The 1153433-nt window shown below is 40.2% G+C and overlaps 2 protein-coding genes, 1 long non-coding RNA gene, 1 other non-coding gene and 1 pseudogene across 5 annotated transcripts; 3 read left to right on the plus strand and 2 right to left on the minus strand.

Annotated features, from left to right (window-relative positions):
* Positions 1-206926: 206926 nt before the first annotated feature.
* LOC132516863 (microtubule-associated serine/threonine-protein kinase 4-like) lies at positions 206927-367607 on the plus strand. 2 transcript variants are annotated; one of them, XM_060143042.1, is made up of 26 exons: positions 206927-207309; positions 253289-253377; positions 292940-293009; positions 298979-299057; positions 304919-305076; positions 307035-307110; positions 308945-309154; positions 312949-313050; positions 315448-315580; positions 319065-319132; positions 321274-321359; positions 327721-327929; positions 329714-329852; positions 331188-331320; positions 332182-332347; positions 334211-334312; positions 340382-340504; positions 340707-340819; positions 342617-342744; positions 343136-343371; positions 347635-347835; positions 350537-350766; positions 351318-351440; positions 358269-358405; positions 360610-360791; positions 361139-367607. In XM_060143042.1, the coding sequence occupies exons 1-26, from the start codon at positions 207218-207220 to the stop codon at positions 365026-365028; spliced, it is 7275 nt and encodes a 2424-aa protein (XP_059999025.1). In that variant the 5' UTR covers positions 206927-207217; the 3' UTR covers positions 365029-367607. The 2 variants fall into 2 exon arrangements, with proteins under 2 accessions (XP_059999025.1, XP_059999026.1); XM_060143043.1 differs by lacking the exon at positions 347635-347835.
* TRNAG-UCC (transfer RNA glycine (anticodon UCC)) lies at positions 237442-237519 on the minus strand. The gene has a single exon. It is a non-coding gene; the product is annotated as a tRNA-Gly (tRNA).
* Positions 367608-376749: 9142 nt separating the features above from the next.
* CD180 (CD180 molecule) lies at positions 376750-390251 on the minus strand. Its single transcript, XM_060146104.1, has 3 exons — positions 390122-390251; positions 382307-382473; positions 376750-378478 (listed from the first exon to the last, which is right to left on the minus strand). Exons 1-3 carry the CDS (start codon positions 390209-390211, stop codon positions 376750-376752), a joined length of 1986 nt encoding a protein of 661 aa, XP_060002087.1. The 5' UTR covers positions 390212-390251.
* A 16724-nt stretch (positions 390252-406975) lies between these two features.
* Positions 406976-886603, plus strand: LOC132518094 (uncharacterized). Its single transcript, XR_009539861.1, has 8 exons — positions 406976-407458; positions 407887-407971; positions 476399-476478; positions 765377-765458; positions 865401-865518; positions 874184-874308; positions 880385-880523; positions 885623-886603. It is a non-coding gene; the product is annotated as an uncharacterized LOC132518094 (long non-coding RNA).
* On the plus strand, positions 824303-861231 carry LOC132517880 (B-cell CLL/lymphoma 9 protein-like; annotated as a pseudogene).
* Positions 886604-1153433: the final 266830 nt, after the last annotated feature.

Raw genomic sequence — 1153433 nt, forward strand, 5'->3', positions numbered from 1 at the left:
ATTTATTTAATTTATTTTTGGTGCGTTGGGTCTTCGTTGCTGCATGCAGACTTCCTCTAGTTGCGGCGAGCCGGGGCTACTCTTTGTTGCAGTGCGCGGGCTTCTCACTGCAGTGGCTTCTCTCGTTGCAGAGCACAGGCTCTAGGCATGCAGCGTTCAGTAGTTGTGGAACGCGGGCTCAGTAGTTGTGGCTCACGGGCTCTAGAGCGCGGGCTCAGTAGTTGTGGTGCACGGGCTTAGTTGCTCTGCAGCATGTGGGATCTTCCCAGACCAGGGATCAAACCTGTGTCCCCTGCATTGGCAGGCAGATTCTTAAGCACTGCGCCACCAGGGAAGCCCCTATAGAGGTTACTTTTGCATCGGTGGTAGGGTTGTATGGTAATGGAATAGATTTTTAAATGTCTTTTACTGATGATGATACAAATAATATATGTCAGTGCATTATGGTGCCTTATAATTTTATGCATTGGTAGTAAATTATGTGGGATATTTGAGAATCATTCAATAATATAGAGAGATTTGATTTAGGTCTAACCTCTAATCCTGCTTTTTTCATTAAGTAGCTGTATAAACTTGAGCAGTTGCTTAGTTTCTCAGATTTTATCAGCTCATCTGCAAACTGCAAGATGAAAAGACCTATTCCAGTCTCTGGAATTCAACCTTGGCATTCCCTGTTTCTAGTTTCAGAATTATAAAGATTCTGATACTGAGTAATTATCCCTAAAAAAGTTTCTTTGAGGATATTTTATGCCTTCAAAATTGACTATGATCTTTAAACTAAAATTTATCTTTTCTTTCCCATGAAAATTTTGGGACTTATTTTTAAAGGTACAGTTAAAGTGATGCATTTTAGCATTTTCCTCCATCCCATCCTCAAGTTCAAAGTTACTTTTTCTTCTTGGGAAATTTTATTAAAAGCTTATTTTACTGTAAGCATCTACTTATTAAGGAAAGAGGAAAATTCCTCACAATCAGTGATTTTTTTTTTTTAACAGAAGTGCTTTGGGGGCCACTGCAATGTTATTCTTAACACGTAAATAGTAATCCTGTATGTTTATTGCCAGGTAAATCATTCTAATTAAAACAACATTGTTACAAAGTAATGTACCTAATACTGGTAGTTATGTGCTCAGATGTAGAAACTGATTGATTCATTGATAAAACACATGTCAGGTGACCTAAGATATTTGGGAATGTGATACAAAAATAAGGAGAACTACTAATAGAAAACATGAGAGTACCCCCTAAAATCGGTCCAGTGACATCAAAGAGTCACTTAACTTACCAGCTTATTTGCCGTGTGAGTTTTTATAGCGTTTAGGAGAAAAACTAGAGAAAATGCTAAAATACCGTAGAGAGCAAACTTAAAATAGTACCTGGCACCTAACCAGTCTCAAATGTTAGCAATATTAGTACTTCTGTTATTAACATGTTATGGGTAAGCTTGGGCACAGAAACCAGACTGTGACTAACCATTTACTACTAGACAGTGAAGGTTTAAAGTGTAACCCTCATCATATCTTTTCTTCAGAGGTTTCCTTACTTCCTAATTGCAGTCTAAAGAAAACTTATTTGCGGGCTGTCTGACCATGTCTTCTGTCCCCAACCTTCTGTCGTAATATGCGCAGCAGAAGCCGTAGGAGAGCTGCCAGACAGAGCACAGTCTTCATTTCCTCATTGTTCGGCAGCAATCTGCTCAGGTTTCTCTGCCATATCACTTATTTCAATATGTCACTCAGTACACTTTCATGACTCCCTGCTTTGGGTATCCTTTGCAGAACCATTCAAGTTAATCTGTTTCTTGGATTGGATTACATCTAAATTATCCCTGCCGATTACAACTAACAGATTTGACGGAGAATGGTGCTGAAGGGGTGTTAATGTACATCTAGTAGAACTTTTTCTTTTTCTTCCCACCCCCCCCCCCCGCCTTTTTCTTGTCTTCTAAATAAGTGTGATGTTTCTGGAGGTGCATTGTATGGTAGAACATGCTTCACTCTAATCTTCTCTCCTGGTCACTATCCTCATCCTTGTTGCCCCCATCTTAGAGCTGTAAGTTGACCTTCCTCCTGACTCTTCTTAGCATTTATCAAAGGTCCGCCTTTGTTTTAGTTCTTTGTGTTTATGCCTAATATCCCCCTGCTAGACTGCAAGCTCCTTGAGGGCAGAATTCCTGTCTGATCTGACTTTCTACTCCTCGCTGTTCCTAACACCACACCTTATATGTAGGAGGCATTCAGTAAATAATGTTGACGGAATGGATAATCATTAGTGAAGAGTGACAGATTGCTTTACTTGCAAGGCGAGAGTGATGATGTGATTCTGTATGCTGTAATGGACCATCTAATAAGACCATCCATCTAAAGCCTTTTTGGTTTTGCTCTCCAGTGTGCATCTTACAATCATGATTAGCCTCAAAGTCCATGTAGTGGGCCGAATCCCGTTTAGTTCCATATCAGCTGCTCAAAAAATACAGTGACAAAATTCTGAAGAAATTATCAGTGTCGGGCTTCCCTGGTGGCCCAGTGGTTGAGAGTCTGCTTGCAGATGCAGGGGACACGGGTTCGTGCCCCGGTCCGGGAAGATCCCACATGCGGCAGAACGGCTGGGCCCGTGAGCCATGGCCGCTGAGCCTGCGCGTCCAGAGCCTGTGCTCCGCCACGGGAGAGGCCACAACAGTGAGAGGCCCGCGTACCACAAAAAAAAAAAAGAGATTGTCAGTGTCCATCTTCAAGGAAATTTCCTTAACCTGCTTGTAAGCAGTCATGCAGCCACACGGGTTTAAGTATTTTGTTGATTATTTGAAGAGGGAAGTATGTGTTCAAGTGTGGAAAAATTGGTAAAATCAGAATCAAGGTGGTTTATGTCCAAAGGACAAGATTACACTTCATACCACAGTTTTACATTCAGCACAGCAACAGAACATGTCAGAAAAGTATAGACCGTCCACCTGAGTGGTAGTCATGTGTTAGGAAGATATAAATGAAGGCCTGTGGTTGGGGAGGTATGAATTTCAGAAAATGCGTGACCTATTGTGATTTGAATGCCATAGGCAAGCTTCAAAGTAATGCTAACTACCTTCTCAAGGAGGAGATTAATTCCTAGGAGGAAGTATCTTGTTTTCCTTGGCAATGGCAAATGTAGTTGTATTCTGTCTCCCAGACACACTGGGCATTTCTGATAAATGGCACATTGCCAATTCATCCTAAGTAGCCTGGTAGCTGGCAGAATACATGCTCAGCCAGTGTCCGCCTGCTGGGGCACCAGCGGGGGGTGCTGATGAAGTGTCAGATGTATACTGTGTATACATTTATCTGAAGAGGGGAAAACTCATTTCCCCATTTGCTTCCTCCATCTTTCTGTCCCTCCCCGCACACATGGGTAGTTTATCAAAGAAGTCATAGTCGTCAAAAGCAGGGGATTTATATAGATGCTGCTTTCTGGCAAGAAAGATGGAAATTTCAGGAGGCAAAACAGGACCAGGGGTAACTTATTTTTCCACAGGAAAATAAGGTTGTAAGCCTTGATGATTAAAGTTTAGAAATGGTATATGTGGCCATCATAAGAAATATTCACTTCTTTTGTACGTTGGAGTAATAGATGGATGGCAGAAGCACAGTGAAAATTCGTTTCCAGTATTTTTCTCCAGTTTTCTGTTTGATTTGAATCATGAGCCTCATTTGTTTTGATTTTTGTCAGCATCCCTGTCACATTCTTTCTTATTGAGGGCTTCTTTGACCATCCTGTTTGAAAGTCTTTCCCGCACTGCATGCCACACACCCCATTCCACCCACTTTTCTCAATAACTTTGTCTCCCTCCAATACACCACATAATTTGCTTGTTATATATCTACTATTATTCTGATGAAAAATTCTTGAGAGCAGAGATATTTTTTTCTGTTTTTCCAGCTATTTCCCTGGGAACTAAAACAGTGCTTGGCAGGTAGTAGGTGCTCAGTAAAGGCTTGTTGAATGTGTAATGAATATATTTCCTTTCCGTACCTTTTTTTTTTTTTTTTTTTTTCCGGTACGCGGGCCTCTCACTGTTGTGGCCTCTCCCATTGCGGAGCACACGCGCCGGACGCTCAGGCTCAGCGGCCATGGCTCACGGGCCCAGCCGCTCCGCGGCACGTGGGTTTTTCCCGGACCAGGGCACGAACCCATGTCCCCCGCATCGGCAGGCGGACTCTCAACCACTGCGCCACCAGGGAAGCCCCCTTTCCGTACCTTTTAAGTGCCCGAGAGCAGACTCTTGTTTATCTTTTTGTTTTTAATCTGTATTTCACCTTTTAGGTTTTTATCATTTAGCCTAATCAAGAAGATGTTTTTCAAGCCAAAGCATAGTTAACTTTGGAAACTGTGTTCAGGAGTTAAACTGTAATTATTCAGTTGGACAATAAGAATGAGGGGGGAAAAGCAGAGTGTTTAAAAGATCACCTCCAGTTTCTACCACTTATTAACTGTGTGAGCCTCAGTTTGTTCATCTGTGAAGTGGGGCTAATGGTTGTAGCCACCTCATAAGTTTATTGTGAGGAATAAATGAGAAAACTCTTGTGCACTACTTTGCACAGTGCCTGTGACTCAAGAAGTGCTGACATCGGTGTTCCTGGGGTTGGTAGAAAAATTGTTTCTTGGGGGTTGTCAGCTAGGCTTAGCTGGAATGGTATTCTCAGAAGGGAGGAAATCAGATCTTTGATTTGAGTAGAAGTTTAACCTTTTTGTCCTTAGTTTTTTGCATGATGGTGGACCACCTTGTAGTTTCTTTCTCACTTTCAGTCTAAATTCACCAACCCAATGAACTGAAAGTTATTTTTCTAGAGCAGTTAACTATTTTGAAGGGGGGAATTGCTTTCAGATACTGTTTTTCAATTTTTAATATTAAATTAAGTGGTATAATTTTATGTTTCGTCAGTGGCCCTTTTTTGACATTGTATCCATTTCTTGTAATGGAAAAATTATGTTTCATGATGTACTATAAATATTAAAACCAAACTATTTAAACTAATATATTCAGAGAGCCTTGATGAATATTCATCTTTTCCATTTGCGAAAGTGCATGATGAAGAGTAAGGGAAAATTCACTAAATGTATGCAAAAGTGCATTTTCCCTTTTTAATTCATGCAGAATGTACCGACATAATGTCAGCATTTATTTAGGGTGCAGACTTTATTTGCAGTCATTTAATATTATATCAATACTTCATTAGCCTTATAGCTCAAAAACAAAAACCTGTGCTGAAGTCCAATTAGTTAACTCTGAGTGAGTGAGTGTTAAATATTGATGTAGGAACAATTTGAATGTCCTTGGATAAATTGCATAACAAAAGTTGTAGGATACAACTGTGAATTAGCTTTTTTCCTTAGCCATCATAGCTCAATTTAAAGGCTGCATAATACTCCAGTGTATGGATTTCTCACAATTTATTACACTATTTCCCCTTCTAGGTTATTTCCAAGTTTTTCCTATTGAAAATAATGGTAATGAGCAGGCTTTTAATAAGTCTGTGTTCACCTCTGACTGGTTTTTGACGGTAGATTCTCAGAGGGGATTACTGTGACAAAGGATATGAGCATTATATAGGTTTTCCATACTCTTGCTGAATTGTTTCTAGGAATACTGTACAAATTTGTGCTCTCATATACTGAGAAATCACATCTCACTACACTCTGGCCAGCAGTCAGTATTCCAACCGCCGCCCCCCACCGACCCAAAAACCAAGTTTGCTGGTTTGTCAGGTGAAAAATAATTACTCTTTTTTAATGTAGTTTTTATTTTTAGTGAAGTTGATATGGCTTTTAGACATGTCAAACTCTTACAGCAAAGCCCCCAGGTAAAGCAAATATGAAATTAGGGTTATCTGTGCTTTCTCCTATAACTTCTTCCTTCCATTCCCTAAATCAGCTTACCATACCAACTATTGGTAACCTGTATTGCTCTTGGGATGCAAGAACTGCTGAGTGTGATTACAGTGTATGTAGCTGAAGGCGTTATTCCACAGATCAGGACTTTTTTCATCTGGAAAGTAGTAATCTCAATAGTGAAATAGTGCCTTCAGCTGTGGACATTATAATCAAAGTCTCAGGAGTGCTTGTATTCCAGGAATAATGCGTCTAGTTATTACCCTCTGAGCTAGGTTCTACTGATAGTAAAGGGATGACTTTTCATAACTCAGGGCTGAAATAGCAGTAGGGACCCCTGAGCAGATTATTATAGGTCAGGCCTAATCCATGAAGATAAATCTCATTATAGGCTCACCTGGGCCCATCCACAGGGTAGCTGGTTTAGTGGGAGTCTGTTAATCAAAACTCAGCTTAAAAATGTTCTGTAGGGCTTCCCTGGTGGTGCAGTGGTTGAGAGTCCGCCTGCCGATGCAGGGGACGTGGGTTCGTGCCCCGGTCCGGGAAGATCCCACATGACGCGGAGCGGCTGGGCCCATGAGCCATGGCTGCTGAGCCTGTGCGTCCAGAGCCTGTGCTCCACAATGGGAGAGGCCACAACAGTGAGAGGCCCGCGTACAGCAAAAAAAAAAAAAAAAAAGTTCTGTAAAATCCTTGCTATAATCCAACCACTGCTTCTGTGAAAAGGAACTCTAAATGTGCATCCTTACTATACATGTGCCTGGGTGCCATGAGAATAGTTAGCAGAAAACAGGTGAAGTGCATTGTGATTCCGACTATGAATGAATGAAGAATTACTACTTATTTGGGGAGCGGGGGAGAGTTTTTTTCTAAGATGGAATTCCACCCAGAAGTAGTTGCTTGAAACTTTCAGTCCCAGTTTGCTCTTCTTTACATTTTGCAGAGGTTAAAAAAAAAATTCATTACCATATGTACGTGTTGTCCTTCCTGGGAAGGACGGGGTGCCTGCGGCTGTCTGTGTGGGTGTGCCTGGACAGACTGGTCAAGTGTGGACTTCTTGTTACCAAAGGCATTTGAGAGCCAGTGAGATGAATGGCATCCATAAATATCCTATGGGTTTACAGAGAGGAAATGCAGGCTCACTTTTAATTGCTTACCATCATAGAGGGGAGCAAAACAGATTTATAATAGCAGTACTGTGTGTGTGTGTGTGTGTGTGTGTGTGTGTGTGTGTGAAAGAGGGAGAGAGAGAGAAATTAGGTTTCTCTTACTACCCACTTACCCAACTGGTATACCTATTAATATTTCGGACCTGGCCGACCTGTTTACCAAGCGTTATGAAATGATCCAGAGAGTGGAGAGTGCTAGCACTTCAGCTGTCTTATCCTCCCCGTATCTTTAGCACCAAGGGCAGTGCCTGGTATGTACTGTTTTGTACTTAGGTAATGGTGGTTTATTAAGAAATGTTGTGGAGGTCTTTTTTTTTTTGGCCACGCTGAGCGGCTTGCAGGATCTCAGTTCCCCGACCAGGGATTGAACTCGGGCCACGGCAGTGAAAGCCCGGAATCCTAGGCACTAGGCCATCAGGGAACTCTCTCGAGGCGGTCTTAATTCCAACTTTTGATAGTTTCTGAAGCTCCTGTTCTGCTTCCTGGAGCCCAGGCTAGTTGAAAGGTTGGGCTGTCAAGGATCTGATCGGGTTGTGTGTCTGGGGACATGGCGGAGATAAAGGTGGTGAAGCAGTCACAGCTGTCATCATGGAATTGTCCCTTGGTGTGCCGCTCTGGTGGACTCCTGGTGTGACACAGCTTGTCCTTTCTGGTGTCCTTTTGCCCCCGTGGTAAAATTACAGCACTTGCCTATTTGCTATCTTAATGTGTCAAAAGAATTCTGCAGTTCCGAAACCAAGAAACCCGTAGTAATTAGACAGTGGTTTGTGGGAGGGAAGGTATTGGGATGTAATATTTCCTTTCTTGGGAGAAAAGAAAAATTATTATTTAACCACCAATTATTATTTAACCAGGAAATTCCTGGTTATTGTGGCTCTGGGAAAGCTAACATACTTCAGTGTCTTTCTTACCTTATTTTTCTAGAATACCTGGGTGTTTAGTTAAGAATGAGCAGTATTGGTAATTATACTTATTCCTTGTTCATTGGTACACACAGTATCAATCTGTGGTACTGGATTCTGAATCAGTGTATTCTTCATTATTCTCATTAAGCAGTTAATTGATTATTAATGGAGTTCCTATTATACAGCTGGTGTTAAAACCTATATAGAAAAGATGTCACACATGCTCTTGCTTTTTAAGGAACTTCCAAGATAGTTGAAATAAGGCTTCTGAGAAATTAGAGAGCAAAGTGGAAGATGATTACGGACTGGATAGTTTGCAGTGTGTTCCTAGACTTAGAGGAATGATATGGGCTGCAGGTTCTGGAAGGTTTTGGTTGGGCAAGCTTCAACGCGTAGTGGAATTATGTCCATCGTGGAATGGGGTGGGGCGTGGTAGATAAAGTGAACAATGTGACTTGGACAGTGATGTTTCTTCTTAACATGATGTTTCTAGAATAGTCAGGGAGGCAAAGGACCACATGAAGACCTGGAAGCTCATGGGTATAAGTGATAGAATGATTTCTGACTTAATTTGAACCCTAGAAGATCAGCAGGATTGCCACCATCTATCTTTTAGTGAGAAGAATGTCTGCATGAGGTAGATGGGGAGCCTTCAAAGACCCCATCAAGTGATGCCTTTTTACTTAGGAAGTCTCTCAGGTAGCAAGCCTCTAACCTTCAGGTATTTTAGCCATAAGGAAATAAGTCTTTATATTTGTTAGATTCATTGACTAGATGTTAATAATGGCTCAAGGGATTATGAGATCTTTTCTTTGTGATTTGGCACTGCTATTTTCTCTCTTTTATTTTTATTTATTTATTTTTGCAGTACGCGGGCCTTATCTTCTCTCTTTTAAGAGTAGAACCATGTGGCAGGTCCACCGTAGCTATTTGTGATATACTAACTACTTTGTTTTATTGTTCATGGCACGTCCACCCCATTTAAAGAAAACACTTAAAGAGTGGGTGCTGAGTAGCAGAGAGCATTTTTACAAATGTATGAAAAGGCATAAAGCTCTCGCTTAAGTTTTGGTAATCCTCACCTAACAGTGGGACTGATAGTCATTCTAAGCCCTATTTCTTCTTCAGGTTGGCTTCCTTAGGGCCCTAATTTCTGTTTCTTCTTTCTTTTACTTGTTTTTCTTTGTCTCTCTACCTTCCTATCCAAGATGATCCACCACTGAAACGTGAACTGTTCTCCTGATGGTGTATATCCTAACCATCTAGGAATCCTGGATACTACATTACTGTTTGCACTGTAGCATTCTGCATTCACTAAGTAGTAACTGGGCTTCAGTATGCCATAGATGTACATATCCTCAAGAAAACAGGGGTATACATTTATCATTTTTTTGGCAAGAATGGATGCTTCTTCTAGAATTCCTGTGAAATCTCTTCATTGCATGAGACCTATTTGTTTTTCTTTCATTATAGATGCCGCGTCCCCCCCCCCCGCTTAGCTTATATAGGTGCTTATTTAAGTATGTTTCTTTCCTTGCTTGTTTGTATAAGTGTCATTTGCTCTTTTTTTTTTTTTCTTTTTCTATTTTGGTTCCTAGACACAAGCAGTGATAAGTTTTAGCCTGATAAATAATATGAACCAGTCATATCATTTTGTCCCCCTTTTTACATAGCTCTGATCAAAATGTTGTTAAGAAATGTCTGCGTTTTCCCCATTTGCTGGAACATCTGTCCCCTTGACAGATTCCCTTGATGGAGAGTCGAGGGGTTTCTCATCTTAAAGTGCTTCTAAAGTTCGGCAAAATAACTTGGGCAGTAGTGAACTACCTACCATTCCCCAAAGGACACTAGATTCCTAGTCTCATGTCCTACCTTGTTCTGGAAAGAAAACACCTCTCTATGCACCTCCCTTCTTTCCTCCTGGCCAGTCCCTGTCTGTATTTTAGCATGTGCACTTCCTCTTCCAGGAAGCCTTCCCTGCTGTCTCTCCCCATCCTCATGCCAATTCTCCTTTGAATTGTGCGTATCTGAACCAAAGCACTTATCACATAAAACTGTAAGGGTTTCTCTGCTTGCCTTCTCCCGCTCCCCTCCTCATTCCCAAATGGTCTGGTTGCCTAAAGAGCACAGGGAAATGGTCTGTAGCTGGTGAAGGTGTGAGCCTAAATATTTCATTGGATGGGCTTTTAGAAATGACACTAGGTGAAATATCATGGGTTTATATTAGGTCGCGTCCATAGGACCTCTCTACATTTTAATTGACCTTTGAGAGCCTTGCTTCTGAAAATGAATCCTGAAACTGGAGAATTTTATGGATGGAACAGACCTTGGGTCAGCCCTTTCCCCTTGCCTGGAGAGACAGTGCACTTCAGTGGCCTTTTCTAAATTGTGATCATGTTTTACAAGCACTTGACTTAGAATTTAATTACTATAGGCAGTTTAGAGTTATGTTTAAGAGTGTGGGCTCCAGAGCCAGGCTGCCTGGATTGCCATCTGGGCTTTACCACTTAGTAGATGTGTGACCTTGGCCAAGGAATGCAACCTTTCTGTGCCTCTGAAAAATGGGAATATTAGTGGTACCTATCTTACGTGGTTGTTGCTGGAATCAAGTGAGATGGTACATGTTAAGGCCCATGGAACACATAGGAAGAGCACAATAACGTTAACTGTTGTTATCATCTTGTCCAAGAGCAGAACGCTGATGTGTTTATTAAACCAGGGAATTTGAGTTTCATTAAACGCATATCTGAAGTTTATGGTTTAAGGAATTGATGAAGCTGGCCTTGTAAAAGTAGGTTTCTCTGATTGTTTTCAGATGACTGCAGGTCTGTTATGTTTCTGCAGGGTAATTTGTAAGGCATGAAGCTTGTCTGAAATTAAAAGTTATGGGGAAAGGATAATGTGGCGTCTTCAACCTGAAGTACACTTTTAGGGATGAAGTCACTACACAATAAAAAAGCAAAACCAGAAAAAAAGAAACCCCAACTCCTTTCCTTTCATTCCTCTCATCGGATTACACAAAGGCTTCATGAGTCTTCTTTTTGTATCAAATATAATTTGCTTCCTTTCGGATTGGCATTTTGTGTACCATGTATCACAGTGCCTGTATAGTTGGACCTTTAGGATACTAACATCAATTTTACTGAAAATGTTACTAATCTTGCCATCATTTATTTGTCATTGCCAAAGTTAACTATTGTTTGTCCAGGTGTAACAAAGTTAGAGGATGCCTGTTGGGTCTCTAATATTTTTGCTGGCTCACACCATCAGTGAAACATTTTGAGTATGCATCCCCTAATGTGTGAATATATTTTAAAATGATTTACATGTAGTTAGAGGGGGTATTCAAAAATATTTTAATAGACCTGTGCATCTCCACTAGGAAACCATTAAAGAGAACATTTACTGTAGGATTTTGCCAGGTGTTAACCATTAAGCTACCTCCTCGTGAAGAGGTCCAGGGTGTCCTGGGGTAGGTGATGGGAGAGGTGGAATGTACTCGGAGTGCTTGAGGCAATGGCTATTTGATAACCTGTAAGGAAGTATTTTAGCCACCAGAACTGGTGCATATCAGCTGACTGTCAGCCTGAATACTAACTTATGTACTAAAACCAGCAAAAAGAGGAGACGTAGAAAATGGAAACTGGTATTCTGATTTTTTCCTAAACCCCATTTAGTTATATGGTGTACCCCCTGGGGTGCCCATATTCCAGTTTGTAGATCCTTGGAATAAACTATAAGGTCTCTCCTCTAAGCCTGCCAGAGTAGAGTTTTATTGATTAAAAAGAGTTTTGAATATTCAGTGAGGTTGCCTTTTCTTTTTTGGAAAGGTTTTTTATATTTTACTTATAAATGGAAGGAATAGCAGTTCTTTGCTACACATGTCATTAACTGCCACTAACTTGACACAAATGTTAACAGTTATTGTGAGAACTGTTTCAAAGCTGATTATGTTAATTAGAATGTAACATACCAGTAATTGCATGTATTCAAACATTATACCATCACTTTTTGTGTTTTCTCCTCCAGATGTAAGATATTCATTTATTTGTTGTTTGAAAAGCTACAGAATTACAGCTAAGATAGCAAATAATTGTCAGCAAATAAAGTTCGTTCTTTAGAAGTATGCTTTAATTGGTTAGCTACTTAAAGACAGAAACAAATGTTAACATGTTAAGCATATAAATTAGAAACATTGCTTATGAAATCCTTAGTTTTGGGCTTTTCATTTAAATAAGCCTTCTTATTGCAATTAATATTATAGCTTTGTTTATGACCCTTAAGAATATATTCCCTTTCGTCATTTCTTGGAGTTCTTCTAATTTAGCTTTCTTATACATGTTAGATGATTTGCAATTTAGATTTTAATTTGATTTTCATTCTTTAAAATGCCATTTTTCTTGTATTTCATTTTTATTTAAAGCATGATTCTGTCTGTATTCATGGAAGTTAGGCATAAACAAACTCCTAGAAAAATCAAGCTTTTAAGTGAACTGAGAACATAAGACATTTTTTTTTTTTTTTTTTCCCGGTACGCTGGCCTCTCACTGTTGTGGCCTCTCCCGTTGCAGAGCACAGGCTCCGGACGCGCAGGCTCAGCGGCCATGGCTCACGGGCCCAGCCGCTCCGCGGCATGTGGGATCTTCCCGGACCGGGGCACGAAGCCGTGTCCCCTGCATCAGCAGGCGGACTCTCAACCACTGCGTCACCAGGGAAGCGCTAAAACATTTTAATAGGAATTTCAATAGGAGTAACTAAATAAGTATTTGAGAGCCCAACCAAAGAATTATGGCTCTTTGCAAACAAACTTTATGGGACATGGTGTTCCTAATTTACCCTCTGTTATAGTTCTTTAAAAATAGTGTTTCTATTTATTGATTTTAAATCCTCACCACTTCTTAGGTACGTAGAGTGTTAAATATGCCTCTGCCTGATGATTTGGGGGCCATATTGTGTGAAGACAGAGTTTTGTTCTCTGTAGTTTCTTTTAGAGTTTTGAGTATATTTTTTTCTATTGAGGGTGAGTGCTCATCTTTTAATTTGAGTGCGTTTAGGGTTTTTTTTTCCCCCAATTGTGACACACAGAAATCAGCCCAGCTCTTTCAGTGCCATGACCTTAATTCTCTAGGACTTGCAATATACCTTTCTCAATTAAGTGGACTCATGGTCTGACTCCAGAGTGATGTGCTCAGAAGGGCAGAGCATTTCTTCTTAACCCCTCTTACCGCAATCACTGCATAATTCTGCTGGCAGGTGTTGTGTGCTGCCTATTTTTCTGCTAAGATTTTTGTTCCGCATTTGTGGGGCTCCCAGCATCCTTAGCACACAGGCCCTTTGCCTTGCTTTATTTGCTAACTGTTTTTCGAAACACAACAGATGATGAAAGTGACCGGCATGTTTGGGCTTGGGAAACTTAGGATTGAATTCTAGGACTGACATTTCTTGGCTCAGTAATTTTGGACAGTGGTCACTTACCCTTGTTGAGCCCTGGTATCTTCATTAGTAAAACGGGAATGGTTAATGCTGACAGCATTGTTGTTTAGGTAAAGAACATAATACATATCACAGGTAACTGCTAAGTATTAGGCATTCTTTGTGTGTTTCTCTCTTTCTGGACTCTCTACCCTGTAATCGGTCAATTTGTCTATTCCTGTGCCAATATCACATTTTCTTAATTACTGTAACAAGTCTTATTAATAACTGCTCAAGAAAGCTCCCTTATTTCATTGTTCTTTGAGTATTGGCTATTTTGGGCATGTTTATCTTTTGTATAAAATCACTTGTGAAGTTCTGCAACCTTATTAAGATTTTGATTAGAATTATGTTAGTTAAATCTAGAGCCCAGTTTCAGAAATTGACATTTTTATGATGTTGAGTTTTACTATTCTAGAGCATATAGTATATTGCTCCATTTACTTAGGACTTCCTTAATGTTTTTAAATAAGGTTTTATTGTTTTCTATTGAAAGAATTTATATATCCTTTGTTAGATTTATTCTTAGGAATTTTAAATAACATCTTTTAAAAATAAACACGTATACCTATTTGCTAATGTATGGAAATTGAATTGGCTCTTGTATATTAATTTTTAAATTCATCCACCTTGCTAATTCTTACAGACTCTTCCTCATCTTTAGATTTGAGGGAATGGGAGTTTTTTGTAGACAGTGTAGACAGTGATGACCTGCAAATAATTATAGCTTTCTTCCTTTTCCAATCTTTATAGCTTTTCTTTCTTTTTTAAAAATCTTACTTCATTTACCGTAACTTCTAGGATTATGTTGAATAAAGTGGTGATACCATATATTATGTTGTTCTTAAATGTAAAGAGAATATTTTGAATATTTCATATTATTCTGCATCCAGCTGACTAGTATTTTTGTTAGGGTTTTGCCATCTGTGTTTATAAATGGTATTAGCTTGTAGTTTTCCTTTCTTGTATTGCATTTGTTAGGTTATGGTAGCTCAACAAAATGAATAGGAATGTATCAGTCACTCCTACAGTACTACAATAATGCTGCATGATAAAGCACAATTCCTCAGTTGCAGTCATCAGGAATATTTATTTCTTCCTGTGGGTCTGTGGGTTGGCTTGGCCACATATGTGGCTGCTTTGGGCCACATATCTGTGAGTTGCCTTGGCTTCCATCCAGTCTGCAGGTCTGAGTCATGTACTCTATGTGTCTTACTCTGGGGCCCAGGGTGAAGAGCAGCACTTACCTGGGATGTGGTTGTCCCATGGTGGAGGTTGGAAGGTCCTGTAAGGGGGAGCTGAAACACTGACTGTTTCTTAAGGATCGAGCTTGGAACTGACCCAGTATCACTTCTGCCCATTGGCGAAAGCTGGGTAGTTAAATCCAGCATCAGTGAGGTGGGGAGTGCGAGGGAAGGAGTATCTGCTAAACAATAATTTTACTACCACAGGAAAAGTTCCTTCCTTTTCTAATTTCTGGAAGTGTCTGTGTAAGAATGGATGGATCTCTTTCTTGGCTTTTCTGAATATGGCCTGTAAAGTCATCTGCACCTGATCATTTCTTTGTGGGGACATTTTTGACCTAATTTTTTAATATTTACATGAATATTCAGATTATTTCTTCTTGAGTCAGTTTGGTATTTTGTGTGAATTTGTTTAACTAAACTAAGTTTGAAAATTATGTTCATTCTGTGTGGCATCTCTAGTTTTGACTCCTTTCCTGTTCTTAACGTTGTTTAGCTGTGTTTTCTCCCCCTCGTTCTTTTTTTTTTTTCTTGATTAATTTTGCCAGAGGCTTGTCTATTTTATTAATTTTGAGTGGCTTCTGGATTTCATGTCATGCTTAGAAAAGTATTTTTTCTTCTCAGCTTCGAACACTAGTATTTCATATTTTCTTATATCTTTATGCATTAGTTTTTAATATTTACATCTCTAATCTACTTGGAACTTATTTTTATTAAGGAGTAAAAGAGAAGTCCAGCTTATTCTTTTTTCCAAGTGGCTAGCCAATTATTCCAATACTGTTACCAAACAACTTCTCTTTCCTTCAATCTCTAATACCACTTTTAGGATATATGAAATTCCTGAGTATATTATAGGTCTATTCCTTGACTCTGTCCTACTCCTTTGATTTGTCTTCCTATATTTATATCATATAATCTAACTCCTATAGTTTCATGCTATTTCTAACATCTAGTGGGCTGGTAGGGGAACCTCATAACTCTTGCAGTTAAATTTATTTTGAGTTACATTTAAAAGACTGCCCCTCACTTTAATATTTTTATTATCTCTGGAAATAACTTCCTTATTTCTTTGAAAACCAGTGAGGGGGGAAAAATCATCCCATGTGAAAACATTATTTTTATTTATTTATTTATTTTTAATTTTTGGCTGTGTTGGGTCTTCGTTGCAGCACATGGGCTTTCTCTAGTTGTGGCGAGCGGGGGCTACTCTTCATTGCAGTGCATGGGCTTCTCATTGCGGTGGCCTCTCTTGTTGCAGAGCACGGGCTCTAGGCGCACGGGCTCTAGGCACGCGAGCTTCAGTAGCTGTGGCTCCCGGGCTTAGTTGCTCCATGGCATGTGAGATCTTCCCGGACCAGGGCTCAAACCCATGTCCCCTGCAATGGCAGGTGGATTCTTAACCACTGCACCACCCAGGAAGTCCCCCTGATGTGAAAACATTAAACATCTGCTACTTTTATAAAATCATAGTTGTTTTGGGTTTTCATGGGGGGAGAACCGTTTCATCTTTTGTCGGGGTTCCGTGTTCAGCCTCCTGGCCTGTGCACTGCACGGTGTCAGGGCACCACTCACCCCGGCTTTAATGTGGACTGTTTTTGCGGAGTTGTGCAACACAGCCCCGGACCTGGCTGCTCCCTGGAGCTGGACTCATGGATTATTGCCGCCACCAGCCTAAGAAACCGGAGCTTGCTGATAGCGGGTCTCCAAGTTCTGTGGGGATGCTTTCAGAGACAGGAGTCGGGAGTATGTGATCAGCAGCCCCTCTCCATGTAGACATTAGACTCCATTGCCAATCTCAGAGGCTGCTTCTTTGATTTCCTGAAGAGAGTGACCAAGCTTCCTTATAACTTGCAGCTGTGAAATCATAAATGCCACCAACTGCCACGCTAGCTCTAGAGATATCCTCTGCTTTTTTTGGTGGCAGTGTCACTAGAGCCCACAAAAGAAGTGAAAAGTTAACTACCCCACCAGTTTGCTGGCATGAGTTCTTTTCCCATACTGCCTTTATTCTGAGTTATTCAGAACATCCTCTGCCTTTTGTGCTGATGAGAAGGATGTGCTCGAAAGGGGATGGGCACTGACAGCGCACAGGAATAATTCCTTTCATCCATGCAGCCTGACAACCCTTGGATTCCTCGTCCTGTTGAAGCAGGGAGAGGCTTGAACAGGATTGAATGGTCCCCACTCGTCTGGCCTTTTAAACAAATCTCAATTTTTCTCACTAAAGTTTGAAGCTCATAACCTGTCCCACGAGCCTAAAGGATGTGACAAACTCACATCTGAATAATGACCATCATCTGAGCCTGTCAGTGCAGAAAGTTCTTCATTAAGAGGGAAAGATTGGGAGGGAATCTGATACCAGGGCAAATGAAACCACAGCTTTGATCAGGTAGAACTTTATTTAGCTTTCTATCCCAGGAATCTTAGATCCAGTCAATCAATTGCGAAATTCAGGATTTGATGACTTCTGTGTTCTTTAATTTAAAAAAGTAAGGTTTAGGGCTTCCCTGGTGGCGCAGTGGTTGAGAGTCTGCCTGCCGATGCAGGGGACACGGGTTCGTGCCCCGGTCCGGGAAGATCCCACATGCCGCGGAGCGGCTGGGCCCATGAGCCATGGCCGCTGAGCCTGCGCGTCCGGAGCCTGTGCTCCGTAGCAGGAGAGGCCACAACAGTGAGAGGCCCGCGTACCGCAAAAAAAAAAAAAAAAAAAAAAAAAAAGTAAGGTTTATTTTTCTGTCATAGGATGGTAAATTCCCATAGGAAATTTAGAAAATGTTCTCAAGAGGTTGGGACAGAAATCATCTATAATATACAACCAATCTTAACATCATTTCTCTAAACGTAGATTTTCTTTATATGCATCTCAGTATCTTATGACAACACATATGTACTTTTCATTGCTCACATCTCTTGTTTCTTTCCAAGATGCCAGTCTTGGGCTGGCATACCTGTCGGATTTTAAGTTCTCCCTCTGGCTTTCTTTCTGCTCATTTTCCTTGTCTGTGGTTCATAACTCTGGCAGTGGAACTCTAGAGGTTTCTGTGTCTCAGAAGGTGCTAGACCTCTGTCCTGGGTGCCACGTCTGACCCATCTTCTATTCAGGTGATCCCTTCCAATTCTCCTCATTCCTCGTGCCCACTTTCCCCCTCACAGAGGAATTTCCATTCTTACTCTCGTGGGAATTGTGGAGCTGAAGCGACTCTGTCTGGTTGGGCATTTCCTCCTTGCACGCCCTCTCCTCACACAAGCAGGGGACCTGTCCCTGAACGAGTGTGTCCCTCAGGCAGCTGCTTTCTTAAGACTTCCACTGCCCTTTCGTGTTGACTGCGCTGCTAAGCCAATATCCCTAGATGCCTCTAGATGGCAGTGTCTACCTCCCTCTGCCTTGAGGCTAGACTAGAAAAGAACAGTTGACTGTAGCCCCAAGGATGATGTTTAGCATGTCACCCTGGGTCTTTAGGACCCCTGCCTCCCCTTGGCCTTTCTCCTGCGTCAAGTGCTTTTTCAACTCTGCAGACAATCATGAAGTGGGAACATCCGATACATCCTTATCCTGGGCTCGTCAACGGTCTCCACCTCACGAAGCCAGAGACAGGAATCGAATTACTCAGTCATATTTTGCCGGTAATTTTGTTTTGAGGAGCCCTGCTTCAAAATGTTGCCGGAGGTTTTCTGTTAGTAATTTTTCAAAGGAACACTCGGAGGGGCTGGTGGGTAGTGCTGCAAGCATGGCGCAGGAACTAAAATGCTAGATGCTGGGCCCTGTTCTCCTACTTCTCGGCAGGCCCTCTGGCTCGCAAAGCTCAGTTTGTGTTTGAGCAACTCGGTTTGACATAACGTCGAATACACAGCCCCAAATCAAATAAGTCATGTTCCCTGGTTCAGAATACTTTAAAGATGAAGACCATGCAGAGTTGAAATCAAATTCAGGAGAGTGTTCAGCTATTTTTAAAAATATGTATTATGTTGGAATGTTTGGCTGGTTGTAATTTTTTTAACCCGCCTGTCCCCGCTGTGAATTTCAGATTCTCAGGAGCCTGTGTCTTTGTGTCCCCTGTTGTCCTAAGTCAGGGCCAGCACATGCAAGGCGCTCCGGAATCCTCGCTTACACTAACAGCATCCTCTCTGCCCTCCCTTGGGTCGTGGTACCTGAGGCTGTAGCCTAACCCTTGTATCTCAGAATATTTAAACACACATTCTCTCTGCCTTAACTTCTGTGTTCCGGTGGAATTGCATTTGGCTGTTATAGACGAAATCTCAAACAGCTCAGCGAGAGCCTGCATTATATTGGATGTGGAGCCTGTGTCCCGGGTGAACGTTTTCTCCGCTGCTGTGGAAATTGAACCCAGGCAAAAGAGATGAGCCCAGAGTCATAAAGCTGCATTTTTGTACTTCATTGTACTTTTGTACTTTATTGTACTTTTGTACTTTATTGGGAGATGAGCAGGTTGATGACATCCTCTTCTTCTGAGGATATTTTTAAAATGAGACCCAGAATTTCCCCCAGGGTTAGGAGAGAGCATTCCTAACTCCAGAGCCACCGGAGACCACGTGTGTGCCAGCCGCCGCTGCTTTCACCCTGCATTTTGCTTTCCTGGTGCCTTTCTCCAGAGTTTGAAACTGAACTGCTTTTTCTCCCCACAGAACGTGGCATTTAGGCAAATAGCGCTGGGCTCCGAGGGAAAGGTGTATTAATTCCTCTGGGAGAGAATTTGTCAGGGGCTGGCTCTTGAGGCATTTCCTTGGTGATCACTAATTGGAAATGCTCTTGCCGTATGTCACTTTTCTAAGAAACAGATAGGGACCCCTGAGTTCCAAATAAACAGATAGGAAAGGCTTACAGTCATCCATGACAACGATACAAATTCAATACTGTATGGTTACGATGGGCAGTCACCTCACAGTGTCCTCATTTGGGGGATAATCTGCCTTGGAGGAGGGAAAAAAGCTCATTCAATTCCATTGATATGATTCTTCCTTCAGTGCTCTGATTGACATTTTAGCAGTAACCTTTTTGTTAATATTGTACAAAAATGTATGAAAAAGAAAAAAAAGTAACCCACTGTGTTGCTACCCCTGTTGACATTTTTATAAAAAGTGATACATATACAATATTAGAAAAGGCTCTGGACCTTTGAAAAAAAACGATTGACTTCTCTTCCTTGTCCCTTTCCCCAAAGGTAACTCATTGGTAGTTGTTTCTTGTTACTTGTTGCAGAAAAAAAAATATGTGTATATCTCCATAAATAAAACAATTGAAACACTTCATACACTGTTGGGACCTAGCTTTTTGATTTAATATGAAGATCTCTCCTATTAGCACATACAGCTTTACTGAGTCCATTTTAATTGTGCTACAGTATTTCATCACATGGCTACATCATCATATAAATTACCCAAGCAGTCCCTAGGTCAACTCTCAAACAAGTTGAAAAGTGCTGCAGCTCTGACCTGTATGACATCTGCTGTGAGAATGCTTGCACACATTATTTTAGGATGATTTGTAGTTGTTGGTGAGGTAAGTTTTCTCCCAGTGTTTAATCAGAGTGACATGGAGTGCATTGCGTTGTATAGAAGAAATGGCTTAGAAGTTTATTTACTATTGTTATTGTTTGTTTCTATAAACAACAGTTTTTCTCCCTCACCTGCAGGCCATTTTGGCAGAGATGTGCTCTGTTCCATGCAGTCATTCAGGGGCTCAGGCTGACAGACGTTCTGAGATCTTTATATCCTTTCCAAGGTCACCCTGGGTGTTAACACCCAGATAGTAATAGTATATGGGCAGGAATTGCATGGGAAGTGTTCATGGATAGATCTTAAAGAGTGGCACACATCTACCTCATCGTCCATTGTCTGGAACTCCAAGTATAAAAATTATACTTGGGGGCTTCCCTGCTGGTGCAGTGGTTGAGAGTCCGCCTGCCGATGCAGGGGACACGGGTTCCTGCCCCGGTCCGGGAAGATCCCACGTGCCGCGGAGTGGCTAGGCCCGTGAGCCATGGCCACTGAGCCTGCGCGTCCGGAGCCTGTGCTCCACAACGGTAGAGGCCACAGCAGTGAGAGGCCCGCGTACCGCAAAAAAAAAAAAAAAAAATTATACTTGGGAAGTCTTGCCCCATCGTTCATTGTCTGGAACACACTCAAGTGCACAAGAGGCTGGGAGACATCATCACATAAATTACCCAAGCAGTCCCTAGGTCAACTCTCAAACAAGTTGAAAAGCCCTGCAGCTCTGACCTATATGACATCTGCTGTGAGAATGCTAGCGTCTTACTAGTCCGTCGTGTCAAGAAAGTATAACCTGGTCATCATCTTGATTTAGTTACGTGTTTGGTCCCAGTGCAGTAGCTTGTAAAGAAGCCAAGTGGATATGTTATAAGAAATAGAAAGACCTTTTTCTCTCAGAAGATGAAGGCATTGCACACTCCGTAAATAATGGTGCCTGTCAGGTTTTTGGGCACTTTTTCTAAGAAAGGAGAAACGATATTAAAAAGATAGGTGTGAATGCAACAGGGACTGACAGAAAACCTGGTGACTTTAGGGATTGATGCTGTAATTGTGTACATGAGCTATAATTTATCAAAGCTCCTAGAAGTATTTTATGGAAGGGTTCAGGAGTGCTCTAATTTTACAAATGAAGTCATTGACGGCTGACCATAAACCTATCCACAGCCTATGTCTGTGTTTGAGTCTGGAGGCAGAGAACAGCAAATAACAGAATAAAAGGCTGGATACGGCCCGCTGGACAATGGTGTGATCGTTTGCATTAGCGTGCTGTCGATAAGCATCACTGTGGCACAGCCAGTGGGTGCCGAGCTGACCACAGGGCCATGCTGGACCGAGAAGGATGCCAAGAAACAATTGATAGATGTATTCCTGAAAATTCATATTCTGCTGCCGAATTAATCTTATTGATTCAGGGATTCTGAAAGTGGCCATAGATAATTTTAAGAAGCAAAGCCATTTGTATTTCTTCAGCAGAAGACCAGAGTAACAGAGGAAATCCCATCTTGGACATAAAACCCAGAAACCTGACTCAGTAAACGTAAAACTTGCATTGTGTGTCCTCCAGAGGCCCCTGCCTAGGTTGGCTTAGAGAGGTGGTTGTCTTGCGAAGCTGCCCGTGGTAAAGCTTCACTGGCCGTGGTTGAATCTTTGCTCCCGTAGAACTTGTGTTTAATGATGAGTTAGAAGAGACATTAACAGCATAAGGACAAAGGGGAAAAATAGAAATGCTTGGAGTGTGTGACGCAGGGTCAGACCTTTGAAGGAGGAGGATGTAAGGCTGTGGTGCCGGGAGGGGAATTCTGAACGTTTGGGAGAGAAGGCTGTCCTGCATCGCCCTGGGAGGACAGTGCTGCCGTGGGTGAATGTCAGTGGGTTTGGGGAGCTGCTGCCCTTGACCACGCCTGGCTTCCCCCTCATACTCCCTTCGTCCCACCTTCCTGGCTCTCTTGTCTTCCTTCTCACGTTCCCACCACCCTTGTGCGTGTATTATTTATAGTGGATAAAAAGTGGATAGTGGTAAGAAGCAGCCTCACTAGGTCTCAGTTTTCCTGTCTCTAAAAGGAAGGGTTTGGAATGGATGACTTCCATCTCTGCAGTGGAATGATTCTGGGGTTCACCTCTGACTGGCCGTCCTTACTGAAGCATTTCCTGGAAAACATTAATGAGAACTCTTTTGCAGTTCTAATTTTTTAAAGAAGTCTAATTCCTGATGAAAATTATACTTGGGAAGCCTTGCTCACTATATAGCTAATGATCACTGATCACCTGCTTGTGGAGCTTTTCGTCTCAAGATTGTCCTATTAAGTTGAAAAAAACAGTTTTTGTCTGCATTGTATTTCCACAAATATTGATAGCAAAAATAAAAAAAACATTAGGGGAAATGTTCACGATTGGTGAATCAATTGGTGAAGACTATAAGGAATGTTGTATTCTTTTAACTTTTCTGTAGGCTTGAAAAATTTCAAAATAAAATATTGGAGGGTAAAAATGGGCAAGTGTATTTTCTCTTCCCTTAGGGACAGTGAGACAAATCAGATGAAGCAGTTTATTAAATGACTTTCTCAAGGACAATCAAGAGTTAAGTGAGAGGACCTGCAGTAGATTTCAGTGGCTCAGTTGCCATTCTAGTGCTTCTCAGGCCGTATCTCCTCCCTAAAGGAAAGACAGATGTAAGAAGGAGTTTCCTTGGGCTTCCCGGGTGGCGCAGTGGTTGAGAGTCTGCCTGCCGATGCAGGGGACACGGGTTCGTGCCCCGGTCCGGGAAGATCCCACATGCCGCGGAGCGGCTGGGCCCGTGAGCCATGGCCGCTGAGCCTGCGCGTCCGGAGCCTGTGCTCCGCAACGGGAGAGGCCACAACAGTGAGAGGCCTGCGTACCGCAAAAAAAAAAAAAAAAAAAAGGAGTTTCCTCTAGCCTACTGCTTCTGAAGAAAATGTTTCTGAGCCTGGCAACATTGCTGTGTATTTCCACTTACAAATTATCCGAATGGGCAAAGCAGGAGATAGGGACCTGTCAGCTTTATAAAGGTGCTCAATGAATGGCATTAGGTACATAGTTCACCCATTGAGAAGAAATGGGTGGTTCTAATTCCAAACCTAGGATTTTCATGTCTGACGGCTTGAAACAGAAAAGGATTCCGTGGTCAGCAGTATTTGGTAGTGAAGGAAGGCATGTTAGGTGCAAACCTGATAGAAGGGGAGACAAAGTCAGAATTGCATGGTGTATTCTTCCATTATTGTCCTTGGACGGGCATTGTGACCAGTAGACTCTGAAAAGGTCCTCGTCCTCTTTGTCTAGTCCAGGCCCATATGGGGTTTAGAGGAAGGAGAGGTGGGTCTCCAGGGGCAGCTTTACATGAACAGACAGTGGTATTTGCCTGGCGCCTTTCCCCATCTTATAACTCTCTCCTTCTGGAACTTCGGGGAAGGAGGGTCTCTGGATAGTTTTCAGAGGTTTATGTTGTTACCTGACCTAGTAACAAACTGTGAAATCAAAATATCTGTGTATGATGGGTGCGCACCTCACTGACATGATGGCATTTATAAAAAGCTAGAATCGGGGGCTTCCCTGGTGGCGCAGTGGTTGAGGGTTGCCTGCCGCTGCGGGGGGCATGGGTTCGTGCCCTGGTCTGGGAGGGTCCCGCGTGCCGCGGGGCGGCTGGGCCCGTGGGCCGGGGACGCTGGGTCTGCGCGTCCGGAGCCTGTGCTCCGCGACGGGGGAGGCCGCGGCGGTGAGGGGCCCGCGTACCGCAAAAAACAAAAAAACAAAACAAAACAAAAAGCTAGAATCGTTACTTGGGTGAGCTCTGGGTGTATCATCAGCTTGGGAGGGAGGTGTTCACTTTCATCCTTGTCTGAAGCAAGCATCGTCCTCTTGTGGGTCTCTCATGACCTTTAGTTGCTTCCCTTGTGCCTCATTAAGCGTGATGAGCAGCTAGCTGTAGATAGGTAATAAGAGGCCAGCACTCCCACCAGGAGCATTCAAAACATCGTCACCTAGAGCACCCTTGACGGGTCATACTCTGTGTTTTTTGTTAGATCACCTTCCTCTGAAACATATTTTCACCTATCTTCATCTGCATTAACTCAGAGAAAATCAAGAGTTTTAAAAGCTGGAAGAAAGAATCAAGGTGAAGTGCACTGTTGCTAATGGTGTTTTGTCCAGTAGGTGGCGCCTCAGCAAATCTCATTTGTAGCTGATAGAAGTAAACACGTGGAGGATTTTTTTAAAAGATGCGTTCATAATGCATGTGAGCAAAAGGTACGCCCTGTGTGCAGGGTGGTTCATGAGGTCAACTGGAAAAAAAAAAAACAGTTGGACTATGTAAAACTAACTCTCTCATTGTAAGAAAATTGTTGGGAAGAACTTATAAAAAGCTAATGTATGGTTGAAATTAAAATCCTTTATCACGTCACATGGAGATTTTTTCCACAACATTTGGGCTGCAGATTACTGCTACAAGTAAGAGAATACTGTTAATCTTGATAGCATTTTGAGCTTTAGAGAATAATGTATGATAGATGTTTTGGTATCAGATTTGTATGTTTGAATTATGTTCAGAAAATGCAGAATACTTGAGCTGGAGAAATTCCTTCCAGTAACTTAAAAAACACCATTTTAGTGCAACATGTTAGGTGTAACTTCTTGAAGGAATAGACTGCGTGTTCCTGGAATGCATTGTTAGAAACTTAATGTACGTGTGATTAAACATGCGCCAAAACAGCACCTCCATGCTAAGAATATGTTATGGTTTTTATACTCAAAGATAGTTAAAGATACTTCTTCAGAAGCATGCAAAGGAAGCAGCATTTTCACTCCTTAAATACAAGTGTCCCCTCTGAAAACTGAGTAGTGGAATTGGTAATGTATTTCTAAATCATGCACTTCAGAAGGCAAGTAAGGATTTTTTAAAAATTCCTGCTTTCCAGCAAAGTACTAGAATTGCATTACACATTTTTCCCTAAAGAAGTCTATATCTTTCCTTATGGCTTAAGGTAAGGAATCTCTGTGTATTGTTTGACAAAATGGAATCAGAGTTAATCTATTAATATTTTCTATAGATAAAACAGTCAGGATACACATGTCCTATTGTGTTCAGTTTTCTTTAGAGGACAGTTAACACAATTAACAGGCTCCTCACAAATGTCCTTTCCTATCTGTCTCGGAGGAGAGTGGTGACAGGCATCCAAGGTTGTCAGGTGAGGTATAAAATCATCACCGGAGTTCTGGTGGCATTGGGGAAACCTCAAGAAGGAAAAGATGAAGGATCCTGTTTGCTTTTAATAATTGAGTCATAGTGATGTGTTTAGTAAGACCAAGACAGGACTTATCCAGTTCACTGAACTTCATTTTTAGAGGAAGGTTGTACAAAAAGTGCCTTGTCTTTCCGTGGAAATACTAGTCTTTGGTGAAAAGAGATTAAAATGGTATTCTTTCATGGCTACAGGAATCAATCCTCCCTTTTCCTTGCTCTTTCCCATCACCTCTCTCCTCTTGCCCTTTTCTCAAGTTGAATAATCACTTATAGGGAAGATGATAGGAGCTTAGTGGTAAGTAGTGGAGACCTTCTTACCACTGAGCTCCTGTCATCTTCCCTATCTCCCCCACTTAGTAGTCCCACTCCCTTTAGACCAGTGGTTCCCAAGCTTGTCTGCACAGTGGAAGCACCTCGGGAGATTCAGAAACTACTGATGCCTCCCCCCACCCCCAAGATTATGATTTAATTGGTCTGGGCGTGGCTTTAGGTTTGGGAAATTATAAAAGGTCTTCCAGTGATTCTAATGTGCAGATAAATTTGGGAACCCCCATTTACTTCCTCTCCCCAAAGCTCCCTTATTCCCCACCCACCCGTCTGAGTCCATCCTTCCTTGGTACTTTTGCAGCGCCAGCACCTTGAGTGTATGTTTGTGCATGTGACTCCACTGATCCCCTTGGACTTTGTCTGTTTTTTTCATGTGTCTTAGGATCCCGTGACTATGTTCCGATGGAACTGAGTTTTTTTCCTCTTTCTATTCTCAATATCCATCTTAATACCTAACCCATAGCAGCTGCTTAGTGATTGGTTTCTGAATCAAGGGCATAAAATATATGTATTATATATATATATAGTAATACAATGATTTAAACAAGTTGAGTCATGCACTTCTGACTCAGGGCATTTTTACTGCCCAGGTAGATATTTCTCCTTTACTTGAAGAGCCTAGATTTCCTAGTTTCCTATCTTTTCTTCAAGCGATGATAATTATATAAAATTAAAGAGGAATATGTTCTCCTGTGTGGTATTAGCTTGTGTCACAAAAGCCAGCTTTAGATAAGGGGACAAAGGAGGACTAAGCCTGTATTCAGTAAATCTCAAGGAAGGAAGTGTAGAGTGTTGTTGATTTCTAGTGGAAGAATTCCCTATTGCCTGCCTTACTTAAAGAATATTAACTTATCTAACTGATGATAATCTGGTAAATTTATTGTAGCATTAAAAATGCAAATCAATTACCATGCCAAATATTCAGTGACATGCCTAAGACTTTTAAAATTTTATATGATTTTATTAGGTGATAATGGGAGGCATAATTGTTAATGTTTGATTCTGGAAAAATACAGTTCGTTTCTGTGAAACACATTGTGCCTTAATGATATCATTAAGATTAATGAATATAAGTGAATGAGCTGGGGATTTCAAATAGCACATAGTGACTTTATATCAGTCTGTAAAACTTGAGATAGATTTCCTTGATTTTTTAAGGAGAATGCACCAGAGCCCCTGCTGTATTTTCATATAGACTAGAGAGAAATTAAATCAGCTACCTTAGGAAGACTGTTGTATACTGATTTCAGTCTGTGAAAGCCACTTATTAGTTTTACTTTAAGAATTATTTTCAAGACCACTTTTTAGAAATTTCCATGTCCTGTATATAGGAGAGTGCATGTGTATTTTGGTGTTTTAAAAAAAATCAGGGTACTAAATCATTGTTCAGTAAATTAGAGATGACATGGTGGTGTCTATTCCAGATGTTCCACAATAAACATCTATTACATTTATAACTTAAAATATTATTAAGAAAGCTAGGCAAGTGAGTATTCTTCTTGGGCTAAGAGATGGAGAAAGGAAAATCTGGGAGAGGCTGCGCGTCAAGGTCTTAGATGAGAGTCATGGACTAAATGTATAATGTGACCCCAAGAATCATGGTGTTTTGAGTAATGATGCATGACTGTATGTTCTTGTAGTGTAGAGAGAAACTTTGCCACGACAAAACAGAAACAAAAAACCCAATTTATCTGTGGTGCGTGTACTTGTAATTTTTTTTTTTTTTTTTTTGCGGTACGCGGGCCTCTCACTGCTGTGGGCTCTCCCGTTGCGGAGCACAGGCTCCGGACGCGCAGGCTCAGCGGCCATGGCTCACGGGCCCAGCCGCTCCGCGGCATGTGGGATCTTCCTTGACCGGGGCACGAACCTGTGTCTCCTGCATCGGCAGGCGGACTCTCAACCACTGCGCCACCAGGGAAGCCCCGTGTGTACTTCTAATTTAAGCGCTGTGTTTGCAGCATCCTCTTATTGAACTAGAGAGAGAGAGGCACTGTGTCATCAGGTAGTGCTTAATATGACTTCATAAGTGTGTGTCCTTGGTCTGACCTTCAGTTAATGCTTCTGTTTCTCCCCTATGCATGCGCATGTGTGGGAACGCACAGGTTTGGTTTTCTTATTTGTCTGTTTGAAAGTTTTGCAGGGCAGCCCTTGCCCATGAATTGCTGTTGAAGTAGTGGTGGGAAGAACCACAAAAGTGAAGGAGGGAGGGGGGAGGTATTTTTGGAACGTGGCTACTATTTGGGCACTGGGACCCAGCCTGAGAAGCCTGAATTCCTTTGTCTGCTCTGCCTTTTTACTGTTCCCTTGACCTTGGGCTCTTCTTTTAACCTCATCACCTCACTTTCCTTGTTGGTAAATTGAACCAGTCTCTTCCTTTTCTCCTTCGAAAGAAGCTGATGGGGATTAATGAGGTAGAATCTGGAGTACATTTTGTACTTCTCTGAAGAGTACATTTCAGGGAAGGTAGAAGACAGTTAATATCATCGTAGAGAAGTGGAACTCACATTGCTTACCATGTTAGATGATAGAGTTCCAAGGAGTACTTAACTGTTGGTCAACTGAAAATGAATTGCGGGCACAGCCCCATTTCTACTCACTTCTAAGTCAGATGACGTGTTAGTTCAGGATGATGGAAAGAAAGGCAAACCAAATGTGAAGAGCAGTAGAAGGACAGGATTCAGGGGGGGACATCTGACTGCCACCTGCTTGCCTCAAAGAAAGCCACTTATTTTTAAAATCATTTTTATATGTACCTCTCCAAAAGTGCTTGGCTCTCTGTACATAATCCAAACAAGATCAGAATGAGGTTCCCAGCAAAACTTCAGAATTAATCTAACCTGGAGCCTCAAGGTAGAATAAGGTTCTAGACGTGATCATCAGGTTTAAAACAGCTTGCTCAAGTCTCTTCAAATCTATATCATAATTCATGTCGATGCAAACAGAGAGACATAGAAAGAATGCTTGGTTACTTCATGTATGAAATCCCTTGCTAATTTTATGTAGCATGCTGTCTTTGGTCAATCAGCTTTTAAATTCCAAGGTGACTAGCTTGATTTTTCTTCTTAGAAGATTTTCCTTATCTTTTCTCCCCTTGTGTTTACTTTTTTTTTGAGAAGTTTAGATAGGTAACAGTACATTTAACCTAGAACTTAGTTTCTTGTCACTGTAGGATTAAAAAAGAAAAGTTTAATACATGCGTAGTCTGAAAGTGCTTTTATAATCTCTGATTCTGTAGTTAAACTCAGAATATAGACAATAGAGTTCAAAATTTGAAAATAACCTTCATCTTTTATCTCTAGGTAGATCTCATCACTTTAGGAATAATTTTAGGAATATCTCCTGTTTCAGAAGCTCATGAAATATCAATGCTTATTTGATGCCAGGAGTATTATCAAGCATATAAACAGATGGACATACTCATGTCTGAAGCTCATACAATGGGCAGGCACCCTGTGCTGGCAGTACGGCCAATGTCACTTCACTCATCTACTCCCATCTCCATCTATATTAATATGAAATACAGGAGTTTGCTAAATATTAGTTTACGGTCCCAGTGTTGGCCGTGTCATTTGGAGATGAAGGAACATAATTGAAAAAAAAATATTGGAGCTATTTTCCATTGTCAGATCTTCATAAATGCCCTCGATGAAAAAATGAAGTTGTATTACCCAGTTTTATTAGAAATGCTATATTTTGTTGGATCCGTGTGTTCACAAAGTAGAGAATATTTTCCTACTGTGATTGATGTTGGGACGTTTATGAGGATAGTCTGCTATATTTCATATGTATATGAGGGTGTCATTGTTAAAATGTTCAAAAGAAAATTACGTATGTGATTTATGTTTTATTATTTCCTCCTAGGATGTAATTTTTTCAGTACCATGATTCCTGTCATATTGTCAGTGGTGATTTGATGGCTAATATGCCAGAAATAATTAGATTTAAAAAGGTGATGCAGATGTCAAGACAATATAGCTTTCTTGTGAAAAGGCTTAAGCGAGATCATGCATGTTACATTGTGCAAGTCCCCAATTGCATACATTGTAACAGTTTTCAGGATTACAGGCAGGATGGAAAATGCAGCTCCATGCAGGAAGCCTGGGATGCAGCATATTTCAGAGGCATATCCTTGCTACTGACACCACCTGCAATATTTGCTAAATGAAACGTGTTTTAGAAAATGCTACTCTTTGGATAAATTCAGACTTCTGTGTATTATCAGTGGGAAGATGTTAGATCCCCTCTTTTCTTTTGAGTGGGAAAATTCCTCCTCTCTCTAGAAGGCATCAAGCCCTTTGTTTTAGTCTTCTTGACAGGTTTAAATTTTTTTCTTTGGGGAGAAAAAGACACATGCAATATGAACTGCATTTTTTTTTTTTTTACCTTACAATAATGTTCAATAAAGATTGAACTTTATTGTACAATTTTAAATGACCATTTTAAAATATAGGACAAGGCAATTTGTAGTTTCAGTGTTTGTTCCTGAGCATAATATCTCCTGGGACTTTAAATGGAATGGAACCTATTTCTGGGTGTCTTTATACTTTTGGGCACTGGTGACACTAGTGATCCATCTCTGGTTCACTTGTATGTTACTTTTTTTTTTTTTTTTTGCGGTACGCAGGCCTCTCACTGTTGTGGCCTCTCCCGTTGCGGAGCACAGGCTCCGGACGCGCAGGCTCAGCGGCCATGGCTCACGGGCCCAGCCGCTCTGCGGCATGTGGGATCTTCCCGGACCGGGGCACGAACCCATGTCCCCCGCATCGGCAGGCGGACTCTCGACCACTGCGCCACCAGGGAAGCCCCTGTATGTTACTTTAATAAATAATGTTTCTGAAGATTAGACTAATGCTGTAATATCGCGGTGTTAGGCAGGGATGAGGATAAGTGTCAACTGTAGCCAGACATTAAACCTGCTCTCAGAGTTAACACTGAAGTCTGCAGCGTGCTCTTCAGCCCCCATGCTTCAGCACATCCCTGGTGTCAGAGCGCTGCTTTCTCACTTGGGAGCACAGTGATGAGGAAGCAACTGCCGGGGAAGCTGAGCTTCGCCCTCAGCCTCTCGCGTTCCCGGCAGGGCGAAGGAGGCTTGAAACCAGGCAGGTAGCTGAGTGGCATGTGAAGCAGATGCTCAATGAGATGCTAATAGCCTGGAGGAGGGAGGGGAGTTTGGAGTCCTGATTGTGCAGTCAGTAGGGGAGGGACCAGGTGTCCAGAGTGAGGGGCATGGGCTGCTCCTACCTTGAGGACACTGGGACCAGTTTTGCAATTTCCCAGCAGGTGGCCTCCTGCTCTTCCCAGCTTCCCACTGCGAAGCCCATAGTAATATCTTAATTTCACAAACAAGAAACGGAAGCTCAAGAAAGTGAAGGGGCTTTCCCCCAGCTACTTGAGTGTCTGGCTGGTAGAGCCTGCCCTGGGCACTGGCTCTCAGGGCAGGGTACTTTCTTCTAAGGATTCTGGGGAGTCATGACTTCCGGAAAATGGAAGGAAAAGTCAGGGTTGGGGTTTCCCCTCCCTTTCAGCTTCTCAGCACTGCCGAGGACAGCTTTGCCCAGAGTCATTTCACCTGGAAGGAAAGAGTGATTTACGGAGTGCCTCCAGTGGTAAATTCCAGAAAACAGAAGAGTATCAGACTAGAGAGTGAAGAGCTGCTAAAAGCCCACAAATTAATGGGGATGTGTAGTACGCTGGCTCAACAATTGAAAGGGGGGGCCTTAGTTCTGTGGAATTCACTTGATTGTAAGTAAGTACATGTCATATTTAGAACTGTATAATTTTGGACCCAGAAGGGTGAAGAGTTGTTCCAAGAGTGGAGCCTCTGGAGGCCCAGATGCATTTAAGAAGTAGAGCCACACCCCAGAGCTCTTCTCTGGCCGCCCTCTTCCTCTACCCACTCCTGCCCAGGGGCACCTTTCTCCCTTCGGGCCCCAAAGCAGCTGAGACCCTCCTCCTTTTGTCTTTTAGAGACACATGGCCATGGAATCTGAGATTCCAAATGCTCTTTTCTGGTGTGTTCTGACCATTGACAGCTTAGAATGTAGTAATTTGCCTTTTGAAGCTAAAAAATCTGACACCTTTCATTCACCTTGAAAGCACATTTTCCTTCTTTGTTTAAGCACTAAGAGGCAATAGGGCTGTTAGGAACCCCAACTGAAGAGTCAGCCGGTCAGGGTTCTTATCCCAGTTCTGCCTTTCCTTAGCTGTGTAATCTTAGGAAGATACTTAACCTCTCTGATGTCAGCTTCCTTATCTGTGTAATGGGGATGATAATATAGCTAATTCATGGAGCTGTTGCAAGAATTCGATGAGATGACTTGTACAAAGTACTTAGAGCAGTGATTGGCATATACTGTGTGCTCAATACATGTTGGCTATTGTTATTTAGAAATAAAGCATGGAGGAAAATAAAGTGCTAAAATTAAGAAGGATTTTAAATATAAGCACTGAAATATTTATATGTATTTTGAGCAGATCTCACAGTTACATTGGTCACTGGCATTCAGTGTTCTCTTTACCACTTAAATTGACACAGGAATAATAATATTCACGATAATGGATGCTTTACGTACATTTTCATGAATGACCTGTTTCTTATTTGTAACTTTTTATGACCTTTATATTACCTTTTTAAAAATACAACATACTCATTGGCCACTGGCATTTATCTGTGAGTGGAAAACATAATCAATGAATGAATGAAGGGATTTATCCACTTGGCCACATTGGTTTCCCTCATGAATGAACAGAGATGTACAAATCCTTGGTCCGTTGTCTAAAAGTAACAGACAAGATATGGTAGTTAATGCATTTTGCGAGTACTTGTCTATCTTGCGAAGTAGTAATCACTGCCACAAATACACAAAGCGACCTTAAGGGGAAATCCCACCACAGACTGTGGTCATGGCAGATCTGGAGAGGGAAGCCCTTGCCTCCACCGGGAACTTACCCTCTCACATCCCTCACGCGTCACCTCCGTGGCTTTTGGATAAGTGGTCCAGGAGCCACAGGCTGAGAGCTGCTGGCAGGGAGTGGATTTAGCCTGTGGAGTGTAGTAGGTAAGGTTACGTTTGGAAACGTCCCCCATCTGTGGTGCTTAAAAAATTCCTCGCTGTGTTCCTCACCGCTGTTTCCCAGTGCACATTCAGTTGCTGAAGAGTAGGTGAAATAAGAAGGTGCAGTTACTGTAGTGTAACCAGTGTGGATCTAGAGTGGAGCGGTAACTGGTTCTTAAATTGGTGAGAAATATGTGACTGTGTAAATCAGGTGACAAACCTGTATCCTGCCACCAAATGACATTACGTGGACGTCAGTGATCACAAAATCTTATCCTTTCCCTTTGTGAAAATACTTAACAACCAAACGCTTCCCATCCCTCCCCTGATTTTTCTCACTCTGGATTTGGTCTTGTTTTTGTTTCTGTGAGCCATTTATTAATTAATTTTTACAATTAATAAAATTTAAATTTGGCCTTTAGTAGAGTGTCCACAGATGCTGAGTATTCTATGAAGTAAATTATGCCTACGGTAGAGCGTGCATGAGGTGTATCCGGACAAATAATTTTTTTTTAAATCAAGTACTGTGAAGCCCCTGGATTTAGATTACAATGAATGACAAAGCCTACCAGATTTTATTTGAATACACACGTAAAAGCTATACGTGTTGAGGTTGGTACTTTGTGAACTGACTCACAGTATTGTGAAAATATTACATGAAGGTATAAAATTGCAGGAAAACTGAGTTTATTAATGGAAATTAGACTAACTCCTAATTATTACCTGTGAATAGTGCCATCATTTGAAGTTTTTATTGCATTTTAACACATGGCTTATCTTGATGAGAAAATATATAGCAAAGGGTCAATGTAGCAATCTTCGTTTTACTATTCTCTCTGCTAAGCCGTTATTGCTTGATGTTATTTTTCAGCAGCCTTTCATTTTTGTCCCAAATGTTTTTGCCTCTGGCTGGTTTTATTTCTTTAAAATGTATGTGTATCACTTCTCAAAGTGATACATTTTGACAGGTAATCGATATTTTTTCATACCAGATTTGATGGTGCAATGGTCATAATCCTCATCTTAGACTTAGTTAATGGTTGAATACTAACCTAGATTTTTGTCTCAGAATATTCCTTTGTTAAGAAACATACTTTTCACCCTTAGCCAAGTTCCTTTTTATCACTCCCAGCCACCAAACAGGTCTAGGTGCCAAGTGCCTAAGATGCACAGAACCCACTTATCTGGGATACACATCACCTGACTTTTTGTCACTCTATCCTCGAAGTGTCTTCTGATAGCACTTCCAACCAGCTTACTTGGTTGGCCACAGAAAAGATACTTCTGGGCTCTACTTGTGTTTTCCTCCTGGTATCCTATGATCTTTATTTGAAGGGGAAGAGTCTTTTCCCTTTTCTCTAGTGGGAACTTGATGTCCTCCATCAGACCCCACTTTTTCTAGAAGGGCAAGCGCAATAAAGATCACAGCCCTCAGATCACAAGGATGTCTAAGGACACCATGCTCGGCTTTTGCTTTTTAAAAGTTCAGTTTCTTGGGTCATGATTTGTTTTTCCCAAATTCAGTTAGGACTTTCTTATGCCTCTGTGGGCAGATAACAGTGACATCTAAGTTGGTAAATATATTCTGAACCCCAGCCAAGGCACTTTGTTGAAGACGGCACTTCACACTCAAGGAGCTGTTTAAGGTCTTCTCTCAGGAGGGTGAATTGAGGGAGGAAGGGCAACAACTGTCATTCCTTTTCTTTTCATTGAAGAGACTGGCCTTCCTTTTGCAGGAAAAGGTTAAAGTACAGGTGGGCCTGTCAAGGATGGGATCTGTTTCCACCAGCTTTGCAGATTCTCCCACAGATAGCACACTGATTCTTCCCTTCCACCCCTAGATTTTCTTTTTTTCCTTTTTTTGTCCTTGAATTTAAACAAAAATATGTAGTTTTAAAAAATCTTAAAAATCATTTGTGCTAGAATTTGGGGGTACATTTTGGCTTGAGCAGCAAACAGGTTTGTGCTTTTTCTTTGCTTTTAGAGATGGCATTACTCCTCCACCTGAGAACAAGAACAAAAACTCTCTGGGGTTTTCTTCCTTTAAGTGGTATCAAATGAGCAGGCCTAAGTGGAAAAAATACCCTGATACCCTTCTCCGAGGTTGCTTCTGTGAGGGAGGGGTGACATTTCTTGACAGGGTTTCTCTCTTTGTATGTCTGGAGATGTAGGCAAAGATGGTTTGGGAACATAAAATGCAATCAATTTTCCTCCGTGGTTAGATTCATAAATCCCTGAGCTATTTTTAATGACATAATCTAATCAATTGATGGCAAGCCTAATAGTGTGTTGACAGGCAGAAAGAGACAGAAAGCTAGTGTAATAGCAGGTGGCTGGGTAAGGAACCATTTTTCTCTTCCTTCCTCACCCCCCGTGTTTAGAAATCGCTAGTTATCTGGATTAGGTAAAAAGCAGAAATGACCGACTTAAAAAAAAAAATTATGCCTGCCTTCCTAACTACCTTTCTTTCAAGAAAAAAAGACTTTCTAAGGGATAAAGGGAAGAAGGAGGTAGTTCCGAGACAAACTACAGGTAGCCCTAGTGTCTGCTTCTCAGGACCATACTATGCTCTTAATTTAAGTATCTTTAGAAGAGAAATCAAGGGGGAATAATTTATTATAAATTGGTAGCATCGTATATTGTTACTCCTGTGCTAGGCCTGTAATGAAAACTTAATATTCATCTCTTGGTTGCCTTGAATTGAAATAAGATGAGGATGAGCGGAGTAAACAAGCTGAAACAGACTGTGAAATTGCACATGATGGGAATCTTTTTTTTTTTTTTTTTTAGTTGCTTCTGGACTAGAAATAGGTTACTATTCCAACTAATGATGGCTCTTAGAATTTCTTCTTCCTTTTTACATTTTGGTCCAGTATCAACGAAGTTGTTATCACAAGGGAAATTAAAATCTAAACTGTATCTTTGGGCTAGGAATCCACCGGCCAGGTATTTATGTAAATGAACTGGCTTTCACACTGGGAGGGGTAAGGTGTTCCACCCGCTGTGGCTGGAGAGCAGCCGCCCTGAGCCCTCCGTTTTCAGGTTTTCCGACAGCGTGTGTGTTCTGCAACATTTCCTTTTCTTTGATGCCATCAGAAGAGATGAGCGCCAGGCATGGTGGTGCTGCTTGGCTGGCCAGCTGTGCCCTAGTTTCTCACCATCCCAATCAGCAGCTGCCTTTTACAGAGGTTTCTGTCACCGCTGATTTACTTAGCCACTTTGACCTTATAGTTGCTTCCGAAGGGGCTTGACCCGAGGCCACTGCCGAAAGCCATCTTCTGGTCACCTGGAATGCCAGGGCCAGTATTTTGAAGGAGAAGAAAAAACAGGGCTCCCACAATTTCCTATCTACTAGCAAGAGGCTCCTCCGCCTGGATGGATGCATTAGGCGTCTGAGCCCACTTGCTGCGCTCTCCCACCGAACTGCAAGCATCCGTGATCCCTGAAGTTGCTGGAGTGAATAACTAAGCGGGACCAGCTGACCCCGGGCTCCAATCAGCTAGAGCGTGATGTAAGTGTTTAGCAGCTGCTGGGCTCTGAATTAGCGTGCTGAAGTAGAGGTAGTACAGCATGGCTAGACTGTTGTGAGAGGCTCAGAGAAAGCGGAGGGGGAGATGGATGAGTCCAGCATTCTAAGACGAAGAGGGCTCCAGGTAGGAGATCCTTCCATTCTTGAAATGTAGGGTTGCCAGTGGCCAGCCGTGGAGGATTTCAAAGTTCCCTTTTCATTCCTTTACTGGGCACAAATACGTGCACAGTTCTTAGCAATGTGAATACGCTAAGTCTCTAGTTACAGAGCTAAGTGACCCGTCACAGGGTTCAACGAGAAAGGCTCTTTTGTCAGAGACAATAGATATGACTTTTAGTTTGAGACTTTGTTGGTTGTTTATTTTTTTCTGCTGGTTGTTCAAGAATAGTTAAATCGTGGCTGGCAGTGACATCTGATGAGCCGGTTGGGCATTCTGTCAGAAGTCTGGGAAGTCTGTCAAGGGTAGCAACTCTGTTCAGTTCTGGGAACACGGGACTCAGTTTTGTGTCGGGCTCCGCAGCATCTATCTGATCGCCTTGCAGATGTGTGCAGCTGCTGGGAGGTTTCCTCCTGTCAGTGAGATGAAAGTTTCTGCTGGCAGCTCAATCAAAGTTCCCTGTAATTTGTTTATGTTGAGATGAGGAAAGATATGTGTCTTACTGCCTTGCTTTTTGTGCCCAAATTTCTCTAATTTAATTACTGTGACTTCAGTATACAAATGTATTCCAAGTTAAAACTTGGCAGATCAGAAAACTTGGAAAAAACATCTGCTTGGCCGTTTGTAAGTTTCAGGAAGCCAAAATGTGAGTATGTTCAAAATTAGTACGTTTAACTCCTTGATAACTCTTTTTTCCTGTGTGTAAGTGGTAGTTTTCTCTGTGAAAGACTCTAATCATTAGCCATTGTTAAACTCTCATTCATTATTTTTGAGATTAAAAAAAAAGTGCTTGGGAAGACCGAATATACGGCACATGTAGAAATGTTTCAGATACTCCTTAATTGTCTTTGACTCACAGCTGGGCTAGCTGTCTGCTTTTTGTTTTAAATGTCAATTACTAATACTATTCATATTATTCTAATATTATAGTAATATTATAGATAAACTAAAGGATTATTTGTAGGTAAACAAAAGAGGGATTAAAAAAGTTGGGGTTAAATGTCATCTATTGTTCCAAACCTAAGTAAACAGACTGACTCTAATGATTTTCAGTGTGGTCATTGTTTTGAATGTACAGTGTGGTTAGTCACTGCTGTGGATTTCCTTTTCTTTGTTTTCATCACATCTATGAAGTTCTGGTAATGCACAGCTGTTTGTGTGGGTCCACGTCCTCTCTGGGGTCGCTGGTTAAATATGGAAAGGCTCTTTGTTAAAAAGATGATAAACTCTATTAAACTCCTAATGGTTCAGATTATTACTATGTTGATGGCAGTTCTGCTGAGAGTTTTCTCTTTCCTTTAATTCATTTTAGATAATTTAAAATGTGTTTTTGTTAAGAAACTCTTTTTTGTGGTTTATTTCTGTAATACATATCATCACAACTTCAGAGGATATGATTGAGATATATGGTGCTTTTGAGGGGTATAGATTTCATAGAACTTTTAATTTTAGAAATAAAGAAATCATTGTGGCTATTTAAAATAATGAAGCTATTTTCTAAGATTTGCAACAAAACAAAGGAAACATTGCTAGTTAATATAGTACTTAGACTGTTAGATCTTCGTTGTACTTAACCTACTTTTACTACACCTGCCATATTCTACTATATAATAGATAAAGAATGTCTGCTTTCTACTGTAAATGAAATAAAACTCTCCACATTGTGAGAAATAGCAACATAACAGTGCATAAAAGTTCTGCCACCTCATAGTTACTTTATTTTGGCTTAAACAAAGCCTATTATTCTTTCACTCCCATTATATCCAATATTTTTTTAAAAAGGCATTGCACATACAGAGTAGCTGTTTTCAGAAATTCCAATATTAGGAAACTACTTACAAAATACAAGGTGTAAGTATACATTTGTATTACAAATGATGTCACTGTAGAGTTCTTAAGAGCAACGCCACCTAGTGAATTTAGAAATTAAGTTAGTTTACAAATACATACTACTGTATATGAAACATTTCAACATGTAAATGAGGCAACCTGTAGTGAACCTAGGCTGAAACTTACACTTTTGTATGACTGATTCTGACTGTGTTGCTAGGTAATCTTGAGCAACTCACATACCCTCTTGGTGTCTGTTTATTCTTCTGTAAAATGCATGCTGTAATGTGACTTTTGAGTGTACTACATGGGAGATAGACATAACTGAATTTTTTAAAGTTAAAGGCCATGTAATAAATACACTAGAATATAGAAGGTCCTCAATAAGTATTACGTTGTTGAGAGCAAAGATGATTTCTGTTCTTTATAGCATGTCATATCATTACTAGTCAGATGAAATAGTTATGTTTTTATTCCATATTTGTTGTTTGAATTTAATTTTAAGTTAGAAGAATCACCAATAAAGACAGTTAGCATTATTTACAGGGGTCATTATGACAGAATGTATTATCTAATAATAAGAGTCTATTGGCCTGTTACACTGAATAGATGCTTAGTGTTAGATGCTTAGAATTGGAACAGATCTGTTTTTTTTTGTTTGTTTTTTTTTTTTTTTTGCGTTACATGGGCCTCTCACTGTTGTGGCCTCTCCCGTTGCGGAGCACAGGCTCCGGACGCACAGGCTCAGCGGCCATGGCTCACAGGCCCAGCCGCTCCACGGCATGTGGGATCTTCCTGGACCGGGACACGAACCTGTGTCCCCTGCATCGGCAGGCGGACTCTCAACCACTGCGCCACCAGGGAAGCCCAGATCCGTTTTTTAAATAACTTAACGCCTTGTGTCAAAAATATGGAGCATACGAATATTATAATTCTCTAAAATTTAATTTTGCAATAATTCAGAACGTGTTTAGTATAGAATAATGCAGTGTGTGTTTAGAACTTATTTTTAGAATTTCAGTACCTCTAGCTCTTAAAACACAGGATACTAGTGGTGGTTTTAAAATTTGGACTTTGAAAAATGATTTTTAGTCAGAACATGTTCTCAAGGCATGACTACCTCATAAAATTGCAACACAAGTTAGTTGTTCATCTTAAGTGACTGCACGTTTCCATCTTTTCTGTGGACTGTATTAATATTTCCAGTACTACTGATAGCACTTCAATCACTGCCTTTGAAATGAGAATGAGAGAAAGAGATCCCAATGGCTTCCCCTGTTAGAATCTGGAAAACTTTTCAGATTGCATCTCCAAACGTGGGAAATTCTGACGGATGGATGGGCTTGGGCAGACTTTGGACTTGGGGCAATTTGAATTTCTAGACAGGTCTAATTCGTCAAAGGATAACTGGCTCCTTTCGGGCCTAATATCCCTTAAACAGGGGTCATATTTTTTAACTATCAGGGAAATTGTTTCAGTGATTTCCGTTATGTGTTTCCCTTTTATTTGTTTTAATGAAAGTGTCCCTATCCCTAATGTGATAGATCCCAAGGCTGGAGGAAAATGAACAACGGGCATCATTAAAGCAGGAAGAAGGCACTAAAAGAGGGAGGGGCATCTCAGAGAGGCCTCCTATGATTCCTTTCCTGCCATTCTCTTGTGCTTTCCTTTGCTTGGTAGCATCTTCTGTTGATTTCTCCCCTCTCCAATTAAATATTACCATTTTAGTCCACTGTCACATGCAGCTGGAATGTTAAAAAAAATTTTTTTTCAGATATGATGCGGTTACCAACTAAATATTTATAATTTAGATTTCTAGATTGGTGTTTAGGTTTTTGTTTTGTTTGCTTCTCTTTCCCCTATACCTGATCTCATCCCCCAACCTTATTTGAAACAACAACAAAAACCTAACATTCTTACCTTGGCCTAGGCTCTGATTTTCCCCTGCCCTTGGTCTGGAATTCAGTTTTAGAAAACAGAGAAGCAGGTGGACTCTTATATTCTGACTGGGTGTCAGCAGTGCTTGGATGTAGGTTATTCCAGTCACAATGTCTCAGTGTTTCTTCTGTGTTAACTTTAATGTGCTTGTGGATGTGTTTACACTCAGCTGAGCTTAATAGCAGGATCGTTACGTGGGAGTGTTACCCTGGTTCATATCATCTGAGGACTCTGGGTGGTTACAGGAAAGAAGTCTAGTTAGAGGATTATAATATAAATACTTATGATAATTACACTTTGGGATAAGGTACTTTTGATCTCCAGAGGTTCCAGAAAGGCACAGAGATGACTTTGGGACAGAAAGAATCAAAATGGTACATGAACTTTTGGTAGTGATGAGTACCTAACCAATGAGACCAGTTGTGGTCATATCCAAGTGGTGTTTCTTATCCATTGAAGGAGTTGAATTTCTGCCTCTGAAATAGAGATAGAATACTGTAGTTTTAGTTTCCTGATCCACAAAGGGGTAAGGATGGGGTGCCCTTAAAATCTTATGTTCACTCAAATTTCTATTTTCTACTCTAAGAATTGTTTTCATAACAAACTTTTTTTAAAAACAACGTCAAATAAACAAGTTTGCATACTAGCTCTTCTTTTGCACCGTCTTATTCTCTGGTACAGCTGTTAATAAACCAGAAAATTGTCGTCTCTGTATTTCGGTCAAGGCAATACCTATTCTCCAGGTCATCCCTTTTCCCACCTTTGACTTCTCCGTCTCATGCCTGCAGTCACCAACCCCTGTGAGTTCTACATTAAAAATACTTCGAGAGTCTAGGCAGCCTCTTTCACACCTAAATTTCTGTATTGTCTGGTACCCCTGGGTCCAGGTCCTTCTCCATTCCATCCCGCTTGCCGCTGTAGGTCCCCACATCAATCCCTGGTTTAAAATCCCCACATGACTTTGCATCATCTGCTCAAGGATAGAGTAAAAACGCACCTGACTCTCTGATTTAGCTCAGTCTACTTTTCTGGTATCATTTCCAACTCTTTGCCTTCCAAAACCCCGTTCCATCACCCCCTCTCCAGACTTGATGTATCCCCTTTACCTACAATATCCTTTCCTTATTTTCTCCAATTCTCCCTGCTCATTTAGGGACCAAAGTAAACTATAATTCTTTCCTGAAATTTTCCATAATTACTATGTTCCATTCTGAATTTTATAATAGTCATTGTCTATTTTACTTACTTGTACACCTAATCCTATTGCGTGATACATTATTTTAAAATTATTTGATTTGAGTGTCTTATAATGAAACTGTAAACGCATTGAGGATCAGTTCCAATGACAATGAGTAGCTCTGTAACTTTAGACGAGTTTCTTAACCACTCTGATCTCTGTGTCCACAGCTGTAAAATGGAGATAGTACATGCTTAAAGATTGAAAGCAGTTGTAAACCTTTAGCACAGCCTCTGGCGTGTAGTACTTACTCAGTTAACCTTAGTTCACTGCCCTCTGGATCGGCACAGAGCCTTGCATAGTGTGATTTTAAATAATTAAATGTGGGGGGCTTCCCTGGTGGCGCAGTGGTTGAGAGTCCGCCTGCCGATGCAGGGGATGCGGGTTCGTGCCCCGGTCCGGGAAGATCCCACATGCCGCGGAGCGGCTGGGCCCGTGAGCCATGGCCGCTGAGCCTGCGCGTCCGGAGCCTGTGCTCTGCAACGCGAGAGGCCACAACAGTGGGAGGCCCGCGTACCGCAAAAAAAATAAAAATAAAAAAAATAAAAAAATGTGGATATCAGGTGGGGCTTAGGCAGTAAAAGGATGGTGAGCATGAATTGGATAATTTGAGGGGAGTTTATAAAATGGATGCTTTAAAAGGTGTGGGCAGGGTATAGGGATAGTTTAAGGGGCTGGAAGCCACAGGGAGCCATTACCTTCACTAGGCCTGAAGGAGCGAGGGAGGGAGCAGTTATAGAACCTGGAGATGGAGAAGGCAGGTGACAGGTACCGTAGGTGAGGGACGCAGGCCGAAGTGACTCTGCAGGGAGGTGGACGGGGACATCTCAGCCTTATTTTTCTCGTTCCTTCTGCACTCTTTCTGGTGCTCCCTGTTAGCGAAACCCAACAGAAACCAGAGGGGCACAGGAGCCCCAGCCGTGCGTGGTCCACGCATCCAAACACCAAGGCCCAGTATAGGGTGGAGAGTACATCTGGATGGGCAGTGGAAGTACATGCAGCATGCTTATAGCAAGCATGTGTTTTACTGCCCCTTGCTCTTAGCAGTTGCCAGCCAAAGACAGTGTTCAACTTTCATAGGCACAGATCTCTGGGGCCTGAACCAAATTCAAGCATTTGAACAGATTCAGAGCTGCTTTTTTTGAAAAGTCATGGCCCCCAACCATTTCCGACTTTTGTGTAATGATGTCTTTCCAACCAGGCTCTTAATCCTCCTGGGAAAATATTAGTCCTTCCCCTTCCACTGAAGCACGTGGGTCTCCTTTGAATCAGTCATGCAGCATGCCTGCACTTCCGGTCCTGCAAACAATCTCAATTTTGAATCGCTCTGCTCTGCAGACCCTGGCTGAGAAGTGACGGCTGAGAGCAATAGCCCAAGAGACCTCTTACCATTCATCTCCAGGATTCCCTGAGCTCCGCCTTCCGGCAGGTCCTATCACACGTAGACTGTCCATCCGAATTACAACTTGACATTATGTCCTTGGCTTTTATTGAGGGTTCTAAAAGAAATGGCTCTGAGTGAATATCTTTGCACTTTTTGTAAAACTCCCCCTTGAAGCCTTATCCATTATGTTGTGCACTGTCTCTTATTCTGTATTACGCCCACATGATAAATTTGCTTCGAGTTCAGTACTCAGAAAGTTTCTTCCTCTCTAGGTGAACAAGTTTGCTTCTTTTAATCAGATAATGAGAGCTGGCTTGGTCTTCATTTTTGTCTTAGCCGATCAGGACAGGGTTTCATACTCAGTTGCAATAGTTTGTAGATAAAATGAGCCACCACTTCTTCACTGTTTAGCTCTTAGTTCCTTCTTTTTAAGAATTATGTGGTTTCATTTATCATAGCTTTTGAAAGTCTTAAGTTGCCTAAATAGATTTCTCAAAGTAGGTAAGACCTAAAAATTTAATAACGTTGCGTTTGAAACATAGTGAATAATGAATAATGTCAGAAGACAAGAAAAAAAGACTGAAAGACCAAATAATCAATAAACTAGATAAAATACAAAAATCAAGAATTACATGAACTTACAAAGATCAATATGCAAGCAGGGATCAATAATTTTATTGTTGGCACCAGAGTCTAATGAAATCAAATAGGGTGTTGGAATTTATTTGAAACTTACATTTTAAATAAATTATGAGTAACAATAGATTTTTATTATTTTTTTTATAAAATCATGTATTTTTTAAAATTTAAAAAAAAATTTTGGCTGCATGGTGTGGCATGTGGGATCTTAGTTTCCCGACCAGAGATCAAACCCTCACCCCCAGGAGTGGAAATGTGGAGTCTTAACCACTGGACCACCGGGGAAGTCCCATGATAGATTTTTAAAGTGTCCTAGAAATCATACATTTGTCTTGGAAGTAACCAAAAGCATGGAGATTGGCATCCAACTTGTGAAACACATGTGTTAGAAGACACTACTGCCATTAAAATCATGCTTCTGACAAATATTTGATGATATGGGCAAAAGCTTGACAGTAATGGCAAGGAAAAGAACAGGTTCCTAATCTGCGTACATAATGTATGTACAATTCTATAAAAATGTGTGTGTGTGTGTGTGCACGCGCACGCGCGTGTAGGATAGCCCTGTGGGATGGAAGGAAAGAGCCTGTGTGGGTTTTGGAGTAGTTAAGACCATCTTTGCCACTAAGCTGTATGGGGTTGCCCAGGCTGGTTAATTCCTCACTGGTAAAATACACTTATTTGCAGAATTACTGAGAATGAATCAAAGTGCGGTATGAAAAGGTAAAAAATATCCATCATATCTAACATTTATTAAGGACCTATTTTCTTTTTCTTCATTATCATCATCTAAACTAATAGCAAGAAACTGCACTAAAATGTTAATTGAGTATATCTTGATTGTGGCACCATAAGAATTTTTTCCTTGAACTCTTCTATAGTGAGCATGTATTACTGTTTTTTTTTTTTTTTTGTGATACGCGGGCCTCTCACTGTTGTGGCCTCTCCCGTTGCGGAGCACAGGCTCCGGACGCGCAGGCTCAGCGGCCATGGCTCACGGGCCCAGCCGCTCCACGGCATGTGGGATCTTCCCGGAATGGGACACGAACCCGTGTCCCCTGCATCGGCAGGCGGACTCTTAACCACTGCGCCACCAGGGAAGCCCCGGTGGCCAATTTTTAATTTTTTTGTTTCATTGTCTAAGAAAAGAAAACTTTATACCACTCAGTACCATCAATGAAAGGCTCTTAAAGCTGTTTTTTATCTTGTGCATCCTTTTGGCATTGAGGAAGGTAAATCAGTTCCATGGGATGCCTCACTCCAAACCTTAGGCCAGCAGTTCAATGGCTGCCCTTTTGAATCACCTGGAGAGCTCTCTAAAGCCTAGGGCCTCAAAGCAATCCACGTCAGTCTCTTGGTGGTGTGTAGCCAGGCTTGAGACCCACTGCTCCTAGGGGGATCACGTGTCCAAGGAACACCTAAGTCACGGCACATACCACTTCTGTATCCCCAAATGTAAGGTTTGACAACCCTTAACAGGTGTGTTAAACAGCTTTGCCTTCTTTCTTCCAGTGAGACTGGGTTTTATTTTTATGGAGAGGAGCATGAAGGGGATGTATACCCATTGCATTTGTTTCTTGACTTCTCAAATAATGGCAAAGGTAGTAATGCAAGAGCTCAAACCATTAACTAACCCACCTTGGGGAACTGTTCTTACAGTGGTGTGGCTGGAGGGAGCCCTAGACCTTTACCCCGAAAGGACCCAGGGCACTGGCAGTGTCCAGGTGCCGTTTTACATTTTTTAAATCGCTGGCACCCATGGTTTGCCTTACGAAACTACCTCCAGGGCGTGGTAAGACAGTTGCTTTGCACCTTGAAACGTTCTAATGTTAAAGACAACAAACACCTGTGATTTGGAACCCTTATCATAGATACTCTTCAGTAAGGTACATGCTTGAGTTCTCAAAACACTTGCAATTTTACTTAGATTGTGTTTTGATTCAGGCAGTCACGAAAAAAACCTCCATTCTCTGCCTTCCTTTCAATTAATGTATAATAATAATAAATAATAGCAGCAGCAGTATACATTGAACAGGTTTGTGTCAGAGGACTGAGTGTTGTGTCTTAAATCTACACTCTTGCACTTTTATCCCAGGCTCTAGCAGTCCAGAAATGAGTGGAGTCTGGTACTGACCTGTGAGGGGTTTATAGTGTGGTTGGGGAGACAGCAGTTTCTGCAACAGCAAGTACCGTAACCCCTGTCGGTCACAATGCATGGGCACTGGAGGTGGCTGGTGCCCCGCTGTGCTGTAGGAGGCTGGGAAGGCTTTGTGGAGATGGGGCTATTTCTGCCAGATGATGCTGGATGAACAAGTACTGACTAGGCGAGAAGGGTGGGGACACAGCTGCATGTGCAAAGGTGTGGTGGCCACACAGGGTGTGTCCTTTTCAAGGTGCTGCAAATAGTGCATGTGGGAAGCAGGAAGTGATGAGCAGAGTCCCAAGGATACCGCCATATTGAAGGGTTTGGACTTTAAACAGTAGGAAGCCACTGAAAGATTTCACTTAGGGCACAGAAATACTTTACTGACTGTCAACCGCTAATGAATAATGCCTGGGAAGAAGACAAGAACAGCTAGGAGGTTAGAAATGGGGAGGTACGAGATGCTGCTGCTGGACTGAGATGTTGGCAGTGGAAGTAGAGAAAAGGCAACTGTAGGTACCGTTAATAGGACTTGATGACCTGTTGGGATGGTTGAGAAAAGAAATGGAAGGAGCTGGAGGTGACTCCCAGGTTTCAGGCATAACAAGAAACAAATGAGAGCAAGAAATAACAATAACGTGGATGGCGAGGTGATTAGTTGGTGCTGTGCATCTTGAGTTTGCAGCACCTGTGGAAGTTTTCAGATGGAGATGCTCAGTAAGCAGCTGGATGTATGGGCTGAAACTTCCAAAGAGAGGTCAAGTCTGGATATAGATTCTGAATTCATCCCCTTTAAATAATTTATTGAACTAGACTGTGAATAAAGAGAGAACACAATTTCTCTCAAAGTAATAGATTTCTATTAGAATAGTTTTCAAGAATTACCGATGGACCTTGAGTCTGTCATACAGAGTGAGGTCAGTCAGAAAGAGAAAAACAAATACCGTATGCTAACACATATATATGGAATCTAAAAACAAAAAAAAGGTTCTGAAGAAGCTAGGGGCAGGACAGGAATAAAGACGCAGATGTAGAGAATGGACTTGAGGACACGGGGAGGGGGAAGGGTAAGCTGGGACAAAGTGGGAGAGTAGCATTGACATATATACACTACCAAGTGTAAAATAGATAGCTAGTGGGAAGCAGCCACATAGCACAGGGAGATCAGTTCGGTGCTTTGTGACCACCTAGAGGGGCGGGATAGGGAGGGTGGGAGGGAGGGAGATGCAAGAGGGAGGAGATATGGGGATATATGTATACATATAGCTGATTCACTTTGTTATACAGCAGAAACTAACACAACGTTGTAAAAGCAATTATACTCCCATAAAGATGTTAAAAAATAACAAAAAAAAAAGAATTACTGTAATGTGTATTTTAACACTTATTTTGCAGGACTGGTTAAAATTACATAGAGAGCAAAGTAATTTTATGGTTTAGTGTCAGGCCTTGAAAATAATGTATCCAATTTTGAAGGGGTGTGTGTGTGTATTTCTGCAAATTGCTTCCAACTTTGACAACTTGCCTACAAGTTTCATTCCGATACAGTTTTGAGAAGGCAAAATGCAATATCTCGAACTGGAGGCTGTAATGGAAAAAGGAACTCATTCTTAAATGAAGATGATGAGGTTGGTGCCATATTGCTTGAAACAGTGAGTGAATTTAAAACCTGAGTCAGATTACATCAAATCCAGGCAAGATTTTTGTTCCATTTGAGTGGAATATCCGTAATTGAAGATAGGGAGTTCGACCAAGAAAGACACGTGGCATATGTACAATTTTATCAATTTTCTGATACAGTGGTTTCAATTTGTGTATGTATACACAAAGGCATTAAATCACATTGATTACTGAACTTCTTTTTTTTTTTTTCATTTTGGCAACAAATGAAGATCCAAGCTTAACTTTATTAGCTGCAGCATTTTATGAGTTCCTGCCTAGTAATTTAGTATGTTGAGGACATGGCAACTCTCAGGAAAGTGGTGGAGAGTTAGAGGTAGAATAGAATGTATTACAGTGAGCTAGAAATGATTGTAGAAAACGTTAAGTATTTTTTAATGGATTTTTTTTTTTTTTTTAGCTTAGTGCTCAAAGTTAGTGAGATAACAGCTAGGTCTAGAAATATTTCGTTTTATAAGATCTTCATCATAGTGATACTTTTCATTATGAGATACTGACAGTTTTATATTTTCTAATTGCCTCTTGTCTCAGTTTTAGCATTGTCATGAAGGTGAAGATGGAATAATACATTGATTTGACTATTTACACTTTTCCATTAAAACTTTATTCCACATATAAATTGTTAGGCTCATAGATTCATTTTCCATTAACTGTTTAGCAGTCCAAACCAAAAGGCATTATGATAAATACAAATTGAATTTGGATCATGTGATAGATTCAGTTATGCTCTTAAGTTTCCACTCCTCTGGAATAGAAGGAGACATTCACTCCCTTGCCCAGGGAGTGGCCTCATGGCCGGCAGCGATACTTTCCCCCACTTGACTTTGGGCTCCGCTACGTGTCTTACTGAGCTGTCAGTGAATGTGTCACAAGCAGAGGCTTTTGAAATATGCTTGTGTGGTTGGCCTTGCCATCCTGCCCTTTGGTGATCTACTGTGAGAGGAGCACGCCCTGGGTAGTCCCTGCCCATTTAGCCTGGGTCCCAGAATAAACTCTGGTGGAGCTGACCTATATAATCCTGCAGCCAGAAGCCAAGCCCAACAGACCCATAGTCTCTACGTGCAGACCTGCAGATGGTTATTGTTGTTAGTCACTAGTTGTGTGGTGGGTTGTTACCGAGCACTGCAGTGACAAAGATGACTCTTACAGAGGGCAAGCCTGTGTTGTGTGGTTAAGAGCAGAGGCATTGAAGCTTTTAGTTCTGTTTGAATGTTGAGCCATCACCTGCTGGCTTTACTCTCCTGGGCTGTCTTCTGCATTTTAGGTTTGTCATCAGTAAAATGAGAAAATCACTTACCTCCCAGGAATATTCTAGAAATAAGATGTATGCATGTCAGTTACTTTGAACAGTGTCAAGCTGATAGTAAGTGTCTGTGTTTCTAGACAATTGAGCCTTCCTTCTCCTCTGTTTGCCTTTTGCTCCGTGTGGCTTTGCCACATCCTAGCTGTGTGACTCTGGGGCAGGTTAAAGTTTTTCTGAGGCTTAGTTTCCTTTTCTGTCACATGCACGTACTAACACTTACCTGGCAGGATTATTATGAGGACTACAGCAAAGGTAGGCAAATATCTTAGTCAGTTGAGGCTGCTCTAACAAAGCAACAGACGGTGGGACGCTTAAACAGTGGACATGTGTTTCTCACAGCTCTGGAAGCTGGGAGTCCAAGGTCAGGCTGTCATGGATTCCATATCTGATGAGAACCCTCATCCTGGTGGAGAGATCCCATGTCTCTTCCTCTTTTTATAAAGGCGTTAATCCCATCATGAGGGCCCCACCCTCATGACCTAGTCTCACCCTAATTATTTCCCAAATATCCACCTCCAAATACAATCATATTAGGGCTTCAGCATTCAACATATGAATTTGTGTGGGGTGTGGGTCGAAGGACACAAACAGTCAGCCCATAGCAGGAACCATGGCTAGGCGAGTCAGTACTTAGTAAAAGTAGCTTTTCAGAAAATAAAGGAACCAAAATGCTGCAATTTGAAAGACATATATTGATAACATCGTTCACGTATGTAATACCTGTGTATTATACTTTTGCTCTTGTGGGCATTAAAGTAATAACTCCTTTGAAATAAGGAGATTTATAAAGGGCAAGGAGTAACTAATGTGGAGTCAGTAAAGGCTTTTGATGGGCGGACTGAAAAATGCTAATTAGAAGAGACAGCATTAGAGTGCATGGATTGGGGTGGAATGTGAAGGACAGGGGGGTTCGTTTATAGCACGTTTATATTAATCAGTGTAGCAGAACTGCCATCCAAAATGCCTTTGTTTTAAATGGACGATATTTGCTAAACTTAACTTTTTGCCTGCTGCAAACCGTTCTGATGTGTTGGCTCTCAGTTTTCTGATACTTGCCTGTTTTTTCCTCTTTCTGTGCACGGCCGTGTCTGTTTCATTTCCGTGTGTGTGTTCTCTGACCACAACAGCATTAGCTCCTGGCGTCGTACGCTTCTTACCCAGAATTTGTTCCATAGAAAACCTGTGTCCTCAACACACTCGCTTTGAATCTGTTTTGATCTGTATCAGCTGGAATAAGTTTTGAGCTGCTGGATATTAGCTTCTGTATGCTCCTCTCTCCAGAAGCTAATTGACTGATTTGGGGTGGAGGAGAGATGAGAGTCTATACATCTGACCAATTTCACAGAGCTTTCCTTGCAACCTATTGAAATGCAAATACAGGCTACACTTCCAGTCTCTAAGAATTCACACATGCAATTCTTTGTTTTCTTCTGAAAAATAAACATTCAAAATTCATGCACATTCTATTATTCATGTGCTATACATTTAGGTTCTGCTTGTATCCCAAGGTAAATCTTATCACCATTATTTAAAATTCCATGAATGAAACTTTGTATCTCTAGTGCCACACTAGCCTAGACCACTTGACCCAATCAAAATAATTTGAAATGCAACACTTAAAATGAGTTCTTGTGTGTGTCTGTGTATATGCATTTATGTATACACCTATGTCATTGCCTTATCTCCAGCTGTTTTTATTCAACTCTACTCTGTATAAATGGGTAAGAACTCAAAACCTCCTGATGGTGTTTTCCCGAGAAAAACCTGAATCTTTAGCATCTGCTGCTTATAAGGCTTCCATGAGATACAGCACTGATGTCAAAGCATTTTTTCTTTGTTTGGTAATTGTCACACTGGTGGTCCTGAAACGGGAAACTCTTTTCTGTGCTGTCCATTCACCTGTATTTTCAAAGCGGTCATCCACTACTTTTCATTTTTCAAGTACTTTAAAAGAATATTATGTGTCAGCAAGGCAGTTACTCTGTCATTTGATCTGCTGTACATCTTAGCCTTCCTGGAACAGTTAATAACTTCAAGAATCCCTTTTTTCCTAAGTTGTGGTCACTTTACCGATGACACAGGAGAGAATGATTCTCCTAGCCAGATCCAGAGCCCTTCCACCCAACGTCCTGCCTAGTGCCTCTGGGTGCTAGCACCAGCTTTTTCTGATAAGGACTTCAAAGGCTGAGAGGCTGACCGTCCAGCACTGCGTCTGGGAGAAGGAACCCAGGCTTATGCGCCGTCCCTTGTTAAGCCTGTGTCCTCATAGAGGAATTTTGGTGATAGTTAGAATTTAGCTTTCTGTCGCCTTCTGGGAGCCATAGGAAAATGGACTTTATTAGTTCTCTTAGCGCTCTCGAAGGTTCTGTAATTTCCAAGGAGGGTCAGTTGTTCTGGGAAAATAACAAACGTTCAAGGGAATTTTGACACAAAATTGAGCCTGGGTATATATCAGTGTCCATGCTTAGTGCAGAAAAGAGTTGCACACATTATTGTGATTGGAAACTCTTTCCTCCTTTGATGAGTTATCTCAGTTTTCAGCCTTTTCCCCCCAGGCCCTCAGATTCATTTCAGTGGATATGCTGGGGTGGGCAGTGGTGGTGGTGAACAGTGGCTGCATCATTTCCTGCCTCTGCACCAGTAGAGTGTCTTTCATTATAATAGTCCTTCCCGTCATTGTCAGATGCTTTCCTTAAGTTGTTCTAGACTGAAAACTGGTGTGAAGTCTGGCATTCATCTTTAGCAGCTGCCTCCCAGTCAGGGGTGTGTGTGTGTGTGAGTGTGTGTGTGTGTGTGTGTGTGAGTGTGTGTGTGTGTGTGTGTGTCTGTGTGTGTGTGTGTGTGTGTGTGTGTGTGTGTTGGTTATGGGCTGTTGGTTTCTGCTTTCCTCAGTTTCCTCCCCAGGTTTTCTCAGTTAGGGACTATGACCTTTTAAACCTTCAGACACACATTTAATCTTCTTTCCTTTTTTTAAATTAAAAACAGCCTTGCTTTGGACATAGTATAAGAATATTGATTTGATTTGAGAAAGTATCTTTGAATTTTATATTTCTTCACTGTAAACAGTGATTGGCTACATTCTTCTAGCACCTTTTTCTCTTCCTGCAGTTAACTTACAGTCTTTAGGGAGTGTTTTAACTCTTCATAATTGCACCAGTGTCATGGGAACATTCAGTCACTTACCCAACAGATATTTACCATGTGTTTTTAATTTGTGTAAAGCTGGGGCTACAAGGACAAACAAGATCTAATTCCTGTTATCTTCTGGGAGTTTATGACCCAGAAGTAGAGAAGGCAGGCTAATAACTAGACAATTAAATGCAGAGGGATAAGTGTTATGATAGTTAACCCGTGACATAGTCGGTGCTGGCTGGCTGGCTGGCTGGCTGGCTGGACGAAGAGGGTGAGTCTGTAGGATGCCATGGGAGCACATAACAAGACACCCAGCGATGTGGTTATCAGAGGCGTGACATCAGTGATGGCGGTTGGCCAGTGATTTCTGTTCTGCTCATGTTAAGTTTCAGGAAACTCAAGGGGAGATGTCTAGTAGACAAGAAGGTTATGTAAGAGCTTGGAGAGATAAGGACAGAAATGGCCTGGAGATAGAGATCTATGTGGCATTATCATATGGGTGTTTACTGAAGCCATGGATGAAATCACCCAGTGAGAGTATAGGGCATGAGAAAAAAGGAGAGTCTAGAAAATAACCTTGATCCATTATGGTCGTTCATCTTTAGGAACACTGTAAGGACCAAATTAATAAATAAAAAAGATTTATTCAGTCCACAGTATTTGTTGGGTCCTACTCTGTGCTGGGACTTCAAGGGTGCTCTTAGAAGAGATATGGTAATTGTCATACACATTACCAGTTTCTAAGTACCAGGTACCATTCTAAGTGCTTTACATGTATTAGTTCATTTCACTTCTACATCACCCCCTTGAAAAAGGTACTGTTATCCTCAATTCTCAGAGGGGGAAACTGGGCAGTTAACTAATGTTTCTGGGTCTTAAAGTTAGTAAGTGGCAGAACTTGGCTTCAAATCTAAGATGCCTAGACTGAACCTAGGTGGTTTGACCACACTCTTAATCGTCTTATGATTTTTTTTTTTTTGCTTCTCTGAGGTGGGCAAGACAGCCTAAGTATAGTTTTCATCTACTCTGATAACTTCAGTAGACGTTGTATCCAGGATAACATGGAAGGCGAGAGATGCATGTGGTAGGGTGTCCATATTAAGGTGTTTACCTGGATAGAAATAGTAATGAGTTCCATTCATCCATACTTCTCCAGTGGCTGTGAGGGACTAACGCTATATTGTATAGTATTTTTGCAACTGTAGGCTTAGATAGCAGTTCTGGGCATTTTATTCATGACAGGCTGGGTGAAATAATGTACAGTGTTCTAAGAGGTAGGCTCTCCTGGTCTGTGGAAGTGTTGCTGGTTTGTTGCTAGGATTTAATGAATTGCTTCCTAAAGAAAATAGAGCTAATCCATAATTGTAAGTTGTAAATTACATACATCATTGTATCAGAAAGGTATATTCTGGTTTAAAATCCCTGGAACATTCTTTTGAATCCTGGAAGGATTTCATAAACTAGTTGACGTATGGAGACCCTGTTTATAAACAGGGAGAAGTGAATAAGGCAAAAAAGATGGAAGATTTTAAATTTTAGTTGTTAGGTAATTTTAGTTGTTTGGAACATAGGGTGAAAGACATCCAGTGAGCTCATGGAGATAAAGGGGTGTCTAGGAACAGTTATTCATATTATTAGGGAAAATAATTTTGAGTTGAATCCTATAGTTCTGCATGACTTAACCAAATTGAGGTCTTATTGAGTTAGAAGACGTGGTACCCTCATGCTGAATACCTCCCTGACATCCATTCCTCCCTTGCTCCTTCTCAGCAGCCCCTGATTTGCACTGGGTTTTGGAAAAGCTGACTCAGGTCCCTATGTTGGGAGAATGTGATGTAGATTGGGCCAATCAGCATATTCCATCTCATGGACCATAGTGATTGCAGGTGTGGCATGAGACCTAAACTGAGTCCAGCAGAGTGAACTTCTGTCCCTTTACTGGGAATGGTGAGGCAAAGATGCTCTTTCTTGCTGGGCATTAATTAGGAAATACATAGCCACAGGGGTAGCTTAAAACTAGTTGGGGTGTATGAAGAAAGTGTGCTTTAGGAAATTGGCTGAACCATGAAAAGTAGGATCAAAATATGCAAAGAAACCACGTCCTTAACCGTTCGATTCAGGCTGCTGAATTAAACATTGTCTGAAACAAAACCTCTCACTGGACTCTTCAGTCACACCAGTGGGTAACTCTTTTATATTATTTAAAGCTGCTTTGAATTGAGTAGTTTGTTACTTGGAACGAAAAGCATCCTCATTATTTGGTGGGTTTTATTTAGTTATCATTTGCTTAAGTTAGCAATTTTTCCTTGTCAGTATTTAGAAATTTTTATTTTGATGACAAAGTAAATTTAGTGTGTTTCTCCCCTGAAATATCTTGCTTTTTTTCCTTCTACAAAGGTGTCTTACTTTCGACATTTTACAATGTAAATGTGATTTAATATATAATTTGCTTATGAAGAGATTTGAAGATGCACAAGGAAGATGATACTTAAGAAATGAAAATTTATTTCAGTGATGTTTACAATAAAAATGAAATATTTTCGTCTTTGAAGGATTAGTATGTTTGTGTTCTTACTGTGATAACCTCTTAAAAGCAGACAGGTATTTGTCTAACAAGTAAAGAATTATTAGGCATGACTTCACCAATGATCAGTTAGCCTAAGTTATTATAATTTTTTTATTTTTTAAAATTTATTTTTGGGTGTGTTGGGTCTCCGTTTCTGTGCGAGGACTTTCTCTAGTTGCGGTGAGCGGGGCCCACTCTTCATCGCGGTGCGCGGGCCTCTCACTGTCACGGCCTCTCTTGTTGCGGAGCACAGGCTCCAGACGCGCAGGCTCAGTAGTTGTGGCTCATGGGCCCAGCCACTCCGTGGCATGTGGGATCTTCCCAGAACAGGGCTCAAACCCTTGTCCCCTGCATTGGCAGGCAGATTCTCAACCACTGTGCCACCAGGGAACCCCTATTATAATTTTTATACTAAATGATTTGACAGTGATAGATAGCTGATGTGGCAAGTCAGCATAAAGCTTTATATCTTTATTGCCTTTTATCATTTCTGCTCTAAATAATTGTTCACATCTGTCGGCTATTAGAGGCAGTTATGGGAGGATTAGGATGTGTGGATCAGGAAATCCTGGCTAATGATTATTTTCTATCCTCCATTTCTTTTCCATCTTTTCTTCCCAGTTTTCCTCTTTAGGGCATAGACTTTATGAAGTAGTCTCAGATTTGTGCTTACGATGGAACATGCAATTCCACAGATGCTCTTGCCAAGCCACACGTATGTCTGTGGCTGCAGCATTTATGCACATGGTGCAGGCAGCTGGGGTGGCTGGCGTGCTCATACCAGAAAGCTGCATCAGACACCTAGAGTAGAGGCCGCTGAAGTTCATGCTGCCCACCCCAGCTTCATGTTCTTTTCACATCCTGAGTTGATGTGGTGAGATTTTGGTGAGGGTGGGTAGCTTCTGCAAAATAGGAAACCTCTGTGACTCAGTGAAAGTAATTGGGATAAATAGGAGTGTCCTTGTTCTGGGTTCCCTTTTGGTTCTTTTGGGCAGCCTTGAATTGTGATGTAGCCAAACTGGGCCTCTGTGGTCTAGAGGATGACCATAAAGCAGAGTTGATGGAGCTCTTGAGGGTTCTGTCTAACTTTGCCCAATTTACTCCATTCTGCTTCCTGCCCCAGTGGGAGGCTGAGGAAGCAGCAGAAACCCAAATCTCTTATCACATTTTCAGCAGGGAGGCATCTCTGCACTCTGCCTGGAGCAGACTGTCTCTCCCTGCCCTTCCCTTGGCTGCCTCGCTCTCCTCCTCCACCCTGCTTCCCTCCCCCGCTTCCCTTCCCTGTTCTCCTCTTCCCTGCTCCATCTCCCTTTACTCTTACCATTTTTATTATTTTTTTTTGCGGTACGCGGGCCTCTCACCGCTGTAGCCTCTCCAGTTGCGGAGCACAGGCTCCGGACGCGCAGGCTCAGCGGCCATGGCTCACGGGCCCAGCCGCTTCGCGGCATGTGGCATCTTCCCGGACCGGGGCACGAACCCGTGTCCCCTGCATCAGCAGGCGGACTCTCAACCACTGCGCCACCAGGGAAGCCCACTCTTCCCATTTTTTCATTCAATCCACCTCTCCCTTTTTCTAGTTTATTTGGACTTTTTTATTTTTTTTTTTCCAGAGCAGTAACTCTTCTTTCTAAACCCCCAAGCCCGGGGTACGTGTGCCTCTGCAGGTCCCCATCACCTACCTAAGCTCTTGTCGGACCTCATCATAATTCCCCATTCTCCTTGTCTCTCTCCACCCCCAGTGTCTGTAAACTTCTTGAGATTAAGAAAATTGTCCTGTCCCCCTTAGATCCCCAATACATGGTCAGACGTGGTAAATGATCAATCAAGTTTGTTATCTCCAGGGGCAAGGTTACACGTAATTTTAATTCTTCGTGTTTTTGAGCCACCCTTTTGTGAATCTATTTTATCTATTATTTTTACAATCAGAATGGAAAGTTTAAAAAAATAAATATCAATATAATTTGATAAAAACTATGTGTGAAATAAAGGAGACTCTTTCAAGGTCCGTTCGGATGTTAATTGGGTCCTTGGCAGAAAGCATATTACCTCACTGGCATGAGGCAATTATTTATAGTGGTTACATCAGCCAGAAGAAAAATGATAAATTCTAGATTCCTGTCCCTGCACTCACCGCAGGGTTCCAAGTAAAGAATTTGCCTGATTCGCCTTTCACTGCCTTTCACACTTCACCAAGGTCCAGTGTTAGAGCTTTTCTGTTTAAAAAAAAAAAAAAAAAGAATTCCTTTTTCTTCAACGGCTAATGCCTGAGGTGCTTAGAATTAGAGGATCATAGAATTTCAAGTCCAAGAGTGAAACCTTAGATTTAGTCTAGCTTGATTTCTTCATCTTCTGGCTAAGAATACTGAGTTTCAAAGAAGTAAAGTGACTGAACCAACCTTACCAAAATAGTAAATATCAGAATCAAGGTGTTTTCATGCATAGTCTGTTCACTCTGGCATCCTATTCATAGCAGATGGTTGAGTTCTTTTGTGTCCTTTTTGGACTTTTAAATAATAATTTTTTTTTGAAGTATAGTTGATTTAAAATGTCATGTTAGTTTTACGTACACAGCAAAGTGATATACTCTTTTTCAGATTCTTTTCCCTTATAGATTATTACAAAATATTGACTATAGTTCCCTGTGCTCTACAGTGGGTCCTTGTTGGTCACCTGTTATATATATAGTAATGTGTATATGTTAATCCCAAACTCCTTATTTATCCCCCCCACTTCCCCTTTGGTAACCATGTTTGTTTTCTATGTCTGTGGGTCTATTTCTATTTTGTAAATAAGTTCATTTGTATCATCTTTGTAGACTCCACATATAAGTGATATCGTGATATTTGTCTTTATCTGACTTACTTCACTTAGTGTGATAATCTCTAGGTCCATCCATTTTGCTGCAAATGGCATTATTTCACTCTTTTATATGGCTGAGGAATATTCCATTGTATGTATAAACCACATCTTCTTTATCCATTCTTCTGTCGATGGACTGAATAATAACTTTTTAAATAACTAGTCCTTGCCTAACAGAAATGATGCCATTTCAGAAAACTTATTAATACCCTTTGAGTGGGGCTTCTGATTTAACTTAATAGCGAAAGTCTGTCCCAAGTTGTTGCCACACCTCTTTTTCCAGACTTTGAATATATATGATTTCTTAACCATTTAACTTTATATTTTAGGAGAGTGAAGGCAAACTAAAATGCCCGCAGGGACTAGACACATAAGATACATGTGTAAAGGACACTAGGGGAAAAATAGGGAGTGATGGGGGCCTGTGATCAAACTGCAGAGCTTATCCCTTGCTGAGAGGCATTCAGATTCTATTTTTATTTAAAAACCCTAAACAGAGCCTATCCGTAGGCCAGAACAAACCTTAGAATCTTTTGTTTGTGATTTCTATCAAATCTAGGCCCTCAAAAAAAAAAATTACAAAGAACCCAATTTAAGCCTTTTTTTTTTTTTTTGAAAACACATCACAAAATTGCATCCAAGTGAGAAGAATCTTCTCTTGCCAGTAGAGGCTGCTTAGGCAGTATTTATACTCAGAGCATGCTGAACATTTCCCCGTAGATGGTAACCTCAGTCTTTTATAATTTAGAACGATGTAAAATCATTCTAAAAACAAATGGAATTTTAGCACAGTATTCCATCTTGGCCCTGCTTTTTTGTGTGTAAGAACCATAATCTTATCTACTTATTTATCTATCTATTTATATGTATCTATGTAAAGACTTGGCAGAAAGGCTTGGAGAAGAGAAAAAGACTCCAGTAAAGCACCTCCCTAACTAGGGTTTAATAGGAGAGGGGGCAGGGGCAGCAGTCTAATTGATTAGACTGCCAGGAAATTTGAGCCAACCCGTTAGTTACAAATTTTTGTTATGCAAAATTTAACGGCGGTGGCCAGAGCCACACGGAGGCTGCAAGTAGACTCAGATGCATTCTTTTTGTGCTGGCCGTTGCTCTTAAAGGACAGTTTAATTTGTGTGAGATACTGTTCCAATTTGCTGTCTCTTTCATTCCTTGGGAAATGACTCTTTAGAGTCACCATTTTCTTAATGTTTTAAAAACCTGTGCTATGGCTTCCCTGGTGGCGCAGTGGTTGAGAGTCCGCCTGCCGATGCAGGGGACACGGGTTCGTGCCCCGGTCCGGGAAGATCCCACATGCCGCTGAGCCATGGCCGCTGAGCCTGTGCGTCCGGAGCCTGTGCTCCGCAACGGGAGAGGCCACAGCGGTGAGAGGCCCGCGTACCGCAAAAAAACAAAAACAAAAACAAAAAAAAACCCCTGTGCTACATCTCTAAAACCCTTTTTGTTTTTATTAGCTCCACATATCACTGGATTATTATAGTGTGTCTGCTCTCTCTCTCTGTTGAGTGTCTATTTGTATCACCATTACTTTGGTGTAGATTTCCTTCTGAAGGTGGGCATTAATTAATTGTGGGATAATTCTTTTTAAGAATAGTTTCTATCTATACCCTTCCTTTTGACTGTTTTCAAACTTGCTAAGTGGTACTTCATTTCATTGCATTATTTATTTTAGGGCTGTAGAGGTTCTGGAGGACCACCTATTCTTATCCCCTTATTGTGTGGCCAGGTGAGGTTATCTGACACTAGCTAAACTTCTCTTATTTTTGACCAATAATAATTTCCATTAGCAATTCCAGTAATAGCCTCAATGTGGTAAAATATTTTGAAAATACATAATAATAACCTTTCACAGTATAGTGGATGCCTACTAAGTATTAGATGCTGTGCTAGACATTTGATGTGTATTAGCTGTGATTCTCAAAATGACCTGTCAAGGCATTATTAACCCTATCTTACAAAAGAGGAAATTGAGGCTCAGATGTTCAACAAATTGCGGTGACATCATAGGGCTTGTTTATGTGGATACAAACCTGTGTTTCTTTGCTTCATAATTTATACTTTTCCCCTATACCATGGTCTGGTCCTTTTTTACTTCAAAGTGATTTGGGGGGAGGGGTTGGTCGAAAGACATTTTGCATAGTTGAAATTCATGAATTTTGCTACCTTTTTTCCCCAAAATTAGAAACACAGGAAAATCTTTTGTATGGAAAATATCTCAGTGCAAATCTGCAACGCTCAATCATGTGCAGCACGCTTACAAGTCTCAGAGATACAGGTTAACTATCCTTTTCAAAGGATACCCTAACAAAATGTAAACTATTTTCCCTGCCTAAATAGACTTCCCACTTGCATTCCTTTTGATCACTAAAGAAAGGGGTGTGTGGAAAACATGATGAGATGAAGATTACAGCATCACCTCATTTGAAACTGGAAAACGAACTTGGATGACATACTCTTCTTAAGAATGTCATAGTGGGGGCAGACCCTGTTGAAGCCCAAAGCTAGTCTAAGAGAGGATGCTTAATAAATCTCAAGTTCTTTTATCACTTTTCCCCCCACTCTTTTCTGGTTTTTAAATTCTTTGGTTCATGGCCCTATGCCACTGGTGGAGAGTCAAGGAATTGCTTCTGATGAAAGTTAACCTTTGCTCAGGCCATGGCTGGCTGAAGAGGATTGTACGAATGGGAAGAGAAGAGAGCATGTTGAAAAAGGGGGCACAACCAGTGTGATGATTTAGTTAACACACTAAGAGACCTACCTGGAATTTGTAATTATTTTAGTTGTGTGTGTTTGATAGATCCAAGTGTGTCTGTGTATGTTTAAATTCTTCACTGAAAAATCATTTCCTCTTATATTTTTCTGTTTATTCCCAGAGCTGTTTGTGATGTTGTGGGAAAGCCGATGGTATTTTTTAAAACAAATAGGACTAAAGAAATATTTTATGAATGAGCGAGAGAATGCTCTTATTTTTTTTATCAGTTTGTTTTTTTCTAGTTAGTATCACGTGAAAAGGAAAAGTTCTGTCACAAAAGATGGAAGTCTCACATAAGTAATATTGTTCAGTAATGTTTACGTGTTTCTCCTGGGTTTGCACAGTGGTTACTGAGTCTCATCAGAGAGTAAGAGGAGAATGTAGCCTTCCGAGTAGTTGATTTGGAAAATACAACAGAACGTTTGGATATAAATGTTTCCCGCTCACTGCTTAGTGAGTTTTCTGCCTGTGGGAGTAGTTTTTTTTTTTTTTTTTGAATGAATGGAAGGAAAAGGCATAATTCCTGTTAAGGATTTTTGTGCAGAAGAAAATCAGAATTCTTTTCTAAATATATAACATGTTTTGAGCAGATGGAACATACCTTTAGGTATCTTGCATTGAACACGAAGTGTATTAACATAGCAAAGACACTTAATTATAGATTTACACCAGCAGTCAGCAGAAATTAAACATTTATAAAAAGTCATAGTTTAGGTTAGTGAAGTTGCATAAAGAGGTTTGCTACAAATTTTGCAAGCTTGCCTTTTCCAAGAATGCATCGACAGTGTCTTTTTTAAGTTAACTTTTGTGTCCACACTGCCCAGCACATAGTATTTGCTTATTGAATGAATATATAAAAGAACAAGAATTAGGCATCAGATATGGTCTGTCAAGACTATATCCATACTGGTGGTGATTTTTTTTTTTTTTTTTTTTTGCGGTACGCGGTCCTCTCACTGCCGTGGCCTCTCCCGCTGCGGAGCACAGGCTCCGGACGCGCAGGCTCAGCGGCCATGGCTTACGGGCCCAGCCGCTCCGCGGCATGTGGGATCTTCCGGGGCCGGGGCACAAACCCGTGTCCCCTGCATCGGCAGGCAGACTCTCAACCACTGCGCCACTAGGGAAGCCCCTGGTGGTGATTTTTTGTTTGTTTGTTTTTTTGCGGTACGCAGGCCTCTCACTATTGGGGCCTCTCCCGTTGTGGAACACAGGCTTCGGACGCGCAGGCTCAGCAGCCATGGCTCACGGTCCTAGCTGCTCTGCGGCATGTGGGATCTTCCCGGACCGGGGCACGAACCCGTGTCCCCTGCATCGGCAGGCGGACTCTCAACCACTGCGCCACTAGGGAAGCCCCTGGTGGTGATTTTTAATCATGGTTAGTGTATGCATTTGTAGGTCATGGCTGCAGAGCAAATAGTTCCACATGTAGCTGTTTCAAACAAACATTTATTGTATCAGTTTTTGTGGGTCAGGAGTCCAGGAGCAGCTTGGCAGGGTGATCTGGCTCTTGATCTCTGAAAAGGCTGAAATCAGGCTGCTAGGGTATTGGCTGGAGCTGCCATCATCTCAAGGCTGGATTGGGGGAGCAGCTGCTTCCAAGGTCACTCAAGTGGTTGTTGGTAAGATTTAGCTCCTTGCATGTCATTGGAGCCAGGGCCTCTGTTCCTCACTGGGTATTGTCCGGAGACCCTCTTCTGTTCCTTGTTACGTTGGCCTCACTGTAAGGCAGCTCACAACATGGCAACTCACTTCCGTCAGAGGGAGCAAGTGAAAGCAAGACAGAAGTCGTAGTCTTCTGAGACCTAATCTTGGAAGTGACACCTTATCACTTTGGTCGTATTCTAGTCTTGCAAATTGAATCACTGAGCCCCACACTGGAGGGGAGGAGATGGCAAAAGGAATGAATACCAGGAGCTGAGAATGGTTGGAAGTCATTTTAGATGCTGCCCACAGAGTCAGAAGTGGGAACAGATGGTGTCCTGGGAGCACCTCCCCAGGCAGAAGTGGGCACCCCAACTTCACAACATGGTTCCCTCTTACATAGGCGTTGGCTCATGTCACATTTATTCCAAGTGTGTTTGTGTGAATTCTCCCTTATGAGATTGAGTTCCTTAATGACAGGGACCTCGTCCTGTTTAATTTTGTGATTGCAGTACGTGAGCTGTTTGGCACGTAAATATTTTGAAAATAATGGGACCCATGAATTAGAAAAGTTGCGTTCAGAGCTGGACTAGGTGGTATTTGTTCTCTTAATTTGGGTTTTCCTGAAAGCAGAGCTGGAAATATGGGTTGGAAGGCAAGTCGTTTGAGAGGTGATCTCAGGAAGCAGGAATGAGGGCAAAGGTGGGATGTGAAAGGAAAGTCTATATGAGATCCCTGCAGTGGGTACTGGGGTGTCACTCCACTGGGATCTCCTGAGACACGCATGGAAAGAGCACCACCCCAGAGTCATCCATTGGAAGGACTCCTACAGGAAGCTGGAGCGTCTCCACCACTGGCTTCAGTCTCTTAGGTTGAAGGTTGTCCCAGAGGAATTAACCCCTCCTCACTCTGGGCTTGGCAGGCTCCCTTGGTCTTGAGGAACGCCTGGGGCAGAAGTAGAAAAATGCCGAATGGGTGTGTTTAAGATGCGACACCATTAGTAACAGGTTGGTCTGAGCTTGCTCTGCGTCCCCACTGCAGCTGAGGCTGATGTTGGAGGGAGAATGGGGTGGGCCCTCAGGAAGGAGATGCAGACCACCCGTGGTGTCTGCTACACTGGCAGAGGGGGACGGCGGCCTGATCACATGTGGAACCTTAGACCTTGATGGTCAAAGTGGGAAAATGAGGGAGATCAAAGACCTATTTGGTCCCTCCCTGGGATGTAGATGGATAAATCCTTTTGTACAGTAGTTTCTGGAAGATTTATTTTACTTTACTATTTTACTTTACTATTTCCACTTGAACAAAAGGAAAAGTGAGCTGCTGACCTCAGTTTTGAAGAGTTTTTAATTGCCCTCACATGTGCCAGTCAATGTCAGTGCTGTCTGGAGCAAGAGATTAGAAGTTCCTGTGCGTTGTCTTTATCAGGAAGACACATATTGACTGAGTGCCTTCCTGGTGTTAAATCTCATTTACTTTTTATCTAATTTTGAATCTAGTACTGTGCGTTTGCACAAGGAGAGCCCTTATGCCCATATTATTGGAGGAGATCTTTTGATTGTGCTTTTTATGAAATTGGAATGTCCTTGTTTGAAGTACTGACCTAGACAAGAGTTGTGGTTACATGGTTACATGGCCAGCTGTTAAATGTGGTCTTTTAAAAAATTTGAAAAATTCATAAAATACCAAAAATATAGAGATTGACGTAACACACACCTCTGTAGCTGACATCTAGAATTAAGAAATGTTTACATTTTGTCATTTTCCTTCCAATAGTGTTTTTAATGAAAGCAATTGAACATTTTAATAAGCAAAAAAAAACCACAAAGAACTTAAAACATAAAAGAAGTATGACTGAAAACTTCTCTCCAGGCCTTTGTTCCCTTATCCCACACTCCCTCCCAGAAGCAACCCCATCATAATTTTAGTATGAATATTTCCAGTCTGTGTTTTTATTCTCTCATAAATATTTTACAACTTCCCCCCCCACTCAGAATTGTTTTTTTAATATATTTATGTTTATTCAAATAGATTTAATTCATTCATTTCAAATCCTGGCTAGTATTTCATCTTATGGATATGCCACAATTTCTTTTATCTTTTCCCTTAATAACAGACATGTTAGCTATGTTAGCTGTTTTGAGGGGTTTTTTTGGTTTTTTTGTTTTTCTATTATAAGAATGCTTCAGTGGAAATTCATGTACGGATTTCTTGCTGCCTGTGTGTAAGGATTTTAGGGTAAGTGCCAAGAAGCAGAATTCCTGGGTTATATTGTAGACAACAATACATTTTCAATGTAATACATTGAAATACATTTTCAGTGTATTAGATACTGCTAACATTTTGCTAAAGCTTTTGAACTTCTACACTTGAACATTTCTACAGCAGACTGCTGCTTTCCCTCATACTCTCCAGGACCTGGTATTTTAAGACTTTTTGAATTTTTGCTATTCTGATGGGTGTAAAGTGATTATTTTGCTCTTTTATTTTGCATTATACTAAAGAGGTCGTGTATCATTTTATGGCTAGTGGCCATTTGGTTTCATCTTACCTAATTTGTTGGGTCACATCCTTTGCCCATCGTTTTTATTTTATTTCCTTTTTTTATTAATTTATATATTTTATGTATTAGGAATATCTTATTTCAGTCTCTCCCTTCCTTTAAAATTTATGACATCATTCAGAAGGCTTAAGTTTTGATACAGTCCAGTTTATCAATCTTTTTACAAGAGTTTTGCTTTTCATACCTGTTTAGAAAATATGTTCCTATTCATAGGTCATAAAAATATCTTAGATTTCATTTTTTCTTCTAAAATTTTTAAAGTTGTGTTTTGACATTTAGTTTCTCATTCTTCTTATTTTTTTTCTTAGTGTGGTGTGTGGTGTGGATTAAGTTTATTTTTCCAGGTGGAAAGTGATTTTTCACCATACTGAATTAGTGTATCTTTTCTTCCTGTTTGTTATTCTATCTCTATTTTTTGCTACCTTCCCATCTGTGTAAGGATCTGTTTTGGGGTTCTCTAATTGCCCCAGTCTCTTTATTCTCTTGTGAATATCACATGATTTAATTACTGCAGTTTTATAATAAATCTTAACTTCTGTAGGGCCAGTCCCCTCTTCCTGTTCTTTTATTCAGACTTGATTTGTATATTTTTGGCTATTTAGACTTCTCAATGAATTTTAGAAATCATTTGTCTAAGTGCACCAAAACAAATATACTTAGAATTTCGATTAGAATTCTAATGGCTCTTCAGATTAATTGGGGAAGTATTTGAGTCTTCCCATCTATGTACAGTAGATGTCTCCTATAATTCTGGTATGCATTTGTGCCCATGGAAGTATTTTACAATTTTCACCATATAGATCTTGTTCATCCTTTTTTTTTTAAACTGTGTTTTCTGTACATTTATTCTCTTTTTAATTAGCATATACATTGCATTAGTTTAAGTTGTACAACATACTGGTTTGATATATGTATATGTTGTGAAATGATTACCACGAAAAGTTCAGTTAACATTCATCTCCTCACACAGTCATAGATTTTTTTCTGTGATGAGAACTTTTAAGATGTAATCTCTTAGCCACTTTCAAATATACAACATAGTGTTATTAACTGTAGTCACCATGCTGTGCATCACATCCCCAGGACTGACTTACAACTGGAAGTTTGTACGTCTGACCACCTGCACCCATTTTGCCCACCACTCACGCTCTGCCCCTGGCAACCACCACTCTGTTCTGTTTCTTTGAGTTCAATTTTTTAGATTCCACATATAAGTGAGGTTATACAGTATTCGTCTTTCTCTGTCTGACTTATTTCAGTGAGCATAATGCCTTCCAAGTCCATCCATGCTATTGCAGATGGTAAGGTTTCTTTCTTTTTTATGGCTGAATAGTATTCCCTTGCAGATATATCTTCTTTATCCATTTATCCATCAGTGGACACTGAGGTTGTTTCCATGTCTTAGCTGTTGTAAATAATGCTGCAATGAACATGCAGGTGCAGAAATCCTTCCCCAAATCCAGCATATGACTGGAATGGGGAAACACTTAATAAAGGTTAGTTATTAATGGTATCCAGGTGGCTCTCAGGAACTGCTTATTTCTTGCACCTCTAACATTGACCCACTTCACTTCTAGTTATAAACTCTATATAATTGATTGTGTGAGAATTTTGAGCATTTTCTACATTTGTGAATGAACACAGCAATGGAGCCTAGACCCGGGAGTTCCAGGCTTTGTGGGATCACTGATGACTCAGATCCCCTGACGCACAGAAAGAAATCACACGTAGCAGAAGCGTACAATAGGTACTTCCAGTTACCCCATTACAAGGCAAATCTTGGGCTAACCTCTGTGAAAGTAACTGAGCAGTGACTACAGACTAGAAGCAGATGGCCTCATCGCCGGCCTCAGAACAGACCTGGCCCTGCGTTTTATTACCCCTTCTGTCGTGTATCCTGACTGCGTTATAAAAGCGCCGTCCACCCATGGTGACACAGTGACTTTCCCATGCTGTCAGTGCACTTCCACTCTGATTGTCCCAGCCCCCTGGGGGAATGCAAAATAGGAAGGAAACATGCTAAACAATCAATGAACAAAGTTGTTTTTTTTAAAGTGAGAGGATGGGAAGTGGTGGGAGGGAAGTGCTGAAGCATGGGGAATAGAATGAGGGCAGACGACAGAAAGACAGAAGCAGAGGAAGCGTTTGGGAAGAAAAACAAGAAAGGCTGCTGACAAAAAAAATACTCCAGCAGAAAAAGGAAAAGGCGTTCCTTGCCAAGAAAAACGTGCTAATCTTATGCAGCTGAAACAGATATTTAAAGAAACATTGTAAGACTTTTGTCTTTAACTCCTTAATACAATACTTACCCTTGAAAAAATACTTAACTGTAAAGCACTCCTAGAGGAATCAGGGGTATTCCGTGATTTCCAGTAAGGAGCAACACTTCTCTAAGTGTGAACCTTTCTTCTCGTGCAACAACAACAAAAAACTAGGGTAGCATACTTTACTGTCTAAATCAAATTGCAAGGTCCTTAGAGGAGAATAAATATTTTTGTGAATATACGTTTTTAAGTAGTTAACAGTTATACATAGCACTTCCTGTGACCCAACTCTATTGTATATTACATGTATTAACCACTTAAATCCTCCTTACAGCTTTATGAAATGGGCATTTTTACTGTCCCCATTTTACAAATGAGAAAATAAAGGTATAAAGAGATTTGAAATGTAGCTGATATCACAGAGGTGGTAAGAAGTGAAGCTGGAATTCAAATCCAGGAAGAGTGGCCACACTGTCTGTGCTTTTAATCACTACCCCAAAGGATCTCTCACTGGTCGTAATCCATCAACAATAAGATATATTGAACTACGTATTGAGGGTAGCACTGATTTATCAGTTTGGCTTTTTTAATTCAGTGACCTCAAGTATGCTGAGATATTTGGTAAAGGACGAGCAAATACCTGCTAAACCCAAAACCTTACTGCTGTATTAAAAGTACAATTCTAAGGGAGCCATAAACATGTGACTTACAGTCTCACTCATGTCCTGGTTTCCAGAAGAAAGAGCCCTTACGTAGCACAGCCTTCTCCCTGCCACCACTGCTGTCGTTCACTTTGAAGAGTGTGAGATGTTCAAGGACCATGCTGTTCCCATTAGATATTTTTCCACTTGTACTTAAATCATTCATTTCATGTGATATTGCACTCAATGACAAGCTTTCACCCGGCTTCCCCAAAACCAGTGGCTGCATTTAATTCACTCTTTAGTATCACTACTTTCTAATTATCTTTGAATTTGATCAAAAATAGATGGTAAGATAAAGATACCCTTTGGAAAATTGTTGCATAGTCTAAGGACTCCAGTGGAGGCAGCTGTTTTGCCCATTTTACAGATGCAAACATCTGTGGGTCTTTGGGACCTTTTCCACTATGATCAGGTGCCTTCCACACATGCTATGCACCCCACAGGGCAAAGCCTAGCAAGTGGAAACGCTAGTGGAGAAGTCAAAATTCGATGTTTTACATTCTCCAGATAAAAGTGGGCTTTGTTTCAAGAGTGGCAAATGGAATTATAGCAATGTGACCTGAACATGAGGATCTTTCTTTTTTTTGTACCTGTTTAAAAAGTTTATGTCTTCTAAGCATCCAGGGCCTTATTAAAGAGAAGGAGTGACAAGATGACCTTTCACCCATAAACCCCCCCCACCCAAGAATTTATAGTGATCTGCCTTGTGGTTAAAAATAAAAAACACATGGTTGTCATTGTGTTATGGTTTAGCAGTGTTGTATCAGGTATTCAGTGTTGTAATTATGACTGGCTACGTGTGTAGGCACTTCAGCTCTTTCACGTAGGAATCTCTGATAAGCAGCTACAAGATGAGGGAGAGAGATCAGTTAAACAGTATACTACCCTCATCTGCAAAGCCAGGCTGCTTTCCCCTTCCTGGGTCCCTGACCATTCTCCCCATGGCTGCTAAAACAGATGAAACAAATCAGAATGGCTTTGAGGAGTCTAGTTCATCCCTCTGCTTAATTTAAACCCCAATCAAGTCTAATTATCAGAGCCATATTACTTGCCAGCAATAATTTGCTTTGGGTACAACTCAGAGCTATGTTGAAAATTTTATTTTGCCTTCAGAAAATTGGTTTACCTTTAAATTTTTCTCCCAGATTTCCCTGTGGAAAATTGGTCCTCTTAATTTCGGTATCTTGTAATTTTTCTCATTAAAAAAAGTGTGGCATGTGATATCATTAAACTTTTTTTCTAAATTGAAGTGACTTAAGTGGGTTGACATATGTGCTGCAGTATAATTGTGCTGTGTTTTTGGAGCTCAAGTCAGTAATTACATCCATAAACTTATTGTCTATGGTAAAATATGTTAACCAGTCATCGACATAAAATTCATTAATTTGAATCAATATGTAATGTTCTGAAATGCTCTAACAAAGGATCATTGACTGATGGCTATAATGCAGTTGAAGACCCAAACATTTCTCTATGAACGGCAGTAAACGTAAACATTTTCTAAATAGCAAGTCAATACTGTGATTCCCAAAACGCACACATTACGAAGCCTGCAAGAAATTTGAACTATGACATGATTCCAGTAATTGAATGTTTTTAAAACAGCGTATCCTGTAAAGAAGATGTGACACATATACACAAAGGAATATTCCTCAGCCATAAAAAGAAACGAAATTGAGTTATTTGTAGTGATGTGGATGGACCTAGAGACTGTCATACAGAGTGAAGTCAGAAAGAGAAAAACAAATACCATATGCTAACACATATATATGGAATCTAAAAAAAATGGTTCTGAAGAACCTAGGGGCAGGACAGGAATAAAGATGCAGACATAGAGAATGGACTGGAGGACACGGGGAGGGGGAAGGGTAAGCTGTGACAAAGCGAGAGAGTGGCATGGACATATATACACTACCAAATGTAAAATAGATAGCTAGTGGGAAGCAGCCGCATAGCACAGGGAGATCAGCTCGGTGCTTTGTGACCGCCTAGAGGGGTGGGATAGGGAGGGTGGGAGGGAGATGCAAGAGGGAGGAGATATGGGGATATATGTATATGTATAGCTGATTCACTTTGTTATAAAGCTGAAACTAATGCGTCATTGTAAAGCAATTATACTCCAATAAAGATGTTAAAAAAAAAACACCAGGGTATCCTGGATATTTTTGATCTTTACAACATGCAGCTAACTTTCAGAGAGGGTCTTAGAATTTCAAACCCTCAAATGCATCGTGCCTCATTACCGATGTGGATGCTGAGGTCCAGAGAGGCTGAGTGACTGGTGGGGAGGAGACTGGCCCCCAGGTGATCTTTTCCCGACGCCCCTCAGAGACTGCTAGAGCTCCCTTCTCCATGGAATCTTAGCGGATTAGATGCAGCCTAGCTTTTTTACTTTCCTAATGTTGCATAACTTTAAAAGGCAAATTGAAATGTGCCAGGGTTGGGAAATAAATTTCAATTCAAAGCAAGAATTTCATCAGGAATCCGATCCCAGGGTTTTCTTTTGACTTGAGACTGCAGACCTACCAAAATTACATTAATGTGAAACCCTGACGAGAGAAAAATCCCCGTCATTAAATATGTGGTGCTTCACAGATAATATCTGGTTCACCCTTTCAGCATTTCTGGGAAGCGAGAGCCAGATAAGAAAAGTACCGTGTGGCTTCCCAGAGGTGTGTCCGCAGGGCTCAGTGCTAATGCACACCCCAGATTCGGTACAGCAAGGGCCATTTTGAAGGTGGAACAGCACATGCTGTGGAAGAAACTGGGACTTGGAAGAGGAGATAGAAGGGGAGTAGCCACTGTGTCTGCTGCTGTTAACTTGTGCTCAGTGATGGAGTGGGTACCTCTTATCTTTTCTTTGATGTCCAAATCACTTCGCACCTTTCTCCCTCCCGCTCCCCTCCACTTTCCCCCTCCCCCTACTCTCCTCTTCTCTCTACTCTCCCCTTCCCCTAACTGTGTCCCCTCCCTTCTCCCCACTCTCTCCCCCTCTCCCTTTCCCCACTCTTCATCCTTCCTCTTCCTTCCTCTCCACCCTCCCACCTCCTTTCTCTCTCCCTCTACTCCCCTCCTCTGGGGACCTGCATCCCCCTTCTGTCCTCTGGGTGTCCGATCGGGTTTGGGCCAGTGGGGGAGCAGGCGACTGGAGGAAAGGAGGGCGAAATAAAGCAAGTGATGGAAGTCATTTTTCTCTGTCTCCCTTCCCCAGCATCAGTCCAGGCTGGCTGAATGCTCTTCTGAAAGTGACCCTCTGTACCCAGCTCTCTGATTCAGGTTCTAGAAGCAGCTCCCTCCCTTTTGCCTCTTCTGGCCTAAAGGAGGTGAAGGAGCCCTACTCCTAAGTGATTCCCTTATGAGAATTTTCTCAAACTGCCTGGTCTGAGGGTGCCCTCTGTTTCCTGCAGGAACCCTGTGGATGAGCTGGTGCATCATATAAATACATATGCTTCATTTATTGGTTTCATAATTATTTAAAATTATTTTTCCAGCATCCACCAAATGCCAGAACCATTGAGACAAAGCTCCTGGCTTCATAGAGCTTATAGAAAAAAAGATAAACACATACAATGTACTGTCAGGCAGTAATAACTGTTAGGAAGTAAAGGAGGACAAGGGGGAAATGGAGTGATGGGGGGGGAGTCCTCTTTGAAGAGGGGACAGGTGAGGTTTCCTGAGTGGAGCAAATAGGCATACTTTGCAAAAATACAAAAAAAAAAAGGAGTGTTTTCCAGTGAAGGGACTCTCGGGGACCCTGGGAAGGTGCTTGGAGGGCTCTAGGAACAGCACAAAGACCAGTGTGGCCAGGGTGAGTGAGGGGTTGGGGGGAGCCGTTGGCATCCAGAAAAGGCACAGGGCTAGGTTGCCTGAGGCTTTACAGCAGCAGTCCCCAACTTTTTGGCAGCAGGGACCACTTTCATGGAAGACAGTTTTTCCATGGTCGGGGTGGGGGTTAGGGTTCAGGCGGTAATGCAAGCAATGGGGAGCGGTGGGGCGCGGCAGATGAAGCTTCGCTCACTCACCTCCTGCTCTGCAGCCCAGTTCCTAACAGGCCTCGGGCCAGTATCGGTCCGCAGCCCGGGGGTTGGGGACCCCTGCTTTACATGACCTGGAAGGACTTGGTGTGAGTGGAAGGAAAAGGTATGGAGAGTTTGGAGAAAAGTGATATCATATATATTTTATTAGGGTGGCTTTGTCTGCTGTTGGAAAGACAGCCTCTATGGAGGACAAAAGTAGCGAACGGGGATGGGAGCCTATTGCTGGTGTCTGGATGGCTGGGATGGTGTTATTGGTTGAATTGTGTCTCCCCTCAAATATATCGAAGTCCTAACCCCTCTACTTGAGAATGTGTCCTTATTTGGACACTGGGTCTTTACAGTTGGTGATCAAGTTACAAGGAAGTTTTTCAGGTGGTCCCTAATCCAATATAACTGATTGGACACAGAGACAGACACGCAGAGAAGAAAGGTGATATTAAGAGACGTGGGAAGAGGGTGGCCGTCTAGAGGCCAAGGAGAGAGGCCTGGAACAGAGCCTTCCCTCACAGCCCTCAGGAGAAACCAACCTTGCTGACACTTTGACTTTAGATTTCTAGCCTCCAGAACTGGGAGACAGTATGCTTCTGTTTTCTCAGCCCCTCCATTTGTGGTATTTTGTCCCAGCAGCCCTAGGAACCAAATACAGGTAAATGGCTTGGATGAGACTGACAATGGTAAAAGTAAGAAAGGTTGAATTTTGAAATACATTTTGAAGTTAACACCAGGAAGACTTGCTGATTGCTTGGATAGGGGTCGTGGGGTTGATATTTGGCCCATGGGAACTGAATTTAAGGACAAGATGGTCAGTGACTCCTAGGTCATTGGGTGAGTGGTGGTGCCCTTTGCTGGAGATGAGGAACACCGAGGAGGGCAGACCTGGGGGACAAACGTCCAGAATTGGGTCAGGGACATGTGAGTTTACAGTCCCTGTTTGTCATCTCAGAGTAGGCAGTTGGTGTTGAGGGGGGAGATGTTACGGCAGAGTCATAAATGGTGACCACCCCCTCTTCCCACCACAAACACTGCAGAGCCTGGGCTGTTCACGCCTATCAGCTGCCACCCGAGGTGCCGTGGACACTACAGTTGCACACAGATGATTCTAGTCAGTACACAGATGTTTTTATATAATGTTTAATGTTTTATATAATGTTTAATCTTTTTAAAGAAAGCAATTAAGAAATCAATAGTATATGCAGTGGATGTAATAGCACACGTAGTACATGGATGTGGGGAAAAAATAAATGACCGAAGTTTAGGACACAGCCTAAAACATTTGTAAGGAGTTACTAGGTGAGTCCTATCTCATGAAAGTTTCTCTTGTTTGGGGGGCCATGCCCCTCGGCTTTCAGGGTCTTAGTAGAACCCACACCCCCTCCAGTGGAAGCACAGAGTCTTCACTACTGGACCTCCAGGGAAGTCCCCTCATGACCCTTGAAGAACACTTCCTTGGTCTGTTTTTTAACTGCAGGTCAAATCATCAATTTAGTCGTAGAGACCAGCGTTTGTTTAGAAAGGAACTAAACTAGATCAGAAAATAGAGTGCATTGCTTGTAGTATTGGGAGGCATTGTTTCATGACGCAAAAAGTATTTCTCAACGAGCATCACAGTGAGAAGTTAGAAAGTCACTGGGTTTGCTCTCATAGGTGGGAGTATCCCTTCCCCTATCCTATTTTGATGACTCTCCTCTTGAGCCAAGTTGAAAAACCTGGGTCTGAAAAGAGACAAGAAAAACATGATGTACTTTCATCTTTACAAGGCTATTAATTATGAAGGTTTTCATAAATTACTGTGGGATTTGTTCCATTGTTTTAGAAGTCTATATATAATCATCATCGAAAATGTATTCTAGCACATTTCTTCCATGTTCATTTGGGTGTCTGATCCCTATTTTGATACACCTGGTAATTGCTAGATCTCCCCAGCTTGTGAATTCTTCCAGTTGATTTATTTTCATGGAGTATTTTGCCTTTGCGTGATCCTAAATTGCTTTATTGATGTGCAGGGGTGCCTTTACCAGGGCCTGTTTGCAGTAGCTTTGTTGTACGTACTTAAGTATAGTGTTAAGTAAGAGCTTCGACTGGGGGTGAAATATATTTATTCAGACAAAAGGGTGTCTCAGAGTTGGGTAAAAATGCCTATTCTTATCCAAGAATGCATGTGATTCTTTTCAGAATTAAAACTCCTTTGAATGGATTTTTAAGAAGTCCTCTAGGAGCCCTTGAAACAATTAGGTGATTTTTCTATTTTTTTTCTTATATTAAAATATCTAGCTGGAAATGTCTAATGATATATTTCTTAAAAAAATAATGGAACTAATGCCCAAATGATAGATACACTTAGTTTTAAATTTTCCTTGTGGCTCTAATTTTGACATAGAGTCACTTATACCTGATTTAAAGAGTTAAGCATTTAAATAATCTGATGTCAGCCACTGAATTCACTGGGCACCCATTATTTCACACCTGATATATTGTTTTCCACAGAACATTCTTGTAAATATGTTTATGTGTTGCAAATGAGGCTCAAGTACTACGCTATCAGATCTGTAATGTTTAAGGAACAATAATTTCTTTAAAAAGTATGATCTGCAGTGTTAAGGGAAGTTTATAATTTCCAAAATGACTTACTTAACAGGAGAAGTCTTGATGAAAGCATTTAGCATGGAGGTGAAATATGCCTCATTAAGTTTCCAGGTTATGTACATGTCAACACTTCTTTTGTCATCTTTCAGTAGTTTATTTACATAACTGAGGGCTGCTACTTTTATTAGTGGTGATCACAGCAAATGATTTTGATAAGTTAACCTAAGCAACATAATGTGCTTCTGTTTCCACCAAACTAATGGTGAGGAATCCAACCCTCCTCCTTCTGCCCCCTCCCCTGGTAGTAAAGAGCCCCTATTTACATATGTAAATAAGTCATTCAGTTGAGAGCCCCTGGGGCCCACCCAGGTCCGATCTGTTATTTTGCTGATGTTGATGGCATTAGCCAGGAGGTAAATGGTACCAGGAGACTGATGTCTTAGACTGGAATGACAGATACCAGAGGCTGAAGGCTGTCATTTAGGAGGAGAAATGGATTCTTGGGACTAAGAATTTTGGAAGAAAATGAAGGCACAAATTTTGTCTTTAATGTTGGCCTGAGAGATATAATTGAATGTTTTTCTTGAACATGGAAAGCTATACATACAAATTTGTTATATAAGGATGTTGCTTTCCTACCATACCATTTTTGAGGGCCCTGTTTGCTTTTTAAAGAATGTAAAATATTTCACAATTGAACTCATAGAGCTGGCTATGGTCAGGTACCTTCCCTGGCTGTATGAGGGAATCTGGCCTGTAATAAGAAAGGAAAACTTTTAAATGAAGTTCTCCCTAAAGTGAAGAAGGTGACATGTCCAGTTTCTAATGAATTAAATTCTTCTCCAAGGTTCCTATCAAGGACATAGCTATGTCCACCTTTCTACAAAGCCTGAGTAACTGTAGAACACACAGGCCGCCGACCACCACCAACTTTTTTTGTCAACAACAGAATACAGTGTGACTATTTTTGAAAATTAAGATGAATTTCAGACATGAGTCATATGGAGAAAAACTTGCTCTGAGCCATTCAGAATCCCTTTATTTCTCTTCCATAAGCAATTCATTAAAATGACATTAATCCTCCAGGCTGTTCTTTGGTTTCTATTAAGATGTATTACTGGAATCTGTGTAAATATATTGATCATCTCATAGGCCTCTTTGTTCATCACAAGCAGACTATTGTTACAGCGTCAGTGTACTTCATAATAAATGAGACTAAGTGGAGACCAGGTTTTGAAAACCCACCCGCCCCCTCCATTCCCCTTGAAGGATGTGCTTGCCCTCTTTAAACCAGCCTTTCACAAAACAGGAGTTTAAGATTGAGAGTCACAGTTTAGTATCAACAGCTGCCCCCTGCTGAGTTCATGGTGCAATTAGCTAATTAAAAAATATATAACATTTTTCACCTTGAAGTCAGAAGAAAAGCAATAAACCACAGGCTCAGGATTTAGTTAATTTGCACATTGACTGTAATTGTGTATTTAACGCCAAGATTAATTTTTTTCCTGATGAGTGGGAGCCTGGCACTGTGCACTGGAACTCTTAAATTGGTTGTAATCATTCCATAGGGAGGTTGATAAGGGCAGGTAGTTCTCCAGACATATTAATGAGGATAAGTATTTATTTACATCTGATAACTTTTTTTTAGGAGAAAAAGCGTTAAACAACTTTCTGATAAACTATTAAATTTAAAGGAGGCTTCAAATCAAGCTAAATAAATAATCTGATTTTAAAAAACCATTTCTCATGTAAAATCTATTGATTCTATTGAATGGGAAATCATACTCAATTTTGTTTGTTTTGTTTTGCCAAACATTCAGTGAATTAATGAGAACAATTTCTGCTGTCAAAGCTTTGGTACATTTTCTAGGTCAACCGAGATTTAAAACTATTGCCTTGCATTTTTTTCAGAAGAGGGTAGGGAAAGAATGCATGCTGGCAGGGCAGTTAGTAGGAAAAACATAATCCTGATGTGCAATCTGCTACTTATAACATTTCCTGTTTGAAAGGTAAGCGTTATACTTTGGATACCGAAGCAGTGATTGTTGGCAATTCAAGTGGGTGTGATTGATCCATGTCTTAAAAGTAACAGAGCTGTTATTCTTAGAAGAAAAAAAGAAAAGAATTCTCAAGTATTATAATACAGACATTGCATTTTTACCTAAGTAGAGGTCTTTTCACTCTCCTCTGTGAGCAGATGCTAATACTCATCTGACAGATATTTCACTCCCTAGGTAGATGCTCACTTGGACCCGGGGCTTTATGCCCAGGGGTTTTCTGAGACCGTCTCTCTGTTGCTTTCATCTCCCCATCCCTGAAGTCAGTGCTCACAGTGGATTGTGCTTGCTTCTTAGATTCTTGTTTACTGTTATCCAGCTTTGAAAGATGGAGAAGTGAAACTCTACCATTCATGGGGGCCCCTATTCCAAACTTTTCCTTTAAAATACAGTTGCTTGGGTTTGTGTGTGTGTGTGTGTGTGTTTGACATGGAATGAGTGATGGGAGGTGTTAAGTCTTTCTACCTGATCCATTTGTCCAATATATATACAAGGGTTTGTCTAAGGAAACGACCACCCTTCTATACAGGTTAGGTTATAAACTTAATGTTCAATCTCTGTTCCATCCAATAAAACTTAACTGCATTCAGGGGCAGAGTTTTTGGTGGCTGTCAGACACCAGGAATTCTGCCAGGATGAAGAAGAGAGGAGCTTCTGAGGCAAGAGAGTTTTCTTGGTTTGGGGGAAGACGGTGATTTCCGTGTCTTTTTGGTGATATCCAAATGGGCGGCAAGTCTAAGAATGCCCCTTACTGCCTTCTGCTGTTCTAGGAAGATTGACTTCATGTTCAGGGAAATCGTGCTCCAGTTTTCCTTAGTATTCTTGAAATACAATTAGGGGCAATATCAGGTAACAGGAAAGTGCAGATTTGATGGGAAATGTGATACTGGGCTGTGTTCATGACTTTATCACACACATGCATATACAAGGCTATTTTTAATAAAATGACTTGCGCGTGGCATGTGGTCTTGTGGGGGAAAATCATGTCATGTCTTTTTATTGTTGGATTTTAGCTGAAACAGACAAGTACAGTGCCGTTAAATGCTGTCCCTCTCCCTTTTCCGACCATTTTCCCATCATCCCACGCCCCACCTTGTCCTCTCCCACCTCGTTCATCCCCATCTTCCATTCCCTGTCAGGAAGGGCAGCCTCCGAAGAGCCATTTCAACTCAGCCCGACATCGCCAGAGACTAGTGGACCCAGCTGCTTCAAAAGTGAGTGTGTCCTGTCGCATGGTGCATGGCGGTGTGGTCCTTGTGAGGAAAAGGGTGTTGTGAGTTTTTATTTATGCTGGTGTATTTGAAGGCTTTAGAGGAGGCAAAGTCTTCTCTATTAATCAAAGGCCATTCACACCAAGGGAGTTCTGGCGTTGAATCACCAGACCTGAAAACAAGCAAAACCCTGATAAGTAGCACCTGCTGGTTTCTGTGGTGTAAATACTCCCACCGCGGCCAATTTCAAACAGCAGTTTGACAAAAGCAACTTCAGAGCCGAGAAGAGATGCCCAGTGGAGCTCTAACATATACAGATCCAATTGACACAAATCCTAGTTAAAATATAGCAGAAAATTAGGAAGTGAACCAATTTTGAGTATCTCTTACCTTTGTTTTCAATATAATGTATTTCATTGGAAGTTTAGATATTTTTAATCAATTAATGACTGTATTTAACAACTGGCTTGTAAAATTCCTGGAAATTTACCAAGCTGGTGTGGGTGGGCTCCAGCACAGCGGTTCCAGGTGTGATATATTCGTTGAGAATAGTCTTCAGTCATTTTGGTCATGCCCAACTCTTACGATCTACAGAAAAGTGGCTGAGGTTTTGAGCAAGGATTTGCTGTTCCCACACAGCGCAAGTAAGTCGCAGGCCAGTTCTGCTGCACACAGACTTTTATTAAACAGACATTTCCTGGCAAACAGGCACAAAGCATTGTGCCTGTCCTATAAACTCAGTGAAGTCCCTGCTCTCAGGCCTTTTAATAAAGTGCTCCAGCCAAATCTCGTTGGAAGGTTCCACTTAAGGTTGATGACCTGACCACTTTCCGGAGGCAGGATTCTCTCATTTTTATGGTGGGCATCATGCAATGGGGCTTCTGTGCCCCAGCTGCTGGACATAAGGCCATTGAACAGTTGGGCCTCGGGTGCCAGTCCTAAGGGTCCAAGTTACAGACCTTCATAGATTCTTACGCGCTGCTCATGCAAGGGCAGAGAATATCTCTAAATTGACTTTGCCGATTCACTTACCTTAAAGACCGCTAGTTTCAACAATGAAATCCCGTTTCTAACATCCTGAGAACACTGATTTTGACTTCGGCAATGAAAACCCATTTCAGTATGCCAATTAGCAAAATCTCGGGTGTGACTGAGATGCAGATACCTCTGATGTAATGCTAGTTGACCACCCTGGGGGAGGGGGAGTCCATCCTGATCAGGGCTACGGACTGGGTATAGGGTATAATTTTAACCAATACATAATATCACACTGCATGTGTGGTAGTATTTGAAAGTGGACTCCAAATGTCATAGCCTTTTGTTACGTTTATTAAGTACCTGGGGTGCCCCCCGCCCGCAAGCTCCAGACAGCTCACTTTGGGTGAGGACCCTTGTGATGAAGTTATGAAAGTTCTGTTAGGATGTGAGGGAAAAAAATCAACTAGCTCTGAATAAGGTGAATGGATTCATTATGTGAATCTTGCTAAAGGAGAGCACAGCTCAGAGTACAGCAGGTCCTTCTCAGACCCCGCCGAAGAGTTTTCATTAATGAGGCACTAAAACATCCTGTGGTTAAGCACACTGTTAATGTGCTTAACCGCTTATAGAGTGGTTAATCCACTGTTATACCCAGCATGTACCTCTGGTTTAAGGACTCAACTCAGCGTGTGCTTTTGTTCCTCCTCTTTCTTTTTTCCTGTGTTCATTTCATTCTGCTTGGCATTTTCAGAAGTCCTGTGCCTCACGCATGCAAAGAGTTGTATATTACACTGTAAATGAGCTGCGTTTCTTCTGTTGAGTCTTTTTGTGGTTCCATTTTGTCTTGAGTGAGAATCATGGCTTCTTTTTCTAGACACACTCTTAGAGGAACTCATTAAACTGCTCTAAAGAAAACGTCTGGTGCCTTAATGTGCTGTGTGAATAGGTTCAGCCAGTGTTAACAAATAGGCTTTAAAGGTCAAATCCTTTCCTCCCCCAAATACTGCAGGACTACGAATTCGAGAAAGGCCTAAATTTTTTCCCTAATATTAGGAACTGATGGGGGAAACTACATTTCTTGTGAGGATAGGTTACTTGGACAACAAATAGCAAATGGAAACATGCATCAGTGTAGCCAGTGACCTTTTGTTATAAGTACATTGGTGCTTAGAATCTGCACTGTATTTTCTTCAACTCAATAATCTGAGTTGTAGTAAAAAAAAAAAACCCTGGGTCAGTAACAATTTACAGTAAACCGGCTGCCACATCTTTTGAGAACACTGATTTTGTTGAGTCGGCATTGTAATCTGGAAAGAAGTGTGATCAAATAGAGATACTCAGTTTCCCATTAGCAATACAGAGGGGCGGGAAGAATATCCTTGGCTGGGTTGTACATTGGGCTTTGTCATAAACCAGCTCTATGGCCGTGGGCAGCCACTTGTCACTGAGCCCCCATTGCTCAAGGTTTTCTCTTCTATTAAATGAGAGTTTATTAAATGTTCCCTTAGTCAAATTATGGAATTATGTTTCTTTCCCATCAAGTCTATTTATAACTAGATACTTCACCGTTTAGTCTGAGATTTTTGAATAGCATTTCTCAATCCTAAAATCCCTCTACAAACGGCATCCTTTCTCTTGACTTGCAAGGCATTATTTTTGGGTGGTCTTCTATCAGTGTCTTCAACGGATGTTAATTTTTAAAACAGAATTACTTACTTTAAAGCTATGGGGGAAAATATGGACCAGAAATACGGTGCTCATTTTCTGCTCAAGGAGTTGGCTTTTTTTTTTTAGCCTGAATTTTTTTAATCTTAGTCTTCGAAAGCCTTCGAAAGTGCTTTGAGCATAGGAAAACAAGCTTTTAAATCTGTTTTATTTGAATAAGAGTTAAAGAGTTAGCGAGAAATCAAAGGTAACTAATGTACCTCTGATTGGCTAAACTTGTCCACTGGGAATTTCTAAAATGTCTTTTGTTTGGAGAATATGCTCACCTGTCTATCCCCCAGTATGAATGCTGTAACACATTAAATGAACAAAGAATGAAGAAAACGGGCAATAGGAATAATAGTTCAAAGACCACAGAGCAGTTATTTGTGGAGCTGGTAAAGGCTTCTGTTAAATAAAAATCAATTTGATATGGGAGCGTCGGGGACGGGATCTGGGGAGACAGGAGGTGGACAGAAGATAACACGAGAGTGTACAGAGGATTAGTTTTCAAACCTCCTGGCATTTCAGCACAAAAGAATAATGAAGATTTATTCTAGATGAACTGTCATTTTTCCTTGGAAGCTTTGCTGATCCAGAATAAATAGGTTCATAGAGACTGTATTGAAATTTTGAGCATGTGACAGTAAGTAGCGGTGGGCATAGCATCTAATACCTTTCAGAACCAGAACGTGCTGTAACATTCTATCCTCTTAAAAAACAAACCAAACTCTCCCAATGGACAGGTATTCCAGCTAACCAAAACCCTGCATATAATTCTAAGATACATTGTTTCAGTATGCCTTAGGGCTTGAAAATCGTTTCTACTAATTCTCAGCGATTTCTCTACCTTTTTCTAATGAGAATAAGGTTTGTAAAACCTGGGCTCCCTTGCTGGGAAAATCAGCCCAGAGCTATCTCAGAGCAGATGGTCTTCTTTTCTCACTACTATAAACCTTTTAGGATTGATCCTTTTTTCATTTTTATCTCTCTGAAGAGTAAATGTCTCTGAGACCTTAGAAACCCACTGCTCAGAGGGGGCAAGAGGCTGCTCAGAGTTGCAAAGATGATGTAGAATAAAAGCCATGGAAATCATGGAATTGTGTTTCTCTCTATAATAGCAAAAGAAAATAGGTTGACTTTCAAGTACTAAGGGGACAGGCTTTAAAATATCTACATTTCTGAGCCTTATTATGCTTTGCGTTTCTGGATGGTAATTAACACCCTCCTAGTCCCAGGAATTTCAAGAGTTAAAGAATAATTTCTTCTCTTTTGGAGGATGTAATACTTGTTACTATATTTAAGGAGGTAGGAAGATGGGGAAGGGGCTGGGAAGATTGGTTGCCGTAATTATTCTGGGAATATTTTAGTCATATAAAATATTGTACTACGTAAACTTTTTTTTACAAAGGCTTTAAGGGGTGATACATTGATGACAGAAATTTTTGAGGCAGCTTATAGCTTTTGTTTCTTTGTTTGTACATCAGCCATCTATAAATTGCCTTTGGTCCCAGCTAAAGTAGGTGTGAATCTTATATCTGCAACTTAATAGCTATGACTTTGGGGCAGTTACTTAATCACCCTGAGAAAGCCTCAGTTTCTTCATCTGAGAACAAAATAATATCCACCTCATGAGATTGTTTTGAGGAGTAAATGAGAGAATGTATGAAAAGTTTTTACCACATAGATAGGCACTTAATGAGTGCCAGAAAAACTATAGCTATCCTTTAAATTATGATTACTCTTATTATGGTTATCAGGTAATCATTATCTAACTTTTTGAGGATTTTTTTTTTTCCGTCTTGTAAGATAAGGGCTTAGGACCAGATGATCCTTGAGGTAGAATGTCTGCATTGTTAAAAGTCTGTACAGTTATACTTATTTTTGAATGTCTGTCATATACTCAGCTGTGTGGTAGGCATGGAGGAATATAACTTGTAGGATTTAGTTCTTACCTTCAGAATGTAATGTAATTGGCAAAGAAATAATGCAGAGACAGTCATCAATTGTTTGGTAAACAATGTCAGAGGGGCGTTGATTTTGAACCAAAAGACATCTGTGAGCCACAGTCAGAAAAGGCTTCCTGGAGCCGGTGGGTTTTCATCAGGGCCCTGAAGGAAGAAAAAAGCTTAAAAAAAAATTTATTTATTATTTATTCATTTTGGCCGCGCCGGGTCTTAGTTGTGGCATGCAGACTTCTTAGTTGCAGCATGCAAACTCTTAGTTGCGGCATGCATGCGGGATCTAGTTCTCCGACCAGGGATTGAACCCGGACCCCCTGTATCGGGAGCTCAGAGTGGCACCCACTGGGCCACCAGGGAAGTCCCAGAAAGGGCTTTTTTTTCTTTCTTTGCGGTACGCGGGCCTCCCACCGCTGCGGCCCCTCCCGCTGCGGAGCGCAGGCCCCGGACGCGCAGGCTCAGGGGCCATGGCTCACGGGCCCAGCAGCTCCGCGGCATGTGGGATCCTCCCGGACCGGGGCACGAACCCGTGTCCCCTGCATCGGCAGGTGGACTTCCAACCACTGCGCCACCAGGGAAGCCCAGAAAGGGCTTTTTAAACCTTGAATATGGGCGTGAACATAGGAGAATGCACAAGGTAATGTGATGGGCCAGACCCGAATGGAGGGAATAGGTGACATGGAAGGGGATGCTCCTGTATGGCTGTCCCTGGTGGGATGCAGGCGGGCTTTGCCATCACGCAGACTGTTCTCAAGTTCTGTGTATTAGTTGTGTGGCCGAGGGAAAGTCTCTTGTTTCCTCATCCATACAGTGGGGGAATAACCTCGTTAAGATTGTTCTTATAATGAAATGGTCTGGTGCAGACATTCCGTAGAGTGATCGGGCTGTTTTGGGGAGTAACATGACAGTTCTTAGTTAAACTAGACACAGTCTGCCCTACGAACCAGCAATCCCGATCCAAAAGAACTGGCCTCTGTTGGAGGACACAGATGCTTCTTGCAGCATTCTTGTTACCCCAGAAAGTTTGGGGATGTTGTGGGTGTAGACAGTTTAGAGAGTGATTGGAAAAACGGGGTACGTCACATAACATCTAGCAGTTAGAAGCAGCAGCCTTGAAGGGACAAGCAGCAATGTGGCTGGAGCCTAAAACATATTACTGTGTGGAAAAACAAAGCTTAAACAAATTCAGTTCTTTACTACCGTGCTTGTAATGTCGATTAAAAATACATGTACATCATACAACTTGCATTTTCCGGGCGCTCGTACAAGTAGATGAATATCCATCAGGCACATCAGAAAGGTGGGCTGGAGACAGGGAAGGGGTGTCGAAAGTTAGGTATGCAAGTAAATAAACGGATGGGTGGGAATAATATTCTATGTCTGAGGAGTATGATTAACCCTACCCACTCCTGTACACTTGAATCTCCCCACATGAAAGTAGGTAGATAGGCCAAGAAATATGGTATACGGGAGACTTCAAGAAGTCTCTAGGAATGGAAGCAGTGCTCCTACAAATCATGGAGCAGCTGACACTCATGCAGCTCTGACACATGTCCGCCTGGTTCTAGGTTCTGTACACACAGGACTAACAACTTTACTCCTCACAGCATCCTCAGGAGGGTGGTACTGTTGATGGCCGTTTGGCAGGTGAGGCCACTGAAGCGTGCACGGGATCGCACGGATAGAGTAAAAAGAGAGCTGGGATTCGAGCCCAGTCAGTCTGGCTCTTGGGATCCCTGTTCTTGACTATCCTGCCTGGCTGCCTGGGATGGACATAGCTGAAGTGGTGAAGGAGGACCAGAGCCTTTCCACCCGTGGTGCCCTTGGACCATGCCTGGCAGTTGCAACTACTTCCTTTTTGTGGAGGCTGCCAATTTTAAAAAAAATTGCGTGTACTTGTGTGTGTACGCATGTGTATAAAACTTTTTATTAAAATACAACATACATTCACAAGCGTACAGCTTGATGAATTTCCACAAACTGGACAATCCTGTGTGACCAGCACCCAGATTCAGGAACAGAACACAGTGGGTAAACCTGAAAAACCAGAACTTCTGTCACTTTTACTGGGCATGATGTTAGGATTGCCGGGAAGCGACATCATGAAAAACATAAGCCTTTAAAAGTGAAAACAATAGAGAAGTCAAAGATTCTAAACATTGCTACAGGTTTTGGGTGTTTCTGAGGTGTGGGAAAAAACGCTCTACCTTTTCTCGATTTTTACCACAGTTAGTTCCTTCCGTTACCAGTAGTGGAGGGCACAGACCACTCGTGAAGGAAAGCAGAAAGTCTCTCAATGAGTTCAAGGCAAACTCACCTTATCAAAGGATAAAACAGATAGAGCTGCAGGCCTTAGACATAAATAGATGAACACCTACATAGTGTGGATCATCAGGAAGACCTTGAATGGACAGGGAAATGAATTCTCACCTCTCCTCTGGTCATTGTTTAACTCCATGTCTTTGATGTTCAATCTAAACTCCTATGGACTGCACTTGTCAGCTTACAGGGCAAAGCTATGACATTGTACATCACACTCGAAGGGTAATGTTTTCCCGTATTCCAAACGATCCATTCCCTTCAGGTTCAGGCTGAGTCTGAGGTTGCATTTTGGGGCTACGCTAACAACATGATCTGTCTACCTGGCACACCTGTGCACAGTTCACTGCCTTTGGCAGACAGCACAGAGAAGTTAAATCACTTGCAGGAGGTCCAGAGCTAGTACACGGTGAAGCCCAGTTAGTCCCTGCGCTTAGCCACCACACCATGCCCTTTGCACCACCATCTAGGTGGGGCTCCGCCCTTTCCCGGGCGACACCCTGTACTGAGCGGCATTTCTCAGGGTTCAAAAGGAAGGCAACCACAGTACCCATGGCGGTGTTCTTCTGCCTCCTGTGCCAGAGACCTCCTTTGACCTATATCCCACTCTCCTGCCACCTGACTCCACAGCACTAGGGTCCTACGTAATGCTGCAAAACTATCTGAAAAGCATTCATTCTCCTTACCGTTCCTTTGTGTGTCCCTCCCAGTTTACAAGGATGTATTTCTCTGTTGGCTTTAACAGAATTCTAGAGCCCTAACAATGCAGTTGAAAAGTGGGCAAAGGACACCCCAATTTTTTCAGCCTAACATCTCTCTACTCAGATACATACAAGTAATTCTACAGAAAGTGGATTCCACTTATTTATTTTCCATGATTCTGTGTATAATGTATCATGTAAACACAGTATTGAAGCAGTCAAAATTACAGGGCTAAAACATGCCTTTGGAATTCAGTTCCGGTAACTCATACTGAACGATTTGGCCATTTTGTGGCCAGGCATTTACGGGATTTAGTGCTTAAGCTTGAAGGTGAGTATAGCCTGCTGCCTTTTGAAAAAAAATCTTGTTATTGAGGTATAACATATATACAGAAAAGTACAGATATTTTAAGTTTGATATTATCCCAAAGATCTGAGTGATTTTTTTTTTCTGTAAGAGTAACACATATCCAAAAAATGCAGATATCAGTGAACTTTCACACACTGACTATACCCAGGTAACAACACCAAGATTTAAAACACAGAGCATTACCACCACCCCAGCAGACCCCTGTGTTACCCTTGTAGCAGTTTTCAGAATGTTTTAAATTTCTATTTTTGTTTTCACAGTTGCATTTCTTTCCTGATACTATTTGCCAACATCCTAATTCATTATCCAGTAAATTTTTGTTATTAAGAAAAGAATGGGATTGGGCTTCAAAATAGAGGTAAAGAACAAGTGTAAAAACCATAATCATTGGCTTTTAATATTTTAGCTGCTGGAATTTCTATTTTAAGGCCATTTAAATGTTGTGACTGAAAATATTGAGGGGAAAGAACTATTTAATTTGGCCCGTTTCTCTCTCCTAACACAGATTTTTGTAGCAGTTTTCTTTCTCTCTTTTTTTTTTGTTTCAGCTGGCAAAGGTTAAGTAGGCATGGGTGAATTGTTACAGCCCAACCTCTCTTGTCCTTAGGTGGATTCTTTTTTTCAAGGGCTTTAAAAAACTGGTGAATTACATTTGTTGACTTTTCTCAGAGTCATCAGAGTAGTGCTTACCAAAGACTTGTGTAACAGGCAAGTGGCCAAGATGAGATTAGCGATTTATTCGAGGAAGGGTGTAGGAAATCTTTTTAATTTAGAGGTGAAAAGATCATCAGTTGGGTTAAGTACAGGTTATCCAATTTAGCTCTAGCTTTATGAAGAATTACTGAAGTTGTTTCTTTGCCTTCGAGGACTTCTGTATCCTGTTTGCCCCTTATACCCCTCTACCCCTAGGCAAAAAGAAAATCATATCAAAACATAACCAGCTACTCTAAAAAAGCAATTTAAACATTTAGCTAGGCAATGCTTATTTTGCCTGGGGGTGTTCTATGGATTCTGACAGGGTTTTGGAAGGAGTTTCTTTGCTGACAGTACTGAGAAGAGCAGCCTGAGCACCTCAAACACACTTGCTGGCCAATGCTTGGAGACCATGGTATCTTTTTGTAACTGGCTTGATTATCTTGATAACACCATTGCCTGTTTTAACATTCTTTCAAGTTAATTTTTTTTGATAAGTTCTCCCTTTCCACTATCTCACACATATTTATCTGCTTCTTGCCTGAAAAAGAGATTTGACTAAGATGTGCCCAAGTATGATTTTCTTTGTATTTATTCTACTTGGAATTCACTGAGCCTCTCGGATATGTGGATTGATGCCTTTCATCAACTTTTTTGGAAAGTCTTTGGCCATCATTTATCTTCTACTTCATTTTCTCTCCTCTCCTTCTGGGGCTCCATTTGTACCTATGTTAGGCAGTTGGATATTGTCCCACAGATCTTAGACACTCTTTTGTTTTTGCTTTATGCTTTATTCTCTTGGTGATTCATTTTGGATAATTTCTGTCATTTCGACTTAAACTTTATTTCTCCCTTGTTTAGCTTTGCTCAGTCAGCTGGTAAATCCATTTCACTCTGGTATCTTTCAGTTCAGCTTTGCCTCTTGTTCTTTATTATTATTATAGTTTCTATCTCTCTAGTGAAATTTGCCATGTCTTCATTCATGCTGTCGCACATCTTTGCCACTGTATCCTTTTGCATAGTTATTTTTGAGTCTTTGTCTGATAACATCAAGATCTTGGCTATCTCCACATCTGTTTGTATTGCCGGTTTCTTTTCTTGACCATGGATTTCAACAGTACCTGCACAGTTCAGGTAGTGAGCAGAATGACTCATCACCCTGACTCAAGTGGTGTGGCATAGAAGAGACACACCTTTTCCTGGAGCTAAATATTATTTACCTCAATTTCTACTGTTCTTTCATTCAAAATGTTTGGCACCTACTCAGAATTATAAACACATGAAAAAGCAACATCTCCTATTTCTCAGGCTTCCTCTTCCACTTAGAATGTGGACAATGACAAGAGACCATTGTTGTTATCTTCACAATCAAAACAAGGTGTGTAAGCTACAAAATCATACTTTAAAAAATAATTTAAAAAGCTAAGGGCATAAGTAAACCTAAAAAGGGAACTCCAGAGTGATAAACTCTTGAAGGAAAAGGCCCATGGCTATCATGGTGGAATGTCAGGAGGAGGAGGAATCTGCCATGGATGGGTAAGAGAGGAACCAGACAAAGTGATAACATACTTTTCATTTCTAGCTTTTCTTCACATCTTCACACATGTAATTGAGAGTAATGGTCTCTTGTGATTGTCTACTTCCTGAATGGAAGTAGAAGTCTCAGAAATAGGAGATTTGTCCAAGGAGATCAGGGAATTTTCCAATAGGGAAAAGGGAACAAAGAAAAGCCTAACCATTCATAAATAGGGGCTTAGTTGTGTTATTCCGTCACTGTTAGACACACATGACTGTGATAATAGTCCTTATTTCCTGGATGTATCTTTCACATGAACTGTAGACCTATGGCATGGTAGTCATGTGATTTTATGCCTTGGGTTTATTTCTTTAGCAATTTGATCACTGTTGTGCACGAGGGATTTGTTATGTAGCTGTTGTTTTCAGTCTTCTCTTGGAATTGTTGTACAGTCTTTCAAGGTGTACTAGGGGACACTTGATTGAATTACAGTGTAGAGCACCTACCTCTTTTCATCAGAGTGCAATACCAGACTGTGAAAATCAGTTACTAAATGCAGTCACTGGTGTATCCCATGGCAGTGATTTGGTCTCTGCTTTTCTTATGGTCATCCTATCATTGTACTAAAGTAAAGGCTCAGTTAAACTTACATTTCTCAAGGCTTGTTCTGTGTATGTGCCTCAGTGATGTTTTCCCAAAGTGTTCCACGGTTCCATTAATTTGGGGAACACTGCAGACCATGGCCCTTGATCTTGTTAAATAAAATGCCAATAATTTAAAAAATCTTGGGGAAATCTTGCAGTAAGTAAATTCTCTGAGCTGTATTAGGTGTTTCTCAAACTTATTTGAATACAGAACTTTTACAAAGGAACTTTTAAGTTTTTCTTGTCAATACCCATTAGCAAAGTTCTTTGGGAAATGTTGAGCTAAATGGACCTGTTGCTCTTTATTTCAAGGAATATGAATAATTCATATCAGCTGCCACTCTCTACACCTGGGAAACGTCTTCCCCACTCTTTTCTGGTAAGGAAACTAGCATTTTTGGAGGGAGGAAGAGCTCTAATCCAGAAGATTACAGCATTATACTTAGGGGCTGCTACTTAGGACAGAGCTAATGTTGTGCTCTGCCACTGTAGGTGTGTACTGGTCTCAGCCTCTCTTCTCCAAGGACTGTCCCAGTTTGCTAGTCCAGGAAAATAGGCTAGGTCAGCTGTCACATCCCCCCCAATGAAAAAAGACAGCAAGCTGCCTAGACTGCAATTGGAAGGAAAGGTCAATCAATATATTACCTTTCCTTCCATGTGTTCCTTGCCTGCTGGCCGAGTTGTGCCTTCTCACTGCGATGGTAATCTCTTCCACTAAATTTTGTTTTAACCTTGCAAATAGGTGAAAGGAAGGGCACAGTTAATAACATCTTCTCTCCTACACCTCTTGAGTATATTATTTGGGCTGACTCTTGCTCCCCCTACCCCAGCCCCCGCCTTGCATGGTCCTGCTTAGATGGAGAATTAGGCAAGTAGCTGGTGTCGCTTATTGTGGGAATTTCTGTGAGAACTCTGTCATGCTCTTGCACAGACAGAATGCAAACATGTTTGTGGTTTTTGACAGTAGCCAGGATCTAGGTGGAATAGAGGTTTTTTTCAAAACGTTTCTCAGTCAATATGTTTACTCTCCTTCACCAGCCATGCAGTGTGATATGGTGCATCACCAATACTTGAAATAGGCTGCAACAGGAGGTCGGAATAGGGCATAGATTTTCTACCACAGCATGTTAGATGGAATGATTTTGTGTACTCTGAAGTGGAAAATTCAATCAGAATTTTCCACACTTTTTAGTTAAAGCAACACTGTTATTTATTGATGAAAGGCAGAGTGAGAGAAATATAGAATGAAAACAGAGTAGATGACAGATCTAGCATTATTCCTGTCCTAGTGAGAAATACTTTTTCTCTTATAATTTAATGAAAGCTACACAAGATAAAAAGGGTCTGCTTAAAAGATACACTATGGAATGCTTGGAACATATGCCAACTTGTTTAGCATATGTGGGGGTAAAAATGGAATCTGGCTTTTTAAGAAGTTTTTCCTTTTTTAAAATTTATTTATTTATTTATTTTTGGCTGTGCTGGGTCTTCGTTTCTGTGGGGGGGCTTTCTCTAGTTGCGGCAAGCGGGGGCCACTCTTCATCGCGGTGCGCGGGCCTCTCACTATCGCGGCCTCTCTTGTTGCGGAGCACAGGCTCCAGACGCGCAGGCTCAGTAGTTGTGGCTCACGGGCGTCGTTGCTCCACGGCATGTGGGATCTTCCCGGACCAGGGCTTGAACCCGTGTCCCCTGCATTGGCAGGCAGATTTTTAACCACTGCGCCACCAGGGAAGCCCAAGAAGTTTGTTTTTCATTGAGATGGACTTTGTGCTTGACAAAGGGCAGTTACAATGGCCCAGGTGATCTATTTTGGCTTAGTTTCAACGCAGCAGAATTCGTTTGGAAAGCACCTGAGAGTATCAATAAGAAATTCAAGGATAGATTCTCTAAGCTTTCATTCAAGTAGAATATTTAAATGTATTACTAGTTTTCATCTGTGCTTTGGTGCACAGACGATATATCAGCATAACTACCTATTGTGTAGATGAACACTTTACACTTTTGAATTGCAAAACCTGAGGGTTGCAAAGTCAGATTAGTGAATGAATATTTAAGATAGAATAATAACGTAATATCAGCATGCTCGATGTGTGCCAGTCACTTTTCTAGGTACTTTACACGTATCCTTTCATTTAATCCTCACAATGACGCTATGAACTCTTATGATTGATCGTCTCCAGTGAGGGAAGGAAGCCACAGAGAGGGTAAGTCATTTGCCCAAGGCCATCGTCCTAAGCCAGGTTCCTGAGCCTCCCTGCCTGGCTGCCTTCTTACGGCTCTGCCGTCTCAGCACTTTCCTCCTGGTGAGCCTAAGGACACGTGGGTTAGCAACTTAATTCAATTAGCGTATAGCATTTAGCACTTAGGGTTTTTATATTTAGGTTCTATCTTTAAAAGACACATATAATCTCTTATATGTGGGATCTAAAATAACTGAACTAGAAAAATGAGAGTAATGGTGGTTACCAGGGGCTGGGGCTGGGGGAATGGGAGAGATGTTGTTTAAGGAGACATACTTGCAACTAACACATAAATAAGTCCTGGAGAGCTAACACACAGTACAGTGATTATAGACCACAAACTGTATTATAAACATTAAGCTTGCCAAGAGATTAGATCTTAATTTTTTCTCATCACTAGAAGAAATGATAATTATGTGACATGATAGAGGTGTTAGCTGACACTACAATGGCAATTATATTGCAATACAAATGTATCAAATCAGTATGTTGTACACCTTAAACTCATACAATGCTATGTCAATTATATCTCAATAAAAAAAGAGACATGTAGTTCCTTAACAGTCTATTTTACTTAGCTACTTTTTCCCTAATTGATACATAATTCTATTCAGTGTAATTTAGTTTACTTTCTCTTTTCTTTTTTTTACTAGCATTTAAAGTGATAGGACCATTTAAAAGCATTAGTGCCAATTCATCAGCTTGTCTAAATTGTGTGACTTTGAAAGATAGTTTAGGCTGCCTGTAATTTTGTATTCTTCAGTGTTTGAGAGTTGATTTCCCCCCTTTGTTCGTACTATGTTATAGTACAGTCAGTTTAGACTGTTGGGTTTTTTTTTGCTTCTATAGACAGTACATCCAGACTTGACTATGAATTTCAGGTTTCCAAGGTGATAGTGTAATCCAGTAACACATAGCTTCTCTATAATACAGCAATCATGTCAGTACAATAAGGTCTAGTATGCTTTTTATTTTTAAAAGGAAGAAGCTGATTAGTATAATAGAAACCATAGTGGAAATCACCTAAACTCATCCCTGAATTAAAATGGCAGCATTCACATATGATAAGGGGGAGAGCTTCCTGCTCGGAAAATACTTAATTTTTCAGTTAGTAAAAATAAGAGGCCACCTTATGAAAAACTTTCCTGGGTCTTCAGTCTAAATGTCCACTCTTGTTTTAGTCCCTCTGGTCCAAAAACATCACACAAGGGGTCATTTTGACTTTGAGAGAGAGGATTCTGTCTTTGCAATGAGAATAGAATTCAGTCTTAGGGAAGAAGCAGTTAAAACCCCAAAGACTTTTATTGCTTTTGATGCTTAAAAAAAAAAAAGGCAAAAACTCCACTGTACTTTACTATTTTCTGCTAATTAACTGTCACAAATGTGATACCATTAAGTTTGGAGTCTCTTTGGTTAACTTCAAAGTCATTAACACACACTGCGCGGCCCTCCCAATTGATTTTGGAAAAAGGAACCACATTGACAGATCTGTAATCAGTGTTTCCAAGGATTTTGTTTCTCATACAATCTAATCTTAATTTAAGGAACATTTGATCTTTTTCTCTGGGTAACAAGCACCAGCCCTCCTAATGCTCAGAGTTGATGGTGTCAGGGTTGTCTTAATGCCAGGTGTACCTCTGGACACACTGCTCCAAAGCTGACTTTGGAGCTTGCAAAGTTCACTACTATTTTTGGAGAGTATCAGGAATGTATTTAGCTGCAAATAACTGCAAACGCAACTAACAGCAGCTTAAGTAAATAAGGACTTATTATTTCTCACATAAAAATGTTTTTCGGTTGAGTGTCCAGGGCTGGTGCAGTATGGGAAAGGGTCATCAAGGCTACTTTGTCTTTGCTATACTATCCTTAATGTGAGACCACTGACCTTGGGCAAATCACAGTGTAACTTTTCCAAGGTTCAATTTCCCCATCAGAAAAAAATGGCGGTCACCCTTCCTATAATTGCAGGGTAGGGGTAAGACTTAAATGAAACCCTGTAGGAGAAAATGAGTAGCACAGGGCCTGGCACCCACTAGATTTATTGCATCACAGGAGCAGCCCAGCAGCACCAGTTTTCATGGGTGATGGGGGGAAGGTGTGAAGCAAGAAATAGGGGATCCTACCTTACTCTGTGTTCTTCAATCTCAGGGTTCCCAATTCCAGTGTACTTTCAGCTGGTGCTATTTGAAATAGCACATTGGAGAAAATAACTTCCAAAAAAGTCCAATTCGTACCCTTTAACAAATAGGACCTATTACTTACTAAGTAAAATACATCCTTTGTAAGGCAATTGTTTATTTTATTCTGTGACCTCTTTACAATAAATTTCAGTACCATGAAAGGCTTAAGACACATTATTGATTATTTGAATATGTGTGTCATTAATCTTCCATCACCCTCATACATTTTATATGTACATTTTAAACATCGTCTTTTGCATTTAGATGGAGAAGAGTGGTTTCAGAAGAAAGCAGACTTGTGGGTATCAGCTTCATATAGCACTTCAAGAGCTCCCTTGAGCTGATTTGCCTGTAAATTTCTACACTAAAATGGGCTTTCGGAGTAGTGACTGCTAGACAAACTATAGAGTGTATTTAGTAAATAAAAATGATTCATCAGCTGAACGAATTCACTATCACTGGTCAAATAGTCTCATCCAGTTCTGTTTCCTGGTTCTATAAAAAGCCTTTTTCTTTTTGTATTAAGGTTGTCTGTAACTTTAATAGAACCTTTGAATTATTATCTGATTTTTAAAAATTGGTTTATAAAAGGATATTGATTCTTTAAATTAGGGGTGGTTGAAATATTGTTTATGGGCCAGCAGTCTCCTTTGATGGACCCTGGAAACCTCGGTCAAGAAAACTCATCTTAAATCTGTGCTACGATACTCTTAAAAAAAACAATCAATCACAACTCTTAATGACTGACTCTGGATTGGACAGTAACGTTGGTGTGGAAATGCAGGGGAACCAACAGGTAAAACAGAAAATCTGTTAAGCAGAGCCTTTTCTAGTTTTGCCAGTCATTGATATTCATTTCTCTCCCAGGGCGTTTTCCTGGGTAATGAGAAGATTCTAAAATCAGATAAGGCTTTTGAACAGTGAAGATGTTTGCCACTGTTCTGTTGAAGAATCCTATAGATTTATAGTGATCCTAAGAGGTGTCTCATATCCACTATATTAACTATCCTTTTAGAAGCTTATGAACATTGTAGCTTTTATTGATTCCAGGGAATTGTACCCAACAGTAAGCAATAAAAGTCCATGGTAACTTTCTTCCCATATAGGAGTGTGCAGATCAATATTTTGAATTTACTGTAATTTGCTGGTAATGGATGGAAGACCTGAAAAAATTGTGAAGCCTTGCAGGGCACAGCTGTGCGGTGTTGCCTTTTTATCTAAGCTCACCATAGGTCACAGGCTTTCCCAAGTAAAAAGAAACATAGTTAAGTGGCAGGGCTGATACGCGTATTTATCAAGAGCCTTCATAAGTCTCTTCTAAGGGAAAAAAGAGAATCACAAAACTTGTCCACGGTGACCTTAATTTTATTCCTGAAGGACCTCTAAATGTGCAGTCTTAAGGACAATTAAAATTTTAAATATCCAGCATTTGTGTTTGATCTCCTTCTGCTAAAGGAATTTTTTCTGCTGATTAGTAACAGGGTGTGTGATTTCACTGAAGCCTGATTTGCTTGGAATCTTCCAATTGCTCGACAGAACTGTGCCCAGGTTCTGCATTCAGAGAGGACAAGGTAGGCATCCTGAGCACTTGCTCTTTGATTTTACCCATTCCTCTCTTGATTAGAGCTCTTCACTTGTGCCCCAGGTGGCACATCTGATGCGAGTATCACACTTCAATAGTAATGGCTGACATCTAGGGTGCTGGTGTGTTCAGGAGCTGTGCTGCATGCAGGATGTGCGTTCTCAGTCGTCTTCTCAACACCTTATGGCATCGATTGTAATATCCTCATTTTATAACTTAGAAGACTAAGTCTTAGAGAAGTTAAAGAGATTTTTCAAGGACATTTTCCAGCGTTGACTTACGTTAGATTATAGGTATATCTGACTCTAGATCCTATTCATTTCATCACTATGAAGTATACAATGGGCTTAAATAAGTATTTTTGTTTAGCATAAAGTTTGGCTGATCTAATATACATTTTCTTGTTTTGCTTCCTTTGTTGCAAAGGACTGTGGCTCCTCTCATTTGATCAAAAGTGACACACTTTTGCTTGAAAGAGACAGTATTTTGTTCTTTAAGAAGAAAATGAAGACATAAAATACCGTATGACTGTGGGCTGGAAGCTCCTAATCTTGAGGAAATAAATGCACCTCATTTAGTATATAGTAAGCACTCAGTAAACTGGAGATGTTATTAACATTAAATACTAGTTTTACTCAGCAAACCCTGCAGAGAAACATGGAGACTTAGGAGGCAGACTTCCCTTATATAATACTGAATTGGAAGGCAGGATATATGTGTGTGTGTATGTGTCTGTGTGTCTGTGTGTGTGAATGTGTGAGATTCCCAAGCTTGATTTTTTTGATGTCAAGGGTGTAGTTAGGAAGCATCAAAACCCCTAGTAATTGGCTGGAAAGGAAGCTTGTTTCATTTGCTCATTGACTTGGGGTTAACTGATGATTTGACTTGTTATGCTTTTTCTACTTAAAAAGGTCTGTGTTAAAAGTAATGTGTTTGCAAGGCTTTGCTTCAAATAAAACCAGAGTCTATAAAAATAATTTAAGTGGGAAATTTGCTTAGAAAGAGCTGCAAAGCTGTGTTGTAACATTCCTTTCTGAGAGTAATTGCCAGTGTGTTATCAGCTGTGAATGCAACTTGATAGCCTGCATGAGGGGAGTCTGTGGTACAGATACACCAAATCTTACTTGGTGATGAAAAATAATTAAACTGCTCTGCACTCAGGCTGCTGCAGATTCAAAGACAAGCTCAGCCATTTGCCAGCTCTGTGACCTTGTGTTGCTACTTAACTGGTCTGTGCCTCAGTTCTGTCAAACGGAAAGAAGAGTGAAAATTAAGATAATGTACCTCACCATGCAGTAAACATTAGGGACTGTTACTAGATGGGTGAAGGCCGATGGGCTTAGTAAAGAAAAACAATTCCCACCAATTGTGTAAAAATTTTAAAGTGGAGGAGGGGTTTGTGATGAATGATAGTTAACTTTCATGCACGAAAGACCTGCGATGCCCACCTTTGCTCTTATCTTACTTTGCAAATCTATCCCACATTCCCTGCCATCTGGGACTCTCTGGTCTAAATTAAATGGTTTTGCCATCCCCTTATCCACATTCAGATTTCCATTATTTAACTTTTGGATGGCCCTCTTCCCTAATCTCTGGATGGAGCCCTGCCCTTAGCTCCTAATGTTCTAAACCTTCCCAAGAGCTAAGCATTTCTTTTCAACTCCGGTAGATCCTATACACACACGCTTCTCTCTTGAATTTGCCCCTCCCCTCTTTCCCCACTACCTCTTTCTTAGTCCTGGCACTGGGCTATGCTTCCTGGGCAATTGAATAAGCCTCTGAGTTAATTTCCCGTGTGTCTTCCATAAGCCATTTGACACCCTGATACCAGAGTGATCCTTTTTGACGTGTTAAGTTTGACCATCTTATTCTCCTACTTAAAATGTTCCGTGAGCTCCCCATTGCCTATAGGATAAAGACAGACTCTTCCAAAACCCTTCTGTGATTTGCCTTGTCCCTGCCTCTGTTCTCATGTCCTGTTGGTTTTTTCTTTCTACCCTCATTTCCGGCCATTCCAAGTTTACTAAGAGCTGTGTACTGTTTCACTCCGCCGTACTTTGCAGCATCCGTTCCCTCTTCTGGAATGCCCCTTTCCTCACCCACTCCTGAGGCTGCCTAGCCAACTCCCAGTGGCCGTGGAAGAAAGACCAGGCTTAAGTATTGCATCACTTGGGAATATTTGAATTGTAAGGAACAGAAACCACAGGTTAAACTGGTTTAAACAATAAAGGGACTCGATTGACTCACGTAACTGAGAAATCCAGGTATAAGCAAGACTAGTTCCATTGTTTCAAAGACATCACCCAAGACCCAGTTTCTACCTGTCTTTCTTTTCTGTCACCTTCTACCCTGCGGCTGTCATTAGCTTCTTGGGTTTAATGATCCTCCTTTCCTGTTAACTCTCTTGGAAAAAGGAAGGCATTCTTTCCCAGGAGCCTAGAGCAAACATTGTTTTGCATCTTGTTTTCCCAGATTGAATCAGATGCCATCTCTGAACCAATTACTTTGGCTCAGACAATGAACTTTGTCATTAGCTTAATTTAACCGGAGCTAAGCCTGGAGGTTGAGAATAGCTCAGTTCCACCAGATTTTGTTATCATGAATAATGGGGAATATCACCGGGCAAGAAACAATCCTGACTCTCCTTAAAGAAAACTGATCGCCCCCTCCCTTGGTACTATTGAAAAAAACCGCTATTCCAGGCCTTTCCACACTATAGAAAAAGCAAGCCAAGTCCTTTATGCCCAGTGCCTGGCATAGCACTTGCCTCAGCAGCCTTTACTAAAAAGTGTGCAATTGGATAAAAGAACCCCATTTTGCTTGCTTTAATCCCCACGTGTGCCCCTTGTTTTCACCTTTGGCAGAAGATTTTGTCTTCTCGGTTTCTGAAATTACGGAACTCCAAGTAAATTGCTTCAGTTTTCCTTTGTTCTTCTTTAAAAGGTACCTGTTTTTACTTGTACTTTTCTCCCTCTTTAGAGGAAAAGCTGCCCTCCTTTTTTTTTTTCTTAAATTAAAGCCAACCCTCTGTGCTCATGTCCTCATTCAGACTCCCCTCCCTGTCGTGCACAACACCACTCTGGCCTGCTCTCCAGCACTTTCACACTGGAGTGTAGGGGGAAAATTGGGGCTGGGTGTCGTAGGTTCACATTTTGCTTCCACCGTCTCCTGGCTTTGCGATTCTGGGCAACTGCTCATCTCTGGGCTTTCCATGGGAAGGCTGGCATGTCCTGCCAAACAGCCAGGTGAGTTTGTTAAGAAATTCATAGACTCCATTTCGGATAGGATTTTATAAAACTCAAAGAGCCAGACACCCATATTGTGACTGAGAAACTCTGTGTATGGAAAGGGCCCGTGAGACGAATGCCTAGTCTTGGGGACGATGGCCGTTGATTTGAATTCACGGCAGAAAAAGCCAACCCAGAGAGAAAGGAAGGCGGTAACTACTTCCGTTTTTTCCGCGAAAGTGAGTATGCGGTTGCGATAGAGTAAAATTTACATGAAAACGCAGCAGGGATTTTGTGTGTGTACCTTTCACGGTTTATTTTGTTGAACTTTACTACCACAGGTAAATATGTTAAAGTGCACTGTGGTTATAGACACAGAAACAGCATGAAATAAAACCTGCAAGAAAGGAGGGGTCCTTTAGGGTTCTCCACCCATCTCACATTCCCACTGAGTGGTATTTTACAGGATGAACAGTTTGAATGTCCAAGCATCTCTGTAGAGGTCTACCTACTGCTTCTCCAGCTTCATTCTACAGATTTTTATGCACAGAGCTATGTACTGTATGGGCAATTCACTGGATTTTTCAAGAGGTTTGAACATAAGCCCCTTTTGTGTGCAGCTGTGTTTCAGAACCAAGCCTGGTTCTGTAAGATCTGGTTCTGTGGTGTGAACTTTCCTGTCCTCTGCTTCTGCCTTCACAAGTAACTCAGAAATGGAGGCCAGAAAAATGGGGCCAAAAACATCCCTTTAAAAGAGCCAATCCCTTGCTGAGCCTATACCCCTAGCTAAATTTACACCCCATCAGGTAGGGAGAGTTCCATTTGGGGTACCCTTCCTTGCCCTACAGTGCTTCCCACTTGGAAAGGAAATAACAAAAAACCCTAAAACTTCACTACTCTGATGACAGCTAGAAAAGTAGTATTCCATAAAGAAAAAAATCCAAAGGCAAACTAATAGGCCTTAAGGGTACTTAAAAGTACCAGCCGCCACGAAACAACGCATACACACAACTCCCTCTCCATCTCCAGGGTGGTGTTCAGACATCGGTATTTGTAAAAGCTCCCTGGGTGACACTGATGTGTAGCCGGACTGCATTCAGAACCACTGCTTGAGCTGAATTATCTCATCCCCTTTTATTTTCTCTCCCCTGTTAACATTTATTCATTCAAATTACACTGCATAATCCTGCACCTGGTGATATCTCTTTTGCTGTGTGTGTTTCCCCAAGTAGCTTTTAAATCTGTCTTATTTTATTTCCTCCTTACGTGTCCCTAACGGTGCCTGATACACTGCTTCCCGCATCTCAGCTCTTTGCAGAAACTCAGGCGTGATCACGCTGGCTGACACCTGGCAGTAATGGGACACTCGCGGGGAGTGGGGACCTGCCAGAGTGCTGAGGAGAAGGTGCTGGGACAGTGGAGAGGTCCTTCCTGGAGGCTGAGCCCCAGTTGAGCCTTGAGCAGCAGAGGTGTCCTAACGGGCCATTCCCCAGCTGTGGTCATGTTCTCTGGGGGTTAATTTCCTAGTTCCCACCCATTTTCTGACCTTGTCTGTGCAACAATCCCGTCACCTGTGTGAGAGCTGGTGTCTACCCAGTAGTATTTTTACTTGCTAGCCTCATTCAGTTTGTGTTGTTTGAAGAACCCAGGGTCTGCATAGTTCAGCACATCATTTAACAGGGCGTAGTGTGTAGCAGAATTCTCCCCTTTTGTAGATTTTAAGTGGTCCTGTATATATACATATAGGTATATGTGCCACTTCTTTTTCTGTTCTCTCTTCTCCTGTCACTTCCAGCACATGGTTTTATGTACCATCTTATACAATAATGAGTTCAAAGTCTATTTTCAGCCCCGACCTCTCTCCTGAACCCAGGTTCGTTTGTCCAACCACCTGCTTGGAAATTTTTCTTTGGATTTCTTACAGACATCTTGGATGTGATGTATCCAGATAGGACCGTTCTTCCCTCAAACTCCCCCTGCACAGGCCAAGAACTTTTACTCTTTCTGGCTTTCTCTTCCATCTTCCACATCCAGTTCTTTTGTATATTCTGTAAAAACAGAATATCTCAAACCTGACTGCTTCTCAACATCTTCACTGATGGTCCTAGTCACAAGCTTCTCTCACTTAGATTATTTCTATAAACTTCTAAAATACTGGGTTAAATATGGCCTTAAAATAAGCATAGACTATTTCGATATTTATTCATACATTCCATGCCCTAGCCTACACACACACACACACACACACACACACGTCTTTCTTTCTCCTTAGCTCTCTCTTTCTTTTTAGAGAACTTTAAAAAAAAAATTGAAATCATTTTAGATTTATAGAAAAGTTGAAGACAGTTGAATCTCTGCATACCCTTCCACCAATTTCCCCTAATGTTAACATCTTAATGTAACCTTAATACATTTGTCAAAATTATGAAATTGACATTAGTACATTACTATTAACTAAACACTTTATTTGGATATCACCAGGTTTTCCACTACTGTCCTGTTTATGGTTCAGAATCCAATCTATGATCCTACATTGCATTTCGTCATCGTTCTCCTGAGTCTTCTCCGACCTGTGACAGTTTCTCAGTTGTTCCTTGTTTTTCACAACCCTGACAGTTGTTCTGTAGAATGTTCTGTAGAATGATCCTCAGTTTGGTTTTCCCCGGTACGTTTTCCAGGATGAGACTGGAGTTAAGGATTTTTAGGGAGAATGCCACAGTGGTGAAGTCTCTTCTCATGACATCGTATCAGGGGCACATGGTATCTATGATTATTGTTGGTAACATTAATGTTGGTTGGTTCAGACGGTGTCTGTCAGGTTTCTCCACTTAAAAGTTGCTACTTTTCCTTTTCCCTCCTCTGTCTTTGGAAGGGAGTCACTAAGTCCAGCCCACTCTCCAGAGGAAGAGAATTAAGCCCCACCTCTTGAAGGAGGGGATATTTTATTTGTAATATAATATTTGTAATATGATATAAGATCTCCTTTCCCTTTTAAATCATAACGTGGCCCATCAGTTAAAAAGAATAGTTCAAAGATTTCTTAAATACATGTGGCATGTGTTGCCATGTTGTTTTATTTGTGTATGTATAACTATTAAATACGTATTAAATAGTATATATTTTTTAAATTGCCATTGTGGAAATTGCTTGTACATATTAAACGTTGCAGCTGTTTCTCAACTGCCTTTATGAACGAGACAAGTTTTCTTCTCCTTTTGAGGCCAAGGCTGGCCGAGGAAAGGGGCAGGATCATTTGTTATGCTTTCTTTTCTTCCCAGACTCACAGAATTTCTCTTTCAGTATTTGAGGAATCTGTGTGTTCTCAGTCTTATCAAGAGATCACAAGAAGGTAAACAGAGTTCTTCGATTAACTTTGTCTTTATTTTCAAATGCACGTATTTGCTAGTCAGCATTTTTAGAAAGGGGGGCAAAGGAGATCATTTTTTCAAGCAAGTAATGATACACAGCAATTCTAAAAAATATTAGATGTCACTGAAAAATCAATATCAATGAAAATAATTTTAAAATTTTAATATTCTTAAATACACTCATGCATTTCTTTAACCTGTGATGATTAATAATCACATAGATTTTAGTTCAGATGGACACTTCTTGCCCTTTTTTCTCTCTGCCCCCTTCCCTTCTCTATTCTTAATCTGATGCTAATTTTTTACTAAGCACAAGCTTTGGTTTATGACCGGAACCAATACCACATGTCGTATCTAATTATGTAAGTATGGTTTAGTGACCTTATCCTGACATTAAGAGAATAAGGACACACACGCACAGTACCACTAGGATTGGGGCAGTAAGTGCCTTGATATTGCTCATTTGCATCCAGCCCGTGCAGTTTGATCAGTGCATGGTCCCTCCCCACGCAGCAGGACAGCAGCCCCTCCTGGCTGTGTCTGCAATCGCTTAGCCCTCTTGGGATTTGCAGGCTTTTGCAGCCGCTGTTCGCAAGGTCTTGGCCACAGCACGTTCATTTCTCTCACTTTATTACCATCGCATCTGATTCCAATTTGCTAGCAAATTGAGTTTCCAGTTCCAAGCCTGACATTCAAGCCGTCAGGTGGATTAGCTCCTCAGCCTGGTTAGCACAGACCCTGCAGGTCATTGACAGTGGCCTATTAAATGTCCTGGAACCTCGGCCGCCGTCCCGGGGAGCAGCAGTGCGGGGTTACCCACTGTGACCTTTCTTCTTGTTTAGAACTCATAATTCTAGACCTGTTGGAAGGGCTTTCTGATTAAAAACAGAGTCGGTTTTCATCCCTTATCTTGCCGTTTCAGCAGTTTCTTCTCATAGCAAAGCAGCCAGCTTACAGTCGGGTCATTTGGTGGAATATGATTGATTGAACTATTTGGGGATCATTTATTTGGCCCTTCTCCTGTTATATCTTCTGAGTGATCTGTTTGCGTACAGAACTGAAACAACATCTGACTTATTTTTTTCTGTTTTTAATGATAGCACCTCAGGTACGCCTCCTTTTCTTTTAATACTGCTGTCAGATGAACTTACTAAACAGCAGTATTTACTTATTTAATTAAGCTCTAGGCCTTTTGCTGTGTAGTGGGTCTCAGTAATTTCTTTTTTTATTGACGTTTATTTGATTTATAATGGTGTGTTAGTTTTAGGTGTACAGCACAGTGATTCAGCTATATATATGTATTCCTTTTCAGATCAGTAATTTCTTTTTAAAAGAAACCCTCTGGTGAATGATTACTTCTAGGCAGTTCTCCTTTTCTCTTTTTTTCTTTTTTTTAACCTGAATACAAACAGATTTCTCAGTGCTTGTCATAACCCAAGACACACGTAGAGACAATTACTCATTGGTGTTCTATTTACATTTCAGTTCCCAAGGAAAACTGTCTTGGTCAAAGACTTTACTCTTCTCATTAGAGACTTTAGTAAATAAAGGTATATTTATGTTTCAGAATCAGGGAGCCAACTTCAGCAAACGCTGTAATTTCTTGGGGCTAATGAAGGATTAAAGAAAAACTCGAAACGAAACAAAACAAAAGCATTTCACCACTGAACCCTGCAGTCCGTGAAAAGAAAATGGTTAGCTATTGGGAGAAGGAAGAAAATACTCTGTCCCTAAAATTGTTTTTTTTTTTCCTTGCAATTAAACAGTGATCTGATTATTATAAATCTGTATCAAAATATATTTTCCAGTTAATAAGTGAGTAAAGTAATAACTTTGGATAAGTTCTATTTAAGGCAGGATCCTCCTCTGGGCTGCTGCTCTTAAGTCCATTTTTTGTAAGATGTGATGGAGCAAATTGCATGGTTTAGAAGTAAGATGTGAGGCCACAGGCCATGACAAACATTTCAGGATCCAATAAAAATAGGGAACAGGAAAGGTGAGTTTGAAGCTGAAGGGGAAGCACCTTTCAAAAAATGATGCTTGAGCTCCTGGCAGGCAAAAAAAAAAAAGATAATTATGGGAAGGAAAGCCCAAATTTAGTCAAGGCTTTCAAATTTTGAGTTAAAATAGCCAGGCGACTCATTACTTCCTATTCTTTAATTATTGTCATCAAGTAATCATTCTCGAGTGCCCGGGCTTCTGAAAGCTCCATTAGTGGGTGGAGGTATTTCTGTATCCCTTTTTGTTTGTTTGTTTGCTGGGTTATTTTGTTTTATTTTCCCATAGACTCTCTCTAGAAAGGCAGATAATGATCTTAATTTGAGATAAGTGTGAGAGCATCCTTTGAAACTATAAAGCACTATATTAATTGTTGTTGCTGTCTGGTTACCTTTTTAGAAGTTCGTTAACCTACTTTTAAATATCCTTAATCATAAGTCACATTTGTTTTGAGAAATAATACCAGAAGGAAAACTTTTGCTCTATTTCTTTTTTAAATTATAATCTTTGGTAGACATAATGTTTTGCATGAGTTTATTTCTGTTGGAGGCAAATAGTCTGATTTCACTACCCTTTTCATTTCACCTTTCACTTAATTATAATTCTGCAAAATTTCTCCTCCTCCTTCTGTTTCCTTTTTGGATAAGTTCTTTGGTTGCTCAGATTTCCCTTACCCTCAATTATAGGGTCACGTAGCTCAACTCAGTATTTGAGTGTCACTGCTTTGGGAGGATTGATGTCTTTTCTGCTCTGGAATTTAGGTAAACAGGGTTTGTACGTCAAATACAGTGTATAAAGGGAACAATGTCAGAAGGGATCCAGCATAAAATAATTACACTAAAATCTTTTCAGTATAGAAAATGCCAAATCAAGCATAGTAAGGATGATACATTTTATGTTACCTGTTTGGTGTCCTAGTAGTCTAAGGTTAATGTAGCATCTCATATACATGTTTCGTTTTTTCTTTTGCAGAAGGAGCTGAGTCTCCCCAGAAGAGGAAGTCTGTAAGTAGAATAATTTCTTTATTGATTCATTTGTATTCTGGGATACAGTTTGTAATGTCATTATTCTCTGACTTGTTAGATTTTCAATGGCAATCAGAAGATTAATGATAATCAACTGAATTAAGAAAACACAAAGCTTTGCATTTATTTATAAATGTTAAATATTAATGATTTCAAGATAAGTTGAAGAAAGTTTCCAGGGTTCCTTATGGGCATTATAAGCCAAAATGCATATTTATTCCTGGGATAATCTTTTTTTTTTTTTTTAATTTTACTTTATTTGTTTATTTATTTTTATACAGCAGGTTATTCCTGGGAGAATCTTAAATTTAAAAATTCTATTATGTAATCAAGCAAAAACATTATTTGGTCTGCAGATAGTTTAAAATGATCTGACTAAAGAATTAGTGCTTATCTACATGATCTGGAATTCTATGATCCTTATACTATGAATTTTATGCAGAGTAAATGATATACTTTTGCCTCTGAATTGATGAAGACTTTGCATCAGCTAAACTTTCTATTAGATCTAGACCTTACTGCACTGATTCATGTAATGCTCTTATATTAAAATAGCAAATTTGTGAACATTGACTTGATTTCTTTATAGTATGTTTCCACCTTTTATTTTTAAGGCTGATAATATATTTGCATAAATCATAGTTTTTTGCATCAGCAAGTTGCAGAATGAAGTTAATTGCCTTTAATATTCTACTAAGGTACAGTTACTATCAACTAGTACTGTGTAAGGGCTGATCTGGAAATATTTGGATTTGGTGTCTGATTTATGCTGAGTTTAGTGGATGGGGCAATGTCCTTTTAAAACAATAAGTCTAATATTTAAGATAAATTCATGCAAATCCCAACTTGGAGGATTAGAAACGTATGTGGTGACTGTTGTAAGAATTCATTCTTTTGACTCAATTTTGGGAAATTTCAGTCTTTGCGTCTAGGAACCAAAACTTCGTGAACCATGAACATTTTATTGCTCTCCATTTTGGTCTGTACTTTTTTAGTTGCCAGGAGAACACTGGATCATTATTCTTGGAGAACGTGCCTAAATAAATTTTCACTCGCTCCCAGCTTACATCTCTGGACACTACAGGTTAATGGCCTAATAGTTTAGCATCGGAAATGTCCTTAGAATGAAAAACTTCCAATCTCCTGCATTAAGATTAGGACTCTTTTGCCTAGACTTGTAAAAGTTTAAACTTTTTGATATTTCCCAACATGATGAGAAATCAGAAACAAGAAAAACAGAAATATCTACATAAAATATCTTTGTAGACAAAAATCTCTTTTCCTTCATAATTTTGTATGCTTAAACATCTTAGGCTTGTCTTGTATACTTTATTTAAGAACTTTAGAACTTTAGTCAGAGCTTCCTTTTAGCCTTTATGATAAATGGTGCTTTTTTTTTTCCTGTTTAAGTTAGTATGTTTCCTATAAATTATTATTACAATAATGTTAGTTAGCAAAGTAGATTCCTTATACCTACTGAAGGGCCATATCTCCTTTTGCGCTTGTGTAAGTCTCAATTCTGTTCATGTTAGCTGATAGCCATGAGTTGATAGGGGAAATACATGGTAAGGAAAATATTTAAATTTCTCTGTTTGAGAGCATGGACTCTTTAATAAAAAAAAAAAGTGATGATGGCATCAGTTTGTTTGGAGTACATGCTTTGAATACTTAGTAAGATAGAATTACATTTAAGCCAATTAAAATCCCCTCCTAATAAAAATCAGTTGCTCTATCAATCAGATGATGGGAATAAAAATCATATATATATATATATGTGTCAACATAAATCTACCTTTTTAAGTGAATTTTGGAAAACTTAATAATTGCAAGTAAAGCAAACAAGAAATAAACATGCTATTTTTAAATTTTCTATTAAATACAAGTATTCCCCAAAGAATTAATGACTTATGACATAGATGTTCTGGGATGTAATGCCACTCTGAGTTTTCAGTGACCACCACACAGGATGCCAGTCATTACTCTCCTCATGCAAGGTTCTTTTATGACTTTGAGAAAAAGAAAATACTTATAAGATAAATGCTCAAGTGATTTGAATACAAATCTGATGAAGAAGAGCACAGGTGCGTTTTTATTAGGTACGGGTGCTAGCCCGCATCATGGTACCTGATCATTAAACCTGTTAACACTTCCTCTGTTTATTTACTGCATAAATGCTTTCAAGTCTTTTATTACCTTCTCCCAGAAAGATTGAGGATTTGATCCTGCTCTTCTGTTGAGTTGTATTTCCATGTCAACAGCAAGCAACTGTGCAATGTGATGTATTCCTCATTGTCTATGGTACCCGGCAATGCGACTGAACTTGTCAGAGGGGGCGTACCTTCAGAAAAGCTGTGCTCTTGGAAGAAGGCACCTGATTTTGTTATATCTGCCACTTTTAATGTGTATGCCTTGAAGGGTAATATTTTAAAAATGCACTTTCATCATTCAGACACATAGATTTATCATATTTTTAAAAAATTTTAGTATTGTCTATAAAAAATTTTAAGTAAGCTTATAGACAATGTTTGTCTGGAATCATGTGATAAAAACATATTTGTTATATAAAGCATGTATATATTATATAACAGTTAAAGCCTTTACAAATAAAAGAACACAGAAAATAGGCTTTTCTTTTTATTACTAATTGAAAAGGATAAAAAAGCAACCTATATTCTTTCTAGAAAAAAAGTAATCCAGATCCCCACTAATTTGTAATTTAAGATCATTTTCTCAAGGAATAATTTGAAGTCTGTGTTTCACATGTGTTTTAAAAGGTTGCAAAGACAATGATGTGACTTTTCTTTTTTTAATGGTGCAAAGGTCAGCAGACAAGAGAGATCAAGGGAACTTCTTTCTAGACCTGATGTTACTAAAAAACCAAGTGACCCCGGATCAGTTTTCCAGAGGCTCTTCCAGCCCTTTACCAACTTCAAGGTCCCAAATCCCGTTTCTACTCTGGCTCCCTGTATGGGTGGATTTTAGCTAGCTGTCTTCTCCTTACAAAGAGTAGCCATTTTCCCAGATTCTTCTAGCATGTTCTTGTCTTTCTCCTTGGAACAAAAGTTGCCATACTCTCTGCTCCCTTTCCTCTCAGCTACCTGTCAAAATCTGTATATCCTTTGAATAAATTATGATACAGTCATACAATGAAATACTGTATGGCGGGTAGGATGATTGAACTAAAGAAGATGTGTCAACAAGTATAATTATAAAAAACAAACAATGCTGAGGAAAAGTTAAAAGCAAATTCCAAATACAAGACATTTATCTTGTAAAATTTCTAACAGCGAATCTAAACTGTCCATATTTATTAAAAAGTTCCTAGTGTTGTGGGTCCCTTAACTAGTTTTTTGAACTTGGGTCCTAAAATGACATTTCTAAGTGGCAAAGCTCTCTGGGTGGTGGTTGTTTTCTGACAGGGAAAGTGGAAAAAGGGTAAAAGCCCAAGGTGTGAGCTAATGGATGGTTCAGAGCAAAACCAAGGTCCCCTTTAATTTTAAAGGACCCCCTCATGTTTTGTTAATTGCTCAAATAAACAGCTCTCTAGTACAGAGGGAGCTTCTTTTCTTCTCGGAATTCCCTGGAGAGAGGGGCAGGAAATTGGCTGGGGCCAGCTCCCTTGCCTCCTCCAACGTTGATTTTTAATGATCTTTAAACCCCCCCCCCCAAGCCCCCTGCACAGAGAATGTAACTGCACTATCTCTTCTTAGCAAGTAAATTCTCCTTGCTACCCAAAATTAAAATAGCCTTTCTTCTATGTCTTTTAATTGTGAGCATGAGTGCATTGTTTCATGGAGCCCTGTAGTTCAGGGATCCGTAGGACTATCTGCAGTTATCACTTTATTTCAGTAGAACAGTGACTGACATCTGGTCAGTTAGTTTCTTGGCTTTATGTTGTTTGGCCACACATCTAGCAGCAGAAACCCAAAGCACAGAAGGCCTGGAGAAGTATGTTTCTGCGTGCTGAGGAATTTCTGGGAGTATTGAAAGTATTAAAAGTAATTTAGGGGGCTTCCCTGGTGGCGCAGTGGTTGAGAGTCCGTCTGCCGATGCAGGGAACACGGGTTCGTGCCCCGGTCCGGGAAGATCCCACATGCCGCGGAGCGGCTGGGCCCGTGAGCCATGGCCGCTGAGCCTGCATGTCCGGAGCCTGTGCTCCGCAACGGGAGAGGCCACAACAGTGAGAGGCCCGCGTACCGCAAAAAAAAAAAAAAAGTAATTTAGGAGTCTTCTCGGTTTAATTTCAATTTCTCAACCTAGCAGCAATACTAGTGTTTCGCAACTATTTCTCTCCATAGAGTTTTGTCCCTTCTCCATTCCCCTTTTCCTTTTATCATTATTCTGAAATGGTTGGGGTCTAGTAGGGCTGGCCACGGACTACGTAGGGTGAGGTGCTGCTGGCATATAATGGTTTCAGGTGTGCTAGGAGGTCCATCTTCCTCTCCACAAAGAAAACAGGCATCTTAAAACACACTTACCACAGTGCCAGACATCCATTCAGTTGGATCTGTGAGAACTGAAGTTCATTCAGTTGGATATTAAAGGTCTTTTCTCCTCCGCGTCTCATTGAAATGTACATACCTTTGGGCACGGGTGTTGCTGAGCTGCATTTAGCACAGCAGAACGGGAGTCATTAATGGGATGCTTCTGGTGGTCTGGCGACAGACAAGGAGAGCTGTTGTCAAGAACCATTTTGCCACATGGATAAGTTAACAAGTATATGAAAAAGGTGATAAACTTGTCTCATGTCTTTCCCATATTGTCTCTCTTGGGCAGGAGCAGGAAACGGTGTTTGGGTGGGATGGAAGAATGGAGTGAGCCACAGAGGGAGAGAGTGTTGTCACAGTGCCTAGGATGACAGAGGCAGAGGACCCCGAGGGTTACTGGAAGCTTCTGGGTGGAGCGGGGCCTGCTGGACTCAGAAGACAGTTTGTCTCACTGTAATTAGATTGAACTGGGTGCACTGGATTAGGATATTTCTTAGGTTGAAATTCCTCATTTTGAGACGAGATAGGAAGTGACCTTCTGTGTAATTGGAGAGGCTCACGTGGATGTCATTGGCATCTGTAGGTGTGTGTATTTTTCAAAAAGAAGACGTATGTTCAGGCCAGTTGTATTTCAGCCAGAGCATGCTGCCTTGATGGGCTGTTTAGAAAAGCAGTTTGAGTAAAATGAGGTTATTTCTAGAATGCAAGGAGAGGCAATCACCTTGGTTTTACAACGGAGTCAAATTAGATTTACGAGATTTTCAGTAAGGTGAAGGTAACATTTTCTGAAAGAGAGGGAAAGGGCTTAATTCAAGCAAAATAAAGGGCATGTAAACTGTATTTGGATAAGTTTTAAAATAAATTTAGTTTTCTTCTTAGTACATTCTTCCCTCCTACCCCTACAAATATTGAAACAACAAGAATTCAAAATGCGTATCGTCGAAGCCAAATGGAAGTCCAGTGTCATTTTGAATGTTAGAAACCCAGCAACAAAATGAAGAAAAAATTGAGTGTTGCATCTGAATTAGCATTTAAAGTGGCATGTTTATATAAAAGCAGAATGGTGTAATATATCCTGAGAGTAAAGAGAGGATTTCAGACTGTGAAAGAATGTCAATTGCATTTATATATTCATCGAATAGCCAGTTGGGTATTTGGTATGTATTTGCAGCATCCTGTATCACGCCTGCATTCATCTTCTGTGAGGGGGCTGGGGGGAGGAGACCTGGGAGATAGAAACAATGTAGGATCGATCTTCTCACCTTTGAAAATTATTAGGAAGACCTTAGTTTTGCTCCGTGGGAGGGAGAGTTGGGTCGCCTAGGGAGGTTTATCAAAATACATGTGTGTGTGTGTGTGTGTGCGCGCGCGCGTGCGCGCACATTTCCAAATACACTTGGGAGTACAAATCAGAATCTGCGCGTATGTGCATTGGGGGCAGAGGCAGGGGGAGCACCGAGGCTTGTGGACTTTCAGCCCATTCTCAGGGTGAATCTAAAATGCCACCCCTAGATGAGAACTGCTGTTCTCAGGAGAGCATCAGGGTGTGTGTAATGGCAAAGCGGGCTTCTGGATGTCCAAAGGCATGAGGGTAAATTCTCTATTTCATATTTCTCAGAATGACTTTATAGCAAGCCTGAGTCAGACAGGAATTTGGAGACTTTTTCAGTGAGCATCTTTTCAGCAAGCCTTGTGGAGGGTGGCCCACTGCAGCAGGTGGGTGCCTGCACTTTCTCACTAAAAGCCACCTTCTCAGGTCTGTTATTCAGTAGGCATTTCAGAGTCACACGGCCTGGGTTCAATCCTACCTCTGCTGTTTAACCAGCCTGTGACCTTCAGAAGGTTACTTAACCTCTATGTGTCTCTGTTTCCTCATCCATAAAAGTATGTATGCAGGGCTTCCCTGGTGGCGCAGTGGTTGAGAGTCCGCCTGCCGATGCAGGCGACACGGGTTCGTGCCCCAGTCCGGGAAGATCCCACATGCTGCAGAGCGGCTGGGTCCGTGAGCCATGGCCGCTGAGCTTGCGCGTCCGGAGCCTGTACTCCGCAACGGGAGAGGCCACAACAGTGAGAGGCCCGCGTACTGGGGGAAAAAAAAAAAAAAGTATGTATGCTATTCTATCCTGGAATGTTTTGAGGATTAAATTAGTTAATATCTGTAAAATGTTTATAACCGTGCCTGGCATGCAGTAAGCTCTATGTAAGTATTTTATTAAATAAAACACAATGGGAATTAAGGCCCCCCTCCGACTTATTTTTGTCCGATAGCGTTAGGCAAAAGACTGCCAGTAGGCTGAGGAAGCTCCCTTAAAGCCAGATTATTTGAGTAGCATTTTCTGGGGTGGGGGGACAACTTTGTTTACCAGCCCTTCCATCAGGGGAGAGGTGTTACATAGGGTGGCTGACCCCCGTATCCTTGGGTAGATCTTTCCTGTGTCCCTCCACAGTCAACACTGGTATCAGGAGGTTTCTAGGTGTGTGAGGGAGACAGACCCCACACATGTTCTGTATCGTGAAGCTGAGAGGGAACTCCCTGTGCTCAGTGGCCCCTCTTCTAGAATAATCCATCACTAGAAACCTGCCCATCCTTCTCAACATAGTATATAGGTTACTTCTTGGAACTGTGTTTTGAGACAGACAGGTATTAAGGAAAATGAAGTGGGATATTATAGATGTCCACTTAGAAAAGTTTAATCCTGGGATTTCAGAGCTGGAAGAAACCTTAACAGAAAACTAATTTTAAATACCTTTGTTTGGTAAGTGAAGAACCAACAACTCAGAGGACTTGAGGTTTGCTTGTGCTCAGACTGTTTCTTCACTGTGAACTGTGGCCACTGTTTAGGGCTCCCACCCACCAGCGAATGGAAAGCAAACTTTCCTTCTCCAGGGCAATACATTTGAGTTAGAAAAAGATAATGAGCAAGGGTGTGGTAGCGTTTTGTTCTATAAAGACATGAATTACAGCATCGACATCCACAGTATGGGTCATGTAAAGGGTAGACCTCACAGAGTACACTTGACTTCACCCTGCTCGTCATGGTTTCTTTGAACATTTTGGAAAGCATGGCCTCAAACTCTTCTTAAGAGTTTACACGTAAAACTGCAACCAGAGGGAAAACCTTGTCACATACCAGCACCACCAGGATACTGAGTTTACTCAGACTTGTAATGAGACTAGTGATGGCTGCACTGGTGGGTACGGCAGTCCCCACTGTGGTAACTGGCAGTCCCCGAAGGAGTCCATCGCCCAGTGAGACATGTGAGCAGGGCAGCTGAATTCTGTATTGTTCTCCTGACCCTGTTGTATAGTAAGTCGGGCTCTCTGAGGGGAACCGTCGAGGTCGGTTGTGGCTAGAAGATTTTGCTCATGTCTTGGTGTTCCTCCTTAGAATCTCTACTTTTTCCTCTGCCATTCTGACTCCTGAGAATTAGAATCCCCGCTCTTTGACTCTTTGTGGCAGCTGACTGTCAAACGTAAGTGACTGGGGGGAAAATATCCTAGGGTTTCCTTCTCTGTTTTTCGGCAGTAGAGGCCTCAACTTCTAAGAATTCTGGCAGGTCATCTCTTTCATCTGAATACATACACATGCCTTGTCTTTGAACATGTTGTTATATAAAGTCACCTCTTCTGGGATGAAGACGAGGATTAGGGCTTTTCCATGCTTCTGTGTTGGAACGTAAGACGTGCCCCATAGAACATGCCAGTGCTCTACACCTCTCTTCCCAGTGGCCTCTGGACTCTGCTTCACCTCAGACATCACCCAGGTATCTTTTGACTCATAGCATAAGAAAATTGTATGCAGATAGTTCCGTAAATACAATTGCATGAGAAGAAAATGTTTTATTAAGTATATTCTATGGGGCTTCCCTGGTGGCGCAGTGGTTGAGAGTCCGCCTGCCGATGCAGGGGACACGGGTTCGTGCCCCGATCCGGGAAGATCCCACATGCCGCGGAGCGGCTGGGCCCGTGAGCCATGGCCGCTGAGCCTGCGCGTCCGGAGCCTGTGCTCCGCAACGGGAGAGGCTACAACGGTGAGAGGCCCGCGTACTGCAAAAAAAAAAAAAAGTATATTCTATGAATTTTAATCGGCATGTGGAAACGGGTGCCTAGCATGCAAGGGTAAATTAAAATTTTTTTTTTAAGAATGAAAATTCTAATGATACTAAATTTAAATAGGCATAATATATCGAGGGGAAGAATTTTTAAATGCCCCTTTTGTAGAACTATAAAGTCATCTTTCAAGAAATATTTGCCTGTTTTGTAGATGCTTAGGCGAAATTGTTCTTCCCTATTAGAAAATATTAACTTGGTCTAGGCGTTGTGCTTTTCATTGTGCAGGAAAAATGATTTCTGACTTTTGTCGTGTCCTAGAGATCGGTGAGATTAACCTCGTGGTGACATTAGCCCTGGTTGCTGAGCTCCTACTAAACCCCGATTTTCCAATGCTGATTCTACTGTTACTGGTGGTGGAGGTGTGTGCTTTTACTTGGGAAGGTCGGCTTTGAGGCAGAGGTTGTCTTTGGATTTATTTGTATTTTTCAAAAACCGAGGAGGGCATTTTCTTGGAGAAGTTGGCACCCTGACATCCCCGTATCACTGCTGTGGAACAAAGGATGTGTACTGCAGGGGCAGTGGGGGACGTCCCCCTGGGCTGGCAGTGGGTCCAAGGGAGGGAGTGGTCTGCTTTCCCGGGCTTCCCTTGGCCTCTCTGCTGAGAGGATTTGCTCTGCATGGGGCGTATGAGTGAGTTCAGGGGTTTGGTATTTCAGGGTGTAAAGAATAGTGTTTAGTATCTTAGCAAATCAAGAATCAATTACCTGGGAGAGTAAGCAGAAGGTTTTTTAATGTCTATGATAAATTAGTTTAAACTCTAAAACCAGTCCTTGTGGATTAAGGAAGCCCTTGGAAGCCGTGGAGTATATTTTTAAAATGCACTTGACATCATACACTGAAATGAAATTAATAGATCAGTACATGGTTTCATGTCTTAGGGGAACAACGGTGGCTTTTTTTAGCTGGGATTCTAAGGTATTACCAATTTGTATGTAAATGCAGTTGATTCTGGTAGAATCATGGGGAAAAATAATGTCATCAAACATCTGTTAAAAAGCATGTTACTTAATCATTATCTCTGAGATTTCAGGCCACTTGGCTCTATTCTAATTTTTTTTTTGCTGGAAGGTGTTGGTTAGACACATCCTTAAGACCACAGCAGGGGGTGGTGACGGTGGTGGTTATATGGGGAGATACTTAAAAGGAGAATTAAAGCAAACATAGTTCAGATCGGTACTTCTCAAGGCTCTGTGTAGTCTCTTCCCAGCCATGGACCTTTTATCTACTGTTTAACATCACCTAGGCTGTATTATGTTAAGTACCCAGAAATTGTGAATTCTATTTGTATTAAACCACAAAAGAAATTAAAACAACAAAACCACTTCCTCTTATGAAATCCCATGTATAGCATGAACCAATTTAGGGTGTCCCAACAGCAGCATAACCCTACATGGTCTAACAGTTAATGTTTTCCCCAACAGCTAACAGTGCTCCTCTCTCCCCTTTAAAAAAAAAAAAAAAAAAAAGAAAAAGCTTGATTGACCTATAATTGGCATACCATAAATTGCACTTAAAATACACAATATCATAAATTGACATATATGTATATTCACACCTGTGAAACAGACTCCATAGCGAAGGTATTGAAATATCCATCTCCTCCAGAAGTTTCCTCTTACCGATTTGTAATTGCTACCTCCTCCCAGCCCTCACATGCCCAGTCAGACAGGTACTAATATTTTCCAACCCTAAAGATTAGTTTGCATTTCCTAAAATTTTAAATGAATGGAACAGTACTGTTCGTACCCTTTTTTGTCTGGTTTATTTCACTTGGCATAATTATTTTGAGATTCAGCTCTATTGTAGCGTATGTTAATAGTTCCTTACTTTTATTTCTAAGTAATATCCTATTGGTGGATACCCCATAGTTTGATTATCCATCCACTTAGTGATGAACATTTTGGTTGCTTATAGTTTGGGGCCATTATAAATAAAGCTGTTATACATGACTGGTAAGTTTTCTCCCAGCTTGTGGCTTGTGTTTTCAATCTCTTTACAGCATCTATTAAAGAGCAAAAGTTTTTAGTTTTGATGAAGTATAAATAATCAATTTGTTCTGTAAGTGCTCATGGTTTTGGTGTTGCATCTAAGCCATCTTTGCCTGACTCAGGGTCACAAAAGTTTTCTCCTTTTTCTTTCCATAAGATTTATAATTTTAGATTTTTACATCTATGATCTATTTTGAGTTAATTTTGTATATGGGTAAAATATGGATCGAAGTTTATGTTCTTGCATACAGGTATCTAATTGTTCCAGCACCGTTTGTTGAACAGACTGTCCTTTCTCTGCTGAATCTCTTTGTAGTTTTGATGAAAATTGTTTGTCCATATATGGGTGTCTATCTGCTGACTTTCTATTCTGGATCATGGCCTGTTTGTTTTATATCAGTACCCCACTGATTTGGTTATTGTAGCTTTATAATAAGTTCAGATATCAGATAGCGTTAATCTTCCAACTTTGTTCTTTTTTTTTTTCAAAATTGTTTGGACTATTCTAGGTTCTTTAATTTTGGAATCAGTTTGTCAATTTCCATCCAAAAAAGCCTGTTGAGATTTTTATTGGAATTGCATTAAATCTGTCAATCAATTTGAGAAGCTATGAAGAATTTTCCAGTGGTTATAACCTATCTTTAGTCTTAGGGATGAATTAGGGAGAATAATGTGTGAGTTGATACAATGTGGAGAGAGTGGGGTGGAATTGTCCCCCACGATATACTGATGGAGGAGGTGGCTGACCCAGCCGGGGAAGGCTGAATTGAGGAATGAGTGACCACAAATGAGAAAATATCCCCTCAGAGAAGCTCAAAGAAATGGTTGGGTGGGTGATTCAGGGAGCAGGTCAGGTAATGATGTCAAGCTGAAGTCAGAGGGGACTAGCTACATTTCTTCTGGAAAGAAGACCTGCAGTGGAGAGCTTGGGCTCAGCATAAGCGGGGATTAGAGGAGGAAGAGCATGGCCAGACAAGGGTCACGAATTCATGTCTAGTCAAGGAAAAGGCCATAATGCCTGGAAAGATTGTGATGCAGGGGACACTTGCGGGGTGGGGGGAGCGGGGGGAGGCCATCATGTGGTAAAACAATGAAGGTCAGTTCTACATTAGAACTAATTATTGGTCTAGAACAGTGGTTCTCAACCAGAGGTGATTTTGTCCCCTAAGGAGACATTTGACAGTGTCTAGAGACATTTTTGATTGTCACAACTACTTGGGGTGGGGGTGGGATTTCTCCTATCATTTAGTGGGTAGAGAGAGGCCAGGGATGCTGCTAGCCATCCTACAGTGTACAGGAAACCACACACCGCCCCCCCTAACAAAGACTTATCTGCCCAATATGGTAATAGTGCCAAAGGTGGGACACACTGGTCTAGAAAGGGAGGGTCAGCAAAGAGGGTGGAATGAGAGTGGAACTAATTGATTGCTCTGACGCCTTATGTCTGTATTGTCTTAAGGAGAAATACTCTGAGTTGTAACCGTGCAAAGTTACCCTGCATGATCAGGAATTCGTCTTTGGAAATCTTCTCTGGGCATGTTTTCAGAAGCTGCCTAAAGGTGTTATCAAGTAAGGCTAGTTTAACAAAAGCATGCCTTGACTGCAAATGAAGAAATATTGAACATTTGAGTTATTTCGCTTAAGAAGGAAGTATTTGTTTAGTCCATAGATGAGTTTATCAACTGGAATACATTTGATTGCAAGTAACAGAAAACCTAACTCAAAGTGGCTGAAAAAAATAAAGGAAATTTACCAGCTAATGTAACTAAGAAGTCCATGCTTCTTGCAAGCGTTGATTCAGGGGTTCAGTGTTGACACAAGGACCCAGTCTCTCCCTCATCCCAGGGCAGGCTTCCTTCCTAGCTCATAGATGGCTGCCAGCAGTTTTCATGGTTACTGTGACTACTAGAAAATTTAAAATTGTGTGACTCCAAATTGTATTTCTGGTGGACAGAACTGGCTTAGACCATTCAGGAATTTCTGGGAATGGAGTGGAGTCAACCCCACCCAAACCACATGGCTGATACACATATGGGAGAGAGACAGAATGGATATTGGGCAAGCCATCAAAAATGAATACTGCAGTGGGGGGCTTCCCTGGTGGTGCAGTGGTTGAGAGTCCGCCTGCCGATGCAGGGGACACGGGTTCGTGCCCCGGTCCGGGAAGATCCCACATGCCGCGGAGCGGCTGGGCCCGTGAGCCATGGCCGCTGAACCTGCGCAACCGGAGCCTGTGCTGCGCAACGGGAGAGGCCACAACAGTGAGAGGCCCGCGTACCGCAAAAAAAAAGAACACTGCAGTGACTGGCATAAGCAAAGAAGGGAATATTTATTTAATGGCTACTATTTTACTACAGATGAATGTCTGGAAGTCCTTCTGCTCTACTACCACTAATAAAAGCTAATATTTTTTTCTTAAATGTATTCTGAAAGTTGTAAAATTAATATAGTGTTCATAGTAACTAGTGAAACAGCACAGAGGGACACTAGGAGGAAGTAAATAATCCCCATCCCTTCCATTCCCTGTTCCCACTCCCAATCCTGGGTGGCCATTGTTAGCCTGGTCTGTGTTCTTCCATTCCTTACTCCATGTACATGTGAGTGTCTGCATGTCCATTGTTTTCTTCTGGTGGTTGTTGCCGTTCTCATAATGGAAGTATAGCTCTTCAATTTGCTTTTCTCACCTTATCAGCCTTCCAAGTCACTATGTACAGATTTATCTCATTCTTTTTAATAATACATAATATTCTATATTATAGATATTCCACATTTCATTTAAACATTTCCTCATTAATGGGCAGTCATGTTATTCCCAGTCCCCCCTCTTCCTCTGCCCCACAACAAACAATGCTGCAGTAAACATCTTTGTACCTATGTCCTTACATACTGGTCCTTTTTTTTTCCCTATAGGATAGATTCCCAGAAGTGGAATTGCTTGGTCAAACGGTATGTGTATTTTTAATTTTAATATATATTTCTAGATTCTTTTCCCCAAAGGAATAGCAAATCACGTTTGCACATAAGAATGCCCATTTCCTGCATTCTCACCAGCATTGGATGCCACTGTTTATTTTAATTCTTGCCAATCTTATTATCGCTGATCATTAATTTACATTTTCTTCACTGACTGCCTCTGATGTTAAATATATTTTCATATGTTTATTGTTCATTTGAATTTCCCTTTTCTTCATTTCCTATTTATTTTCACTGCCCATTTTTCTACTTGGTGGTGTTTTCCCATCACAGTTTCTGGGAGGTATTTATTGTGTTTTATCGTTACATATGTGCAAATATAGCTTTATTGTTCTTTATAGTTCTTGTCTCTGTGTATGATGTCTTTTACCAAAAGAAAATCCTTACTTATTATTATGTTTTGTAATTATTTATGTCTGTCTTTTTCTTTATTGCTTCTATTATCTGTTTTGCTTATGATGGTATTGTCCATCCCGTGGTCGTACAAGTATTCTTGTAAATATTCTTCCCCATTTTTAAAAGCATTGAGATCTTACTCCAGTTTTAAGTTTTGTACATGATATGAGGTAGGATTCTATCTTTTTTTCCTTTTTCTCCCCCTAGATAACCAGTTACTTAAGTCCTAGATACTATGAGAAACTTTATTTTTCATGGGATTGAAATGTTACCCTTGTCACATATAAAGATGCCATATACATTTGTATCTATTTCTGGCCTCTCTCTTCTGATCTCTGTCTATTTCTGTGCCAACACCATTTTGTTTTGAATGCAGTGGCTTTCTAGTGAGTTGTAATGTCTGGTAAGTTCTCCCTCACTGGTCTGCTTTTCACACTTTTCATAGGTGTTTTTAGCCATTTATTTTTTGTTTCATATTGATCTGGTTAACTTAAATTTTAAAAGTTAAAGATGCAGAGTTTTATCTTAAATATTTTGAATATAATATATAATAATACATGTAAATAAAGCCAAAAATTATTTCTCAGTTTGGGGATCTCTTTACTTGATGTTACTAATTGGAAAATATTTATTGATTACCTAAAGGTTTTTCTATGAATTTTAATTCTTTAAATGTGTCTTTACTTTGTGATGATTGTACAGTTACCCTAAGGTGTGAAAATGGGGACGCAGGCATGACATTTTTTTTTTTTGGCATGACATATTTTAATCTGTCTAAAAATTAGATTGTAATAAAGCTAAAGTGAGCTTGTAAATAATTTGTATTTCTGCTTATGTAACGAACTATAAAGTATACCCATACCTGGATTGGTTGAGGGGTGTGTAAATATGATAATGTGAACAAAGAACTGTAACTGAAGTGCATAATAAACTATGTGTTTTGCAATCTTTTATGATTTGGTTTTTCTAAAATTTAAATGTTGACTTAAGAAATTGTCACATTTGGAATTTGAGGTAAAGTTGTCTAATACTTTATGTTTTTGACAATTCTTAACATTAAGTTTATATTAATGTGATATTAACTTAATTGTTTTCCCTGACATTCTTAATAGCTTTTTTGGAAACTTCAGTTATAGTATTAAGGTAATAAATACCTTTACATTTCTCTAAAGGCATTTGAAATATTGGAGCTAAACTCTAAAACTGTTTGTGATTTAAAATAATGGTAATATTGTCTCACAGATGAACACATGTGCATTTACACGTGAGGTCTGTATTTTGCTTATGAAAGTAAAGGGACATCCCCATGTAGGTTCTACCCATGTTTACTTGGTTAATTACAAAAAAAAGCCATTAATTTGTTCTATAGCCAAAAAGGAAATGGTGAAATAATATATTGTGATTATTATTGAGTGATATACTTGAAAAATATAATTATGTTTTTAAAAATGAGTCAATCATGTTTTATCAAAGGTTGACACATGATATAAACTGTACTACATAAAAGGCATATCACATTTCTCATGTTTCCTAATAAGCTGTATTTTGACCAACTCAAACTGTATTTCCTGCACTTAAGTTTTAATCATCATCAAAATAGACAAAGATGGTAACATAAGTATCTTTTTATATTTATGTTTATCAAATATTATATGATGTCACTTACATGTGGAATCTAAACAATAACACAAATGAACTTACTTACAAAACAGAAATAGACTCACAGACATAGAAAACAAAATTATGGTTACCAAAGGGGAAGGCGGGGAGGGATAAAGTAGGAGTGTGGGATTAACAGATATACACTACAAGATATAAATTAACAAAGATTTACTGTATAGCACAGGGAACATAACTGGCTGCTACAGTTGGGATAAGGGAACATTTTGTTGGTTTCAAAACAGGTTTTTTTGGTTTTTGGTTGGTTTTGTTTCGTTTTGCTAAAGAGAAGGGATGCTTTCAGTAGTGTGTGGCGCTATAAAGAGATGAACAGAACTGAAGGAACTTCTGCTGGCCGATAGTGGAAATTTAAGTGACAGAGGAAATGCTAATTATGAGCCTTTGAACAAGCTTATAATTACCATTAAGCTTATTAAATATATCTTGCAATAACCTATAATGGAAAGGAATCTGAAAAAGAATTTATGTATATATTTACATATATATGCATATATATATATAAGCGGAATCACTTTGCTGTACACCTGAAACTAACACAATATTGTAAATCAACTATGATTTTAAAAAAAAGATACAGAGTATATTTTAAATATAATTCTGCATGTGTGTAAATTCTGTATTGTTAATTATAAAGTTGTTTTTAAGTATATGTAGGCTATCACGGGAACTTAAAATCACAGTAAGTAAACAATAAATAAGGATGTCATAAGATTAATAATAAAGGAATGTTTCTTTTATAATATGCCAAATATTTAAGCCTTTAATTTGCTCCAGGGCTGCCCAAGCTTAGACTCTGGAAGATAGAATTGTTTAAATTAGAATGGAGAACTCCTTTTTCGTAAAACAAACATAACCATTTGTGACCAGGGGTTGGAGTGGCTGTAATAGAGTCCACAGGCAATAAACAGAGTTTTTTGTTTTTGAAGCTAGAAGAACTCTAGTTGCCGCAAGTGCGCCATCATAGCCAAAAAGTCACTGTGATTTCAAGGACTTGAAGTGATAAGCTGGGAAGATATAAGCGCTAGAATGATTAAAATAGTGTTCACGGGACTTAAGGAATGAGGAAGCAAATGCCCCACAACTGAAGCATTGGGTAAAAATAATCATATGTGTGGATTTAAGTGAATCAACTAAAGTTATGTTCAGCCTCTCCACCTTACGTGAAGATACTAAGCAAGTGATGGTATTACTGTGATGGCCAAAGAACAATGATGTACCTCCAGAAATATTTCAGGTATTATGTTCAAAGCAATATTCCTTAGGGCCAGAACCCACCTTAATTCATAGGTGTTCTTAATCTAGATCAAACTGAAGTAAAATAACCTTATGTGACATTGTCCTTTTAAAAGATGAAAAAAGTCGTACAACTAAAAATTAAAACTGAATCAAGGTAAATATTTTGCACACATTCATTATCAATTTAAGATTTGTAAATGTTACAAATGACCACAGTAAAATGTAACTTCACTTAATACTGTTCTAATTTAATACGATTCTCTTGTTCTTGTTAAAATGTTACCCTTGTTAAATACTACCTTCCTATGAGTGATACTATCTTAAATTGTCTCAAAATACAATATCACCAGTTTCCTATCTTTATTTTGCCTTAGTTCACTGTTAGAATATGTTAAGCCTCCAACATGTAAGAGGTAGAACAAAATATTGCTGCAGCAGATCAGATGCAAGGATGAGACTTCTTCTATATTGCTTCGCCGTGAACAGGTCTGTTGCAAGTCAGGTGTATTATCACCAGAGAAGATAAGGTTCCTTCGGAATGAAGACCCACCCTGTCCCTGGGCTCGTTGCAGAAATTATAAATCAACTGTAATTGTGACCTAAGCACTTGTCCTTTCTGCTGTCAGGTCTTCTGGCCATTAAGAAATGTGTTGAGACTGCTCCATTTATTTGCATGAAGCGTTGGGTCAGTAGTCAGTGACCCTCATTCCTCAAAAGAGAAATAACTGCCTCTTTTGAGAAACCTATTGTGAGCTGGTGACGTGAACCTCCAGCTGCATTTAGCTTCCAGGTTAGCTATGTCAGAGGATAACTTTTTAAAATGGTACATTAAATCTGGGTGCTAGGTATTAATCCCCATAGTATTTTTATACATCTAAATGTTGATGTGTCAGTCTCCTAGAGTTTTGTAGTTTCTGCTAGCATTTAAATTCTGATGAATGAAATAACTCTTTGTAAAAAAAAAAAAAAGAAAAGAAAAAAAGAAAGAAAAAAATAAAATACCATTGGTCCCTTCTCCTAGTATTGAATTTGTTAAAAGCCAGCTCACTGTCTCTTAAAAAGGGATAGGACTATTGAAATGTATGAATAGAAAACTTCAAAAGTGAACCTGTCAAAGCAATAGAAAGTAAAGATATTTTAAATACAATTGCAGTTGTATTCAGTCGTGGAAAAAAAAGTCAAAGCATTTCTCCTTAATGCCAAACTGAGGTGTGGAACATTTTGTGAGAATGAGTAGAATATTCATAGGAAGGTGGGCACCTCAGCGTTCTCCAATTTAGGACGGCTCATGTCTCCCAACCTCCCGTTTATCTGACCAGGCTTCCACTAGCTCTGTTGAGACCCCTTCATTTTCATCTTCTTAGACACCCCGCCATGGAGCATAAGATCACATTTGTAGGGACACTGTGACTGAACAAACACTTTATTTTACATGGTGCTTTCAGAAGAATTCTTTTATGTCCTAGATGGCTAGGCTCCTTGGATGTCTGAACAATGAAGAATCGGAGCAAGAAATTTCTACACCAGAACCCTGGGAGCTTAACACACTTTGAAGTGGATTTCTCCCCTTTCTGGGGCCGCAGTAAAAAGTGAGGGTTTTTCATAGTCCTTGCATTGATGTCTGCAAAGCCAGATGGCTTTGTAAAATGAGCCCCAAAGCAGTATAACTGATTAAAAGAAATGCCAGGTAGTTGAAGGCTTTCCTACCCATTGTGAGCCTGGCAGAAAGAATTGTCCTCTTGGGGTCCATTAATATTGGGGAATCGCACTCTCCGTCTTTAGGGGTCAGCCAGTGACAATCGAGACAGGTGTTGGCAGCAGGAGCCTTCAAAATGAAGGCTGAAAATAATCTCTCGAGCCAGCCACTGGGAGGACTGCCTCCAAAAGAAATGACGCTGGCCAGTGAGGGAAGTAGGTGCTTGAGGGTTGTAGGTACTTTCAAAGGTTGTGACTCACATATTTCAAGTTATCCTCTCATTCTTGGCTTCTTTTGCTTGTGGTCCTAGAACTGCATCCTCCTGAGAGCCCCGAAGCTTCCATCGCCTCACACCTGGGGGCGACTCCCACTCATCTGTCTTCTCTGTAGAGTGTAAATGACTCTGTTGAGGATGCCCAAGGTCTTGCTTTTTTTGTTGCCCATATAGAAATCATTCTGCCCGTGTTTGTAACCCAGACCACTGACCTTAACCTAAGAACACAGTCATATATTTCAAGTTGCTTGCAGCAGGGGGAGGGGGGTGCTGATGAAACTTGGCCTTGCAGGCAGAGGGATTCATAGACGTAACAAATTGTTCTCTGGCTTCATAACCTACCACTTGATTATTGGGAAACGGGGTTCAGAGCAGAAGGAAGGAAAAGCGCATCTTAAGAAAAGCCTTAAAAGCCTGTCGTAAAAGAGGTAGCTGGCCCTGAGTTCAGTTGTGTTTCTATCATCAGGAAATACTTTACTCCTGCAGTGTAAGTCATATGAAAGAGATTTAAAAACCAAACCACCTTGCTCTCCATTTTCTACCTGTTACCATGTCCTTTCATTTACTCATCTGACTTGGTGCTGATCTGCTCACAGAGTAGCAGCAGTGGAGAACCAGGGACCTGTGTTCCGCTGAAATTGCTAATTTCAGAAGAGTTTGTACATTCTGACCTCTCTGAACTTATATGGATCCTTTCAAAGAGGGAAATAATTCAGTCTAGGAGGCATTTCCGAGACTTGTTGTTGGAGAATGAACTGATATGTGGTCTATTATTGTGGTCTATTTTTTGAGTAATAATGTAGGATTTATAGTATCTTATTAAGTTAGGGCTAATTTACCTTTGTAGAAAATAATAATTTAAGCAATACTTGTATCAATCACACAGGGAATCATTGTGGAAGAACTAGTAAACACAGGAAAAAATGCATTCAAAATTTCCCTGTATCTTATCACTTAGAGAAAAGACACTTTAAAAAAGCAGAGCATTTAGCTTTCACTTGTATCTTTTGATGCATTAAATAATTTTTCCTTCGGGTATTTTCAGTATTGTAGTCTTGTAGCATTTGAGAAATGGGGTAGCATTTTATTTTACTGTGAGAATTCTTAGATCATAAAGCATTGATCATTTTTCCTGATTATTTCCATTGTAGAAAAATAGAGAAGTATGAAGAAGAAAAGTTTTCATCCAGAATCTCACCTTGTAGAGAGAGTCCCATCAGCATTTTAATGTATTTTAGGCTTTCTTCTAAATCCTCATTCTTTGATACTTACTGATTCTTGGAGTCCATTTTCTTTCCAGCTAGGAAGTACTTCTGGAGCAGACCAGTCATATGTGAGCTGAGTGCCCTGCTTGCCCACAAAATTTGCTGTGTCTTCCAACAGAAACAGCCAGGAGAACTAAGTGCTGGGCTGTTTCTAATGGTCATGTATCATTGTTTAGGTTCCTGACCCACTTCCTTACTTTCAGTAATTCGTTTTATAAAATTCCAAATATTAACGTTTTTTCTACAGCTGTTGGCGATATTTGTTTAGGTTCAGAAAAGTTCTTACTTTCTATGTGTGGGAAATCACTCTGAACAACACATTTTCATAGGTTCCACTAGTCAACAAAGAGATGCTATATTCATTTAGGGAATAGAACAGATTTTCTTTGCTTGGCTTTAACACTTGGGGTTTTATAAGATTTCCTCAGAAACCAGCACTGTGGCCATTCTTATCCAAGTTGTGATTTGTAGAGTGATTTATTGATCAGGGAGGGTTTCCCAGAGTTCCTCAGAATATGGCATTAATGTAACTTTGCACATGCTGTCCTGCTGGGGTAGAGGTTCCCTAGGTCCTCCATGCCTAGAACGATGCCTGGCGTGTAACAGTTGTTTCATAAATATTTTTATGTGTGTTTTAAAATCATGTACCTCCCTTACTGTTTAATACCCATGGACTAACCCATTAGTTAGTTGACTAAGCAATTATTGTATTCCTACATTAAGTTGTTCCAACTTCCAATAAGAATATGCTAGGCTCCAAATATGGTGGTAGATGTTGGGTCCTCCACTTAATGTATTTGAGTCTAGTGCAATTTTATTTTATTGTTTGCGTTTGTCTTTTATGAAAACAGGTAAGAGTGATGGATTCATTACTGACAAATGTTTTCATGTTTTTCCAGTTCTCTGTATAAAGGAGTGCAGTTGTTCTTCTCCTAAATTCTAATTTGTTTGTTTTGGTTTGTTAGAGAATTTTGAGTGTAGGTGAAACAGGCTTCCATTTACCAATTCGAATTGAGGAGTGCCAGAAATAGATAACTATTCAAAGTGTACTTCCTCTTGGTCTGGCTTGAATTCCCTATATCACAGCTTTATTGAGGGGAGAGGGGAGGTAATGCAGTAAATAAAATAGATATTGTTGGCAGGAATCAGATTAAGCTATTGACAGTTGTGATCCCCATGGTTTGAGTACATTTATCTGATAATTAGTCTTTTTCTAGATGAGGGAAAGAAAGGAAAGAGACAGTTAAAAAAAAAAAAGTAACCAGTGGGACTGTGACCAAGGAGCCCTCTGATTTTTGGACGGTTGTTTTTGTAGTAAAAGTATAAAGGCTTGCAAGAGAATAAGAAACACCAAATTCATGTTGGTGGTTACCTCTGGGAAGAGAGAGGGGAACTGAGATCAGGAAGGGGTGCTGGGGGTTTCAGTGGTGTTTAATTTATCAAGTTGATTAGGTGATATTCAGGTGCTATAGATGTTCATTCTGTTATTCCCTTCATAGATTTTTTTATTAAAAACAGTAAAAGATAGAGAGTGGCTATGCATAGAAGGAAGATTTCCCCCAGGTCACTTGTATCATTGAAAGATTTAGCTTTCTTCACAGCTTTTTCAGCCCCTGCCATTCCCAGCGTCTTCCAGACAGATCCTGTGGTGAAAAGGCCAGGAGAGGGAAAGAAAAGACAGGTGTTACGGAAGCAGAGAAACGTGTTTGAGAGATCTTGACAAGCAGAGTAGGCTGAGATGGTTGAATCCTCAGAAGTGAGTGACTGCAGTGCCTCTTGCTGCTTGATCCTGTACCCTCCCTCTGCTTTGGCTCAGTTGTTTCCACGTTAAGCCAGAGGCAGTTGCGTCTCCAGGCAGTTCTGTCATGGGCACAGACTTTGAAACCCAGGTCCTCTGTGTAGCAGCGCCTGACTTCACGTTATCTTGCATAGTGGTGAATGATCCTTGTTGGGAGTGGGGAGGCCCTGTTAGGGGGGGAATACTCACTCTTACCCCAGCCGTCAGTGAGTATTCCTGGAAGCCGCAGGGCTGGAGCCCCAAGTATGTAAATGATGGTGGCTGAAAACTAAGGGCCTTGAGAGGCCACTTGAGGCCCACACAGGAGGTGGATGCTTGAGAGAAAGGAAGCATTGTGCCTGGGCCAGCAAGGTGGGTGAAGATGCTTCAGCCACGCCACGTAATGAGTCTGCTAAGGCTGCCCTAACAAAGTGCCACAAACCGGGTGGCTTAAACAGCAGAAACTTTTAGTTGCAGAAGCTAGGAGTCCCAGATCAAGGCGTTGACAGGGTTGGTTTCTCATGAGAGCTGTGAGGGAGAATCCGTCCCAGGCCTTTGTCCTAGCCTCTAGTGGTTTCTGATGCTTTAGCGCTCCTTGGCTTGTACATGCATGGCTCCCATCTCTGCCTGAACCCTCACATTGGCACTTCCCCCCTGTGCGCATGACTTCCTGTGTCCCCATTCTATAAGGACACAGTCACATTGAATTAGAACCCTCCCTAATGACCTCATCTTAACTGGATCGTCGGCCAAGATTCTATTTCCAAATCAGGTCACATTCAGAGGGGCTGGTGGTTAGGACTTCAGCATCTTTGGGGGGGACACAGTTTAATGCATAGTGCCCCTCCATTCTCATCCTCACTGCTCACATCGGAAGGTGGATTCTACCTGTCATCTTAAGCTTGTTGTGGTCTGTGCAATGTCTCCTCGTTTTCTCACTAATTCCTCTGAATGGGCTCCATAGCCCTGCTGCTAAAGAGAAGGGACTGTGGAAAAACACAGGGATAAGACAAGTTACTTGTGAGAGAGAGAGCAATTGAAAGGAGCATTTGCCAGAGAACAAAGCCAGGAAGAAGTAGGAGTTGCTCCTTGCTACTGTTTTCTTTTTCCTTCTATTCAGGCTCTTCTGCACACCTCATTAGAGCAAAGACTAATCTGTCGAAATCCAATCAATTCCGCTTTGGTTGATGGCCAATGAATACTGTTTCTACTACATTACCTGTGAAATAGGCCTTTGTGGTGAAGCCTGGAAACCTCCCGCACTGTTTATGACGTTGTTTCTTTGAGAATGCGGTCTGGTGTCTCAACCTTACAGATGCCCCTTCAGAGCACAGCCTGGAGTGTTGTTGAGATGAGCTGGGGAAACGGAGCTGCCCATGACTAGAGGTCATGGCAGCTTTCTCCCTCCCATGTCAGGGTGCTTGGGGGGCGATGCAGAGGGGCACTCTGAGCAAGGGTGCTCTTCCCTGCTGGAAGGCTGTCGCCCCACTTGGCAGTGGTGTCTCTTTGGTAAACAAGGCTGGACTTTCATGTGCCACAAGGATTCTCCTGGGAACTGGGCTCGTGCCCAGAACTAACACCAGCTGGGGCACCAGCAGAGACATCCAGTTGTATCCCCAGTATCCTTGATCCCCCTTCTGCTTTACTGATAAAAGTAATTTTTGTCAGGGTGGTAAAGCGCTCAATTAAAAGAATACACTTACAAGCCACCTTCCCTCACACCTTCCCTCATATGCTATTACGCTTTGGCCAGTGAGATCTAAGCAGACATTACTTGGGAGATAGACGGCTGGTGAGGATCCTTTTCCTTTTCTTCTACTTCCTTCTTTCTGTGTGGAATGGGTTTGTGTTGGTCAGAGTTCCAACAGCCAGATTGGTCCATGAGGTAGAATGTGAGGGTAGACCACCTATTAAGGATGATGAAACGGAAAGGTAGAAGTAGTTTAATCTGATGATTTGGTAGTCATCACGTCAGCTGTGGATTTCCCACCTCTGAACCTGTTTTTACGTGAGCAAGCAATACACTGTTTTGCTCAAGCCACACATTTGGGTGCAGCTGTAGCGATACAGTATCCTAAGTGATGCAGAGACCCTCTCCACAGAAACCCCCCATCACTGCTCTTTAAAGTGTATCAGAAAGGAAAGGTTGGTCCAAGGATAAGGAGTAAAAGAGAATTTCCTTCTAAGACCTAAAGAAGAACTAGTCTGCTGTGCCCCTGACATCTTTTCCCCAAAGCATCTTTTATGTGAGCTGAAGACTCTGAAACTGTGCCCCCTTTAATCGCTCCCTTATTTATTCACAACTCTCTTTCCTGATACCATAGGTGGTGTTAGTCGTTACCATTTTCTGCCCGCTAACATGCAGTTTCAGCAGCAACACCATCTTGGTAGCAAAACACTGTTTTGAGTACTTCATTGCTTTTTACCATTGTTTCAGAAAGTTGACTAGAAAACAGAGCAAGGAACGTGCTGATATCGGTGATAAGATGTGTAGCGCCCATGAGCTTAATGCAGCTGACACCAGAGGGAAATTATTTGTCTTTCCAAAAAAGGACTAATACTTAGCTTCAATCAGACATTCACTGTTCTTAGGCCAGTGGTGTATGTATTTGACTGTGAGTGAAAAGAACAGAATTAAAGGATGTGGATTTGACACATAGCAATGTGTCACAGATTGACATAGATTTGACATATAGCAAAGAAGAATAATTAGGAACTTTGGATTAAAAAAGTCCTGATTATATATTTGACTTTAACATGTTTTCAGGGGTGTGTGAAGCAGGAAAGTAGAAGTGCCTTTATATGGGGATTTGCTATCTATCTAGCATCTGATTCTGTGATGTAATGTAGGGAATTGGGAGGAAAGGAGGATGAGTGAGGCTGCTTTAGGACTGCACTTGTGGACCTGAAGGAAGGAGAAGCTAAGGTTTATAAAACTGCTGGGGCAGGACTGAGGTTATGTACTTGGTGTTGAGCTGGGGACCCACTCCACACAGCTGTGTGGGATAAAGAAAAGTTGTCCCAAAGCTTTCTTTATCCATCTTGAGCTACTTTTGTTTCTCTGCATTTCCAGATTCACAGCTAGCCCCTAGAGATGAACATTTTCATGGAGGTCCAGATTTAAGGGAAATATAGCTTCTTAGGATTTATTTTATCTATGACAAGCAGACGTCATTTTCTAAGTGTCTCATTTAACGTCACAATGGTGTTGAGATCCTAAAAGGTATCTATTGCTTGAGGAACTTAGAAGGCAATTACTGCCATCCATTTATACTTACTTAAAAATGTATGAAATGTATTTTCTCATGGAGTATGCTTTTCCTTATTTTATTTTAAAGGGGTTTCAAATATTTACCAAGGCTTTTAAAGGTTCACTCCTATCCTCAGTTCCCCTTACTGTATTTTTGCCCGCAAACTGTTGATTTCATCAGTTTTCTTGGTGTTTATCAGGATCCTAAGTCTTGAGGTGGGAAAGGAATTTCTGCATTGTTTTTGGATAAGTATTATTTCTTTAGCTAGCTAGCAAGGTTGGGGGAGTGGTGAAGTTCGTGAAAGGAGCCCCGCTAACTCTGATTCAAACAGTTTTCTTACCACATTCCTGATGAAGTGATAGTTGTCACTTGTAGATAAAATAGGATTGGGCATGACATTACACTGGATTTCATGTATTAACTTCTAGCTGTTAATCTGAAGCAATCTAGAAAGTTTGAAAATTATTTGTGTTTTATTTATCCATATTGTCCCTGGCCTCCATCACCAAAAATATTCAGATTATATTGAAGGCAATGTTGCTGCCAGAAAGGCGTGTGTATATTAAGATACTGTAAAAAAGGGACAGCATCCAGTTTCTCAAATGCAGGACTCTAGTGACTTCCCACTGAAATTCCAGCCATTATGGGAGTACTGATACATGGTGATCCTGTCAGATGGTATCACAGGTGTTTAAAAGACATCTTGGAAGCAGCCCTGAGTCCATGTTATCTTCATAAAATTATGGAAACACTATAAAATGAGGTTATTATCCAGCATTCTTTTTTTTTTTTCAGGGGTGGTGATGGTACAGAGACTATCTTCAAATAATAACCTAGCTGGTAAGAAATAGAACACACTGACTGCCTTCCATTAACTATCCCTTCTGAATTGCTGTGCATAAAATCTTAATCAAGGAGAGCTTTTTATAGATGGGTCTGTTTGTCACACTTAAATTACCTGAGAGGTTTCTGGAGATGAGTAGGTAAGAAGTCTTCATCAGGTAAAGCTCTGTCACATTTACTGGGAAAGATGACAGAACCTCATCAGTTTTATAAGAGGTTGGCCTTTTCGCTGGGAATTCTTGGGACTGGAAAGAGGGGTTCAAGCCTAGAAATGAATGTCTTGTTTTAACCTCTAGTTTGCGCACTCAGATAGTAATTTCATAGGATACATTTTCCATAGAAGACTTTATTCTCGTAGCTGGATAGTGTGATTTCAGAACTAGAGGTGACTGAGAACTCTAGGCCACCCTGCAGGTTGTGCATTTCAAGAAATAATGTAGTTTGTTTTCTTGTGAAAATAAAAAGGAAAATGTGGAGAAAAAAAGAGATGAAATAAACTTGTGTTGAAATTGTGCTTGCACTTTGAATTAAGTTCCCTGCATGGCTGGTTCTTATTTAGGACCAGAAATGATGAAACCTTGATCTGAAATCTGCAGTACAAACTGAATAGGCAATGAAGGATTTTTCCACTTGGGGGTTGATAATTAGCTATCCACGGGTCATGGGTTGACAATTAGTTCTGTTCCTCAGAGCATGTCTGCAATCTTTGATATCTACTTAAGCTATGTAAGTAATTTGCACAGTTTTTATTATGATTTTTCTGTTAATCTTTGATAGAGTGAAATTTGATATTTTCTCTATGACAAACCATGAAATTTAGTAATTAAATCCTTTTATTTATTCAAAGTCTGCACTTGGTTAAAATAAATTTCACCAAAACATTGTGTTGAGTTTTCAAAGTATTACTTAGTGGTTCTTTTTTTTTTCTTTCTTTTTTTCATACTGAAATTTTTATTCTGAATTTTTTTTTTTACATCTTTATTGGAGTGTAATTGCTTTACAATGGTGTGTTAGTTTCTACTTTATAACAGAGTGACTCAGCTATACATACACATATGTTCCCATATCTCTTCCTTCTTGCATCTCCCTCCCTCCCACCTTCCCTATCCCACCCCTCCAGGAGGTCACAAAGCACCGAGCCGATATCCCTGTGCCATGCGGCTGCTTCCCACTAGCTATCTATCTTAAGTTTGGTAGTGTATATATGTCCATGCCTCTCTCTCGCTTTGTCACAGCTTACCCTTCCCCTGCCACATATCCACAAGTCCATTCTCTAGTAGGTCTGTGTCTTTATTTCTGTCTTACCCCTAGGTTCTTCATGACATTTTTTTTTCTTAAATTCCATATATATGTGTTAGCGTACGGTATTTGTCTTTCTCTTTCTGACTTACTTCACTCTGTATGACAGACTCTAGGTCTATCCACCTCATTACAAATAGCTCAATTTCGTTTCCTTTTATGGCTGAGTAATATTCCATTGTATACATGTGCCACATCTTCTTTATCCATTCATCCGATGATGGACACTTAGGTTGTTTCCATCTCCGGGCTACTGTAAACAGAGCTGCAATGAACAGTTTGGTACATGACTCTTTTTGAATTATGGTTTTCTCAGGGTATATGCCCAGTAGTGGGATTGCTGGGTCATATGGTAGTTCTATTTTTACTTTATTAAGGAACCTCCATACTGTTCTTCATAGTGGCTGTACCAATTCACATTCCCACCAGCAGTGCAAGAGTGTTCCTTTTTCTCCACACCCTCTCCAGCATTTATTGTTTCTGGATTTTTTGATGATGGCCATTCTGACCGGTGTGAGATGATATCTCATTGTAGTTTTGATTTGCATTTCTCTAATGATTAATGATGTTGAGCATTCTTTCATGTGTTTGTTGGCAGGCTGTATATCTTCTTTGGAGAAATGTCTATTTAGGTCTTCTGCCCATTTTTGGATTGGGTTGTTTGTTTTCTTGTTATTGAGCTGCATGAGCTGCTTATAAATTTTGGAGATTAATCCCTTGTCAGTTGCTTCATTTGCAAATATTTTCTCCCATTCTGAGGTTGTCTTTTGTTCTTGTTTATGGTTTCCTTTTCTGTGCAAAAGCTTTGAAGTTTCATTTGGTCCCATTTGTTTATTTTTGTTTCTATTTTCATTTCTCTAGGAGGTGGGTCAAAAAGGATCTTGCTGTGATTTATGTTATAGAGTGTTCTGCCTATGTTTTCCTCTAAGAGTTTGATAGTTTCTGGCCTTACATTTAGGTCTTTAATCCATTTTGAGCTTATTTTTGTGTATGGTGTCAGGGAGTGATCTAATCTCATACTTTTGCATGTACCTGTCCAATTTTCCCAGCACCACTTATTGAAGAGGCAGTCCTTTCTCCACTGTACATTCCGGCCTCCTTTATCAAAGATAAGGTGACCATATGCGCGTGGGTTTATCTCTGGGCTTTCTATCCTGTTCCATTGATCTATCTTTCTGTTTTTGTGCCAGTACCATACTGTCTTGATTACTGTAGCTTTGTAGTATAGTCTGAAGTCAGGGAGCCTGATTCCTCCAGATACGTTTTTTCGTTCTCAAGATTGCTTTGGCTATTCGGGGTCTTTTGTGTTTCCATACAAATTGTGAAATTTTTTGTTGTAGTTCTGTGAAAAATGCCAGTGGTAGTTTGATAGGGATTGCATTGAATCTGTAGATTACTTTGGGTAGTAGAGTCATTTTCACAATGTTGATTCTTCCAATCCAAGAACATGGTATATCTCTCCATCTATTTGTATCATCTTTCATTTCTTTCATCAGTGTCTTATAATTATCTGCATACAGGTCTTCTGTCTCCTTAGGTAGATTTATTCGTAGATATTTTATTCTTTTTGTTGCAGTGGTAAATGGGAGTGTTTTCTTGATTTCATTTTCAGATTTTTCATCATTAGTGTATAGGAATGCCAGAGATTTCTGTGCATTAATTTTGTATCCTGCTACTTTACCAAATTCATTGATTAGTTCTAGTAGTTTTCTGGTAGCATCTTTAGGATTCTCTATGTATAGTATCATGTCATCTGCAAACAGTGACAACTTTACTTCTCCTTTTCTGATTTGTATTCCTTTTATTTCCTTTTCTTCTCTGATTGCTGTGGCTAAAACTTGCAAAACTGTGTTGAATAAGAGTGGTGATAGTGGGCAACCTTGTCTTTTTCCTGATCTTAGTGGAAATGCTTTCAGTTTTTCACCATTGAGGATGATGTTGGCTGTGGGTTTGTCATACATGGCCTTTATTATGTTGAGGAAAGTTCCCTCTGTGCCTACTTTCTGCAGGGTTTTTATCATAAATGGGTGTTGAATTTTGTCGAAAGCTTTCTCTGCATCTATTGAGATGATCATATGGATTTTCTCCTTCAATTTGTTAATATGGTGTATCACATTGATTGATATGCGTATATTGAAGAATCCTTGCATTCCTGGAATAAACGCCACTTGATCATGGTGTATGATCCTTTTAATGTGCTGTTGGATTCTGTTTGCTAGTATTTTGTTGAGGATTTTTGCATCTATGTTCATCAGTGATATTGGCCTGTAGTTTTCTTTCTTTGTGACATCCTTGTCTGGTTTTGGTATCAAGGTGTTGGTGGCCTCGTAGAATGAGTTTGGGAGTGTTCCTCCCTCTGCTATATTTTGGAAGGATTTGAGAAGGATAGGTGTTAGCTCTTCTCTAAATGTTTGATAGAATTCGCCTGTGAAGCCATCTGGTCCTGGGCTTTTGTTTGTTGGAAGATTTTTAATCACAGTTTCAATTTCAGTGCTTGTGATTGGTCTGTTCATATTTTCTATTTCTTCCTGATTCATTCTTGGCAGGTTGTGCATTTCTAAGAATTTGTCCATTTCTTCCAGGTTGTCCATTATATTGGCATAGAGTTGCTTGTAGTAATCTCTCATGATCTTTTTATTTTCAGTGTCAGTTGTTACTTCTCCTTTTTAATTTCTAATTCTACTGATTTGAGTCTTCTCCCTTTTTTCTTGATGAGTCTAGCTAATGGTTTATCAATTTTGTTTATCTTCTCAAAGAACGAGCTTTTAGTTTTATTAATCTTTGCTATCGTTTGCTTCATTTCTTTTTCATTTATTTCTCATCGGATTTTTATGATTTCTTTCCTTCTGCTAACTTTGGGTGCTTTTTGTTCTTCTTTCTCTAATTTCTTTAGGTGCAAGGTTAGGTTGTTTATTCGAGATGTTTCCTGTTTCTTAAGGTAGGATTGTATTGCTATAAACTTCCCTCTTAGAAGTGCTTTTGCTGCATCCCATAGGTTTTGGGTCGTCGTGTCTCCATTGTCATTTGTTTCTAGGTATTTTTTAATTTCCTCTTTGATTTCTTCAGTAATCACTTCATTATTAAGTAGTGTATTGTTTAGCCTCCATGTGTTTGTATTTTTTACAGATCTTTTCCTGTAATTGATATCTAGCCTCATAGCATTGTGGTCGGAAAATATACTTGATACAATTTCAATTTTCTTAAATTTACTAAGGCTTGATTTGTGACCCAAGATATGATCTATCCTGGAGAATGTTCCATGAGCACTTGAGAAAAATGTGTATTCTGTTGTTTTTGGATGGAATGTCCTATAAATATCAATTAAGTCCATCTTGTTTAATGTATCATTTAAAGCTTGGGTTTCCTTATTTATTTTCATTTTGGATGATCTGTCCATTGGTGAAAGTGGGGTGTTAAAGTCCCCTACTATGAATGTGTTACTTTCGATTTCCCCTTTTATGGCTGTTAGTATTTGCCTTATGTATTGAGGTGCTTCTGTGTTGGGTGCATAAATATTTACAATTGTTATATCTTCTTCTTGGATCGATCCCTTGATCATTATGTAGTGTCCTTCTTTGTCTCTTCTAATAGCCTTTATTTTAAAGTCTATTTTGTCTGATATGAGAATTGCTACTCCAGCTTTCTTTTGCTTTCCATTTGCATGGAATATCTTTTTCCATCCGTTTACTTTCAGTCTGTATGTGTCTCTAGGTCTGAAGTGGGTCTCTTGTAGACAGCATATATATGGGTCTTGTTTTTGTATCCATTCAGCCAATCTGTGTCTTTTGGTGGGAGCATTTAGTCCATTTTCATTTAAGGTAATTATCGATATGTATGTTCCTATTCCCATTTTCTTAATTGTTTTGGGTTCGTTATTGTAGGTCTTTTCCTTCTCTTGTGTTTCTTGCCTAGAGAAGTTCCTTTAGCATTTGTTGTAAAGTTGGTTTGGTGATGCTGAACTCTCTCAGCTTTTGCTTGTCTGTAAAGGTTTTAATTTCTCCATCAAATCTGAATGAGATCCTTGCTGGGTAGAGTAATCTTGGTTGCAGGTTTTTCTCCTTCATCACTTTAAATATGTCCTACCAGTCCCTTCTGGCTTGCAGAGTGTCTGCTGAAAGATCAGCTGTTAACCTTATGGGGATTCCCTTGTGTGTTATTTGTTGTTTTTCCCTTGCTGCTTTTAATATGTTTTCTTTGTATTTAATTTTTGACAGTTTGATTAATATGTGTCTTGGTATATTTCTCCTTGGATGTATCCTGTATGGGACTCACTGTTCTTCCTGGACTTGATTAACTGTTTCCTTTCCCATATTAGGAAAGTTTTCAACTATAATCTCTTCAAGTATTTTTCAGTCCCTTTCTTTTTGTCTTCTTCTTCTGGAACCACTATAATTCGAATGTTGGTTTGTTTAATGTTGTCCCAGACATCTCTGAGACTGTCCTCAGTTCTTTTCATTCTTTTTCCTTTATTCTGCTCTGCAGTAGTCATTTCCACTATTTTATCTTACAGGTCACTTATCCGTTCTTCTGCCTCAGTTATTCTGCTATTGATCCCATCTAGAGTATTTTTAATTTCATTTATTGTATTGTTCATCATTGCTTGTTTCATCTTTATTTCTTCTAGGTCCTTGTTAAATGTTTCTTGCATTTTCTCCATTCTATTTCCAAGATTTTGGATCATCTTTACTATCATTATTCTGAATTGTTTTTCAGGTAGACTGCCTATTTCCTCTTCATTTGTTAGGCCTGGTGGGTTTTTATCTTGCTCCTTCATCTGCTGTGTGTTTTTCTGTCTTCTCATTTTGGTTATCTTACTGTGTTTGGGGTCTCCTTTTTGCAGGCTACAGGTTCATAGTTCGTGTTGTTTTTGGTGTCTGTCCCCAGCGGCTAAGGTTTGTTCAGTGGGTTGTGTAGGCTTCCTGGTGGAGGGGACTAGTGCCTGTGTTCTGGTGGATGAGGCTTGATCTTGTCTTTCTGGTGGGCAGGTCCACGTCTGGTGGTGTGTTTTGGTGTGTCTGTGGACTTATTATGATTGTAGGTAGCCTCTCTACTAATGGGTGGGGTTGTGTTCCTGTCTTGCTAGTTGTTTGGCATAGGGTGTCCAGCACTGTAGCTTGCTCGTCGTTGAGTGAAGCTGGGTGCTGGTGTTGAGATGGAGATCTCGGAGATTTTCACCGTTTGATATTATGTGGAGCTGGGAGGTCTCTTGTGGACCAGTGTCCTGAAGTTGGGTCTCCCACCTCAGAGGCACAGCACTGACTCCTGGCTGTAGCACCAAGAGCCTTTCGTCCACACAGCTCAGAATAAAAGGGAGAAAAAGTAGAAAGAAAGAATTAGTAGAAGAAGAAAGAGAGAGAGAGAGAGAGAGAGAGAGAGAGAAAGAAAGAAAGAAAGAGAGAAAGACAGGAGAGAGGAAGGAAGGAAGGAAGGAGGGAAGGAAGGAAAAAAGGAAAGAAGATAAAGTAAAATAAAGATAAAATATAATAAAGTTATTAAAATAAAAAATAATTATTAAAAAAAAAAACAACCAAAAACAGGCGGCTAGAACCCTAGGACAAATGGTAGAAGCAAAGCTATACAGACAAAATCTCACACAGAAGCATACACATACACACTCACAAAAAGAGGAAAAGGGGAAAAAATCATAAATCTTGCTCTCAAAGTTCACCTCCTCAATTTGGGATTGCTTAGTGGTTCTTTTGCAGCCAGTAAACATATCTCTTCATAATGATTTCTCATCTGGTAGTTTCATCCTTCAATTCTCATATAAAAATGAATCAAATACATTGGGAAGCCAGAGATTTCTTTGAGCTTAATATGACCAATCCTTTGCATATCTCAAGTTTATTATCATTTATTACTACATTTAACCATCTGTAGATTCTGTCTATATCTCTTTAGTTGGAGTAAACCAAGTACTTATATTTCTGGTAACTCCTTATGCCTATATTGTACTTATATGCCGCTCTTATGTAGTTAAATTTCTGATGAATAAAAATATTTCCGTGATGATGAGATTTTTGTATTTTGACTCCTTGAAGGTGAGATCATGAGATTTGGAATTGTATAGACTTGTATTTGAGCAAAATTTCCCCAGCCAAATCTATTAATAATAGTTGTTCCTAATTCTTTTACTGATCTAGCAAGTTATTTTCAATTTTTTTGGTCCCCACTTATTTCTTTCCTGGTTGCATGTCATCGCCTCATTTCCACTTACTAATTAAATAGAATAATTTGCCTTTTGTAAATTATTCTTATTCTCTGATTATTTAGGTGTTCTCATGCCTTTTGTAAATTATTCTTATTCTCTGATTATTTAGGTGTTCTGAGCTGTGAACAGCTTTCTGGAATCTATGAACTCCCTGGAGTTATATGTAAACGTGTGTGCGTGTGTGTGTTTTCTAATAGCTTTCATCTGATTCTCAAAAGCCTCATTAAGAAGGCTTATTTTGGGAATTCCCTGGTGATCCCATGGTTAGGACTCCGAGCTTCCACTGTAGGGGGCACAGGTCCGATCCCTGGTCGGGGAACTAAGATCCCGTGTGCTGCTCAGCATGGCCAAAAAAAAGATGGATTAGTTTGTTTTTCTCAGAGGGACCTTTTCTCTCTACCTAAAATTTGAGCTCCCTGTGGTAAGGCACTTGGCCTCACGCTTGTTCTATAAGGAGTACAGATAACACAGTGGCAGCTTATGGAGAATGCTGACTGATTCACTGCTTCCCGAAGTAATGTAGTTTGTGACCATGCATTTAGAAGTGTTCCTCTAAATTGAATGATGTGTAAACTTCTTTTAAAAGAGAAAAATTTTCACACCCACAATGTTGACTTAAATATGTTTATTTTAATGATAATTATGTATGAAAGGAAAAGTCAGGTACAAACTTGGATTTAACAGTTTTATCACTACAACTAAAACAAATTAAAACAAATATTACAAAACTGCAGAGTAACATTTAAAATGACAATATCAGGATTACATACTTCTCTGGTACCCGCTTCCTTTATTTGCTTGTGCTTTGAGTTAGCATGTTAAGCATATGCAGTGTGAAGCTCAGGTCTATGACTTTTCTGATAAAAAGCCGTTAGTGATGGTTCCATGTTGCTCCGTGATACCATTTAGCCTCACCTTACACGGGTACTTGGGCCTCTGATCTTTTCTCATTAGCTCAGGGCAGTTGAAATAGTACTACTTGGCCAACTTGATCATTAACACAAATGGAAATATGGCACTGAAACCATCGAGCAGTCTGAAATTAAAGGATAGTCATTACATAGCATCAATGAAATGTCAATAAAAAATGTTTAATGTATTAAATATTCATATTTCCCTAAGAATCATTTTTAGATTCCGCTTTGAGGAACACTGGCATAGAATATATGATGGGCCAGAGTTGGTGCGAAGTATTTTTAGTGCATTAATGGATATAACTTGATTTATAACTAGTCTAATTTAATATTTATACTTAAAATGAGTGAGTCTGGGTTTAATTAATCCTTGTCTTCATAATGACTTCACCGAAATAATTATTTGGACCTAAGCTTTGTGGGGTTTTGTTGCTGCTGTTGCTGTTGTTGTTTTGTATTTGGCTTTGGTCATCCCTTATTCAAAACCCAGCCTTGCTTTGATCTGTCTCACCTACTGCAGGTACACTAACCCGGCAGCCCAGGAGGGGTCCCAAGGGCGGGATAGGGAAAAATGTCTGCAGACCAGGAGTTAATGAGTTAACATGCGGTGGACTTCTGTAGTGAGTGGAAACATGGCATGCTTGACTTGGTGATTCCCAGTTTTCTCTAAAGATTTTCCCCCAAACGTCTGTATTTGAAAACAGTAACTATAGTACTTAGTTAAGATCATATGCTTTTTTTCAGGAAGTAAGTGTATCTTCCAGTCTAGTTCTGCCGCCCCACAGCTATGTGACTTTGCCTCTGTTAAAATGGGAATGATGGAAATAGGACTGTTATGAGGATTCAATGAGATGGTGCATCAAAAATGCTCTGCATGGAGTGTGGCATGTGCTAGGCACCAGTGACACCAGTGAATGTTTGCTGACATCTAATAGAATACTAGCATGAGAAGAAAAGTGTTCAAACTATCTAATTGTTTACTCAATTTATATACAGAGTACACAGGTAAAGGTCTGAGAAGAGGCTTCCCCAGTTTTCAACTTAGTCCTTAGATTTTGATACTCTGCAGTGTTTTTGGTGTAGAAGTTGGTGTACTCTTTTTTTTTTTTCGGTACGTGGGCCTCTCACTGTTGTGGCCTCTCCCGTTGCGGAGCACAGGCTCGGGACGCGCAGGCTCTGCAGCCATGGCTCACGGGCCCAGCCGCTCCGCGGAATGTGGGATTTTCCCGGATCGGGGCACGAACCCGTGTCCCCTGCATCGGTAGGCAGACTCTCAACCACTGCGCCACCAGGGAAGCCCCTCTTTTTTTTTTTTTTTTAATAAATTTATTTATTTATTGTTGGCTGCGTGCGGGCTTTCTCTAGTTGTGGCGATTGGGGGCTACTCTTCGTTGCGGTACGCGGGCTTCTCATTGTGGTGGCTTCCCGTTGCGGAGCACAGGCTCTAGACGCACGGGCTTCAGTAGTTGTGGCGCACGTGGGTTTAGTAGTTGTGGCTCGTGGGCTCTAGAGCACAGCCTCAGTAGTTGTGGCACACGGGCTTAGCTGCTCTGAGGCATGTGGGATCTTACCAGGCCAGGGCTCGAACCTGTGTCCCCTGCATTGGCAGGCAGATTCTTAACCACTTCTCCACCAGGGAAGTCCCGAAGTTGGTGTACTCTTATTATTTCTTTTATGAGGGGAAGTACCATCTTCCAAGGTGCCTGTGGAGTCAATTATATTGTAACCTTGTAACCTTGCTGCCCCCTGAATCTGCCCTTTTACCCTTTTCCAACCTAGTTATCCCTCAACTCCTCTAAATTCTCTGAGGCATCTTTCCAGTTCTGTCCTTTCTTTCCTCTCTGTCCTGGGGGACCCTGCAGCATGCCTTGCCTGCTCAGTACTTAGTGTGTTGCTCAGTACTAATGCAGCCGTAGCTACATTTGTTGCCCTTGTTCCAGCTTTGTGCTCCTTAGTTCCCAGGTGCTTCTCCATAGACATTTTTTTCTCAGTCCTTAATTCTGAGGCTAAACTGTATTATCTCCATTTAACTGATGTGAAAACCAAGGCCCAGAAAGTTTATTTAACTTGCCCAGTGTCTCAAAGCTGGTAATTGATAAAAAGAGGATTAAAACTCTGGTCTTCATCTCTCCTTTGACTATTGCCTTTATTTCTTGTTGTTCTGTTATTCTCATCTTAAAAGGAGAAAGTGTTCATTTGGGGGTCGTGCACTTGGGATAAATTTTATCAATGGGAACTTATTTATAACAGCCTGAATTCAAATCCTGTCTTTACCAATGAATAGGTCCATGGTCTTGGTCAAGTGGACGTGGTCATAATGGCATCCAAATCATGGGTTACTATAAAGATTAAATTAAATAATATTTAGTGATTTTTTGTGCTGCATAAATGAAATTTATTTTTATATCATTACATTCTCATGTCCTTTAATTAAATTCATCTTAATGAGCTTACATTTTTGTGAACCTTTTTATTACTTTGTTCCTCTAGAAGTCTTTTTTTTCTTTATGGGAGATGTTGTATTTTTCCCTTCCAATTTCATTGAAATAATTGACAAACAGCACTGTATAAATTTAAGGTATACAGCATAATGATTTGCATGATATACATCAGGAAATGATTACCACGATACGTTTAGTGAACATTCGTTATTTTATAACTGGAAGTTTGTACCTTTTGGCTACTTTCCTCCAATCCCCCCTCTCCCACCCCCCACCTCTGGTAACCACGTATCTAATCTTTTTTTTTATGACTTTGTTTGCTTGTCTCTGAAGTATAATTGACCTACAACAGTATGTTAATTCCTGGTGTTCAACATAGTGAGTCAGTATTTCTATACATTTCAATATATTTCAAAGTGATCACCACAATAAGTCTAGTCAACATCTGTCACCCTATGAAGATAGGATATTATTATTAACTATATTCCGCACACTGTACATTTCATACCTGTGGTTCATTTATTTTATAACTAGAAGTTTGTGCCTTTTAATCTCCCTCACCTATTTCTCCTCACCCCCATTGCAGCAACCACCTGTTTATTCTCTGTATCTGTGACTCTGTTTCTGTTTAGTTATGTCTGTTCGTCTGGTTTTTAGATTCCACATAAAGTGAACTCATCGAGTATTTCCCTTTCTCTGACTTATTTTACTTAGCATAATACTCTCTAGGTCCATCCATGTTTTCGCCAATGGCAAGATTTCATTCCTTTCTATTGCTAAATAGTATTCCATTGTGTATATATACCACATCTTCTATATCCATTCATCTATCGTTAGAAACTTAGGTTACTTTCATATCTTGGCTATTGTAAATAATGCTGCAATGAACATATTGGTGCATATATTTTTTCAAATTAGTGTTTTCATTTTTTCTGGATAAATACCCAGGAGTGGATTTGCTGGATCACGTGGTAGTTCTGTTTTTGATTTTTTCGAGGAATCTTCATACTGTTTTCCATAGCAGCTGTGCCAATTTACGTTCCCACCAACCATGCATGAGGGTTCCCTTTTCTCCACTTCCTTGGCAACACATTATTTGTTGTCATTTTTTTTAAAGATTTTTTTGATGTGGACCATTTTTAAAGTCTTTATTGAATTTTGTTACAATGTTGTTTCTGTTTTATGTTTTGGTTTTTTGGCTGCAAGGCATGTGGGATCTTAACTCCCTTACCAGGGATGGAACCCGCACCCCCTGCATTGGAAGGCGAAGTTGTAACCACTGGACCACCAGGGGAGTCCCATGATAATAGCCGTTCTGACAGGTGTGAGGTGATATCTCATTGTAGTTTGCTTTGCATTGCCCTGATGATTAGTGATGGCGAGCATATTTTTAAGTGCCTGTTAGCCATCTGTATGTCTTATTTGGAAAATGTTGATTAAAGTCTTCTGCCCAGTTTTTAATCTGATTGTTTGGGGCTTTTTTGATGTTGAGTTTTATGAATTCTTTATATATTTTTGGATATTAACCCCTTATTCATATATTGTTTGCAAATGTTGTCTCCCATTCAGTAGGCAGCCTTTTTGTTTTGCTGATGGTTTCCTTTGCTGTGCAAAAGCTTTTTAGTTTGAGTAGTCCCATTTGTTTACTTTTGCTTTTGTTTCCCTTGCCTGAGGAGACATGTTCAGAAATATATTGCTAAGACCCATGTCAAAAAGCATACTGCCTATGTTTTCTTTTAACAGTTTTATGGTTTCAGGTCTTGCATTTAATTATTTACTCCATTTTGAGTTTATTTTTTTATATGGTGTGAGAAAGTAGTCCAGTTTGATTCTTTGGCATGCAGCTGTCCAGTTTTCCCAACACTGTTTATTAAAGAGGCTGTCTTTTCTCCACTGTATATTCTTGCCTCCTTTGTAGATTAATTGACCACATAAGTAGGTTCATCCTGGGCTGTCTCTTCTTTATGTTCTGTTGATCTATGTGTCTTTTTTTGGTGCCAGTATCATACTGTTTTGATTACTGTAGCTTTGTAGTATTGTTTGAAATCAAGGAGCATGATACCTCTAGCTTTGTTCTTTCTTCAGATTGTTTTTGGCTATTCAGGGTCATTCATGTTTCCATTAAAAAATTTAGAATTATTTTTTCTAGTTCTGTGAAAAATTCCGTTGGTATTTTGATAGGGATTTCAGTGAATCTATAGATTGCCTTGGGTGGAATGGTCATTTTAACAATATTGATTCTTCCAATCTGTGAGCACAGTATATCTTTCCATTTGTTAGTGTCTTCAGTGTCTTTCATCAGTACCTTATAGAGAAATATGAAATGAAATAATATTTATAAAAACACCTGGAAGAGTTCCTTGTGTCTATGAAACATGATGTAGGTGTGTTAAACAAATAAAATAAAATGACTTCATAATATAAGCAAATGAAAAAGTGTTTTTTCTTTTCCCAGAAATGTCTTTTTCATAGGTAATCTTCATCTCTGAGCTCTTATGCTGCCTGTCTTTCCTTTTAGTCACAAAACTGAAGTGTTTGGGTATTTGGTCTTATGCTTGCAATCTTTAGCAATATCTTCTTTGCTACTCAGAAATCCTTTCTTCCATTTCTTACTTACTCTATCCCTTTTGCTTGGACCCTCTCTCTCCTTCTGAGTACAGTGCTTGGCATAAAGTGAAAAACATGAAAAATGTCTTTCTTTAATGAAATCTCCTCCCTTGCTTTCTTTCCCTCTAATCATTCTACCAGTGACAAATCGCAGTAGACTTTCCCTCATTGGAAGTGGAAGGATGAGAGCCCAGGCTTTTCTAAGAGAAACACACACAGGAGAGTACTCATATTATTTTAAAATACTTACTGTAATTTGTTATTCTGTAAATACTTGAGCATCTACTGTGTGTCAGGCACTGTGTGTTTGGGTGTGAAGGCATTGGGACATGCAGTAATAGGACACATGTAGCATCTTGTAAGTTTCACCAGTGCTTACTCAAATTAGCATAGCAAAATATTTCCCACTAGAAGGGATCAGGGGACCTCAGTGCACTTTCACATGTGCTACCTCATTTATTATACTACTAGACTGTCTTTTCACTTTTGAATCTCTAATACCTAAGTGTCTTGCACCAACAGGCATAAAATGTTTCTTGTCTAAATGGATTTGTAATCTATTCTGTACATAGTAGGATAACATTTTCTTCCCATTTTGCTCTCCAGTTACTCCCTTCTCCCATTACTAAATAATTCTCTCCCTGCTGATTCGTTATACCTCATCATATTTAATATATGTCCTGTAATATCTTGTTTCTTTCTGTGCTCTGTGTTTTCTTTAACCAGTACCACACTCTTTTTAGCAACTGTAGACATATATTTTCATTATTCTTCTTCAGGTTTTTATGTGATAGACTCATCTCTTCTTTTTTTTTTTCACCTATTCATTTTGTTCTAGGTAAATGTTAGAATTGTATTTGAGGTTCACTCACCATGCCACATTTCCCTAAATGGAATATTAAAAATATACATTTCATTTAGAGGGAAGTGTCATCTTATGGTATCTTTTTCTTCATTCTAGAAATGTTTATTATACTCAGCTTAACCATACTGATAATAGCTTCTTTCTGTAAAGTGTTTTTTTTCCTTTTTCTTACAGATCACAGTTTTCTCATTAAGATACCTTGAAGTATTTTTAACTTTTTTTATATATAAATAGAATTTTTAAAATCACATTTTGTTTTTGTTATTGGTAGCAAAAGGGTTACATTTTATATATTTATATGGGATCTGTCCAGGCTACGTAACTCTTCTATTAACTCTGATAGGTTTTCAGTTGATTCTGTTTGGCTTTCTTGACATAAAATTACATCATGTACAAATAACAATTTTTATTCTTCAGTATCTTTATCTCTTTTTTAACTGTCATATCACATTGAACCCTATCCTCAAGTAAGCATTACATAACAATCATGGTAGATGGTTTGCTCCTGGAATGCTCCTAGTGCCTTGTGAAGTGAAAGACTGTTAGTGCAAAATACACTCTCTAGTGTAAGAAATACTACAATTAAAAGGGACATAAAACTGAACATTTTTCTTACATTACATAGTAATTTCGTCACATAGTGTTCTGTGCATATTTAATGAAGAATTGCTTGCCATCCAGAAAGAGAAATATCTTCAAGAAATGAGTAAATTGCCTGAATTTAGTGGACTGATCCCTTTTAATCAGAAGAACTCTTTCTTGATTGGTTCTACAGTGAGGATGCTAATTTCTATGCTCTAGTCATGAGTTTAGAGAGGAATTGGGTCAAAACCCACCAAACCATCAGTTGAATGCCCTAGAGGGCCTGCAGTGTAGGAACAGAGGCCAGTCAGAAGTAGGCTAAATCATTCCAAAAGTGCAATAACCTTGAATCAGCTCAGGCTATGATTGGATTAAATGTGATTCATTCTCTGTCTAGAAGAGGAAGAGTAACCCTTTTTGGTAGAAGATGACATTATTTAGAGCATGTGTTCTCAAGGTGGGTAATATCTCTCCCGAGAGGGTAAACCTTGGTTATTAAGTGGTGAAAAAATATTGACTATTACAGTGGTTTGTGTTTTTTAAAGGTCACAACACATAAAGAGATATACAGTATATCTGTGTTATTAAAATGCCGTGGGTGGGGTGGGGGAAACACTGACTTAGATTCTTCAGGGTTTTTTTACACAACACCTGATAATCAAAAGTTGTAAGTATCCTGGGCTTCCCTGGTGGCGCAGTGGTTGAGAGTCTGCCTGCCGATGCAGGGGTCACGGGTTCGTGCCCTGGTCCGGGAGGATTCCACATGCCGCGGAGCGGCTAGGCCCATGAGCCATGGCCACTGAGTCTGTGCGTCCAGAGCCTGTGCTCCGCAACGGGAGAGGCCACAACAGTGAGAGGCCCGCGTACCGCAAAAAAAAAAAGTTATAAGTATCCTAAGAGACAAGCCCATATGACCAAAATACATGAGAAAAGAAAGGGAACATAATTTATAGTTGAAATTTTGCCCCAAAGATTGAATAGAATGTAGGGACTTAAAAATAACATGAGTAATATGTTAAAAAGAAAGAAAAAATTAGAAAGTTTCACCAAGGAATTGAAATTTGTGGAAAAAGAGGCAAATAGAAAATTTTATTACTGAAAAATACAGTGTCTGAAATTAAGAACTCTCTGAATAGGTTTAACAGCAGATGAGACACAGCAGAAGACAGTATTTGTAAATTAGAAGACAGGTTAATAGAAAATATCCAAACTGAACCAGAGAGAAGAAATAATATATGCATGTATTTCCACTAGCTAATGATTTGAAAAGAACCATATTTTTCCATATCCCTACAAGGAATAGGTATTTTAATACTGTTTATATTTTTCTACTTTATGTATAAAGTGATATTTCATTGTTACTTTAATTTGCATTTCACTAACAAAACATTTTATGTTTTATTTTCCTGTTTAGGTGTTCTTTTCTGAGAAATATTTATTCATATATTTACCATTATGTCTCTGGGAGTGTATACTTATCAATTTGTACATTTTCTTGTATATGAGGTATAACCTTTTGTTGTCTCCATTACAAACATATTTTCTAGATCTATATGTAAAATAGTTGATTAATATGCTATTTTAATTTTCAGCAAAAAAATCTGGATTTCTATAGTGACAATTATACTGGAAGTGTATATAAAATGATGCAAATTAGCTTTCAGTGAAGTAAGTCAGAGAAAGACAAATATCATATGATATCACATATATGTGGAATCTAAAAGTATGATACAAATGAACTTATTTAGAAAACAGAAATAGACTCACAGACATAGGAAACACTCTTATGGTTACCAAAGGGGATAGTGGAGGGTGGGGGAGGGATAAATTAGGAGTTTGGGATTAATTTATACACACTACTATATATAAAATAGGTAAACAACAAGGACCTACTGTATAGCACAGGGAACTATACTCAATATCTTTTTTTTTTTTTTTTAGGCAAGAAGTAGATTTATTAATATAGGACGCTTGCGAGGGATACGAGCAGCAGGCGAGGGGCCCTACCCCCAAAACTAAGTGGGAAAGCAGGTTTTTTTAGGGAGACACACACTCCACAGACAGAGGGCAGGCTGTCTCGGAAGGCGAGAGGCCCTGAAATATAGGGTGGTTAGTTTGTATGGGCTGGGTAATTCCATAGGCTAGCAAGTGGGAGGATTATTCCCACTGTTTTGGAGAAGGGGTGGGGATTTCCAGGAGTATCTTGTAATAACCTATAATGGAAAAGAATCTGAAAAAGAATATATATATATATATATATATATATATGTATATGTATATATCTGAATCACTTTGCTATACACTGGAAACACGACATTGTAAATCAACTGTACTTTAATAAAAAATAAAATTAGCTTTCACAGTTGATTCTAAATTACATTGATAAGAATAGAGTAATTGTTTTCTATATTCCAGACTGTCACATATACAAGTTTGTGTGTGCACGTATTTCATAATTACGCTTGTAATTTAGCTTGTGTGACAAAAGCTGTTGGAGATAACTTTATGTTCTCAGTTAACTTTCTTAATGATTTTCTTTTTGGTCTTGGATTAATTATGTCATTTTACTTTATGTTTAGAAATTAATATAACTATTGTCTAATTTTCACATTACACATTTATTTAGGTATAATTAAATAGCTAGTAGCTTACATGCAGTTCAAGGTAACACTCTGTTACTGATAACGGCATGAAAGTGTGTCTCTTTGTGAAAGTGGGAGGGTGCACGTATGCTGTTCCCTTGTAGATCCAGAATTGTTGGATTATTGGCTTACATACATACAAAAATTTTCCATTGATTTCTCCCTGTCATGGTAAAGTAGCCATGATAGATGTCATACCTCAAATGTTTCATTAAGGGTAATTCTGTCATGAAAGATAGTTCATCTGAGGATTGCTTGCTTATTTTGGCTTTGAAGACTGGCCATCCCAGTTCTACCACTTACCACCCCACTTAACCTTAGACAAGTTAAATAACCTTTCTAGGTCTTAATTTCATTACCAGTGAAATGAGGTTGATGATAGTATCACCTCATAGAATTAAATGTGATAACGCATGTCAAGTGTTCACCCAGAGCAAGCATTTATGAATAGAAAACTGTAGTTAGCATTTCTGGTAAAACCTGCCTGTTCACATTTTGGTTGAAATACAGAGGTCAGACTCTGAGATTAAAGAGTATTTAAAGATTCTTCCCTGTGTTCTAAAGTTGTTACTGCTTTTAAAAAGTGAGCGGTGACTGCAGGGAAGTTTCACGTGTCCAAATAGATCTTGATGTCATTATCTCATGGAAGCTGTAGCACTGCAGCTGAAATATATTTACATAAAATTAAGATAGTAACAAATTCCAAGAGGCATATTTGTTTAATAGCATTGCATGGTGAAATCACTTTGTCAAGTTCTGTCTTTAAGCCAAAATGACTGCTAATAGTACTTAAGACTTTTGAGTATTTATTTGAATATTTCCATTCTTTCTCCTGGAATGCCAAGCTATCAATTACAATAAGGAGAGCTGTGTGCTTACAGAACAGTGCTGTCTTTTCCCTATAGTAGCATTCTGAAATATTTGGAGGCTATGTTGAACGCATATGCTTTTCTTCTTTTTTTAAAGAATCAAAGTTAGAGCATGAAGAATGGTAGAAATTTCAAAATGATTCTGAAGTAGCAAAGATATGCTTTGCACTCGCTGGTCTTCTCTGATAAGTCAGTTTCAGTTTTCAAGGAACCTCAAGGGTTCTGGTGACATTAACATTACATATCTTACATAAAGGTTGAGTCTTTTTTAAGGTACAGGTAACCCTCTTCTCACTTTCTGCTCTGTGGTTGAGTATGATTCCTATTTTTAAAGCATTATGGGGTATTTTCTGATTTCGCTATTTTTAAAAAAAGTTTGCAATTTATATTTTATTCTGAATGGTTTTGGTGCAGTTAATTGCTTTTTGCATTGCCATGTATGTTATGTTGCGTCTATTTTTCCCATTAATAGAGAATATTGGTTCTGAATGACCTATATGATAAGCAGTAACCTTATTTTGTATAGTTGTTTTAAAGGTTACAATCACCCATCCATTGGTTGCTCTGAGAGTTTTTAAAATAAAAATCTTCAAAGCCATCTTTGGATTATATCCTTTTACTAGTTAAAAGATTTCTATCATTATAAACTTTTAAGTTGGTGGTAATTTGGCTTTATTTTGTAACTTTATTTTAGAGTAATAGAAGACACTGAAACTTCTTTCTAAATAAAACTGTTTCTTTACGAGAGACAACATTTGTAAAGCACCTGTGAGAGTGTCTGGCCCAATACATCTCAAATCTCTCCCCTCCCTCTACCTTTTTCTTTGTGGTATGTATATACCGTGTTACTTCTGATGCCTCTTTTCCCAGTAGTTATAGACACATGAATTTATAGCTGTGTTCTGTACCAGTTTTCTATTGCTGTGTAACTAATTACCATAAGCTTAATGGCTTAAAACAACACCCGTTTATCATCTCCTAGTTCTGGACATCAGAAGTCTGGGCAGGGCTCAGCTCTGTTCTCTTCCCAGCTCACATGGTCAGCAGAATTCAGCTCCTTACAATTGCTGAGTTCACAGTATCTTCCACCTTCTTTGGTCCAGTGAAGCCATTCTCTGGTGCTTCACCTTCTTGAAGTATTTGCCTGATTAGGTCAGGCCCACACAAGATAATTTCCTTTTGATTAACTCAGCGCCAGCTGATGAGTAATCAAGTCATTGGTGTGATATTCCATCATCTTGACAGGTCTGGCCACAGTGGACGGAGCTGGGGGGAGTATACATGAGTGTAAGTTATTGGGGTCTCCTTAGAATTCTGCCTGTCATATCCTGGGCTTTTAAATTTTTTCTCTGAGGAAAGAAATACATGAACATGACTACTTCCTGGTGGCGAGGTAGTGTTATGACCTCCATTTTACAAACAAGTGAAACTTAGACTCACAGAAACAAAATCACTGGCTCAAGGTCTCACTGACTTAAAGGGCCAAACAAAAATCCTTAGAGGCAGAATCTCCAATTGAGGGAGAGCCTCATTTTTAGTTGCTTTTTCTTAAACAGACACAGGTTTTCGAATGAGCTCTCTTTGAACAGTTCATGTTCAGAGACCTCTGAACTCGTTTCCCCAGGGAAGCTATGCCAGAAATGATGGGTGAGTTCCCAGGCTGCCCCACAGAATCCGACTGAACACATGCTCTCGGGCAAATTGTCTGAGTAGTCCAGAACCCCTCAGGTCCTAATCCCTGAGCCCCATGGAGACCATCAAAAGTCCTGGCACTGTGCAGCTGGTGTGGCTGCCTTGTGTGATGGAAGTCCCCGAGGCCCGGGCCACCCAGGGAGGGCAGGAGGAGATGCTGCCCTCAGCTGTCTTTGTGCCTGCTGGCAGGTAGATGGGGACAACAGTAATATCTGCTTCTGTTGTCATGGGAGAAGCTTCCGGCATTGAGTATTAGGATCATATTTAGTTTATCAATTAGGTAATTATGTTATACTCTATATACAGAATCTTGTTAGTTGAATTATCTTGTGTACAGAATCATTTGGCAAGTGATGTCAGGTTTTTAAATGGGGCCATTAAATTTGTGCCATAGCTTATGTGTGAAACTATTCGACAATCATTTCTACTCTTCACTTTTCTGTAACCATATTCTTTTGGATATATATTTAAAAAATGGCTTAGAAAGCTTTTATCAAGCTAATATCTACCTGTTAGCTAGAATCGTTTCAAAATAGCACAGCCTCTCTTTCTCTCTCCTTCCCATCTTGAGTTCTATCACGTTCTTCCTGTCTTTAAAACGTGCTTGAGGAAAGAGAGAGAAATGTGAATGATTCCCAGGAAATCCCCACAGACAGAAGGAACCACTCTCAGGCTGAAATTATTGAAGAGAACCGAGGTGGTGCCCATGACCTGTAATACAGGGGGAACTGTGTCGGTGAAGGTCAGATGGAAGGTGACTGAGAAGAGAAGTGAGAGGAAGGAATATCTGGCTTTATTTTTCTTTAACTCCTTTTGTTGCTTTGCCTTCAGTTTTATAGCTCAGTGTCATGCTTTGTGACTTTGAGGAAATTATTGAACTTTATGGATCTTAGGAACAAAGTACTGATGTTGGCCTACATTTAAACTTTTTTTTTTAAATCCTAAATTTTACTTTCTTTTCATTCACTGCCTCAGGTAAAATAAATAAATAAATGAATTCTACTCCCTTTTGATCTTCATTTCAGGTTATTCAAAATGTATGGCTGACAGCCTTCAAAGGAATAATGCAGGCCTTGGATGTTTTATTCAGTGCATTGCTGCTCTGCCCTTTGCTGCAGCTATTCAAATTGCTACAGAAGCGCCTGAAAGGTTGTCATGGATTTTGCCAGCAGTAAATGACAAGTCGTAATATATATGGAGAATGTTCTAGGTGTATTGGAAATTACCGTCGCAGCCCCTAATTCATGGAGTTTGTTTGTTTCCCATGTAATACTCAAAGTTCAGTCTAAATTCTTTGTCAGATAGATTTGGGTCTTATCTCACATGCAATGTGTGGAGTAAAAATAATTTAGAATGCAATCACAAGTGGGAAAGCAGTAACTTTTTAAAAGCGCATAGTAACTTTTTAAACAGATTGGGTTTTTTTGTTTGTTTTGGGGTTTTTTTTTTTGCGGTACGCAGGCCTCTCACTGTTGTGGCCTCTCCCGTTGCGGAGCACAGGCTCCGGACGCGCAGGCTCAGCGGCCATGGCTCACGGGCCCAGCCGCCCCGCGGCATGTGGGATCTTCCCAGACCGGGGCACGAACCCGCGTCCCCTGCATCGGCAGGTGGACTTTCAACCACTGTGCCACCAGGGAAGCCCAAACAGATTGTTTTTAACAGTTCTGTGCCATTGGGACAAATGCCATTCCCTTTTTATACCCTCTCCCTTTAAGATGTCTACTTACTTTTGCATTGGCTGCAGTGAAATCTTTCTAAGATCATTACCTTAGTGCCCCCTAATGAAATGTAAATAAAATGAATGATTACAGTCCAGTATTTATGAGGCTCCTGGTAACTTGCTGCATAAATTTAAGTATGTGAGTAAATTCTCTTAGGGACAGTCAACGTGAGAGTATTTTATTTTTCTTTCCTATTTTTTATGATGTACTAATTCTTTTCACCTCTGAATTCTTTATTGTTGTTTCTGCCTTAGAAGAAGTAGGACCCTGGAAAACGGACATATTTTTTTTTCTGGATGACTTTTATGGTCCCTGTAGGGTTTGGACCAGACGTGAGTTTCAGCCTGATCCTGACCTGTCAAAGGAACGTTAAAATAAAGGAACACAGCTTTTTTTTTAATTCCTATACTGTATCCATCTCCACACGAGGAGAAAAATGTATGAACATTTCTCTCTTCTGCATTTTCTCATAAAGCACATCAAATTTCAGTCTATACTTTTATGGAAATCATGAGGGAATGGGTTAACATTGTTTTCTGATTACTTAGGGATTTCAAGTATTTTAAGTTTTCCACTTTGCCATCTAGATATTGGACGCTAACCTCCCGCTCACTTTATTCTCAATACCAATTTCACTGCGGTCTTTTCTTTCTAAAAGAGTTATTATAGTGAAATTTCCATAGGACGGTCTCTTCCCTGCTGTAATGCTTATCCGTCCTTCAAAGCATTTTCTCTGGCAGGAGACAGAATAACCCTTAAAGCTTGTACCAACCAGGCTCAGGCCCCACAGGAAAGGAAAGTTGAATTTTAATTTGGATTTGAGATCACAAGACATTTTGTGTCTTAATGTTGGTTCTCAAGAATTTGATTCTTTTAGAGGCAACAGCCTACGATGTGAGGAGGAAGCTTGGGACTGAACTTAACATTAACATTAACTTACATTAACATTTATTTAATTATCTTGTGCTATCTGGAGACTTTTTTTTAAAAAAATTCCTCTCCCATGCAAAATATGAAGGAAAATAAGAGTATCTAGATGACAGGCTTCTCATATGAAGTGACTGTCCCTCTTATCCACAAGGCAGGTGTCACAGGTCCCATCCATTCTGAATCCCACATTCGTAAAGAAGGGGGTGGGGTGATGAAGAGGACTGGTGGCTTATAGGACTTAAACCTGCTCAAAGACTGAGCTCCCAAATTGGCTGAGCAGATAGAAAAGGAAAGGTGAAGATGAAAACCCATGTCATTTTCTGATTTGGATTCTTTGTCTTGGAACCAAAGACTGAGTTCTGTTAGAATGTGGGCATGATAAGAGAGATGTATAATCTGATTCCAAGTTTTAGGTTATCTGGGAGGGGGTAAGGCATTGCTGATATTCACATAAAAACTGTGTCATGTCATCAGAGATTCCTCTTGAGCAGTTCTCTGCTGTTTGGCATGACAGAATTATCAAAATTTGTGGCCTTACACTTCTCCTTTCTCACCCTCTGATACTCAAAGCCTTTTTGTTGGCTCTGCCCATCTCTGCTGCTGGTCCAGGGCCAGCCACTCAGCCCGTCTCTCTCCAGGTAGCTCTCCAGTGCACTTTGCAAGCTATATGGCTATTACTGCTGTTCACAGATGATGCCGTCTGTATCACTGGCTTGCATGGACTTGAATAAAACATGGCATGCTGGACTTCTCAAGATAGCCCAGAGTGATTCTGATTTCTCTAGTCAAGAATGGTAGCTAAGCCTTCTAGAAATAATCTCTAGAAGTTGAATTTGATGCCTTCACCCCTGTGACTCTGCTTCTAGTTTTCTTTGTTAACTGTTCTTTGTCAAGTACTTATTGAGTTCCTTCTATGTGTGAGCACTGTGCTAAATAAATATTTAGTGTAAAATGGTGAACAGAAAAGGCACGACCCCTGCCCTTATGGGGTTTATATTAATATATATTAATTAAAATTTACCCTGTTTGTGATAAGTGCTCCAAAGGAAAAGGGCAGAATGTTCTAGGTGAAGACAATTATAGGTCTAATTTAGATCAGGAGGTCAGGGGAGACCCCTTTGAGCAAGTGATGTTTAAGTCGAGGTAAATATTTTAATTTAGTAAAGTAGAAGAAAGGCATTTTTTGTAAGATAAATTTGAATTGTTTTATCATAGGGTTCTTAAAGCAGTTGAAGTCATAGATCCTTCATATATATTTAATCTTACAGTGCTAAGTGTTAAACTTTAGATGTTACCAAAAAAAACCCGAAAAAGTAAAAAAATTCAAAATGTATAAAATGTTTATAAATAATAATCCCTATTAAGGGGAAGAATATTGGGGACAAAGAATAAATATTGTCGTAAAATGGTTGAATATGGAAATAATGAGGGTTGCGAATGAAGATAATTACTTATTTTGGCAACAGGAAAGGTCTGAGTTCAGACAACAAATTTGAGTAACTGCGATGTGTCAGAGTGTGTACTAGGAGATAAGATGCCGTGTCAACCGCCACAAGTGTGCCATTTAGTTCAGAAACAGGTGATGTCCTTCAGTAAATCCTAAAAACCAAAAATGTTCAGTACACTGGTCTAAGAGGTACTTGCTTTTGGGGAGGGAGCAGATGTTTTAACATAATGTTGTCAATATTAGGTCAAGAAAATAAAAGTAAAGTTAATTAGGATTTAAATGGATCGCTGTTGAATGTTATATGCTGTAAATGTAGACTGTATCTTCCCACTGCACTTTGCAATACTTAAGGAACATTCATCAAATCGATCCTTCATTAGGCTACAGAAAGCAATTTCAATAAATTGTCCAAAGCAGACTATTACAGGTTCTCTTCTCTTCCTAGCTGGGTGAACTTGGACAAGTTAATTACCACTTCTCTGCCTCCTTTCCTCATTTGTAAAATGGGGTAAGAATGCCTATAGGTTCAAGTATATGAAATTGACACAAATGCTACACGTTAGATATCTTCATAATATAATACTAGAAATTAACAAGATTTTTCAAAAATTTTGGGAATGTTCTCCTCAATGAAATTTGGCTAAAAGAAAAACATAAAAATTATAATTAGAAATTCTTTAAAGGATAATAATGATCAACCAAAATATTACACATTTAAAAATTCAAGTTCTGCTCAGGAGAAAATAGTTTAAAATGTGTTTTTCAGCATATAGAAAGCATTTTGTGTTTTCAGGTGACCCATCTCCATGTTGCAAAATTCACTGATCTTTGATTTTATAAGATGCTTATTTCAGCAATTCGTGGTGTCCTGAAAAGTTCCTATATTTGCATAGAAAGACTTTAATTTTCAACGGAAGAAATGGGAATTGGAGAAGGATTTTCAGATTCCAAAAAAATGATATTTGTATTTCAGACTGCATTCTCTTTTTGGTTTTCTTCTTTAGATTCATGATGCCACCTAGGCCCAGTTTATTTGTACTTGGGGGACAGGTCTTAAAGCTAAAAAAAAAAAGCTAAAAAAAAAAAAAAAAGTTGACTGTGAGGGAGATGAGATAGGATACACTCTTTTTAAAAAACTTTTAAAAACACTAACAACATGTAGTTCTCTTTGTGTTGCTTGGCTAATTGAAATAGGCTTGAAGTCCGAGCAGATATTATGACCACAAAGCCAACATTAGTCTTTCCAGACTTTAATTTCACCTTTTGTATTGTTTTGTAGAACTTGGAATATCAGGGTTGAAATCAATATAAAGTCTGTTGTTAAGGCAAACAAGTTTGGGCGAAATTGTCCTTCCTTCCCCCGCTTCCTCCCCCAGAATATAGCCAATAAAACCTTTTCCATAAAATCGTATTTTTAAGCCAAGTAAACATTTTATATTAAAACTAGGAAATACTGATTTTCTTTATTATTTCCAGGAAGGTGCACATAATACTTATTCAGTAAATGTTCGCTGAAGGAATGGCAGCTATCAAACATGGAATATAAAGAAATGGCATTTGTTTTTTCATTGCTCTGATGGTCTCCATCGAGTGCATTGCACCTAGTCATGTAATTTTGGTGTTTTTGTTACTATGACTTCAAACAGCAGGGCAACACACACATATGGGTCATCTGCTACGGGTTGTCAGATTGTCATAGCATTTCATAATAACTAAATGATATGCTTGACTTGGAATTATGCAAGATATGTTGGGGCCAGAAATTTCAGAAAGATGAGCATTTTTAAAAGAAGGCTATAGATCTTCAATGATGATGCAAACGTTTGTGCCTCTTCGTTACACATTGTCTTGCCCAGGTTTCAAAACCTGGTGTGTCCATAGGTGTTGGTGATGACATTTCCCTAAAAGAGCTTAACTACTGCATATGGCCCTTTATGTTTAAAATTCACTGATGATCTTCTGAATTTTTCCTTCTTTCTTTTAACTGGTTTGAATTTACCATCCTCCCCCTCTTATTTAAAAGATAAGGTTTTTCTTTCATTTGTCAATCTTCACGTTACCGTTTTAGGTCTCTATAGATGTTGCATCTATTATTTATAAAAATTTTCACATAGCTTCAACTGTGGAAAATGCCTTAATTGTGTAATTCACAGTGCGAAAAAAAATTTAAATATATTAAAAAATTAGACATCATTAGGATAACCTCTTGAAGAGGGACTTTCTCTAATGAGGAACTCTGCTAATGTGGGTTGAGCTCTTGAAAGATGATGGTGTGGCTGTTAATGGGTCAGCAGTTAACAAAAATAGAAAATAGTAAGGATGGTGCTATATAGTCTTTGCCCCTGATAATCTATCCAAACAGGAGATAACTATGGTGTTGCTGAGTGTGGAGATAGAAGAGGTCTGTTATCAGTTATCACCTCGAGAAAGTGCTTTGTAGTTTGTGAAGCTTTTTCCCAAGCCCTGCGTCATTTAATTTAATTTTTGTTCGTTGGCCATTTTCGACAGTTTACCTGTCCAAAAATAGAGTTTACTAGCTTACCTTTTGGGTTACGTATCCAGAATGTATCTGATTTTATGCAATATGTTTTCCAAAATGCTACTGAAAATCAATTTTTGGTGAATTAAGTATGCTGAATATCTTACCTAGAAAAATGCTCCTGGAATCATTTTTGTCAAGTAAATGTCAATGCTTACACTTTATGATCTGGAAAAGTGTAGGGTACTTTAATAAAAAGAACAAAGTAGGTGGGGTCAGAAAAATCTGACTAACTAACTCTATAATGCTGAGTGAATAATTAATTATTTTGGTCCCAGATACCCCCATAAAATTTGCCCCTTTACTTTAGCATTCTGTATTTTCTGAATATTTGGGTTTGTATTTTCCTGTGGATTTGTCCCTTTATTCCATTTTCTAGTTTTCTATTCTCTTTGGTTCTGACCTAATGTACTTGTACCTTTGTGTATGTGTGTGTACTTTTGCTTTTTTACTTTGCTTCATTTATTAATTTAGCAAATAGTGAGTAGTGTATGTGTGTACTCTTACATGTTGCCCCAAATCCTGCATGGAATGATGTAGAGTATAAATAAGTTTTTAACAAGAGGGAGTATATTTGAGAAGCGTGTGAGAAAGCTGTAAAACCTCTAAAATAGATTCTTTGCTTTTATGAGAAATGCAGCTTGAGACTTAGAGGAATCCCCAGATTCACAGGTTTGAGGAATTTTCACAAACTGTGTGTATCGATATAACCAGCACTTAGGTCAAGAAACAGAACATTATTTGTCCCTCAGGAGCCCCCTTCGTACTTCCTGTCACTACCTCCATAACCGCTATCTTGACTTCTAAAAGTATAGATTGGTTTGGCCTGATTTTGAACTTCCTATAAGTAGAGTCATAGGATAGGTATACATTTTTTTTCTTTTCTTTTGTTTTTTTAACTGTAAAATATACATAACAAAATTTACCATGTTTTTAAGTGTACTGTTCTGTGGCATTGAGTGCCTTCACACTGATGTGCAACTATCACCACCTTACCTCCACAGAACCTTTTCATCTTTCCAGACTGAAATTGCATACCCATTAAACACTAACTCCCCATTCTCCCCTCTCCCAAGCCCTGGCAACCACCATTCTACTTTCTGTCTCTAGGAATCTGACTATTCAAGGTACCCCATATAAGTGGAATTATATAATATTTATCCTTTTGAGGCTGGCTTATGTCACTTAACATACCTTCAAGGGTCACCCATGTTACAGCATATGTCAAAATGTCCTTCCCTTTTCAGGCTGAATAGCATTCCATTTCATGTGTATATCATATTTGGTTTATCTGTTCAGCCATCGATGGACACCTCCATCTTTCTGTTGCAGATCGGTCTGTGTGCTCTGTAGGTCTGCTGCGTGGCTGTTTTCTTGGGATTTCCTTTTACCATCACTCCACTCATCCTGGTAATTCCCTTCACTTCTCTCCATGCACTGTCCTTTCCTCGATCTTATGCATTTCTCTTAAATGCTTTACTTCATTGTTTAGCATATCCCCCAGTACTTTCTTGAGAAAAGGTGTACCGGGGGTTAATTTGGTACCTTATATGTCTCAGGCTATCTTTAGCAAACTGTGTAGATGATGGTGATAAGCCTCTGTCAAGAAAGGATCTCATTTTGTTTGGGGAAGGAAGAGAAACAGGAGAGAGCAGGAGACAGGGAGGGGAGAAAGAGAAGAAGATGCTTCTGCCCTGACCTTTCCTCATCATGCCGCACTAGGAGGGGTCCTAGGTTAGTCATCTTGCTTCTCTAATGTCTTGCCCATAGGAAGCAGTTGAGGTATGTCCTTCAGTGAATGAACACACATGGACAGCCTCATGATACCTGCTTTATGAAGTGATGGACAGTCCTTAGAGGTCATTAACTGGCTTCTCAAAAAGGCCTGTTTGAACAACCAATACCCATTATTAAACATATCACTAAAATCGAAACCTGGTTCTTTATCTCCATGGCAGATAGAACAGATTCCTCCTTTAACTTTTATTCTGTCCTTCTTCCTGTTTTGCCAAATGATAAAATCCTTAAGAATCAAACTTTTATACGATTCATCCTTACATCCCACACGATGCCATGCATTACATAAATGCTTAACAAATGTTTGTTGCGTTACTACAATCAGAGACATGACTTTCTTTAAGGCCTTTAAATGAGCCAGCCTGTCCCAGCTTCAGAGACTTTGCAATTGCTGTTGCCTCTGTCTGTGGTACTTTTTTCCCGACTCTTCATGAGCTGGTTCCTTTTCATTCTGCAAATGAAGCTTGCACATCACTGAGTCCTTCTGGTCCCGATCTAAAAGCACTGTCTACTCCCTGAGTCACTGACTGTCGTATCACCTGTGGTGGCCCCTACACAATACCCATCCTTATCAGAAATGATCTTAGTTATGTCTTTATTTAGTTTCCCCAACGCAAATGGACTCCACAGATGTATCTTTCCATCTCATTCACTGCTGTATCTCTCATACCTAGAACAGGGACTGCTAAATAAAATTTTGTTTTTATTAAAAAAAATTTTTTTTGAAGTATAGTTGATTTGCAGTGTTTCAGGTATACGGTAAAATGATTATGAATTATGTCAGCTATTGAGAGAGTGAAAATGTTAATAACATGGTCTAACTATTACTGGGTTATGTGAGTTGTAAAAGGAGGGCAGACACACACACACATACACGCCTTTTTTGAACGTTTTCCTCAACCATGCTCACCTTTTAAGAATATATAAATAATTGAACATTCAGGCAGGGTGATACTCATTTTCACTCTTACCTTAAGGTTTTGTATCTTTCTTGAATCTAGAGAGACAAAATATCAGAAAATATTGTATTGGGGAGACCTGCCCCTTGAATTTCGTCTAAGAAGTCAAACCCTTATGTGTAAATCCTATCTGCCTATGTGCCTCAGGTCAATGTACCCGGCCAGACGTGTGAGACACCCTTTTATCCACGGCCTCGGAATCACGGTGGAGCTCATTTGGCTGTAGTTTGGGATGTCTTGCTTTGCAGATTTCCGTATCTAGGTTACTGCTTGGGTGTGGCATGGAGACCCTGGTAATTAGGTTTCTGTGATTACAGGTACTTCTGGGGCTCTGGTTGTAAAAAAGCCCTTCCCCCTGAAAACAGGACAGAGCCCTTCTCCCTGAAAACAGAACATTGCCTACGCTTAGGTTAGTAATAATGCTGAGAGAGGAAATATCGACTGAGAAGTGAAACAATAAGACTGCTTTTTTTTTTTCCCCTAAGCTGAGTGCAGTGAAATGAGAACCAAAATGTTTGAAACTGGTTAATGATGCTGAGGGTCCTGCAGAAATTGACGCTTGCCTTTACTGCAGGATTCCTAGAGCAGCACTGTTTTTAATTTTTTTTAATAGAGGTTTTGCGAATTAGTTTTGTATAAGTTTATTTATTGATTTTTGGCTGTGTTGGGTCTTTGTTGCTGCACGTGGGCTTTCTCTAGTTGTGGCAAACGGGGGCTACTCTTCATTGCTGTGGCTTCTCATTGTGGTGGCTTCTCGTGTTGCGGAGCACGGGCTCTAGGCGCACGGGCTTCAGTAGCTGTGGCACACGGGCTTAGTTGCTCCGCGGCATGTGGGATCTTCCCGGACCAGGGATCGAACCCATGTCCCCTGCATTGGCAGGTGGATTCATAACCACTGAGCCACCAGGGAAGTCCATAGAGCAGCACTGTTGATGTGGGGTTGGGTAATTCTTCATTGTGGGGCTGTCTCATGCATGGCAGGGTGCTCAGCAACGTCCCTGGCCTCTGCCCAGGTGTGACAACCAAAACTGTCTCCAAACATTGCCAGCCCTAGTTGAGAACTACTGCTCTAGGGAATACATAGAAGAACCCTGCCTTAAGCCATGCCACTGGATTTGTTCAAAACCCGTATGTGTTGCCACCATTAATGTGGCTGCGTGGTTTCCTTTCCCGTACATAAGAAGAGAAGGCTGCTGAACTCCAGCCAGTGTGCGTGTCTTCTTAGTGATGCCAGAGTAGTTTAAACCAGTGTCTTCCCCAAATACTCATCTCCTGTCAAAATGCAGCCCCCTAGTCTAGTGTGACCTTGGTTTTCTCTGCACGCACATGTGAGCAGCTGGGCCTTGGTGTGTGCCTTCCAGCCAGTGGGGGCCTTTCTGGGTCTTCATGTGGTGTCTGAACATGTCCTGATCTTCCAGTTTCTTGGAGGCCACTCTCTGAGGTCATGGCTCTGGCACTTAAGTTATCTAACGCTGTGGAGATCTATAATTATAAGAAAAAGGAGGGTAAGTCTCTTTGGTTGGTGGTTGCTACAGTATAGGGAGGGGCATTTATTCATATTTCAGCAGATAGGTATGGGATACCTGTGTGAGCCATTCTTGGCACTGGAGATACAAACGACCCAGTTACCTTCTTGGAGCCTCCTCTCATAGGGAAAGGCAGACGATCAAAAAATGAATATAAAACATGTCCAGTTGATGATAAGTGCGGAGGAGAGAAAGACATTAGGATGATAAGGAAGCACTAGGTGTGGGGAAGCCTTGCAATTTCACATAGGGAGGACATTTGGATGCCTCAGGGGAAAAGAGTTTCAGGCAGAGGAAGCAGTAAATGCAAAAGCCCTGGGGTAGGAGTGTGCTTGGTGTATGTGAAGAACAGCCAGGAGTGAGAGTGGGAGTTGTAGGGGAAGAGACCAGGAAGGTGGGCCTGTACATGTCACATGGAGCTTTTCAGGCCTGGTAAGAACTCTTCTTCAACTTTTTATTACAGAAAATTTCAAACATGTACTAGACAGAAGAGTATAATGAACCCCCTATCTACCTATCACCCAGACTTACTAAATAGTAACTCAGGGCTAGTTTTCTTTTATATATAGTATTGGGTTGGCCAAAACGTTAGGGAAAAAAACCTGTGGAAAAACCTGAACTTTTTGGCCAATGCAGTATATCTTATAATCCCTCTCCAGATTGACTTGAAGCAAAGCCTAGGCGTATTATTTTATCTGTGAATATTTTGGGGTGTATATCTGGAAGGTAAGGAATTAAAAATGATCCTGATCCCAGTGTTATTCTTAAAAATAATTGATTCCTATTAACAAATACCCAATGTGTGTGTATGTATTTGTGTGTTTGTGTGTATATGTCTATTATACTGATTATTTTCTAAATGTTTGATTATGTGTTTGATATCAGGACTCCAAAAAAAGTTTTTATGTTGTAATTAGTCGATGTATCTCTTAAGTCTTTTTTAATGTTGAGGTTCTCTTTCCATCTTTTTTTTTTTTTTTTTTTTTTCCCTCCTGCTTTGAAAATGTTTAAGAAATCAGATCCTTTGTTCTGGCTTTCACAGTCTAGCTTTTGCTGATCGTGTTTCTGTGGTATTAACATGTTCCTTTGTCACTCTCTTTCCTATAAAATGATATTTTGATGTAGAGGCTTGGTTGTGTCCGGGGTGATGTGGCTTTTTTTGGTGAAACTACTTGATAGGTGTTGCATCAAGCAGCATATAATACCCAGCTGTCTCTTTGTGATGTCAGCAGTCATCGTTGGTTATGGCCGAGATCTGTTGACGGCTTAGGGTTTGAAAGATGGTGCTAATCTCATTTTGTCACCCCTTCTTTATTTACCACTTGGAATATGTCTATGAAGAGAATCATTTCCCATCTATGAGGTGGAATTTATAGGGAAAGCAGGATAAGTGCTTGCTTTTTTTCCTTTACCAGTTTTCAAAATGAATTGGGTAGTTTTCCAGCATCTTCCAAAGGTGACCCTGGCTGGCTGGCTGGCTTCCTTCCTTTTTTCCTCCCTTTCTCACCTTCTTGAACTCATGATTTCAAACTTTGGATACATTTTAATATATCGCTATTGTCAATCCTATTGATGCTCAGTTGTCCCATTTTTTGGGCCAAGTTTGCTAGATTTTGGGCTTTTATTTGGAATAAGAGGGAAGCTAGTGGAAGATTTTGAACGGAGGAGTGATATATTGTGGAAATGATCATTTTGGAGTTTGTGTGGCCAACAAAGGGTCGGAGGGTAGCAGGGAAGAAGTAGAGAGTCCAGTGAGAAGGAAATTACAGTAATCTAGTCAGGACGTGGTACATCTTGGATCACTGTGATTTGGTGGAAAGAATGGTGAGATTCTGGGTATTTTAGCAAAGAAGCTTATTTGGGGGGGAGGGTAGAATGGGGAGCAAAGATGATCCCTCCTCTTTTGTATTCCCTTGTATCTTTGTTATTTCTTATTGTTATGCTTTTATGCTAATCACAGATATTTGTTTACATTCTGTCTGCCTCCCTGTGGTCACTAACCAATGACTGTGTTCCCGGTGTGGGTTTATTGCCTCTAACAGGGAGGAAGGTTGGTTAGTTTTGTGAGCTCACACAGAAGGAGAAGTAACATTAACAAATGCCCCAGAGCATACTGGCAGGTTAGGATATAGAGAAAGGGTATGGGAAGATCACGTGAACCTCCTCTGGCCCACATGCACCTTTGTAGGTTTAGAAACAGGTGACCCTCTAGATGGTGCAGAGCTGAGGGTGACTTTGTGAAAATGAGAAATAATAGGGTGGAAGCAGCACAGAGCATTAGTTCAAGCTTGGCAAAGTGGGAAGGAAGCAGGCTGGATTTCAGCCCTGACTTCCCTCCCTGTCCAGCACCCTTGTGCAGGGCACAACCTGAACTACTGCACACGGCATCCCTGCATATGACAGCCCCTGGGACAGGAGTAAACACACCTGAATCTAATTCCGGCACTGCCACCAACTGTGCGCCCTCAGCTTCGTCATCTGTGAAAAGATGGAGTTTGACTTCACGGCCTTTTAAATGTAACCACTTGAACACAGTTGTTTCACCACAGCTTGGCTATGTGTGGGTAGACTTGCAGTGCTTGAAAATGAGAAATCTTGCTAAAATAAAATCCTAATTTGTTCTAGTATTTCTTCTCAACAAACCAGTGGTTGCCAAATTTTAAAACATTTTAAAATGCATTAGAGGAAGTGAGTCAGATACGTTCTTCATACACACCAGTGGAAGTACACTGAGTTCCAAGTTATGAATACTGTGAAAAATTGTGTTCGTTGTATAAATACAGGATGAAACTTTCAGTCTTCCAGAATATATGTTCTCCCTTTCCTTATTTGTATTTGATCGCTCGTTAACGTATGTATGTATCACTGTGACATTCTTAAAAATCAGCTTTCCAAAATAAAAAGACAAGCTCCAATCTCTTGTGTATCCAGTTGGTATTTTCCCATTGTTGGGTTTTGCCTGTTCACACAAGTCTTTGCCTCACAGCAGAGTTCAACTTCCCCCAAATTAAAGCAGTTAGTTTATTCCTCTTTCTGATGATTGCCATATATAGAAAAAAAAAATCTATTTATTTTCATTGGGCACCGATCCCCGTGTCTTTCTTGTGGAACATGACTGATTTTGTTAACTCCACCAAGGAAAGAATAAGCAGAACTTGCTCAGGGTGGCCACATTCTATTCAGGAACATCCCCGGGAGGTGGGGAATAGTTGAGTTCTGCTGAGATAAACTCTCTTACAAGTATGATACCATTGCTTTGTTATTATTTTTTCCAGTCTGCATGGTGAAAAGGACTTTTCATTTCACTGAGGTGAAAACTGGGTCTGTGAGAGGAGCGACTTTCTTAAAAAAAAAAAAAGCAAACCCAGAAACCAATTACTTGATATGCAGAGCCGAAAGCCTCATTCCCTTAACGAAATCAGTGCAGTGTGCACTGCCGTTAACCTGAGGAAAGCGGCTGACATCCCTTGATTACGACTGGAGGTGGAAAGACCCAAACTTGCAGGATTCCCCTCCCCCTCGAGAGATTGTTAGTCCAGCCCTTTCTAGAGGTTCGTTTCGGCTCTCTGTCATCACCGGGACGCTAGCAGGGAATATGTGTCATGGTTACAATAGAGTGTGGTAACATATAACAACCATGAAAGCCCAGCGGGAAAGGCTGCAGATTCCGGGGCTGACCTTGGAGTAAGTATTGTCTCTCTTTAATATTTTAATGCTTTCTGCATGGCACTCGCTTTCCTGCGACCAGTAGCTATTTAGCATTTGTTTGTACTGACAGCCTCAGAGCACTGCAGTGTGAGCTGGAAGGAACATGTCTTAAATGTATAGCATTTGATTTCAGCTGATGTGGAAGCCCAGACCTAGCATTTTGCGTTGCAGCCAGAGGAAAAGAGCTGCTGCATATTTAAAGTTACTAAACCTCAGTGCTGGAAACATCTTAACAGCTCATTGTGAAAGAATGTATCAGCAGGCCTGTGGTGTGTCTGTCTTTTTTTTTCTTCTCTCTTAACTGTTTGTTTATCCCCAATGCTGCCTTGTTCTAAAGAAGGGCCTCTGTCTGTCTTGAATAACAGAAGACATTACAATGGATCAGAGTGCAAAAGAAGGGTTATTTGTGACACTCATTAGATGTGATCCATGTTTTGTCTGTGCAACAGAATAGTAATGAACTGTAGTACATTTTGCATCCTCTCTGCAGAGTCTCCATCCACCGCATGCAGTGTGTTTACCTAGTTGAGCTCTGTGTTTGCTTAGCTGGGTTTTTTGTGTGTTTTTTTTTTAACCCATAAACGCATCTGACTGCCTTCTGATTTGATGCAGCCACGTATAATGCCCACATCTAATTTGTGGAGAAGTTAAACATCTGCGATGAAGGAAGTGTCAGCAAATTTTTATTTTAAATCTGTTTGTCAAAGATGCAGCAGCTATGAGTTAGTCTGTGCTGGCATACTTAAAATAATTAGCAGTACAATAGGAATCCGGTAGAAAAATATAAATATGTCTTCTAACTCGCAGCACAGATATAAAATTACACTGTCATTGAAATCTGTGCAACCCAAATCATCTCGTACTGGACTCCTTCCAGGAGGAGACTGCAGGGGAGACCTGTACCCAGTTCTGAGGGGTACCTTTTCCTCTTGCACCCTGTAGGTGCCTCATACAAGGGAAACTGTTTCCTTCGTTAATAAGTGAATAAAAACATGACATTTCTGAAGTGATGGGAGCACTTTCTTAATCAGTTCTTGCTCTAAAATTACACACTGATTTTTACTGACAAGCGATCACTTATGAAAGTTAGAGGGCTCCTACAACCCTCTCGCTAGATGTGGCTTTTTATATAATAGAGATACAAAGAGTATTTACCCATTGCCTACTGTTTTGTCCCCATCTCCACCCTGGCATTCAGCCCTCCTCACCTATGTGGAATATTTTAGTGGCATGTGTGAATTTTTCTACTTAACCCTCATCTCTCTAGCATTCTGGAAATGCACAGCTCAGATGCCCATGGCTCTGTGTGCCAGGCCCAGGAACTTAGCTTTAACCCCCAGCTTCACTTTGACCTCTATTTCTGATTGTGCTGCTTCCTTGCTGTCTTCTTTGGCCTTGGTATATACCATTTCACATTACACTTTTCTTTCTTTCGTTTTTGGTATCTCGTCCACGTTAACAGGAGATGCTTCAAAGTTACTCTGTAAAATACAAACTCAGTTGTATTCATTGTTCCATCTATAATTTGAAAGACTGAGGTATGCCACGAATTTTATGATGATGCAAGACATACAGGTCAGCTCAACACAGGGGGTTCCGTGCATTTTGTTTTCATCCCAGGCCACACCCCCTCCGTCTAGGCTCTACCCTGGTACATGTTACTGTGCATCTGAAATAGTTTATCCTTTACCTGAGGAGCTTGAGACAGTAGATAGAATTAGAGTATCACTCTTCAGTGTCATTGTCGTGTTAGCGTGAAATTCACTTTGAACGTTTTGTTTACCTTGAAATGTAAAACTACTCTTAGGTAGACATAGCTGATTTTACATTCATTCATGGAGAAAGCTAATTCTGCAGTCTTTGAGTAAATTCAGTTTCTTGACACTGCAGAGAATGGTTATAATGGAAAGTCTTATCACTGATTTTATTAAGAGCACATTTAGTGTATATAATTGTATTTATTTGGGGACCTTTTAACAGACTAACTCTGCAGAACAGCTTCTGTATGTTCTGTCATGAGATGTTTCTGTTTTTCTTCAGGAGAGTGTATTCCATAGGTACTGCAGCACAGACTCTTACACTAGCATATTTTATACTCTGTAGAGGCAATTCAGAATTTTCCATCTGATTTATCAATAACATGAGGCAGTTTCTGATTCCTATTTCAGAAAGTGGAATCCTGGATGTGAGACAGCAAATATATAAGTATTTCAGAAATTAATGGATTATTAATTTATTCCGAAATTTCTAACAAGTAGATAGCCTATGCATGGATTTCTGATTTCTGAGAAACTGGGTCTTTTTTTTTTTTTCCTTCCTTTTTTCAATTTTAGTATAGAATTAGGTTCACAGATACTTCATAGCACATGTGATAATGTATCTCAGCTTGGAGGCATGGAGTGGCTTCAGTGCCTTTGCGTGCCTATTTTAGGACCAGAAGGAACAGATAAGACTGTACTTAGACTAAATGATGGCTGTATCGGTGGGCATTCAGGAGGGCTTTCCAATGAGCTGCTAAGTTAGAGTACAGTATGCTTAAGAGCAGCAGATTTTCGAACGTGCTCTGAATGTATAAGGAAGCCAATTCCTTAGTTTGCCGAGTACTGGTACCAAACCAGAGAATGGTTTTAGAAGATGTGAAACAGATATAAAATGTTACTCTCTTAAAACATTTTATTAAACAAATTGGAGCATTGTGAGCAATGATTTACATTTTGGTTTAAAACAAATACAGCCAAGTCTCAATTATCCGCGTAATGGGAAACAAGGATGGCATTAAGAATTTGGGAAGCCTAAATCTGATTCTAGCCACTGTTGCCACTTCTCTGTTCAGTGAAGGGCACAACCAGCTTGAATTAGCCAATATACCTTTGCAAAGGTAACCAATTACCTTTGCCTAAGGTGAGAAAATGTGGTTACGATGTAGAGTCATGGACCGAAGGAGAGGCAGAAGAATGTTAAGAAACTCATTGCAATATAGCAGGAGTTTCCGGGGCTCACTTCAGCCTAAGAGTTGGTACTAGAACCCTTAGCTAATTCTTATTTTGACTTTGCTATGTGAGAATAATTAAAATTGACTAGTATTAACTTCAGATTTTGATAGATCTGTTGGCAAAATTGTTGCAAGTAAGATATCTGACAAATTTGTTTCCTTTCGTCCCTAAAAGAGAAGAGCCTTGAGGCCAAAAGGAAAAAAGATAAAGGGACTGTAAGCTCCCCACCCCATGCTGAATATTTGAGAGTTGGCTGGTGAATATGCTTGGTGGTTTGGATGGGCTGTTGGGAGTAGAAATTATAATGGTCCCTCGATAGATGAAGTTGCAAAGACCTCTTTGGAGAGTAAAACACTTTACAACCATATGTGAGAAATTTTGAAGTTACTTATTATGAATATAAGCATAAGAACACTTTTTACCATGAGAGTTGGACAAAATGTTGCTGGATATTTTTCAGTGCAAAGCGCTTAAAAGTATGGAAAGGTTTGTTGCTTTGCTTTTTAAAAACTACAGTATTTAACCTGAATTTTCATTTCTGATGACTACTTCCCTAGAGTTCTGCTACAGATTCACCATTGGTTCTTAATCAGAAATCGAATATACTCAGTATAAAAAACAGCACTGACTTGACTTTGCAAACAATCACATGCCGAACATATCTGCCAAGTTGCTCTGTGACAAAGAAAAGGCACAAAGAAAAATGGCAGCAGGAGTTTTGAGAATGTAAATTTCAGCAGGAAGCATTGTGCTTGTTCTCTGCTTTAGAGCTAAAAAGGGACACGTGATCAGATGATTACCTAGTGGTACTGATAGGCAAGCCTTGATCATTCTCGCCTAAAGGGAACACAGTCCCTTCAATGAGCTGTGCTATTTTTACTGCCATCATTTCTCCCACTTGGAATGACATTATTTTAACTTTCAGTCTCACTCCAAGGAGCCTGAGTCCAACCCCATCCAGCCCAGGCAGTCCCTGTAGTCCTCTCTTCGCTTTTCACTTCTGGAGGTAAGCGCGCTCCAGTGCCTGCCCGGGGCTGCTTTGTCTTCCCTTCCCTTCCCCCAGGATCACAATACGCAATAAACAGTTTTTTCTTAACTGTTTTCTTAGTGTTAACATAAAGTAAGGAAACTTGTTGAGCTGTTTACTTGATGACTTACAGGAACACTGAGAAAATGTACTACGCTTGCGCCATTGAGCATATCTTAATGTTTCACTTAATGCCCAGTGATTGATTAGTTGTTTGTTTGATTCCTGTGTGTGTATTACATGTGGCTTTCCTTAGGAAATGGTCTGCATTGAATTTCATGAATTTTGATCCCTCTTTTATAATGATACCGTTTATGACAATTTCTAAGAAACATTTTCTGATTCACGTTAGAGTATCATATCTGTTGCCACAAATTATTTTATATCCTGTTATTTACAGGACAAAGTACTTGCATTGTCTAAAACCATCAGTATTTTAAAATGTTTTTTAGAATTCCCAGTTACATACCCCACCCTCTCACTCCTAGGCTGATATAAATTCATTCTTCTCTGTTCTCTAGAGAAATATCTTCAAGGAACTATACTTGCATTTTAGCCTAGTTTGTTACAAGAGTACATAAGAGAAAATGCTGTTAGTGTTGTATGTATAGTACATATGCTCTGTTAGGATTTTTGTGAATTTAGTGTCTGTGGGTAGAGTTGGTCTCCCTGTATCTAATCAGAAAAAATACAGAGTATCCAGCTTCCCCTCACCCTTTTTGAATCCTAAATGAGAAAGTAGAAGCAAACTCTCAGTTGATGGAAAGAGTGATTTAAATGACTTTTTAATTAATGAATACTTTCTATTTCATATATGCAAATGAATGAAAAACTTGCCATGCATGACCAGTTCCTTAAAATGACTCACTTACAAGCTTTATGCTTATGTATCAGTGGACAATTTAACAAATTTGTTTCTCTCATTTTTCTAAAATAAGACTGAACCAAAATCTGAAGAATTTACTAGGGAAATGAACGAACGACTTTGAACTTTGGTTCTACTCTTCTGCCAATGGGATTATGTTTATTATTTTAAAAGTGACTTTCAACATGAAGGTTCCACTAATAGCTTTTATAAAGCATCCCCTGAATACAATAGATCCTAAAGCATAGGAAGAGTTTTCTGACAATCCAGAGAATTCCATCACTCTTGTAGCTAGTCTGTTTTTGGTAATCCAACCACAAGTAATTGGACTGTCTTCTGAACTTTTTTCTTCAGTGTAACATGACTTTATTAAATGCTCACGTTTCCTCTTCTTTTTCCTTCCCAAAGACAATAGGGTATTCGAAATAAAGGTGTTATCAGTAATGGAGAAGAGAGACTCAGAGTAAATGATGTGGTAGTGCAGAGGAGAATGAGGTTCTGAAAACTGTTTTTGGAGAGAGATGTTTTTAGAACTGGTGATATTGGAGCTGAACCATGAAAAATGGGGGTTTCAATGGGGAGAGATGGTTGTAAAGAACAAAACCGGACAAAGAATAAAACAAAGGCAAGGAGGTGAGAGAGTGTGGCTCATTATAGAAATGGTGTGTATGGCTAGAAGATAGGGTGGGTGAGGTAGAAGAAAAGCATGAACTTGTACAGAGTTTGATAAGGACTTATACATTAATTTGAGACCATGCTATGTAGGGCCTTGAATACTGAGCTAAAAAGTTTGACTTGCATTTTGTAAGCATTCCAGAGTATTGGAAGATTTTTTCTGAAAAAGGAAATGACCGATCCAAGCTCAGACTGGGAAAATTTACCTTTACCAATCTATTCTTTAGGTATAGATAGGATTTTAGGTAGAAACTCCAATGAGGATGCTGGTACAATATTTCATGAATAACCGGTCCTGGATTAGGACAATTGCAGTGAATTAAATTAAAAATTGCAGAGAACTTGATAGCTGACAGAAAGCTTTCTATCTCTTTCAATTTAATCCACCTGACACTAGGCAGGACGGAATATTGCTTCTGTTTATAGATGAAGATGCTAACACGTTTAGATATTTAAGAGGCGTAACTAGCCTAGGATTCAAAATGAAGTCTCAGATCTTTCCACTGTGACTAACTTAAGACAGACACATTGCCATGGGATCATTTATATGGGGTTTAAATTATCCAGCTTATGTAGACTCTGTGACCTCCTTTAGTCATTTTTATTTCCCCAGTGCCTTTCTCAATGCCTGGAATGTAGTTAAGTGTTTGCAAAATATTTATTAAAGAATGAATGAACGAGTGAATTGGAAATAGAAGATGTATTGATTACAGCGCTGCTTACAAATCAGCCACCGTACAGTTGGCTCAGATACAATGGAATTGTATTTCTCACTCACAGAACAAGAGTGTGGAGAAGAGGATCCACTCCACACAGTCATTCAGGGATCTGGGGTAGGGGGGTCTTCAACACATGGCCTTTAAGGTTGCCCTGGCCATCATTGCAGCTGGTGGAAAAGGGAGAGAGCACGAGAGATGGTGCATTGCCAGACCTGAGGGTGGCATGCATTACTTTCACTCCCATTCCACTGCCTAGAATTTCGTATTCTACTACACCTAAGGACAAGGAAGGCTGGAAAATACAGTTTCCCTGTGTCCAGAAGACAGAGGAAATGAGTTTGGTAAATAGATAACAATCTTTGTTACAGAGGTTGAAAGAAAGGTGCACACAGTAGGTGTGCAGTGGATAGTTTTGAATGAATGATTGGCACTCCGGTTTCTAGCATTAACTGAGCAGAACCCAAGAGAGAGAATTGGAGAGGGAGGAAAATTATAGAAATGATGAGTTTGGTCTTGACCACACTGAGACATCTCTAGGTAGAGAGATAGCTGGTTGGCTGCCTGGAGTTGGGTGTCTCCAACAGTGTGCCCCCAGATGATGGTCTAATGTGCACGGTAGAGATTCCAAATAGGTTCATGCTATTACCACAGAAAAGCATGTATTGCATCCCTGCATAGAATTTTTTTTCTTCCATTGATTGTGATGGATCAGATTTCGTCTTGCTCCTTTTTTATGAGTGGGGGTTGAAGGTCCGGGGAGAGTGATGGTGGTGAGCATTGACAGTGTCTGTGCCCTTTTGAGGTGCTGACACACAGAGTTTCTAAATGCGGCAGTGGAATATTCTGTTCCTTTCATGGTGAAGCCCTGGAGGCAGGCTGTGCTGGGATGGGAGTTACCCTCCTACCCTCTGTCTCCATGGGCTTCCTGAGAGTTGCCCTGAAATGAGAGATCTGTAGCTTCTGGGGCAGCTCAGCTGCTAAATGAAATGTAAATTTAGTTGAGTATGTCTCAGGAGTGTAACCTTACACTGCTACAGGGGGGCTACAGGGGCTACAGCAAGGCACGTTTTGGCTGCGTATGAGGGGAAGAATTTTCTAAGAAAGGTTTCAGAGTGTAAAATGGGCCGGATCATCAGACCATCAGTTTCACACCACTGGAAATCTCCCAGGAAGGCCAAGTTCCCATTTACCTGGAAAGTTGTAGAACAGAGAATTCAACCACATTATTCCCAAATGCCCTTTCATCCTGAAATTGTGACATTCTTGTCTTGCAGCAGGGCTGGAGAAAGAAAGGCAAAACACAGTTTGTCCACAAGCTTAAAAAAAAAAAAAAATGGCCCGAATATCCATTTATCCATATCAAGGTGATAGAAAACATCCTAAAAACCTTGAGTGGAATTTATATATGCCTTCCCTTTCTCCCTTCTGAGGCAACGATAGCCACTCAGAATTTCCACAATCCCCAGTACTTAATAAGTTTACTTCCATTTAGTGGCTGTTTCATATAATGATGACATCAGTGCTTCATGAGTAATGTGGATGTGATCCAGGCCAGCTCATAGTCTGGACTGTGATTATTAGGTAGCAAAATTCCAAAGGAAGCTCTCTCATTTTACATTCTCAGGATCTTTCTTGGCACCTGGCAGGCCTCGCCCTCAGTAGGGACCAGTAAGTAGCTGGAGGCTGGCTACCGTTCCTCAGGGACCACATTGCTGTTGATACAGCAATGTTCTTTTGCATTTTCATCACATGCCCCAACTTCTGAGTGGCTGGCAACCATGAGAGCATCTGCTGCACTTCCTGCACTCCTTCTCTTTTACTTAATCCATCCTGTTGTTCCCCATTTGGTTTCTGGAGTCTCGAGATGGTGGACACACAGCTAGGCCAGAGGTAGCAGTGGAGTGGCTATTCCATTTCTTCTCCTTTCCCCTCCCAAATCCCCATCTCCCTGTTTCAGCTGGGACTGAAATCACACACACCACACAGCTGGTAGGATTCAGTACTAGTTTCAGAGAAGACTATTGCCATTGTGCCATAAACTTCACGAGGACAAGGATTTTTTTTTTTTTCACAGATGTATCCACAAAGCCTAAAATAGCGCCTGACACACATAGTAGAGGCTTCATAAGTGTGTATGGATGGAATGAATGGGACTCCCTGGGACTCCAGCCTGGTCTGATGGTTTTACCTGTGCTCACAGCATGGCACACTCTTACAGAGGATGTATGCTTTGGGATTGGTGCCGACACCTTGAGAGGTAGGGCATGCATTTTGATGCTGCCATAAATATTAAATTATAACCTTCAAAATGTGAAAACTGACCAGGTATTAATTATAAATAAAAGTTCAAGGAGAGAGTAGAAAGGCATTATTATAGAAAGGTAAACCTCAGAGTATATTAGCAACTGTACCTGGCTATGGTGAGGGGCAGAGAAAGTAATCTCAAAGTCACGGCAGATGACATTCCGAAGAGGCTAAGTCTCTTTAATGAAAGAGAGTTCAATGTAAGCCCCACGGAATGGAGGCCTGTCTGTTTTGCTACTTCCATCTCCCTGACACCTATAACAGCACTTGGTATATAGCAGATACTTCATAAAATCAATTAACTATTGTCGTTGAAGGTGCTTTGAAGCAGCAAGAGAGTTTTAATTGGGGACTTTGGGGGCTGCTTTGTAAAAACAGAAGCCCTTCCGTGAGTCTGTATTCTCTCATGGTGTGATTCTAGTCTTGCCTAGAGCTGGGCCACTGCTGCCCTTTTTCTGTGGGGCTCCTGTTCCCCAGTGTACTGCAGACCTCACCTGGCTGGCTCCTTTCATTCCTGTTACCTGACCGGCCCTGGAGGAGTTGAGTTATGGGACCTCAAAGTACTAGCAGTATGGTGCCTGAAAGGTTACTGGGTGTCCACAGCTGTCTGAATCCCCCTCACTCCACTTGTTGCCATGGTGAGGGGCAGATATAATAAGCATTTACCAAATACATGGCAATGTGCTGTGATTTTGTGCCTCTTTTTAATGTCTTCCTTTTTTAAATTTTTATTGAAATATAGTTGGTTTACAATGTTGTGTTAGTTTCAGGTGTACAGTTAAATGATTCAGTTATGTATATATATATATATATATATATTCTTTTTTTACTGTCTCTTCTGTTATAGATTATTACAAGATATTGAGTATATAGTTCCCTGTGCTATACAGTAGGTCCTTGTTGATTATCTATTTTATATATAGTAGTATGTATACTTTAATCCCAGATTCCTAATTTATCCCTCTCCACTGCTCCCCTTTGGTAACCATAAATTTGTTTTCTATGTCTGTGGAGAAAAGGGAACCCTCCTGCATTGTTGGTGGGAACGTAAATTGGTGCAGCCACTATGAAGAACAGTATGGAGGTTCCTTAAAAGACTAAAAATAGAGCTACCATATGACCCAGCAATCCCACTTCTGGGCATATATCTGGAGAAAAACATAATTCAAAAAGACGCATGCACCCCAATGTGATAGCAGCACTATTTACAATAGCCAGGACATGGAAGCAACCTAAGTGTCCATCTACAGATGAATGGATAAAGAAGATGTGGTACATATATACAATGGAATATTACTCAGCCATAAAAAGGAATGAAATAATGCTATTTGCAGCAACATGGATGGACCTAGAGACTATCATGCTAAGTGAAGTAAGCCAGACAGAGAAAGACAAATATCATATATAACTTATTTGTGAAATCTAAAAAAGGATACAAATGAACTTATTTGCGTCTCCTTTTCATGGGACTCCTGTAAGTGCGGGAAAGTCAACTGACTGTTAAACCCTTTTAGTTTCATTGACTTTGTAGGATGAGCAGGACCTTTTGTCTTTTTTATTCTCTGTTTTCTCCACTTCACTTTGTGAAGAGTATCGAAAAAAATCTGAAGAAGCTGGTACCAGATGGCAATTTTTTCATAGTCTACAGACACCAGTTCCGGTGTTTTTGTGAATGTGATGGTTTAATGAACTGCCTTGTGCATCCGTGAGTTTTATTTTTGAATTGTTGTGTAGGACCGGGTCTGTTTCGTGTAGGCACTCCATGGAATGGCTCTGCAAAGCAGAGATGAGCACAACTGTGAACACTTTGCTGGTCCTGTGGGCGTGGGCTGGGCACAGGTGGGGAAACTGGGGCCTCGGGTGTCACTGGAGGGGTGACAGGGGAGGCATGGACAGGCCAGTTAGTGTTCCTCTCGGCTACCATGGTTGCTGCAGGTGCCACCAGCTGGGGGCTTCTGTTTCTTGGAAGAATCCGAAGAAGGGAGGATGAGATGATGCGTCTGTGGTACTCCAAGTGGGGAAATAGGTGAGGGGGTAGGGAGTAGACTGATGTGCAGGAACGGGGAAGGGTGAATATAATAAACTTATTGCAGAAGACGTTTAGGTGCTTTCCTTTGATTTTTTTTTTCTGGAATTTATTATTTTCTGAACTGATAATACAAACTTGCCTGTTACAAAGTTTTCAAGCCTAGGGGATGAGGTTTTGTGAGGTCAGATGGCAAACAGAGCTTTCACATCCCACCGGGTCCCTGGCACACGTTAGTCCTTTCAAAGCCTTTGCTTCTGCAGGTGTAGGCGCCTCCATGGCCAGGCCCTGAGAGCCTTTCAGGGGCCTTGGTTTCTACTACCTGCCCGGTGCCGTTCTTAGTGTTTCCCATACATTAACTCCTATAGTCCTCACCCCGGGCCCGTGAGTCCAGGAAGACGATTTCACATTTGACAGATGTGAAAACTGAGGCCCAGAGAAACAGACTTATCTGTAGTGACCACACATCTCTGTTTGCCCAGGTTCCGTTCAGTTGATGCCTCCTAGCCCAGTGTGATTATCAAAAGTGTCCCCTTTCACCTTCAAGCCCTCCATGTTTGAACAATAAAATGTACCCACTTGCCAATGTCTAGAAAGAGGCTTGATCTGGTTCAAACTCAGGCCTCTGGGGGAAGAGCCCTCACTTTTATTCTACAGCATAAGGTTGCACTGTCTACACTTTACTTGAACGCATTCCAGTTTGCAGTCATTTTAAATTTGCATTCCAAGTAGAATATGCTGTTTACAGGGAAGGTGATTTTGTTACTCGGACTGGAGTTCATCTGCTTGGTTCACCATACAAGTAAATTTTTCAGTCCTCTGTTGAGAGTGTGGTTATGGGACTGGGGAGCATGTTTTGAATTGTGGCGCCCTATATTTCTCTTTTTTAAAAAGTTTTATTTTAGACAGAGCTTAAGTGATGCAATGAAGGTTAAATTGATTTCATTTGGAAATCAGGCCATGGGCCCCCAAGGCACTGATATCTACTGCTGCTCTATCCTGAGCAGTCTCTGCCCAGTTCCCTCAGCCAGGGCTGGCCTGCTTCTGTCCTGGGGAGACGGTCTCTCACCATTGCTGTGATGGTCTCAGACCCTTTGAGCCCTATTAGGAGATGTACCTCTTTAGCCCCACCCCAAGTACAAGGAGCCTGGAAACTTCCTTTGTACCACCCACCATTAGAGACTCATTTGGCCCTTCATCACTCAGGAGTATTCGTTATTACATCGTTTTCCTGGACCAAATACTGTGACTTCTTTACTTAACTAAATTTTGAATTTTGGTTTTAGAATACATTGAAATTATAGCAGTTATCTTTCAATTACTAGATCATCTTGGGACAAATGAAAAAAGTACTTTGCTGTGTGTGTGTGTGTGTGTGTGTGTGTGTTTGTATGGGGGTGTGCTGCTGTATGTTCCATTTTGTTACTGCATTGCTTTGAGACTAGGAAAAAGACATTTCACGTCATTTTTCAAAACTTATTTCCTACTCTTAAAATGTGGCTACAACCATTAACACCCACCCTGTTGATAAGAGAATTAAGTTGTGATCTTCTTTGCAAGCAAAAGATGGTGATGACAATGTGAAGCTCAGAGGTGTCTCAGTAAGAGGAGTGATACAAATGCAGAATTAAAAAAAAATTTCTCAAGTTTCTCCAGCAGTAAATGGGGATAATAATACCTCTTGAAGGTGTTATAAGAATTAATTAGATAATGTTTGTGAAAAGTTCCAACCTGAGCATTCTGTTTTATTATTATTATCTTCATATTGTTCTTAGAAACCCAGCATTCAAAATGAACTGCAAAACCTGACCTTTGTATCGAGGATGTTGCATATGCTAATGGAACATGACAATGATGTGATATTGTGAAAATGGGACAGCTGTACTCATGATCCCAGGTGAAAAGGAGATGAGCTCAATTTCATGGATTCTTAAGCTGTTCTACTACTTTTTCCATGACAATATGAACTGTTACTATTCAATGTGAACTATTACTGGGTCCAGTTAGTAAAACAATATGGGGATACTCCAAAGTGAGAGCACATTTATTTTCCTAAAATGGTATTGGAATTGTTTTTCTTTTCCTCTTTGTGTAAAATAGGAACTTGGCTCAATCTTAAGTTCTGAGTCAAAAAGTCATATCCCTGGATTTCTGTAGCAGCCTCCTATCTTGTCCCCCCCCCCCCCGGCTTCAGTTCAACTTTTGTCCTCCTAGGTTCATTCTCCATCAAGCTGTCAGATTGGTCTTTGTCGTGTCAGTCACTTCTCTGCTCAGAGCCTTCCAGTGGCTGCCCTCCCATCTTCCATGACCCACTTCCTGCTGCCTCTCACTCATTTCCTGCTGGCTGCATTGGACTGTGCTTTTTCTTGACCAAAGCATGTTTGTGTCACGGCCTTTTTGTCTCCTGTTCCTAGAGCTTTCTCCCCTACCCTTTTAAAAAAATTCCAAACCTATGAGAAAAGTTGGAAGAATGGTACAGTCAACACCCATGTTCACCTTGATTCATCAGTTAACACTTGCCACATTTGCTTTACCTTCCTGCCTCCTTCCCTTTTAGCCCATATATATATTAAAAGAAATGGGGTTTTGTTTGTTGGTTTGTTTGTTTTTGCTGAACCATTTGAGAGTAATTTGCAGACATTCAGACATTTCACCCCTAAATACTCCAATATTTATCTCCTGAGAGCAATTATATTCTCCTTAATAACCATAATATCATTATTTTTTAACATCTTTATTGGAGTATAATGGCTTTACACTGGTGTGTTAGTTTCTGCTTTATAACAAAGTGAATCAGCTATACATATACATATATCCCCATATCTCCTCCTTCTTGCGTCTCCCTCCCACCCTCCCTATCCCATCCCTCTAGGTGGTTACAAAGCACCATCACTAATCATTAGAGAAATGCAAATCAAAACATTATATCATTATTATACTCTCAAATTGAAAATGATTACAATATTATCTGATATGCAGTCCATATCAAATTTCTCCAATTATCCCCTTAAAAGTTCTTTAGAGTTGTATTTCTTTAGGGGCTTCCCTGGTGGCGCAGTGGTTGAGAGTCCGCCTGCTGATGCAGGGGACACGGGTTCGTGCCCTGGTCTGGGAAGATCCCACATGCTGCAGAGCAGCTAGGCCCGTGAGCCATGGCTGCTGAGCCTGTGCATCCGGAGCCTGTGCTCCGCAACGGGAGAGGCCACAACGGTGAGAGGCCCGCGTACCGCAAGCAAAAAAAAAAAAAAAAAAAAAAGATTATATATGCCATTTAGTTGTCATATCTCTTTAATTTAGAACACTTTTAGGGTTTTTTTTTTAATCTTTTCATAATATTGACATTTTTCAAGAATACAGGACAACTATTTTGTTGACTGTCCCACAGTCTCAGTTTATCTGATGGTTTCTTCATCATTAGATTCAGGTTAAACATACTTGAAAAGATCAGGTGAAGATGTCTTACCCATAGCGTCATATTACGAAGCCCAAAATCTGGTGCCTGCCAGACCTTTCCCTTGTGGTTTTACGCCTTTTGCTTTATTAAGTAATCTCTGGAGCAGCATTTTGAGTTCACATGACTATGCTTTTCTCAACAGAATTTTACCCAGTGGTTTTTACATTCATCAGTGACCTTGCTTGACTCAGTTATTATATTGCTGTTTGTCAAATGACAGTTTTCTAATTCTGTTATTAGCTGGTGTTTTTCTGTTACAGAAGAAATTTTCCTCCTTTCTCTCCCCCCGTTTTTAGGAATGTTATTATTAATTCATGCATTTTTTTAAAAGAATAAAATAGATAACATATATTTGGTGTATAATGATCCGTGACCACCATTCCTCCTTTTGTTGGTCAGGTTGTCCCCAAATCAATCAGAGGGAAGCCTTTCAAGCTGACTCCTGGGTCCTTTTGACATTATCCTCTTGGTCTTTGAGCAGTGCATTCTCTGGTACAACAAGCTATTCTAGCTGATCGGAACAGCTAGAGGAACACTGTCCCTCCTGGTCCCCAATCACCTGATCTCTCCTTCACGTAATGTCTGAACTAAATGTCAGTGCAGCAGACAGCCTTCCCCACCCCCTTGTGGAGAGCCCCAGCCTGCTCCCCCAATCCTGCTTCATGATGTTTCCTTTGGTGTGTATCCCCACTCAATATATAACATTTGTTTGTTTGTTTGTTTGTTGTTTAATTTACCCAGCTAGAACGAAACTTTTAAATTGACAACAATTTGCCTATTTGCTCACCACTGGGGTCCCTAGTGTTGGTACGTAGTGCGTCCTCAACAAATATTTGTTGAAAAAAACGAGTGAGTGGATCTACCCCCATCTTGAGCCTGCATCAAGCTCTTCCAGATTGGAAGCTGCTGCTTTTCTCCTCTTGACACTGAGATGGGTCAGGCTGCGTGGAGTTCACACTCATTCGTCTGGGGTTTATGGCAACTTTACTTCTAGTAGCTCTCCTGCCTTTGGATTCTGGTGATAATTCAGAACGATTTTCACTAACAGCGCATCACAAATGACGCTCAACGCAAGGCACTTGGCAGTAACAGTGGAAGCATCTACAACGCAATTCCTTTTTCCCCAGCTTCTCTGAACAGAAGGTCTGGCTATTTTAGAAAAAAAAAAAATGAGACACTTGACACTGTGTTAGAATTTTTACAGGGGATCTAATGCTGGGAAGTAAACATTAAGTAGAATAAGGGCTTTATTTTCTATATGAACAAATAATACCTTAAAAACCTTCATGGGACTTGCAAAGTATGAGTTGTTCTTATCCTCACAGAATTTCTGTCCTAGCTTTGATGATGAGAATTAAGAAAAGAATACGGAGCAAGAATTGTACTTTAACATTTAATGTAGTTGACAGGTGGAGTGACCTGAATGGTGACCCCCACAGATATCCTAATCCCTGGAACCAGTAAATATTATCTTATTTGGAAAAAGAGCCCGTGCAGTTGTGATTCATTTAAGGATTTTGAGATGAAGAGATTATGCTGGGTTGTCCTGTGGATCATAAATCCAAACCCAAGTGTCCCAAGACAGAGGCAGAGGGAGATTTGACTCCCCAAGAAGCTGGAAGAGGCAAGGAACAGACTCTCCCCTGGTGCCTCCCAAGGGAGCATGGCCTGCTAATACCTTGACTTGGGCCTGTTGGTACTGAGTTTGGACTTTTGTCCTCCAAACTATGAGAGAATACATTTCCATTGTTTAAAACTACCAAGTCTGTGGTAATGTTACTGCAGCCATAGAAACCAACTATCATGGTAAACTGCATATTCTCTCATCCTCGAATGACCCTGTGAGAGCCACGTATCGGAGCCCTCTATCTCCGTTTCGTTGAAGAAGGACCAGGGGCTGAGGGAGTCATGTAACTCGAACCAGCTTTTCTGATTCTTAGTCCAGGGCTCCTTTCACTCTGGCACCTCCCTCACTTAATGACCAGCGAACAACACAGACTGCTCGGAAAGGGAGTTCATAAAAGAGACAGACCACCGTGGCCAGAGAGATCGGGGACAGATGTGAGAGAGGTGCAACCCCAAGGGCGTCCGTAAAGGGTAAAGATTCTTAAAGAGTCGGAAGATGACCAGCCTATGTCCCACAGCCCAGGGGACTTATTCCCTCTTTCCAGTGCTGTTTTAGCCCTCCAGGCTGTGGATGCCTTTGAGCATGTGTGTCCCCGTGTTTGTATTTGCGTGGAGGAGAGAATCCCTTGCTGTCTGGTTGACGGCGCATTTTAGTCCCATCTCATGGATCTTTCCCTCTTCCGTTTTCATGTATGTGGTGGCTTCCTGACATGTTACAGGCGATGGGATCTGGGTAAGCCTGCACAAGGCTCCAGATAAAAGCCACAGAAGGATCTGCAGTTCCAGCCCACTGCAAAGTGCTTGCTTTGGCTCGCTTTTTCTCCCTGGCGTGCATTGAAGTTCTCCTGTTGGACGCCCTGCTACGGATCTGTGCCCTAGGAATCTTGGCCTGCACTGCTGCTTCTGCTACTTATCCCGATGATGGGGCCTTATGCGCCTTCATTCATTCAGCAGTCATTTTGCTTCTGAGAGCCAGGTGCGGTCGGGAGAAGAGGACAATAAATGGGATTCCATCCCTCCCCTCAGGGAGCTTTCAGCTGTGTATGGGAAGCAAACAAGGAAACAGCTTGACTGAAGTGTGATAACAATAATAGGGCGATGATAATCCCATGCTACTCCCTGCACAGAGACAGTAAGAGAACAAAGCCACATGTTTAACGAAGAGGATCCTGCGGGCTCGCTCAGGAACCAGGCGGGGAGTCCCTAGACCGTGGCATCCAGCGGGGGGATCTGAACGGTTAGCATCCCCACAGCGTAGATCCAGATATTTTGTGTGATGATTATAATGTGTTTCGGTTTATCCATCCTTTACCTGTTACCTTAGAGCGCTACCTAGGAACCTCGATTGTATGGGCTTTCTGTTTAGCTCAGTGTGAGAAAAATAGAGTATGGATACATGAGCACCCTCTTTATTCTTTCAGTAGCCACTGACCACCATCCTCAACTCACTTGCAGCTATAGTCTTCTATCATGATGGGAGTTATAAAAGGAGCTGACTTCTGCAGACTTTGCACAGAGCCCAGCAGCAGCCAGAGAGCTTGAAAAGCCCCAGATCTGTGTGGCATTGGATGACTTACGGGATCAGCATCAGGGATCTGGTATAGATGGTCTCACCTTTATTGCTCTGGGGATCCTTTTTAATGTCAGGCTTTTTGTAGAACATCCCATACAATCCCTTGATTGAATGTATCTCTTGATTAAGAAAAGATAGGAAGCAGAAAGCGACTGTGAATTTCAGGACATTTAATATTTTCTAATTTATTGATCACGACAACAGCTACAGACATTTGAGGGAAAAAAAAATACTAGTGCCTCTGTGTGTGGCTTTGTTTATTCAGGCTGTTGGCAGTGTTTGGACTCCCAGACCCCCCATTATAGCTTCACGGGTATGAGTCACTGTCCCCCACCTTAATGATCCATCGGGTTATACTCCCAGCTTACAATGGGCATTGTCTCTTTCCAGAAGGAAAAAAGATTATAAATTACGACAGCTATTGAAATAAGTGAGATTCCATTTGGTGTTACATTCTTTTGTGAAAACAGAACTGAAAGAGTTAGACAGAAAATGTATTTTATTGTTTTGTCGGTGTTTGCTTAATTTTGTGCGTTCCAGTGAAATGACAGTGACTGCAGAGGATTTGAACTCAGCACTTGAACTCTATGGTTGTCCTGTCTCCAAAGGCATTTTCACTTCTATTCTCTGCTTCTTTGGAGCTTCTAAGTGGATCTTATTTTTCACTATAGAATCCATTGTGTAGGTTCCTGTAAACGCACACACATTTTTATTGCTTGCTTATTCTGAGACACTATGTTATTATATGATACGTACACGTTTGTAAGTGTGGTTATGAATGAACATGAGAGAGGATATACTTTGCAGTTCCTGTGATCGGTGTAACACAGTATTAAAATCAAATAGTTTTTCCATTTTTTTTTACATAAAATGAACTTAGCTGTTCTCCTCTTCCCTTCAAAAATGGTAGTTTCTTAAGAGTTTCGTCTGAGGTTGGGTAGCCCTTGGGTGAGTTATGGTAATGAGAATAGGGTTTATTAAAGGAAGGCGAGACCTAAAGTGCACCCATTTCTAGTTTATTCTGTATTCTAAAATCAGTCCTTAGGAAGTCATCTTAAAATTATTTGTAAGTTGCAGCATATCAGTCAGTCAGCAAATGGAACCAACTCTGGTTGGTTTGCTCTGCTAAGGCCATGGGAGATATCAAGAAGAGGTGTTCTGATTTTCTCGGAACTTATTTTGGTTTTGAGTAACAACTTAGTTCAGCCTAGACACCTGTAAATGTAAAGGGTTATGTTACGAAGGTCACATAAGTGGTACAGCCAGAGGATTTAGGAATTCAGGAGCAGGGTTTGAACTGGACCAAGAAAGTCAATGAGGAGCAAAGTAAGTGAAAGGAGAGAAGGTCATCAGGGATGAGCCAGGAATAGGAGGGAAAGGGATGATGGAGATGTGATCAGGAATGGGGAATAAGCCAGCTTGTCTTTGAGCTTGAGTTGCCTAGAGTGTGGATAGAAGGAATTTCATGGGAAAGAAAGGTTGGGCACAGACTGTAGAGTGTCTCACATGGCAGTCTACGAGACCTAGGTTTTATTTTTCTCAATGTGGGGCATGTCTGAGGTTTTTAACTGGGAAAATGGAACTTTAGTAAGATTTCTGCACTGGAGAAGCATAGTATGAATATAGGAGAGAAAGCAAAGCACAGAAAAAGGAAAAATCAAGAACAGATCTAAAGGGACTTCCCTGCTGGTGCAGTGGTTAAGAATCCACCTGCCAATGCAGGGGACACGGTTTAAGCCCTGGTCCAGGAAGATCCCACATGTCGTGGAGTAACTAAGCCCGTGCGCCACAACTATTGAGCCTGCGCTCTAGAGCCCACGAGCCACAACTACTGAAGCCCACGCACCTAGAGCCCGTGCTGCGCAACAAGAAGCCACCGCAATGAGAAGCCCGCGCACCGCAACGAAGAGTAGCCCCCGCTCACCGTAGCTAGAGAAAACCCCCTCGCAGCAACGAAGCCTCAACGCAGCCAAAAAATAGATTAATAAATAAATTAAAAAAAAAAAACAGATCTAGAAAGACAGCATTGAGAAAGGGAAGGAAGAATGTGACAGACGTTATGGAAGAAGAGTCAACAGGACCAGCTGGGTTGTGGACCGAAGGAATTGTGGTAACTCAGAGAGAAATAGGGAATTAGGAGAAAACTCAGTTGGGGAGTTAACAATTTCACTTTTAGGTGTGTGTAGTTACGTCGAATCTGAAAATGAGGACGTCACGGCTGAGTGGAAACAGCCTGCGTGCTACTGGAGGAGCAGCATCCTGGAGCTGGGATTTGTTTCCAGGACTCGGCGTGTGATGGGCACGGCGCTGTGGGATACATCGGCTGAGTCACCAAGGCCTCTGTCGGGCTGCTGGTGGGAGGTGGATGCTCTGCAGAATCTGCCTTGCTTCGTGTCCCTGTGGTTTGGGTCTCATCAAAGGAAAAACAGCGAGCAGTTCGCAGTTAGGAAAACAAGGACTGACCTTGAGGAGACATGTTCCGGCTGAAACCTGCAACCGAGATTTCTTGAGTCCAGCTAACCGACAGTGAGCCTAATGTTCCACATGGAGAAACACCTGAAGAGCCTGAAGTTCCAGTTTGGATCCCCAGCCTCTAGACCCCCTAGAGGTGCCCCCAGAAGCCCGTGGAGAAGTTCCTTCTTTTATGATGCCAGTGAGGACCTGAGTTCTAACAGTGACAGAAGTGTCTCTCCCTCTCACCTGTGGAGTTAGACTGCAGGGGCAGCTGTTGGCCAGGCTACTCTTCTTTTCTCAAGAAAGAGCAATTATACTAAAGAAAAAATAGCCCTGGACGGAGACCCCAAGCTCTGTGCAGTTGGGTAAGGAAGAGATCATTGGGGCAGAGGAACTTTAAAGGGAAAATTTTGTAACCTGCTGCCTTTTCTACATAATCTAACAGAACGTGCAACTTTGAGGAGCATGGCTTATTTTTAAGCCTTCTAGTGTGAGGGGCTTGCAACATGTTACCTAGAATAGCTGAATATATTGATTTGATGCAGGAAATTATTTAATATTGATTCTTTTATTTGTTGGCAGTTATCAGCCCAACGTAGAAATTTTCATTTTGGAAAGCCATTTGACTATGTCATTTGCTCATTTCTGTATTCTAGAGGTGGCTAATAATGAATGCTTCTTTTCAACTACTCTTGTGTAAGAGGCACTCAGAACTCCGTGTTAAGAAGGATTCTGAGGCTCAACTGGGGGCTTAGTGGCTAAAAACGATGTAATCAGTCAGCAGTACTTACTGTGGTAGTGATAGGAATGAGGATAGGATAGGGGTGGCAACAGCACCTATGCCATAGATTTGCCGATGGAAATTGCGTTGTGAAATTGGCATAGTAGCATTGGGTTCATTTTGATAGAAATTGGCCAGAAGCTTTAGACGCTTCTTAAAAAAAAAAAAAAAAAAATTCCAGGGCTTCCCTGGTGGCGCAGTGGTTGAGAGTCCGCCTGCCGATGCAGAGGATACGGATTCGTGCCCCGGTCCGGGAAGATCCCACATGCCGCGGAGCGGCTGGGCCCGTGAGCCATGGCCGCTGAGCCTGCGCATCCGGAGCCCGTGCTCAGCAACGGGAGAGGCCACAGCAGTGAGAGTCCCACGTACCAAAAAAAAAAAAAAAAAAAAAAAAATTCCTGACTTGTATTTGGAGAGCATGCATTCTGTCACCCTATAAATTGATTTGGGTTTTTGAAAGATAAGGCAGTCTAGGGCCAGCCTCATTTTTGCCCCAGCTAATTTGGGGATTTCATTTTTCAAGAGACTCTCTGACCCACTTTGGTTCTGAGGGCTGTGCAGTGATATTGCTTCTGGAGAAGCATTAAAAACTCCGCGTCTCTGCCAAGATCAATTTGGCTCAGTAATTGTGCAGAGCTCTCCAATTTAAGGACACTTCTCACATACAAACTCTACTTGGTTCCTCATAAAAGCCCAGTGAGGTCATTCTTACTGTTTACTTGTTTGAACTTTATCCCATCCTTTATTTCTTTGTAATGTTTGAGGCAGCCTCACATAATTTCAGGCCGCCACTTTGTGGGAGTAGGTAGAACAGGTGGGGTTATTCAGCAGTGTTATTCCCATTCTATAGGTGAGGAAATCAGGATTTACAGGGGTTAAGTTACCATTCAGAGTGTCTCAGACTAGAAAATGGCAAGGCCAGGACCTAGTTTCTCTTTGTATGATCATCTAGTACATCTCACCTTTCTGCAGGTGAAACGTTCTTTTTCCCTTAGCAGCATCGTCTTCATCCCATCCTGTACCAGGACGTCACTGTGTATGTGTGCACACTCACCTTAAGAAGCTCCATTTGTCTTAAGGGGGCTGAAGTGGATTCTCATCAGGGTTTGGTAAAGCATCTCTCTTGGTGCGAGGGTTACTCAGAGATGCAGTCGAGTGATGTGAATGTGTCTGGACACCATTACCTGCACAGGTAGGAAAATTATGTCCAAAAAGGAGTATTTAAGGATGACAGGAAATTTTTATTATTTGTCAAAGTGTGTAAATCTGAAGACATCGTGACAATCTATTGGAATCTCCTGTTGGTAGTCAGGGAGAACTAGCAGGTCCTAAAAAAACGACATCAATAAAAATCACTTAAAGAGCTGACACGAGGAACAAAACTCATGTTCCCCTTGAGAATGTCATATTGCAGCTTAAGCCCACACCCTGGGCTATCTTGGCTTCGTGATGGCATCTTGCTTTGACAGCCTTTTGTTCTCTCTAGCTGATCTTTTGGCGGGCCCGTATCAGCACATCAGTTAATGTGCTCTCCCTCCTGTAGGAACTGATTTGACTACAGTTCTGTTAGCTCGTATTTTCTCCCTCATTAAAGTGCCTATCTTCAGTTTGCTCGAAGGAGGTTGCCAGCCTGCAACCGCTGTTGTGCTGTGGTGCCCTTTGGCTGGTGATTAATTTCCCCAACTGCACAGGGTTCATTGCCTAGTTAGATTTAGTTTTACTATCAGTTTGCAGTACACTAAAATATGTATGGAGGAATGCTCCCCCATTCATCAAAAAGTTATAGCTTTAATTTAGCATTTTTATTTAGGGAGTTTGGTGGCGAGCATTGCTGTGGCTGTGTAGCCAACTTCATTTTATAGGAGCAGTAGAGACACAGTTTAAAGTTCTAGACTTCAGTGAGCCTTTCCTGTGCTCTCGAAACCTCTATGCTGCTTCTTCATTAGGAGGATGTGAAATGTCACTACTGCTGTCACAAATGGCAACATTTGTGAGTGAGACCCTAAGTTAAGCCAATGTAAAGGTTCAGTTTTGGAGACACTAATGTTAATGTCACTTGTTGTGGTAGTGCCACTTAGCTTTGTTCCAGAAATCTGAACGTGTGGCTCTGGATCTGATCTTTTTCATGATTTTGACAGAAGCTGGAGTTTGGGACGCTGATATAAAGGTGAATAGATAGTTATTTCATTTAGTATATCTAGACCTCCCTCTGAGATGTTTTAACCTACCATTTTCAAGGCTCATGCGGCTTTTTCACTTGCTTTAAGGGACTTGATTCTAGTTATATAGTATCTCTAAGCCCCAGTTTCTTCATCTACATAATAGAGAAGTCAGGGCTTCCCTGGTGGCGCAGTGGTTGAGAGTCCGCCTGCAGATGCAGGGGACACGGGTTCGTGCCCCGGTCCGGGAAGATCCCACATGCCGCAGAGCGGCTGGGCCCGTGAGCCATGGCCGCTGAGCCTGCGCGTCCAGAGCCTGTGCTCCGCAACGGGAGAGGCCACAACGGTGAGAGGCCCGCACATCGCAAAAAAAAAAAAAAAAGGACAAAGGCCTTTAGGATTCCAACAGCTTGAAGGGCACTAGATTCTCCTGGAAGAATCAAGCTCTTGGTCAAGGCTAGATCCCTGAGAACTATCGGTTTTGAGGCCTTTCCCTTCCCTGTTACCAAATCAGGCTTCTCTTTAGTGCCAGCCTTAACGTGAGCAGTAGGCCTGGAGTGATTTTACGACTGAACCTATTTCTTTTCCTTCAACCTGGGGCCTGCCTGGGCATGTCTGTGTAACTGAAAAAGGCCTTCAGGGTAGGTGAGATAGGAGGCCAGGCTTGGAGGAAGGATAAGGTTTGGGTAGATGGAATAAGGGTGTGGTGTATGGGGAGGGGAGTAGAAACAATCCAGTTAGGAAAAAAATCAGCACTGTATTAACATGGTAGTGAAAACTCCAGTAAGTAGTACAGCAACAAGGGGAGCCTGGGCCTCACTTTTTACTCACATACCTCCTACTGCTCCAAGAGATTTGAAGCCACCTTTGTGTAGACACACATTGTAGAACCTGTCATTCATCCTACAAACACGTATTGATTGCCGGTAATGACCTCACAACAGAGGCTGGGCTTCCAAGATGGAAGATCCATGACCTTCCCTCAGGGAAGACCAACATGCAAACAGTTAACTGTCATATTCAACAGTTAACTGAAAACAGCTAACAGACAAGGGGAGAGAGGATTAATTCTGTCTGATTCGGTTTCAGCGGGAAGCTCCCAGAGGAGATGCTCTTTGGCTGTAGAAGGATGAAAAGATGTCAGTCAGGAAAAGAAGAAGAGCTTGCAGGGGAGCCCCTCCTGGGCAGAGGGCACAGCAAGGGCAGATGGGGTGGGCTGAGAGCCTGTGTTGTGGTTACAGCACAGGGAGCATGGTTCCTGGTGAGCACAGTGTGGGGAACTGAACGGAAGGGAGAACGTGTTAAGTGCTGAGACAGGAGCGGGAGACCGGACCAAGCTGGGCTTTATTTTTGTGAGCTGTAGGGATTATAGGGTGGTTTTTTTTTTTTTTTGTCTTTTTAAAAAGAATAATTTATCGATCGTCATAGATATCCTTTGGCCAAAAGTATAGGCCAAATTTTTTCAAAACAATTTTAATTGACTTTATTTTTTTAAAGCAGACCAGTTTTAGGTTCACAGCAAAATTGAGGAGAAAGTACAGAGATTTCCCATACAGCATATACACCCTCCTCCACACATGCACAGCCTCCCCTATTACTGACTTCCTCACCAAAGTGGTGCATTTTTTACGATCGATGAACCCATATTGACACATCATTATCGCCTCAGTCCATAATAGTTTACATCACGGTTGATTCTTGGTGTTGTGCATTCTCTGGATTTGAACAAATGTGTAATGATGTGTATCCATCATTATGGTATCATACAGAGTATTTTTACTGCCCTAAAAATCCTGTGTGCTGCCTCTCTTCACCCCTTCCTCCAGCCTCCAACCCTTGGCAACCACTACTGTCTCCATAGTCTTGTCTTTTCCAGAATGTCATTTAGTTGGAATCATACAGTACGTAGCCTTTTCAGATTGGCTCTTTCACGGAGTAATATGCATTTAAGATTGCTCTATGTCTCTTCATGACTTGATAGCTCATTTCTTTTTAGCATTGAATGATATCCCATTGCTGTATATACCACAGTTTATCCATTCACCTACTAAAGGACATGTTGATCACTTTCAAGTTGTGATAATTATGAATAAAACTGCTGTAAACATCTATGTGCAGGGTTTTGTGGACACACAAGTTTTCAACTCCTTTGAATAAATTCCAGGGAGTGCAATTGCTGGGGATTTTATGGTAAGAGTATGTTTAGCTTTGTCTGGATCATTGGTTTTTAAACAGAGAAATAATTGATCTTTAGTGTAGAAAGAGAATCTGTAAATGTGCATATCAGTTTTTCTTTTCCACGGCTTATTTCTAGCGCTGTGGGTGCAAGTGCTGAGAGAATATCGCTCCTTAGATGAATTGACACCACATCAAATAAAAATGTCTAAAACTCATATTCTTCCTTCTCCAACGCAATATTTTGCTTCATGCAAATATGCATGCACATGTATGTATTCTTACACACCTCTCAATTATCTTGAGTATGAAATTATGTAGATTGACTTGATTCTTCATGGTACTTTATGTGCTAAAAAATATTTCTTGATGTTGGTGTATTTAACAGCATGAGAGAAAAAATACACTCTTTAGGGGTGGGAGGAAACAAATAAAAATGAAATACACTTTTTAATTGGGTGTATTTTATAAAAAGTGTTTTAAAGTCAAGTGTGTGTATATGTGTGTATAAAGTTTATGTGAAAACAAACAGGAGCGCTTTGTTTCAGGAAGATCTTCTTTATCTGGTAGGTTGACATTTTTTAGCCTTCTTAAGTGAATTTATAAATGAAAAAGTAGTCACACTTTTACATTTTATTTGCTGTAACCTTCTTTCATCAGTATACAGCACATAGTGTATGCTGATGAACCATGTGCCTTATGTTTTTAAAATCAGAACCTTTCAGAAGAGCTGGATGTCTGAGTGGCTGCAATGGTTTAGGACATAAACTGCTAAAAAATAATTTCAATACTTTTAAACAAAATCCATTTCTCTTTGTTATATATTCCTTATATAACACAACTATGGTGAAAGATGTGGTATTTTTCTTTTTTTCCCTGTCTCCTCATACCCCTGAGAAGTTAATGGTTTAAGGAAAACACTCCAAGCCTAACAGATCATGTCAAATATTTGGTTCGGTAGGATTAATATTTTACTACACAGAGACAGTGGGAGCACTGTCCTAGTTTTAGGGATGATTATGTAAACTAATGAGCCCAATCCATTAGAAAAACTTAGGGAAAGAAAAAGCTATTTATCATGTGGATTACACTGGCTGCACTTAGAGGACAATGAAGTAGGTATTAAATACCTACAATGGGGTTACTTTTAATTAAAGTTGCTCTTTTTGTGATGCTACGGTTAATAATTATGACACTGTGCAAATGTTTAATTCTTTATGAAAAAACTTAATTGGTTTATTATTTTGTGCCTTGCTCTCCACTGGCTCAGAATGGACTTTTCACTTAAGTTTACCATGGTCTCTATTATCTCTACAACAGATACCTGATTCACTTTGTTATAAAGCAGAAACTAACACACCATCGTAAAGCAATTATACTCCAATAAAGATGTTAAAAAAAAAAAAAAGGTTAGTTGGCTGGGGGAGTTGTAATTGACTATCTCAGCCACTAGAGGGAGGTGACTCTAGTATTTATTCTCGGGAGAGCAGGTGTTTAATTTCTCTGATCCTGTGCCTATTCCTTGACCCTTAACCTGGAAGGACCTATCCTTAGCATTGGGATCACTCCTGCTCCCAGCATAGAGAGCAGTCTCTGGGAAGGAAAAGGAAGATAAGGACACTGGCCCAGGACTTGGCATCTGGATATATCTGCCTGGAAATTGGGGTCCATCTACTTCCTTCAACATAGCTCCCAGTAGATAAGCAGCTTTGTTGGGGAAAGTGAGTGATTCCTCCAGAACCATTTCATGCATTAGGTCTGAAATAACAGTAACATGACTAATATTTCTAGAATATCAGGCACTGTTCTCAACACTGGAAAAATGCTAACATAATCCTAGCAACGGTCCTGGGCTGTAAGTCCTCGTATTCTCATTTTATAGAATAGAAAACTAAGGCACTTATCCAAGATCACAGAACTCATAGGGATCAATGCTGTAATGACAAAGCCAGGCAGTGGCTCCAGAATCGTGCTCTCATCCCTACGGGAGACCACCTCTCCGTACATACCCAGCTTCCCGAGCACAAAGGGACATTCGTAGAATTATGCCAAGTTTGACGCCAAGGAGGAAGGTGTTTTTGTTCAAAAAAGAAAACTGCAGAATCAAACTTTATACCATATTTTATCCACGAAAACATACATTTTTTTCCACATTTTAACCTGACTCCATGTCTGAAGTCAGGTTGTGCTTAGCGCTTTATTAGAGGAATATTTGTCTGTCAACATAACATATCCACTTTATTAATTGTTAAATTTAACATTCATAAAATTGTAATCCTTGCAAACAATTTCTATTTTAGATCTTCGCACTTCATGAGAATTCTCGAGTGTGTGTGATGACTAGTTCAGCTATAAAGCAAAAATGTGAAATACTTAAAACATATCTCACAGGGGAGAAAAAAAGATTTAATATGTGATTTGGGTGTATTTTAATACATTTGATAGTATGTCAGTTGTGACTTCCAAAGGTAAGAGTTCTTGGGACCTTGATGTTTTTTAAATGGCCCTGAATTCTCTTCCGGGATTCTCAGAAGCACCTTTCAACCATGTCTCTCTCCTCCACCCCTATTTATACATTATCTGGTTAAGGCTACTTATTTTCCCTTTAGGAAGTCGGATAAGCTCATCGAGTCTTTAAAAATAGCAACAGTGTGGAATATCTGGGGAAAGCTGTTTGTCTTCACAGCGATTTTGCCCAGTCATTGATCAGTTGAGGTTCTCACTGCATCACTAAAGTATGTGTCAGCCCAGAATTACTCAGGCAAACTGGGCAGAGTCTTTAATATTTGGAAATAGATACACAACAGCAACGCAGGTGTGTGGGTTTGGTTAAAACTCATATTGGCACACAAGCATAGCCCTGTGAAAATGCTGTTTTATATGGTGAAGTGTTATTTGTTTTCCCCCACTGACATGTTGAAACCAGCTCCTTTAAGGAAAGGAATACAGTTTCAGAGGAACTTTTTAAGAGAGTTCCCGAGAGTCTGCAATTAAACACATTCACACTAAGTAAAAGCATTTTCAACCAAGAAAGAAGGAAGTGTTTTTCTAGAATAAGTAAAAATATGATCAATATTTTTACTTAAAATAAAAGAATTTTTATACTGTTTATCTTAAATATGTTTTAAATGATATTTGTATTCCATGTCTCATTTTCATTAATTTTTTTTTTAATCTGTAGTCAGTGCCAGAAAAGTCAGGCTGACTCTCTCTCTCTCTCTCTCTCTCTCTCTCTCTCTCTCTCTCTCTCACACACACACACACACACACACACACACAAGCTGAGAATTTTGCTTTTGTCACTTTTCTCTAGATCTCTACCTTAGGGCATTTCTCTGCTATCTGGCAAGTCCACACAGGTTTCGTAGGGAGAAGCCCAAGAAGTGAAATTCAGACTTAAGAGTCTGCCAGTTGCGGACAACTCTATGGAAGGTTCATTGTGACAAGAAGTTAAAATAATTTCATAAGATGAAATTTATGGATCGTCAGTGAATTTCTGTTACTCATGCTTTGCTTATTCTCTTTAACCGAAGAAAGAGAAATAAATTTTTATATGGCCTTGGAAATACTGAGTTTTGTTTTGAAATCAATAATAAATTTTAATTAGGAGTATATTCTATTTATGAAGTCAGTTTTCACACCCAAATTTAAAGAGCCATGTGACCACAACTATTCTATATTCCTTCATCTCTCAGGTGATGATACATTTATGTGGTAATATTTCTCCATGAGATTTTTTTTTAAAGTTACTTAACTACTCTTGGAAACTTTGAGATATGAATCTATCCTAGAGTTTCCAGGAATCTGACAGGTAGATTAGATATGATTTCACTGGCAAAGGAGATGTTCTTATTGTTTTATTTACTGGGCTGTTTGTAGGAAAATAGCACAGATTTTAGTTATTCCCTCTGGAAATGCCGAGTCTTTGGATGAAAAGTAAAAATAAACAAGGTTCAGAATTGTTGCAGTGGAAGCTTCTCAAGACATGATGACTCTGAAATGTAGGACCTTAAATTCCTGTATCATTCAAAGAAGCAGTTATGCCTTAATCTCCTCTGAGGTGGCCAATGGCATAGGAGAAGGACACATTTTTGTGGTACTTAGTATGCATTTATAAAACCTGGCTGTCTGGTTTACATACTCTGGTCTGTTCATCTGTTCATTGTTTCCCACTTGTTCTTTCATTTGCTTCCCTTGGAAGTAGCACATAGAAAAATTCAATAATTTATGGCGTGGTACTTACTTATGAGACGTCACAAAGACTTCTTTCCTCCTTCCTTTCCAAAATTGTCCTTGTTTGCCTACTTATGCTAACCAGTGGGCTCAACCCGTTGACCACCTGTTGACAGGTGGGTATTAGATCCACTCAGAGCTTCCATGCCTTGACTTATATCAATATTTTTAAAACACATACTAAAAAGGCCTTTGTGATTTGTGGGACTGGGCCAGAGCTTTCCATTTATGAAAATTATATGCAGCAGGCTTTGCTCCCCAGAAAGGCTGAAAGTAACAAACAATACCTCATGTTTTATGTACTCTATGGATACCTGGCAACCCACTGAATTACATATAGTCACCCCTCAGTACCCACAGGGGATTAGTTCTAGGACCCACCATGGGCACCACAATCTGTGGACGCTCATGTCCCTTTTATAAAATGGTGTAGGATGGTGGGCCCTCTGTATCCATGGATGGGGAAACAGCGGTTACAGAGAGCTGGCTATATCTGATCCCATTTCTGGGACAGAGTCAGTAGATGGATCTATGAGAGCCATGAATTCTGCAGTTACGTTTTTAAAGCTGTGGTACTAGACTCTAATAAAGGATAAATAGAAGGAGAAGGTTATTTTGAAGGGGAGAGAAAGGACTTGATAGTATCAAATGCCACTCCAGATGTCCAGATGTTCAGTTTTAGCCCCTGGCAATTTATAGTTTAGTGTTTGTGAACAACTGAAGGTTATCCCTCCCCGAGCCTCCACCAGAGGTAGCCCAAGCCTTCCTGCTTTTTCTGTGTGTTTTGCATCAGGCGGTGTTATTTTGAAGGTAGTTAGAGTTGTTTCGGGGAAGATGAGTCGGCAGCAAGGCGAATTGATATAATCGTGGAGCAAGTTGCTGAAGACTAGGAAATAACTGTTAAAATTTACAGTGTTCTTCCATATTTATTAAAACAACAATAGCAGGAATAAAAGACTGAAATAAATCACTTAGGAGGAACTGTGTTCAGTTTTCTATGATGCCTACAAATCCTTTTCTGTATGCATACGTGATTTCATATGATTATAATCATACTGTAGTTAAACTTTTTCTCTTGTCTTTTTCAAGTTACAAATAACCATGCTTTTATATAATCTATAATGATCACTTTCGGTGGCTGCATAATTATTTAATAAGTCTTCTACCCTTGATGCTTGTGTGGAAACTAAGAGACGGTAGAATCTATATCAGGGCAAGGTTTTGCGTCTTCACTTCTGGTTTTCTCTAATGAAAAGCAGTGGGGAGATGGCATGATGGCCACCTCTCATTGGGAAACTTGTCTCCAGATTCTGATTGGTACCCTCATCCACTGAACTCAGACTCCTGCAGTCAGGGGCGGACTCTGCCCCACACCTACTCCTTGTACCTTTCTCTAAAACTTTCAATCCTCTTGAAAATGTAAACCCAGCTATGTGCAGAAAAGGGAACCCTCCTACACTGTTGATGGGAATGTAAATTGGTGCAGCCACTATGCAAAACAGTATGGAGTTTCCTTAAAAAAACTAAAAATAGAGTTTCCATATGATCCAGTCATCCCACTCCTGGGCATATACCCAGAAAAGGTGAAAACTCTAATTCGAAAAGATATACGCACTCCAGTGTTCATAGAGGCACTATTTACAATAGCCAAGACATGGAAGCAACTTGAATGTGCATCAGCAGATGAATGGATAACGAAGATGTGACATATATATGTATGTATATACACATAATGGAATATTAACTAGTCATAAAAAAAGAATGAAATAATGCTATTTGCAGCAACATGGATGGACCTAGAGATTATCATGCTAAGTGAAGTAAGTCAGAGAAAGACAAATATCATATGATATCAATTAAATGTGAAATCTAAAATAATGATACAAATTAACAACAGAAATAGACTCACAGACACAGAAAACCAACTTATGGTTACCAAAGGGGAAGGGGAGGGAGGGATAAATTAAGAATCTGGGGTTAACATATGCACACTACTATATGTAAACTAGATAAACAGCAAGGACCTACTGCATCACACAGGGAACTATACTCAATATCCTGTGATAACCTATAATGGAAAAGAATCTGAAAAAGTATATATGTGTGTGTGTGTGTGTGTGTGTGTGTGTGTGTGTGTGTGTGTGTGTGTGTATATATATGTATGTATGTAGAACTGAATCACTTTATTGTACACCTGAAACATTATAAATCAACTATACTTCAATTTAAAAAAATGGAAAATATAAACCCAGCTAAATAGTCGCATCTTCAATATTATCAACTGAAACATTAATCCTTAGTTAAACCCTCAGATGGGATTGGTTGACTGTGAAATAAGAGCAGGACTGAGATGTAGGAATGGGCATTTGCCAAAGAGGAATAGAGGTGCTAGGACAGGAGATGGACAGAGGAGGCTGATTGTCCAGGGTTGCTCAGATCGGCTGTGTCTGTTCACCTTTGCAGCTCCTCTTAAATAGGATGGAAGGTTTTGCTGTGGAAGCTGACATAGCTGAGCCGGGGGTCCCGGGCTGCGAGGAGGTCTTCAGCAGGTTGCACACCTTAAGCGCTACCACTGTGGTGCTCTCGCTTCTCTGATCACAGCAGCGAGTTGTTTGTGCTGATCATGTCCCCAGTAGGACTGAGTTTCCAGCCTCAGATAAAGGTCACCCTGCCTGAGTTCCAGTTTTTAGTCACTTTTTTCAAGGAAGACAAAGTAACTTTACTTCAGGCATACTTGTTGTGAAGGAAAAGTCAAAAGCTGATAGTGTTTTTTGATTCATTTCTTAGTGAGTCATTAAAATCTGCCTAAAAATCATAGACTTAAATTTCTATTGTTCTTTTTATTAATCATCATGAAGGCTATCAATAATGGCAGTGCTTTAAAAGAAAAATCATCCAACCAGTTGACAAAAGCCAACATGGTTTTGGAGGCATCCCCCTAGGGCTTGTGGGTAGAAACCCACAAGCCTTCTATTAGGGAAATAGAAAAATAATCGGTTTAGTTTTTTATTTTTTTAACTAACTTTAGAAAATACTGTATGTGCATCCATGCATTCTGCTGAGTATATACTGTGTACTCTGAGGCATACACAGATGAATAAAAACTGACCTTGTACTTGGAGAGCTTAAAGCCTAGTGGAGAGTTGGACCTATAAACACGTCATCGTGCGCAGTAGAATGAATGCTGTGAAAGAGGAATGTATATGCATAAAATGCTTTGGCGATCCAGGAGAAAAAACACTCAGGCATGCGAGAGAAAGTTAGGCAGACTGTGCTTGAGAGGTGACCTTTCAGTTCACACTTGAAAGATGAGCAGAAGTTTTCCAGGCAGAGGAGGTAGAAATTCTAGAAACAGGGAACAGGATGTACAAAGGCAATGAGGTATGGCAGAGCTGCTGTGTCTGGGGAGCTTCAGGTGATTCAATATTTCTGAAAAGTACATATTTTACTCTTATTGGAGCATAAAGCACGAAGGGGCACATGTCAAAGGATGAGGCAGGAGAGATAACAAGGGACTACACTATCAAGTATTCCATTTAAAGAGATTTTGATTTTCCTATGAAGAACCTCTAAAACCTTAATGTAGATAAGAATCCCCTGGGCACTTTGGTAGAATGCACATTCCTGGGCTTCACGTTCTGAAATCCTAGATCAGGGGGTTTGGAGAAGCCTCCCCAAATCTGCATTTCTAACAAGCAATCCAGGTAATTCAAGCATAGTAGGACAGAAACCATCCTTGAAGAAATGTTGCTTGCAGCAGTGGGGAGCTACTGAATCTTGTTTCACAGGAGAGTGAAATGATTATATACATACGATGGAGCTGGGCAGCTCTGGAAGAATAATTTGGAGTGGGGAGCAGGGAGAGAATGGAATTAAACCAGGCAGGAGGTAATGGAGGCCACGACCAGGGTGAGGCCAGTAGGGAGAAAACCGGAAATACCGTTGTTCTTTTATCACTTTATATACAGTAAAAGCTCTCCCAATTTACTTGTCTCCCATTTTCTAATTTTCCAAACTAGTGTATTTTTCTGCCACTTTTGAGTGGGATTTTCTCTTTTCTCTTCACTTTTCTATTTCTGCCATGTACATGTCATCTGCCCTTGTTCTTCTTTAACCTTGATATATTAGCACTCTTTAGAATTCTGTGTCCTAAGAGCCACTGGTAGAGATAATTCTTGTTTCATGTTGATAGATGTTCATCCGTCTCCCATCTATCACTATAATGGATGACATGATTGGCTATTGTTGTAGCTCTTATTGACTGGAATAACTTATGTTTGAAAGTTTGTTGATCCCTTTGAAGATTAATATGGTTGTCTTCTATGACATGTATGACGATACATTGGTTCAAAGAATATTTCCATGGTTGGTGCCAGAAACTTGGTCGCAGCCTTTCAGTCCTCAGAGTCTAGCTAAGTAAAGGCAGTAAAATCTGAATTACCTAGCCTCATATAGAGTAATGTTTCTATGTGCTGGGGGGAGGGGATCCCAAATTATAGCTAATATAATTCTTGGAAATTAAAAGCATCACTTTTTACTGCACCCGTATTTGGCTAATATTAAAACTGAGCTTGCTTTAAAGAGTATATAATTTTTCTGAGCAATGAAAGAAGACAGCTTTCATCTGTGGCTCAGTGGAGGGAAGCAGGTCTGGAATTCAAAACTGATCACATAAAATGCACAGCCTGACCAATCTGCAAGTAATAACATATATATTCAACCAAAAACAAAGCTCAGTATGGATTCATAGCCCAGTCAGCTTTGCAAATACCCATTTGCCCAGTTGCCATGGACAGGTAAGGTTTTATGTCTGGAAAAGAGATGTTTTTCATTTTTATTTATAAAATTCCCGAGAGCAGAGAAGACTTCTTTTTTAAAGCAATTTTAGTATATATTTCTAAGGCTTGTAGAGCTTTTACATAATGCATTAATTTTGTTTGTCAAAAAACAACAGTCAAATTTTATCAAATTTTGGGGTTAAGGTGTGTGTCTTAAGTTTGTAAACGCTTCTAAGTATTCGTAAGTTCTCAGGCACTTGAACTTTCAGGTCCTGATAAGACTGTCAAATGGAAACTAAGGGATTCTTCCTAATTAAAAATAATATAGAGTTATTATTAAAAAGTATAAAGAGGAATAAAATCACCATAATCCCGTACTCATAAATGTCCACTAAAAATGCTTTCTTTACTTCCATCTCTTTTATTCATGTACATTCATATTTATGACATTGTAAATAATTTAGATCATAGAACTCCATTTTTCCCTTTTTTTAAAAAAAATATTTCAGGAGCATTTACCACTTATTACATATTTTTAAAAAGCATTGTTTTAGTTTCCTATGGCTACTGTAACAAATACCAACAAACGAAGTGGCTTAGAACAACATATATTTATTCTCTAATAGTTCTGTAGGGTCTAAAGTCATTTTCACTAGGCTGAAGTCATGGTGTCAGCAGGGCGGAGGTCCCTCTAGAAACACTAGGTAGAATGTGTTTCCTTGCCTTTTCCAGTTACTAGAGCTGCATTCCTTGTATTCTTTGACTCTGGATCTTGCCTCCATCTTCAAAACCATCAGCAAGGCATCTTGCTTCAGTGTCATATTACATTCTTCTATAATCAAATCTCCTTCTGCCTCCCTCTTATAAGACATTTATGATTACATTTAGGGCCCACCTGGATAATATAGGATAATCTCCTTGTTGCGATATCCTTAATTTAATCACATCCGCAAAATTCCTATTAAGGTAACATATTTACAGGTTCAAGGAATTAGAACCTCATATGTTTGGAATGCATTACTCTTTCTACCACAATGGTCTTTATTGGTTTTATAATATTTCATTTTATGGCTGTTCAATATTTATTAACAGTTGCCCTTGTCTTGTACCTTTGGGTTTTTCCCAATGTTATACTATTACAAGGAATTCTAAGATTAATTTTCATATGCATAGATTTTTGTGCATTTACTCAATTAGATTTGTATAATTTCTAGAATGCGGACTTAGTTCAAATATATATGTGTGTGTATATTATTTATATGTATATATGCACACATAGACATTTATATGTAAATATCTGTGTATATGTACATATACATCTATATGCATGTGCATATGTGTAGTGTGTGTGTTTTCATTCTCCAGATTACTTTCCAGAAAGTTGGTAAAGCGTATTTATCTCCTTGTGCTCTCACCAGCATTGAGTATTACCTTTTTTTAGTCTTTGCCAGTTAAACAGGTAAAAAATATCTGATTGATGTTTTAATTGCATTTCTATGATTTATGAAAAGTGAAAATATTATCACTTTTTATGCTTAACATCATATTTATTCTCCTACGAGTTAATATTTCTTTAAAAATTTTATTGTTCAAATAACGTATGTAATGCATATATAAGGAATCTAAAAAAAGGGTACTGAGAACGAACTTGAGGACACTGGGGGGGAAGAGGAAGCCGGGACGAAGTGATAGAGTGGCATGGACATATATACACTACCAAATGTAAAATAGATAGCTAGTGGGAAGCAGTCGCATAGCACAGGGAGATCAGCTCGGTGCTTTGTGTCCACCTAGAGGGGTGGGATAGGAAGGGTGGGAGGGAGACGCAAGAAGGAGGGGATATGGGGATGTATGTATACATATAGCTGGTTCACTTTGTTGTACAGCAGAAACTAACACAACATAATAAAGCAATTATACTCCAATAAAGATGTAAAAAAATAAAAAAAGTTTAAACACACCTAAATTGAAACAAAATGAAAGGTTAGCATTCAGAAAAAAAATTTTGTTGTTATAAAAGTGATATAAATTAATAAATCCAATGATTGAAGCTTGCTTGAGAAATCCTTGGCTAAAAAATTTTGTGTCTTCTCTGACACATTATCCTCTGATTTGTGGAATAATTTGAGTCAACTTTAAGAATGGAATAAAATTCTGATTTCTGCAGAAGCACATGGTTTCTACCTCTGTCTGTATATGTTCCCTATGTGGTACTTCAATGGAAATTTTTACCTCTTATTTTAATGGGATAATTTTCAATAACTGTAGATGCCTGACCTGGAAAAATATTCAAGAAAAGAAGAACTGATAAATTAGCCTTAATCTTATATTACAGAAAGGTCTTAGTGTCAGCTACTAAAGGGCTAAATATAACCACACTGACCCACTTAATTGACACTTCTTATAATTGCACTGTAATTCATGCTCAGGAGCTGGATGAGAAATGATGTACCTTAGACCAAGCTTCTGGATCAAGAAACACCATGTCCTTGAAGTTAATTCCAGATTGAGAGTCTAATGTAATGATTAGTGTCTGAGGTTCACTGTTACTCAAAAAGCATTTTGGATTTCATACAAACTAGTTAGACACATATTTACATGTGTCTACGGATACACAGCTACATGTGTGTGGTCTCTTTTCTGAGATTTTGAAATCTGAGGCAGTAGACCTGTCTAACAGGTACAGTGTATATGAATAATGGTATGGGCTCATGAAATTCCAAGAGGAATAGACAGAAAGGGCTTTTTAAAACGGGTAAGGGGTCCGTCTTAAAAATATTTGCTTTCAAGTATCTTTCTAACCCTGAGCAAATTCTTCCTCCCTTTATCCCTTGTCTTAACGTTCATCCTAATGGTGTATTGAGGATTAAAAGATGGAGATACAGCCCCTGCCCTCACAGAGCTCTTACTCTAAGGGGGAGTGATCTGCAAACATACAGATCCTGATATGGTGGGGGAACACTTTTCATGCAGGAGCTCTCGGGTGCAGAGCTCAACAGAGGGATACCTAACCCAGTAGGGGGAAGGAGGCTCATAGGAAGGCTGTCTACAGTAAGTGGCAAGGAAGTGTGGTCTTAAAGCAGTCTCGAAGTTAGCCTTCCTATTTGTCAGATGTTGGCGTTGGTCTCGCAGCATTGCTCTCTGCTCCGTAATTGGATTGCTGAGCTCTGTTGGAGGCCAGTGCTCTGCTTGGTTTATTGATGGCTCTTGCAGACGGCTGATTTTGAACGGAGAGACACACTCTTCTCTGTTTCTCTCCCAGTAGTCTCCTTCCTGCAGGATGACCCCCTCCAGCCCTGTAAGTATGACACATTTTCTAGCAGCCTAACTCCTCTCCCAGGGGAGATTAGGCTATGGGGCTTCTCCCAGGACCCTGCTTGAGAGTCAGTGATAGGGTAGACAGAGTGCTAGGGTAATATGCTTACAATCAGTGATTCTGAAACCCTCCCTGGTCCTGTGAGCTGGGCTGCCACCATGCATATTCTTTTTTTTTTAAATTAATTTTTATTGGAGTACAGTTGATTTACAATGTTGTGTTAGTTTCTGCTGTACAGCAAAGTGAATCAGTTATACATATACATATATCCACTCTTTTTTAGATTCTATTCCCATATAGGTCATTACAGAGTATTGAGTAGAGTTCCCTGTGCTATACAGTTATCTGTTTTATATATAGCAGTGTGTATATGTCAGTCCCAATCTCTCAGTTTATCCCTCCCTCCCTTTTCCCCCTTGGTAACCGTAAGTTTATTTTCTACATCTGGGACTCTATTTCTGTGTTGTAAATAGGTTCATTTGTACCATTTTTTTAGATTCCACATATAGCGATAATCATATATTTGTCTTTCTCCGTTTGACTTCACTCAGTATGACAATCTCTAGCTGCATCCATTTCGCTGCAAATGGCACCATCATATGTTCTAATCTACTTATCTTTTGTACAAATCAAGGAGTCGCTAATTTGGGAGAAAAGTGCTTCATTTCCCATGTCTATCTGTTCTCTCCTCTTTAATTTTGTGAAGTTATTGGTTATTTGCTACATTTTCTGAGCCTCTGATTCTCCTGGGATCCAGGGAACATCTGAGGAAAATATCACATTCTCTTCCCATTCTGGCTCGTATTTAGTCTGTCCTTTCCCCTCTCGGACCTTGTCCTTCAACCTGCCCTTGTGGATTATGTACTTCTCTACTTAACCTATCAGGAAAGAGAAATCAGTTTTATTTGGTTTCCTTTGTTTTATCTATTCCCTTTAGAAATCTGAATCTCTCTTGCCCTATGATATTGTTTAAAAATGTTTTTTTTAATATGCCCAGCACGATGTAACCCTACTTATTATCCATCTCTTAGCTTTTCAGCATTCAGATCTATCCCTACAAGTTAATTTTCATTGATCTTTTTTTATCTTCCTTTACATTTTAGCCATGTAAGCAAAAAAATTTGCTTAGTAGTTCTAGAAGAGCTTTCTTACAACCCGTTCCCATTGATGCAACTTTCTCTACATTTCTAGCCCCAGCTTTTAAGCTTTATTTCTTAAGGTATACAGCGATTACAAGCATTGCTCATTCAGGATGGGCAAGGTGCTCTTCACACTCCTATACGCAAAACTCTCAAGACAGCATTTAGAAGATGACCAAAGTACACTTGTAGGTATGGACAGCCTTGGGGATGTAGTCACTTCTGGGTACTCTGATGACAAGAGTGGACAGAGATCAAAGTAAATTTATAGCAGAATCCCCAGACCAGGCCATGATCAGAATACATTTTGAAACTCAGTATTAACTCCACTTGCCCTCGTATCTTTTCATTGGACACGGCCTCATGGCAAGCGTGTCAGTGCAGGGAGCTGACAGCTTCCCAGGCCTCATGCTTACACTAGAAGACTTAATCTCCTATAGTGTCTAAGTTCAAGGCGAGGCTCCAGGGATATTAACCTTAATGCTGTTCTGTGTAGGGTGAAGGAAACCCTACTTAATAAGCATGGGTCAGCGGGTGGAACCTAGATAGGAGAATTCAAGTCAGTGAAAAGAACCTGGAATCTTGTATATGTAGGAGAGGGGTTAACAGTGAAGAATTTGACCCTTCATTAAATACTTACCTCATCTTAAGCTGGCATTTCAGGAGCTTGACAAGCTTATTTTTCAATCTCATTCACCTTTCTCATAAAAACAATGACTGATAATATCAACCTGATTAAATGAATGAGCATTCTGGATCACAAAACTTGTCCACTGCTGTATAGGCTTAGTTGTGCAATAAGTAGAAAATCTGACTGGATATTTGTATCATGACCTAGATCGGCTGTAGTCTTAAGAATTTCCAATAATCTCAATTCCTTCGTAGTTCCGTAGCCAGAGTTTTACTGCATTTGCAACTAAAATATGCTTTAGTTTCTGCTCATATAATTATTTTGTCTGTAGAAAAATGTCAGCAGTTCTGACAATTTTAATTCTTGTATTTGCTGACTGCATTACCTTCTGAATCATAAGTTCCCAAATCAAGTCAAACAGGTTAGAAGACAAGTTACACTTCAGTGTCACACCTACTCCTACTCTTAAAGAAGTGTGGGAATAGATCAGCCACTTTCACTATATTAACTAATTCATTTCCGATTCTTCACTCACTTTACCAATTTTTATTTTTCATTTTGGATACAAGCCCAATTCTTGAAGCCTTTGAAGTGCAAAAAACATTAAAGGAAACATTAAATGTTTAAAGTAAACATTAAAGTAGTTTAAAATACTCAGGTCTTTACCCAGCACCTTGAGAATCTGCACGGTGGATTCCCCAAAATGCACAGGGTGGAGAGAGTTATGACATCTGCTGCCCACAGACCAAAATATGTATTATTCAGTCAAGAGAAGAAATTAATGTTTTATTGATTTATCCATTTTATTGCTACCATTTTTATGGGTGTTGCCCACATATGTAGGCTTTTCTGGAAGGACCATGGAGGATATGAGAGTTGGTGGTGCAGAGTTGCCCCAGAGTTCAATCATCCAGAACTTGACTCTCACCCACTGTATCACTACAGTTTACCTCTCCTCAAACACCCACACAGGAAGTCCTTCCTTGTTGTTTCAGCCTTTTTCATCTTTGCATTTGAAGGTCCTTCCACATGGTAGTTATTTCAGTATTCAAGGACAGCTGTTGCTTGTTCCCTAAATCTTTTCTTTTCCACATTCACCAGAGTTCCTTCAACCCACAGTTTATATAGCACACTTTCAAGTCCCCTTTCGCCAGCTTCACTGTTCTGCTCTGAGCAGCCTCTGATATGTAATTATCTGGATACCTAAAGAGTGAGCACAAAAATTTTTCCCTGGGCTTATCTTTGGGGATGGGGTAGGGGGTAGGATTCAAACAGAGTTTCCCCTGGATTTGGTTGTGACATTTCTTAAAGCCATGTTAAGACCCGAAGAATGTTAGCCTAACACTTCTGTTTCCAGTTACAGAATATAGATAAAAATGAATCAATAAGTCTTTAGAGTTTAAAAATATCCTCCTGGGATTCTTAAAAATTCAGGATTCTTTGAGAAACTCAATTGACCTGCTATAGCAGATAGATTTCAGGGCATCTTGAAAGAAAGAATAGATACCTGAGCATCTGAAGTATCTCCACTCAAAAAACATGTCTTGAATGCTTACATAAATCAGGAACTGTCAGCTTGTAGAAGCACAGAGATCAATAAAACATGACTTTAGCCTTGAGGAAGCTCATAGACTAACAGGAAAGGCAGCAGTAAACAGTCAATTGTAACACAGTGTGACCAGCACCCCTGTAGAGGCATCTTCAGAGTGCCATGAAAGTAGAGAGTATGATGTAGGATGCCCTCTGCTCCAGTCTTGCATCTCTCTGCATGGTATTCTCTTAGCTTCTGCATATTGCCAACATTTATGTGCGTTGTGCTCTAGACACTGCATGAAGGGCTTTATGTATGTCATCTCATTTATGTGTGTGAACCTCTTAGAGGTTGGTCCTATCATGGACCCCATAAAAACAGGGAAAATGGGCAGACATTAGGTGACTTGCTTAAGGTCACAGTAAGTGTTGGATGCAGAATTCAAACCCAAGATTCTTGCTCTTAAGCAATGCTCTATACTACCTATCTCAGAGAAGGCCTTTATCTAGAGTGGTGGTTCTCAACCAGGAGCAATTCTGCACCCCCAAGGAACATTTGGCAATGTCTGTAGACATTCTTGACGATCACAACTGGCATCTATTGGGGAGTGATCATGGAGGCTGCTAAACGTCCTGCAATGCACAAGACAGTCCTCCAAACAAAAAATCATCCAGCCTAAAATGTCAACAAGTGCAGAGGTTGGGAAGCTCTGCTCTAGAGTATGGTACTATCTTTGTGTCAGCCTTTAAAAAATACTTTTTTGGATATTTAAAAGCATTTTTTTAAGAGAAGACATGGCTTAGTATGGGGCAAAAAATATTGGACCAAGTCCCTAAGTATCTGGTGAAGTGTATTTTGCCATGTAAAATTGAGAAAATATTGTCTTCTTTGTCTGCCTTTGTAGATTTCAAGGATCTGAGGAGGCCCATCAGAAATTCTTAGAGTGCTTGGGGTGAAAATATTTCTGGGGGTCCCCAGGATTAAAGAGCATCTCAAAGTAGACTCCTGTTCTTTGTTTAGCCCCATCCCTTGTCAGCTGACCCCCCCATCCCCTTTTTCCTCACCCTTATCTTTCTATAAGCAAGTTTGTTCCCAGTATTTACTGATTGAACTAAACCATTTTTAAAACATTATTTTTATTAAACTTTTTTTTTTATTTTATCTCTTGACATATTACACCAGATTAAAGTAGCTAATTTAAATTCTAGTGTTTTCTTTATATACTTAATCATAAGCATTGGTGGGTTTGGGGAGTTATTGGAATCCTGTGGTTTTCTTCAAAATGAATAACTGTAACATTGGTTCAACCTCCCCTTCATTCCTTCCTTTCAAAGTCTTAACACTCATGGCAGGAAAATGATTCTAGCATTGGTTAACTAAGTGCCAGGTCGTATCTTCACAGGTAGTGGTTGACCAGTCCCTAGATAGGGTGAAGCCAGACAGGTGTGCGCTGTAGCAATTCATCAAATGGATGTAAACTCAAAAATAAAGTTTACTGAGGTTTTAGGTGAGTGTGGCATTCCCTCGGCGTGCTTTTCCTACACGACAAGCAGCGTCCCTCGGCAGAGCCATTACTGACTTTCTTGGAGTGTTTTCCTGGTGATCCAGTCTTCAGTGAATCACGCATCAGCCTCCAGGTGTGCGCTGTGCACTCTCCACCGGGTTCCGGATCGCGCTGGGTTTAATTTCTTTGGAGGGACCGATCCACCAGGGGCTCCGCGCTGGGGGCGCGGCGGCGGGAGATGCTAGGGTGTCCCAGTCCTCCTGGGCTCACGCACCGGTCCCGTCTGCTCCCTTTCCCATGAGGCCCCGCTCCTATGGGGAGTGTCTGCGGTGGGGACCGGTCCCGCCGCCTGGCCCCTTCCCGCTGAGGCTGCACAAAGGTGTCCGGCTGGAGTCCGCCAACAGGCCAGCTTTCTATAAGTGCTTTTAAGTTTCCGTTTTTCGAGGAGGGGCGAAGAAGAGGAGCTTTTTCCATTTACATTCCTTTCCTTGTATGTAGATACCGAGAGGAAGCTCAGCACTGGGCATGTTCGGATGTTGAATGGTTTTGCTGATAAGCGCCAGCCTCCCGGAACCAAAGACTTAAACTAGTCCTCTCCCCTGCCCATCCCCACCCCCCCGCAGGAGCTGCAAATGGTATCTGCCAAACAGATGACAAAGTACCTTGGACTGAATCACACACAGACAACATTTTGAGCCGAACGCACGGCCCAACTCTTGTAATTACTGTTTATAGCTGGCCAAGGCTGACCAGGAGAGGGCAAACCCAGGAGGAAACAAGTTTCCTGAACCTTGGAGAAATAGCTGTGTGTTGATTAAAGGCTAGGACGGGTACTTCTCACTCACGCTCCAAGTTGTTCTTGAGATCACAGTTCGCAGCACGTTTCCTCTGGAGGCAGTGAGTAGATAATTGGGATCTTTTTTGTCTTTTTTTTTCCCCCTCCTCCCTCCGTTTTGGTCTTATGGCCTTGAACCTACAGTGAATTGAAGCGAGAAAGAAATGGATATGTCTGACCCAAATTTTTGGACTGTGCTCTCAAACTTTACTATGCCTCATTTGAGGAGTGGGAACAGGCTTCGGCGAACACAAAGGTAAAAAACTTGGGGGTCCTTTTAGCCTGGAGAGGGAATGAATGCTTTGGCTCAGGAGGCTGCCCGGCTGCCTGGGCCCCCTTAGCAACTGGGGTTTTGTTGATTGGGTTACAGTTTGAAAAGTTTATACTCTGCTGGGGGGCCCCGGTTCAGGTGTTGCCTCCTCTGTGGTTTTCCTGGGTCACGCTGATGAATGTGCTTTTCGGAGTTCTTCAGAAATGTGGAGAATCAGACCTCGAGTTGTGAGTGGTGGGGAGAGAAGGGAAGGGGGAGGAGATACTTTTTCCCTCTCTTTGATCTGATCATTTATCCGTTTCATTCACTCAGGCGGTGGAGCTTCTGTTACTCTGTGTAGAGCCTTTCAGATGCTTCCCTCTATGAAATATTTAACCTTTATACGATGCAAATGTACGATTCAAAGATAGCTCAAGCTTGTCTGTTTCATATTGTCTGCTTAAAGAGAAACGTCTGCATAACTTTGCATTTTTAAAAATTGATTTGCTGACATTTATTTCTAAAAGTAGACTGGCCTTTTCATTTTGTAACATGTATTTGTTAGAACAGGTGAAAAGAAGAAAGATTTTAAAATCAAGGTGAAGCTCATGCCACAAGTGAAAGACAGTTGAGAGTTAGTTGCTGACACTTGGGTGAGAGAAAATGATTTTAAAGCAGGTGTTTCTTCTCTCTCCACATTTGTGTCCAGCACAGACAGGTGGCATGATTTTGGTTTTAGAGGGGCACACCCTTTGAGTTGTGTAAATATAGATTCTTTGTTTTTCTTCAAAACTCGCCCTGAACATACACGTGAACATGCACGAGGGCAAAGGTGCAGTCAAATAAACAGGATGCTTGGCTATCAGATTGGTAGAGTCATCTCTATGCTCCAGTGTTTAAAGAACACAGGAAGATGGTTCATTCTGTTTGGTTATACCAGTAACTTTTTGTAGCATAAGTGCAAAAACATAATACTTTGGAAAACTTAGTAGTTTTTGCATTTGACATTTCTCATGGTATTTCTTAATTTTCAGAAGCGTCCTGGAATACCCTGACATGCTGTTTATACATACACAAACAAACATGTGTGTGTGTGTTTGTGTGTATGTGTCTCAGAGAGAGAGAGAGAGAGCATGATTGCGTCGATTTTTAAGTTATACTTACCTTTTAATGCAACTTGAACAATATTGGTCCCACTAAACCATATGATTCTAAAGTTGTGCCTTTTAAATAAGGTGGCTGTGCTTTTCTGCTATAATGTTCAGAGACACTCTTTCGGTATTGGTCATTTTTTAACAGGCTGTGTCATCCGTGCACCAAACCCCCCAAACAACGAAGCAGTTGAAGAGATACTTACTGTTCCTGAACCAGGTCCCTACTCCTCATGGCAGTAAATCCTATAACTTCTTTGTCAGGAGCCCTTAAATATGCCTGAGTGATGTAGCCCTGGCGGTGATGCAGCTGCTACTCTCACCTAGAACCACTTCTTGGGAAGATAAGTCTGCTCCGGCATCACACCCGTGTGTCTGAAACTGAAAAGCATCTGGAATCTTTCTTCCCCGCACCTACCTGTTTGATAGTATTATTGAGTCAAATCCATAAAAAATTCTCAGGCTGGTCTGACCATGGCCTTTGGGCAGTATCTATCCAGCCCAGAGCACTCCATTTTAGACAGCTCACACTGGCAGAGAGCCTAGGTTCTGAAGGAACTTGGATTCCTCCCAACCAAATGAGGGTGTGGGACGGCTGTGTCCACTCCCCAAGTCATGGGCCCGTATCTTCAGTTTAGTGATACAGAGAGGGAGGTGGAATTTCTTCCCTCCCGTCTCAGAGTAGGGGTTGTCACAGCCTGTTTGTTATTTGGGATTTCCTAGATTCATGGAGTTTGGAAATATATATATCCTGAAGATCATCTCTAGATACATCTACTTACAGGTCTCACAGGGCTGGGACTGCCTTCTATGTATTAGGTAGCTTCAGGAAGGTGACGGGCAGGTGTCCCTCTCTCCGGGTCAGTGTACGTGGCCATTGCTTTCTCTTATTATACAGTGATCAGTTCTGGCTCTGCGTCCTTTCGTAAGGACATGAAGTGTATGCTTATAGTGTGACTCTTCCCCTTCTGTGACCTCCCTTAACTGCTCTACATCCTTTTCCTCCTCTAAGTGCCACATTAACCCTGTTTCTTACAGCACTGATCAGTTTCCCTAAATCTGCCCTTTTAAAAGGACCTCTCCTTTCCCAAGTAGCCCGATGCTTTTGCCAGCTTCCCTGAGGGTGTGCCCACTGTCCAGGTGAGGGTGCCCTGCCCTCATCCTCAGCTGGACGTGCCTGGGCCCTTGGAACAGCTCTCCTGCCCAAGCCTGGCTGCTTCTCTGCACATTTGCTGACTTTGTTCGACAGATCATTCATTTTGCATATTTTATCCCAGCTACTTGTTCTGATTACACTGTAATCCAGAGGACTTCATCATAACCTTTTCTTTATATCAGCTTCTTGCGTCTATCAAAGAGTAAAATCCAGCTTTGAGCCTGTGAGTGAGCATCTTGGAGCTCCTAGGGATAGGATGTTTGGTACCACTTAGACAAAAGAGAGGCTGAATGGTTTCAGACTCTTCCCTTAAATCTGTATCATGGTAGAAATTGCCAACACAGAGGACTTTGGGTTTTTGCTGCATCGCATCTGCCTTGCCAGTTTAGCGTGGCTCTGGTTTTTTGGTTTGCCCTCTCATGGGAACACTTTTAAGGTTTCTCTTCCACCTCAAAGCCCTGCATGGGCCCATAACTCCCTGAGTTCTTGGGGAAAGGCACCTACAGACTGACTCTCAGGCCTAGACTCTTGAACAGGTCCTGATGCACCGAAAGCCTGGCTTACTTGTGCTGCGTCCCAACGATGATCACGTTGTTGCCTTCCTTCCTTTTTGCCTGGACTGCGGCAGACGCTGGGTTGTCTGGAGGCACACTGACTTTGTCCGATGTTTTGCTGTAAAGCTCACATTTCCATTGGTAATGGTTCCTTTTTTATGATGGGCTTGGCCTACCTCTCCCCCTCCTTCATTTCCTCAAGGTAGTCTCAATACAGCCATTCACCTGCTGCTCTGAGGGACAAAAATCTAGGCTGAATAGACAGGGTATTTAAACGAAAATGTGTTGTTTTAAACTGAAGTAAGAATTGCATGTTTTAGAGGCTGTGAGTTTCATAGACCTGCGGATTCTCCGTTCACTTCAGGGTCCCCTTGCAAGGTAGGATGGGAATTAGTTTGCCTGCTTTTTGTTACTATTTGTTTGTAACATCTTTTCCTTTCCCGTTGGATTAAAAATTTCGAGGCAGAAGGGATCCGACTTCTCTTTGACTTATGTCTCCTCTATGTCTCACTGTGAAGAAAGGACCACCATTGATTTAGAAATGTTGCTGCTTAGTTCTGAAGTGCGCTTTTAGTTTCGTTGAAGTCTAGAGACTCTAGAAGATGCTTGATTTTTAACCTCAGTGGTCAGAAATCTGTCATGTTTTCTTTGGGCTTAAGTGATAATGTCCAAACCTCAGTGACACCTAAGTCAGTACAATCCTACCCAGGCCATTGGGTAGTTGGTGACTCAGTTCATCACTTTGAGAAAGGTTCCAGATGTACTTTTCTGAGAACCTTGGAATAAAAGGTTATTTTGGTTTTGCTTTGTTTTTTGCTAAATTCACATTACTCAGCAGTTACAATGAACAGCAGGTACATTCAGGGATCTTTAACTGCTGTAGTTGTCAGAAGGCATTGAATTTTTATGCACACTGCATCTTCTCTTCAGAAACATCTGTAGTGTTTGGTGAGTTTTTCTTTTGTTTTGAGCATGAATATATGTCTTTAAAAAGCATGGAATATGCTTCTCTCCTGCCTTGGCATGTTAGATATTGGTTAACCCGTGCTTACCCCTTTTACAGAAAGCCCAGTTAAATCCACGTTTATTGAGCATCTGTTGTTTGCCTGGGCACTGTTACCCAAAGCTGAAAGCCATAGGCATGCCTTCAGTGAAGACATGCAGATGAATCATTGCAAACCAGGGCAATCAGGAAGTATTTACCAGGTACAAAGGAGCCGGGAGATGCACCAGATAGAAAACCTTGGGGAGGTTTTGAAGGGTACATTGGTATTTATCAGACAGGAAGACAAGGCCTTCCCAGGAAGTGAAAGAAATGGTGTGTACGAAGGCATGGAGGCCTTGGCAACAGCAGAGTTCAAGGGATTATACATAGCTCAGTATTGCTGGAGCATAAAGAACCAGAAGCATAACTCGGTACTGCTGAAGCATAAAGTTTAAAGAGGCTACATAATAGAGCACAATGCTTAAGAGGGTTGATCTGAAGCCAGTTTACCTGAGTTCGAATCTTAACTCTGTGATATTGTATACTGAGTAAGTTACCTTCTTTGGACTTCAGTTGCTCTGTCTATAAAGTAGGGACAAGTAAATTACTTGTCTCATAGGATTGGTATAAAGATTAAAATATGTTCGTATGTATAAAATGCTTAATGCAATGACTCACATCGAAAAGCCTTAATGAACTCCAACTATTAATACGGTTACTGTCATTACAACAAGGGGATGAGTAGTGGATAATGACTGAGGAGGAGCGTTGAGACACTTGGTATTTGTGGGAGCTTGGCCTTTATCCAGTGGGAGAGAGACATGTCTAGCAGCACTTGGGGAGTTTAGGTCTGAGAAGAGAGGGTGGGACCTCGAAACCAATGAATAAGTTATTGCGGTAGCCTTTCTAAAGGGTTTTGCAGGCCTGAGCAAAGAATGTGGTGAGATTACGCCTTGAGAGATATTAAGGATATAAAATTGGGAGAAGGTGATGAGCTATTGGCTCTGAGGGATGAAGAAAGATACCACAATGGCCCTGGGGGTTTTTACTTGGGGAACCAGGGAAATGGAGAATCACCTGTACATATAAGACACAAGTACTTGTACTCGCCCCTTGTGTCCCCAGAGGCTCCTTCATCCACATTTATTGAGCACCTGTTGTGTGCTGAGTACCGTGGAGCTTCCATTCCTTCATTCAGCTGGTACAGCACCAGTGTCCTGTGCTGGGCCAGGGATATAGAGGTAAACCAGACAGAATGCTTGGGCCTCACAAATAAACCAACATCTAAATAAGTCAAGTGGTGGTCACTGTGTTCTGAAGGCTGTAAGCAAGAGCTGAGAAGAGAGAGTGACAGTGCGGGGACTACTTTAGATCGTGTGGTCGGGGAAGGTCTTTGAAGAGGTAATATTCAAGAGATCTAAAGGATGAGAAAGAGCCGTCGGCGGGAAGACTTTGGGAGCAGGCATCTGGGAACAGCCAAGGCTCTGCGGCAAGAAAGAGCGAGCCTCAAGGCAGGCAGCTGGATGGTAGGTCCAGGGCACTCAAGGAGGCTGGACCAGAGATAAGAGGCTTGGGAGTCCTCATTAGGACCATGAGAAATATGTTAGATTAATCTGTGGGAGAGCTAAAGATGCCCCATCTAAGGAGTGGGCAGAGATGCAGATAGGAACTGGAAGGGAGACGTGGAGGAGAGTCCCGTAAGAGGGAAGGAAGCTGGCAGAGTGTTCTCACAGAGATCCCGACAGAATGATCAACTACCGCTCCACGGAGATGAACCGTGGTGTGCGTTGTGTCTGACGACTGGGGAGTCCTGGTGACTTCAGCGTGAACCCCGGCAGCAGAGGGGTGGGCTCAGGGCGGCGGGAGGAGCCAGGAAAGCAGGAGTGAAGTAAGCGAGGCATTGGAGACCGTGGGCGGCACCCCTCCCTCTGTGGGTAGCTAAGCACAGCAGCCACACATCCTTGTGTACCAGCCTCTGCACACTCGCAGCTGGCCCGTCAGCCCTCCTCCCTGAATCACATCCCCTTACTCCGTGTTGCTCACTTTATTGTCCGCTTCATCACCCAGACAGGCAATGACAGCTTCCTTTCCCCTCCCCTCTGGAAGCTCAAGTTCTTTCCCCAGTCTCCTGAGTATCTGCTTTCTGACACGTTTACAGTTGGAGCTGCTCTGCTGAGGGTCTCTAGCCCCTACCTGCCCCCTCGTTGACTCTGCCTGAGCCTGAATCTGAGCCAAGTACAGATGGAGGGAGGGTACGCTGTCCGCCCCGCCCCTCAAGCCTATTCCACAAGTGGCTGAAACCTGGCGCTCACATCCATGCTCTCATCCTCTCTACACCTGACCTGCAGGCTCTGCCCCTCCCCGAGTCTTTGCACCCGTTTTCCTCCCACTCCTTGCTTTGCCCAGGCCTGTTTCGTAACTGCTTCCTTTCATCTTTCTGTCTTCATGCTCTGCACTGCATTTTCCGCAGGTGGGACAGGCCTGCCCATCACTGCGGGGCTCGCCCTTCCGTCCTCTCCTCTTGTCATCCTCCCATCTTGTCTCTAGTTAGCTCTGACATCGGCACTGGTGCCTAAGGCTCTCACTCCTGCACCCCTCCCCCAGCCTAATAAGGGAGACCCCTGAGGGAGAGGAGAACGTGGAGACCCCAGGTTAGGAGCTCCCAGCAGCTCTCTGAGTGACTTGTGTGCAGAGCCTGGCTGCCCCACACCGGAGCAGCGTGTTCTCCGGGTCTTCAGGCTGGCCAGACACAAAGGATGTGAGCCGGAATATGCACATCTCAGAAATATTGCTTTAAGCTTCTAGTGGGAGGTTTACAACAGGAGATGACAGATCATTTGTTTTGCCCCTGAATTTGTAGGTCTTTTGTGAGGGGAGAGAGAAGCAGAAAGAGGGAGGAGGAAAGGAATGAGAGAGAAAAATGTGTGAGACCTTAAAAAGTAGATTTCAAAAGAAGTCCATTAAAAACGAAGCTTTAGAATGGGGAGCATATGCTCCCTGGGGACGCATGGGCTATTCGTTGCTCTACCTGGTCGACACTGGAAGGGGTATATGTGTGTCAGTAAGTTCACAGTGAGGGGGGTGAACGTTATATGTTTTTATGGCTCTGTTTGCTTCTCTTTACGCATGTATCCTGTTATCAGAAGCCCAAGTGATACTTTTAAAATAGGGGAATCGTAAGCCTCAAGATAGAGACCATCCATCTGCCTTCTGGGCTAAAAACTGACAGTCGCTGGGGTTGAGAAATCTCCCCTGTGTGGAGACAGCTCATGGAGGAGAAGGCTTGGGGCAGGGCTTTATTCGGAAGACTTTGGGAGAGTCCTCCTTGTGTAGGTTGAGATGGAAATAGGCTGGTTTCTCAGGGAGCTCAGGACTAGAGGCTCTGAACCCCTGTCTCACTCTCCAGCACACCCAGCTCTCAGTGTGAGTAAGCCCGCACAAAGCTATTTTTAATCTGAGCTGTCTTCACTACGTGTAGCCTAGTCATTTGGGAGTGACATCACGGTAACTGAGTAATCCCTTTGAAAGTTAATAGGAGATCCAAGATAATAAAATGGTCCTGGGGCTACCTGGATGAAAGTAGGCACAGGGTGTGTGTAAAACTATTTATTAAAAGCAAAGTCAACCTCTGTTGGTAGAAGCCTTGGATATCGATTGAGCAGCACACTTGGTTTTTGTGACCTGTGGCACATTTTGTAACTAGAGGAATATCTCTAAATAAAAAGTTCATGTGGTTATTAATACTTGTTCTGATACTTTATTTTCTGTCCTCTATCTTGGTAGTTAGGAAAGTTCCCTTGTGAACTTGGCTTTAAATTCTGAAAATATTGACCGTAAATCTTATTAATAGCATGAGAAGACCAGTGGGAGTTTTAGCTACACTAATCGTTATTGGATATGTTTGTTAGAGAGGTAATTATAGCAATATCAAACTGAAACATCATGTTGTTTTGTTTTAAAGAAAAAAGGCCCAAGCAGAGGATTTAGGCTTTGATCAGCATTTGAAGGTAAAGTAGATTGGTAAGAAGAATAGACAGTCATTAATGTTTATCTTATCTTAAGCTCCTCCATCACTTGCTTTATTATAGAACCTGGGGACTTTCTACAATCTGCTGACTTTGGAATTTACATTTATCAGTGATTCTGATTTTGTTACAGTTTGGGGTTTCTTGGGAAACTAATTGCAGGCAAAATCCATATATATATCTCTATATATATATCTCTATCTATCTATCTATCTATCTATCTATCTATATATGGAGCTCCATGTCTTTGGAAACTTTCTAACCTGACATGGAAATTCATATAGGAGATAGCTTTTGGAGATAATGTTTTAGGTTCTGAGTGAATCATCTGGGTGGAGGGAATGAGGAACGGGTGAAACTTGGTGAAGTCTCCTAGGGTAGTAGAATCAGAAAGGGAGGAAAACTGATGGATCCACCAGGCCCATTTTGCCCTGTGAGTGTTTGCTGAAGCTGTTCTTGCCGTGCTTTATTCTGTCTAATTTTAAACATTACACTGCATGTGATGTCTCAGGACCCTGACCTGGACCTTACGACATCTCTCTTGAGAGTCACTATTACATCATCTAGCCACTGCCAGATTTCTTAACCACTAGATCTGAAGAATATCACTGAACCTGTGGCTTGCGTAAAAATCACCGATGTCCCTTTAACATTCCTATCTTTTAAAGTGCTATATGATGGGTATCTTTTAATTAGAAATTATAGTTATTAAATGTTTTACTTTTACAGGTAGATGAAGGGGTTAAGGGGAAAAAGTATGTTTGTCATGGGAAAAGCTGCTAGCTGAATAAAGCACTCTAGGAAATACGGTAAATGAAACCTTTGTCACTGTAAAACAATGGCCATTAAGTGACTATTATGTAATGTTATTTCTTAAGTCTGATCTGGAGTGGCTTGTTGATCTTGGAACTTGAGATATAACTCCTGTACAAATATTACTTTCACTTGGCTAATGTCAAGATTTCTGATACAAAAATTGAAGACTTTTCCCAGTAGATTACCTACGTCAGACACTGAGCATTGGAGATATAGAAGCCACGTCAGATAGTTTATTTTTCTAGGTAAAGGTTAATTTTATCCTCTTGGTATTCTGCATTCTAGACCCACGTATATAAACACAGATTACTTGCGAATCCAAAAAATAGTTCACTGTAAAATTAGCCTACCCTTGCTTAACTGCTCCAAAGGGCAGACAGGTGGCAAGACAGCTGATAGGCACACTCACCTGACTTGGCAGGTTGAATGGATGACTGTGAATTTGCATTTTCCATAAACGATAGGTCCCCAAGCAAAGGAATTTTTAATTTTTGATTCAAATGGCCATGGTGGGACAGGTAGAGTATGGGATAGTTCAGGGGTGCTTTAGGTCATAGTTGTTGATGAGGATTCTGCAAAATGAGCCAGTATGTTTACGAATTATAATTTCCTGTATGTTTTAGGATTTGATATCTGGGGTTAGATGTTTGGACCACAGAATTAATAAGGAATAAAAGTTACCTCATTTTTACTATATGACCTGTGAACTTTGTATGTACCGTTCTTTCTCAATAGATGACTCCTGTCAATTTTAGATAAGTTAGCCATGGAAAACTAGGATTTTTTTTTTTTTTTTTTTTTTTTTTTTTTTTTTCCGGTACGCGGGCCTCTCACTGTTGTGGCCTCTCCCATTGCGGAGCACAGGCTCCGGACGCGCAGGCTCAGTGGCCATGGCTCACGGGCCCAACCGCTCCGTGGCATGTGGGATCTTCCCGGACCGCTGCATGAACCCATGTCCCCTGCATCGGCAGACGGACTCTCAACCACTGCACCACCAGGGAAGCCCGAAAGCTAGGCTTTTTAAGGTGAAAAATCAATAGTGGTTTCTATAAGCCTCCTTAACATAGGAATCCAGGCTCAAGATCAGAGCTCTGCTTCCTTCAGTGCAGTTCTTGGATCTTAGTGATTTTGATGTCATTTTTACCAGCATCGCTACTGCCAAGATGCCCTCTTGGCAGGCAGACTTCAGTTTTCTCTGAAATTGTTATTGATTACTTATCATTTGATGGCTTCTTTAAAAAAAAAAAACAACTCTTTAAACAAGAGAAATTGTGGTTTATTTTACCTTCTGAGACTTAACCTTAAAATTATTCTACCTTTTTATGTAAGACCTAGGGTGATCTTGGGATCAAAAGGTACAAATACTTGCACTGGTTAGATATTAATATGATGCAACTTTCTGATGGCATTCCTCAGGAGGAACACAAACACTCCATTTAATGGGTCCCAGGTTTGAAATCCATAAAGAAAAGTGTTCTGACTCTTGGCACTGATAGACATATTCAGAAATGTTGTATTCAAGCCAGAGTAAATATATATGCCCTTTACACTTTCTTTCAGTTAGCAGAAGTCGCTTCTGAACACTTATTTTGGCATTAAGGAAGCTCGTCATGACCTATTGTTCCAGAAAGATTATAGTTCTCATTTTAAGCCAGTTTTCTAGTTCCCATGTAAGTGAAATGCCCAGCCTGGAGCCGAGGAAACAAGCTTCGCTTTTCAAACCTTCCATTCTTTTAGGTGTGTCCCACAAGCAGTGGCTTGTAGCTGCTCCTTCAGCCACTTAACAGGTTTGATTTCAAATCTATTTAATAAGAAACTAACATGTTTGGAGGGGATTCATGGCCCAACATTTATGGATTTTGTTGGGAAGTTCCAGGTGTGTATATATATCTTAAACTCTATGTTAAGGCATGCTAGACTGGAATGATTTTGGTTTGCTTTGCTTTGTTTTGTTTTTGCCTTCTAGTCATAAGATGTATTAGGGATTGGATTGAGAGGGGGCAGCCCCCAGTCCTGAAGGCCATGCAGCTTCTCTTTCAATTCCTTGTCTTTGGCTGCCTTAAAAGCACTAAAGAGAAGGCAAATGTTTATAAACTGGGCCAAAAAATAGAGAAACCAGAAGCCAAGAGGGATTAACCTCTGAAACATGGGAAGTTGAGTACATTAAAAGATACTTGGAGGGGCTTGTTTATGAGTTATGTATCTTTGTGTGATCCTGCTTCCTGCTTTGTGGCTCGTGGATGAGGCTGAATCGCCTTCTGAAACCTGATAACCTAATAACCTAGTTTGACTCTGTCTGACTTCTGTGGGCAAAGCCTGTGGATTTATCGCATTGCCTTATTTATTCATTTGTGTACCACATATTTATTGAGTACCTTTTATGTGACCAGGTCTATGATTATCACCTGGGAAACAAAGATATATATGACATGGTCCTTTTGTTCAAGTAGCTCAATCTAGTGGGGTTAGACAGTGATGCTGACAGATAATTACGGTAACGTGTAATAACCAGTAGGAGATCTACCAACATCAGCACGGGAGGAGGGAGAGGAAGAATATCTGTTGAGGTCGTTTGGTGTATGTTGTCTCATTTAATGGTATATGTAATACCTGTTATACAGATGAAAAAATTGAGGCTTAGAGAAGTTAATTAATTGTCCCCAAATTACCAGTAGTACATGGTAAATCCAGATAAAGATGTAACTGCACTGCCCTACCTCCAAAGGAAATACAGCTCCAGCAACATTCTAATTATTAAAAATAATATTTGTAAAGTAAGATTTTAGTCACTTAATTTTTATCACACAGCAGCCTCCTGGCAATTCAAAGGTATTTGTGGAACATTGAGCGCTGATAATCTTGATCTCTGCTATAGAAATGCCACCTGCTGTCTGAGGGAAGAGAGTGAAAAACAGACATAGGTTTTACTTTGTTTTAAAATGCCACCTGCTGATTCTCTTTCCCATTAGTGGAAATTGTATATGTATTCTCCTGTAATTTCCCCATCAGTAAAGTATCACAGTTTATAATGGTGTTTGAGTGGGCTTGTGCTTTTGAAATTGAGGTTTCACTTATGGTGTAGCTCTGAATAGCTGCTATCTTACAGGCCTTTTGAATAAATATCACTACACTGCACCCGTGCTTATTTTGCTGAGATTTCTCTCTACGTATAATGAAATCCTGCGCATTCACGTAAGTGTATTTATTATGCACTCATCTCAAAATCCTTGCTGATCTTGTAGTAGAGCATATAGTTCATTTCATAGAAGGGACAAAAGTTCTTGCATCTTACATGGCAGTACAGTGTGAATGTCAGGAAAGAGCTGTTGGGATTTTAGAGCTGAATTGCTTACAGGCTTCTTCACGTTTTAAAACTACAATAATTTCTCTTGAATGTGCTAATGCTAACTACAAATATGCTAATGCTAACTACATTTTTAGAGAGATGTTTGATGAGACTTAAATACATATTTAAGTATTTAAGACTCTGTGAAGATCATTGTATTTAGAGAACTAAGACTGCTTTGCTATGCTTAAAACAATTGTATGAGAATAAAATATGAACAATCTGCAACATGCAAAAGGCGTAAACATTGCATCCAGAATTCTCTAAACCACAAAAATCCTTCACTGGCCATGTCTTAGCTCTCAGTGGTGCAGTATGTGAGCTGCTTTTGAGAAATGGCTGCTCCTTACTAAGGATGGAGTAAAAAAAGTCTTTCCTTCAGGTGCTCTTTTTTAAATATTGAAGAAGGTGTTTTTCACGGCCACTAATCCAGATTCGTACTGACACAGGGTTTATCACTTTAATTTACTCACTCTAGAAAAAGTCCAGGCAGCTAGATGTGCTTTGTTTTGTTTTGTTTTGTTTTTGACACGGTTTATGAAGATACAGTTTACATACATATGTATGTATCCTTGTATGTAAAGGATACGGTTTATGAAGATACAGTTTACATACATATGTATGTATCCTTGTATGTAAAGTATATTACATATCCTTTATAAGTGAGCAGTTCTGTGAATTTTGACAAATTATCACCACAATTAGGTTATAGAAAGTTTTAGAAACTTAAGAAACTTAGAAACCTTAGAAAGTTTTAGGTACCTTTTGGTTGTTTGATAATGCTAATAAAGGATTAGAATAAGATGTTTTGTTTTGCTCTCCCTTGTCCACCCCCTGCCTTTTAAAAATTAGCTCCATATTTTATTATGTTTTGCCTAGTTGTGCCCCAGTGTCCTTTTCCTATTCCAGGATGCCAGCCAGGATACGGTGTTACATTGTGTCATCCTTTTAAAAAATCATTTTGATGAGGAAGATGGTTAACACATAGTTTGATTCCATGGTTGGTAATGTCAAGTAGGTACCAGGAAAAGGCATCAGAATGAGATACTCGAAAGAGAAGCTTAAACTACCTAAATTGCGTGGTCCAGTCTTACTGTATAATAGCCCCTTTGATGCTACATAGGTGAAGAAGTTTTAAGAAACCAGATAAACAAATTCTACTAGCAGGAAATGGTTATAAATAATTTGGGGTTGTTTATTGGGGAAGGAAACAGAGCCATGAGGTGGAAGACTTGGAAGCCGTGTAATTTAAGACATTGACTATGGTTGTTGGAAAATATAGAGATCCAGAAGGAAGCATGGAGTTTTTCAGCACAAGTGAAGACAGACCAACACATGCATTTTACAAAAGATAAAGTCAAGATACTTCATTTGCTTTGTAAAATAAGTTATCATGTCTTTTCATGATTTTCATTATATTTTAATTTCAGTCGAATGTATATAGCTTTGAGAAGAAAATTTTAAACTTATGCCTAAGACAAAGAATGGAGAAAATATGAACAGCCGTAAAAAAAACCACCCCAAATTCTAGTGCTCAGATACAACCACTATGAAAAATATGGGGTTATCCTTCCACATGTTTTTTTCTGGGCGTATGTGTGCACACACATGTGCATGTACACACCACAAAACTCATATTTTATTGAACCTCCTGTTTGATGAGTTTTCTTTTTCCCTTAAAGAGGTTCTTTTAAACACCCACCTTTACAATGGTAAGATTTCCAGAAATTTTGAAAAATATTTGTAATGTACAAGAAGGTATGGGTAGGGGGTTGTTTGTAAAGTTGTGGGGAAGCATTCAGAATCATGCTGTGAAAGCTGCCCTGCTAATGCACAGCTTCACCTAACTGTGGGAGTGTCCACACCGGCTCACTGGTGTGCAGAGTGGGAGTGAGGCCATGGACACCTGTGATGTCACCTTGGATGGTCTCACATTTTAGGTTCTGTTTTTTTCCCCCTATATTCAGATCTCTTTTGAAATGTCCCCTTTAAAAATATTCCTGCTAACTCAGATTCCAATTAACATCTCCCCACAGGCTTAAATGTTAAACCTCAAGATCTAAACTTTATCCCTTATGTGTGTGAGCAGGCTTGCCAGATGGCAGGCCAATTAATATATTTTTGCAAGGTGTAGAAATATTTTTTCTCCATAGGGGAACAATGAATCCATCTGCTCCACATTTTCCTTTCCCCTCTGTCCTTTGGGGAAAATCATCATTTAATTTTCAGAACTAAATTGTGCAACTCTCTAAGTGACACTTTCTTTTTAAGGGAGGTGGTTTTAGAAAGGGAAACTTTTTCTTACTCAAAGGATGTAAAAACCCTATGTCATGGATTAAAATATCTGGACATCTAAGCTTCATCCAGCGTCCTTTGTTTTAAGTTGGACATTACAGAATCATATTTTAAGAAACTGATTCATAGAAGCCTTAACTTGGAAGAGGCTTCAGAAACATCTAGTCCACCCCCCTCATTGTAAGATGAGGAAGTTGATGCTTAGGTACCAAAGTTTCAAGCTAGTAAGCAACTTGGAACCTGGTCTCCAGGTTCCAAATTAGGACAACGGTGTTAAAAACAGAATCTTTCATTTCTCAAGGGGAATAAAAGGAGGGAGAACCTTGAATAAGGTTCAACCAGGAGAAGAAGCACACTCATATTTATTGCCTGTTTCCTCTTGATTTGACCTGGGTGCATCACCCCTATACTCAGTGGCAATTGATATCAACAGGTAATTAACTATTTAGACCTGTGTGTTGCCTCCAACTCAAAGTTCCTGAAGTACCAAGTACCGTGTCCTTTTTTTAAGCACTTATAATAAAGTGTGCTGTCTGGGCATGGAATGAATGAATTACTGAATATGTGAATATCAGTGAGGTTATTTTACAAAATCCTCTCAGGACGGTTTGGAATTCTAGGAGTGTGACTACCTTATAGCTTTGCCATAATCTGACACATTATAATACAGAATTTGCTTCCTTTTCCCTTATGGTTATGAAGGAGTTCAGTACTGAATATTCCAGAAGCTTCTCTTGGGAGGAATGTTTTACCTGTAACTCTGTTTACCAGCATTTTTGCTGTCATAGTCGGGCATAGATTGGTTAATGTTAAATGAAAGAAAGGATTTAGACTTGACTTTTTTTTCTCTTTCCTTCACATTGGCTGTTCTTCCTTATCTGTATTTATCCTAACAGACCCTGTTCCTATAGTAGAAAGAGTTCAGACTTTGGGGCAGGGAGACCTTGGGTGGAATTCTGACTCTGTGACAAACTAGACGTGTGATTTCGGCAGGTAAACTTACCTCTAATACTTGGTTTCCTCATCTTTAAGTAGGAAGAATTGCCAACAGATCTTTTTTTGTGCCTTAAATAAGATAAATTGTAAAACATTTAGATCGGGGATAGACAAGATACATTCTATAGGCCAAATCCAGCCTATCACTTGTTTTTATACATAAAGCTTTATTAGAACTCAGCCACCCCAGTTCAGTTAGATATTATCTATGGCTGCTGGTACTACAACAGTATAATCCAGTAGTTGTAACATGAGACTCTGGCCTGCAAAGCCAAAAACATGTACTGTACTATCTGGCCCTCTACAGAAAATCTTTGCCAAACCGGGGCCTAGGGCAATGCCTCGCAACTATAGGCACTCAATAAATGTTCGTTTCACCTTGTTCCCATGGATTATTTCAAGTGCAGTCTTTTCCTGTAGGTACTCTTTAAAGAAAGGCGGTTCTGGGGTGGCCTTCTCTAGGGATTCTTCTAAAGCCCCTGCCCACCTCTGGAGTATGGCCAAACCTTGAGCCATGACTCAGGCCAGAACATGCTGAGAGAGGCATCTCCATGGCTCCCACGCCCTGATGTGGATATAGCGTGCCTGGACTTGCATTGGGTGTCGTGCATGTTACAGGAAGAGAGTTTTCTCTAATCCAAGTGTAAATAAAGTCATTGCTCTTTAGATTGCAGCATGTCCAATTTCGTTTGAATTATTTCTCCCAATGAATTAGTAGGTGTGTCCAACCTCTACTTCTTCAAAAGTTTCCCAACACAGCCCCTCAAACCGTGGAATGGTTTTCATTTCTAAATACACTAAAAATCATAACACATTATAAATGCTGTCTTTAGCAAAGGACCTTCTTGATTCCTACAGCAGGAGTTTTCAGCAGCGACCCTGGGCTGTTTGAAAGAGAAAGTTCTCACAGGAGTGATAAAATTTGGGGCTTATTTTGTTTTGTGTTTTAAGCCAAATGAACTCAGGGTTCTTCCGCAGTTTTGATGAGGTACACCCTGGTGTGTGATAGAAGGCTAAGACGGGGAATAGACTGGCGGCATGTGCCCAGTGAGGACTTAGCAATCGATGGCTACACCCCACCTCCCACATGTGGTTGAGAGAAAGATTGAGGGCCTCTAAAAGCTCTTAAGGGCTGTTAGGCTTTCTTGTTATTTTTTATTTTAAAAAATGTATTGAGGGGCTTCCCTGGTGGCGCAGTGGTTGAGAGTCCGCCTGCCGATGCAGGGGACGCGGGTTCGTGCCCCGGTCTGGGAAGATCCCACATGCCGCTGAGCGGCTGGGCCCGTGAGCCATGGCCGCTGAGCCTGCATGTCCGGAGCCTGTGCTCCGCAACGGGAGAGGCCACAACAGTGAGAGGCCTGCGTATCAAAAAAAAAAAAAAAAAAAGTATTGAGGAAATTTTTTCAGAATAGTAAAGGGATTTTTAAAACATTTTAACATTCCCTGTGTCTTTAAAAATAACATTGGGAATAAATTTTAAAAGCATTATCTAAGATTTTGTAAAGTCCTCCTTGACTCTTTGCCTTCCTATCCCAGCACATTTTAGTGTTTCTAGTGCTTCTGTACAGGCCCGTTAGCATTTTTCCCAACATGTCATAATTCTGTGTATACTTCTCTGAATTCCCAGCTGATTGTGAATGCCTCGAAGAACAGACTTTGTTCCAGCCTAGCGCCTGGTACATAATAGGCACTTAATAAAGGGTTATTGAATGAAAGCACTCCACAGTGAGCATATCCGAGCATACAGCTTTTTCTGTCTTTTGGAGCTATTTCCTTAGGATAAATTCCCACAATAGAGATTTCTAGGCCAAAGAGACGTGAACATGTTTATGAATTTTGATACATAGTGCCAAGTAACTTTTATGTCTACTTGAGGTTCCTTCCAAGTTTGTGACTCTCATATCACATGGTACATTATTGCTAGGTTGGCGGTCTGGTGTTCCATATTTTCTCTAGCAAAAAAAAAAAAATGACAGGAGGGTATATCATCGCCAGATTCAGGTCTGGAATGAACATTGCATATGCTTTAGGATGAAAAGCTTCTAAAAGAATCAAAATTCCTTCTTTGGAACTTGGGAATTAGAGGGAGGCGGCAGCAGAGGCGAGGTATAGGGTAAAAGACACTGTTCTAGGAGCAAATAACTCCTGGAGTTTTATTACTGCTCTGAACTTTTACGGTGCTGTCATCAATATTTCAGGAAAGCAACTGGATAATTTTTTTTGTTTTCTCTCCTCAACACATTTAATGTTCAAATGTGAAACATTATTTATTGCAAACTGCTGTTAATGCACATTCCAAGGTCTACTTTTATCAAGGTTTGAAACTGTCTAATGTATTATGCATTTCCATCTTCAATTGATCTGATTTGTGTGTGAAATAAGATTGAGTCTCCATACTGTGACCTTGGGCGGCACTAGCTTTTTTTGAGTTTGGTAATTTCCCCTCCCTCAGCTAGTACTTGGCGGGCTCATCAATGACCACCGGTAAACAGCCGTATCTACGCTTTGGTACAAAGTATGCTATTGACGAACACCTGGAATCACCTAAATGCCACCTCATAGATGGCATACAAAGTTTGTGGGGACTAGGCTGAATAGAGCAAGGGCATCATTCAATTAGAAATGTCCTGTGTGGAGATTAGGGATTCTCGTGAATGCGAAGGTTCAACAGATATTCTAAAGGATTTATGAGTGTTCTGTGTTCCATATTTCATTGCGTATATATTTTCTTACAGCTCAGCTTCAATCCATGCTCAGAGCTGTGACTTCAGTCTCTGGAAAAAGAGTGAGATAAAAGTCTTAGAAAAACTTCTGTATGATAGATCTGGCTTTCAGCAAATATCCCTCATCTTTCCCAGCAAACTACAGTCTCTGGGCCTTGATCTAGTTAGACATTTGTAGGAGGATCTTTGAGAAGCCAACAGTTACATGGTGGCACGTGACCACACTTGGGTCATTTCAAGCTGCAGCTGTAAAGGACTCTACAAGCAATGAAGTTACGGGATCTTGTTTCTCGTCACATTTCTGCCACCAACAAGCTGTGTGATGTTAGCAAGATTTCCTGGGCCCTCTACTGCTTACCTGTTTTTAAAATCCTGGATTCCGTTGGCAGTATGGTGAAGCCTTTGAACCACTTTTCTGAATAATGTTTTTAAGTGCATAAAATAAAATGTACAGAATTATAAAGGAAGCCAGTTATATTGAAGTCATCATGAAAACATTAGAAATTGGGGATTTTTGTCATTCTTTACTAGCACATCAGATATCAAGATCTAGAGGTGGGTCTACTAACTACCATAATTTTGAAGTGGTAATGAGTATAAATGATTTTTTAATGTATCTGCAGCAACTGTACCATGATATGAAAACATATGTGATTTCTATTGACAACAAAATCAAAAGGAACGCTAATGCTGTGAATGTACACGAAGGAAATGATACATTTCAGTTTGTGGTTAGTGAAAAACCACAAAACAGTCCAAGTTTGTATACCCATTAAATTCTATTCATAGATCTCTTAGATGTCCGTGGATTCTGTGGAGGTCAGGAATAGCTAGATCCAGAAGCTCACTGCCATCCCTGGCAGCTTAGACTCTAGTAGTACAGAGAAAGGCTGACCCAGATGGCCTCTTGAGTTTATCAGAACACTGATTTGGGGCGCTGGCATAATTAAGGGGATGTTATGCCAGAAAAGTAACCTTTGATTCACCTAGTAATTACCTGATCAGTAAACAGTGAGAAATTCCCTGTGTTTCCTATGTTGCTTTTATTTAGCACGTAGCTAGGAAGCTCAGGAAACAATAACATGGGAGTGGTAGAAACAGTTGTCACCCTGGTCGTTTCCCTTTGGAGGGACCCAAAAACCAGGGCTTGTGGGAATGCGACTGTATCCCTGTTCTATGTGTATTAAGCTGTGTCCTTTACTTACATTAGAGGAACCTGTATCTTCCAGCATCTTGCCATCAGAGCATCGCCATCTCTTTGTCATAACCACACGTCTTCCCCTAATTAAGTAGGGCATGAACACACAGAAATCGTGTGCTGCGCCTACCTACTTACCAGACTGGAATTGTATTGCCCAGCTGGAAAGTAAGATCTTTGAAATAAAAAGAAGTTAAGGCATAGTAGTGATAAAACACTTCTCATTTACTTATCTTGAAGTTGTTTTCTTTCCTAGACTTTCTAAGTGTTTTAATCATGAAGGTCTAAGTATGTTCTACATAAGAGGAGTGGCAAGCAAAATTCATCCTGATTCTTTCAGAAAATGGAAGTCATTTCTTCTCATTACCTACCTACCCCCTTCAACTTTGCATTTTGGAGAGAAAATTATTTTTTTTGGGGGGGGGAAGAGAACTATAAATGCTTTTACATGTCACACCACTTGCCTAATTCAGCATCATTTCACAATATTGGTTGCAAATGGAAAGGGAGATTCTTTTTGGCTTTGCAGTTGCATTATAAATGCCTCTGCATTAATCTGGGTTCAAACTCTTAGGCTAATAGACCTAGGAGTGGAGCAAAGTGTTGTGATTTGATTTGTCCATTTACTTGTGTGAAAGGTAATTCATGTGACCATAAAAATGCTTTTTAAATGTGGACTCATTTTCAGGTTAAAAGATCCTCTACCAAATTAGATAGGAAGCTTGAAGCATAGGCAGTAAGAAATTTTCCTCCTTCAGGTGTTGCTGTGGATCAATATCTTTTATTGACTTCTAGGGTTTGCATGCAATTTTCTATCATGGTCGTTTATGCTAATCAGCAGGAAACAGAATAATTGTAAATCATAGCCCCTTAGGCACATTTTTCCCTCCTGTAATACTTGAGACCACAGAATTATGTTCAAAAGAGATGAGAAAAACAATCCATCATTTTTCAGTGACTCGCGGAGTTGACACAGATGTGGATGGTAAGGACTCCTTCCCTCCTTATCTTTGGACTTCACCTTATATTTTAATTCTGAATGCGAATGCAAATGAACTCCCTGTGAAAAGAAGTTGGGTTTAAATTAGCCAGTTACCTTTATTTGTGAAAATGCAAATAGATCATGTTAAATATGAAAAGTAGAATAACTATAATATATCCTATTTTAATGTTGGTACATAAGATTATTAAAAGTTATCTTCATCAGGAAGGCATGTTTACATAATTATTGTAAATTATCAGAGTTATTGCCCGAAGAAGTGTAAGGATATTTATCTACATATTTAATGATATAATTCAGATAATTAGTATAGAATACAGCAGTTTTTTACTTTAATGTTGTACTAAGATAGATGGTTTGACTACTGTTCACATTTATTTGTAGTACAGAACTCATTGAAATGTATAGTTATTAACAAAAACAAAGTAAAATATATCTTTCTTGACCAGTAGCTCATACATGTATGCTTTATTCTCATCAGAGTCCCAACTGTGCCATGGAAGCAAAGTTAACTCTAGCTGTATGCATATCCCTGTACACACCCACAGATGAATGCAGATGTGTTGTGTACATCACGGGGTCTGTATGGGCTAATGGTATAACTCCAAAAGGAAACCCTATTTAGTAATGGGCTCTTAGATATGGTGCCTGAATGCATAGTTGCCTCTACCCATAGACCTGCGTGAAAGATGAGGGAACCTCTTTCTATTTTTCTTTAGATCATTCCAAATAAAAACTTGACCTATCAGCGTGGAAAGTAGAAGCTCTACACTCCCTAAGAATGATAAGCCTTTTCTGCATGGGAGTTTTGGGGCCAAAGAAGGTTTATGGGTTGTCAGTGAATAGAGAGTTGGATGAAGGAGTTGTTTGACTCCCAGTTTGTTTTAAGCACTTCAGGTATGAAACATCCTTACTTCATGGAAGCCACCCCTTAGTGTCAGATCTATTGTCGTGGTGACTTCTGAGTTTAAGATGTGCTGAAAGCAGGGGAGGTTTCACTTGGGAGATGAGGCTTGGACTGTGGAGCTGGGTGCAGTCTGCTCTCCATCGTCTGCATCTCTTTGTTCATGAATTCAGTAAATAATAGCTGAGCACCTTCTTTATGTCAGGCATTGTGCTGGGGAGGCAATGGTGAAGGAGGCAGGTGTTTCCAGCCCTCTTGAAAGCTTGCAGTTTCATGGGGAATGCAGTGGGGTGGGTAGGGGGAGAGGAAGACACAAAGGATGAAGAAGAATTTACAACCCTGTGTGTGATTATATATCTGTGCTTACCCACTCTTAGCCATGTTGTGGTGGTGGGAATACAAAGAGTTTTGAGAGCATCTCAGGGACATGTAACAGAGAGTGGGCTTTCAGGAAAGTTAAGCAGTTTGGTTAGTTAGTGAAAGATGGAAGAGAATATTCCATGCAAAGAGACACATACCTGTACAAAGAGACCTTGGAGCGAGAGTTGAAAAATTTGATGAGAGTGATAATTAGAAGCCTGGAATTTACCCTGTGAGCAAGAGGAACCAACCACTGAAGGGTTTTACACAGAGCAGTGATAAGATCACCTTTGCCCATTGGGAAGATTTCTGGCAGTGGAGGATGAGTTGGAATTGGACAAGGAGGTGGCTGGGAGTTCAGTTAGAGCATGCTTCAGCAAGCTTCCAGGTCAGAGATGGTGATGATACCATGACCAGGTTGGGGGCTGTGAGGGTGAAGGGAGATGAAACCCACAGGACCAGATAACCAGTTGAGTGATTAGAGTGAGGAAGGCCAAAGGGTTTGTGCCTTTATTTCTGCTTTAGGCTGTTGGGTAATGGTACCAATCCCTGAAATTGGAGACACAGGAAGCAGGGCAGGTTGGGTAATGATGATCATTTCAGTTGGGGACTCACTGAATTGGAGCTTCTGTAGACAGCCACGTGGAGATGTGCAGCTGACTGTTGGATACAAGAGTCTGGAACTAGGAAGGAGTTCCAGGTTGGGGATTGAGAGTCATCCACAGAAAGATTAATGGCAAGCGCCAAAGTTACTTAGTGTTGAGTATTTCTCTTCCGGGAGTCTCAAGTATTTAGAGCTGCCTAGACCCAGGGACTGAATCTAATCTTTTGGGCCCTGTCTTTTCCCAAGCAAAATGGAGATGATTCGTAGATGGTTTAGGTAGTGTTTTCTATGCAGGACAAGCCACAGAACCATGTATTTATCTTTTCCATAGACATGTGTGTTTTCCTTTACTTTGGAATAGTGTTTGAGATCTAAGTTTCTTTGGTCATAGGAGAAGCCATAACTACTGAAGTTTCATGGTAATTCTGGAATTTTCCTTATAGTTAAAAGTATAGGGGACTTCTCTGGTGGCACAGTGGTTAAGAATCCACCTGCCAATGCAGGGGACATGGGTTCAAGCCCTGGTCCAGGAAGATCCCATATGCTGCAGAGCAACTAAGACCGTGAGCCACAACTACTGAGCCCACGTGCCACAACTACTGCATCCCGCATACCTAGAGCCCGTGTTCTGCACCAAAGAGAAGCCACTGTAATGAGAAGCCCGTGCACCTCAACAAAGAGTAGCCCCCACCCGCCGCAACCAGAGGAAGCCCGCATGCAGCAATGAAGACCCAACGCAGCCAAAAATAAATAAATAAATTTATTTATTTTTAAAAAAGTATATTGGGGACCATCTATGTTGTCACAGAGGGCAAGATTTCATTCTTTTTTATGGTGCATATATATATATGTAATCACATCTTCTTTATTATCTATTGATGGGCACTGAGGTTGGGTCGCTTCCATATTTTTTATTTTCATTGAAGTATAGTTGATTTACAATGTTAGTTTCAGGTGTGCAGCACACTGATTCAGATATATATATCCTTTTTTAGATTGTTTTCTTAAAGGTATAGTTCCCTGTGCTGTATACAGTCCATATCTTGACTATTGTAAATAATGCTGCAATGAGCATAGAAATGCTATATTTTTTCGAATTAGTGTTTTTATTTTCTTTGGATAAATAGCCAGGAGTGGAATTGCTGGATCATATGATAGTTCTTTTAAAAATTTTTGAAGAATCTCCATACTGTTCTCCATAGTGGTTGCACCAATTTACATCCTACCAACAGTGCACAAGGGTTCCCTTTTCTCCACATCCTCTCCAACTCTTATTTGTTGTCTTTTTGATGATGGCCATTCTGACAGGTGTAAGGGGGTATCTCACTGTGGTTTTGATTTGCATTTCCCTCATGGTTAGTGACGGTGAGCATCTTTTCATTTGCCTGTTGACCATCTGTATGTCTTCCTTGGAAAAATATCTATTCAGATCCTCTGTCCATTTTTCAATCAAGCTGTTTGTTTTTTTGATGTTCAGTTCTTTCTGTATTTTGGGTATAAACTCCTTATCGGATATATCATTTGCAAATATCTTCTCCCATTCAGTAGGTGGCCTTTTTGTTTTTTTGATAGTTTCCTATGCTAAGAAAGACAAATACTGTATGATTTCACTTATGTGTTGAATCTAAAAAACAAAAGAAATGAACAAAAAAGAAACAGTTATAGATAGCAGAGAACAAACAAGTGGTTGCCAGAGGGGAGGGGACTGGGAAGAGGAAAGAAATAGGTGAGGGAGATTAAGAGGTACAAACTTCCAGTTGCAAAATAAATGAGTCACGGGTATAAAATACCCAGTGTGGGAAATATCAGTAACAATGTGAGCTCTTTGTATGTTGACACATTGTAAGTAGACTTATCATGGTGATCAGTTTTAAATGTATAGAAATATCGAATCACTATGTTGTGTAACAGGAACTAACATAGGTAATTATACTTCAAAAACAAACAGACAAACTCAGAAAAAGAGATGAGATTTGTGGTTGCCAGAGGTGGGGAGTAGGGGAAGGGTGAATTGGATGAAGGTAGTCCAAGTGTACTGTACGTAATTCCTGTTATAAGGTAAATAAGTACTAAGGACATAATGTACAACATGATACATGTAATGAACACTGCTGTATGTTATATATGAAAGATATTAAGAGAGTAAAGCCTAAGAGTTCTCTTCACAAGAAAAAAATTTTTTTTATTTCTTTAATTTTGTATCTATGTGAGATGATGGATGTTCACATGTTCACTTAGCTTATTATGATAATCACTTGATGATGTGTGTAAGTCAAATCTTTATGCTGTACACATTAAGCTTACACAGTGCTGTGTGTCAGTTATATCCAATAAAACCGGAAGAAAAAAAGTATTTTGAGGAACCTCACCATCCTGTGTATTGTGTCTCTAAGACAAAAGAAATAAGGATGGAAAGAGACAATAGTAGTTGAGTAGAAAATTGAAGTTGCAAAATTCTGTGGCATAATGATAGTGTTTTTTGATTGTTCGGTTTTGCTTTGCTTTTTTGTTCTTGACAGAAACAAAAAGCATTTTCCATTTAAAAGTGCTCTGTTGGCAGTATGATTTCTAGGTCCCCATAGAGGAAGAATGAGGTGGACAGAATGGTGGAAGTTTTAGAAGAAAAGCATGTTTCCTCAGGGGAAAAGGGTAGGAGTAAGAAAAGTATGTTTGTTCTTTTTTCAATGTAAGTTCCTGGTAGATGGAGACCATCAGTCTCCATGGTACTTGTATCCCATCCTGGTGTCCTCTGCACGGGCAGAGAAGCTGTCAGCTTTCTGGCTGGCCCAGCAGAAAGCACTGGGCATTTCCTGGAAGAGATGGCAGACGAGGGTCATCTCTTGTCACCTCTTTAACCTGATTTATTGCTTTTGAATTTTTTAATAAGGACATATTTTAAGGTCTGTCTGGGGACCGAGAGCTCTGATCATTCATGCAGTGAACTTTGAATAAGTTGGTAAGATTGGCTGGGCCCTATTATCATAATGGATGGTGACTATTTGACATTTATAATGGTATGCTCCATTTGCACTAAAATAAATGAATTTGTATTTAAAAATAATTGGCCAGTGTGGGTTCCTATCAAACCTAAAATAGAGGCTTTTTGCATTCAAAGTTAAACACTGAAAAACTGCATGCAGACTTAGTGAAGATTTACTGAATATGTTAACTGGTGGAATCCCATTAAACCTGATTGAACCTATCTGTAGCTGGAGAAAGCACAGGAATCACCTTACTCTCCTGTGCTTACAGTCTAAGTTGTTAGATTTTCTGAATACATGAGGATTTTTATTAAGTGCATATTATTTGTCAGGCCTATTGACCTTCCTGCCTACTAACCTGTTCCTAGGTCAGGACGGCAGTTCTCCCTGCCGAGGCAGTATTAATTCCAACTTCTTTTGTTAGAGTACTGATTTGTGCAGCTCTTCCAGTTGGAGAATTAGATCACTGGTATCCTTTGCTGCCCCATGATACATGTGGAAATGAGTCAGTGGAAAATTCACTTACTCATTGTGACCTACTTCTGTCGCTTTCATTGAAAGTGTGCTTATTTGTCAAAAGCGATCTGTCCCCCTTCCAGAAACTCTTGCTCCATTGCCACTTTAACCCCTTAGCCTATAGGTTCTTTTATAATATTTACAGTTACCTAAATCTGTCAATTATTCTGTTGTACATGAGGTTCATTTTCGATTCAGCCCTGGAGGCCAGGGATGGAATCTGACTTTGTATAGCTCTCAGTACATCCTGACCCACGATCTCTGCTTTCTAATGAAGATTCTTGGCTTTTGAGGAGAAACTGTAAAATGGTAACTTTTACTAATTTAAGAAAGGAAGGTGTGTTACGCCAGGGTTTGCTGTGATCAAACTCCTCACTCTTCCATTTTCAGCAAAACTTTCCTGTTCTCATTTTTATTAGCTTATTCTTAGAGATTATTCATTTATCCAACAAGGTTTAAAATCAAGTGTACCCTTCTGCCAGGTGTTGTACTAGGGTCACAAAAAGAATAAGATGCTTGCTCCAGGGAGCTTACAATCCCTAGTAGAAGAGCTACATGGAGTCATTTTAGAGTAACCCAGTTTAAACATCATTTTAACTGTGGGGTAGTGTAGAACATTCCACACCAACACCAAAATTAGGATTGCTTCTTACCTGACTTTGTTTCTTTCAGCTTTAGTCTTGTCGTTCCCATCCAGAGGGTTTACTCACTCCACACTCGTATATGTCAGTATGTGAAATGGGTATTTACCATAGAGCATCATGCAGATGGTGAGAGAATTTATTGCGAATAATACAATTCTAAACTGCAGAAAAAAAAATAATGTAGTATATATTTTATTAAGCACAGATACAGAAACACACATGTGTAGCAACGACAAACACCATGTAGTAGCTCAGATTTATTGCTGTTTTTTTGTTTTGTTTTGTTTTTGAGGTGTGTGGGCCTCTCACTGCTGTGGCCTCTCCCTTTGCGGAGCACAGACTCCGGACGCGCAGGCTCAGCGGCCATGGCTCACGGGCCCAGCCGCTCTGCGGCATGTGGGATCCTCCCGGACCGGGGCACGAACCCGTGTCCCCTGCATCGGCAGGCAGACTCTCAACCACTGCGCCACGAGGGAAGCCCCTATTGCTGTTTTTTTATGTCTAGTATTGCACAGACCTCAAAGTATTAGAAGTGATAGACCATATTTACAATTTAAACAAGATAAATTTCAATTCAGCATTATTTAAGATTATCATTGTATGTCTTAAAATAATACCTAAATATTCTTTGCCCTGGTCTAACCATATTTACAGATTCTCAGATTAGGAATGAACAGTCTTAAAGTTAATGTATAGAGGAAGTAAACGGAAACCAGCATTTGATGAGTAGAATTGTATTTTTGAAATCTATCTCATTCTTGGCAGTTAATTAGTTTTTACTGTGAACTCACCCTTAAAAAAAGAAACTCATGCTGACTTGATAGCACTTTTTAAAAAGTGGCAGCTATTAACATTAAAATAACAAAGTGGAACTTTTTCTCTGCTAACTGTTGGAGTTGTGAGCATTACTTTATTTGGGTCTTAATTTCTTTGTGCTTTTTCAGATTGTTGCAGATACCTCTCCTTTTTGGGGAGAACACATAGAGAAAAAACTCAGGATCAGACTGAGCTAGTTTGCTGTGATACATTGCAACACAGACGTGGTGTTATATTCTAGAAAATACTCTGTGCTTTTCCACCAAGAAACAGAAGCTTCTGGTCAAAGTCATAAGTGAAGCAACCAATTCTAAAATAAATGAGCGTTGTTTAAGCCAAGTTGTCAGGCCGCAGCAAAGATGCGTGGCGCCCTGTGAATTTTGTCATGTTAGAATGATCTAGATTTTACTATATGATGAACTGATTAACTTTGACTCTACTGTGGGAAGGCAGTACGCCTGCTTTTGTTTTTCCTTACAGTTGTCACCTTTATCTTTGCTTTTGCAGCCATTTTCTGTGATAAGCAAAATAAGTTTGTTTCAAAGGAAAGTATCAGTTTATTGTCAAATAATATGACATTGTGAATCCTCATCTACATATATATTCATCTGGAGATGCATATAAACAGTGAAGTCTAAGAAGAGGTTTTTACACTATATTGCCATTCGTTATAGGTGTACCCTGTTTATTTGGTTCTCAATCGAAGAGGCCCTTCACGGTAGTTTACTCTTCACACCAGACCGCATTTCCAACCAGAGATGAGAGCATAAGCCTCAGTTGGCCAGTGACTTAAGTATACAGTGCCTTATCTGGCTTCCTGTAATCTCTCATTTAAAACCACTTACCTAAAAGGCTTATATCTTTTGTTGTGGTGTCATCGGAAGCCACACCTGAGAATTTAGAATTGTTCCTTTGAGCTTATTCAGATGTTTTCTGCTAAGCTGCTTTATGTAAGATGTTGAAAGGCAACATATCCTTTCTGGGCCCTGAACTCCTCACCTGACTGAGATGCTCCCTGTCACCGCAGAAGTATGGCGTTTCTGCAACCTTTGGAGAAGGCTCAGGAGGGGAGTGGATGGAGTCCATGCCCAGTGATACTTGCGGGCATTTGGGTGGAGCTGGAGGGTTGCGTAACAGTGATGGCAAAACCACAGGTCCCTCTGTTCTCCCCGTGGTGCTGGATTCCAAATTTACATTTTTTCCCTCATCGGTTCTGTGGCCATGAGTTCTGTAGTGAGAACTAGGTGACCTTCCTAAAATCTCAGGCTGTGTAATAACAGGTGATTCGTTCCATATCGCTAACCCCAATACTGGGAGCTTTATGCCTTCTTAACATGTGACAGTATGATTCTAGTTAGTTTTGCATTGCACCTTCAACTTGGCAGATTTTCTGCAAATTGAATGTGGGACACTTAATATTCCAATGCAATATGGTAACCACCATCGGAATACAAATTCAGTAATTAAAGCTCTAAGAGGAGTGACTATGTTTAACGATAAATGCTGGGAAAAGACGATGTCTATAGAGTTCTTTGTTGTTTTAGAGTAGCTGATTATGTCTACCACTACAGAACTTGTGTGCTCTGTGTGGATATTCTAAAAGGATAATCTTCATTTATGAGTGTGTTCCTCTAACTCCAGGGGTTGAATTTATAAACAAAAGAAAGGTTCCTCTGAAGGACTGCTAGTTTAGAGGGAACCATTGAGATGACCTGCATTCACTTTCAAACCTCTGCAACTCTAGGATTATACGTAGGGCTTTTATTGGCATTTTAAGTTAAGGAGACCTTACTCCTTTGGGCTTTGCTATTTGTCGAGCTGACCAAGGCTGCCAGAGTCTAGCTGTGTCTTCCCCACATCATTAATAACTATTAGAATTGGGCCTGGCCCGGCTTTGATTAGCACCTCTGTGACTACAACCAGCAGCCACTGGATTGTAATTAAAGGGGCACAAACAATTCCTGTCATTAGCAAACTGTATGGTCAGCATTCCATGCTTTGTGTCTGTTTTCATGTTTTAAATCAGGTTCTGAAGAGGGCTGAGCTTTTGCTAAAATAATAAAATGGCATTTATTGATGGTTTCCTGAGAGAGACGGTTAGCTGATACTTTGGGTTGCTGTGGCTTAGGACTGGCTGCTACATCCCAGCCAAAGGGGGTCTGGTGCATTGTTTTTTCTATTATAACTGTTTTTTGTTTTTAATCACTTTATTGAGGTAGAGTTGACATACAATAGGCTGTACATATTCGATGTATACAACTTGGTGAGTTTGGAGCTAAGTATACACGGATGAAACCATCACCACAGTCAATGCCACCACATTGCTTGATGTGGCCTTTCTGATATGGTCAGGTGACGTGGAAACCAGCAATGGCTTCCTACTCATCTGCGTTACTTCTAGTAGAAGCCCACGTGAAATGAGGAGGCCTGTTCTGAGCTGGGATGTGGGTACTCGGGTTGCCTATACTGTAGTGGGTAAGAACATCTCTAACTGGCACTGGCAAAGCAAGCATGGTTCCTGTTCTTAACTCTATCACCATGTACTTCTTGGAGCCCTGCCTTGGAAAGGAATGGACACAGGTCCTAGCCATTCACACCTGTGAATGTGCCTTCACCCATTCCCACCTGGTCTCAGGGAAACTCACCCCTGTCTCCTAGGTTCAGGCAGCTCCTTTCTGCCCATTTCCTGTAGGAGCATCACTCACAGCCTCTGTGTTCTTAGCGGGAAGGGCCTGGGTGAGACTTACCTTCTGGCTCTTCCTAATTTCTGCTTCCATTCCTGAAACCAAAACCTGTTAAAGACCTTCTGAGGCCCAGGAGCCCAGACTCTGAACACAAAGACTTCTTGGAATGAGGGAAGGAAACATACCTTTCATTCTCCTCTAGTAGAAAGAATACTGCACATTAATATCTCAGTAAATTATCCTGTCATGTGGTACTTTGTCATCACTCTCTACCTCTCTCCATTCCTCCTGGGAATCGTGGTGAGCAGTGTTTTTATATTTTATTTTATTTTACTTTATTTCATTTTACTTACTTACCATGCTGCACAGCTTGTGGGATCTTAGTTCCCTGACCAGGGATCGAACCTGGGCCGGGACCCCTGCAGTGGAAGTGCAGCATCCTAACCACTGGACCGTCAGGAAATTCCCAGCAGTATTTTTGTTTTTATTTAATTTAATTAATTAATTTATTTAATTTTATTTATTTATTTATTTTTGGCTGCCAATGGGTCTTCGTTGCTGTGCGCGGGCTTTCTCTAGTTGCTGCGAGCAGGGGCTACTCTTTGTTGCGGTGCTCAGGCTTCTCATTGTGGTGGCTTCTCTTGTTGTGGAGCACGGACTCTAGACGCGTGGGCTTCATTAGTTGCAGCACGCGGGCTCAGTAGTTGTGGCTCACGGGCTCTAGAGCGCGGGCTCAGTAGTTGTGGTGCATGGACTTATTTGCTCTGCAGCATGTGGGATCTTTCCGGACCAGGGCTCGAACCCGTGTCCCCTGCATTGGCAGGCGGATTCTTAACCACTGTGCCACCAGGGAAGCCCCCCAGCAGTATTTTTAGAAGGCTTCTGTTTTTCTTTATAACACACACACCTTATTCCAGATTAAGAGGTTGCAGGATTCATAGTTAATTTTTTTGTAAACTAAAGCACAAGCATACACACATTTTCCCATATTCCTGCCACTGAGAAGTAATCATTGTTATTGTTTATGTACATTTCCTTCCAGTCCAGTTTCTTTGCATTCTATGTATTTTCAAGCATGTTTGATATCAAGCTTTGGACTCTACGCTTTTCACCATTGTAAGTAAGCATTTTGGGGAAAATATCCCATCTTGTGATTGTAGCGTAGCTTATGTAACTACTTCATTCAGGGTTTTTAGGAGAGCAAGACTGATCATTTATTTGTTCTACATCATCCTTTGTTCTCTGCCGTCTCAGATAAGGGTAAAAAAAAAGGGATGTGTGTACGGGGTGGGGGAGGGGTGGCGGTCCATTGGCTTGATTAGAAACAAAAAAGCTTCCACTGAGAGGAGGCAGTTAATTTTAGGTTGTGGTTAGTGATCTTAAGACAAGACAGAAGTGGATGGGCGAGCGGAGAGCCTTTGTTGCAGGTTCAAGCTCTGCGGTTCTCAGGCAAAAAGACAGTTTTCTGTCAGCCTCAGTCCTTGGGCCTCTTTGGGCCACCTTTTCTTCCCTCAGTTCTGGACTTTTTGTCATTCGATGTCAGGCTAGTGTGACCCAGGCAGAAGTAGGTCCTTATTGTGGGATAGATCTTTTAAAATACATATTTCATTGAGTACATAAAAGGCATTTGGAGGACAGAATGACCCAAAAATGAACTGTCCTAAGAAAAGCGGCCAACCCTATTTCTATTCCTGAGTCTTATCAATTTTTAAAAAACATTTTTAAAAGAGTAGGGAAGTAGTTCTCTTCATCTCCATACAAATTGATTAACTCTTTCACGTAGTTGAGTTAGAGGTTAATCTTGTTGAGGTAAAAATCATGTTACAGGAAGAGGGGAAAAAACGAATCAAAGTTCTGATTCTTCCTTCTTTCTGAAAGGAAGTTTTAACAGTTGAAAAATGACTAATCTCTGAAGCAAGGCTGTGATGATGAGGGCCAGGAAGATTTGGGAGATAGAGTTATTTATAATATACCATTAATTCTTCCTAACTTTGGGGCCAGACTCATTACCAGTATTTTTTTTTTCCATCTAGGACACAAATATTAATTATTGGTTCTGCTGGTATTTACTATAATAAAATAATCTAAATTTTTTTAATAAATGAATTATATGTTTTAGTTTAACAATGTATTATGGACACATTACATAATCTTCCTGGGACCTCCCCTACCCAGTTATTTCCTATTTCCTATTTCTCAAGGATAAAAATATTCCCACATTAATAATCTTTACTCTCTATAGTACTTACTTGAGAAAAATGCCTTCAGCTGCCTAAGATAGGAACAATTTGCCTACCTGGATATTGAAAGCTTTGACAGTTGCATTTCTGATTTAGGGGATTATATGTTTATTTCATTTTGGTCTTCACTCCTTTTTATTTTTTTAAACATGACTGCCTAGTTTCTGTCAAACCTCGGGTAGGCCTTTTTTTCCCCCTCTCAAATATACAGTGTCACCTAACTAAACAATGGAGCTATGTAAAAACTTAGGGAAATGTCTCCCTCCCCAGATTTCCTGATTGCAAACTCATAAGCACATCTTCTTTGGGGTCCTGGTAACTGTCCTCCCTCTGCCTGGGGCAGAGACACTCTTTAAAAACTGCTGGGGGGTTTTGGTGGGGTAGTCAAGCTGCACAACAGAAAAACAAGTTGAGTTAAAACAAGAAAACCAAGTTCATGATGGTATTGTTGGAGGAGGGGAAGGAGGTGACTTTGTCTCGTGAAATGGTTGATCACCAGCTACTAGTCCCCAGTTTGTAGAAAGATGATGCGACCTATTGCTTACCACTCATCGGCTGTCTTATACATTATTTTAGAATATTTATGCTTTCAGATGCAAAATGCGTAACTAAAATGTTTGTGTGATTTTTTTTAAGTAAAATGAAATACAATTTTCGTCATTTGAAGAACATAGCATCACAGTTTTGATGTACTGTCCTTGAGGCAGATTGGCTAATAGCACAAAGTGTTTTTGCTTTTTACCATATAACTGTGTGAGTTCAGAAACTTTGTGGCCTCCTGTACTGAATAGTCAGTGTAGCTAATATCCGAAGACCCAGGCAGAAAACACTCTTCGTTATATAAGCAGACCCTACAATTTTATGATTATACTGTGAATGAAAATATGATGTGAGCGCAAAGCCAAAGGAATGACTCACTTGGAAGCTACCGACAGATTTTATTTTCATGATGGTTTTGCTGCATTGTTGTTTTCATATGTATTTTGCTCTTTCAGTAGGATTTAGGGTCTGTTTAGAAAAAAGAAAAGCAAAAGTTGCCAGTGGACGAGTTCACACTCATTTCTTTCATAGTGTCGTTTGATTTGTTTTCAGTAAGTTAAGTGTCTTAATTCTAGTCATGATGCGCAGTTTAATTTCATGGGGCGAGTTACTCTGGATCCTTTTCGATATAGAAGTTTTACACAGTAGGGTGCCATCGTTCTATACCTTTGAATTTCTACTTAGAAATGTTTTCGTGTGAAGGTCAGGGATTCCATAACTTTAATAAACAGGAATCCAGGACCACAATGAAGAGGAGCTCTCTGAGTAGCTGCGGGGAATGCAGTATGAGTTGAGGTGGGATGCCTGATGAATATGGTGAAGGGGCCGAGTGCCTGTGTTGCTCTGGGGCTCAGGGTACTTACTCATGAAGGGCCGGATTCCAGGCTAGGACGAATGAGGTCACCTCTTTGAACACAGGGCTGGCCCTGTGAGAAATAGGTGGCCATGCCCATAAGAGGCAGGCTGGTGATTTGAAGGTGAGTGAAGCCAGCAGTAAACTTTTCCTTAGGAACTGACGCTTTCCTGGCACTCTGCCTTGCCTGAACTCCTGCCATAGTTCTAATGTAATTCACACAATTCAGTGAAACCTCTTTCCACAGACACATTCCCATACATGCTCTCTTAGAGTCTGGGAGGTCTTTGGGAGGCAAGAATGCGGGAAGATGCAGTTAGGAGTTTGGGATTAACAGATACACAGTACTATATATAAAATAGATACACAACGAGGACCTATTGTATAGCACAGGGAACTATAGTCAATATCTTAATAACCTATAAGGGAAAAGAATCTGAAAAAGAATATATATATATATATATATATGAATCACTTTGCTGTACACCTGAAACTAACAGAGCATTGTAAATCAACTATACTTCAATTTAAAAAAAAAAAATGGGGGGAGATACCAGACTAAAAGATTGACATCCTGAAAGAATAAGTACAAGAGAAGAATCTTGGGGTCACAAGTTTATAGAAGTCGTAAATACATAGATTTTATAATGTCGAGTGTGTTGTATTTTGAGATACATCATTTGTAAATACTTCTTTTAAAAAAAAGCTTGTCTCAATACGGTCAATATATAGGTTTTAGATTTTCTGCTGGCCAAATTCACTTCCTAATGCATATTACAGTGTCCTCCTTTTCTCTGAAACCAGTAGAACATACAAAGAGGCTTCACACCACATACCTGATTTCTATGTTCTCTAAGTCAGATATCTAGATATCAGAAAGCAAAAAACAAAAAAGCCATGTTAAGGGGGATATGATCCAGAGATTTGGATTTATTTTAAAATCTTATTAAGAAACAGTGGACTAAAAGAATCTGAATGACACATGCTTAAACATAAGTCTCTTTCCTACTTGTGTCTGACTAGACCAGCTGGTTGGGGCAGCTGGATAAGGAGGAAGAGCCTGCTTGAAATGGATGATCCAAGTGCTGGGTCATCTGCCTTTGGGTCCTCAAGAATACACTGTGGAGGAAGGAATGTCCAGATCGTGACATCTCACCTGTCTGTCTGTAAGCCTGATAACTGTGTGTACAAGTATATCACAGGATGGAATGCATGGCCCACTTGGTGACACTGTGGTGTCTGTCTACCTGGGTCAGGCTTGCTGCTTCTAGAAAAACCTCACAATCTGAGTGTGAAGCTTGTTAACTTGACCTCCCTCCTGTATCTGACTGCCAGGCTACAGACTCAGAAATCCAGTTCGGGTGGTATCCGAAGGGCAGCCCCTTCTCTTAGGCATGGGTCTGTAGTTAGCAAGCTCACTGATTTACGTACAGGGCCAGAATGCTGAGACATTAATTTACAGGGAGGAACAATAATCAGTATGGGGCTTAGGCTCTTCAAAGTTCTTATTCTCTGCCTTATAGACATGTTAACAGAATGGTTAGAAGCACAAGCTCTGAAGGCATGCTGCCTGGGTTTGAATTCCAGTTCTACCACTTACTAGCTGTGCGATCTTAGGTTTCTGAATTTCTCAGGTCTTCAGTTTTCACATCTCTAAGATGTGGATAGAAATAAGTCTTACCTTGGGATTCTCATGCAAATTAAACCCTTGCTTGGCGTGTACTAGAAAACAGTCAGCGTTGGCAGTTGTCATTATTGTTGTTCTTGTTATTCACATTTGGGCAGACCTCTCCATGAAGTAGTCAGAAGGTGGCTTAGGGAATATGGTAGCCGAGCAAGACTTGTTAGATGGCTTAAATGATCCACAGCATTGGGCAAAGGTGGACAGGTGCACGTGGTTTTGACAGTTGATCTGAAACTTTGATGTCTGTGTTGGGTGCAATCCCTTGCATGTCCTTCTCCTTGAGGATGCCAATTTGAAGCCCTTGGATGAACACTTGAACTTGTGGTTCTGCAGCATTTGTTTTTCTGTGTTTCTGAAGCCAACCAGTTGCCCTTCTTATTGTTACATTCCTTCTATAACTGTGTTAATATTTACATTTATTGTCAAGTCTGCTGCCTTAGGTCCAGCCTCTTTAGCTCTTGCATAATTCATTGTATTGATTTTTGAAGTTAATTCTATGGGCAATCTCGTGCTTCTTGTTCCAGGATCCTTGAGGGAAAGCCTTAGTGTAACATTCTAAATAGGAAAACATATATGCATGAAAGAATGTATGCAAGAAAGAAAGACCAAAATGTTTTCTTCTGACAGCTAATATTTATGAAGCACTTACCGTGCCAAGCACTGTGATAATTTCTTCCCATGCATTATCTCATTTCATCTGTACTTCGCCCTCCAAGGTAGTTCATATTCTTATTCCTCTTCTACAGATCAGTAAATTGAGGCTTAAGGGGGGGTTGGAATTTGAAGCCAGGTGTACCAATGGCAAGTCCTTGTATTTTGTAACTGTACTCTCCTAAGAAATAGCCAATCAGTGAAATCTAAAACAGAACTACCTTTTCCCTCGTGGAATGTATAATACATTCACATAAGATATAGTTAAATGTATTTCTGTGTCTAATGCAGATATTTCTAACTTCGAATGTGCCCTGGTTGTGGGAGCCCACATGACCTCCCTTCCTAAGCCCTATTTGCCACGAGCTGGTGGTGCTGCCTTGGCAGTCATTACTTCATCTTCCCGAGCTAAAATTCTGTGGCTCAGCCCACAAATGGCGAGAGCAAGGAGCATTCATTACCCAGACTGAATACTGAGCAATTTAAAGACCAGCATCTTCTGGTATCACCCCAGTCCTCCTGTCTTCAGAAACAGAATTGGTTCCTTGTGGCCAGTTTCATCGTTGCAAAATGAGAGACTGACTAAGAAAACATCAGTGGATGCAAATGAGGAAGAGAAAAGACATCTGTCAGTTAATTAAGGGAAAACAGTCCTTCGACGTCTTGTTGCTTCTGTGCTTTTCACCCAGGTGGGCTATTCTTCCCTCCTTAGTGGTCTGCTTCCCTTTCACGTTGGACACAAATAGTAGGGGACTAAGTGCTTAAGTATGGGAGGAACACACAGCTCATTTTAATATCCACTTGGCAGTTTTCCTGTTATTTCTCCATTTAGGAAACATTTTCTTCTACTTGTGCCCATTATCCCGGCTTTGACATTCCTGTCATTAGCAGAATGTCATTTTGCAAGATTCTGAGTTGGGCGCAGCTAGCAACAAAACATACCAGAAAGAGGATGGCTTTTTGCCACGTGACTTTTCCTCACAAAAAAGCACGAAGTGGAGTTCGGGTGTGGGTTTTCCACGTGTGTCTGTTTGTCTTCTGACTGTGGAGGCCCGGGAATCAGAGACAGTTCACTTGTGGGCAAAGCATTATGCCTAATTGCTGTGAATGCAAAATGCTTTCGAGTTGGGAGGGCGTTAAATAGTCATGCTGTTCATGCCGGGCTTGACATAAATTTCTGTTGAGTGTCATAAAAGGAGATCCGGTGATTACAGAAGTCAACTCCCCCTCCCTTTTTGTGGGTCAGATTGGAGCGGCCCCAGAATCCTCCGAACCAGAAAGAGGGAGCAGAGCTTTTGATCCGTATGGGTCGTGTTTAGCTTTATAGATAAATTACCCTACTAGAGTAAAACATATCCCCCAAATTAAATGTTTCTAGGTGTCACAAGTTAAACTGAGATTTAATTTCTGTATGGAGAAGCCCAGAGTGGGTAAAACAATATTATATCAGTTCAGCTGTTACATATATATGTTCAAATAAGATTTGAATATAAGAAAATCTTCCAATCCAGCTTTATAAAGCTGATGACCATTTCTTTACAGCAGTAAAGCAGGAGGTACTAGGTACAGGGGAAAGAAGTCAATCGTACAATTTTATTATAGTATTTCTAGAAAGGCGGAGTGGAACGTTAGATTTAAGCTGTTATGTTTGCTCTGGTTTGGTGCTGCCCCTACTATCTTAGTTTTTTTGGAAAGATTTCTTTGCACTGGCCAACTGAGAAAAAGACAACGCTATTAAATTAAATTCATTAAAGGTAATTTTTGTAGTTGAACTTTGAACTTGGTTTTCTACTACTCAAGAAAAAAAAATGTATCAAGTTGTGACTTTTCTCCATATTGAGTATGAAACATGGAAGTTTTAAAAATAAATGTCACACACAGCCCCCAACCCCCAAAACACAAACACACTTGTAAAGTAGAGGTTTAGAAGAACATTAGTTTGTATTTTGTTTATTTTTCCTTAACTCGCAAACACGTCTGTAGACTTATCTTTGGTCACCGTCCACAGCTGCCCTGAGAACAACCAAAGGCTTGTGTGTCAGTCTCATAGGTGTTTGTTTAAAAAACCCTTTAGCCAGTTATAAAATTGGGGCCACCACCTTGGTCCCTCCCTCAGCTGACTCAATGCTACTTTGATAGCCCAGCCAGAGGTCAGCCCAGCCAGGTGATAGCAGCTCTTTAGCCTTGCGGGACAGATTAGACCATATTTTTACTCCACGCAATGTTTGGCCAAATCAGCCTTTGAAGCAGTTTGCCAAGATACAGTACATGCCCTTCACCTCTTGGATCAGAGTTAATGACCTTACCTTTGCAGCACTGCACACCCTCATCTCAAGTACAAACAATCTTTATTACGTGTCTTTGGTGTGAGGTTTGAGCTATTATGCTCTGCGTGACTAGTCAGAAGTCCAGAATTCATCTCATCATTGACTGTTCCAGCCCTTAAGTGTCTTCATTCAAATAGGTGACCTGCCCTGATGTCTTAGGAATCTTGGGGGACGTTCAGGCTAGGTATGTCCCATAATGCATGTTGCAGATAAATTGCACTAAAAAAAAATTAACAGGTATTGAGAGCCTTCTCACTTTAATTGCTTTTTACTTCTAACATTTTCAGCAGTTGGACTTAACTTTGCTGCTATAAATCCCATATTATTACCAGCTCCTGCTTGACTTTGACCGTTGTGATATGCCCCTCTTTTCATTCCTCTGATTTCCCATTGTAATTTTTATTCAGAATGACGTGTATGTAGGTTTTCTCAGTAAGATGCTTCACATCATATAAACCTGTCAGCTCTTTGTGTTTTCTGTTATACACTGCCTTGATCAAGCTAGTAGAATTAGACTATAATATCGTCTTAGATCAGTTTAGTCTTATAGATTAGACTATGTTTGTCCTCCAAGTTAAATTAGAAACTCCTTAATGGTAGGAACCATATTTAGTTAGTTATTCAAAAATATTTACTGAATCTCTATTCAAGTCATTTTTATTTTCTGTATTTTTCTGGGTATCCAAAGAGATTCACTATGATAGAAGATATAATCTTTGACCTCAAGGATCTTATCCCCTATCCTAGATGGTAAGCTCCAGGTAGAATCCCTGGTTATGTTTACTGAATGAATGAGTGACCACAGAGTAGATGCTCTGCTTGCCAGGGTCACTCTGGTGCAACATGGTGCACGTCAGCCCCCCATCAGTCACATGCTCACATATGACATCAGGGCTCACTGACATCAGTTTCTGTGTCAGGCAGATCACCAAGATTAAGGGGTTATTTAGGGAAGACCTATGAAATGGAGGGACAATTTGTCATACTTCGTGTATACTATAAAATTCCAGTGCTTATCAGTTATGAAAATATGTTTCAAAGCTGATTGGGATTTTATCTCACACTTCAGATAGCAACACATTTTTGTTTGTACAACTCTGCCAGATTCTGCCTTAGAATACAGTTATCTGCGAATCATTCTTAGCTCTTCTTTTATACTTTGAGAGTGTTTTCTTCATTTTCTTATTGCCCATCGTACTTGCCCATAGATGTTTTTTACATTGAATAGCATCTTGCCAATATCTGTATGTTCAGCCATCTCTCTCTTCCTCTACAAAGACAGAAAATTGGGCTAGACCTCACCAAGGGCTTATCTTAATGGATTAGATATATTTACAAGAAGTACTGTATACAGTAATATATATATTTTCCTCAGAATTTTTGAAAGCGTGGAGACCTATACCTTCCTCTAGGCATGTAACTAGCCAAATTTTTTTGCTCCTAGGTGAAAGCAGTATGAGCAGTCATTCATTTCCATTACAATTAATGCCTTTCAAAAGGAGTTTTTCTACTAACGGAAAAGTTAAGTTCAAGTATCAAGCCGATAGTATCAATACTCAGCATTCACAGTAATATACCCCGGATGACGATAAACTAGGTCATTGCACTGATGCCCGTATGCAGAGGGCTGAAGCTCTCTGCTTGGCAGTCACCACAGTTCTAGCTACCTGCTCTTTCTCCAGTGTTTCAGAGGCTGTACAAAAGAGCATGGACTGCTCTCATACCTGCATTGAATCTTGGGGGTGATTTTGGCCTGAGTTTTTAAAAGAAAATGTTGTATTTTGAAGTTGAGTCACAGGAGATGGGGTGTACTAGGCATGTCCGTCCGCTTAGCTCCCTAACTGGCCTTTCTTCCTCCTCCTTTGGTTATTGCAATCTAGCAGCCAGAATGATTCTCTTAAAACAGAACCCAGATGGTGTTTAAAACCTTCCAGCAGCTTCCCTTTTCACCCAGAGTAAAACCAGTCTCCGTGCTGTGGCCTGCACCTGCCCCAGAGGTGGCCCCGGGCTCTGTCCGCCGTCTTCTTGGTTGTTCGCCTCTGGCCAGCTCCCCTCCCGCACGCTGGCCTGCCTGCTGGTCCTGGAGCACACCTGACCAGGGCCTTTGCTCTTCCTGAATGTTCACTCCCTCATCCTCCTGTCTTACTCAGACACCGCACTCCCCTTCCCCCCACACCACGAGGCTTTCCCTAACCATCTGTTTAAGATTGTGACTTCCTACATCCGTGCTCCATGTCCTACCCTCTGCGTCATTGTTCTCCATCGCCATCCCTCGTACTACAAACGTCATCACCGTCTCCCATACTGTCTTACTAGTTTACTATGTTTATTATCTGCTTCCTTCTCTAGAATACAGGTCTCTAGAGGACAGCAGGGATATTTGTTTGTTTAGAGTAGTACCTAGCATGTATTAGGAACTCGAAAAGTAATTTGTTGAATGAATCAGTGGAACCTTGGGGGGGAGCCCTGATTTCATGGGCCATAGGGAAGACATCAGCAGTGTCATAACTTCACCTAAATAATAGAGTATGTCACGGACACGAATATTAATGCTTTGCTTCCTGTTGCCTTCTAAGGGGCACTAAAGCTTATCCAGCCAGCTACCAGCTGTGGCCTCGTTGTGCTCTACAGGAAAAGGGGTAGAGCTGTAGACAAGAGGCCCAGAGGAAGGGTAGATTGATTTACATATGAAAGACAAAAAAGTTATTTCTGGAGAAGACAATAGTATGAAGACAGACATGGAGAGAAGGGCAAGGCAGCATCTGAAGGAATTAAGGATTTGGGGGAGAAGTATCCAAAGAAAATTGTAAGGAAGACTTGCTTTATGTTGCATGATATAATTTTTCTTTCAAATTCAGTCTCGAAGATACTTTTCAAGGCTTTTACAATCAGATTTGCAAATACACAGAGGCCTAGATACTTAATGTTGCACAAAGAAAAGAAATGTCCATGATATACATAATTTTAGTGCATTTAATAATCCTAAAATTTGCTTCAAATGAATAATCTAAAAAAGGCATGAATTAAACCCATATTTATGTTGCCATGGTTAAATCTCAAAACTATAATGTTGAGTGAAAAAAAAAGTAAGTTACAGAATATCTATAATATATAGTGTGTGCTAAAGTGCAATTTATCCAAAAAGTCAAAAACATGACTGTCATACAAATATAAAATAAACATGTGTGAGAGATTTTATTTAACTTATTAATGAGGACAACAGTAAGAGATTTTGAAACCCATATACATAAAATATATATATTAAAATATATATAAATGTATATATTATATACATATAATCAGAAATGATGAAATGAAATTTGCTAATAGATACAAAACCAGTTAATATCTCGTAGGACAATGATATTAAATGTTTGGGGTCATCTCTTTGTGGGTGGTTATTAACTGTATTTGCACAAGACAAAATTCATTTACATTATTATGGACAAGAATCACTTGTATCACTACTAGTTTTCTCCAACTTAACTGCAACTCCTACAGCATTTAAAGTAGCCTAGTCACTAGAAAGACAGTGAAAGGTGTACACCCTTATAGAACCAGATAATCCCCGGGAGGTTCACTGCACAAAGCCTTCCCAGCCACTGAAAGGACATACATATACTAAATATTGGGAGTAAACATCAGAAAATGATACCATTGTTCATTTCAGGTGGTGAGAATTGTTTGAATATTTTTCTATATTTTTAAAATTTCATAAACCAAACAAAAATAATTAATGACTCCTCTAATCTGGTCTAACCCCTTCATTGTAAAGATAAGGAAACAGAAGCCTGCCTGTTTTATAACATGTTTTCAGCAATACCACATTAGCTAGACAATTTCTGCCTCCTGTTCATGCCTGGTTTCTTCCACTTCTGTCTTCCTCTTTGTTCAAGGAGTATTCAGTGTTCAGATTCTATTAAGGTATCAGGAAATAGCAGATGTTCACATTCAGTAAATCTATGGTCTATAATTGGCCTCCTGTGCAAATTTATCAAATTTTTCATCAAGATGAATTAATAAATTATAGGCTAGCTTTTCAGAACTCCTGGAGCTCTTCTTAGGCAACTCATTGCCCCTCAATTGTGGTCAGTCATATGTCGTACTAAATGTTGACCTTTCAAGTCGGCTGTGACTGTTAGAAATTACTGCCTGTTTGGGTTTCTCTTTCTCAGCTTGTCCTACCACGATCAGACATGATCAGTATTCATGTCCCCAAATGATTGTAATTTAAAATTAAGCTGCATTTCAGCTACTCAGAACAGTTGCAAAAAGCCACAGCCTGGTGGGCCTCACAGCTTTTACAGACCTGGTAGAGGATAATTAACAGGTTCTTCTGCCAGGAGAGATGTGACAGATCCAGGTGTGAGGCTCTTACAGGTCCCACCACGCCCTTCATACGGAGCTCTGAGCATAAGGACAATCTAGGCAGGAATAGAATGTGGGTGCTTTGGACCAAAAATCCATACACCTCCTTCCCCTCCCCTCCCTCAGCTAGTAGCCCACGTTCCTTTGTCCCTCGCTCTGATCAGGCCTAACTTACACGATGAAATGCGTGATCTGTCTCTTTATCCTCCTGACAAATGGAAGGTGCTATTGGCAATCGTTAGGAGATGGGGAAGCTCCTTGTGAAACTGCTTTGGTGAGCGGGAACAGTGAGCTCAGGGAGCAGAGTGGCACCCTGTGTGATCCCAGGTCACCTCCCTAAGCCAAAACACCACGCCAACAAATAAACCACTTCCCGGGGGTGGCTTCCTGTCATGCTAAAGCGTCTCCAACAGAGTGCCCATCCACCTGTGACGTTCTTCTCCCAGAGGGTTCTGTCCCCACCTGCCTCGCCTCCCAGCCCGCAGGGGCCAGACAGTCCTACTGACTCAGAAGTACTGTCATTGCCTTTCACCCTCCCATTCTTCTCGGATCCCAGGTCCATAGTCAGCAGTACTTATTGTACTCGTGTGTGTGTGTGTGTGTGTGTGTGTGTGTGTGTGTGTGTGTGTGTGTGTGTGTGTGTGTTTTCTGTTGGCAGGTGGATCTTTCTAGGCAGGAACCAAAGGAATGAGGTAACGAGGAAAGCTCACTTAGCACCATCAGCCCCATCATTTACCTTTGCCTTTGTCTCGAGTTATATGTGGCTATCTTCTTGGGCTAAATTCAGATTTTGCAAGTAAAGAATCTGTGCCATTGTGTCACCTTGTCAACTGAGAGAACAAACTGAGCATGTCATCATAGGCTGTGTCCCCATGTGTTTTTTTCAACTGGGTGGCATGAAGAGGAGCAGGTTCTTTGTGGGCAGTGGTTGTTCCTGGGTTCAGCTTTCAGAATCAAGCGCGGGCAGGGTGGATGGCTTCCATTTCTTCTTAAAGAGTGAAGCAGAAAGATTGCATTTTGGGGATGGATAGCTGGAACTTGAATTCGAAACTGTTCTTTAGTTTCACTGTTTTTTACGCGGGCCTCTTGTTGTGGCCTCTCCCGTTGCGGAGCACAGGCTCCAGACGCGCAGGCTCAGCGGCCATGGCTCACGGGCCCAGCTGATCCGCAGCACTTGGGAACCTCCCCGGACCGGGGCACGAGCCCGTGTCACCTGCATCGGCAGGCAGACTCTCAACCAGTGCGCCACCAGGGAAGCCCTCGACGTTTCTTTTTGAGTTTTTTTTTTTTAAATCACATTTTTTAAATCACATCAGTACTTTTCCACCCTTTTTTGTTTTTGGTAGGCTTTAAATAACTGATACAGTTGTGAGAATTTTTTGTTTGTGTTTCTCTTTGTTTTAAATACAAATTATTGGCTACTTAGCTTGTTGTGGTAATGTACTAGTCATTCTATATGTTTCTTAGGAAAATTCAATTAAAATGTTTTTTAAAAATATTTTCTAAATTTTAGCTTTGTCAGCGTATTTCACTGATATTCTTATGTAAGATATTCATTAGGTTACTGTTTCTATTGATATATATTTCTTATTTATTTGATTTACATAAATTTTCATAAATGATTTAGATCAAATACTAAATGTAAAAACTAATACAAATAGCCATTTTTGTATAAGTTAACCTGTATTACAATTAACTTGCTCAAATTAGCAAATAACTTTGCTGAGAGTTCCAGGATATAAATCTGTCATTTATAATTTCTCTTACTAACATCAGCAAGTTGATATATTTAATATTCCTATGTTAAAATTAAAGGAGACATTAATTTGAATTAACACTAAATACATTGTACAATATTTTTTAAAAAAAACAATCACACGATCTGACTTAATGGTTATGAATGGTTATGAATTTAATAGGCCAAATTATAGTTCTTGATAGATGAGTTGATAATACCACATTCCACCTTCATAATTATCAAGGGTCTATTCTTATTCAACAACTTCTTTAAGGCTGAGTAAACATGATCTTAATTAAACTCACAGGTAATGCTAGGGGGTGTTGATTGCTCCAGTAAGGAAAATAAAATGATGCAGCCTGACCTTAAGAAATTATAAATATGGGAATGTTGACAAATGATAACAAGCAGCAAACGTCTAAGAGAGAGGATTGGTTCCCAAGTCAATATTGGAGAAAGAAATTTGGTTTGGTTTTGAAATGTGTTGTTTAAATAGTATTTAGAAATGTTCCTTTCAATTTTTTTTTTTTTTTTTTGCGGTACGTGGGGCTCTCACTGTTGTGGCCTCTCTCGTTGCGGAGCACAGGCTTCGGACACGCAGGCTCAGTGGCCATGGCCCACAGGCCTAGCTGTTCCGCGGCACGTGGGATCTTCCCGGACCGGGGCACGAACCCGTGTCCCCTGCATCGGCAGGCGGACTCCCAACCACTGCACCACCAGGGAAGCCCCCTTTCAAATATTTTATACAAATTCTCAATTATGTCCACTATATGTTATTTAGAAGTTAGGTGAAAATTCCTGTTTCAAGAATGCTGTAACAGGTATATTCTGAATTAAGAAGACATTACAATAAATCTTTAATGGTGGATAAGGGCACCAAGTGTAGGAGGATGGAATCATAGTGCCCTGAACCTTATTATAGGTGAATTCAGTGAGGTAACCTGCTGGTTTGTATTATCCTTTTCTAACCACTATACTGATTGTGAAGTACTAGTCTGTACTGAAGAAAAGCAAACGAAAGTAAGATAACATCCACTTCATCATCAACCAGTTTTGCATTTGTGTTATTCTTTGAGGCTTGTGAAAGTTACTTTGGAATCAAATTAGCTATTTTTTAACTTTCTAGTAGCAGAAACAGGAAAAATAGTTACCCTGTGCTCATATGTAGCGATTTATTTCTACTCACTGGGTACAAGGATAAAAAACAGTAGGTAGTGTGCCTGTGAGAAAAGGCCTTCATTGTTATTTTAATACAAACTGGAATCTGTTTCTATGATTCCAAAATATTTACCTTAATACTGAATGCAGTATGAAGATGAAAAATGAATGAGTGGTGAAATGCATTTATCTTAGGCATTGGCTGTTCTGTTGACAAAAGGCACAACTATGAAATTTGTCTAAATAATTAGATTTTTAATTAGTGCATCATTGTAAGATTAATGTCATTGTTCTTCATTGCATGTAATTTTGTATTAGAAATTTCATGTCAGCAGAGATGCTACCTGTGGTTTGCCGATTTGAATCCTTAGTTTATCACTTGTGTGGATGGCATATCACATATTTGCAGTCAGGAGCCAAAAGAAAGGCATTGGATGATAACTTTGTGGTGAGGAATATTGATGGTGTTCTATATGATATGAATACATTATATTTTCTAATATTCAGGAAACAGCCACCCTTCAAATATTAGTGAGTGCATATTGACTTGCAAAAATTTTAGAAATAACATGTGCGGATAGATTGTTCAACCTAAGCTATGTCTACTTTGAACATACTTCAACGTTATCATTATTATTGCTTTTAAAACTGGTTTTCCTTTCCTTTGGACAGTTGCCGAACCAGCAACCGGAAAAGCTTGATAGGTAATGGGCAGCCCCCAGCACTGCCTCGGCCTCACTCACCTCTCTCTGCTCATGCAGGTAATGAAATACCTTTTCTTGAGTTCTGTTTTACTTCGTCTTGCTAGTTTTTAAAATACAGGCATTTGGAAATTTAGATGCGTCTCCCCACCTTGTTATCTTGGTTTCCCTGTAGCTTTGTCACTAAGTTGTTCTTTCTCATCAGTCAGCCCAAACCTTAGCCTCTCTTTGAGCTCTTGGATCTGAAAGGGAGAAATCCTTTTTATATGGGGTCCTATCCCAGTTGTTTTTTTTTCTCCACATCTGAATTTGTGGATGATGCAAGTCACGCTCCCATGTTAGGATTTCCTTTGGGAAACGTGGCCATGACAGTTCACGTGAAGAGGATTAGTGTCAAGAACTATAAGGGAGGAAAAATATCTTTTCCCTCTCCCCTTCTAACTTCTCCACTGGGGACCCAGTAACCAGAGACAGATTAACAAAGGAAAAGCATACACATTTATTTAACATACGTTTTACGGGACATGGGAGCATTCATGAGGAAATGAAAACCCAAAGGAACGGTTAAATTGGGATTGTTTTTACAGTAGTTTGGTGAAGAGAAGGGAGTTGTGCAAAGACGTATAGGACAAAGGTGAGCTAATTGTAGTAAACTGGGGGAGAGTTAGCAAGGACTGTTTGTTCAGATTCTTCTGTGTCCCTTTTCTTCAGAGATAAGAAGGCTCCTTTCCTCCAGGTGTAGGGAGGGTGGCTCTCACAAGAAGGTTTTATGACCTGCGTACGTGGCAGGTCAGAAAGCCCTTCCTGCACATGCTGTTTCTCAAATCCCTTCACCTTAAAATAGTCAACGTGCCAGTGGGCCATATTTTGGGGTCTCATGTCCTAAAGTGCATCAAAACTATTCAGCATTTTTCTCCCTAAAGTTGAACTTACCTATTGTATATATTAGCTAGCACGAACAATGCTGCTCTGAGCAGTCTAGAACATGTCTCCTCTTGTAATGTGGGCAAGAGTTTATCTAAAGTTTTACCTGACAGTGGTGTATGTATAACTTATCTTTACATCCAGAACCATTGTAGGGACAAAGAAGATTCAAGAGGTGAGACTCTTGGCCTCAAGAACCACTTAGAAGGATGGTAGAACCATATTACAAAAACTGTGCAATGAAGACTGCTTTGTGTGGTTTTTGTTTGTTTGTTTGAATTCTATCTAAGATGATGCAAAGAAGAGAAGGGTTAGTTCCAATCAGGAAAGTTTGGGAGATGTTGAAGGAGCCACTTGCTCATGATGCTGAAAGATGAACAAGACTTTGGCAGGGGCGAGAGATGGGGGAATTTCTAGTGTGTGGCTAGAGTGTGGGATGTACATGCTTGATTGTACAAGAATGTAAAGGTGAAAAGAGAGATGAAAGTCAGAAAGTAAAATGAATTTTGACTTTGAGTGCCTTTCACAGATTTTGAGGAGGATCTGTAGGAAGATGTGTTCGAGATATGGAAGATGATGGGGTGAAAGGATGAGTGTTTAAGCCCTACCTCTGTTACACTCTTGCAGAAACTGTCACACGATAGACTTTCAGGTGGTGTTGACTTACAAACTAGGCTATGACTGGCCCCCGGAAAGCAGTCCTTTTGCTTACGGGGGCTCTCCAGCTGAGAGTGGAAGTTATCTAAACATGTTTGGGGACAAGACGGGACAGAGAGAGAGAGAGAGACGTAGTTGCCCCTTTGGAATAAATTTTATTTTCCTCATAGTAATAAATAAAAGATGGTAAAGTTAAAAAGGCAAAGGACAAATTCATAAAATTATGATACTGTATGTAGTAAGACCACTAAAGTTCAGAAATGCCACTCTGAGGGAAAACTTTAGAGAAATGCCTACACATATATGCAAGAAGGTGTGCTCTAGACTGCTCATAGTGGCATCATTTGTAATAGCTAAACGTTTGAAGCAGTGTGGCCCAAAAGTCTATCAGTTGGAAAGTAGATAAATGAATCGTGGCATAGTTATCTACGGAACACCGTGTGCCTAGAAAACAAATGAACTAGCATTCAAAGATAGTGTTGGGCAACAAAAGCAAGTTGCAAAAGAATCTCACTTAAACCATACATATAAGGTTAATATGATGCTACATGCAATGTTTTGTTTAGGAATACACACACATACACATATAAATATGTATCTGTACATTTATAGTAAGAGTCTGAAGGAAAATATGGTCATTTTAAAGACCCATTTTGTGTTAGTAGTTACGTCTGAGAAGGTGTCAGGGGGTATAATTGTGGAGAGGGGTAAGCAGTTGGCAATGTTATATTTCCAAAGCTGAATGGTGAATACACAACTGTTTATATTATTACCTTTATACTTTGGAGATATTTATTATATCATTGTCATAATAGTGAAAGCTGACCGTAGGGTCAAGCAAGGCCAAATACTTTACTCAGCGGCTGGAATTATATCTTTGTCTTATCTTTTCATTCCTCTGTCAGAGTGCCCAGCAGTATATACAAGGTGCTAAGTATATGATAAATTTTATTTCTTACATATAATTCAGTTGTGATTTTAAAAAGTTAATCCTACTCCTCTTTGTAGTGTTCTGTAGTAATTGCATCATACTTGATGTGCCTGTCGATTAGTCTTTTACTGCCATTATTTTCTTCAGTTCTAATATTGAGATTGAAGAAAGTGTAGTTAAGACTTTAATGATCCTTTTGATTATTATTTGTTTCTCTATGGAGAATTCTTTTTCCCTCAAAACATAATTTTGTATTTAATCGGAGGAATGGGCAAAGAGAAGCCTGTCTTTCAGGTTCCGAGAGCATTTTCCCTTATGTTATGGAGGAACATAACAGGTTGTTATTCACTCATAAGCTGTAGAAAAGTCTGTCGACTTTTTGTGAGAAATGGCATTTATCACAGTCTGGTAGGTTCCTATTTCTATATACAAGAAGAATAAAATGTAAATTAAATAAAGGACCTGTCCTCACATCTTGATAATGCGAAACGCTTTCTCACTCACAGCGTCTCTTACCTCTTCCTATTGCTACATTCTCTACTGCGTATGGTACACAGAGGCCAGGGGGACAGTTCCTTGATGGCCCCATGAAAAACAAGAGAAAGAATAAGTGCCGTCTCTCAGTGCTTAGTCACCCAGGAGATACACTTTCTATTTTTCTTAGGTAGGGATTATGTGAGTCAGGACATGCATTACTGACATGAATTTATACCCATTGAATGAATCGGTAGAAATGAGAACATTAATTTATTTGTGTAGATATGTCAGTGGTACCCTGAGGAAGAAGAGATACTGGCATCACGTTCTGGAGCTTATCTCCACAGACAAAATGGTGTTTGTTGACAGCCAGGCATTCCTAAACGAACCATGAACAGGTCAGTCCCATTAGAAAAAAAAAAAAGAAAGGTAAAAATCACAGGCTCCTAGTTCTAGGCATGAAATTTAATCCAGAAGCCCCAAAGGAAAGACTAGTATCTCTCTCCTAAAATGAAAAATTCTGTGTAATAAACAAAATCAAAAGAAAACAATGTGTGAAAAATATTTTTATGCCCATAACTGACAAACATCTGATTGCCTTAATATACAAAAAGCTTGTGTAAATTGATATAAAAATGGTGAATGCACCAGGAGAAAAATGGGGAAAGGATGTAAAAGGCGTATCATAGAAAAAAATTAAATTGGCCAACAAAAATGTTTGAAATGATGATTCATTGCAATCATAAAAGAAATATGAACCAGAATAATGAGACACTGTTGTTCACCTAGCATATTGTCAAAAATTTTGTAAAAGTGATAGAATCCAATGATAGCAAGGTTGTGGAGAAACAGTCCCTCTCACATCACGTAAGTGTTGATGTGAATTGGTACAACGCTTTTGGTTAGTTGGCAGTATCAGTTAAAATTTCAACTGCATTTACCCTTTCACCCAGCAAATCCATCTCTAGGAATTTATCTTACTGATATCTCACAGAATAACAGAAGATAATAAATCTAACATTGCTGTAACTAGCAAATGGACACTTAAGTTGTTACCACTTTATTATTTAACATGCCCTTCATTAAGCAGCTGGTTTAGTAGAAAATAATTCAGGTATGTAATCCAAGACTGCATGTTTGTTACAAAGAATGAGGTAGGCTTTTATGTTCTGATTTAGAAAGCTGCCCAAGATAGACTGTTCAGCAAAAAAATACGTTGTGTAATTTTATATATGTGTGTGTGTGTTTGAGTGCATGTAGACATGCATAAATACTTGTATATTCATGCATATTCATAAGGAGTTTTTGGAAAGAGAAAGTTAGCAGTGTTTATCTTTGGAGAATAGGAAAGTAGGGAAATTAGTGTGTAGTGGTTTTATAATAAAATAAGGCTCTAAAAATAAAACCGGTAAAGGAAACAAAATAATACCTGCTTACTATGCAATAAATTACCAAAAATTTAGTGGCTTAAAACAGTATCTATTTATTGATCTTACAGGTCTATACAGGTCTAAGTAGGCTTGACTTGTTTGACTTCAGGGCAGCTCTCAAGGTATCTCAAGGCCCAAAATCAAAGAAAGGTAGAAAAGATAAGCTCCTATTTCTGTAGGAACCCTCACCTGCTTTTTCTGCTCACGGTATCATAAGGCCAGAGTCAGTGTCAGTTATTGACCTTAAAAAGAAAAAAGAGCTAGGTATTTTACCAGCAAAATGAGTTTATTTGGGAATAGCAGAGAATTACAGCAAACCATAGGTAAGTCCAAAAAACAGAAGAGAGGCTTTTGTTTTTACAGAAGAAAAGAGGAAGTTGGGAGGAGAGTCCAGGGTGGTAGTGGCTTCTCAGTGGCTGAGCTGTTGCTGGACTGGGAGAAATTCTTCCTTCCCCCCGCTGGGGTCTGAGTGGTAGTGTGTGAGAGCTCCCCTTTCAGGGCTTCCCCATTCCATGTAAATTGAGGCTTTCTTTATTTTCACAATGGGCTGGACTCTTATCTAGAGACTGGGAAAGAACCTGCTTCCAAGCTTATGCAGGTTGTGGACAGATTCAGGTCCCTTTGGCTGTAGGACTGAGATCCACGTTTTATCCTGGCTATGAGCCGGAAGCGGCCCTCCTCCATCTTCAAGCCTGTACTGGCATATCCAGTGACCCTCGTGCTTCCTATCTCTAACTTATCCTGCTATCAGTCAAAGAAAATTTTTTATTTTAAGGGGCTTATCTGATTGGGTCAGGGTTACTCAGTCTCTGTATATTAAAGTCAGGTGCTGTGGAACTTTAATTACGTCTGCAAAATCCCTTCATAGTAGTACCTAGATGAGGGTTAGGATAACTAGGAGACGGGAATCGTGAGGAGACCATTTTTAGAATTCTGCCTACCACAATATCACTTCAATATTGTATTTTGATTCAAATGGTTAAAGTCTGAGCTCTAAGAATGATACTTGCAGAGGATGAGCCACAGACTAGATGTAGTCAAATAACTGAGACCCACTGACTCCAAACTTCTAGAGTCCTAGAATCAAATGTTGTCCCATTGGTCAAAATACCTAACCTTTGGTGTCTTCAAAAATGGTTTTACTGGGAATTTGCAGCTGGCTACTTAGATTCATTTATACAAGGGTTTCTGAAAGGAAAGGTGGAAAAAAGTCTCACTTTCCTATTGGACAACTCTAGGAATTATTAAAGACAGGAAGTATTCTTAAACCACTAAGTATACATAACCTATTAGGTTAGTATCTACTTGGGAAAACTTGTATAAATTACTGTCTATCTATGTATCTATCTATCTAGCTACCTGTCTATCTATCTATCTATCTATCTGTCATATATAGGGACCTCATTTCTGAAGGATTAGTTACCACTGTGTTTGCTGCTCTACTCACCAAGTCTCTCTTCAAAGATACAACTGAGCGAAAGGAGGCCCATCCAGGTGAAAATAATCAGAGAACTGGAGTGATTGTATGAACAATACAACTCCAAGTGGAAACTTGCAAAACTCAGAAAAGTATTGGGGTAGCACATGGGGTTAGGCAATGACACACCCCGAATCCTACTCTTCAAAACACACTGAGAACATTTCTATGTGCATTTCGTCATTAGTTTCCCTTCTCCCCACCTCTGCCCTTGCGGCCTTGGCTTAACAAACACAACTGAGACTATAAATTAAGGTGGTTACCAAATAGAAGCTATGATACATCAGGTACACTTTTCCAATAACATTTTTATTGTTTCAGCAAACTGTGCGGCCCTTCCTCTTTTGAACTTGTGTTGGCATCTCTTTTGGAGCCACTCATCGGTCTCACCACTTCACAACTTGCTCTCCTTGTATTTCTGCTATATCAGTTGTAGTTATTTAGATGTGACACTGAATAGGATGGGGGTAAAAGGCAGTGGTTTTGCAGACAGGCACGCTGATACAGAGAATTGAAAGTCAGCAGTCTAGCAGTGAAGTGGAGATAGAGAAGAAATACACAAGGTGGAATAATAATTTCAACGAAGAGAGTCTGGGATAGAACAGGATTAGTCAACATTCCAGGGTGCCAGAGACGTACGTGAGAGCATCCCTGATGTTGGCGAGGGACTTCATTATAACTCACTGCCCCAGGAATGTGACCATAAGCTTGGAAGATATGTAGCTGGGTGGTAAGAGATTTAGTAAAACCTGAAATGTTGGCACTTTGTGCCAACCAAGTCCTTAATCCACTTACCAATATCCACATGACCCTGAGCCATTTTTAAGGTATGATAAAATCTCACAAGATATTTTGCATCCTCTATTCCCATGACTCTGATCTTCAAGGCTGATACGGTTAAAAAATAAAATGTGATATTCTGATTGTAACAGTAAGCTGAGAGTTTGTAGAAAACATGAGAAATTATATGGAAATATAAATCCTCTTTAAACTCACTATCCAAGGATAACCCTGCTGACATTTTATTATATCTCTTGTCTTTTTTCCTGTACATATTGTGTGTGTATGTGTCTGTACATGTGACTGAAATGCATATGCTGCAACTTTTTCTTTACTCCACGCTTGCCAACAGTAATGTTAAAGTTTTTCAGGTTCTGTTGACAGAGGCCAAACATAATATCATAGTACCTTTTCCAGTTTTATTGGGATATAATTGACATGTAACATTGTATTTAAGATGTACAACACAATGATTAAATATCTTTTTTTTTTGACTGCCACTAGTTAATGTCCATCACCTCACATAGTTACACTTTATTTTTTCTTTGTGAGGAGAAATTTTTTTTTTAACATCTTTATTAGAGTATAATTGCTTTACAGTTTTGTGTTAGTTTCTGCTGTATAACAAAGTGAATCAGCTATATGCATATGTATATCCCCATATCCCCTCCCTCTTGCGTCTCCCTCCCACCCTCCCTATCCCACCCTCTAGGTGGTCACAAAGCACCGAGCTGATCTCCCTGTGCTATGTGGCTGCTTCCCACTAGCTAGCTATTGTACGTTTGGTGGTGTATATATGTCCATGCCACTCTCTCACTTCATCCCAGCTTACCCTTCCCCCTCTCTGTGTCCTCAAGTCCATTCTCTACGTCTGTGTCTTTATTCCCGTCCTGCCCCTAGGTTAATCAGAACCTTTTTTTTTTTAGATTCCATATATATGTGTTAGGAGGAGAACTTCTAAGATTTACTCTTTCAGCAACTTTCAAATATACAATACAGTTTTGCTAACTATAGTCCCCATGCTGTACGTTACATCCCCAGAACTTATTTATCTTATAACTGGAAGTTTGTGCCTTTTGATCACCTTCACCCATTTCACCCACCGCCCAGCTCTGGCAACCACAAGTCTTGTGGTTTTTAATTTCTTCCATTTTGTTGTTCTATCTATGAGTTTGTGTGTTTTTTTGTTGTTTTGTTTTTAGATTTTACATATTACTGAGATCATACAGTATTTTTCTTTGGCTTATTTCATTTAGCCTAATGCCCTCAAGATTCATTGTGTTCTTGCAAACGGCAGGATTTCTTTCTTTTTTATAGCTGGAGAGTATTCTGTTGTACATACACACCACGTCTTCTTTATCCATTCATCTGTTGAAGGACACCTAGGTTGTTTCCACGTCTTGGCTACTGTAAATAATGCTGCAGTGAACATGGGAGTGCAGGTATCTTTTTAAGATACTGATTGCATTTGCTTCCAATATGTACCCTGAAGTGGGATTGCTGGATCATATGGTAGTTCTCTTTTTAATTTTTTAAGGAACCTCCATAGTATTTTCCACAGTGGCTACTCCAATTTACATTCCCACCAATAGTGTACAAGGATTCCCTTTTCTCCACATCTTCACCAAGGCCTGTTATCTCTTGTCATTTTGATAATAGCTATTCTAGCAGGTGTAAGCTGAATAACTTGTGCATGTTTTAGTTACCTTTTGTCATCTCACTGATACTCCTTTCTGATTTGCTATTTTTTTAATGCTGTTTTTTGATGAATGCAAGTTTTTATTTTTAATTTTGTTGTCCAGTTTGTCTTTTTCTTTCTCATTTCTTCCATTTTTGTTTTTGTCTTATCTAGTTGTTGTAGAGTTTCTTTTTTTTAAAAAAAACAAGACTGGTCTTCCTCTAAGAATTACTGCTCTGACCTCACTGTTTCCCCTGCCTCTTAATTTTTGACAAGCTTAATATCAGTGAAGTGTTTCTTTACCTCCTCGTGTTCTTAGTCTGCCATTTAGGGTGATGGTTTTCCCAAGCAGTGAGCGAATTTTTGAGGAACAAGGGGTTTTTTTTGAATTCTTCCTAAACCTTATAGGCTAGCCTACAAAGGGAGGAAGATAGCAGTATTAAAAAAAAAAAAAAAAAAAGCATTAAGACAGTTTCTCTCAACCCCCTAGATGACTAGGGGGAGAGGTACACTTACATATTTCTGCTCAGATATTTGTGGCCCCATCAGGTTTGCATGCAGCACACAGAGGGAAGGCCATTACTGTGAATTTTAGTTTGCTGGTGGGAACAACCTAGTCAATAGAGATGAATGATCTTTAGGTATAAGCGAAAGATTTCTCCTTAGATAAGGTGAGACTAGGGACATAGCCCTGAGCTTAAGAGCGCCTTTGTTTCACCTATTTTGTTTTGTGACTTTCATTCAAGCTTTCAGCAGATTTTCTGTGCTTGAAATATTGTTTGCCAGACTGTTTAAATGTGATCTGTAGATCTTTAATAAAAATGTTCAGTCAGCAGGGCAGTGACCTCCTTTGGCTACACAGACATGATGGTACAAGACAGATGGTTGCTTTGCTTCTTTATATTTAAGGAAGAGGACAAAGCAAGATTGTGCGCTTCCAGAGTCATAGCAAATTGGTGGCTAGCCTGAATGCAAATTAAGTTTGCAGATGTCCCATATAACCACTCTTTCTTTAAAGTGATAGAAACTTTCTTGTTTTACTCAAGAGCAGTCTCTGATATAGTCACTCGTTATTTTTTTCTACTTATAAGCAGATCTCAACAAAATCAACTTAAACTTGTAAAACATTGTGTTCAGGTGAGAGCACCTTGATGTCCTCCTCATAGAGTTTCATTTTATGTAGGTAAAATTGACAAATCATATGTCTGAATATAGTCACCCTTGGGTGGAACATTACCTTGGAATCATCTGCTTTTATTAAAACCTTAAATGGGCTCAAGACCAGAGTTCTTAATCTAGTGTGTGTGTCCACGGTGTATGATTTTGCAATGCATCTGTTCTGTGATTTCAAGTATTTCATAAATCAGTTTCTCTGAATTACAGAGAATACATCTTTCTTATTTCACGTTGTACCCACAGTATTTTGTTTTTTTGGTTTTTTTTAATCCTTAGCCTTTGTGTAATTGCCAATTGTTGGCTTGAGTAATGACACATCTTGCCCTTCCTGCTTAAGGAAAAGGATGATAAAATCAGATGAACTGACGTCAGTCATTGTGTTTTTTTAGTTTTGGGTATGGCTTTGTGTTGAGTCACTAATCAGGGGTATATACCAACATCATTAATATTTGTTAATTCCTTCATGCAGCTCCATCTGTCCTGTGACCTGCATTTATCATTTTGGTTCTTTGAGAAGAGTGTAATGTTTACATGTCGTATATTCCTAATGATAATTTAATGACTGGCATCTTTCCCCTAATCTCTAGATAGTCCCCTAAATCTAAATGTAGAATTTAACCTGAATGGTCTTTGATTTAGCTTTTTGGTTTCTCCTTTATTATAAATTGAAGCTTTTGGAAGCTTACTGCTAAATTTAATCTTAATGCACCCCTGTGGTAACAAAACTGGTATTGTTTTTGTTTTTGTTTGTGAACATGGGTCCCCTGGGCAGCCACTCAGGAAGATTTTGCTCTTCCATCCTTTGGGAAGTGCTCTTCCTTTTCATTTATTTATTTTTTTAAATCAAAATTTGGCAACTTTTTTTGTGTTTATGCATCAACTGTGGATTTTCTTTGGCTTGGTTTGGTTTCTTAAGTACCAATTGGATCTTCATTACACATTTTTCAAGTTAGAATTGACAATATTTACTGATGGATTTGTGGGGTGAGAGAGAGTTGATCAAGGGTGGCTTCCAGAGACCTTGCTGAGAACATGGATCAGTGGAAGGGGTGCTTCCCAAGATACAGGAGACAAGAACAGATCTGAGGTAACACTGAAGAGTTCGCTTTGCTGCTGATTGGATTTAAGATGCCCAAGAGACTTGTAAGTGATGTAAATAAACAGTTGTTCCATGGGCCTGAAACTCAAGAGTCTGTGCTGGTGATAACAGTCTGGACCGTGCATTTATAGACAGTATTTAAAACGTGGGGAGGTGATAAAATCATTGAGAGAAAGAGTTTTGGAGGTTCCGAAGACAGAACTTTGAACTAAGTCTACAAGGCCAACATTTAGACATTCTGAGAAGACAAGTAGCCGACAAGAAACTGAGAAGCAGCAAGCTGAGAGGCAGGAGGGAAAGAGGAGAAGGTAGCGTCACAGATGCCAAAAGAAGACAGGACTCCCAGAGAGGGACTGGTGAATTTTAGCATCAAGTCAGTAATCTCTATGGGGCACATAACAAATATTTGTTGAAAGAGTAAATAACTGTTTATAAAGAAATGCACAGAGGTCATTTTTACTCTGTTGACCAAAAATGCACCGAACTTCTGATCGAAGGCAAGGTTTGGCCTCACACATTATAGTGCATTATCTTAATAACTTTATTTTGAAAGTCATTTTAGCACATCTTTCATTTGCCTTGTCCATAATATAATCTGTTTCAACCATTGCTAAAAGCTGAGAGGGAGCTGTTGCCTTTTATACTTTTTATTAGCTTGGTTGCTAAGGTGCTTTACACCCTCCCAAGTCCACAGAGCAATCAAATAAGGCCGTGTTTCACTGAAATTCAGTAAATCTGAAATGTTCTCTTTCTGATAGAGACAAGACATCGGGAATTCTTGAAGTTATTTTTTTCTATGAGAAAAGAGATTCTTATAAATTTTAGATGGATAAGAATACTTAAGAAACTCAGGTCTCAAATAGCCAGTTTTCTCTAAAGTTAGTGAGATGTAGAATCTTTTTCATTTCAGATTCTATAAAATATTACAAATGAATATTAAAATAATTGGTTTATCAACCTTGTCTTTGAGATTAGACATTTTCAGATTTAAATCTCTTAAGTATGATAGTTATGTATTTTATTGATTTAAAATATATAAATGACACATATTATTATGTCTTCTAAATCTCTGGGAAGTTTATATATTCAAATTGGCCGCCCAAAATTCCTTTTTTATATGCTAGTTGAAAAATAAGGGATTGCCTTACGTATAGGGTTGCTTTTATTCTAAGATATATGATAAGTAAATGATGACCTAGAAAGTAAAAAGGTACATTTAAAATCCTTGCTGAATCACTTCTCTCCTCACCCTTGAGGTTTTCACTACCTGATGGTCTCAGACTGGACCGTCTGCTTTGGTGACTGTCAGAGTGACTTCGGTTTTTCTGGCACTGTGATGCTCTGGCAGCCTCTTCACTAGCTTACTCCCAAGTTATCTCTGAACTAGAGTGAAAAATTCTCAGCTATATGTAAATACAGACTGTCTTCTTCAGCCCATTAGGCTGGTGAGAGTGTGTGGATTTGTATCACAGGAAAACTAACTGTTCCATAGAGATAAAAGAACTTGAGGTAAGGGTCCTGTTAGCCTGGGGATCAGCCAGCTGTCTTCGTTAAGAGCCCCACGCCCTTGGTAGAAGGCTAGATGCTCCCTCTTGGGCAACCTGTAAGGGAGGATTAAAAGTCTGTGTTTTAAATTCAAGTACCTGCACTAAAGAGTATTTTCTTAAATATCACGTCTAGCAATGCCATTTCTATCTTTGAACTTACTCACCCTAGCATAATTACAATTTCAGCTTTGATGATGCTTTAATGCAGATCGTTGTGTTTACTGTGGTAATGTGTGAGTACTTCTCCACAAAGCCATGCAAATTGCAGGCTTTTCAAGTTCTAAGCTTTGATGTTAGGAGTAACAGTGGGTAATTGCAGAGCTTGTCATGGGATGTTAAGGTGTACATACATCTGTTAACTATCACCAATTTAGAGGGTTCAGCTGTGGGAAGAGGAGCCCACCCACACTCCTACATTAGAGTTGATAGCAGATCTGGTTTCTGTAGACTAGGGAAGAGAGAGGTGGAGAAAATTTAGGAGAGCATACATACAAGAAAAGTCATATAGTTTTAGGAAGAAGAGATCATTTTTGTTTAGAAAATGAAATTTTAGGTTTTTAAAAAATGTCTTTAAAAACCTTTTTTTTTTTCCTGTTTACAAAAGCTGTACATGTTTGTTATAGAAAGTTTGGAAAATACAGGAAAGTATAAAGAAGAATATAAACACCATTTATATTCTTACTCACCACTCAGAATTAACTACTTAACAATTGGGTATTTGTCTAAATATGTAGATTTTACACATCTACATCTATTATATTGTTTATAACATTTATGTATCTGTAAATTTGTACATACAAACATAAAATTACATATGCACACATAGCTTTGTATATATATATGTAAGTATGGGATCAGATATAAGTTTGTATCTAGATCATTTTCTTCTGGTATGATTTTGAGATTTTTACATACCATTAAATACCTTTGTGTTGTTGTTTCAAATACTTGGTTTTAATGAGTAGATATATTCCATTTCATGAATGTGCCATAGTTACCTCCCCCTAATGAGTATTTTGACTCTCTCCAGTTTTTTGTTCTTATAAGTAATATTGTGGTGAATAGCATTGTACATAAATCTTTGTGATCAACTTTGATTAGTTTCTCAGCCTAATCTGGGAAGGTATTCTTTAAAGTGCTGGCCTTCTATTGTCTGGTATTTGTGTCGTTGGGCCATCCATTGTTGTCTGACTGAGATTTTTGAGTCCTTAAGAGTCAAAGATTGGGTCCACAGGAAATGCTCTTTAATGCTTGCTGCAGATGACATTTAATAAGGATCAAGAATGTGTTATGTAGGCACCGGAATAACTTTACGCGTTTCCATGTACATCTCAAGCGTGTTCTCTCTGGGTAAAACAATGGCTAGCTCTATAAACTTCCAGGAACTTTGTACCCACTAACATCATGGTGACCTAGTGAAGTTAGTGAGGTAAATGGAGAAGGAACTATTACACAAAGCTGTGGAGTTGTTACCACTTCACACTGTGTTCCTGCTTTCCCAGGCATTGAGGACTAGATTCTAGTGTAGAAACCTCCAGCTACTATGTCACTCAGTAATCATGCTCCCCGAATCCTTTTAATTTTGAGATCTCGAACAATTGATAAAAGTACTAAATGGTATACGTAATGAACACTGGACCTCAGCTCTCTATGTATCAGCAGCGTTAATTTGGGCAAATCACTTTTTAGATCTCAACTTCCTTATCTATAAAATGGAAATAATAGAACTTTCCTCTTGTAGTCTCATATGATTGCCTGAATGTGATAGTATTTGCAATATTATAAAGTGCCACACAGTGTGAGGTTTGAAGAAACTATCAAAGTAGTATTATGACCAATTTGAATTCATAATGTAGTTAAAATGATAAGATAATACAGTGTGTAAATACAAAACAAAGTAGAGCACAGGCTTGTCGCAGTCTGCAGGTGGGATGCTGGCAATGGAATGTGGCCTCCTTGTAGCAGTGTCTGCTGGGGTCCATTTGTAGTGGTCTGTGATATTTTCATTTTGGCACACCAGCCTTTGGAGGTCCCTCTGCTGTGTACTTCCTCTGGTTTAGAGCTGACTTGGGAAATGAACAGCATTTTTTCAACAAAGCCAACTCCAGTGGGTCAGAACCACAGCAGTTATAGAGGAGCTGCCTCAGGGTTAGGGTGATGCGGAAGTGGGGTTTGCAGCCCCCACTCCACCTTTGCTTCAGCCAGAGAAAGTAGTCTTTTGCTTGAGTTAAAGATTTAGTATGTACATGTGCACACATACACATTCAGGTTTGAAAACTGTTTTAAGGGGCTTCCCTGGTGGTGCAGTGGTTGAGATTCCGCCTGCTGATGCAGGGGACGCGGGTTCGTGCCCTGGTCCGGGAAGATCCCACATGCCACGGAGTGGCTGGGCCCATGAGCCATGGCCGCTGAGCCTGTGCATCCGGAGCCTGTGCTCCGCAACGGGAGAGGCCACAGCAGTGAGAGACCCGCATACCACAAAAAAAAATAACAGAAAAAAAAAACCCCAAAACTGTTTTAAGGACACTGAGATCCAGTGCAACCAAGTGTTGAGGATCGCATGGCTTGTTGGTGTCAGAGCCAGGTCTGGAACGCTGCTTCCCAGTCACTGCCTCTTGCAGCCCTCCCAGAAGAGGCTCTGGAATCTGGCCCCAAAAATGCCTTCTGGAGGGATCAGGGAAGACCTGGGACATCCTCAGTGGGAGCTTTTTTTTTTTCCCCTCCCCTGGTTTCAGTATTGTTTATTTATTTATTTATTTTATTTATTTTATTTAACCTCACATCTTATGTTTTTTTTTGTTTGTATTGGAGTTTATTTGATTTATAATGTTGTGTTAGTTTCAGGTGTACAGCAAAGTGATTTAGTTATACATATACTATCTATTCTTTTTCAGGTTCTTTTCCTATATAGGTTATTACAGAGTATAGAGTTCCCTGTGCTATACAGTAGGTCCTTATTGATTATCTGTTTTATATACAGTAGTGTGTATATGTTAATCCCAAGTCGTGGTGATCATAGCTGCCTTCCAGAGTGAGCTTTGATTCACTCTTTTCTCCTGGGCGAGACACAGTGTCTAGATCAATGTTTTTCTTCATTTCTGTTTCTTCTCTTCTACTCTGTCAAAGAACTTGGCCTCCCCCTCCCCCAAAGTGGAGTGGGGAGCTCACTTTTTACAAAAAGAAACACAGGTTTACAGGCATTTTGTTGTCACAGTTATCATTCATGGTGTGTCTTGAGGATAGAGAAAAATCCCAGATTATTTTAGGAATGAACTATTGCTCTGATACATGAACAGGGTAACTGGTGGTCAGGAGATGAGCAGGATAATAGTGTATTAACAACCCTCAATGTGACTAAATCAGATCAAGGATGGTCAGGAGGAAATGGCACTTACCTAGTAAACAAGTGGGCTGAGAGAGGAAATCCTTACCCATTTTTATGAAGACTGTTGCAAAGTGGTCCGTCACTTAGGGTATCAGGTGAGAACTAAAACCCAGCACTTGGGGCTTCCCTGGTGGCGCAGTGGTTGAGAGTCCGCCTGCCGATGCAGGGGACACGGGTTCGTGCCCCGTTCCGCGAAGATCCCACATGCCGCGGAGCGGCTGGGCTCGTGAGCCATGGCCGCTGAGCCTGCGCGTCCGGAGCCTGTGCTCCGCAATGGGGGAGGCCACAACAGTGAGAGGCCCGCGTACCGCAAAAAAAAAAAAAAAAAAAAAAAAACCCAGCACTTGATTACATGCACTATGTTCATCTTTTTTCCTTAGATAGAAAGAAGTGATATTTCAGGTTAATATTCTTAAAGTTTTATGGTGGTCTGCTGTCAGTCAAGTCTCTTTATTTGGCTTTCATTTCCTTTTCTGTTAAAGGAGGAGATTGAATTACATGTATTTTTTCCAATAATCTTTTGAAGTATTTTTTCTAAGGCTATAACTCCATATTCCCAGATTTTTTTTTTTTTGGTTTGTTTTAAAGGAGTTGTTTTCACCCTGTGTTTTCAGTATTAATTCAGATTGGCCTTGTGTTCTTCATTGGGATCATGCTTTAGGGTCTGAAGGAAAATGGTCTGTCAGCATCTAAAATATTAAGGAAAAGAGTTGCGTGGGACAGCAGATTGGACTCTACAGACCTAAATGGAGGGGGAGGAGGACATGCCTGAATGACACACAAGCATGTTCTAGATATGGTCACTTTTTTCATTTTATCATCATGTGAGGATGGGTGTTCCATTTGGACTTTCCATGGGAAAATTGGTTGTCCTGTTGCCTGGGCCTCCCAGGCACACTTTGAAGGCTATCCCCTTTGATTCTTTGGTGCAACATTACATCTCAGTTAGTGGTAGGTATATCTATAAAGTGGAACTTTTAGGCCTGAAAGCCTCCTTTTGCACATGTGGAAATATTCCAGAACTCTACAATAGTTACCGGAGTGACCAACCAGTCATTAAAGGAATGAATTTAGTTTTGAAGGTTTTGAAAGAGGGAGTGAGAGAGAGAGAGAGAAAGAGAGAGAGAGAGAGAGTGTGCGTATGTGAGATCCTCAGGCAAAGAACATGCCCCACTTCAATGTTAAGAGATGCAAATCATTTTAAATAGGCCAAATGCAGGAAATGAAGCAAGTTCCTTAATTGGTAAAAAAAACAAACAAAAAAAAAAACCTGCTTCCTTGTGGGATCAGTAATTTGGCTGGGGAATGGACACATTCTAGCATCCTTGAAATTGAAAGAAAAAAAAAATACGTTGAGTTAGTTCACATTTATTTCTTTTGTGCCATTATTTCATTGGAATTCAGGAAATGTGGGTTTTAAGCTTATCACTAGTCATTTCATTTGACAGTTTTGATTTTCAAAAGAGAAAGGCCAAATGCAAATTCTTCTCCCTCCTCCGGAGACCCAGGCAGACTTTTAACACAAGTGATGTAGATATCTCCCCTGCAACAAATTTCACATAACCAGGAGTGGTCTGCTTTGTCAGTCCTTCTGTGAAGCTGTTCTATTTCATCCCTCCTGTTCTTATTGTTGACATAAATGATGGATATTTATTTCTTCTGGTTATGTGAGGCCTTAACCATTTCTGTCATGAATATGTTCTATCTAACCCGCTTCTACTTATCATTTTGTTTCCTGAAATGCCAAGATAGAAGTTGTTATCTGAACTAGCAAGATAGAAGTTACAAAATCTAATTTTAGTCACTGACATTAACATACCTCAGAGTGAACGGTTAACTTATGGGTCAACCCCTTGAGTGTTTGGTAGTTAATCATGCTTTTCATTGAAATATTTGTAATATCCCACCATCCCCAATTTGCAAAACTGCAGTAATACTGGAGATTAAGAATACACCAATGATTGGTTACGTCTTTAGGAAGAACTACCCCTGTGTACAACACTAAATCTCTCATGATTCAAAAACAGTCAACTCATGGCTAGATCTCAGAAACAGTATGACAACTCAATAGGCAGAAGTCAAAGGTGGATTTCACCCTCCAACACTACTTACCCCAACAGAGGAGACTTAGTTCCTATACCAAAACGTCTGGCGGTCACTTCCGGAAATAGGAAAGCTGCATTTTGAGCTGACCAGAGACATCAGCTGCCCATCTCCCCGCAACAGCCTCATCTTTCTGTGTTAGATTTAAGAAACTATACTTTCTGGTATTAAACATCCATACCAGATAAATTGGGAATTCATTAATTAATTTATAGCAATATATCCTTTTGGTGTGGAACCAGATAAATGGAACAAAAGCAATAATGAAAGATACTATTAATGAAGACTTTCCCAAGTTGGAAGAAAAATTGAGTAACAAAAAAGAAAGAAAGAAAGAAAGAAGGAAGGAAGGAAGGAAGGAAAGTAAAGAAAAGAAAAGAAAGAAACAGAGAAATGAAACTCTGCCCTAAATGTAGTCCCATGACTTTTAAATTTTTGAGTAATGAAGGAAAAATATCTGAACAAGAAAAAAAAACAACTAACTGCTTACAAAGGAATAAAATTCATACTGGCCTCAGACTTTCCTTCTACAAATTGCTGTGTAATGATGTTGTAGTCAAATAACTCTATTTGCTAAGATATTATACATATATATGTGTGTGTTCAAGGTCACATAAAATGTACTTTCCATATCTTTCCTGAGAAACTCACTTAAAGATAAATAGAACATGACTGAGAGTTAAATTTAAATGAATAATTAAAGAATTGGGAAAATGAAGTATAAAAGTACAGTGGTGAGCATTAATAGAAAAATGAAAGCTTGAAAAAGTGTTTTAAAAATGTAGTAGTATAAATAATGACTCACCATTAGCAATATAGATCTGGAACTCTTATCAACTAAACTGAGAGATGGAGGTGTGGCAGAAGTACACATACACTAAGTTCCTTGACTGATTTTGGAGAGTGGGGCAGGAAACAAAAGTTATACTGCATTCCTTTTGAATTTATTAATTAGTAAAATACGCATTCAGGTGTGTGTTTTAAAGACTTAAAGGTAATAACATACTAGCATGAAAAACAGTGACTTCCTGGTACCTCAGAGAAGAAAATAAAAAGAAAATACTCATATAGCACAAAATAAGAAAACCACCAACCCACTTCACTTTTCAAATATAAATGTTAAAATTTAATAGAATACTGTAAGAATTATTTACAATAAACTCCTGAGGTTTGTCCCAAGAATGCTGATTGGTTTAATAGTATGAACACTACTAATACATCATAGCAATGGGTCAAATGTTCAGCGGAACAGATGTTGAAAGAACGCTATAAAATTAAACATCCATTTCTGCTAAAAACTCTTTAGAGACTGAGAATGAACAAAGAATTTCATAATGTAGTAAGAGACATATCTAGTTTAGACTAATGGTCACTATCTTACTTTACTAAAGTAAAACACTAGAGGAATTCTGTGAAAATCTCTCCCCATTAATATTTAACTTTATTCTAGAGGTTCTTTTCAGTCAGGCAACACTTAAAACTGAAACAAAATCTGTAACTCAAAGGTGGTAAAAATTTTTTGAATTTAGATGATATAAATAACCTAGAATATCCAACAGAATAAAGTGTGCATTGAAATTAACAAAAGCATTCATTAAGTACATTGTATATAAGATGAATATATAGAAATTAATCTTACTGTATATGATCAATTTTAGCCAGTTATAAACGATAATGAAAGAAAGGCATCAATTCATGATAGCATTCTACTCTCTTTTCCCACACTCCCTTTCCCCTGCAAAAAAGGTCATAAAATATCATGCCTCTGAAGTAACTAGAAAGAGAATTGAAAGAGATTGCTATAAAGAAACAACAAAACTTTATTTGAAATCTAAACTGTTTTTGCATGATGAAAAGACATGCCATATTCGTTGAAGAAAAGGTTAAAAAAGCCTAAATATTATAATTTCCCCAAATTATATTACAGTACTTAGGTAGTTCCTATCAGAATCCTTACGTGTGTGTGTGTGTGTGTGTGTGTGTGTGTGTGTGTGTGTGTGTGGTGTAACTCTGTTTTCTTCATTACAAGCGCCACACTCACTCTATCTAGTTTAAGCAGAGGAATTTATTAAGGTGTATTACATAGCTCACAGAATTGTCAGAAGGGCCAGAGAGTGAGCACTGAAGGCCACATAGCCTGAAGGCCACAATTCGGCATTGTGCCAATGCAAGTCATGGCTGCTGCTCCCCCCGATATCTGGATTCCAGAAACTCTGACACTGTTGCCACCCAAGAGGGATGCCTCCACCACCACCTTTGCCACCAAAATTGATTCCTCTGGCACCTCCTTCCTCATACTGCCTTCTTTCAAGCTAAAGTTGAGTTAGACTTAATTAGCAAAGCCTCACCTGTGCTCTAGATTAGCGGTCCCCAACCTTTGTGGCACCAGGGACCGGTTTTGTGGAAGACAGTTCTTCCACAGACCCAGGGCGGGGGCGGGGGCGTGTGTGGTTCAGGCAGTAATAAGAGTGATGGAGAGCAGCAGATGAAGCTCACGTCCTGCTGTGCGACCTGATTCCTAACAGGCCACAGACCAGGGGCTGGGGACCCCTGCTCTAGATACAAGGAAAGCTGGAAAAGTGGATGGGAGTACCAAGCTTGGGGAGGCAGGTCTCATGATATGGGAAATTTCTCTCCTGTCGGGAGGCTGTTCAGAAGATACTGGGTGACCATAAAGATGACAAGTGCTCACTGTGGTAGCATGGCATGATGACTCTAGAGCACATGGAAGACTGGGTTGATACAGTTGGCCAAGTGAATTCAGTGAGTCAGACCTGACTACCTGAGATTAACACATATCATAAAATGATACAAATGCAAGCAGCCATTTACACATGAAATAAAAACTGGCAGAGTTTGAAGACAATATGATGAGGGAAACATCACACACCACTGAGAAAGAAAAAGTTTAATCAGCAAATGATATTGAAAAAATTCGCTCTCTGTATGAAAATACGTGAGGTGAGCTTCCTCCATACTATATACTAAAATGGTTTTTGTATGTATTTTAATTTACCTGCAAAAAATTAAGCCCTAAAAAGTAAAATTAATACGCAGTTGAATATTTATATGTTTAGGATGGGGAAATCATTTCTGAGCATAAAAAAGTGGAAGAATTCACTAAGGAAAAAGATTGATAATATGAGTATATTAAGAGTTTGAAATTCTGTAAGCTAAATATCATAAACAAAATGAAAACACTAACAAATAACCGAAAATATCTGCAACAAATATAATGGGCAGAAATTTAGTATTATAAGTCATAAAGAGCTCTTTTAAATAATGTAAGAAAAAATTCTAATATCCCACTAAATAAATAGGCAAAATACATGAACAGACAGCTCACAAAGGAAGAAATGGAAATGACAAGTAAACAAATGAAAAGTTCAATCTCTCACTAATCAAATAAATGCAAATCAAAATAATGAAATACCAGTTTTCACCTGATTTGCAAATATTAAAAGCATACATGGTAATAATCATTTTCTGGTAATGGTGCAGTGAGGTGGGTCTTCTCAGTACATCGATGTAAATTTACGGTCTTTATAGAAAGCTGAGTGATATTTTATGCCAAGAACCCTAAAAATAGTTCATATCACTTGAACTATTATTTGCTCTTCATGAAATATAATTTAAGGAAATAATCAGAAAAGTATTCAGAAATACATATTTCAGGATGTTAATTGCAGCATTATATAGCACAAAAATAGAAACAGCCCAAACATTACATAGTAAGAAGAGTGATGCTTAAATGATAGGCCATCTGTATAATAAATAATGTGTAGCCATTAAAAAATCATCACATTTTAAAAAATATTTAATGGATAGGAAAATTATAATCACAACCTAATTATAAAGACCAGGATGCAAAACTGAATGTGGTTTATGATCCTATTTAAAAGTATGTTTGTGTATATATGTACACACTGTAAAAACAGACCAAAGAAAAACCCCACATTACATTAGTAGAATTACCAATTTCATTTCTATAATTTTAGGTATTTTCAAGTCCTCAACCGTGAGTGTGTGTTAGCTTTAGACTCAGGCTTTTTAAGGTTATTTTAAAAGTGAGCAGTTCCTTTTCTACGGATTTTAAACGTTTCACCAGCAAGATCCTATGTGCATATTGCTTCCACCCTCACCATCTGCCTCCAGTTTAAACAGTTTTATGTTTAGCATTTTCCAGTATTAGTAGTACTACTAAAGTTATCCCCTCAGTCTATTTTATCCTTAGTCAGCCCCATGGGGGTGATGGGCATATGCTACTATATTCTACCCTAACGTCACTTAGAAAAGCATGTGTCTGCTGAAGGGTAGTGTAGGATCTGGGTGAAGATTGTTTTTTTATGACATACATTGCTGAATAAAAATGTCTTTTTACTTTCTTTCTTTCTTTTTTTTTGATCTGAGTTAATTGCTGTTGGAAAACATGACAAAACTATTTAGCAGAATGTTTTCCTATATTTTCTAGTAAAAGAGATGTTGTTAATTAAAAATATCCTGAGTAAAATTGTTCTGTACTAAGGTTTGACAATTAGATATTCTAGACTATAGAGGAAGCATTTTGGTTTGCTGTAGCTTCCTATCAGAAAATGCGAAAGCCAACCCCTCATTAGGCATTACCTCCTTGATTTTCCACCTCATAGCACATTTTTAATATTAGGTTTTAAATCATTCTATGAAATTATGAGCTATGATAACATTTGAAATGTCTTTTAAAACTTATAACTTGATTAAATTAATAACCAAATGTAGATGTTGTTATCTTCATTTAATGTCTCAGTAAAACAAAGCCCAATATTCCTACTCTAGTTCCCTTGGGAAACTCGTTCAGGTCCAACATTGGCCAGGATTCACCGATGACGTACACAGGCACAACACCACTCCTGTCCTACTGCTCCACGAAAGCCATGGTCCTCCAGTGGTCGAATGCAATGACTTCTTTGTAAAATAATATTACTCATTGTGAGCACCCTTGCAGGATTTGATGTCAGGAACCATTTTCTACGTCTTGACTATATCTCTTCCCTTGCTTACTATGATTCCTTTTTGTTTTCTCATCCATTTTAACGCTTGGGATCCCTTGGGTTAAATCCTTTGTCACCCTTTTACTTGTGACAGTCACATCTTGACCAAGGTCCTCTGATTGATGCATGTGCTGATTTTTCCTGCAGTTTTATCTTCGGCCTTTCTTCTGAATGCAGATGCCTGTTTGTACTTACTGGCACTTTCTGCATCTGAATGCATCCCACCAGCACCTTAAATCCAGCTGTTATTCAATACCAAGTATCTTGTCACCAATGCTGTTTATTCTCAGTTATTGGCAACATCATCCACATGGTCACCCAAGCTAGCAATTTCAGCATCATCTTTTGTTAAACCCTCGCTGCTAAGTCTCCCCTGAAATGTGTTTTACACCTGGCTCCTTTCCCCAGCCAGTTGCTCAGGGCTTTTGCAGTGGAATGAGAATTGGGCTCCATCTTCCTGCATACTCACTGCCTCTCAAATCTTTCTTCTACATTGAAGCTATTATTGTTTAAGACAGGAACTTAATTATGTCTTTTAACTAAAGAAAAACATCCCATGGTTTGTTATGACATGCATGAGTGTAGTGGTTCCCAAAGTGTGATCCACTGAGGAGCAGCAGCAGGAGACTAGTTAAAAATACAAACTATCAGACTCCAACCCATACTCACTGATTAAGTAACTAGGGGGGTGGTGCCCAGTAAATCCTCAAGGTGATTCTGACACACTCTGCAGTTTGAGAATGATTGTACTGTAGGTCCTAAAGCCTTGCTGCACATTACAATCACCTGTGGAGCTTAAAAAAATACCCAGGTCCCAGACCAATTAAATCAGAAACTTCCTCTATCTGGCCTGGCATCAGTGTATATCTTTTTAAAAGCTCCCCAGGGGATTTTGATACATAGTTAGATTAGAGAACAACTTAATCTATAAAATTCACTTTCTTTAGCAGAATCTAAAGCAGTGTTTCTCCAACTTGACTGCACATTGGAATCACCTGGGAAGCTTTAACAATGACTGATACTTCCCTCACCCCAATCCCCATTCTGATTTAATTGGACTGAAGTGTGACTTGGTCATTGGATTTTTTAAAGTTCCCTAGGCTGTTTGTATGTGAAACCAACGTTAAGAATGACTGTTCTAAAGCCATCCTGAAACTCTAGTGTGCCTAAGAATCACCTGGAATACTTGATACAAATAGGGATTCCACGGTCCCATCCAGGTCAAAAATCACCTGGACTACTGCCCTAAAGGATATTTCCAACTGGTCTTCAGATTTCTCTAGTTTGATTCTCATCCATTCTCTTTGCTCCCCATCATTTACTGGCTCTGTCCTAACTTCCTACAGCTCCCCCTCTATGGCATCATGTTACTTGGCATTCCTTAAATATGCCTTACTGGGCTTCCCTGGTGGTGAAGTGGTTGAGAGTCTGCCTGCTAATGCAGGGGACACGGGTTCGAGCCTTGGTCTGGGAGGATCCCACATGCTGCGGAGCAACTAGGCCCGTGAGCCACAACTACTGAGCCTGCGCGTCTGGAGCCTGTGCTCCACAACAGAGAGGCTGCGATGGTGAGAGGCCCGCACATCACGATGAAGAGTGGCTCCCGCTTGCCACAACTAGAGAAAGCCCTCACACAGAAACGAAGACCCAACACAGCAAAAATAAATTAATTAATTAATAAACTCCTACCTCCAACATCTAAAAAATATATATATATATATGCCTTACTTAAATCATCGGGGAAAATGTAGATTATTAAGCCAATAAATGGTCTTGAATCAGTTGATTAGCCATTTGGAAAAGAAGTAAACTGGACTGCTATATCTTACTCCTTAAACTATATAAATCCCATGTAGATACAGAAAAATATTTGAATTTTAAAAAACCCATAAAACTACTAGAAGAAAATATGGTTGCATTTAGAAAATAATTTGGGAGTCAGGAAGGTCTTTCCAGACAAGGTACAAAACCTTGTAAGCCATAAAGGAAAATAGTTGATAAATTTGATTACATAAAATGTTCTCTGCAGATGAGTTACCATAAGCAACATTAAAAGATAAGCATAAGGCTTCCCTGGTGGCGCAGTGGTTGAGAGTCTGCCTGCCGATGCAGGGGACACGGGTTCGTGCCTCGGTCCAGGAAGACCCCACATGCCGCAGAGCGGCTGGGCCCATGAGCCAAGGCCGCTGAGCCTGCGCGTCCGGAGCCTGTGCTCCGCAACGGGAGAGGCCACAGCAGTGAGAGGCCCGCGTACCGCAAAAAAAAAAAAAAAAGATAAGCACTAATGGTAGAAACATCTTCAATGTATTGACAGAATTGCCTCATTGTACAAAAAAACAAAAAACAAATTAATTTCAAAAAAAGACTAACATAATTCAGAGGAGTAAAGTATGAAGCAGGTGGTTAGTACAAAAAAGAACAAATGGTCAGTTAATATTTTAAAAGAGGCTCAATTTCACTCATCCTAAAGAAATGCATATCAAAACAATATGATTAAAAAAAACAATATGATACCACCAAATATGAAAAAATTCTGTGTTGGCAAGACTGAGGGGAGATGGTGTTCCATATGCCACTAGTAACAGTGTAAATTAGGGCAGTGTCTTTGGAGAGCAGTTTAGTTATATGTACCAAAGTGAAAGGTGAACTCCCCTTTTTTTTTTTCTTAAACATCTTTATTGGAGTATAATTGCTTTACAATGGTATGTTAGTTTCTGCTTTATAACAAAGTGAATCAGCTATACATATACATATATCCCCATATCTTCTCCCTCTTGCGTCTCCCTCCCACCCTCCCTATCCCACCCCTCTAGGTGGTCACAAAGCACCGAGCTGATCTCCCTGTGCCATGCGGCTGCTTCCGACTAGCTATCTATTTTACATTTGGTAGTATATATTATTAGTCCATGCCACTCTCTCACTTCGTCCCAGCTTACCCTTCCCCCTCCCTATGTCCTCAAGTCCATTCTCTACATCTGCGTCTTTATTCCTGTCCTGCCCCTAGCTTCTTCATAACCATTTTTATTTATTTTTATTTATTTATTTATTTTTAGATTCCATATATGTGTGTTAGCATATGGTATTTGTTTTTCTCTTTCTGACTTACTTCACTCTGTATGACAGACTCTAGGTCCATCCACCTCACTACAAACAACTCAATTTCATTTCTTTTTATGGCTGAGTAATATTCCATTCTATATATGTGCCACATCATCTTTATCCATTCATCTGTTGATGGACACTTAGGTTGCTTCCATGTCCTGGCTATTGTAAATAGGGCTGCAATGAACATTATGGTACATGACTCTTTTTGAATTATGGTTTTCTCAGGGTATATGCCCAGTAGTGGGATTGCTGGGTCATATGGTAGTTCTATTTTTAGTTTTTTAAGGAACCTCCATACTGTTCTCCATAGTGGCTGTATCAGTTTACATTCCCACCAACAGTGCAGGAGGATTCCCTTTTCTCCACACCCTCGCCAGCATTTCTTGTTTGTAGTTTTTTTTTTGGTTTTTTTTTGTGTGTGTGTGTAGATTTTTTGATGATGGCCATTCTGACCGGTGTGAGGTGATACCTTATTGTGGTTTTGATTTGCATTTCTCTAATGATCAGTGATGTTGAACATCCTTTCATGTGTTTGTTGGCGATCTGTATACCTTCTTTGGAGAAATGTCTGTTTAGTTCTTCTGCCCATTTTTGGTTTGGGTTGTTTGTTTTTTTGATATTGAGCTGCATGAGCTGCTTGTAAATTTTGGAGATTAATCCTTTGTCAGTGGCTTCATTTTCAAATATTTTCTCCCATTCTGAGGGTTGTCTTTTCGTCTTGTTTATGGTTACCTTTGCTGTGTAAAAGCTTTTAAGTTTCATTAGGTCTCATTTGTTTATTTTTGTTTTTATTTCCATTTCTTTAGGAGGTGCGTCAAAAAGAATCTTGCTGTGATTTATGTCATAGAGTGTTCTGCCTATGTTTTCCTCTAAGAGTTTTATAGTGTCTGCCCTTACATTTAGATCTTTAATCCATTTTGAGTTTATTTTTGTGTATGGTGTTAGGGAGTGTTCTAATTTCATTCTTTTACATGTAGCTGTCCAGTTTTCCCTGCGCCACTTATTGAAGAGGCAGTCCTTTCTCCACTGTACATTCCGGCCTCCTTTATCAAAGATAAGGTGACCATATTTGCGTGGGCTTATCTCTGGGCTTTCTATCCTGTTTCATTGATCTATCTTTCTGTTTTTGTGCCAGTACCATCCTGTCTTGATTACTGTAGCTTTGTAGTATAGTCTGAAGTCTGGGAGCCTGATTCCTCCAGCTCTGTTTTTCTTTCTCAAGATTGCTTTGGCTATTCGGGGTCCTTTGTGTTTCCATACAAATTGTGAAATTTTTTGTTCTAGTTCTGTGAAAATGCTGTTGGTAGTTTGATGGGGATTGCATTGAATCTGTAGATTGCTTTGGGTAGTATAGTCATTTTCACAGTGTTGATTCTTCCAGTCCAAGAACTTGGTATATCTCTCCATCTGTTTGTATCTTCTTTAATTTCCTTTCTTCATCAGTGTCTTATAGTTTTCTACATACAGGTGTTTTGTCTCCTTAGGTAGGTTTATTCCTAGGTATTTTATTCTTTTTGTGGCAGTGGTAAATAGGAGTGTTTCCTTAATTTCTCTTTCAGATTTTTCATCCTTAGTGTATAGGAATGCAAGAGATTTCTGAACTCACTTTTGGGGCCAGTAGTTCTGCTTCCAGGAATTTAGCTCTTGGATATAATCACTTAAATATTCAGAGGATATTCATTGGATAATCAAAGCACTGAAATCAGTCTAAATATCTATTAATAGAAGACTGAGTAAATTATGGTACAAGATATATTGGAATTTTATTTGATTCTAAAGATAACAGAGATTTATTTAGATGAACTGATATAGAAAGTTGTAGCTAGATTATTAACAAAAAACAGCAATTATAGAATATATATATAAATAGTTGACAGGATATAAATAGTTGACAGGGGTTACAGGTACCCGCCCTCTGCGCAGTTGAAAATCTCAGTATAAGAGTCGTCCCTCTGTACCTGAGGTTCCTCTGATTCACAGTTCCTCTGTATTCGCAGTCCATATCCGCACATTCAGTCAACTACTGAACACATGTGGTACTGTAGGATTTACTATTGAAAAAATCTGCATATATGTGGACCCACACACTTCAAATCTGTGTTGCTCAAGGGTCAACTGTATATATAAGTGTGTGTGTATGTATAAGTATATATATATCTCATGGTATTATTTGGGGAATTTTTAAATATACCTACTATATACTTATATATCTACATGTATTTCTAGATAAATTCATACATCTGAAGAGTAGAGCTGGGGCTGGGGAGGCAGCATGTGGCCCATAGCTTGTTGTGGTGCCTGGCCCATAATGAGTTCATATTAAGTGTTTGAATGAATCAGTGAATGAGAGTCAGAGGCTAGGAGAGATTTTCAGTCTTTATTTTATACCTCCTTGAACTATTTGAATTTTTTTTACAGTGTATATAATTGCTTTTGTAATAAAATTAAGACATGTAAAATTGTGTTGTTCACGTTTGAGACTCTGTCCCTTTGTTTGTTCAGTTTCCTCTACTTCAGAAGGCTCCTTTCCTTTCAGTTACCACTTTCCTTCAGGGTTCAGATGAAAGGTTGCCTCTCTGCAGCCATCCATTCTTCTGTCTTCTGAATTTGTGGCTTCCTCACTTTATGTATACATATCACCATGAGTGCAGTATCCCATTATGTTCTGTTGGATCTTTCTTTCCTGCCTGGTGGGTGAGAGCATTGTCAGAGATGGTGTGATTCATCTAACTTCCTCCAGAGGCTACCAAGGGTCTGCCATATTGTAGCCAAAAAGGAGGGAAATATGGCAGGGTTTTCCTGTCCAACTGCTAAGCACTGGTCTGCGTTACATTCACACTGACCTGACACCCAAAGTGATTGTTTATTTTTGACCCTTTGAATGTTCTCAGGATACAGAGCTCTAGCTTAAACAGTCTCCAGAATGACAGTATTTCATTTCATCCAGCATCACTGCCAACATCACTTGAAGGAAGCCCCCCCATATCAATTAGCTTTGACTTAATAGGCCTAGCAAGGTACCCAGCATATATCGACTCTCCCCCAAGCTTTACTGAGATATTAATGACATATAACATATGTTTAAGGAATATGACGTGTTGACTTGATACATGTATGTGTTATGAAATCATTACCACAATAAGGTTAGTTAACTTCTACATCCCCTCACATAATTACGATTTTTGTGTGTATGGTGTTAACATTAAACATTGACTCTCTTAACAACTTTTAATATATAATACAGTACTGTTAATTATAGTCGCCATGCTATACGTTAAATCCCCAGAACTTATTCATCTTATAACTAGAAATCTGTACCCTTTAACAATCTCCCCATTTCTCCCACCCCAAGTAAGTGGCAACCAGATTTCTACTCTCTGTTTCTGAGTTTGAGTTTTTTAGACTCCACATATAAGTGAGAACATACAGTATTTGTCTTTCTCTGTCTTATTTCACTTAGCATAATGCCATTAAGGTCCATCCATGTTGTCACAATAGGCAAGTGTTTGTGTGTAGCCTTTCATCTGTCAAGGGACACTTAGGTGATTACCATGTCTTGGCTGTTGTAAATAATGTTGCAGTGAACGTGTGAGTGCAGATGTCTTTTTGAGATAGTGATGCCATTTTCTTTAGATAAACGCGCAGAAGTAGAATTGCTGGACCATATGGTGGTTCCATTGTTAATTTTTTGAGGAGACTCTATAGTGTCTGCACCAGTTTACATTGCCAACAACAGTGAACCAGGGTTCTCTTTTCTCCATATCTTCACTGTTTGTTATCTCTTGTTTTTTTGATAATAGCCATTCTGACAGTTGTGATGTGAAATCTCATTGTGGTTTTGATTTGCATTTCCCTGATGCCTAGTGATGGTGAGCACCTTTTCATGTACCCGTTGGCCATTTGTATATCTTCTCTGAGAAAGTGTCTATTCGAGTTATTTGCCCATTTTTAATCAGATTGTTTTTTTGCTGTTGAATTGTATTATTTTTTTGGATATCAGTCCCTTGTCAGAGACATGGTTTGCGTATATTTTCTCTTGTTCAGTAGGTTGCATTTTCATTTCACTGATTGTTCCTTTTTTTTTTAATTTGTTTTTATTTATTTTTGTCTGTGTTGGGTCTTCATTGCTGTGCGGGGACTTTCTCTAGTTGTGGCGAGCGGGGGCTACTCTTCTTTGCGGTGCGTGGGCTTCTCATTGCAGTGGCTTCTCTTGTTGCGGAACACAAGCTCTAGGGGCACAGGCTTCAGTAGTTGTGGCACATGGGCTCAGTAGTTGTGGCTCATGGGTTCTAGAGCGCAGGTGAGTAGTTGTGGCGCACGGGCTTAGTTGCTCCACGACATGTGGGATCTTCCCGGACCAGGGATCGAACCTGTGTCTCCTGCATTGGCAGGCGGATTCTTAACCGCTGCACCACCAGGGAAGCCCTGATTGTTTCTTTTGCTGCATAGAAGCTTTTTAGTTTGATGTAGTCCCATTTGTTTATTTTTGCTTTTGTTGTTTGCCCTTTTGCTGTCATATCCAAAAAATTGTTTCCAAAACCAATGTCAAGTAGTTTTTTTCTTAAGTTTTTTTTATATATATATTTATTTATTTTATTTATTTATTTTTGGCTGCATTGGGTCTTCTTTGCTGAGCGCGGGCTTTCTCTAGTTGCGGCAAGCGGAGGCTACTCTTCGTTGGGGTGCGTGAGCGTCTCTTCGTTTGCGGTGCCTGGGCTCCTCCTTGCAGTGGCTTCTCTTGTTACGGAGCATGGGCTCTATGCTCACAGGCTTCAGTAGTTGTGACTCATGAGCTTAGTTGCTCTGTGACATATGGGATCTTCCCCAACTAGGGCTTGAATGCGTGTCCCCTGCATTGGCAGGTGGATTCTTAACCCCTGTACCATCAGGGAAGCCCAAGAAGTCTTTTCTCTGTTTTCTTCTAGTAGTTTTATAGTATCAGGTCTTATATTTAGTAAGATAAATAAATATTTATTAAATGATTTAATATGCCAAATTATGTACCTAATTTTTCATTCAGAGGACCTTGAGGACCCTGTTGTGCTTTTTAAGAGAGTAATTACAACGTGTTTCCCTGCCTCAATACACCCCAACATACCTGAAGGGTTCAACATGTTATAATTAATATCTGTGGCTCCTTAGGGTAGTGATTCTCTGAAGGTTGATATTTGTGTATCCAGAATCTCAGGGTTGCATGTGGTTGGAAACAAGCTCCCCTCACCCCACCCATCAGTTACTTAGGATTGTGTGCTAAAAATATGGATACATGTATAGACCATAAACAGAATAAGGCCCTGAATGGACACATCCCTATCATGGATAAGGGCAGATCATGCTCTCCGCAAGGAGGAATGATTAGGATAATTAGAATGATTTTAGTTTTGCTTCTGATAATCACTGGTTGAATTGAGCCCCCCCTTGCCTTGATTTTAACGTTTCTAATAATTTTACATGTTCTGATATTACCTGGGCCAAATATTAGGCGTCTGCTTATTTAAAAAATGAAAGAGTGAGATGTACAGTTTTAAGGCAAATATCTCGTTCATATACTGTTAGATACTGATTATAACGATAGCTGGTGTTTCAGCTTGGGGCAATCAAATGATTAAAGTTGACAGTAAAAGTATAAACAGGGTTATAGTTTATGAGTGTTTTCTTCCCTATGATTTCCTTATACAGAGATTTTTAATCTTAACCCAGGAACATAAGAATGATACACAGCTTAGCTTGGGGGATTTTCCTATTTTAGAGGAAAGGAGAAATTGTGGAAATAATTGAGTTTAGAGGAGAATAGCAATAGGACTCGGGTAGAAGAAGTGTAATTAACTTACTTGATTAACCTAAGAGGACACCTGCAGGCAGGTGGGATTTCTGGAGTGTTGACATAGTGGGATAGTATTTGTTTGGGTTGATGGAGAAGAAATTTCCAGTCTTAGTCTTGTTTTGAGACTACTTGGAGGTCAGAGTGAAGTAAATGTATAAAAGGGACATTGAATTAGTATAGCTGAGACAAGAAGGCAGGGAAGTTGAGTTATAGAAGGAAAGGGGGGGAGTGTAAAAAATCCAAGACTTCCTGATTGAGAACTCTAAATGGCTAATGAAGTCTTGGGCATGATTTACGGAGTACAAGGGAATTCTAAGGCCGTAGTTCTCAGCCCTGGCAGCTGACTAGAGTCACTTCATTTAAAAGGGGTAGACTAAGGCCTGGCATCAGCATTTTTAAAGCTTCCCAGGTAATCCACCTGTGCACCTCATATTGAGAACTGTTTATTGATGTAAGGGTATGGAAGAGGAGAGTGGGAGAAAAATATTAGAGGAGAGTCTCGGGGCCAGGGAATTTCTAAGATCTTGTATAGAATGGTTTACGGGAACTGAAAGTCAGCATTCTGATTTATTAGATACTTGGCACATTACATATTATTTTATTATGAAACAATAGAACTGAATGTCTTCAATTCTTTTAACTCTCAAGATATTTCTGGAGTTAGAAACCGAACATAATTAACTGTTAAAAAAAATACGTAACACGTATTTTGCTTCTTTCAGATGGAATGAATGCCTTTGTATCAAAAGCCAAAGGAACATTTACCATTTTGTTAAGTAGGACCACCTTAAATTTAGTATTTATATTTTTAAGGGGAGCTGAAAGGAGGAGATTTATAATAGAGAATACATTCAGATTACTTTTAGCAAGTTATACGGATGTGCAGCATTTCATTTAAATACTGCCTCTTTGACTAGAAATTACTCAGCAACTGAAGCAAACAGTCTGAGAGCAACCAATTTCCTGATATTGTCCACCCCTCTTCCAGGTAAAGATGGAAATTCTTTGTATCTAATTATGTTAAAGAATTGAAATCGCTTCATGTAAGATAGAAAAAAAAAATATGCACACCTTAGATTACATTCTTTAACTCAGTCTTTTATCCACATTCAGAGACTAATTATCTAAGATGAATAGAATACATCACATTTCATAAAACTGCATGAAACTTAGGAATATCTGTTACAGTAGCTATGTTCTTACCTCCCCTACCTTGACCTTACAGACGCTTCTCAGTAACTTTAAACAAAGGCTAAAAGTAATCTCTTCTCTATTGCTGGGAAGATGAATGACTGTAGATGGGAGGAAAACATACAACTAAAACTCAACTTTCTTCATCACTCTTGACATTCACCAGTCTTTACTTGGGATCACCTTGAGATATGACATCAGTTTAGAGTAATAAGGAGGGGTCAATGAAAAGCTAAAACATCCCCGAGAACCCATTATAACACATCTCCAAGAGATTCGTGTCAATGACACAGCATTTCAAATACACTGCACAAATTTCAGAGGAATGGCTTCATGAAATGGAGGCAATAGGCATCTGTGAGAGTCTGAGGACATAGAAACTGACCTGTTATTGGGTATCTCTCTCACTCCCTACATGTTTTCCACCCTATAAGCTCATCAGTCATTCCTTAGAAAGCAGGGTGTGTCCATTTTGTAAGTGTCTGTTGTGACATAGTACATTCTCTGTGTGGTATCATCATTGAGAGTTTGTTTTTAGTGAGTAATTTTGACACATTTAAGGGCTTTGATCTAAGAAAATTTCTTTTTCACTTGAATAAGGATCCAGAATTGGTTTCACAAGATAAGTCTAGAGTTGGTAATGTACAGATCTTCTATCAGTAGATTTTTAGCTCTTTGGGTCTTGTTTACCTATTTAATCTATTCTAGCAGGTAACTCAAAGCTCTGTATATAAAAAGAACTTAATACATAATTGATGAATTAGAAAAAAATACATTTCTAGTTTACTGTGTTACAGGGACTAGCTTAGGCACTGAGAATTCAAAATACGCTTTTTGTGTGTCTACACGTATAACCAAAATGTATCCCTCACCAGCATTTAGAATTATGTTAGTGAGAAGAAAAGAGAAATGAAATACAGTATACCTGTCATTACACTTCATTCTGTTTTACCTATGGTGACATGATATAGAATGATTGAAGTTATCATTCCTCAAACTTCACTAGTCAGCCTATAGAATTTTCCTTCTCTGCAAACTTTTAACTAGCACTGTTTTCTAGTTTGGCTATATCAAACAGATCAGGGCTATTAAATCTGTTAGGTACTGAATAATGTGAGCTGGAAAAATGTTATTTGCTCTCAAGTACAATAAAAAGCTATAATAGAACTTGCAGTGTTTAATTGAGTAATATAAATGCTACATCTAAGAAGTGTAACATTGTTACATGTGATTGCATATAATATGGAACATAAGTACATTTTAATATATTTAAAATTATTTGAGGTGGTGCCTTCGTAAATAAAAGAGCATAAATCCCACCCAGGTTTTCAGGGGCTTTTTGCATTTTTTTAATTAAGTATAGTTGATTTACAAGATTGTGTTTCAGGCATACGGCATAGTGCTTTGGTTTTTTTGTTTGTTTGCTTGTTTGTTTTTACAGATTATATTCCATTATAGGTTATTACAAGATACTGGGTATAATTCTCTGTTATACGGTAAATCCTTTGTTACTTATCTATTTTACATATAGTAGTTTGTGTCTGTTCATCGCATACACCAAATTTGTCCCTCCTCCCCTACCTCTCCCCTTTGGTAACCATAAGTTTGTCTTGTATATCTGTGAGTCTGTTTTGTTTCATATATAGATTCATTTGTATTACCACTTCTATGTGGATTCTAAAAAGTATCATATAGTATTTGTCTGACTTATTTGTCTGACTTCACTCAGCATAATACCCTCCAGGTCTGTCCATGTTGCTGCAAATGGCAATACTTTGTTCTTTCCCCCATACTTCCACTCAGTCCAGTTTTTCAGTAAATCCTGTTGTCTCTACAACCAGAACATACCTGAGATCTACTCCCATCCTGTCCAAACCACCATCATCTCATACCTTGTCTATGCTGGTAGCCTCCTTACTGATCCCCCCTGCTTCCTGCATTTGTGCCTGCTTAGAGCCCATTGGCCACAGAAGAGGTAGAGGGCTCTTTCTAAAATGCAAATCAAATCACACCATTTATATATTGATAAATATTTGTTGAATGAATTAATCAGATGACAGTGAGTAGTGGTATTGGGTAAGAAGGATCAATATGGCAGGGATGGGAAAACCAAAAGAGGTTCAGAGAGGCCAGATTTTAAGAAAGGCTTGATTTATTGTGCATAATTCTCTTTACTTGAAAACCCAGGCATAAAAATCTATTTATTGGCCTGCTGTGAACACTTCACAGCTTACCCTGAGAGAATGCCACCGAAGGCTAATCAAGGTTTCTCTCTGTCCACTTAGAGTCTAAACAGCTGTCCAGGTTTAATTAATATTCTGCAGTTATATCTGGAGAGGAGCCAGTTTCTGAGACAGCTAAGTGAAAGGAGGATTTCTAACTCTTCTCTGGCGTCCGCTGGATCTGGTAGCATAGACTTAAAGTTCTCACGTGAAACTGAACTGTTATTTTTCAAAGTCCACTCAGCTTGAGGTCCCTGCATAACTTGTTCCATTGCCCCCTTTATCTGCTGCCGTAACATCTTGTGAGGGGGTCCTAGGTTTGGTCCTGTGAAGTTTCGACTTAAGGTTTTTCAGCAGTGTCAATTCGTCACTGAGAATCTCCTGCAGAACGATTAAGAAACACAGCGCTGGTTGTTATGGTGTAAAAAAGTCACAAAGAATTTAAGCTGATCACCAAGTAATGACAACGAGGGTTCAAGTGAGGGCTTACTCTTTTGATCTACCAGGAGCTTCAAATGGCAATTATCATTAATTCTTGGATCCCTCAAGTCCTGATAGAAAATCAGGGCAACCAGAAACTATCATTTTGTGAACAGACAGCTATTAAAAGCACATTAATAATCTATAGTGGGTATAGCATATGCCTTCTAAAAAGATTTGCAGCTTGTTTCTCTGTGGTAAAGACACAGGACTTCTCCAACCTAATTACAAAGCAATCAAACAATTTAATTAATCTGGAAATCACTTTCTTAACAATAACTGCCTCTAAAATGAGGCACCCTGTGTAGCTCCGTTAGGTAAAGTACTGTTTTGATGTACTGCCTGTGTATTAGCAACGCTAGTTGCCCCTGGGGATCCTGGAGTTAATTACCTATTCAATGCCTGACCACTACTAAGGTTTCCTTTACCAGGTCAGAAACAGTAGTCTATAAAGTGTCATGGCACTCAAACATCCAAGAGGCAGCACGTCCCTGGGAACAGCTGGATTTGTGTTATAAGCAAGTGTCGCACATATGGGCAGAGAATTAACTGGCACCAGTTTTCGTTTGAGAGTCTCTCAGGTATTGCTTTGCAGATGGGTGGATGAATTCAGAGAGCAGTGCTGTGAGCAGTGAAGGTCAAGTATAGGACTCTGGTTTCAATCCAGCTTACTTTCTTGTCCTGGGGAAGTGCTGTGCGTGTCCACAACAGTCTCGTCCTCATCTCTAAGTTAAGACTATATAAGGTGTGTTTTATAATTCAATCTGTTCTAAATTAGTGTTGTTTTGTATAACAAAATAGTACCCCTGGGCTTCCCTGGTGGCGCAGTGGTTGAGGGTCCGCCTGCCGATGCAGGGGACACGGGTTCGTGCCCCGGTCCGGGAGGATCCCACGTGCTGTGGAGCGGCTGGGCCCGTGAGCCATGGCCGCTGAGCCTGCGCGTCCGGAGCCTGTGCTCCGCAACGGGAGAGGCCACAACAGTGAGGGGCCCGCGTACCGCAAAAAAAAATGAAATAAAATAGTACCCCTAAGACTTAAGAGACAACATAGAAATCAATTTTTATTTCAAATAAGAACAAAGACCTCGAAGATTGACTTCTGCCTATTTAATCTGCTAATCTTCTAATCTCTCCCTCAGGAAAATAGAGGAATTTTCTGTAACAAATGACAAAAATGTCTAGAATACTCATCTACCCTTTTCTTCTACTATTACTACCGCCCCACTTCTCTCTAAAAGTTCCCTGTTAATGCGACAGTCTACTCACACTGGAAGCCCCAGTCACTTTTAGTCTGTAATCTTTTTCATGGCTTATTTCTAATCCATCACCAATTACCCTTGGTTTGCTCACCAGAATATCCTTTCCATTGGCTTTCCATGTCCTAATCTAGCTCCTTCTCCTCGGCAGCACATCTGTCCACTCGGCGTACTCAATGCCAGCTTAAAATCTCTTAGCGTCTCTCTTGCATCCAAACATCTCTTAAGGCCTTCCACTAGGTAGTACCAATACATGTAGTTCACAACTCATTGGCTTTACCAGTCTGAATTCCCTGCTTGTAGAGAGCCTGTCTCCACTGCATTGCCCCGCTGTGTTTGGGTTGATTCTGTCCCCTTCCTGAAGTCCTTCTATTCCTTCTGTTTATCTCCAGCTTGCTGAACTGACCTCAAATTAAGCTATAGTGTCTCGTCCTTAAGGAATTATCAGTCTAGTTCATGCCACCTTCATTTTCTCCAATATCCCGTTGCACTTACGGGCCTTTGTGATAATGCAGGGGCGTGTATTTGCATTTCAACTAGCTCTTCAGTCAGACATGAAACAAGAAGAAAGATCTGTGGTTAGTAAGATAATAGGAATGGCTCTATAGCTTGGAGTTGAGGAACATTGTCAGTGGAAGTGCCTGAAAAGGCAGCATGGAATAGGAAGACAAAACCCGAAGATGAGAAATGGTTAATGGTAGCCCTGGGTTTTTTGTTTGTTTGTTTGTTTAAAGAGCAGAGTTAAATTAACCTACCTCTGTATCTCCATCTCTGCCCATTCATCCTCAAAATGATGGTCCGCCATGTATTATAAGATGTTACATAGCTTCCTGGGGGACCACTCCTTAAAATCTCTAAAAGTGAAAAGGTTTTTAAGATAATTCCTTGTCTCTCCCTCCTTCAGAGTCTTAAAAACATTTAATAAGCGCTCTCTAGTTGTTCTGGTTGATCTCATATAATCTCCAGATATAGTGTTCTCTTTACAAAGAACACAGGGCTAAGAATTTGCTGCCAAGTTTCACTGGCCTTATTATTTATTCTCAGTGAATAGGGTAGCAGGGATTGTTCTCAGAATGCCTTGGCTTCAATCAATTGTTTTGTTTCTCCTCATAATTTACTGGTAGTTTGCTCTGTGTGGGGTGTGAGCAAAGCCAACGTTTTTTTCCCAAATAAAAACAAAATCGACATGGAGATTTCTGGCGTTTGACTTGTTTCCCTTTAGAAACAAGATTTCTAGCCATCTTGAAATCAAGACCTTTTAAGGAATATGAAGAGTGATGCACAAACTAAATTGGGGAGGGGGGGCAGGGGGAATGAAGGCTGTTGGGAAAAGTTCAAAGAACTTAATTTAGCTGTGTAGATAAATGGACAAAAAGAGTCCTGGATTGCTGGATGGCAAATGCAGAATCCATTTCTCCAGGGGCCCAAGGAACAACAGATGCAAAGGCATGATAAATTTCATTGCTGCAGGGGGAAAATGCTTCTTGATTCTCTATCCGTAAAGAAATGGGCTTTTCAGTGCTTCCCAGTTAAATGGCTTTAATTGTGCTGTCTGCCAGAAACTTAATGGCATCTGTTGATGCCATCACTATAAAATCCGCAACTTTAATTGAAAAATTTCGGTAGAGGTATAGCCAGTCCAGAAGTCCTCAAGGTAACACTGAAATTATCCACTTTAATGCATTAATCTATTCTTTTTGCACACAGGTAATAAATTGTTTACCTTTATAGCTAGGTACTGACTTGAAGGTGCCCCCTTGTATTCCTTACCCCTAATTACAATTGTCACTTCCGGTAAGAAATCAGTAATGTGGCAACTGGCTTGTTGTTAAGGATTAAACATGTCTTCTTGATTTATTTTCTGTGCTTCAAGAACATACAGGATTAGTTTGCCGCCTTTCCTAACCTCTTTATTTACACCAGCTACAGTCCCATCCGGTCCTCAGGAAATTCTCAACCTAATTAAACATGCAGAGGGAAGCAGGGTGGTCTGGAGTGCCCTGAACCTCCCCTCACCTGCTGCCTGCCAAGCTTTCTCAGTGATCAGTAGCAGGTTACATGTTCTGATGGGGAAAGTAGCAAGTCCCCCAGGAGCTGCCGCCTTACAGTAAGCAACCCGTGCTCCACCTGCCTCCAGAGGACTTGGAGAAGACACCCTCTGCCAGCCTCTGTGTGTGGCTTTTAAAGGCTGCCTGGCCAGTCACCACCCAGCTGCTTAGGAGCAGAGAGACTATTGAAGGAAATACGGATAAGGGTTAGTCCTGCTGGGCCACTAGGCCATGCTGAGATAGAGCTGGATCATTTGAGGAATAGGTCTGAACTGTTGGGTTCTCCCCAGTATGTTATGACTTGTTCTGACATTTCTCCCTTTAAAATATGTACTTTGAAATATGAGGATTCATTTTTGAGAACTCAGAATTTTATTTCGGTTTCTGTAAATAAAAATATCAAGACTGCCTCCTTAAAATAGAAAGCCTCACCCTCCCAACTGAAGCATATACTTCTCCATCCATCCTGCTGTTGGAAACGTTAACATCTGGAAGAGTAGGAACCAGGACATTTGTGTATTCATTATTCTGTAGGACTGAAATAATTAGGTTGTTAAATACATGGAAAACTGCCGGTTGGTGATGTAGGTTTGTTTATTCATATATTACACATTTGGACAGCTGTGCTGGAGCTCAAGCTGACCGCCTGTCTCTGCTCCAAGTAAAAGTAAAACATTTTTTGAGGAGATGGACATTTTACGAAAGTATACAGAAACTTACTACTAAAGAGAAGAATGTTTGGGATGTAGATAAAGATACAAAAACAAAGTCATGATGTCAGGTTTTTTTCTTCTTTCTCTCTACAGGAAATAGCCCTCAAGATAGTCCAAGAAACTTCTCCCCCAGTGCCTCTGCCCATTTTTCATTTGCACGGAGGTAAGGATTTCTTGTGAGTAGAATAATGAAGTGTTACGTGGAGAATCCCATCCCCCCACCCCACTCCCTCCACTACCCTTTAGAGCTATATGTACCTCTCTTGGTCCTTCCTAGATGGTGGGCTCTCACTGAGGGCAGGAGAAAACCATTTCCACCTTTTCTCCCATCCCCAGTGCAGTGTCTCATACATGCTTTTGATGATCAACAGATTTTTACTGAATTATCTGAGCTTATATTATAAGAACTTGATTCACCTATATGTCTTGGTGCAATTGCTTTTGTTGTTGTTGAAATACCTTTTTTTTTCCCCCTTAATAAAAATGACCTTACTTGGGATCACAAGGTATAAACTCTAAGATGCCTTTCCTTGAGGGCACCAAGCCAGCAATTTAGTGATTTCCCTGAGGTAAAGCCATGAGGATGTTTTATGTTTGCTCTTCCTATCTGAGTTAGAATTGGACACCAGATATCAAAGTTATATGTCTCATATCTGGGTCAGTGAGTCATGAGAAAGTATTGTTGCTCAGAGGACAGTGGGCATATGATCTATTATCAAACCTTTTCACTTCTGGATCTTCTACTGTGATTTCTCCAGTCAGAGGAGTCTACACAGCCACCTCTTCTGTGTGGTGTGTGTGGAATTAGTGTACTTCACCCTGTCACATTCAAATCTTCACCTTCCTGGGTTCCGTCATCCCTCTCAACATGTATATACCCTGCCTTCTTCCACCCAGGAAAAACACACGGAAAACAAAATTGTCCCTTTAGCTAGGTTTCTGCATATTCAGAATGAATTCATTTTATGGTCTGTTTATATGTGTGTGTGTGTGTGTGTGTGTGTGTGTGTGTGTGTGTGTGTGTGTATATTTTTTTTTTTTTTTTTTGCCTGCGTTGGGTCTTCATTGCTGTGCGCGGGCTTTTCTCTAGTTGTGGCGAGCGGGGGCTACTCTTCATTGCGGTGCGCGGGCTTCTCATTGTGGTGGCTTCTCTTGTTGTGGAGCACGGGCTCTAGGCGCGCAGGCTTCAGTAGTTGTGGCATGCAGGCTCAGTAGGTGTAGCTCACGGGCTCTAGAGCTCAGGCTCAGTAGTTGTGGCACACGGGCTTAGTTGCTCCATGGCATGTAGGATCTTCCTGGCCAGGGATCGAACCCGTGTCTCCTGCACTGGCAGGTGGATTCTTAACCACTGCGCCACCAGGGAAGTCCCTGTCCTAGATATTTGTTAAATTTTCTTCAGAGACCTAATCATACCTTGAAATGAATTAAAGTAGCATTTAATTAAGACACATAGGTAGGTTAAAAAAATAGATTTAACACGTTACTAACAAGCAAAACCTGCAACGTCTTCACTGTCTTTTGTCAGCATTCAATGCATTTTATATAGCTAAATCCAGAGAAAAGGATGTGCTTGCAGCGTTTTCAGAATTCCTGATAATTAAGATTCTCTTGTAAAATCACACATTCCCCACCATATGGTAAATGCCTGTGTGTACCAGGCCTCCACCATAGGGAGGACACAAGAGTAATTAAGACGTGATCTCCAACGAACTTCCTGAGACCGACACCCCAATTTTCCCCAATTCCAACTTTGATACTTTCAGTGCTCATTTTAAGCACCATAAAGAAAATGTGACAATTAGCTGGTCTCACAGAGCCTGTGTTTGTTTGCCCAATGAATATTAATTCACTGTGGTGGTACCATTCTAAGTGAAAAGGGAAATCTTATAAAAACTGATTTTAAAAAAAGAGAACATACCATAGTCTTTAAAATGCATTTCTCTTAAAAAGGGAATGCCTTTAATTACTTTAAGTAGAAGGAAAATGCAAATGTCATTATAGCCCACATTTAAACATGACTGAAATCAGTCTTTTAATCCTGCCAGATTTATAAAAATGAAGAGAATCTAATAATTAAGTGGCTGACTGGAGGACAGATGAATCTGGTTTCTATGCTATAAAAAAAAAATACACAAACCCCTAGGCATGTTAATTTTCGACAAATAAACCATAAACCGTAACAGAAGATTATCACAGGAGACCTCTGGTTCATTTTGCAGGAATTTCCAGATGGAACTCCCCCCACACTCTTCAAAAAGCATTAATTTAGATTAGGACATGAGTGATCATCTTTTTGAACTTTTATTCAAGTAAATAGAACCCTATGTTTGCTCTGCGAACTCAAATTGGCCTATTTTTATTTGACATCAGTCATCTTTCTCTTCCATTTTCAAGTTGATTTTTCATTCAAGAAACATGGAAATTCCATGGGTCTCCATTCCCCACCATTTGGTGTGCATTTCTGAGCCTTTAGGAAGTAATGCCATTTAGGGAGTCCCACGTTTTATCATTTTGTATATTCAGTCCAACAGAGGGGAGAGATTGTCCTATTTTAAAAATTATTCTTGGGTGATGGGATAAAGGTCAGACTTATTAATCTTTTCTGATCTTACTTATAACGTGATAATTTACCCCCCAGTAGACATCCCCTGTAATGTTGAATTTCAGACTGGGAAATAGGATGACACACACTTGCTTTCCATATTATCTAATAGGTGTTTGAGAGCAAAATTATCGAGTTAATTTTTTAGTATCGAGTTAAAATAAAAGGATGAAAATGAGCATCATAGTGTAGTAGATTTTGTCTGGAGCAAGGAAACATATTTTGTAATTTGCTAATCACTGTGATGAAGCTGGTTTACAATCCATCTGATTGTGGAGTTACTTAATGTTTTATTCCTTGGTGGTGGTAAACTGGAGGTAATGACATTGTTCTGCCTTCCCCAGAAGTTGTAGAGGTTTAGGTAACATAAGTTGCTTTCATTTTCATTAGAAATATAGAGAGAGGCACTTCCCTGGTGGCACAGTGATTAAGAATCTGCCTGCCAATTCAGGGGACACGGGTTCGAGCTCTGGTCTGGGAAGATCCCATACGCTGCATAGCAGCTAAGCACGTGCACCACAACTACTGAGCCTGCACTCTAGAGCCCGTGAGCCACAGCTACTGAGCCCACGTGCCACAATTACTGAAGCCCATGTGCCTAGAGCCCGTGCTCCGCAACAAGAGAAGCCACCGCAATGAGAAGCCTGCACACAGTAACAAAGACCCAATGCAGCCACAAATAAATAAATAAATTTTAAAAAATTTAAAAAAAATTTAAAAGAGGAAATAGAGCCCTGAATAATCGTTGTGGATGTCTCCTAGCTGTCTAGCTGTTATTTATCAGGTTAAATCTCAGAATATATTTCCATAAGCAAATTACTGGAACAGACCTGCCTGCTGAGAGGTCAGGTCATGAGACACTTGTTGAGCACTGGTGGGAAGAGTTACTCTGGTTGCATTATATTGGCATAATTCATCTTGTTCCAATATCAGCTAGACCATAAAATGTTTCACACCAGATGACTGTAACAAACAAACAAAGAAATCTTCCTCTTCATACAGTTGTAATAGGGACTTTTCTTTCTTCCTTTGTTGTATACCATATTAATCTAACTTTTTGTGGTTAGTGTTGAAATGATGTGGGTTTTTTGGTTTTGGGGGGGGTTTGTTTTTGTGTTTTGTTTGCCAATCTCTTTGTATCCTGTGTTCCCATCAGGTGTTTTTCCCTTCTTACTTTTTCATTTCGTGTAACATTAAGATTTCCACCCACAAAGAAAGCACTCTTTTCAAAAAAAGCCTTGTTGCTTTGGCAAGAATGTACTCTTGTTTTCAGGTAACATTTTACTGGTAGCTGCTACAAAGAAAAGAGAACATTGTTAGTAGGATCCAAATTATACTTGTGTGATAGCTTTCTTCAAAAAAGGGCATGCTCTCTCTTAAGCACTGTATATAGCATATATAGGAATTTCTGACGTGCAGTTGTCATGGTAATGACAATGCAATGGTCCTTTGTGCTCCATTTGAGTAAATAGACACGGACAACTTAGGGAACTTTATGAGACATAACTTATTTCTGGTCCGTGGCTGCACAGAGTACTGAGCATATTCTTGTTTAAACATCTTTCTAGTTGTGTGATTTCCAGAGTAAGCAAATGTAATTTATGCTTCAGAACTAATAAGAACATGTCTCCTCTTGGAGTTGTTCATTCATCTGAAATATGTTCATTGATACCTGAGGGAAAGGAGAGTTAAGGAATCACAAAGCAAAATCATGGTGGGGGAATTGTGTCCCTCACTCTTTCCAGAGACTAGTTTCTGATAATTGCTATTAAATGGACTGAACAAGTCCATTTAAAAATTGGAGGTGTTTAAAATAGAAAGTCCAGGAATGGGTTAAGTCTTTAATAATTAGGTAAATAAACTAGATCCAACCTGTGTCCATTTAATTGATGGTCAGATGTCTTTATAAGCATGTTTTTAGAATTATTTTCTTTTAACATTTTCAGTAGTATAAAATTATTTCTAGAGAACATGTGATTTATTTCTTTTCATTCCTTTTATCTGGTATATTTACAAACATCTTATTTTGCTTCTTTTTTTTAAAAAAAAAACATACTTGATTCAATTGTACTCCAATCGTGGTCACAGAAACGACAGGTAAATTTTACTAAAATCTTAACATTGTACTGCTTCTGTGATTTGTCCACCTGAATTTCTCCATTTTGTCTTTGTGGACCATTTGCATTTATTGGAGGCAACATCCCTGGTGGCCTATGACTGTATTCTCCCTTGACTGTAATTTAGGCTAAAATGTCAGTTTTTTACATAAACATCTGATTGTGACATTTCTCAAATTCAAGTCGAACGCTGGTGAATTCCCTGACTTCAACTTACTGTGAATGTGTCTGTGGTAAATTTGGTCTACTCTTGTCTCTCATTTGGTAAATTAATCTAATCATGAGTTACAGAAAGTCTACACATGATCCGGCATCTAAGAAAGCAGTGTAGCTCTTTAGAAAAGTATGTGTTTCCTGTATTCCTCGTGGCAAATGTGTGTATATTTGTTTTCACGCTGTTATGTGATTTTGAAGGCATAGTCCACTCAAAATTGCTAGTAAATGAATGGTTCTGGAATGCCAGAGATTTCAGAAAATTGACTTTCTGGTGTCCCCTTGCCTTAGCGACAGTGTTGTCTTTAGTCCTTCAGCAACTCATCTGAGACCCTTGTAATGACTATAATTCATAGCCAGAGTTCAACCCAGAAGCTCTCCATCCTGTTACGACTTGGAGATAAAAACCGTACTCTGTTAAGACTCCTGACAGCTTTGCCTCTACGATTAGGGCAGGTAACCCTACTCTTTGCATTAGGTTCTATCACTAGTAGAGAATTTTCATTCTTCACTCTCTCTCACTGGCTAGAGCTGGGCTGCATACTCATAAACCCTGCAAGAGGCTTTTGCTGGAACACTTTATAAAGCCAGGTCGTGTCAGAAGGCATAATAACTCTTAAGAGAGTCTGTGCGCAAGGTCAGTCACTTTCTTAGTGCTCAAATTATTTGCCACTTAAGGCTTGAGCCGGTCTTGAGCCCCCTGATCCCTTCTCCCCTCGGTGTGATGAGTAGGACTGCTCCCTTGAAAATAATAAGCAGCAAGTCCTGAGGATGCAATGGAAGTCCCCACAGGCTCTTGTACCATGCTGGAATGCAGGCCCTTCCGAAGATCATGGCCCCGGTTATCAGTTTCCAGATAAGAGTGTTTTTTCCTCCTCCCTTTCTGTTTTTATTCATCGGAATCTGCTGAGTCTGACTGATGTAATTATCCCTGGTATTCATTTTGTCAAAGTGTATTAGTGAGAGATCAATAATATGGACCACCCCATTCACTTTCTGCTTGTTTGGGTGTATTGATTCACTTTAAATAAAAGTCAACCTGCTGTATAACGTTTGTTTACTCTGGCCCTTGCTGAACATTTCCACATCCTCACTGACTGTGTTTGTGTCATTTGTTCAACTAAAAATACTCGGTTTCCCTGGGGTTCCTATGTAACCGTAATCCAGCGTTGGCCTAAGCTAATCTCACTTTCTCACCAGGACTGATGGACGCCGCTGGTCCTTGGCTTCTCTCCCCTCCTCTGGCTATGGGACAAACACGCCCAGCTCCACGGTCTCTGTAAGTGCCCGACTTTTCCTCTCTCACACCCCAGAGCTCTTACACAGGCAGTGCTTTCTCTGGGTGCTTCCTGATAGGAAGGAAAGGATAAATTCTGCATATCTGCCCCTCAGAGTAGGCAACACATCAGATGATGAGCTGACAAACATTAAAAGGACATACTTTTTGCTGCACGCTTTTAAACTATGATGCACAAGTTGAGTGAGTCCCCGGATCACCAGTTGGGAGGAGACTGGGAGCTTTCTTTTTCATACTCTTTGGTGTTTTGGGTGGGAGGAGGAAACACAATCTGGTTTCATTGCTTTGGCTCCATGCCAGTGATATTAGTACTGAAAATGCCATTAAACTTTGATGGCCTGGGTCGGTTTTTTTCTTGTGTGGCTTATATGCAGAGGTTTTTTTTTTAGTTTTTCTCATTCAAAGGAAAAAAATGTCAAGCCTTAAATCTGTGCCTTCTGGATAAGAACTTTCTTTTAAGGAGAGACTAAAAGAACTTAGTAGTAGATTAAGATCAATAAAGAGACAAGATGAAACAATGAAAATAGGGTAGAGGAAGAAGGGATACTCTTGCCACAAACTACATTTCAACAGGAGCCCTAGCAATGACTAGAAGTGATTCAGTGGGTCAGATACATGCTTTCTAGTTTAAATTAGTGATGTTGTGAGATATTTGTCTCCACAGAGCTTTATTTATTTTACTTTTTAAAAATTGAAGTATAGTTGATTTACAATGTTGTGTTAATTTCTGCTGTACAACAAAGTGACTCAGTTATACACATATTTTAGATGTTGAAAGTATGGGCCACCACAGTGTGAACATGAACGCTGAAATTGATTGACCAAAAAGCAAAAAGAATAATTTTCAAATTTTAAGTGGTGTTCTTCCCTAGACTCCTAAGTGTCTCCGATTAGAACCCAACCACCAGTAAACAGAGTACTTGTCCCCTGTGGCTTACTCGTACATACTCTCACTGAATCCTCCCCATGCCCCAAATGTGTATCATGTTCCTTGACTCTAAATCCTTTTTATTTTTACTATATCGCCTTGCTTTGCCCTTCAGTCAAGTTTTATTATAGTTTGGATACAGAAATTTCTCTTTTGCAAGAAAAATAGGGGAGAACACAGGATCTTTCTTCTTTCCATCTCTAGTAAATCATACGTTATTTTAAAAAGTGAATCCAAAAAGCAAAGGTGAGCTACGTAGAATTGGACCCCATTTGGTACAGATTACTTTGGAAATTATATTTTTATAAATACTTATTATGTGTTAGGTACTAGTCTCACTACTTACAACGCATTGATTGGCTTAATTGTAGAAACATACCTCATAATGTGGTTGTCATTATTGTCATCATTTTATGGATCAAAACTCTGAGGCACAGAAAATGAACCGAAGGGCTGTCTACTAACCCCCTTGTCGTAGCAATAAGAATACAAGTAAGGGTTCTAGGCGCTTGGCTTTTTTTTTAAGGAATTTACAAGGTATTTCTTAAAACAAACCTGATAATGAATAAATCTGACCTGGCCATCTGTCATAATGGAATCACTGCTGTCCCTGACTTGCATATATGCCTAAAGAGAAAGCTTCCTGAGACAATTTTTAGTCACACACATGTATTCTGTGTTTCTAACAGCTTCTGCCCAGAGGTAGGGCAGCTTTTCTCTTAAGTGTTTATTTTATTGAAGAAGGTAGTATCGTATAATTATTGATCTCTTATTCCTATTTTTCCCTTCAAAATCAAATTTTAACTTTCAAAATTAACCTTTTTACCAAAAGACCAAAGGAACTGTTAAATCTGTGGAGTGTAGGTTCTGTTGCCCAGAAGTTTGGCTATTTTTTCTCCTTATTGGTTATTGATAAAAATGTTAATTGAGGGCTTCCCTGGTGGCGCAGTGGTTGCGAGTCTGCCTGCCGATGTAGGGGACGCGGGTTCGTGCCCCGGTCCGGGAAGATCCCACATGCCGCGGAGCGGCTGGGCCCGTGAGCTATGGCCGCTGAGCCTGCGCGTCCGGAGCCTGTGCTCCGCCGCAACAGGAGAGGCCACAACAGTGAGAGGCCCGCGTACTGCAAAAAAAAAAAAAAAAAAAAATGCTAATTGAAAATCTAAAATGCTGCTTCTCATGTCCCCCAGTTTCTTTATGTTCTCGCCCTTCATATATTAGGGCGAACATTGTGCAAAACTGCTTAGGAGTTGCATTTTCTTCTTTTCTAAATCTAACCTGAATCACTCTTAGAGTCTCATTTTCTGGGTTAACTGGTTGTGTTGTAGCTAATTAGAAATGCATTTTAGTTGTTTCTTAAGATGAAAACACAGAATATGTACAAATAAGTTACGGACACTTTGAAAATGCAGCTTAAGTTTTACAGATAATTGTTGTTAGCTGAATTCCAGAATCACTAACCCTGAAAGGTAAACGCCATGTCTTGATCCTTTGGATATTATGTAAACTGCAAAATTCACAAGTGTTAAAATGCTCTATTCTGAAATTGGAAAGATTTGGCCATGTGGAGTTAATCAGTCCTTCCACAGAATATTTACTATTGCAGCTTCTCTTAACTTCAAATTTTGTAGTTAAAATTAATTTGCAGAACTTTTCCAAGATAATATTCAGAACATAATTTTTAATTTGAATATAAGTAATATGGAATTGAAGCAGTAGGAGGACATCTCCCATGTATTTCTTACCAGATGAATTATTTTCTGCTGAGGGAAAGAATGGAAATATGAAAATAAATACCTATAAATATGAGGTATGACTATAAAATAATATTACTTTTAATAAATAACAAGTGGAAAATTACACATGCATATGGATACCGTCCCTTGCAAAATGGTTATCTTGAGAGACCAAATGTTTATTTGAATGATACCATTACTCAGAACGTTTTGGGGAGCTCTTCTTATTGCCTTGAGAACTAGAAGCACAGTTTTTTTCTGTAAATCTTCACTCTTTGAAAGTGGATTTGATTTTTCATGTAGTCAGAAGTCATATGCAAACTAGTTGGGTGATGAGACTCACTGGCGCCACACTTAGAGAACATACTAGAAACATAAAGTCATGGGACTCAGTTTATTGGGAAATTCCCAAACTAATTCTTTTTTTTTTTTTTTATTTAATTTATTTTATTTATTCATTTTCGGCTGCACTAGGTCTTCGTTGCTGCGCGCGGGCTTTCTCCAGCCGCGGCAGGCAGGGCCTACTCCTTGCTGCAGCGCGCAGGCCTCTCACTGCAGTGGCCTCTCTTGTCGCAGAGCACGGGCTCTAGGCGTGCGGGCTTCAGTAGTCGTAGCACACGGGCTCAGTAATTGGGGCTCGCGGGCTCTAGAGCACAGGCTCAGTAGCCGTGGCACACGGGCTCAGTTGCTCCGCGGCATGTGGGATCTTCCTGGACCAGGGCTCGAACCCGTGTCCCCTGCATTGGCAGGCAGATTCTTAACCACTGCGCCACCAGGGAAGCCCCCAAACTAATTCTTGAAACTCTAGTAAAAGTGCTGTTCCAAGGATGCGTTGACCAGCGGAAGTATCTTTTCAGTAAGTATATGAGGTCCTGAGGATGACACCTGCAGCCTCTGTTGGACTCACAAGTTCTCCTTTGAGTTCCTGACCTCTGCTGAAACTGACCCCTGGACTTCTCTGCTGTCCATTATTGACTCACTTTGGGGGCCCTGTTTGGTACCTTTTGAATCCCTGGGCCATTTGGAGAGCCTACAGTTGTTCCCAGTTCCATAAACTCATCTCGGTGTTGCTTGGGTTCGGTGTCACCCTTTTCCCATTTACACCTTGTTTGTTCCAACTGAGAAGAGAGAAGCTCTCTCCCCAGAGAAGCCCCTTGCCTCTCACTTCTCTAATACTTATTTATCCCACCTCCTCATTCATTTTAACATATCCCCATCAGTAAGCCCAGAGCATATTCCCTATGGAGTTCAGTTATATGGTTATGTATATGGTATAACCACAAAACTTTCATCTTAGAGTTAGCACGTGTCAATATTTTGTTATATTTGCTACAGCTTTTTGTTAAATAAACTTTTAAAATAAATTAAACATTAAAATACAGCTGAAGTCCCTCGCACCCATTCCCTTTCTCTTCCCTCACTCCACAGAGGGAACCACCCTCCTGAAGTAGCTTGTGTCCTTGCCATGCAAGCACGGGTCCATAGTACCTTATGTGAAACTCTTGAGCCTGGTGTGTTTTTGGAATTAACTTTCACATTTTAGAAAGGTAACATGATCCTCCCTGTACTGTACATAACAGCTCAGCAGCAACTGGGTCAGCGGCTCAGAATCAACTACATTAATATTTCTACAGCAACCTGAATCAACATTCATGCTAAGTGGATTAAATACATATTTTAAATAGCTTTCCATCACTTCAATTAATGCTTTGCCACCAAAAAGGATTACTGTATACTTATGAACAAACTTCTGGGTTTTGGGGTTTTGAATTCTTGGATTCAGAGTTGTGGACATTGCTTTACCTTTGAGACATATGTACAAATCCTTAATTCTGTTTTTCTGTTTGCTCATTTCATCATCTTTGCTTTTATCGCTGCTGCTTCTCTCCTGCTGACATTGATTTTCTTATTCTTTTACTGATGTCTTGAGTTGACTTAGTTTATGTGTGTTTTATTTCTTTCTCTGTAGTGACAGTATTTAAGACTATACCTGTACTTTGTGAATAGAGCTTTGGTTTACCTCATAAGTCTTTCTAGTAGTGTTCTCATTTTTATAGTTTATAAAATAATCTCATTACACTGTAAAAAGTCCTGTTTATCTCAGTATCTACTTAGAAGGTGTTTTATAATTTCAAGGTTTCAAGGTATAAAGATACTTTTAAGCTTTAGTCATTAATTTCTGGTTACTGCATTGTGATGCTGCAGTGTTTATGAAGTGTGCTCTTAGTGTGGCGTGTTTGTTTTTTTTTTAAATAAAAAAAACCTGCTAGAATGGAATATTCAAATGAGGGGTATCTTTCAAAATATGCTTATTCTACCTGTGTTTCCATTACTCAGACATTCCTCATCTCTTTTGTTAGAATGCTTAAAGAGTTCCCCTCTCAATAAAAACAAACAAAAAAAGCAATCACTTTGCTTTATAGTTATATTTCTCAGATTGATTAAAAGCAGCGTTATTTAGCCATTCACCTTTTCTACCTTACTTTGCTCCAAGTGGTGAGTGACAATTTTCAAAGAGCAAATCTATATTCAAGGGACAAAAAACTCACCACCATTGAAGGTTTTTGTTTTTTTTTTAAAGAAACCTAAGCCAAAGAAGACAGAAATAGAAAATTCCAATTTTTAAAACAATGGCATTAGTAAGACAAGTATCTTCTTTATCCCCTCTCCTTTTTACCCAGGACACATATTGATGGAAATTGCATCAAAGGATAGCCTGATTTGTAAAGAGAGAGATCCCATTACCTATTTATGACCATACATCACAGAATTCATTTTATGTTACTTACCTAAAAGTCACAGTGTTTGTGGCGAGTGGTAGAAGCAAGGATACCAATGTGAACTAATCTGTCATTTAATGAACCTAAATTCTTACTCCAATTGTCACTTTCTTGCTGTGGCTTTGACTGGGTCCTATCCATTTTCAGAGCCTGGGTTTTCTCCAGAGAGTAAGCTTTGTTTGGGGAAATTATCTTATAGACAAATGAGATGAAATATGGAAGCCATTTTGACCTCCCAGAGACAACATCAAGGTATACATTGAGGCACTGGCTATTGTAATTATTACATGGAAAGAATGTAGTATAAAACGATGATATAGCAAAATTTAATGCTGTGATCTCATATTCATTCAAAGAATTTCTTTAATTTTAGTTCTAAAACCTCACTTTGGTTTGTTTTAGTCATCCTGCTCCTCCCAGGAGAAGTTGCACCAGTTACCATATCAACCAACACCAGATGAATTACACTTCTTATCAAAACATTTTTGTACCACCGAAAGCATCGCCACAGAGAACAGATGCAGGAATACACCCATGCGCCCCCGTTCCCGAAGTCTGAGGTTTGTAGCCCTGATTGAAAAATTTCAATGAGTTGGATAATCTCTTTTCAACCATTTCAAGGGAAGACTTTTGGTCCTGTAATTCATATATGTGCTAATTAATTTATGAACTACTATATATAGTTTTCCATCTACACGTGATATTGTGAATTACCCTTGAAAGGCATCTTAGTACTTTTCTTTTAAATCCTTACAATTTGCTAATTGCTGTGGTAGCAGTAACCGTGATGGGCTACAGGGACCACCTAGAGAAACTTCGAGCCATTGGAAATTTCAAGCCCATCTAATTATGGTGCGACATCAATTAATATTTTACGAGGAAGAGGCTTGGCTGAAAAGGAAGGACAGCACGTTTGGGTTCTCATGTGGAATTCAGATTCCACTTAACGAAAAGCCACCCAGATCTTCCATTCTTTCTTCCCATCACAAGTCTTACTTTCTCCAGGATTAGGAGCAAATTGTTAGGAGTTTGTATCCCTTGTATTTTGTGGGTACCATATGTAGTCCATTTGACATTGAGTAGAGCCAGTTTTGTTTTGGCCTTGTCTCAAAAAATTACGTATATCACAGTTTGGCTCTTCAGGAAACAGACTCTATAACACAGACCAGGATGTTTATTAGGGATTGCTTCGGAAGTACGTCTGTGGGAGCTAGGGAGGAAGCAGGATTGGGCAGAGGGAGAAATCTAGCTGCAGTGCAGACCTGACAGCTGCAGCCCACCCCACAGGGAGCTCTAGGGATGACACGACCCATCAGAGCTGTCCCTCTGGGCCAGATGGCCCTTCCTTTATATCCCTGCCTCAGTCCTGGGATGTGGTACCCTGGGAAGGACATGGCCTTGGGTGAGGGGGCTCTGTAGCTGAGGCCATCCTTGAAGGGACTGGCAGTTGAAGCCTTCTGCAATCTCAGCAGCTGGACAACAGGTCCTTCTCTGCAAGGGGAGCAGGGTAGTCCTTCTTCAGGTCCTCCACAGTATGAGATCTTCATGCTGTAGAACTGGTCCGCTTTGATATATTAAGGTTTATTGTAAAATATAGTTTGTCAGGTGTTCAGTTGAACATCAGAGTTTTCTGAGAAGGGTTTTCCCTTTGTACCCTTCTTATTTAGTGTCATATAGTAAGTGCAGCTACATGGCATAATTGTGTTAGATTATTTTGAGATATGGAATAAAAGACCAATTTTACGAATTCATTTAGAGCTGTATCCATTCAATACATATTCATTCATCGTATTTTACCACATGGGTGCCATTTTTGGTTTTATGAAAGGAGTTCCTAGGATATCTACTACAAGCAGCTATGTCCTCTGCGGAATATATAAACTCACAGTGAAATTGCCTGACTGTATACCACTAGGAAGGAACAGGCACCTACTGTTGAAATAGAGAAAACACAGAGTTGTATGCCTGTGTTTAGTACTGTACACAGTGCCTTCCTCAGCATCCCAAATAAATATTTGCCGGGCCAGAAAATGGATTTCAGTGGTGACACCTGTGCCGTGGAAAACTCGTAAACCTCTTCAGTGGTACGTGGCAGAGCGCAGGTGTCTGATGAACGTGTGAAATCATACAGTTCAGCGTGCCCTAGATGTTGCTGTTTGTAGCTACCCTGTCTTCTTTTATATTGCAGTTCATTAATTGGTTTCTAGAACCACACAAACGCATGCTACATACAAAATATAATCACAATTTAAGAGCATTTTCTGAACCTCTATATTGTAGCTGTAATTAATTTGCAGCATTCCACTTCTGAAGCTTTCTTTATGAACACTATTCAGGGTTTCTGTGCGTTTGTGAGTATGTATGCATGCTAATGACTGATTTTGTAGTTTATTACCTAATATACTTTTCTTACAAAGACTGCATAGTACTTCTGATGCAACCAATTGTTTATAAATGAAAAGCTTATTTTCATTTCATGCTGTGGCAAGTTTAAAAGGGTAATTTGCTTTGCTTGCAGCCCTGGACGCTCTCCTGCCTGCTGTGACCATGAAATAATTATGATGAACCATGTCTACAAGGAAAGATTCCCAAAGGTAATGAGTTGAATTGAAGATGCCTAGCATCTAAACAAATGGGCAACCTAGGTTTAGCATCTGTAAGGTGTTTGTCGTGGGAAGTCATGGTCCAGTCCATTGATGACTCTCTTTATAAAATAGCACCATAGCCTTCTTTAGAAAGATAAAACCACTAAACATTTTTAAAAGCTGCCGAGAACTAGCCACACATTCCGTGGGCTGAACTGGCTGTAACGTGAGTGCCACTGGTTGTCCTACCCACTGGGTGAGCCTGGTGAGGTACTCCAGAGAGCGTCAGCTTTGAAAGGCCTCTGGACTCTGGTGCTCCTTCTGCCCGTGTTCTGGGCCTGCTGCTGTATGGTCAAGCAGAAATTGTTTTCCTTCCTCAGAAGCCTGTAAATTGGTACGTGTCACGAAAGTCTTTTACTTTTTTCACCCGATTTTTCTTTTCTGTGGCTTCCAATCTCTTTAGCAATCATGCGTCTAACCCTCTTAGAAGGAAAGGTCCAGTTGCAGCGTTCCCTGTTAGACCAGCAGTTTGGACTGAGCCAGAGAGGCCTTGGCGAAGGGTTGTTGCCGGGTGCCCTGGCTGCAGGGAGCTCCCGTCACCTCGTCTCCACAGCTTTTCCACCAGCGTGTTCCTACACATTCGGGAGAAGCAATTTCTCCATTCTGTTCCTGTCCCTCCCCCATCACCTTTGTAACCCTAGGCAATAGAGCAAAAGGAAATCTTTGGCTTCATAAATCAGGAGTAGAGTACTTATTATTTGGAATGAACCCAACATTGATCTCATTGATTACAGCCATTTTAGCCATTTATCACATGTCACTTGTTCACCAGGGAAATAGATCCTGACTATGCTAGTTAATACTGGTTAGGATTTTAGAAGGGAACAGGAGGCAGAGGGAGTCTCCCAGCATATACAATTAACGCAGGCAAGGAACATTGATTAGGCAGTCGGGGATCCCAGAGAATGAAGTAAAAGTTGGGAAGGAAATTTTAGATTTATGTTACCAAGGGAATCCCCTTGGCCATTTGCCCATGATGTAGCTTTTTGAGGTATGAGTAAGGATGGTATAGGATGCTTGTTCCTAGCACATTAAAACACAACCAAAGGAACAAACTCTTGGTCCACGCTGTGGAACTCCAGCAACGATCCTGATTTTTGAATAGGTAAAAACAGAGCTACAATATTTGATATTTTTGGCAATCTATCTGAGAGAGCCCAAGATCTGAAATGAGAGCACAGCGATTCACAGATACTGAGTTATTTGGAGAAGCTTACATGTACCACTTTACATTTGATAGGGCAGAGGAAAAAAGTAATTATCACCCTGGGAGGTTCAGTTTCTCCTATATACCTCAGATCTTTTTCCCACAGGGTGAGGCTGCTGCTGCTGCTGCTGCTTCTTTCTTTTTTTTTCCAAATAGACTTTAGTTTTTAGGTTCATGGCAAAATTGAACAGAAAGTACAGAGAGTTCCCAAATGCTCCCTGACCCTACACATGCACAGCCCCCTCCCATCAACATCCCGCCCCCCCCAGCCCAAGAGTGGTCTGTTTGTTATAATCGATGAACCTATACTGACACGTCATAATCACCCAAAGTCCATCGTTTGCATTAGGGTTCTCTGTTGTGTGGTATATTCCGTGGGTTTTGACAAGTGTATAATGATATATATGTACCATTATAGTATCTTACAGAAGGGAGGCTTCTTTTAAATTTAATTTCTAGAATTCTATTTAATAACTGGTGGAGGTCTATGTAAATGCTAGATAAATGTGACTGTTGAGTTGTTTACATATATGTTTCCTTGTATTACATCCGTGTGTGCCTGTCATCTCTAAACAGGCTACAGCTCAGATGGAAGAGCGCCTAAAGGAAATAATCACCAGCTACTCCCCGGACCACGTCCTCCCCCTCGCAGATGGAGTGCTTAGTTTCACTCACCATCAGATTATTGAACTGGCTCGTGATTGCTTGGATAAATCCCACCAGGGTCTCATCACCTCACGATACTTCCTTGAATTGCAGCACAAATTAGATAAGTTGCTACATGAGGTATAGACCCTACACCTTATAAAGTTTTCTGATTTGTTTTGCTTTTCCCCTGAAATAAGAAAAATTTTTATGAGAGCATTTGCTCAGAAAGTTTTAGCCATGAGACAGAGTTCATATTCCAGGGAAGCGAAGAGGAAGAAGAAAAAAAAAAATTGATTGCTACTTGCTGTGAATGGATTCTGGTCAACATTTAGAGTAATAGAAAGTTAATGTTAATAACCTTTACAGGAACCTTGGGTCCCAACAATCTATGGCTGTAGGATAAGTGGATTGTGAAGGATTTTGAAGCAGTGATTTTTTTTTCCCTCCTTAACCATAAAGTTAGAAATTGCCTGAGCGTATGTACATTATTTGATGATGCAATCTAGTTCTAATATCTGGAAAAGCTAAATGGAAAATTGCTGGCTTCTTCCAGGCCATGTGTCCTATTAATAAACCTGCAGGTGGTGTTGGGTAGTAAATGGCAACTTATATTTTCATTAGTGTCAGTTTTTCTTCTAACAAAATATCCAATTTCTAAAATGACAGATAAACATAGGCCCCTTCCAGGCCTAACACTTGCCGTCCTAGCTCCTGATAACACCCAGGACAGGAAGGGAGTGTGTATAGTGGAATGCAATTAATGCATAATATTGCTGTCCTGACTGAAATTGATCAGCCACGGCCTACAAGTAAAACCTGTTTAGCCGATATGTTTGGATATATTGTATTTCTGTATCCCATCGGCATACATTATGCCCATGTAAATAAAACCGTAGGTGGTTTTCTCTAAGCATGATTGTGTAAATAATTGCATGGAACTGAAAGAAAATATTGGCATCCTAATTTTCTAGAAATCCATCTGTCCTTGCTCATACTGAATTTAGTTGTGGCAAGATGAGATGATCCCTCTCTGACCAGCAGCCACCAGTTTTCCTCCCTTTTCCATTCTAAACCTCCCAACAGAGTTTTCTATGCTCCGTTCCCATTTCTCACATTTCAACCTCTTGCAGCTCACTAAGGGAATGTTTCTCAGACTGTTTTTGGATGAACACATTGTCTTCAGGTTTTGTTGTCAATTTCCAATTTGTCGTGGACCAATTCTACTATAAATTATGAGGAAAATTAATTTACCTCTGTGAGATACTTCTTCCTTAATTCCATAGTTCAGTCCCAGGCTATTACCATAATTACTGGTTAAGTTCTGTGGTTCATTCCTTCATAGGCATTCCCTGAAAAGGGTAGAACCCAAAGCTGAAGCTATTTACATTGAAATCCCCCACTTAATTTTGTTTCTGTATGATAGACTTGGCAGGTTGTTTCATGGCAACTAAAAAAATCTTAGGGTTTCAAAAATCATCTGAATGCACCATGTAATAGATTAACATTGTTGACTTTTAGAGAAATTTCTCTCTTGGGCAGAGAAGCATGTATATGTGTGTAACATAAAGAGCATTGTCAGGTTTGAATAAGGATGTTTTCTTATTTATTTTCACAGATAAACATTTTCCTTCAGTCCTTTTGTGAAAATTAAAACTGTCCTCAGAATCATATTCACAGTGTCCTTCCAGAGTTTGGAGCTAACAGGTCGCAGGGGAACTTGCTCCTTTGGATACAATCTCATTGTGAGGCCTGGCTTTGCCTTCCCGTCGATGCAATTATTGTCAGTTCCCAGCCATGACATTGTGTGCCCGCCTAGCCTGTCTCCCCGCCACTGTTCCCATGGTCAATCCTTTGCACACTCAGGCCAAGTCCCCCTGAGGTTGAGTAGCTTGATTTAACTGATGCCTTTTTAAAGTCCTGAGGTCTAGGTCAATTCCAGAGGAAAGCCTTTATGTCTCCATTCTTTTTTTCACTTAGGTGTATTTAGCCAAAGAAAATAAAATGCGCAGGAAGCTATAACCTGCTCTCAAATCTTAGTCTCCGTATTTTTGATACTGACCGACACTTAAAGTACAAACACAGGGAATCCAGAAATGCTGGAGCCTGCTGCCGGCAGCCACTAAACTATTTCTCTTCTCATGCTGAGCGTGTGGTTTTGTTTGGTGTTGTTTTAACAAAGTTCCCATCTCCCCTATTGATAGTAGACAAAATATTATTTGTGTTAGTATAACTCATTGTATGTTTTGGCCTTTGGTTGCGGCTGGTAATTCTCAGAAGTAAGAAGTTGGAATGAACTGATTATTTTTACCATTTTTGAAATGGAATTTGTATAATCTGAGCTATTTTTAATTTTTTAAGATATAAAGTTCTTGTTTCTCCTTGAAGAGACCACCAAAACATGTTTAGGCTTTTTAGATTTTCTTTATATTCCTTAATTTATAAAGCAGTAATTATTATAGTAAGAGGATGATCAATCCAGAAGTTAGGTGGGTTTTTTTGGCTTCATCTTTAAGGTTTTCTGTTTAGTTTTGATTAAGGATAAACTATAAAGAAGACATATAACCTTATTTCTTGGCATTCACTGTATCTTCCTAAATCCGTTTTTGTTACAAAACAAAAAATGAAAAGAAAACTTAAAGACAGTTTAAATATTATGTATGTCTCCTCGTATGTGTCCTGACATCCTTACTGGTTACTAGAACCTATAGTTATAGTTAACACTTGGCTGTCTTTAAACACATTCTATTCTACAGTTATTCACCAGTGGTCATTTTCTCTGTGTTTTTTCTTTTAAATGTTAGCTTTTTGGCTTTTCCTGTATATGGTTTCTCTACCTACATTTTGGAAAGTTGCCTTTGATTTAATGACTTAAATTTAGTAAACATACGACTCCTAAGTATAATCATTTTTCATAGATTTGGTCTGACACTTCTTTTTATGGGCAGGCTAGTTCTTGTCAGAATAAAGCACCTTCAAGAATGATTTTAAATGTTTATTACCATATCTATGAAATTATATTCTATTGCACCAACATCACCTTGATACTTTTTTTTAATCCTTGAAGGAAAGCAAATCATAAAAATTAAGAAAGTGTGAAAGTGAGCATGTGTAGAAGTTTATATTTAAACTTTAAAACTTTGGTTTTATATCTGCCTTGATACAGATTTACCTCATTTCTTCAAAAAATATTGAAAATTAAAATGACTGTTAATAAACTAAGTTCTGTCCTCAGGATATCTTTTGTGCTTAGATTTCACATGTTAGGCAACATGTAAAATAAAATTTTAGAAGATTTTGAGTCAGTTAAGTTTTACTGAGTTGAGTATCTAGGTATTATTTATTCATTATGTGAAATCAAATTCATATGTATGTATCCAAGTATAAACAGTATTCACCTAACATTTGAAATAAGCAGTGTACAACTTCTTACATATTATGAAATAACTAACTTACAGGCTAATAGTGTTGTAGATATAAAACATATTTCATGAATGTGTTAAATGCCCAGGTTAACAAAATCAGTCCTTCACTATGTTAGCCATTTCATACATTTAAGAAGTTACATCTGGAAGATCAAGGTTCCTCCTCAGCTGCCCACTCTACTTGTACCATGTACTCAATGTGTCATAAACTTTTAATGTGTACTTCACTCATGGTTCACATTGAGAGCCCTAATATTTGATTTTTAACACAGAGAATAAATCAAAGTTTTACAATTAAAATTTAGCTGATAGAGCCATTTTGTAGATGTAGACGTTTAATAGTGTCCATTTATGTAGAGATAATGTCTGCTTCTCAATCTTTTAAAAGTATTTTCTAAGTCGCTTAATTTTTGGATATTTGCAGCTATCTAATTAGCATGCTTTGTTGATTTTCTTTCCCATTTAGTGGAGCAGCTCTGTCTCATCATTCTTTTCATTGCTTCCTCATAGGCTCATGATCGTTCAGAAAGTGGAGAATTGGCATTTATTAAACAGCTAGTTCGAAAGATCCTAATTGTTATTGCCCGTCCTGCTCGGTTATTAGAGTGCCTGGTGAGTTGCCCCTCGAGGTGATTTTGTTATTTATTGTTAACTGTGGGAGAGCAGGGACCACCAGAAAGCTCCAATTGCATTTGGCTTCAAAGAGCTAAACAGAAAGAGTCAAGAGAAACAGCGACACGTGAATGTTGATGACAACAGCCGTGTGTGCTTTTTCTTGTCTGGTTTTCAGTAAAAGTTCTAGGACTTGTGTTAAGAGATAGTTATATCACAGTCTGGTCAAACCTAAAAAAATGATCATGAAATAATGTGCTTGACTTTATCTCAGCATAATTTCTACGTTGTAGCTCACTTAGAACACTCTCTGTACCCCACTTTTTTGGAAGTGCCAAGATGAAGAGAGAGGGAAATCAGAGATACGATATACGGTGACCTGTGGTTATAATTGTTACTTTTAAAATGTGGCATGTTCGAAATAAGTGCTAGTCAGCAGTCCATTCGGAGAATACAGTATGGCCTTATCCAGACCTAAAGGAATGAGACTTTCCAAGATTAGTTTGTTTTATCAATTAACTTTCTTTAGTCAGTGACCATTTTCCTGTTTTAAAATCTTTGCTTTATTTTATGTAATTTTGATTGAGATTTCAGTCAACACTGAACAAAGACGAAGCTTCGAACATAAGAATAGTTTTATGGGGCTTAACGTAGTGTCAAAACTCACGTTTAAGTTTCGCCAATAGTTATTTATAACACTGAGTACAATACAGCTTTTCAGAATTTTACGTACACATATGTACAGACGTGGTGATATTGCTTTGGTTTTGCTCTTATTTTAATTAAGATTCATAGTTTTCTATAACAGTGAAATGTTTATAGCCCCATAAACATATACCTGTGCATAGTGAGATGTGGTGGATGGTGAGTCTGGAGGAGAAAGGTAGGTGTGTGGTGGAGGAAGGCTTTCCATCAATGGTCGGGACCCTTGGAATCACAGAATCAAAAGCATCATTCAGCAGTGAGTGTCTCTGGGAGGATAAAGGGAAAGAATACTCAGGATGCCTCTGGGGAGGAGAACTGTGTGACTGGCAGATACAGGCAGAAGACTGAGTTTTTCCTGCTCTTGCTGTTGTACCTTTTGAATTATGCATCACAGGCTTGTACTCCCCTGCAGTTGTTCAATTTGGGGGAAAATACCATTTAGCATCAAAACTTGCTTCTCTGGACGGCAGCAGACATGCTAAGAGAGATGTTGCCCTAAAAGGGGAAATGACTTTTTTTTTTTACAGTAATCACTCTTAATCAGAAGAGAAACAGGAAAAGTACATGTAGCCTATCAAAGATAGAAACAAGTGAGCTTAGAAGTAGATCTGAAGATGTTGCTGCTTTCCATGATGTTTAAAGCTCAAATGAAGCTGGAGTTTGAGAGTTTTAGGGAATGTTTCCCCCGACCAGTCATCTTAGGCCTGTAGTCCCAGGCTTGCCTTGTCTCTGGTTGTAGTTTTATGTAAAGGGTACTGAGCGTGGACAATGGTTTGGCTTTACTCTGTAGCATGCTTTTTCATATGGCCTTTAGAAATACTTGAGTAATTCTCAGGTGAAATACTGAGATTCCACAGTTGCCTATATGGGGCACTAATCAAAATGAGAAAAATTCTGGGAGTGGGAGGATCTAGGAAATCTAACTGAAAACAGTGACTGTGCTTTAAATCTATAATTGTTTACAACACATAAATCCGCGGCATCCATCTAGAGTGATGTGATCCTAAGATCTTTATTACATACTAGAAGCAACAGACAGCAAAATAAAGTAAAATACTTAGGAAAAACGTGTTCCCAAATTTTTACTGAAGACAGGGTAACTGGAGTTACTAATTTCATATTTTTCTTTCTTAATGTTCACATTATGTGAATATTAATAACTTAATTTTCGAGCTCGGTGATAGAATTTGGGGATTTTTCTTTCTCATATTTTTGGACACCTCTGTACCAAGGGAGTTTCCTACAAAACCTTTGAGAAAAATGCATCCTAACATTATTTCTCTTGTGGCTATTTGTATAGAGAGAGAAACTGAATCTTCTGGATGAGATTCACAGATTTTTAAAACTTTACTAAAAAGGCACAATTAAAAATTCCGACCTGTTCATTTTCAATAAGATACATATCTTAAGTGGAGCCTAGTACCTTCAAAGTCACATTACAAGGAAGTTGGAAATGGAAATTATCTTTGGGTTACCAAGTACTGAAATGTATTGTCTTAGAATATGATTAGGCTTTGAATATGAACTGAAAATTATATGCTTTTGAAGTGAAGTAATCCATCTGCCTTCTATCTGTATAAATAACTTATTACCATGTGTATCCAGCAAGTTTACTGTGAATGTGGTTTATGTAATAAAACTGCAGACAATTTTGGCTCGAAGAAGTATCCATCTCTGTTTGTCTTCTGCTAGGAATTTGATCCTGAAGAATTTTACTACCTATTGGAAGCAGCAGAAGGCCATGCAAAAGAAGGACAGGGTATCAAAACTGACATTCCCAGGTACATCATTAGCCAGCTGGGTCTCAATAAAGATCCTCTGGAAGGTGAGTACCCTGATGGGGCTAAACTTTCACTTGCTCAGGCACCATGGCCTCATGGAAAACCTTAGTGGCAAGTCTTTATTTTTTCCTCATGGTTTTGGCTCTATCTATTGAAAAGGCCAAATTTGGGGACCAATTGTGATTTAAAGGAAAGAACTATATGTTGAATTTTGTGTTTAACTGGAGTAGGGAAGAGACCTTGGAACCCTAGAGTCTTATCAGCCTAACAATTCCAGAGCATCCAAGAAGGGTTTAGATTTCCATCTTCTCCGGGGGTATTTTTTCTCTTGCAGAGCTCCTTTGGATTCTTCTCAAGGGTGCACATTTTGAAAATGTTGGTCAATGAATTAATTACATTTAATTTAAAAGTGACATTTAAATGTAATTTGGGAGTCAGGTAACGGATAACTGAAGATTAACTTTAAATCAGGTTCAGTGTTCGTAAATCTGTTTTTACTTACTTGTCTCAAAAAGGTATGAAAAATAGTAATATACTGGAGAGCCAGTTGGGGGGAAATGTTTTTTAGAACTTATACAAGGATTCCTGGTTGATTCAAATAAAAAAAAAATAGGTCTAATGCTATTAAATGCAGAGAAGAGGAAGCACCCTGTTTGTGATTTTTTGTCAAATCTGATATTGGGAAACCACTCCTTCCACCACCTTTTCCTGTTCATTATTGTTTGGGATTGTCACTTAAAACACTTAGGTTATATACTGCCTGAAAAGACTCAAAAGCAATCATAGACTCCTTTATTCAAAATTGTCTTCCTGGGTCATTAAGTTGAATTTGCAAAGTGTTATATGCTAAGTTGTTTGTGATGATGCTAACTGTTGGCAGAGAGTTTCCCATCTACAGTCAGGGAACCTGCTGCTCTCTGCCTGCTCTCCTATTTCCCCTGCTTTATTTGCTCTTATGGCCATCGAATCTTTGCTTCCAGTGAAATGATGCATGCGTTACCGGGAGATAATGCCAGATAAATTTATACTGTACTGAAAGCAGTACCACAACAGATTCATCACTTATCAGAGTCTGGTGGCTGCTTTTCTGAAAAGTTCCCTGGGGAGAGATTTTTCCCCCATAGCTTTTAAATTACCATCTTTACCTTTTTGAATCATGAGTCTTCAGAAATGGTTTAAATCACTGAAATAAAAAGGGCAGATGTTTAATGGTATTTAGATGGGTTTTAAAAATCTCTTCAGGCATTACAAAATGATGCCTTAGCTTCCTGCTTCAAAAGCTGACTCTTGGTTCCATTCCATTACTACCCACTGCTTACAAATAATATGTATTTCCCAGATAATAGTTATTTAGCAGAAACTCTATTTAAAACAGAACCATCTTTTAATTTGTTTTTTTATGAAAGTAATTGGAGTGGGGGAGACTGTCAAAGTATATTACGGTGACTCTTCACGCCGGCAGAGTTAGTTGTGTCAGCCTTTGAATTGTAGACTGAGTGAGCTCTTCACCGTTTTCTTACCTGGTAGTAAATATCACTGTAGGCTGAACCTTTGGTAGGTGAATAATCTGAGGCCCATTTGTATGCCTTTATTGTCTTTAAAACACTTTAATAGTGATTTTTGACAAGTTTCATGTTTAATTATACCAATCTATCACTGGGAGTTGTTTTTAACTTTTAACACTTAATTTTCTTGATTCAGATCTGAGGGTAATTTTTAATCTGTTTGCTCTAATCACTTAAAATGTGATTATTGCGAACGCTGATCTACACTTGTTTCCCTTCTTGTCATCATGGACACCAGCAGACCTAAAGCCTGACATTTGAAGTTTAAGAGTGGGACTCTGGAATGGGACTACCCAGAGCGTCAGTGCAGACTGTGTGACCTTGATCACACTGTGATGACCTTCTTTGTGCCTCAGTGTTTTCCATAAAAACTGGATAATGGTACCTAGTCATAGGGTTGTTTTTAGGATTATATGAGTTCACCTCTGCACCTAAGATGTAACAATGCTTAATAAATAAATAATAGTAAAATTGCCCCTTTGAGCCCTTCCAACTGAATACATTATAGTCTACCTCCTAGTCTATAAATCTAAAGTGCTAGTCACATAGGACGTTGAGGTCATTTGAATGACACCAAGAAAGCACACAGTTTGTAGTGAGCTCATTTTTAATTCCCGAACTTCTTCTGTAAGTAAACTGGGATAGTGTCAATCTCCAGTTGTTTTAGTTTCTGGAGTTAATTTTTCTCTAAAGACAACACTCCATTGTTGCTTTGCTTCATGTGTTTTATGTGTAATCTCTCCCAAAAAAGGATGATTATATTTATAAGAACATGAATACATAAAATTCTGAGAGCCTAAGAAATAATATTAGATGCACACAAAGATATGTAACTGAAAACTATAACTTTTTATTATACACGTTCGATTTTCAAAAATTAGAAAATTCAAATTACCTGTGATCCTACTACCACTTAGCAATAACCCCCTTTTAAAGTTTTGGAGAAAATCTTTTCATGTTCTTTTTTTTAATAAAACATGTTTTGGTTTTTCTTAAGTGTGCATTGTTTGATAAAAATCAAAATGAATGGTAAAATAAATTAGGTTTTCTCATTTACTTATATAGACTTAAGGATGCATTCCAATGTAGGTTGAGCAATGAAATGCTTTGTCTCTTAACTAGACCACTAGGGTAGAATTTAGGCTGGTGTCAAGCATGTGGCATCCAGCCTAGTACTGACTACTTTACATGCTACAATTAATGGTAATAAATAACAATCAACATTCAGCGAGCACTTAGTTTTCGTTAGTCAACATGCTAAGAGCTTTACATGCGTTATCACATGTGATACTCATAAAAAACTCCAAGAGATGAACAATATTGTTCCCATCTTACAGAGGAAGAACCCAAGGTTAAAAAGCCACTAGTAAGTGCTCTTAGTGGTGGCAACTCGAGTCTTTTCAACTCCAAACTCCTCTTAACAACTACTATTGCTTCCTTTCTGACAAGTTGTGGATTCTTATGTACTAGGAGGGCTAGCTCTCAGTGGATGTGAAGGAATGGAGCAAGGGATGCTCATGACAACTTGGGACTCATCTCTGAGCTGTAGTCAGTGCATCTCTGATGCCTGTCAGAGCCTGGGAAACTTGCCTCTCTTGAGTATCTGATTACAAGCATAATCATTGAGCCCCCAAACCCTTTCCAAGCTGTGGTGATTGTGTCAGCCAGTGAATCCTGCTACCATGAGCAGAGACCCAGCTCTAAGTAGCTGTGTCTATGTGTTCATAAGAAATGGAGTTCTAGGAAAAAGGGCATGAAATGAACAATTTCAAAATATCAATATCAGTTGTTGGTTCTTGCCATGTTGGAATTAAGATTTTCTCATGTGTACTTTGGAGTATAGAGTAAATTCTTTTTTTAATATGGGAGAAATTGTGCTTCTTTTGTTTTAGCATAGTACTCTTGTCTAGTTACAATTGTCCTATTTCTCTTAAACTTAGCTTTTTTTTTTTTTTTAATTTAGAAATGGCTCAGCTGGGAAACTATGATAGTGGGACAGCAGAAACACCAGAAACAGATGAATCGGTGAAAGTAAGTATCTTTCTCAATGAAATATGATGTTGGTTTTTCTGTTTATTAGCATGTGGAAATTTTGGCTGTGCTAATTACTTTATTTGTTCAACACATATTTATTGTGCTTCTATATGCAAGGCGCCAGGCATACAGTTTTAACCCCTCTCTTCAAAGAGAAACAAATTAATAAAGAGAAATCATGCACAAAAAATCAAAATGAGAAACTTGAATAAGATCTATAAAGAAAAAGGGCCATGTGCTCCTGGAACATAACATAAAGAGATTTACCAGTCCAGAAAGATCTCCTAAGGAAAGGACACTCGAGATGTGAGAACTTACTAGGATGAGAAGGGGCAGAGGGAACATTCCAGGCCAAAGGACCATCCTGTGATACAAGGGGGAGAGTATATCTGAAGGCTTAAGAGTGAGGGAGACCGTGCAGCCTAGAGAGCTCGGGTAAAAACTGGACACAGATGTGCTTGCTGTTCATCTCTGTCGAATTGTTTCTTTCAAAGAACGGTGGGGGGCTTCCCTGGTGGCGCGGTGGTTGAGAGTCCGCCTGCCGATGCAGGGGACATGGGTTCGTGCTCCGGTCCGGGAAGATCCCACATGCCGCGAGCGGCTGGGCCCGTGAGCCATGGCCGCTGAGCCTGCGCGTCCGGAGCCTGTACTCTGCAACGGGAGAGGCCACAACAGGGAGAGGCCCGCGAACCCAAAAAAAAAAAAAAAAGCTTAAATAAGGTAGTCTGTGTAAAATGGTTAGGACAGCTTCACATATGCTAAATAAATGATAGCTGTTTTTGTTAGTTTCATCATAACTGCCATAATTTTGAATGAGCTTAAGCTGAAGTTCCTTTGAGACATCCGAGGAGAGCCATCGAGCAGTCAGTTGTATATAAGGTGTGGGATCTTCCGGCCCTCAGAGGGAGAGTTTTTGGTGGATGGTCTAGGTGACTTAGGAGTCATCCATAGGCGTAGGTGAGGTCACTCAGGTGAGGAGGAGTTAATGAGACAAGAGGGCTGGTTCAGGGCCTTGTAGCCGGAGCTGTGGAGAGCAGTTGGAGTGGGGTGGCTGAACAAGTAAGGGGTCCCAGTCTTGGATTATGTTTTCTGAGGTGGGGTGTTGGCAGGTGATGAGTAGACCCAGGTCCTATGGCCAGAGGCCAAGGAGAAACAGAGAAAGGAGCTGGTTGAATGGAGGAGGTCAGGTAGCCCAGAGGCCAGGTTGTTGGCTGAGTAATCTGTGTAGATACGGAAGTCACTCAGGATGGTGAGAGAATGCAGGCACTGAGGACAGTGGGAAGCTCGGTCTGAATCTTCCAGAGGTGGTGGGGCAGCCGAGTGGGCGGGTGCCAGCCCTGAGTGGGGGAGGATGGCACATACCTCAGAGTCATGGGGTTTCTTCCAAAATTATGGGAAGGGGATTCTGGTCTCTGCGGAGGGAGCAGAACGACTCTTAACCCTCTCTCAGTGCTAAGGTACATGGGGCGTGAGAAAATTTTGTAAAACAAAACAAAACAAAACTTTGTTTATTTGTGTCCTTTGAACTAAACTTTTTAAAGAGCTATCTTTTTGAAAATTGGTGTCTAAACCATGGTAAGTAAGACTTACGGTGGATGGATGTAAAGAAAGACAGGCATGCTCTGCCTGGCTGTCTCATCTGTTGCCAACTACCTTTTCCAAACAGGAAAGGTTGCCACAGGAATGAAATGGACATGCCCTGGTCAGTGGCAGAGAGGCCACGTGATCCACCAACCCGTAGAGGGCCACTCCAGCCCATTCTTTTCTGATTGACTGAAACTAGAATTAAGGTTTGGCATTTTGGACTTAAATCTTAAAACTTTAAAAGACTAGGGTGAGGCTCACCTGAATGGTTTACAGAGGTAAATTAAAAATCAGGAATTTTCAAAAACGTGGTGCCTCTATCTCCTGGAAATGGTGTTCACTTAAATGAAACTGAGCCAGTCATGAGGAGTAGTTTATCGGCACTGCTGTGGAAAATTGAGCTTTAAAGCCGTCCCCCAGGTTCCTTTGGCTAGAATACTGCACTTTAACATATTAAACAATAGAGGATGCAATTCAAATATTAGTTATTTTACTGCTAAAATCATTTTCTTAAATTCTGAGCTATTTTGTAACATCCATATTTTGTCTCCAAGAGCTCTAATGCTTCCCTGAAACTTCGAAGGAAACCTCGGGAAAGTGATTTTGAGACGATTAAATTGATTAGCAATGGAGCCTATGGGTGAGTAATTCAGGAAAACTCTGTTATATTTTAACACACCTGAGAAATATATTCTTCACATTGATCTTATGCCAAATAGATGTTGTTGGGGACTTGAGTTTTCAGATCACTGCTCCTTCATTGATGGGTATCAGGTGAAGCCCAAATCATTTTTCATTGGATACCCAATCAGAAAACATTTCAAGTGACCCGGGGGTTATTTTAGAGCATGGGAGAGGAAGACTTTAGAAAGTAAAAATTTCTAAAGTAAGGGAAAATTTTTATATATGCCTGTTCTTATGTAGATACACATACACATCTGGATATATATATATCTGAATATATATAAATTCATTTATAGCATTTCTACTTGAAAATTAGCCAGTACTTCCCGTTTGACCAGCAGTCAACCTTGGGAGAGTAGCACTTTAATAAGAAGGCTGATTGAAAATTTAAAGCAACACACTTCTTTTAGTCTTTATATAACACCTGGATTTTTTTTTTTTTTCAATTGAACTCTATGCTATAGTCCGACCACATTAGTGGAGCACCTTCCTTGATTCATTTTTATAGATACACGGTTTCCCTCTCAGGGCATAAGGTCAATACTGACAAGATCCCTCTGAGTTACTAATAGTTTGGAAGAGTAATTAATACACAAACTATGTCCTGATCCATTTTAGACAGCCCAGAACTCTAGTTTAATTAAGTATTAATCCCAATTCCATCCGTAGGTGGGCAGCAGTAAACAATCCCGTAGACAGTTATTGCCATTTATAACACACACAGCAGATGAGATAGAATCGATTTTTGTTACGCCACAAGGGATGTTTCTCCTTATGGTGTTTTTTTCACCTCTAATATTTTCCACACCATTAACTTAGTGAAGAACTTAAATATTTGTGAGTGCTTTCTATGCTCCACTGATTTGTTTTCAGGATTATGTCAAATGGCATATTTCCTGATGTGGCTTATAAATGCTTTCTGATGTTTTATTTTTACCATATTTTATTTCTTTTGAGGACCTCACTGAAACTCTTCTACCTAAGAAGATTGTTTCAGCATGCAGTTGTTTGTGGGTTTTGTTTATATATTATTGGCTTTTAGTCCTTTTTAGTTCTGGAGATCATCTGAGGATTTCTTGTCTGATTAGGGAAAAGACTGAACTTTGATTTAAGGGAACTGTGGGTTTGAGCACTGCTGGATTTTATTGCCTGTGGAATTCTGGCATAGGATTGTCTATGAAGCACCACTTTTATAAAATTTGGGCATGTATCTTAGCAGTATTTGGAGTTCTAATTGGTTGAGTAAACTCGTTTGTAGTGCAAATTAAACCACTGTATAGTAGATGAGGTATATCACGCTTTGGGGAACGGTTGGGAATATACAAGAAGTTAAACAAGCTGTGAATCAGTAAACACCCAGGACGGAGGCCAAGTCATTAGCGGGCTTACAAGCTGCCTGTGGGAGCCTCTGCCGATCGGCCAGAACCTTTTTTTTTTCTCTTTTGCTCTTCTCCAAGTTAATCTCTCACTACCTTTCTGACAGATTTCCTCTACAATTTAATTATTTTTCACTTAAAATTTGAATGGAGCTACGCCCATTGGCCCACCCGATCAGGATGCTGATAGCGGGCTTCCGAACAGATGGATCACGTAGGTCCATGAATTGGCGCCGTGCGAGGCTTTCTTGGGCATCCCTGTAGCCGAGTCCCTCGCTCACATCAGTGACTTAGAGCGACACCCGTTCTGTGACTTTTCAAATACCGGTTATGCTAGAAACTAACCCTTTCATTCGATAGAGCTATATAACGTCATGGTTTTTTCAACATCCTACTTAGTGACAATTCATGATATAAAGCCAATTGGAGAAGCACCCAATTTCCTTCTCTGTTTAACAGGTTTCAGATCCTGACTGGAAGTTGCACCTCCCTTCATGCCAACTTAGCACTTTGTAGAAAGCGAACACCTACTGTGTGCCAGGCACTGCACTAGTCTCTTTATTCTCTTTATTTGTTCTCTTCTCACAAGCCCTTGTGAGGTGTTGATGTTACTTCCACTTAGACGTGGAGAAAGAGGCCCCCAAGCCTGGTCACACACACTCTGACTGCAAGCAGAGCTCTTTTCTCCCTCTGAATATCGTTTATAACTCTTAGCCATCTTAATTAGGGTATAGAAATCCTCTTCCATTGAGCGCTTCCACCTAGATTTTTAAATAACAATTTCGAATGTTTTCGAAGTAGAAGAATGAGATTGACCTAAAATTTTCTAAAGTAAGAAGGCTAAATTTGAGAGGCACAATGCTTCTTCCCCACTTCACATTGCTTTCTAGCCTTGCTGCCCTTTCTGCTTTTTTTAGCCCTCAAAGGACAGGGTCATTTACCTGAGAGACAGACTGACGGATGCTCCCTCTTGATAGCCTTTCCCCTCGGCTTCCCCCTAACACTTGCACTCTCCTTCCCACATGCGGATCTGCTCACTGGGATTCGTGTATCAGGCTCTCAGATTCATGCATAATTTTATATGCATGAGATGTTCACACTCCCAATAGGACTGATTCATTCTGCTCTAGATCCTGCCTGCTTCTGATTCCATTTCTCCCTTCCCCCGCCACAGTTCTGCATGAGTGGAGTGATGCTTGGCTCCGCTGGCTGCCCCTCCCCATGCATCACCTCCCACCCTTGGGTCTTCCTATTTCACAGGGCGGGTCAGTGTAGGAAAAGAGACACAGAAGCCTCTTCAAGGAAAGCAACTCTTGAGGCCAGAAAACAGAGAAATGGGGGCCAAATTAGTTCAGTCTAGTTTTATAACCTTGGGCAGTTTGCAGCTCTGCTTAGCAGTGCTGGATGTCTGTCTGTCCCACTCTGTTTCTCTGTCTCTCTCTCTTTTTCAGCCTCTCCCTCCCCCTCTCTCTCTCCCTCTGCTTCACTCTCTGCTGACTTGAGTAGTTTTAGAACAGCAATTTATAAGGATGGAGGAAAGGAGTATGTGAGAGACAACACATATTACTAAATAAACACATTTCAGCATTAGAAATAATATTTCCAAAGCAGTACAGAAATGTAAAAACATAACATAAACAAAACAAACAAAAATGCAGCTACAGGGAATTCTAATTAAGTCTGGTTGACTTTTGCAACTTGATCGAGATACGTTTCTCCTGAGGAAATGGTATCTCAAGCTACCTATAGAATTAATTTCAACTGGTTTAGGTAAATTTCCCTAAGGATTACCTGATTATTTTAAGTACAATAGCAAGGGAAGACAGAAAGTCAAATCAAATTTTATGAATTGAAAATCTAAGAATAAAGATTGAAGGCCTTTTTACACAGTACCTAGTGTAGGTACTGGTCAAATTGGGTCTGGGGTATCTTTCTCTTTTGTTCTTTCATAAAATCATGTACAACCCTATTCTTTTTCCTTCACTTCCTGTTGTTCTCAAACATATTGAGGAGCAGTTATTTATGTAAGAAATGGTGGAGCTTGGTTGAAAATCAAAATGGCAGCCTACTGATAGTCTAAAAGTGAAGTTAACAGTATCATATGTCTGGAGGTCCTCAGCCCTAAACTTACTCAATGTTAAATATTGAAAGAAGTGATAGAAGGTGAGCTGTATTCCAGTTGACTCTCAAGAATAGGCAAGTGCTTGTATAAAGATACTGGCTTTTTCCTTTTAACATTTTCAATTCTAAAGTTCATTTTAAAAAACAGATTCTGTATCTCAAGAATCCCTCTTCATGACAGTATCTGCCAACGCATGTCTCATATGTGTAAGGGGAGGCCAAGTTCTTTTCTGTGCTCCCTTTGAATCTCTCTGTCCTGCTATCAGCTTCTGATTAGGAGAAGTTCAAGTGTCTTTGGATCTTGATTTTATCCCATCAGTAATTGGAAAAAGAAAAAAATTGTCGTAGCCTTTAATCTGATTCAGAAAGAATGAGTAGTTGGTAAATGAAAAAGTTCAAGTAGGAAATCACCAAAAAATGATATATACTTTAAACATTTTAATTTAACCTAAATATATGTAAACTGACTAGCCTTTCGATGTAAGCCCTTTATAAGACAGCCAGTATAAACAATACTTATACAGTCATTCCTTGGTATCCAAGGGGTATTGGTTCCAAGACCCCCCTCAGATACCAAAATCCACAGATACTCCTTTGCCTTATATAAAATGGCATCCTCTCATATATTTTAAATCATCTCTAGATTACTTATAATATCTAATACAATGGAAATGCTGCATAAATATCAATAGTTGCCAGTGTGGCGAATTCGAGTTTTGCTTCATGCAGTTTTCTGGATTTTTTTGTTTGTTTGTTTTTATATTTTTCAGTCCTCAGTTGATTGAATCTGAGGGTGCAGAAGCTGTGGCTATGTAGGGCTGACTGTACTATGTTGTTTGTTTCACACTTTTAGCTTTTTTACAGGTGAAGCAAGAACTGGAAGCAATCCGCCTAGATTTTTATTATTTTCTCGACGTTTGGAATCTTGTCACTCATACTAAATCAATAGGCATTTTATTTAGTAACTCACATTTATCAGTGCTTTCCCAAGCATTCCACTCAGTTTTCTTATAAACCACAGTGCTTTCTCTTTTCACACTCGTGTTTCATCAGTTTAAATATTTGTTTTAATTAGTCAGTCATGATATCAAGCCTAGCCAGAACAGGTGTGGAAATTAACCCGGCTGGTGGGAGCCCAAGTGTTTGGGAATCCTGAAGAGGATGCCTAGCCTCTGTGGAAAGCAGTAGGCACCCAGCCAGCCAGTTCCCTTGTCAGTTTGTTGTACAGTGGGAATAAGAGTACCAGGTTATTCCTCGAGTTCATTATGTGACAGCTTTTTACTATACAGGGAAGGAAGAACTAGAAGGCCAGGGAAAAGAGGAGAGAGAAAAAGGTGTAAAGATTCAAAAAAAAAGAATGTTTAAACAGAGACCCCACAAATGTGTGATTTTGTGAGTGAAGGGAAAAGATGGATCCAATGAGAAGACAAAGACATACACACTTCAAAGAAAGATGAATTCCTAGTTGAACGCTTAAGAGGAAAATGTGAATATTGGTTAAACTGAGATTGAATATACTTAAGATTTATGTAAAGGGATCACTCTGACATATTGGTCCAGCAGGAATATAGGGTGTCCTAGTCCCCTTGAGTTCATTTTTTGGAGGCAATGAAAATCACTAGTGAAAAATGCATCTCAGATAACCCCTTGTTTAGGAAACAGACTACTGGGTGTACTTTACTATGATTGATAGCTTTTCAGGTAAATTATTACTTAGTTGATCATTGCGTTTGTTTCAGGACAGCCTCGTACAACCTATTACACACTTCTAATGATGATAGCTCTTTAGGTAAATTATTAATTATTTGAGAATTGCCTAACCTGAGAGTTCAAACCTGTTGTCCCTTAATAATGAGATAAATGAGGAGTAACTTATGAGAAAAGGAGCCCGTCCAAGACATTTTCTTTGTTGCTCATCATTTCCAGGTGGGGTTTGAAGGATCCTCCTCCGAATTACTTCTTTTCTCTACATCATTTGAAGCTTCAGGGAGTCCATTGTCTTTACCCAGACAGAATTGGTTCTGTAGAGTATTTGGAAGAGACTTTTGGCAGAAATTCCATGCAGCCTGCTCACTTTACAGCAAAGTTGCCAGACACCTCAGCTGTGGGTCACATGGACCAGAAATGCAGTGTACTCTGGACCCCCTTTTAGGTTGGGAAATGCATTTCCTGTTGAAACAGGCATAGGTGTAACTCATGCCGAGGTCTGTAGTGAAGAAATATGCTACTCTTTGTAGCAGGGAGGGCAGCCTCATATGACCTATTACATACTTCTTATTTATCTAGAAAGTTCATGGGAAGTAAATTACTCTCAAGTTGGAAGTCAGCTACTTTAAGAAGCTATAGTCTATGGTCCCTTTTTGTAGATCCCATGAGTATCATATAGAAAATTATTGCTTTAGTCAGTTGTGAAAAAATGCCTACTAGATATCTAATGCTAGAAAGGATCTAGCTCAGAATATGTATGTACTTTTGTTCATTGTTTTCCTGTTTTAATTTATATATCGGATTTTGTTCTGTTATAGAAAAACTGAAAGCAACAGCTAGCTATTGGAAAGTAGCTCACTCTGGAGACTGTCCATTTTCTTCAGTGAAATGAATTTGCCTTACGTGTGACCTGTAACTTTATTGAAAGAATTTTTTTAAAAAATCAATTAGCCAAAGGGCTTTGGCCTGGAACGGAATGTTTGTAGTTGCCAGCATAGCTTATGTGGGCTGAATCCCGGCTATCACGTGAATGTAAAAAAAAAAAAAAGTGGTGTACTGTACCCAGAAACATCCCCTCTTCCTTTGAACCCCAACTCTTGTGCTCCTTTTCAGGGCAGTCTATTTTGTTCGGCATAAGGAATCACGGCAGAGGTTTGCCATGAAGAAGATTAATAAACAGAACCTCATCCTCCGAAACCAGATCCAGCAGGCCTTTGTGGAACGGGATATCCTGACTTTTGCAGAAAACCCTTTTGTTGTCAGCATGTATTGCTCCTTTGAGACCAGGCGCCACTTGTGCATGGTCATGGAATATGTCGAAGGTGAGTCACTCTGACACAGAGAACATGACACCTGTACCCAGAAACCACTGGCTCGTTTGTGCAGCTGACGCTTTCTGTACTTGTGCCATACAATGGTTGTATCCACGTAGGAACCAAGGCCAGGCAATTAGATGGCTGTCTTCCCAGTCATTATCTTCCCATAATTGCTTGTAAAGGGCCAGCTCTACTATAACAAAGGGAAAATTAGTGCTATTTGGAAAAAGGTTGTTTTCCCTTTTTAATAGCTTTTCATCCTAAGCACCTCCTCTCAATTGGTCATTAAAGTTAGAATATAGGTGATGGGATTTTTCCTACTTATTTTTATCACATATCATAAAAACATTCATTACAATGGATCTTCTTAAGGAAAGTATTAAAAATATATCCTTTTTGGTGTATGGTATGAAATTAAAGGTGAGTTAGGAGAAAGATACATTCAAGAAAATCTAACTTCTAATCTAAAAAAATAATATAAATCAACTTATTTACAAAAGAGAAATAGATTCACAGACATAGAAACCAAACATGGTTATAAAGGGGAAAGGGGGGGTATAAATTAGGTCTATGGGATTAACAGATAGACACCACTATGTATAAAATAGATAAACAACAAGGATTTAGTGTACAGCACATGGAACTATATTCAGTATCTTGTAATAACCTATAATGGGAAAGAGTCTGAAACTGTATACCTGAAACTAACACAATATTATAAATCAACTATAGTTTAATTTTAAAAAACTAACTTTTTTTTCTTTTGGAAGTTTGTGGTCTACCTTTTAAATGTTCCAAGTAATCTTATTTCCGTCAATTTTACATGAAATTTTTGAGTGTTTCCATAGCCATGACTTACTGACATAAATAAAGCTAATAAAATGAATAGATAAGCAAGGGCCAAAGCAATTTTCTTTTTTTAAAAAATTTTAGTTTATTTATTTTTTTATACAGCAGGTTCTTATTAGTTATCTCTTTTATACATATGAGTGTATATATGTCAATCCTAGTCTCCAAAACAATTTTCAAAGCATCTAATTTAAGCCCTTGTGATTGTTTGAACAGAATCCCAAAACTTATAACTTAACGAACCGTTAAATATCGTTTTCATTTTGCAGATGAATGAACTGAAACCCAAGAAGGGGTTTCACTAGATATTTAGTGGTAGATACAGGACAAGAACATAACTTGCCTGATTTCCACCCATTGTTCTTTTCACCACACCAGTACTTTGCTTTATTAACTTTTGTTACGGTTATTTTAACAACAATAATTAACGTTTATCACATGTTTAATATGTGTTGACAGCATCCTGAATTCTTTACACAGATTACCTCATTTAATCCTCACAATAAAAGGGATGACACTATTCATATCCTGATATTACAGCTGAAAGAACCAAGACCAGCTTGCCTAAGATGTCCCCACCTGTAAGAGTCAGAGCCGGAATTTGAACTCAGGCAGCCTGATTCCAGAATCCATGTTTTAAAATGGTTTATTTTAAATCATCATGCTGTTCCTAAAGCACATCATCAGTTCTTCAACATTTAGTTTCACTTCAGGCCAAATCTGCTCTCTCATGAGCAGCGCTTCTTAAATAAAAGTCTGTATTTTCTCCACACCACATCATAAGTAGAAACATGATTACTTAACACAGTCTCCACTTACGAACACGATCGACTATGTCTATGGATAGAGACCATTCTACTTGGAAATTCTGCAGTCTAAACTGGCGGTCTTTAATCCCAGCTGATACTATACCTGCTAAGTCTTTTTCTTGTGTTTTATAGGAGGTGACTGTGCTACCTTAATGAAGAACATGGGTCCTCTCCCTGTTGATATGGCCAGGATGTACTTTGCTGAGACAGTCCTGGCCTTGGAATATCTACATAATTATGGAATTGTACATAGGGATTTGAAACCAGACAAGTATGTATACTGATGAAATATGTCTTTTTTTTCACACAGTACAAAAGTGTTTATGTCTATAAAAATGTTTTCTTTTAGTGCTGCTTTGTACATTTTTAAATTCTCCCATAATGTTCCCAAATGAGTTATTTTTAGCAGTATACATGATGATTTTTGTATAATCTTTTTAAAGGCTATGGTGTTTACAATAGCAGCTTATAAGAAACAAACAAACAAAAAAAGAGTATTAAGCCAGGGTTAGTTAATTTATTTTTAGTTTTTTTTATTATGTGAATAATAGGTACATAGAATGCTATGAGTTGTTTTCTGGATAGTTTCTGCGTTTAGAATGATACTTAAATAATTTTTTCTCCCCCAAGATGATATCCTTGATATTCTATTTAGTTTTTTATTTAATTTTTAGTCTATGTGGAGTTCATTTTGGTGTCTGATTTGAGATACAGATAGACTATTTTTCCCCAAATGACTAGGTATTCATCTTGACACCATTTATTAAATGTTCCATGCTTTCTCCACTAATCTGAGGCACCTCTAGAAGTATTTCTTATTAATATGTAGAGCTTTTAAGTGTGCCAAAATTTTATAAAATTACGCTCATTACAGAAAATTTGGGAAGTACAAAAAGAAAAAACTTCATTCACAACATTCCCAAACGAAGACAGCTATTAGAATTTTGGCATGCATCCTTCCAATAGCTTTATTTTTTTTAATTCCTCTACTCCTTTAATTTTTTAAATAATTAAAATTTTCTTTGCCACTTAAAATGAAAAAATAATTAATTGTAAATTCATAAAGCTTTCAAATGTGAATTCTTTGCGTGTATAAGACATGTAGGTCTTGTGCTTAGTGAGTAGACACTTAAGTTCGAGCCAGAAGTTGAAATCTGAAACAATGCTACATTTTTCTTCCAAGTTCTTTATCTGTTGTCTCATTTGAATCACGGATTGGTTGCTTATGTTAGTTACTGATGTGTGACGTGGGATTATCAGTAGCCCTTTCTCAGCTCTTTTCTTATTCTGGGAATGGAAAGGTGTCAGAGTTCCATACTTGAATTTTTCTGAGAGCTTCAAGTTGTAAATGATGCTGTATGTGACATCTCCAAGGAAGATGGGCTGAGCCCGGTTCTCTGGCCTTCCCTTGTGGATTACTTTCAGCCGCCAGATACACATATTTAACATCTTTGTATGACTTCACCTCTTTGCAGGCTGGGTTTTGTGATAAGATTGATACCTATATATTACATAGTCTTATCAATTCACAGTGGGAGGGAGAAAAGTAAAAACAAAAAATGAGCTTCAGAGTGAGTGTTGTGATATATGTCCTTCTGCTTCACAGTTTGCTGGTCACCTCCATGGGGCACATAAAGCTGACAGATTTTGGATTATCCAAGGTGGGGCTAATGAGCATGACTACCAATCTTTATGAGGGTCATATTGAGAAGGATGCTCGAGAGTTCCTGGACAAACAGGTAAGCTTGCGTGCTGTTTGGCTCCAGAGAGAAATACAAAGTGCAGTGTTGACAGTGGAATTCAGAATCGGCTCGCCTAGGCCATCTTGACATTAGTGCTGGGGCTTTAGATGTCTATATAAGCCTTACGTTTAATAAAGCGCAAATTGCTTCCATTTTTCTCCCTGGGCCTCTTTGAAATGTCGGTCCCTCCACATTCCTCCCTCGACATTATGGTCTATTAGTAAGACAAACGATCTAACTGTACACAAGTGAGAGTGTGAGAGAGACAAATGGAAAAACTGTTTTCGTAAGGAATTCGGGAGTCTCAGTAGAGTCCTCATGAAACTCATGATGCGTTGTACAATCACAGGTGCCAAACTCCGAGCCATGGCCCATTTCCCTTTAAGCATGCCTCATTACCATGTGCCCACAATCTGTTCGTTGTACAGTTACTTAAGGTGAACACATCTCAACTGTCAGGCTTTTATGAAGTAACCAGGATGTGAATATATTTCAGTCATAAATACTAAAACTCTCTCTGATAGTGACGGACGAAAAAATGCAGTATTATTTTAAATCCAAGGATTACAAATGTTTTTGTAAAGTAAGTAAAACTACTCAAATTTGAAATTAGACATTACACACAGTTTCACATTAGAGCAGCATTTTAAACTTTGCTTTTTTTGGTATTTTAAGTAATTCATTGCTTTTGGTATGATAGATACCGACTTAGAATCACTGTTCTTAAATTCTTTGTCCATGTGGTTCCATGTGGTTGAGCAGGTGCACTCTAGGCAAAATAATTGATATTTAGCCATCTTGCTCATTTTAATTCATGTCTAATATTCTAATTATTCTGATATTGCAATCATCTTTTAGGTCTGTGGCACACCTGAATACATTGCACCAGAAGTGATTCTGAGGCAGGGCTATGGGAAGCCGGTAGACTGGTGGGCCATGGGGATTATCCTCTATGAATTTCTGGTTGGATGCGTGCCATTCTTTGGGGACACTCCAGAAGAGCTATTTGGACAAGTCATCAGTGGTAAATATTGTCAGCAGTTATCTCTAAGCCGCTGTTGGGAAGCAGCTATTTAATGTAATTCTGGGGAGTATCACTGTTTTTACTAAAAAGTTAACCTTTATCAAAGGGTTTAGCCAACAGATTAAAAGAACTCACTCATCATAGCACATAACTGACTTTCACAATCTCAAGAGAGCAATTTGTGTTGGGAATTGATCTGGGGAAGTTTTGTTAACATGGAATTTGGAAATGTACTAGCAATGTGACCAGTTTTTATGGTGTAGTTTTTCTGCAGAAGAAATTGGTGTGGGATTTGCAAATGATTTCACTGCTGTCCAGTCTTCCTTTCCATAGTAGGAAAGTTGCACCAGGGAAGAAAAGGTTAACATGGGTAACATTTACACAAATGGGAAAAATGGCTATTGGCACAGTGAAGAAATTAACAAAAATGTAATAAACCCTAAAACAAATGTCTACCAAATAATAAATAATGAGAATGGGGAGGAAGCAAATTTAATCCACAGATTGTTAATGATTTCATTGGTAGTTGTTATGGTGTAATGTTATTTCTTAACAGCTGTTCTCTTTCATTTAAATTCAGTAACCTTTAGATCTTAACCTGCAAGCTGACCCTAACTATGTGGCTTGTGGCAAAACTAAATGATAATTAAATAGGCTTTATTACTACCCTACCTGCTGTTTTTATAAATTTCCCTGGAGCAGAGATCAAAAAGGCCTCTCTTCCTCAAAGTTCGTCAGTCATCACTCACATCTTCATCACCTACCTCTGGTCCATTCTGGACTGCGCTTAGAGTGTCCAACGGTGGAAATAGGGGGACAATTCCTTTTGGTATGAGGAGCCTCTTAATCACAGCATTATTTTCCATCATTGATTTTGCGAGCCAGGCATATTTGTAAACTTTAACAAAGTAGATTTGTGAGTTGCCCGCAGTGTATAACCCTTTTATACAATATCTGAGCTCTTTATGGATTTATAACTAGGCTGTTTTCTGATATATCAAGGATGAATGGCAAAAGGAATCAACTGTTTAATTAACACAAGCAGCAAATGCTGGCTTTGTTCTGTCGATGCCTTATGGCTCAGATGCATATTCATGTTCTATTTTCCAAATCAGATTTAAACTGCAGCAGAGGAAGCTAGAGGCAAGCACATGCAGAAATAACTCATGTTTTTATTGCATTCCCATGCACACAAGCATGCACACCTATCTTCAGGCAAACTCCTTTAGAATGTAGAACATGTTCTAATATTTATGACAGATTTTAAGTACTTCCATTACTACAATTCCTTGGCGTTTTTTTTTCTTCTTTTTCTTCTTCTTCAGTCTTAGCATTTTGACCTTTCCTTTGTCTCTGGAAATGGTTATTTTTACAAAATTATTTTTTGCTTCTTGGACCTGAAGAACCCTGGGGCTGTGGCCAGGTTCTCAGTTGAGGATGATGGTAGAAGAGAAACCCTGACTCCCCATGATCCCTGGATGGGCGATTGCCTAAAACACAGAAGTTCAGAGTTTACGCTATATTGAGCCCTCTTAATAACTAGAGGACCAATTAGCAGTGACCCAGTTCTACCAAAGAAAAGTGAATCAAAAAGGCAGATGAGAGGTACTGCTCATTGAAGTGTTCTCTCCCTGCCTTGTTGACAGCTGTGCTATTCATATCTTGTGCAACAGTGCTTCTCGGACTTGACTGGGCCTAGGAATCAACTGAAGGTCTTGTTAAAAATGCAGATTCTGAGTCAGCAGGTCTGGGGTGGGGCCTGACATTCTGCATTTCTAACAAACTCCCGGGTGATGTCCACGCTGTTGGGACGTGGACCAGCCTTTCAGCAGTGAAGTCGTAAACTACTTTTCTTCCTCTTAGATGAGATCAACTGGCCTGAAAAGGATGAGGCGCCACCACCTGATGCCCAGGATCTGATTACCTTGCTTCTCAGGCAGAATCCCCTGGAGAGACTGGGAACAGGTTAGAGCACATACGTTTTCATTTTGCTAATATGCAGGAAATAATGTCAATGTGGAGCACTCAGAGGTTTGTGTTTTTGTTTTGTTTGTTTGTTTCATAGGAAACATCTGTTGGTTGATGTAGACTATGACTACAATATGTTATAACAATAACATTTTGGATTTTTTTTTCCTGATTCAGAGTAGTATGTACGCTAAGAGGGTTGGTGGCCGTTGTTTGTCTTCTTCGGTTGTTGTTTTTCTTCTTTTTTGCAAAGCAGAAATTATTCTTAATTTGTTTCGGTAAATAAAATGTCTCTGGAAGAAAACCTCGGGGGCACATGTAACTCTTCTGTCCTGAAAAGCGTGGATCTTAACAATTTGAAACAGAAGATTAGGGATGTGGAGGGTTTTTTGTTTGTTTGTTTGGGGTTGTAAAATATATATATTCCTAGAAGGATCTGACCCAGCAGTTACTATCTGCTGGCTTTGAAACAGGTTATCAGTACCTGAACTGATTATTGGAAGTGAGTGCCTGGGGTTGATCCGCACCATGGCCCAAGAAAGAGGATTAAAAGACATTGACTTTCAAGATTAAGGAGAGAGTAGATTTATTTCTTGCTGATTATTTTTCCTGACTGTTCTGCCTCCAGTTTTTTGTTTTTGCCAGCTCTTTTTCCTTTTCTTCCTTATATTCTGAATAGACAGACTTAGAGATCCCAGTCCAGAGTTCTAGCCAACCCCAGTACATGAATTTATCTAGATGAGACTAAATAATAAACACATATAACATACACGCATGCACACACACATACAACACACACCACACACGTACACTGTATCGATAAAAATTTTCATCAGTGAAAATTGTTGATTTGATGGGTTGTTTACTCTGAGCTGTTTCATTCTACCTGATTTTTCTAGAAAGATCAGAAAATACTGACGAGATCATTCTCTCACCCAGCTTTTCCAAGGCCAAAATCATTTGCAACAGCTCCAAATATATATCTTATATTGTTCTCCACTTTTGCTCACAGCTTCCCCAGTTGGAGAGCTCAGTTCTTGCTTAAGTATGGAATGCTGTGCTACCTAGAAGTTATGATGACGCATTAAAACCCCTGGGCCCAACCTTTATTTTGTAAATAAAGTTTTATTGAAACACAGCGATGCTGTTCAGTCACATACTGTCTATGGCTGCCTTCATGCTACTCTGGCAGAGTCGAATAGTCATGAACAACTGCATGACCTACAAGGCCTAAAACATTTACTTTCTGGCTCGACAGAAAACTCTTGAAGACCCTGCATTAGAGAATCCAAGAAGTTTTGGGTTTGTTTTTTTTTTTGGCCGTGCCATGCAGCTTGTGGTCTGTTAGTTCCCCAATGAGGGATCGGACCCGGCTCCACAACCGTGAAAGCTCATATCCTAACCACTGGACCGCTAGGGAATTCCCAAGAAGTTTTAAAATCAGGACTCAGTTGGCAAAACTGCTTTGAGTTTCATACTGGAATACCATGTGTTTTTTGCCTTTTTCAGTGGACGAGTGGGCCTTTAACTAGGAAAGGCAATATAAGGAGACTTAAAGGGATAAACTCCAGAGTCAGATTGCCTGAGTTTAAATCTCAGCTGTGTGACCAAGAGCAGGTTGTTTTCCCTTGTGTGCCTTACTTCCTCATCTATAAAATGGAGCTGATAGCAGCACTATGTCCCAGGATTTTTGTGAGGATAAAAGATCATCGACTCTGGCTCTTAGGACCAGATGTGACACTGCTGCGGTATTATCATTTTTATTTTTCTGTGTATATAATCTCTTGCTTTCCCCTTTGGACATATGAGATTTAGAAATTGTGGTGGTGCCCCTACTTTTGGGCTGACTGAACTCTTTGAACAGAATCCTTTATATTTCTTGTTGCCCTGTTTGGTTTTCCTTTTGTCTGAAGTGACTAGCAAACTGGTTATTTCCCACCATCTGTGACCTGCAGTTAGATTTGCTTTATAGTTCAAGCGATAAGAGTAGCTGTCCAAGAATGGGTGTCAAGGCTCTGTGTGGGGCAGCGTTTTGAGGGGTGGTTTTACTCACTTGAGCCAAATATGAGAAACAGTGGCATTTTAAGATTGTCCTACAGCAATACAAGTATCTATTTGTATATCCTAATCAGCTGTCCCGGGGGAGTGTTGTTCTAAGGTAGGGCTAAAAATATATTGGAATCAGCACACCCCCTAAAGAGTTCCCTTCAGTGTTCGTGTGTCACTTTGCAGAGTTTTCCTCCTTAGTATTCTGCCCATTTCCGTCCTCTTTAAGAATATGTGGACACTTGATTCGGCTTTACTTAACAAGACGGGGCTATGAGGGTGGTCAGTACATCCATGCTTAGAGATTATACGCTGCAAGTTATCGCTGCGCATTTTCTGCTTGACCGCTGCTTTTGGTCTTTTCAGGGTTTGACAGATTGAGAAACAAATCTTCTAGCAGAAGCTCAGAAGAGACATTTAAAAGACCCTGCCCAAGCTCTTAGCATTGTCAAGGAGAGCTTGTCAAACAGGCAGGTCCAACGTGACAGGTCCCAGTAGGGCCCGGAGAATGAGGCTGAGAATCTCGCAGGCTTGCCATGCTGCTTCCAATGACAGCATTTTGGATTTAATGCATATTTAGCGGGCAAAATAATGCACCGTGAAAATGTGCAAGTGCGCATTTGCCCGAGAGACTAGAGAGGCTGAGAAAAGGAGTGTGAAGAACATAATGGATGTTTAAGAAGCGTCTATGAAGGGAGAGGAAAACTCAAAGGAGAACATTAGTGCCAAAGCATAACTTGCAATTTGGGACCTTGTCGTACTTGAACTCGACTGTTGAACTTGCGGAGGGTTGAGTGGCAGCCAGGTTCACTGGACTTGAGAGCTGCTCAGATGTGACTGACTCCCACCCATGAGCCAGCTGGGAGGCTGTGAGTCATTTCTTTATTGCCTGGAGTCTCAGTTTCCTAATCTATGGAAATGGGCATGCTACACACCTCGAGGGATTATTGTGAGGATTGAGTGCAGGCATGTTTATGAAGGTATCTGGTACATTAACCTAGTGCATAATAGGAGCTCAAGAAGTAGTCACTTTCCCTTCCCTTCCTGGTGAATTCTTACAGTGAGAGCTGACATTTGCATGAGTTCCTGTGTCTGATGATTTGTATTTGGCTCGTAAAGCCATCATCTATATCATACCAACGGTTTAGCCCAGAGTTAATTTCTCCACAGTGTGTCCATTTCATTCTTTTGCTCCCCATCTCTCCAAAAGTGCATGAGAAACATGACCCAGTGAGAAGCAACTGCTTCTCAGTGGGGCACAAAGGCCAAAGGGTGAGAGCTGTGCACGGGGTCGCCAGTGGGCTGGGGCTCCTTGGGGAGGACCCATTTGGCCCTCATCACAAAGAGGAAGCGAATGCTCTCCCCGACGTGGGTGGGTCCCAAAGGTTAGCAGGTCGGGGAGCAAAAACTCCGGATATTGTCTGGACGTGTCTTTCGAGCCTTTGGGTCTAGAGAACTATGCTTTTCTGGGTAAAGTTGAATGACCTGGGCGTGTCAGAACTGTCCTTTGCTGTGGCAGCTGAAGTCATAGTCATCGCTGGATAGTGCGTGGTGGGCCACTAGGTGGGGCTTGACTCTTTGGGCCTCAGTGTCACTGGCACAGTGAGGGAGTTGGATAGATAAATATTTAAGCCCTTTTAACTTCTCCAGGAAAAGATCACTGGAAGAAAATGTCCCTGGCAGCTGTGTTTGAGGATGTTGCTTGGGATAGAAGAGAACCAGGATACGTGGAGACTGGGGTTGGACTGGGCAGAGGTGCTGGGGAATTGGCTGTTTGGCTGTGTTCCCCAGGATCGGCAGTCGAGAACCCATTTGTAAACTGACGTGAGAAAGATGGCAGGGTAGATTCCAAACTGAATCATGCCTCCCCCTTACATGGCCTGTGGCGCTGTGGCACTGAGGATGGACCTGGGTGTTTTTAGACAGACCTCAGCTCAGCCCCTCTAACCCTTACTCACCTAGTAATCTTGGTCCAGTATGCTTTACTGCTTATTTACTTTCCCCATCCAAAAACGGAGTTGACGATACCTACTTCGTGGGGTTACTTTCAGTGGTTTAATTAAAAGAAGCAATTTCCTCTAGCATCTAGTGTAATACTAGTCAAAGTTGTCCCTCAAATCACAGCTGCTAATGCTATTGCTGTTGGGATCAACATCAGACTTGAGTATTATGCTATAAACACGGAAAAAGCCTGGCTGGAATTCTATATGAAGATGCTAATCAAATGCTTTGTAAAGAACCCATTCTGCCTTCTGGGGGGTGATTTTTCCACTTTGTTTTTTTCTCTCTGTTCCATTGCCTTCAGAACACCGGTTTCCCCTGGCTGGGTTTAGAGCTCTAGCCAGCCTGCCCCTGGTGCTCATGGGGCCCAGTGGGGACAGAGCCACGTCTTTTTACAGACAGCTCCCCAGCCCCAAGATCCAAGCCCATTTTTCATTCAGATTCAATTTCTCATCCTATTCCTTTTGTACCCCACTGAGGACAGGGCGAGAAGCATGAGTGACAGCTGTATTAAAGAGGCATTTGCAACACACATCGAGGGGCATCTCCTGGTAGGGAGACTGATTAGACCCTGGCACTAGTCTTGCAAGAAATCTCTCCTTCTGGAATTGTTTGAAGATTGATTCTTCCTTATCTCCCCCATCAATAGTGTGCATGTTGGTGGCAGGGCGGGGGTCTGATTTTCATGCTGGGATTTAATAAAATGTGTACCTTCTTCTCTTTACATGAGGGATAGTGTAATATTTTGATGGGGCCTGCCCTTGCAAAATCTCTCTTTAAAATCATGAACTGAATTAAAAATATTGTTTCACTGAACTGTGCTGTAATGCTAACTTGGCAAAAAGAAGCCTAAAACGTAGGGATTGTGATTGATGTTCATCACATGTGTTATAAATCTATCAAACAGGTTTGCCAGTTTCTTTTTCTCCTTTCTTTAATTTATTTTAATTTATTTATTTTTAACACCTTTATTGGAGTATAATTGCTTTACAATGGTGTGTTAGTTTCTGCTTTATAACAAAGTGAATCAGCTATACATATACCTATATCCCCATATCTCCTCCCTCTTGCATCTCCCTCCCATCCTCCCTATCCCACCCCTCTAGGTGGTCACAAAGCACCGAGCTGATCTCCCTGTGCTATGCGGCTGCTTCCCACTAGCTAGCTATTTTACATTTGGTAGTGTAGATATGTCCATGCCACTCTCTCACTTCATCCCAGTTTACCCTTCCCCCTCCCCGTGTCCTCCAGTCCATTCTCTATGTCTGCGTTTTTATTTTTATTCCTGTCCTGACCCTAGGTTCTTCAGAACCTTTTTTTTTTTTTTTTTTTTAGATTCCATATATATGTGTTAGCATACGGTATTTGTTTTTCTCTTTCTGACTTACTTCACTCTGTATGACAGTCTCTAGGTCCATCCACCTCACTACAAATAACTCAATTTCATTTCTTATTATGGCTGAGTAATATTCTTACTTAAGAATCTGTAGTCCACAGAATATAATTCCTACCAATGTTAATGAGCAATCCAATAAAATCAAATGTTAACCGTTATATACTATTTAGGGAAAATTCATCTTTATTAAAACCTTACCTCCAGAGGGAATATTGCGTGAACACATTTTGCACCTTCTTAGGTTTTTTGGGGGTTTGTAATGAGCAAGTCTGCTTTGGGCCAGTGTGTGTCCACGTCCCCAGGTTCATCACAATGGGATTTTAAGTGGCCACATTAACCTTTGAAAAATAGAGGAAGTCATGGAAGAATTAACAAAGAAAAACTGTGCCGTAGCAACTGCTGTTAGCAAAATCAAATCTCCTGCTGATAAATTATGGAAGAATTTTTGGAGGTTTTTGTTGTAGAATGAAAAAGATTTCTCTGACTTCTTTAATTCTCTCTTGATAGAACTGTTTTTTGTTTTTCTTTTTTTTTGGTTGTTCTTTGAAACCGATTCTTACCTTTGCTGGGAGGATCATTTAACACGTTTCCCTCTGTCCTTCCCCTCCACTCCCTACCCCAAGGTGGTGCGTATGAAGTCAAACAGCATCGATTCTTCCGTTCCTTAGACTGGAACAGTTTGCTGAGACAGAAGGCAGAATTCATTCCCCAACTGGAATCCGAAGATGACACGAGTTATTTTGATAGTACGTGCATTATCTGACGTAAAACATGATTTGGCCTTTACTTTGTAGAAAATCAGCTCTACTTTTGGTAGTACCTTCCAGTCTTGAACGCATGGGTTCTGAAACCTAATGCTGCTTTGATATAAAGACTCATAATTAAAATATCTAAATTAAAAGCTGAAAATCTGAATAATTGGAACTGTTTCCAAACATTTCCCTGCAGCGCGGTCAGAGAAGTACCATCATATGGAGACTGAGGAAGAAGATGACACCAATGACGAAGACTTTACTGTGGAAATAAGGCAGTTTTCCTCATGTTCCCATAGGTTTTCTAAAGTAAGTAAAGTATGGCATAAACACAGAAGGTCTCTGGGAGAATCTCCTACTGGTCGGATAGTTGGTGCCTTAAACAGCTGCACAGAATTGTAACAACCCCATGCAGTGTTTTGGGGCTTGAGATTTTTTTCGGGGGGTGGGTAATGACCCCACCATCTTGATAATCCAGAGTCCCTACCGCCCTGCTGGAGTATATTCCTCTGTTTCATGATCCAAAGGTTAGTATCTTTTTTCTTTGAGGCAGAGACTTGCCTTCATAGTCATTATTGGAGTACCTGATACCATTTACATGCTGTGGTCTAGCTCAGTGCTGCCGGGCCTTGGAGGCCTCCTTCCATTTCTTTCATCTTATAGTGAAGAACGTTGAGCTCATTGTGTGCAGAGCCCTCTTCTAGTATCCCATGGAATATAACACAAAGGAGAAAGCTCGGTCCTTGACATAAGCCCAGACACTTGGGGACAGTTGATTGCGGAATGAGAAAGTCTCTTAACCGATGATAAGAAAGTGTGAGTTATTATATTAAAGGGGCAGTACGAAGCCAAGCTAGAATTTTGGAAGTGGTAGAAGATAAAATCCACATTGGAGAAAGATGCTTTTTCACTGGTAGTGGTAAGGTTTAAAAGACAAACAAAACGAAGACACACCTGATAGTCCTGAGATGGGGGGGCAGGGCCCTAGGAAGATAGAAATGAACCTAGAGGGCATCCTGCCTTCCTTTTGCTATTTTCAGTAGCGATGTATTTTCTGTTGCCATGGCATTTTGCATGATTATTGTGAAGCTTTTCTATAGCACTGAGTGATTTTAAAGTGTTCCGTATCTTTTTCTGAGTGACTGCCCAGGGTGCATCTGCAAATTGGCCGGCACTGCCCTCCCCATTTATAGGAAGGACATGGAGAGGTAGGGATTTCCCTGGAGGGAAGGTGCAGGTCTGGCCCGGAGCCGGGACAGAAGCTTTGATAACACAGAGTGTGGGGTTTCCCAGTACTTGTTCTCTGGCCCATCAAAGCCAGCTCCTAAACTGTTCCCTGCCCACGGTCTCCTGTTCTTTAGCCACCTTCCTCCAAATCCCAGGAGATTATAGGAGGTCTAAGGTCCATTCCCATGAGAGCAGCAAGTGACTGGGTTGGGCGGTAGTGAGCGCTTCCTGGGCTGGGCTCTCAGCTCCCTATTTTAGCTTCCATCTTCCCTGTGGTACAGCAGAGATCTCAGTTTGCCTAAGCTATGATCTCCTTCAGAAATCCTGGTACCAACATATGAAACTGCCTGTCTGTATGTGAGATTTATAAGCCAAACAAGTAAGTACCTCTGACTCCTAACGCACTGCATCTCCCCCCAACATGTTTTGAAACAGGTCATTTAGTCTTCTCTTCGCCCTCAATTCCAATTCATTTTTCTCCTTCCCGCCCCTGACTGGGGGCCATTCAATCTTTTTCTCTGTGGTTTTCTTTTTCTGATTGACTTCACGGTTAAAAAGTAATCTAACATGTGCATCGATCCCGGGCCTAGAAACCGCAATGCATCTATGGATTTTGTTTGCAGATACAAAGTCCACAGTGAGAGACGGTGAGAGGGTGATGAATTCATAGCTCCCCACTCCAAAAGGAAAAAAACTGTACATTGACCACTCACCTCAGGACTCAAGTAAACAGTATTGGAAAGTACCTTTTGAATACACAGTCCCAGTTCAAACTTCAGTCATAGTCTCAGGTTGTTCTGCCAGGATTTGTTTGTTTTTTTTTATTCTGACAATCCCTTTCAAGAAGGTGTTAATAAGCACTGACTATTTGCCTTGCAGGTTTTCAGCAGTATGGATCGAGGTACTCAGAATCCAGGAGAAGAAAAGGAAGACCCTGGGGACAAAACCAAAAGCACAACTTTGCCGTCCACGGAAACATTAAGCTGGAGTTCAGAGTATTCTGAAATGTATGTGAAATTCTTTTTACTTTTTTTATTTATTTATTGTTTTAACATCTTTATTGTATGTGAAATTCTTGTTAACAAATACCATGAACAGCAGCTACTAGGACAGTGGCTCTTAAACGTGAGTGTGAATCCGAATCTTCTGGAGGGGCCTGTACAAGCAGATTGCTGACCCAGGAGATCTGGGATAGGGGCTGAGAATGTGCATTTCTACCAAGTTCCCTGGGATGCTGATTCTGTTGGTCTGGACACCACACTGTAAGAATCACTGCCCTCGACATGTCTTGGTTAGGCTCCCTCAGTTCCATTTTTACCTGGTTTCTTCCAAAATTCACCTTGAACACAGTTTCATAGCATGTATAGATGCATGACTTTGTTTTTGTTTTTAATGAAGGCAACAGTTATCCACATCCAACTCTTCGGATACTGAAAGCAACAGACATAAAGTCGGTTCTGGCCTGCTTCCCAAACTGGCTATTTCAGCAGAGGCAGAACAAGATGAGGCTGCCCCCCACCCCAGAGAGCTGCATGAGCAGCGGGAAAAGCCAGCCCCCACCCCTGCAGAGAATGCACAGGAGGAGCCCGAGGTCAGCACTCCAGCCAGCACCATCAGCAGCTCCACCTTGTCAGGTAAGGCCCTGGGCGCGGCCCTGCTGTCCAGGCATCACCCACCACATTGAGAAGTGACTGCTGGTGCTTAGAGTCCCAGGTCTGGCCCAGCCAGGCAGCGATGATGGGCATTTTGTGCCACTAGACTCTCTCCGTGGCCCCACTCCTTGAGCTTGGGCGATGGGCTCCTCAGAACTGAGATCAGATGTCTCAGACCCCTCCTTAGTGCATGGCTGTACAGCACGTCCTTCTTGCTTCACCTGGAGCCTTCACGTCCTCTGCTGCGTTTCAGTGGCGTCCTTTGATGGCTGTCAGAACACAGTAAGGGAGCATGTTCTCTGTTGTGGGTACAAAGGCGTGCCTTGCGGAGTTGCATCTAACTCAAAGTTACAAGTAAGCGACTCTATTAAATAGTCAAATGGTCAAACTTACCCTCAACAATGTCGTAAATCACCACCCGTAAGGTACCGTGTAAGCCAGTTTTCCTTCTGCTGTTGAGACGGGTGGTTGTTTCTTTGGAGGAGTTGGTTTTTGTCATGGGACCACTTATACCCAATAACCAAGCAGTCTGCACGTGAGACCCTCAGTGCAGCAAGATGCTTATTCTGTTTGCAGAGCTGGCTAGAAACAGAGGCTGATGAGAATCTCAGGGACGTATAAAAAAAGAAGACAAGCAAGAAATTAGGTGGGCAAACATCTTGTATATATGATGGTAAAAAAAAAAATACCTCATACCTCGATCTATACTTTTGAAGTGTTTTACTTCAAAAGTAACTTGGATATAAAGTTTCTTTAAGGGGAAAAAAAAAAAAAGATGCTTATTCTGTGAGGTTCACGGATGGAGCGGGGAGAGGGGAGTCAGGAATACCGACACAGTTCAAATCGGTGTCTCGTGCGCCTATGAAACAACTCCACTGCACACAAGCTGCCTTCCCAGCCTCTGGATAACTGACGCAAATAACCCTAAGACATCTTTGGGTGTGTGAGACAGAGTGGGGCTTGGGCCTTTCCTATAGGGGGCGCTTTATGGTGTCACTTTTATGTGAAGTAAACCTTCCTGACACCAGGAGCGGTATCTCCACAGGTTTTTAAAATGCTTACTGTATCATGGTTACTTGGGGCCTTTAATCACGGAGGTGTCCTCATTAGATGATCGGCCTTGCGCCTCCCTCAGAGCAAGTCCTTGAAGTGCATTTCAAATATTATTCGGTGTATAAAAATTTTATGCGCAGCATGTCCTTCTACAGAGCAATGTGTATTTATGCTTAAAAAATAAAAACGTGGATATGGATTAAGGTTGCTATGATAAATGTTTTCATTAAGCCATATCCAGTATGCTATATTGATAACCATGAGTGATTCCAAGAATTTTCATGAACAGTTTTTTAACTTACTGAATATTCGTGGTGTAATGTTTTCATCTTGTTTTGAATCATTTCAAAATTACAAATTTTACAGGCTGGGTTTATTTCCGCCTCCCTAAAAAGTCTGGTCCTGTGTAGCTTCACATGAGCTTACAGTTGATCGTGGGGAAGAATGCTATTGGGTTTTTTCCTTCTCTCTCTTCACCCCAGTTCTGTTTCCATGTAGGATAGTTCCACTTGTCCTAAATCAGAGAGCCAAGAGAACAGCAGTGAAGAAGTAGTGTAGAAACAAGCTAGTAGTCTAAGATGCCTGACCATTTTTAGTTCATCTTGGTAATCAGATCAAATGTAGATGTGTCAAGTGTTTTATATTTCTGGTTACTAAATTCTCATCTGTTTCTTAGTTATTATTTACTCTGAATAGAGTTACCTCTGCTTCACATTTATTCTTAATATGATGAATTGTTTATGATCTCTTGGTCTCTTCTGCCTACTCACTATCAGAAAGGTAGGAGGTAAAGGGAGGGGAATGGTGTCTAAGCATTTGATGGATTACTTTCACAATTAAAAACACAATCTGTCTATATACTGCTATGCATTATGATGAATAGATTCAAACCACCTTTCTCTCTGTCTCCCCCATACACACACTAAAACTAATCAAAGACCTTGGGGGCCATACAGAAGAGAGAGATGAGCCGATCTGCTCACAGCCAAGGGTAATTAGGGAATCTGAAAACCGTGACTGTAGTGAAATTAAGTTTGTTGATTTTTATATTGCTCCACCATCAAAAAGAAAGAATCCTTGACATTTACAGAACATTAAGGTGACGTTATCTACCACTGGCAGAAAAGAAACACACGTTTATATACAGTGCTATGAGATGAGATGGCGGGATGAAATGGCGGAGGCAAGAGGGAGGGATGATGAAAGAGAACATTGAATATTCACACTCTGGCATTTAGGGAAGTGCAGCTTTATACCTGTCTCTTTTTTCATGACTACAATGTATTTGAATCAGTGGAAAGTAAGTCTTGAAGCTTCAGGTGTAGTGCTTGAATGCATCCAACAAATTATTCATTGTGAAGAGATTCAGCTTTTCCGTTTATGCTTGTCCGTGATCCCATCCGAGCCAAATTAGAAAGGAGAAGGGAGTGTGTAACTTACCCAAAAGTAAACTAAACGTTTTTTGAGATACGATTTTTTTGATTTGTGAAGCCGTTTTTGTCAAGTCCCTCAGCAGTTGATTTCTTCATTTAGAGTGAATAGAATAGATAGGCTGTTATGTGGGGCTGAATTTGGCATATGGAAGTAGAAAGGTTGTCGATATTTGCCTTAAGATCGTCTTCCTTAGTAGGTCAGATGGGTGTCACATGGAAGTTTGTGAATCTTACCCTGTACCTACGGCACAGTAGATGGCCATGAGCTGTGCTGTGCCCAAGCCCACTGTCCCAAGTCCAAGCCTCCCCTTAGCTTGGACCCCACCTGAGGGTCTGTGCCACCTCTGTGAACTAGGACCAAACGTGCCGTGCAGTCGAATGATGTGTATATAGCGCTGTAACAGAAATGTTAGTTAAGTCTGATTAAGCCTCTTCTCTAGGCAAAGAATGTCATGGTCAGCACTTTAAAATGTGCTGCTTGGCCTTTCAAAGGATCATTTATAATGGTATTAAATTCTCTGTGTGGATTGTATATCTTAATGTGGTGATAGTGTTGATGATTTTTAAAGCACAGGAGCCTTATAATATAGCATTTAGAAGGAAAAAGAAGATAAGCATTGTTTTTTTCTGGACAAAGATGTATTATCAGTGATTAAAAAAAGAAAGGAAAAAAACCCAGAAAACTGATAGCCTGTGAAAGAAAGAATAGGAGAAACCAAAACGGATGGTCACTTGACTTTTTTCAACATGTCACTTCTGACAAGAGTGAAGAACTTTCTTTACTCTGGGCGTGTGCAATTACCAGACTGGTATTGGTGATTTTCCATTTCTGCATCCTTCTACGTGGTTACATGTTCTCTTATGTTCCTCTGCTGAGGGAAGTCCTAATTTTTTAACTTAAAAAAAAAAAAAAACTCTCCAGTGTATACTGAGGATTAATAAAATTAAAAATAAAGAAGGTGTGATGGCTGGCTTAGAGGGGGACAAATCTTTTCACTTCCAGTAACTTCAGGGCAGATCAGCATTTGGCACTGTCTAGTCTGAAGGCAAGAAGATGTAGGGAACCATTGGGTACCATAGTGAAGCATACCCTTTGTCTTGTCCTGTGAGACTTACAAGGAGCTCAGAGTGAAAGCAGGTGTGGGAAGTCAAAGGCGACACTTTAGGCACTTTTCCATAAGTTACAAACCTGAGCCTAAGTGTGAGGTGTGGCCTAGAAAGATGGTAGGAGGTGACAGTGGGCATAAATGTCCACGAAGTGACTAAATGATGTCCACATAGCAAAACCCAATATTAACAGCACTGCTAATGATGGTCATTTGTGTCACAGGGTGATCATACCATACGGCGGGCGTTGTGCGGTTCACGAGCTGATGTTTGGTTCGTGGCCTTCCGTGGTGGGGTCGGGGGGGAAGAGTTGTCTCTACTAGGGTTGTAAAAGACAGATTCTAAAAAGTAATCTCCTAGTTAAATGGAGTCAATTGAGAGTTAGTGGACTTGTGTACAAGTAGAACGAAATCTGAACGGAAACCTCTTTCATTCTTCCTCCTCCGCACCACTTTTCTCAAACCGGTCACATGATTTTCATGTTTGCCTGACACCACATGGACTCATGAACCACATGGGCGTCCGTTTCCCAGCGTTTGTCCTTCCTTCTCTCTCTCTCTCTCTCTCTCTCTCTCTCTCTCTCCCTCCCCCTCTCCCCACCTCTCCTATCCCAGATTTTCCTGAACATGTTTATCCCTTCTTCTTTGTACAGTTGGCAGTTTTTCAGAGCACTTGGATCAGATAAATGGACGAAGCGAGTGTGTGGACAGTACAGATAATTCCTCCAAGCCCTCCAGTGAACCCACTTCTCACATGGCTCGGCAGCGATTAGAAAGCACAGAGAAAAAGAAAATCTCGGGGAAGGTCACAAAGTCCCTTTCTGCCAGTGCTCTGTCCCTCATGATCCCAGGAGGTAGAGAGACATCTACTTGCATGACATTGTGTGATTTGTGCATGCTCACCCCCTGCCCCCAGTTTGCAATGCTGATTGACATACAAGATGGCTTGAAACAGTAGTGGGTGCTGTCCTGGCGCAGCCCTCCAGAGTGTCCCCCTGCAAGACCTCCAGAGCTCCCAGGGGCATATGTGGTTTACTCCTCGCTTCTTTCTGCAGCAGGAGATGAGGCAGACTCTCTTCCCACAAAGGCTTATTTCTTTTATTTGTTTTCTTTCCTTTTCTCCCACGCTCCCCAAGTGAAGTGATAAATTTCCCTCTTCTGAATAATTTTTCTTCCCTAGACTGTGCATCATTTGTACCCTTTATGGAGCTGTTAACAGCATCTGTGTTGGAAAGCTAAGTATAGTTTTTCTCATCTAATTAACGAGGAAATCGACACAGAGAACATAAGTTTTTCATTTCTGGGGATGCAGAGTCCCAGACAGCACTGAAATTACAAGGTTTACCAGCCCTGTCTGTTGGGTTATGCTTCCTCCTACTGGTATTATTTTCTACCCTATATTAAAAAACTGGGCTTAATTAATGGTTTTGTTCAGTTGCAGTATGTTTCCACAACCTAGTTTTGCCTCTGCTAATCACAGAGTCTACAGTAATTTCACTGGCTGAGATGAAAATATATACCCTGGTGGTTACGATTTATCACTCAAATGACAGTAAGAGAGTGGAAGTGGCAGTCGAATTATACTGCAGATGGCTTGCAGTTGGAAGAATACAGACCATGTATAAAAGAGATTGTTTACATTGTTGAAATTTCAAATTCCTGCAGAAAGAAATTGGGTAAAAACAAAAGCTCCCTGGGGGGTAATGCTCACTGTAGCATATGCTCATTTCTGGGAAATGTCTGTGTAGCACCATAAAACAAACACCTGTCTCCCTAGTTTGAGTGACTATTCATAACCAGAAGGCAATGGCCCCAGTGCAGCTGCAGTCAGGAAGGTAAGTGGGGTGTGGTCCAGTCCACTTTGAGAGCTGATGAGAAAGCCCACATCTTGGTGAACGTAGGTCAGTTCTTCAATCGGAGGAGATAAGGTAAAATGTACTGAGGTAAAGGGTCGGGGGCCTGGCTCTTTTAGCAGTTTGGATCTGTGTATCCACTCTATCTTCTTCCTGCCTTTGCATGTGTTGACGTTCCCTGCCCACCGGTGTGCATCTGTTCACCTGGCCTTTGGATGAGACAGAGGTAGCCAGGAAAAAAGGGTCAGGATGCCGCATGATGTCAGAAAGTGAAGGAGCTTGGATAGTGATACATTTAGCTAATTGTTTCCCTTTGGACAGACATAAGCGTTAGAGCAAAAGATAGTCGGGATACTTTCAGTTTGCTGTGGCCACGATGTTACCGAACCCCAAGAGGCTTCAGCTGCGCTGGCCCTTTGTAGCCTGACCCTGACTGAGCTCACATTTAAACCTCAGCATCTTTTTGTAGGTTATTCTTTTTCACACACACACACACACACACACACACACGCACGCACGCACGCACACACACACACACGCACACGCAATTTCACATGACCAGTTAGCATCTGTTTAGATTCACATAGATGAAACAGTGATAAAAGCTATAAGTGAAAGTGTGTTTGTTCATAAAACAAGGAAAACAGAATAGTATTGGTGTTGAAGAATATGAAGGGAGTTCTTCTTAAAATTTCTCTATCCACCTGCATTATCCTCTCAGAAACCTTGCTAGAATTATAGGTAATATATGAAGAGAATCAGTTCTAATCATAGTAATAAGGAATGATTCTTTTATAGAGAAGTTAACATGACAATGTTTTCTTGATCAAAATTGTTTAATCAGTACTAGTTCAGTAATATTATAAAAAAGCAGAGGTAAATTGATGAATTGCTTTCCAGGCCAGGTTTTTTTGAAAAGAACCATGTTAACGTTATTTAGGGCAAGATTTGGAGGCTGAGTATCTTTTACTATCGTCCATACAGCCTTCCCTGTGTGAGGGTATACCTGAAATTTGTGCACCGATGATTTGTTTATTTACTTATTTATTTATTTATTTGGGGGGCTGCATTGGGTCTTCGCTGCTGCGTGCGAGCTTTCTCTAGTTGCAGCGAGCAGGGGCTCCTCTTAATTGTGGTGCATGGGCTTCTCATTGCGGTGGCTTTTCTCGTTGCAGAGCACGGGCTTCTAGGCGTGTGGGCTTCAGTAGTTGCAGCATGCGGGCTCAGTAGTTGTGGCACACGGGCTTAGTTGCTCCGCAGCATGTGGGATCTTCCCGAACCAGGGATCAAACCCTTGTCCCCTGCATTGGCAGGCGGATTCTGAACCATTGCCCCACCAGGGAAGTTCCTGTTTCTTTAATTAAAAGAAAGTGTATTAAAAGATCACAGTCAGATAGCAGTGAAGTTTCGTGTGTTTTTTAATTTGTGTAGAGAACTAAGAAGTTGTAACTTCAGAATGTGAGTTTAAAAGTTAGTTTAAAAAGAGGCATTTCTGAGATTTCTTTGACAGGCTTCTGTCAAGTTACCAGTTACCATGCTAGTTACCAGTATAAATATTTTTATATTATTTCTTCTTTATTGGAAAGGAATGGATTTGTATTGTGACTGTCCTCCCAATCCCAGCAGGGCTACCTAGTGAGGGCTACCTGAGAGCAGTTTGTGGGACCAGGATGAGCTGTGATGACTGGCTTCTCTGTTGCAGATATGTTTGCTGTTTCTCCACTGGGAAGTCCAATGTCTCCCCATTCTCTGTCCTCGGACCCTTCTTCCTCAAGGGATTCCTCTCCCAGCCGAGATTCCTCAGGAGCTTCTGCCAGTCCATACCAGCCCGTTGTGATCCACAGTTCAGGGAAGAACTATGGTTTCACCATCCGAGCCATCCGGGTGTATGTGGGAGACAGCGACATTTACACAGTGCATCATATCGTTTGGGTAAGACCGACAGTCTCTCTTTCCGGTTAGTTTTTGTTCCCAGCCAAACTGGAGAATAAATATGTCAGCTGAGGCGTAGTTAACAGCAAATGATTTTTCTCTTAAGCTGGCATTTGGGACCTGTTTCATACTCCTGCCCTTTATCTGTGTGGTGGGATTGAATTTAGCAAGAGTTAATTCTTTCTCATAATTCTGTTAGTCTTCATATCTGATTAACCACTCTGCATACCAAGCTGGTAGAAATAGTCAAGGATAGTCCTGTTTTTATCCTTCTTTCATTCTTCTTTTCTTAGATTTTTTTCCCTAGCCTTCCTTTTTTTTTTTTTTAAGTACTTTCTCAGATCACCTGAAATTGTTTAAGGAACTATAGAAATTACCCTATTTTAGGATGATGACAGAAAAAGAATAGCAAACCTTGTCTTACTGGTTTCCTCTTAGGAGCTCAGGATCATTTGCTGATTAACTCAGAACACTGAGCCACAAGAAACAGTAGGTGTCAGGGTTGTCATTTGTTTGCTTACTAATATATATACTCTCCTCTTGGACTTTAGAATGTAGAAGAAGGAAGTCCAGCTTGCCAGGCAGGACTGAAGGCTGGGGATCTGATCACACATGTCAATGGAGAACCAGTGCATGGACTCGTCCACACAGAAGTTATAGAGCTCCTGCTAAAGGTACTATCTTTTTGATGTCATGGCCATGCAGATGAAGGAGGTAGCCAGAAAGAACTAGTACCAAGAGTTCTTTGCTCGGGGTCTAGAGTTCTATATGACACATCCATACACACTCAGTCTCGTTGCTGAGAGAATATTCGGTAGTCTGTTTAATGTAAAGGCAAAAATAACATGAATTTTTTGGTTTTATATCATGAAATGCACGCTCGTATATCTGCACAGTCACTTCCTAATTTAATTTTGCTTCTTACCCTGAATTACAAATAGAGTTCTCTTTGTTTATGTACCGCACATAGTAAAATCTGTTTGGAAATCGTCCATCCTAAAGGCGATTTTCTTCAGTAAATTTTGTTCTATATAGCAGAAGACAAGGTAGTATTAAACTGTGAGGTCAGATCTGAAGGTTGAGTCTGAGAGTTGGGTTTCCTTTTGAAAGGTAGACCTGTGAATATATAACATACAATATAAATGATAGAAATAGGTGGTAATGGAAGAAGGGATTCTAGCGATCATTAGGCCTTTTCCCATTCATACGTACAGATGAATTTGAATGTAGATCAGTTTCTACTTGGAATGTAAGCTGATTCAAGCCAATGGAGTACAGAGATCCCAAGAAGCCTGAGTACGATAGAGAGAGACAGTCTATACTGAGCCTCTCCTTTCTTTGGGGTTATTTGCTCTGCCACCTGCTGACTACAGAATATAAAGTTATGGCTCCAAATATGGATCTGGTTAAAACAAAGATAAATTTGAGTTCGATTTTAAGTTTTTTCAAGGAAAGAAGACTATCTGTGATCAAAAATACAGTCTTTAATTGTAGGATTATTTTACAAGTCAACAGATGTTTACGGATGACCTCTGGCTTTTGTAAGCACTGGGAGGGCTGGGCTATAAGGGGCTATCAGAGAGGCGTGAGCCATGACCTCAGAGAACCTGCAGCCTATCGAGAGGCACAACAGAAACACATACGTGTCATTGAAACAAGGTACATTCAGACTGTTTCCAGAGCACTCGCTCTGAGGCAGGTACCACGGTAGATGTTGGCAACATAGGAATGCAGGTATGGTCCTTGCCCTCGAGGACTATGGGAGATATAGAAGAGTTATGCAAGCAGATAACGTTCAGCTTGATCAGCCAGGGGCCACAGCAGGGGGAGGAATCCCGTACTTTTGGAGAGAAGATTCTGTGAATAAGGAGAGTCATCACAGAGAAGTGACACTGAACTGGAACTTGAAAGAAAATTAGGATTTGGAAGGTAGTGCAGGTAGGTGGGTGTACAAAGCCTTTGAAAAGTAAGTACAGTTAAATGACTTTTCTTCTTCCTTCTCTCATCCCCCAGCCAACACAAGTGTATTCTTCAAATGATTCAGTGTCTGGCCTAGGTTCCAGGAAGAGGAATAGCATGCATATTCAAAGGTCCATTGTGAAGTGGCCGATTGTAGGAAAGTTATTGCTGTTGATCAGTTCACAGCATTAATGAAACTTTGGTCTTGGCCTCAATCCCCATTGGAGTTGAGGCCGGGCTTTGCTATCCTCCATACCTACAGGTGGTTCCCCTAACTCTAGTCAACTTTCTCACAAATGCATCCTATACTGTTGGGCTCCCTGATGGCTTCGTCACTGGCGGACCATCAGGGTAGTAGCTGTATTTTGGTATTCTCAGATGCTTTTTACACGATGTTTTATACTTGCAAACTACTTCACAAAATCTCACGGCATCCTTAGAAAAAGGCGGAAGAGCCATTACGTAGGGCTGTATGTATATTTAGGGATACACGTGCAATACTTATTTATCTTTCAGACTGTGAACCTGATAAGCGTATTGCGTGTTTCATGGCTGCAGCTTTGGTTACACTTACCCTCACAACTTCAAAATGAGCCTGCTATGGAAGCACTAACTTACTTGCACAAGGAAATAGAAAGTCACGGTCATCCGGTTCAGTTCCCCACAGCTCTGTGAATCCCTGTAAATGTGCCCCTTCAGTGTCGCCTTAAACCTCTCCTGCCACAAGGAGTTAATCACCTCCATCCAGCTTGCAAGTAGCTTGTTAAAAAAGAACTTTGTCAAAGCACCGAAATCTCTCTCCAGCCGCTGCAGTGAGGGGTGGAGGCCACATGGACCCAGTCATATCCCCTGCTCATGTAATTACCTGCCCAGTGTAGCCTCCCTAATACAGAAAACTCTCTATTCAACCAGGTTGCTTTCTTAGGACAGCGTTAGTTTAAATCCCCAATCGTAAGAGAAGCCCTAAAATATCACCAGCCCCTGCCTCAAAATTTCCTTTCCCTGAACTCTGGAGAACCTCTGGAAACTAAAATGGGGACCATCAAATAGCATCGTTATTACCATCTTCACATATTAGCTGGGCCCCCAAAGTGTGAAAAAGTGTGCGAGATACCGAAGAGTCACACAACAAATGACACATATGAATAATAGGTAATCGAGAGCCTTTACATGAATAAACTCAGGTAATCCTCATACCTTGTGCATAGGGGCTATAAATATAAATGTCCCCATTTTACAGGTAAAGAAATTAAAGCAGGGAGAAGTTAACAAAGCAACCAAGGTTATCTGCTAGGAAAGAGCAGAAGAGGATTTTCATCACGGCAATGCAGCTCCAGAGCCTGTGCTTTCAACCAGCACGCCACTGTGCTCTGTACATGAAGTCTTCTGATTGCCAGTGACTTAAGTTAATACAGTCCAACGTTCACAGGGGAAACAGTGGCAATACTAGACTATAATCAGAGTGTCAGACAAAAGGAACAAATTGTAAATATGGCCCAGGTTCTAAAGGAGAGAGGGCTTTCCACCAGGGTGGGCAGGGGTGAAGAGTTAGGGGTTTTCTGTGCAGGGCTGTGAAGGATGGGTGGACATTTAGTGTATGGGAAGAGGGTGTAGGACGGTCTGGGCAAAATAAAGAAGATGCTTAAAGACACAAGGACAGGAAGCTCAGAGTGCTTGAGGTGCATGAGTAAACCAGTGTGGCTGGAGCCTGAGTTCGTAGCATCTGGGATGAAGTGTGCAGGATGGCTGGGGCTGGATCATGGAGGGTTGAGTCAGGGCAAGGACACACGTATGCAGGAAGAGTGCTGTTCGCCATGTGCGTCTTGCAGAGAAAGAAATGTAAAAACAGTCTAGCTCAGTGAAGCACCCAAGGCCAACTGATAAACTAATGTGGAGTCAGACTGAGAGAAGAGACTGAATAGCCTGACTTCTGCTTTTGTGTTCAGTTCAGCCAGCTTAAAATAATTTCCCTCCCACCGTGCACTAATCACACCAGTGGTTTAAAGTAAAACTTAACTAATGGAACATTTAACAGTCTTCTGGCCCCATTTCGTTGTTATTTTTTAAAACAGTGCTGCAGAATTTCCCTAATAAGAGACTGCTGCTTCTTCAAAAGAATTTGTTGAGGTCAGTAGACCCAGTAAAACACAGTGTGCCGAGTTCTGACAGCACTTGCTATAGCCGATGGATCCACCAGATGGCAGTCTCCACAATTCTCACCTGTTCTCCATAAAATTATAATATTTTTCAGTCATTTACTTACCATTTTTGTAATCATTAACGTTTCCAACCAAATGTTTGCACTCTGCATTTTTTGTGTGTCTGTATTTCCCCTTAGGGAAGTTATCTCTTTGTGTATTTCCATAAGTCAAGTGAACTGTCATCTGGAACAGCCATATGTAGAAACGAAAAAAAGAAAACTGGGTTTGGTTTTACAGTGGAAAGGGACTTTTGTCCAGAACTTAATGACATGCTCTGATTCAGCAAACCCTGGTCATAACTTTTCTGGTGAGGAATGTTCAGCATTTATATTATATTTTTTTCATATAATGTTGACGATATTTTTAAAATTTCTTCTTGACAGTCTGATACGTTGATCATTCCTTATATGGATCCAGTGCCTCGTTCCCTCACCACCACTCTTTAAGTACAAGCTGTGCACTCTGCTGGGAGGAAGAGATGGAAGGGATCAGGGCATGCCCCTGCCCATGAGGAGTGGGCAGTGTGGGGTGAGGGGCGGGAGAGCCAGATTTGGGCTCTCCCACTGGGCTCTGTGACCTTGGGAAAAAAGAATCTCAGTGTCTCTGAATCTCTTTTCCTTACCTCTCATCGAAAAATAATAATCCCTTCATAGGGTTTAAAAAAAAAAAAACAACCCTCATGACTTGGTTGTGAAAATAAAGTAAGAGAATATATGTGAAAAATGCTTTAATATTCACAATGTGCTTTTAAGATGCTCAGTGGCATTGTGAGCCTCTTATAGGTAAAGATATAAAAGTCAGTGCTGAATTGTGTTAGAAGGGGTGGAAGTGGATTCAAGCTTAGATGGCTCATGGGCTCTAGCAGCCCCGGTGATCATTGTGGCTCTGTGTCCACTCTGTATATGATGTAGAAAAGGACGGAAGGAACTTCAGTGAAAGATGAACTCCCGTCATGTTTGTTGCCCCTTTCCTTCCCCTAAGGCACGCAGGAAAAACTAAAACTTTAGCCTGGCCTCGCTCAGTTAGCCTGGCCTCACTCAATTTGTAAAGAGAAAATCCCATACCAAACAGCCTTCAATGGTAGGCCTTTCATACTTCAAAGCTGAGTTTTCAGTTTAAAGAATAAATTGAATGTCAGTCTCTACTATCAGGTTAAGGTTTATTTTTAAAGTTTTGGCATTTGCATATAAAACATGTACTTTATTCTTTCAGGATGAAGAAAAATTGTTTCTCTTGTTCAAGTTCAAATCTCATTTCCCTAAAATATTTTTTTACAATTATGACATTAAGTATGGGATTATATGTTCTTAAATATATAAAGAACTCTAAAATCAATAATACCAAGACTTTCTGATACAAAATTGGATGTAAGACATGAACAAATCGTTCTCTAAAGAAATAGAAATCATCGAAAATAAATGAGTCAAAGTCCAGCTTTGTTAATAGCCAAAGAACAAAGATTAAAACTTGATGTAACTTTTTCCTGTGAAATCAGTAATCTGTTTAATGTTAATATTCAGCTCTGACAAGCCCGTTCTATGGCTGCTGCTCGTGCGCTGCTGGCAAGAGCATGAGGTGACATAACCCTTCTGGAAATTAGTGTATCACCAGGCCCCAAGAGTCGCTAAAAAGTCCACCTAGACCCTTTGCTGCGTGTATTGGGTCTAATTATGTAATCTAAGGGAAATGTCAGAGGCTCGGACAGAGATTTAGAGATAAAGGTATTTATTCCAACCCTTACAAGAATTGCAAGATAGAAAACAATAGCTGTAGGAAAATAGTTAAATTGTGATTCACCCATCTCATGGAATATTTTTAAATAGCCAGTAAAAATCATGTTCTTAAGGAATATTCAATGACGAAGGGCAAGTTTTTCAAAGTTAGGAAATGTGAAGTGAACAAAAAACATAAAACTAAATATGAGATTAATTTAATTAAGATTTAAATTATTTATAAAGTGTGTCTATATATATATACATACTTTCTACATGCCTGATAAGAGACCAGCAGGAAATATACAGAAACGTTACCAACGTTAGCTGGGTGGTAAGCTCCTCAGTGATTTTTTTTAATATATATATGCTTTACTCTTTTCTTCTTATAATGGCACGTATTACTTCCCAAGTTGGGAGGGAAGGTGGATGTTGATATTAAAACAATCTCTGTTTTTCCAGTCCCCAGCCCCCATCATACTCAACTCCCCATCTCTTAATACCGCTTAGAGCTGAGTTGCTAGGCATCTTCCAGGCACAGGCCTTTTAAAAGGCCCTTCTCGGGCTTCCCTGGTGGCGCAGTGGTTGAGAGTCCGCCTGCCGATGCAGGGGACGCGGGTTCGTGCCCCGGTCCGGGAAGATCCCACATGCCATGGAGCGGCTGGGCCCGTGAGCCATGGCCGCTGAGCCTGTGCATCCAGAGCCTGTGCTCCCCAACGGGAGAGGCCACAGCAGTGAGAGGCCCACGTACGGCAAAAAAAAAAAAAAAAAAAAAAGGCCCTTCTCCATATGCTTCTTGTCTTCTTAAGGTAATCGGGGCCATCTGTGACTCCGAAAGGACATGTTTCTCTCCTGGTTATTAAGAAATTCAAGAAGAGGTCATTGATACGGGAGTGAAGGGGGTGGGTCCTGCCCACTTGCCCAGGGCACACCTCAGCTTGCCCTCTAACTCTGCTCTCAAATCCATCCCCAGGGCCTGCCCAGCCAGCCCCTGTCCCAGGTTCAAGTGGTAGGGCACAGAAACCCACCAGGAATGACCGCACCATGCCTGATCTGGCCAAACAGAGGCTGTTTCATACCTGCTGGCGTGAACTTTCCAGCTCTGCCTGCTGACAGGTTTTCTGGTGGTAGAAAAGGAACCTTTAAAAATAATTTAAAATAGAAGTCTCATTCCGTTTTGCTGCTTTATGATGGTTTTTTATGATTTCTAGAGAGCCCCTGGGCATCTTTATACTTAATACATATGGATGAGGATAACTGTGATTTATAGAGTCCTTTCCATGTGTCACCCTCAGTGCTAAAGGCTTTACAGACTCTATCTCCTTGATCTTCAGACGAGCCCTATGAGATAGGTGTGACTCTCCTGTTAGATGGAAAGCAAGTGCTCAGGTCACAGGCTCAGATTTGAGCTCAGCTCTGTGGAGTTCCAGATCCCACCCTCTTAAGGAAACCTCACATTTTTTTTCCACCGAGTTTGTCAGAACTTCACTGCTTGAAGGGTCATTGACCCATGGAAGCCTTTTGTATGTCCGTCCTTGTGGATCTTTTCTTTGTCTTTGGCTCTCCTATCTCTGTTCTGGTCTTGTTCCATCACAGCATTTCGCTTTAATACCACGTCATATTTTTATAGAGTGGAAATAAGGTGTCGATCACGACCACCCCATTTGAGAACACATCAATCAAGACGGGGCCAGCCAGGAGAAACAGCTATAAGAGCCGGATGGTAAGGCGGAGCAAGAAATCCAAGAAGAAGGAAAGTCTGGAAAGGTGAGTTAGAGCCGTCCTCTTCAGGGGTTTGGTGCATTCCCGCACTGAGCGATATTTACTCCTTGCTTAATGTAAATGCTTGCATATGAGAAGGGTCCATTTCTCTGTGAGAAATGTTGCCCCGTGGTTCACATGTATTTATATGTTAGCGTTTATATTCCTTCGTAACAGCATTCTTTTTCATAGTGAAAAGGCTTACGTAGTTACACTGTAGAAGAATTTATATTGCTTCTTCTCATGTGTGAGAACCATGAAAAGCCCTTTGCCTTTTCTTAAGCCTCTAGACTTCATTTCAGTTGAGTTGGATTTGAGGAACTGAAACTTCAGGCAGTTTTAGCATGATATCTGTATTTAATAACGTCCTTTACATTATCTAAAAACAAACAGTTGCTTTTTTTTTTTTTTTTTTTTTTGCGGTACGTGGGCCTCTCACTGTTGTGGCCTCTCCCGTTGCGGAGCACAGGCTCCGGACGCGCAGGCCCAGCGGCCATGGCTCACAGGCACAGCCGCTCCGTGGCATGTGGGATCTTCCCGGACCGGGGCACGAACCCGTGTGGTTGAGAGTCCGGACTCCCAACCACTGCACCACCAGGGAAGCCCCAGGTGCTATTTTTTAATGCCAGATGTTTGAAGATAACTAGATCTTTAAAGCATCCAAATAAGCCTAGAAATAGAAAGGCTTTGTTTTACTGACTGAAAGCCTAACTTGGCTACACGTTTGCACTGTGAGAGGCACCGTGGGTACCATTTTGTGCCCCATGCAGGCACTAGCAAGGTGTGTGTGTGTGTGTGTGTGTGTGTGTGTGTGTGTGTGTGTGTGTGTGTGTGTGTGTGTGTGTGTTTCTGGTGAGGATGTTTCTTGCCAGGCAGTTGTCTAGATGTGCTCCCTGAACCATGCCACAGCAGCCATACTTTGCCCACTTGGATTTGGTGTGTTGGATCACATTATGAGGATTTTTGATGATAGAAAAGAAATATAAGCAAAATATTTATCATGTAAAATAAAGAAAACACCAGCCTTTTTTTTCTAACCAAAAATTTTGGTTTAGCGCTACTAAGAGGAATAGAAACAGGGAAGTGTTTTCGGTTAGAAGGTGGAAGCAGTTGTATAAGAGCTTAATTCTCATTTTTTGTGGTAGGAAATCAACAGATAATTTCTAAAATCGAACAACTATAAAAACAGCATAAGCACATTTCATAGCAATATGCAGACAAATAGGAAAAGAAACAGCTAAAGGACTAGAAAGTGGTTTCTCTGGGGATTGGGAAAAAGGCAGAGCAGGGAGTTGCTATTTTTCATTACAAACTATTTGACTTTTTAACCCAAGTACGTGTATTACTGGGATTAAACTTACACACACACACACACACACACACACACATTTTGAGATCCTCCTTTTTTTTTTAATGTGAGCTTTATATTTTAATGGTGGTTTAGGTCATATAGAACACACTTGCTTCAAGGGGTAGCAGAGCGTAAACTACCTGGGGATGAAGGAACTCTGTACAGCCACCTGCACTTCGAAGCCACCTGAAGCTGTGCTTTTAGCTTTCAGATGTGCTCGTGGGACACTAACTGCACATTTGCTTGTGCTGCAGCATGGCGTCTCCTGCCCTGCTGATGTGATAAGCTTCATTTCACCGTGCTCGGTTTTTCTATGAAAATGTACAGTGTGCACAGTCATTAGGAATATTCAAGAGCTCACAATGGAATAAGCACAGCAAACAGCCCCTCAGAGATAAAGCCTCTACCCAGTGTATCACCATCCAAGAATTCTATATCCAAGATGATGGTTTTTCTTCCAGGGATTGACTTTGTATTATCTCTTAATTAATTAAATTGTGTCAGTGTGTTTGGGGCTATGTACTCAGAAGCTTTCAGGCAAAAAACCGTGTCCTCAAAAACCTGACCTATAAATAAATGAATGTATATTTATTATATATTTTTCCTATTTTCACAGCTCTTCTTAAAGTGCTTGAAATTAAGAGAAGAGAGCTTCCATTGCGTATTATCAAAACCTCTTCCTTTCTAAGTCATAAAAAAGTTTTGAATATAAAAGTGGGATCCTTCTCTTTAAAAGGATCTGCCGTCATCCTATCACCGTCTATGGCACAGGGGCGTGTACTGAGTGCACTGGTGCTGTGGGCAGGAGGAGTGGTTTTGAATGTAGAATCTGATCAGTTTTCTTCTGTTTTCACTCTAGGAGAAGATCCCTTTTCAAAAAACTAGCCAAGCAGCCTTCTCCTTTACTCCACACCAGCCGAAGTTTCTCCTGCTTGAACAGATCCCTGTCATCAGGGGAGAGCCTCCCGGGGTCCCCCACTCACAGCTTGTCTCCCCGATCCCCTACTCCCAGCTACCGCTCCACCCCCGACTTCCCATCCGGTGAGTGAGTCTCCTTGCCTCTCAAGAGTTGAGGGGTCACCATCTGAGATCCTGGAAGAGAGGCTTATTCCTGCTTAAGGAAAGAAGGTTGAGGTTGTAACTGACAGAGAACAGGATTTATAGGAAGGTCAGAAGATACAGCTGTTCGGTCCATTAAAAAAGACAGGAAGTACTGGGTTAACCCTTGGTGTGGGGAGGTTTATCTAAAAAGCATTTATTCACTAGACTTAGATGCTAAGACAATTTGCTGACCTTTACCTGACCTTATCTAAAACAGCTAGGTCTGGAAGCATGGAAAGCAAAGGGAAAGTGGCCGTTGCTCACAGCATCCTGTTTTCCACCCACAGGTACTAACTCCTCCCAGAGCAGCTCCCCAAGCTCTAGTGCCCCCAACTCCCCAGCAGGGTCAGGACACATCCGGCCCAGCACTCTCCACGGCCTGGCCCCCAAACTCAGCGGGCAGCGATACCGGTCAGGAAGACGTAAGTCAGCGGGCAGCATCCCGCTCTCCCCGCTGGCCCGGACACCCTCTCCAACTCCACAGCCCACCTCCCCTCAGCGGTCACCGTCCCCTCTGTTGGGACATTCACTTGGCAACTCCAAGATCTCTCAAGCCTTTCCCAGCAAAATGCACTCCCCCCCGACCATCGTCAGACACATCGTGAGGCCCAAGAGCGCAGAGCCCCCGCGGTCCCCGCTGCTGAAGCGCGTGCAGTCGGAGGAGAAGCTCTCTCCCTCCTACGGCAGTGACAAGAAGCACCTGTGCTCCCGCAAGCACAGCCTGGAGGTCACCCAGGAGGAGGTGCCGCCGCGGGAGCAGTCCCAGCGGGAGGTGACCTTGCAGAGCCTGGAGGAGAACGTGTGCGACGCGCCTGCCCTCAGCCGGGCCAGGCCTGTGGAGCAAGGCTGCCTGAAACGCCCTGTGTCCCGGAAGCTGGGCCGACAGGAGTCTGTGGACGAGCTGGACCGAGAGAAGTTGAAGGCCAAGGTGGTGGTGAAGAAACCCGACGGGCTCCCAGAGAAACAGGAATCCCGCCAGAAACCCCACGCACTTGGCAATGATGTGGAAAACCTCTCTGCTTTTAGGCTAGAAGACAGAGAGAAGAAAATCTATCCAAAGGCTTCGGAAAGGTCAAATCATTTTGAAAACAAAGCAGCCGCGCAGGAGGCCCAGGCCCCGGGCAGCCTGCTGAAAGATGCTCTCCACAAGCAGGCCAGCGTGCGGGCCAGCGAGGCTGTCACCTCGGAGGGGGCCGCAGCTCCCGGGGACCACAGCCAGGGCACCGGTGACCTCAAACGAGCCTCGGCTCATAGCACCCTCCAAGACGGTCTCTGTCACACCACCCACAGGCCCACCGCCGGGAAGGGTGAGTACACGGAGAAGTCCCCGCAGGCCAAGGAGGGTCCCCGGTGTGAGAAGTTAGACAGCAAGCTGGCCAACATCGATTACCTCAGAAAGAAGATGTCCCTTGAAGACAAAGATGATGGCCCCTGCCCTGTGCTCAAGCCCAAGATGACACCTGGTGCCCAGGAGGGCCTGCCGGGGAGCGCGGGCCGACCGGCCGGGGGGCAGCAGGAGGCCCAGCCGGCCTCCGAGAGCCGCGCGCCATTCATCAGCGGCCACGTGGCTCAGCTCAGCACCGTCTCCTTTGTCCCTCTCAAGGCCCTTTCTGGCCGGGTGGACAGCGGAGCGGAGAAGCCGGGCTTAGCTGCTCCAGAGTCGCCTGTCCGGAAAAGCCCCTCCGAGTATAAGCTGGAAGGGCGGTCTGTGTCATGCCTGAAGCCCATCGAGGGCACTTTGGACATTGCTCTTCTGTCTGGACCGCAGGCCTCCAAGACGGAGCTGCCTTCACCAGAGCCTGCCCAGAGCCCCAGCCCAGGCAGTGACGTAGGGCCCCCTGTGCCACAGGCTCCCGCCGGCAGCGTGGGGAGGAAGGGTGAAACTGCGGGTCAGAGGGAGTCCTCCCCTGCCAGCTTCAAGGTGAACAAATCCTACCTGCTCGAGCCTCGGTTCCCACCACCCAGCCGGGGTCTGCAGGGCTCACCGGCGTCACCCCTGCCTGACCCAGAGCTGAAGCTGGACAGGAAGGTTTCCCACGCAGCCAGGACCCCGGTGACCATCGTGGAAAGCCATCCCCAGCGGGGGGAGGGCAGCCCCAGCCAACACCAAGACCACAGGCCCGACGTGAAGCTCCTTCCCCTCCTGGGGCAGAACCTCCAAGGTGCTGACCCGTCTAGATTGCGCAGCCCGCTCCCACCTGAAGGTGCCCCCTTGAGGGAGAAGCCTAGCGGGAGGGAGTCGTCCGAAAGGGGCCCTTCCACAGCCAGAAGTGAGCGGTTGGCTTTGAGGGCCGACATCCGCAGAGACCCCTCCAAGGAGCTGTATCCACTAGAAGCTGCTAAAACCAGTGACAACTCCAAAACCCTCCCCGCTGTGGGGAGGACCCGCCCAGATGTCTCCACCCAGACCCAGGCCTTGGAGAAAGCATGCGGGCCTTGTGGGAAAACAAACCCCAAAGACGGCCGAGATGAGGTGAGGCCACTGGCCCGAGAAGACCCCTCTTTGCACTCTGCAGCGGCTCCTTGTGAGAGGGAGCTGGTCAAGGGAAGGAGTGGCCCGGAATCGAAGCTGGCATCCGCTTCTGCCAGGTGGTCTCTGGAGCCACCCGGGACAGAGAGTGAGAAGAGTGAAAAGCTCTCCGGTTTCCGATCTGTGCAGAAAGATGGTCCCAAGGAACCAGAAAGGAAAGAACAGCCCCTGCAGAAGCATCACCTCACCAGTACCTCTCAGCCCCTACCTACCACCAAAGAGCTCCCTCGCCTGGCCGCTCAGCAGCATTACACTCAACAAAGCTACCCTGCTGGCTCTCTGCCTGGGAGCAGGCCCTGCGCTACACACTCAATCCTGGGCCTCCAGGACCCTCCCAAGCCCACTGCTGTGCCCTGTGAAAGCAGCAGCCACAAGCCCAGGTCTGGCCCTGACACAGACCCTCCAAAGTCTAAGCACCCAGACCGGCCCCTCTTCTCCCAGAAGCTGAGCATTGAGGCTGCAGTGGGCAAAGAGCCTGGTGCTCAGCCCCCCGGCAAAGAGGGGAAGGGCAGCAGTAAGGGTGTGTCAGAGGAGTTCCCTGCCCTCCCAGGTCCCCAGAACACAGCCCGCGATGTGATTGGCCAGGGAGCAAGTGGGCCCTCAGCCCCCCTACACATGGAATGGGGTCCTCCAGACACCAAGCTGAGACCCACCAGCAGTGGGCATCCCCCAGAGGCACTGGAGAAGCCCGCACATCCACCACGGCAAGGACCCCTAGGGGCCAGTGAGTCGGTGGACCAGAAACTTCCCACTGTAGGGGAAAGGCAGAACCCATCTCCAAAGGCCCCCAAACCATCCACTGTGAAAGATTATCCCCCTCTGTGCAAACAGACAGACAGGAGCCTGAGTCCGCCGGCTGCCAGCGCTGACGCCGGGAAGTCTGAAGGCAAGAAATGCACCGAAGCACTTTACTCCCCTGTGGACAGCGGGAAGCCGGGGGCCAGCCTTTCCCCGGTGCAAGGTGAGGCTGGGCCCAAGGGCACGGAGAGGCCGGCAGCAGCCGCCGGGAAGGGCTGGCCGGAGGCCAAGGGGAAAGGGCCCGGTTCCCAGAAGCCACTGACGGAGGCGGGCAAGCCCAGTGGCATGAAACGGTCGCCCTCGGCCACGGCGCAGAGCGCTTTCCGCTGCACTGCCCTCCCCGAGAAGTCTCTGAGCTACTCCTCTGGCTTTCCCGAGGCTAGATCAGTAGTTCTAGAGACTTCTACAACCTGCAGCGACACCTTCTCTGCCAAGGCCGGCAGGGCCACAGCTGAGCCCCCAGCCTCCAGCAGCAGGGACCATCGAAAGCCCCTGCCTGGGGGGGATGGCAGAACCCAAATGACAAAGAGCGACTCCTTGCCATCCTTCCGCAGCTCAGCCATCACTCTGGAATCCTATCACCCCAACCCAGGCGTGGGGGAGGGCGCCAGCCACCGGGACAGGGTCCTCTCAGGAGCAGCCCCCGAGGGAGAAACCAAAGGGAAAGAGCCGGCCCCCGCCCAGCCAGCTCAGACTAGGAAGCAGAACGTGGGCAGAGAGGTGACCAAGCCGCTCCCCGCTCCAAGCGCGGAGCGCCCCATCGCCCTTCCCTCTGAGAAGGACTCCGGGGTGCGACAGAGGCGGGGGAAAGAGAGTTTGCGCGGCAGCCCACACAAAAAGGCCTTGTGATGGGGCAGGCCCCCGGCGGGACTGGGGGACCCAGCCTGCGTGTGTAACTGCATCTTGACTACCTTGGAAACCAGCACTGTGGGAACCCCCCCAGGCAGAGCCTGGAGCCTCACCGAAGAAGGGGGAGAGAAGAAACAGGAAAAGAAGGGACCTTCTTCCAAATGCCTTCCCAATTGGAACCGGTAAACTGTTACCAGATAGTGTTTGTACAAAAAAAATAAAAATAAAAATAAAAAAACAAAAAATCTTTTTGGTTGAGGTTGAGGTTGCGGATTGTTGAGGAAAACGATTTTCTCTGTAAATACCTAGCAATGTGTTTGGTTTGGGGGATATAGAGTCGATACTTTGCTGCTGATGGCATCATTTACTACAACTTTTTTTTTAATAAGATTTTCGCTCTACCGTTGATCATAATGCAGTAATGAAGCAAAAGGGTTAAACCTGGGTATATGTAAAAGTATAGATGCACCCATATTCGTGTATATACACATCCACCCACGTGTTCTGGTCTGTGGTTGAAAAGAATATTTCAAGGCTACATTTTTCTACGTTAAAACATTCTAAGTCGGGTTGAAGGTGAAAGAGAGCCCCAAATACACTAGATTGTAAGCCTTCCTGTGTATTTTTAACGAGTGATTTTGATAGTACTGTATCTGGCTACCTATACTTCCAGATCTAAAGAACTACTCGAATCACTGCCTTTGGAATCCTCCTCCATCAGAAATGGCCACAACAGATGGAGCTAGCCATTTTCATTTCATTTCATGGTCATCCTAATAGCCATTTTGATCCTGGGCCCAGCTGTCTGAAAGGCCAGTTGTCCTTGTCTGTGGGTGTGTATGTCAACTCCTCACCATAGGTAGAGCAGGGGCTATAAACACATGTCGACTTATTTCTGTTCTTTTGCTTTCCCTTTCTGTTCTCTCGCTTTTCCTTTTCATGCTCTTAAACTCAGGCCTTTATGCTATGAGTCACTAGTCTAAGAAGCACACATTTTATAGTAGTTCTGCACCAGCCCTGCTGTTGAACATAAAGGAAGGTTGCTGGCCGCACACCAATCTGCTAGTACTTAGGTTGAGTCATAAGCATCGGGCGTTGGAAGAGGTTTTAAATTTGCTTTTTTGAGGAGAAGCCGGGGGACGGGGTGGGGTTGTGGATTTTGGCATCATAGCATATATTTTAAGGAATAATCAGGACATCAGATACATTTTAATACATAGCTGGGGCCTTATGTTGTAGACGAAGCTTGCTGTTTTTAGCAAGTTCCTGGGTTTCACATTCATTTCTGATGCATCAAGTAGCTCCGTACATTTCATAACATGATCTCTTTATTTGTATGCAAAAAAAATACTGTATTAATAAAGAGCAGCATTTTTGTAACAAAAAGACTTGTTGGAGCTATTTGGTGCTTGAATGTGACTGTCCTTTTTACTTTTGCTAAGCCTTATTTAAATTTTGTATACCATGGAATATGTAGAATTTGTCCAATCATTTTAGTGCTGAGGGGATCTTTTTGTTTGTTTTTTGTTGCAGTTTTCCTTCCTGGTGGATTGTTTTATATTGTAAGACAGCACTTGCTGACATAAGTACTAAGGCACTAAGAGAAAATACACACAGATAAGTATTTATAAGATGCTTGGGATCCGTAGCAGGATTTTTTGTTTTGTAAGAGAAAAAAAAAAAAATTACCAAGAAGAAATACTAATCCAGCACCCAACCCCCCTCGGGAGCATCTTAGTATCTTCAGGCTATAACATTGTTCACCTAAGCACAGCTTCATCTTACAGCCCTGTGGATTATAAATCATTCAGTGAGGCTGTAAACTCCGCTCCAAAAACAAAGGCGTAACTTAAACTGCTTGGTTGTCCTTCATTGTAAAATGAGTTGGCAATGGCCAAAAAAAAAAGAAAAAAAGTCTCCTCCTTGCTCCGAATTTTTTTCCCATGAGGTTTTAGCCATTCCCCATCACTGTGTTTTGAATTGTAGAAGAAACAAATATGTTGAAAGATCTTGAATGGGTTTCAAAAACGGTCTCAACATTTATAATTCATACGTGCATTTGGCGGTTGTCATAACCCGATCCTTCTGCACCCAGACATCTAGACAGGCCTGTCGGGGAGGTAGTTTATGGTTTACAGCCTTTGCTTTTTAACTGTCCACTTTCCTTTAAAGCACAACTAGCTGCTTGTTTACAAATGATATTTTTTAATGTATATTTTGTATAGTGTATTATCATTTTTGCCAAATATGTTTTTGCATTTTGGACGGCTACGGAGTACCTAAGGTTGCATTCATGTAATACCTGTTCGTTGTTGTAAACCTCTCCAGTCAGCTGGTAGAAATTCTCCTGTGTTCTATTTTGGTCGGTCTCCTGTGATTGTAAGATGTGCTCCTCGGTAGTATTCCCAGCTGTAGATTTACCAGCTTCAAAGTTTGTTAGGATCTGTGCAATAAAGTGTTTGCAGTCTTATTTTCTCTAAGAAATTCCCTATGGATGTCATAATTGTTGTATATTGAACAAATATTTATACTTATGCAGTTGCATAACATTGAAATAAAAATTTAGCATGAAAAGATAATGACTATTAAGTTTTTTCCCATATACACACATACATAGCGTCTCTAAAACATTACTGAATGTAACTCTCTTATGGAAAGGATGGTTTTCTGCAGATTCCTTTCGGTGAGTGGAATGGTTTGCTAATTTTTTTTAACCCACACGAACATGTTCCATTCTTTGAGATTAAGTCTTCCTTTAAGTCCTTCCTCTGTTTTCTACCAACCTTCTTCCTTTGCTGCAGAACTTGCCAACTTTCACATCATTCTCACCATTTTCCCTACAGTCTCAGGAAGAAGTGTCCTTTCTCCATGACTCCACCTACTTCAATTCTCCTAAAACCTTGCTCCATCAATTACCATTGTGTCCTCTCATCTTTCTTTTCCTCCTATCCTGTCTCCTCCCTCATGATTAAAAAGCATTAAGACCATCAGGAAGGAAGGAAGCAACCTAACATTTATTGTCTGCCTACTATATGTGTACCCTTAGTACTGGGCAAGATGCTTTTTATCTGCCATCTTATTTGAGCCCCAACATAAGCCTCAAACCAGGTGGTGGTGGCATCCCCATTTTACTGGTGAGCAGATAGGCCCAGACAGGCTATGTGACTTACTTAACATATACCCTGTAAAGAGAGCTTGGATTAGAGCGTGGATTTTTCTGGTTCTAAAGCTCTTGACCTTTCTAAACATTACCAGGTATCATGCAATTGAATTCAAGACCCAGGGCCCTCTGTGAACGATCTAAGCCATCTCATTTTCTAAGTTTACATGCAAAAAAAATCATATGGTGCAAAATTACAGACCTGATGATTGGCGGGAAGCCATGAGCCAAGCAAGCTAATCGTTCTCTGTAATAGGACTCCTTTATTAGTCCTAATTAATTACTAATTAGTCAGTAGGCAATTTCGCTTCTAGATTTTTGGTTCACAACACAAATGTTACGTGAAAAAGTGTAGCTCTGTTAACTGCGGAAATTTGCTTACTTCAGTATAGGCCAGACATTAAGGAATTCAGTGGTAGGGCAGTTCACTCAATTTAATTTCCTTCCTGCCAGTATGTTTTTAACACTTTCCACAAAGTCATTTTGTGTTATTCCTCTTTCTTCCTACCTCCTACCCCAGTTAGTATCGTATGCGTCTCATATGTCTAAGAAAGCTGGAAATGACCACAGCTTTGTTGAACCTCGGTTTTATTACTTTCTGTATACTAAACGTCAGTCACTTGGCCCAGGTTCAGGGCCTGAGGTGTGTGGCAGTTCAGACACCTCAGACCCTGTACTGGAAGCATTAGCACCATTCGTCATAAAAAAACATGCAGCAGCATCGCCTGGATTCCTGGGAATCCAAAAGACAAGGTCACCGTCTCTTATCACAGGCTGCCGGTGGGACTGTCAAGCCCAATACTTGGATGCAGGCAATGAAAGAATCTTCTACCGAGACGGACTGAACATCGAGTCTGTTCAGATGTGGGGAAAAGGAAGATCTCTTGCATATGGTTACTAGGAATTGCGCCATGCAGCTTTACAGAAAGTCTCTTAATAGTGTAAAGCTGACAGACTCTAACAGAGTCATCTGATGTTTCACTGAAGCGCTGCCCGGAGAGGGCTGTCAGAACCTGCAGGTGAAGGATGAAGCATTTACAAGGCCTAAAGCAAGCATGCTGCAGCTACTGAGCCTTCGTATGTCAGCTGGCGTCTCCATATCCTCCAGCCCTAACCTGTCTAAATAAAAAATCTTTTGCCTGAAAGTTCTGTCCCTTTGGCATACATATGCTGTGTGAAACAGTACTGGGCTGAAGTGACTTTCCTCGGCTGGAGGCAGTCCTTTGTAGGGACAGAGGGTAGTTCCTGTGGAGGGCCTCCCGCGCGCATCAGTTCAGTGCTACCCAGGAATGCGAGTCCTAGCTCCTCAGCCTATTGCCCCTTTCAAGTGCAGATCCTTAGAACAACTATGGCCCCCTCTGTCCTCAAGGAAAAGGAAAGAGCAACCCAGGAAGCTTGGGCTTGAGCATTTGCATTTGAAATCACAAAGCCTTAGGAAAAGGCTGCTCCTTTCTCAGTACTATCTGTAAATTCTCACTACCTCTTTATTCTTGTGCCTTTGTGAAAACAAAAAACTCTTTAAAAAGAAAAATTCTGATTTTTTTCTTTATTGCACAATACGTGATCAATTGAAGGCAAATTAAAAATACAGAAAAGCAACACAAAATGTTTGAATCACTGCAATTCCCCAGCCACTTTCATTCTTCAATCTATATGGATTTTTATGTTACCAAAAAAAAAAAAGAAATAATAGTGGGCATGATGTTTGGTAACCTCTTTTGCTTAGTATGAAATCAGAAATATATTTCAATGTCTATCAATATACTTCTGCAATATTATTTATAATGGCCGCATGGCATTTCATGTTAAGGACATGCCGCATTATTTTCTTTCACGCGCACGTGCACAAGTAGAGAAGCTCAGATGCAGATGTTTGAGGTCATCCTACTCTTCAGTTTTTGGCTCATCAACCTTGGCGCCAAGGTTCATGAAACTTATCCCTACACTCCCATCCAGCCTCCTCTCCTACCCCACAGGCAACTTTGTTAATGGTTTGGTTTTGTGTTCTTAAAAAACATAGGTATCATTGTTCTGTATACATGTATTTTTAATTGATAAAAATCATGTTAATATGTCATTTGGGTTGTTTGTTTTTTTTCCATCAAGCTCTATCTGTTGGTTCACAAAATGACTCTCATACATAGAGGACAAGGAGAGACCAAAGAAAGAGACAGTCACTCCAGAGTGGTAGGTGGCAGGTTTAATAAGCAAGGGAACTTACCTATGAGGCTTATCTTGGGCTGCCACAAGACGAGGAGATCTCCGCACCCACCTGCCAGGATCTTAAAGGTTGATATAGAAACCTTACCGGGGTTCAGTTGTGTATACCGTGCAGATGATCTCAGCAACACCTGGCTCTCTCAAGGCTGCGTCCTGGAAAATGACTCCCACTGTGGGAACACCACACATGCTTTTCAAGGCCAGGGGAGGAGATGAGGAGACTCCAATTGCCCGGGTCCAGCTTTCGGTTCAACTGGCGATCATGTCCTCTCCATGACCTCCTCCAACACTATATGCTTAAGATTCAACTACCTTGCTGTAGCTGTGTCTAATCCATCGCTTCTGGCTACTGTATGATACCCCATGGTGTGCGTCTTACACGTTTTACCTGCCCATTTTCCTAGTGATGAGCTCTCAAATTGCTTTGAACTTCCCCCTCCATAAATAACGCTGTACTGCATATTGTTGTGGAATTGTGAAATTTTGTGATACACACCCAGCTCGGGATTGGTGGGTCACATATTTAATTTGATGAATTTTTGCCTCATGGTCCTAGAATAGCGGCACCAGTCTCCACCCATAAGCAGTGCATTGCAGTTCCTATAATCCTACATCCCACCTACATTATTATCCAGCTTCCTCTTTTTGCCAGACTGATATAAAACTTTATCTCATTTTAACTTGTTTTTCTTTCATTCCTAGTAGTATCAGCATGTTTATGTTGTTATCCCACCCAAGAACGTAGAATGTCTTTAATCATTTATCTCTTTTTGGACGTTTAGGTTGTTTCCAAAGACAGGAGAAAGAGAAAAAGGGTCTCCCAAGCTGTTTAGAAAGCCCATGAACCGACATAAATGGAGACGGGGAAGACAGATGAATGCTCAGGTGACCCGCTGTCTTCTACTTACCTTTGTAGGATCTAGTACCATGCCTCGAACAGCCAAGTGTTTAGAGAATATTCTCTAAAGGTGGGGGGAGGGGTGGCGAGAGGTGAATGTTCAATGCAGTTCACTGTTTAATCTTTCATGAGCAATAATGGCTTTTAGAAACCAAATTTAAGAATAATAGATTAGCCCTTTCCTTTTTCAAGACCCACAGTATTCCATAAGTGATTTCAAGTTGTCAACAGCTGGGATGGAGTGGGGGTAGGTGGGAGAGCAGGGTAGTTGAGGGGCAGAGGCTGTGGCCTGGCAGTGATGGCAGAAGAGACTAATGAGCTGCTTGCCCAGATGTCTCACCCTTGGATTGGAAGGCTCCTTAACACTTTTTTCCCATTTTGTTCGGAAATTTCCTCTTACAGGATATGGCGTAGTTTCTCAGCTCATTTGACTCATGGAGCCTAACACAGGTTTCTGTTACTGTTTGATAAAGTTAAGAAAAGGGAAGGACTTTACATGAAATCATTTGGCTGGGAGTCCAAGGCCAACCCTAGTCTAACAGAATCCCAGTATCCAGAGGTGGGGCACAGGAATCTGTTTGGTAAAGAATTCCCCAGATGGGGCTTCCCTGGTGGTGCAGTGGTTGAGAGTCCGCCTGCCGATGCAGGGGACATGGGTTCGTGCCCCGGTCCGGGAAGATCCCACATGCCGCGGAGCGGCTGGGCCCGTGAGCCATGGCCGCTGAGCCTGCGCGTCCGGAGCCTGTGCTCCGCAACGGGAGAGGCCACAACAGTGAGAGGCCCGCGTACCGCAAAAAAAAAAAAAAAAAAAAAAAAAAAAGAATTCCCCAGATGATTCTGCTGATAAACCAGTATCCGGGAGCTCTGGGAGAAACACTGGGCTGCTGATTCCTCTGCAGCCTTCAGACTGACTCCTGCCACACCAGGCATCCTAGTTCTTGATGTATCGGGCAATTGATTCGAACTCAACACCCAGGACCACCCCATCGTGACTTGCGTAGAACTAACTGCATCCTCTCTTGCTGTAATTCAAGTTAATTTTCTCTTTAACATTCAGGGCAGATAGAAAGCAATGTCAGCCACCCCTCTTGCCTGCTACACTAATATATGAAAACATTATAGTCATTTATTTCATGCTTTTGTAAACTTCAAAACTGTAAGCGGCACTTACTGGGGAATTAGATGGGTAGAAATAAAATGACAGTTTCCTGCCCTGAAATTTTACGTAGATACATAGATAACGGCTGTGTTTGGGTCTGTGCTGCGTTCAGTTAACGGTGATGGCTGCTGGCACAGGGGAAATGTAAAACGTGCTCCCAGACTGTGGGAGTTGCAGCTCATGCAGAGAGTCCCCTGTGATGGAGGCCAAGTCAGTTTTTATGGACTTTAACGCTATTTGCTTCAGGACACTTTGAAATGCAGGGTCAGCTCACTGAGCTACAATATGCAATAATAACATGTTTTTATAGGAGTAGCTTGTCATAGCAGCCACAACATGGGATACATAAAACCGATGAACACACCATGTCTGCAGAGTCTATCCTAGTAACCAGGATAAAGCAATAAAACTGACAGTAGCCATCAAAAACTCCCTTTCTGACTTTGTGGGGTGAATTGACTGTTGCTTAAAACAGAGGAGCTGTCACAAAGCCCTAGATAGATCGGTGCTCCGTTATGGAGTAGCACATGGCATTGCATGGAAGGGGCCTGATACATGAAAGCAAGATGGGCAATTACATATTGCTAGAGCTTGGGTCCCTACGGTCTTTAGTGCAATGCAATCCGCATCAGAGATGCTCTACAGGAAGTTTTTGTTTTTCCAAGTTACACATTAAATATTATGGAGGACAGTGTGGGTAGGGAGTGGTAGGTCAGCAATTTGCACTTCCTATCTGCAGCTTAAATCCTTAAGGCAGAAAGGAGCTTAAGTTTGTTAGAAGGCACAGGGAACTCAGTGGGTTGGTGCTATCAGACTGGATTCTTTTTTTTTCTTTTTTAATAAATTTATTTACTTATGCTGCATGTGGACTTTCTCTAGCTGCAGCAAGCAGGGGCTACTCTTCATTGCAGTGCACGGGCTTCTCATTGCAGTGGCTTCTCTTGTTGCAGAGCACAGGCTCTAAGTGCACGGGATTCAGTAGTTGTGGCACATGGGCTTCAGTAGTTGTGGCTCACAGGCTCTAGAGTGCAGGCTCAGTAGTTGTGGTGCACGGGCTTAGTTGCTCCATGGCATGTGGGATCTTCCCGGACCAGGGCTCGAACCCATGTCCCCTGCATTGGCAGGCAGATTCTTAACCAATACGCCACCAGGGAAGTCCCAGACTGGATTCCCTTGAGAGTGTGGACTTCTATACTCTCTGATAGGATTGAAGGAAGGAAGAAAGGAGGGAAGTAAAGAGGGAGAGAAAGAGTTAAGGAATGAAGGAAGGGAAGAAACAGCAAAGAAAGAAAAAGGAAAGAGAAAAAGAAAAGGGAAGGAGGGACCAGTGAGCATGGTTTTGGCATCTTCAGGTCGCCAGCAGGAATATCTCCCAAAGTTTCCAGAGCTGATCATCGAATTTGCTACAAGCAAATGAACAAAATCAACAAAACGAAGTAACTGTGTGTCCTGCTACGTTCCTGCCTGAGTTCCCCAAGGTGAATGCTTCCTGCACCACGAGAGTGGGCCACATGGGTGGCATCGAGTCAGAGGGAGGTGTGCTCTCTGACTTGGGCGGGTTGGCTGCCTGCCTTCAGAAGGGTCCCTAGAATGAGGGGCCTTTCCTGTAGCAACAGTTAGGAAGCTTCCTAGAAGAGCACCTGCTCAACACAGGCCACGGCAGCTGTGCCCACTTCTGCATTAGGTCCCTTCTGAGCCCAAAACTCAGGGGGAAAGGCCTTGGTCGCTGCTAGACTCAGAGCCAATAACAACCCAGCAGTGGCTCGGACTGGCCTCCTCAGAGTGGTGCCCTGCCATCCTAGGCCTAGGGAAGGAACGAAGGTGGCTGAAGGGGTGTGTCATGATGTCCTCATATTTCCAGGCACTTTCTTTCTCCCTTTAACACACAGCCTTAGATGACTGCCTTACTAAGTCTCCCTCAGGAAAGCCGAAGAAAACTCCCTTCCCAGCCACCTGTTTTCCCAGATGCTGGTATTCAAGATAATTAAAGCAGCTGATTGTGTGATGTTTCATTTCATTAGTAGAGTGTGTTCTGCTTGCCCTCTCTCACCAGGCCCAGGCTGCCTAGCGCTCAGAGGGCTTTGGTACCCATTCATCTCTGCCACCCCTCCTGGCTTTGAAGGAAGGATGCCTTTGAGCCCAGGAGTTGGGAGTTAGATGAGGATGAGGGAACAAGGTGTAAAATCTTGAATACTTCTTTCTGTTTCCAGAAACTAAAGGGGAAGGAGATGGGACATTTTGGAGTAAAACTGAGGTAATGTGCCTGCTAATTGGCCTTCAGTAAACTGCTGCCTGGGTTAGCTGGGAAGCCCCACTTCTTAACGGTCCTCAAGGCAGAGACAGGGTGAGGTGCGTGAGGCACCCACCCTGGGCTCCAAAAACTCAGTAACAAAGAAGAATAGTATTTTAATGCAACATCAAGATATCAAAACTAATGTAAAGTATCCACAAGGAACAAAAATACCAAAATTTTAAACAAAGGCAGGACGGCTACTCGTGATTTTCCTTTTGCCTCAGATTCTAATATGGTTCCGCGTGGTGCTGTTGTGGATCCTGGCTATGTTTAAAAACTTTTGATGTTTATCACGGACATTTTTTTGCATTAATTTAAAGTTTTAAAAGGAACTTTTTTGCCTGATTACTGAGTTTTTTGGTTCCCCCTTAAATTTTGCACCCAAATCAAGTGCCTCACTCCCCTTACCCCAGCCCCCCGTCTTGTGTCCTTAACCAAGAACATCTGGGAAAACTTAGGCTCCTGTGTAGCAATTACACGAAAAAATCCCCTAAGACTGGCAAAGCATTTGCAGTGAAGGTTTATGGCTTTCCTTCACTATTCCTTTGTCTTTCCTGCTTTTCCTGGAGGTACAGAGGTAAAGAGCTGGTCCCCAAGTTTCTACTCTGTTCCACTAATATGCCCTCAACCTAAGGGCTAATCAATTCTCATTGGTTGTTAATCAATTTTTACTTTGGTATCCAATCAGAATTTTATAACTGTAAGCTACTATCTCTAGCCTAAAATGGGTTATTCCGCTTAATCCAGGCCTTATAAATGCAACACCTGAGTACAAGAGCTCAACTCTCTTGTCTGCCAATGCAGATTTCAGAAGATCAAGCCCTGCATGGGTGTCACCCTTTGGACCTTGAGCAGAAGGCCTAAGTCATTACACTGCCAGCTTCCCTGTTCTCTATCTGCATTTAATGATTTTGTCCCCTCTCTGTTGCTGGTATAATCTTTGCAATACCCCCAGCCTCAACAGAAACTACTGCTCACTAAGGCAGCTTACTGTGTTCCCAGTGGTGAGTGTGCCGGGATGCTTTCTTTCCTCCACTAGTTTTTCATTGTAAATGTGCTATCTCAGTTGCTATCCCCAGTGAATAGGCTTTAGAGAGCTGGCCTGGGAACCAAACCACCATTTATCTCACGGTTCCTGTGAGAAAGAAGCTTCTAAGGACCAGACATTCAAATGAGAAGAGCGTTTGGACCGCAGCCCACCTGTAAGTTAGGATCTGTAACATAATAAGAGCGAGAACACCAGGTAGGTAGAAAAAGTCTCCTTGGTTCTGAAGTGAGGGTGGCCAATGTGCAAAACTCCTAAACCCTGGGGGAGGGGCATCCTGGCAGGGGTGTCTTTTTTTTTTTTTTTTCTTGGAGCTATTTGCACTGCAGAGGCATTGTAGACTCTTTGGAGAAGTAAGGATTAAGGAGGTTAACGAAGTCAATTTGATGGCAAGATTCATTTTTCAACCTCTTCTTTTAAATTCTTTGTTTTCTCTTTGTCATTTAAAATAAGCTTTGAGACTTTATCTCCAACTTGTTTCCCAAATGGCTACATTACTGAGAACTCAGACCCAAGCACAATGCCCGAGCTGTGGGGGAGAGAGCTGGGGAGCTGGGGTCCTTGGCACTGCCAAGCTGTGGGAGTTGATGACCTCCTTTTAGGGTCAAGGTGGGAGGTGCTTCAAAGGATGCTCATGAATGGAAGTGATGGCGTCCTAGTAGGTTACTCTCCTGGCCCTTCCCTGCCATGGGTCCTCCTCAACTTCTAGCCACCTTCCATGTGAGGAAAAGGTTCTGTGTCTCTCACAGCTGCATCTGGCCCTCTGGCCCTAGTCAGTTTACCTTCCCAGGAGACTTACTAGTTCTGGGATTCAGCAAAGCACAGGGAATCCCTACCCAGCTCCAGGAACCCATCTGAAAAGTCTGGTCACTAACAAACAACAGTTCCTTTACTGAGGGCAATTTTGCTAAACATCTTTATTTTCTATCTCTAGAAATCTTCAGCACTAAATGTGCTGGTATTTCCACCTAAGAAGAAATTTAACTGAAAGTATGAGCAGAACGATGAGCAGGAATACAAATACGACAAGAAAGAAAATGCCCATACCCGTCATCCCACAAGACAGTTTGACATCAGACAGCTTAACTCCCCTTAAAGGTGGGGGATCTGCACACACGGTCTCCTCCGAGCCCTCAAGTTTGTGCAGGTTTTCTTTGTACCATGTTATGAAATGGATATTTGAGCAAGTGCAGTCCAGGGGATTGTGACTTAAATTAATGGTGCTCTGCTGAGACAAGGTGGGGAGGAGATGGGATGGGATGATGCGAATGTTATTGGCGGCCAGGTTGAGGTAGATCCCCTTAAGAGGGCTAAGAGCATCCATGCTATTGCCTGTCAGGCTGTTGTGGCTTAAGTCTAAGTGGCTCATTTCCCCAAGGCCGTGGAATGCTTGCTGGTCTATGGAGAGGAGCTCACAAGAGGATAAAATCAGAATCTCCAAGCTACTCACTGTCTGAAATAAGTTGGTCTTTGAGATGCTCCCATCTTGAAAGTGATTCCCTTGTACATTCAGATGCCGGAGATCCAGCAGGCCTTCTAGAAGATGCCGATTGCTGGTATCAAGGAGGCAGTGAGAGAGATTCAGAACCCGCAGGAGATGGAGGTTTTGGAAAGGACTTTGTGAAGGCTTAACATGCAGGTGGGTAAAGGCCAAATCCAGTAGTTCTAGCCAAGGACATTCTTTGAACGCCTGATCCTCGAGACCAAGGGGCTCATTGTAGCTCAGGTTTAAGTATTGCAAGTGGGGCAGGTTTTTGAGTTGCAGATTGCAACAGTCAGAAGCCTCAATATCACTGTGACTTAAATCAAGTTTCTGAAGATTTTCTAGGTTTTCCAAACACCTGACACCGAGGTCAAGTTTCTTCCTGTTGCCTTTGACAGAGAGGTCTGTAAGGGATGGGAAACTGGCAGCATTGATTTGACACAATTGGTCAAAACTATTTGCATTGAGAACTAATTTCTTGAGAGAGTTCATACCCTCAATTCCAGAGGGTAATCCTTTCAAGTGAGTTGCCGTCAGATCCAACTCCTGGAGTCGAGTGAAGCACCGAAATGTAGAAGGTGAGAAGCCACCGAAATGGTGCTTTTGTAGGTTGATGCTCTCAACAGCCATGTCACAAAGTCCCTCAAATGTGGCTGAAGTGAGGTCTTGGTCATCAGTGTCCTCAAATGTCCCCAGCCAAAGAGACTGAATAGTAGAGTTCTGTAGACCTTTCAATATAACAGACAAGTTGAGAGACCCTCCAAATTTCAAACTTTGAAAGATTTTTGAATTGAAAGCCCCAGGCTCAATGCCTTTAATGTCATTGCCATTGAAGTTAAGGCTTAGGTTCGTGGCCTGTTCCAGAGCGTTTATGTCTTTACTAGAGATGTAGTGTATAGCATTATTCTGAAAATCCAGGACTTTCAGATTCTGTGTTGGGAAGTTTTCTGGGAGATTAATGGAGGAAATACAGTTGCTTCCAAGATGCAAACTTTCCAAGTTTTCCAGGTTGTGCACTGGGATAAACTCAAGACTGGATATTCCTGTTTGGGTTAAGAAAAGATGCTTCAGCAACTTGGGCCCGGTAAGTGATGTTTCTGCCATGAATATCAGGGGATTTCCAGTTAACACAATGGTGTTCAGTTGATGATGGTTTTGAAAAGTATCTTCATGTACCCAGTTAATCTGGCACCTTAAAAAGATAACAGTATTTAATAAGAATTAATCAGGGAAAAGAAAAAAATTCTGTCACAGTGACCTATAGTAACAAAGCCATCTTTTGTGTATAGTAAAAACAGTGTACGTTATTATTCAAAGTAAAACATAATAAACTTTCTTCAGTACCCACAGATGGCCTGTTGAGTTAATGACTAGCCTCAGATCTGAACACTCTGATTTAGAATTTTTTTCCAGATATTTTAGATTGAACTCTCAGAGGTTTGTGTTTGGAACAGTTTAGTGGTTTGATTGTAGGCAAAATCAAATTATTATTTACTATTATAAGTGATATAAAATATGTCTTATATACTACATAATATATAACATATGCTATGTAAAGTATGAATCTGTGTCATCCTGGGCAAGTCACAACTTTTTTCAACCTCAGTTTTTTCTTCTCTAAATTATAGCAACGATGATTACTTTGTAGAATGGTTGTGATTCAAATGGTATATATGAAAATGCCCCATAGAAATATGGAACACTAGAGGTTCAGAGAAACCCATCCTGATATTACACCTAAAAATACTGGATTATACACACACACACACACACACACACACAGCTCCCCTGAAGGTCAGTAAGGGAATTACTTAGAAATGCATTGTCAAAGGGAAGCTTGAATCCATAGAACCAAGGGAGTTCTGGAGCTAGTGTTGTCATATCTGTCAATATTTGCCAATCCCTAGTGGCCTAGAGCCTGGGTGTGAATGAGCCACATGGACCAGTGTCAGGAGACAAACTTGGGGACAGGATAGGAGGTCTTATCAAAACCTGCAAACTACCAAGACCCTCAAAGGATCCTTTCAGTGGGTGAACTTAAAAAAGAAAACTCACAGAGGGAGACTTTTAGGATATGCTTTTGTCTTGGCCTTGGCTCTGGGTAGAACAACAACAACAAGAACAACAAGAAAAGTCTCCTCTGAGATCCTTTAACCAGAAGCTTCCACCTATGAGAACTGTAGCCTGAATTTATGCTACCTCTGTGGACTTCCCCAAAGAAACGCAAGTGGAAAATTTAGCTTAAAGCAGTTGCAGGATGGTAGTGACTTTAGGTAACTAGCAGAAGCAAAGAGAAACCTTTTCTGGAGTCATGTACTTACTGAATTTTTTATAAGAAGAACTTTCAAATTTACATAAAAGTAAAGAGAATAGTACGATGAACTTCCATATATCTTTCACACAAATGCAACAGTTCTCACATTTTTGCCATATCTGCTTCTTTGCTTCATCTATACCTACTTCTCTCTCCTAAATTATTTTATGTCAAATCCTAGGTGTCCATACATATTTCAGTATGCATCTCCAAAAAAATAGGCTTATTTTCCATAGCCATGATGCCACCGTCACACATGAAAATATTAATAATTCATTGGTATTATCTAGTTCCAGGAAAACATTTTAAACAAAGATTTACACAAAGTTTCACATGATAAGTGAGCTCAAAATAAAATTCACTAAACACATAAGGAAAACACATTAGCTTAAGTCAGCCAAAAAAAAAAGTTCTACAGAATCAGATTTTAAAAGGTAGCAGATGCCAGAGTTATCAGATATATCTGATAATGTGTATGTGTATATATATCATATATATGTGTATATATATGATATATAAAGAATATATTACATAGCTGATATGTACTGAATATTATCAGAACATATAATAAATATGCTTTCGTCAAACATATGTTTGATATGTTTAAAGGTAACACCAAGAACCAAAAGTATGATGAAGGAAAAAATATTAAAACTGATCTCATATATTTGTAAAATGAAAAATCAGTGAAACTTATTGAAATGGGAGAAGTTAATAATTGAAATTATAAGCCAATGGATAGTTTATACAGGAGATTAAACACAGTTGAAGAGGATATTAATGGACTAGGAGTAAATATGAGAAAATTACCTAGAATGTAGTCCAAAAAACAAAGAGTTGGAAAACAAGAAAGAGAGATTAAGATATGTAAAGGACAGATAAGAGGATGCAGTATAAGTCTCACCAGATCCAAAGGAGATACAGGAGTGAATGGGGGCAAACCAGAGTTCAAATTGATAGTGGCTAGAATATTTTAGAATTGATGAAAGACGCCAATCTCAGATTCAAGGAGCCTGACGATCTACACAGTGCATCACTGTGATATTACAGAATTCCAAGGACAAAGCGAAGCTATTGGAAATGTCCAGAGAAGAAAAGACAGATTGCCAACATGCGAAAAATAACTAGACAGATAGACGACCTCCCAACAGCAACAGTGGGAGACTGGAATGATAGCCTCAAAGGGCCAAGAAAAAAACAACTGTCCACCTAGAATCATATGCCAGAAAATGCTATCTTTCAAGAATCCGAGTGAAATAAAGATATCTTCAGAAAAACAAAAACCGAGGGAGTTGACTGCTAACAGACACTCACTAAAGAAATGTCTAAGGAGGTGCTTTAGGAGAAAGGAAAATGATTCCAGAGAGGAAGATCTGAAAAGCAAGACGGAAGAATGAGAAAAGGGGATAGAAAGCAAGTTGGTAAAGCTAAGGACACCACGACTCTGTTAAGTAATAAAAACAGTGCCTCATGTGTAGCCAGATAACAGGTGGGGAGGGGAGCAGAGGAGGAGGTTTTAGAAAGTATGAGGTCCTATTTTTATCACTTTTTCAAAATAGCAGTAGAGGAAACTAAAAGTCCTTCAGCTACAAAAGCTATCCTGGCCCAACACTTCTTAAAAATGTGGTCAAACTCATCTCATCTGAAAATGAGAAATGATAAAGGAGAGGGAAAGTAAATTTCTTTGTGGCAAAACTAGGTAGGTAACAGAAAGATCTGAAAGGGCAAGGCTTTCTCTCAATTGTATCTAACGGAGTCTTAGCTGGGAGGTAGCCTAGGGTTATTTGGGGGACTCTGGACTGGGAGTCAGGAGAGCAGAGTCCCAGTTTCCTTCCCGTGTGACCTTAAGCAAGCTCATAAAATCTCCTTGAACCTCTGTTTTCCGATCTAACACAAGTGGGATGGCAGTATGTACCATACCTACCTCCCAGTGGTGGTTATGCAGATGTGAACGTACAGTTCTATGTATGTGAATACTCTCCTGCTCTGTAGAAGCTTAAGTTGAAGGACCAAAGTAGAATAAGTAGAGCTGCTGCAAGGGGTGCAGACCTCATCCACATACGGAGCCCTTTCCCCCATTACACACACACACACACACACACACACACACACACACACACACACACACACACACACACACACACACACACACACACACACACACACACACACCAGCTGCATTTCCCTTTCACTCTCTTCCCTTATTTTCTTATGATACTTCTGCCTGCTGGTTCACAAGCACTGGTTCAGCATTTAGAATCCTAATTCTGCCTCTGAAACCAAATAATGGAACTCTTTTTTACCAACTTTCCCGAAAAAATTAGTAGATGGCATGTATTTCTCCTCTAATTTTTTTCTTAAAATGTCACACCCATTAATAGTCAACTATGTTAAAATATACTAGGATATGGCATCTGATTTAGTAGAAGATTTATTTTCAGTTTTGTTATTGATATTCCTTAGAACTTCATAAACAGCACTGCTGACACAATCTAGTTTGAGAACAAGCCACTTTCCTCTCCATTGATTGGTGCTTATTTAAATTATATTTAACCTGTATAAAAATATTTCATGGGAAAGGGTAAACATGCAGAATAAGCACGTTGTCCCTGTGCCCCAAAAGAAGGTCGTGGAAACAATTTGAATGCAAGTTGTGTTTTGACCTAAGTAGAACATCAAGCACAGGCAAAGAACTCAGATACATACCTGGTCAAATCCAAGAAGATAAGATTTATGAGTCTGCTGAAAGTTATATTTTGAATTGCAGGCAAGAAGTTAAAGCCGAATTCCAAAAATTCTGTCGTATTTGGTAGACTGTCAGGAATCTCTCTGAGACCTAAATTTTCACAGTTATATGTCTTGTTGGCTTCTTTCTGATGAGAAAAACAATGTAAATTAATCTCAGACAGTATATGGTATATGGTTGACTATCTAGCAGAATTACATGTTTTATCCTTTGAGCAGCAGTCTTACTTCTAGGAATCTTCACCAAATATAATACTTGGAAAAACACAAAACGACTTATGCATAACATTATTCATTTTAGTATTTTTTTACAATAGCAAAATATTGGCAATAATCAGATTATCCACCCACATAGGACCGCTTGAACAAAATATGGTATATTCACTGAATGGAACCCTGTGTAGCTGAAAAAACGATAAGCATGATCTCCATAAACTGATAATGGAGTGATATACAGGTTTATTATAAGGTGAAAAAAGCAAGATGCAGAACGTCTATTAGTATATATTGTATATTGTATATAGTATACAGTATGCTACCTTTTGTGTAAGGAAGGTATGTGTGTATTTTCCTACATTTACAAGAAGAAACCATGGGGAAAAACTGCAAACTGGTTATATTTAAGGGAAAGGAAGGAACCAGATGGAGGAGCGGGGATGAAAACAAGGCTTCCCTGAGCGCAATTTTATAGTTTTGATTTTGGATGCATGGCAATGTTTTCTTTCACTTTGAAACAAACAAATCAACTCTAGATTAGCTTCGACAAAAGAATACGATCAGATATTACATTCTTTGTGATGTGATGCAGTATGAAGTACACAGCACCACCTATGAAGTATTGCCAAAAAAATTTAACCTTAAATCCAATCAAGGCTTTAGGCCTAACTTTCAGTCTATACGTGATTTGGGGGATTTCAGGTAAACAGCACCACAAGGTAGCAGTCAGCCAAAGGCAGAAGGTGGAGCATTCCATAGCATGACTGACTTCGTTTTATCAACATGTGAATGATGTTTGGCGGAAGTGGAGAGCAAGGGAGTGAGATGAGAGAGGAGGCTGCTCTTATAAAAAGAGACAGATACAAAAGCTACTTCAGAGACATGACCAAAAGATAATAGAATAGCCCTTCTTTTCTAAATTTTTTATTGAAGTATACTTGACTTACAATGTCATGTTAGTTTCTGGTGTACATCGAAGTGATTCAGTTATACATATATGTATGTGTGTATATATATTATATATATATATTCTTTTTCATATTCTTTTCCTTTATGTTTTATCACAGGGTATTGAATATAGTTCCCTGTGCTATACAGTAGGACCTTGTTGTTTATCTGTTTTATATAAAATAGTTTGCATCGGCTAATCTCAAACTCCCACTCTAATCCTCCCTCACCGCTACTCCCTTGGCAACCACAAGTCTATTCTCTATGTCTGTGAGTCTGTTTCTGTTTTGTAAATAAGTTCATTTGTGCTGTATTCTAGATTCCATGTATAAGTGAAATCAATGGTATTCGTCTTCTTCTTTAAGACCTACTTAGTATGATAATCTCTAGGGTCCATCCATGTCCCTGCAAATGGAATTATTTCATTCTTTTTTATGGCTGAGTAGTATTCCATTATATATATATATATACTACATCTTCTTTATCTATTCATCTGTTGATGGACATTTATGTTGCTTCCATGTCTTGGCTATTGTAAATAGTGCTTCAATGAATATTGGAGTGCAGGTGTCTTTTCAAATTATAGTTTTGTCTGTATATATGCCCAGGAGTGGGATTTCTGGATCATATGACATAGAGTAGCCCTTCTTTAGATGCTGATTCAAATAAAGCATTTGGGAAAAGACATTTTATCAGGGAACTTTAAATGAGGACAGGATATTAGAGAATACTAAGAAACTGTGAATTTTGTTAATAATAATGACCTTGCCATTATGTAGGAGAAATGTTCTTATTTTGAGTTGCATTTTGAAGGATTTAGAGGCAAAATGACATGATGCTTGGGATTTGCTTTAAAATACTTTGGCAAGAAAGGAAGGAGTGGATAGCGGAAATCAGTAGGCAAAACGTTGATGGTTGTTGAATGTGGAGTGATGCACGCAAGGTTCCCTAACTAAGTGCTTTTGTACATATTTAGAAATTTTCTTAATACAACCTCTTTTAAAAAGAACTACCAGCATGGCACAGATCTTAGGTCATAGGTCTTGTAATCTTGAAGAATGACTGAGTTTTAAATCTCTGGAACTGTAGGCTGCTGGTACCAGACCTAATATTTGGGCACAGCCCTGCACATAAATTCACAGGACTTCCTCATTCTGAGTCCCCAGGAGAGTCAAGTGTTCTGACGTCTGTTGTTTACTGCTTGCTAGAAGTGCAAACTCAAGTTATAGATCTTGGACTAACTAGGTAACAATGGGAAGGGGTTAGTTAGAAGCCTATAGAATTGTGGGCTCATAATTTATCTGGATGATGCCTTAGGGTAAAGGATCGTGGGGCAGGTATGAAGGTCTGTTGGGGTATATTTTGCATGGGGAGGCTCCAGGGAAGGAAAGAAATGATCTCCAAGAAAAGTACACTTGGGGATACAAAGAAGAAAGACATCCCAGAACCATAGGCCATCTCTCAGCTCATCTCAGGCTCCATGTGATTTCATCCGACCTTTCAGGCCCTGCTTTCTCTGTGCCACACAGGGGTCTCACTAGATGCCCCACTGAGACTGCCCTGGACTGGGAAAGACCTGCCCCATGAAAGTCTAAATCAGCAGCTGTCCTCATCCTGAGTTGCAAACAGGTCTGCTTAGTTAGAAACAGAAGATGGCACACATCCACCTTTGCTCTGAAGTGTGACATTTTAGAGGTGTTGCTAATTTAACTGCTTTTTCCTTTATTCACTCCAACTTCTGATTAGTTGGGCACTTTTTTGTTGGTACAGTGAGCATGCTCATTTACAGGAAATCACTGGTTTCCTTCTCTATTGTGACAGTATTAAGAAAGTCACTGATGAAATTGCCACATTTATATTTTCTTGTAATCCATAATTGTTTCGTGGCCCCAAAGCCCTTCAGGCACTGCCACAAATCTACATAATGCCCTTGAAATGCACACTTTGCGTTTAAAACATATTTGATTGACTGGTGGGGGAAAACACATGCTGCTAGACCCCTCTTCGGTCCCCCTGAACATGGACGACCTAGAGAGAAGATGTATGTGCAGCTGCTAAGGTCTGGATTAGCTTTGAGGAGACATTTTTCTTTTCTGGTCTCCACTGGCATAGCTGATGTCATATATATGTGGACAAAGGGGGCATTTTCTCAATTCATCTCACTCTATTCTGGTCCGTTAGCAAAAGACTCGACGTTGGCAATTCCCTCCTTTTCCAGAATATAATGTGCCCGTGACTACTAAATTGTATGCTTTACTAAGCACTTCACTGCATTAACGTGATTCCCAAAGTTGGAATGGAGTACTAGCTCTCCTGAGCCAGTGGCCTGAGGGAGCGCCTAGCAAATGGAAAGGAATAGCTCAGTTTCAACCCAGTGAAAACCCAAGAACCAGTGCATGACACTTCCCAGGAGTACTGAGAAGTCCACCACCACGAGCCAGGGTCGTAACACTCAATAATCTCTAGTTACATAAACTGCAATGAACTATCTGCCCTTGATTCCTAAAGAAAGACGCAAATGACAAGAACTGCAGCTCGTAAGAAAATTTGAAAACAAACACATTTCAGAGACTGTTCTGGGCTCTTGTGCCACGGCTTTCACAGCCACACTCCCGTACAATCACTGCATCTCATTTCCGTGTCTCTTTTGTCTCCTGTAATCTGAAATGATTCTTCAGCCTTTCCTGGTCTCTCCTGGCATTGATTAATTTTGTTTAAGAATCCAGGCTCATAGTTTGCAGAATGTTACTCCTTTGTGGTTTGTATTTTTCCTCATGATTTGATTCAGGTTATACATCGTTCATAGAACTACATCGGTGAGATTGTATCTTATTCACTGTCAGTTTTCACAGCAAAACTTTCTAGGGGTGAGTTCTGATAGCATAGCACAGGATTCCCGGGCAGCAGAATGATAATACAACGAAGCAGGAAAGGACAGGGTAAAAGAGGATTGCTGGGTCCTGACTGTGTGGCCACTGCCATTTTGCTCAGGGCTGGGCCAGCTGTGAGGACCACGGGTTCAGTTGCTTTTCTAGGCAGACACCCACCACCGCTTTTGCAGCTCCTGTGGTTTCTCTGAGCCCCACATGACCACTTCTTATAGACCCAGACTTCATCGCTAGACCTCAGTCTAGGGTCAGTTTCCAAAGTCACTTTCTCATTCTTCTGCTTTGGCCATTCCATCGCAGACAGGACCCTTCTAGATGTGAACTTAGGCAGCCAGCAGGGCTGAGACAAAGCCAGCTGGTATTCAGGACAACTGCCCCATGCCCGTCCCTAATCCATGTCATGGGCATTTGCACTGGGACCTGTGCCGGTCACTTCATCTCCAGCTCCGCCTCAGAGCTGTGCCTTTACACAGAGCAGGACTCCCAAGTGCTACATCTTTGTCTGCAATCCCTTTTCCCTCCAGGTATTCATTTGCATTTTTTCAATCAGGATCTTATTTTGCTTCTTTCTGCTGCATCTCTAACCCCCTGCCATTCCACAATATTTTCTCTCCTCACAAGCGCTGAGATCATTTTTTGATTTCAAATTCTCTGAGTTTCACGCAAGTGCTAATCCCACTTGTTGGGATGTCTCCTCTGCACTTGGTACCCACAGCAGTCAGCTCCGCCGGGCACGAGGAGTCTGGGACACTGAACCCCAGCCCTCCCTCGGTGATCACTCCTCTATCCAGAGATAGCAATTTGACTGAGCCAAATCACAGAGTAATAATGACTCTCTGAAAATAAAACAAAACGCTCCCAAGAGGTCACAGCCCTAAAACTTGGTTGTCAGTCTAACTCCTCCAGGCAAGGGGCACTCCAATTATAAGTGGTTCTTTTTCTGTGTGTCTTGAGGCAGACTGCCCAGGTTCAAATTCCAGCTCTCACCTACCAAGCTGTGTTCTCTGAGCCTCCTTTTTTGCCCAGCTGTAGATCGAGGATAATAACCCCTGTTGGCAGACCAACTCTGAGGATTAATGAGGTAATAATGTACGTCACTCTCACAAGAAAAGTTAGCATTTCCCTGGATCATCAAAACATCATTGTCATCGTCTAGAGCTATTGGGAAGCCCTTGTATCCATGAACTTGGAGTTCTCTTAAAATAGAGCTCTACTTAAACACTCTCCCCATACCTAGACCCAAAAGACGGTCTCCTACCGTGATTTTAACGGGACAGAATAGTCAAGGTGAGCCCATTTGAAATGAGGAAGCATGCCTACACTCCCAAGCAATTATTCAAGAGCACATCTAAAATGTTACCTGAGTCCGAATCACAGAACACTGAATTCCAGCTACTCTTTGCATATTGGTCAGCTTCCAAAAACCTGGTCATAGATCTCATTTTGTTCCTTATGATACACACACCTACATGAATACACACACAGAGCATTTAATCATGGAAGGTTCTGTGTGGAGTATTTACGAGTGTTCGTTATAATATTTTTAGAATATTTTAGAATTTGTCAAGGTTTGACATTTTTTTCAAACAAAAAATTTTATTAAAAAATTCATCCTGACTCTTACCTCACATCATAGGCAAAAAGCAATTCCAGATGGACTGTAAATGTACATGTGAAACTTAGAAATAAATACCGAATGATAAAACTTCCAGAAGAAAACATAGGATAATATCTCCATGGCCTTGCGTTGGCAAAAACTTCTTTTTATTTTTAAGTTATTTATCTATCTATCTGTCATCTATCTATCTATCTATTTATTTAGGCTGCGCTGAGTCTCCGCTGCTGTGTGTGGGCCTCTCACTGCTGTGGTCTCTCCCGTTGCGGAGCATGGGCTCCAGGCGGTGGGCCCCATCAGTTGCCACGCGTGGGCTCAGTAGTTGTGGCTCACGGGCTCTAGAGCACAGGCTCAGTAGCTGTGGCACGAGGGCCCAGCTGCTCCCCGGCATGTGGGACCCTCCCGGACCAGGGATCGAACCCGCATCCCCTGCATTGGCAGGCGGACCCCCAACCACTGCGCCACCAGGGAAGTCCTGGCAAAAATTTCTTAAACAGAACAGATATGCACTGAAAATAAACAAAGGAACAATGATAAATCAAGCAATATTACAATAAAAGGTTTCTGTTCATCAAAAAATGTCAAGAGAGTGAAAAGGCAAGCCACAGAGTGGGAGAATATATTTGTATGTGATAAAGAACCTGTATCCAGAATACATGAAGAACCACTGCAAAAACAAAAAACAAAATACAGACAACGTAAGAGAAAATGGGCCAAAGACTTGAAATAGGCACTTACACACACACACACACACACACACAAGGATACATAAATATACTCAATTTAATTATTTATCAGGAAAATTAAAAATCCCAGTGAAATACCGCTATCCATCAGAAGAGCTAATGTTCTTAAACAAACAATAGCAAATGTCAGTGAGGCTGTAGGGCAGTCAGAACTCATACCCATTGCTGGTGAGAATAAATGGGTACCAACCCATCGAAAAACTGTTTGGCGATATTTACTGAAGTTAAACATATGTGTACCCTATGACCAAATACATCTACTCCCTATTATACACCTAATAAATATTTGTTGACTAAAGACCTAGGTAAGAATATCCAAAGCAGCAACATTCATAATAGGCAAAAAATGGAAAACAATGCAAATGTCCACTAACAGTAGAATGTATAAATAAATAGTTTCACTAATAAAACAGAATACCATTCAGTGATTAATGGAGCACATGATGGCCGCACACACATCATATATAACTATCACGTGTTTGATATTGCGTGGAAGCAGCCAGACACAGAAGGGTACACACTGTATGGTCTCATGTACACAAAATTCAAAAAGAGGCAAAGTCAATTTTTGGTGATATAAGCGAGAGTACTGGATGGTCTTGGGGGCTAGTGACCGGGAGGAGACAGGAGAGGGCTTCTGAGGTGCTGAGAAAGTTCTGTTTCTTGATCTGTGTGCTGCTCACATAGATGTGTTCACTTGGTGAGAACTCACTGAGCTCTACACTTAGGACTGGTGAGCTTTTCTGTATGTATATTTTACTTCAATAAAAAATTTACTGAACTCAAAACAAAACCAAACCCTTGTTTTCAGGATAGGGCCTGATAAATTCATGGTGGTCACATGAACATATATACAGTATGTGTTAATTTTGCTGAAACTGAAGAGGAAGAATGAATGAGGAAAGGAAGACAAGAGGAAGGAGTGGGCAAGCTGGAGTGAGTTTCACCTGAAAAAGGGCCAAACTGTTAAATCAAAAGCTTCCTCTCCTACCACTTCTACTTTATCTCACTTTTCTGAAGCAGGACTCTTTGGGGAAGTGGCCATGTGCTGGGAGGTTGGACAAACGCTCCTTCATGCTAGGGAGCAGGTTTGGAGGTCTGCTCTTTGCACTGGGACCCTGTTGACATCTTATGTCCCAACTGGGATTATTTGGGGGAAATTGCAGAGGAAAACAACCCTCACTTCTTCCTACTATGAACCTTTGAGATCATCTCCCCGCCTGAGCTTTTTGGTTCCTTTTTCACTGTAAAGAAAAACTCCTGCACACCTCGTTGCCCTTTTAAGGCTCAGATAGGACTGCACGCTGAATCTCAACATTTCCAGGTGGTTTAATCTGGACAAAGACAAATAGTTTGGACTCACCTCAGTGCACATTGGATCTGAGGAGGTGGCGACTTTACAGCTGGCAGAAATCAGCACCGCCAACAGGAAGCAGCCGACACGGGGAGCCATCACAGGACCGAGGCAACCCAGCTTGGTAGGGTTAGCTAATGCCTGGAGCTGTGAAATCGAATCAAGCTATGATGGCCTCGATAATCTGGCAGCCAGAGAGTGCTCAGAAGGGTAATCTGAGAACAAGAAATGCTGTTGACGGCTCAGCAGTTGGTGGATTTTTGCTGCAAAAAAGGGGAAGTCCTTTCTGCATAGTACCCATTCTTGCCCAAAATAGCTGAGCACCCAGCCTCAGAATGGCCCAGTGCATTTCCTGGCCAACATGAATCAGTTGCGCAGTTCCTTTTCGCTGGTCACATGGACTCTCGGGGTCATGGTTCCTAGTGACCCTAGGCGAGCTTCAACAGTTTGGCCAGCTCCAACAGCTTCTGGTCCCTTTCCATCGGAGAGGTTGTGGGAGCAGAAGTCTGTCCTCACGGAGGAGGCCACCTTGTTAGCTGGCCTAGGTGAGTGACCAGGAGAGGTGCTGGGGCACGCTGGAAGGGCAGAGCACTCTGTGGGGGGCAGAGGGAAAGTACCCTGCAGTGGCACCTGCTGGAGCTGGGAACTAGGGCAAGAGGGAGCAGGGTCATCCCAGAAAGGGAGTGGAGCTGCTGCCTTGGCCACCTTCACAGTACCCACTTCTAGTCTTGGTACAGGAGGAGGACAAATCCATCCCTTGACCCCATGATTCAGGCCTGCTAAAGCGGCTGGAGTGGAATCCCCTCTTGTTCCCTCCCAAGGTGACCCAGGGAAGGAGAGGCCACTGCCGTATACAGAGCAGTCTAACTAAGAGAGAGAAGAGTTAAGGGTGCCAGCCTTGGCTCTATTTTTTCTTAGAAGTACCTTCAAAACAGGATTGCAACTACCCTCATTATGATGCAAGATATGGTCGTGACTAAAGAAAGTTAAAGTTCGTGTATTCCCCACTGGGCTGAATTTGGCTACCTCAGACATTGTTCTCCAGTCCTTTGACATATAGGAGATATTTGGTGTTACTGTCCTCCCATTCCATTTCCAAGAGCCAATTCTTAGCATCAGAGTTCACAATACCTTGAGAGAATAATACTACTACCACTACTGTGTTACAACTACTAATATGATAATTAGAGTAGCTACCATTTATTGAGCACATATTATGTGTCTAAGTAGGTTTTCTTTTGTTTTATAGATATCTCCTTATCATATACTCTATCAAAGAGGTGCTATTATTTCCCCCATTTTATAGATGTAGAAACTGATGCTTAGAGGAATAAATGACCTCTCCAAGACCACACAAGTAGAAGGTGGTAGATTAGGGCTTCAGATCCAGACAGTCTCACTGCAGAGACTGTGCTATTACTCCTGATAGTTTAAGAAAGGATTTTGCCTCCTGAAAAAGCTGAAGAGTGTACGGTGTGAAGCAAGTTCTTCATCTGGAGATTTCAAAGCAGGTGCGAAAAAGCAGGGGGTGGTTAGAGAAACTATGTAGTTGGCACTGTGCTAGGGCTACTACAAATAATTAGACTTTTCTGGTCACCCTTAAAACGCCATCCTCATCAACAAAACACCTTCAAAGATGCTTTTGGCGAAACGCCGTCCAAGCAAACCCAGACTGATGGCAACCACCGTGCTTTGAAGAAGACACGCCTCACAGTGTCATGGAAGAGTTCTTGGACTGAAAAGAGATCTACTTTGAAGCCTCAGACCCATCATTTACCAACAGAGCAAACCTGGGCAAGTCATTTGACTTTTCTGAGTCTATTTCCCATCGGAATAATAAAACAAGAATTCCAATTCCTGTTTTGCCAACATTGCAGGGTAATTATGAGGATCCAATGGGATCATTTACGTGAAAATACTTTCTTAACCTCAAAGTCCTACATAAATGTGAAGAATGTGAGGCAAAGACTCCTCTGAGTAACCAATTCCAACGTCATGTAAATATCACTCTCAGGAAATTGTCTCCTGCCCCAGAGACATTCAAAAGGCATATTACTTTCCCTCTTAAACACAGGTTTGATGGCTCAGTTAAGGCCATAAGATTTTGTCATTTTTCTGAGGATACACTATCTGCATATGATTTGCATATGTTTGCATAATGGGTTCAAAAGACTCACTGCAAGTGTATAAGAGTAAATGAAAATAAATGAATATGAGTGACCTTCTGCCACAGCATTCAAATCAAATATTCAGGGCATAGTACCCTGAAATATGAAATAGATTAAAATTTAAACTATTGCAAACAGATGCGAAGATACGTTGTTGAGTTTGGAGGCAAGAATGAAACCCTTATTTGGTTCCAGGTTGTTAAGAATCACATACTCTTAAAGGTCACCCCATCCCAATGATTTTCGTGCCTGAATTTTCTCCTCCACACCTCTTACCCCACCCATTTCCATGGACAAAACATACACACTACATTATCTTCCAGTCTTTCCTGAACTGCCTCAGGTGACAGAAAGCTTACTATCTCCCAATGAATTATTTTGGCAAATTTTGACCATTTAAAAGGTTTTATATTATGGTGAACTGCTAAAGTCTTCTCTAACTTCCCCACAATTGTCCTTGTTTCCTCAGGCCAGCAGGACAAGTTCAAGACCTTTTACTACTTGACAGTCCTTAAGGTATTTGAAAATGGTTATTATGTACCTGAACTATCCCCTTTCTAGGTTAAAAATCTCTAGTTCCTTCAGCTGTGTCACAAGTTCATGCATTGTAGTCCCAGACAGTCTCTTTATCTGAATATTTTCCAAATCTCCCAAGAAAGGCACTGACTGAGTTGAATTCTGTTCCTAGCTTTGCCCTTAACTAGTTGTGTGTGGCTGTGAAATTTCCTCATCTGCAAAATGAACTATAGTTGAACTATTTATAAGGCACTTCATCTAAAAATCCCATTATTGGGGCTTCCCTGGTGGCGCAGTGGTTGAGAGTCCGCCTGCCGATGCAGGGGACACGGGTTCGTGCCCCGGTCCGGGAAGATCCCACGTGCCGCGGAGCGGCTGGGCCCGTGAGCCATGGCCGCTGAGCCTGCGCGTCCGGAGCCTGTGCTCCGCAACGGGAGAGGCCACAACAGTGAGAGGCCCGCGTACCGCAAAAAAAAAAATAAATAAATAAATAAAAAATTAAAAATCCCATTATTCTATTTCAAAACAATGATGTCCATTTTACTTATCTAACAGTCGTTGGCTTGAGCCAATAAAATAGAGTTACATTGGCTCTTTGTTGACAATCGCTCTTTCTTTACTAATGGAGGTGGTCTTACCCCTTCCACAAATATAAAAAATAGAGAGGTTTGGCTGGAGCTATGGGCATCATATCATGACTGCTGCAATCTTAATTCATTCACAGTGCCATTTAGGGATGGACTGCTGTTACCTGTTACAAGGACTAGGTCTTGCAGAGGTACAGAGAGGGAAAGGAGAAGATGAGAAAAGGTACCGGTAACTCATTTATTTCTACAGACTGGTACCCATGTCAGTGGGAAAACAACAGATCTGTGGACCCCAGAAGTTTTTATAAAGTTCAAGTACCCTTATATTACATATTGACATACAAACCCCAAACCATTCTTTGCTGTTGCTGTATTCTGTCTTGTTTTGCACCAGGTTTCCATGCAGTTCATCCCTAGTGTCAGCTGTCACCCATGGGTGACTCCATAGAACCCCCAATTTCATGTCTGGGAGACCTGTGAACTCACTTTCCTGTGTTTCAAGGCGATTATAGCCTGGGGAGCGATGTGAGGTCCTTGGATACCTTGTCTGGCTCTTTATGCCTTTTCTTAGCAATGACCCAACGGCTAGTTTGTTTTCTTCCAAGTGTGTGCAAACCAAAATATGCTTTTGTGATCCAACTTTAGCAAAGAACTAGATGTTTAATATCTGTTGTAGCTTATGGGCACCAGTTGGTATTAAACTGTCCTTTTTTTTTTTTCTTCTTGTACATTTAGTTTTTGTTCTGCTTTTTGGGTCACGCCTGCTTTCCCCACTGACTCCAGATGATTAAATCTACCTGCATCTAAAATGCTACTTTAACTTGAATATTCAAATGCATTTTACGGTCAGTTTTACTCTTTATCGTTATATTTCTCCATATTTGTTTATTTATTTTACCAAATTATTATGACACAAGGTTCAGAGCCATAAAGGCCAGAAGTTGTCACCACTTCTGAGGGTGTGCTACCTTGTGGGCACACGTAAACAGAGCCCTCAAGCCTGCTTACTGTGCTGTGTAACTGCTGCCTTGCAGCTGATGTCTCTTGTGAGGTCCCCAGGCTAGACAGAGCAAGCGATGCTAACGGGCCTCTGCCACCTGGAGAGGGGACATGGTTCTTCTCATGTCATGCTTGAGTTCAAACTGAGTTGTGTTGACGGCTTCAAGATGCCAGCCTTTATCCTGCTGCTCCAGAACCGGCTCTTTCTCTGCCCTGTAATTGATGGCACTGCTGCCACCACCATCAAAGCAGATACAGTGTCTTCCCATGGCATCACCAGCTCCTCTCCATCACAAAAATACTACGGCCCTTTTCACATCTCAGAGTCCAAGCCTTCTTGGCTTTGTACCCAGGGAAACGGGGGGGTTCTTCCTTGCATTTCCTGCCCCAGGATTTACCCTCTTCCTGAGATGATCAATACTGGAAATATCCATTCCCTGGGGCCCATGTTATAACAATTTAAAATCTCTCTGATTTGGGACATTTCCCCAAAGCTAGGTTTCACTATTCCGTGGTCATCCAGTTACACATAAATGGTTCTGGAAATATGCATAACATAATAGAATATTTGGGGCTTCCCTGGTGGCACAGTGGTTAAGAATCTGCCTGCCAATGCAGGAGACACTGGTTTGAGCCCTGGTCTGGGAAGATCCCACATGCCATGGAGCAACTAAGCCCGCACACCACAACTACTGAGCCTGCGCTCTAGAGCTCGCGAGCCACAACTGCTGAGCCCGAGTGCCACAACTACTGAAGCCCGTGCACCTAGAGCCCGTGCTCCACAACAAGAGAAGCCACCGCAATGAGAAGCCCGTGCACCGCAACGAAGAGTAGCCCCCGCTCGCCTCAACTAGAGAAAGCCCGCGCACAGCAACGAAGACCCAACATAGTCAAAAATAAATAAATAAATGTATTTAAAAAAATGGAATATTTGTCCAGCTTTAACTTCCTTTTTTTGTGTGTGTGTGGTACGTGGGCCTCTCACTGCTGTGGCCTCTCCCGTTGCGGAGCACAGGCTCTGGACGCGCAGGCTCAGCGGCCATGGCTCACGGGCCCAGCCGCTCCGCGGCATGTGGGATCTTCCCGGACTGGGGCACGAACCCGTGTCCCCTGCATTGGCAGGCAGACTCTCAACCACTGCGCCACCAGGGAAGCCCCAGCTTTAACTTCTAATTAACCATATGGTAAGTGCCATCTACTAACTTCTCTTTCACCTGGTGTATTTTATAAAGGCAGAAATTTTAAAAGCATCCTTAGGGCTTTTCTCTCAAGCTTTAAGTTAATGATATTAACAGGCAGTGAGATATGGGGGCACAGGACTGGGAATTGGGATTCTCAGGTAAACTCTCCACTCTGAAATAAAGGGGTCCTAATAGTGGTCCATTAACATCAAAAATTTTAAAGCTAAAAATAAGCTTTAAAATAACCTAATCCAACCCTGCCATCTTTTCTCCTTTAAGAATGTAAACGATTAACGTGAGTCTAACATCCTAAGAGCTGAGATTATTCACATTATTATTAAGCCATTGACTTTTAGGCCTTCTGAAACATTTTCCACATCCTGTCTCTTGTCAGGCTTCTTCCTGTGAGCATAGTATTAGATTAAGTTCCCACAGCCCTTTAGAGTGAAGCATAGGAGGAAAGGAGTTTCTAAAGTAGCAGAGGTAGGCAGCAATTTCTGTAAATATCACCATGGCCTCCTTTCTTCATCCTGGTGATGCTCTGCGTGTCCCATTGGCATGACCAGAAGTGTTTGTTGGGGGTGGGATGGTGGTGGTCAGAGGGGAGCATGTTCATTCCTCTGCTCCATTTGCAACATTGACTTCCTTGTATGAGTAGGATCTGTAGCAGATAGGAGTTCAACAGCCTTTATGGGTTTCTATCTTCAGACACAGCTACCGATGTGACCTTGGACAAGTTATTACCCTCCTAGAGCCTCAACTTCAGTAAAAGAGAAATACCGTCTGCCTTGCTTACCTCTCAAGAGTGCTTGTGAAAGAAAGGTAACCCATAAAGGACTATAAAGAATTATTTATTATTTCTAGTATAAAGCATGTGCAAGTGACCAGGCTGGTCCCTTGCCCCCATGCAGGTTTGTGTTTTTAAGGAGCACCTCTTCAGAAGGCAAAGTAAAGCCAGGAACAAAAATTAACGAGACTTCAGTCATCCCAAGTGTCTGTGGGGTATTGATTCCAGGACCCCAATGGATACCAACATCCACAGATGCTCAAGTCTCATATAAAATGGCAAAGTGTTTGCAGAGAATCTACACACATCCTCCCCTATACTTTAAATCATCTCTAAATTACTTATAATACCTAATACAATACTGTGTAAATAACTGCTAGTTTGTGACAAATTCAAGTTTTGCTTTTTGGAACTTTCTAGAATTTTTTCCTCAAATATTTTCTATCCATGGTTGGTTGAATCTGTCGATGCAGAACCTGTGGATACAGAGGGCCACATGTACTAATAAAATGTATGCAGGGAACCCTTACCATGTGCCTGGTTCTCTTATAAGCACTTGATGTGCATGATCTCATAAATCTTCAGAACAGCTTGTTGAAGTGATTCCTTTTGTTATCCCAGATTTATAGGTGAGTAAACTGAGGCCAGAGTGGCTTAGGAATATGCACAAGGTCACAGGTCAGAAAGTGGAGGAGCCAGGACTCCTAACTGGATCTCTGATCCAGCCACGATCTTGCCCCTCAGCACTGCCTCTCCAGAAATTCCCTTGCTTGTAGCAGAAAGAATCCCAAAGTCCCAGACATGTGGCAGGAAATTTGCCTGGCTCTATGTCCCAGGCACTCAGGTTCTCAATTGGGCCCTCTCAGTCTGCCATCTTCAGATGACTCTTCCTGGCACTATTTGACAACCACATTTTCATAGAATGGAGAGGGTATTTGGAAGAGATGTCAGCCTTAGAAATTTAATCAGCTGAGCCGAAAGCAATCAAGATGCCATCTGGACAGACTCTGACTTCCTGCCCAGAAGATAAAGACATCTGGACTTAGTAAATGCCAAGGACATGCTGACTTGGTCCCCAGGCCCCTGGTCCACTCCTCATTTCATGCAGATGTGTTTTCTTAATTGTGCAGAATCCATGGCTATGAGCTCCTGCTGGGGCCACTGAGTGCTTCCCTGCTCGGAACCGGTGACCACTGTGAGCCGTGATGTCTTTCCAGTACTGAGGAGATGGATTGACTGCAAAGGCCCCGGTAAATATCCCCTTTAATGATGGAGCAGGAGGTGGCTGTCCGAGGCCCAATTTATCGTTGTAATTAGAGCCCATCACGACTGCTGATTGTTAAGTAGGGATGAGAGGAACTTTTTGTGCATACGAAGAAGATAATTAAGGTGGTTCACTGGGTTTGCATACCCAATCTGTGCTTAGTGTTGCTGCTTCCTCCTGTGACGGAGGGTGTCTCAAGTCACAGGAGTTCTTGAAACCATCCCTGGGTGGAGGACGAAGGGGTTTGGGGAAGAGCTGAGGAATTAGAAGAAAAAGGTTAAGATTCTGCACACAGGGCCTTTATAACGTGGCAACGTCAGAACACGTTTTCTAAACACATTTCTAGAGATGGCTTGAATTTCACACACCAGCTTCTGTCTGTTTTAAAGCAGAGAAGGTCCCTCCAGTAAGCCACAGAATTTTGCACAGCTGGAACCAAACTCTTCTCCCTCTACCTCCCCCTGACAGAGGTGCTATTTGCCCCAGGTAAACTCCTGAAGTCCCAATGCCCGTAAATGGCAGTAATAAAACCTACTCCTAATACTTCTCTTTTAGCTCCTGCGTAGTTGGAACATATTGAAGGTTTGGGGGTTTGGAGGGAAGATTTGCTAGTCCGGAGCAATTGACATTTGAGAGTTTTTAATTTAATAATCATGAAAAAATTGTGTCTATAAGTGTTTACCAAGTTACTATTGTTTCTAACTTAAAAACCAAACCAAACCAACCCCAGTGGTAGGAATATATCTGTTCAGATGGAGGTAGCTGGAGAGCTGGTCCATACCTTATAATCTCCCTGGCCTCTGTGCTCAGGAAAAGGCCTCTTCTTTCTTTTCCTTGGCTTTGTTATAGGCTGCGTTTCTTTCCTTGTCTATCTCCCATTTCACTTCTATTGCATTTCCTTTCTGAAAATCTTTTTCTTGTCAGGGCGTCCTGTTTGGTTAGCATTTGGTTCTTGCTTCAATTGTGTCTCTCTCTAACATTTCTTCCTTCTGATTTTCATGTTTTATTTTTGAACCTCACCTTTAGCAATGGCTGTTCATCATCCTACCCACCCCCCTTTGTCCCTTACTTGTCAAAACTTGTTTTCTGTAGGATCATCGTGTTTCTTGGTCTCTGGAGGGCCCAGGCAGCATGCATTTGTTCTTTCCTCTTAGAACTTTGTTTTGTGGGTGCCAGTTATTCCAAGTCCTTGTGGGGTTGCCCAGGTGCCTATTGGGTCAGCAACCGGGATGGTTGGAGATCTTAGCTCTGAGCTACCTTCACTTCTGGGACTGGGACCCAGTGGTCAGTGGAGCCTGGTCGATGGGATGTGCCTGGTTGAAGGTAAGTCATGGAGTGGGAAGTCCTAAACACCTGGGGTGTGTCATAGCCCACAGCCCTGACATTGACCAACCCAGTAGGCAGTTCACCTCTGAGATGGTACCAATCCAGTTTTGGCCTTTTTTTTTTTTTTCATATGAGATGCAAATATGTGGAGTCTTTGGGGGAAGACAACAGGAAGCCAAGCACTGGGGCATCTTGGGATTTTCAACAAGAGAGAGAAAAATCCATTGTATTGTGAATAAACATATATTGTGATAAGACTCTCCATAAATTAACATCAAGTTAAGAGAAAAAGTCTCTACATGGAGAGACAGTGGCAATCAGCAGTGGCTAAGTATGGGAAAATTATAAGATTGTAGCTTCAATTCTAGCATAGTCTTCCTCTTTGGAACACAGTCTGTTCCTGTTGTAGTCTGTTATTAATAAACAAACAAAAAAAAAGAAGAAAGAAGAAATTCTAAAACTTTCTACTTTCTAAATAGAGTTGAATTTGCTTTAAACAAATCAAGCATAAAAATTTAAGGGGCTTCCCTGGTGGCACAGTGGTTGGGAGTCCGCCTGCCAGTGCGGGAGACACGGGTTCAAGTCCTGGTCCGGGGGGATCCCACATGCCGCGGAGTGGCTGGGCCCGTGCGCCACAGCTGCTGGGCCTGCGCTCTGGAGCCCGCGGGCCGCAGCTGCTGAAGCCTGCACCCCTGGAGCCCATGCTCCGCAGCGGGAGAGGCCACTGCAATGGGAGGCCCGCGCACTGTGGCGAAGAGCGGCCCCTGCTCGCTGCAACTGGGGGGGAGCCCGCACGCAGCAACGAAGACCCAACGCAGCCAAAAATAAAATAAATAAATTTATTTAAAAAATTTTAAATTGCAGGATTGATAAAATACAAGCATTTATTTTATCAAAGAACTCAGTTTGTGACTACACTGTATCGTAGAATTCCTGTAACCAAATCTCGTGCAGTTTTTATGACCAGATTTTTCAAAATTTAACTACATGTCTATCTGCTGTGAAAAATGAGGCTGACTTGTAGCTTTTAAACACACGCACAGTCACTATTCAAGTCACAATTAGAAACTAAACAAATGACAAAAATCTTTGCTTTGTATGAGTTGATAAGGTCATAACCAAGGTTGAAATTGAGCTATCCCAAGCTGTGTTTGTTTGTTTGTTTGTTTTTTCAGGAAAAAAAAGTGTATAGCCTTGGTGGGGCAATGCAGTTTTGGAGTATCTGGAGAGGCTGCTGGCTGTGAGGCCAGAATTTCGTGCTCATATGGGGAATGAGAGAACCACCACCACAATCAAGACCTAGGACAGGTTGTAAAGCACCTGCTGACACTGGGGTCTCAGGCTTTGTTTTTTCTGTAGGGAAGGGAGTGGGAAGCTGGATACCTGGAGGGTTAGATGCTTCCCTGGCAGGAGGTGGCCCATTTCCAGTCTAGAATTCTACCAGGAAAAGAACCTGACCATGGTTCACCATTCCAGAATAGATGTACCTTTTGTTGTGTTGTCACTTTTTTCTTTATACTTTCATCTGAAAAATTGGGATTCGAAGTTGTTTATGTTTTTAAATTACAACTTAGAGTGCCAACTATTTACCGTCTTCATAAGGAATTTAGAAAAAAGTTCTTTCTTTTTTCACTGAGAAAATAATAATAATATTTAGTACATAGTGCCTACTGTTTATTGTCAGGTACTGTTCTAAGTAAGTTAGAGATTTTAACTCACTATCTTTATGACTACACTCTGTCATTTCTGGGTAAAGAAACACAAGGAAGCTAAGTAAATTGCTCAAGGTCATTTGGCTCTGTGGCTGAGGTAGGGCTTGAACCTAGGGAGCCTGGCACCAGATAAAACAGGAGAAAGACGGTGACAGGGAAATCTGAAGAAGGGAAAAAACCCATCAGAGCCACTTGTTTCCCCCAGTGTTTTGAAGAAAACTTTGCAGCCTGTCCTCCTCCCCACTGCAAACCCCACTCTGCAACTGCTTCTTAGGGCCGGGTGTGTACTGAGGCCCGTGTCCCTAAGGCAGAGAGGGGTCCAGCTTTAGAAGCGAGGGATTGCATATGGAGGGAGCTCTGCGTGAAATTCGAGAAACTCTACCCAATCATCCTATGTCCCTAGGACTTGGCTCCACTTTCCCTTCGGGATGGAAACAAACAACGTTTCCAGCGAGTATCCAGCTAGTAGTGACTGCTACTGGCAGCTACTTTGCAAATGTTAACCCTGCCACCTAGTGACCACTTTCTGAATGTCACCTGGAAGATTACCATGTAGAACAGTGGTCCCCATCCTTTTTGGGACCAGGGACCCGTTTCATGGAAGACCATTTTTCCATGGACAGGGGCGGGGGAATGGTGGGGGAGGAGGGATGGTTCAGGAGGTAATGCGAGCCATGGGGAGCGGCAGATGAAGCTTCCCTCGCTCGTCCACCACTCACCTCCTGCTGTGAGGCCCCCGTTCCTAACAGGCTGAGGGCCGGTAGTGGTCCTCGTCCCTGGGGGTTGGGGACCCCTGATGTAGAACATCCCATGTTGACCTCAGCATTGCCACCACCCTGCCTGACAGCTGAGACTTTCTCCTGCTTAGAGACCCCATGTGGCACTGACCAGCTGACATGTCATTACAGTTTTAGGGCTGCTTTAGTCATACCTGCAGAATAAGAGCTGAGCTGTCATTTCCTCCTCTGTTTCCTCAGGATGATAAGGTGCTTGGAGTACAATGAATATGTCTCAAGAGCACGTGCCAAGTACTTATGGGAGGAGGTGACTTCTGTCCCTACAAAGGTCTAAGTTGCCACTATCCCTTGTGCTTGATTCTATTACAGCTCTTGAATGTTCTGTTTCCTTGTATGTCCCTCTCCTCCATTGAATTGTGAAAGCTGTGAGGTTGGGGACAATGTCTTGCTTATGTTTTATCCCCACAGCCTTGTTTGGTGTCTGTCTGATGAATGCCAATTGAATGAATGGATGGAAGGTATAGCTATAAATTCACAGCCCTTTCCACACTCTTCCCACATTTTTCCAGTTGAGGCATCTTCCCCTTTCCACTCTCAGTATGAACAATGTCGTTTTTTCTTCAGCTCTCAGTCTTCTCCTTATTCATTTATACACTCAGCACATGCTTAGCACTTGACCTTGTCTTGGATTTTGGAAATATGAAGGTGAAGTTGGGAAGTCTCTAACTTACACCCACCAAACCTCCAAACTTACTTGCACCTGCACCTAATTCTCCTTGGACCCAATGCCACTCCTTCCAGATGTGCCCTGAATCCCACGGACCACTCATTGGAATCACCTGGGAAGCTTTAACAGTGACTGATGTCTGGCTCCCAACTCAGAAAATCTGATGTCTTTGGTCTTGAGTGCAGGCTGGGAATCGGAATTTTTAAAATGCCTTCAGGGACACCTAAACTACAGCCAGGATTGAGACCTGATCTCTGTATGCTCCCCTTCTTAGGCTTCAGCAGGTAACCTCACCCTCACTTGAATTTCTATTTGTTTCCATTCTATTGGGTCATTTCCAAGTCATACGCAATGCCTGAAACTCTTTTATCTGAACATAAGAATGAAAAATCCTCCCTGGATCCATTGTCCATAGCAACTATCCGCTCTTTTTATGTACGTTCCAAGTCAAACAAAATTCAAGAATAAGTTGCCCACACAGGCTCTCTCTGCTTTCCCATCAACCATTCAATCTTCAATCTACTCCAGACTGGGTTCTGTTCCAGAATTGATCACTCTTGTCATTCAAAAACATTCATATCTCTTGGCCTCAAAGACCCCATGTTCTCCTGTTTCTTTTTCAGGCTACCTTTCTACCTGTCCTCTCAATGTTGAGAGTTCCTCAGGACATTGTGCTTGGCCATCTTTCCTTTTCACTCTACTTCTCATGCTTTCCAGGCTCTGGGACAGTGGGGCTGATAATGCTTGCTCAGACCGTTCCATCAGTCTCCTACCTGCATACCCAAATCCCTTTTTGGCCTGCTTCTCCATTAGGTGTGTGACAGGCATCTCAGATCCCATATTCCAAACTGAATCTTGATGTCCCCCTACCCTTAGATGATCCTCTTACACTGCTTCCCGTTGCATTAGTTTCCTGTGACTTCTGTAATGAATTACTACAAATGGATTGGCTTAAAACAGCACACACTTATACTCCCAGTCTGGAGGCCAGAAATCTAAAATTAGTTCCTCTGGGCTGAATCAGGATGTCAGCAGGACTACACTTTCTCTGGGGGCTTCAGGGATAAATCTGTTCCTTGATTCTTCCAGTTTCCGGTGGTTGCCAACATTTCTTGGTGTATTAGTGAGGGTTTCCCAGAAAAACAGAACCAGTAGTGTGTGTGTGTTTGTGTGTGTGTATGTATAGTTTTATTATAAGGAACTGGCTCATGTAACTATGGAGGGTGAGAAGATCTGCAGTCGTCAAGCTAGAGACTCAGGAGGGTCCGTGCTGTAAATTCCAGTCTGAGGGCAGGAGAAGAGGACTGTCTTGATTCAAGCAATTAGGCAGGAGAAGTTTCCTCTTTCTCAGACTTTTTGTTCTATTCAGGTCTCCAATTTATTGGATGAGGCCCACCCACATTAGGGAGGACAACCTGCTTTACTCAGTCTACTGAGTCAAACAAAATCTCATCAGGAAACACCCTGACAAACACAACCAGAATGATGTTCGACCAAATGTCTGGACATCCCGTGGCCCAGTCAAGGTGACACAGAAAATTAATTATCAGACTTGGCTTGTGGCCACATCACTCCAATTTTCAAGGGCAGCATCTTTAAATCTCTTTTTGTTCCATTTTCACATTGCCTTCTTGTATGTGTGTGTTTAAATCTCCCTTTGCTTCCCTCTTATAAGGAAGATTGTATTTAGGGCCCATCCAGTTAATCCAGAATAATCTCTCATTCTCAAGACCCTTAAATTAATCATATCTGTAAATACTCTTTTTCCAGATAAGGTAGCATTCACAGGTTCCAGAGTTGAGGACATGGATATCTTTTGAGGGTCCGTTATCAAGCCTCCTACACTAACCCATGCAAAGGGCACTTTAATCCACCCAGTTTCTTAAACCAGAAATTCAGGACTCACCTTTGTCATAAAATTCTCCCCAACCCCATCTGATCCATTGACAACGCCTGTATTTTCCATCTTCTAAGTAATCTCGAATCAGTTCAGCTCTTTCCATTTCCTCTGCTACCAACCTAACTCAAAACAGAATGTCTTTCCTGGACTATTTTAATAGAACACTTATGTCAATTGTGATTATCTCCTTATTTGCAGGGTTATTGTTGAATAACCCTTATTTGCAGGGTTATCTGTCTCCAGTCACTAAGTTGTAAGCTCCTTGAAGGTAGGACCGTCTATGTTTTTTTCGCCATTATATTTTAGACCCCAGCAAAGTGCTTTGTATAGGTTAGGTGCTCAATAAATATGTATCACATGTATGAATAGATGGATGGTACCTTTCCTGCCATAGAGGAGCTACTAGTCTGGTGAAGGGGCCATTCGATGGCTTCAACCCTAAGTTACTTTACTTATTCATTTAAACTATTTGTATTGAGAGCCATCTGTAAGCCAGACGTTCTAGTAGCCTCAAAAAATCCACCAACTGACAAACTACATAAAACTCCTTGCTCTCATGGAACTTTGCATTTTAGTGTGAGGAAGGACAATGTATAATAAATGCATTCTATATATAGTGCTTATATATCACATTAGAAAGTGATAAATGATATGAAAATAATAGAGCAGTTCAAAGGGGATGCACTTGTAATTTTGGATGGGGTAGATCTTCCTAAGAATTTCATATTTGAGAAAAGAATGAATGAGCTGAGGGGTGAGTCATGAATATATCCTGGAAAGGAGCTTCCCAGGCCGAGGGAAGTATAGTTGAGGAAGTCCCTGAGGCAGGAGTGGACATGGTCAGTTCAAGGAGGATGAGGATGCCAGTACGGCCAGAGTGAGGGAGTGAGGCTGAGAGCAGGAGGAGATGAGGACCAAGGGACCATGGGGCCAGTCTGTGCAGGACCTTGTAAGACAGTGGAAGGATTTGGCTTTTCCTCTGAGTAAGATGGGGAGCCATTGGAGGGTTTCCAGCAGAGAAGGGACACCATCTGACTCACATTTTCATTGTATCCCTCTGGCTGCTGTGTGGACTGCAGGGGAGCAAAGGTGGAAATAAGAACCCTGGAGAAGTTATTTCAGTAATTGAGGTGAGAGATGGTATAGATTGGACCAGGGTGATAGCAGCAGAGGTGTTGAGAACCGGGCGGAATTGAGATATATTTTGAAAATAGGGCCAATAGGATTCCTTGATCGACTGGACGTGGGGTGGGGGCGAGAGAGGGAGAGAGAGAGAGAGATGCCAAGAATGACGCCCAGGTTTTTGTCTGGAAACAACTGGAAGCTAGACTAAATTCATAGTTTTGTCTGGAACTCCTGCCCCAAACATCTTAATTCCGTAAAGTCACTGGAACGGCTCTGCAGTCCTGAACTTTGCAGACAGCTGCTCAGAGTTGTCATCCGTCCTCCCCTGGAGAGTGTCTGATCCTTCCCCTAAACGTGCGCCCCGCTCTTCTCTCACACCCGTGCGCAGGGACTCTGTCACTTTGCCTTCAGCACAGTGCTCAGCCTGCAGCCCACATTCCATCCGTGACACAATCCCACTGCATCCCTGGATGTTCCTCTCGAGGTTGGTCTGAGCCTTGACACACTGCTTGGGGTACCCTTCTGACCCTAGCCTTTTGTTCACACCCAGGGCTCTAGGAGGTTGACCTGGTTATTTTTCTTGCTCACAGAAGTTTCTCCTTATTCGTTCTGCTCCAAAACACTTGAGGTCATTCAGTAGTCCCTGGATCTCTGTTGGCCGGGGTGGCCTGACCAAGTACCACTTTAAGTAACAGTGCCCTGTTAACTCAACTTCTTCCTGAATTTTTAATATTCTTGTTGACAGGGGCTTTGGGCTAGTCTCTATGACAGGTTCAGTGGAAAGGCCATTCCGTTAAGAAGCTGCAGCTGTTATGAAAGAAGGCTCCCTCTCCCTGTGTGTGTGCAGTTATGCCGGTACGGGTATCGGGTGCTACAGGGCTTTGGGAAATGTCTGCAAAGTCAGTGGCAAAACAGTTGTCTACAGCTGGCCTGTTTTGACCCCGTCTCTCACCCTACATAAGCCTCCAGCAAGTAACATGAAAGGGTCAAGCAGCTCCTGTTTCTTCCCCTAATGAGAATCAGGGTGCCACTTTGATGGCATTTCTCCCCACTTTCAGTTGCTGGGGGACCCCGTTTGTGCGTGCACATTGTGTCCTCCAGCCCATAAACCCGCGTGTACTTGGAAAGAAAAGTCTCTAGGGGGGATGGAATTTAAAAGGATTTTCGGGCTTCCCTGGCGGTGCAGTGGTTGAGAGTCCGCCTGCCGATGCAGGGTATACGGGTTCGTGCCCCGGTCCGGGAAGATCCCACATGCCGCGGAGCGGCTGGGCCTGTGGGCCATGGCCGCTGGGCCTGCGCGTCCGGAGCCTGTGCTCCGCAACGGGAGAGGCCACGGCGGTGAGAGGCTGGCGTACCGCAAAAAAAAAAAAAAAAAAAGGACTTTCAACTCGTTGTTCAGGAGCAGTGGTCACCAGCTTCTCACTAAATGCAAGCTCTCCCAAATTCTACAGACACCCCAAAAACCTCAAGAGCCAAACGCTCTAGCCCTGCCCTTCCCCCAGCCCCCACCCCCCACCCCCAGGGGGAGTGGTGCCCGGTCTGCCGCGGCGCATGCTGGGTAGGCTGGCTGTAAGCAGCAGCGGAAGTGAGAGGCTCCTCAGGTGTGTGAACCGAACAACGGGAAGTCCTGCAGGCCTCCGCGGGGGAGGGAGGACTGAAAATGGCAAAAATGGCAGGGATGGGGGGGGAGAACTGAAAATGGCGAAAATGGTAGGGATGGGAGGGTGGGGAGAAGTTTTTCAGAGCTTTAAACTGAAAACTGCTTTCGAGGGGAGCAAAGACTTCTCTGGTGGTCTCCCAAGGGTGCTCCAACCCGCAGCTGTGCCCTGGTCTGGTTAACTTCTTAATTTACACCTCCTGGGAGCTCTCCTCTAATCAGAGGGCTTGGTAGGAGAGGTTTGGGACAGGAGCCGAAGGCCGGAGACTCTCCATGTCACCGTGACGGGGTGCGGGGCTGAGCCAGCTTGGGCAAAACCGGGGGTGCTGATTTCACACAGCGCATAGTATACGGGTGAATTTATCTTTCGTTGCCATGTAATCAAATTAAAGGGCAACAAGCGGCTTTTCCTCAGTTTTCTGAAAGGGGTTGCAGCAACACCCATTATGAGGCCTTTATTCTTGCATGGATTGTTTAGCTTGGTGGGATGAGAGGAAGGGAGGTGTGTCTTGGTTGAGAGGACGAACTCTGGTGGCAGTGTGAGAGGTGACAGCCAAGTCTGCAGGAGCCTGTCTCTGGAATGTGAGTGGAAAGAAGCACCTCTGAGCTCTCGTGCAGGAGAACTGCAGTGTTTTTTTGTGTGCTCCTAGGGTCTAATAGGTATGAACTTTAGAATCTTGGAATGTCCTCTGCTAGGTTCCATGTGAAGGGTCATTGAGCATTGTCTGTGGGCCAGGTATTCTTCCAAGGGCTTTCTGTGTATTAACTTAGATTTACAAGTTACTGAATATTTACAATTGCTGAATATTGTTAAGAACAAAAACCAAGTAGCACACTAGTGTGCGTTGTGTTCTTTTGTTCCTATACAAAAGTGATTATATGTTATATATATTTGCAGGTGAGGGAAAACTTCTGGAAGGGTACCCAAAGAAATGGTTTAGCAGTTGTCCTTAGGAGACTGAGAGACTCCTCAACTGGGGAACTATGGTGTGGGAGGGAGATTTTTCATATAGTACACTTTTGTTCTGTTTGAATTCTTTTAGCCATGTGGGATGTTTCAATAAAAAATGTTACATTTATTTTTTTAGGAGAATGAAATGAAAACCCTGTAGTCCAAGGCAACTTTGTGGGTCAGGCGCTGTGGGCTGAATCCTGGAGAAGGACAAGTCCAAGGTAATACAATGGATAGAGAACCAGGGGACAGGATGGAGGGGGGATCTTTGAGGAGATCTAGTTTGCCACAGAGGAGCTTGCTATCTTGGTGACTAAATACCAGCTCTAATCTCAAACTGGAAGGAAAATTGGAAATAGCAGTTAAAGTTCACTTGACAGGAACCAATGTCAAGCTAAAGTAAGAAATATGAGATTGCACCTGTAACTGGCCCACTATGCCACTATATATCATTCTAATCCCAAACTTGCCTCAAAGACAGGCGGTCCTCAACTCTGTCATTCTGCTAGGCTCCACCCCAGCCTGTGAAAACCTATACTGTGATTATTATTACTGTTGCAGGCAGTCAGGAAACTGGCCCAGTCATCTGGTCCTCAAATATGGAGATGGAAGTCACTGCTAGCATTGTGAGTGGTCCAAGACAAATGGGGCCCCAAACTTGCCACTCCAAGGAACCCATCATCTTACAGAGATAACACACGAATCATGAGCTCTTAATGGAGGCTTCGCTGTGTTAAGTCCACCAGAGGAATAGATCCAGAGTTATGGGGTTTCAGAGAATAGGATTACATTAGTCAGGAGGCAGTCCGAACATTTATAAAAAGGACTTTGCTTGCCACTTAGGATTTTGGTAGAAGGAAGGGACGATATTTCATGCAGGAGAGTGGCTTATGTAAAGAAGGTGAGGTGTGTTTGCAAAACAGGTGAGTGAGTTTGGTTGAAATGCACGGGGTTTGAAAGAAATGCAGGAGGAGCAGTCTGAAAATATCAGGTAGGATGATGAGTTCCATTCTGGGTAAGCAACAGGGACCAGTTTAATTGTTCTGAGCACAAGAGTGCCAGGACTTGAGTCCTTCAGGAAGATGAATTTTGCATCAGGGTGGAGGTGAAGAGATGAAGGACCTGGGCCGGGGAGGTGGATTTATAGGCTCTGGGATTAGTCCTCCAGCTGAGAGCTAATGAGAGTCAAGGAAGAAGAAAGAAAAGGTGGAGACAGTCATGACAGATTTTGCAAAGGGCGCAGAAGAGAAGTGATGACTGATTGGGTGTCAGGAGTGACGGAGCAGTTGGTGGAGTTTTGAGGCTGGTTGGCTAGAAGGAAAGGGATAGAATAAGTGGATTTGGTGGCAACAGTGCTAAGGAAGAGAATTAGGGGGTATTTTGGGGGTTCTTGTACCCTATACACAGAAGTTTGAGACTGGAGCTTGGGGGAGAAGCTGGAGTTTTTCGGGGAGAGTGAGCTCTGTAGTGGGAATAGTTGAATCCCAGATATTAGATGATTTTGCAATTAGGGGTTTTTGAAAGAGAAAAAAGAAAATGATCAAGCAAGACAAGTTAAGGAAAGAGGTGACGACAGAACAATAAGGAAGGAATGGAGTCACAGAATCTTGGCTACGGCAGTTTAACACAGGAGTTGGTGATAAAACGCCCCCCCCCACCACACACGGAAAGGTGAGAAAAATGAGGTGAGAAAGGCTATTGGTTATGGCAGCTAAGTGGTCACTGATGACTTTTGAAACTGTTTTTAGATTTAAAGCATAGTTTGCAAATTTCAGGGCTGTAGGCTGAATCCAACCATAAGAAGGTAATTCATTTCATCCTCAGTGTTTAAAAAAATCAGATTAATAACTAATATTTAGAAATTGTTAGATTTCACATAAAAATCCCAAATTTCAAACCACCCCTAGCCCTCATTCCTCTTGGGTTGGATGTTGGCTGGAGGCCCTGTGTCGGCGGTGTAGTGGAGGGAGTGTGAGAGGTTGGGGGGGGATTGACCCCTCCAGGTTGCCACAGCTGCCCCCAGCCTCCTTGTTGCAGTTCTGATGTCAGTGTGTTTGCACTTGGTTAAGGCATGTGGAACTGGTGAGGAAATAGAGGTCACTTACTCTTTCAAGTAGAATGCTCCTTTGAAAGTTTGGAGATGACGTGCAGAAGAGAACGGATGGTTAGTCAGGGCAGCAGGGAGGAGAAGAATGAGTGTGTTAGGGTAACGGAGCCTCGTGCTCCCTTTGGTGTTACCCAAGAGGAAGGATTGAAGTAAAGAGGAGGAGACTAAAGAGGTGGGGGAGGAAGGGATTGATAAAACCAAAATTATGTGTGGGAACTGAGTAAGAAGCAAGATTGGAAAGAACAGGAACCTCTCTGCCTTTGAAATAGAAGCCACAGACAGAAATAACAAGGGGGATAACTTTGCGGGGGAGAAGAGGGATTGCAGGAGAAGAGCCGGGATTCATGTTATGTGTGGGTGGGCTAATAAAATGGGGCTGAGGTCAGGGCCAGACCAGCATGTTATGGGGCGGTGGGGTAATTCTCGGGGCAGGGCAATAGTTTGGCAGTCTTGAAGTGGTATTCCTTAAATATTTATCTAGTAGTCATTTTCTTATAACTAAGAGAAGCTGATTTTCTCTTTAAAAAGTGCATGCCTATGTTTATATTTAGAAATTGGGGTTTATTACAGACCCAGATGTAGCATAACATTTACACTTAGTTGAAATTGTCTCACACATCACATTTTCTGTAGTGATGAGTACTCCTATTTACTAAGTATAGGGGAAGTGTACTATTCATGTATTGAATACATGAATTGTTGAATAGTAGTAAAGTGTAGTTCAATATGTATTTAAAAGTTTCTTTTTCTGACTTACATGATAGCAAAACAGATCTCATTTTTCTTTAGTTCTCTCTCTCTGTCTTTTTTTTTTGAGTTTCTTTTTTTATTTCTGAACCAGACAACTTCATGGAAGTCTTAGGTCAGTGCTTCAAACTGAGATAATAATGTGAACCACTTGTTACTGATAAATACTACAGTCTGCATCCTGCAGTTTCAGCATGTCATTGGTCCCTTGGTGCCGGCCTCAGCTGTTCTATCAGCTGATCTCAAGATCTGTGACTCTGTGGGCAAACCATCTAACTTGCTAAAGCACACCGTAGAGAAAAGGCTGTGCCTTGCAGGATGCTTTAATATATATGTTGGTGGGAGCCAGGAGTGGGCTTATGTCTGGCCAGTTATGTGAAAAGTTTCATGTGGACAGCTGAGTTCACTGGCAACAAGTTGCCGACATTCCTGTGTTGGCTTAGTGCACCTTCCTGATAAATTGGTATCTGTAATGGGTGCTTGGATGGCCCAGTCCTTCTTGTGGATGTGGGTAGGATTTAGGCTGCAATATGGAATCAGTTTGCTGCTGGTATTATAGTGGATGTGAAAGTAGGTCTATTCAAGGCAAACAAAAGGACCACCAAGACTTAGGGAGGGACTTGCAGATTTGTGGCCGAGAGACAAAGGGAGAGACCAGAATGCTTTTCTCAGGAGGCCAGCAGGGTGTTGCAGTGATGGTTCTTGCAGGCTTATGTCAGGCAAGTGGGGTCAGAATTGAGTGTGGACTGATGGTGGCTTGGAGGGAGTGGGGAAGGAGAGGAAGTGAAGGAAGCTGTGATTGGATTTCAGAATTTTAGTCATTTTAGTGACATATTCCTTTCAATGAAATATCTTTAAAGTTGCTTTTAAAAATACAGCCCTATAAAATTATGATTAAAAATGCATTTCTGCGATGTGTGAATTGCTTGGAGGACTGACTGCCACTATAAGCTTCACGTGACTAAGAACACTCCAAATTGTCTTTGGTCTGATATGAACATCCGAATTGCAGTGCATTTGTGGCAACCTTCAAAATAATAGATTTCTCATGTGACTGAACATGATACCTCACCTTAATTTTCATTTTAGTTTTTCTATCAGTCATAACTGAGTTACACTAGTCACTCATATGTCCTGAGGACTGGCAGCCTACGTGGATATAATAGTTAGGTGTCATTAAAATGATTTGGTTAGCATTCACGGAGGGGTAAACACTAGCGTCATTATGATTGTGACCGTCCCTCAACCTCCCTGAGTCTTACTTCCCTTATTTTAAACTGTGGCGGGGTGAGAGTGGGGGTGAGGTGGGTGATCTCTTTTAAATGTCAGAGAACATGACAATAAGCCAGGATGGTAGTTAGGACTGAGTTTCAGTGTGCTGAAAGATAAACTGATGCATATTAAAATGTTTAAGCATTTCCCTGAGCAAATATGGATTCTAATCAGGCAGAGACAAACCAGCGGTAGTTAGGGGCTAGAGGCAGGACTCTCATAGAGAAGACTTAGAAGCAAAGCAAGGAGATTATATGATTGGCTGTAGCTTAAGCCGTTGCCACATTCAGGAAAGCCTAGTCGGCTGTCTGTGATTGGTTCTACTTAGGTTTCGATTTCTTAACCCTGAGGCCTTTACAGGCTTAGATTTTGGTTTGCTTACGTAGGTGCCAAGCATTAGAGCTGCATTAGAGCATTTGAGTCACCTTGGTCTAATGCCCTCCTTGTTTAATTAATTTAACGCATGTGATGAGAATAAGAAGGCAGCAGCACAGACTTCTTGGGTTGGAGTTTGTACTTGTTTAGTTTTGTTAGGAGAGCTAGGCCATTTGTAGCATTGCCTCAAAGACTCTTCTGAATTCCAGGAAGACAATTATTGTCAGTTACATGTTTAAAGCTCCTTGTAACTAAAATATACGTTTTTAGGCTACACAGTAGAGCTGTTTAGAGAACACAGGGAGGCCTTGTATAATCAGTGCATACAATATAGTTATTCTTATTTTATAGGACTTAGGATATGGTGTTACTACTTTAAATGATTCTGGAGCTTATGGTTTTTGCTTCTTTGTTTTCCTATGTGTTTTGGGATGCCGCTGCTGCTGTTCAGGATCTAGCATCCAGGACCCACGAGCAGGATGTGTCTTTCCTAAAATGATCCCACTCTTTGGCCCCTGCAGGAACTGAAATTTTGCAGGAAATTCTTAAGGAATGTTGTGGGTCCCCGTTGTTGTGATTTTACCTATTTCCCTTGTCTTTTTGGAGCGGTCAGCCTCTAAGCACTGTCCTTCTACTGTTGATCACTGTTGTACTGTAAGCCATCGTCGGGGAACTCTGGGAGAAAGAAAACCTCCCTGACTCCACCTCCTCCTTCCAAGGGCCAGAATCCCACTTCCCAAATCAGCATGTTAATCTTCTCCACAGAAGGGGTGTCATCCAGTGATATTGCATCAGGTACATACTGAATTTCTTGATCTGACGTCTGCAATTCTAGTTCGTTAGCCAAACTTTCTTCCTTTCTGGTTCTACCTGGGCAACTCTGCACTGGAACATGGCTGCATTTACTGAAGGTGATAAGGTATAGCTGGTGAACTCTGGTTTCTTGATATTTAGCTACCAGGTCTTCTAAAACCTCATTCCTTGTAGGCACATCAAAATATATGTTTTTCATACTATTATTATTCCTTCTATTTTTTTTCTTGGTTGATCTTGCTCGTGCTACAAAAAGATTTTTTGTTTGTTGTCTGTTGTTTGTTTTCTAGCTCATCAGTGTCTGCTCTTATTTTAGCTGGATAGTTGACTAGTTTTAGTTTGTTATGTTACGGATCTGCTTAGCACTGGCATTAGGCGATGACAATAGCAGATGATACCTAGGAGGTAATAATGAGTTATTAATTAGATGTCTCTGTGGACAGGCATTGTGTCGTGCGTTCTATGTAGATCACCTCTAATCTTCCATGCCAGGTAGGGAATATCTTACCTGTTTTGCCACGATGAGGTGGAGGTTCAGAAAGGTCACATGCCTTGCCCAAGGTCACCCAGCTACCCGTGGCTGATCAGGAATTTGGAACCCGCTGATTGCCAAGCCTGTGAGCATTCCACTAGATCACGCTGTCACTCCACAGGGACTCCAGAGTTTCTGTTTCAGTTGATGGATTTGAGTTCTCTTGTCTCCAGCTTTTTTCTGTTCTTCCTTTCTCACTCATGTGCTCCTCATGCACAATCTCCTCTCTGTTCCTTTGGCAGAATGTATACCTTCTAATTGAGCCTCCATTAAACACACAACTCCTCCTATTGCTAAGTAAACCTTACCTGACTTTGATTAAACTGTCCACTTGCAGGGGTCCTGGTTATCACACATTTCCAGATAAGGCTTGAAAGCGTGATTTCATTATTGAAGATAATACAGTTAATTAATAAATGCTTATTAACTTATAAAAAGAGAGAGTTAAGTTATCATGGACTTTAATGATTTATACCTAATTCCCAGAGGTATACAAGGCAGCTTAAAACAGCATATTTAATACTGTGCTAGATACTTTATGTACACTAATCCTTTTCTCCCATAAAAAACCTTATGAGATAAGGATTATTATTCTTTTCCAAGTCCGTATAATGAGAAAGGAGCAGGTTAAATTCATGCTTTTCTCCAGTGCCTAAGCTCTTTCTACCACACTTATCTGTCTCTTTACTAAGTTGTTTGTAATATTAATTACCAGATATCTCAGTTATATTAGTGTTTGGAGATCAGCATTAAAATTTTCTCTACATTTTCCTGGTAGAAACGAGAAACACACACACACACACACACACACACACACACCCCCCACACACACACACATGCATGTATATAGATAGATAATAGATAGCAATAGGGAAAGAAAGAGAAGAGAAAAGCCTGTGTTAATAAAATGTGTATATTTTTGCACATTTAAACATAAATTTGAAATGGTAAATTTGATGAGGATTTTTTCAGTAAATTTAAAAGACTGTAATTAAATGAAAAATATTTGAAGTCACTATAATTCAATTCCGTAGTGTTTTAAAATGTCTTAAAAGTAGATTATTTAAAGTACTGAATCATATCCCACCCCACCTCTGCCCCCTTCATGGACAGGTCTTAAATGACAATCTGAAGATGATCTCAGCCATTTGTAGAAAAACTTATTGATTAAAGGCTCCAAATATGTGTATACACTATAATAATTTAAAAAATATCTTTATTGGAGTATAACTGCTTTACAATGCTGTGTTAGTTTCTGCTATACAACAAAGTGAGTCAGTGATATGTATACATATATCCCCATATGCCCTCCCTCTTGCATCTCTCTCCCACCCTCCCTATCCCACCCCTCTAGGTGGTCACAAAGCACCGAGCTGATCTCCCTGTGCTATGCGGCTGCTTCCCACTAGCTATCTGTTTTACATTTGGTAGCGTATATATGTCAATACTACTCTCCCACTTTGTCCCAGCTTCCCCTTCCCCACCTGTGTCCTCACGTCCTTTGTCTACATCTGCGTCTTTATTGCTGCCCTTTTCCTAGGTTCATCAGTGCCATTTTTTTAGATTCCATATATGAACGTTGGCATATGGTATTTGTTTTCCTCTTTCTGACTTACTTCACTCTGTATGACAGACTCTAGGTCCATACACTTCATTACAAATAACTCAGTTTTGTTCCTTTTTATGGCTGAGTAATATCCCATTGTATATATGTGCCACATCTTCTTTAACCATTCATCTGTCGATGGACACTTAGGTTGCTTCCATGTCCTGGCTATTGTTTTTTTTTTTTTTTTTTTAACATCTTTATTGGGGTATAATTGCTTTACAATGGTGTGTTAGTTTCTGCTTTATAACAAAGTGAATCAGTCATACATAAACATATGTTCCCATATGTCTTCCCTGTTGCGTCTCCCTCCCTCCCACCCTCCCCATCCCACCCCTCCAGGCTGTCACAAAGCACCGAGCCAATATCCCTGTGCCATGCGGCTGCTTCCCACTAGCTATCTACCTTACTACGTTTGTTAGTGTGTATATGCCCATGACTCTCTCTCGCCCTGTCACAGCTCACCCTTCCCCCTCCCCATAACCTCAAGTCCGTTCTCTAAGAGGTCTGCGTCTTTATTCCTGCTTTACCCCTAGGTTCTTCATGACATTTTTTTCTTAAATTCCATATATATGTGTTAGCATACGGTATTTGTCTTTTTCTTTCTGACTTACTTCACTCTGTATGACAGACTCTAGGTCTATCCACCTCATTACAAATAGCTCAATTTCGTTTCTTTTTATGGCTGTGTAATATTCCATTGTATATATGTGCCACATCTTCTTTATCCATTCGTCCGATGACGGGCACTTAGGTTGTTTCCATCTCCGGGCTATTGTAAATAGAGCTGCAATGAACATTTTGGTACATGACTCTTTTTGAATTTTGGTTTTCTCAGGGTATATGCCCAGTAGTGGGATTGTTGGGTCATATGGTAGTTCTATTTGTAGTTTTTTAAGGAACCTCCATACTGTTCTCCATAGTGGCTGAACCAATTCACATTCCCACCAGCAGTGCAAGAGTGTTCCCTTTTCTCCACACCCTCTCCAGCATTTATTGTTTCTAGATTTTTTGATGATGGCCATTCTGACTGGTGTGAGATGATATCTCATTGTAGTTTTGATTTGCATTTCTCTAATGATTAATGATGTTGAGCATTCTTTCATGTGTTTGTTGGCAGTCTGTATATCTTCTTTGGAGAAATGTCTATTTAGGTCTTCTGCCCATTTTTGGATTGGGTTGTTTGTTTTCTTGTTATTGAGCTGCATGAGCTGCTTGTAAATTTTGGAGATTAATCCTTTGTCGGTTGCTTCATTTGCAAATATTTCCTCCCATTCTGAGGGTTGTCTTTTGGTCTTGTTTATGGTTTCCTTTGCTGTGCAAAAGCTTTGAAGTTTCATTAGGTCCCATTTGTTTATTTTTGTTTTTATTTCCATTTCTCTAGGAGGTGGGTCAGAAAGGATCTTGCTTTGATTTATGTCATAGAGTGTTCTGCCTATGTTTTCCTCTAAGAGTTTGATAGTTTCTGGCCTTACATTTAGGTCTTTAATCCATTTTGAGCTTATTTTTGTGTATGGTGTTAGGGAGTGATCTAATCTCATACTTTTACATGTACCTGTCCAGTTTTCCCAGCACCACTTATTGAAGAGGCTGTCCTTTCTCCATTGTACATTACTGCCACCTTTATCAAAGATAAGGTGTCCATATGTGCATGGGTTTATCTCTGGGCTTTGTATCCTGTTCCATTGATCTATCTTTCTGTTTTTGTGCCAGTACCATACCGTCTTGATGACTGTAGCTTTGTAGTATAGTCTGAAGTCAGGGAGCCTGATTCCTCCAGTTCCTTCTTTCGTTCTCAAGATTGCTTTGGCTATTCGGGGTCTTTTGTGTTTCCATACAAATTGTGAAATTTTTTGTTCTAGTTCTGTGAAAAATGCCAGTGGTAGTTTGATAGGGATTGCATTGAATCTATAGATTGCTTTGGGTAGTAGAGTCATTTTCACAATGTTGATTCTTCCAATCCAAGAACATGGTATATCTCTCCATCTATTTATATCATCTTTAATTTCTTTCATCAGTGTCTTATAATTTTCTGCATACAGGTCTTTTGTCTCCTTAGGTAGGTTTATTCCTAGATATTTTATTCTTTTTGTTGCAATGGTAAATGGGAGTGTTTTCTTGATTTCACTTTCAGATTTTTCATCATTAGTATATAGGAATGCCAGAGATTTCTGTGCATTAATTTTGTATCCTGCCACTTTACCAAATTCATTGATTAGCTCTAGTAGTTTTCTGGTAGCATCTTTAGGGTTCTCTATGTATAGGATCATGTCATCTGCAAACAGTGACAGCTTTACTTCTTCTTTTCCAATTTGGATTCCTTTTATTTCCTTTTCTTCTCTGATTGCTGTGGCTAAAACTTCCAAAACAATGTTGAATAATAGTGGTGAGAGTGGACAACCTTGTCTTGTTCCTGATCTTAGTGGAAATGCTTTCAGTTTTTCACCATTGAGGATGATGTTTGCTGTGGGCTTGTCATATATGGCCTTTATTATGTTGAGGAAAGTTCCCTCTATGCCTACTTTCTGCAGGGTTTTTATCATAAATGGGTGTTGAATTTTGTCAAAAGCTTTCTCTGCATCTATTGAGATGATCATATGGTTTTTCTCCTTCAATTTGTTAATATGGTTTATCACATTGATAGATTTGCGTATATTGAAGAATCCTTGCATTCCTGGAATAAACCCCACTTGATCATGGTGTATGATCCTTTTAATGTGCTGTTGGATTCTGTTTGCTAGTATTTTGTTGAGGATTTTTGCATCTATGTTCATCAGTGATATTGGCCTGTAGTTTTCTTTCTTTGTGACATCCTTGTCTGGTTTTGGTATCAAGGTGATGGTGGCCTCGTAGAATGAGTTTGGGAGTGGTCCTCCCTCTGCTATATTTTGGAAGAGTTTGAGAAGGATAGGTGTTAGCTCTTCTCTAAATGTTTGATAGAATTCGCCTGTGAAGCCCTCTGGTCCTGGGCTTTTCTTTGTTGGAAGATTTTTAATCACAGTTTCAATTTCAGTGCTTGTGATTGGTCTGTTCATATTTTCTATTACTTCCTGATTCAGTCTTGGCAGCTTGTGCATTTCTAAGAATTTGTCCATTTCTTCCAGATTGTCCATTTTATTGGCATAGAGTTGCTTGTAGTAATCTCTCATGATCTCTTTTATCTCTGCAGTGTCAGTTGTTACCTCTCCTTTTTCATTTCTAATTCTATTGATTTGAGTCTTCTCCCTTTTTTTCTTGATGAGTCTGGCTAGTGGTTTATCTATTTTGTTTATCTTCTCAAAGAACCAGCTTTTAGTTTTATTGATCTTTGCTATTGTTTCCTTCATTTCTTTTTCATTTATTTCTGATCTGATTTTTATGATTTCTTTCCTTCTGCTAGCTTTGGGGTTTTTTTGTTCTTCTTTCTCTAATTGCTTGAAGTGCAAGGTTAGGTTGTTTATTCGAGATGTTTCCTGCTTCTTAAGGTGGGCTTGTATTGCTATAAACTTCCCCCTTAGAACTGCTTTTGCTGCATCCCATAGATTTTGGGTCGTTGTGTCTCCATTGTCATTTGTTTCTAGGTATTTTTTGATTTCCTCTTTGATTTCTTCAGTGATCTCTTCCTCCATGTGTTTGTATTTTTTACAGATCTTTTCCTGTAATTGATATCTAGTCTCATGGCGTTGTGGTCAGAAAAGATACTTGATACAATTTCAATTTTCTTAAATTTACCAAGGCTTGATTTGTGACCTAAGATATGATCTATCCTGGAGAATGTTCCATGAGCACTTGAGAAAAATGTGTATTCTGTTGTTTTTGGATGGAGTGTCCTATAAATATCAATTAAGTCCATCTTGTTTAATGTATCATTTAAAGCTTGTGTTTCCTTATTTATTTTCATTTTGGATGATCTGTCCATGGGTGAAAGTGGGGTGTTTAAGTCCCCTACTATAAATGTGTTACTGTCGATTTCCCCTTTTATGGCTGTTAGTATTTGCCTTATGTATTGAGGTGCTCCTATGTTGGGTGCATAAATATTTACAATTGTTATATCTTCTTCTTGGATCGATCCCTTGATCATTATGTAGTGTCCTTCTTTGTCTCTTTTAATAGTCCTTATTTTAAAGTCTATTTTGTCTGATATGAGAATTGCTACTCCAGCTTTCTTTTGGCTTCCATTTGCATGGAATATCTTTTTCCATCCCCTTACTTTCAGTCTGTATGTGTCTCTAGGTCTGAAGTGGGTCTCTTGTAGACAGCATATATAAGGGTCTTGTTTTTGTATCCATTCAGCTAATCTGTGTCTTTTGGTGGGAGCATTTAGTCCATTTACATTTAAGGTAATTATCGATATGTATGTTCCTATTCCCATTTTCTAAATTGTTTTGGGTTCGTTATTATAGGTCTTTTCCTTCTCTTGTGTTTCTTGCCTAGAGAAGATCCTTTAGCATTTGTTGTAAAGCTGGTTTGGTGGTGCTGAACTCTCTCAGCTTTTGCTTGTCTGTAAAGGTTTTAATTTCTCCATCAAATCTGAATGAGATCCTTGCTGGGTAGAGTAGTCTTGGCTGCATGTTTTTCTCCTTCATCACTTTCAGTATGTCCTGCCACTCCCTTCTGGCTTGTAGGGTTTCTGCTGAGAGATCAGCTGTTAACCTTATGGGGATTCCCTTATGTGTTATTTGTTGTTTTTCCCTTGCTGCTTTTAATATGCTTTCTTTGTATTTAATTTTTGACAGTTTGATTAATATGTGTCTTGGCGTATTTCTCCTTGTATTTATCTTGTATGGGACTCTCTGTGCTTCCTGGACTTGATTGACTATTTCCTTTCCCATATTAGGGAAGTTTTCAACTATAATCTCTTCAAATATTTTCTCAGTCCCTTTCTTTTTCTCTTCTTCTTCTGGAACCCCTATAATTCGAATGTTGGTGCATTTAATGTTGTCCCAGAGGTCTCTGAGACTGTCCTCAGTTCTTTTCATTCTTTTTTCTTTATTCTGCTCTGCAGTAGTTATTTCCACTATTTTATCTTCCAGGTCACTTATCCGTTCTTCTGCCTCAGTTATTCTGCTATTGATCCCATCTAGAGTACTTTTAATTTCATTTATTGTGTTGTTCATCATTGCTTGTTTCATCTTTAGTTCTTCTAGGTCCTTGTTAACTGATTCTTGCATTTTGTCCAATCTATTGTCCATTCTATCTCCAAGATTTCGGATCAACCTTACTATCATTATTCTGAATTCTCTTTCAGGTAGACTGCCTATTTCCTCTTCATTTGTTAGGTCTGGTGCATTTTTATCTTGCTCCTTTATCTGCTGTGTGTTTTTCTGTCTTCTCATTTTGCTTATCTTACTGTGTTTGGGGTCTCCTTTTTGCAGGCTGCAGGTTTGTAGTTCCTCCTGTTTTTGATGTCTGTCTCCAGTGGCTAAGGTTGGTTCAGTGGGTTGTGTAGGCTTCCTGGTGGAGGGGGCTAGTGCCTGTGTTGTGGTGGATGAGGCTGGATCTTGTCTCTCTAGTGGGCAGGTTCACGTCTGGTGGTGTGTTTGGGGGTGTCTGTGGCCTTATTATGATTTTAGGCAGCCTCTCTGCTAATGGGTGGGGTTGTGTTCCTGTTTTGCTAGTTGTTTGGCATAGGTTTTCCAGCACTGTGGCTTGCTGGTCGTTGAGTGAAGCTGGGTGCTGGTGTTAAGATGGAGCTCTCTGGGAGATTTTCGCCGTTTGATATTATGTGGAGCTGGGAGGTCTCTTGTTGATCAGTGTCCTGAAGTTGGCTGTCCTACCTCAGAGGCAGAGCCCTGCTTCCTGGCTGGAGCACCAAAAGCTTTTCATCCACAGGCTCAGGATAAAAGGGAGAAAAAGTAGAGGGAATTAGTAGAAGTATGAGGAAAGAAAGAAGGAAAGGAGGGTAGGAAGGAAGGAAGAAAGAAAGAAAGAAGGAAAGAAGGCAAGAAGGAAAGAAAGGAGGGAGGGAGGGAGGGAGGAAGGAAGGAAGGAGGGAAAGAAGGAAAAAAGACAGAAAGAAAGAAGATACAGTAAAAATAAAATAAAGTATAATAAAGTTATTGAATTAAAAACTTCTTATTTAGAAAAAAAAAAAAAGGGACGGAAAGAACCTTAGGACAAATGTTGGAAGCAAAGCTATACAGACAAAATCTTACACAGAAGCATACACATACACCCTCACTAAAAGAGGTAAATGGGGAAAAAAACCTAAATCTTGCTGTCAGAGACCACCTCCTCAATTTGGGATGATTCGTTGTCTAAAGGAGGGAAGGAAGGACGGAAAGAAAGAAAGAAAGAACGAAGGTAAAGTATAATAAGGTTATTAAAATTAATTATTAAGAAAAAAATTTAAAAAAAAACATGGACGGATAGAACCCTAGGACAAATGGTGGAAGCAAGACTATACAGACAAGATCTCACACAGAAGCATACACATACACATTCACAAAAAGAGGAAAGGGGAAAAAATCATAGATCTTGCTCCTAAAGTCCACTTCCTTAATTTGGGATGATTGGTTGTCTATTCAGGTATTCCACAGATGCAGGGTACATCAAGTTGATTGTGGAGCTTTAATCCGCTGCTTCTGAGGCTGCTGGGAGAGATTTCCCTTTCTCTTCTTTGTTCTCACAGCTCCCAGGGCTAAGCTTTGGATTTGGCCCTGCCACTGCGTGTAGATCGCTGGAGGGCGTCTGTTTTTTGCTCAGACAGGATGGGGTTAAAAGAGCCGCTGACTGGGGGCTCTGGCGCACTCAGGCCGGCGGGGACGGAGGGGCACAGAGTGCGGGGCGGGCCTGCGGTGGCAAAGGCCGGCGTGACTTTGCACCAACCTGAGGCGCGCTGTGCGCTCTCCCGTGGAAGTTGTCCCTGGATCCCGGGAACCCGGCAGTGGCGGGCTGCACAGGCTCCGCGGAAGAGGGGTGTGGAGAGTGACCTGTGCTCGCACACAGGCCCCTCGGTGGCGGCAGCAGCAGCCTTAACGTCTCCCGCCCGCCTCTGGGGTCCGCGCTTTTAGCCGCGGCTTGCGCCCGTCTCTGGATTCCGCGCTTTCAGCCGCGGCTCGCGCCCGTCTCTGGATTCCGCGCTTTCAGCCGCGGCTCGCACCCGTCTCTGGAGTTCCTTTAAGCAGCGTTCTTAAACCCCTCTCCTCACGCCCCAGGAAACAAAGAGGGAAGGAAAAGTCTCCTGCCTCTTCTGCAGGTGCAGGCTTTTCCCTGGACTCCCTCCCGGCTAGCTGTGGTGCACTAACCCCTTCAGGCTATGTTCAAGCCGCCAACCCCAGTCCTCTCCCTGCGCTCCGGCCTCAGCTCGCAGCCCCGCCCGTCCCCGCGGGTGAGCAGACAAGCCTCTCGGGCTGGTGAGTGCCGGTCGGCACCGATCCTCTGTGCGGGAATCTCCCCGCTTTGCCCTCCGCACCCGTTGCTGTGCACTCCTGCGCGGCTCCGAAGCTCCCCCCTCCGCCCCCTGCAGTCTCCGCCCGCGAAGGGGCTTCTTAGTGTGTGGAAACTTTTCCTCCTTCACAGCTCCCTCCCACTGGTGCAGGTGCCGTCCCTATTCTTTTGTCTCTGTTTTTTCTTTTGCCCTACCCAGGTACGTGGGGAGTTTCTTGCCTTTTGGGAGGTCTGAGGTCTTCTGCCAGCCTTCAGTAGGTGTTCTGTAGGAGTTGTTCCACGTGTAGATGTATTTCTGGTGTATCTGTGGGGAGGAAGGTGATCTCCGCGTCTTACTCTTCCGCCATCTTCCGCCTTCCTCCTGGCTATTGTTAATAGTGCTGCAATGAACATTGTGGTACATGACTCTTTTTGAATTATGGTTTTCTCAGGGTATATGCCCAGTAGTGGGATTGCTGGGTCATGTGGTAGCTCTATTTTTAGTTTTTTAAGGAACCTCCATACTGTTCTCCATGGTGGCTGTATCAATTTACATTCCCACCAACAGTGCAAGAGGGTTCCCTTTTCTCCACACCCTCTCCAGCATTTATTGTTTGTAGATTTTTTTATGATGGCCATTCTGACCGGTGTGAGGTGATACCTCATTGTGGTTTCGATTTGCATTTCTCTAATGATTAGTGATGTTGAGCATCCTTTCATGTGCCTCTTGGCCATCTGCATGTCTTCTTTGGAGAAATGTCTATTAAGGTCCATTTTTGGATTGGATTGTTTGTTTTTTTGATATCGAGCCACATGAGCTGCTTGTATATTTTGGAGATTAATCCTTTGTCAGTGCTTCATTTGCAAATATTTTCTCCCATTCTGAGGGTTGTCTTTTCGTCTTGTTTATGGTTTCCTTTGCTGTGCAAAAGCTTTGAAGTTTCATTAGGTCCCATTTGTTTATTTTTGTTTTTATTTCCATTTCTCTAGGAGGTGGGTCAAAAGTGATCTTGCTGTGATTTATGTTATAGAGTATTCTGCCTATGTTTTCCTCTAAGAGTTTGATAGTGTCTGGCCTTACATTTAGGTCTTTAATCCATTTTGAATTTATTTTTGTGTATGTCTTAGGAATTGTTCTGATTTCATTCTTTTACATGTAGCTGTCTAGTTTTCCCAGCACAACTTATTAAAGAGGCTGTCTTTTCTCCATTGTATATTCTTTTTTTAAATTTAATTTAATTTTTTATACAGCAGGTTCTTATTAGTCATCCTTTTTATACACATCATTGTATACATGTCAATCCCAATCTCCCAGTTCATCACACCACCACAACCCGCCCTGCCACTTTCCCCCCTTGGTGTCCATACGTTTGTTATCTACATCTGTGTCTCTATTTCAGCCCTGCAAACCGGTTCATCTGTACCATTTTTCTAGGTTCCACATGTATGGGTTTATATATGATATTTGTTTTTCTCTTTCTGACTTACTTCACTCTGTATGACAATCTCTAGATCCATCCACGTCTCTACAAATGACCGAATTTCGTTCCTTTTTATGGCTAAGTAATATTCTATTGTATGTATGTACCACATCTTCTTTATCCATTCGTCTGTCGATGGGCATATAGGTTGCTTCCATGTCCTGGCTATTTAAATAGTGCTGCAATGAACATTGGGGTGCATGTGTCTTTTTGAATTATGGTTTTCTCTGGGTATATGCCCAGTAGTGGGATTGCTGGGTCATATGGTAGTTCTATTTTTAGTTCTTTAAGGAACCTCCATACTGTTCTCCATGGTGGCTGTATCAATTTACCTTCCCACCAACAGTGCAAGAGGGTTCCTTTTTCTCCACACCCTCTCCAGCATTTGTTGTTTGTAGATTTTCTGATGATGCCTATTCTAACTGGTGTGAGGTGATACCTCATTGTGGTTTTGATTTGCATTGCTTTAATAATTAGTGATGCTGAGCAGCTTTTCATTAATTTCTCTTCCAGATTTGTTTCCTTAATTTCTCTTCCAGATTTTTCGTCATTAGTGTATAGGAATGCAAGAGATTTCTGTGCATTACTTTTGTATCCTGTTACTTTACCAAATTCATTGATTAGCTCTAGTAGTTTTCTGGTAGTGTCTTTAGGATTCTCTATAGTATCATGTCATCTGCAAACAGTGACAGTTTTACTTCTTCTTTTCTGATTTGGATTCCTTTTATTTCTGTGATTGCTGTGACTAAAACTTCCAAAACTATGTTGAATAATAGTGGTGAGAGTGGGCAACCTTATCTTATCTATTTTATCTGATATGAGTACTGCTACTCCAGCTTTCTTTTGATTTCCATTGTCATGGAATATCATTTTCTATCCCCTTACTTTCAGTCTATATGTGTCCCTAGGTCTGAAGTGGGTCTCTTGTAGACAGTTTATATACGGGTCTTGTTTTTGTATGCATTCAGCAGTCTGTGTCTTTTGGTCGGGGCATTTAATCCATTTACATTTAAGGTAATTATCGATATGTATGTTCCTATTACCATTTTCTTAATTGTTTTGGGTTTGTTTTTGTAGGTTTTTTCCTTCTCTTGTGTTTCCTACCTAGAGAAGTTCCTTTAGCATTTGTTGTAAAGCTGGTATGGTGGTGCTGAATTCTGGTAGCTTTCACTTATCTGTAAAGCTTTTGGTTTCTCCATCTAATCTGAATGAGACCCTTGCTGGGTACAGTAATCTTGGTTGTAGGTTTTTCCTTTTCATCACTCTTAAGTATATCTTACCACTCCCTTCTGGCCTGTAGAGTTTCTGGTGAAAGATCAGCTTTTAACCTTATGGGGATTCCCTTGTATGTTATTTGCTGCTTTTCCCTTGCTGCCTTTAATATGTTTTCTTTGTATTTAATTTTTGATAGTTTGGTTAATATGGGTCTTGGCATGTTTCTCCTTGGATTTATCCTGAATGGGACTCTCTGCGCTTCCTGGACTTGATTGACTATTTCCTTTCCCATATTAGGGAAGTTTTCAACTATAATCTCTTCAAATATTTTCTCAGTCCCTTTCTTTTTCTCTTCTTCTTCTGGAACCCCTATAATTTGAATGTTGGTGTGTTTACTGTTGTCCCAGAGGTCTCTGAGACTGTCCTCAGTTCTTTTCATTCTTTTTTCTTTATTCTGCTCTGCAGTAGTTATTTCCACTATTTTATCTTCCAGGTCACTTATCCGTTCTTCTGCCTCAGTTATTCTGCTATTGATTCATTCTAGAGAATTTTTAATTTCATTTATTGTGTTGTTCATCATTGTTTGTTTGCTCTTTAGTTCTTCTAGGTCCTTGTTAAACGTTTCTTGTATTTTCTCCATTCTATTTCCAAGATTTTGGGTCATCTTTGCTATCATTACTCTGAATTCTTTTTCAGGTAGACTGCCTATTTCCTGTTCATTTGTTTGGTCTGGTGGGTTTTTGCCTTGCTCCTTCATCTGCTGTGTGTTTCTCTGTCTTCTCATTTTGCTTAACTTACTGTGTTTGGAGTCTCCTTTTCGCAGGCTGCAGGTTCATAGTTCCCATTATTTTTGGTGTCTGCCTCCAGTGGGTGAGGTTGGTTCAGTGGGTTGCGTCGGCTTCCTGGTGGAGGGGACTGGTGCCTGTGTTGTGGTGGATGAGGTTGGATGTTATCTTTCTCGTGGGAAGGACCATGTCCAGTGGTGTGTTTTGGGGTGTCTGTGAACTTACTGTGATTTTAGGCAACCTCTCTGCTAATGGGTGGGGTTGTGTTCCTGTCTTGCTAGTTGTTTAGCATGGGATGTCCAGCACTGGAGCTTTCTGGTCATTGAGTGGAGCTAGGTCTTAGCATTGAGTTGGAGATCTCTGGGAAAGCTCTGGCCGATTGATATTACATGGGTCCGGGAGGTCTCTGGTGGTCCAATGTCCTGAACTTGGCTCTCCCACCTCCGAGAATCAGCCCTGACATCCAGCCAGAGCACCAAGACCCTGTCAGCCACACGGCTGCTAGTGTTGGAGGGTCTCCTGCAGAGGGAGGGGATGGCTGTGGCTCACCACAGGGACAAGGGCACCTGCAGCAGAAGTTCTGGTTAGTACTCCTTGTTGTGACTCCTGGAGTCCATCATTAACCCCACCAAAGGGCCTGCAGGCTCCAGCTGGGTCATCTCAGGCCAAACAACCAACAGGGAGGGAACTCCCATATCCATTTTTAATGTTTTCACCTTTATCTCCATCTCTGGATTATAAACTCCTTGTGAGTGGAGACCTCTTTTCTAGTTCTCTCCTATCTTTTCAGGGAACTGATCATGGTCAGGCCCTTTATATGCTTACTAAATAGTGGCGGACAATCAAAAGTGCTTTGAGGCCCTGAGAGGAGATGCCCATGAGTAAAGAGGGGAAAAAATGAAGACGACATAGATGCCTGGCAGGAGAGGCTGATTGTGCAAGATGGAAACTGGCCCTGAAGCCTCACTGTCTGCTCATAGGGCTTCTTATTCAGGCTTCAGTAACCTAAGATGTGGAGATTGCAGGATTTAATGTTGTTGCCCTCCCCTCCACCATGAATAGGGACACTTGCTGGGGTCACAGGGCATCAGTGATCTGCTGTGACTCCAGGTTGGGGTGGCTATTCAGGCAGATATTCTTTTTTGAACAACCAGACAGGCTGTCTCCTGAGATCTGACCAAGACTGGAACTTGGAGGAGATTCAGCTGGCTTTGGTTCAAACCAGACAGACTAAAACAATGTCAACAGTCAGGGGAAGGATTCTAGACCCTGCAAGAGATGCTTCTTCACCTTCAGCCTGAAGACTGTAGACTCTTAGCATGAGCCTTCTAGCAGTCTAAATGTCCTTCTGCACTGCCACCCTGCGCAGAACCATGGATGAAGGTCTTCAGTGGGAAAAGATAACGGTTGAAAAATTTTCAGTAATAACACTAAGTGATATTGCAGCCACGTCAACATATCATGGGTAGAAACAACAGAAGCTTATTCACAAAATAGAAGATTCTTAGTTGTAGAAAATTAGCCTAAACTCCTTGGAGAACTCTTAATGCTGCTGTTTACTGAGTGTTGACCATGACCAGAACATTAGACCCATATAATTGTCTGGACTCAGCTGGGTGAAAAAGATACTGTTTCTAAGAGGGAAATAAAATGGAGTGGGGAATTGGCAAGGGTGTTGTCCATGTTAACGCATATATGTGGAATCTAGAAAAATTGTACAGATGAACCTATTTGCAGGGCAGGAATAGAGACACAGAAGTAGAGAATGGACATGTGGACATGGGGGAGCGGAGGAAGGGGAGGGTGGGACGAACTGGGAGATTAGGATTGACATATATACACTACCGTGTGTAAAATAGACAGCTGGTGGGAACCTTCTGTATAGCACAGGGAGCTCAGCTCAGTGCTCTGTGATGACCTAGATGGGTGGGATGGGGCTGGTGGGAGGGAGGTCCAAAAGGGAGGGGACATATGTATATATATAGCTGAGTCACTTCGTTGTACAGCAGAAACTAGCACAACGTTGTAAAACAATTACACTCCAATTAAAAAAAAATACTTTGGAAGCAGGTGGTCTGCTAAGGCTAGTGGCACCTTACCATGACCCTTTGGACCTGGTGTCCAGTCCCTTGTGCATTATGCAGTCCTCTTTTGGGTCAGGGCATTAGAGTTAGTTTGAAGCATAGCAGCCAGCCAACTCCATGGCTTCTTTATCTCTCTCTCTGTATCCCTCTATTTCTGTCCCTGTCTTACACACACACACACACACACACACACTGACATTTGTATGAGGGGGCACAAGATGGAACATAGAATGTGGTTTAACTTTCTGAAGTTTAAATGAGAGGCTCTTTGTTAGTGAAAAGCAAACAAAACAAACTGGCCAGGAGGTCAGCATGCTCTGGAATGTAGAATTGTTTGTCGCCAGTCAAACAGCCGCCTGATGTTGGGTTTACATAATGTTTCAGCAAACCGAAACAATGAGGACGTTTACCATTAACTCAAGGCCTGAGCCATAAAATCAGAATGGGGGAAGATGAGGGTCACTAATTCTGATCCTCAAGGCCCTCAACAAACAGCTCTGCCCAGGGCAAAATAGCTCCTTAGACCAAGTCGTCCAAATTTATTAAACACCTAGTATTTTGCCAAAGACTCTGGATAGGAAGATGAAAGACCCTTGCCCCTTCATAGGGCATGCCTTCCAGGACCATCCTGATGTCTAGCTGGTAGACAGAGAAACAAATAATGGTGAGGTGGCACTGTTAAAGTGAGTTTCATTTTAGGCAAAATTCCCTGTGTAAGAATAACAGAAGGGAGAGGCCAAGTTCACCTACCAGTCAGAAAAGGTGCCCAGAGAGATAGCATTTGAGTTGAAACTGGCAGGAAGAGTAGAAGTTTCCCAGGACCACAAACTGGAGGTGATGGGGTAGGAGCCGGTGCATGCTGGAGAGAAGGTTAAATAAGTGCAAGGCGTGAGGAGCCTGGATTATTCCAGAAACTTCTAAAAATAATTCAGTGTTGTCAAGTGTGAAGTGAGGAGTGGCAGGAGAGGGGGTGGGGAAGGTGGCTGTCTGGTCAAGAAGGGTCTTATGCGTATGTGAGAGTAGGTGCTGATGGTTTTCCTACATGGGGGAGGATGCCAGTGACATTTTGAGCTGCGGTAGTGGCTTGGCCACAGTTGCTTCTTAGAAAGGTCAGTGCGTTGGCCTTGAGGAGGACAGGTGGGAGGGGGTGACTGGAGGGATGATGTGGTCCTGAGGGAAGGGAAGGGCAACTTTGTAGTGGACACACTGAGGAGTTGTCAGGCCCAGGTGAATTGTCAGAGACCTGCACAGGCAACTGTGGGATTCATGAGGGGGACAGTGGGACAGCAGGAGTGAGCTGTACGGTCAGCTCTAGCTCCAAGCAAATGCCAAGGCTTGGGAATGGCCCTGGGCAGGTCCAGGGTCTCATCTGGCTTCCGAGAGCCATTCTTAATGCTGAGCAGTAGCCTCACTGCTGGCCTAGGGCGTGTGTCAACTCTGAGGGGCACATCTGATGTCCTGCTGCTCTGCCAGTGTCTGGAGCATAGCAGAGGGTCTGGATAAATATATGTTGATTGAACAGGGCCTGGTACTAATATAGGAGCTGGGGATACAGCCATGAGCACTATCACACGAAAACCCTGTTCTGGAGGAGCGTATATTCCAGGTGGTGAGAGAAGCAGTCAGCAAAAGAAACAAAATGCATAAAAAGCTAGATGGTGAAATATGCTGTGAGGACACAAAAAGGTGGGGAGTGTGGTTTGCAATTTTAAATAGGATGAGTGAAGACCTGGAGGCGGTGGGGGAGGGGGGGTGGGATGGGGGCACCCATTTGGCTTTGGGGGAGAAGAGCCTTCCAAGGAAGGGAAAGAGAGCCAACGTGTTGAGCTGGGTGTGTTGTTAGCTTGTTGGGGAGCAGCGAGGAAGCCAGCGTGGCTGCAGTGAGGTCTGTGAGGTGGAGAAGTGGAGTGAGGGCAGGGGTGTGTCGGGCTGGGGAGCCATTGTCCTCTACTCTGAGTGAGATGCAAAGTCCAGTTTATTCTCCCTGCTACCCTGAGCTGTGCCCTGTTCTCCTCTCCTGCTTCTTCCGATCACGATTACAACCTACCAGTGCACATTTTATAGACCACTGGCCCAGACACATGCAGGAGCCAGTGCCATTGAAGTAAGAGGTAGGAGGACTGCTCTATTTTAAAGGGCCTGAAGAGCTATAGTAATCAAACACCATGTTTTAATTCTTAGGATAAGGAGGGTGATTGGAATGTGGGCTAATATTAGATGATATTAGTTCCCCTTAATTTGTTTAGGTGTGGTTATTCTACTAAGGTGACAAAGGAGAATGTCTTCATTCTGAGAAGACAAATGCTGAACTATTTAGGGGTGCAGTGTCCTGATACCAGCAGCTTACTTTCACATGGTTCAGCCTACACACACATAGGCAGGATCAAATGGATACACACATACCTACATACATAATGCCAAAATATGAACAGCTGTTCCATCTTGGTGGTGGGTATGTAGATCCTGGCTATACTAGCCTATCAACTTTCATCTTAGAAAATTTTCATGTTAAAATGTTGGGGAAAATTCCCTCGTTACGGTCCATTTCTTTTGGCTCTGCCTTTGGTTGCTGTTATTTATGCTCATGAGATTCTGCCTGGCGCCCTAGGCAGTTTATTTACTTTGGGTCAGAAATGTTTGTCTCTGGAGACTTAAAAGAGACACAGAGCATAGGGATTCAGGTGGGATGTCAGATGGGTGGCATCCGAATCCCGTTGGGCTGGCAGGCCCCAATAGAACAGGACCATGAGTCAAAGCATGGTAGGTAGATGCCTTATGATTTTAAGAGACACTTGTAGGGCAAGAGGAAGGCAAAGAAGAAATGGAGAGGTTAATTAACCTTGGAGAGGTTAATTCCTCGCTGGAGTGTGTGCTTTTTCCCTGATGTCGAGAACCTAAATTATTCCACTATTTACCTGCTGTGTGACTTGACAAAAGGCTAATGTGATTTAGAAACTCAGTGGTCATCCAGAAAGTCTATTTCCAGTCTGGTGGTTACCAGGCTCTGTCAGGGGATTGGGTTTCGGTGTATTAAATCTCAAATTTAATCCAGGGGCCAATATGTCTGTGAATATTAGAAAGTTCAACTCCCCTTTTCACGCATCACATCAATTCCATATGGTATTTTCCATGTGGAAGCAAGAAATAGCATATCCAGAAAGCTGGGCTTAGCACCTTTGGATCTCCTGATGAAATTTCAGCATACAGATAGGATGTGAGCATTTATATACATACAACCTCTGCCAGGCACCCAAGACAAAAAATAAATAACCCTTTATTATTATTAAAAATAACTTAGAGCTCAGAGAAAAGATGAATGTAGGTGGTAATATATAAAGACCTTCCTAAAGAAAAAGTTGTTCACAGTCTTTTATTTGGTTTAAAAAAAGTCTTTTGTTTTGCTGCAGGAATAACAATAAGAGATAAAAATCTTTTGAAACTAAGGGAGGAAGTAGAAAAATGGTCAGTATTTGTAGCTTGGTCTATTCTCAGTATAGTAATAATAATAATAGCAACTATAGCAACAGTTGATGATTTTTGAGCGCTTACTATGTGCCAGGCATAGTGAGCACTTTTAAAATTCAACTAATTTAATTCTTGTGACAAACCTATGTGGCAGCTACTATTATTATCTTTATTTTAGGGAGCTGAGGCCCAGAGAAATTAAATAACTTGTATGAAGTCAAATGACCAGCAATTAACATAGATGGTATTCAAGCTGTTTCTTGAGGCGAGCTAAATAAAACTCTATCCTATTTTCTAGAGGCATATTTTTATTTTCTCCTTTCTCTATGGTAAGCCTTGTTCTGGTCTCTCTGGAGGATATATTGAAAATGATGGCCCACTACATTCCTAGCAAGCCAGGTCTTTACAGGAGTGGTCCCCAATTTGTGACTGTAGACCTTGGGGTACCAGTGATTTCCTGTTGTCACTAACAATAGCTTGCTATGGGCCATGCCTTCTGCTATATACTTCACATGTTTTATTTCAGTATTTTTAAAAAATTTGACTCATAGTTAAAAACAATAGTGTTGTAAAGCAGGACTAAGTTATACGTATATATATTCAAAAAAAAAGTTTCACGAAACAACACTTATATTTACTATTTGTGATACACTTTGTTACTTTCCATTTTATTCTGTTTCCTTTAAAGAATGCTGGTTGTCTCATGTCTCATTTTATATCCTGCTAAATGGCTTATAACCCATTGTTTAGTAAAACACTAGCTTGGCTGGAGCTGGTGGGAAGGCATGGGTTGGTCTCAGAATTTGTTCCACATCTTGTGGAGAGTGCTGTCAAAGGAAGTGAAGGAGAAAATAGGCACAGACCAGTTGGGGAACAAATACTACTATATCCCAGAGTACAAGGACTGGAGAGATTGGTTCAAGATGGCGGAGTAGAAGGATGTGTGCTCACTCCTTCTTGCAAGAGCACCGGAATCACAACTAACTGCTGAACAGTCATCAACAGAAAGATGCTGGAACTCACCAAAAAAGATAACCCACATCCTAAGACAAAGGAGAAGCCACAATGAGACAGTAGGAGGGGCTCAATCACAAAAAAATCAAATCCCATAACTGCCTGGTGGGTGACTCACAAACTGGAGAACACTTATACCACAGAAGTCCACCCACTGGAGTGAAGGTTCTGAGCCCCTCGTCAGGCTTTCCAACCTGGGGGTCTGGCAACAGGAGGAGGAATTCCTAGAGAATCAGGCTTTGAAGACTAGCGGGATTTGATTGCAGGACTTTGACAGGACTGGGGGAAACAAGAGACTCTACTCTTGGAGGGCACACACAAAGTAGGGTGTGCATCAGGACCCAGGGGCAGGAGCAGTGACCCCATAGGAGACTGAACAAGACCTACCTGCTAGCGTTAGAGGGTCTCCTGCAGAGGTGGAGGGTAGCTGTGGCTCACCGTGAGGACAAGGACACTGGCAGCAAAAGTTCTGGGAAGTACTCCTTGGCGTGAGCCCTCCCAGAGTCTGCCATTAGCCCCACTGAAGAGCCAGGTAGGCCCCAGTGTTGGGTCGCCTCAGGCCAAACAACCAGCAGGGAGGGAACCCAGCCTCACCCATCAGCAGACAAGCGGATTAAAGTTTTACTGAGCTCTGCCCACCAGAGCAACACCCAGGTCTACCCACCACCAGTCCCTCCCATTAGGAAAATTGCCGAAGCCTCTTAGGTAGCCTCATCCACCAGAGGGCAGACAGCAGAAACAAGAAGAACTACAATCCTGCAGCCTGTGGAACAAAAACCACATTCACAGGAAGATAGACAAGATGAAAAGGCAGAGGGCTATGTACCAGATGAAGGAACAAGATAAAACCCCAGAAAAACAAGTAAACGAAGTGGAGATAGGCAACCTTTCAGAAAAGGAATTCAGAATAATGATAGTGAAGATAATCCAGGACCTCAGAAAAAGAATGGAAGCAAAGATCCAGAAGATCCAAGAAATGTTTAACAAAGACCTAGAAGAATTAAAGAACAAACAAACAGAGATGAACAATACAATAACTGAAATGAAAAATACACTAGAAGGAATCAATAGCAGAATAACTGAGGCAGAAGAATGGATAAGTGACCTGGAAGACAGAATGGTGGAATTCACTGTCACGGAACAGAATAAAGAAAAAAGAATGAAAAGAAATGAAGACAGCCCAAGAGACCTCTGGGACAACATTAAACATAGCAACATCTGCTTTATAGGGATGCCAGAAGGAGAAGAGAGAGAGAAAGGACCCGAGAAAATACTTGAAGAGATTATAGTCGAAAACTTCCCTAACATGGGAAAGGAAATAGCCACCCAAGTCCAGGAAGTGCAGAGAGTCCCAGGCACGATAAGCGCAAGGAGAAACACACCGAGACACAAAGTAATCAAACTGACAAAAATTAAAGCCAAAGAAAAATTATTGAAAGCAACAAGGGAAAAACAACAAATAACATACAAGGGAACTCCCATAAGGTTAACATACAAGCCAGAAGGGAGTGGCATGATATATTTAAAGTTGTGAAAGGGAAGAACCTACAACCAAGATTACTCTACCCAGCAAGGATCTCATTCAGATTCAATGGAGAAATCAAAAGCTTTATAGACAAGCAAAAGCTAAGAGAATTCAGCACCACCAAACCAACTCTACAACAAATGCTAAAGGAACTTCTCTAAGTGGGAAACACAAGAGAAGAAAAGGACCTACAAAAACAAACCCATAACAATTAAGAAAATGGTAATAGGAACATACATATCAATAATTACCTTAAATGTGAATGGATTCAATGCTCCAACCAAAAGACACAGGCTGGCTGAATGGATACAGAAATAAGACCCATATATATGCTGTTTACAAGAGACGCACTTCAGACCTAGGGACACATACAGACTGAAAGTGAGGGGATGGAAAAAGATATTCCATGCAAATGGAAATCAAAAGAAAGCTGGAGTAGCAATACTTATATCAGATAAAATAGACTTTAAAATAAAGAATGTTAAAAGAGACAAGGAAGGACACTACATAATGATCAAGGGATCAATCCAAGAAGAAGATGTAACAATTATATATGCACCCAACACATAGGAGCACCTCAATACATAAGGCAACTGCTAACAGCTATAAAAGAGGAAATAAACAGTAACACAATAATAGTGGGGGATTTTTAACACCTCACTTACACCAATGGACAGATCATCCAAACAGAAAATTAATAAGGAAACACAAGCTTTAAATGACACAATAGATCAGATAGATTTAATTGATATTTATAGGACATTCCATCCGAAAACAGCAGATTACACTTTCTTCTCAAGTGCACACGGAACATTTTCCAGGATCACATCTTGGGTCACAAAGCAAGCCTCAGTAAATTTAAGAAAATTGAAATCATATCAAGCATCTTTTCGGACCACAACACTATGAGATTAGAAATCAGTTACAGGGAAAAAAACGTAAAAAACACAAACACATGGAGGCTAAACAATACGTTACTAAATAACCACGAGACCACTGAAGAAATCAAGGGAAATCAAAAAATACCTAGAGACAAATGACAATGAAAACACGGCTATCCAGAATATATGGGATGCAGCAAAAGCAGTTCTAAGAAGGAAGGTTATAGCAATACAATCCTACCTCAAGAAACAAGAAAAATCTCAAATAAACAATCTAACCTTATACCTAAAGGAAGTAGAGAAAGTAGAACAAACAAAACCCAAAGTTAGTAGGAGGAAAGGAATCATAAAGGTCAGAGCAGAAATAAATGAAATAGAAACAAAACAGTAGCAAAGGTCAATAAAACTAAAAGCTGGTTCTTTGAGAAGATAAACAAAATTGATAAACCATTAGCCAGACTCATCAAGAAAAAGAGGGAGAGGACTCAAATCAATAAAATTAGAAATGAAAAAGGAGAAGTTACAACAGACACCGCAGAAATACACAACATCCTCTGAGACTACTACAGGCAACTCTATGCCAATAAAATGGTCAACCTGGAAGAAATGCACAAATTCTTAGAAAGGTATAACCTTTCAAGACTGAACCAAGAAGAAATAGAAAATATGAACAGACCAACCACAAATAATGAAATTGAAACTGTGATTAAAAATCTTCCAACAAACAAAAGTCTAGGACCAGATGGTTTCACAGGTAAATTTGATCAAACATTTAGGGAAGAGCTAACCCCCATCCTTCTCGAACACTTCCAAAAAATTGCAGAGGAAGGAACACTCCCAAACTCATTCTATGAGGCCACCATCACCCTCACAGCAAAACCAGACAAAGATAGTACAAAAAGGAAAATTACAGACTGATATCACTGATGAATATAGATGCAAAAATCCTCAACAAAATACTAGCAAACAGAATCCAACAGCACATTAAAAGGATCATACACCATGATCAAGTGGGATGTTTCCCAGGGATGCAAGGATTCTTCAATATACGCAAATCAATCAATGTGATACACCATATTAACAAATTGAAGAATAAAAAGCATATGATCATCTCAATAGATGCAGAAAAAGCTTTTGACAAAATTCAACACCCATTTATGATAAAAACTCTCCAGAAAGTGGGCATAGAGGGAACCTACCTCAACATAATAAAGGCCATATACGACAAACCCACAGCAAACATCATCTTTAATGGTGAAAAACCGAAAGCATTTCCTCTAAGATTAGGAACAAGACAAGGATGTCCACTCTCGCCACTATGATGCAACATAGTTTTGGAAGTCCTAGCCACAGCAATCAGAAGAAAAAGAAATAAAAGGAATACAAATTGGAAAAGAAGTAAAACTGTCACTGTTTGCAGATGACATGATACTATACATAGAGAATCCTAAAGGTGCCACCAGAAAGGTACTAGAGCTAATCAATGAATTTGGTAAAGTAGCAGGATACAAAATTAATGCACAGAAATCTCTCGCATTACTATATGCTAATGATGAAAAATCTGAAAGAGAAATTAAGGACACACTCCCACTTACCATTGCAGCAAAAAGAATAAAATACCTAGGAATAAACCTACCTAGGGAGACAAAAGACCTGTATGCAGAAAACCATACGATACTGATGAAAGAAATTGAAAATGATACAAACGGATGGAGAGATATACCATGTTCTTGGATTGGAAGAATCCACATTGTGAAAATGACTCTACTACCCAAAGCAATCTACAGATTCAATGCAATCCCTACCAAATTACCAATGGCATTTTTTACAGAACTAGAACAAAAAATTTTAAAATTTGTTTGGAGACACCAAAGACCCCGAATAGCCAAAGCGGTCTTGAGGGAAAAAAACGGAGCTGGAGGAATCAGACTCCCTGACTTCAGACTGTATTACAAAGCTACAGTAATCAAGATAATATGGTACTGGCACAAAAACAGAAATATAAATCAATGGAACAGGATAGAAAGCCCAGAGATAAACCCACGCACCTGTGGTCAACTAATCTATGACAAAGGAGGCAGGGATATACAATGGAGAAAAGACAGTCTCTTCAATACGTGGTGCTGGGGAAACTGGACAGCTACATGTAAAGGAATGAAATTAGAACACTCCCTAACTCCATACACAAAAATAAACTCAAAATGGATTAGTGACCGAAATGTAAGACTGGACACTATAAAACTCTTACAGGAAAACATAGAACACTCTGACATAAATCACAGCAAGATCTTTTTTGATCCACCTCCTAGAGTAATGGAAATAAAAACAAAAATAAACAAATGGGACCTAATGAAACTTAAAAGCTTTTTCACAGCAAAGGAAGCCATAAACAAGATGAAAAGATAACCCTCAGAATGGGAGAAGATATTTGCAAACGAATCAACGGACAAAGGATTAATCTCCAAAAATATATAAACAGCTCATGCTGCTCAATATTAAAAGAGCGAAAAACCCAATCAAAGAATGGGCAGAAGACCTAAGTAGACATTTCTCCAAAGAAGACATACAGAAGGCCAAGAAGCACATGAAAAGCTGCTCAGCATCACTAACTATTAGAGAAATGCATATCAAAACTACAGTGAGGTATCACCTCACACCATTTAGAATGGGCATCATCTGAAAATCTACAAAGAACAAATGCTGGAGCAGGTGTGGAGAAAAGGGAACCCTCTTGCACTGTTGGTGGGAATATAAATTGATACAGCCACTATTGATACAACAGTATGGAGGTTCCTTAAAAAACTAAAAATAGAATTACCATATGACCCCACTATCTCACTACTGGTATATACCCAGAAAAAAACATAATTCAGAAAGACACATGCACCCCAATGTTCATTGCAGCACTATTGACAATAGCCAGGTCATGGAATCAACCTAAATGCCCATCGACAGACGAATGGATAAAGAAGATGTGGTACATATATACAATTGAATATTACTCAGCCATAAAAAGGAACGAAATTGGGTCATTTGTAGAGACATGGATGGATCTAGAGACTGTCATACAGAGTAAGTCAGAAAGATACAAACAAATATTGTATATTAACGCATATATGTGGAACCTAGAATAATGGTACCGATGACCCAGTTTGCAAGGGAGAAATAGGGACACAGATGTAGATAACAAACATATGGACACCAAGGGCAAAAGTGACGGGTGGTGGTGGTGGTGGTGTGATGAATTGGGAGATTGGGATTGACATATATACAGTAATATGTATAAGATGGATAATTAATATGAATCTGCTGTGTAAAAAAATAAAATTCAAAAATAAAAAAAGAAAAACACTAGCTCATTTCAGTTTTCACAGTAATTTTATGAGTAATATAATTTTTTTAAAAAAATATTTATTTGGCTGCTCCAGGTCTTAGTTGTGGCACACGGGATCTTTAGTTGCAGCAGGTGGGATCTTTAGTTGTGGCATGTGGGATCTATATCCATGACTAGGGATTGAAACCAGGCCCCCTGCATTGGGAGTGCAGAGTCTTAGCCACTGGACCACCAGGAAAGTCCTGAAATCAACATAATTTTAATACCCATTTTACAGATGAGAAAATTGAGTTCATTTGTTTAAGGTCAAGGTCACACAAACCAAGGTCTATGGCTTGCACTTGGGATTATATTCCGTTTTTATTTATATTTTGTTTAACATCTTTATTGGAGTAAAATTGCTTTACAATGGTGTGTTTCTGCTGTATAACAAAGTGAGTCAGCTATATATATACATATATCCCCATATCCCCTCCCTGTTGTGTCTCCCTCCCACCCTCCCTATCCCACCCCTGTAGGTGGTCACAAAGCACTGAGCTGATCTCCCTGTGCTATGTGGCTGCTTCCCACTAGCTATCTTATTTTACATTTGGTAGTGTATACATGTCCATGCCACTCTCTCGCTTTGTCCCAGCTTACCCTCCTTCCCCCTCCCCATGTCCTCAAGTCCATTTTCTATGTCTGCATCTTTATTCCTGTCCTGCCTCTAGGTTCTTCAGAACCATTTTTTTTTTTTTTAGATTTCATATATATGTGTTAGCATACGGTATTTGTTTTTCTCTTTCTGACTTACTTCACTCTGTATGACAGTCTCTAGGTCCATCCACCTCACTACAAATAACTCAATTTTATTTCTCTTTATGGCTGAGTAATATTTCATTGTATATATGTGCCACATCTTCTTTATTCATTTATCTGTCGATGGACACTTATGTTGCTTCTTGGCTATTGGAAATAGTGTTGCAGTGAACATTGTGGTACATGACTGTTTTTGAATTGTTTCTCAGGGTATATGCCCAGTAGTGGGATTGCTGGGTCATATGGTAGTTCTATTTTTGTGTTTTTAAGGAACCTCCATACTGTTCTCCATGGTGGCTGTATCAATTTACGTTCCCACCAACAGTGAAATAGTGTTCCCTTTTCTCCATACACTCTCCAGCATTTATAGTTTGTAGATGTTTTGATGATGGCCATTCTGACTGGTGTGAGGTGATACCTCATTGTAGTTATGATTTGCATTCCTCTAATGATTTGTGATGTTGAGCATCCTTTCATGTGTTTGTTGGCAGTCTGTATATCTTCTTTGGAGAAATGTCTATTTTGGTCTTCTGCCCATATTTTCGATTGGGTTGTTTGTTTTTTGATATAGAGCTGCATGAGCTACTTGTATATTTTGGAGATTAATCCTTTGTCCGTTGCTTCATTTGCAAATATTGTCTCCCATTCTGAGGGTTGTCTTTTTGTCTGGTTTATGGTTTCCTTTGCTGTGCCAAAGGTTTTAAGTTTTAGTAGGTCCCATTTGTTTATTTTTGTTTTTACTTCCATTTCTGTAGGAGTTGGGTCAAAAAAGATCTTGCTCTGGTATATGTCATAGAGTGTTCTGCCGATGTTTTCCTCTAAGACTTTTATAGTGTCTGCCCTTACATTTAGGTCTTTAATCCATTTTGAGCTTATTTTTGTGTATGGTGTTAGGGAGTGTTCTAATTTCATTCTTTTACATGTAGCTGTCCAGTTTTCCCTGCACCACTTATTAAAGAGGCTGTCTTTTCTCCGTTGTATATTCTTCCCTCCTTTATCAAAGATAAGGTGACCATATGTGCATGGATTTATCTCTGGGCTTTCTATTTTGTTCCATTGATCTCTATTTCTGTTTTTGTGCCGGTACCATAGTGTCTTGATTACTGTAGCTTTGTAGTACAGTCTGAAGTCCTGGAGCCTGATTCCTCCAGCTCCATTCTTTCTCAAGATTGTTTTGGCTATTTGGGGTCTATTGTGTTTCCATACAAATTTTGAAATTTTTTATTCTAGTTCTGTGAAAAATGCCAGTGGTAGTTTGATAGGGATTGCACTGAATCTGTAGATTGCTTTGGGTAGTAGAGTCATTTTCACAATGTTGATTCCTTCAATCCAAGGACATGGTATATACCTTTCCATCTGTTTGTATCATCTTTAATTTCTTTCCTCAGTGTCATAGTTTTCTTCATACAGGTCTTTTGTCTCCCTACGTAGGTTTATTCCTATGTATTTTATTCTGTTTGTTGCAATGGTAAATGGGATTGTTTCCTTAATTTCTCTTTCAGGTTTGCATCATTAGTGTATAGGATTGTAAGAGATTTCTGTGCATTAATTTTTTATCCTGCTACTTCACCAGATTCCTTGGTTAGCTCTAGTAGTATTCTGGTAGCATCTTTAGGATTCTCTATGTATAGTATCATGTCATCTACAGTGACAGTTTTACTTCTCTTCCAATTTGGATTCTTTTTATTTGTTTTTCTTCTCTGATTGCTATGGCTAGAACTTCCAAAACTATGTTGAATAATAGTGGTGAGAGTGGGCAACCTTGTCTTTTTCCTGATCTTAGTGGAAATGGTTTCAGTTTTTCACCATTGAGAATGATGTTGCCTGTGGGTTTGTCATATATGGCCTTTATTATGTTGAAGTAAGATCCCTCTGTGCCTACTTTCTGGAGAGTTTTTATCATTGATGCATGTTGAATTTTGTTAAAAGCTTTTTCTGCATCTATTGAGATGATCATATGCTTTTTATTCTTCAGTTTGTTAATATGGTGTATCACATCGATTGATTTGCATATACTGAAGAATCTTTGCATGTCTGGGATAAACCCCACTTGATCATGGTGTATGATCCTTTTAATGTGCTGTTGGATTCTCTTTGCTAGTATTTTGTTGAGGATTTTTGCATCTGTGTTCATCAGTGATATTGGCCTGTAGTTTTCTTTCTTTGTGACATCTTTGTCTGGTTTCAGTATGATGGTGATGGTGGCCTGGTAGAATGAGTTTGGGAGTATTCCTCCCTCTGCTGTATTTTGGAAGAGTTTGAGAAGGATAGGTGTTAGCTCTTCTCAAATGTTTGATCGAATTCGACTGTGAAGACATCTGGCCCTGGGCTTTTGTTTGTGGAAGATTTTTAATCACAGTCTCAATTTTAGTGCTTGTGATTGGTCTGTTTATATTTTCTATTTCTTCCTGGTTCAGTCTCGGAAGGTTGTGCTTTTCTAAGAATTTGTCCATTTCTTCCAGGTTGTCCATTTTATTGTCATACAGTTGCTTGTAGTAATCTCTCATGATCCTTTGTATTTCTGCAGTGTCAGTTGTCACTTCCCCTTTTTCATTTCTAATTTTGTTGTTTTGAGTCTTCTCCCTTTTTTTCTTGACGAGTCTGGCTAATGGTTTATCAATTCTGTTTATCATCTCAGAAAACCAGCTTTTAGTTTTATTGATCTTTGCTATTGTTTTCTTCCTTTCTTTTTCATTTATTTCTGATTTGATCTTTATGATTTCTTTCCTTCTGCTAACTTTGGGGATTTTTTGTTTTCCTTCTCTAATTGCCTTAGGTGTAAGGTTAGCTTGTTTATTTGAGATGTTTCTTGTTTCTTGAGGTAGGATTGTATTACTATAAACTTCCCTCTTAGTACTGGTTTGCTGCATCCCAGAGGTTTTGAGTTGTCGTGTTTTCATTGTCATTTGTTTCTAGTTATTTTTTGATTTCGTCTTCGATTTCTTCACTGATATTTTGGTTATTTAGTAATGTATTGTTTAGCCTCCATGTGTTTGTAGGTTTTACAGTTTTTTTTCCTGTAATTGACATCTAGTCTTATAGCATTGTGGTTGGAAATGATACTTGATTTGATTTCAGTTTTCTTAAATTTACCAAGGCTTGATTTGTGACCCAAGATATGGTCTATCCTGGAGAATGTTCCATGAGCACTTGAGAAGAAAGTGTGTTCTGTTGTTTTTGGATGCAATGTCCTGTAAATATCAATAAGTCCATCTTATTTAATGTGTCATTTAAAGCCTGTGTCTCCTTATTTATTTTCACTTTGGATGATCTGTCCATTGTTGAAAGTGGGGTGTTAAAGTCCCCTACTACTATTGTGTTACTGTCGGTTTCCCCTTTTATGGCTGTTAGCCTTTGCCTTATGTATTGAGGTGCTCCTGTGTTGGGTGCATAAATATTTGCAATTGTTAACATCTTCTTCTTGGATTGATCCCTTGATCATTATGTAGTGTCCTTCTTTGACTCTTGTAATAGTCTTTATTTTAAAGTCTATTTTGTCTGATATGAGAATTGGCTACTCCAGGTTTCTTTTGATTTCCATTTGCATGGAATATTTTTTTCCATCCCTTCACTTTCAGTCTGTATGTGTCCCTAGGTCTGAAGTGGGTCTCTTGTAGACAGCATATATACAAGTCTTTTTTTGGTATCCATTCAGCCAGTCCTTGTCTTTTGGTTGGAGCATTTAATCCATTTACCTAAGGTAATTATCAATATGTATGTTCCTATTACCATTTTCTTGTTTTGGGTTTGGTTTTGTAGGTCTTTTCCTTCTCTTGTGCTTGCTGCCTAGAGAAGTTCCTTCAGCATCTGTTGTAAAGCTGGTTTGGTAGTGCTGACTTCTCTTAGCTTTTGCTTGTCTATAACAGCTTTAATTTCTCTGTCGAGTCTGAATGAGATTCTTGCTGGGTAGAGTAATCTTGATTGTACATTTTTCCCTTTCATCACTTTAAATATGTCCCCCACTCCCTTCTGGCTTGCAGAGTTTCAGCTGAAAGATCAGCTGTTAACCTTATGGGGATTCCCTTATTTGTTGCTTTTCCCTTGCTGCTTTTAATATTTTTCTTTTTATTTAATTTTTGTTAGTTTGATTAGTATGTGTCTTGGTGTGTTTCTCTTTAGATGTATCGTGTATGAGACTCTCTGTGCTTCCTGGACTTGATTGACTATTTCCTTTTTCATATTAGGGAAGTTTTCAACTGTAATCTCTTCAAATATTTTCTCAGTCCCTTTCTTTTTCTCTTCTTCTTCTGGGACCTCTATAGTTCGAATGTTGGTGTGTTTACTGTTGTCCCAGAGGTCTCTGCGACTGTCTTCAATTCTTTTCATTCTTTTTTCTTTATTCTGCTCTGCAGCAGTTATTTCCACGATTTTATCTTCCAAGTCACTTATCCATTCTTCTGCCTCAGTTATTCTGTTATTGATTCCTTCTAGAGAATTTTCAATTTCATTTATTGTGTTGTTCATTATTGATCATTGTTTGTTTGCTCTTTAGTTCTTCTCATCCTTGTTAAACATTTCTTGTATTTTCTCCATTCTATTTCCATGATTTCGGATCATCTTTGCTATCATTACTCTGAATTTTTTTCAGGTAGACTGCCTATTTCCTCTTCATTTGTTTGGTCTGAACGTTTTTACCTTGCTTCTTCATCTGCTGTGTATTTCTCTGTCTTCTCATTTTGCTTAACTTACTGTGTTGGAGTCTCCTTTTCACAGGCTGCAGGTTCATAGTTCCCATTATTTTTGGTGACTTCCCCCAGTGGGTAAGGTTGGTTCAGTGGGTTGTGTAGGTTTCCTGGTGGAGGGGACTGGTGCCTGTGTTCTGGTGAATGAGGCTGGATCTTGTCTTTCTGGTGGGCAGGACCATGTCCGGTGGTGTGTTTTGGGGTGTCTGTAGCCCTATTATGATTTTAGGCAACCTCTCTGCTAATGGGTGGGGTTGTGTTCCTGTCCTGCTAGTTTTTTGGCATAAGGTGTCCAGCACTGTAGCTTCCTGGGCATTGAGTGGAGCTGGGTCTTAGCATTGAGGTGGAGATCTCTGGGAGAGCTCTCACTGATTGATATTAGAAGGGGCTTGGAGGTCTCTGGTGGACTAATGTCCTGAACTTGGCTCTCCCACCTCAGAGGCTCAGGCCTGACACATGGCTGGAGCACCAAGACGCTGTCAGCCACATGGCTCAGAAGAAAAGGGAGAAAAGAAAATAAATGAAAGAAAGAAAAAAATAATAAGAGTTATTAAAATAAAAAAAATATTAAAATTTAAAAATTAAAAGGTAATTTAAAAAAGCAACGAAACCAATAAACATATCCACCTATCATAAAAAGCACTAAAAACTGTACTAAAAAAAACATGGACAGACAGTACCCTAGGACAAATGGTAAAAGCAAACCTTTAAAGACAAATTCACACAAAGAAGCATACACATACACACTCACAAAAAGGAAAAAGGAAAAAAAATATATAAAAGGAAGAGAGCAACCAAATCAATAAACAAATCTACCAGTGGTAATAAGCTCTAAATACTAATCTAAGATAAATATAAAACTGGAAACAAATTAGATGCAGAAAGCAAACCCCAGCTCTACAGTTGCTCCCAAAGTCCACCACCTCAGTTTTGGGATGATTCGTTGTCTATTCAGGTATTCCACAGATTCAGGGTCCATCATGTTGTTTGTGGAGAGTTAATCTGCTGCTCCTGAGGCTGTTGGGAGAAATTTCCCTTTCTCTTCTTTGTTCACACAGCACCTGGGGTTCAGCTTTGGGTTTGGCCCTGCCTCTGCATGTCAGTCGCCCTCTGGCATCTGTTCTTTGCCCAGACAGGAGAGCGTTAAAGGAATGGCTTATTTGGGGGCTCTGGCTCAATCAGGCCAGGGAGAGGGAGGGTACAGAATGCGGGGCGAGGCTGAGGTGGCAAAGGTCGGCGTGACTTTGGAACAGCCTGAGGTGCATCGTGTGTTTTCCTGGGGAAGTTGTCCCTTGATCACGGGACCCTTGCAGTGGTGGGCTGCACAGGCTTCTGGGAGTCGAGGGTGTGGATAGTGACCTGTGCTTTCACATAAGATTGTTGGTGGCTATAGCAGCAGCCTTAGCATTTCATGCCCATCTCTGGTGTCTGTGCTGATAACCATGGCTCACACCCATCTCTGGAGCTCATTTAGGCGGTGCCCTGAATCCCCTCTCCTCATGCACCCGGGAACAATGGTCTCTTGACTCTTAAGCAGTTCCAGACTTTTTCCCGGACTCCCTCCCGGCCAGCTATAGTGCTCTAGTCCCCTTCAGGCTGTGTTCACGCAGTCAACCCCAGTCCTCTCCCTGGCATCTAACCACTGTAGCCCGAGCTTCGGCTCCCAGCCCCGCCCGCCCCGGTGGGTGAGCAGACAAGCCTCTCAGGCTGGTGAGTGTTGGTTGGCACCAATCTTCTGTGCGGGAATCTCTCCTTTTTGCCCTCTGCACCCCTGTTACTGTGATCTCTTCCATGGCTCCAAAGCTTCCCCCCCACCCAACCGCTGTCTCTGCTAGTGAAGGGGCTTCCTAGTGTGTGGAAACTTTTCCTCCTTTATGGCTCCCTCCCAGAGGTGCAGGTCCCATCCCTATTCTTTTGTCTCTGTTTTTTCTTTTGCCCTACCCTGGTATGTAGGGAATTTCTTGCCTTTTGGGAAGTGTGAGGTCTTTTGCCAGCGTTCAGTAGGTGTTCTGTAGGAGTTGTTCCACATGTAGATGTACTTCTGACGTATTTGTGGGGAGGAAGGTGATCTCCACGTCTTACTCCTCTGCCATCATGAAAGTCCCCTTCCTATATTCCGTTTTTAAACAGATACCATTTCTGTTAAAAGCAGCTTTTCAAATTCTTATATGCTTAGTGCATTGTTTGTGGCCTGAATAAATACAAGGTCTTACACGTATGGCTGTATGGGCACTGTTCTAGGTCTAATCCATGTGGATGGGATTGTGATTTATGAAATTCAAATATTTCTAAGTAACTCTAAATTCATGGTAGCTTTTAGTTATTATTTATGTTTTTAATCAATTGATTTGAAAATTACCCCTTCCATTTTATGGAGATCTGAGGAATTCCTTGAAATTGGAGTTGCTTTTTCCCAGGAAGTGGATTGAAACTTGGAGGCCACACCTTCAGAAGTGTGGCTAGCAGGCTTAACCAGGGATTCGTGAATTAAATCTTTATATTCACTGACCTCTAATTGAACTTTAGCATATGTTTCAATTATTAGTAGGCAATAAACCATAGCAGTATTAGCAGCATATGCATTTGTCACCAATAGAAATTACTGATATTTTCATATCATCTCACAGTGTTGCAGATATTTCAAAATATCATTCATGCTCATAATGTCATTGAAATTATGCTAGTTATCAGAGTCACCATTAGATCTTGATGTGTAGTGTACTGATAAAGGAGCACATGCATTAGTATATCACAAAATTTGTTCTGTAATAGTTTGGTAATTATATTTCAATATAATTTTATTTTATACATTTAAATTCATTATTATTTAGAAAATAGAAATAGGAAAGGGGTCTCCAGGTCTCACCAGACTGCCAAAGTGGACAATGACTCCAAAATAGATGGCAGCCTTGGCTCCATGACCGGGAGGGGCTTGAACACAAGCTGAGGGGCTCTGGATTGCCTCTCTAGAAATGGGTCATATGTCTAGCCACCCAGAATCAACATCAATTATTGTGGATGGTCTAGCAGAGGGAGAAATTGGGTACTCTCTCATTCTAGATAATGTGGAAACAGGCACAGCAAGTTTGTTGCTCCTTTAAGTCCTTCTTTTGTCACTGTGTCTGTCCTTCCATGTTTAGTGTCACATCTTTGCCTTCTTCCTCCATTGACATAACCCTGCCTCTTGTATTTGGCACAAAAATTCATGTAAGGAGCCTTAGAGTTACTGTTTTGGCAAATTTAAGTTGAGAATAGCAACTTTGTTTATTGGATGCCCATTGTTCATTATCTCAATAAAAAACCTAAATGACTGATTTTCTTCTCAGTGTGGTGGGAATAATCTACACTTCTGGACTGAGTCCTGGCAGTAGTCTTTCTGAATTATCACATTGCTTCACAGAGGTAAAGGGCTAGGGAAGTGACCAGTGGTTTCAGTTATTTGTAAGCCTACATTGTAAAGTGCTGTGAACACTAAATAATAAATAACAGACCTGCGATCTCATAAAAGTCTCTGATGAAACCTTGCAATGGTTTTCATTTAGTCTTGTGTTAAATTTAGTTATAATGTTCTGTATATTTACAGAAAAATAGGTTATTGTGTATTCTGTGAATTGAAATGTTTGACAGACTTGAATTATTTTAATCTTGGGATCATTAGATATACACACTTTAATTTACTTCTGAAATTCCTTTAAGATGATACAAATTCCCTTCCATGATGTTATCGGAGTTGTTGTTCTTCAAAGTAAATTGAATAACTTCCTTCTTTATTTTATTTATTTATTGAAAATATTTATTTATTTATTTAGTTTTGGCTGCGTTTGGTCTTCGTTGCTGTGTGCGGGCTTTCTCATTGCGAGCAGGGCTACTCTTCGTTCCAGTGTGCAGGCTTCTCATTGTGGTGGCTCCTCTTGTTGCAGAGCACGGGCTCTAGGAGCGCGGGCCTCAGTACTTATGGCACGCAGACTCAGTAGTTGTGGCTTGCAGGCTCTAGAGCACAGGCTCAGTAGTTGTGGCGCACAGGCTTAGTTGCTCCGCGGCATGTGGAATATTCCCGCACCAGGGCTCGAACCTGTGTACCCTGCATTGGCAGGCGGATTCTTAACCACTGTGCCACCAGGGAAGCCCTTTACTTTTTTTAACAGTCTTTCCATGTTCCTTTATTGTCAATAGAAGGAGCTCAAGGTACTTAGGATGGATCCAGTGTTTCATGGTTTGGACTCTGCTCCCTCTTTGTGGTTGACCATTTCCCCACACATTATCTCTATTTTAACCTTTCTGAAATCCTTGTATTTTCCTGCACACATTCTGACTTGTCCAACTTCCATGACTTTCATAGGTGATTTATTCTTCTCTCCTGCTTTACTTCCTGGAAAACTGCTATTGGTCCTTTGAAACGTCTCAGGCATCACCCTCTTTCTGAAGACTTCCTTTACATTGACCTCCATTCGTTGCTATCCTTCCAACAGAGTAGGATAATCTGTCTGTGTTCACATATTAACTGATAGTGTTGATCGGAATGCATTAACATGGTTTATTTACAGAATTGTGTCCTTTTTAAAAGTGGAGTTCTCCTTGAACACAAGGACAAGAGTCTTCATCTCTTTCTTCCATGGTTCTAGCATGAGGCAGATGCTCATCTGATGTTGGGTGAAGGAGTGCTGTCATCATGCTAATAACCTAATTGATGGTGTGTTGGGAGAATGGGGTAGTAAAACTTAAGCATTACACACTGTCTGGGACACTTCTTGTGCCCTTCCTTATATCCTCTTTGCCTGCCTTTTGACTCCAGTCATTGCTTTGACAACTCTATGCAGTTGTGACCCATCAGGTCCTTGCCTCAATCGTACCACGTAACTCTCGCTTTCTGACCTGGGGCTTCCCTGAGGCTATTGCTTGCAGAGACCAGGTTAGCCATTCTGCCCCCCACACACACTGGAAGTGGGAGTGAACTAAAACCCCTTGGGGCAATGATGGGAGTTGGGGGATAAATATTCCCCCCCACCCCATAATATTCAGGAAGACATCAGGGCCTCATTCTACAAGGCGATTCAAAGCATCTCAGAGGAGTGGAGCTGCAATTGCCCATCCTAGTTACTAGTTCAATGGAGTGTCCTTGGCTCAGCTTCCCCTCCTTCCCTCTTTAAATCTGCCCAGTCCTCTACTCCTGTTCCTTAGAGTCACTTCCCAAAATAAATGGTCTTGCCTCAGGCTCTGCTTTTGGGGAGAACCTAGACTAAGACAGAAGCCCTCATTAGTTTTTTTATTTTTTATTTTTTTGTGGTACGCAGGCCTCTCACTGTTGTGGCCTCTCCCATTGCGGAGCACAGGCTCCGGACGCGCAGGCTCAGCGGCCATGGCTCACGGGCCCAGCCGCTCCGCGGCATGTGGGATCCTCCCGGACGGGGGCATGAACCTGTGTCCCCTCCATCGGCAGGCGGACTCTCAGCCGCGGTACCACCAGGGAAGCCCAGAAGCCCTCATTTAAAACCAGCTTCACTATGCTGTATTTTTCTCAGATTGAGAGATGTTTGGAAACTGTTTGCAAGTCTCAAAAGTAACCACTAAACAAAGATGGTACAGAATACAAGTAAATAGGATAACATCCACTATATAAATGTACTACAGAATATGAAATGTTTTGTGAATCAGGCATTTTTATTCCCTCAGTCAGGAGACAGACTCAGACAATTGCTCAGTTTTGTAAGAATAGTTCTCCATAATTCTACAGCTGTGTCTTAGGTGAAACTGAATAGTGATGTTTTGATCATAGCTTTACAGATGGCGAGGCCCTAGACACAGCAGCTTTCACTGAGCAAGTGTTGAGGCCCTAGAAGACACATGTCTTTCCCATAGAGGGTCAGTGCAAGGGTCTTGGGTGTGAAACCCTATATGTATACCAGTGGGCTGGATGGCTTGCTCTGATTATGTGTGTGTGTGTGTGTGTGTGTGTGTGTGTGCATGTGTGCATGTATGTATATTTGTTTCTTTTTAAAACACAATGTATGGAATCCAATCTGTTGATTTTAAATATCATAATCCTTGGATTAAAAATAGAAAAATGACATTTTTTGAAAATGGAAAGTATTGGGCAGTAAAATTGGCATTTGAAACCTGTGCATTACCAAATACTTAAATCACAGATTTTTTTTTATCTTTTGCAGCTAGAAGAAACATTCACGGTCACTCAGAGCTGGAGACCCAGATGGTTAGTAACAGAACCAGGGCTAGAACCCAAGCCTTGGGAGCCCCCTTCTCATGGCCCTTCTGTTATACCACACTGCCTTCTCTTGATGATCCTTCTTTTAAATCAGAGGTTGGCAATTTTTTTCTGTAAAGGGCCAGATAGTAAATAATTTAGGCTTTGCAGGCCAATGGTTGCTGTCACAGCTGCTCCACTCTGCCACTTTTAGGTGAAAGCAGCCATAGAGGATAGTTCCATAAATGAGCATGGTTGGGTTCCAGTGAAGCGTTATTTACAGACACCAGTGGTAGGCGTGATTTATCCCCTGTTTTACACCATTGGAGTCATGGCAATTTCTGCTTGATGGTCACCAAAAGGCTACTGAGTCCTAGAGAGTTAAAGCCGCCACCCAGTCTGCTGGTGAGCCAGGCTGTTGCATCACAACCCACACATGATTGGGCTTCCTTCCAGGTCTGTGTATAATCGGACTCTGAGCCAGCAGCCAAGAGAGAGCCTGGCACCCACAGCACTCCAGTTTCCAGAAGGAATCACAAATTCCCTTCCTGTGCAGATACAGAAACAATTGTACCACAGGAGAATTACTGGAAAGTAATGCAGGGTCATCAGGAAGGAAAAGGAATTCACTCCTTGGTCACAGTCTTCAGTCTGGTTGGGAGTCACTCAGACCTGGAAAGGTCAGCGAGGATGCATGTCTGGTTTTGGCAGGCCTGCAGGACTGTATACTCACAGGATGATACACTGGGCTTTGGTGATTTCTGTGGCCTCAGAGCTTCCTTTGGCTGCTCCAGTCATCCTTTTCTCCTCACAGCCAGGTATATCATTCCCCCCACTGTATCATCCCTCACCCCATTTATCATCTTCCTATGCTAAGCTTTTGTTCCTGTTAATCAAAATCTTCTATAGGCAAATATTGTCTTCTCTCAATTTCATCTTCCACAAAACTTGACAACTTGACTTTTGAGTCCCAGGTCTGAGGCCCTCTAAGACAAATGTACAGAAAATAAGAAGGTCAGTGCAAAAAGCTTGGGTTCAACCCTATGCTTATGCCAATGAACTGGATGACTATTTCAGTATGTGTGTATTAATATGTGTGCACGTGTGTGTGTGTGTTCATGTGTGTGCCTTTGTGTACATATTTGTGTGTATCTGAGTTTGACCTTTAAATCAGGAGGTCACCTTCCCTTTGGGCCTCTCTGCACAGGGAAGGTCTTTTAGTAGCCTGGATGCTCTTGCTCTTAGACTCATGAGTAGTTGTTCTCCAGTCACCATTCTCAAGTCTTCACTCCTTCCCTCTCATTTTTCACCATGCAAATCCACGTAATGGTCTTTTTCAAAGTTGAAAGAGTCGAGGACTTTTAAAGGCTGGATGATGTTTCCAATGGATTTAATGATCTAATCCTCAAAAGAGTACATGCATTACCTGTTTTGATGACCAACTGGTCAGACCTGCTACTGGGCATAAGCTCCTAATGAATGTCTAAATCCTTGGAGCTGAAGCGATTTAGGAAAAAATGTACATTATTATTAGTTCCCCAAGTAGCACTCTGGCCCCTGGGGAAAGGGATGCTGGTAGTTAATGTGAGAGGAAGCAGAAATGAGGAGGAATGAAGAAAGGAAGGAATATTTGATTATTTCTTCATAAAGAACCAATTCCTTGAGCACCTGGCTATGGTTCCTGCTGCTGTGAGAAGAATATAAATGGCTTTGATATTCCATTGTTTGTTTCTGGGAAACATTTGCTTACTGTTCTGAACTGCCTGGCTCTCAGACTGGCAACAGGGAAGAAAATGTGGTGGAGATGAAAGGAAAACTCCAGCCCAAGTGCTTTCAGTCAGATTAGCTTTTCCTTTAAAACCCGCTTGCAAATTCTTCTTAATAAATCTCTGGTTGATTTTTAGTTACACTTCTTTCCCCTGAAGAGAGGCATATTCTTAAGTGTACGGGTTCTACTGTTCTGCTCACACCATTGCTTTTTTGTTAGTTTCTTTAATGACCTACTTTGTTTTGATGAAATCTTTATCATCCTCAGTAACACTAACGCTGAGGAATGAAATGAGTACAAATGAAAAAACAGCTCACAAAACAGAAGTGAGAAAAGGTGGGGGAAGAGAAGTGATGGTGGGTGGATGAATTTGAAATGGCTCATCACCACAAGGTGGCGCTGTTAAAACACCTCATTTTAAAGTCCTAAAAAGGTTGCAAATAAAGAAGGAAAACACAAAATTAAAGAGCCTTTCACATAGAAAATACTTTGTATCAAAGGAGTGGTGTGTGTGTGTGTGTGTGTGTGTGTGTGTGTGTATGTGTATGTGTATTAAAGATAAAATCATTTTAGGAAGAGTAAATGTTATAGGAAGCAGTGATAGAATTGTGTTTGTTTTTGAGGGAGGTGTTTTATAGTCGATACTCTTACAGTTCAAATATTAAATATTTTTATTGGATATTAAGTATATTTAATCCCAGCCAGATATTTCTGGGAATCTTCTGAAGTGTGACATTGTAGACACCAGAATGATGGGTTATGCTTACCATTCCTTAATCCATTTTCATTGTACACGGAGAACTTGCACACTAAGGGCATTTATTTGAAAACAATTAGTGCCCCATTAGGGGAAACACGAAGCCTGCAGGGTCTCAAATGTTCTTGACTGCTTTGGGAACTTGGTGTGTGGAAAATTGGTAAATTAATACTCGGAAAATAATTCCTTACTTTAAAACATGTTGTCTGTTATGCAACTCCCTTGGTACTGGTACCATTGTCATTAAAAATGCACGTTTTCATGTTTGTGCATTCTGTGTGTGCATAGGGCATCCATTTACTGATGGACAGAGAGATGAAAAGCTGATATTTTGCAAGTTTGTACCCTGAAGGTGGGGTATTGATATAACGGTGCAGATAATCTTACTCCTGAAGAAAGGCAGGAGTGGCACATTATCTAATGTAAGTGAGTAGAAGCGCCCAGAAGTTTACATTGATGCTCCTTTATTTCATCACCATAGCAACTCTCTGACAGATGATGTTAATATCTTCATTTTCAAGGAGAGGCTCTAAGAAGTTAAGTAACCTGTCAACTGTCACAAAGCCACTGTGTGGCAGACTCAGGAGGTAAGCCCAGAAATTATTCATGGGAGAACAGTGCAAGCATATGAAAGGGAAAAAGGTCTAGGTTGTCTTGCAATTTGTATTTGGATAAAACCTGGGAAAATGACATGAGTCTCTTTGAAAGAAAGAGACCTGCTCTGTACTAATGCCTGTTTCCTCTACAACCAGGTGAGGCATGTATATATCGTAATACACACACACAGGCACACACATTTTTTTTTTTGCTTCTTTTATATAAATTTTCATCAACTTCTATCTCAGCGTAACTATAACATTTTCTACCATCCACAAAGCAGAAGGCCTGGAAAAACTGCTGGATTTTTGCCATAGCTGGGGAAAACAGTGCAAGTTGATCATGAAAATTGTAGCTGTGATATCTCCCAGATAATTCGTACTACAGAGGCATTGACCCAGCTGGAAGTTCAGTTCATCGTATAGAAATCAACTGGTTCCTGCTTAGGGAAAAATATGTTAATGAGAATATATAACTCCAAGGACAGGGTGATATATAGTAGATACTCAATGTGCTGTTAGAATCTTAAGCCTATAGAAATATTTAAAAAATGCTTTTTATTGTTTTGAAGTATCTGAAAGAACTATATATCTCTTACTAGACTTTATGATTGAACTGTATTTAGGGTAGTAGTGTTTAGCCTATCTTTTTCAGAGGTGCCTCTGTGTCCATCTGGGAAGTTGTGTGTAGGGAAATACTGTGTGTGAGGGTGGTGACGGTGTGTGTGGAGGGAGTGTAATGGGACAGGTGGGCTTTGGTCATTCACTCCAGCTTATTCTGGAGCAGCTGGGCTATTTCTGACACATATAGTGCTTTTGTACTTGTGGAATATTCGATTTTGTTGTTAAATCCCATAATACATCAAGGATCTAAGAGATTTATTTAGGACAGTTCATCACTCAGTCATACTTAAAATATTCAGATATTTTGATGTTTTTTAAAAAATGAGAGAACATCCGCTTTGTCCTATGGCTATCACAATTGAATGTGACATAATATTTGAGAAGAAAAAATCATTATAGATTTTAAAAAGATGCACCACAAAGGAATTGAATTCCTAATTTTACATAAAAAAGGAAAAGAATCTCACTCTATGATGACAAATCTTGAACCAGCTGGAGGCTGATTAATATAGAAGTAAGAGCAACTGAGAAACATTTTGACGGAAGCAGAAGACCTGGGGTTTATGTTGAAGTTTTTGGTGTGTCCTCTGGTGGTTCTGAAACATTGACAGGAGTGCCATTTATTTCTTTGTTTCTTTGCTCGGTTGTTCACTTCTACATATTATGAAGGGACCTCAAATGCCCACTGTATAGAAGTGAATCAGGAGACTTGGATCCACTGACAGCTGTAAGACTTCTTTGTTTCTGAGAAAGGTGTGCTGTTTACATTCTAGCCTATTAGTTGTGTTTTTAGGATAACATCTTTGGTAAAAGTGCCACCTGCTTGTTGTTGCAATTGCACTGTTGCCATTTGCCTGTTTTGCTAATGATTTGCTGCAGTTGAAACATGGTTTGACTTGGTCTGGTTCCCAGGTCCTGAGATCACAAGAAACACAGACAGGTACCTGCTTGATTCTCCAAGGCTGCAGACATTCCTCAGCATGCATCGTGCAGTACATGCTGAACTTCCTGTGCCGTAGCATATCCAGCCATCAGGCCCTCACCGGAGGGCTTGGGGGATACTTGGGAGAACTTTGTTTATATGGGCTCAAGGTCAAGCAATCTGTTTTAGACCTTCGGAAACTTAGCTTAAGGAATATTAAAAGGTCTCATAAAGGAGGTTTGGAGTGTTGGCTAGCAGTTGATTTGTTAATGAGACTTAAGAATCATATCTTGTCATGCTAGTTAATCAGTTAATAAATTATTTTCAATATGATATTTCCTTTTTTCTTAAAAAAAAAGTTGGTCTCTGACAGTAAAGCGTTGCCAAGAATGTAGTCTTTGGTGATTTCCTGTGGAATATGCCTTTTCTTTTCTTTTTTTATTATGCCCCACCCCTCCTCAGTATGGAGAAACAACAAAGGAGAAAGGGAAATTTAGGGTAAATAAGGAAACTCAGGGTCAGGAATCAAACTGAGATTTTTGGGTTCCAAGTTCAGTACACTGTTTTGACATTATTCCTAGTCAACCAAGTATTTAATAGCTCATCAACAAGAACTTGAGACTCTGGCCTCATTTTTGGATTCACATACACCAGAAACTAACTGTTAGAGAGCAATGCCCAAGGGCACAGTTATCACTAGTTGATTTATACACAACCTCATTCCATGAAAGGAATGAAGTGGTCTGCAGCAATGACACATACAATAAATGATGGTAAAAAGTAAATTGGAGGAGCTGGAAGATCCAGATCGGGACAAGAGGCTGATGTGAACTTAACCAAAGGACTTCAAGTGTGTTATGTGAGGGCTCATCAGCTGTGACAGTCCAGCCTCCTCTGTGGCAGCAAGCCAAGCTGAATCCAAGTGCAAAAGGACCACAGACACAAAGTAAGGAACTAAGAAGCCTTCCCTCATGAAAATATCCTCCCTGAGTGCTTAGAATATTCGTCACCACTCAGTTCACTGCACACTAGAAAGTGAACCAGTTTAATAGAGTTAATTTACCTGTATATGAAATCACCATTTATTGTTACAGAATCAGGCACGAAGCAGGCAGTCTTGTTGGTGAAAGCAGGTCAGGTTGGGAGGTTAGTGCCCTGAGGCTGAGGCCCAAGTGGGCAATGCAAGGACCTTGTACCTGGGGAGGGAGACAGCAGTGTGCAGGTGGGGAGCTCTGATGACAAATGTGATCTACATCACAGTTTGTTTTTTTTTTCCTAGCGTTGGTCCTAGTGTAATAAATTATAAAATAAAAGGAGGCAAAGGATTTCTAATTGCTTGGTAGAGAAATATGTACAGTTAGTTCTAAGAAAAGAAAGAAACCTGGCAAGGGATGCCCTCTTTTCACAGAATACTTTGTTGAGCATTAGTTAGAACAGGATCATTCTAATAAAGCCACATCAAGACACAGGGAAGCAAAGAATTTAGGTTAGCATGATTTCATGTCATAGTCTTTTGCAAACTTTCATGGGTCATATTGTGAGGTAAGGAATAGATATCTGCGGATGATCTTAGGTACCCTCTCTGTGTTGCCTTGACAGTGATTCAGCTGGCCCTGGGGGTTTCCCCCTGACAGGGAGAGGTGTTGTGTCCAAGCTCAACTTCTCACATGAAGGGTGGCTTTTCTCCCTAGCAGGATGGCCTGCAATCCCTCATGGGCCTCAAGATCTCTGGTTGCTGGGTGCCTGGCTTTCCTGGACGATTCTGATAAACAGCTGGCATCTAAAGCCAGCCCATTTAGCAGCAGGAGTCTATCTGCCCTTCCTATAACAAAGCCACCTTCTCCTGTATGTCCTTAACAAAGGCGTAGAGAAAGGGACTCGGGTTCCTCTACTGGGACATAAGCCACACTGCTTGTCCAGAAGGGTGCCCTGGCCCCCCTCTCTATGGATACAGTGGGTGACCTCACCTCCTCTACTGTTGCCGAGCCTAGCTGTGCAGATCTCCACTTTCCTCAGCAAAACCCTTTCCTTAACCCATATTCTGTGACATTGCATTTCCCTCTAAGGTCCTTGCAGATAGGTTGCCATCCATGAGATCCAAATTTAGAACAATTGTTATGAAGGCCTCAGGAGTGATAGTCTCTTATAGCCCCGGTTTAAATGGTAGCTCAGAGATCCTTCCGATAACATAAAGCAAAATGGCATTTTCTTCATGATTGGATATCCTCTTGTGTTTAGGGTGAGTTCTCAACCTGCAGCTAATTGACTCGTTTTAGGCACCGTTATAGCCTTACATAGTAAAATGCTCCCTCTGCTTAAATTCTAATCTCATTCCTGTTAATCATGTTGCTCTCTCTAGGTGAGTACTAAGCAAGCCATAAAATGAAGTGTTTATAATCAGATTTCATACTAACTCCTGAACGATTGATGCAGAATGCTGTGGATAGTCTCGTCAACGCAGTCACCGTCACAAATGATTATTTATTCAGCTCAGACTGGGCTCTCTGCTCCGCTGGCTGCGTGCTGGGTGAATCCTAGCGTTGGTAACAAATATGGGTTCTAATGTCATGGAAACAGCAAAGCCTTATACAAGTGGAAAGTCATCGCTCAGTTGTTATTCTTTTTATTGTTGTTATTGTTGTTGGAACATTAATTAATTCAGTTCTGTCCTCTGAATTGAACTTTAACCAGGATTAGTTTTTATGACAGCAGAGGACACTGCTCATGAATGAGGGAAAATAAGGACTGAATTGGTTTTTCACAAGTCTTCCTTTTAAGCTTTGTGCCTGAATATAGCAGAACCTATTGTCTTTGTTTTCTTTCTTTTTATATTAACATAGTTTATTGTGTAGATTCAAATAGGTCACGAGTCCATAATGTCCCCTAAACAGAACATCTGCTTAAAATCATATCACTGTTCAGCTCACTTATGGATATTGAGTACTGTCTATCTACCATTTTCAGTATTAACAAAGGATTTTTTTGAGCTCTAGACAAAAAATCTAAATCATTAAATAAGATAGAGCACTGAGTACTAGTTAAGTTGAAGAGCTATACAAAGACAAATAGTTACAATAAAAGATTGAGGATTATACATTACAGGAAGGTTTGCTCTTTTTAATTTTTTTAAACCCCTAGCTGTGTAGAATTTAATTGATCATTGATCACAATCTTGGGTTTAAGACCTGTGTGGTTCAATATTTTTAATAGGATAATGAATACCTAGGAACCCACTGCCCATTTGCAGAACAAGAACATCACTGAAAATAACATCTACTCATACTGTTACTCTTTATGGTAAATTAACCTGTATTGCCCTTTATTGGTTTCATGTCATAGAAGATTAAGGTAATACAACCAATACTGGATACTTTTGGTTGATCAAAAATTATCGTGCTACTTTGGGGGTACTCTATTTGCAGTTGCAACCTCAACTTCATACTTAATGAGAGAATTGTACTCCTAGGAGGTGTGAACATCTTGTGTTCCTAGGCTTCCTAACTGTTTAGTTGCAATCTTTAGTTGATTAATTTTTTCATCCATTCATTTATTCAGAGAACATTTCCCAAGAGCTGGGAACTAAGCTTGGCTCTAGGGTTTCAAATGCCAAGTTGGGGAGACAAACTTGTAGAGAGATCACTGTAACAGGAAGTGATGCTTCTGAGAAAAGCTCTGTTTGGTCAGGAGGGCGAGGGCTGTGCTTTGTGTTCTCGGAGAGTTGGGGAAGGCCAGAGCAGCTCATTTTTCATATGGGGATTTCTGGATGAAGAAGAGGTGGAGGTTTACGGCAACAGTGAATGAAGTTACTCTTGGAGAACAGGGAGGGAGACTTGAGACAAAATTTCAGGCACCTCTTGTTCCTCTGAAAGCCCACAGGCCTTGTCAAGTTGTTTACACCTGCTAGTAGCCAGAGAAAGAAAAAGTATAAAAGTGTGCTGAGACGCCCCCCTTGGCTAGGGTTTATTCTGTGCAGATACTATTGGAGTTAAATTTTGTGGGCAAACGGGAAGATATACTTCTACTGTCTCAGAATGTGCAATGGGCAGATATAATGAGCAGCGAGCACATAATTGTGAGAAGGCTTTGTGGTTCCAACATCTTTACTAACTCCACAAATAGAACGTGTATTATAATATCAGTAATATTACAATGCTATCCCAGAAGTAATTGCCCTTCTGTCTTTTATGCACCACTCAATTGTGTCTTTTCAATGGAAATACAAAATGCATTTGGAACCCCCCCCCAGAATACAGTGTCCCCTGAGGTTTCCCCTTCATCTGTTTGCTAGAGATAATGGGGGGAGAGACCAGTGAACAAAGATTAGAAAAGCATCGTTTGGGTGTGCAGTCTACATAATGATGTCTTAGCAACAATTCGTTGTTTCTTACAGTAATCAAGTCAAAGGCTTATCATAATATGATTCTGCAGCCGGAGCAGACAGCAGATTTCTGTGGACCTGAGTCTCTCAATTAGATTTCTATGGTTTCGCCACAGGAAGCCATCAGAGGTTAAAGACTTAATTTTTCTCAGTGGTGTGTCCTGAAGAAAAATGATCGGTATGCAGTTTTCCTAACTGCCTCTCTGTCTTGTAACATTTTATTTTCTCTGCTTTCTCCTGCCATTGTCATTATGGTTCTTCATTATTACAGTAATGATGAGTAGGGTGATGTTGTCTCTGTTCTCACTTTCTAGAATTATCCTCTGGTTAGGAGAGTCTGCCCTGGGTTCTGGAGATCCATAGCTCATCTGGACTGGCCCAAAATCCGTGAACAGCCCTCTCTGGTGGGTACCCAGGTTGGGTTCACAAATTACACTTCCTCTTCCCCCTCAGAAACTTTAGTTTTAAAACCATCCCCATCTCATGGTAAAGAAAGCTATTCAGAAGTTTCATTTAAATTTTCTCTTAGCAGATGGGCTGCTTTCATGGAGTGTACTGAAAATTATTTTCAGATTTCAAAGAGACCACCCAGTACTTAGTGGGCAAAGGTAAGACATAGCAAGGCAGTGAGCGATAAGGAACAGGGCACAGTCAGATTGACACTGGAGAATCTGAAGGGTTCTTTTCATGCTGAAGCATTATATTCTCAGGAGTATTAGAATGATGTTGTCTTATTTTACTTCTTTTGACTCCATGGTGGCCCTCAGAAGGTGGAGATTTTGACATTCTTACTTTGCCAATACTTATCTTCAGGGTCTGTGCCCTGGGAAGAGATCACGATTTATAATGATGCCTGTAGAAAGTGACAGGGAGGCCTGGAAATCCAAGAACTAGGGTTCAATTGCTGCATCCTCCTTTGATTTTTAAGGTGAATGGGTTTGGCTTTATTATTCATTTCACTTCTGTCAGTTTTTCACTTAATAAAAGTGTGGCAACTCATGTTTACCTCTTCCACCTTCTGGGACAAGGGGGGAAAAGGTGAAGAGAGTCCCTGTTCATCACCCCACTAAAGGTGGGGTGGTTATCCCTACCCTTCCCACTGAGGACACACATTCACAGAACAAAAATACTGAAAATCTCCTTTGAGTTAGGATTGACTTACATAAAGGCTTTAACAAGCTTTATTGAGTTCCTTACAAATTCTCATTGGTTCCTCATTACAACCCTACAATGTAGGTACTGTTATTGTCATTATCATTCCATTTTACAGATAAGAACACTGAAGCACAGAAAGGTAAAGTAGCTTGCCTGAGGTCTCACAGCTAGTAAGATGTGGAACAGGGATTCAAACCCAGTAGTATGCTCCGAAGTCCATGTTCTGAGTCCCTGAGCTTCGCTTATACTCTTGTCTGGTGCTGGCTGGCTCTTCTCTTGGGAAAACATATGCTGCATGTTTGTTTAAAAACAAAAAAGAAAACAAAATAAAAACTACAAAACAACAGGCTCATACAAATCTCTTTGTAATAGCAGATAACCTGTAATTTTGTGTCTACTACTTTCCAGGTAGTATTTCAAGTAGAGTGAACCCCGATCCTAAGTAGGGCTGCTCACGATTCGGAGGGTGCCACAAACTGGGATTGTTTTCCTTTCTGGTGACCCTTCCTGAGATTTAGGAAACTTGTATCCAAGTGCTTAAACCCCCAAAATATAAATAAAAGAGGAACAAAATGAAGTGGCTTCTCAGTTGTAAACTCCAAAGGAAAGTATAGAAAAATCAGTGGTGGTGTTTTGATAGTCAAGGTTAAAGAATTCATTTCCTTTTTCAGAATGAACCACTTTTACTGTGTCAGACTTTATAGCCTTGTATAATTTATGTACTCCCTTGATGTTGGGAGGCTCTTGGAAACTCAGTGAACTTGCTCTAGGAACCCGTAATCATCGATTTATTTGAATTTTGGATCCTCCATTGGGGATTATGTTTAATGCCTCCTTTTATAATTCCAATGGGCTATGTGACATCTGAGTAGTGAGTATTTTCCCCTAATGTGTCTTTAAGATTAGAGTCCCAAATCATGTTGATTTGTAGCAAAATTAAGTTTTTTGTTGACTTGTTCAACTGTGCTTGTCTTTGACTCCATGTTCCAATTTAGGGCAGGGAATAATTTGCTGAACTCTGTATTCCTTCTGAATTTCAGAAAACTAATTGAAACAAAGACCCATGCCAGATGGTAGCACTTTCTTTCTTTCTTTGTTTTGTGTGTTTGTTTGTTTTACCGAATTTGAAAGTTTTGTTTAACATTGAGGCTCTCTAAGCACTAAATTCCATAGCTCCCCAGTTGTAACATAGGTAAAGGTACTAGTCAGTGAGTGAAAAAAGCTCAGGAGTAGGCAAAGAGCTAACATATCTTGAGTTTTGTGTACCAGAAATTATGCTAGTGCTTTATGCATGTTTTCTCATTTAATTCTCAAACCAGTCCTACGAGGTAGTAACTAATCACCCCATGTTTATGACTAAAGAAAGCAATATTCTAAGACTTTGAGTATTTTCCCCAAGGGCTCAAATTAAATAAGGACTGAGACTGAGAATCAAACATACGTCTGCCTGGTTCTAAAATGCCTGCTGTTTGCACCAAACTGTTCACCACGACTCACAAAGCCTGAGTTTGTTCATTTATTCATTCATTTCACAGATTTTTATTGAGCACCTGCTCTGTGTCAGGTACTCATCTAGTCCTTAGAGATTCAGTAATGTTCAAGACAGAAATTATGACTCTTCTGAAACTTTGCCTTCAAGGTGGGGTTGTGGGGAGACAAATTGAGGGGCGAAGATACACACTACACAGATAAGTTAACATTTCATGATAATGTTTTTAGAAAAATAAAACAGGAGGGTGTGATAGGAGAGTGACGGAGTCTACTTTAAACTGAATGGACAGGGAGGACCTTGTTGAGCACATGATTTGTCAGAGTTAATGTTATTTCTTTCTTTTTTACTGTTGATATTTTATCAGTAATGAAAACTACTCTTTCAAAATAGAAAAGATTGATTCTACAATTCAATGAGAATTGAAAAAATAAGCATCAGCTCCTCTTCTTGGAGGGTCAAAACCAATAAATTTTATTTCTTATTTTTCACCTGTCCTTGTCATCGTCTCTGTATTTTGCAATGCAGGTTGCCACCAGCCAGGGCAAGGCAGTCATCACTCCTTGCCAAGATTATAAAACCACCTGGACATGACTATTTCTGGGTATAATCCCCGAGAATTCCACGTGCTCTACGGTTTCAGCTGGTTAGCTGTGAAACTACTTGATTTTGGAGGAGAAAAACAGACTAAGAATAGCACATGAAAACACCACTGAGTAGTCTTTATGTTTCCCTAAGTGATGGACAAGCAAGATAGAGCATATTCAAGCAGTAAGGAGAGCCTTGAAAAGTTTGGTTTGGTGCGAAGAGTTTGTGGTACAAACACAGTGCCTGTAATTCCTTCTAAAATTTGTCAGGAAGAGGGTGAGGGTGCCAGTCTGTGGGTTCTTTATCACGAACGGTGCCTTTGTTCAGACCCCTGGTAACGTCATGCATGTTTCAAGAAACAATATTTTCGAAAGTGGTGCCTCTTTGGCTTTTGTTCGGTTACACATACAGTTATCTGGGGCTTAAGATGAGGAGGGAGGATTAATTATGCCTCAGCTGAGTGTCTGTTGTTGAACTCCTGATTCCTCACTCTCCTTTTTCCCTCTGGCTCAGTTTCTTCTTCTTTCTCCTTATCTGTGAAACACATTCATCAACTGCTGTCAGTTTCTCATCCAGGAATGGGTAGATCTCCCAGTTTTGAGTGCTTTGTCCACACTTGTTATATATTTTTGATACATTTAAACATATTCGTCCATCTGAAGATTGCAGAAAGTAGGATGGTAATGAGTTACAGCCCCTCTTTGCCTAGTTAAGGAATATCACCAGCATTTTTATTTATTTATTTAACATCTTTATTGGAGTATAATTGCTTTACAATGGTGTGTTAGTTTCTGCTTTATAGCAAAGTGAATCAGCTACACATATACATATATCCTCATATCTCCTTCCTCTTGTGTCTCCCTCCCACCCTCCCTATTCCACCTCTCTGGGTGGTAACCAGCATTTTTAAAGGGACTTTCCATCTAGTCCTTTAAGCTGGAAGTTAAGAAAGTGAATAAATCCCTGGAACTGGCCGGTGCAATTTTTTTTCCGTTAGGCATTCATTTAAGTCACAAAAGAAGAGCTGGATCCGATAAGATATATGCAGGCTGACAAGTGGCTTATTTAACTTAATATGGAAAAATATAAAATAATGGGAACTAGGTCAAAAATGGCAAAAAAGGATTAGGGCTTAAATAGAGACAGGCTTGCAGACAGTGAAGGGAAGAGGATCTGGCAGTAATAGTGTCTATAAAGGCCGACCCATCAGCTTCATGTCTGGCAGCAATTAGGAGGCCAGAGGAACACTGTGATAAATCAACTGAGGACAGGAGTGGAAAGAGAAAGGGTTGATAGGCTCTGTGGAGCTGGGTGGCTTTACAGAGGAAGAGGAGGGCTTGCAGGAGACAGTCCCCCAAGGTAGAAAGAGACAGCAGGGGAGCCTCCTCTCTGGCTCTTTGTGGGGGGCCAGGTGATTGACACAATGAGAGGAGACAGAGGAGTAGATGGAGGGAGTGGTGAGAGGTACATGAGGTTTCCTCACAATGACCTGTTGGGATTCAGGCACCACCGTCCGTGACTTTTTCGGTTTCCTCAGTTTGCCCTCTGTGGGCCTTGTGGCCCACCTCTCACTGCTAATTTCTATCCATCTCCTTGAAACTAGACTCCAAGAAGGATTGAGCTATTTAGTAGGGTCTTTCTTAGTTGGGACAGCTCCATCTCCCTTAGCATCTTGCTACTGAGTCTTTCTCCCCCTTGTCCTCCTGCCTCCCAGGGAGGCCAGGCACACACAGACATGACAACCTTCTGGACTTCAGCACTGGGTTCTCTGAGACTTGCCAGTCTGTTCCATTATTTAACCAGAACACATACCGGCTGGGTTTAGGAGTGCAGCTGGATGCCTTTCAAGGCTCATCTGAGCCTTAGCTGCAGTGTATTTTTTTTGTGTTTGCCTACATCAGGGATGCCAGTTCATGCTGGGAAGCTGAGCAGGGATCCTTTTTCTTGCATTTGCTCTGCGGAACACCATGTGCAAGGCAGTGTCCAGTCATCACTCCAAGACCATTAGGATTGCTACAGACAACAGGGGAATGAACTGTGCAAAAAGAACCATAGGCTCAAATAGACATGCTGAGCTCTGGAATTGGATTCAAATGTGCCTCTCATGCTTGAGACAAACACAATATCCTAGGAAGATGGGAAAAGCACAGTCTGCATGGTGCCTCTGTTGAGTCAGTCCTCAGCAGGGGTGGGGTGAGGACCTGAGGCCTCTAGGGACATAAGAGCTATCAAACAGTTGAGCTTAGCAAGGTCCATACTCAGGGAGGGAAATTAACTCTCACGGATCACCTGAGATGCCTATAGTGTCCTCTACCAGGAATAACTCAGGCCTTGGCCTACACATGTCTTATTTTTAGGACAATCAAGTTTACATGGTCAGTGTCTCCTAATGGGCCTGGATGACCGTTTGATGCCCAGTTATAGGACAATGGATATTGTGATTTGGAGATTTCTTCACATTTGTCTTTCAGGATATTTCCTAGCTACCAAGATATATTTATGCAAGCTCAGTCATCCCTTTGAAAACTAAAGTGAATTCACGCAATCAGAAATAAGCTTTGCTTGGAGCACGAGGTATAGCCACGAACAAAACAGATCTAAATTCTTGCCCTCAAGGCTCATACAGTCTTGTGGGTAGTCAGGGAAAACACAAAATAAGGTATTCCTTATAGGGTATGATAGATAGTGATAAGTGCTATGAAAAAGGGAAGACAAGAGGAGCATAGGGAGTGAAGGGGCATAAGGCTGAATTCGATTTTCTTGAAATAGCCAGACATCTGGCAATACACAAACATAATTTTGGATATCTGGGTGATTATTTTCAGTTATCTCTTAGATATGCAGTTTGTATAAATAATATTCTTAAATTTGTATAGTGCAGTATAATTTTCAAAGTATTTTCCTATCCACAGACTGTACCTCTGCCAATTTCACGTAGATAAGCAAATTTGCTCCGATTAGGCACATATTTGAAGTATATTAAATTTGGACTTTACAATACATTTAGGTAACTTACTGGGAAAATGCCCTTTTCCATCTTATGGATGTCTTATAGTGAACTGCATCAATTGTTCCTTCAAGAAACGGAAGAGTGAGACATCTCCCCAGTGGCCTGGTGGACTCTTGAGAATCCCTGGAATGAGGATGAGTCATTGAACACATGAGCATGTTAGTGATCTGTCACACTGCCTCGGATATGTGTGAGGATAGTCCCATTCCTCTGTCATGTATGTAGACCATGTAAGTGACTGAGGGCCCTTGCAAACCATTCCTGTCACGTATGTAGTGACACTCCACGATCACTGTCATGCCTAGGCCCTAGCACCCCACCTCCTACTTGGCTGTACATTTCTCCTTGGAGGGTCCTACTTTCGTATCAGTGTCATTTGGTCTAAATGAAGTTCATCCTCCTCTGCCTGCCCCTTCTAATCTGGCCTCTCCTCTTGAGTCTTAAATCTTTGTGGATTTCTTAGATCACCTTCCCATCCTCCAACACATTTAGAAATCTGCCTTTTCTTCTTGTCCTTTCTTCCAGTCGCCTCTGGGCCAGTTCAGGACTTGTAAACCGAACAAATGTCTGAATGATGGCCGTACTCTTCTCTCTGATCACTTCCATTTCCATTTCCATTTCCATTTCCACTTCCACATTCTCCTCCTTTTCGGCCTCTCATCCTCGGTGAGCACAAACCGCGGGCTCTAACAAGACCAACCTGAAAACTCCTTGCAGGTCCCATTCTCCGTGCACTTTGCTTATTGCCCCTCCCACCGGTCTCCAGTGAGAGAAACCAGTCCCCCTTCTCTTGCCCTCTCTGAATCTGACTCATCCATCAGGCTTTTGCTCAAGTGCAGCCTCCTCAGAGATAGGCTTGCCAGATAAAATGCAGGGTGCCCAGTTCAATATGCTCTTCGGATAAACGAATACTTGTTTACTATAAGTATTTCTCACATATTGCATGGGACACACTTATAATAAAAAAATCATTGCTTAGCTAAAATTCAAATTTTACTGGGCATCCTGTATTTTAATTTGCTAATTTTGGCAAATCTACTCCAAGAAGTCTTCTCTGGCTACTCTGACTTCAGTGCTTCCCAGAGCTCTGTGTCTGCGGAAGGGCTTATAACACTCACTCACAACCTTGAATCTTTTTACAAGAGGGTAGAATGTAAGTAGTAAATTAAAAACCATCACTGTTTGTTCTTTAATTCAGTGATTACTGAAAACCTACACATGTGCTAGGAAGTATGGCAGGCAGTGTGGATACAAAGATAAAAATGATGCCTGTTCTCAAAGGTGCCTGGCTACAGCAGCAGCCCTGCCATCACACAGTTAAAAGGCAGCATTTGGTGGCCACTGTGCTTGCTAAGTGCTGACTATCTGGTGGAGCTAGGTCTGGAAGGATAACTGGGTTGCGGGGGAGGTGGAAAGAAGGTCTTTCTGGGCAGAGAGAGAAAGATATGCAGAGGCCCGGGTGAGGGAGAGATTCGGGTGTGGCCAGGAAGCTGGAAGAAGTTCATTGTTCACGGGGAGTGTGTTGTATAAGATGACACACTGTGTGTCTGGAGGCCTGGTTGTTAACATTTACCAGGGCACCACTGAAGATGAGGTTCGGAAAGTGGACAAAAGCCAGATGGTGAAGATTTTGTGTGTCATGCTTAGGAGGTTGAGCTTATCCTGAAAGCTGTGGAGAACCATTGAACCATTTAGAGCAATGACACACTCAGATTTACTTTTCAGAAAGATAACTCAGAGAATGGACTTGAGACAAGATTGGCAGCAGGGAGACTGATTCAGAGGCTGCTGCAGCGATTCAGGCTAGAGATGCTGAGGGTAACAGACATTGAATAGATGTGAAGGCATAAGATCAACGGGACCTGTGGCCGAATTGGACATAAGTTGAGGGGGAGAAATGAATATTTCTCCTTGGGCAAGCACAGAATGGCAGAGACATCCATGAAGGTAGAGGGGACAGGAAGTTAAACAGGTTTTGGGGATGGGGATTATGAGGAGATCCATCCGAGCATGTTTTATCTCACACTTGACATTTATTCCATTTGGCTGTATTTTGTTACTCATCTTTTCATGTGCTCTGTTCTCTCCCCAAGTGGACTCTGATCCTTCTGAGGTCCTGGGCCATATTAACCCGCCTGGGTGAGCCCCAGTGCCTTTAACTCAAGACACTCCCTGTGAGTTCACCTCCTGCACAGGCCACATGGAGCCCGAAGCCTAGCCTGCCAGCAGCTGCAGCCAATATGTCTACACGGTTGAGCATGGCAGGAACTTTGAGCCAGGACACAAGTTCACCCAAGATATGCTTCCCCTCAGAGGGAAGCTAAACACCCGAGCTGACCTTGTCCCCTTCTGGGAGGGACCCCATCTCACAGTGGCAGCAGAGGCTGCGGGTCAGTGGGGTGATGACCGGGCCCTCAGAGACCTTGCTCTCTCTCTTTGCAGAACCCCATAAATCCTTCCAAAGGGAGTAATTCCCTCAGGATCAAGAGGGCCCTCCGCATTCCTGAAATCAATGAAGGCAAAATGTACAGGGATTTCTGAGAAAAGTAACTGTGGTGTGAGCATGATCCCTGGGTGTTACTATGCAGCAGAGGAGGCCTTTTTTTTCCCCCTCCACTGAATGGTGTTCTTTGCTCTCAAGTTAACTCATGCACTGGATTTGGTCCAAGTACATTTTGTTTCTTGATTTCCAGCCAGCCTTCTCTCAGTTGTGGTGAATTCTCTGCTTCGCTCCTGTCCTTCCCCCATCCCGTTCTCTCTCTTTGTCAGCCTTTCAACTTTTCTACGTGACTGAACCGATACAGAGGCAAACCCACGGCTTAGGTAGGGCTTCCCCTGGAGTGAGGCCGGAGGGAGTCTTTGAATGGCAGCCCCTCACTCAGCCACAGCCTGCGCAGCAAGGAAGGTCTGCGAGCGGCTGAAGCAGAATATGTTTGAACTCTGCCCCCTGCCAAATGATTTCCAGATGTGTAAACTCCAGCCTCCCTCTGTTCTCTGAGTGTAGCCCTGCCAACATACATCTGCAGATTTCTAGTGCACAGGAAACATGAAAGAGTATCTTTTACAACATCTGCTCTCTTTCCCTAGTTCTCCCCCTCTGTCCTCTCAGACTGCCCAATATTTCATCTCCTCCCCTTAAACACATTCATTAAGGAATCATTGCATAGCTCACCTTGACTCACAGATGCCAGCTCATCAGTCCTCACCCACCCTCCCTGCCCCCACCAAGCCTGTTCTTGGCTCTCTGGACAGTTGACCATAGCACCACTAGACTCATTAAAGGAGCATATTGGACTTGCTGAGGGAGAAAAGAACCGAGTTTTCTCCATTGGGCTGGTGCCAGTCCACAAGCTGCAAGGGGAGAGTTTGGCCATAAGGAGGACAGGGCAGACCCTTAAGAGTTTGCCCGCCGCACATCCTTGGGAAGAGGTGAGGTCTTTCAGGGCAAACCATTTTCCACGGACATTCAGTTTCCTGGAATAAACAAGGCAGGCTTCTGTAAAATTGGAAGTATTTATATGCAGAATGAGTTCCTTGCGTTTCATCTCCTGGGGGATGGTACCCATCAAACTAAGAGGAGAGAAGAAGACCTGTTCTTAACATAACTCAGAGGGGGAGAAAAGAATCAGAGATCCCTTCAGCAAAATAGAACAGAAGATTGCTACTGAGGCATCCACTCGCTAGGAAAACAGTTTGATCACTGTGGAAATGAACACTTGACCTTCATTCTTCCCTTCATCCATGTGGACCCTAAACTCTCTTCAGCTCCATCCCAGGGGACGTGGAATGGAGCCAAATGACAAAATCTAGGAGAGGGAAAGAGGGTGCCCTATGGAAGGGAGCAGAGAGTTGAAGGGGCCTAAGGGCTCGGGGCCCTGAGAGAGGAAAGCTTTTAGGTGAGGGGTCCCTGCCAACCCAGGACCTGTGTTGAAGGCCTGCAGGCTTACCTGGGAGGAGTATAGCTTTCAGGGGCTCAGGAGAGCTGCTTCTGAGTAACCCCCTAGGGCGAGCCTCATAGGTAGCTAATAGGGGACTTTCTGGACCCTGGGTAAGACTGTCCTGCCTGATCTGAAGGGTGCAGTGGAGGAGAGTGGGCGGCATTTACGTTCTGCTTTTATTTTTTAAAAACTATAACCATATTTAACTGTACAGTTCGGTGGCACTAAGTACATTCACATTGTTGTGCAACTCTCACCATCATCCATCGCCTGAATTTTCTGTTTGTAGGACATCTATTAAGTTAACATTTTGCTTTAATGGTCCCAAGCACCTCAGTCTCTGTTGTCAGATGAAGCCCTAAGATTTGTCTGGGTTTTTGCCACCATAGCCTCCCTATTTGAAACAAACACGTCAGCCTCATACTTCAAGTAGGGCTTGTTTCAGAAAAACAAAGGGAGGAGATAAAGCTGGTTCAGGAATTCCCCTCCTTCCACCTGTGTCTTTCCATGCAGCTCCCCAGAGATGCCAGAACACTCCTGCAGCTCTAGTAGCTCCTTCCTAAAGAAGAGCAGGATCTGTAGGCTCTGCTCTTTACCCAGGGTGGCTGAGGGTAAATAAGCCTTTCTCTTCTGCATGAGGACTTGACCTTTGGGTAACTGTAAAGCTCTGTTATTCTGGCAACCTTTTAAGGGTAAAATGCAAACTGTATTTCCAAGCAACATTGCTGGCAATAAAATAACCCCTGTCTGGTCAGTTGTATTCGGGCTGGGAGGAGCTATCAAGGACCATACATTCCTGCTAAGGACACCATTCTTTTTTTTTTTTTTTTCCGGTACGCGGGCCTCTCACTGCTGCAGCCTCTCCTGTTGTGGAGCAACAGGCTCCGGATGCGCAGGCTCAGCGGCCATGGCTCACGGGCCTAGCCGCTCTGCGGCATGTGGGATCTTCCTGAACCGGTGTCCCCTGCATCGGCAGGTGGACTCCCAACCACTGCGCCACCAGGGAAGCCCAGGACACCATTCTTTAGGCCTCCCTGGGTGTGGTGACTTTTATAACGGGGTGTCCCCTGGGAGGCATGAAAGCCTGTCTAGGAAGTTGTTATAGGAGTTACTGGCTCCTTTGGGGAGTGAGGATATTAAGCCAGGTTAGCTCTCACACCTGCCCAGTGTGGCTCTAATCCCTTGTATCTGAGCAGAAGCTAGTGCTGAATGGCTGTGCAGGTTGATATACAGACTTTCCCTGATGCAGATCCCTGGTGCTGACCTGCTGGTGACCTGTGGTCCTGCCCTACATTGTTCTGAGTAGATCAGTTGTGGCCTATGATTATCGTGTGAGTGTCTAGTTGGGGCTAAGAAGATCCTCTGATGGGTGATATAGAAGGTATAGCTGACTTCCTTTAATGTGTTACTCCCCTCAGGGGTAATTACCTTTTACAAAAGTAGACTGGTGGGTGGAGGGCATACTTAGGGTGCCCAGTGTGCCTCACATTACACCCATAGGGCACGTTCTGGCTTCAGGACTTTTAAACCCCCCTCAAATGATGCCCGAGAAGAATATGGGCGGTATCTAATTTTGCTTTGCATATACCTATCACCCAAAGCTGTTAGAACTATAAAAATCACACTGGGGGGGCTTCCCTGGTGGCACAGTGGTTGAGAGTCCGCCTGCTGATGCTGGGGACATGGGTTCGTGCCCCGGTTCGGGAAGATCCCACATGCCGTGGAGCGGCTAGGCCCGTGAGCCATGGCCGCTGAGCCTGCGCGTCCGGATCCTGTGCTTTGCAACGGGAGAGGCCGCAGCGGTGAGAGGCCCGCGTACCGGAAAAAAAAAAAAAAATCACACTGGCCTTCTACATGACAGTTCTTACTATAAAGGCTCTAACTTCAAAATTCAGGGAACTAATGTGAACACGGGTTTCCATTTTCTAAGTTTACCTATACCATTATAAACTCAATTACTGGAGAAATAACTAGTGGTTTCACTATGACATGGAGCAGGGTGAGAATTTCATTTATTACCTGTCCTCTGTACTTTCTCCTCTAACCAGAAAAATAGTAGCAAATGGCATTTATGATTTCTTGGTAGCAGTGTAAGGTCGAAACAACTCTGTATTTCCCTTTCTACAGTACACAGTTATTCTGGTAAATGTCTCTAGGTCACTTTGGGGAAAGATTGAGGGAATGCTTATTGTTTATACTTGTAATGGACTTGCAGGGCTCTTCTTCGAGAAGACCCAGTCTCCCCTTCAATCAGTGGGCTCTGAGTCTATGAACAAACTTACCTGGGAACCCAGGTGGAGGGCCATGATTTTTCCATTGTAGCATCCAACTTAAGCTTTCTGCTCTGTAGCTCTTAAGTTTTTTTTTCCTTCTTTTAAATAAAATTCAAGAAACAATGTACTTCTGTCCATCTGTGTTACCCCTCAGAATACCATGATCTGTATCAGACATCAGCACAGGCTCGAAGCAAAGCACTGTCAGGTTGCACCTGTGTAAAGCTAATCAAGACTTGGGGCTTTGTTGCACTGGTAGCTCGAGTAACACGTGAGAGTTGAGAGGATTTGAAATAGAACACAGATGTGTTCTGATGTGTCTAGGCCGAGGGTCAGTCTTTGCTGGCCCCAGGTGAGTCCTATCTCCTGGCATTGTATAAGCCACTCCCCTTGCATAACTTACCTCTAACCAAAGAAGACAGCAATATTGAACGGCCATCACTTCTGTGACTAGGTTACCAGAAATGTGACTTCTGCCTTGCTAGAAAATTCTCTCTTTTGGCTTTAATGAAGCAAGTTGCTATGTTGGAGAGGCCCACATGGCAAGGAACTAAGGGTGACCTCCTGTCCGCAGCCACCAAATAACCAAAGCCTGCATTCCAACAGCCCAACGGAACTGAGTGCTGCCAACAATCATGTAAGTAAGCTTGGACACATCCTCCCATGGTTGAGCCTTCGGATGAGGCCCTAGCCCTCTTTGACGCTTGAACGCAGCCCTGTCAGAGGCTGTGAACACAAGTTCAGCTGAGCCTTGCCTGGATTCCTGACTCACAGAAGTTGTGAGCTAAATAAAGTGTATTGTTTTAAGCTGCTAAATTTTAGTGCATTTTGTTACTAGGATGACAGTCAGTTCCGGTTTGCCTGGGACTGTTCTAGTTTTAGCATTTTAAGTTCTGTTTTTTTAAACTTTTTTTTTTTTTTTTTCCTGGTATGCGGGCCTCTCACTGCTGTGGCCTCTCCCGTTGCGGAGCACAGGCTCCGGATGCGCAGGCTCAGCGGCCATGGCCCACGGGCGCAGCCGCTCCGCGGCACGTGGGGTCCTCCCAGACCGGGGCACGAACCCCCGTCCCCCGCTTCGGCAGATGGACTCCCAACCACTGCGCCACCACGGAAGCCCTAAACTTTTTCAGAATTGAAATATAATTCACATATAACGTTATATTAGTTTCAGGTGTACAACATAATGATTTGGTATTTGTATACATTGCCAAATAATAACCACAATAAGTCTAGTTAATATCCATCACCACACATAGTTACAATTTTTGTTCTTGTAACGAGAACTATTCTCTTGGCAACTTTCAAATATGCAATACAGTATTATTGACTATAGTTACCATGCTGAACATTACATCCCCATCACATTTTTTTTTTTTTTTTTGCGGTACACGGACCTCTCACTGCTGCGGCCTCTCCCGTTGCGGAGCACAGGCTCCGGACGCGCAGGCTCAGTGGCCGTGGCTCACGGGCCTAGCTGCTCCAAGGCATGTGGGATCCTCCCGGACCGGGGCACAAACCCGTGTCCCCTGCATTGGCAGGCAGACTCTCAACCACTGCGCCACCAGGGAAGCCCCATCACATATTTTTATAACTGGAAGGTTGTATATTTTAGCCCCCTTCACCCATTTCTCCCCTCCCCCCAGTCTTCCACCTCTGGCAACCACCAAACTGTTTTCTGTAACTATGAGCTTGGTTTTTGTTTGTTTTTTAGATTCTATGTATAAGTGAGATCATATAGTATTTGTCTTTCTCTGTCTGACTTATTTCAGATAGAAATAGCATAATGCCCTTGAGGTCCATCCATATTGTTGCAAATATCAAAAATTTATTCTTTTTTATGGCTGAACAATATTCCTCTGTGTGTGTGTGTGTGTGTGTGTGTGTGTGTGTGTATCACATTTTCTTTACCCATTGATCCACTGATGGACACTTAGGTTGTCTCCTGTATCTTGGCTATTTTAAATAGTGCTGCAGTGAACATGGGGGTACATATATCTTTTCAAGTTAGTGCTTTTGGTTTCTTAGGATAAATACCCAGAAGTGGAATTGCTAGGTTAATTTTTTGAGGAATCTCCATACTGTTCTCCATAGTGACTGTACCAATTTATAATCCCACAAACAGTATAAAAGGTTTCCCTTTTTTCTACATCCTCCCTGTTTTCTACTTGTTATTTCTTGTCCTTTTGATAATAGCCATTTTAACAGGTGTGCGGTGATAGATATCTCATTGTGGTTTTGATTTGCATTTCCCTGATGATTAGTGATGTTGAGCATCTTTTCATGTACCTCTTGGTCATCTGTATGTCTTCTTCAGAAGAGTATCTATTTGGATCTTCTGCCTATTTTAAAAATTGGATTGCTTGCTTTTCCTTTGCTGTTGCGTTGTATGAATTCCTTATATGTTCTGAATTTTAACCCCTTATCAGATATATAATTTGCAAATATTTTCTCCTATTCAGTATATTGTCTTTTCATTTTGTTGATTTCCTTTGCTGTGCAGAAGCTTTTTAGTTTGATGTACTTCCACTTGTTTGTTTTTGCTTTTGGTGTCAGGAAAAAAAATCATTTCCAAGACCTCTGTCAAGCTTACTGAATATATTTTCTAAATTTTAGGACAATTTGTTATTAGAATGACCAACAGTCTGTGTTTGCCTGGGGCTGTTCTAGTTTGAGCACTGAAAGTTATGAGTTTCAGTAAAATCCACAATCCTAGACAAACTGAGACAATTGGTAAGTGTATTTGTGATGTAGCAATAGATAATTAATACACTTATGCATATGCTATTTCTCATGGATGCAGGTGTATTTTCAAGATATATTCCTAGAAGTGGATTTTTTCAGGTCTAAATGGTAAATTCATCTAGAATTCCAAATTCCCCTTTGTAGAGATTGTAACATTTCATACTCCCATCTGCAATGTGAGAGTGCCTCTTCCTCCATGGTCTCTTAACAGTTTGTTCTAATTTTCTTTTTTTGATAATTAAGTTAATTTAATATTTGATTACATGTGTAAGTGTAAGCTGACTCAAATTAGAATAAAGTTATACATTTAAACATTAATTAAAATTTGTAGAATTAAAATGCATGATTTATACTTTGTTTATTCCCATAAACTCATTTCACTGAATTCACAAAGGGAAACAAATGAATATAGTCAATCATTGGTTACTCAACCCGTGTGTGTGTGTGTGTGTGTGTGTGTGTGTGTGTGTGTGTGTGTGTGTGTGTGTGTGTCTGTTTGTATGTGTCTGTATGTGTCTTCTCAACCTCCCTCCCCCATAACTTGCTTTCATGTAAATTGTTGACTAAACTTCCAATTTCACTTTCAGTCTCTTGCTCCATCATGGTAGAATTAGCCAAAATGGCATGTTTAACTTCAGTATTGGAACGTATGCTGTGGTAGACGGAAGAAAAGATGGTGGTTTGAGTGGACCCCTGTGTGATTGCTAGCAGATTTGGCACATTCAGATGTCTATAATAATGTTCCCCAGCAGAAAATAAAGTGTAGGTGAAGTGACTCCCCATTCCTCTCAATTCTGTTACCCAGTGGCATAAGCTGAACAGACACATTTATGGTTACGATTGTTTGGGAAGTGTCCTTAGGGTGGCTCCCTGGAGAGTGCTTCCTGGAGTGTCACCCTGTGTGTGTACAGTGGCTTCCTTTCAACAGGAAGTGCACCCAACAAGAACGTCTCAGTTTTGATTTCCCCTGAACTGGTTTAAACCTCCCTTTTAGGAAACATGGGGGTGAAGGAAACGCAAACGAGGGTAAAATTAGATTAGGAGCCCAGTGTAGACGAACTGTTTTGCCTTATGTCCTGTACCTGGCAGGACTTGTGATCTTGTTTATTATGCGTTCTGTTTATATTCCTTGCTTTCCCCAAACTGCTCCCCCAGGCAGGACAGCCTGTGAGGTGGTGTGAATGGAGGATTTGTAAGGTGGTGTGAATGGGGCTCTTGTAAACAGAAGTGAGGCTGAGAAGGTTCAGGCCCACAGGCAGTCAGTCCCACCGGCTGCTGGTCCTCTTATATTTTATAACCTCAGGAGGTTCTTTTATTCTCATTTTTATCATTTATTCTAGGTATTCTTTTATAAATCTGCTTTTAAGCACTTCACTCAGCAGTTGTCCCTATTCATTCCCCTCATCTGAGAGTTCACTTTTTTTTTTAAGATTTTAGAATTTGCATCTTTATACCTGTTTTGTAGATTTAATTGTGTTTTTAGTGATCAGGAGAAAATTGTCTGAATTCTTTAGAATCCAAATAAGTTAGCCAGCCCCTACAAAATGCAAAATTACATACTTTAGTAAGGAAATGTTTTGATGCTCTTTGGGTACACTGGATACTAATATAAGAAGATGGGGGGAATTGGTAATTTGGCTGCTAAGGTATCTTTTTCCTGATTTGGAATAAGTAACAGGGCTGGGTACTCTTTTCATGCAGTTTTGAGGACATAGAGTGATGTGACTTATAACTAACTTGTACATTTCTATTCATTTTCAGTTTAACTGAAAAAGAAAAAAATCAAAGATTAGCATTAAAATAATAGGAATCTTCTATGAGATCAGCACATTTGTTCTCAAGAAAACTAAAGCAGAGGAGAAATCCAGATATTCACAACTTTTCATTTTTAACTTTCTAGTTTTTCAGTATTATTTAATAAAGTTAATTAGATCCTGAAATCAGTTAGGAATTGCTTTTGACTTCTATTAATAGAGACTCAAAATAACAATGGCTTTAACCAAATAAAGCCCTCTTGTGTTTCCTTTCATGTGAAACAGAAGCAAGCGGCTCAGAGCTAGTACAGCAGCTCCATGGTCCTCAGGAACCCAGGCTCCTTCTGTCTTTCTTGCTACTCTATTCTTAGTGCATGCCTTCTCTGTTCAAGGTTACCTCACTGTCAAGAGATGGCTGCTGGAGCTCTACCCATCACTTTTGCCTTGTAGACAGCAGGAAGAAGGAAAGGAGGTGAGTAAAGTCAGTTGCATCCCATTTGAATCAACTTCTTTTGGAGACCTTTCTCTGCAGCTTTCTCCAGTAACTTCTACTTAAATCTCATTGGCCGCCTGTATCTAAAAGGGATGTTTGGAAATGTAGCTTGTCTGCTGAGCGCATTGCAGAGTCTAACTGTGTAGGTGCCTGTTACTAAGGAAGAAGGGAGAGTGGCCACTGGGTCGGTAAGGAGCAGCCTCTACTGCAGTGGCTGTGGTTCTGCTTCTTCCTCTGGGCAGGCCCACCACCAGGTGTGATGTTGAGAGGTGGGGAAACAATCCAAGCAACGTGATACCTTGGTCAGTACAATCCAAGAAAAATTCACACAGGGCCTACTTCCTGTGGTCGAATTAGGCATGTATACTCATGTCCTTATATTGCCATATCATTATAATGTACAAACATTATACCTATATGTATATGTATATACATATATATGTATATGTATACATATATACAAACATATACATATAATGTACAAACATTCATTTCCTATAGCTGCTGTAACAAATTTACCAGTAAACTTGGTGACTTGAAGCAACAGAAATTTATTCTCTTGTAATTCTGGAGGCCAGAGTCGAAGATCAGTTTCACTGAGTGAAATCAAGGTGACAGGGCTGTGCTCCTTCTAGGGGCTCTAGGGGAGAACCCCTTCCTTGCCTCTTCCAGCTTCTGGTGGTTGCCAGCAGTTTTGGGCTTGTGGCTGCATCACTCCAACCTCTGCCTCTATCTTCACATGGCCTTCTCCTCTGTGTGTCTCACAGTTCCCTCCTTATAAAGGTACATGGGATTGTGTTTAAGGCAGACCCAAATAATCCTCCTCTCAAGATCCTTAACTTAATGACCCCTTCTGCCATGTAAGATAATATTCATACTTTTGCCATATAAGGTAACATTCATAGGTTCCGAGGATTAGGATGTGCACTTATCTTTTGGGGCCTCCATTCAGCCCACTATATATGGGGAATAGTTTATATCCTAAATTGCCTTCTCTGGCATCTATATAAGTATTTTTCTTGTTGACAACCCAGTTAAGCACAGTTGGTTTTCTTCCAAATATATGAAAATTTATTATATAAATATGATTAAAATCATACAAATCATACATACCTTCCTTGTATCTTATAGACATCAACTAGTATTAAGCTGACTTGTCATCTCATATGACTTTGTATTTTGGGTTTCTTTTTTTTTTTTTTTTTTTGCTGTACGCGGACCTCTTACTGTTTTGGCCTCTCCCATTGCGGAGCACAGGCTCCAGACACACAGGCTCAGCGGCCATGGCTCACGGGCCCAGCCGCTCCGTGGCATGTGGGATCTTCCCGGACCGGGGCACGAACCTGTGTCCCCTGCATCAGCAGGCAGACTTTCAACCACTGCGCCACCAGGGAAGCCCTTGGGTTTCTTTATATTTGTTTGTTTTTTTGGTGCAAGTCTATTTTCTTTCTCACTGTTTTAAAAAGTAAGGTTTATTGAGGTATCATCTACATACAATAAAATTCACCCATTTTAAGTGTATAGTTCTATAAGTTTTGAAAAACATATACAGTCATGTAACTGCACCAAACTAAAGTTATAGAATATTTCCACCACCCCCAGAAAAAGTTCCCTCATGCCCCTTTATAATTAATTCTGTCCCTCCACCATACTCCCTGGAAACCACTGATCAGATTTCGCTCCTACAGATCTTTTTCTTCTCAACAGTGTCATAAAAGTGGAATCATACAGTATTTATCCTTTTGTATCTCACTTCTTTCACTTAAAATACTATTTTTGAGATTCATCCATGTTGTTGCATGTATCAGTAGTTTGTTCCTTTTTACTGCCGAGTAGTATTCCAATGTATAGATGTACTGCAATTTATCTATCTCCTACTTGGGTTGTTTCCAGTTTTTGACAATTATGACTGAAGATGCTATAAACATTTTTTACAGTTTTTTACGTGAACATAAATTTTAATTTCCTTGGATAGATACCTAGGAATGGGTATTGCTGGGTTGTGTGGGAAATGTATGTTTAACTTTCTAAGAAATTGCTGAAGAGTTTTCCTAAGTGGGTATACCACTTTTTATGCCCCCTGGCGGTGTATGAGAGTTCCAGGTGCTCTGCATTCTCACCAACCCTAGGTAATGCCAGTTTCTTTTGTTTGTTTACATTCTAATTGGTGTATTGTGGTATCTCAGTGTGATTTTAATGTACATTTCCCTAATGACTAATGGTTTTGAGAGTCTTTTTATGTGCCTATTTGCCATCCATATTTCTTTGAGGAAGTGTTTCTTCAAATCTTTTGCCCATTTTTAATTAAGGTTGTTTGTTTTCTCATTATTAACGTTTGAGAGTTTTTTATGTATTCTGGGTACCAGTCCATTATCAGATATGCATTTTGTGCATATTTTCTCACAGTATGCAGCTTTTCTTTTCATTTTTACAACTGTCTTTTATGCTGCAGAAACTTTTAATTTTGATATATTCGAGCTTATTATGTTCATTGCAGAGCTACGTGGGAATGCACAGCTAACCACATCAGCTAAGCCTTCAGTTCTATTCTTGTCTTTGCCAATTACACAGGTAATAAAGAGCAGTTCCTTGAATCAATCAGTTCATTAATCAATGAGTGTTTATGAGTCTCAGCTCTGCCATTTACTGTTTATATGACCTTTGGCATTTTTCCCCTTTGTCTATAAAAGCAGAATGGGGAATTTAATAGTACTTTCCTTTTTAAAAAATTTTTTTATTATAGTTGATTTACAACGTTGCATTAGTTTCTGCTGTACAGCAAAATGTATCAGTTATACATATACATATATCCACTCTTCTTAGAATCTTTTCCCATATAGGTCATTACAGAGTATTGAGAAGAGTTCCCTGTGCTTATATAGTAGGTCCTTATAATAGTACTTTCAATAAAATGGGTACAGTCATAATTGCTTCTTTGTTTCATGTCAAGATATTTTTGATGATTAAATGAAATAAAAAAGGTAAAAGTATTTTATAAACCATAAAGTAGAGTCCAAGCATATTGAGCCCTGCTGCATGACCAGTAATCTTCTAGGCCCTTGGGGGAGGAGGGATGTAAGGAATGTATAGAATATAATTCTTATAACTGAAGAACTTTAAAAATTGGTGCTATTCTACATGTGGTGTCATTACAGCAACCATGTGTCTAGGATTTCCTGGAACTATCCTCTCTCCCCCTGCAAATTCTGTGTCGGACATTGTGTCTCAATTTTTGGTTCAGAAATATATTAATCACAGACATAAAGCCTGTTTTACAGGAAAGTTCACAAACCTCATTGAGGCTAACAGTATTCTTTAATAATTTTAATTGTTTTAGTTTTGAAAGAGGCAAAAGGCTAGTTGTGTGAATGTATTACTTCTTTTGCTTTTGGTAGGCCTGAAACATGGGGTGTGTGTGTGTGTGTGTGTGTGTGTTTAAATATATGTTTACCAATGCATTTTTAATTGGTAAAAAGATTCTCTCTCCTTTTAGAAATAGTATTCACATGATCAGTTTTATTTTTTCCTCATTCGATATAAAGTTGATTTTGAATCAACTAAACACAAAGGAATGCCTTGTCTGAATTGTTTTCTTTCTTTTTTCTTTTTAAAGTTTTTTTCACTTTCCAAAAACGTGATCCAGCCAAGTGAGAATCTTCAGTCTTAGCCAAAAGTTTGTTCCCGAATTGATATTATCCTATAGTCTAATTCCAACAGAAATAGTTCTTGCTGAAGATAAAGAACCTTTATCTTCAGCAAGAACTATTATCTTCTTTTTCTTTAGAAAAGAAAGCATCTTCATAAGGAAAACATGGAAATATTGCTTCTGCAATATTACTGAGTTGGGCAGCAAGTGCAGCCCATCGAGGTCCACACGAGCAGGGATACTGAGGGAGGAACAGACGCTCTTCTCAATGATGCCCGCTTCAGCTGAGGGTCTCGGCTGGCTCTGATGCAAAACCACAGGGTAAATTGATTTTGATAGGAACCGTGTGTACCATGTCTTCTCATACATAAGATTTTACATTAGTGCATCATTAAAAACATACTGCTTGTGTGTCAACTTCTTCTTGGTCATTTGTGAGGTAAACAACAAGCAGAAGCCTCCTTAGTTGTGTTTCCAAGGGCCTGTTGATCTGTCTGTGCCTGACATAAACATAAAATCAAACACAGGAGTTTCTAGCTTCAAGGACTTCCACCTGGATTTTGAGGCCCCCCCTGGGTGAAGAGTCTGGAAATTGGATGGGGAAGCTGAAAGAAATCAGGCTCTTTCCCGTCCCTGCCCACCCTCCCCTTCCTTTATCCTCTTCCAGCACTGAGGGGCCCTCTGCACCCTTCCCTAGGGAACCTGAGCATCCCAGAATGGGCCAGTGTTGAAGGCCACAAAGCCCCCTTCCCCGCCATGCAAACCTGTACTCTCTTCTGACTCTGCCCTAAGGCCAGGTGGGAGTGGTGGCTAAATACAGGAAAAAAGTTTTCTTACTTGATGATTTACTGAGTAGAAAAGGAGTATGCAAACTAACAAAAAATGTGCTGATTGGGCCGAATCATTCCTGCTCTGGTGCTGGAAGTGGGGAGAACAGAGAAAAGCTTGTGTTGAATGTAGATCTGGTGGTGTGACTGCTCCATCATTGCCAGGTTCTAGCATTCTCCCACCCGGATATACCTTTGGGTGAACATATTATCAATGGAAGAAAAGAACCCAAAATTCCCTTGCCCACCTCACAGAGGCTCTTGGCTGCAGAGATTCTCAGCCTGGGTATGGGAGGAGAGTAGCAGAACCTTCTGGAGGCTTTGTGAATGACACACTGGAGTATCTGCTGTAGTCCCCTACTAACCCCCTTATCGCAAATCGTGGCCCAACTGAGCCATGGTTTAGATATAAAACTGTCACATCCCTTAGGTGGGGGTGGAAGAGAATCGAGAACAACTTTGTTGGTGGACTTTATAACATCATGGGCCTGTGTCATGTCCTGATTTGCAAGGCTAGACTAACTTGTCCTCTGTATGAGTCAGGTTCGACCAGAGAAGCAGAACCAGTAGATATTACAAGGAATTGGCTAACATGATTGTAGAAGCTGGAATCCATGGGCAGACAGATCTAAGAGGAAAGATCAAGAGCAATCTGAACCCCATAGGCATAGGCTGAAGCTGTTGCAGGCAGGCAGGAATGGAAGTGCCTGTGAGGGGAGAGCGGAGCCGAACACCAAGATGCTATTGGTGTGTGGTGCAGGGAATGCCCACGCCCTCTTTAAAGGGCATCCACTGGTTAAGTTAGGCCTACCAACATAATTTTATTTTAAGTCGATTGATTAAGGACTTTAATTTGATCTGCAAAATCCCTTTATAGCGGTGCCTAGATTAGTGTTCGATTGAATAACTGGGAGAAGGTACGCGTTTGCTGCAAGATGGCTGCTGCCCTCCCTTCTGTCCTTATAGTTTACCCTAGCCAATTTGCCATATCAAAACCCATCACACCCTTCCCTCCCTCCCTGCCTCCTTCCCTCTGTCTCTTGCTTCCTTCCTAAAGAGTTCCAGAACTCTTTTTCTTTAGGATTTGGAATTCAAGCAGATTTCCAAGGTGCAGATTGGATTTTTAGAATGCTTTTTGTTGGAAAAATTCATGCTATAAGTTCGAACTATGTCAGCATGTGTCCTCTGTGTCAGAATCCTTCTTTGGACTTTTCCCTCCATCTCAAGATGCCTGTTCATCCTCAGACTCAAGGCACTGGCTGCCCTATATGCTACCGCATCCCCAAATTATTCCAGGCTGGTCTGTCAAGTCCAGGAGCATGGTAGGCAAAGAACTGTGTAACTGGAGAACCAACCACCAAGTGCTCAGGAGAATGACTTTAATATGGAAATCTCTCCCCTCGCCAAATCTGTGCACATGAAGCAGCCACAACAAATGGGGCTGTAAACAGTGCCAACTGTGCTGACTCCACAGCACACACAGATGCAGCCGCTTTTTAGATTCATTTTCACAAAGGGATGAATCAAACTTGTTGTTGGCGAACAGTCCTACATTGTCTTCCCTTTCTCTCCCACAAGTAGGGCAACATTCTCCGAGCTCTGGGAAGCACTGCATGCTTGGGTGCAAAGCTCTGTGGGACACTCAATGGATAAATGCCAACTACACGAAGATCCAGAATTGCTTGACACTCAGTCTGAGCATTGTAAGAACAGGACAGCATTAAAACCTTCAATCCAAGTAATTTTCATCTTGAGAACATCCTTTTATCAACAAGGCAAGTCCAGAGTTCTGCCCCTGGGTATGAGTTTGGAATGTCTGACAGGCTACACAGCCCAGTGCCACAAACTGGGGGCCCATTTGCCTCTTTTTCCCTCCTCAGTGTTTAGCTGATGTAATTACACATTTGTGTGATTACAGTCTATTATTTACCATAAGATAACAGGGGGCCCCAAGCAACTTGAGTGCAGGAGCTGAAAATGCATAGATCATTTACTTTAATGGCTGCACAGCCAGAGGGGTCAGAATCCCATGATAGGGTTGCTTATCTCAGGCCTCAGCATCCAAGAGCAACTTGGCCTCCAGGTTCTCCTCCATGGTGAAGGAATCTTTAATGGGGAAAACAACTCTCTTTCCTCCTGGTCCAATGCAGAAGCACACAGAATGTTCCCTGTTCTTTACTCTTTCCCTCTGTGATCTTAGAGAGAGATGGGCAACTTTTCTGTAAGGGGCCAGATAGTAAACATCTTAGACTCTGTGGGCCGTAAGGTCTCTGTTGCAACTACTCAACTCTGCTGTTGTAGTTAAAACTCAGCCACAGACAACATGTAAAGGAACAAGTGGGGCCATGTTCCAGTAAAACTTTATTTATGGACACAGAAACATTTTGATTTTCGTGTAATTTTTACGTGTGGTAAAATATTCTTCTTTTGATTCAAATATGTAAAAACCATTCTTAGCTTATAGGCCATACTAAAACAGGCAGCAGGCTGGATTTGGCCCAGGGCTGTAGCTGTTGAATCTTGTCTTAGAGCATCTCCAGATGCTACTTGGAATTTGGAAAAAGAGGCAGCTTTGGTGCTCCTTCCAGCCTTAAGGTCTGGCATTTGGTCAGGAGCCCTAGACCTGGCCTGCAGTACCTCAGCCTTGGTTTTCTCATCCGCTCTCTGGCACTGCCCTTAATCCCCTAGCAGCCTGATGTAGGAATGAATGAATGATAGAAAAGCCCTCAGTGCAACCTGAATTCAAGTTCAAACATCCTTTTTATTTTGACTTCCATTTTTCTCATGTTCATTGTGGTTTTTAAACATTTTCTTCCTTCTTAGCCACCTGTGCTGAGAATCTTTTGGTTTTGAGGATGGTAGTAGTTTCGATGAGATAAGCTTGTCACTTAGATTTTGAAGTGTGAAAAGTCACTGAATGTCAACATGCTGATGGGGCCATTGGAGGCTCTGCTGGTGCTATTTCAGCCAGGCTGAGTGCCCAGTGGAGCCCACTTAAAAGCTTTGTCTTGTCCATTTCTCTGAGTAGGAGAAAACCTTTCCTCAGATGTCTTTTCATTTTTACTGTGATATATTGCTTTTGTTAAGCTTTAAATGAAAGAAATACTTTTGAACATCTCTGTGTCAGGCTTGACTCCATCTTGAAAATATAATGAGCTCTTTGGATAACATTCCTTGTAAGAATTTAACCACAACTCGTACTTTTTGTTTTCTTTAGGTCTGAACAAACTTTACCGTACTTTTAATTTTACTACCTCTTCTCAGAGGATTTCAGACCCCCGACCTCAAATAAAAGGCCAATATATAGGGATAACAAAAGTGACAGTGGGTCACAAAGGGTCCCCTTTTCCCTTTGTCTGCATTGATTCTGTTCTTATAAAAGAGCTGGGAGATGAGCTTGCAACACTTTGTCATCCTTTTGGCAAAGAATAGGACTGCACCAGCACTGGCCCCTCCCTGATTTTCCTTGGCAAAGGAAGACAGAAGGCAATACTTTTATCCTTTTTAATGCACTAAGGTTTGGAAAGGATTTTGGAGTACAGTTTATAGTAAATTAGATTGAAAATCACAGTGTCATTCTTCATTCAAATGGCACATGGCCTCTAAAATGCTCAAAAGCTTTGCCAGCCACATACAAAACTTCAGCAAGCAACCAAGTCCTCATCCCTCAGCCTGTCAAGTTCAGACACGAAGCAGAGCCCAAGGTGGAGCAGAGCTGCCCGGGGGCCAGGGAGCAGTCAGCGGCCCCAAAGAGATTCCTGCCCTGAGCTATCCTTACTGTTAATGGTTGTAAAGATCGTTCTCAACACAAGGGAAGCAGCTTTTCTGTGCTCCACTCATAGGTGGAGCCCTCCCTCAGGGCTGGGAAACACTGTGCTGGAGGGCAACACAATTTTCCTGGGCCCGGAGGGAGGGAGTATTGATGGGGTTTGGGCTTTCATAGCAGTAAGTAAGAATTTGCTCTTCTTCAATTTCATTTTCACCTGCAAATGTGGCAGGATGCCTCCGGCAACATGGACTGCCACAGAGGGACCTGGTGGCACAGGAACTGCAGCCCTAGGCCTGCACCCCTGGTCTTTCTCACCACCTGCTGTCCCTACCTGTGAGAGGCAGTCGTTATGTTTTGGCCTCTGCCCTATCTCTCCCCAACACATGCACACACACACAATTTCATAATTTCCCACACAAGACCAAGGGCAAGGCATGGGACTCATTCACAAGCTACACAAAAGCATGACCACATCTAGATGTGCAGGTGACAGGAAAGGTGACCTTCAATACTCAGAAGATTGACTACACCGTCAGATCCTTCAGCTCCAGGTTCCTGGTCCTCTTATCTGCTGGCCATAGGAATAATAATAAAGGTGGTTTGCATTTCTGTTCCCTGTCCCACCTCCCATCAAGAAACAGAATGATTGGTTCCATAGAAGATATGAAAAGCATTCACTTATTGTATCAGATATAGGTTGAATGGTAACTGTATGCCAGGCACTGAGCTAGAGATAAATGAGAGAGTGATGAGAAGAAAAACACTATGCTCCTAACTAGGTATGTCACTAACTAGCTGTGTGACCTTCGGCAAGTCACTAAACTTCTCTGGGACTGGACTGCATCTCTATTACTTGCTCTCTCTGATAGTCTAAGAAGTCAACAGAAATGGGGGAGGGAGAGGGATGGCTAGGTTAGGTGTCAGTGGCAGAAAGGACTTCTGAAAGGATGTTCTGTTTGGTGACAGTACTGTCCACAGGGAAGAATAAGAAAACTCCACCTGGATACGAGGTGGAAGCAGCCCATTGTCAGGGGAGTTCACTAGACGTCAAAGTCCCCTTCAAAAAGGGATCATTGCTCCCTTCCAAATAAGGAGCTCTCCTGCCACATGGGTTGTTTGTAGAAGGGGGAGGAGGAAGAAGTTCTGTTTGGCTGGTTGCCTTGGTCTTGTGTCCCTTCATTGAATAGACTGAGGGGTCTAAGTCCCTGTCAGTAAGTGGATGCCCCTTGAGTTTTGGGGATTTACATTGTGAGAGGAGTTGTGGAGGAAAAGCGAAGGTCTTTAAGTCACTAAAAGCTGCCTTGTGTCATACTCTTTGATGTCTTGGTGTGTCTCTGTTTCCTCATTTTTACAAAGGGGGCTGATAGAATTCTTCGTGTTTGGGTAATGAGTTATACTTTTCAATATAATACTTTTCAAATAAGCATATGCATGCTTATTTCATTCCGCCAGGGAGGTAGAGAGAAAGGAAGGCAGGTATTAATTTGCACAAATCCTTCGGTAATGGACTGTCCTGTGAACAGTCCATCTATGAGAAGCTTTTGGCCTAGGGCCCTAGTCTATCTAAGGTGTCTTTTGAATTGATGTTTTAGGAGACCTTCAACCTTGAGGTCCTTCAAACTTACAACAGTTATGAAGGTGGTCATTATAAATGTCATTAGTCATACTCAATGCAAGTTTTCAATTCTACACAAAAACGTGAGCTGCACCTACCTCTGAGGAGCGTGTCATTCTGTTTCTCATTACTGGCACAACAAGCTCTTGGAAGCATTAAATATTACTGGGAGGTTTTAGATACATTGAGCTAGTACTTCCCAGGTGGTTGGCTTTGTAGGTAAAGCACCTAGTGAATAAGTGTTTGATTCTTCCATCAAGTTGTCTCTAACCCTTCAGGATGAACATAAGAATGAAACAGCAGATTTTTTGTTCTCCATCTCAATAGAATTTTGAAGAATTCTTGCTGTATTGTGCATCAAAAACCTTCATTAGCAATGCAAGCACTTCAGAAGGCAGAGAGTGACTCATACACGGTCCAGAAATAGTACTGAGGAAAATTGCATTTATGTAATTCTTTCTCAGAATGTCACGCTGTGAATACTTATCATCTCAGCAGAAACACATGGGGACGATGGCATCTTCCAGGGCCTGCAGGGATGCTCTCTCTCCCAGAGCCATGTCACGCCTCCCAGGCCTCCAAGAGCCACTGGCAACTTGAGGGCAGCTGCTGAGGCACAACAGAGGAGTGAAAACGTGAAGGGAAGCCCAGGAAGTGACTTCTCTCTTCAATTTCAATAGCAGAGCATTCAGCACGTATGCTCCAAAGAGGTGACACTTTGATTTATTTTTGTTAGTTTTATTTTGCTTCCAAATATAGACTCTTAATATTAAAAAAAATAATTGTAGTGAAATATACATAACATAAAGTTTATCCTTTTAATCATTTTTAAGTGTATAATTCAAAGACATTAAGTACATTTACAATGTTCTGCAACCATCACCACCATCCATCTCCAGAACTTTTTCATCTTTCCAAACTGAAACTTCGTACCCATTATATTGTACAATAACTCCCCCTTCCCCATCCTCCCAGCCCCTGACGACCACCATTCTACTTTTTATCTCTATGACTTTTTATACTCTAGGTAACTCACATAAGTGGAAGCATACAATATTTGTCCTTTTCCGACTGGCTTATTTCACTTAGCATAATGTCTTCAGGGGTCGTCCATATCCATCCACATCCGTAGCATGTGTCAGGATCTCGTTCATTTTTATAACTAAATAATACTCCATTGTAGGTATATATCACATTTTGTTTATCCATTCATCTGTTGACAAACTGGGACTGCCTCTAGCTTTCGGCTCTTGTGAATAATGCTTCTATGAACATGGGTGTTCTAGTCCCTGCTTTCAGTTCTTTTGGGTATGTATCCAGAAGTGGAATTGCCAGAAATGGACTCTTAAAAATGGAAAGGAAAGATCCTGAGGGGAGTAGGTCATACAATTTATACGATCAACACACTGGAAGAGAAGGGGCATAGATGATCCAGGACTTTGAGTCTAGTGGGATTGATGGATACAGTCACCCAGGCAGGCTGGAGAAACCGAGAGGGGTGGGCTTGGTCTTAAAGAAGGTTGAGCTATTGGCAAATTGAGGATTAGATCTTGAGATTCTCCCTGGTGAGGTTGCAGCCAGCTTAGAGGGAGCTCTGTAAAGCGAAGTCAGGGCCAGCACCTCTAGGAGCCATTCCAGTATACACCATTGGGAGTGCATGCAGGGGAACCAGGCCAGCTTTTCTCCGCTCGTGAGGCCCTGCCATGGGGCAGCTCTGCCCCATGCCCAGTGATGGTTCAGCACCAAGATGTCTGCCGGCTCTTCTGTGTGAGAAATGGGATGAAGCCAGTGTTCTGGGCTTCAGGCTGCTCTGGGGTAGTAAGGATAGGTGCATTTCCTGCAGCTTCCTGCATTCAAATGACCCTTGGAAGCCAAATCAGACTTCGGGGTTTAACACATGGTTCTTAAGGAGCCCCCCAAAGGTGGCTTTGCTGTGTGTACCCTCTGGGCTGTGAAAAGCCTTTGGGGGAGAGGGCAGATGAAATAAACACATAGCTTGGAAGTCACAGCAAAGGCTTAGGATGGTCACCTTTGATGGCCTGGAATGATCTGACCTGGCATCAGGGCCTCCCCTCCTTGGGACGGGCCCAGCCAGTGCCCCAAGGACCTGCATTTTTGTTCCATGTTGCCTCTCCCATTAAGCAATGACTATATCACCCCCAGATAATGACCAATCTTGGAAAGATTAGCATTCTACATACTTGGTTAAAAATTTTTTTATGCAACCGGTGTTCTACTTTTTCCTAGAATCTTTGCCTCTCTAAGGACTAGTCCTTGCTCTTGCAGAGTGAAGGAAGAAAGGGATCCAAAAAATATTGGTCCAGAGTAATTTTCAATTAGCACCCCTAGCCAAGTGATAAGATATATTATTACGTGCTCTGAAGTTCTATGAGAGCCCACCCAAATCCCTGCTTCATTGTGTAAAGAGGCCCTTCACAATAAAATAGCTTACACTTCGGGCCTGGATTTCAAGAAGATTTATTAGTCGGGGCAAGCGGGGAGTTTGGCCCCATGACAACTTGGGACATTTGCCATTGATTTGGAAAGAACGACAGCCCATGTTCTGAATAGAGAGAGGGAAAAGGGGACAGAGTTCTCAGCTGAACACTTATGAGAATAAGATGAAACTGCTTCAAAAAGATGTCCAGCCAGTAGGGCATGTGGTGCATGGTTTGAGTATGGAAGGTCACATCCAAGAGGGGCCGGACAGGGATAAATGGGACACTCATTTTAAGAGTATCTAGGTAGCTCTAATCAGAACGTTCTTTTCCCAGAATCAAAAAAATTAAAAAAAAATCGATCTGCATATAAAACAAGGATGCTCTTGTTTAATTGTCTAGACCTTTTACATTTCCCGTGGCCCCTTTAGAGTTGAGTGGCAGCAGAAGACACTGATTTTTATGTATCTTGGAACTGAGATATAAATAAACAAAAAGGATAAAAAATTCTTAAAATGATTTACAAAGCAGTGGAAAAAATTTTGCTTTAAGAGTCGAGGGAAATGGAACTAGCTTTGGCTCGGCTGCAACTTCGGCTCTTCAAAACTAGAGATGTTATTTTACCCATTGGGCCCCCTGCTTTCTCATTTTATAATGGGGGAGGAAAAGTGAGAAGTGGCTGGGTTAGATGTTTTTTACTCATGATCCGGAGGGCCTTAGAGATCTTGTGAACCCTCCAAAATAGTTGGCAGTGTGTTACGTCTTTGTGCAAATGGGCATTTTTCTGGGGAAGGCTCATTACTTTGGTCATATTCCCTAAAGTGGTCCATGGCTTCCCAAATGTTAAGACCTCCTGAACTGGATCCTTAAATATCCTAACAGTCTTTGAATATGCTGTTGCACGTCTGTGATTCTAAGGTTGTTCTGGTGTATTCTGTGACGGGGCTGTGATTCCCTAAATCTGTTATGTTTTCATTGTAACGTGAGAACAGTTGCAGGTACATGCTCCGGTCCACTCTTGTGTCCAGGTGTTGGTTGGGCTTTGTGGAGAAAAATAATTCAGAAGTAAGAAATATGAGTCTTTAGGTTCTCTAATCATCCCAGTTCCTGAGCGTGCCTATTCTTCCCACCCCTGAGGGTCTTGGCCAGCCCCATTGTGAAGCCCAAGCGGGTTTCTGCTCTACATCTTTGCAGCGGGGTCCCTTTCACCCTGGCCCCAGCCGTCCACCCAGATACACCCATTTGACATTCCATCCCTGTCTTCAAACAATTGATTCTAATTGAAAAGCTTGATGGGAAGTGATCTTTGGCAGGTGAATCTTTTCATACCCTCAGGATACCCTCTCCCTCTGGTGAAGGAACATCTGCTGCTGAATTATTAACCTCTGCACACGCAAAAGGAGGTAGAGATGGACAATGTGTTCTTTTTGAAGGGGAAGAGTTCCTGGGGTAGAATTTCATACTGGGTGAACTTGCTGGGAACACCCACAGAAGTGGCACATCAGACCATTCTGCCCACAAGCATTTTATAAAACAAAATGAAATCAAATGATCCTCTGTTTGACATACACAAAATTCACTGTTTCAAAACACTTTCAACGTGATTTTTGTTCCTTTAGATTTCTTGTTCCAAGGATTTTGCCTCCCCCAGCAGGGGATTACGGAATATTCTGAGAACTGTGTCTCCCGTCCTGAGTGTGACCTTCTCAGTGTGATGCCTGACAAAGGGACGGTCACAGACAGAGCGTTGGCTTCTTAATAGGAGTAGGGGGCATGGGGGTGTTGGGGTGAGGAGTTTATCAGACATCATTAGCAGCTTTATTTTCCTTCAATTGTGGGAAAACTCTTCCCTTGAAATGGCACCTGAGATTGTCCAATTCTAAGGCACAGGCTGAAGTAAGCTGACAAAGAAGTTGCTAGGGCACTGCTGTTAAAGGTTAGCTTGTATCTGTTCTGGACAAGTTGGGAAAGCATGAGTGAGACCTTCTTATGTCTCATATGAGCGCTCTGATTTTGTTTCCAGAGGATAAAAAGTTCAATCTAAGCCATTTAGTATTCTGAAAATCATGGAATTTCTTTTCTTTCTTTCTTCCTTTTTTAAACAAAAGCTCTTCTTCATTTAAGACGTATTAAATACGCAATTTTTTAAAGGAACATTATTTTCTGGATATAAATTTATGGATTCAGTTTTACACTTGTTATCCTTAGTGTTTCAGGTGCATATCAGCACGAATGCACGTGACTCCACAACTCAGCTCACTATGCGGGATGCATTTCAATGATTTTTGAAAGCTGGAACAGTTCATCATTCCCCCTTTAGCTAAGTGATTCTCTTTTACCAGCTTTGGTATTTTCCCTAGACCATTTTAAGAAAGAAATTGTATAGAAACTTTTCTGTTCACATCACATGTCATCAAAGCCCTGTTGTGGGATGGGATGAGGTTTAACTCTTCAACAGGAGCCCTTTGATAGCACAAAATTTGATGTTCAGCAATTACTGCTTTTTGAGAACTCCAAGTACACCCAGCATTGCAGTTTTTGAAACAATCGTCTCTTTTCTCTGGTTTCTCATCTTACTTGGCTCCCATAGAGACATGAGACAGGCCCTCTGTTTCTGTTTAAGTAGAACAACTGACATTTATGGCCCAGCTGGAAGGAGAGAGGTGGGTTGACTGATTCAGGCTCTCATTTTTTTTTTTTTCCAACTAAAAATGTGATATGGGTTTGTTATATGTTTATTTAATCTTAATTCAGGCTCCTCTATAAAAATCCTGGTGGGAGAAAGAAAGCAAAACTTCAACATATGTGTTGAACTCGTAATGAGAAACTTTAATCCTTGGAAAAACAGTATTGTGTCAATTGCAGATTACAACTAATCACAGTATATTCAGACAGTGGCAGGAACATTTTATTTCCCATTTTAATATTCAGTTCACACAATCATGCATTAAAGTGACCTTTTAAATGCACATTTTCCCTAAATTTTCTTCAGGTCTATATTTATTTTATTTGACTGAAACCCTAGTGGCCTATATGAAGTGAACCAGATGTTTTCCATTTACAGAAGGTGCACCTGATAGAGCCTTAGCAGGTTTGCTGGCTGCCAGCTGTTAGCTTGTATTCTCAGCATCAGTATATATTTTAACTGCAGAGAACAAATAAAAGGCTCCATTTATTGGGCACTTATGTGCTGGGCCCTGTGCTCCATGCTGCAGGTTCAATCAGTTGATTTATTACTTAGATGATCTTATGAGGTGGGTCTTCTTAGTAGCCCACTACTTTATTGAAGAGAAAATTGAAGGTCAGAGGAGATAAATAACTTTTCCAAGGTCACAGAGATAGAAGTTAGAAAGCAAAACTGGGGTGTCTGATTACAAAGCATTATTACGTTATATCCCTTTGACCCAAACGTCTGTTGGGCCCCTCCTGCCACTTCAGATATGAATAAACAAGAAGCTCACCACCATCCAAAAATGTGAGGAAAGTCCAACAGCATCTTGTGAGTTCTTGGGGACGATGTATCCTTTTTTGGGAGGGGCAGTTCAGCGTCTTGATTCGGAGCATGGGCTGTGGAGGACATAACATTTGTGCCTCACCTTCCTCAGCCGAACATAGAAATAAGAATGGTTCCCACTTCGCAGGGTGGTTGTGATGATTCAACTAGTTCACCTGTGCCAGACACAGTAAGACTTGGGGCCTAATGATTACCGTGGATGTTACTTCTGGACCTGGGCTCCTACTTATGCTAAATAAATTCAGTCCATGGAGGGTCTCATCCTTGGCTGCCTGGGCTCTACTCCCATGTCAGCCCCAATGTAGAATGTAGTCCATCTGATTTCCATAAAACTACCCCTGTTTCTCTGGGCCCCTGTGTGTGTGTTTAGTAAGTTTTACCAAGGGCTCTGAGGGATTCAGAGGGGAATTTGTGTCTTCACTTCTCAGAAAAACATATATTCTCAGTTCAACATTGGATGCGCTTTTTCTTAAAAGTCCACATTGTTCATGTCATAGCTGTTATAGCCTTGTCTCCTGCTAATTCCTGTTCTCACAGCCTTATGCTCTACCTTATTAAGATGTTTTCATTATGAAACAGTTTCCTAAAGAGAATTCTGGAGCTGGCTGTTAAGGTAATTTCTTTTTTCACTCTGACACTGATTTTAAGGAAGAGAAGCCTTTGTTGTTGGTGGTGGTGGTGGTCTTTTTTTCTCCTTCCCTCCCTGCCTGCCTTCCTTCCTCCACGCCTGCCTTACTTCCCTGTTCCTAAACATAAGAAAAGGACTGAATTCACTGGTTAGGTATTTTCTAATATCAAGAACAATGTGTGTCTTGAACGTTATTTTGTCCCTTTCCAACGCTATTGAATTTTCAGAGAATCCTTCCTTTTTCTCCCTCTGAGCAGTAGTTCGTTGGTCACGCTCACTTCCTAGCTCTCTCACAGACCAAGTGAAGAGCCCCTGGGGAGCTGCTGTCTGAGAGCACATTGTCTCCTCTGCTGCTCCCAGGGTGCCATCTCCCGTCCTGGCTCTGTGGGCTGACCCAGTAGAAGTATGGTTAAGTATGGTTAATATAAAGTGTACATGTGTGAGTGTGCATACATACACACATAAATATTTATGAAATTATTTTTCTAATTATATAATTAATACATATATAATAATTTTGGTTAGGGAATTTGGAAAATATGGAGAAAACCCAAAGAAGATAAATAAAATTATCCATAATTTCACCTTCCAGAGAAATCTCTGCAAAACATTGCTATGTTTCTTTCCAGTTGTCTTTGTATGACTACACACATGCTGCATGTATAACATATATTTTAGATTAGAAATGACCACATGTCTGCTCATTATTGATAACTCTATTTAGGCTAAATTAGAATAAGTATGTTTTTTGTCTGACACAGGGAACTTATTCCCTGGCCTTCTCTGATCTTCACAGTGTTCTCAGAGCTTACGCTCCTTTCCAGTGAGCTCACCATTCAGTTTAATCTGCACAGCTCAGTCACATACGTCTCAACATTTGCATTTCTCCTCACCCTTTTGCAGAATGCTTTCTTGACCCTTTTGTTAAATCTAAGTAGCTTCAATTCTCTGTACCTCGGCTGGCCCCACCTGGAGCATCACAGACAGAAGTACCCGTTTGCAAAAGATTTTAGACATGGCTGAGCTGCAGGAGACATCTGTTTCTTCACAGGTGTCTATGAAATAGATCTTTTCAGCATTCAAGAGCAAAGCAGTGTAATATTAGGCTTGGAGGTATAAGCCTAGATTCAGGTCCATTTCTCTAGATGTAGTTTTATCATCTGCAAAATGGGGTATTAAAAATGAGCACTTGACCCAGGATTATTCTAAGGATTCAATGAGATAACTCAGGAAATGCACTCAGCCCAATTACTCATGATATGGGGAGTACTCAATTTATGGATATAATGGTTCACCAACTGCAAGACTATAGAACAAAGTAATATGTAGAATCCAAGTGACATTTTCCCAAGGTGAACCATACAAGGTGAAACTTTCCTGCAAAGAGTAACTGATGTGGAAGGTGTGTTGAAATGGAAGTAATGGAGCAATACAGTAGTAGCAATAGCTACTTGAGTACTTCCTACATTCCAAGCACTTCACAGGTTTCATTTAATTTTCACTATAGTCCTAGGAAGTGGATACCACTACGTTGTCCATTACAATATTTGAAATCCCAAAGCAAGCCAGCTTAAACGATGAGAAAATTCATTCTCTCTCATGACAGGAAGTCCAGAATTAGAGCCGTCTGCAGAGTTGGTTGATTCAGTGATCGAAAATGTCAAGTGCAAGCTTATTCTTTCTCTCTCATCTGCCATCCCTACATTGGCCTCACTCTCAAGCTAGAAGCAAGATGGTGGCAGTAGTTTCAGACATCCCAGCCAAACACAGCAAAGTCCAGAGTGAGATAATCTCTTCACTTGGCTGTCTCTTAAAAGTGAGAACAATTTCCCCAAATGTCTGCTGCAGATTTCCTATTACACTTCAGTGTTCAGAATTTTGCCTGTTTCTGAATCAGTCATTGGAAAAGCGAATATAATTATTCTTGGATCAATCAAGTCCACTCCTGGAGTTAAGGGTGGGATTAGCTGCCCCAAAGCTCATGCCTGCAAGAGAAGAGGTGGACACCTGGCAAAATTGGGGTCTTGTTAAGAAGGAAGAATGGATATAGGGTTGGTACCCAATAGCATCCAATTAAAAGATCATCCCTATTTTTCAGATGAGCAAACTGGGAACCATAGTGCTTAAGTAAAGTGTGTGATGTCCTGTGGCTAGCAAGGGGCAGAGATAAAATGATAATCCTTGTTCATTTGACTCAGTGATCACACATCTCTAAAGCAGGTAAATATATAGCTGTCCTGCATCTCTTGCAAGTACGCAGACCATGAGGGTGCATTTGAAGTAAGATTCTTTTAGGAGATTGTAAAAGCTCGTGGAGCAACTGAAGCCTCATACTTAGCAATGGTGGAATGCTGAGAATGCTCTGTGGAGCCAGCGTGATCTGGCACAGAGCCAGAAGTGGGGTGGCGCCTCTCGGGAAACGGTAGAGGTGAAAAGGCTAATGCTTCAGCAGTGACAGGTCGTACAAAGAACGTGAGTAGTCTTGTGCCAGAGTCCTCGCTGTCAAAGGGGTAGCGAGACAGAAAGTGGTATCCCCATCATACATCCGTGATGTTTCCAGTGCCAGCTCCCAGGCTCTGTATTCTTCACAGATGTTTACTTAGCTGTTCATCGTGAGATCAGAGGCAGACACCCTCCTAATCATTGTATGTGGTGAGAAAGAGAATCCTGGGGAGTCGAAATTTCACCGGAGGTCCCAAAGTTAAAACCTGAGTTCTTCCACGACCAGGGGCTCCAACCACATTCCTATCTCCCTGACTGCTCAGTCAGCTGCCCTTCCCTCTGTGTGCCCATGGACTCCGTCCTTGACCTTCCCCTCAATTTACATGCTCTCCTTGACTCTGTCTTTAAAGATAGTCTGAATGTCACTGATGTTTAGGTCTGTGTTTTGTCTTTTGCCTAAACTCCAGGACTTGATCTCAACTACCTATGGACACCTTCATTTAATCACCTAGAGGCTTCTCAAACTCAGCATGTCCCAATACCTTTGTATGTGCCCCATGCCCACCAAAGCCAAAATAAGGACATTTGTTTCTATTCTACAGTCTTTTGAATCGGACACCACCATCCAGCCAATAGTGCAAGATGGAGTCCCTGGGATTATTTTGACTTTTGACTCCTAACATCTCAGGATAACACGTCCTGCTATTTCTACTTCTCCTGTCCAGCTGTCTCCAGCTCTCCATCCTTAATGACTCTGTCCTGGTTCAGGCTTTCATCCTTTCGTGCTTCGGCTGTTTCAGTAGTCTGCCTTTTCTTCCTCTGTCTCTCTCCTGCCTCAGACCCATCCTCTACACTGCCACTGGAGGTATCTTTCTGAAACACAGACACACATCACACCACTTCACTGAGTAATCTCTTGATGAGTTTAGTACGGGATAAAATCCATTCTCTTCAGAATATCATATAAGGCTCTTCATAGTCTTGAACCAATTTGTCCCTAGAGGACTTTCTACCCCGTAAAGAACTAACGTATATCTTTCGAAACTCAGCACACATATTCCTCCTGAGCTCCCCAGAGAGAATCAATAATTTCGTCTTCTGTGCCCCTTTAGCACTTTGTACATGCCTTGACACAGTGCTGTAGCGTTACATTGTAATACAACTTTTCTTTTTAGGCTGTGTGAGGATCATGGTTTTCTTTATATTTGCCGCTCTCATTTAGCTAGTAGGGCCTGCAAGGTAAGTTTTGTTGAAAATGAAATAACATCTTTCAGCTATATGTCTACATATGGTGAACATTTGTGGTTAAATACTAAACTAACCAATGCCTATGTTTCAGTTAACTTTTTTTTAAAACCTTCATACCATTTCCATAGGTAACACATACCCCTTGTCCTGACTCTTACTTTGGGTAGTGACCCTCACTCTTAAGCAACGGGGTAGATGATGGTGCCCCTTTGTCCTCTCTGTTCCTCAAAAACCACTGCTCTATCCCATTACAGGTATGTTCGACATCATGAAAGTTATAAGTTTCAAGTTTATACTTTGTGCCAGGCCTTGTTCCTCATTGCTGTACATGTATTAAGTAATTTCTTTGAATTATTTCAACAACTCAATGATCTTGGTACTGTTGTTTCCCCAATTTACAGACAAGAATGCTGAAGCACAGAGAGGTTAAGTAACTTGCCCAAGATCACACCATTTAATCAGTGATCAAGCAGGAAGAGAACCCAGGCTGTCTTGGTCCGGAGCCAATGGTCTGGAGCACTAATGGGCTCTGGAACCACTAACAATGACCCGTTTCCATCTTACAGTCACAGTTAATCATTTGTTTTACCAAAGATATAACACTTCGATTAAAATCATGAATGGTCAAGAGCAAATATGAATATGTTTGATTTTCCTGCTTCTGGTGTCTCTAAGTTGGGACTCATTTCTAATCAACATATTCTTCTCCTGGTCCTTGGAATCAAGATGTTCATCTAATACTCGCCTAAGTTAACAGATGATTATTCCTCACAAAGATGGGTAATAAGAAATCTGAGTTATTAATTTGCTAAAATGTTTCCCCCATTGTGCACTTCAGATCCTTTCCTCTTTTACCCTTGTGATATCACACCCATCTTTGTCCTACCAACCTTGATAAATAATAGAGAATCTTGGTACACACTGGAAATTTGTTGACTTGGATCTTGAAGAGGAAAGTGAATAGCCCCCTCCCCACCTCCAAATCATCAACCATTGAAGGAGGAGGGCTCTAAGTATTCTGCTAAAATTTGAACCTGTGGTTCGAGGGAGTCTGAGCATTTCAAACCCTCAGGCTGAAAATTGCCAAACTTTCTGTTCTGTGTGTGTGTATGCAGGTGAGGGTGGGGGCAGGTAGTTAGTGTAAAGGAAAAGAATAAAATCCACTTTCAACTTCAGGCTTAGCCATCAAAGTGCTTGTACTTTGGAGAGAAGAATAAGGATCCTGTCACTCGAAGTAAAGCATAAGCTGCCCTAGGGGTCTTTCTTACCCTTCCACTTTCTCTCTGTTCCCTTTCTCTCCTCTCTCTCCTCCCTCCCTCCCTCCTTCCCTCTGTTTATATGTAATTGGCCCACTGTTCTTTCCTAGTCAGTACTATTGAAGAATCAGTTTGCTGTTCCTTTGCATTTGTTCTGGATGATTGTGTGCTTTTGTGCAGTTTCTCCTCACCTAGAAGACCTGCCCTTCATCTTGTCCTCCTTGTTTTTCTCTCCACACTGCCCATTTAGGATGCAGTGTTCCATCTGAAATGTGTGCTGAGCACTGGCTTGGGGACAGGCTTTCGCTCTGGATGAGGAAGTCCTGTTTTCCCAGGTCATCCCGCCAAGGTTCTTTCTCTATACAGGGGTGACCATGCCCTTTCCTGTTTTGTGGGTTTGCATTTTTGCCTGTAAATTAAGTATCCCTGCTTAAAATCAGTGACACCAGGTGAGGGCTGCTTCTGAGAAGCAGAAGGCACTGGGAGGAAAGAAATCATGAATGTGTAGGGCTGGACCAACCCTGGGCCTGATTTGTTCAGATTACATGAGATGAACCCCATGGAGCACTTAGAAGAGACTTCAGCATATTTAGGTGCTAACCAATGATTTTTCCCTTCTTTTAATTGCTCCCTAATGTTTTTCTTCCCAAACATTTAAGACCTGCTCAGGCTTCCCTGGTGAAAGGGGTGCTTTGGGGTGCTGCAGGGAAAAAGACAGATTACAAAATGTGTTGACTCATACTCATTAGAATCCATTTTTAATATTGTAATGTTGTTTGCTGGATTTTAGGCTGGCAAGCTATCATTTTACTAGGCATCTTTATTGATGTTGGTATATTTAAGCTCATTCTGTCTGTGCAAGGCGGAGAGGGACAGGGGCAAACAGAAACCACACGTGCACAAATCTCTGATGGTTTACTGTTCTGTGGAGCATGACAAGGAAGGGACACTACAGTTTTGAATTCCCAGCACAGTGGACATGTGTTCCTCATGTGCTGAGTTGTACCAACCTTCCCTATCTGGTCCAGGCCTGTTATGAAATTCTGAGTGTTAGGGGGCCTTTCCAGTGCTGCCCTGAGGAGAGAGAAAGCCTGCTGCAGGCTAGCTCCCTAACATTGGAAAATGGAACCTCGCTGGCTTACTGAAGCAGGGAATGATTCATTTCCTGTCATTAACAGAGTGAGAAAGATGTAGTTCACAGAGTTCTTTAAGCTGGAAAAGCACATTATCCTAAATACTCAATTTCCTGGTGGATGGCATCAGCTCTCCTAATTTCCTTTCTGCAGCAGCATTGCTTTTGGATATTTCCAGATTCTGGAGGCTGTTGGAACACGTGCTAAGTGGTCCAGGTGCTCGATATGCTGTATGGAGAAAGAGAGGAGATTACGCTAACTCAGCCCTGGGTTTAAAATAGTGACGTCTGCTTTCTCCTAAATGATGTATTGATGTTTAATCCTCAATTTGCTATAAAACCTTTCTAAATATTTAGGTATTGGATCTCAGGTTAAAACTTTCATGTTCAGGCTCATGTGGGCATAAATCAGTAAAAACAAAACAAGCAACCCAAAAAACAAAACCCAACCTCCAACTTCAATTCTCAGTGGGTATTATTTGTCTCTTCTTGGGAGACAAATCTTTCATCTAGCAAAACAAGTTTGCATCAAATAGTCTATTTAGTTCACTTACTGATACTGTAGGTTTATATAATCATAGGTTTGAATTTATAGAATACTCCTTTTCAAGGACCTCAAAGAATTTAATCCTCTTTCCTATTTATTTGCAGAATGCCCTCAGGAGAAACAAGATGGTAACTAAATTTCCCTTCTAACAGGTGGCGAAGGGCCTAGCTTTCCTTGCAGTTAGATTGGCTATGTGATTGGGTTTTGGCCAATGGAATATCATGGAAGTGATGTAATCCATGTCAAAGCCTGGGTCCTGACAGGTATACTGCCAGCCTGTATGTGACTGTGAGAACTAGATTTTGTTGTATTAAGTAATTGAGATTTGGAGGTTGTTTCTCAGAGCAGCTTCTGTTAACTACTCTGATTAATATAGACCGTAAGCAAAAAGAGGGGAAGGACCAGTCTAATTTTTGCTCAGGATTATATCCAGGGGTGGTACTCAAAACGTTAATAGATGCCATGACCCTGGGACCAACCAATCTATAAGGACACTGACTGTAGTGCTGAGTAGAGTCCTGGAGGCCCTCTGCACTTCCAGGTGTTCACCCTTTAGCTGAGGGATTTGGGAGAACTCCAGGGTTTCCAGATGGAGGGGACATTGGTTGGGGCAGTACAGAAGAACTTCAATAGTTTAACTGCCCACACAGTTGTAGTGGTGCAAGCCAATTCTATCACTAATGCTTAGAACAATCATGGCACGGTAGTTGTCCAATAAATACTTTTTTTGAGTTGTAACCAGATAATTTGAATATAACATGGTTAGGGTCCTGATTGAGCATTGAGGATACAAATTGCAGACATCTGTTTCAAGTTCTTCCTGGTGTAAATAGTCCATAGAATCTAGAGACATCCATGTGGGCTCCATTTGATCTACTTCTTTGCCCTGAAAAATGATTGAGGACCTCTTATTCAAATTGTGTCCTTGACCTTCGTTGAGTTTCAAAATCCTTTGGTGTTTAATGAAATTTACGAGTTTCCTTCCTAAAGGAGTGCACATACAAACATAAATGCAAGGATGTGGATACTGTTTTAGGGGGTTCATGTGTCCTTTGAGGTCCACTGCCAGGAATGAAGAGTAAAACATGAAGGAAAGCAATTCCTGGAAGTGGCTAGGTGGGGACCAAGACCTATTTGCCTTTGAGCGAAGAATACATGTAACTCTTACAAACAGGACTTGGGAGGTTCCTAAAGCATCTGTAACTTTCATGATTTTTTTAAAAAATTTATTTTATTTATTTACTTTTGGCTGTGTTGGGTCTTCATTGCTGCACGCAGGCTTTCTCTAGTTGCAGCGAGTGGGGGCTACTCTTCGTTGTGGTGCGTGGGCTTCTCATTGCAGTGGCTTCTCTTGTGGAGTATGGGCTGTAGGTGTGTGGGCTTCAGTAGTTGTGGCACATGGGCTCAGTAGTTGTGGCCCACAGGCTTAGTTGCTCTGTGGCATGTGGGCTTTTCCCGGATCAGGGCTTGAACTTGTGTCCCCTGCGTTGGCAGATGGATTCTTAACCACTGCACCACCAGGGAAGCCCCTCATGATGTTTTATTTTTCTCAGTTCCTGTCCTCTTGCCTGTAGTGGTTAGCAGCATAAACTCTTAAAAAACAAAAAAGGGGTTTGTGGCTTTATATGGAAATGGATATTAGCATTTGTGTCATCATTTGTAAATTGAGTTTGACTTATACACTAGGGCAGTGTATAAAAACCTGCATGTTGTGTCCATGCACTTCCTCCTCTGTCTTAGATCCTTCTTAAGAAACAGGAGGTTCTTCACGCTGCCAGAGCCTGTATATTTTAACACCCACCATAGGGGGACCCGCTTTCCTGTTCCCCAACTGGATGTAAAAGCTGTTGGATGGTGAATCCTGCAGATCTAAAGAGAGGAATTTCTGGTGAGTGGGAGGTTGAATGATTCACTTCCTGATGTTAGTACAGTGAGAGAAATCTCATTCATAAATGTTCTCTCACTTGTAGCAACTTTAGCTTTCATAAGTTTTTATCGCTGCGTCATTCCGGATCCTGATGAGCCTTTGGCATGGTCTGGAGGGATGTGAGGACACTTGTTATTCCACACTGCAGGGGCTGCTCCAGGGACCAGAGATAGACAGTCATCCCGAAGCACAGGTCAAGGTGATGCTATATGAAATGAAGTGGCAGGTTTTTTTTAAAGGTACTGTGGACTCAAAAATAACTCCCGCCAAAGTTAAAAAAAAATGTTGTGGCTGCCTGGCCCTGCTGCTGTCAAATGAGCCTTCATTTTCTCATGTCTGAAAGCTGAGTATTTTAGGGAAAGGGATTTAGAGAACCTCTGAAATTTGTAGTTGAACCTGACCTCCTGAGAGATGAAGGAACTTGCTGAAGGTCAGTGGCCGTACAGGGGCTGACAGTGCTTCTGCTTGGCGGGAGCAGGTCCTGTGGAGAGGTCTAATGAGAATAAAGCCAAAAACTGGCCAAAGGAAAGGATGGCAGTGAGTTTGGAGTAGCTCAGCAAGAATTTGTGCTCAGGTATGTGGGCCATAAAGTAGTACTCAAAATCTGAGTCTGAGAGTGAAGGAACCAGCACCAGGATTTGTCCAGGAGATAAACCAGGAGTGGAACAGACCAGGCACATTTGGTGGGTGTGTTGAAACAGATCACCTACTTAGTAATTTTGCCTTGGACCTTCCATGTGTGGGCTCCTCAAATACTTGGTGGTCCTCACCCTTGTCTCCAGAGGAGCCCCATGCCGACATGGGGGGCTGGCAAGGCTGAGCCAAGGGCAGGAGGCAATCAGGGAATGAGGACACAGTGCCAGGAATGAGAGAGGCAAAGTAGAGGTCAGGCAGGGGTGAGGTTATAAACAAAACTGGGAGCAGAGAGAAAGTCAGAGGTCACAGAATCAGGATCAGTCAGGAGTGGAGGAGCTTGTGGGATTTGGAGATCCTTAAGTGTAACTCACTAAAGCCCGGACGGGAGGGCAGACCACCGATCTCCAGAGAGAGAAGCAACATGTGCTGGGCCTGTGAAGCGGGCTCCACCCCTAGGCTCATTGCAGGCCTACAGCAGCCCCATTGCAATGGAACTGTCTCAGAGGGATCGGGTTACTAACACCAGATCACACATCTTCACTCTGCCAGTGTTGGAGCGAGGACTTGGTCTTGGATCCATTTAGTGGCCATCTGGGAATTGAGGTGGAGCTGGCCTCGGAGAGGAAACTTTGGTTTTCATCCTGGTCTAACCGGAACCGTTGGCTGGTCTTTCCTTCAGTTACATCCATTATATAGATGTAAATGGAGACCCTGCAGGTCCCAGAGGAGCCCAAGACTGTGAAAGCTGTGGCTGTGTCTGCCTCCTTTTCACATAGCCTGGCAGATGACCAGGCTGTGAGTGGAAGTGAGGCCTGTGCTGGGCACGAGGCTGGGCTGCCTTCTCCGTCACCAAGATCTGTATGTTTCTGCAGGGTGGCTGGGTTCTTTTGTTCCTCAGCAGGAAAGAAGGAGAGAGCAGAAAATTGGTAGGTCACAGGTGATGAGAGCATCCTTTTCTGGGGAACCTTTTGTGTTTTTCTGTGTATCACTTAGAAAGACTCCTGATAAGAGAATGAGTTCCAGAGTCAGAATGTCCAAGATTTATCCTGGCTCTATCACTAAGTGGACACAAGGCCTTGAGCGAGTTATTTACTTTCCTTGAGACTCTAAAATGAGCTAATGAGTTGCCCCCTCATGCATTTGATTTTAGGATTGAATGAGATGATATAGGAAGAGGAATAGGTTAGTGCCTGACATAGAGTAAGCCCTCAAAAATGTTAGCCGCGACCACAATGGTGATAATGTCCTCATAGTCATACCAGTAACCCATTGCTGCCCACTTTCACATTTCTCAGCCTAACCTGGGAAGGTGACGCTGAATAGGGATATTTTGGGGGCGGTTGACCTTATAAAGAGAGAGTGTTGGTTGGCTGCCTGCAGGAGGAAGGGCGTACCACCCCTGAAAAATTACTTCTCAGCTGGTGAAACCAATGCTCTTGGATGACTCAGTGGAGGAGGTAAGCTGCACAGTAGATGATGAGGGAGAATTTCCTCCCCAGCTATGGAACTGGTGAAAGTTCAGACCAAGTACCAATGGTGAAGGTGATGATGAAGAGGCGAGGTGGAGGGAGGGAAAAGGAGAGGGGTGGTGGGAGAGATAACCACTGGCTACGAACCGAACCAGAACCTCAACTCAAACAGGAGACAGCTCATGAATCAGCATTAAAAGTCCCTTGTAAAGGCCATATGTGCGGCCCCATGAAAAAGTTTATCCCCCAGATGTGACATTTTAATATGTTTAAAACAAGCCTTGACAAAGTTGAGCCAGATGGGGCTGGGGGGTGGGGGGTGGGTGTCTGTGAACTCCTGAAGATTCATTGTGAGGTGAAGAATATGTATAGGAATTCTCTCAAAAGCCTCAGCAGACCAGTAATTGCAGATTTCATGTAGTTCTAATGAGAAAGCATTTTAGTTTGGCAAACACATCGGTGCTGTGTGTCCCCAAAGCCCAGTGGTATTTGTCTGCTTGGCTTTTGAACTCTGAGAAGTGGCACAGCAATCTCCAGTAATCACAGGAGATTTCAGATCGCCATTGGATTTATATCAGAAACATCTTAGCACAGGGCTTAAGGAAACCTCACACTCTAATTATGTGCTGAAAAAGGTCATTGGATGTAATTTCCTTAAGAAGGATTCCAGTGTTTCATACAGAGAGGTCGGCAGACTGCGGCCATTTTGACATCCTGCTGTAAAGCCAGCTTTTTGCACAATTTCCATGGAAAAGTGGTGAAGAATTCTGTAGCCATTAAGTCTATGTGATTTTGGAATGCTTCTCCTTTTGGCACGGGGGCTTTGGTAAAGAGGATTCTAAAAGAGTGATGTATGTGGAAAAAGCAGGCAGATTTTGAAGATTTAAAAATAACAAACGCATTCTTGGGGTTCATGTGACTAGAGCTCTATTGTGTGGTTTCTTTGAAGTGCGGAGTCCTTTGACTGAATTTTCAGACTCATCTCTCACTGTGGCCTTTGGGAACAGAGCACTAAACCCCTGCCATGGTTTATGCTGGGGCAAAAGAGAACAGAAGATAATTCTGTTCCTCAGTGTTCACACTGTGTTTCGATTAGATAGGGTGAGCTCTCACTTGAGAGCGTGTGGGGGGGTGTGTATGTTAGTGGTGGTTTTCTGTGTCTTACGCCAGGTGCAGCAATAGTACAAGAGTCACCAGGATGCACGAGCTCACTAAGGCCCGGCGAGGCAGCAGATGAAAACTTTAGGTGGGCTGCAGATGCCTGAGGTCCAGGCAGGCAGTAAATCTGTACACACCTAGTTCGAAGGCAAGATCTAGTTGGTCTGAGCATGTGGGTGGGTCTTATTTTGGTATTCACTGTCCTAGGGGATATGTAGGGCTGAGTTTACCTGTTTAGACGGCCTTAGAGAACAGCTCTACAAGGTTTGAAATGAGCAGATTCTGTGTCAGAGCCAAGACTCTTTCTGGAGCCAGTTCACCATTGAAGCTGTCTTCTGAAATAACATTAAGACTTCCGACTAACTAGGTATTAAGATATACTTTAGGGTTCCTATTCCTGATAGGATAGGACCTCTTAGATCCAGCGTCCAAAGCCCAGATTGCCCAGGGAGCTGACCGTCATCTTTCTTTCTTTTTTTTTTTTTAATAATAAATTTATTTATTTTATTTATTTTTGGCTGCGTTGGGTCTTCGTTGCTGCGCGTGGGCTTTCTCTAGTTGGGGCGAACAGGGGCTACTCTTCATTGCGGTGCAGTGACTTCTCTTGTGGAGCATGTGCTCTAGGTGCATGGGCTTCAATAGTTGTGGCATGTGGGCTTCAGTAGTTATGGCTCGTGGGCCCTAGAGCACAGGCTCAGTAGTTGTGGCGCACAGGCTTAGTTGTTCTGCGGCATGTGGGATCTTCCTGGGCCAAGGATTGAACCCGTGTCCCCTGCATTGGCAGGCGAATTCTTTAACCACTGTGCCACCAGGGAAGCCCAACTGTCAGCTTTCAGCATGCCATTCTTCCTCCTCAGCCAACCTTCCTCTCCCCTCTCTCCTACTGTTGATGGTAAGAATCAGTGATTACTTGTTGGGTATTTCTCTCTTCATCACATTCTCTGGTTACTTTATTCCTGGTAGTGCCTCAGCTTTTCTAGGATGGAAAATGAAAGACCTGTTGTTTGGTCCTGTGGAGGATTTTTCTTTTGCTGGTGCAGCCTGTAGAGTTTAGAGGAACAAGGTGTAGAGTCATAAAAGTACAATTTGCCAAATATATCTACACATGGTTCCTGGGTACATGTGTAGGCTGCATATCCTAGCCGCCTGTTGGTTGGGAGGGACCATTTGAGTAGACCTGGCAAATGAGTTGTGAGCAGAGTGACAGTCATCACCTCTGAGTTGGAATATCTCTTTGCCTATGCAACACCCTCCAGAACTCTCCCTTCCCTCTGGGGAATGCTCAGGATGTTGACTTGACTATGATGAAGAGACCCTTTCTGCTGACCCATGATAACAACTTGTGTTGCTTTTAAGTCACTAAGATTTTGGAGTTACTTGTTATGGCAACATCACCTGGCCTATCCTGATCGATTTTTAAGCAGGTCCGATGAGAATTCAGGGTCTTCTTTCCCTGTTGTGGAGTAGTCTGCTGTGATTTAGAGGTTCTAGAAAGGCTATTCTACCTTAGAATATCACCACCTCCTCATACCCCCTACCCTGACCCTGAGCTTGCAACACCTGAAGCCATGTGACTTAGGGCAAATCACTCTGTCTTTTTGAGCCTTTGTTCTCAAGCTTTAAAGTAAGGGGTTGGATGAGATGACCTCCAGGGCCGCAGTTGGCTCTCTGCTGTGTATCTCAGTGGTAAATTGGTCTCCTCGGCCCCTATTCCGGTTAGGCTAACAGCCTGAGATGAGCTTGGAGTTCGTGGATCTTTTCCTTAGGCCACAAATGCTTCTTCCCATTCTATCTCCAAGATCTTTGCATGTTCTATTCCTTCTGCCTTTGTCACTCAGCCACAAGGAGCTCAGTTGTCATCTCCCCAGAGAGGACTCCCTTGAAACCCAGAGTAACACAAGTCACTGTCATGTCACCCAATTTCATTTTCACCAAGATGCTAACAGTGCTTGCAATGGTCACATCTATTTATTATTAATATTCAAACAAATTATTGTTTATTCTCTGTTTCCCTTTCTAGAAAGGAAACTGCTCTGAGGCAAGGACCTTGTCTTTTTCGTTCATTCCTGTATCCCCCGAGCCTAAAACAACCTCGTACACGAGGTCCTAAGTTACTACTGGTTGAATCATGACCTCCTATGCTAGGGACTGTGGAAGCAAAAGGGAATAGAGGACCAAGCCAGATGTGAGCAGCCCCTGGTTTCACAGTAAGCAAGCTGCCCCCATGTACCTGCCCTTCTGGGCAGGGTTTGCAGGCAAGAGCTGGTTTGTTGGGAGCCTAATCAAAACAGAGGCATTTCCCCTACGACTGGAGAGTGAAACTCATGGAATGCATTACTGTCAAGGTAAAGTCTGGGGATTTGCCCGCAACAAATGCAGTCTGTCTGCCTCTGAGGAACAGGGCAGCAAATAGGAGACAGGAAGAGCTGGCCTAGGACCGAAGGAGCACTGGCAGCCTTCGTATTGATAGTTCTCTGTCTCTGGCTGCAAATGAATCCAGGAGTGAGTGCTGCTTTATTTATTTGCTTGGAATGATTACAACACTTTGAAGGAAAGGCTTTTTAAAGAGATGCCTCCATTCTTGAGACTCCCACTATATACACTTGGTAGTGAATTTCCAAAGGGGTGCATGAACATTGGTTTTATAAAACCTTGGTTTTCTTTTTCATGATCCATCATCCCTTAAAAAATAAATATCTATTCAGCTTATACGAGGTACCTAGAATAGTCAAATTCATAGAGTCAGAAAGTACATTGGTAGATGCCAGGGGCCAGAGGTTGGGGGGATGGGGAGGGGGAATGGGGAGTTAATGTTTAAAGGGGACAGAGTTTCAGTTTAGGAAGGTGAAAAATTCAGGAGATGGACAATGGTGAGAGTTGCACAACAATGTGAATGTACTTAGTGCCACTGAACTTTACAGTTAAACATGGTTAAAATAGTATGTTTTATTTTATGTGACTTTTACCACAATAAAAAAAATAAATAGATATACCTATTCAGTAATAGCCAGAAAGTGAAATAAAGCCCTGACAACAGAATCTCATGTGGTTTTATATGGGAGAAGAGACTAGCTCTTTAAGGAGCATCTGAATTGCCTTGCAATGAGGTGGAAAGAGCTTATTTATTTATTTATTTATTAGCTTTTGGCTGCATTGGTCTTCGTTGCTGTGTGCAGGCTTTCTCTAGTTATGGTGCATGGGCTTCTCGTTGTGGTGGCTTCTCTTGTTGCAGAGCACAGGCTCTAGGGCACACGGGCTTCAGTAGTTGTGGCACGTGGGCTCAGAAGTTGTGGTGTGCAGGCTCAGTAGTTGTGGTGCACGGGCTTAGTTGCTCCACGACATTTGGGATCTTCATGGATCAGGGCTCGAACCCATGTCCCCTACATTGGCAGGCGGGTTCTTAACCACTGCGCCGCTAGGGAAGTCTGAAAGGGCTAATTTAGAAGTAGACAAGTCTGCTTCTTCTGTCACTTCCAAGTGATACAAAATATAAAAGTCAGAATGTTGAAAAACTGGTATTTGGAGTCCCAGACTTTTTCAGAAAATGTTTATTCATTGCCAAACATCTGGTCCATTGGGTACCAGCAATGTGGTTCTACAACCTACATGGATGTTGGGCAAAAAGCTGGTTAAGCAACTTGGCGCAGCGGTGGAGGGTCAGGGGAGAATCAATTAAATTGACCCAGTGTGTTGATACTGTCTTTAAACCTCTGGAGAGTCAATGAATCTGAATGTCTAACTCAGAAGTTAGGATTAATTTACCTTTTTAGAAAAAATTTGACTTTTATGCATTATGCACTTTTCATTTTCTTCTTGCAGAAAATGGAAGGAATGATTCCCTCTTTCATACCCAAACGAACTGTATCTGTACAAGAGGTCTTCCCATCACCCCAGGGATTTGGCCTGCAGATGATACAGCTGGGGAGCAAGCTGGGGCTGTTCTTGGCTTGGGGCAGAGAGCTGGGCTCAGCAGACTCTCAGCACAAAGCCGGTTTATTCAGGTCCCACTATTGGCAAAGCAGCAAATTGCTCTTTTGTGGGCATTGGGATAATCACAATTGGTTGTCTGTTCCTTGATGGACACAATAAAGAGGCAGAGTGGCCTCTTTCCCCTAGCCCAGGACAAGAATTCAGGAGCTTTGCCTCTTGCCTTCCAGCTCTCCCACTAATGGGGCCTGGTCCTCCTGGCCCTCCAAGTGAGTCAGCCAAATCCTCTGTGACTCAGCTCCTTTCTTCGTAAATTGGGGGTGGTCAGATTAATTCGAGAGCTGTGAGGCATGTTGGAAAGGCCTTTGAAAATCTCAGCTCCTGTAGAATGATTGGCTATATCTATGGTTTGGGAACTGGCACAGACACTGGGGGAACGTCCCTTTCTTGGGTGGAGGTCTTTGGCTTTCTGTGTAGAAGGGAGGGCTGGCCTGGCATAGAATTCCCCTGATGCCATCTCCTAACTCTCAGGATCTGGGCCCCATGATTAGGACTCTACCCCTGGCAGTCAAAGCTCATAAGCCCGTCTTTGCCCCAATTCTCTAGAAACTCCTCCTGTTTCACATAAAAATTCACTTCTAAGTGTCAAAGAATTTGAACAGATGGTTTACACAGAAGAAAATAGAGTAAGTGAAACATCACATAGAATAAAATACATAGCTTTGAAAATAACTGAGAAAATGAAAATGACAACAACTTGAGTTAGAAGAAATAACTGTAACTGATCCAGCCTAGTGGGCTAAGGGCACACAGGCACATTAATTGTTTGTTAGTGGCTCTCTATTGTTCTAGCCTTTCTGAGCAGTGACCTGGCATGGTATAATAAAAGTTACACACTTACTTTGAAGACTATACCCCCAAAGGAAAGAAAGAATGATTTATTAAAAAGTGTCCGCAGCAGTGAAATGTACCAATTAATATATACGAAAGAGAACAGTCACTCAAATGATGATCGGTAGAGTAATGTTTAAGTAAACTGTGGTTCCTCAGCACCATGAAATGTTATATACATATTGGTGAGGATCAGAATAGGGGATAGGAGTGAGGGGTCTCCTTGGCCACTGTTCTAACACGTCATTGTCACTGGTAGGAGGTTATCACCTTTATAAGGTATATTGGAACAGGAAGAAGAATAAAAATTACTGTCATATATACAGTTGTTGAAATGTTAACATTTAGGTTTATGCAGGGATATGATATGTGTGACATAATATTTATTGAAAAATATTCTGTGAATAATGATTTTGTGTAAAAAAGCATTTATATGTCTATATGACTCTCCAAAATGCACTCGGAGTGATGGACGAAGATGTGGATTTTTTTCAGTATTTGTTTATTGTAAACCGTGAAGTTTTATAATAAAATTGATGATAACAAAGGAAACAAAACAAGTCCCAACCATTTTCCAGTGTGTCTCTTCGGGATGGAGATAGGGAGTTTTGCTTCTCTTTTCCCTTAGCACCTGACACAACGCCTGGCGTGTAGTAAGGGCTCTCTGTACACTGGCTACAAGTTGTTGAATGAATTCCAATTGCACTAGGACCAGACCTTCTGCCACTTAATCTATGCAAGTATATTGACTAGCTAATATCAAACCATTCTCCTCTCTGCCTTGCCCCTTAACGGTTTTATCCAGGTGAGATTCACATGTATGCAGAGGGTTATTAAGAAAGAAATTCAATGCCAGGAATTAAAAACAACATGTCAGGAAGGGAAGAAGGGACTAACTGGTTTTGTGAGAAAGTCCTTTATTTGCCATTCAAACTATACAGTGAATGAAGGTAGCTGAATAAACATCTGCCTGTAGGCCTTGTCCTAGCTAAACAGTAATGAGGGGAGAATGGATTCTTCTTGTCATGGTCAGCCTTGTGATGTCCTTTTGCGACCCACAGGGGAATAGAGAGCCACGCAAGCGGTCTCACTGAAACAGCCTTCTGAATGATCATGATGTTCTCATAACCTCTTATAGTAAGCTGAAATTTTCTCTGAAAAAAAAAATCCATTCTTTTAAAGCAAGAAATAAGGTGGCTTTCAAGACGAGAAGAGGGAGATATTTTCTCGTCTACTCTCAAAGGAGGCACCAACGTCATGGGGTTGGGGATGGAGGGGAATGGGTTCCTGGACACAGTATAGTTAAGGATTGAAGCCCCTTCTGTCCTAGCTACCCTGGCCCTGGGGTGGAGGTGTGATGTTTTCTTGGAGATAAAGTGAGAGAGAGAGAGTGTGTGTGTGTATGTGTGTGTAGTAAAAGTACACTGCTTCTAACTACAGCAGCATTAGGAGCCCAGGCTACAATGATGTCGAGTAAATAGAGCTGCACATAACATATATGGACACAGATTTTCTCCGTTTGCTGGGAACCTGAGATGTTTCAGTTTAATCAGCAGAGGTAGAGTCTTATCCCAGATTTACTAGAAAATAGCTTGAGGGAAAAGCTTATATGCTTCGCTGTGCTTTATGGAGAGGGTATCATTACAGGGAAGCAAAAGGCAGGGGGTGGGGTGGAGGGGAAAGATGCGAGGCAGGGAGAGAGGGAGAGGAAATACAAGGGGGTGTGTTACAGAGCAGACCGCAGCTTCCTGCTCAGTCATGTGGGATGCCTTCAAAGAGGCCTTCTGAAGAGGCATCTCAGAACCCTCCCCCCAACCCCGCACTTCTGGGTTGAGCAGCTGGTCATTCTGGGAAACAGCCGGAACAGTCAGTTCCGCAGTGATTCCCTGTTGAACCAGCATTCTTGGGGTCTCAGACTTATCACAGGAAGGGAAGACGTAAGTGAGCTAGAAGTCATTTAATTAGAACATTTAAAGATAAGTGATCTAATTTTTATATCCCAACTTAGTGAAAAGGGATCTGTGCAAGGTCTATAATCATCCACACCACTTGATCAAATTCTTAGTTATGAATGAATTCCTTTGTCAAGGTAAAAAGAGAGAATGCTGAAGGTAGAAGAATAAAGGAAAGGAGACTTATTATTTAACACTTCCTTGATAGTATTTTGCTTAAGTCAGTACAAATGGATGTTTTAAGTTGGGAGGGCTCAGCATGTGTACTGAAACACATTCATTCCAATTATTCAGCTTTTAGCAGCACGTGAAATACACCTGTGTCAAGAGCACTGGGATCCATACCTTTCCATCTTAATGTCTTAGTTCATATGTGCCCCGCTATTCTGGGGAGTAAATAATAAATGGCTGTGGAAAAGCTGAATGATAAAATACCATACGATATGAATGGCAACTGTATTCTTTCAGTCAATCACCAATAAATATTTACTGAGTACTAAATTGAGTTTTAAATGCTCTTTGGTTTAGGCCCAAACTAGGGGTTTTGTCTTGATGTTACGTATTTTTAAACTTTGAGGTTAGATTCAATCAATGAACTTTCCATTTTGAGTGTTTGGCGTTTCTCCCAGAAGCACCATCTGTTTAAGATAGCAAGATTAAATTCTAATACATCAAACGCTTTCCATCTTGAGGACTTGGTTTGCCTTCTGGGTTTATGATGCCACCAGAACATCTCATTCATAATCTGTTTAACTGGCCTCATCATCTTGGTGAATTTAGAGCTGTGGCTACTTGAGAAGATAATAACATTAGGCCACAAAATGAATAATTGATTTGACATGCGTATCGATTAGGACCTAATCAATGAAGGATAAAAAAATTATGTTTTTGTGTATGTAGAAGGAGTTTCACATTATTTGGAGTTGAAATAATAGTCCCCAGGTTTGGTTTGATTTCCTGTTTTTCTATGCCTGGACAAGATTACCATCTATTTTTCGTTGGTATCCAATGACATTTTTCACATCCTCCTTCATCTTAAAGCTATTCTTTTACATCATTCACTTTTTCACCTAGGTTATAAGCTCCTGGTGCTCACTGGATATATCTGAATTTCTATCACATAACTTATAGGGTATTCACTTATTTATTTTTTAACATCTCTATTGGAGTATAAGTGCTTTACACTGGTGTGTTAGTTTCTGCTTTATAACAAAGTGAATCAGCTATATATATACATATATCCCCATATCTCCTCCCTCTTGCGTCTCCCTCCCAACCTCCATATCCCACCCCTCTAGGTGGTCACAAAACATCTAGCTGATCTCCCTGTGCTATGTGGCTGCTTCCCACTAGCTATCTATTTTACATTTGGTAGTGTATATATGTCCATGTCACTCTCTCACTTTGTCCCAGCTTACGCTTCCCCCTCCCCGTATCCTCAAGTCCATGCTGTAGTAGGTCTGTGTCTTTATTCCCGTCTTACCCCAAGGTTCTTCATAACATTTTCTTTTTTTCCTTAGATTCCATATATATGTATTAACATATGGTATTTGTTTTTCTCTTGCTGACTTACTTCACTGTGTATGACAGACTCTAGGTCTATCCACCTCACTACAAATAACTCAATTTCATTTCTTTTTATGGCTGAGTAATATTCCACTGTATATATGTGCCACATCTTCTTTATCCATTCATCTGTTGATGGACACTTAGGTTGCTTCCATGTCCTGGCTATTGTAAATAGAGCTGCAATGAACATTTTGGTACATGACTCTTTTTGAATTATGGTTTTCTCAGGGTATATGCCCAGTAGTGGAATTGCTGGGTCGTATGGTAGTTCTATTTTTTGTTTTTTAAGGAACCTCCATACTGTTCTCCATAGTGGCAGTATCAGTTTACATTCCCACCAACAGTGCAAGAGGGTTCCCTTTTCTCCACACCCTCTCCAGCATTTATTGTTTCCAGATTTTTTGATGATGGCCATTCTGATTGGTGTGAGGTGATACCTCATTGTAGTTTTGATTTGCATTTCTCTAATGATTAGTGATGTTGAGCATCCTTTCATGTGTTTGTTGGCAATCTGTATATATATATATTTTTTTCGTTTGTTTTGTTTTGTTTTGTTTTTTTTGCGGTACACGGACCTCTCACTGTTGTGGCTTCTCCCGTTGTGGAGCACAGGCTCTGGACGTGCAGGCTCAGTGGCCATAGCTCACAGGCCTAGCCACTCCGCGGCATGTGGGATCTTCCCGGACCGAGGCACGAACCCGTGTCCCCTGCATTGGCAGGCGGACTCTCAACCACTGCACCACCAGGGAAGCACAATCTGTATATATTCTGTGGAGAAATGTCTATTTAGGTCTTCTGCCCATTTTTGGATTTTTTTATTTTTTTTGATATTTAGCTGTATGAGCTGCTTGTAAATTTTGGAGATTAATCCTTTGTCAGTGGCTTCATTTACTAGTATTTTCTTCCATTCTGAGGGTTGTCTTTTCATCTTGTTTATGGTTTCCTTTGCTGTGCAAAAGCTTTGAAGTTTCATTAGGTCCCATTTGTTTATTTTGTTTTTATTTCCATTTCTCTAGGAGGTGGGTCAAAAAGGATCTTGCTGTGATTTATGTCATAGAGTGTTCTGCCTGTGTTTTCCTCTAAGAGTTTTATACTGTTCTGGCTTTACATTTAGGTTTTTAGTCCATTTTGAGCTTATTTTTGTGTATGGTATTAGGGAGTGTTCTAATTTCATTCTTTTACATGTACCTGTCCAGTTTTCCCAACACCACTTATTGAAGTGGCTGTCTTTTCTCCATTGTATATTCTTGCCTCCTTTGTCAAAAATAAAGTGACCATATGTGCGTGGGTTTATCTCTGGGCTTTCTATCCTGTTCCATTGATCTATATTTCTGTTTTTGTGCCAGTACCATATTGTCTGGATTACTGTAGCTTTGTAGTATAGTCTGAAGTCAGGGAGCCTGATTCCTCCAGCTCCGTTTTTCTTTCTCAAGATTGCTTTGGCTATTTGGGGTCTTTTGTGTCTCCAAACAAATTTTAAGATTCTTTGTTCTAATTCTGTGAAAAATGCCATTGGTAGTTTGATAGGGATTGCATTGAATCTGTAGATTGCTTTGGGTAGTAGAGTCATTTTCACAATGTTGATTCTTCCAATCCAAGAACATGGTATATCTCTCCATCTGTTTGTATCATCTTTCATTTCCTTCATCAGTGTCTTATAGTTTTCTGCATACACATCGTTTGTCTCCCTATGTAGGTTTATTCCTAGGTGTTTTATTCTTTTTGTTGCAGTGGTAAATGAGAGTGTGTCCTTAATTTCTCTTTCAGATTTTTCATCATTAGCGTATAGGAATGCAAGAGATTTCTGTGCATTAATTTTGTATCCTGATACTTTACCAAATTCATTGATTAGCTCTAGTAGTTTTCTGGTAGCATCTTTAGGATTCTCTATGTATAGTGTCATGTCATCTGCAAACAGTGACAGCTTTAATTCTTCTTTTCCGATTTGGATTCCTTTTATTTCTTTTTCTTCTCTGATTGCTGTGGCTAAAACTTCCAAAACTATGTTGTATAATAGTGGTGGGAGTGGACAACCTTGTCTTGCTCCTGATCTTAGAGGGAATGGTTTCAGTTTTTGACCACTGAGAATGATGTGGTTGTGGATTTGTCATATATGGCTTTTATTATGTTGAGGTTGGTTCCCTCTATGCCTACTTTCTGCAGGGTTTTTATCATAAATGGGTGTTGAATTTTGTCAAAAGCTTTCTCTGCATCTATTGAGATGATCATGTGGTTTTTCTCCTTCAGTTTGTTGATATGATTTATCACATTGATTGATTTGCATATATTGAAGAATCCTTGCATTCCTGGGATAAACCCCACTTGATGATGGTGTATGATCCTTTTAATGTGCTGTTGGATTCTGTTTGCTAGTATTTTGTTGAGGATTTTTGCATCTATGTTCATCAGTAATATTGGCCTGTAGTTTTCTTTTCTTGTGACATCTTTGTCTGATTTCGATATCAGGGTGATGATGGCCTCATAGAATTAGTTTGGGAGTTTTCTCCCTCTGCTATATTTTGGAGAAGTTTGAGAAGGATAGGTGGTAGCTCTTCTCTAAATGTTTGGTAGAATTCACCTGTGAAGCCATCTTGTCCTGGGCTTTTGTTTGTTGGAAGATTTTTAATCACAGTCTCAATTTTAGTGCTTGTGATTGGTCTGTTTATATTTTCTATTTCTTTCTGGTTCAGTTTCAGAAAGTTGTACTTTTCTAAGAATTTGTCCATTTCTTCCAGGTTGTCCATTGTATTGGCATACAGTTGCTTGTAGTAATCTCTCATGATCCTTTGTATTTCTGCAGTGTCAGTTGTTACTTCTCCTTTTTCATTTCTATTTCTATTGATTTGAGTCTTCTCCCTTTTTTTCTTGTTGAGTCTGGCTAATGATTTATCAATTTTGTTTATCTTCTCAAACAACCAACTTTTAGTTTTATTGATTTTTGCTATTGTTTCCTTCTTTTGTTTTTCATTTATTTCTGCTGTGATCTTTATGATTTCTTTCCTTCTGCTAACTTTGGGGTTTTTTGTTCTTTCTCTAATTGCTTTATGTGTAAGGGTAGTTGTTTATTTGAGATTTTTCTTCTTTCTTCAGGTTAGATTGTATTGCTATTCAGTCCCTAGTCGGGGAGCTACGGTCCCACATGCCTCATGGCCAAAAAACCAAAACATAAAACAGAAGCAATATTGTAACAAATTCCAAAGACCCTAAAAAATGGTCCACATCAAAAAATCTTAAAAAAAAAAAAAGACAAGAAGTAACAGGAGTTGGTGAGAATGTGGAGAGAAGTGAAAGATTGTGTGCAGTTAGGGGGAAGGTAAGTTGGTGCAGCTTCTATGGAAAACAGTATTGAGGTTCCTCAAAAATTAAAAATAGAAATGCTGTATGATTTAGCGCTTTCACTTTTGGGTATTTATCTGAAGGAAATGAAAACACTAACTTGAAAACATTTGTGTGAGCCAATGTTCATTGCAGAATTATTTACAATAGCCAAACAACGTAAGTCTTCATTGATGGATGAATGGATAAAGAAAATGTGATATGTACATATATCCAGCCACAAAAAAAGAAGAAAATCTTGCCATTTGCAGCACCATGAATGGACCTTGAGGGCATTAGGCTAAGTGAAGTAAATCAGACAAAAAAAAAATACCATACGATTTCATTTATATGTGGAATCTTAAATACAAAAAACAAGTTCAGAGATGCAGAGAACAGTTTTGTGGTTGCCAGAGGTGGGTTGGTGTGTGCAAAATGGGTGAAGGTAGTCAAAAGTTACAGACTTCCAGTTCTAAAGTGAGTGTCATGAGGATGTAATGTACAGCATGGTGACTACAGTTAATACTGGATTATATATTTGAATGTTGATAAGAAAATACATCTTAAAAGTCCTCATAAGAAAAAAATTGTAACTATATGTGGTGATGGATATACTACTAGACTTATTATCAAGATCATATCCCAGTATGTACAAATATATAAGCATTATGTTGTACACCTGAAACTAACATAATGTTATGTGATTTATATGTCAATTAAAAATTATATAAAAAAAAAGAACTGCTTTTGCTGCATCCCATAGGTTTTGTGTCGTAGTATTTTCATTGTCATTAGTTTCTAGGTATTTTTTGATTTCCTCTTTGATTTCTTCAGTGATCTCTTGGTTATTTAGTAGTGTATTGTTTAGCCTCCACGTGTTTGTATTTTTTACAGATTTTTTCCTGTAATTGTTCTCTAGTCTCATAGCATTGTGGTCGGAAAAGATACTTGATACAATTTCAGTTTTCTTAAATTACCAAGGCTTGATTTGTGACCCAGATATGATCTATCCTGGGTAATGTTCCATGAGCACTTGAGACGAAAGTGTACTCTGTCGTTTTTGGATGGAATGTCCTATAAATATCAATTAAATCCGTCTTATTTAATGTATCATTTAAAGCTTGTGTCTCCTTATTTATTTTCATTTTGGATGATCTGTCCATTGGTGAAAGTGGGGTGTTAAAGTCCCCTACTATGAATGTGTTACAGTTGCTTTCCCCTTTTATGGCTCTTACCATTTGCATTATGTATTGAGGTGCTCCTATGTTGTTTTCATAAATATTTACAACTGTTCTGTCTTCTTCTTGGATTGATCCCTTGATCATTATGTAGTGTCCTTCTTTGTCTCTTGTAATAGTCTTTATTTTAAAGTCTATTTTATCTGATATGAGAATTGCTACTCCAGCTTTCTTTTGGTTTCCATTTACATGGAATATTTTTTTCCATCCCCTCACTTTCAGTCTGTATGTGTCCCTAGGTCTGAAGTGGGTCTCTTGTAGACAGCATATATATGCATCTTGTTTTTGTATCCATTCAGCCAGTCTATGTCTTTTGGTGGGAGCATTTAATCCATTTACATTTAAGGTAATTATCGATATGTATGTTCCTGTTACCATTTTCTTAATTGTTTTGGGTTTGTTATTGTAGGTCTTTTCCTTCTCTTGTGTTTCCTGCCTAGAGAAGTTCCTTTAGCATTTGTTGTAAAGCTGGTTTGGTGGTACTGAATTCTCTTAGCTTTTGCTTGTCTGTAAAGGTTTTAATTTCTCCATGAAATCTGAATGAGATCCTTGCTGGGTAGAATAATCTTGGTTGTAGATTTTTCCCTTTCATCACTTTAAATATGTACTGCCACTCCCTTCTGGCTTGCAGAGATTCTGCTAAGGATCAGCTGTTAACCTTATGGGGGTTCCCTTGTGTGTTATTTGTTGTTTTTCCCTTGCTGCTTTTGATATTTTTTCTTTGTGTTTAATTTTTGATAGTTTATTATGTGCCTTGCCATTGTTTCTCCTTGGATTTATGCTATATGGGACTCTCTGTGCTTCCTGGACCTGATTGACTATTTCCTTTTCCATATTAGGGAAGTTTTCAACTATAATGTCTTCAAATATTTTCTTAGTCCCTTTCTTTTTCTCTTCTTCTTCTGGGACCCCTATAATTCGAATGTTGGTGCGTTTAATGTTGTCCCAGAGGTCTCTGAGACTGTCCTCAGTTCTTTTCATTCTTTTTTCTTTATTCTGCTCTGCAGTACTTATTTCTACTATTTTATCTTCCAGGTCACTTATATGTTCTTCTGCCTCAGTTATTCTGCTACTGATTCCTTCTAGAGCATTTTTAATTTCATTTATTGTGTTGTTCATCATTGTTTGTTTGCTCTTTAGTTCTAGGTCCTTGTAAAACGTTTCTTGTATTTTCTCCATTCTCTTTCCAAGATTTTGGATCAGCTTTACTATCATTACTCTGAATTCTTTTTCAGGTAGACTGCCTATTTCCTCTTCATTTGTTAGGTCTGTTGGGTTTTTGCCTTGCTCCTTCATCTGCTGTGTGTTTCTCTGTCTTCTCATTTTGCGTAACTTACTGTTTTGGGGATCTCCTTTTTGCAGGCTGCAGGTTAATTTTTCCCATTGTTTTTGGTGTCTATCCCCAGTGGCTAAGGTTGGTTCAGTGGTTTGTGTAGGCTTCCTGGTGGAGGGGACTAGTCCCTGTGTTCTGGTGGATGAGGTTGGATCTTGTCTTTCTGGTGGGCAGGTCCACGTCTGGTGGTGTGTTTTGGGGTGTCTGTGGACTTGTTATGATTTTAGGCAGCCTCTCTGCTAATGGGTGGGGTTGTGTTCCTGTCTTGCTAGTTGTTTGGCATAGGGTGTCCAGCACTGTAGCTTGCTGGTCATTGAGTGGAGCTGGGTCTTAGTATTGAGATGAGATCTCTGGGAGAGCTTTTGCCGTTTGATATTACGTGGAGCCAGGAGGTCTCTGGTGGACCCATGTGCTGAACTTGGCTCTCCCACTTCAGAGGGACCGGCCTGACACCCAGGTGGAGCACCTAGACCCTGTCAGTGACATGGCTCAGAGTAAAAGGGAGAAAGAAAGAAGGAAAGAAAGACAAAAATAAAATAAAATGAAATAGTTATTAAAATAAAAAATTTTAAACTAATTAAAAAAAAGAAAGAAGAAAGAACAACCAAACCAAAAAACGAATCCACCAATGATAACAAGTGCTAAAAACTATACTAAAAAAAAAAAAAACCAAAAAATGGACAGACAGAACCCTAGGACAAATGGTAAAAGCAAAGCTTTATAGACAAAATCACACAAGGAAGCATACACATACACACTCACAAAAAGAGAAAAAGGAAAAAAAAATCTATATATAAAAAAAGAAAGGAAGAGAGCAACCACATCAGTAAACAAATGTACCATTGATAATAAACTCTAAATCCTAAAGTAAGATTAACATAAAACCAGAAACCAGTCAGTTGCAAAGAGCAAACCCCAAGTCTACAGTTGCTCCCAAAGTCCACTGCCTCAGTTTTGGGATGATTCATTGTCTATTCAGGTATTCCACAGATACATCAAGTTGATTGTGGAGATTTAATCCACTGCTCCTGAGGCTGCTGGGAGAGATTTCCCTTTCTCTTCTTTGTTCACACAGCTCTTGGGGTTCAGCTTTGGATTTGGCCCCGCCTCTGCATGTAGGTCGCCTGAGGGCGTCTGTTCTTCGCTGAGACAGGACGGGGTTAAAGGAGAAGCTGATTAGGGGACTCTTGCTCACGCAGGCCGTGGGGAGGGAGGAGTACGGAATGCAGGGTGAGCCTGCGGCGGCAGAGGCCAGTGTGATGTTGCAACAGCCTGAGGCGCGCCTTGCGTTCTCCCAGGGAGGTTGTCCCTGGATCACGGGACCCTGGCAGTGGCGGGCTGCACAGGCTCCCAGGAGGGGAGGTGGGGATAGTGACGTGTGCTCGCACACAGGCTTCTTGGTGGCTGCAGCAGCAGCCTTAGTGTCTCATGCCCGTCTCTGGGGTCCACGCTGATAGCTGCGGCTCGTGCCCGTCTCTGGAGCTCGTTTAGGCGGTGCTCTGAATCCCCTCTCCTCGCGCACCCTGAAACAATGGTCTCTTGCCTCTTAGGCAGGTCCAGACTTTTTCCCAGGCTCTCTCCCGGCCAGCTGTGGCGCACTAGCCTGCTTCAGGCTGTGTTCACGCAGCCAAGCCCAGCCCTCTCCCTGGGATCCAACCTCCGAATCCGGAGCCTCAGCTCCCAGCCCCCACCCGTCCTGGCGGGTGAGCAGACAAGCCTCTCGGGCTGGTGAGGGCTGGTCAGCACTGATCCTCTGCTTGGGAATCTCTCCGCTTTGCCCTCTGCACCCCTGTTGCTGTGCTCACCTCTGTGGCTCTGATGCTTCCCCCCCATCCACCCCACAGGTCTGCACCAGTGAAGGGGCTTCCTAGTGTGTGGAAACTTTTCCTCCTTCACGGCTCCCTCCCACTGGTGCAGGTCCCATCCCTATTCTTTTGTCTCTGTTTTTTCTTTTTTTCTTTTGCCCTACCCAGGTGCATGGGGAGTTTCTTGCCTTTTGGAAGGTCTGAGGTCTTCTGCCACTGTTCAGTAGGTGTTCTGTAGGCATTGTTCCACATGCAGATGTATTTCTGATGTATTTGTGGAGAGGAAGGTGATCTCCATTTCTTACCCCTCCGTAGTCTTGAAGGTCTCTGGTCCCTCATCAGGTTTTAATTTAATAATTCTTGTGTCTTGATATATGGACCGAAATTTCTCATAAATTATCCAAAATTAGCTAAAGTTGTTTCAATTTCTGCAGAACTCTGCAGCTTTTTAGAAGTACTGTGACACCTTGCCTTGAATCACATCTCAATAAAGATTCTTATAAATTATTTCCAAGCAGGCGAACTTTTTTGATTGTCATGTGCTAGGAACCATCTGGGAGTAAGTAGCATCAACTTATGACTTCTCAGTGACACTGAAAATATATTCCGAGGATACCTGATTACAGTGCACATTGATTACGTCTGCTAATGTCCTAGATCTTTGAGGAAATAATAAACACCTGCATACCTGCTTCCTTGGAGCAGACTCCTTTATTTGCTTGGCAAACATTGGTGTATGGGCTACCCTGAAAAGAAGGCTGAGCCCAGAAAACGGACAGAGAGGATGCAGAAGTGCTCCTGGATAGAAAACCAGGGTATCCAAATTCCCATGGAGCCAAAGTTTAGATTGAGAAGTACTACTGTTCATTTGATCCTGTATATTCTGCACTGGAGTTTCTCTTGGCGGATCACAGTAAAGGTCCTAGGAACTGTTAATGCCCATGATCTTCCAATATCGTGCCAAGAGACAAGGCTTAGAAGACAGACAGTGCTCTGGGATTCAGACTGAAGGCTTTTGGAGCAGTTTTTACGTATTCTTAGCAGTCATCTTTGTTTGGTTCTATTTTTCCTGGTTTCTTTGAGTCATGAGCCCCCCAGGTGCTCAGCTGAGCCTTGAAGGTGGTGTGTGTTTGAACCAAGGTCAGACTGGACACTGATGGTCACCTCTCAGCCCACTGAAGTCTTGAACGTACAGGGGTGGGAGGCTGCATTATCCCCAACATACCCAACCTTTAGGCGGTGGGGTGTAGGGATACGTGTGAACATAAGGTACTGCTTTTCTTCTTTTGAATTTGGAACCCCTCAAACCTTTGTGAAGGGCATCCCAGTGCATCCAAGCTGCTGAATACCACTTCCCTGGACTCTCTCCGGGGTTTGAGAAGGGTGTCACAGGGAAACTGTGGACATCCAGCACGGCTGAATGGAGGAGAGGAAAATGCGCCCTCTAGCCCTGCCAGTGGGTGTCAGTGAGCCCTCAGAACAGCAGTCTCTGCAGGGGTCTTATTTAGGACCCTCCTTTAGGGAAACCTGCCTATGCAGGTAGCCTCTACTCCTCCCCTCCCCAGCAAGAATATGCATGAATTTGGCTATAATTAGGTCACAGAGCAGATGCTATAAATCATGTCATTACCAGGGGAAATGATATATGGTACCACGTAACCACAGGTACAGGCTTTTACCCCCATTTGGAGCTTCCTGCTTACATTTACCAAGAGATTGTATAAAGCTAATATAAAGCTGAAATACTTGCCTTCTTTTTTAAATGGGGCTCTCTCAGGAACAGACGTTATCTTGCATGGGACGACTGGCTTTTTGTGCGAATGATGATTAAACAACAGCAACTAGAAAATAGCCTTGGTACTCAATGCCTGTTGCCATTTCTCATTACTGTCAGAATGTCTTCGGTTGCCCAGGGGTGTATTTTTTCCTTGTTGTTATTGGTTTAATTATGGTGATGCCATCCTATGGGAGAGAACTAATTAACCTTCTGTCAAGAAATCATCTGCTATATTGCATGTGACATTAATGGCTCTGTGTGTTGCAGGGCAAGTTCTTAAAGGTACTTTGCTGTTTCGTTATTGTTGTCGACACCTTGAGAGGAAACGGTTTTCTATCAAATATGGATGTATGCAACCCTCTGAGGCAGATACTGATATTGTATTGCTGTTAATAATTATTATAAATAAAATGATGGTAAACAGAGGGTTAGTGAACTACAAAAAAATTCTCACAGGACTGTTTACTACCTGGAGTAAGTGGAAAGGAGAGGTTGAAGTGGGGTGGGGGGAGAAGGTGCAGGGAGCTGACATATGCTGGCTGCCACCACACACAAGGCACTTCATAGCTCCACAACCCTGCAAAGTATGATTTATTCTCCTCATTGTATAGATGAGAAAATTTGAGGTCCTAAAAGGCTGTAAAAGAAGCACACAGAGCCAGTGGTCACACTGAGACTGGCATGATATCAAAGCCTGGACTTTTCCCACAAAAACAAGTAACAATCACGTAGCACTTGAGACCTTCCTCGGCCCTCTTCTGTCCATGATGTCACTCACTGTCCACAGCTGTCCAATTTACGGCTTACTTGTAGCAAATATTTAGGTCTTTACGTAATGAACTATTTAAATTTTATTTCCAATTCCATTTTTTTGTGTGTGTGTGTGTGTGGTACGCGGGCCTCTCACTGTTGTGGCCTCTCCCGTTGCGGAGCACAGGCTCCGGACGCACAGGCTCAGCGGCCATGGCTCACGGGCCCAGCCGCTCCGCGGCATGTGGGATCTTCCCGGACCGGGGCAGGAACCCGCGTCCCCTGCATCGGCAGGCGGACTCTCAACCACTGCGCCACCAGGGAAGCCCCCCAGTTCCATTTTATATCCCACCTTGTTTTTACTTGTCTTAGTCCCATTTTGGGGGCCATCTTATATTCTTATATCAATATATTCATGGAGACTGTCTTAACTCTTTTCTGAAAGAGCATAAGGTATAAGTAAGTAAAAATGATTTTCACAATAATCCTGTAAGGTAAATGTAGTCATTCTCTTTATTTTATATTAGAGAAGTCACTTGCTTAGGTCACACACCTATGAAGAAGAAGAATTGAACCCTGAACTTGGTTCTTTTGATCTCATGCTTGTTTCACTTATACCACATGGCTTATTTTAAAAAGTACTAATAATGGCGAAAAAAGCACTAGAATCAAGGACATGTTCAATACTTAGCTTTTGCTGAGGAGTAGTAGAACAATATCCTCTTTGAGGATAGAGAAAATTAGTAAGAAGGAACATTTTCGCCTACATAGTAAGCTGAAAGCTAAGCTGGGCATAACATTATTAGAATATTTCTGTAGACTCAAATACATGAATTTTTGTAACCTACTTTTATTGTTTGGGCCTATTATTTCACACCAGTATAGGAATAGTTTACATACCTGAGTTGGTAACTGAAATCTTATTTCTTTACTGGACCCTTGAGTGAGAGTGACTTCACCCTCATTGGTACAGTTACTGAAAGTACCCGGGATCTTCTGAACACGAGGCGCTGTATACATTTTTAAGGCACAGTGTCTTCTCTGTTGAGCTTAAAAAATGATAACAGCCTTACATCTATTGTAAAACAAGATAGTATACAAATAAGTGTTACTTCTGAGCAAACAACACTAGAATCCACATTTATATATAAATACCTTTTTTTTTTCAATATTTGAGACTTCTGGAAGAACTCTGAAGGTTTAGCCAACCCCCGCCTTCTCCCAATGTGCAAATGAGGAAACTAAAGCAGAGGGAAGGAAAGTGATTTGCCTAGAGTTATCCAATAGGTGATAGTCTCTAAGTGCTGAAAAACTTGGGTGTGAGGACCAAGATAAGACCAATGTCTTATCTTGCAGACATTTTTCAACACATTTCTGTACCACAAATCCATATGGAGTTTGTCACTTCACTTTGGAAAAGTCAAGTAGAGTTGACTGCTGCTTAAGGTCGCATTTTCCCAGGATGGTGATGCAAAGCAGTGTGCCCAGCTAATCCCTGGATTGCTTTTCCTGTCCTAGCTGTATCATGGAAAACATCACTCATCCCACCTAAGAAGCTAGAAAGTTCCTTATAGGAAGAACTATCTTCTGAGCCTTGGAGGCAACCCCTAATAACAATGTATTTCCCTTTCTAAGAGGAAGTAATACTGAAATGACTTGGTCAGATTTCAGGACACACTGATGGAGCCACATTTTCTAGTGGGAGAAGCCCCACACATGGGCATGGCTGTGTGCTGCTTCCTCCATCTGAATAATGTTTCGAACAGGAAATTGGCCCTGGATTTGTTTTCTCTTCCTCTTCCGTCACCATGCTCTCAGCTAGGCAGGATCTCTCTCTTCTTCGCAAAGAAACATTTAGGTATTGGGGCGTTCTCCTTACATTGAACTTGGTGACTTGGAAAAGAAAGACCACCCTGAAGTCTTAAAAAGCCTTCATCAAGGACTCTTGTCAAATTTACCAGGGAACTCTGCTTTGGGTAATGTGTACCTGGCAAGTGGTAAGGTGGGGTTTTATTTCCCAGTTCCCTTTGTCCTATGTATACACATCCCACAGGAAACCACAAAGCTGGAGGTGAGGGACGGGGGCGGTGGTAAGGAGGATGGGGGGCAGTGCTTAGTAAAGCCAAGGCGGAATTCGGGCCTTCCTGTATTATTCTGTGTTGCCATGTCACTCTCTTACCTCAATTTCTAACATGTCTCTCTTTGGATGCAAATGAGAAAGCAGTTCTCCTTGGGAGCTATATTGGGGAAGGCCACTGTATGAATGGAGGTAATTCTGAGGTGTGGAAAAAGGAAGTGAGAGACCAAATAGGTCCCAGCCCCACTGTGAGAACCTAGGATAGAGACGGTTTGAAACCTGCCCTGTTTCTGGATTTTCTAGTAATTGATCTAAAATTTTTCCTCTGCTCTTCAAGACTTTTTGAGTTGGAATTTCTGTTGATTGCAACGGAAGTGATTGTAAACCTGCAAGGATGATTTCCAAGACAGGCAAGTTTGGATGAGCGGAGGAAAGAAAGAAGGGAAAACAAGCAATCAGAGCATGGCCAGACGAAGAGAACCTTGCTTTACTTCAGAATTTGCCTACAGCAGATATTGATCCCAACTCTATCTCTTCTGTCTTCCAAAGTATTTCTAGGGTCAGTGTGAGCATATGACAACATCTTTCACTTTGATAGGAAACAATGCTAGCTTCACATCCATTTTCTAGCACTTCCAGGAGTGTGGCCTTACCTAGGACTTAAGCCCTCACACACCTAATTACCTTGTGTGTAAACGAAGTATAATACCTGCTTCACACAGATGGGGGAGGAATGAATGAAATAGCACATGTAATTCATAGCACACAGTCTGTGCTCAATACACATAAATCTCTTTCTCTTGCTGTGGTGATCTGACAAAGGAAGGCTTAACAATTAAGTCATAGATGGATGTTGAAACATCTATTCAAAAGTAACTAAATCTATGTAAATGCAAATGATGTTTCTAATGTAAATGATGTGCTACTAAATTTTGTAAGGCCTAGAGTTTTGTATAATTAATTAATCACTTTGAAAACAACTTCTCAACAATAAGAATCCCAATGAGAGAGCAAAATGTGTCTTTTGAAAGAGGTACTGATGAATTTCCTGACATTCTCTTTTTAATTGGAACAGTTATGATACTGTTATGATACTGTTATGAACAGTTATGATACATGATTTTGCTCCCCTAAAACCTGGTGGGGCTGATTGAAGGATAACTAAATTAATTAGGAAAGAAATTATTATTTTTGATGAGAAAATACAGAAAATACTTGAAGTTCTGTTTTTTCCACTATAAAATCCTACACATTTATGTATATGAAACAACATGTTTTCTTCTGGACGTTTGAGTGAATGGGACCTGGCAAGATCTAGGTCCTGTGCTGTTTGCCCATGGAAAACCAAATGCTTTTCTTAAGCATTTTCTTGATAGTTGATCTATCAAGTTTAATGCAAATTCCCAATGTCCCCTCCATAACCGGTAGGTGCAAGTGACGGCATATGTTTACAGTTCATTCCCGTTTGAGTTAAATCTGTGGACCGCCTATTGTGTGCTTGATAGAGGGAGGTTTTACAGCTTGAAGTTCTATCCCAGAGCATTATTGTCTCTGTGGTTGGTTTTAGGATTCCTCCTTAAGTTTATTACCAGAGTTTTATATATGTCATTCATTTCCTATTTTATGCTGTTCCAAATTGTAAACATGCCACAAGTAATTTCCCTTTTTCTTCTTCTTCCAAACCTTATTTATTTTCTTTGGAATGCTTACAGACACATCTTGATGTTCCGAGGAGCTGTCACTTACGTGCTCCTCTGGGATCAGACTGACTTTGACCGTGAGAATTGGCATCTTTGAGATCTCATGAGAAAGGGCTCCACATCAACATTCCAGACCTGGGAAATGCCATCCCATTGCCCCCATCGAGTGAATGTGGGCCACAATGAGACAGAATGTTGGATCTTCTGTGATCCTTTTTTTTCTTTTTTCTTTTTTTTTTTTCGGTATGCGGGCCTCTCACTGTTGTGGCCTCTCCCATTGCAGAGCACAGGCTCCAGACGCGCAGGCTCAGCAGCCATGGCTCACGGGCCCAGCCGCTCCGCGGCATGTGGGATCTTCCCGGACTGGGGCACGAACCCGTGTCCCCTGCATCGGCAGGCGGACTCTCAACCACTGCGCCACCAGGGAAGCCCTGATGTTTTTCTCATTGGTTAGACTGGGGTTATGGGATTTTGGAAAGAAAACCACAGAGAACATGCATTATTAACATGCATGTTATTGGGGGTACACTTTATCAACATGACCTATCACTGATGAGGTTAACCCTGATCGTTTGGCTAAGGTAGCGTTAGCCAGGTTGCTCCACTGTAAAGTTTTTATTTTTCCTTTTCTATACCCTAAACTCTATTCTTCAGATGCAAATCACTAAGTCCAGCCCATGCTCAAGGCAGGAGGGATTGAAGCTCCAGTTTCTGAAGGGAGAATATCTACTTATAGTTGTTGGAATTCTTCTGTAATAAAGATCTGTCCCCTCTCTCCTGAATGATTTTTTGAGATGTCAGTGTCATGGAAATCTTCGGAAGCAGTAAAATATCTAGTGCTGTTTGTTTGGGAGAAGTATAAATTTTGATTTTCCCACCTGTTTCCTTGGGCACATTTGGAGACGTGAGAGATTTTCTGAGGCAGTTATTTCTGCATCACACAGACAATAGGACCACATGCTTTAGATCCTCTCTGGCATTTTCCCAAGCAGGTTTTCCCCATATCCACCCCCCCCCGCCCCCAGAACCTGCACTACTCCTTTAAGATCATGCCCCTGGTACCCAGGACCCTGGACTTTTCTGCTCAAATGGCCCTCCATAGTTCTATTCTCCAGGTCTGTCTCCAGAAGGCATCCTGGGCCACTGATGTGGAAACTTCTAGGTCTGAAGGATGGTCAAATGACTGCTGTGGATGGAGTCTGGATATGTAACCTGGGTGTCTACATATGTGTGGATAGAGGTGCAGGATAGAGCTGGGTTTGGGAAGACAAGGGGGCAGTCCTCAAGTCAGAGGCTGGGGTTGGTTCTCCCCTAGATGCCATCCTCTGATGTCATGTTCTGGTACAAATTCTGAGTTTTCTGCTTTGGAATCTGGCCATTCAGGTTGTTGAAAAGGAGTATCTGTTAAGTAGGAGACTAGAACATATTTAATAGTTTACCTCTGTGAGTGATAATTCAGATATATGGCATGTGGGCCTCCATTTATACTCTTGCCCTAGGCTCTGAAAATATTTGAAGCAGACCTGTTTATGCACGAAGTTGCATATGAGAAAATTTCGGGGCTCTTGGCCATAATCTGCTCCCCAACTCCAGCACTCTGGAATACCATGACCTCCAGACAACGTCTAGCCCTATGCCTCTGGGGACTTCCCTTGGGACACAGTTTTTTTTTTAATTTATTTATTTTATTATTTATTTATTTTTATTTATTTTATTTTTGGCTGTGTTGGGTCTTCATTGCTGTGTGCGGGCTTCCTCTAGTCGCAGCGAGTGGGGACTACTCCTCATTGTGGTGCACAGGCTTCTCATTGCGGTGGCTTCTCTTGTTGCGGAGCACAGGCTCTAGGTGTGTGGGCTTCAGTAGTTGTGGTGCGTGGGCTCAGTAGTTGTGGCTTGCGGTCTCTAGAGTGCAGGCTCAGTAGTTGTGATGCACAGCACAGCATGTGGGATCTTCCCAGACCAGGGCTTGAACCCGTGACCCCTGCATTGGCAGGTGGATTCTTAACCACTGCACCACCAGGGAAGTCCTGGGACACACAGTTTAAATTCCTTGGGAGGCATGAGTGGAGGGGCTTCTCTACTGTCATCATAGAGGGCTTGTCTTTACTTTCATCTACCTAGAATCCCCTTTATCAACCAAAATCTCACTCTCGCTCTTCTTCACCTATCCAACACTCTATTATCTGAAATTCTACTCTTTCCATGAAGTTTTCCTTGATTCCACAAATCCCTTCTTCAGAAATATGATATTGTTACTCCTTTGTAGCTGTGGGTTTCCACAGGTCACTGCCCTTTTCCTCTGGGTACTTTGAATGCAGTTGTAACATGAGGCCACCAGGTATAAATAGTGGCTCCTGGACTAGGGGTCTGCATGCCCCCAACTCTAGGATCAACCCAGCGCACAGTCAACAGAACTCAGCATGGTTTTACACTCAATGTGCTAAGTACATTCTATTTTAAAGTCTATTTAAATAAGATATATATTAGAGAAGGGCTGAGAGAAATGCTTACGAATAAGTACAAATAGATGGTTATTCACTAATCATTATTGATTCTTTAATCAAATCATGATTTTCTCCTAGGTTTATTAGAATATTTTCTGTAATTCATCTGCAATCACTTATCTGATTCAAAAGCCCTTTGAGGGAAAGATGAGAAGCTCTAGGATTTCCAGTAACCCTAGGAGGTGCCAGACCCTGTAGTTAGAGTCTAATCAAAGAGACTTATTGGCTCTCAATGGTCACTTTTCTTTTCCAACCATGCGTGGCACCTCAGCTCTCCTCTTTCTTATAATCTCTGTGTTTTTTTTTTTAAGTACCTATAAAAGGACTGCCTTTTCATTGTTGGGGTGAAGCCAAAATCCACAGAAGACAGGTTAACCAGAGAATGATGTCTAGTTTGGAAGGAACTTGGCCTCCTTTTTGGCCCCTCCTAACACTGTAAATTATTAAAGGTATATTATTCTTACTGAAATTTTCTTTACAGTTGTGCTTCTCTAAAGACCATATAGTCCTCTTCTGTGTTTACTAGTCATTGCTTTGGAAAATAATAGAACATACCTAAAAGAGCATAAAAGGCATCAAGGTTTTAAAACAGAGACATGAAATGATTTCATCATAAACTTCTATAGCATATATTTTCAATTTTATATAGTTTAACACTTAGCTATATTCTGTCTTACACTATTCTTTGTTTCATTCATTCATTCAACAAAACTATATTAAGCATCTACTATGTTAGGCTGTGTTCTAGGTGCTAAGGGTAAAGCAGTGAACACACAGACAAAAATTATTGCTCTCACAAAGCTTCCATTTTGGGGAACTCAGACTATAAAAAGAAATAAGTGAAATACACGCTCTGTTAGATAGTGAAAAGTGTTACAGAGAAAAATAAAACGGGACACAGGGTTACAGAGTGTTGGAGCAGGGGATGGGGGTTTGTGGTTTAAATAGGATGATCAAAAAGCCCTTACAGCAAAGGTGATATTTGAGCAAAGATTGCTAGAGGTGAGGGAACAAGGCACTTGGATCTGAGAGAAGAGGCATAGGAAACAGCAAGTTCAAAGTCCCTGAGGGAGCAGACCTGGTGTGTTTGAGAAGCAGGGAGGAAGCTAGTGGTTACAGCATTGAGTGAGAGGGAGTCAGGGAAGAGGAGGCTGGGGTGCCAGGGGGGCCAGTTCATGTGGGGCCTGCTTTGGCTTTCTCTCTAGTGAGATGGGAGCTACCAGAAGGGTTTGAGAAGAAGAACGATAAGATCTGACTTATGCTTTTGAAGGGTCACTATGGTGCTTATGCAGAAGGGTCCAGGTAGAGCAGGAAGAGAAGCCAACGGCCAGTCAGGTCAGGAAGATGCTGCAGTAATCAGGTGAGGGGCGATGGGGACTCAGGACAGTGAGTTCATGATGCAGATGGTGAGAAGAGGGCGGATTCTAGAGAGATATAATTATATCTGTGTGTATATGTATACTTCTTAATAACCAGTGTATTGAGATATACCATGCAGTTCACCCATTTAAAGTGTACAACTCAGTGGCTTTTAGTACAGTCACAGATTTATGCAACCATCACCACAATCCATTTTCGAACATTTTCATCATTCCCACAAGAAATCCTGCACCCCTTAGCCATCATTCCTCAATCTCCCCTCAGCCCTAAGCAACCCCAATCATGTTCTGTCTCTATAGATTTGCCTGTTCTGCACATTTCATATAAATGGAATCAAACAATATGTAGTCCTTTGTTATGGCTTCTTTCACTTAACAAAATGTTTTCAATCTGGATATATTTTAAAGGTAGCATTGAGAGAATTTGCTGACTAATTGTATATTTGGTGTGAGAAAGAGGGAATAAAGAATGATGCCAATGTTTTTATTTGAGCAACTGAGATGGGGAAAACTGTAAGAGGTACAGGTTTGGGGGATTATTAACAGTTTATTTTTAGACATGCTAATTTGAGATGTCTATTGGATATTTAAGGCGAGAAGGTGAATTGGCATTTGATACATGATTTAGGAGTCCAGGGGAGGAGGTCTGGCTAGAGATAAAAATTGGGGAGCCATCAGCATATATATGTAAATTTTATCTTAATGAGATTGTTAGCTCCTGGAGGTCAGAGACCATTTTATATACTGATGCCCTCCAAGTTTCAGGGATCTTCCTTACAGACATCTCATGTTCATAGTAGTGAACTGTTGTACAGAAGCTGGCCCAGTCTCTGCTTCTACCAACCCTGAGGCTCAGCCCAGGTGTCAGATTCCACAGGAGGGACTTTTTTGACTTGCCCAAGGCAACTCTTTTAAGCTATCCTGTCTACTTCCACAATATCAGGGGTGCTCAATCTGGAACTGTCCTCCTTGATCTGTTCTTTGCCCCTTGCTTTTCCCTACTCATAACTCTCCCAACGACTGGCTCTTTTTCTACTTTGTCTTACTCTTAGTATTTGATGGACAGTATCATCTTCTCAACTGCATTAAGCCTTGGGTTGTCAGATCAGCCATTCCAGTTCTCCACCTCACTACCTTGCTATAGAACAACCTGAAATGCTTCTCGCTAGTCAACCAGCCCGCGGCCATCTTACCTGTTGCTCCTTTCCTCCTAGGCAGTTTCTCAATCTCAGTACTCTCAACATTTGGGGCCGCATTTTGAGTTTCTGTCGTGAGGGGCTGCCTTGTGCATTGTAGGATGTTAAACACCATCCCTGGTCCTTACCCACTAGATGCCAGTAGTACTTCTCCCCCAGGTATGAAAACCAAAAATGTCTCCAGACATTGCCCGATGTCCCCCCACGGGGAAAATCACCCCCAAATCCCCCATTTTATAAAACACTGCCCTAAGGGAAAATGTGGTAATTCTGACTGTGGCCCCTTCCAGTTCTAAAATTCAGTGATTCAATTATTCAGTTATATCTACTTTACACAGTCATTTGTATACTGAGCCTTTTAAATTCCTTCTAGTATGCTAGGCTCGCTAAACTTGTGATCACTTTCATTTTTCTTTCTCTCTTTTATTTTTTCCTTTCTTTTTTCTCTCTTTTCTGAGTTCACCTGTGAGCCACAGAATGGTGATACATGTGGAAAATAAATGTAAAAATGAAGGCACACCTACATGTTTTGTAATAAAAAGGAGAATCAGAAGTTTTAATAAACTATTATGAAGAATTAATGCTATCCATCTTTAAAGGTCTTAGAAATATACAGAAGTCAGAATCTGTAATATTATCTGTTCCTACCTCCTAATTGTCTTCTGATGCAAACTATTCCTTAAGCACCAAACATCAAGTTGAATAAAAACCCATTTGGACTTAATTTAACATTGTTGCTGTTGATTAGTAGTATTGTAAGAGTAAGGCTTCCCACCCTTGAAGTCCAGCCTGGCAACAGTGGGAGCTGAAGGAATTGTTTGGGAATAATACACTCGAAGTTCCAATAAATGACTTTGAAATGAACTCTCGGGAAGCAGCCTCTAAGCTGGTGACAGCATCTGCTTTTTATGACTGACAGCACAGAGTCAGTGAACAGAGGCAGGTGGTGAGTTTTGTCGAAGTGCAGGTGTTCCAAGGTGGCTTTAAAACAGTTTCTTTTCTGGCTCATGAGATGGAGAATTGAGAACAACAGTGTTAAGAATGGTTCCTGGCACCACCCAGCCGCATCCATTACATTTTTCAGTAAGTACTGCTTTGCTAGGTATTGTGAGGAGTTAAAAAAGCAATCATGGTCCTTAAGTAATATTCTATCTATTGCAAGCAAGAAAATAGGAAAATGTACAGAAAATGCAAATATATATAACTGCACCTATGTTGCCATCACCCTGAGAGCTAAATCATTGTTGCTGGTGGGAACAGAATGAATAAGGAGACCCAAGTGGGGCCAGTCAATAACCACCCAGAATAAATTGCTAATCAGAAGCGAAGCTAGCACAGGCTGATAAATAACAAGATTACTTGATCTGAAGAAAGAACCTGCTTCCCCTCATGTCAGTAATTATATCAATACAGAGAAAGAGACAACTTGGCTTTTGCTGGGTTACAGCCAGATGATGTTGTAAATCAATTACACGTTCGCAGGCACCCTCTCCTACAGTCACCTGACAGGGTACAAGCAGCAACTGACCCCCATTTGCAATGCCCGAGCAGCTTACTGACTGCCTTTGTACGTAGCATACGTCGGCGCAGGAAGCTTGGGCTCAAGTCTATGTAGAGCGGTGCTTTCAGACTTACCATGCCCACTGATTACCTGGGGATCTTCTTCTTTTTTTTTTTTTCCTCAGCAATGCATATATTTAATTATTTTAGTTTGAGGCTATCAGTTACATAATAAATTAATCATTTTTAAATCCTGCTGAGCGTTTCTTTTTTTTTTTTTTACATCTTTATTGGAGTATAATTGCTTTACAATGGTGTGTTAGTTTCTGCTTTATAACAGAGTGAATCAGTTATACATATACATATGTTCCCATATCTCTTCCCTCTTGTGTCTCCCTCCCTCCCACCCTCCCTATCCCACCGCTCCAAGCGGTCACAAAGCACTGAGCTGATCTCCCTGTGCTATGCAGCTGCTTCCCACTAGCTATCACCTCACGTTTGGTAGTGTATACATGTCCATGTCTCTCTCTTGCTTTGTCACAGCTTACCCTTCCCCCGCCCCATATCCTCAAGTCCATTCTCTAGTAAGTCTGTGTCTTTATTTCTGTCTTACCCCTAGGTTCTTCATGACATTTTTTTTTCTTAAATTCCATATATATGTGTTAGCATACGGTATTTGTCTTTCTCTTTCTCACTTACTTCACTCTGTATGACAGACTCTAGGTCCATCCACCTCATTACAAATAGCTCAATTTTGTTTCTTTTTATGGCTGAGTAATATTCCATTGTATATATGTGCCACATCTTCTTTATCCATTCATCCGATGATGGACACTTAGGTTGTTTCCATCTCCTGGCTATTGTAAATAGAGCTGCAATGAACATTTTGGTACATGACTCTTTTTCAATTATGGTTTTCTCAGGGTATATGCCCAGTAGTGGGATTGCTGGGTCATATGGTAGTTCTATTTATAGTTTTTTAAGGAACCTCCATATTGTTCTCCACAATGGCTTTATCAATTTACATTCCCACCAACAGTGCAAGAGGGTTCCCTTTTCTCCACACCGTCTCCAGCATTTATTGTTTGTAGGTTTTTTGATGATGGCCATTCTGACTGGCGTGAGATGATATCTCATTGTAGTTTTGATTTGCATTTCTCTAATGATTGGTGATGTTGAGCATTCTTTCATGTGTTTGTTGGCAGTCTGTATATCTTCTTTGGAGAAATGTCTATTTAGCTCTTCTGCCCATTTTTGGTTTGGGTTGTTTGCTTTTTTGTTATTGAGCTGCATGAGCTGCTTGTATATTTTGGAGATTAATCCCTTGTCAGTTGCTTCATTTGCAAATATTCTCTCCCATTCTGAGGGTTGCCTTTGGTCTTATTTATGGTTTCCTTTGCTGTGCAAAAGCTTTGAAGTTTCATTAGGTCCCATTTGTTTATTTTTGTTTTTATTTCCATTTCTCTAGGAGGTGGGTCAAAAAGGATCTTGCTGTGATTTATGTCACAGAGTGTTCTGCCTAAGTTTTCCTCTAAGACTTTGATAGTTTCTGGCCTTATATTTAGGTCTTTAATCCATTTTGAGTTTATTTTTGTGTATAGTGTTAGGAGTGATCTAATCCCATACTTTTACATGTACCTGTCCAGTTTTCACAGCACCACTTATTGAAGAGGCTGTCCTTTCTCTACTGTACATTCCTGCCCCCTTTATCAAAGATAAGGTGACCATATGTGCGTGGATTTACCTTTGGGCTTTCTATCCTGTTCCATTGATCTATCTTTCTGTTTTTGTGCCAGTACCATACTGTCTTGATTACTGTAGCTTTGTCGTATAGTCTGAACTCAGGGAGCCTGATTCATCCAGCTCCGTTTTTCATTCTCAAGATTGCTTTGGCTATTCGGGGTCTTTTGTGTTTCCATACAAGTTGTGAAATTTTTTGTTCTAGTTCCAAGAAAATGCCAGTGGGAGTTTGATAGGGATTGCATTGAATCTGTAGATTGCTTTGGGTAGTAGAGTCATTTTCACAATGTTGATTCTTCCAATCCAAGAACATGGTATATCTCTCCATCTATTGGTATCATCTTTAATTTCTTTCATCAGTGTCTTATAATTTTCTACATACAGGTCTTTTGTCTCCTTAGCTAGGTTTATTCCTAGATATTTTATTTTTTGTTGCAGTGGTAAATGGGAGTGTTTTCTTGATTTCACTTTCAGAGTTTTCATCATTAGTGTATAGGAATGAAAGAGATTTCTGTGCATTAATTTTGTATCCTGCTACTTTACCAAATTCATTGATTAGCTCTAGCAGTTTTCTGGTAGCATCTCAGGATTCTCTATGTATAGTATCATGTTCTCTGCAAACAGTGACAGCTTTGGTTCTTCTTTTCTGATTTGGATTCCTTTTATTTCCTTTTCTTCTCTGATTGCTGTGGCTAAAACTTCCAAAACTATGTTGAATAAGAGTGGTGAGAGTGGGCAACCTTGTCTTGTTCCTGATCTTAGTGGAAATGCTTTCAGTTTTTCACCATTGAGGACGATGTTGGCTGTGGTTTTGTCATATATGCCCTTTATTATGTTGAGGTAAGTTCCCTGTATGCCTACTTTCTGCAAGGTTTTTATCATAAATGGGTGTTGAATTTTGTCAAAAGCTTTCTCTGCATCTATTGAGATGATCATATGGTTTTTCTCCTTCAGTTTGTTAATATGGTGTATCACATGGATTGATTTGCCTGTATTGAAGAATCCTTGCATTCCTGGAAGAAACCCCACTTGATCATGGTGTATGATCCGTTTAATGTGCTGTTGGATTCTGTTTGCTAGTATTTTGTTGAGGATTTTTGCATCTATGTTCATCAGTGATACTGGCCTGTAGTTTTCCTTCTTTGTGACATCCTTGTCTGGTTTTGGTATCAGGGTGATGGTGGCCTCGTAGAATGAGTTTGGGAGTGTTCCTCCCTCTGCTATATTTTGGAAGAGTTTGAGAAGGATAGGTGTTAGCTCTTCTCTAAATGTTTGATAGAATTCGCCTGTGAAGCCATCGGGTCCTGGACTTTTGTTTGTTGGAAGATTTTTAATCACAGTTTCAATTTCAGTGCTTGTGATTGGTCTGTTCATATTTTCTGTTTCTTCCTGATTCAGTCTTGGCAGGTTGTGCATTTCTAAGAATTTGTCCATTTCTTCCAGATTGTCCATTTTATTGGCATAGAGTTGCTTGTAGTAATCTCTCATGATCTTCTGTATTTCTGCAGTGTCAGTTCTTACTTCTCCTTTTTCATTTCTAATTCTATTGATTTGAGTCTTCTCCCTTTTTTTCTTGATGAGTCAGGCTAATGGTTTATCAATTTTTTTTATCTTCTCAAAGAACCAGCTTTTAGTTTTATTGATCTTTGCTGTCATTTCCTTCATTTCTTTTTCATTTATTTCTGATCTGATTTTTATGATTTCTTTCCTTCTGCTAACTTTGGGGTATTGTTGTTCTTCTTTCTCTGATTGCTTTAGGTGCAAGGTTAGGTTGTTTATTCGAGATGTTTCCTGTTTCTTAAGGTAGGATTGTATTGCTATAAACTTTCCTCTTAGAACTGCTTTTGCTGCTTCCCATAGATTTTGGGTCGTCGTGTCTCCATTGTCATTTGTTTCTAGGTATTTATTGATTTCCTCTTTGATTTCTTCAGTGATCACTTCGTTATTAAGTAGTGTATTGTTTAGCCTCCATGTGTTTGTATTTTTTACAGATCTTGTCCTGTAATTGATATCTAGTCTCATATCGTTGTGGTTGGAAAAGATACTTGATATAATTTCAATTTTCTTAAATTTACCAAGGCTTGATTTGTGACCCAAGATATGATCTATCCTGGAGAATGTTCCATGAGCACTTGAGAACAATGTGTATTCTGTTGTTTTTGGATGGAATGTCCTCTAAATATCAATTAAGTCCATCTTGTTTAATGTATCATTTAAAGCTTGAGTTTCCTTATTTATTTTCGTTTTGGATGATCTATCCATTGGTGAAAGTGGGGTGTTAAAGTCCCCTACTATGAATGTGTTTCTGTCGATTTCCCCTTTTATGGCTGTTAGTATTTGCCTTATGTATTGAGGTGCTCCTATGTTGGGTGCATAAATATTTACAATTGTTATATCTTCTTCTTGGGTCAATCCCTTGATCATTATGTAGTGTCCTTCTTTGTTTCTTCTAATAGTCTTTATTTTGAAGTCTATTTTGTCTGATATGAGAATTGCTACTCCAGCTTTCTTTTGGTTTCCATTTGCATGAAATATCTTTTTCCATCCCCTTACTCTCAGTCTGTATGTGTCTCTAGGTCTGAAGTGGGTCTCTTGTAGACAGCATATATATGGGTCTTGTTTTAGTATCCATTCAGCCAATCTGTGTCTTTTGGTGGGAGCATTTAGTCCATTTACATTTAAGGTAATTATCGATATGTATGTTCCTATTCCCATTTTCTTAATTGTTTTGGGTTCGTTATTGTAGGTCTTTCCCTTCTCTTGTGTTTCTTGCCTAGAGAAGTTCCTTTAGCATTTGTTGTAAAGCTGGTTTGGTGGTGCTGAACTCTCTCAGCTTTTGCTTGTCTGTAAAGGTTTTAATTTCTCCATGAAATCTGAATGAGATCCTTGCTGGGTAGAGTAATCTTGGTTGTAGGTTTTTCTCCTTCATCACTTTAAATATGTCCTACCAGTCCCTTCTGGCTTGCAGAGATTCTGCTGAAAGATCAGCTGTTAACCTTATGGGGATTCCCTTGTGTGTTATTTGTTGTTTTTCCCTTGCTGCTTTTAATATGCTTTCTTTGTATTTAATTTTTGACAGTTTGATTAATATGTGTCTTGGCGGGTTTCTCCTTGGATTTATCCTTATGGGACTCTCTGTGCGTCCTGGACTTAACTATTTCCTTTCCCATATTAGGGAAGTTTTCAACTATAATCTCTTCAAATATTTTCTCAGTCCCTTTCTTTTTCTCTTCTTCTTCTGAAACGCCTATAATTCGAATGTTGGTGTGTTTAATGTTGTCCCAGAGGTCTCTGAGACTGTCCTCAGTTCTTTTCATTCTTTTTTTCTTTATTCTGCTCTGCAGTAGTTATTTCCACTATTTTATCTTCCAGGTCACTTATCCATTCTTCTGCCTCAGTTATTTTGCTATTGATCCCATCTAGAGTATTTTTAATTTCATTTATTGTGTTGTTCATCGTTGTTTGTTTCATGTTTAGTTCTTCTAGGCCCTTGTTAAATGTTTCTTGCATTTTGTCTATTCTGTTTCCAAGATTTTGGATCATCTTTACTATCATTATTCTGAATTCTTTTTCAGGTAGACTCCCTATTTCCTCTTCGTTTGTTAGGTCTGGTGGGTTTTTATCTTGCTCCTTCATCTGCTGTGTGTTTTTCTGTCTTCTCATTTTGCATATCTTACTGTGTTTGGGGTCTCCTTTTTGCAGGCTGCAGGTTCTTAGTTCCTGTTGTTTTTGGTGTCTGTCCCCAGTGGCTAAGGTTGGTTCAGTGGGTTGTGTAGGCTTCCTGGTGGAGGGGACTAGTGCCTGTGTTCTGGTGAATGAGACTGGATCTTGTCTTTCTGGTGGGCAGGTCCACGTCTGGTGGTGTGTTTTGGGGTGTCTATGTACTTGTTATGATTTTAGGCAACCTTTCTGCTAATGGGTGGGGTTGTGTTCCTGTCTTGCTAGTTGTTTGGCATGGGGTGTCCAGCACTGTAGCTTGCTGGTTGTTGAGTGAAGCTGGGTGCTGGTGTTGAGATGGAGATCTCTGGGAGATTTTTGCCATTTGATATTATGTGGAGTTGGGAGGTCTCTTGTGGACCAGTGTCCTGAAGTTGGCTCTCCCACCTCAGAGGCACAGTCCTGACTCCTGGCTGCAGCACCAATAGCTTTTCATCCACATGGCTCAGAATGAAAGGGAGAAAAAGTAGAAAGAAAGAATTAGTAGAAGAAAGAAAGAGAGAGAGAGACAGAGAAAGAGAGAGGGAGAGAGAAAAGAAAGAAAGGAGGGAGGGAGGGAGGGAGGAAGGAAGGAGGGAAGGAAGGAAAAAAGAAAGAAAGAAGATAAAGTAAAATATAATAAAGTTATTAAAATAAAAATAATTATTAATAAAAAAATTAACAAAAAACAAAACGGACAGATAGAACCCTAGGACAAATGGTAGAAGCAAAGCTATACAGACAAAATCTCACAAGAAGCATACACATACACACTCACAAAAAGAGGAAGAGGGGAAAAAATCATAAATCTTGCTCTGAAAGTCCACCTCCTTAATTTGGGATGATTTGTTGTCTATTCATGTATTCCAAAGATGCAGAGTACATCAAGTTGATTGTGGAGCTTTAATCCGCTGCTTCTGAGCCTGCTGGGAGAGGTTTCCCTTTCTCTTGTTTGTTCTCACAGCTCCCAGGGGCTTAGCTTTGGATTTGGCCCCGCCTCTGTATGTAGGTCACAGGAGGGTGTCTGTTCTTCGCTCAGATAGGACGGGGTTAAAGGAGCCGCTGATTCAGGGGCTCTGGCTCACTCAGGCCGGGGGGAGGGAGGGGCATGGAGTGCGGGGTGGGCCTGCGGCGGCAGAGGCCTGCGTGACGTTGCAGCAGCCTGAGGCTCGCCGTGCGTTCTCCCGGGGAAGTTGTCCCTGGATCCCAGGACCCTGGCAGTGGCGGGCTGCACAGGCTCCCCAGAAGCGGGGTGTGGATAGTGACCTGTGCTCGCACACGTGCTTCTTGGTGGCGGCAGCAGCAGCCTTAGCGTCTCATGCCCGTCTCTGGGGTCCGCGCTTTTAGCCACGGCTCGCGCCCTTCTCTGGCACTCCTTTAAGCAGCGCTCTTAATCCCCTCTCCTCGCGCACCAGGAAACAAAGAGGGAAGAAATCGTGTCTTGCCTCTTTGGCAGGTCCAGACTTTTCCCGGACTCCCTCCCAGCTAACTGTGGTGCACTAGCCCCTTCAGGCTGTGTTCACGCCGCCAACCCCAGTCCTCTCCCTGCCTCCGCCCGAAACCCGAGCCTCAACTCCAGCCCCTGCCCGCCCCGGTGGGTGAGCAGACAAGCCTCTCGGACTGGTGAGTGCCGGTCGGCCCTGATCCTCTGTGCTGGAATCTCCCCGCTTTGCCCTCCACACCCCTGTGGCTGTGCTCTCCTTCGCTGCTCCAAAGCTTCCCCCTCCGCCACCCGCAGTCTCCACCCGTGAAGGGGCTTCCTAGTGTGTGGAAACCTTTCCTCCTTCACAGCTCCCTCCCACTGGTGCGGGTCCCGTCCCTATTCTTTTGTCTCTGTTGTTTCTTTTTTCTTTTGGCCTACCCAGGTACATAGGGAGTTTCTTGCCTTTTGGGAGGTCTGAGGTCTTCTGCCAGCATTCAGTAGGTGTTCTGTAGGAGTTGTTCCATGTGTAGATGTATTTCTGGTGTATCTGTGGGGAGGAAGGGGATCTCCGCATCTTACTCTTCCGCCATCTTCCCGGAAGCCTCCCTGCTGAGCGTTTCTTATCGAAATCATTGTGGTGTCCCATGTCTGGGGCACATTCTAACCATGTGGGCAGACAACTCAGGATATGTGAGGCCTTTTAGTAACCCTAGTCTGCATCCCCAGAGTTAGCACCCTGAAGCTGTAGTTCTGATTCATCCTGGGGATCTTCTTAAAATACAGATTCTGATTCAGTAGGTTTGGGGAGGGGCTTAGGATTCTGTTTCTAATAAGCTCCCAGCTGATGCTGATACTGCTGATCCGTGGAACATTCTTTGATTAGAAGACTGCTGGGGAGAGAGAAGTGAAATTGAAAGAAGTGGGAATAGAAGTAAGAAATGTGTGGATTTAATCTTTCTCTCCAGTCCCTCTTGTCTTGGATTCTTCTCTTTTCTCCCTTCAGGGCTCTTTACCTCTTCCTTCCCTCCCCTCATCTGCCTGTATACACACTAGGGCAAGAGATCCTGATTCAGTTGCCTTGGATTGGAGCCTGGGTACTGGTATTTTTAACCAGAGGGTTGGCTCCCCAGATGACTATAACATGCAGATGGATTTGAAAGACGCTGATTTATCGTCTTTTAAAAACTAACTTATTGAAATTGGCTTAATTCAACACATGGAATTACTGTATGCAATTAAATTAATCAATGATTTTTGTTGATGATAAACTGCATCTATTATGTAACAGAGTTTGTCTTTGCCTAAATTTGGATGAGAAGCAGAGCAGCATTGCTTGTTACCTGGACTCCTGGGGCCTCACAACAGCCTCCTAAGAGGACTCCCTCCCCAGTCCATCCTCACGCTGCAGCTGCTTCCCTAGGTTCTAGACAGCCTGTTGGAATCACTGGGAGCTTGTTCTGGTTGCAGAATTCTAGGCCCTTGTTCCAGACCTACGGAACCAGAACCTGCATTTTAACAGGATCCCTACTTGCACACTTGAGCACGGCCCTCTCTTAGTACCGCCTTTGTCTGCTCCTCTCTGTGAGCCGCGAGGCTTCAGCTCAGGGCTCCCATGTGTCACTGGGGAGAATGGAGGCGTCTGCTTTCCTTTCTCTGGCTCTTCCCCTCTGTGCCCATTGTGTATTTTTCAGTCTTTCAGATGGTGGTGCAGCTTCTCGTGGGGTGGAAATCTTAAGAAGTCAAGTTCTGGTTAAATGAGTTTCCCTTTGGGTCTTCGCTGATTCCCAAATGCCAGGCTCGCTTTGGTGGGGATGGGGGGGGATGGGGCGGGTAGCACTGAAACTACCCTCAGGTGGGTAGGTTCTCCGTGTCTGACTGATTCTGGTTCCCGTGGAGCAGCTTGCATTCTAGTCACAGGGCTTCTGCTCAGAGATGGCCTCATAATTACAACACTTTGGATCTCTGTTGCTCCTTTCTAGAATATCATCTTAGCCCAGATTTCATAAATGTCCCCACTGATGAATGGAAGTATCTGTACTCGGAAATGAACACGCCAAAGTCAGCTCAGACTATTTTTCTCCCTGCAGCTTCCTGTCATTTGTGGTGTTCTCTTCATAAACCACAGGGCTCGGCAGTAACTCGTGGCTGTTTACAGAGCTCCAGCAGTAATTAAGTCAAATTGGATCTGCTCTCTTAGTATGGTGAGGAAATATACTGACATCCATTATGTACAGGCTGGATGCAGGGAACAAAAACAATTCTTGTCAGTTATGTACATGTTCAAGCTCGGGAGCATGTGAAGGAAGAAAAATTTCTGTGGAATGAAAACAGAAGGCTATGTCAGAAGCAGAACTGCTGATGGAACTCCGAGGCGTTGGGTTCAGAAGAGAGGAGAGGAGAGGCCAGATCTCTGTGGTCGGGCTGAGAGGAGCATGCAGAAGTGGAAGGGAGCACACTCCCCGGAGTGTCCTGGCTGGACTGGAGAGTGAGTCCGCCCTGGGTGGATGTCCCAGAGATAGCCCGCTCTAAAAGGCAATATTGCCCTGCCTTCCACCCTGGTCCTGCTCTATCACATAACTCGGGTTTGTTTTTTCATGAAATTGATCCATTCTGAAAGAACCCTATTTATTTATTTGGTTGCTTCCTATTTGTCTTCTCCACTAGGATTTTCGCCACGTGAGAACAGGGATCTTAGTTGTCATGCTCATTGCTAAACCCTTAGTGCTTGGCACTGTGAGGAGAAACTATTACGAGCTATATGTTTCCTGTGGCTGCTCTAAGTTACCACAGCCTGGGTGGTTTCAAATAGCAGAAACATACTCTCTCCCAGTTCAGGAGGCCAGAAGCTGGAAATCAAGGTGTTAGCAGTGTTGGTTCCTTCTGGAGGCTCTAAGTAAGGCACAGCTTGTTCCCTGCCTGTCTTCTGGCCTCTGGTGGTTGCTGGCAGTCCTTGGAGTTAGCTCCTTGGCTCGTAGCTGCATCACTCCAAAGCCTACCTCCATTATCACGTGGCCTCCCTCCCCAGCTGGATCTCTCTGGGTCCTCTCCCCTTCTTATAAGGGCATCAGTCATTGGCTTTAGGATCTCTCATACTCCAATATGACTGCATCCTCACTAATTACATTCGCAAAGACCCTCTTTCCAAATACATTCTGAGGTTCTGTGTAGACATGAATTTTTGAGGGACACTATTCAGCCTTCTACAGGTGCTCAACAAACATTGGTGAATAAATGAGTCATTGGAGGTTTCCTTTGACCTTCAGGTTTCAGCCCCAGTGGAAAGAGAGGAGAAAAAGAAAGGGAGGGGATACCTTTGATTCTAAATAATCTAGAGGACAGCTCAACCTTATGTGCTGAGTACAAAAGCCCATTGTTCTCAGGAACACTCCAGTAGAAAGACAATGGAGAGGAAACACCGTTTTTTTTTTACTATAGAAGGTTGGTGGATATCTCGGCAGGGGCTCTTGTGACATTAGCGGGGCTCTGAGACTAAGCTCTACACGTGTAATTGGGGGTTCTGACACTGGACCCAGTGCTGCGCTTCCCAGGAGGCTGAATGGCCTTGGGGCACCAGCAGGGAAATATTCCAAAGAAAATGAGAGCATCTCGAGGAAGTATTTGAATTTAAAAAAATGTTTTGAAAAAGTACCAGAATCATCATGATGAGAAAAATGAGAATGTGGTGGGATTTCGTTATACTTATATGATGGTGTAGGTTTCAATTTGTATTTCATACTGGCGGGGGGCACTAGAATGTTCTCAGTGCTCTCCAATGGTTTCATCCAACCCTTCTGGAACCCCAATATTTCTGAAACCTCAATCAGAATAAAGTGAGGGGCAGGAGTGATAGCTGCTCTTTCTAAGCTGTTGGCAGTTCCTGTTGAGTTAGAGGCGTAAGTAGATTCCTCACGTCCGTAACTTGGTTCATGCAAGCTAAAGCCCAAATCAGGCTCAGGACACTGAGGAATCAAGAGGCCCTGCCTGATGATACGGAAGCCACCTTTCTTGAGCCAGAATCGCATCTCTGAGGGATGTTGACCTTTCTAGGTCAACCAGTGACCAAGGGCAAAGAGGAAGATATGTTCCAGTGGAGATGCCAGTGGTGCTGAACTACTTGAAGTCTAGTCAGAGTAGAGTATAATCTCCTTCCCTTCTCCCATAACACCTTGGCAGGCTTGGGAGCACTGAGGCGCAAGCTGGCCACCACGTAAGCACTGCCCTGGTCTGTGGATCCTTGTGTGGGTGATGTCCACTAGCCTGTTTAAGATTTTCTTTCTGCGTGGTTATTCCCTTGAGTATCCCCAAGCCTGTCTATTGTTAGATATTATATCCTGGTCTCAGCCATTCCTGAGGGCATTAACACTCAGCTCAGAGAGTAGTTGTTCAGAGAAAAAGACAACAGCCCGGACAGCTGGTTGTGAGCTGGTGAGTAATGATCCATGCAAGTGATAAGTTGAGTCACTGAGAGCCAGGAGGCAGATTGAGGTGGTGGGTGACGAAAAGGACGAACTTGTGTGATGTGCAGGTATCTCCAGAAAGGTTCAAAAATAGTTGAGGAAGGAAAATTTCCCCCAAACTGGGCTTCTTGAAGTTCTGCAGAATGGGTTCTCAGGCTACTGGGTGTTAAACGCAAGACTGACTTGTGACAGTTAAAGAGATGGGAAACCTGGATTGCACATCCTAATTCATATTCGTCCAGGGTTGCTGGCTTTTGACTTTTGATATAGCCTGATTCAAACTGTCTGCTGTTGTTGCATTTTTTCTCACTTACTGTTGTTTAGTGACCGTGGCAAGTTTGCTTCTCCAGTTGATCTGCGTGTTGCTTATAAAGTGCCACATCACAACCACTGCCCTGGCGAAGTGTGGTTGAGCTGCTGAGGTCTGGCAGCCACTCTGAGCAACGCTGTGTGTGGGGCCCATGTGGGATGGGGGCTTGGCCGAGTCCCGAAAGGCAGGCAGTGAGGTTCACTCACAAAACTGCCGGCTGTGACAAGGCTTGCATGGGAGAATAATTAGCATGTGATTTTTAAAGTGTCCCTTAATTCAGAGTAGCTGTGTTTGCTTTTGTGTCAGTAACTGACAGTGTCCTATTGGGTGGACTCTGGAAATAAGTGTTTCAAAGCATGTGTCCTCTTAGAAGATGACTGGACATTTGCACACATTTGCATTGCATGATTAGCATACTTGTGAGTTAAGTAAAAACCTGGTGACTGACCTGTACCCCCTACCCCTTCACGTGAGAAGGTTTGCTCTGTTACAGGGTGGGAGACCCAGAGTGTCTTGAGGTCTCTGCCCGTGCAAAGGCCCCTGTGGACACCTAGTTAATCTCGAGAACCCCCTGTGCTTCGGAGTGGATGACATCTTCTGCTCCTCAGCAGAGGGTTGAGTTTGAACTTCAGATGGGCCCTGCTAACAGCTGGGGACTCCTCTCCCCCTCTGTTTTCCTGCCACCCGCAGTCTCCGAGAGGCAGGATGAAAGAGAATGTCGTTGCTTTTCCTTTCTTCTCTGGCTTTGATTTTCTCTTCCTCCTTTATGTTTTGGAAAATGGTAAAACAAGCAAACAAATAAAATATAGCTCAGCCCCCTCTGAGCCTTGCTCTCCTTCCTGGTCTTCCCTCCCTCAGCACCTATCCCCACAGTCCTACACCATTTTCCTGCTGACTTTCTTCTCCGTTTTTCCTTCTCTTTTCTCTCTTTGTATTAGTTAGGATTTGGGTTTGGCTGCTTCAGAGCAGAACAAATAACAGTGGCTCAAACTAGTAAGAGTTTGTCTCTCCCATGGCGGTATGTGCTGGTCAGTGATCAGAGGGACCCAGGCTCCTTCTAGCTTGTCCTGCCACCTTGTAGGCGTGGTGCCCTGGTCGGTGTCGACCCTCCGTTACCCTGACATCTGCATTCACTCCCAAATGGAGGGAGAAGGAAGATGTGGCAGTACAGCACCACCTGGTAGGTCCTGGAACTTGTCCTCAGCACTTTCACTCACATCCTTTTGGCTACCTCTTTTGGCATCATAGCTGCAAGACACACTGGGGGAGGAAGTCTCTAGATGGTAGCCAAGTGTTCAGTTAAAACTAAAGGGTTCTATTATCAAATGGAAAAAGTGGAGAATGATGCGAGGGGACCAATATCACTCATGCTGTTAAATTACATGTCGAAAAATGATTGAGGATTATGGTAAAGCAGACTAGACTGTAAGTTGCTCATGGGAAAGAAGAAGGAAAAAGTGTTAAACTGTACCAGTAAGTCCAAATATGTTAGTCACCCAATCATACCCTATAAATATACAGACTCCAGAACTGCCCCTCAGCAGGTCTTCCAGGGAGCAAAAGGAGTTAAACTTCATGGTCATTGATGCTAAACCGACATGCGTTCCAACCCAGCTCTCCAGCTCACTTGCTGTTAGACTTTGGCAAGTGAGTTAACTTCCCTGAACTTGGATTTCCACATCTATTAAGTGGGGATAATAATACCATCTTTATTGTGATGGTTAGAGATAGTAAATGTGAATTGATTCTTATGATGGTTGGTACAAGTTGAGCTCTCAAGAAACGCTGGCTGGTGTAGTTTCCCACAGGGTGAAAGCTGTTTTGGGAGCTGTATTGGATGTCCCTAAATTAGAAATCCACAAACAGAAATGGCAATTGCTATAATGCCCGTGATAGAATGGGGGTGGGGATGGGAACTCTGTGATGAGGAACTGCAGGGAGCCTAAAGGAAGGACTCTTTTGGGTGTGTTAGGTTGGATGTTTCTAGAAGGAGACCTTGAAGAAAAGGAAATGGGAGGTGGTCCAGGAAACACTGGTAGGAAAGTGGAGAAGTGAGAGAAGGGAAGGAAACCGACCTCATTGAACAGGTTACTGCTGTGTGCAACCGGGACTCAATCTGCTGGGGAGTTCTGGAGACAGTGTAGAAATGTCTCAGGTTATCCCACCCGAGGAGCCAGTGATCCGCCAGCTTCCACCAGTTATTGGTAGAGGTTGGCTCCAGGAGATATTAACTCCCTGGTACTCTGCCCACTGCCCCTTCCAGCTCAGTGGGCCAAAGAAAACCACCAGCAAAGAGCCATAGGTGCATGCAGGTGGAAGCCATTGGGTTGGCTAGTGCTGAGGGGATAGAGGTGAGGCACTCACGGGATGGCTTCTGCTACACTGGGTGGCCTCACCCAGGGTACAGACCTTCCCCCTGTGCTCTGGGGGTGAAGCCTGTAAAGGGGGCAGAGGATGCCCACTCTCATTTTATAGCTGTGCTTCCACTCTGTGCATTTGAGGGTAATTCAGTCATTTGCCATGTTTAATAACAGCAAGATTCCTTTGGTAACTGCTGTGAATCAATGCCCAAGGATTTTATCTTTCCTAAAATGAAGGTTGATGTGGTGAGTGGCCTCGTACTTCACGGGTCAGTATAATCTGGCAGAAGGTGCTTCCAGATGGTGACATAGGAGGATCCTTTAGTCACCTTCTCCCGTGGACACCTCGGATCTACAGCTACATATGGAACCATTTCCTCTGAAAAAGATCTGAAAACTAGCTGAGCAACCCCTTCACATCCACCGGGAAGAAAAAGGAAGGAGAGGCTGAGACACAATCTTTCCATATACCCCACACCTGGCATGGCAACACACTGGCAGGGAACTCACAACCTGGAACTCCTCCCTAAGGAGTTAAGGGCTCGTACCCCACATCAGGTGCCCCAGCTTTTAAGACCTCACCTGGGAGAAAGCCCCCAAAACACCTGGCTTTGAAAACCAACGGGGCTTGTGTCCTCCGGACCCAAAGTGTTGTAATGAACTGGGGAAGGGCTGGTGCTCAGACTCACCGGCCAAGGGCATGTTCAGAAGCAGCTGTTTGAAAATCACCGGGACTTTCTGTCAAAGAGCTTCACCTGCTGATCCTAAAGCCTCAGGTGGACGCCATTTTCATGCTCGCTAAAGCGGTAGGTTCCATTTTTTTTTTTTTTTTTTTTGCGGTACGCGGGGCCTCTCACTGCCGCGGCCTCTCCCGTTGCGGAGCACAGGCTCCGGACGCGCAGGCCCAGCGGCCATGGCTCACGGGCCCAGCTGCTCCGCGGCGGCATGTGGGATCCTCCAGGACCGGGGCACGAACCCGTGCCCCCTGCAACGGCAGGCGGACTCTCAACCACTGCGCCACCAGGGAAGCCCGGTAGGCTCCATTTTTTAAAAAAATTCTAGACTTTTTTTTTTTTAAAGACACTTGGTGGGCACCATCTTCACATTCTCTCACTGCCACGCTCCACAAAGCCGCAGCTCCCACGGGGGAGCATTCGCGCCTGGTTTCTGCAGCTGCTGCCCAGGGGATGCCCCTTGATGATCTGACTCTGGAGGCAGGGGACTTACGTTCCTGGGTTCCCCGGGATGGTAACATACCACCCCCAGGGCACTGCACAGATGGCAGACTGAGTCGCCCCCAGTCTTTCCAAGAAAGAGGTCTATTGCTTGTTCTGGAGCTTCGGCTGGAAGGCAGGCTTCTGGGCTGGCACACCCCTAGGGGCCCACAGCGGGGCTCTCGGAAGTGCAGGCAGGGGGGGTGCCATCTTTGCGCCCTCCCTCTGCCTGGCTCCAGCTCACTGGTATCACCCAGAAAGGAGCTCATACACTTGTCTGGAGCCCTGAGTTTTGTGCCTTTCACCCTGGGGACACCTCCAGATCACCTGGCCAGAGGGACTTACGCATGCATTCCCACAGGATGGTATATATTCGCATATTTTAAACCCTGCTTCCTGAGGGTCTGGCTTCCAATCAGCCTGAATCTAGGTGCTGTCTGAGATCCCCCTCCCTGCCTTGGGCCAGCAACAGGTCTTGGCACACCGTCAACCACTGGGAGAGATTAAAAATGAAATAGGCTGCTTGGACACTCACAAAGGTTTGAGAGACAACCAACAGCTAGGGCAGGACTGAACGATAAGTTTCACTTCCTATACAAGCTCTCCTTCAAGACTGGGAGAGTGGATTGTTTCATCTAATATATAGAAACCAACACAGAGAGTCAAGCAAAATGAGGAAACAGGAATATGTTCCAAACAAAAGAACAAGATACAACCTCAGAAAGAAACAAGGAAACAGGGATCATTTGGCAGTTTATCTTGTCATCCAAAGGTAAGATTCTTGCTCTGCTTAATCATAATTATGGTCATAATGGATTGAGTGCTTTCAAAGTACTCAATCTGTTCTAGGCACATTGCTATGTAATCTCTTTAATCCTCACGACTTCCCTGAGATATATGCATTATTCCCATTTAGCAGCTGAAGAGGTTGAGGGGTAAAGGTTGGGACAGATTATCAGATGGTTACTTCTTTGCTTTTATAAGGTGATGAATGCTTATGCCGTGAATATACTCTGGAGTCTTCCCTTGAGTTTGTGTGATTTTGCCTTAAACTGCTCAGAAGAAGGCTGTCACATACTCCCACATGGAGACCTCCATCTTCTGCTTGTCCTTTAATCTTGCATCGTTGTCCCACTCTCTTCCTTCTCTCTCTCTCTCTTTTTTTTGCCTCTCAAATCTTTTGAGCCTGGCAGAAGAAAGAAACTTGCTGGAGGTTAGCTTGTCAAAGTTCTAGCTTATGTAGTGAGAATGAGAGCAGAAAGAAGCAAGGTATATCAGAAGGGAGGCCTCAGTCAAACATCGCTCATCTTAGTGTGTGATGAGCAGTCTCTACAGTTTGTACGGGGAGTGCTCTGTGTAGAAGGCCAGCCTTTCAATTTACTTTAAAAAATAAATTTAGTACTTCTGAAAGGGCTTCCTATTGAGTAAAATCAGAGTGCAGATTGCTAATGGCTTTCTGGTCAGTCTGCCTTAACCCTGTTGAAGCAGACTCACCTAGGGATGTGGCTAAGTAGATGTGATGTGTTTTACATTCTTGGCCCTTTTTCTAGGCTTTCATTATGAGTGCCAGTGGGAAGAGCAAATCGTGTTACGAAGACGTATTTCCAATCTGTTAGCTCAACATTTAACTCCTTTTATATAGCCTGGTAAATAGCCCTCAGATGGTAATGAATTCTAATTGTAGCCAAGGAGGAGAAAAAAATAATGCAAAGCTCCACTCCCTGCAATCCCTTGGAACGATCTGGTCCTTCAGAAGAGTCTGCCATTGGAATCGTAATTTCTAAATGAAAGGTCTGATTGAATTTGTGCTGGGCAGTTTGGGTGAGTGGATGTGTTGGTGAAAATCCTCGGATGTTCTGGAGGACGCTTGTTAGCAGCCGGTTACTCCCTGTGGTTTCTCTCTTATAATTGTGCACAGCAGGCTGGCATGAAGAGTGTAACCTTTCTTTGAGGTGTGAAAAATGCATTAACTCGTGCTATCATTTTGAAGTCATGACCAAAGCTGGAGTGAGCAATATGGAATAAATATACACAGGCGAGCCTGCACTGTTAAGAGCTTTTGTAACACTTTCTCTCCTCTCCGTTCCTGAGAGCACCCTTGCAATTGCTAAAAAAAAAAAAAAAAAAAGCACCTTTTTAGGCTGTAAAGAATAAAATCCATATGGCCCTTTTATATAGGTACATATATACATTAAAATTTTTTGTTGGTGATATCAGTCAGAATAAAGCAGCAACTTTTTTCCCAGAATTACACTTATTTATTCATTAAACATTAATTGAGCAGTGACTCTGTGCTGGGCCCTGGCTAAACACAAGGGCATAAAGACAAGACATAAACGCTGCCCTCAAGAAACTCACAACATCACTCATAAAATAAATTAATGTTCCCATGTTCATTGCGTGACTTCTTGGGTGTAAATAAAGAATGATTAGACAACTTATAATTCATACAACTTATTCAGATATAAATAATGATAATCCTTCAAAACCACTAATTGTACATAAGATGTTTTATTAACATGTGCTTGCTTTGCATGGTGAAGATATTAAAGAGATAATATGTTTTTATCATACATATCAATATTCAAACTCTAAATTACCCTGCTATAGGCCTGCAGCATGGAATTTGATTACATTTTTATTGCACTGAGGGAAATTTCAAAAGCCTGAGATACTGGTGAGTGTTACTGCTAGCAACCCTACAGACTTATCTGCATTGCCTTTACTCTTTCCTTCTCACTTTTTCTTTTTGTAGCAGTGAGAGCGGTATCTCTCTTCCTGTCCAAGGTTAATTCCTAAACCTTTTCTCCAAGTCCCATCCCTTCCTAGCCCTCTGAGATGACTATCTCAAGTCCCCGCCCCCCTTAATAATGAGGTGAGTCCTATCAAGATGTCAAAGTATCCTAAACTCAACATATTAAACAAATCCCCTTCCTGAACTCTATGCCCCCTCCTGTAATTGCCCTATCTTTTCCTTTCTCTTTATAACCAATCTTCCAGAGTGAGTTATCTATACAGATTTTCTCCTGTTTATCTCCCATTTCAAAACAACCATCCACAAATGCAGCCCCATCGCTCCCCTGAAAAGCCTTCCATCAACTCACTAATGACCTCCTTGTTGCAAAGCTAATGAATATTTTTCATTTTGATTTTACTTTATTTCTCTGCACCATTGATACTGTTGATCACTCTCATCTTTTTAAATTAACTGAAAAAATATAAAATATAATACACACTCAAGGTAAAATATTCCCTCAATACTGGAGGTACTAAATGTTAATTTACAGTCGCCTTTTCTTTTCTATGACTCTCCAGCCTTACTTTCTTAAGGACCTTTTTTGACAGTCTCTTGTATGTCCTTCCAGAAATATTTAATTCAGATTCAATATGAAAAAAATACAAGGAGGTCATGCCACACATATTGTTCTTCAACGTGCTCTTTTCATGTAATGTGTTTTGAACATCTTCACTTAGCAGCGCATTGTTCTTCTGAGAAGATCCTGCTTGCCAGGCCACAACAGTGCTCCTCCTTCCCTCTGTAGGCATCTTCTAGTCTCCTCTACAAGGACCAGTTCCTGTGTCCTGTTCAAGAGTCTCAGAGTCTTAGCTCCCACCCTCTCCGTGGCAGATACCATCTATTTCCATTCACTATTATATGCTCTTGACTCTAAGTTTTACCTCCTGTCCAGATCACTTTTCTAACCTCCATACTTAATCGCCTACTGCATACTTCCTCTTGAATACACTGCAAAAATGTGGAATGTATCAGGAACCCAGCTTATGCTTCTTCTCTGTTCCCATTCCCCCAACCTGCTTCTTCTCTCTAGATTCTGGTCATAGTGAATGCTGTTCCCACCCAACAAATTGCCGGTGTCAGACACCTGGAGTCGTTCTTCATTTCTGTATCCTCTACCTTCACATGTAACCATCAAGTCTTATTGATTCTAACTCCTAAATATTTTTTTAACACAATCACTTATTTACATCCCATTGCTAGTCTTCTTGTATAAACCACCATAATTTCTCATCTGAATTATTACAATAAGCTTCTTAATAAATAACCTTTCCTGTAGTTTTCTCCCACTGTAATCTATTCTCTCCACCAAACAGTGATATTTCTAAGACACAAAACATGACAAAGTCTAAATTTCTTCATGTAGCTAGTAAGAGACTATCCCCATCACACTCATTACAGTTCTAATAACACTGCTTTATAAGTGCTTGTTTCCTTGTTTTCATCTCCCTCTATACTGTAGACTTGCTGAAACAACAGTCATGGTCTTCTTATTTGCAGCTCTGTCTGTCCCTGCTGCCTAGCCAGAGGGACAATACCATGAAATGATGCCTTAACTTCATGACAATTGACAGTCCTTTCCTGATTTTCTTTCTGTTGATTGGGATGAAGATGTCCCTGTGCTGTGTCCTTCCTTTCTCCCAACCTCTGCTTATCTCCAAATTGTTTACCTTTTTATTTCTCAAGTAGGAACTGTACTCCTAGAGTCTTCGTAGAATTAGAAAATGTCTAATAACTTTTTCCAGCATTTGCCCTAGTTTTATGCATATGTCGTCTGTGATGGTGTCCTCCCAGGGCTCAGAGAGCCCAAGGCTGTGTCTGCTCTTGGCATTGGGAACCTCTACATTGCAACTTATGATAGTCATGAGGCTGCAGCTAACAGATGATGATGTTATTGGCCTAGCAAAGACCTGAATTCTGGAATTCTTAAGAGTTGAATACATGACAAAAGATAAACTGGGAGGGTTAGAAGAATATAAAATGCCAAAGAAAATTAAAAATGCCCAGGACTTTACTATAAGAGTAAAAACTAATTACTGGAAGGAGGAAATGTATGTGGCTAGAAGGATGATGAGTCTCTTGAGCGCTCCTTACAAGACACCTAGGTATTCTGGATTTAATCACTAGGGCTAGCCTGGGGCCAGATCAGGGCAGCTTCTAGAACTCCTTGAGGCCTTGACTTAACAGTGGAGATGTGTGATGGAGCCACAAAACATTTGGAATGTGAATTTATAAGGTTTCTGATTGGATTTGGGGAATGGGAGTGAGAGAGATTGGAAATAGGTTTCTGCCTTGGATAACTAGATGGATGGTGGTCCCACAAAAAGTCTAGAAAACGGAATGAGAAATAGGTTTGAAGGTAGAAGATGAATATTGTGATTTTAGACATTTTTAGTTTGAGTTCCCTGTGAGATATCCAGGTAGAGATATAAGGCTATGAAGCTTGTGAGAGGTATTATGCTAGAGATACAGATTTGGAGAATTCCTCAGCATATAAATAGTAACTGAAATCAGTGCAACAAAAAGAATTAGCTCTTAATTTTCTCTGCACTTATAGTTCAGGCAAGGTTCCCCCATTCAAGTCTTCTACCCTTTACTATCAATACAAATTTCCACAACAGGTCTTCCCCTTTTTTGGGTCCAGCACCATTTCCTGAAACCCCAGCAACCCGAGAGAAACCCAGGTGACTCTGTCTGGGAGGGGGAACCTGAGAGTAAGAATGTGAAGCATGGGAAAAGTGGAGGCGTCTCCACATTTCAGAGGTAGGTGGAGACAGAGGACCTCACTGGGGACTCACTTGCCTGTCAGAAAAGCGGGAGGGACTGCAGGAGAACACTAGTCACAGAAATTAAGTCAGGAGAGGTTCAAGAAAGAGAGGAGTTGAGAAACAACTTGTCTGAATTTTCTTTAGTGCTGGTAGAATCCAGGTTGCCTTGGATACATTCTCCCAGAAGATAGTGACTGTAATTGCCTTATTTCTTGTTGCTTGCTATGATATTTTTTCATTTTTAACAAAGTTTCTAGAAGGATCCAGAATGAAGTAAGATGAAAGGTTTCCCTTGGGGAAGTCTAATATATGGGAGAAATAACTACTTTGAGAAACTGCATTTAAAGTGATTCACATACCAAGTCCTACCTGTGGTGGGGAGGCTCAGCCAGCCCTTACTCAGACCCTCAGCCCTGAGGAGGCCATCCCATGGCTTTCTACCTTGAGCAAGGCTGTTTACATAAACTCAACTCAGTATTTGAGAACTATTTCCTTGGATATCACTGAGCCTCCCTATTGACCACAAAGGTGGGTATGTGCTACTTTAGGATGACTTTTTAAAAATTTGTTTATTAAATATAATTTAGTTTTGCTTTAAAATTTTTAAAATAGATTTTATTTTTTCAAGCAGTTTTGGGTTCTCAACAAAATTAAGAGGAAGCTACAGAGGTCCCCCATATACCCCATACATGCATAGTCTCGCCCATCATCAACCTCCCCCACCAGAGTGGTACATTTGTTACAGTTGATGAACACCGGCACATCATTTATCACCCAAATTCATGGTTTACATTAGTGTTCACTCTTGGTGTTATACATCTTATAGGTTTGGATAAATGTGTAATGATATTAGCATGTGTCCATAGCAAGATGCCTTTTGACCCATATGTTTTGAGTAGGTTACAAAAATAAGCACTAAATTTTTAGTTCAGAAAGACTCAATGTGGGAAATAGACATCCCTAACCTCTCTCTTGAAGACGGGCTTCAGTTAAGTCGAAGGCCATGGTCAGAGTAGATCAGTGATATCTGTTTTGCACATCACTGTAATTTTTTAAAAAGCCATTTCACATTTTGTTCACAGTTGCTTTGATGAGGCTGTGTCCTGATATTCTGTACAAATAAACTGAACAAAGTCAGAGTGCCCATCTTTGGCAAAACGATCCCAAGTACATCTTGTATTGCTGTAGAGATTGGAGAGGGACTCTGAGGTAGGTATGGGATAGACAGACAGCAGCAGCAGTTTTTTCAATATGGAATGATTGTTACAGCTACATGTGTCATGTTTGTTTTAAGGCCAGTGGAAAGGGAGTTACTGAGTATCAGGCATTGTGTTGGTTGCTTCCCACGCATATATTATTGTATAGGTACTACTATCCCCATTTTACCCAGGAGGGAACTAATAATGTTCAGAGAGATGAACTTGTCCAAGGGTACATCATGTAGGTTGTAAACATTCACGGTTCCTGAAATCCCCAGTGCAGGAAGATTTCTTAAGAAAAAGATGAGGTGTACACTTGATTTGGGGAACACAATGGCCTTATCATAGCGTTATTTTTGTTTCAGTGCCAATAACCACAATATTTTTCCAGCAAGATACTGATGTTTTGTCTTTTTCCCCCACTTGCTCAAATGAGTCAGAGACTTTTAAAAGCTTGAAAAGGTAATTGAATAAACTGTCCTTGTAAAAGCGCTCTGGGCTTAAGGAGGTTTGACTGTTCCAGCTTATGTTAAAGATGGAAAATTATATTTTTAAGATAATTACATGTTCCTTTTGATAAAGCAAAAACGTTCACAAACACAGATGTAGTTTCAGACTGGTCTTGCTGATCCTATTGCCAGCTGTGATTAGCTTGTGATAACGACTCTTCTCCTCCCTAGGGAGAAGCCAGCCCAATCAATGGTAGGGGGTGAAGAAAGAGCAGACTGGCTTAGTAGGGTCACCCTTCACGTGTAGCTCACACTGCCTTCAGAGTCCAGTGTCTTAAGTTAGGAGGCCATGGATGAAGACTATGTTACACCAGCTAAAGTTGTATAGCTACTTGCAATGTATTCTTTCAACTCTCTGAGTGCTTCCATAACTTGTGTAGCACTAATATTCATTGATGGCCCCTTCCCTGTGTCCTTTGCCTCTTCCAGACCTCTACAGCTTCCACGGCCAGGTCCTACTTTTCTCTTAAGTGCGTTCACTATATTATCCCAACTCATCAAATAGCACCTGGAAGGTGATGACTTCCAAAGTTAAATCCTCAGCCCAACCTCTTCCCCAAACTCCAGATTTATGGCTAATGATCTCCTTGACACTTACTCTTGATGTCTAATAGACTTCCTAAACTCAGCCTTCTATCTTCCATCAGCCCAGCTTTTCTGTATCTTAGTGAAAATCCATCTTCCCAGTTGATCAGGCTAAAGAACTTTTGAGTCATCCTTGACTCCTCTCTCTCACTCTCTACATCTAAACCATCAACAATAAATGCCCTTGGCTCTATCTCCAAAATATATCTGGAAGCCAGCCACTTCTTACCTCATGTATCTCTGTTCCCCTGGTTCAAGCCACTGTCTTCTCTTACCACCCTTTTCCCCACCATTTATTCCTAACACAGCAGTCAGAGGAATCCTCCTAAATGAGATTTAAGGACATTATGTTCTTCTGCTCAAACCCCTCCAGTGGTTTCCTTATCCCTTTCAACACACGTCAAAATGTTTAGGGTGGTCTGTAATGCTCCCTGCAAGTTGCTTCCCACCACCCCCCATACCCTCTTGTTACTCTCCCTCCGGCTCACTTCCTCCAGCCACACTGATTTATTTCCCTGCTAGTCACTGAACATGCCAGGCACAACTCTCACTAAGAAAATTAAATATGGATTTCTGAGCCCCGCCCCCAGAATTTGTGATTCATCAGGGCTGGGATGTGATTGGTTAATTTGCATTTTTAAGAGGTTCCAGGTGACCTCCTTGCTGGTTTGCAGGACTGGCACCTGGAGAACCACTGGTGGTGTGCTGATAAATCAGATCTCTGGGTCGGTGGGTGGAAGGCCTGATTAAAGTGTCTGCTGATCTTTCTGATGTGACTACTCCCACCATGGCCAATTTCAAGCTCTTGGCATGATATCAACTGGCTCACCAAACTCCTAAAAATTTAACAATCAGCTCTCACGAGCACACCATGGGAATGGAACTGCTGGTCTAGAACAGCTCTCCAGGGCCTGCTTGGGGAAGAGGATTAAGGAAGGGAGTGATCACTTATTTTATAATTACTGTGTGCCAGTCACTGTTTTGATCCTTGGCATAAAATGTTTCATTTGGTCCTCATAACAAATCTACGAGATTATATCTTGCTATTTTTTTGAAGGTAAGGAAATTGAGAAGTGAGTGTTTCCTTTTCTGAGTCACAGAACTGAGATTTGAATGCAGGATTGAGTGAACACAAGTTCCTCTCTCTCAAGAAATAAAAAAAATAGTACCTGAATCTCTGTGGATGGCATTGTATCACTGGAGTCATCATTGTAGGGCTAGGAAATGAAAAGGTGATAAGCTGAAAGTAACCTACAGCATAGGTATAGATGTAAGCTGACCTTAGAGGTGACTGAATTCTGTTCAACTGGGTGTTTGGAAAAGAAACCTGATGAGTAAATCTATATACAAAGTAGGCTAACCATGTGGGAGCTGCAGCCTTCAGAGCTGATCACAGCCCATAGGCCAAGTGCAGCTGGAGAACATGTTTATTCCCTTGGTTACTGCCTGATAATCCAGGAACTAGTAAGTGCAGATCAAAGGAGACTGCATAGCTCATATGTTGAGAATTCTGGTGCCAGGTGCTGAAATAACCTTCCTTTCAGGGCAAGTAAATTCTCTCAATTGATGGAACAGAAGTTGCTCCAGGCAAAGGCCCCACTTGCTCTCCTGCTTAATTGCCTCACTAACCCCCATTCTGGATTGAGCTTCAATCACTTTACTTTCTAAGCTTGGAACCCCTGGGACAGGCTTCCACTGGCATGCTTTGCAAGCAACGGGGGCGATTATCCAGGCATCAAAATTGCTTTTCTCAGGTCTTTTCTAGCCAAGCTCAGTCTCTGTTCTTCCAAATTGCCTGGAACACTGCCCTCTGCCTCACCATCCCGTGTTGGTGGAGACCTGGTCTCAGGCTGGGCGGTCCGGCTCTCTGGCCCAAATGAAAAGACTTCAAGCCTAAGTGTTACAGACCCCAAAGTGTTATGCTGACCCCAAAGTCTAAGGCAATGCAAAGTGAAGTCCAGTGCGATGAAAATCAAGTTGCTGATCTCTGAGCTGCTTTGATCTTCACGTTATTTATTAAGCTATTGGATGAAGAGCTTTTGAGCTCCTGTTGTCCCCAAGACATTTCAATGTGGCAGAGAAAAAGTAACCCTAAAGAAGATCAGGGAAGGTTCCATCTCTCTTAATACAGATGGACAAGCAAGGGATATTCCATTTTTAAAAAACCATTACCCTTCATTGATTCAAATGTGATTAGAGCAAGCACAGTGGAAAATTAGAAGAGAGAGACTAGAGAACACTTCTTAGAAAGTTTTAGGAGGGATTTTTGTAGATGTAGCTATGAGAACATGGTAGGTAGGAGGAAGGGAGAGACCTAAGACAGTTATGTGCCCAGAATATGTGAATGTCAGAATGTTTTTTTTACCTACCCTAAAGGACAAGAATCAAGTTAAAGCCATCAAAAAGTAGTTTTCCTAACTTGTTCTGCCCTATCTCAGGGCTTTCTTATAGCCCTCAAGATGGACTGAGAAATCTGTTGCCATTTCCCTTTCTCCTAGTGAGCCCTCCTCTACCTCCAAGCCGAGGAACAGAAAGCAACGTAATGCTTTTGTCCATTAAAAATCTACTCAGAGTGAAGTCTGTCTTCTTAGAATTCATATCACTGTTTCTCACCTGCAGAAGGTCTCCTAGAGGACCTAAAAACAGATAAAGAACCAAAATGTCACCTTTACTATGATAAAACTTTAGTTTGGACAGTGGTTGTATGACTCTAGGCAAGACAGCCTACTGATACTGAGCCCCAACCAAGCAGACTCACCCACCTAAGCCCCAGCATGGAGGAACAGTGGTGACTTGGCCCCCAACTTGGAAGATTTGGGGAGAAGCAGGCTCAGTTTATTTTATTTTTCCCTTTACCACTTCACTTTCCTGGGGTAGAATGAAAAAAGTTGGGGACATAGACTAGGATTGTTATTCTGGTGGAGCCCCTTCCATGTGAGACATTAGAAGTTAGGAAGAAACGGTTATTCCTAATGTTATGCACTGATCAGAGAAAGACAAGGTGGCCAGGGCTCTGGTTGTGGGGAATGTCCTCAGTAGAGACAAGGTGAACTTCTTCCCCAAAGCAGAACCATTAGAAAACATTTCCAGTGGGGCATTTCTTTTTTTCCCCTTCCATGAGGTGTTGAGATGGAAGAAACCTACCTCACAGAAACTTTAGTCCCTGGCAGGCCGACCCTGAGTGGGTTCCATTGACAGTCGTTTCTGGCAGTCATGAATAAGAAGAGGTAAAAGAGAAAAGGCCTGGCTGAGGGAGAGACAGGATTCTGGGGCCTCTGAGGCTTTGGGAATAAAGCGGATTTAACTTGACTCCATCTCTCCAGGACCTTATTAAAAGAAGAAAGGATAATGGGGATTTTGTGTGGCAAGAGCAGAATAAGACTGAGTTTGTGCTCTCTTATGTATTCAAAAAAGGAAGAAGGAAAGAAGGACCAAATATGGAGTTGGACTTCATTTCCAAGCATGAACCTTCATCACTTTCATCAGTAGCCATCTGGCACAGAGTGTTCTGTGGCATTTCTCTAAAATGACTGGCAACCTCCAACAGTTTCCTTGACACTGCCACTGAGAAGGCTTCGTTCTTAGCAATGTGCTAGAAATAGTCAGAGCTCAACACAGGCAGGTAATGGTACTTATATAATCGGCACCTTGTTCAATCCCAGTACAATGAAGCCCTCAGCCCTGTGTGATGCTTCCAGATGCATATTCAGAACTTCTTTGTTTGGCTGCCGACTCGTGAGGCTTCATGAAAGAGATGCCAGTGATGGGGAAAAATAACCACACACACACACACACAAATCCTCCCCTCCTTTGGGTTTCACATTACTGTATTCACATATCCTTATAGCACTTAGTCTAATTATCTGTTTATGTATCTGTCTCTTCCAGTAGATCTTAGCAGTTAGAGGAGAGAAAAGATATCCATTTCATCTGTTTATCCTCATCACTTAGCACAGATGCTCAAGGAAGATTTGGATGGACAAATGCTTTAGCTTTATGCTTTGTACCCTTAGTACCCTTAGTACAGGTAAACCAATCAGTCATTTTCAGAATATAAGTAAAACGCCTAACTCTTACAAGAATAGATGGTTTTGAAGAGGATTTTTTTCCCTAAGAAGTATGGACCTTTCTCAAGGTGCTATGGGAGGAACCAAGCCAACACCCAAAGCAGGTCTGACCAGTAACCCCCAGGACACTTTCCACAAGCACAGATGTGTTTGTTCTCGTGCTGTAGCCAGCACTTGGACCTGGCAATTTGATGTGACTTAATCCAAGAACTTATTCAGGCTTTCAAGAGAGCAAACTGAATCTCTTAGCATTTTGGAAGAAAGAAAATGTACACATGAACAAAATCACACGCACACAAAAATTTGAGAGGCCCAGAAAAGTTTGTGATGCTTCTGTGGTAAGTTTGCTCTATGCTGGAGAGAAGAGGAAACACACAGAACCAAGATTTGGACAGAGCTGAATTCTTTCAGGAAAGAACCTCATAGAGTGGCAAGTTCCTGTAACATTCTATGAAAAAAAAATTCCAGTTGAGTGAATAACCTTTATTGATTCAATTTGCATATCCAAATAGAGCTCTATATACTTGTTTTATGTCACACCTGGTTTCTAAACCTGTAGATCCATGTATATATCTGTGGCGACACATGCATACAGTTTACTCACTAATACCTGATGATGTCTGATGCCATGCTAAACAAAATAAATGCACCTCTCAACCCTAGGTAATGGCTAAATTATGTGTATCAGTGTTTGATACAGCAAAATTCCTGGGCAAATGAAGAACGTGGACCATATCTTGGAGCTTGTCCTTCTGGTTTTTGACTTGTAATATAATTGACTTGTAAGAGTTTTTAGACTGTTAATGCCCTGGTGTGGAGTAACTTCTTTTGTAGGCAATGCTTCCTAAAACTGTGTAGGCTTTGAAAAGAGTTGTTTGTGTTGGCATTTGGAGATCCTCCTCCTTCTAGCCTTGCAAAAGTTTCATTATTAGAATGTACATGTAAATACCAGGAAAATTTGGAATATCTGCACAGAGCATGCATTTTCCACTTTATTGCCCCCCAACACACCAAGGACATTTATTTTGCTAGATATCACCTTTAAAAAAGTGTTTCTGTTTAGGCCATATAGGTTCGTTTTAAAAGCAAAAGAAAATTCCTCAATATTCCCTTGGAGGTCCTTGGAACCCAGTTTGATTGGCATTGACTTGAGAAAGTAGAGTTTTAATTTATGAATATATCTTTTGAAAGGAAATATCAATGACCTATGCTTTCTCTGATAATCAATTAAGGAAACATATATCAATCATCTGGTAGAATTTTAAAATCATAGTTATGAAGGAAGTTGAGACAAAGGGTGTACCTATAAATGAGTTCTGTAGAACTCTAACCTCCAGAAGTCTAGGTGTTTCGAATCTCAATTAAGCAAATGATGGAAAAGAACTAATGGTTTCTCACCTTAAAGACTTAAAGATTAAAGAGAAGCAAGTAAGCTTTTGAATTGAATAGAGATAGTTATTTTAAACCTTGCTTTAGATATATTTCATGATGTGTTATACAGGCATTTCTCTTAAAGCCTGAGTTTCTATAATGCCAGTTATTAAACTGAAATCAAATATAATGTCAAATAATTACAGAACACAAAGTGAATGATGTGAACCGTTATTTGGAATGTGTTTGGAATTTGTAATTAGCACCCCAAAAGTAAATCAAAGCTCTACAGAATAAGTTGAAGGGCTTTGTTTGAATAGCTGGCCTTTGGCCTTTCTACTTCTTATTGGTGTTTGTGATGGAATTGTCAGCAATATTGTTTAGGGCAAAGATGACAGAGGAGATGAGGAGTCCTCTGAGCGTGAGGACTGAAGGGCTAATAAGAAAGGATTTGCCTTTGTTCAACCAACTTATTTTTAGCTTACAATAAAAAAATACCTACACAATAAAACTGCTTTCATTATTAGAACCCTAAAAGAAAAAAAACCACTTTAATTTGTGAATGTAAATTTCTCTTGTTTTTGATAGATTTTCCTACATTGAAACAGGTATTATTTTAAACATTTTATGATAGCCTGATGTTTTTAAAATTAGAAGTACCATGTTACTAATGAAAAAAGGTTGATTTTAATGTTATTATATTTTTTAAGATTAAGAGCTTTCTATTCCCTTGTAAATACTGTTTGAATGGAAAAAAAGGTTAATAGCTCAGTTGAATATTAACTACAGTTGAATTCCTGCTGTTTGTATTATGATGTTACGACAGGATAGCCATCCACATGGTGATAGCAAACTCTGAATTTAAAACACCCCATACCTACAAGGAAAAGTTAGTATTTAAGACTTTATACATCCTGAGCCTCATCTCTGAAATTTTATTTTAATTTTTTTGCGGTACGCGGGCCTCTCACTGCTCTGGCCTCTCCCGTTGCGGAGCACAGGCCCCGGACGCGCAGGCTCAGTGGCCATAGCTCACGGGCCCAGCCGCCCCGCGGCATGTGGGATCTTCCCGGACCGGGGCACAAACCCGCGTCCCCTGCATCGGCAGGCGGACTCTCAACCACTGCGCCACCAGGGAAGCCCTGAATTTTTATTTTTTATATCCCTACATTCTGCTGTAACAGGCTACCCCTTGATACTTAAATATAGGCACTTTTATTTTACCATGCTATTTTTGTGTGTGTGTGGTGATGCGTTTATTTAGACTACCCTTTCTTATCATTTCAGTGTGGCAAAATTTTGCTCACTTGGGCCAGTTTGAGTGTCATGTTCTCCAAATCAGTCATTCTTGTGTTTCTTTCTTCATGCCATGGTGACTATGGCACGACAATTATTGGGCGTCTGTTGTGAGATAATTCTATAGCAGAGTGAGGTTGTGGATTATGGAGTCAGAAATATGCAGTAATGGATTTACAGCTCAGTCTCTTAGAAACTGGCTATGAGATTAGACAAGTTATTTAACCACTCAGACTCAGTTTTCTCAAAGTGGGATTAACTACACTTCAGCAAGTTTGTGAGGTCTAAAAAAATATATACAGCATGGTTCCTATCATATAGTAGACCCTTAGTAAATGGTTATGACTATTTTTGCTGTATGTATGTTTGTTTCTCATTGTATTTTGACCTACTTGAGGTTAGAGACTGTCTTACCTACATTAACATGCCCAGCACATCAAAACCCTAGATCAGGGTAGTAGCTTAACAAAGGTTAAGTGATTGAATGAATAAATGGTGAAATATCAGAGAAAGTAAAACTGCCTCCTGAATCCTCAGCTTACAGCCTACACATTTAAAGTAATGAGAAAACCTCACACCCGTTTCTAAACCCTGTCTTTTTTTTTATAATCAGGTTATGCAATTGGTTAGAGCCTGATACTAAAGAAGTTGAGGCCTTTGATTCCTAAATGGAGAAGTTCCCAAAGTCACTGACAGTATTCTTAGACACAAAGAATTATTTAGAAATCTTTGCTATCACTCTCCTGGTGAGAGAGAGCAGGTGAGGGAAGGAGGAGGAGTATGATCAGCCCCAAAACCATTACAGTCAATAGGTATGTTTGCTTATTAAAGGTGGGACTTCTATGTTAGAAGTTATGTCCTAGAGATGGCACTAAAGCTGGAAAATGGATGAATCTTATAATCAGAGGGTTATAGGATTATAACCCATGACTCCCAAATCTCAACCCCTTGTACTGGATTCCCTGTGATGTTTAATTTTGTATTAACTTGGCTGGACCTCAGTGCCCAGATATTTGGCCAAACATTATTCTGGATGTTTCTCTGAGAATGTTTATGGATGAGATTTGGCATTTAAATTGGCGGACTTTGAGTCAACCAGATTGCCCTCCCTAATGTGGATGGGCCTCATCAGATCAGCTGAAGGGTTGAATAGAACAAAAGGATGACCTTTCCTGAGCAAGAGTGAGTTCTCTAGCAGGCTGCCTTTAGCCTTCATCTGTAATATCAGCTCTTCCTGGTTCTAGAGCAGACTATTGTGGAATTGAACTGCAACTCTTTCTTGAGTCTCCGTCCTGCTAGAATCCCCCAACAGATTTTGGAAACGACAAGCTTCCACAACCTCTTGAGGCAATTCCTTAAATTAAATCTCTTTATATATATAAATAGGCAAGACTACACACACACACACACACACACACACACACACACACACACACACACACACACACACACACACATGAAATATGAATGGTCTGTTTCTCTGCAGAACCCTGATGGATATACTGACCTGTAAGACCTGTAATTTTATGAATTATTAGTATATTACTTTTCTCTTGTGGCATCATTAAGCAAACTCAGACCAACTTTTACCCAATGATTTTCAGAACATTTCCCAAAGAGTCCTAACCTGTTAAACTAGGTACCTGTCCAATGAACCATTTATATCAGAGTCACTTGGGAAGCTTGCTTTCCAGGCTCCACCTCAGACATATTGAATCAGAATCTCTGTGGGTGAGACTTGGTGATCTGTATTTTTAACTAGTTCTTCTGATTCTCTTGCACATAAAAGTTTGAGAACCACTGATTTCTATGGTATTCATTTTTGATTTTGCCTGGACAGTGAAATTGCTGAAGAGGAGACTATTATAACTGAGACCAAAACTAGCAACTGAAGAAGGATTCACCAGTGGGGAAAATGATAGATGATAAATGCTATATGGATTATACGTTTTCTTTTAAATATGAATTATGGATGGGTTATATATTTCTTTTAAATAGGATCTAGTTATTGTCATTGGATGGAATTATATGATAGATTCAAGTTTAAAACATCACAGAAAAAGCCCCATAGTGTAATTATTTTATTTAAAGGGAAATGAGGAAAATACTAAGGAGGTGTACGTAGATGCAAAAGAGGATGGAAGGTGACACTGAGGCCCATGAAGAAGAAACGTGGTTATATAGAGCAGGCAGAGACCGACTGGGGCTTGGTTTAGAAATGTTCCCACAGGAATTGATAGAGCACATGCAGTGTCCAGCTTCTGGCTGTAGCCAGTCCCTAATTCCCCGAAGGAAGGTTGGGGAAAGTTGGAGAACGATGGACCCTGTCTCTATCGTGTAGATGCCAATCTCGTAATGCATAACATATGGGATATGTTTTTTGTCAACATTATGCCAAAAAGATTTTGACCCACCTGGTTGTAGAGATGAGTGGGCTTGGGAAACAATTAGCATATGGAATAGATTATGAAGAGGGTCACCTTAGCATCTGGCTTACTGAAACTCCACATTTCCTATAACTCTAGGTCATAAGAAGAGCAATTCCCATAACAGATTAAGGCCAATAACATTTGAAGAATGATTTATTTTCACCCGGGGTGACCCTTATATTTATTAACATGGTATTGATTTCCTGGTTGCTTTTTCTGAGTCAACATGGCAAATGATCTTTAACCCCTTAAAAAGTTATGAGGACTAAATAGTCAGACAAGTGAATGTTGATGAAAGAACTTAATTCCTTATATTCATTTTGACTTCTTTGTGTGCTATTCATATGGGTTGATGGATTTTTCAGAGACTCTGAAATGCACTGGTTAAGTTCAAAGTGCTGACAAGTAGTAAAGTTTAGCCCAATAAGCTCAGAAGTCCCATTTTCTCCTCCTTTTATATCCAGGAATTTTTAGAAATAAAAGACACCATGCAAAATCCTTGCAAGTTTAGACTACATAAGATATTTTTAAATCAAAGGGTTTAGACTGACATTTTTTTACTCTTCATAGAAATATAGTCAAATTATCTAGCTCTTTTTGGCAGAAAAATCACTTAGTTTAGAGACCTATAAATTCTAAATTTAATTTTAAAACCTTTGGGAGGAGAATTAACCATGAAAAAAGAATCAAAAGTCCTACAATTGCTGTTGAACAAACAAATGCACACTACTGTCTCCCCCAAACAAAAACAAAAACTGGTGTAAAACTTGAAAGCATTTAAAATTTTATCTGGTTCATGGGACAGGGTGTAAAATAAAAAGCAAATAATACGTCAATAAAATTGTTCTAGTACAGAGGTTGACAAACTATGGCCTGTAGGCCAAATCAGTTCACCACCTGTTTTAATATAGCATGTGAACTAAGATTTTTACATTCTTAAAGGGTTGTAAAAATATAACAAAGAAGAATATGCAACATAAGCCAAATGTGGCCCACAAAGCCTGAAAAATTTACTCTCTTTCTCTTTTCAGTAAGAGTTTGCTGACTCCAATATAGTCTAAGTAAGAAAGGATTTAGAGCTATTCCATCACCTCTGTGATCCCTGGCAAATGGCATGTCTTCTCTGAGCCTGCTCCCTTGTCTGTGTCTTTGGGATGATTAAACCTGACAGCCTCACAAATAAAAGAGAATGGGGGGAAAGTTTGAAAACCATCGCCTGCAACTAGACACTAGTAAACAGAATTATCCAAAACTTGTGGCCTCTTTCCATTGAAAAATGAGTGCTTTTAAATTGGGAGAGGGAAAATGATGGACTTATTTTGTGGTGACTTTGTTTGGGGGACAATACATTTCATCAAATTATTTGCTTTGAGCACATGTTGCACATTGCTCCCAAATCAGACCTTGGTACTTTGGACCAAGTCTGAGCTCTAGCATATCTTTGTTGAGTACATGAAATCTTCCTTCCCAGATTGTGCCAGTTATTATGAACAAAAAGATGACTGTGTTTCTGAGTGTAGGAAGGGGAAACTATTTAAAATATTTGAAATCAGACTCCTTTTAAGCTCCCACATTTTGAAAGTTTCAAGGTGACACAGGGTCCTGAGTGTTGTAAAATTATTAAGGCTGAGACACATGTGAAACGACAATGTCTGGGACAGGGGAACAGGGAAAATTTAAATTAACTTCCTTCTGAGAACTGAGAAAGATGAGGGGAGACCCAAACCCTACCAGATAGTGCAGAGGTTATCAATTGGCAAGGGGAGTGCGGGGTGAGAGCAGACTGGGGCAAGTACATTATCAAGTCATAATAATGAAAATGATCATGTATGCAACCACAGTCCAGATCTTGGCTAACCACTTTATGTACATTATCTCATTGAATCTTCACAACTGCATTGTGAGGTAGATGGAATGATCTCCATTTTATGGGTGAAGAAACTGAGTAAGCTCACAGAGAAGTTAAGTAACTTGTATAAGGTCAGCCTGGATGAGAGTAACCAGGAACTTCTCAGGAAGAGAAGAAGCAGGGACAAAATAGGCAGGAAAACAGATAACTGGCTGAAGCCCTGAAACCTCAGTCTTGATAATACATCTGGATTTTTACTGCTGTGGTTACATCTGTCACCCTGGTGATACCCTAATCCTAAGTGGTTTGAATGATGGGCCCTGCTGGTGGTGATTACAGACCTGATGGAGTAGTGAATTTGAGGAATGAGGAGGAGACAGGGTTGGGTTTTTATTTTGCTTTTTTTTTGTTTTTAACAATCCACTCACGTGCGAATTAGTGAAATGAGAATAAAAACCACGTGGTGTTTTCTTTTCATTAAAGTAAGGTCTTTACTAAGCATTAGCCTAGTGTACTTGAAAGTAACAAAACCTCAAATATTTTACAATTGAGATTGTTGTGAATTTCTGCCAATATATTTCTCTACAGAAAATAGTAATTCAACTGTTGATGGACACTTAGGTTGCTTCCATGTCCTGGCTATTGTAAATAGAGCTGCAGTGAACATTTTGGTACATGACTCTTTTTGAATTTTGGTTTTCTCAGGGTATATGCCCAGTAGTGGGATTGCTGGGTCATATGGTAGTTCTATTTTTAGTTTTTTAAGGCACCTCCATACCGTTCTCCATAGTGGCTGTATCAATTTACATTCCCACCAACAGTGCAAGAGGGTTCCCTTTTCTCCACACCCGCTCCACCATTTACTGTTTCTAGATTTTTTGATGATGGCCATTCTGACCGGTGTGAGATGATATCTCATTGTAGTTTTGATTTGCATTTCTCTAATGATTAATGATGTTGAGCATCCTTTCATGTGTTTGTTGGCAATCTGTATATCTTCTTTGGAGAAATGTCTGTTTAGGTCTTCTGCCCATTTTTGGACTGGGTTGTTTGTTTTTTTGTTATTGAGCTGCATGAGCTGCTTATAAATTTTGGAGATTAATCCTTTGTCAGTTGCTTCATTTGCAAATACTGTCTCCCATTCTGAGGGTTGTCTTTTGGTCTTGTTTATGGTTTCCTTTGCTGTGCAAAAGCTTTGAAGTTTCATTAGGTCCCATTTGTTTATTTTTGTTTTTATTTCCATTTCTCTAGGAGGTGTGTCAAAAAGGACCTTGCTGTGATATATGTCATAGAGTGTTCTGCCTATGTTTTCCTCTAAGAGTTTGATAGTGTCTGGCCTTACATTTAGTTCTTTAATCCTTTTTGAGTTTATTTTTGTGTATGGTGTTAGGGAGTGTTCTTATTTCATACTTTTACATGTAGCTGTCCAGTTTTCCCACAACCACTTATTGAAGAGGCTGTCTTTTCTCCACTGTATATTCTTGCCTCCTTTATCAAAGATAAGGTGACCATATGTGCCTGGGTTTACCTCTGGGCTTTCTATCCTGTTCCATTGATCTATCTTTCTGTTTTTGTGCCAGTACCATACTGTCTTGATTACTTTAGCTTTGTCGTATAGTCTGAAGTCAGGGAGCCTGATTCCTCCAGCTCCATTTTTCTTTCTCACGATTGCTTTGGCTATTTGGGGTCTTTTGTGTTTCCATACAAATTGTGAAATTTTTTGTTCTAGTTCTGTGAAAAATGCTAAGTGTCCACAAACAGATGAATGGATAAAGAAGATGTGGCACATGTATACAATGGAATATTACTCAGCCATAAAAAGAAACGAAATTGGGTTATTTGTAGTGAGGTGGATGGACCTAGAGTCTGTCATACAGAGTGAAGTAAGTCAGAAAGAGAAAAACAAATACTGTATGCTAACACATATATATGGAATCTAAGAATAAAAAATGGTCATGAAGAACCTAGGGGCAAGACAGGAATAAAGACACAGACCTACTAGAGAATGGACTTGAGGATATGGGGAGGGGGAGGGGTAAGCTGTGACAAAGTGAGAGAGTGGCACGGACATATATATACACTACCAAATGTAAAATAGATAGCTAGTGGGAAGCAGCCACATAGCACAGGGAGATCAGCTCAGTGCTTTGTGACCGCCTAGAGTGGTTGGATAGGGAGGGTGGGAGGGAAGGAGATGCAAGAGGGAAGAGATATGGGAACATATGTATATGTATAACTGATTCACTTTGTTATAAAGCAGAAACTAACACACCATTGTAAAGCAATTATACTCCAATAAAGATGTTTAAAAAAAATAGTAATTCAGGCAATTCAAGGAAGGGCTTACTGTGTATGGATTTAGGGATTAGAGGGACATCCCCATCCCAGTTCATTAATATCTTATCTTCATATCATAGTATTTCATAGTGTTGGTCATGGAAGAAATTTCAGGGAACATTTAGCCCAACCTCCCTTACTATTCATAAAAGGAAACTAAGGTGCAGAGAGGCCATGTGATTTGCTCAAGGTTGCCCAGTACCTCGGGCAGTGTAGATACAGTGGTGGCCATGAACTGTGCCCCACTCAGATGTATTCCCCGCTGCCTCACAATGCCCTACCTGTCTGCAAGAGAGCCAGATCTGAGCCCCTGATATAGCGTATTCCTTGAGGAGTCCAACTGCCCACTTGGTGCTATAGTGGCTACACTGGGCCTGTCCCAGAAGGTCGAGTGGTTCATCCTCACAGAGATAGATACCTCCTCTGGATATGTGCTTGCCTTTTCTGTCTGCAGAATCTCAGCACTACCACTATCCAGGGACTCACAGAATGCCTGATCCACAGACATGCATCCAACCAGGGATCCGGCTTTGCAGCACAGGAGTGGGACATGACCATGGATCCACCGATCTTACCACATACTGCACTGCCCACCGTCCAGAAGGAACTGACCTCGGAAAGCCCTGGAATGACCATCTGAAGGCAAGCCTGAAACACTAGCTTAGAGGCAAGTTTATGAAAGAATGGAGTGCCATCCTTCAAGATGCAGTATATGCATTACATCAGAGACGTCTCTATGACACAGTGTTCCCAATAGGAAAAATCTACAAGTCTGGGAAATAAGAGATGGAATCAGGAGTGGCTCCATTTACCTTCACTCCCAGTGACCTACTCGAGATTTTCCTCTCCCTGAAATTCTGTGCTCACAGGGTTGAAGAGGACACAGTTAGGTCCTATTGAAGTCCAAGTTACCCCTACTGCCAAAGCACTTTGGACAACTCATGTCCAGAGCCCAGCAGGCAAGAAGAAAAGTTACCATCCTGTCAGGGGTAACTCATCCCGACTAGCAGGGGCAATAGGGCTGCGTTTGCACAATGGGGTGTGGAGGAATGTGTGTGGAAACTTTCTGATCCACTTTGCCATCTGCCGGCACTCCCTACCCCTATGGAGCTGAGAATGAATATGTGTAGCAACCTCAGGTGCAGAAAGGTGTGATTTCCCAAAAGGAATGGAAGTGTGGGTCCTACTACCAGATAAGCCACCAAGATCTGCTGAGGTGATAGCAGGGCGTGAGGGAATTTGGAATGGACAGTGGAGTAGGGAAAGGATAAGAAGCAGTGGTCCTAAGACCCACTAACCACCTTCAGTAAGAGAGGCCAACCAGGAGCCATGGAGGAACTGCTCCGAACTCTGCTTACAGAAAAAACGTGCGCAGCACAAGTAGTGTGTGGTGGCCATGAAGTGCACGCTCAGATCTTCTCCTGCAGGAGCATAATTGGCCTATGGCCCCAGCTACTGTCCTGGATCCACCACCATTTCCCACTGGAGCCTCACTTCCCACAGGCTTCTCTTGGCAGATGACTGGGCACAGAGGGGGACTAAAGCAGGTCCTTCCTTGTCTCTGATGGACGACTTCGGCTTGAGGACATCCCACTGGGCTGGCCAAGACTTTGGTGGAACTGCACTGCAGTTTGGGACTCTTCCTGCCCAACCTCCTTCCTTGCCCCTCTCCTTCACAGAACTCAGACCTGCATCACAGTCTCCAGGTTCTCCCTGCCCTTCTCTGGCTCCCTTCCCTGTTCCCTTCCCAGGCATTTCCTCCAGTAAATCCCTACCTGTCTAATCATGTCTTGGTTTCTGCTTCTCAGAAGCCCTGACCTAACACAGTGGTGATCCTTACCTTCTCTCCAAGTTCCTGGTCACTTACGCTGGGTGAGGGCTACTTTCTGGCCTTCATCTTCCTCCTTCCCTCCCAACAACTTTTGTCAGTTCTCCCAACCTTAAGTTTCTTCCCCAGGGAGTGGACACATCACACAGGCCCTTTTGTTTCTCCTTATTTTCTACCACCACCTGCTCCATTTGCTCAGATTTTTATGTCCCAAACCTTGAGTTAAAGTCTATAAATGCTCCTCAGAAGACTACATGCTACCTCGTCTCCTTACGTGAAGTGTCCACTGTAGAACTCTGCTTCTCAGTGACTCCACGTCACTCAGGGACATCCTCACAAGTGTAGCGGTCACTCTTGTGTTGCAGATGCGTGCAAACCCAGACTTGCCATGGTCTCGTAGCATCCTCATAAGTTTAGGACTCTTTCCAGGTATTCAGTCAATCCTTACAACAGTTCAACGAGGTATGGAGCCTTAGTATCCTCTTTTTACAGATGAGGAAATAAGGTACAGGTCGTTTAAATAACCTGGTCATGAACCTGCAGCCAGAAGCAAGATTTGAACAAAGGCAATATGAGGCAGAGAGCAGGGAAATAATAATTAGAGGAGGAGATTGGGTCAGAGGAAGGCCTGCTTTGATTTTTGTTTTTTATTTAAATCAAACAGACTTGAGTTCCTCCCTTCCCATTTTTGGACTTTTTTTTTTTTAAATCAGCAAAAAGCATGTGTTGGACCCAGTGATTTCCTGTTTATTTCTTGCTTATTATTTTCTTGATTGTTTGTGTGATGATAGCAAAAGACCTACTGAGTTGCAGAATTCTCTTGACTCTTAGTTTTTCTCATCTTGTCTACTCTCGGACCTTTTTGGGTTGGCACCTAGAGCACCACAGCTCCTGGACATTCTCAGTTTGCAGATGTACCAGCCCCAACCTATAACCCCTGATACTGCAAAAATCTGATTGTTTTCTCTTTCTTGCTCTTGTTTTTAAACAAAAATAAGGAATATATAGACTCTTGTAAGACCCTACATGATACAAAGCTGGGACAGACGTGATTTTCTCATCTGAGTTTCTGAACACCATGTATGAGTCCTTTGGCAGTGGCACGTGTGTGCAGGGTGGAGATGGTGGTGGAACGTTCTCAGTAAATTCCCTTTATGTCACCAGCTTGGGGCCCTCCTGACACCCAGCACGTTGGAGCAGAGTTAGATAAAGCCTTGAGGATTTGTGCAGGTGGGGTAGAACAAAAGGACAGAAACAGATGATCAGCTTTTAATGTCTAGGCGGCTAAATCAGGATTAACCTTTTTTGGCTTTTGTGTTGATGCGATTTAGTGAGCCCTGCACTCGCCCAGCTTAGAAGCAGTCTTTTTGCTAAATAAGATTTGTACTGTTTCATAAATATTAGCCTAGATGTATACCACCAGTTAAAAAGTAACAATGCCCCTGAATTGAAATCTGTATGTTAATTTCAAATTCTGTTTGAATTAATTGGATTGATATTAGGAGGGTAATAAGCTTTGTCAATTTATGATTCAAGCCATACATTAATGGGAAAGGTAAAGCACCACAGGCATTTTCTCCAACTCTGTTTTTCAATATAAGTATGGATGATGTCATCTTTCTTTCAACAAGATCATTTAGACCTTGATGGCCCTTGTTTGTTCATTGTCTAACATGCAGCAAGAGCTTTAAAATATATGTCAAGGATAAGTAGCTACAGTGCTTCTGAATAGCCAAGGATGAAGATCACTTTGAGGGACTTATTATTTGTCAAGTTTTACTATACACCAGGCACTCTATCTTCTTTGTAAACCTATTTAATTCTTAAAACAGCCTATGTTAAAATGAGGATCCTGCCACTCAGTGATATTAAGTAATTTGCCTGCAGCAGGTGGCAGAGCCAGCTTTTAGACTTACATATTGTAACTCCAAGTCTAGTGCTTTATTCCCCCCATATGTTAATGTATTTATCTATTGATAAGTGTAAAAAACCATGGGCTCTGGCAGCGGAAAAACCAGCAATCGAAAGGCATCTCTGTGGCTACTATAGTTGTGTGACCCTTGGAAGCTATTTAATCTCTCTAAGTCTCTATTTCCTTATCTGTGACATGGTGATAATTTTCAACATACTGAGTTGTTTTAGTGATTCCGTGAGGTAAAACATTCAGCATGTTGCCTGGTACATAGCTGGCTCTTGTTCAGTAGTACTGATTTCTAGCTGTGTGTGTGTGTTTCCTGTTTGAAGTCAGGCCTTTGGATGTTCTTGGGAGCGTAACTCATGGGGAATAATTTTTTTAAATACTACCCCTTTTGAAATATGTTTCAAACCTCCTTATGTTTTACTGCATCTTCTCCTGTAATAGAGTTCTATTATACACAAGGAAGGTTTCACAAGAGAAATAAAGCTGATTCTTGATTCTTGATATCCAGGCTGGTTGGACCCTGATGAGTATCCACTAACTGCAGGGCACTGGGACTTGGTTAATGGTCTTGTATTATATTACCACTTGAGCTTACCTAGTCATTGTTCATTAACTTAAGGATTTTTTTTGTTCCACTTTTTTTTTGCAGACACGACCAGAAGGCTTGGGTCAAAGGTGAAAACTCTGTAGTATTAGGATTTGGATATTTGGAGAACTAAGCTATGGAATGAGATCTCAAGGGTAACTTAAAAAGACTGACTCCCCTGCTGATGATAGACTCTTGCCCTATGCCAGGGGTTGTGTCATCAGAGAGAGCTGCTCCATCAGGAAGGGCCTTTGACCCTTCATTGACCCACCCCTTGGTGGGGCCCTAGATGGACCCTTCAAACTTCCATCTGTAGAAAAAAAAGGTACAACCAATTTTCAGGCCATGGACAAACACTATATGAGCTAATTTGGGTGTCTAGTGTAACAACTGTATGTTAGTGGCTCTAGAGTTAGACTTGTCCCACACTAAGGAAGAAATTTATCAGTAGAGTTGGTGAGTTCATAATTTGTTTCATACCCTGCCTTTCATTAATGTTAACATTATTCTTCATTTTTCATCAGCTTTATCTTATTTTGATGATTTCAGCTACCGGTTGTCCTAGGATAATCTATAACTTTATTTCATGCACAATATCTGGCAATAGTTATTCCTTTTTACTTATATAGTCTACCTGATAAATGCCTAAGTAATCTATGCTGTTTTCATAGAAAAAACTTGTGAATATATAACAGAGCCATTTTCTGGCTTTGTAACATTGCCATTTGACTTTAGGGGCAAATTGTGCTTACCAATGTCTTTTGTCCTCTGAATCAAGCCATATAATTTTCACCACTGTCACTGCTGCCCAACTGTAAATGGAGAAAGAAAATACCACACTGTGCTGACTTGATAACATAAACATTTTTTTCTGTCGACATGATGTGCATGCCATCATATGAAGTATATCATATACAAAGACTTAGGCCTTCATAACCTGAGGATTTATTCTGTTTGTTCACTTTATTCATCTTTGTTTTACTGCTTGGAGATTGGCAATTGTGCATAGATTACTGTGAAAATGCCCATTAACACCTAGGGAATCTGAGAGATGGCTTCGGCAGATGTAGTCAGCTGATGTTGATTTGGGTTAACAGCCTCTTTGTGTTAATGTCTACATTCTGGAGCTAATTGGAAATAAGATTGTTCCATCACTCAGAACTTAACTCTTGGGACTTCTTGGTGGTCCAGTGGTTAAGACTCCACTCTTCCAATGCAGGGGGCACGGGTTTGATCCCTTGTCAGGTAACTAAGATCCTGCGTGCTGTGCGATGCAGCCCAAAAATTTAAAAAAACCTTATCTCTTATGTGCACATGTATTTTTTGTTTGAGTATATATGAACGTAGACTAAGATGTAGGATACACAATCAACATTTAACATTGATTATCACAGGTAGCTAGGATGGGAGTATTTATTAACTTTTTACACATACAATTTTATGTTTAACTTGTTACATCAGGTACATAATAGTTTTAAAAATTCAATCAGATGAAACAAAAGACAAAATATAGTGTTATAAAGAAAAAGTTATAAACTAAATCAGTGCTTAAGATTTAATGTGCTTATAATTCACCTGTGGATCTTGTTAAACCGTACGTTTTGATTCACTAGGTCTGGAGTGGAGCTTCTGTTGCTGCAGTTTTTAGAAGGTCCAAGGTGATGTCAGTGCCATGGACCAATCCACGGAACACACTTTCAATAGCAAGGATTTAAGCCTGGAAATAGATAACAGGACTTGGTCCTCATCATGAAAAACAAGAAGGAAATAGTGTTGTTTTTTAGTTCTGTATCAGCTCTTCCTATTAAAAAAAGAGAGAGAAGATTTTAGTAATTTCTCAATTCTAGATTAAGTTTAACACACTTTTTCAAACCAGACTAGAGAAATGCATTAACAGGTAGTTGATTTCTGCAGCACGGTGCTAGCTCAGAGTAAATACCCCATATAAACAATTACAGTTGACCTTTGAGCGACGTGGGTTTGAACTGCGTGGGTCCACTTATACAGTTTTTTTTCAGTAGTAAATACTACAGTACTGCATGATCCACATGGTTAGAACCATGGATACGGAAGAATTGCGTATTCGGAGGGCTGACTGTGAGTTATCTGTAGATTTTCAAATGTGCAAAGGGTCAGCATCCCTAACTCCCACGTTGTTCAAGGGTCAACTGTATATGTAAGTCAATCAAGGACGCATTTGCTCTAAAATTTACAAGAATTAAATGCAGCCAATGTTCTCAAAGAATGTATGCTCTTGTTGTAGAAATAAGACTTAAAAATCATTGGTGCCTGTTAGAAAGTAGTGTTGTTTGTAGGAATGTGGGAGATAGGCTGCTTGAAGGTAAATACAGGGTAAGTACTGGAGCATTGCAAAGAGGGCTGGGATCACAGGATGGGAAGCCAAACTTGGGCTAAACTTACATACCCAGAAGGGGTGGAAGGTGCGAAAGAGCCTAGATTGCCTCTTAGCTGAAGTCGTTATTTCTAGAAGGTGACTCTTGGGTGCTTGAAAGAAGCTTAGAGTTTTTCCTAGCTTCAGGTTTCATGCAGCCAAAGTGGGATTAGCTACTGATTAGCTAGGAATTGCTGACTGGGATCAGCTCTGTTCAGCAAAATCTCATTCTCCTCATCACATCCTCCTATTCAATTACTCTGACTAAAATAAGTATTTGGGTTGTGTCTGCCAGATGGTCAGCTTTCTTTTCTCTAGAAGAGTTGTTCATTAAAGTAGATTAGGGAGAAAAATACTTGGTAGGAAATGTATAAATAAATGAATTATTTATTATATCTTTTCACTATTATATGAAGATTCCATAAGGGAAATAGAAAAGGACAGAAACACTGCTTAACTCAAATTCCTGCTGTTCGCAAAGCAGATTAGGCAGACAGTGGGCCAGACAACCTGCATCTTAAGATGCTGCACTGCCAGCATGGTTTACTCATGTTACGACTTATTTGGAGGATGGACTTGTCCAATTGTCCCTTGTCTAATTGAAATAGGTAGCTTTTTATAAATATTATCATTCTCATGTGATTTTACAACATGTATTTTGTTTGCACATGACATTATTTCATTTAGAAACCCATTTTTTTTCCCCAGTAGAAGACAAAATGTAATTTGTATAAAATCCAATAAGAAGAAAGAACTTCTGTGATGGAAATTGGGTTTAAAGTTTTTCAGAGTTGTGTTCATGGTATTAGGTTGAGACTACTCGCTTTACCATATGCAATTAAAACATAGCTGGTTGTCTGATATGGAAGAAATGGATTTTTCTCACTTCCAGTTGAACTGGTGACAGTTCCATTCAATGATCCAGTCAGGTCTGTGACCAGCGACAGTGAGTATGAAAAGTGTCAATATATGAGCATTTGAAATTAATGTTCACCTTACAAAATCAGTGAATTCAGAAGTATTTGAATTTTCTTTGAGTAAGTAATTTTGATCAACAGTATTTACTGATTATATTATTCAGACTTAGCCTTTTAAGTTATATACAGGTGCAGGTTTTGGAACATAAAGGAATGAGATTAGGGATGGAGGCACAGAGCCAGGGGGAGACAGAATTGTCCAGACTAAGGGCTCAGTTCTGAGGATAGAATTTATTTCTAGATTCAGATCCCAGTTCTACCACTTACCATCTCTGTGATTTGGGGGATGGCTGTTTAACTGAATTTCCTCATCTTTAAAATGATAATCTAAGTAACATCTAACAGTTTTAGAGCAATTACTAGGTGTGAGATATGGCTGTAAGTCCCTTTCACAGATTGCTTCATTTAATTATTACCAATAGGAGCAACTTCATAGGAATAGATTGTTGGGAAGGGGGGGAAATGCTAGTAGCTGCCAATTATGGGTGTGATTTTTGTAGTTCCTAGCACTGTCATCACCACTATCTCAGCTGAGGTCTACATCTAAAGGTGGGTGACTCTCTGCTTCTTACTGAGCAGAGCCTGTCACTGGCTGTGTTTATTAAAGTTGGCAATTTATAAAGCACTGATTGAGAGGTTTTATGTCTACATTGGGTATATTTGGAAGATGTAAGTTATGCCTTTTATTCTTCTGCAGGGAACTTAGAATCAGATGCCTCCTGAGCTTATTTCTATAATCACTTTGTCCAAAACCCTCCCCAAAATACCTACAGTTTTATTATACATTTTGAATCTTGACATAATTGTATACGTGTTTGGCAATTTTTTATTTAGCAAGAAAGCATGGATCTTCAAACTAACAAGCAGTTAGTTGGTAAGAAAAAAGAAGACCGTGGTTTCTTTCAGCTCATAGAATATTCATTTATGGCCATCAACTAAATATACACATCTAGTTATCTAAAATAATACATTCATTTAACAAATATCTACTAGTGCCTCTATATGACAGACACGGTTGTAGGTTTTGGGGGTGTAGCAGTAAACAACATGGACAAAATACCTGTACTCACAGAAAGAACTCACATTCTAGTTGAGGCACTAGGCACACCCACACAGAAGCTAGTAAATACATACATATGTGTGTTGTGTAGATAGGTAGATAGATAGAGGGAGAGAGAGAAAGAAGGGGAGAAGGGGAGAGCACAGCTAGAGTAGAGCAATCAGGACTGAAATTTTAAATGGGGTCCCAGAGAGGGCTACTTTGAGGGATGACATTTGCACACTGATAAGCTCACCACATGAGTTGTTAAGAGATACAGCTTTTGCTCTGTGTTAAGATAAACGACACCCACAGTATATTTTGGGTGCTCTGAAATACTCACCGTCAGCTCTGTTTCCCCTATATTTATACCATGTGAATGTGAGTTAGCTGGGATGAATGACCAACAAGGGGGAGATGACAGAATACCTCCTGAGGTTACATATCTATAACTCCCAGCAGTGGCAGGCAGCCGGAACTGGACAGCGCTAGAGAGTGGGATTGAGTGTGCCACGGCTCAGCCAGCAAATGCTGAAAATTTCAACCACCTAGAAATAATTCTTTTTCTTTTTTTTTAATCTGCATTTCTTCCTTCCAAACAGTTTGAGTTTCCTTTCTCCCAGCTCGCTGGACTTGCCTGCCCCAGAAGGCCCTGGCACATCTGTTTGGATGGGGCACTTGAACATTTTGCATTTAGATAGATGATGGGAGAGAAATAGCCTATAAACTCTTATCTGGCATTGTGAGCATATATCCTACCTCCTTGAAGAAGTAATCCAAGGTTGCCAGCTGTATTTAAGTTTACTCATTCTACTTTTTTTATACCTCATTTTAGTAAACATTCTACCTTTGTTTTGCTGCATCACATTTTTTTTATTTTTGAAATCAGAAGAAGAAATGCTAACAACTGGTGAATTTTCTGTCTTCACTTTGCAAAAGGAAAACAATATATTTATTCAATTTTAGTTCTTTTAATTATAGATAGTCTTGAGGATAAAGTAAACCTAGTTTAGGTTAGGGAAAGTGGTGGGAGGAGGGCTGCGACTTTTACCCTTACTGCTTCTCCCACTGTGAGCTACATGGGAAATTACCCGATGAATGATTCTCAGTCTTTCCTGTGGCTGACCTAACAGTCTCAAGGGGTTAAAGTACTTTACAACACCCCATACACACACATCCAGGCCATACTGCTTAGTAAGCCTTTTAAAATACGGAATTAATTTTAGAATCTCTTAAATGTTTTCTTAAATGGGAAAACTAATATTTCTAGAAAGAGAAAATGGTCAGCATAGAGAATGTCATATTCAGATTCAACAAATTGTATTCTGGATAATAGAAAGCAAAAGACAGTGAGAACTCTTTAAAAAAGATCCCTGTTTTCCCCACTTATTTCAAAACTTTAAGTTTTTATAAAAATTAATTTTTTATTTACTGATATTACTTTCAAATTTTATTTTGCAATTAAATAAAATTTGTCTCAGTTATTTTCATTTTTTCTACTTTATTTTTAAAGTTCTAGTAGAATCTGCTTGTAGCTGCTTTGTAATATAGTGTTATAAGATTTAAATTTTTTTTTACATCTTTGAGTATAATTGCTTTACAATGGTGTCTTAGTTTCTGCTTTATAACAAAGTGAATCAGTTATACATATGTTCCCATATCTCCTCCCTCTTGCGTCTCCCTCCCTCCCACCCTCCCTATCCCACCCCTCCAGGTGGTCACAAAGCACCGAGCTGATCTCCCTGTGCTATGTGGCTGCTTCCCACTAGCTATCTATTTTACGTTTGGTAGTGTATATATGTCCATGACATTCTCTCACTTTGTCACAGCTTACCCTCCCCTCTCCCCATATTCTCAAGTCCATTCTCTAGTAAGTCTGTGTCTTTATTCCTGTCTTATCCCTAGGTACTTCATGACATTTTTTTCCTTAAATTCCACATATATGTGTTAACATAAGGTATTTGTTTTTCTCTTTCTGACTTACTTCACTCTGTATGACAGACTCTAGGTCCATCCACCTCATTACAAATAGCTCAATTTCGTTTCTTTTTATGGCTGAGTAATATTCCATTGTATATATGTGCCACATCTTCTTCATCCATTCATCCGATGATGGACACTTAGGTTGTTTCCATCTCCTGGCTATTGTAAATAGAGCTGCAATGAACATTTTGGTACATGACTCTTTTGAATTATGGTTTTCTCAGGGTATATGCCCAGTAGTGGGATTGCTGGGTCATATGGTAGTTCTATTTGTAGTTTTTTAAGGAACCTCCATACTGTTCTCCATAGTGGCTGTACCAGTTCACATTCCCACCAGCAGTGCAAGAATGTTCCCTTTTCTCCATACTCTCTCCAGCATTTATTGTTTCTAGATTTTCTGATGATGGCCATTCTGACTGGTGTGAGATGATATCTCATTGTAGTTTTGATTTGCATTTCTCTAATGATTAATGATGTTGAGCATTCTTTCATGTGTTTGTTGGCAGTCTGTATATCTTCTTTGAAGAAATGTCTATTTAGTTCTTCTGCCCATTTTGGGATTGGGTTGTTTGTTTTTTTGTTATTGAGCTGCATGAGCTGCTTGTAAATTTTAGATATTAATCCTTTGTCAGTTGCTTCATTTGCAAATATTCTCTCCCATTCTGAGGGTTGTCTTTTGGTCTTGTTTATGGTTTCCTTTGCTGTACAAAAGCTTTGAAGTTTCATTAAGTCCCATTTGTTTATTTTTGTTTTTATTTCCATTTCTCTAGGAGGTGGGTCAAAAAGGATCTTGCTGTGATTTATGTCATAGAGTGTTCTGCCTGTGTTTTCCTCTAAGAGTTTGATAGTTTCTGGCCTTACATTTAGCTCTTTAATCCATTTTAAGCTTATTTTTGTGTATGGTGTCAGGGATGTTCTAATTCATACTTTTACATGTACCTGTCCAGTTTTCCCAGCACCACTTATTGAAGAGGCTGTCCTTTCTCCACTGTACATTCCTGCCTCCTTTATCAAAGATAAGGTGACCATATGTGCCTGGGTTTATCTCTGGGCTTTCTATCCTGTTCCACTGATCTATCTTTCTGTTTTTGTGCCAGTACCATACTGTCTTGATTACTGTAGCTTTGTAGTATAGTCTGAAGTCAGGGAGCATGATTCCTCCAGCTCCATTTTTCATTCTCAAGATTGCTTTGGCTATTCAGGGTCTTTTGTGTTTCCATACAAATTGTGAAATTTTTTGTTCTAGTTCTGTGAAAAAGGCCAATGGTAGTTTGATAGGGATTGCATTGAATCTGTAGATTGCTTTGGGTAGTAGAGTCATTTTCACAATCTAAGAACATGGTATATCTCTCCATCTATTTGTATCATCTTTCATTTCTTTCATCAGTGTCTTATAATTTTCTTCATACAGGTCTTTTGTCTCCTTACGTAGGTTTATTCCTAGATATTTTATTCTTTTTGTTGCAATGGTAATGGGAGTGTTTTCTTAATTTCACTTTCAGATTTTTCATCACTAGTGTATAAGGATGTCAGAGATTTCTGTACATTAATTTTGTATCCTGCTACTTTACCAAATTCATTGATTAGCTCTAGTAGTTTTCTGGTAACATCTTTAGGATTCTCTATGTATAGTATCATGTCATCTGCAAACAGTGACAGCTTTACTTCTTCTTTCCCAATTTGGATTCCTTTTATTTCCTTTTCTTCTCTGATTGCTGTGGCTAAAACTTCCAAAACTATGTTGAATAAGAGTGGTGAGAGTGGGCAACCTTGTCTGTTCCTGATCTTAGTGGAAATGCTTTCAGTTTTTCACCATTGAGTATGATGTTGGCTGTGGGTTTGTCATATATGGCCTTTATTACATTGAGGAAAGTTCCCTCTATGCCTACTCTCCGTAGGGTTTTTATCATAAATGAGTGTTGAATTTTGTCGAAAGCTTTCTCTGCATCTATTGAGATGATCATATGGTTTTTCTCCTTCAATTTGTTAATATGGTGTATCATGTTGATTGATTTGCGTATATTGAAGAATCCTTGCATTCCTGGGATAGACCCCACTTGATCATGGTGTATGATCCGTTTAATGTGCTGTTGGATTCTGTTTGCTAGTATTTTGTTGAGGATTTTTGCATCTATGTTCATCAGTGATACTGGCCTGTAGTTTTCCTTCTTTGTGACATCCTTGTCTGGTTTTTGTATCAAGGTGATGGTGGCCTCGTAGAATGAGTTTGGGAGTGTTCCTCCCTCTGCTATATTTTGGAAGAGTTTGAGAAGTATAGGTGTTAGCTCTTCTCTAAATGTTTGATAATTCGCCTGTGAAGCCACCTGGTCCTGGGCTTTTGTTTGTTGGAAGATTTTTAATCACAGTTTCAATTTCAGTGCTTGTGATTGGTCTGTTCATATTTTCTGTTTCTTCCTGATTCAGTCTTGGCAGGTTGTGCGTTTCTAAGAATTTGTCCATTTCTTCCAGGTTGTCCATTTTATTGGCGTAGAGTTGCTTGTAGTAATCTCTCATGATCTTTTGTATTTCTGCAGTGTCAGTTGTTACTTCTCCTTTTTCATTTCTAATTCTATTAATGTGAGTCTTCTCCCTTTTTTACTTGATGAGTCTAGCTAATGGTTTATCATTTTTGTTTATCTTCTCAAAGAACCAGCTTTTAATTTTATTTATCTTTGCTATCATTTCCTTCATTTCTTTTTCATTTATTTCAGATTGATCTTTATGATTTCTTTCCCTCTGCTGACTTTGGTGATTTTTGTTCTTCTTTCTCTAATTGCTTTAGGTGCAAGGTTAGGTTATTTATTCGAGATGTTTCCTGTTTCTTAAGGTAGGATTGTATTGCTATAAACTTCCCTTTTAGTACTGCTTTTGCTGCATAACATAGATTTTGGGTCGTCGTGTCACATTTGTTTCTGGGTATTTTTAAATTTCCTCTTTGATTTCTTCAGTGATCACTTCGTTATTAAGTAGTGTATTGTTTAGCCTCCATGTGTTTGTATTTTTTACAGATCTTTTCCTGTAATTGATATCTAGTCTCATAGTGTTGTGGTCGGAAAAGATACTTGATACAATTTCAATTTTCTTAAATTTACCAAGGCTTGATTTGTGACCCAAGATATGATCTATCCTGGAGAATGTTCCATGAGCACTTGAGAGCAATGTGTATTCTGTTGTTTTTGGATGGAATGTCCTCTAAATATCAATTAAGTCCCTCATGTTTAATGTATCATTTAAAGCTTGTGTTTCCTTATTTGTTTTCGTTTTGGATGATCTGTCCATTGTTGAAAGTGAGGTGTTAAAGTCCCCTACTATGAATGTGTTACTGTCGATTTCCCCTTTTATGGCTGTTAGTATTTGCCTTATGTATTGAGGTGCTCCTATGTTGGGTGCATAAATATTTACAATTGTTATATCTTATTCCTGGATCGATCCCTTGATCATTATGTTGTATCCCTCTTTGTCTCTTCTAATAATCTTTATTTTAAAGTCGATTTTGTCTGATATGAGAATTGCTACTCCACCTTTCTTTTGCTTTCCATTTGTATGGAATATCTTTTTCCATCCCCTTACTTTCAGTCTGTATGTGTCTCTAGGTCAGAAGTGGGTCCCTTGTAGACAACATATATATGGGTCTTGTTTTTGTATCCATTAAGCCAGTCTGTGTCTTTTGGTGGGAGCATTTAATCCTTTTACATTTAAGGTAATTATCGATATATATGTTCCTTTTCCCATTTTCTTAATTGTTTTGGGTTCGTTATTGTAGGTCTTTTCCTTCTCTTGTGTTTCTTGCCTAGAGAAGTTCTTTTAGCAGTTGTTGTAAAGCTGGTTTGGTGGTGCTGAACTCTCAGCTTTTGCTTGTCTATAAAGGTTTTAATTTCTCCATGAAATCTGAATGAGATCCTTGCTGGGTAGAGTAATCTTGGTTGTAGGTTTTTCTCCTTCATCACTTTAAATATGTCCTACCAGTCCCTTCTGGCTTGCAGAGTATCTGCTGAAAGATCAGCTGTTAACCTTATGGGGATTTCCTTGTGTGTTATTTGTTGTTTTTCCCTTGCTGCTTTTAATATGTTTTCTTTGTATTTAATTTTTGACAGTTTGATTAATGTGTGTCTTGGCGTGTTTCTCCTTGGATTTATCCTGTATGGGGCTCTCTGTTTTTCCTGGACTTGATTAACTATTTCCTTTCTCATATTAGGGAAGTTTTCAACTATAATCTCTTCAAATATCTTCTCAGTCCCTTTCTTTTTCTCTTCTCTTGGAGCCCCTATAATTCAAATGTTGGTGCATTTAATGTTGTCCCAGAGGTCTCTGTGACTGTCCTCAGTTCTTTTCATTCTTTTTTTCTTTATTCTGCTCTGCAGTAGTTATTTCCACTATTTTATCTTCCAGGTCACTTATCCGTTCTTCTGCCTCAGTTATTCTGCTATTGATTCCTTCTAGAGTATTTTTAATTTCATTTATTGTGTTGTTCATCATTGCTTGTTTCATCTCTAGTTGTTCTAGGTCCTTGTTAAATGTTTCTTGCATTTTGTCTCTTCTATTTTCAAGATTTTGGATCATCTTTACTATCATTGTTCTGAATTCTTTTTCAGGTAGACTGCCTTATTTCCTCTTCATTTGTTAGGTCCAGTGGGTTTTTATCTTGCTCCTTCATCTGCTGTGTGTTTTTCTTTCTTCTCATTTTGCGTATCTTACTGTGTTTGTGGTCTCCTTTTTGCAGGCTGCAGGTTCGTAGTTCCCATTGTTTTTGATGTCTGTCCCCAGTGGCTAAGGTTGGTTCAGTGGGTTGTGTAGGCTTCCTGGTGGAGGGGACTAGTGCCTGTGTTCTGGTGGATGAGGCTGGATCTTGTCTTTCTGGTGGGTAGGTCCACATCTGGTGGTGTGTTTTGGGGTGTCTGTGGACTTGTTATGATTTTAGGCAGCCTCTCTGGTAATGGGTGGGGTTGTGTTCCTGTCTTGCTAGTTGTTCGGCATAGGGTGTCCAGCACTGTAGCTTGCTGGTTGTTGAGTGAAGCTGGGTGCTGGTGTTGAGATGGAGATCTCTGGGAGAATTTGCCGTTTGATATTATGTGGAGTTGGGAGGTCTCTTGTGGACCAGTGTCCTGAAGTTGGCTGTCCTACCTCAGAGGCACAGCACTGACTCCAGGCTGCAGCACCAACAGCCTTTCATCCACACAGCTCAGAATAAAAGGGAGAAAAAGTAGAAAGATAGAAAAAAGGAAAGATGGTAAAATAAAATAAAATAAAGTAAGATAAAATAAAATAAAGTCATTAAAATGAAAAATAATTATTAAGAAAAAAATTTTTTTAATATTAAAAAAAGAAAAAACGGACGGTTAGAACTCTAGGACAAATGGTGAAAGGAAAGCTATACAGACAAAATCTCACACAGAAGCATACACATATACACTGACAAAAAGAGGAAAAGGGGAATAAATAATAAATCTTGCTCTCAAAGTGCACCTCTTCAATTTGGGATGATTCGTTGTCTATTCATGTATTCCACCGATGCGGGGTACATCAAGTTGATTGTGGAGATTTAATCCAGTGCTCCTGAGGCTGCTGGGAGAGATTTCCCTTTCTCTTCTTTGTTCGCACAGCTCTCGGGGTTCAGCTTTGGATTTGGCCCTGCCTCCGTGTGTAGGTCGCTGGAGGGTGTCTTCTTCACTCCGACAGGACGGGGTTAAAGGAGCAGCTGACTCGGGGGTCTGGCTCACTCAGGCCGGGGGGAGGGAGGGGTGTGGGTGCGGGGCGAGCCTGCGGTGGCAGAGGCCAGCATGACGTTGCACCAGCCTGAGGCACGCCGTGCGTTCTCCCGGGGAATTTGTCCCTGGATCCCGGGACCCTGGCAGTGGCGGGCTGCACAGGCTCCCCGGAAGCGGGGTGTGGATAGTGACCTGTGCTCACACACAGGCTTCTTGGTGGCGGCAGCAGTAGCCTTAGCATCTCATGCCCGTCTGTGGGGTCCGCGCTGTTAGCCGTGGCTTGCACCCATCTCTGGAGCTCCTTTAGGCAGCGCTCTTAATCCCCTTTTCTCGCACACCAGGAAACAAAGAGGGAAGAAAAAGTCTCTTGCCTCTTGGGCTGGTCCAGACTTTTCCCCAGTCTCCCTCCTGGCTAGCCGTGGTGCACTAATCTCTTCAGGCTGTGTTCATGCCGCCAACCCCAGTCCTCTCCCGGTGCTCCGACCGAAGCCCGAGGCTCAGCTCCCAGCCCCGCCCGCCCCGGTGGGTGAGCAGCCAAGCCTCGCGGGCTGGTGAGTGCCAGTCGGCACCGATCCTCTGTGCAGGAATCTCTCCGCTTTGCCCTCCGCACCCCTGTTGCTGTGCTCTCCTCCGCGGCCCCGAAGCTCCCCGCTACGCCACCCACAGTCTCTGCCCGTGAAGGGGCTTCTAGTGTGTGGAAACCTTTCCTCCTTCACAGCTCCCTCCCACTGGTGCAGGCCCCGTCCCTATCCTTTTGTCTCTGTTTATTCTTTTTTCTTTTGCCCTACCCAGGTACGTGGGGGGTTTCTTGCCTTTTGGGAGGTCTGAGGTCTTCTGCCAGTGTTCAGTAGGTGTTCTGTAGGAGTTGTTCCATGTGTAGATGTATTTCTGGTGTATCTGTGGGGAGGAAGGTGATCTCCGCGTCTTACTCTTCTGCCATCTTCCCAGGAGTCTCGAGATTTAAATATTTTAATCTGTATTGAAAAGAGTAAGCGAAACTATACTCCTTTGACAAGGGGTACATATGTCCAACTGACTTCCGCTTGCTGCGCATTAAATTAGGGTTTCCTCAGGAGCATCAGGGGGACACCTTTGCTCTCCTTCCTCTTTATTCCTGCCCTCACACTGCTCACCTATTTCTGATGCGACCATCTTGTTTACGTAGATGACTTACAAATCTGCTTCTGTGAGCGTGACTTCTCTCCTGAGGTCCAGTCCCATTTCTCTCTCTTCCTGATAGTGTGGTGGTCCTACCGTTACTTCAGTCAGTACCTCTAAAACTGAGCTCTGCTTAAGAGAAAGCTCTACTTTCTCTTAAGTCCCACTCTAGGTTTCCATATTTCTTTCAATGCACCCCTATTCTCACTGCAGCTGAAAACTTCAGTGTGCCTTTATGTCTTCCTTTCCCTCCCATCCCTAACATATGTAGCAGTCACCTGGGACTATCCCATTGGCTCTTTCACTCTGCATCCTTCCCTGCTTCTCATTTGTTATTTCCCACCACCAGTACCCCAGAACTTAACCCTACTCCCCTCATGCCTGGATTGTAGCAAAGATTGCTTGACTTATCTTCCCTTTTGCCACCACTCACTTACCTATTCTCTTTTCACATCTGGTTAATATGTGCATTAAAGATGGGACTATACCTTAGAACTGTTGTATTCCCAGAAGAGAAATTTCCACAATGCAACATTCAAATTCTGTTTTTTTTCCAAAATGACAAAAGGTCATTTCTCATATTTGTCATATGTGACTGGTTAGAAATATGAAATTCAACATTGTGTAGATTTCATTAAAAAATGTTATGCAGATATGTTCATCTTCTGTGATTATTAGTTGACTAAGAGGGACTCTAAGTTTTTTCTCAACTTCTAAATTTCAACTCTAAATTTCCCTGATAATGGTAGTATAAGTAGGTTCTACATGTACTTCACAATGTGAAAAAATGTATCCTTTGGGCTGCTAATACAAATTTTTATTTGAAAAAGATTCATTTAAATCTAGTAAGAGAATCTTTTATCTTCCTAGTTGCTTAAAGATTTTTAATTTACAGTTGTACATTTAGCTGTAAAGAGAATAGACTTATGAAATATCTATTTTAAGCAAATATTTAAACTCAAGAAGAAATAGTTCAGTCTGCCAAATGGTCTTTTAAAGAAACCAGAGCAGGAATGCCTGAAGTTGACCAATCGTGGTTCTTAGTCATGGTAGAATTCAAATCATTTACTCTGAGGAAAGAATCACAATTTATTTAACTTTTCTCTTTTCAATGTGAAGAATTTGGGAATATAGCACATGTCTCTTTTAAAATGTTTGCCTAGAAATTTGACACTTATGCTTTGAAATGAAAACATTACATTTTTCTATGCCACAGTTATAGATGGACTTAGTTTCAAACATCATTTTATTTAATAGCAAATAATGAGAATAATAACAAAACATCAAAACCCATCATCACCACCCCCAAACTAGCAAACAAGAAACCCTGTATCTTTCTTACACTAATTTAGATCCAGTGTTTTCTAGCACTGCTGCACTTGACAGGGAAGTCAATGCCATCTTATTTTTTAGCTGACTTCTTTCCTCCATCGAACTCTTACATGCACATATCTCCCATTGTGAAAGGAGCCCTGAGAAGGCTACAGGACATGTTTTCAAAAATCATTCATTATTTACTTTTGCACTCTGTGGAAATTTTTAGTTGCTTCTTCTCTGCAGAATTTGTGAAATTTTCAGCTTGCTTCAAGAAGGTGAATTCCTATGTCTTCATAATGCATATCATACTTGGGCCTTTGAATCATGTAACTGAGTAAATCCTTAAGCAATCCAGACCAACGCAGTGGCATGAATTTACATTCAAAATCAGAGGAATCATGTGGTAGAATCATTTTCTGCCTGAGCCACTGATGCCTGGATTTTACCTTAGTCCCTCCCCAGAAATAATTTTCATTAACATTACCAATGACTTCCCAAATTGCTAAATCCAGTGGACTCATATTTTACTCATCTTATATGACCTCTTAGTGGTTAACTGCTCCCTCTCTTTGAAAAATTTTCTCTCTTGGTTTTCATGACACCTGATGTTCTTTTGAATTTTTCCTTCTCCTCTGGTGGCTCTTTCTCAGGTTCCTTTGAAGATGTCTCTTTCCCTTACCAGCCAGTAATTGTCCTGGGCTCTTTCCTGGTCTTACTCTACCCTCTTCTTCTAGGCATCTTCATCTGTGGGTTTAAATTCCAGCTATATACAGACAAAGCCAAAATTTCAATCTCAAACTCACATGAAGACCAGAATCACATATTCGAAAGGATATTCTACAATTCACTCTGATGTACCATTGAGGTCTCAAACAGTCTTTTTCCCAAACGTGCTCTTCCTCAGTTTTTCTCCTCTCAGTGTATGGTGCTTCTATCAACCCACTAGTATGAGCTAGAAACTAGAAGTCATCTTTGACTTCTGCGTCTGTTTCACTACTCGCACATCTTTATGACTCCTTCTTCCAGCGTGTTTTGAATCTCTAACTCTCCATCTTTGCCTTCCCTATCCTGTATCAACTCAAAGTCACATTTCTCCTGTAAGTACTTTCACAGCTTCCTGTGTTGAGCTTCCTAATTTTTCTTCATCTTCCTAATAGCTCTTCAACTTTCATACTTTTGTCCTCTTACAATTCTTTTTCTGTACTGCATTCAGATTGATGTTTTACACTTTAAATTGCATTTTACTCCCTTATTTGAAGCTTGCAATGACTTTTTGTTAAACTTAGAATAAAACACCAACTCTTCAACATGACTGGTGCACAGGGAAGTGTGTGATCTGACCCCTGCCCACTTCTCTGGCCTCATGTTGTGCTGCTTCTTTGTTCAGAATAAGTTCTTTTTCTTTTGTTGTTAAAGTTTCCCCCCAGCTTACTTGAGATATAATTGACATATAATGTGTACATTTAAGGTGTACAGTGTGATGATTTGGTAATTATATATATTGTGAAATGTTTACCACAATAAGGTTAGTTAACACATCCTTCACATCACGTAATTATTATTATTTTTTTTGGTGGTTGTTATAGTTAGAACACTTAAGATCTTCCCTCACAACAGCTTTGAAGTATACGATACACTATTGTTAACTATAGTCACCATGCTATACATTAAATAAATCCCTGGGATTTATTCATCTTATAACTGAAAGTCTGTACCCTATGACTAACATCTCCCCATATACCCCGCCCCCCGCCCCAGGGTAACTCTCAATCTACTTTCTGTTTCCATGAGTTTAATGATTTAAGATTCCACATTTAAATGAGATCGTGCAGTATTTGTTTTCCTCTGTTTGACTTACTTTACTTAGCATAATGCCTTCAAGGTCCATTCATGTTGATACAAATGGTAGGATTTCCTTTTTTTATGGCTGAATAATATGTATTGTATATATACAAACATAAAAGTGAGATATATATCTTTCACATTTTCTTTATCCATTCTTCTGTCTATGGATACTTAAGTTTGCCTTGGCTGTTGTAAATAATGCTGCAATGAACATTGGAGAGCAGATATCTTTTTGAGATAATGATTTAATTTCTATTGGTTATATACCCAGAAATGGGTTTGCTGTTTTATGATAGTCCTATTTTTAACTGAGAAACCTACGTACTGTTTTCCATAGTGGCTGTACAAATTTACATTCCCACCAGCAGTGCATTAGGTTTCCCTTTTCTCCACATTCTCACCAGCATTTGTGAATATTTAAAAGATAATTTTATTTAATGGCAAATAATGACAATAGTCATTTGTCTTGTATTTTTGAGGATGGCCATTCTTACAGCTGTGAGGTGATACATCATTGTGGTTTTGTGCATTTCCCTGATCATTAGTGATGTTGAGTACCTTTCCATGTACTTGTTGACCATCTGTATGTCTTCTCTGGAAAAATGTCCTTTGTCCATTTTTAATCAGATTATTTTTTTTTCCTATTGAGTTGTATGAGTTCTTTATATATTTTGGATATTAACACCTTATCAGCTGTATGGTTTTCAGATATTTACTACCATTCCCTAAGTTGCTTTTTCATTTTGTTGATTGTTTCTTTTGCTGAGCAGAGCAAATTGATTTTTGTTGATTTTTGGTTTTGCTGCTTGTGCTTTTGGTATCATAACCAAAAAATCATTGTCAATACCAACGTCGAGGAGCTTTCCCTGTATGTTTTCTTCTAGGAGCTTTATGGTTTCAGGTCTTATGTGTAGGTCCATAATCCGTTTTGAGATTATTTTTGTGAATGGTGTAAGATAGTGGTTCAATTTCATTCTTTTGCATGTTGAATATCCATTTTCTCATCACCATTTATTGAAGAGACTATCTTTTCCCCATTGAGTATTCTTGGCTCCCTTGTCAAATATTAGTTGATCATATATGCATGGGTTTATTTCTGGGCTCTCAGTTCTGTTCCATTGATCTATGTGTCTGTTTTTATGCCAGTGCCATACTATATCTTCATAATACAGTTTGAGACCAGGAAATGTGATGCCTCCAGTTTTGTTCTTCTTTTTCAAGATTGCTTTGACTATTTGGGGTCTTTTGTGGTCCATACAAATTTTACGATTGTTTTTTGTATTTCTGCAAAAAATGTCAATGGAATTTTAATAGAGACTGCATTGATGGCTTTGGGTAGTGTGGCAATTTTAACAATACTAACTCCTGTCCGTTAACGCTGAATAACTTTCCATTTATTTGTGTCTTCTTTAGTTTCTTTCATCAATATCTTATAGATTTGTTGTATATATCATTCATTTTCTTGGTTAAATTTATTCCTAATTATTTTATTGTTTTTGATGCTGTTGTAAATAGTATTGGTTTTTAAATTTCTTTTTCAGATAGTTCATTGTTAGTGTATAGAAACAACTGATTTTTGTATGTTAATTTTGTATCCTGAAACGTCACTGAATTTATTATTTCTAACATTTTTGGGGGATCTTTATAATTTTCTATATGCAACATCATCAGCAAACAGACACAATTTTACATCTTCCTTTCCAATTTGGAAGCCTTTTATTCTGTTTTTGATTGCTCTGGCTAGGACTTCCAGTACTATATTGAAAAGGAGTGTTGAGATTGGGCTGTCTTCTCCTGTTCCTGATCTTAGAGGGAAAGCAGGTGCCTGAGTAGTGGCAGGGGCCAGCTGCAGATATACATATGGTGGCGAGGGCCAGGGCCAGCAGCAAGGGCTGGGGCCAACTCCAGGTGGACTTGCAGCTGCAGGAGCCCTAGTTGTCAGTGTGCACTTCTGTGGCTGTAGGTCTCACCACTGTTGTTTGCACAACAATGAAGGCTGGTGAGGAGAGTTAGGCCAGCCAGGTGCAGGTGCACAGCTGGAGGAGCTAGCTGCAGTTAAGCCCAGCAGGGCAGGCCAGTGACAGGAGTCAAGGCCAGATCCAGGGCCCATAAACAGCTGAAAAGGCTCTGGCTGTCAGCATTCACCTATGTGGTTCCGGGATCTCGACCGGATTCCCACAGTGAATATCACAGGAAAATCCCTTCCTAGTTCTTGAAACAGGCTTTCCCCATCTCATTGACCTTGAATTCCATTTCCTGGAGCACCATCCCCCAACTTTGCCTGGCAATAGCTACTAATTCTTTAGTAATCAGCCTAAAAGTCACCACTTCAAAAATTTTCTTTAACCAGGTCTCCCTGTTACAGTCTCTCGTTAATCCCTTTATTTTTCACTCGTAGGACTTATCCTACATTTATTTGAGAGGTTATCTCTCTCATACCACACTTCTTAGGAAGCTTGAAGCCCTGACATTTTTTCTTTCACTCACTCTAGCTTTTGTTTTCTCTTTTCCTAATGTCCACATAAACACAATGGTGCTCTGTTTGTGCCCATCTCTTCCAAGCTCCCTGGTTAGTGAAATCATGTTGGTAGCTTGAAATCAGCTGTGATGAGAGAGTATGTACACCGTGGAAATGAGTACATGTTACAAATCAGGCGGCCCTCTCCCCAGCTAGTTGTTAAACGTTTATCACCAACCTACTGCATGCATGTATACATACATGTAATTTTTACTGACCACTTGTGTTAGTCACCTTCCTCTTTTAAGATTTTTCTCACTTAATATAATAATTACTTTGTAGATATTATTTTATCCTCATTTTAGTGATTTTCCAAATAACTTTGGAATTGCCAGATTCTCATCACATGCAGTGTATATGCAGCACGTTTGGCACTTAATAAATATTAAATATTTTTATACAGTTGAAAGAATAACTTGGTAAAGATAGGCCTGCAGAAGAAACATTGCTTATCATTTGCACAATCTCTGCTCTCTCCATTAATGAAAAACATTGGTGAGGCATCCCAGGTTATGTTCCTGGGAAACAAATGATATGATTTCCCCACTTAGCTACCTTTGACTAATTATGCTAATTATAAAACAAGCTGTAGGGAGCCAGCAAGCATGATGACTTGACTTTTACTCTAAGAATTAGGTTTGAGTTGCTAAACAGAGGCACAGGATGGACTATTAAAACCATTTCTGTAACTGTAATAGGTATCTATGCAAAGAGAAGAGAAAAATTATTTGGATGGTTATAGGGCTGGATCCTAAGTTTTAGAGAAATTCCTTTTAACAAAAGATTTTAGAAATAAGACCAGTGTAAACTCGAGTATTTATACTTGAATATTTTAGTGGTGTACCAATACTTTGAAAAATATTGTCCTCACTGATTGGTGGATTGTATGATGTTCTGAATCTTGCTCCATTCCCCACCATGCCATCTTTCCCTTTCTCCAATGCAGCCGGCATGTGAAGTTTTTTTTTTTTTTTTGGTGGCAAATGAATCAAACAAAATGAAAATATTGTTTATCTAAACTGGTATCACTGTATCACTGTTTTTTAGAAAACTGCTGGTGTGTTGGTGTAACTTTTTAGCATGTGCTGACACACAAAAAACCAGTTAAAGAAGTTTTTGGATGCTAGTGACTGTGAAATGGGGTGGCATTTTGGGCTGGGGTCAATGTTTTCTAGTTGTAATGCTTTTAATTGTGGAGGTACTCCCTGCCATGATGACTACTGAATACTTTTACTTTTCAAGGGCACTCTTTATGATTGGAAATCATGATCTCCTAAAGCAATCATTGCAGTCTTCTGTTAGTGTGGTTTTCTACTGCTTTTCATTATAAAGCTAAACAGTATTAGCTGCATTACTTGTTAAATAATCTTTCATGGACTACTCTAGATACCTAACTACTATTTTTCACATTTCTTTTAAGGGGAAAAAGTTGACTCGACTTTCAAGTTCAAGTTTACAAATGAAATTTTTGAATGCAAATATTTTAAAAACTGTGGATTACTAAAAAAGTAGAGTGCTTTATGCTGAGCACCTATTATTGGCAAGGTTTATCAGGAGGAAATAAAATAGCTATCCTGGGCAAGGGGCGGTGAGGCGATACATTTTGTAATGAAACTTGTAATTTAGTGAAACCATTTATAAGATATAGCAATGTATGTTTGAGTGCTCAGTGGGGCGTATGAAATGTACATGTTATTGAAAGTCAGAACCCATAAAATTGTTCAGCTGAAAGAATATACTGCAGTCTGTTCCTACTTGCCTTTACTTAAACCAGGAGTCCCCAATCCCTGGGCCAGGGACTGGTACCGGTCCGTGACCTGTTAGGAGCCGGGCCGCACAGCCCGAGGTAAGTGGTAGGCGAGCGAGTGAAGCTTCATCTGTATTTATAGCTGCTCCCTATCGCTCGCATTACCGCCTGAGCTCTGCTTCCTGTCAGCATTATGGCGAGTTGTATAATTATTTCATTATCTATTACAATGTAATAATAATAGAAAGAAATGCACAATAAATGTAATGCGTTTGACTCATCCGGTAACCAACCCCCCACCCCACTCCTGGAAAAATTGTCTTGCATGAAAACCAGTCCCTGGTGCCAAAAAGGTTGGGGACCGCTGACTTAAACCACTTGTCTTATACTCTCACGTATCAGAGAGGAGCTATACATAGGAAATGTTTAAAAACTATTTTCCCATACTAAAATGATGAAAAGTCTTCCTGTGGAAGTGAAAGCATGAGCTACATATCTTAATTGTTTGTGCTGTTATAATTTCATGTTTTAATGTATGTAACAATTATTTGTTGATTAGTGGTGGTTGGGAAGCATATACCTTATGAATCTTTTTCTAACAGTAGTCTTCAGAAGTCATTTGGCTCTGCATTGATGACTGCATTAAATATGTGTCATGTAGTTATTAAGCACAAAGTGTCAGACTTACTCCAGACAGTTTTCCTCAGAAGAACTGCATTCTTGATTTTTTTCTTCTTTCCTTCTTCAACAAAATATATAACTTACTTTTGTTTTTTTAATAGTAGAGCCATCGAACAATAAGGCATTTATTGCTTTGGATATTGGCAGGGCTAGTTGTAGAAAACTCAAAACGGGTGGCATGTGTTCCCTCACTAGTTCCTCTCTGGAATCTTCTTCATGTGCTCCTATATCTTTCGTGTTAGTATTTTCCCCTGTGGATACCCAGATCAAGCTCAGTTCCTTTACTTTGCCTATTACTCATTCCCTTGGTAGTAGCCAACATTCATTCTCCTTGCCATCCTCTGTCCTAAATGAGTCCTGATTTAGTTTAGACATTCACCCTCTTCTCTATAGTCATACGCTGACCCATCCCCAGTCCCAGAGAGTGGATTCTCATTGGTCTAATCCAATGGTGGCAGTTCTAGTCTGCTTGCCAGTGATTGATTCAGATATTGGCTTGTGATATGTTTTAGGGCAATACCATATGAATAATAGTATTCTATGGACTTCCAGGAAAAGCTTCCTTGTTCATAATAAAGATATAAGAAAACTATGGCTTTCTTTCTGTCTGAGAATATTGTCAGACTTGGATATGATACCTGGAATATCTACCTTTTGACCCCCAGGTCAAAGAGTCAGGGTTTGAGCATGGAGTCAATACATGGAAGAGAGCAGAGCCTAGAGAGTTATAGGAAGACAAAGGTAGAGCAGGGTCAGAAACACTTTTTTATGTAAAGGGCCAGATGATAAATATTTCAGGATTTATGGCCATATGATCTTTGCCACAAGTACTCACCTCTACTGTTGCAGAACAGAAACAGCTATTGACAATACATACGTGAATGCCCAAAGCTATATTCCAATACGGCTTTATTTAAAAGCAACAACAAAAAAAATGCCACAGAGCAGATTTGGCCTTTGGGCTGTAGTTGCCAAGCCCTGACGGAAAATCTAGCTTGGTGTGTATCATGATATGTTTCTACTCATAACACCGCTGATACCAAATGTGTGGGGGGTCTTTCCTGAAACCAAGGAATTCTCCAAAGCCCCAGATGCCAGCTGGGAGTCTTACAATTCAGCGCAATTCTGACACAAACTACTGGGATTTAGCACAGACGCCCCCCACAGGTTAAAGGCTCAGTACCACAGGACTGCCTCTACTTTAGGTGGCGAGGGCAAGCCTTTGACCAAATGGCTATAAATCGGGGTTCCCACAACCCTCTCCTCAGGTTCAATAATCTGCTAAAATGGCTAACAGAACTCTGGAAAGTGATTTACTTACTTTTATGGGTTGGTTATAAAGGGTACAATTCAGGAACAGACAAGTAGAAGAGAAACATAGGTCAAGGTATGGGAGGAGAGGTTCACAGAGCTTCCTTCCGCTTCTGGGCATACCACCCTTCCAGCCCGTTGCTGTATTCACCAACTCAGAAGTTCATCAAATCTCATCATTCAAGAGTTCTTATAGAGCTTGGTGTCCAGCCCCACATCCTGTTCTGGAGGTTGGTGACTAGGGCTGAAACTTCCAACCCTCTAGCCACTTGGTCTTTCTGGTGACCAGCCCCATCATGAGCTTATCTAGGGGCCCCACTATCAGTCACCTCATTAACTCAAGTGTGATAGGGGCTTCTTATGAACAGCAACCAATACTCCTATCAATCAGGAAATTCTCAGAGTTTTAGGGGCTCTGTGTCAGGAACTAGGGACAAAGACCACATATATTTCTTATTATATCACAATATGTGTCTAGATCTCCCCTATGTTTGTACTTCTTTATATGTGAGACCATAAATTTTCCAATTGATTAAGGCAGTTGTATCTGTGATTTTTTGTTACTTGTGGCCAAAAGCAGCCTCAGAATCTTGACCTTGGATTATAGGATAAGGCCCATCTCTGCTCCTAAGTAGTATCTGTACTGCAAAAGAAGCCTTCTGGAAACAGTATCATTGTCTTTGTTGTTTAATCTATTCTTGTTTCTAATGACTCAAATCTTAGGCTTGATCAGAGGTAAGCAGAACTCTAAGTTCGTAGGAGGTTAGTTATTCTAGGGCAAATGAGGCCTTATGGAGAATCGTATATGTTATTATGTTAAAAGTTACCTGCCTTGCTCATGGAACCAGGTAGAGTGTGTTTTGCTGGATGTACATTTTGAATAGTATTGTGATGACTGCTGACCATTCTGGATGTGGCTGCTCCTATTACCTTTTCTCAGGAAAGATCTAAATATGACATCTTTACCATTCCCCGTCGTATGACTTGTGAGCTTCACAGGGCATTTGAAAAAGTTTATGTAAATGCTATTCAGAAATGGTGAAAAAATGTTTCTATGAGAGAGGAGACCATTGGTAATCTGAGAGAAACCTGACTAAGATGCTCTTGTTTCTAGCCTTGGTGTATATCTTCATAATGTAACTATGAGGTTTGTAATTAAGTTCTTCTGGCCACTTTGGAGTACACCAGGAATGTTCTATTTACTTTTTATGGGTTATTAGCATTTATTTCCTCAAGGGGCTGTGTCTTTAGAGTATTTTCAGTCTTTTGGATTACATGTTGAAATATATATACATGTAAATATACAAATAATATTTTATAAACATATATAAAATAGTAGTTATTCAGCAATTACATTTCTCCTCCTTCATATTGTATTTTTAACTAAACTGTGTGCAGAATCTCTTTGAGGATTATTGTGTAGGAGAACCAAGTACTTCTAGATCTTTTGAAGTAGATAAAAGGCTAGAAGTAAGGAAAGACGACACATAAGAAAGAAAACTTGATGCTAGAGACAATGAAAGAAAAGCTATTGAAACTTTCAAAATTCAAAAAAGCCTGCTTGAATGAAAGGTCTGATGGACATATTAAGTTAAGAGCTTGACCAACAAATCTTTAAGAGACTTGAGGTTAACTCACTTATTCCTTCTGCACTCAGGGCTGGACCCGGGGCTTTAATTGTCCTTGTTCTGCTCTTTTCATCTACCTTTGTTACCAAGATAATCAGTTAAGTTGTTTTCCTCAGATACAGTGTATCTCAGATGATTAAAAACAAAGTAAATGCTATTGGTATCTGCTTGTGTTAGCAAGTAACATATCCTTTTCTGAGGATGATGATTTTACCATGCCATGTCTTCTGTCTGTGACCTGAACACTGTGACGGTCAACAGTTACTGTAAGACCAGCCACAGCAAACACAGGAGGAATTCCTTGAGAACCACTAGCTTATCTTCCGATGGAAGGAAGTCCTAGTGGGAGTCCTGTCTGTATCCATGCAGTGAAATTTGGATTTCTTTTTCTATTTTATTTATCTGAAGCTTTCTTCTTGTCAACTCTGCTTATATCCACTGTAGAAACACTTAGATTTCTAAGTTGACCTGATAGAGAGTATAATTTGCAGTCCAGGGTGTGAATCAAGAATACAAACACAAAAACAAAACTTCAAGTTTTATCCAATACCTCACTCCATATTTAAATCTACACAGGAGCCTGATGAATTGAGAGTTTAATGAGTTCGAATTTGGCCTGCGTATGGAAGGTAGAAAAAAAGAAAGAGGACCAAGTTAAATGTCAGAGAGCAAGAGATAGCCTTCTCTGCTTACAATCTTTTTTCTCTTTCAAAGTAAAATTACTGGCTAAATGTTCCCTTGCTTGTAAGGATATTCAAGAAAGGATGCTTCTGCTGTAGCTCCTTATGTTGTGTTCCAATTGTTTTTATTTGTTTGTTTGTTTTTTGCGGTACGTGGGCCTCTCACTGGTGTGGCCTCTCCCGTGTGGAGCACAGGCTCCGGTCGCACAGGCTCAGCAGCCATGGCTCACGGGCCCAGTCGCTCCGCGGCATGTGGGATCTTCCCGGACTGGGGCACGAACCTGCGTACCCTGCATTGGCAGGCGGACTCTCAACCACTGTGCCACCAGGGAAGCCCCCAATTGCTTTTGTTTGTTTCTTTGTTGGCTTAAATAACAGAAATTTGTTGTCTCACAGTCCTGGAGACTGGGAGTCTGAGATCAAGGTGTCAGCAGTGTTGGTTTCCTCTGAGGGCTGTGAGAGGGATCTGTTCCAGGGCTCTCTCCTAGCTTCTGGTAGTTTGCTGGCAATCCTTGGTGTTGCCTGATTTCTGCCTTCATCTTCACATCTCATTCTGCTTGTGCGTGTGGCTCTGTGTCCAAATTTACTCTTAAAAAAATTTTTTTTTTACAATTTTTAAAGGTTATACTCCATTTACGGTTATTACAAAATATTGGCTATATTCCACATGTCATACAATACATCCTTGTAGCCTCTCTTATGCCTAGCAGTTTATACCTTCTACTCCCTCATACTTATTTGCTCCCACTCCCGCCATTGGTAACCACGAGGTTGTTCTCTATATCTGTAAGTCTACCTCTTTTTTTGTTACATTCACTAGTTGTATTACTTATTTATTTATTTTTACATCTTTATTGGACTATAATTGCTTTACAATGGTGTGTTAGTTTCTGCTTTATAACAAAGTGAATCAGTTATACATATACATATATTACCATATCTCTTCCCTCTTGCATCTCCCTCCCTCCCACCCTCCCTATCCCATCCCTGTAGGTGGTCACAAAGCACCGAGCTGATCTCCCTGTGCTATGTGGCTGCTTCCCACTAGCTATCTATTTTACGTTTGGTAGTGTATATATGTCCATGCCACTCTCTCGCTTTGTCACAGCTTACCCTTCCCCCTCCCTGTGTCCTCAAGTCCATTCTCTAGTAGGTCTGTGTCTTTATTCCTGTCTTACCCCTAGGTTCCTCATGACATTTTTTTTTTCTTAAATTCCATATATATGTGTTAGCATACGGTATTTGTCTTTCTCTTTCTCACTTACTTCACTCTGTATGACAGACTCTAGGTCTACCCACCTCATTACAAATAGCTCAATTTCATTTCTTTTTATGGTTGAGTAATATTCCATTGTATACATGTGCCACATCTTTATCCATTCATCCGATGATGGACACTTAGGTTGCTTCCATCTCCGGGCTATTGTAAATAGAGCTGCAATGAACATTTTGATACATGACTCTTTTTGAATTATGGTTTTCTCAGTAGTGGGATTGCTGGGTCATATGGTAGTTCTATTTGTAGTTTTTTAAGGAACCTCCATACTGTTCTCCATAGTGGCTGTACCAGTTCACATTCCCACCAGCAGTGCAAGAATGTTCCCTTTTCTCCATACCCTCTCCAGCATTTATTGTTTCTAGATTATTTGATGATGGCCATTCTGACCAGTATGAGATGATATCCCATTGTAGTTTTGATTTGCATTTCTCTAATGATTAATGATGTTGAGCATTCTTTCATGTGTTTGTTGGCAGTCTGTATATCTTCTTTGGAGAAATGTCTATTTAGGTCTTCTGCCCATTTTTGGATTGGGTTGTTTGTTTTTTTGTTATTGAGCTGCATGAGCTGCTTTTAAATTTTGGAGATTAATCCTCTGTCAGTTGCTTCATTTGCAAATATTTTCTCCCATTCTGAGGGTTGTCTTTTGGTCTTGTTTATGGTTTCCTTTGCTGTACAAAAGCTTTGAAGTTTCATTAAGTCCCATTTGTTTATTTTTGTTTTTATTTCCATTTCTCTAGGAGGTGGGTCAAAAAGGATCTTGCTGTGATTTATGTCATAGAGTGTTCTGCCTATGTTTTCCTCTAAGAGTTTGATAGTTTCTGGCCTTACATTTAGCTCTTTAATCCATTTTGAGCTTATTTTTGTGTATGATGTTAGGGAGTGATCTAATCCCATACTTTTACATGTACCTGTCCAGTTTTCCCAGCACCACTTATTGAAGAGGCTGTCCTTTCTCCACTGTACATTCCTGCCTCCTTTATCAAAGATAAGGTGACCGGGGCTTCCCTGGTGGCGCAGTGGTTGAGAGTCTGCCTGCCAATGTAGGGGACGCGGGTTCGAGCCCTGGTCTGGGAGGATCCCACATGCCGCGGAATAACTGGGCCCATGGGCCACAACTGCTGAGCCTGCACATCTGAAGCCTGTGCTCCACAACAAGAGAGACTGCGATAGTGAGAGGCCCGCATACCACGATGAAGAGTGGCACCTGCTCGCCACAGCTAGAGAAAGCCCTCACACAGAAACGAAGACCCAACATAGCCAAAAATAAATAAATAAATTTATTTAAAAAAAAAAAGAAAAGATAAGGTGACCATATGTGTGTGGGTTTATCTCTGGGCTTTCTATCCTGTTCCATTGATCTGTCTTTCTGTTTTTGTGCCAGTACCATCCTGTCTTGATTACTGTAGCTTTGTAGTATAGTCTGAAGTCAGGGAGCGTGATTCCTCCCGCTCCGTTTTTCTTTCTCAAGATTGCTTTGACTATTCAGGGTCTTTTGTGTTTCCATACAAACTGTGAACTTTTTTGTTCTAGTTCTGTGAAAAAGGCCAATGGTAGTTTGATAGGGATTGCATTGAATCTGTAGGTTGCTTTGGGTAGTAGAGTCCTTTTCACAGTGTTAATTCTTCCAATCCAAGAACATGGTATATCTCTCCATCTATTTGTATCATCTTTCATTTCTTTCATCAGTGTCTTATAATTTTCTTCATACAGGTCTTTTGTCTCCTTAGGAAGGTTTATTCCAAGATATTTTATTCTTTTTGTTGCAGTGGTAAATGGGAGTGTTTTCTTGATTTCACTTTCAGATTTTTCATAATTAGTGTATAGGAATGTAGAGATTTTTGTGCATTAATTTTGTATCCTGCTACTTTACCAAATCCATTGATTAGCTCTAGTAGTTTTCTGGTAGCATCTTTAGGATTCTCTATGTATAGTATCGTGTCATCTACAAACAGTGACAGCTTTACTTCTTCTTTCCCGATTTGGATTCCTTTTATTTCCTTTTCTTCTCTGATTGCTGTGGCTAAAACTTCCAAAACTATGTTGAAAAAGAGTGGTGAGAGTGGGCTACCTTGTCCTCTTCCTGATCTTAGTGGAAATGCTTTCAGTTTTTCACCATTGAGGACGATGTTGGCTGTGGGTTTGTCATATATGGCCTTTATTATGTTGAGGAAAGTTCCCTCTATGCCTACTTTCTGCAGGGTTTTTATCATAAATGGGTGTTGAATTTTGTCAAAAGCTTTCTCTGCATCTATTGAGATGATCATATGGTTTTTCTCCTTCAATTTGTTAATATGGTGTATCACGTTGATTGATTTGCGTATGTTGAAGAATCCTTGCATTCCTGGAATAAACCCCACTTGATCATGGTGTATGATCCATTTAATGTGCTGTTGGATTCTGTTTGCTAGTATTTTGTTGAGGATTTTTGCATCTATGTTCATCAGTGATATTGGCCTGTAGTTTTCTTTCTTTGTGACCTCCTTGTCTGGTTTTGGTATCAGGGTGATGGTGGCCTCGTAGAATGAGTTTGGGAGTGTTCCTCCCTCTGCTATATTTTGGAAGAGTTTGAGAAGTATAGGTGTTAGCTCTTCTCTAAATGTTTGATAGAATTCGCCTGTGAAGCCATCGGGTCCTGGACTTTTGTTTGTTGGAAGATATTTAATCACAGTTTCAATTTCATTGCTTGTGATTGGTCTGTTCATATTTTATATTTCTTCCTGATTCAGTCTTGGCAGGTTGTGCATTTCTAAGCATTTGTCCATTTCTTCCAGGTTGTCCATTTTATTGGCATAGAGTTGCTTGTAATAATCTCTCATGATCTTTTTTATTTCTGCAGTGTCAGTTGTTACTTCTCCTTTTTCATTTCTAATTCTATTGATGTGAGTCTTCTCCCTTTTTTTCTTGATGAATCAGGCTAATGGTTTATCAATTTTGTTTATCTTCTCAAAGAACCTGCTTTTAGTTTTATTGATCTTTGCTATCGTTTCCTTCATTTCTTTTTCATTTATTTCTCATCGGATTTTTATGATTTCTTTCCTTCTGCTAACTTTGGGGTTTTTTTGTTCTTCTTTCTCTAATTGCTTTAGGTGCAAGGTTAGGTTGTTTATTCGAGATGTTTCCTGTTTTTTAAGGTAGGATTGTATTGCTATAAATTTCCCTCTTAGAACTGTTTTTGCTGCATCCCATAGGTTTTGGGTCGTTGTGTCTCCATTGTCATTTGTTTCTAGGTATTTTTTAATTTCCTCTTTGATTTCTTCAGTGATCACTTCGTTATTAAGTAGTGTATTGTTTAGCCTCCATGTGTTTGTATTTTTTACAGATCTTTTCCTGTAATTGATATTTAGTCTCATAGCATTGTGGCCTGAAAAGATACGTGATACTATTTCAATTTTCTTAAATTTACCAAGGCTTGATTTGTGACCCAAGATATGATCTATCCTGGAGAATGTTCCATGAGCACTTGAGAACAATGTGTATTCTGTTGTTTTTGGATGGAATGTCCTCTAAATATCAATTAAGTCCATCTTGTTTAATGTATCATTTAAAGCTTGAGTTTCCTTATTTATTTTCATTTTGGATGATCTGTCCATTGTTGAAAGTGAGGTGTTAAGTCCCCTACTATGAATGTGTTACTGTTGATTTCCCCTTTTATGGCTGTTAGTATTTGCCTTATGTATTGAGGTGCTTCTATGTTGGATGCATAAATATTCACAATTGTTATATCTTCTTCTTGGATCGATCCCTTGATCACTATGTAGTGTTCTTCTTTGTCTCTTGTAATAGTCTTTATTTTAAAGTCTATTTTGTCTGATATGAGAATTGATACTCCAGCTTTCTTTTGGTGTCCATTTGCATGGAATATCTTTTTCCATCCCCTTACTCTCAGTCTATATGTGTCTCTAGGTCTGAAGTGGGTCTCTTGTAGACAGCATATATAAGGGTCTTGTTTTTGTATCCATTCAGCTGATCTGTGTCTTTTGGTGGGAGCATTGAGTCCATTTACATTTAAGATAAATATCGATATGTATGTTCCTATTCCTATTTTCCTAATTGTTTTGGGTTTGTTATTGTAGGTCTTTTCCTTCTCTTGTGTTTCTTGCCTAGAGAAGTTCCTTTAGCATTTGTTGTAAAGCTGGTTTGGTGGTGCTGAACTCTCTCAGCTTTTGCTTGTCTGTAAAGGTTTTAATTTCTCCATGAAATCTGAATGAGATCCTTGCTGGGTAGAGTAATCTTGGTTGTAGGTTTTTCTCCTTCATCACTTTAAATATGTCCTACCAGTCCCTTCTGGCTTGCAGAGTTTCTTCTGAAAGATCAGCTGTTAACCTTATGGGGATTTCCTTGTGTGTTGTTTGTTGTTTTTCCCTTGCTGCTTTTAATGTTTTCTTTGTATTTAATTTTTGACAGTTTGATTAATGTGTCTTGGCGTGTTTCTCCTTGGATTTATCCTGTATGGGACTCTCTGTGCTCCCTGGACTTGATTATCTATTTCCTTTCCCATATTAGGGAAGTTTTCAACTATAATCTCTTCAAATATTTTCTCAGTTCCTTTCTTTTTCTCTTCTTCTTCTGGAACCCCTATAATTCGAATGTTGGTGTGTTTAATGTTGTCCCAGAAGTCTCTGAGACTGTCCTCAGTTCTTTTCATTCTTTTTTCTTTATTCTGCTCTGTGGTAGTTATTTCCACTATTTTATCTTGCAGGTCACTTATCCGTTCTTCTGCCTCAGTTATTTTGCTATTGATCCCTTCTAGAGTATTTTTAATTTCATTTATTGTGTTGTTCATTATTGCTTGTTTCATCTCTAGTTGTTCTAGGTCCTTGTTAAATGTTTCTTGCATTTTGTCTATTCTATTTCCAAGATTTTGGATCATCTTTACTGTCATTATTCTGAATTATTTTTCAGGTAGACTGCCTATTTCCTCTTCATTTGTTAGGTCTGGTGGGTTTTTAATCTTGCTCCTTCATCTGCTGTGTGTTTTTCTGTCTTCTCATTTTGTTTATCTTACTGTGTTTGGGGTCTTCTTTTTGCAGGCTGCAGGTTCGTAGTTCCTGTTGTTTTTGGTGTCTGTCCCCAGTGGCTAAGGTTGGTTCAGTGGGCTGTGTAGGCTTCCTGGTGGAGGGGACTAGTGCCTGTGTTCTGGTAGATGAGGCTGGATCTTGTCTTTCTTGTGGGTAGGTCCACATCTGGTGGTGTGTTTTGCGGTGTCTGTGGACTTATTATGATTTTAGGCAGCGTCTGTGCTAATGGGTGGGGTTATGTTCCTGTCTTGCTACTTGCTTTGCATAGGGTGTCCAGCACTGTAGCTTGCTGGACGTTGAGTGAAGCTGGGTGTTGGTGCTGAGATGAAGATCTCTGGGAGATTTTTGCCGTTTGATATTATGTGGTGCTGGGAGGTGTCTTGTGGACCCATGTGCTGAAGTTGGCTCTCCCACCTCAGAGGCACTACAGTCACTCCTGGCTGCAGCACCAAGAGCCTTTCATCCACATGGCTCAGAATAAAAGGGAGAAAAAGAAGAAGGAAGGAAAGAAGAAAGAAAGAAAGAGAGAGAGAGAGAGAGGGAGAGAGAGAGAGGAAGAATGGAAGAAAGAAAGAGAAAGAAAGAGACAGAAAGAAAAGAAAGTAGATAAAGTAAGATAAAATAAAGTAAAGTTATTAAAATAAAAAACAATTATGAAGAAAAAACTTTTTTCAAAGAAAAAAACGGACAGAATCCTAGGACAAATGGTGGAAGCAAAGCTATACAGACAAAATCTCACACAGAAGCATACACATACACACTCACAAAGAGAGGAAAAGGGGAAAAAACAATAAATCTTGTTCTCAAAGTCCACCTCCTCAATTTGGGATGATTCGTTGTCTATTCATGTATTCCACAGATGCAGGGTACATCACGTTGATTGTGGAGCTTTAATACGCTGCTTCTGAGGCTGCTGGGAGAGATTTCCCTTTGTCTTCTTTGTTCGCACAGCTCCTGGGTCTCAGCTTTGGATTTGGCCCCGCCTCTGCCCGTGCGTTCTCCCGGGTAAGTTGTCCCTGGGTCCCGGGACCCTGGCAGTGGCGGGCTGCACAGGCTCCCCAGAAGGGGGGGTGTGGATAGTGACCTGTGCTTGCACACAGGCTTCTTGGTGGCGGCAGCAGCAGCCTTAGCGTCTCATACCCGTCTCTGGAGTCTGCGCTTTTAGCCGCAGCTCGCACCCATCTGTGGAGCTCCTTTAAGCAGCGCTCTTAATACCCTCTCCTCGAACACCAGGAAACAGAGGGAAGAAAAAGTCTCTTGCCTCTTGGGCAGGTCCAGACTTTTCCCCGGACTCCCTCCCGGCTAGCCGTGGCACACTAACTCCCTGCAGGCTCTGTTAACGCTGCCTACCCCAGTCCTCTCCCGGAGCTCCGACCGAAGCCCGAGCCTCAGCTCTCATCCCCGCTCACCCCGGCAGGTGAGCAGACAAGCCTCTCAGGCTGGTGAGTGCTGGTTGGCACCGATCCTCTCTGCGGGAATCTCTCCGCTTTGCCCTCCGCACCCCTGTTGTTGTGCTCTGCTCCGCGATTCCAAAACTTCCCCCTCTGCCACCTGCAGTCTCTGCCCATGAAGGGGCTTCCTAGTGTGTGGAAACCTTTCCTCCTTCACGGCTCCCTCCCACTGGTGCAGGTCCCGTCCCTATTCTTTTGTCTCTGTTTATTCTTTTGCACTACCCAGGTACGTGGGGGGGTTTCTTGCCTTTTGGGAGGTCTGAGGTCTTCTGCCAGCGTTCAATAGGTGTTCTGTAGTTGTTCCACGTGTAGATGTATTTCTGGTGTATCTGTGGGGAAGAAGGTGGTCTCCGCATCTTACTCTTCCGCCATCTTCCCCTCGTCCCCCACTAGCTGTATTTTTTAGATTCTACATATAAGTGATATCATACAGAATTTGTCTTTCTCTGACTTATTTCACTTAGCATAATGCCCTCCAAGTCCATCTACATTGTGGCAAATGGCAAAATTTTGTTCGTTTTTATGACTGAGTAGTATTTGTGTGTGTGTGTGTGTGTGTGTGTGCCACATTTTTATCCATTCATCTGTTGGTGGACACTTAGGTTGCTTCCATATCTTGGCAGTTGTAAATAGTGCTGCTATGGACATTTCATTTTTGATGTGTAAAGGGCTGAGTGGTTTGTATTAATTGAACTGAGCAAAGAATAAAGAGGCTTTGGCTCTTCTAAAGTTTTTCTTGGAAATCAAAATATGAATTTTTGTCATTAGAGGCGGTGGGTATGTGAACAGTGTTGTCTTCCCTAAGCACATACAACAGCTGAGGTTGGGATGGGAAGGGGAAAGACATGGTGGTAGTCCAAGGCTTGTATTTTATGTGAAGGGAGATAATCTCTATCTGCTTGGTCAATAAAGAGCACCTTTCAGTTCAACCCATTTTAGTTTTTTCCTGGCAATCACAGAAGTGTTTAGAGTGGAAATTTCTTTTTCTTTATCTTAAGGAGAATGAAGCATAATATTTTTTTTCTTATTTGTTGAAATCTTATTTCAGTACCTGAGATGGGAATTAGAAATATACTTGCCAGGATAAGGAAGCTTGTCTTCTAAGACTCTCATCTTTCTTTCATTCCTGCATATCCCAGTTCTCTGCTGTCTCTTACCAAGCATAGAAAAATATAGGTACAATGTGTACCCTGAGAAGAGTTAGGGATGTATTTTGTATGGCAGTTGAAAACCTGAAGAAACAGTTTTTGATTTGACCTAAGATTGAGTTGAAATCGTAAGCAAACATCTTAGTTCCTGGAGAGAAATGCAGCTCTCGTTGCTGAAGATGCTGGTTTATTTTCATCTGACCTGATTAATAAATTCACACTAGAGTATAAGATAATACAAAGAGGACTGAGACTCTCAGAGAACAAAGCCTGTTGTTCTTCCCTTAATATTGGTATTCCCCAAGGCTCCACTTTGTCACTTCTTTCTTAACCTAAGGACTCTCCGTGGGCATTCTCACCCACTCCCATGGCTTCAATTTTCTACTCTATATGCTTATGATTCCCAAATCTATATCTCTAACCAAGACCTCTTTCCTGAAACCAAGTACTACTATATATGCAACTGTTTCTTCGGTTTGTAATTCGATCCCCCATAGGACATGTTTAGGACTCAAATCATTACCTTTGCCTTTAAACCAGATGCTCCTTCTGTCTTCCTTAATGCTGTTGATAGTTACACCATACACCAAGTTACTCAATTGTCCATTCAACCTCAGAAGGATACCTCATATTCATTTATTCTCTTCCCTCCCAAAGTCACCTCTCTAGCTCTGATCTTAGTCATTTCTCCACTTGTCTTTGTCATTATCTCCTAGTTAAATCCTTGCCTCTGTATCTCATTATTATGAATGTCATTATTTTTTTAATCAGATTTACTGAGATATTATTGACAGACAATATATGCACATATTTAAAATACACAGGGCTTCCCTGGTGGTGCAGTGGTTGAGAGTACACCAGCCGATGCAAGGGACATGGGTTTGTGCCCTGGTCAGGGAAGATCCCACATGCCGCAGAGCGGCTGGGCCTGTGAGCCATGGCCACTGAGCCTGCGCGTCCGGAGCCTGTGCTCCGCAACAGGAGAGGCCACAGTAGTGAGAGGCCTGTGTACCACAAAAAAAAAAAAAAAAAAAAGTACAATTTGAGGACTCTTGAAACCACCACTGCTTAAAGATAATGAACATACATTCATCCTCAAAACATTCCATGTGTTTCCCTGTAATCTACCCATCCTTCCCCTCCCCACATAAATATATTTCCAGTCAGTCATTGATCTCCTTTCTGTTATTATAGATGTTTACATTTCCTAGAGTTTGATATAAGTAGAATGTCCTCTCTTTTTCTAACTTCTTTCACTCTGCATAATTATTTCTTCCTTTTAATTAGGATTCCTTTTGTTCCTTCTTTTCCCCCGCCACAGATTTTTTTTTGAATTTTATTTATTTTTTTATACAGTAGGTTCTTATTAGTCATCCATTTTATACACATCAGTGTATACATGTCAATCCCAATCTCTCATCCCACCACCCCCCTACCACTTTCCCCCCTTGGTGTCCATACGTTTGATCTCTGCATCTGTGTCTCTATTTCTGCCCTGCAAACCGGTTCACCTGTACCATTTTTCTAGGTTCCACATATATGCGTTAATATATGATATTTGTTTTTCTCTTTCTGACTTACTTCACTCTGTATGACAGTCTCTGGATTCATTCACGTCTCAACAAATGACCCAATTTCATTCCTTTTTATGGCTGAGTAATATTCCATTGTATATATGTGCCACATCTTCTTTATCGATTCTTCTGTTGATGGACATTTAGGTTGTTTCCATGACCTGGCTATTGTAAATAGTGCTGCAATGAACATTAGGGTGCATGTGTCTTTTTGGATTATAGTTTTCTCTGGGTATATGCCCAGTAGTGGGCCTTTTGTTTCTTTATCTTGCTTTATTGCCTTTGCTAGAAGTTCCAGTACAGTGTTGAATACAAGGGGTGAGAAAGGACATCTTTGCCTTGTTCTTGATGCCAGTCTTTGATTGTTAAATTCAATGTTAGCAGACCATTGTAAAGCAATTATACTCCAATAAAGATGTTAAAAAAAATACAGTGTTAGCTGTAGGTTTTGCATAGCTGTCTTTATTCAGGTCAAAGAATTCTCTATTTCTAATTTGCTATTGTTTTCATACATTTTATTTCTGTGTATGTTATAAAGCCTACAATACATTGTCATTGCTTTTGCCTTAGTCAATTTTCTTTTAAACACGGTGGTTTTTTTGTAAATTTATTTATTTTATTTTTGGCTGCATTGGGTCTCTGTCGGTGCATGCAGGCTTTCTCTGGTTGTGGCTAGCTGGGACTACTCTTCATTGCAGTGTGCTGGCTTCTCTCTGTGGTGGCTTCTCTTGTTGTGGAGCATGGGCTCTAGGCTCATGGGCTTCCGTAGTTGCAGCATGCAGGCTCAGTAGTTGTGGCTCATGGCTCTAGAGTGTAGGCTCAGTAGTTGTGGTGCATGGGCTTAGTTGCTCCGTGGCATGTGGGATCTTCCCAGACCAGGGCTCGAACCCTTGTTCCCTGCATTGGCAGGAGGATTCTTAACCACTGCACCACCAGGGAAGTCCCTAAATACATTTTAAAAATTGAAAAAAAATATTTCTAGTGCTCTTCATTCTTTTGGTAGATCCAGATTTACATCTGGTACTACTTTTCTTCTGCCCAAAGGACCTCCTTTTAATTTTTTTTTTTTGGTAGTACAGGTCTATGAATCCTTCAGCTTTTCTATGTTATGAATAAGTCTGTATTTAATCTGGTTTTGAAAAGAAATTTTATCTGGGTATAAAATTCTAAGTTGACAGTTTGTCTTTTCTGTTATTCAACATAGTTTTGGAAGTTTTAGCCACAGCAATCAGAGAAGAAAAAGAAATAAAAGGAATCCAAATTGGAAAAGAAGTAAAGCTGTCACTGTTTGCAGATGACATGATACTATACATAGAGAATCCTAAAGATGCTACCAGAAAACTACTAGAGCTAATCAATGAATTTGGTAAAGTAGCAGGATACAAAATTAATGCACAGAAATCTCTTGCATTCCTATACACTAATGATGAAAAATCTGAAAGTGAAATTAACAAAACACTTCCATTTACCATTGCACCAAAAAGAATAAAATATCTAGGAATAAACCTACCCAAGGAGACAAAAGACCTGTATGCAGAAAATTATAAGACACTGATGAAAGAAATTAAAGATGATACAAATAGATGGAGAGATATACCATGTTCTTGGATTGGAAGAATCAACATTGTGAAAATGACTCTACTACCGAAAGCAATCTACAGATTCAATGCAATCCCTATCAAACTACCACTGGCATTTTTCACAGAACTAGAACAAAACATTTCACAATTTGTATGGAAACACAAAAGATCCCAAATAGCCAAAGCAATCTTGAGAATGAAAAATGGAGCTGGAGGAATCAGGCTCCCTGACTTCAGACTATACTACAAAGCTACAGTAATCAAGACAGTATGGTACTGGCACAAAACCAGAAAGATAGATCAATGGAACAGGATAGAAAGCCCAGAGATAAACCCACACACATATGGTCACCTTATCTTTGATAAAGGAGGCAAGAATATACAGTGGTGAAAAGACAGCCTTTTCAATAAGTGGTGCTGGGAAAACTGGACAGGTACATGTAAAAGTATGAAATTAGAACACTCTCTTTTAGTGTTTTAAAGTTGTTTCTCAATGACTTCTGCCTTACATTACCTCCAATAAAAACCCTGCTGTTGTTGTTATCTTTATTTCTCTGTATGTAGTGTCTCCCCTCAACCCCAACTTCATTTGTGATTTTCTGTTTATCACTGTTGTTTAACCAACCGGACTGTGGTGAACCTTGGTGTTATTACATGCATGTTTCTTATGCTTGGGGTTCATTTATCTCCTTGAATCTCTGGGTTTATAGTTTATATCCATTTTGGGGAATTTGGTCCATTATTTCTTCAAAAAATTTTTTCTGTACAACTTCTTTTTCTTTCCTTCAGGGACTCAATGCACGCATATTAGGAAGCTTGGAGTTCTCCGCAGCTCACTAATACTCACTTAAGTTTGGGCATGGGGGTGCTTTTTTTCTCTCTGTTATTTTGGATAGTTTCTATTACTATGTTTCAGGTTCATTGATACTTTTTCTGTAGTATCTAATCTTCTGTTAATCCTATCCAGTTTATTTTTCATCTTAGACTTGTTTTGTCTCTAGAGTTCAATTTCGATGTTTTAAAAATATCTTTTAAATCTCTACTTAACATGTTCAAACATTACTTTGAAATTTGTACATTTGGAATATAGTTATAAATTTTAAGGTACTTGTGTGCCAATTCTTTAATCTTTGTCACTTCTCACTTTGTTTCTGTTGATTGTTTTTTGTACTCATTATGGACTATATTTTCCCCCTCCGATGCTGAAGCCAAAAACCTCTCTTCACACAGGAATCTGGGAAATCATAGGGCTCAGTTAATCTCTCCCCCTTCTCAAGAGTCAGTGTTTGGCACTACTTGTTGCCAATGTCTGAAAACCTTGTTTCATATATCTTGTCTAGTTTTTTCAGTTGTTTCAGGCAGAAGGTTAAATCTGGTTCCTGTTATTCCATCTGGGCCCAAAGCCAGAGTTTCTTTACAACTAATTTTGTAAACTATTGCATGAATTATTGTTCTGAATCTCTGGTCTAATTTTTGTCATTCTCCTGCTTAAAAACCTTTGGTGATAACTTTTTACCTTCAAGTCAAAGTTCTAACCTTTAGTAGAGCATCTAAGGCCCTTCACGTTATAACTCTTTCCGCAATCATTTTTTGCTGTTAATTCTTCCTTTCCCCACCCCACCTTCTACACATATAGACACCCTATAATTAACCACACTCAATTAGCCACAATTTCTGAATACACCATCCTAGTGTTTTGATCATGTTTTTGTGCATAATCCTTTCCCTTCTCAGGCTGATGAGATCTTACCTACTCTGCAAGTCCATACATCCTGGTTCATATATGATCTCTTCTGTAAAGCCTTCTGTGTTGTTCTCTCCACTATCCCTGGCAAGATTAATAGCCTGGTGTTTCCTCACCAGAACCTTTCTGTTCCTTGTGGGACTCTTACCATAGTATTCACTAGAATAATATTCACCCTCATTAGACTGAGAAACTTCCAGAGCAGCACTTGGCAAATTTATTCTCTAAAGGGCCAGGTACTGAATAATTTAGAATTCAAGGGTCTTACAAGTTTTTGTTGCATATTATTATTTGTTTTTCTTTTTAACCCTTTGAAAATATAAAATTGATTCTTGGGTTGGAGGCCAAGCAAAAACATGCTGCTGCAGGCTGCTGGCTGCTGACGTCAGCCTTAGAGGAGGGAGATTGTATTTCATTCTGTCAATCAGTAGAGTGCCTGACCCTGAGAAGGAGCTCAATCAAAATGTGCAGCTCTTTAATAATGAACATAAAATATCCTATAATATTTTAATGCTTTGTACGTGACAGTAACTCTCCTAAGAATTTAACGTAGGTTCTATCATTTTGTTTGCACAAAACCAGATCATATTGTTAGGTCATGCAGCTGCATGTCTTTAAGAAGTTAGAAAAGAAGTAGGACTGGGACAGAGGCAATTGTATATGTTCTTCCTCTGTTGGATTAGGCTCCAAAAGAAGACAGAGTGTCCCTGAGATTGACGTATTCAACATCCCTCTCTCTGATGGAAAACAAATGTAGATTGACACATATTTACAGAATCTTGGCCTAAGGTTTGCATGAGTTTCAAGGATAAGTAACCACATTGGCTCACTTTTACGTTTATCATACAGTTTGGAGAAAATAACAAAATTGGGTTTCTAAGAAGATGGGTATTACTTTTTAAAACATGAAAAGTCTTAGATGTGTTGCCTTCATCATATGTGTTTCCTTAAAATCTAGAGAACTCCTGTTCCTCTTTAAATATAATAATGTCCTTCAAACAAAACACTTTATCTAAATTAGTTTTCTTCAAAGCATATCTAGTTGAGTTAGAAGCTAAAGAAACATATTATTTTAAGCCACACACAAGTGTTTTATTTATTTTTTTAAATTTCTTGACCAGGAAAAGATAATTGTCTTTGTGTTTTACAAAGAAAACACATTACCTCATGGCTGACAGTTTGTGACAGAGTGAACCAGTGTGAACTGGTATTTAGAATTTTGATGATGCCTTTCAGAAATGCAACAGACTAGAGAAGGTGTCATAGTGAAATTGGAGATCCATCAGTCAATCAAACCATCATCATGAAATACCCTCAAAGCAGCCGCCATTTACAATTGAGTGATAATGATCTTTATAGGAAAAATTACAGTGGCATGAAAAGCACCTGCTGTCAAAATTAGCTTTTCAAAAAGCAGAAGCTGTTTCACTGCCAGTAACTTTAAGCAATAATTATTATTAGGCCAATTTAAAGCAAATTCGTATATGGTTTGGTATTAAATATACAACATATTTACATCAAGAGCAGTGTTGTAAAGACCGTTAATTTTCCCCACTGGAAATTAAATATATTTTGTCAAATGGTAACTCTGTTCTTCCCCGCACTGAATTCTGCCAGCTAGAAGACCGTCACAAGAGGTCTGCAGGGGAATAGAAGCACTGAACGTGAAGTGGGCTGCCTCCAAAGCAAGGGCCCATTCTTTGGAATTATGTGACTGGCAGTTGTTTCAGCTTCTAAATATGAATCTCTTTGACTTTTAATCACTGGCATTTCTCCTTCCTTCCAGGATTTTATGTCACTTATGTCATTGTCTTCCTAAGCATTGTTATTGACACCCAAACAAAAAGCAATAAAATAAGCAGAAAAGAAAATGGTGTGGTAGCCGCATAAATACAGACTGCGGATAGGTTGTTATGGGGTGTCACTGCCTGTTCTAGCAAATATTAGGATTACCGCTGAGAATTAGAGAAAATTGGAGTTGTAAATATTGTTCTACATTCCTTTAAAATAGACTCCAGTCCTGCGTCCTTCTCTGAGGATACATCATTCCTAATCACTGGTTCAGCTTGAGTCAGGTCTTGCGGCCGAAAGCTGAGAGGACTAGGGCTGAGTCAGCTTGACTGGTCAGGGAAACTGGGGAGGAGACCGTTATTGAGTCCACACCCTTGGCTCACCTGGCATAAAGCCACACACCTTCCCGTGGCAAAATTAGCTGTCACACAATGGGGCTGGGGTTGGGAACTCTTTTCCCTTACTAAATTCAAAAATGAATTTCACACATATTTCATCTGGGGAGCCAAGAGTGCATGCAGTGACAGGCAGGGCTGAGAGGTCCACAGCCTGTTTCAGTTAGTGAGGTCATGGGATTACCATTTGATGGTAGAGTTGATCATTCAGTAATGTACGTATTTTTGAAGAGTTGAGCAAATGCTATAGGTAAGTTGGGAATGTTTATTTTACTTATTACATATTTTATTTATCTACTTCTTTTTTATATGTACAAGCAGTGTCTCCCTGAAAGAATCAGAATCTAGGTAATGATTTGTGCATTTCCGCTTTTTAGAATGAGTTACATTCAATGACGAATCAGACTCTCTCCGTGTCCTTGATCGTAGGTTAAGTCCCTGTAGAAATGAGGTTGCCTTTTTGGGATCACTATGAAATATCAAACTCACTGGAAAGGGCCTTCCTAGCTGGCTTCACACATTGATCTGTTCTCCCTAATTGCATTGACATCTTCCTTTTTTCTTTCCTGGAGCCACTTTTTCTTTAGATTTCATAGCATGTGGTCTCCAGGCTTTTCCCCTTTGTCTATGGACAATGTTGGTTTCTAACCCATTCTCATGTTCAGTTCCTCTTCTTTTCCATTTAAATGTTCCATCAGGACCTGACCTATCACACTCCCCACTTGGGGAATGTCATGGCACCGACTTTCACCTCTGTGAGCCAGTGTCAGTGACCTCAACTCTCCCTCAAATTCCTTGCCTCTGTTTGTTTGTTATTACAAACAATACCTTAATTCATGGCTTCCATTTGAAAGTAACAAGCCCTAAACTCATACTCTTTCTTCCAGAACTGCCCTGCCTCTTTCTTCCTCCATCTTTTGACAGTTGCTTCTCCATCTTTCTGGCAACCAGGCTTGGAATCTCTCCATCAGCTCTGAGTTTTCCTTCTTCCTTGCCTCTCATCATCAATCAATGACCATGTTATTTCATTCTTATTCTTCAGGGAAGCAGTATACCAGATTGGTTATGAAACAGCGTTCTGGAACCAGAGGCTGAATCCCTTAATAAGTGACCATAGGCAAATTTGAACCTTTCTGTGCTTCAGTTTCTGCATCTATAAAAGTGAAAGAATAGAACTTACCTCATAGCCCTGCTATGAGGATTAAATGAGTTATTTACTTATTCTCAGAACAGTGCAGGGTACACAGTAAATACCCAATAGATATGAGCTATTATAATTGTTACTAGTTTTTGCATGTGTCTCACCCTCTCCCTCTCCTCTTCCTGTAACAATGCTAATCCAGGCACTTTTGGTTCTTGGTTGGGCACTGAAGTAGTTCTTAATTGACCTCATCCCCAGGATCTTCTCAGTCCAATTCACCTTACATTCTGCTTCTATTCACCAGATTAATCTGAGAGATGGCAAACATTTTTATTCTCCTGCTCAAAAAGATTTAATTTAGAAAATAAAGTCTTTAACTCCTTTGCTTGGTATTGCAGATTCCCTACTATTTTCCACTGTTAGTTACCACTACTCTCTTGTAGGGGCCTTTCAGCCCAGCCATGATGAAAGTTTTACTTTTCTCTGTTTATGTTTTGCACTTGCCCACCACCTTGCCTTTTTGCTCATGGTGGACCATCTGCTGGATCACCTTCCTCTTCACACTCTTCCGTATGTGGCCAAGTCTTCCTTATCTTTGAAGGCCTGCTCACAAGACTCTATCCATAAGACTTCTTTTACCACGTCCATGGTCCCACAGGAGGTAATATGCCCCCCTTTTACCTTCCATAGAAACTTATCCGTGTAACTCTGATAATTCTTTTTAACTTTCTGCTATATATTTTAGTTACTTACCTTTATTATTCATAAGTTCAGAGCAAATTTATACTTGAAACAACTTTAAATTCCTCTCACATCTACACAGTGCTTTGCTTATAGCCACTGGTTAGTACCCAGTCCCTGGGCCTGTGGGCTAGTAGATGCTCAATATATTTTAAAAATATCTTACGTGACTTGAAAAAAGAAAGAAAGAAAAGATTTATTTTTTTATTCCCAGTCAACATTATTTATTATTCATGGTAAAGGCTCTCTGACTCTTTCTAGTAAGAGTTGCATTTGAACTTATAGAAACCACAGCATGTGGGAGTCAACATTAAGCTTAGAGGGAGGGGTCCAACCCCCTATGGGAAAACTAAGGCCCAGAGGAAGACAGTGACTAATCCAAGATGCAGACCAAGTTGTAAGTAGCTAAGTATCTCTGTAACTGAGACTGCTGTTAATTTCTGTACTCTTGGACTAGCATGTTTTCTTTTTGATCATTCTGAAATAATCTCTTTGTGGTCTAGGAGTAGTAATCAGAGAGTTCAAATAAAGTTTCTTTCATACTCTAAAATAATTTCCAAATGGAAAAATTATTCATCATTTATGAAGAGGTTATAATTAGCATAATGGCACATCTTGAAGAATGAGACAATTCAGACTGCTGAATATTTGTGATACTTAAATATAAGAAGCATTGGAAACACTAGAAGGAATGGAATAGGAAGACATTAGTGTACATAGGTTCTTCCTGATGACAATAGCTGGCTCATAAACTTTTTTGTAGGACTGGTCATTTGCACATTGCCTTTCCTTCCCTCTATTACAAAGTGATTGTTTTTTTCCCTCTTTCTTCAAATTTCACTCAGAGGATGATTTTTCTCATCTGTGAAATGTAGATTATAATGTTAACCTCATTGGATCCAGGAAAATTTACAGAATGTGTGTGAAGCACCTGATGCAAACCAAGTACTTAGTTACTATGAGTCCCCATCTCTTCTTTGTCCCCTATCCTAGAGATAGCAGATACATAGAATATATGTTGCCATTCCCTATTTTATACCCAAATTAGACATGTCAAAATCTTCCTAATACGTTCTGGCTGAGCTCAAGGACAGCCTTAGAATCCCTTTCAGCCCTCACTCCAGGCTGCTATTATCAATCAGATAGAATTCACACATGAGATAAGAGTTATTTGTCATCTTGTGGTGGATAAATGAGAGATGATTTTTTTTTCCATTTCTGTATATGGTTCAGCTACATCTGTCTGCTTAGTTCCCACTCCATCTCAGTCTAGCACTTTGCCTTCTGACTTTGTTTTAGAACAGGTTCTACACACGTTCTCCCTTGATTTTGGTTTCTTTTCCTGTATTCTAAAATGGTTCCAAGAAGCCAAAGGTATGGTTTACTAGGGCTTGGATATACAAAGTTATACTATCCTGAGTTGATTGTAATACTTTGTTACTTTGGTTATTATTATATTTTATCAAAAGAAAAATGTATTTCCCATTTATTTTAGCAAAAAATATGAAAGATTTTAGTCTAGAACATATTTTTTGAAAGTTTGAAGACCAGACTGAAAAAAAATTAGAATTGAATGTAATATTAGGTAGACACCTCTCTATAAATCAGAGAAACCCTAGTTTGAACATATTCTGTTTCTGGATTTTGGAAAATCGTTGAGTAATTTCTAGTCCTTAACTGTGTGATCTGTAAAACCAGAATAAACCTCTCTGCTTATTATGAGGACTTAAGATAATTAATGGAGAGTGCTCACTGAACAGAGACTGTCACTGAATAGGGATTCAATCAGAGAAATTATTAATTTATCCAAATGTATTTTCAGTGTAAAAAACAAGGAAAGTAATTCTGTAAATTTTCCACTGGGAAAATAGCATCTCATTTCCTTCTTCTGAAAGAATGCATGACCTTTGACAAAGATCTCAAACTTAAGCAAAAAATTGCTTAATGTGCTAGTTTGCCAGACTTAGTGAGAGATGTAATAAAAGTTCTTTTACATTTGGATCATCTTTTCTTTGTTTTTAATAAAATAATTACCTTCAAATATTCTAGAGAAACCTAAGATAATTTTTTGAAAAATAAGCTTAATCCAAGGAAACTATAATGGAACTGATTGTAAAAATTTAAGCTCAGCATTAGAGGTATACTTTAAATATAAATATATACTAAAATGTTAAAATAATGTATCTTGATGGTGTTGGGTATAGCATTAGAGACAGCAGTAGAGACTTTTCTATATGTATTTTTATGTTGCTTGAACCGCTGCAACAAGCATGTACTATTATTTTTGATAGTGAATTTTTAAAAGTAAATTACATTTTTAGTAAATTACTTTCAGTTTTGACCCTTGGTAAAATTACTATGCAGTTAAAGTTTGTCGTCTGTAACTTCTGCCTCCTTATTCTGTAAGATTTGATTCCATTTCTTTCTCTCCTATTGCAGCACCCATGTTATTTTTCTATCAAAATTTACTGCCCAGAAGAGTATGAGAAATGCATATACTCTTAAATATAAATAATTTCTAAGAGCATACATTTTTGCCCTTGAATATATATTTGTTATTCAACAAAGATCAAAGTCATAAGGTCAGACATAAAGATCCCCTTGCTTGAATTTCTAATTTTCATCAGCAAGAGGAGGGTTTTTAAGTGAGGGAGACTTTCTGGCTCCATAAAGTCATATCATTAAATGTTGGAAGTGGTCTATTCTGCCTTGTACATAAATATGGACCTGGTTACTGGACCATATGGTAGCATTATTGACTGATTATTGCTGATGGTTCTGCGCCAGTATGTGTAGACCACATAAAGACCTTTAGTGTTTTGTGGTTGTTGATGTTTGTTTGCTTTTCAGTGAAATGAGGAGCCATGTCAGAGTTCTGAGCAAATTACTGACAAGGTGTATCTTCGTTGTAAAATGATTGCTCTGGCTATTGGGTTGAAACTAGACTATAGGAAAGTGAGGATTGGAAACAGAAAGATCACTTAGGAGACTATTGCAGTAATATAGTTGAGAAATGGTGGTAGCTTGGGTAGGATAGGAACAGTGGTGGTAGTAAGAATTGTTCAGATTCTTCGTATATTTGAAGGTAGAGCAAACAGGATTTCCTGGTGGATTGGATATAAGATAAAAGAGTCAATGATGATTCCATGGTTTTTGGCTCAGTCAATTAGAAGGATGACGTTGCCATCACCTGTGATGATAATTGGTATTTCATACCAATTCTCCGCAACAAGGTACAGTTGAAAATTTATCTAAAAGGGGATAAGGCAGGTACTGATCCTAGTCTTGATTGTCTTTCCTCTTCCATCTCCTGGTTCTGAGCAGTCCTCAAGCTTCTTCTAAAGCAGTTTGTATCTGCTTTAGATCAAATGAATAAGCTTTCATATCATGATTATTAGACTTACTGAAGAGAATTTTTTTATCACTTTTTAATTGCTGAAAGTTCAGATTTTACATTCAGAATCTTCATAATCTGTCTTAATAAAGCTATGACGATTTATGTTTTGATTAGTGTTCATGCATCCATATAGTACAGAATTTAAGGAAATGCAGCTGTCTAATATCTGCACTGCCAACAAATGTCTGCTGCAGAACTCTGGAAATTTTAGAGGCCTGCCTCTTCTTATCATCGCAGTGCATCAATGTTGCTCTATTAAATGCTTCCCTGCATCAGCAGTTTTTTTTTTCCAATTTAAGTATCTCCTGCTCACTTATGCATGGATGACATCAGACCAATCAAGCCACTGTGAGAAATCTGCCAATTATACATCGTCATTCACTTAGATTACCCATCCCAAGAATATTACCTATTTCACATCCGTTTAATCAAGAAGAAACAATAGAGAAGATGTTTTTTCATTTCTCTTTTAAAAATGCCTTCTATCTGGCCATGACTATAGGACACAGTTTTTATTTTTGTAGGAACATTTTTATACTTTCTTCTTAATACCCCAATGGCATGAGAACATTCTATGGTCATATTTTCTGAGCACAGTTAAAGAAATCAATGGAAACCAAGCTGTAAAATGTTCGGAACAACTGGTAAGTAGAATCGAGGGACTAAACAGAAGAGGGCTGAGAATGCTTTATACTGCAAAGCTTTTAAAAAAGGATATGGATAGAATATATTTTCACAGGCCATGATAAAGCTGATCCCTTTAACAGACTATTTATTTTAGTCCCTGCATGATCTTTCCTTCCTTTTCTTCTTTGACTGATTGGTATTCCCAATAATCACAATGAGGTAAATAACCTTTAATACAGAAAGCAAAAATATAGGATAAAAATATCCATATTGTTAAAAATGTCAACTTTCCTCAAATTGGCGTGTAGATTCAATGCAATCCCAATAAAAATCCCAGCAGGTTTTTGTTATTGTTGTTGAAATTGACAAGCTAATTCTAATGTTTATAGGGAAAGTAGAGTATCTAGAATAGAACAAAGAACAAAGTTGAAGAACTTACATTACCGGATTTCAAAATGGACCATAAAGCTACAGTAAATAAGACAGTGTAGGCTGAAGTAGGGTTAGACAAATGGACGAATGGTACAAAACAGAGTCCAGAGATAGACTCAGAGGTATACAATTGATTTTTGACAAATGTTCCAAAGCAATTCAGTGAAGAAAGGAAAGGTCTCAACAAATGGTGCTAGAACAATTAGATACCTCTATGGAAAAACATAGAGCAACTAAACTCCTATCTCACATCATAAACAGAAGATATCAATAAAAAATAAATAGGCTGGCAGAACATAGGCACAACATAAGTATGACAAGTTCTTGTATTAAGAATCTATAAAGGATTCCTATGACTTAATAAAAAAGACAAATATCCCAATTGAAAATTGGGCAAAAGACTTGAACAGACACTTCACAAAGGAAAATTTATTAATAGCCTACATAAATATGAAAAAGTGATCAATGCAATTAGAGAAATGCAGAGTAAAATCACAATGAGATACCACTACATACCTACTAAATTGGCTAAAATGAAAAAGACTGATTACAACAATTTTTGCTGAGGTTGTGGAACAACAGTTCATTACTGGTGGGAGGGTGAAATATTACAAACTCCAAAGAAAAAAGGTTTTGCAGGTTAACAAAAATTGTTTTTTTACAAAGTTAAACATATACCTTATCTATGATCCTTTTTAGTATTTATCCAAGAAGAATGAAAGCAGCTGTTCCCAAAAAGATTTCTTAAGGTATGTATATGGCAGATTTATTATTAACAGCCTATTAATGAAAATAACCCAAATGACCATCAGTAGGATAATGGACAAATAATTGTGGTATGTTCATGTGATGTAATACTACTCAGCAGTGAAAAGGAACAAAGTACCAATACACCCAATAACATGTATGAATCTCAAAAACATGCTGCATGAAAGGAGCCAGACACAAAAAAGTTCATATTGGATAACATAACATTTTTATGAAATTTTAGTACAGGCAAAACTATTCTATGGAGATAGAAATCAGTGCTGTTGTTGCCTCTATTGGGGATAGACAGGAATTGACTGGGAAAGGCATTAGGAAAAGTTGTTAGGTGATGAAAATGTTCTATATCTTGACAGGGGTAATGATCATACCAAATTATACATTTGTCAAAATTTATCAAGCTGTACAATTAAAATAAAAAAATAAATTAATATGAGAAAGTAATGGGCACAAAAGAAGAGTTTACTCTCTCCCCAGAGAGTATAGCAGAAGGAAAGGGCACTTCCTATATTTTGAGGGATGAAAAGAGAGGGGAGGGGAAATTCTCTGCAGTTCCAAGCAGAAATTCACTGTTTCAGCATGAAAGATGAAAGATCTATGAGATTTCTTGGCCCTTGGTCACTCTAAGTTGGAGGGTGTGGTGACTCTGAATTGAGGTGTTTTGGATCAGTTATGAGGTGACTCAGAGTTCATTTCCTTTCTGATTTATAGCTCATTTTTGAAAGTGTTGTCCAGAAGTATTTTGGAAGTAGAATGGTAGATTGAGCTCTGGACCTGAAATCGAGCATCATCTCTGCTATCCTCAGTTAATGTATTTGTGTCAAATTCTTAACCCCTGTAGACTTCAGCTGTGGAATAATATAAATTCCATCAGATGATACTTGTCAGGAACGTTGGGAAGTAGGAATGAAAAACTGGTGAGGAAAATACTAGTCTTTATTTCATGGCTGTGAAAGTGTTCTCTCTCTCTCTCAGTGAAACTGGGCTGTTAAAGTAACTGATTCATATTGTTTGCCCTCATGTAAATATCTGTTTTGTTGGCAATTCCTGGTGCATTTGCTCAAGTAACTATGTAACTGTTAAAGCACTCAATATACTCTGACTTTTCCTCCACATTTGTTCTTAGGACTTAGTTTATCTTCCCTTCTGGAGAAGACATGCTTTTAATAAACAGCACTTTCATAAAACTTGAAGCTCAGATTGAAGATGGGACTTCTAGGAGGGTTTTATTTAGAGAGAAACACTTTAAGTCCATAGTCAATGTGTTTTCTAAGAATTTTAAATACTTCCAAGACTCTCTTGGGATAAAAATTAATATTTAAATATTAACTTAATATTTAATTAAACCAAGCTCTAAATATAAAAGTTTCTTCACTGCTCTCTCTTAAGCCTCTGGGCTTTTCCCCATCAACTGTTGTCTTGGCCTGGGATGCCCATGGCCACATTTTGTGAATAATGCCTGTGTTATTCTTTTAAGACCCACCTCCGTTAAAGCCCTGGTTAAGCTTTGAGTGTTGATCGCTCCCTCTTCTGCACTTTGATAACTGGACTGTGGGCACTTTGAGGGCAGGGGCTGTACTTTATTTGTCTTTAATTCCAAGTGTAGTGTCTAGTACACCATGCTAAGTGTGTGCTGAGTACACGAGTAAGTAAAATAATAAATCAGTAAATGAAATAAGCTTGTAACTTCTTAAAATTCATTTAGCTTTCAGAAAAAGATAAGAATTGTTTTGTTTTTTAAGAAAATACACCATGAGCATTTTATAAAGGAACCTCCATTTTACACAGAGCCATAGTATATTTAGAACTATCTATTAATGAGTTTTTTATATCTGTAGTGAATGAATTACCAAGGATGGATATGAGTACTTTTGCTTATGTGGCATAAAAGGAGTCACCTTCTTTTTTCACTTGCTGTCTTGCATCTGTGTCCCAGCTGAGTTGTCTCAGCTGCCTAACATAAGGTCATTTTCACCAACAAGCTGAGGGATTTGGTATAAACACATAATATGCTTATCTGTCTTTTGTGAAGATTATCATGTCTAATTGAGGAACATTACCTAGTATTTAGTCAGGCTACATTCATGGTCAGCTCAATAGCCAACATATGTTTGGCTGCCCTAATTTTATTTCTCAGCAGAAATGGGGTTCTTGGGAGATAAAACGCAATATTGTCTGTTACTCATAAATGGATCTTTTGTACCATAGGTGGACATTTTCAATCCCATGACCACATTTTAGGGCTTCCTGACTGGGAAATGGAAAGCACAAGGATATATCTTATGGAGGGTGGGGAGGAGGAAGCAAGACTGCCTGGATATTGCCAAGTTATAAGACCCAGCACATTACTTTGGTGATTCTCAGTGTTATTGCAATTACATACACATATATATATTATATATATATTATAATATATATTATACATACATATATATTATATATATGCAATTACATATGTATATATTATTATTATATATATGTTATTGCAATTACATATACATATATATTATATATATATACACACATGTATATAAAATGTGTGCTTTCCTTATGCGACTCCGAGCTACATAGTGGTTGGGTCACTGTATCTTGTCACTCTGTATCCCCCCACACCCTTACACCTTGTGGGCAAGTGATAAGTAGTTGTTGAATGAATGAATTGGAATATGCAATACGGATCAAATACTACTTAAAAGTAATCCCTCTATCCTGATATTAAAAAAGCTAAACATGTAGTATTTTATCTGGACAGTTCTTACATCACTTATTTTCCACTTATATTGTAGTTATTTAAATGCATATTTAGTCATACTACTAGATTGTCAATTTCTTGTCCAGAGGAACTATTTGCTACAGTGCCTACACATGCCCAGCAGTCAATTAGGTGACTTGTCGAATTACTGAGTTACAAGGAGCCCTGTAAAACTTAAAGTGATATTAACATTCAATGACTATTTTATTGGGACAGCAAGGAATTTTACCTCTATTTGTATCAGATCAATCAAGCTTTTAGTCAATGACCAGTGCTTTTTTCCCTGGGCATGTGACTGGTAGAGGCTCTGGAGGATTCCTTGTTTAAGTAGGAGACACTGTGGGCAAATGCATCCCTCTGTGAGTTCCTAATTCCATTATGCAGAACTTCTTTAATTACATTGCCCTTTTATTAGACAAACGTGCTGATTCTCACGGAGTGCTTACAGGCAAAAGATCCTTTTAATTATATATCATTTTAGCTTGCGACTGATCAGCAAAATTCTCGTTATTAGAGAATCAAATTAAGTGTGTGGCCCCTGTGCTATGAACTTTGAATCCTTGGCAGCTGGCCTATAATGATGGAGGTAAAAAGGTTCACTGTTTGCTACCAGCTTGGGCAAGACTTTGGCAGAGAGGTCTCTGACTCCTTAGATAACTTCATTCAGCATGAGATTATGAATGTCTCAACCCAAGGAAAATGCAGTGTCCCTTGCCTTCCTCCATAGTCTTTTCTAAGCTAAACTCTGAAAACACTTTATATTTGCAAGTAGGAACCAGTGCTATCAGATAGACTGAGAGGGTAACACATAGGTTTTGAATCCTTTTTATTGTGGGAATGGGAATGGGAAAAATAGCAAAACAGACCTGGGGACAGAGATTAGCAGGATGTTCTGTAGGTAGACCCAGAGAACACAAGAGAAAAGTAGCAAGTGGAGAAACAGGGAAGAACCTGAACCCTGGTATGCCCCAATGGCCAAAGGCATGGAGAGTTTCAAGAAGGGGAAGTTAATGTTACCGAACCAAGCTCGGGTCGTTTGCCCATGCACAGTAAAGCCAATTTACTGACACCTCGTTGCAGTGAAGGAAAGTGCAGCGTTTATTGTAAGGCACCCTGTAAGGAGTTCCGGACACCTAGTGCTCAGAAAGCCCAAACTCCCAGAAAGCATTTTTAAAGGCCAGGTGAGGGAGGGGAGTCTCAGGGTATGTTATCAGCTCATGCACAGTTCTTTGATTGGTTGATGGTGAGGTAACAGGGCAATGTCACAGGGGTTAACATTATCAATCCTCAGGCTCCAGAAGGACTGAGGGCTATGTGCATACGATCATCAAGTAGTTAACCTCTTCCATCGGTGGGCGTTTTGGCAACTGTAAAACAACTCAGGGAATGTGCATCAGACACTATTATATAGGTACTTCATAGAGGAGCTAAAGCAGAGGATATGGGGGAAGGGTGTGCCCCACAGGGAAGGCCCCATAGGGCCCTGCTTGGTTTCATTAACAGAGTAAAGGGCCACCTAGAGAATGCAGAAAACAAGGAATGAATAAAGAAGGAATTTGACTTGTCACGAAGGGGCTGTTGGAGGCTCTAAAGTGTGCCATTTCAGTAGAATGGTAAGGAGGGAAGCTGATTGCAAAGAGGTAACAAGATACAAGTGGTGAAAAAATGGAAGCAATGACTATAACCTGCTTATTCTAGAAATGTGGCCATGTTCTCTGGACATCATTTTCCATGTCTGTTACCTTTACTTTTCCATTCTATTGGCTCATTTTGAGTTATAAAATCTTTTCATTTGAGTCAGGAAGGGAGAAGAATTTCCTGTAGCTGGGGAATTTGGGCAAGGTCACCTCTTTGGCCATCTTCACATTCAACTTCTTTCTCTAGTTTAATAACATTGGATAACGATGAGTCGTTCTGTTTTGACGTTAGAACTACTTTCATGGTTTCCACATGCAATAAAATGAGATCTGAGTTCCTAAAAGGGCAAATTTGTTGAAATATCAAAGTGACAGTGGGGAGGGGTGGAGAGGAGGAAGCTAGTGGAAGACAGTTAAGAAAACTAATATTTGGGGGATGCGGTGCTGGAGCCTGAGGGCAAAGCATTTATTTTAGAGGCAGAGATTCAAGGGTTCAGTGTTTGGTGTTGGCCTTGGGTTAGATGGATGGGCTCGTTTGTGGATGCTCTCACAATGAAAGTCATGAGAGAAGATTATTGTGTTAGTGGTTTTGCTCCTTCTGAGTTCCTGTGGCTGTGTGTGACTCTCATTTAGCCTGGGATGGGCCCGGGGGCATTTTTTGTATTTAGAAACTAATGTTATTTTGTTGAGGAAGGTTGGCCTGTTTACCATTTGCTTCTTACACTTCTTCAAGGGATGGAGTATTGGAAGCTCACTGGTGATCATTCTGTTATTTGCCTATAACCTTAACCAAACTATCCAACATCTCTAAATTTTAGTTTTTTGGGTCTTTAAAATGGCTTTAATAACACCTGCCTAACTTCTAGGGTGGTTGAAGGGTCAGATGAAATATGATAAAAAGTACTTTAAAACCAGAGTGATTATAAATAAAATGCAGTATTATCAAACAAGGAAAGAAGTGACAGACAGTGAAGAATTGAGGCAGGGATAAACATGCCCCTTCTCTTTCCCATTACATTCATCCCTATGGGGGTAGCTGTGGACCAACTGCCTTTGTAGGCCCTCACAATTCAGCTGAACTGACTTCACACTGAGCCAGGAAGTGAAGGGCAGTCTCCAAAGCAGGAAATCAAAGCTCTGGAATCCTGTTGAAGCTTTACTTTATACAAAATACCTTTCATTGGGCCTAGGACATATTAAGCACTCAATAAATGCTATATATATCATTCCCTCTTCCTGGCTCCTCTCCTTCCAGCCATATACTGACCTTATTAATGCTACTCAGTGATACATCCAGGTTTGTGAGGCCAAAAGCTTGCACAACATTGGACCACCTCTTTGTGTAGAAAAATGAAACAACATCTTTTTTTACAGATTTTATTAAAACATATGGTCAGTTGGTCAGATTACTAGGACAATTCAAGGTCTTAGAAGGGATCTACACAAGGGAAGCTTCTTGAAGCTTAAATGTTAGTAGGTTCATATAGAATCTGCCTCAGATGGTGATGAAATGCCCACTACTATGTTCAGCAACTCCTGTGTATGTGTGTGTGTGTGTGCGTGTGTGTGTGTGTGTGCACACATGCTCATACACCTGGGTGTGAATTGACACATAGTCTATTCACACATATGCAAACGCTCCTAAAAAAACTGCATGGTGCATATATTTTTTGACATTAAAAACTTAAAGTGAGTTAAAAATGATTTTGGTTTGAGAGTTATATGACATGTATTGAAAACACTTGAGAACTTTGAACTTCCAAAATATCATGGGTGAGAATCTCTCTTCCAGGTCACTGTACTTGAAACTACCTGTGAAGCCCAACTGACAAAATGTGTCATTTAGGTAACAGGGGATTTTGCTATTTTTCCTGTCTATAGGGATAGAGCAGAAAATAACTTGAGTCCTTTGGTCCAGCCCCCTGCGTGCAGTAGACCACCTAGAAATCCTCACTGACAGACAAGAAGCTGTCCCAGAGAGGAGCCCTTCTCACCTTGCTTTGAAAACTACCACCCCACTAGGACTTTTCATTTCTGACTAACCCACAATATCCAGGGTGTAATGACAATGTTACTTGAGGAGCAATTCAGGATGCATCTGTTCTTTTAGGGCTAAGAAGATGTCATGTAAGTGTTTGCTCATGTTGTTACTGAATCCAAGCTTGTATTGCTTGCCTCATGACAGCCCAGTAAGTGGAGAGATGAGGTGGTGGAGCATGGTGTAGTGACTTGATTCAGAAAGCCAGCAGACCAGGAAGACGGTGGACTAGTGTCCCAAAGAACCATCTTACCCGTGTTAGAATTCAGACTTCTTTTGTACTAAAAGGGAAGGGAGTGTAGTTGGTTGTTACAAACTTCTTGGTGCCAGCCAGACCCCAGGGGGTATGTGATAATCCTTGTCAGGCTGGTCATCAAGTTCCTGTAAACCTCCAACAAGACAAAATTTTCTGTTCTGCAACTTTTTATCTTTATATGAATGAAAGTATTATACCTTTAAAGGTCAAACCTGGGAGCCAGAGCCTTAAGAAAGGGCTTTTATGTATATTTCAGGCTATAGACAACATTATTTTACCGATTAAGGAGACAAGGCACAGGCAAAGGAGCACAAATGTAGATCCAATATGGAGTCAGGTTTGTTCTTCTCTGGTACAGTTTCACTGACTGTTAAGAAAAACTCCTTCTCTGAATCTCTCTAGTATGCTTTCTCATTTTGTTTGTTTTGTTTTTAGTAAAACTGACAGAACCTTCCAGCCTATGTCACAGACCATTGCCAGTTTCTAGTTAGTGGAATCACTGTGTATCATCCACCACACACAGCCTTTGTGATGAAGATCCATAACAGAAAGCCCTACATGATCCTCAGCCCTCCTGGTTCTCTGACCTCATCCCCTGCCACTTATTACCTCACTGGCTCTGCTCCAGCCACCCCGGTGTCTTCACAGTTCCTGCATCACATTCCTGCATCAGAGCCTTTGCACCTGCTATGACCTCTGCCAGAACGACGGTTCCATCAAATATCTGCATTACCAGCTGGGGGCAATTGCTAATCTCCTTATATAAAAATGGAACTATCTATAGCACTTACAACCAGGCAACTGTCTGTCTGTTTGTCTATCTATTTACTTGAACCCTGCCCCCGCATCACACACACACACACACCATTGTCTGGTACAAGAGGGCGTGGATATTACCTGTTTTGTGCACTGCTGTGTCCCCAGTTCCTGGAAGAGTACCTGACACAGAGGTACTCTCAATAAATGTTTTGAAATGAATGAATGAAACTTTACAATAATCTGGGAAGGTAAATATTTTATTTTATGGATGAAGTCAACAGTGCTCAGAAAGATAAAGTAATTTGTGAACACTCATACAGCTACTAAGAGGTGGAAACAAATACAAACCCCAGGAAGCTTTTCTAGTCAGGATAGAAAAGAGCCAGGACAGTATTTACAAAAAGCCCTGTGGTTAAATAATATATTAGTATATTATCCTTCCTAACATTAGGAATTTAATTTAAAAGAGGATTAATTTGTAAAGAGATTATCTAGGAATAGGCAGTGTCTTAACCTGAGGGAATGTGTTTTTAATGGAATCTCAGGCACATTGGCAGGTTCCTCTGGTGGTGTCTTGGGCCCAGGGACCAGCTATGCTGCTAGTCCAATAATTAGGCCGTGTGCTGGCATCTGCCTGGAAACTCTGAAAGAATAGATTCTTGGCCAAGCTCGCTTTAATAGAAAATATGCTTCTGTGGCATTCTGGCCCTGGCTCAATGAGCCTTCTCTTTCTTTCATTCAACCTTGGAAAGAAGATTTGGTGTGAAAATTTAGTAGATACCCTCTTTGCTCAGTCTGATCTGCTACTTAAGCCATTTCCGCATAGGAAAATGGGGGTATGGTGGGTTGTTTAATGTTTCTATCGGAAGTGTAAGAATTGAAGGCTAGAGTCAATAAAGGGATAATTCCTTAGAAATAAGAAAACACTACAGATCCAAAGTAGAACAAGAGGCAAGCAAAGCTAAAGGGACATTTTGACTTTTTAATGTTTGTTTACTTGTATATAAGAAAATGTGTGTATATTCTTTCCCACATAGGTTTACTTATTTTCAAAAACCACTATATTCCTACTCTTTTTTTGGCTGATTTTTTATGCTCTTTTCCCATTTTATATGGGTGGAAATACATCAGTACAGTCTGGTGCTTCACAAGCACCCAAGTCATATTTGGTACCCTGTACCCTGACATATCTGGCCGTGATTGATCCCTCAACTAGATTCTGTTCTCTTTGTTCATTTCCAAAGAAGCCTTCCAGTGATATGTGACAGTACAGTTGCAGTTATTTCCTGACTGGAAGTATGTATCTATTTACATGTGCGTACACACACAGGGTTGTATTGCGAAGACAGAACATCGATACTTAACTGTGTATGTGCTCTATCAGTCTAATACTGGCATAGGTGCTTGTATGAGGGATAGGAAATGGTTAAAGATAGGCTAGAGGGAAGAGGTTTACTTGTTCTTCAAGCATCAGACTGCGCCATGAATGAACCTGTAAGGGTTCAGAAAAGGTGAGAGACCTGGTCCAAACCTAGATTAGGAATTCTGCAGAAGTTACTGGACACTTGTCCAGTTTAGAATAATTTATACTTTTCATACTAGTTCAGGATGGTGGGGTTACTCTTTGAAGCTGTGGAGTAGCCTGCTGCCAGGTGGAATGAGGGAGCCGAATGAGCTTACTTTTGCTTCTCATGGTATCTTGGGTAGCTCATTTACAAATAAAGGCAATCATATTAGAAATATATAGACTAAACACATGGGCAATTATTTTATATAAATGATCTAATTATAAAAGTTCTTATAAATCTGTTAAAGTCACACTAGAAAACATAACTGAGGAACTGTTGTTTTAATAGTTGTAAATTACTAATCCCCTGTTTTTTGGTATCTTTTCTTGCATAGAAAAATATTTTAAATATAGAACTCTAAACTCAGTAGTTATGTCCACAAACACCCATTGGAAAAGTAAACAAATTGTGTACTCCACCATAGGAAAGATATCAAGGACAATAGTGCAAATCCTAACTGAATAAATTCTACTATGGCCAATCAGTTCTTTCCTTAATTCAAAACCTGTTTTATGGAAGAAGGTAAAAACATCATTGTAAAAACTGAGGGATATGAAACCTCAGAAGCTTCTCTCAATCTATAAATATGCCGTTGTTTCAACCATGGGCTCTCTCAGGTTTTTGTTCCAACTGCAGGAGAATGAGTAAGAGAAGTAAGTTATCACAGTTCTCCACCATTTGAGGGGTGCTGGGCAGAGGTCAAGTCATAAATCAAAAGGAAAATAACATGGAGAGCTAAGCTGAACATCCGGGGAAGAAAATTTATCACCAGATTCACCACGTGTTTTGGACAGTCATGTTATTATGAGTCTAGGTTACAGAAAAGCTGGTAGAAAAGAAGGGAATAGCAGTTTCTCTCTCTCTGTCAATCTTTTTCTTCTTTTCTATTTCTTAGTTTTTCTCTCTTTTTTCCCATTATTCTTTCTTCCATCTCCCACTTTGGATTTCACCAGCTTGGTCCCAGAGTCCTTGGAGGCTTTCTCTTTGAGACTTACTACTCACTGGTGGTCAGAGCCTCACCTTTAACTGTCTGCCCCTCCTTGGATCATCCTCTCAGAATCTCCTCTAGCAGAACACGAGAATGATACAGTCCTAAATGAAGAGAGTTTAGGCCTGGGTGGACCTTGAGCAGGACACAATGAAGAGCTCATGAGGTCAGCCTCTCTTGCTAATTCCTCTTCTCTCCTCTGTTTACATGATGTATTCTGAGGCTCCAAAGCCTCAGAATTCCCTGGAATTTATGCAGAGCAGAGTAGGTGCTCCTGCAGGGAAAATGGAGGGGACAGGAAACTATACTGAACAATGATAGGAAAGATCATGTACCAGTGGTGTGATATAGGTGAATTAAATAGTATTTAATAATTTAAACTAATATTAATTTTAATTGTTAAATCTAGTGAAAATAAATTTTATTTTTCTATTTTCCAGTTTTTTCTCAGAGCATGCATTTTTAAAACAGAAAAAAATGCTTATGTTATACTAAGTGAAAATGAAAATTCAGTATTATGTATACAATCTAGCTACAAATATATAAAAATCATGGCAGAGAAATAAAACTGGAAGGAAATATACCAACCAATTAAGAGTGATTGCATTTGGATGGTGGGTCTAAGGCTAATTTTGATATTGTTGTTGTTTCTAGGCTGGTATCGTATAATTTTGCTCAAATGCATGTGTTTCATTTTTAGAATAGAATATATACAACATACTTCACTAAAATGGTGTTCCTTTTCCTTTTTATTAAGGACTTGGGTTGCAAAAAAAAAGCTAATATAAATCAAAAAGGGAGTTTATAAGCAACATTCCTTGCTTTTTAGTTACTTTAATTTGAAAAAATATATATATGTATTTAATTAGAATGCTAGATATAAAATGTAATTTCACCACTCTTTCTTTTGTATAAACCAGCACCATGGAGCACAGGATTAGACTAGAGTCAGGCAACTGAAACCTCAGTTCCACACTTGCCCCCAGCCATCTAGGTGACCTTGAGTGACACAGGTTCCTCCCTCTGCTTCAGTTTGCCCACCCATGATACTGAAAAGTTTGGGCCAGCCGATGCAGTCTGGCCCTTTATGCCTCTAAAATACTCCTGCAGTATCTCTTCTGGCTGTGTACCTTCCCTGGTGTCTCTCTACTTCTCTCCTCTGTAAAAGGATGTAGTGGCAATGGTTTTAGACACTGTATCCTCAGGGAGTTTAGCAGCACATGAGAAAAAAAAGTTTTAACATAAGCAACATTACACGTGAGAGTGAGATTTTGTGACATTTGTGACTCTAGTATAACTGTATTTTTTTCCCCTGCATATAACACCACTCTACTTCTATTTGTCCAACTCTGAGAACCAAAGATATTTTAAAGTTCAGCAATGTGTTTTAAAATAAATCCGTTTTTAGTCCACCTACAAAATGATTGGCCATGAATGGAAACAGTGGTACTGCTGCTTCCAGGGTAACATTGGCTGGGATTACACAGGAAGAGTATTGGTGCCGGAGGATGTGTTCTTAACTCATAATCCAAGCAAATAGTGACTTTTCCTAACGTGGTTGAAAGAACATCCTGGTACAACCTTGATGAAATCCTTTTAGACTTTTGAGGCTTACTCTCTTTGTTTTATTTGTTCAGTCAGTTTCATCACTGCTGATATAGATGGATTTTCACCTATTAAAAGTACAGAAGTTATTATAAACCATGAAGCAAAAGGATGAATGGAATTTCAGAATGACTTGGTTTGTGTATCTGTAAGAAAGATGGTTCCCTGCAGTTTTTACTCCAGTCCAGGGAGTAGATAACAGGACAAATAATAATGTTAATGATGATGATAATAGTGGCTGATACTTAGTGAGCACTTCCTATATTCTAGACATTTTTCTAAAAATTTTAAAGGTTTTAACTTATTTAATCCCCGTAACAACCTTATGAGCCAAGGTGCCATTGTTGTCTCCATTTGAGGAGGAAACAGAGGATGAGTAACTTGCCCAAGGTCACATGACTGCTAAGTGGCAGAGTTAGAATTTGAACTCAGAAAAGTCTGACTCTAAAGCCCTGGTTCATAACCAGCTGACCATTGCCTCTCTGCTCGTCAATGTTCAGCCATCTGTGCAGGATCTAGACATGAGTCAAGAGACAGCCAGGCCTTCTGGATAATGTATGTTCCTCACTTTCTGTTCCCCATACCAGAGGTCTCAGCCTGCTATCTCCATGCTTTCCTGCCACATAGAGTCATCTTCTTCCTAATCAAATATTTGCTGGGACTGTGGGTAGAGATTTAGAAACAAGTCTAACTTCAGGCAGGTGTAATGGCTCCGAACTTTGGGGATGACCAGTAGAGCAACAATTTGTAAAAGAATGCCCATGTAGGAGCAGGGAAACCTTGGTTTGATTTGCAATTCAGCTACAAATACCTGGCCACAAGGGAGGAGATTCTGATCCAGTGGGTCAGGTATGGAGCCTTGTAACTATATATTTAAAAATTTTCCCCAAGGAATTCTGACACTCTTCCCAGGTTTGATAATCCCTAAAAACTAGAGCATGGGGAAAGTAAAATATTCTAGGGAAAAAGGACAGTGAATCATCACCGAATGTTTATGTTCATTAGATAAGGCGATGGGGTTCTTTAACAGCTTAATCCTGGAGGGCAAAAGGGAAGAATCAGGATCTAGGGCAGGTTTACTCTTAAACCCCTATGCTTTAAGCAAAGTATATTGAATAGCTCCCCAGTGTTGCATGATTGGAGCCTTCTCAACACCTTCCATGTGTTAGTCATGCTGTTGTAGCATGATGAGCCCAGAGGGGAGGCAGCTAGCTAGGCCTGGGGAGTGAAGGAAGATTTCTCAGACCAGGTGACCTTTAGACAGAAGGCATTACATGTAGGGTCCTTATTTGGACCCAAATCTAAGTGGTGCATTATAGAGCCTGAACATAACGAGGTTTATTTTGGAAGACATTACAACCATTCAGTGAACAGCTCATCAGCCCCCGTCTGACCAGGATTCCATGCCATGGACAGTGACAGCAACAGACTCCCTCACCTCACTCCACCCCATCCTGACCTGCCTCCTTACTTCTGCTTCTGTCTGTCTAGATCCAGTCCCTTCAAGTGAAAGTCAATAACTAGAAACTAAAACAGAAATTTTATCAGACACATTGGTGTATTTTTATTCATCTTTACTGCATGTTGAGTCTGCCCATTCTGGATTGTGTTTACATTTTTAAGTTATTAATTTAATTATCAAATATTTGAAACATACAGACAATTCAGAAAATGAATTGACACCCGTATTTCCATCTTCCATCTTTAATAAATGTTAATATTTTACCCTATTAGCTCCAGATCGTTCTCATTTGTGAAGAAATAAAATGTTACAGGGACTGTCAGTGCCTACCCCCATCTTGCCTCTGGCATCTTGATGTTTGCTAAGGAAAATATTTCAGTAATATTGATATTTGCCATGTCAAAAGTAGTGTTACATAAGAACTGCATGGGACCTCAGGGATCCTATACTCCAAATTCCTTTGAAGCTGAGTCCTAAAGGTTCTAGAAAGCAGGCAGGTTCTGGGAACACGGCAGAGTTGGTCACCCAAAAATATTTGTTTTTTTTATTATTGATTGGAGTATTTGCATGAGTGTGAGAAAGATAGTAACATTCCCATTTTGATTTTTAGATCCTATTTACCCATCTTTATTCCCGCTGCAGCTGGGCTAATTCAAGCCCTCATTAGCTCTGGGTGATAGCAGTAGCCACTCTGTAGGCCTCCCCTTCTCACAACTTAGCTATTACCATGCACAACGCACGTTTCGATGGCAGGATGTCATCACGTCTCTTCTGATATGTGTCCGTTTCCATGTGAGTTTTGGTAAGAAGATACAAGAGAGGAGGAGATTCTGGTGTCTGATATAATAATAATCGTGATAATCATCCCAAACATTTATTGAAGTTTCACTCTCTGCCAAGAATTGTTCTATGAACTTTATATGAATTAATTTATTAAAGTCTCGTAGCTTCTCTATGACATAGATATTATAATTATCCCTACTTTAAGGATGAAGAAGCTTAGGCACTAAGACTAAGTGACTTGCTTAAGTTTTCCCAACTAGTATGTGGCAGAGGTAAGGTTTGGACCTGGGCCACCTGGCTCCAAAGCCCACATTATTTACCACTATGCCACCCTGCCTTTCACTGTAGCTCTTGATGACAATGAATGAAAGAGCAAGCCCATTTGGGGGCTTCTAGTTTTGCTGGTCCTTAATACATAGTGTAGTCTGTCAGATTCTTCAAAAGTCCGTATTTTGCATCTTTTGAATGGGTTCTGTTTGGCAATTATTTTGAAATTGAAGAATCCGGAATACTAACATATTTCTCCATAGGAACACTTTTATAAGGAGTAGTTAAATTTCCAGACAAATCTGTAATCTAGTTAAGCCAGGAAATAGCTAAATATGCTCATTTGCAATAAAATAAGATAAAAAGAGCAATGCTGTTACAATATTAGTAAAAAGAGAAGGTCAAAGTTGTTATATTTTACTCTTAGATAGTTGTGCTTAAGGGAAAGGAGGATGAGGAAGTAGATAGAAACTTTGGGGATGATTTTAGATTTGTGAGTACTTTTAAGGGTTTTGGAGATAAATATTTATTATATCTAATTTCATTTAATATCTGAAGGCTTTCTTTTTATTTGATATAGTTGTCTAGTAGTTGTGTTTTTATACTTCTCAAACTCCAGAACAACAAGAACTTGTTGTTTGCATATATAACCAAGAGAAGATGAGAGATTTTGCTGAAGTAATTAGGCAAGAGTTAGAAAAGAGGAGGGAAAAGAGTTGTAGAGAATATACATACTAGTTTTATAAATAGAGATCATTTGAGCTGCAATTAGTTTAAAGAATAGACGTACAGTAGGCAGTGTATGTACATGCCTTCCAAGTGGGAAAATGATTGTGAGGAAAAGATTTTGAGTGATGTATTTCCTTCTGTCAGTCAACAGTAGCATCATTGACTCAAACCAACATAATAGATGGAAGGAGGAGGAAACTGCAACCAGCTAGGAGCTCATGTTACCAAAGAACATTTGTAATTTAACACATATTTTGTATTTCTCTGATGTAAAATGTATTCTTTTAGGTTAAAAATGGATTAGGCATGCTTTTAAGAAAATGACTTTAGACATCTTGTGTTCTTAGAACACAAAAGTGAATGTACTGTGTATATATGTATATATATTCTCTAGTTTTCATGGCACTGTTAATGTACCTCTGCAGGGCCTCTTCTTTTATGTCTACTTATTCCCTCTTATGAGGGATGTAAGAAGCCTTGCAAGAATGGTTTCAAATAATCTGCTTATTGTGGCTGAGATAAGCTTGCCTAGTTATTCAGGCTCAGCCCTCTTCCTATGCCACCTTTCCTATATTTTGTTTCTTTGTTTCATGACATAGTCACTGGGGTGGACATACATTTTTTAGCTACCATAACAGAAAGCTTGTTTCCTTATTATCCATGGAGCTGGAGGTTAAGCTCAACCTTGGCTGCAGTGAGAAGGAAGTCCTGGACTTAACATTGCTAAGGGACTTAGAAACATTGCTGTTTTCAAAACATGTCACCAGGTCATTAATTAAACGCTAAAGTGAGTAACTTGAATGGACTCAGCTCAAGAGAACCCTTCCCCCGCACTGCTCCCATTTTGGCCCATGTAAAATACACACAATTTAAATCTTATTGAATACTTCTGAGGGCTCCAATCTCAATAGTTAGAATCACAGTTAGTAATATAATTTTTTCCAGTTTGTGAAAGGAAGAATAACGGACCTGAAAAAACTGGATTATTTTCACTTTCATTGCCTAGCTAATGATATTGGTTGGAATAACTGATTTAAGATACCTACTGATTTGAAATGTTTTGGGTATAAAGCATTAAAAGCCCTGATTACATGATTCCCTTTGAAGTTAGTCCCGGAAACACTTTGTTCTTAGAAGATATTGGAAGGAGCTCCAAAATGGACATTTGTTCCCCAGAGGGTATAAAATCTGACAGAGGGTCTAAAATTCTTGGAGAACTGATAAATACCATGGCATCTTATTTATTTTTCTGCAGCTCTTATTTATAGAACTGCAGCTCTGAAATATTCCAATGAAATTGTTTAATTGCACCAACCAACTCAAAACAGTGTAAGCAAAGCTTTTTCTCCTGATTTCTGAGTTTATAGCTCCCAAGTGGACTGAAACTAGGGATTTCTTTCTGCTGAGTAGCAATTTTAGAGAGGGTACTTTTGAAATTTTGTCAAAGTAAAATTTCAGAGAAGCTCCTTTAGATCTTTTTCCTGGAATAGGGTGATCAGAAGGGAAAAACATGGCTGGTTGCACAATCCCTTTGCCAGATAAATATCAAAACACCCTAATTCCACATTGATGTTCCTGAAAGTTTTTATATGAGGACCTTGAAAAACACTTTATATGCATACATTTCCTACCACCTTTTTCAGTTGGAGGCAGGGTGGAACATGACCACATTTTTAGTGGCTATAGGTGGAGAAGTGCAATTTTTAGTCACACAGAAGAAAGCTTATTTTAAAAAAGTCTCTTCATGAATATTCTCCGATACCTCTACCTCCAGCGTCCTTATCCCCATGGTGAGCCACAGCTGCTCCCTGCCTCCCCCGAGACCCTGCAAGACTAGCAGGTAGGTCTAGTCCAGGCTTCTATGAAGTCACTGCTTTTTCCCTGGGTCCTGGTGCCCACGAGACCTTGTGTGCACTCTCCAAGAGGAGCGTTTCTGTTTTCCCCAGTCCTACGGAGTTCCTGAGATCAAGCCCTGCGGGGCTTCAAAGCCAAATGCTCTGTGTGACATGGTGCTAATTCCTGGACTTCTCTGAGGCTCTTTCCCCCCTCTTCTAGACAGTGTAATAATACCCATCTCACAGTTATTTTGTAGATTAGATAAGACCCCAGAGCGCCTAGCATATTAGTCCTTGACAGATAGAAGTAGGAATAACTCATACACACAGGACTTACTATATATCAGGCATGGTTCTAAACACCTTAAAGATGTTAACCCACTGCATTCTCACAATATCTCAATGGGTCAGTAATATGTTATTCCCATTTTACAGATGAGAAAACAGAGGCACAGGAGATCAAGTAACTTGCTCAGCATCAGACATCTACTCCGTGTTGGAACCAAGTTTTAAATTTAGGGCAGACTGATACCAAATTCTATGTGCTTAGCTATCACACCAACCTATCTCTCAACAGGAAGGGTCTTTTCTATTAAGGAATACAAGGCTTTGATTTGGATTTATGGAACATATATTCCTTTCTAACATGCAGGATACCTTGATTTCTGCAGAAACTTCTTGCAGAAACTTTTTTTTCCTAAAATAATGGCTTATTAATAACATAATTTTTGTGAAGTAATAAGATGCAGTAGGTTCACAGATTTTCAAATACTTACATACACAACTGAGAGAAGCAAAATGTATTTGATCAGATTAATTTCCCATACTGTGCTTGAATTAGCATACTCTTAATTATCCATTTTATTGGAAGTTTCTTAAGTACTATATAATTTAATGATTTGAAATAAAATTAGTAAATGCTTTTGTACATTTGCAGAAGTAAATTGGTGTTAGAAGACCTTATTAATTGTGTGATTTTAGGCAGGTCACATAAATTCTTTGAGTCCTGCTAGTGTTTGAACCTGAAAAGTAGGAAATATAATCCCTCTTGTGTCTACAGTGAGAATCAGATGAGAACATTGATGAAAATGGTTTTTTGCAAACCTGCAAATGCTATATAAATGCAAAGGTCATCATTAGTGTCAAGAGAGTTTCAGGATTTCATGTGATTGCTCATTAACGTGCCAAGAGAGCTGGGATATGAAATCCACATTTCTCAATCCCAGACCTTGGCCAATCATTTGAGATATCACCCCATTGGAAATACATGGAGCTTAGACCACATTGCTTAACTGATTCCTATGGGAGGTGTTGGCTTATTGAGAGACATGGTTTCTATGAAGCCGATAAGAGCTGGCCTAGTTGACTTCCGTAGCCCCAACTTTAAGAATTTAGAATTCGAAAATTAAAACAGGGGAAGTTCTTCTGGAGCTTAACTGAGCCTACAAATTAAAACTTCAAGATTATTTAGTACTAGCATTTTATAGTAGAGCATTTGCCAAGAAAACCAGACACAATCACCCCCAGTGTTTTGAGCAGACTCCAGTTTTTCACAGGAAATGGAGAACTCTTTTTCATTTTAGCCATAGGAATTGGTATTGTTTATTTCCTCATCCATATGTTTTGTGTCTGGAAATGTCCCAAGATCCTCAAGCTCAGCGGGTCAACCTGACCCCTTCCCCTTATACTCTTGAAGTTCACTCTCATTTGCCCCTTCTCTTTACAGTTCCTCCAGGCTCCCAACCATCTCTTTCTCTTATTCAGTATTCTTCCTCACATTCTCCCTGTCCCCATATCCCAAGTCCTCCCTCCTCTTCCTCATTTGCTGAGTTTTACTTATGCACATCCAAAAGCATTGAGAATGAAGGTCAGCAACTCTAATTCTACCTTCTTTTCTTCCAGCACCAAGCAAGCTTTATCTGGGGAAGATAGAGGACATGGGGGACATGGGGAGGGAGGGATGAACCTAATATCAGAGTTCTACCATTTTGATAGAATAAACAATTTTCTCTTTTAAATAAGGGCAGGCTGTCTGCTCTTGACCTCTTTGGAAGAACTCCTTCTCATCATGCCTTGCCTTGCACTTTTCTCTCAGAGCAATTCTGGCTTCCCCTTCCCCCATAGGTTTCTGGCTGTCCTCTGGCCGTCCTTCAGCTTTCTCTGTTCCCTTCTCTTTGAGGTGTCTGTGCTGACTTCTCGGCTCTCCTTGTGCCTTTCCAAATTCTTCACACTTCTGCTGCCAGTTTGGGAATGATTCATGATTTCTGCGTCCAAAATATTAGTTCTAGAAGAAGATCTTCCTGGTTTCCCGGTCTCATTTGGCTGAGGTATTCACTATCCCAAGCCAGAGAATGGGCAGGAGAAAATTTGAGATTCTTGCAGGCCCTTGCCCTGGTTCCCTCGTGGGCTGTCATGTTAACTGAGGTTTCCAAGCCTGCAATGAAAGACATGATCTCAAATATACACGCTCCCTCTTGGTTATTCTGTTCCTTTCACATTCACGGTAAAGTAAACACGCTATTATTTATTTCACAGTGCTCTTGCTTTCTGCTGAAAATTGCATTAATGATGTTTGAGGAATTGAAATTCTTCATTTGGCCTCATCAAATCATTTTGTGTCATTGGTTTCCTTCACTTTTCTTTGGATAATATCATCTTAGCGTTTGGTGTAGTTAGAATTTGCTCTGCTCAGATTAAAGGCTTTCTTCCCCTTAATTATGTTATTCCTAATTATGTCCTCTTCCCCCTTACCAAGACCATCTAGAATAATATCTCCCACTCGAGTATTTATAACCTTCAACATCTTGCACATCATAAATGGAAAATGGCCAAGTATTTGAACTTTGTAAGCACAAACCATTAATGGAGAGTCAATACAGCATATGGCTGTGATGAATGAAACTGTGTTTTTGACATGACTGTTCTGGTAAATTTAAGTGATTCTTGACCCACCAGTGCTACAGTCTGAACTATCAAAAATCCCCTAAATGTTTGATATGGTCCCATATTGTTTTCTATCACATGCTCTGTAGAACTTCTGTAGTATTCATGACAGTAATGAGGTATGGAATCTTTTATTCAAATTCATGAATTTCTTCTCTGCTCACTTTTCAACAAGTGGAAGATATGTTTTTTACTCATGATATGTAAGTTAAATGGTAGGATTTGAAATTTCTCATTTAAGCAAAGACCTTGGCAAATATGTTTCACAGAACGTCATAATTCATTCAGATGTAATAGGAAGGGTGTATAATTTTACTTCAGTGAAGAAAATTAACAAAAAAAAGGTTGGCAGAACTGGAGAAGATGTGACAGGTAGAGAGTAGTAAAACCCCGTATTTACATAACATGTAAATACATTTGTCTGAGTACCTTGGGATGGCCTTACCATTAGTTCTACCTGTAAGCATTCCAAATTTACTAGGCTTTAGAAACGTTTCTTAGCCTTAGGGCTTTGTGTGGAAAATAATAATAAAGTAATAGTGCTTTATAAATAATGCTTACTGCATGCCTGGTACCATATTAAACACCTACATGTGTTACCTCAGTTTATTCTGTGGACAACTTAGTGCAATAGATCTTACTATTATCATCCTCATTTACATATTTGGGGCTCTGGTTAGGGAAATAAGGTAACTTGCTTAAGTTATGCTCTAGATAAAGCCAGAATTTGAGTACATTTCCTTCAGACTATAGATCCTGCCCTCAAGCATATTGCTCACCTGGAGGAAAACTCACCTTTGAATAAGCTGAGAGCTTCCCACAGTGGGTGCGGTCTTAACCTGTGGGACATAGATTTCTCTTCCTTGCTTCCTTTCCTGGGAAAGCCATTAACTAAGCCCGGCTCTTTCCGGAAGGATGAAATGTTCTTTGTAAACCTGTCTTAAATACATTTCTTTTTCTTGAACAAGCTGGAATTTACCACTCTCTTTTATTATAGATTCTTAAATGATTAAACTGTTTTTACTTTATATCCCAGTGAGACCCAATCAAATTTCCACCCCTCACTAAGGTGAAAGTAGAAGACAGGGAGAAATCTCCAGTTTGGGATAGCAGTTAGTGTGAGATAGCTGAGAGTACCAAATGTGATGATATAAATGTAGAGTGGTGAAACAGCAGTGCTGTTTCAACATTCTGTTTATTTCAACACTTGGGGCTTAAGGAAAGCCAAGATTTTGGTTGATCACTCTGCTTATGTTGTCAGTGGGGTAGCTGCAGTCTATAATGTAATAACTCTAAAAAGCCAGATTTTTGTGCTATAAAATTTTGAAAATCATGTTTAATTCTCATACGGAGTTTTACGGGACTACTAGGATAGAGTCTGGTGGCCCTGGAGGAGAACAATGGAATCTTTAAGTGGGAAAGAAGGTGAGAGGATTATTGAGGCCACATCGACTAATGATTTCAGATTGATTCAGTTCAAGGCAAGTTATCCATTTGATTGATTATAGCAAAAAAGTTCCACATTAGGAGAGTTTTTCTGATTAATTGCCTAATGTCATTTCATTCTATCCTTAGTAAATACCTACTGAGATTATTTACACACTAACAAAGAAAAGAGTTTTTCTTTGCAAAAATTCTGGTAATTTACACGTATTCTGAACAGGCTCAGTAAATGACTTGTAAAACCATGGGAGAATAAGCCAGTGCTTTGTCACATTATCTACCATATGTAAAAAACATTGTATTACTTTGCATTCTTTTAATGTACCATGCCATCCTTTTCCCATGTAGAAACATTTGAAATCTATTTTGTTTCTCTGAATACTCCTAGAATAGAGGGCATTAACGTACCCACAAACCATAAGCACAAAGGGTTGAAAATTTCTTGCTGGTAAACGTCATGGCAAAAGGTTTGGGTGCTTAAAACTAACCACATGTTGATTAGACCATTTTTGGAAATGTGTAAATAAGGTGGAAGGATGTTCAGTGGGCGCCTCTGTATCACTAATCTATCCTACATGTGCTGTACAATTAGAAGTTTTTGTATTGATCCCCTTTGGAAATTTCATTAGTAAATTTAGAAGGTTTAAGATTTTGAAGTCAAAAGTACCTGGCTTAAATTGTACCTTTGTCATAAGTCATACGTCTTTAAGCAAATTGCTTAACTTACTTTTTCACTCATCTGTTTTCAGTTTTTCTTATCTGTGTAATGGACTGAATAGCAGAATTTCCCTCACAGGCTAGCTGTGGAGGTTACAAACTAATGCACACAAGTTGCATATGTAGGAACCGGTACTTTTAAAAAAAAGATAGCGCAACTTCCGTGGTGGTCCAGTGGTTAAGACTCTGCGCTTCCAATGCCAGGGGCGCAGATCGGGGAACTAGGATCCCACGTGCTGCACGGTGCGGCCAAGAAAATATAAAAAATAAATAAATAAAATAAAGATAGCACATCTTCTTTTATCAGCATTGATACATTCTGTTGGAAGTTTAATTTTTATTATATAAATATTGGCCTAAGATATGTTATACTTTCAGCTGTGTACAGAGAATTAGACCATTCTTTATGAAGGGAAGCAACACCAAACTGATGGAATCTGAACTGTGTAGGGTATGGTATAATGTCTCATCCAAAAGGTTGTCAGGTTATGATGGGATGCCAAAGTGAACTGATGCCCAAGGGGGCGGAGGGCTGGGAGTAGATAAAAAGAACCTGTGAGTAGGGCCAGCCTCTTCGGAATCTCTCCAGGCTGGCTCCTGTGTGCTTTGCTTTGCTGTGGTACTTCTCAATGCCCTTCTCTCTGCTTCAGCTCCAGACTTTAGCTGGGGTTTTATTTCACTCTTGGAGGCCTAGCACTGGACTCACCCTCAGAACCTCTCTGGGACTGAATGCCCTTCAGTTTTAAAAACTTGCAGCTGGAGTAAGAGGTTTTCTCCCCCCTGGACCACTGTAACCTTGAGGTACCTGCCTTGCCAGGTGACGGGAGATCACAGTTATGGTCAGAAACAGCTAAAGCATTCAGAGTCTCTGGAACCATCTCCTCTTAAAGGATGCATTGCTTAATAATGATCTGGAAAAAGAATCTATCAGAGTAGGAAGCTTAAATAACTCAGCCCCTACATGTTATTTTTAGATACTTAACATAAATGTTCAGATTCAGGGTGGGCCCTTCTTTCGTTGGAAAAACCCTGCTTTGTGGGTGGTCTTGGAGGTTCCACTCTAGGCTGGGAAATTGTCAGTCCATATTTCCATCAGAAATTTCCTTCTGTTTCCTTACTCTCATCTGCTTGGAACTGTGCCCTGCATTTTTCTCTCTGACATTTCAGTGAGAAGACAGGCCTGAGACCAAAGGGCCATCTGAGATGTGGACATGGGTTTACTAACGTTTACTGTCTAAAAAAAAAAAAAGATAAATCTCCTTTTAAGAACTTTTTAAAAGCTTATCTACCAAAATGGCCATGATTATCATTCTCTGACAGCTCACATGGAACCGTGATCCAACACAAATGATTTCAATTCATATTTGGTCCACAGGGTACATGTGATATTTTTCATTGTGCATTTCAAATGCATGGGACTTGTTTTCACATTGAATAAGTGTAATCAAATGAAACAAATTTCAGTGGTACAGCGAAGGTAACAGAACTGCTGTCTAAATTCCATCACTCTCCCCCATTTCCATCCTCCTGGGTGTTTTCACCATGAGCATAATGGGCTAACCAGTTGTTTGACTGGCTGGGAAGTTCCTACCCATCATGACTGATAGCTCTATAATCCTTTGTCAAAAGTCAGCAGAGCCCGGTGGCCACTCCAAATATCTCTGGAACTGAACAAACTCATATACAAAGCTGTTTTCATGTAGAAAATGACTAGAGTAATATAACAAAATTAAGGATTTTCCTTAAAGAATGAGGGTAATTTTGAACTTAACTCCATATTTTATTTATTTTTAAATTTTTTATCCTTATATAATTTTTAAAGTTTCCTTTCCGTTTACAGCTATTACAAAATATTGGTTCTATTCCTTGTTTGTACAATACATCCTTGAGCTATCTTACACCCAGTCGTTTGGACCTTCTACTCCCCACTCCTATAGTGCCCCCCCCACTGGTAACGATTAATTTTTTCTCTATATCTGTGAGTCAGCTTCTTTTATGTTATATTCACTAGTTTATTGTATTTTTTAGATTCCACGTATAAGCAATAACATACAGTATTTATCTTTCTCTGTCTGACTTATTTCACTTAGCATAATGCCCTCCAAGTCCATCCATGTTGCTGTAAATGGCAAAATTTTGTTTTTTCTATGGCTAAGTAGTATGCCATTGTGTGTGTGTGTGTGTGTGTGTGTGTGTGTGTGTGTATACACACACATACACACATACGTACCACATCTTCATGTCTCGGTATATACTTATTGTAATGGCAGAATTGTTAGTAGTGCTTTTTATGACTCTCAAAAGTGCCTGGGTTTGGACAGTAATTTTTCAGTCACTCTAATAGTGAGGCTCATGGGAATTAGGAGCCTGAGCTCTGCCTATGAAATCTTAATATCAATATTAGAGTATATATACAAGATGTAAACCTGGCAACAAATGTGACTTGCAGAATCAATAATGTTCTTAAAAGTTCTGTGGTAATAAGTGTTCTCTCTCAGGTGTCTAATAGCTGAGTATTTAATTATGTCCTATGTGCAAAGCTTGAATTAATCACAGACTAAAATGCCTAGTATTTATACCCCTTCTCATTTTTAACAGAGTAGAGATATCTTATAAAAATAGGCCTCACAAGAAAAAAATTAAGTGAGGAAAAGTAATAAGGTTAGTAAAAGTAGGATGAAACCTGGGATATAGTTATTACTCCAAATGTATGGGAGTGAGTTGCTCAAGTGGAGGCAGAGACGATTAGGAGGTTAAGAAATTTGGAGGCTAAGGAACTGAAGCAACTCACTCCCATGGCCACATTTCAGAAGAATATATCTTTTGAATTCATAGCTGCCATATCATGCTTTGGAAAAAACCTCCTATTTATCCATCAATCTTATCTCTTTGCCTCCCCAAACCTTCCCTTTAAGCTCACTGAGACCTTCAGTGCTTTGACTTCTCTGTTGTATCCAGGTCTATTAGCATTTTAGGGGCTGTTTCCTCCTCTATTTAAATATCTCCCCATCTTACCAATACCTCACTCTCTAATTCTCCTACCAACACTCTCCCTTTTTCTCTCTGCTACACTCTCCTCACAGTCTCCAGCTCTGGATCCATGTGAGCATCTGCATTTTACTCCTATACTTAGACTTCTTGGCACTGCTAGAGAAAGTCTCATCCCATTTAAGTGTTCACATTGATGCTGTTAGCACTGCACAGTCTCCAGTCTGGTTGGGGTGATCCTTCCGTCTGTAACCAGCCAGCTCTTTCTTAGGTTGCTTCTGGTGACTGTTTTAGATTTTTCTCCTGCCATTCACTTGCGAGCAACTTGAATTCAGTATCTGGTCCTGACTGGCACACTAGTATTGAGTAAATGTTCATTGAATGAATGAAACCTTCATACTAGCCTAGCCTCCTTTTCCTCATCTCACCTCCTTCCTACTCACTGGCAACTGATAACCTTGCCTTTTTTTTTCATGGGAGAAAATAGAAGCCATCCTAAGGATATATGTCTCAACCTTCTGTAACTCTCCTCTCCTTCATCACTAACTCAGTGAAAGAGGTATTCATTCCTTTGTTCAGGACCTACCTCTTCAACTGTGTTCTCAACCCCTTTGCTGACTATCCTCCCCAGCTCCCTCCAATGCACACTCATTCTGTGAACTCTATAAGTGGTCCCTTCTCTCTTTTAGATCTTCAGTTATTTCATTTCTAATGATCTTCACTCTCAGTATATAAGTTTCTCCATGGCTTTCATAGTTTCAACCTAAACTGCCTCTCTTTGTTATCTTTTGAAATTACTCTTGCCAATATACCAAAGTTGTTGAATTTAATGGGAACTCTTCCATAGTGTTGCCTCCATCTTCTCTGTTGATTATTCCCTCCTTGTTAATGCTATCCTGCCTTGGGTTGTATGACACTTTGATCCTGTGTCTTGCTGCTTCTTCTCAGATGCCTTTATGGATACCTCCCCCCATTTATCCACTCTTCTAATGAATGTGTTTTGCAGAGTTAAATTGTCTTTCCTCTGCTTCCTCACACTATACCCTGTCCTTTGGTGATCTCAGCTTCACTCATAGCTTTGATCATGGACATTGTGATGATTCCAAGGCTGCGTCTCTAATTAAGACTTCTTCATTGGAGTCCCTGATTGCTACAAATTATTCATTTTTGCACGATCCATGGATACCTCCCAATCAAACATGTCTTAAGCTAACTCATCACCCTCTAAATCCTTCTCGTATTTATTATTTGTGTTTGATGCCACTGTCCATCTTCTCATTAAGCCTGGGAACACCCAAGTCCCTCTTTTCTCTCTGCTCACTGCATCTAGTCCATCTCCAAGTTCTGTTGACTCTGCTTCCTCATTATCTGACAATTTCATGCTCGCTCTTCCATTTCTTTTGTCATTGTCTTAGTTCAGGCTCTCATCGCTTCCCTGCAACAAGTTCTTAACTGGTCTCACTGGCACTTAAATTCATCCATCATATAATTGGAAGAATGATTTTTCTAAAAGGAATATCTGAACGCATTATTCCCTTGCTTAAAATCCTTTCATGTCTCCTATAACTTTCAGGATCAAATTCATAATTCTTAATTGGGCACACAAGGCCCATGATGATGTGAACACTACCCACTTTGTAGCATCATCACTCAAATAGCAATATTATGCACTGGCTGTTTCCCTCAGGGTGTCCCATGCTCTTTACTTTATGATCTGGTATAAACTGCTCCTCTGCCCAACCTACACTGTGACTCAGATCACTCTTTCCAGGCAGCTTTTCCTAAGCTTTGCCTAACATGTCAGGCCCCATAGCACCTTAAGCACATATCTTTAGATTCTGCTTATTTCTCTGTCCACTACGAAACTGTGGCGCCTCAAGTAGGAATTACTTCTCTCTTATTTGTTATCGCTCTGCCATCCCTACCTCCTGTCCCCACTTATCAGAGTTTTCACAAATAACATTTTCTACTCAGTAAATCAATTCCAGAGACCAGCCTAAATTGTATCCCAAAAAGGAAAAATAAACCCACCCCACAATTTTAAGACAATAGTGTGTCACTGCTACTATTCATAAATGTATACAGGAAGCCCCAGAGTGTGAAAGGGCCACATCTGTGTAGCTTTTGCCACCAATGCACTATTAGAATACCTGTATGATTTATGACCCTTTGATGTATCTATTCACAACAGCAGATAGATTGAAGTTTGAGAATACTAAAAGTATGTAAATTAAAATTTTAGTTATACATTATATATATACATTATATATATAATATAAAATGTTTCAGTACATATAGAGAGATATAATATTGTACTTAACCACAAGTTTTTATTATTTTGGAAATTTTTCTCTATGGAAGCTTAGCTTGACTTTCTGCACAATTACTGTACAAACTCTAGCAGTATCACAATTTACCATATCATTAAATTCTGTTCCATTTCTCACTTCCTAAATGCATTTTGGCTGGTGTCAGATGATACTTCCATTTCCCCAGCACTTCAGTATTTACAGGGCCTACCTATCATGGGAGGATGTGACCCAGGCAGATTGAAATTTTGTTTCTAGTGTCTGCAACAGGGCACCTCCACCATGTTTAACTTTGGACTTATGAACTTCCTATCTGAGACTCTGAGGCACCTGATTTGCATCAACTATATACAATCTCAAGCTCTTTGGAAGTCCAGAAGCGTGTAATCTTGAGGGAAGGAAATTTAGCAATATGCTAATTTTTCATTGTGCATTGTACTTACAGTGCTTACTTTGCTCCAGCTTTCTCTTCCTTTTCTTCTCTGCTTGGAATTGTGTTTCCTGTTTATATGAGCTGGGGTGATCCAGAGGCCTCCACAGGCAATAAATCCTGCAGGGCAAAGGCAGACTGAGATAGGAAAACATTTTTTCCCCAGCTCAATGGACAAGGCAGTTCTGGAGCCTGCAGTATGGTTTTTATGTTTCTTTCAATTCCCTGTGTGGATTGTTCACAAGGAAGGACCGAGAGCAGCAGACCATTTCTCTTTATTCCAATTCTCACTCAGAACAAACTCTAGGAAACAGATTGGAGACTGTGGACAGGAATAGAATCACACATGATCTGATGAGTACAGTTTAATTATGAACAGAACCAGGGAGAAAGTTATTTCTGAAATCCCTCCTTGCTCCCTGTACTTGAATTCTCTAAGATAAAATACAAGAAAATGTTTATTTTTGATCTACAAAATGAGCTACATGTGGAGAAGTGATGTTCTCTGCTTTTTGGATTATTTGCTTAATTTATTAGAGTGGTCCAAATAACAGAATATTATAGTATTGGGCTTTCTAGTCAAAACTCCCATTTTATAGATGAAGACACTGAGGCCAAGAGAAATAGATCTTCTTTTCTTAATATACAGGCTTTCTTCTTTCCCACTGATGCCTTATTCTTTTTAACACTCATTCACATCCCTTGCCTACTCCCTGTCCCCCAAACACTTCCATGTTACCAACTCTGGTTTTGTTCAGGGTTCACTGGCAGTAGTAGGCTGAGTGTAAAGCTGGGGTTCCTGGAGTATCCTTAAGTAGTGATTAAACAATTAAAACTCAAATCGGTTTCTCTGCAGTTATTTCAGAAGAGGGGGAACAGAGCAGGCACGTGTTCCTCAAGCTCCCGCGAGCATAGGAGGACAAATTTACAAGAAATTACGTCTCAAATCCCTGAGACCATCCATGGTGCTCAATGAAGGCTGTCCAAGATCCAAATTCTGGGGAAAAATCCAGGAACTTCCAAGAAGAATTAGATTGTTTTTAGCAAGTAAAGAGGTGAGAGGAGATAGGAAGATGGTAGAGAAGAAAGAGCAAGTGTGTATAGAGAAGGGTTAAAAGAGAGGCAACTCCCTCAAGTGACCAAATGGCTGAGGTCGGGGCAATAAATCTCTCGACAGTTTTTCAGAGTCTGAGAAATCTGTGTTTAGAAGTCAGCTAACACACCTGCTTGAATTTCACTTTTGGGTTGCTTATGTACTGTAGAATTTAGCTTGAATTTTAACGGGTGATGAGTGATTAGTGAAGCTGACCCTGATCCCTATTGAATTTTTCAAGTAAAATGAATTGTATTTTGCACAGATAATGTGTGTGTGGGTAAAGCGTCAGCCATCAGTATATTTGAAGAGGAATAAACAATGGGATGAGCTCTCAACCTTTCCATTAACTTTTTATTTTAAACTAGTTATAGATGCATAAGAAGTTGCAAAAAATAATGCAGAGAGGTCTCATGTGCTCTTCACTCAGCTACCCTCCACCTGCCACCCGCCTTACAGTAACATCTTACATAACTCTAGTCCATTATCAAAATCAGGACATTGATATTGGCATAATACAGTTAAGTAGACCTCAAATCTTATTCAAAATTTCACCAGTATTTAACAAGTACGCATTTTGTATGTGTGTACTTCTAAGAAATTTTATCCTATGTATAGATTCGTGTAACCACTACCACAACCAAGATACAGAACTGTTCTATCACTACAGTGGAACTCCTTCATACTGCTCCTCTGTAGTTACTTTCCATTAACTTTATATATGACTGAATGTGTCATGCAGCCCTTTTTCTTAATTGTTCTTCATTAGATGGGAAACATTTTTCTTCTGGGGAAAATTATAAGAATTCTTTTGTCTTTAATGAATGTTGTAAAAAATTGAGATGAAATATTCTATAAAATTATATGACATAGGTGATACACATATATATGTGTGTGTATATATAAAATATGGTTCAAATCCCTAATATAGTTCTTGAACAATGTCAAAGAAACTCTTTGACAGGTATAAAGCCCCACTGTTTACAGATGTGAATGATATGTTTGTAATGGAATGAAAAGATACCTTGTCAAATTTAGTGGAAACTGCTCTCTCTGGCCTTACTGAATGAGGATTTTGACCAAATCATGCAATCTTTTTCCTGTCTATAGAATTGGAATTGATGTTCTAACACTCTACCCTTCTTACTATGTATCGATATCTTGGATAGACTGAAAAGTGTCTTAAAGGTGCATTCTTCTTTCAAGACAGAAGAAAAAGACATTTTTGGAAGTTTTTTACCTGAAGCTTAAAAGTTAAAAAGCAGATGGTCTTTAGAGCAGGGATTTAATAAAAACCTTTGTGTTGAGTTGCCATTAGAAATGCTTCTATAAACTCCCAAGATGTAAGAACAAATCACTGTATCCTAATAATTAAGTATATTAGCTTCCAGTTGGTGGGGTTTGGGTCTATCTGAGACCACACATTCTTGTTATGCTTCTTGTAGTCTGCACCTGGGGAAAGCCATTACAGGGATAGACTAGGAAGACACCCAAGCCTTGTTTCTTCAGGATTAGAGTTTGGTAGATGGGACCCTACTTGCCATCGTGGATGCCTCCCTACACTGTGCCACACTGCACTGCAGAGGGATGCTTGCCCTGGCTCTACCTAATATATTCAGAGGGAAAGTGTTGTATAAGGCAGAGCTGGCCCCACTAAGGACGTCTCCCTCAGAGTTATTAGTTAAGAAAAGTGACAAAGCTTGAATCTCTTCTTTGAAGTCCCTGAATCCTGGAGGTCATCAACTGCTGATCTTAGAGCTGTGGCTCTCAAACTTTATCATGGATAACTGTGGCAAAGGTGTATATTAAAAATGTCTCAAACTAAATATTTCTATTTAGTGAGGCCTGGGATGGTATCTACTTCATTCTCACTGAGCCCTCTAAGTTTTCTGTTGCAGATGGTCTTGCCCATAGGCCACATTTGGAGAAACGTGCCCCACGATTGCATAGTCTGCCATCTTCATTTTGATGGTAATGGACACTGAACCCAGACCAGTGATTAAATGCCATCTAAAAATCACACGGTGTCTGGAAGTTGTCTCCTGACTTTCAAATTAACACTTAGTATTGAAACGACAACCAAGAACCTCACTTTTTTAAAAAGGAAAATAAATGCATGATTATGGGCATAGGAAAGTTTTCTCTTAAACCAAAAAAAAAAGGTGTGGGTGGAAATTGTGAAACCTTGCACTGGCATGTCCAAACATCAAACAGAAAAAGCAACCCATGTGGAAAGAATGCACAAGAACATGGCTCTGGGAGTCACATGATTCCAACAAGGACAAGGTCTAAGAATACAAATGATGAACTGTGTTTACACAGTTTCCCAGGAGCTCAAAGCACTTGGTAGACTATTTTTTTTCTTTATTGTGAATAATTCTTATGCTGAACTCCTTATTATTGATTCTATCTTGCCGCCATGGAGACTACAACACAAAGAGAAGTGGCTGATTTGTGGTGATGAAAGAGGATAGTGCACACAGCTAAGCAGCTGAGTAACTGCCCCAACCTCTTCTTTAAATGGATGCCAACCCATAAGTAGATGAGCCCAGTGCTGCTTCATGGTTCCACTTGGCATCAGAGAAAACATTTCCAGTATGATCTGAGAATACACCTTGCCAATATAGGCTAAAGATTATTTAGACGTTTTAAGATTAATCTAGATTGTTTTCAGGCATTGTTTTAAGGACAGATGTGAAACTGAATACTCAAGCAGATTGGCTATACCTTAGAATAGTAGTGCTCAGGGCTGGGAATAATGAAAATGTATGGAGAAGAAGAAGCAGGTTACTTCACATACTAGCTCTGCCGAAAATTGTTGGTGTGTGATATACGGGATGGTATATACAGTAACTACCTATAGGACCACAAAGAAAATAATCTTGGAACCCTTGGTCTCATTATATAAATTGTTTCCTCATTTTGTGAATTAAATTGAACCCTACAAAGGAAAGCCTTACTTTCCTGTTTTGGTTTTTGGTAGCTGGGGACAAAGAACATTACTATATATTAGGGCTAAAACCGTGATTATGTTGGAGTACCTGAAAATAACATTTTTACTAAGTTATATGTTTTGCCAATGTGGGTTACAAATTTCTTGGATTTTCTTATTTTTCTATAACTAATCTTACAAGAATTTCCCACTACTATGCATTTATTTATTCATCCACTATTTCTTGAGCACCTATTATATGCCACCACTGCATAGGAGGTCTACGGAAACAATGATGATACTGCTCAAAATAAAAACTAAAAGTATTATGTAACATGTTAACTTTTCTTTGATATCCAATTAATAACAGCTTTACCTTATAACTATTAGGCAAATAGTCTCATTAGATGTATTGGCTTAACCGCTATGAAGAAATAAAGCCAAATAGTAGTTATTTGGTGAACTAAAATGTGAAAAACATTTGTCCAAAATTTTTCTGGGTCCAAAGAATGAATCTTTTTTAAAATTTTGCAATAAATATCTTTCTTTAGCTGTGTGTTTTTATAATCCTGATCTTTAATATTAGACTCAATTATCTCACTAAGTACAGTTTCTCTACATAATTTTATTTCTATCTTATAAGCCATAAGATTTTATTTTGTTAGAGGAAAGGATAAAAGTGAGAATGATTGATGACTCCAATTTATCTTAAGCATTGAAATAATTTAATGCCATATTTACTTCTGTCTTCAGCCTTAATTTTTTGTTCTAGCATCCAAGGGGGAAATTTGTGCAGCAATAATTCCATATTATAATTTTTTTTAAATGTAAATAGAATATTTTCTTTGTCAGAAGAACTTTCTGTACTTTCTTCATTCCACCAAGTAGTTTGGCAGTTTAGCTAATTATTCAATTTAGAAATGGAGAAACTCAGGCATAGAGAGGTATAAAATGATATTCTCAAGCTAGGATATTCAATTCGTAACCCAGATGTGACCAGAATAGGTAGTGATTTTTTTCACCAAGTCACATAACCATCTGATACGTGAAATACAGAGTATTCACAATGCTGAAATGTTCTCTCAATTATATAATAATGCATGAAATGTACAGGGTCTTTGCAAATCATACCACATGGAGATTCTGCTTTCAATAGATCATGAATATTTGTATAATATCTGTAATTAGTCATAAAATATTACTTGTTGTGATTACATTGGAAAGAATGAAGCACATTTTTTAGTGCTATCCTGAAAGTCTATTTGCAGATTTATTGCCTGGAACGTATTTACTTCTTCATTGCAACATCTGCTAAGCCTGTTGGTGTCTTATTATTAAAATAGCAGATCTAAGTATAAAGTGGTATCATTGAACATCACCCTTGGGCTGGTCAGGAAAGTATAATTGGGTAAAGGTTATGTTGGAAACATGTGACACTCACTGCCTTTGAAGGTTGGATTCTCCTCGATTCCATAGCAGAGTTATTCTGATAACAGCTGTTGAGTATTTGGGGAGGAACACTACCGGACCTCCATCCCACATACACGGATTAATAATGATATTGATAACTATTTGTACTGTTGGTTTCAAAGGACTTTAACGGATATCTCATAAACTGGGTGGATATGTAATTCTTTTCTTTATTGGAGGCAGCTGGAAGACTTGAGAAGTTTTCTTCAGAAGCCTGTTTTCACTTTTATTCTCAATCCTATTACTCTTTCAGGGTTCAGTTCAAGCCTAACCATCTCTAAACAAATACCCCTGTTTTTTCCAGTCCATTCATTTCTCTCATTTTTGGTCTTCTAAAGCATTTGTAGTCAGTATCTCATTACTTTTACATTTATATTGCCAATATATATAATGCTTATAAAGTCATGATTCACATGGCCAGTTCCAGAGGGATGTCACAGGCAAATGTGTAGTCCATAAAAGTCCTTTACTTGAAAGGGGCATATACTCATCAGCTCCTTCAAATTCTTTGTTTTCTTGCATCTACTGCCCTCACACACCACAGTTACTCCAATCCCTTTTCTCAATAACCCTCCATTACACATCCACACAGAGAAATATTCATCTAGGATAAGTGTGCTTCCAGTCATGGCAGAGTAGCTAGCAATGAACTTTACCTTCCACTGTAAACAACTAGGAACTTGGAAGAAATACACAGCAACAGGTTTCAGACATCAGAATATAGACAGACAAGATTGTGTCCCATGAGAGAAGGGAAGCAAACAAGGTGAGCCCTAGACTGACCCAAATTTCTGCCTGTAGATGTTCAATGGATCCTGGCCCGGAGAGAGGAAACTCAAGGAAAGTATTGGTGGCTTCACCAAATTGAGGTGACAGATACCAGAGTTCATGGAAACAGAAGCAGCTAGAAGTGGTGGGGCAAAGTACCAGAAGAGGGGAAGCTTCTCAGAGAAAGAGCTTCAGGGCTTTTCATGGGTGGGTGGCTCTTGAGTTTTTGAAATAAAACCAAACTGTGTATACAGGGTGAAACTCTAGGAGGACAAAGAATGACCAAGGAGCTGTAAGCCAGACAAGGTCATATTGGGAAGAGCGACATTCTAGTTTTAATCAGCCAGAATGAAGAGACTCAGTGGACACCTAAGGCATTCAATAGAGACTCCTGAAAGGTCAAACTTCATAAATATGGCCAAATTAAACCTGGCCTAACAAAGCCTAGAAACAAACCTTAAAAGTATCAAATTGATCCTTTCAATTTAACTGCCTAACAAATTAAAGGCAACATTTTTTAAAGGAAGACAATGCAATTTAGATAAACAACAACATAGCATTCATAATGCAGCATTAATCAAAAAGTGCCAGAGATCAAAAGAAGCAAAAACATGTAACCAATAACCAAGAGAAAATTCAGGCATGATAAATAGACCCAGCAATGAGAGAGGTGATGGCATTAGAAGACAAAGACTTTAAAAGAAACTTTAAATAGTCCACAGTTTAAAATAAAACATAAACATAACGCAGAGAGGAATGGAAGATATATAAAGAACCGTGTGGAACTTTTGAATGAAGCACTTGCACCCAGAATATAGAAATAACTCATAATTCCCTAATAGTTAAGCGAACCAATTAAAAATGAGCAAAAATTTGAACAGACATTTCACAAAGGAAGATCTACAAATGGCCAATTAGACATGACAAGATACTATGGTTAGTCATCGGAAAAATGTAAATTAAAACCACAGTGAGATACCACTCTATATCATCAGAATGGCTAAAATAAACAAGCTGACAGTAACAAGTGTGTCTGAGAATGTGGAATAACTGGAGTTCTTATTCATCGCTGCTCGTTCTATAAAATGGAATAGCCACTTTAGAAAATAGTCTGGCAGTTTCTGAAAAGATTAAAATACACTTACCAGATGACTGAGAGAAGTAGATCTTAAACTTTTAAAAAAAGGTATTGAATATTAAGAAGAAAATATTCCTTCAGCCTTTGCTACTGTGTGTCCCTTGCTTAAAGGAGCCCCTATTCTCCCATTTCTTCCTGAATCTAAGTTGCAAAAGTCTGTTAAAATATAAAGTAAGGCATATTTAAAATTTTAAGAGTTTATTTGAGCGAAAATTGATTCAAATTGAACAGCGCCAAACTGAATGTGGTTAGAAGTACTTGTGGGGACAGGAGCTGGGGAAATACTTTATTTTATTTTATTTTTTCCCCCCCGGTACGCGGGCCTCTCACTGTTGTGGCCTCTCCCGCTGCGGAGCACAGGCTCCAGACGCGCAGGCTCAGCGGCCATGGATCACGGGCCCAGCCGCTCCGCGGCATGTGCGATCTTCCCGGACCAGGGCACAAACCCGTGTCCCCTGCATCGGCAGGCGGACTCTCAACCACTGCACCACCAGGGAAGCCCGGGAAAGACTTTTATAGAGAAAAGGTGGAAGAAAAATAAGGAAATTATTGATTGGCTATAGCTTAAAGCCTAGTTGGCTCTTTGTGATTGGTTGTCCTTAGGTTTCAGTCTCTTAATCTTGAGACATTTACTGGCTTAGATTTTGATTTGCTTATGCAGGCAGCCATGGCAGTAGAGCCCCCTCAGTCTAATGGCCTCCTTGTTTAATTAAATAAGTCCAAGCACTTCCATGGTTAAGCAGAAGCTTCTTACATGCAAGGAGTGGGCAAGACACAGGGTAGACCAAGCTGGCATTATCTCTACCTGTAAGAGGTAAGAAGAAGGCCAGGAGAACTCATTTACCATCATTATTGTTGTGTCATAGTTGTATTATTCTTACTGATTATTCAGTTTATGAGTTAGACTCAGCTTCTCTTTCAAGAGTAATCCAGTCTTATTAAGAAGGAAAAATCATATGGGAAGTGGCATCCTAACAGAAGTATAGGGTGCTACGTGAATTCATGTGTATTACTGACAGAAGTGTTGGCACTTCACTGTGCTCGCTGTCGGTCTAATTTCCTTAAAATTTTAGTAAGAGGCCAAGTATAACCTCTTGAATGTCTGCTATATTAATGGAAGCACTAACCCAATGTTAAGAACATGGAACTCCATCAACTTAGATGATTACTTGATCAGTTAGTTAGTATTAGGCTTTGCAGAATCCCCTAAATGGAAAACCCAGGAATCTGTGACATTGAAAAGACACAGGTTTTCTTTTCTCTCTTCTATAAGAGGTAGGAGGTCTGGGGCTGGCAGATCAGGGCCACAGTTATCAGGAACCCAGATTCCTCTTCTTTCTGCTTCATCATCCTTTGTGCTTCATATTCATCTTTAAAATGGTCCAAAATGACTGCTAGAGTCCTGCTGTCCATCATGTTTGTGTTCCAGTCAGAAAGAAATGGTTCGTAGAGGTGGAGAGGGCTACGTATGCACACCCCCTGGGGAATCAGCTCCCTTTAAAGAGCTTTCCCAGAATCCCCACCCAATTACTTCCACTTATGTTTCACTATTCATGACCAGTTATAGAAAGACTAGGAAATATAAACTTTCAGCTGGGCATATCACCTCCTTGAATAAGATCAGATTCTGTAGGTACGGAAGAAGGGGAAAATGCAAACCAGGTGGTCTAACAGCCGTCCTTGCCATGATCTATTTTTCAGTAATCTCAAGCTTGTGAAGGCTAATGTGGCTACTGCCAACTAGGTGGTTATATTTTTCTGTTTTTCTAATTCCAGTGGGGGAAATTGTTGCTTCATCCTCTTGGTTCTCGGGGTTGTGCGTGTACTTTTCTTTCGTAATGTTGAGGTATTTTTCTTGGCACGTAGCTTTCATGAAGAGCAAAGAAACATATGAAGACAGAGAAGCCTTCCTAATAAAGAGATGGCATGTGGGATATTATGGGTGATGCAAAGGTAAACTGATGACAAATTAGCCTTCCAGATCTTTATGCCAAATGGTCAGTGTTGAAGGAGAAACTTAGGGGTGCTTTGAAGTACCCAGGTGTCAGGTGAGCTAAACTTTTTTCTTTCAGAAAGTCAGAATGGGCTAATTCTCCTACAAAACAAAAATAGACAAATGCACTTTATTTTAATTTACAAGTACTAGTTTCACTGGTGCCCAATGGCTAGAGATAATAGTTAATATTAGCTGCCCAAGTTCCCAGCAAAACCGAGAAAATTGAATTATTACTTTATTGGTCTCTCAAATAAGATGATAGGATATTTTTCTAAATCCTTTTGATCTGCAGCAGGAGGAATGTTGTTCCATTTGCAAGCACTGTCATTATCAACAATAATGGAAAAGACAGCAAATGGCACCCAGACCTAGGGCATCTCATCATGATACAATTTTCACTGCATCAGCTGTGTGGCAGGTGCTATGCTGAATGAAGTTTAAGCATAGCTTCTGCCCCATGGCCCAGATCAATTTTGCAGCCATTATTCTGTTTCATTTAGTTTCAGGACTAAATGGTCCACTGTGTAGTTAGGTTCTTGCCGGTGCATTTGTCTGTAGCAGCAGCATCCACTTTAGTGATGAGTCAGAAGTATAAAATTGAACAGAAAGAGGAAAAATAAATGAATCACAAGGCCTGTTAGAGGCCCTTGAAAGTCCAGCCCCAAGTGCTAGTAAATGCTAAAGGGGAACATGTTTACTGTGGTAGAGATAGACTAAATGGGTTAAATTGGTAGATAATTGGGAAAGGTATGTGGGAAAATTGAATGAGTATAATGGGTAAACAGCATAGAACAAATGGACAAGTTTCTGATGTCAAAATTGGGTACAGCCCAGGCCAGTGCTTATGTCACCCAGATGAGAAGACGGCAGTTTGCTCCGGCCAGAATGTTTCCGCATGCCACACACATCTGGTTTGAAGCATCTTTGACTTAGTCATGTCTTCTGGAAACAATACTTTAATTAGGCAGAGAAACGGGGTACAGTGCAAGATAATGGGTCTGTGAGAGGGCTTAGTGACCACAGACCCATCTATTCATCCCAGAAGAAAGGAGCAGGGTACACACCCTTAGTGCTGTGGCATGCTACCTGTGATTAGCATCTTCATTGGCATAACTGGATAGAATTGTTTTACTCCTTTTTTTTCCCCACAGTGCTTTGTTCTTGCATTCATTCCTTCATTAATTAATTCACTCAACAATTATTTAATAATTACTTTCTACACACAAAATGCTGGAAAATAAATCATATTTTAAAAAAGTCATAGTCACTGTCCAAAGGGTCAAGACAATTATATTTGGGAAGATAAAATATAAAGAATATTCATTATGTAGGACCTTCTAGGAAATGTGAATGATAAATTGTAGTTAGGCCATTGGGAGCACTAGCTATTTGAGTCTTTTTTCCTAGAAGGTTTAAAAATATCCTTTGAGGAATGAAACTAAGTGTAGGACTTTCAGAGTTGCAACTATCAGCCTTACTTCTTTGTGGTTCATAAATACCAATTAAATATTTTTCAGTCATGTGCTGAAAAGGTAATGATGACTTCATAGCCTATTCTTTATGGTCTAGAACTAGTGGACTTTGCTCATTTTGCAAAAGATTGTTTATTTTTAGTGGGTCTTACTTTCAGTTAGATGAATATTCTGATTAACTGAGCATTTTGATATATGAATTTGAATTTAATACAGTACGCTTAGCAGTAACACTATCCCCGAAATGATTTAATCTGATTTGTATCTGTAGATAGTTTAGGAATTTCCAAACTAAAACACAGAAAGAAAAACTGCTAGGATCAACCCAGAAATTATTATGCAGGACTACATATGTGGAAGCTCTGAGAAGTGGTGCTGAGCCTATACTAAGCCTAGGATACATCCCTAGGAATTATTTAAAAATTAATCTCTATGTATAACTGATTCACTTTGTTATAAAGCAGAAATATTGTAAAGCAATTATACTCCAATAAAGATGTAAAAAAAATTAATCTCTGATATTAGCTATTCACTTGTCTCTTTTTTTATAGCAGTAGAATGCAGAATATATACAAAAGGAAAGAAAAGAACATAAGATGCAAAAACTAGAAGAACTCAGCTAGGATTGTGTGTATATAAGGTTTTATGAAGACGTGAGAACTAGGGAAGGTCCTGTTTCTTCCTTCTGTCTTAACTTACACCATTAAGTTGGCCTAATAGCATGGAAAAACCTGAACAAACTTTTTGGCCAATCCAATACCTTACAACCATGGACACCCTCCCCTAACTCTTGCCTTAAGCAATGTTATCATGGTCTATACAATGGCATCTTCTCTCTTCTTCCAGTCTTGATAATGGCAATAGTAGCAGTCCTCTCTTCTGTTATCACTGGTGTAGCCAGTGTGACTGCTGGTCCAGGGACTGCCCAAGAAGAGAATGAAGTAATACCAGAAAATATCTTGCACAGTAGCTGTAGCTAGAGTGACTGCTAACTGCCAGGGGCGTGGTGCTGGAGAACTCCCCCCATTCTCTGAGGGTGTATAGTGGAGCTGACTCCCTCCTGAGTTACAGATTAAAACTTAGATTTTGAATAATAGGGCACATTGTTAAATCCAGGCATTGCTGAAACATTTTCTGAGTTCGCAATGTCAAAAGCAGGGCTTTTCAATTTTATTTTTCAACTTATCGTACAGTAAAATTGACCTTTTTGGTGTACACTGTTGTGAATTTTAACACATGTATATATTTGCACTGTCACCACTACAAGGAGGATACAGAATAGTTCCATCAGCCGCCCCAGAATGCCCCCAATCCTATTTCTTTGTCATCACACCTACCTCCACCCATGATCTCTGGCAGCCACTAATTTCCATCAGTATAGTTTTGTTATTTTAGAATGTTATATAAATAAAATCAAACAGTATATAATCTTTTGAAACTGATTTCTTCACTCAGAATAATGTGTTGGAGAGTCATCCATTTTATTGCATGTATCAGTAGTTCATTCCTTTTAATTGTGAGTAGTATTCTCTTGTACAGATGTACTACATTTTGTATCCATTCTCTTATACAAGGACATTTGAGTTATTTAGTTTGGGCTTTTACGTATAAGGCTGCTATGAACAATTACGTGCAGGTTTTTGTGTGAACGTAGTTTTTATTTTTCTAGGTAAACATCCAGGAGTGGGAATGCTATGTAATACACTAAGTGTATGTTTTCAGTGACAAACTCTTTTTTAGAGTGGGTATACCAATATATATGAGCAATGTATGAGAGTTCCAGTTGTCCTGAATCCTTGCTAGCACTTGGTATTATCAGTACCTTTTATTTTAGCCATTCTAATAAATATGTAGTGTATAGACACCTTGTAATTTTAATTTGCATCTCCTTATGTCCAATGATGTTGCATCCTTTTCTGTGTGCTTAATTGCCATCTTTATGTCTTCTTTGGTCATTTGCCATTTTTAAATTGGGTTGTTTGCTTTCTTAATGTTGGATTTTGAAAATTCTTTATATTCTGGATAAAAGTCCTTTGTCAATTACGTAATTTGCAAATATTTCATCCCAGTCTGTAGCTTGTCTCTTCATTCTCTCAACAGTATCTTTGGCAGAGTAACAGTTTTTAAATGTGATGAAGACCAATTTATCAACTTCCATTTTTATGGATTGTGCTTTGGGTGTCACTTTTAAGAACTCTTTGCCTGATCACAGGTCAGGAAGATTTTTTTTCTATTTTTTGTCTATGAGTGTTATGGTTTCACATTTAGATTTATGTGCTTTTTGAGTTAGTCTGTCTATAATGTATAAAGGTTAGGTCTAGGTCCAATTTTTGCATACAGATAACCAGTTGTTCTAACACTTGTTGAAAAAATGATTATTTCTCCATTGAATTGTTTTATACCTTTGTCAAAATCAAATGGCCATATTTATGTGGATCTAATCCTAGACTCTCTATTATTCTATTCTATTGATATGTGTCTATTCCTTCACCAAAACTACATTCCCTTGATTATTGTTGCTTTAAAATAAGCCTTACTATTGAATAGTGCAATTTCTACATCTTTGTTCTTATTTTTAAAAATTGTTTTAATTATTCTTGTTTCTTAGCTTTTCCATACACATTTTAGAATCAGCTTGTCTATATCTACGTAAAATCCTGCTGAGATTTTGGTAGGAATTGCATTAAATCTATAGATCATTCTGGAAACAATGTTTTACTGTGTTAAGATTTCTAGTCCTTAAACATGGTATGCCTTTCCATTTACTTAGGTCTTCTTTGATGATTTCTTTCCTCAACATTTTGTGGTTTTAAATATAGACCCTGTGCATGTTTTTAAGATTTATACTTGTGTTTCATATTTGTTTTTATTGCAAATGATAATGTATATAAATTTTGGTTTCCAATTTTTTACCACTTCTATATGGAAATGCAGTTGATTTTTGTGTGTTGACCTCACATTCAGCAACCTTGTAAACTTACTTTTAGTCTACATGAGAGATTTTTAAAGGGATTTCATGAATCAGCCTAGAAAGATGTTCCCAGAAAAGAAGCAAAAAGGGAATTTGTTCAGAAGAGTTCAAGCCCTCAGTGAAGAAACCTCACTGAGTGTTCTTTAGAAACCAAAGATTGGAAATCTGATAGGAGGGTTTTCTAAGCAGTGAATGCTCTTTCCCCAATTTTCATGTCTTTCCTTCCTTTTTTTCCCTATTAAATGGCATTTAGTTATCAAAATAGCCACTTCTACATGCAAACATTGGACTTGTGTAAAATTGTTTTTCCTTTTCCTTTGTCCAAAAGTATGGGCTTGAACTTGATTCTTAGAGTAAATTTGCCATTCCATTAATAAAGGGAGTTTAGCTCAAGAAGAGTCCAAGTGGTCCCACCTTACCCTCCAGATCTCCATAGCTTCTTTTCCCAGGTCTTTATAATATGTTAACTGTTCTATTCTCTCTTTTTTTCCATAAAAGGATTTAATTTAATAATATTACACCAATTTTAGTATCTTATAGTACAGCATTAATTTGTATGAGAAAATAATTTATAAGGAACCAAAAAATGATCTTAGGGGGGCAAAAAGCAGGTAACTGAGGCAGGTTGGATCACTCAGGTGACTGAGACTCTTTATATGTAGCATGTAAGTATATGTTTTTCATTTGGGAGACACAAAGGTTTGATAAAGACGGGTTGAATAGATAAATCTGGATGTAGTGATATTTCAGAATAGAGGAATTTATGTTTTTGAAAATTTTCCTCAGAAGAGGTGGATATAGATCTTTCCCTTCCACACATGCTCACACTATTAAAATCTTGGGGCAATTTTATAAGTGAAATAAATGCTTTTCTGAGAGATGTCATAATTGTTAAGAAGAGTTGAAAATCCAGTTGTCGTGTAGCTCCTAAGCTAAAGATGTATCCTAGCCCCTCCCCCTTTCCAAAATATTCATTAGTTAATCCACTTGTTGAAGAGGTGTTTCCATAGAACACTGAGTACATTCCATACTTCTAACAAGAAATAATGAGTTATTTTCACCTCATGTAGCATAAAGAGTAAACAATAAAGAAGAAGCGTATACTGCTTACAAGGGGGAAAATGGGTCCACAACAGGCAGTCACTGAGAACTAAATTAAACATACTGAGAACTGATACTGACACTACTGCATTTAAAAAGTCAGGATTCAGGAAGATAGAAAGAAGGCTTGGTAGGGTTGAAACTGATGCATATGAGATTCCTGGATACATTTGTATTGCATGGTGAGTGATGAATCCCCATTCTTGGGATGTGCTGTCATGGAAACTAATGCTATATTTAGTTTTTCATTTCAGGTCATCTCTCTGTGTGTGTGTGTGTGTGTGTGTGTGTGTGTGAGTGTTTGCGTGATTTTTACTTTTAATTCAAGCCATAACAATTTGAAAAATATTAAATCCAAGGGTTGGAAAGACATTGTCATTCCATTTAGTTTCTTACCCCAACTCCCAGTACGTCAGTACACCTGATTTTTACACTGAAATTGCCCTCCTGCCTTCCTCCCCTTCTCCTTCCCTCCCCTCTCCTTTTCCTTTTCCTTTCCTTTCCTTTCCTTTTAACAATCTCCAGAAGAAACTTTCATTCCTGAGTGATGCATTCTAGTCTTTGAAGATCTACTTAGTAAAAGAAGAAAAGAGATGTTCATTCTGCCCAAACAATAGCATTATGAAAAGTATGCCAGAGGTGTTTTCACTAGCAGCAAAGTAAATTAACCCCCAGTTATCTATTGTGGCCTTTTATTGGACTCAGCCAACCATATCTCACATTAAGTTATTATGAAATTTTATAAAAGGTAAGTGACTACAAGAAAAAAAAAGCCCTGCAGAACATTACTAGATATAATTAGTGGATTAAAAGAAAATAAATGTGCTGCAATTGGGATGAAATTAGCATTTTAATTTTAACAAATTTTGTAGAAACAGTCGATTCTGGAAATTATAGAATTTAAATTTTTCTTCTGGAATACAAAAGATCTTACCTTGCTTTACATAAATGTATTTTTTCCTATATAATAACACATTTTATGTATTCTGTGCCCTTTACAGTTATACCCTTGTCTTTGTGTGTCTCATCTGTGAGTGGATGTTTTCCATCACCACCATATGTCTAAAATTAGAAAAACAAACCAGGCTCCAACTCCACCCTCACTCAATAAGAATATCTTCCTATTGAAGAGTTTTGATTCTTAATGAATATTTGAAAATGTCAGACTTGATGGAGCAAAACTGATTTAACTATTTCGAGTGTCAATACTCAATGAGGAGTGGTAATTAAATATAGAACAAACATAATTACAAATAACTAGCAATATCTTCATATTTATTGCTTTATTTTGCTAGATAATTTTGATATCTAACACCAAAGTAGCCTGGATAAGTTTAGCTAAACTTCATTCATTAATACAACAAATATACTTAGAACCAACTGTGTAGTTGACACTAGTATGTGCTCTTCATTGGTCAAAGATGAACAAAGCATTATTTCTCTCTTCAAGGAGCATATAATCATGTAGGAGTGATGGAACAAGAAACCAAGTGTGTATTGTACATGTCAAAATACTAGTTCACAGTTATTGAACTCCTACTACTTGTTCAGTGTTATATTGTGTTGGCCAAAAGATTTTTTCGGGTTTTTCCATAACATATTATGGAAAAACCCAAACAAATCTTTTGGCCAACCCAATAATATGTTTCAGCTGTTTTAAATCATTTAACATCATAAGGAATTTACATGGTAGATATTATTACTAGGTACATTTTTGTTTGATGAAGAATCTGAGGCTTAAGATGCTAAAATCTTGCCATTAGTCAGTAAACTAGAAGAGCAGAAATGTAACCCCATGCCATCTGACTTCTGTGTTCATGAATGACTTCTTAAGCATAAACCTTGGAACCATCAAACCTGCTATGGTCTAAAAGTACAACACATAAATGCTTAATGAAACACCACGAAGTGGATGTAACAATGTCTGATAGGACATGGTGTAGGAGTTCAAAAGTTGTCATTAACAGTCTCCTTTTGTAAATAGTGTTGCTAAAACATTGGGGTGCATGTATCATTTTGAATTAGAGTTTTCTCTGGATGGATATATGCTCAGGAGTGGGATTGCAGGATCATATGGTAACTCTATTTTTTAGTTTTTTTTAAGGAACTTCCATACTGTTCGCCATATGTCTACACCAATTTACATTCCTACCAACAGTTTAGGAGGGTTCCTTTTTCTTCACACCCTCTCTAGCATTTATTATTAGTAGACTTTTTATTGATGGGCAGATAGCAGCACTATTTACCCTAGCCAAGACATGGAAGCAACCTAAATGTTCATCAACTGATGAACGGATAAAGAATATTACTCAGCCATAAAAAGAATGAAATAAGGCCATTTGCAGCAACATGGATGGACTTAGAGATATCATATTAAGTGAAGTAAGTCAGATAGAGAAGGATGAATATCATATGATATCACTTACATGTAGAATCTAAAAAAAATGATACAAATGAACTTATTTACAAAACAGAAATAGACTCACGGATATAGAAAACAAACTTATGGTTACCAAAGGGGATAGTGAGGGGGGGATAAATTAGGAGTTTGGTATTAACATATACAAGCTGCTATATATAAAATAGATAACCAACAAGGACCTACTGTATAGCACAGGGAACTATATTCAATATATTGTAATGACCTATAATGGAAAAGAATCTGAAAAACAATATAGATATATTATACATATACATATGCATAACTGAATCACTTTGCTGTACACCTGAAACTAACACAACATTGTAAATTACCTATACTTCAATTTTAAAAAATGGTTAAAACAAAACAAAAACTAGAATCGCCTAGAATCTGTGGATTTTTGTAATTCTTTTTTCATTGATTCTACCTCATGAAAGCCTTGTCCTTAGAAAGAAGTCTGTAATTTCTTTCTGTATACTACTTCAGCTGCCATGTTTAGTGAGATGTTTATTGTCATTCTCTTTCATTTTAGTTTCCTCTTTAACCAAAGAGTTATTTAGGAGTGTATTTGGGGTTTTCAAATATGCTTATAAATTATATTTTAATTATTGATTTTCATTTAAATTGCATTGTGAAGTGTAGTCTTTATTATATAAATTATTTGACATTTTGGAGACTTGCTTTGTGGCCTAGTATGTGATCATTTTTTATAAAGTTTACACATGAACTGGAAAAAAATATTGTGTTTATTGGGTGTATTGTTCTAAAGATAAATACGTATATGTCTTCTTATTTTTATGTAGTTCAAGGTTTTGGATTTTTTTTTCTGATAGAGGACTGTTAAAATATCCTATTCTGATATTGTAGATTGAGTAATTCCTCCTTATCATTCTATCAGTTTTTATTCAATTTATATTGAGATTCTGTTACTTGTAGCAAATACATTCATACTTGTTAGAACTCTTTGGTAGAATATCAGTTTTGCCTTAAATTCTACTTTTATTTAATAATAGGAGAATTTAATAATTCTCCTATTATTTTTCCATAGCAGCTGTTTGCCCAATGGAACTTTTCTATACCTTTTCTTTCAGCATTTCTGAATGTCTTTTTATAAGCAGAATTTAGAGGCATTTTAATCTGCCTGTATCTTTCTTGGGGGTTTTTCTTCGTATATTTCTCCTATTGTTGCTATATGTTAGGAGCAGAAAGTTTGCATCAGGGGACTGACTTTCTGCCCATCTTGGCTGGAAGTCCTCTCGTGGGCTTTAGATAGGAGCTGGAAGTAAAGGTCAGAGTGATGGTATTCCATTTTACTGATCCCTGTGAGCCTAGGCCACTGTACAGTCTCGTGATATGGTTAAACAGAGTTTACCCTACATCTTCATGGCACTGGGTTAGTAGAGGGCTCTATAGGTAGAGCCAGGACTTTCCTGAAGATTCTTGGAGATTGATTTGTAAAGTGTGGCTGACAGAATGTAGCCAGTAAATTTTCTTCTTGAATAAAAATTGGGAAAACCAGTGACCTCAAGAAAAGGAAAAACTCTAGCTAACCATGTCACAAAAAGTTTTTTTTTTTTTTCAAAAATCAAGGCTAATACAAACTGGAAACAAACACAGATTAGCTTATTTGAAGTAAGCAAATGTATCAATAGAGAAAACAAATTTATTATGACCAGGAGTAACTTACCTCAGAAGATAATGTGATATCATTTTAGGGACCTATGCCTTTTGAACTTTTCTCAGGAAGTATAGAAAGTAAATGGTTGTGGTCTTTCTAAAAGTCTGCTTCATGGTTTGGCATCTTGGAAATTTACCCTAATGCCTGCTTGATAGAAGCTGTTCAACCTTGATAGTCACTGCTCTTCAACCTGGTTTGCAGTGATTATGCTTTTAACATTTAAGAACATCTACCTTCTAATTATACCCTTTTGGCGTGATTGATGCAGGAGTTGCAGAAGTAAATCAAATCAGCATGATTACTCAATCTCAGTGAGTGCTTCACTGAAACTATCTTGTGAAGAATGCAGTGTTCTAACATGCAACAGGGTATGTGAAATTGGGGCAACTACTAACGAGCTGAAAAGCTTATTTACTAAATAAGAGTCTCATTTTAAACATGGAAACAGATCTGGGAGGGGTTTAGTTTTCCAATATTAGTATCTTGTGTACATACTTGCATGAGAGTATTTCTGGGTCCAATTAGTACATGCAGGGTAAGATAGGCGCTCTGTTTGTGCTTGTTTTAAAGACCAGTGTAAATGCTGGTAAACAAAATAGCAGAAAAGACAAGGCACAGCTCTGTAATGATTCTCAATTGTCCAGGCCGGTTGATGTTTGTTTCTCATTCTAATATGTTTTTCATCAAAATCTTCAGGGAAATAGTATAGTTTACCCACACCAGTGTCTTCCTAGATATGTGCTTTTGTCCTCTACTGGTGAGGGAAGCCTTCTCACTTCAGTTTACACCAGTGAGTCTCAACATGAGTTAAATTTACTAACATAACAAATTAAGTAAATTAAAATGTAGGAAGTTTTGATAATTCTAAATTAACTTTTTCCTTGTTTGAATGTTCAAATTTATTCTTACTTTTGGGGGTTTAAAATATCATTTTGAAAAATAGTAAAATGGGGATAATAGTTGGAAAATTTTTAATGTGCTTACCTAGAAAAATAAATCAATAATTTATGTAGCTTCCCTGATTATTTTTTCTAATTTTTACAGTATTGTGAAATTTAAAACCCTGGGAATCATTGACTCAAGTTATTCTTTGGTAGTAAACTTAGTTCCTTCAGAGAATAAGCGGATTAAGAGGTGTGTTTGAGACTAGAAAGAGAGTATTCCTAACATTCTTATGGAATGCATAGAGGGATCTAATTAAATAAAATATACTTGATTTGAATATACTGAAAGTGTTTTTTTGCCATTCCCTGATATACCTTCCAGTTGTGCTCAAAACCTAATAGAAGTGGATAAATGGGCCTGAGAGGAATTTAGGCCAAAGCAAGGCACCTGCGTCTTGAGCAAAAATCAGTACTATGCAATTTCCAAGGCAGTGTAAATGGAAAACCTGTGAAATGGCTGTGTCCTTGACCATTTCTTGTGTGTATTTTTACCATGAGAAGGCGCAGAGATCGAAGGAGGAAGAAATGCTGTATTGCATGTTACCTCATGGACTGTTTTCTTGACTCTGAGGTCTTCGTGATCCCTCTGGGAACTGACATTTATTTGTCACTGTGATTTGAAAGAGGAAGGACTGTTGTAAAATGCTTCTAAAAAGACTTTTCTCTAGGAACAGCAGATCTACCTAGCATTGTGTTTGTGCTATTTCCTCTTTAACAGCATCTTTCCGAAATCTGCACAGCTGCTAGGCAAGAGCTGTAACTTATATTTTAATCCTGCTATCCCAGGAGAAAAGCTTTTTTCTACGTGTTTATTATTGTACTAAGTACAAGCTAAGCAGAAGAGATTATTGACGAGTAGGGAGGGGAGTGCTGACACACTGTAATTTTTTCCTGCAGATGATAATAAAAACATTGGTTGAACAGTTAGCATGTAAAAGAACTTTAGTGAATCATATACATAAATTTAAGGAACAGGCTCTAGAATGTTAGAATGTGCTTAAAGCATGTTTATACACTAAACTGAGCCTATAGTGCTTTATTCTCTTAATATTTACAGGACACCTTTGCTAGGTACTCTACTAACTTCTAGGGATATAATAGTGAATTAAATACAGTCTCTGACCCCAAAGGAGACTCATTGCCAAAGCTCCAAACCTTTGAGAAATAGCCACTGTTTAAACTCAGAACATAGATATGTTTAAACACAGGCAGTTGATATCTCATTGATAAGAGACATGAAAGGACCATTCAATATGGTCTCATTTACTTTCTGCCTGCCCACCTACGTGATAGCTATTTTTGACAGCTTAACAAAGCCAGTTTATGATTCTTGTATTTCATCTTAAAGCTACCCAAACTTGAACTCCTTGAACAAGGTTTCTTGCAGAGACACACATAGAACCTCAGCACTATGAACTTCCTCACACTCATGTACTTTGCCTGGTTGACACCCCACGCTAAGCCAGGAAGAGTCATGGTGCCAGGGAAGAGGCTCAGCATCCCCGGCAACCTGTTGTTAAATCCATGGGCCAGCCCACATGGCAGGGAGTGTTTGTTTGGCTTTGAATCCACCCAGCACAGAGCACGGGGTCAGGGGTACACAAGGCAGGCCACACTAGCCATAGTAGCTTCCTGGATGCCTGTGGCCCAGCCCCAAAAGCCTTTTCCCCAGTTAACTTTTGTAAACTTTCATTTTTGGCTTTTAGACCAAATTAGATGTTCTGAATTTATATCTCTTCATTAATGCTAGGTAATGAGGAAGAGACCAGATATGGTCAACAGTCCCCAGAGCTACAGTCCTTTTGATTTGTGCAAATAGATGATTAAGCCTGTAGAATAGCCCACTAACACTCAGTCAGCTTCCTCAGTTGAAAGTACACTTAAAATGACCAATGTAGTAGGTGATTAACAGGTGCCTGCCTTACAGAATTTTGCACCTTTATTTTAAAAGCCTTGTTTTTGTGAAAAAGAGAGAGGGCCTCCTTTATAAATACAAATGATGGTTTGCTTTAATTTCACAAGATATTGAGAGGTAGTATTAGCTATTGTTATCAAATATCTATGCATATACAAATGCACATACAAGACTACTCTGTATATTTGTGAGCAAATCAGAGATATATATCTTATGAACTTGGATATTCAGTGCACATACAGTAAGTCCCCTACATACGAACGAGTTCCATTCCAAGGGCACGTTTGTAAGTCCAATTTGTTCTTAAGTCCAACAAAGTTAGCCTAGGTACCCAACTATCACAATCGGCTATATAGTACTGTACTGTAATAGGTTTATAATACTTTTCACACAAATAATACATAAAAAACAAAAAATAAGGAAAGCATTTTTAATCTTACAGTGCAGTACCTTGAAAAGTACAGTAGTATAGTACAACAGCTGGTGTACAGGGGCTGGCATCAAGTGAACAGGCAAGAAGAGTTACTGACTAGAGGAGGGAGAGGAGGTGGGAGATGGTAGAGCTGAAGGATCATCAGCAATAGGAGGCAGAGGGCAAGCTGCAATCTCACTCATGCCTGACGTTGATGGCACAGGTTCTGGTTCCTTGCTGGATTCAATTCTGTCTACCCTCTTGAAAAAAATGATCCAGTGATATCTGGGTAGGAGTTCTTTTTTTCTCGTCATAGATGACACAGTAGCACTAGATTGCATTCTGAACGGCTGTTGCAACCTTCATGTACTGTTTTTCGTTCAGGTCCTGTGCCTCAGAAAACTAACAGTGCCTCCTCAAATAAAGAAATCCCCTTGCCATTTACTGTGTCGTGAATCTCTTCGGTTCGGTTACTTCTTCTTCCTCTTGTCTCTTTTCGTCCTATCTGGGCCTCCAATTCCATCAGGCCTTCATTAGTAAGCTCCTCATGTTTCACAGCAAGGAGTTCAGTTAAGTTGTCCTCTTGCATATCTAGCTCCAGCTTCTCGCTGAGGGTCACTAAATTGCTGAAGACTTCTTTGGACTCCTCATTCACCTTCTCAAATCCACAAAAATTGTGAACAAACTGCGGGCAAAGGTTCTTGCAAACCCCATTCATGGTGACAGCTGTAACCTCATGCCAAGCAAAGTCTGTGTTTTTTATGGACTTGTAGATGTTATAGCCCTTCCAAAATTGTCACAAGGTTATTCCTGATTTGTTACATGCCTTTACTGCTTGACAAAAAGTGTGACATAAATAATATTTCTTGAAAGTTGCTATAATTCCCTGGTCCATAGGTTGGATGAGCGATGTCGTATTTGATGGCAGATACACTACTTTGACATTGGGATGAAAGTTGTGCATGAATGGGGGGTGGCCTGGAGCACTGTCGAACAGCAAAAGAATGTTGAATGGGACGGCCTTCTACAAGAAATATTTCTCTACCTCCGGGATAAAGTGATGGAAAAACCAGTCCTGTAGAGAGACCTTCAAGATGGCAGAGGAGTAAGACGTGGAGATCACCTTCCTCCCCACAAATACATCAGAAATACATCTACAAGTGGAACAACTCCTACAGAACACCTACTGAACACTGGCAGAAGACCTCAGACTTCCCAAAAGGCAAGAAACTCCCCACGTACCTAGGTAGGGCAAAAGAAAAAACAGAGACAAAAGAATAGGGACGGGACCTGCACCAGTGGGAGGGAGCTGTGAAGGAGGAAAAGTTTCCACACACTAGGAAGTTCCTTCAGGGACTTGTTTTGTGGTTTGGTTGCTCTCTTCTTTCTTTCTTTTCTTTATTACTTTTTATTTTTTTAAAGATTTATTTTAATAACTTAATATTGTTTTACTTTATTTTTTTCTTTCTTTCTTTTCTCCCTTTTCGTATGAGCCATGTGGCTGACAGGATCTTGGTGATCTGGCCAGGTGTCAGGCCTGTGCCTCTGAGGTGAGAAAGCCAAGTTCAGGACATTGGTCCACCAGAGACCTCCTGGCTCCACGTAATATTAAATGGCAAAAGCTCTCCACCTCAATGCTAAGACCCAACTCCACTCAACAACCAGCAAGCTACAGTACTGGACACCCTATGCCAAACAACTAGCAAGACAGGAACACAACCCCACCCATTAGTAGAGAGGCTGTGCAAAATCATAGTAAGATCACTGATACCCCAAAACACACCACCAGATGCAGTCCTGCCCACCAGAAAGACAAGATCCAGCCTCATGCACCAGAACACAGGCACCAGTCCCCTCCACCAGGAAGCATGTACAACCCACTGAACAAACCTTAGCCACTGGGGGCAGACACCCAAAACAACAGGAACTATGAACCTGCAGCCTGTGAAAAGGACACCACAAACACAGTAAGTTAAGCAAAATGAGAAGACAGAGAAACACACAGCAGATGAAGGAGCAAGGTGAAAACCCACTAGACCAAACGAAGAGGAAATAGGCAGTCTATCTGAAAAAGAATTCAGAATAATGATAGTAAAGATGATCCAAAATCTTGGAAATAGAATGGAGAAAATACAAGAACCATTTAACAAGGACCTAGAAGAACTAAAGAGTGAACAAACAATGATGAACAACACAGTAAATGAAATTAAAAATTCTCTAGAAGGAATCAATAGCAGAATAACTGAGGCAAAAGAACAGAGAAGTGACCTGCAAGATAAAATAGTGGAAATAACTACCACAGAGCAGAATAAAGAAAAAAGAATGAGGACAGTCTCAGAGACCTCTGGGACAACATTAAACACACCGACATTCGAATTATAGGGGTCCCAGAAGAAGAGAAAAAGAAACAGAAAATATTTGAAGAGATTATAGTTGAAAACTTGGCTAATATGGGAAAGGATATAGTGAATCAAGTCCAGGAAACTCAGAGAGTCCCATACAGCATAAATCCAAGGAGGAAAACACAAAGACACATATTAATCGAACTATCAAAAATTAAATACAAAGAGAAAAATATTAAAAGCAGCAAGGGAAAAACAACAAATAGCATACAAGGGAATCCCCATAAGGTTAACAGCTGATCTTTCAGCAGAAACTCTGGAAGCCAGAATGGAGTGGCACAACATATTTAAAGAGATGAAAGGGAAAACCCTACAACCAAGATTACGATACCCAGCAAGGATCTCATTCAGATTTGACGAAGAAATTAAAACATTTACAGACAAGCAAAAGCTACGAGAATTCAGCACCACCAAACCAGCTTTACAACAAATGCTAAAGGAACTTCTCTAGGCAAGTAACACAAGGGAAGGAAAAGACCTACAATAACAAACCCCAAACAATTAAGAAAATGGTAATAGGAACATACATATCGATATTTATCTTAAATGTAAATGGACTCAATGCTCCCACCAAAACACATAGACTGGCTGAATGGATACAAAAACAAAACCCATATATATGCTGTCTACAAGAGACCCACTTCAGACCTAGGGACACATACAGACTGAAAGTGAGAGGATGGAAAAAGATATTACATGCCAATGGAAATCAAAAGACACCTGGAGTAGCAATACTCATATCAGACAAAATAGACTTTAAAATAAAGACTATTACAAGAGACAAAGAAGGACACTACATAATGATCAAGGGATCAATCCTAGAAGAAGATATAACAATTGTAAATATTTATGCAAACAACATAGGAGCACCTCAATACATAAGGCAAATGCTAACAGCTGTAAAAGGGGAAATCGACAGTAATGCAATCACAGTAGGGTACTTTAACACCCCACTTTGACCGATGGACAGATCATCCAAAATGAAAATAAATAAGGAAACACAAGCTTTAAATGATACATTAAACAAGATGGAATTAATTGATATTTATAAGATATTCCTTCCAAAAACAACAGAATACACTTTCTTCTCAAGTGCTCATGGAACGTACTCCAGGATACATCATATCTTGGGTCACAAATCAAGCCCGGGTAAATTTAAGAAAATTGAAATCGTATCAAGTATCTTTTCTGACCACAATGCTATGAGACTAGGTATCAGTTACAGGAAAAAATATGTTAAGAATACAAACACTGGAGGCTAAACAATACACTACTAAATATCCAAGAGATCAGTGAAGAAATCAAAGAGGAAATTTAAAAATACCTAGAAACAAATGACAATGAAAACACGATGACCCGAAACCTGTGGGATGCAGCAGAAGCAGTTCTAAGAGGGAAGTTTATAGCAATACAGTCCCACCTCAAGAAACAAGAAACATCTAAAATAAACAATCTAACCGTACAGCTTAAGCAATGAGAGAAAAATGAACAAAACCCCCCCCAAAGTTAGCAGAAGGAAATAATAAAGATCAGATCAGAAATAAATGAAAAAGAAATGAAGGAAACGATAGCAAAGATAATAAAACTAAAAGCTGGTTCTTTGAGAAGATAAATAAAATTGATAAACCATTAGGCAGACTCATCAAGAGAAAAAGGGAGAAGACTCAAATCAATTAAATTAGAAATGAAAAAGTAGAAGGAACTACTGACACTGCAGGAAAGCTAAGGATCATGAGAGATTACTACAAGCAACTATATGCCAATAAAATGGTTAAGCTGGAAGAAATGAACAAATTCTTAGAAAAGTACAATGTTCCATCACTGAACCAGGACAAAATAGGAAATATAAACAGACCAATCAGAAGCCCTGAAATTGAGACTGTGATGAAAAATCTTCCAACAAACAAAAGCCCAGCACCAGATGGCTTCACAGTTGAATTCTATCAAACATTTAGTGAAGAGCTAACACCTATCCTTCTCAAAATCTTCTAAAATGTAGCAGAGGGAGCAATACTCCCAAACTCATTCTACAAGGCCACCATCAACCTGATATCAAAACCAGACCAAGATGTCAAAAAGAAAGAAAACTACAGGCCAATATCACTGATGAACATAGATGCAAAAATCCTCAACAAAATACTAGCAAAGAGAATCCAACAGCACATTACAAGGATCATACACCATGATCAAGTGGGGTTTATCCCAAAGATGCAAGGATTCTTCAATATACACAAATCAATCAATGTGATGCACTATATTAACAAATTGAAAGAGAAAAAACATATGATCATCTCAATAGATGCAGAAAAAGCTTTCGACAAAATTCAACACCCATTTATGATAAGAACCCTAGAGAAAGTAGGCATAGAGGGAACTTACCTCAACATAATAAAGGTCATATATGACAATTCCACAGGCAACATTGTTTTCAATGGTGAAAAACTGAAACCATTTCCTCTAAGATCAGGAACAAGACAAGGTTGTCCATTCTCACCGTTATTATTCAACATAGTTTTGGAAGTTTTAGCCACAGCAATCAGAGAAGAAAAGGAAATAAAAGGAATCCAAATCGGAAAAAGAAAAGTAAAGCTGTCACCATTTTCAGATGACATGATACTATACACAGAGAATTCTAAAGATGCTACCAGAAAACTACTAGAGCTAATCAATGAATTTGGTAAAGTAGCAGGATACAAAATTAATGCACACAAATTTCCTGAATTCCTATACACTAATTATGAGAAATCTGAAAGAGAAATTAAGGAAACACTCCCATTTAGCACTGCAACAAAAAGAATAAGATATCCAGGAATAAACCTACCTAAGGAGACAAAAGACCTGTATGCAGAAAAATATACAACACTGTTGAAAGAAACTAAAGATGATACAAACAAATGGAGAGATATGCCATGTTCTTCGATTGGAAGAATCTATGTTGTGAAAATGACTATACTGCCCAAAGCAATCTACACATTCAATGCAATCCCTATCAAACTACCAATGACATTTTTCACAGAACTAGAACAAAAAATCTCACAATTTGTATGGAAATACAAAACACCTGAAAAGCCAAAGCAGTTTTGAGAAAGAATAATAGAGCTGGAGGAAACAGGCTCCCTGACTTCAGACTATACTACAAAGCTACAGTAATCAAGACAGTATGGTACTGGCATAAAAACAGAAATATGAATCAATGGAACAGGATAGAAAGCCCAGAGATAAACCCATGCACATATGGTCACCTTATTTTTGATAAAGGAGGGAAGAATATACAATGGAGAAAAGACAGCCTTTTCAATAACTGGTATTGGGAAAACTGGAGAGCTACATGTAAAAGAATGAAATTAGAGCACTCCCTAACACCATACACAACAATAAACTCAAAGTTGATTAAAGACCTAAATGTAAGGCCAGACACTATCAAACTCTTAGAGGAAAACACAGGCAGAACACTCTATGACATAAATCACAGCAAGATCCTTTTTGACCCACCTCCTAGAGAAATGGAAATAAAAACAAAAATAAACAAATGGGACCTAATGAAACTTAAAAGCTTTTGCGCAGCAAAGGAAGCCATAGACGAGGCAAAAAGGTAACCTTCAGAATGGGAGACAGTATTTGCAAATGAAGCAACTGACAAAGGATTAACCTCCAAAATTTACAAGCAGCAGCTCAATATCAAAAAAACAGACAACCCAATCCAAAAATGGGCAGAAGAGCTAAATAGACATTTTTCCAAAGAAGATATACAGATTGGCATCAAACACATGAAAGGATCCTCAACATCAGTAATCATTAGAGAAATGCAAATCAAAACTACAGTGAGGTATCACTGCACACCAGTCAGAATGGCCATCATCAAAAATTCTACAAACTATAAATGATAGAGAGTGTATGGAGAAAAGGGAACACTCTTGCGCTGCTGGTGGGAATGTGAACTGGTACAGCCACTATGGAGAACAGTATGGAGGTTCCTTAAAAAAACAAAAATAGAAATACCATATGACCCAGCAATCCCACTACTGGGCATATACCCTGAGAAAATCATAATTCAAAAAGAGACATGTACCACAGTGTTCATTGCAGCTCTATTTCACAATAGCCAGGACATGGAAACAACCTAAATGTCCATCGACAGAAGAATGGATAAAGAAGACATGGCACATATATACAGTGGAATGTTACTCAGCCATAAAAAGAAACGAAATTGAGTTATTTGTAGTGAGTTGGATGGACCTAGGATGTGTCACACAGCATGAAGTAAGTCAGAAAGAGGAAAACTAATACCTTATGTTAACACATATATATGGAATCAAAAAAAAAACTTTCTGATGAACCTAGGGGCAGGGCAGGAATAAAGATGCAGATGTAGAGAATGGACTTGAGGACACGGGGATGGGGAAGGGTAAACTGGGATGAAGTGAGAGAGTGGCATGGTCATATCTACACTACCAGATGTAAAATAGATAGCTTTGGGAAAGTAGCCACATAGCACAGGGAGATCAGTTCGGTGCTTTGTGACCACCTAGAGGGGTGGGATAGGGAGGGAGGGAGGGAGGGAGATGCAAGTGGAAGGAGACATGGTGATATATGTATATGTACAGCTGACTCAGTTTGTTATAAGGCAGAAACTAACACACCATTTAAAAGCAGTTATACTCTAATAAAGATGTTAAAATAAATAAAATTTGTAGTTAAAAAAAAAAAACAATCCTGGAAAATGGCCTGTGTAACCCAGGCTTTGGGGTTACTCTTCCACACAACCAGAAGAGAGCCCTTGACTATGTTTTTAAGGGCTCTTGAGTTCTCTGAATGATAAACTAAGAGAGGCTTCAGCTTCATAATGCCGGAAACATTGCCACCAGACAACAGAATTAGCCTATCCTTTGCTGCTTTATAGCCTGGCATCAAATTTTTCTCTTTACTAATGTAACTTCGGTCTGGCATCCTCTTCCAGTACAGTCCTGTCTCATCCACATTAAAAACCTGCCCAGGTAAATACATGCTTTCATCAATAATTTCTTTTTCTTTTTTTTCCTCTTTCTTTTACCTTTTCCCTTCTATTTTTTTTAAACATCTTTATTGGGGTATAATTGCTTTACAATGGTGTGTTAGTTTCTGCTTTATAACAAAGTGAATCAGATATACATATGTTTCCATATCTCTTCCCTCTTGCGTCTTCCTCCCCATCAATAATTTCTTGAAGCGTTTCAGGAAATCTCCGGGTTGCTACTGTATCTGCAGTTGCTGCCTCGCCACTTACTTTTACATTGTGAAGGTTGGCTCAGCCTTGAACGCGTAAAATCAGCCATGGCTGGCACTAAAAGACACACCTTCTGATTCTTCACTGTGTTTCTTTTTCAAGTCTTCATAAAGGCTTTTTAGCTTTCTCTTGAATCAGCATTAAGCTGAGCAGGACTTGATGCTGATGCTGATCCTTCATTCACACACTGAGAAGTTTCTCCATCTCCATCACTTTTCCACGCTTCTTCAATATTATTGTCGGCATCATTGCCACAGCAGACTTCGCGTGTTCCATGAACTTGTCCTTGTTCTTTAGAATAATGCCAGTGATTGAACGATTCATGTTATAAGAATGAGTGACGTCTTGCATCTTTTCACCTCACTCCACTCTTTCAATTATTTTTACTTTTGCTTCCATCGTTATCGCTTGGCGCTTCTTAGCAGTACCAGCTATATCTCTGCTGCTTTTATGCTTGCTTCTGGACATCCTGGGCTTGAAATAAAGATACTGTACTACTGTACTCTATACAGTACTGTACAGTAAAGTACACAAAAGCACAACCACTTGTAGAGGATGCGTGCATATGACAGTGTACACCAGACATGTGAACTAACTTACGTGATTGGACATGTGAACACAACGTTCCCATCTTTGAAAGTCCTCAACCTGAAAGTTTGTATGTAGGGCACTTACTGTATATCTTATGAACTTGGATATTCAGTGCTTCCAAGTTTATGGTGACTGATGAAAATAAAAGTCATCTCAAAGTGAAAGACTTCATAATTGATGGTTTTGGACTTCAGAGATAAGAACTGACCTTCTGATCTTTTGGGTTTGAGGATGGACAGGGAAATCAGGCTCTGCTTTTGTCTGTCATATGATAAGCCCTTTATTTATAGCCTAGCCCAGAGCACTGAGGACCCGGTGCTTTCCCATATGTGCAGTGATGTGCTCCTCGCAGGTGAAAACCAAGACCTTGGCTTCATTTTGAGCACTTGTTTTAATGTTTCAAATTTTCCATTTTATAGTAATTATAAACTGTTTGGGGCTTTATTTTTAGACCAAGAAAAATTTTAATGATTGGTCTGAGAGCTTCAAGTCTGATAACAATGATCAAAACCCATGTGTCAATACCTGTTAGAAAACTCAACAAAATGCTTTGATTATGGGGATGACTTAATAGGCAATCAGTTAAAGTGTTTTAATGGAAGTGGTATGGTTAGGGCTCTTTTGCAAGGCGACTGAGCTGGATAGAAAGCAAAGCTCGTCCATCAACAGAAACTTGGGCAAAGACTTTCTTCCCACAGTTTCCTTACATACTGCAATAAAGGAAGTATGAAATCCTGAGCAAGCAAACTAATTTTACAAAGCACTTAAAAGCTGAATTTAAAATGCCAGTGGAGACCATTGGAAAAATATGTTGAGTGCTTTTAGTGAAAATTCTACTTACTGCTCAGTTGTAACCAACAGATGTAGTGGTATAACTACCAGGGAGTCAGATTGTTAAGTGGAGGACAGCTAACAGAGTGTAACATGATGAATCCATGGCAAACATGATTCCCACGTCTTGATTCCAGATCGGGACTATCCATTGGGATGTAAAGTACATTATCCAGATCCATTCTCTTAGAAATTGTTCCAAAGATTTGTCCAGAGACATCAAAAGACATCTCACAAAACTGCAAGTTGTTTTTGTAAATACTTGACTTATGAATAAAATGACCACATAAATTATTATTCAGAATTTTATTTGGGGAGAATGTGAAATCAGGTAGAATGTTGAGACTCTACTGGGCACAATGAGAATTGTGGTCACTGTACTTAAGAAGAACTCGCCCAATGACGGAGAGAGTGACCGATGGTTCCTCTACCATCTCTCAGTGTGAACAGAACAAATTGCTTATTGATACTATTTTCATTTCTCATTCCATTTGTGCATGCTCCTGTCTAGCCAGCAACAAGCTACCCTAGGCAAACCTTTCTGAAAGACAGACATAACTGAACTCAGGGTTTTTCATTCGTTAATTTTGGAGTTATTTGTTAAAATTTTTTGAAGAAATTTTTACCCCCACGAGTATCTAGGACAGTGGTTTTCAACCTGCATCTTGTAACACATCGGAGTGTAATCAGAGGTGTATCATAAATGATAGGTAAGGCACCAAAATTTGTAACATACTATTTATGTATAAATTTAGGTGAATTTAGCATTATCACTATAATGATATAACCCTCAGATATTCCAAAATGCTTTCTGGAGAAACAGAATGAGGGAGAGCTTGAGAGCCAGCCTATCTTATTTTTTACGTCTGGTTGAGTTGAACAGTGCCTCCTGTGCCGTTGTGTCTCTTACCTGTGTTTAATGAGGGAAAAAAGTTGAGAATCTGTCTTACGCTTATCTATTGCTACATAACATTCCAATCCATAGATAAAGGCTTAAAACAAAACAATATTTTTTTTTTTTTGCTCATGAGTTTGCAACTTGGGCAGGCCTCAGTGGGAATAGCTTTCTTTTCCTCCACTCACAACCAGCTGGGTTGGTGCTAAGGCTAGAGGTTGGAATTATCTGCAGACTTGCTCACTCTCATGTCCAGAGAAGAAATGTGAATTGTTGTGGACAGTGGACTGTGGCTACATTGTATTTTGCAAAAGTGGTTATAGCTTTATTTCTGGTCCCACATGCTTTCCCAGGACCTTGGCACTTGCTCATCAAGAAGTGGGGTTTATATTCTTTCCCCTCGATCCTGGGAAGGATAGGGAATGCTCTGACTATTCGAGTATGGCAGAAGTCTTGCCAGCCTTGACTTTAGAGACTGGGATGGAAGAGGTAATATGGCTTTCCACCTGGCTCTCTCTCAGAATGCTTACCCTTAGAAGCCCAGTCCACATAAAGAAGACATGGGTAAGTGTTTGATTGACAATCCCAGCAAAATCCTCAACTAGCAACTAGGATCACTCATCAGACATGTGAGTAAATGAAACTTCACTCACTCCAGCCCGCAGATTTCAAGCCGTGCCAGCTGATGCCATGCAGAACAGAGACAAGCTATCCCCACAAGGTCTGGTAAAAATTGCAGATTTATAAGAAGAATAGATAACTTCAACAGATAACTGAAACATTATGCTTTAAAGATTAGAGAGAGGAAGTATTAAAATTTTTCTGAAGATCCCAGAGATTACTATGGAACAAAAATGGCTTTATTAATCGTCCCTGCTGAAATATTTTTCCTGTCTAGTTAGAAATGGGCATGAGGCTCTTGTCAAATTTCACTCCCTTCTACCAAAGCGTATACTGAGATTTTCTTTTCTAGAAAACATCCTTGCTGTAGAATGCAGACTCAACTGAGCTAAATTGGTAATTTGCAGATTTCTTTCATCTTTGGCAATGTGTACCCCCATATTCTTTACCTCTGTCCTCTTATTTCTGAGATGCTAAATGAGGTAATATGAAACTCTAATTTTTGAGCTGTATGGTAATGATAGCATAACATTCTTATTACATTAGCATTGGTGGATGCCAAAATTTTAGGGCTTTGGTGTTAGCATGAGTCCAACTTAATGAACACACATAGGGTACATAGAAAAATTACATGACAATGTGTAATGGAAGATAAGCAAGACCAAGGTTCTTTTAGTAGGATTTTGCTATGTTCCATGTTAAACAGAAACACATTGATGTATGGTTTTTCTTCTGAAATGTCACTATATTGTTTATTCATGACAAGAATTCTGATAAATGTGGAATATTTACCTTTCAGACATAAGAAATGATAAAAATGCTGTAAAATTTCCACAAATACATCATGGAACAAAAAATTTCCTATAGATTTTAGCTATTGTGTTATTCTGTTCTCTTAAGTAGATCTTTAAGGATCTGTATCAAAGACCACCTGAAACAGTCATTCTCAAACTTTATATTCATTGGAATCATCTAGAGAGTTTGTTAAATAACTGATGGCAGTGCTCCAACCCCAGAGTTTCATATTTAGTAGTAGAGGGCAGCCCAAGAATTTACATTTCTAACAGTGCTGCTGCTCCAGGGACCACATTTTGAAAACTACTGATCTAGAGAAAGAAGTTAAAGGGTTATTGTGTGTGTGGAGCTTTCTCTAATCACTATTCTCTGAAATACTACTGTAAATTTAAGACAGCTTTCAAGTCATCACATGACAAAGTTGTTTTCATTTATCCTTGGGTTAGATAAGCCATTTCTCTTAGGCACATTTCGTCACATATTGGGGTAATGTTAGAGAAGAAATAAATTGGTTCTTTCAGTCTGAATGTCATCAAGTTCCAAATGAGTTCTAAAATTGAGGATGTGTCATGAGAAAGTTATTGCAAGCTTTTCTCACCAATGCACAACCAGAGAATTTGATTAGTTTTGCCAATTTCATTATAAAATAGCCAGTGTTCTGTCTCAAATATTTCAGTAATAAATGATGCAGTAGAAAAATTCAGTTATTCCTGGGAGCTCAAAGACCAAACTAGTTCTGGTCTAGATGCCTTGGACATATGAGTCTCAAGAGAATTTTATATTCTCACTCCTAAATACTATCACTCTTAAATATTTTAAAAATCTTTAGCATTTTAATAAGCTAAAATGGCATCTTGTTATGTTTTGTGATGGTTTCCTTTTTTTAATAAACAATTTTCATAGGTTGAGTGACTATTTGTATTTTTTAATTTTCTGAATTGTCTAGATATAGTTGATGTCTATTTTTTCTATTATTATATTCATCTTTGTATTTATTTGTAGGAAAATCATTATATATTAAAGATACGTTGCAATTTTTAAAACTAGTGTATCATTTGCCATTTCAATTATTCAGAAAATTTTTTATATAGAAGTTTAAGTTTCTTATGAAATCAAATACAAATTTTTTTTTTAATTTATGGTCTCTGAAAACAGCCAGAAGATATTTGTTACTGTTTCTCACCAGTGAATAATACCTACTATCAATAATAAAAAATAATATTTTTTATTATTAATAGTCTTAATGAAACCATTTTGTTCCTTTTGTTCATGTATTTGCATAATCATCATCTGGGTCAAGACATATATCAGCCTCTCCAAGAATCATCTCTGTGCTTCCACTCAGCCATCTCCTCACTCCCAAAGATAGCCAGACTCTGATTTTCTATAACAATAAACTACTTTTCTTGATTAAAAAATTTTATTGAGGTATAATTGACATATTCATTAGTTTCAGGTGTATAAAACAATGATTTGATACTTGTATGTATTGCAAAATGATCACAATAAGTCTAGTTAACATCTGTCACCATACATAGTCACAAAAATTTTTTTTCCTTGTGATGAGGACATTTACGATATACTGTCTTAGCAACTTTCAAACATGCAATACAGTATTACTAACTATAGTCACGCTGCTGTACCTTACCTTTTCATGACTTATTTATTTTATAAATGGAAGTTTAACTGATTGATTTTTGAATGTTAACTACCTTTGCATTCCTGGAGTCAACACTTCTTGGTCATTATGTATTATCCTTTTTATATATGGTTAGATTCAGTTAGCTAAAATTTTCTTAAGAACTTTTCCATCTATGCTCATTAGGAATATTGGTCTATAGTTTTGTTTTCTTTGTTTTAAAATTTAATTTAATTTTTTTTATATGAGGTTCTTATTAGTTATCCATTTTATACATATTAGTGAATATATGTCAATCCCAATCTCCCAATTCATCACACCACCACCAGCTGCCCGCTGCCACTTCCCCCCTTGGTGTCCATACGTTTGTTCTCTACATCTGTGTCTCAATTTCTGCCCTGCAAACCAGTTCATCTGTACTATTTTTCTAGGTTCCACATATATACGTTACTATACGATATTTGTTTTTGTTTTTCTCTTTCTGACTTACTCTAGATCATCCACATCCCTACAAATGACCCTGCTTCGTTCCTTTATATGGCTGGGTAATATTTCATTGTATATATGTACCACATCTTCTTTATCCATTCGTCTATTAATGGGCATTTAGGTTGCTTCCATTACCCGGCTATTGTAAATAGTGCTGCAGTGAACATTGGGGTGCGTGTGTCTTTTTGAATTATGCTTTTCTCTGGGTATGTGCCCAGTAGTGGGATTGCTGGGTCATGTGATAATTCTATTCTTAGTTTTTTAAGGAACCTCCATACTGTTCTCCATAGTGGCTGTATCAGTTTATGTTCCCACCAACAGTGCAAGAGGGTTCCGTTTTCTCCACACCCTCACCAGCATTTGTTGTTTGTAGATTTTCTGATGATGCCCATTCTAACTGGTGAGAGGTGATACCTCATTGTACTTTTTTTTTTTTTTTTGTGGTATGCGGGCCTCTCACTGTTGTGGCCTCTCCCGTTGCGGAGCACAGGCTCCGGATGCACAGGCTCAGCGGCCATGGCTCACGGGCCTAGCCGCTCCGTGGCATGTGGGATCCTCCCGGACCGGTACACGAACCCATGTCCCCTGCATCGGCAGGCAGACACTCAACCACTGCGCCACCATGGAAGACTCTCTCATTGTAGTTTTGATTTGCATTTCTCTAGTAATTAGTGATGTTGAGCAGCTTTTTGTGTGCTTCTTGGCCATTGGTATGTCTTCTTTGGAGAAATGTCTATTTAGGTCTTTTGCCCATTTATTGATTGGGTTGTTTGTTTTTTTAATATTGAGCTTCATGAGCTGTTAATATGAGTTAATATAGATATATGTGATTTATATTTTACATATTATATTTATAATATATAAATACTATATATTTTGGAGATTAATCCTTTGTCAGGTGATCCTTTGGCAAATGTTTTCACCCATTCTGAGGGTTGTCTTTTCGTCTTGTTTGGAGTTTCCTTTGCTGTGCAAAAGCTTTTAAGTTTCATTAGGTCCCATTTGTTTATTTTTGTTTTTATTTCCATTACTCTAGGAGGTGGATCAAAAAAGATCTTGCTGTGATTTATGTCAAAGAGTGTTCTTCCTATGTTTTCCTCTAAGAGTTTGATAGTGCTCAGTCTTACATTTAGGTCTCTAATCCATTTTTAGTTTATTGTTATGTATGGTGTTAGGGAGTGTTCTAATTTCATTCTTTTATATGTAGCTGTCCAGTTTTCCCAGCTCCACTTATTGAAGAGACAGTCTTTTCTCCATTGTATATCCTTGCCTCCTTTGTCATAGATTAGTTGACCATAGGTGCGTGAGTTTATCTCTGGGCTTTCATCCTGTTCCATTGATCTATATTTCTGTTTTCGTGTCAGTACCATATTGTCTTGATTACTGTAGCTTTGTAGTATAGTCTGAAGTCAGGGAGTCTGATTCCTCCAGCTCCGTTTTCTCCCTCAAGACTGCTTTGGCTATTCAGAGTCTTTTGTGTCTCCATACAAGTTTTAAGATTTTTTGTACTAGTTCTGTAGAAAATGCCATTGGTAATTTGATAGGGATTGCATTGAGTCTGTAGATTGCTTTGGGTAGTAGAGTCATTTTCACAATATTGATTCTTCCAATCGAAGAACATGGTATGTCTCTCCATCTGTTGGTATCAGCTTTAATTTCTTTCACCAGTGTCTTATAGTTTTCTGCATACAAGTCTTTTGTCTCCCTAGGTAGGTTTCTTCCTAGGTATTTTATTCTTTTTGTTGCAGTGGTAAATGGGAGTGTTTCCTTAATTTCTCTTTCATATTTTTCATCATTAGTATATAGGAATGCAAGAGATTTCTGTGCATGAATTTTATATCCTGCAACTTTACCAAATTCACTGATTAGCTTTAGTAGTTTTCTGGTGGCATGTTTAGGATTCTCTATGTACAGTATCATGTCATCTGCAAACAGTGACAGTTTTACTTCTTTTCCAGTTTGTATTCCTTTTATTTCTTTTTCTTCTCTGATTGCCATGGCTAGGACTTCCAAAACTGTTGAATAATAGTGGTGAGAGTGGACATCCTTGTCTTTTACCTGATCATAGAGGAAATGCTTTCAGTTTTTCACCATTGAAAATGATGTTTGCTGTGGGTTTGTCATATACGGCCTTTATCATATTGAGGTAGGTTCCCTCTATGCCCACTTTGTGGAGAGTTTTTATCATAAATGGGTGTTGAATTTTGTCAAAAGCTTTTTCTGCATCTATCGAGATGATCATATGGTTTTTCTTCTTCAATTTGTTAATATGGTGTATCACATTGATTGATTTGCGTATAGTGATGAATCCTTGCATCCCTGGGATAAATCCCACTTGATCATGGTGTATCATCCTTTTAATGTGTTGTCAGATTCTGTTTGCTAGGATATTGTTGAGGATTTTTGCATCTATATTCATCAGTGATATTGGTCTGTAATTTTCTTCTTTTGTAGTGTCTTTGTCTGGTTTTGGTATCAGGGTGATGGTGGCCTCATAGAATGAGTTTGGGAGTGTTCCCTCCTCTGCAACTTTTTGGAAGAGTTGGAGAAGGATGGGTGTTAGAGCGTCTCTAAATGTTTGATATAATTCACCTGTGAAGTCATCTGGTCCTGGACTTTTGTTTGAAGATTTTTAATCAGTTTCAATTTCATTACTTGTGTTTGGTCTGTTCATATTTTCTATTTCTTCCTGGTTCAGTCTTGGAAGGTTATACCTTTCTAAGAATTTGTCCGTGTCTTCCAGGTTGTCCATTTTATTGGCATAGAGTTGCTTGTAGTAGTTTCTTAGGATGCTTTGTATTTCTGCAGTGTCTGTTGTAACGTCTCCTTTTTCATTTCTACTTTTATTGATTTGAGTCTTCTCCCTCTTTTTCTTGATTAGTCTGGCTAATGGTTTTTCAATTTTATCTTCTCAAAGAACGAGCTTTTAGTTTTATTGATCTTTGCTATTGTTTACTTTGTTTCTATTTCATTTATTTCTGCTCTGATCTTTATGATTTCTTTCCTTCTACTAACTTTGGGTTTTGTTTGTTCTTCTTTGTCTAGTTCCTTTAGGTGTAACGTTAGATTGTTTATTTGAGATGTTTCATGTTTCTTGAGGTATGCTTGAATTGCTATAAACTTCCCTCTTAGAACTGTTTTTGCTGCCTTCATAGGTTTTTGATTGTCGTGTTTTCATTGTCATTTGTCTCTAGGTATTTTTTGATTTCTTCTTTGATTTCTTCACTGATCTCTTGGTTATTTAGTAACGTATTGTTTAACCTCCATGTGTTTGTGTTTTTTTATGTTTTTTTCCCTGTAATTGATTTCTAATCTCATAGCACTGTGGTCAGCAAAGATGCTTGATATGATTTCAATTTTCTTAAATTTACTGAGGCTTGATTTGTGACCCAAGATGTGATCTATACTGGAGAATCTTCAGTGCGCACTTGAGAAGAAAGTGTAATCTGCTGTTTTTGGATGAAATGTCCTATAAATATCAGTTATATCTATCTGGCCTATTGTGTCATTTAAAGCTTGTGTTGCCTTATTAATTTTCTGTTTGGATGATCTGTTCTTCGGTGTAAGTGAGGGGTTAAAGTCCCCCACTATTATTGTGTCGATTTCCGCTTTTATAGCTGTTAGCATTTGCCTTATGTATTGAGATGCTCCCATGTTGGGTGAATATATATTTATAATTGTTAAATCTTCTTCTTGGATTGATCCCTTGATCATTATGTAGTGTCCTTTCTTGTCACTTGTAACATTCTTTATTTTAAAGTGTATCGTATATGAGAATTGCTACTCCAGCTTTCTTTTGATTTCCATTGGCATGGAATATCTTTTTCCATCCCCTCACTTTCAGTCTGTATGTGTCCCCAGGTCTGAAGTGGGTCTCTTGTAGACATCATATATATGGGTCTTGTTTTAGTATCCATTCAGCGAGCCTGTTTTCTTTGGTTGGAGCATTTAATTCATTTACGTTGAAGGAAATTATTGATATGTATGATCCTATGACCATTTTCTTAATTGTTTTGGGTTTGTTTTTGTAGGTCCTTTTCTTCTCTTGTGTTTCCCACTTAGAGAAGTTCCTTTAGCATTTGTTGTAAAGCTGGTTTGGTGGTGCTGAATTCTCTTAGCTTTTGCTTTTCTGTAAAGCTTTTGATTTCTCTATTGAATCTGAATGAGATCCTTGCTGGGTAGAGTAATCTTGGTTGTACATTCTTCCCTTTCATCACTTTAAATATGTTATGCAACTCCCTTCTGGCTTGTAGAGTTTCTGCTGAGAAATCAGCTGTTAACCTTATGGGAGTTCCCTTCTTTGTTATTTGTCATTTTTCCCTTGCTGCATTAGATAATTTTTCTTTGTCTTTAATTTTTGCCAATTTGATTACTGTGTGTCTCGGCATGTTTCTCCTTGGTTTATCCTGTATGGGAGGGACATTCTGCACTTCCTGGACTTGGGTGGCTAATTCCTTTCCCATGTTAAGGAAGTTTTTGACTCTAATCTCCTCAAATATTTTCTCTGGTCCTTTCTCTCTCTTATCTCCTTTTGGGACCCCTGTAATGCGAATGTTGTGGTATTTAATATTGTCCCAGAGGTCTCTTAGGCTGTCTTCATTTCTTTTCATTCTTTTTTCTTTATACTGTTCCCCAGCAGAGAGTTCCACCATTCTGTCTTCCAGGTCCCTTATCTGTTCTTCTGCCTCAGTTATTCTGCTATTGATTCCTTCTAGTGTATTTTTCATTTCAGTTATTGTATTGTTCATCTCTGTTTGTTTGTTCTTTAATTCTTCTAGATCTTTGTTAAACATTTCTTGCATCTTCTCAATCTTTGCCTCCATTCTTTTTCCGAGGTCCTGGGTCATCTTCACTATCATTATTCTGAATTGTTTTTCTGGAAGGTTGCCTATCTCCACTTCATTTAGTTGTTTTTCTGGGGTTTTATCTTTTTCCTTCATCTGGTACATAGCCCTCTGCCTTTTCATCTTGTCTATCTTTATGTGACTGTGGTTTTTGTTCCACAGGCTGCAGGATTGTAGTTCTTCTTGTTTCTGCTGTCTTCACTCTGGTGGATGAGGCTATCTAAGAGGCTTGTGCACGTTTCCTGATGGAAGGGACTGGTGGTGGGTAGAGCTGCCTGTTGCTATGGTTGGCAGAGCTCAGTCAAACTTTAATAATCTTGTCTGCTGATGGGTGGGGCTGGGTTCCCTCCCTGTTGGTTTTTTGGCCTGTGGTAACCCAGCACTGGAGCCTACCTGGGCTCTTTGGTGGAGCTAATGGCAGACTCTGGGAGGGCTCACGCCAAGGAGTACTTCCCAGAACTTTTGTAGCCATTGTCCTTGTTCTCACGGTGAGACACCGCCACCCCCCACCTCTGCAGGAGACCCTCCAACAGTGGCAGGTAGGTCTGGTTCTGTCTCCTATGGGGTCACTGCTCCTTCCCCTGGGTCCTGATGCACACACTACTTTGTGTGTGCCCTCCAAGAGTGGAGTCTCTGTTTCCCCCCAGTCGAAGTCCTACAATCAAATCCTGCTAGCCTTCAAAGTCTGATTCTCTAGGAATTTCTCCTCCCGTTGCCAGACCCTCAGGTTGGGAAGCCTGACTTGAGGCTCAGAACCTTCACTCCAGTGGATGAACTTCTGTGGTATAAGTGTTCTTCAGTTTGTGAGTCACCCACCCAGCAGTTATGGGATTTGATTTTATTGTGATTGCGCCCCTCCTACCATCTCATTGTGGCTTCTCCTTTGTCTTTGTATGTGGGGTATCCTTTTTGGTGGGTTTCAGCGTCTTCCTGTTGATGATTGTTCAGCAGTTAGTTGTGATTCCAAGGCTCTCGCAAGAGGTAGTGAGCACACGTCCTTCTACTCCGCCATCTTGAACTGATCTCTAGTTTTGTTTTCTTGTAATGTCTATCATGTTTTGATATCAGGCAATTCTGGCTTCATAGAATGTTTGGAATTATTTACTTCTCTTCACTTTTCTGGAAGAGTTGATGGAAATTGATGTTATTTATTCCTCAAGTGTTTGGTAGAATTCACTAATGAATCCATATAAGCCAGGAATTTTCTTTGTGGGAAAGTTGCTATGAAGTTTCTTTAGCTGATATATAGCTATTGATATTCTTGATTTCTTTTTGAGTGTGCCTTGATATTTAGCATCTTTCAGGGAATTTGATCATTTCATATAGTTGTCAAATTTATTGGCATAAAGTATTTTTTATAATTGTCCCTTATTATTCTTTTAATATCTGCAGAATTTGTAATGATGTCACTTTCTCATTCCTGATATTAGCAGTTTGTATCTTTTCTCTTATTTTTTTTCTTGCTTAGTAGTCTAGAGGGTTAGCAATTTTATTGATTTTTCTTAAAGAATCAGCTTTTGAGTTCATCGATATGGTATTTTTCTTCCATTTCATTGATTTCTGCTCTGATCTATATTATGCCATTTTCTCTACTTTATTTGTGTTTAATATACTCCCTTATTTTCCATTCAAAATACTTTCTAGCTTCCCTTTTAATTTTTCATTTGACCCATGGGTTATTTAGAAATGTGTTATTTAGTTGGTACATATTTGGGTATTCTGGATAGCTTTCTGTTATTGATCTCTAATTCACTTCCTTTGTGGTCAAAGTACATATTATGTACATCTTGAATCCTTTTCAATTTATTTAGAGTTGTTTTGTGGCACAAAATAATGTATATAATGTTAAATGTGTTGTGTACACTTGAAAAGACTATATTTGCTCATGTTGAATGGAGTGTTCTATAAGTATTCATCAGGTTGATAGTGTTGCATCTTTTATATTCTTACTGATTTTCTGTCTACTTGTATTATTTACTGAGAAGGAGGGTATTGAAATATCTAATTTCATTTGTGGATTTTTCTGTTTATCTTAGCAATCTATCAGGTTTTGCTTTGTGTATTTTGAAACTATATTAACAAGAAAGGTAAAGTATCAGAAAGGATACATATGTGGGTGAACATAAAAGTCAGTTAAAAAAAAGATATACAACAAAATAACAATGCTTTGTGATATTTATAACATGTAGAAGTAATATATATGACAACAATACCAAAAGGCAGAGCAGGTGGTAAAAACATTTGTGATACCATAAAATATCCAAGGTAAATTATAATCAATTAGGTGTGCATATTCTAACCTCCAGTGTAATCATTAAAAATAATACAAAAGATATAGCTAAAAAGCTAATTGAAGAAATATAATGAATAATAGAAATATTTGCTTAATTTGAAGAAAGTAAGGAAGAGAAGAAGATCAAAGAACAGATTAGATAATTTGAAAACAGATAGAAAAATTGTAGAGCTAATCCCAACTTTATCAATAATTACATTTGCTGTAAGTGGTCTAAACATTCCAATTAAACGAGATTATTAGAATAGATTAAAACACACCTGTGTTCACACATGCATGACGCAAATATACTGTTAACAAGAGACACACTTCAAATATAAAGACAGGTTGTTTGAAAGCAAAAGAATGGAAAATGATATGTCATGCAAACTCTACAACCTCAGAGATTTTTTGACTACTTCCTTTTCAAAAGTGGGATTTTCTTGTAGGAAGAGAGGGAGAGGAGAGAACAAAAAATAGAGAAGATGGAAGAGAGAGAGAGAGGGTTTGCAAATTTAGAGGAGAAAATAATGGAGACAGGAGAAGGGAAAGGAATAGGAGGTAGAAAAGAATAGTGAAGGACAGTGGAATATTACTCAGCCATAAAAAGAAACAAAATCGAGTTATTTGTAGTGAGGTAGATTTAGCTAGAGTCTGTCATACAGAGTGAAGTAAGTCAGAAAGAGAAAAACAAATACCATATGCTAGCACACTGTATACATGGAATCTAAAAAAAAAAAAATGGGTTCTGAAGAACCTAGGGGCAGGACAGGAATAAAGATGCAGACGTAGAGAATGGACTTGACACGGGGAGGGGGAAGCATAAGCTGGGATGAAGTGAGAGAGTGGCATGGACATATATACACTACCAAACGTAAAATAGCTAGTGGGAGGCAGCCACGTAGCACAGGGAGATCAGCTCAGTGCTTTGTGACCACCTAGAGGGGTGGGATAGGGAGGGTGGGAGGGAGACGCAAGAGGGAGGAGATATGGGGATATATGTATATGTATAGCTGATTCACTTTATTATAAAGCAGAAACTAACACACCATTGTAAAGCAATTATACTCCAATAAAGATGTTTAAAAAAAAAAGATAGTGAAGGACATAATAAGATGGAGAAAGTGAATGCTATAAATTTCAAAAGTAATTTCTCTTTGGGCCTCAAGTGTCTGGAAGCCCCAGATCCCAATTCCTGACAGTTCTTCTAGTATCGAACACTCCCTAACTGTACCTTTACATTTTTCTATGAATTACATTTTCAAATGCCCAACTTTGTTTTTTCTTTTAAATCAGCAAGAGGGCCTCTCCTTGGTCAGGAAATGTAGTAAAATGCTTTCAAATGTGCAAGTGCCACTAATTACTTCAATTACCTGCCTTCTCCTTAGCTACTCCTTGCTAAGTACTGCATTCCAGACCACATGGCCAACACCCTATCTGTTGAGGGGGTGATTTAATAGGTGACTTCTCCACTACAAGGATTTTGAAACGAACTTCATGAGAAGGTTTTATATTTGAAATGAGTATGAGACTTCTATCACTGGCAGCACAAGGCCACAAAAATATGTGACAAGATTGGGAGCAGTTTATGCAAAAACAAGGCAGTCTCAATTTAAGGCCTTAGATGAGATTTTTTTTAAAAAATGATAAACATTTCTATGGAAAATGAGAAATTGTTTCACATTGTTGTTCCTGGATTGGCCTCAAAATAAAGAAGCATTTTGTAGAAATGCTTACAATGGAATTAGCTGCCTGAATTTTGCTTATAGAATGTTTGGCAATAGTTAGTGGACTTAAAAGAAATTAGCATTTTTTATGATGAGTGAACCATAATGTAGCTCATTATTTCCCCCCGCCCAACAAATATGTAAATATTGCCCATCGGTGTTGGAGTTGGGAATAGCATATACATATAGCACACACCCCTGTATTTTCCCCCCATGCATGGCCAACATTGATAACTAAGGAGGCCCTCTTTCCCTAGCTCCTTTGAATCCTTCTTCATATATCACCAGGGCTGCACCACCAATCATGTAGGCTTGGTATGTGATTTCTTAGCTTTCGTGTGTCTGTGTGCCACCATCTCCTTCAGCAGTCTGGCAATGCCTGTGGACTCTCTCTCTCAGAATAATGCTAATTTGTATTACTTTTCAGAAAAAAATTAAATGCATAAAGTAAAATGCTTAGGATTATTGACATGCAATTACCAAAATTTAAAAAAATCTGTAATACGGTGATAGATTTGCCCTTTTATAAATAAACTAAAAACAATAGCTACCAGTGAGTTTTTATAAAAATTACGTGATTTGAACACAGCAATGAGCATAAATAATTCCTCTGTATGTACAGTTTTTACATGACATAAAAAGTCTGTAATTTATACTGTTAAAGTCACTGATACCACTACAAATTTTTTTTCTCCATCCAAGTTAAGAATCCTAGGAGGGTAATGTGACTGAAGGGTCATGAACTTTGGAAACTACTGATTTTTTTTTTTTTTTTTTTTGCTGTACGCGGGCCTCTCACTGTTGTGGCCTCTCCTGTTGCGGAGCACAGGCTCCGGATGCGCAGGCCCAGCGGCCATGACTCATGGGCCCAGCCACTCCGCGGCATGTGGGATCTTCCCGGACCGGGGCACGAACCCATGTCCCCTGCATCGGCAGGCGGACTCTCAACCACTGAGCCACCAGGGAAGCCCCATGGAAACTACTGAGTTTTAGCAAAAAAAAAAAAAAGCAATTAATATCCGAGGTAGAAGCAAAGAGAATTAAGTGATTGTTTATGGCATAAGAATTTCCCATAATAAAAAATAGGTGAAAAAATAATTGAAGCTCAATATTAAATATCAGTAGTAATGATTAGTAAGATCAGTATAAAGTATAAATAGATACATTTGAGGCCTCTATTCTTTCTCTCTGCTACTTCTATGAAAGGAGGCAGGCCTTTCTGTTCCAAAGTTGTGGTCTTAATAGCAGCCAAAATCTCAATATGGAACACACTTTGGGATTTGTGGGTATACGGAATATGACAATAAAAATGACATATACCCTAAATGTTGGACAGATAGTTCTATATTAAAAACAAAAACAAATAAAAAACTATTTCCCTTCCTGGCCCTGGAAGATGGTTTCTATATTTAAATTTCTGTGTAGACCAACAAGGAGTGGCATGCAACAACCATTGTTTCATGAAGTCCTTTCTGTCTGCTGGGCATAAACAATCATGTCTCAGGAGGATGGACCGGTGGCCCTTGGGTTTGTATCTCATTTGACCCTTTTAAGAAAAACCAAGGGGGTAAAAGCCTCCAACTAAAATGCAGAGCCTCGGTCGGACCTGCTCTGACATCAGATTCCTTTTCCTTCTCTAGTAAATTGTTATTAAGGCAACACCTTCTGATTGCGAAATTGGCCTTTACCATATACCATTCAGATGAAAATTAACCAGTGGGGATAGATGGAGCTGTGAAGTATATTGAGAACATCTGACTATTAAGAAAGCTGTGCAAAGCAAGGATAATATCCCTTTAAGCAAGGGAAAAAAACCTTTCAGAAGGAAGAAATTCAGAAGAGGATATAATTCGGTAACCAAACAAGTCTTGTCAATTTTTAAAAAGTACAGTTTCGCAAATGCATGGTTAGAAATTCAGTGCGGCATGTTCATCAGCAAAATGCTATAACGTGCTATAACGTTTGATACAGTATCCGCTGTTGAAGCCAGGCAGGGGCCTATCATGACTGGTCTAGAAGGGCAAACTTTCTTAACTATATTAGTTCTCTTAGAACAAAAATAATTTGTTTTCCATTTTTGCTTTTCTTTCCCCATTGAAACTGAAAAGATAGTAGATGGAAGATGAGTGGATTAAAGTAATTTTCTTTATCTGGGAGAAAAGTTATTAGATGTTGTATAGTTAGAGCCATAATAAAAAGCATATATGATATGGGGGATTTTGTATGGTTATTGGTATACCTTATAGTCTTCCAAGAGACAGCTGACTCTTGAAATGCAAAATATTGAGCATGTACTGTTATAAACCATTTGGGAAATTATGCTGGAAGTAGTTTTTGAATTGAGTGGAGTGACACTTATGTTGTTGATTCATATGCAAAGAAGCTTTGCCAAGTCGACCACAGTTTACCACACCACAGAAGTTTTCACGAGCCTGTTCCCTCTGCCAGCGCAGTGTATCCCCAAGGAGGCCCATGTGCAGACCACAGAGGCTCCCTCAGCTCACAGATCCCAGGCTTCCCACAGACACACAGAATGCTGGGAGTGGGCACGATTCTTTGCAAGGCAGCACTAGCCGCTGACCCCGTGCATACTGACATGGACAGCTAGCTTGCTCTGGTCCACACACCCGGCAAAGCAGGAGGAGGAAGGGCCATCACTAGGACATGGGTTCTCCAACACAGCGGCAGCTCTCTCCACCTAAAGCACTTTCCCTCAAGCCAGCACCCGGACACTGTGTTCCGGACACTCACTGCCAGTCTCCTGGGGGCGGGGGGGCGTTCTCCTGATGGTCTCATTTTCTACAGAGCATCTGAAACCTTCTCTGTAACAGGAAAAGGAGAAACAGGGTTTTTGCCAGTCTGGGCTCCACTTTGCCTCCAGTGACACCCAGCACATAGATCTGGAAGTCCTACTGCAGAAGCCGTTCCCAGCTGGCATTGTTTTGGTCTCGCTGTCTGCAGTGGCAGGCCAGCTCTTAATCATTCACACCTGGGTTCGACACCTCGGCCTAGAGCCTGCCCAGCTGACAAGGTATCCTAGGAGGGGAATTCAGTGTCATGTGTGGGATCTATAAGCAGAGAGGACAGGCCAAGCGTGTGAGCACAGTCTTTAATGAGTCATCCTTCTGTATTGTGCTGCTTGGACCTTGCCTTGCTAAGCGCCACTTAGAGCTTTTGTTGGGGAGCCCGGTTGCCTTCAGTTGATCCACATGATGTGCTTAAGAATCGCTTATCCAAGCAACATGGCCGCTCTTCACTGAGGTCACAGAAGCTCTTACATTTCAGTAACCCTTCCACCACTGAAACACGAGCCCTTCCGCAGGGCAAGTGTCCTTAGAGCGGAGAGCCTCACCACTCTGCGGGCTCTGCTGAGTCCATGGAGGGGACGAATAGGGTCCAGGCAGCATTGTCCTTATCCTTGGCACAGGCCTTGGGGTAATGTGATAACCCAGCAGGCCAGCCTGGGGAGGAGGCCCCCGCATACATTACTCAGAAATCAACTTCTGACCTCCTGGCTCCCAGCCCCCATCCCCCAAATGATTTTGTTTAAAACACTAGCAGCTGTGCCATAAATTATTCTTTAGTTAGGGGTTTGGCTCCTGTGTGAGTTACTGTGGTTTAAGAAGAAAAAGGAAAAAAAAATCAGAATATCTTCTTTAGCCAAGATTCAATGCCTAACCAAGGAGAAGTGGAAAGAGGTTGGAAACAGCAAATAGAGGGGTGGGGAGAAGAGGTTTATGCTCATGCTCTTTCATGCTGCGCAGCTCATTACTTGTTGATAATAAAATTGTTTAGAAGTCATTTTTTCTGTACCTGAATTTCTCTGGGAGTGGGTTAAGAAGAATATACATTCTGATGGTAGTTAGCATTGTCTTCTTTGGGTTCTTCTTCAAACCCCTGAAGGTGGTTCTTAGTGAGCCCTGGAGCTGCTTCTCTGAAAATCCAGAAACAGGCCAGGGAGCCGAGCTGCCCAGGCAGAGGTTGAACCTGCACTGCCACGTGGTTTTGCAGTGAAAATTAACTACTTTCGTTTGTGATTTAGCTGGCATTTCCCTGTGCCCTCACTGGCTGTTTAGCAGGAAAACAAAAATTAACTGAGGGCCTAAAGCGGTTTAAAGTTTTACTTTTGTCCCAATCATTTACTTACTCTTTTCAGGTAGAACAAAGACTTTTAAACAAAAATGCTCAGTCTTTGGAAAGTCTCTTCCTCCCCAGGTTTCTCTCCTTTCAATGGCGTCTGGCTTTGTGGGTCATTGGGAGGAAATGGCCCTGGCCTCTGGCTCACCTGTGCAGTGGCTTGTAGCAGCCAGCTCCTAGGCACTGTCCTTTGGCCCCCTGGGTACTCTTTCCTTACTGGCTTCATATCTGCAGCTGGAAAGTGCATGGCTTCTTTTGGCTTAGAATGTCCCCACGGAGCCTGGGCCACCTTCTTCTTGCTGATTTGGCCTTCCCATAGCTCTCACGGGCTGTGAAACATCACCCTCCTGCCCTACCCTCCTCTGCCTTTGCAAGGTCACCTAGCCATGTCCCGTAAGGTCCCTGGCAGCCCACTCTCCCAGCTAAGTGTGTGGGCCACCTGGGGGCTGAGATCAGCCCAGGAGTAGAGCCCAGGGCTTCTCTGTTATATTACCTCGATGCCCTGTCCTTTTGGGGTCCAGCTCAGGTGGCTGTCTGGCAGCGTAAGAGGAGCAACCTGACTTCTGTGTTACCTCGCGTGCCTCCCACCCTTGGGAACAAAGCCTAGGGGGCCAGTCAGGAAACACGTGTTCCATTGCTACCTTCTCCCACCTAGGTTTCCCTTTGTCTTCCTCAGGAAGGAGATGAAGGAATAGGATTTTCCTTTACCCACTTCTTCCTCTTGACTCTAGCTAAGCCTTAAACAAGGGTACTGGGGATATCATCTCTATACTACAGAAGGCCACTACCTGGGCCCTCCGGGATTGCTCTCGATACGCTGAAGAAGGAGACAAAGGAATTTAGCAAAGCTTCTTTTTCCACAAAACCTGGTTTTTAAGCCTAAAATCTCCCTAAGAAGTGAAATTTCACCCTCTCCTGCTATGGGGTAATATTTCTCATAGCTTGACCTCCAGGATGAAAAACTGCAGTGGAACACGCATTAAAGGAAAAGGTAAAAATCATCAGTTTAATATTTGCTGATTTTCATTTTCAGTATTTAAACCTCATGTGGCCAGGATTGCCACAGTGCACACCTCTGGGGGATGAGATTGCTGCTCTCTGGAACATCTGGTTTAGAGCCATTGAAAAGAGAGGATTCCTGGAGGTAGAAAATCTTTCTAGAATGAGGTGTCAATCAAATTCTTAGCCATGGTCTTCTAATATTGTTTGCTCCTGCAATGGGGGAGTAATCAGGAAAAGGAGAGTTTCATTTAGGTTAAATGACAAGAAGCTCCAGGTGAAATATATTTTGACTATCCTGTTGTTTGACCTTCTTCACCAAGAATGTTTCTACATGGCACCAGTAACCACAGATGTTTAGTGTTTCAACTGTGCCTTTAAGGATAAACTTCTGATGCTTCCGTGTTTCTGTCCTCTGCTTGAGTAAACAGTCTTTCTGCACTCCAGGTTTCCTTTGGTAGTTTTCCATGAAAGTTTAAAATAAATATAAAAATAAATGGCTTGCTTAATTGTACGCTTTGAAAGGGTAACTTATGTTCAAGCTCCATTTATGAAATGAACTACCTCTTCCCACTTATTGAAATATCACCTTAGTTATATATTAAACTCCAATTGATATTAGGATTTATTTCTCTTCACTGTTTTTTATTCCACTAACTTATCTGTCTATTCCAAGACCGTAGTCTTTTATTAGCAGTACCTTTCTAGAATATTTTTGTGTCTGATAAGGCAAGTCCTCCCTTCAATAGTTTCAATGACCAGGGAGAAATGTAGGGGAGAATACCTACTAGGTTGTCCATTTTAGTTCATGAGAAGCAAGATGAAGAGGCGCTGGAGAGGTAGTAAAGGATAAAGATGGAAAGGGCAGAGAGAAGGCAATGGGGGGGAAAAATGGGGACTGCGGGATAAGAGCTGTCCATGAAAAAAATTATATGTAAGATAAAATGCCACCCAACTCCTTTTCTTCCTCCTACTCCATAGAAGATGATGGTGTGAATATTAGCAGTGAAATACATTACCACCATCATGATCATGTCCAAAAGAGCATCATTGTGTTACTACCACCTGCTGTGGTTGGTAAGGCCCATGAGAAAGTGGCTGAGATCTCTGGCCTACTAGCTATAAAGTGAGTTTGAGCTCTGAATTCAGAGATGAATGTAATTGGTACAAAATGGCCCTCTAAAAGGAGAATCTTCTTTTCTCCAAGAAATGGACCATACTAAATTATTAACTGTGGAGCTGGACACTGTTCTGGAAGGTTGAAAATCCTGATGGACCCAACTCATTGTTGCACATTTGTATTGCACTCTAAGTGCACAAAGAGAACACTGTTTCAGGGGAAAGATTGGAGTTTTCCCTTGAGTGAAAGGATCCTTTCTGCCTCAGGAGTTTTTATTTACACCAGCTCTCCCAAGGGTCTCTCCATCTGTCCTTCTTTCTCATGGCCTCAGTTAACGTTCTATGTTAAGACTACAGATTTACATAATTGGCTATTCTTGATTGGAATGGATGTATTTTAACCCACTTTGGGAAGCATATAGTAGAAGACCCACACTGTAGATTTTTGGTAGCTTCATTATTTTTTTTTTTTTTATATCCTCTCTTTTTTAAAAAAAATTCTGATGTTTCTTCAGTCTTTATGATTTTTTTCCTTGTTTACTTAACTTGATTATATTCTCTATGAAACATTGTAGACACACCCTTTATCCTATATAATTAGAATCCTTCATTTAGTGTATAGATTTTGTGTTAAAGGAATTGCATGGGAAAATTTAATGAAGTCATTTTAGTGAAGCAATTAGCAGTCGTTTTGTATGTGAACCTTAATTTGAAGCTGGGAGATATTTGTAGAAATAAAATGATGTAGGAAAGTCCAAATGCTCATTTTGGTTTTTTCTTTTTTGCATCACCTATATAGAGTATTTACATTGCTCCTACTAGGGTATTTTATGTATAGTTTTCCTCGAACAAAAGTGGATATCATAGACTGTATCTCTTTATATTGATTTTTTGAATGTTTCAATTAGAGTCATCAGATTTGCATGAACCAGAGTTCTGGATTGTTAATGGAAAAAATTGTTGAGAATGATGTATGGGACAAAGGTTTCAAATTGTATACCTTTAGTTTCTAAGTAGAGTTGCCACCACTCTCTGAAACTACATCAGAAGATATATTTCAAGCCCTCTTGTTCAGCTCTTCTGAGTTTTTACATAAAGGCTTCTTAACTGGCTATCAGTGAGTAACACCTAGGTCTCTTCCTAAGGTCTTCTCCTAGGTTTTTTACTGTAAGATGCGGGAGAAACAAAAGAAGCATATACTCCACAATGTAATTGTCTTATAGACACAGGCTTTGATTCCACATCTGTAGATTTGATACTAAGGAAAAAGATTCTCCTCCCCTTCCTTTCTCCATTTTTCTAAAGCTGGTTTCAATTCAAGATAAAAAGAAAGTTCTAAAATTTAAGATTATTTTATTATCAAAGGGACACAATAAAACTGCATTTTCATCAAAATTATAGGCTTATATTTTCTTTTTAAATTAAGCTTAAAAAGCCAACCCCAAATTTTAGCACAGAAGCTCACAAAGGTTAGGGGCATTGTTTATATAGCCAGGAGGGTTAATAAGTGTTGTGTCGATCTGACCTTGTTCATATGTTTTTTTATTTCAAAATTAAATTTTTATTTATTTTTTAACATCTTTATTGGAGTATAATTGCTTTACAATGTTGTGTTAGTTTCTGCTGTATAACAAAGTGAATCAGCTATATGTATACATATATATCCGCTTATCACCTCCCTCTTGCATCTCCCTCCCACCATCCCTATCCCATCCCTCTAGGTGGTCACAAAGCACTGAGCTGATCCCCCTGTGCCATGCAGCTGCATCCCACTAGCTATCTATTTTACATTTGGTAGTGTATATATGTCAATGCTACTCTCTCACTTCGTCCCAGCTTACCCTTCCCCCTCCCCGTGTCCTCAAGTCCATTCTCTATGTCTGAGTCCTTATTCCTGTCCTGCCCCTAGGTTCATCAGAACCTTCTTTTCTTTAGAGTCCATATATATGTGTTAGCATACAGCATTTGTTTTTCTCTTTCTGACTTACTTCACTCTGTATGACAGACTCTAGGTCCATCCACCTCTCTACAAATAACTCAATTTCATTTCTTTTTATGGCTGAGTAGTATTCCATTGTATATATGTGCCACATCTTCTTTATCCATTCATCCGATGATGGACACTTAGGTTGTTTCCATGTCCTGGCTGTTGTAAGTTTCCATGTCCTGGCTGTTGTAAATAGTGCTGCAATGAACATTGTGGTACATGGCTCTTTTTGAATTATAGTTTTCTCATGACCTTGTTCATATTTTAATGCAAAGAGAATATTATTTTAAATGAAAGGAAAAACATGTTTCTAAACACCTTAAAAATAAAAAAGCAAAAGCAAAACTAACCTTTTGAATTTAGTTGAAAAATTTTTGAGATGAGTAAGACATAGAAAAAGGACTACATGATAGAAACATATTTATGAATTTATTATCTACTATGTTTTCTCCAAATATTTCCCATTTTTCTATCCTACCTTTCAATTTGATAGCTGGCCAGGGCTCACTGTTTCCTAGATGCTTTTTAGATTGAAAATTCCAAAGCACCAAGATTTACGGGAAACAGGTGGTGTGGATTTGAAGAGAGTGGTGCTTTTCTTGGAAAACAGAAAATATTCCCTTGGTCTGAGGAGGAGAGAGACTCTGTGTCCAGAACAGAGGGCTCTGGACCCTGATTCCTGGACAGTCCCATGAATGTAATGAGAGCAGACCTAGGAGACACCAGAGGAGAGTTTGAAATCCATTACGGGTACATTCTAGTAAGATCCTAGACTGCCTCTTCTGCACTGAAGCACCAGAATTGTCCCCATGTCCTTCCCCGAGTAGAGATTCTTTGGAATTAGTGGAGAAGACCCAGTCCTAAAAAAACCAAGGAGACGGCAGAGAGGGCTGCCTAAAGTACTGTAGGGATCAACCTGCCTGCCCAACAGGATAATGAATAGTTCAATACCTACCCATGTAGACAAAAAGCTCCAAGAGTAAGAAGAATGTTGCATACGCCACCATGCCTTCATACTTGGTCAGCCCTCTAAAACTTAGTGTTAAAAATGAGAGGGGAAGAGGGCACAGCATACTGACAGAAATTAGCTTGTGTCATCTGACATAATGGGAACAAAATAGAAATTCAGTTGAGTTATAGACAATAAAGTTACAATTTCCCACTTGCCTCAGCATGTGTATTGAAATTTATACTCACTATATTTGAAAAAAAATAGTGGAGGGCAGGGGAGATGAGGATGAGTACTGCAGTATCAGGGGACTTGTACCACGTTATTACCTTTAGCTGAAGCCAGAGAAGGAGGGTTCCTCTTTCTCTAGAAAGAACCTAATTTTCTCTGCTAACTGTTTTAAAGCATAGTCAGTATCAGTAAACTGGCAAGAGTTAAAAAGAGCTCCTAAAGGATTTCTGTCTCAAAGTTCTGCTGAGAGATACCCTGCTGCAGAAAGCCTGCCTTCAAGAGGTGTCAGAATTTTTGCTTTTCTTTCACTTTCTCTGCTCTATTTGCTTATGCCTTAAGCCTGTCTTCTGTTTTATTGCTCAGAAACTAGTAATACTTTGCTAGAATTAGATATTTTATGTATCTTTGCCATGATATAGGCTGTGCAATACCTTAAAATTTCTACTTTACTTCAATTGCTTCTCTAATTTTGTTTCTTTTTATCCATTGTTTTATTCTCATTACATTAAAGCCCTATTGTCATGTAATTTTCCTTTTTTTTCTCTTTTAAATTTATTTATTTATTTATATTATTATATATACTTTTAGATCTTTTGGGAGCACTTACATCAAGTACTATTCTAAGAACTTGACATATATTACCTCATTCACTCTTCATGAGAAACTTACGAGGCAGTTATTATTATTATGCCCACCTTATAGATGATGAAAAGGTGGAACAAAGAGATCAAATAATTGGCCAGAGGTCACCCAACTGGCAAATGGCAGAGTCAGAATGTGCTCTTTTACTTTTTTAAATGTTTATTTATTTATTTTCTTATTAGTCATCCATTTTACACACATCAGTGTATACATGTCAACCCCAATCTCCCAATTCATTACACAACCCCCCCACCCCCCCCGCCGCTTTCCCCCTTTGGTGTCCATACGTTTGTGCTCTGCATCTGTGTCTCAATTTCTGCTCTGCAAACCGGTTCATCTGCACCATTTTCTAGGTTCCACATATATGTGTTAATATACGATATTTGTTTTTCTCTTTCTGACTTACTTCACGCTGTATGACAGTTTCTAGATGCATCTACGTCTCTACAAATGACCCAATTTCATTCCTTTTTATGGCCGAGTAATATTCCATTGTATATGGGTACCACATCTTCTTTATCCATTCATCTGTCGATGGGCATTTAGGTTGCTTCCATGACCTGACTGTTGTAAATAGTGCAGCAATGAACATTGGGGTGCATATTTCTTCTTCTTTTCTTTTTTGTGGTACGCAGGCCTCACACTGTTGTGGCCTCTCCCGTTGCAGAGCACAGGCTCTGGACGCACAGGCTCAGCGGCCATGGCTCATGGGCCCAGCTGCTTCGCAGCATATGGGATCTTCCCATACCGGGGCACAAACCTCTGTCCCCTGCATGGGGAGGCAGACTCTTAACCACTGCGCCACCAGGGAAGCCCCATATTTCTTTTTGAATTATGGTTTTCTCTGCGTATATGCCCAGTAGTGGCATTGCTGGGTCATATGGTAATTTTACTTTTATTTTTTTAAGGAAACTCCATAGTGGCTGTATCAATTTACATTCCCACCAACAGTGCAAGAGGGTTCCCTTTTCTCCACACCCTCTCCAGCATTTGTTGTTCGTAGATTTTGTGATGATGCCCATTCTAACTGGTGTGAGGTGATACCTCATTGTAGTTTTGATTTGCATTTCTCTAATAATTAGTGATGTTGAGAAGCTTTTCATATGCCTCTTGGCCATCTATATGTCTTCTTCGGAGAAATGTCTATATATAGGTCTTCTGCCCATTTACTAATTGGGTTGTATTTTTTTTTATAATATTAAGCTGCATGAGCTGTTTTTATATTTTGGAGATTAATCCTTTGTTCATTGATTCGACTGCAAATATTACTCCCATTCTGAGGGTTGTCTTTTTGTCTTGTTTATGGTTTCCTTTGCTGTGCAAAAGCTTTTAAGTTTCATTAGGTCCCATTTGCTTAGTTTTGTTTTTATTTCCATTTCTATAGGAGGTGGGTCAAAAAGGATCTTGCTGTGATTTATGTCATAGAGTGTTCTGCCTATGTTTTCCTCTAAGAGTTTGATAGTGTCTGGCCTAACATTTAGGTCTTTAATCCATTTTGAGTTTATTTTTGTGTATGGTGTTAGGGAGTGTTCTAATTTCATTCTTTTACATGTACCTGTCCAGTTTTCCCAGCAGCACTTATTGAACAGACTGTCTTTTCTCCATTGTATACCCTTGCCTCCTTTGTTATAGATTAGTTGACGATAGGTGTATGGGGTTATCTCTGAGCTTTCTATCCTGATCCATTGATCTATATTTCTGTTTTTGTGCCAGTACCATATTGTCTGGATTACTGTAGCTTTGTAGTGTAGTCTGAAGTCAGGGTGTCAGATTCCTGCAGCTCTGTTTTTTTCCCTCAAGAATGCTTTGGCTATTCGGGGTCTTTTGTATCTCTGTACAAATTTTAAGATTTTCTGTTCTAGTTCTGTAAAAAAATGCCATTGGTAATTTGGTAGGGATTGCATTGAATCTGTAGATTGCTTTGGGTAGTAGAGTCATTTTCAAAATATTGATTCTTCTAATCCAAGAACATGGTATATCTCTCCATCTGTTGGTATCATCTTTAATTTCTTTCACCAGTGTCTTATAGTTTTCTGCATACAGGTCTTTTGTCTCCACAGGTAGGTTTCTTCCTAGGTATTTTATTCTTTTTCTTGCAGTGGTAAATGGGAGTGTTTCCTTAATTTCTCTTTCAGATTATTCATCATTAGTGTACAGGAATGCAGGAGATTGCTGTGCATGAATTTTGTATCCTACAACTTTACCAAATTCATCATTAGCTCTTGTACTTTTCTGGCGGCATCTTTAGGAGTCTGTGTGTATAGTATCATGTCATCTGCAAACAGTGACAATTTTACTACTTCTTTTCCAATTTGTATTCCTTTTATTTCTTTTTCTTCTCTGAGTGCCGTGGCTAGGACTTCCAAACCTATGTTGAATAATAGTGGTAAGAGTGGACATCCTTGTCTTTTTCCTGATCTTAGAGGAAAAGCTTTCAGTATTCCACCATTGAGAATGATGTTTGCTGTGGGTTTGTCATATATGGCCTTTATTATGCTTAAGTAGGTTCCCTGTATGCCCACTTTGTGGAGAATTTTTATCATAAATGGGTGTTGAATTTTGTCAAAAGCTCTTTCTGCATCTATTGAGATGATCATATGGTTTTTCTTCTTCAACTTGTTAATATGGTGTATCACATTGATTGATTTGCCTATATTGATGAATCCTTGCATCTCTGGGATAAATCCCACTTGATCATGGTGTATGATGCTTTTAATGTGTTTTTGGATTCTGTTTGCTAGTACTTTGTTGAGGATTTTTGCATCTATATTCATCAGTGATATTGGTCTGTAATTTTCTTTTTTTATAGTATCTTTGTCTGGTTTTGGTATCAGGGTGATGGTGGCCTCATAGAATGAGTTTGGGGGTTTTCCTTCCTTGGCAATATTTTGGAGGACTTTGAGAAGGATGGATGCTCACTCTTCTCTAAATGTTTGATACAATTCACCTGTGAAGCCATCTGGTCCTGGACTTTTGCTTGTTGGAAGAGTTTTAATCACAGTTTCAATTTCATTACTTGAGATTGGTCTGTTCATATTTTCTATTTCTTCCTGCTTCAGTCTTGGAAGGTTATACCTTTGGAAGAATTTGTCCATTTCTTCCAGGTTGTCCATTTTATTGGCATAGAGTTGCTTGTAGTAGTCTCTTGTGATGCTTTGTATTTCTGCAGTGTCTGTTATAACGTCTCCTTTTTCATTTCTAATTTTATTGATTTGAGTCCCCTCCCTCTTTTTCTTAATGAGTCTGGCTAATGATTTATCAATTTTGTTTATCTTCTCAAAGAACAGGTTTTAGATTTATTGATCTTTGCTATTGTTTTCTTTATTTCTATTTCATTTATTTCTGCTCTGATCTTTATGATTTCTTTCCTTCTACTAACTTTGGGTTTTGTTTGTTCTTCTTTGTCTAGTTCCTTTAAGTGTAACGTTAGATTGTTTATTTGAGATTTTTCTTGTTTCTTGAGGTAGGCTTATACAGCTATAAACTTCCCTCTTAGAACTGCTTTTGCTGCATTCCGTGGGTTTTGGATCATCGTGTTTTCATTGTCATTTGTCTCTAGATATTTTTTGACTTCCTCTTTGATTTCTTCAGTGATCTCGTAGTTATTTAGTAACATATTGTTCTGCCTCCATGTGTTTGTGTTTTTTACATTCTTTTTCTGTGTAATGGATTTCTACTCTCATAGCATTGTGGTCAGAAAAGATGCTTGATACGATTTCAATTTTCTTAGATTTACTGAGGCTTGATTTGTGACTCAGGATGTGATCTCTCCTGGAAAATGTTCCATGTACACTTGAGAAGAAAGTGTAATCTGCTGTTTTCGGATGGAATGTCCTATAAGTATCAATTAAATCTTTCTGGTCTATTGTGTCATTTAAAACTTCTGTTTCCTTATTAATTTTCTGTTTGGATGATCTGCTCATTGCTGTAAGTGAGGTGTTAAAGTCCCCCACTATTATTGTGTTGCTCTCGATTTCCTCTTTTAGAGCTGTTAGCTGTTGCCTTATGTATTGAGCTGCCCCTATGTTGGGTGCATATATATTTATAATTGTTATTTCTTCTTCTTGGATTGATCCCTTGATCATTATATAGTGTCCTTCCTTGTCTCTTGTAACATTCTTTATTTTAAAGTCTATTTTATCTGATATGAGTATTGCTGCTCCAGCTTTCTTTTGATTTCCATTTGCGTGGAATATCTTTTTCCATCCCCTCACTTTCAGTCTGAAAGTGTCCCTAGGTCTGAAGTGGGTCTCTTGTAGACAACATATGTATGGGTCTTGTTTTAGTATCCATTCAGCCAGCCTGTGTCTTTTGGTTGGAGCATTTAATCCATTCACGTTTAAGGTAATTATCAATATGTATGTTCCTGTTACCATTTTCTTAATTGTTTTGGGTTTGTTTTTGTAGGTCTTTTTCTTCTCTTGTGTTTCCCACTTAGAGAAGTTTCTTTAGCATTTGTTGTAGAGCTGGTTTGGTGATGCTGAATTCTCTTAGCTTTTGCTTGTTTGTTTAGCTTTTGATTTCTCCATCGAATGTGAATGAGGTCCTTGCTGGGTAGAGTAATCTCGGGTCTTCCCTTTCGTCACTTTAAATATGTTATGCCACTCCCTTCTGGCGTGTAGAGTTTCTGCTGAGAAATCAGCTCTTAGCCTTATGGGAGTTCCCTTGTATGTTGTTTGTTGTTTTTCCCTTGTTGCTTATAGTAATTTTCTTTGTCGTTAATTTTTGTCAATTTGATTACTGTGTGTCTCAGCATGTTTCTCCTTGGGTTTAATCTGCCTGGGACTCTCTGCGCTTCCCGGACTTGGGTGGCTATTTCCTTTCCCATGTTAGGGAAGTTTTTGACTATAATCTCTTCAGATATTTTCTCAGGTCCTTTTTCTCTCTCTTCTCCTTCTGGGACCGCTCTAATGCGAATGTTGTTGCGTTTGTTGTCCCAGAGGTCTTTTAGGCTGTCTCCTTTCTTTTCATTCTTTTTTCTTTATTCTGTTCCACAGCAGTGAATTCCACCATTCTGTCTTCCAGGTCTCTTATCCGTTCTTCTGCCTCATTTATTCTGCTATTGATTCCTTGTAGTGCATTTTTCATTTCAGTTATTGTATTGTTCATCTCTCTCTGTTTGTTCTTTAATTCTTATAGGTCTTTATTAAACATTTCTTGCATCTTCTCGATCTTTGTCTCCATTCTTTTTCCGAGGTCCTGGATCATCTTCACTGTCATTATTCTGAATTCTTTTTCTGGAAGGTTGCCTATCTCCACTTCATTTAATTGTTTCTCTGGGGTTTTATCTTGTTCCTTCATCTGGTTCATAGCCCTCTGCCTTTTCATCTTGTCTATCTTTATGTGAATGTGGTTTTTGTTCCACATGCTGCAAGATTGTAGTTCTTCTTGCTTCTGCTCTAAATTTATTTTTAATTTACTTGCTTTTATTAACTTCTCTTGTAATGCTTTTCTCCTCTCCGTTTTTTGTGTTTTTGAATATATTGTGTTTTTATCCTATATCTTGAATACTGTTTTTGCTACCTTATATTATTTTTCTCTCTCAGATGTTTTATCCTGCTAGTTATTTGTAAGTTTTCTTCATCTTAAGATTTAATTCTCTTAGTTCTCTACCTTTTCTTTATATGTTGCTTTATCTTTACTGCCTTTGTCTTAAAGGAAATATTATGACTTAGTTTCTAAATTGCAAACAGAAAACAGGGTTCTAAACATGGAGAAAACCTACATACAAAATAGAGAATACTGGAATGTTAAAGTTGAAAGGAGTTAATATTAATGTAATATTTTTTCAAGTTAAAATTATCGTAGCCATGGCTTGTGATTTCAGATTTTTCAAGTGACAGGTTGTCTGTCTGTGCTTGAATGGAGCAACCCTCCAACTGATTTTTGAGGAAAATCTGGGACCTGTTCATGGGTTGACCTTTGACTCACTTTCATTCTGCAACAGGGAGCACTATGTACTCCTTGGGCTTTCCAATTCTCAGAAAAGAGTAGCAGTGCTAGTCTGAGTCTGAAAGAATTTATATCTTTTTTATAGCCTCTTTGAAAAGCAATTTGAAAATTTATGCCAGAATTTGAAGTATGCACAGAACAATTCAACATTTAGGAATGAAAAAATATATTTTATGAAAATTCTCATAGAAGTATTCAAGGATGTTGTTAAAACACTGTAAGTCATAGCCTTAATTGAAAACAATCTAAATGCTCACTTAGTGTGTTTCATTTTATTTAAGTACATACTTTGTGTACGTTAAAAAGGATAAGTTGGTCCTCTGGTTCCAGCAAAATGAGAGACTGAGCTTCTGAGAGCCCCACTCATTACAAATAGAAAACAATTAGGATAAAATGTATATTTTAAAACAACTTCAATATATATCTGGGAAAAAATCTAGAGGAGTCAAAAACAAAGAAATAAAATAAAAAAGCCAAAGTGGTAAGTATGTGAGGTGATGACATGGTGACCTTGGGAGGATTTCAGTCCAAGACACAGGACTAAATAGTTGGAAATAATAATTTAAAAACACATTTAGAAACAAGAGTTGTAACCTGGTTCTATAAGGGTCACCTGATAGAAGTTTCTTTTTTTTTAAAGAGGCAAAAGAAAGTGATACAGATTTAGCAATAATTTCTGGGGAAATGGGAGTATAAAAGCTCACAATTGCAAATATTGTTTGTCATGATAAATAAGCCATTAAAATGTAGCTTTATAAAGTTAGATAACGATTTGGGGGAAATGGTAGAAGTGGTATACTTTTTGAATCTTCCTGAATCTCTTTTTCCATTTTTTTTGGCTTCATTGGGTCTTTGTTGCGGCATATGGGCTTTCTCTAGTTGCAGCAAGCAGGAGCCACTCTTTGTTGTGTGCGAGCTTCTCATGGTGGTGGACTCTCTTGTTGTGGAGCACTGGCTCTTGGCGCGCGGGCTCAGTAGTTGTGGCGCATGGGCTCAGTAGTTGCAGCGCATGGGCACTTGGGTGTGTGGGCTTCAGTAGTTGTGGCTTGGGGGCTCTAGAGCACAGGCTCAGTACTTGTGGCACACAGGCTTAATTGCTCCATGGTATGTGGGATCTTCCTGGACCAGGGATCAAACTCGTGTCCTCTGCATTGGCAGGCAGATTCTTAACCACTGGGCCACCAGGGAAATCCCCCAAATCTTTTTACAAATGCAGACAAGTAACTAGAATGTCACTTTGGAGAACAAGGGACACTATATGTAATACAACTAGGAGACAAGGTATTCTTTTTCTTTTCTTTTTTTTTTCCAGAGGCAGTATTCTTTTTTTAACAACTTTATTGGAGTATAATCGCTTTACAAAGGTGGGTTAGTTTCTGCCTCATAACAAAGTGAATCAGCTATACATATACATATATCACCATATCTCCTCCCTCTTGCATCTCCCTCCCATCATCCCTATCCCACTGCTCTACGTGGTCACAGAGCACCGAGCTGATCTCCCTGTGCTATGTGGCTGCTTCTCACAAGCCATCTATTTGACATTTGTTAGAATAAATAAGCCCATGCCACTCTCTCAGTTCGTCCCAGCTTACCCTTCCCCCTCCCCGTGTCCTCAAGTCCATTCTCTGCATCTGCGTCTTTATTCCTGTGCTGGCCCTAGGTTCTTCAGAACCTTTTTTTTTTTTTTTAGATTCCATATATATGTGTTAGCATATGGTATTTATTTTTCTTTTTCTGACTTACTTCACTCTGTGTGACAGTCTCTAGGTTCATCCACCTCACTACAAATAACTCAATATCATTTCTTTTTATGGCTGAGTAATATTCCATTGTATATATGTGCCACATCTTCTTTATCCATTCTCCTGTCGATGGACACTTAGGTCACTTCCATGTCCTGGCTATTGTAAATAGAGCTGCAGTGAACATTGTGGTACGTGTCTCTTTTTGAATTATGGTTTCCTCAAGGTATATGTCCAGTAGTGGGATTGCTGGGTCATGTGGTAGTTCTACTGTTAGTTTTTTAAGGAACCTCCATAATGTTCTCCATAGTAGCTGTATCAATTTACATTCCCACCAACAGTGCAATAGGGTTCCCTTGTCTCCACACCCTCTCCAGCATTTATGATTTGTAGATTTTTTGATGATGGCCATTCTAACTGGTGTGAGATGATACCTCACTGTAGTTTTGATTTGCATTTCTCTAATGATTACTGATGTTGAGCATCCTTTCATATGTTTGTTGGCAATGTATATATCTTCTTTGGAGAAATGTCTATTTGGTCTTCTGCCCATTTTTGGATTGGGTTTTTTATTTTTTTGATATTAAGCTGCATGGTCTGCTTGTAAATTTGGGAGATAATCCTGTGTCAGTTGCTTCATTTGCAAATATTTTCTCCCATTCTGAGGGTTGTCTTTTTGTCTTGTTTATGGTTTCCTTTGCTGTGCAAAAGCTTTGAAGTTTCATTAGGTCCCATTTGTTTATTTTTGTTTTTATTTCCATTTCTCTAGGAGGTGGGTCAAAAAGGATCTTGCTGTGATTTATGTCATAGAGTGTTCTGCCTATGTTTTCCTCTAAGAGTTTGATAGTGTCTGGCCTTACATTTAGGTCTTTAATCCATTTTGAGTTTATTTTTGTGTATGGTGTTAGGGAGTGTTCTAATTTCATTCTTTTACAGGTAGCTGTCCAGTTTTCCCAGCACCACTTATTGAAGGGCTGTCTTTTCTCCATTGTATAATCTTGTGTTTTTTGAGAAATAAGGTGGTTATATGTACGTGGGTTTATCTCTGGGCTTTCTATCCTGTTCCATTGATCTGTATTTCTGTTTTGAGACAAGGTACTCTTAAACCACAGATGAGGAGAGGTAAGGACAAAATATGACATTGTGTTGTATGTGACTAGGCAAGCATTAAGAATCCAAACACAGGAGTATTTCAAAATAATAAAACAGGTTCTTACTGGTAATTATCATAGGCCAATTTTAGAACAGTGGCTGAAATGGGAAAACCTTTTTATACACACCAATCTGAGGATGAGTGCAAGGGATATAGTAAGGTCTGAAAAGGCCAGAGCAGCACTATTGACTTTAAAAGCTAAACACAAATCTGTGAGAAACTGACAGAAAGATAATCTAAATTAGTCATAACAGTGATAGTAGGATCAGAAAGAAAAGGTTTTTATAAAAGTGGAGGAGAAGAGACTTCCCTGGTGGCACAGTGGTTAAGAATCTGCCTACCAATGCAGGGGACATGGGTTTGAGCCCTGCTCCAGGAAGATTCCACATGCCATAGAGCAACTAAGCCCATGAGCCACGACTACTGAGCCTTCACTCTAGATCCCGTGAGCCACAACTACTGAGCCTACATGCCACAGCTACTGAAGCCCATGTGCTTAGAGCCCATGCTCTGCAACAAGAGAAGCCACCACAATGGGAAACCTGAACACCACAATGAAGATTAGCCCTCACTCACCACAAGTAGAGAAAGCCCATGCACAGCAACAAAGACCCAACACAGCCAAAAATAAATAAATTTTTTAAAATGTTTAAAATTTTTTTTAAAAAAGTGGAGGAGGGGAACAGAGTCAAGAGATTGTCAGAAAGTAAGGGGCTGTACCTTTTAACAGTTCATTAAAACTACAAGGCAGAGTTTTAGGTAAGTGATGCTTGAAAAGCTATAATGGTCCATCCAACCCTCCTATAAATTAAGGAAAAATGAATTTGATTCAGTGTAAATTAGTGATTAAAAAAAGATCATAAGGAGTATAACAATGTCCCTACAGAAAACTGAAGCTAGAAAGACATGCCCACAAAATGAATTCAAAATATAACATGAGGACTTCCCTGGTGGCCCAGTGGTTGAGAGTCCGCCTGCCAATGCAGGGGACACGGTTTCGTGCCCCTGTTCAGGAAGATCCCACATGCCGCGGAGCAGCTGGGCCCGTGAGCCATGGCCGCTGAGCCTGCACGTCCGGAGCCTGTGCTCCGCAATGGGAGAGGCCACAACAATGAGAGGCCCACGTACCACAAAAAAAAAAAAAAAAAAAAGATAATAGCATTTCAAAACAAGCTAGAAATTACTGTATTAAAGAGCAGCATCAATATAATAAAATGAATGAAAAATGAAATAATAGAAGTCAGGAAAGAATCTGTAATCAAAGAAAACGAAAAAAAATTATTTCAGAATTGAAGACTAAACTTGAGCAAACAGGAGAATAAGTGTATAAAACCGTTAATACCTGAAGATAAAGAGTAAGAAAAAGAAACACAGGAAGAGAAAAGAATTCAAGAAAAAGTGAAAGATGAGGATAGGCAAAGAAGGTCCAGCATGTCACGTATATAGTTAGGAATCCCTGAATAAGAAAACCAAAACAATGGAAAAGAGCAAATATTAAAAGCTATAACTCAAGAAAATGTTTCTGAAATTAAAAGTAAGATAATACAGGGCTTCCCTGGTGATGCAGTGGTTGGGAGTCTGCCTGCCAGTGCCGGGGACATGGGTTCATGCCCTGGTCCAGGAGGATCCCATGTGCTGCGGAGCGGCTGGGCCCGTGAGCCATGGCCGCTGGGCCTGCGTGTCCGGAGCCTGTCCTCCACAGCAGGAGAGGCCACAACAGTGAGAGGCCCGCGTACCGCAAAAACAAAACAAAACAAAACAAAAATAAAAATAAGATGATACAATACACTGAAAGAGCTTACCATATATCTGTTGAAATCTGGCATAGGATTATGTCATTTAAAATATGCATAGAGCAGCAAGTCATATTATAGTAAAATTACTGGGCTATAAAGAAAAAGAAAATAAAAACTAAGAAAAAAGACCAGTACATTTATCAGGAAAAGAAATTCTGATGTTATCAAACTGCTTGATAGTAATACTTTATGCCAGAAAACAATGGAGAAGCATGTTGAAGATACTCAATAAAATAAAGTGTGAGCCAATCATTTTCTTGCAGCCAAAATGTCTCTCTGATATAAAAGTTGCACCCAAACTGCTATCAATATGCAATATTTCAGGGAATATATTTTTTCCTGAGGTATTTACTAGAGAATGCACTTCAGGCAACAATAAAGAATGAAAGAAAATTGACAAAAGTGCTGGTGATTAATACTAAATATATATTTACATGTAGAACTAATACCAAATGGTAGTTATATAAGAGAAAGTGTACTGTGCAGTTGCTACATAGTCTGAAAATTATGATATACCATTACAATCAAAATATAAGGAAAATAAGAAAAATATATGAAAAGTATAAAAAGCTTACTAATTACTTTATGGTTATTATTAGGACTCAATTAATATTGTTTCAAACCAGATGCTGGGGGAAATGCAAGGAAAAGAAAAGAGGTTATTATCTTGTAATATTGCTCATAGTGGGGACCAAATACAAAATAACCAAAAAGTGGAGGTTGTTAAGTATATCATATAACATAAAACAATATGGCAGTGATTGGGTAAAGATGGCAGAGTAGATGGATGTGTGCTCATTCCCTCTTGCAAGAGCTCCAGAATCACAGCTAACTACTGAACAATCATCGACAGAAGACACTGGAACGCACCAAAAAAGATACCCCACATCCAAAGACGAAGGAGAAGCCGGAATGAGATGGTAGGAGGGACGCAATCACAATAAAATCAAATCCCATAACCACTGGGTGGGTGACTCACAAACTGGAGAATAGTTATACCACAGAAGTCCACCCACTGGAGTGAAGGTTCTGAGCCCCATGTCAGCCTTCCCAACCAGGGGGTCCGGCAATGGGAAGATGAATTCCCAGAGAATCAGCCTTTGAAGTATAGCGGGATTTGATTGCAGGACTTTGACAGGACTGGGGAAAACAGAGACTCCACTCTTGGAGTCTCCACTCACGAAGTAGTGTGTGTTTCAGAACCCAGGGGAAGGAGCAGTGACCCCATAGGAGACTGAACTAGACCTAACCGCCAGTGCTGGAGGGTCTTCTGCAGAGGCGGGGGGTGGCTGTGGCTCACCATGAGGACATGGACGCTGGCAGCAGAAATTCTGGGAAGTACTCCTTGGCGTGAGCCCTCCCAGAGTCTGCCATTAGCCCCATCAAAGAGCCAGGTAGCCTCCAGTGTTGGGTTGCATCAGGCCCAGCAACCAACAGGGAGGGAACGCAGCCCCACCCATCAGCAGACAAGTGGAATAAAGTATGACTGAGCTCTGCCCATCAGAGCAACAGGCAGCTCTACCCACCACCAGTCCCTCCCATCAGGAAACTTGCACAAGCCTCTTAGATAGCCTCATCCACCAGAGGGCAGACAGCAGAAACAAGAAGAACTACAATCCTGCAGCCTATGGAACAAAAACCACAGTCACATAAAGATAGACAAGATGAAAAGGCAGAGGGCTATGTACCAGATGAAGGAACAAGATAAAAGCCCAGAAAAACAACTAAATGAAGTGGAGATAGGCAACCTTCCACAAAAAAAAATTCAAAATAATGATAGTGAAGATGATCCAGGACCTTGGAAAAAGAATGGAAGCAAAGATCAAGAAGATGCAAAAAATGTTTAACAAAGGCCTAGAAGAATTAAGGAACAAACAAACAGAGATGAACAGTACAATAACTGAAATGAAAAATATACTAGAAGGAATCAATAGCAGAATAACTGAGGCAGAAGAATGGATAAGTGACCTGGAAGACAGAATGGTGGAATTCACTGCTGCGGAACAGTGTAAAGAAAAAAGAATGAAAAGAAATGAAAACAGCCTAAGAGATCTCTGGGACAACATTAAATGCACCAATATTCACATTAAAAGGGTCCCAGAAGGAGAAGAGAGAGAGAAAGGACCTGAGAAAATATTTGAAGTGATTATAGTCAAATCTTCCCTAACATGGGAAAGGAAATAGCTACCCAAGTCTAGGAAGCACAGAGAGTCCCATACAGGATAAACCCAAGGAGAAATATGGTGAGGCACATAGTAATCAAACTGGCAAAAATTAAAAGCAAAGAAAAATTATCTAATGCAGCAAGGGAAAAATGACAAATAATATACAAGGGAACTCCCATAAGATAAACAGCTGATTTCTCAGCAGAAACTCCACAATCCAGAAGGGAGTGGCATGACATATTTAAAGTGATGAAAGGGAAGAACCTACAACCAAGATTACCCGGCAAGGACCTCATTCAGATTCGATGGAGAAATCAAAAGCTTTACAAACAAGCAAAAGCTAAGAAAATTCAGCACCATCAAACCAGCCCTACAACAAATGCTAAAGCATCTTCTCTAAGTGGTAAACACAAGAGAAGAAAAGGACCTACAAAAACAAACCCAAAACAATTAAGAAAATGGTAATATGAACATCCATATTTATAATTACCTTAAATATGAATGGAATAAATGCTCCAACCAAAAACAGAGGCTCACTGAATGGATACAAAAACAAGACCCATATATATGCTGTTCACAAGAGACCCACTTCAGACCTAGGGACACATTCAGACTGAAAGTGAGGGGATGGAAAAAGATATTCCATGCAAATGGAAATGAAAGGAAAGCTGGAGCAGCAATACTCATATCAGATAAAATAGACTTTAAAATAAAGAATGTTACAAGAGACAAGGAACGATCAAGGGATCGATCCAAGAAGAAGATATAACAATTATAAATATACATGCACCCAACATAGGAACATGTCAATACATAGGCAAAAGAAGAAGATATAACAATTATAAATATACATGCACCCAACATAGGAACACGTCAATACATAGGCAAATGCTAACAGCTTTAAAAAAGAAAAGCGACAGTAACACAATAATAGTGGGGGACTATCTGTCACTTATACGAGTGGACAGATCATCAAAACAGAAAATTAATAAGAAAACACAAGCTTTAAATGATACAATAGACCAGATAGATTTAATTGATACTCATAGGACATTCCATCTGAAAACAGCAGATTACACTTTCTTCACAAGTGCACACAGAACATTTTTCAGGACAGATCACATCTTGGTTCACAAATCAAGCCTCTTAAATTTAAGAAAATTGAAGTCATATCAAGCATCTTTTCCAAGCACAATGCTATGAGATTAGAAATAAATTACAGGGCAAAAAACTTAAAAAAACCAAACACATGGAGGCTAAACAATACGTTGCTAAATAGACAAGAGATCACTGAAGAAATCAAAAAGGAAATCAAAAAATACTTAGAGACAAATGACAATGAAAACATCCAAAACCTATGGGATACAGCAAAAGCAGTTCTAAGAGGGAAGTTTATAGCAATACATCCTACATCAAGAAACTAGAAAAATCTCAAATAAACAATCTAACCATACACCTAAAGGAACTAGACAAAGAAGAACAAACAAAACCCAAATTTAGTAGAAGGAAAGCAGTCATAAAAATCAGAGCAGAAATAAATGAAATAGAAACAAAGAAAACAATAGCAGAGATCAAAAAAACTAAAAGCGGGTTCTTTGAGAAGATAAACAAAATTGATAAACCTTTAGCCAGACTCATAAAGAAAAATAAGGAGAGGACTCAAAACAATAAAATTAGAAATGAAAAAGGAGAAGTTACAATGGACACCGCAGAAATACAAAACATCATGAGAGACTACTACAAGCAACTCTATGCCAATAAAATAGACAACCTGGAAGAAATGGACAAATTCTTAGAAAGGTATAGCCTTGCAAGACTGAACCAGGAAGAAATAGAAAATGTGAACAGACCAATCACAAGTAATGAAATTGAAACTGTGATTAAAACTCTTCCAACAAACAAAAGTCCAGGACCAGATGGCTTCACAGGTGAATTGTATCAAACATTTAGAGAAGAGCTAAAACCTATCCTTCTAAAACTCTTCCAAAAAAACTGCAGAGGAAGGAACACTCCCAAACTCATTCTACGAGTCCATGATCATCCAGATACCAAAACCAGACAAAGATACTACAAAAAAAGAAAATTTCAGACCAATATCACTGATGACTATAGAAGCAAAAATTTTCAGCAAAATACTAGCAAACAGAATCCAACAACACATTAAAGTGATCATAAACCATGATCAATTGGGGTTTATCTCAGGGAAGCAAGGATTCATCAATATGTGCAAATCAATCAGTGTGGTACACCATATTAAGAAATGGAAGAATAAAAACCATATGATCACCTCAATAGATGCAGAAAAAGCTTTTGACAAAACTCAACACCAATTTATGATAAAAACTCTCCACAAAGTGGGCATAGAGGGAACCTTAACATGTTAAAGGCCATATATGACAACCCCACAGCAAACATCATTCTCAATGGTGAAAAACTGAAAGCATTTCCTCTATGATCAGGAAGAAGACAAGGATGTCCACTCTCACCATTATTATTCAACATAGTTTTAGAAGTTATAGCCACAGCAATCAGAGAAGAAAAAGAAAGAAAAGTAATACAAATTGGAAAAGAAGAAGTAAAACTGTCACTGTTTGCAGAAGACATGAAACTATACATAGAGAATCCTAAAGATGCCACCAGAAAACTACTAGAACTAATAAATGAATATGGTACAGTTGCAGGATACAAAATTAATGCACAGAAATCTCTTGCATTCCTATACATTAACAACAAAAGATCAGAAAGCAAAAATAAGGAAAAATCCCATTCACCATTGCAAGAAAAAGAATAAAATACCTAGGAATAGACCTACCTAAGGAGGTAAAATACCTGTACTCAGAAAATTATAAGACACTGATGAAAGAAATCAAAGATGACACAAAAGATAGAGAGATGTACCATCTTCTTGGAGTGGAAGAATCAATGTTGTGAAAATGACTATACTACCCAAATCAATCTATAGATTCAATGCAATCCCTATCAAATTACCAATGGAATTTTTTTACAGAACTAGAACTAAAAATCTTAAAATTTGTATGGAGACACAAAAGACCCCGAATAGCCAAAGTGGTCTTGAGGGAAAAAAACGGAGCTGGAGGAATCAGACTCCCTGACTTCAGACTATACTACAAAGCTACAGTAATCCAGACAATATGGTACTGGCACAGAAACAGAAATATAGATCAATGGAACAGGATAGAAAGCCCAGAGATAAACCCACGCACCTATGGTCAACTAATCTATGACAAAGGAGGCAAGGATATACAATGGAGAAAAGACAGTCTCTTCAATAAGTGGTGCTGGGAAAACCAGACAGCTACATGTAAAAGAATGAAATTAGAACACTCCCTAACATCATACACAAGAAAACTCAAAATGGATTAAAGACCTAAATGTAAGACTGAACACTATAAAACTCTTAGAGGAAAAACAGGAAGAACACTCTTTGTCATAAATCACAGCAGGATCTTTTTGACCCCCCCTCCTAGAGAAATGGAAATAAAAACAAAAATAAACAAATGGGACTTAATGAAACTTAAAAGCTCTTGCACAGGACTTCCCTGGTGTTGCTGTGGTTAAGAATCCGCCTGCTGATGCAAGGGACACGGGTTCGAGCCCTGGTCTGGGAAGATCCCACATGCTGCAGAGCAATTAAGCCCGTGTGCCTAGAGCCCATGCTCCACAACAAGATAAGCCACCGCAATGAGAAGCCCGCGCACTGCAATGAAGAGTAGCCCCCGCTCGCCGCAACTAGAGAAAGCCTGCGTGCAGCAATGAAGACCCAATGCAGCCAAAACTAAATAAAATTAAAAAAAGCTTTTGCACAGCAAAGGAAACCATAAACAAGGTGAAACGACAACCCTCAGAATGGGAGAAAATATTTGCAAATGAATCAATGGACAAAGAATCTCCAAAATATAAAAACAGCTCATGCCGCTCAATATTAAAAAAACAAACAACCCAATCAATCAATGGGCAGAAGACCTAAACAGACATTTCTCCAGTGAAGACATACAAATGGCCAAGAAGCACATGAAAAGCTGCTCAACATCACTAATTATTAGAGAAATGCAAATCAAAACTAGAATGAGGTATCACCTCACACCAGTTAGAATGGGCATCATCAGAAAATCTACAAACAACAAATGCTAGAGAGCATGTAGAGAAAAGGGAACCCTCTTGCATTGTTGGTGGGAATGTAAATTGATACAGCCACTATGGAGAACAGTATGGAGGTTCTTTAAAAAATGAAAAATAGAATTACCATATGACCAGTAATCCCACTACTGGGTGTATACCCAGAGAAAACCATAATTCAAAAAGACACATGCACCCCAATGTTCATTGAAGCACTACTTACAATAGCCAGATCTTGGAAGCAACCTAAATGCCCATCAACAAATGAATGGATAAAGAAGGTGTGGTATATATATATATACAATGGAATATTACTCAGCCATAAAAAGGAATGAAACTGGGTTATTTGTAGAGACGTAATGGACTTAAAGACTGTCATACGGAGTGAAGTAAGTCAGAAAGAGAAAACAAATATTGTATTTTAACACATATATGTGGAATCTAGAAAAATGGTACAGATGAACTGGTTTGCACGGCAGAAATAGAGACACAGGTGTAGAGAACAAACGTATGGACACCATGGGGGGAAAGTGGCAGGGGTGGTGTGTGGTGGTGGGATGAATTGGGAGATTGGGGTTGACCTAGTTACACTAATATATGTATAAAATAGATAACTAATAACATGCTGTATTAAAAAACAACAACAACAAAATGGCAGAATTGAAGCCAAAATATTAATCATATCAAAAGATATAAAAAGAGTTAATAGACATAAATTGTTTTTCTGATTGGCAAACAACATCTAACGCTATGTTATATATGAGACACACCCAAAGCACAGAGATTCAGAATGGTTGAAAATAAAATAATTGTCAAAGATATATCAAGCACATACAAGTAAAGCAATGGTCAAAATATTGATGTCTGACAAGGTAGAATTTAAACCAAAAATAATAAAAAAGAGATAAAGATACTTTATAAAGCTAAAGGGTAAAATTCACAATGAAAATATTAAAGTTACCTACATTTATATACTCACAGAAACATCTTTCATTCTACAGGAGATTGAATGGAAATAGTCTAAATTTAATAATATTTTTAAAATTTAACACTTTTAAAATGCAGAACAGATAAATTAGACTGGAAATTAATGATGATATAGGACAAAGCCAGCAAATATATTCTGGAAAGGGCCAGCTAGTAAATATCTTAGATTTTAGGGCCATAGTGTCCCGTTGCAAGTACTCAACTCTGACATTGTAGTGCCAAAGCAACCAAAGATAATACGTGAATAAATAGGTGTGGCTCTTTTCCAAGAAAACTTTATTTACAAAAGCAGCCTGGGCCAGACTGTAGTTTTTGCTAACTAGCCTCTGATATAGAAAACTAAAAACTATTATCAAATATATGTATATGCATATATCTTTCTATGTAATTAAATAGATTATATATCGCTATCTAATTACATATATATGTTTCTAGTGTGTGAGGAACATGCACAAAAATTGAGCCTCATGTAGGTCATAGAAAAATTCATAAATTCCAAATATTAGATATATTACAGGATCATTTTCTTACCATAATGCAATAAAACCAGGAATTAATGACCTAAAAAACTCACAAAATATTGTAATACATGGAAACTTATGCCATTAAATCCTACATCTGTAAGACTAAAAAAAATGGAAAATAAAGAATTAAAAAACTCAATTCAAAATGTTAAAAATTAAAACAGAAAATAAACCAAAATAAGCCAAGAAAGGAATTAATAAAAAGCATATATTAACAAGTTAGCAAACAGACATACTATAAAACCAAAAGCTGTATTAAAAAAAAAAAAAGAAAGCCACTGATCTGATCAAGAAAGAAGGGGAGAAAGCATATTATACACAATTAGAAAAAATAAAAAATAAATAACCATGAAAAGAGGAAAATTTTAAATAATTTTAAGACTCTTTGGAAACACTTTGGAACTCTATGGAAATACTTTGAAAGCCTAAACTAAGTAGATAATTTATTTTAATGAAAATTACCAAAATTGACCCTAGGAGAGATAGTCTACACAGACAAATTACCTTAAAAAAATAGGAAAAGTAGCTAAAGACACCTCCATGAAAGAGCACTGTCTCCCAGTAGCTTCATGGGAGAATTCAACTATGCCTTTAATGACGACATGATTATAACGCTACTTAAATTATTCCAGGAATATAAAAAAGAAGAAAAAAATTCAAGTTTATTTTTATGAAGTAGGTATTATATCCCCAAAGCTAACACAAGATTGCATCAGAAAAGAAACAATAGACTAATCTTGCTTATGAATACTGATATAAACATCTCAAATAAATTTAAATATTAGTGTGTTCAATAATAAACAGAGTCTATTGGTACATTTCTTTTTTTAAAGTATGAACAAGTGGGGTTCATTCTAGTAATGCAAGACTGTTTAATATTAGAAAAAACATTAAAAATCTATCACACCAGTAGAACTACATTACAAAATCATATGATCATTTCCACAGATGCAGAAAAGGCCTGCAGAAAAATCCAGCAACTACATGTTCAAAGCACTCAGTGGAGTGTAATTGATGGATGCATCCTTAATAAGGATAAAATATATCTAAAGATAACCCTACCTTATAATGCAGGAATTTTCCTTTCAAGGAACTCTGGCACATAGACACCCAAAAGTCTATGATAGTGTTGTAGCAAAAAGCTGGAAATAAGCTAAATAAGCCTCAAAGTACTACAATATTCATTCAACACATTACTGCTCAGTAGTTAATATGAATTAACTAGCATTAAATAGATTGGCTGTGCTGCTATCTGCTAGTTTCTATCAATATGACTTTGCAAATCTACTTAATTTCCCTGGACTTTTGGTGTTCCTATCAGTAAAATGGAGATAATATCTACATTGCAGTCAGAATTAGAGTTAATATATGTGTAAAGCTCTTTGCACAGTGTGAAACATGGCAGGCACTCAGATGATGATTATCTCATAAGTGCACTAACGCTGCCAAGTTTACTTAACTAGGTTATAGCAACTGAAATAAATAGAGCTTTAATAATAAGACAGAAGTTACCAGATCCTTTTCATTATGTTGCCTTAGCTGAGGTTCACATCTCTTATTGCTTGAATTACCACAATAACCTCCTATCTGATCTTCCTGACTGCAGTCTGTTTCTTCTTATCAAGGCTTTTTCAAACCATGGCTCACATCCCATTAGAGGGTTATGAAATCAGTTGAATAGGCCGAGACCAGAATTTTAAACAATGAAACAGAATACAAAATATCAGTGCATCACATGCTGTGCAACTCTGTTTTGCTTTATGAAACTATTCTTTAGTTCTGTTTCTCTGTTTGAGTGTATTAGGTTGCTATGTAAGAGCATTTCCTCTGGGTGACAAAGTTTGATGTATCTCTATATATGGTCCATCCTCTCTAAGTCAGCTGGAGTGATCTGCAGTGCATATCTGGTTATATCACTTCCCAACTTATTCTTTAAATCTCTCAGTAGCTTTCATGGAAAAAATTAAGTTCCTTACACACAAGGCCTTTGGAGATCTTAAACTATTTTTTAGCCTTGACTCTTGTCTATGGCCTCCAGATTACCCCATTGGCACCATGGTGATCTATTTGAAGCTCACTGAACAAGTTATACTGTTGGCCTTCACACCTTTGCACATGTGGTTCCCCCACTCTGGTTACCCCTCTCTTTCTGTGACTAATATCTCCTGATTATGCTTTAAAATTTAGCTTATGCCACTTCTTTTAGGATGCTTTCCCCCCTCAGGGCTCCACAAGTGCCCCTACTGTTGTAATACTTGTACCAAGTAGGACAATTTTAATTTATTAGCCTGTCTTATCTACTAGAACATAAGTTTCTTGAAAACAGGGACTGTGTTTTATTTAACTAAGAATCCTCAACAAACAGCAGAGAACCTGGCATCTCCCAGGACCTCAGTATGTGTTTGTTGATTGATGATTGAGTGCTTGAGCCTACTTGGGTGGCAAATGAGAGATCCTGGTACACATGATGAAAATCTTAGGAATATATATATATATATATATATATATATATATATATATGTTTTTAATGTCCAAAATTTAGTCTTTAATTGATATTCAGTTTATTCTTTTTCTGGTAAGGCGAAAAAAAAAAAAACCAAAAAACCCTTTGGAGTCACTGATAGAACTTTTGCAGGTATAAATGTGGTTACCCTTTGATATAGTCTTTTGTCTATTAGTTTTAACTAGAATACTATAGTTATGAGACCAATGCTTTAGCCTCTCTCTCTCTTTCTCTCTCTCTCTATATATCAGCCAGTTTGCTGATGTCTGAAAGCAGCTAGTTAACTAAAGGTCATCTGCAGAGCTGCTTTTGTGCCAGCTGTCCCCAGTGAACACATCCCTTGCACTATAGCGTGCTAAGTTTTTGAGCCAAAAGATATGTCAGACCATTAGTTATCAAAGAAGACATGACATGTGGGTAGTGAAAATTCCTTTGGCTAGATTGCATGTGGATCTGATATAAATAAAATATATCGTTACTCTTCAAAGATAGATTTTCTGGGTTTTAGGCCATTTTTATTTCACATTTTCCCTCTCATTTCCTGTCTTTTGATCATTTCTTTATGGCTAACAGCTTTGTAAGAGCACAAATACAGGGAGAATAGAGGGAAATCAAAAATGTGATGTTAAGTTCCTAATATTCATAAAAATGAGAGTTAAGTACTGTTCACCACTCACTATCTGTCAGACACTATAATCAGTGCTGTTACGTGCACTGTGTATTAGCCTACACCAACCCTATAAATCTTAGTTTGGGAAATTAAACTTTGGCAAGATAAAGTAAGCTGTCACAGTTACATAATTAGAGCTGGTTTCTCATTCTTTATATTTAAAAGTGGCAAAAATATGATTGGAGAGAAGATAGAAGTGAGGGGCTAAATTGGGAATTTGAGTTTATAGTTGATTTCCTCAAAGAAACTTTTTCCTGTCCATGGATTACAGAGAATATTCTGGACAATGGATGTCCTACTGTACTTCACAGAGTTTTTACTTGTCTGGTGCATTTTGCTGTACCATTGAGAAATTAATAAAAATCAAGAAACAAATTTTATTCATTCATTCATTTTTTTATCCATATTTTAGAGTCTGGAGACAAGAAAAATAGGAAACACTAGAATCCGTGAATTAAGGATTTAGACATGTATATAAAACTTATAGCATTGTAATCATACATATAATTGATACGAACAATAAGAGAAAAATAGAATGACCTCTTAAGCCCTTAACTCTTCTGGGAGAAATTGGGGAAGGCCTTTTGAAGAGGTGACACTTGAACTGAGAATTGGAGGATGAGTAAGAGATACCTTACAAGCATGTTAAAAAATGTACAGAGCCTATGGCAACAGTGGCCCAAAAAACTGCTGTAGAGAAGAAACATCCAGAAAGCTGATAAAAACAATAGTCTAGCTTCCAGGACATTTCCCGTTCCCCGGGCTTTCAAGTCTACTGAGACAACAAGCTCGAAATAAACCTGCTTCATGAATATATGATGGGAGTTTGATGGTGGGGAAGGAAGGAAGTATTGGGAATGCAGAAGTTTGACAGCTTCTGAAGTGCTAGGTGCCTCACCATTTTCATTTTTTCAGATTCTGTTTCTTTCTATGTTGAATGAGGCACTGTCATAACAGTGCCATTAGCCTGAACACTACCGTTCATTCCCAGGTAATGTGATAAGGATTGGTCCTTCTGTCCTTCACCCCTCCTTAACTGCTTCTGAGTTCTTGACAATGGCATTCTTCAGAAGACCAAAGAAATATTATCAACTACCCTTGAAATTCTTGGAAGTACTAATTTTAGGGAGAGCCCTGAAGCCTCTTTCAGCTCTTGTTTTTGCACATGTGAAATAATGGAAAAGAGCAAAATCAAGAATGGAACACATTTTGCTTTTCCAGATCCACTTGCTACAAGTGCAAAAGAAGCCACAGATGGAAGCACACAGATGGATGCCCACTGATCATACAGCTGTTTCTTTGTTGGTACAGAAAACCAATTGTGGGTGGGAGCAATGGAGGAAGAGACAATATTAGAATGCAGTGGCATTTTAATTATACCTACCATAATTCTAATGTTCTGTTCTGTGGTGAATTGTTTGGGGAGTTGTCTTGAAATTAGAATCCAGTCCTGCAAACTTGAATCAATTAAAGCAGTACTGTTTGGAAATACACAGAGAAGTGAGTTTGCAAAAGATTTTCCCGTAATCTTGCTTTGTGATGTTTAGACTTCCTCTGCTGACTCTTGGGTTGGAGAGAAGAGGAAAGGGAGAAGGCCAAGATTTAAAGTGCCCCATTTCTCTTCCCAAGGGACGTCCATTGGAGAACATCTTTAACTCCTTGAACTGTTTAAACTCTAAATACCCTTACCAGAGGCCAGGGCTGCTGGGGGTGAATCCAACTTGCCTGAAAGAGGTAACATGACTCTAAGCTAGTGCTGCCATCCCTATTTTCCAGGAATGGAAACTTGAGAGCCAACTAAGTAAGCTACTTACTAAGAGTCAGACTGAATTTCATTTCATAAGATATTAGGAGCATGCTATGTTCCAGGCACAGGGGTGAGTGAGAGGAGAGACATACTGTTCTTGCCTTCCTGGAGCTTGTGGTCTAGTGAGGAAAACATACTTTGGACTAGTGAATTAATTATGTGATTATAAATGGAATAAATCCAAAGTAAAGGGTTATATGAGAGTATCTAAGAGTGGAGCTAGAAATAGACTTGGGGGGGTGGGCAGCAAAGGCTCTCCTGGGCAACGCAAGGCTTGCTTACTGAACAGAGTTATGCATGTTAAGCAAGAGGGCAGAAGAGCTCCAAATAGAGGGAACAGCGTGTCTGAAGGCTCTGTGGCTGAAATGGGATTGGCTTGTTTGAGGAACTGAGAGAAGACCAATGTGACTGGAGGACAGAGGCTGACAGGAGGCCAGGGAAGTAGGCAGGGACTGGACTAAGAGAGCCTTGTAAGCCACACTAATGATTTGACACTGTATTCTATGGACAATGGGAAGCCAAAGATTTTAAGGAGGGGAGTGACACTCCAATGTGAGCATTTTTAAAAGGTCCATTTGGCAATCGTGCATAGGTTGATTTGGAAGGTGGCAAGCATGAAAGCAGATTTAGTCGAGAGGTGCTGGTGGCAGTGATGATAGAAAGAATCTCACAGGTCCAAGAAAGATTTCAAAATCATGTCAGCAAGGTTTGGTGAATGATTAGGTATGAATTATGAAGAAGAAGAGGGTATTAAGTTTTCTCAGAGAACAAATGTGTATTTGATTGAGTCATTTGCTGACATTAAGACCCAAGAGAAGGACCAGGCTTGGTGAGTGGGTACAGTGCAGGAAAATTATAAGTTTAAGGTCAGACTGTTGAATTTGGTGTGTCTCTGAGAAACACCCAGGAGAGGTGACAAAATAAAAATGGAAGAGTAGAGGTGCTGAAGTGAGACGAAACTGAATTTGTAATACCTATTCTGCCACTTACGATCCATGAGATCTTGGACAAGTTTTGAAATAATCTTATATATCAATTTCCCCATCTATAAAATGGAGACAACTATAACGGTACCTCCACTGAGTTATTGTGAAGATTAAATGAGAACACACGTCAAACTAATGGTAGATACTTGAGGGTGGGCGGGAGATGACGTGTTGTAGAAAGGGGAACAGTAGGTCGGCTGATATGACTCATCTTTTTTTATCATTTTAGTTTTTATAAGAATGTATATCTTATTAATGTATGTATACTTAGAAACGAAGAAAAGAATAAAATGTGATAATATATAAGAAACTAAATTAAAAACGTGCGCTACGGCACTTGGCAGAGCACTTGGCGAACAGTCAATAAATGTTAGCTTTCTGCAGACGTCGGGACCTGGAGCTCAGAGGGAGGTGTCTGCTGGTATAGAGGTGTACCTTTTGTAGTCCTTGACATTCTGGCAGTAACAAAAGCCATGAGAGTTGATGAAATCATCTGGAGAGAGAATGCTGGGTAAAAGAGAGCCAAGGGTTAAACTTTGAGGAAGTCCACTGTTAAAGATCAAGTAGAGGAGCGTGAACAGCAAAGGAGCCTTAGGGGCAGCAGCCAGCAAAACAGGAGGAAAATTCTGCCCACGTGGGCAAGGTGAGCTTACCTTTGAAAGAAGACGTAAATCATACGGCATGTTGTTACAAGCTATAATGAGTGGAAAACTACAAAGTGTGCCTTGGATAAATTAAACTGGAGGCTTGAGCAGACTTTTTGGATAATCAGGCAACAAGCTTTGTTGAGAAACTATCTGGTTCTTTATTTTAAATCGAATCTTGGCTTCTGTCCTGGAAACTGGGCCAACCAGTTGGTCATCTGGAAGTTGAATCTGTATTTCTTATGAGACTCTCCATCTATAGGGAGGTGCTACTTAAAACTGAGTCAATTTATACAAAATGAAAAAATATCACTGATGTCAGAGGGGAAAGCAAAAAGGTACAAAGAAAGGAAGTTTCATTCTGTTCCTTCATCGTTCTGGCCAATGTATAACCTTTAATTTTTTTCAACAAAAATTATTTTGTTTCCTTGACTTATAACTTAATAGACAGCCATCCCTCTTCCTGATTTTCCTTTTTGTAACATTTCCTCCTTATATTTAGGAAAAAATGATGATTGTCTGACCTTACAAAAAAGAGCTGAGTCTTCATTATACTATTTATATATATACACACACACACACATATACTATTGTTTTATATATATACCACTTCATTTCAGATAAGTGGAAAATTTCCAAAGTGAGAGATAGGTTTACTTCTATGACCTGTTTTTCAGTTGTATAGCATTTTACTTTAAGACACTAAAAATGCTAGTTTCATTGGGAAGTAATTAACCCTAATCACACCATAGAGAGAATGGGAACTGGAAGAAATAAATGGGTCACAATAAATTCGTGGTTTTAGGTAGCATTCTGAAGGCAATAGTCCTAGCTCCAACTTCTGCTTGGATTCTGAGCCAAGGCAGTTGAGGGACTAAGAGGAGGATGCTTTAAACAGCCCCTCCCATTTTGCATCAGTTCTGCTTGTTCAGAATGCAGCAGAGCACTGAGGTTAACATCCTGTGTTCAGCACCTTTAACTTCCTTCTAGTGCAGTTTTGAATCCCAAGCAAGTCATTGCCTTCTATGAACATCACTCTCCTAATCTGTGAATTGGAGATAACAGTGCTGCTATCCTCATAAGGTTGTTAGGAAGACTGGATAAGTTAACACAGGCAAAGCTCATGGCATACAGGAAACTCTCACATGTGGCATGACCAACATTCTTAAACATGAGAATTCCCTCAGTAGAATTATTAATCTGTTTATTTTCATCTGTCCCAAGTTCATTTATTAAATGTCTGCTCTCCTTAATCGCCTTCTCCCAAACTTCAAGATTGTCTTTATAAAGGTTACAGGTATGGCCCCCAATCAGCAAACTCAGTTATACAAAATAAATTTTTTATTTTCCTCAAACTCAACCTGATTTTTATTTTGAGACTCTATTCTGCTAGGAAAGGTAAAAACACTCTCCATCAACTTGAGATCTCTCTCCCCGCTTTTCCCTCTCCTTCTCCTGGGATTATGTGTAAGTATGTGAAACATACACAATGCCCAAGCTTGGGAAGGAGGGGCATTTATCCTTACATGTGCAAGGAGTGGTCGCAGTGTTCATGCTCTGGCCTGGTCCTGATCATCCATCATCACTAGTCTCACTGGGAGGGTGTGATTCTTATGTGCACGGTTCCATCTCGTCTGATGTCTCCTCTAGTTGCATGTGTGCTAGACCATAGGACTCCTTCCCTAAGTTAGGGAAGCTATGCCTTCTTCCCAGATTCTCCTAATTATTTGGTCTGTATCCTGAGCCACTAAGTTCTTCTATGATATTCAGTTTTTAAAATTGTATAAAAACCAAAGACTTGCACATTATTTCTACTTTCCCACCTGACACATCCCTCATTTGTAGCAATGAATGCAAAGCTAATTACCTACTTGATGAGGGAAAAAGGAAGGGACTACCAGAGAGGGAAGGACCAAAGGTCAGTATCACAAATCTATTGCCTGCCCCTCAAGTTTACAGACGTATTATGGAAGGTAATGCTTTCTACCATAGAGCACACTGAGGTGATATGTAGGAAATGAAATGTCATGCAGAGTTTATGACACATACCCAGCTCAGCAAAAAGACATTTTAAAAGTTCAGGTTTGGGCTTCCCTGGTGGCGCAGTGGTTGAGGGTCCTCCTGCCGATGCAGGGGAGGCGGGTTCGTGCCCTGGGGCTGGGAAGATCCCACGAGCCGCAGAGCGGCTGGGCCCGTGAGCCATGGCCGCTGAGCCTGCGCGTCCGGAGCCTGTGCTCCGCAGTGGGAGAGGCCACAACAGTGAGAGGCCCGCGTACCGCAAAAAAAAAAAAAAAAAGTTCGGGTTTTGTTTTTCTTAGAATGGACCATGACTGTATATACCGACTTAATGAATTTTAAAATCTTCCATAAGTAATACAAGAGGGCTTATTACACAACCCGTGAGGGGAACCTAAGTCAAAATCATCACACCTATTTCAAAGAGGCACACAAGGCCTGAAACATTAAACAAGCTTGGAAAAGTAAACTCATTTTCTCTGGTGTTTGAGCTTTGACTGAAGGTCCAACTCTGTGCTTTTTGGCATTGTAAGAATTTCTCTTGACTTCTTCTGGACCCGATGAATTCTGCAGAATTTAGCAAGAGTGAAAAAAAATGTTTGCCTTTACCCCTCTGGTCCACTCATAAATGTGGCTTTCTTGTTCCCCTTGGTTCCATCCTGTGTTAACAGTAATTGGAGGGAAAATAATTCAAAGTTTGGTTTTCAGAGGGGACAAAGGGATTGGGAAGCCTTATTTACCTACTAGACAGAAGCAGACCTTGGTGGCCATCTGGTGCGCCATGTTTTTGGGTAATTAACATGCATCCACACTTCTATTTTGTTTCCTTTTTGAAGTGGATCTGAAAATGTGTGCTAACAGACTGTAACACAAAGGAGCCAATGCTAAAAAATGATTATACTCATCCGCCTTCAAAAACAATGCAGAAAAACCACCCAAACTTTGTTTTGCCACCAAAGGCAGAAGCTGCCCTGAGGGCTGCCAAAGACTCTGGGTCCTGTACAGAATTGCTTGTTCGATTTAGTCACCACATTTGGTGAGCAATGTTGGAGGCCTGATATTCCCCCTTCCCTTTCATCAGCATTGTCATGCAGAGCCTTCAGGGGAACATTTACATGACCGAATGTTCAACAGCCGCAGTGGTACAGCCCCATTCATAGACTGGATTTTGAATCTGGGATTAGTTCTCACTGGTTAACAGCTTGAGTTTGTTTTTCCAAATGACTTTATTATAACTATAAATTCAAGTGAGTCAACCTACTGGATGGTGGCTTAGTGTGTCTGTGTGCTGGCAATATATATTCGATTAAATCTACAGGGAGAAGAAATGATTCTGCCTGGCATAAAGCCTTGTGGGAGAATTCAACAAATAGGTCACACATATGCAAGTCTAAACAATTTCTTTCTGGAAGATTTTACTTTATAATGTCAATGCAATTGCTTCATCCACAAAATATCTGGATGTATTTTAAGTCAACCTGAATAAGTAGATGAGAAAACTCAGGCTGTCATGGTGAACATAACTGAAAACATATATAGATAAAAATGTGCAGCTGAAAAATGTAGCTCAAGGGTAAGGGTGAGAATTAAATGAAATTTCATTGTAGAACATTAATCTCACAGTGTGAACCTTTAAAACTAAATTGGTTTTAACACAAATTGATATTTAATATTTAGTTTTTAAAAATGTGAAAGGGTTAGCTTGTTTTGGGTGAACACAAATTGGTTACTGACTTAAGAGCAATTCTAAATTTATATTTCATGTAGAGTTATATGCACTAGAAAAGAAATATTCTAAATGCATTATATTGCCCTTTTACACTTGAGAAAATTGAGGTTTAGAAACAAATTACTTGACCAAGTTTACTTGTATAGGTATATCTTAAACTTAAATGGACCCTAGATTCATTTAGTCCCTCCCTCTCTTCCTTTCTCCTTGAATTATTTGATGTCTACTATGATTCTTCTGTTAAGATAGGCATTTGGGTACAATGATGCATAAGACAACAAGACCAGAATAATCACCCTAAAAGTGATTATGTTTCACATAGAAGAGAAAAAACACTATGAGTCATAGAGGTGTGGGTATGGGGAGCTTTGAGAGTAGAGTGCCCGAGGGGTGTGTGTGTGTGCGAGTGCATGTGTGGTGTGCTGGGGGACAGGAGTGTGAGGCGTTTCAAAGATCCACAGGAATAGAAAAAATTTTAAGTATTTTATGCAAGCAAAATACGATATAACTGTTGCATTGTTTTTCTGCATGGGCTCCCTTTTACCAGTTCCTTTGGCACCAGGGAAAAAGCCACAACTGGGGCTAATTCTCAGTTCAAGATATCTGCAAGTAGAACTAAGGGTAGCCATGGGTAAGTGGGTCATGAGCATTCAAATCCGCAGCTCCTAGGATCATAAACCTTAAAGCTTAAGGGTTTCCTATGCAAAGAAGTGAACAAGGAAGTTGAGACAGGCAAGTGAGTGGGGCCCAAAATAGACTATTCATATTCAAGACAGAGTGGGATCCGTGGAGCCAGAATTGGGTTATTGGAAGGAATAATTAACAAATGAGTAGTCTTTTGAATAACTGGCAAACAAATAGTCACTTAGAGTGTTTTCTGTCTTCTGTGTGAAACATAATCATTTTTAGGGTGATTATTGGTGGGGTTTGAATTGGACCTTGTCAATTGAGATGATTTTTCAGTGCTCATCCTAACCTGATGATTGTCTAGGCAAGCACACAGAGGTGAATGACTATTCATGTGTCAAATTCTAACCTTAGAGGCTGCCTGTCAACATCATCCCACAGGCAGGGGTGTGTGGCACATATTAAAGCTACCAAAACAGTGGACCAGAAGGACAAGCACATTTCCAGGGATAGTGCAGAGGCAAGGAAACAGGCAAGGAACCAGAAACATGCTTGTTAGGAGGAAGCTCTGCATAAGGTGCGTCTAACTAAGATGTAACCGTTGTCAAAGGCAGCATGAGGAGGAAGAGGAATGTGGTCCCATCCCTCAGAAAAAAAAAAAAAAAAGTTGGGCTTCCCTGATGGCGCAGTGGTTGAGAGTCCGCCTGCCGGTGCGGGGGACACGGGTTCGTGCCCCGGTCCGGGAAGATCCCACATGCCGCGGAGTGGCTGGGCCCATGAGCCATGGCCGCTGAACCTGTGTGTCCCGAGCCTGTGCTCCATGACGGGAGAGGGCACAGCGGTGAGAGGCCCGCGTATCGCAAAAAAAAAAAAAAAGCATCAATGAGTCTTGATTACCTCTGCAATGGGACTTCTCTGCTGTTTCTCTAGGGTAAAGGGTATCTCAGGAAGAAAAAATATGCTGATGGAATTGTACAGGTAGTGACAACTGGATACAGTGGGAGTGCCAGGGCCAGGAGGCCAGCAGGAGCAAATCCAGAGGTCTTCAACACCCTTCCACAGGAGCCACTCCACTCCATCCCACCCTATTGTTTCTTCTTCCCCAAATTCTCTGTTCTCCTTTCCTTCCTTCTTTTTTTCTCTAAATTTTATAAAGGGAAAGTATGGGTGGGGTGGGGTGGAAAGGAGCCCTTTTAAAAACTCTCTGGGAAGGAACCATTTTCTAGGCATAATTTCCTAGACTGGTATTAAAAAATATATATATTTTCTAAGCCTCATATACGGTGATGAAGCAAAACAGCTTTCTTCTTTTCTGTGCCTGCATGTTACAGTGTCCTTAGGAAAGAAAAGAGTAGAGACTGAAGTAATCAAAGCTTCTCTGCCCCTCTATGTCACTTGAGTCCCCTGGGATAGAATTCAAAGTACAGAGATTTATTGGGGGTAATGCTCATGAAAGATAAAAGAAAGAAGGAGAAATATTAAGCAAGGAAAACCTTTAGATCATGGTGTAGGTCTGCTACCTATAAAAGGAGAAGGGAAGAGAAGGAGAGTTAGATAGGAGGAACTTCAGACTGCACTGCAGCTCTACGGAGTCTTGGCCAGTCCAGTGGGGGCTGTGGCACGAAAAGTACCATAGAGCCATCCCACATTGTCGGAAATGGTGCCCTGGTACCTCTGCTGTGCTGAGACATTAGCTAGAGACTGCCCAGGAAGAGCATGTCTTTGGCTCCAATGTTACTGATCACAACTGACTGGCAAGTTCTTTCTTGAAGGCAGATATGGACAGTGCATTTCCTTGGCTGCCACACAAGGCTGGAAATAGGGTGCGGTTGGTTGGCCCTGTGGCCATATCCTCATGACAGCCTGAATCTTGTATTGTTATGCATAAAATGCCACTGAAGAAAACGTTTAGCCTTTCCAGTTACTATGAAAGTCCCATAGAAAGCTCTCCTATTTTATATACTATCAGAAAAAATAATTTTAGAATCTTCTCCATAAGAGAATTAATACATTTTACTTACACATTTAACACTCACAGTACAAGGAAATTCTTGTGATAATGTTTTAAATCTCTCATCCTGCTCTGTTCAACCCACTTCATCTTGGCTTGACTTAGTGGAGAAGAAACACAGCTGATTTTCACCTACCCTGTAACAAATAATTCCCCTTGCTTGCTTTTCTCATTTAAGTTAAAGTGGCCCAACTGATTTTAACTTTGTACAGTGGCCTTATTTTTTTAGAATCTATATACATAGATATGCATTATAACATACATTTATTAGTACATATACGATATATAGTGTAGATTTGTATTTATTAATATAACACACACACACACATCCCCATAGAATTGTAGCCTGTGCTTTGGTTTATTGCTAATGCTTTGCTAATAGAACTAGTTGCCGTAAGAAAAATTCTGAAAGACATATAAGAAACTATAGATGAGTGATTCTTTTTTTAATAAGCAGATATTCATTTTTAATTAATTAATTAATTATTTTTGGCTCTGTTGGGTCTTCGTTTCTGTGCAAGGGCTTTCTCCAGTTGCGGCAAGCGGGGGCCACTCTTCATTGCGGTGCGCGGGCCTCTCACTATCACGGCCTCTCTTGTGGCGGAGCACAGGCTCCAGACACACAGGCTTAGTAGTTGTGGCTCACGGGCCTAGTTGCTCCACGGCATGTGGGATCTTCCCAGACCAGGGCTCGAACCTGTGTCCCCTGCATCAGCAGGCACATTCTCAACCACTGCGCCACCAGGGAAGCCCCTAGATGAGTGATTCTTAATGTAACTTCATTGAAAAACTAAGCCGTGAAAATAAATACACTACTAAAAATCAAATCTGGGTTTTAAGCCAGTTCTGCCATTAACTAGCTGGATGCCCTTGGGCATGTCATAAAGCCTTCTCTGTAAAATGAGGAGCTTAAGTTAGATGACATCCAAGGTTTTTTCCTGCCCCAAGAGTCTTTAATAGTGGTTTCCAAACTGTTCATGCCCTGGAGATCTAGGATTTCATGAAGGAGTTACCGGGTTGAGGGAACGGATGTCCAAGGGAGAGATTTGAGTGAACCATGATCCAGGCCTCCCATTCCCCACTTCAAATAGAACAGCCAGGTTTGATTTGTTTTCCATGTTGAGTTTCAGTGTAAGATTATCATTTTATAAAACTTTAGTTTGGGCTTCCCTAGTGGTGCAGTGGTTGAGAGTCCGCCTACCGATGCAGGGGACGCGGGTTCGTGCCCCGGTCCGGGAAGATCCCACATGCTGCGGAACGGCTGGGCCGGTGAGCCATGGCCGCTGAGCCTGCGTGTCCGGAGCCTGTGCTCCGAAACGGGAGAGGCCACAACAGTGAGAGGCCCGCGTACCGAAAAACAAACAAACAAAAAAAAACTTTAGTTTTTGCAAACATCTATCTCTGATAAAAGGCAGGATTAACTAATCAAGGAAAAGCAATGTGTTTATTTATTGGCTTAAACAGCTTTATTATAAAATATGATATGCAGAAGATTGTGTAAGTTTATAGGTACTTTATAAAACATTTTTTAACATTTGTCTATAAAACAAATAGCCATATAACTCCATCAAGTCAATTGCTGAAACCACAAAATTTCCCTTACATCCTTTACCACTCTGACTTCACTATGTCCTCATAAGGTGCCTTATGGCATCTTAAGGTAACTATGACCCTGACCTCTGTAGTACTTTTTGTTTCTCTGCATTTTTTTTTACCACCTGTGTATACATCCTTAAAAATTAGGTTAGTGCTGCCTGTTCTTGAACTATATGTGAATAGAATAATACTGTTATTACTATTTTATGACTTGCGTTTTCCTGCACATACATTGTAAATTTTGTGTACACATCTGTAGTGTATTCAAATCTGTTTTGATGTAGTATCCCATTGTGAGAACATAAACGTTTTATGTATCTACTCTGCTAATGGTGTCAGAAAGTTGGTAATTATAAGCAATATTATTATAAGCATATTTTTATTGAGGTATAGTTGACATATATCATTAATTAGTTTCAGGTGTACAACATAATGATTCAATATTTGTATACATTTTGAAGTGATCACGGCAATTAAGTCCAGTTAATGTCCACAACCTTATACAGTTAGAAAATTTTTTTTCTTGTGATGGGAACTTTTAAGGTGTATAGTATTTGTCTTTCTCTGTCTGCCATTTTACTTAACATAATGCCCTCAAAGTCTATCCATGTTGTCCCAAATTGTGATTTCATTCTTTTAGTGTCTGAATAATATTCTATTGTATATATACCACATTTTCTTTATCCATTTATCCACTTAGGTTATTTCCATATCTTTGATCTTGTAATTAATGCTGCAGTGAACATGATGGGGGGGCATATATCTTTTCAAATTATTGTTTTTGTTTTCTTCAGATAAAATGAATACCCAGAAGTGGAAGTGCTGGAGCATATGGTAGCTACATTTTTAATTTCTTAAGGAAACTCCATACTGTTTTCCATAGTGGCTGCACCAGTTTACATTCTCACCTACAGTGCACTAGGGTTCCCTTTTCTTCACATCCTCACCAACACTTGTTATTTATTGTCTTTTTGATCATAGCTATTCTAACAATTGTGAGGTGATAACTTATTTTAGTTTTGATTTGCATTTCCCTAATGATTAGTGATGTTGAGCATCTTTTCATGTACTTGTTGGCCATTTGTATGTCTTCTTTGGAAAACTGTCTATTCTGATCTTCTGCCCATATTTTTAATCAGGTTGGGTTTTTTTGCTATTAAATTATATGATTTCTTTGTATTTTGAATATTAACCCCTTATCATATATATGATTTACAAATATTTTTCTTTCATTCTGTAGGTTGCCTTTTCATTTTGTGAATGGTTACCTTTGCTCTGCAGAATCTTTTTAGTTTTATGTAGTTTCACTTGTTTATTTTTGCTTTAGTTGCTTTTGTATCAAATTAAAAAATTATCACCAAGACCTATGTCAAGTAGTTTACCACCTATGTTTTCTTCTAGGAGTTTTATGGTTTTAGGTCTTAAGTTCAAGTCCTTCCTCCATTTTGAGTTAACTTTTGTGTATGGTGTAAGATAATAGTCCAGTTTCATTCTTTTGCATGTGGCTGTCAGTTTTTTCCAACACCATTTGTCAAAGAGACTGTTTTTTCCCCATTGTATATTCTTAGTTTCTTTGTCAAATTAACTGACCATATATGGGTGGGTTTATTTTTGAGCTCTCTATTCTGTTTCATTGATTTATGTGTCTGTTTTTATGCCAATACCTTCCTGTTTTGATTACTATAGCTTTGTAATATAGTTCAAAATTAGGCAGCATGATGCCTCCAGCTTCTCTTTCTCAAGATTACTTTGGCTAGTGTGGTCTTTTAGGGTTCCATACAAACTTTATTTCTGTGAAAAATATTATTGGAATTTTGATAGGGATTGCATTGAATCTGTAGATTGCTTTGGGTAGTATGGAAATTTTTAACAATATTAACTCTTTCAATCCATGAACATGGAATATCTTTCCATTTATTTGTGTCTTCTTCAATTTCTTTCATTAATGTTTTAGAGTTTTCAGTGTACTCTATGGGCATTTTATAATGTGAATCCTGGTATACATAAGCAAACATATCTTTAAAGTATATATGTATGAGTGAAATTGCTAAATCATAGTGTTTACATACATTCAGTTTCACCAGATAATGACAGTTTTCTAATGTTGCTGTAACAATTTACACTCCTACCAGTAGAATAGTTCCTGATGCTTATATCATTGCCCATGTTAAGCTGTCAGACTTTTACTTTTTCCCAATTTAATGGATGAGTAGGAGTATCTTATAATGACTTAAATTTTTATTTTCCTAATGTTTGGCACCTTTTCATTGGGTTACTGGCTATTTGGACTTCTTCTTTAGTGAAGTGCTTATTTAAGTCATTTAACCATTTTTCTATTGAGTTGTCTACACTTTTCTCATTGAATTATAGGTGTTCCTTATATATTCTTAAAAAAATAGCTATGTTTTAGTTAATATATGTTTCAGAGTTCTTCAACTCCATGATTCTTCTTTTCACTTTTTTTGTGATGTATTTCAATGAACAGAAGTTTTAATTTTAACTTGGCCAAATTGATCAGTCTTCCACTCTACTAAAATTTGTGTCTACTTTAAAATTTTTTCAATAGATCCCAAGAAACTAAAGATAAAAGAATAATTCCTCGGGGCTTCCCTGGTGGCACAGTGGTTGAGAGTCCGCCTGCCGAAGCAGGGGACACGGGTTCGTGCCCCGGTCTGGGAAGATGCCACATGCCGCAGAGCGGCTAGGCCCGTGAGCCATGGCCACTGAGCCTGCGCATCTGGAGCCTGTGCTCTGCAATGGGAGAGGCCACAACAGTGAGAGGCCTGTGTACTGCAAAAATAATAATAATAATTCCTCAACCTGATACAAGACACCTATAAAAACCCATAGCTAACATCATACTTAGTGTTTAAAGACTGAATGCTTTCTCTTTAAGACCAGGAATAAGACAAGGATGTCTCTTCTTGCCATTTCTATTCAACATTGGAGGTTCTAACTAGGGAAATTAGGCAAGAAAAAGAAGTGAAAACATCTAGATTGTAAAGAAAGAAGTAAAATTGTCTCTGTTCACAAAGGATCTTATATATAGAAAATCCTAAAGAATACTCTGAAAACTAAAAGAACTAATAAATGAGTTCAGCAAGATTGCAAGATATGATCAATATATTAAAACAATTTTTTTCTAACACTACCAATGAAAAATCTGAACATGAAGTTAATAAAACAATTTTATGAGCAATACTACCAAAATATAAAAATAAAGTTCTTAAGAATAGATTTAACAAAAGAAGGACAAGATGCACACCTACAAAACTTTATTAAAAGAAATTAAAAAGACATAAATAAATGGAAAGATATTCCATGTTCATGGATTGAAAGACTTAATACTGTTAAGATGGCATTACTTTCTAAACTGATCTACACATTCAGTGTAATCCCTATCAAAATTTAAGTTGCATTTTTTGCAGTAATTGACAAACTTATCCTAAAATTCATATGGAATTACAAGAAACCAAAAATTGCCAAACAATCTTGAAAAAGAAGAACACAGTTGGAGATATCTGTCTTCTCAATTTCAATACTTACTATAAAGCTATAATAATTGAGACAGTGTAGTATTGTCATAAGAATAGATATATAGATCACTGTAATAGAATTGAGTGCAGAAATAGATCCTTACATTTATGGTCAATTGAGTTTCAGCAAGGGTGTCAAGACCAGTTATTGGGGAAAGAACAGTCTTTTCAACAAACGGTGCCAGGAAACTGGATATCCACATTCAAAAGAATGAATTTGAGTCTCTATCTCACACCACACACAAAAATGAACTAAAAATAGATCACAGTTCAAAGTGAAAGAGCTAAAACTATAAAACTCTCAGAAGAAAGCCTTAGAGTACATCTTTATGACCTTTGGTTAGGCAATGGTTTCTTAGATACAACACCAAGAGCACAAATGACAAAAGAAAAAATGTATAAATTAAACTTCATCCAAATTAAAAACTTTCATGCTTCAAAGGAAGACAACCCACAGAATGGGAGCAAATATTTAAAAATCATATATTTGACAAAAAACTTATATCCAGAATGCATAAAGGACTCTTACAAGTCAATAATAAAGACAAGCCAATTAAAAATATGCACAAGGAATTTGAATAAGACATTTGTCCAAAGAAGATATAAAAATAGCCAATAAGCACATGAAAATATATTCAACATCATTAGTCATTAGAAAAATGCAAATCAAAACCATAATGGGAAAGCACTCCACAATCACTAAGATGGCTAAAATAAAAAGATAGACAGTATCAAGTGTTGGCAGATTTGTGGAGAAAATGAAACCCTCATATATTGTTGGTGGGGATGTAAAATGGTGTAGCCACCATGGAAAACAGTTGGGCAGTTCTTCCAAATGTTAAACATAGTAATATCATATAACACAACAATTCTACTCCTAGGTAATGAACACACAAGAGAAATGAAAATATGTCCACAAAAAAATTTGCACATGAATGTTCATTGAAGTATTATTCATTATAGCCAAAAAATGGAAACAACCCAAATCTCCATGACCTGATGAATGAATAAACAAAATGTGGTATATCCAAACAATGGAATATTATTCACTCATAACAAGGCATTAATTACTGATACATGCTGACTGCAATGTGGATGAACCTTAAAAACATTAAGCTAAGTGAAAGAAGACAGTCACAAAAGACCAAATATTGTATGATTCCTTTTAAATGAGATGTTCAGAATAGTCAAATTCACAGAGACAGAAAGTAGACTATTGGCTACCAGGGGCTGGGAGGAAGAGTAATGGGTAAAGGGTGAAGGGGATTTTAGGGGTTAGGAGTTGAAAATATTCTAAAATTGGTTAGTGGTGGTGGTTGCACAACTCTGTGGATATACTAAAAGTCACTGACTTGTACACTTTAAAGGAATGATTTTTATGGTATGTTATTTATAACTTAATAAAGTTGTTATGTAAAAAGAATCTTTTTAAACCTCAGGGTTAAAAGACAATTCTCATATAGTTTCTTCTAATAGTTTTATATATTTGACTTTCATATTTAGCTTTTTTATCCAGCTGAAATTGATCTTTGTATATGGTATGAGGTAGGTGTTCATTTAAATACCTTTTCAAACAGATATTTGTCCTGGAACTATTTATTATGAAGTTCATCTTTTCCCACTGATCCTTGGTGCCAGTTCTCTCATAAATCTAGCATACATTTATTTCATGGGTCTTTTTCTGAGCTCTCTATTTTGTTCCATCATCTATTTGCCTATTACTCTGCCAATTATTTTACAGCTTTATATTTTTCGACATCCCTTAAAACATGTTCTTCCACATTGTTCTTTTTTCTTAAAGGGTATCACTGTTATTCTTAGTGTTTTCATATTATATGCATTTCTAAATAAATTTAAGAAGTTGTCAAGTTAAAAAGCAAGCACATACACACACACACACACACACGTAAGTGCACTAGGATTTTTACTACAATTGCAATGCATTTATAAGTCAATTTGCGGAGAATTGACATCTTTTCAAAATCTTCCAAATTATTTACATGATAGGTCTCTTGTTTATTTAGGTCTTAATATTTCCCAAAAAAGTTTTATAATTTCTTATCTAGAGGTCTTACACACCTTTGATAAGATTTACTCCTTGGTTCCCAATTGACATTGTTGATGCTGTGGGTAAATTAATTCTTTTAAAAAATTTTGTTTTCTAATTGTTGCTGGTATATAAAAAAACAGTTGACTTTTGGATATTGAATTTTGTATCCAGTGACCTTGCTAAATTACCCTATAATTTGAAGATTTACATAGGATGATTTTGGATTTTCTATATGCTTGATCCTATCAATGGCAAATAGTGACAGTTTTTCTTCCTTCAAATTCTTATGTTCTCTTAAAATTTCTTGATTCACTAGGTAGGATCAATGTTGCATAGAAATGAAGACAGCAGGATACCTTGTCATATTCCTAGTACCAAAAGAAAAACTTCCAATTTTTCACTACTAAATAGGACATTGTGTCATATCTAGGTCTTTACTGTAAACCTAGGAAATAGGTTCTTGTGATCCATCTCCATGGAGAGAAGTTCTCTTACAAGTATCCCTACTCTGGACAGAGCTTGGACTTCTGAACTCTATCTCTCTGGCCCAGCTGGAAGCAGAGTTCAAAGGCTTGATTTCCAGACAGAAGTAGCATTTGAAACTTCAGCATTCTCCTTATCCTTTGATTATAGACTTTCAACCAAAAATTGGCCAAGAAGTTCCCCTGTATCTTTTTAGATTTGTATTGAGAGTCAGAGTAAAGTCAGAATAACACATAGAGATGATGATAAAATTTAAGATTATTCTAACCTTAATCTGTGGGTTTCTGATATTCTCTAATGATGATAAATGAAAGGCACTCTGGGCTTCTATTGGGTTGGCCAAAAAGTTCGTTAACATCGTACAGAAAAACCCAAATGAACTTTCTGGCCAATCCAATACTTTCTTTTTCTTCCTGTGAATGATATGCTCCATATTCCATTTTCTGGCCAACTATCAGCTAAAACATTGAATCTCTTCTTTCCAGGATATAAGTTCCTTTCAACTGGGATGAAACACAGGCAGTAAAAGAACCATCCCACCACCTACAATTCCCTGTGGGAACTCATTAAACTTTTCTAGGATAACTCTACACGTTATAAAAGGATAGGAGGTCTAGGTACACACCTAGGTTTTTTTGTTTTTTTTTAAATTAAAGTTGCCGATAATGACAGCAGTCAGACCCTTCCAGAAAAAAGTACTTAGGGCTGCTATGTAAGACAACACCGAGCTGGATAAATCTTTGGCCTATCTGAGGATGGTATTTCTTATTAGAATCTAGCCAGGTAATTACTTCCAGTGCTGTCGTATTTTTCTTCAAATAAAGACATCTCTTTCTGAGCACTGCTTGGCCTCCTGGCTTCATGGTTTGGCTTCTTAGTGTTAGCTGTCTGTGTGTACTTTGCCTTTTCACAAAGGGCTCCTGTGTGTTTCTTCCCTCTACTTGATAGAGGATTTCCTCATGTCTATACAGAAGCAGCTGTGATGTTTGTAGTGCATGGTTTAACATTAAAAAAGAAGAAAGTAAGCTAGTTTAATGAGAAGAGACACTAATAGCTTTATAGTAGCTTGTTGTGATGCCAGGAGGCACCTCCAAATAACAATGATGATGACTGATGATATGGCAATGTCTTCCGGGGCCCATCTATCACATGCAAACTCAGTTCAGTGCTGCTTCACTAGTGCTAGATGTGGCCTCTGAGACAGGCATTTGGCTGTGCTCCAATGCCATTTTCTGGCTTCTGTCCTGGTGTTTTTATATATGATCTGCAGGTGTTACTGATATAATTTGTCCAGGAGTTATATATGATGTCATGCTTACTAACCTAATTTTCCTGTGGACAGTATAATATAAGAGAAAACCCTAAAAATGAAATGACTGATGATTACATAACTAAATAACATCCTAGAAATAGCTTTGTGCGCCTGTGTTTGAGATGAGAGCATATGGTTATCTCTGATTTAGGTTTGCTTCTGAGAGTTAATTTAATTTGGAATGAGAGATCCAGACTAACATTTAGAATCAAACATATGATTATAATTTTAGAATTAAAAAGAGACATGATTCAATCGCTTTTGTGGATTTTGGAGATAAGGTGTTTCAAAGGAGGTAGAGGAAGATCTTGACCTGAGATGTTTTGATACAAGCAGATGTGATGGATTAAAATTAAGGATGGGTTTTATTCACACTGAATGAGAGTGCATATTCCATGGCTGCTGTGTTGATTTGTGCAGTTTGTTCTAAGCACTTTGAAAATCTACTCTTTCCGCCTTTCTCTCCTAAAACCAAGCTAGGTGGATGGAATATACCAAGCTACATATCAGTAAAGAAGAATGACTCTTGGAATATAATAAGACTATAAAATAGCTTCATTTGGGAATTTCACTATATCTAGGTTTATAATAAGAAAAATTCCAAAGCAAAATAACAAATGACCTCAGTGTAAATTTTAAGCCTACATCTTCTATGATTTGCATATAACGAAACAAAAGCTGGACAAGAAAAGGGTCTTTGGGCTCCTTGGAGTTAATAAAATTTGTGTCCTGGTTACATAACATTGCTCTTTTCAATGAGCTATGAGGAGTCTGGTGAAAAATTCAGGAAAACTAAATTAAATGAAATGTTCTAGAAAATGAGCCAGGACATTAGACTGGATGCGGATGCTTTCTGTTCCTAAAATATCTCATCTTTATTTTTATTCCTCTCATTCTTCAGCTAGTTTGTAGACAAAAAATATTTTCTTGTACAAATGGTTTTTCTCACTCAAAAAAATTGGATAGTCCCAGTTGTGCAATAATAATTAAATCAATAATATATAATATGTATTGAGCATCTTCTATATACTAGATATTATTACTAAATGTTTTAAATACATGGTTATGAATCCTCACAACAAATATTAGGTTAGCTATTATTTTCTCTATTTTATAGACTTGAGAAACAGAGGCTCAGAGAGGTTAAATATTTTGTTCAGGTTAATACAGCTGGTAAGTGGTAAAGTGGGGATTTGATTAGAGATCTGATTGATTCTCACTCTACAATGCTATACTGCCTCTCCTAATAATATATAATACTGTTTATCTGTTTACAGTAAACAAGTACATCACACGATCTTGGTTAATTCAATAATTACCTTGCAGAGGCTATTTCTGCTTTCAAGTTGAGGAATTAAGAAACAAAAATCCAGAGAACTGAGTGATGTGCCCGAGTTTACTCAGTTAGAAAGAGGTACAGGTTGGACTGAACTTAAGTCCTCTGCATCCTTATCCATGTCACTTTCACCATACAACCTCAGCTTGGCCACAAGGTTGCAAATCGGCAGGAAATATTAGATATGAATGCAATTTCCAAGTAGTAAATGTTGCTGTTCCTTCAAAAACGATCAAAAATATTAAAAGGAGGAACCACTTAGCAAATAAGTACTACTGACCTGTTTCTTCACTTTGTAGTCAGTGGAATTTAAGTTTAGTTCAGTCTTTGGTTCTAGTCAAAGAAGCACAGCAAGTGTATGTTTAAGAAGACTTCCTTTTTTTTTTAACATCTTTATGGGAGTATAATTGCTTTACAGTGGTGTGTTAGTTTCTGCTTTATAACAAAGTGAATCAGTTATACATATACATATGTCCCCATATCTCTTCCCTCTTGCATCTCTCTCCCTCCCACCCTCCCTATCCCACCCCTCTAGCTTCCTTCAAAAGCTACGTTCCTGTAGCAAGGAAGCAAACAAAGAACAGAGAGGAGCCCATGGCTCTAAAAAAATTTTTTTCAATCCTGGGATGCAGTGTATAAAACCTGAAATAAATACACCTGAGTTTGGAAAATCAACTCCTGAGAGTAGGTGGCACAACTACACAGGACTGTAACTCAGTGATTGATGTTTTCTGGTTGAAGGACAGTGGTGTGTGTGGTGAGTGCTGTTCTAGAGGATTAGCTTGGACGATCAGTAAAGCCATAGATGTCTTATTGAGAATGAATGTTGGTTTTATGACCAGGTTCCTCTTAATGCAACTGTTGGTAATTGTGTGTGTATAGGGAGAAGTTTGGGTAGAGGGAAAGAAAAAGGAAACAGAGTAGAACTATGAAGTGAGAGAGAGAGAGAGGAGAAGACTTCTTAAAGAAGACAATGTGCATTATTTGCCCTTGATTTTACCTCCCATTCTTTCCTCAACTTGCTGAAAATGGAAGGCTGCTGTTGCTGATGAGCTGTCAAAGTCAGTTATCACTTTACTAGATTTCTCTGTAGCTTTTTGAATCTGTTGACCATCTTTCATCTTTTGATCAAATACCTTTCCCTTGGTTCCTTCATATCCTATTTCTTCATTTGTAATCTCCTTTTCAGGCTATTTTCATCTATGTATTCCTTAAATGTTCTAGTTCTCCCCAAATAAATCAGTAATATAACAAATCCTGTATACTTTATGACATAAGTTCAAATATCATTTGTAATAATAAATGTTAATGGACATACTCTGCTATTAAAAGACACAGTCTCTCAAGATAAAATATAATAAAAACATTAAAAATAAAAAGGACAGAGTTGTATTAGGCAAATGCTAAACAAATCAGAATTAGGAATTGCCATGCTAGCATAAAAATAAAATTTAAGTAGAAATTACTACAAAAAACTAAGAGCATTATATTCTTGTATTGATTGAAGATAAAATTTATGATGAAAATATAGCACTTACCACTATCAAATACATTTTTGTGTATTTGCTTGCTTGTTTTACTGACAGACCGCTTTACTGGAATGTAAGCTTCACAAGAACAGGAATATTGCTAGAGATTAAAGAGAAGTTGCCAAACACAATGGAACACAACTGTAGTGAAAGATGTTTTAACTCAGTCTTTGATTACATCGCCAAAAATCAAACAAAATGAAAAGAGATAGAGGGACTGAAAAATTAACAAAGTTGGTATATCAGATGTATCTTGAATGATGTCTCTCACAGCAGAGAATTAACTAACTTATTTAACAAACACGTATTAAGCACCTGCTAGTATATATGGTTCCTAATATCATATAATTTGTGGTTTGTCTAATACAGTGCCTATAAAAACACTTACCTTTCTCATCACTGCCTCATATCCCACATACTTTTGAGGAGGAGATTGTCTTAGAGAAAGTGTCTCCTGCATCCAATCATAATCATTCGCTGCCAGAAGTGAGTTCTGACCGTAATATTCACTGATGACTTGCTTTTTATGTGAAAAATGGTAAAATGAATAAGCTTTAAAGTTTAGTGTCTACATGCAGAAAACATGGAAAACAAACCAGTCTGAGACTCTACAAAAACTTAGAAATGAGGGACAGAAAAGGAATGTTTTAAAATCAGACATTTAAAGATTGTGGAAAAATGAGAGACCAGCATGAAAATTATAAGCCATTCACGAGGGAATGGTTTCAGTAATCACCTCAGCACTAGGCCGATTTCATAACAACCCATTTGTAATAGAAATTTTAAGATTAGACATAATTCACACTTATATATTCAAAAGTATGCCCAGAAGGAAACCTTTGGCATGCTTGACTTGCAATTTTTTTAAGATGACTAAAATAGTTTCTAAAATAATTTGATTCAATTTCACAATAAAAAGCACATAGAGAAGAGATAAGGCAAACATAAAGTAACAGTAAACATTTGGTATAGACCACTGTGATTCAAGGTAAACAACATTATGATAATAACTAAAGAATTTTAAATCACAGAATACCAAATTTGTTGGCAACGTTAAGTACCAACACATTTGTTGGATGATAAATACAATAAGCATAGGTCACAAGAGGATTTCTGAAATTATGCAGATTCGTGACTCCAAGAAAATAACTTTACATGGAAGAAAACATAATTTTATAAGGACTTTTTAAAAATTCCCCCCCAAATTGAGGTATAATTCTATTATATTTCTCATCTAATAAAAAGCGAGTTCATAATTTTATGATTTGATACCCTGATCCCCAAACTGAGATGAAATTCATTCTTTTTTTCAGTTATGCTACAAAACTCTATGTATTGCTGTGCTTGGGCTAAGTTTAAGTACCATATGAATTATTGATGATTGCTTTACTGCATCGTGTATCTAAGGGTTTTAAAAAATATGCCCCCCTTTGGTCAAAATTGTTATAGACAAATTTTAAATTATTGGCTAGCCAAAGGAGTAAAATAAAATTTTTTCATTAATTAAAAAAAAGAAAAGCATATACCAGGGAAACTGACCTAGTCTGAAGGAGATCAGAATTTTTTTCTGAGGAAATAACTTTTAATCATGAGATCTGAAGGATGTCAGAGTTCAAGTGAATAGTGAGAGAAGACTCTTTTGGGTATGGAAATAGTGTGTGCAAAGGACAGAAGTTTGCAGCTGATGTATTTCTAGAAGTAGCCATTTTCATCCCTATTGTTAAATTGCAATGATTTTTATGTGTTAGATATGTTTTACCTTTTTGATTTTTAGCCAAAACCTTGGGACTTAATTATTAGCTTTTTAGTGACCTGCCGTTTATTTGAAGATGTTGACATTTGCACAACAGTATTATAAAAAAGGTGATTGCGCATTTAACAACCCAGTATTACCTCTTTTGTCCTTGAAAAACCCGGCCAAAGGTGTCATCTCACTTTTCACTGTTCAAATCATGTGATCTTTTATCACTTAGCAGAGAAGCAGAGAAGATGTAAGATGTGATTCTTTGTGCCAGCAGTGTTCTATTTTACTCTCGTCTTTTCTAAATAGTATATTAGATAAAGAGAAGCTGTAAAGTGCTTCCTCTAAGTAAAAAGGTGAAAGTTCTCAATTTAATAAGGAAAGAAAAAAATCAGATGCTGAGGTTGCTAAGATCTACAGTAACAACAAGTCTTCTCTCTGTGAAATTTGTGAAGAAAGAAAAAGAAATTTGAGCTAGTTTTGCTGTAGAGCCTCAAACTGCAAAAGTTACCACCATAGTGTGTGATAAGTGGTTAGCTGAGATGGAAAACGGATGACATTTGTACAAGATATTTTGAGAGACCACATTCACATAATTTTTATTACAGAGTATTGCTGTAATTGTTCTATTTTATTATTAGTTATTGTTAATCTCTTGATATGTCTAATTTATAAATTAAAATTTATCATAGCTATGTATGTATAGGAAAAAACATAGTGTATATAAGGTTGGGTACCATCTGTGGTTTTAGGCACGCACTGGGGGTTTGAATGTATCCCAGTGGGTAAGGGATAACTACTGTATGTATATGTCCACTACTTCTAGTAACTCTCAAGACAAAAAGGATAAGAAAATCAGCCTTTTGCAGTAAAACTTTACATTTCCAAAGACTGCATTTCCTAGACCTAGGACTGACTTTGTCTGCAAGAGTTCAAGGCTCAGAAATATATTCAATTCTGTAACAGGAACTGTGTATTCCTTAGGTTACACATTGCATAGGAAAAGTTTTTTCAAAGCCTATATATACTCATCAACCTTCTTTCATTTGGAAAATACTGGTAGAGGAAATGTGTTTTGAATTTTTTTTTTTTTTTGGATGTTCCCAGGAGGCAAAGACCCTTCGACATCTCATTTCCAATTCCTTGGAAAGAGAAATTGGAGTCAGTCTTTTCCAGGAACCAGGGATCTCTATTTTTAGCCTCTGCTGATTAAGACCACATTATCTAAATAGGAAGAATGTGAACTGAGTGTACCTTTTACTCCCGAACAGTGATTATGGGGTTTCTATGATACCGATGGGGAATGTTTTTGAATAGACGTGTGGACAGTAAATCACCTTTATTTGCGTTCACTGAAGAACATTGTTGGGTCAAGCTGGGTCAACTTTTCTTTGATTTGTGCTTTTATTTTTTGCTTTTCAAGGGAAATTCAGTTAAAATAAAGTCTTGTGTCATAAAAATTTCATTTTACTCACATGGATCTTTGATATTTATTCAAATAGTAATAGTGGGGTAGAGAAGAAAGTTAGTTAAGGCTAAAAAGAGAAAAACAGGAAATTAAAACCTAAGTTAGTAAAGCGGAAATCAGCATCCTGATGGAAGCAGATCAGATGCAGGGAGTGAAAAATAGTGAATATGGCAGGAGGATGTAGAAGAGTGAGCTGAAAGGAGAGTTATGGTTAGATTCAAATCAAGAGTTTTGTAGAGATGGGAACTGGAAGGGCATGGCAGCAGAGGGAGATCTTCTTATAGGGAAGGGATCAAAAGCCTAAATGTACCAGAAATGAAAAGCAGAGAAGTTACCATTAGTAAAACACTGATGTGCCAGAATTTGATAAAGAGACTTGGAAGAATACAAATTATCTGGTTGCAGATTCAGAACTAGGTTTGGCAATGTATGCCCAGGACAGTAGGAGAAAAATGAAGGAGAAACAGCTATTGTGTAGATTTCAATGACAAGATAGAATGATAGAGAATGCGAAGACCCCAGGTCTTTCAGAGAAAAGGCAAAGCAGATTGCCACTCTCCCTGTGTTGAGGCAGGTGGTATTTATGGAGGAAGAACCACCTTAGGAGAGGATAGCTGAGTCAGCAGGAGGAAGGCAGATAATAGCCAAAGCACGTGGAGGGAACAGTACCTGATTTTCTACCACATCTGTTGGCTACCTTACATCTTATTTCTTCCTTTTCTCCTGAGAATCCAAATGCTCTCTCCCCTCTCTGCAGGTTCTTTAAACAATGGCAACTTTAAAAGACTCCAGATGGCTTTGAAAAAACTTGAAAGTCATCCAGCGTGCACTGCAGGCCTTTGTAGACACTCCATGTGGAGCCAGTCTGAAAACCTTATAGTTTTTCTGTTTGGATTATGTCTTGGGAATGAGCTGCAGTTGCAAGCACGCACACACAAAAATTAAAAGTAAGCCAACCCCAGCCTATGTGTGCTCAGAAGCAAAAAGCAACATGAGTTTTTGCAGCCACATTGGCCTTGTTGTGCATCACTCTGTACCCTGCTTGGCCTCGCTGTGGGCAGAAGGCAGAGGATATAGTGATCGTGGAATAACTCATTCCCTGCTTCTCAGATATCAGTTTATAACCCACTCCTTCAATGGATTTATTGTGCTTGCATAGGAAATTTAACCCAGTGTGGTTTCATTGGGAATGTGTTAGAAAGGTTCATAGACTCAACCCATTTTGCCAAGCTTTCATCTAGAACTATTTAAAATACCATTATTGATTATCTACAGAAAGCCAATTCCTGAAGCGAGTTTTGTTGAAATGACTTTAATAAAAACTAACAAGTGTAAGAAGCTACTTTCAGAGGATGGGAAGACTGCATAAAACTGAATTTTAAATTCTTTTTCTTGAGGAACAAACTGAAGAATAGGGTAAAGATTGTTGGGATTCACTGGCTTCTTGGAAGGAAATAACCCAAAGGTTTAATATAATACAAAAATGCAAGAACTTTGAAGGATAAGATAAATTCACATGTGGACTCACATTCTAGAAAAAGCAAAGGGTGTGAGAGAGAGTGAGAGAGAGAGAAAGAGAGAAAGAGGGAGAGATAGAGAGGGCGGGGGAGAGAGAGAGAGGGAACAGAGGAGGAATAAAATGTTTGTTCTCTTGATATGCTGACTGATTTATAACAAGATGATTTGTGCTAAAAATATATTTTTCAGGCCATCCAGCCCCACTATCAGCAGCCAGGTTGGCAGGGAGGAACATGTCGGGTGGATAGAAAGGTCCAGGTGTTGCACGAGTGTTACTTTTGATCATGTTTAAGCTTATGGGGAGATATTTTATTTTTAACACCATTGCAACACCAGTACGTCTTGTGTCTCATCTATAAATATGAGACAGGAGGGCTGGATGGATACTTAGAGTGACTGGCTCAGTTGACACAATTGACCCAGTTGAAATATCCTTGCTTTGAGGTAAATTTTCAACTCCTTCCAGGATACTAATGACAGATGTCAGGATTTTTATAACAATTCTAATCATTTAGTCAAATGAAAAATTGCAGTAACATCTTCCAGTCACCATGGAGGCTCTTTGCACTCCAATTACAAGTGTCATCAGAAATCCTTGAAACAATTGTCAGGTCATTGGGGAGATACAATGTGACATGATGGCTGCTTGTTTTTTTCCAAACCCACAAGCAAAAAGATTTTCAAAGGATTAAGGGCAGATTCAAAGAGGACTGAAATCACATATTGGTTATTGACAGGATACTATTATCATCAGTAATGTATTTAGACACAGGCAGGAATTTCCATATATAATACAGAGATAAAAATCACCAGTAACTATGATTTTTTGAGCAACCCACTGTCTAGTGGTACATGAATCTAATAGCAAGAGGGAAATCAAGAAGTTTGCTATCGACTTTTGTGAAGCAAGGATGTTTTTCTAACTCCAGTCACTTGTTTTCCAACTATACAACTTCTGCAACATCTAAATTACCTGCACTGTTATTTATTAAGTATTTTCTTTAAATTGACTCACTTTTGCTTACATGAATGAAAGAACTGGGCTTCAGGTAGGAGTTAGTTGGTGAAAAAGGGATTTCAATTTACCTATAAATATTGTTATCTGTAAGGATTAATTGAATTATGTTTATTATGATATGTGATTCAATGTGAAAAATGCATACTTGTTGCCTGAAAAAACAAAAACGTTGGCACGGAGTTCGTGGCAATTTTTTTTAAGGGGTGGGAATAAGGATCTGATGTTTTTATCCTGTCAAAGCCTGTGGAAGACACTTAACAGCACATCTTGTAACAAGCATCACTGACTTGTCATGGGTCACAGTAATCGATATTCTGGATCTGTACAAAGTGATGAAATGGACACACCCCCAGCAATGAAGCTCTGCTTACCTGTGTGCCTAAGTAGAACACAAGCCTTTTTTGGAAAGCTGAATCAAGGCAACAGGGTGGGCAGAAGACATTCCCTGGAGCAGGATTCACGAGGTGCATTACACAGGATGTAACTCTGTGGGTTAATAATAGATAGAGAACAAATGTATGGACACCAAGGGGGGAAAGCAGGGGGAGGCAGCGGGGGAGTGTGATGAGTTCAGAGATTGGGATTGACATGTATACAGTAATGTGTATAAAATGGATAACTAATAAGAACCTGCTGTATAAAAAATTTTAAAAAAAGGTATATAAAAAGAAAAAATAAAGGAGAGAGGGAACAGTGGTCAAACTAGTTGGAGATATCCTAGGTTCAACAAAGTCAGGCAGCCTATTGTAAAGTACCGATAGGCTAATATGCTAGTTTTTCCCTAGTGTATTTCATGACAGAATCTCCATCCGGCCTGCTCCCCACCCCAGGATCTGACGGGACTAATGATCAGGCAGGCTTAATTTGCAAGCCTTGATGTATATCCCTGTGGGCTGCCGGGGAACTCTCCCAGATGGCTTTCCTGGGATGAAACACAGATTGTTGGCTCTTTCTGAGCAAAGGCATGGAGTTAAAGAGAAAAGTCAAGGGCTATGGATCTGTTCATGGGCAGACTCTGCCAGCCATGTCTCTGGGCAAGGGTAGGCATTTTGTACAAGAATGCCGTCTATATTGTTGCCCGCTAAAATGACTGATTTAGTAAAAAGAATAGTGAACGATATTCTGAGTCCCACTTCTCCATGACCTTCAACAGATACTGTTACTTTTCTGGGCCTCAGTTTCCTTCTTGTAAATGGAGGGGGTTAGTTAATCAGTCTTTGAAGTCCCTTCCCACTCCAACACAACAATTAAATGGGCTTTGGATGTCTGTTCCAGCCCTATTGTTGTTTTAGTCTAAAGGACAAAAAGATAAGACCCAGATGAGGGAAGAATAGCTCATGATTTGAAGCTTGGAAGTTACCTGCTAAATAATGATTTTCGTACCTAGGAGGTAAAGCCTTTCAAAAGCCATCTTCCCTAATGAGTCTGTAAATAGACATCTGCAGACAACATGCAAACACCTCTGAGGTTTGTGCCCAGCATGTGAGAGCAGAGCCCCATGGTACTTGTTTAGGATGCTTTAATTCTTTTCTTTTTTTAACATCTTTATTGGAGTATAATTGGTTTACAATGGTGTCTTAGTTTCTGCTTTATAACAAAGTGAATCAGTTATACATATGCACATGTTCCCATGTCTCTTCCCTCCTGCGTCTCGCTCCCTCCCACCCACCCTATCCCACCCTTCTAGGCAGTCACAAACCACCTAGCTGATCTCCCTGTGCTACGCGGCTGCTCCCACTAGCTATCAACTTTACGCTTGGTAGTGTATATCTGTCCATGCCACTCTCTCACCTCGTCACAGCCAACCCCTCCCCCTCCCCATATCCTGAAGTGCATGCTCTAATAGGTCTGTGTCTTTATTCCCGTCTTACCCCTAGGTTCTTCATGACGTTATTTTTTTCTTAGATTCCATATATATGTGTTAGCATACAGTATTTGTTTTTCTCTTTCTGACATACTTCGTTCTGTATGACAGACTCTAGGTCCATCTACCTCACCACAAATAACTCAATTTCGTTTCTTTTCATGTCTGAGTAATATTCCATTGTATATATGTGCCACATCTTCTTTATCCATTCATCTGTTGATGGACACTTAGGTTGCTTCCATGCCCTGGCTACTGTAAATAGAGCTGCAATGAACATTTTGGTGCATGACTCTTTTTGAATTATGGTTTTCTCAGGGTATATGCCCAATAGTGGGATTGCTGGGTCGTATAGTAGTTCTATTTGTAGTTTTTTAAGGAACGTCCATACTGTTCTCCATAGTGGCTATATCAATTTACATTCCCACCAACAGTGCAAGAGTGTTCCCTTTTCTCCACACCCTCTCCAGCATTTATTGTTTCTAGATTTCTTGATGATGGCCTTTCTGACCAGTGTGAGATGATATCTCATTGTAGTTTTGATTTGCATTTCTCTAATGATTAATGATGTTGAGCATTCTTTCATATGTTTGTTGGCAATCTGTATATCTTCTTTGGAGAAATGTCTATTTAGGTCTTCTGCCCATTTTTGGGTTGGGTTGTTTGTTTCTTTGATATTGAGCTGCATGAGCTGCTTGTAAATTTTGGAGATTAATCCTCTGTCAGTTGCTTTGTTTGCAAATATTTTCTCCCATTCTGAGGGTTGTCTTTTGGTCTTGTTTATGGTTTCCTTTGCTGTGCCAAAGCTTTGAAGTTTCATTAGGTCCCATTTGTTTATTTTTGTTTTTATTTCCATTTCTCTAGGAGGTGGGTCAAAAAGGATCTTGCTGTGATTTATGTCATAAGAGTGTTCTGCCTATGTTTTCCTCTAAGAGTTTGATAGTGTCTGGCCTTACATTTAGGTCTTTAATCCATTTTGAGTTTATTTTTGTGTATGATGTTAAGGAGTGTTCTAATTTCATACATTTACATGTCCTGTCCAGTTTTCCCAGCACCACTTATTGAAGAGGCTGTCTTTTCTCCACTGTATATTCTTGCCTCCTTTATCAAAGATAAGGTGACCATATGTGCGTGGGTTTATCTCTGGGCTTTCTATCCTGTTCCATTGATCTATCTTTCTGTTTTTGTGCCAGTACCATACTGTCTTGATTACTGTAGCTTTGTAGTATAGTCTGAAGTCAGAGAGCCTGATTCCTCCAGCTCCATTTTTAGTTCTCAAGGTTGCTTTGGCTATTCGGGGTCTTTTGTGTTTCCATACAAATTGTGAATTTTTTTGCTCTAGTTCTGTGAAAAATGCCAGTGGTAGTTTGATAGGGATTGCATTGAATCTGTAGATTGCTTTGGGTAGTAGTATAGTCATTTTCACAATGTTAATTCTTCCAATCCAAGAACATCGTATATCTCTCCATCTATTTGTATCATCTTTAATTTCTTTCATCAGTGTCTTATAATTTTCTGCATACAGGTCTTTTGTCTCCTTAGGTAGGTTTATTCCTACATATTTTATTCTTTTTGTTGCAATGGTAAATGGGAGTGTTTTCTTAATTTCACTTTCAGATTTTTCATCACTAGTGTATAAGGATGTCAGAGATTTCTGTACATTAATTTTGTATCCTGCTACTTTACCAAATTCATTGATTAGCTCTAGTAGTTTTCTGGTAGCATCTTTAGGATTCTCTATATATAGTATCATGTCATCTGCAAACAGTGACAGCTTTACTTCTTCTTTTCCAATTTGGATTCCTTTTATTTCCTTTTTTTCTCTGATTGCTGTGGCTAAAACTTCCAAAACAGTGTTGAATAGGAGTGGTGAGAGTGGGCAACCTTGTCTTGTCCCTGATCTTAGTGGGAATGGTTTCAGTTTTTCACCATTGAGGATGATGTTGGCTGTGGCTTTGTCATATATGGTCTTTATTATGTTGAGGAAAGTTCCCTCTATGCCTACTTTCTGCAGGGTTTTTATCATAAATGGGTGTTGAAATTTGTTGAAACCTTTCTCTGCATCTATTGAGATGATCATATGGTTTTTCTCCTTCAATTTGTTAATATGGTGTTTCACGTTGACTGATTTGCATATATTGAAGAATCCTTGCATTCGTGGAATAAACCCCATTTGATCATGGTGTATGATCCTTTTAATGTGCTGTTGGATTCTGTTTGCTAGTATTTTGTTGAGGATTTTTGCATCTATGTTCATCAGTGATATTGGCCTGTAGTTTTCTTTCTTTGAGACATCCTTGTCTGGTTTTGGTATAAGGGTGATGGTGGCCTCATAGAATGAGTTTGGGAGTGTTCCTCCCTCTGCTATATTTTGGAAGATTTTGAGAAGGATAGGTGTTAACTCTTCTCTAAATGTTTGATAGAATTTGCCTGTAAAGCCATCTGCTCCTGGGCTTTTGTTTGTTGGAAGATTTTTAATCACAGTTTCAATTTCAGTGCTTGTGTGATTGGTCTATTCATATTTTCTATTTCCTCCTGGTTCAGTCTCGGAAGGTTGTGCATTTCTAAGAATTTTTCCATTTCTTTCACGTTGTCCATACTATTGGCATAGAGTTGCTTGTAGTAATCTCTCATGAGCCTTTGTATTTCTGCAGTGTCAGTTGTTACTTCTCCTCTTTCATTTCTAATTCTATTGATGTGAGTCTTCTCCCTTTTTTACTTGATGAGTCTGGCTAATGGTTTATCAATTTTGTTTATCTTCTCAAAGAACCAGCTTTTAATTTTATTGATCTTTGCTATCATTTCCTTTATTTCTTTTTCATTTATTTCTGATCTGATCTTTATGATTTCTTTCCTTCTGCTAACTTTGGGGGTTTTTTTGTTCTTCTTTCTCCAATTGCTTTAGGTGCAAGCTTAGATTGTTTATTTGAGATGTTTCCTGTTTATTAAGGTAGGATTGTATTGCTATAAACTTCCCTCTTAAAACTGCTTTTGCTTGCATCCCATAGGTTTTGGGTCATCGTGTCTCCATTGTCATTTGTTTCTAGGTATTTTTTGATTTCCTCTTTGATTTCTTCAGTGATCACTTCGTTATTAGGTAGTGTGTTGTTTAGCCTCCATGTGTTTGTATTTTTTACAGATCTTTTCCTGTAATTGATATCTAGTCTCATAGCATTGTGGTCAGAAAAGATACTTGATACAATTTCAATTTTCTTAAATTTACCAAGGCTTGATTTGTGACCCAAGATATGATCTATCCTGGAAAATGTTCCATGAGCAGTTGAGAAAAATATGTATTCTGTTGTTTTTGGATGGAATGTCCTATAAATATCAATTAAGTCCATCTTGTTTAATGTATCATTTAAAGCTTGTGTTTCCTTATTTATTTTCATTTTGGTTGATCTGTCCATTCGTGAAAGTGAGGTGTTAAAGTCCCCTACTATGATTGTGTTATTGTTGATTTCCCCTTTATGGCTTTTAGTATTTGCCTTATGTATTGAGGTGCTCCTATGTTGGGTGCATAAATATTTACAATTGTTATATCTTATTCTTGGATCGATCCCTTGACCGTTATGTAGTGTCCTTCTTTGTCTCTTCTAATAGTCTTTGTTTTTAAGTCTATTTTGTCTGATATGAGAATTGCTACTCCAGCTTTCTTCTGATTTCCATTTGCATGAAATATCTTTTTCCATCCCCTTACTTTCAGTCTGAATGTGTCTCTAGGTCTGAAGTGGGTCTCTTGTAGACAGCATATACACGGGTCTTGTTTGTATCCATTCAGCCAGTCTATGTCTTTTGGTGGGAGCATTTAATCCATTTACATTTAAGGTAGTTATCAATATGTATATTCCTATTCCCATTTTCTTAATTGTTTTGGGTTTGTTATTATAGGTCTTTTCCTTCTCTTGTGTTACTTGCCTAGAGAAGTTCCTTTAGCATTTGTTGTAAAGCTGGTTTGGTGGTGCTGAACTCTGTCAGCTTTCGCTTGTCTGTAAAGGTTTTAATTTCTCCATCAAATCTGAATGAGATCCTTGCTGTGTAGAGTAAACTTGGTTGTAGGTTTTTCTCCTTCATCACTTTAAATATGTCCTGCCAGTCCCTTCTGGCTTGCAGAGTTTCTGCTGAAAGATCAGATGTTAACCTTATGGGGTTTCCCTTGTGTCTTATTTATTGTTTTTCCCTTGCTGCTTTTAATATGTTTTCTTTTTATTTAATTTTTGACAGTTTGATTAATATGTGTCTTGGTGTGTTTCTCCTTGGATTTATCCTGTATGGGACTCTCTGTGCTTCCTGGACTTGATTAACTATTTCCTTTCCCATATTAGGGAAGTTTTCAACTATAATCTCTTCAAATATTTTCTCAGTCCCTTTCTTTTTCTCTTCTTCTGGAACCCCTATAATTCGAATGTTGGTGCATTTAATGTTGTCCCAGAGGCCTCTGAGACTGTCCTCAGTTCTTTTCATTCTTTTCTCTTTATTCTGCTCTGCAGTAGTTATTTCCACTATTTTATCTTCCAGGTCACTTATCCGTTCTTCTGCCTCAGTTATTCTGCTATTGATCCCTTCTATAGTACTTTTAATTTCATTCATTGTGTTGTTCATCATTGCTTGTTTCCTCTTTAGTTCTTCTAGGTCCTTGTTAAATGTTTCTTGCATTTTTTCTATTCTATTTCCAAGATTTTGGATCATCTTTACTGTCATTATTCTGAATTCTTTTTCAGGTAGACTGCCTATTTCCTCTTCATTTGTTAGGTCTGGTGGGTTTTTATCTTGCTCCTTCATCTGCTGCGTGTTTTTCTGTCTTCTCATTTTGCTTATCTTACTGTGTTTGTGGTCTCCTTTTCGCAGGCTGCAGGTTCGTAGTTCCCGTTGTTTTTGGTGTCTGACCCCAGTGGGTAAGGTTGGTTCAGTGGTTTATGTAGTTCTCCTGGTGGAGGGGACTAGTGCCTGTGTTCTGGTGGATGAGGCTGGATCTTGTCTTTCTGATGGGCAGGTCCACGTCTGGTGGTGTGTTTTGGGCTCTTTGTGGCCTTATTATGATTTTAGGCTGCCTCTCTGCTAATGGTGGGGCTGTGTTGCTGTCTTGCTAGTTGTTTGGCATAGGGTGTCCAGCACTGTAACTTGCTGGTTGTTGAGTGGAGCTTGGTCTTGGTGTTGAGATGGAGATCTCTGGGAGATTTTCACCGTTTGATATTACATGGATCTGGTAGGTCTCTTGTGGACCAGTGTCCTGAAGTTGGCTCTCCCACCTCAGAGGCACAGCACTGACTCCTGGCTGGAGCACCAGTAGCCTTTCATCCACACGGCTCAGAATAAAAGGGAGAAAAAGTAGAAAGAAAGAAAGATATCCTCTTTAAAATCCTTACTTTAAAATATCCTTACTTTAAAATAAAGTAAGATAAAATAAAATAAAGTTATTAAAATAAAAAATAATTATTAAGAAAAAAAGTTTAGAAAGTAAAAAAGGACGGACAGAACCCTCGGACAAATGGTAAAAGCGAAGCTATAGAGACAAAATCACACACAGAAGCATACACATACACACTCATAAAAAAGAGAAAAAGGGAAAAATATATATATATCATTGTTCCCAAAGTGCACCTCCTCAATTTGGGATGATACATTGGCTATTCAGGTATTCCACAGATGCAGGGTACATCAAGTTGATTGTGGAAATTTAATCCACTGCTCCTGAGGCTGCTGGGAGAGATTTCCCTTTCTCTTCTTTGTTTGCACAGCTCCCGGGATTCAGCTTTGGATTTGGCCCCGCCTCTGTGTGTATGTCGCCTGAGGGCGTCTGTTCTTCGCTCAGACAGGACGGGGTTAAAGGAGCCGCTGATTCGGGGGCTCTGGCTCACTCAGGCCGGGGGTAGGGAGGGGTATGGTTGCGGGGCGAGCCTGCGGCGGCAGAGTCCGGCATGACGTTGCACCAGCCTGAGGCGCGCTGTGCGTTCTCCTGGGGGAGTTGTCCCTGGATCACGGGACCCTGTCAGTGGCGGGCTGCACAGGCTCCCCGGAAGGGGGGTGTGGATAGTGACCTGTGCCCGCACACAGGCTTCTTGGTGGCGGCAGCAGCAGCCTTAGCGTCTCATGCCCGTCTCTGGGGTCTGCGCTTTTAGCCGCAGCTCACGCCCGTCTCTGGAGCTCCTTTAAGCAGCGCTCTTAATCCCCTCTCCTCGCGCACCAGGAAACAAAGAGGGAAGAAAAAGTCTCTTGCCTCTTCGGCAGGTCCAGACTTTTTCCCGGCCTCCCTCTCAGCGAACTGTGGCACACTAGCCCCCTTCAGGCTGTGTTCACGCCCCCAACCTCGGTCCTCTCCCAGGGCCGCCAACCCCAGTCCTCTCCCTGGGATCCGACCGAAGCCCGAGCCTCAGCTCCCAGCCTCCACCCGCCCTGGCGGGCGAGCAGAGAAGCCTCTCCGACTGGTGCCGGTCGGCACCGATCCTCTGTGCGGAAATCTCTCCGCTTTGCCCTCGGCACCCCGTGGCTGTGCTCTCCTCCGCGGCTTCGAAGCTTTCCCTCCTCCGCCACCCACAGTCTCCACCCGCAAAGGGGCTTCTAGTGTGTGGAAACCTTTCCTCCTTCACAGCTCCCTCCCACTGTTGCGGGCCCCATCCCTATTCTTTTGTCTCTGTTTATTCTTTTTTCTTTTGCCCTACCCAGGTACGTGGGGAGTTTCTTGCCTTTTGGGAGGTCTGAGGTCTTCTGCCAGCTTTCAGTGGGTGTTCTATAGGAGCAGGTCCACGTGTAGATGTATTACTGGTGTACCTATGGGGAGGAAGGTGATCTCCGTATCCTGCTCTTCTGCCATCTTCTCCTGTTAACTATGATGCTTTAATTCTTGCAGTAATTTTTTGGTTCTTTAGCAAGGACAAAAAATAAGTTTTAATTTTTCTCATTTTAGTGTTCCTTGAAATGGTATCTTTGATCTATAGCCAACAGGATTCTTGAATTTTAAATGGAAGCTCCTAGTGACTCAGACTTTAATTGGACACACCTCTTGGCTGAGACAACTAATAATTAGTCCATTTCACATGAGGGAACTATACACCCTCAAGCCCTCAAAAAAATATTAAAGCAGAGATGGAGAAGATGTAACTTATTATAATAACTCTCCTATAGTTACACAAATACAAGGATAGCAATGCTGTTCTCACTATTATCTCCTTCTGGCTCTTTATCCTGAGCCTCCCTATGATTCAAACTAAAGAAGTTTCAAGGAAGTGAGGGTGTCATAAAGGGATGACTGCTTCGTGCAAGATGGGACAGTAACTCAACTAGAGGCAAAATCAGGCTTCGTTTTCTGACTCAAACTAGTATTGGCATTTAGAGCTCTAGGTGCTAGTGCTAAATTTAGCACTAGTTAACAAGAGGCTATTACTTGCCTGTGCTTCAGCTTTCTGGTGTAAAATAAAGGTGTTAGAATAGAAAATCTGGGACATCCCTTCCTGTTAAAAAAAAAAAAAAACCAAAAACATTTATTTTCATGTCCAGGGAGTGGGATTAAGATGGGAAGGAAAGGGCTTCCCTGGTGGCGCAGTGGTTGGGAGTCCACTTGCTGATGCAGGGGGCACGGGTTCGTGCCCCGGTCCAGGAAGATCCCACATGCCGTGGAGCAGCTGGGCCCGTGAGCCATGGCCGCTGAGCCTGCGCGTCTGGAGCCTGTTCTCCACAATGGGAGAGGCCACAACAGTGAGAGGCCCGCGTACCGCAAAAAAAAAAAAAAAAAAAAAAAAGATGGGAAGGAAAGAGTCAATTAAATATCCATGTGGAGGCCGGGATGAAAGGAAAATGGCCTAGCCTGGGCTTAGCTCTTTAATGGTTATTTCTGAGCATGAAGGCAGGGCAAGGTCCTAGGAGGGGCTTTAGAGATGATAGTAACATTCCTTTGGTTAAAGCAGGTAAATTGGCCTTATTTCTATTATTATTTACACCTTACCTATGTTTTCCATATCCTTGTTATATAGCTACTACTTACTAAACATTAAATCCAAATTAAAAATATATAAAAATAAATAATACAGACTCTTTAAAAAGAACAAAAGTGAAGAATGCTTTACCTTTATGACTGAACGGAAAACTTTTTACTTTTCTCTATGGCATATCCTACCATTATGACTTATCGTGATCACTCATGAGGTGGCTGCTGCTTACCTGTCAGGCTTCATCTCCCACCTGTCTCCCCTTAACCATTCTGTCAGCAATATTCGATTCTCTAGAGGTTCTCACATATGTTATACTTTCTAATGCATCTGTGTCTTTCTATGCATGGTCATTCTGTCTGGAACGCCTTCCCTGAGTCTGTTCCAAGAATTCCCACCTATTCTTTTAAGTTTATCTCAAATACTTCTGTGAAGCTTTTTCCCATCTTCCCCTGGCAGACTTGGGTGCTCCTTTGGCCCTACGTAAATGTGCATTGTGTATCTCTGCATTGAAGTTGTTGTGTATTATACTGACTTGCATACCTGGTTCCTGATGGATTGTAAACTACTTGAGGGCAGAGATTGAATTTCCATGTGTTCACAATCAGCCTGACTTTCTGTCTGTCCATATCCATCTGCCTGTTCTATTTATCTGTCCTCTCCTTCTCCATGCATACCTCAGGTGATTTCAAAATATGGTAACTGATATGTAGTAGTAAATACATATAGAATAAATCTTCTTGGTGCGAAGGAAAGAGATGCCCTGGAGGAGCTGAGCAGTGGATAGGGTGCTATATAAGCAAAGGTGAAAGTACTTTTTTTTTTTTTTAATGTGACCTGGGCTGGATATTCTGAATGCTGAGGCTGGTGGAGGGTGTGGGTAGCCGGCTTGGTCATCATTATTATTTGGGGATAACTGAGGAGCATTCAGAAAGTATCTAGAAATTATGACTTGGGTACTTGAGCTCTAGCTATCACCCTCTTTTGATGGAGAAAATCCTATTTGTTGTTACTTCTCGTTGTATTGAATCAAGTATAAAATTATTCGCAAAACACATTTAAGTCGAGATTTATCAAGACTGTAGTTAACATTTAAAGCAATTTTACCTTTCAAGTTTCAGGAAAAATGTCTCATACATATATACACACAAAAACCAAAATACACCTTTTTTTCTTTCTTTTCTCCCTCCCTCCCTCCCTCCAACCATCCCTTCCTTCCTTTCCTTCTTTCTTTTTTTTTTTCCAGAGGGACTCTATTTTCTTCCCAAGCACTCTCCCACCTTCATTTTCCATTGCTTCTTTCTATGTCAAGTCCCTTGAATCTAAAACCGGGTTATTCCTGGTAACATTCTTTCATTCATATTGTGCTAAACTCCTAGAATTCCCTAACATCTCGTTACACAAATCCTATTTATCCTTCAAGGGCTAGTGCAGGTTCACTTCTCCTATCAAGTTCCCCCTGGTCACTGTGGTCCTTATTGAGTTTCTACCAGTGTTACTGGCATCTAACCTCTACATGCTGACTTAGCTCTTTCTTCCCTTTCATCCTGTGCCATTTACTCCTGGTTCATTTTTATGGGTGGTAACTTGTCAGCTGGAGAGCAAGTACCCTGAGGCCAAAGCCCAGCTCTTACATACACAGTTTCTGTATCCTTGTAGCCCAGTATAGTGTTAAGCACATACTCTTGACTTAATAAAATAGTTAATTGATGATTTGGTTAATGATAGGGAAATTACCCACTAAGATTCATTGCCAGCATGATAATTAAGTTCTGATTCAAAGTCTGACTTCACAAAGTGCATTTTGTGTCCCATTCTTTGAAACAGGCACAGAGAAGAAAACATGAAAATGACTCAACTTCTGAAATTTTCAGCTTGAGAAGTGTTCATTTTTAGAAGGAGGAGGAAGGTAAGAGGTGAACTTTAAGGGAATCCAGGCTTGCACTTTGAGGTCCAGGATTAAAATAGTTTCAACACTGTGCATTCTAAGAACTAGCCAGAGGTCAGAAGTCTCCTTGGCATTTGAGCCAAGCTGATCATAATTTTGCGTTTCTTCACGTAGAGTCACTACTCAGATTTATATAGTGTTCTTTTCTTTCCAATTTAGAAAAATATAATTTAATTTCTTATTAATATTTATAATCATTTAAAATATTAATATCACCTCAATATTATTCATTCTGCAATTTTTAAGATGTTTTGCTTATAAATCTCCATGCATGTCTTAAATCATTTCATAGGGTTAGATTCTAGAAGTGGGATTTCTGGGTCAGAGCACACAGACCGCTTAAAGTTCATGTTTTGAAAAACAGAAAGAAAATCATGATTTGGCATATGATATGGCGAGGATGAGGAATATTATGGCTTTATGTTTATAGATTTTTACCCCCAAATCCTTTCTCCTTGTTTTTTTTAACTTAATCTCCCAATTGCATCATTTTCCCTTAAGTGTAGTATGTGGACATAGCCTTGTCAAGATACTACTTTGTATAGGATGCTGTGTAACGCATTTTGACCACTCTGGGTAATATTCAGGGCAGTTCAACCCAAACCTCCTCTACATTTCCTAGAATGGTTCTTCAATCCAGAATTTTATGAAGATGGAAGTAGGATTAGTTGATGATAAATAAACCCACAATCTAATGAAAACTCTAGACCTGACTATAAATTTAAGCACAACTATTCAGGATAATTTGCAATTTACAAATATATATATATACACACACACACATACATACACACATACATACATATACACACGGACACACACACACAGAGCAAGGACTGCTATGAATATACATTCCATCCTCACTAAAGAATTGCTGAAAAACCCCAGTCTGGTGCGTCTTAAAATAAGTGATCTCAATTATATTCCCAGTCTGAGTGCCCTGAGGACCTCAAGGGAGAAAATTGTGTGAGGTTCACACAGGACCTATACAGCTCTCAAAGTTTACTTTAAGCAGGTTTAGGCACCATCAGTTCCATTGCTGGGGAGATTTTGCTGCTCTCAGTGAGCTCCTGAACTGCCTGTCTCTGTTTTTCATTGAGGAGTGACTTGTCTCTGCTGGGGCACCCTACACTTCTCTGGCTCTGTACTCTGAGTACACTGTGTTCTCTGGCTGGGTTCTCCTGGGTTCTGCCTTCATGCATTCTGGATTAAATTTTGCTCTGGTTAATCAAGAACATAATTTTCCATTGTGGGTATAAGCTGAAAATGGATTTGTGCCATGATGTATAAACTTGGATACCATAACGTTACCCCTTCTTTGTGCTCCCATAGAACCGGGTGTCGTATCTTTTTAGTATCTGTCTCACCCACAAACTAAAGTGCAAAGGGCTTCTTTTTTGTTTTTACTTTGTTTTAAATCTATCTAGCACTTTGCTCAGAGGATACAAAATTTTGTTAAATTATTTGTTGTTAAGCTACTGTCAAACAGTTGAAATATTTACTTAGCTATTTCTGCTCAGCATTTTGCTGTTTAATTGCTTATCTCCCTCTTGTGGATTATAGTTATTCAAAAAATATTAAGTATTGACTCAGTGCCAGTAATAAATTTTAGTCTGCTTGTGTCTTAGCCCGTGGAATGCTGTTACTAATCTACATGTAGAAACTGTGTTTTCAAAACTCTAATTCAGGAACATGGTGTGACTGTAAGTTTTTTTCAATTAGCAAATTTATTTCTATATATAGACTTACAGGGATATCAAGATTAATTCAAATTTTGATTTTCATTTAATGAATTTTCACAACTAAATAAATACATGTAAAGCCACTGGGACTATATCCATAAGGATGGATGCAATTATGCAGTGATAAAAAACAAAAATCAAAAAAAAACTGAGTGGCTTAAAACAGCAGTGTTTATTTCTTATTCATGCTACATGTCCATTTGGGTTGCTAGGGCTCTGTTTCATATTGTTTTTCACTTAGTTCTGCAGACTGATGGAGTCTACCATCTGAACATTGCTAATCCATACAAGGAGGCAATGGTGAAGCACGTGAGTTCTTAAAACTTCAATGAAACAGAACATATTACTTTAGCTTATATTTTATTGTTCACAGCAAGTCACATGGTTTTCTAAACTTCAAAGAGTAGTGTAGAGTAGCACAGTTCATGTGCCCAGAAAGAGAAGTATTTGGTCTACAGAACTAACGATTCTCCCAGGCCATAGTCTGTGATCAAAAATTCAGCTCACTTTCCTTCCCTCTGCCAAGTGACTTAATGGTACCATTAAGTCTGCCAAGTGACTTAATGGTACCATTTCCAGGGGAAAGACCAACCATGGAAGTACTCATAACTTTACAAAATGGTGTGGATGAACCAAGTGCAGAGTGGCCAGGGGAGACTGAAATTCAGTTTGAGAGAGTCTGATGGTTCAGTGGACAAGGGACTGAATTCCAAAGAGGCAGCCTGGTCTTAAATCACTGGGCTGGTTCTTTGGGTTTAGATAGGCCAGAGGTTTAATACAGGAATTCAGACAGAATAAGCATTGATCCCTCACAAACATAATAATGAATTAGAGCAGAATAAGTGTCATGAACCTATAAGTATCACCAAATAAAACTTTGGATCTCAGAGCATGCTCATTTGTTCTTTTATCTCTTCAGCTAAGGAGGATAAAAGAGGGCTCATGTACATTGTTTGGAGGCAAGAACATAAAACAGAGACTCACAGTGTGTTTGCTTTGCCTTAATAAAGTCTAGGAATTTTTACGGAGGCTCTTTTATGTAAAACAATTATTCTTAGACTTTTTGGGTCACATACTCCATTCAGAATCGGATAATAGAATTCAATAGAGGAAGGCTTGCCTTTTCAATAAATGAATCTTGATCTGAACCTCATACTTTGTACAAAAATTAACTCAAAATGGTTCATATGGTTAAAAGGAAAATAAAACTATAAAGCTTGTAGAAAAAAATGGGAGAAAAGTCTTTGGGATCTGGGGTTGCATGAAGAGTTCATAAACTTGACACCAAAAGCATGATCTATAAAAGGAAAAATGGATAAATTGGAGCTCATCAAAATTTTAAAAAATTTACTCTGCAGAAGATTCTGTTAAGAGAATGAGAAGATAAGTGACAAACAAGGAAACAATATTTGCAGATCACATCTCTGACAAAGGACCAGTATCTAGAATATGTAAAGAACTCTCAATGCTTAACAGTGAAAAACAAACAAAAAAATCTAATTAGAAAATGGGCTTACACATAAAGAGATATTTTATGAAGAGGATATACAGATGAAAAATAAGTGCATGAAAATAGGTTTAACATAATTACTTATTTAAGAAATGCAAATTAAAACAGCAATGAGATATCACCACATCTGTCAGAATGGCTATAATAAAAAGTAAAGACAACACCAAATACTGGAAGGGGTTCAGAGAATCTGATCACTCACTCATACATTGCTGGTGGGAGTGGTACAGCGGCTTTGGAAAACTGGCAGTTTCTTATAAAACTGGCCACATTTATTAGTTTGTTTGGGCTGCCATAACAAAATACCACAGACTAAGTGGCTTAGAAATAAACAGAAATTTATTTTCTAGTAGTTCTGGAGATTCGAAATCCAAGATCAAGGTGTTAGCAGGCCTTCTTTTGAGGCCTGTCTCCTTGGCTTGCAGATGGCCACCTTCTTGATGTGTCCTCAGATGATCGCTCTTCAGTCTGTGTGTTGTCTGTATACTAATCTCCTCTTATAAGGACATCAGTCATAATGGATTAAGGCCCATCCGTGTGACCTCATTTTACCTTAATTACCTCCTTAAATTCCCTGTTTCCAAATACAGTCACATTCTGAGGTATTGGGGGTTAGGGCTTCAACATATGAATTTTGGAAAGACACAAATCAGTCCATAGTACCATGCAACTACTGTATAACCTTGCAATTGTACTCAACCATTTATCCCAGAAAAAGTAAGATCTGTGTTTTTAAAAATCTGTACATGAATGTTCATAGTAGGTATATTCCTGATAGCTAAAATCTAGAAACAATCCAGATGTCCTTCAGTAGGTAAATGGTTAAACAAACTAGTACTTCCTATACCATGGAATATGACTCAGCAATAAAAAGGAATGAATCATTGACATACATACAATGTGGAAGAATCTCCAGGGAATTATGTTGAGAGAAAAAATATCCAATACCAATTATACCATATGATTTTATGTATATAATATTCTTTAAAAGATAAAATCATAGAATGGAGACTAGTGATTTCCAGGGATTAGGAATTGGGGTGAGGGTGGGGAGAGGGAGGTGTTTGTGGCTATAAAAGGGCAACACGAGTGATTCTTGTGGTGTTGGAAGCGTGTATCTTGACTGTACCAATATCAAACAGTTTTTGCTGAGTGTTTATTTTGTTTTGCTCTTTTTTTCTTAATGAGTCTTGCTAGGTGTTTATTAATGTTTTTGATCTTTCAAAGAACCAATTTTTAGTTTTGCTGATTTTTCTCTTTTTTTTTTTGGCCTATTTTCTTTTTCATTGATTTCTGCTTTCATTTTGATTATTCTGTTGAAAGTCTGTCTCTGAGGGAAAACTCTGTGATGGATTTTTGCATGCAGGGTATTTATTAGAGATTAGCTCCCATGGAAGGGAGGAGAGTGAAACCTCATTGGTCAGAGGGAGAAATCTAACCGTGATGGCGTCTGGAAAATGTCAGACAACCCTATGGAGATCTTGAGGCATATTTAGGCTTTCAGCGGTGTCCTGCCTTGGTCAGAAATGTCTGAATGTTATATACTTCCACTGCAATCAGTCACTGGATCTGGCTGCCCAAGAAGGGCATGCCCTTGGGTGAGGAGGTTCTCTGCAACTGAGGCAAATCCTGAAGGAGTTGACAGCCAGAGTCTATCTGCTGATAGCTGGGTCAATCTGTCTTCATTAATATTGATGGAGGATCTGAGTGGCATGCCTCTGGGTTCACCACAATTTCTTTCCTTCTTTCTTTGATAATACTTTTTTCTTTTATTACAGTTGAGGTGATCACTTAGATCATTATTTTTAAGACTTTGTTCTTTTCTTTTTTTTTAATTGGCTTGCAGATGGCCAAGCCAATTTTATTGGAGTATAGTTGCTTTACAATGTTGTGTTAGTTTCTTCTGTACAGCAAAGTGAATCAGTTATACGTATATATATATATCCATGCTTCTTTAGATTTCCTTCCCATTTAGGTCACCGCAGATCACTGAGGAGGGTTCCCTGTGCTAAACAGTAGATTCTCATCATTATCTAGTTTATATATAGTAGTGTATATGTGTCAATCCCAATCTCTCGATTCGTCCCACCCCTCTTTCCCCCCCTTGGTAACCATAAGTTTGTTCTCTACATCTGTGACTCTATTTCTGCTTTGCCAATAGGTCATCTGTACCATTTTTCTAGATTCCACATATAAGCAATATTATATGATATTTGTTTTTCTCTTTCTGACTTACTGTATGACAATCTCTAGGTCCATCCACATCTCTGCAAATAAGCCTTTATTCTTTTCTAATATGAGCATTTAAAGCCAGTACATTTTTCCTTTAAGTACTGCTTTAGCATCATCTCACAATATTTGATATGTTGTATTTTCATCATTTTTAAAAAATTTAAGTCAGGTTTATTGAGATATAATTTACGTACAGTAGAATTCACCCTTTTAATGTATAGTTTTATGTATTATCATTATTTTTACTTCCTAATATTTTCTAATTCTCATTGTGATTTCTTCTGTGACTCATGGGCTTTTTAAAATTATGTTGTTAATCTCCAAATGTTGAGGACTTTCTAGTTAACTTTTTGTTACTCAGTTCCAGTTAATTTTCATTGTGTTAATGTGTTAATTTTCATTGGTTAGGAAACATTCTGAATGAGTCAATCATTTGAAATGTACAAGAATTATCTAAAAGACACATATACAGTTTACACTGTTATTATTTTATGTATATTTGAAAGGTATGTGTATTCTCCATTTGCTAGCTGTTGTGTTATATGAATATTAATTATGTCAAGTTGGTTAATAGATTTTCAAATTATTATATATTGCTATTTTAAATAGCTTTCTTTATCTCTGATTGAGGGAGGTGTGTGAAAATCTCCAATTGTGATTGTGGATTAGTCTATTTTTCCTTTTAGATCTGTCAGTTTTGCATCATATGTTAAGCTATGGTATTTGCTGCATATACATTTAGGCTTGTCACATCTTCCTGAGATCCTGTTATCATTGTAAAATATCCCTCTTTAGTATTCATGCCTTTGTGCTGTAACTTTTTCCATCCTTTTACTTTCTTTCTATCTGTATCCTTGTATGAGAATGTGTCCTTTTTATGGCACATACCGAATCACGGATTTAAAAAATATATATCCATTCCTATAACCTCCATCTCTTAATTAGAGTATTTAAGCTTGTTTGTTTGATATTTAATGTAATTACTGGGTATGTTTGGATTTAAGGCTACTGTTTTCTATTTTCCTCATCTTGTTTGATTGCATTGTTACTTCTTTCATGCCTTCTTTTGGATTATTCAAGTGTGTTTATTATTCTATTTTATATGTTTTGTTGGCTTTTTAACACAGCTTTGTATTTCATTTTAGTGTTTATGCTATATATATAAGTATGTGTCCTTAATTTAATAAAATCTTGAATTAAGATTTTACCACTTCACAAATAATGTGAGAAGCTTTCAGCCCCACCTGCTCTTTTTGCTATTGTTCTCATATAGTTTAATTTTATATATACTATAAATTCCACAAATCATTATTATTTTTGCTTTAAACACTCTTTTTTACAAAGTAAAACTTTTTATTTCATACTTACCTTTGCATTTACTCTTTCTAGTTCTGTTTGTCTCTTTCTGCAACTCCATGCTTCCATCTGGGATAATTTCCTTTTACCCTGAAGACATTCATTTAGTATTTCTTGTAGTATGGTTCTGTTGGCAACAGTTATTCTCATTTTTTCTTATCTGAAAATGTCTTTCTTTAGCCATTAGTTAAAGAATATTTTTGCTAGATATATACTTCCTGTATGACGGGGTTTTTTCCCCTTTTAACACCCTAAAACTGCCGTTCCATTGCCTTCTGTCTCCCATTGTTTATGTTAAAACAGCGGCTCTAATCTTTCTTGTTGTCCTCCTGAAGATAATATTTCTTCATTTTTGGCTATCTGGTGGGGGTGGTCATTGTGGTGATGGAGGGAAGAAGAAAAATTTATCAGTCAACATTTATTTCCTCTTGGGGGGCAAAAAAGCCACTGATTAGGTTCAGCAGTCTCAATTGTCTCAAGAGGGAAACCCCTGGGAAGGAAGGAAGAGCTGTGGGTATGGGCGGGGGTAAGGCTGTGGTGGGAATTCTATGAGCAGCAAGAGAAACCTGAAGCAACAGCTGCACTGAGCCCTTTGGTCTGCAGAGATGGTGAAAACTCATATGACCTTAGGAGTAATATGAGCTTTTTCTAGGGCTTCCAGGAGGGAAGCGGATAACTATATGGATCTGCGTAAGAGTATAACTAATCTCGAACAATATATTAGGGAGATATTCCCTTTTTTCTGTGATATGAGTTTCAAATGTGTCCCTTAGTTTTACATGGTCCTACCCAGACAACAGCTGGGCACATACCTTAGGAGGGATCCACTGAAGGGCAACTAAACAGAAACTGTGTGTAAAAAGAGTTGAAACTGAGTATGGAAAAAAGACTAATATTCAAATAGTTGTCACATGGGGTGAGAAATTATACTTATTCTATATAGAACCATAGATCAGAGCCAGGACATATGGATAGAACCTCTAATGAGAAAGATTTTCATTTAAGAGAAGGAAGATATTTCCATGTTTCAAGATACTGAGTTCCCAGTAATGGAAGTAAATAAGCACAAGCTGGATGACCATCTATTTGGGATTTTGTTGGGGGGATGGTACCAGTATTTGATAGTCTCTATTGCCTTTTCCTGTTGTCAAGTTCTGTGTTGGGCAGCTGTTGGGATTAGTCATGAAAGGCTACCTTTGAGGTAATATGGATACAAAAAAGATAACAGTAGGTATAGAAAGAGAAAAAAAATATTCCTTTAGGCAGTACACTAATGAAAGAAGAGAGGTCCAGTCACTTGAATTCCACCTATGTTGAATTGATCAAGATTGTATTCCTAGAAATAGGAAACACTTTAATTGAGTCATAAAATGTTAAGAGCTGACAATATCCCCAACTGTCATCTAATCCAGCTCTGTCATTTTACAGATGTGGAAACTGAAGCCCAGAGGAGTTGACTTGCCTAAGGCAGTGATTCTCACTGTGTAGTTAGAAGAATACTTGTCTCAATTCCTGGGGAACTTGCTTAATATGCAAATCTCTGGTCCCCAATCTAGAGCTACTAACAAAAAAAACCTTTAGAAATGGAGTCCCATAAGCTGCATTTTATCACCTATTACAAGTAATTCTGTGCATACTGAAAAAACATTGTTCTACATCAGAGTGTTGATTACTTACAGAGCTCTGAAGAAGACCCCGGACTCTAAACTTCTAATCCATTGTTCCTATTATTCTAAATTGCCTATCCTTGAAATAAGTCTGTTACCATCCTCTACAAACTATTAATAACTTCTAATCTTAGAAACAGCCCTAGAAATTAAATTGTTACTAGTATAAAATTGTTACTATTTATAAAATGCAAAAGAATGGTTTGGAAAATATGAACAAAGTTAATAAAATCAGGATGAACCCCAGGATCAGAGCCCATGAACATTGTCTTGATGACAGACTTAGAGAATCTTGGAACAATCCTTTCCATCCTTGACCGTGGAACATAGGGAGCATGTCTCTTTGATCTGGTCTAGTCAAAGGCTGAAACCTCAGTCCAAAGTGGAAAAAGACATGCTTTGCATACATGTTCATGTTAGACATATTAGCATACTTCTCATCATTTTAGAGTGTACCTGATGCAACTGGACTAAAGGACTTTGGTTAGTATTTTGTTAATTAAGCCCAAATCTTTTTATATGTGCACAATTAAAAGTGTTCTTTACTAATTTTTAACAGCTTATATGGTCTGTGGAGATCATATCATGGAAACTGAAGGGAAAAATGAAGAAAAATTAGATTTTACACATATTATTGTACATTAGGAAGAAATAGGGGATTAAAACACAGAACTGAAAGTGGTGAAAGGTAAGTTGTACCTGAACATGGGCTTTGAAACATCAATTTGGTTCAAATATATAGAGCTTGATTTAGCAGTTATGGTTCTGCCTAGGAAGGAAGGTTACTTGAATGTTTACTACTAAGATCAAGTCTGTTGATAACATACTTGCCAGAAATCAAGAAACCCTTTTTTTTTAATAACTACATAAAGTTCAGAAAATCAAGTTTCACCTTTGTTACTCATGACTAACAGTCTAGTCACACTAGACTGTAATTAATTGCTGCTATCTCTTGCTTCTCTGAAGGTGTTGTACATGAAACACTTTACAATCTTAGGCCTCTGCTCTAAATGGGGTTCGAAAAGCTTCCTGTTGTGCCAGGTTTCAACTCCTTGAAAGCTGCTTTTGGATTCAGAAATCCAGCAGGAATTAGAAGCCATTTTAAATGTAATCTGTTGACAAGAATGCTTTAGCAATATGCTTCTAGTGGAGTATAGTTGTATATTCATTGGCGGGTGAGGGATTTGAAGGTTGGAGAGCTAAAGCTACTGAATTTTTATAACTGGAAGATGAAAAAGATCTAAAGTAGGGTGATAATGTCCACAAAAAGATTTGATCATAATTTATGAATGCTTTTAAATAAAGGATAGAAAAGGAATAATTGAAAGTGAATTTAAAATTTCAAATTTGGTGACTGGTACAATAGTAGTACCATCAATAGGTGTAGCAAAATAATGAAGGGGACCTGGATTGGAGCTAAGGATGAGTGGATTCTAGATATGTTGGCTAGACTAATGATTGTCTAGAATGCAATTGGAGATAAGACACTGAAAATTTATGAGAGATTAGGGGCTGGAGATATAGCTCTGGAAATTACCTGCATTTGTATAATGATTAAAACCATGAGGGATCAGTTTTTTACAGGAAAGGAGAAAGAGCTAGAATACCAGGAATGCAATGTTGGGTCATAGCCATAGCCAGAGAATAGGAGAATGTTATGTTCTTGACAACAGTGGAAAGCAGTTAAAGACATGGGGAGGATTCAGAATAACATATGTCATGAAAGTCAATGTTGAAAAGTTTTGGGTGAAAAGTTGCATATTGTAGGAGTCAAGGAGAATGAACATGGAGGAAAAAAATCAAATATGGCAAGTAAATATTGGGAGGTTTTATGAGGAATTAGAATAAGGGGAAGAAATAGAATATCACAGGGTGAGGAACAAGTTGATGGTGGTGGGGGGGAGATATAGAACAACAAGCACTGACCACTAATTTCAGGTGCCAAAGAGAAAATGATTAATTCTACCCAATGAGGAGTCAACTGAATTAAGAAGAGAGGAAACAGTAATAAAAACAATGGAAAGACAGTTGTTGGAAATACTAGAAGACACAAGTTCCTGGAGGAAATGAAAGAAAAGAGAGACACAGAGCCCAAATGGACACCTTTGCCTTAGTTTTTTAAAACAAAAGGAGGTATTTTCCCTCTAAGACTAGCGGCAAAGCTATGTACTAGAACATCATGACAGAGACAGAGAGGAGGCTGCGTGAGGGAACTTACGCTAAATGACCTTTATCTTCCTAGTGGAGAAGAAAGCCCCAAGACCATAGTCTTCATTTGGCTGCACGTAATAGGAACTTGATGACCTGTGGCTTAAAACATAAATATGTTTCTTAATTAGTTAATATATAACCCAGAGTGAAGGGGTTTCAAGATTGATTTGGCAACTCAAAAATGGATCAGACCAAGCCCTATCTTTCTACTCTGCCATCCTCGGAGTGATTTTCTGTTTTTTTCGTTTTTTTTTCTGGTCCCCAAGCTATTGCCTCGTGGTGTCAGGTTGGCAGTTTGTGTTGTAGACATCACATCCTCATGCTTTCTTAAGACAGAAAGGAAGGCTCAAGACAAAAGGTTTTTAGTTTGTGAGACTTCTTCTTTCTAAGGGTGTTGCTCCACTATCTTCTGGTCTGCACTGTTTCTGATTAGAAGTCTGCTTTTATTCTTATTTTTGTTCTTCCATAGTGTTTCTTATTTTCCTTTGGTTGCTTTTAAGAATTTTTTCCTTTTCATTAGTTTTTCAGCAATTGATTATGATATGCCTAGGTGTGCTTTTCTTAATGTTTCTTCTGCTTGGAATTTGTTGCTTTTCTTGGATCTGTGGTGTACAGATTATAGTACATTTGGAAAATTAGCAACCATTATATTTTCAAATACTTTTTCTGCCCCTCCACCCTTCTCCTCTCCTTTTGGGGAGGTCACTTGATGTCACCCCACAGCTCATTGATGTTTGTTAACTTTTTTCCTCTCTGTATTATATTTTGGTAGTTTCTATTGTTCTGTCTTCACATTTAGTGATATTTCTTCTGGAAAATCTAATCTCTTGTTAATCCCAGTCAGTGAATTTTTATCTCAGATAGTGTATCTTCCACCTCTAGAAGTTTGATTTGGGTCTTTTTTATTTCTAACATTTCTCTTTTCATCATGCTCACACTTTCTTCTGCCTTCACTGACATGTGAAATATATTTATAATAGCTGTAATTTTACATTGTGAGGTACTATATTTTATCTTTCTCTCTTTTTAAAATTTTTGTGTTTTGTTAAATATTTAGGCACCGTGTTCTGAGATGAAATTAAGTTACTTGGAATCAGTTTGATTCTTGGTTTCGAGCTTTGTTAGGGTGGGTCCAGAACAGACTTTACTCTAAGACTGATTATCCCTCACTTCTGAGGTAATACCTATGTTAGGACACTGCTCAATGTCCTGTGTGTTAGAAGGTCCTTAGTCTCTGAGGGTTGGAAAAATAAACTGGTCTCAGCTTTGTGTCAGCTTTGGGGATTATTTCATCTACTTCTTTCTGGTGACTTCCCCTTAGTTTCCTCACATGCACGCACAAGTCAGTATTCAGGCACAGACTTGAACTTTACCCTCTGTAGGTCTCTGAGGCTCTTTTTTCCTCTGTGCACCTCTTTCCTCTCTGGTACTTTGCCTTGCATATTCTAGACACCTACTGAATTCCAAACTCTGTTTCCTCAACACAGGAAAACCTGGCTCTGATTGGGTTCTTCCTCCATGTTTTGCAGTCTGGAAATTTTCTTAAAATTGTGATGTGGGGTACTCCTAGAGCACACTTTCTTTGTTTCCTTCCTCCTAGGCATCATAGTCCTGTGAGGCCTGTTGTCCAATGTTGGAAAGCTTGTTCAGTGTTCTAGTTATTTAAGGCAGAAAGGTAAGCCTGTTAGTTCACATGACTGTAAAGAGAAGTACTCCCATACCTATGTTTTGCATGGAATGCAGTAAACCCCTCCCAGGGGTGATGACCCCCCCAAATCTCATGCAGTTACTGCATCTAGCTTGAAGTTCACTCTCTCTAGGTGGTAGACCATTCTCTCTATCATATCTTGATACAATTTCTCATGGTCTAACAACTAATAAGCTAAAAGAGAAAGTTTTACTCCCTTCTTATCTTCTGAGAATAGAGGCATAGCATCTATGCCTCTTGAGAAAACTAAAGAAGGTTTAGACCAGCTGCTATGGGGAGTGTTCTAGGAAATTAATAAGAAGTTAATAATGACCCACTTGTTATTATATAGCTGTCTTAGTCAACTTTAGAAAATCCTTTGATTAACATACTCTTAGCTGAGGGAAAAGAATTTATTTAGCCAGAGCACATTTTGTGTTAGCATAGGGGTCTCTCCAAATTATCTTTTATATTTACATATGCTTCAACAGAAAAACAGAACTTTAATTTTCAAATTAGCCTTTCAATAGAATTAAATGTTGGCTTGGTTCTGAAAGACCATTATTTAATTCAAGCTGTCCCACCATGTATTGATTTACTGCAAAGCCCCTGCAAGTGTCCAAAGGCACACCATCTTTCCTTTTTAAAGGATGTAAATTAGAAATGGCATACAGTGGGTTCATAATAAATGCTGCGGACTGATAGCCTTAATCACCTTGATTCTATAAAACTCTGAAATAACCCAAAGTTTGATCCAAAGTACAAGTACATTGAAATGGCTGGCTGAAGAGTGAAGCAAGTCTTAGGTACACAGTTACTGTGGATGAGTCACATGGATGGAATTATAGAGAAATGCATATGTTTTTCCTGTCCATTTTACACCTGATCTGGAAAGCATAATGATGCCTTTTATTGCTCCATGGTTTTCAAGCCAGCATATTTTCAAATCACTCACACTTGCTCTTAAAGTAAATCGTTTTGAATTTTCAAGAGAAAAAAATATCTTCAGTCTAAACAGGCTTAGCACTATGGATTGGGAGTGAGTTAGGAGACTATTTCTACAGAATATGCTGTCCATACTAATCTAGAAAAGTTGGAGAACCTTAAGAGAGCTTAAGAAAATCTGAAACCTTGTGAAACTGGATTGGAAGTAAAATTCATTGAATCAGAACCTTAGATCCACGTTTCTGTAATACAGTCATTGCTCACATTTATTTACCTACTATTAAAATTGCATGAACATCGTTTGATTGCAGCTGTTTAGATTTTGATAAATGACAAACAGCATTTTCTCCTTCCAAATAGTGCAAGACATCAAATTTATACTGTAGAGGAAAAAATATGAGATTGAGAGAGACTAACAGGAAGTAGGTTCATTCAGTTTGGAATTCTGTTTATAAACAGACCAAATCAGATGGACCCTAAGCCAGAGGGTGGTCATGTCTTGATCCCATAAACACACACATTCTAATCACCTTTAGACAACATCTTTTTGGCCTTTGTTTGGCCTTATACATAGTAAAGTGCATCAGCTATTTATATTCTTGCCAGTTGGAGATGATGGGCCAGGTTTGTGGGGCTTTTTATTTTTAACAAAAATGTTGAAGTCAACTTATCTCACCCTGATTCTGCTGTCAAAAAGCTATAACTACTGCAATGGCTAAGTGTATGAAGAGGCAACTGCCTTGGATTGTCAGTGAACCAGTGACTTTGTTGCCTAAAAATATAAAAAAGGAAGGAAAGTATTTTAATTCCTTCATTAAAAGCCATTTGTGAAAACATGAATGTTTTAATATGTGAAGGTAGAATAATACAGTATCCCAAAGGTGCTGACTTTTCATTTTCAAGCTATTTGATTTTTGTTAAGAGAAAAGGATACAATTATCTTCTTTTTTTTTCATATATTACTGGAGATGATGGATACCTGTTTTTTAGTCATCTCAGGATTGTCACTACTTCTAGAAAGGCCTCTTCTTCATACTCCAATTAGTGGTTCAGAAGGAGCTTCCATATTTTGACATGAATCCATATTTTGACATGAATCCACCCCTCTGCTCTCAGAGCCTTGAGGCTTGTGAGGTTAAATTACCTGCCTTAGTGCATCTATCTGAAACTGGTAAACCAGAAACATCATCAGGATTTCTCCAACTTGAGAGTGAGCATGGGTCAGCTCCTGTCAGGGCATGGAGGTTATAAACCATACAATTTGGGTGCAGTTGATGGCCATGTCTCCTGCCCTTTGCTGAAAAATGGGCTCTGGTAAGAGATTGGAGCCAACATGTGATGACAGGCTGAGCCAGTACTTTGCATTGGGAGCACTATGTTTTGAATGGTGCATGGGCAAATCACATGATATCCAAATTTGGGGGCTAATATCTTACAGTTATGGAGTGTCAGATCCCATACATGTATTTTAAAATAACTTTCACTTACTACTGTTGTAAAACTATTGTGAGTCATATATAGAGTCATAAATATAGAAAACCTATAAAGGGTATGGTTCTTCTAGTAAGTACTTATTGACTAATTATTAGTATTTAGGCTTTGTAGGAACATCAAACAGCACATAGAACAGTGTCAAGGAACCAATAATTTAGTAGGGGAGATAAGTAAAAAAAAAAAATTCACCCTAATCAAATATGTGTATGTGGTAACTGCTAATCTCTGATGGATCAAAGGATATATTATAAAGACCAAAGCATTGGGACCTCTAAACCTTCAGTCATGATAGCATTATGAGTTTATAATATAAAACTATCTCTTCTATTTCATGAACATACACAGTGGTAATTGGAGGTAGTCCAGTAGACCCAGTAACTGCAATGAGGCAGAGGCAATTGGGAGATGGTAAGTCCAATCTTTACCTAGGTCTGTCTTATAGTAAGCCCACTGAATCCGTATATCCACCTGGTGGTTCTCCCATTTCCCAAATTCATAGTCAGGATGAACATTTTTAGCCTTCACCTTTATTGTTCAACCTATGGAAAGACCTTAGTCTTTGAGTACGCCTATATCTATGAAAGAAGTTGAATCAATAATTAATAACTTTCCAATACAGAAAGTAGCCAGATCAGATGGGTTCACTAGAATCAAAAATTTTAAGGAAGAAATTATGCCAGTTCTCTACAATATCTCCCAGAAAATAGAAGCAAAGAGAATAGTTCCTAACTCATTCTATGAGAACAGCATTAATCTGATATCAAACAGATATCATGAACATAAATGCCAAAATTCTCAATAAAATATTAGCAAAACAAAACAATGTATAAAAATAATTAAGCACCATGACCAAGTGGAATTTATTCCAGATATGCAAGGCTGTTAAACGTCCAAAAAGCATTAAATGTAATCTATCACATTAATAGGCTAAAGAAAAAAATTATATGATCATGTCAGTAGATGCAGAAAAACCATTTGACAAAATCCAACACCCATTCTTGGTAAACCAACAAACAAACACCTCTCAGCAAATTAGGAATAGAGGGTATTCCTAATAGAGGAAGCAAATTAGGCTTCCCACAGCTCTAAGTCCTAGGACCAGTACATTCAGAACTGGGACTTTGGTAAGATTCTTCATCTCTATGAGCTTGTTTCTTCATCTGCAAATCATGAGAGAAAGAGAAAGAGACAGGAGGAAGAAGAGTGATTAATGGTTATTTGGTACCCACTATATACTAGGGAGAAAGATAAACATTTTTTAATAATACCGTAATTTCTAAATAAATAAATAAAGGCAAAAAAGGCAGAACTTTAATGAAATGTATAAGTCTCAAAAATGCTAGAATAGTTAACAAATGTACTGTATCTGAGCTTTTGAAAGCATCATACAAGAACAGCTGTTTCAAAGGAGCCTTCTTGTGTGTGGAGATGGTGACAAGTGTGGTTCCCAGAGAAAAAAGTGTGGCTCCCTTTTCCTGATGGATAGATGACCGATGCTAGGTTGTACAGGGGCTGTGAATAGTTAAGTAGCCTGATATCTGCCTATTTTCTGTTTTGACCGAGAAAGGCGAATAAAACTTGTCAGTAAAGTTCGTGCCAGGTAGTTCTGATAGCAACTTAACACCAAATATCTAGTCAATTAATTAGAGCTGAGCTCAATTAGCAGCGGCCCAAGGGAGTCTGCAGTCGCAGCTGGCTTTTTGGGTTTGGACGCTGGCTAAAGCAGCCTGGGTCAGCTCCTCAAGTTCACACTCTGTAGGAAAGGACCCCGTAGTCCGGGCACTACGTGAAAGCAAGGTAATGTTTACTCCTTTGAGCAGAATTGGAGAGTGTCGGGGCGGAGCGGGGGAGCGGGGGGGGGGGGGGGTGGGTGCGGGGGCGAAGGCCAGCATTTGTTTTTGGGGGTTTTTTTGCGGTACGCGGGCCTCTCACCGCTGCGGCCTCTCCCGTTGCGGAGCACAGGCTCCGGACGCGCAGGCCCAGCGGCCATGGCTCACGGGCCCAGCCGCCCCGCGGCATGCAGGATCCTCCTGGACCGGGGCACGAACCCGTGTCCCCTGCATCGGCAGGCGGACTCTCAACCACTCCACCACCAGGGAAGCCCAGGCCAGCATTTGATTAAGCAGCAACCAGTTGACTTTTGGTCTGAAAATCCTTTTGCCCTCTTCCCCCTTTGTTGAAATAACAAGGCGTTTTGCAGACCCATCTCAGTTCCCTCTTCCTGAAATTGAGGCCATTGCTCTGGCCTCCTTAACACGTTTTATCTGCAGCACAACTTTTCACTTCCTGAATATACTGTCTTGTACCTATTGTATGTGACTCTGTTTGTCCCAGGCTAATCTTGGCTAGTAGGTGAAATGTATTGACATATTCCTGAGGGCAGGAGGATGACGTCATGTACTTGCTCTTTATCCCTCTCAGCACCTGGGACATTGGGGTTTCAAACTAACTTCCGATAAATTGATCAGATTTACTTGAATTCTTGAAATAAATAATCTAGTCTCATCCCTCAGATATGTGGGCCCAAGTTATGGCCTTTTTGGCATTTTTGTTGAGACAAAACCTCTTACAGAAAGAGACAGGAGATCTTTGGCTAGTCACAATCTCTCTGAGCCTCAGCTCCCACTATCAAATGGGCTAAAAATACACTTCTTTTCTGGACTGGTGTGAAAAAATATCAATAATGTAGCACAGTACTACATAGTAGATGCTTAATGAAGGGTAGTGATGATTACCATTTCCTCTTCTAGAGACAGTTATTCACAAACAGCTATAACAAAAAGGGCATGGAGGCAGTAAGTGGAGAAGTGAGATTCCTCTTTGGTGAAAATGGAGGGGTGAAGACTTTGCAGGATGACTGTGGGGCATAAATTGGATAAGGCACCCTGCAGAAGCCCTATCAAAACAGTACTAGGCAAGAGGAGGCATGGATGCCTAGTTGGGGGTGGTGTCCATAGTGCAGTATTTGAGGAACATCAGTTGAGTGAGATACGGAAAGGAGAAAGATTCTCCTATTGTGCACCTAAACCTCTCAATTTGTTTGGCATTTCTATGTAAGGAAATGAAGTGTTTCTTCTAAATAAATTACAGCACTGCAGAAGCTACCGATCCAAGATTTCTGCTTGTGGAGTTACTTTAAAAGTACAATCAGTTTTCAGACTTCTCTTTGCCTCATGTGTTACTTATTTGTTAGTTTCAAGTTGGTATGGCGCCACGAAGCAAAAACAGGTGCCTTTGAGAAGTGGTGAGAATTCAGCATTAAGGGCACGTGGAGATCTATTCTGTGTCTGAAAACAGGCTAGGTATCTAAAACCTTCCTCTGTGTGGGGGCCATTTAAGTGCTGGAATCATAAAACACAGGATGAGGGAGAAAATTGTGTGATTGTTTTTAACCTCCTCAAAGAGGATTTCAGAGTACCATAAGCTGCTAATGAGTATCAGGAGGCAGGTGCAAGACACAATTACTTTTCCGTTTCCATCCCTTTTATCACTTGAGAGCACTTACAGATTATTCACTGATTTCTGTGGCAGAGGCTTTTTGTGAGAAAGAAATATTCTATCAGAAAACAGCTATTACACATTGTTCAAGATGTCTTTAATTGGAAAATAAGAAAGACAATGAAAAAAATGACAATTTCTTAAATTTTAAGAATTTCCTGTAGTTCTCATCAGAAGTTTCAAATGATTACTTGACTTCGTTTTACTAAGACACAGGGTTACTAGGATTCATGATTCAGATGCCATCTAGTCTTTTTCCAAGAAATCCATTGTTTTGCTCCTCCAAATCCATCACAGTAATCTTGAACATTAGTTGGCATTGCTTCACTTTTATCTGCTCCCTATTCATTGCTCCTTCCACAGTCTTCCTGGATTGCAGCTCCCTGGTACAGTAAGTTTAGGCCTTCACGGCCAACAGTAGACTAGGTTGGAAGCACAGTCTGAGATGACCTTAGAACTTTAGAGACAGAATCTTCTTATTTCGTGTTGTTGCAGTAGAGGCCACTTTTATGAAGGTGAAGATGGCTGTTTGTCATGGGATCTCCTAACCCTGGATCCAACCACCTTCCCCTCTATCATCAATAATTACTTTAGCTTTTACATCTTGAAGAGCTGAAAAGGTCCCAGAATTGTGGCCAAGGCCAAAAGTGGATACCCAAATTATCAAGAGTCCAGTTTGCAAAGTCAAGAGAGCTGCCAGTATGTAGAGCTGTCCTCTCAGCATAAAAGGGGGCCCCAGAATCAGCTCCATTGATCCAATCACCCATCCTTCTTCCCACCTGATCATTATAGCAAGAGTACTGGTGGAGAGAGCCTGGTCACTTGTAGGAAGCATAGTGTTCTTGGAGAGAAGCTCTCGTTTATTTTTGCATTGTAGCAGTAAGGTGGGGCTTCGGCTCCCCTGAAACCAACTCAGGAAAGGCTCCAGAGACTCACCAGTCAAACTGGAGGTGTTGCCATTTCATTACCCTGATAGGTAACTGTGTAACCAGCAGAAGTAGAGGAAGAACTGGAGAGTGACTATGGGGCCATGAGAAGAGGTAAAGGCCATGCAGCCTGAACTCCTACCGCTTAGCGCGGCAAGAACGTGTGAATAGTTTTCAGATCGAGTGGACCACCAAACGACAGTTTAGCAGCAGGTGTCCTACCAAGGAGAGCAGCCTAAGTGGCAGGAAGAGATCGCCTGTGGGTGGTGGACCACCAAGGTGAGAGCTGAAGGAGGGGTTGAGGAGAAAGGTTAAGTCACAACTGAATCTTCTCATCAGAAACCATGCACCGAGGAGACCCTAGCTGTTTCCCCTGAGGAACACATAGGTTTGGCTTAGCAGACATGCAGAAAGTGAACCACTGCCATGTGAGCACACTGGTGCTGGTGAGAGACACCGCAGCAGTCAACCTAGGAGGAGACTTCAGCCTTACTATAGCAGTCCCCCAGGGAAAATCGCCTCCCCCATTTCTTCTCCTGGCTCCTACACCTACGGGAAAGAGCTGGAAAGAGCAAGAGGAAGTGTGGGAACAGCATACCTGCTCCCCTTCCCCCAGACAGTCCTGGCCAGTGCAGCAGAGAGGGAGAATGCACCTGCATTGAGTTTGACACTTTAGTTTTAAAATGCAGAGGACTCAATATTAAATACTGAAAGCCATTCATTCATTCCACAAATCTTTATTGATTACCTACTATATGCCGGTATTGCTCTAGCTGTATAAAATTATTAATGAACAAAGTAAAAGATTCAAAGGAGACTGACACGAGGTTAATACTGAAAATGATACGAAAATTATAAAACCTGGGAAAGATATCCTTAAAGGAACCACCACCAATGGGGAAAAAGACTCAACAAAGCCAATCTTGTGGGCAGTTGTTCTGGGAAAAAAAGTTGTCTCATGTTTATATCCCAAGGAGTTGGCTGTTCAAAAAACAGTTTGCCTACTTTTATCAGCACACACAGTTCAGTTGACACCTGCATTTAATGGGCACAGGTGATTCCCATAAGGAAGGAGGTTCAGATAGGAAGAATTGCAGCAGCAATGGTAAAATAGAGAATGGGGCAATCAGGGAAGCAAGAAGGCAGTGGGATCACCTCACAGTGTTTTTGTTTAGGCTAATCTTGCTGTCGTTGCTAGGAAACTAATTAGTTCTTAGGGCTTGAAAAAGAGAATCCCCACCATTCATCCTCCATTCCACAGCAATGTAATGAACACCCCCTGCATGCAAGATGCTACTTGTGATGGAGGCAAACATGGAGGAGGTGTGGAAGTTGCCCTGGGAGAGTCTAGTGGGGAAAGAAAATCTGCACATAAGTTGCAATTGTATTATCTTGTATTTTCATGGGTGCTTTGTAATATACAAGGCGTTTTCACAGATGTTTGATTTCAGAACATTGCTCTCAGGTAGGCCATTCTTTTTAAGATGAGAAAATTCAAATTCAGCAAGGTTAAGTAAATTGACCAAGACTCATAGCTAGCAATTGGACTCTTGAACCACATCTTCTAAATTCCAAGAGTTATTTCCAGGACATCTCACTGCATCCTAGTATTCATGAAAGCAGTATGTGATAGGTAGTGAATATACAATATTGTGTTAAAGAGTAGGGGTTGGCAAACATTTTTAGAAAGGTCCAGGTAGTATTTTAGGCTTTGCAGGCTGTAGGATCTGTGTTGCAGCTACTCTACTCTGTCATTGTAGTGTTGAAGAAGCTGTAGACAGCACATCAACAAATGGGTGTGACTGTGTGCCAGTAATATCTTATATATGTGCCGATAATACTTTATATACAAAAACATGCAGCAGTCCAAATTTGTCCCATAGTTTGTCTGTCTTTGCTATTGGGGGACAGGCTCATTCCTTCTTGGCAGTGGTGTACTAGGAAATATTTAACAACTGGGTATCTGCAGGTGGGAGGGGGGGAACCTGATTTGTAATGGTTGCCCATTTCTGTGGTGTAAATACTACCTCCATCTTTGATTTCAAACTACAGGCAGGAAGTCACTAAATGAGGAGTTGGGAAGACGAATGTATAGACCAACCCCAGTGTATTACTGCTTGAGAGTATCACTGAAGACTTCTGGGCTCAGTGTAGGAAATCAGTAGTTGAAGATAGAGTATATGGATGGAGGAGAAAGAGCAAGAGGCACATCATAAGAGTGGGCAAGTGCCAAGCATGTTCTGGGATTGATGGCCAGCTCAGTTAGGCTTGAGCATGGGGTGTGAGTAGGGGGTAAAGGCAGGTGGGTGAGCTGTCACACCAGGTCTAGAGTACAGACAGCCTTACTGCCAGCTAAGGAGCTTGGGATTTGTTAAGTAGGCCCCTGTGGCCTCTGAAGCTTTTTAACCTGAGGACCGTTCTGGGGCTGTATTTTAAGATGTCTCTAGCAGCCATCTGAAATTGGCTCAAGAGAAATTGAAAGAAGGGAGACCTGTTGAAAGGAAGAGCCATCTTTGACATACAAAACAGACCAATGAGAGGTGATAAATCATTCCATTTTGGTCGACAAAGTAGGAGAAAATAGAATAATTTCCCACCCAGAGTAGTGCAGATTCTTGCACTACTTGCATATTCTTTGTCCTACTTTCTTTCCTTTCCTCCAACCCTTTTTTATTCCTATTCATCATAGATTGGCTATAGTCAAGTGGGTCTCAAATTTGCGAGTTCATCAGAATCAACTGGAAGCCTTGTTAAAGGTGGGCCTTGTGACTTGAATCCGCATTTCTGGGTTCCAAGTGTGATTATATCCATGACATGTCACTGCATCCTAATATTCATAAAAAGCAGTTCTTGATAAATAGTGAATTTTAAGTAGAAAATCAATGAGCTGTAGATCAGGGGCCCCAGAGGTTCTGCTTTAATAGATCTGGGGAGAGGGCTGAAAATGTGTATTATTATTTTTTTAATCTAACATCTTTATTGGAGTATAATTGCTTTACAATGTTGTGTTAGTTTCTGCTGTATAACAAAGTGAATCAGCTATACGTATACATATATCCCCATATGCCCTCCCTCTTGTGTCTCCCTCCCATCCTCCCTATCCCACCCCTCTAGGTGGTCACAAAGCACTGAGCTGATCTCCCTGTGCTATGCAGCTGCTTCCCACTAGCTAGCTATTTTACGTTTGGTAGTGTATATATGTCCATGCCACTCTCTCACTTTGTCCCAGCTTACCCTTCCCCCTCCCCTTGTCCTCAAGTCCATTCTCTATGTCTGTGTCTTTAGTCCTGTCCTGCTCCTAGGTTCATCAGAGGCATTTTTTTTTTTTAGATTCCATATATATGTATTAGCATATTGTATTAGTTTTTCTCTTTCTGACTTACTTCACTCTGTATGACAGACTCTAGATCCATCCACCTCACTACAAATAACTCAATTTCGTTTCTTTTTATGGCTGAGTAATATTCCATCGTATATATATGCCACATCTTCTTTATCCATTCATCTTTCAGTGGACACCTAGGTTGCTTCCATGTCCTGGCTATTGTAAATAGAGCTGCAATAAATATTGTGGTACGTGACTCTTTTTGAATTATGGCTTTCTCAGGGTATATGCCCAGTAGTGAGATTGCTGGATCATATGGTAGCTCTATTGTTAGTTTTTTAAGGAACCTCCATACTGTTCTCCATAGTGGCTATTATCAATTTACGTTCCCACCAACAGTGCAAGAGGGTTCCCTTTTCTCCACACCCTCTCCAGCATTTATTGTTTGTAGATTTTTGACAATGGCCACTCTGACCAGTGTGAGGTGATACCTCATTGTAGTTTTGATTTGCATTTCTCTAATGATTAGTGATGTTGAGCATTCTTTCATGTGTTTGTTGGCAGTCTGTATGTCTTCTTTGGAGAAATGTCTATGTAGGTCTTCTGCCCATTTTTGGTTTGGGTTGTTTGTTTCTTTGATATTGAGCTGCATGAGCTGCTTGTATATTTTGGAGATTAATCCTCTGTCAGTTGCTTTGTTTGCAAATATTTTCTCCCATTCTGAGGGTTGTCTTTTGGTCTTGTTTATGGTTTCCTTTGCTGTGCCAAAGCTTTGAAGTTTCATTAGGTCCCATTTGTTTATTTTTGTTTTTATTTCCATTTCTCTAGGAGGTGGGTCAAAAAGGATCTTGCTGTGATTTATGTCAAAGAGTGTATTTCTAACAGGGTCCCAGGTGACGCTGAAACTGCTGGCTCTGCAACCACATTTTGAGAACCACCGTTCTGGCAAATATTGTGACTCTTCAATGTGAATATTTCTGATTCACCTCAAGCCCAAGTATGCAGTACTGAACTCATTACTCAGTCCCTACACCTGCCACACTCCCTATATTTCCGCATTTTAGGAACTGGTAGCATGTTTCACCTAGTTTTTCTAGTAAGAAGCCTCAAAGTCTTCCTTTTCACTTCTTTCACTCCTCCTGCCCTCACTAGTTAAATCCTCAAGCCCTGTTGCTTCTGCTTACTAAGTCTGTCTTCAGTCTACCCACCATTCTTCACTCCCACTGCTGCCCCTTTGGTTTAGGCACCCTCATCAAATGTTTCATAGGGACCTTCTGTGTGGAGTCCTACATTCCCACTTGTCCGTCTTGAACATTCTTCACACAGTGTGCAAGGTGATCTTATAAAACACAAATCCAATCATGTCATTCCTCAGCTTAAAGCATTTTTTTTCACTTGCTCTTGGGGTAAAGTTTCAAATCTGTAACATGGTCTACAAGGTTCCGGGTGGCATGAACCGTCTGTTTCTCTACACTCACTTCAGAACACACCCCTCACTGTCTATGCTCCCATCACTCTGATATCCTGTCAGCTTTTTGAGCCCATCGTTCTATCTCTGGAAGCCAGACCTTTGGCATACAGCCTAGAACACTCCTTTTCTTCATACTTTGCTTGTTCAACCCCTAGTCATCTTTCAAATCTCAGCTAAGATGTTCCTTCCTCAAGGAGGCATTAACTTTGCCACTAGATTAGATTAAATGGTCTCACTAAACTTGCCCATGGCAGCTATGCGTCTCTTCTTAATACCTTCTTCAGAATGAAATTACTTCAGTGTATGGATTCCCATCCAGAGGCTAAGATCTCTGAGGAGAGAACTTATGTCTGGTAAACCATCCTATCCCTAATTCTTAGCACTATGTCCAGGGCATAAAAGGGACACAGTATTGTTGAATTTCAGTCCTTTCTTCATTACTTCCTCCCTCTTCTTTATTTCCTCTCCTGAACACTACAGAAAACATGAGTAGTTTCTTACCCAATATTTATTTCCCAGTCTTCTTCTTTGCTAACAGAGCCCTGATTTTGTGAAAGTTTATGTCTATAATGTGTCAAGAGATGGTGGAACCCTTTTGAGGAGATTCAAGGAGGAGACAGTTACCTTATTTCCAGTGCAGATACAGAATTAAAAGCAAACAAAACAAGCTAAAACAAAAAAGTTAAAAGCAAGGAAACTCTTGATTCTGCAGTATGAAAGAAACTCATGTATTCATCCATCCACCAATCCAATAAGTACTACTATGTATGAAACAGTGTACTAGGCACTGGGGACCAATGGTGAACAAAGCAGATATGATTTCTTCCCACATGAACAAGTAGGAGTTGCCCAGGTGTGTGTGTGTGTGTGTGTGTGTGTGTGTGTGTGTGTGTAAGTGGACAGTGGTGTTCCAGACAGAGGAAGTATCATGTGTAAAAACCTGGAATTAAGAGTCTACATGACTTGGTGGAACTGAAAACAGCTTGGTCAGAGCAGAGAATGAGGTGGGAAACAGTGAGATACGTGGCCTACAATATACATAGAGGCAGATCACGAAGGGCCTTCTTAGGATAAATCCCTTAATGTGGCTAAGAACAATGGGCAATTTTGGAAGGAGTTGAACCAAGGCAGGGCATTTTATCAGGCTCCACCTGGATGTGTGTGGCGATTAAACTGGAGGGGGGAGAGAGGAAGCAGTGAAAGTAGAGGATGCTGTGGAAGGTCATTAATCCTGTCATTCCTGATTTTTTTCCCATCATGGAACATGTGAAAAAAAAGTTGATGTTTTTCTCTATCAATATTTCTATATTGGTTAAATCGAAAGGAATTTAAATCCTCTGATTTAGGTTTTCAGCCCTTGGAGGGGACAGGCCTGGGGACCAGTTCTCCCAGGCAAGTGGACTACTCCAAGGGCTGCAGAGAATCACTAATCTAGGCATTTCAGCACACCTGCAAGCCTTTTTCTGCACATCAGAGCTTCTGAAAGCTCTGATTCAGTCCTATCTCTGGTGCTTTCATTCTCTCTTGTAAGAAATCAAGGTGAAATGCAAATGACCTCAGTGATAAGGAAGACCTTTGGCTAAACTGCCAGAGCCGTTCCTACTGCCCACCTCTCTCTGCCTGGTCTTCTCCTGTGGCTTCCAGAGAACTTTCTCTATCTCCTTTCAACTCCACACAGCCAGCCCTCTACGCACATTCATTCCCTCAGGGCTCTACTCCAAGAACAGGACAGTGAGTACAGCATCCATAAAGCCAGTTAGTTCTGTCACACTTATGTTTAGGTCAACACAGTCTCACCCCACCAGAATAACAACACAAGGGTGTCAAGAAGGTCATTAATGTGAATGATACTAGTGGGATTTTCTGACCGGGAGCACACTGAAACAATTGAGGTGAAAAAGTAGAGAGGAATTGGGAGGAAGTAGCAAGGACACCCATAGAGCCCCTGACCTAAGCTTTCTGCTGGCTCAATAATTTGCCAGGTGGCTGGAGATGGTGCTTAATTTGCATAAAAAAGCAGCCAGGCCTTGCTGGAGACTGCACTTTCTCCAGGCTGGACCTCCATATTAAACAACACTTTGTAGTTAGAAAGTTTGTTTCATCAAAAGCTTCATGGAGAGCTTTAACAAGCATTTAGTAATTAAATTTCACAACATCCCTAGGTAGCGCGGAGTGTATGACAGTGGATGTCTCGGGAAAGCTAGCCTCTTCGTTTCTGTGTTTCACGAAGCATCTGACATAAAGTGAAAGTTCAGTAAATGTCTCAGTGAAAGTAAGTAACTCCTCCTAAAAGGTTAAGGATATCCATAGGGTGAGCAGACTGATGCTTCACTGAACTCTGTAGACCAGTGGATCTCTGGTTTTGTGACATCCAATGTATCTCTTTCAAATTTTTTATATGTTGGGGCCCTAATACCTGGACATTCTCATTGGTGGGTTAAAACCAGGCCTGTGGATCTTTAAATAAGTGTTTCTGAGCGAGTCTTAATAAAGACTATATTAATTTGCTAGGTCTGCCATAACAAAATACTACAGACTGGGTGGCTTAAACTATAGAAATTTATTTTCCCACAGTTCTGGAGGCTAGAAATTTGAGATCGAGGTGTGGACAGGGTTGGTTCCTTTTGAGGCCTCTCTCCTTGGCTTGCAGATGGCCACCTTCTCCCTGTATCTTTAAATGGTCTTCTCTCTGTACTTGTGTGTTTCCAAATTCTTCTGAGGATGCCGGTCTTATTGGTATACAGTCTAACCTAATAACCTCATTTTACTTAATCACTTCTGTAAAACCCTATTTCCACATATGTGGAAATACATTCTGATGTGTAAGTACATTCTGATGTACTGAGGGATAGGACTTAAACATGAATTGGGGGGTGGGGGTGGGGGAGGGCACAATTCAGTTCATAGCATGGACCAATTGTTTTGGTCCTCTGCTATAGACCAGCTCACCAAATGTGAATGTTAAAATAGAATAGGCTTTGAGACTGAAGTCGTTGCCCTTTGTTTTATCGTTAAAAGAAGCCTAAAGACCAATAACTTCTTGAAGCAGAGTGATGATTAGCACTACACCTTCCCTTCACAATCCAGGAGGGCAGGAACATTCCAGTTTTTATTTGTTATTTATCCACAGAGCTGAATACAGTGCCAGGGCTTAGTCAATATAGGTCAAATGAGTGAACAAATGAATGAATCCAGTGTTGTTTCCCCTGTAGCACTCTTCCCCATATCGTCAGAAGATGATGATGGCCATCTGTTGCTCTTTTCAAGTTGTGAAAAGGATAATGAAATGAGGATCCTGGAAATATAAATTCTTTTCCTAAGCTTGATGAAAGGCAAGAGCCATTTTTTTCTCTGGAATTCTAGTTCATTTTCTTGGAGCTCTTTTTCTTCATACGAGTTGACAGGAAAACTCCCCTTGACCAGAATCATGAGGAAAGGAAAGCTTTCGTTCTTCTTCTCAACTTTCTCAATACATGTCCCCCATCTTGTGCCACTGGCTTGATGAGCACTGTGTAACCGTGTGTCTAACTAAACAGCAGCAAGTATGGCTTTGTCCAGGGCCAGGGAAAGGTTCCTAGTCTTATTTTATGTAATACTCAGGTGGGGGAACTACTTGTATTGTAGCTTTGCTACTGGAGATGCCTGATATGTGAAGAAATGAGTGCCTAGTTGTCACTGCCACCAATCACTTTGTGGCAGCATAGACCAGAGCTTAGGAGAGATTCGAGGGAGCTACCTCCTTGCCACAGAGTGGTTTGTATCCCTAAGCTTACTCCTACAAATGGTAAGCTTATCCTTTCCAGTTTGATTCAGAAGCGAGGGGTTCTAAAATCTCTAGTTTATTTAATCTACCCATCTCTATCCCTCAGAACTTCCTTGAGAACACGGAGACTAGCCATACTTCCCCACTCGGCCTCGTGAACACACTTCCTCTCCACGGCACATGGCAGGTGGCCTTGGGGTTTTGAAGAGGCTGTGAGGACCCACGTGCAGCAGGGTGTGACCTCCTCCACCCCTTCACAAGCCGTTTTGAAAGTCAGCGGCTGCAATAATTTGCTGTAAACATCCCACAAGGCTTTTGAACCTAAGAAATAGGTTACATAATTTTACAAAGGCGGAGATGTGTCAGCTATAAACCTCAGCTACTGCAGAATCTGTAACAGTGACAAGGACTTTGCAAGATTCATGGCTGCCTTTCGGGAGAGGTAGTGAATGGTTCTAACCAGGCCATGTGACCTTGCTGCTTTAAGAGAGCACTGAAGAGGGAGGGAAATCCTTCTAGCGGGATTTAGCCCCTTCTCCATTGTTTATAAGCCCCACCTCAGGTCTAGACCAGGGTCCTGCACACACATTCCTCTTTCTCCCAGAAGGTCTCACCTCTTGGAGGTTCGAGGTCCTCTGATATGGGAGCAACCTTCTCGCCTTGGTGCCTCCCAGCAGTCTCTCTAACCCAGTGGCTCTCAACCAAGGATGATTTTGCCCCTGCCTCCCCCAGGAGACATTTGGAAGTATCTGGCGACCTTCTGACTCTCACACCTGGAGGCTTGCTGTTGGCATCCAATGGGTCGAGGTCAGGGATGCTGCTAAACACCACACACAGAGTAGCCCCTCACAACAAAGAGTTATCTAGCCCCACGTGTTAACAGTGCTGAGGCTGAGAAACGATGCTGTAAGCAATGACCACACCTCATCTTGTCCACAGCTCATGGTCTGGAATTCCATTGTGCTGTCCTCCACTTCTGCTGTTTCAGAAGAGGAGGTTCCCTCCACCCCCTACCCTTCCTTCTTCTTCCAAGTCTTTACTCCATCATCCATCCCCCTCCTTCTCTTTCATCCATCATTATTCCTCTTGTAATTCCTCTTTCCCCCTTGGTCTATAAATATAGACCAGATCTTTCTAACTTAGTAGGCATCCCCCAAATAGATATTAAATGATTGGTGACTCAAAAACTCTTCTCTCAACCATTTGAAATACACCCTTTCTTTTTTACTGCAACATTTCTCATATACGAGTAAAAATGTCTTCTTCCCTCTGTCCTTCCCCACCCCCATTTTTCTAATTCTGGTTTCTTCTAATCTAACCCTTACAAGCCTTAGCTTAGAATTCAGGCTTCACTGGACATTCAGCATCATCGTTGACCACGCACTTTTTCATAAAGCTGTCTTCTTCCTTGCCTGCTATGTGTGCATTCACCTACCTCCAAAGCTGCTGTGTTATCTCAGTTTAATAATCATTAACTGATGAAGCACTGCTAAAATTCAGAAGTTTTTTTTTTAGCTGAATTTTTTTGCCACATGGTGTCGATAACACAGTTTCTAGCATCTGATGTGTGAATAGTGAATTGGCAGCAGATTTTGGGTAGCGTTAGAAATCTCTTTCAATCACATTTTTATAAATCCCAAACTTCTGTCCCTGCCTTTGATCCTCACTTTCTACTACAAAATGGAGAGGTGAAAGTTTACTGTGGTTACCCCTCTGTCTTTGAGAGTCACACTCCTTCTTCCCATATGATTGGCACATGTTACACTGCCCCTCAGAGATTTCATTCATTAGCATGGCTTCAGTTGTTACTTTTATAGGGATGAACCCCTTATCTACATACCCAACTACATTTTCTCTTAGAATCATGGAATGCTCCCATTATTTTTTCTCTGAACTTATTGAAGTTATTTTCCTAATTAAACATGTGTGTGTGATCTTTGGATTTGGCGGGCCTTTGCAGTGAGAGGCCAGAATGATCTGCCCATTTGATGAGTTCCTGCTGAGGTATGACTGGTCCTGTTCAGCTCTTTGGAATATTCTTCCAACAATCAAGGTCCTGTTCACTTGCCGCCATCTTGAATTTCCTGCCCACAGAGACATCTTCCATCCCTCCCTGTGCCTCTGCCACTCAGCAGGTTCTCTCAGAACCTCTGCATTTCCTCATGAACCGCCCCCCCCCACCCCGCCACAAGGACTTCTCGGCTCCTTGACATCCTGTGCAAAGTGTGGTGAACTGAAATGCTCTTGCAACATCTTTCCTCCTTGCTGCCTTCTCCCACACAGCCATTTCTGTGTTACATTTATGTTAGTGTCAAATTGTAAGCTGGGATTCCTCCAGGGGGATACAGGTTACTCTTCACTGTGACTAGCAAGGCAGGCCAGTACCTCCCAACGTCACTCATCTAATGTTTCTAAAGTGTCTTTCTTCCTGTCTTCCTGTCACCTCTCTCCTCCCCCACCAAGGTTGGAGCACAGACTGAAAATGGGGATAATAAAATCCAGGCATGGGGTTTCATTCCTGATTTCACTCTGTCCTTTTCCCTACTGTCCCTCAGATCAGAAGAAGTGAGCTTCAAGGATTTTCTTTTTGTGTGTCTACGCCCAGCCTGGGACAGAGTAAGTACAATAACCTCCACACTCACCTTGGAGGTTGGGTTGGTCCAGGTTATCCTAGTCCTTGGTGATTGAATCCTCTCCTCTCTGAAGGCTTGTAACACTGTAGTGAGTCAGTAGTACTCAATGATGATACGTATTTTTCATTGTTCATTATACTATTATGTCCATGTCCTGCCTCCACAACTTGGTTACAAAACGTTCAAGGGCTGTTGACCCTGTATGTGGTATAATAGAAAGGTATTTGGTCTTTGTCCTCAGTTCCTGGTTCAGAACTCCTAAAACTTCTGGAATTTCTAAGTGATAAGGGTGATGGGAATGTGTTTTGTCCTAAGGAGGTGACTCTTGGCGGACCCCTAGTTTCAGTATGGGAGTTGGTTGCCAGAAATCCCAAGCCTTTAATTTTCAGTTGAAGTTTGGAAGATTTAGCCTCAGTCCCCAATCTACAGGGAGGAGAAAGGAGCTGGAGATTGAGTTAATCGCCAATGGCCGATAATTTAATCAGTTGTGTCTATGTAAGGGAACCTCCTTAAAAACCCCCCTAAATGATAAGAATCAGGGAGCTTCCAGCTGGTGAACACATTCATGTGCTGGAGGGTAGCACACCTGAAGAGAGCATGGAAGCCCCCCCGCATATACACACCCAACACCTTGCCTATAAATCTCTTCCATTTTGTCGTTCCTGAGTTGTACCCTTTATAATAAGCCAGTCAGTGTAAGTTGTGTGTTCCTGAGTTCTGTGAGCCATTCTAGCAATTATCAAACCTGAGGAGAGGGGGTCGAGGGAAATCCCAATGCAGAGTCATTCAGTCAGAAGAATGGAAGTCCTGGGACTTGAGACAGGCATCTGAAGTGTGGGGGAGGGGTCTTGTGGGACTGAGCCCTTAACCTGTGGGACTGTGCTAATTCTGGGCAGTTAGTGTCAGCACTGAATTGAATTGCTGGACACCCAGTTAGTGTCTGGAATCAGAATTGGTTGCTATGAGGGAAACACACACACACACACACACACACACACACACACACACACACACACACACACACACACACACACACACACACACACACACACACACACACACACACACACACACACACACACACACACACCCTCTTGTGTGGTGTCAGAAGTGTTATGAGTAAAAACAGCTCACTGTTGTATATATCTTTGCATTCCCAAGCCCTGCATTTCTGTGGTTTTGATAGACGCTCTACTAGTGTCAGAGAAAATGCTTTGAAACCACTGGGGGCAAGTTAGGGGGCGATTTTGTGGACATTTCGAGTTGAAACTCAAGAAAAGAATCAGGGGCAACTAGTCAAACTTTCTTCTCACATGGGATTCTTTCATCCTCTGTTAATGAAGGCTGTTGTTCAGGTGCTTAGCTATCTCAATTCCTCAATAAATGGAGGTCATGGAGCCTCAGATCATCATAGTATTCTCAGGTTCATTTGGCTTATGTTGTAACCATGAGTGAAATGTTGGACTTCCATTTTGGGAGTCCAGTAACCTGTGAATGTGAAGTAGAAGTGGTGAAAATGGGGAGGTAGGAGGTATCCTAATAAACTGTAAGTAAGGATCCCAAACCATAATTTTGAGTGAAACTCTATCTGATACAGCAAATTACAATAAAGCATATTGTTTGAAGACTGTTATTGCCTTATACCAATTTTATTTGCCTAGCTTACGATAAAACTCTTTTTTAAAAGCTATTGGTTGATGCATTCAGGAAAATTTCCCCACGCAGTGCACTGCAGTGAAGATAAATACCCAACATCTGATGTGTGTCTAATGAACTAGCAGTAAGTTGGATGTCACTTGGAATTTCTTCCCATGGGAACCACATGGGCCACAGATAGATTACCTCGGACATCCATCTAACATTCAGATATTTTCCCTTGATTATCCAAAGAGTAAAATGTGGAGCTAAACAGTCCTGTCTGTTTACTGAGATAGAAAACTAATATTCTCTTTCCTTTTCCTTGCTTCTGCCATCTAGCTATATGTTCCTGTGAGGTAGGTCTCCCCAGCTAACTCACCAGTAATTCCATGTATGGAAGGAAGATAGATAAAGGTAACTGGATTTGGCACAACTAATTGCATTTCACTTGCTCCTCTGAGTTCCTCTCTATCTGTTAGATCCAAGTGGAATATAAAATCTTCGAATTCATTAGAAACTCCACATGGTGGCCATCTGTTGCAGATAGAGCAGTTGGCTCGCTCAACATCATTCCAACCCCCTTGTAGCATGCTTTGCATCAGTGGTGCTGTGGTCTCCAGGACAGGCAGCTTCAGCATCACCTAAGAACATGTTGGAGATTCAAATTCTCAGGCCCTACTCCAGACCTACTGAATCAAAAATTCTGGAAGTGGGCCTTAGCAATCTGTGTTTTAGCAAACCCTCCAGGTGACTCCGAGGCACACTAAAATTTGAGAACCACTGCAGTGCATCTCTACTACTCAAAGTCTCATCTGCCTCAGCTTTAGCATCACCTGAGAGCTTATTAGAAATGTAAAATCTTGGGCCCCAACTCAGACCAACTGAATCAGATTCTGCATTTTCACAAAATACCCAGATTATTCATGTGTACAGTGAAGTTTGAGAAGCCATGCTTTGTGTCTCTGCTAGCTACACATTGCAATCACCTGTGATGCTTTTTATTAAATAACACATGAAGCCCCAGAGATTTAAATTGACTTGTTATGAGGTGTGGCCTGGGTATTTGGATTCTCAAAGCTTCCCAGGTAGTTCTATAAGCAGCAAAGTTTGAGCACCACCACCTTATGTCATGATAGTAACTGGGGAAACTAAATAATTTATTTTCAGCTGATCTATGTCTTCAAATGACCTGACTTCCTCCAAGTAAATGTATCTGAGCACTATTTGGGAGGCATACATATGGAGGCATACGTTGGTACACAGTCATGGCTTTCCTGTAGAAGCAGTTCAGGGGCCCCAGTGTTTATCTCTAGTTTCCCTCATGTCAAAAGGTAAGGTAACCATTTTGCTGAGCCGGACCTCAGCAGAGGTGCAGTGGAACAAGAGCCTGCAGTTGGAACAGAAACTCCCTGATTTCCTGGGTACCTGATGGTGATGGAGAACAGTGTCCCTGGTGAGCAGGTTCTGCAGTGTTGTTCTATAAGTCACTCATGCAGAAATCAGCCTAGAGCCCTTTGATCCATTTTGTAAGCATTTAATTCCTTTTAAATCCTCTTCCACTTAAAACACCTAAAGTGGTTTTGTTATCTGAATTCTGACTGATCCATTTGTGTAAGATATAAATTCATGTCCGTGTCAATCATTGATTGTTCATAAAGTGGCTGAATTGAGCCATGTTATGTTAATATGAGTGCCTTTCTTTCCATTTAAAAATTGGATTTTTGTCACCAGAAACAAAAATTAGTCATAGGAAAACAACTATGCAATACAAACTTACGATCCTAGGTAAGAATGACTCTTTTCCTAAATGTTATCCCCACCATTCCCACCAGGATGCTTCCCTCCCAGTCTTGAGTGTTCAAGTCATATTTGTGGTGTTTATAAAATCTTCTGTACTGCCACTTGCCCCATCCAAGTTTTCACTCCTGGCTAAGAAATATAAAATGAATTTTTTGGACTTATTTCGGGAGTTCGAATCAAGCATGAGTTTTATCCTATAAATTCATATATCTGCTTTATATCTACCCAAAAGAACCAAATTTAGTTAAGAAACATAATTTTATTTTCAGATGATGTTTGTGATGACTATAGTCTTTTACATTAGACAGCTCTGATTTTTCAAGAATTTTCTACACAAAAAGGGTGAAAGTGGCTTTTGGTGTCCGAAATGTTTGGTCCATTCAGGGGACAAATAGGAAGATGGAAAGCAGAAAAGGGGTGGGTGAAGGGGAGACTAAGGAAGAGGAAATTCCCAGCACACCAAAAGTAGCCACAGATACCCTGCACATGTGAGTTAAAAGTTGCCTATAGGCCCCCACCCTGCATTTTAAATACAATTTTTAATCTTCCATGTGTTTTTGGATGTCCTCTTGCACATTGGTGGTTGGAAGTTATTAAAGCATTCCCCAAAAGCTGTTTATATGGAATCTCCTGCATAGGGATGAGTGGACATTCTGTATAGACTTTTCACACAGTGAGCATTATTCTCAAGAAGTAGAGTGGCCAGACTCAGTGGTCCATCCTTATTAAGACTATCCCAAGTGCTTTTTGTAGGTTATCTCATTGCCTTTCCCAAACTGAGCTCCAGTAAAGGAAACAACGTAGGTAGTTGAAGATAATTTCTTGGGCTCTCCCAAGTAAGAAGGCTCCCTTTCCCATTGCCTTTGGTCTTTCTCTGAAAATTGCCTTAAAGAGTATCCCCCATCGTACAACAGCTTCACTCCCAGATGGTGCTGGGATATGTGCAGTTAGACTTGCGCTCTCAGGGAAGGTAAAAAGAGAAACCTGGCAGCCTAAATTGGACTTTCTGAAGTCAGGCTTTCTGGATATATCAATATAAGCATTAAAGATTTTCTTCATCTGCAGTGAGTGGAAGCTAAATCCCACATGGAGGTTGACATGTACTTAGAGACCCAAGATTTACTTACACTCTCCTATTATGTGGGTGTTTATCATATTTAATTGGTTGTAGGTTTTATGCATTTTTCTTTCATTGGTTGTGGAGGTTTGTGGCTTGCCTTTTAACTTTGCAAAACTTTGGTGCAAAGGAAATCTGAGAACACCAAAACATTTTCCAAATAATTTCAAAATAAACTGGATCCCCAACTAATTTGATTTGTAGGAAATAAAGAACAAAGGCTTGTTAACAGAGAGCTTTAAAATATAACTATTCACATGTGCAAACATGTTTAAGTGTGGGTTCTCAGCAAAGGCATATCATGCAATACTTTCATGCTCTAACTCTTGCCCATTAAAAAAAAAACTCCTATGCCATATGCAGGTGTGATAACACAGCCAACTGCCAATTCTGACTAGCTCAAAGATCCTTTTAAAAATGTCCAGATGGATATGAATGTCAGATTTGGCAGTTAAATTATAGAGCCCAATATATCCCTTTTAAGTACTAAGGCATTGATGCAGAATATTGATGTCCCCCCCACCCAAATGGATTTCAAAAGAACAGCTTGGTTTTTAAGCTGGGAATTATATTTCCCTATTTCTTTTGAATCTCAGGACAAACTTTGTTCTGACTTTTATCACTTTTCTTGAGTGCAAATATCTGATGAACAATGTTAAAAACATTTTTTTTGGTGGATATGCAAAAAAATGAGTCAGAAATTGGCTTTTCAGGGGACGAGGTGCCTTTAAATGAGTGCACAGGGAAGGGGAAATAAAGCAATGGCATCATAGCTTCCCTGGGTAGTTCCCCAGAGCCTGCTATCTGCCCTCCAGAGACCTGGTTTACAGAAGGAGGACATTAAAAGAGAACAGAGAGACAGGAAGGCATTGCCTTGGTTCTTGATGTTATGAATCCTAAAGGTACACATCTGCAGCCCTCAGGAGAACAAGGCTCAGCAGTAACTGGCTATCAGCACTGCTGTGGGAAACACCATAAATGCCATTGTTACTGTTTCCCTTGCTCAGATTTCAAGACCTCAGTGGTAGTCAGGAAACTCCAAATGATTGGTCCTCTTTTCAAATAATCTGTGTGGCTGATAGAATATGGGGTTGTCTCATCTAATGTGCTTCTTGCAGATAGGAGCATGTGCTACACGTCCCTGGACCCATTACCTAGGGTGGGCCTCTCCACAAGATTGCTGAAGTGGGATGCTGCCCCATGATAGACTCAGCAGAGCATATGTAGGTGCTTCAGGCATGAGGAGGGGGGCAAAAGAAAGGAAATGGTCTTTTATACAGTGCCTGCTTCAGTCCCTGTGGAAAGCAACCATGCTATAGTATTTGTAGTGATGACTTGGGGGTGAGCTGTCAAGTGGTCCAAGACTCCCACTCTCTGCCACGGGACAGCCAAACCTCACTCTTGCACCTTTCACATTTGGAAATAAGGTCGGAATGAACATTTTAAATGAAATGTAACAGAAAAAGTGGAAAGAAAATCTGGAAGTCTTGGGGCTTCATATAACTAACTGTTTAAATACTTTGAAGTATAAACAGTGACAGTGAAGAGAGGAAGCAGGTGATAGGCAATGGGATTGAAGCAGTGACCTCACATTTTCTGCCCTCAGCTGGATTCCCTGCAGGCACATGCTCCCTGAACAACCTACTCCATCTGCTTCCTCCTTACATAGGTACAGCTTAAGGATTCATCCAGATTACATACTTCAGTTCCTTTGAGCATCACGGAAATGAATAGACATGACTAAAAGACATCCCAAGCCTATCCTGCCTCAGATTGAACTCCTAAAGTCTGTATCCTGTCTCATTGATGGCAAGTCCAGCCTTCCCATTACTCAGGCCAAAGACCTCCATGTCATCATGATTCTTCACTTGCTCTTACATTCTACATCCAGTTCTTCCCAAAATTCCTCAGAAGTGTTACCCTCAAAATACTTTTCATGACTTCACTGTTACTACCCTGGATCTGAGCTAATGTTACCCACCCCACGCCCCACTCCTTATCACTGCAGTAGCCACAGTATTGATACCCGTGTAACTCTAGAGTTTATTCTCAGCCAGAGGAGCCTTTCACACATAAATTGGATCAAGTTGCTTCTCTATGCCAAACCCTCCAATGGCTCCCCATTTCACGTAGAGTCGAAGCCCAGGTCGTCATCAGGGTCCGTAGGGCTCTAATGACCTGGCCCCTAACCTCTTCCCTTACAAGTCTCCCCTCCACTGGACTCCTTGTTCCTTAAGCCCTCCGGGCATGCTGCTGCCTTAGTGCCTTGCGCTGCTGTTGCCTCTACCTGGAATGCTCTTCCCATGGAGCTGACTGCCTTTCTCACTTCACCATTTCTTAAATGTTACCTTCTCAATGAAGCCTGCCCTGAACATCCCATTTATTATGATAACTGAGCCACCATGATGCTCTTAATTCCCCTTGACACCTTACTTGCTCCATTTCTTTCCTTCTGAATACTTACTACTTTTTATCATGCTGTAGCATTTATTCATTTATCATGCTCCCTCTTCATCACCCCTAATAGACTGTAAGCACCAGGAAGGCAGAGATTTTCCTCTTTTGTTCTCCAATGTAACCTAAGTGCCTGGAACAGTGTTAGCACATGGTAGGTGCTCAGTAGGTATTCAGTGAATGAGGTCACCTCAGCTATAATGTTAGCAGATTTTACTTTCATAATCCAGACACATTTATAAGGCATTTGCACATCTGTGTGACACCACTTAAGCCACACAAAAACCCTATGTGGCAGGCATTATTATCATCCCAATTTAAGGAATGAGAAACAAAGGCAAGAGAGGTAAAAAGCCTAAGTTAACACGACCAGGAAGTGGTAGAGCCCGAATTGAAACCCATGTCTTTCCCACTGCAGAGCTCAAGTCCCTCACCCATTCTACCTCTCAGATCTCACTTATGTGAATCTTCTAAGTATTCATGACCCCTTCTGTCGTCATTCTCAGTCTCCTTCCCTTCCCCTCTGACTCTGGGGATTTCAGTGTCCTTTCCCACTGCTCAGGTGTGCCTCCCTGTATTTGTTCTGTGTTTTCTTGTTTTTTCTTTTTTATGAGTCTTATGAACTTAGAGTCCAAATCTTCTGATTCCTGGTTGAGTGCTCTTTTTGTGGCACCAGGTTTACTTGCCTACATGAACACAAATTGATGATGTTTGAGGTCACATGTCATAATACAAAGAGATGCATACAGCAAAATCCCTGCAAAGAGCAGGAGACTTTGCCTGTGTTTTGATTGATGATTCAGTTCCAAGAAGAATTATTTTAACTTAAACTTAACCTGTTTTTCATAGGGTACTATCATATAAAACACTGGGGAAAAAAATCAATAATCAAGCTCTGCTGGGTAAGAAATAAGTTCATGCTGAATCTAGGGTGTGGATATATTTACTTCATTTTGGGTTACTTTATCCATGTGTACTTTTATTTCTCAGTAACGTCCAAAAGTTAGGTCAGGTCCCAGCAACCTAGAGATTGCAACTAAGGATTTGAGACATATTTTTAAACTCACTGGCTGGTAAATAAATTATTACTGTGAGTGTCAAAATGGAGTCTCCACCATTATGATGCAAGATTGTGTTGGAAAGACACATCCATGATCACTAGAGGGGTCAGGTTGTGGGCATCTTTCTATAGCTCGTCTGCACTGGTGCCCAGCTATGGACATTACAAATACTGTTTACCTACATCACATTCCTCCAAGTGCTGGAACAATGCTTGAACTTTCCACAGAATTGATCTAAATCCTGCCCCTACCTGCTAGTTTTTCCCTTGCCCTAGTCCTTTTTTCCTCCTTTATTAAAACTTTTTACTTCAATGATATTGTCCTGCTTCTTGCATTTTTCTTCTTTCTACTTTAAAATCTACTTTTAAAATGATCCATAGGAATAAGATCAGGAAGACATCAAAGATTCTGCTCTCACCATTCTATTAAACATTGTATCGGAGCTTCTAGACAGTACAATAAGAAGAAAAATGAATGAATGAATGAATAAAGAAAGCATCTAGATTGGAAAGGAATAAGTAAAACCTTTATTACAGAAACATGATCAACTATGTAGAAAATCTGACAGAATCCACAAAAAAACCCACAAGAACTAACAAGTAAGTTTAGAAAGTTTGCAGGATACAAGATCAATAAAAACATTCTATTGTATTTCTGTATACTAGCAAGGGACAACCAGAAGTAGAAATAAAAAGATCTCAAATAGCATCAAAAAATTAAATATCTAGGGACAAATCTGATGAAAGATGAGAAAGATCTATATACTGAAAACTATAATACTGTGCTGGGAGAAATTAAAGAACACCTAGGTAAATGGAGAGGTATATTCATGAGTAAGCTACTTAGTATTGTTATCAGTTCTTTCCAGATTGATCTATAGATTTAACAATCTCAGTCAAAACCTAAGCAGTTAGCAAGGTAATTCTAAAATTACATGCAAATGCAAAGGATATAATATAGACAAAACAACTTTCACAGAAAGAACAAAGTTGGAGAACTAACACAATCTAATTTCAAGATTCATTATAAAGCTACAGTAATCAAGGCTCTGTGCTGTTGATATAAAGATTGACAAATAGATCAATGGGCCAGAACAGAGAGGATGGGAGTATACCCATATATATATGGACAACTGACTTTTGATAAGGTGTAACAGCAAGTCAGTGTAAAAAGAACAGCCTTTTAAACAATAGGATATTTATATGGAAAACAAAAAAAATTAAATCCACAACTCACACTGTATACAATCATGAAAATAGATCATAGACCTAACTATAAATCTTCTAAAAGAAAACATAAGTAAAAACCTTTGTGAATTCGGGTTAGCCAAAGATTTGTTAGCTTTGAAACCAAAATGCAATCCACAAAAGAATAACTTGATAAGTTGGATTTCATTAAAATGAACACAAACAACCCAGCTAAACAATGGGCGAAAGACATGAAGAGACACTTGACCAAAGAAGATTTACAGAGGGCAAATAAGCACATGAAAATATATCCAGTATCATTTGTCATTAGGAAATGTAATTTAAAAATACAAAGAAGGGCTTCCCTGGTGGCGCAGTGGTTGAGAGTCCGCCTGCCGATGCAGGGGACACGGGTTCATGCCCCGGTCCGGGAAGATCCCACATGCCGCGGAGCGGCTGGGCCCGTGAGCCATGGCCGCTGAGCCTGTGCGTCCGGAGCCTGTACTCTGCAATGGGAGAGGGCACAACAGTGAGAGGCCCGTGTACCGCAAAAAAAAAAAAACCAAAGAAATACCACTACACATCTATTAGGATGACTAAAATTAAAAAGACTAACCATACCAAATGTTGGTGAGGGTGGGGAGCCACTGGAATCCCCATACTGGTGGGAATGTGAAGTGGCACAACTACTTTGGAAAACTTTAATGGTTTCTTTAAAATTTAAACAAACATGCACCATGTGATCCAGCTACTTGATTCGTAGTTGTTTACCAAGAGAAATAAAAGCACATGTCCTACAAAGATTTGAGCATGAATGGTCATAACCCCAAACTGGATATGACTGAAATGTCCATTAATAGGTGAAAGGATAAACACACCTTCGTATATCCATACAATGAAACATGACTCAGCCAAAAAGAGGCATAAAGCTACATTATGAGCTATAATATAGGTGAATCTCAAAATAGTTGTGCTGAGGGAAAGAAAGCAGACAAAAACTGTGTTCCATTTATATAAATTTCAAGGAAACACAAACTAATTTATATGACAGATCAATGGTTGCCTGGGGGTAGAAGGGGTAGTATCAGGAGGAGGGAATTATAGAAGGGCATGAAGAAACTTTTGACAGTGATGGATATATTCATTACTTGATTACAGTGATGGTTTCAAGGATGTATACATATGTCAGGACTTCTCAAAAGGTATGCTTTAAATATGTAAAGTTTATTGTATGTCAGTTATACTTCAATGAAACTTTTTAAAAATAAATGACATTAAGGGGAAATTTCTTTCCATTTTCAGTGTCTTGCTAACTCTTCTTAATGTATTATTAGAGTGGCAACTGAGGCTCTTACTTTCCTTTTATGTTAGTAGCTTCCTCTGTGAGCTCTTTTTTGTTTTTTCTTTTTAATTTCTAAAATTTATTTATTTATTTATGGCTGCGTTGGGTCTTCATTGCTGTGCGCAGGCATGTCATTGCGGTGGCTTCTCTTGTTGCAGAGCACGGGCTCTAGGTGTGTGGGCTTCACTGGTTGTGGCATGCGGGCTCTAGAGCGCAGGCTCAGTAGTTGTGGTGCACGAGCTTAGTTGCTCCGCAGCATGTGGGATCTTCCCAGACCAGGGCTCGAATCCATGTCCCCTTCATTGGCAGGCGGATTCTTAACCACTGCACCACCAGGGAAGTCCCCCTCTGTGAACTCTTATTTAAGATTTCACAGACTTCAAATTATTTCACCGTTCTTAATTTCCACCACATTGGTTTCATCTCCCTCCTTTCTCTTTCCATGGTAGGGATATCACTTTAAAATGCTCTCTATATTCATTCTTCTTCTGCTGACTCCTTCCAGAAAAAATTGAATCTCCATGCCTTTTTGTAAACATTAGAGCAGTTGTCTTTCCACAGAGTCAGACATGTTTCTTGGGGATTCACAGGAAGAAACAATGAACCAGATCCTCCTTGCCACTGAGCATACCAAGGACAAATCCTCTAGGTTTTCCTTACTTTTCCTCCATAAAACTGCTGGACTCTGTCTAGGAAAGAATGGGGTCTTGGGAAGATGCTGCCTTTGCTGTCCCTGGTGTGGCTTGAGCCAGCCTGCCACCCTGTTCTGGTCTCTATCTTTAACACCTCATACCTTCACGTCACCAATGGATGAGGTGGTGTGGGCAGTGAGAGCATTTCTTCCAGAGCAGTTTCTTCCATTAGGCACCAATAAAACATCCCTTCGAAGCCCCCTGTCTCAGCTAATCCAGTGGTTAAGGAGTTAAGCAAAAGAGAATTTGAAAGAGAAACTGACATTTAAAACAAAAGTCATGCTAAAAATGAAGAATAGGTTAGGCTTTTATTTTAAGCACATGTTTTCTTTCCCCTCTCTCTAGGATGGGAGGAAGCTAGCAAGTTCAGAGAGGTGGTACCATATCACACATCAAATATTTTAGAATGTTTCAATGTGAAAGTTATACAGTGAAACCTAATGGCAATTTTGCATGTGAAATTTCACAAGTTTTTTTTTTAATGATCTGTCTCATAATTTTTACTGTACAGTTGAACTATAAGTTGAAGGAAAAAGGTAACTTACAGTAGAATGTTCTTTAGTTTAAGGAATCCAATAGTTATGTCTCATAATGTGTCTTAAAAATAATAGCATAGCTTTTCATGTTTCATCTTTCTCACCTTGTAATGTGTTACACATATGATATACTTTGTTGGAGGTTGGGGTCTTACTCTTTGAGTTTTGATTTGGAGAAATGAAAAGAACATGGGCTAAAAGTAAGGTAGATACGTATTTGTATCTTGGTCCTGGCAGTAATTAGCTGAGTGACACTGAGATATTATTGAACTTCCTTGAGCCTCATTTTCCTCATAGGTATCATGTAGATCAGGGGTTGGCAAACATTTTCTGTTAAGGACCAAATAATAAATATTTTAGGCTTTGCAGGAAAAACGATCTCTGTTGTAAATACTCAATTCTGCAATTATAGTAGGAAAACAGTCATAGACAAAAAACAAATGGGAGTAGCTGTGTTCCAATACAATTTCATTTACAAAAACAAGCCATAGGCTCGATTTGGCCTATGCACTATAGTTAGCTGACCCCTGATATGGATAACAATACTTTCCTCCCAGTGTTGTAGGAAAGATGGGACGTGAGGGGATGGTCATGTCCCAGGTCTCAGGTGAGTCCCTGGTACAGGCTTCCAAGGGAGGGTCCTTGCCTTTGTGCAGGAAAGAATTCAAGAGTGAGCTATAGTAAAGTGAAAGCAAGTTTATTTAGAGAGATATACACTTTGTAGACAGAGCGTGGGCTGTCTCAGAAGGCGAGAGGCCCCGGAGTGCAGGGGTGGTTAGTTTTTATGGGCTGGGTAATTTCATAGGCTAATGAGTGGGAGGAATATTCTGTCTTAGAGAAGGGGCAGGGATTTCCAGGAATTGGGCCACCGCCCACTTTTTGGCCTTTTGTGGTCAGCGTTGGAACGGTCATGGCGCCTGTGGATGTGTCACTTTAGCTGATGTATTACAATGAGCGTATAATGAGGCTCAACTGGAAGTCGAATCTTCCTCCATCTTGGGCCTAGTAGGTTCTAATCAGTTTTTGTTGTACAGTAAGCCCCCTACATACGCACGAGTTCTGAGAGCACATTCCTAAGTCCAATTGGTTTGTAAGTCCAACAAAGTTAGCCTAGGTACCCAACTAACACAATCGGCTATACAGTACTGTACTGTAATAGGTTTATAGTACTTTACACACAAATAATGCATAAAAAACAAACACAAAAAATTATAAAAAACATTTAAATCTTACAGTACAGTACCTTGAAAAGTATAGTAGTACCAACTACATCACCGTTGCTTTTAAGCTTGCTTCCAGACATCCTGGGCTTGAAATAAAGATACCGTACTACCGTACTCTATACAGTATTGTACAGTAAAGTACACAATAGCAAAACCACTTGTAGGGGATGCAGGCATGTGACAATGATGCCAGACACGTGACCTAACTTATATGATTGGACGTGAGAACACATGTTCGCATCTTTGAAAGTTTGCAACTTGAAGGTTCGTATGTAGGGGACTTACTGTATCATGTTCTTCTTAATGGTAGTGTCATTCTTTTAATGGTTGTGCCCTGTCCCCTTCCTTCCAGTCTCACCAGTGAGGTGAGACTACATACTGTACGTCAAGTGATGAGAACAGTGCCTGGCCTAAAGTCAGCTCTATGACTTGGTGAGTTCCCCTATTCAGTGCCTCTGGGATCCCCTTCGCTGCCACTTGCAAACCAAGTTAGAATGTGCTTAGGTAAGGGGGTGTGTTTTTCACCAGGGCATCAGACTCTTTTGGAGAATTTCTCTTTGCATTCTTTTTATTACTTGCAAAAGTACTTCTAAGGCTCTGAGTATGAATGCCAATTGTTATTTATTTCCATCCTGGTGTCAGGGCAAGGAGAGAGAAAAGCATTCTCAAAGGAAGTGACCCCTTGGACCAAGGCAGCCTCTTTATTAAATCTTCCTGTAGAACCTTTGAGAAAAAGCAGAGCTGATTAGGCAGTGTCTTTTCCCCCTTCTGGATAAGTTTTCTAAATTTGTGATAAAGAAGATGAGGGAACATGTAAGATTTTAGTTTGAGAAAAGTGTGGCATGGTCAAACTATTTCTGTTTAGGCCTCGTCTCAACATGGCAAAATGAAGGAGATTTATAGAAAAGTATCTGTTGCTATTGAATTGATATTAGGAAATAGAAGCTACCCTCTGATTGGTTTAGAGAATAACCTTAAAAATAACATGTATTGGGAGTCTTTATTTTTTAGAAAGTAATATATTTCTATTCAAGAAACTTTGGAAAATGTAGGAAAGTATATAGACAAAAAAAAAACTTAGAAAAACAGAAAACCCAACTAACCTTTAATCTTCCCTTCTAATGTTGACATTAGGTCTTTTACTCCTTCTCATCTTTTACATCGTTTTAGTTTGCAAGATTGTAATCATACCCTATATTCATAGGGTTACATTTGTAAGCTGCTCTTTTCATAATAATAGCATGAAGCAAACACATTCCCATGTCCTTGTTTACTTTTTTTAAACGTCTTTATTGGAGTATAATTGCTTTACAATGTTGTGTTAGTTTCTGCTGTATAACAAAGTGAATCAGCTAGATGTATATATATATATCTCCATAATCCTCTCCCTCTTGTGTCTCCTTCCCACCCTCCCTATCCCACCCCTCTGAGTGAACACAAAGCACTGAGCTGATCTCCCTGTGCTATGGAGCTTCTTCCCACTAGCTATCTAGTTTACACTTGGTAAGGTGTATATGTCCATGCCACTCTCTCACTTTGTCCCAGCTTACACTTCCCCCTCCCCATGTCCTCAAGTCCATTCTCTATGTCTGCGTGTTTATTCCTGTCTTGCCCCTAGGTTCATCAGAACCATTTTTTCTTTTTTTTTCTTAGATTCCATATATATGTGTTAGCATACGGTATTTGTTTTTTTCTTTCTGATTTCCTTCACTCTGTATGACAGACTCTAGGTCCATCCACCTCACAACAAATAACTCAATTTCATTTCTTTTCATGGCTGAGTAATATTCCATTGTATATATCTGTGCCACATCTTCTTTATCCATTCTTCTGTCGATGGACATCTAGGTTGCTTCCATGTCCTGGCTGTTGTAAATAGTGCTGAAATGAACATTGTGGTACATCACTCTTCTTGAATTATGGTTTTCTCAGGGTATATGCCCAGTAGTGGGATTGCTGGATCATATGGTAATTCTATTTTTAGTTTTTCAAGGAACTTCCATACTGTTCTCCATAGTGGCTGTATCAATTTACATTCGCACCAACAGTGAAAGAGTGTTCCCTTTTCTCCATACCCTCTCCAGCATTTATTGTTTGTAGATATTTTGATGATGGACATTCTGACTTGTGTGAGGTGATACCTCATTGTAGTTTTGATTTGCATTTCTCTAATGATTAGTGATGTTGAGCATCCTTTCATGTGTTTGTTGGCAGTCTGTATATCTTCTTTGGGGAAATGTCTGTTTAGGTCTTCTGCCCATTTTTGGGTTGGGTTGTTTGTTTCTTTGATATTGAGCTGCATGAGCTGCTTGTAAATTTTGGAGATTAATCCTTTGTCAGTCGCTTCATTTGCAAATATTTTCTCCCATTCTGAGGGTTGTCTTTTGGTCTTGTTTATGGTTTCCTTTGCTGTGCCAAAGCTTTGAAGTTTCATTAGGTCCCATTTGTTTATTTTGTTTTTATTTCCATTTCTCTAGGAGGTGGGTCAAAAAGGATCTTGCTGTGATTTATGTCATAGAGTGTTCTGCCTATGTTTTCCTCTAAGAGTTTGATAGTGTCTGGCCTTACATTTAGGTCTTTAATCCATTTTGAGTTTATTTTTGTGTATGGTGTTAGGGAGTGTTCTAATTTCATACATTTACATGTCCTGTCCAGTTTTCCCAGCACCACTTATTGAAGAGGCTGTCTTTTCTCCACTGTATATTCTTGCCTCCTTTAACAAAGATAAGGTGACCATATGTGCGTGGGTTTATCTCTGGGCTTTCTATCCTGTTCCATTGATCTATCTTTCAGTTTTTGTGCCAGTACCATACTGTCTTGATTACTGTAGCTTTGTAGTATAGTCCAAAGTCCAGGAGCCTGATTCCTCCAGCTCCATTTTTCTTTCTCAAGATTGCTTTGGCTATTCGGGATCTTTTGTGTTTCCAAACAAATTGCGAAATTTTTTGTTCTAGTTCTGTGAAAAATGCCTTCGGTAGTTTGATTGGGATTGCATTGAATCTGTAGATTGCTTTGGGTAGTATAGGCATTTTCACAATGTTGATTCTTCCAATCCAAGAACATGGTATATCTCTCCACCTGTTTGGATCATCTTTAATTTCTTTCATCAGTGTCTTCTGCATATAGGTCTTTTGTCTCCTTAGGTAGGTTTATTCCTAGGTATTTTATTCTTTTTGTTGCAATAGTAAATGGGGGTGTTTCCTTAATTTCTCTTTCAGATTTTTCATCATTAGTGTTTAGGAATGCAAGAGATTTCTGAGCATTAATTTTGTATCCTGCTACTTTACCAAATTCATTGATTAGCTCTTGTAGTTTTCTGGTAGCATCTTCAAGATTCTCTACATATAGTTTCCTGTCATCTGTAAACAGTAACAGCTTTACTTCTTTTCCAATTTGGATTCCTTTTATTTCTTTTTCTACTCTGATTGCTGTGGCTAAAACTTCCAAAACTATGTTGAATAATAGTGGTGAGAGTGGACAACCTTGTCTTGCTCCTGATCCTAGAGGAAATGGTTTCAGTTTTTCACCATTGCGAATGATGTTGGCTGTGGGTTTCTCATATATGGCCCTTATTATGTTGAGGTAAGTTCTCTTTGTGCCTACTTTCTGGAAGGTTTTTTATCATACATGGGGGTTGAATCTTGTCAAAAGCTTTTTCTGCATCTATTGTGATGATCATATGGTTTTTATTCTTCAATTTGTTAATATGGTTTATCACATTGATTGATTTGCATATATTGAAGAATCCTTGCATTCCTGGGATAAACCCCACTTGATCATGGTGTATGATCCTTTTAATGTGTTGTTGGATTCTGTTTGCTAGTATTTTGTTGAGGATTTTTACATCTATGTTCATCGGTGATATTGGCCTGTAGTTTTCTTTCTTTGTGACATCTTTGTCTGGTTTCATTATCAGGGTGATGGTAACCTCATAGAATGAGTTTCGGAGTGTTCCCTCTGCTGTATTTTGGAAGAGTTTGAGAAGGATAGGTGTTAGCTCTTCTCTAAATGTTTGATAGAATTCACCTGTGAAGCCATCTGGTCCTGGGCTTTTGTTTGTTGGAAGATTTTTTTATCACAGTCTCAATTTCAGGGCTTGTGATTGGTCTGTTTGTATTTACTGTTTCTTCCTGGTTCAGTCTCGGAAGGTTGTGCTTTTCTAAGAATTTGTCCATTTCTTCCAGGTTGTCAATTTTATTGGCATAGAGTTGCTTGTAGTAATCTCTCATGGTCCTCTGTATTTCTGCAGTGTCAGTTGTTACTTCTCCTTTTTCATTTCTAATTCTATTGATATGAGTCTTCTGCCTTTTTTTCTTGATGAGTCTGGCTAATGGTTTATCAATTTTGTTTATCTTCTCAAAGAACCAGCTTTTAGTTTTATTGATCTTTGCTATTGTTTCCTTCATTTCTTTTTCATTTGTTTTTGATCTGATCTTATGATTTCTTTCTTTCTGCTAACTTTGGGGGTGTTTTGTTCTTCTTTCTCTAATTGCTTTAAGTGCAAGTTTAGGTTGTTTATTTGAGATGTTTCTTGTTTCTTGAGGTAGGATTTTATTGCTATAAATTTCCCTCTTAGAACTGCTTTTGCTGCATCCAATAGGTTTTGTGTCATTGTGTTTTCATTGTCATTTATTTCTAGGTATTTTTTGATTTCATCTTTGATTTCTTCAGTGATTTCTTGGTTATTTAGTGGTGTATTGTTTAGCCTCCATGTGTTTGTATTTTTTACAGATTTTTTCCTGTAATTGATATCTAGTCTCATAGCATTGTGGTGAGAAAAGATACTTGATACAATTTCAATTTTCTTAAATTTACCAAGGCTTGGTTTGTGACGCAAGATATAATCTATCCTGGAGACTGTTCCATGAGCACTTGAGAAGAAAGCATATTCTATTGTTTATGAATGGAATGTCCTCTAAATATCAATTAAGTCCATCTTGTTTAATGTATCATCTAAAGTTTGTGTTTCCTTATTTATTTTCATTTTGGATGGTTTGTCCATTGGTGAAAATGGGGTGTTAAAGTCCCCTATGATTGTGTTACTGTTGATTTCCCCTTTTATGGCTGTTAGCATTTGCCTTATATATTGAGGTGCTCCTATGTTGGGTGCATAGATATTTACAATTGTTATATCTTCTTCTTGGATTGTTCCCTTGATCATTATGTAGTGTCCTTCTTTGTCTCTTGTAATAGTCTTTATTTTAAAGCCTACTTTGTTTGATATGAGAATTGCTACTCCAGCTTTCTTCTGATTTCCATTTGCATGGCATATCTTTTTCCATCCCCTCACTTTCAGTCTGTATGTGTTCCTAGATCTGAAGTGGGTCTCTTGTAGACAGTGTATATACGGGTCTTGTTTTTGTATCCATTCAGCCAGTCTCTGTCTTTTGGTTGGAGCTCTTAATCCATTTACATTTAAGGTAATTATCAATATGTATGTTCCTATTACTATTTTCTTAATTATTTTAGGTTTGTTATTGTATGTCTTCTCCTTCTCTTGTGTTTCCTGCCTAGAGAAGTGCCTTTAACATTTGTTGTAAAGCTGGTCTTGTGGTGCTGAATTCTCTTAGCTTTTGCTTGTCTGTAAAGATTTTAATTTCTCCATCAAATCTAAATGAATCCTTGCTGGGTAGAGTAATCTTGGTTGTAGGTTTTTCCCTTTCATCACTTTAAGTATGTCCTGCCACACCCTTCTGACTTGCAGAGTTTCTGCCGAAAGATCAGAGGTTAACCTTATGGGGATTCCCTTGTACGTTATTTGTTGGTTTTCCCTTGCTACTTTTAATATTTCTTCTTTGTATTTAATTTTTGATACTTTGATTAATATGTGTCTTGGCATGCTTCTCCTTGGATTTATCCTGTATGAGACTCTGCACTTCCTGGACTTAATTGACTATATCCTTTCCCATGTTAGGGAAATTTTCAACTATAATCTCTTCACATATTTTATCAGATCCTTTCTTGTTGTCTTCTTCTGGAACCCCTATGATTCAAATATTGGTGAGTTTAATGTTGTCCCAGAGGTCTCTGAGACTGTCCTCCATTCTTTTATTTCTTTTTTCTTTATTCTGTTCTATGGTAGTTATCTCCTCTATTTTATCTTCCAGGTCACTTATCCTTTCTTCAGCCTCAGTTATTTGGTTGTTGATTTCTTCTAGAGAATTTTTAAGTTCATTTATTGTGCTGTTCATCATTATTTGCTTGCTCCTTATTTCTTCTTGGTCCTTGTTAAATATTTCTTGTATTTTCTCCTTTCTGTTTCCAAGATTTGGGGTCATCTTTACTATCATTACTCTGAATTCTTTTTCAGGTAGACTGCCTATTTCCACTTCATTTTTTTTGGTCTCGTAGGTTTTTACCTTGCTCCTTCATCTGCTGCATATTTCTCTGTCTTCCCATTTTGCTTAATTACTGTGTTTGGGGTCTCCTTTTCACAGGCTGCAGGTTTGTAGTTCCCATTGTGTTTGGAGTCTACCCCCAGTGGCTAAGGTTGGTTCAGTGGCTTGTCTAGGTTTCCTGGTGGAGGGGACTGGTGCCTGTGTTCTGGTGGGTGAGGCTTGATCTTTTTCTGGTGGGCAGGGCTACATTGGTGGTGTGTTTTGGGGTGTCTGTGACCTTATTATGATTTTAGACAGCCTCTCTGCTAATGGGTGGGGTTGTGTTCCTGTCTTACTAGTTATTTGGCATGGAGCATCCAGCACTGGAGCTTGCTAGCCACTGGCTGGAGCTGGGTCTTAGGGTTGAGATGGCACTTTCTGGGAGAGCTCTCACCAATTGATATTACATGGGGCTGGGAGGTTTCTGGTGGTCCAATGTCCTGAACTCAGCTCTCCCACCTCAGAGGCTCAGGCCTGACACCAGGCTGGAGCACCAATACCCTGTCAGCCACCCGGCTCAGAATAAAAGGGAGGAAAAAAGAAAGAAAAAAATTAAAAATTAAATAAATAAAATAAAATAATTTTTTTAAGTTATTAAAATAAAAAATTAAAAAGTAATAAAAAAAGAAGAGAGCAACAAAACCAATAAAGAAATTCACCAATGATAACAAGTGCTAAAAACTATACTAAGATAAACATAAAAATCAGAAACAAGTCAGTTGCAGACAGCAAACCCCAAGTCTACAGTTGCTCCCAAAGTCCACCGCCTCCATTTTGGGTTGATGCATCGTCTGTTCAGGTATTCCACAGATGCAGGGTACATCAAATTGATTGTGGAGATTTAATCCGCTGCTCCTGAGGCTGCTGGGAGAGATTTCCCTTTCTCTTCTTTGTTCACACAGCTCTTGGGGTTCAGCTTTGGATTTGGCCTTGCCTCTGTGTGTACATTGCCCTCAGGCTTCTGTTCCTGCCCAGACAAGACGAGGTTAAAGCAGTGGCTGATTAGGGGTCTCTGGCTCACTCAGGCCAGGAGGAGGGAGGTTTACAGTAGTTATGCTTGGAATGCAGGATGAGCCTGCAGTGGCAGAGGCTGGTGTGACATTGCACCAGCCTGAGGTGTGCCGTGTGTTCTCCCGAGGAAGTTGTCCCTGGATCATGGGACCCTGGCAGTGGCGGGCTGCACAGGCTCCTGGGAGGGGAGGTGTGGATAGTGACCTGTGCTTGCACACACGCTTCTTGGTGCTGCAGCTGCAGCCTTAGCATTTCATGCCTGTCTCTGGGGTCCGTGCTGATAGCCGCGGCTTGCGCCCTTCTCTGGAGCTCTTTTAGGCAGTGTTCTGCATCCCCTCTCCTCGTGTACCCTGAAACAATCATCTCCTGCCTCCTAGGCAGTTCCAGAGCTTTTCTTGGACTCCCTCCTGGCCAGCTGTGGTGCACTAGCCCCCTTCAGGCTTTGTTCACGCAGCCAACCCCAGTTGTCTCCCTGGGATCCCACCGAATCCCCAGCCTCAACTCCCTGCCCCGCCCACCCCAGTGGGTGAGCAGACTGGTGCTGCTCAGGCTGGTGAGTGCTGGTCGTCACCGATCCTCTGTGCAGGAATCTGTCCACTTTGCCCTCTGCACCCCTGTTTCTGTGCTCTCCTCCGTGGCTCCGAAGCCTTCCCCGCTCCGCCACTCGCAGTCTCCGCCCGTGAAGGGGCTTCCTAGTGTGTGGAAACCTTTCCTCCTTCACAGCTCCCTCCCACTGGTGCAGGTCCCGTCCCTATCCTTTTGTCTGTTTATTCTTTTTTCTTTTGCCCTACCCAGGTATGTGGGGAGTTTCTTGGCTTTTGGGAAGTCTGAGGTCTTCTGGCAGCATTCAATAGGTGTTCTGTAGGAGTTGTTCCACATGTAGATGTATTTTTGATGTATCTGTGGGGAGGAAAGTGATCTACGCGTCTTACTCCTCCACCATCTTGAAGGTTCCCCCCCCAAAATAAATGTTTCAATTCTGCTTACAAAGGTATAATTTAGCAAATTACTGTAAGTCATAATTAGTTTGAGAGAAAGGTTTCCTTATACCTGGTCACACAGAAATCCAGAGATAAGTGAGGACAGGTAGAACTTGAAGTATTTTCAGGATAAACTTGAGCTCCAGAGGTGCTCTCATTGTCAGGCGGGCTTCAGCCGGGAAATGCTAACAAAACAAAACCTGCTGCCTTAGGGCAAGACCCCAGGCCCCGGCCCACCCCCATGTCTTTAAGAACCTTTAGCAACATCATTTTTAATGGCTGCTGAGGATTCCAGACATTGAGATAACACATTTGGTTGGAGACTGATCTTTCAAGAACACCTTTAGGAATTTTCGCTTCCCCTTAATACCTTTGTCAGAATTGGAAAAAGAAGAAAGGAGAGAGATTAAAATTCAAATCAGTTTCTCTCCTTTTTGAAGTGGTGAAAGGTTTGGTGCGGGAGAATCATAAGACAACAGGATTGTCCTTTCCAGCTGGGTCAGAGCTGAAGTGAGGCAATTGAGCATAAGTCTGATGTGACAACAGACTATCAGGATCCCCACATCAGCGGCCAACCTGTTCTGGCTGGGGCCTTGCCTCAGCCACGAGGCTGCATAGTGACAATTCAGGAGCTGACAGCATCTGCTCGTACTGCAGAGTCACCACATGCTTGCCCCATCTTGATTAATTGGCTTGTTTCATTTTAGACATTCTCCTGTCACAGAACATTCCATGATTGTACAAGTGATAATGAGTTACCCTAGGGATAACCTCTTCAGAACCAATGAATCTGTAACTCTTTGAATACTGAATAAATCAGCCCTTCTCTAAAGTTACACAGCAAGGCATTAATACCATCTAATATTATAACATTTGTGCCAGGGTGGGTCTGAAACATTATATGTTAGCAATTAACCCTTTTGTTTGTGGCATTAATGAATGAGATTAGAATTGGATTTAAGGATTTGTTAAATGGCAAAGTCCAGTGACCTTAATTACTCTAATCTTATCTGACCTAAATGAATGAAATGCATTTCCACGTAAAATGGTAGGCATTGTTACCTTATAATGTGTAAGCTGCTGGTCTGATCTCTAATGTTAAAAACAAAAACGGAATGAGAGATAATGCAACATAGACTAATTTATGCATAAATCTCCAAAAACAATTAAAGGTTATCTCAAGCCTGGACCACATAACATCTCCTAACAATCCTTTCCTACTTTTTACATAAAAATTGCTTTCTTGCCCTGATATAAAAGTTTTACCTACCCATTGTGAAAACAATAGATAATTAAAAAATACTTACAAAGAGAAAATAAAAACCACCTATGATTTGACCACACAGATATAACCATGTTATATCTGTTCGTTGTTGTTGTTGTTTTCCATAGAGATATTTTAATTTACAAATTGACTATACATATATATCTCTCTATATATACATACACATATAAGCCAACATATACATACATATGGGCATGCATAAGATATTACTATAGTGTTATTTTGGCTTATATTCTTCCAGGGGATTTTCTTCTATGCATAAATACATAGAAATATATATTTACTTTCCTAATATTTGGGAATGGCATCATGTTATACATATTACTTAATAGTATTCTCTTTTTTCATGATAAACAGTATGCCCTGGGTTGGTATTGTCTCTCTTCCTCCCTTCAGGCCACAGGGACTTAATTGCTTTTTTTTTCCTTTTCAGAGCAGCCATCACCTCACCAATTTCTTGAGGTGTCTCCCTAATACATACTGCAGAAGACAATACAACATCCCCAGATTCTGCTTTCCTCAGTGTCCATGAAGCCCACCTCACAGACCATTGTTAAAGATTTCACTGGTAATTGAGTAGGAAAACAGATAATACAAAAATAGCTATTGTGGCACGTTCTGTAAGATTTGACAGACCTTCCTGGTTCCCTGGCCAGAGTGCCTGGGTGGCCTGAAAGGGTATTGTTTGTCATCTTTTAACCCTGGTAGAAAGTTTATCAAACTCCCCCTCACTTAGGCCTTTTCCTACCTTCAGCCTCTGAAATCCAGTGATTCTCAAGCTATCTGGAGGGGAGATGAAGTTGCTTTTTTAAGTATTCTTTTTCTGTGGTAAAATACACATAACATAAAGTTTACCATTTTGCCATTTGTAAGCATGCAGTTCAGCGGCATTAAGTACATTCATGTTGCTGTGCAACCACCAGTGCCCATCTCTAAAACTTTTCATTTTCCCAAACTGAAACTCTATACCCATTGAACAATAACTCCCCATTCCGATCTCTCCCCAGCCCCTGGCAACCACTCTTCTACTTTTTGACTCTATCAATTTGACTATTCCAGGTACCTCATGTAAGTGAAATCATACAGTATTTGTCCTTTGCTGTCTGGCTTATTTCACTTACAATGTCGTCAAGGTTCGTTCGTGTTGTAGAATATGTCATGATTTCCTTCATTTTTAGGGCTGAATAGTATTCTGTTGTATGGATATATCACATTTAAAAAATCTATTCATCCTATAAATACTTGAGTTGCTTTCACCTTTTGGCTATTGTGAATAAGACGGCTGTGAATATGGTGTACATGTATCTGTTTGTGTCTCTGCTTTCAGTTCTTTTGAGTGTATATCCTGAAGTGAAATTGATAGATCATAGGGTAATTCTATTCTTAATCTTCTGAGGAACTGCCATATTGTTTGCTACAGAGGCTGCACCATTTTATATTTCCATTAGTGATGGACAAGCGTTTCAATTTCTCCCTCACCAAGACTTGTTATTTTCTGGAGCTTCTTGTTGTTGTTTAAAATAGCCATTCTAATGGATATAATGTGGTATCTTATTGTGGTTTTGATTTGCATTTCCCTAATGATTAGTGATTTTGAGTATCTTTTCATGTGCTTATTGGCCATTTATAAATCTTATTTGGTGAAATGTCTTTTCAAATTGTATGTTCATTTTTTAATTGAGTTGTTTGTTTTTTTTGTTCTTTTTTGCTTTATTTTTTTTTTTAATTTTTATTTATTTATTTATTTTTGACTGTGTTGGGTCTTCATTGCTGCACACGGGCTTTCTCTAGTTGCCTTGAGCGGGGCTACTCTTACTCACGGTGTGCAGGCTTCTCATTGCGATGGCTTCTCTTGTTGCACAGCACAGGCTCTAGGCGCGCAGGCTTCAGTAGCTGTGGCACGCGGGCTCAGTAGTTGTGGCTCGTGGGCTCCAGAGCGCAGGCTCAGTAGCTGTGGCACATGGGCCTAGCTGCTCCATGGCATGTGGGACCTTCCCAGACCAGGGCTCGAGCCTGTGTCCCTTGCCCCGGCAGGCAGAGTCTCAACCACTGTGCCACCAGGGAAGTCCCTTTTTTGCTTTATTTTGTTGTTTAACTTCTCTTCCATTATAGATTGATACTTTTATAAAATACAGTAAAATTACCACCAGTGAATTACTGGATATCAAGATGAAGGATGTTAAGATGAAGTCCTAGTACATCTGTTTCTAGCCATAATGAAGTAAAAGGGATTGATTCACTCTTCTACCTTAAACAGTTAGGAAACCAGAATAATATATGAAACAATGGTTTTCAGATATTGAACAAAAGTCACATTAGGAGTGTGATCCCTTCAGAGGAAAGAAACAAACAAGGTGAGACCTGTCACCTCCCCTTATTGCTTACAGGCAGCCTACAAGCACACTTGAGAGGATCAAACTGAGCCCTGGTAACATAACTGCATGCCAGAACGAAGACCACAGCTACATAAAGGAATACAGCAAAATTCAGTACCCAGTAGTGAAAATTTACACAGTCCCCAATCCAATTAAAAAAAAAATTACCTGGTATGCAAAAAAGCAGGAAATATGATCCTTATGAAGGGAAAAAACTCAACTGTTAGAAGATGAATTATATAAAAATGAAACCAAAAAATGACATAAAAATATAAGACCCATTTTTTAAAAATTATTAAATTTAATGGACATAAAGGAAATTATTCTGTCAAATTGCTATAAAAGTTTCTACATGCTTGCTTCCATGTTTTATACTTATTGTTCCATGAAATGGCCAGTAACAATCCACAGACCATCAGCTGGTCTGTAGACCACACTTGATGTAGCCCTGATTAGACCAGTATTTTTTTTAACCTCAAGCCGACTGACTTAAATATGATTACAGAAAAAAAAACAAAAACAAAAACACATTTGAATGTATGGCCGGCCGTACAAGAGAAGAGCCTGTGTCCCAAAGTGAATTACATGTCTCTAGGGATTCCAATCTGAGCGCTCCCACCTCAGGGTGTTCCCAGCACTATGCCAGACCCTGAGGGAAAACCTGAGGTGAAGACCCAAATCCTCAGAGTGAAGCATGGCAGGGAAATTTATGAGAGGCTTAATTAGCACAGTCATTTTATATAAGTAGAGACACAAGGTTTTAAGTAAAACCCTTCTGAGCCTAATTATTTCCTCTGTTATCAGGGACTTCAGAGGAAACTGCACTAAATCATTCTGGAAATAGGTCCTCAGTTCACAGATGCTGAGAACTAATTACTTAACGCATTGAATTGAGTGCATGTTGTAACTGCAAAATATGAAGACTGGATTAGAAGAGCCACCACGAGCTCTTTACCAGCTACCTCTTGGAGGCAAATGTCCATGGACACATTGTTCCAGGGGAGAATGGAACATTGTCTTCCGGAAAGCTGCTAATTAAGAGCTTCTAATTAACAGCAGCTTTCCCTTACAGTCCTGAGGATGGTTGCTCAGCCTATCCAGGTTCAAAACTGTTTTGTGTGGTGAAGCTGGGAGAAAGGAAAAAAAAAAAAAGACAAAATAAGTATGTATAAATTGGGGATATGCAAATGTCATTGTTGACATTCTACTTGTTACTTTCATTTTGGAATTCATTGTAACCCATCTATCAATGTCTTTTTCTATTCCTGTTGTTTCTCATCTATGAAAAGAATATAATGATAACAGTATCTTCCTCATAAGGTTTAAATGATTTAATATATGTAAACATATTGGCACATACTAAGTACCCAGTAAATATTAACTGTCTATACCTGTATCTATACATCTATAGATATTTACTTATTTTTTCATTCATTCAAATCCACTGAAAAAATACATGGTATCTGAGGGATCAACCTAAAAATTATACAATTGAGCTTTTTAAATTAAAAGCTCTGGTATAATTGTACAGAATGTAGCACTGTCAGTTTCAATTTAGACCTTATCATTATTGTCTGTGGCAAAAGCACATCACCCCAAGGGCAAGGAGTTGAGTCCTGAGGTGTGGGCAGTAGAATCAATCTGCAAGGGCAGGTTGTCTGACATCAACTTCATCAGCTACAAAGGTTCAACATCCCCTTTGGTTTCTTTGCAGAATCATTAGTGCACATTTCTTGTGACTGTGTCATTTTGGTCTATTGGCAAAAAAAAAACAATTATGTGACAGAGCACTGAGTGACACCTGCCTTGGCTGGGTATTGCCACTCGCACCCGGAGTGCTCAGAAGAGTGATAGAGGTGATGTGTTAACTATACTCAGTCAAAAGTAAAAGATGGAGAATAGTGTTTTCATTTTTCAGTTTCAAATCTACATCCCTTTATCCTGCTGTACAAAATAGGATCTCATGGTGATCACAGTAAGATCTTGGAGGACACTGTGCCAAGACATGTGAAGAGGTGCCCCTGACCTGGGCATTCTGAAATTCTTGATGAGCACCTTGCCTGGTTACAGACAGCTGTAGCAGCTTCCTGCTCCTGTTTCCAGGGAGGAAACAGTGCTCTGTGTGTTCCTGAGTTTCTTTACAGATTTCAGGGGTGCTCCCTATATGAATGTGGAAACTTCTCATAAGATGACCAGTGGCCACTAGGAATGAATGCTCTAATTACTTTTGGTGACAGTAAATAAAATTATTTTGATATGGATCAGAGGTCTTGTCTATAGAGAAAGGGCTCTTTCAGTTATCCTTATGCTTGGCTAAATTGGTTTTCTGAAATGAGAATGTAATATTCCTGAGAGAATGAGTATTCATATTGAACTATTTTCATTTAAAAATAATCATTTGGGGGGTAGAGGTGAGCTCTCATACTAAACTAGAAGTAGCAAAAATTAGATAATAAGGAATTTATTTTGTTGTTTTTCTGCTTCCCAGTTTTCCTCCTTGACGTTCTACAGGTTTCTGTTATTGGTCAATTTTTGTTGCTGTTGTTTCTGTGTCCTTTCTTGACACCCTCAGTCAGTCTCTTGGTTTCAAATATCATCATTGCTCTGTGAAAAACAACTGAATCTCTCTTTATAGTTACGGGACTTCTTATTATATGAGGTAATAAATCTCTATCATCCAAACCATCTTGGTTTGGTATTCTCTTACTTGCATCTGGAAGTATCTTGACTCTTTTTCCTCTAAACAGTAATAGGAGAGTGAATCATTCTAAAGCCAAGTCAAGATCATGTGGCTCCCGCGTTCAGAAATCTTCAGTAGTTCCCCACTCCCTACCAAAGAAACCCTCCAAATTTATTATCTAGCATTTAAGACTTTCCTACAATCTGTGCCAACTAACCTTTCCAAGCTTATTTATTATATGCTTTCTTTACCTGGTCCTTCCAGTGGTTAAAACACTCTAAGAGCTGCAGTGGGGAGACAGAAGAGGGGAGGCTGCCACCCAGCTAAACAGTTGGCTGGGACCTGGACCCAAGCCCACTCCCCATTCCCTGCCACCACCCTGCCTCCAGGGACTAAATGTGGAACTAGCTGGTGCCAGCCCAGTTTTCACCTAGAAAGTCACTTCAGTTTAGGTGGCAGAGATCATCTTTGCAAAGTTCTTTTGTGTCCCAATGTAGATTAAAGAGCAAATTGAACTCCCGAAAGGTGGGGGTTGCCTTTGAGAACATGGCTCCTAGGCCCCAGAGCACCAGGATCAGCACGGCAGCATGGTGGCCCTTGTGTATTGTGTGCCCTCAACATGCAAGGTTCTCCTCTGGCAGCAGGAAGCACACTCTGAGAATGCTGAAGCTGCAAAACCCACTTCCAGAGCACAGAAAAACAAAGAGGAACAAGGTATACCAGCAGCCAACATGCAGGAACGCACCCAGCAAGCAGAAAGCCACTGTCACTGACTCAGCAATTGCTTCTGCTGTGGTCCAAGAAGAACTCAGAGAGCCTGTCCCTGTCTGTGACTGCAGGCTCAGTCATTCAACCAGTGCAGTCCAGTAACCCTAAAGGGAGGAACTCCACCACGAAAGAGTCAAAGTCCAACAAACAATGATGAACAACACAATAAATGAAATTAAAAATTCTCTAGAAGGAACCAATAGCAGAATAACTGAGGCAGAAGAACGGATAAGTGACCTGGAAGATAAAATAGTGGAAATAACTACCACTGAGAAGAATAAAGAATGAAAACAATGGAGGACACTCTCAGAGACCTCTGGGACAACATTAAATGCACCAGCATTCAAATTATAGGGGTCCCAGAAGAAGAGGAGAAAAAGAAAGGGACTGAGAAAATATTTGAAGAGATTATAGTTGAAAACTTCCCTAATATGGGAAAGGAAATAGATAAGTCCAGGAAGCACAGAGTCCCATACAGGATAAATCCAAGGAGAAACATGCCAAGACACATATTAATCAAACTATCAAAAATTAAATACAAAGAAAAAATATTAAAAGCAGCAAGGGAAAAACAACAAATAACATACAAGGGAATACCCATAAACTTAACAGCTGATCTTTCAGCAGAAACTCTACAAGCCAGAAGGGAGCGGCAGTACATATTTAAAGTGATGAAAGAGAAAAACCTACAAGCAAGATTACACTACCCAGCAAGGATCTCATTCAGATTCGATGGAGAAATTAAAACCTTTACAGACAAGCAAAAGCTAAGAGAATTCAGCACCACAAAACCAGCTTTACAACAAATGCTAAAGAAAATTCTCTAGGCAGGGAACAAAAGAGAAGGAAAAGACCTACAATAAGAAACCCAAAACAATTAAGAAAATAGTAATAGGAACATACATATTGATAATTACCTTAAATGTAAATGAATTAAATGCTCCAAGTAAAAGACATAGACTGGCTGAATGGATACAAAAATAAGACCTGTATATATGCTGTCTACAAGAGACCTACTTCAGACCTAGGGACACATACAGACTGAAAGTGAGGGGTTGGAAAAAGATATTCCATGCAAATAGAAGTCAAAAGAAAGCTGGAGTAGCAATTCTCATATCAGACAAAATAGACTTTTAAAATAAAGACTATTAGAAGAGACAAAGAAGGACACTACATAATGATCAGGGGATCGATCCAAGCAGAAGATATAACATCTGTAAATATTTATGCACCCAACATAGGAGCACCTCAATACATAAGGGAAATGCTAACAACCATAAAAGGGGAAATCAACAGTAACACAATCATAGGGGACTTTAACACCCCATTTTCACCAATGGACAAACCATCCAAAATGAAAATAAATAAGGAAACACAAACTTTAAATAATACATTAAACAAGACGGACTTAATTGATATTTATAGGACATTCCATCCAAAAACAACAGAATACACTTTCTTCTCAAGTGCTCATGGAACATTCTCCAGGATAGATGATATCTTGGGTCACAAATCAAGCCTTGGTAAATTTAAGAAAATTGAAATCGTATCAAGTATCTTTTCATTGCAGCTCTGTTTACAATAGCCAGGACATGGAACCAACCTATGCGTCCATCAACAGATGAATGGATAAAGAAGATGTGGCAGATATATACAATGGAATATTCTCAGCCATAAGAAGAAACAAAATTGAGTTACTTGTAGTGAGGTGGATGAACCTAGAGTCTGTCATACAGAGTGAAGTAAATCAGAAAGAGAAAAACAAATACCATATGCTAACACATATATATGGAATCTAAAAAAACAAACAAAAAAATGGTTCTGAAGAACCTAGGGGCAGGACAGGAATAAAGACACAGACGTAGAGAATGGACTTGAGGACACAGGGAGGGGGGGAAGGGTAAGCTGGGACAAAGTGAGAGAGTGGCATGGACATATCTACACTACCAAATGTAAAATAGATAGCTAGTGGGAAGCAGTTGCATAGCACAGGGAGATCAGCTCTGTGCTTTTGTCCATCTAGAGGGGTGGGCCAGTGAGGGTAGGAGGGAGACGTTGGAGGGACAAGATATGGGGATATATGTATATGTAAAGCTGATTCACTTTGTTATAGAGCAGAAACTAGCACACCATTGTGAAGCAATTGTACTCCGATAAAGATGTTAAAAAAAAAAAGAGTCAAAGTCCAAGTCAAAGCAGGAGATGATGGCCTTCCCTTACAGTGATGACCCCATCTGGGAATCCCCACCTGCCTTTCAAATTCTCCAGGCAGAGAAAACAAGGGGGCTGGCCAGTCAATCCTAGTCCCCCCTCTTAATGACTCCAAGAGTGGGAGCCATACACTGTAAGCACTCCTTTGGCCTGGTGGGAGCCTGGACCTGAAGAATGGGGCTGCAGATGGTGCCAAGGGAGCAAGGTATTCCCCATCCCCCGCCACCTCACCGCTTTGGTCAGAGCTCCTGGGACTGAAGAATGGAATTCTGCTGACCACTAAAGTCCCAGGATTCCCAGTGCACAACGCACTGATGACCCCATCATATTACATGACCCACAGCTCTTCCAGACCTTTCCACAGCCAGACTATTATCCAAACCCACACCTGCTCCGAAGACATTAGACCAAATAGTGTGTATGTTTTCAAGCTGCAGATTCTGCACTAAGGGTCAAGTTGAAACTGCTGCCCCTTTTCACATCCATGACATCCCTAGCAGCAAGACAGAGAGAAGCATACCTCTGGGAACAGGCAGATATGTGCCTTTGGAATGACCTGAAACCTCTCCCAGCTCCAGCCAACCAGGGTTGGAATTCTTCCCCGAATACCACACCGCAGCCAACTCTGTGTGTTCTGGCACCAGCACCCACACCTGCTGCTCCCATATGTCCCCTGAGATAAGCCTGGGGTAGAAAACAAACTGATTCCTTCTGCAGGCAGCCCTGCCAGCTCTACTCCACTGCTCCGACATGGTAGTGCTCCAGGCCTGATGCCCCCAAACCAAGCAGTTACCTCTGTCTCCTACAGGGCCAATGGCTCTGGCAGATCCCAGTGTGCTCCTTCCCCACCTCCCTCCACTAGTGTCCAGTGGAGATCCCCCCACCCTGGGAGAAACCCCAGATAGACTACGTCATGAGCAGCTTCAGCATCGGGAGCACTCCTTACACACTCTCAAATCTAGCGCATGCTTTCCCCTGATGAGAAGACATTCGTAGCAGCACAAGGGATGCAGAATGCTGGAGTGTTAAATGAACCTCCAAAGAAACCAGAAGGGTTGATACAGGCCAGAGTGGCTTAGTAACAAAGCTTAGGTAAGGGACCTGGGTCCCGGACAGCTGTGGAGGCTCCACTTGTCCTTCCAGGATACAGAGATGTGCCCTTTTGTCCAGATGAAGTGATTCCACGTTCCATGAACTCCCTGTCTGGGCACCTAAGACCCAACCACCCAGATCATATGACTCCTGAGCAGATAGTTTGGCTGAAATTATAGCAGGAGTTTTTAATAAACAGAAGAAGAGGTATCAGGGAAAAGTGGCTGTACCCTAGCATTCCCTTCAGGTTACAAAGGTTTATCTGCACGGACCTTAGAATTTCTCTAAGGGCCTCTCCCTAGATACCAGATGACCCCTAGTGAAGGCTGGGCACCTGGGCAAGCAGAACCATCTTCTGATAGTATGACTGCACCATGTTCTCTGCTCTTAGGCACACGGCCCTCGACTGCAACATACCAGGGATCAGATATGCCTTCCTGGATTTGCAGGAATGATAATCTGAAATGGAAGGGCAAATGTCACCAACCCTGCATCCAGACCACGTCTTTCTGGAGTCAGTTGGCCAGACAACATGTCAAAAATTCCAAATAATTGAAACTTCTTTCCTGGCCAGGGGGTCTTTTGGATTGATGGGATTGCTTCCAAAACCCCCAAAGATTCTCTGCAGAGATGCTTCAACAGCAGCTTGCAGAGAAATTTCAAGGTGGTCTCCCTGGGATAAGCATAACAGGAATAAGGTCCAACATGGAGATGACTAGCATGATCCCAGGCTCTCAGTGAACATTCCCATTTTCCTGCAGTCCTGCCAGGATAACTTTCCAAAAACGATTCCCCACCAATGAGCCCTGGTTGGGAATTTGAGTTTGGGATGGTCCTTAATGTCATGAAAGGAAATGTCAACTTAAATATCAACAAGGGATCCAACCTTCAGATGACACCTCAAAAGATGAGAGGCTCAGTGTGCCCTGGGGAGATGATGACTTGCACTCAGGTGGCTCCGAGATGCTGCCTGCTGATCAGAAGCTGGCTCCCCTGCCATCTGGTGAGCGTCCTCAGCAGGAGTATGTCCTGGGCTTTAGGCCATACTTTCCGTGTCTCAAGGTCCAGGAAGCAACGGTGGTTTGCAGAATCTCAGAGAAACAATCGGACTCACCAGAAGGACTAATGGCCAGCTCTGTCATAGCCACCAATACATCTCAACCCTCCTAGAAACCCCATTAGCCTCAACACAGCTCCTCCAGTTTGAAATGGCCTGGGGCAAAAGGCCTGTGCATTCTCCTGGTCTGAACCCTCTGCAACCTCCCACCATGTACTGTCCAGTCATCAATGCTGGGCTCACCCTCAGGAAACCTCAAGTGCCTCCAGATTCCATTGTACATGGTAGGCCTGATGGCAGGCCCAGACGCTGCTGCCTTCATTAAACAGCCTTCTTAGTGTTTGCTGCTGCTCTGTGGGTGATCTGCTTCTGTGAATAGCCAGATGTCTTCTCTCTAGTACAACTCGCCTCCAGAGCCTATCCTTCCCCAAGCCTGCTCTCCCTTGTGGTGTCTTAAATGTTCAAGTTTGCAATGTCCAGTTCTACCTGATTATTCCATTATGCCATCAAGATGGAATCAACTCAGATGACAAACTCCCCTCCAGCTCCTTCACTCAACTTCTCATCAATGAATAACCTGCCAGAAATGGGCATTAGTACATAAAAATCCTCGAATTTCACGTTCTGATGCCAACACTCGACCCCATGGGAATGACCCAACCACTCTTCACTATAACCAGTTGCCCTTCTTGGTTACCATGGGAACCAACATGCTTCCTCACGGTGTTTCAGTGGGGTCTGATTTGATGTCACACACTCCTATGATGGGTCTTGGGTCCCAGGAGCCTGAGATGGCATCTCAAGGACAGATGGGTTTTTGCAGGAGTTCCCTCCAAGATGAGTCTCTTCCGCAGCAGGTATCATTTTCTTGCCATGGCCCCAATGGAGGCAGAGCAACTTCCTGAAGACGTGGGTGTCCCAGGAGAAGGCACATTTGGCCATTCTAACACCCAATTTAGAATTCAGCACTTTAAAAGCCTGGGGGCCCAAGGGGTCCTGACTCCATCACTGTGCTGGGGAATAGCCTGTCTTCAGTCTTTTCAGACCCAGATCTGCAGGAAGTCATACCTGAGTTGGACCTGTCCTCTACACTCCACCTGAGAAGCCCAGCCAGACACTGAAATGGTTCCATGAGGGGAAGTCCCAGGCCATAAACAACCCTGGGGTCCTAGACCTGGGTTTTTGCACAGGGGATGATGGGCAAACCAGCCCCCTGAATGTACTAGCTTTGCCTGGCTTGGGAGGTCCCGGGTTTGTGGAAACTCTGGGCATCCTTCCGGGTACAGGTGTAACCATGCCAATCCTCAACCCAATACGATCACTAGCCTCTCTCAGGCAAGAGCAAAATATTAATGAAACACACACACACAGACACACAATTAATTTTTTTAAAACTAACTGTTACTAAGTTCAGTGTAGGGTAGGAATAGTAAGAAAATCTATTTTTTGTTTAATTATGAAACTTAGGACATTGCTTTTCAGTTTAAGTGCGCCTCATCACTGTCTGTCTCTCTCGATATACACATCCACCTCTTTCACCCTTCACCATCTCCTTCATTAAGTGTGCTTCTTTCCCTCATGCCCACCCCCAGCCTGCTCACGCCCTGCCTTCCCCCCTTCTTTTCCCTTGGGTGCTGCGTACTCAGCATTATTTGGGGGAGATAGATCTAGTAAAGCCTCAGCATCCCTGCTGAGCATCCTCCTGGTTTTGGGAGGGAGAGTGAGGTCTGTCCCTGGAATGCTCTGTGGCTTTCTCCTCCCGGGTGACTTTTTCTTTGCCAATATGCCCTCTTTTGCCTCCACTCTTGTTTTCTGGTCTCCTTTTCTGCGGAATTTCCAGGTGAATTTTATTAATGTGGGATGGAACAGATGCTAATAGTTATCCAGGATTTTGTTTTTGTTTTTTGAAATTTTGTGGTTACTTCCCTTTCTTCCTGCTCCCACACACAAAGTGTTCTACGGAACTTCCATTAAATTCGGTACAAAACCACTTGCTGGGGCTGTGATGTCAGAAAAATTAAATATATTGCTTCATATAAAATTAAAAAGAATATTTCAAGGCTCAGTCCAAAAATGACTCCCATGAGACTCTTCCTGATCTCCAGGGGAGACCAAATGTCATTTTCCTTGGAACTTGCTACTAACATCTAACAGCTTCTTCCGTCCTTTTCTTGTAACATACTTTTTTATGTTTTATCTTTCCTATAAATTGAAACTATGTGAGAGTTGGTTCTGACCCTGATTCAACTTTGGATGCTCCACAGTGTTTTGCATGTAGCTGTTCACTGAATGTTAGGCAGATGCATAATTTTTTTCTCTAACCACTGCAAATTATCCCTAACGTGGGGAATGATGGAGGGAACAATTAAAACAAGCCTCACAAGTTGAAACATGACACTCAGTTTATGAAATGAGGAGAAAAAAAGAGGAGTCGGAGGAGGATATAACCTGAGCTATAAATAGCTTTAAAGAAACTAAGCAACATGTGACAGGGATTTGTATGGGCTTCCAAGGTGCTGCGGGTAAAATGCTGGAGTTTATAAGAAGGAAGGGGAAGTTTATAAAGTTTGCTTCTTAGCAGTGCAGTCAGGCAGTATCAGGGCTTACTATGTGTCTTTGTGCAGGCTGCTATAACAAAAGGCTGTAATAGACTGGGGGGCTTAAACAACAGACATTTATTCCTCACAGTTATGGAGGCTGAAGTCCAAATTCAGGGCTCCAGCAGATTTGTTGTCTGGTTGGAGCCCGCTTCCTGGTTCATAGATGGCTGTCTTTTTGCTGTGTCCTCACATGGTAGAAGGGACAACAGAGCTCTCTGGGTCTCTTTCATAAAGGCACTAGTCCCACTCATGAGGGCTCTACCCTCATGAAATCACCTTGCAAAGGCTCCACCTCCTAATACCATCACATTGGGGGTTAGGTTTTCTAACATGTGAATTCTGGGGGGACAAACATTCAGTCTCTAACATTATGGTTCTACAGAGGCTCAGAAAGCACCCCGCACATCCTATCAAGTGAAAAGTGATGCTGATGACAGCCCTACACTGCCAGTGGTGTCTCTTGAAGCCTTGGAAACTGGGGATTTTAATAAAAATCTTCCTCACAGTGTCCCTCAGGAAAACTTGGAGGTTAAAATTTTATCAGATCCAGTGCTATTATAAAATGACTCTTTTGTAGCCTCCCCAAATTAGTTTCATATTCAAAGCAGCTTATTTCAACCATTCCCTGCTTAGTTAAATGAAGGCTTGGAAATACAGAGTGCACATGGAGAAGAGAGAAAGGTCTCTGTCTACTTCAGAAAATATTCGGAGTACATGCCTACATCTTAACATTTTGCAGCCATCCTCTTTTTGTGAATTGCTATTTTGAGACTTTATTTTTACTTACATTCAAGAATGACTCTTGGGAAGACTTCATTTTAAAAGTATTTTCTATTTACCTTGCTTAGGTATCATGATGAAAGTACTCTGGAAGTAGTCATATACAGATGGGGGCAATAAATATGTGCTTTTAAGAAATGTCATGTCCAAGATTCTTAGCTTCTAAATGCAATGACAGTGAGGAACCCTCATGGCCTTGCTGCCACAGGCTCCAAACACCAGCTCCAGCCCATCCACCAGGAATTGTGTCACTGTCCTGAGGCTAATGTTCGCTGTTTACTCACAGGTGTGCTCACTTTAAATAAATCCCACTTATAAAAATTTAGACTTGCCAAATAGAAAAGCTGGCAAAGTGACTGCTAAAGAAAAGGATCCTTTACCGTGTCAACACTTTAAATAAGAAGCTGTTTTAGTAGATTTTAAAGTTTGAAAACATTTATTTCCCAGGAACTCTGGATTTGCTGGAAATGCTGCACACCTGTGTTCTCTTCATTATTCTAGCACAGGCTTTGACACTTTCTGAAGCCAGCCAGAAGTAGGAGAAACAGCTAATTGTCTGTGTCATGTGCCGTGTGGCTTGTGAATCCAGAATAAGAGGCCAAAGAAGAAAATGATTGTTCCAGCACTGATTTGCTGTGAATCAGTTTCCATCCTCAGAAAATTCATTTTATTTTACTCACAGGGAAATCATATTAAACTGCCTACTCCATGTCAAGTTGTTTGGATTTCTGTGAAGAAAGAAAATAAGGGATTGGCAGAACAGCGTGTTATATGGGGAAAATCAGATCATCAGAGAATATTGGAGCTTTAATGGTCCTTAGCACCCTCTTAATCAGGCAAAATCCTTCATACTGTAGGTGCAAAAAGTAGAATGGGCATCTTTGTTTTGTCTTCCAAGCATTTCTGTTTCTCTTCCCAAGCTAACCTTAAAAGATGGATCCACTTCCAATGAACAGTTCCGAAGAAGGAGTGGCATTGTTGGCTTCAGAGACGGAGACCTTCTGAAGTGGCTCCTCTGAAGGTTCTTGGCTTAGGTCACAATTTTTTATGTATAGTGGGTACCGGGGAAAGGCAACTTTTCATGTGAATTTATTATTGGCATCAAACAAGGCAGGATTTTGTGTTGGTTTGTTTTGGCCCGTGGTAGGGTAGAACAGAGAATGGAATTACATAATCAGGCATTCCCAGGCAAACAAATTTAAATGTTGCTTTGAGTTTGAATTAGTCTGCTTAATGTCTAAATCTCACAGTTCTTCCTTCTATCTGTAGTGCAACCTAAAACATAAAAGATAAAGCATTCTCTGGGTTGAGATCTAACCCTGTATTCTGTCTTATACTCTGATCTACAAGGATGTAGAATTTGCTGCAATGGCATGTTATAGAGACATGTTCTGTCTTGAAAATAAGTAAGATATTTCTGTTAAAAATAGATATGGAGATTAGTGGTGGATAAATCTCATTAAGTTTGGAATCTGGGTTGACTTTATATAAGGGTTCCAGGAATTCTGGGGCTTAGTGACAGATTACATAAGTATTTGGAGATTAAAGAGCTCATCAAATCCAGGAAAAAAATGCATGTCCTTTAAGGATGTCCCCCCAAATATATGTGTTTGTGTGTATACACACACACACACACACACACGCACACGCACTTAGGGAAGAATTAATAACCAAAGCTTCAAGTTTTCAGAGGCTTATGTCTTTTCTACTTCTGTGGGAGAAGAGAACTCTATTCTAAACCATGCCCACCAGAGCAAGCAAACCAAATAGGACACACAGTGTTTTCTCAATGGCCATATTAAGAACTGAGCTCCCTTGTAGGTATAAAAAGAGACAGCCTGGCTTGAGTTCAAATCCTGTCTCTCTCAACTTAGTTGCTATGTGGCCTATTCAAATTATTCTACCTCACAGAGCCTCTATTCCTTCAACCTGAAAGCAGAGGGGGTAACAGTGTGAAGATAGATTTCCTATCACAAAATAAAAATTTAAAGCCATGTTTGATTAAAAAATAATATTCAAGAAAACCTGAAAATAGAAATCTACGTTTACATTGACTGTGTGAAATGTTTTTACAGTTCCTGTCTCCTCTGTACCTCTAAGGGACTACTGCTTCAGTATCCATTTATTCTTTCCTGGTTCAGTAGTTACTTATGAGCCTAACACAGGGAGAGGCAGTGGCCCTTCAAAGAGAGAATCCTAGACTTGTAGAGAAAAGAACTGGGCTTGAGATCTGACTTATCCATTATCTCCGACCTTGGAAAAATCATTACATTTCTCTGACTTACGGTTTTTCATCTGTAAGATGGTGTTTTAGACCAAATGTTGGTGTCCTCCCCAAATTCATATGTTGAAGCTCTAACCCCAATATGATGATATTTGGAGGTGGGGATTTGGTAGGTAAGTTTAGATGAGGTGATAAGGGTGGAGCCCTCATGAATGGGATTAGTGCCCTTATAAGAAGAAGAGACAAGGGCACTCTCTCTCTCTCTCTTTCTCTCTCTCTCTCTCCCCCTCCCTCCCTCCCTCCCTCCCCCCACCCCACCATGTAAGAACTCAGTGAGAAGGTGGCTGTCTGCAAGCCAGGAAAAGGGGTCTAAGCAGAAACCAAATCAGCTGCCATCTTATTCTTGGACGTCCCAGCCTCCAGAACTGTGAGATATAAATGTATATTTTTTAAGCCACCTAGTCTGTGGTATTTTGTTAAAGCAGGCCAAGCTGACTAAAACAGATGGGGATAAAAATACCAACCTATATTATAGAGTCCTTAGATCACAAATGAGACATATATAAAATCTCTGCAAATTTTCGATCACTAAACAAATTATGAGTACTGTGTTAGGAACTAGAGAGATGTAAAAATGAGCCAGGTACTGACCTTGACCTCAAAAAGTTCAGTTTCCTAGGTGAGGTAAGACTCATGTATTACCAACTATGATACAAAAGAGAAAGGGCCATATTCATTCATTCTTCAGTCATTCATTCATTTGTTTAACAGACATATATTCAGCATCTGCTATGTGCCAAGTGCTAGATTTGGGGCAGCAATAAACAAACAAAAAATTCCCTGTTCTTACAGAGCTTTTATGTGAGTCATGGAAGCAGTCAATAAACAAATACATAAATATTAAATAATATATTCAGTGGTAGGAAGTGCTTTGAAGAAAAATAAAGTAAGGCAATGGAAAAATTGTGGTGAGGGAGACTTGGCTATTTTGTACAATGTGATGAGAAAAGACCTAGTCAAGTCATGTGACTGGAGGGTCAGTCTCATAAGGGACATTTGAACAGACACTTCCATGAAGTGAGGAGATGAGCTTAACAGGTTTCTTGGAGGATAATGTTGAAGGCAGGGAAAACAGCAAGCGCAGATGTCCAGAGGCAGGAATGTTAGTCATAAAAAATATTCTAACAGGCTCTGGGAATTCAGAGTTGATGAGATTATTTCTAGCTAAGAGAGTCGATAATGATATAAGACCCTCAAGATCAGTTCAGGGAAAATAGAGGTCCTGCTAAAGAAGAGGCTTGTATAAAAGCACCACATATTTACATAGTCTTTTATATTTTTCACCCATCTTTTGCTTAGATCATAACTCATAAATTTCTATCCACGGGTACATATTTATAATCATTATCCAACCCACAAAGATAGTCGTAAATGATCACATTTCAGTTTCCTATAAACATAATAAGTGGACATCGTTATTAGTCACCCCTTTCCCATTTCAGATTATTATTATCATCACTTCAGATAATGGATAGTTTAGAACCCATACTTTGGAGTTAGGCAGATAGAAATTCACATCCCAGTTCAATTGGTTCTAGATTTCTGACCTTGAGGATATTGCTTAGGCTTTTGAAACCATAGTTTCTTTATTTGTAAAATGGAAATGATGATATCCTGAGGAGTTTGTTGTGAGAATGAGAATGTTGTGGGATTTTACATACACATACACACACACAGTATTTAACACAATACCTGACATAAAGTAAATAATTCACAAATAATTGTTTAAAAATAAAATAGTGGGAGATGCCCTCTTTTTACCTATTGTCCTTCATGGAGGTGGTATTGAAAAATTGCTCACTGATGCTATTCTTTCCCACCTTTTCTTAATTGAAATATTCACAAACATCAAACTATAAAGCAAGAAACTTAGAATCTAAAAGTCATACGATACAAATGATTCCAAATGAATGCAAGAGAAAGTATGAATGGAAGTAACAAGAACAAGTATTTACAAGTTTTTACTGCATAAGAAGGCTTTCAAAGACATTAATCTATTTACTCTCTGATAATAAACCTGTAGTCTGAATATTATTTATCTTCCCCATTTTACAGATAAAAATATATGACTCAGATAGGTTGAGTGATTTTGGCTAAAATCATACAGCTTGTGAGTGGTGAGACTGGAACTTATATTTAGGTCTTCTGATTCCAAGTCCCTGGGGGTAGTTATTGGGGCAACTGGTGCCCAAGAAATTCTCGCAAGACTGGAAAAACTTCCAAGTGATTAACTGAGTTGGTTGCATTATGGGCCTCCCTCCTACTTGTGGATTTTGATTTTTCACTGAGGATTATTAAAGAAAGTTACCTAAGCTTCTTCACAAAGCTCCAGAAATTTCTGGTTACAGACAGCTAATGAAGTATGTGTTTCTTTCTGAATGGATTTCAGAGGATCTAGATTTTAAACAGCCTTGCTGGAAAGCAAGGTCCCTGTGTTGTTTAGGCTCGTTTGATCACTTGTCTGAGCTCTGCAAGGACAGGGACCATGTCTTACCCATCTTTGCATCCCAAGGCCCAGCAAAGAGCCTGGCACCCAGGAAGCTCCCAGGCAGGGCTTGAGGGCCAGGCTGACAGGCCCTGTGATGGTTGATATCAGTTAGCATCACCAGTTTAGCTCTGATTTTGGCTGCAGTGAACACACTAGACATCAGCTGTCATGAGAAAACATATCACATGGTAATTTTTCAGCTTTTAGTTCTGAATCCAAGCCCCTGGCCTGGACGATGAGACAATAGAGCCCTCCAGCCTCTATACTTCCCACCATTTCTCCTCTCTTTCTGGTTCCTTTTCAGAAAGAGCTTCTCTTATAGGAGCCTGAGCCTGAGCCAGAGCTGCAGACCTTGTTTGCCTCAATAGAGAAAATAATTTTAAAACAAGGACGTTAAATCTGCCTTCAGCTTTGGGTCTTGAATATCAGTGTTGACTTAAGCCTTCCCCATGGAGAAGAGTGGCATTGGTCAGCAGAACTGGTGAGCAGGTGGCATTAGCACCAGCATGGAAGGGAGCTGCAGTGAGTTGAAATCTCTGCACTGTCATGTAACAAGGGCTGAATGTATTGACCAGCTTAGGTATTGATCACTTTACACACATTATTTAGTCCTCGATGGAGGATTCCTGTTAGTATTCTCATTTTCCAGAGGAGAAAGTTGGAGAATAGAGGTGAAGTGACTTGCCCCAGGTCACAGAGAGTAAGTGGCAGGTCTGGAATAAAACAAAGCAATTGGACTTCACAGCCTGTGCTCTTAACTACGTGACCTTGGGCAAGGGAATGACCCTCTCAGTGCCTCCATTTCCTCATTGGTAAAATGAATAGAGGAACAACTACTTCCTTAGGTGGTTAGGAAAAGTCATTGAGATCATACATGCAAAGCCCTTGACACTTAGTAGGCACTTAAAATATGTCAGTTCCCTCTCTTCCCTCAAATAACCTGAGATTGAAGAGTGTCACCTCTTGAGCGATCCTTTAGAAACTTAAAGCTAAAATTAATCCAGGCCATGCCAGAGCCAATGGCAATAAAGCTGATTTGTCCAGACTTATTATTTTGTTTCAATAGGAGACCTGCCTCCACTTTCCTGGGCAGGTCCACAGAGCCAGCCCAGACTCAAAACGCACGTGGCCATTGTAAACGCATTGTTGAAACATGACGGACACTTCAGGAACCAGGAGATTCTTTCTGGAAATGCCTTGCTTCTTAGCCAAAACAGAGATGGTTAAACAGTACAGCAGTGCAGCTGTGGCCTTCAGGGCGCACAGTGGGACTTCACGCTCCTGGGGCAAATGGAAACCCAGGGACACACTTGCCAGCTGGCACTGTCCCTCGAGGGACAAGATATGCGTGGCCTCGCCTTCCAAGTTGAGAGCAATTGCTGGCAGGACACCATGAGCATGTCAAGTTAAGGGAATATTTTTTTTTAAAGGCCCATCACTGTTTTTCTTTCTTTAAATGGTAGCCACCAAAAAGTTATGCAAACACTTCAGCTGTGGAATATTTAATCTGACATTTGGCATAGCTCCCTTGTTGATCCAAGACATGAAGTATGCAGTATATGACTTGCAGTTGTTTCATTGTTCACTTAAAAAAAAGATAAACCAGACACAACAATTTAATTTTCTATCCCCTCAATTTTAACTGGGTCACTAACAGGATCCATCCTTGATTCCCAAGTAATAGGATGACAATTATGAACCACAGTCCATAAGATGAATAGCTCATTTAATCAAGTTGGTGGATTTAGTCTTTTTCTTTTTTGGCCCTGCTGAAAGCTTTAGGAGTCCCTGTGCTTATGGTTTTTTCTAGGGTTTGGCAGTTCTTTTATTTGGGTCTGGTGTTTCGGGGTTTCACGTGCTCTTGTAGAAACATTGCCAGAACTGTCCTCCCATCATCCTTGTCATTGGGTTTTAAGCGAGAAAAGAAGCACCTTGCTGCACTCTTCTGCCCATTCACATGGGACATGTGTCCTGGCTGCATGTGGTCATCCATTGGTGGATGTTAGTCACCCTGTTCCTTCTTCTTTAACTATCTCACTGACAGTTGTGTTCTCCTACAAGAGGAATTTCCTCTGGTTCTCTTTGAATATCAGTCACATGGTTTTAGATCCCTGACAGGTAAGAAGAACATTGCCACTCCTCAGAAAACACGTGGATACTAAAAATCCTAGTTAGTGAGCAGTTCACATTTCGTACCATGTGGAGGGAAGGATGCAGGACTGGCCAACATTCCAAAGGAAAGGAGAACCTTTCCAAATGTTCCTCCACTGTTGAGTTAGAAAAGTTGCTTAACGTAAACAAGCATAATTCCTCAAGTTCCATCCTTCCTGCAGGTGGGCCAATAGGCTAAAAAGCACTAGAAAACATAGTAAAGTGCAGTCTATTTCTTCATTCTCCTCCACTTCCATGCTCACTGTTATAACAACGCTGATTTAAACATCAGGTCACTGTCACTGGGCTCCAGGCAATGGCATAATTCTGCTTCAGAGAAATACTGAAACAGTGTTCATCCTATACAAAGCGATGGGTGGAGAAGGGAGAGAATCAGATGGCAATGCTTAAAAAGGAAACTGGAGACTGATGAATCTGGACGTTTCCTTAGTTCTGATTCGAGTTTCTGGGTCCCATTCCCAATAAAAATATATCTTTGTTTCTAATGGACAATTCAAAGGACACAAACCTGAGTGTTAAAAGCTGTGTCTCAGTTTTATGGTTTGAGGGATTCAGTTAGGTGAGAAAGAATCTTCTCTACCCCAAAAAACTTTAGCCAACACATGAAATGTGCTTGAGAGCAGAGAAATGCTAAGAAAAAATGGGCCTTTTTAGCAGGTAGATGTTCCGATTATTGATTTGTTTAAAAAATACCTACATATCAATACTTTTAATGGCAGTTTTTCAAAAATAGTGGGATAATAGGCAATTTTAACTTTCTCTTTAGACTTCTCTCTCTCTCCCTCCCTCTCTTAGTTTTTGACATTGAATATTTGTTTGTTATATAAATGGAAAATGGCAATTAAGAATGCACTCTTTCTCCAAGGATCTCGTAGTGTACTTTTGCTGGGAGTATGCTAGTGAGTCCTGAAATTAGGTCATTCTGTATGTTCTCACTGTAATGAGATGCTCCAGGTCAGGAAACCTCTGTAGAAAGTTTCTAGCAGCGCTTCTACCAGAGGGCAAGATTCTAAAGCTCTTTGCTCACTTTTTTCAAGCTTTATCTGCATGAGAAGGAATTAATATCATGTTCTTACAATGGATCAATTATAACTGAAACTAAAGTAGAGATAAATTAAATTCCATAAGCCAAGAATATTTCATAGAAATTTCTTCTCAAAGTTTTTCTCCAAGTATTTTCAGTTGTGAAGTTTCTTCAAGGAAGATGGCAGGGCATTTCTCAGTAAATAATTGGCAAGCAGTGTAGGGCACTGCAAGTTTCCTCAGGTTTCTGAAAATGGAACTTACTGTGGATATTGAGTAACTCTTTAGGGTTTAGGATGGCAGAGCAGTGACATCTTACATGCTGACCCTCACTGACAGGGGCAGTTTCTGGAATGCTCTGTTGAGAGGGGGAGTGGGAGGAACGGGCTCAGTGCCAATGCTCAGACATGATGAGTGATATCTGCCATGTGTCTGAGGCAGCAGTACTGCCGTCACAATTGATTTTAAATTGTCAAGCCTATTCTCGTATTTAACTAAATGAGTTTCTAGTGATTTGCATAGTGATCAAAGTGTTTTCCCACAATATTTAGTTGGGCAATATCTAAGCATATCCTAGCGGCTCCTGAAACTATTTCTATCTCCCTGCCTGCTTGACTGCTCAGGAGCTTCAGCAGACCCCTCATTTGTAATTGCACACCTGAGGCTCTTTGTGTTTCAGAGTCTGAGAATAGGAAGGAAGCTTGGGGACCCCTAATGTTACCCCCTTATTTTACAGATTGAAAAGCAGACGCTTGGAGAAGTAAAGTGACTCACCCAAGGTCACACAACTGGTTTAGGGCAAGGGCAGTACTAGACCCGTATCACCTGATTCCTAATCCAGTCTTGACTTACTACACCATAGATTCTTTTATAAGACCATATTCACAAACTTTTATAAGAGATTTAATAATTCAAAGAGATGATACCCTTGCAGAAGGACATACTGTAGAGCAGTCCCACTGCTTCTGTATTCTTTTCTTTTCTTTATGATGCTGAGCACTGAGAGCCCTCAATTCATATCTGATCTTAAAAGAAAGTGAAAGGGGTGGAAACGAGAGGTTTATAGATCACAAATGCTATTTTTAATAACTACTTCACCTGTGCATTTTCCCAGCCCCATACCACTCTACCATGCAAAGGAATTTTTAAAACAAAGTGATTGTATGAAAGCACTGTTAAAGTAGCTCTCATCATCTTTTGCGATTGGATTTCAGAAGCTTTCTTATTCATATATAGATTACAGTGTATTCGATTTATGCAGTGGAAACCTTCAAGAAATGAACTAAAACTGAATTCTTATGGAAAAAACACTTTACTTCCTGCCATATTGCTGCAACAGAAATTTTATTGGCAAAGTAAGTCGCAATATTATTCCCAGCAGAAGAATTCTGCATATGTGAAAAAGAGTATAATTGCCTCATTAAAAATCAAAGAGGGAAAGAAAAAAGTGAGCAAATTGGGAAGTATGTTGCCATAACCACAGTTAAGCTCCATATGTATTAAACCTAATTTATGAAAAGCCACACTTATTAAACAGATAAAGAAAGTGGTGAATTGTCCCAAGATATTATACCCTATAAGGCTTAGGTCCATACAGGATTCATTAAGAAAAACAGAAAAGATATACAACATCTAATACTGAAAATACAAGGGTTTAGTAGAAGATGGAAGTGAAAGCAATTTTAACAGTCCTTCCCTTCTAATCGTCAAAACTGACTCAAAGACTACGAAGAGGGAAATATAAAAAAATTATACCAGCATTTAATCTTTGTAATAGCGTCAATCTGGTACTCTAAAATTTCTGACATTTCTAAGAGAAAAAAATGACCTTTGAAACATAGCAGAAAATGATTCAGTGAGCTACCACACAACTGAGAGAACGATGGGGGAGTATGAATTGCAACAAATAAGAATAGATCTTTCTGGAACATTCTTCTAAATATCCCTTAGTTTGAAAGGACAAAGACTGAAAGAGTTGGGAGAAACCACTGAAGTTGGAAACCATCTGTGTGCTGTGTTTAGAAGTCATAGATCCCTTGAGGAAAGCAAGGGATGTTTTCCCTGGGGCTTCTTTGACTCAGAAGTTTATTAGCAGTGGTAATCTGGAGAAGTAGTGTCTAGAATATGGATCATTGAAGAGATGGAACTCACCTCACTTGGAGCTATTTCTGCTGTACATATAAAGTGGATGGTAGTATGTGAAGGGAGGAAACTGGTGATGAAGAAAAAAATATATGCCCTTTCACCAAACAAAAAGGACATAGTAGTGGGAATTTCTTGATGTTGAATTTGAACCAGTATGGCTAGTAACTAGAGCCTACTGAATAAACCAGAAAATTCTCCCAACTCAGTGGAACTGGAACTTGATGAACTAGTTTCAAACATATGTAGGAAAAGCTTATAATTAAACTTTTTTTTAATAGTAAGCATTCATAATCCCAACTATCTGCTCAACAGAAGACTTCTGAATGACTTAAATGGCTGAACAGATGACATTAGTTTGTCCAGTCAGGCATTCAGCCTAGATTCAAAGGAGAGACAGGAAATTCACCCAAGTACAATGAGAGGAAATACAAGACTCCATCTATACTATTTATTGTTTGTTTATTTAAAAATGACAGTTATAGATAGCCTTGTCTCTTTAAGTCAAGCAAAGGGATAAACGAGACTTCTGAAAAACATCTGTAATAAAAAAGGAAAATAAATACTACATTCCAAGAAAAAACATCGTTTTAGAAAATATTTATTCTGGGAAACTGAAAAAAAGTAGATAATAAATATTTTCATTTTAAAGGAAATATAAAAAAAAGAGAAAAACATGAACTAAGAAAAAAAGAGAAGAGATGAAATAAGAGACTGGAAATTAAAAAGTACCAGCTTTGTTATAAAAACAAATAAGTTATTTCAAATTTTTAATGGTAGTGTAAGTCAAAGAGACAGAGATCTAGATATAGAGAAAAGAATCAAAAATGCAGAAAGATAAATCCGTAGCCTGAAAGATGAATAGGAGGAAATTCTGAAGCATGCAGAGGGGAAGGGCAGAAAGCTGGAAATAATAAAAGAGAAAGTAATAGACATAAAATGCAAAAACAGAGATCCTGCATATGAATAATGAGTGTGAATGAAGTACTTAAATATAAGTTAAAAATACAAAAGAAAAAACTGTAATTGAATTAAAAGAAACTGTGCAGAGTAAAAATAATTACTAGGTGAAATTATTGGAATGCTGTCAACAATTTCTTATGACATTTTGAAATTCAAAGGCAAATAGTTCTAAAAGGATTGAGACAGAAGTCACAGATCACCTAAAATGGGAGAAAAAGTCATGCAGGCTTCAGACTTCTGTACATGTTCATGCAAAGGCAGCAGAAGTAGCCCAAGACTGGAAACTATTCAAATGCCTATTAACAGGAGAATGTATAAATAAGTTTTATATTCACACAACAAAATAGTATATAGCAGTAAGACTAAACTACTTACTATATGCAAAAATATAATCTCACAAAAATAATATTGAATGAAAGAAGCTAAAAATGAAAGAGTAAATGCTACAAAAACTCATTTACATAAAAGTACAAAATAAGGTAAAACAAATCTATACTGCTAAAAGTCAAGTAATGGTTATGCAGGAAGGGGTTAGGGGGAGGCTGTGATTCCAGGATGAGCGGATTAGTGAGGACTTCTGTGAGTACTGATAATATTCTGTTTCTTGATCTGCATGCATTTTATACAGTGTGTTTAATTGTCCATTTTAGGAAAATTAATCCAGTTGTACACATGTTATATGTATACTCAAATAAAAAGTTTTTTAAATGTTGAAGTAAAATTAGAGCAGTTATTAGAGATGAAGAGGATTCAGTGTATAGATGCCATGGATAGATGCCTTGTATAGGAGGGGCCTAGGAATACTGAATAACATTGGACTTTGCTAGAAAAATGTTTAGATAAATACTTACAATAAAAATTTAATGGTCATAACTAAATACATAATACACTCTGCAGCTTCCAAGTCAGTGGAAGAAAAAACATAGAGAATAAAGTAAATTTCATCAAGTTAATAGAAGGTAGGACAGATGTAAAAAAATGAAAGAAAATGCATAGTAAACAGAAACTTATTTTTAAAAAGGTGATAGAAGTTACTCTAAATATGCCAGTCTCCATAACAAAATATAAATGAATTTAACTCACTTTCTAAAAGACAGATAATATAAAATAAGATTAAAATATCCATGCTCAGATCTTAGTTTCAAAATAGCATTTCCAATAAAAGTAACCAAGGCTATTTGGAGAAGTGGTTGATTTCAGAATTAGGAAAGGATAATTAAATATCTGTAAGTTTGTGATGGTATAAATAAGTAATTGAATGAATAAGGATGAAGAAAGGACTACTCTTCATTGCCAAAGAAGTCCAATTAATAAATATAGAAGAAATGAGGAAAACAGAAAATCACCATAGAATACCATAGTAATTGTTACAGGTACGATCCACCAATGATTGCTAAAATTAGTGAGTAAAAGTTTAAGAGTAACAGGACATTGTATAACCTCAAAGTATCACCTCCCTCAAGATACAGTGGAGAAACCTGACAAATAATACCTTAACCAAATGAGAACAGTTAACATCATCAATAGTAAGACTTACTGACATCATTTAAACCCTGATAGGATACCCTGTGAAGGGCAAATCTCTCGGGTGTTCTTCTCAATATGTTGGGTTGCCCAAAAAGGTCATTCGGGTTTTTCCGTAACATCTTATGATAAACCCGAATGACCTTTTTGGCCAACCCAATACATAACCTTAATCCATTCTGAGAAAATGTCAGAGAAAGCCAAACTGAAGGCTATTCTACAAGATACCTGTCCAGTACTCTGCAAAAGTGTCAAGTTCATACAAGACAAGGAGAAACCAAGGAACTATCACAAACTGGAAGAAACATGACAATTAAGTACAATGATCAGGATCCTGAATTGGATCCTGGAACAGGATTAGTGAAAAAACTGGTGAAATTTGAATGAAGTCTATAGCTTAGTTAATAGTATTACAGCAATGTTAATTTCCTGGTTTTTGTAACGTTACTGTGGTTACATAGGATGTTAACACTAGAGAAAGATGGGAATTCTGTACTATTTTTGCAACTATTCTATAAGTCTAAAATTATTTCAAAATAAAAAGATTTTTTAAAAATCAGACTATTAAGTTGTGGAGACCTCAGTAGCCTTTGAATTTCTCTATTGTAATTAGTTAATCAGATTTTATTCATGTTTTTGCATCTATATTTATAAAATATTCTTCTAGAAAATATGAATTATCAAAATTGACTCAAGAATAAGTAGACAATCTCAGTAGATCAGTAACTATCAAAGTTTGAAATTATAGCAAAAATAGTTTTCTCACAAAAAACACCCACCTACCCAGACAAATTTTCAGGCAACTTTTACAAAACGTAAAGAAATAGATAATCCAAATACTATAAAAGTTGTTAAGAGCATTAAAAAAAAAAAGGAAAAATGCCCAACTTATTTTGTAAGGGTAGTATAATCTTGCTTTCAAAATCAGATGAGACAAATTTAAGAAAAAAATACCTAGTCCCATTACTCTTATGAAGGTAGATAAAAAAGACTAAAAACACTAGTCAATTGAATCCAGCATGTGCATGTGAGTGTGTGAATGTGTGTGTTCGTGTGCATATGTATCATGCCTAGCTGGTATTTATCCCTGGAATACAATAGGAAATCTATCAGTATCAATGTATTCTAAGACGCTAAGTGAGAAAGCAAAAAAAAGAATAAAGAAAAGCTATTCAGAGAAGAAATACGGGTGACAAGTAAATCCATCTGATAAATTAATCTCACTGATAATCAGATGGAAACAAATTTAAAATACTGTATTTTTTTGCCAATTAAATTGGGAAAAATAGGGAAAATTGTACCAAGCAATGATGTTGCACCCATGAGATGAGGGTGTAGATTATCACAATATTCTCAAGGGGGATTTAGCAAAACAGATTACAATTTTAAATAATTGTGGTCTTCATCTCAGAAAGTCCATTTCTAAGAGTATGTTTTAAGTAAATAATTGGACAAGGGTACAAATACCATCTGTAAAAATATTTAGTTTTCAAATGGTCTTTTTAGGTGAGGAAATATTGGCTTTTATTTCCTGTCACTCCCAACTCTGGATGTGATACCTGAGTTAGGTCATTAAATTGGACTTAAGGTGAGGATCTGACACAGCTCCATGAATCAGGAGACAACTCATAATGACAAAATCTTCTATTTTTGTGCATTTGGGTTAACATCAGTTATTTGCTTCCAAAATACTAATTGTTGACTATTAATTTTCAACAGATGGGAAACACTTAGGAGTAACCTGAGCTACTGGCTCTCAAATTAGCGTGTGCATCAGAATCACCTGGAGGGCTTGTTGAACCACAGATTGCTGGGACCCACCCCCAGAGTTTCTGATTTAGTAGACCTGAGAATTTGCAGTTCTGACAAACTTCCAGGTGTTGCTGATGTTGATAGACCAAGGACCACATTCTGTGAACCACTGCTGTAAGAGAAGCCTGCTGACTCTCTGTTTATTCATGGAGTAACTGACTAGAGACAAAATAGAAAGAGACTCGAGGGCATAAGCCATTCTTACCTCCTCCTCTCTTCTGACATTCTATCTTTATTTTACTTTGAGGGACCTTAACAGCATCAGTTCAACATACGTGCTCTGAAACCTCACTGTAACACCCGCCTCTTCCTGTATAAAAATAAAGATTAAAAAACAAAACAAACAAAACTACTTGGGCATGAGGCAAGTTCTTCCTGCAGCTCAGCTAATAGGATCTAATTACCAAAGTACCAGGATCTTTCTAAAATCCCCAAGAGCACGCTTAATGGTCTCTACTCTATTGACACTGGAGTCAATCTAAGCAAGGCTCTGTCTCGTATTAGAGTCTTCACAATCTTGGGCTACACTTTTCCAGCAGTCTCTCTACTCATGGCCTTCTTATCAAAAGGAAAAGAGAAATAATGATAAAAGATAAAAATATAATTTGTCTATTTTACTTCTAACATAACCACCTTGAGAAAAGATGCAGAAAAAGAAGCATTTGGCGCTTTGGCCGAAGTATCATGATCTGATCACCTGCATCAGTGGGGAAGATTGGGAATCAGGTCTGTCCAGTTGATCCTTTGCCAGAGAACACATCAGCACTTTGAGCTGATGACTGCACTTCATGGTCTAACTTCACATTTTATTAAACTATAAAATGTAATTCAGTATGACTGAGGTAATGAGGCTTAATGTGTTGGCTTGGTACACGTTAAAAGACGCAAATCGCTGGCAACCACAGTTCCATGTTTAACCCACCATCCCAGCCAGCGCTACCTGCCTTTGAAACCTTTTTGTTCTCCTTTAAATTTTGAGATAGTAATTTTGTTTCTTTAGTCACATCATAAATTTCCAACTCTATATTTGCTAGAACAATTTATAATTAGAAAAATAGCCAACTATTCTCCCATAGTCAGTCCTTTTTTCTCTTTTACCTTTGTCAAATATCTTGGTAGTTAAGAACAGAGTCTCAGGCACGCTGTCACCAGAGTTTAAATTCTGGCCTTGCCATTTGTAGTTGTGTGACCTTGGGCAAGTCAGTTATCTTTTGTGTGAACCTCATTTTCCTCAACTGTTCTCATTGGACTAAACGAATTAAAATATGTAGAATACTTAGAACAACACTTGGAATTTAGTATGTGCTTAATAAATGTTAGCTCTTATTAAATATTAATTTCTTAGATGTTTTGGTAGCAGTCTCTGGGACAATCCTGTTTAGGGGGCCAGGCCCCTAAACAAATGCAACCTCATTTTTAAATAAGTGGAAACCTGTAGGCTTTAAATAAGCTGACTGACAAAAGTAAATTATAATATAGGAGCTTAAATTTAGCTTCCAACATTATTTTTTGTTAGAATGTAAAAATGGAAAATCTTTTAGCATTAGTTTTTAATTATTCATGGGTGACATGCTCAACAGATGAGCCTGTAGATAGCTGACCTGAATGGTTTCCCTGTGGTTGGGCTTGCTGAGACCTGCCTGCCTAAGGAATTGCTGCTCCTTCCTGGACTGGACACAATGGACACAATGGAGCCTTATTTCCTTGGGGCCCTGTAGGCTGTCCAAAGAGCTCCACCCACCACTTCTGCAGGATCAGCAGCCTCATGAGGCTCTGTGGGTGAAGACTCAGCCATGCACAAAAAAGAACTCTGGGAAAACTGTTTCATTAAACTGATATATCATTATGAATTCATTCAGATAAATATTAACTGTTTAGTTGCCAGCCACTGTGTTAGATTTTTAAGTTCAGTGACAGGAAGATGGATAGTTTTTCAATGATACATGAAAGAAAGTCCCTAATTAAAAAGTTTATTTATTCTCTAGCTTTATTGAGTTTATAATTGATATATAACACTGTGTAAGTTTAAGGTGTACACAGGTTGATTTGATACAGTTATATATTGCAAAATGATTACCACCATCACATCACATAATTATCATTTCTTTTTTCTGATGGACACATTTAAGATCTATTCTCTTAGCAACTTTCAAGTATGTAATATGGTATTATTAACTATAATCATCATGCCGTACATTACATCCCCAGAACATATTCTAAAAAGAATTTTTAATTTAGAAAAAGAGGTAAGAGCTTTTCATTCTTTATTTTCATACAAAGATCTTTTCTTTCAGCAAATTCATGGCCTGCTAATATACAAAATTTTATATTATGTCATATATTGTTACATTATATATAAAACTTCTACTGTTATAAAATATCTTCATTCCTTTGCTCAGGAAAAAGAGTATCTCATTTGTGATTTACTTTGCATTCCTTGGTTACTAGTGAGAGTTAATATTTTATTGTCCCTTTGTAATTCTTCTTTTTTGAATTTATTGGTTTTTTTGCCCTTTAATTTTTATTGCCATCTCTCTTTTTTTTTTTTTCTTTTGGCTCCGTTGGGTCTTTGTTGCTGCATGCGGGTTTTCTCTAGTTACGGCGAGCGGGGGCTACTCTTCATTGTGGTGCACGGGCTTCTCTCTGCAGTGGCTTCTCTTACTGTGGAGCACAGGCTATATGTGCGCAGGCTTCAGTAGTTGTGGCACGCAGGCTCAGTAGTTGTGGCTCGTGGGCTTAGTTCCATGGCATGTAGGCTCTTCCTGGACCAGGGATCAAACCCGTGTCCCTGCATTACCAGGCAGATTCTTAACCACTTTGCCACCAGGGAAGCCCGACATCTCATTTTTTAAGTAAAAAAATAACTTCATTGTATGTTACATGTTATAAATATGCCCTTTTTGTTTTCTTTTTTTCTTTCATTTATCCTAACGTCATTTCACATATACAGGCATACCTTGTTTTATTGGACTTTGTTTTCTCATGCTTCACAGATACCGCATTTTTTACAAATTGAAGGTTTGTGGCAACCCTGCATTGTCAGATGATGGTTAGCATTTGTTTTAGCATGAAAGTTTTTTTTTTTTTTTTTTTTGCGGTACGCGGGCCTCTCACTGCTGTGGCCTCCTCTGTTGGGGAGCACAGGCTCTGGATGTGCAGGCTCAGCGGCCATGGCTCACGGATCCAGCCGCTCTGCGGCATGTGGGATCTTCCCGGACCGGGGCACCAACCCGTGTCCCCTGCATCGGCAGGCGGACTCTCAACCACTGCACCACCAGGGAAGCCCCCAACGAAAGTATTTTTTAATTAAGGTATGTACAATTTAAAGACAGAATGCTATTGCACAGAATGGACTACAGCATACTGTAAACATAAATTATATATACACTATGAAACCAAAAAATTCCTGTGACTTTTTCCTGATATCTGCTTTACTGCAGTGGTTTGGAACTGAGCTTGCAGTATCTCTGAGGTATGCCTTTATGTACAAACATAATTTTTATGTTGGCCAATCTATTATTTTTCCTTCTTTGGCCTTGCCTTGAATGTGAGGCTTTTAAAAACTTCCCTCTTCCAGTATATACTAGTATATAATAAACAAGTGTTTGTGTTTTTTTTTTTTTCTTACTGTAAGGGTTTTTTTTGACGTGTGCTGTTAATCTATCTTTAGTATATTTTGAGGTATGGTATGATGAAGAGAAAATCATTATTTTTTTAATTAGCCAGTCAGCCTGATAGTATTTATTGAATAATATAACATTATAAGTTAATATTTTCAAAGATAATTTTGATGAGTTTAATTTTTGTTTCTTTGTTTAATTGTAGTCGATTTACAATGTTGTGTTAGTTTCAGGCATACAGCAAAGTGATTCAGTTATACATATTTATGTATATCTTTCAGATTCTTTTCCCTTATAGGTTATTACAAAATATTGATTATAGTTCCCTGTGCTATATAGTAGGTTCTCGTTGGTTATCTACGTTATATATAGTAATGTGTTTATGTTAATCCCAAACAACTCCTAATTTTTCCCTTCCACCCACCTCCTTTCCCCGTTGGTAACCGTAAGTTTTCTATGTCTGTGGGTCTGTTTTTTTCTGGTATATAAATTAATTTGTATTAATTTTTTTTTAATGTTCCACATATAAGCAGTATCATATGATATTTGCCTTTCTCTGTCTAGTTTAATTCACTTAGTATGATAATCTCTAGGTCCATCCATGTTGCTGTAAATGGCATTATTTCATTCTTTTTTATGACTAATACTCCATTGTATAAATACACCACATCTTCTTTAACCATTCATCTGTTGATGGACATCTAGGTTGTCTCCATGTCTTGGCTATTGTAAATAGTCCTGCAGTGAACATTGGAGTGCATGTATCTTTTCAAATTATAGCTTTCTCCAGATATATGCCTAGCAGTAGGATTGCAGGATCATATGGTAACTCTATTTTTAGTTTTTTTAAGGAACCTCCATACTGTTCTCTATAGTGGCTGTACCAGTTTACATTCCCACCAACAGTGTAAGAGGGTCGCTTTTTCTCCACACCCTCTCCAGCATTGCCTGTAGATTTTTTCAATGATGGCCGTTCTGATTGGTGTGAGGTGATACCTCATTGTAGTTTTGATTTGCATTTCTCTAATAATTAGCGATGTTGAGCATCTTTTTATGTGCCTTTTGACCATTTGTATGTCTTCTTTGGAGAAATGTCTATTTAGATCTTCTGCCCGTTTTTGGATTGGGTTGTTTGTTTTTTTGATATTGAGCTGTATTGGCTGTTTATATATTTGGAGATTAATCCCCTGTTGGTTGCATCATTTGCAAATATTTTCTCCCATTCTGTATGTTGTCTTTATGTTGATTTATGGTTTCCTTTGCTGTGCAAAAGCTTTTAAGTTTAATTAAGTCCCATTTGTTTATTTTTGTTTTTATTTCCATTACTCAAAAAGTATTGCTGCGATTTATGTCAAAGAATGTTCTGCCTTTGTTTTCCTCTAGTTTTATGATATCTGGTCTTACATTTGGGTCTTTAATACATTTTGAGTTTATTTTTGTGTATCGTGTTAGGGAATGTTCAAATTTCACTCTTTTACATGTAGCTGTCCAGTTTTCCCAGCACCACTTATTGAAGAGACTGTTTTTCCTCCATTGTATATTCTTGCCTGCTTTGTCATAGATTAATTGACCATAGTTGTGTGGGTTTATTTCTGGGCTTTCTATCCTGTTCCATTGATCTTTATTTCTGTTTTTGTGTCAGTACCGTACTCTTTTGATGACCATAGCTTTGTAATATAGTCTGAAGTCAGGGAGCCTGATTCCTCCAGCTCTGTTTTTCTTTCTCAAGATTGCTTTGGCTATTCAGGGTCTTTTGTGTTTCCATACAAATTGAAAAAAATTCTGTTCTAATACTGTGAAAAATGCCAGTGGTAGTTTGATAGGGATTGCATTGAATCTATAAATTGCCTTGGGTAGTATAGTCATTTTGTCAATACTGATTCTTCCAATATAAGAACATGGTATATCTCTCCATCTGTTTGTATCATCTTTGATTTCTTTCATCAGTGTCTTTCTTATAGTTTTTAGAGTACAGTTCTTTTGCCTCCTTAGGTACATTTATTCCTAGATATTTTATTCTTTTTGATGTGACGGTAAGTGGGATTGTTGCCTTAATTCTCTTCCTGATCTGTCATTGTTCGTGTGTAGAAATGCGACTGATTTCTGTGTATTAATTTTGTATCCTGAAACTTTACCAAATTCATTAATGATCTCCAGTAGTTTCCTGGTAGCATCTTTAGGATTTTCTATGTATAGTATCATGTTATCTGCAAAAAGTGATAGTTTTACTTCTTCTTTTCCAATTTGGATCCCTTTAACTTTTATTTTTTCTTCTCTGATTGCTGTGGCTAGGACTTCCAAAACTATGTTGTATAGAAGTGGTAAAAGTGGACATCCTTGTCCTGTTCCTGACCTTAGAGGAAATGCTTTCAGCTTTTTTCACCATTGAGTATGTTAGCTGTAGGTTTGTCATATGTGGCCTTTATTATGTTGAGGTACGTCCCCTCTATGCCCACTTTCTAGAGAGTTCTTCCCATATATGGATGTTGAATTTTATCAAAAGCTTTTCCTGCATCTGTTGAGATGATCATATGGTTTTTATTCTCCAGTTTGTTAATGTGGTGTATCACACTGATTGATTTGTGGATATTTGAAAATTCCTTGCATCCCTGGGATAAATCCCACTTGATCATGGTGTATAATCCTTTTAATGTATTGTTGGATTTGGTTTGCTAATATTTTGTTGAGGACTTTTGCATCTATGTTCATCAGCAATATTGGCCTGTAATTTTCCTTTTTTGTGGTATCTTTGTCCAGTTTTGGTATCAGGGTGATGATGGTTTCATAGAATGAATTTGGAAGTGTTCCTTCCTCTGCAATTTTTTGTAATAGTTTCAGAAAGATAGGTGTTAAATCTTCTCTAAATGTTTGGTAGAATTCACCTATGAAGCCATCTGGTCCTGGACTTTTGTTTGTTGGGTTTTTTTAAATCACACATTCAATTTCAGTACTTGTAATTAGTCTGTTCATATTTCTAAAGGCAAGAAATCATCCACACACAAATATGACCTCTAAACCAATAATCATAAGAGGAGGAGAGTAAGGATATTTGAAATGTATTTGAAATTAAGTGATCATCAACTTAAAACAATTACCTGTCTATATAAACTGCCATATCAAAATGTCATGGTAACTGCAAACCAAATATCTATATAAATATTCACAAAAAAAGAAAAGAGAATCTAAACATGACACTAAAGATAGTCATCAAATTACATGAGAAGAGAACAAAAGAAAAAAAAAGGGAAAAAAAGACCTACAAAAACAAATCCAAAACAATTAACAAAATGGCAATAAGAACATATATATATCGATAATTACCCTAAATGTAAACAGATTAAATGCTCCAACCAAAATACAGAGACTGACTGAATGGATACCAAAACAAGACCTGTATATATGCTGTTTACAAGAGACCCACTTCCGATCTAGAGACACATACAGACTGAAAGTAAAGGGCTGCAACAAGGTATTCAATGCACATGGAAATCAAAAGAAAGCTGGAATAGCAATACTCATATCAGACAAAATAGACTTTAAAATAAAGACTATTACAAGAGACAAAGAAGGACACTATATAATGATCAAGGGATCAATCCAAGAATAAGACAGAACAATTGTAAATATATATGCACCCAACATAGGAGCACCTCAATACATAAGGCAAATGTTAACAGACATAAAGGAGAAATTGACAGTAACACAGTAATAGTGGGGGACTTTAACACTCCACTTACATCAACGGATGGATCATCCAGACAGAAAGTCATAGATCATAAGGAATCATAGAATCATGTGGAAATGCAGGCCTTAAATGACACATTAGATCAGATGGACTTAATTGCTATTTATAGAGCATTCCATCTGAAAGCAGCAGAATACACATTCTTTTCAAGTGCACATGAAACATCTATCTATCCAGGATAGATCTCATGCTGTGCCACAAAGCAAGACTTGGTAAATTTAAAAAAATTGAAATTGGGGCTTCCCTGGGGGTCCAGTGGTTAAGACTTTGCCTTCCAATGCAGGTGGTGTGGGTTCAGTCCCTGTAGGGGAGCTAAGATCCCACATGCCTTGCGGCCAAAAAACCAAAACGTAAAACAGAAGCAATATTGTAACAAATTCAATAAAGACTTTAAAAAAAATTAAAATTTTTTAAAAAAGAAAAGAAAATTGAAATCATATCAAGCATCTTTTCCAACCACAACACTATGAGATTAGAAATCAACCCAAGAAAACAGCTGCAAAAAATACAAACAATATGGCTAAACAGTATGCTATTAAACAACCAATGGATCACTGAAGAAATCAAAGAGGAAATCAGAAAATACCTAGAGACAAATTAACAGGAAAACACAACAATCCAAAACCTATGGGACACAGCAAAAGCAGTTCTAAGAGGGAAGTTTATAGCGATACAAGCTTACCTCAGGAAACAAGGAAAATATCAAATAAACAACATAATATTACACCCAAATCAACTAGAGAAAAAAGAACAAAGCCCACAGTTAGTAGAAGGAAAGAAATCATAAAGATCAGAGCAGAAATAAATAAAATAAAGACTAAGGAAACAATTGAAAAGATCAATGAAACTAAAAGCTTGTTCTTTGAAAAGATAAACAAAATTGATAAGCCTTTAGCCAAACTCATCAAGAATGAAAGGGAGAGGGTTCAAATCAACATAATTAGAAATGAAAAAGTTACACCCAACACCACAGAAATACAAAGGACCATAATAAGAGACTACTACAGGAAACTATATGCCAATAAAATGGACAACCTAGAAGAAATGGACAAATTCTTAGAAAGGTACAATCTCCCAAGATTGAACCAGGAAGAACTAGAACTAGAACAAGACAAGCTTAAATTTTTAAATAACACTTTTCTTATTTTAAAAGTAACATATGGCCATGTTAGAAAGACTTTGAAAAAACAAAAAAAGTAGAAAATTATAATTATTATAAATTACATAAGCTATAGGTAATTATTTCACTTTTTAAATAGGAATAATCTGGTAGTTATATTTGAATTACATAGAAAGAAAAGAAATTGAGTTGAAATTTTAAAAGCTGCTAAACTTCAGCCAAAAGTTCTCTGAAGCTAGAGCAAAACTAGAGCTGTTGGTTCCTAAAAATTCATTATAAATTAAAAAGAGGTTATGAAATCTTTAAGATATTGGGGTTATTTTTTTAAGCTACATGTTTCTTACATGAGAATAAGTTTAAATTTTCCAGAAGATAAAATTTAGTCAGTTGTTTCTAAAAAATATTCACAAGTAAAAATCCGAAAATATCCTTTATGTAAGCCCTTTTATTTTTATAAAAGAAAAACAAATTTTAAGATGCAAACATATTTTTGAATGATTTTCCATAAATGATTAAAAGGGAAAGAATGTTCTGTGAACAAATATGCTGTCAAAGTGACAACTCACTTTCAGGAAAAATACAAATTCATCACAACAAAATAATTCTAGCTGTTTTGCTATTGGCCCAAGTACATTACCTATGAATTCTGAGTGACATTGGTCATCTCCTCACTCCTGAATTACTCAGCCTGCGGGGTTATAGCTTAGTGTTTCAGACAGTACTTTTCCTTGGACATCATTTGCTAAATCTCATGCTGTGTTTGGGTGATGATTTTTGTGTATGTATTTCTTCTAATTGCCTTTCTTTGTTCTTATTTATCAGAAGACATGTATGTCTTTACTTTATCAATACTCTGTTGTACTTCTAAATTGTATAAGTGTGTAATGACACTTGTTTTCTTATTGAAGATATTCTTCCTGTAGCCTTGTTTGCTCTAATATGTATCAACTTCTGTGAGTCAGCTGCCTAGCTGTCATAGTAGGATTTCTTGCATTCACTTCTTCATTGCACTGTGTGCTATATCTTATGTTCTGAATGTCTGTCTTTCTTCTATCATGTTTTACAACAGTTTCATTGATATATAATTCACATATCATACAATTCACCCATTCAATGATGTTTATTATGGTCACATATATGGTCACATATTATGGTCATATGGTCACATGATGCAACCATCACCACAATCAATTTTAGAAGATTTTCATCACCACAAAAGAAACTTCATACCCATTAGTAGTCATTCCCCATTTCTTCCCACCCACCCCCCACCCCAGCCCTAGGTAACCACTAATCTATATTCTGTCTCTATATATTTGCTTATTTTGCATATTTGATTTGAATAGAATCATACACTTTGTGACTTTTTGCATCTGGTATCTTTCACTTGACAATGTTTTCAAGGTTCATCCATGTTGTAGCATGTATCAATACTTCACAATTTTTTATTGCCAAATAATATCCTATTATATAGATATACCACATTTTATTTATCCGTTCATCGGTTGATAGAAATTTGAGTTGTTTCCACTTTTTTGCCTATTATGGATAATGTTACTATGAATATTCATGTACAAGCTTTTGTGTGAACATATATTTTCATTTTTCTTGGGTATATACCTAGGAGTAGGATTGGTGGAGCATATGGTAAGTCTGGGTATATCTATGTTTAATCTTTAAGGAACTGTCACTGTTTTGCAAAGTGGCTATATCATGTAAAAATCCCACCAGCAGTGTATAAGATTTCCAGTTTCTCCACATCCTCATCAAAACCTATGATCTATCTTTTTTATTATAGCCATCCCAGTAGGTATACAGTGGTATTACATTGTTATTTTGATTTGCATTTTCCTGATGGCTAATCTTTTATTACTGTTTAATTTTGCTAAAGTGTATCCAGAAGTAATTTTTTTTAGAAAAATACTTTTATGGGCCGAAATGCCCTTTTATGGGGTGGGGTCATATTTTGCAGTTTATTCTAATCTAATTCATGTATTTAAGCCACTTGAGACGTCTTCTTAATTACTTAACACCCTCCCTATGGAATGAATATTTTCAAATTCACTTTTATTTGCTCTTTTTGTTTTTCTGTAGACTTGTAGTCACATAGGAAATGTTTCATGTGTTCACAGGAAAAGCATAGAGTGCATAAAAGTGGCATTAGAACATTATAAATTTCTTTTTTAAATTCCTATTTGTGTTTTTGGGCCAAGATGAAGACACACTTACTAAAAGGTGACTGGCAATTGAAAAACAAATGTGTGGGTCCTGGAGTATTCTAGAAGCTCAAGAAAAGAGACTCCCCCCCCCAAAAAAAAGCCTAGTGTTTGCCTCTTACATAACAATTTCTATTTCTAGAAGCTATATAAAAAAGATAGAACTTCATAATTGAACAGTAATTTAAATACATTATTGACCAAGATTTCTCCTATTTGTAGTGGTTGAGGCATGGGCATTTCTAAAGTGGTCAGTTTATCGGGGCTGCTGCCTATGGTCAAAGTCCGAGTGTACATGTCTAGGTATCACGTATGATCCTGGGTTGCACAAAGACACGTACATGCTACAGCAGGAAAAATTTAAAAAGCTTCTGATCTAGGCTGCCCCCCCTTATCTATAGATGCAGAAATCAAGGTCTAGAAAGATTCAAGTCTTAAAGCTTGTTTGTAGAAAGAGGAGGCTTGAATGCAGGTCCTTTGACTCTTCAACCACTGCTCTTTGAACTAGCCAGTGTTTAAGGTAGTGAAACACTTCCCATTTAATATACCTACACACAAACATCCACTCAGCTTCACAAAAATCTCCCTTGAAATGCTGAGGCCCATTCATTGACTCCAAGTTAAAACATCCTCTTCATCAGAACAATGTAAGATTTAAGTGTCACTTGATGTTGCTTTGTTATTCATTTTTGCTTCTAGTTATTCATATTTAAAAACCTATCTCAACCGAGAATTTTTTGGGTTTTTGTTCCTCTGTATGATGCAAATATTTAGTTTTATCCATTGCATTCTCCTGGGGACAACTACCATTACCTGTTATTTCCCAGTTAATGCATCTTTGTTGAGGACTTATTCTCTGCCTAGAACCCTGGCAAGCACTCTCCTGGGTGGATGCTCTCTGGGGAGTGTTGACAGGCAAATAAAGGTCTTCACCCTTTGTGCCCATCACCACGTTTTGCCCTCTGTCTTCTTTATCTTTCAATATTATTCCTCGCGACCCCTGAACCACCAGTGAAACCATTCACTACTGCCCAAGTATCCATGTCTATTTTTCCCTCAACCATTTCCCTTTCCACACAAAGTGGATGACCAGGTGCATTGCCCCAAACTCTGCCCACTAGCAGGATTTTTCCTCACTGTCCTTTCCCTGGATCATCCCTGAGTAAGACTGTACTACAATAACAGTCCATTTTCATGTGTGCCCACATTTGAACTGACTCATCTCTGAATAATCTCAGTCTTTTTCTTCCTCCTTCAGCTGGTCTGAAGGACTCCCATGTGGTCATAGATGTAAGCTGAGAGAGAGAAGCCAGTTAAATAGTGGTTGATGACATGGCAATCTTGACCAGTTGATTGTGCAGCTTACTTGTGTCTGTGGCCTTGCTCATCTCTGATCCTAGATGTACCATTTCCATCTTACGATTGCTTTTGAGACTGCATGATCTATGGCTTGGTAAACAAAACCTATCTATAATGGACAGCTGTGGCTTCACAGTCACTTCATGGTCTGGTTAGAAGCTCAGTCTTTACCAGGGCCCGGTAGCATAGCAGGAGCTGTATTTTGAATGGTGTATGTGGTTCTAGACTTTAGATGGGCAGGGCCTTGCTCCAGAACCGTAATGGTCTACATTGTGATTTCCCTGTAAGGGCTGGCGATGAGCTCCACAGAATATTTCTTTTTGATACCAGTGCCTCTAGTACCATAGCATCTGCTGGATTTTGTGGTCCAGGGTACAGGGATGATTATCCCATGGACTGCATTTGCTACTTTATTTTCCAGTTAATGCTCTCAGCCTTAGTGTCACTTAGTAAATGGATTGGAGCAGTATTCCCAGGTGTGAAATATGCTGCCTCTGGAACCTGTGTTTCCTTCATAGTGACAGAAGAAGCAAGATGCAACAATCTGTCCCTTAGAGGAATGTCTAAGCATGCCCTGGACCTCTGGACACTTAAAACCCTCACTGATGTAGAGGAAACTCAAATCTTTATAGAGTTTACCTCGCACTCTCAGGAACAAAGGTATTTTGCAATAGCCTTCAAGTCCAATTAACATGCCATGTATTCAGTGAACCAACGTGATATTCTGTGGAATATCCAGATGGTTCTGGTCCCTTCATACCACACTATGACAGAGGGTTAGAGAATTGATGGAGCCCTGAGGCAAGATCTTAAATATTGTCGTTCCTGCATGAATGGGAATTGCTTCTGATCCTCCTTCTTTGATAAGGTTGGAAAAGAAGTCATCTGCCCAATTATGTTCCTGAGGATATGTCGATCTGTTTGAGTAGAAATACCACAACTGACATAGCATCTTCAGTTAGGGCTAATGCTTGGCTGAATTAGTGGAAGTCCAGTATCATCAGTGGGAATCCATCTGCTTTTTGTAGAGGCCAGACTGGTAAATTCAATGGAGAAGCGAAGGTGACCATCCTCTAGGTCTTTAAGGGTAACACTAACCTCTGACAATCTACTCAGGATGCAAAACTCTTTTTGATTCACTCTCTTGGATAGAGGAAGGGGCAGTTTCATAAACTTCTACTTTGCCTCACCCACTATAATAGCTATTTCACCACAGGCCAAGGAACCAATGTAGGGTTTCTGCCAACTTCTAAGCATGACCATCCATGCTGAAGGGTCCACCAACTGGACCCTCTGAGCCAAACATGGGACATGATCCCGTTTATTACCTGGCAGTCAGATGCCAGCTCTCTAACAGGGACTATGATGATGCTTTATGTCCTAGGCTAGCAACAGTAACACAGAACATTTCCCAAGGAGTTCTCAGAATGTCTGGTTATCCCCTTTCCTCAGTGTGTTGTTACCCAAGGTAGATGTTGTTCCATTCCAGTTGGGAGACTCATTCCTGTACACTCTTGCTATTGATACTGCAGGGTCCTTTCTGATCAGAACATGGCTTCCCTTTCTGTCAGTGAGTTCAAATCTGAGATATAGGCCCAAGTTTAGAAATTGATGTTGGTGAAGCAGACTGATTGGGATTGAGTATTCAACCTTCTCTGAGCTCTACTATCCTGATAATTAAGTTCTGGGCCTGGTTCTCGGATTTTTCTGTCCTCAGTTATTAGAAATGAGTCTCTTTCTATGCTGCCAGTAAGACCCTCTGACTTTCACATTTTGTCTTATGTTGGGGATTAATCTTCCTCAGCAATTTGCTGTCTTTATCCTAATACATAGCACAAGAGCAGCCATCCAATTTCATAATCTCCATGATTTCTACTTCCCCCATACTTCTCAAACTCTCCTCAGATCTTGCACCAACCAGTGCACTCTTTTTAGCTGGTATCTCATTCCAGTTTGCCACTGGTAATAGCATTAATAACTGCACCAGTACTACCCACACACACTGGGGGCTCTGAGTCCTCAGCCTGTCACTAGTGATGGGGTTCTCATTGGCAGCTGGCTGGCAAATAATCTAGCTCAAAAATTCCAGTTTAGAGGCTGCTTCCTAGGACCACTTTTGGTATCAACTCTCTTTTGTCAATTCCCCAGAAAATAGACTCAGAGATAAAGATTTGTATGCAAGAAGTTTGCAGGGGAAATGAGAGAAGTAAGACTGTGAGAAGGAGAAATTGAACTCCAATGTAGTTGCAATAGAGGACTTAGCAGGTCTCTCTGGGATCTATGGCACTGTGATGATATGTCAGGGATTTCCCAAATTCAGGCTAGGAGGTCGCCAGAACCAGTCACTGGATTCTGGCCGCCTCCAGGGAAGGTATGTTAACTTGGGTGAGTCAGGTCGCTTTGTCCACAAGCAAATACTGTATGGAGCTGAGACAGCTGCGAGCCATCAGCAGCCAACATTTCTGGCAACTGAGGTGATGAGTACCTTGGTCCTGAAGAAGGCATCTGAATGGTACAGGACAGTATACACTACATCGTGATCCAACTATAAAGATCTCAATGAATGCTACTGCAATTTTAGTCTTCTGTTGCATTTTTTTTTTTTTTTTTTGCGGTTTGCGGGACTCTCACTGTTGTGGCCTCTCCCGTTGTGGAGCACAGGCTCTGGACACGCAGGCTCAGCGGCCATGGCTCACGGGCCCAGCTGCTCCGCGGCACATGGGATCCTCCTGGACCAGGGCACGAACCCGTGTCCCCTGCATTGGCAGGCGGACTCTCAACCACTGCGCCACCAGGGAAGCCCCCTTCTGTTGCATTTTAAGATTGCAAAATTTATTTTAAAAATCACCGAAAGACAGGGCTTCCCTGGCCGCTGAGCCTGCGTGTCCAGAGCCTGTGCTCCACAACGGGAGAGGCCACAGCAGTGAGAGGCCTGCGTACCGCAAAAAAAAAAAAAAAAAACAATCAGTGAAAGACAAAGAACCAGAAATCTAATGGAGCAAGAAAATATCCTGCTGGGGCAGTATAAGCAAAATCTTTGTTTAGGGATAAGTCACATTTCTTCTGTTTTATCTAAGAATTATCCCAGGCTTTTGAAAAGGGAAGCATGTGTTTGAAATATTAAATAAACTATCTGCAGGCTGTGAGGGTAAAGGCTACTAGAAAGTGCTAGAGATTTTGGGGGGTTAATTGTGCACTCCTCTAGTTATTCTTCAACAGAAGTTCCAGTTGTACTTGTCAAAGGTATAAAGTTTCTTTGAATGATGAAATCTTCTTTTCCCTTCGCTTCTGCTTTCCCCTTCAGTTCTCCCTGCTCCATCAGCATTTATCTCTGTGTGAGTCTATTAAGATGATTTCTAGGGTAGACACAGAAAAATTAAGAGCCTATCAAGAAATTATAAGGAATAAATAATAAACTTTAAATTTATTCATTTAAATAAATAAACTTTATTTATTTACTTATTTAAATTTATTTTATTTATTTTTTAAAGTTTTTGGCTGCATTGGATCTTGGTTGCTGTGTGTGGGCTTTCTCTAGTTGCGGCGAGCGGGGGCTACTCTTTGTTGTGGTGCGCAGCCTTTTCATTGCGGTGGCTTCTCTTGTTGTGGAGCACAGGCTCTAGGCATGCGGACTTCAGTAGTTGTGGCGTGGGCTTTAAGTAGTTCCTTAAACAGATGATTAAGGAAGTTGAGAATTTAGATTTTACTAACATTTTCACACTCTACGAAAGTCCAGGGAACATGATATGCCAACCATAGGAGAAAGCCCTATCGAACACTCAGCAACTCACCTCTGGGTCTATCAACCAAAATGTTGGTTAGATGCTTCTTTTGCCAAATTCTTGAAGATTTGAGAGAAAAATCTGAATTGTATCTCCATGACTTTACGGTGGGAGAAAACCCTCTGAGACATTATATGAATGTAGAAACAAAGTCCTACAGTACATTATGCTAATAAGAAAATACCTAGATGTAGAACTGAGGAGGGTCATTTCTTTTACACACACACACACACACACACACACACACACACACACACACACAAACATACATACACATATTCTCCAGAATCAATTGAAAAGTTGACAGATCAACCACTGACAGCCAAAAACCTCTAAAATATGTTTTAAATCCTAAGAATAATTACTATTCTTAGCATAATGTAATGTCCTCAGCCTCTGACAGCATAGATCTCATTGTTAAGTACCTTGGCCTTTATTATGTGAAGAATACTCAAGGAAGCAAGAACCCAAGGATAGTAAATCAGGGGTTGTAAACTGCCATTCCATCAATTAAGTCTGATCCACTGATTTTTCTTTTGGTTTCTAGTATCTATTAATATTCTGAAAAATCAGAAACACTGAGCTTGCCTATATGAACCATGGCTTGCCTATATGAACCAGCAACACTGAGCTTGCCTATATGAACCATGGCTTCCCCATTTCTTTCCAGCTCTCTCCCATGTGCCCTTTTCACTCTATTGAGAGACTTGAATGCAACCCTAAGAAAAAATATCAAAACAGCTAACAAGGCAATTAGTAAACACAGGTTGCAAGAAGTTAAGGATGAATTATGTTGTTGCTTACCAAAGCCTAAGGATGTGACCAAGAGAAATAACTAAATAAAAACCTTGTTGTACAAGGCCTCTTATGTAAAGTCACTAATTTGATCATTATCCATTACATGTGTTTAATAAATTAGACAATATGTTCACCTAAAGAAAGACAATGCCCTCTAGACACCCATGTTGTAGATGTTGTCATATAATGACATAAACAAGCTGTAGAACAAGAAAAAAACATAATTAGTATTTTGTTCTAAGTGAAGAAAATAAAATAGAACATTCATGAACAATTACAAACAAGTTCTTTCAAGTTACGAGATTATTAGCTGGGGCGTATGAACCATAAATTCTAAGGGAGCAGTCACTTGGTAATTGTATTTAGAACACTCTTATTAACTTAGATCAATTCCAGGAATGAGTAGTAGGAACAAGCACAATTAACATAAAACTAGAGAGCTGTTCTTAGGAGGAGGAACTCAGAAAACGCAGCTCTGTAGGATGGTGGAGACTTTAGGGAATCCATGGGGTTAGAACATGCAAAGTAGTTGCTTTTGAAGGCCTTAGAACAGTTAAGCCACCGGTATCATGTGTTACAGGGGTAGCATCAGGTTCCTGGCAAGCTGGCCTGGAATGAAGGAAGCAATTACATCATGACATTTGCCACACCATATGGCAGGTGGAGATATCTCAGGATGCCATCCAACGGCTCCTCCGCACAGGAACTCTTCTAGTGAGCGTCACTTGATACACGAAGCTTGTGAAGGAGTTCAAATTCTCGTAGATGATTATATTATCCAGATAAAAAGGCAAGACTACAACCTGAGAGCTTTGCAAGAGCCAAGCCAAGAAAGAAATGCTATGTATAGTGATAATGAACTAGAAGTTAGAGGCCCAACCAAAGCCATAGAAACTATGGGCTATGGATCAATATTTACTGATCTCAGATTGAAGTAGCTAAGGATGTGGGACGAGGTCAGATTGGTGCTTAATATTACTTCTGTCTCTATTATTATTTTCATCACACTAAGCATAATTATTCTTTATCATGAACTTATTATATGCCAGGCGCTGTGCTTTCTGCTTTTCCTATTTTAGGATGTTTAATGAACATTTGCTGAATGAAAGGGTGAGTTAATTCTTCCAGCCATCCTGCAGGGATTACAGATGGGAAGTTAAGCATCTTGCTCAAGGTGCCACTGCAAATAGGCCAAAAAAAAAAAAAAAAGCTAAAAATCAAATCCAGATCTGCCTCATTACAAAACCCATGAATTCTATACTCATGGTTTGTGCTAGAAGCTGAAGAAAGATTGAAGTTATAAGTCACCAGCAGCCACTCAAAGAGTAGTATTAATGTGCAATAAGAGAGAGAAAGAGAGTAGCTGAGTAGGCTCAACAAGGAGAGTCTAAACAAGGGCTAGAGACCTAGAAGTGCAGGAGAGGGGGGTGCAGCCAGGCAGAGGCTTAGTAAGGTGGCTGTGCTGGACTTGGCATAGGTGCTCGCCCTCTGACTTTGGACATGAAGAATCTGCCTGTCAGTAGTCATGGTCTCTCATGGGTTCTGGCTTCACATCTCTAGCTACTGCTCTCTATAGGATGTTCTATTCTGTGGCTGAGAATGTTGGGGGAATGAATGGGAGGTTTGTGAAGTACAGCTGTGGTCCTAGGTGCAGGTCATCCTTGACTCTGAATGTCCAGGTTGCTGAGGTTCTCAAAGTCTGGGGTTTACATAAGGTTTTCTCTCACTTTATGCATAGAATGAGCTCACAGGAAGGGGTGGTCCAAGCTGCCAGCACTTTTAATCTCTGCTTCTATCCCTATGGACTTTCATCTGTAGCCAATTGTGGGAATTATGAGCTGGGGAGGTGGGGACTCATTTGGCATTATGTCTGGAATTCATCACCACTCTCTACCCTTTGCTTTAAGAATTTTCAAACAGCTCTTCCAAGAATAACCCAGCAAATATGTTTATTTTCCAGGAATGGGGACCCTATCTGTCCCAGCCAGACAGCATTTTGTCTCACCCCATGCCAGTAGACATCACTGCAGAGTCATATATATTATTATGTCAAGCAGCTAAGCCATTAGGTACAAGATTGGGTACAAGAGTTGATCTGCTACCAACACTATTTTCCTAATGTCATCTAGTGTAGGACAAGAGCAAGAAGAATTTGAAGCTAAGCCAGTGGACTTTGTTTGACAAATCCAGCTGATTCTCAATTATCCTGACTAATGAGGCACAGAAATTGCCTGAGAACAATGATGGGTAAGTCTCAAGCTGTATTCAGCAAAGCACATCACCTATAGGAGGGTTATGACAAAGCCACAAAAAGGGTATGTGCCCCTGGATATAAGTGGGACAACTAGACTGGGTTTTGAACTTATATTTCCAAGTCATACTAATGCACTAAATTGCAGGAAAACAGATGGACTTAACTTCAGAAAACCAAGGAAAGCTTCCAGAGAGCCTAATTGAACAGATTGCTATAGCCATATAAATAGGTCAAGTAGGAACTCATGCATGTTCCAGGGAAAACTCTGAGACTGTGTGTGCGTGTGTGTGTGTATGTGTGTGTATAGTCAGCTAAGCAGAAACTGATAGAAACCATTTTTTCTGGAGGATGTATTGCTGTGCCATGGATGTGACTGTGTATCAAGATCCTTCTGATACTTGCAGTAACTGACTCTTTGGGAAAAGATCTAAGTTAGCCTCAACAATCCCGAATTCCATACAAGTATTGCTAGGGTTATAGAGAAGCTCTGTGTTTTGACTCTAGAATGCCAGCAAAGGAAAAGGCAACATGTTAAAACAATTCTCTACTAAATTCCAAGCATGGGAGCATTTCACCTACTTCATCATAGAAATCTGTTGCAATTATTACTAACAAAACCAAGTGTCTTCTATTAGTTAAGTCGTTCCAAAGGAGCACACATTTTTTCAAATTACCATGGCTTCCTCCCCTCTTGTAACCTACTGTAATTTTTTCCACAAGGGTTATTAAGTAATTTTGTTTGTTTAAAGCTGCCCAGAAAGTGTCCCTTCCAAATATTGTTCTTTTAAATTTTTATTCAGAGTAGAGTATGTTGAATGATGCCTCACTGTTAGATCAACCTTCTTAATCCCATTAAATAATGCAATCATAGGGGAGTGGGTGGGGTGGCAGGAGAATGCAGGGGGGCAGATATATGAAAAAGGTGTCCACATCCTCATAGTGGAAGTCGATCATTATGGCCTCTCCCAAAGAGGGAATCACAGGCTGATTTTTGCCTTGGCATTGCCTGAAAGTAACCCTTGATGGACATCTGGGCCCTGTCGCCTCTCACAAAGTCTTTGTCTCTGGACTTTAGACCCACCTCACTCATGTCACCATCCATGCCTTTGCCTCTACTTCAGCTTCCAGGGAAGCTCAGGCTGGTCCTTTTAGAAGCTATAGAATGAACTCCTTTACTGGGCAGGGCCTGCTGGCCCAAAGCCCCAACCAAGTAGCTCATTGTATGGTTCCTCCCCTCCTGCCAAGCCTTCCATTTTCCTTATTTTACCTTCTTCTAAACTTGGTCTTGCAATACGAATGTGGGAGTGCTGGAAATCCAGTCAAAGGAGCCTTCAAAAAGGTTACGTGCAGTTGAGTAGTGTAATTTGTCTAGTCTCTGCTTATCATTTACTGTGGCTTTCTAGGGGTCAAAGTAGTCAAGCATTTGGGGACTTGGCTGTTGAGGACAATAATTATAGAAGGTATGACCTTGGAATTTGGGAGGTGGGGTGGGAAGAAAGATGTGTCTTTATTCTTAATGATGAGTAATTATTATTTAGTGCACAATGAACAACTGGCCTAGTTTAGCCTTTTCTCTGGGTTCTCAAACTATAAGTTATTTTTAAGTTATAGGTTATAGCCCATTATTATCTCATGAAATAAACTTATTGAATCATGACCAGAGTTTTTTAAATAATAGAATGTATCAGTAGTAAGGGTGTGTTCTTTTACATACATATGTAGGAAATGAGTGTGTACTGGATCAAAATGTAAAATACATTTCCTACCATAGATTGAGTTAAAAAAAAAATAAAAGCCAAGGTTCTACATCAATACGCACATATTCAGAGATCTGCAAGGACCAGGCAGATAACACACATTTTTGCTTAGGCCAATACCAGTTAGAATAAGGCTGTGAGCACAGTAGATTACTGGAGAGCTCATGCCCCATCTAAAGTTATGAATGATTCAGTATTTTAAAATGCAAAATCCACTCTGCAGATCTAATTCAGTTGGGAAGAAGCCAATAAGCATGTTGTCCAATTATAAGATGCAGTTGACCTCCGGAATAGGAAAAAGGTAAAAGTAAAAATGGAAAATGTAAATTTGTGGCTGCTGAGAATAGTCGGAACATGACTCCTGATAGGTCTTAGGGTATTTCAGAAACAAGGAAAGATGAGGGAAAAGCATGATCTCTGTGTGATCATTTTTCCTTGGCCTTAGAAGAAGAGTATGATGGTAGAAATAAATTTGAGTCTTAATTCCAATACTTCTTCATTTTCTATGTGATTTTGGACAAGTTACTTAAATGATCTGGCACTCAGTTTCTTCATTTGTAATATGGGAATATTAATACCTATTTTATAGTGAAGATTACAGATAATGTATTTTAAATATGCAGCATTAGCACGAACGATAGTGTTAAGTGGGCACTTTAATTATCATTCTGTTATCTCCTGAAGAGTAACATAATTTCAGCTAATTTTAGTGATTAAATAAATTCAGAAAGGGAATTACAAAAGATTTTATTTTCACTCTGGTTTTTTGACAAATCCTTTGAATATTTTAATCAATCACATAGTGGGAAGATATGTACTGGTTTGGGAGGACTATTTGACAATATCTATTAAAAATATTTCTAAAAATCTCATATAAAGCCTCAAAAAATTTAAAAGGATTGAAATTATACAAAGTATTCTCCCCAGCCACAATAGAATGAAAGTAGAAATCAAAACACAGAAAGGAATGTGAGAAATTCATGACCATGTGGAAATTAAACAACATATTCCTAAATAACAAATTAATCAATGAAGAAATCAGAAAAAGTAATAGAAAATAGACTGAAAAGAATGAAAATGAAGACACAAAACAAAAATTTATAAAATGCTGTTAAAAAAATACTTAAGAGGGGAATTTATAGCTGTAAATACCTATATTAAAAAATAAGAAATATCTCAAATCAATAACCTAAACACCTACCATAAGACAATGGAAAAAGAAGAACAAACTAAACCTAAAACAAGTGGAATGAAGGAAATAATAAAGAGTACAGTGGAAATTATGAAATAGAGAATTACAAACAATAGAGAAAATCAACAAAATAAAAGTTTGATTCTTTGAAAAGATCAACAAAATTGACAAACCTATACCTAGACTGACCAAAAAAACAGCAGAGAGAAAACTCAAATTACTAAAGTCAGAAATAAATGAGATGATATTATTACCAACTTTACAGAAATAAAAAGGGTCCTAAAAGAATACTATGAAAATACCATAAATACTATACTATAAATTGGAAAACTTAAATGTAATGGATGAATTCCCAGAAAAACACAACCAGCTAAATAATCAAGAAGAAATAGACAATCTAAATAGATCATAACAAAAGAGATTGAATGAGTAATCAAAAAACTCCTCACAAGGAAAAACCCAGGCCAAAACAGCTTTACTGATGAATTCTACCAAATATTTAAAGAATTATTAGTAATTATTCACAGATTCTTCCAAAAAATGGAAGAGGAGGGAACACTTTCCAAATCATTCTCTGAATCCAGTATTACTCTGATGTCAAAACCAAAGACATCACCAAAAAAACCCAACAAAAACCCAGGATTCTACAGCCCAGTATCTCTCATAAATATAAACACAAAATTCCCCACACACGCAAAAAATAGTAGCAAACTGAATCTACCAACATATTAAAAGGATATACACCATGGCCAAGTGGGATTTATCTCAGGAATAGAAGGTCAGTTTAACACCTGAAATCAATTAATGTAATATACTATATCAATAGAATAAAGGACAAAAACAACGTGGTCTTCTCGATAGATGCAGAAGAGGCATTTGACAAAAATCCAACACCGCTTCATGTAAAAATATTCAAAAAACTAGGAATAGAAGGTCACTTCCTCATCCTGATAAATGCTATTTACAAAAATCCCTACAACTAACATTATACTTATTTATAGTTGACATGATCTTGTAGCTAGAAAATATAAAAGAATCCCCCAAAATACTTAGAGGTAATAAACAAGTTCAGCAATTTTTCAGGATACAAGGTCAATATACAAAATCAATTGTTTTTCTATATACTTACAATCCAAAAATAAAATTAAGAAAACAACTTCATTTACAATAACATCAAAAAAGAATAATACTTATGAATAACTATAACAAAAGAAGTACACGACTTGTACATTGAAAACATATTGTTGGAATAGAATTTAAAGGATGTAAGTAAATGAAAAGACATCCTATGTCCATGGATTAGAAGGCAGTATTATTAAGATAGCAATACTCTCCCCATTGATCTACATACTCAGTACAATCTCTGTCAAAATCCCAGCTGGCTTCTTTGCAGAAAATGACAAGCTGATCCTAAAATTTGTATGAATATACAAGGGACCCAAAATTGCAAAACTGTATTGGAAAGGAACTAAGTTGAAGGATTTACACTTCCTGACTGCAAGACTTACTGCTAAGCAAATGTAAGCCATACCATGTCATAGTGATTAAGGATAGATCAGTGGACTAGAATATAGAATCCAGAAACAAATCCCCACATTTACAGTAAATTGATTTTTGAAGAGGGTGCCAAAACAATTGAATGGAGAATGAAGAGTCTTTTCAGCAAATGGTGCTAGGACAACTGGAAATTCACATGCAGAAGAATGAAGTTGGACCTCTACCTTACCCTATATACAAAAATTAACTCAAAATGGATCAGAAATCTAAATGTAAGTCAAAATTATAAACTGTTAGAGGAAAACATGGAGGTAAATTTTCATGACCTTGGCTTTGGCAATGGCTTCTTATATATAATATTAAAAGCAAAAGTGAAAGAGAAAATAGTTAAACTAGATTTCATCAAAATTAAAAACTTTTGTGCTTCAAGGTCACCACAGAGAAAGTGGAAAGACTGAATGGGAGAAGATATTTTAAATCATGTATCTAACAAGGAATTTATATCTAAAATATATAAAGAACTCTCACAAATCAATAATATAATGATTAAAAATAGGCAAAGGATCTGAATAGAAATTTACCCAAAGAATATATACAAATGTCTAACAAACACAGGAAAGGGTGCTTAACATCATTTTCTTTAGGGAAATGCAAATCATATTATGAGATGCCACTTGACACCCACTAGGATGACTCTAATCTAAAAGATAATAACAAGTGTTGGTAAGGAGGTAGAAAGAATGGATACCTCAGACACTGCTGGTAGGATTTTTTTTTTTTTTTTTTTTTTTTGCGGTATGCAGGCCTCTCACTGCTGTGGCCTCTCCCGCGCGGAGGACAGGCTCTGGACGTGCAGGTTCAGCGGCCATGGCCCACGGGCCCAGCCGCTCTGCGGCATGTGGGATCCTCCCGGGCCGGGGCACGAACCCATGTCCCCTGCATCGGCAGGCAGACTCTCAATCACTGCACCACCAGGGAAGCCCTGCTGGTAGGATTTTAAAATGGCACAGCCACTTTGGAAAACAGTCTGATAGTTTCTTAAAAGGTTAACCATGAAGTTACTATATGAACATATATCAAACTATTAACAGTAGTTTCTTCTGGGATGAGGAGGTCAGTAGGTGGATGGGTACTAGAACAGAGGAAGTGGGATGAGGGAACTGTCACATTTCACTGTATAAAGGTCTGTTTTGTTTCTATCTTTTCAATAATTTAGTATTTATGTATTCCCAGTATAAGACAAAAACAAATAGAAAGCTACATAAGATGGATGTAACACATGGACCAAGTCCCAAGGCACTTCATCAAATTGATGTAATAATCTTAGTGATCAGAATACACTGTACTATGAATGCAGAATTCACATGCTGTTGGCTACCTTTGTTAGAGCAGAGTTACATTCTATGTGACATTTACTTTGGTAGGAAAAGGGATATGGCATGCTTTGACAAATGTTCTGTCTGGTGCATGTTCAGGCTTTTGTATTTGCTATTCTCTCTGCCTGGAATGCTCTTCCTACAAATATCCACATGTGGTCCTCCCACTTCTTCAGATCTTTGCTCAGATATTTTCTTCTCAGCCAAGTCTTGCCTGCCTTCCCTACTTTGAACTTGAGTACTCAACTCAATCCCCGTTAGTCCCCATTGCCCTTCCTTGCTTTATTTTCCTCCATAGCCTTTTCAGCCATCGGATACCCTACAGTTTCACTTACTTGTCTAATGTCCACTTCCTCCATCTCACTGAAGGTAGGAACATCTATCAGATATTTCATGGCTGTAACCCTGGATCTAGAATGATATCTGGCACATAGCATGTGCTCAATAAATTTTTGTTGAACCAATGAAAGAATGATTTAATAATTGCACTTAAATAAAGGAAACTATGCTTGTGGGAGCTACTGGCACAGCTGGGATGGAAAAGCATTGTCTCTCTGAACTCTCATCACCGAATCTTGCCCATTGAGTGAAATAATTTAAAAACTGGATATAGATGGCAGCAAGGTTTCCAAATTTTCTTCCATTGGTCAAAACCCCCAGTTGCTCTCATTCACCCATGATTCATCACTGACACTCACAAAGAGGGGAAAAATGAGAGCAGAAATGTCATTTCCCTTTCTCCCTACTTTTAGTCAAGCTGAAATAATCTGAAACTTATTGGGAACATGAGACTTCAGGCATTTCAAAGCTTAACTTCCAGATCATTAGAGCATTGTATCACCCATCTGAATTTGGACTTGAGATTAACATTATTTCTATACTAAGCTGATTTTTCCATCCATCCATTAACGTTTCCTTCTTAGTGAGCCTTTATTTAAATCCACATTTCTTTTTCCTTCACTATTCCCTGAGTATGTCTGAACATGAAAATACTTCCTTTAATTGACAAGTCCAACAAACCAAGATAAAGTGTAGCAATGAGTGGGTTCTTAGATCCTTCTCTGTATGTGAGTATACTAAGCTTGAAGGCACAAAGCGTTAAACCGTTTTTGAGAGCACGTTGTATTTTTTATTTTAGTTCTTTTTCCGCAGGAGGACTCTCTGAATGTATAATGCAGGGCCAGTTTTGGAAGACCAAACATAGAGAAGAAAGAGGAGATTAAAGAGGATTAGCAGCAAAGACACCTAAAAGAAGAGCACCCGTGGGTGGAATGGGAGGTGTTCATTGATTAAGAGTTGGAAAAACTAATTTCTTTCCTATAGTTCCAAGGGATTTCATAGCAACAGAGGAGAACAGAGTCCTAGTCCTTTAAAACCATGAGGCACCACTTTGTCTGACATATTTCTTCGATATCTTCCAAGGTACATGGAATATAGGTATTCCAAAATGGGTGAAAGAGAAATCTTCCTTGTCATTGTTTAAAACCCCTCCAAGGAGACTCTGAATTCTGTTAGAAAGACAAACCATTCTTCTTCCTGTAGGAGCCTAAGCTCTTCAGATCTCATCTACATCTCTCTTGTTTCCATTTAAATTTAGTGCCTCCTCTGTAGTGCTTCGAGTAAAGAGAGAGGCTCCCCCTTCCTGGGAAAACTGAAGTTTCCCACTGGCCCCCAGCTCCACATGGGATGGGGCATGGCTTCACGCCACATGATTTACCCTGAGGTGCAAAAAACAGTGTTCTGTAAACAGTTCTAACAACTATTATAAAGTACTAAGGCTGCTCTCCCAATCAGGTCCCTGATAAGTTGAGCATTCCTTGCCCTATCATAACAGAGCACATGTTGCCTGCAGGTCTAGCTGTGAAAATGACAGAGCAATGCTCCCAAACAGGTTGGGTGGTGAACATGGGCCCCATGACTCACCCTTACCTTAGTTCTAACAGACAGGCTTTGGAAAGCAGGCTGGTTAGGGTCTGCTAGGTGGATTCCATGTGCTGCTCCGTCCTGTCTGAATTGCTCAGAAGGAGCCTCGAGCCCTGTGTGTCTAGGCGGGATGGGAGTGGGGCAGATCAAGAGTATGGCATCAGAACAGAAGCAGTGATTTCCTAAGTCCTTGGTCAGCTGTGCGAAGCCTAATGTCTTGTTTAGTGCAAGTTTCATGAAGTCAAACCACCAGATCAGGCTTGGGGAGGTTACCTGTCGTTCGGGCTGGTTTTTACCCTTTGGGTTTTGTATAAGTTTGAAAACAACAAATAAGACGTGAGCATTTTTCTTGCATACGCTCTGTCATCCTAGTCTCGATTTCAGTAGATTCTACTGTGTCAGCTGAATGGAAGAAATATGCGGCTCATGTCCATGTTTCCATAAGCACATAATATTATTTATACTACAAAGTAGTAATTATTCCGATAAAACGATGAAATATTAATAAAGGTGGAATTATGAGTTTGACATTACCAATGGCAATATAAAGATTATCGATTTTTTTTTTTCTATTACTGAAATGGTTTGAATTGTATTCCTTGTCCAAGGCCTCGGGAATTATTAAAATTCCTTGACTACACAAGCGTCTCATGAGATGTGTTAATGAGATTGTTTTCTGATATGCAAAAGTGTTCTGACACAGTTTTTAAATGCATGCTGCACATCCCCAACCAATTATCATACAAAATGCCACTGTTTCTCTTTGTCAGTCACTAGCGCCTGAATAGACAGCATTAGACCCAGCTGCATAATTCTGGTTTATTTTTCATGTCTGATACTATAGTAATGTTGTGAGGCATTTACTTAGCAACAGGGGTAAATGTTTGTTTTAAATGTGATTTCCTTTCTTCAGCCTCTTTGGAAATATGCCTAAATTAAGAAACGTGCCTTCAGTTTCTTCAGAAGAGCAAGCACGTGTTTGCACACACACCTCAGCTTGGCTTGTTTTTTCTTCCTCCCTGTGGTGATTGTGATGAGGTGAGTGTTTGTGCTAGCAAAATTCTGGAGTGCAGACAAACTGTGCTGCACTTTTATTAATGCAAGATGGAAAATGTGACCAAAATATTGTAGAAGATCTAATTTATGTCTGCTCAAGCTTTGTATTAGTTTGCTGGGGTTGCCGTAACAAAGTACCTCAAACTGGGTGCCTTCAACAACAGAAGCTTATTGTCTCACAGTTCTGGAGGCTGGAAGTCTGAGATCAAGGTGTTCGCAAGGTTGGCTCCTTCTGAGGGCTCTGAAGGAGAATCTTTTCCATTCTTCTCTCCTGGCTTCAGGTGGTTTGCTGGCAATCTTTGGTGTTCCTTGGCTTGAAGATCTCCACCTTCATCTTCACATGACACCCTCTCTGTGTGTGTGTCCAAATTTCTCCTTTAAGGTACCAGTCATATTGGATTAGGAGCCCACCCTACTCCAGTATGACCTCATCTTAACTAATTACAACTGCAACAAACCTGTTTTCCCATTCTGAGATCCTGAGGGTTAGGATTTCAACATATGAATTTGTAGGGGATACAATTCAACCCATAACAAGCTTCAAATAAATAATAGACTATGTAATTCAATGAATAGATATTAAATTGTAAGTTGATTCTTCAAGATTAGTGTGACATTTGCTTTTCAACTTCTAGTAACTCCCTCAGGACTCTTGTGTCTCCCTTTACCAAGCAGCAGAAAGAAGAGTTATAATTTGCAGCAAAGCCCTTACTGTCCACCGAATTTCGGTCCAGCCTTTCCCATTACAAGATATTAAAAAGACCTTATTACCAAGTGCTCCTCATTTCAGTCACTGTTTCCTTCAGTGTTTCTATTAATTTTGATAAACATATGAGCGTACATGCTTTGTAAAGGGAAGGGGCAGCCTTCACTGGGAGTCAAGCTTAATCACAGCGTAGGTATTAAACTGAGCCCAGAGACCTTTTAAGGTTTGCAAATTCTTATGGCGTAATAAGTTAGGAACTTAAAACTCAGCATCGTAAGCTATCTTCCAGACCCTAAAGAATACTGTAAAAGGATACTAAGTTGGAATGGTTATAGGAAATGTCACATTCAGAGACATGGCTGATCAGGACCTCATTAATTGTTGCAAGATGCACAGACTACCAAAATCAGGGATTAGGACTAGAGCCACACAAGAGTTGGTGGGAAGGGGACATGTATTAGTAGGTCTGAGAGAGAGGTTCAGTCTAGCAGGCAGAATAATGTAGAGTCTGAGAGGCCTGGTAACAGATAGCAGGTGGCATGCCAGGCTGGCACTCCCAACTTGGAGTCACAGAGATGGGTGGTAAATCTTGGCCTTGGGAAATTCGGGAGCAGATGGTGATCAGAAACACAGGCAAGCAGTTGAAATTTGAGAGGTCAGACCCAAGCCACAATGCTTCTGGTAGGAATCTTCTCTCAGATATGGTGGAGACCCTCCTCAACACTTGAATTTGTCACTCCTCAGTTTTTGGAGGCGTTGCTCTTTCTCTGTTGGCGTCCTGTCACTCTAATGCTCTCATTCTCCCCGGTTCTCCTGCTTGTTATTCATTCACTAAAACCCTTCTGCTGTGTGTTTCAGGGAGGGAAAGGTGATCGTCACGGGGGCAGATGCAGTAAAGCAGTGGGGAGAGATGTCCGAGTGGGCTGAGGAGGGGGTGGGAGGTAAGAACTAGAGAGTCTTGCTGTGACAGGAAGCGGTTGAACGAGTGGTCTCTGAAAGAGACCGGGCAGTCCTCAGGGTCCTGACTCTTCACCGCCCACACCCACTTTGAAGTCATTTCACTTATATCCTTCCCTTTCAATGCCATCCACACACTGATTACTCCTCAACTTGTACCTTCAAACCTGACTTCTCTCCTAAGCCTCAGACTCATGCTTCCGACGGCTTACTTGAGCTCTGCATTTGTGTGTCTCCAACAGAATCCATCCCCTGCAAAGTTGCCAGAGGGATCTTCTAAAACTGTAAAGTAGATCATGCCATTTTCTTACTTAAAGGCTTCCAATGGCTTTCTAAAATACTTAGAATAAAATCCAAATTCCTGGGCTTCCCTGGTGGCGCAGTGGCTGAGAATCTGCCTGCCGATGCAGGGGACATGGGTTCGAGCCCTGGTCTGGGAAGATGCCACATGCCGGGGAGCAACTAGGCCCATGAGCCACAACTCCTGAGCCTGTGCGTCTGGAGCCTGTGCTCCGCAACAAGAGAGGCCGCGATAGTGAAAGGCCCACGCACCGCGATGAAGAGTGGCCCCCACTTGCCGCAACTGGAGAAAGCCCTCGCACAGAAACGAAGACCCAACACAGCCAGAAATTAATTAATTAATTAATTAATTTTTTAAAAAATCCAAATTCCTTTTTATGGCCCTCAAGGTTCTACATAATTTTCCTCCCTAATCTCACTTCCTATCATTTTCCTGTTCTTTCACTATGCTCCAGCCACACTACCAAATGTATGTCTGTTGGTTGAGCAAGCTCTCTGATTGTGAACTTGTAGTTCATTGTACCTGGATGATCATCCTACAGATCGTCACTTGATTTCTTCCTTCTCCTCACTCAGGTCCAAGTGGATAGGTCACTGCTTCCTCAGTGGCCTTTTCCGGACACACAATTCAAAGTAGCAAAGTCCACCCACCCACCCAGACACCTTTCACGTTATACTGGTTTACTTGTTTCACAGTATGTATTCTTGCTGATTTGTTTACATCTATATTGCCTGTTTTTACTCCCAACCTCCCATCACCAAATAGACCATAACTCAAGAGAATAGAGACCATGGTGGTTTGTGTTCATTTTTGCTTGTTTGTTTGGCTCAGCATGGCATTTCCAGTACTCAAGATAGCACCAGGTATGTAAATGTTCCATAAGCATTTATTGAATAAGTGACTGGAAATATGCCCAGAATCCAGCCATTTCCTACCACCTCAACTGCTTCTGCTCTGGTATAAGCCACTGTGTTCTCTTGCCTCAGTTACTGAAATAGCCTCCTAATTGATTTCCCTGCTTCTGCTTTTGCCTCCCTCAGTCTATTCCCAACACAGCAGTCAGAGTGAACTCATTAAAAAGGAGATAAACACTTCTCTGCTCAAAATTCTCCAATAACTTCTCATCTCAGAGTAAAATCCAAAGTCCTCCCTTTATCCAAATCTTTTGCTACCTCTGATTTTATCACTCTTACTCTCTCCCTTCCTCACTGTACTTCATCTATAGTGACCTCCTAGATATCCCCTGAGGACACCAAGCATGTTTCTGCTTCAGAAAGTTTGTACTTGCTGTTCCCTCTGAGTGTAGTTTTCTTCCCCAGACATCCAAATGGCTTGCTCTTCTCTTGGACTTCCTTCAAGTCTTAACTAAAATATCACGTTATCATCAAGACCCTAACAGTCTACCATAATATAAATATTATATATTATATATATAATTTGTATATATTATATGTTATAATATAATTATAATAATATAGTCAACACCAGGCCTATCTTGAAAAAAAAAAGTATCAGTAGAAAGTCAAACATTTAGCTCAATTTGATCTGTATCAGAAATCTTGGTATCATTTACTTAGCCTTACAAATTATGCTATTTCAGTTCACAAGTAATGAATTTCAGCTATTCAAGATATTGACTGTATTTTGAGATATCCCTCTTGAGAAAAACCCTTGAAATCATTGAAATGGTGTTTATTGACATCATTAGTGTCATGGAGAAATGATTGTTTTCACTTTCCTCATTTCAAAAACTCTTATGACAAATTTCCCCTTGGCTTCCTCATACTTTAATGGAAAAAAGCAAGGTTTTGATACAAGATGCCTATGTATTTGCTCATGAACCAAAAAGATATATGCTTATTGGCTAGAACATAGTAGTATTCAGTTTTCCTCATTTATTTCAATATTAGATCAAGATCAGGAAATATTCTGCCAACTGTTCTCTTTGCAAACAGTAGGGTTCTAATGCTCAAGTACTTTAGTCTCCTTTAATGTTCACAGCAGCATATATAAATGGTGTCCTTTAGTACTGATCCCATACACCTATCTCATGAATTGTATTTAACTCTTTTTTTTTTTGTATTTAACTCTTTGCTAACTATTTTAAAATGTTATCTTTCTATACCATGACTTTTCAATATTAACATAATAAAAATATGTTGATCATTTCTTCATATATGCTCCACTTATGCTGAGAAATTATTCAAGTTCTGTACATCAGTGGTTTTAGCCAAATATGAAGCAAAATGTATGCTATCAACTATATAAGCTCTTAAACGTTTTATGCTGTTATATTATTAGTATTTTATTATCGATGCTGTAGCTTCTGAAACTGTCAAATTGTCTCTACATTCCCTGGAATCACCAGAGGTTTATGGATCACACTTGAAGAAACACTGTTACCTCGATGGGGAGCCAATAAAATTGTATTAAAGATTATTTTTTTAAATATATTTAAAGGAAATATGAGTAGGGCAAATGAGGAAAGAAAGAGTAATGGTGGGAGGAGGGAAATAGAGAGCATGTTCTTTTATACACTCATTCTCCCAGTCAAATTTGCCAAGGCAGGAAGTGACATCAACAGCAACCAGAGTCCTATGACCAGGGGACCCTACTCCTCCCACCCTCTCCTCCAGAGGGAACATAAGAAATGGAGAACCAAGTCCACTCAGGTCTATGGCCCCAATCTTTCCTTGTTTGAGATTCCTCTCAGAACACGGTACATTCCTCTTCTTTTCTATTGTTGGTAGTTCTCCCATATTGAAATTCTTGGGCAGTGATTTGCACATTTGGGAGGGCTAGAGATTGTCTCCCCCAAATTCATATGTTGAAATCCAATCCCCAATGTGATGGTGTTTGGAAATGGGGCCTTTTGGGTGATTAGGTCATGAGGGTAGAGCCCTCACGAATGGTATTAGTTACCTTATAAAAGAGACCCTAGAGAGCTCCCTGCCCCCTTCTACCATGTGAGGACACAGCAAGAAGATAGCCATCTATGAACCAGGAAGTGATTTCTCACCAGGCACCAAAACTGCTGGAGCCTTGATCTTAGACTTCTAGCCACCAGAACTGTGAGAAATAAATTTCTGTTGTTTATAAGCCATGCAATCTATGATATTTTTCTATGGCAGCCTGGACTAATGGAGGGAGCAATTGGAGCAGAATGGATACTACCTTTTTGTGCTGCACTAGCTTTTGGCTGTGTGTCTACCCATGGCTGGCCATCCTCACCCCATATCCTAGTGCAGAGTATAACACTCGCCACGTTAATTCAGCTTGACAAGATACTTGACTTTCAACGTGCTTTCACATTCATTATTTCATCTGGGTGTGGCTAAACTGCCCTGACCAAGCCAAGGAAACTTCCCCCCTGAGCTGGAAAGAGGTTTATTGAAGGTACAGTTCAGTCACAATACCTCCTCCCCTTGAAGAGAAACATTTACAGAGTTGATGAGGTCTCTGCAAGAGCAGGAAGGATACAAGAGCTTTCTACCATCCTATCCTGTCTATGAAATTTAGTTTTTGCTGAAAGAAAAGACATGGGAGTTTTTAAGAAATGGGTCAGGATAAAAATGAAGTTTAGGTCATTAAGAAAGGAAGAAACAGTCCTCTCAAAACATGGGTGCAGCTCAGAAATATTTGACTCATCGGAGTGATAAGACTTGCTGACATGGGCTGCGTGCTCCTCAACTTCACAGAGACTTTCAAGTGCCATACGCCACTGAAAACACAAATTCCGGTTCAGGCATGTAGCCTAAGAGATTCTTGTGTAACCTGTGCTGCAAGGAGCTAAAATCTTTAATCATGTTGATGGAATATGTAAGATTTCACTGAACTGAGACATTTGAAGTAACACTTAAGGACATCTGCATTTATGCCCCAGACACCCAGGTTCTAGAAGTGGGTTAGGTTTCCTCTTTCTTTATAGGTATCATAGTATCATGGTATAGGTATCATGGGCAAAAGCTGCCTCCTTCTTCCCTCCCTGCCTCCCTTCCTCCCTGCCTCCCTTCCTCCCTTTCTTCTTTACTTCCTTACATCTTTTCCTCCTTTCCTGCCATCCTCACACTCTCTCTCCTCTCTTCTTTCCACAGCTATTTACCACCTATCATGTGGCAAGCTTGATGCTCTACTTCAGAGGTTCTAAGATAATTTGTACATCACTTTGCCTGCCTTAAAGATGCTCATAAACCAACAAAGAGAGGCATCTGATCCATGTGTTATCAACTCAAGGTGAGTCTTCTCTTGCCAATATATTCCTTTTTGTTTCATTAATACAATTCTGCTTCTTTAAAGGAGATTTAAACAGCTGTGAAACCCCATCTTGTTTCACATTCTCAGGGTAAAAAGCACAAATTCAAATTAATGTATGATACAGTTAGTGAACATAAAATATACTTAATTAACGTATTCCACATGTTAATTTGAACCCTCAATTGGGATGTAGTTTCTTTATATACATGAAAACTTGAGTTTTCAATGAAACATGAGTGTTTGTGCAGTGATTCAAGCTACTAACAGGGTTACTGAATATAGGAAAATACTTCCTACAAAATAGACTCTAGGGAAACATCAAGCCCTGACTCTGTGATCATTACAACACAGCAGAATAATAATTAACTAAATGTATGTTACTTTTCCTTGAGTGTCATTTAGGTGGGCAAAATAATAAAGTAACTTCAGATCTGGCATATAATTTTCATCAAACTTCAAAATTTGAGACATTTAAAGAAGCAAATTCAGGGCTTCTTGTTCCCTAAATAATGTGAATTCGTTTACCTGAACCCCTTCCCCCAAGTACACAAAGTATAACATTATTCGAAATGTGTAGTTGAGATAACAGGAAAAGTAAGAACAATTCTCAGGTGGCAGGTAATCTGAAAAGCAGAGCACAATCCCATGAGGCACAGCTGAGGCTTCCCTTGGCCGTTAACCCCAGGTGGAAGTGAGTGTGGGGGAAATAGGATGTTAGGACTTTGCTGGTTCAAGCACCCTAAGAGCTTTTATTTTAAGATCTTCAGGGTTGCAGAATAAATCCTTAAGCCCATGAAGAGAGAACTAGAAACTTTAAAGGGCTGTTCCTGAGTAAAATACAGGACTGAAAATGCTGTGCGCAGTGACACAGGAAGGCAACAGGAAAGTTTATCTGTCTCTGCCTGAGTTCCTGGGCAATTTATATTTTGGGTCTGCTGCAGGCATAGATGTGGGGTTTGAGTTTACACTACCCTCAAGGTCCTCAAGGTTTAGGAATCCTCACAATGAGAAATGAACGCCAATGTGCCCCTGTACCAATGATAATTCTGGGGCACTTGCCAGACACAGAGACCCCACCACTCCAAAGCATACATGCGCCATGACTCCCACCGATGAAGTGCTTCTCAAGTTCAACTTTCACAAGTAAACAATCCAAGATGGGTAAGAAACTAAAGATGGAACAGGTAGCAGCGTTAGAAGATCAATATTTTCACGTTACAGCATATTCTAATGGAGAATATAAAATTATTGAGTTCAAATAATTAAAGGTAATGAAAAGAATCAAAACTGTAAGAAATACACAAGAAACAAATATCAAGAAGATTAAAATAAATTAAATGGAACTTTTAAAATTAAGCAATAACCAACTGGCTTATGGAGCATATTAGAAACAGCTGAAGCAAAAATATTGAACTAGAAGATAGATCTAAGGAAATTAAGTAAAGCTCAATTGAGGAAGATAAATTAAAAATATGAAAGTGAGATTCAGTGACATGAAGAGAGAATGAGAAGTTCTAATATATGTCTACTAAAAGTTCAAGAGGGAAAAGAAAAAGAATAATGAAGAGTCAAATAGTAACAAGAGGATGGCTGAGAATTTTATAAAATTGATGAAAAGCGTGAATATTTAGGTCCCAGAATAAAAAGTTTTAAGTAAGATAAATAAAGGAAAAACTACTGACAATAGACCCCCTTGTGGTAACAATAGAGCCAGAGTACAATTGGCTAATATCTTCATATTGCTGAAAAAAATAGCTGTCAACCTAGAATTATAAATCAGACAAACTATCAATCAAGAGTGAAAGCATAATAAAGGCAATTTTAAACAAAATGACATAGAGACTTTACCACCCACATACCCTTGCTAAAGCAATTATTAAAGTATTTACCTCAGATAAAAGAAAATTGGACCCAGAAGGAAGAGAGGTTTCCAAAAGCAATAGTGGGCAAAATAATTGGCAAACATAGGGTAAACCTAAACACATGTTAACAATATAAAAATGAAAATAATTATGAACAATGTGAGATTCATAAAAACAAAGTCAAAATAAAAATCTGAGAAAATGACATGTAAGAGAAGGGGAGCCATCAGAGTTAAAGTTTCTAAAGTCCTTGTAATATTTGGAAATGTGGTAAAATTCTTGATCCACTTTGAACTTTGTTCAGAAGGCATGCATTTTTAAAATCAAACCATAAACCATAACATCATAAAGATTAAGTGTATAATTTCCTAACCAATGAAAGGAAAGAATGAATTAAGGAATATATCAGTCTAATACTTGTTTTGAAAAGAGGGAAAAAAAGAAAAATATGTGATATAGAAAGCATAAAATAAAGTGATAGAAATGAAAACTGTCAGGGATAGAATAACTTTAAATGAATGAACCTCATCAGTTAAAAGACAAGGATTACCAGATTGGATTAAGGAAATAGAATCCAGCTACTTGATATTTATAAAAGTTGTACTTTGTCTTATTCTTGTTGTATTAGTCTGTTCTGGCTGCCATAACAAAATAGCACACTGGGTGGCTTAAACAACAGAAATATCTTTTCTCACAGTTCTGGAGGCTGAAACTCCAAGGTTAAAAAGCTGTCAGGTTTTATTTCTTTTAAGACTTTTCTTCCTGGGTTGTAGATGGCTGCCTTCTTGCTATATCTTCACATGGACTTTTATTGGTGCATGCATGGAGAGGGAGAGAGAGAGAAGGCTCTGGTGTCTCTTCTCATAAGGACACTAATCCTGTTGGATCAGAGTTCTACCCTCATGACCTCATTTAAACTTAATTACTTCCTTAGAGGCCTTATCTCCAAATACAGACACACTGGGGTTAGGGCTTCAATATATGACTTTTGTGGGGACAAAAACATTCAGTCCATAACATTGGTCTTCCATAAGTAGAACACAAGGTGAAGATTCCGATGCTAATTGGAATGTGGTAGGGGATGAACAGAGAAGGAGGGTGAGAGGAAAAAAAGGAAGTAAAGCATTGATGAAAAAGAATGCAGGTGGAGGACCCACAATACCTGATTTCGAGATTTACTATAAAGCTACAGTAATCAAGGTAATGTGGTCTTGATAAAAGAATAGACAAACAGGCTAATGAACCAAAATAGAGAGCCCAGAAAGAGATCCACACAAATATATCCAATGGATCTTTGACCAAGGAGAAAAGGCAATTCAGTGGAGAAAGCATAGTCTTCTCAACAAATGGTGCTGTATGTCAACAACTGGATATTGACATGCATGGTAAAAACCTGGGTAAGACCTTACACCTTCCTCAAAAGATAACTCAAGATGGGTCATAGAGATAAATGTAAAATGCAAAGCTATAAAGCTTCTAGAAGAAAACATGGAAGAAAAATCTGTGAACTTTGGTTTAGAGATGAACTTTTAACTACAACACTAAAACCATGACTGATAAAAGAAAAAAAATTGATAAGCAGAATTTTATTATGATTAAAACACTTCTGCTCTAAGACATGGTTAAGAGAATGAAAAGACAAACCACGACAGATAGATAGGTATGTAGGTAGGTAGGTAGGTAGGTAGGTAGGTAGGTAGACAGATAGATAGATAGACTTATTATAAGGAATTGGCTCATGGGGCTATGAAGACTGAGATGTCCCAGGATCTTCAGCTGGAGACCAGGAGAGCCAATGGTATAGCTCCAGTCTGAGTCTGAAGGGCAGACTCTGCTTAAATTGCTGAAGAAAAAAGGTGAGGTAGCACAAATTATAATGCTGAGAATAAAAGAAGGGACTGGAATTTAGATATAATAGATGTAAAAATTCATAAGTAGACACCTTTGATTCTGGCAGTAATGGAGTAATGAGGATCACAATCATCTTCCCACTGTAAATACATATAAAACAAAATATATGAAGAAGCTGTTCCCAGACATTGGATAACAAGCAGCACTGGGCTCTGATCCTCTAGTGAAGGGATGCTGTGAGGCCCACATTCACCCAGCTCTCTGCCTGAGGGCACTTTCCAGACTAGGACACTTTCCATTCAAACAGGAAGTAGAAACCTGTTAGACAGCAATGATAGGCCTGGATGGAGAATGCAATATGGAGTTTGGGGCTGCTGAGAGAGCTGGAATTTATGGGAGTAGGGTACCAGGAGGATAGAGTTGTGCAGAGGAAGAACCCCCAAAATCTCTATAAGGGTCCTCTGGACTCTTAAGCCGAACAGTAAGCTGTGAATGCACAAAGCAAGACTCAAGGATGCCTGCAGAGAACAGTTTCTAGGAGACAGTGAAGAGATCAGGGATTCCAAGAGTGACACATTAAAACATTAGTGTTCTGACAAGCCAGAGTGGAGAGACCTCATGAACAACCCAGGCATTCAACTGAAGCTTCAAAAATACTTTGCCTTTAGCAGAGCTGCTCTGGCCCCACAGTAAGGGCTATCTAGACTCTTCCTAAAATGTCTAAAATCAAGCTTCAGTAGGATCAAGCTGATCCACCATAAAATTCTACACTCCTTAAAGAAAGACAATATAAGCCAAACTCTCATGATGGAGCCTCCATAAAGTTGACCATATGATAAAAATTTGTTAGACATATATATCAAGAAGCTAGAAAATGTGACCCAAACTTGGATAGAAAACAGTCAATAAAAGCAGCCATAGATGAGGCAGTTGTTGCAATTAGCACACAAAGGCATTAAAACAATGATTAGAAGTATGTTCAAGGACTTAAAGGAAAAGCTGGCCATAATGAGAGGGTGGGCAGACAGGCTCAGCAGAAAAGCAAAGACTACAGAAAAGAGCCACACAGAAATTCTAAAACTAAAATAATAGTCTCTAAAGTGTTAAAAAATTCTTAGCTGGGCTTAAAAGTAGCTTGAGAACTACGGAAGAAAATATTAGTGAATCTGAAAATAGGTCAATAGAAACGATTCAAATTTAGACATACAGAGGGAAAAAAGTGAAAATAATAAACAAGGCCTTAGTGACCTATGGGACAAGAAGAAAATATATGTATCATTAGATACACAGAAAAAAAAAAGGAGAGAGTGGGGTGGAAAAAAAATTTTTGAAGAAATAATAACGGGCGTTTCTCTGGTGGCACAGTGGTCAAGAATCCGCCTGCCAATGCAGGGCACAGAGGTGTGAGCCCTGGTCCGGGAAGATCCCACATGCTGCAGAGCAACTAAGCCTGTGTGCCACAACTACTGAGCCTGCACTCTAGAGCCCATGAGCCACAACTGCTGAAGCCCCTGCACCTAGAGCCCGTGTTCCGCAATAAGAGAAGCCACCGCAATGAGAAGCCGGCACACCACAACAAAGAGTAGCCCCTGCTCACTGCAACTAGAGAAAGCTTGCACAGAGCAACGAAGACCCAACACAGCCAAAAATAAATAAATAAATCTCTTTTTAAAAAAAGAAATAATAAAGAAAAAATTTCCAAATTCAATGAAAATTTTAAACTCACATTTCTGAAAGTCTTTAAAATTTCTAGCAGAATAAACACAAAGAAAACCACACCTAGGCACATCATAATCAAGTGGCTGAAAAGCAAAGATTAATAGAATATCTTAAAAGCAGGCAGAGGGAAAATGAAGAGAAAAATAATCTTAAAAAAAAAAAACCTGCTACCATCTCAAGAGAAATAGTGTAGAGAAGATAAAAGAACAACATTTAAAAGTGCTGAAAGGAAAAACAAAAACATAAAACAAAATACCTATCAACCTAGAATTCTATATCCAGTGAAAATATCCTTTAAGAAAAAGGCAAATAAAGACATTTTAGTATAAAAAAGAGCGAAAGAATGTGTCAGTGGCACAGCTTCAGCTTCACTACATGAAACATTAAAGGAATTCCATAAAGCTGGTGAGAAATGATACCAGATGGACACTGAGACCTTCATTCAGGGATGAACACAGTGCGTATTCTAAAAAGACACACATACATATTTGAGATAGGCCTGTAACAGAGATGACATTTCAGTTAGCTGGGGAAAGGATGGAACTTCTGCTACTACTGTGATGTTCTATATATAATACTAAGTTACATACGTGCCTCATATTATACATAAACAACTCCAGATGGATTGAAGACTCAAATTTGAAAAACAAAACTTTTAAATTATTAGAATAAAAACTAATGTCATTAGAATAAGTAGTTGTTTCTTAATTAAGATAGAAAAAAACACAAACAAAAATTTAAGAATGACAAATTTGAACTACATTGTCATTAATAATAAATAAAAACTTTTAATAATAATAAAAGCTTCATTGTGACAAAAAGATGTGTCACATATTGGGAGAAGATACTGGCAACTCATTTATCAGGCAAAGAATAAAGTTTCAGAATACATTTTATTTCATTTTTTTGGAAAACAAATATAATGTTTATTTTTATTTGCTTTTTACATATCTTTATTTTTAACATCTTTATTGGAGTATAATTGCTTTACAATGTTGTGTTAGTTTCTGCTGTACAACAAAGTGAATCAAATATATGTATACATATATCCCCATATCCCCTCCCACTTGCATCTCCCTCCCACCCTCCCTATCCCACCCCTCTAGGTGGTCACAGAGCACCGAGCTGATCTCTCTGTACTATGCAGCTGCTTCCCACTAGCTATCTATTTTACATTTGGTAGTGTATATATGTCAATGCCACTCTCTCACTTCTTCCCACAGAATACATTTTAAAATCTTCTAAAAATCAGTAAGAAAAATGCGATGAACCCAATAGAAAAAAATGGTCCATTTTTAGCATGCAATTCACAAAGAGAAAAAAATAATGGCCAGTGAACATAAGGAAAATGTGATCAACCTCACCAGTAGTCAGGAGCAGATAAAGTAAAACAACATTGAGATAGCATTTTAAACTCCCCAAAACATAACATAATAACTAGCCTGATAATACCAAGTACTGGCAAGAATGTGGGGAAACAGGAGGTCTTCCACGTTGCTCTTGGGAGTTTCATTATGATACCCTTCTGGAGAGCAATCTGACAATATGTGTTCAGGTTGAAGATATGTATGCCCTAGGACCCTGTCTTTTCCTTTCTAGATGTCACCTAAAGGGGAGCTCTCAAGCATGAGAACAAAGAGACATGTACGGTGATGTTCGTTGCAGCAATGTTTGTAATAGCAAATGTATAGGGGAATGAATAATAAATTGGCTTATCTATACACTAAAGTTATATATAGGTGTCTAAATGAATAAATTTGATCTATGCATTTCAACATGGATAAATCTCAAAAACAATATGGAGTGATAAGTCCAAATAGCAAAAGATAGTGATATTCCATACGAAACTTAAAACCCAAAGGATTAGACTAGATTCTTTATGTTTACTATATGTATAGAAAAAGTACAAATCCATGCATTAAGAATGGTGTACCAAATTCAGTATGGTGTTTCCTCTAAGGATGGGGGAAACACAGGCGGGGGTAGAGCTCTGGCTATATCCAAAATATTTACTATAAACATTTATTACAAATATAGAAAATAAAATTTTTAAAATGATAGAATCCTTTTAATCTTGGGCCTGTAGGTGTTTGTATATTATTTTCTATATAATTTCTTTGTTTTATTTCAAACATGCTTCCTTTTAAATTTTTTTAAGTATATCGCACATTGAAATTATACAAATTCTAATTTTATAGCTTGATGAATTATTATAAAGGGAACACACCTGTGCATCTGAGGAACACCCTGCTCAGGTTCTTTGCAGAATTCATAGAAGCCCTTAGGAGCAAAGTGAACCAAATGCCTGACCTCTCAGCTTTGTTCTTCTCTTAGAATATAGCCCCAATATTTTCCACTGTCTGTTTCCTTTTTTTTTAATTTTTTTAAAAAAATTTATTTTATTTCTTTCTTTTAGGCTGCGTTGGTCTTTGTTGCTGCATGGGCTTTCTCTAGTTGCGGTGAGCAGGGGCTATTCTATTCTTCGTTGCGGTGCACGAGCTTCTCATTGTGGTGGCTTCTCTTGTTGCGGAGCACGTGCTCTAGGTGCGTGCGGGCTTCAGTAGTTGTGGCACATGGGCTCAATAGTTATGGCTCATGGGCTTAGTTGCTCTGCGGCATGTGGGATCTTCCCAGACCAGGGCTCAAACCTGTGTCCCCTGCATTGGCAGGCGGATTCTTAACCACTGCGCCACCAGGGAAGACCCTCCACTGGCTGTTTTCTCTGAGATGTCTCCAAATATTTAAAAAATCTTGTCCAGATTTTCTAGTTGTTCTTTCAGATTACCAAGCTCACCCCTCAGCCCAACCAAGGCCATCCCCCACTCACCAATAAAACAAAACTTTTATTCACACACACAGACACACACACAACAAATCCAATAACTAAAGACACTAAAGGGCATTTTAGAGTCGAAATTTAGTGGGACTTGAGTACTATGATAAATATTATCACAAGCAAAAATAAACTAAAATTTTAGCGTAACGTCAGAGGTATCCATCAGGGAGGAACTGGAAAGCATGAGCAAATAATATCATTAGTGTAAGGTGCTTGCTGTTTGTGATTGACAAATAAATAGATGGGAAGCACCCTGAATTCTTACCAAAGCGCATAAAATGTGTCTGGAAGGAAGTGTTGTCCCTAAAATAATAAGAATCCTGAAAGCCAGGTGAAATGCCAAAGGACCATTAGCAAATTGAGCATGAAAAATAAGAGACTCACTCAGTTTTACCAGGGACACATAATGTCCAGTTCAAAGACTACATTTCCAGTCACCCTTTCAGCCAAGATGTGGTCACATGACAACATGACAAAGCTCCAGCCAAATGAATGTGAATCAAAGTGATTATGCAAAGATTCTGAAACCTGCCCTTTAAGGAAAAGGCCCCTTCTCAGGTGAAGGCAGGAGGTGGAGTAGCTGATTTAGAGTCAAATGGAAGATGAGGGTTGAGGTTGGCAGAGCAAACAATTAGGAGTCAGAGTCCCTGGCACCATCACCATGATATTCAGACTGTTAGCGAAAGAGAAATTCACTTCTATTCTGTTTAAGCCGTTGTTATTTTGGGATCTTTGTTACAGAAGACAGGCTTGTAAGCTTGGATAGTAATACACTATTCAAATTGTCCACACTTCTCTAATACGACACCAGATAAGCTGGTGAAAGAAATATGTGAAGGTGACTGTCAAACAAAAATAGAGATAAGGAACAGGACACAATTACCAAATACATTTTAGGTCAACACCCATTAGACCGACTCCTTAGTTTTCTCTCATTTTACACTGATGTTCTGAGGATCTTGTCCCTGTGGCCTGTCCCTGTTCAGTGCTTATTTTCATTGCCAATATAATTATTTCCATTTTTAACATTTGAATGATAAGGACATTGGAAATCTACTTTTAAGTGTTTTCCTTTTTTCTAGTCAATCTTAGATTTTTTTTTTTTTTTTTTTTTTGCCCAGGTATGATACAATGAAGAAACTAGAATCTATTTTTCCCAAGGTACTGGATATTATGACTTGGCTTTGGTTGGTTTGGCAATATTTTTTCCCCAGATACATCCTTTTTACCAGAAAAAGCACTACAGTAACTTTTTTCCCTGTGAATGAAAACAAGGAATCCTTTCTACAGCATTTTTTCTGTAATTTTCTGTGAGATTCTAAGTCTGAAGAGGGGCTTCTTTAACTACAGTTTGCAAAATTCATGGTCTGTTATTGGCTCCTGTTTCTCATTTTTCACTTTATCCAGATTAATCAAAAGATAATGATTTTTTTTTTTGCTAGCAGTCCTGGATTATTTTTGTCAGTTGGCTGAAGAGTTGAGGATATGGAAAACACTATGCAATTAAGATCTGGCTAGAGTCCCCTGTAGGCAAAAGAATCAAAAGATCAGTCCCAAAGTGAAGAGCACATATTGTCATGGAAGATGCTTTCTATCTAGTCTAATGCACTCATCCAGAGTTCAGGCACCTAGAAATTGTCCAAATCTCAGGAGACTCAAAACCCTTGTAAAATTCATTTGGGTTGAGGTGACCCATTTACCACGTGCATGAAGTTTTTTATGCTAGAACATACCTACGAAATGATTTTTTCCTATAAATTATTATCAAACCAAGAACTAGATTACTTTTGTAAGCAAGTCAAAAGAAACCATCAATAAATTGAGAAAATTCTCATGCTTAAAAGCCACTGCCCCCATACCCTGAGAAAACCATAATTCAAAAAGAGTCATGTACCACAATGTTCATTGCAGCTCTATTTACAATAGCCAGGACATGGAATCAACCTAAGTGTCCATCAACAGATGAGTGGATAAAGAAGATGTGGCACATATATACAATGGAATATTACTCAGCCATAAAGAGAAACGAAATTGAGTTATTTGTAGCGAGGTGGATGGACCTAGAGACTGTCATACAGAGTGAAGTAAGTCAGAAAGAGGAAAACAAATACCATATGCTAACACATCTATATGGAATCTAAAAAAAAAAAATCTGAAGAACCTAGGGGCAGGACAGGAATAAAGACGCAGACATAGAGAATGGACTTGAGGACACAGGGAAGGGGAAGAGTAAGCTGGGACGAAGTGAGAGAGTGGCACTGACATATATACACTACCAAATGTAAAATAGCTAGCTAGTGGGAAGCAGCCACATAGCACAGGGAGATCAGCTCAGTGTTTTGTGTCCACCTAGAGGGGTGGGATAGGGAGGGTGGCAGGGAGACGCAAGAGGGAGGGGATATGGGGATATATGTATATGTATAGCTGATTCACTTTGTTATACAGCAGAAACTAACACACCATTGTAAAGCAATTATACTCCAATAAAGATGTTAAAAAAAAAAAAGCCAGTGCCCTGTAAATGTCTGTGATTCTTTTTTAATCTTTGTTGAAGTACAGGTATAAACATCCTCAATTAGAATAGTGCTCCACAACTCTTATAATTATAGAGAAACCACTAACAACATACATGTGTTTGCTTTACCAGGGAAGAGCATTAGAGCTCAAGAATAGAAAATACTGAGATGAGGGATTTGTGGTAAAAGGAGACTGGGCTTGGGCTACTTATTATACAAACCCTCATCATTTCCTTCCCAACCAGCCCTGCTAGATCTTGGGGCAAAGAATCAAAGCCTTGTTCTCTCATTGGTCCAGGCTTCACTTTTAATGATGTCCTCTTTCATTTTTCTTTCTTTATCTTTTGCTTCTTTTCATTAAGAGATTCTTTAGTTTACTAGAGTTTAGTATGAAATCCCATCAATACTATTGCTTCTTTTTTTTTTGATGTTAATGATTGATGTGTAAGAAAAATCACCTCCTCGCATTTGAGTTGTGCAGCCAGTACCTTCTGGCCATTTGTTTTCATTGCTGAAATGGAGACAAATGCTGTGGCAAAAATTTTCCCTTCCCTTCAGTTGCTGGCCAAAACTTGCTAAGGCAGCTCTGAACTGAGACAAAGTTTTGAAAAGGAAAAGAACATTCAAGAGCCCAAGCATCCTAGAATTGTATTTTCTTTTAGTCATAGGCCACATTTCAGAACAAATAGAAACACCCCCTTAAGGTTTAATTAATCCTTTTCATGGACTTTAATTTTCATTTATATTCTGATGGAGGATGGGAGAGCACATGTGTTTACAGTCATACACATTTTCTTTTGTGGTCCACAGAGCATTATAACCACGACACAAGACTAGGGAGGCCTTCCTGTGAATTAGGAAGGACACATTTTCCACAGCCATCCATGTGAAGAATCTCAGAGTCTGAAATAACCCTCCTGTCTTTAAAATCAATCAAGTAATCAGTAGGAATTTACTACGTGCCTTGAGCCACGCTCATCTCTGTAGGGGAAAACACACAATCCTTTGTTCATGAAGGAAGTGAGGAGGAAATATGACACATATTAAAAATAAAAGAAGAATGACAAGTCAAAGAGTCAAAGAGCTGTGTACCCAGAGAGCACTGTTTTGACCCAACTTACTTTTCTTGAATTAGACTCTGGAATGTTGCCATCGGTCTGCTTTAAGGATTTCTAAGAAACAACTTGAATGAAATTCACTACAGTATTTATTGTAAATTTGTTGAAAACGTCATTTGCCTTCACTAAATAAATTAGCTAAAAGTTGTTGAAATAACAAACAAGGAGGTAGTGTGATATACAGATAAAAGTGCCAAAGGGGTTAGAGAAAAACAGGGATACACGGGGGAGGCTTCTTAGAAGAGGGAGACCTGAGCTGTGCCTTGAAACCCTGGATGAGTTATGGATAGAAAAAGGGCACTAGAGGAGTCAAGGCCGGAAATATGGTCATTCATGCATTGATTCCATGAGATTTATTAGCACGTGCCATAGTATATACCAAGGACTGAAGCTGTCACAACAAAAACGGGCAAAGTGTCTGCCCTCAGGGAGCTTATGTTCTAGTGAAGAAATACAAGATAAGAGTGAGAAGTTAACTTTGGCCTTTTCTTTCTTTCCTGGATTTCCTGATCATAAAGTCAGATAGAGCCAGAGATGTTCATATCACCTAAAGAAAGACTTAGGACTGTTATGGCAGGAAGAGAAGAAAATAAACAGTAAGTATTTGCTGTTTTTTCTTTTTATTTCTTCCAAGCCAGGAAAATCAGAGGAGAGACTGGAGGAGAGTGGAGTATAAAAGTCTGTGACATGTACACACACACATGCGCATGCAGAGGAAAGAAAATAGGGTATAGATGAGGTATATCTGTGCTGAAAAGAGAAAGAGAAGTGTGAGGTGGTACCTTGGAGGAGGTCAGTCAGGGAAGTGGGGAAAGTCAAGGAGAAAGGAAGCTGTTAACAAAAAGAGAATGCCAGTAACTGCCTGGGGTCAGAAACAGGGGCCACCGTGGAAGCTACAGACCTCTGGCCTTTGGACTGGGAGGGCCTGCTGGCCCCGCAGAGGAGGTGATGAAAGGGCACTCCCTAGGCAGCTTCTCGCCTGCATCCTGCTGTGATCATACAACTGAAAGCTGTTTGCCTCTCACTTGAGAACTAGCTGAGACTCTGTGAACTACTCGGGACACTTTTTTAACTCCCTGCCACACTCAAAAGAAGGTGTGAGTTCTGGGTCCCTGGAGGAGGGGAGGTGATACAGAAGGGAAGATCCCATCACTAGTCTCTGTTGGGTTGGCTAAAGGGTAGAAAAGCCCATCCGTCTTACCTATGCCTGCACATTTACACAGGTACGTGCACACACATGTGTGCAAGTACATACGGCTACAGAAAGGGCTGTTCAACTCAAATACAATTTAACTGTGAGAAATTTTTTGACTCCGCAAAACCTGGAAGTGCATATGGATGAAAAACATAGCTATCTCAATGTTTCCCAAACGTACCTAATCATAAGAATCATGTGCTAAAAATGCCACTTCCCAGGCACCTAGCCTGCAGGGTTAGTGGCTTTGCCCTGGACCTGGGAACCTGTGTTTTTGTCCAGAGTCCTCTGTGAGTCTTCACCAAGTGTAGCCAAAATGTTGTACATTCTCCCCCATCTAGTGCCCAGCAAGGACCTCACCCATTGGTCTTGGTGCTCCCTCCTGCTGAGCCTGCATTCTCTGCAGCAGTGCTCCAGGCAGTCCCTACCAATCTCTCAGAGTCGCCATACGAGAGAGGACAAAACCAATCTATCGTCCCAGTGTAATTTATGGGTGACAGACTCATGAGGTGAAATTCACATTTTTGAGCTGTTATGCTCAAAAGGCAGTGCGTGTGTTGTCTCCTAAGCCATGCCTTGTGCTGTGGTAAAAGGCACCTTCTTTTGCTGATGGTGACTCTAGTTGTCAAGATCTCGTGGCCATCAGGAACCTACTCTCAGGCATTGACCCTGTGCATCCCTTGATAAAAATGTTGGAACTAATAGTCTAAGGTATGATGTGTTTGAGGCCACAGAGAAGGCTTCACAGCATGCTCGCCTACAAGGAAACAGGGAATGTGACTGCTATGTGCACAGCTGACTCCTTTGTGGACCCACGCTGTTTGAAAAGGGGCATATTAGCTAGCTAGCCAGTCTTCTAGCTAAAGTGGATAATTAGCTAGTACCCTTCTAGTTTTAACCTGCCACAGTTTCTACTTCTTTCTCCAGTGAGAGTTTTCACAAAAGTGGGTACTGCTTTCCTAGCCAGTCTAACAAACTGGTTATGGCTCAGCTTTGAAGTCAAACTTCCGTTTCAATCTAACTCAGTCGCTTTGCTTCTGTGTGACCTTGGGCAAATTTCTTACCCTCTTCTCCTATTTTCCTTTCTGCAAAGTAGAGGCGAAGGGAGTACCTAACTCATGGTTCCTTGTTAGGACTTAACCAAATAATGAATAGAGCACCTAGCCTGGTGCCTGGCAGCATGTTGTCTCACCATGGGAAATCCCTATCATTCATTATCCCTGGTCAGAAAATCATCCTTGCTGTCAAAACCTGACCATTGATTGTTTATGTGTGTGTAACTTCTTATTCAGGCTGTTTTTTGTTATGTTGTGTTGCCTGTATAAAGTTTAGACTGTAGAATATTTCCTAGTTCATTCAATCTGAACACCCTCCTATTATCTCCTTTCCACTGACTCACTATTTCAAACCTTTTCACAGGGTTTATCCTGAATTTGGGAATTGCTTTAGGACATCTAGAAGTGTGCAAATTGTTTTTACCTAGCAAAACCACTAAAACACTAGTAACTACAATGTGGGTTTTCTTCATAGAGCCAAGAAACCAAATTGCTACATATTCAGTCGTTTCCTTGGAAAAGCATTTGTGGAGCCCAAGACTAAATCAGGTGCCTCTAAAAAAATGCTCTATGACTTTTTTTCAAAGTACTCCACAGGTTGTAATGTTCCACTCATTTGTGTGGTTTTTGGCTTGAGTCATCCATTATTTTTCAATCCCACTTTAAACCTAGCTGGAATGGGCAACGGATCCACTTGCTACCAACTTGTCCCCAGCATCGAGTATAGTACCCAGCACAGAGCAAGTGCTCAGTGAATGTTTGCTAAGTGCCGCAACGCTGCTGGTATTGACCATATCCCCTAGGATCCTTTTAGTGTTGGTGTGTGTCCCTCCCCTGACTTCTGTGTGCCTTCGCTTCTAGTGGCCTGCACCTTGACTTGCTTTGAGGGACTCCCCTCAGACATCTAGGACCTCATTATCAGGATGTTCCAAGAGCTGGAAGGACCTGGGGTTTTATATCTCCCAGACCCTTCCTTAGCCAGTGGCATAGCCCCTGACCTCAAAGGAGACAAACTTTGAGGTGTAAATCATACTCCCAAGTCTCTCTATGGGATGAACTTGAAGCCCCACAAGACTTTGCCTGATATCACCCACGGCTGGACTCCTTCTCCTTCCCTCCTCTGCTGCCTGCATTCCCTTGCACGTTTCTCTGCATATCTTCACTAAATCAGTTGCACACAAATCCTTGACAAAGGTCTGCTTCTGGGGAACCCAACCTAAGACATCATGTAAACTGTTTTTAGAAACAAACTGTCCCTGAAAATAGAAAATCTTTGTTCACTTACTATGTCCTTCCAAGGCTTATAAAGATTAAGTTTATGGGGTTCAGTTAGATACTACATAGGAGCCAGAGATTTATCAACAGAATAGAGATACATGCATAGCTCATCTGTGGGTAACAAATGACCGTGTGCAGCAAGGGTAGAAGAAAATGGTAAGATGATCGGAGCTTTTTGAGGTAGAAAAGTGACTCTCTATCAAGAGCATCTTCGATTTGCTGATACACATCACACTTGGGAACACTGCTTTCTTGGCAAATGGGGGTTAAAAAATTTTGACCTGTAGCCAGGTAATGAAAAGAAATGTATATTTTTCTTAGGTGTGTCTAAGCCATTTTTAAACACCATTTGAAAAGCTGAGCTCTATAAACATGAGAGAAATTGAGTTATTTGTAGTGAGGTGGATGGACCTAGAGTCTGTCATACAGAGTAAAGTAAGTCAGAAAGAGAAAAAATACCGTATGCTAACATACATATGGAATCTGAAAAAAAAAAATGGTTCTGATGAACCTAGGGGCAGGACAGGAATAAAGACACAGACATAGAGAATGGACTTGAGGATACGGGGAGGGGGAAGAGTAAGCTGGGACAAAGTGAGAGAGTGGCATGGACATATATACACTACCAAATGTAAAATAGCTAGCTAGTGGGAAGCAGCCACGTAGCACAGGGAGATCAGCTTGGTGCTTTGTGACCACCTAGAGGGGTGGGATAGGGAGGGTGGGAGGGAGACGCAAGAGGGAGGGGATATGGGGATACATGTATATGTATAGCTGATTCACTTTGTTATACAGCAGAAACTAACACACCACTGTAAAGCAATTATACTCCAATAAAGATGCTAAAAAACACAAAACAAACAAACAAAACAAAAAAAAATAAAAACAATCTGAAAGGCTAAAAAAAAAAAAGAGAGAGAGAAAGTGGCCAAAGAAATTTCAGTTTTATAACTGTGAAGGCTGCATGCAAAGGAGAATGGGAATATTTGCAAGCTGTCAGAAAAGACCCAGGATGTGCATGAATGTGATTATAAGTATGAATGTTTGCAGGGGATTATGTCCATGTTAAAGTAGTTTATTTTTGACAGCAAAAGGAAAATGTAGAATTTCTTCAATGTGAAGACATTTCAAATAACACCATGTAAGATTTCAGAGGGATAAGGCATGGAGTAAATCAGAATAGTGCTTATTCTCATTACCAGGACAAGAATAAGCAATAAGATCCTTATATATGTGTTTATATATGGATAGGTGTGTGTATATATATATATATATATATATATATATATATATACTCATTTAAATGAAAATTCCAAATGTAGCCCACTCCCTCAGACATAGCTAAAATTACTCACTTTTATCTCTTGCACTAGAAAACAAATTTTCTTGGCTTAAAACACTTCTGGATATATCTTAAATAATTTGACACCACTACAAATTTTGGTCAACGTACAAAATATTCAGTGGGAATGTAACTTTCTAGATGACCAATTATCCTTCGAGCACATGTCAAGATTGGTTTTATTATAGCCCAGCTGTGGAATTAAGAAAGCTTGACTATAAAGATGACTTCCTGTGACTTTGAGGATTTGTATTTTTGCTGAGATTCTTTCCATATAGGTGTCATTGTAATTGAATAAACTAAACAGCAAATAAGCTTTTATTTAGTTATGTAATTTTGTTTTTCAATGCTATAAAATAGATAATTTTGAAACACTGGGGAGGGGTAGGGTAGAGGAGGGGGAAAAGCAAACATCCAGAAAACTTTTGGCTAAAGAACTCTTTTGGAGCTACCAAGAAACTAGAGAATTACACTCTGGGCTCACACCTTGAATTCTGTGCTTCAGAGGCCAGGAGTGCACTATTGGCTCCTTATTCCTTTTGGAGTGAAAGTCCTTTTCCAACCATATCTGATCTCTCTTACTCCATCTCAAGCACAGCTTCTCTACAATAGCCAATCAAATAATAACAGAAATTGATCAGACTCCATTATCCTTTTAATAAGATCCCCTGCCTCATTTTCTTTAGTCTTGTGTGCCTGTGTGAATAAGGGAATTAAAAACAATTCAGAGTAAAAGTAAATGTTTCTGCTTTATTGAGCAGATAAAGAAACTGAGGTCCAGAGAAATGAAGTTGTTTGAATGAGTTCACACAGCTTTTTAGTGGAAGAATCAGGGTTACAACTCTGGACTCCTGATTCCCAGGCCAGCTCTTTCTACAACCAACATTCCTCTTTCAGGGCTTTGATGCAGTGTTCTTTCCTACCAGTATATTGCCATTTGTTTATCAATTACCTGTTGATAAACATTTGCTTTGTTTCCAGTTTGGAGCTATGAACATTTCTGTATGTCTTTGTATGACATATGTTTACATTTATCTTATAACTGCCGAGAAGCGGAATGATATATGTTTAATCTTTAAGAAATTGCCGAACTATGGTTGCACCATTTTACATTCCCAACAGCATGTATGTGAGTTCCCAGTTTCTTGAAATTCTCACCAACACGTGGTATGGTCAGATATTTTAATTTTAGCCATTCTAATATGTATGTAGTAGTATTTCGTTGTAGTTTTGACTTGCATTGTTCTTATGACTAATGATGCTGAATATGTTTTCATGTGCTTATTTCCCATCTGTATATCTTCTTTGGTTAGTGTCTGATTAAATTTGTTGCCAGTTTTTTAAAAAACTGGATTATCTGTTTTCTTATTATTGAGTTTTTAGAGTTCCTTATATAATCTAGATGCAAATCCTTTATCAAGTACATGATTTGACATACTTTCTTTCAATCTTTCTTTTATTTTTATTTTCTTAAGAGTTTCTATCAAAAAGCTCAAATTTTTAAATTTCCTGAAGTCTAATTTATCAATTTTTAATATTATGATCACATTTTTGGTGTTATAGTTAAAAAATCTTTGACCAAACCAAGGTCACAAAGATTTTCTATGTTTTTTCCTAAATGATGTCTTTTTTGTTATTTACTTTTACATTTAGTCTATGACTCATTTTTAGTCAATTTTTGTATGTGATACAAGGTATGATTCAAAATTTATTCACTGCATATGGATATGCAATTTTTCCAGCACCACTTATTTAAAGATATCCTTTCTCCATTGAATTATCTTTGTACTTTTGTTGAAAATTAGTGGTCAATATATATGTGGGTTTATTTCTGGATTCTATTCTGTTCCGTTGATATAATTATCGATCTTTTTTTTTTTTTTTGCGGTACGCGGGCCTCTCACTGTTGTGGCCTCTCCCGTTGTGGAGCACAGGCTCCGGCCGTGCAGGCTCAGTGGCCATGGCTCACAGGCCCAGCCGCTCTGCGGCATGTGGGATCTTCCCGGACCAGGGCACGAACCCGCGTCCCCTGCATCGGCAGGCGGACTCTCAACCACTGCGCCACCAGTGTAGCCCTAATTATCGATCTTTGTCAGTGCCATCCTGTCTTGAGTAATGAAGTTTTATAATAAATATTAAAATCAGGTAGTGTTATTCTCCAGCTTTGTTATTCTTATTCACAGTTATTTTGGCTATTATAGATCCTTTACATTTTCATATGAATTTTAGAATCAGCTTGCCAATTTCTATTCAAAAAGCCTGAAAATATTGAATAGTTGGATCTTTCTTTTACGTCCAATCTAACAATTGTTGCCTTATAATTAGGGTGTTTATAGCATTCCCATTCAATGTGGTTAGGTATAATTCCATCATTGTGTTGTTTGTTTTATATTTATTCCATTCATTCTTTGTCCTCCTTTTCCTCTTTTTCCCCCTTTTTTGGATCAACTGAATTTTTTTTAATGATTCCATTTTATCTTGTTTGTTGGCTTATTAGCTCTCTTTGTTTCGTTCTTTTAGTGTTGCTTTAGGGTTTATAGTGTACATTGTTAACTTATCACAGTCTATCTTTAAGTGACATGTCACCTCATGTTTATTTTGAGAAATTTACAATAGTATACTTCAAATTCCTCCTACCTAGCCTTGGTACTATTGGTGCATTTCAATATCCTTTATCTGTTATAAACCCTATACTACATTATTATTTTTGTTCAAATAGCCAATTTTCTATTGAAGTTATTTAAATCACAAGAAAACAATCTTGTATACTTACATTGTTTTCATTCCAGTGCTCTTCATTTATATGTGTAGATCCAGATTTCTAGGTGATGTCATTTTCCTTTTGCCTGGAGAAGTTCCTTCATGCTTCTTGTGGTGTGTTTCTGCTAGTGATAAAGTTTTTCAGGTCTTGTATGGTGGAAAAAGTCTTTTTTGCCTTTGTGTTTGAAAGGTATTTTCCTGGGGCATAGAATTTTAGGTTGACATTTTTTCTTCTGGATATTGGCCACTATCTTTTCTCATTGTTTCATATGTATATATATATATAAATCTGCTGTTCCTTGGCTTTATTCCTCTGTATATAGCACATCTATTTTCTCTGGTTGCTTTTAAGATTTTCTCTTTATCACTATTTTTGAGCAATTTTATTATACTGTGCTTTAATGTAGTGTGTGTGTGTGTGTGTGTGTGTGTGTGTGTGTGTGTGTGTGTGCTGGGTTTTGCGTAGTTTCTTGGATCTGTGGGTTTATAGTTTTCATCAACTTTGGAAAAAATATTTTACCATTATTTCTTCAAATATTTTTTCTATCATCCCCTCTCTTTCAGGGACTCCAGTTACACATATACTAAGCCACTTGAAGTTGTTCCACAGCTCACTGGTATTCTTTTCACTTTTTTCAATTATTTTATCTCTGTGTGTTTAATTTTGAACAGTTTCCATTGCTCTATAATCAGGTTCACCAGCTTTTCTTCTGCCATATCTAATCTGAAACTTATCCCATGTAGTTACATTTTCATTTCAGACATTCTAGTTTTCATCTTTAAAACTTTGATCCACGCCTTTTTTATATTTCCATGTCTCAACTTTCTGAATGTATGGAATATAGTTATAGCAACTGTTTGATTGTCCTTGGCTGCTAATTCTAACATCTGTGTCAGTTATGGGTTGGTTTTGATTGAGTTTTCTTCTCATTATGAGTCATATTTTTTCCTTCTTTTTCCATACCTGGTCATTTTTTTATTGGATGTTAGGGATTGTGAATTTTACCTTTCTAGGTGTTGGATATTTTTGTATTTCTATAAATATTCTTGTGTTGTATTCTGAGACATAGTTATTTGGAAACATTTTCATATTTTCAGATCTTTCTATAAGACTTGTTATGTAGTACCAGAGCCATGTTTAGTTTAGAGCTAATTATTCTCTACTACTGAGGCCAAGGCTATTCTTAGTACTCTCCCAAGTCCATGTGACTTACAAAGTTTTCCACTCTAACTGTTGGGAATAGGTACTTCCTGACTCTGTGTGAGCAATGGGTACTGGTCCCTCTAATCCTGTTGGTGATTCTCTTCCCAGTCTCAATTACTTTCATCACATGTATGTGGTGATCAATACTCTGCTGAACTGAAGAATCGACTCTGTGCAGTTCTCTGGAGTTCTTTCTTTGTGACTCTTTCTTCTCTGAACTCTGCCTTATGAATTACAGCTGCCCTGATGTCCCTAGGTACCCAGCTCTGTCTCTTTAACTCTGATTCTGCTGGACTACACCTGGTTTTCCCTCTCTGCTCCATGACCAAGAAACTTTCTCAAGGTTGTAAGCTTGGGCAGCCAGAGTTCTCACCTCGTTCATTTCTCATATCTCAGGGTCTATGTTCTTCATTGCCTAATATCCAGTGTCTTGGAAACCAATGCTTCATATATTGTGTCTACTTTATTATTATGTGTGAGGCAAAAGGGAAAATCCAGTTCCCAAAACTCCATATTGGCCAGAAGTGGAAGTCCTAGCATGGTTTTTAATCCAGGTTTGTCTCCATTTTCCAGATATGAAAATGAAGGCTTAGAGAGGATAGATAACTTAATCAACATCACACCTCTGTTAAGGACTATAACTAGGATTGGAATCAGGTTATCTGAATTCAGAGCCTTTGTGTTTCTTCACTACTTTACATTACCCTAATTCCTGAATATTTAAAATCTAGGCATGATGAAGCAATTACAGTGGATACTTAACTGCAACATATTTTTAATCAGAGGACCTCATTCTCTAACCATGCCAGCTAACAGAGTATTTACTGTAGGTCTTTGGATGACTTTCAATACGAGTCCCCCTGCAGGAGTTCGTGACTTTAATTTTCATATGTATTACTCTACAAGCATGACACGCTTTCCTAACTGACCTTTTAAAAATAAATAATCCACTATGCCTATATAAAAAGCATCGTCCCATCAAATCACTTCACACTTCTCTTTGCCTTCCCAGTGTATAACGAGTGAATGTGACCAGAGGAAATTGACCATCTGCAACATAACACAGAGCTTCTTTTTCTACAGTGACTAGGAGACCACAGCTCTTTCTCTAGATTTCAGATAAAGCGATGCTTCTATGCAGACATTCAGAATTATATGCAAAAGCATATTTGTGGCAAAATAGTCTTGGTCCCTTAGCCTCTGCCAGCAAAGGCCAAAGTAAAATTTCACTAAACAGTCTCACTTCTTCTTTCTAACCCTAGCTTTTATTGTTTTACTGAAATCTATGAAAGTTTATATTTTTCCTAAAAACCCTAGCATTGTATTTAACTCATGTTTATTCAAAAGTTTGAACACGTTTAGGAGTCCTTTTAATAGATATTTTGTATAAATTCTCTGTTAATCACATGGCTGGATTAAAATGAAGTAGCGACTAAACCAGTGGTCTTTCTCCTTTTGATTATTCACTTGGTAGCCTTTAGTATCTGTGAGAAATGAGCAAGATTTAGGGAACATAGGAGGGTAGAAGCTATACATAACTAATAGAGTTGTGAACTGTCAACATATTCATGAGGTTACCACAGATGTGACCTCTTTAGAAAGGCAGCATTAAAGGCATTCCTTTTTCACATGAAAAAAATTTAATATGCATTGCACAGTACATGAGGAGGAACTGAAACCAGTTTGGGAAATGACTGAATTAGGCTCCTTCCTTGCTGTGTGACTTCTCAAATGCTGTAATTTATATCTGCAAGGGGTTTGGAGGCTTGCCACTTGGGGAATCTGCCTGTAAAGCTGTTTCATCTCATTGACGAGCTGAGAGATTTCTTCTTGGTTTGGCTTAATTGTGTGTTCTTTTATTTTGTACATTGTCATCATTTTGGAAGACACTGAGCTGCTCTTGGATGCATTGATCAGAAGGATTCACTTTAGTAATTTCCTAAAAGAGAAATACACGAACCTGCTAGACTTTCAAGTGCAGAGAAGATAAGTAACTCAATTTGGAACTCACTGGAGTAAAACCCAATGGCTCCATCAACGCTAGGAATCATTTTTCAGAGCAGTGGCATGCTGCATAAGATGTGAGATAGTTCTGTGTGCTGAATTAATTCCAGGGACTTGAATACATAGGTCAGTGAACACATAGAAACATTTTTGGTTCTAAAAATAATCATGGCATCTTTCATTTACACGTGGTATTATAAATTTGAAAACGTCTAAGTTCACATTCCTAAAGGAGTTTACAATCCAGCTGGGGAAACAAAACAAAAATATAGATAAAAATTAAATGCTGAACTGTGTGGTACTGATTATATAGGCATACAAAATTAGGAGGAAAATCTGTATTATCTAGAGTAATTGAGGGAAGCTTTATGAAGGAGACGAAAATTGCTGGGTAGACGGGGTGAAGAGAGACATTCTTATAAATGATGAAAAACAGCATGGGCAAAGGCAAGGGGTTGGAAATAAGAGCAGCATACATGAAAGGAGGTGAGCTGTTAAAGAATCCTGAAGGGGAGGGCTGGGAAATAAAGTACTATCAGATGACGAGTGGCCTGGAAAGACAAACAGAAGAATTTGTAACTAATGCCAAAAATAACATTAAGCCACTGTAGATTTTTGAGCAAACGACAGCTTTAAGTACAGTTTTATGATTAGCCTGGCAGTGATGCGCAAGGTGGATGACAGAGAATATGAAGTGAGGGGGACCAGCTCGAGCCTAGTGGAGTCATTCAAGTTAGGAGGACTATGTCAGGGATTTGAGGAAAAAACAAAAGAGACAAAAAGGATCCATTAATATTCTGAAGGAAGAAATAGGAGGCTTGAATGTCCCACCTTTCACTGTTCTCCGTATCCCCAATGGCAGATTTCAGAAATGGGGACAAGTAGCGGAGGATGGAAGTGTGTATCTGCCCAGTTCTCTCTTATCATCTTATGTAGATGTTCAGCTACTCAACCTCTTTGGGTGCCATCTCTATAAGTAACTGAACTTTCCACAAGAAGGGATAGAGTGTGGCACGGTGTTTAATTGCATGAGGATCAGAACATTGGTACTTTTTTTCCCCTTCTGAAAATAGAATGAAAATTTTTAAAGTTAAAATTGAGAAACTAGAAACAATGATGACAAAATGAAGGAAAAAGTTTTCCAGGAAGGAAAGAAAAGTAGTGGGAGTCAGAAAGGAAATATAATTGAAAAGAGAAAAGAATAGAGAGAGGACAAAAGCAGACTGCCAGCTCCTGAGGGTTTGAATTGCCTGGGCTAAGATTCAGTTCCTAAGTCTGGTCTTCCTGAAGAATGGTAGAATTCTAGAGTTTAGAAACCCTCCCCCTCCTTTTGATTCTTGAGAAAACTGATGTCCAAAGAAGTAAAGTGGCTTGCTCAAAATTAGATACTTAATGAGAACTGCAGACAGGGCAAGAACATAGGTTTGTTCACTCCTGCTTCAGGTCTCTATTCCAGCCCCACAGTTCCTTTCCTAGAAAGGAGTTAGAGATTTATTCCACACGGTGTTAAGGCCTGCCTACTTTAGACAGCTACTTTTTGGTCACTCATTTAGGCTGTCTTGGTCCAGTTTTCTTCCAGATGTGAAAGATGCAGTAGTATAAACTATAAAAGAAAAGGTACCATAATCAGAGAAACAAATTTAAAGGAAGAAAGAGAAGAATGAGAAATAAGAAACTAAAAGAAAAAGCATTGCCAAAACAATCTTGAAAAAGAACGAAGTTGGAACTCTCAGACTTCCTGGCTTCAAAACTTATTACAAAGCTACAGTAATCAATATACTGTGATACCAGCATAAAGACAGACATTTAGACTAATGGAATAGAATAGAGGGCCCAGAAACAAATCCTCACATATATGGCCAAGTGATCTTTAACAAGGGTGTTAGGACCATTCAGTGGAGGAAAGGACAGTCTCTTCAACAAATGGTGTTGGGAAAACTGAATATCCACATGCAAAATAATGAAGTGATACCTTTATCTTACACCATATACAAAAATTAACTCAAAATTAATCAAAAATCTAAACGTAAAACCTAAACTATAAAACTCTTACAATAAAACATAGGGGAAAATCTTCATGACATTGGATTTGGCAAGGATTTCTTGGATATGACACAAAAAGCACAGGCAACAAAAGTAAAAAGACAAATTGGACTACTTCAAAATTAAAAACTTCTATGCATCAAAGGACACGGTCAACAGAGCAAAAAGGCAACCTAGGAAATGGGAAAATATTTGCAAATCATTTAACTAATAAGGTGTTAATATCCAGAATATATAAAAACCTCCTACAATTCAACAACGATAATAAAACAATCTGATTAGAAAATGAGCAAAGGACCCGAATAGACGTTTCTGCAAAGAAGATACACAAATGGTCAATAAGCACATGAAAAGATGTTCATGACTAATCATTAGGGAAATGTAAATCAAAACCACCATGAGATACTACCTCATACTCATTAGGATGGCTATTACATAAAGTAAACAAACAAACCAGAAAGTCACAAGTGTTGGTGAGAATGAGGAGATATTGGAACCCTTGTGCATTGCTAGTGGAATTGTAAACTGGTATAGCTGCTTTGGAAAACAGTATGGTGGTTCCTTAAAAAACTAAAAATGAATTATCATATGACTCAGCAATTCCAATTCTGGGTGTATATCCAAAGGGATTGAAAGCCAGACCTCAGAGAGATACCCGTATACATGTGTTCTTAGCAGCACTATTCACAATAGCCGAGAGGTAGACGCCCTCCAAGTGCCTATGGACAGATAAATGGATAAATGAAATGTGGTATATATTTACAGTGGAATATGATTCATCATTAAAAGTAAGGAAATTTTGGCACATGCTCCAACATGGCTGAATCTTGAGGACATTATGCTGTGATATAGGCCAGTTACAAAATGACGAATACTGTATAATTCCACTTGTACAAAGTCTTAGAGTAGTCAGATTCATAGAAAGAGAACATAGACTGGTGAGTGCCAGAAGCTGGAGGGAAGGGAAAATGAGATGTTGTTATTTAATGGGTATGGCACTTCAGTTTTACACGATGAAAAATTCTGGAAATTGGTTGCACAACGATGTGAATATACTTACCACTACTGAACTGTACATTTAGAAATGGTTAAGATGGTAAACTGTGATGAGTTCTCCACACAATTAAAAATAAAATTAGGGCTTCCCTGGTGGCACAGTGGTTAAGAGTCCACCTGCCGATGCAGGGGATATGGGTTCGTGACCCGGTCTGGGAGGATCCCACATGCCGCGGAGCGGCTGGGCCCATGAGCCATGGCCGCTGAGCCTGTGCGTCCGGAGCCTGTGCTCCGCAGTGAGAGAGGCCACAGCGGTGAGAGGCCCGCGTACCGCAAAAAAAAAAAAAAAAAAAATTAATTTAAAACAAGAAAAGCATTCAATACCATCATATATTCATATCTTTTATATCCTCTTCCCAGAAATGTTTATGTAATTAATGTACCTGAGAAAATTTAAAGGAACACATTTGTTGATATAAACATATATTTGACCTATTCATGAGTAGACAAAGATATGACTCTTGTATACAGATATAAATAGCTACCTCATTTTTATATTAATTTATTTTTCTAATTAGATTTTTAATTAAAACATTTATATTGGTTTTAAAGTAAAAACCTTAAATACATATATAGAAATAATGTGACTTCAATAATTATAAATAACATATTATTTAAATATCATAAATATTAAAAAAGCATATGCTTGAAAAACATTCAAGATGGTATAAAGAATACACATATTTTACAAAGTTGTGAACTGAAAAATAGAATTAAGATTATTTATAATCAGGAAAAATTTATTAGCAAGTTGAAATAATTTTCTACATAAATAAAAAATCACTGTTATTGAAAAGGATTCTTTGGACTGAATAATCCATATTCATAGTCTACATTGATCAAATCCACTGGACAATTGTATAATTTATTCTTCACCTTAATTCTATACCAGAGACTGAATTTAAACCTCTCACATTAAGGAAATCAACTGGAGAATTCCATCTTTTGTTTACTATCCCCCTTGTTGCAGTGAGCAACTATCTGACCACAGTTAAATTACTGATCTCTCCATTTCTTTATATCCCTTCCTGGTGAACAAGAATTCTATCATGTACCAAGGGTGAAGACACTTTTCTTAAGATGTTGAGACATAATTCTTTTTTTTTTTTTTTTGCAGTATGCGGGCCTCCAGAACCTCTACAGCCCTAAAATAAATAATGCAATGAAATGAAGTACCACTTAGCAAGTTTGAAAACAGTCAAAAGGAAGGGTATAGATAGAAACTATTCTTAAAAAGAATTATTCCACAATTAATTAATGCCCACCTTCAGAAGGAAATCTACACCAAAGTAATGTTGATACAAATAGACACTCAACAGAGAGAGAGAGCAGACACACTATAATAATCCAGTGATATGTGGAGCTAATAAAAACAAAAAGGGTTTTAGAGATGTAGGACAGGTTTTTTTTTGGACGCACAGGCTCAGCGGCCGTGGCTCATGGGCCCAGCCGCTCAGTGGCATGTGGGATCTTCCCGGACCGGGGCACGAACCCGTGTCCCCTGCATTGGCAGGCGGACTCTCAACCACTGCGCCACCAGGGAAGCCCGAGATATAATTCTTAATTTGTGGAATCTGCTATCTTTGTGTGCATGAGACAAAAGATGTCCTACAACATTTCCCTTATACACTACCCCCAGCTCATCAGCAACATCCCTTCAAAGCAGGATATAAAGGAAAAAAGAAAAAATTAACATTCAGGTGTAATTATTTTCCAACTGCCTCTTGGAAAGAGTATGGGAGGCATTGCCTAACATGGTGCTAGCTTGTTGCCTCCATGTAAAAAGTGAACATGGATTCATTTGCTCAAAATATGGAAGGTACTTGGCCAGGGCCAAGGTATTACAAAAGAAATAGGGTTTCTATTTTCTAGGAACTTGCAGTCTAGAGATGAGGAAAGCACAAAAAGTTGCATATATATATATATATATATATATATATAGTGATATATATACATATTCTTTATATAAAGTCTTTTTGTATATTTTATTAATTAGGAGATAGATACACATATTATAAGACATCAATTGGTATATATACATACATACATACACACACATAAACACAGACACACACCCTTTTTTCCAAGGTATAATATTTTCAATCTTAACAAGTTAATAGTTCATTTAAAATTCAGAGGCTGTTCTTTTTTAAATATAAGATTATTCTAACTTCACCTGAAAGTGAAACAAAACATTCAAGAATAACTTAAAAAATTTTTGAAAAGCATTAAAATTTAAGTGGAGACATATTCTATTAGCTGTTTCAGAACCACGCTTGTCGTAAATTGAAGATGGCGGAAGAGTAAGACGCGGAGATCACCTTCCTCCCCACAAATACATCAGAAATACATCTATATGTGGAACAACTCCTACAGAACACCTACTGAACACTGGCAGAAGACCTCAGACCTCCCAAAATGCAAGAAACTCCCCATGTACCTGGGTAGGGCAAAAGAAAAAAGAAAAAACAGAGACAAAAGAATAGGGATGGAACCTGCACCAGTGGGAGGGAGCTGTGAAGGAGGAAAGGTTTCCACACACTAGGAAGCGCCTTTGCGGGCGGAGACTGCGGGTGGCAGAGGGGGGAAAGCTTCGGAGCCGCGGAGGAGAGCACAGCCACAGGGGTGCGGAGGGCAAAGGGGAGAGATTCCCGCAGAGAGGATTGGTGCCAACCAGCACTCACCAGCCCGAGAGGCTCGTCTGCTCACCCTCCGGGGCAGGCGGGGGCTGGGAGCTGAGGCTCGGGCTTCGGAGGTCGGATTCCAGGGGAGAGGGCTGGGGTTGGCGGCGTGAACACAGCCTGAAGGGGGTTAGTGCGCCACGGCTAGCCGAGAGGGAGTACGGGAAAAAGTCTGGAGCTGCCGAAAAGGCAAGAGACTTTTTCTTGCCTCTTTGTTTCCTGGTGCGCGAGGAGAAGGGTTTAAGAGTGCTGCTTAAAGGAGCTCCAGAGACGAGCGCGAGCCGCGGCTATCAGCACAGACCCCAGAGACAGGCATAGACGCTAAGGCTGCTGCTGCCACCACCAAGAAGCCTGTTTGCGAGCACAGGTCACTATCCACACCGCCCCTCCCAGGAGCTTCTGCAGCCAAGGTCCCGTGATCCAGGGACAACTTCCCCGGGAGAACGCATGGCACGCCTCAGGCTGGTGCAACGTCATGCCAGCCTCTGCTGCCGCAGACTCGTCCCGCATCCGTACCCCTCCCTCCCCACCCCGGCCTGAGTGAGCCAGACCCCCGAATCAACTGCTCCATTAACCCCATCCTGTCTGAGCGAAGAACAGATGCCCTCAGGTCACCTACAGGCAGAGGCGGGGCCAAATCCAAAGCTGAACCTCAGGAGCTGTGCGAACAAAGAACGGAAAGGGAAATCTCTCCCAGCAGCCTCAGGAGCAGCGGATTAAATCTCCACAGTCAACTTGATGTATCCTACATCTGTGGAATACCTGAATAGACAATGAATCATCCTAAATTGAGGAGGTGGACTCTAGGAGCAATGATATATATATATTTCTTCCCTTTTTCTCTTTTTGTGAGTGTGTATTTGTATGCTTCTGTGTGTGATTTTGTCTGTATAGCTTTGCTTTTACCATATGTCCTAGGGTACTGTCTATCCGTTTTTTTTTTTTTTTTTTTTTTAAGTATAGTTTTTAGCACTTGTTATCATTGGTGGATTTGTTTTTTGGTTTAGTTGCTCTCTTTCTTTTTTTTAAAAATTACTTAAAAATTTTTTTTCAATAATTATTTTTTATTTTAATAACTTTTTAATTTAATTTAATTTTATCTTCTTCTTTCTTTCTTTTCTCCCTTTTATTGTGAGCTGTGTGGATTACAGGCTCTTGGTGCTCCAGACAGGCATCAGGGCTCTGCCTCTAAGGTGGGAGAGCCAAGTTCAGGACGTTGGTCCACAAGAGACCTCCCAGCTCCATGTAATATCAAACAGCAAAAATCTCCCAGAGGTCTCCATCTCAACACCAAGACCCAGCTCCACTCAACGACCAGCAAGCTACAGTGCTGGACACACTATGCTAAACAACTAGCAAGACAGGAACACAACCCCACCCATTAGTAGAGAGGCGGCTAAAAATCATAATAAGGCCACAGACACCCCAAAACACACCACCATACGTGGACCTGCCCACAAGAAAGACAAGATCCAGCCTCATCCACTGGAACACAGGCACCAGTCCCTCCACCAGAAAGCCTACACAACCCACTGAACCAACCTTAACCACTGTGGGCAGACACCAAAAACAACGGGAAATACGAACATGCAGCCTGTGAAAAGGAGACACCAAACACAGTGAGTTAAGCAAAATGAGAAGACAGAGAAGCACACAGCAGATGAAGGAGCAAGGTAAAGACCCACCAGACCTATCAAATGAAGAGGAAATAGGGAGTCGACCTGAAAAAAAAATCAGAATAATGATAGTAAAGATTATCCAAATTCATGGAAATAGCATGGAGAAAATACAAGAAACGTTTAACAAGGACCTAGAAGAACTAAAGAGGAAACAAGCAATGATGAACAACACAATGAATGAAATTAAAAGTACTCTAGAAGGGATCAATAGCAGAATCACTGAGGCAGAAGAACGGATAAGTGACCTGGAAGATAAAATAGTGGAAATAACTACTGCAGAGCAGAATAAAGAAAAAAGAAAGAAAAGAACTGAGGACAGTCTCAGAGGCCTCTGGGACAACATTAAATGCACCAACATTCGAATTATAGGGGTCCCAGAAGAAGAAGAGAAAAAGAAAGGGACTGAGAAAATATTTGAAGAGATTGTAGTTGAAAACCTCCCTAATATGGGAAAGGAAATAGTTAATCAAGTCCAGGAAGCACAGAGAGTCCCATACAGGATAAATCCAAGGAGAAACACACCAAGACACATATTAATCAAACTGTCAAAAATTAAATAAAAAGAAAACATATTAAAAGCAGCAAGGGAAAAACAACAAATAAGACACAAGGGAAACCCCATAAGGTTAACAGCTGATCTTTCAGCAGAAACTCTGCAAGCCAGAAGGGACTGGCAGGACATATTTAAAGTGATGAAGGAGAAAAACCTACAACCAAGATTACACAGCAAGGATCTCATTCAGATTTGATGGAGAAATTAAAACCTTTACAGACAAGCAAAAGCTAAGAGAATTCAGCACCACCAAACCAGCTTTACAACAAATGCTAAAAGAACTTCTCTAGGCAAGTAACACAAGAGAAGGAAAAGACCTACAATAACAAACCCAAAACAATTAAGAAAATGGGAATAGGGACATACATATCGATAATCACCTTAAAGGTAAATGGATTAAATGCTCCAAGGAAAAGACATAGACTGGCTGAATGGATACAAAAATAAGACCCATATGTACGCTGTCTATAAGGGACCCACTTCAGACCTAGGGACACATACAGACTGAAAGTAAGGGGATGGAAAAAGATATTCCACGCAAATAGAAATCAAAAGAAAGCTGGAGTAGCAATTCTCATATCAGACAAAATAGGCTTTAAAACAAAGACTATTAGAAGAGACAAAGAAGGACACTACATAATGATCAAGGAATCTATCCAAGAAGAAGATAGAACAATTGTAAATATTTATGCACCCAACACAGGAGCACCTCAATACATAAGGCAAATGCTAACAGCCATAAAAGGGGAAGTCGACAGTAACAATCATAGTAGGGGACATTAACACCCCACTTTCACCAATGGACATATCATACAAAACGAAAATAAATAAACACAATAAACACAAGCTTTAAATGATGCCTTAAACAAGATGTACTTAATTGATATTTATAGGACATTCCATCCAAAAACAACAGAATACACTTTCATTTCTTTTTTCACACACACACACACACACTGTATTTTATTTTTACAAGAGACAAATAAACTGACACCAAGCATTGTAAATGGATGACCACAACAAAAGCAGCAATGATTGCAATTACCAAACACAAAACACACTCATACTATGTCATAATATTGACATTCAGTCCAGTAATCCTCCACTGTAATAGCTCCTTTATTTGCAGTGAAAATTGATTTGTATATTTTTTGCCCCTGAGTCCTTGTGGGATTTTTTAAATTCAAACCGAAAGTCACAACAATTATAATCATCCTCATCAGTTCACTCAGTCCCATGTAATTAATTTTTTTTCATCTTGATCTTTTGTTAGCACTTTTATGAATTCATCAGTTTTCCGTTAGAGTTCTGAAAATGCTATTCATTCAGTTCAGCAGTATAGTCAGTTACCAGAAACCTGTATTTGTCAGAGTCTTTTCCATGAAGTCTTTGAAGATGAAACAGTTTTATAGGAACATTTTTGCGAAAGCATCGAAGTATACCCAGAACTGTCTGTAAATGACAAAAGACTTAAAAATGACCACGGTTAAAGATTTGATGAAAGTTCATAATAATGCAGTTGACAAGGAAATTTATTTCTGAGATATACATTTTAAAGTAATAATTAGAATTATGACTTATAACATTATACCAGAACATATGACATTTTTAGAAATTTCATGTAATGTCTGAAACATTTATATTAACATATTTCCATACAAATAACCCAAAGAAAGTTTAGTATTAGTTGTTTCTTTGTTTGTTGGTTGTTTTTTTATACTGCAGGTTCTTATTAGTCATCAATTTCATACACATCAGTGTATACATGGCAATCCCAATCGCCCAATTCAGCACACCACCATCCCCACCCAACTGCGTTTTCCCCCCCTTGGTGTCCACACGTTTGTTCTCTACATCTGTGTCTCAACTTCTGCCCTGCAAACTGGTTCATCTGTATCATTTTTCTAGGTTCCACATACATGCGTTAATATACGACATTTATTTTTCTCTTTCTGACTTACTTCACTCTGTATGACAGTCTTTAGATCCATCCACGTCTCAACAAATGACTCAATTTTGTTCCTTTTTATGGCTGAGTAATAATTCCATTGTATATATGTATCACAACTTCTTTATCCATTTGTCTGTCGATGGGCATTTAGGTTGCTTCCATGACCTGGCTATTGTAAATAGTGCTACAATGAACATTGGGAGCATACGTCTTTATGAATTACGGTTTTCTCTGGGTATATGCCCAGTAGTGGGATTGCTGGATCATATGGTAATTCTATTTTTAGTTTTTTAAGGAACCTCCATACTGTTCTCCATAGTGACTCTATCAATTTACATTCCCACCAACAGTGCAAGAGGGTTCCCTTTTATCCACACCCTCACCAGCATGTGTTGTTTGTAGATTCCCTGATTATGCCCATTTTAACTGGTGTGAGGTAATACCTCATTGTAGTTCTGATTTGCATTTCTGTAATAATTAGTGATGTTGAGCAGCTTTTCATGTGCTTCCTGGCCATCTGTATGTCTTCTTTGGAGAAATGTCTATTTAGGTCTTCTGCCCATTTTTGGAATGGGTTGTCTGTTTCTTTAATATTGAGCTTCATGAGCTTTTTATATATTTTGGAGATTAATCCTTTGTCCGTTGATTTGTTTGCAAATGTTTTCTCCCATTCTGAGGGTTGTCTTTTCATCTTGTTGTTGGTTTCCTTTGCTGTGCAAAAGCTTTGAAGTTTCATTGCGTCTTATTTGTTTATTTTTGTTTTTATTTCCATTACTCTAGGAGGTGGGTCAAAAAAGATCGTGCTGTGATTTATGTCAAAGACTGTTCTTCCTATGTTTTCCTCTAAGAGTTTTATAGTGTCCAGTCTTACATTTAGGTCTTGAATCCATTTTGAGTTTATTTTTGTGTATGGTGTTAGGGAGTGTTCTAATTTCATTCTTTTACATGTAGCTGTCCAGTTTTCCCAGCACCACTTATTGAAGAGACTGTCTTTTCTCCATTGTATATCCTTGCCTCCTTTGTCATAGATTAGTTGACCATAGGTGTGTGGGTTTATCTCTGGGCTTTCTATCTTGTTCCATTGATCAATGTTTTTGTTTTTGTGCCAGTGCCATATTGTCTTGATTACTGTAGCTTTGTACTATAGTCTGAAGTCAGGGAGTCTGATTCCTCCAGCTCCATTTTTTTCCTTCAAGACTGCTTTGTCTATTCGGGGTCTTTTGTGTCTCCATACAAATTCTAAGATGATTTGTTCTAGTTCCGTAAAAAACGCCATTGGTAGTTTGATAGGGATTGCATTAAGTCTGTAGATTGCTTTGGGTATTATAGTCATTTTCACAATATTGATTCTTCCAATCCAAGAACATGGTATATCTCTCCATCTCTTGGTATCATCTTTAATTTCTTTCATCAGTGTCTTTTAGTTTTCTGCATACAGGTCTTTTGTCTCCCTAGGTAGGTTTATTCCTAGGTATTTTATCTTTTTATTGCAATGGTAAATGGGAGTGTTTCCATAATTTCGCTTTCAGATTTTTGATCATTAGTGTATAAGAATGCAAGAGATTTCTGTGCATTAATTTTGTATCCTGCAACTTTACCAAATTCATTGATTAGCTCTAGTTGTTTTCTGGTGGCATTTTTAGGATTCTCTATGTATAGTATCATGTCATCAACAAACAGTGACAGTTTTACTTCTTCTTTTCTGCTTTGTATTCCTTTTATTTCTTTTTCTTCTCTGATTGCCATGGCTAGGACTTCCAAAACTATGTTGAAAAAGGGTGGTGAGAGTGGACATCCTTGTCTCGTTCCTGATCTTAGAGGAAATGCTCTCAGTTTTTCACCATTCACAATGATGTTTCCTGTGGGTTTCTTGTATATGGCCTTTATTATTGTGAGGTACGTTCCCTGTATGCCCACTTTTTGGATAGTTTTTATCATAAATGGGTGTTGAATTTTGTCAAAAGCTTTTTCTGCATCTGTTGAGATGATCATATGCTTTTTATTCTTCAATTTGCTAATATGGTGTATCACATTGATTTATTTGTGTATATTGAAGAATCCTTGCATCCCTGGGAAACATCCCACTTGATCATGGTGTACGATCCTTTTAATATGTTGTTGGATTATGTTTGTTAGTATTTTGTTGAGGATTTTTGCATCTATATTCATCAGTGATATCACTCTGTAATTTTCCTTTTTGTACTATCTTTGTCTGGTTTTGATATCAGGGTGATGGTGGCCTCATAAAATGAGTTTGGGAGTGTTCCTTCCTCTGCAATAGTTTGGAAGAGTTTGAGAAGGATGGGTGTTAGCTCTTCTCTAAATGTTTGATAGAATTCACCTGTGAAGCCATCTGGTCCTGGACTTTCGTTTGTTGGAAGATTTTTAATCACAGTTTCGATTTCATTATTTGTGATTGTTCTGTTCATATTTTCTCTTTCTTCCTGGTTCAGTCTTGGAAGATTATACCTTTCTAAGAATGTGTCCATGTCTTCCAAGTTGTCCATTTTATTGGCATAGAGTTGCTTGTAGTAGTCTCTTAGGATGCTTTGTATTTCTGCGGTGTCTGTTGTAACTTCTCCTTTTTCATTTGTAATTTTATTCATTTGAGTCCTCTCCCTCTTTTTCTTGATGAGTCTGGCTAATGGTTTATCAATTTTGTTTATCTTCTCAAAGAACCAGCTTTTAGTTTTATTCATCTTTGCTATTGTTTTCTTTGTTTCTATTTCATTTATTTCTGCTCTAGTCTTTATGATTTCTTTCCTTCTGATAACTTTGGGTTTTGTTTGTTCTCCTTTATTTAGTTCCTTCAGGTGTAAGGTTAGATTGTTTACTTGAGATTTTTCTTGTTTCTTGAGTTAGGCTTGTATAGCTATAAACTTCCCTCTTAGAACTGCTTTTGCTGCATCCCATAGGTTTTGGATCGTCGTGTTTTCATTGTCATTTGTCTCTAGGCATTTCTTGATTTCCTCTTTGATTTCTTCATTGATCTCTTGCTTATTTAGTAATGTATTGTTTAGCCTCCATGTGTTTGTGTTTTTACGTTTTTTGCCCTGTAATTCATTTCTAACCTCATAGCATTGTAGTCAGAAAAGATGCTTGATATGATTTCAGTTTTCTTAAATTTACTGAGGCTTGATTTGTGCCCCAGGATGTGATATGTCCTGGAGAATGTTCCGTGTATACTTGAAAAGAAAGTGTAATCTGCTGTTTTTGGATGGAATGTCCTATAAATATCAATTAAATCTATCTGGTCTATTGTGTCATTTAAAGCTTCTGTTTCCTTATTTATTTTCATTTTGGATGATCTGTCCATTGGTGTAAGTGAGGTGTTAAAGCCCCCCACTATTTTTGTGTTATTGTCAATTTCCTTTTTTTTTTTTTTTTTTTTGCGGTACGCGGGCCTCTCACTGTTGTGGCCTCTCCCGTCACGGAGCACAGGCTCCAGACACGCAGGCTCAGCAGCCATGGCTCACGGGCCCAGCCGCTACGCGGCATGTGGGATCTTCCCGGACCGGGGCATGAACCCGCGTCCCCTGCATCGGCAGGCGGACTCTCAACCACTGCGCCACCAGGGAAGCCCTGATTTCCTCTTTTATAGCTGTTAGCAGTTGCCTTATGTATTGAGGTTCTCGTATGTTGGGTGCATATATATTTATAGTTGTTATTTCTTCTTCTTGGATTGATCCCTTGATCATTATGTAGTGTCCTTCCTTGTCTCTTGTAACATTCTTTGTTTTAAAGTCTATTTTATCTGATATGAGTATTGCTACTCCAGCTTTCTTTTGATTTCCATTTGCGTGGAATATCTTTTTCCATCCCCTCACTTTCAGAATGTATGTTACCCTAGGTCTGAAGTGGGTCTCTTGTAGACAGCATATATATGGGTCTTGTTTTTGTATCCATTCAGCAAGCCTGTGTCTTTTGGTTAGAGCAGTTAATCCATTCACGTTTAAGGTAATTATCGATATGCATGTTTCTGTGACCATTTTCTTAATTGTTTTGTTTTTGTTTTTGTAGGTCCTTTTCTTCTCCTGTGTTTCCCACTTAGAGAAGTTCCTTGAGCATTTGTTGTAGAGCTGGTTTGGTGGTGCTGAATTCTCTTAGCTTTTGCTTGTCTGTAAAGTTTTTGATTTCTCCATCTAATCTGAATGAGATCATGTCAGGTAGAGTAATCTTGGTTGTAGGTTCTTCCCTTTCATCACTTTAACTGTATCATGCCACCCCCTTCTGGTTTGTAGAGTTTCTGCTGAGAAATCAGCTGTTAACTTTATGGGCGTCCACTTGTATGTTATTTTTCGTTTTTCTCTTGTTGATTTCAATAATTTTTCTTTGTCTTTAATTTTTGCCAATTTGATTACTATGTGTCTCAGCGTGTTTCTCCTTGGGTTTATCCTGTATGGGACTCGCTGTGCTTCCTGGACTTGGGTGGCTATTTCCTTTCCCATGTTAGGGAATTTTTCCACTATAATCTCTTCAAATATTTTCTCGCGTCCTTTCTCTCTCTCTTCTCCTTCTGGGTCCCCTATAATGTGAATGTTGTTGCATTTAATGTTGTTCCAGAGGTCTCTTAAGATGTCTTCATTTTTTTTCATTCTTTATTCTCTTTCGCAGCAGTGGATTCCTCCATTTTGTCTTCCAGGTCACTTATCCACTCTTCTGTCTCAGTTATTCTGCTATTGATTCCTTCTCATATAGTTTTCGTATCAGTTATTGTATTGTTCATCTCTGTTTGTTTGTTCTTTAATTCTTCTAGGTCTTTGTTAAACATTTCTTGCATCTTCTTGATCTTTGCCTCCATTCTTTTTCTGGGGTCCTGGATCATCTTCACTATCATTATTCTGAATTGTTTTTCTGGAAGACTGCCTATCTCCACTTCATTTAGTTGTTTTTCTGAGGTTTTATCTTTTTCCTTCATCTGGTACATAGCCCTCTGCCTTTTCATCTTGTCTATCTTTCTGTGACTGTGGTTTTTGTTCCAGTCTGCAGGATTGTAGTTCTTCTTGTTTCTGCTGTCTGCCCTCTGGTGGATGAGGCTATCTAAGAGTTTTGATGGGAGGGACTGGTGTTGTGTAGAGCTGACTGTTTCTCTAGTGGGCAGAGCTCAGTAAAACTTTAATCCACTTGACTGTTGATGGTGGGGCTGGGTTCCCTCCCTGTTTGTTGTTTGGCCTGAGACCACCCAACTCTGGAATCTACCTGGGCTCTATGATGGGCTAATGACAGACTCTGGGAGGGCTAACGCCAAGGAGTACTTCCCAGAACTTTTGCTGCCAGTGTGCTTGTCCCCACAGTTAGCCACAGACCCCCCCACCCCACCTCTCCAGGAGACCCTCCAACACCAGCAGGTAGGTCTGGTTCAGTCTCCCCTGGGGTCACTGCTCCTTCCCCTGGGTCCTGATGTGCACGCTATTTTGTGTGTGCCCTCCAAGAGTGGAGTCTCTGTTTCCCTCAGTCCTGTCCAAGTCCTGCAATCAATTCCGACTAGGCTTCAAAGTCTGATTCTCTAGGAGTTCCTCTTCCCATTGCCATACCCCCAGGTTGGGAAGCCAGATGTGGGGCTCAGAACCTTCATTCCAGTGGGTGGACTTCTGTGGTATAAGTGTTCTCCAGTCTGTGAGTCACCCACACACCAGTTATGGGATTTGATTTTACTGTGATTGCGCCCATCCTACCGTCTCATTGTGGCTTCTCCTTTGTCTTTGGATGCGGGGTATCTTTTTTGGTGAGTTCCAGTGTCCTGTCAGTGATTGTCCAGCAGCTAGTAGTGATTCTGGTATTCTCGCAAGAGGGAGTGAGAGCACATCATTCTACTCGGCCATCTTCAGAATAAACTTTCTTCTCAAGTGCTCATGGAACTTTCTCCAGGATAGATCATATCTTGTGTCACAAATCATGCCTTGGTAAATTTAAGAAAATTGAAATCGTATCAACTGTCTTTTCTGACCACAATGTTATGCGACTAGATACCAATTACAGGAAAAAATCTGTGAAAAATACAAACACATGGAGGCTAAACAATACACTACTTAATAACCAAGAGATTGTTGAAGAAAACAAAGAGGAAGTAAAAAAATACCTAGAAACAAATGACAATGAAAACACCACGACCCAAAACCTATGCAGTGCAGCAAAAGCAGTTCCAAGAGGGTAGTTTACAGCAATACAAAGCTACTTTAAGAAAGAAGAAACATCTCAAATAAAAAATTTAAACTTACACCTAAAGCAATGAGCAAAAGAAGAATAAAAAAACACCGTTAGCAGAAGGAAAAAAGTCATAAAGATCAGATCAGAAGTAAATGAAAAAGAAATGAAAGAAACGATAGCAAATATCAGTAAAACTAAAAGCTAGTACTTTGAGAAGGTAAACAAAATTGATAAACCATTAGCCAGACTCATCAAGAAGAAAAGGGAGAAGACTTAAATCAATAGAAGTAGAAATGAAAAAGGAGAAGTAACAACTGACACTGCAGAAATACAAAGGATCATGAGAGATTACCACAAGCAACTATATGCCAATAAAAAGGACAACCTGGAAGAAATGGACAAATTCTTAGAAAGGCACAACCTTCTGAGACTGAACCAGGAAGAAATAGAAAATATGAACAGACCAAACACAAGCACTGAAATTGAGACTGTGATTAAAAATCTTCCAACAAACAAAAGTCCAGGACCAGATGGCTTCACAGGTGATTCTATCAAACATTTAGAGAAGAGCTAACACCTATCCTTCTCAAACTCTTCCAAAATATAGCAGAGGGAGGAACACTCCCAAACTCATTCTATGTGGCCACCATCACCCTGATACCAAAACTAGACAAAGATGTCACAAAGAAAGAAAACTACAGGCCAATATCCCTGATGAACATAGATGCAAAACTCCTTAACAAAATACTAGCAAACAGAATCCAACAGCACATTAAAAGGATCATACACCATGATCAAGTGGGATTTATTCCAGGAATGCAAGGATTCTTCAATATATGCAAATCAATCAATGTGATACACCATATTAACAAATTGAAGGAGAAAAACCACATGATCATCTCAATAGATGCATAAAAAGCTTATGACAAAATTCAACACCCATTTATGGTAAAAATCCTCCAGAGAGTAGGCATAGAGGGAGCTTATCTCAACATAATAAAGGACATATATGACAAACCCACAGCCAACTTCATCCTCAATGGTGAAAAACTGAAACCATTTCCACTAAGATCAGGAAAAGACAAGGTTGCCCACTCTCACCACTCTTATTCAACATAGTTTGGAAGTTTTAGCCACAGCAATCAGAGAAGAAAAGGAATCCAAATTGGAAAAGAAGAAGTAAAGCTGTCACTGTTTGCAGATGACATGATACTATACATAGAGAATCCTAAAGATGCTACCAGAAAACTACTAGAGCTAATCAATTAATTTGGTAAAGTAGCAGGATACAAAGGTAATGCACAGAAATCTCTTGCATTCCTATACATTAATGATGAAGAATCTGAAAGTGAAATTAAGAAAACACTCCCATTTACCATTGCAACAAAAAGAATAAAATATCTAGGAATAAACCTACCTAAGGAGACAAAAGACCTGTATGCAGAAAATTATAAGACACTTATGAAAGAAATTAAAGATGATACCAATAGATGGAGAGATATACCATGTTCTTGGATTGGAAAAATGAGCGTTGTGAAAATGACTATCCTACCCAAAGCAATCTACAGATTCAATACAACCCCTATCATACTACCACTGGCATTTTTCACAGAACTAGAACAAAAAATTTCACAATTTGTATGGAAACACAAAAGACCCCAAATAGCCAAAGTAATGTTTAGAAAGAAAAATGGAGCTGGAGGAATCAAGCTCCCTGACTTCAGACTATACTACAAAGCTTCAGTAATCAAGACAGTATGGTACTGGCACGAAAACAGAAATATTTATCAATGGAACAGGATAGAAAACCCAGAGATAAACCCACGCTCATATGGTCACCTTATCTTTTATAAAGGAGGCAAGAATATACAGTGCAGAAAAGACAGCCTCTTCAATAAGTGGTGCAGGAAAAACTGGACAGCTATATATAAAAGAATGAAATTAGAACACTTCCTAACTCCATACAGAAAAACAAACTCAAAATGGATTAAATACCTAAATGTAAGGCCAGGCACTATCAAACTCTTAGAGGAAAACCTAGGCAGAACACTCTGTGACATAAATCACAGCAAGATCCTTTTTGACCCATCTCATAGCGAAATGGAAATAAAAACAAAAATAAACAAATGGGATCTAATGAAACTTAAAAGCTTTTGCACAACAAAGGAAACCATAAACAAGATGAAAAGACAACCCTCAGAATGGTAGAAAATATTTACAAATGAAGCAACTGACAAACGATTAATCTCCAAAATTTATAAGCTGCTCGTGCAGCTCAATATCAAAAAAACAAAGAACCCAGTCCAAAAATGGGCAGAAGACCTAAATAGACATTTCTCCAAAGAAGATATACAGATTGCCAAGGAACACATGAAAGAATGCTCAACATCATTAATTAGAGAAATGCAAATCAAAAGTACAATAAGATACCATCTTACACCAGTCAGAATGACCCTCATCAAAAAATCTAGAAACAGGGGCTTCCCTGGTGGCGCAGTGGTTGAGAGTCCGCCTGCCGATGCAGGGGACACAGGTTCGTGCCCCTGTCCGGGAGGATCCCACATGCCGCAGAGCGGCTGGGCCCGTGAGCCATGGCCTCTGAGCCTGCACGTCCGGAGCCTGTGCTCCACAAGGGGAGAGGCCACAACAGTGAGAGGCCCGCGTACCGCAAAAAAATAAATAAATAAAAAAATAAAATCTAGAAACAGTAAATACTGGAGAGGGTGTGGAGAAAAGGGAACCCTCTTGCACTCTTGGTGGGAATGTAAATTGATATAGCCACTATGGAGAACAGTATGGAGGTTCCTTAAAAAACTAAAAATAGAACTACCATACAACCCAGCAATCCCACTACTGGGCATATACCCTGAGAAAACCATAATTCAAGAAGAGTCATGTACCAAAATGTTCATTGCAGCTGTATTTACAATAGCCAGGACATGGAAGTAACCTAAGTGTCCATCGACAGATGAATGGATAAAGAAGATGTGGCACATATATACAATGGAATATTACTCAGCCATAAAAAGAAACGAAATTGAGTTATTTGTAGTGAGGTGGATGGACCTAGAGTATGTCATACAGGGTGAAGTAAGAGAGAGAAAAACAAATACCGTATGCTAACACATATATATGGAATCTAAAAAAAAAAAAAAATGGTCATGAAGAACCTAGGGGGAAGACTGGAATAAAGACGCAGACCTACTAGAGAATGGACTTGAGGACACAGGGAGGGGCAAGGGTAAGCTGGGAGAAAGTGAGAGAGTGGCATGGACATATATACACTACCAAATGTAAAATAGATAACTAGCGGGAAGCAGCCGCATAGCACAGGTAGATCAGCTCGGTGCTTTGTGACTGCCTAGAGGGGTGGGATAGGGAGGGTGGGAGGGAGGGAGACGCAACAGGGAAGAGATATGTGGATATATGTATATGTATAACTGATTCAGTTTGTTGTAAAGCAGAAACTAACAAACAAACAAAAAAAAAGAAAGGTAAATCAATCCAAATAATGGTCACTGCCAAATATACCCTCTAGTCTTATCAGTCCCAAAGCAAAAACAAATATCCTGCTTTTTAGAATACAAGAAATCCTCAAAAGTTCATTTGTAAATAACTTTGAAATCCTGTATACATCTTCCCTCTGAAAACTATTATAAATGGTGATTCAAGTAAAAAAATAAACATCCCAATTATCACGCACAGTAGCTGACCTCCTAGTTTTAGCTTGAATAACAGTCCAGGTGCACTGAGGGAAAGAAGTAAGGAAAGAAATTCTTCCCCCTCTTCCTGGGTGAATGAATCTTCCCAAATAAAGTTCTGAATGAGATCGTAATTTTCAGTTACGAATGTAATACGAAGCACTTCTCGTAAAAACTTTTCCTCAAAGACAGAAAAGATTATATTTTCTTTTTATGCAAATAACAAGGTTTTACTTCTTTAAAGTTAATAAAATTTAAGTAAATAAATTTATTTTTTTAAATTTTATCTCTTAGTGAAAGGAAAATGGCGAGTGGGAGGATTATAACCTTGTAGAACTAGATGAAGTCAAGTGACAAAAAAGGAACTGCAGCCTAAGAGACCAGCACTGGCAGAAACAAGAAGGAGCATGCCACATCTTAAGCAAGTTTCTAACAAATGGACATCTTCAACAGCATAAGAGAAAGTAAAAGGTCTGGACACACACATGAACCTGTCGACAGTGAAAGGTAATGAGACAAGTAGGAATATCCTGATCAAGAAACTGGAACCCACGCATTTCTGTGCTTTAAAAGATAACCACAGGAAGGGATGAGAAGATGAGAAAGGAGTCAGCACAGAACAGGCCCCTTCAGATTCTCTCTTCCCAATTTCAGCTACCTTGAGCAAAACGGAAGGAAACAGATCCATCCTCTCCCTAAAGTTGTATAAAAATTTCAGTAACTAGGCTTATATTTCAAATATCAGAAAAGCCTAATAAGATCCTAATATAGTAAATCATTAGCATTCACAAATTTATTATCATTAATTTCCATAACTCAAGAAACCCTAAAAGCCTTACTGAGGTGAGACTATGTATGGGAGTATAAAGATAGTGTGTAAACCTAGCTATCACAGCATCTATAGTTCAGTGTAGGGTTATTATTTTCTACTTGCCAATTTGGTAGTGATTAAAAACAAAAAATAACCTGTTTTTTGTAATAAGATAGAAACGTCAGAAGCTAGAGTAGACTTTGCAAACCTGCATATAAAATCCCTATTTTTTCCTTCTCTTGAGAAGGAGAAAAATACAAATGCAAACTTTCTTTATAGTGGGAATACAATAAATGTTTGCTGAAAGAAAAAAAAAAAAGCAACCACGCTTGTATCTTATTTTTTGAGAAGTTTTCCAAATTCATGTCAGACACCAAACCACAGATCCAGGAAGCTCATAGAAACTCAAATAGGATACAAGCAAAAAAAAAAAAAAGGACATCTAGTCATCTCATATTCAAACTGCAAGAAACTAAAGATAGAAGAAAATATTGAAAGATGGAAAAAAATATTGAAAGAAGCCAGAGAAGGAAAAAACATGTTACCTGTAGAAGAGTGAAGATAAGAATTACATCTGCTTCTACCCAGAAACCCTGTAAGCATAAGAGAGTAGTGTAAAATACTTAAAGTGTTGAGAAAAAAAAACCTACCAACGTAGAATTCTATATCCTGAGAAATTGTCCTTCCAAAGTGAAGGAGAAATAAAGACTTTCTCAGAAAAGTTAAAATTGAGCCATATTATAGGAGCAGCCCACTTAACTCCCCACAGCAGGGACCACAGCTCCCTGTGACAGCTTCTCTTCTGCTTATATGTCCACTAACCATGTAATAAAGCAAGTCCTCCTAGAAAACCCTCCCTGGAAGGAGGGGCAACCCACTGATAACCATTTGACTAAAGGGCTCTAAAGAGGGAAATAAAATGATAAATTAAAGCAATATTCAACAGATTATGGCGCCAAGTTTGGTGGACTGTTCAGAGTTGTGTCGTGGGAAGTACACACACACACAATCTCTTTGACATAATAACTTATGTCACATTGTGGTGGAAAGTTCCCTTGTACAGAACCAGGAAGTTGTATTGGGGATGAGATACGACTGTCCTAAGCAGTGCCAGGCTTTCTTGCTATTCCCTATTAGCCATTCTGTCCCTTTGCCTTAATCTTTACTGACTCCCCACCCCGCTACTTCTTTAAGCGTGCAGTGGACAACACTGTCTGTTCTTCCAACTTTCAGCCAAAATTTTAGATCAGCCGTGTACAACTCAGTGCAAATAATCAGACAAGGTATTCATTTATTCACAGCAAAAACTGACTGAGTGCCCCTCCAATGCTTGTACTGAAGGTGGAACAGCATGTTTTGTTTCCAGTTTGCAGATGGAAAACTTGGGGTAGAGGCAGAAGTCTTTCCGTGGGCCCCTGAAGTCACAGCTTGGCCTGGTCATGACAATCAGTGCTTTGGTGTCTGTAAGGCAATGAATGTCCTCTCTCTATCTGGAACAAATTTCCCAAAGTTCCATGTTTCTGAAAAGGACCAGGCTGTAGCCCTCCAGTGCTGTTTGTTCTTTTTAGGATTGAATCACCTGTACAGTGTCCACGACAAACGGGTCCAAGCTCCAACTTCAGGTATAGACTCGGGGAATGACAGCATCCTGGAGCACCTTATTTCTGTGTATAAAGAATTGCAGGCTGAAAGCAGTCTCAAGACTGCCTCCCTAACAGCTTCCCTAAGGGAAACAACTTAATCCCACAGTGCCCCTCACAGCTGTGTTTTCAGTTGTGAAAGCTGGGCTCTGGCCTCAGGTAGAAGTGTGTCAGAATTTATTTGTTGTCAGTGGTGGTATCTTATTTGCCTTGCTTTGCTAATCAAGTGTCTTCTTTAAATGTAAAAAAACCAATAAGGAAAGGATGGGATACATAAAAGTGGAGATGGCGATGATGCTATTAATAATGATGACAATGATGGGGAAGAGGAGATAGCTAACCCCATCTAGCACTCACAATGTATCAGGCAGTGTTCTCTGTGCTTTACATGTTATGACTCAGAATAGTTCTCTAGCAAATGTATGAATTTGGTAATATTATCATCTTTAATTTACAAATGAGGAAGCTGAGTTAATGAGAGATATGTTCATAGTACATAATTCACAGTACATACATAGCTAGCAGGTTATATACTTAAAAATTAGTTTCTCACCCATATCATATACCAAAATAAATTCTAAGAGATTTAAACAGTTAAATGCACTAAGTGAAATGAAAAAAGTACCTAGAGGAGAATTTTTTTTTAAATATTCATGGCATGTCTGATTATGTGATGTTTTCTAGGCATAAATATAGTAGAAGAAATCACAAACATATCTAAATAGCTATTTTTAACTTCTAATTGTATAAAAACATATATTCAATTAAGAAGCAAAAATCTGAGAAAAAGAAGCCAGAAATATCCCTAATGGTTAATACCCACAATATGTAAAGTATTTGTAAATCAATAAGAAAAAGAGTAATAACCTGAAAGATAAATGGTCAAAGAATAGGAATAGACAATTCAACAAAGGAGAAAACAAACATTACTAGTGCTATATAAAAAAAAATAATAACAGCTATTATTTACTTATTACTCTGGGCTAGAAACTGTGCTAAATACTTTATCTTATTAAATCTTCAAAAAAAACTGTGTATGATATGCATGCCCAAGATCACAAAGCTAGTACACAGACTGGGAACCCAAGCCTGACCACAACTCCAAACTCAGTATTTAAACATAAAGCCACACTCCAGTGATGTGCTGGTGCCAGCTCATTCCCGTTTGCTAGAGTCCACTGCATATACCTCTTCCCAACTACATGTTCAGTCATGTCGTGTTGGTAGCTTGAAATAAGCTATGAGGGGAGTATTTACACCACAGAAATCAGCATGTGCTCCAAATAACCCCCCCGCAAAGCTAATTATTAAATAGTTCTCAACCCACCATTTACTATCTCCCTAAAACAACTGGAATCGGATTTCAGAACCTGAACAAAGGAACTTTATCAAAGCACAAGTAATACTGCTGAACTGTTTTCCTAAATGTCAACTTCATTGCTCAAAGAAATGTGAACTAAAATGAGAGCTAGCTACCATGTTTGCCTACAAATTAGCAAATATTAGAAGAAAGCAATGGTAAACTAAATTGAGATACCAAAGCATGTAAATTAGTTCAACCTTTCTAGAAAAGTATTTGATACTATGTATCAAGATTTTTTGAGAATTTCATATATTTCAATCTCATAATTCCACTACTGAAAACCTAAGGGAAATAATCAGTGATGTGTACAATGATCTGTGCATTAGGATGTTCATTTCAACATTGCTTAGAGTAAAAACTTGGAATCTACCTAAATAGCCAATGGTAGGACAACAGTTAAATAGTGTATGTGACAATCACATGATGAAATGTAACAAAACTATGAAAAATTATTTTCAATTTCAAAAAACATTGTAAAACTATGTACACAATTATCCATACATTATTCAAAAATATATATATTTCTATACATATATAATAGATACGTTATTCAGATACATACTCAGGTCTTATTTATATACCTCAGTAAAATTTGCATTTTTCTTCATATAAGTCCTGCATATATTTGATTAATTTTGGTGTGTGTATAATGCAGGTATATATAATACATATATTATATCTATAATGCATTTATATATACTGAGATTATATTTTTAAAACTAAACAAATGGAAATATATGTCATGCTTACAGAATTGGACTGAATATTATAAAAATGCCAATTACTTGTGTTAATTTATGTTTCATGAAATAAAAACATAAAAAAAAATCAAATACAATTCCAGCAGAATTTTTCTTCTTTGAGCTTGGCTAAATGATTCTGCAGTTCATCTGTAAAATTATGTGGGATTCTGAATGATTTTCTCATTTAGGAGTTTAATTTTCCAGATTTTATATGAGAGCATACATCACTTCTATATCTGAAAAATACTTGATAATGATATAAATGCTTAATACATATTTAAGTACATAATAAGAATTTTAGAATATGTGTAGTCTTTTACATATGTGGATCTTACATGTGGTATCAGGCAAGTGCCACAGATCTCAAAGGGAGAGATTTTTCTGTCAGAGGACCTGGGGATTCAGGAAAGTTGCTATTACCCATATGTAAGGTGACCATTTGAGCAACACATTATAATCTGCAGTATAATCTGTTTACTTGAAATCAAGATGGCGACTCTTCTGCTCTCTGGGAGTCCTTTTGTATCACTCATTATTAGGAGCTAATTGAAAACAGCCCAAATTCATCGAGGCTTGTTAGCTCCCACTCTTCTAGAAACTATTGTCTTGGGTGTCTAGCTTTGCAATCTCTTAGGGAAAGTGCTGCTTTTAGTTTTAGGAGGGTTAAAAATGAAATGCCTGATAATAATTCATCAGAGTGTTTCTAAATCATGAGTGGTGACAGTGGCCTTAGGATTCCTGTCTAGATTAGTTTATTTTCCCCAGAATAAACATTGAAACCAAATGTAAGTGTTGCAATAGAGGCAACCTTGTGTACAGGAAATAGCATGGAATTCAAAATCCAAAGACCTGATTTGAGTCACAGCCCGCACTCTGCCTAATGGAGTGGTGGAGAACAAACCAGTTAATGGTACATTCTCCTCGCATCATTCATTCAGTCGACCAGTATTTGTTGCCCCCCCTACTATGTATCAAGCACTGTCTTGGCACTAGAAATCAGTAAAGAAGAGAGTAAAAGCCCATGCCTCTATAGATCCTACATTTTAGTTGCATAGACAACAATATCAAAATGACGAAATAAAGGTTCATATAATTTTTAGTTAAAAGTGCCTGCAGAGAAATAGACAGGGTTAGGGTGGTAGAATGTGTAGAGATAGAGAGGAATGAATTGGAGGAGGAGGTTGATAAGATGGTCAGGGAAAGCCTTTCTAAGGTTGTGATGTTCAAGCAGAAACTGAACCCAAGGGAGTTAGCCCCAGGAGGAAAGGATGTGAAGTACGATTGCAAAGGCCCAGGGCTGAGGTGAGAACATCAAGGTCAGTGGTGCTAGAGTGGGTGAGCAAAGGGGGAAGCTGGCAGGAGATGAGGTCCAAGCAGTAACATCGACCTTACCACCGGAGCCATCACAGAGATGAACAGTGTGTAGGACAGCCACAGGGTACCCGAAGACTCACTCTACAAATGTTAGGAGATAGCAAATGTTAGGAAATGGAGCTCTGGTGTCCTTGTCATGGTCCATATCCATGTGTCCTGACCACGCAGTAAGAGTTCTGTGTTTGGACAGAAGAGAATTTGGCCACTGACCTTTTCCTTGGGAGGACTTGACAGCACCAGTCCATCTGGGGCTCAGAAGAGGCCACATTGTGTTTCATACAAGGTATTCACTTCCTGTGCAGAACCCACCTGGGTTAGCAGCTGGTCAGGACCAACAGTTGGTCCCTTCATGCAGTAGGCATTTGACACGTGAGTGTGCACTTCTGCTATTCATGCTTGGGATGTCATGTACAAGAACAACTATCTGATAACACAAGAAACTGGGAGGGAAATTTTCATAATGCATGGCATAGTATAAGGAAAGTTTTATTTCTAAATGTATGTAATGGTGCATGGGCAACACATCATTTTATCTTTACCATGCCCTTTCCATCTGGGCTCAACTGCAGGTCTTGCATACAACGTCGTCTCTCATCTGCTTAACATTTGGAGAGGTACGATCACTAGAGAATGATGTGGGAAACCAGGCTTAGTCATAATATCCCTTTCCCACAGTCGAAAAGGGAGTAAGACTGCTCGGTTTAGCCTTTGACAACATAATGCAGGGTTGTCAGACTGGCCGTTCTTCCCAGATCATCACCTCCCTCCTGCTACTCTGCTATTAGTGTTGACCTCGTTGCTCTTTCTGCTGTCATTGCTCCTCTGCCTACCTCTTCCTGCTGTTCCCAGCTCACACTATACTTTCCTGGGGCCAATTCTCTGCCCAAAAGTGTGGGAAAAGGAGGGAGAGGCGGCTGTGCTCATTTTCCAGGGCTACAGTTGTCTCAGTGTCTTGGTGTGGAAATACCTGCCTAGGTGCCGGCCTCCAGGCACCACGGTCCAAGAACACACCTTTTCATAAGCTTTGGGCTCACAGAGTGTATGTGAAACCTACGCAAGTTCAAATGGGCTTGAAAGCTTTTCAAATATGCTTTCCTGTTGTTAATCTGCACATTCATCTGCACATCTGGCTTGGAAAATCTCAAGCCACAAGATCAGCTCTTCTTAGGGTGACTGGTTTGCCGCTGTAATAAAGCCAAATGCAAACGTGGGAGAAGAGGCAGTGAGAGGCAACTCTCCTTTCCACTGGCTGCCCTCTGCACAGGAGTTCTTCATTATGGGGATCTGTTGAGTTTCCATCACTTAGATAACATATAAAGTGGTATCTCAGTAAAGTGGGAGTTGAAATGTTAGTCACCATCCCTCGACACTCCAAGCACACTCTGCCTAATACATTTAACTGAACATAAAAGAAAGCCAACCTCTCCATTAGTCACTCATCTAGGCAAAGCCTTGGTGCTGAGCCAGAAATTAAGAGTGCCAATTCAATCTTGCAGGTCCCAGTGATCTTCCCAGATTGGAAATGGATAGCTGTCGCACTGTGGACCACTAGGTATTGGTTGCCAATTGGGAAAGTCCTCAGAAAACTTTCTTGAAAAAGTGATTGGGTAAGTCATTTGGATATTGCTTTCAGCTCTGTTCTTCATACTGAGAGTTGATGTGTTCGTTTCCCAAGGGCTGGCTCTTAAATCCACTAGATCTTGTTTTAATCACAAACATAATCAGATTTATGTGTACTTTGGAAAATTACACTCCCTGAATCCACAATTGTTTTATACAGGTGAAATCTGATTAAACAATTTGTAAAGGTAGAATTAAAGGTCCAGAGATGGGCAATATTCTAACAAGACCACATGCATCCTGGAGGATAGGTTCCAGATTTCAGGCTACTGATGAGGGCAGCCCCATGTATTCACTGATTATATAAGTCCTTCCCTCTAGGATTATTTTTATGTCAACAGCTTGTGGTTACCTTCTTCTCTCACTCTCATTCTGCCACTATGCTATTACTTTCCTGCAATTTCAGTCCCTTGGTCAATGGTGAGACCACCAAGAGTACAAGTTCTGACTTCACAGGTGTAGAGTTTTCCACCTCAACCCCTTTAGACAATTCCCGCTGTTCAAGTCATTCCAACAATCAATTGCCAAAAGTCAGCTGACATTAACAGTGGGACTGTAAAGATAACTAAGTTTTTGTCCCACTTTAGTAGGTCTTAGGGTCTGGAAGAAGAGACAGACACTTAGCAGATAATTTTAATGATTTCAATATAACGTGTTAAATACTGAAGTAGAAATCTGCCTCCTGTGCCATGAGCATACAGAGAAGAGTACCCACAGCTCAGCTTGGGGTTCAGGGAAGACTTCCTGTGACAAATTATAACTGAATTGGGCCTGGAAGGATAAGCAACAGTAAGATAAGTGGAAAAGGTGTTCCAGATGGAGGGATAAGTATAAGCAAAGGCAGAAAGTCATAAAATAGCATAGGATCCGCAGGGAATCATAAACAGTTGATATGATTTAAGCATTAATTGTGAGTCAAGAAATAACAAATGATGAAGTTGTAGAGGCTGGTGAGTAGGTGCCAGGCACCAAGGGCCTGTGGGACAGGCGAAAGAACCTGAATTCTGTAGATGATGTGTAGTCTTCGAATGTATTTAAATGGGGAATGATGTTGTCAGATTTAAATTTTAGATAGATAATTTTTGAAAGGTTTTGAAGTGTGGATGTAAGGGGATAATACTGAACACTGGGAGATAACTTATGAGGCTTTGGGTCCACTAGAGAGCTGATGAGTGGGTATAGAGAGAGAGGATAAAGTTGAGAGATTCTGGACATGGTGATTGGTTGATTAGGTGTTGGGGAGGTAAGGAAGAAGAAGAAGTTGGGACAAACTCAGGTTTCTACATTGTGATGGCGTGGATAATGGAACTACCGATTGGATTAAGCACTGTAGATGTTTGGAGGTGCAATTACCATCTAAGAAGCAGTGGTGCAGAGAGAATCCAAGGTGCCAGAATCATGGATACTGTATCCATTAGTGATTTGCAGGACTAGCATTAGAGATTTCAAGGGTAGGATTTTTAAGGTGCAGAAGCAGCTCAGCCTGGAGCTGGGATAAACCTTCTGGAGAGGAAAATGTAAAAATGTCCCAAGAAAATTCCTCTGATTTGGAAATGTCATGAATTTTCTTCCCTTGACGCCTACTCTCCCACCACCAGCCCTTGACATTTTGTAGTTACTGTATCATTAGAAATGTGTTTCCTGTAAGTCCAAAGTTCCGTTGACAATGCCACGAAAATTTATTCTTAAAGCACCCGTTTCCTATTCCCAATTTTTGTCCGTATAGTGTCACAGAAAACTGGTCAGAATGAAATTTCCTTTCCACCTTCCACCTTGTTGTAACTTTCACTTCTTTAAATCTCTCTGTGATTCTGTCAGTGACCATATATGTATACATAAAAGTGTACTTCATTTTATTGCACTTCACTTTATGTGCTTCAAAGATATTACATTTTTTTTTACAAACTGAATGTTTGTGGCAACCCTATATTGAGCAAGTCTATTGCCACATTTTTTCCAACAGCATTTGCTCACTTCATGTCTCTGTGTCACATTTTGGTAATTCTTGCAATATTTCAATTTTTTTCATTATTATTATATTTGTTATGGTGATCTGTGATCAGTGATCTTTGATGTTACTATTGCAAAAGGATTAAGACTCGCTGAAGGCTCAGATGATGGTTAGCAATTTTTCGCATTAACATATTTTCTTTTTTGGCTGCGTTGGGTCTTCGTTGCTGCATGCGGGCTTTCTCTAGTTGTGGTGAGCGGGGGCTACTCTTCGTTGCGGTGAGTGGCTTCTCATTGCAGTGGCTTCTCTTGTTGAGGAGCACGGGCTCTAGGTGCTTGGTCTTAAGTAGTTGTGGCGTGCAGGCTCAGTAGTTATGGCGCACTGGCTTAGTTGCTACGTGGCATCTTCCTGGACCAGGGTTCGACCCATGTCCCCTGCATTGGCAGGCAGATTCTTAACCACTGCGCCACCAGGGAAGTCCCCTAAAGTTTTTTGGGTTCTTTTTTTTTGCGGTCCGCAGGCCTCTCACTGTTGTGGCCTCTCCCATTGCGGAGCACAGGCTCTGGACGCGCAGGCTCAGCGGCCATGGCTCACGGGCCCAGCCGCTCTGCGGCATGTGGGATCGTCCCGGACCGGGGCACAAACCCGTGTCCCCTGCATCGGCAGGCGGACTCTCAACCACTGTGCCACCAGGGAAGCCCCCTAAAGTATTTTTAAATTAAGGTATGTACATTGTTTTTTTAGACATAATGCTACTGCACACTTAATAGACTGGAGTATAGTATAAATATAACTTTTATATGTACTGGGAAACCAAAAAATTGCATGAATAAAGCAATATTTACTTTATTGGGGTGTTCTGGAACTGAACCCACACTATCTCCAAGGTATGCCTGTATATATACATACATATACTTGTATATGTATATATATATATGTATGTATATACATACAAATATATGTTTGTATATATATATTTCACTCAAGAATTAGACACTCACAAATTTTTGTGACTGTAATAAGAAGCAGTTGCATTTGCTTGTTCATGGAGAAGAAAGCTCATTGCCTGTAGCCTTTTGTCTCTTTTGGTTCTCTTCCTTCCTGACCTCAATTTCCCTTTGAAGATTTAAGTAATTCTATTTGAACTCGAAAAGCATGTTTGACAAATAAATATTAAAGCTTACTGCCGGAGATATGATAAGGCAGGTGGATGAACTACAATAGTTATATTTAAGTCAAAACTGCCCTTTGGACCAGCACTAACAAATGAAAATAAAATGTGAGCCATATGTGTAATCTTAAATTTTCTAGTAGTTACATTAAACAAGTAAAAAGAAAGAGGTAAAACAACTTTAATAATATCCTTTATTCAACCCAATATCTTCAGCATATTATCATTTTCACATTTAATCAATACAAAAATACATTAATGACTTTTTTCATAGGAAGTGTTCAGAATATGGTGTGTATTTTTCACTTAGAGCACATCTCATTTCAGATACCAAGTTTTCACCTGAAACCCATGACGTGTACTTAGAGTCCATACACTTAATTTTTTAAAAGTATATACATGTACCCAAGTTGTTCCAATCATACTTAAAATTTCCTTAGTTGCACTCTCTGCACGTTGAGTGCTCATGGCCACCTGTGGCTTTTGTGTTGGACAGAGCAGCTGTAGACCTTTACCCTTCCTCTCATCCAAATCTCTGAATGCTGTCAATGAACTTGAGGCAACTGAACATTTCTGAAAGATATTTCTGAAAGTTTTCCAAATCACCCAAACCTTTGAGATCTCATCTGTAAGTTCTAGTTGATGGAGTTTTCAAACTAGCTCAGTCAGGCTTCCGAAGGGCTTTAGAGGAAAGAGTAAAGGTCTTAAGATGGAGAAATAACAGAAAGCAAAAGCATTTGATCAAGAAGATATCTGGTACGTGTCCTGTAAAATAAATTTGTGTCCATTTTTAAACACTGATTATCACATTTTTTATAATATGAAAGTAGTCTTGAAAGGAAGTTTAAAACTTTAGGGTAGGTTTTGTTGTTGTTGTTGTGAGGTTTGTTGGCTGGTTGTTTTACCTTCTAATATATGATCTTAAAAAATTCACAAATTTCCATTTGTACTATGAAAAACACTCCAATGTGAACCTAGTGACCCTCAGAAGTTAAAAATATTTATTAGTATGGTGAATCTAGCCTAAGGTTAAAGCTGATCGCCTCTGTACTAACACACACACACACACACACACACACACACACAGAGGCACATACACACATGCATGCACACACACATATACTAAAGGACATGTGTGGCTTTAGAGCAAAAAACTTCCCTAAGAAAGGCCAGCAGACATGTTTGGACCATATTGTATGCTACATCAGAGCTTAGCGGTCAGAGAGATTGTTTCTTTCCAACATATATGTTTAATTTTTGGCAGGGGTGGAGGAGTGAGAGGCAGAGAAGCAAGGAGTCATTCATTCCTTCTTCTCTCCCAGGGAACTCAAGTGAGATGAACCTGGCAAGAGTTGAGCCTGAACACCCCCTTCACTGCGAGCCAATGTACGGGGTCTGGAATGGGTGAGAAGGAAGAGGAGATGAGCAGGCAATTCCAGGATCCTACAGGCACCTCCTGTCCTACCCCTCTTCCTCCTCCATCTTCTGTGCTCAGAGTTCACTATTAGTGATTATTTAACAGACCTCTTGTCTTAAGAGTCTTAGGACACATTCCAAGAAACCCTGAGCTCTCATCTCTTTCACTTTTTGAAATGTGTCAGGCTAGCTCTCAGAGTCTGATGTCTGCTGTCCTATCTGCCCCTCCTCTAACTCATCACTTTCTAATTTCTTAGTTTTCAAGTTTGAGCTCACATTGTGTTTAACATTAGCATTTAGTGAAAGACAAACATTTCAGCTTCTTGACTCTGGTTTTCCTGGGTTTGAACACCAGTCAGTTAAACATAGTAATCATTTATGGAACACCTGCTCTGCGCTAGGGGCCTTGCTAAGTACTTTGGTGTCAAACGTACTGTAGAACTATATAGTATACACTCAGGTGGGGGCAGGGATAAACTAGAAAATGCTGGACTTTCTTCCATGCACAAACAGGGGTGATATGAATACTTAAATGGCCAAGTGTTTCCCAAAAGACAAATCAGTAACAGAGTATACATAACTTATTCTTTGCTCTCAAAAGTGGTAGCAGTGGTCTGATTATTTGCATTCTGATCCTGCTGATTGCACACCAACTGGATATTTTATGAGAACAAAGCGAAGAAAGAATGGAAATCACACACACACAAAATCTTGCTAGCTCTGCTTTGGATCTCTGCTTCATCTTACAGTGACAACTTGGGTCAAGGCTTCATTCATAGACATCTTACTAAATGAATCCACTAATTTATTTTTATCCCAATAGAAACATGGGCCCTGAGGTTTCATATATCTTACTCATAGAGAATATTTTTCCATGAAATACCCAGAAACAACCTAAATAGGGGAAATGGAACCCAATGAAAAGGCAACATGAGCACAATTTCAAATCAGATCAGAGACTGTTTGGGGTGGGTAGGTTAGGAGGTGGGGAGGCTGGAGCCGAAGGAAGAAAAGGAGGGAAGAAGAAAGAGGAAGGCCCTCCTGACCAGAGAAAACAGCTCTGGGGAAGAAACAGCCTCTAGGAGGGCCACACAGCCATGTAACCAGCTTTTGCTCTTGTGATCTCTATCACTAATTTCTAAATTCTCCTCTCCAAAACAGGCACACCCACTTCTGGTGTGAGACTTGTATGAAGGTTATTTCTACCTTCTTATTTTTACCCTCTGTGAGAAGGTTATTTTACCTTGAGTGACTTACACAACAGCCGTCAGGGCTTTGAAAGGGGCAGAGACCTCTGTGACAATTTAAGTGGCCATCTCTGGACATCAAATCCACAGACCTTTCCTGACAAGAAAATATTACTGGTAGCTAACAAGGCCATCAGAGTAGGAGTAGAATAAAAGTAAGAAAGAATTGGAGACAGTTTTGGGGGGTGAGTGGGACTGACTTGTAAGATTTAAAGATATGAAGAGGGAGAGAATCTTTTGTGAAAGAGAATAGATACGGACTAGATTTCATCAGGACATGATTTGCTACTGAGAGAAACAAACAGCCAATAAGGAATAAATGATTTACTAGAGAACCGTGATGCTGTGAATCAGCCCTGAAAGGCAGAATCGATTGCAAAATAGGAAGCCTAGGTCCTAACGTGGCTTCTTTCCCAGCTGTGTGATTCTGGGAAAATCCCTCAGCCCTCTGAGCTTCAGTATCTTCATCCATAAAATAACAACACGAGCTGAGATAATCTTTTACATTCCTTCACCCCTAGAATTTTTCTCTTCTTCTTACCTTTTATATTCTTAAAACCTTGAGAGGATGAGTTGGGAAATTATTCACTAAAATCTAAAATAAAAGCTTGGATTTTCACCAGTGATCATTTATATGGGTAGGGGAGGGCAAAAGGGAGGTGAGTCTATAGTGAATTAGTTTTGCTGATATAATAAACAATGGGGGAAAATAACCCTACCTATCATGGTCTTTAAAAAAAAATAATAACAATATTGCCCTAAAGTTCTATTCCATGTTATTTACAAAACAATTACAAATCCATTGCTTTGTTTGTTATTTATAATAGGAGAAATAAGCAGGAACTTACCAGTCTATTGCCTCGTTTGATATTTACAGCAATTAGGAGAAATAGGCAGGAAAATTACTATTTTTACCAGTGACATTAAATTCAGAAAGTTTAAATGATTTTTTTCAGAGTCACAGAGCTAGTTAACGGGGGCTGCAAATGATGGGGCTGGAACTAGATTTCAGGTCTCCAGAACCCTGAGTTTGGACACTTGCCTGTGCTTTTGACATGGTCTTCCCAGAAGTGTCCAGAAACATGGGGAAGCTGCCTGAGTTGTCACATCCCCAAATGATATCAGAAGGAGGATGCAGCTTCTCAGATTGGACTATACTTTCCTTTGGTCAACTCACAATTGTCTCTTAGTCAGGAGCCTCCTACATAGGGTGCAAACACCCTGGGAGGGCACAAACGACGCATTAGGGGGAAAATATTAAGAAAAATTCTATTTATATTTATTTTGCATCACTCCTTTCCTTTGTTTTTGAGTGTTTTATGACATGTAATATATTAGCACAAAGTATCAACATAAGTATTATAGTTCATGAATATAATTTATAAATGGGGCCATATTTTTTACTGATTAAATCCTTGATCAAAAATATTTGGAGAGTATGCTTTAGAGAACATTTGGAGGACAAAGCCAAGAGACTAAAACAATTCATAAAGCTATTTTTATTAATCCCTCTTTTTCTATCCCTTATGAGGACTGGGGGAAAGTGAGAAGGGCTGTGGAAAGGAGCAGGTTCAATCAGAATCTTGAAGAAAATCCAGAAAAGTAGACTAACAAATGGAATTGCTCTGGCCTAACTGGGGCAGCTGGTCACATGCTTCCCACCGCACAGAGGCCCCTTTGTTTCTCTCTCACACACTGCAGCTCTTTGTCAATCATAATCAACAATTCCATTCAGCTGTTCTTGCCGCCACTTTTCTCCTGTCTTTCAAGTCTATTAGGCAATAAATGTAAGGCAGAACTTCACAAGCCTTTCAAAGATAAGGTTAAAAGGAAGAAAAATATGTCCCGATCGATGAACCCATAGGTCCTTTCTAAGGGAAAAAAAAAAAAGTCTAAGCTACCCAGAGAAAATAACTGGGGAATTTTTATATTATTCATACCTTATAAAGTAATTGCCGACTGATTTTTAGTGTTCTCCCCAAATCCTTATACTATACGTGGAAAGTGTATAAAATAGGGAAGGAATATGCTGAGAAGGAGGAAAATTATTGCCTTTCACCCTTGGGCTCCAGGAAGGTTGTGAACCCAGGATTATTGGATTATTAACACAGAAACTATAAAGGAAGGACATGTGATATTAAATAAATAAATGAATACTCATTATAAGGGCAAGTAGGAGGTCATCTCTTAGGGTCAATATTTGGGACTATTTCAAAGAAGGAGAGATCTGCAGAAGGGGTGAAATATTTCTTTTATATATAAAAATAATAGAGCACAAAAGGAGTCCACCTAAGATTATGGTTACAGTATGCATGTGCCTTTAAACTGCTTTCTTTACTTACAATTGTTGGTTATCATTAAAGGCACTGGATCATTGTTACGGTATTTTATAACCAGCAGAGACCATAGGCATCGTCTCATGGGAGCCTAAGGAATCTGGAGGCTTTTGAGGATGAGCTCTCTGTATTTAGAGGGTATGACACTGACCCTGAGGGGTGGGAGGACAGCACGGTCTTTGGTTTCTTGTCCTCCTTCTGTCACTAAATTTCTTGGGCAGACTTCTTAATTTCATTTTATAGAGAAAATTTATTATGGAGAAAATTCAGTTCTCATCTGTAGCATTTATTTATCTGGCAAACATTATTGTATTCCCTATGTGCCAGGACTACTTTAAGTGCTGGAGATATACTTAGATTAATGAAATAGTACCCCTTAAAGGGTACACAGCCTGATTAAAGAGATAAGACAGATACAGTTCAATTATCAGTATAAAGCAACCTATGAACGAAGACACAAATAAGTGGTCATTTCAATGAGTACTATTAAACTCTTCAGAGGCAAAGAGGAAGTTCTTTTGTCCTGCAAATAAAGTCATCATAGCTGCTCTCTGCTATCCTCTTCCATTTCCCTTTGTTCTGGCTGCCATCTTTGGCTCCATGGACTGGATCCCACTGGCATGGAAATGAGAACAGTGGAATAAAGCGCACAGCTTAAAAGCACAGAGCTGTGATGTCTGTGCCTCTTTTCCCCACCTTAGAGCATTTTTCAGGGTGTTTGTTAGTACGCCCTTTAGAATCACAGGCCAGGGGTGGGTTGGGGGTGGGGACTGAGATGCAGAGAACAATGGTGAACACAAAACGTGGTAAGATGTGTTGGCAAATTGAACCAAATACTCACTGTCATGAATGATTACTATTTTTGTGTGTGCTGTTTAAATAAAAATAAGGTGGGAATAAAAATAGCTGAGGGAAAACTACTGCCATTTTCTTCCTTAATGAATCAGTTCTCTCATCCAGTGTGGTTTAGAATCAACTATTTAGGATGATTCTCTTCCATGTTCTTCCAAGAGAGAGATTTGAGAAAGCTAATTTTAACAATCGCATGGTGACCATATATTCTAACTAAAATACCACAATACGTGGCCTAATAAAAACCACTTGGTTTCTGTTCTTTGACTCTGTCTATAGGCATTCTTTCAAAAGTATAGAGGTTTATACTGAAAATAACCAAAAAGACCAAAACTTTCTGAACTTTACACTATCTGAAAATCTGAGATACGTGGGGCTTATTCCTACCACTCCTTGGGTTTTCATTTAATGTAGCCTAAATCAAGTAGAATTCGGAGAATTTGAAAAGCAATGTGAACCAGTCAATTGATTATTATTATGTTGTTGTTTGGCTCTGATTGTATACATTTATAAAATTTTCATTATTACCCATCCCACTTTTTCTCTTTTCTGAATTAGATTCCATCTCTATTCTTTTTAATGTTTGTCTTCAAATTTTTAGCACACAAACAACTGTAAAATGTTGTCAAAGCCTAAATTTATTATACATCTTTACCTTTCTCCCAAATCAAGCAAGGAATTTATCTCCTAAACAACTTCTATTTACTACCTTTTATTTTCCTTGTTTTTATTATTATTATTATTAGTTAGGAAAATCTTTTCAACAGTCAACAGTTAAATATACTTATTCTTCCATGTAGCTCTGTAACAAATTGCTCCAAACCTTAGTGGCATTAAAAAAAAAAAAAGAAAATCATTACTATGATCATGAATTTGAGCAGGGCAAATTAAGGATGGCTTGTCATTTTTTCACACCATGTAAGGCCTTTATTGGAATCTGGCTGTTGGCTGGGGGCCTCAGTCTCTCTGCTTGTGTTCCCTTCCAGGTGGTCTCTTTGTGTAGGCTAGTTTGGGCTTCCTCAGAGTATGATGGCTGGGTTCCCAGGGGAAGTGTCCCAAGAAAGAGATGGCCAAGTAGAAGCCATATCACCTACCCTTGAAAGTCACACAGTGGCTCCCTCACTGTATCCTACTCATTATAAGGCAGCCACAAACCTACCTCAGGTTCAAGGGCAGGGAAAATAGACTCAATCTCTTGATGGTGGTGTGGCAGGGTTCTATAATAGGAAGGACTGAAAATGTTGCTGTGACCATTCTTGGAAAATGCAACCTGTCACATTAACATATTTTACCAATTTCCACAGTCACCCCCGTTCTTTTTATCTCATGTCTTTCCTCTGGGTTTACTTTTCTTTGTGAAGTACATCAACTAGTGGTTTATTAGCAATAGTTATGAATATTTTAGATCTTATACCTTACTCTTTAATAATAGATTAGCTGATTGTGGAATTTATATTGGCAGTTATTTTTTATCAGCACTTTGACAATATTATCCCATTGCTTTTTCTTTTTCTTTTTCATACATTTATTATGGTAAAATAGCCTTAATAAAATTTACTATCTTAATCATTTTTAAGTGTACAGTTTAGGGAATTAAGTGCATTAATATTATTATATAACCATAATCACCATCCATCTCTATAACTCTTCTCATGTTATAAATCCGTTAAATAAAAACTTCCCATTTCTCTTCCCCTTCCCCTAGCCCTGGGCAACCACCGTTCTACTTTCTGTCTCTATGATTTTGACTCCTCTAAGTACCTCATATAAGTGGAATCATACAGTATTTTTCTTTTTTGTAACTGGCTTATTTCACTCAGTATAATGTTCTCAAGATCCATCCATTTTGTTACATAATATTGAACAGTGTTCCCATTTTTAATCAACTATATTCCAATATAAAATAAAAAGTTAAAAACAGTAAAAACAAACAAAAAGATTGATCCATTTTGTAGCATGTTTCAAAATTTCCTTCCTTTTTAAACGAAATTGGGTCATTTGCAGAGACGTGGATGGACCTAGAGACTGTCATAGAAAGTGAAATAAGTGAGAAAGAGAAAAACAAATATCTAATATTAACGCATATATGTGGAATCTAGAAAAATGGTATAGCTGATCTTATTTGCAAAGCCGAAATAGAGACACAGACATAGACAACAAACGCATGGATACCAAGGGGGAAAGGGGAGGGGGTGGGATGAATTGGGAGATTGGGATTGACATATATACATTATTAGTACTATGTATAAAAGAGATAACTAATGGGAACATACTGTATAACAGAGGGAACTCTACTCAGTGCTCTGTGATGACCTAAATGGGAAGGAAATCCAAAAAAGAGGGGATATAGGTATATGTATAGCTGATTCACTTTGCTGTACAGCAGAAACTAACACAACATTGTAAAGCAAATATACTCCAATAAAAATTAATTTAAAAAAATTAATTAAAAAAATTTCTTCCTTTTTAAGACTTAATAATACTCCACTGTGTGTATACACCACATTTTATTTATCCATCAATGGACACTTGGGTTGCTTCCATGTTTTAGATATTGTAAATAATGCTGCTGTGAACATGCAAGTACAGCTCTCTCTTTGAGGCCTTGCTTTCAATTCCTTGAATATATACTCAGAAGTGGAATTGCTAGATCATATGGTAATTCTATTTTTAGTTTTTCAGGAACTGCCATAATGCTTTTTTCTGTCCATTTTATGTTCCCACCAAGAGCAGGAAGGCTTCCCCTGGAAGTTGCAAGCCTTCAACAGGCTCCAGAGCTCCAAAATAGTTGAATAGACAGATTCTGCCAGTGTAAATGTTGTCTAGGTGGGGAGACAGATTTATAGTGTGTGCAATCTTCCCAGAAATCTCCTATCCCATTGCTTTTTGACATCGATTGCTGTTGATATAAGCCCACTTTCCTTCTAATTGTCATCTATCTTCTATATCTATTAGTTTATACTTTGTTTTATCTTTATATTTGATATATAAAATATCAATTCAATTTCTAGGTCTAGACTGATTGATTTATTTTGCTCAGTACTATATGTGCACTTTAAATCTGAAAAATCAAGTATTTTATTAATCCTAGACAATATTTTTTGCCATTCTTCCTTTGAATATTGCCTCTCTCTCATTCCCTCTATTCTCTTTTCCTGGGGCTCCTGTTGAATACATTATATCCTCCATGTCTCTCAACTGCTCCTTTATATTTTCAAATGACTTTTCTCTCTGTACTGTGTCCTGGATCAGTTCCTTAAAACTGTCTTTTAATTTACCAATTCTCTGTTTAACTGTTTTTGTTTAGTATTTTAGGGAGAAAGTGTTCTTCCTTTTTTATCACTTTGAGCATCCTTAATACACTACTTTTAAACTAATGTTCGGATTGTTGTATTGTTCTTGTCTTTAGGTAAACTCCCCTCCTGATTGCTGATTTTGTTGGCATTTGCATCCCTCTTATGTGTGGGATTTCTAGTTGAAGGTTAATCTTGGGTAGCAGTATCGTTTTTCTTCTTCTTCTCTTTTGGAAATCAGCTAGTGCTATCTACTAGTTTTGTGGTTGGTTCTGCCCTTTTCCTCAGGATCCAGAATTCAGATTTAGGCCTTCTGTTGGATATTCAGGGCATCCATGATGGAAAATATTGAAAATATTACACACCCAGCCCAAGCTAGTAAACAGTTTGGCTCAACTCCTGGCACTGAAGCTATATTTCTCTTTCCTGTATCCCAATCACATAGCTTTGTAGAAGCCATAGCCCAAGATGGTAGCAAATAGTGTTATTTTAGCCTCTTTTACAGGTGAGGTTAACCCAGCCTCTGAGTTCAAGAAGTAAGCCAACCTCCAGTCTTACATCAGGCAATTTTAGTTCCCATTATCCCACAAGCATCAACATCCTTAGTATCCTCTGCTAGTTTCCAGACCTAGAGCCTGAAGGTTCTCCAGCCTAATGTCTCTCAACTTCAGTCCACCTTTTCACTCTATAATTTATATTCCTCTTCTGGTCCATGCAAATTTCTAATTTTTTTATCATATCTATTTTTACAATTTTTTCTCTTTTTAAAATCTATTACTGTTATATGTCTGGAGCATTTGGAGTGTCTAAAATTATGAATTTATAATGCTATCCTGACTAGAAATATAAATTTATCTTTAATTCTTAGTCTTAATTCATTAAGTAACACCAAAAATAACACAAGTAAATATTAAAGCAGAGAGAAAAGATAAAGGACATGCAAGCATCATAAAGTCTGACATCAAAGTAATTTTTATTCTATCTCTACTCTCTCATAATAGCTGAAGTAGAAAAGACCTGCATAGCATTCTTTATATTAATTATAGAATTATGTAATTTGTGTGTCATACTAAATGCCCAGGAGAACCCAGTGACGTAATGAGAGTCCATGTCTAACTGGTTCTTCCTCAGGGAAACATTCACTTTGGTACTAAGTACTTTCTTATATTGCAAATGCTTTTAATCCTTATACTGTGTTTAGGGATTTTCTATTTATAAGCTCTTCCTGTTACAAATTATATAAAGAAAGTAGGGAAAATGGCAAAGATTGAGTAAATTCTTTATGTACTGATAGACTTAGTTTTCTTAATGTGAGGTACTGAATATTCAGATTTCTTCTCTATTTTTTCTAAACTCAGTGGAAAACTAGTACTATATATATGTTGCTTAATATGAAAATGAGGTTCTGTTTTTTCTATATTTTAAGCAATTTATGAATGGGATTTAAAAAAATCAAAGAGTAAAAAAGCTTATAGACTGAAAAGTAGGCCTCATTCCCATCCTAGATAGCTAGTCCTCTCTTTGGAAGCCACCTTTCTTCCCCCACATAAATAAGTATATGGCATCCATATTTCTATACCTTGCTTTTCCACTTAATATATTTTGAGATTTGTTTTTAATATCAACATATGTAGGTTGACCTTCTTTTTAGTAGATACAGAGTATTCTGTTTTAAGGGTGTGCTGTAATTTACCTTGTCTGCCCCTTATTTATAGGAATTAGGTTATTTCTAGACTTTTGCTACTACAAACCATTATGCAATGAATATCCTTGTGGGTACAATTTTGCTCACAAATGCAAATTTATTGAGAAAGGCTGAGCCAAACTGCCTTCTATTGTGGTTATATTGAAATAAATCTTTAAAAACGAGTGCACCATTCTCTTAAACTGAAAACACTTAAAATTAAGCAATGTTGCTTAAATCTACAAACAGTCTATACCCATTTTCTTCAGATTTGTAGCCAACCATATTTTTGCATGTGGACAATTTATAATTGATACTTAAACATTCTTACAAGCTATTTTATTTTAAAAAACAAAATATTGTCCAAACATAGACATTTTGATCACACATTTTAAGGGAATGGTCAGAAATTAATCCTAATCAGTTACGATTAATCCTCAGAATATATTTGCCCCATAATTTTGTGCTTAGCCAATCCCTGGCCTTATCCATTTTTATGTTTATATATTTTAGAACTTCCACTATTATTTTGCAGACTAGGAGAGCTACTTGACAAATGTTTTCCCATTTTGAGAAGGCTCAGAATGGCTGTATTGCCAGCAACCCTCTTTGTGAGGGTGAGGTGGAGGGATTCCCTCCCCATACAACCCCTGTCATCTTGGCCTCAGCTGTTTTCATGGAGGATGAGCACCAACCTCACGCCTGGGTGAGGTGAGCCAGTGGCCTGTGAAGCCTTCTGAATCAGCACCTCCGCCAACAGTGGTGTCCTAATCAGGTCCTCACTCAGGAGTGGCTAGATCTCTCGAAACAAAGTGGGTGGATAAGCCTCTAGGCACTGGAGGAGAGAGCAACAGACACCTTCTCCTAAGGGAGAGTCCAGGTCATGGGGCTGCTAGGGCTATGACATCTTCTGGGCGGTTCTTAGGCTGTGTCCTATTCTCCCTTGATGCCCTTAAGAAGTAAAGTAACTTAAGCACAACTTACGTTCCTTGCAACCTGAAAGGAACTGACTCAACAGCCTTAGCAAATAGTAAAAGAGGAACACATTTAGTCAGTCAACAAATGGCACTTGGGTGCGAGGGATGTGCAAAGTATTAGGGACACATCAGTGACCAAAGATAGTCATGGAACTTACAGTCTCTTGAAAAAGGGCAGAAAAAAGTGATTAAGAAAGATAATAGGTAATGCTAAGGGCTAGTTAGGTGGAGAAGCATTTGCAATCTGGGATATGCTTCACAGGGATAATCCTTAAGACCTCTTGATGAATACTGTATGCTAACACATATATATAGAAAGTAAAAAAAAACAGTACTGATGAACCTAGTGGCAGGACAGGAATAAAGACGCGGATGTAGAGAACAGACTTGAGGACACAGTGGGGGAAAGGTAAGCTGGGATGAAGTGAGAGAGTGGCATGGACATACATAGACTACCAAATGTAAAATGCATGGCTAGTGGGAAGCTGCAGCATAGCACAGGGAGATTAACTCGATGCTTTGTGATGAGCTAGAGGGGTGGGATAGCGAGGGTGGGAGGGAGGCTCAAGAGAGAGGGGATATGGGGATATATGTATACATATAGCTGATTCACTGTGTTGTACAGCAGAAACTAACACAATATTGTTATACTCCAATAAAGATGTGGAAAAAAAAAAAGACCTCTTAATGAATTAACTGAGAGTGGATGAGCATGAATGAAAAGAACAAGGGAAAATACACATTAAACTCTAAATTTTCCTGGGTACTTAAACGTAAGAACATCCCTTTTTCTTTTCATTGAATCACTAAGTCCTGTTGAGAAACAGGTAGCAAAAACATTGAGCCCACTGTTTAGCAGTACTCTCCTAGTCTTGGCTTTCTAAATCACCAAGGAAAGATTTGATTATGTTGAGTGTGTTTTAGTTTAGGAAACACTTTATCATATGCCAGGTATCTGGAAATTTCTATTGCATGTACCTTGTATCCCATTGAATCTAATATGGTAGAAATGAGAGTGATGAAGGCAGAGAGTTGGTTCCTGAAGGTCTAGGAGAAATCTAGGGCATTTCCATCACTCAGATGATACCAGTTCCTGTAACGGCCTCTACTTCCCCACATTGTACTGTACTGGCTTCATTGTGTGTGGCTTCTTCTCCCACGTCCTGTGAGAACTACATGAAGACAAGGCCCAAGTACCCTGTTCACCACTTTTGTGGTTTTGGTGCTTTTGAATGGGTGAGTGAAAGAATGAATGAATGAATGACTGAGTCAATCAATCCTGAGGATCTGGCCCTTGGTTGACTCTTCCCTTGAAACACACAGTTTCTCTAACTTCAGCCTGTCTTCTAGGTTAGTCTCAGATTGGCTTTTGGCCCCAAATAATTTTTCAGGTTGTTGGTTCTACATCTGGGTTTCTGCATATTTCATCCCTAATCAGAGCGTCCTCTTTATTTCATTACTCTACTTTTTTTCTGCCTACATTGGGCATCCATATAAGATGAACATCCACATAGGATGTTTGTGAAAATCCTATTAAGATAGAAGAAGGTTTGCTTTCAGAAACTTTTCAGAGTGGACACTCTAGGTTCTATCATCATTAATGTTTTGGGATGGGGGACTGTACCACACCACTTGTGATGCTGTACAAGACTTTACAGTGTCTCAGCTTCAGAGTGGATCTAAAACTATTACATTCTATCTATTTGGAGACCTAGATATCATATTTTACAATGCTTCCTGCAGAGCAATTCAGAGAAGAGTACAATGTATCACTTAAGTACAAAATATTGACTATTTCTATAACGAAAAAGTACAGAGAGTTCCATTTATGTTTATCCTTTCATTGCAAATTGCTGCAACCTGGTCAAAAAATTTTCTCTGTGGCAGCAGGATATCTGCCAGTAAATGAGTCTGTTGAAAGGGCCACACCAAATCCAGCATCATGGGCCAACCCTGACCACAGCTGAGTGGTGTGAAGAGGGCTGACAGCCGCGTGGTCACCACCCAGGCCAGAGAGGAAAGCAGCGTGAGGTGTGAACGGAAAAATCCAACTTCCCCCTCTTCCAAAGATGATGAGTAAAACCAAAATGGAGCACTCCCTGGTGAGTTTTAAAAGCAGCTTTCATTTTTTCAGAATGAAAGCATTTACTAAGCTTTTGCATCTTTATGTCTTTTTCCATATTTCTTTCTGTAGGATAAATGTCTTTTGAAAAGCTCATGCTTGCTTAGTAATAATTATGTGTTTCTGTTGTTTTATGTGAGAGGTTTAGTTAATTATTATAATAGTTTCCTAGGGCTGCCATAGCAAGGTACCATGCACTGAGTGGCTTAAATAACAGAAATTTGTTCTGGAGGCTAGAAGTCCAAGAACAAGGTATCGGCAGGGTTGATTCCTTCTAAGGGCTGCGAGAGAGAATCTCTTCCATGCTCCTGCTCGGCTTCTGGGATTTGCTGACGACCTCTGGCATTGATTGGCTTATAGAAGCATCACCCTGAACTTCAGCTTCACATGGCATTTCCCCCTATGGGCTCGTCTCTGTGTCCAAATCTCCCCTATTGATAAGACACCACTTACATTGGATTAGTGCCCACCCTAATGATCTCATCGGAACTAATTACATCTGCAGTGATCCTATTTCCAAATAAGGTCACATTTAGAGGTACTGGGTGTTACCCAGTAACATAATTCTTATGTTACTGGTCAACATAAGAATTGGGGGGAGATACAATTCAAACCATAACAGTCACCAAATTCTGCACAGCAGCATTCTGAAGGGCAGGGTCTGTGTCTTACGAACCCTGGGGTCAGGCATAAGGACTTAAACTTAGTAAGCATTCAGTAAATCGTGAATGCCTTAGAATTGTGGTGCAAAATCACTTCAACAGATCCCTATGACCTAGAGCCAATAAATAGTGTGAGGAGCAGTATTATGAGGAGTGTCCTTGATAACAAAGTTTCCTTTTTTTTTTTTCTTCTTGCGGTACGCGGGCCTCTCACTCTTGTGGCCTCTCCCACTATGGAGCACAGGCTCCGGACGCGCAGGCTCAGCGGCCATGGCTCACGGGCCCAGCCGCTCGACGGCATGTGGGATCTTCCCAGACCGGGTCACGAACCCGTGTTCCCTGCATCGGCAGACGGACTCTCAACCACTGCGCCACCAGGGAAGCCCCAAAGTTTCCTTTTTGAAGCTAAGGCCTTGTATTTGCACAACTCTCATTCCACTAAAGTCTTCAGATTCCAAATAAGTCTTTAGCATCTAATGGAAATAAAGTGGGACCAACTAACTCCAAGGGGAAATGTAGAAAAAGTTGGTCACGGTCAGCTGGGGAAATCTTTTAGAGATTATGGGGACCTAATCTATCTCTACTCCCTACCAGCTTGGACTTGATGCAAAACAGACACAAGAAGTTGATAGTCAGATGAAATTAAAAAGAAAATTAAGACAAAAAAGAAAAGCTAAACAGTCAGCTTTGTTAATGGGCAAACGTGCAATGACCAATAGGGATGTCTAAGAAGAATCGAGTGGAAGCTATAGGTTGGGTTAAAGTCTCTTAATCTCCCTTCCCACGTGGGGGAGAGGTTGGTGCTGCTGAGCAGACTCTGTCAAGATGCGGGGCGCAGACTCCCTTCTGCCACGTCGGCCACAGCAAGAAGAGCGTGAGAGCTTGGCTGCTGGACCACACTGTGACTTTCACGAGCCTTAGGTATATTATGTAAGCGCCTTCCTCCAAAAGAAACAACAATAAAAAATTATATTTTTTGACAGTGTTGGTATAAAGATTAATATATTTATAGTATCTATTAAAACATTGCTTGTGATGTGTTCATTTTTTCTTTTGATTTTAACAGCAGTTAAAACATTTTTGTGGGTCCCTGCAAGTATTTTGAGCCAGAGGACCATGGCAACTGTACCTAATGAATAAGTCAGCCCTGCCTGGCCAGATCGGCCCTGCCTCTGAGAGGCAGGCCTTGGACCTGAACCCGGGTGTATGACTTTCACAATGGCAGGAAAGAGAAGAATGTCTATGGTCTCTCTTACCGTCTTCCAGGAGGCAGGCAGTGAAGGCACAGGGGTAGCCAAAGCAACCCGTCCAACTGGTGAGTGAGGCCCAGTGCAAGCTCTGCAGTCTACCCAGTTCCACCAGAGCAGGACAGAGGCTCTGTTCCCCTCCACCTCTGTGGGCTTCAGCCTTCCCCCTCCTTCCTTCCTCCTGTGCTGCTGTGTTCCTCCTCTCCCCACATACAAGTCAAGCAGGGAAGCAGCAAAAGCAGCCCAACCTGCACTGATAAGGAGGGTTTCCTTAGCAGGGGAGATGGGAATGGAAGGATTTAGAGGAAGATTCTCCTGGGGTCCTTCCGAAGCAAGTCCTGGCTGGAGGATAGAAAGTGAAAGGGAAGGGGAATCAGATCTGCGAAGGCAGTTGAATCTGTTCTAAACATTTTACTAAGCGTTTTACATTCTTCATCATGTCTAATTCTAGAAACAACAGTGCCTGGAGGCATCACCACTGTCACTCCTACAGAGGAAGGAAAGGGGTTGTTAAGTGGCAGAGTCTAGATTTGAGGTGAGGCTTTTCTAGCTCTCATGCCTATATGTAGGATTTTCCTCTGTCCAGATTTAGTTGCCAGTTCAGTTCAGGAAAATTTATAATGGAGGTAGAGTGCAAGGAGGAGAAGTTAAAAAACAATTCCCATGCATAAGAGATTTGTCTTTGCAGATTGACTCTTTTTTTTTTTTTTTGGTTTGATCATCTTTAATATTTATTTATTTATTTGGTTGTGCCGGGTCTGAGTTGTGGCAGGCAGGCTCCTCAGCTGAGGCAGGTGGGCTCCTCAGTTGCAGCACATGGGCTCCTTAGTTGTGGCATGCGAACTCTTAGTTGCTGCATGCATGTAGGATCTAGTTCCCTGACCAGGGATCGAACCCACCAGGGAAGTACCGCAGGGAACTGCGCCACCAGGGAAGTCCCACAGATGGGCTCTTAGAAGGTTTAACTGTCGTTCTGTATCTCTCTGAAGGCTCATTTTACCCACTATCCACTACCAGCATCTTTATGACATGCCACTGATAGCTAATAGAAATTCAGAATCACCTGTCAATCTGGTGATTATCGTAACTTTTGCTGCACTAAATAGTGGATTAAGGAAAAGCCCTAGTTTTCAACCACTGGACCACAATCCTCTTTAAATTATATGATTTTATTTAAACACCTTTGCTTCAAAAATCTGCTCTGATACTTAACATAGCTTTATAGTAACAAACATTTCAACATATTGCCTGGCTTTGTGAATTCAATTAGGGACTTCTGAGTACATCAATGCCTTTCTTAAACAACAACAACAAAAACACCTGACAGGCCCTCTGTTCTCCAAGATTCTATTTGTCTGTTTTTAAGACCCCAGAAAACCAAGTGCTAGACAGGCTCCCCTGAATACCATGATTAATTGGTTACTAAGCACAGAGTTAGTGCATGTAATTTGGTCAGTTTTTTACTATTTGGTTTTCTTTGTAAGTGGCTTTACTCCTTTTAAAGAATTTCTTCCAAGCTCTTTTTCTTCCTTTTAAAAACATAAGTTCAATGACTCATCCTTGTGTAAGGTGGGAGTTGCAGATGCCCTCTTTTGATTATAAAACACAATATACTTACTCTATTTTAGGGACCAAAGCACTCATAAGAGCTTTGTAAGTTTTTTTTTATTTTTCTTAAAAATAGGACACTTCATGATGTGTAGGTACTTGCAAACATAAATCTCAATAGGAAAGAATTTTAAAATTAACCTATGAAATAGTCCCAGGATATGAAAAATAGCATACAATAGAGAGAGGACTGTCCCAACATTATCGAGTGTGCTCTCTTTATTCTGACCTTCGGGAACCATTGGGTGAGCTGCTGCTTCTCAGCAGGAACTCCCTGCCCAGGTCAGGCAGAGCTCGTTAGCCATTCCACAAGCCAGAGTGGATTCTCTGCCTCCCGAGATGTTCTGCCTCCCTCTTTCCCCAACATCCCTGGGATGCTTTTAGCTCATCAGCCCAATTCAGTTATATAGATATTTCTGCAAGTATGGTTAATAGATGCTTGATATCACTTTGGCTTAAAAGATTTTCTTTAGCATGAGTAATTGGTAGATCTAGCCTCTAAAATAGGTTATATATAATAAAATAAATTTATATGTTTGATTTTAATCCCATTTCTGGGAACTCCTAAAACTCTTGGAATTTCCTAAGTATAAGCAATGGGAGCATCGTTTGTTATACTATTTGGTATTTTGTCTTCAGTTCCTGAAATTACTTCAGAGCATAAAGGTGAGAGGAGTATCTTGTTATACCTAACAAGCCCCTTTCAACCACACCTGAGTTTATGTTGACTCAGTGACTTTTGGAGATCCTCTAGGCCTGAGGACTAGTTCCTGGGGGGGAAACAACCAGGAGTAGAGAGTTACAACTTAGCCCCACCCGGCGACCTTTAGGGAGAGGAGGGGAGTTGGAGGTTCAATCAATCAAACAATGGCCAATGATTTAATCAATTATGCCTATGTAATGAAGCCTCCCTAAAACCCCAGAAAGATGGGGTTTGGAGAGCTTCCAGGTTGGTGACTACATGGCAGTGCTGGGAGAGCAAAGTGCTCACAGAGGGCATGGAAGCTCTGTGTCTTTTCCAACACACCTTGCTCTATGCACCTCTCCATCTGGCTGCTCCTGAGTTATAATCTTTTATAATAATGAATATATGATATGAATACGACTAGATACTCATCTGAATCTACAAATATTCTCAATTACTGCTTAAATCTAACTTTGGTTTTCATTTATTGACAAGCCCTAACTTGTCTGAGCAATCTTGGGACTGCAGGCCAGGTTGGACCAAAGCTGACTGACCGAGCCTCCACGGCCAGACATTCCCTTAAAACTGAAGTCATAGTTTTAAGGTTTTGAAAACATTATCAGTAGATCGAATATTGGCTAGTAATATTCACCCTATTCAAAGTCATTAGCTCAGTGTGTTCTGGTTTGACTTTTTGACAGTCTTGACTTCTCCCACTCACCCCATACAATACATGGTAGAACCTCTCTCAGTTAAAATGAATTAAAGTTGTGTCTTGAGAATTTCATAAATTCACAGTTAATAATCCATTTAATTTCTCTAAATCTCAGAGTGTAAGTCAATGTCGAATTTGTATTTTTCCATGGTGACACCAGTGTCTGAAAACTTACATTAGCTCAAAGGATGAGTCATCAGCCCTTCCAAGTGGTTGCTTAGAGGTACCTGATAAGCAGAAAGTCAGGGAAGCTACTGGATTTGTACCCCTGCTCACTTGATTGAGTAACTTGCTTCCTCTCCGTAACTTGCTTCCTCTCCGTGCCACCCTCCTCAGCTCAACCTCTGTCAGTCAGGCCTCCTAGCTCACGTGAAAAGAAGGATGTGTTTTTCAAGGTTTTGAGTCTGGGAAATCATGTGGTCCCATTGTCCTAGTGGATCACCTTCTTTAAACAATCCCTTCAAGCTCCCCATTTTGTTTGTTTGTTTGTTTGTTTGTTCCTCTTGTTTTTTGGAAGGAGTGCCTAATCAGCTAATCATTATTGTAGATTTCCTGAAAGTGTTTTATGTTTTGAATGTAGGTGAACATTTATGGAGAAACTGTGATTTGAAAATCAGGCAAACCTGAAAGACCTGAGAGAAACCACCTGTGCTCCCTGAATTCCAATTTGAAAATGTTGACAACAAGAAAAGAGAATCATTTTCCTCCAGCAAAGGAAGGATTGAATTTTCCCAAAGACAACAAGTTTTATAAAAAGCAAACCTTGTGAAAAATGATGGGAGATGTAGGCACTTTTAAGATGTCTCTTGATTTCCATTTAGGCCTAATCTTTTTGTTTCTTTTAGCCCAGGTATGTGGGTTTGAATTATTTTGGTGACTAAATTAATAGCTATTTAAACACTTTAAAATGATTATCTTCAGAGATTATTTACTCTAACTTAGCCCATTTGTATATTGTAACTCATTATTTCGTTGTGTTCTTTAGTTTCGTTCTGTTTTTTGGACTAGGGATTTTTTTTTTTTTTAATCAAAGAAACAATAAAAGGCTTGGGCCTCTTTAGAAAAGAACAGCATAAGTGAGGGCTCCCTTCGTTAGGTTGTATGTGATGGTGTGAGTTTAAATGTTAGATTTTCTATCAACATCCAGGTTTGAGAACATGTTTCCTCTCTGGGCATCCTGGTAGGATGGACCCCCATCTGTGATCTCCTCTACCCAGAGAGAATTGAAGTGTAGCTAAAGAGAATCAAACTAATGAAAAACAGGAGTTTGGTGTTGCTGGACTATGTAGAAAAAGGTGGAGTCTTAAAAAAAATATTTCTCCCGCCAAGACAGTATTGAGGGAAACTCGTTATTTTCCGTCTGCCTATTTCTTATTCTCAGTGTGAAGTGAAAGCAAAGTTTTAAAACTTTTCTCCACTGCAAAGAAAATAGATTTCAGAAAATCCCTATCTTGAAAATAAAGGAATTAAGAATTATCTGGCTGTGAGGATCTGGCCCCAGCAAATCCCTATCTCGAAAATAAAAGAATTAAGAATTATCTGGCTGTAAGGATCTGGCCCCAGCTTGACTTCAAGCAACAGCTTCATTGCTTTGCATCAAGATGTGCATGAGAATTAGGCTGCTCTGATCAGCCAACACGCTGAGTGACTTGACATTTTAATAAATAAATAAGTATTCAAACCGTCATAAAGTATCCTTTGAAATTATAAACATGGGAAACTTTATGAGATGCAAGTGGGTGTTAAATGGTCCAGCAAAGCAAGGGCTGAGCAGTTGGTGGGCTTTGAAATTGGAAGATTTGAAATTGGGAGATTTAATATTGGGAAAATTGGGGGAAGTTTTTGGGAAAATTAAATCTACCAAAAGACCATCTTTATTTATATCAAAGGCTTCTGTTTCTTAAAATTTCTAAATTTAGCCCCCTAGTTTGGAAATACAAAGAGATTTGAATTTATTTTTTTCAATTGACTCATGATTAACATACAATACTATATTTGTTTCAAGTATAAAATATAGTGATTCACTATTTTACACATTATGAGATAATTTCCTTTGTCCCCCCCGCCTGCACCCCCCGGCATCCACCCGTTTGTTCTCTGTATCTATGAGTCTATTTCTGTAGTGTTTTGTTTGTTTGCTTGTGCTGTGAATTTCATGTTTATACAACCAGCATGCAGTAGACTACCATTTAATATTATGGTAACTTAAAAAACTCATTTAAGCGAAAACAACTATTTAGAAAGTTTAACTTTTACTTTAAAAAGATACGTAGGACTTCCCTGGTGGTACAGTGGTTGAGAATCCGCCTGCCAACGCAGGGAACACGGGTTCGATCCCTGGTCCAGGAAGATCCCTCATGCCGCGGAGCAACTAAGCCCGTGAGCCACAACTACTGCGCCTAGAGCCTGTGTTCCGCAACAAGAGAACCCACCGCAATGAGAAGCCTGTGCACTGTAACGAAGGGTAGCCCCCAATTGCCACAACTAGAGAAACCTCGCTCGCAGCAACAAAGACCCAACGTGGCCAAAAAAAAAAAAAAAGATATGTAAAAGTTATTCTGTGTATGTTAATGTGTGATACTCAGGAAATTACTAATTGGTAGTTAGTTCAATTTAACTAATTAGATGTTTACTCAGTGGCTATATGTGCCTAGTCCAGGTTATGCGCTATTAGAAAAATTAACATTATGTGTGTTGTCCTATCTATGCTTCCTGGGAAGCAAGATATTGGAAATAATTTGGTGTGGAAACACTTTTCTCAAAGCACTAGACAGACAGCATGTATTAAAGTCCCATATTGATTTTGATCAAGTACTAAAGTGTGGCAGAGACTAAGCAGTAGGGATAGTTGGGACCTGAGAAGTTTGTGTTATAAGAAAAGATAAAGGTCGACAGTAAAGATGACTTAAGAATATTTGGTAGAATAATTGTTAGAATTTTGGTTGCTAAAGATAGTTAAGGAAGAGTTAGCCAGGGCTTTCCTGGTGGCGCAGTGGTTGAGAGTCTGCCTGCCGATACAGGGGACACGGGGTTGTGCCGCGGAGCGACTAGGCCCGTGACCCATGGCCGCTGAGCCTGCGCGTCCGGAGCCTGTGCTCCGCAACGGGAGAGGCCACAACAGTGAGAGGCCCGAGTACTACCAAAAAAAAAAAAAAAAAAGTTAGCCAGCTCATGGCAGAGAAGAAGCACCAGTGAATTCATGAGTTATTTCCCTGATTATCATTTTTCAAAGCATACCTGTATCATGCATCTGCTACTAGTCAGGTTAATGGATCAGTTAATATGTCTTAATGACTTGTAAATAGTTGACTATTCCCGTCTCAATATGTATGTTATCCTAGTGGTTGGCTTGCTTAATAAGCAGCTGCTTTTTCTCACCAAGGGCTGAGCATGTGTAGCTGGTATTTCTGTACAGTAGCTCTCTCTGTACTTTTGACAGGCTACATAATTTGTATGGTCCAGTGCAAAATGAAAACGGGGTCCTTCTGTTCAAAAATTAAGAATTTCAAGATGGTTACAACAGAGCACGAAACCTAAGTATGGGGCCCTTCTAAGTAAGTGGTCCTGTACAACCATACAAGACACACACTCATGAAGCTAGTCCTGCTGATGGGGAAAGCCAAATTAGTGTAAATGAACTATGATTAAGGCGAAACCTCTACATCAAGGCACAGTCAACTAGTGTGCTGGTCATAGATGAGCAACCAGTTAGTGGTCATATATATATACACATATATACATACATGTATATATATATGTAAATACATATTTATAACATAAGTCAACATATTTTAACAAATATACATATATAAATATATATATATGATTAAAATATGTAAAATATAATTCTGAAAAACTCTGATGTGATAGCCTTGGGTGAATAAACTAGAAGAAGGTCACTTGTCACCATCCATAAATCATGTTATGCATCGTGTGAGATATCATTCAACAAATATTCTCTGAGTCTCTGTTCTGTGCCGGATACTTTTTTGCAGTGTGAGGATATAACAGAGAACAGAATAAACAGAGTCCCTGCTCTCAGAGAGCTTTCATACTATTGAATTTTGGAAATTTTGACTGATTTGCTCAGTCTTTACTTTGTAGTTTTGCTTTCATGTTGAAACCCCTGGCTTTCCTGCCTCTATTCAGACCGGAAGCAAACGTATCAAAACTTGGTTATTCTTGTCACTGTTTAGAACTGAGTAGAACCAGGACTCTCTGGAAAAGAATGTGCTGAAAGTTTGTCTTTGAGTGGTTTCCAAGCTGATGACACTCCTAGGAGCACTTCCCCTGAGGCCAAAAGTCTCATTTACTATCAGCGATTCACAGGGAAAGAAGACAGCCCACTTATCTTTGGTGAGAGGACAGCTCTGATGATACTGAGTGACACAGGATTGCCCTTAGAGTCCACAGCATCTATCTTACAAAATACAACAACCCTTGCTTTTCCCCCTTCCAAAGAATTTACTGGTCTGGTTTGGCCTTTATGTGCCACATTCCATTCCAGAAGCCCAGCTCAAATGTTCTCAAGGTCTGACCAGAGATTTCTCCTCCTCTCCCCGGGCTGGTACAACTTGACCGCTGCTTGACATCAAGGTCAACTGGAGACTGGGAACAGTTATGTAACTGCATTATAAATTGAATTAGAGCTGTACATGAGCCCAGACCAAGTAACCAGGGCAGCTCCAGGCAAGAGCAGCAACGTGTCCCCAGGAGACAGCATTGGAGGAATCACTTTATGAGGAAAGGAAATAATGTATCACAGGCAAAAAATAATCTCTCCCCAGTCCCTCCCAAGTCCGGGCAGGCTGCTGCCCTGTCGAGTGAGGAACAAGAAAGAGGCACTGAGTGCAGAGAAAGCTGGTAGCAGTGTGGCAGTGGGTATTGAAGAAGCACCACGCATAATACACACACACAGAATGAGAGAAAGAAATCAGTTTTAATATCAGAACAGACGCCACCCATACAGGAGAAATAAGAAGGCTTACTCATGGGGAGGGGAAAAGCTTCTGGGTGTCATCTGTGCTCTGGAGGATGGGCAGGAGAGCTTACTGCAGGACAGTCCCCCTGCTACCAGGGACCAGTTGTTCTAGAGAGAATATATGCACACAGGTCTTAAAGGCTGGGGCTGAAAACTCTTTTGATGCTTCTGATGACCCAGGACCTTCTCCCCCAAAGTAAGATGTCGTGCTAGAGAGAGGGGAAAATAGTAGCTGGGCTTTTTTTTTTTTTTTTTTTTCCACAGGCGAATGAATACAGAGGTAACTTTTGAAATGATAAAAGGTGCTGGGACCATATTATGACCTTGGTCTATGCTACTAGCATGACCATCTTCAGAAACAAATGAGGAGAGGCAGAATACTGTAAAGCTGGAAGCTTGAACTGTGTAGTCCACTGATGGGACCTAACCCGTACTCTCATCTCTTACTAAGTGCTTGACATGTGGCCAGGTTCTTAAATCCCTTCTAATCTCCAGCTTAGGTAATTATCGTACCTACCTCAAAGGGCTTTTGTGAGATTCAATGGAGTCAAATGCAATAGTGTTTGAAAATTAGTCACATGGAGACTTGAAAATACTAACAAAAATAGCTAATAATTATTGAATGTTTTAAATGGCTTCTATGTATTAATCCATTTAATTCTCACAGTAATCCTATGAAAGACACAGAGAGGTTTAGTAAATTACTCAAGTTTGCACATCTAGTAAGTGTCAGAGCCAGAAGTTGAACCCAGGCAGTAGCTTTCCCATTCATCTTCTAACCTAGGATGTGTTAACGAAGGGATTGGGGCTCATGAAGTTATATATGTATAAGAAGTAGTAGGTTTTTATACAGCGCCTCAGAGGTGTTTATTGCCCATGTATATTTTCCACTAGAATCAGTGTTCTGTAGACGTTCCCTCTGAATGTGTGCCGAGGTGGCCGTGTTTTCACATGTAAGTGTGAGCAGAGGATGTTGCTCTTTTGCTGTATCCCTGGAATAGGGCAAAATGACTATCAACGTATAGTAATTTAGGAGGCCATATGGCACAGTTGTTAAGTGCATGAACTCTGCTGTCAGATTGCCCAGGTTTTCTTCCCAATACCAGCAATTATTAGCTCTGTGCCTTGGACAAGTCACTACACGTACCCAGCCTCAATTTTCCTTACTACAGAAAGGGATAGCATACTAGTACTTACCTCCTGGGCTTGTAGTTAAGATTAGATCCGTTCGTACATGTAAAAGGACTTAGCACAGTACTTGGCAAATCTTAACTGTTCCATCAGTGTTGACTGTTATTGTTGATTTTTCTGCCATTCACCCTGCCAGGCCCAGGGATACAGCAGTGACAGGTCAGGCCGCTGCTCTGATGGTTTTTCCGTGAAACCAAAAACCAAGTAAATAAACAACAAAAACGTAGATTGTGAAAAGTGTTATTGAGGGCAATATACTACAGACTAGCTGAGAAAATGGCTCTCTGAGGTGGTGACAGTTAAGCTGAGGCTTGAGGGATCAGTGGTGAGCAGGGGACAAAGTACCCAGAAGAGGAAAAGTAAGTGCAAAGTCCCTGAAGCAAGAAGGAACTCACCACATGCAAGAAACAAAACAAAAGCTGTGGTGGTTTGAGAACAGTAACAGGGGCATTGGCCAGGCTGGAGCCAGGGCTCACCTAGTTCTGGTGAGTAGAGGAAGGCAACGTCCCATCTCCCTCAATTCTGTTTTCATCCATTGATTGACATTGGGCCTGAGGAACATCCTGGAACTGAAACCTGTTTGCCTATTGGGATTCAGTCACCAAATGTGTCCGCTTATTGAAGTGGCCCCAACAAAGGAAGAAAATCTTTAAAAAGTGGACCCAAACCAGTAGCGAGCCAGAGCACTGTAGGAGACTCACGGTTCCAGGTTAAATATGATAAAGGACCCCATAAGCCACCTTGACCCAGGTACCCTTGTGTTGTGTTTGCTCCCCTGGAAGAAAGGTGTGAGTGTCCACTGAAAGAAATGCAGCATTAAGTACAACTGTGGCTATTGGGACTCAGATATCCTTACTGGGAACCCCTCCCTAGCACCATGCTAGGCTTAAAACTGAAGTGCTCCCTTGTCACTTTGTGAGCCCTAAGGCACAACCATCATCCAGTTTCTCCACCATGGGCACCATGAATGGGAACCATGGATTTACAGCTCTGTGAAAGGGGCCGTCACAGTGTGAATACAGTTTTAAGAACAAGTTTTAACTTCAGAGACTCCAAAGCACTGGTTTGGCTAGCCAGCATTGGCAAGAGATAGCAGAGTCTGATTCGGGGGCACGTGCTCATCCCCATGAATTCCTGGAAATATTTAGACTGGCCTTCTCACACTTCAGCAGGTGGGAGTTTAAGACCACCATACACATTGGTATAGTAACATTAAAAAAGTGGTCACATTTCAGACAATTTTAAATACATCTGTATATTCATATTTGAACTGAGACTCATTAGATAGGTGAACCCTATCAGGCCATCTCATTTCCCTTTGAAAACAAGTGATTTTCTAATCTCACCTTCAATTGGTTTCCTTATTGGACTTCCTAGAAAGCGATAACGAGAGAAGAAAAGCTGATGTTCAGAAAGTAGACCAGAAGCATGAGAGCCAAGGTCTCAGTCTCTCATCTGAGTTAGATGGAGATGGCCAGAGGGGGTACCGCTTTGCTTCTGGTAGATGCCATCCCAACACTCCACTCAACTCTACACTTGGTTTGTGGCACCACATCTAAGATGAGTTTAACATACCTGACATGGCGTGGAGACACGTTTTATTGCTCTTTCTTCAAAAATTGCTTCTCTGGCATCATTTACCAGGTACTCCTGGTCCCTAGACTTCAATGGCTGTGCTTTCCCCCAGAGACCAGTACCTGATGATTAGATTACATTATTTGATTTTTGAGAGTTGAGACTGCTTAAACGATCTTGATCAAGTAATGTTTGCTTGATACACTTTACACTGTACTTACAAGCCCCTTTCATTTCTTTTTTGACCTTCTCGAATACCATATGAGAAGGGAAGACAAGCAAGTATTATCCTTATCCAATGGATGAATAAAATTTACCTTCAAAAAGTTAAGGGACATGCTCAAAATCTTGCTACTAGGAAAAGGCAGAACCAGAACTTGGATCTAGATTTTCTGCTCAAACTTGTCTATTTTTTGCATAGAGTTAAGACACTTTTCATCTACCCAATGCAAACGACCACCATCATTCCCCTAGGAACTGCCTGAGTTTCTCATGGCAAATGCCACTCAAAGATACTTACATTTTATTCTCAACCTCTCATCTTCCTCCTCCTTTCCAAAATAGAAAGGAGGTCACCTTGCTGACCACTAGACATGACATAATGCAGAAAGCTCAGAGCTGGAGATTTGGAAATTAGGAGGTTCACCCTTTTCTACAGGGCCTTCACAAACGCCACAAATAAAGTACAGGATGTGTTATTTTTCCGAGAGGAACTTACAGTCTAATCTTCTCATTGTTTGGGGGCCTAATGAAGCAAACTCCCTCTGCAGTTGTCTGAAATGCTGGCCCGTGACGGGCTCTGCAGGGGTAAACAGCGTCCAGCAAGCCACACCACTCTCAGAGTATGTTTTCTCATCTGTGAATCATCAGGTCCTAAACTGAACTGAAGCAATGCATGTGCAATCAGTTCTTACATTACTGCTCCCCTTTGCCCCAGGTTTGGTCTTTTTCCCAGTCTGTAGTCCCTTCCTGGCTCCAGACAGACAACTCCAGGAAACTCCAGGTACCCCCTCCCCCATCAATGCCCTGTCTAGGCCCTACAGATTTCAACCCTGAAACAAAGTAGGAAAAGCCATGGAGACATGTTAAATGTGGCACTGCCACCTGTGGCGTTTTCTTTTTTTTAATTTTCAACGGGGCTTGAATATACAGTTAGAGCTTAATTGGACAATAACTTTTCTCTCTCTGTAGGATCCTGCCAGTGCTTTGAGCAACAAGAAGGCAGTTCATTGCCAAGTTTGTGCAGTGAATTTAGGGGTAAGTGGGAGAAGGGGAAGAAAGGCCAAGTATCATAAGGTGTGATTTAATTTTTAAAATGCTTAGGCTGCTTTTTATAAGAATATCCATTTAACTGGATTTCTTTCTTGCTGACAAAAGAGGCAATTGCTGTATATAAAATAAATCTGATTAAAACTCCTTCTCTGCTCCTGTCAAGGTGAAGGATACAGACCCCAGGAACAACACACATTTGGGTTCCTAGTGTGTGCAAATGATTGTTTATGGGACATTGGACCCAATGTCAAGACCCACAGAAAGCTCTTGTGCTGCCCTGTAAAAGTAGAGAGAACAGGGCTTCCCTGGTGGCGCAGTGGTTGAGAGTCCGCCTGCTGATGCAGGGGACACGGGTTCATGCCCCGGTCCGGGAAGATCCCACATGCTGCTGAGTGGCTGGGCCCGTGAGCCATGGCTGCTGAGCCTGCGCGTCCGGAGCCTGTGCTCCGCAACGGGAGAGGCCACAACAGTTAGAGGCCTGTGTACCGCCAAAAAAAAAAAAAAAAAAAAAAAAAAGTAGAGAGAACAGAAAGCTTTTCCTGAGGCATAAAAAGTTTATTTTCTTTCTTATTCTCTTTCACAGTGGTAGCTATTACTTTGTAATTTTCTTGGCATTTTGTTGGCAGCCAAAAATGACGGAAATAATATCCCTTGCTTACACTGTTTAGTTCCGATTCATTTTGTTTAGCTCAAGTTGCCTCGTACGGTAAAGGCAGCAGCTGCTAGACCTTGTGCAGAGGTCTAAACCAGGGCAAGTTCTCTGAGCAAGTCCTTAAACAGAAAGGCAGAGCAAGTTCAAACCTTCCCTTTCCTTTATCCTTAGCGGGGTTTTTAGAAGGCAGAAAATAGCAAGAAATGAATACAGCTTTAGTGATTATCATTGACGTCTTTTCTCCTCAGTGTCCAACTGAGTAAACAACCTCCGTAAAGCCAGTGAAGCACCATTTCGTACAGTCGTATCTGCGCGATGCTATTTGGACAGCGGGTCATCACGAGTCACGGACACAGGTCAGGGTATGGGGCCTGAGATAACGAAGTGTCTGAGGATGGATGCAGTCTCCCAGATCTGGGGCAGGTGTGAGGAGTCGCCAGGAGCCAGGGACCATTAAGTCGATGGCTTAATCAAAACATGGAGTCAGAAATCCAGGCAGGGACACAGAGGTCTGGGCATGTGCCCAGTCATCAAGAGAAGTGGTGGCCTTTAAACCAGGAGGCACAAGTGCCAACAGACAAGACTGCTGAATCTGGGGACCCGGGGTAGCCAAGAGATAGAAGCCAGCAAATGCAACATGAGAGAGGCTTAGCTTCTATGTGAGAAGCCACTTCTCTGCAGCCAGAGGACGTTCATATGCTGCTTCTGTTAAACAGAGAAGCATTAGCCTTGTGCAGCTTGCCTAGAGCCTTCAGATGCAGACAAGCAGATGGGATCACTGATGTGGGTTATAGTATTGGGTGGAGAAATGCCTTCCTGAAAATGTAAAGCACCAATTTGTGCTCTCTTTGTTTAATGAACTTAGTAACTAAATTATGGAGAAATCTAAATACTAAAATATCGTGGCTTGCTTTGAATGCGGCCCTTTTTTCAGGTGAGAAAAGCTGAGACCAGATAAATGCACTGACTTACCCAAGGAGGCTGAGTCGGGAACAGAATATACGGCTTGGAATCCACTGATTACTCCATTATTTGGCACTACTTAAGGCTTGAGTCGCTAGGTTAATTCTGTGAACCCAGAATCCTTTAGGATCTGTGTCTAAAGAAGGGTTCTCCTCTGGTCGGAAGGTTTTCCGTTTATCTCTGAAGGGTTTATTTTTCACTTGGTGGGAAGCCAGGGTGGGAGATCCCCATCACCAACGCCCTCATTCCCATGGATCCAAGCACACTTTAGGGCGTTCCTAGGCCTATAGCAGGAAGGCTGGCATAGAGATCCTACGAGTTGTGCTCAAGACAGTTTGAGCTCCAGACGTCATGGGTGCTCCACTATTAGAGAAAGTGGTAGAAAGTGTCCCAGGCACAGCATGTGCCGTCTGGACAACTGATAGGAATAACAAATAAACTTTCGTAGTTGTGAAAGTGATTATGATCTTTCAAGATAGTCAGTTATGTGCAGCTAAAGAGATCTAGAGGTAGTTGTGGGTGATATTGAGTGATGAAATAATATGAATGTAGTAGTTTTATGATATGAGAGTAGTAGTTTTTTTTTTTTTTTTTTTTTTTGCGGTACGCGGGCCTCTCACTGTTGTGGCCTCTCCCGTTGTGGAGCACAGGCTCTGGACGCGCAGGCTCAGCGGCCATGGATCACGGGCCCAGCCGCTCCGCGGCACGTGGGATCTTCCCAGACCAGGGCACGAACCCATGTCCCTTGCATCGGCAGGCGGGCTCTCAACCACTGCACCACCAGGGAAGCCCAGAGTAGTAGTTTTGATTAGAAGAAGGAGGAGACATGCAGTGTCTAATTTATACATAATGGGTTCAAGAAGCTAAAATTTATTTTTGGCCTAGGAATGGATGACTCTGTGAGGGCAGAGACGGGGTGTGTCTTTTTCCTCACTTCATGCTCAGTGTCTTGCTCTGTACCTGGCCCTGCAGGGATGTGCTGTTATTAACATTATAGGATTGAATGCACTGATGGCCTTGACCCATGACCATGCTGGGGAGGATGTGCGATTGAATTTTGTCCCACTGGGTGACAAAGTCTGGAGCACAGCCTTGAGATAAGCTGTGGTTTGGCACTCGTCCATTCCAACCTCATTTATTTTTTTGAGGCAGGCAGTTTTTGCCTCATTGATTTTCACTGCTCATCAAGTTCCATTAGCCTACTCATTAGTGACGGCTTCATTCCCTCCCCACATATTCAGTCTCCTGAGTGACACTTCTTTGTGTCATTAGCACTGACCACGATTGCTGGGTATCAGTGGAACGTGGCATTACCAGCAGGGCCTGCTGGCTGCAAGTAACACCCTCCTCTGTCACATTGATACCCACAGGAAACAGCAGTTTCGATGACAAAGGACTAAGAGCGTGGGCTTGTGACACTGACAGAGTTCTAGTCTCTCTCTCTCTCACACACACACACACACACACACACACACACACACACACACTCTTTTTCCCTGGAATGGTACTTCTGCATTACCTCCGGTACTTCCAACTCACTTGCCTAAATATGAACACATTATCATAACCCCAAACCTTTTCTTGCTCCTGAATCCATTTTTCCACTAGAACCACTCTTGACCCATCAGCCAAACTAGAGGCACAGACTCATCTTTGACTCTTTGCTTTGCTCTTCCCCACATCTGATCAGGCACCAAGGTCTACCCCCAGTTCCAGAGAAGCAGCTCTTGGACCCTCCGCTTCTCTCCTTTGCCACTGCCGTTGTTGTAGTATAGCCTGTGTTGTCTTTCACCTGGACTTCACTCCAACTGCTTTTCTGGCCTCCAGATATTTTCGTCCTTCCAACCCCTCTTCTCCAGGGAACAGGGAGGGTGCAGAGTATCTGTGGGAAGGTTAAGGGAAGACAGACTCCTGGCATGGAAGAGAGAATGCTAAGAGCAAACATTTTTTGATAACATTTATTGAGCACTTCCTATGTGCCAGGCACTGATTTATTAATATTTACATGACCTTACTTAATCCTCACAAAAACCTAAACGTAGGTAGTATAATTATCTTTATTTTACAGGTAGGAGAAATTGTATGTGATGTATAGATCCCATCACTAGGAAGTGGCAGAACTGGGGCTGGAAACCAGATTCACCTGACTCCAAAGTCCACACCATTTCCATAACAGCCTCCTACCTTTCTAGTTGCTCTAGACTAGCGGTTCAGAATCACCTCGAGGGCTTGTTGAAACACAGATTGCTGAGCCCCACCCCCAGAGTTTCGGAATTCCTAAATCTGCGGTGAGGTTGCAAATTTGAGAATTTGCATTTCTAACAGGATCCCAGGTGATGTTGATGCTGCTAATGCGGACCGCGCTGGGACTCGTCGCTCCAGGCGGCGTTCTTTGGAGCCCTTTCTCCATGGCCACAGCACACGCGGTTCAAAACTCAGATGTCAGACTGGTTTCATATACTGGAAGTGTGCCTGTGTCTGTGGGCCGCCAGATTTAGCCTCCCCAAGCCTCCATCACCTCTTCTATAAAATGGGGATTTTTGAGGACTGCAAATCATGTATATAAAGCTCGGAGCTCTACACCTGGTCCAGAGAAAAACTCAGTAAATGCTAGCTGTTTATAAGTATCGTAAGTGAGCCCTTTTAGTCTGTTTCTGCCTTTTTGCTGTTTCTCTCTCACTGTCTTAGACACTTTGCACTTGATGTTCCTTAGATTTGAAATGCTGTTTTCCAGGTTTTTGCATGGCTCACGCCTCACCGTTCGGGTTTCATCTGAAATGGACCACCTCAGAGGCTTGGAGCCTAGATGAGGGAGCCTCCAAGCACAGTGAGCATTGTTTGTTTGGCAGTAGATTTTTAAGTAGTGATCTAATTTCTAGCATGATTACAGAACTGTTCAGGCTTTCTATTTTTTCGAGTCAGTTTTAAGTTTTGGCTTTTAAGATAGTGATCCACCTTTCCTAAGTTTTCAAATTTATTGGCATAAACAAATTCATTGTACGATGTTAATATATTTTTAATCTCCACCCCTCAGTGTTGTACCCCTTTCACGTCTAAAATTTTTTGCACCCACCTTCTCTGCATTTTTGTTGATCGTTCTTGCTGAGTTTTGTCTAATTAGTCCTTTAAAAAAAGAAACTTTTTGGTATTATCTTTGTTTTCCATTTATTTCTATGTTTTTTTTCACCTTCATTGGATGCTTAGATCTTTATCAGTGCCTTTCCATTTCTTCTGTAAACATTTAAAGCTGTAAATGTCTCTTGAATTTCACATATCTCACTCTCATGGTGGTTGGCTTCCAACGGGTCTTTCAATATCTTTGAGCTCCTTGAGCAACTTAAAGCTGTTGGAATTCACAAGGACCTCAGTTCACACTGAGCAGAGGGTTTTCTTTGGCTTTGGCCAGGTGCCCCGGGCAATCACCATCCTGTGTTAATTTCTCCATTTAGGGGTTTTCCAGATCACACAGGTGGTACAAATTTAAACCTCAAACCCACGCAAGGGCAGGGCTATGTTGATAACTTCTCGCGAGAGACCATTTTTTGCTTCCTCCCGGATTGAAAACCAAGGCAAGAGTTCTCTCCTCATCCCCTTCGGAAGGTAGGTGGAATGTTTTTCATCCCACCCTTTCACTGAGTGTCAGAGGCCTTGAATTTGCTGACTTTTCAGTTCTCATGCTCCGCTGTCTCCTCTAACCCCGAAGCCGTGAAAACGCCATATTGGTAGATGGCTTCGGAGATTCAGTGCGAAGTGTTATTTTAAATAATCGCTTACTTTTATATTTGGTCTCTAGGGAGTTTCCTTACTTTCTTGCTAGTTTGGCTATATGTTACAGACGAAAAAAAATTATATTCTTTCCAAACTGTGTTATGTATTGGGTTATAAAAAAAAAAGGCTGTTTTCAGACTAGTCAACCATATTACCAGAAATTGAAGTAACCCTAGTCAGTCTTCAGCATATGATTGTCTTTTATCTTCTCTATAGTACTCATCAGTACCTGAATTTATTTTATTTATCTATGTGTTTATTTTCTGTTCTTCATCTCCTAGTTAAATGGGAGTAATTTGATGCCTGGAAGTCGGCTTTGTCCACTGGTGTGTGGTCAGTGTGAACAGTTGCTGGAGGTGTCAGGGTGGCCAACTGGTCTAAGGGGCCAGACACAAGCTCTGCTTCTTTGTATAGAACAGTCACTGGCATTGAGTGAGACAATCAAAATTTGTTGATTGACAAATTATGTATTAAGGAATGTATAAATATAAGTATTCACACAGTAGACTGTATCCTATGCAAACTTTTAAAATAATTATATTCAGTCATTAATATGAAAAATAATATCATGAGATATTAAGGTAGAAAAGTAGATTTTAAAATAGCATGTGTAATATGACCCCCATTGTAAAATATATGTGGGCTTGAGTGTGTTCATTATATGTGTGTTCGTTTAAAACTATCTGGAAAGATATACGATAAAAGTTAACTGTTCATTGCTAGTTAGTAGGATTTTACAAATTTTTTCTTTTATCCTAATGTTTTATACTGAGCACAAATTTTTATAATCAGACGAGTGGAAAGAAACATCTTTTAAAATTCTAGGATATTTCCTAAGGTTCAAGGTGCATATTACAGGTAAAGCTTCATTTTGTCTTTCTTCCTAAGGACTCAGCTTTATATTTGTTTCTACTTTTCTTGAAAGCAAAAATAGGCCATTTTCAGGCTCAGTATGTTTCCCTAAACAACATTAGTATCTCTTTTTCTACACACAAAGTTTGAGTAAGGTTATGCTGGAAGTCAGTTCAAGTCTGTTCTAGATTTGATACTTTATCAACTTAGTCTTGTTCCTTGTTTTGTGGGAAGAAAGGACACCATATGTACCACTCTGACCTGGTGCGAGGAAAAGGACATCATAGGGCCTTTTTCTCCTCCACCACGGCAGTTTTTGTCAGCATACATCTTGACTCTATTATATTCTTAAGCTGGGTATCGCCTATCTTTGTTTGAAGAATAGCCAGAAATACTATAATTAATCCCTTTCCATTTCAGCTGCTTACAATTTACATCAGTGATAAAGTTGGGAGCTGGGGACACTGTGTAAGAGTCAGCTTCTGCCCTTCAAGCCCATAGACATGTTTAAAAAATACAGTAACAACATGGTGTCATAAGTGTTATGTGTGAAAGACTTTCAGAATTCAGAGAAGGTGCTTGATGGAAAAATGACGATGAGGCAATAATCTCCCTACTGTTTATTTTTCAGCCTTTTCCACCACTCTTAGCATTTTTGCCCTAGCCACATTCTATTTCTTATATTTTTCCACAAACATCAGGCCATGTATTATGTTCTTATTTATACTTGTACTCTCTACCAGGAATCTCCTTTTCCATTTTCCAGGCAAATTCCTACTTAACCTTTAGAGTTTGGATCAGGCATCAACTCCTTCAGGAAACTCTTCCTAACAGCCCCTCCCCAGGCAGGCAGGTTCTATGCATTCACTCATTCACTCAACAAGCATTTATTGAGCACCTACGATGCACTAGTCTCTGTGCCAGATCTAGAAAGGCAGTGATGAAAAGTTACATCCTGTGCTGGGAGTTCTTACATCCTAATGAGGGAGACAGGCGATGAACAAAAACAAACAAGCCAACAAGTAAAAGAGAGACAGCCTGTTATCATTGGTATGAAGAAAATAAGCCTGGGGTTCTGAGAGAACTGCTGACTTGGAGATAGAGGAGGGTGTGGTCATGCACAGATCAGGAAAGAGTGTTCTTTGGGGGAGGAAGCAAAGTGCACAAAGCCCTCTGCTTGCTCTTGCAGTTCCCAGTATTACTCTGTCGTTTTGCCTTTATCTGTTGTATTGTGACTCTCGGCTTATAGGTCTCTCCTGCGAAGAGGGACCTTGCCTTTCCTGGGGAGAATGCATCGTTCATCTTGGAGTCTCCGCTGCTGGGAGCCTCTCACATTATCATGTTCAGTACATGCTTGAATGGCCAGGTGGATAAATGGATGGGTGAAGGGAGAGGTAAAGAAGGAGGGCAGAGCCATTTGAGTGGCTTCACAGATGAAGTGACACTTAAATTGTTTCTGGAGAGAGGAAAAGGATTTTTTCTTGCAGAATGGGTAGGCAAGGCACCCCAGGCAGAGGCAAAAGAATTTACAAAGGTAGAGAATTTCAATACATATTGAGTTCAGGTAACAACACATCCTTGCCTAGTGAAGAGGAAGTGGTAGAGGAGGGAAAGTTAGAGATAGACAAGAAGGCTGGCCCCATCAGGAATGACCTTGTGTCATTTTATGGGAGGTAATGCTGGACTGCCCAGATACTGAAAAACTATTACATATGTTGTGTAAGTTAAGGTAACCTTACCTGCTAAATGCCCAACATCTTAGTAGCTTTTGAGATTTGAAGTGTTTTCCTCTGGCTGATAAATGAAGGTATTTAGCAGATAGTCTCTCAAGATGTGAGGCAGGGACCCAGCCGCCTTCCATCTTGCAGCTCCTTCAGTTCCGCAGTTCAGAGTCCTTTGCTTCCATCCAGCCAACTGGGAAAGGGAGAGAGGGGAAGAGAGGAGGTGTGACTGGGCCTGTCCCGAACTGAACAGATCTGTGTCAATTCTGCCCGCATTCTATAGGCAAAAATTCGTTCCCAAGGTCACACTTAGCTGCAAGGAAACCTAGAGTATATAGTCTAGCTATGTGCCCAGGAGAAAGAGGATGTGGGTTTGATGAATACTTTGCCAGTCCTTACCACATTTGTCAAATGCAAGACGTGGTTATCCTGGACCCTCATGTAAGAAGTAAAGTCGGTCTCTGAGCATGTGGGCAGCTCTCTAGCAGTGATTCCAAGTGACTAATTCCTCGACTTTCTCCTCCTCAGGCTACTGCCTAAGGATAGTTAGGCCACTTTCAAGAAATCAACCGCTGTTTAACATATATTTCCTTGAAGAGAATTCAAATACTTAATTTGATATTGTGACTCCTACATTGTGGGTTTTTTTTTTTCTTTTTTAATGACCACACTATGGTTCCATTAATACCAACGAGGAGCTGGAAGAATGAACTCTGAAGTATTGGCAGTCACTATAGCAATGCCAGTAATCCTGAAGTGTAGGAGCTTCTTTCTAACATGTTTTCCCACATCAACAGAAATAAATATATAAATAAGTTTTTCATCAAATAATTCTGGGAGACATATTTATTCTGGGTTATTAATTTTTAATTATTTTTAATTTAAACTCTTTATATTTAAGAAGTGTAACTTCTATTTGTAATCAGAGGGTCAACAGAAGAGAGAACAAGTGAAAAACAATACTAGATGGTGGTAATGTTCCCTGGACTCACGGTTTCTCTGTTGGAAACCAGATTTTTGCTACATGGTAATTTTGATCATCTGATGTTAAGGTGCATACCCATTTGTGTAATGGAAATTCCTAGCAAGGTAGAGAATACTTCCATTGTGCCACGTTCACCCAACACCTCCACACCCATACTGCCCCCCACCGCTACCATTCCTTCTGCTATAATCTCATCTTCTAGCTTCACCAGCAAATGAAAGCAATTAAGTAGATGAGGGGAAAGAATAAATAAGAAAATCAATTTTGTTGTTAGCTTGTGGCTGTTGTGTCTCAAGTATACCTTCAACCCTCTTGTGAATATTCATCTGACTGTGAACTGTTTCTGGGCAGAAGTGTTCTTCTTACCTGTGCTGTGGGTACTGAGTGTGGTTGTTGGCTGGAGCCCAGTGAGAGAAGAAGGCAGGAAAATGGCAAGCAGAAAAGGAAATATTGAAAGGCAGAAGGATGTCCAGTATGCTTAAATTGGCATTGAAATCTAGACCTTAGAAAGGTACATCGCTAAGAAAATTAGCGAGTTCTCCAAGTTAGGATATTTTGTCTTTGAAATGGGAACTCCTTCTCCAGCATTATGTATATAGTTTATATAATAATGTTGTCATTCTGGAACTCTGAAAGAAGACTGGCTTTAATCAGGAGTGTTTGGGAGTGGACTCCATAAGACCAGTTTATACATATTGAACTTGAAATGTCTCTAGGAATTCAAGAGAGTATTTCACGTAGGCAGATGGATATATGAGCTGAGGTATCTAGCTTGGAGATACAAATTGGTGCTTTGTTTGCAAACGGGGATAACTGAAGTTATTAGCTTAGATGATATCTGAGAAGAAGAAAGCATTGAAGAATAGAAGGGAGCCGAGTACACAACCTAAAGAAATTCCAACATTTAATGGCAGGTTAGCAGAGAATAAGCCTGCAAAGGAGACAGAGAAGAAGCATCCCATTAGTAAGAGAAAAGCCATGAGACTATTAGATCCCACAAGTCAAAGTAAGAAAATGTATAAAGGAGCATGTTGTCAAAAGTTCAGAAGCTGCTGAAAGGTCAGATAAGAAATAAAAAATATTCCTTGGTTCTAGAAACAAGTAGTCACTGGTAACCAGAGCAAAAGATGGAAAATACGTACATATATAGGGCCAGAATTCATACTGGAGCAGATTCGAGAGTAAATGGGAGGTGAGAAAATGGAGCTAATGAAACTAGATGCCTTTTTCCAGTACTTTGGCTGTGAAAGGGGATGAGAAAGATAGGGAAGAGATGACCAGAGATGAGGAATCCAGTCAGAGAGCTGGTTTGGTTTGGTTTGGTTTGTTTGCAAGGTGAGGGACTCTAGCTGGTGTCTGCAGACTTTTTCAGTATTTGGAGAGGAGATTACTGGGGCTACTTTCAGTAGAATGCTAGGCTGCACTTTTTTACAATTTACAGTTCTGCAGTGGCAGAATATGGAGGTTTTTACCCAGCAGAGATGCACCTAATTTCTATCTGGAGTGAATGGCCTATCAGTTTGAAGCAGGTTTAAGGACCTTTTGGACGCCAATCAGTATTGCATCCAACCCAGAAAACCTATCCTGATATTTCTTTGTTAAACTGACAGTAAGGTAATATTTCAAGTGCTCTTTGGACTGGTTTTAACATCTTACTGGCTCCTCTTTAATTGATGAGTTAAATAGAATGCTTGTCTTGTGTGTGTTTTCCATGTGCCTGAGAATCGGGATTTTTACCTTTTTGAAGATTACACTTTAACAGTTGTCAAGCCAATTGAAAGAGGAAATTGAGAGAGCACATCAAGCACCTTGGAAGGAATATATTCGGAATAATATAGGCAGCAGAGCCATATAAAGGAGAGGGGAGTATGCACCAGAAGGGCTGAGACAATCTTAGGAGATATAGGAGCTTCTCAAACACAGAACCATACTATTTGGGCTTTTAAGTTTGAAGCGTACCAAATTTGCATTATGAATTCATTTAAGGGAGGCTGGTCGATACTTATAGTAACTGAATAAAGTAGAAAATATAGAGACTTTCACCCAGAAAGAAAAGCTGAGTAAAGTAAGGGGCCTTCAGGTACATTTGTGGATGGGAATCCAAGTGCAGTTGATTCACTAAACTAATAGTGTCTTTAAATTCCCAAATCAATCGCTCATTTCTAGGCAGAGCTCAGCAGCTTCATGGGAGCATGTCGCTAATTTGGGAGCCTCACCACGTGCTAATGGCTGCTCACCCAGCGCTAATGTAGGCCGTGTCCCACGCAGCCCAGGAATGAAGTGGCCATTGTGGAGACAGGTCAGCTGTGGTTAAAGGCGGCAACACACCATACCCGAAGCTCCCAAAATAAACTTGCTTACATAATAGGCCAAACTCCCCATCACTCCCTCAGGTTCTCTTGGCAGAACAAGCTGATTCCCACCAAGAGGAAACATTCCATTATCCAAGATAACTCCTACATTAACTCTCTTGATGAACTTCCCTCGGAAAGGTCTTTTTTGACCCGTTTCACTACACAGAATTGGTAGTTGTGGGAATCAAACTGCTCAGCAAAAACTAAAGGAGATGCAATAGTAATTCGCTGGCTTACCTGTTTTCCCACCAAGGGTCTGCTTACCTGGTGAACAAGTCCTCCTAAGAAGTCATTGTAACATTGTTTATTTGGACAGTTTTATTCAGAGTTGCCCACCTCTTGTTGTCACCTTAATATTGTAAATTCATTTCAGGCAGGGATCTGTTCACAGATTTTGCCTATTGAAGTGTTCTTTCAAACAGAAAGCAAAAGTAGGGGTTTTTTTGTTGTTTTTTTGTGGTTTTTTTTTGAAACAAGAATAAGAGTGATGATAAAAACAAGAAGGCTCAGAAGCACTTGGGGAGTGTTTCATGCAGCCCAGTCCTGATATAGCCCAGGGCAGGAAGCCTGCTTGTAGTCATGGCTGGTGACATGACACAGTTGTGGGAGCAGCAACGTATACAGTTGATGGATTCTGGCTCTGCTAATGCTGGAAGACAGGCTCTTCCTGACTCTTAATATCTACGCATTGCAAAAGACTGTTTAGCCTAGAAATGTGGTTACAGTGTCTAACTTGTTTAAAAGCAAAAGTATACTTTCCTCATTGGCTTTTCTCTTTCTCTGTGTTACATGTGCCGCTGTATGGTACTAAGGAGAAAACCCCTGGTGAACACATTTGCTGCAGCCAAAGCCACATACACATCACCAGGCACCTAAGAGTGGTGGGAGGGATGAAGAAATGCATTAGCGGGGATGGCTCTTTCTCCAAGGGTGTGCGAAACCCCAGGCAAGAAATTGGGAGCCCAAACTTTGTACTGACTGCAGAGGAAATGGCACGTCATCAGCCCATCATCTTTTGCCAGGAGGAGCTCCAGTCACCTTCTATTCCTAGGACAGAGCAGGAGGGGCAGGGAACCTAGGGAGGGGAGGTGTAAGGAGATTGCTGGGGGACCCATTTCCACAGGTGCCAGAGCCCCCTTGGTTATCATGACAGTAACCACCATTGGTGAACCTGTGATGTGCACCCATCTGTGAGCTACGTGCTTTCTGTGCCCGATCTAATTTAATCCTTATGACACCCCTTATGAAGTAGGTCTAATTAACTTTTTAAAAATCATTTATTGGTTTATTTTTCTCTACAGAACACATTAGTCATTCATTTAAATATCTGACTTCATTAGAAATCATGTTAACACTTTTTCTCCCTCTTGCCACAAAAATACACTAATACCCTGGCTTTAAAAACAAACAGCTGTGAAGGAGTATTCCAGTTTTCCTTTCACTCGGCAAATGTGTACCTCAGTGACAGCAGTTTGTAAATCAGTAAGACAGGAGGCTGAAGACTGAGGTTCAAATGATCTTCCACTTAAAAGTGGTAAAAAGCTATGGAACCTTCTCTATTCCTCTCCTCTCTATAGCATATGTACAACTTTTTATAGATTAGGAAACTGAGGCTTAGAGAAGTTAAGTAGCTTGCCTTAAATCACACAGCTGGAAGTTGTTGGAGTACAAATTCAAATCCCAGGCCTGTCTGACTCCGTAACCTCACCCTTCATCATTGCGTCATGTTAATCCCATGGAAAATTAGCAGTTATTTAGCCTCCTCTAATCCAGCCTTTTATTGAATGTACAAATCCCCTTGATAACACACCCAGTACAGGGTCATCTGTGACCGCAGCCTCCATTAAGGGAGCGACACTGGGTAGCCGGGTGTTTCTCCAACTGGACACCTGCACCTCCAAAGCGTGTACATTCTGAACAGCCATTTGTACCCAGGAGATAATCAACCATGGTCTAAACATGCCCTCTCTTCTGGACGGTTAATTGTACCTAAAGGCTTGATAGAGAAATTATATTTTTAAAGTAACTCTAGTAGGGGATTAATTGCAACATTGTCATTCTTTTTTAAGATAAAACATGAGACCTTAAAAATTAGCACCAGAAGCTGCAAATTCCTTCCTCGCCCTCCACTGCCACCACTGCCAGGGTTCAAATTCTCTCTGTCCTTAGAAGGATTTCAAAGCAAAAGTGTGAGAAGAACTGGGTTAGTGTGGTTAGAACTGGGTCATGTTCTTTGGAACCTGAGTCCAAGGCTCATATCCCATCGCTACTGCTAATGTTATCAGCCTAGTCTCGGACAACTTACTTAGCCTCTCTGAACCTCCATTTTTCTTATCTGTAAAATGGGAATGACAATGCCAACTTCTCAAAGCAGTTAGGAGTTTTAAATAAAGTGACAAGTGCAGTGTCCAGCACATTCTGTCATAAGTAGTCAATAGAGTTTCCTTCCCACTGTTCCTAAAACCCACCCCCTTAAGGGGAATCAACTCTCCTGACATCACAGAGAGGCCCCCCCTTGGCTCTGGTGCTTCTTGAACCTGTACTTACCCCACCCTTCACAAGACTCAGTTCATGAACCTTGCTGGAGAACAGCTAAGATGACTTCAAGATGTTCCCTCTGCTCACCTCTGTCCTCACTGGGATTTCTCACTGGAGGGCTGGCATTTCTCCCACATGTGAGACCTGCATACAAGGGGCATGTCTGCCTGCCTGTTCCCCTCTCACTGTCAGCAGGAATCCCAAATCAAAAGGCATCTTAGGTACCTGAGTAGGAGCTCAAGGAGACCTAAAGCTGCTGAGGGGTGGGTTTTTTTCTATGAGGACTACCTTATCATCTTAGCAGTAATTTGTCATTGTGGACAGGTTGGGGGAAAGAAGTAGCACCTGGATCCTAGAAACATTACTGTTATTTGGGGCTATCGCACATTGTTCACTTTGCTTTGTAGAGGCCTCCAGATCCTGACTCAGGGTAGGGGGATCCATTGGTCACTGTCAGGGTTGTGGAAAGGGGGTTTGCAAACAAGGGCCCACACCTCATCCACAGGTGCCTCTAATGGAAATTGCATCCAGATGCTGTGAGCTCTCCTTACACTGACAGAAGTGGCAAAGGAAACAAAGGGTCCAGGTGGACCCCAGGCTGTGCCTCTGTCTCACAGCTGATATCTCATCTTTCTGAATCCCAGGGGATAGCTGGTTGGAGTGGGGTTACAGGGTTGGTGAGTTAAAAAAAACAAAACTGATTTTACTATGATAATTGATGTTAAAGGAAGGAGGTGAAGGGCAGGTGCCCCTTGGGAGTCATTTGACAGCATTGTTACATGTGATACTCAGAGAAAGCATTTCCGTTTCGCCCAAGAAATGGCCAGCTACCCAGGTGGTGCCTGGGTAAGGTTTCTCCTCCAGCACCTTTTTGACCTGATGAGGAAGCCAGTGACAATGTAGGTCTCTTGTTTCATCCAACAACCACCTAGCTCACACCCGATCTGACTGCCTCCCCTTTATCCTCTTCCCTAGAGCACAGGTCAGCACCCTTTGGACTCAGCTTCCCAGACTAGAAGGAAGGGACCCAGCCAGGCTGCCATGTGGCCATCTTGGCCTACTACAGGCTCGGATGACAGGAGCTTTTCCTGTCTCTTGGAAGGTGAGGCCAGAGAGAGAGAAATATGTGTGCCTGGGGAGGATCTGAGGAAAAGCTCAGCCTCAGTCAGTTAAGTCAGCTGTGCCCCTCTGCCTCTCTCAGATGAAGCAGAAGCGAAGCAGAAAGCCACTATGCAAACCCAGGAGTTGAGGAGGTAATAAAACTCTTCTCTGTCTGTGACAAGGTAGATGGTTGCTTTAGCGGGTTGCTGGTTGGAAAACTCTTTCCATGGTGAAAATCGAATGTCCTTGATGTAAACAGCTGGAGTTGACAGGCCTTTCAGAATTCTCTTAGCACATGGGTTTTTGCTTCTCTGAGTATTCTAAACCCAGTAGGATGAAGAGTTAAAAAGTTGTCCACAAGTTCATGAACCTTGGGAAACGGAGGAAAGGCTCTGCTAGCCAAGGCTAGCCAAGGCTGCTAGCCAAGGCTGCTATGGTGGGGTGTGTGCTCCCAGAGTGCCCTTCCCTGTTTAATGAGCTAAAGCTTCAGGACAACCCTGTGCTAAGGGTTAATGCCACAGTGGTCATTCTCTTCATTTTATCCATAAAGTGTCAAGGGAGGAAGTGGTATGCTAGGGTTCCTGAAGACTCTGCTTGGACTTGGGACTTGAACTCAGTCCTCCAAGCAAGAGGGCAGGCTTATCCTTCTCAGCTTTTACCCCTAAGCTGGTCACTGGCCCCCTGAAATGGGCTCCTCTTTCGACTCTATCTGTCCACATTAACCATATCTTATTTACACATCTGTTTATTACATCCTATTTTAGAAGCAATGTGAGGCTAAAGGAGAATTTAAGAGAAAATATTCATATGGTAAATCAGTATGTCCTCACCAGATGGAAGGAAAATAAAGAAATATTTAGAAGTTATTATATATATATATATATAAATAATTGAAAGAATGTCCCTGTGTGGCTTGAATGGCAAGAAAAGGAAAATATTCCTCTTTCAATGGGTACTTCCTCTACTTTAAGCTGGCAAGAAATGCTTCAATAACAGGTTGTCCCAGAATGTTACTTCAAAGACCTGGAGTTGGCACACTAGATACTCTTGCCACAAACTGAATCCAAAAATGACTTAACTTCCCCAGTCAGTGATGTGTACAAATGGCACACACACCACTAACCACACATGCACGCAATGTATGAATTCCCATTGCCGCCAGAGAATCTTTTTTTTCAGAGCTACAAAGAAATGAATCAAGTTTGTAAAAGGATATGTGTGGAAAATGCCAAAGGAAAAATGAAAATCAGATGCTTCTAAAGGCAGGGCCTGAAGTGCTTTGCTGAGATGTTCTGCGTCCTTCCATGCTCTCTCGTAGGAAGTGACCAAGGAAACAGCCATCGAATCCAGTAGACTTAGGGGGTATAGGGTGTGGCAGGAGGAGAGCCATGGGTAGTTCTTTAGAATGGTTATGAAATAGCTAGATCTTCTGAAGGAAAGGTATTTCAGGCAGGTTCTTATGGGCATAACATCTGTGCAACACAAAATATTTTTTCTGTATCATTGCTGCTCTGCTTTCAGCTGGTGGGATTCTTAAAAAAGAAAGAAGCCATTCCCAGCATGGTAAATCCCCTATTAGCATGAAGGGACCTAGGAATCAGAAAATATATATATTTTTCAGGCTACTGCGTTCATAGACTCACAAAAAGAATTATTGGGGGACATAGAGGGCTTGGAAGGTAATATTTTGCATCACAGTTTTTACTTTGATAAATCCCTGATGTGAATTCCTCTGTTCTGAGCCAGCTTCTCATCAACAGAATTAACACAGTCTCTGCTGTTCCTGTCACAGCACAATATTGATCACAATGCAGGGGAAACTCAGCTGCCTTCTCTGGAAATTGCTACACGTGGGACAACACAGATTTACTAACAAGATAATTGCCAGCCTTAGGAATATTCTGTGGATGGTGACCTGGAACGTTGTATGTGTACCACTGCTTATGCGTCCTCATATTGAATGATATTTAGAAAGTCTATTAACCAGTGGAATGTCAAAACCCTGGACTAAGCATTCATCAGAAGCATAATTTATGAATGCCCTGTACATTATAGGGTCTTTACACTTTTCTTTAAATCTTCATTTGAATGCTAAATATTTAACTGGGAGCATGTATATACCATGTGGGCTATTGGCATTTTTTATTTGAATGGGGAATCATGGTTACTCAAGGCAAAGACAGAGATTTGAGTAGTGCCATGGAATAGGAAGTGTGGTAAGAAGCTAGAGAAACATGTTAGCCATATAGGCACACAACACTCCCCATTTTTTAAATAAGGAATGCCTTGATACACACGGCAATAATCTCTGCTTGACTGAGATTAATTAAAGCAGACAGCATGAGTTAGATAAACATGGGAACACAGAATTGGAAAGAACTGACAGCACACAAAAGACTGCATCTCTCCTTTCCTGGTGTCCCCAGAGTCACAGTACTACCAAATATTGACAAGTCTAGTTCTGATCAATTAAATACTGTTGTAGTGTGATTTCTGAGAGAAATATTGGGTTTGCAATACATCATCTCTTTAAGTTTTCTCAAACTGCTTTTGGAACTGCCTCTACCCACCATTATTCTTATGAATATTGAGGGAGTCGTAAAAGAACTACTATCGTCCTGCTCTTCAAACAATCCATTTTTTGTTCTATCTGGCATCAGAGATCAGAATGTAGCACATTCTGAAGTCTGAAAATAGAAACAGTATTAGTAGACAACTGAGAAGAAACATGAACCATCAACATTGGGCCAAATACTAAAATTTGATTTAAAAACAGAAGTATTAACAGTCAAAATTTTTGAGTATTGTCTATTTGCCATTGAGCTTGAGCTTAAAGAAATCACAAGAGGTCCCTTGTGATCTTCCAAGAGTTGCTTTAGAATGAGGGGAGAACTTGTCTCACGTACAGATGCATTTCTTAAAAGAGTCTTTGTGCTCCTATGTCTATCCTTTTCTGAAATCTTTCCTGAGTTTACTTTGGCATGATCCCTTTGACTATCTGGAGAATTCTGATTATTTGAGTGGATGTTGGAAGGCAAGATGTCAAACATATATTTTTCTGTAGAATTTGGGTACACATACATACAAAATGTATACAATACGTACAAATGAGCAGAACTAAAAGTGCTTTACAGTATCACGTGATGTAAGGTATTATAATCACCACACGTCTTCATTTGCAAGATGCCATCAGATGTAGGACATATCACCAATTAAATAACTTTTCAGGGAAAAACTTAATTCTACATTAAATGTACACATCACTAAGATGCATTCCACTGTAAAAAATGTGAAAATATGAAACATATGTATGTTATAAGAAATTACCATTATATCTCCCATACTAAACATATATTCTTTTCAAGATACTCAAATTTGAGAGCAGACAATATATAATCTATAGCAGGCAATCTATAATCTTCTCTGTAACTAACATTATTGCATTTCTGAAAAAAACTTGGAAATAATAGGAATGAAATATGAGGTGATGGCTCTTATATGTAGAGCTCCTCAGAAGTGGTGCATTCCCTGCCTCTAAAATTAGGAAATCAAAATTTGGTTCATTGCCTTTCAGCATGTGGTTGGAGAGAAATTATAATTTCTTCCAACTCCAAACTTCTATTACTAAAATTATGAACAAAGTAAAAATGCTCCAGTTGACATAACTGATCAATAATAGTAACAATAAAGCTCTCACTGGTACCCTGACTCTTATCCCAAGAAATGAAGAAATACACTAGACAATGATCAAATGGAGTGAGCATGGGAGAGAGTAGTTGACAGTAGTTGATAATAGTTGAGAGTAGTTGATATTTAACTAAAAATAATAGGTCCTCTTGACCTATTATTTTTAGTTAAATCATTACGTATAACCATCAGGCTTTTTTGCTTAGTAACTTTTAAGAAATTTAAGGGTTTGCCTAGAGTGGACAAAGGTCATCATTGGCCACCAGTGATCAGTTCTATGATAAGTTCATTTTAACCTTGAAAGTATCAGAGTTTTATTAATGTAAATTGCCTGTAGTCTTGGTAAAATCACCTGCAAGCTTGACAAAGAGAATAATAATGAAGAAGAAGAAGAAGCAATAAAAAGCCAACAAGTTGTGTAATGTTTGTCAACTGAAAAAAAATGCACAACCTGAAATTTGAGAATTCATGTTTTATTTGGCGGACTTTCTGAGGACTTCAAGCCCAGTACGCGGCCTCTCAGAGTGCTCAGAGGGACTGCTCCGGAAGAGGGAAGGGAGGAGCCAGGATATATAGGAGTTTTTGTAACAAAACAGGTAGTCAGAAGGTTACTGTTAATTAAAGAAGACCAGACGTCTCAAGATAATGAATTTAGAGCTTTTCTGTGTATGGGAAGATGCAAGAGTCTAGACTCATTGAAATCATTCCTTTGATACGCACCTTAGCTACCTAGGGCCAGACTCCTGTTCTTTTCCATCCTGAGTCCCCTCAGGGTGCACCGTTGTGGGTGAACGCTTGGCAGTAGACAGCCCTTTTGTTTCCATCCTGAGTTCCCTCAGGGCTCACCACTGGGGCAGCTGTAGTGGCTGATGACTTGATGGCCTCAGCATCCTCTGTTTGCTGAGACGGCATGCGACATTTTTCATCCACATGTTAGAGTAATCTGGAAGTGAACTTGGGGAAGAATCCAGCTACCCCTCACCTGAAAGCCTTAGGCTTGGTGATGAGGTGAGCAGGCTTGCTGCAAGCCTGGGATAGGGATTGTACACGTGCTCCCCTTCTCCCTCTGGGGGCCCAGTGCAGCTGAAATGACAAGTTCTTCACCGTCTATTGAGATGTTAACTCTGACCTCAGAATTACAAACCTGGGACCTTGGCTTAATATTGGCCATGTTTCCCGGAAGAAAATGGAAGAGTCATTTACGTCTGGTTTGGAGCTTAATAGCATGCTGAAAACATTCAGATCATGTTCGCTATTGAGGAAGATTGTGGGAGAGACAGGGAAAGAAATGAAAAGAGAATGAAAGAAGACAGCTTTGCACCATCCTGATGCATATCTGGTCTGTAACTCTATGCCAGGGGCCCTCACACCAGGGTGCTGAAAGGATGTTCTAATTACCTGATGCAGAAGACCCTGCCGTTGTCCTCGGCCTCTGTATCTGAAAGTCCCAGGTGTGAGCCAGAGAACTGTCTTGGGAGCAAGAGTGGCTTGTGCATTAGCGGAAGGCGCTATGGAAATGAAGGTAACCCGGGCCTGTCAACTCAAGTTACAGGGAGCAGAAACAAAAGTCAAATCCCATGTCATTGTTTTCCTTGCCACTGCTGAATACAGCTGAACATACAGAAAGCTTGAATTCTTACTAGCCAAAAAAGAAAAAGAAGGAAAAATAGGATCCCATCAGAATAAACTCGATCTTCTCTTGGTAGAAGATGGCATTTTTGTTTTGTTTGTAGGTTTTGAGCAAAATCTACTAAAGAGAGACCTTGGGCATCTTTGCTAAAAGTCCGACTAGCCAGAGAAATCTTGTTCAAGATAGATTGGTAGCTTTTGGCTTTAAATGTCTGGAAAAGTCCACGTTTTACTAAAGCTTCAGAGCAAAAGAATGATTTAATGATGATACTGACAAGAACATGGAAGTTTGTCTTATACTGATGCCCTTTGGACGATTTTCTTAATCTTCTCGGGTCTGTATGTGTTATTTTTTTCCTGGCAAATGGTTTGCAGTAGCTCATAGAGGAGAAAGCAGAGGGTGAGGGGTTAGAAGTTCTGGGGTCTTTCCCCATTTCTTGTCAGGACCTTTAGGCAAATCGGTGAGTGACATTTTCTGAGCCTTCATTTCATCATAAGTCAAACGAAAGATCTGAATGTGCAACATGAAGCTTCTTTGCTGTTGTAAAGAACTGATTCTTTGATTTATTAACCCTCACCTTCATTGTCTACTTACTGACATCTTTTACCCTCTTTTGTAGAGACTTCTGTTTTTTTCCTCCTCCAGAAATATGATGCAAATTCTCCTGCCTGTCTTCTCAAGGACTATTTCTCTATACTTTAATAACTTTCACTGTTCTGATGACTGAAAAAATGCACAACCTCAAAGTTGAGAATTATGTTTTATTTGGCAGACAAAACTGAGGATTAAGCCCAGGATGCATCCTCTCAGATAGCTCTGCGGGATCGTTCTGAAGAGGGAAGGGAGGAGCCACAATACATGGGAATTTTGTAAGAAAAACCAGGTAGTCAGGACATCAAAGGATTACTGTTAATTAAAGAAAACCAGACATCTCAAGTTAATGAATTTAGCACTTTTCTTTGTATGGCAAGATGCAAGAGTCTGGGTTCACTGAAAACATTCCTTTGATATACACCTCTGCTATCTGGGGCCAGTACCCTGAGTCCCCTCGGGGGCACGATTGGGGGGTGCCTGCAGTGGCTGATGGCTTGATGGGGGGCATCCTGCCTCCATCCCCAGTTCCCTCAGGGCTCACCTCCGGCAGCTGTAATGTGATGGTTTGATGGCTACAACATCCTTTGTTTATTGATATGGCAGGCAACATTTTTCATTCACAGTTCTCTGTACTTTTCCAGAGTTACAGCTCAGGGGTACAGAGCAACACTGAAGAGAGGGCTCTGAGAAAAACCTGACTAGTGCTGAGGTAGGAGGAGCACCCAGGGCATCCATCATCATGTTTGACAAATCTAAATATCTGACTCCCTGTGCATCTCTCTGGGGAGGGGAGGGAGCCCTGGACTGTGAGAACAAACCTGACCCCAGCCTAACTTGGCCACCAGCCACTGTGGTCAGTGCTCTTACCCCAGAGACATGCCCTGTTGTCAGCTCAGCACCTTCTTCAACTAAAGAAAAGGATTGGGTCAACTGTCTGATCTCTTTTAGCTCCAGGAGAAATCTTCTGAGACCACCACATCTTTTAGGGCCGTGCTTGCTCCAAGCAACTCTGACTACATTTCATATTTGTGCAGTTTTTTTTAATTTTTTCCTTTAATACAGAACAAAGAAACCTCTCCTTTTGAAGTCCATCCTAGGGGTGTCCTGCTCCATTTAAAATGGTTCACTTTGTGTTTAAATCTCATTCTCCAGAGGAGAGCTACTACCATTCATTGGTTGTCAGGCTCCCCTCCCATTAGCAGATCATTAATAAACAAGTTAATGAGTAATACTGTACCAACACTATACTTTGTGAAATTCAGTATGAACAGCCAGGCTCATATTGACTCATTGGTAAGTGCAGATTTGATTCAGTTTGAGTAAAATAGATTCTGAGGGAAAAAAGAATTAGTATTTTTAGGTGTTGAGAATTGGCCAGACTGAATCAGTGAAAAATCTGAATGAAAAAAGTTTTTTCAATATCAATTTTCATTTCCTAGAAATAGTTATTACTATTATTATTACCATCTGCTCTGTCAGACATCATTATAAGTGTTTTTTATATATAATACCTCATTTTATTTAATAATGGCCAAGTTAGGGCAGGTGGCTAAATTGCCAAGGAGAAGGATTCCCTGTAACTATATTCTAATAAATAGATGAATACGGAGCCTCCTGAAATACTTGGTCTTTGGCAGGGGTTGGAAAGCCTCCAGAATGTGGGCCCTTCACATACCTGAGTGAAAAGAGCTGAGTGTGAGACGATAGGGAATGACAGGGACTGTGGAGAACTGGAGAGTACATTCTCTAGCTGATTGTTGCCAGGCAACAGGACATGGATGTCTTTCCTGATCTTGTGATATTTTTTTCAATAAAATCCAGAAATCTCCACATGTGTGTGGCACACCCTCTTGTTTTTAGAGCACTGGACAGGTCAAACAAGAAGCAGCTGAGAGACGGATTTGCCTTCCTGGTCTCCAGTTCATGACCTTTGCTCTCTACTGTTTATTCATACACATCACACACTACTGTTTTGTCACAGGTCATCACCTAGGATGTATACAGGGAGTCCCCAGCTTTAGAATGCCTGACATATGGATATCCCTTCTTTACAAATGACCACTATGAATCCCCACTAGGGACTCATTTTCCTTCTATGTGACTCTTCCAGTGCCTCCAGAACCTTCTCTTATCAAGCAGTTCAGCTCTTCCATCCTCCTTGAGATGCTTTTCTCTCTGGTATATTTTCCCCTTATTGATCCATGGCTAGTAATGGCATGGAGTCAACAGACGATCCTTGAAGCTTCAGATCCATCATCCCTGGATGTCTTCCTGCAGCTAAAGGCCTTAGCCATCACTGCCATTTGTCGAGGACCTGCTAAGTAACCTGATCTTCCCCTTCTTCACCATTCTCCAAGACTTTGCTTTCCACCCTTACTTGCAGAAGACTTGAACTCCCTCCAAATCTTGCAAGACCTCTACCTCAGTCCATTTTCCTGCTACCTAAGATCCTCACTCAAGAACCATGAACTCCCATTTCCTCCTATTTGGGAGTCTCAGTTTCGTTTTCTCCCCCACTGTTTGAGACAGACAAGTCAAAGTGTGTTATAGCCAGTGAAAGGGTAGTAGGGTAGGGATGGGATCTTCGTGTAACTAACGTCCAAAGAAATATTGTCCCATAGCAACAATATTGAACTTAGAAGATTGGTTCTGAAGTACCATTGTGTACATACTGCCCTGAAGCTGGATGAAAGATGACTAGATTTGTCCACCCAAGTATCCATCAAAGGGCAGAGGCTGTGTAATCCCCTCATTTTCCCAAATCCTTCTCTCTGAAATGTTTTGAAGATGTATGACTTACCTTAAAAACTTATGAACATTTTGCATTTTACTCCTTGCTATATTTATTTAAATTTGAAAATCTCTTAGATGATGTATATGCATTAAAAATAGCCACTTCCAAAATATAAGCCACATTTATTCTGGGTTTCCATAAATCCTATATGCTATTGCATATACTTGGCAATATATGAACCCCAGATTGAGAACCACAGAGCAATATTATGATTTAAACTAGACTTTACAGATAGACCTAAAAATCTATTAATTTTCATGTGTGACACTATTTCCATGGAGGGATTTTATTACAAATGGCCTATCTTCAATATTCATTCTTTCAGTGTACAATTTGTTGAAAAGGCAAAGGAAGTCAATCTTTATTGAGGGCCAAGAATGTGCTATGTACTTTAAATACTTTATCTCTTTCAAACTTCAAACTAACATTCTAAGACATATATATATATATATATATATATACACACATACATATATATATATATATATCTCCATCATTTTACCAATGAGAACACTGAATGGAAAATGGCCAAATTGGTAATGGGGGCAGTGGTCGCAAAGCCAGCAGAAAGGAGCAGTTGAAACAGATCCTAAGAAAAGATGTGAAAAGTGGCCATTGGAATTAATGTTTTCTGTAATGAAAGCAGGTATAATACAAGTCAGTGGTCATGGTTCATTTTATGTGTCAACTTGACTGGGTCACAAGATGCCCAGATATCTTGTTAGGCATTGTTTCTGGGTGTGCCTGTGAGGGTGTTTCTGGAAGAAATTAGCATTTGAACAGTAGACTGAGTAGAGTGCATTGCCCTACCCAGTGTGTCTGGGCATCACTCAATACAATGGGGCCTGAAAAAAAACAAAACTGTAGAAAGGGAAGGTTCACCCCTTACTGTCTGCTTGGTTGAGCTGGGACATTGGTCTTCTGCTCTTGGAGTGAGATTTATACCATCAACTCCCCTGTTCTCAGACCTTCAAACTGAGACTAGAATTACACTACCCAGTTTCCTGGGTTTCCAGCTTGCAGATGGCAGATCGTGGTCAGCCTCTATAATGATGTGAGCCAATTTCTCCTCATAATGCATATGTGTTTTATGCATTTTATATGCATGTATATATATATATATACACACACACCCTCTTGGTCTGTTTCTTTGGAGAACCCTGACTAATACGATAGTAAAAATGTGTTCACAACAAAAACTAAGGTTCAATAAAATGGAAGCAGAGAGTTCTGAAAAATCGGAGCTCAGAAAATAGAAGCAGACATGTTTTTGGAATAAGTAAAGGACACATACATGGGAAGTGAAGTGAGAGAGAACGGGCCCTTTTTCCAGCTTTTTATTACATCTGTAATCAAAAATAATGAAAAAAATCCTGAAGCATTTTTCTTTTATGATTCTTCATTCTTGAAGTGTGCTAGGAAATCAAAATCATTTTAATTTCATTTTCAAAAAACTTTATCCAACAAGAAAAAGGAAACTTTGTTTATAAAAAGATCAAACTATTACTAAAAGGTATGAGTTGGTTTCCAATTGCATTTATTCCAATTGTCTTTCAGTATACCCACAAACACTTTGATTTATATCAGCCATTCTGCTCTATTTTTTAATATTTTCATATGTTTTTGTTCCTCTGTTCCTCCTTTTCTGCCCTCTTTTGTGTTAAATATTTTTTAGAGTACCATTTAAATTCCTGTGTTACAGTAAACTATAACAGTCTTGCTCCAGTATAGCACAGTTCTACCTCCCACTATGTATTATTATTATCATATGTATTACATCCATATATATAATAAACTCAAAAATACAGTGACATAATTACTTCTCTGTACAATTTTACATTCTTAAAAGAAAAATGTATCTGTAGTCTTTTACAGTTTACCACATAACTTACCATCCCCAGTGCTCTCCACTTTTTCCCTGTGAATTCAAGTTAGTCTCTCATATCATTTTCTTTCAGCTTGAAGAAATTTCTCTGGTATTTCTTGTAAAGCAAATTTGCTAGCAGTACATTACCTCAGTATTTGTTTATTTGAGAAATGTCTTTTTTTTTTGGCCCTCATTTTTGGAGGATAGTTTTGTTGGATATAGAATTCATGGTTGACAGTTCCTTCCTTTCACCATTTTGAATATATCATTCCATAGACTTCTGGTGTGATGAGACAAAAGATATTAATCATACTGTTGTTTCTCTGTATGTTGTGTTGTTTTTCTCTTGTCATTTAAAATTTTCTCTTTGTCTTTCAGCATTTTGACTATGATATATCTAGGTGTTAATCTCTTCATGTTTATCCTACCTGGAGTTCATTGAACCTGGGTCAGTAGATTAGCACTTTTCATGAAATATTTTATCTAACTTTTTTTTCTTCTGCTGGGATTCCTTTTACACATATGTCAGTATGTTTCATGTCTCACAAGTCTCTGATGCTCTCTTCATTATTCCTCAATCTTTTTTCTCTTTTCTTCAGATTAAATAATTTCTGTTGCTCTATCTTGACGTTCACAGATTCATTCTTCTACCATCTGAAATCTTCTATTGATCTCCCCTATACATTTTAATTTATTATAATTTTCAACTTCAGAATCTTCATTTTTTACAGTTTCTATATCTCTGTTAAGTTTCCTCATTTGATTTTTAATATCTTTATTTTAGAACAGTTTTAGATTTAACAGAAAGTTTCAAGAATCATAGAGTTCACATATACCTCACACCCAGTTTCCTCTATCGTTAATGTATTTGTCACAACTAATAAACCAATATTGATACATAATTATTAACTAAAGTCCATACTTTATTCAGATTTCCTTCATTTTTTACCTGATGTCCTTTCTCTGTTCCAGGGTCTCATCCAGGATATCACATTATATTAAGTTCTTATGTCACCTTAGACTCTTCTAGACTATGACAAATTCTCAGCCTTTTTGTGTTTTTGATGACTTTGACTTTTTTTTTTTTGTGGTACGCTGGCCTCTCACTGTTGTGGCCTCTCCCGTTGTGGAGCACAGGCTCTGGACGCGCAGGCTCAGCGGCCGTGGCTCACGGGCCCAGCCGCTCCGCAGCATGTGGGATCTTCCCGGACCGGGGCACGAACCCGTATCCCCTTCATCGGCAGGCGGACTCTCAACCACTGCGCCATCAGGGAAGCCCTGACTTTGACATTTTTGAGAGTACTGCTTAGTATTTTGTAAAGTGTCCTTCAATTCTAATTTGTTTGATGTTTTTCTCATGGTTAGACTGAAATTACACATTTTTGGAGGAGGTTCATAAATTAGTTTTATCCTCATCACATCATGGGTACATAGAATAAACATGAGATGTCACTGATGATATTATCCTTGATCACCTCACTTTGGAAGTATGTGCAGTTTCTACTGGAAAGTTATTCTTTTCAAACTTTTCATACTGTACTTCTTAGAAGCCAGTAACTATGCACAATCCACACATAAAGTGGATGAAATTAAATTCCACCTCTTTGAGATAGGAATATCTTCATAAATTATTGGAAATTCTTCTACATGGAAGATTTGTCTGTCTTTCCCATTTATTTAATAATTTGTACCCATATAGGTATAATACATGAGATAATGTATTATCAGTAATACATTATTAAAATATACAAATACTTATATATTTGTAAAATATATTCATAAATGTATATTTGTATATTAAAAATAGTTTATATTTAATGATATATTAAATTTAATAAGCTATATTTAATATGTAATAATGTACAATAAATTAAATAATAAAATACTATTTAATAAATGTATATTAAATATACAAATATAATTATCAAATAAAATGCATTTACCTGTATCTTTCTGGTTTTTCAATGTGGCTGTCATTTGAAACATTATTTATGTAGGTTATTATTATTCAGTCAGATAAAGAAAAATTTTGTCAAATGACCTTTTAAGAACAAATAAGATTTCCTGTTAGATTGATTATTTAGTTTTTGCTGTGAATTATCCATGTACTCCATGAAGATTTACTCCTATATTTTTACTCCTTTGTTTCTTCTAAGGAGGGATCCAGCTGTATTCTTTTGCATGCGAATATCTAGTTGTCACAGAATCATTTGTTGTGAAGACTATTCTTTCCTCCTTGAATTGTCTTAACCTCTCAGACAGATTAAATCCTCACATTTATTGATAAAAATCACTGATCTTGCTTTGTTGACATCTTTGCTCTTTAAAGGTGATGTGCAGGCCAAGTGGACCTGAGTTCTGTTTCCATGGAGAAGCTGACAAGGTCTTCTCCCTTAACAGGCATCTTCCTGTGTGTTTGGTCCAAAAGCCTGAGCCCTGCTGAATGGCAGCCATTGCTTCTATTCCATACTGTCCTCCCTACTTCTACATTAGTACTGGACAATTCTAAGCAATACACCACCAGTTAACATTACCCTGGGAGCAACTCTCACTTCACTTTTCAATACAGCACATTTTGGGTGATGAGACCCTTGCAAAAGTGAGAGATTGCTATTAAGTGAGAGATTGCTATTAGATAGTGTGCATGGTCAAGAACCAAAGTGGGTGAAACCAACATTGTGCTATAGAAGGTCAGAAGGAAGCTGAAAGCAGCTCACCCCTGACAACACCCAGGGCACAAACCTCGTCCCTGTTTTACACAGATGCAACCACCAGAAGACTAAGGTGCACTGACCATAATTTCTTTACATTTATTTGTTTTCATAGAAAGGACATATTAATCACAATGATCCTCCCTCTGTCTCCTGCAAAGAGTGACAGTTATGCTGAAAAACCAATGTTCCCAGTGCCAAGCCACCCTCCTATTACTGCAACCCTAAGATGCTTACTGATTCCAGGTCAAAAGTGTTTACTGGTGGCCCTGTTTGCACCATTTCTTTTACTAATCACCCCCCATCCCTAGTTTTTTGCATTATTACAAGTGATTCCATCTTCCAGTTGAGAGGTTGCACAGGAAAGGGAACAAACAGATGATTCCTGTGAGAGGCCAGGGCTTTTTGTCATTCATTATCCGAATCTCCATTCAAAAAGTAGTGATTCAATACAAGCTATTGGTTAATGCTGTAGTGGCAACAGGGTATAGAGCCCCTCTCTCAGGGGCCATACCATCTGGTTGATAAGATGAAACATTCACATCCCAAACAGTTCAAATTTACCACAAAGTAGCATGTGGGCAAGGGCCAAAATGAACTAGAAAAGAAAGATTCAATGAGAACTATTTGGCACAAACCCTAGAATATGACTGAGGTTAGTAAATGTTTCCATTATTAATGTTGATGAGAACAAGAAGGACAACAGTGTATCAAGTACGAGTCTGAAGGAAAGTGGTGTCTGAGACCACTCTGTTCTAAACTGGAAGAAGAAATTCTTTAGCTTCCTGGAAGAGCATTTGAGAGGGTTATTTCCCTCTTGAGGGCACTTAATTGATTCTGTAAAACTATAAAAGAGACAGAGTTGCAAAATTTGATCTCGATTCCTAGAGTATCTAAAGGTTATTTTACATTTCACAAAGCAGCTGAGAGAGATTTGAAAAGCCCCAACGTTGAAGTTACCTGTTCTGGATTTGAATCCTTTTTCTTCCACAGAGTATCTTTTTTTTTTTTTTTTTAATTGAAGTATAGTTGATTTACAATGTTGTGTGAATTTCTGCTGTATAGCAAAGTGTTTTTTAAAATTCTTTTCCATTATGGTTTATCACAGGATATTGAATATAGTTCCCTGTGCTATACAGTAGGACCTTATTGTTTATCCATTCTATATATAATGGTTTGCATCTGCTAACCAAACTCCCAATCCATCCCTTCCCCAACCCCTTTGGCAACCACAAGTTTGTTCTCTACGTCATTGAGTCTGTTTCTGTTTGATAGATAGGTTCATTTGTGTCATATTTTAGATTCCACATATAAGTGACATCATACGGTATTTGTCTTTCTCTTTCTGACTTACTTCACTTAGTATGCCAATCTCTTAAGTCCATCCATCTTGCTGCAAATGGCATTATTTCATTCTTTTTGATGGCTGAGTAGTATTCCATTTTATATGTGTACCACATCTTCTTTATCCATTCATCTGTCAGTGGACATTTAGATTGTTTCCGTGTCTTGACTATTGTGAATAGTGCTGCTATGGACATAGGAGTGCATGTATCTTTTTGAATTATAGTTTTCTCCAGATATATGCCCAGAAGTAGGATTACTGGATCATGTAGCAACTCTATTTTTAGTTTTTTGAGGAACCTCCATACTGTTTTTCATAGTGGCTGCACCAATTTACATTCCCACCAACAGTGTAGCAGGGTTCCCTTTTCTCCGCACCCTCTCCAGCATTTATTATTTGTAGACTTTTTAATGATGGCCATTCTGACTGGTGTGAGGTGATACCTCATTGTAGTTTTGATTTGCATTTCTCTAATAATTAGCAATGTTGAGCATCTTTTCATGTGCCTGGTGGCCATCTGTATGTCTTCTTTGGAGAAATGTCTATTTAGGTCTTCTGCCCATTTTTCAATTGGGTTGTTTGTTTCCACAAAATATCTATGTGCTCACCTTTTTAATCTCAGGGTTTTAGCTCTTTCATCTGTAAAATGGGAATAAAAATTCTTATCTCCCAGAATTGCTGTGAGATTTATTAACATAAGAGAATTATACTCATATTAACATAAGAGAAAGTGATTTACATCTATTAGATACTAAATTACCAATGAATGTGGAGTTAATAGGTTTTTATTTCCTTAGCCTGTGCTTCCTTTCATTGACTGCAGAGACTGCTAATCTACACTTAGACCAAGCAAATTAATAGTATCATTACCTTTTGCTTCAAATGATTTAAATTTGAACCTTGAATCTTAAGTCAACTGCATTGTAGACCTGTCTGAAGCTATGAATACAGTTAGATAATCATAAACAAAAGAATGTTTCCCATTTGTAACAGAGCCAGCAAAGTGCTTCATAGAAAAAAATTCCATGGTCTAATGACCTTTTCCCGAAAAGCTGTATTGGGGTCACTCTATAATAAAAATTCAATGGCCCACACTGCAGTGGACAATTGACACATTTGAACACATCCCATGTTTGGGGGGATTTCTTTGCTTTTGAGTACTTGTATTTATATGCCTAGAAGCAGTCATATGCCCTTGGACTCACCAGTAAGGCATGTTGAAATTTCTATCTGGAAGCCAGTAACAATGAAAAAGCAAGAGGCACAGAAAGCCACTTGGCAACTGTACTGGATCCAGTTTGTATCCTCTCCCCAGATTCACTCATCCATGCTGTAATATAAAGAAAACTGTATTTAGTCTTTGTCCCCAGTAGACTCATACCTACTCCAGGGGTTCAGATTCTTTTGGCATAGAGCTTCAAGAAACCTTCCTGAGTGATAGAAGGGTCTTTTCTTATTCATAGTAAGCCCCTTTAGACCACATTTGAGTTTACGCTAACAAAGCCCCTAGCTTTCTTCAGGATGGGGGCTAATTGCCAGAAAAACTAACAACATGATAAGGAGGTTGGAACTTCAGCCCTACCTCCTGATCCCCAGAGAGGGAAGTGTGGCTGGAGATTGAGTTCAAGCACATGGCCAATGGTTCAATCAGTCACGCCTATAATGAAAGCTAGATTAAAAACCCTGAACAGTGAGGCTCAAAGAACTTCTTGGATAGTGAATATATTAACATTCCAGGAGGGTGGCACACCGTATGCCGTGGGGACAAAACTCCCCTCCCCCCACCCCCCTGCCCTGATCTTGGGCTGTGTCTCTAACATTTGGCTGATCCTGAGTTGTATCCTTTATAATAAACCTGTGATTGTAAAGTATACCACTTTCAGTGAGTTCTGTGAGCCTTTCTAGAGAATTATCAAACCTGACAGCAGATCATGGAAACACCCAATTTATAGCCAGCTTGTCAGAAGTATGGGTGGACCCCAGGACTTTCAGCTGTCTGAGGTGAGGACAGTCTTATAGGACTGAGTCCTTAACCTGTGAGATCTGTTACTAAATTCTGGTAGTTAGTGTTAGAACCGATGCTTTGCCTTTAGCGTGTAGGATTTGTGCTAACTCTAGCTCACTGACATCAGACCTGAGTTGAATTGTAGCATGCCCAGGTAGAGTTGGAGAACTGCTGTTGGAAAGCTCATGCCTACTGCAGGATTCAGATTCTTGCTTATTTCGTGCTTGGAGAAACCCCAGTGATGGCTCACATTGTTCCCGCTTCATCTACTAGTACTCCATTTTCTCTGCCTTCCCCAGTGGTGCATGCTGGGCTCCAGCATGGCCTCCATTGCCCCCACCCTGGTGAGGGCTGCAGCAGCTCCAGGACTCAGGTCCAAACCTACCAGACTCATGAAAACTCTGGCTGCTCTAGCAGTTTCATGGACGGTCCAGATAATACAACCCCAGTGTCTTGTGGGAAGTCTTTCACCAGAAAAGGAATAAGCAGGTATATCACCCATATTCCCTGCCACCAAGGAATTTTGCAAGATACAGTGTTTGCTTATAACCTCTCTAGAGACATCCCACATATTTAAATAAACACTGAGTTTTTGTGTGAAGTTTTAGCCAGTTCAATAATGCACTGCTTTCCTGTTTTTATTCTCTAGTTTGCTTTCCAGGATTGCACCCACCCTTAAAGCATTAGAATATAAGCTTTTCCTTAAACTTTATTTTCTAGGGAACCTGAAATAAGACAGAAGTGTAGCTAGTAAAATCCTGTATTAAAGGGATCTGTAGCTGATGGCCTGCTTGTAGCATTGCATGTCCAGGGTCTGCAATGTGAACTGCAATACCTGTGCCAACTTCGGAGGCAGGATGGGCTCTGATGGAATCATCTAGAAGTATATTTAGGCATTGTCCCTGGTTGTATAACACACAGACATGTTTTTATGCCCCTCCTATAAATGCATTTACAGCTAAAAATCCTGTCTTATAGAAAAATAATTTAAAATTATAAGCATTATTAGCTAGCAAAACTTTCCTATTTTGGAGGTGATAGAATGTCTTTATTACGTAATAATAATGATGGTTGAAGGCCAGTGTATTTGTTTTTTAAAATATCTTTATTTGGCAAAGTAAAAATTACCCTGCTTTTCTAAAATAAAACCCCAAAGAAGCATTTATCAAATTCAAAAACTCTTGGAACCACTAGATTTCCCCATTAGAGGACAGGGTCCTAGCTATCCATTCTGTAGCTTTTCTTTGACCCAGATATAAGACCCACTGAGGCTGCCATTTTCCACAACTATGAAAAGGAGTAATTAATTGGGGGTTTAGGGACTGTTGGTGAACCAGGGGAGGTGAATAGTTTCCTCTTGTTAGGTATTCATCAGGGATACAACAGGGAAATTACTCACTAGATTGAGACTATGAAAAAAAATTATAGAAGACATCTTTCTCACACAGCCACTATCTCTCTTCCTACATTTCCCATGTAGAAGTCAGTTACACTGTAAAATATCAGATAATTAGGTCACCTGTGTCTAGTGTTAGTAGGGCAGTGCATTTACTGAGTCCATTTCTTCCAGAGCTCTTCTGCTAAATGAGACTATAATTGTTTTCTTAAAAAAACAAACAAAAAAACACTTATGGGGAAACCAGAGGAGGCAGATGCCTGGTTATAGTGAAGTGAAAATGTAGGCTAATATTCTCCCCCACAAAAAGCATAAAACTGAACAAAATTGTCAAAAATGCAACCATTTCGGTGTTCTGGAAATTGACCAAAGCAAAGGCAAATGACAAATTGAAAAGTGTTTCTTTAGGAAAAACTGCTAGAACTTTAAGTGAGAACAGTGGGACTGTTCAACTGTCATGCCTGAAGCTGCACCCATCTACTCCCTGGCTCCAGCTCGCTTACTCGGTGCTAGAGTATGATCAGGGTGGGGCTAGCTGTAAAAACCAGCAGCCTTGGTTGGTTGACATGATTTGGAGCAGATAAAGTCCATACCTAGCAATGTTGTCAGTGAAAGTAGTAAACTTGGTAGACAGCAAAAGAGCTCTGCTTGCCTGAGGTTGCAATTTGAGTGAGAATGGTAGATCATCTGTAAGTTTAACAAAGAGATTTTAGTGAAAACCATAGAACAGTTGTATATGCTCTTCATACATCCTATCTTTATACATTTCTAAAGACTGCCATGTGCAGGGGAGACCTGAGAGGTCCTGGCAGAGGGTAGGAGCTGAGGCAGACTTCACAAAGCCTGAACTTTGAATGCACTTCTCAACCCATAGACAGATCCACAAGGAGAGGGTAGATGCGTTAGGATGCACCATTTAAGCACAGCATCTGCTCCATCACTGGCTGACCAATCAGCAGCAGAGACACTATGCAGACTCAGGAACAATTCTAACAAGCCAAGTGAAAAAGTAAAAATAAGAATAAAAAATTTAAGTAGAAACATCAGTGACTGCACACTGTTGGAGAGACTAATTCCACAAACTGAATTAAGGTGAGTTAAAAAAAAAAATCCCCACAAATCTGAATCCAGATTTGCTACAGTATTTTACCTAAAATATTCACTTTCAACAACAAAAAAATGAGACATTCAAAAGAAACAGGAAAGTGTAAGCGTTACTCAGAAAAAAAGCAGCTAAATGTTGACATCAGCAAAGATGTTAAACAACTATCTATATATAACAACTATTACAAATACATTCAAAGAGTTAAAGGAAAATATAATGACAATGTGAAAACAAATAAAAATACCCAGCGCTCAGATCTTGGTTTCTAATGGCATTCTTCAATAAAAGGATGCAGGAATCATTGAAGAAATGGTTGAGACTGGAAATATACAAGATGAGCCTGGAGTAACTGATGGTGTAAGAAAATAAGAAAGTACTCAAAAAACAAAAATAATCTTAGGGATTCTAAGCCCTCATACTCAGCCCACATTAAGCCTCCAAAAATTCATTAGAAGTTCAGCTGTTTTTCTTCTTATCCATAACTATGACTCTTTTCTCTTTCTCTCTGTTCTACCAAAGGTGAAAATAGCCATGGTTCCCATCTCTCTTAGGAGGAATTTGTCCACTTTTGGCCTTTAGTTTATCAAATTGCTTTGCATTCTCAGCTTTCTGACAGACTTAAAATGATAGTGATTTTGTAAATTATCTGGCTTTTTAGTGGGAATAACATTTTCTTGTGACTTTCCACATCCTAAATAGAGATGAACTTTTTCTAAATATTTGAAATAGTTCTCAAACTCTTATCAAAGTGATCTCCTAAAGTTCTGTCATACAGGTTTTTCTGCTGGAATCTTCTCTCCACTCATTTGCTTGGAAATTTCCACTTATTCTTCAAAACTTCAGTTACCTTTTACTTCTAAAATGTATAATTCAGGGTTTCTCAGCTTCTATTGACATCTAGGGCCAGAAAATTATTTGTTGTGGAGTCTGTCCTGTGCATTGTAGGATGTTTAGCAGTATCCCTGGTCTCTATGTACTAGATGTTAGTTACACACCACACTCCTCTGATTGTGACAACCAAACTGTCACCAGACATCCCCAAATGTAGAGAACCACAGGTATACCTTCTTCTGGGATCAGTGCAAGGGGCAGCTCTTACTTGCTTTTGTTCTCATGTTATCTTGGATCTATTTATCATTCTGGCACTTATATTTTCTTTTATTTGCCTGTTCCCTCTCCTCTCTCTCTTCCTCCCTAACACACACACATTTATCTCAGGTGAAAAGTAATTATTATTTAGAAACCTCTGATGCATTGAAGAAGGTAAGTGTTAAGAGGTAGAGAGGGGGGGAGAGAGTTGATGGGTGCGATGATGTAAATAATTTGGAGAAGCTTAGAAAAGCTAAAGGTCTATGCATAAGAAAAGGGAAAGATCCAGGGGAAGAGATGTGTACATATGTGTATTTGTGCATATGTGTATGTTGGCATGGAAATACGAAGGGGAGGGGATAGCCATCCGTCCTGGAGAGGGCTTTGGGTTGGAGGCAGAGAACTTAGAGAAAGTAATGGAAAAAAGGGTTGTGAGGAAAATAACGTTTGGCAATTAAAGTTGTGATTTGAAGAAGTTAAAGAGGTCTAGTCAGGATTCTTTTTGAGTTTTGCCATGGTATAAAATTAACATTCTCATTCTACCTAAAAAATCTTTATCATTGCAGAGTTGGATTTGCTTTTTAAGGTTGCAAAGGAAGTTCCAGGTCCTGCTTTGAGGTAGACAAGATGTTGATAACAGTCCCTGGGGTAGGGGGTGTATAGTTCTTATTTGTTTTTTGTGTTGTCTTCATGCTGTTCTTATTTACTTTTTATGTTGTCTTCATGCTCTGTTCACCACTTGAAGGCTTGGTGTATCCCTAGTATAGAGCAGAGTTTACGGCACATAGTAGACTCTCAATATCTGTTGTATAGGTCCATGGATGAGAATTACCTTCCCTCTGAAAAGTGATAAAATGAGCAGTGAATATTATTCTCCCAACTTCTGGGGAGAAGTAATAGCTTGACCATGCAACCTGGGAAAAGGACCTTCTGTGTATTTCTCATCCTCAGATGCCAGGTGAGAACTGGAACTCTTGGGATATAAAATAGGAGTGGGAGGAAGAGAAAGAGGGGGAGGAATAACATTTATTGAGAATTTACAAACACTTCATCAATTTAAGATTGAAAGATGCACCAAAAAAGTCAATGATAATTTTAATGTCAATCATCATTTCTAAGACAGATGCAAATTGCATAGATATTTAAATATGAAATAAAAGTTACTATTAGAATTGGAAGTATAGTTAATGTCATGCACTCTTGAGTCATTTGAGTAGTTAACTCAATTTTACCACTACCCTATGAGGACTCTTACTATTAGATGGAAAAATGATCTCTAAGTTTGGGGCCTTGATTTATCCCAGGCTATGAAGTCCTTGGAAAGCCAAATCCCCCGTATATGATGAAAGATCCTCTGGTAATTCTGGTGGAAAACTGTTCCTGAAAGATATAAGGACAGAAGCTGATCAAAAGTATCTAAGAAAAGATGAGTGGTGGTGAGCCTAAAGACCATGTTCCAGAAATCTAAATGGGGAAGAATAAATAAGTGGATATCTCATTCAAAAGTATTCCATGATGTTAACATAACCCACAGATTGTGGGGCATGAAACAGTTAAAACATTTTTAAGTGATGAAAAGGGCTTCTGTACCAGGACAGCAGTTTGAAAGGGTGTCATAGCATTTGAATACCAAGCAAGACCACTTTCCTTTTGCTCTACGGCTGTGGACAGAGAGGGACATTTCTATGGGGAGGGTACTGGGGGAGGGGGGTCTAGAGAAAGAGTTTGTTGTTCCTGAGAGGACAGATATCTCAGCGTGCTAAAAGTCTTTCCTTCTCTCCCAACCTCCATCCCAACTCCACAAAAGCTTGGGAACATCACGCTGAGAGGAGAATCAACAAAGACAAAGAAAATTAAGGAGATGCAAGAGGGAAAGCAGACAGGGGAGATGGGGCCATCTGACGGAGAAAATTAAACCAGGGTGGTTAGAAGTGTGGCTTCTGGAACATGAGCGCTTGCCTCTGAGACCTGGCTCCCTCTGTTCAGCAGCTGTGATGGGTGTAGCCGCTTAGCTTCTCCAAACCTCAGTTTTCTCGTCTGCGAAACACAGATGATAATAGTATCTACCTCATTGGGATGGTTGTAAGATTGTTAACCTAGTGACTGGCACAAAGTTAAGTACAAGATAAGCATTAGCCGTGGTTATTCTTAAAAAAATTAGCATGCCTCTCAGATATATAGATATGGATAGAGATATTAGTACATACAGTAACCCTGTGTGCATGGCTGAGCAATGTCTGTACAATCAAAGAAGGAAGGAAAGTAACCAGGCGCAGATGACATGACTGGCAAGTTTGTTGACATGTGACCAAAAAGCCAAGGCAAAGTCCCCTAGAACAAAGTTCTCACCCTCTTTCGCAGGACACGGTGGCATGTCATGATAGCGAGGGGCAGAATTACAACTGGCTTCCCCAGCAATTTCTTGTAAACTGTAGCAAGTGACTCTTACTGATAGGAGTGCATTGCAAATAGACATTATCCTTCAGTGGTGTACCCACAAACGTCACTGTTTTAGAGCAGTGGCTTTCGACTTGGGCTGCACAACAGAATCGTCTGGGGAGCTTTGAAAAATGTTCGGATTTCTAGACCCCCCTCCAGACCAATTGAATTGGCATCTCTGGGAGATTCAGTCATCTGTATTCTAATGGGCAGCCAGCACTGAGAACCATTGCCTTAGAGCAGTGGATCTCAAGCTGGAGTGTGTATCATAACCACGTGGAGAGCCCACCCCCAGAGTTTCTGATTCATTAGATCTAGGGTGGGAGCCAAGTATCAATGTCCTTCAGCCAAAGACCACCAGGAACACACCTGTAGTTAAATAAGTTGGATTTATTACTTGCTGCAGGGAGGGGAAACACACACCTTGGGGAACCATGGATGTGTTAGGAAGATCCTATTATAAGATATGGGCTTTAGCTGTGTGATCTGAGGGATACAGGTGGGAGTTTGCTCTAGATTGGATGCTGTCAGAAAACAGGGATGATTCTATGAGTGGATATCTCAATAAGTTTTATCTTTAGGGAGGGGAGACTCACAAGAGGATAAGCTATAATTGGTAGAGAAATAGCAGCCACTCATTTTGGCCGAGAGAGGGGATGTTTGGTAACTTGTGGGCTGCACAATGACCTTGGTTTTGTCTGTATTTAGATAAAATTATGAAGTGGCCTTGTTTTGTCTTATTTTATCCTGGTCTCAGAGTAACCTTGCATGGGGTTAGTGTTTTGTGAGATTGTGTTTCTGTTCAGTAGGGGAATAACATGGCCCACGGTGAGTGCGAGGCCAGCTTTCAAGTGTCAGGTACCACCCCCTCCTCTTTTTCTCCTTTCTCACAAGTTCCAGGTGATGTGATACTACGGGTCCAGAGACCACCAGCCTTTGAGAACCACTGTCTGAGAGGGTAAAAAACCTGAGACCTGTGTTTGGAACAGGCACATAATAAAAATACATGAACACAGCCTTAAAAAGCCAGGGCACACCGTGAGCCATGGCCGCTGAGCCTGGGCATCTGGAGCCTGTGCTCCGCAACGGGAGAGGCCACAACAGTGAGAGGCCCGCGTACCGCAAAAATAAATAAATAAAAATAAAAATGCTATTCGATATGTACTTAGTAGCAAATCAAAAAAATCAAATGATTCCAGTGTCAAGGATGCCCCCTTTAAAAAAAAAAAAAAAGCCAGGGCACAGAGTTTCAGGGGAACAACAAAACAAAATAAGAATAACATAGCCTGGCAAATAACGTAGCTTGGGGAAACTGAGTCCAGCACAGATGAATGCAATACACCACCTTCAAAGAAGGTGAGGCTAGCGTGTCTGGTTGTGCTCTTCCTCTCCAGCTCCCAGCTGCCGTCTTGACCAACTTCCAGCTCAGGGCCTTTGTGCCTGTTTCCTTTGCCTGGTAGTTGGCCCATTTTTTACCTCATTCTCGCTCATTCTTCATGTATCGTTTTCAAATGTTCCTTCTTCAGAGAGGCCTGCCCAGACCCACCCCTCACACTAAATTAGGTTCCCTCTTCATTACCCTAACTTCTTTTCCTTCAATGCACCAATCATGATTTAAAATCAGATATTTACTTTTATGATGGTTGATTTAACGTCTGTCTCCCCCACTAAACTGTGAGCTCCCTGTGGGTTGAGACCATGCTTCATTTGCTGACCACTGTCTCTTTCCCTTCCGCCACTTTTCTGAAAGACCCCCTTCCTTCCACAGCATGCACTGAATCACAGATGGGGCCTTATTTCCCTCTATCCAGCCCAATCCATACTGCGTCTTTAAAAAATTATTTATTGCTTTGGCTTGTCAATGACACTCTTCTCTGTTTTTCATTGCTTATATAGAGCCTATCAAACACTTTATATTTTTCTCTGATTACTTCCATGAAAAATGTAAAGTGCTTGCGGAAATCTACATGAGCAAAGAAACGTTGAGTTTCACATCTAACAAATCACGATTTGTTGTCAAGCTCGCCCTGTCTTGATTCAATCTCATGGTGGCTCTTTTAGATGCAATTTTATGAGAGCTAGTAGGGACTATCTTTAAAATAAAAATTTTCCTTCAGGCATTTCATTTGTTTGAAACATTGCTTGGGTTTGTCGCTTCAATTAAGTGTTCTGACACACTTCCCTTAACCCTTCTTCTGGGGCTGGGCTTGCTAAAGCAGCCTTCTTGGCTACGGATCTGGGATGAGAGAAGAGATGTTGCCAAGAATGAGATCCAACAGAGCCTCAAGAGTTTTCAATTTCAAGCCAAACTGGGTCCTGTTCAGATCTGGTTTAGCTGGCTCCTGGATTCTGAATGCAAATGCTTCAAAATGCTCATAAAATGGTAACAGAAGACTCTGTGGACATCAAATGGCACTCACAGAACATCGCTTTAATGAGTTAAGCGAAATGAAACAGGAACATATGGATTCCATTGTCCTAAAAATACACAGGGGGTTAAAATAAAGGCAAATAAATAAGTTCCTTGGTGACATGTGTTTTGGGGTTTGCTGAACCAAACACATTGGAAAGTTCTCCAAGACGTTTATCAAGTCTAAAATGCAGCTGGCTTCACCCACTCCCTCATGTGTGGTCAATGACTTGGTATGCCTACTCTTCCCTTGCACTCTCAGAGCCGTTTGCTCTTTGCCTAAGATGGGGCCAAGCTCACTGTCATTAGTATATACAGATGTGAACAAAGCACCATCTTCCCGGAGCCTCAGGGAACATGTGTTCCCCAAGCAGAGAGAAGAAATGCTTTCTTTTCTCTCTGCGCCAGCCCATCCTCCCTTTGCTTGGCTTACATTCTCTTCCAAAGCCTTGCCTCTTCCCTGTACAGGACCAGAGGGGTGATCAATGGACATCCTAGGTGGAGCTGGCCTCCAATACAGGCCTGCGAGCCTCAAAAACTTGAACTGGGTTGATTGTGCTGATTCCTACAAGCCCCTGAGCATTCTTGAACTGTAGACCCTTGCAGGGGTCTACTGTTGCCATAACAGCCTCCCCTTGTCTGTTCCCGCCTCGCAAGTACCCATCCTTGCAAACGTGAGAAGGGCTTCCTTCCACAATTACCCATTAGCTCAGAGGCTTCTTGAGTGGGAGAAGTAGGTAAACTATCATTTTGCCTCCAACTGTGCTCTTCTTTTAGCCTTTTTCTATGAGCATGGGCTTTATTTTCCTGTGGTATGTAAGTAATATACTTTACCACAGCAATAAAAAATGCTTCTGCTGCCTTTGTCTCAGACACCCATCCATCAGAGAGAGCCTTTTGGCCATGTTCTGTAGGCCGTCAAAATCACTGGCCCCAAAAAAGCTTCAGAAAAATCATTGCCACCTCCTTTGAAAAGGTGAAATGGACATTTGGGGCTCCCTAAAGGCTTCTTGTTTCCTTATGACTCTTTACTGCCTCATAACTCCAGCAAGTAACTATCCCAGGCTGGAGCCAAGAATCAGGAGCTTCTGTGCACAATGTGATCCCCAGAAAAGGCTTTGAGCAGAGGGTCCCCTGCTCTGTTTTCTTCCACGTGAACAACCCAAAACACACAGGGGGCCATCCCTTCCGTGAACAAAGTAAGTACGGAGAGGCAGTCGGTACACACTGGAGTGCCACGTACAATTTGTTTGGCTTGTGGGGATGTGTCACTCACCTGATGGGAAAGAAGTGGCTTAGATTCCTATGCTGAGTTTTGGTTTGGTTTTTCCTGCTCTAATCTTTTCTCCTTCTGCTCAACTATGTCTTGTTCCCTAATGCTTTGTGGCTTGTTTTTGAAATATATATCAGGGTTTTTCTTGGGTCAAGAGAATGAGGGCATGGGGAAAAGGGTGTCAGAATGTTGGATAAGGAATAAAATGTTAGTTCAGATGGACAAGAGCCCAATTATCACTAAGGGGAAAGTCAAGAATGACTTTTTGGTCCTGGAGTCCTGACCAGCTAGTAGAATGGTAGTCATGTCCATTCCTGTCAAAAACAGCTAAAAAAGTGATCAAGAATATATTAAAAGGAGAATAAGTTTCCATCACTGTGTTCCCTGGAGCCTCTTTGTTCCAGCTTCAGTCCTTGTTCAGCAAATAAAAGAGGGATTTGAATGCTGAGGGTTAAAGGGAAGCCTGTTCTTCTCTATTTAATATATGGAAGAAAGAGCTGAGAACATTTTTCCTTGACATAACATGATCCCTGTCAGGCTCCTAGTCAATAAGGCAGGGTGAGATCTCCTGGTGTGCAGGCCCATCACACACAAAAATGTGTCTAGAGACTCCTACCTCTATCTCCATGCACTGGCAAGCTTTCCAAGATCTCTCAAGATTTTCAGAGGAACGTCTGCATAACCTACACTTCCTCACTGTTTTCTGTCATTTGCTGTTGTGTAGGACTGCAGCAACTCCCTTCCCCCTCACCCTCATTTTCCAGTTGTACATTATGCTCACAGCCAATGCCAAACTCAATTTCTGTAAAAAAAAAAAAAATGAAAAATGAGATTCAATTTAACCAAGCAAGTGGTTGAATTTAAGACTACAAAAACAGACAACCTTGTGCATCTCCTGTATACAATCCGAGAAAGCCTTAAAATGTTCTTTTTATTCTTATTCAAAGAATGACTAGACAAGATTCATCAGGGACCATTTGGGGAACGTTCTTTCCTGGATGGCAGAGGGAAGGGGAGGATGACCTCATACATTTCTTCCATCACTAATTTTTACGACTCTTTATGAGAACATTGGCTTTGTTTGTAGGCTTTTGCCCAGGGTAAGCTGGCATTCTTTGTGGGGAGACCATTTACATAGCCACATAGCCGTGTGCAATACTTGATTCAGCCAGATTGCATACATGGTGAGTGAAAAAGCAGACTCATTTTCTCAGTAAACACATCTGCCTTCACAATTGCTTTCCTTTGCCTGAGCTCTGGTGACATTTTGAGAAATGACTCTGCAGTCAGTGAAAATAGGGGTGAAAGGATAGTCTTCATCCGTTTGTTTTTTACCACCTCTTCCCCTTCCCTAAATAAGATGAACTAACCAGGTTTTACCTGCTGAAACGTATGAAAACATTGAGTCTGTCTCTGACATCCTGCTACGACATTGATTATCTTGCTTTGTGTTTTTGGTTCATAACATCAACATGAATGTGGCAAGAACATAAGCTCCCAACTCAAATGATGATGTTCTGAAACTGTTTGCCTTGATGCACCTGCCACAAAAATCTTATCAAGCCCTTTCTGGAATTTTCTTTACATAGTTTCTTCATAGATGGACATCATTTTTTCCTGTTTAGCCTACTTTATCTGTCCTAAGTCCTCTTATCTATCTCATTTCTTTGCAGTACATGCCTAGGTTTTGTCTGACCAACCTAACTCACTCTGGCCCTGTTTTCTGGGAGCTGCTACTTCTTCTCCAACACCACATTCACATTCTTACAAGGGGCGCAGCTGAATCATGACCTCACTGCAACCTCACCCCATCCCCAACACCAACCCTCAGGCACTGTCGATTGGGCAAGAGTGGGTACCTGGTTCAACCTGAACCAATTAGAAACTCTCCTTTGAGAATTTAGATTCAAACCTGTCAGGCTGGTCTCCTAGACAAAGGAGATATAGCATTGTAAACTTTTGGCTATTGAGTTTTATAGGAAGGAATAGAATTCTCTACCACATTGGGAAAGAGAGAAAGCTGGCCTGCAGGTACAAAACAAGCAGATAGATTGGGAGAAACATAAATGAGATAAAAGTTGGAGAGAGGATGCCTCTGGGATTCCCAAGGTCTCCCTTTTAAAGCCTGGCTATCTATATGCTTACCTTTGGGTCCAATGAGTTAGTCTTGTATAATAATAATAATAATGTTTCCTTGTATGATTAAATTTGCTAGAATTGGCACCTGTTCTTTACAACCCAAAGAATGGGTAACTAATCTATCTTCTAGATATCCTCTTATAGCATATGTGAAGCTACTTGACATAATTTGACATTGATCTGCCTACAATGACCACCTGGTCTTCTCTGACTAGATAGAGATCATTATCCTTCATGATGCAGTGCTCATATAATGAACCCAGTAGCTCCTTGAATGTGGTCAAGGTTTCTCATCACTGAGACCTGGCACAATAGGAGTGCGACGCGAAAGCACCGTAAAATGTTGTTCGGGTCGAATTATTCTTTGGTTGACTCTGCTACTTAATTTTCAACACTGCTGATCCATCATTTTGTGATCCATTCTCTTGTGTCTCTTCTTCCTGTTCAAGACCAACCACGTCCTCAAAGTTAAGAAAAATCTGTATAAAGAAACCTGTGGCTTTTCTTACCTGTCATACTTTCTTCTGTCCTCTTTTTTAAACATCAGTTCAGGTCAATCCAAGGCCTTTCCTAGACTGCCTGTTTACACCAGTCATTCATTTCTGGTCCTCTGAGCAATCCTCTGCTAATCCTTTCACTGCATTGAGGTGCTCCTGTCCTTGCAGTTTCCTCAGTCTCTACAGCTCCGGGGGAAAGAACACATAAACTACTTGTAGACAGCCTAAACACACATGGGGGTGCAGGACACAGATAAATGTCCGTGCACACAAAGCAAGTTATTTTCAGCCCTGAGACTCAGTGAGAGTTCATTGAAAGTAGCTTTCATTGAGTGTGAGTCACAGGTCGTCAGTCTTTGTGATATAACCTGTGAGTTAATGAATTCTTACAAGTCTTGATGAAAACCCTTCTTTGTCCGTGTGGTTATTAATGGGTTTGTAAAATTGCATGATAAGGTGAAATGAAGCCTTAAAACCTCACTTCTCCTTGCTAGTGCAAAAACAAAACGAACAAACAAATAATAAAAACCCTGTCCCATAGCATTGTCTCATGGCTGGACCTATCGTTTTAAGATCTGTACACTTTAGGTTAGCAAGAAACCTGCTTTTAAGGAGCCACCTTTTTCATCAGAGGACCGACCACTTGGCATAAAAATTGAAAGCCTCAGTGATTTTAAAAAAGACAAAAAATGCAGGATATATTCATATTTCTGAGGTTATTTGAGTCTGTGAGAATGTGATTTCTAAACACAGGTTCTAATTTGCTCTGGCTACAAAGTGACATTCGTGTGTGAGAGTTCCACTTCAGCGGTGAGTTCATCTTTTACTACCTTTTATCAGAGCAAATTATAGTGTACCAGATACTTACTTGTCTGCACCAGGAGGGGTCAAGTAGTTAATTAATGAGAATTAATCTGTAAAAAGGAATAAAATCTCCAATTTGAATCCTGGTTTATGACTTGGTTTATGACGCAAGTGTGAAACTTCAAAGGGAGCTAACTCAACGTGGCACTTTAATTGCATTTTATTACAGTTAAGAGCTTTATGGAAATTTTGCTGACTGCCAAGAAATGGCTCTCGAGAATACTTTCCTCCTCAGCAGGCTGCTGGGGCCCCTGTTCCCAGAGCAACTACAGAGAAGAGCCGCTTGCACCTTCCTTGAATCTGAGAAAAAAGGTGCAAACGGCTACTAGGTGGAATATTGGCTTAGGAAGCGGCCAAGGATCCTTTCTCTGACGGAGGGTAAAGGTGCAGAACCCAACAATCTCCCCTTTGAAGGCTCCGAATTCAAACATTCCCAAGGGCAAACTGGAAGGTTTATGTTTAGGGGCAGGCTTTTAGACGATCAAAACCGTGAGGCGTCAATTCTGTGGGGAAAGCAAAAACAAGCAAAACACCAAAAGTGGAGCACACGCATCTGTTTTCTTTGTAGCTTAACTAGAGAGAACTTTCTTAATTGTGTTGGCTTTGGCAAAAAGGAAAGAGACCCTTTCTTTAATAGCTGTATTGTTTCCCCACCCTCTTATCTTCCGTAGAGCATGACACTAACGAAAAAGGGTTCCTAGGTTAACATGACCTCGAGTCTGAATCCAGGGCTGAGGGCCAGTGTTCCAGCTTCCAGCTCTGGTACTGACTTGTCCTGTGGCCTTGGGCAAAGCTGCTTAGTCTCTGTGCTGGGTCTGTCCACTCCTAAAGTGACAAAGATGATGCCATCCACCCCTACCTCACTGGGACATTGTGCAGACTAGTGGTTTCTGATGATGGCAGGCTAAAGGAATGCTTAGAAAGGGGAAAAGTTGGAGAATAGGTTGATTTATTGGGCAGGGTATCGGATAGAGCAGTATGTTCAAAGGTGTTTCTGTAAAAAGTAACTCAGGTAATGATATTTAAAAGTGACTTTGTTGTGAGAGGAAATTGCCCTCGGGCTTGAATAGTTTGACTTTTCCTTTTACCCCTACTCATGGATTAGCACTGTCTTTTCATTAATGGTCAAATCTAGGGATCTTTGGAGTAAGTTTACCTCACTTGGAATGAAGGAAAGAAAAAAAATACACCATTTCCTCAAAAGTAAGATGAATGCTGTAGAAACAATTGAAAAATGTGGAGATTGGGATAACATTGGCAATTGGAGGGAGAATTGCAATGGGATAACATTGGCAATTGGAGGGAGTATTGCAATTTTCCAAGTGCTATTAAAACTTTTATTTATAGCTTTGGAAGTTGAGAGGGGAGATTCAACCTCATATCTAGTGCTGTGAGATGATGGTCAACATTTATCATTCATTTATTTAGTAAACATGCATTGAACACATTTATTGGGACATAGTTCTTACCCTCCAAGAACTTAGAGTTTATGAAAAAAGGTGCATACACACAAAATTGTTGCAAGGTCCTATGCTGAGTGCCATAGTAGAAACACAGAATGGTACCATACTAGTAGGGATAAATGAGAGGGACATCTTGAAAAGCTCTTTGGAAGTCAAAATCAAACCTACCTAGTAAGATGATGAAAGGATCGTGGAATGCTTCTCAGGTATAGTGATGTAGAAGAAGAGTTTCCTGGGAATCGGAGGAGATTTGGAGAGAAAGCAGAGGGACCCATATGTACAAAGGTAGAGAGGCATGAAACAATATGATAAATTCTGAAGACAGGGCCACGAAGATGGAGTTTCTGATGAAACAAAGAAGATGGCAGAAGATGAAGCCAGAAAAGTTAGCAAGGGGTCATCAGGGAGGGAGAATAACTCTGCAATCAGCTTGCTTTTTTATTCTTTTTTTTTCTTTTGTATTGAAGTCTAGTTGATTTAAAATGCTGTGCCAATCTCTGCTGTACAGCAAAGTGACTCAGTTATACACATACAGACATTCTTTTTTAAATATCCTTTTCCATTATGGATTATCCCAGGAGATTGGGTATAGTTCCCTGTGCTATACAGTAGGACCTTGTTGTTGCTTTCTTATTCTTGTTCCATTGCTTACTCACCATGGCACCTAGGGCAAGTTCCTCAGTTCCCCCATAAGTAAGATGGGGATAATAATGGTACATATATCATAACGTTGTTGTGAAAACTAAACGAAATAACATATGATAATACACGTGAAGATTAAAACAGTGGCTGGCACAAAATAACTTCTCAACTAATGTAAACTTATTGTTATTCATATATTAGTTGAAGAAATTTGGTCTTTAGTCTGCAGTCAGAGGAAAGCCACACAAGTATCTTAAGAAAAGCAATGTCTTGTCAAGATTTGCGTGGAGAATGAAAAGGAAATAGACTAAGAAAGGGGGTGTGTTGGAGGGGAGGGAAGATTGAGATTAAGGAGAGGAATTTATGGAACTGAATGACAGTGGGATGAAGGATTTCAGCTGTCTCCCAGGTCTGGGACTTGGGTGACTAGAACAGTTGGTGATAATAGTAACCCAAGTAAGAAGATATATAAGAAGCAAGAAGTGTAGTGGAAAAATAATCAATTCAGTTTATTTACATGTGAATTTTGAGGTACCCAGGGACATTCAGACAGGACATTGTGCAGGCAAGTAGAGTCAGGTCTGGATCTCTGAAAAGAAGTCTGGACTAGAAGTACAATATTGGGACTTTCTAGATTGGTGAGATTATTCAGGGAGAAGGGCTAGTATGTTAGTCTGAGAAAGACTAGAAAGAAAAGCATGGGGGAACCAAGAGAGAATGAGGCTGCAGAAATCAAGGGAGAAGAGTTTGATTAAATTTGGAGTGGTGTTTTGACTGTTAGCCCCACCCTTCTTTCCTAGTTTGCCATCCCTTCTATAGGCAACCTCTGGGTCTTCCCACAAGCATCTGGAATTATTCATATCATCTTCTGTGGGACACAACACTCTCTTGTGATTCCTTTACCCTTCCAAGCGTTTGTTTAACACATGATACTCTTTTAAATCACCACATAAAATGTGGAGCAATATTGATAAGAAAGGTCCAGGCAAAAATTAAACATGAAACAACTTTCTTCCCTCAAATTTTATTAACACACAAAAATTGGAATTGGAATCAAGTATGTTTATGTGGCTAACTAGAAATCCAGCATCACTTAAAAAGAGAGAGAGAGAGAAACTGTAAATTGTAAATTTACCCATGTAAGTTTTTTTTTTTTTTTAATTCAGCATGAAAACAAACGCCATAAACAAAGACAAAACTTGGAAAAGTATTTGCAATTCATATCACAGATGAAGGGGTAATCTCTCTCATGACACAAAGAGCATCTACAAACCAAGGTGAAATTTTTCAGTGGTAATAAATATAAATGGGCATAAACAGTTCACACACACAGAAGAAGAGATATGAATGGCCCTAAACAAATGAAAAGATGCTTACTCATAATAAGAGAAATGCGAATTAACACTGCAATCACATTTTACGCTTACAAGTTTAGGGGAAAATACCCCCAAAAAAGCATGTTGTATTGGTGAGACTGTTGGGAAATAGGCACTCTGATACACTGCAGATGGAGTTGTAAAATTGAAGTAACCTGAATAACCTTGAAGGAAGGAGATATAGTGAGATTTATCAAAATTACAGATGCCTTTACTCTTTGCTTCAGAAATCTCACTGCTAAGAATCTTGCCCACAGATACCCCCATATAAGTGCAAAATGATATATAGAGAAGATTATTCATTGTGACACTGTTTATAATAGCAAAAGGTTGCTATTACAAACCCAAATGACAGCAATAAGGTATTTGGTTGAGTAAAGTATTATACATTCTTAGAATGTAGTAACATGCAGCCATTGGGGGAAAAAAAAAGAAAGAATGACAGATTAGACTGCTGTATACTAAGATGCAGAGATCTCTATGACACTGTATATTAAAAATACAAGGAATATAACATTTGCTACTATTTGTATGAGAAAGTGGGATGATAACATATATATGTATTTGCTTATCATTACAAAATAATTGGGGAACACAGCTTTTTCTGGTGAATTCTTTATTCTTTGGTAGTACAAATATCTAATAAAAATGATTACCACTGGAGGTGGAGGAAAATGGGTCAGAAGGTACATTTTTAGTGGGATATGTTCTGTACACAAAACCCACAAATAAATTTTAAAAAAAATTCAGTAGCTTTATCAATGTTCTTAGAATTAAAATGTTCTAGTGTGAAAGAAAATTTTAGTTATAAAATCAAAGAAGTTAAGTAACAACAATATAAAATTAAAAATAAATTAGAAATATCAACATGAATTAGTAGTTTAAAAAAAAACATGTTATTTATCATCTAGCACTGAAGTTGCCTAGAAAGAAGGTCACCTTGGGATCATCCACACCCCTCATGCCAAGAGTTTGGTTTTTAATATCATTGCCCCCTAAAGGGAGCCAAGATCTTTTAAGAAATACCTTAGGGCAGGGAGGCCACAAATGATAAGGAAAAAAAGTTTCCACAGATTAATGAGATCCTATTAAATGGTATAGAATCTAGTTGTTGAGGCTCCAACTGGCCAAAGATATGACAATTTGAGCATCAGAAAGAATACTGTTTGTAACTGATATTGAATCTATGAAAATCCATGAGTCTGCAAGAATGCTCAAAGAGAAAGATGGAAAAAATACATTGGTCACTATTTGAGGGGACTGTTAAATCAAATCAACTTTAACAATTTGTAATTTAAAAGGAGAAAATTGAGCATTTATCCTGTCTTTCTCAAAGAAATTGTACTCTGAGTTTACCAAACAGCTCCAGTTGGTAAGGGAGAGGTTTACAGAAGAACAGCAATTGATATATATGAAAAGCATAATAAATTTAGAAAAACCATTGTGCAACCACAAATGGAATTTTTGATTCAGGCAGATTACTCACTGCTAATCAGTAGGGATGGGTTTTCTCCATCTGCCACCATGTCCCAAAGATCTTGAGTTTGAAATCATCAGGTGGATGGTTGATGAGGAACTAGACATTGGAATGGTGCCCAAAATTCCACTATATTTCTCAAAGGGAAGAACTTAGCAATGGAAGGATCTTACTGTTACTGGTGCTCAATCTAGCATCATTAATGGTGGGGCAGTCCATTTGGAGTGCAATATGAAGTAAATGATGTCACAGGGAATATACTCTGCCTCTAAATGTTTAACTCAAATCTAATAAAGTCCTTCCTGTTTATAGGAAATATGGCAATAATTTCCTATTTATAGGAAATATGGGGAGAATAGGGATAAAGTAAATGATGTCTTCAGAAAGCAGTCAGACAAATAATGGGAAAGAGTGACAACTAAACAAACGGGAGCAGAAATTGAATGGAGAGTTTTCCCTCTATCTTTTCATAGAGCCATACGATTTATTACCTACTAAAAATGGAATAAATAAATACTTAGTAGTGATTAGATATTTTATCATATCTTGTTAAACATGAACTCTAGGATATTGAAATAAGAGAGAAATAATTCTAACTATAGCCAGCTCTTCTGCCATTTGTGAAGAGAGGGTTGCCAATCAGTAAGAATGTGGTTTTTTCACCTTCCATTCTGTCTCAAAGTCATGTTTATATAATTCAGCTCTAGCTCTGGAGCACTAAGTGAAGAATGGCCTTTTGTGTAAATATGGTACTCATGCTGCTTCTCCTCCCCCTACCCACTTACCCACTGCGTAAGAACCTAAGCCTGCCAGATAGTCAGGCAAAAAGGAAGGAGCGTGAGAAATTCCATTCTTGATGCCTAAGGAGAACATCAGAGGGCATAGGGTTTGGATACTGATGTTTCCGGTTCAGTCTCTCGTAAGGACCCATAGCTGTTCCCACAGCAGTTTAGGTTTGCCAGACCTACTCTTGCAGCAGCAAAGACCTGGTAGACCTACTTTTCCCTTGCTGCTTACTGACATTAGATAGCAATCATGTAGAAGACCCTTAGGAAGGTAGATTTTCCAAATGTAGAACTTAGGGAAAGTTGCAAAGGGAGGATGCACCTATGGATCAGAGGTGCCCCTCCTTCTCCTCTGGGGGCCTGGGCTCTGACTGGCAATTCTCAGTGCCTCTGCTTCTGTGCACACATCAGGGGAATTCGACGGACCCAAACTTTGGATTTTCTACTTCCTGCACATGGCACAGATGTAATTTTTGAGTCATTAGATAGACGTGATGCTTTCTTATTTCAATGCCTGGTAAGGGCCCTTCAAATCCCTGGGGAAAAGGCAGTGAGTGATCTTCTTTGTAGTGATTCTTATAAACCAAATAAAGGATAATAATGACCTCAGGAGCAACCTACAAAAAATGGAAGGCTTTAAAACTAGCTTCTCTGGGAGGAGGATTCTTCTTGAACCATCACTGGCGTCTCAGACTGGAGGGCAGGTGGGCAAGGGGACAGATATTGCGGGTATTTGCGGGGCTCCGAATTGAAGGGGAATTAAATTCAAAGTCTGACTGATATTTGACCTGGCCAGTCACCACTAGCCGCAAACACCATTCCCTTGAGCAAAGGAGAAATTATGCTCGTGGCAGACAAAAGGAACTCAGAAAGCAAGAGAACACTTAAGCAAAGAGTTTTGAAGAAACCCCAAGTGAAGGGTCTACAGAAGTGGAACAGTTGCAGAGAAGAGAAGTGGAGATTGGAGACAACATCTGGGAAGGTTCTCAAGGGCATCAAGGCAACATGGGGGTAGATAGGTTTATGGGGAGCCTGATTAAGCCATTTATTCAACAAGTATTTGAATATCTTCGAAGTGTTAGGCACCATCTTCTAGGTGCTAGGGACACAGTGGTGAGGAAAAGCAGACGATTCTAGCCTTGATGGAGCTACTGGCGGAAAAGGGCAGACATCAACTAATAGCTCAAACATCAAGGTCACAACTGTGCTAAGTGCTACAGAGGATAGGTGCTCAATGCTATGAGATTGCACTGTATAGTGGGGAGATTTCTCTTAATTGAGAAGGTCACAGATGGTTTCTTGAAGAAGTGATGCTCAAGCTGAATCTTGAAGGTAGGATACAATTCAGGACAGCAGGAATAGCATATGCAAAATCCAGAGGCGAGAAGAGCGTGGCTATTCGAGGGACAGAAGGAAGGCCAGAGTGCAGGAGAGCCTGGTGCAAGATCAGAGTGGTCTTTCTCCTGATGAAAATGATGGTTCTTTATTTGGCGATGAAGCTGGCTGTTTTCCAAACATTCCCTCCCTATTTTGCTAGTCCAGGGACTGCATTACAATGACTATGTACTACGTCAGGATGTCCATTATCCATAGCTAACAGATTCAAGAGTGTGCTTGTCAACCACTCAACAAACATTAATTGAACATTATTATTATTATTATTATTTTTGCCATACGTGGGCCTCTCACTGTTGTGGCCTCTCCCGTTGCGGAGCACAGGCTCCGGATGCGCAGGCTCAGCGGCCATGGCTCACAGGCCCAGCCGCTCCGCGGCACGTGGGATCTTCCCGGACCGGGGCACGAAGCCGTGCCCCTGCATCGGCAGGCGGACTCTCAACCAGTGCGCCACCAGGGAAGCCCTAATTGAACATTATTTTATGCTGGGTTCTGAACTAGGAGCTGGTGCTTTAAGATGCTTTAAGACATTCACACTTCTCCGGGTCTTAGAGGTTTCGATGGGTCCATATTAGTGAAATGTTTCACCTTCTTGGATATTCTGACCAATCACTTAATTTTGACACAGGATCCACCAGAAAAAGGAAGTGCTCTTGAAACCAGAACTAGCGTATGTTATAATGAATTGTAGAGTACAGTCTTGCCAAGATATTTTCCCTAGTTTCTTGAGATTCCTCAACACAGATCCATAGTAAAGAACAACCCAACTGAAAAAGAGAACCCAGCTATTTCTTCCTTATATACTTATCCATTAATCTGCGGGACATTGCGTCAACTCTCAAGTCTGGCTTATTTTTCCACAAATAGCACTACTGGACCTTTAAACCCACAGTAGGAACAAACAGATTTTTAAACCAAAATGTTTCTCTGTCGATGGGGATGTTTCATCCTACTGAAGATATTGTTAAGAACAAGATCCTCCTGAGGTTCTCTTGCTCTCTAGGCAGCCTTTTATTCCAAGGCAGAAAGAGTCTGGACTCCGAATGTTCAGTCTTGGGAGAAATTCCAACTTGGTAATGGTTTATCAGTATCATAAGCAGGGTCAGAATGAGCACAACAGGTGTATGACAGATGTAATTCCGAATACAAAGTAGTAAACCATGATTGCGCCCTGTTTCTATTTGACTTATAAGTGATTGATTTCATAAACAAATTGGTTTGGTACTGCTGCCTGCCTTAGCAAATAAGAAAACAAACATCCTTTAGGTAGTTTGGCTTTGTTATGCAGTTATCACACTGCTGTCTGCCAGCGTCCTCTGTTTGCCTGCAGCCATGGAACACTGACATAGAGTTTTTAGAAAATCCTAGAGTCCTTAGAAACTCCACATGAATCATTTAAAGGTGACCTGTTTGCATGGCAAAATGAGTGTACTTTTTCCCTCTCCTTTATCTTGAGTTATACCTTGTCAAATTGTTGTCCGGCATTAGATTATAGACTCTATATGTTAATGGTGGTTCCCTGTTAGTTTGTCTGCATAAATCTGGCTTATAATACTGCTAACTCTTTTTTTTTTTTTTCTTTTTGCGTTACGCGGGCCTCTCACTGTTGTGGCCTCTCCCGTTGTGGAGCACAGGCTCCGGACACACAGGCTCAGCGGCCATGGCTCACGGGCCCAGCCGCTCCACGGCATGTGGGATCTTCCCGGACCGGGGCACGAACCCGTGTCCCCTGCATCGGCAGGCAGACTCCCAACCATTGTGCCACCAGGGAAGCCCTACTGCTAACTCTTGATTTCTAATTGCCCATTATAATTCAACAAGGACTAGGGGCACCACGTTGTGCTAAGTCTCTACAAGGGACAGAATAAGATTTATATATATAGCTCTGTCCTAGCATCTTAAAGACTCTTGAGGAAGAAAAATTAATGTACACAAACCAACTAGAGGGTCTACTTTTGTTTCTTAGGAACTCCCTGTTCTTAAAGATTTTTCACTGCACTTGCCTCGAGGCTCCCAAATGAAGATTATTTCCTTATTTTCTCTGCCTCTGTATTCCTGTGGTTTCAGTTCTGTCCCTGTACCGTCACCAGACATCAAGCTCTGCCCCTTCAAAGTCAGAAAGTGACTCACATCGAAACATCTTAGCTTCACCGAAGATTTCCGGAGTCCTGGAGGGGGCATTGCATCGCGAAGTCCTCCGTGGTTTGACTTCCTACTGCTGTAGCCTCCTGACTCCCATGTTTTTCTGTCTCTGTACTTGAGCCTCTAATGTAGCCAGCACAGTCTTTCCCCTTTTCTCACAAAATGGTTGCAGAGAAGTGTAGGTATTCCAGGAGAAAAGGTCAGGGAGGTAATGGGTTTGCTACTTTAGGAATATGCAGGGAGTAGGACTGACTTGTTGTCTTGGGTTCCCCCCTGAAGCAGACCCTGAGTTAAAGAAACTTTTTCTTTAGGAGGTAATCCCAGGAAACTGAGATAAAGAATGAGGAAGTGAGACAGGAAAAAGAAGGAATCCAAGGAGAATTCAGTGCTGCCAGGGAGCTCTGGAAGGGAATATCGAGGGAAATTTTTCAAAAGGCAAAATCATACCTCTCATGCAAACATTAACGTGTATCAAAGATTTTGTTCAACTCCTCACTTGTTAAGGAAACCAGTAAGATGTTACAACAAGTTCAAATGAAAATTTTACTTATTCTCTGCTGGATAAAATCCACTGACTTTGTCATGAGGGGAAAACATTGGCTGTACCATCAATGCTCTACAAGTTAACGAGTGTTTCTGCAGACTGGTGGAATATCTAGTCAAAGAAAATCCAAGTTGCATACCCTTAGAAAACAGACAAAGCCCTAAGGGTTGCCAGACCACACTTCAAATTCCATGGAAAGAACAGCCAATCATCTCTTTTACCCATTTCAAAACCTTTCATAATTTTTGCTGACAGCAGTGTAAAACATACCTCAGAGTTGTCCCACCTGAATGCCAAGGAAGCTGGAGTATTTATGTATTGAGTCCAGTCTGCCATTGATTGAGGAGTTTTAACATTCTGGCTTTTCCAGGTTGCTCTATTCATGGGCCAAGCGTAGTACCCTGACCATTAAAAAAAAAAAAAAAAAGCCCTCAGGCAGAGTCGCAAGTACTGGCAGGAAACAGCCTTCTGTGTGTAGAGGTGAATGCCAAGGGGAATTGAGAATAGGAGAAAAGGAGGGCATCCATAGTGCCTGCTTTATTTGTCTTATCTATTTATTGGCTGATTTATCAGTTTGTCTGTTTCACATTTCCCACCAGAATTTAAGCTCCCTGAGGGCCAGAAATTTTCTGTCTTAGTTTTCACTATCTCCCCGACACTTAGCCTACTATCAGGCACATGGTAGGTAATCCAGAAATATTTGATGACTGTTGTTGAATAAATATGGGCCTCAAGCTGGGCCTTGAAGACAGACTGTAGTTCCAATTAGAGGAAGGGATTTTGCAGGAACTTCTAAGAGGCCCATACAGTCAGGCTTTGTGTAGCATCCTTGGAACCAGTTACTTGCTCCACAGCCAACCTCCACCACAAGCCAAGCCTTGTTCGCATGAAAGCAGACGAACACAAAACTACAGACTCTGCTTTCAATGTACTTGAAAAGGACCAAGAACACAATATTACACCTTCTTCCCACTGTTAATGACTATGCATTCGATATTTTTATGCTCATACACGCTAAGGCCCTTGTATATACTTTCCAGGACTCCGAGCAAAGAAAGTAGAAAAGAGCCGAGGGACATTTTCTGGGGAGCACACGGTATGCTTGTCAGGACTGATACAGAAAAGTCTATGAAAAAGCTAACTTGCATGTAGGCCTCACTGAACAGACCCGAGAGATGTACTGGTTTTATTAAGTAGCCAGATGGCCTTCAAGAGTAGCTAGAAGAGCAGACAGGCCCCAGATGACAAATGATGAGGGACCCTCCCTATGGGCATTTTTTTTTGAGACAATGTGTTGACATTAGGTATGGAATAAATCCATAACTGTGCTGTTCATGCAAATTCTTAAGACGAGCAGGTGCTATTCACCGACCTTACCCAAATGAAATTTTGCCAGGGAAAATAACCCAACTCTCTTTTAAATTCAGTTTTGGCAGGCTCCTTCCCCTACCCCCAACCTTCCAAAAAATTCAAAACAAAATTCCCAGCAAGAAACAAAGTGGAGAAAAAATAACTTGATAATTGCCCTTCATTTGAAATGGTTGACAGATGCCTTGCAGAAATTTGGAATGTTGTCCAGCTGCTTAGAATCTACTCATTTCAAATGGAGTGCTCACGAAAGCATCCCCATTGTCAGATTATAAGGGAGTCTTAAAAAAGCACTGTTAAATGGATACATGCATTTTTATTGATGTCAGTACTATGTACCAGTGACACTAAATGGTTTAGAAATTCAGAGAACGTTGTAGATTGCACATAGGTTTTAGTCCTCAGAAGAAACTCTAGGGTTTGTCCCCGGTAATGTAAATGTCCTTTATGTTTATGTATGTGTACGTGTTTGTTGTTGAATCCATATCTGGATTCTCTAGGGAGAGAGGGCTCTAAGAACCTGACCGCCCTTTCTCTAGCTGAGTAACCCACTGAAGGCCATCAGATACCCAGAAAAAAAAAATAGTAGTGGATAGGCTAGCCCACCTCCTCTTATAGGTCACGAGTTTACACTTTAGGATGACTTAGAAATTATCCGATCATTCATTCAAAAGAATTTTTTGAATTACTACTGTGTGACACACACTGGTTTTTTGGTGTTAGAAAAAAGATTGTTTTCCTTCCTGGAGCTTTTGTATTGTTATGGAGAATAGCAGCAGATAGATCAAAGACACACTTTACAAAACGCTAAGCAATGAATGTACAAAATTGCAGAGAAACATTTTAGTAGAGCACATATGCTAAGAAAATAGAGAAATATATGCAGTAACTGTAAAAATAGAATAGGGGAACTTGGTGAAGGGAACTGAGAAAATTATGGGAATTTCAAGGAAGCCAGCAATCCATCACTTGTCAGCTAGAACTTCTAGAGCCTGTGCCACATGCCCAGGACTATGCAAGAGGCACATAAAGAAATTTTAAGTGTAATTTTTGCCCCATGGGGCCTCAGGTCGCAGTGAGGATGCAACTCTGCACAGATAACAAAATTAGTGAATAACTCCTGTATGTAATTAAGAAGAAAAAAGTCATCAGCATAGAGAAGGAAAGTTACCTAGAGAAAGCATGTCTGGGGGAGTCTTGATTAGGAAACAAGGAGCTAGGTTTTACTCTGGCCACTTCTAGCCAAGAGATTATTCAGATGCAGAACCAGATCAAAGTGCCTCAGATTCTTGCCTGTTCTAAAAATCCAGCTTCTTTACCATTAAGAGAGTGATCGTGATGGGAGTAGTATATAGCAGCGTCCAGCATTTAGTGTGACAAGCAGGAAAGCACGTGGCAACTGTAAAATGCTGTGAGAACGTTCAACAGTGATCACCATTCCAGGAGGAGAAGCAGGAAATTGAGATTCTATCCCCACACCCTCCTTCTGAATTACCACTGCCTGTCAGCAGATATGAGAAATCTCTTCCTTAAAGCCCTACTTCGCAGACAGTTTCATCCTCTGCTCTTTACACCTGACCTAATGGAGCGTGCAGCAGCAGCATCTATTCAGGACCCAAATATCCGGGAGATGGATATTTTCTTTCTCTTCAGGTCTAGGTCAGCAAAAGCCTATCTGGCAATTTGAGAACAAGTTCTGTTTTACAATTATTCTGATTGCAGGAGCATAAATATTGACCCAAAAATGCCCCTGGAATGGTGATAAATGCAAAGCACATGCAGGATTTGTATAACACGCACTGGGCGGGCTCCATGAGACAGACGGAAAGCTCTCCAGTATCCAAAGGAATCAAATACAGCAGAATCCATGCGTGTTAACATGCAGCCTCCAGACACAATGTTTGCAGAATCATGAGGCGCTCATGGGAAGGACTGACTCTGTGTCATCTATGAGTACACAGAAGACAGCACTAAAATGAGGGGCCAGCACCTGGCTTCTATTTCTGACTCTGCCAAAGATACCCTGGCAGCGTCTCCAGAAACTGTAAAGCTGTGGGTTTTAAATTGTTGGGAAAAGTTAGCCTGTGGCTTTCTTTGCCCATGGGAACAGAGAGATAATTTTGCTACTTTTTTTTTTTTTCTTCCTTCTGCAATTGTCATCACTGTCCTCCCTTGTTTGGAATTTGACCAAGTGCTTTCGGGACAATCTGGGGCTTAAAGTGAGGACTAGCGCTTTGACTTGGCGACCCCAAACTCTTTCCTCCATGCTCAGAATAGGGCTAGACCAATGGTTGTAAAGCATCATGTTATGACTAAAGATCACATGAGTAGTTTCTGCTTGGAGTGTGGACATGTGTCTAACAGAAAATACGCCCTTTCAGAACAAACATCCTCTCAACTGATAATAGCTCATAAAGAACTAGGCTAATTTAATTCTATTGGAAATTAATAAGGTTCTAGAAATGTAGATGATTCATAGTTAATGTACCAAGTATCAGTCATTCCAAATATGTGAATACTTACTTGCAGCGTAAGTAAAAATATTAAAGCATAGAGTTCTTCCTTTCAGGAAGGCCAAAAAGAGGAACTCTGTTCAACATACAGATTTTTTAAAAATGCTATAGTTGGAGCAAACCCTAGCAATCTCTTAAAGTCCGTTACCAATGTAAATGAGCTGGCCGGATTTACAATAGACTTCATGAGACTTCAGAGGATCTCTGGCGTGGAAGAGCTCATCCAGATGAACTGCCTGGAGAAGAATGAGAGTAGACAGAGGAACTGGCTTGCAGAAATTAACCCCTTCTGGGCTCATCCCTGATGTTTTCAGAGGGAGTCATCTGGGTAACCTTCGGAGGGTGACTCAGTAGAGAGGGAGGAGCAGGAGACCAGGAGTAAGAAGTCCAGGCTCCAATTTACTTGAAACCTCGGAGACTTATTTTCCGCATCTGTAAAATGGGGCTAATAATACTGCTGTTTGCACATCTCACAGGGTTGCTGCATGGAATAAGTAAACCCAAGAACTTTAATACTTTGAAAGATGTTAAGTTCTGTCCAAATCTGTATTATTCTTTCTGAGGTAAAAGAGCAAAACTGTGGAAGCATTGGTTATTAGCGTTGAGGAAAAGCTTGAAGACCCGGGGAAAGGACACCAGGACTGGGACACTGTACTGGGACCAAGTCCAGCCAGGGACATTTCCGCATAAGACCCCAGGATCGGCCCTGGGTATTCGACAACCTTGTGTGAGTGTTCAGTGGTGACACTTCAGCATTCTTGGCACTGTGCACCATGATGAAGGTCTAGCAGGTGCCGGTTCTCCTCATCAGCTGTGTCTGACAATCCTATTTCCAGTGATTCACCATATACACTGTTCTCTCCTCTCCTCTCCTCGCCTCTCCTGTCACTCCTGGGCTCAAGACTGCCTATGGGACTAAAATGTCACAGTTGCCATCCCCTGCAGGTAGTGAGGCCAGCAAAGCCCCCGCCTGCCACTGCTGAGCCCACGCCTAAGTCTGCTCCAGTGACAGCTTCTCTGTGGTCCCCTGCATCTTCACAGGCACAAGGAGGAGCCACTCACAAGAGGACCTTGACCCAGGCCTCTGCTGCTTCTTCAGCTTCGTGTCTCAGCCTCAGACCCACCCTCCTCTTCCCTGCTTCGTGAGCCTGCAGCTCTGTGAACCACAGACCATCCTCCTTTATCTCCTGGCTCCAGTTAGGCTCTGCTGTTAAGGGTCTAGGGGAGGCTGTGAGGCTGGGGGAGGGAGAAGGAACCTGCTGTTTCTTCGCTGCTCCTTGTTCTGGCCTGTGTCTTTGTAGCGTCATTTCTTTACTCAGAGCAGCAGCAGTTGAATTAACCTCAAGGCTGCCCTTCGGTTTCCGTGGGCTCCTCCTCCAAGTCTCTAAACTTTAAAAATACCAAAATTTCCCTTTATTCCTCATCTGTGGGTATAACAGCTGCTCCTGCAGTTACTGCCTGTACAGTGTCTCACTATGCAATTCTTGCCTCTTTGCTTCTCTAGCACAGGGAGTCCTTGCTTTGCACAGTTACAATAGGTATGAGTTTCGGCTACTGCAGTTTCGTTAAATAACACCAGTTTTCCAACAACACAGTCAAATTTTAGTTACCATGGTATATTAACTGGGAGTAATTGCATAACATACAGAATTTGTTGCCAGCTCTTTAGTCCACAAACCACTAGGTAAATAACAGACGGGCACCATGATTGGTGACGGATCACATTATTTCTTTCCAAATCCATTTGAATTGTCACTCCATGTCTCTTGTTGCTCCCTTCACACACACAAACAGCAAAGCATGTGGTTGTGTTGTCTCTTGGACGCCCAGTGATAGAGCCTCGTGACATTTGATGAAAACAGGTAACCGAAAGAGGGAATTGGCCAATAAAGATGAAAATGCAGCAAAAAGTGAAAAGTGATACCGTTAGAAGGGGAATCTAAATGGAACAGAAATGGAGTTACAGGAGAAACAGCTGACCGTCGGGAGGGAACGCTGATATTGCTGTCCTTTGAGAGACTGTCTGTGTAGGTAGAGGAAGTTAGTGAGGGCAGACTTACCAACATAAATGAGAAAAGTGGATTTGGCTTAAAGGACGAAGCTGTCCCAGAGGAAAGGGCACTGGCAAGACACCTCACAGTAAAGAAACTCCAGGAGGTATTTTATGACATCGAAAGCATGAAAAGTAAGATGTTGAGAACTGATCCAAACTTAGAAATGAGTGTGACAGTTTGCTAAGGCACAGAAAAGATGCTTGATCAGCATGGTATGTTATAAGACTGGATGACAAGCACTGTTCAAATTCTTCTTTTTCTTTTATAAAAATGAAAGCGATTTATTAGAAAGAGTAGGTCTTACTCAATTGTGGGAGATGATGGAGTTGTCTATCTTGGCCGTGGTCTTTGCGTCTAGTTCTGAGCCTGAAGTTATCCTAGATCAACCAGGCTGGTGATCGGAAGCCAGCTGGAGGTGGACAGGAGCAAGGACACCATGGAACCTGTAAGGATGAACTAGAATCCACAAGGACAAGTTGGAACCCATGTCTGTCTCTCACCACCTCTAATTTCAACTGTGGCCATGGAGCTGTCCACTCATGGCTCAGGAAATGAAGAAGCTGAAGTAAGAGATCTGGTAGGAGCCTGAGGAACAGTAGATCTAGATGCTGCCCCACACCAGTGAGGTGAGCTAGTGGATCTAAGATAGCATCACGATCCACCACAGCCCACGAAGCCCTGCACCAACCTTCAGTGCATGAAAAGTATGTCTGGTGCTTCCCTTCTGCCTTCCAAGTCTCCCACAAAATCTCTCTTGTGGGCTAAATAACCCAGAACCATACAAGGAAGGGATTTCTGGGAAACATGGTTCAGCTTAGTTAAGTGGACACAGTTCAAAGCCTCCACATGTGCCCCGTAAGACCTGGCATGATCTGACCCCTGCCTATTTCTCCAGCCTTGTCTGAGTGAACTCTCCTTTTCTATTCTTTTTTCTTTTAATTTTATTGAAGTATAGTTGATGTACAATGTTGTATTAATTTCTGCTGTACAGCAAAGTGACTCAGTTATAGACATACATATTCTTTTTCATATTCTTTTCCATTATGATTTATCACAGGATATTGAATACAGTTCCCTGTGCTATACAAATTGTTCTTGAAAAAATTTTACAAAGATATAAAACACTTTAAATCCCCATGTTTCTAATGCTTTAAATTATAGTGTACTAAGTAAATATCAGTTTTTGTATGTTTTTCATTTCCTTATACATTTACAACTGACGATAGAGACATTTTAATGTTTTGACAAAAATTTCAAATGTTTGTAGAACAATCGTAATTTTTCCCGTTGATTATTAAGATCGCTTTCTGTAGCTGCAGCTTGTACAGTTTTTACAGTGCCATATTACCAGGAAAAGCAAAGGCTGCCTATGTCTGGTTAATTTTTTAGAGTAAATTCTCTCTGTTTAAGGTGTGGATTCTGTTCCCTGACTTGACCTGGATCGATATGCCAGCCTATTGGAAATCCCCACCTCTCATGGCATTTTTCTGCCTTTCACTGTGTTAGTAGGAGGGAGCAGTGAATGAAGAGCCAGAAGACTTGGGTTGGAATCTAAGTTCCGTTAGTTTCCTGAACATAAGTCACTTAACTCTCTGAGTTCCTATTTCCTCACCTAAAAATGAAGTTGATAACAAAATCTGCTACAGTTACAGTTGTTATGAGAGCCCAGTGACACACACATGTGAAGTACGTATAGTAGTAAGGTACTGGGGTAGGCTGGTTAATGGTGCCCAAAGATATCCACATCCTAATCCCCAGAACCTGTGAATATTACCTTACATGGCAAAGGGGGCTTTGCAGATGTGATTAAGTTCAGGGTATTGGGTTGGGAGGGTTATCCTGGATTATCTGGGTGGGCCCTAAATGTAATCACAAATGTCTTTAGAAGAGGGAGGTAGAGAGAGATTTGACTACAGAAGAGATGACATGATGAAGGAAGCTGACACTGGAGGGATGCACGGTAAGATGGGGGAAGTGGCCCCAAGCCAAGGAATATAAGTGGCCACTAGAGACTGAAAAAGGCAAGGAAACAGATTCTGCCCTCACAGGCTCCAAAATGAACCAGCCCTGCCAACCTTAGCTTTAGCTCAATGAAACTGATTTTGGAACTCTGACCTCCAGAGAATAAATTTATCTTGTTGTAAGTAACTGAATATGTGATAAAATGTTACAGCAGCAATAGGAAACTAATACAGCTACAAAGTGCAGATATTATTGCTAGTCTCAGTGAAACTGCTAATGCAGCCCCTTCTCCCTTAAGTCTTTTCCTTGGATTCATCCTACTTAGAATTAAGTCCTTTAGAAAGCACCAGGAACGTTAAGTTGGAGGAAGACAGACAGCTGTGCTCGTTCACCGTTTGTGAAGTAGAACCAAGGAGGGCACAACCCTGTCTTCTACTGTGCTCATTCACGTGACCTGAAGATCACACTTTGTCCAAGTCTATTCTGATGAATTCTCTCCAGTGGAGTGAAATGTTCTGTTCTTCTTATACATCTTTTTTTCAGAAAGATGGAAGTAAACCAGTTGCATCTTTCTTCTTGGTTTCCATTTCAGTGTATTATGCATAGTGAGATAAACTCTCTGGGCCTGCCCTCCTGAGCAACTTTAAGGGAACTGTCTCCAGAGAAAAGAGTGTTCTAGCAAAGTTGTATGCAGCTTTAGGACCCATAAAATGACAAGCTTCTGTAACTCCCAGATAGAAGTTGGAATGACGTGTTTACATCACTGGCAGTAAAGGGGTTATATGTTTGCCTCGGTGACCCACAGAATGTTGACTCCCATCTTTGTAGTTTTGTTTTCTTTCTTTTTTTTTTTTTGGTCTCTGCCTTTCAGTCATCTGGGTACTTATATTGTTGATCGGCATATATTTTTAAAAGAACAGAACTCAGTGGTAATAATGCTTCAGTGGGTTTATCACTGCCCACCCGGTCATGCCCAGAAATGGGAACCAGCCAGTACCTGGCCTGCCATCTTTACTGGAAGAATCTAGTATTATGGGGATAAGTCTTAGCATGTGCCTTTCTTGGTCAAATGCCAGCCAAGCTTTCTCTTGAATGGATTGGCTTAGCCTGTCATTAGTCAAACTGGTGGCTCCAAAAGGAAGTTTCCCCTGCAGTACGCTTACTGGTCGTGCCTGGATGGCCTCACCTAGTCCCCAGCATTGTCAGCTGGGGTATGTCTCGGTGGGGAGCTGTGGAAGGGCAGCATGCTGAGGGAAGTGGCTAGAAGGCTTGGTGCCAGTGCTCTTTAGAGTTTTCTCTAAGATAGCGCAGCAAAATCCAATCTTAAAGTTATCACAGTTGCAAGTGAAGGGACAACATGACGTTTTGTGCCCCTCATCTGAAATAGAAAAACATACACAATATCACCTTATGTATGTATGTAGTATTTTTGCCAAAAATGTTTAAAAGTAGTGTAGTTATGAGAATTCAATCAAATAAATACAGAGCGTGGAACGTTCTGTAAGACAGCTCCTGGACTCTTCAAAAAAAGATCAATGTCATGAAAAACAAAAAAGGCAGGAGTAGATGAGAATTTTCTAAGTTAAAAGAGACTAAAGGAACATAGCCAAATACAGCGTGATAACTTGATTGGATTCTGGATTTTTAAAACTTCTATAAAATATATCATGGGGTTAATTGGGCGTATTTAAATATGGACAGTACATTGGATATTTCAGAATAAATGTTCATTTCTCTGGGTGAGATAACACTTCTTAGCTAGAAAAATGTCATATTCTTAGAAGATATAAGCTGAAATATTTAGAAGTGAGATATCATGTTATAAGCTATTTACTTTCATATCTTTTAAATAATTATAAATAAAAAGAGACAGAGAGGGCTTCCCTGGTGGCTCAGTGGTTGAGAGTCCGCCTGCTGATGCAGGGGACGCGGGTTCGTGCCCCGGTCCGGGAAGATCCCACATGCCGTGGAGTGGCTGGGCCCGTGAGCCATGGTCGCTGAGCCTGCACGTCCGGAGCCTGTGCTCCGCAACGGGAGAGGCCACAACACTGAGAGGCCCGCATACCACAAAAAAAAAGAGACTGAGAGAGAGCACATATGTGGTAAAATGTTAACAACTGGGGGGAATCTTGGTGAAGAGTAAATGAGTGTTCATTGAATTGCTTTTCAACTTTTCTACAGATGTGATATTTTATTATTTTCAAAATAATTGGGAGATTTGAAATATATTTCAATTATCAAAAACATTCAGAGCACTATAGAAATTTACTTCATTCTGAGAGCATCTAGACACAACTTTTAAATCTATTGTGAGTTCTCTTGTCTATCAGTTTTCAATAAAGTAATAAAATCAACAGTAAATATAGTGTTGATAGTCCCTTAAAATACACAGCGTTTTAGTATTCAGAGTATATTAATGTCTGCATCCTATTTCATATGACTTGGCCGCTGAACACAGAGGTCCTCATTATAGATGAAAACCAGTTGCCCGGCAAGTCTAGTCCTCTTTCCATCTCTTCACTTTGTATTGGTGATGTCTACTTTTCTTACACAAATAGCCTTCCAGTATGGGAGCTGGACTCTGGCTCAATGTATATATCCTGACCCCCTGATTTTGCTCTGCTCCCCAGATCCTGAGAGTTCTTATTCACAGACAAATAATGGATTATATCTGATGGGGAGGGGGAGTATTTTAGCTGCTCAAACAAGACTGCTGGCCCAAACTAATTAATAGTGAGTGTGCTTACCATCAGGAAAAGTATGTAGAGTGAGTACTACACTAATTATAAAACTGTTGATTATTGGAGACCTGAAAAGGCAGGAGAAGAATAGAATTTTGAAAAGTAATAAGTACTTGTTAGGACCTTTTTCTTTTGATTATTGGAGAAATTGAAGATTTAAGTTCCAGGATGTAAGGTCAGAATTCCACCTGATTTTTCTTCATATTTACACAGCTTAAAGAGACATAGTTGGAGGTTAGTACAAAGGAATGTCTTATGGATTTGAACAGTGAGTAGAGGCATGGCTTACTGAGAGCAGCCTTCACACAAGATATGCACAATAGAGGGATTGTTTTAACAGAGAACCGAAACGGTTAAATAAATAAATAAATAAATAAATAAGAAGGCACTCCATCCTCAAGCTTGCCATCAAAAAGCTTAACTGAATTTATGTGGAGAAATGCTTTACTGTGTACATACTAACTCAAAAAAAAATCACTAAATTTTTAAATAGATAATAATTATCCAAGAGAAGATGAGAGATCCATACAGTACTCCAGAGGCGTAAATTGTAGACTCCGATCCAAGATCTATAACAGCAACATGGACTGTGGTCCAGTATCAGAACAATGACATTAAACACTACAACACTTCTGCAGGAGCTTGTTACCATCATGGGAATTTCCTAGTCTCAACCCTTAACCCTCCCATTAAAGTTAACAGACACACACACACTTAGAGAAAGCCTTGTCTGGGTAACAGAGGCTCAGGCCTCAGGAAGAGCCCTGTAATTTTACTCACATCAAAAACCTTACTAAGGAGTTTGGGCAAATATTAACCAGTAACATTTATTGAGCACTTACTATGCATCGGGCCCTGTGCTAAGAGACTTATATGCAAACCTCCTCTAACCCTTAACAACAACCCAGTGGGGCAGGAGCTATATTTTATTTATTGTGCAGGAAGAGGCTGAAGATCAATAAATCAGGCCATTTGCTCAAGTTCACACAGAAAGCAAGTAGCAAAGCTGGGATTGGAACCTACTTAATCTGCTTCCAGAGCTGTGCGCTTTCTTTTTAATCTATCTATCTATCTATCTATCTATTTATTTATTTATTATTTTTGGCTGCCTTGGGTCTTCGTTGCTGTGCGTGGGCTTTTTCCGGTTGCAACAAGCAGGGGTCACTCTTCGTTGCGGTGCACGGGCCTCTCACTGCAGCGGCTTCTCTTGTTGCGGAGCATGGGCTCTAGAGCACAGGCTTCAGTAATTGTGGCACACAGGCTCAGTAGTTGTGCCTTGTGGGCTCTAGAGCGCAGGCTCAGTAGTTGCGGCTCACGGGCCTAGTTGCTCTAAGGCATGTGGGATCTTCCCAGACCAGGGCTCAAACCCGTGTTCCCTGCATTGTCAGGTGGGTTCCCTAACCACTGCACCACCAGGGAAGCCTGATCTGTGTACTTTTAACATTCATGCTTACTCTTCAAGCAGGAGATGGAAGCACAGTAATTCTGTAACCGATGATAACCTCCTTCATATAGCTCTTCGGAATTTAGAAAATGCTTTGAAAATAGTATTTCAAATGACCATTACACGCATGCAGTGGAATCAGCCATGTCTGTAAAAAGAGGAGCCTCACCGTGGGCAGGACTCTGAGCCCGTGAGCGGGTCTGGGCTCTCCGTGGCCCCCATCTCCCATGGACCCCACCCTGCGGTTGGTGCGAGCTCCTTTTGCACAATTCTTGGCAAGTTCTCCGTTTTCTCCTTGGTCTGGTTCCTCAGGATGCAAGTAAAACTGCAGGATTGGCTGTCTCCCTTGAGGTTGCCTCATTTGCCATCTGTCTCAGACTTGGGCCCACCCAGAAGCCCTGGCACACTCAGTTTTTTGGATCATTTTCCTTCTTTCTATTGATCCTCATGGAGATTTCGGTCCGGCGGGGACATTGGCTCTCTGGTTTCAGGAACTTTCTCTCCACTTTAGCAGTTATCAGCCCCATCCTCTAATGAGAAGAGAGTAGGCGATGAAACATCCACAAAGCCTGGAGTGCAATACAAATTCTCTGCAGCTTTCGGATGTTTATTTTACTAATTATCTGCCAAAAATGTGATTTCTTTTGCTGCCTGGCAGAAGGTTTTTGACTCTCCTTTTGCAGACAGAATTGCTCGATAAGGTTGATGGATGTCAGCAGAACCAGGGAGACTGGCCTTTTCCAAAACTGCATGGCTTTCGAGCAGCTGTGTCGGAAATCAAGCGACAGACCCAAGGGGAGTGGACCCAATGAGATCACACACATTAAAAAAGAGAGTGAGATTTTATGACAGTGCTTAGTAGCTATAGACGTTTGGAAAGATACCAGAATTTACTCAGAATTAACCTAGCACAAACAGGGTGATAATTGAAGAGTGTTTATAGGTTACAGGTGGATAGCAATGAATGACCAGGTGAGTGAACAAATGCAGGGACAAACATTAGCTAAGCATTAACAGTGATGGGTGCTTTCATGTGTACATATCCTCCCCATGGCTCTGTGAGGTAAAGACTGTTATTTCAGTTTTTATAGAAGAAGAAACTGAGGCTCTAAATGGTTGAGATACAAGTGCCCAAAATGATCCAGCCAGAAACTGGAGGCTTCTGAATACAGATTTCTGTCCCTTTGGGTTGTTTAAAAATGCACCCGGGATTTTGTCGTTATTCAGGTTTGGTGAGGCCAACCGATCAGGAGACAATTGCCATTGAAAAGATAAGAGTTTGTTACAGCTCTCCAGAGGAAGGGGAACGGCACACCACACACGGCTACCTGGGGAAGCACCAGGGTTGGTCAGGAGGCAAAGGAGTGAGAGAAAAGGATGGGCACAAAACTTTATTGTGCTTGTTGCAGGGAGGAATGGGTGAGGCAGGATAAGCAGCTGAGCAGGTGTAGGGCTGGGTAGTTTGAGTAATTTCAGCAGACTCTGGGATACTGGGAGTCTCTAGCTGTCTGGTAACTGCCCCTGGAGTGATTTAGAGCAGAGGGATAGTATCCTCAACATCAGGGCCTGGTAAAAGGAAGCAGGTGGAGGTATGGATTCAGGATTGGTTGGTTTGCATATGAAAGGCATGCCTACAGACAAGTTGTTAGCTATCTCTAGGAATCGGCTAACCTGAGAGGGGCAGTCCTTCCCCAGGTCTGCAAGGCCCCAAGATAGCACAGTATCATAAAATACAGCAAATTTAAAACATGATTAATACTACATGGGGTAAAAGGTATAGTTTTTATATCTGAGATTCGAAATGCCTAATGACAAATTCTGGAAGCTTACGATGTGATCTTCCAAAATACAGCTGAAAACTAATCTAAAATATTTGACAGTCATTTTTAAATATCTCAAAGTTCCTTGACTTCTGTGTTTTGGGTTCATCCCAAAGCAAAACCTTTATCCCTAGCTCTAGTCTTGCTGCCTCTCCATTTTTAAGGAAGTATCTTCCCTGGCTGGGAGGCAACCCCCTTGCATGTTCTGCAGCTGTCTGTTGATGTGGTCACTCTAGAACCTGCATGTCAATTGAGTTCCCAATTTTTCTCTCAAACTTCAGAGACTATGATTATTTAAGAATATAACCTGTGTTACCTTTGCCTTCTCCATTTTTGGATGAGTTGAAGTCCACAGGCAGAAATCTTCTCTTTTGTGTTCATGCATACCTATTATTATATAATTATCATGATAACACTTATAAAAATATCTGATTTGTCTTGAGCATTTACTCTGTGTCTGGCATTGTGCTAATTATTTTATATTCATTTTGTGATTTTTATCCTTGCAACAACTCTATGAGATAAATATTGTTAGTCCAATTTTTGAAATGAGGAAACTAGAGCAGGGGAAAGTAACTAAATTGCTAGGACTAGTAAGGCTGTGCCTAATTCAGCCCCAGGTCTGTCTGATATCAGTGCTAATGCTTTTCATCATTAGCTGCCTTTCAGTCTTCAGTGTACATTTCTCTGCTACAGTAAGGTACCACTTATTTGTGTCCGCCAGTTTCATGGTCTCACTGACAATTGATGATGCAACAAATCCCCAAACCGGGTGTGCGCTCTTTATTGGAGGGACAGAAGTCAGGGACAGAACCTTAGGTCCTGAGAGAACAGGAAGTGGGAAAGCCTGTCTCAGGAGGAAGGGAAATTTAGTGATAGCTTTGGAGGAACTAGAATATCAAGCAGGGAGGATCTGAGGTCATCATGGAGCCACCAAACAGGGACTCAGTTACTGAAAGTGAGAAGCAAGGCAGAACTTAGTAACAGAAGAACAAAGGAAAAGGCCAGCCCTGGAACTGTCATAACGGCCAGAAAAGGGCCAGTTGCTGGGTCAGAAGGGTGCAGAGCCTGAGAGCTCGACAAGGGAAGTGTCCTCTACTAGCTTTGTTAGAAATCATGAGTGTTGCTGGGTCCTGGGCGGGGCTGAACCTCTAGGTGAGCCCTAAGTATCCCAGCTTCAAGAGTGTAGGGTAAGCAGAGGACTTGGGTCAGAATATGCATTGCAAACACTTGGTCTCTAGTCTTATCAATCTACTGTTAGGTTACCAGCACCAAGGCTCAGCCCTGTGTATTGAAGCAGAAGGGAAGCACTTGTGTATGTACTCTGAAGGGTGAATGCTGATAAATGACCCCATACACACATATTCTTAAATTAACTCCCTGCTTTGCCCGAATTTCTTCCCATCATAGGCATTCCTTTGGATTCAGACATTATTTTTCTGAAGGTTCTAGATAAAATATTACACTTAGTTGGGAGGAGTAAGAGGTTAACCCATTGGCACCCATTTCAATGATCCATGAGCTGTATGTAAGGATATCACGGTGGTGAGCCTACCTGGCAGAGACAGGGACCTGAGGACACAATTAAAGGACAGTGCAGGTAAATTTTAATGGGGGATGCCACCCTAAAATACAGCTAAGTAAGACCCAGGAGGGCTGCCATGAGTGGAGATCTCAGTACTGGGGAGGTGGGGGAGGGGAGCAAGGGAAAGAATGAGCACCCACTGTGTACCTTTCACATGCTAATACCGTTCCATGCCCTGTATCTTACTGAACACAAAGATTGAAAAGTAGGTATCGTAATTCCGCTAGCTATGTGGAAATCGACTACATCTTAACCCCTTCAAGGGGTTACAATAAGTGTCCAAGGTCTCTCAGCTAGTTATTGGTGGGACTAGAATGAAAATCCAGATCTGACTCTAAAACCCATGTTCTTTTCCACTGTGTCAACAGTGCAGGAAATGCCAAAGATAAATTTGTCTTTCCTAATTTTCCCCAGAGTCCACCCCAACGATAACCAGAATTAATGCACATCTGCGAAGTGGGTCCTTTAACATAAGCCATGTTCACAGGCTCTGACTCTTCAGTCCTGTGGACCAAGTTTCTTTGATAGTGCTCCAGGGAAGCCAACACTCAGGGTCACTATTTTGGAATGCTAAATGCTTTCCTTCATTTTCAAATTGCTTCCCTGTTTAAAAGGCAACATGACAAGCTTTTTAAGTTTTAAAAATGCCCCGCAGGGAGACGTGTACATGTCATTTTGAACTGTGATTGTTGAAAAATGTCTTTTTTTATTTTTAAATGTTCCTTCAACTCCTGAAGACATTTAAGAAACAAAAATGAGTCTTTTAAAACATCCTACTTATCCCCAGAGTGATTTGTTCTTTGCAGAGCAAAAGCCAAATGGTAGTCAAAAAGGACTGCTTAGACTGGGTTCCCCAGCCCAATGGGTGCTCTCAGGATTTTGAGGGACTCCTTAGGGTCTTCCATTACCCTGAGTCCACTGACACCCTCAAATGAAGTATGTTGGCCTCAGTACTAGCCCAAGTAGTCCACATCTATAGCCATTTCTTGAGAGCTTACAAGATAGTACACTCTGTCTCCACTGTTCCACACACCAACATATAGGAATTAGGAAGTAGACCTGATTAATTATGTCTAGACTTTGAGACTATATTCTATTCATTTTCCATCTGTATTATATGGAAGTCACTGGAAGAAATGTGGCCCGGGACAAGCCTTGGTGACAAATGAATCTAGGAGATGGTGTGAGACACAAACCAGGGCTGTAGAGTAGAAGATGACCAAACACTGTGTGAGGGTTGGATAAGAAAACTCTTCATCATCTGAACACTAAGTCAGGAAGAATTCCAAATGAAGATTTTAAGCCGGTTGCTAACAAATACCTGGTAAACCCCGTGGGATAGCTGTTTTTGTTTTGTTTCATAGCGTAAGTGAAATACTTTCAGCCACATTTGAGCCTGAAAGATTGGAGGGATAACACTTTCTTTGATTACCATTAGGGCAAATAAGAACTCCTGTTTTCTTCCCAGTGTAACTCAGAGAAAATGAAACTTCAACCCTGAAATATTTTTTAAAACGTACATTCCTTGATCATAAGGTTAAAGGATACAAGAAAAGTTGACTACTTCAAAAAATTACATATAGGTTAAAATGCAAGAATTCATTTTTATAACCTCAGATTCATCAAGGGTGCCAAACTCAAGCTGTCTGCCACTTTCATTTATGTCTCATGGGGTGGCCTTGAACAGAGCAGTGCGTGTTTTTCTTTCTACAAATACTTGTATTAACAGCTAACCTTCAGGTTGAGGGACTTGGCTATTTCAGTGAATATAGGCATACCTCAGAGATATTGTGTGTTTGATTTCAGACCAGTGTAACAAAGCAAATATCGCAATAAAGCAAGACACAAATTTCTTTGTTTCCCAGTGCAAAAAAAGTTATGTTTACACTATACTGTAGTCTGTTAAGGATTCTCAATAGCCTTATGTTAAAAACAAACAAAAACAATGTGCATACCTCAATTTAAGAGATTTTTTTATTGCTAAAAAATGCTAACCATGTGATCTGAGCCTTCACTGAGTTGTAATCTTTTTGCTGGTAGTGGGTCTTGCCCCAGTGTTGATGGCTGCTGGCTGATCAGGGTGGTAGGTGATGAAAGCTGGGGTGGCTGTGACCATTTCTTAAAATAGACAACAGTGAAGTTTGCCTCAGAGATCGACTCTTCCTTTCATGGAAGATTTCTCTGTAGCATGCAATGCTCTTTGATACCATTTTACCCACAGCAGAACTTCTTTCATTATTGGAGTCAATCCTCGCAAACCCTGCCTCTGCTTTGTCAGCTAAGTTTGTGTAATATTCTAAATCCTTTGTTGTCCTTTCAACAGTCTTCACAGCATCTTCACCAGGAGTAGATTCCATCTCAAGAAAAACCACTTTCTTTGCTCACTCATAAGAAGCAACTCCTCAACCATTAATGTCTTATCATGAGACACAGCAGTGCAGTCATATCTTCAACCTCCATTTCTAATACTAGTTCTCTTGCTATTTCCACCTCTGCAGTGACTTACTCCACTGAATTTTTTTTAATATTTTGATTTTGAGTATAGTTGATTTACAATGTTGTGTTAGTGTCAGGTGTACAGCAAAGTGATTCAGTTATACATATACATATATTCATTCTTTTTTAGATTCTTTTCTCATATAGGTTATCACAGAATATTGAGTAGAGTTCCCTGTGCTATACAGTAGGTCCTTGTTCGTTATCTATGTTACATGTAGTAGTGTGTGTATGTTTATCCAAAGCTCCTGATTTATGCTTCCCCCCTCCCCACATTTCCCCTTTGGTAACCATAAGTTTGTTTTCAATATCTGTAAGTCTTGAACCCCTCAAAGTCATCCATGAGGGTTGGAATCCACTTCTTCCAAACTCCTGTTAATCTTGATATCTTGATCTCTTCTCATGTATCATGAGTGTTCTCAATGGCATTTAGAATGGTGAATCCTTTCCAGAAAGTTTCAGTTGACTTTGTCCAGATACATCAGAGGAATCACTATCTATGGCAGCTACAGCCTTACAAAATGTATTTCTTAATAAGACTTAAAAGTCAAAATTACTCCTTGATCCTTGGGCTGCAAAATGGATGTTGTGTTAGCAGACATGAAAACATTACTCTCATTGTATATCTCCATCAGAGCTCTTGGGTGACCAGGTACTTTGTCAATGAGCAGTCATATTTTGAAAGGAATCTTTTTCTGAGCACTAGGCCTCAACAGTGGCATTAAAATATTCAGTAAACCATGTTGTCAACAGAGGTGCTGTCATCCAGGCTTTGTTTTTCCATTTATAGAGCACAGGCAGAGTAGATTGAGCATAATTCTTAAGGGTCCTAGAATTTTCAGAATGGTAAATGAATGTTGGATCCAACTTCAAGTCACCAGCTGCATTAGCCCCTAACAAGAGTCAGCCTGTTTTTTGAAGCATTGAAGCCAGACATTGACTTCTCCTCTCTAGCTATGAAAGCCCTAGATGGCATCTTTTTCCAATAGAAGGCTGTTTCATCTACATTGAAAATCTGTTGTTTAGTGTAGGCATCTTTAAGAATTATCTTAGCTAGAGCTTCTGGATAACTTGCTGCAGCTTCTACAACAGCACTTGCTACTTCACCTTGCAAGGTGAAGTATCTTACGTTATGGAGATGGCTTCTTTCCTTCAACCTCATGAACCAACCTCTGCTACCCTCAAATTTTTCTTCTGCAGCTTCCTCAACTCTCTCAGCCTTCATAGAATTAAAGAGTTAGGGCCTTGCTCTGGATTAGGCTTTGGCTTAAGGGAATATTGTGGCTGGTTTGATCTTCTATCCAGACAGCTAAAACTTTCTCCATATCAGCAGTAAGGCTGTTTCACTTTCTTATCTTTTATGTGTTCACTGGAGTAGCACTTTTAATTCCCTTCAAGATTTTTTCCTTTGCATTCACAACTTGGCTAACTGCCTGGTGGAAGAGACTTAGCTTTTGGCGTGTCTCAGCTTTTGACATGCCTTCCTCACTAAGCTTAATCATTTCTATCTTTCGATTTAAATGAGAGACATGTGACTCTCCTTTCACTTGAATACGTAGAGGCTATTGGAAAGTTATTAATTGGCCTAATTTCAAGATCTTTGTGTCTCAGGAATTAGGCAGGCCTGAAGAGAAGGGTGAGAGATGAGGAAACAGCCAGTCAGCGTAGCAGTCAGAACACCCACAACATTTATTAAGTTTTCCAGCCTATATGGGTGTGGTTTGTGGTGCCCCAAAACAATTATAACATCAGAGATCACTGATCACAGATGACCATAACAAATATAATAATAATGAAAAGCTTAAAGTATTGAAAGAATTACCAAAATGTGACTCACAGACATAAAGTGAGCAAATACTGTTGGAAAAATGGCACCAATAGACTTGCTCAACACAGGGTTGCCACAGACCTTCAATTTTTGTTAAAACACACACACACACACACACACACACACACAATCTGTGAAGCGCAGTAAAACAAGGTATACCTGTACTGTTACCAGACAAATCTTTAATGAAAAATGTCAATAGAACCAGAAAAATTAGAAAAAAATAGCAAAGACCCAAGTTGGTCTGGGTATTTTTTTCCTATCCCATGCTCTTCCTCCGTTTAACTATTTAACTTCTCCTCCTCTGTTTGCCTCTTGCAGACTCAATGATAGTGTCACAGGCGGGTGGGAATAGATTAGCTTAGTATCAACAGAGGGGAGGAAGGAGGACGAGGGAGTCCTAAGCAAATGGACCCAGCTACAAAATGTCTTGGATTTTCATGTAAGCTGATAAAGAACATTCCTGCGGGACAGCTAGAGGGCCAACACAAAAAGCAGTGAGTGCAGCTCTGAGGACCAGGGTGACAAAGAAGCACCACCTCTACCGCCTACCCTGTTCAGTTGGTATAGCTGCCTGCCCTGCTAGCTTGAGAAGGGTTCTGAGGTTGCCCCACGCTTCGTGTGAAAGTGTGCTGTGATTGATTAGTGATATCTGACGTGGGCGTGGCTGGGAGAAATGTAACAGAATAACTCCCTTTATTAAAAATGTATTCTCAAAACAATGCTGTGAGATAGATATTATTAATCTCATTTTGCAGGAGATGAAACCGAGACTTAAAATACTTAAGGAGATTTTCCAGGGTAACAACTGTAGAGTGCCAGAGCTGGGGTTTGAACCTGACTCTGTCTCTCTCCAAAGCTCACGCATCTTCTACAAATACACATTGCCCATCTTCTCTGGTGGTACAAGCTATGTGAACTAGGGGAAGATACTACTCTAGGCCTCGGGGTCTGCTTCCCCCAAATGGAGGTGACTGTCTCAGCAATGCCTACTTCATAGGGTCATAATAAGAAGGATTTTGTTGCATAACTATATGATAAAGTTCACAAAATCTTACAACTACAGATGGTACTTATATGGTACCAGCACATAATGTCAGCCATGATCATCTTCCTACTTCTTGTCTCCTGATAATACTGCTGTCTGCTGATGACTTATTTTAGGACACTAAGGCCAAGTTCCTATAAATCAACCAATTCTGAGTATTTGATTGCCTTCAAAGAGTACTGTAGTCACTTTCTAAAATTCCTCCTATTAAATGCTTCCCTCAGTTAAGTCTGTGAGAGAGAAACCCTTCTCCATTGGCAGCTCTCAAAAGTGCTGGAGCTCCCTGCTGTAACTAATGCTCCTCTAGAGGCCTTAATAGATTGCTGAAATTGTGAACTTTAATATTGCAATAACATTGGTTTTGCCTTAATGTGCTGTAAAAAATTTTTATAAAAACAAGCAACCTTTTCTATGCATATTTTCACATCCACAGCATTTGCGTATGTGTGGTTTTCTGTTAAGCTCTTTTCCATTCTTGAAATCATAAAAATGCTCAAACTAATGCGAAACTATGGAACAAGTTCACGGGAGATTATTACTAGATTATCACTATTATTACTATCCTGCTTCATACATTTGTCAATTAAATATGTTTTCAGAAGTGCCTATGGAGTGCACTGTGAAGGTTATTAACTCAGGAAATCGCTGAATGACAGGTCACGAGAATATTATCATTTTCCCTCCTACTTTTTACTTCCATATTTTATATATATATATATATATATATAATCTCTACTTTTTTGCAAAACTATACCTAAACTGGGGGAAAGGGTTTTATAAATAACAGTGAATTTCTAATTTTTCACAATTTAAGCATAACAATTTATCACTCAAATTTCATTCTCAATATTGAACATATTAACATAGCAAAAACCTACATTTTCATGCCTTCAACATGTCACTGATTCACACCCCTTAGAATGGCCATTATTAAAAATGGAGAATAACAAGTGGTGTTGAGGACTCCCAGAAACTGGAGCCCTTGTGCATGGCTGATGGGAATGTAAATGCTGTAGCCGGTGTGGGAAACAGTTTGGCAGTTCCTCAAAAAGTTAAACCGGTTAAAATTACCTTATGATCCATCAATTCCACTCCTGTGTATATGTCCCAAAGCATTGAAAGCAGGGACTCCAACAGATACTTGTATAGCTATCTCTATACCAGTACTATTCACAATAGCCAAAAGGTGGAAACAACCCAGATACCTATCAATAGATGAATTACATAAGCCAAGTGTGGTATATCCATACAATGGATTATAATTCAGCCTTAAAAAGGAAGGAAATTCTGATATGTGTTGCAACATGCATGAACCTTAAAACCATTTTGCTAGGTGAATAAGCCAGACACAAAAGAACAAATACTGTATAATTCCACTTAGATGAGGTACCTAGAGTAGTCAAGTTCATTGAGACAGAAAGCAGAGTAGAGGTTGTCAGAGGCTCGGGACAGGAGGAAACGGGGAGTTATTGTTTAATTGGTATAGCGTTTCTGTTTGGGATGATAGGAAAGTTCTGGAAATGAGTAATGGTGATGGTTGTACAGAATTGTGAACGTACTTACTGCCACTGCATTGTATACTTAAAAATGGTTAAACAGGTAAATTTCATCTTATGTATATTTTACCATAATAAAAAAAACTAATTACTTGTGAAGATAGACTGTGTGTCATGTAGTACTTAATAGATGAAACTTGCGGTGATCATCAATATAATTTTAAAATAACATTGATTTACAAGCCAAAATAAACATTTGACTAAAAACATTTTTTAAATGTCACTAATTCCACAGTGTTTTCCGTGTTCCTATTCCCAAATATTTATCAAGTGCTGATTTTGCGGCAAACACACTATCTGTCGCTGGGGATGCAAAAAATGACTAAGCCACAGTACCTAACCTAGAGGTAATTATAGAGAACACAGTAGTAGAAAACACAAACATACGAGCCCATCATCCAGTATATTATAAACATGTTGATAGAAGCATTTATGTAGCTTTATGTGCCAAAGTAAATAACCCAGATTTAGGGTTAGTCTAAGAAGACTTCCCAGAAGGAGTGACATTCATTCTGAATCTTGAAGGACAAATAAGAGTTTGCTAAGAGAAGAAGGAAGTTGGAGAGGGAGTGTCCTAGGCAGAGAGAATGCATCAGCCAGGCCAACCACAGTCCCGGTGCAGGAGGCACAAAGGCCTTGGCAGGTGAATTTGGAGAAATAAACTGTTTCCAGAATACAGAGGCCCTTGAATAGCTTACTTTTTTCCCTTAATTTTTTAATTGAAGTGTAGTTGATCTACAGTATTGTGTTGGTTTCAGGTGTACAGCAAAGTACCTTGAATAGCTTATTAAAGAATAAAGGGGGCTTCCCTGGTGGCGCAGTGGTTGAGAGTCTGCCTGCCGATGCAGGGGACGCGGATTCGTGCCCCGGTCCGGGAGGATCCCACATGCCGCGGAGCGGCTGGGCGCGTGAGCCATGGCCGCTGAGCCTGCGCGTCCGGAGCCTGTGCTCTGCAACGGAAAAGGCCACAACAGTGAGAGGCCCGCGTACTGCAAAAAAAAAAAAAAAAAAAGAATAAAGGTTTTCTCCTAAACCATGTACGTCCTTTGAAAAGTTTGAGAAAGGAGAGTACTGTCATCAAGGTTCATGTTTTATAAAGATTGTCTTCAGAGACAATATATTGTGTAAGTGTAAGGGGCAAGGAGAGTGATTAGATGATATTGCAAGTCTAATTATTTCAATATTTATTGAACGTCTAAATGTCTATTAAGTGTCAGGCACTATTTCTAGACTCTGGGAATAGTGGTAAACAAAACAGGACAAAAAAAAAAAGTCTTCCCTCTTAGAGCTCGTGAAGCAAGACAGAAAATAAACCTAATGAGGCTATGAGACTTTTCTCTCACTTAAAGCCTTCACTTAACTAGAAAGATAAGCAGGGAACCAGGTGAAAATATGACTGTAGAAAACACTGATGCTAATTTTTTCCTTCTTAGTAATAGAAAGATTATCTCAAAGACACGATTGTAACTGCTTTTCTTGAATTACTATTGCCTAAATCTTTGTGGGTTCAATCTATATTGGGAAGAATTTGAGATAATAATACAAAAGGCTTTCTTAATAATGTTAATTGTCTTCCAGTGAAATGAATCCCTTCGACTGTGGTTTTACCCTTCCTGGGTGTCTTTATAAAAATTAAGGTCATTTCTTCTCTTTAGTTTGGGCACTCCAGGTCTGGTTCACTTGAAGGCTGAAGAATGTTCTTCATCAATGATGGTCCATAGGTTCTTCTTGTCAGGATTCTGTGATAGTGGGTCCAGCCTGGGCCTTCTGTTTACCTCTTTCTGTGCCTGTGTAGACCATCTAGCTGGTCTACACAATTCCAGAAAGACAGAAAAGATTCTGGTCTGCAGGCCCACGTTGTATGCAGTCCTGATTTTTACAGCCTTCTCTTTTTTTATTCTGAGTTGTATGCAGTCCTGATTTTTACAGCCTTCTCTTTTTTTATTCTGAGTAGACTCGCACTCAGTAACCCCCTTGACTCACTTGGTGTTATATCCATAGCCTCTTTATTATTATTGTTACCAAACCCCAGTTCACGTGCGCAACGCACAGTGAGGCCAAACAAACCTAAATGTTGGAGTTCGGAGCACAGAAAATTTTATCACGAGGGCCAAGCAAGGAAAATGGGCAGGTCATACTCAGAAAGCCTGGACTCCCCAGTGGTTTTCAGGGAAGAGCTTTTCTAGAAAAAAATTGGGGGGGAGGGCTACAGGGTGTGTGACTTTCTTGTGAGTGGTTGGTGGTGAGGTAATGGGGTGGTGTTCCAGGAATCTCAGTCATCAGCCTTCTGGTTCCAACCAGTCTGGGGTCCCTGTGCTTGTGCTCAGACTGAAGTTACCATCCTCCACCTGGGTAGGGGCCAGAGAATTCAGAGATATGTATCACATTGCGATGTATATCCCCAGAGGGGGACCCTGTCCCATCCTGCACTATTGTTTCTTTCTGCATTTCCTCCCTTCCCTAATTAGTAACTGTTTGAATCTGCCCTTTGCTATTCAGGGAAAGCCCAAGAGGCTGACGACGCCTTTTTCCTACAAGCAAGAAACCAGGGTGCACAGAAAGGCCTTTGTACCCAGGAGGGCCCCCCAGGGTGCTGACTGGTTTCCTGACGATCGCTGCACATCTATCGGTAAGCCCTCACAGGTCTGTGGCCTTGCTCTGGGGACTTTAATTCTCACTCTGCAAAATCATTACCCCTTCTCCTCGGCCTTGAGGTTTTCCATTATATTTCAGGATTTGTATTTTAAAATGTACATGTTTGATGTGATCCTATAAGTACAAAGAACTACTAAGAAGGTACGGAGGGAGGCTTAACAGGAGCTGCAAATTCTCCTTGATCCTTCTACTTCCTCTGGCTTTTTCTGCTCTTTAACTAAATGCATTAAAGAGAAACAGCTCTTAATTGGGGTGGGAGTGGGGGATTGTAGGAGCAAATCGTGGAGCTGGCCCGAGGGGAAGCTGGCTTTCAGCGCCACCACACCCGCTCTGCATGCTTCTGTTCCTCTTCCTCCTGGAAGCCCAATGCTTCCCACAGACGCAGACCAGCACGCTAACTGGACACTGAGGTGATCTGCTACGGATTGCCCTTCTCCAGAGCTCCTCCTACACGTCTTTCTCTCACCTCTCTCCCAACAAACCCTGTGGATATCGGTTCACATTTCTTAAAACCTTCCTCTTATCCTGCGAACTATTTCCGGTTAAGTTTTTTAATTGTTGACGATGGACTACTGAGTTACCACTCCTAGAAAAGCTTTCTGTTGTATAGATACTTAGCATCATAATCAAAAGGGTTAAGCTATAGCCACATCTGATCAGTCGTTCTGGAAGAGAAAACTACCAAAGAGATTTTTTGGTCAGGTTGGCCTTTTTGTTTCTTGCTGTCAAACATCTGGGAGCCCCTTTGTCTGCCTCTAGAAAAGGCCAGCACGAGCCAGGACACAGAAAAGAATGGCACCATCATTTGTTTTGTTCCGTTCTTGTCTTCCTGCCCGGGTTCAAGAGGAAGACTTCTGGACAGGCTGAGTTCATTTATTTAAATAGGAGATCCAAAGCAGATGGAAAAAATAATTACGGAGACGTCAGGAAGATCATGGATCAGTGGCATAAAATACAAGCCCTATGGGAACCACAATGCAGAGTCTAGATCGAAAGGTCAAGGGTGGGTGAACTCACAGGCATTGACAGCCACATGTGACAGAGTGCACAAGCTTTGGTGTCAGATAGATTTGGTTCTGCGGGCTGAAGAGGCAGACCTGTTCCTTCCTGTATCATGGCCCTTAGGCAGTGGGGCCTTAGCTCTTTCTCCACAGAACGCAGGTCTGGGGGAGGATGGATTGTGGTGAAAACCAGCCCAAGATTCTAGTACACAGTGGGGAAATGGCTGATGTCACCTCTGAGGTGCTGCCTTGGGTCTGGGCACAATCACTGGAATTCTTTGGAGCATGGTTAAATGCACACATCTTGTTGTGAAAGCTACTGGGCTTCATCTCTTTGTATCCAGCTGCATCCAGGCCTGAGGCTGCTGACATTTGACACCAGGAGCTATTTATTTAGTGCAGAGTGCCTATTTGTATCTTGAGCAAAGAAGCAAGGCCCAGGGGTTAGGGTGGAGGGAAGGCGTGGGAGCCAGTACCGAGTGCCTGCAGCATCTACTGTGTCTTCACTATTCAGAACTTGTAACTAAAATATTTAAAGAAACTGATTTAAATGGGAATTAAAGGGCAAATGTTCCCCTTCCCCTTAAAAAGAAAAGAAAGAAAAAGAGCAATTTCCTGCTCTTTCTCTTCTATCTATGTGGCCTTGGGTAAATTTCTTAATCTCATGTCTTCTCCTCTATAAGATGGACATCACGATACTTACTTATCAGTGTAGTTTAAGGATATAGATGCTATTTGTAAAGTAGTTAGCCCAGAACCTAGAATATACATAGGGCTGAGAAAATGATAGCTATTATGGTAAGTATTGAACTTTTTACCAGATATGAAATAGGCTGTAAATAGTTACGTTACTTGGATTTCACTGAAACTATAAACTTCCTTGAAGAGCAACCCTGCACCTGTACTTACTATGTTCCGCAAATGTTTTTGTAGTTATAACGTGCAGACCCTGGGCATCTGGGAGTGGATAAATCGAGTGGAGTTCAAGCTGGTCTCATTTATTCTAAAGCACACTGCTCCTCCAAGTTCCATTTTTGCTGTGGGTGATGCCACCATTTTGCACTTATTTCTAAGAAAAAAAACTGATTAAGGTTCCCTCTTTTTCCTTTCCTCCTCAAATCTAAGCATTACAGAATTCTGAAGCTTTCTCCCCACATCGTCTCCTGCCCCTCAGAAACCATTCCAATCCAATTCAATTCAATTCAGTCTCATGTTCAGTTTCTTTACTAAGCCCACATTGCCACCAATGTGGCTCTGAGCCTCCTTCAGACCATCACCTGCGCGCAGGGAGTCTGCAATGCTCATGTTTGCCCTGATTCCTTTGTCCTCTGCCCCTACCTCAGTCCTCCTAACAAGAATGCATTGGGTGCCTGTCAGATCTAGAAACCACCAAGATCACACAACCCTAGCATAAATTTTTTTAATGGTGAAATAACAATAAAGAAAACATAAATTTAGGCACATCAAAATCATCTCTACCCTCTTGGAAATGCTGCTGTGAATTTCAGCCTCCAGTGCAAAGCCCCGAGTAACATCGGCCAGGACAGACCTTTCCTCCCTCCCTGCCAACCTTCCCTCTGCCCAGAAAGCTGCCATGTATCCTTCACTGACCCTTTATCATGGCACAGTCCCTGGGCTAAGAACACTGCACATGTAATCCTCATGTAGCCCTCACAGCAACCCCACGAAGAGATGTCATTATCTCCGTTTCACAGAAGAAGCAACTGAGGAGTAAAGAGAATAGGTAACTCCAGTGAGCGATAGAAGAGGGATTTGAACTTACATTCTTTCTGCCTCCAAAGTTCTTACTCTTAAGTGGGCTGTATGACCTCCCACACGGTCACATTCATCCCTTCTTTTATCTGAATTTCCACTTCCTTGTGCATGCTTTTCTCACACAGGCAGGCGACATACTCTTTTCCTGTTCTTAGATTTTATGCCATCTGCTTTTCTGCAGGGCTTTTGGAAAATCCTACTTTCTACCAGAAGTTGTCGTGACTCAAGGGAACTGAGCAAACGACACTTCATCCACATTCCAAACAAACCTATTGCCCTCTCTCCTCAGAATTCACGTGTTCAGTAATTAAATGCTTATAAAACTCTCATTTCTGTAAATCAACCAGTTGATCTGATCGATACCACAACAAATGCATGGTCGTCAACCTTGCTCATCCCTTTACCTGTCTTTGGCCAGCATCCTCTCTGACTCACCTCCGTGATTCCTTTCCTCAAGTCCCCCACCCACTCCCTCACTCCCAGAATCTTGGCTTTTACTTTATTGAATAATTTAGGAAGATCTGTTCTTCCATTCAATACTTGCTTAAGGAACAGGTACACAACCATATAGATATTTCAATGGTATCTCTGAATATCTCAAATGGAGTGTATCAAGTTCTCTCTCAACTTGCTCATTTTTCTTTATTCCCATTCTCACTATCTATAGTTACTCAAACTGAAACCTTGAAAACATCCTAGACTCTTCCTTCTACATCAAACTTGACGTCTAAACAATTATTGGGTACTGCTAGTTTTGCTTTTAAAATATATACAAAGTTCTTCTTCATCCATTTTACCACTCCTTGATTGTAACAACCCAATCTCTTGCTTGCCTTCTGTTTCCTTCTGAATCATCCTCTACCCTATAACTAAGGCAGCTATCAGAAACTCAAATATGACTATACCACTTTCATACTTAAAATCCTTTGAAGACTCCCATTGCCTATAGAGTAGATTTCAAACTCTCTAAAATGCACATACGGTCCTTTGAGGCCTGGTCAGTTTCTTCATATCCTTCCCCAACCTGCCTGAAACTTTAATCTCTACTTGTACCAAATTACTTTTGGTGCCCTACCCATACCCTATGTGTAAGTTGTTTCACACCTCTATCCATATGTCTATGTTATTACCTCTGTCAAGACTACACTTCTCATATCCCTTTTTAACCAACACTTATTCATCATTTAAGACTGTCATTTGGCTGAGTTGGGCTAAGCCTCCTCATCAGCATACTCTCATACAAATGATCTAACTGTTCACCATATGACATTGAAATTATGTCTTTATGTGTCATTGTCTCCTATAAGACCGCAAGCCTATTCATTTTCACACATCTTATATCTAGCACAGTTCATCTAACACAGTAGGTACTCAATAGATGTTTATTTGTTGACTTCTGGACTGGGTACAGTGAGGGCAAAATCTAGTATAAAACATGATCCCTGGCCCCAGGAGTTGAAAGGTTCTCAGGGTATGGGCCATGACTAGTTAAATTGAATGCATATTGAGTGGAGTACCACTTGCATGGAAGTATTGACTAATAATAAGTTCTAATAAATGCACTAATAATCTATCTAGGGGGTCTAGTAGTAGATACTAGTTAATTGCATTTTACACTTGTTTAAAACCAAGAAATAACGTCATGTGCATTTGTGTTGACTTCCACTGGACACCCAATGATACCTTAAGGCAGTGGTTCGCAGTAGCATCAGCACCAGCTGGGAACTTGTTAGGAATGTGAATTCTTAGATGCCACGCCCCAGACCTACTGAATTACAAATTCTGGGGGGAGGGGCCCAGCAATCTGTGTTTTAATAAGTCTTCCAGATGATTCTAATGCACCCTAAAGTCTGAGAACCGCTGCTCTCAAGAAATAGTCTGGGTGTGATAAGCTCCCTTAATTTGAAATTGAATTCTAGGAAGGTGAATGTGACCCATTAGATACCAGCACTTAATTCTAATAAAGGTGATGCTAGCTATTGAATAATCTCATTCACACACAAGTTACATTTGAGCATGAAGATTGCATTTTTTATTAAATGAAATTAACCTTTTGGAATCATTCCTATCAAAGGTGTAATTGAAGTTAGGTCAAGGACTGGGAATATGTGAATTTTGGCTCCATATATTTCTTGGTTTTTTATTCTGTTCTGTTGGTTTATTTTTCTCTCTCTCTGTCAATGTAACATTGATTTAATTATTATTGCCTTATAATAAATTTTAGTAACTGAAAGGGCAAATTCTTCTTTTCCCTTGTTCATTTTCTCAATTGCCTAGGCTATCCTCCCATATTAGTTAAATTGTTAATTTCATGAAAAATTATTTTGTGATTTTAATTGAAATTTAATTGAAAATTATTTTGTGATTTTAATTAAAATTTTAACTGAAATTACAAATGAATTTAGGAAGAGGTGACATCTGTATGATATTGAGTCTTTCCAAACCTCAATATGGTGTATCCCTTTAATAATGCAAGTTTTTCTTTTATCTTTGAATAAAGTTTTATAGTTTTCTCTATAACGATCTTACAGAAACTTTTTAAATGTTTATTTCTTGATGCTGTACACTTTTTTTTTTTTTGCTATTATGACTAGGTTCTTCCTTTCTATTGCATTTTCTATCTGGTTCTTTTAGGTGTACCAAAAAGCTATGTATGTTAATATCATATCCTACAAACTTTTCAAGGTCTCTTTTCAGTTATAATAATTTTTCACTTTTTTGTACACATATTGCTTGAAGTAGGTTGATTTACAAAGTTGTTTTAGTTTCTGGTGTACAGCAAAGTCATTCAGATGTGTATATATATATACATACATACATACATATATATACATATATATATATACTTTTTCATATTCTTTTCCATTATGGTTTATTACAGGATATTGAATATAGTTCCCTGTGCTATAAGTAGGACGTCGTTATTTATCTATTTTATATATAGTAGTTTGTGTCTGCTAGTCTCAAACACCTAATTTATCCCCCATCCCCTTTCCCCTTTGGTAACCATAAGTTTATTTTCTATTTCTTTGAGTCTGTTCCTGTTTTGTAAATAAGTTCATTTGTGTCATATTTTAAATTCCACATGTAAATGCTATCATATGATATTTGCCTTTCTCTTTCTGAATTACTTCACTTAATATGATAGTCTCTAGGTCCAGCCATGTTGCTGCAAATGGCATTTATTTCATTCTTTTTTATGGCTGAGTAGTATTCCATTGTCTGTGTGTGTGTGTGTGTGTGTGTGTGTGTGTGTGTGTGTGTGTGTGTGTGTATCTCACATCTTCTTTATCCATTTATCTGTCAATACACCTTTAGGTTGCTGCCAAGTCTTGCCTATTGTAAATAGTATAAGCATCATTGTCCTGTTTATACTTTAAAGAGAATGCTTCTGAAGTTTTGCCATAAAGAATATTAACCATAGGATTATGATTTAGTATAAAGATATTCTCTTCTTTTTCTAATATTTTATTGTAAATGTACACTGAATTTTATTAAAAACTTTTCAGTAGCAGTTGAGCTGATTAAGATTTTTGTATTAATATTTTAATGTGGTGAATTAGAATTTTAAATATTGAAATATTTTTTCTTTCCCAAGATATATACTAATTGGTCGTGATGAAACATTTCTTAAAACAATTAATTTTACTATTATATCGTATGGAATTTTGATCTTTGTCCCTAAGTGAGATTTATCTATAAATTTTTTTCATGTTCTACTATTTGAGATAATAGAAGTCATGTAAAATGAGCTTTCTCTATTTTTCTGTCCTCTGAAAAAAGTAATTAAAGACAATAATGATCTATACCTTAAAGTTCTGGCAAAAGTAGTTGTCCTTAAAACAATCTGGGCCTGGATCCTTTTCAGCTGGAGATGAAAATGTTTTTAGTTAGTAACTCCATGTATTTATCAATTATTGATCTACTGAAGTATTCTATTACTTTTGAATAAATTTTATATTTTTTCTACAAAGCTACCTATTTCATGTGCTTTCAAATATATTATAAAATTGTTGATTTTATTCACTTACCACTTAAATTTCTAATATTTCCCATCATTATACATATTATTTTTTGTTCTAGCATATTGTTTGTGTGTTTCTCTTTTTTTCATGACCAGTTTGTCAGAGGTTCATCTATTTTATTATTATTTTCAGATCTTTAATCAATTTTTGATGGCATAGTATTTTTTTTAATTGAGGTATATAATTGACCTATAATAAAACATTAAATAAATGTTTTAAATAAACATTTAAAATATACAATTTGATAAATTTTATCTCATGTACACACAGACACACACAGAGGAAATCATCACCACAATGAAGATAATGAGAATATCTATTACCTCCAGAGTTTTCACATGACTAGGAAATGCTTGGAGGTAATAGATATTCATAGATACCTTTGTGATTTTCCCCTTTCACTCTTCCTCACCTCCTGCTTCCACTCCCAAGTAACCACGTTTCTGCTTTCTGTCACTGTGAATTAGTTCTCATTTTCTGGAATTTTATGTAAGTTGACTCATTTAGTATATAAGCATTTCTGTGTGGCTTCTTTAAATCACACAAAATTATTTTGAGATTTATCTAACATATATCAATTAATTGTTCATTCTTTGTTGCTGAGGAGTATTCCATTGTTTGGATATACCCCAGTCTTTTATCCATTCACTTGTTGATTGACATTTAGATTGTTTCTTGTTTGGAGTTATTACAAATAATGTTGCTATAAATATTCATGCACAAGTCTTTTTATGGACATGTGCTTTCATTTCTCTTGGGTGAATACCTAGGAGTGAAATAGCTGGATCATATGGTAGATGTATTTTTAGTTTTTTAGGAAACTGCCAGACTGTATTACAGATTGATTGTACAATTTAACTTTCTCACTAGCATCATAATAGAGTTCCAGTTCTTCCACACTCTAACCAACATGTGATACGGTCAGTCATTTGAATTTTGACCATTCTAATACATATGTAATAGTATCTCATTGTGGTTTTAATTTGCATTTCCCTCATTACTACTGATGCTGATCATTGTTTCATGTGCTTATCTTCTGTGTATCTTCTTTAGTATATTTTTAAATCGTTGTCCTTTGTTTAATTGGGTTGTTTGTTTTTCTATTTCTGAGTTTTAAGCTTTTTTTTTTTTAATATTCTAGATAAATCTAAATCTTTTACAAGCATTTGCAAATACTTCTTCCCAAACTGGGGCTTGTCTTTTTATTCCCTTAACAGTGTATTTTGGAGAGTAGAAGTATTTAACTTTGATGAAGTCCAGTCTAACAATTTGTTCTTTTATGAATTGCTGTGTTGATGGTGTATCTAAGAGTTATTTACTTAACGTAAGGTCACAAAGATTTTCTTCTAATGTATTCTGGTAGAAATTTTATAGAAGTCTTACATTTAGGTCCATGATCCATTTTGAGTTAGTTTTTATGTAAGATGTGTAAGATATATATATATATATATATCACATGGATATCCAATTGTTTCAGCATCTTTGTTGAAAAGACTATTTTTTCTCTACTGAATTATCTTGGTACCTTTGTAGATCATCAGTTTTTCACATATGTGTGGGTTTACTACTGCACACTACATTTAATCCTATTAATCTATTTGTCTATCATTACTCTAATACCACACTGTCTTGATTAGTATAGTTTTACTATAAGTCTTGAAGTCAGGTAGTGCTGGCCCTCCTATTTTTTTCTCTCTCAAAGTTGTTTTGGCTATATTTGGTCTTCTGCATCTCCATATGGATTTTAGAATTAGCTTGCCAATTTTTAGCCTACCTTCCCTTAAAAAATCCCAGCAGACTTTTTTTTTTTAATTGGAATTGCTTTGAATCTATAGCTCAACTTCAGGAGAATTGATTTCTTGAAAATATTGAGTCTTTCAGTTCAGGAACACAGAATGTCTCTCTATTTAATTAGGTCTCATTTCATTTTTCTTGGGTCTTTTTCATAGCTTTTAGTGTACAAATCTTTCACATCTTTTGTTAGATTTATCCCTACATGTTTCATATTTTGGATGCTATTATAAATGGGGTTTTTGAAAATCTCTGTTTCTGATTGTTTGTTGCTAATATGTAGAAATATAATCTATGTTCTGTATATTGATCTTATATTCTCAACCTTGCTGAACTTACTTATTGCTTCTAGTAGTCTTTTGGTAGATTCTATCAGATTTTCTACATAGTTTTCTGAGAAAAAAAAAAGACAGCTTTACTGTTTCCTTTTCAATCAGTTTTTTTCCCTTTTTTTTTGCCTTTTGTACTAAGATACCAATGCAATGTTGAATCAAAGTGGAGAGGGTATTTGGGGGGGAAAAACCAAAAGCAAAACAAACATTAAGTGGAAATTTTTGTCATGTTTCTGATCTTAAGATAGATTTCAGATATGGGGTAGGTGAGAAACCATTCTGGGATCTAAATTAAAATGGATCTGCAGTTTAAATTATTTTAATCAGATAGACATTCAAGCATAAATCCTATTTTCAGTAAAGTGCTACATGGAATATTGGGGCTTATTTTAGATTTCTCTGTATTTGATTTAGTAGAGTATCTAGGGAATTCCCCCGATTAGGGCTTGTACATGTGAGATATTTGATGAGAAGAAACCGGTATGGATTTTCGAACCATCACATCTGTCCATTAAAAATCACTAAACCAAAAGGTAGGAGGGGAGGTCAATGGGGACAAGCATTGTACTGCAGCACCTTCCAACTTCCATATCTTTTGCATCAGAGCACTGCCAGGCACTATGATGAGAAATGCAATTTTGGAGATACTGAGTTACTTAGCTCTGGGCACCAAGAAGTTACACACACACACACACACGCACACGCGCACACACACACACACACACACACACACACAACCTGCCATCCCTGGCTTCTGGTTAAGGGTACCCTATGAAAATTACTCAAACTGAGAGTGGGAATTTGAGATTCACAATAATATTGCTATTGTGATGGCTCAAAATACCTTTATCAGGGGCCACCTAGAAGGAACCTGACCCAGACATTCTAATAGGCTCCTATAATTTTTCATCACCTCAGATTATAAGACTAGATAGGTTTAAAACAGGTCTTGGTAGTGCCAACTCTGCCTGGAGCACAGTCAGATTCAGATACATGACTGAAGCCCGTGCTGGAGGGGAGCACCTAAGACCGGCACAGAACAGGACATATGGCATGAAGCATGCTCAGCCATAATGATCTCCGCTCAAGGGAAGTTGGCAGCCCTCTGGGGACTGTCAACAAGAGTCCTCAGCCAGTCTGGGCCAGGATCATCAAGTTATAGAATATTGGAGTGAGGAAGGACTTTAGAGATTCATTGAATCCAGCCATCTCATTTCACGGATGAAGGGACTGAGGTTTGAAGTAAAGTGACTTACCCAAGAAGTAAAGTGACTTCTCCCAGCCATCAGCACTGGATACAAGGCAAGACAAGACCTCAGTCAAATGCTCTTCCTACAAACCATATTCTTTCCTATAATAATTCAGTATCTGCCACCAGCTGCCAAAACAGTGTCTTATCAAATATTAAAGTGAGGAAAAAACATGAGTTGACCTAATTGCCTAAATAATTGTAACTCTTCTTATCCAGGCACGGTCATATACGACATCTGACAGTCCACAGAGTAACATTTTCAAAAGATTTTCTGATCATAAATCCCTGTGGAAGTGAATAAAGTGAATAGCAAACAAAATAATTCCCCCCTCAGGGAAGCCCGCATGACTCCAGACCGTTTCTTCCAGACATTCAACCCCCCGGGGCTCAGCTGAGCATGCCATAGCAAGCGCATTCAGTACTTGGGAAAGAAAATCAGTGCATGCATTAGTGACCGCGGATCCAGTTTCTTGGGTCCAGACTTGAAAATAACCAATAACCAGCTCTATAAACACAGAAGCACCAATCTGGGCTATTCTCAGAGAACACCATTTTCTTTTCTCTGTGACTTAGAGCCAGTTACACAATCTCAACTTCCTTGCTCAGAGAAGGAAAATACTAACATCTTCCTCATAGGTCTCTTTAAATAAGCTAACATGTATAATGTGCCTGTAGTTTTAAGATATTTAGTGAATGCAGGTTAATTTCTTTCTCCTACTCCTCCACACAAAGATTTTAGCATTTTCTCAAGATTATTTATTTATTTATTTATTTTTTGCGGTACACGGGCCTCTCACTGTCGTGGCCTCTCCCATTGCGGAGCACAGGCTCTGGACGCGCAGGCTCAGCGGCCATGGCTCACGGGCCCAGCCGCTCCGCGGCACGTGGGATCTTCCCGGACCAGGGCACGAACCCGCGTCCCCTGCATCGGCAGGCGGACTCTCAACCACTGCGCCACCAGGGAAGCCCTCAAGATTATTCTTAAGGTAAAATACTATTTACTCTGGCCAATCAGTTAGCAAAGAGCTTGCCTTTATCAGAACTGTTTTCTAACTTCAGCTCAGTATCCAGCAGCTGATGGTTTTTGTTGTCAGCCTCAGGAGAAGTTTCATCTATTTAAGAACATGAGACAAATCTGAGATGTGTGGCCAAGGTAGAAGACTTTCAAACAAGAAACAGCCGTCTGTTCCCAATTGTGGGAGTGTTTATTGTCCCAAGACAACAAGGCTGAATAAACCATGCCATCTTTGTGGGTGCCCTATGGCTCTGGAGTTCTTCGATCATCACCATTATATTCAGTGAGCAATCCAAGATGCACTAGGTATTGGGAAACCAAAGTTACTTTCTTCAGCCCTGCTCCCTGTGACGTTAAGTTGCGTTAGCCTGGGTCCTCTGAGAAGCAGATATCAGGATAGAAGTAGACATGCAAATATTTTCTTAAAGCAAACACTTGTGTGACAAAATCAGAAGAGAACCAGGAGAGGCTAGGAGACCTGTCAGATCATTACGTAGGTCTGACCCTTGTGAAGGGGAGCGGGAAGGAAAGCAGCTTGAGTGGGAGAATTTTAGACTCCAGGGTAGGTCTAAAGGAGGTTCAGCAAGGCCAGTGGGAGGGATCTTCCAGCCAGAGTTGCCCATCAAAGGACCCCTTCCTTACCCAGGTACGAACCTGCTTTAGTCTCTCCGATGTGCTCAGGCTTGGCTGGGAGCAGCCCGTGGGACGTATGGCCTCAGCACTAACTCCTGGATGGATTTCACAGCCCAGCATCAGGGACTTCAGTCAGTGACACTCCTGCAGTGGGAGATCTGAGAGGTGTATTCTCACGGCTACCTTACATACTATAAGTGGCACACATGTCGCTAAACATATAAAGCACACATCGGTAGCATTAAAAAGTTAATTGACACAAGTCAGGGCGCAAATCATCATCGTTTTGCCCTCTCAAGTAAACTTAGAATCAATAACCATAGGTACAGCGGCAGCCTAAAGTGTCTGCCTTCCTCCTGTGACTTCTCAGTTCATGCTACAGTATTATTCACGATTGCTGGTGAGCATTTAACATGGCAAGGTGCTGTGCAAAACATTGCCTATGCAATATCTCACTACTTCTTCATATAAATTCTATTGAGGAAATATTATCTCCAGTTAACGCAAGAGGAGACTGAGGCTCAGCCAGGTTGAGTACCTTGTCCAAAGTTACACAACTAGCAAGTGACAAAGCTGAGATTCAAAAATAGACTGATTACAAGTGCACTCATGAAAACACTCCACTCTACCCTCCCTTCCTTTGTGAAAGTTTGAAAGACCAGAAAACAACAACAATCTAAGTGTCCGTTTAAAACTCAGTGGGGTCACCTTGATCCTAGCTCAGACACAGCCAGCATTAATTGCTATATTAATTCACCGACTCTGTTCTCATGTGTTTATTTTCTCTGCCGTGGGTGAGAAATTATGAGCACTTATCCTCATTTTTCCTAACGTGTACAAAGCATGCTAGTGACCTATTTTCCAAGCACTCTGAAAGCTGGAGATTTTTCTAAATTAGGAAACTGGTGGACCTGTGCAGCTGTTTATCAAAACCATGTCTCCAAGTTACACAGCAGAAAATGTTGTCTGATAGATTAGAAACCTTACCTTTGTCCAATGTGGCCAAGCCCCAGAGTTTTCCCAAATCTCCATATATCTTAGGTTCCATTTGCTGTCAGTCAGTTGGTTCATAAATATTGTAACTTCCTGAACACTTACTGAATAGGGTACAAAGAAAATAGAGGTTTCAGCTCCCATTCTCAAGAACACTACAATTGGTTTTGGGAAATAGAAGGAGGATATTCAAGATGGAAATGTAAGGTCACTTTAAACAATGTATAAACATATTCAAAATGCATTTGGGTCAATGTGACCACAAAGGAAGAAAAGTTGTGTACCTTTTTGCCCTGGAAAAACATAGTTGCCCAGGGAAGGGGCTATGTAGGGGTTTGGCCTGGACCAGGAGTTCTAGCCTTGGTTTTGCTCTAACAGTGTGAGCTTGAACTTACCACTGAATATTTCTGAATTCCAGTTTCTTCTCTGTAAAATAAAGCAGTTGGTCAAGACCGGTGATTTTCAAACTTTGCAAAGCCAAGAATCACTTTTTCCCCTCCTCCCACTGAAACGCAATATAAGCTTGAGTTGAATTCAAGCTGGAGGTGAAGGGAGGTGAAGGGTCCTTGTCCCCTCAGAAGTCTGTTAGCTGTGCACGGGATCATGAGGTTCCCAAGGACACAACTTGAACATCCCTGGTCTAGACATTATCTAAGGTAACCTTGGAGTAAGGTAACCTTAAAGTGTGGTGATTCTGTGGATCCCAGAGCATGAACAATTTAATATGAGAAACATATTTTAGTTCTTTTGAGATCTGAGTGCAACTTGATTTATAAATCAATAGAACTACAGTAGAAGGAGAGACCTTGTATCTCTCTGCTGTACGAGATGTGAGATCAATAGCCCATTAGGCAAGCAATCTGGGTCATGATTTCATTCATAAACATTCATCGAGCATCTTCTGCATGCCAAGCTCTATAGACATAGGTGCTAGTATTGAAATCCCTTGAGGAATACTCAGTCTAATAGGTTCTTGGATCAGAAAATGTTCTTCATTTTGAGAAGCCCTCAAAAAGGCAAGGTAAGAACAACATGGAGTGTTCTCAGAGCTTTTAATAATAGGTTATTTATTTTATCTAATTGGAACTACTCTGGATAGATTTAACATGCACAGTGCAGCCTGAGGGGTCTATGCAATAAGGCCCAGGGTAGACAGCATGGTGGCATCCTGACTCCCAGCCGGGGGCACCGTGAAATCAAGTGCACTTTATCAATTAGAGATCAGAAAGCAGATGGAAAATGCTCTACATGAATGATCTTCACTGGTCATTTTATCCTGAGACAGGGCATAAAAAGGAAAGTACCCATCCCCATCACCCTTACCCACTCCCAAATCCACTCCTGAATTGAAAGGTTAGAAAAATGGGCCCCAAATATCAGTCTAGCAGAACACAACTAGTTCAGACATGTTTTATTAGAGTACTTGCCTATAGAACCCAAGCATCTCTTATTTCTTAATGGTTAAATTAAATCTTGCTCTGTCTCAGGGCTCTTGCAATGTGGCCATTGACTCACTGAAAAGCTTATAAGATAGAACATCAGATTCTAACACTTTTATAACAGGGAGAGAAAATGAGTATACATTTTAGAAGCATTTTAACGCAAATGATTTGGAGAGAAGAGTAGAAAACAAGGCATAGTTTAAAAGGAAGCTCCTTTTACACTTATAGGTTTATAAATAAATAATATATTTATAAGTAAAAAATAAATATATCATTTATTTAAACATATTTTATACAGTTAATTTTATATATAAACAAATAATAAATATAGAGATTAATATATAAATATATTTTCCATAAACGTATTTATGAATATATTATTTACATTCTATGTTTATAATATAAAAAGAGCTACCTTTCTTTGAATGATACCAAGATCATTTTGGAATTGAATACACATTCATTCCCTTCACGTGACTTAGTCATGTTAACTTCTCCAGGCAAAGAGGACTCCTAGTATTTTGTGCACATCTACTACAATAAAACTGTATCAAATGTCATCCCTTCTTGTCAAGAAGCTGAGAAGAAATTATTATATATATATCATCAGTTGCACACAGAGCCTGTAGGTCAGCGCCTTGCCATCACTAGACATTAAGGTTTTCTTCTTTTGGTAAATTATTTTTTATCATAGAAAATTCAAAAACATACAAAAGTAGAGACAATAGGATAATAAACTCCCAGCTACCATTACCTAAGTTTACCAGTTATCAACTAAAAGCCAGTTTTATTTCATCTGTATGCCTACCCACTTTGTCCCTACCTCATGCATGGGTTACTTTGAAACAAACACATGACATCATGTCATTTCACTCATAAATATTTTGGTATATATCTCTAAAACATAAGGGCTTTAAAAAACAAAAACAGAAACAAAACCATAATGTTAAGACTTTTCTCACGCCTAAAAGATATTTAACAATAATTCCTTATGTCAGATATCCAGGCAGTTTTAAAATTTTTCTCATCGTCTCATAATTTTTACATAATTATTCTATCGAAGTATAGTTGATTTGCAATATTATATTAGTTTCATTTTGTACTAATTTTGTATTGTGATTCAGTATTTTTACAGATTATATTCCATTTAAAGTTATTATAAAATATTGGCTATATTCCCTGTGCTGTGCAGTATATCCTTGTAGCTTATTTATTTTATACACAGTAGTTTGTACCTCTTAATCCCCTACCCCTGTCCTCCCCTCCCCTCTTCCCTCTCCCTACTGGTAGCTACTAGTTTGTGCTCTATATCTGAGTCCGTTTCTGTTTTGTTATAGTCATTTGTTTGTTTTAGTTTTTAGATTCCACATATAAGTGATAAAATACAGTATTTGTCTTTCTCTGTATCTCAGACATAATTTTTGTTTTAATTAGCTTCAAGCAGAGTCAGTGCATTGCAGTTGACTCGTCTCTTCAGTCTCCCTTCATCTGTAGTAGAAGTGTCCAATAAGAAGATAATGTGAGCCACACGTGAAATATTAAATTATCTAATAGCCACATTTAAGATGTAAAAAAAGCAACATTAGTTTTAATACTATACATGATTAGACAATATATGTAAAATATTATCATTTCAGCATATACTGTATATAAAAATTATGGCTTTTTTTATACTAACGCTCCAAAATTTGGTATGTGTTTTGCATTTATACCACATCTCAGTTTGGCCTAGCCACATTTTAGGTGCCCCATATCCACATGTACCTAGTACCTACTGATTGGACAGTGTCGATATATAGATTCCCTCTCTAAGGCATACGTTTTTGGTAATCAAAACAAACAAACAAAGGAACATGGAAAGGATTTTTATGTAACTCTTCCTTACCAAAGGATAAGAAGAGGATTCCCATGAGTGTGACACATGCATATTAGAGCCTGTGTCTCCCCAAAGCTTGAGACGGTCACTTGTGTGCCCATGATTTCTTTGGGAATGGGATCCTTTAGAACAGAGGTGCATGACGGGAGGAGAATATTGAAGGAGGGAAAACCTGTGCAAAAATATGTTGTGGAGGTGGCTTCTACTACAGGAAACGGGTGGTGCATTCTGCGGGGACCTTCTGAGGAGTCTTATAAAATACGTCACAGAGCTAATCACATGGGACAAACAGGAAAGCATTTCTGCTCCCATCCCCCAATACTAAAGGGGACTCAGGAATTATCACTCTCAGGCTGCTGGTTGTGAATGTATAAGTGAGCAACTCCAGTTTTGCAGAGTAGATAAGTCCAGGAGAGGAAGCAAGCAGTATCTGATGGGGGCAGAGACAAACTGTTGGGTGCTTCTGACCCCTGAAAGCTATGCTGATCTGATCAAAGCCTGCAGGGCATAGGTTGGCCAATGCAGAAGTGGCCAGAATGAGGAATACGACCAAGAGGATTCTGGAGAGGGACATCACAGGTGTCCAGTAGGATACACCTGTGACTTGAAAGTAAACATGTGTTAAATGAAAACCGTTTAGTACAGAGATAGGATGACCGTGACAAGAGCATGGGGGAACACAATTCAAAAGGGATTGGAATGGTCAGGGAGAGAAAAATATTAGTAATATCAATCCCACTAAGCTCCACATCTACTACTATTTTTTAAATAATTTCTGTTTATTGAATGCTTTTCTTTTTTCTTTTTGGCCACGCCGCACAGCATGTGGGATCTTAGTTCCCCGACCAGGGCTCAGACCTGTGCCCGCTGCAGTGGAAGCGTGGAGCCTTAACCACTGGCCCACCAGGGAAGTCCCTCTACTACCATTTTTTAAAGCCTCAGAATTCTTCAAGCATAATCAACAATATCTGAAATTCCATCCAGAATATATAGTATTCTGGTTTTCATTCTAACATGTGTTTACCTTTATCGCATTAGTGTGTTTTTCCAAAATTAATCCGATTTTCACAATGTGGGCGATAGCCAGTCAGTGCCTAGACCTCATGTCTACTTAATAAACAACACGTCTTCAACACTTATAGTTGAGATGATTTTGTAAAGACATTTTTTCAGAGCTAGACACGACCTTAGAAAGGGACATGTTGAACCAGTACCACTAAGTGATATAAGAATCTCCTCAAGAGCCTTCTCTAGAAATAGTCACACAACGTATGTTGCCACCAGAGGATAAATGGGAAATACCTGGCTTAGTTTTGGACATCTTGTTTTGCCTGAATACTCACAGTTGTCTTAAAGCTAAGTGGCTAATCTACCCTCCACCAGTAAGTACTGCTATCTAAAGCGAGACACGTATTAGGCTAAAAATTGTTAAGTTCAAGGGTGCCAGGTTCTGTACAACACCTTCTGCCAAATCTGTGCTATAAAAATGGTATGATCCTACCTACCTGCCTTGCAACCATACTATAGCAGATAAATCATCTGCCAGGGTGAGCTTTACTATGCCTTAGAATGTCTGTGATGGCTGTAAAAGAAATTGTGTTTATAAATACTGCACACATGATGGGATCTCATTCTCTTTACACATCGAATGCTGATTCCTGTTAAGTGACTGACTAAAAATTACTGCACTGGGACAAAAGTGATTAATCTGAAAATATGTACAGACTTTGACAGCTTGCCAAAGACAATTTTATAGTTTTTTAAACCCAATTTCCCTTCTCTATACTTTCCCTAAAGGGACCAGATTATTGGTACTTGGAAAGAAGTTAAGTTTACCTACACAGTGAAGGGCTGAAAGAAATACTGTGAAGGAGGGGAAGGAGGGGAAAAGGCCCTGTGGGGTAGGGGAGGAAGAATAGTATTGTCTTGGGAGTTAGAGTGAAGGAGATTGAGGAGAGTATGAATGGCTGGGATGAATGAAGAAAATGAAGAGAAGGGACAGGTTTCAACATTGCTGTGGATTAGAAAGTAAGCTCCTTTTAAATATTCTTTGCAGCAAATGATAAAGAAAGCCATTCCTTTTTAATTAATGTTGCCCTTTGAACTGTTATTTGTTGCTCTAGGGGTCTTTGTGTTTATAGGGGGTACACTCCTCCAAATGAAACCCAAGTTCAGTGAGATGCTAACCAGGTACGTCAATGGAGCCCCGTTACTGATTTATTGATACTTGGCTTTATGTCTTGGTTCTCATATTTGTTTTAGCTCCTTTCTTACAAGCTGCATTTTTAAAACTCTTTCTTGGCTTAGCTTTGGAAATATTTCTACTGAGTGTAACAGCTATTGTGGTTAAGTTACCACTGCATTGTTAGTCATTTCATTTCATTCACCAGACACATATTAAGTGCCAACCATATGGCAGGCTTGACACAGAGAACCAGGAGCTGGAGATGATCAGCAATCGGACCTTGCACTGAAAGTTCCGTAGCTGCCAGTAATGGCATTGGAATGTGTCAGGATTCAAGTACACTAATACTAACATTCACAGTCCTGCAAGCCATGATCTTAGGAAGCTTATAATGTCTATTATTGCCAAGTCAGGGCACCCACCACGATAACTTCCATTTTGGATACTTATACACAGGGATGGATGAAAGGTGAAAGATGGAGTCATTCATCCAGATATATTGCCAATACTTAGAAATTTGCGGGCAACGGTCTGATTCCCTTCACTTTCATCTTGAAGTTTGGCCTTGTGTAACCATATGTTGAATGTAAGCACTCTTAGGCTTACATTCTCAGTTTCTGCACATCCTCAGTTTCAAGGGCATTTTCATCTGATTGGAAGTGATAACACAACTGGAACCGAGTCGTGGCATTTGATGTAACCCTCCCATTCCAGTAAAAACGGCTGGAGGATGTTCAGCACCTGAAATTAGCCAGAACTTCAAGTTGTAGATCTCATCACTAAATTTATCTTTTCTGAACCTGAATTTTCTTGATATGTGAAGCTTTTTTAAAATAAATGCTTAGGACTGGGAAGATGCCCAGCACATTAAGCCTTGACCCATACAGAGGGAATCATTTTGTAAAAGGAAATAAGTCCTTTAATATAAACTGGGCGACCGTTCAACCACTAAGCCTAGCTTCGCGGGATCCTATTTAATCCACCGAGTGTTCTGTTCTTTTCCACTCATCTAACTTGAGCCACAAATATGTTGCTTCTCGGTTTGCTCTCTGAGGATATTCTTTTCTTCCTTATCATGACTTAGAGGTAGCCAGAGAATAGTATTCATGCCTGGAAATGAATTATGAATCATTCAGTAGCTTCAGAATCCGAAAGGATAAGAAAAGCAATAGTTCCTAAAATTCTAGTCATTCTTTTGTATTCTGTTCTATTGCAATAAAAATGCTATAATTTGAAAACTTGCTGCAGATGTTCTCGTTGAAGTCAGAGGAACAGATATCCTGGAGAGAATAGGCAAGGATAAAAAAGTGAGACAGAGAGCAAGAAAAAGTGTTTAAGGGCATCTTTATCAGATGTAGTTTTCATGGTCAGTGTATGGGGCCAGGATGTGCAGACAGGCAAGTATGGATATCGTGGCTTTATCTTCAAGGTGTAGCTTACTGCTTCCCGCCAAATGGAATGTAAATAGAAAGGCAAAGTGTTCCTTTTTGCTGTGAGTCAGATCCAGCCTGGATGTCTGAAAGCGCATTCAGGAATGAAAGCTACTCCATTCAGAGATGACCTTATGATCTGACAGAAAAGTGTTTCTGTATTTAGGAAGTTCAGCCTGTGCCGAAAATAAAACTGGTGGTCCCTGGGAGCTCCCCTCATATTCCAAGGTAAACTAAATGCGTTAAATAAATAGAAAGTCTGAATTAACATTCAAAACCTATGACAAGTAAAAAGGGATCATTCAGAAGGGAACATGGTCATACTTTGCACCAGACTCAGAGAGGAATCTGACCCAGTGTAAGAGTGTGTCTTTTCACCTACAGAACTATAAAGGCAATTTTCAAAGATTTTTTTGTTATGGTCAGTATCTTTCTAGTGTATGCATAGAAAATCACATAAAGTACCCACAGTCTCACTAACAAGTACTAGACTTGAGAGGTCAAGGACTTTATGTGATGGTCCCAAGCACTGACTTTACTAGTAAAGATTTGTTAGTCTAGGTCTGTTTTCAAAGATAGCAAAGATGATCTCAGAAATGTTCCTATCCCCTATCTTAGTGTCCATCTTTTGATTCCATAGCTGGAAAACATTTAATCGCATTAGGTCCTTTCAAGGAGCTGTGACGGAGAACAGTGCTTACCTATTCCAGTATCCATTTGCTTCTTCCTTTTGGTAGAGAAACCCTAATTTCTACCTAGGGTTGCCAGATTTAGCGAATAAAAATACAGATTACCAAGATAAACTTAACTTTCAGAAAAGAAACAAATAAAATTTTAGTGTAATATGTCTCAAATATTGTACTCATATCCAAAAAAGGTTTATCTGAAAATCAAATTTAATTGGCCATTTTTATCTTATCACGTATCCCTACTAATCACTTATGTTTCTACCCAGCTAAGACTACATTTCTAAGGCTCAAATTATGACGTGACCAAGTTCCAACCAATGAGGTGGAAGCTTGTGTTGAGTGATGTTCCTAGAAAATCTCCTTAAAAGAAAATGGCATACACCTTCCCCTCTCCCCCATCCTCTACACTGCTATCTGAGAAGGATATTATGGAAGAAGAGCAATTTTGAGCCATGAGAAACAAGATCCCATAGCTCTGGGAGAGATAGCAGGAGCCCAGTCCCTGGCACTATCATGCTACTGAATACCAGCCCTGAGCTGCCTTTCTGCAAATTTTCCTTGGGTGAGGGAGTGAGGAAGTGAGGGAGAGGGAGAAAGAGAGGGGGAGAGAGAGGGAGAAACTTCTTATATAAACCACCATTATTTGGGACTTTCTCTTGTATTCAGTTGAATCCAATCCTAAGTGATATAAAACCTTATATCCCTAGAGATTTGTGGGTACGACGAAACTAAAATTTGTGGAACAGGACAATTTGTGTAGAGCAGAGTATTCCAGAGACTCTGTTAATGCTCAGTCACATAGATTCTCATTGTCTCTTTGTCTCTCACACACAGATTCACTTACTTTTCTAAAGCTTCTGCTTCCTGCCTTATCTTCTCCATAGTGCTCAGAAGTTAACTCTAGCAATTCAGGGGAAAAAAAGGCCATGCCTAGAGGACCAGAGCATAAAGGTGAATTGTGGTCAGCAATTTTATCTAAGAGGTTGCTTGACCATTTCAACAGACCCTGGGGGAAGGAAGTCAGTTGTGAGCATGAACTCTGCGCACCATGGGTTCCCCGATTCCTGTCCTCTGACAAACTCTTGGGGAGAAGATGGGTTTCCCCTCAGGCTCTGGCCTCAGCAGAAGATTGTGTGCCTGGTGGGCTGTGATGCTGCCTTGGTCCTGAGCTGACTGCACTTGGGGTGGGGGAGAAGCTCTGTTCTCTCTTGCTCTGTGGAGTGGTGAGCACACAGCCACTAAGGGACACACTTGCTAAAGTCTGTGTTGGCAGCCCTGACTTGTCCTCACCCTGCCACGCCCCAGGCTGTGGAGCTTTCTAGGCGGTTGCACCTGTTGACAGGGGACTGTGACCTTGGGCCTCACTGGCACTGTGTCCCTCCGGGCAGGAGAGAGTGAGCACCATTAAACTCCTCCTCAGGAAAGGCAGAGGGGCTTCTAGAAAAATGTGAATGTCTGCTGTGAATGACCATCTCGCCAGTTAAGGCTTCCCACGGCGGAGGCAAAGAACTGTAAAGACTTCCTTCCTCTCTCAGAATGTATAACCCACTACCCTGAAATGTGTTTAGCCAGGCAGCTGGTCAGGGAAACAGGTGTCAGGCTTAGAGCAAAACCTCCAATTCTGTGTCATGGTCTTCCCCTCTCTTCCCTTAGGGAGACTGTCTCTATACGAAGCTTGTATTTTGAATATTCATTCCCTCCTTGAAAAAGAAAGTAGACACTTGTTATCCAGAGGTATACGTACAGTATTATCTAGATATATGCCCTGTACAATTACAGTACAATCTAGATATCTGCCTCCTATAGTTTTACATTTCAGATTTTAGTTCATAATGATTCCAGCTTTCAAAACCTTCTAGTTAGTGCTATACATTAAAATGGCCCAGGGTTTTGACTTCTTAGTCAACAACTGAATTCCACAACAAACAAATTTATTCATTCATTTGACAAATACTGTTGAGCATTTACTGTTGCCAGGCACTGGGTCAGGTGTGAGGTATCCAAGAGTGGAAACACCAGACAAGATCCTTGTGCATATAGAGTTTATATTTTAATTGGAGAGACAGAGCAAAGTCACTACATAAATAAAATAAGTACGATCTAGACTGGGTACCATGAAAGAAACGTACAAGGGGCTGAGCCAGGAGACTAAGCTGACTCTAGTATATTTCTCATCACAGTATATTGTAATTGTCTGTTCTGTCTCCTCATTGGATGCAAGCGCCAGGGCCCACTAATACTTTTTTCATCTTGGTCTTCCTTGTGCTTAGGATAGTGCCTGACACATAATGGTGCTGAAAAAATTGTCTGCTGAGTGAGCGTATGAATGTTTGTGTTGAACAGTGAATTAACAAAGGATTGGGACTTCATTAAGAAATAGCTATGCCTTGCACAAAATACAAAAAATACCAAGTAGAGCCTATATTTCACATTCTGTTTTCTTAATAACATTTTATATGTAATATTCAAGTTCTGTGTTTTCATCCTATATAGATTCAACCCGTAAGCAAATGGAGGTTTCATGGGTGAACAGAGAATCCAGTTTACCTAATTCTCTTCCAGTCCAACACAAATAAGGCACATAATACCTACCGGGGCTGTAAGTGTCAGGTACGGAATCAAAGCTAGAAGAAAACACGAGGTTTGAGGTGTCACTGGAAGCTTTAGCGGTAATTAAGTTCCCTGTTCTCAGGCTTCCTGTCACCTTCCTCTTAGCTGCCAGAACAGCATGTTTCAGTCTCGCTGCTGAAGGACTAAATGAGCAGCTGTGTTTTGTTCCTGTCTCTTCCCCCCAGGCCTCCCCCCCCACCCCCCTTTCAGTTGCTTCCTTGAATTTCCTGTCATTCGGCAACTTCCCAGGGGGTACTGGGCTGAACCAGTGCTGGTATCTCTAAGCACAGACCACGATCTCCATTGTCTTTCATGGCTGCCTGGCTCCTGATGACAGAAAGGTGGATAAGCTGGATGAGAGAATGAAGCTGCCTAAGACGATATTGTGCTGTTTGGACGGAATTACATTTGGGGATCTTAAAGTGAGAGTAGTTATCACCTCTAACCACCCAGCTTTACAAATGAAGAAGCCGAGGCTGGAGGTCAATACCTGAGGGAGGTGGAAACACAGGCCCTGGACTAGAAACAGGCATCCCAGCTCTGGCCAGCGCCCTGCTGCCTCCTCATGCATGCTTACACACCTTTTATCCAAGCTATCTTGCAGCACCGAATGTACAAAACCTTTAAATTGTGAGCCAGGAGTTCATTTTTAGTTGGTCATAATCAAGATCATACGGATGGTTATGGAGCACCTGTCAAATGCATGAATACTATTGTAAAAATCAAAAGCCCTCAAAAACCTCACAGTGTAGTTGGGGAAACAACTGTAAAAGTCTAAAGCTAGAATCTCATTATTTAACAAAGGAGGGAAGAATTATATGGAAGGGAACATGATTTACTGCTGGTTGAATAGCTAATTGGAGGAAGAGTTGAGATTCAGACCTGGGTCTCCTGGCTCCCAGGTCAATATGTATCCCACGGGCACTGTGTACCTACGATGTGCAAGGAGAGAACAGCTGAGGGAAACATAAGTATGGGCTCTGCACTGCAGCATAGTCACTAACTGGACCCAAAAGAAGAAAGGATACTAAACATGGCAACCATCCGTGTAGCTCCCTGGAGGAGGTGAGTCCCGAGCAAGGATTTATAGCATTACTCCAGACTGAAGCATGAAGCAGCAGGAGTAAGAATAAGCCAGGTACCTTCAGCGGCTATTAAGCAGACTCACATGCCAGGAGTGGAAAAGCTTCAGAAGAGCAGAGGAGAAATTGCCAAGAATTGTTGGGATCAGCTCAGAAGTTCATCCTACACCACTGAACACCCACCGTATGCCAGGCGCTGTGCTGGGCGCTGGGGATTTGCAGATGAACGGGAAGTCGTGCCATGCTGCATTGGGCTTCCCACTCTGGCCACTAGGATCTTGATTCCAAAAACCAGGTAGATTTGCCAAATGCATTCATAGAAAATTAAACCCATGGGGAACTCTAACTCAGAATTTTATGAAGATGACAGGAGGGTGTGATAAAAACAGCTGAAACCATGCTTGGTGGAAAAATCAGTTAGTTCTTGGTCCATACCCGGGAATGACAACCTCTAAAAGATGTGCCCTGATGCTGATGGCAGGTGGCAGTTCCTCCTAACCTAAGAGCAGACAGCCATCCTCAGCCAGTGTAATTCAGGGACTATCTTCTGAGCTAGCCAGGTCCTGCCTCTGCTCTGGGTCCCCTGTGCTCTGATCAGATCTGAGTGAGGATATTTGTTCCTTGCTTCAGAAACCTTATTTCTAAGAGTTGTTTTCCCCTTTAAAAAAATGCATTTAATTGTTCATCCGTTGATTTCCTTCTCCCTGGATAGTCTGCAAACTCTGGTGGCGAGTGTGTGATACTGTAGTCCAAAAGCATGTCTGTGTTCCCTCCACAAGCTGCTGCGTTTGTTCTGGCTGCCAGGTACTTTACGGATGATTCTCATGATTCTGTGTGCTTGGTGGTGGGAGGGGTTTTTTTGATTGTTGTTCTTTTTTTAATTCACTTCCAATCAGAGGATGAGATGAAAGTAAATGCCATAATAGCCCTTTTGCAACACCATTTAGGATCCACCTATACCCAGTAATATGTGGTTGACATTAGAAAACTCAGTTGACTCTGATGCTTTGTTGGGTTATGAGTCAGGAAGGAGAAGGGGTTGAAATGATGGAAGAGCTCAAGGTGTATCTCCTGCTAGGTCCGCGTAGCATGGATACACAGATGAGAATGACTTTCCTCTCTTCTTGTAAGCTTCACTCTCAGAGGCATTGAACATGGGCTAATCTGGAAGCTGCCTGCCCCTTGCACAGTGAAGGGAGTCAAAGAAGATGTCTTGGTGATTAATTGAATTCTGTACTTTAAAGTTAGAAAAACAAAGAGATACCACAAGACAGTTCATAAGGATTAGAAACAGAAAATGCTTCCTTTTAATATTTTTCTTCTCATTTTCTTTTTATTGTGGGAACATTTAAACATACAAAAAAGTAACAGGCTGGTAAAATAAGCCTCATGTATGCAAATATGTATATTTAATTTTTATTTTACCCTTCTCATTCTATTTCATGCATTTTTATAATATAACTAATACATTGAGTAGTCCATTATATAATTTAAATATAAATAATATATATTTTGGGGAAGTATGCTTTAAAATGTTTTACAAATAGGGGTAGTACATCAGAAATGTTTGGACATACTTGTGTTAACAGCAGTCACAAGACACTCTTAGGAATAATAATAAGAATGATGATTAATATTTGTTGATGCTGATCTGCTCCCGGCACAGTGCTAATGGCTATACTATAGGAGATGTCCGTGGGGCCCGGATTACACACTTTTCCTGTAACATCCGTAACTGGAGTAGAAAATCTAAACTGATGGACCTCAGATCAATTTAGATTTTGGATCCTACCTCCCAAAAAAAAAAAAAAAATATATATATATATATATATGTATATCTTTCTAAAAACAAGTACTAACCTTCCCAATATATTTTTAAAATTTATGTTTATATAACATTCATATTAAAGAAGTACCTGTGACATTGGGGAAGTCATTATATTTTTTTAGAACCTCTTTTATCATCTATAGATGAGGGAGTTAGAGCATCTAGGGTCTCTAATATTCCTCCTAGCCCTCACATTTTATAAGCCATTTCTATGAGGTTATAACTTGCTAAAGCCAAACACCCTATCCAATACATTATTTACATTGTCTCTGGTTTTGTAGAAGAGGCAACACACGTGAGGCCCACTGTTATGTAAATCTTTATCGCAGTCATCAACAATTTATTGAGGATCTCTGGTCTGCGGCAAATGTCATCAAGCATTACAAGGAATGAATGTGAAGGAGGCCACATTCTGTGGGTTCCATTTATAACTACATGACCATCTCAGATCTCACGCAGACTGTGCCTGGTCATGCCGTTGTCCTTCTGTCACCCTCTCCCTTGGTAGGCATTGGTGTCTGGGGGCCTGGCAGCCAGGTCAGCTGGCTGCAGGGGTTCTTGTAGCACTTACAGGGATAGGCATGTGGGATTCCTTTCAGTAAAGTGATAGGCATATCACACGCTGGTGTTCAGGCTCTGACATGCCACAGATTAGCAGGCGTGCCTCTTTTAAAAGGCATGTGATGGGCCTCTCAGTCTATGTCCTGAAATACTCAAATCCTCCCTCACATCCTGTATAAGCCATTTCCACCCAATTAGAGCCTTTCTCGCTATTGTTTTCAACGGTTCAATTGCAAGAAACGAAAAGGCAGAGCTGTGGCTCTGGCTCACTTACTTCTGAATGCTGTATTTCCATTTTTCTGTTAGGTCCAGCTTGGGGAAGACAAGCAGCAGAGACTAGGAGTCCTAAAGCAAATGAAGGGGTTCAATGTGCTCACAACAGAAGACGCTAGTCTATAGTGGTTTTTAAAAATTGGCTTTGACATCGTTAGTCTTAGTAATATTCTTTTGGATCTGTCTCTTCAAGCAAGGGCAATAAAAGCAAAAATAAACAAATAGAACTACATCAAACTCGAAAGCTCTTGCACAGTGAAGGAGGCCATCAACAAAGTGAAAAGGCCGCCTACTGAATGGGAGAAGATACTTGCAAATGATATGTTTGATACGGGGTTAATATTCAAAATATATAAAGAATGCATACAACTCAATATCATAAAAACAATCAGATTGAAAACTGGTCAGAGGACCCGAACAGACATTTTTTCAAAGAAGACATACAGATGGCCAACAGACTCGTGAAAAGATGCTCTACGTCACTAGTCGTCAGGGGAATGCAAATCCAAACCACAATGAAATATCACCTTATACCTGTCAGAATGGCCATCATCAAAAAGATAACAAATAACAAGTGTTGGTGAGGACTTGGAGAAAAGGGAACCCTGTGCACTGTTGATGAGAATGTATATTGGTGCAGTCACTATGGAAAACAGTATGGAGATTCCTCAAGAAGTTAAAAATAGAACTATTATATGATAAAGCAATTTCACTTTTGTGTATTTACCTGAAGAAAACAAAACACCAATTCTCTACCAGGTTCATCGCTTGAGAGTTGTTTTTGGTAACTGGAGTTTCTCATGGAATGATGTGCTGTCTGCCTTACCAGAGTATTGAAAATGTTTTGTGGAAAAAGAAAGAGAAGTAAAGAAACAAGGCAGTTACTGGTTTTTACTCACTTTAGACCCAAACCAAGAAATAAAAGCCCAGTGTTAGTTACCCTTCATATTTTGACTGGGTTTTCCTGTTTCGTGACTTTTGGTTCTGAACTCTGATGCATGTGCCAGTCTTAGTTGGCAGAGGTAGATCAGGTTTGTAGTCCAGCTACATCCAGAAGGCTAGTTCCAGAGCCAGGGCCAAAGAGATATCTGGTTTGAGGTTCTCAAACCCTTCATCAGAAAGCTGTGTCAACAGGGCACCGCCCTCTGCTGATTTTAAATGCTTGATGACTCTCGGTGTGTTTGGATCCATGCTTGTTCAGACTCTCAAAGGCAAACGTTCTGCTCCTGGTTGTTTGGAAGGTGCAGAAGCCTTTTGCAGTCTGCAGCTCTGTGGCAACGTCCAATTGCGTAGTCCTTGGTCGCCCAAGACCAGCCCTGAGTGAGAAGTGGGCAAAGGTTCCATAGACCTCCCGTTCCCTTTATTCATAAGGTGGTTTACTGTTTCTTGAGCACTAGACCTTGTTCTTTGGAACCATATAGCAGTTTCCCCTCAGTTTCTTTCAGTTGGCATGTGGCTTCTGTAACAACACATCAGTACATCTTTCTTACAGCTCTGTTTCTAGTTTCGTTGAATATCGCCTTTATGCAAAAAAATTCTCTCTCTCAGCTGGCATGAGACTGTGTGTCATGGGACAGCCCTAGTCTTCTCCCATCTTGTGAGCCCTCTCACCGCTTATTTATCAGAAAGGAGATTTAGTTAGTAGGAAAGACATTGTAGCAGATTTGACACAAGTTGGAAAACTCAGGTGGGCAGGAAATGCTACGTTTGGTTAAACTTCTCTAAATCAAATTAAATCTTACTCTTCACTTTCATCCAGGCCGGGGGATAAGTCAAAGGCAGTCACCGCTGAAGCTCCCTTCTCTTCCTACCCTGCCCCCCACCTTCCCCACATCCGCCAACTCAAGGGGCCTTATGTTCAGAGAAATTGCTCTGGCTTTTAACCCATTCCAGAAACTGCAGAGATCAAATCCACTCAGCCTAAATGTTTCTGTGAAGTCCAGTGACCTTGGTGCTTCCAGGTGGTCTCTGTTGCCAAGGTTGGTGGGGTCAGGTGTCTCAGGCCGAGCATCCCTTCTGTGCCCGCATTCTCTTTCCACCCTTGGGCAAAGCTTGGGAGCAGAGCACATGACCCAATGACACACAGGACCCACAGAGCCCTGTCTCCTCTCTGCGGACCTCCTCCATTGTTCTTTCTGTCTCACTTTCCTCTCCCTGGCTTAACCACTTGAAAATGAACTCATTTTCCAAAAAAAACCAAAAAACAAAAGCCAAGGAAGACCTTCTTGGGTGGCAACTTCTCCTTCCTGCTGTACGACACACACCTCCCCTGAGGCAAAGAAGCCTGCCCATTTTCTTGAATAGAGGTAACGTACAGGGAAGACAGAGCAGAATATCTGGATCAATGACCCTGCTGCAACATGTAAGACATTTAGGCTGCCTCCAGTGTTTTGGGTTACTACAAATAAGGGAGTAATAAACACTCTAGTGCATATATTTGTTTACATATTTATGATTAGTTCCTGAGGGTAAATTCCTAAAAGGGAGATTACTGAGCCAGAGGGTATGCATAAATAACATTTTAAATAAATATTATTAAACTGAACTTTTCCCCAAAGTTTACATTCCCACTAACAAGGCATGATTGTTTATTTCCCCATGTCTCTATCAAACTGAGTTTTGTCAATTTTTTAAACTTTGCCAAATCGATGGACATTTTAAAAATCTTGCTTTTGTTTGCAATTCGTTGATTGTTACTGAGGCCAAGTCCGTTTTCCCCATATGTTAGTTAGCCATTTTAATTGCCTGTTGACATTGTGTTTATTTATCTGATGGGGTATTCTTTTTCTCACTGATTTCTAAGACTTTTGGTATATATTAACGCTCTCAGCCCATGATTCAGTGCCAGTCTCTAAGGGATAAGAGATGGCCATAAGGACCCATAAAGTTAGGCATTTTCATCCTCAGCTGAAACAGGGAGACACCTTCAGCAGAGCAGTCACTGCTCTGACACCACAGAAGAGCATGAGCTGTGGGACCTGACCTCCCCAGCTGCAAGGAGACTGGCTACTGTCATCTGGGAGCCCTAGCCCACCAGGCATTCTCTCCACCTGCTGGGCTCACTTCTGGAGGGTCAGACACACTGTGCTATGTGTGCTGTTAACACCTTCTACACCCACCTAGTGAGTGGGGCTTCGCGTGGGGACGCTGGCCATGAAGAATGTATATATGTGTGACAACTGTCTTTCTGTATAAATCATTACCTTAAGGCAGAGTTCTTAAACTTTTCTATAACAGACTCCCGGGACAGTGTTTGGAAGCCCATGGACCCCTTTTCAGATTAGATTTTTTTTTTTTCCTTTTGGCCATGCTGCATTGCTTGTGGGATCTTAGTTCCCCGACCAGGGATTGAACCCAAGCCCTCGGCAGTGAGAGTGCGGAGTCCTAACCACTGGACCACCAGGGAATTCCCTAGATTTTAAATATGTAAAATAAAATACACAGGATTACAAAAGAAACTAATTATGTTAAATTGTACTTGTCAAAATAGCTTTTAAAAACAAATGTGTGATACAGAAATATACATATATACATAATTTTTATTACCTCATCAAAGAAGGAGATCTAGCAGTGAGTCTAATAACTACCATAAATTGGGAATTTAGTGCTGAGGGTAAATTATATCTGTGACAACTATAACATAATATAAAAATATCTGATTTCTACTAGTGATGGAGTCACAGGTGACACTAATACTAATATAGGTTATTCACTATATTCATAATTGAAAGACATGCTAAGTTTTAGTCAGATCTGCTAGAGGTTGGAGAAAATAAGATAACATTTTTTCCCATCCAAGTTCATGGACAGTCTGAGTTCAGGGGATTGTTAAGAGCCTTTTCATAAGGGGCAGAACAACCAGTGCTAATTCAAAGGAGAATTACGCTGCAGTACTTTCCTTTAGAGGACCCTAAAACATTTGCCTATCATAAATTTTGTGGTACAGAAATTTTACGTTTTTATAGAGTCCAATTTTAACTTTGTAGTTTCCGAATTTTTTACATGCTTTATTGGTAGGCAGGGGTTTTAATCAAAAGGAAGCAAGAGTGAAGCTATGACAGAGCTCAGTGAAGTCATACCCCCCTCTCTGGGGCTACAGGAGTGGCGTTGGTACAAGGTAATCTTCCTGGAGAGTTGTCTGTAACTTCCAGCAGAACTCAACAGCCCAGCCCATCTGGAAAAGTCTATAAACTGGGCCCGATATGCGGATAAAGGCCTTTCCCAACCAAAGATTATAAAAATATTCCCCCATGTTTTCTTCTAGTATTTTTAATAGCATAAAATATATTCAAGTTCTTCTATCTGGAGTTTACTTTGATGTAAGGAGTGAATTTGGAATCTGGCTTTGTTTTTAACCAAACGAATAGTTAGTTGCCGCAGTCTCATCTTTTTTCCACTGATTCGAAATGCCATCCTTAGGGTATATGGTATTCCTGTGCATATTTGAGTGTACGACTTGAGTTCCTATCCATTCTGTTAATCTATATATTCCACAATGTTTAATGAATTGGCTTTATAATTCATTTAATATTGGATTCTTATGGATTACTTGGGAACACAATAATCATACTTTATAGCTCTTAGCCAGGGGAGAAAAGGAAAAATCAGTTACCCTTTTAATGTGAGGACATCTTTTGCCTTTGTCCAGTTCACCATCTTCTCTCTGTGTGTCTTTTCCCACTGGGCACGGTCACTTCTGGTTTCCTTGGAGTTTCTCTTCCGAATCATTCCAATGGCATTTCGTACTTTATGTGCTTCTGTCATCATAAGGCATCCTGTTCACCACCTCATGACTAATTAGAATATGATCTAGTCATGACCATTTGTATATATTAAAAAATCAAATTTCATTCTATACTTTAAAGGAAATATCAATGCAAAATTGTGCATCACATGTGGTCACTCTATATTCACTTGGACAATGGAAATCCCCAGCCTTTCTCTTTGACAAATGTTCCCTCCTTCTGACCCTTTTCCCATCTCCCCCCTTCATCTTGCCATCTCATTACTATTTCACATCTCACATTAAATGTCACTTATTCAGAGAGCTAATGGGTCCCCTGTTATATGCTCTCATGTATAATAGTTTTCAATTATATATTTAATTATTAGCTTAATATTGATCTCTTTTGATAGATTCTAAATTCCATGATGACTGTGACCATATTTGCTTTGCTGTTTCAGTATTCTCAGTGCCTAATTCAGAACCTGGCACATAGCAAGAGCTCCATAAATCTTTGTTGATTAAACCACAGTTATTCTTATCTCCATAAAAGGAGGCAGCATAAAACCAAGATATGAGCTTGGTTTAAAGTCAGAATGCCTGGGTCTAAATTTCATATACCATTTATTACCTGTATGATCACAGGCACATTATTAAACTTGTCAGTGACTCAGTTTACTTGTCTCTAAATTGGGCAGTTTACTTGTCTATAAAATGGGCATCTGTAGCATAACGTTTTATGAGGATTAAGTATACAATGTGGTCACAAGAACTCAATGAATGTCAACTATTATCATCATGATCATCACTGAAGTTGTTTGAAGGAAAATAAAGATGGCATGGAAAACATTAAAAATCTCACTTCACATCAAGTTCTTTCTTGAATTCTTTCACATGAGGACAAAAAAAAAAAAAATAGTTTGGCAAAGATTCCTAAAAGCATCAACTTTCCAGCAGATGAGAAGAAATAGACACACACCCCTTCCTCTGCAAACACATGAGCCCTTTCTTCCTTTAACCAAAAATGCTTCCACTGAGGAAAAATGGCATGGTCACAGGTGAACTTCTAACAGTGCCAGCAAACTTTCTGATGCAGCAACTTATATCTGGCAGAGTCATAGCTAGATTGCATACGAGAGTCATAAGGGACAGTGGCTAGCAGAAGCCTTACATTTGCCGGCAGACTGCTGGCCAGTGATGTCAATTTATCAGCTCCCAATTCCACACCAAATGCCATGATGTGATAAGTACCATCATCTATGTCAGCAGCAGCAGCATCATTACTATAGTAATTGAGCACTTGCCAGTTTAAGCCTCATGGAAAGTTTATTTCCTTATTTGTGAGCTATTTCTCTACCCCAAGGCATGCCTGATTGATATACCTGTGCTTGGCACTGTAACATTTCTGTGGAAAGAAAAAAATAGCAAAAAGCAGTTCATTCTTCGACCATTAAAGAAATGAGCAGTTTATGACCACCATGATAAGCAACATATTCATCGTTTAAGTTAAAGAAAAGAGAAAGAAAGCAGCCTCATATCCCACTTATCCTTTTATTACATCAAAATTCTTCAAAAATTAAAGATAAAAAACCTCGTGCTGTACTCCTGAGAGATCATACTTCTTCCTTCCTGAAAATCCTTTCAAGATGCTTCAGAAGCCTGGCCTGATCCTGGAAGGATATGGGAGTGATTCACAGTACTGGGAAGACTCAGTGCTCCCTGATGGCTTTCCTGCCTTAGGCATTTCTTATAACCTGCAGCTTCCACGTTCTGCAGTAGATGGAAGCCAGGCCTGCAAGCACCATCCTGCAAGCAGGAAGAGTGGTTACAGCAGGCACAGATACGCACTCAGTACCGCAGAAGGAAGAGCAGGGAGGGGCAGGCACTGAAAGGCACAGCAGGAAAAACTGAAAGCTGCTTCAGAATAATAAGAACCCTGACGTGGCTTAAAAACAGAAGGGAAGCAGTTTGAATCATGGCACAGCAAAAGAATGCGAAACAAGACCTCACTCCTGTGGATTTAGCCCTTTCCCTTTTTTTATTTCTGTTTCAGCAGAATTCAGAATGGCTAGTGGCAAGGGTGAGGAGGCCTCTAGGTCAAGACAAAGATGGCTTCTACTTCAGGGAGCCACGTCGGGGTTCCCATATGAAGTGCTTGCTGACCCCTGAGAAACAGGGAATGGGGGCATGGCTGTCTCTCTATTCAGCGTAGCCATCCTAGAGGACCTCAGGGCAGAGGCTCTTGAACCGGCAGCAACTGCATCTAAGTATAACAAGGTGGCGAGTGTCACGTTCCACCCCTGCCACCTGCCATTCCTGGAGATACAGGTTTGGAGTCTCTCTTAAGGCAACAGTTGCTGCTCATGGTATAATTTCACACATTCACAGTTCTCTGATGGGGAAGAAAGGATAACATGAAGAACTTAGGTGCCTGAGTTTCTTGTTTCCTCAGAACTCTAGACATTTGAATGATTTTCCAGTAACAGTGATTCCCGTAGCTTGTTTCACTCTGAAAAACACAATTTTGCCTTTCTTTAATTTTATTTCATCAAGTTAGATGTGTGATGACCTTTCTAGAAACCAGTTTCTGCATTTGGTTTTAACTGTATTTAGGCGTTAATGCAGTTTAAAGAAGTTATTAGTCCCGAAGTAGTGGGTTTGAACTGAGTTGACTCTTTTTCATTGTGATGCAGAAGTTGCAGCAACAAACATGTGGTTTTGTACAGATTTATTTCCACTTTAGGGAACAGCAAGTTCATATTCAAAACTTAAAAAATAAGATGGAGGAAGAGGAAGGGGAGGGGGAAGGGGAGAAGGAGAAGAAGGGACAAAGGAGGAGGAAGAAGAAGTAGGTAGAAGAGAGGTAGGGAGCCCAGGAAGAAAGGGGGGATATCTGAGAACGAGATAGCAGGGGATCCTTTCAGCAGGTAGTTGAAGGAAGTGATATTGTTGAGAAGCCAGTGAGCACCATGAGGCTGCTGGAAGAGGAGTGGGTGGATTGGTATTAATCCACTCCTGGCTGCCCCAAACTTTCGAGCGGGCATTCCTTTGGTCATCTGTGGGCAGACGAATTGCCACAGACCAGAGCTCAACAATGAAAAGAAGGGTAAGAAAGTGGCCCATTCTCCTGGGCCAGCCCAGCTGATAGCAGTCCCAGTCAAGACTCCTTCTGGACAAGGAACTTGGCCTAATGCACGCCAACATCACCAGCACTCACTGAATGTTAAAGAACACAAATACTGGAATCGCTTTTCAAATATCTAGCCGTTTCTCTTCAAGCTGTGGGTTGGATTTCCTTTCGCAATATGAACGATGTTCCTGCCAGTTTTCAAGTTTACAACTCCAGCTGTTAGGGAGTTATGTAAGAGTGATCAAAGGGCCTCAAGAGTGGAAAATGCGTTTTTCCCCTTGGTTGCATAACTCCCTCAATGGAATAGGCGATGTAATCGAAGCATCGTCTGCCCACTCCCCCTGCCCTTCACCGCTACCTCTAAAAGCAAAAAAAAAAAAAAAAAAAAAAAAAAAAAAGACAAAGCAAAAAAGTTCACCTTGGAGGGAAAAAAAAATGTTATAAAAAACATTGCTGGACTCAAATTTAGAATGCCCCAGCATTTCTCAAAAGAAAGTTGCAAATAACTAAAATAGATTAGAAATAGTTATAAAAACAGTAATGAAATAAATTCCCCTCAACTCTAGGGGGCTTTCCCTAAAAAATATGAACTCAGTACATTAAAAATACGGTTCATTATAGCCAGCACAATATTCTAATGTCACTATTTTCTGAATGTCACTCTTCTTATACATCTTTTAGTCCTTTCAGAACAGGGAAATTATCTTTGTGTCATGGCCTCCCCAGCCCCTGACATACAGTAAGATCCAATAAATATCAAAAGCCCGAATAAGGATTATAGAGAACGTGACTTTAGCCATATATCTGCAGAAGCCTAGACATGATGCAATGACAGCTTTTTGAAGTAAGAGTCAGAGGCTTGGTAAAGGCCAAACAGGTGTTATTTGCCCATATTTCCCTTTTTCCTTATGGATCTAGTTTCAAAAAGAATAATGAGAGCTGAGGAAAGTCAGGTGACAAAAAGTGGGCAAAGGTTGCAGTCTCTGTAAGCCCTTAGCAATAACTCCAGAATTTCTTTGGGGTTTCAGACACCAATGTCCTGTCCTTTCCATTTCTGGAAATGTCAGCTACCAGACTGTGTTGACCCCTGCCCAGAGTCCCAGTGGGTAATGATTATGAAAAGCCTGGGCCCAACTGACACCATGTTCCGCTATGAATGGCCCAGTTGCCACTTGGCAAATTATAGTCCCAGATCCAGGATATACTCAGTCAATGGACAGTATAATTTAGATTTATAAGACCTACTTCAAAAATCTAAGGAGGGGGGGCTTCCCTGGTGGCGCAGTGGTTAAGAATCCATCTGCCAATGCAGGGGACACAGGTTTGAGCCCTGGTCCGGGAAGATCCCACATGCCGCAGAGCAACCAAGGCCGTGCACCACAACTACTGAGCCTGCGCTCTAGAGCCCGCAAGCCACAACTACTGAGCTCGTGTGCTACAACTACTGAAGCCTGTGAGCCTAGAGCTTGTGCTCTGCAACAAGAGAAGCCACCGCAATGAGAAGCCCTTGCACCGCAACAAAGAGTAGCCCCCGCTCACCGCAACTAGGGGAAGCCCGCGCACAGCAACAAAGACCCAATGGAGCCAAAAATAAATAAATAAAATAAGTAAATTTTTTAAAGGTTATTAAAAAAAAAAAAAAAACTAGGGAGATCCATCCTCAGTGAATAGGTTCTACTCCAGCAGGAGGAAGGGGAAGCTAGAGAGGAATTCCAAAGGGCTAGTGAAGAAGACTGGGAAGACAGCAGGATGAGCGGACAGGATGGTCCTTGTTAACTTTAAAGACACATTTGCTGCTTCTTTGTGGGAAGACTGGCACTCATTGCCTTCCCGGTGTTTCTACTCCACCATCTCTATTTGGCCCTTCCACTTTTCTGGTCTTTATCACCTATTGAATGCAATGGAAAAATGTTCAGTTAGAGGACACTGAGACCCTTCTAGCTCTCAGGTTCTCCCATCTGTATGTATTTTAATAACCTTTTCACGGGTCTGTATTCACCCTTTATCTCTTAGTATCCTTCCCTGCTATATAGAAGCATCAGATTACTTTCATTGTTTCACTCTCCTACTCAAAGGCTGAAGATGTCCTCCCACCTTCCCCTAGCCTACTGAATGAAGGTCTGCACCGCTTACCCTGGCTTTCATCAGCCTTTCCAACTGTGGTCTAAACCATTCTCTTCGGCCTTATCTGTTCTCTTGCCTGGAAATACTGCCTTCTTCTGAATCATGCCCATCTTTGGACATCTCGTCTAAGTACATTTAGCCTCATTTCCCCAGGCCCTTGTAGTATCTCAGGCCTTTGAATTCCTGCAGAATGTATGGACGTTCATGTACTGTCAGCTTTCCATGTCTTGCTGGACCCATGGGTTAACTCTCTGTGCAGGCCATGGTGCCTCCTAAATGTCATGGACCTTAAAGGGAGCTCCAGTAGTGAGACCAGCACTGAGATAGAGTCAGAGGCTTAAGTCTCAGAGCTAACTTGGCCGTTTGATGTCTCTGTCATCTTGCTTAAATGATTTCCAACCTGGTCTGAGAAGGGACAGGTACACAACTCAGTTAAGACTTGCCAGAAATCTGGGATCGCAGATTGTTTTAACCTTATATTCAATAGTATAACTTTATGTCTTGGAACAAAAATTATTTTTGTACCAAAAATCATAGAAAGGAAAGTTTAACCAAATCTTGGCTGCAGAGTGCCTGTAGAAAATGACTATTTTGTAAATATTGATGATTCTTAATCAAAGGTTAAAGGCTTGTCCCCCCTGAAGGGATAGGGTAGATCAGAATTTCTGGGAAACATGAGATTTTTGTTGTTATTAAAAAGGTAAAAGGTTAAGAAAACTAGCAACTTACTCTATCTTAAATATTACTTTATGTAATGTGGAGAAAACAATAAATTGACCATGGGGTTCTTGTGAAAATTAAATAAGACAAAATATGTGAAAGTATTTGCAAACAGTAAGTTTCTATTTAAAATGTAACATGTACGTATATATAAAAGGTTCTCATTATCTGAGGTTAATTAGTACCATAAAAAGCTTCCACTGAATCCATTGAAAACAGGGCCAAAGTGGACATAGAAAATGGTGGGAGATAAAAAGTTCAATTTAAACTTGGCTTTAAAATTTATTTATTATTATATTTTTTACATCTTTATTGGAGTATAATTGCTTTACAATGGTGTGTTAGTTTCTGCTTTATAACAAAGTGAATCAGTTATACATATACATATGTTCCCATATCTCTTCCCTCTTGCGTCTCCCTCCCTCCCACCCTCCCTATCCCACCCCTCTAGGTGGTCACAAAGCACTGAGCTGATCTCCCTGTGCTATGCGGCTGCTTCCCACTAGCTATCTATTTTACATTTGGTAGTGTATATATGTCCATGCCACTCTCTCACTTTGTCACAGCTTACCCTTCCCCCTCCCCATATCCTCAAGTCCATTCTCTACTAGCTCTGTGTCTTTATTCCTGTCTTACCCCTAGATTCTTCATGACAATTTTTTTTCTTAGATTCCATATATATGTGTTAGCATATGGTATTTGTTTTTCTCTCTCTGACTTACTTCACTCTGTATGACAGACTCTAGGTCCATCCACCTCACTACGAATAACTCAATTTTGTTTCTTTTTATGGCTGAGTAATATTCCATTGTATATATGTGCCACATCTTCTTTATCCATTCATCTGATGATGGACACTTAGGTTGTTTCCATCTCCTGGCTATTGTAAATAGAGCTGCAATGAGCATTTTGGTATGTGACTCTTTTTGAATTATGGTTTTCTCAGGGTGTATGCCCAGTAGTGGGATTGCTGGGTCATATGGTAGTTCTATTTGTAGTTTTTTAAGGAACCTCCATACTGTCCTCCATAGTGGCTGTACCAATTCACATTCCCACCAGCAGTGCAAGAGTGTTCCCTTTTCTCCACACCTTCTCCAGCATTTATTGTTTCTAGATTTTCTGATGATGGCCATTCTGACTGGTGTGAGATGATATCTCATTGTAGTTTTGATTTGCATTTCTCTAATGATTAATGATGTTGAGCATTCTTTCATGTGTTTGTTGGCAATCTGTATATCTTCTTTGGAGACATGTCTGTTTAGGTCTTTTGCCCATTTTTGGATTGGGTTGTTTGTTTTTTTTGTTATTGAGCTGCATGAGCTGCTTGTAAATTTTGGAGATTAATCCTTTGTCAGTTGCTTCATTTGCAAATATTTTCTCCCATTCTGAGGGTTGTCTTTTGGTCTTGTTTATGAAATTTAAAACTAAAAATTATTAAGACAACTTATTTACCTTACATCTAATAAACTTTATTATTGTGGCTATGTGCTAAATCTTAGGACAGAGAATTAAAATATTGGGGATTTTTGGCATAATTTATCTAATGAAATTGTATCATAGCACAATACAATTAATTCTACTTCCTGTTTGGGTTTCTCCTTTTTTTTCTTTGTAAAAGCTTTGAAAGATTTGTCAGTTTTCTGAAGGACTGGTTTCTCTTTGGAAGTCCCATCATGTCATCATCGTCAGTTTTTCTCTTCTTAAATAATTTACTAATAAAACCCTACTAGAATGTCATTTGTCAAGAGCTTTCTTTCTGATTGACTATACTTCCAACTTCAATTTCATCGATGTTAGAAAAGTCTGAATATTTTCTAAATTTGAAAATTTGCTTCTTTTTTTCCCATTGTTTTCCCAATGTATTTTCAGCTGCCTACAATATCAGCTAGCTATCAAAAAACTATTAGACAAAAACATTGCTATTATGAGTGAAGGTAGATTTTAGAGTTAAAGAGGAATGTTGTTGGAATGGGTCAATTCATGTTATTAACGGTCAATTTATTAGTTTTTTGTGTTACGATGACTTGTTTCCCACTGCAACTTTGCATCTGTAAGGCTTTGGAAAATGCATTCGTAGGTTATGGGGACTCCATCTCATTTTTTGTATTTCTAATACAGTCACATACCTAACGCCTTACTGAAATAAGTGCTTGGTTACTTTTGACTGAATACGTAATTGATTGATCAAGTGAGTGAATGAATGGAGAAACTGGAGGAAGAAATGAACAACGAGCAGCTCTAGATTCCCACTGCAGAATTTACATTTTTAGTAAGAAAGCCACACACAAGAATAGCTAATCTCAGTGAAATAGGTAAACACAACACCAGAGAGGAAAAGGGTTTGAGACTTAGACCCGATTTTTCCATTTACAAAATGGAATCTATTCGTCCAGGGTTCATGATGAAAATGTGTGGGTTCTCACTAGGTCTGTCCCTTGGCAGAGTTGTAAAGGAATAATATTTATAAAAATAAAAATATAATAAAAACTGGCACCTACACGGTGTTGAGGAACAACTTTGTTTCTTATACACATTATGTTAGAGATTCTCATATCAGGGAGTTCAAGGGTTCTACAAAGCTACAGGATAAACATAGTCATCTCAGGGAAACATTTTACTTAAAGATGTGGAGAGTTGGAAAGAAGAATTATATTTTTGGATAGAATACAAACTAGCTATACATTTTTAGAATAAAACTTGTTTTCTAAGAAATTTTACTTTTGCAGAAGGTCTTGAGGCTATGTCTGAAGGAAGCACCCCACAACCCACCCTTTAAGTGCCCTCCCCTACTTCGGTGGAAAATTTCCGAAAGCTCTCCATCTGTCGTGTCATCCTCTCAACAACTCTACCACACATCTTTGGTTTGCATATGAAGAAACTGAGCTACAGAGAATGAGAGTTTTCAAACTTGTTAGTGATGGAATCCTGCTTTCCCTAACTGCATTGTCTAGTAGGTAAGATGACCCTTCCTGTTCCCATGACTCTCTATACGTTTTTCTTTCCCTTTGACTGTGTCTCCTCTCCAGATGTCCAGTTTCTACAATGACTCATTCCCTAGATTCCTAGAGAAAACCATCTGAGGATTTGTTTTACATTTCAGGGTTCCACAGTGGTTAGGTAGTTCAGACTAGTTGCATTTAAAAAGAAGACTGCTGGGACAGGGTAATGGAATTGCTCTTAGTGGAATTTCTCCACAGACCAATTGGGGCAATACATTAGGTTTTGGTGCCCTTTCCTCAAATGATACTGAATGAAAAATTGTAGACATGTCAGACCAGTTCCTTTTCAAAGGGATGGCCAAAAAGATTTCCAAGAAGTATCGTCACAACCCACCTTCCCAACTTTCCATGTAGACGTGGTCGTGGGGAGCCAGGCAAGTAAGGGGTCTGCTAGTAGCAGAGAGCAGAAGTTTGCCCATTGCCTCATTCAGTCAACAAATCTTGAGGCCCATTTGACAATAGACACTCTTTCATCAGAGTGAAAAAAGGGTGAATATGCAAAAAGATGAACAATATCTTTCAATAGCTCCAGGGAAAATCTTTTCCCTGAGGGGGAACCGAGATCCATTTCAGGAGCCTGCAGAGATCTGTTGTCTCAGCATCCTACAAGACTGAAATAATAGCCCTGCTCCCACCTTTCTGCAGCACAGAAAGTAGAGCCATTACCCGCAGATGTTTGGTTCATTTGCAACATTTTAGAAAGTCATTTGGCTCTTCTAAAACAATTTCAATTTATGGGTTGAAAACAGGCTTAGAATCTCCAGGATTGGCCCAGCACTCCAACTTGTGGATAAACCACAACAGGACATAATATTCTTTCTTACTAAGTTCCTATATAATTCTGGTTTGAATATGCCCGTACTTGTGGTTTCTATTTCTGCCCTAGTTTTGCTTCCCAAACTTCAGAATGTTTGGGTATCAGTCTCTCAATCTGTCTCTCTTGCTCTCTCTCCTGTGCACATGGGTGTGCATGCGCGCGCGCGCACACACACACACACACACACACACACACTTTATTTCTTACATTGGGATTTCTTTCTACATGACAGTTAGAGGATTGCAGAAACCAGAGGCCAGAGGCCCTATCTGACCAGTTAACCAGGGCTTTCTAAGGAAAATATGATGGAAATTGTTTATCTGAAGGTTTGTCCAAAGAGCAAACATGCGGGAGCCTACACTGAGGCTATTAGGTGAAGAGTAAATTGTTGTTTATATGAGGAATTGTGAGGAGAGACCAAATTGATAAATAGCAAGCATTCGTGTGGTTCAGACTGTATGACAGGTACCTTCCTATATATTTTAAATAATACTCCTAACAAGCTCATTATATGCAGAACTGTTACTATCCCCACCATGCAAATGAGAAAGGAGGCGCAGAGAAGTTACGTCACTTGCTTAACACACAGCTAACTAATGATAGAAGCAGATTTTGAACCCAGGCATTTAGGCTGCCAAGTTTATGCTTTTTACTACTCTCCAGGGCTGCTTTCCTAGGAAATGGTGAGACTTTATTTATTCATCCATTATAACCTAAGCCCTCTCTTCTCATTTTTTCTTCCTTTCCCTCCATTCTTTTCTTTTTCTCTCTATCCCACCATTTATCCCAACATGAAATCAGTCCTTTTTTAAGCATTGGCTATACTTAACCTAGCAAGTTGTTCCTCATTTCATCCAGCAAGTAAGAGGACATTTCCGTTGAAGATACTTAAAGATAGAAGTAAGATCTGCTTATTTAAAGCATACATAGAAAATAAACAATTTCTTTTCTTTATGAGTCTTAGAAGAATCTATCTTCTGAGGGTTAGTAAAAACTTCCCTACTTTGCTCTTACTTTCTGGATTGCAAAACAACCTTAAGATTTTTGTCTTTATCAGTCTTCCTTAACATTTTAAGTGCTTGAGTCCAGTCCTTATTGGTTGGTTTATGGTTGGACTCAATTCAGCCAAAATTCTGTAACCCACATATTATCCACTGAACTGAAGCCCTTGCTGGTTCCTTATTCTATCCTCTGAATTGTAGTCATTTCCATGGTAATTTTCTTATTTCTGTGTTATGTTTTTTTGAGATTCTGTTTTTGAGTTTCCCATCAAACCAAAAACAGATTTCTCTTTTCCATTCCAGCCCATTCTGTTCTTTTAAGGTGGAGGTCAGCTGTGAGGCAGAGCTGGTTTCTACTGCCTACCAGTCTGTCAGCCGCTGGAAGGCTAGATAGCATCTTTGCTTCCTGATGCCTGGCAATGCCTAGCATGTAACAGTTGCTTAGTAATTGCAGGTTAAATGAATGAAAGACTGAATATGGGAATCTTTTCCTCTATGTTGGCCATCTTCCTATTTCAGACTTTGGAGATAATATCCCCCTCTAATTTACTCAAGAATTCTTCCCCACTATATATGCCATTATTAAATTTGTAGAATCCTAAACTGAGAATGGGTAGATGATGTAAGCCAGCCAGCTTCCTTATAGTTCAGATATCCTCTGCCAAACTATTGAATCAAAACCCCGTCCCAAAATGTTGCTAATTGCTGAAGATTGGTGATGGGTACATGAAAGTTTATTACATTATTTTCTCTACTTTTGTGTATGTTGAAAAATTTGCATAACTTGTTAAAATCTGCCTACATGGAATGTTACAGTTAAATTAGGAAAATAGTGATTTTAAAGGAAGTGGCTAGTATAAAGGAGTCCACTCAAATCTTCCAGGTATCATTGTGAAAGGAGCTATTTATATTTCTTTTACCCATAGTAGAGTACTGATTTAAAAGTTTAGTTAGAGCTGGCAAAAGCATTTTAATTTAAAACCAGATAACTTCTTTGGAAATAATATTTATTCTTTATATTCCTTATGGAATACAGTGTCTGGGGGACTGTCTTACCACAAAGTGGTCAATCAGTTCCAAAATGCTGAAGGAATCTAGGTTGTAATGCTGACATTTTCTAAGGACTTAAAACATAAAATGGTACCAGTGAGAAAATTAACTGGAAACTTTAAGCATATATGATAATTCTGTATGTACGCATGTGTGTGGCTATATGTTAGACAAATATTTACAGCAAGAGATCTTTCCACTTAAGGGAAATGGGAAGATGTTAGCTGTAGCCATTAAAATTGCAAACACTGATGGTTCAGAAATGTTCAAACAGCAGGTTCCTGTTTCTAGCCCTGCAATTAGACTCTTCTATACAGTTGTGTTAACTGAATAACAGGCATTATGATATCTTTATCTATGTTAAGATATCTACTTCAAACAGACTGGACAATGGCTTTTTACTGTAGTAATGACCTTTAGCTTATTGGAATATTTTTAAAAATTGAAATAACTTACACAAAGAAAGGAAGTAAACATAAGCTAGAATTCCTTGGTGTTCAGGATTTTTAGAAGAAAGTGGGATCCAGGCTGCATAGACCTGTGATTCAGTATCCACTGCTTGCTCTCAGCATACATGTTTCTGAAGTTCTCTGGTGTCTCAGTTTCCCACTTTGTTTAACATGCAGAGATCATTCACTTCACAATTAAAACGGACAATTTACAAATACATACAAGGATTATTCTTACATTTCCCACTGGGGTTTTTCCTCAAACATGCAATATCTGAAGAAATTGGTCCAAACCCCTTGAGAAAAACAACACTTATTCCTACTTGAAATTTAGTCCCTTCTTTTTTGTGAGGAGGGCTGGTTTGTGTTTGATAGCTTTCTGTCACCATATGTATTCCTTAGTAGTGTGAAGATTTAAGAAGCTTCTGAAATTGAGTGTTAGCAGAGATACATGTCCACCTACATAGATGTGAGGACAGGGGCATCAGAGGAGATGTGAATACATCTGCAAATGACAGGTGTCTCAGTAAGGTGATGGCTGGCGAGAATGCTGGTGAGATTGGCTACCCCTGCACATAGGACCCGAGGCCCCAACAGAGTACACATGGGGAGGCTACAGCCATCTTTCAAGGACAAAAAACTTGAATTCTCTCCAAAATCAGAGATTGGCATGGTCTTGGACCAGGTATTCGGCAATATGAATAGCTCATTTTAAGACGCTGTGCACATCTTATCTGATTTGAATTGATTCAGTATGACTTTTCCAGAAGACTTTAAAAACCGAGTAAATATTAAGCTGTTCTCACTGTGTTAGCCAAATGCAATTAATTTTGGTCAATATAATCCTAACAAACTAAGATGCTACAAATGGAACATTCTGAGTTCCGCTGACCCACTTCAAATGAAAGTATGTGCAACTGAAGCCAATTGCATAACTAGCTGGGCATAGTCAATTATCTGTTTTAACAATTACTTTACTGCATGTCTCCATGTTAAACATATGCCCGACTATCAACCCGTCTGAAGCTCTAATACGCTAAAGTACAGCATTCAACTCCTAGTCCTTGCGGGAGGACGACCTTTGATCACAAATCCCTTTGGCCATCCACTCTCTGTTACCAGATCAAAAATAAGGGTATTTATTTCATTTGGCATAGATTGGAAAATTAAATCAACACATCACCAAACACAAGCTCCAGAAGATGTGGCTCAGGCAAGGATCATAGTGCAGTCCCAGAGAAACAGTTTTATGGCACATAAAGTTTTTATTATGCATAAACTCTAAATTTATTCTTAATTTTTTTCAAGGCTGTCAGTGGGAGGATTGCTGGCCTATAGCAAATTACAGATTGTAAAAATCGTTTCACGATGAAGCAACATCTTTTTCCACAGTGACTATGGTCCAAGTTCTCACAGCAGTGTTCTTACCACACTGGGTCATGGCCAGGTATCTTGGAGGTTAGACAAATACAGCCAGCTAAGGAAATCCTAAATGATAGTTCTGTCACAATATTCTTACCCACCTTCCTCCCAGACCCCAAACCACTGGCTTCCCTGACAGCGGGCCAGGATACATCCTTCGCTTCTGCCCCATTTTTTCACACAATGGCCAGCATTCTGTGCTGCTCTTGGCCCATGGCTTGTCTTATGCTCCTGGGACCTTGGAATTCATCTAGCAGTGAGGCTCTCATAACCCAAACTTCCTGTGCTGACTTCAAACACACACACAAACACCAGGACCGGCACTCATGGAGCAAGAAAATAACACAAAATACACAAACTCTCTCCTCAAATCGGCCAGCAATATCCTAATAAATCCTCCCTTGTTGCCTTGGGTGGAAGAAACACTTCTGGGATCACTTCTTCTCTACTTGAGGAATAAAGCATCCTCCAAACCCCAAAAATGTAGCCTAGATTCTTCGTAGGCAGCCATTTTACTAAGCTAAAAAGATAGTTTCTTTAATAAAAAGTTACTCTCTGAAGATTTTAACACAATCCCCTTTTTGAGCACCCAATTTTACTTCCCCCCAAATCTGTTTGCTTTCTGCAAAAGCTTACACTCCTGTAGAGGAAATATATATACACATGCAAATAACCATAACATGGGACTTCTATGCATCAGAACCTGAATACATAGAACTCAGATTTCTTCTAGCAAACACTTTAAACAATCGCAATTAGATTTTCTGCTCAAGGGATGGAAAACCCTCCTGAGAAAAGTGAGATTTGAATTCAACCCTGAAAGGATACGTTCAACCAATATAGCCTCAGGAAAAGCTCTTCCTCTCCCCTATCATACTTTCCAAGGAAGAAGTATGAACTTTGTAGAAATAGTAGGGATCTGTAGCTGAAAGTTACTACTTACGGGAGGAGGGGAACTGAGATTCAGCTGGTCCATACTTTGCAAAGCCAGTGCTTGAATGCCCAAGGCCTGATTGTGCCCAGTCATCTCCCTTCTGCCCCATGTACGTTTTACCGGCAACTCTGAGTTCCTTAAGGCAGAAGTTTCATTGAGTAGATCTAGTCCCAGCTTTAGACAAGGGAGTCTCAACAGCAGCCTTCATTTTTATTTGTCCTATTCATGGCATCTGTCCAAAGTCACTGGATGGCAAGTCAAGGTAAATGTTATGATTTCTCTCTGGCCCACCAGAGTCAAAAGATCCCCTCCTTTTGCTGTGGGCAGTGGGGGCCAAAGTGGGGATAGAGGCTGTCATCAAAGACACTCAAAGACTCCTCCAATTCTGGACCTGTCTTCTGGCTATCATGAAATTCTTTCTTTCTCTAGAATTGAAACTCAGGCCTTAAAAAAATACATCTCTGGCAAAAGTAAACACACTTTCTATTTATGGACCAATAGCAGAAAAAAAGCCATTTAGAACCCAAGTACTCCTAAGAAAATTAAGATCTTTGGGTAACAGGACCTCAAAACAGCACAGTATGCAGCAAGCCACCGTGAGTCATATTTTCCATCAATAAAAAGTTCTTAAAACTTGTGTGAACATTAATTGGACAAAGATCATAGAGCTCCAGGCAATTAGAAGAGCATTGGCTCCCAGACTGTGATAAGATGAATACGTTTGAGCAAGTTTCTTAAAAGTCTGCTGAACCAAACATGGTTAGGATCTGGGTGGTGCCTTTAAGGATACAGAGCACATGTGTGTCTTGCTCAGGACCAGAGGCCTCGAATGAGTCTTCTTATGTAGTATGATTTGGGAAGACCGGATAAAAAGCCCTTTAGTGCTTCTTTCAGGAGAGGTAAAATTTATGCCATCAGAGAGTCATTATTTGGGGTTAGGATTTTGGTTATTAATTTTTTAATGAAATGCACATACTCCTGGGAAGCAGTATGACATTAGCACTAACAACCAGTTGAAATGGCAAATCAGTAATTTCTCTAGAGAGTGAGAGAATGAGTCAGAGGGTGTGAATTTTGGTGGAAAGATTATTTCACACTGTGTCAGAGAGGGGCTCGGCAGAGTGAGAACGGTGAGCATATAAATCCTGTTAAGAGGAATCCTGGATAGCCAAAAATTTAACACAAAGTAATAAATCTCTACTGGCATGAGTTCCTCTATCCCTCAAATTACAATACCCAGGACTCAAGTTTCCCCCAGCAAAGACTTTAGATAAATGCAGTTAGATTGTTTCAATTATATTATAGACATATATTATCAATATGTAGTATGTATAGGTAAATATACAGTTTCATGACATGCAAGCCTGTGGTCTTCTCCCTTAGTCGGGATGTTTCCATCCTACCCGATCCCAGACAAAGGATAAGATAAACAACCAGCCAACTCTGCTGGAGGCATCGCAGGCATTACCAGCCTGTTCATAACAATTGCCCAAACTTTCTTATTTTCTTGCCAGTTTTGCTCCTGTTTCTTGCTCCTGCTTTCTTCCAGTTCTGCTCATCCCTAACTGGGTGTCTAGCTGTGTGTCTGGTTGTGGCTGATGCATTTTGCAAGTGAGTTTTGTTTCTCTGGTTAGGTTTTATACCTGACTTAAGCTCACTACAACAATTCTGCTTCCTGAGCACTGAGTAAAATCTCTACAAAACACAGTTTGGCTCTAACGTTGCTTGGAGGGGTTCTGGGAGGGCAAGGTCCTGGGAGTCCTGACTGAGACACCTCTGCTGCTGTGGTCAGTAGGTGTGCCATATTGTATTCCTATGATGGCTTTTTCCCATAGAGGAGAATGATGGAGATCTTGGCTCCCAGGTAATGTCAGCCCAAAGAAGCTTGGAGAATTTATAGCAGAGAAGGTTATAGTAATATTTTAATGGCATTCGTTTGTCTGTCTTGACAGACATGTTATTGTAGAAAATCTGGAAAATAAAAAACAGTAAAAAAAAAAAGATAATCTAAAATTATCCATAATGCTATCTCCCAGACATAATATTTGTTCACATTTTAGTTTATAATTTTCCAATATTATTTCTTATATGTAAGTACATGTTTATGTAGCTAAATTAGTCACACTAATCATTCTGTTTTGTTTTCACTTAATTTCATTTAATATATGCAATGACTATTTCCTATGTTGTTAACTGATTATATTAAATTTGAAAGTCTTTTATAAAAACTCCATGAGTTCAATATAATGAGAATCTGGCTATGAATAAATATGACAGACATAATTAAACAAATAAGTAGGTCTACTAGAGATAACTATAAAGCACAATCTAAACACAACTTTGTGACCTAGACTCTTTCTGAGGCAGCATCACTTAGGGGTGGTGTTCCTCAGTGGTAAACCCAGATCATAAGGCAAAGACAGAACTTCACTCTAGAGCATTGGACTTGAAGTCAAATACCCTACTACACAAGTTGAAACGAGGGGTACATTCTTCAACAAATTCCTTGGACTTTCTCTTTATTTTTATTTTACATTGGAGTATAGTTGAGTAACAATGTAGTGTTAGATTCAGGTATACAGCAGAGTGATTCACTTATACATACAAATGTATCTATCTTTTTCAAATTCTTTTCCAATTTAGATTATTACAGAGTATTGAGCTGAGTTCCCTGTGTTATACAGTAGGTCCTTGTTGGTTATCTGTTTTAAATATAGCAGTGTGTGCATGTCAATCCCAAACTCCCAATCTATCCCTCCCCCCAACCCTTTCCTCCCGGTAACCATAAGTTCATTCTCTGAGTCTGTGCATCTGTTTCTGTTTGGTACATGAGATCATTTGTATCATTTAATTTTAATTCCAAGTTTAAGCGATATCATATGATATTTATCTTTCTCTGTCTGACTTACATCACTTAGTATGATAATCGCCAGGTCCATCCATGTTGCTGCAAATGGCATTATTTCATTCTTTCTTATGGCTGAGTAATATTCCATTGTATATATGTACCACATCTTCTTTGTCCATTCATCTGTTGATGGACATGTAGGTTGCTTCAGTGTCTTGCCTATTGTAAACAGTGCTGCAATGAAAACTGGGGTGCATGTATCCTTTCGAACCATGGTTTTCTCTGGATATGTGTCCAGGAGTAGTATTGCTGGATCATATGGTAGCTCTATTTTTAGTTTCTTAAGGAACCTCCATACTGTTCTCCATTCTGGCTGTACCAATTTACATTCCCACCAACAGTGTAGGAGGGTTCCCTTTTCTCCACACCTTCTCCGGCATTTATTGTTTGTAGATTTTTTGATGATGGCCATTCTGACCAGAGTGAGGTGATATCTCATTGTAGTTTTGATTTGCATTTCTCTAATGATTAATGATGTTGAGCATTCTTTCATGTGTTTGTTGGCAATCTGTATATCTTCTTTGGAGAAATGACTATTTACGTCTTCTGACCATATTTTGACTGGGTTGTTGGTTTTTTTGATATTGAGCCACATGAGCTGTTTGTAAATTTTGGAGATGAATCCCTTCTTGGTTGCATCATTTGCAAATATTTTCTCCCATTCTGTGGGTTGTCTTTTCATTTTGTTTATAGTTTCCTTTGCTGTGCAAAAGCTTTTGAGTTTAATTAGGTCCCACTGGATTATTTCTGTTTTTATTTCCATTACTCTAGGAGATGGATCGAAAAAGATATTGCTGTGATTTATATCACAGTGTTCTGCCCATGTTTTCCTCTAAGATTTTTATAGTATCTGGTCTTACATTTAGGTCTTTAATCCAGTTTGAGTTTATTTTTGTGTATGGTGTTAAATAATGTTCTGATATCATTTTTTTACATGTAGCTGTCCAGTTTTCCCAACATCATTTATTGAAGAGACTGTCTTTCCTCCATTGCATAATCTTGCCTCCTTTGTTGTAGATTAATTGACCATAGGTGTGTGGGTTTATTTCTGGGCTTTCTATTTTATTCCACTAATCTGTTGGGTTGGCCAAAAAGTTCGTTCAGGTCTTTCTGTAAGATGGTTTGGAAAAAACTGAACGAACTTTTTGGCCAACTCAATATATTTCTGTTTTTGTGCCTGTAGCATACTATTTTGATGACTGTAGCTTTGTAGTATAGTCTGACGTCAGGAAGCCTGATTCCTCCAGCTCCATTTTTCTTTCTCAAGATTGCTTTGGCTATTCAGGGTGTTTTGTGTTTCCATAAAAATTTTAAGATTACTGTGTTCTACTTCTGTGAAAAATGCCATTGGTAATTTGATAGAGATTGCATTGAATCCATAGATTACCTTGGGTAGTATAGTCATTTTGACAATATGGATTCTTCCCATCCAAGAACATGGTATATCTTTCCATCTGTTTGTGTCATCTTCAATTTCTTTTATCAGCATCTTATAGTTTTTGAAGAACAGATCTTTTGCCTTCTTAGGTAGGTTTATTCCTAGGTATTTTATTCTTTTTGATGCGACGGTAAATGGGGTTGTTTCTTTTTTTAGAATTTCCTTTTCTTTATTTTTTCAGCTGCATTGGGTCTTAATTGCGGCATGTGGGGTCTTTGTTGAGGCATGTAGGATCTTCCGTTGTGGTGTGGGCTCTTCGTTGTGGCATGTGCGTTTCTCTGGTTGTGGAGTGCGGGCTCCAGGGCGTGTGGGCTCTGTAGTTGTGAAACATGGGGTCCAGAACACATAGACTCTGTAGTTTGTGGTACATGAGCTCTCCCATTGAGGGATACAAGCTCAGTTGTTGTGGTGTGGGGGCTTAGTTGCCCCACAACATGTGGGATCTTAGTTCCCTGACCAGGGATTGAACCTGCGTCCCCTGCACTGGAAGGCAGATTCTTTACCACTGGACCACCAGGGAAGTCCCCTGGGATTGTTTAATTTTTCTTTCTGATTTTTATTGTTAGTGTATAGAAATGCAACAGGTTTCTGTGTATTTATTTTGTATCCTGCAACTTTACAGAATTCATTGGTGAGCTCTAGTAGTTTTTTAGTAGCATCTTGAACGTTTTCTATGTATAGTATCACATAATCTGCAAACAGTGACATTTTTACTTGTTCTTTTCCAATTTGGATTCCCTTTATTTCTTTTTCTTCTCTGATTGTCATGGCTAGGACTTCCAAAACTCTGTTGAATAAAAGCAGCAAGGGTGGACATCCTTGTCTTGTTCCTGATCTTAGAGGAAATGCTTTCAACTTTTCAATGTAGAGTATGATGTTAGCAGTGGGCTTGTCACATGGCTGTTATTAGGTTGAGGTGTGTTCCTCTATGTCCACTTTCTGGAGAAAGTGGCCTGTAATTTTCTTTTTTTGTGGTATCTTTGTCTGGTTTTGGTATCAGGGTGATGATGGCCTCATAGAATGAGTTTGGGAGTATTTCTTCCTCTGGAATTTTTTGGAATAGTTTCAAAAGGATAGGTGTTAGCTCTTCTCTAAATGTTTGATAGAATTCACCTGTGAAGCCATCTGGTCCTGGACTTTTGTTTGTTGGGAGTTTTTTTTTTTTTTTAACATCTTTATTGGAGTATAATTGCTTTACAATGGTATGTTAGCTTCAGCTTCACAACAAAATGAATCAGTTATATACATACATATATTCCCATATCTCTTCCCGCTTGCGTCTCCCTCCCTCCCACCCTCCCTATCCCACCCCTCCAGGCGGTCACAAAGCACCGAGCTGATCTCCCTGTGCTATGCGGCTGCTTCCCACTAGCTATTTACCTTACGTTTGGTAGTGTATATATGTCCATGCCTCTTTATCGCTTTGTTGGGAGTTTTTTAATCACAGTTTCAATTTCAGTACTTGTGATTGGTCTGTTCGTATTTTCTATTTCTTCCAGGTTCAGTCTTGGGAGATTGTACCTTTCTAAGAATTTGTCCATTTCTTCTAGGTTGTCAATTTTACTGGAATATAGTTGCTTGTAGTAGTCTCTTATGATGCTTTGTATTTCTGTGGTGTCCATTATAACTTCTCCTTTTTCATTTTTAATTTTATTGATTTGAGCCCTCTCCCTTTTTCTTGATGAGTCTGGCTAAAGTTTTATCAATTTTGTTTATCTTTTCAAGGAACCATCTTTTAGTTTCATTGATCTTTTATATTGTTTTCTTTGTCTCTATTTTATTTATTTCTGCTCTGATCTTTATGATTTATTTCCATCTCCCAACTTTGTGTTTTGTTCGTTTTTCTTGCTCTAGTTCCTTTAGGTGTAAGGTTAGGTTGTTTATTTGAGATTTTTCTTGCTTCCTGAGGAAAGATGGTATTGCTATAAACTTCCCTCTTAGAACTGCTTTTGCTGCATCCCATAGATTTTGGATCATCGTGCTTTCTTTTTCATTTGTCTCTAGGTATTTTTTATTTCCTCTTTGATTTCTTCGGTGATCCATTTGTTGTTTAGTAGCATATTGTTTAGCCTCCACGTGTTTGTGTTTCTTAGAGTTTTTTTCTTGCCATTGATTTCTAATCTCATAGCACTGTGGTTGGAAAAGATGCTTGATATGATTTCAATTTTCTTAAATTTACCAAGGCTCACTTTATGGCCCAGCATGTGATCAATCCTGGAGAATATTCCATGTGCACTTGAGAAGAATGTATATTCTGCTGCTTTTGGATGGAATGCTCTATAAATATCAATTAAGTCCATATGGTCTAATGTGTCATTTAAGGCCTGTGTTTCCATACTGATTTTCTGTCTGGATAATCTGTCCATTGATGAGAGTGGGGTGTTAAAATCCCCTACTATTATTGTATTACTGTCGATTTCTCCTTTTATGGCTGTTAGTATTTGCCTTATATATTGAGGTGCTCCTATGTTGGGTGCATAGATATTTACAATTGTTATATCTTCTTCTTGGATTGATCCCTTGATCATTATGTAGTGTCCTTTCTTGTCTCTTGCAACAGTCTTTATTTTAAAGTCTATTTTGTCTAATATGAATATTGCTACTCCATCTTTGTTTTGATTCCCATTTGCATGGGATGCCTTTTTCCATCCCCTCACTTTCAGTCTGTATGTGTCCCTAGATCTGAAGTGTGTCTGTTGTAGACAGCATATATACAAGTCTTGTATTTGTATCCATTCAGCCAGTCTATGGCTTTTGGTTGGAGCATTTAATTCAGTATGTTTAAGGTAATTATCAATATGTATGTTCTTACTGCCATTTTATTAATTGTTTTGGATTTGTTTTTGTAGGTGTTTTTTCCTCTCATCCTGTTTTGTTCTCTTCTCTTGTGATTTGATGACTAATTTTAGTATTGTGTTTGGATTCCTTTTTCCTTTTTTGTGTGTGTATCTACTGTAGATTTTCTGTTTGCATTTACCATGAGGTTTTGATATAGAAGTCTATATATGAACAAGATTGTTTTAAGTTGCTGGTCTTTTAATTTCAAATGCATTTCCAATATCTTGCATTTGTGCCCTCCTCACAATTGCTGGTTTTGATATCATATTTGTGTGCAAATGATTTACAACCTTTACTGTATTTGTGCCTTTACCAGTGACCTTTTTCATTTGAAATTTTCTTGTTTCTAGTTGTGGTTTTTTCTTTTCCGCCTAGAGAATTTCCTTTAGCATTTGTTGCAAAGCTGGTCTGGTGGTGCTGAATTTTCTCGGCTTTTTCTTGTCTGTAAAACTTTTGATTTCTCCGTGGAATCTGAATGAGAGCCTTTCTGGGTAGAGTATTCTTGGTTGTAACTTCTTCCTTTTCATCACTTTAAATATATTGTGCTACTCCCTTCTGGCCTGCAGAGTTTCTGCTAAGAAATCAGCTGATAACCTTATGGGAGTTCCCTTGTATGTTATTTGCTGCTTTTCCTTTGTTGCTTTTAATATATTTTCTTATCTTTAATTTTTATCAGTTTGATTACTATGTGTCTTGGTATGGTCCTCCTTGGGCTCATCCTGTGTGGGACTCTCTGCGCTTCCTGGACTTGGGTGACTGGTTCCTTTCCCATATTAGGGAAGTTTTCCGCTATTATCTCTTCAAATGTTTTCTCAGGTCCTTTCTCTTTCTCCTCTCCTTCTGGGACCCCGTATACTGTGAATGTTTATGCATTTAATGTTGTCCCAGAGGTCTCTTAGACTAGCCTCATTTTTTTTCATTCTTTTTTCTTCATTCTGTTCCATGGCAGTGAATTCCACCATTCTGTCTTCCAGGTCACTTATCCGTTCTTCTGCCTTACTCAGTTATTCTGCTATTGATTCCTTCTAATGTGTTTTTCATTTCAGTTATTGTATTGTTCATCTCTGCCTGTCTGTTCTTTAGTTCTTTTAGGTCTTTATTAAACATTTCTTGTATATTCGTGAATCTGTGCCTCCATTCTTTTACCAAGATCTTGGATCATCTTTACTATCATTACTCTGAATTCTTTTTCAGTTAGATTGCTATCTCCACTTCAGTTAGTTGTTCTTCTGGGGTTTTATCTTGTTCTTTCATCTGGGACATAGTCCTCTGCAGTCTCATTTTGTCTAACTTTCTGTCATTGTGGTTTCCATTATGCAGGCTGCAAGGTTGTAGTTCTTCTTGCTTCTGCTGTCTGCCCCATGGTGAATGAGGCTGTCTAAGAGGCTTGTGCAGGCTTCCTGGTGGGAGAGACTGGTTCCTGCCCACTGGTGGGTGGAGCTGGGTCTTGTCCCTCTGGTGGGCAGGGCCATGTCAAGGGGGTGTGTTTCTTGGGCACCTGTTTATTCAAGGAGACTTTGAGCAGCCTGTCTGTTGATGAGTGGTGTTGTGTTCCTGCCCTGTTGGTTGTTTGGCCTGAGGCGTCCCAGCACTGGAGCCTACAGGCTGTTGGGTGGGGCCAGGTCTTGGTGAGAGAATGGTTGCCTTCAGGAGGGCTCATGCCAATGAGTACTTGCCAGAACTGCTGCTGTCAGTGTCCCTGTCCCTGTAGTGAGCCACAGCCACTCCCTGCCTCCACAGGAGACCCTCCCATACTAGCAGGTAAGTCTGGCCTAGTCTCTTATGAGGTCACGACATTTTCCCCTGGGTCCTGGTGCACACAAGACCATGTGTGCACCCTCCAATAATGGAGTTTCTCTTTCCCACAATCCTGTGGAATTCCTATGATCAAACCCTGCTGGCCTTCAAAGTCAGATTCTCTGGGGGCTCCTCCTCCCCTTGCCAGATCCCCAGGTTTGGGAGCCTGACATGGGGCTCAGCACTTTCACTCCTGTGGGAGAAATTCTGCAGTATAATTTTTTTCCAGTTTGTGAGTGACCCACCTGGCATATATGGGATTTGATTTTTGCAATTGCACCCTTCCTACCATCTCTTTGTGACTTCTTCTTTGTCTTTGGATGTAGGGTATCTTTTCTGGTATGTTTGAGTGGTTTTTTTGTCAGTGGCCGTTCAGCAGTTAGCTGTGATTTTGGTGTTTCCGTAAGAAGGGGTGAGTTCACATCCTTCTACTTCACCATTTTGTCCAAAATATCTTCCTTGGACTTCCTTAGACTGTTTTCCCATCTATAAAACTAAACTTATAGTTCACTGCTATGTAGGGTGAGGATAAATGAGATAATGCTTTGTGAACTGGGAAGTGCTAAGCAAATGCAATGATTCATTGTTATTGTAATAGAAGGTTGGTTAAGAGTGCTGCCTTTTAGTTTCCATTAAGTTTACCTTATTACCTTTTTGGGGCAGGAGAGAAAGTTTTCCAAGAAATCTCCAGGTCTGTGAATTTCCTCTTTCCTAATAACAGCATGGTAGACATTCCTGATTTTTTTCCCTTTTAAAATCATCAGGGTGGATGTTTCCTAGGCTTGTTTTTTTTTCAAGGTCGTCTTTCTAAAAACAAACAAACAGAAAACAAAAATAAGTACAAAGTAAAACAAAACAAACAATTCACTGACTTAACCCAGGATATTAAATATAAGACTCTCTATCTAGAAGCCTAAAATAGACTTTTATTACAGGACATATTTAGAAAATGACCTAAAACTGGGTGTTCCTCCACCAGTAACATCAAACACTAACTTCTTAATTGCCCATGTACATGTGTGGAATGGGAAGAAAGGGATCTAGAAAATGATGAAATATGCAAAAATGAGAAACCTGTGGCACTCCACTATACTTAAAAGGCTATAAAACAGATCTAAGTAGATTTCATGTTGTATCTTGCAGACTAAAATTAATGCATTTATGGTGACAGTTACCTATTGTCTTGTGCCCTTCTCTGCTTGATGTGTGTTAATTTTGGTGCTGATTCTCAACTAGATCATGAGCTCAGTGAGGGCAGGATTCATTTAGTAAACTCTGAGGCTCCCATGAGTCTTGTCACAGAAGAAAGAGCTCATTAAAATCTACTGATCCAAGATACACAAAGGTCTCTTAAAGTCAACAATAAGAAAACAAACAACCCAGTTAAAAAATGGGCACAAGATCTGAATAGATACCTCACCAAAAATATATACAAGTGGCAAAAAAAGTATATGAAAAGATGCTCAACATCATGTATCCTAGGGAACTGCAAATTAAAACTGCAATGAGATACCACTATACTCCTGTGAGAATGGCCCAAATCCAGAACACCCACAACACCAAATGCTGGTGAGGATGTGGAGCAACAGGAACTCACTCACTGCTGGTGGAAATGCAAAATGGCACAGCCACTTTGGAAGACAGATTGACAGGTTCTTACAAAGCTAAGTATATTCCTACCATATGATCCAGCAATTATATTCCTTGATATTTACCCAAATGAGTTGAAGACTTATGTCTACGTAAAAACCAGCACACTAATGTTTATAGTAGCTTTATTCACAATTGCCAAAACTTGAAAACAGTCAAGATATCCTTCAGTAGGTGAACGGATAAACAAACTGTGGTATATTCATGCAAAGGAATATTATTCAGGTATTAAAAGAAATGAGTTACCAAGCCACAAAAGACCTGGAGGATGCTTAAATGCATACAGTTAAGTGAAGGAAGCCAGTTTAAAAAGGCTACATACTGGGCTTCCCTAGTGGCGCAGTGGTTGAGAGTCTGCCTGCTAATGCAGGGGACACGGGTTCGAGCCCTGGTCTGGGAAGATCCCACATGCTGCGGAGCGACTGGGCCCGTGAGCCACAACTACTGAGCCTGCGCATCTGGAGCCTGTGCTCCGCAACAGGAGAGGCCACGATAGTGAGAGGCCCGTGCACCGCGATGAAGAGTGGCCCCCGCTTGCCACAGCTAGAGAAAACCCTCGCACAGAAACGAAGACCCAACACAACAAAAATAAATTAATTAATAAACTCCTACCCCCAACATCTTAAAAAATAATAATAAATAAATAAATAAATAAATCTGGTTTAAAAAAAAAAAGGCTACATACTGTACAACTCCCACTATAGAACATTCTGGAAAAGGCTAATCTTAGAGTAAAAAGTTGTCAGGACCCGGGGTAGGGAGGAAGGGAGAGGGGATGAAGAGATGGAGCACGGGGGATTCTGTACAGCAGTGGAACGACTCTGTATGATTCTGTAATGATAGGCACATGTTATTTATACATTTGTCAAAATCTGTAGAACAGTACAACACAAAGAGTGAACCCTAATGTAAATTATAGACTTTATTTAACGTCATGTAGTAATATCGTTCATCAACTTTAACAAATATAACACACAAGATGTTAATAGGGAAAACTGGGGGCCAGGAAAGGGGGGGATATGAGCACACTCTGTATATTCTCTGCACTTTTTCTGTAAAGGCAAAACTGCTCTAAGAAATAAAGTCTATTAGTTAATCAGTTTTTTATTCCTATTAATTGACTGGTTTCTTTAATGGCGAAAAATTGATCCTCTGAAGAGCTAGTTACTTTGTCCTAACAGGCGCTGCTACTGACAATTAGAACCATGAAGAGTCTTCCCACTGAATACCAAGTGCACAGACAGTAAGAAACATGAATTTATGGGGCCGTCTGCCAGTCAAGCCTCTTTCTTCTTCTGAGCCTTGATCTTTTCTAAAATAAAATCTGCCGGAAATTTCACACGCCATGGAAGCAAAATGGCTCCTCCCCACCATCTCACGGGGGAAGTGCCCTTGTGGCCTTGAGCGTAGACACAGACAGGGAGAGGCTGATTAAATGGTTCCCTTGCTCTCCTCCTGGGAGTCTCAGAGTTGCACAGAATCATAAATTCCCAGCCAGCTGAAAACCCCTTTCTACTAAGCTAGGGGCATTTTAATGTATTTGCCTTATTAATCTCTGAACCCTCACTAAATGGCATATGCATTAAAAGGACCTGAGATGTGGGAGCTGAGAGGAGAATATTCTGGGCTGTATGGAGTCACCCTGGAAAAAAATAAATGAGGTAGAGGAAGGTGGGAGGGGAGAGAGAGACAGAGGGACAGAGAGAGACAGAGAGAGACAGAGAGAGAGAGAGAGAGAGAGAGAGAATCTTTTCCAAAATCGGAAAGCATAGGTGTTCAAATACACCCATACCCACCATGACTTGAACTCCAAATTTACACGTGGGAGTGTAGGGTCACCTGCATATGTGGAAAAAGATAGTTCGTGGGAAGAACTGATGTGTTATCCCTTTGTTTTCACACTCACTCTCTTATTTTTGTTCTTTTTCTCACCCATCTCCCCTATGCTAGTATATTTTTCTAATAGTTTTCCCTGTGATCAACATAAAATTCTAATTAATTAGAAACCACCTTCCCTTCTCTAAACCCTTTCTCAGAGCTCACATTTTCTATTAAAACTTTCCATAGGACAAATTCCTATTTGATTCATTGTGCTATTTAAGGTGTCCTGATACTGTAGGTAATTGGCACCAGGCATCAAAAGAAGACTTAGAGCATCAAAACCAAATATAAACATTAAGGCAGGAAAGAAATTTAAAGGTCCTGGAGACTAGTTTGTTTTTTTTTTTTTAACATATGAAGAAACTGGGACTTGAAAGTAGTTTCCTTGGTGTCACACACATAGCAGCAGATCTAGGACTAGAATCCAAGTTCCTCAGAATCTTTTTTCTCTTATCTTTATAGTAGTATCCTTTAAGTTGAATACAAATTTTGTTTCAATCCTTTTTTAGTTTTACAAAACATTATTTTTAATTACAAAGCAACATTTATTTATTTATTCATTCATTCACTCTACAAATATGGTTGAAGGCACACTCTGTTGTAGCAGCACTGGCCCTGGCAATACAGAAATCAATGGAAAGACAACATCTTCAGCATCTTTATTATAAATAGATAAATAAATAAAAGGAGGGGGCTGGGCAGTGGATAAAAACATAAATTGCACTCAGATCCTGCCCTCATGGAATTTAGGATCGGTCAGAGGGTACATGAAGGGGTACAGAGGAACTAAAGGGAAATTAAAATTAAAAATGGAAGGAAATAAATAAATAAACTTTAAATAAAGTTAAAGGAATCCTAGGAGTCAGGGCAAGAAATGATAAGAGCTTGGACCAGGGCATCAGCCACCCTGCCTTACACCAGCCATCCTCCTGTCCACATCCTTCACCAGTCTGGCCCTCACATCACAGCAGCATGTAGCTAGGCAGTTACTTCAAGAAAGACATAAGTCCCCTGTTCCAAAAGCTCTCTAACCTAAAATGTCCACCACTGATATCATTCCGGAAAAGAGGTGTCTGTTGAGTAGGGTCATTTAAAACTCCGGGGCCCCCTGAAATGTCAATGTGAGTCAGATTTGAAGATCCATTGGCCACACCCATGAAAAGTAGTGTCAGGACACGGTCCTTGCTGAGTCCTCCAGTTGAAGGGAGCTTTCCAAACTCTTCTGCAAGTAGAACACTTACATAAAGAACAGAGCTCCGTGAATACTAATTAAGACAAGCCAGTTTGATTTCCTATAGCAGGGGTTGGGAAACTTTTCTGTAAAGGGCGAGAGAATAAACATTCTAGGCTTCATGAGTGATACAGTCTCTATGGCAACTCCTCAACTCTCCTGCTGTAGACAAAAATCTAAATGAATGAGCTTGGCCGTGTTTCAATAAAATTTCAGTTGTAAGTCAGAGTGGCAGCTGCCCAGGCCCAAGCCCTTTACCATTTCTTCTCCTGACTCCCAGGATCCCTGTCAAACTAGTCTGTCTTTCCTATCAAATCAACCCTCTTCGTTGAACTACAAGAAATTCTCTAAAACACAGAACTTAGTCCATGATTTCTCTGTTTAAAACAGGCAGTGGGCCAGATTTAAAGTTCAGGCATGGTATGCCCTCACTCCAACCCCACTCATCCATTTCCCATCCTGTAAGAATCACTGTCTCTATAATTTTGCTACAAGGACATATATTCCGTACATGATCCCATTCACTCTTAACACAAAAAAATCTGATATTTCAGTAGAGTTGCTGTTCTTGTTTTCTCATTCCTTTCTTTTTGTGAAGCCGATAAATACTACATTTCTTAGAAAATAAATGTAGAATTCTGTTTGATTTTAAGCATCTGTAAGCAGTAGTAAGTAATATATATTCATAGTGTTTGAAACTGGAAGGGGATTTAGGGATCTACTAACCCAACCCCCTTTCTTGGCATGAGGATCTGAAGCTACAGAGGCAAAGGGACTTGGCCAAGGTCACAGACCGTGCTCAATTGTGCAAGTTGTGTACAAGTTGTGCATGGTGAGGGACACCCTGTTAGGGGTTTGTCCCTCTATGCAAGCACTCATATACGCATGCTCTGACTCTCTTTCTCTTGATATATTTAACTTCATCTTGAAAAATAAAATACAAAACAAAAATAGTCTCCCACAAAGCCACAAAGAAGCACATCCTCATGGCAGCCCAAACCAGTTAGCAAATCATCCTGTTTGAGGGCCACGGTCAAAGAGGTTCCAGTTGCCAAGGAGACACACACAGATATTAGCTGGAGCCTGAGAGCATCACTGAAGTTCCTATCCTGACAAGAGATCGACCATCTGTGATGTGCAGAAATACAGATTTACGTCAATTTCTCCAGGAGCATCCATTCTTCTCTCCTAGAACCATCAGAAATAATTTGTCTATTATCTTAAAATTGTATTCTTCAGAAAAGACTTCCAGTACCATCCAAGCTAACTGAGCTTTGTAGTGGAGATGCCTATAAATTGCCCAAGAATCTGTGAACAATGTTAACATCTGTTGGAATGGAGTGAATACCAAATTGGAGAAGAAATGCCAGGAAGAGGAATATTTCCAATGACACCATTTCTATTCTTCTACATCCATCTTTTCTCCAGGATTCCCATTTTGCAGGAAGGCCCAGGCAGGCATGGATAGGAATGTCATATGCTAGTTTTGAATTTAGATATTCAAGATGGAATATTTAGGCCTGCACTGAGCATTTTCCTTGAATGCAAGTCATAAAAATGAATTACACAATGTCCATGACTGACTCATTCAGTAGTGGTTCCCAGAGAGAGGTCAGATTAACTGTATTCATATTCTTGATGTCCATCCACTTAGCATTATGTCTACTTGGCATCTTTGCATTTTAATATTCTGAAATCTTTTTTATGCACATTCTGTTTCATCACACAAAAAGGTCACAAATTCTTTATCAGCTGATGTTGTCTTTTATTTCTGTTTTAGTTTGTATTTTCCTTTCCCTTCTTCTACCAGCATTAATTCAGCCCCACAGCCAATCCAGAGTAGCATCGACTGATCCAGAGGACTGGGGCAATTCAAAAGAGTAAGCTCTCTTCTGGGCTAGAGTAAGATGGTTCCAAAGTCTTACAAACTCAGGAAGATCCCTGAGTTTCCACCACCTAACTTTGCTTACTAGATGCCAGGCACTACACAGGTGCTTTGTGTGAATTATGTCATTTAATCCTCCAACAACTCTATGAGATAAGCATGTAATTATTTCCATTTTATAGAGAAGGGTATTAAGGCTTTGTGTGGTTAAATAAATTGCCCAAGTTGACAAAACTAATAAAGGGGGAGACCAAGGAATCCAACCCATTTGTCAGCCAACAGAGCACAGATTCTTAAACACTACGCAAACCCTTCTAGTTTCCAAATGCCAGAATAATTTTTTTTTCCAAAATGCAAATCAGATTACATTACTCTTCTGCTTTGAACCCTTCAATAGCTTTTTATGTGTACAGGACTTTATTCAAAATGCATTTTCCATAGAATAGCATTTAAAGGCCTCTACCCTCCCCCCTTTCCTACCTTACATTTTTCCACCCATTCTCCTGGCTTGCACCTTAGGTACCAAGTTGCTTGCTTCTAAATAGGATGAGCTACTTCACTCTTACTGCTTTGCTCATACAGCTCTCCCTGCTTGGAGAGCTCACTCTCACTGTTTGCCTGGGAGATACCTACTCATTAGCATTTGATTCACCATCATCTCCTCTTAAAGATTTTTATGAACTTCCTCCCAGTTTCCAGTTTGCATATGTGTGTTAATCATATGTCTGTATGTATGTCTGTGCATAGGTATATGTATGTTCATGGTAGGTATTGTTACTCCCCGACAGATAAGGAAGCTACTGTAGCTTGATTGTAGCTTGCAGAGGTTATGTAAATGACAGAGCTGGAATTTGAACCCAAGTTTGACTGACTTCAAAGAGGAAAGGAAGGAAGGAGGAAAAGTAGAAGGAAGAGATACATAATTTCAAACAAAGGAATAGAAATACTCTATATGAGACAGAATGGCAAAATTGCCCCCATCAGAATATGAGCAGCGGGCTTCCCTGGTGGCGCAGTGGTTAAGAGTCCGCCTGCCGACGCAGGGGACACGGGTTGGTGCCCCGGTCCGGGAAGATCCCACTCCGCGGCTAGGACTGTATTTTGCAAATGAAGATAGAAGGAATAGGGGATCTTTCTTGGATGCTCAACTGATGGTACACTTTTTTGGGGGGAAAATTGAAAGCAAACATTCCTGCTGCCCCAGAACCATTTGCACAATCCCACTGCCAGGAATAAAGTAGAAAGGGAAAAAAAGGAGACGTTTAAAATCACAGTTCTTCCTTTGGAACAGACTGTCATTCTCTCTCAACAAATAAAAAATAAAAACCTTTACAGCAAACTACAACTAGTAAAGAAGTTCCTTAACCATAAAAAAAAAAACCCTTGCCCTCAACTTTGTGAACAATCCCCTTAAGTTATTCTAATTTCAGCGTGCCATCTGTTTTCTGCTGGGATTCTGATTGATACAAATAGGAGCATATAATTCCCAGGAAAAGAACTCTAAATGGACAAAAAAAAAAATGACTATGCAAATGCACATTACAACAACAATGGGACAACATGTCCTACCTATCAGATTGGGAGCAATTTCCAAGTTTGATAGTACCAAGTTTAACAAGAATTTGGGGAGAAGTCGGCAAGTCTTGCTGGGAGGATTATTTGGTACACCTGCTTTGAAGAAAAATTTGGCAATGCACCGTGAAGTTGAAGCTTTTCCTTCACTTTACCCTAGAAATTTCACCCCTGAGTATATGCTTTAGGGGAATTCTTGCAGAGGTGCACAAGGAGACATGCACGAAATGTTCATAACAGCATCATTTGTCATAATTTAAAAATGGAAATAGCCTACATGGCCATCCAACAGGTGAATAAATAAATTATAGGATATCTATACTATGAAATTCTATATGACAGTTGAAGTGAATGAATTAGAACTACATCATGGATCCTGGAGTATTCATATGCATGAGTCTCAAAATCATCAATTTAAGAGCAAGAAGCAAGATGCAGACTGGTATAAACAGTTTGACATTATTTATGTAAATTTTCTAAATGCAAGAAACAACACTCTATTTTGCTAATGGATATATCTTCAGGGAGTTAGTGCATTATAATATGGGCAGAATTAATACTCACCAACCTCAAGGTAGGAGTTACCTCTAAAGAGGGGTGGAAAACTACGATAATTTTTAATTTTTAAATATCTGAAACAACTATTACAAAATGTTAATAATTGTTCATCTTGAGTGATAAGTACCTGGCATTTTGCTATGTTAATATCTGTTTTGTTCAATATGTTTGAACATTTTCAAAATTTAAAAAAAATTCTTAAAAAAATCTAACACATGAATTCAGCCTTCTATCTAGATCTGTCCCATCAAATGTGTGTGTGTTAATAGCTGCACAATGGAGTAGGGTGTATTATGAATGCATGCTAGAGGAGTTCAGGGTACAGTGCCATCCCACACTCACTGAATGGGAACATTAGAATCAGCCCTCAGAATGTGTCTAACCACACATTCTCTCAATGAGCAAATTGAGGTCACCAGGAGTGATGGGCTGCTAGTTAATGACAAGGTGTGGACCTGGGTCAAGTTAAATTAATTAAACAAGGAGGCCATTAGACTGCGTGGGGGGACTCTAATGCCTTGGTGGCCAACTTAAGCAAACCAAAATCTAAGCCTGTAATGCCTCAAGGTTAGGAAATCCACACCTAAGGACAACCAATCTCAAACAGCCAACTAGGCTTTAAGCTACAACCAATCAATATTTTCCTTGCTTTGTTTCGGCCTTTTCTCTGGAAAAGTGCCTTCCCAAGCTCCTGTTGGTAGAACTCCTAACTGCTTCTGGTTTGGCATAGCCCAACTAGAATCAACTTTTGCTCAAACAGACTTAAACTTTTTAATATGACTCATATTTTAACAGGCATGTGAAACCTATGTCAATGTTCTTCCAAGATCTTGTGCCCCTTCTCAAAATCAAAATCAGGAGAAGAAGAAACACTTAGTGGTTGCCCAGTAAAAGCTCCTAGTATGTTCTTCTTTTCTCTTTATTAACGTTATATAAGTTATTATTTATTACTTTGTAATATTTATAGCAAAAAAATGAGAAGAAACAACTTGAAATGATTCCATCATTCCTGTCATCTGAAGGGGGAAAAAGGAAATTGTTATTTTGTAGAAAGCATTTCTGAACTGAACAACAAATCCCAGTTCCAAAATCGCCTTACCCTTTGTGTTTCTTCCTAGATGATTGTGGGGAGGAAATAGTTTGTCGTGCAATTGGGTAGCTAAGACATTTTCCACAACTTCTCTCCAGTTTAATTTCACACACGGAAAGATAAGGGCTGCTGTTGCAGGCCAACATTCACAGTTTCTCCCCACCACACACCCAGACTAACCACACCTAAGATTGCCCCAGGGTTACAGCAAGAGCCGTGACTGGCTTCCCTTCCTTTTCCATCATCTGTTCTGTAATCCCCTCTCTCCACATTGCTCTTACCTGCTAGTGTTTGGTTTTCTCCCAGCCCCCTTCTGTGCCCCTTCTGTCTGATGTCTTAATCACCATCACAAAATGACATTCTGTCTCAACATGTAAGCGGAATAGGGGTACACAAAGCCAGACGTTGGTGGTCATTGCCCCATCTGAGAGTGACCCAAAAGGGCACCTAGAAAGATATCACATTTCTGCCATGGGAGGGAACCCATACTGTGAGTCATGCCGAGTCTTGGGAGAAAGCCACAAAGGGGTGGGGCCATCTAGGTGATGTCAGCGTCCAAAGGGGAATGTCAAACTCTGACATCATCAGAGCTAGTGACACCTGGGGAGTTGGACAGAGATGGAGGTGACAGTGCCTTGTGTCTACATGGCCTATCCATTTTGAAGCAGGACACTAGCCAATGGCTGGAATATCCAGGACAGGCCCAGTCTATCAAACGATGAAAGAATGAAGAGCTCATCAGGTGCTCATTAGATTCACAGCACAGCTAAACGTCAAGAAGGAAAATAGAGTGTAACTCAGGAAACCAAAGCAGAAGATGCTGAGCTGTGTCGACTGGAACACAGCTTGGGTCAAGGAGGTGGATTACAGAGTGATGGCTGTGGGATGTCCAGGGCTGCCTTAGAGTCACAGCACAGCTAAACGTCAAGAAGGAAAATAGAGTGTAACTCAGGAAACCAAGGCAGAAGATGCCGAGCTGTGTAGACCGGAACACAGCTTGGGTCAAGGAGGTGGATTACAGAGTGATGGCTGTGGGATGTCCAGGGCTGCCTTAGAGTCACAGCACAGCTAAACGTCAAGAAGGAAAATAGAGTGTAACTCAGGCAACCAAGGCAGAAGATGCCGGGCTGTGTAGACCGGAACACAGCTTGGGTCAAGGAGGTGGATTACAGAGTGATGGCTGTGGGATGTCCAGGGCTCATCCCCGACACATGGACTGTAGGCTCAGGGAAGCCAGAGTAATTCTGAACTCCACCCGTGGAGATACTGAGCTGACTGATAATCTCCCTATCTGGGTCAGGAGTTGTTCAACCATTGGGAAGGGCTGTGCCTGCAGGGAAGATTCTCAGGGCTGCTGCCTGAGAGGCTGGGGAGTCAAGTATTGACCCTCACGATTCTTCCAAGCATGGGAGACTGGACTTCCTTCCTGGAATTGCAAAATAAATCTATTCTACAATGGAGAGAGAACCAAGTATGCCTATTCTAGATAAATATATTAATGGCCTCAAACACCTTACACTATATAAAGTAGAAAGAACAGTTTGCTTCACTGATTGTTTGAGTTGGATCTATGAAACCGCCCTTTTTGTGTGTAAAAAAATGTGTCATATATCTGCAGTTTCATAGGATTCAGCCTTAGTAAATGTCCTACAGGCCTTGCACAATGTGACCTCTTTTAATGGGAACACATGGTGGCCATTTCAGTGGTCAGTAAGTGAACTTTCCTAGCTGACTCATTTCCTCGCCCGTAAAATGGAGATAGTGATCCACACTGCCCAGCCTTAAGCAGAAGTGCTTTGAAGCATACTGGTAATAGTAATCATCAATCTCTGGAAGAGACTATGAGATCAAGTTACTGTCATGTTAATATTATACAGTGAATGTTATAATAACATCTGTGGGTATTATCATAATTAATATTTGTGTTAACGGAGGCAAGCCATCCAAGTCGTGTCACTCCAGCCCCACAGTCTATTATCGTAGTGTGAATTCCTATTTTTACTGTGACGTCTTCCATTTCTTAACTCATAGCAAAACTGCCCATATCATTTCTCTGGTAATTAATGCTCTGCTTTATTTTTGTTTATGGTTCCATTGTATTGTTATTTAACATTTCTAGGTATCTACATGGTCTCACTAAATGAACTCTACAAGATCCGTGAAGATGGAGACCTCATTTAAATTTTTGTGTTTAAAACCTATTCGGGGGAGCATGATGAAAATAGAAATACGTAGCAAGATAACTAGAATGGAGGATGCACCATTCCTTATTTTACTATCCAAGGCCTAACCCGGAGTTTCTCAACCTCCACACGATTGATATTTTGGGCCTGATAACTCTGTACTGAGGGAGGTTTTCTTGTACATTATTATCGGATGTTTAGCAGCATCCCCGGCCTCTACCTATTAGACATGAGAGGCACTGCTGTCCCAGTTGTGACAACCAAAAATGTCTCCAAACATTACCATTTGTCCCCCCGGGGGTTAAGGGTGAGAGAGTGGGGGCAAAACTGAGCCACTGGCTAAGCAAATCTCTAAAACATCTTGAACTTGCTTTTGTGTTGCTATGTCATTAAATTCATACATAGGTACATTTCATTCCTGTCCTGCCCCTCGGTTCTTCAGAACCATTTTTTTTTTTTTTTTAGGTTCCATATATATGTGTTAGCATACGGTATTTGTTTTTCTCTTTCTGACTGACTTCACTCTGTATGACGTTAAAACAGATACAAATCTTATTTCATGTGGGACATATTTTCCTAAGACACCAAAAAGTGATTGAGTAAAAGCTCAGTCCCCAGGGCCTACGAGTGAGGCAGGCAGACCCCAAAGAGCAGAACTGGCTCCCAATGTCTATTTTCTGTCTTTTGAGAATTTCTCTAATATTCCGACAGCTGTACGTTAGTAAAGCCCTCCAGACAATCTCCTGAGGGAGTTGGTGCCTACTTATCTAAGTAGAGCTAGCTGGAATTCACGATCAAATTCCCAGCATCCACATTCTCCTCGCAGTTCATAGTTCCAACTCTCCATCTCCATGTGACTACAACTGTGCAGCCTCTTTCCCACGTAACCTTTGAGTAGACTAGTACCAAGAAGTCAGAGGAATTTCACCTTTTCCTTTCTTGTGGGTGTACCCCAGAGGCAAAGTCTCAGATCAGGCTGAGATTGAATAATCCATCTCTGAATGATGGCATGTGGAATGTGCCTTAGGAGTCATCCTTAAATAAGATCTAAAATTATAGGCTATCTCTGTCCCTGGCATCTACCATTTAATAGAAATAATGACTTCCTTCTGGAGTTAAAAAAAGTAAGGATGAAGTAACAGTTAACTTGGCTCTAGAAACATATACTTAACAATTTTACTGGGAAGCTCCAGGGTTCCCGAGAAAGCATGGATGCAGGCTTGTTTCCCGTGAGGTCCACGTGATTGTAAGCTCCCTGAAGGCACGAAGCCACCAGATCCTGCCCTTCGAAGTACCTCCAGCACTTAGCATGGTTGTTGGCATGTGGATGTAATATACAGTAAACAGCTACAATAAAACATTTTTCCTTAATTTTTGGTTCTACTTTTGAGATGTGATTTAATAAAAATAAATTTGTACATTATAATATGCTTTAGATATAAAATGATATAGAGTTATATAAGAATTTATTAAAATTTTAAATAAGTTCATATTTAATTATATAATTTAGTAGAAAGGGAAAAAGAATTAGCATTGAGCACTATGAAACGCCAAGCACTCAACTAAGTTCTTTCACATATTTCATTTAATTTACACTTCTGTATACGTTCCCTCTTACATCCTGAAGATGCACAAGAATAGCTACTGTTTATCCCAAAAAGGGCAGCACAATGAGTCAGAGATTATTTATTAAGCATCTTTTCCTTATTCATTTTTTATCCGTTTAACAATCAAATGCTTATCAAACGCCTACTCTCTATAAGCCCATTATTAAGACCTGGGGATACAAGAAAGAATAAGATACAACCCCCTACCCTCAAGAAGCTTACAGTCAGTCTAGTGGAAAAGACAGAAACCTAAGCAGGTAATTATAATGCAGTGTGATAAGCAATATGGATATATCCAAGGCATGATGGACAGCCAGAGCAAGGCACCTAAATGAGCCAGAAATAGGAGTGAGGATGGCAGGACATGTCGCTGGTGGGAAAGGCAACTGAGTTGAGCCATTCAGGTGCAAAGGAAATTAACCAAATACAGAAAGGGAGTGAGGAGAATATATGGGTTTCAGGCTGATGTGACTGCTAAAAATAATGGCATGGACTCAAAAAATGTGTGCAGGAAATTGCACAGAGTCTGGAACTTCTGGGGCATTAGGTATCAGTCCGGATATAATGAAAGGTAAGGATGGAGAAGCAGAGATAAAGCTCAGACTGTGGGGACATCTGGGCTTTTTTCTGTGACTGGAGGAAAACCCTGGAAGGGATGGAAGCAGAGGCACAACGGGCTTAGGTGTGTGTGTTTGCTAGTTGACTGGCTGCAGAGAGGGTGAGAGGGATCAGACCTACCCAGGGCGGAGGATCAGTGAGGAGGCTGTTGTAAGAGCCAAGCAGAAGGTGAGGATGGCTGTGAAGGGACGGTTTTGCCAGGGATGGAGAGGAAGGAGGGGAGTCAAGGACACGTTCAACATCAGGGTTATTCATCTAGTCAGTGAAGGACCATGAAATCGCTCCTAGGAAACCATGGATCCCCAACATGGAAGCACGTGTGTGTTTTTGGTAAAAGGAAACCATCACTTCAATAGATTCTCAAGATTTTGACTTATAAGCAGATTCTGGAACATGGTTTTACCTCCTATACAGAGTTTCCGATTCTAGTCATCAAAAAAGGATCTTCATTCTGACTAGCCATAGGTGTCTGCTGGTGGGGAGTAGTTAAGATCCAGCTAATGGCAAAAAATTGATTTTAATTTAGCTAAGGAAAATAACCCTCTTCAATAATACAGCAGTCTAACAACTGAGGTTAGGACTAGTGAACTGAATAATGATACTGCTTTTGGGCTCATTTCTTCTGCCTTTATAGTGGAGATGCATGATTTTCATCAGAGAAGAAGGGCTGGTCCTGTTTGCCATTAACTTCATCTACATCGTCAGACCCAAATTAGAAATGTTACTTGTTCTTTGTTCTCGTCTTTCATACGGACATCCCATTTCCAATGGGAAATTGTCATCTGTCTAATTCTGAATTATCTCAGTGAGTTCTAATCCACTAATGGAGTTAGTTGTGTGGCTCAGTCCATTAGCTTTACCTGTTACGATGTGCATCGCGGTAGATGCTCATGGACAGACAAGGGCCATGAGGAATTACAAGGAGTTTTGGGGGAGAAAGATGAGGGTGTAACTTTTAATCTAATCTGGCAAGAATAGTCTAATGATTCTGATTTCCACTCTAAGAAGAAAGCACATTTTTTTCTACCTCTGTTTTCCCATGAAAGTGTTCTATACCCAGTTATACTAATGAATACCAAACTGTGATAATGCACCCCTACCGATAAAGACAGCTGTATGGAATCAGCTCATTCTAATGGAGATAGCCCACCCACTCTTGAAAAAGCCCTCTGCTGACTGAGGCAGAGCATTCTTCTGTAGGTCTTTTCGGGGGGAGGTGGGGGGCGGTGGCAGGGGTCAAAAGGCAAATAAGGCTCCAGTACAACATGTGCATGAACAAGATGATACAGCAGTATGTTCCTTTGATCTGTTTTTAGTCAGAAATATATTCTAGGGAAGTCTAACTGTACAAAAATCAAGGGCTAGAAAATACAGACTAAAGGCTTTAGCTAACTCTCCCATATGTAGTCTTCAGTAGACTGTTCAACGTCACAGGAAGGAAATAGGGGCCAGCGCTAAAGCCAAGGGCTACAGTTTGTTATTGCTGGTCACGTCATGCTGCCTGACCTTTGGCAGGGGGTATGATGAGGATGGAAATACTTGTTTGGAAAGTTACTTTGTGGTCATACCTTCTTTATACCCGGTATCTGCATTATGTTGTACTCAGTCTTACCCTAAATGTTTGCTCTGGTTTTTCCATACTCGGCTTCCCCTGTGAACCTCATCTGCAAAAATAAGGGAAATGACGATGTCCAACCTGATGTTTTCTACACAAGATAACAAATGTCTTATAAATCCTGAGTGTCATGCAAATCCCATGTCTTACGAATCCCGAGTTTTTGAGACAGTTTTTGTGGGCAATTTTCAAGCTGTTGTAGAATCATCTTTAATTTCCCACAGCATTCATAATGCCCACCTCTAGGTTAGGAGTGTTGTAAAAATATTTTTTACTATGCTTATTATATGTAGTTATTGTTAGAAAGTAGGAAATTTTTGTAATACTGAGAATGGGGTGTGTGTGTACATATAGCATAAGTTCCTCTCTGCTAAATGCCTAAGAAGGCAGAGTAAAGCATTAACTATAACTGTTTAAACATATTTTGGCTGAGATAGTGCCTGGAGGATACACACACACATACATAATATGTAATACTATGTATTGTATACCATATATACTATACATAAATTATGTATTTGTGTGTGTGTTTAGTATATATGTGTATTATTCAGGCACCATCTCAGCCCCCAACTTATGTTTATATTAATATTATATAATATCTAAATATAATTACATAAGTATTAATATATAAATAATATGGGTATAGAATAGTAATATATTAATATTATATGATTTGTATGTATACATATGATATATAATTTACATAATACATATGTTTATGTACACATATATTATCTCATATACGTATATATTGTGTATATTATATATGTAGTTATATACAGTATATCTATACATATACTATATATGTATGTGTATATATAGTATATATACACACACATATATACAATGATGTATGTACACATACATATGTATCAATAATATATGTGTATGTATATACATATATAATATATGTGTGTATATATACATATACGTATATATGTGTGTGTGTATATATATAGTTCTCCACTGCACACATTATCTCTTTTAGAAGTTGCACTATTGCAGTTCACTAAAATACCTCTCTGACTCCAACCCAGAGCTGATCCACAGAGAAAGCTTTGGTTCTCTTCTCCTCTATGCTTAAGGGCCTCCTTGAGAGCAAATTAGGAACTTAGTTGCTTTATGTTTTCAGGAAGTAATAAGCTAGATATGACCCCAGTGACTTAAAAGAGCATAGGTTCTCCAGCATCATTTCACTCTCTGTATCATATATATACAAGATGGAAAACCAAATGCATGTACCCAAGTATCCCCAAATTACAACAAAATTCCTTTGGAATTTGTGATCATTGGGCTGAACCATGGTTTACCCTTGCATATTCTAGCAAAATAGGACATGTTTAACCAATTAATAATATAATTTATCATATTATTATATATATTATATAATACATTATTAGTATACCTTAATATAAATTAAAGTTTAGGGGTGTGGTGATCAACAAGGTTTATAGTCCCCAGACCTGGTTTGAATCCTGGCTTTTCTGCTTGTTGTCGATGGAGGAACTTCTAACTCACTTCAGAGAGTGATTTTGATGGTGAAATAAGGTGATGTAGAAATCCCTACTGTTACGGGCTGAATTGTGTCCCCTCTCCCCCACCTCAAAATGTGACTGTATTTGGAGATTTGGTGTTTAAAGTGTTAATTACAGTAACATGAGGTCATATAAGTGGGCCTTAATTCCAGTATGACTGGTGTTCTTATAAGAAGAGGAGATTATAACACAGACACATGCAAAGGGAAAACCATGTAAAGATACAGGGAGAAGATTACCATCTACAAGCCAAGGAGAATGGCCTCAGAAGAAACTAACCCTGCCAACACCTTGACCTCAGGCTTCTAGCTCCCAGAATGTGAAAAAATAACCTTCTGTTGTTTAAGACAGCCATTCTATGGTACTCTGTTATGGCAACCCTAGCAAACTAATATACCTCCTAAACCGTAAAACTCCATAAAAGCTGGGTATTTATTATCCTACCTCTGGCAACACATTGTTGTGGAGTGCTTTGCTCCTATATAAATATATAGGTCCAAAATTTCCAGTTATAAGTAATTCATATTTCTTCATTTAAAAAAGGAACTCTGATCAGTCCCTCTGACTTAAACATTTTAGGTATTACTTAATTTTCTTTGAGCTTCAACATAATGACACCTCATTTAATTTAAATCTTTCGGTGATTAACTCCAGCATTATTTTCATTTTCTATGTCTTGCATGTTTGAGACAGTGGAAATTGTGCACTTATGAAAATGCCTTGTAAATATCCAAAGTTGTGGTTGGTGTGAACCCTTGAATTCTTGCTCATTTGTTTATTGCATTCCTCTCTGGGTATTTGGAGCCCTTTATTTTTTACATTTGATGCACAAAGCCCATTTTGCTGTATGTAAAATTTTAAAAATTTGAGGTACCCGATATACTGACAATATATGACATAATTAAAGAATGAGTCATGAGGGCAAAAATAAATTATACACAGTTAGTCACTGATGTTTGGGGACAAACAAAATGCAGGTTCTGACCCCAACAAAGGGAATACGTAGAAAGTGGTTTGGAAAGAGTGAAGAGAGTGTCATTTTTTTTTAAAACATCTTTATTGCAGTATAATTGCTTTACAATGGTGTGTTAGTTTCTGCTTTATAACAAAGTGAATCAGCTATACATATACATATATCTCCATATCTCTTCCCGAAGAGAGGGTCACTGATGTCGAGAATAGAGGGTAGCAGTGAACAAAGGAAGAAGACAAAAGTCAGAATGGATCTGTGTTAGTCTGCTCATGCTACCATAGCAAAATACCACAGACTTGGTGGCTTAAACAACAGAAATCTATTGTGTCACAGTCCTGGCGACCCAAAGTCCAAGATCAAAGTGCCATCACAGCTGGTGTCTGGTGAGGCCTCTCTTCCCGCCTTGCAAAGGGCCACCTTCTCACTGTGTCCTCACATGGCCTTTCCTCTGTGTGAGTGTAGAGAGAGCTCCCTGCTGTCTCCTCCTCTTCTCATAAGGACACAAGCTCTCTTTGATTAAAGCCTCCCTTATGATGTCGCTTAACCTTTATACCTCCTTATAGGCCCTGTCTCCAAATACAATCACACTAGGGGTTAGGGCTTCAACATACAAATTTGGGGCGGGGGCACAATTCAGTCTATAACACTTGTCCCTCTAGCTCTCCAAAATCTGTGTTCTGCTCATATGCAAACTGCATTCACCCCATCTCAACATCTCCAGAAGTCTTAACCCATTTCAGCATCAATTCCAAGTTGAAAGTGCCACTAAATGTCCTCTAAATCAGGTATAGGTGAAACTTGAGTTATAATTCATACTAAGGCAAAATTCTCTCCAGCTGTGACCCTGTGAAAACGGACTAGTTATGTGCTCCCAAAATACAATGGACAGGCATAAGACAAGCATTTTCATTCCAAAAGAGAAAAATCAGAAGAAAGGGGCCACAGGTCCCAAGCAAGTCCAAAACTTTAGCAAGGCAAAATCCATTAGCTCTTAAAGCATGAGAATAATCCTCTTTGGTTCCATGCACTGCCTTCTGGGCCCACTGGGGTAGCAGCAGCAACCGCACAGCCCTAAATGGCAGCCCCACCCCCAGAGGTCTTTGTGATGCCCCACCCCTGTGGCACTGGGAGGGGGTAGCCTGGCTCTGCTGAAAGGGAGAAGGTGGCCCCGCCCTTTGAAACCAAGGAGGAAACAGCCTCCCCTCCTCAGCCCCCAAGTGTAAGCTCCAGGCCTGTGGTAGGAGTGGCAGCTCTACAGATCTCTGAATTTCCTTTGGGGTCCTTCTTCCCTTTTCTTGAGGGAGAAAGCATGTTCACAGGTGGATAGCTCTATCGTCCTGTCCTGTAGAACCCTGGAAATCTGAAAGCTTTCCTTCACTTCACCCTATCTCAGACTCCTTTTGTTCAAACTGGCAGTGTCTTTGCTGGTATTATCCCATCTCTATTCCACACTTCTGATGAGATAATTGATTAAGATCATGGGCCATCTCTTTTTTTTTTTTTTTTTTTTTTTTGGTAAGAAGTGGATTTATTTAGAGAGAAACACACTCCACAGACAGAGTGTGGGCCATCTCAGAAGGCAAGAGCGGCCTCAGGAGGAACACACTCCACAGAGAGTGTGGGCCATCTCAGAAGGTGAGAAAGGCATCAGGCTATGGGGTTGTCTGTTTTTATAGGGGTGGGTAATTTCATAGGCTAATGAGTGGGAGGAATATTCCAGCTATTTTAAGAAGGGGAGGGGATTTCCAGGAACTGGGCCACTGCCCACTTTTTGATCCTTATGGTGGGTCTTGGAACTGTCATGGCACCTGTGGGTGTGTCATTTAGCTTGCTGATGTGTTACAGTGAGCGTATATTGAGGCTCAAGGTCTAGTGGAAGTCAACTTCTCCACCATCTTGGACCCATTGGTTCTAATCAGTTTATGTCATGTCCTTGGGCTGTGCCATTCTTTCAGAGGCTATGCTCTGCCTCCTTCCCCCCTGTTTCATTCCCCCCTCAAAGATTTTACTCCCATATTCTTATGGGAAGCAGAAGGGAGATGGTCCATCTTCTGTAACTGCTTCAAGACCGAGCAGGTGTGTCGAAGATCATGGGCCTTATCTTTATGGAGTGATTGTCTAGCTACATGCTTTCTCATTTTTTGAAATATAAATAGGCTAAGAATGTTCCAAATCTTCAAGTTCTTGTTTCTTTCTGCTTAACAGTCTCTTCAATTTATCTCTCTCCTCTCTCATTTTACCATAAGCAGTAAAGAGAACCAGGCCACACCTTCAAAACTTTGCTTAGAAGTTTCCTCAGCTAAATAGCCAGTTCCATCACTGGCAACTCCTACCTTCTTTTTCCACAAGAACACACTTCAGCCAAGTTCTTTGCCACTTTATTACAAGGATCACCTTTCCTCCAGTGACCAATAACATATACCTCACTTCCACTGAGACTTCACCAGAATCACCTTTAATGTTCATATTTCTACCAACATTCTGTTCATGATGATATGTGTGTATCTCTAAGATAGATGATAGAAGCTTTCTGTACAGCTCTCTTCTTTTCTTTCTGAGCCCTCACCAGAATTGCTAATGTCCATATTTCTGCCAACAATCTCTTCACAATAATTCTCAGCTTCCTCTAGTGAGCATCTCAAAACTCTTCCAGCCTCTACGCATTACCCAGTCCCAAAGCCGCTTCCACACTTTTAGGTATTTGTTACAGCAGCACTCCACTTCACCGTACCAAAATCTATATTAGTTTGCTAGGGATACTAACACAATACCACAGATTAGGTGGCTTAAACAGAAATTAATTTTCTCACAATTCTGTAGGCTCTAAGTCCAAGATCAAGGTATCACTAGGTTTGATTTCTGGTGGGGCTTCTCTTTCTGATGCTGCCTTCTCTCTGTGTCCTCATTTGGTCTCTTCTCTCTGCATGCACAGACATTTCTGGTGTCTCTTCCTCTTCTTATAAGGACACCAGTCATTTAACCTTAATTACCTTCTTAAAGGCCCTGTCTCCAAACAGTTACAGTAGAAGTTAAGGTCTCCACATATGAACTTGGAGGAGACACAATTCAGTCCATACCAGGACCAAAGGGGTGCATGTGAGAGCTTTACTTGGGTCTGGAGAGAAATGAAGGGTGGGCCAGAAGTAAGACTAGACTTGCAACCTCGTGGATCTAGAGAGAATCTCAAGAAATCATATATGAGCATTTGCTTCAGGAATGTCCAGCTAAGCCAGGAGAGATGACTTTCTATTCTCTTTTCAAGTGTAGAGCGTAGGGACTCTATACCCACATTAGATAGCATAAGTCAAGGACTTCTTGATGTTGAACAGAATATTTCATCTTTTCACCCTCCACAATCATCAAGAATGATTTGCACATACATACTCAACAGGAATTCAAATCACATCGTTCACATAGTGGAGGATGACAGAAGGGAAAGCCACGTCTCCTACTCTAAAGAAACCAAGGCAGTAGTTAAGGGAATAGGAATAGTCATATAGGTCTATTCACCCAGAGACCTCTGTCATCAAGTCACCTCTTTTGCCTTTGTGGAAACTGCATTAGATCAGAAGTCAGGGTACCTGAGCTCTGGTCCCAGTTCGACCCCCACTTAGTCAAGCAGACCTGATGAATTCATGATGTATCTCTATTTCCTTATATGCAAAGTGGTGGTGGTAGGAGTAAGTGGTGGCAGTTGTACTCAAAAATCTCTAATTACCCTTCGGCTCTTTCTGATAGTCCACATCTATTTAGTATATGTTTAAAAATTTCTCTGACATAGTCTTATAAGTTCAGTTGTCCAACACTTGAATTATTTTTGTGTTTCAAGTTACCATAAAGTGCAGTGGCCCAAAACTGGAAACTGCATTTTAATGAGACTTTGATGAATTCTGAATATAGCAAAAGAATTATTTCTGGGCCTTGAATATCATTCTTCTTTTATGATTCCTCCATATCGTGTCTCTCCTTTTCCCACAATGGAAGTTTGGCTGAGAATTGTGAACCTAAAATAGAGTTGAATATGATATGCCATAAAAGCATGAAAAAATCGGGGGAGGACTCAGTGACATTTACAGCCAGTCCAAAAGTAAAAATTATTTGTTTCTATAAGAAGCAAATTAACTGAATAATTGACAACACCACTCTTCCTTAGTTTCTATGGAGGCAGTGTTTCACTTACAAAGAATTAGAAACTTTATTGCATTGGGAAAAGAAATGAAACACAGTGTGAATTATGACCGTGACAATGATAATCTTTTCTTCCTTTGGCTCTGCATGTCAAACGCACCTCAAGTGGGAGGCCTGTCATTTAGTGTGTAACTTTTCAGAGTGACTTTTGCAATCCTGCATGTCTGAGGTTAAACCTGTTTGACATGGTACCTGGACCTAGAGTGCCTTGAAATTTGATTCCAAAGTTTGCATACTAAAAAATACTAATTTTTGAGGTAGGGATTGTCCATGTTTAAAAACAATTGTTCCCTATTAGAAAGATCCTCAGATGATGTAATTGCCATATATTGCATTGCAATTTGAGAAGATCAGATTCAAGTCTCAAATTCTCAGACACTGGGTAAGGAGAGGCTAAGAATGTGACAGAAATGATAAGCTTGGTCTCCTGGAAAGAGAATTTGCCCTTCTTACTTTTCAGCACCTTTTGTTGCTGGATTTTATCCCCTTAATATGAGAATCAAAAAAGCTCTTAAAGGCTGACTGTGGTAAATGAAAAGGAAACCCAGAGTATTTGGAAATGGTAATTAGCTGACACAAAATATGACTGAGCAATTCACTTTGAGGAGTAAATAGGCATTTATTCTGTTTGCATAAGAAACACACAGGGGAGACCCGCATGAAATGGTGAGAGGATTCAGAGGCTGAATACTCAAAGTCTTGGTACAATGAACATGGTCTTAAGCACAATATTTCATAACTCAAATTAGACTCTAAGAAAACAAAGTGGTCCAGAGAGGTGAGAGATTCAAGAGCACTTCAGAAAGCTTGACAGGAGAAGCTCCCTATTTCTTTATTTTTATCCTCATGATGCAGAATTCCTCACAGGAGCTCCACATTCCTCAGGCTCAGACATGATTAAACACCATACCTTTTAAAATGTTTTACTATTCCAAGCTGAGGAATATATAAATAACCACTTTCCAGCTACCACTCCTTGGCCTGGAATTTAAGCCGAGTGCCTTCTGGGCTACAGTCTGCTTTGACCAGGCTCTGCATCAGAACAACTAAAAAAGCTGTCTCGCTGAGCAGCCTGGATGTCTACATAGGAGAAACGAAGCAGACGTTGAACGTCCCGGGAAGGTGGTGGGGAGGGGTAGGCAACCAAATGCAGCTCATGAGTTTCTTGCTTCGGCATGTTTTAAGAAGCACTGATGACGTTGTACTCATGTGAGGGACTGAAGGAAATTTGAACCAGCTCAGAGGTAGGACGAAAGTTCTGAAACCCCTCAGGGTGGGTGAGGTTGATAAGGACACAGGGCTTTCATGACCAGGCAGATAGGAAGACTTGGGTGTCTGCTGGCGTCAGAGCGCTTCAGAATGCACATCTAAGGTGATACTACTCCAGCACGGCTCTGATCTGTGCCGAGAAGTTCATATGTCAAGGGGCCCTGACTGGAGAGGCTGAAGCCTGCCGTACCTGATCCCGCGCTGACCTGCCTCCCACTGTCACCCTGGGAACCAGCCAAACTGAATACTCTTTTTACCCCCCCCCCAAAATGGTGGTTAGATTCCTTCTCCTCTGCTTTTTCTCACACCACGAAGGCCCTGTACCCACCCTCCTCTCTTTTGTCTTTTCTTTTCTCTCTCTTCTCTCTCTCCCTCTCCCTCATTTAAGTATTGTTTTGCCCTCAAATCCCAGTTCAAGTGTCAAAGTGTTAATCCCTTCCAAAACAACTTCCCTGTAAATCATGGACCATATGTGCCTCAGAATATGAAATGCCAGTTTCTGAGCCCTCACCCCAGACCCGGAGAATAAGAATTTCAAGTAGTAAAGCCAGGAACCTGAATTTTGACGAAGTCCCCAGGTGATTCCAATGCTCACTGAAGTTTGAGAACCTCTTCCCCAGCCTCATGGCACACCCCTGTAGCAGGTACTGTCAATATCCTGACAGTATCATACAGAAATGGGTCCTTCTCAGTGGGTCTCCAACTTTAGTGTGCATCAGAATCTCACGGAAAGCTAATAGAAAATGCAGAGGCCCCGTCTTGGTGAATAGGGCCTTTGTAGTGTCCCCAAGTGCCCCCAGGTGATCCTGATTTACACTAAGACTGAGATGGGAGGTTTCTGTGGAGGTGGGCGGAGTGAAGGGAGGACCTGAATGCAACCACATGTTTCCTTTTAAGAGGGAGTCAGAAGGAGATTTGAGCACACACACAAAGGAGGTGATGTGAAGACAGAGCACAGAGAGATGGGAAGCTGCTGCACTAGAAGATCACAGTGGTGCAGCCACAAGCCACAGAAGGCCAGTAACCCCCAGGAGCTGGAAGGCACAAGGGACAGATTCTCCCCCAGAACCTCCACAAGGAGTGTGGCCCTGGTGACACCTTGATTTTATCCGTGGATACCGATTGCAGACCTCTGGCCTCCAGAAATGTGAAAGAATAAATTTCTGTTGTCTTAAGCCACTAAGTTTGTGGCAGTTTGTTACAGCAGCCACAGAAAGTTAATACACCTTTTAATTAATTTAACGTGATGCAAATGTTGCTTAGGATAATTAACCTAGAATTAATGAGAATAACACGAGGAGAATAGCCACTAGGGTGACCGGGTTATGGGAACAGGGATGCCAGTTAGGATGTTTGCGGCAAAGGCCTCTTAAAGGGCCCAAAGTCAAGAATTGTGCTTGTGAAAATAAAGAAGAAAAGAAAATATCCAAGAGCCACTTTGAATAAAAAAATTGGAGGATTATGCAACAGAAGGCTTTCAGGTTTCCTAAAGACACAGATGAAGAAAGATGGTCTTCTTAATGAATGGTGCTAGACATCCGTTCAGAAAAAACAACAACTTTTACTTCTACTTCATACCATAGATCAAAATTAATTCCAGATAGGTTGCAAATTTTAACATGAGAGGTAAAACAATAACCTTGGAAGAAAGTAGAGGAGAACATCTTTGTGAACTTGAAATAGACAAGAAGCCTTCTAAAACAGGTCACCCAAAGTGATAATCATAAAGGAAAAAAAAAAAGATTAAAAAAGCACCAGAAAGAGTGAAAAAGAGACACATAGTAGGAGATGATATTCACAATACACATATCTGACAAAGGAATCATACCCTGAATATATAAAGAATTCTATTAATCAATAAGAAATGGGCAAAAGACTTAGATTCTTCACCAAAGAAGATAGATGTCCAAATGGCCAAAAAACAAATGAAAAGGTGTTCATCTTCATTAGTCATCGTGAAATGTAAATTTAAACCCACAATGGGATAATTCTACACAAAAACAGAATGGCTAAAAAGCAAGATGAGAAGTTTTCAAGTGTTTCTGAGAATGTGGAGGAACTGGAACGTTTATATACTCCTGGTTCAAATATACATCGGGAAAACCCCTTTAGAAACTATTAGGATTTGTCAGTATCTACTAAAGCTGAATATATGCATAATCTATGACCTAGCATTCCTTTCTCAAGACCCAACAAAAGTAATACACATGTTTATCAGGAGAAGTATACTGAAAAGTCCATAGTGCTATTCATAATAGTCCCATCAGTAGTAGAAAGGATAAATACATTGAGGTACATCCCCACAGTGGAATACTGTACACCAACGAGAAGGAACCATCTACCACTAAACCTCACACATACCTACTTATTTTTATTCTATATCTTTTGGCATTGTTTGAATTTTGTTTTTTGACTTTACCATGTGTATTACTCTTCCAATCACAGCGTTAACTAAAGTTTTACCATGTGTGAGGGCTTGATTGTTCTCAGAAACATGAAAGAAGCCAGACATAAAAAATATACCCTGAGTGATTCCATTCACATAAAAGGGGAAATAAAGGGCAAATCTATATGCTGTCAGAATACTAGATAGTGGTTACCTAGAGGGGAGAGTGTAGCTTGAGGGAACGTGGGGAGGATCCTGGGAAGATGATAATGAATTCTTCCTTTATCTGGTTACTGATTACATAGGTGTGTGCAAATTGTAAAAATTCAAGCTGTATACTTCGATGTGCAATTCTCTGTACAGATTACTTTAAAGTTTTTGCAAGACCCAGTCTAATAAAAGACACAGATACATGCATGTAAGAATGTCTTATGAGTTCCTACATACCACACATGCACGGAACACTGCTTTTTTGGAGGACTTAATAATCTTAGCACAAACATTTTAAAGCTGAGCCCTGAAATTCCTTGTGTCCCTTGTGCTGACTTTCCCTTTCTCCTAATTTTATTTGAAGTCACGCAAAGTTTGGTATTTAGGCATTTCAGCACATTGCGCTTCTCCCAGTGGAGGGAGAAAAGGAAATGTCACATGAAGACTGCTATACCTCAGAGGCAGTTCTGCAAAATGTTCTTAATCATCTTATTTTCATCTCTCAGCCAGTCTTGTTGGCTTAGAGGACTTATTTTTAGATAGCTGCACAGTTGATAGTTTAGAATCCAGCCACTCCACACAGCTCCTCTCTTTTCCCTGCCAGACCCCATTCAGTTGGGAATTTACATTTCCAGTGGTCCCAGAAGGATTATGATGACATTGGGATTGAACCGATGAGGAAAGGGCAACCACAGAACAGGACAAGAACCGATGTTTATAATGGAACATTTAAAAACTAAAGTAATGATCATTTACTTTAAAACTGGGGCTTCATGAATTAGAAATGAGCTATGAAACTTTCACGTCCGGGTCACTGGGTCAAATTACAATTTATGTAACCAAATTAAATAACCCATAAGACAATTAATATCAGTTTTAAAAAATAAAGCACTCAACCATACACCATAACTCAGTGGCATTCCACATGGGGTGCCCAGACCTGCAGCATCTGTATTCCCTGGCACTTGTTACAAATGCACAGTGCACATTCTCAGGCCTTCCCTAGACCCGCTGCATCGGGAGATTCTGGAAATAAGGCCCTGTGTCCTGTGGTTTAACAAGCCCTCCAGGTGATTATAATGCACACTCAAGTTTGAGAACCACTGATATACAAGTGTTCTATAAGGAATTCAAACGTAACCATTGTGCTGCACAAGCAGAAATATTTGTCACATATTAGAATGAGTGTAGTAGAAAACTCGCTAGCATTGTTTTCTTAATGGCCCCATAGGCCAGAAATAGCAAAGGAATATCAGGCAATGCAAATTATCTTTATTTACAGAAACATGGATGTGAGTGGGTATGTGTAAGTCTTTGCATGCAAAGGCCTGCCCTGTCTTGGGCCAGTGGTGCCCCAGCGGCCAGCCTCCATGCATGTTGCTGTCCCCTGTGACCTGCTATTATCACATTTGCTTGGGTTTGAAAAATTCTTTCATTTTCAAAACTCTGCTCCCCACCGAGAGATTGTGGAAACACTCAAAAACAGGCCTACCAGCACATCAGTACAGTTCAGTTAAATTTAAGGCAAAGTTTAAATTCTCTTTCAGGAGAAATTATGCATGCCAGAAAAATCTCCCAGATAGGGTTTTGGAAATCACTTGGTGTATGTCACCAAGGAAAACCAACTTGGGCTGAAAGAAGAGGATCTTTGGATTCAAGTCCCCATGGAAAAAGCTCCGTCATTTAAGTTTGGAAATGTTTATTTAAGTTTAATAAACATTTATCAAGCATCCATCATGTATAGAGACCAGTGGTCATCTTCGATTTGACATGAAGATCAGAGTCCCCTGACGGAGGGCACAGCCCCACTGCCCTCTAAGTGTAACCCCCACTCCCCTTATAACAGGCCTATTATGGCAAGTCACAGAAAGCCAGCTCAAATTAATCAAGAAAAAAGGAAAGGGAAGGATGGCAAAGGAGGCCTGGAGATTTTATTGACTCAACAAATCAAGTTTGGGGAAGCCCAAGGATTGAATATGCAGAATAAAATTCTAGGGTCAATGACGCAGGCACTATCTGAATACTCTCTGTCCATCTACTGTCTCTGCTTCTCTTTCTGTTAGCAGCATTCTCTCTCTCTCTTTGAAATGCTTTGTTGAGATATCATTGACGTGACATACCAGTGACCCATTTTTTAAAGTGTACAATTCAGTGGCTTTTAGTATTTTCAGAAAGTCGTATGTCCATCACCATAACCAATTTTATTTTATTGAAGTATAGTCGATTTATAATGTTGTGTTAGTTTCAAGTGTACAGCACAGTGATTCAGTTATACATGTATATATATTTTTTTCAGATTTTTTTCCCTTATAGTTTATCACAAAATACTGAGTATAGTTCCCTGTGCTATACAGTGGGTCCCTGCTGGTTATCTACTTTCTATATAGTGGTGTATATATGATAATCCTAACCTCCTAATTTATCCCTCTTCCTCTTTTCTCCTTTGGTAACTATAAGTTTCTTTCCTATGTCTGTGGTCTATTTCTGCTTTGTAAATAAGTTCATGTGCATCATTTTTTTAGATGTCACATATAAGTGATATCATATGATATTTGTCTTTCTCTGTTTGGCTTACTTCATTTAGTATGATAATCTCTCGATCCATCCGTGATGCTATAAATGGTATTATTTCATTCTTTTTTATGGCTGAATAATATTCCATTATAAATATTATATATACCACATCTTCTTTATCTGTCTGTCAATGGACATTTAGGTTGCTTCCATATCTTGGCTATTGTAAATAGTGCTGCAATGAACATTGGGGTGCATGTATCTTTCTGAATTATAGTTTTCTCCAGATATATGCCCAGGAGTAGGATTGCAGGATCATATGGTAACCCTATTTTTAGCTTCCTAGGGAAACTTTGTACTGTTCTTCATAGTGGCTGTACCAATTTACATTCCCACCAATAGTGTAGGAGGGTTCCTTTTTCTCCACACCTTCTCCAACATTTATTATTTGTAGACTGTCTGATGATGGCCTTTCTGGCCAGAGTGAGCTGATACCTCATTGTAGGTTTGATTTGCAATCCTCTGATAATTAGCAATGTTGAGCATGTTTTCATGTTGGCCACCTGTATGTCTTATTTGGAGAAATATCTATTCAAATCTTCTGCCCATTCTTTGATTGGGTTGTTTGTTTGATACTGAGCTGTATGAGCTGTTGTTTGTATATTTTGGAGATTAATCCTTTGATTAATCCAATGTCAGTCGCATTTGAAAATATTTTCTCCCATTTTATAGCTTGTCTTTTTGTTTTGTTTATGGTTTCCTTTGCTGTGCAAAAGCTTTGAAGTTTAATTAAATCCCATATGTCTATTTTTATTTTCATTACTCTAGGAGATGGATCAAAAAAGATATTGCTGCAATTTATACCACAGAGTGTTCTGCTTATGTTTTCCTCTAGGAGTTTTGTAGTATAAGGTTTTACATTTAGGTCTTTAGTTCACTTTGAGTTTATTTTTGTGTATGATGTTAGAGAATGTTCTAATTTCATTCTTTTACATGTACCTGTCCAGCTTTCCTGGCACCACTTATTGAAGAAGTTCTCTTTTCTCCATTGGATACTCTTGCCTTCTTTGTCATAGATTAATTGACTATAGGTGCATAGGTTTATTTCTGGGCTTTTTATCCTGTTCCATTGATCTATAAGTCTGTTTTTGTGCCAGTACCATACTGTCTTGATGACTGTAGCTTTGTAGTATAGTCTGACATCAGGGAGCCTGATTCCTCCAGCTCCGTTTTTCTTTCTCAAGATTGCTTTGGCTATTCAGCATCTTTTGTGTTTCCATACAAATTTAAAAATTTTTTGTTCTAGTTCTGCAAAAAGTGCCATTGGTAATTTGTTAGGGATTGCATTGAATCTGTAGATTGCCTTGGGTAGTATAGTCATTTTAACAATATTGATTCTTCCAATCCAAGAACACACTATATCTTTCCATCTGTTTGTGTCACCTTCAATTTCTTTCATCAGCATCTTATAATGTTCAGAGTACAGGTTTTTTACCTCTTTAGGTAGGTTTATTCCTAGGTATTTTAATCTTATTGAGGCAGTGGTAAATATGATGTTTCCTTAATTTCTCTTTCTGATCTTTTGTTGTTAGTGTATAGAAATGCAAGAGATTTCTGTATTAATTTTGTATCCTGCAACTTTACCAAATTCATTGATGAGCATTTGTAGTTTTCTGGTAACATCTTTTAGGATTTTCTACATATAATATCATGTCATCTGCAAACAGTGACAGTTTTACTTCTTTTCCAAATTGGCTTCCTTTTATTTCTTTTTCTTCTCTGCTTGCTGTGGCTAGGAGTTCCAAAACTATGTTGAATAAAAGTGGCAAGAGTGGGCATCCTTGTCTTGTTCCTGATCTTAAAGGAAATGCTTTCAGCTTTTCACTGTTGAGTATGATGTTAGCTGTGGGTTTGTCCTATGTGGTCTTTATTATGTTGAAGTAGGTCCCCTATATGCCCACTTTCTGGAGAGTTTTTATCATAAATGGATGTTGAATTTTATCAGAAGCTTTTTCTGCATCTACTGAGATGATCATATGGTTTTTATTCTTCAATTTTTTAATGTGGTGTATCACACTGATTGATTTGCAAATATTGAAAAATCCTTGCATCCTTGGGATAAATCCCACTTGATCATGGTGTATGATTCTTTTAATGTATTGTTGGATTTGGTTTGCTAGTATTTTGTTGAGGATTTTTTCGTGTATGTTCATCAGTGATATTGGCCTGTGGTTTTCTTTTTTTGTGGTATCTTTGTCTGGTTTTGGTATCAGGGTGATGGTGGCCTCATAGAATGAGTTCAGAAGTGTTCCTTCCTCTGCAGTTTTTTGATATAGTTTCAGAAGGATAGGTGTTAACTCTTCTCTGTTTGGTAGAATTTGCTCATGAAGCCATCTGGTCCTGAACTTCTGTTTGTTGGGAGTATTTTAGTCACAGATTCAATTTCAGTACTTGTAATTGGTCTGTTTATATTTTCTATTTCTTCCTGGTTCAGTCTTGGGAGATTGTACCTTTCTAAGAATTTGTCCATTTCTTCTAGGTTGTCGATTTTATTGGAGTGCAGTTGCTTGTAGTAGTCTCTTATGGTCCTTTGTATTTCTGTGATGTTGGTTGTAACTTCTCCTTTTTCATTTCTAATTTTGTTGATTTGGTCCCTCTCACTTCTTTCTTGATGAGTCTGGCTAAAGATTTATCAGTTTTGTTTATCTTTTCAAAGATCCAGCTTTTAGTTTCATTGATCTTTTCTATTGTTTTCTTAGTCCCTATTTCATTTATTTCTGCTCTGATCTTTATGATTCCTTCCTTCTACTAACTTTGGATTTTGTTTTTTCTTCTTTCTTTAGTTGCTTTAGGTGTGAGGTTAGGTTGTTTATTTGAGATTTTTCTTGTTTCCTGTGGTGAGTTTGTATCACTATAAACTTCCCTCTTAGAACTGCTTTTACAGCATCCCATAGGTTTGGGATCATTGTGTTTTTGTTGTCATTTGTCTCTAGGTATTTTTTGATTTCCTCTTTGATTTCTTCAGTGATCCATTGGTTGTTTAGTAGCATATTGTTTAGCCTCCACATGTTTGTGGTTTTTGCAGTGTTTTTCTTCTAGTTGATTTCTAATCTCATAGCGTTCTGGTCAGAAAAGATGCTTGATGTGATTTCAATTTTCTTAAATTTACCAATGCTTGCTTTGTGGCCCAGTGTGTGATCTATCCTGGAGAATGTTCCATGGGGTGAATCTAGATTGAAAAGCAAGGATAGTAGACAATATGAGGGGAATTCACCCAGTTAGTCAACCATCAGATACTTGAAAAGAATGTGTTCTGCTGGTTTCAGATGGAATACTCTATAAATATCAATTAAGTCCTTCTGGATTAACGTGTCATTTAAGGCCTGTGTTTCCTTATTGATTTTCTGTCTTGATGATCTGTCCATTGATGTAAGTAGGATGTTAAAGTCCCCCACTATCATTGTGTTACTGTCAATTTCTTCTTTTATGACTGTTAACATTTGCCTTATATATTGAGGTGCTCCTATGGTGGGTGCATATATATTTACAATTGTTATATCTTCTTCTTGGATTGATCTCTTGATCGTTATCAAGTATCCTTCTTTGTCTCTTGTAACAGTCTTTATTTTATGGTCATTTTGTCTGATATGAGTATTGCTACTCTAGCTTTCTTTTGATTTCATTTTCATGGAATACATTTTTCCATCCCCTTCATCACAATAATCAATTTTAGAATATTTCTGTGATCTCAAAAAGAAACCTTGCGTTCCTTAGCTATCACCTCCCCCCAACCTCCCCTTCACTCCCAACACTAAATGACCACTAATCTACTTCTTGTCACACTAGAGTTACCCTGTCTGGATTTTTCATACAAATAAAATCATACAATATGTAGTCCTTTGTAACTGACTTCTTTCACTTAGTGGAATGTTGTCAAGGCTTTTCCATATAATAACATGAATCAGTACTTCATTCCTTTTTGTGGCTGACTAATATTCCATTGTATGGAGGTACCACATTTTATTTATCCATTCATCAGTTGACAGACATTTGGGTTGTTTTCAATTTGGGGCTATTATGAATAATTCTTACAGCATTCTCTTAAGCCAGTTTCTCTGGATGACAGGAACCCAGCCATCACCAGCACTGTATTCACTGCTAGTCCCTAGTCACAGCCAGAGAGAAGTGGAATCTTCCCTACAGGTTTTAGATATAAAGGAACAGGGGAGGAGTATGATCGTCCTGACTCAATGCAACTTTCAACCAATCTAAAGGACCAGAGAGATGGAGGCATCTCACAAAGATGGCCACTCAATCACTTGTCTAGAGAGCAGGTGAAATGTTTCCCAAAGGAAGTAGGCTGACATAGACATGGGTACTGGAGGGACTTTTAGCTGGGCAGCCTCTCCCATTTTTGTGTATGTTAACTCTTTTCTACAACTTCAGTGAACCTCAGACATATAGTCAGGAGACTTGACATCTTTAGATGTGAAACCATAAAGCTACCAGCTCTACAGTCCTTCATAAGGTCCCAGAGATTACATGGGGTGAATCCAGATTGAAAAGCAAGGATAGTAGGCAATATGAGGGGAATTCATCCAGTTAGTCAACCATCAGATACTGATTACATACCTACTGTGAATTATACATCATGCTAGTAGCAAAGCTAAAAAGACACACAAAGTGATTTGGGGACTACAGTGAACTTTCTCCAAGCCTTTCTTCCCTTTCTTACTCTTTATTCTGCTTCTCTTTTTAACTCATGGTGGCCAGTGTGTATAAAGGCTTGGCACGGTGTGCCCCAGGGTTTCAGATTTGTAGATTTGTCCCACTGTCAGTCACCCAAGTTTGCTCTGTTCTATGGCACCAAAATGCAATAAGCTCTTGAAGTTTAGACTTTGGACCAGGATAGAGATAGAGGATAGAGAACAATGGATGCTCAAATGTAGACCAAATACATGCTGAAAAACCAAGCAAAGTTTACCAGGTGCTAGGGTGTTTGTTTTGTTTTTTTTTTTTTTAGCAAAGATGAGAATTGAGCCTAGTAAAGAGGAGTACCAAGAAGGATGAGACCCTTGGGTTACATGGTCCTGACTCCATTCTGTTGCATTTCACCTTTCCATTGGGTCTCTATCACCCCCACTGTCATTGTCCTAAGAAGTAGTACCCTTTAAATGTCTGGTTAAGTTCAGACAAAACCCTTAACAAAACTGAGACAGGCTAGAGCTGCCAAATACTATTTGGGAACAAAATTATAATAAGTAAACGTAGCAGAAATAGCATTGGCTCTGAAGCTTGTCAAAAGCATTCTATAACTTCCTATCTGTGGGATCTTGGAAAGGCCACTTATGCTCTTTTAGCCTCTTTTCCTCTTCTGGAAAATGAGAATAATAATACCTATCTTGTAGGTTTATACTGAGTACTAAATAAGATTTATTCCCTCGACAAATATATACTGAGTGCCCATTAGGTGTCAGACACTGATTTAGATAAAACAATGACACACAGCCCCCCAAATAACAACCATATGTGACTTACATTCTTGTTAAGGGAGGGTAGACAATAAGCAAATCAATAAGTTAAAGGTATGAACTATATGTATTTCATGCAATGGGATAATCTATGAGTGGCAATGTCTAAAAAGAAAAAGTACATATAAAGTTCCATCTGAAAGCCACCTATTTATACCTATTGCTCAAGAATGTACTTTTAGAGGAAGTTGGCTTCTTTGCCTGAGAACAGCATTTCAAGGGGGAATTTAGCTATCCAAAGGAAAAGACCAGATTCCATTTTATAACCAAGACATTCCAGAGAATGAGGAACAAGGCTTCTATGCATAGTAATGCAAAAGGCTGGTCTGGGACATTAAGACAAGTTGAGAAAAACTTGGCCTAAGGTAAGTACGTACAGAGTCGAGGGAGTTGGGCTGGCCCCTGACCAGTGTTGTAGGCTGGGGTATCATGAGGGAGCAGCCAACAGCTGGTCCCTATGAAGTGTCTTAGTTCATGATTTCCAGGAGTAGGGTATCTGGTATATGGTCTGAATTTTCCATCTTGGCATGGTAATCGTCTTATATTATTCTCAAGTCATTTGTAAAGTTTTGTCACACACTAAAGCCAGGTGGTAGTTGTGCTTTCTGGGAAAAGAGAAAGACCTTTGTTCACACCTGGAGTGCTTCTGGGTGGAGAGAAGACAGCAGGGTTGATGACAGAAGGCAAGGAGTGTAGAGAGATGGCTGGAGGAGAAGTCCAGGGTGAGAGGGGACAGAGGTCAGAATAGAGGGCACGTGGGCACATTTTCTGGCAAGACGTAGAGTTATTAAGAAAGAAGAGATTCTTGAAGGTGAGATCATGTGGGATGGAGTCTCCATCTACATTCGTTGATCATTCAAGGAAACTCCAAAGGCAGGAGAATTTGGGACCTTTTTGAGCACATATGGAACTTTCTGGACACATAGTAGACAATAAATGCTCATTCCCTTCTTCCTCCCCCTTTATTTCTATAATAAAATGATAGGAAAAAAATCAAAGTTGTGAGAAGCTGTTCACCCAATCAGGAATGTTTTGTAGAGCAAGGCAATATTGATAGAAAATGTGTACACAAGTTTTCAAGGCTCCTTGCTTCCCAGTTTCTGGCCTGTTGCCACAGAAAGATCCCATTTTTATTTATTTATTTATTTATTTTGCTACATAAGAGTTGGTGTCCAAATGGCCTTGTCTTCATCCCTATTGAGGCCTAAGAGAATCCTCAGTGGACGGCCAACTCAAGACCCCAGCTCAGTCCTGGATTCAGGTTGTAAATGTCTTCCCCCCACATCAATGAGGGAAGTGTTGTATTTGATGACATGTATGGCCTCATTTCCAATACCAGTCTTGTTCCCTAAATACAAGGTGGCTTCACCATATGACTTCCATGCAAAGAATACTTCAGTAGACACAACCATATCGCTAACATGGGAAAAACACTATTATCTGGATGATTCTGACACAGCGTAGCGATCAATATATTTTCTTTTCTGGTGCCTTTCTTTGCTCATTATTCTGCATTTAAATGTTTCTCATCAAAGCAGCATGTGGTTTGTTTTTCTCTCCTCTCCACTTATTTCTTCGTCTCATCCCTTTGCTTGAGAGTTACTATTTACAGGTAAGCTTGGAGATGAGGTTTGGTTGTAGCTACACAATTTCATCTATTTTGTCTCATTGCGAGGCATGCTGGAAAGATCTTGAAGCTGGTGAGCATTTTTTTAAGAGCAGTAAATATCTTGTGGGCATTTTAATTTACTTTATAGCTTTTTTCCAAAGCTGGAGCATGTCTGCATTGGAAGAATCAGCTCTTCCTTTAAGTGACAGAAGGGAGCCATTTTCAAGTGGAAGGAACACATTTTAAAATTTACGATAGCTCAGCTTGGCTCGAGCAGCCACATTCTTGTCTACTTTGAGCTTGGCGGGCCACTCTAATATTTCTTCTGGGTCTGTAGATGAAACATCTCTCTTATTTTCCTTTGTTGGGATCTTAAAAAGCTCGAGAATAGAGTTTTTTTTTTTTTTTTTTTTTTACGGTACGCGGGCCTCTCACTGTTGTGGCCTCTCCCGTTGCGGAGCACAGGCTCCGGACGCGCAGGCTCAGCGGCCACGGCTCGCGGGCCCAGCCGCTCCGCGGCACGTGGGATCTTCCCGGACCAGGGCACGAACCCACGTCCCCTGCATCGGCAGGCGGACTCTCAACAACTGCGCCACCAGGGAAGCCCGAGAATAGAGTTTTTATTTGAGACTTTAATAAAATATACAACCATTATGTGAACAGTTGAGCTTTGCCTAGCCTGACAAGCCAGTTAATAGAATATATTCATAGCACGTTTATGTTTCACTGCCATGATACTGCAATGTCTGCCCAACCACTTGCTTCATCCAGAGGTGGATTTACAGTCAGATCCCGATAGCACGTTATTCTACTCTAAATGACCTGTTCAATAGATTCAAAACGAAAGTAGGGTTTTAACAGAAATAATATTTTTGGAAACATATAGGCCCACAGTGCAAATGGGCTACTTTAAAATGGAGAGTTATCCCATTGATGTGGCTCAAACCCATGCCGTGAATCCTAGGGCAGCGCAGTGGCTGACACCAATCTTTCCTTCCATCCACCTCCAGGTACAAACATACAAGTAGATCACAACATATCAGAAGGAAATTTTGCTATAAGCAATGCACACTTCTCAGTATTTCACAATATCCCAAGAGAGCACCATTTTTCAGACTTTAATTCATTTAACAAGTAATTATTGAACATCTGTACGTGCCAGATTCTGGGAATGCATATAACAGTAAATCAAAAGACAAACTTCTGTAGTCATGGAGTGTTCTAAAGCGGGGGAGGGGTGTGTGCTGGGTAGAAGACAATAATCAGATAACTACCTAATATAAGGTTAGCCAGTGATAAATGTTAAGAAGAAAAGTTAGTTTCCATAGGAATCAAACGAGGTGCTTGTTGGAAATGCAGGTTCCTGGGTCCAACCACACTGAACTAGAATATTCTAAACCTCCCATTGTACCCAGAGAAGGCTCTCCAATGTCTGTGGAGGAAGTCTGGCTCATCTAGAGGTCTACCATGCTCCCTCCAGCCCTGGCAGGGGAACATAGATATGGAGAGCAAAGCATTCTCCATTGCCCTCTGCATGGCCACCTAGGCCTGGAGAGTAATGATTAGTCAAAAGTTGTAGACTTTCTACCAGACCCAGGTCACTGTAGCTTTGGCTGGGACAGCGAATGTCTCTGAAGTCCACTGTGCTCTGAGTTCTTTCACAAGACTGCTATAGGCAAGGATACTGTAAGGAGAAGAAAGAAGGTATTAGAGAGAAGCAGTTATTATTCAAGGGAAGGATCAGTTAGATTCTCTTCCTAATAACGCATGACCCAGACATCCCAGATAGCAGACCTTTCCCACTCAAATGACAGGGTTTCCTGAAAGGAAGACTAAGTAGCCCATCCCATTATGAGAGCCTCAGATGGGGTGTGTCTGTGTGTATCTGTGTGTTTGTGTGTATGTGGGGGGGGAGTGGAGAGACACACACATACACACAAAGAGGCACAGAGAGGAGCAGGGGGAGAGTCAACTACAGAGCTCCTTTGAGAGAGGGCGGCTTGTTTCTCTATAAGGACCACTGGACTCAGTGAGAGGAAAGGTTAGTAGCTTAAGCTGAATGTATGCTTTTATAATTTATAGATGAAAATGGTATCTATAATTTCATAGGTTATTAGTCCTGGAGCGAACCTTAACCAACACCTATCCAGCTTGAGTGAGGAAGGCAAGGGCTAGCGAGGTAAACCACATCCCCAAAGGCTCAGGGCAAGTGGAAGAAAGTGCCAGTGTAGTGCGTGGCTCCTGGAACCAGCCCATTGTCACCTGTTGAAGATAAATCCTATAAGGACACTCACACAGGCGCACTCAGTGTAACCCTTTTATGAAATCCAAGGTTTATTTGATCAGAAATAACCAAACCCAGATGAACTGCACTGACCATTTACCATTGTACATGGACACCTAGAAGGACCCTGGAGTGAAGTTAACTCAGGTAGGTGTACCTGGGGAGTAGAGCGAGGCAGCTCCTGACACAGGTTGAAGCCACTTCCCCCTGTCTACCTGTAATTTGGTGAGGAAAAACCTTTGGAGAAACGGGGGTGAAGGTTTAAGTTTGGAATGTCTGGTCTTTGTTAGCACAGTTGGAAGGACTATAAAGCATGGGGAAGCCTCACAGAGCCTCTCTCTGAAAAAACTCAGGGACACCGGTGACCAGGAAGGGGGCAGCACCACATCTGAGGATGCACAGCCTGTCATGGGGGCCCTGGATTGGGCACAGCCATCGTGAAGTACGGAAACCCTCCTCAGGAGAGGTCACTTAGAGAGGCAAAGGCCCAGTTCTGGCAACTTGGCTTAAAAGGAAGGAGATTTTGCTGAAAAAGAGGTCTCATTGGGGAAAATAAATAAATATCTCAAACAAGAACACCAAGGCTGTCCCTGCCTCCTGCCCACCCCACCCCACCCCCAGTAATTCTGAGCTGTGCCTATAGGCCCAGCTTCACACTCCAGAGGCTCATGGGACCAAGCTAAGACAATACCAGCAGAGGAATTCGATCAACTAATGCCCTTTGACAATAGTGATAAGAGCTGGAACCTACAGACAGTACTTGGAGTCATAAAGTCCAAAAAAGGCTGGAACTAGGCCAGTGGGGCAAAGGGCAGGCATGTTCAGATCTCAGCCCTGCAGCCCTCTTCCCCTCCCCCATCAAAGCCCTAACTGCTTGTCCACACCCAGCCCGGACAGCAGTGCTCCAAGATCAGCCTGATCTCCCAGACCCAGGACTGCTGCCCGTAGTCCTCTGTTATGTTCCCGAACTTCACCACCTCTGGTTAGGATTCTCTTCCCGTGGGTCTCCTCACAAGTTTCTGAGCAGGGCCTCATCTTCCTCACCTTGTTATATGACCCCAGAGTGTGGCCGTTTGCTTTGCCCTTGTGGGAGTGCAAAAAGTTATTTGCTGAGTTGGATATAGAAGTACCCTTAAAGGCTTAAACTGTTAAGACAAAGAATTTCAGCTGTCACTAACTGGGATTGCAGGAAAGTATTTCTAAATTCAAAATCTCACGTCCTGAGCACCTCTCTTTTCTACAGGCCCTATTCCATGCTCACCTCCTTCCTGAGCACATTGCTCTGGTGCACGTAGCCCTCCCTGCCATTGCTCCTCGGGCTCAGATTCTCTTCCTCTGCCATCTCTTCTACTTTGATCCTTTATTGCTTTCCAGTTCTCACATATTTTGATTACTATATGTCACAGAGATTAAGAACAAAGACTTTGCTGTCAAATAAATCCGAGTCCAAATCCTCAACTTCCACTTATTAATCACATGCTCTTGGACTTAGCAACTTCTCAAAGTCTCAGTTTTCATATCTGACAAATGGAAAAATAATAATCCCTACCCCCGGATAGCCTCATCTGCTAGAGGACCTACAGCAGAAGCAAGAAGAACTACAATCCTGCAACCTGTGGAACAAAAACCACATTCACAGAAAGATAGACAAGATGAAAAGGCAGAGGGCTATGTACCAGATGAGGGAACAAGATAAAACCCCAGAAAAACAACTAAATGAAGTAGAGATAGGCAACCTTCCAGAAAAAGAATTCAGAATAATGATAGTGAAGATGATCCAGGACGTCGGAAAAAGAATGGAGGCAAAGATCGAGAAGATGCAAGAAATGTTTAACAAAGACCTAGAAGAATTAAAGAACAAACAAACAGAGATGAACAATACAATAACTGAAATGAAAACTACACTAGAAGGAATCAATAGCAGAATAACTGAGGCTAAGTGACCTGGAAGACAGAATGGTGGAATTCACTGCCGTGGAACAGACTAAAGAAAAAAGAATGAAAAGAATTGAAGACAGCCTAAGAGACCTCTGGGACAACATTAAACGCAACAACATTTGCATTATAGGGGTCCCAGAAGGAGAAGAGAGAGAGAAAGGACCCGAGAAAATATTGGAAGAGATTATAGTCGAAAACTTCCCTAACATGGGAAAGGAAATAGCCACCTAAGTCCAGGAAGCGCAGCGAGTCCCATACAGGATAAACCCAAGGAGAAACATGCCGAGACACATAGTAATCAAACCGGCAAAAATTAAAGACAAAGAAAAATTATTGAAAGCAGCAAGGGAAAAATGACAAATAACATACAAGGGAACTCCCATAAGGTTAACAGCTGATTTCTCAGCAGAAACTCTACAAGCCAGAAAGGAGTGGCATGATATACTTAAAGTGATGACAGGGAAGAACCTACAACCAAGATTACTCTACCCGGCAAGGATCTCATTAAGATTCGATGGAGAAATCAAAGCTTTACAGACAAGCAAAAGCTAAGAGAATTCAGCACCGCCAAACCAGCTCTACAACAAATGCTGAAGGAACTTCTCTAAGTGGGAAACACAAGAGAAGAAAAGGACCTACAGGGAGTTAAGTTGATCTGTTTAGGATTACACAGTTTGTGTTAGAACCGGAAGTGTAGTTTACGGATTTAAATTTAAATGCTTTCTCTGTTCAGTCCTCCTGCGTTGCCAAAACTGGCACGTTCTTCACTATGTCAATATAGCTTATCTTTACCCATTTAAAAACCAGCACATATATCTATATGAGATATAGATATATAGGTACATGGACGTAGATATCATTCCTTGTCCAAATATATATTAAAAACCTTTTCATCTTAAAAGAATGAAACACCTACAAAATTGTGGTTTCATTACAGATGCATGAAATGCAGGATATTAAAATTCTTTTCATGTAGGATAACTTTTAACCACACTCATGTTTTCTCTTCTTTCTCTATAATGGTTTATTTCCCTTACTATGTATACTTAAGCATTGCTTTTGAATAATCCTAAGAGATTATGGGAAACTAAGATAGGCTGTAACTTTCAATTTTATCAGTTTGAGCCCTTCCAATCCCAAAGGTCATGTTAAGCCTATTTACTATTTAATATAAAATTACTTGGCTTTCTCAATGCAAAGTGATTGTTGGGTTTAATTATAATATATAAGCAATTTAGGCCATTTCATCTTGGTAATATATCTTGAGAACAAAAAGCCAGGATGCATTCATGGAGTAAGAATGTAGAGTTACAGCCTTGTTGTTGCAGTCTGCAATCACTATGTTTAGAATAACTTCTGTGTGCAAAAATTAAAAAGTCTTTAAGTCACAGGTCCTGAGTTGGGGTTGCGTATAGTGGTGGTAGGATGAAATGGAAGGAGTCCATATGGTTTCTGCTCTCATAGAACTTTCTAAGTGATTTCACAGTTGGTCTAGTGCTCTTTAGTATCTTTCCTTAATAAGTAAATGCCTGTAAATGAAATGGATAATCGTAAAAAAAAATAATAACAATAATCCCTACCCCCTAGGGTTAGTAAAGTGCCTAAAATAAATCCTAGCACCTAGTAAGCACAATAATAAGTGTTAGTTCTCATTTTTACTACAAATAAATAATGAGTAGATCCCCAGTTGTTGGATATTTTTTAGGAAATGAGTCCCTTTGAATATCTGATGTAAAACCCTTGACATTCTCCCCTGAAAAAATACACGTACACAAAAGTTTTGCACATAATCTCAGGGGAAACATGGAAACCCTGAAGCCATCCTTTGATCTCATTTTACGATGCCCCGTTATAGAGTGTACCTCACCTTCCAAAAAGAGTAGATGATTTTTGAGGGCTTAAATCATGTCTTCCAATTTTTCTGCTCCCCATAGCACCTGTAATGATGCCCTGTACTTGGGAAGGCACTCCATGAATATTTGATGATTTGCTGATGCTAAATTTCACTTCTCCGTTGGATGTTGGAATTAAGCATTAACAGTTTGGACTTAATTTTCTCTATTCAGGGAGGAAAAAATGAGTTTTGCTTTCATACTGTTTAGAAGACTTGATGTTGGGACTACTTCTGCCCAGAGCGTGAGTTGTCAGTTCCAAATGGGACTCTCAGTTTCCAAAGCTCTGTGGCCAGTTCCAAGGAAGGACATTCAGGCCCCAAGCCAAGTCACACTCAGTGGGGAGAGAGCATGTTCTCAGCCAGCCCCTGAACCAAGGGCTCCTCCGTCTGTGCTGACAACCAGATGTCACGCTGACCTGTGGCAGTGGCTTACATTAGGTCAAGTTTGCTACATGTCAATTTTTTTTTTTTTTTTAAAGATGATGTTGGGGGTCGGAGTTTATTAATTAATTTATTTTTGCTGTGTTGGGTCTTCGTTTCTGTGCGAGGGCTTTCTCTAGTTGTGGCAAGTGGGGGCCACTCTTCATCGCGGCGTACGGGCCTCTCACTATCACGGCCTCTCTTGTTGCGGAGCACAGGCTCCAGACGCGCAGGCTCAGTAGTTGTGGCTCACGGGCCTAGTTGCTCTGCGGCATGTGGGATCCTCCCAGACCAGGGCTCGAACCCGTGTCCCCTGCATTAACAGGCAGATTCTCAACCACTGCGCCACCAGGGAAGCCCGATACATGTCAATTTAGAGCAAGCCTAACTTATGCTAAATGGGCTAGACATTGAGGCAAAAATTCAATAAGAACTCTGACAATAATTAACTCATATCTCTGAATACCTTCGTAAATGTAGACACACTGTAAACACACGTTCCTTTGTCCAAAGGAATTGATAAAACAGATGTTTGTCAAGATGCAAATGTAGTCACGTGACAGGACCTACATACACTTTATGTTCCTCCCTCTCTCCCATCCTTTCAGGGTTTGGTTATTCCTTTCTGCTCACCTCCTCTTAGTAGTCGTGGCACATTTAGGGGGAAGCAGAGACTGACTGCGAATAGCTGATCTTTTTTTGCTCTGTTACTGAAATTGGTTTCTACCTTTCTCGAAGTGGTGTATCCATTAATCGTGCACTCTAAGACTTAATAACAATGCACACTGAAAATGCAGTAATCATAGTTAAAGAGAAGAAAAGAAACAGTAAAGGTTCTTTTTACAGATCTTGTCAGAATGAAAGCTCAGACTTCAGCATTCCTGTTCCTCTTTCTTTTCCCAACACAGGCGTGATAGAGTCTAAGCAGATTCTTTTTCCTGAGCCTTGGTGCTCTTCAAACTAAATGACTCTGGCACCCTGTGCACAAGAATGCAAAGCGGGCTGGTGAGCAAGCGTTGACCTGTTTAAAACACAGCTGAGAGTCTTAGGAGTGGAGACACGAGGAATTGTGAGCAGCTTTTGCTAATTCTGACCTTCTGTTCTGCACCATCTTCTAGCTTCGGGGGAAAGAGATCCAAAGTCATGTTTTGTGGGCTTTCAGTGCAAGAGAGGAAATAAACTAATAAGAGATTTTCAGCACAGACTTCTTACATTGACCTTAAGACACAGAAACAAATGCAAGGTGACCTCCAGTCCCCCACAGGGCACCACGTGCCCATGCACCACCATGCACGCATATGCACACACACACACGCACATACGCACATCTGCTCCACTACCTAAAATAAAACTTCTACGTATACTGTGTTCATGAAAACATACTTTTATTTTTAAAAAAAAGAAAAATTCCTGAACCCCAGTACTTGGTCCCTCCACTCTCACCCAGATGCTAATTCCCACCATCTCTCTTGACTGGGAGCGGAAATCCGAGGAGCCCCTCAGGATCCAGCTCCCGACACAGGCTCCCAGGCTCCTGGGAGATACTGGACTGGATTGTCTCTTTCTTCCTGTGCACCCCAGCAAGAAAACCAGAGCTTTCTCCAATGTGTTCCTTTCCTCCTGCCTGGTAGTAGCCCCAGAGGCCCACTGTAGTCACTAGTGAGTTAAACTTTCTGCCTTCCGACCTGACCCCACCTGTTAATGATCTTGCTTACATATAACTTATCTTTGGAGACAGAAAGAAGTAGACCCGATCAATAAAAAACCTGTGTTGAGAACAGAGCTTTGACGTAATCTCTAGACCTAGGAGCGAGTCGGACGAAATGGGGAATTTGGCTTAGATGGAACTCTGGAGCCCCGGCTGGGGCAGAGTGAGTGGGTTCCTGGGGCTGGATTCAGGGTGTGTGAGCTGAGGAAATCAGCCTCGCTTCTGACTCCCATCAGGAGAGCTGGACTCTCCACTTTGCATTCCTTGAATAGCTCTGACCAGCAACCTGAAGCTTGGCCAGAAGCCAACAGGACCTGGTGCACCCAGCCAATCAAGATGCCATTTTTCTCCTGGTTCATGGTATCTCCAGGTTTCTAAATATGAACTTCCCTTCTTCCAAACCAGGAGGATTACATTTTCTAAGCAACAGATCGTTGCAGAGAGCAGGGTGGACAAAGCAGACTCTGCAGTCTGTTTCTGTGCGTCTTGATACTAGCTCCGCTTGCCTCCATGCCATGGCCAGCCTGGAGTAGGCTCAGATACAACAGCACGGAGGAACTGGACTCAAGAACCCCAATCTCTGCTGCCTGCCTGGGGGCTCAAATGACCAAACCAAATGACTATAGGGAATCACTCTCTTTCCTGCCCACTTCAAGGACTCCAGAAGTCCAAGGGAGTTAGATTCACACAAGGAATCTATTTTCACTTTGGAAAACAGAATATTTTTATTTTTGCTAATTACCAACATGCAAAAAGCCTAGTCGTGAAAGCGAAAATGTGATGCGGATGGAACTGATGGAGCTCACAGTCATCAGATCTTATATACCCAAAAGAGTGTTGTCCTCTTGGACATAAAATCTTCAGTTCATCAGATATTTAACACTTTAAGAGGCCATGACAGTTTTGTCTTTTAATATCTTCAATGGTGGTACATCTTTACCCTTTGAGGATGGAGTTGGTTTTTGAAGGCACCAAAAGTCATTTGGACTTAAATCTGAAGACTACAATTGGTCATCAAGTTGGTTATCTGTGGTAGGCAGCGAAAATGGCCCCAGTAATCCTTTCCTCCTGGTATTCACACCTTTATATAATCCCTGACGCTTGCCTTGGGCTGGACCCACTTCTAAGGAATGGGATGCAGTTCACTTACAAGAACGGGTTACAGAACATCTGTGGCTTCCGTCTTGTTCACACTGTCTTCCTATCTATGGCTCGCCCCCGTGTTTGCTCTCTGAGGGAAGCCCCTGCCCTATGACAGGCAAGGAACTGATGTCTTCAGCCAGCAGCCAGAGAGGACCCAAGGTCTGCTGACAGCCACTACAGTGAGCTTGGAGCAGACCTTCCCCATTCAGGCCTTGAGGCTCTGCAGCCCCAGCGGCACCATGACCGCGACCTGGGAGACCCGGTGCCAGAGGACCTGCATGAACTACACACAGATTCCTGACTCACAGAAATTATGAGATAATAAGCATTTGTTGGATGTTTTGAGGGCAATCCGTTACATAGCAATAGATAACAAACAGACTTGTTAGGATTAAACAAGGATGTGTCCATTGAGCAAGGAGAATGCTTTCTTTGGCACCTTGGAACTGACCACCCCTAATTAGCTGTCTTCCCATCTTCACAAGCATGTTGTCTCTGGGGGCACCTATCCTCAGGGATGCAGGTCTAACACCTCCCCATCCCTGCCCGCCTCAGCCTCACAGGTGGATTCCTGGCCTTTTCACCGCTCATGTCTCTGACCGTGTATTTAGGGCATGGACCAATGTAACAAGCTGTTCCCAAGGCGGATCTGAGTAGAAGGTTACCTAGTAGGATACTTAAGGAATGCCTCTTGGGCCTTCTATTCCTATCCTTCCTGTCCTCCTGCCTCAGTGAGGATGGGGAAAGAACGTTTCAGCACACCTTCAGGTACCAGAAGGGTACTTCTGTCAAAGGCATGAGCAGACCAGCTCTGGCTGAATGATGGGGAACTGTGTTCTGGTGATGGTGAGGCTGAAGGGGAGCAGCTGTGTCCCCCAATATTTAAACTCACACCTCCACCTACCCTGCCCTTATCATCTCCACTCCTTAAAACCAAACTGTTCTCCAGTCGGCCTTCTCCGTAACTAAATCAGAGAAAACAGGCCATTCTAGTTGTTCACCAGGAGCATCTTCACACATTTAGGCTTCTTTTCCCTCCCTCTTGGGAGATGCTGTGAGGTCCATGGCGTGCTCTGCTGGCTAAAGGGAGAGGGAAAATGGAAAGCAAGGTAGAGAAAAAAAACAGAAAGTGATGGTGAAGAGATGAAAGAGATGGATGAGTGGGGAAGAGCCACTCACCTGCCCTGCGCCTGGTTACCACAGTTTCTCAGGAGTCCTGATAATGGACTAACAGATGCATGCTTGGTTTGCTCGTCCCTCCATTTGAGATTACACATGACATCACTTAGTCCAGAGAGTTGAAACTGCTCAGAAATGTGGTCACAATATATCTCCATTTCTATTTCTGTCATCAAGCTTCCCTACAGAACTCTGACTGACCTACTTTTAAGTGTCCCTGCTTTTCTTTGAGTGGGAAAAATAAATACTTCTTTAAAATCTGGAATCATTGTTCTATCGACTCAACAAAACACTGCTTTAAAAAAAACCAGACTATAATTTCCATGGTAACCTCCTGGCCATGGGGCTGATTCTAGCTGTCTATCTTAGGTGCCGAATTTATAGTGCTGATTTTCTAATGATAGTATAAATGGTTTCTGGGCTCAAGGTTTCATGGGAATAAATTGGGGTTTGTGTCCTTTTTTTATGATAGTTGAATAGCTCTAGAAAAAAGTACATAAAAATCTTTTAATGTGAATTTTTTCTAGCCTAATTTTAAGACTACTTGCTGTTCAACTTTCTCTTCCTTTTGATACCACCAGCGTACCTCTCATCTAGAACCTTCCTTTTGCATACTGGTATCAGGGCTCTGAAAGCGTCTTCTAAGCTGCCATGCAGAACAAACAAGCCATTCTCCCAGAGCTGAGGAAGGTACTTCTCTAAGAAGTCACAAAAGGCACCTGTGAGGCAGAGGCTCTTCTTCCCGGCCCCAGGGAATGCACGGTTATTTCCAGTGGGAATCGGGAAAGTGATGTGTGCCTGTTCCCCTCCCGATGGTGATGACTAAATTCTGAACCGAGAAGGATTTTCTCTGATTTTAGCCTTCTCTTTCATCATCATTCTTCTGAATCAGCAATCTCACGTCTGTAACAAGAAATCATGTATTTCAGGTTTGTTTGGGACATGGGAATTTATAAAGAGGTAGATTTTGAGAACTCAGTGTATGTATTTGAGGGTCACTCAGTTGTCTGCCTGGGGGACACCTATCAGCCTACTGGACAGGAACCGTAGCAGCATTTGAGACCCCAGCCTCAGGCCCATAGAGAGATTGAATAGCAGAGATCCTTCACATCCCATCACCCTCCTACTGCTAACACCTTTGGCAGAACTTCCCATCTGGCTCTCTGCTGGCTGCATGGGCCGGGTGACATTTGCACAAGCTCCTGCCATGGGTACCTGGAGGGCACATATAAGGGAGGGTTCTAAGCTCTAATTCCCCTCATTAAGAAAGCAGTGCTGCTGAGTTATGATGATGTTACTAGAAGGCTGACGATATTGAATCTGCCATCACTTGTATTTTTAAAAAATATTTAAATATTTTATTTACTTCAAAAATCAAATAAATAAAGCATTCACATGTGTCAGTATTTCCAAACAGTACTAGCAGCCAGTTGCCTGCCACCCAGCCCACCGGATGATGGAATGTAGCTCATTCCATCCCTGCAGTCTCTGGATCTCAGGTCTTCACTGTGTAACTTGATCACATTGCTTATCCTCTGAAACTTGGTTTCTTTTGCAAAATGAGGATGAAAATAATCCATAGTTCACGAGGCTGTTGGGATTATAAAATGCTGTAATGCACATTAAGCTTTTTGCAGAATATTAGCTATTAGGAAAGCAATAGTATGAATAGTTCAATTATGGCGAAAATTGTGAAAGTGTTCCATGCCTAAGGGTCATAGAACATTGCCCACCCCACCTATCTATCCCTTTGACAATCTCTTGGTAGCCTAAGATCAAGCACCCAGGTTGACAGACTACAGCCCGTGTGCCAAATTCAGTCCACCTCTTTTTGTAACAAAGTTTACAAAACTCACTAGCACGCATACTGTCTATAGCTGCTTTCAAGCTACAACAGCAGAGCTGAGTATAACTGAAAAACCCAAGATACTTACCTCATGGTTCTTTACAGAAAATGGTTTAGCCTGTTGTGTTTAGCCTGTTGGTTTAGCCTGTTGTGAGGCACTGATGATATCTCAACAGAGCCTGTACTGATACAGCTTTTCTGCAGAACCAACTACATAATTTGTAGGGCCCGCTGCAAAATGAAAATGCAGTGCACCTTCTTCCAACATTATTAGCAATTTCAAGACAACAACAGCAAGTCATTCAATCAAGCACAGAGACCTGTGTGACTGCAGAGGTGACACACCATGGAGCCAGTGCTGCCTCTATGTTGTCTAGACTTCACTCCCTAGTATAAACTCCATTTTTATTTCATCCCCAAAGGACTCTTGAAGCAAAGTCTAGAACAAAAAAGGAAACGTTACCAAAGTTATGCCATAAAATAATTCCAGACAAATGGAGTTGGGAATTACTATTAAAGGGATAACTGTTCATTTGAACCACACTTCCTTCACATTGCACAATGTTTTTCCTCTTTGTTCTTTGTATTAAATTATTGTCCTAGATTTGCTCTAGTTTTTATTATTTGACTAAACATAATACTCACTTTATTGATATTGTTTAGCTGACCCAAGGAGAGTTGTCATATTTGGTGTTCAGAGTCTGAAAACTATTAATGCATTTTTCCTTGAGCAAAACAGAATGTATTTCGTATTTTTAACCTTATGAAACTTAGAAGTATCCTAAAGGCCAGAATAGCTTGTTAGTTACAAAAATTCAAAACAAAGTGAAAACAGTCAAGTTGTCTTTTTCTCGTCTTTTCTATAAAACATCACCTCCCATCCAGGTTCTTAATTTACAGCCTTTTTTAAAATAAAAATAATAGAAATTGTATAGGTCTTTTCAAAGGTTTGAACTTTTAAAGCATTTAAAGATTTCTGTCCCATCAATGTCAGGATTTTAAAAAGGCTTAGAGTTTCAAGATCAGCTAGAAAATCATTTTGCTGGTTATATCGATACGTGTGAAGCCAGTCAGAGAATGTCCCTCCTCTTTGTGTCATTTATGCTAAAATAACATGTGAGATTAAGACACAAGAGAATTAAAAAGAGAGTAAAGTGGAGCAGACCCTCATTAGATCAGCATCCTTCCCAGACTCATGTTTTGTCTCTGGCAGAAGCAGGGATGATGAAGCCAAGGGTGGAGCAGAGAACAAACTTCTGTTGTAGGCAATCCTTCTCAGTCCCCTCTTCCCCACCAGCTTCGAGGGCCAAGAACAAGAGCAAGGCTTTCTGGATAGTAACCAAGAGTCAAGACACTCAGCTCCTCCTCTGTTTCGCACCTCTCTAGGCCTGCTCGCCCACTCTCATACTTCCTGTTATTTGTTTTCAGCTCCCTTTTTTTGAAAAACTGAAAGCTTTTTAAAAAACATTTATTACTGAAGTATAGTTGATTTACAACGTTGTGTCAATTTCTGCTGTACAGCAAAGTGATTCAGCCATACCTATATATGCATTCTTTTTCATGTTCTTTTCCATTATGGTTTATCATAGGATATGTTTTTTGTACAGTAGTAGGACCTTGTTGTTTATCCGTTCTATATATAACAGCTTGTATCTGCTAATCCCAAACACCCAATCCACTCCTCCCCCCACTCCTCCCCTTGGCAACCACAAATCTGTACTCTATGTCTGTGAGTCTGTTTCTGTTTCGTAAATAAGTTCATTTGTGTCATATTTTAGATTCCACGTATAAGTGATATCATATGGTATTTGTCTTTCTCTTTCTGACTCATTTCACTTAGTATGATAATCTCTGGGTCCATCCGTGTTGCTGCAAATGCCATTATTTCATTCTTTTTATGGCTGAGTAATATTCCATTGTACATATATATCACATCTTCTTTATCCATTCCTCTGTCAATGGACATTTAGGTTGCTTCCATGTCTTGGCTATCGTAAATAGAGCTGCTATGAACATAGGGGTGCATGTATCTTTTCGAATTAGAGTTTTGTCTGGATATATGCCCAGGAGTGGCATTGTTGTTTTCAGCCCCTTGAAGTCAAGGAATTTTATGTGAATTTATCGAGAGTCAGTCAAGCTTTTATATTCTTGTCTCCACAACTCATCTTGACCCTCCAGCTTCCACAGACAAATGGCCTACTGTCATGCAGTTAGACGAGTGACCCTAAGATGCAGGAAGAGCTAGAGATTATCTGAGAGAGAGATGCTGCTTAAGAGCTCACAGCATCCTGGTGGTGCCTGGCCAGGGTGGCCTCCTCACGACATTCTCCCTGCAGCGCGGTCCTGAGTGCTTTTCTGCTCGTGGACTCTGGCTTATTTTCTCCTTTTTTTCTCTAGCCTTCCCATCCACTTTGTGAGCCCCCTGGTATCCTTTTGATCCGTAACTTTGCTGCTTTAAGTCACCAGAACTAGCTTCTGTGGTTTGTAACCGAGAGCCCTAATGGATACAGCTGGTCTTTGAGAAGTTGGGCAGTAAAAGAAAGGACAGAGATAGCCCAGCAGTTTAGAGTGGGGGTCACACCCACTAAGGGAGTGAGGGCGTCTGTGCTGACTTGGCATGCCATCAAATTACCTGCTTCTCTGGCCAACAGAGTCCTGGGTTCAGTGCTCTGTGGCAAGCAGGCCTGTAGCTCAGGCCCAATGGTCAGGACTCAGCTATCCTAAACTAGAGATCAGAGAGAGGAAACGTTTAAGATGGAAAAGATTTGTTTGATCATAGCCTACCGAGCCTTCACACGCCTCCTTCCCTCCTTCCCATGATGGTCACTACCACACACAAAATGAATTAGAATCAGAAAAAAAAAAGTTATCAGTGGAAAAAAGTCGTCATTCATGTTCATCTTTTCATCTGTTCACCTTTTCTTCTTCAGAGTAGGAACACCCGGCAGTTATAAGCAAGGATTTTGAAGACAGATGACCTGGGTTCAGACTCCAGCTCTGTTTTTCACTAGACCCGTGATTCTCTCTAAGTTCTCTGGGCCTCACTTTTCTCACCAGTAAAATGAAGATTAAAAATGGCATCCGCCTCACGAGTGTTATGAGAAATAAAAGAGCTGCGTGTAGAGCATTTAGAATAGTGACTGGTGCATACCAAGGGCTCATCAAATGTTTGTTGTTGTTGTTATTACTATATGATTTCAATCTACACAGTGTTTGGTGGTACCCAGCATTTTCTCTGTAAGGGGTGGGTTACATGAGTGGGAAAATTATCAGGTGATTCTTTTCACATGCAGAGGAAATGCATATTTTCAATGCAACAATAGGATTTCATTTTACTCAGAAGCCCCACGTAGAACATAACCAACTGTTCTGGGAAGTGGTGCGGGTAATTATAACTCAGTCTCACTGACAATGTGAAGCAAGGCCTCTGTTTCAATGGGCTCTCTTGGCATTTCCCATGGCTGCCTGCTGCCTCTTTGTTCCAAATGTAGTTTAATCTGCCATTTTGGAACCAAATAGAGATCACTGACATGTTCAGATAGACCCACCTCTTTGTTTTTAACAGATTTTAGTGCATTTTGATACAATCGAGAAAAGTTTCAGAGATACGTAATTTCTGGGAGTGAGGTGGACCATATCTAGAATTCCCGGTTTGGGGGACTGAACTCTGCTGGGTAATCACATGACCTAAGGTGGGAGAACTGTTTTGACCATGTAAGGAGAAGTGACCCTGAAATCAAACTTTTATTCCAGAAAGAAACGTAGAGTACCTGGCTCTGTTTGTCATCTGAACAATCCCGTATCACGTGACGACCCCACCATTCTGGGAATGAGGCTTTTCTTTCTGGGAAATACAGACCTGGGGTCACAGCCCTATGGTTGGGGAAGCATGTGGCCATGTGGGTGCCATGGGAAATGCACACGGGTTCCCCGGCAGATTTCCCCTGTGAACAAAAGCAGAAATCCACCAAGAGGACAGGGAAGTTAGATTCATGACCCTCAAAGGGGAAGAGGGAGCATGAGACGTGTGTGTGAGCAGGGTGACGCCAGGTAAGTGGAAAGAAAGGTCAGGTGCCAGGAAGGCCAGAGTCAAGGGCAGGATGAGGTCACAGGGATAGACTGCCAGGATTTGAATCCTGGCTTCAATGTTTACAAGCTGTATGACTTCAAGCAAGTAAATTTAATTATCTGTGCTTTATTTTCCTCATCTGTAAAATGGGAATGAAAATAATACTCTATCTCATAAGGTTGAGGTGTTGATTAATACATGAAAAGTGCTCAGAACAATGCCTAGCGCATAGTAGCTCTAAGTGTTAGCTGTGATTATCAGTGCTTGCTGTTCTTACCACGTTGAAATGCTTTGCTATGTATAAAGCAATATACAAATGTAAGGCATGGTGCTGTATGGATCAGTGTATTAGTTTGCTAAGGCTACCATGACAAAGTATCAATACCACAGACTGGGTGGCTTAAATGACAGAAATTTATTTTCTCACAGTTCTTGAGGCTGGAAGTCCGAGAGCAAAGTGTTGGCAAGGTTGATTTCTGCTGAGGCCCCTCTCCTTTGTTGTAGATACTTGTCTTTTCCTCTCTGTGTCTTCACATGGTCTTTCTGCTGTGTTTGTGTCCTGATCTCCTCTTCTTATGAGAATACCAGTCATATTGGCTTGAACCCACCGTAATGACCTCATTTAACTTCATTCTTTTTTGAAGACCCTGTCTCCAAATGCAGTCACATTCTGAGGTTCTGAGGGTTAGGACTTCAACATATGACTCTGGGAGGTGGCAAGGGAGACGGATACACAATTCAGTCCATAACAACCAGTTGTCCATTTGGTTAAGTTGGAACTGGGTTTCCCTTATCCAAGTGATCCCTGGCTAGAGTTGGCCAAAAGAGGTACTTCTACAGAAGAAAAACAGTAGCCACTGCTCTCTGGACACCATGACAGTTAGAAGAAGTGACAGATGGATGCAGAGATGCCAGCAAGATCCAGCTTACCCTGGCTCTCCTCTGCTCCCCAGCCCTTCTTCCAGATTGCTGACCCTAGTGACTGACAGTGGCCCTGACCCATCACTAGGCATGAGGCTGAGGACCCAGACTTTCCCATCCTCCTCCTGACCCCACTTCAGTAGCTGGACATGCTTGGCTTCTAGTCTGACTAGTGGGTGAATCCCCTGGTCTTCCACTTCCCCTCACTTCCCACAATTGTGTAAAATCTAGTTACAAAGTAAATCTCCTATCCCGTTACACTCACAGTCAACCTGCTTGCATGACTGAACCCTGACTGCTACAGGAATAATAATGATAATAATAATAATCTTCTGGACATACTATCACTAAACCTGAAAAGAACCTATGACTCACTCAGAAGCGTGCATTTGAAGTTGTAATTACCTCAAGCCTGAGCTCACCCCAAAGTCCTCTAAAGTTTTCTTTTCACTTTCATCTCTCCTGACTCCAATATGTCCCACCAACGGCTGCCAGATAAAATTTCTTGACCTCATTTATATCTTCAAGTGACAATCAAGGGAAGTCCCCAGATGACAGCTGAGTAGCAGGCCTAGAGAACAACAGGTTCAGATGAGAGCAAAAGCATGGAGGGTTCCCAGAGGAACGTCTCCAGCAGGAGAAAAATGGAATGGCTGCAAAGTATGGGAAATATTAAGAGGGTGGTTTACAATGCCATTGGGTCATAGGGATGAACATAATAATGGGACATAGAAAACTGAGAATTTTTTTAAAGTAATTATTCCGGGACATACAAAAAAATCATACAAGAAAAATTATATGCAAATTACACTACTGTACTCAAAAGTGGAGCATTTTTCGGCATAATATGTAATAGAAGTACATCTAATATCATGACTATGTATATAACATTAGGTTGCAAAGTAAGCATATGGGGAGAATGAGAAAGGGGATGAAAGGGCAGGGCAGGAGCCACACTGGTGTCTGAAGGCTTTGCCGAGACAAGTCTTCAAAGAAATCAGACTGTGATGGGAAGCTGAGAAATGAAGCAGCAACTAGAGGGGCATATGGGACAAGGGAAGAATCTGGGGAGATACAGGCGCATATTTGTAGACTTTGGGACTGATCCAAGAGAAGAGAGCTGATAGCAGGAGAGGAGATAACATGGAAGAACCCTTGAGAGGGGAAGGGGGATGGATTCATAGCCCAGATGCAGTATCTGGGCTTTGCTAGGAGACAGAGGCACCCTCCATTATATCAGGAGGAAAGAAGCGGCTGGATCCAGATACAGGAGGGTTTGTATATCTGGGTCAGAAGATGAGGGTGTCTTCCTTTTTTCCCCCTCATCTCCACCTTCGCTGCCTTAGGTGTGAAGTCTCAAAGCACTTCCCTAGAGCTGCCTCTTTTCCCTACATGTTTGCAGAGGTCAAAGCAGAGGAGAGAAAGCTGGGCTGAGAGGAGGCTGTAAACCAAGACGGAGATGAATGAACTTGTTGGAGTCACACAGCTAATTAGTGACAAAGCCAAGACTGGAACCAAACTGGCTCCTAGCCTAGTACTCTTTCACTACCAAATTACCATGTAATATTGAACAGATGGGAGCAATTAAGGTTTAGGACCATTAGAAAGACTAACACAACCTGAGTTACATGAAATAAGGAACCGAGTAGAAATCGAGTGGAGAGATTTAAGCCCCACATCGCAGGAAGGGGTAATTTTACCCACTGTGAGCCCCTGATTAGATTAGGGTGAGTTGAACTAAACTGTCAACTTTAAAAATGCACTGCCTTCAGTGTTCCCTAACCCAGCTGGCCTGGGAAAAGCCCTGGCTGCAGGAGGTGGCACTCAAGGCAGAGGACTGAGATAAAAGTTAGCCGAGAACACTTCTCAGCATGAACCCAAATTAACTCTTTAAATTAGAGACCCTCCGGCAATCCTTGCCCCACTCCATTCAGAAGTACTTACTAAAAATGCTGAAAAGTACAAAGTGCTGAAAAATAGCAGGTCCTTCTCTACCTCCCTACCCATGCAGGCCCTGCCTGGCACGTGTCACATTAATCAGAAGAGGCTCTTTCTCAAAAATATTCTTTCCTTAGACTTGCCCTTCACGAAAGAGTCATGCGGCTCTTGTTCTGTCTGCAACAAATGTCTTCCGTTGTTCCGTATCTGAATTTCCAAACAGTCTTCCGCCCTGGTGTTTATTTTGATTGACATGTGGTTATCCGTCGTGCCACTATGATTTTCCCCTCAGTATCACTTAATGTGATGGATAATGAATTCTGAAGGCTGGTATTGGTCGGGCAAGTTGGTCTCCCTTTCACGTGACTTTGTGGGGTGGGTAGGGAGGCAGGTTTGTTAATGTCCACTTTGACAGGTCATCATCAGGTTATGCTACCTCAGTCCTCTCTGACTTAAAATCCTTCTGATTCGATTCTCATGTTTATAATGAATAGTGATTTCTAAATATACAACTACTGTTCCCTTTTTCCACTAATTCTGAACCACCCTGGTGCCCTGACCCCCAGCCCAGTGCTCTTTTATTCCCCAGTCTCAGGGCGGAGCTCCTGGACCAGGGAGACCTGGAAGAATCCCAGGAGTTGCCAGATTGCCCCAGGCATTAGAGGAATGCACCCCACCGGCCAATATCCATTCCTATTAGATTAAGACTCTTGCTAAAGTATCATAATGTTGCCTCAGGCTAGAGGAATACAGTTGTATATCCGGGTCTCACTCTCACCTCACAGACAGGCTCTGGAGCATCTAGGGGCAAATAATACAGTGGACACCATACGGAGTTTCATTCCCACCCATCTCCCCAGGAAAAGGGTGTAACTTCTGGTGAGGGATAGCGAAAGGATTATAAAGGCAGAAGCCTTCCCTGACCACCCCATCTAAAGAAAATACCCTCCTTCCTTTGTGTGCTATGTTATGTCACAACATCTTGTGCATTTTCCTCATTGCATTTATCACAGTAATTTGGATTTCAATTTTACTTATTATCTGTTTCCTGTACTAGAAGACTTGTAAGGAAAGGACCCATGTCTGTCTTGTTCCCTATTGAATCCCCAAGTGCCAGAAACAATGCTTGGCACAGAGTAGGTGCTAGATAAATATTAATTGGATGGATGGATGGATGGAAGGAAGTAATATGCTGTCTTGTCCCACAGGGAGCCACCTGTTTACGAGGCATCCCAACTCTGTATAACTAGATGGGTTTCAGGTGACATATATATAGCAGGGAGGATGATGAGGTGCTAACTGTTTAGGTCCCACTGAGACTTACACTTGAAAGAAAAGAAATAAAAGCAGATGAGGAATTGGGGAAGAAACAAACACCAGCAGGAATAAAGAGAACTTTTAAACTGGAAAACCACCTTTTGTCGTGTGTCTTAGGAAACTTAGACACAACGGTGAATTGGACAAGTGGAGGGAATTAGATTGAGGTTAGAAGATATTTAACAAAGACATTTTGATTGACTAGCTGAAAAAGCAACGA

This window comes from Lagenorhynchus albirostris, chromosome 3 (genome assembly GCF_949774975.1).
Source record: "Lagenorhynchus albirostris chromosome 3, mLagAlb1.1, whole genome shotgun sequence".
Lineage (NCBI taxonomy): Eukaryota > Metazoa > Chordata > Mammalia > Artiodactyla > Delphinidae > Lagenorhynchus > Lagenorhynchus albirostris.

Excerpts from the sequence above, each read along its gene's own strand:
- LOC132516863 (XM_060143042.1), top strand. The coding sequence starts at position 207,218 with ATGGATATGTCTGACCCAAATTTTTGGACTGTGCTCTCAAACTTTACT. Across the intron at positions 315,581-319,064 it reads CAATAAAGATCCTCTGGAAG|AAATGGCTCAGCTGGGAAAC; the intron begins GTGAGTACCCTG and ends TTTTTAATTTAG. Across the intron at positions 321,360-327,720 it reads ATTAGCAATGGAGCCTATGG|GGCAGTCTATTTTGTTCGGC; the intron begins GTGAGTAATTCA and ends GCTCCTTTTCAG.
- CD180 (XM_060146104.1), bottom strand. The coding sequence starts at position 390,211 with ATGGCTCCCCGTGTCGGCTGCTTCCTGTTGGCGGTGCTGATTTCTGCC. Across the intron at positions 382,474-390,121 it reads CAGATCCAATGTGCACTGAG|AAAGAAGCCAACAAGACATA; the intron begins GTGAGTCCAAAC and ends TTTTCTCATCAG. Across the intron at positions 378,479-382,306 it reads ATCTTCTTGGATTTGACCAG|GTGCCAGATTAACTGGGTAC; the intron begins GTATGTATCTGA and ends TATCTTTTTAAG.